At 51.6% G+C, this 1,019,389-nt stretch overlaps 324 protein-coding genes and 2 non-coding genes across 326 annotated transcripts; 161 read left to right on the forward strand and 165 right to left on the reverse strand.

Annotated features, from left to right (window-relative positions):
- Positions 1–21: 21 nt before the first annotated feature.
- P168DRAFT_320931 (uncharacterized protein) lies at positions 22–732 on the forward strand (the record flags this gene model as incomplete). Its single annotated transcript, XM_024840419.1, has 1 exon — positions 22–732. The coding sequence occupies one exon, from the start codon at positions 22–24 to the stop codon at positions 730–732; it is 711 nt and encodes a 236-aa protein (XP_024689924.1).
- A 1,657-nt stretch (positions 733–2,389) lies between these two features.
- Positions 2,390–3,979, reverse strand: P168DRAFT_306515 (uncharacterized protein; the record flags this gene model as incomplete). Its single annotated transcript, XM_024839035.1, has 4 exons — positions 2,390–2,830; positions 2,998–3,127; positions 3,278–3,422; positions 3,484–3,979. The coding sequence occupies 4 exons, from the start codon at positions 3,977–3,979 to the stop codon at positions 2,390–2,392; spliced, it is 1,212 nt and encodes a 403-aa protein (XP_024689925.1).
- Positions 3,980–5,005: 1,026 nt separating this feature from the next.
- Positions 5,006–6,347, reverse strand: P168DRAFT_273527 (uncharacterized protein). Its single transcript, XM_024835375.1, has 2 exons — positions 6,090–6,347; positions 5,006–6,036 (listed from the first exon to the last, which is right to left on the reverse strand). The coding sequence occupies exons 1-2, from the start codon at positions 6,139–6,141 to the stop codon at positions 5,201–5,203; spliced, it is 888 nt and encodes a 295-aa protein (XP_024689926.1). The 5' UTR covers positions 6,142–6,347; the 3' UTR covers positions 5,006–5,200.
- Positions 6,348–6,489: 142 nt separating this feature from the next.
- P168DRAFT_257701 (prohibitin family protein) lies at positions 6,490–7,904 on the forward strand. Its single transcript, XM_024834569.1, has 4 exons — positions 6,490–6,719; positions 6,793–6,861; positions 6,925–7,280; positions 7,343–7,904. The coding sequence occupies exons 1-4, from the start codon at positions 6,542–6,544 to the stop codon at positions 7,664–7,666; spliced, it is 927 nt and encodes a 308-aa protein (XP_024689927.1). The 5' UTR covers positions 6,490–6,541; the 3' UTR covers positions 7,667–7,904.
- A 133-nt stretch (positions 7,905–8,037) lies between these two features.
- rmt2 (protein-arginine N5-methyltransferase) lies at positions 8,038–9,561 on the forward strand. Its single transcript, XM_024837586.1, has 3 exons — positions 8,038–8,093; positions 8,215–8,925; positions 8,964–9,561. The coding sequence occupies exons 2-3, from the start codon at positions 8,293–8,295 to the stop codon at positions 9,504–9,506; spliced, it is 1,176 nt and encodes a 391-aa protein (XP_024689928.1). The 5' UTR covers positions 8,038–8,093; positions 8,215–8,292; the 3' UTR covers positions 9,507–9,561.
- A 78-nt stretch (positions 9,562–9,639) lies between these two features.
- P168DRAFT_292449 (putative DUF221 domain protein) lies at positions 9,640–14,064 on the reverse strand. Its single transcript, XM_024837587.1, has 4 exons — positions 13,412–14,064; positions 12,398–13,340; positions 10,459–12,356; positions 9,640–10,375 (listed from the first exon to the last, which is right to left on the reverse strand). The coding sequence occupies exons 1-4, from the start codon at positions 13,594–13,596 to the stop codon at positions 9,904–9,906; spliced, it is 3,498 nt and encodes a 1,165-aa protein (XP_024689929.1). The 5' UTR covers positions 13,597–14,064; the 3' UTR covers positions 9,640–9,903.
- Positions 14,065–15,646: 1,582 nt separating this feature from the next.
- On the forward strand, positions 15,647–22,969 carry P168DRAFT_320936 (MCM DNA helicase complex subunit MCM4; the record flags this gene model as incomplete). The annotated part of the gene is made up of 9 exons (XM_024840420.1): positions 15,647–15,995; positions 16,048–16,920; positions 16,977–17,048; positions 17,107–18,299; positions 18,362–18,939; positions 20,348–20,825; positions 20,891–21,136; positions 21,188–22,502; positions 22,560–22,969. 9 exons carry the CDS (start codon positions 15,647–15,649, stop codon positions 22,967–22,969), a joined length of 5,514 nt encoding a protein of 1,837 aa, XP_024689930.1.
- Positions 22,970–23,780: 811 nt separating this feature from the next.
- P168DRAFT_241773 (DNA ligase (ATP) CDC9) lies at positions 23,781–26,574 on the reverse strand (the record flags this gene model as incomplete). Its single annotated transcript, XM_024833772.1, has 3 exons — positions 23,781–24,557; positions 24,629–26,423; positions 26,507–26,574. 3 exons carry the CDS (start codon positions 26,572–26,574, stop codon positions 23,781–23,783), a joined length of 2,640 nt encoding a protein of 879 aa, XP_024689931.1.
- Positions 26,575–27,480: 906 nt separating this feature from the next.
- Positions 27,481–31,224, forward strand: P168DRAFT_312506 (uncharacterized protein). Its single transcript, XM_024839573.1, has 2 exons — positions 27,481–27,626; positions 27,676–31,224. The coding sequence occupies exons 1-2, from the start codon at positions 27,597–27,599 to the stop codon at positions 31,207–31,209; spliced, it is 3,564 nt and encodes a 1,187-aa protein (XP_024689932.1). The 5' UTR covers positions 27,481–27,596; the 3' UTR covers positions 31,210–31,224.
- A 286-nt stretch (positions 31,225–31,510) lies between these two features.
- Positions 31,511–32,773, reverse strand: P168DRAFT_284110 (translation initiation factor eIF5; the record flags this gene model as incomplete). Its single annotated transcript, XM_024836110.1, has 1 exon — positions 31,511–32,773. The coding sequence occupies one exon, from the start codon at positions 32,771–32,773 to the stop codon at positions 31,511–31,513; it is 1,263 nt and encodes a 420-aa protein (XP_024689933.1).
- A 947-nt stretch (positions 32,774–33,720) lies between these two features.
- P168DRAFT_257719 (putative isochorismatase family hydrolase) lies at positions 33,721–34,802 on the forward strand. Its single transcript, XM_024834570.1, has 4 exons — positions 33,721–33,794; positions 33,849–33,864; positions 33,970–34,023; positions 34,082–34,802. Exons 1-4 carry the CDS (start codon positions 33,764–33,766, stop codon positions 34,596–34,598), a joined length of 618 nt encoding a protein of 205 aa, XP_024689934.1. The 5' UTR covers positions 33,721–33,763; the 3' UTR covers positions 34,599–34,802.
- Positions 34,803–34,971: 169 nt separating this feature from the next.
- On the reverse strand, positions 34,972–36,744 carry P168DRAFT_284112 (uncharacterized protein; the record flags this gene model as incomplete). Its single annotated transcript, XM_024836111.1, has 2 exons — positions 34,972–36,473; positions 36,543–36,744. The coding sequence occupies 2 exons, from the start codon at positions 36,742–36,744 to the stop codon at positions 34,972–34,974; spliced, it is 1,704 nt and encodes a 567-aa protein (XP_024689935.1).
- Positions 36,745–37,715: 971 nt separating this feature from the next.
- P168DRAFT_292457 (SGNH/GDSL hydrolase family protein) lies at positions 37,716–38,993 on the reverse strand. The gene is made up of 5 exons (XM_024837588.1): positions 38,685–38,993; positions 38,592–38,631; positions 38,453–38,531; positions 38,000–38,390; positions 37,716–37,905 (listed from the first exon to the last, which is right to left on the reverse strand). The coding sequence occupies exons 1-5, from the start codon at positions 38,821–38,823 to the stop codon at positions 37,772–37,774; spliced, it is 783 nt and encodes a 260-aa protein (XP_024689936.1). The 5' UTR covers positions 38,824–38,993; the 3' UTR covers positions 37,716–37,771.
- A 327-nt stretch (positions 38,994–39,320) lies between these two features.
- On the forward strand, positions 39,321–41,109 carry P168DRAFT_312511 (uncharacterized protein; the record flags this gene model as incomplete). Its single annotated transcript, XM_024839574.1, has 3 exons — positions 39,321–39,335; positions 39,504–39,977; positions 40,033–41,109. 3 exons carry the CDS (start codon positions 39,321–39,323, stop codon positions 41,107–41,109), a joined length of 1,566 nt encoding a protein of 521 aa, XP_024689937.1.
- A 1,775-nt stretch (positions 41,110–42,884) lies between these two features.
- P168DRAFT_320943 (GPI anchored serine-threonine rich family protein) lies at positions 42,885–43,601 on the reverse strand (the record flags this gene model as incomplete). The annotated part of the gene is made up of 5 exons (XM_024840421.1): positions 42,885–42,988; positions 43,043–43,152; positions 43,221–43,346; positions 43,408–43,486; positions 43,547–43,601. The coding sequence occupies 5 exons, from the start codon at positions 43,599–43,601 to the stop codon at positions 42,885–42,887; spliced, it is 474 nt and encodes a 157-aa protein (XP_024689938.1).
- Positions 43,602–44,869: 1,268 nt separating this feature from the next.
- On the reverse strand, positions 44,870–46,108 carry P168DRAFT_312512 (inosine monophosphate dehydrogenase). Its single transcript, XM_024839575.1, has 2 exons — positions 45,574–46,108; positions 44,870–45,475 (listed from the first exon to the last, which is right to left on the reverse strand). The coding sequence occupies exons 1-2, from the start codon at positions 46,057–46,059 to the stop codon at positions 45,011–45,013; spliced, it is 951 nt and encodes a 316-aa protein (XP_024689939.1). The 5' UTR covers positions 46,060–46,108; the 3' UTR covers positions 44,870–45,010.
- A 165-nt stretch (positions 46,109–46,273) lies between these two features.
- On the forward strand, positions 46,274–47,486 carry P168DRAFT_312513 (non-canonical purine NTP pyrophosphatase; the record flags this gene model as incomplete). Its single annotated transcript, XM_024839576.1, has 6 exons — positions 46,274–46,698; positions 46,783–46,856; positions 46,951–47,095; positions 47,152–47,188; positions 47,295–47,356; positions 47,415–47,486. The coding sequence occupies exons 1-6, from the start codon at positions 46,531–46,533 to the stop codon at positions 47,484–47,486; spliced, it is 558 nt and encodes a 185-aa protein (XP_024689940.1). The 5' UTR covers positions 46,274–46,530.
- Positions 47,487–48,117: 631 nt separating this feature from the next.
- On the forward strand, positions 48,118–48,619 carry P168DRAFT_46813 (uncharacterized protein). Its single transcript, XM_024841958.1, has one exon. It carries the CDS (start codon positions 48,211–48,213, stop codon positions 48,475–48,477), a length of 267 nt encoding a protein of 88 aa, XP_024689941.1. The 5' UTR covers positions 48,118–48,210; the 3' UTR covers positions 48,478–48,619.
- Positions 48,620–48,760: 141 nt separating this feature from the next.
- Positions 48,761–51,600, forward strand: P168DRAFT_298968 (chloride channel protein; the record flags this gene model as incomplete). The annotated part of the gene is made up of 3 exons (XM_024838303.1): positions 48,761–50,956; positions 51,005–51,388; positions 51,445–51,600. 3 exons carry the CDS (start codon positions 48,761–48,763, stop codon positions 51,598–51,600), a joined length of 2,736 nt encoding a protein of 911 aa, XP_024689942.1.
- A 364-nt stretch (positions 51,601–51,964) lies between these two features.
- Positions 51,965–52,878, reverse strand: P168DRAFT_306531 (dihydrofolate reductase; the record flags this gene model as incomplete). The annotated part of the gene is made up of 1 exon (XM_024839036.1): positions 51,965–52,878. The coding sequence occupies exon 1, from the start codon at positions 52,763–52,765 to the stop codon at positions 51,965–51,967; it is 801 nt and encodes a 266-aa protein (XP_024689943.1). The 5' UTR covers positions 52,766–52,878.
- Positions 52,879–53,066: 188 nt separating this feature from the next.
- On the reverse strand, positions 53,067–53,925 carry P168DRAFT_292459 (RNA polymerase II mediator complex head subunit MED22). The gene is made up of 4 exons (XM_024837589.1): positions 53,870–53,925; positions 53,742–53,806; positions 53,589–53,657; positions 53,067–53,456 (listed from the first exon to the last, which is right to left on the reverse strand). The coding sequence occupies exons 1-4, from the start codon at positions 53,901–53,903 to the stop codon at positions 53,256–53,258; spliced, it is 369 nt and encodes a 122-aa protein (XP_024689944.1). The 5' UTR covers positions 53,904–53,925; the 3' UTR covers positions 53,067–53,255.
- Positions 53,926–54,102: 177 nt separating this feature from the next.
- P168DRAFT_329329 (spliceosome-associated CWC15 family protein) lies at positions 54,103–55,270 on the reverse strand. The gene is made up of 7 exons (XM_024841460.1): positions 55,234–55,270; positions 55,154–55,176; positions 55,027–55,103; positions 54,694–54,978; positions 54,388–54,643; positions 54,299–54,334; positions 54,103–54,246 (listed from the first exon to the last, which is right to left on the reverse strand). Exons 1-7 carry the CDS (start codon positions 55,241–55,243, stop codon positions 54,229–54,231), a joined length of 705 nt encoding a protein of 234 aa, XP_024689945.1. The 5' UTR covers positions 55,244–55,270; the 3' UTR covers positions 54,103–54,228.
- A 191-nt stretch (positions 55,271–55,461) lies between these two features.
- On the forward strand, positions 55,462–56,769 carry P168DRAFT_329330 (exosome non-catalytic core subunit RRP45). Its single transcript, XM_024841461.1, has 3 exons — positions 55,462–55,670; positions 55,740–55,859; positions 55,919–56,769. Exons 1-3 carry the CDS (start codon positions 55,507–55,509, stop codon positions 56,511–56,513), a joined length of 879 nt encoding a protein of 292 aa, XP_024689946.1. The 5' UTR covers positions 55,462–55,506; the 3' UTR covers positions 56,514–56,769.
- A 381-nt stretch (positions 56,770–57,150) lies between these two features.
- Positions 57,151–61,961, forward strand: P168DRAFT_329331 (aminophospholipid-translocating P4-type ATPase DRS2). Its single transcript, XM_024841462.1, has 3 exons — positions 57,151–60,270; positions 60,344–60,647; positions 60,701–61,961. The coding sequence occupies exons 1-3, from the start codon at positions 57,350–57,352 to the stop codon at positions 61,547–61,549; spliced, it is 4,074 nt and encodes a 1,357-aa protein (XP_024689947.1). The 5' UTR covers positions 57,151–57,349; the 3' UTR covers positions 61,550–61,961.
- A 2,536-nt stretch (positions 61,962–64,497) lies between these two features.
- P168DRAFT_241681 (putative calcium/calmodulin dependent protein kinase) lies at positions 64,498–65,642 on the forward strand (the record flags this gene model as incomplete). The annotated part of the gene is made up of 4 exons (XM_024833766.1): positions 64,498–64,625; positions 64,680–64,951; positions 65,006–65,223; positions 65,280–65,642. 4 exons carry the CDS (start codon positions 64,498–64,500, stop codon positions 65,640–65,642), a joined length of 981 nt encoding a protein of 326 aa, XP_024689948.1.
- A 979-nt stretch (positions 65,643–66,621) lies between these two features.
- Positions 66,622–68,973, reverse strand: P168DRAFT_333995 (DNA polymerase IV; the record flags this gene model as incomplete). The annotated part of the gene is made up of 1 exon (XM_024841688.1): positions 66,622–68,973. The coding sequence occupies exon 1, from the start codon at positions 68,635–68,637 to the stop codon at positions 66,622–66,624; it is 2,016 nt and encodes a 671-aa protein (XP_024689949.1). The 5' UTR covers positions 68,638–68,973.
- Positions 68,957–70,708, reverse strand: P168DRAFT_46963 (glycoside hydrolase family 76 protein). Its single transcript, XM_024841959.1, has 3 exons — positions 70,420–70,708; positions 69,908–70,357; positions 68,957–69,845 (listed from the first exon to the last, which is right to left on the reverse strand). Exons 1-3 carry the CDS (start codon positions 70,627–70,629, stop codon positions 69,276–69,278), a joined length of 1,230 nt encoding a protein of 409 aa, XP_024689950.1. The 5' UTR covers positions 70,630–70,708; the 3' UTR covers positions 68,957–69,275.
- Positions 70,709–72,004: 1,296 nt separating this feature from the next.
- On the reverse strand, positions 72,005–72,727 carry P168DRAFT_284125 (uncharacterized protein; the record flags this gene model as incomplete). Its single annotated transcript, XM_024836112.1, has 3 exons — positions 72,005–72,039; positions 72,264–72,644; positions 72,721–72,727. 3 exons carry the CDS (start codon positions 72,725–72,727, stop codon positions 72,005–72,007), a joined length of 423 nt encoding a protein of 140 aa, XP_024689951.1.
- A 4,270-nt stretch (positions 72,728–76,997) lies between these two features.
- Positions 76,998–79,292, forward strand: P168DRAFT_329335 (dicarboxylic amino acid permease agtA). Its single transcript, XM_024841463.1, has 5 exons — positions 76,998–77,337; positions 77,396–77,453; positions 77,520–77,526; positions 77,601–77,761; positions 77,839–79,292. The coding sequence occupies exons 1-5, from the start codon at positions 77,181–77,183 to the stop codon at positions 79,157–79,159; spliced, it is 1,704 nt and encodes a 567-aa protein (XP_024689952.1). The 5' UTR covers positions 76,998–77,180; the 3' UTR covers positions 79,160–79,292.
- A 479-nt stretch (positions 79,293–79,771) lies between these two features.
- Positions 79,772–81,807, reverse strand: P168DRAFT_257761 (M14 family metallopeptidase). The gene is made up of 2 exons (XM_024834571.1): positions 81,311–81,807; positions 79,772–81,248 (listed from the first exon to the last, which is right to left on the reverse strand). Exons 1-2 carry the CDS (start codon positions 81,710–81,712, stop codon positions 79,860–79,862), a joined length of 1,791 nt encoding a protein of 596 aa, XP_024689953.1. The 5' UTR covers positions 81,713–81,807; the 3' UTR covers positions 79,772–79,859.
- Positions 81,808–83,974: 2,167 nt separating this feature from the next.
- P168DRAFT_329337 (Arf family guanine nucleotide exchange factor SYT1) lies at positions 83,975–88,659 on the forward strand. Its single transcript, XM_024841464.1, has 2 exons — positions 83,975–84,494; positions 84,582–88,659. The coding sequence occupies exons 1-2, from the start codon at positions 84,086–84,088 to the stop codon at positions 88,220–88,222; spliced, it is 4,050 nt and encodes a 1,349-aa protein (XP_024689954.1). The 5' UTR covers positions 83,975–84,085; the 3' UTR covers positions 88,223–88,659.
- An 813-nt stretch (positions 88,660–89,472) lies between these two features.
- Positions 89,473–90,534, forward strand: P168DRAFT_212246 (uncharacterized protein; the record flags this gene model as incomplete). The annotated part of the gene is made up of 1 exon (XM_024833059.1): positions 89,473–90,534. A coding segment is annotated over one exon (1,062 nt), but the record flags the coding sequence as incomplete, so codon positions are not given.
- A 908-nt stretch (positions 90,535–91,442) lies between these two features.
- On the reverse strand, positions 91,443–92,652 carry P168DRAFT_284129 (glycoside hydrolase family 18 protein; the record flags this gene model as incomplete). Its single annotated transcript, XM_024836113.1, has 5 exons — positions 91,443–92,118; positions 92,170–92,297; positions 92,361–92,374; positions 92,429–92,494; positions 92,544–92,652. The coding sequence occupies 5 exons, from the start codon at positions 92,650–92,652 to the stop codon at positions 91,443–91,445; spliced, it is 993 nt and encodes a 330-aa protein (XP_024689956.1).
- Positions 92,653–96,185: 3,533 nt separating this feature from the next.
- Positions 96,186–99,490, forward strand: P168DRAFT_241264 (WD40 repeat domain-containing protein; the record flags this gene model as incomplete). The annotated part of the gene is made up of 4 exons (XM_024833754.1): positions 96,186–96,719; positions 96,776–97,047; positions 97,112–97,939; positions 97,996–99,490. The coding sequence occupies 4 exons, from the start codon at positions 96,186–96,188 to the stop codon at positions 99,488–99,490; spliced, it is 3,129 nt and encodes a 1,042-aa protein (XP_024689957.1).
- Positions 99,491–99,878: 388 nt separating this feature from the next.
- On the reverse strand, positions 99,879–101,646 carry P168DRAFT_298980 (MFS transporter; the record flags this gene model as incomplete). The annotated part of the gene is made up of 4 exons (XM_024838304.1): positions 99,879–100,703; positions 100,775–100,870; positions 100,977–101,349; positions 101,417–101,646. 4 exons carry the CDS (start codon positions 101,644–101,646, stop codon positions 99,879–99,881), a joined length of 1,524 nt encoding a protein of 507 aa, XP_024689958.1.
- A 1,640-nt stretch (positions 101,647–103,286) lies between these two features.
- Positions 103,287–105,155, reverse strand: P168DRAFT_47170 (uncharacterized protein). Its single transcript, XM_024841960.1, has 9 exons — positions 104,674–105,155; positions 104,568–104,621; positions 104,463–104,513; positions 104,248–104,390; positions 103,946–104,198; positions 103,815–103,888; positions 103,684–103,768; positions 103,502–103,634; positions 103,287–103,458 (listed from the first exon to the last, which is right to left on the reverse strand). Exons 1-8 carry the CDS (start codon positions 104,717–104,719, stop codon positions 103,579–103,581), a joined length of 762 nt encoding a protein of 253 aa, XP_024689959.1. The 5' UTR covers positions 104,720–105,155; the 3' UTR covers positions 103,287–103,458; positions 103,502–103,578.
- A 242-nt stretch (positions 105,156–105,397) lies between these two features.
- On the reverse strand, positions 105,398–107,014 carry P168DRAFT_273595 (uncharacterized protein). Its single transcript, XM_024835376.1, has 5 exons — positions 106,636–107,014; positions 106,468–106,552; positions 106,244–106,408; positions 106,085–106,192; positions 105,398–106,036 (listed from the first exon to the last, which is right to left on the reverse strand). The coding sequence occupies exons 1-5, from the start codon at positions 106,899–106,901 to the stop codon at positions 105,884–105,886; spliced, it is 777 nt and encodes a 258-aa protein (XP_024689960.1). The 5' UTR covers positions 106,902–107,014; the 3' UTR covers positions 105,398–105,883.
- A 383-nt stretch (positions 107,015–107,397) lies between these two features.
- P168DRAFT_273599 (basic helix-loop-helix domain-containing protein) lies at positions 107,398–109,480 on the reverse strand. Its single transcript, XM_024835377.1, has 2 exons — positions 109,011–109,480; positions 107,398–108,946 (listed from the first exon to the last, which is right to left on the reverse strand). Exons 1-2 carry the CDS (start codon positions 109,066–109,068, stop codon positions 107,667–107,669), a joined length of 1,338 nt encoding a protein of 445 aa, XP_024689961.1. The 5' UTR covers positions 109,069–109,480; the 3' UTR covers positions 107,398–107,666.
- Positions 109,481–110,576: 1,096 nt separating this feature from the next.
- On the forward strand, positions 110,577–112,428 carry P168DRAFT_47199 (uncharacterized protein). Its single transcript, XM_024841961.1, has 2 exons — positions 110,577–112,051; positions 112,180–112,428. Exons 1-2 carry the CDS (start codon positions 110,744–110,746, stop codon positions 112,303–112,305), a joined length of 1,434 nt encoding a protein of 477 aa, XP_024689962.1. The 5' UTR covers positions 110,577–110,743; the 3' UTR covers positions 112,306–112,428.
- A 1,218-nt stretch (positions 112,429–113,646) lies between these two features.
- Positions 113,647–115,560, reverse strand: P168DRAFT_320964 (uncharacterized protein; the record flags this gene model as incomplete). The annotated part of the gene is made up of 2 exons (XM_024840422.1): positions 113,647–114,968; positions 115,521–115,560. The coding sequence occupies 2 exons, from the start codon at positions 115,558–115,560 to the stop codon at positions 113,647–113,649; spliced, it is 1,362 nt and encodes a 453-aa protein (XP_024689963.1).
- Positions 115,561–116,416: 856 nt separating this feature from the next.
- P168DRAFT_292474 (cytochrome c oxidase assembly protein) lies at positions 116,417–118,107 on the forward strand. Its single transcript, XM_024837590.1, has 4 exons — positions 116,417–117,004; positions 117,054–117,123; positions 117,187–117,628; positions 117,689–118,107. Exons 1-4 carry the CDS (start codon positions 116,808–116,810, stop codon positions 117,736–117,738), a joined length of 759 nt encoding a protein of 252 aa, XP_024689964.1. The 5' UTR covers positions 116,417–116,807; the 3' UTR covers positions 117,739–118,107.
- Positions 118,108–118,340: 233 nt separating this feature from the next.
- P168DRAFT_306543 (replication factor C subunit 5) lies at positions 118,341–120,041 on the forward strand. Its single transcript, XM_024839037.1, has 6 exons — positions 118,341–118,520; positions 118,584–119,206; positions 119,264–119,432; positions 119,490–119,588; positions 119,645–119,700; positions 119,772–120,041. Exons 1-6 carry the CDS (start codon positions 118,434–118,436, stop codon positions 119,794–119,796), a joined length of 1,059 nt encoding a protein of 352 aa, XP_024689965.1. The 5' UTR covers positions 118,341–118,433; the 3' UTR covers positions 119,797–120,041.
- A 133-nt stretch (positions 120,042–120,174) lies between these two features.
- P168DRAFT_292477 (uncharacterized protein) lies at positions 120,175–121,067 on the forward strand. Its single transcript, XM_024837591.1, has 4 exons — positions 120,175–120,304; positions 120,372–120,430; positions 120,493–120,627; positions 120,761–121,067. Exons 1-4 carry the CDS (start codon positions 120,255–120,257, stop codon positions 120,850–120,852), a joined length of 336 nt encoding a protein of 111 aa, XP_024689966.1. The 5' UTR covers positions 120,175–120,254; the 3' UTR covers positions 120,853–121,067.
- P168DRAFT_306544 (mitochondrial 54S ribosomal protein uL16m) lies at positions 120,673–121,830 on the reverse strand. The gene is made up of 3 exons (XM_024839038.1): positions 121,703–121,830; positions 121,170–121,634; positions 120,673–121,102 (listed from the first exon to the last, which is right to left on the reverse strand). Exons 1-3 carry the CDS (start codon positions 121,758–121,760, stop codon positions 120,924–120,926), a joined length of 702 nt encoding a protein of 233 aa, XP_024689967.1. The 5' UTR covers positions 121,761–121,830; the 3' UTR covers positions 120,673–120,923.
- Positions 121,831–122,147: 317 nt separating this feature from the next.
- On the forward strand, positions 122,148–125,696 carry P168DRAFT_257786 (replication factor C subunit 1; the record flags this gene model as incomplete). Its single annotated transcript, XM_024834572.1, has 5 exons — positions 122,148–122,234; positions 122,309–122,336; positions 122,395–122,485; positions 122,545–124,865; positions 124,941–125,696. The coding sequence occupies 5 exons, from the start codon at positions 122,148–122,150 to the stop codon at positions 125,552–125,554; spliced, it is 3,141 nt and encodes a 1,046-aa protein (XP_024689968.1). The 3' UTR covers positions 125,555–125,696.
- Positions 125,697–125,910: 214 nt separating this feature from the next.
- Positions 125,911–129,134, forward strand: P168DRAFT_292479 (Sin1 family protein). The gene is made up of 3 exons (XM_024837592.1): positions 125,911–126,217; positions 126,331–126,813; positions 126,875–129,134. The coding sequence occupies exons 1-3, from the start codon at positions 126,195–126,197 to the stop codon at positions 128,958–128,960; spliced, it is 2,592 nt and encodes an 863-aa protein (XP_024689969.1). The 5' UTR covers positions 125,911–126,194; the 3' UTR covers positions 128,961–129,134.
- A 768-nt stretch (positions 129,135–129,902) lies between these two features.
- On the forward strand, positions 129,903–131,947 carry pkaC (cAMP-dependent protein kinase catalytic subunit pkaC). The gene is made up of 4 exons (XM_024841962.1): positions 129,903–131,023; positions 131,094–131,347; positions 131,415–131,789; positions 131,848–131,947. Exons 1-4 carry the CDS (start codon positions 130,268–130,270, stop codon positions 131,873–131,875), a joined length of 1,413 nt encoding a protein of 470 aa, XP_024689970.1. The 5' UTR covers positions 129,903–130,267; the 3' UTR covers positions 131,876–131,947.
- Positions 131,948–132,403: 456 nt separating this feature from the next.
- tim13 (protein translocase subunit TIM13) lies at positions 132,404–133,244 on the reverse strand. The gene is made up of 2 exons (XM_024835378.1): positions 133,030–133,244; positions 132,404–132,930 (listed from the first exon to the last, which is right to left on the reverse strand). The coding sequence occupies exons 1-2, from the start codon at positions 133,147–133,149 to the stop codon at positions 132,706–132,708; spliced, it is 345 nt and encodes a 114-aa protein (XP_024689971.1). The 5' UTR covers positions 133,150–133,244; the 3' UTR covers positions 132,404–132,705.
- A 143-nt stretch (positions 133,245–133,387) lies between these two features.
- On the forward strand, positions 133,388–135,289 carry P168DRAFT_292482 (legume-like lectin family protein). The gene is made up of 6 exons (XM_024837593.1): positions 133,388–133,764; positions 133,837–133,860; positions 133,935–134,005; positions 134,070–134,151; positions 134,205–134,465; positions 134,524–135,289. Exons 1-6 carry the CDS (start codon positions 133,663–133,665, stop codon positions 134,980–134,982), a joined length of 999 nt encoding a protein of 332 aa, XP_024689972.1. The 5' UTR covers positions 133,388–133,662; the 3' UTR covers positions 134,983–135,289.
- A 12-nt stretch (positions 135,290–135,301) lies between these two features.
- Positions 135,302–136,429, reverse strand: P168DRAFT_257800 (uncharacterized protein). The gene is made up of 2 exons (XM_024834573.1): positions 135,767–136,429; positions 135,302–135,715 (listed from the first exon to the last, which is right to left on the reverse strand). The coding sequence occupies exons 1-2, from the start codon at positions 136,422–136,424 to the stop codon at positions 135,387–135,389; spliced, it is 987 nt and encodes a 328-aa protein (XP_024689973.1). The 5' UTR covers positions 136,425–136,429; the 3' UTR covers positions 135,302–135,386.
- Positions 136,430–136,634: 205 nt separating this feature from the next.
- P168DRAFT_292484 (PRCC domain-containing protein) lies at positions 136,635–138,036 on the forward strand. The gene has a single exon (XM_024837594.1). It carries the CDS (start codon positions 136,653–136,655, stop codon positions 137,901–137,903), a length of 1,251 nt encoding a protein of 416 aa, XP_024689974.1. The 5' UTR covers positions 136,635–136,652; the 3' UTR covers positions 137,904–138,036.
- A 37-nt stretch (positions 138,037–138,073) lies between these two features.
- P168DRAFT_312536 (AAA family ATPase midasin) lies at positions 138,074–152,926 on the reverse strand (the record flags this gene model as incomplete). The annotated part of the gene is made up of 24 exons (XM_024839577.1): positions 138,074–139,381; positions 139,424–139,750; positions 139,784–140,164; positions 140,207–140,355; positions 140,395–140,407; positions 140,444–141,647; positions 141,678–141,787; positions 141,845–141,881; positions 141,915–142,305; positions 142,351–142,536; positions 142,588–142,687; positions 142,742–142,811; positions 142,860–142,876; positions 142,913–142,963; positions 142,994–143,020; positions 143,060–143,201; positions 143,241–143,652; positions 143,695–143,735; positions 143,769–147,478; positions 147,512–147,652; positions 147,683–147,736; positions 147,773–149,938; positions 150,059–151,963; positions 151,994–152,926. 24 exons carry the CDS (start codon positions 152,924–152,926, stop codon positions 138,185–138,187), a joined length of 13,764 nt encoding a protein of 4,587 aa, XP_024689975.1. The 3' UTR covers positions 138,074–138,184.
- A 280-nt stretch (positions 152,927–153,206) lies between these two features.
- P168DRAFT_312537 (chloride channel protein) lies at positions 153,207–156,228 on the forward strand. The gene is made up of 7 exons (XM_024839578.1): positions 153,207–153,382; positions 153,439–153,974; positions 154,029–154,132; positions 154,185–154,337; positions 154,387–154,501; positions 154,550–154,641; positions 154,691–156,228. Exons 1-7 carry the CDS (start codon positions 153,237–153,239, stop codon positions 156,170–156,172), a joined length of 2,628 nt encoding a protein of 875 aa, XP_024689976.1. The 5' UTR covers positions 153,207–153,236; the 3' UTR covers positions 156,173–156,228.
- Positions 156,229–156,640: 412 nt separating this feature from the next.
- Positions 156,641–157,623, forward strand: P168DRAFT_273636 (CTD kinase subunit gamma). Its single transcript, XM_024835379.1, has 2 exons — positions 156,641–156,862; positions 156,922–157,623. Exons 1-2 carry the CDS (start codon positions 156,704–156,706, stop codon positions 157,471–157,473), a joined length of 711 nt encoding a protein of 236 aa, XP_024689977.1. The 5' UTR covers positions 156,641–156,703; the 3' UTR covers positions 157,474–157,623.
- A 647-nt stretch (positions 157,624–158,270) lies between these two features.
- P168DRAFT_284148 (uncharacterized protein) lies at positions 158,271–159,276 on the forward strand (the record flags this gene model as incomplete). Its single annotated transcript, XM_024836114.1, has 2 exons — positions 158,271–158,710; positions 158,772–159,276. 2 exons carry the CDS (start codon positions 158,271–158,273, stop codon positions 159,274–159,276), a joined length of 945 nt encoding a protein of 314 aa, XP_024689978.1.
- Positions 159,277–159,546: 270 nt separating this feature from the next.
- P168DRAFT_273643 (YagE family protein) lies at positions 159,547–161,714 on the forward strand. Its single transcript, XM_024835380.1, has 2 exons — positions 159,547–161,252; positions 161,308–161,714. The coding sequence occupies exons 1-2, from the start codon at positions 159,758–159,760 to the stop codon at positions 161,382–161,384; spliced, it is 1,572 nt and encodes a 523-aa protein (XP_024689979.1). The 5' UTR covers positions 159,547–159,757; the 3' UTR covers positions 161,385–161,714.
- P168DRAFT_47431 (uncharacterized protein) lies at positions 161,303–161,917 on the forward strand. The gene has a single exon (XM_024841963.1). The coding sequence runs from the start codon at positions 161,396–161,398 to the stop codon at positions 161,723–161,725; it is 330 nt and encodes a 109-aa protein (XP_024689980.1). The 5' UTR covers positions 161,303–161,395; the 3' UTR covers positions 161,726–161,917.
- Positions 161,918–162,109: 192 nt separating this feature from the next.
- P168DRAFT_241674 (uncharacterized protein) lies at positions 162,110–163,010 on the reverse strand (the record flags this gene model as incomplete). Its single annotated transcript, XM_024833765.1, has 2 exons — positions 162,110–162,454; positions 162,609–163,010. The coding sequence occupies 2 exons, from the start codon at positions 163,008–163,010 to the stop codon at positions 162,110–162,112; spliced, it is 747 nt and encodes a 248-aa protein (XP_024689981.1).
- Positions 163,011–163,630: 620 nt separating this feature from the next.
- On the reverse strand, positions 163,631–165,036 carry P168DRAFT_292490 (putative mitochondrial phosphate transporter Pic2). Its single transcript, XM_024837595.1, has 5 exons — positions 164,792–165,036; positions 164,716–164,721; positions 164,008–164,658; positions 163,816–163,939; positions 163,631–163,753 (listed from the first exon to the last, which is right to left on the reverse strand). The coding sequence occupies exons 1-5, from the start codon at positions 164,886–164,888 to the stop codon at positions 163,702–163,704; spliced, it is 930 nt and encodes a 309-aa protein (XP_024689982.1). The 5' UTR covers positions 164,889–165,036; the 3' UTR covers positions 163,631–163,701.
- A 328-nt stretch (positions 165,037–165,364) lies between these two features.
- P168DRAFT_47693 (putative C6 transcription factor) lies at positions 165,365–167,393 on the reverse strand. Its single transcript, XM_024841965.1, has 3 exons — positions 166,602–167,393; positions 165,491–166,545; positions 165,365–165,423 (listed from the first exon to the last, which is right to left on the reverse strand). Exons 1-2 carry the CDS (start codon positions 167,193–167,195, stop codon positions 165,748–165,750), a joined length of 1,392 nt encoding a protein of 463 aa, XP_024689983.1. The 5' UTR covers positions 167,196–167,393; the 3' UTR covers positions 165,365–165,423; positions 165,491–165,747.
- Positions 167,394–169,405: 2,012 nt separating this feature from the next.
- Positions 169,406–171,582, reverse strand: P168DRAFT_242157 (F-box/WD repeat-containing protein; the record flags this gene model as incomplete). Its single annotated transcript, XM_024833788.1, has 4 exons — positions 169,406–169,591; positions 169,648–170,359; positions 170,436–171,076; positions 171,157–171,582. 4 exons carry the CDS (start codon positions 171,580–171,582, stop codon positions 169,406–169,408), a joined length of 1,965 nt encoding a protein of 654 aa, XP_024689984.1.
- Positions 171,583–173,424: 1,842 nt separating this feature from the next.
- Positions 173,425–175,506, reverse strand: P168DRAFT_273655 (Mn(2+) transporter ATX2). The gene is made up of 3 exons (XM_024835381.1): positions 174,971–175,506; positions 173,938–174,891; positions 173,425–173,854 (listed from the first exon to the last, which is right to left on the reverse strand). Exons 1-3 carry the CDS (start codon positions 175,018–175,020, stop codon positions 173,671–173,673), a joined length of 1,188 nt encoding a protein of 395 aa, XP_024689985.1. The 5' UTR covers positions 175,021–175,506; the 3' UTR covers positions 173,425–173,670.
- Positions 175,507–176,096: 590 nt separating this feature from the next.
- P168DRAFT_273659 (NAD(P)-binding protein) lies at positions 176,097–177,247 on the forward strand (the record flags this gene model as incomplete). The annotated part of the gene is made up of 1 exon (XM_024835382.1): positions 176,097–177,247. Exon 1 carries the CDS (start codon positions 176,231–176,233, stop codon positions 177,245–177,247), a length of 1,017 nt encoding a protein of 338 aa, XP_024689986.1. The 5' UTR covers positions 176,097–176,230.
- A 598-nt stretch (positions 177,248–177,845) lies between these two features.
- hat1 (histone acetyltransferase catalytic subunit HAT1) lies at positions 177,846–179,722 on the forward strand. Its single transcript, XM_024839579.1, has 4 exons — positions 177,846–177,938; positions 178,007–178,282; positions 178,353–178,617; positions 178,677–179,722. The coding sequence occupies exons 1-4, from the start codon at positions 177,920–177,922 to the stop codon at positions 179,638–179,640; spliced, it is 1,524 nt and encodes a 507-aa protein (XP_024689987.1). The 5' UTR covers positions 177,846–177,919; the 3' UTR covers positions 179,641–179,722.
- Positions 179,723–180,263: 541 nt separating this feature from the next.
- Positions 180,264–180,745, forward strand: P168DRAFT_242125 (U6 snRNA-associated Sm-like protein LSm4; the record flags this gene model as incomplete). The annotated part of the gene is made up of 2 exons (XM_024833786.1): positions 180,264–180,458; positions 180,539–180,745. Coding segments are annotated over 2 exons (402 nt in total), but the record flags the coding sequence as incomplete, so codon positions are not given.
- Positions 180,746–181,892: 1,147 nt separating this feature from the next.
- On the forward strand, positions 181,893–183,362 carry P168DRAFT_292499 (pentatricopeptide repeat protein). The gene has a single exon (XM_024837596.1). The coding sequence runs from the start codon at positions 182,003–182,005 to the stop codon at positions 183,197–183,199; it is 1,197 nt and encodes a 398-aa protein (XP_024689989.1). The 5' UTR covers positions 181,893–182,002; the 3' UTR covers positions 183,200–183,362.
- A 1,259-nt stretch (positions 183,363–184,621) lies between these two features.
- On the forward strand, positions 184,622–185,459 carry P168DRAFT_47731 (uncharacterized protein). Its single transcript, XM_024841966.1, has 2 exons — positions 184,622–184,792; positions 184,847–185,459. The coding sequence occupies exon 2, from the start codon at positions 184,858–184,860 to the stop codon at positions 185,260–185,262; it is 405 nt and encodes a 134-aa protein (XP_024689990.1). The 5' UTR covers positions 184,622–184,792; positions 184,847–184,857; the 3' UTR covers positions 185,263–185,459.
- Positions 185,460–186,165: 706 nt separating this feature from the next.
- P168DRAFT_284158 (putative phosphatidylinositol-3,4,5-trisphosphate 3-phosphatase) lies at positions 186,166–187,978 on the forward strand (the record flags this gene model as incomplete). The annotated part of the gene is made up of 3 exons (XM_024836115.1): positions 186,166–186,168; positions 186,267–186,351; positions 186,444–187,978. 3 exons carry the CDS (start codon positions 186,166–186,168, stop codon positions 187,976–187,978), a joined length of 1,623 nt encoding a protein of 540 aa, XP_024689991.1.
- Positions 187,979–188,556: 578 nt separating this feature from the next.
- P168DRAFT_299005 (putative phospholipase A2 (PlaA)) lies at positions 188,557–191,010 on the reverse strand (the record flags this gene model as incomplete). Its single annotated transcript, XM_024838305.1, has 1 exon — positions 188,557–191,010. One exon carries the CDS (start codon positions 191,008–191,010, stop codon positions 188,557–188,559), a length of 2,454 nt encoding a protein of 817 aa, XP_024689992.1.
- Positions 191,011–192,168: 1,158 nt separating this feature from the next.
- On the forward strand, positions 192,169–194,557 carry P168DRAFT_292502 (EXO70 family protein). Its single transcript, XM_024837597.1, has 3 exons — positions 192,169–192,700; positions 192,757–192,974; positions 193,044–194,557. Exons 1-3 carry the CDS (start codon positions 192,417–192,419, stop codon positions 194,423–194,425), a joined length of 1,884 nt encoding a protein of 627 aa, XP_024689993.1. The 5' UTR covers positions 192,169–192,416; the 3' UTR covers positions 194,426–194,557.
- Position 194,558: 1 nt separating this feature from the next.
- ade13 (adenylosuccinase ADE13) lies at positions 194,559–197,081 on the forward strand. Its single transcript, XM_024839039.1, has 10 exons — positions 194,559–194,578; positions 194,667–194,837; positions 194,906–194,992; positions 195,051–195,778; positions 195,827–195,943; positions 195,998–196,070; positions 196,118–196,196; positions 196,248–196,254; positions 196,305–196,362; positions 196,425–197,081. The coding sequence occupies exons 2-10, from the start codon at positions 194,786–194,788 to the stop codon at positions 196,673–196,675; spliced, it is 1,452 nt and encodes a 483-aa protein (XP_024689994.1). The 5' UTR covers positions 194,559–194,578; positions 194,667–194,785; the 3' UTR covers positions 196,676–197,081.
- A 1,241-nt stretch (positions 197,082–198,322) lies between these two features.
- P168DRAFT_312551 (uncharacterized protein) lies at positions 198,323–200,549 on the reverse strand. The gene is made up of 6 exons (XM_024839580.1): positions 200,000–200,549; positions 199,783–199,946; positions 199,347–199,652; positions 198,842–199,266; positions 198,629–198,782; positions 198,323–198,477 (listed from the first exon to the last, which is right to left on the reverse strand). The coding sequence occupies exons 1-5, from the start codon at positions 200,302–200,304 to the stop codon at positions 198,756–198,758; spliced, it is 1,227 nt and encodes a 408-aa protein (XP_024689995.1). The 5' UTR covers positions 200,305–200,549; the 3' UTR covers positions 198,323–198,477; positions 198,629–198,755.
- Positions 200,550–205,090: 4,541 nt separating this feature from the next.
- P168DRAFT_241800 (PDK/BCKDK family protein kinase) lies at positions 205,091–206,634 on the forward strand (the record flags this gene model as incomplete). Its single annotated transcript, XM_024833773.1, has 4 exons — positions 205,091–205,202; positions 205,310–205,458; positions 205,530–206,518; positions 206,571–206,634. 4 exons carry the CDS (start codon positions 205,091–205,093, stop codon positions 206,632–206,634), a joined length of 1,314 nt encoding a protein of 437 aa, XP_024689996.1.
- A 1,017-nt stretch (positions 206,635–207,651) lies between these two features.
- Positions 207,652–208,851, reverse strand: P168DRAFT_284164 (uncharacterized protein; the record flags this gene model as incomplete). Its single annotated transcript, XM_024836116.1, has 3 exons — positions 207,652–208,191; positions 208,334–208,563; positions 208,659–208,851. The coding sequence occupies 3 exons, from the start codon at positions 208,849–208,851 to the stop codon at positions 207,652–207,654; spliced, it is 963 nt and encodes a 320-aa protein (XP_024689997.1).
- An 899-nt stretch (positions 208,852–209,750) lies between these two features.
- P168DRAFT_329372 (SKN1/KRE6 family beta-glucan synthesis-associated protein) lies at positions 209,751–212,328 on the reverse strand (the record flags this gene model as incomplete). Its single annotated transcript, XM_024841465.1, has 6 exons — positions 209,751–210,157; positions 210,216–210,693; positions 210,744–211,266; positions 211,315–211,416; positions 211,470–211,647; positions 211,706–212,328. 6 exons carry the CDS (start codon positions 212,326–212,328, stop codon positions 210,106–210,108), a joined length of 1,956 nt encoding a protein of 651 aa, XP_024689998.1. The 3' UTR covers positions 209,751–210,105.
- Positions 212,329–213,915: 1,587 nt separating this feature from the next.
- P168DRAFT_292509 (uncharacterized protein) lies at positions 213,916–215,062 on the reverse strand. The gene is made up of 2 exons (XM_024837598.1): positions 214,508–215,062; positions 213,916–214,430 (listed from the first exon to the last, which is right to left on the reverse strand). Exons 1-2 carry the CDS (start codon positions 214,746–214,748, stop codon positions 214,138–214,140), a joined length of 534 nt encoding a protein of 177 aa, XP_024689999.1. The 5' UTR covers positions 214,749–215,062; the 3' UTR covers positions 213,916–214,137.
- Positions 215,063–215,356: 294 nt separating this feature from the next.
- Positions 215,357–217,014, reverse strand: rpL3 (60S ribosomal protein uL3). The gene is made up of 6 exons (XM_024835383.1): positions 216,976–217,014; positions 216,864–216,895; positions 216,692–216,749; positions 216,470–216,626; positions 215,734–216,407; positions 215,357–215,679 (listed from the first exon to the last, which is right to left on the reverse strand). Coding segments are annotated over exons 1-6 (1,179 nt in total). The 5' UTR covers positions 216,978–217,014; the 3' UTR covers positions 215,357–215,423.
- Positions 217,015–217,765: 751 nt separating this feature from the next.
- Positions 217,766–220,809, reverse strand: cyc8 (putative transcriptional corepressor Cyc8; the record flags this gene model as incomplete). Its single annotated transcript, XM_024838306.1, has 8 exons — positions 217,766–218,597; positions 218,678–219,309; positions 219,368–219,612; positions 219,684–219,840; positions 219,896–220,168; positions 220,231–220,313; positions 220,366–220,569; positions 220,635–220,809. 8 exons carry the CDS (start codon positions 220,807–220,809, stop codon positions 217,766–217,768), a joined length of 2,601 nt encoding a protein of 866 aa, XP_024690001.1.
- A 10,134-nt stretch (positions 220,810–230,943) lies between these two features.
- On the forward strand, positions 230,944–232,091 carry P168DRAFT_320999 (uncharacterized protein; the record flags this gene model as incomplete). The annotated part of the gene is made up of 2 exons (XM_024840423.1): positions 230,944–231,528; positions 231,591–232,091. 2 exons carry the CDS (start codon positions 230,944–230,946, stop codon positions 232,089–232,091), a joined length of 1,086 nt encoding a protein of 361 aa, XP_024690002.1.
- Positions 232,092–233,591: 1,500 nt separating this feature from the next.
- On the reverse strand, positions 233,592–238,004 carry P168DRAFT_257865 (mRNA-binding protein RRP12). The gene is made up of 3 exons (XM_024834574.1): positions 237,841–238,004; positions 235,851–237,761; positions 233,592–235,795 (listed from the first exon to the last, which is right to left on the reverse strand). The coding sequence occupies exons 1-3, from the start codon at positions 237,901–237,903 to the stop codon at positions 233,927–233,929; spliced, it is 3,843 nt and encodes a 1,280-aa protein (XP_024690003.1). The 5' UTR covers positions 237,904–238,004; the 3' UTR covers positions 233,592–233,926.
- Positions 238,005–238,126: 122 nt separating this feature from the next.
- On the reverse strand, positions 238,127–238,561 carry P168DRAFT_48702 (uncharacterized protein). Its single transcript, XM_024841969.1, has one exon. It carries the CDS (start codon positions 238,391–238,393, stop codon positions 238,160–238,162), a length of 234 nt encoding a protein of 77 aa, XP_024690004.1. The 5' UTR covers positions 238,394–238,561; the 3' UTR covers positions 238,127–238,159.
- A 168-nt stretch (positions 238,562–238,729) lies between these two features.
- On the reverse strand, positions 238,730–239,401 carry P168DRAFT_241429 (U6 snRNA-associated Sm-like protein LSm1; the record flags this gene model as incomplete). The annotated part of the gene is made up of 4 exons (XM_024833759.1): positions 238,730–238,903; positions 239,003–239,118; positions 239,211–239,279; positions 239,362–239,401. 4 exons carry the CDS (start codon positions 239,399–239,401, stop codon positions 238,730–238,732), a joined length of 399 nt encoding a protein of 132 aa, XP_024690005.1.
- Positions 239,402–240,748: 1,347 nt separating this feature from the next.
- P168DRAFT_321002 (uncharacterized protein) lies at positions 240,749–241,438 on the reverse strand (the record flags this gene model as incomplete). Its single annotated transcript, XM_024840424.1, has 1 exon — positions 240,749–241,438. One exon carries the CDS (start codon positions 241,436–241,438, stop codon positions 240,749–240,751), a length of 690 nt encoding a protein of 229 aa, XP_024690006.1.
- A 2,560-nt stretch (positions 241,439–243,998) lies between these two features.
- Positions 243,999–250,430, reverse strand: P168DRAFT_321003 (C2H2-type zinc finger protein; the record flags this gene model as incomplete). Its single annotated transcript, XM_024840425.1, has 4 exons — positions 243,999–244,297; positions 244,339–245,230; positions 247,944–248,005; positions 250,388–250,430. 4 exons carry the CDS (start codon positions 250,428–250,430, stop codon positions 243,999–244,001), a joined length of 1,296 nt encoding a protein of 431 aa, XP_024690007.1.
- Positions 250,431–258,110: 7,680 nt separating this feature from the next.
- P168DRAFT_329380 (histone deacetylase complex subunit SAP30 Sin3-binding domain-containing protein) lies at positions 258,111–258,993 on the forward strand (the record flags this gene model as incomplete). The annotated part of the gene is made up of 2 exons (XM_024841466.1): positions 258,111–258,440; positions 258,526–258,993. Exons 1-2 carry the CDS (start codon positions 258,243–258,245, stop codon positions 258,991–258,993), a joined length of 666 nt encoding a protein of 221 aa, XP_024690008.1. The 5' UTR covers positions 258,111–258,242.
- Positions 258,994–261,006: 2,013 nt separating this feature from the next.
- P168DRAFT_312562 (BRO1-domain-containing protein) lies at positions 261,007–267,796 on the reverse strand. The gene is made up of 6 exons (XM_024839581.1): positions 267,369–267,796; positions 266,019–267,286; positions 265,798–265,962; positions 264,127–264,405; positions 262,466–264,062; positions 261,007–262,414 (listed from the first exon to the last, which is right to left on the reverse strand). Exons 1-6 carry the CDS (start codon positions 267,576–267,578, stop codon positions 261,284–261,286), a joined length of 4,650 nt encoding a protein of 1,549 aa, XP_024690009.1. The 5' UTR covers positions 267,579–267,796; the 3' UTR covers positions 261,007–261,283.
- Positions 267,797–267,956: 160 nt separating this feature from the next.
- Positions 267,957–271,755, forward strand: P168DRAFT_292522 (endopeptidase La). Its single transcript, XM_024837599.1, has 3 exons — positions 267,957–271,047; positions 271,106–271,323; positions 271,396–271,755. Exons 1-3 carry the CDS (start codon positions 268,071–268,073, stop codon positions 271,555–271,557), a joined length of 3,357 nt encoding a protein of 1,118 aa, XP_024690010.1. The 5' UTR covers positions 267,957–268,070; the 3' UTR covers positions 271,558–271,755.
- Positions 271,756–273,903: 2,148 nt separating this feature from the next.
- On the forward strand, positions 273,904–274,608 carry P168DRAFT_48851 (uncharacterized protein). Its single transcript, XM_024841970.1, has one exon. The coding sequence runs from the start codon at positions 273,944–273,946 to the stop codon at positions 274,331–274,333; it is 390 nt and encodes a 129-aa protein (XP_024690011.1). The 5' UTR covers positions 273,904–273,943; the 3' UTR covers positions 274,334–274,608.
- Positions 274,609–274,883: 275 nt separating this feature from the next.
- On the forward strand, positions 274,884–277,640 carry P168DRAFT_284179 (uncharacterized protein; the record flags this gene model as incomplete). Its single annotated transcript, XM_024836117.1, has 1 exon — positions 274,884–277,640. One exon carries the CDS (start codon positions 274,884–274,886, stop codon positions 277,638–277,640), a length of 2,757 nt encoding a protein of 918 aa, XP_024690012.1.
- Positions 277,641–278,245: 605 nt separating this feature from the next.
- P168DRAFT_273715 (GTP-binding protein) lies at positions 278,246–279,983 on the reverse strand. Its single transcript, XM_024835384.1, has 6 exons — positions 279,801–279,983; positions 279,630–279,713; positions 279,558–279,569; positions 279,411–279,507; positions 278,815–279,343; positions 278,246–278,731 (listed from the first exon to the last, which is right to left on the reverse strand). The coding sequence occupies exons 1-6, from the start codon at positions 279,934–279,936 to the stop codon at positions 278,354–278,356; spliced, it is 1,236 nt and encodes a 411-aa protein (XP_024690013.1). The 5' UTR covers positions 279,937–279,983; the 3' UTR covers positions 278,246–278,353.
- Positions 279,984–280,254: 271 nt separating this feature from the next.
- P168DRAFT_329386 (Mob1 family protein) lies at positions 280,255–282,451 on the forward strand. The gene is made up of 2 exons (XM_024841467.1): positions 280,255–280,622; positions 280,687–282,451. Exons 1-2 carry the CDS (start codon positions 280,401–280,403, stop codon positions 282,250–282,252), a joined length of 1,788 nt encoding a protein of 595 aa, XP_024690014.1. The 5' UTR covers positions 280,255–280,400; the 3' UTR covers positions 282,253–282,451.
- Positions 282,452–282,615: 164 nt separating this feature from the next.
- Positions 282,616–283,348, forward strand: P168DRAFT_257894 (HIT family protein; the record flags this gene model as incomplete). The annotated part of the gene is made up of 2 exons (XM_024834575.1): positions 282,616–282,762; positions 282,875–283,348. Coding segments are annotated over exons 1-2 (549 nt in total), but the record flags the coding sequence as incomplete, so codon positions are not given.
- Positions 283,349–283,446: 98 nt separating this feature from the next.
- P168DRAFT_329388 (HD domain-containing protein) lies at positions 283,447–284,510 on the reverse strand. Its single transcript, XM_024841468.1, has 2 exons — positions 284,281–284,510; positions 283,447–284,222 (listed from the first exon to the last, which is right to left on the reverse strand). Exons 1-2 carry the CDS (start codon positions 284,327–284,329, stop codon positions 283,576–283,578), a joined length of 696 nt encoding a protein of 231 aa, XP_024690016.1. The 5' UTR covers positions 284,330–284,510; the 3' UTR covers positions 283,447–283,575.
- Positions 284,511–284,721: 211 nt separating this feature from the next.
- Positions 284,722–286,681, forward strand: P168DRAFT_312569 (uncharacterized protein; the record flags this gene model as incomplete). The annotated part of the gene is made up of 3 exons (XM_024839582.1): positions 284,722–284,971; positions 285,032–286,538; positions 286,665–286,681. The coding sequence occupies exons 1-3, from the start codon at positions 284,738–284,740 to the stop codon at positions 286,679–286,681; spliced, it is 1,758 nt and encodes a 585-aa protein (XP_024690017.1). The 5' UTR covers positions 284,722–284,737.
- P168DRAFT_306590 (Rad4 family protein) lies at positions 286,678–289,636 on the reverse strand (the record flags this gene model as incomplete). Its single annotated transcript, XM_024839040.1, has 1 exon — positions 286,678–289,636. The coding sequence occupies one exon, from the start codon at positions 289,634–289,636 to the stop codon at positions 286,814–286,816; it is 2,823 nt and encodes a 940-aa protein (XP_024690018.1). The 3' UTR covers positions 286,678–286,813.
- A 219-nt stretch (positions 289,637–289,855) lies between these two features.
- On the forward strand, positions 289,856–290,571 carry P168DRAFT_292528 (CoA-binding protein). The gene is made up of 2 exons (XM_024837600.1): positions 289,856–290,020; positions 290,078–290,571. The coding sequence occupies exons 1-2, from the start codon at positions 289,936–289,938 to the stop codon at positions 290,452–290,454; spliced, it is 462 nt and encodes a 153-aa protein (XP_024690019.1). The 5' UTR covers positions 289,856–289,935; the 3' UTR covers positions 290,455–290,571.
- Positions 290,572–290,645: 74 nt separating this feature from the next.
- On the forward strand, positions 290,646–292,114 carry P168DRAFT_48893 (uncharacterized protein). Its single transcript, XM_024841971.1, has one exon. The coding sequence runs from the start codon at positions 290,755–290,757 to the stop codon at positions 291,871–291,873; it is 1,119 nt and encodes a 372-aa protein (XP_024690020.1). The 5' UTR covers positions 290,646–290,754; the 3' UTR covers positions 291,874–292,114.
- A 9-nt stretch (positions 292,115–292,123) lies between these two features.
- On the reverse strand, positions 292,124–292,558 carry P168DRAFT_321017 (uncharacterized protein; the record flags this gene model as incomplete). The annotated part of the gene is made up of 2 exons (XM_024840426.1): positions 292,124–292,408; positions 292,499–292,558. 2 exons carry the CDS (start codon positions 292,556–292,558, stop codon positions 292,124–292,126), a joined length of 345 nt encoding a protein of 114 aa, XP_024690021.1.
- A 1,472-nt stretch (positions 292,559–294,030) lies between these two features.
- Positions 294,031–296,232, reverse strand: P168DRAFT_273734 (MFS transporter). Its single transcript, XM_024835385.1, has 4 exons — positions 295,706–296,232; positions 295,277–295,649; positions 295,134–295,217; positions 294,031–295,081 (listed from the first exon to the last, which is right to left on the reverse strand). The coding sequence occupies exons 1-4, from the start codon at positions 295,963–295,965 to the stop codon at positions 294,251–294,253; spliced, it is 1,548 nt and encodes a 515-aa protein (XP_024690022.1). The 5' UTR covers positions 295,966–296,232; the 3' UTR covers positions 294,031–294,250.
- On the forward strand, positions 296,058–296,405 carry P168DRAFT_48902 (uncharacterized protein). Its single transcript, XM_024841972.1, has one exon. The coding sequence runs from the start codon at positions 296,150–296,152 to the stop codon at positions 296,330–296,332; it is 183 nt and encodes a 60-aa protein (XP_024690023.1). The 5' UTR covers positions 296,058–296,149; the 3' UTR covers positions 296,333–296,405.
- Positions 296,406–297,353: 948 nt separating this feature from the next.
- On the reverse strand, positions 297,354–298,344 carry P168DRAFT_321019 (NAD(P)-dependent oxidoreductase; the record flags this gene model as incomplete). The annotated part of the gene is made up of 2 exons (XM_024840427.1): positions 297,354–298,241; positions 298,297–298,344. The coding sequence occupies 2 exons, from the start codon at positions 298,342–298,344 to the stop codon at positions 297,354–297,356; spliced, it is 936 nt and encodes a 311-aa protein (XP_024690024.1).
- Positions 298,345–298,572: 228 nt separating this feature from the next.
- On the reverse strand, positions 298,573–300,248 carry P168DRAFT_273739 (glycosyltransferase family 1 protein; the record flags this gene model as incomplete). Its single annotated transcript, XM_024835386.1, has 3 exons — positions 298,573–298,898; positions 299,003–299,647; positions 299,701–300,248. The coding sequence occupies 3 exons, from the start codon at positions 300,246–300,248 to the stop codon at positions 298,610–298,612; spliced, it is 1,482 nt and encodes a 493-aa protein (XP_024690025.1). The 3' UTR covers positions 298,573–298,609.
- Positions 300,249–301,251: 1,003 nt separating this feature from the next.
- On the reverse strand, positions 301,252–302,399 carry P168DRAFT_241312 (F-box protein; the record flags this gene model as incomplete). Its single annotated transcript, XM_024833756.1, has 3 exons — positions 301,252–301,844; positions 301,912–302,278; positions 302,355–302,399. The coding sequence occupies 3 exons, from the start codon at positions 302,397–302,399 to the stop codon at positions 301,252–301,254; spliced, it is 1,005 nt and encodes a 334-aa protein (XP_024690026.1).
- Positions 302,400–302,726: 327 nt separating this feature from the next.
- Positions 302,727–304,513, forward strand: P168DRAFT_257919 (ketoreductase). Its single transcript, XM_024834576.1, has 2 exons — positions 302,727–303,213; positions 303,276–304,513. The coding sequence occupies exons 1-2, from the start codon at positions 303,037–303,039 to the stop codon at positions 304,137–304,139; spliced, it is 1,041 nt and encodes a 346-aa protein (XP_024690027.1). The 5' UTR covers positions 302,727–303,036; the 3' UTR covers positions 304,140–304,513.
- A 1,699-nt stretch (positions 304,514–306,212) lies between these two features.
- On the forward strand, positions 306,213–308,822 carry P168DRAFT_257920 (sugar porter family MFS transporter). The gene is made up of 3 exons (XM_024834577.1): positions 306,213–306,943; positions 307,023–307,963; positions 308,074–308,822. Exons 1-3 carry the CDS (start codon positions 306,623–306,625, stop codon positions 308,516–308,518), a joined length of 1,707 nt encoding a protein of 568 aa, XP_024690028.1. The 5' UTR covers positions 306,213–306,622; the 3' UTR covers positions 308,519–308,822.
- A 212-nt stretch (positions 308,823–309,034) lies between these two features.
- Positions 309,035–311,811, reverse strand: P168DRAFT_273750 (putative GTPase NOG1). The gene is made up of 5 exons (XM_024835387.1): positions 311,685–311,811; positions 311,503–311,611; positions 311,300–311,401; positions 309,521–311,211; positions 309,035–309,432 (listed from the first exon to the last, which is right to left on the reverse strand). The coding sequence occupies exons 1-5, from the start codon at positions 311,703–311,705 to the stop codon at positions 309,391–309,393; spliced, it is 1,965 nt and encodes a 654-aa protein (XP_024690029.1). The 5' UTR covers positions 311,706–311,811; the 3' UTR covers positions 309,035–309,390.
- Positions 311,812–312,064: 253 nt separating this feature from the next.
- On the reverse strand, positions 312,065–313,642 carry P168DRAFT_292538 (polyamine acetyltransferase). The gene is made up of 4 exons (XM_024837601.1): positions 313,447–313,642; positions 313,092–313,348; positions 312,574–313,026; positions 312,065–312,516 (listed from the first exon to the last, which is right to left on the reverse strand). The coding sequence occupies exons 1-4, from the start codon at positions 313,487–313,489 to the stop codon at positions 312,493–312,495; spliced, it is 777 nt and encodes a 258-aa protein (XP_024690030.1). The 5' UTR covers positions 313,490–313,642; the 3' UTR covers positions 312,065–312,492.
- An 816-nt stretch (positions 313,643–314,458) lies between these two features.
- P168DRAFT_292539 (sterol homeostasis protein ARV1) lies at positions 314,459–315,958 on the forward strand. The gene is made up of 4 exons (XM_024837602.1): positions 314,459–314,690; positions 314,743–314,796; positions 314,855–315,451; positions 315,484–315,958. Exons 1-4 carry the CDS (start codon positions 314,502–314,504, stop codon positions 315,889–315,891), a joined length of 1,248 nt encoding a protein of 415 aa, XP_024690031.1. The 5' UTR covers positions 314,459–314,501; the 3' UTR covers positions 315,892–315,958.
- Positions 315,959–315,971: 13 nt separating this feature from the next.
- P168DRAFT_292540 (uncharacterized protein) lies at positions 315,972–317,212 on the reverse strand. Its single transcript, XM_024837603.1, has 4 exons — positions 316,722–317,212; positions 316,489–316,572; positions 316,318–316,370; positions 315,972–316,231 (listed from the first exon to the last, which is right to left on the reverse strand). The coding sequence occupies exons 1-4, from the start codon at positions 316,730–316,732 to the stop codon at positions 316,152–316,154; spliced, it is 228 nt and encodes a 75-aa protein (XP_024690032.1). The 5' UTR covers positions 316,733–317,212; the 3' UTR covers positions 315,972–316,151.
- Positions 317,213–317,651: 439 nt separating this feature from the next.
- Positions 317,652–320,947, reverse strand: P168DRAFT_241492 (BAR domain-containing protein; the record flags this gene model as incomplete). The annotated part of the gene is made up of 8 exons (XM_024833762.1): positions 317,652–317,684; positions 317,741–317,872; positions 317,931–318,492; positions 318,588–318,743; positions 318,910–319,021; positions 319,565–320,044; positions 320,104–320,194; positions 320,273–320,947. The coding sequence occupies 8 exons, from the start codon at positions 320,945–320,947 to the stop codon at positions 317,652–317,654; spliced, it is 2,241 nt and encodes a 746-aa protein (XP_024690033.1).
- A 1,300-nt stretch (positions 320,948–322,247) lies between these two features.
- On the reverse strand, positions 322,248–325,503 carry P168DRAFT_321030 (putative C6 finger domain protein; the record flags this gene model as incomplete). Its single annotated transcript, XM_024840428.1, has 4 exons — positions 322,248–323,451; positions 323,514–324,607; positions 324,663–325,300; positions 325,359–325,503. 4 exons carry the CDS (start codon positions 325,501–325,503, stop codon positions 322,248–322,250), a joined length of 3,081 nt encoding a protein of 1,026 aa, XP_024690034.1.
- An 827-nt stretch (positions 325,504–326,330) lies between these two features.
- Positions 326,331–328,060, forward strand: P168DRAFT_292544 (25S rRNA (adenine645-N1)-methyltransferase). The gene has a single exon (XM_024837604.1). It carries the CDS (start codon positions 326,426–326,428, stop codon positions 327,938–327,940), a length of 1,515 nt encoding a protein of 504 aa, XP_024690035.1. The 5' UTR covers positions 326,331–326,425; the 3' UTR covers positions 327,941–328,060.
- On the reverse strand, positions 328,041–329,397 carry pup2 (proteasome core particle subunit alpha 5). The gene is made up of 5 exons (XM_024837605.1): positions 329,239–329,397; positions 329,167–329,179; positions 329,014–329,092; positions 328,540–328,883; positions 328,041–328,457 (listed from the first exon to the last, which is right to left on the reverse strand). Exons 1-5 carry the CDS (start codon positions 329,261–329,263, stop codon positions 328,178–328,180), a joined length of 741 nt encoding a protein of 246 aa, XP_024690036.1. The 5' UTR covers positions 329,264–329,397; the 3' UTR covers positions 328,041–328,177.
- Positions 329,398–329,801: 404 nt separating this feature from the next.
- On the forward strand, positions 329,802–332,537 carry P168DRAFT_284202 (gamma-tubulin-complex subunit SPC97; the record flags this gene model as incomplete). The annotated part of the gene is made up of 4 exons (XM_024836118.1): positions 329,802–330,057; positions 330,130–332,114; positions 332,169–332,386; positions 332,456–332,537. 4 exons carry the CDS (start codon positions 329,802–329,804, stop codon positions 332,535–332,537), a joined length of 2,541 nt encoding a protein of 846 aa, XP_024690037.1.
- Positions 332,538–332,987: 450 nt separating this feature from the next.
- P168DRAFT_284203 (uncharacterized protein) lies at positions 332,988–334,475 on the forward strand (the record flags this gene model as incomplete). Its single annotated transcript, XM_024836119.1, has 4 exons — positions 332,988–333,088; positions 333,285–333,810; positions 333,983–334,193; positions 334,270–334,475. The coding sequence occupies 4 exons, from the start codon at positions 332,988–332,990 to the stop codon at positions 334,473–334,475; spliced, it is 1,044 nt and encodes a 347-aa protein (XP_024690038.1).
- Positions 334,476–336,994: 2,519 nt separating this feature from the next.
- On the forward strand, positions 336,995–338,493 carry P168DRAFT_329410 (class I SAM-dependent methyltransferase; the record flags this gene model as incomplete). Its single annotated transcript, XM_024841469.1, has 8 exons — positions 336,995–336,999; positions 337,065–337,185; positions 337,241–337,402; positions 337,465–337,530; positions 337,689–337,810; positions 337,884–338,122; positions 338,173–338,350; positions 338,400–338,493. The coding sequence occupies 8 exons, from the start codon at positions 336,995–336,997 to the stop codon at positions 338,428–338,430; spliced, it is 924 nt and encodes a 307-aa protein (XP_024690039.1). The 3' UTR covers positions 338,431–338,493.
- A 2,124-nt stretch (positions 338,494–340,617) lies between these two features.
- P168DRAFT_257949 (KRR1 small subunit processome component) lies at positions 340,618–342,099 on the forward strand. Its single transcript, XM_024834578.1, has 3 exons — positions 340,618–340,709; positions 340,798–341,070; positions 341,165–342,099. Exons 1-3 carry the CDS (start codon positions 340,650–340,652, stop codon positions 341,924–341,926), a joined length of 1,095 nt encoding a protein of 364 aa, XP_024690040.1. The 5' UTR covers positions 340,618–340,649; the 3' UTR covers positions 341,927–342,099.
- Positions 342,100–342,267: 168 nt separating this feature from the next.
- On the reverse strand, positions 342,268–344,034 carry P168DRAFT_321036 (MFS transporter; the record flags this gene model as incomplete). Its single annotated transcript, XM_024840429.1, has 5 exons — positions 342,268–342,765; positions 342,820–342,944; positions 342,998–343,753; positions 343,805–343,839; positions 343,889–344,034. 5 exons carry the CDS (start codon positions 344,032–344,034, stop codon positions 342,268–342,270), a joined length of 1,560 nt encoding a protein of 519 aa, XP_024690041.1.
- Positions 344,035–344,674: 640 nt separating this feature from the next.
- Positions 344,675–346,833, reverse strand: P168DRAFT_299063 (putative bifunctional fatty acid transporter/acyl-CoA synthetase (FAT1); the record flags this gene model as incomplete). The annotated part of the gene is made up of 5 exons (XM_024838307.1): positions 344,675–344,846; positions 344,907–345,050; positions 345,116–346,262; positions 346,324–346,479; positions 346,548–346,833. 5 exons carry the CDS (start codon positions 346,831–346,833, stop codon positions 344,675–344,677), a joined length of 1,905 nt encoding a protein of 634 aa, XP_024690042.1.
- A 1,544-nt stretch (positions 346,834–348,377) lies between these two features.
- On the forward strand, positions 348,378–349,659 carry P168DRAFT_292554 (ML domain-containing protein). Its single transcript, XM_024837606.1, has 3 exons — positions 348,378–348,770; positions 348,851–349,067; positions 349,131–349,659. Exons 1-3 carry the CDS (start codon positions 348,553–348,555, stop codon positions 349,224–349,226), a joined length of 531 nt encoding a protein of 176 aa, XP_024690043.1. The 5' UTR covers positions 348,378–348,552; the 3' UTR covers positions 349,227–349,659.
- Positions 349,634–350,708, reverse strand: P168DRAFT_292555 (H(+)-transporting V1 sector ATPase subunit F). The gene is made up of 5 exons (XM_024837607.1): positions 350,593–350,708; positions 350,478–350,512; positions 350,384–350,417; positions 350,178–350,315; positions 349,634–350,077 (listed from the first exon to the last, which is right to left on the reverse strand). Exons 1-5 carry the CDS (start codon positions 350,617–350,619, stop codon positions 349,937–349,939), a joined length of 375 nt encoding a protein of 124 aa, XP_024690044.1. The 5' UTR covers positions 350,620–350,708; the 3' UTR covers positions 349,634–349,936.
- A 131-nt stretch (positions 350,709–350,839) lies between these two features.
- On the forward strand, positions 350,840–352,689 carry P168DRAFT_306614 (Nur1/Mug154 family protein). The gene is made up of 3 exons (XM_024839041.1): positions 350,840–350,879; positions 350,959–351,252; positions 351,320–352,689. The coding sequence occupies exons 2-3, from the start codon at positions 350,995–350,997 to the stop codon at positions 352,373–352,375; spliced, it is 1,314 nt and encodes a 437-aa protein (XP_024690045.1). The 5' UTR covers positions 350,840–350,879; positions 350,959–350,994; the 3' UTR covers positions 352,376–352,689.
- A 68-nt stretch (positions 352,690–352,757) lies between these two features.
- P168DRAFT_306615 (putative NTP binding protein) lies at positions 352,758–356,382 on the forward strand (the record flags this gene model as incomplete). The annotated part of the gene is made up of 3 exons (XM_024839042.1): positions 352,758–355,903; positions 356,038–356,055; positions 356,304–356,382. The coding sequence occupies exons 1-3, from the start codon at positions 353,085–353,087 to the stop codon at positions 356,380–356,382; spliced, it is 2,916 nt and encodes a 971-aa protein (XP_024690046.1). The 5' UTR covers positions 352,758–353,084.
- Positions 356,383–357,139: 757 nt separating this feature from the next.
- P168DRAFT_241162 (methylenetetrahydrofolate reductase (NAD(P)H) MET13) lies at positions 357,140–359,042 on the reverse strand (the record flags this gene model as incomplete). Its single annotated transcript, XM_024833752.1, has 2 exons — positions 357,140–357,291; positions 357,347–359,042. The coding sequence occupies 2 exons, from the start codon at positions 359,040–359,042 to the stop codon at positions 357,140–357,142; spliced, it is 1,848 nt and encodes a 615-aa protein (XP_024690047.1).
- An 897-nt stretch (positions 359,043–359,939) lies between these two features.
- P168DRAFT_292558 (orotate phosphoribosyltransferase) lies at positions 359,940–361,044 on the forward strand. Its single transcript, XM_024837608.1, has one exon. It carries the CDS (start codon positions 360,092–360,094, stop codon positions 360,833–360,835), a length of 744 nt encoding a protein of 247 aa, XP_024690048.1. The 5' UTR covers positions 359,940–360,091; the 3' UTR covers positions 360,836–361,044.
- A 5,521-nt stretch (positions 361,045–366,565) lies between these two features.
- ags2 (alpha-1,3-glucan synthase Ags2) lies at positions 366,566–374,040 on the forward strand (the record flags this gene model as incomplete). Its single annotated transcript, XM_024835388.1, has 6 exons — positions 366,566–366,919; positions 366,976–367,151; positions 367,215–373,121; positions 373,171–373,376; positions 373,430–373,940; positions 373,992–374,040. The coding sequence occupies 6 exons, from the start codon at positions 366,566–366,568 to the stop codon at positions 374,038–374,040; spliced, it is 7,203 nt and encodes a 2,400-aa protein (XP_024690049.1).
- A 970-nt stretch (positions 374,041–375,010) lies between these two features.
- luA (3-isopropylmalate dehydratase LEU1) lies at positions 375,011–377,778 on the reverse strand. The gene is made up of 2 exons (XM_024834579.1): positions 377,462–377,778; positions 375,011–377,389 (listed from the first exon to the last, which is right to left on the reverse strand). The coding sequence occupies exons 1-2, from the start codon at positions 377,666–377,668 to the stop codon at positions 375,275–375,277; spliced, it is 2,322 nt and encodes a 773-aa protein (XP_024690050.1). The 5' UTR covers positions 377,669–377,778; the 3' UTR covers positions 375,011–375,274.
- A 422-nt stretch (positions 377,779–378,200) lies between these two features.
- On the reverse strand, positions 378,201–379,468 carry P168DRAFT_329421 (aldo/keto reductase; the record flags this gene model as incomplete). Its single annotated transcript, XM_024841470.1, has 1 exon — positions 378,201–379,468. The coding sequence occupies one exon, from the start codon at positions 379,466–379,468 to the stop codon at positions 378,329–378,331; it is 1,140 nt and encodes a 379-aa protein (XP_024690051.1). The 3' UTR covers positions 378,201–378,328.
- Positions 379,469–380,474: 1,006 nt separating this feature from the next.
- Positions 380,475–382,184, reverse strand: P168DRAFT_312602 (UDP-N-acetylglucosamine--dolichyl-phosphate N-acetylglucosaminephosphotransferase). Its single transcript, XM_024839583.1, has 3 exons — positions 381,868–382,184; positions 381,597–381,777; positions 380,475–381,535 (listed from the first exon to the last, which is right to left on the reverse strand). Exons 1-3 carry the CDS (start codon positions 382,110–382,112, stop codon positions 380,555–380,557), a joined length of 1,407 nt encoding a protein of 468 aa, XP_024690052.1. The 5' UTR covers positions 382,113–382,184; the 3' UTR covers positions 380,475–380,554.
- Positions 382,185–382,521: 337 nt separating this feature from the next.
- Positions 382,522–384,099, forward strand: P168DRAFT_257983 (putative nuclear pore protein (SEH1)). The gene is made up of 3 exons (XM_024834580.1): positions 382,522–382,758; positions 382,818–383,658; positions 383,727–384,099. Exons 1-3 carry the CDS (start codon positions 382,573–382,575, stop codon positions 383,825–383,827), a joined length of 1,128 nt encoding a protein of 375 aa, XP_024690053.1. The 5' UTR covers positions 382,522–382,572; the 3' UTR covers positions 383,828–384,099.
- A 148-nt stretch (positions 384,100–384,247) lies between these two features.
- Positions 384,248–385,871, forward strand: P168DRAFT_329424 (putative proline permease; the record flags this gene model as incomplete). Its single annotated transcript, XM_024841471.1, has 2 exons — positions 384,248–385,212; positions 385,279–385,871. The coding sequence occupies exons 1-2, from the start codon at positions 384,426–384,428 to the stop codon at positions 385,869–385,871; spliced, it is 1,380 nt and encodes a 459-aa protein (XP_024690054.1). The 5' UTR covers positions 384,248–384,425.
- A 1,850-nt stretch (positions 385,872–387,721) lies between these two features.
- On the forward strand, positions 387,722–388,468 carry P168DRAFT_49436 (uncharacterized protein). Its single transcript, XM_024841973.1, has 2 exons — positions 387,722–388,148; positions 388,353–388,468. Exon 1 carries the CDS (start codon positions 387,819–387,821, stop codon positions 388,107–388,109), a length of 291 nt encoding a protein of 96 aa, XP_024690055.1. The 5' UTR covers positions 387,722–387,818; the 3' UTR covers positions 388,110–388,148; positions 388,353–388,468.
- Positions 388,469–389,235: 767 nt separating this feature from the next.
- P168DRAFT_299065 (putative PHD finger and SET domain protein) lies at positions 389,236–392,843 on the forward strand (the record flags this gene model as incomplete). Its single annotated transcript, XM_024838308.1, has 4 exons — positions 389,236–389,409; positions 389,440–390,351; positions 390,382–391,851; positions 392,805–392,843. 4 exons carry the CDS (start codon positions 389,236–389,238, stop codon positions 392,841–392,843), a joined length of 2,595 nt encoding a protein of 864 aa, XP_024690056.1.
- A 1,052-nt stretch (positions 392,844–393,895) lies between these two features.
- P168DRAFT_292565 (CDC73 C-terminal domain-containing protein) lies at positions 393,896–395,492 on the forward strand. The gene is made up of 3 exons (XM_024837609.1): positions 393,896–394,518; positions 394,563–394,667; positions 394,727–395,492. The coding sequence occupies exons 1-3, from the start codon at positions 393,985–393,987 to the stop codon at positions 395,447–395,449; spliced, it is 1,362 nt and encodes a 453-aa protein (XP_024690057.1). The 5' UTR covers positions 393,896–393,984; the 3' UTR covers positions 395,450–395,492.
- A 2,407-nt stretch (positions 395,493–397,899) lies between these two features.
- Positions 397,900–400,266, reverse strand: flbA (developmental regulator FlbA; the record flags this gene model as incomplete). Its single annotated transcript, XM_024838309.1, has 5 exons — positions 397,900–398,046; positions 398,100–398,287; positions 398,339–399,467; positions 399,561–400,006; positions 400,140–400,266. 5 exons carry the CDS (start codon positions 400,264–400,266, stop codon positions 397,900–397,902), a joined length of 2,037 nt encoding a protein of 678 aa, XP_024690058.1.
- A 4,929-nt stretch (positions 400,267–405,195) lies between these two features.
- Positions 405,196–405,662, reverse strand: P168DRAFT_292567 (uncharacterized protein). Its single transcript, XM_024837610.1, has one exon. The coding sequence runs from the start codon at positions 405,595–405,597 to the stop codon at positions 405,319–405,321; it is 279 nt and encodes a 92-aa protein (XP_024690059.1). The 5' UTR covers positions 405,598–405,662; the 3' UTR covers positions 405,196–405,318.
- A 6,561-nt stretch (positions 405,663–412,223) lies between these two features.
- On the forward strand, positions 412,224–412,837 carry P168DRAFT_49552 (uncharacterized protein). Its single transcript, XM_024841974.1, has 2 exons — positions 412,224–412,528; positions 412,604–412,837. Exons 1-2 carry the CDS (start codon positions 412,401–412,403, stop codon positions 412,743–412,745), a joined length of 270 nt encoding a protein of 89 aa, XP_024690060.1. The 5' UTR covers positions 412,224–412,400; the 3' UTR covers positions 412,746–412,837.
- Positions 412,603–415,436, reverse strand: P168DRAFT_273820 (origin recognition complex subunit 4). Its single transcript, XM_024835389.1, has 3 exons — positions 415,413–415,436; positions 413,622–415,350; positions 412,603–413,562 (listed from the first exon to the last, which is right to left on the reverse strand). Exons 2-3 carry the CDS (start codon positions 415,095–415,097, stop codon positions 412,930–412,932), a joined length of 2,109 nt encoding a protein of 702 aa, XP_024690061.1. The 5' UTR covers positions 415,098–415,350; positions 415,413–415,436; the 3' UTR covers positions 412,603–412,929.
- A 598-nt stretch (positions 415,437–416,034) lies between these two features.
- P168DRAFT_312610 (PaaI family thioesterase) lies at positions 416,035–416,648 on the forward strand (the record flags this gene model as incomplete). The annotated part of the gene is made up of 2 exons (XM_024839584.1): positions 416,035–416,139; positions 416,262–416,648. 2 exons carry the CDS (start codon positions 416,035–416,037, stop codon positions 416,646–416,648), a joined length of 492 nt encoding a protein of 163 aa, XP_024690062.1.
- A 241-nt stretch (positions 416,649–416,889) lies between these two features.
- Positions 416,890–419,133, reverse strand: P168DRAFT_292570 (secretory pathway gdp dissociation inhibitor). Its single transcript, XM_024837611.1, has 8 exons — positions 418,930–419,133; positions 418,842–418,866; positions 418,726–418,785; positions 418,619–418,646; positions 418,210–418,555; positions 417,596–418,150; positions 417,284–417,541; positions 416,890–417,225 (listed from the first exon to the last, which is right to left on the reverse strand). Exons 1-8 carry the CDS (start codon positions 418,973–418,975, stop codon positions 417,137–417,139), a joined length of 1,407 nt encoding a protein of 468 aa, XP_024690063.1. The 5' UTR covers positions 418,976–419,133; the 3' UTR covers positions 416,890–417,136.
- A 537-nt stretch (positions 419,134–419,670) lies between these two features.
- mrpl4 (mitochondrial 54S ribosomal protein uL29m) lies at positions 419,671–420,911 on the reverse strand. Its single transcript, XM_024839585.1, has 3 exons — positions 420,340–420,911; positions 420,105–420,271; positions 419,671–419,932 (listed from the first exon to the last, which is right to left on the reverse strand). Exons 1-3 carry the CDS (start codon positions 420,704–420,706, stop codon positions 419,783–419,785), a joined length of 684 nt encoding a protein of 227 aa, XP_024690064.1. The 5' UTR covers positions 420,707–420,911; the 3' UTR covers positions 419,671–419,782.
- A 367-nt stretch (positions 420,912–421,278) lies between these two features.
- P168DRAFT_273830 (NOT2/NOT3/NOT5 family protein) lies at positions 421,279–423,926 on the forward strand. The gene is made up of 8 exons (XM_024835390.1): positions 421,279–421,398; positions 421,724–421,831; positions 421,919–422,063; positions 422,158–422,681; positions 422,741–422,805; positions 422,871–423,142; positions 423,195–423,549; positions 423,639–423,926. Exons 1-8 carry the CDS (start codon positions 421,386–421,388, stop codon positions 423,729–423,731), a joined length of 1,575 nt encoding a protein of 524 aa, XP_024690065.1. The 5' UTR covers positions 421,279–421,385; the 3' UTR covers positions 423,732–423,926.
- Positions 423,927–424,128: 202 nt separating this feature from the next.
- On the reverse strand, positions 424,129–425,330 carry gtmA (gliotoxin thiomethyltransferase; the record flags this gene model as incomplete). Its single annotated transcript, XM_024837612.1, has 4 exons — positions 424,797–425,330; positions 424,685–424,723; positions 424,575–424,631; positions 424,129–424,515 (listed from the first exon to the last, which is right to left on the reverse strand). The coding sequence occupies exons 1-4, from the start codon at positions 425,155–425,157 to the stop codon at positions 424,130–424,132; spliced, it is 843 nt and encodes a 280-aa protein (XP_024690066.1). The 5' UTR covers positions 425,158–425,330.
- Positions 425,331–426,017: 687 nt separating this feature from the next.
- Positions 426,018–426,089, reverse strand: P168DRAFT_t144. The gene has a single exon. It is a non-coding gene; the product is annotated as a tRNA-Ala (tRNA).
- Positions 426,090–429,607: 3,518 nt separating this feature from the next.
- Positions 429,608–430,202, forward strand: P168DRAFT_49713 (condensin subunit SMC2). The gene is made up of 2 exons (XM_024841975.1): positions 429,608–429,625; positions 429,659–430,202. The coding sequence occupies exon 2, from the start codon at positions 429,677–429,679 to the stop codon at positions 429,977–429,979; it is 303 nt and encodes a 100-aa protein (XP_024690067.1). The 5' UTR covers positions 429,608–429,625; positions 429,659–429,676; the 3' UTR covers positions 429,980–430,202.
- Positions 430,203–430,844: 642 nt separating this feature from the next.
- P168DRAFT_292575 (CUE domain-containing protein) lies at positions 430,845–432,265 on the forward strand. The gene is made up of 2 exons (XM_024837613.1): positions 430,845–431,376; positions 431,532–432,265. The coding sequence occupies exons 1-2, from the start codon at positions 431,104–431,106 to the stop codon at positions 431,817–431,819; spliced, it is 561 nt and encodes a 186-aa protein (XP_024690068.1). The 5' UTR covers positions 430,845–431,103; the 3' UTR covers positions 431,820–432,265.
- Positions 432,059–433,467, reverse strand: psf2 (DNA replication protein PSF2; the record flags this gene model as incomplete). The annotated part of the gene is made up of 3 exons (XM_024841689.1): positions 432,059–432,500; positions 432,564–433,153; positions 433,354–433,467. 3 exons carry the CDS (start codon positions 433,465–433,467, stop codon positions 432,386–432,388), a joined length of 819 nt encoding a protein of 272 aa, XP_024690069.1. The 3' UTR covers positions 432,059–432,385.
- Positions 433,468–433,748: 281 nt separating this feature from the next.
- alg10 (dolichyl-P-Glc:Glc(2)Man(9)GlcNAc(2)-PP-dolichol alpha-1,2- glucosyltransferase) lies at positions 433,749–435,920 on the forward strand. Its single transcript, XM_024834581.1, has 3 exons — positions 433,749–434,565; positions 434,618–434,755; positions 434,807–435,920. Exons 1-3 carry the CDS (start codon positions 433,806–433,808, stop codon positions 435,763–435,765), a joined length of 1,857 nt encoding a protein of 618 aa, XP_024690070.1. The 5' UTR covers positions 433,749–433,805; the 3' UTR covers positions 435,766–435,920.
- A 1,506-nt stretch (positions 435,921–437,426) lies between these two features.
- Positions 437,427–438,275, forward strand: P168DRAFT_321064 (glycoside hydrolase family 3 protein; the record flags this gene model as incomplete). Its single annotated transcript, XM_024840430.1, has 1 exon — positions 437,427–438,275. One exon carries the CDS (start codon positions 437,427–437,429, stop codon positions 438,273–438,275), a length of 849 nt encoding a protein of 282 aa, XP_024690071.1.
- Positions 438,276–438,725: 450 nt separating this feature from the next.
- P168DRAFT_49759 (uncharacterized protein) lies at positions 438,726–439,349 on the reverse strand. Its single transcript, XM_024841976.1, has 2 exons — positions 439,318–439,349; positions 438,726–439,259 (listed from the first exon to the last, which is right to left on the reverse strand). The coding sequence occupies exon 2, from the start codon at positions 439,113–439,115 to the stop codon at positions 438,822–438,824; it is 294 nt and encodes a 97-aa protein (XP_024690072.1). The 5' UTR covers positions 439,116–439,259; positions 439,318–439,349; the 3' UTR covers positions 438,726–438,821.
- Positions 439,350–440,380: 1,031 nt separating this feature from the next.
- P168DRAFT_292578 (dihydroorotate dehydrogenase 2) lies at positions 440,381–442,489 on the forward strand. The gene is made up of 3 exons (XM_024837614.1): positions 440,381–440,477; positions 440,671–441,215; positions 441,300–442,489. The coding sequence occupies exons 2-3, from the start codon at positions 440,739–440,741 to the stop codon at positions 442,344–442,346; spliced, it is 1,524 nt and encodes a 507-aa protein (XP_024690073.1). The 5' UTR covers positions 440,381–440,477; positions 440,671–440,738; the 3' UTR covers positions 442,347–442,489.
- A 4,027-nt stretch (positions 442,490–446,516) lies between these two features.
- Positions 446,517–447,002, forward strand: P168DRAFT_321066 (RpiB/LacA/LacB family sugar-phosphate isomerase; the record flags this gene model as incomplete). Its single annotated transcript, XM_024840431.1, has 1 exon — positions 446,517–447,002. The coding sequence occupies one exon, from the start codon at positions 446,517–446,519 to the stop codon at positions 447,000–447,002; it is 486 nt and encodes a 161-aa protein (XP_024690074.1).
- A 1,029-nt stretch (positions 447,003–448,031) lies between these two features.
- P168DRAFT_306638 (putative U-box domain protein) lies at positions 448,032–449,412 on the forward strand (the record flags this gene model as incomplete). Its single annotated transcript, XM_024839043.1, has 3 exons — positions 448,032–448,114; positions 448,288–448,828; positions 448,926–449,412. 3 exons carry the CDS (start codon positions 448,032–448,034, stop codon positions 449,157–449,159), a joined length of 858 nt encoding a protein of 285 aa, XP_024690075.1. The 3' UTR covers positions 449,160–449,412.
- Positions 449,413–449,617: 205 nt separating this feature from the next.
- On the forward strand, positions 449,618–450,492 carry P168DRAFT_292582 (acyl-CoA-binding domain-containing protein). The gene is made up of 3 exons (XM_024837615.1): positions 449,618–449,911; positions 450,038–450,103; positions 450,190–450,492. Exons 1-3 carry the CDS (start codon positions 449,660–449,662, stop codon positions 450,307–450,309), a joined length of 438 nt encoding a protein of 145 aa, XP_024690076.1. The 5' UTR covers positions 449,618–449,659; the 3' UTR covers positions 450,310–450,492.
- Positions 450,493–450,518: 26 nt separating this feature from the next.
- Positions 450,519–452,113, reverse strand: P168DRAFT_329441 (tyrosyl-DNA phosphodiesterase 1; the record flags this gene model as incomplete). The annotated part of the gene is made up of 4 exons (XM_024841472.1): positions 450,519–451,244; positions 451,314–451,722; positions 451,771–451,883; positions 451,967–452,113. 4 exons carry the CDS (start codon positions 452,111–452,113, stop codon positions 450,519–450,521), a joined length of 1,395 nt encoding a protein of 464 aa, XP_024690077.1.
- A 1,085-nt stretch (positions 452,114–453,198) lies between these two features.
- P168DRAFT_273849 (uncharacterized protein) lies at positions 453,199–455,429 on the reverse strand. The gene is made up of 3 exons (XM_024835391.1): positions 455,323–455,429; positions 454,907–455,260; positions 453,199–454,833 (listed from the first exon to the last, which is right to left on the reverse strand). Exons 2-3 carry the CDS (start codon positions 455,169–455,171, stop codon positions 453,599–453,601), a joined length of 1,500 nt encoding a protein of 499 aa, XP_024690078.1. The 5' UTR covers positions 455,172–455,260; positions 455,323–455,429; the 3' UTR covers positions 453,199–453,598.
- Positions 455,430–455,742: 313 nt separating this feature from the next.
- On the reverse strand, positions 455,743–458,534 carry P168DRAFT_258027 (putative chromatin remodeling complex subunit (Arp8)). The gene is made up of 4 exons (XM_024834582.1): positions 458,159–458,534; positions 458,021–458,099; positions 457,528–457,936; positions 455,743–457,465 (listed from the first exon to the last, which is right to left on the reverse strand). Exons 1-4 carry the CDS (start codon positions 458,199–458,201, stop codon positions 455,831–455,833), a joined length of 2,166 nt encoding a protein of 721 aa, XP_024690079.1. The 5' UTR covers positions 458,202–458,534; the 3' UTR covers positions 455,743–455,830.
- Positions 458,535–458,825: 291 nt separating this feature from the next.
- P168DRAFT_49905 (ADP-ribosylation factor family protein) lies at positions 458,826–459,975 on the forward strand. The gene is made up of 5 exons (XM_024841977.1): positions 458,826–459,029; positions 459,102–459,140; positions 459,221–459,304; positions 459,384–459,707; positions 459,772–459,975. Exons 1-5 carry the CDS (start codon positions 458,955–458,957, stop codon positions 459,796–459,798), a joined length of 549 nt encoding a protein of 182 aa, XP_024690080.1. The 5' UTR covers positions 458,826–458,954; the 3' UTR covers positions 459,799–459,975.
- Positions 459,976–460,569: 594 nt separating this feature from the next.
- Positions 460,570–462,474, forward strand: P168DRAFT_306643 (zinc-dependent alcohol dehydrogenase). The gene is made up of 9 exons (XM_024839044.1): positions 460,570–460,996; positions 461,092–461,143; positions 461,204–461,285; positions 461,356–461,377; positions 461,429–461,509; positions 461,571–461,664; positions 461,717–461,767; positions 461,821–462,077; positions 462,128–462,474. The coding sequence occupies exons 1-9, from the start codon at positions 460,765–460,767 to the stop codon at positions 462,310–462,312; spliced, it is 1,056 nt and encodes a 351-aa protein (XP_024690081.1). The 5' UTR covers positions 460,570–460,764; the 3' UTR covers positions 462,313–462,474.
- An 858-nt stretch (positions 462,475–463,332) lies between these two features.
- On the forward strand, positions 463,333–466,325 carry P168DRAFT_312624 (class I SAM-dependent methyltransferase; the record flags this gene model as incomplete). Its single annotated transcript, XM_024839586.1, has 9 exons — positions 463,333–463,590; positions 463,642–463,773; positions 463,827–463,843; positions 463,902–464,158; positions 464,208–464,282; positions 464,332–465,613; positions 465,670–465,808; positions 465,868–466,070; positions 466,145–466,325. 9 exons carry the CDS (start codon positions 463,333–463,335, stop codon positions 466,239–466,241), a joined length of 2,460 nt encoding a protein of 819 aa, XP_024690082.1. The 3' UTR covers positions 466,242–466,325.
- Positions 466,326–466,647: 322 nt separating this feature from the next.
- P168DRAFT_273864 (Rer1 family protein) lies at positions 466,648–468,067 on the reverse strand. Its single transcript, XM_024835392.1, has 4 exons — positions 467,846–468,067; positions 467,622–467,739; positions 467,246–467,545; positions 466,648–467,169 (listed from the first exon to the last, which is right to left on the reverse strand). The coding sequence occupies exons 1-4, from the start codon at positions 467,912–467,914 to the stop codon at positions 467,090–467,092; spliced, it is 567 nt and encodes a 188-aa protein (XP_024690083.1). The 5' UTR covers positions 467,915–468,067; the 3' UTR covers positions 466,648–467,089.
- Positions 468,068–468,536: 469 nt separating this feature from the next.
- echA (enoyl-CoA hydratase echA) lies at positions 468,537–469,768 on the forward strand. Its single transcript, XM_024839587.1, has 4 exons — positions 468,537–468,755; positions 468,839–468,976; positions 469,062–469,607; positions 469,683–469,768. Exons 1-4 carry the CDS (start codon positions 468,608–468,610, stop codon positions 469,730–469,732), a joined length of 882 nt encoding a protein of 293 aa, XP_024690084.1. The 5' UTR covers positions 468,537–468,607; the 3' UTR covers positions 469,733–469,768.
- A 177-nt stretch (positions 469,769–469,945) lies between these two features.
- On the reverse strand, positions 469,946–471,744 carry P168DRAFT_241971 (putative MFS alpha-glucoside transporter; the record flags this gene model as incomplete). The annotated part of the gene is made up of 2 exons (XM_024833781.1): positions 469,946–471,328; positions 471,421–471,744. 2 exons carry the CDS (start codon positions 471,742–471,744, stop codon positions 469,946–469,948), a joined length of 1,707 nt encoding a protein of 568 aa, XP_024690085.1.
- A 2,687-nt stretch (positions 471,745–474,431) lies between these two features.
- On the forward strand, positions 474,432–475,897 carry P168DRAFT_299088 (kinase-like protein; the record flags this gene model as incomplete). Its single annotated transcript, XM_024838310.1, has 5 exons — positions 474,432–474,682; positions 474,730–475,061; positions 475,119–475,417; positions 475,490–475,655; positions 475,710–475,897. 5 exons carry the CDS (start codon positions 474,432–474,434, stop codon positions 475,895–475,897), a joined length of 1,236 nt encoding a protein of 411 aa, XP_024690086.1.
- Positions 475,898–476,219: 322 nt separating this feature from the next.
- On the forward strand, positions 476,220–479,016 carry P168DRAFT_306649 (VPS9 domain protein). The gene is made up of 2 exons (XM_024839045.1): positions 476,220–476,824; positions 476,922–479,016. Exons 1-2 carry the CDS (start codon positions 476,475–476,477, stop codon positions 478,774–478,776), a joined length of 2,205 nt encoding a protein of 734 aa, XP_024690087.1. The 5' UTR covers positions 476,220–476,474; the 3' UTR covers positions 478,777–479,016.
- A 337-nt stretch (positions 479,017–479,353) lies between these two features.
- On the reverse strand, positions 479,354–482,765 carry P168DRAFT_299090 (uncharacterized protein; the record flags this gene model as incomplete). Its single annotated transcript, XM_024838311.1, has 2 exons — positions 479,354–481,000; positions 481,461–482,765. 2 exons carry the CDS (start codon positions 482,763–482,765, stop codon positions 479,354–479,356), a joined length of 2,952 nt encoding a protein of 983 aa, XP_024690088.1.
- Positions 482,766–484,670: 1,905 nt separating this feature from the next.
- Positions 484,671–488,556, forward strand: P168DRAFT_299091 (uncharacterized protein; the record flags this gene model as incomplete). Its single annotated transcript, XM_024838312.1, has 4 exons — positions 484,671–486,632; positions 486,684–486,959; positions 487,828–488,232; positions 488,317–488,556. 4 exons carry the CDS (start codon positions 484,671–484,673, stop codon positions 488,554–488,556), a joined length of 2,883 nt encoding a protein of 960 aa, XP_024690089.1.
- Positions 488,557–493,476: 4,920 nt separating this feature from the next.
- Positions 493,477–496,339, forward strand: P168DRAFT_258062 (putative C6 finger domain protein). The gene is made up of 3 exons (XM_024834583.1): positions 493,477–494,760; positions 494,814–495,607; positions 495,662–496,339. The coding sequence occupies exons 1-3, from the start codon at positions 493,660–493,662 to the stop codon at positions 495,918–495,920; spliced, it is 2,154 nt and encodes a 717-aa protein (XP_024690090.1). The 5' UTR covers positions 493,477–493,659; the 3' UTR covers positions 495,921–496,339.
- Positions 496,340–496,703: 364 nt separating this feature from the next.
- On the reverse strand, positions 496,704–498,000 carry P168DRAFT_329458 (uncharacterized protein; the record flags this gene model as incomplete). The annotated part of the gene is made up of 1 exon (XM_024841473.1): positions 496,704–498,000. Exon 1 carries the CDS (start codon positions 497,745–497,747, stop codon positions 496,704–496,706), a length of 1,044 nt encoding a protein of 347 aa, XP_024690091.1. The 5' UTR covers positions 497,748–498,000.
- A 1,099-nt stretch (positions 498,001–499,099) lies between these two features.
- Positions 499,100–503,284, reverse strand: P168DRAFT_329459 (ATP-dependent 3'-5' DNA helicase; the record flags this gene model as incomplete). Its single annotated transcript, XM_024841474.1, has 3 exons — positions 499,712–503,284; positions 499,198–499,310; positions 499,100–499,147 (listed from the first exon to the last, which is right to left on the reverse strand). The coding sequence occupies exons 1-3, from the start codon at positions 503,139–503,141 to the stop codon at positions 499,100–499,102; spliced, it is 3,591 nt and encodes a 1,196-aa protein (XP_024690092.1). The 5' UTR covers positions 503,142–503,284.
- Positions 503,285–504,016: 732 nt separating this feature from the next.
- Positions 504,017–505,609, reverse strand: P168DRAFT_273890 (Ran-binding domain-containing protein; the record flags this gene model as incomplete). The annotated part of the gene is made up of 4 exons (XM_024835393.1): positions 504,017–504,082; positions 504,144–504,451; positions 504,513–505,035; positions 505,085–505,609. 4 exons carry the CDS (start codon positions 505,607–505,609, stop codon positions 504,017–504,019), a joined length of 1,422 nt encoding a protein of 473 aa, XP_024690093.1.
- Positions 505,610–506,733: 1,124 nt separating this feature from the next.
- P168DRAFT_292592 (Yip1 domain protein) lies at positions 506,734–508,328 on the reverse strand. Its single transcript, XM_024837616.1, has 4 exons — positions 508,073–508,328; positions 507,555–507,963; positions 507,323–507,475; positions 506,734–507,253 (listed from the first exon to the last, which is right to left on the reverse strand). Exons 1-4 carry the CDS (start codon positions 508,158–508,160, stop codon positions 507,004–507,006), a joined length of 900 nt encoding a protein of 299 aa, XP_024690094.1. The 5' UTR covers positions 508,161–508,328; the 3' UTR covers positions 506,734–507,003.
- A 431-nt stretch (positions 508,329–508,759) lies between these two features.
- Positions 508,760–515,189, reverse strand: P168DRAFT_321089 (pentatricopeptide repeat-containing protein; the record flags this gene model as incomplete). Its single annotated transcript, XM_024840432.1, has 5 exons — positions 508,760–510,478; positions 510,552–511,066; positions 513,488–513,835; positions 514,105–514,285; positions 514,497–515,189. 5 exons carry the CDS (start codon positions 515,187–515,189, stop codon positions 508,760–508,762), a joined length of 3,456 nt encoding a protein of 1,151 aa, XP_024690095.1.
- A 1,760-nt stretch (positions 515,190–516,949) lies between these two features.
- Positions 516,950–517,498, forward strand: P168DRAFT_50202 (uncharacterized protein). Its single transcript, XM_024841978.1, has one exon. The coding sequence runs from the start codon at positions 517,161–517,163 to the stop codon at positions 517,437–517,439; it is 279 nt and encodes a 92-aa protein (XP_024690096.1). The 5' UTR covers positions 516,950–517,160; the 3' UTR covers positions 517,440–517,498.
- Positions 517,499–525,337: 7,839 nt separating this feature from the next.
- Positions 525,338–525,409, forward strand: P168DRAFT_t139. Its single transcript has one exon. It is a non-coding gene; the product is annotated as a tRNA-Ala (tRNA).
- A 950-nt stretch (positions 525,410–526,359) lies between these two features.
- P168DRAFT_329463 (MscL family protein) lies at positions 526,360–527,369 on the forward strand. The gene is made up of 4 exons (XM_024841475.1): positions 526,360–526,584; positions 526,687–526,887; positions 527,009–527,153; positions 527,226–527,369. The coding sequence occupies exons 1-4, from the start codon at positions 526,448–526,450 to the stop codon at positions 527,289–527,291; spliced, it is 549 nt and encodes a 182-aa protein (XP_024690097.1). The 5' UTR covers positions 526,360–526,447; the 3' UTR covers positions 527,292–527,369.
- Positions 527,370–528,219: 850 nt separating this feature from the next.
- On the reverse strand, positions 528,220–531,347 carry P168DRAFT_292596 (DEAD-box ATP-dependent RNA helicase DBP2). Its single transcript, XM_024837617.1, has 6 exons — positions 531,037–531,347; positions 530,593–530,813; positions 529,563–530,531; positions 529,396–529,503; positions 528,761–528,889; positions 528,220–528,701 (listed from the first exon to the last, which is right to left on the reverse strand). The coding sequence occupies exons 1-6, from the start codon at positions 531,081–531,083 to the stop codon at positions 528,490–528,492; spliced, it is 1,686 nt and encodes a 561-aa protein (XP_024690098.1). The 5' UTR covers positions 531,084–531,347; the 3' UTR covers positions 528,220–528,489.
- Positions 531,348–531,554: 207 nt separating this feature from the next.
- Positions 531,555–538,877, reverse strand: P168DRAFT_312640 (DNA-directed DNA polymerase alpha catalytic subunit POL1). Its single transcript, XM_024839588.1, has 15 exons — positions 538,416–538,877; positions 536,619–538,346; positions 536,007–536,567; positions 535,206–535,946; positions 534,267–535,153; positions 534,077–534,080; positions 533,671–533,798; positions 533,415–533,596; positions 533,274–533,356; positions 532,666–533,210; positions 532,449–532,599; positions 532,326–532,391; positions 532,151–532,259; positions 531,865–532,080; positions 531,555–531,777 (listed from the first exon to the last, which is right to left on the reverse strand). Exons 1-15 carry the CDS (start codon positions 538,803–538,805, stop codon positions 531,650–531,652), a joined length of 5,919 nt encoding a protein of 1,972 aa, XP_024690099.1. The 5' UTR covers positions 538,806–538,877; the 3' UTR covers positions 531,555–531,649.
- A 238-nt stretch (positions 538,878–539,115) lies between these two features.
- Positions 539,116–541,326, reverse strand: P168DRAFT_258083 (uncharacterized protein). The gene is made up of 7 exons (XM_024834584.1): positions 541,138–541,326; positions 540,817–541,074; positions 540,636–540,760; positions 540,538–540,582; positions 540,338–540,485; positions 539,354–540,285; positions 539,116–539,300 (listed from the first exon to the last, which is right to left on the reverse strand). Exons 1-7 carry the CDS (start codon positions 541,272–541,274, stop codon positions 539,257–539,259), a joined length of 1,689 nt encoding a protein of 562 aa, XP_024690100.1. The 5' UTR covers positions 541,275–541,326; the 3' UTR covers positions 539,116–539,256.
- Positions 541,327–541,614: 288 nt separating this feature from the next.
- P168DRAFT_299102 (putative DNA repair protein rad9) lies at positions 541,615–543,711 on the forward strand (the record flags this gene model as incomplete). The annotated part of the gene is made up of 7 exons (XM_024838313.1): positions 541,615–541,728; positions 541,783–541,938; positions 541,992–542,127; positions 542,191–542,406; positions 542,462–543,033; positions 543,083–543,225; positions 543,390–543,711. The coding sequence occupies 7 exons, from the start codon at positions 541,615–541,617 to the stop codon at positions 543,709–543,711; spliced, it is 1,659 nt and encodes a 552-aa protein (XP_024690101.1).
- A 1,865-nt stretch (positions 543,712–545,576) lies between these two features.
- On the reverse strand, positions 545,577–548,100 carry P168DRAFT_306668 (putative MFS phosphate transporter). Its single transcript, XM_024839046.1, has 3 exons — positions 547,466–548,100; positions 547,239–547,406; positions 545,577–547,183 (listed from the first exon to the last, which is right to left on the reverse strand). Exons 1-3 carry the CDS (start codon positions 547,777–547,779, stop codon positions 545,671–545,673), a joined length of 1,995 nt encoding a protein of 664 aa, XP_024690102.1. The 5' UTR covers positions 547,780–548,100; the 3' UTR covers positions 545,577–545,670.
- Positions 548,101–555,537: 7,437 nt separating this feature from the next.
- P168DRAFT_292606 (mannitol-1-phosphate 5-dehydrogenase) lies at positions 555,538–557,102 on the forward strand. Its single transcript, XM_024837618.1, has one exon. It carries the CDS (start codon positions 555,721–555,723, stop codon positions 556,885–556,887), a length of 1,167 nt encoding a protein of 388 aa, XP_024690103.1. The 5' UTR covers positions 555,538–555,720; the 3' UTR covers positions 556,888–557,102.
- P168DRAFT_306670 (enoyl-CoA hydratase/isomerase family protein) lies at positions 557,096–558,388 on the reverse strand (the record flags this gene model as incomplete). Its single annotated transcript, XM_024839047.1, has 3 exons — positions 557,906–558,388; positions 557,224–557,825; positions 557,096–557,185 (listed from the first exon to the last, which is right to left on the reverse strand). The coding sequence occupies exons 1-3, from the start codon at positions 558,132–558,134 to the stop codon at positions 557,096–557,098; spliced, it is 921 nt and encodes a 306-aa protein (XP_024690104.1). The 5' UTR covers positions 558,135–558,388.
- Positions 558,389–558,659: 271 nt separating this feature from the next.
- On the reverse strand, positions 558,660–560,719 carry adaB (chromatin-binding transcription regulator ADA2). The gene is made up of 3 exons (XM_024837619.1): positions 560,325–560,719; positions 558,825–560,219; positions 558,660–558,774 (listed from the first exon to the last, which is right to left on the reverse strand). Exons 1-3 carry the CDS (start codon positions 560,415–560,417, stop codon positions 558,706–558,708), a joined length of 1,557 nt encoding a protein of 518 aa, XP_024690105.1. The 5' UTR covers positions 560,418–560,719; the 3' UTR covers positions 558,660–558,705.
- Positions 560,720–561,475: 756 nt separating this feature from the next.
- Positions 561,476–564,066, forward strand: P168DRAFT_50494 (serine/threonine-protein kinase). Its single transcript, XM_024841979.1, has 5 exons — positions 561,476–561,609; positions 561,737–561,883; positions 561,989–563,179; positions 563,244–563,608; positions 563,667–564,066. The coding sequence occupies exons 1-5, from the start codon at positions 561,582–561,584 to the stop codon at positions 563,862–563,864; spliced, it is 1,929 nt and encodes a 642-aa protein (XP_024690106.1). The 5' UTR covers positions 561,476–561,581; the 3' UTR covers positions 563,865–564,066.
- Positions 564,067–565,155: 1,089 nt separating this feature from the next.
- P168DRAFT_292610 (coatomer subunit beta') lies at positions 565,156–568,456 on the reverse strand. The gene is made up of 6 exons (XM_024837620.1): positions 568,248–568,456; positions 568,070–568,132; positions 567,996–568,017; positions 567,905–567,936; positions 566,582–567,850; positions 565,156–566,526 (listed from the first exon to the last, which is right to left on the reverse strand). Exons 1-6 carry the CDS (start codon positions 568,263–568,265, stop codon positions 565,360–565,362), a joined length of 2,571 nt encoding a protein of 856 aa, XP_024690107.1. The 5' UTR covers positions 568,266–568,456; the 3' UTR covers positions 565,156–565,359.
- Positions 568,457–568,699: 243 nt separating this feature from the next.
- P168DRAFT_329476 (complex I NDUFA5 subunit family protein) lies at positions 568,700–569,995 on the reverse strand. The gene is made up of 3 exons (XM_024841476.1): positions 569,242–569,995; positions 569,068–569,172; positions 568,700–569,006 (listed from the first exon to the last, which is right to left on the reverse strand). Exons 1-3 carry the CDS (start codon positions 569,784–569,786, stop codon positions 568,946–568,948), a joined length of 711 nt encoding a protein of 236 aa, XP_024690108.1. The 5' UTR covers positions 569,787–569,995; the 3' UTR covers positions 568,700–568,945.
- Positions 569,996–570,031: 36 nt separating this feature from the next.
- P168DRAFT_258110 (putative disulfide isomerase) lies at positions 570,032–573,103 on the forward strand. The gene is made up of 4 exons (XM_024834585.1): positions 570,032–570,632; positions 570,700–570,781; positions 570,831–572,363; positions 572,420–573,103. The coding sequence occupies exons 1-4, from the start codon at positions 570,400–570,402 to the stop codon at positions 572,777–572,779; spliced, it is 2,208 nt and encodes a 735-aa protein (XP_024690109.1). The 5' UTR covers positions 570,032–570,399; the 3' UTR covers positions 572,780–573,103.
- Positions 573,104–573,444: 341 nt separating this feature from the next.
- On the forward strand, positions 573,445–574,575 carry P168DRAFT_292613 (cytochrome b-c1 complex subunit 10). The gene is made up of 5 exons (XM_024837621.1): positions 573,445–573,517; positions 573,721–573,788; positions 574,059–574,112; positions 574,206–574,353; positions 574,424–574,575. The coding sequence occupies exons 1-5, from the start codon at positions 573,515–573,517 to the stop codon at positions 574,430–574,432; spliced, it is 282 nt and encodes a 93-aa protein (XP_024690110.1). The 5' UTR covers positions 573,445–573,514; the 3' UTR covers positions 574,433–574,575.
- A 1,204-nt stretch (positions 574,576–575,779) lies between these two features.
- P168DRAFT_242150 (amino acid permease) lies at positions 575,780–577,591 on the forward strand (the record flags this gene model as incomplete). The annotated part of the gene is made up of 3 exons (XM_024833787.1): positions 575,780–576,023; positions 576,094–576,205; positions 576,259–577,591. 3 exons carry the CDS (start codon positions 575,780–575,782, stop codon positions 577,589–577,591), a joined length of 1,689 nt encoding a protein of 562 aa, XP_024690111.1.
- A 9,235-nt stretch (positions 577,592–586,826) lies between these two features.
- P168DRAFT_241735 (C2H2 transcription factor) lies at positions 586,827–588,429 on the forward strand (the record flags this gene model as incomplete). Its single annotated transcript, XM_024833770.1, has 2 exons — positions 586,827–587,610; positions 587,669–588,429. 2 exons carry the CDS (start codon positions 586,827–586,829, stop codon positions 588,427–588,429), a joined length of 1,545 nt encoding a protein of 514 aa, XP_024690112.1.
- Positions 588,430–590,407: 1,978 nt separating this feature from the next.
- On the forward strand, positions 590,408–591,073 carry P168DRAFT_284278 (uncharacterized protein; the record flags this gene model as incomplete). Its single annotated transcript, XM_024836120.1, has 1 exon — positions 590,408–591,073. One exon carries the CDS (start codon positions 590,408–590,410, stop codon positions 591,071–591,073), a length of 666 nt encoding a protein of 221 aa, XP_024690113.1.
- A 772-nt stretch (positions 591,074–591,845) lies between these two features.
- Positions 591,846–593,828, reverse strand: P168DRAFT_329481 (MFS transporter). The gene is made up of 6 exons (XM_024841477.1): positions 593,464–593,828; positions 593,386–593,406; positions 593,276–593,333; positions 592,553–593,211; positions 592,387–592,489; positions 591,846–592,278 (listed from the first exon to the last, which is right to left on the reverse strand). The coding sequence occupies exons 1-6, from the start codon at positions 593,566–593,568 to the stop codon at positions 591,920–591,922; spliced, it is 1,305 nt and encodes a 434-aa protein (XP_024690114.1). The 5' UTR covers positions 593,569–593,828; the 3' UTR covers positions 591,846–591,919.
- A 349-nt stretch (positions 593,829–594,177) lies between these two features.
- On the forward strand, positions 594,178–595,187 carry P168DRAFT_312656 (urate oxidase; the record flags this gene model as incomplete). Its single annotated transcript, XM_024839589.1, has 3 exons — positions 594,178–594,314; positions 594,368–595,014; positions 595,066–595,187. 3 exons carry the CDS (start codon positions 594,178–594,180, stop codon positions 595,185–595,187), a joined length of 906 nt encoding a protein of 301 aa, XP_024690115.1.
- A 124-nt stretch (positions 595,188–595,311) lies between these two features.
- Positions 595,312–596,236, reverse strand: P168DRAFT_258122 (mitochondrial 54S ribosomal protein uL13m). The gene is made up of 3 exons (XM_024834586.1): positions 596,062–596,236; positions 595,628–595,988; positions 595,312–595,559 (listed from the first exon to the last, which is right to left on the reverse strand). The coding sequence occupies exons 1-3, from the start codon at positions 596,080–596,082 to the stop codon at positions 595,438–595,440; spliced, it is 504 nt and encodes a 167-aa protein (XP_024690116.1). The 5' UTR covers positions 596,083–596,236; the 3' UTR covers positions 595,312–595,437.
- A 219-nt stretch (positions 596,237–596,455) lies between these two features.
- On the forward strand, positions 596,456–597,764 carry P168DRAFT_292624 (40S ribosomal protein uS9). Its single transcript, XM_024837622.1, has 4 exons — positions 596,456–596,525; positions 596,608–596,630; positions 596,839–596,910; positions 597,015–597,764. Exons 1-4 carry the CDS (start codon positions 596,480–596,482, stop codon positions 597,303–597,305), a joined length of 432 nt encoding a protein of 143 aa, XP_024690117.1. The 5' UTR covers positions 596,456–596,479; the 3' UTR covers positions 597,306–597,764.
- Positions 597,765–597,774: 10 nt separating this feature from the next.
- Positions 597,775–599,689, reverse strand: P168DRAFT_292625 (RNA-binding protein). Its single transcript, XM_024837623.1, has 6 exons — positions 599,656–599,689; positions 599,477–599,486; positions 599,357–599,422; positions 599,137–599,293; positions 598,611–599,087; positions 597,775–598,557 (listed from the first exon to the last, which is right to left on the reverse strand). Exons 3-6 carry the CDS (start codon positions 599,374–599,376, stop codon positions 598,054–598,056), a joined length of 1,158 nt encoding a protein of 385 aa, XP_024690118.1. The 5' UTR covers positions 599,377–599,422; positions 599,477–599,486; positions 599,656–599,689; the 3' UTR covers positions 597,775–598,053.
- A 1,323-nt stretch (positions 599,690–601,012) lies between these two features.
- P168DRAFT_306685 (putative ATP-dependent protease (CrgA)) lies at positions 601,013–603,325 on the reverse strand. Its single transcript, XM_024839048.1, has 2 exons — positions 601,555–603,325; positions 601,013–601,498 (listed from the first exon to the last, which is right to left on the reverse strand). The coding sequence occupies exons 1-2, from the start codon at positions 603,219–603,221 to the stop codon at positions 601,057–601,059; spliced, it is 2,109 nt and encodes a 702-aa protein (XP_024690119.1). The 5' UTR covers positions 603,222–603,325; the 3' UTR covers positions 601,013–601,056.
- A 752-nt stretch (positions 603,326–604,077) lies between these two features.
- P168DRAFT_284285 (putative cytosolic regulator Pianissimo) lies at positions 604,078–608,151 on the reverse strand (the record flags this gene model as incomplete). The annotated part of the gene is made up of 3 exons (XM_024836121.1): positions 604,078–604,294; positions 604,354–604,520; positions 604,573–608,151. 3 exons carry the CDS (start codon positions 608,149–608,151, stop codon positions 604,078–604,080), a joined length of 3,963 nt encoding a protein of 1,320 aa, XP_024690120.1.
- A 463-nt stretch (positions 608,152–608,614) lies between these two features.
- Positions 608,615–610,717, reverse strand: P168DRAFT_312661 (cytochrome and DOMON domain-containing protein; the record flags this gene model as incomplete). The annotated part of the gene is made up of 4 exons (XM_024839590.1): positions 610,644–610,717; positions 610,172–610,414; positions 609,033–610,114; positions 608,615–608,650 (listed from the first exon to the last, which is right to left on the reverse strand). Exons 2-4 carry the CDS (start codon positions 610,221–610,223, stop codon positions 608,615–608,617), a joined length of 1,170 nt encoding a protein of 389 aa, XP_024690121.1. The 5' UTR covers positions 610,224–610,414; positions 610,644–610,717.
- Positions 610,718–613,669: 2,952 nt separating this feature from the next.
- P168DRAFT_273966 (40S ribosomal protein uS11) lies at positions 613,670–614,469 on the forward strand (the record flags this gene model as incomplete). Its single annotated transcript, XM_024835394.1, has 4 exons — positions 613,670–613,736; positions 613,803–613,875; positions 613,992–614,152; positions 614,217–614,469. The coding sequence occupies 4 exons, from the start codon at positions 613,670–613,672 to the stop codon at positions 614,366–614,368; spliced, it is 453 nt and encodes a 150-aa protein (XP_024690122.1). The 3' UTR covers positions 614,369–614,469.
- Positions 614,470–614,915: 446 nt separating this feature from the next.
- Positions 614,916–616,638, forward strand: P168DRAFT_292629 (AAR2 splicing factor family protein). Its single transcript, XM_024837624.1, has one exon. The coding sequence runs from the start codon at positions 615,211–615,213 to the stop codon at positions 616,579–616,581; it is 1,371 nt and encodes a 456-aa protein (XP_024690123.1). The 5' UTR covers positions 614,916–615,210; the 3' UTR covers positions 616,582–616,638.
- A 50-nt stretch (positions 616,639–616,688) lies between these two features.
- On the reverse strand, positions 616,689–618,438 carry P168DRAFT_329490 (branched-chain amino acid aminotransferase, cytosolic). The gene is made up of 3 exons (XM_024841478.1): positions 617,717–618,438; positions 617,025–617,626; positions 616,689–616,960 (listed from the first exon to the last, which is right to left on the reverse strand). The coding sequence occupies exons 1-3, from the start codon at positions 618,129–618,131 to the stop codon at positions 616,781–616,783; spliced, it is 1,197 nt and encodes a 398-aa protein (XP_024690124.1). The 5' UTR covers positions 618,132–618,438; the 3' UTR covers positions 616,689–616,780.
- Positions 618,439–619,109: 671 nt separating this feature from the next.
- Positions 619,110–620,099, reverse strand: P168DRAFT_292631 (DIM1 family thioredoxin-like protein). The gene is made up of 4 exons (XM_024837625.1): positions 619,778–620,099; positions 619,646–619,673; positions 619,488–619,530; positions 619,110–619,406 (listed from the first exon to the last, which is right to left on the reverse strand). Exons 1-4 carry the CDS (start codon positions 620,024–620,026, stop codon positions 619,295–619,297), a joined length of 432 nt encoding a protein of 143 aa, XP_024690125.1. The 5' UTR covers positions 620,027–620,099; the 3' UTR covers positions 619,110–619,294.
- A 139-nt stretch (positions 620,100–620,238) lies between these two features.
- Positions 620,239–621,971, reverse strand: P168DRAFT_306692 (sugar porter family MFS transporter; the record flags this gene model as incomplete). The annotated part of the gene is made up of 2 exons (XM_024839049.1): positions 620,239–620,662; positions 620,716–621,971. 2 exons carry the CDS (start codon positions 621,969–621,971, stop codon positions 620,359–620,361), a joined length of 1,560 nt encoding a protein of 519 aa, XP_024690126.1. The 3' UTR covers positions 620,239–620,358.
- A 3,984-nt stretch (positions 621,972–625,955) lies between these two features.
- P168DRAFT_241390 (putative C6 transcription factor) lies at positions 625,956–627,919 on the forward strand (the record flags this gene model as incomplete). Its single annotated transcript, XM_024833757.1, has 5 exons — positions 625,956–626,558; positions 626,614–626,765; positions 626,846–627,025; positions 627,079–627,432; positions 627,493–627,919. Coding segments are annotated over 5 exons (1,716 nt in total), but the record flags the coding sequence as incomplete, so codon positions are not given.
- A 2,546-nt stretch (positions 627,920–630,465) lies between these two features.
- P168DRAFT_241882 (putative eukaryotic translation initiation factor 3 subunit EifCl) lies at positions 630,466–632,037 on the forward strand (the record flags this gene model as incomplete). The annotated part of the gene is made up of 2 exons (XM_024833775.1): positions 630,466–630,774; positions 630,916–632,037. The coding sequence occupies 2 exons, from the start codon at positions 630,466–630,468 to the stop codon at positions 632,035–632,037; spliced, it is 1,431 nt and encodes a 476-aa protein (XP_024690128.1).
- A 666-nt stretch (positions 632,038–632,703) lies between these two features.
- On the reverse strand, positions 632,704–634,012 carry P168DRAFT_292635 (HesB/IscA family protein; the record flags this gene model as incomplete). Its single annotated transcript, XM_024837626.1, has 2 exons — positions 633,599–634,012; positions 632,704–633,177 (listed from the first exon to the last, which is right to left on the reverse strand). Coding segments are annotated over exons 1-2 (422 nt in total), but the record flags the coding sequence as incomplete, so codon positions are not given.
- Positions 634,013–634,637: 625 nt separating this feature from the next.
- On the reverse strand, positions 634,638–635,542 carry P168DRAFT_292637 (ER membrane protein complex subunit 4). The gene is made up of 3 exons (XM_024837627.1): positions 635,298–635,542; positions 634,881–635,230; positions 634,638–634,789 (listed from the first exon to the last, which is right to left on the reverse strand). Exons 1-3 carry the CDS (start codon positions 635,436–635,438, stop codon positions 634,714–634,716), a joined length of 567 nt encoding a protein of 188 aa, XP_024690130.1. The 5' UTR covers positions 635,439–635,542; the 3' UTR covers positions 634,638–634,713.
- A 447-nt stretch (positions 635,543–635,989) lies between these two features.
- Positions 635,990–639,163, forward strand: P168DRAFT_292639 (putative AP-2 adaptor complex subunit beta). Its single transcript, XM_024837628.1, has 5 exons — positions 635,990–636,592; positions 636,661–636,736; positions 636,800–637,164; positions 637,214–637,642; positions 637,707–639,163. The coding sequence occupies exons 1-5, from the start codon at positions 636,345–636,347 to the stop codon at positions 638,794–638,796; spliced, it is 2,208 nt and encodes a 735-aa protein (XP_024690131.1). The 5' UTR covers positions 635,990–636,344; the 3' UTR covers positions 638,797–639,163.
- A 108-nt stretch (positions 639,164–639,271) lies between these two features.
- cwc25 (U2-type spliceosomal complex subunit CWC25) lies at positions 639,272–640,929 on the reverse strand. The gene is made up of 2 exons (XM_024839591.1): positions 640,847–640,929; positions 639,272–640,752 (listed from the first exon to the last, which is right to left on the reverse strand). The coding sequence occupies exons 1-2, from the start codon at positions 640,870–640,872 to the stop codon at positions 639,450–639,452; spliced, it is 1,329 nt and encodes a 442-aa protein (XP_024690132.1). The 5' UTR covers positions 640,873–640,929; the 3' UTR covers positions 639,272–639,449.
- A 202-nt stretch (positions 640,930–641,131) lies between these two features.
- On the reverse strand, positions 641,132–645,690 carry P168DRAFT_258166 (SH3 domain protein). Its single transcript, XM_024834587.1, has 4 exons — positions 645,613–645,690; positions 643,591–645,493; positions 643,435–643,530; positions 641,132–643,366 (listed from the first exon to the last, which is right to left on the reverse strand). Exons 2-4 carry the CDS (start codon positions 645,296–645,298, stop codon positions 641,589–641,591), a joined length of 3,582 nt encoding a protein of 1,193 aa, XP_024690133.1. The 5' UTR covers positions 645,299–645,493; positions 645,613–645,690; the 3' UTR covers positions 641,132–641,588.
- A 508-nt stretch (positions 645,691–646,198) lies between these two features.
- On the reverse strand, positions 646,199–647,104 carry P168DRAFT_292643 (uncharacterized protein). Its single transcript, XM_024837629.1, has one exon. It carries the CDS (start codon positions 646,728–646,730, stop codon positions 646,350–646,352), a length of 381 nt encoding a protein of 126 aa, XP_024690134.1. The 5' UTR covers positions 646,731–647,104; the 3' UTR covers positions 646,199–646,349.
- Positions 647,105–647,534: 430 nt separating this feature from the next.
- Positions 647,535–648,074, reverse strand: P168DRAFT_51307 (uncharacterized protein). The gene has a single exon (XM_024841980.1). It carries the CDS (start codon positions 647,916–647,918, stop codon positions 647,577–647,579), a length of 342 nt encoding a protein of 113 aa, XP_024690135.1. The 5' UTR covers positions 647,919–648,074; the 3' UTR covers positions 647,535–647,576.
- A 774-nt stretch (positions 648,075–648,848) lies between these two features.
- P168DRAFT_292644 (EXPERA domain-containing protein) lies at positions 648,849–649,958 on the forward strand. Its single transcript, XM_024837630.1, has one exon. The coding sequence runs from the start codon at positions 648,922–648,924 to the stop codon at positions 649,774–649,776; it is 855 nt and encodes a 284-aa protein (XP_024690136.1). The 5' UTR covers positions 648,849–648,921; the 3' UTR covers positions 649,777–649,958.
- A 739-nt stretch (positions 649,959–650,697) lies between these two features.
- P168DRAFT_292645 (annexin) lies at positions 650,698–652,604 on the forward strand. Its single transcript, XM_024837631.1, has 2 exons — positions 650,698–650,900; positions 650,964–652,604. Exons 1-2 carry the CDS (start codon positions 650,870–650,872, stop codon positions 652,292–652,294), a joined length of 1,362 nt encoding a protein of 453 aa, XP_024690137.1. The 5' UTR covers positions 650,698–650,869; the 3' UTR covers positions 652,295–652,604.
- On the reverse strand, positions 652,592–656,301 carry P168DRAFT_292646 (SH3 domain protein). Its single transcript, XM_024837632.1, has 2 exons — positions 656,097–656,301; positions 652,592–655,841 (listed from the first exon to the last, which is right to left on the reverse strand). Exons 1-2 carry the CDS (start codon positions 656,157–656,159, stop codon positions 653,031–653,033), a joined length of 2,874 nt encoding a protein of 957 aa, XP_024690138.1. The 5' UTR covers positions 656,160–656,301; the 3' UTR covers positions 652,592–653,030.
- A 2,105-nt stretch (positions 656,302–658,406) lies between these two features.
- On the forward strand, positions 658,407–659,904 carry rrp3 (RNA-dependent ATPase RRP3; the record flags this gene model as incomplete). Its single annotated transcript, XM_024839592.1, has 1 exon — positions 658,407–659,904. The coding sequence occupies exon 1, from the start codon at positions 658,516–658,518 to the stop codon at positions 659,902–659,904; it is 1,389 nt and encodes a 462-aa protein (XP_024690139.1). The 5' UTR covers positions 658,407–658,515.
- Positions 659,905–661,489: 1,585 nt separating this feature from the next.
- P168DRAFT_51558 (uncharacterized protein) lies at positions 661,490–662,207 on the reverse strand. Its single transcript, XM_024841981.1, has 2 exons — positions 661,605–662,207; positions 661,490–661,500 (listed from the first exon to the last, which is right to left on the reverse strand). The coding sequence occupies exon 1, from the start codon at positions 662,093–662,095 to the stop codon at positions 661,784–661,786; it is 312 nt and encodes a 103-aa protein (XP_024690140.1). The 5' UTR covers positions 662,096–662,207; the 3' UTR covers positions 661,490–661,500; positions 661,605–661,783.
- A 112-nt stretch (positions 662,208–662,319) lies between these two features.
- Positions 662,320–662,679, reverse strand: P168DRAFT_321132 (uncharacterized protein; the record flags this gene model as incomplete). Its single annotated transcript, XM_024840433.1, has 1 exon — positions 662,320–662,679. The coding sequence occupies one exon, from the start codon at positions 662,677–662,679 to the stop codon at positions 662,320–662,322; it is 360 nt and encodes a 119-aa protein (XP_024690141.1).
- A 671-nt stretch (positions 662,680–663,350) lies between these two features.
- Positions 663,351–663,720, forward strand: P168DRAFT_292649 (uncharacterized protein). Its single transcript, XM_024837633.1, has one exon. It carries the CDS (start codon positions 663,398–663,400, stop codon positions 663,611–663,613), a length of 216 nt encoding a protein of 71 aa, XP_024690142.1. The 5' UTR covers positions 663,351–663,397; the 3' UTR covers positions 663,614–663,720.
- Positions 663,721–666,464: 2,744 nt separating this feature from the next.
- Positions 666,465–666,696, forward strand: P168DRAFT_292652 (uncharacterized protein; the record flags this gene model as incomplete). Its single annotated transcript, XM_024837634.1, has 1 exon — positions 666,465–666,696. A coding segment is annotated over one exon (173 nt), but the record flags the coding sequence as incomplete, so codon positions are not given.
- Positions 666,697–669,499: 2,803 nt separating this feature from the next.
- P168DRAFT_284304 (protein phosphatase regulator GAC1) lies at positions 669,500–671,581 on the forward strand (the record flags this gene model as incomplete). Its single annotated transcript, XM_024836122.1, has 1 exon — positions 669,500–671,581. One exon carries the CDS (start codon positions 669,500–669,502, stop codon positions 671,579–671,581), a length of 2,082 nt encoding a protein of 693 aa, XP_024690144.1.
- A 1,165-nt stretch (positions 671,582–672,746) lies between these two features.
- On the forward strand, positions 672,747–673,699 carry P168DRAFT_292654 (histone H4). The gene has a single exon (XM_024837635.1). It carries the CDS (start codon positions 673,125–673,127, stop codon positions 673,446–673,448), a length of 324 nt encoding a protein of 107 aa, XP_024690145.1. The 5' UTR covers positions 672,747–673,124; the 3' UTR covers positions 673,449–673,699.
- Positions 673,700–674,123: 424 nt separating this feature from the next.
- On the forward strand, positions 674,124–675,603 carry P168DRAFT_284306 (putative mitochondrial carrier protein; the record flags this gene model as incomplete). Its single annotated transcript, XM_024836123.1, has 2 exons — positions 674,124–674,159; positions 674,236–675,603. 2 exons carry the CDS (start codon positions 674,124–674,126, stop codon positions 675,601–675,603), a joined length of 1,404 nt encoding a protein of 467 aa, XP_024690146.1.
- A 499-nt stretch (positions 675,604–676,102) lies between these two features.
- P168DRAFT_312683 (uncharacterized protein) lies at positions 676,103–676,949 on the reverse strand (the record flags this gene model as incomplete). The annotated part of the gene is made up of 3 exons (XM_024839593.1): positions 676,103–676,417; positions 676,530–676,688; positions 676,800–676,949. 3 exons carry the CDS (start codon positions 676,947–676,949, stop codon positions 676,103–676,105), a joined length of 624 nt encoding a protein of 207 aa, XP_024690147.1.
- Positions 676,950–677,240: 291 nt separating this feature from the next.
- Positions 677,241–678,641, reverse strand: P168DRAFT_258191 (uncharacterized protein). The gene is made up of 2 exons (XM_024834588.1): positions 678,353–678,641; positions 677,241–678,286 (listed from the first exon to the last, which is right to left on the reverse strand). Exons 1-2 carry the CDS (start codon positions 678,494–678,496, stop codon positions 677,684–677,686), a joined length of 747 nt encoding a protein of 248 aa, XP_024690148.1. The 5' UTR covers positions 678,497–678,641; the 3' UTR covers positions 677,241–677,683.
- A 29-nt stretch (positions 678,642–678,670) lies between these two features.
- On the reverse strand, positions 678,671–680,259 carry P168DRAFT_292658 (F-box protein). The gene has a single exon (XM_024837636.1). It carries the CDS (start codon positions 680,113–680,115, stop codon positions 678,910–678,912), a length of 1,206 nt encoding a protein of 401 aa, XP_024690149.1. The 5' UTR covers positions 680,116–680,259; the 3' UTR covers positions 678,671–678,909.
- A 605-nt stretch (positions 680,260–680,864) lies between these two features.
- Positions 680,865–683,320, reverse strand: P168DRAFT_284310 (uncharacterized protein; the record flags this gene model as incomplete). The annotated part of the gene is made up of 2 exons (XM_024836124.1): positions 680,865–682,201; positions 682,258–683,320. The coding sequence occupies 2 exons, from the start codon at positions 683,318–683,320 to the stop codon at positions 680,865–680,867; spliced, it is 2,400 nt and encodes a 799-aa protein (XP_024690150.1).
- A 1,092-nt stretch (positions 683,321–684,412) lies between these two features.
- P168DRAFT_52176 (uncharacterized protein) lies at positions 684,413–687,657 on the forward strand. The gene is made up of 9 exons (XM_024841982.1): positions 684,413–684,711; positions 684,761–684,887; positions 684,936–684,990; positions 685,043–685,080; positions 685,134–685,314; positions 685,380–685,928; positions 686,019–686,432; positions 686,517–686,977; positions 687,068–687,657. The coding sequence occupies exons 2-9, from the start codon at positions 684,767–684,769 to the stop codon at positions 687,475–687,477; spliced, it is 2,229 nt and encodes a 742-aa protein (XP_024690151.1). The 5' UTR covers positions 684,413–684,711; positions 684,761–684,766; the 3' UTR covers positions 687,478–687,657.
- A 30-nt stretch (positions 687,658–687,687) lies between these two features.
- On the reverse strand, positions 687,688–689,364 carry P168DRAFT_274018 (putative amidase; the record flags this gene model as incomplete). Its single annotated transcript, XM_024835395.1, has 1 exon — positions 687,688–689,364. One exon carries the CDS (start codon positions 689,362–689,364, stop codon positions 687,688–687,690), a length of 1,677 nt encoding a protein of 558 aa, XP_024690152.1.
- Positions 689,365–689,947: 583 nt separating this feature from the next.
- Positions 689,948–695,038, reverse strand: P168DRAFT_52337 (uncharacterized protein). The gene is made up of 2 exons (XM_024841983.1): positions 694,983–695,038; positions 689,948–694,927 (listed from the first exon to the last, which is right to left on the reverse strand). The coding sequence occupies exon 2, from the start codon at positions 694,816–694,818 to the stop codon at positions 690,238–690,240; it is 4,581 nt and encodes a 1,526-aa protein (XP_024690153.1). The 5' UTR covers positions 694,819–694,927; positions 694,983–695,038; the 3' UTR covers positions 689,948–690,237.
- A 3,407-nt stretch (positions 695,039–698,445) lies between these two features.
- P168DRAFT_292662 (SAP domain-containing protein) lies at positions 698,446–699,715 on the reverse strand. The gene has a single exon (XM_024837637.1). The coding sequence runs from the start codon at positions 699,461–699,463 to the stop codon at positions 698,588–698,590; it is 876 nt and encodes a 291-aa protein (XP_024690154.1). The 5' UTR covers positions 699,464–699,715; the 3' UTR covers positions 698,446–698,587.
- Positions 699,716–701,207: 1,492 nt separating this feature from the next.
- Positions 701,208–702,154, forward strand: P168DRAFT_299149 (short-chain dehydrogenase; the record flags this gene model as incomplete). Its single annotated transcript, XM_024838314.1, has 2 exons — positions 701,208–701,274; positions 701,331–702,154. 2 exons carry the CDS (start codon positions 701,208–701,210, stop codon positions 702,152–702,154), a joined length of 891 nt encoding a protein of 296 aa, XP_024690155.1.
- Positions 702,155–703,081: 927 nt separating this feature from the next.
- On the forward strand, positions 703,082–705,002 carry P168DRAFT_274028 (MFS general substrate transporter; the record flags this gene model as incomplete). The annotated part of the gene is made up of 5 exons (XM_024835396.1): positions 703,082–703,282; positions 703,337–703,453; positions 703,521–703,867; positions 703,941–704,536; positions 704,564–705,002. 5 exons carry the CDS (start codon positions 703,082–703,084, stop codon positions 704,908–704,910), a joined length of 1,608 nt encoding a protein of 535 aa, XP_024690156.1. The 3' UTR covers positions 704,911–705,002.
- Positions 705,003–706,183: 1,181 nt separating this feature from the next.
- Positions 706,184–710,174, forward strand: P168DRAFT_329517 (non-ribosomal peptide synthetase; the record flags this gene model as incomplete). Its single annotated transcript, XM_024841479.1, has 2 exons — positions 706,184–708,684; positions 708,735–710,174. The coding sequence occupies exons 1-2, from the start codon at positions 706,351–706,353 to the stop codon at positions 710,172–710,174; spliced, it is 3,774 nt and encodes a 1,257-aa protein (XP_024690157.1). The 5' UTR covers positions 706,184–706,350.
- A 957-nt stretch (positions 710,175–711,131) lies between these two features.
- Positions 711,132–712,836, forward strand: P168DRAFT_321147 (MFS transporter; the record flags this gene model as incomplete). The annotated part of the gene is made up of 2 exons (XM_024840434.1): positions 711,132–711,533; positions 711,586–712,836. 2 exons carry the CDS (start codon positions 711,132–711,134, stop codon positions 712,834–712,836), a joined length of 1,653 nt encoding a protein of 550 aa, XP_024690158.1.
- Positions 712,837–712,942: 106 nt separating this feature from the next.
- P168DRAFT_258203 (Ldh family oxidoreductase) lies at positions 712,943–714,192 on the reverse strand. The gene has a single exon (XM_024834589.1). It carries the CDS (start codon positions 714,151–714,153, stop codon positions 713,074–713,076), a length of 1,080 nt encoding a protein of 359 aa, XP_024690159.1. The 5' UTR covers positions 714,154–714,192; the 3' UTR covers positions 712,943–713,073.
- Positions 714,193–714,375: 183 nt separating this feature from the next.
- Positions 714,376–715,152, reverse strand: P168DRAFT_284320 (DUF3455 domain-containing protein; the record flags this gene model as incomplete). Its single annotated transcript, XM_024836125.1, has 1 exon — positions 714,376–715,152. The coding sequence occupies one exon, from the start codon at positions 715,150–715,152 to the stop codon at positions 714,376–714,378; it is 777 nt and encodes a 258-aa protein (XP_024690160.1).
- A 1,171-nt stretch (positions 715,153–716,323) lies between these two features.
- P168DRAFT_258208 (U2 snRNP complex subunit HSH155) lies at positions 716,324–720,364 on the forward strand. Its single transcript, XM_024834590.1, has 2 exons — positions 716,324–716,457; positions 716,531–720,364. The coding sequence occupies exons 1-2, from the start codon at positions 716,448–716,450 to the stop codon at positions 720,202–720,204; spliced, it is 3,684 nt and encodes a 1,227-aa protein (XP_024690161.1). The 5' UTR covers positions 716,324–716,447; the 3' UTR covers positions 720,205–720,364.
- Positions 720,365–733,099: 12,735 nt separating this feature from the next.
- P168DRAFT_52439 (uncharacterized protein) lies at positions 733,100–734,711 on the forward strand. Its single transcript, XM_024841984.1, has 3 exons — positions 733,100–733,762; positions 733,847–734,334; positions 734,394–734,711. The coding sequence occupies exons 1-3, from the start codon at positions 733,290–733,292 to the stop codon at positions 734,510–734,512; spliced, it is 1,080 nt and encodes a 359-aa protein (XP_024690162.1). The 5' UTR covers positions 733,100–733,289; the 3' UTR covers positions 734,513–734,711.
- Positions 734,712–736,545: 1,834 nt separating this feature from the next.
- On the reverse strand, positions 736,546–737,704 carry P168DRAFT_284323 (uncharacterized protein; the record flags this gene model as incomplete). The annotated part of the gene is made up of 2 exons (XM_024836126.1): positions 736,546–737,036; positions 737,311–737,704. 2 exons carry the CDS (start codon positions 737,702–737,704, stop codon positions 736,546–736,548), a joined length of 885 nt encoding a protein of 294 aa, XP_024690163.1.
- A 2,017-nt stretch (positions 737,705–739,721) lies between these two features.
- P168DRAFT_306723 (putative plasma membrane SNARE protein (Sec9)) lies at positions 739,722–741,482 on the reverse strand. The gene is made up of 2 exons (XM_024839050.1): positions 740,063–741,482; positions 739,722–740,004 (listed from the first exon to the last, which is right to left on the reverse strand). The coding sequence occupies exons 1-2, from the start codon at positions 741,290–741,292 to the stop codon at positions 739,945–739,947; spliced, it is 1,290 nt and encodes a 429-aa protein (XP_024690164.1). The 5' UTR covers positions 741,293–741,482; the 3' UTR covers positions 739,722–739,944.
- A 494-nt stretch (positions 741,483–741,976) lies between these two features.
- Positions 741,977–744,444, forward strand: P168DRAFT_292670 (Sec1 family protein). The gene is made up of 4 exons (XM_024837638.1): positions 741,977–742,095; positions 742,169–742,364; positions 742,604–742,815; positions 742,872–744,444. The coding sequence occupies exons 1-4, from the start codon at positions 742,012–742,014 to the stop codon at positions 744,363–744,365; spliced, it is 1,986 nt and encodes a 661-aa protein (XP_024690165.1). The 5' UTR covers positions 741,977–742,011; the 3' UTR covers positions 744,366–744,444.
- A 127-nt stretch (positions 744,445–744,571) lies between these two features.
- P168DRAFT_312697 (telomere length regulation TEL2 family protein) lies at positions 744,572–747,900 on the reverse strand (the record flags this gene model as incomplete). The annotated part of the gene is made up of 7 exons (XM_024839594.1): positions 747,026–747,900; positions 746,627–746,974; positions 746,489–746,575; positions 745,899–746,442; positions 745,128–745,841; positions 744,671–745,036; positions 744,572–744,638 (listed from the first exon to the last, which is right to left on the reverse strand). Exons 1-7 carry the CDS (start codon positions 747,888–747,890, stop codon positions 744,572–744,574), a joined length of 2,991 nt encoding a protein of 996 aa, XP_024690166.1. The 5' UTR covers positions 747,891–747,900.
- Positions 747,901–748,237: 337 nt separating this feature from the next.
- On the forward strand, positions 748,238–750,045 carry P168DRAFT_258218 (NEDD8-activating protein UBA3). Its single transcript, XM_024834591.1, has 7 exons — positions 748,238–748,325; positions 748,383–748,474; positions 748,527–748,628; positions 748,679–748,684; positions 748,744–748,823; positions 748,870–749,166; positions 749,228–750,045. Exons 2-7 carry the CDS (start codon positions 748,446–748,448, stop codon positions 749,977–749,979), a joined length of 1,266 nt encoding a protein of 421 aa, XP_024690167.1. The 5' UTR covers positions 748,238–748,325; positions 748,383–748,445; the 3' UTR covers positions 749,980–750,045.
- A 24-nt stretch (positions 750,046–750,069) lies between these two features.
- Positions 750,070–751,525, reverse strand: P168DRAFT_312699 (DNA-directed RNA polymerase core subunit RPC40). The gene is made up of 3 exons (XM_024839595.1): positions 751,442–751,525; positions 751,277–751,381; positions 750,070–751,214 (listed from the first exon to the last, which is right to left on the reverse strand). Exons 1-3 carry the CDS (start codon positions 751,484–751,486, stop codon positions 750,240–750,242), a joined length of 1,125 nt encoding a protein of 374 aa, XP_024690168.1. The 5' UTR covers positions 751,487–751,525; the 3' UTR covers positions 750,070–750,239.
- A 387-nt stretch (positions 751,526–751,912) lies between these two features.
- Positions 751,913–753,466, forward strand: P168DRAFT_299161 (NADH-quinone oxidoreductase subunit D; the record flags this gene model as incomplete). Its single annotated transcript, XM_024838315.1, has 3 exons — positions 751,913–752,584; positions 752,652–753,372; positions 753,429–753,466. 3 exons carry the CDS (start codon positions 751,913–751,915, stop codon positions 753,464–753,466), a joined length of 1,431 nt encoding a protein of 476 aa, XP_024690169.1.
- Positions 753,467–754,253: 787 nt separating this feature from the next.
- P168DRAFT_274052 (ubiquitin-conjugating enzyme E2) lies at positions 754,254–755,804 on the reverse strand. The gene is made up of 4 exons (XM_024835397.1): positions 755,452–755,804; positions 755,361–755,372; positions 755,053–755,203; positions 754,254–754,937 (listed from the first exon to the last, which is right to left on the reverse strand). The coding sequence occupies exons 1-4, from the start codon at positions 755,476–755,478 to the stop codon at positions 754,654–754,656; spliced, it is 474 nt and encodes a 157-aa protein (XP_024690170.1). The 5' UTR covers positions 755,479–755,804; the 3' UTR covers positions 754,254–754,653.
- A 243-nt stretch (positions 755,805–756,047) lies between these two features.
- P168DRAFT_292676 (serine/threonine-protein kinase) lies at positions 756,048–758,639 on the reverse strand. Its single transcript, XM_024837639.1, has 5 exons — positions 758,177–758,639; positions 757,681–757,732; positions 757,387–757,597; positions 757,180–757,336; positions 756,048–757,123 (listed from the first exon to the last, which is right to left on the reverse strand). The coding sequence occupies exons 1-5, from the start codon at positions 758,181–758,183 to the stop codon at positions 756,306–756,308; spliced, it is 1,245 nt and encodes a 414-aa protein (XP_024690171.1). The 5' UTR covers positions 758,184–758,639; the 3' UTR covers positions 756,048–756,305.
- Positions 758,640–760,286: 1,647 nt separating this feature from the next.
- On the reverse strand, positions 760,287–761,577 carry P168DRAFT_241480 (uncharacterized protein; the record flags this gene model as incomplete). Its single annotated transcript, XM_024833761.1, has 3 exons — positions 760,287–760,840; positions 760,895–761,357; positions 761,410–761,577. 3 exons carry the CDS (start codon positions 761,575–761,577, stop codon positions 760,287–760,289), a joined length of 1,185 nt encoding a protein of 394 aa, XP_024690172.1.
- A 1,601-nt stretch (positions 761,578–763,178) lies between these two features.
- Positions 763,179–764,703, forward strand: P168DRAFT_274059 (putative MFS monocarboxylate transporter; the record flags this gene model as incomplete). Its single annotated transcript, XM_024835398.1, has 2 exons — positions 763,179–763,383; positions 763,452–764,703. 2 exons carry the CDS (start codon positions 763,179–763,181, stop codon positions 764,570–764,572), a joined length of 1,326 nt encoding a protein of 441 aa, XP_024690173.1. The 3' UTR covers positions 764,573–764,703.
- Positions 764,704–765,000: 297 nt separating this feature from the next.
- On the forward strand, positions 765,001–765,516 carry P168DRAFT_306731 (uncharacterized protein; the record flags this gene model as incomplete). Its single annotated transcript, XM_024839051.1, has 3 exons — positions 765,001–765,050; positions 765,106–765,186; positions 765,253–765,516. The coding sequence occupies exons 1-3, from the start codon at positions 765,018–765,020 to the stop codon at positions 765,514–765,516; spliced, it is 378 nt and encodes a 125-aa protein (XP_024690174.1). The 5' UTR covers positions 765,001–765,017.
- Positions 765,517–766,301: 785 nt separating this feature from the next.
- P168DRAFT_52620 (putative serine/threonine protein kinase) lies at positions 766,302–769,738 on the reverse strand. The gene is made up of 7 exons (XM_024841985.1): positions 769,672–769,738; positions 769,575–769,601; positions 769,426–769,480; positions 768,882–769,366; positions 768,694–768,808; positions 768,468–768,637; positions 766,302–768,418 (listed from the first exon to the last, which is right to left on the reverse strand). Exons 4-7 carry the CDS (start codon positions 769,323–769,325, stop codon positions 766,391–766,393), a joined length of 2,757 nt encoding a protein of 918 aa, XP_024690175.1. The 5' UTR covers positions 769,326–769,366; positions 769,426–769,480; positions 769,575–769,601; positions 769,672–769,738; the 3' UTR covers positions 766,302–766,390.
- Positions 769,739–771,088: 1,350 nt separating this feature from the next.
- On the reverse strand, positions 771,089–773,611 carry P168DRAFT_329532 (aminotransferase-like domain-containing protein). Its single transcript, XM_024841480.1, has 8 exons — positions 773,221–773,611; positions 773,111–773,147; positions 773,008–773,039; positions 772,899–772,941; positions 772,664–772,831; positions 772,534–772,610; positions 771,659–772,483; positions 771,089–771,595 (listed from the first exon to the last, which is right to left on the reverse strand). Exons 1-8 carry the CDS (start codon positions 773,371–773,373, stop codon positions 771,341–771,343), a joined length of 1,590 nt encoding a protein of 529 aa, XP_024690176.1. The 5' UTR covers positions 773,374–773,611; the 3' UTR covers positions 771,089–771,340.
- A 1,242-nt stretch (positions 773,612–774,853) lies between these two features.
- Positions 774,854–775,677, reverse strand: P168DRAFT_292680 (ankyrin repeat domain-containing protein; the record flags this gene model as incomplete). The annotated part of the gene is made up of 1 exon (XM_024837640.1): positions 774,854–775,677. The coding sequence occupies one exon, from the start codon at positions 775,672–775,674 to the stop codon at positions 774,904–774,906; it is 771 nt and encodes a 256-aa protein (XP_024690177.1). The 3' UTR covers positions 774,854–774,903.
- A 1,205-nt stretch (positions 775,678–776,882) lies between these two features.
- On the reverse strand, positions 776,883–778,752 carry P168DRAFT_274068 (Zn-dependent exopeptidase). The gene is made up of 3 exons (XM_024835400.1): positions 778,467–778,752; positions 777,262–778,403; positions 776,883–777,197 (listed from the first exon to the last, which is right to left on the reverse strand). Exons 1-3 carry the CDS (start codon positions 778,726–778,728, stop codon positions 777,069–777,071), a joined length of 1,533 nt encoding a protein of 510 aa, XP_024690178.1. The 5' UTR covers positions 778,729–778,752; the 3' UTR covers positions 776,883–777,068.
- A 431-nt stretch (positions 778,753–779,183) lies between these two features.
- P168DRAFT_306736 (cytochrome P450) lies at positions 779,184–781,229 on the reverse strand. The gene is made up of 6 exons (XM_024839052.1): positions 781,088–781,229; positions 780,776–781,031; positions 780,293–780,707; positions 780,094–780,252; positions 779,900–780,033; positions 779,184–779,848 (listed from the first exon to the last, which is right to left on the reverse strand). The coding sequence occupies exons 1-6, from the start codon at positions 781,178–781,180 to the stop codon at positions 779,463–779,465; spliced, it is 1,443 nt and encodes a 480-aa protein (XP_024690179.1). The 5' UTR covers positions 781,181–781,229; the 3' UTR covers positions 779,184–779,462.
- A 1,720-nt stretch (positions 781,230–782,949) lies between these two features.
- On the forward strand, positions 782,950–785,148 carry P168DRAFT_258246 (putative thiamine pyrophosphate enzyme). The gene is made up of 4 exons (XM_024834592.1): positions 782,950–782,996; positions 783,073–783,115; positions 783,184–783,306; positions 783,426–785,148. Coding segments are annotated over exons 1-4 (1,803 nt in total). The 5' UTR covers positions 782,950–782,994; the 3' UTR covers positions 785,061–785,148.
- Positions 785,149–785,623: 475 nt separating this feature from the next.
- On the forward strand, positions 785,624–787,239 carry P168DRAFT_274074 (putative 2-methylcitrate dehydratase (PrpD); the record flags this gene model as incomplete). The annotated part of the gene is made up of 2 exons (XM_024835401.1): positions 785,624–786,000; positions 786,113–787,239. The coding sequence occupies exons 1-2, from the start codon at positions 785,682–785,684 to the stop codon at positions 787,237–787,239; spliced, it is 1,446 nt and encodes a 481-aa protein (XP_024690181.1). The 5' UTR covers positions 785,624–785,681.
- A 118-nt stretch (positions 787,240–787,357) lies between these two features.
- Positions 787,358–788,831, reverse strand: P168DRAFT_321170 (alpha-ketoacid dehydrogenase kinase family protein; the record flags this gene model as incomplete). Its single annotated transcript, XM_024840435.1, has 2 exons — positions 787,358–788,552; positions 788,614–788,831. The coding sequence occupies 2 exons, from the start codon at positions 788,829–788,831 to the stop codon at positions 787,358–787,360; spliced, it is 1,413 nt and encodes a 470-aa protein (XP_024690182.1).
- A 731-nt stretch (positions 788,832–789,562) lies between these two features.
- P168DRAFT_321171 (uncharacterized protein) lies at positions 789,563–789,991 on the reverse strand (the record flags this gene model as incomplete). The annotated part of the gene is made up of 4 exons (XM_024840436.1): positions 789,563–789,653; positions 789,735–789,803; positions 789,864–789,904; positions 789,977–789,991. The coding sequence occupies 4 exons, from the start codon at positions 789,989–789,991 to the stop codon at positions 789,563–789,565; spliced, it is 216 nt and encodes a 71-aa protein (XP_024690183.1).
- A 1,826-nt stretch (positions 789,992–791,817) lies between these two features.
- P168DRAFT_258253 (GTPase BMS1) lies at positions 791,818–795,811 on the forward strand. The gene is made up of 4 exons (XM_024834593.1): positions 791,818–791,963; positions 792,072–792,142; positions 792,207–792,296; positions 792,364–795,811. The coding sequence occupies exons 1-4, from the start codon at positions 791,909–791,911 to the stop codon at positions 795,676–795,678; spliced, it is 3,531 nt and encodes a 1,176-aa protein (XP_024690184.1). The 5' UTR covers positions 791,818–791,908; the 3' UTR covers positions 795,679–795,811.
- Positions 795,812–796,503: 692 nt separating this feature from the next.
- Positions 796,504–798,188, forward strand: P168DRAFT_292688 (uncharacterized protein). Its single transcript, XM_024837641.1, has 2 exons — positions 796,504–797,039; positions 797,092–798,188. Exons 1-2 carry the CDS (start codon positions 796,539–796,541, stop codon positions 798,040–798,042), a joined length of 1,452 nt encoding a protein of 483 aa, XP_024690185.1. The 5' UTR covers positions 796,504–796,538; the 3' UTR covers positions 798,043–798,188.
- Positions 798,189–798,506: 318 nt separating this feature from the next.
- Positions 798,507–799,666, forward strand: P168DRAFT_312712 (putative lactoylglutathione lyase (Glo1)). The gene is made up of 2 exons (XM_024839596.1): positions 798,507–799,326; positions 799,441–799,666. The coding sequence occupies exons 1-2, from the start codon at positions 798,709–798,711 to the stop codon at positions 799,480–799,482; spliced, it is 660 nt and encodes a 219-aa protein (XP_024690186.1). The 5' UTR covers positions 798,507–798,708; the 3' UTR covers positions 799,483–799,666.
- Positions 799,537–802,612, reverse strand: P168DRAFT_292689 (CCCH zinc finger and RRM domain protein). Its single transcript, XM_024837642.1, has 5 exons — positions 802,293–802,612; positions 802,039–802,157; positions 801,286–801,975; positions 800,205–801,229; positions 799,537–800,144 (listed from the first exon to the last, which is right to left on the reverse strand). The coding sequence occupies exons 1-5, from the start codon at positions 802,355–802,357 to the stop codon at positions 799,809–799,811; spliced, it is 2,235 nt and encodes a 744-aa protein (XP_024690187.1). The 5' UTR covers positions 802,358–802,612; the 3' UTR covers positions 799,537–799,808.
- A 396-nt stretch (positions 802,613–803,008) lies between these two features.
- P168DRAFT_329542 (putative fermentation associated protein (Csf1)) lies at positions 803,009–817,849 on the reverse strand (the record flags this gene model as incomplete). Its single annotated transcript, XM_024841481.1, has 8 exons — positions 803,009–803,159; positions 803,219–804,994; positions 805,055–805,710; positions 805,779–805,836; positions 805,907–805,922; positions 808,141–817,641; positions 817,701–817,736; positions 817,794–817,849. The coding sequence occupies 8 exons, from the start codon at positions 817,847–817,849 to the stop codon at positions 803,142–803,144; spliced, it is 12,117 nt and encodes a 4,038-aa protein (XP_024690188.1). The 3' UTR covers positions 803,009–803,141.
- A 432-nt stretch (positions 817,850–818,281) lies between these two features.
- P168DRAFT_274094 (OSTA/TMEM184 family protein) lies at positions 818,282–821,069 on the forward strand. Its single transcript, XM_024835402.1, has 7 exons — positions 818,282–818,595; positions 818,671–818,688; positions 818,745–818,798; positions 818,852–818,939; positions 818,997–820,004; positions 820,061–820,491; positions 820,551–821,069. The coding sequence occupies exons 1-7, from the start codon at positions 818,492–818,494 to the stop codon at positions 820,714–820,716; spliced, it is 1,869 nt and encodes a 622-aa protein (XP_024690189.1). The 5' UTR covers positions 818,282–818,491; the 3' UTR covers positions 820,717–821,069.
- Positions 821,070–821,615: 546 nt separating this feature from the next.
- On the forward strand, positions 821,616–823,561 carry P168DRAFT_52841 (uncharacterized protein). Its single transcript, XM_024841987.1, has one exon. It carries the CDS (start codon positions 821,726–821,728, stop codon positions 823,217–823,219), a length of 1,494 nt encoding a protein of 497 aa, XP_024690190.1. The 5' UTR covers positions 821,616–821,725; the 3' UTR covers positions 823,220–823,561.
- Positions 823,562–824,681: 1,120 nt separating this feature from the next.
- Positions 824,682–828,461, reverse strand: P168DRAFT_292694 (KH domain protein). Its single transcript, XM_024837643.1, has 5 exons — positions 827,476–828,461; positions 827,121–827,402; positions 826,610–827,071; positions 826,217–826,541; positions 824,682–826,159 (listed from the first exon to the last, which is right to left on the reverse strand). Exons 1-5 carry the CDS (start codon positions 828,001–828,003, stop codon positions 824,742–824,744), a joined length of 3,015 nt encoding a protein of 1,004 aa, XP_024690191.1. The 5' UTR covers positions 828,004–828,461; the 3' UTR covers positions 824,682–824,741.
- Positions 828,462–836,263: 7,802 nt separating this feature from the next.
- P168DRAFT_321179 (cytochrome P450) lies at positions 836,264–837,931 on the forward strand (the record flags this gene model as incomplete). Its single annotated transcript, XM_024840437.1, has 4 exons — positions 836,264–836,470; positions 836,525–836,813; positions 836,862–837,449; positions 837,504–837,931. The coding sequence occupies 4 exons, from the start codon at positions 836,264–836,266 to the stop codon at positions 837,929–837,931; spliced, it is 1,512 nt and encodes a 503-aa protein (XP_024690192.1).
- A 271-nt stretch (positions 837,932–838,202) lies between these two features.
- Positions 838,203–839,444, forward strand: P168DRAFT_274102 (aldo/keto reductase family protein). Its single transcript, XM_024835403.1, has 3 exons — positions 838,203–838,635; positions 838,693–838,868; positions 838,925–839,444. The coding sequence occupies exons 1-3, from the start codon at positions 838,228–838,230 to the stop codon at positions 839,295–839,297; spliced, it is 957 nt and encodes a 318-aa protein (XP_024690193.1). The 5' UTR covers positions 838,203–838,227; the 3' UTR covers positions 839,298–839,444.
- A 246-nt stretch (positions 839,445–839,690) lies between these two features.
- Positions 839,691–841,079, reverse strand: P168DRAFT_274103 (FAD-binding oxidoreductase; the record flags this gene model as incomplete). Its single annotated transcript, XM_024835404.1, has 2 exons — positions 839,691–840,649; positions 840,701–841,079. The coding sequence occupies 2 exons, from the start codon at positions 841,077–841,079 to the stop codon at positions 839,691–839,693; spliced, it is 1,338 nt and encodes a 445-aa protein (XP_024690194.1).
- A 1,387-nt stretch (positions 841,080–842,466) lies between these two features.
- Positions 842,467–844,162, reverse strand: P168DRAFT_321182 (FAD-binding oxidoreductase; the record flags this gene model as incomplete). The annotated part of the gene is made up of 6 exons (XM_024840438.1): positions 842,467–842,741; positions 842,788–842,993; positions 843,047–843,386; positions 843,441–843,610; positions 843,676–843,870; positions 843,933–844,162. 6 exons carry the CDS (start codon positions 844,160–844,162, stop codon positions 842,467–842,469), a joined length of 1,416 nt encoding a protein of 471 aa, XP_024690195.1.
- A 336-nt stretch (positions 844,163–844,498) lies between these two features.
- P168DRAFT_329548 (terpene synthase family protein) lies at positions 844,499–846,047 on the forward strand (the record flags this gene model as incomplete). Its single annotated transcript, XM_024841482.1, has 1 exon — positions 844,499–846,047. The coding sequence occupies one exon, from the start codon at positions 844,499–844,501 to the stop codon at positions 846,017–846,019; it is 1,521 nt and encodes a 506-aa protein (XP_024690196.1). The 3' UTR covers positions 846,020–846,047.
- A 483-nt stretch (positions 846,048–846,530) lies between these two features.
- P168DRAFT_306751 (uncharacterized protein) lies at positions 846,531–849,206 on the reverse strand (the record flags this gene model as incomplete). Its single annotated transcript, XM_024839053.1, has 2 exons — positions 846,531–849,084; positions 849,139–849,206. 2 exons carry the CDS (start codon positions 849,204–849,206, stop codon positions 846,681–846,683), a joined length of 2,472 nt encoding a protein of 823 aa, XP_024690197.1. The 3' UTR covers positions 846,531–846,680.
- A 410-nt stretch (positions 849,207–849,616) lies between these two features.
- Positions 849,617–850,795, forward strand: P168DRAFT_292698 (putative pyrimidine 5'-nucleotidase). Its single transcript, XM_024837644.1, has 5 exons — positions 849,617–849,839; positions 849,899–849,911; positions 849,976–850,011; positions 850,076–850,501; positions 850,558–850,795. The coding sequence occupies exons 1-5, from the start codon at positions 849,777–849,779 to the stop codon at positions 850,716–850,718; spliced, it is 699 nt and encodes a 232-aa protein (XP_024690198.1). The 5' UTR covers positions 849,617–849,776; the 3' UTR covers positions 850,719–850,795.
- A 334-nt stretch (positions 850,796–851,129) lies between these two features.
- Positions 851,130–855,557, forward strand: P168DRAFT_312721 (putative dynactin). Its single transcript, XM_024839597.1, has 11 exons — positions 851,130–851,602; positions 851,664–852,149; positions 852,183–852,188; positions 852,225–852,368; positions 852,408–852,633; positions 852,670–852,682; positions 852,713–852,935; positions 852,972–853,056; positions 853,090–853,239; positions 853,273–853,349; positions 853,392–855,557. The coding sequence occupies exons 1-11, from the start codon at positions 851,168–851,170 to the stop codon at positions 855,321–855,323; spliced, it is 3,777 nt and encodes a 1,258-aa protein (XP_024690199.1). The 5' UTR covers positions 851,130–851,167; the 3' UTR covers positions 855,324–855,557.
- A 2,093-nt stretch (positions 855,558–857,650) lies between these two features.
- Positions 857,651–858,282, forward strand: P168DRAFT_329552 (GFA family protein). Its single transcript, XM_024841483.1, has 2 exons — positions 857,651–857,784; positions 857,900–858,282. The coding sequence occupies exons 1-2, from the start codon at positions 857,704–857,706 to the stop codon at positions 858,245–858,247; spliced, it is 429 nt and encodes a 142-aa protein (XP_024690200.1). The 5' UTR covers positions 857,651–857,703; the 3' UTR covers positions 858,248–858,282.
- A 1,196-nt stretch (positions 858,283–859,478) lies between these two features.
- On the reverse strand, positions 859,479–865,228 carry chsE (chitin synthase class Va; the record flags this gene model as incomplete). The annotated part of the gene is made up of 4 exons (XM_024840439.1): positions 859,479–859,510; positions 859,569–864,811; positions 864,862–865,050; positions 865,113–865,228. The coding sequence occupies 4 exons, from the start codon at positions 865,226–865,228 to the stop codon at positions 859,479–859,481; spliced, it is 5,580 nt and encodes a 1,859-aa protein (XP_024690201.1).
- A 1,238-nt stretch (positions 865,229–866,466) lies between these two features.
- On the reverse strand, positions 866,467–867,501 carry P168DRAFT_53037 (uncharacterized protein). The gene is made up of 2 exons (XM_024841989.1): positions 866,678–867,501; positions 866,467–866,576 (listed from the first exon to the last, which is right to left on the reverse strand). The coding sequence occupies exon 1, from the start codon at positions 867,361–867,363 to the stop codon at positions 866,896–866,898; it is 468 nt and encodes a 155-aa protein (XP_024690202.1). The 5' UTR covers positions 867,364–867,501; the 3' UTR covers positions 866,467–866,576; positions 866,678–866,895.
- Positions 867,502–867,970: 469 nt separating this feature from the next.
- P168DRAFT_52971 (uncharacterized protein) lies at positions 867,971–868,582 on the reverse strand. Its single transcript, XM_024841988.1, has one exon. It carries the CDS (start codon positions 868,462–868,464, stop codon positions 868,105–868,107), a length of 360 nt encoding a protein of 119 aa, XP_024690203.1. The 5' UTR covers positions 868,465–868,582; the 3' UTR covers positions 867,971–868,104.
- A 214-nt stretch (positions 868,583–868,796) lies between these two features.
- Positions 868,797–874,314, forward strand: csmB (putative chitin synthase; the record flags this gene model as incomplete). The annotated part of the gene is made up of 4 exons (XM_024833758.1): positions 868,797–869,098; positions 869,161–872,772; positions 872,873–874,146; positions 874,217–874,314. The coding sequence occupies 4 exons, from the start codon at positions 868,797–868,799 to the stop codon at positions 874,312–874,314; spliced, it is 5,286 nt and encodes a 1,761-aa protein (XP_024690204.1).
- Positions 874,315–876,042: 1,728 nt separating this feature from the next.
- On the forward strand, positions 876,043–876,373 carry P168DRAFT_321190 (uncharacterized protein; the record flags this gene model as incomplete). Its single annotated transcript, XM_024840440.1, has 3 exons — positions 876,043–876,126; positions 876,187–876,255; positions 876,329–876,373. 3 exons carry the CDS (start codon positions 876,043–876,045, stop codon positions 876,371–876,373), a joined length of 198 nt encoding a protein of 65 aa, XP_024690205.1.
- A 193-nt stretch (positions 876,374–876,566) lies between these two features.
- Positions 876,567–878,318, reverse strand: P168DRAFT_53065 (uncharacterized protein). The gene is made up of 3 exons (XM_024841990.1): positions 878,195–878,318; positions 876,685–878,122; positions 876,567–876,600 (listed from the first exon to the last, which is right to left on the reverse strand). The coding sequence occupies exon 2, from the start codon at positions 878,062–878,064 to the stop codon at positions 876,955–876,957; it is 1,110 nt and encodes a 369-aa protein (XP_024690206.1). The 5' UTR covers positions 878,065–878,122; positions 878,195–878,318; the 3' UTR covers positions 876,567–876,600; positions 876,685–876,954.
- A 325-nt stretch (positions 878,319–878,643) lies between these two features.
- On the forward strand, positions 878,644–880,393 carry P168DRAFT_299187 (kinase-like protein; the record flags this gene model as incomplete). The annotated part of the gene is made up of 5 exons (XM_024838316.1): positions 878,644–878,703; position 878,737; positions 879,083–879,571; positions 879,634–879,883; positions 879,928–880,393. The coding sequence occupies 5 exons, from the start codon at positions 878,644–878,646 to the stop codon at positions 880,391–880,393; spliced, it is 1,266 nt and encodes a 421-aa protein (XP_024690207.1).
- A 1,483-nt stretch (positions 880,394–881,876) lies between these two features.
- Positions 881,877–882,505, forward strand: P168DRAFT_329558 (uncharacterized protein; the record flags this gene model as incomplete). Its single annotated transcript, XM_024841484.1, has 2 exons — positions 881,877–882,323; positions 882,434–882,505. 2 exons carry the CDS (start codon positions 881,877–881,879, stop codon positions 882,503–882,505), a joined length of 519 nt encoding a protein of 172 aa, XP_024690208.1.
- Positions 882,506–882,601: 96 nt separating this feature from the next.
- On the reverse strand, positions 882,602–884,440 carry P168DRAFT_258294 (L-glutamate gamma-semialdehyde dehydrogenase; the record flags this gene model as incomplete). The annotated part of the gene is made up of 3 exons (XM_024834594.1): positions 884,296–884,440; positions 884,143–884,250; positions 882,602–884,092 (listed from the first exon to the last, which is right to left on the reverse strand). Exons 1-3 carry the CDS (start codon positions 884,416–884,418, stop codon positions 882,602–882,604), a joined length of 1,722 nt encoding a protein of 573 aa, XP_024690209.1. The 5' UTR covers positions 884,419–884,440.
- A 397-nt stretch (positions 884,441–884,837) lies between these two features.
- Positions 884,838–888,344, reverse strand: P168DRAFT_329560 (ATP-binding mismatch repair protein PMS1). The gene is made up of 4 exons (XM_024841485.1): positions 888,292–888,344; positions 888,135–888,231; positions 887,973–888,059; positions 884,838–887,896 (listed from the first exon to the last, which is right to left on the reverse strand). Exons 1-4 carry the CDS (start codon positions 888,322–888,324, stop codon positions 884,901–884,903), a joined length of 3,213 nt encoding a protein of 1,070 aa, XP_024690210.1. The 5' UTR covers positions 888,325–888,344; the 3' UTR covers positions 884,838–884,900.
- A 306-nt stretch (positions 888,345–888,650) lies between these two features.
- Positions 888,651–889,171, reverse strand: P168DRAFT_53124 (uncharacterized protein). Its single transcript, XM_024841991.1, has one exon. The coding sequence runs from the start codon at positions 889,066–889,068 to the stop codon at positions 888,760–888,762; it is 309 nt and encodes a 102-aa protein (XP_024690211.1). The 5' UTR covers positions 889,069–889,171; the 3' UTR covers positions 888,651–888,759.
- A 115-nt stretch (positions 889,172–889,286) lies between these two features.
- Positions 889,287–890,778, reverse strand: P168DRAFT_292709 (putative GATA transcription factor (AreB)). The gene is made up of 3 exons (XM_024837645.1): positions 890,490–890,778; positions 889,737–890,402; positions 889,287–889,672 (listed from the first exon to the last, which is right to left on the reverse strand). Exons 1-3 carry the CDS (start codon positions 890,718–890,720, stop codon positions 889,652–889,654), a joined length of 918 nt encoding a protein of 305 aa, XP_024690212.1. The 5' UTR covers positions 890,721–890,778; the 3' UTR covers positions 889,287–889,651.
- Positions 890,779–893,913: 3,135 nt separating this feature from the next.
- Positions 893,914–901,535, forward strand: P168DRAFT_312729 (uncharacterized protein). Its single transcript, XM_024839598.1, has 8 exons — positions 893,914–895,706; positions 895,775–896,604; positions 897,657–898,381; positions 898,443–898,679; positions 898,716–898,753; positions 898,787–899,053; positions 899,087–899,443; positions 899,477–901,535. Exons 1-8 carry the CDS (start codon positions 894,231–894,233, stop codon positions 901,223–901,225), a joined length of 5,679 nt encoding a protein of 1,892 aa, XP_024690213.1. The 5' UTR covers positions 893,914–894,230; the 3' UTR covers positions 901,226–901,535.
- Positions 901,536–902,074: 539 nt separating this feature from the next.
- On the reverse strand, positions 902,075–902,465 carry P168DRAFT_321199 (uncharacterized protein; the record flags this gene model as incomplete). The annotated part of the gene is made up of 2 exons (XM_024840441.1): positions 902,075–902,320; positions 902,424–902,465. 2 exons carry the CDS (start codon positions 902,463–902,465, stop codon positions 902,075–902,077), a joined length of 288 nt encoding a protein of 95 aa, XP_024690214.1.
- A 210-nt stretch (positions 902,466–902,675) lies between these two features.
- P168DRAFT_329565 (uncharacterized protein) lies at positions 902,676–903,694 on the forward strand (the record flags this gene model as incomplete). Its single annotated transcript, XM_024841486.1, has 2 exons — positions 902,676–903,305; positions 903,374–903,694. The coding sequence occupies exons 1-2, from the start codon at positions 902,700–902,702 to the stop codon at positions 903,692–903,694; spliced, it is 927 nt and encodes a 308-aa protein (XP_024690215.1). The 5' UTR covers positions 902,676–902,699.
- A 47-nt stretch (positions 903,695–903,741) lies between these two features.
- P168DRAFT_292711 (kinetochore Spc24 family protein) lies at positions 903,742–904,600 on the reverse strand. Its single transcript, XM_024837646.1, has 3 exons — positions 904,539–904,600; positions 904,092–904,489; positions 903,742–904,025 (listed from the first exon to the last, which is right to left on the reverse strand). Exons 1-3 carry the CDS (start codon positions 904,563–904,565, stop codon positions 903,848–903,850), a joined length of 603 nt encoding a protein of 200 aa, XP_024690216.1. The 5' UTR covers positions 904,566–904,600; the 3' UTR covers positions 903,742–903,847.
- A 145-nt stretch (positions 904,601–904,745) lies between these two features.
- On the forward strand, positions 904,746–905,721 carry P168DRAFT_274136 (mitochondrial fission 1 protein). The gene is made up of 4 exons (XM_024835405.1): positions 904,746–904,851; positions 904,904–904,922; positions 904,976–905,069; positions 905,152–905,721. Exons 1-4 carry the CDS (start codon positions 904,836–904,838, stop codon positions 905,479–905,481), a joined length of 459 nt encoding a protein of 152 aa, XP_024690217.1. The 5' UTR covers positions 904,746–904,835; the 3' UTR covers positions 905,482–905,721.
- A 103-nt stretch (positions 905,722–905,824) lies between these two features.
- On the forward strand, positions 905,825–907,557 carry P168DRAFT_292713 (putative RING finger domain protein). Its single transcript, XM_024837647.1, has 4 exons — positions 905,825–906,255; positions 906,311–906,876; positions 906,929–907,372; positions 907,430–907,557. The coding sequence occupies exons 1-4, from the start codon at positions 906,148–906,150 to the stop codon at positions 907,458–907,460; spliced, it is 1,149 nt and encodes a 382-aa protein (XP_024690218.1). The 5' UTR covers positions 905,825–906,147; the 3' UTR covers positions 907,461–907,557.
- Positions 907,558–907,905: 348 nt separating this feature from the next.
- Positions 907,906–909,802, forward strand: P168DRAFT_321204 (amidohydrolase; the record flags this gene model as incomplete). The annotated part of the gene is made up of 3 exons (XM_024840442.1): positions 907,906–908,090; positions 908,196–909,649; positions 909,789–909,802. 3 exons carry the CDS (start codon positions 907,906–907,908, stop codon positions 909,800–909,802), a joined length of 1,653 nt encoding a protein of 550 aa, XP_024690219.1.
- A 40-nt stretch (positions 909,803–909,842) lies between these two features.
- On the reverse strand, positions 909,843–911,441 carry P168DRAFT_274142 (putative aminotransferase family protein (LolT); the record flags this gene model as incomplete). The annotated part of the gene is made up of 3 exons (XM_024835406.1): positions 909,843–910,557; positions 910,655–911,249; positions 911,348–911,441. The coding sequence occupies 3 exons, from the start codon at positions 911,439–911,441 to the stop codon at positions 909,843–909,845; spliced, it is 1,404 nt and encodes a 467-aa protein (XP_024690220.1).
- A 175-nt stretch (positions 911,442–911,616) lies between these two features.
- Positions 911,617–917,120, reverse strand: P168DRAFT_274145 (uncharacterized protein). Its single transcript, XM_024835407.1, has 5 exons — positions 916,963–917,120; positions 916,611–916,761; positions 916,052–916,475; positions 912,107–915,995; positions 911,617–912,041 (listed from the first exon to the last, which is right to left on the reverse strand). The coding sequence occupies exons 2-5, from the start codon at positions 916,706–916,708 to the stop codon at positions 911,743–911,745; spliced, it is 4,710 nt and encodes a 1,569-aa protein (XP_024690221.1). The 5' UTR covers positions 916,709–916,761; positions 916,963–917,120; the 3' UTR covers positions 911,617–911,742.
- A 745-nt stretch (positions 917,121–917,865) lies between these two features.
- On the forward strand, positions 917,866–919,102 carry P168DRAFT_292715 (uncharacterized protein). The gene has a single exon (XM_024837648.1). It carries the CDS (start codon positions 918,121–918,123, stop codon positions 918,787–918,789), a length of 669 nt encoding a protein of 222 aa, XP_024690222.1. The 5' UTR covers positions 917,866–918,120; the 3' UTR covers positions 918,790–919,102.
- Positions 919,103–919,236: 134 nt separating this feature from the next.
- P168DRAFT_258321 (putative alcohol dehydrogenase) lies at positions 919,237–920,646 on the forward strand. The gene is made up of 2 exons (XM_024834595.1): positions 919,237–920,120; positions 920,196–920,646. Exons 1-2 carry the CDS (start codon positions 919,320–919,322, stop codon positions 920,490–920,492), a joined length of 1,098 nt encoding a protein of 365 aa, XP_024690223.1. The 5' UTR covers positions 919,237–919,319; the 3' UTR covers positions 920,493–920,646.
- Positions 920,647–921,030: 384 nt separating this feature from the next.
- On the forward strand, positions 921,031–921,829 carry P168DRAFT_321209 (uncharacterized protein; the record flags this gene model as incomplete). The annotated part of the gene is made up of 3 exons (XM_024840443.1): positions 921,031–921,138; positions 921,237–921,605; positions 921,668–921,829. The coding sequence occupies 3 exons, from the start codon at positions 921,031–921,033 to the stop codon at positions 921,827–921,829; spliced, it is 639 nt and encodes a 212-aa protein (XP_024690224.1).
- Positions 921,830–928,323: 6,494 nt separating this feature from the next.
- Positions 928,324–928,875, reverse strand: P168DRAFT_292718 (uncharacterized protein). The gene has a single exon (XM_024837649.1). It carries the CDS (start codon positions 928,711–928,713, stop codon positions 928,453–928,455), a length of 261 nt encoding a protein of 86 aa, XP_024690225.1. The 5' UTR covers positions 928,714–928,875; the 3' UTR covers positions 928,324–928,452.
- Positions 928,876–935,640: 6,765 nt separating this feature from the next.
- Positions 935,641–937,741, forward strand: medA (transcriptional regulator medA; the record flags this gene model as incomplete). Its single annotated transcript, XM_024836127.1, has 2 exons — positions 935,641–937,230; positions 937,292–937,741. 2 exons carry the CDS (start codon positions 935,641–935,643, stop codon positions 937,739–937,741), a joined length of 2,040 nt encoding a protein of 679 aa, XP_024690226.1.
- Positions 937,742–939,759: 2,018 nt separating this feature from the next.
- On the forward strand, positions 939,760–941,635 carry P168DRAFT_284376 (uncharacterized protein; the record flags this gene model as incomplete). Its single annotated transcript, XM_024836128.1, has 3 exons — positions 939,760–940,039; positions 940,106–940,328; positions 940,411–941,635. 3 exons carry the CDS (start codon positions 939,760–939,762, stop codon positions 941,633–941,635), a joined length of 1,728 nt encoding a protein of 575 aa, XP_024690227.1.
- A 238-nt stretch (positions 941,636–941,873) lies between these two features.
- On the forward strand, positions 941,874–944,457 carry trpB (tryptophan synthase TRP5). The gene is made up of 4 exons (XM_024837650.1): positions 941,874–942,190; positions 942,256–942,300; positions 942,369–942,558; positions 942,630–944,457. The coding sequence occupies exons 1-4, from the start codon at positions 942,055–942,057 to the stop codon at positions 944,362–944,364; spliced, it is 2,106 nt and encodes a 701-aa protein (XP_024690228.1). The 5' UTR covers positions 941,874–942,054; the 3' UTR covers positions 944,365–944,457.
- Positions 944,458–944,857: 400 nt separating this feature from the next.
- On the reverse strand, positions 944,858–947,224 carry P168DRAFT_292725 (H(+)-transporting V1 sector ATPase subunit B). The gene is made up of 9 exons (XM_024837651.1): positions 947,017–947,224; positions 946,834–946,918; positions 946,745–946,764; positions 946,609–946,644; positions 946,376–946,537; positions 946,000–946,316; positions 945,675–945,949; positions 945,364–945,582; positions 944,858–945,316 (listed from the first exon to the last, which is right to left on the reverse strand). The coding sequence occupies exons 1-9, from the start codon at positions 947,116–947,118 to the stop codon at positions 945,006–945,008; spliced, it is 1,527 nt and encodes a 508-aa protein (XP_024690229.1). The 5' UTR covers positions 947,119–947,224; the 3' UTR covers positions 944,858–945,005.
- Positions 947,225–947,786: 562 nt separating this feature from the next.
- On the reverse strand, positions 947,787–950,031 carry P168DRAFT_241697 (universal stress protein family domain protein; the record flags this gene model as incomplete). Its single annotated transcript, XM_024833767.1, has 3 exons — positions 947,787–947,952; positions 948,005–948,066; positions 948,124–950,031. 3 exons carry the CDS (start codon positions 950,029–950,031, stop codon positions 947,787–947,789), a joined length of 2,136 nt encoding a protein of 711 aa, XP_024690230.1.
- A 1,879-nt stretch (positions 950,032–951,910) lies between these two features.
- P168DRAFT_274160 (DnaJ domain protein) lies at positions 951,911–952,937 on the reverse strand (the record flags this gene model as incomplete). Its single annotated transcript, XM_024835408.1, has 2 exons — positions 952,731–952,937; positions 951,911–952,647 (listed from the first exon to the last, which is right to left on the reverse strand). The coding sequence occupies exons 1-2, from the start codon at positions 952,864–952,866 to the stop codon at positions 951,911–951,913; spliced, it is 873 nt and encodes a 290-aa protein (XP_024690231.1). The 5' UTR covers positions 952,867–952,937.
- Positions 952,938–953,406: 469 nt separating this feature from the next.
- On the reverse strand, positions 953,407–955,805 carry P168DRAFT_312741 (glycoside hydrolase family 43 protein; the record flags this gene model as incomplete). Its single annotated transcript, XM_024839599.1, has 4 exons — positions 953,407–953,962; positions 954,016–954,986; positions 955,019–955,544; positions 955,778–955,805. 4 exons carry the CDS (start codon positions 955,803–955,805, stop codon positions 953,835–953,837), a joined length of 1,653 nt encoding a protein of 550 aa, XP_024690232.1. The 3' UTR covers positions 953,407–953,834.
- A 405-nt stretch (positions 955,806–956,210) lies between these two features.
- On the reverse strand, positions 956,211–958,040 carry P168DRAFT_258337 (questin oxidase family protein). The gene is made up of 5 exons (XM_024834596.1): positions 957,878–958,040; positions 957,527–957,829; positions 957,094–957,450; positions 956,631–957,038; positions 956,211–956,540 (listed from the first exon to the last, which is right to left on the reverse strand). Exons 1-5 carry the CDS (start codon positions 958,032–958,034, stop codon positions 956,341–956,343), a joined length of 1,425 nt encoding a protein of 474 aa, XP_024690233.1. The 5' UTR covers positions 958,035–958,040; the 3' UTR covers positions 956,211–956,340.
- A 564-nt stretch (positions 958,041–958,604) lies between these two features.
- On the forward strand, positions 958,605–959,484 carry P168DRAFT_306778 (OB-fold domain-containing protein; the record flags this gene model as incomplete). The annotated part of the gene is made up of 2 exons (XM_024839054.1): positions 958,605–958,763; positions 958,838–959,484. Exons 1-2 carry the CDS (start codon positions 958,631–958,633, stop codon positions 959,482–959,484), a joined length of 780 nt encoding a protein of 259 aa, XP_024690234.1. The 5' UTR covers positions 958,605–958,630.
- A 124-nt stretch (positions 959,485–959,608) lies between these two features.
- Positions 959,609–962,349, reverse strand: P168DRAFT_292729 (uncharacterized protein). Its single transcript, XM_024837652.1, has 3 exons — positions 961,174–962,349; positions 961,023–961,125; positions 959,609–960,973 (listed from the first exon to the last, which is right to left on the reverse strand). The coding sequence occupies exons 1-3, from the start codon at positions 961,951–961,953 to the stop codon at positions 959,859–959,861; spliced, it is 1,998 nt and encodes a 665-aa protein (XP_024690235.1). The 5' UTR covers positions 961,954–962,349; the 3' UTR covers positions 959,609–959,858.
- Positions 962,350–963,085: 736 nt separating this feature from the next.
- On the reverse strand, positions 963,086–964,300 carry P168DRAFT_306780 (uncharacterized protein; the record flags this gene model as incomplete). Its single annotated transcript, XM_024839055.1, has 6 exons — positions 964,165–964,300; positions 964,065–964,091; positions 963,763–964,003; positions 963,600–963,707; positions 963,248–963,541; positions 963,086–963,190 (listed from the first exon to the last, which is right to left on the reverse strand). The coding sequence occupies exons 1-6, from the start codon at positions 964,230–964,232 to the stop codon at positions 963,086–963,088; spliced, it is 843 nt and encodes a 280-aa protein (XP_024690236.1). The 5' UTR covers positions 964,233–964,300.
- Positions 964,301–984,554: 20,254 nt separating this feature from the next.
- P168DRAFT_53600 (uncharacterized protein) lies at positions 984,555–985,363 on the reverse strand. The gene is made up of 3 exons (XM_024841993.1): positions 985,229–985,363; positions 984,947–985,095; positions 984,555–984,885 (listed from the first exon to the last, which is right to left on the reverse strand). The coding sequence occupies exons 1-3, from the start codon at positions 985,258–985,260 to the stop codon at positions 984,719–984,721; spliced, it is 348 nt and encodes a 115-aa protein (XP_024690237.1). The 5' UTR covers positions 985,261–985,363; the 3' UTR covers positions 984,555–984,718.
- Positions 985,364–989,436: 4,073 nt separating this feature from the next.
- P168DRAFT_299207 (serine/threonine-protein kinase) lies at positions 989,437–991,853 on the forward strand (the record flags this gene model as incomplete). The annotated part of the gene is made up of 3 exons (XM_024838317.1): positions 989,437–989,607; positions 989,683–990,005; positions 990,038–991,853. The coding sequence occupies 3 exons, from the start codon at positions 989,437–989,439 to the stop codon at positions 991,851–991,853; spliced, it is 2,310 nt and encodes a 769-aa protein (XP_024690238.1).
- Positions 991,854–992,688: 835 nt separating this feature from the next.
- On the forward strand, positions 992,689–993,925 carry P168DRAFT_312747 (exosome non-catalytic core subunit RRP42; the record flags this gene model as incomplete). Its single annotated transcript, XM_024839600.1, has 2 exons — positions 992,689–993,267; positions 993,341–993,925. The coding sequence occupies exons 1-2, from the start codon at positions 992,722–992,724 to the stop codon at positions 993,923–993,925; spliced, it is 1,131 nt and encodes a 376-aa protein (XP_024690239.1). The 5' UTR covers positions 992,689–992,721.
- A 312-nt stretch (positions 993,926–994,237) lies between these two features.
- Positions 994,238–995,326, reverse strand: P168DRAFT_274172 (uncharacterized protein). Its single transcript, XM_024835409.1, has 2 exons — positions 994,931–995,326; positions 994,238–994,826 (listed from the first exon to the last, which is right to left on the reverse strand). Exons 1-2 carry the CDS (start codon positions 995,309–995,311, stop codon positions 994,395–994,397), a joined length of 813 nt encoding a protein of 270 aa, XP_024690240.1. The 5' UTR covers positions 995,312–995,326; the 3' UTR covers positions 994,238–994,394.
- Positions 995,327–996,376: 1,050 nt separating this feature from the next.
- P168DRAFT_292736 (c-type cytochrome) lies at positions 996,377–997,899 on the forward strand. The gene is made up of 4 exons (XM_024837653.1): positions 996,377–997,013; positions 997,066–997,224; positions 997,278–997,372; positions 997,447–997,899. Exons 1-4 carry the CDS (start codon positions 996,867–996,869, stop codon positions 997,469–997,471), a joined length of 426 nt encoding a protein of 141 aa, XP_024690241.1. The 5' UTR covers positions 996,377–996,866; the 3' UTR covers positions 997,472–997,899.
- A 1,006-nt stretch (positions 997,900–998,905) lies between these two features.
- P168DRAFT_53653 (uncharacterized protein) lies at positions 998,906–1,001,344 on the forward strand. Its single transcript, XM_024841994.1, has 2 exons — positions 998,906–999,837; positions 999,939–1,001,344. Exons 1-2 carry the CDS (start codon positions 999,297–999,299, stop codon positions 1,001,255–1,001,257), a joined length of 1,860 nt encoding a protein of 619 aa, XP_024690242.1. The 5' UTR covers positions 998,906–999,296; the 3' UTR covers positions 1,001,258–1,001,344.
- Positions 1,001,345–1,001,874, reverse strand: P168DRAFT_53654 (uncharacterized protein). Its single transcript, XM_024841995.1, has one exon. The coding sequence runs from the start codon at positions 1,001,807–1,001,809 to the stop codon at positions 1,001,432–1,001,434; it is 378 nt and encodes a 125-aa protein (XP_024690243.1). The 5' UTR covers positions 1,001,810–1,001,874; the 3' UTR covers positions 1,001,345–1,001,431.
- Positions 1,001,875–1,004,744: 2,870 nt separating this feature from the next.
- On the forward strand, positions 1,004,745–1,005,251 carry P168DRAFT_321228 (uncharacterized protein; the record flags this gene model as incomplete). The annotated part of the gene is made up of 1 exon (XM_024840444.1): positions 1,004,745–1,005,251. One exon carries the CDS (start codon positions 1,004,745–1,004,747, stop codon positions 1,005,249–1,005,251), a length of 507 nt encoding a protein of 168 aa, XP_024690244.1.
- A 486-nt stretch (positions 1,005,252–1,005,737) lies between these two features.
- On the forward strand, positions 1,005,738–1,006,768 carry P168DRAFT_292738 (uncharacterized protein). The gene has a single exon (XM_024837654.1). The coding sequence runs from the start codon at positions 1,006,168–1,006,170 to the stop codon at positions 1,006,366–1,006,368; it is 201 nt and encodes a 66-aa protein (XP_024690245.1). The 5' UTR covers positions 1,005,738–1,006,167; the 3' UTR covers positions 1,006,369–1,006,768.
- A 6,345-nt stretch (positions 1,006,769–1,013,113) lies between these two features.
- On the reverse strand, positions 1,013,114–1,014,353 carry P168DRAFT_321230 (DNA-directed RNA polymerase II core subunit RPB3; the record flags this gene model as incomplete). Its single annotated transcript, XM_024840445.1, has 3 exons — positions 1,013,114–1,013,540; positions 1,013,653–1,014,221; positions 1,014,300–1,014,353. The coding sequence occupies 3 exons, from the start codon at positions 1,014,351–1,014,353 to the stop codon at positions 1,013,114–1,013,116; spliced, it is 1,050 nt and encodes a 349-aa protein (XP_024690246.1).
- Positions 1,014,354–1,015,671: 1,318 nt separating this feature from the next.
- On the reverse strand, positions 1,015,672–1,016,281 carry P168DRAFT_299215 (NUDIX hydrolase; the record flags this gene model as incomplete). Its single annotated transcript, XM_024838318.1, has 2 exons — positions 1,015,672–1,016,099; positions 1,016,230–1,016,281. The coding sequence occupies 2 exons, from the start codon at positions 1,016,279–1,016,281 to the stop codon at positions 1,015,672–1,015,674; spliced, it is 480 nt and encodes a 159-aa protein (XP_024690247.1).
- Between the last annotated feature and the right edge of the window lie 3,108 nt (positions 1,016,282–1,019,389).

Here is a 1,019,389-nt window from a genome sequence, read left to right on the forward strand (position 1 = left end):
CATGTGCGGCGGACTTCCATTATGCTGGGCGTCGATCAATCCAAGTATGATCGCAGTTTTCCCGTAGCCGACTTCGTCCGCCAGCACGCCTCCGCGGACCACTTTGGGGTAGTGACTCTGCCCTCTGCACGCCACATCAGAGATGGTATGAACGACTCCTCAATCTCCTGTTCGATGAAAGGCTCCACGTTCTCACCCTCTTGCTTTATCATCCACCCCAAGGAAGGAGCTGTTCAGGCGAAGACTAACCGGAATTCGGAGGGGTGCTCGCCGTTCCGCTCGCTCGGTTGTTCGCCAAACAAAACTTTGGGAATGCGAATTCTCGTGCATCGAGATAGTTGGGGACAAGCGCCAATGGAAAGAGACGTCCTCCACGACATTGTGCCCAAGAAGCCTGACATACGCCTGGTGCAAAAGTGTCTGCACGTTGAGTGTGATATGGAAATGCCCAACGTTTCATCATCGACGCAGTGGAAAATCAAAAAAGCTGGGGCCTCAATTTCATACGTCGTTCGTACACGGCCGCGCCGTGGAAATCCTCGTAAGCTTCACCTTCCCGGCTCATCGCGGCCCATATCATTTGAGGCTTTGGCGGTACGCAGGAAGGACATGGTTCAGGACCCCTTTATGCTGGTTTTCGTGCACGACGCATTCCAGGTCTGGAATATCGAAATCCGGATACCTTCTGGAGTAACCAAGAAAATTCTCGCATCAGCGATGGCGAGGACATAGGGTCGGCACTTCCCAAGGGCCTTTGCTCCATAGTGATTCGAGTGCCGCGGCCGGTGCCGTGACAGATACCAACGTGATATTCGCATCAATGCAGCCAGCGTTTTCAACAGAGATGACGGTCCACGCTTCAGGTGATAACAGTCAATGGGGGCATCGGGGCATAAATGTGCAGAGCAACTGCTGGCGCCTTATACCATCTGCGATAGAAGACATTGGCTGTCTGTGGGTCGTCCTGCAGATCTCTCGATCGCCATTTGTGCGATACCTCCGCCAGAGTGTGCCGTTTGGAATAACCTGCGTTACGGCGATGTTCCAAAGAGAAGACAAAGGTATCGTGACGCGCGATTCCAAGCTTAGTTGGGTCCAGAAAAAGATACACGGCGGGCATGCTTCCTGACGCTTCCCTTTTGTGCAAACATCCATTGGCGGTCCCGCAATCCGGCAACAGTTTGTAGAGGCCTCGGATATCAACATCGAGATTTTTGACATCTTCGTCGAGAGTTACAACGTCAATTTCACTCCAAACGACGGAATTGGCAAATTCGTCTTTTTTCAGTCCACATCTGGCCTCCGTCGAAGGCACCCTGTCGCCAAATCCATAGAAATCACATTCGATTGACGAACTGATAGGGCTGCATATCTCCCAATCTCCCTCTAAGAGCGTTCCGGGCTTGGGGGTCATCCGAGCAATGGGATGAAGGAGGACTTCGCGCAGGAAAGACAAGCTAGGCTCGGAACTGGGGGCCATGGCAAACAGAAGCCACTCCAAACCAGTGCTGCCGATCAAAAGTTCGAGTGTCGAGTGTTGGCCTTCGTATGAGACTGTCCAGAGCTCGCTTCGTTTGGAATTAGAAAAGCGAAGCTCATCTCCGACAGTTTTGAGGACTGCCTCCATAAACTCTCCCCAGTCTCTACTGGCTATCGAGGGATTTTCTTGCTCGAAGCAGGAGTATGCTTCAACGGAAATACCGTACACCACCAATCTCATGGGCAGGGTCCTCATGAGTCTACCGGCAAAATCCAGCGGGGAGCTTCGCTCTAAGCCAGGGCAGCGCTCATAGGCATGCGATGGATTTCCTGCACAGTCTGCACATGATGTGTGTCCGCACAAGGTGCATCTCAAGATTGCCTGACGTGTAGCGAACTGTCTTTCGCACATGCAATAACGAGCACTTGTCGCACTCTGTGCCAATAAGCTGGGGGATACCATCTTTCCATCAGGGTTGACCGGTACAAAGCATGGTACCTGGCTGTATTCAGCTCTAGGAGAAAGGTCTTTGTCCCTGTGGATGGTGTGCTCTGGAGTGGGCACCGCCTCGCCTTTCTTGAGAACACCATGGCCGACGATCAAGGCCGCTAAGATCGCGCATCCAACGACAGTCGAGCTCATCGCGTTCCCAGCCAAACCATGCAGGTCTCTCTTGGACTCTCGCGACAGCGAAAGCCTGTCCAGGGGCAATCCTTGCAATGCAAGTGCCTCAAGACCGCAGATGGTCCCCGCGAGTTGTGACGTACGGAATGCCACTGGGGGTGATGCAGCCAACGATTCCAAAAGCACGGCAGTCTCCGTCTCTGTCTACACCCTGTGAGAGCTCAAGATACCGTCTGCGATATAACAATCAGGCTTTGAAAATCTTCAACGACAAAGAAGGCGGACTTACTCCTTGTAGTTCATGTCATATCCTTCCAACTCAGCAAGCTTGCGAAGATAATTGATATCCAGAGTTTCCCAAACACGCTCCGGCAACGACCTCGCCCAACCATGCCAGTAGAAATCAGGCATCTGACAAATACCTTGGTCTTTCGACTTGCTGACCGGACGTTCATCGCCAAGCTTCTGATCGTTGCGGTAGCTTTGGTGTCTGATCTGGTACCTCGACCATTCGCGAGGATTGCACGAAGTTTTCCCAATGACGTCTTGTTCGATCTGGCCCAGGCGTCTATCATCCGCATCAATGAGGAACATCCCAGCAGGGGAGCTTGCAGGACGCTGGAACCCTTCAAAGACAGCCGACCATCTCAGCATATGTCCCTCTGAAAAGTTGCCCTTCTTCATGAGCTCTCTATCAACGCAGAAAAGATATCCCCGCTCGCGGGTCTGCGGAAGATAGTACGATTTGGTGTCTACACCCAAATAGACACTATAGTAGTTGATCTCATTCCAGTGCTCCTTGATGGCATCCCAGGGCGCGCTGCGGACGTTCTCTAGGATGACCATCCGCGGCCGATAGGCGCGAGCATAGCGGATGATGCCCCAAAACGTACCCCAGACTCACCGTTCTGGTCCAGGGTCTTGCGGTTGTTGTTCAGGTTTGAGAAGTCCACGCACGCGAATCCAGCAATGAGGAGATCTGCGTTCTTGGGGATTTTTTCTAAAGACCCGTACACCGTTTGTCTGCTTCTTTGTTAACACAAACATACACCCTGGGCTAGTGACGGTGCTGTGTAGGGGTGGGAGGGTGGGTGGGTTTTGGGGCCGGGACCGGGGCGAGAGGGAGAGGGAGAGCGAGGAGGGGGAGGGGGAGGGCAGCAGGGAAGGACTTACGCCACTCGATCCCTCAACTCGGTCACATCGCGAAACATGACCTTGGGGTGAAAGTTGCGTTCGATGTACGCCTGCTTGAATGGCACGATCTCGGCACTGAACAAGTGGCGGAAGTTGAAGGTCGTGTCGAAGTGCTTTCTGAGATCTAGGCTATGTTAGGGTCCACTCTACCGGCAATCAAAAGAAGGAGAAGGGATAAGGCATACTCTGCTGAACGAGCTCCATAGCCAACAACGGACTCTCCGTGCCAGAACACATAGTGGCCACCCGCAACGCCCTACCGCCCAGATGCTTCAAGACAGCACCGAGGCCCAGAACCAGCGCCTTGGAGGTGATATCTTGGTAGATATCGTCGAGCTTGTACAGCGGAGACAGGTTGGTAGCTAGCTGCGTGCGAGGCTGCCTGATCGCAGTGGCCAGCCTGCTCGATCTAATCAGCTCGGGATGTCGACCTCGGTGCGGATGAGGGCCGCTCGGAGCTCCTCGTCGGGGGAGGAAGCGGGCTCTTCTTCCTCTGTTTCGACGCCCTCGAGTGCTGTTTCTGGGTCCGCGTCTGGGCCCTGCAGCCTTCTCCTTTTTCTTCTGGGCTGCTTGATGGGGGATGGGGAGGATGAGGAGGAGGATGAGACGGATGAGGAGGAGGAGGGGAGGGGGAGGGGAGGGTTGGGGGGCAGGTGAAGTGAGACTTCCTTCGAATGGCATTCTTTCTCTGTTCACCTTGTTTTTTGAGACTTATTATTTTCTGTGAAGAAGGCCAAAGGAACTCAAGTGGAAGGAATGTACCAAGATGGAATTCAAGAAGTCAAACGATATCAAGCCTGTATGATAGTATGAAAGCAAGATGGGGATGATGATGTAGGGCACGTTGTGATCACGTGGAGGATATGAGGGTAGATGTATGATAACAAAAGAGCCAAAACACGTGCACGTGAGGAGGAGAAAACCAAAAGAAAAAATTTTCAAGAAAAAGGACAGGCCAGAAAGAAAGAAAAGACAAAACTAAAAGAAAGTTGGAAGAAAGCAAGTGAATGGACGTGTTGTGGACGTGTAGTGAAGTGAGTGGGCGAGCGAGTCATCTTCTCGCTGGTGAGTGATTTTTACTTCTCTTTTGGGGCGTTGGATGTAGGGCTCGTTTTGTTTTACTTGGTTACTTGGTTATAACCTGGTTACTAGGCTGGTTACTTGAGAAGAGAGTGTATGTTGACTTTGGAGTTCGCTGGGGGTTTGAATGGGAATGAATGGGTGTGGATGGGCTTGTTTGTTACTTTCTTTTCTTGATGGCTATTTTTTTTGGACTGGTTATTGGTCACTTTGACTGATTGCTAGAATGCGGTGTACTCTATTGACTTTGGATCTAATAAATCATGTAGCTGGTAGTTGAGGATAGGATCATGGTCTGATATGTACGTCTAGAGGGTGAAAGATCCTTGGGACGCAAGTGTTGTTATCACTTATACTAGCTACATCTCCTGAAATTGTCGAATCACTTCAAATGGGATACAACAGCAGTGATGCGAGTTACTTGGAGCTCACTACTCGACTATGAGACCATGGAAGAGTTGGGAATGTCTGATTGCTGATGGATGGCCTTTGGGACGTGTTCAGTGATAGCTCAATATTAAGTATACCTCATGCTTGGTCATGGATTGTACCTTTCAACTTTACATCAAGCTAGCCTGTGAAAGCATATTTGATTGAATTTGGTGCAAGACATATTTAATTGAAAGTGTCAAATCAATTTGAGAACATGTGCCAGATATCCATGCTAGGTATACATTCAAGCCGCGAAATAAATCAGGCCTCCAAAACGCCATCCCATGAAATAACAAAAAAGATAGAATCAAGCAAGATGAGTATGAACAAAGTGATTAGTATGACAACACCCCGTACCGACATCGCAATCATATCATCAAATCGACATTACTATCGCATGGCACCCTGCATCAGCTGCTGCCGCAGCACCATGATCTGACTCCGCTCCATTGGCGGGAGCGCATCGATCGCCGCCTGCGGCATGCTAAGTACCTGCTGCAGGAGCTCTTCTTGCCCGGGCATCGATGGAGCTGCAGGGGCTGCCGCCGGTGCGGCAAAAGGCGTGCCGACCATTGGGGGGGTGGAGACCTGGCCCGGAACGGCCGAGAAGGGCTGGAAGGGCTGCGCAGCCGGAGGAGGGGCTGCCGCTGCTGGTTGCGCCGCTTGTTCCACCACTGAGCCGAGCGTGCTGTAGTCGACGAGGTTCATTAGGAGCATAGCCTGGAACATCGCGTATGATAGTTGAGGCGCCTGGCGCAGAAGCTCTGCGGCTCGAACCGGGTCCGCCATCGACAGGGACTTCATCTGGGAGAGGACATCGAGAAGCTGGTTGGGGGCGAGCGAGGAGAGTGTTTGGGAGATGGCGTTCGGGCAGTCCAGATGCGGGGGCAATTCCACGCCGGGTGGCAGGGGAGGCAGCGGCGCAGATTGCTGCTGCGCGCCTGATTGACCGTCTTGGCCCTGGAGCTGCACGTTCGGCGCGGGCTGAGAGTAGTCCGGCGGGACAGAGTCCTTCTCGTTGTTGTGCGGCCAATCCACGCGTATTTTGCGGCCCATGATCTCGTAATCGTTCAAATTGCGCACTGCGGAGGCCGCCGCGTCGGCATCGGCAAAGTCGGCAAATCCATATCCTTTGGGCTTTCCAGTATCGGGGTTCATCATCAAGCGAAATTTGGTGACCGTGCCGGCAGAGCTCAGGATATCTTTGACCTGTTCCTCGGTGAGATCTGTTGCGTGGTTAGTTGAGGTTGCTGGGGAAGTGACTCATAGATAGACATACTGTACGGAATATTCCCGAGGAACACGCTCTTCCCAGCTCTTTCAGGAGCCATCTTGCCAGATAATCCGACAGATATTCACAGCTAGTTGTTGAGCAGGAGAAAAGAGCGCGGCGGAGTGTTTGACCAGAATTGGACAGAACGCGGGGGAAAAGGTGGGAGTAAGGCTCGTATGGTTGCAGTCAGTTACGGCCCTTTCAACAGGCAGTCAAGCAACAAAGAATATGAAATGTACGCCAACAGCAGAAAGCAGAAGCAAGAGATGGACGAAGCATGAAGCCGAAGAATAGAATCCCGACGCAAGAGAGGCTAGATCGGCCGCCCGATCCGGCAGGCGGTGAGGGAATGAGCTGAATTGCCGGAGAGAACCTCAACTCCACTCTTCCTCACTCCTCCGTCCGTCTCTCCTCCACGCTCCAGTCATCTTCATCCTTTCCCTCCCCACACTATCATCATGTCTCGCATTCCGAAGGACCAGATGCAGAAGCTTCAGATGATGCTGAAGAAGACCGGGTCTGGTGGAGGCTTCGGTGGTTTCCCCACGGGCGGTGGTCAAGGCGGCGGAAAGTTCTGGGGAACTGTCGCCTTGGTCGGCATTGGATCTTATGTCGTGTCGGACTCGCTCTTCAACGGTATTGGGCCCCTGTTCATGATTGACTCTTGGTCAATCCGATAAAGAAATGTTACTGACTGGTCCGAATCTAGTGGACGGTGGTCACCGTGCGATCAAATACTCCAGGGTAGGCGGTGTTAAGAAGGAGATCTACAGTGAAGGTATGCGATAATCCGAGAAAATCACAATACAAGGAGGGGTATCTGACTTGTCTACTCTGATAGGAACCCATTTCCGAATTCCCTGGTTCGAAACGCCCGTCATCTACGATGTGCGCGCAAAGCCGCGCAACATCGCTTCCCTGACCGGTACCAAGGACCTGCAGATGGTCAACATCACCTGCCGTGTTCTGTCCAGACCCCGTGTCGACGCTCTCCCACAGATCTACCGCACCCTTGGCAACGACTTCGACGAGCGTGTTCTCCCGTCTATCGTGAACGAAGTCCTCAAGAGCGTTGTCGCGCAGTTCAACGCCAGCCAGCTGATTACCCAGCGTGAGAACGTCGCCCGACTCGTCCGGGACAACCTGGCCCGCCGTGCGGCTCGCTTCAACATTGCCCTTGACGATGTGTCTCTTACGGTACGTGATATATACGAGGTTGAACGGGATGTGTTAATATACTGACTTGTCGGCAATGGTAGCATCTGACCTTCTCCCCCGAATTCACCGCCGCTGTCGAAGCCAAGCAGGTCGCCCAGCAGGAGGCCCAACGGGCTGCGTTCCTGGTCGACAAGGCTCGCCAGGAGAAGCAGGCATTCATCGTCCGCGCCCAGGGTGAGGCCCGATCGGCGGAACTGATCGGCGACGCGATCAAGAAGAGCAAGAGCTACATCGAACTGCGGAAGATCGAGAACGCCCGACACATCGCCGCGATCTTGCAAGAGAACGGCGGCAAGAACAAGATGTACCTGGACTCGCAAGGTTTGGGGTTGAACGTGAACGCCGGAGCGGAGGACACGCGATAAACGCAGATTACCAACGAGTCTAGTTTATAGTTGGAAGCGGCGAAGCTGGTCCCTGGGGCTGGGGGAATGAATTTTAATTGAGCAGCAATCTGCGTGATACAGGCGCAATTGAAGCCGCCTCGTGGGCGGTCCAGGAAGGACCCGGGTCTTTTGTACAAATAGTTGTCTTCAGGATTATCGAGCAATCGGCGAAATGTTTCTCTTCTCTAAGTCGACATCAAAATACATGCGTTTTGACAGTTTTATCTATTATTGTAGGAGTTGGCTGACGGAGTGCGGTGATTGCGGGCGGAGCTGCGGGGACGAAAGCGGCGGCGGAAATTTTATATCGCTCTCACTCCACTTCAAACTTTAAGACTTGAACTGTTCTACTTCTGAGCGGTGGTATACTACAGCTATAGTTAGTAGCCATTACTGGACGAAACAGGTCAGTTCCTTTAAATCCTTCTTGGTCTAGAGAAAGAAAACCCACCACTTCCTACCCCACCTTCCTACAGACTTATCTACTACCCAAGATTCAAATTTTCTAATCACCAACCGAACCACAGCAGCAAGCACCAAACCACAAACAACAAACAACAAAGAAAAGACAACGATATCACATACAAAAAAAAAAAAACGGAAAAATGACCGACCCAACAACCACCATCGACGTCGACCTCGACATCCAAGAAATCCTCCTCGCAGCCTCCCAACACGACATCCCCAAACTCCGCCGTCTAATCCGCCTCACAGCCGGCGTCGCCAACCCCGCCAACGTCAAGGACCCAGAGACAGGATTCTCCCCGCTCCACGCTGCCATTTCCGCCTGTGAGCCCGACGACGATGAAGACGAGGCAGTGAACGGCGCTAGCGAACAAGCGGAGAAAGAGAAGAAAAGCGCGGCCGAGTCCGCGGCAGAGACGGTCAAGTTCCTTTTGCAGGAGGGTGCTATCTGGAATGATCTGGATTTGAATGGCGAGACGCCTGGGTGTGTGGCGAGGAGGTTGGGGTTGACTGAGGCGTATGAGATGGTTGTTGATGCGGGGGTTCGGGCGGAGTTGTTGCTGAATCGGTTGGATGGGTATGAGGAGATTGAGGAGGAGGTTGAGGAGGATGAGCAAGAGGAGGGTGTTGCAGACACGGAGTCGGCTGCGCCAGCACAGGACGAAGAAGCGCCGCAGTTGGTGGAGGCAGACGCAGACGTGACGCAAGCGCGCTACCTCGACTCGAACCTCACCTTCCAGAACGACCGACTGATCGACGCCGACCGCAACGGGGTAATGATGGCGTGGGAGAGCGACATCATGAAGAAGAGCGCCGCGAAGCTGCTCCTACGCCCGGACTGCGGGTCCTCAACGTGGGCCACGGCATGGGCATCGTGGACCAGTTCCTGCAGGACCGCCAGCCGGCCGAGCACCACATCATCGAGGCGCACGCGGACGTGGTCGCCGAGATGAAGCGGCGCGGGTGGCACCAGAAGCCTGGGGTGCGCATCCACGAGGGCCGGTGGCAGGATGTGTTGCCGGCGTTGGTGGCGGAGGGGGAGATGTTCGACGCGGTGTACTACGATACGTTTGCGGAGTCGTATGGGGATTTCCGGGAGTTTTTCACGGAGCAGGTGATTGGGTTGCTGGAGCAGGAGGGACGGTGGAGTTTCTTTAATGGGATGGGGGCGGATCGGCAGATTAGTTATGATGTTTATCAGAAGGTGGTGGAGATGGATCTGTTTGAGGCGGGCTTTGATGTCGAGTGGGAGGAGATTGAGGTGCCCAAGTTGGAGGGTGAGTGGAGTGGCGTGCGCAGGGCGTATTGGATGGTGGATAATTATCGCTTGCCGTTGTGTAAGTATATGGATTAGTACATATATGGTTATGATACTTCATGTCTTGACAATGGACTGAATTGGACTTGACACTAGACATACAGTGTCACCTTGTGTTGACCCATGCAACATTGACATGGGTACAGTCTATTCAAACATACTACACGCTGGGAAAACGATAGAATACTGCCATGGGGCTTGTTCTATGTGTAGTCCGGCCTCCGTCCATCACCGTAGATAAATACTAAAACGCCGTATATGCAATCAACCAAGGGATCCTGCCGCTCGGGTTTCTGCAATGCAAGTCGATGGGATAGAGAAAATCAACCCGCTCGCTCAACTGTCCATGCCAACTCCCTCTATACATACACCAAAGGAAAAGAAAAGAGAACCCCAGTCTAGTCTTATCATATACAATTATCAAGCCCCACCGCTAAAGCTGGATCAGATCGACCTCGGAGAAATCTGGCGGACTGCGGCTGAATATAGTGCGGCACTTGCCGTCGAGCGCCTGGTATTCGTTGCTGATCCAGATATGCTTGCTGAATCGTTGCGTGCGGTAGATCTCGTCGTCGCTGACTCCCAGATCATCGCGGGGAATCCAGATCACCGGTCGTTTGGCACGGAGGGCGTCGTGCTGGAAGGCTCGTTGGACCAGTTGATCGCGCTCGTCGGGCGTCAGATCTTCGAGCTCGTCCTGAATTCCGGCAAACAGCGCGCGGCCTGCTCGATGCGGAGAGGGGTCTTGAGACTCCGCATCCTCCGCCATATCTTCTTGGATACGCTGTATAGTCGGGACCGACGTACTTGAGCTATTCCCAAAGTACTTCGATCGTTGGTTTGGAGACCGATCGACCCATGATTGGCGCCTAGGCATCAAGCGCGCCGGGCTGACCTCTCTCTGGCTGGTCCCCCGCCCGCGTCGGACTCGATCTGCTTCATTTCAATCTCGGGCGTTAATCCGCTCGGTTGTCGTTCTGAGGGCCACCGAGGCTCGACGACATCCGATTCGTCATCATCGCGGGCCAGCCCAAGTCGTGTCCGTTGAGCGCGCTCAAACTCCTCATCCCGACGAACAGCATCATCCTCCAGCGTGATGGGCAGATATCGGATCAGCGGCCCAAAGGCCTCATTCAGCAAGATCTGATATCCGATGGTGAGGACGAGAACGACGATCATACAGATCGCTTGACCCTCGCAGGCAACGGTGCCATCCACGTCGCGGACGAGGAAGAAGAGGCCGATCAGGGCGACTTCCATCACGTAGATCCCAGTAAATAACTGGTTGATCGCCCGAGGGAACAACAGCCCGCCCGTGTCGAATCGGAATTTGGTCACGTAGAGGGTGTTGTACCGGTAGACAAACCAAAACAGGCCAAAGGTGAGCACGTTGAACACCATGATCAAGGGCGAGATGACGCAGTAGATCAGGCCAATCGACGCGAGTGTCGTGTAGACCGGGAAGAAGGTCCCCCACTGCATCTGGTTCAAGTTGGTGGTTCGGGCCCACTTCGTCCTGGCGGTGGAGTCAAACATCGGCCCGAAGATGAACCAGCTCACCAGGTTGACAATCTGCACCAGCGCACCCGCGCTCACCGACATGGCCTGCAGGATCATGTACGAGAAGAAATAGTTGCTGGACAGGGGAATGTTCTGAGCCAAGAGCTCCGGCCACGAAGTGACGTTGGTCACGTTGTTGATGATTGTGGAAAAACTGGATGAGACCGCAACCACCAAGAACAGCTGGACAAACATAAACGCGAAGTAGTAGTTCTGGACCGTGAGTTCCACACCCATGCCGGTGTGAAGGCCTTGCGCGCGACACAGAAAACGCAGCATGAGAGGTAGCAACGCCATCAGGATTGCGAGAAAGAGGGCAGGCAGGATACCTTGAATGGCAGAGACCAGCCAGTTGGGTAAGGTGGCAAGCCAAGCGAGCCAGGTGAAAGCATCCTCCAGGTAGGCCAATTGCGAAAGCAATCCCGTAAACGCCACGGGGAACGCCCACCCGACGACCATCCCGCAAACGAGTGTGAGGATGCCGAAGGTTCGCAGATAACGCTCCCACCACCTGAGTGACATGTTGTCCCAGATGACGTCGTCCGGCGAGATCTCCACGATCCGGGGCGCCATCTGTTTAGGCGTGTGGTGGCTGACGGCCTGGCACGCCATATGTGCCGCTACCTGGTGGTTGAACTGGATAAAGGCTGAGTTCATCAGGGGAAACTTTTCGGGGTTCTGTTGGTCGATCTCGATTTCCAAATTCAGACGAGCGAGCTCCTTTCGGCAGTGGTCGATGGTGTCCACTTTCTTTCCCATGAGCCAGAGGGAGGGCATCCAGCTGATTCCGAATACGGGCAGGCGCATGGTCTCGCGGTCCTTGTCTTTCAGATACTTCTTCCACGCCGGCTCCCCAAAGTCTTCCTTGTCAAAGTCCGCGTTGTACGCAGCTGGGTACTCATCTTCAGACACTTTCCGTTCTTTCCGATCGCTCTGGGCGTCCGCACGACTCTTTTCGCGGGCCACTGATTCCATCGAGGTCTCGTCCTGTTCATACCCGGATACTTCCTCCACGTTCGTCGGTGTCGTCGGTGTCTCGGGGGCGGTCAGGGGAAGTTCATCGGGCTCCGTCTTGTTGCTCACTCTCGAATGATTTGAGGGCCGGGTCTTCCACAAGGGCGGCCTGGATTTTGTGTTTGGCGGCGTCGCCGAAGTGCTGGGTCGGTCATCCCGTTCGTTGTTTTGAAACGGATCCATGTCATCCGCCATTGTATCCGGCCATGAGCGCGACTTGCGCCGATCCTTATTATTCGACCCTTCTTGAGGGTGGGGGGAGCTATGAGCCCGCCCCTGGGCGCCTTCTGAGCCGCCCAAGGTCCCATCAGTCTTTTTGAACCCCCAAGAACGGATTTCCCGAGGTATCCCACCCCGTGACCAACTGCACCCGCGGCCGCCATGGCGGGATCGAGGGGGTTCAGCCGCTTCCAGCCCCCGGCGTCGGAGGCGTGCGACGACGATTGGTCACGGTGCAAGACCTCGTTGAGGGTGTGGGCTTGGTGTGGATCACCGGAGCTGATACCAGCCTCCATGGCGAGACGGGATGCTTTTCGATCCGCGGCCTCTTTTTCCTTTTTCTGGACCTCAGCCGCACTTTTCCCCTCCTTTTTCGCCGCCGCCTTGGCCTGTTTCAACTGGGCTCTTTTGCATTTGATTACCAGTTCGGTCTCAGCGGCTTCGAGTCTCAAAGCCAGGGCATCCCGTTCCTTCACCTTTTCATTCAAATCATCGAAATTCCGGTTGATCCAAATGTTGCGGATCCCACCGGGGAAGACATCGTAGAGTGAATCGAGGGCGTCCACCGACAGCCAGCGTTCCGGGATGGCGGTTACTAGAACCGTGGTCGCCGATGCACGGAGTCGGTGTTGAGGAGATGTCAGGTAAGCCTGGCGTAGACGGATATAGCCCCGCAGCTCGTCGAAGAACACGGCACAGACATAGACGACGACAATGACGGCGATGACCAGATGGCCCCAATAGCGATGGGAGTGCTCCGGGGCGACATTGCCCCAGGAGAGTCGATCCATACCCGTGACATTCCAGCGTGGACCGCTATCCGTGCCATTTTTGAACGTCTGGTCCTTGCCGTCGACCTTGTTGAGGGGAAGAAGGATGGGTAGGATCAGCAAAGCCAGAGGTAGGAAGATTTTGAGAAGCATGCGTAGGTATCGCAGAAAGAAGTAGGCGTCGAGACCGCATTTCTGGATAAACTCGGAGCTGGAGGTACGGAAGACGGGAACGACCCATCGAAAGAGCCCCGATGGGGACGGCTCGGTACGTTCTCTGTCGGGGACCAAATATGTCCTGGGTTGACTATGAAGAAGCAATGCACGGTTAGCGATGTTGCGCCGCTTCCAGATCCACCAGGGTACCAAGGAACTCACTAGATGCGGGTCAGTTTTCCTTTCAGCAGCATAAATAGGATGAATTCGACGGCAAAGACAACGATCGCCGTCGCTAACGACGCGAGGAAGGTGTTGATCGAGACTCCCGCGCTTTTCTGACCGGTATGGCCTGCCTCCTCCAGGGCGGAACCCAGGTCCTTCGAGATGTTCGACATGTTCGACATGGTGATTGCAGAGGCAGTCCCCACGGGGGCGGACTCAAGCGGGTGACGGAGACAGTCGGATTAGAGAAGACCAAGTCCTACACCCAGATACAAGTAAGGGAGGTGAGACCATGCATCACGCGGTGAGAGGGTTGGGCCGATTTCAATAGTGGAAGGGCAGAAGGACAAAAAAAGTTGGGGCGATCGATTCGGCAACACAGGCAGCGTCACCCTGAAGTAATCGAGTAACCAGGAGCGCGGAAGTGGGTAAATTTCCAGAAAGGAAAAGGAACTGAGATAGAAAGGCAAAGAAGAAGAAAAAAGACGGAGAAAAGGAAGGAAAAGAATAGAGAAGCCTAAGAAGAGACAAATCACCACGCCACTACAAAGGGTAAAAGGAAGGGTTATCAACAAAGGACATGACAGCAGTGGCACCAACTATTAAGTCCTTTCAACCATTCAGAACCCGGGATGATGCCAAGTCTAATGTGAAGAAGCGCCGTTATTTGTGGAAAAGGGTTGGGTAACCTGGTGGTTCAGGGAAAAGGGGATGATCGTTCCAATTGGGCTCGGAATGACATCAAGCGCCTGCTGAAACTAGACGGTTGGCGCTTGCTTAAACCCTTTTGGCTCAAGGGTGGTCGTCCCTGATATTTTTTTGATTTTCCTGTGATCCTTTGTGTAGGATTTCGGGGCGCTAATCGAGAGGTCGCACCTTTGTTGGTTAATTATAGCGAGCTTGTCTTTGTGACCTCCAAGATCATATTTGATTGTCCCGAGTATTTCCTGTTTGTGGGGAGTCAACATATTACCACAACCGGTCCCTGATTGTTCTGTTCCCCTTCGGGTTTAGCCTCCTGGTCCCTCGTGTTTTTCTCTTGGGTTACTTCGTTCCTGGATCGATCGAGAAACAATTGGACCGTTGGGACCCCGCTTTGTTTGGGCTTCTAGCTAAGCAAGGTCATGGATCAATGGAAACGAGCAGCTGCATATGTGAGACGAGACGTTGGCGCTCTCTCACGAATCCTGAACCACAAAGTAGGGATGTCCGACCATGAGATATAGTAGTAAGGGGAAGGATCCCCTATTATAGACTGAGATGGACTGACAGGTCTTATATTTTTGATCTGGATGCAGTACAAGACAGATAGAGATCAGATTATCTCAAATACCAATCGCTACAATATAGAAAGAAGAATTCCCACATTGACCATCCAGACTACGGAATACACATGAGAGAGACCTCCCGAGGCCAATCTATACCACACAGCATGGATCTGAAACAATAAACCCAATTTGTCTTCTACAATCAAGTGAATCCGGGGACGCCTCTCGGATAACCGATCGTGTCTCAGATGGTTTCAATATATATTGAACCTCGTCAGATCGTTAAGAGGCTTTCTAGTACGGAGAGGAAACTACAAATGCACAGCCAGATCGGCGGTAAACTTAAAAGAAGGATCAGCATTGGACGTCCCCTCGCTACGTGATCACCCCAGGGTAACAAGTAGATTCGTACTTTGAGAATCTATCCTGAACCACATCCAGTAGAGCCATGGGGTTTCATGTCTGCCAGGATGAAGTCCTCCATACCCCGGGGGTTTCTCTTTGATGGTTCGTCGATGCCTGCCTAATCAGGCCAAATAAACAGGGGAAAACTCGGCCTGAACCATGGATGCCTGATCCACGAATCGAGTGCTGATTGGACGCCACATGGAGGCGGTGCAGGAAAGGCGGAAGACGCTTACATAAGCTAATAATCGGCATCACGTGCTTCGTGGACCATCGCGTCGTCCCAAAGAGGAAACCACTTAACGCGTCCTCGGCGGTCTGGGTCGCGTGTCACGCGTCGAGCTCCAGCATGAAAAATTACTGAGGCGGAGAATGAGCCACAATCGATCAATCTCAATCTCCATTCCAACGTCAACTCGTCCCTTGGCTGCACTCCCTTCCATCCCACCACCCCTTTGCTTCCTTGATTTCCTATACCCCCACCAAGTTTCTCACGAATTTATTTGTCAGTCTTAAAAAACAGTCCGAGCAGCAATTCGTCCTTTAGGACCGACTCGCCATGTCTTCGCCGGCCTCCTCCCGTCGAAGGGGTCGCCCAACGAGGGACTCGGCCACCGATTCTCCTGCCCGCTCAACTCGTTCTCGCCAGCAACCCCAGACCAGCAGTCCGACTCCCGGGGGAGATGACCAGTTGCAGACAACCCCTCGCGCTTCGAGACGCATCAGGGGTGAAGCCGCCGTGCCGTCGTCGTCTCCCATGTTCTTCCAGTCCTCGCCGTCGAAAGCAAACAGCAGTGCTGCTCAGACCCCGGACGCCAGGATGGATGAACCGAGCTCACCAGTGCGAGCGCCCTCGTCGATGAATGACGGGGAGACCACACCACGGGGGAATGGACAGGCGATGAGAGGTATATAAGATAAAGATCCTGACATGGCCCCTGATCACTAACCGCCGGACAGATTCGTCGCCCATTCGATACATGTCGAGCTCCAGCCCCACGCGTGCACACAGCCGTCCAGTGGGACGATCTGATATCCCCAGCAGCAGCAGCGGCCTGTTTGTGTCGTCCCGCTCCGCAACCGGTGGCCAGCGCACCGCGCCCCGCCGCAATGATCTTGACTCGGGTGGCTTCGGGTCTACCCCCAGTCGTCGACGCAGAGTGTTCGTCGATGCTAACGGCATGCCGGCCGGCACTGACGAGCCCCAGTCCGACGCGACGTTCTCCAACATTCACCCGGACACCTCGGAGGCTGAAGCCCTCGGTGGCAGCTCCACCCGTGTAATCTGGGGTACGAATATCTCGATCCAGGACTCTATGTCGGCATTCAAAAGCTTCCTATACAACTTCGCCACTAAATATCGACTGTGGGGGGATGGGGCCAGTGATGACGAGACTCGCCGTATGGGCGATGCGGCCGAGGTGAAGGAGTACATCAACATGCTGAACGTGATGCGCCAACTGGGTGTCACCAGCATGAACTTGGACGCGCGGAACCTCAAGGCCTACCCGTCAACCCTCAAGCTGTGGCACCAGCTGCATGCCTACCCCCAGGAAATCATTCCCCTGATGGATCAGACCGTGAAAGACGTCATGGTGGAGCTAGCGATCAAGGAGGTGGAACGTCTGAGGACTCATTCCCAGCGCAATCAGAACCATTCTCGAGACCTGAGCTCGGCTCCTCCCGCACCCAGCTCCGATGCGCTGAGCGAGACGGGCCGGATGCCTCAGACCGAGATTCCCGATTTGGTGGGAGAAGTCGAGACCAAGGCCTTCAAGGTCTTGCCATTCGGTCTCGACTCCACCGTGAATATGCGAGAGCTTGATCCCGCTGGTATGTCATACGCCTTTCCGGAGACGCCCCGATGGTTATGCTAATATCGAGGACAGACATGGACAAATTGGTCAGCATCAAGGGCTTGGTCATTCGAGCCACTCCTATTATTCCCGACATGAAAGAAGGTATGTTGTACAGCACTCCAGCACTCCTTGTAGACAGGGCGCGACTAATGCCGTACAGCCTTTTTCCGTTGCCAGATGTGCAATCACTCGGTCCAGGTGGACATTGACCGTGGAAAGATCGCGGAGCCCACCGTCTGCCCTCGGCAAGTCTGCCAGGAGAAGAACTCCATGCAGATCGTCCACAACCGCTGCACATTCGCCGACAAACAGGTCATCAAGCTACAGGAGACACCCGATAGCGTTCCGGACGGCCAGACCCCTCACTCGGTTTCGCTCTGTGTGTACGACGAGCTGGTGGATATCTGCAAAGCGGGTGACCGAGTCGAGGTCACCGGCATCTTCCGGTGCAACCCGGTGCGCGTGAATCCTCGCCAGCGGACCCAGCGAGCCCTCTTCAAGACCTACGTCGACGTGCTGCATGTTCTCAAGACCGACCGCAAGAAGCTGGGCGTCGACGTCTCGACCATTGAGCAGGAACTGTCGGAGCAGACCGCCGGAGATTCCGAACAGACTCGCAAGATCTCCGCCGAGGAGGAAGAAAGGATCAAGCGGACCTCCACCCGTCCCGACGTCTACGAACTCCTGGCGCGCTCCGTGGCTCCGAGCATCTACGAGATGGACGACGTGAAGAAGGGTATCCTCTTGCAGATGTTCGGTGGCACCAACAAGTCCTTTGAGAAGGGCGGGAGCCCGCGATACCGCGGAGATATCAACATCCTCCTGTGCGGTGATCCCTCCACCTCCAAGTCCCAGCTTCTCCGCTACGTCCACAAGATCGCGCCTCGAGGTGTTTATACCAGCGGTAAGGGTTCCTCCGCCGTTGGTCTTACGGCCTACGTGACGCGTGATCCGGAAACGCGCCAGATGGTGCTGGAATCCGGTGCCCTGGTGCTCTCGGATGGTGGCATCTGCTGTATCGACGAGTTCGACAAGATGAACGAATCGACCCGGTCGGTTCTCCACGAAGTGATGGAGCAGCAGACCGTTTCCGTCGCCAAGGCCGGTATCATCACGACGCTGAACGCCCGGACCAGCATCCTGGCCTCCGCGAACCCGATTGGCAGCAAATACAACCAGAGTCTTCCGGTGCCGCAGAACATCGACCTGCCGCCCACGCTCCTGTCGCGTTTCGACCTGGTGTACCTGGTCCTGGACCGCGTGAACGAGCAAGAAGACCGCCGGTTGGCCAAGCACTTGGTCAACATGTATCTGGAGGACCGACCCGAGAATGCCAGCGAGGAAGAGATCCTGGTAAGTATCTTCCCTGTTCCCCGCAACGCATCCCAAGCCCATTTGCTGACTGAAATAAACAGCCCATTGAGTTCCTCACCGCCTACATCACGTACGCCAAAGCCAACATTCACCCCAAACTTACCCCCGCCGCGGGAAGCGCCCTCTCCGACGCCTACGTGAGCATGCGTCGACTCGGCGACGACATCCGGTCAGCCGACCGTCGCATCACCGCCACAACCCGCCAGCTGGAATCGATGATCCGACTGTCCGAGGCGCACGCCCGCATGAGACTGTCCCCCGAGGTGACCGCCGACGACGTGGAGGAAGCCGTCCGTCTGATCCGGTCGGCCATCAAGGCGTCAGCCACGGACTCCCGGACAGGCCTGATCGACATGGGTCTGCTGACGGAGGGCACGAGTGCCAGCGAGCGGCGCAACAAGGAAGCCCTCAAGCGCGGCATCATGGGGATGATCGACGAAGTGGGCAGCGGCGGCACGGCTCGCTGGGCGGACCTGTACCGCGTTCTCAACGAGAAGAGCGACGGGCTAGACGGCGGCCTGTTCACCGACGCGGTGCGGGCGCTGGAGTCCGAAGGCGCCGTCCACGTGCTGGGCGAAGGGGCACGGCGGAGCATCCGACGGGTTGGGATTACCCTTCAGTAAGAATGGCCTGCGATCGCCTGGTGACGAGACCACGATGAAACGGACTACATTAATATCAAACATAACTTGGATCTTGGTTCGGGGTGTATCGAAGTGTTGATTTTTTTTAGAAGTAAATGGGATTGATTGATCTCTCACTTGGATGTCAGGGTCTGGGCTTGAAAGGCTGAGACACCACCAGTAGCTCTGTAGGAGACCTTGCCTTGCGATGATGCATCCGTAGACGGGAGGTGTTCCGGCGCCACACGTGACTCTCTGGCGTGTGTCTCAGGGCAGGCAGCGCCCAATCCTGGTCTCTCCCGGCGGGCGCCTCCTTGACGCATCGTCGATCCCAGCGCAAGGGTATGCTGCACAACCCCTGGATCATTGTCAATTTAAACGTAAGCTGACGGATTGGCAGGAGGCAGAACCAGCTGGACATTTGTATTATTTGATATGGACGAAGTGATATAAAATTGAATCACTTTGAAGAATCCCAAGTCTAACATGTATATACTGAATAGTAGATCGATTAAGTTCAATCTTGGTGTATAAGATAACTCTAAATCCAGCGTATCCATCGGGACAGTCAAATACATTAGATACCGTATATTACCGACAATACAATACCACCGCCCGAACCCGACCGGGAATGGCGTCATCCAAGAGGTTTCCCTAGCGGGCGCATGCACGACTGACTGGCTGAGAGACGCCGGCCGAGTCGGTGGAATTGGGGCCAAGAGCTCCATGACTGGGATCCGCCATGGATATTGTGTCTACTAAATCTGTCTGTGCTTCAAGTTTTACTCAGATGGTTGAGAAAGTGCTCTGTATCTATCAACCGAATGGGAGTAACGAACACTCTGGTAAGACGAGGTATCAGAAATACCAGCAATGGTACTTGATTTGCGGTGAAGGACGCACCCAAATGCAAGTACTCGCTGTAACTATCGAGGTATCATGATCTCCACCATGGTCCATATACCTGCAGGAGCCACTCTTTTTCGCTCTTTACCCACTTGTTCCGCAGTCATCTGGAGCCGTTCTTCAGTCGGGGAGTGCTTTGCTCATCAACCTTTTCGTCTACCTGCACTAGGGACTTGGGATTTACTACTATTCTCCACTGGTTTCCACCAAAAGTCGAGCTTGCGCGCACTTCCTTCATCGCTTTCTTTCTCTTCCCCTCCTCCAATTCTTCATTCGCGTCTCCTCACCATGCCCCGTCTAGCTCGATAAGACTGCTTTCTCTGTCAATTTCATTCTTAACACACCTCGACCTTAACGATACTCTCACATCCAGAAATCATATCTCTCTAACACGCAGGGACCAGCGTCCCTAGTCCGCCATCATGAAGTAAGCTCTCCCTCCCCATCTCACATGCCCGCCCGCACCACCATCCGTTACTAAACAAGTTTGTCCCCCAGGTTCGGCGAACACCTCCGCTCCTCCATCATCAAGGAATTCTACTGGTACTACATCGCCTACGACGACCTCAAGAAAGCCCTCAAAACCGAATACGTCACCGAGCCGACCCCCGAATGCCCCAAACCCGACCGCAAGCCCTGGACGGAAGACGACGAGAAGAACTTCGTGGGTCTGCTCGAGAGCGAGCTCGACAAGGTCTTCAACTTCCAGAAGGTCAAGAGCGAGGAGATCGTCCGCCGCATTCAGGCCAGCGAGCAGGAGGTTTCCTCCGTTGTGGCCCGGCTTGATCGGGCCTCGGACTCGTCGCGGAGAGGGAGCTCCGTCCGTGCGGGCGGCGGCGGCGGCGGCGCGCCTTCCGATGAGGATTTTTGGCTCCTGGAGCAGATGCTGAGTGACATCATTGCTGATGTGCATGATTTGGCCAAGTTCACACAATTGAACTATACGGGGTTTCAGAAGATTATCAAGAAGCATGATGTATGTGTCTTCTTTATTTGTGCTATTGAAAGGGAAGACAAAAGAAAAAAGCTAATGTCTTTTAGAAAGGAACTGGCTGGCATCTTAAGCCCGTCTTCGCGGCGCGCCTCAATGCGAAGCCGTTCTTCAAAGATAACTATGATGCCTTTGTTATCAAGCTCTCCAAACTATACGACCTCGTCCGGACGAAAGGCAAGCCCGTCAAAGGTGACTCGTCTGCGGGTGGCACGCAACAGAACTTCGTCCGTCAGACGACCAAGTACTGGGTGCACCCTGATAATATCACGGAGCTCAAACTTATTATCTTGAAGGTATGTATGTTTTCTACTGTATGAACCAGGCAAATCTGACAAAAAAAACAGCACCTTCCTGTTCTCGTCTTCAATTCCCGCAAAGAATTCGAGGAGAAAGACACCGCCATCTCATCCGTCTACTTCGATAACCCAGACACGTGGGAATTGTACATGGGGCGCTTGAAGAAAACAGAAGGCGCGGAAGCGATCCGGTTACGTTGGTACGGTGGCATGGAAAGCGATCAGATATTCGTCGAGCGCAAGACGCATCGCGAGGATTGGACCGGAGAGAAGTCGGTCAAGGCGCGTTTCAGCCTGAAGGAGAAGTACGTGAATGCGTATCTGGCGGGTCGCATAACCGTCGAGAGCATCTTCGATAAAATGCGAAGGGAGGGCAAGAAGAGCGAAAGCGAGATCGACGACCTGGAGCAATTGGCCCGAGAGATCCAATATCGCGTGATCACCCGGCGGTTGAAGCCTGTCAACAGGACCTTCTACCATCGCACGGCCTTCCAGCTTCCTGGAGATGCTAGAGTCCGCATCTCGCTCGACACCGAGCTTTCCATGATCCGAGAAGATAACTTGGGCCGTCGGAGAGCGGGAGACAACTGGCGTCGCATGGATATTGGCGTCGATTTTCCCTTCTCCCAGCTGCCCCCGGAAGATATCGAGCGATTCCCTTACGCTGTGCTCGAGGTCAAGCTTCAAACTCAGGCTGGGCAGGAACCGCCCACGTGGATTAGAGATTTGACCGCCAGCCATCTCGTCGAAGCCGTGCCCAAATACAGCAAATTCATCCACGGAACGGCGACCTTGTTCCCCGACCTTATCAATCTACTTCCATTCTGGATGCCGCAGATGGATGTGGATATCCGGAAACCCACCAACCGTCGCTTTGGTATTCAACGGCCCTTGGCAAGTACTTCGTTATCGGCAAATGAAACCCAGGAGGATGATGAGTCGGACGATGACGACTTGGATGCGCGACAGGACACGACGAATGGACAGGCCCGCGAAGCGCCAGCGGTAGACCAAAGTCCCCCAAATGTTCTCTTTGCGGGCGCGGGCGGGAACGCTTTGGATATTGAGGAGCGCATCGCTGCTCAGCCTCTGCCGGGGGATGAAGACTATCCGTTGTACGATTCCGATGAAGAGTCTGTAGACTCCGATGAGCTGGAAGAAGCTCGTCGGGTGGGCGGGACGTACTACTACAAACAGCTGTTCAAACACTATACTCACCGCGTGGGACATGCTTTGGTGAACACGCTCCATGCTCTCACGCCACGGCCGAGACCGACGACCTTACCTCCCCCGGAAACCTCAGGTATCTCCGTGATAGGAAACCAGCGCAGTGTCAAACGATTCGTGGCGCCAAAGGGCAAACGTAAGTATCCACTCCAATCAGCATGCACTCTTATTCCACGTTTCTAACAAGGCTTAGGTATCCACGTCCCCGTCCGCGTCGAACCCAAAGTCTACTTCGCCGCCGAACGAACCTTCCTCTCCTGGCTCGAATTCTCCATCCTCCTAGCCACAATCGCAGCAACCCTCCTCAACTTCGGCGACGACTACATCACATTCGGCTGCTCCTGGGCCTTCACAATCCTAGCCGCCATGTCCCTCGTCTACAGCCTCGTGCTGTACATCTGGCGCGTCGACAAGATCCGCAAGCGCCGCGACGTGAAGAGAGTGTACTACGAGAAATGGGGACCCACCGTCGTGGGGGTCGGACTGGTCGTGGTCATTCTGGTTAACTTTGGTCTACGGCTTCGACAGTCCGGGTTTGTTTCTGACGTTGGTCGACAGGGTGGGGTGGATAGTGAGCGTTTGTTGGGGGGTGGAGAGTTATGATATTAGTGTCTGCAGTGTTGTCTTGTTTTGGCGATGATCATTATTTTCCTGACTGAACAGCAAGGAGTCAAAAGTATCACAAGAGCTGTGCTCTATCATTCCAATGATACCATGGTAGCAGTACCTCGAACAAACTCGCCCTCTACACCAGAAGGCCCTCATCCATAACCAACCCTCCATTGGAGAAGGGAATGCCGTTTTCGCAATTTGCAATAGGAGACTATGCGCCAAAGCAGGGATTCCTCGCTAGTGTACCGTACAGCAGCAGCATGCATGATATACGACGAGCATGAATAGCAGGCGAGCATGGACAGCAGCCGTCAATGTCGATTCGAGAACGTCGTCCATGTGCATGCATATGCGTATCTGTTGGCCGCGCTAACGCTAAGATGTGAATCCTGAGATATCATGTACCGGGGCTCTTCATACTCAACGAGAGGATTGTCGTAATCGACCTGGCTGTAGTGTATTTGTTGAATGGTAGCTATGTGTGTATACTAGATCAATCCCCAGTGGTAACAGGGTGGTTTGTTGGTTTTGTTTTGGGGACTATGACTACAACTTATATGTGGAATGAACGTTCGTCAAGAATATTATATGCTTGTTCATTTGGGAATATCAGTAGGTAGGTAGGTAGGTAGGTAGGTAAAACATCGCCATGCGAGAAAAGAAATAGTACACGATCAAAACGCCCGTATCCAGTGCATACAAGGTTCCATACCAACATGGCATGAAACGAAATCTATGGACAAACAGCCAAACCTGGCTTGCCAAAGATGTATAGAAAAAGACACAGGGGGGATAGATGAAATTAATATTCAAAATCATCATCCACACCCTTCTTCCCCGCGTTCTCCTTCAGCACGGCCTCCTGCTTCCGATACATCTCCGCCACCGCTCGCGTGGAAGTCGCCTCGTCGGGCTTCTTGTCATCGCGGGCTTTGATGAACCGCGGGAAGCGAAGCGAGACGCCCTTTCCTCCGCCGGTTGTGCCGACGAATTCGTCCGCTGCGGCTTGGTACCGCGGGCTGAGGGTCAGGTCTGCTGTTTTGACTTCCCATACGAAGCGCGGCTCGAGCCACACGTCGGGCTGGTCCTTGGGGACGGTGGAGTGCGAGTAGAATGGCTTTGGGCGGTCGATGACGAGCGGGGAGAGGGCCTTGTAGATTTCTTCGAGGGCGGCTTCGGAGAAGCCCGTGCCGATGTTGCAGATTGTTTCGTAGGTCTGGGTGTTGGTGTTGTAGGCGGCGAGGAGGAATGCGCCGTAGACGGAGGTGCGTTTTCCTCGTCCGTGGTAGGCGCCCAGGACGACTAGGTCGAGGGAGTCGCCTACGCCGGCGAGGTAGTCTTTTTTGACCTTGAGCCAGTTTCGGCTTCGTTTGCTGGGCTCGTAGCCGCTTTCTTCTGTGTCTAGCATTTTTACCATGAGGCCTTCGCAGGAGGCTTTGACGCTTTCGTCGAGGAGGGTTTGGATCTCGTCGACGGAGCTTGTGTTGCCGTATTGCGCGAATTGGAATTCTCCTTCCATGATGTTGAATGACTCGTGTAGGAGCTCTCGACGCTCCCGTAGGGACTTCTTCACTGTCGGCTGTTGGGGATTCAAGTCAGCAACTATCAATGGGGTAGAGAGAACTAAAGGGTGGGGGCGTATTATCTTACCTCTCCATTAAGGAACAGGAGGTCAAATGCAAAGACGCACACTTTGACCTTGACGTCCTCCGCCTTGACATCCTTTCGCTTTCGAGTCATCAGCTGCTGGAATGGGAGGACCTTTTTATTGACCGTGTCCCAGGCAACCGTTTCGCAGTCCAGCACAAAACTCTTGACCCCGCCCTTGATCCAAGCATTAAGTTTCTCCAGCACGTCAGGGTACTTTTTCGACAAGTCTTCCGAGTTTCGGGAGAAGATGGCACTGAGCCCTTTGCTATCCTTCTGAAGAGTGGCCGTCGCACCTGGGTAGTGTTGCACGGCCTCAGGGGCAACGTAGTGAATCTGGGCTCGTTCGCCATCGTACTTGTATTCGCACGTGAAGTCTTTCCCTTCGAAGCGATCGAGCACTTCGGTAATAGACTTGGTCGGCTTCGCGAGCATGGGTTTGATGGGGATACCAGGCTGCAACTTGCAAACCTTACCCAAATTGGCCAAACCATGTTCAAGAATAGCGGGGATGATAACCTCGTATGCAGGCAATTCGCTGTATACCGTTTTCAGGATCGCTTCCCCCTCAGTAATCTTTTCAGCCGAAGGGCTCTTTTCGCCGTTGACGGCCGCCTCATGTGCTACCACCGCCTGAGCAAGCGCGACTAGAACGGTCCTCTCCGCCAGTCCAAGTCTCAATTTCCCTTCAAGAAACCGGACAATAAACTTTGCCTCACTGGGCCCACCCTTATCCTTTGTGATATCAATGCCCTTGCTGCCCTTTCCAGCGCTTTCCGCGTCCGCGGCAGAAAGAAGCTTTTTGATTCCGGACACCTTCTTCTCTTGGGAACCATGTCCTCCGGTTTTGGCGATGGTCAGGAGACCTTCGTGCACACCCCTGACCGTCAGAGCCTTCGGTTTGAACATGGTCGGCTGGTTCGATCGACTCTTGGCAGCCACCAACCCCAAATCACCAATCTCATGCTGGTCGGTCTTGATCACAGCCAAGCTTCGCCCGGTGCTCTCACCGATAGCTTTCATGATCAATGACTCGCCAATTCCCAGCTCAATTCCGGCATAATCCGCAGCTAGTTTATTGATCATGAGTTGAACCGTCGGGAGCAGATCTTGGGGTGTCAGGCGAAGAACTTGTCGGAGGAACAGCGAGCAATGAGCCAGGATGATTAGACGTTTCGTAGTCATCTCAATGAGGGAGAAGGTTGTGCAAAGCGCCGCATACGGGACAGGCGCGCCAGGTTTCCAATCCGGATAAGGCTCTTGTCCAGTCGCTTTCAAAGTCTCTTGTACTTTTTCGATTGTCTTCTTCATCAGTTCGGGTTTGTCATCCTCTTCCTCCTCAGCCGCAGATAGAGCCTCTTCTTGTTCGGATTTATCGCTCTCGATCTCTGGTACGGCTTCCTTCTTGACCGGGGACGGCGGGCTCGCCTTAACCGGGGCTGCGGCAGTCTTGGATTTCTTCGGCGACGGGGCTTTGTTCTTTCGGGAAGTCTGAGCTCCAGCGTCCGGGCTCTTGCGTCGTCTCTTTGGCGCAGGTTGAACATCCTCCTCGTCGCTTTCCTCCTTCACCTCCTGTTCATCTTTTGGCGCATTGTCGTCTTCGGGTGCTGACGATGCACTCGGTTTCGAACTGTCCGAGTCCTTCATCTCCACGTCATCGTCGTGCTGCTTATCCTCGGGCGATTGGTTTTCAGCGTCGGCTATGTCCTTCTGCGATTTGCCTTTCCCTCCGAAAGACAGAGTAGATTGCTTCTTGGGGGCATCTTTGGGCCCATCGGCATTGGAACCAAAGAACCTCCTATATCGCAGAAAGTATTAGCACACATTTGTCCTATATAACAACCCAGGTGACAGTCTTATATAGATCATATATCGACGCACCCGAGAGTCAGCTGGGGGTCCCGAGCATACCCCAATGTAGCTTGTTTGCGGCCCTTATTTTCGGCCATGGTTGTGATGGGTAATGAACGAAGATCGTCCAATGCAGAACGTCCTCTTCGTGACAGTAATGCGAGCTGTGTACGAGGAATCAGAGCGGCGGAATTGAAAACGCGTTGCTGGTTAGTATAACGGGTGGTAGGAAGTTTCCGCGCGCCGTGTAGTAGAGACGTGGGAACTATGGAACCACGGCGAAAGGGCATAGATGGGGTCCTATAAATAATCTCAATCTATAGCTCCATATCAGGCATCCAAGAGGAAAGACAAGGCTGGCAATGGTCGACGATTGTCTAGTCTAGTCAAGGCAGCAACTCCTTCTCGGACGCGACGGAGCTGTGGGAACGTGACGCGCGATCAATTAAAGCCGGTCACGGGATTAGGCAGCCATCGCCACCGCCTGCCTATTCTGCCATCTCGATCATCATTGATAAGATACGGTCTTATCTTATCACCCGTGCAATCTCATCTACTCTCCCAGTGAGCCGTATTTCTTGAGCTTTATGGAGTACAATTCCTGCACTCGTAGGTCCCATCGCAGGGATTGGCTTTTGACCGGACCTAGATTGCTGCTGTTTTCTCAAGCAATCCAGTGGTGCTGCATATTGCTGGCGAGATTGATGCAGCCAGCCTACCCTCGAGTTCTCATATATTTCATTGCTTTGACGAGAAGATTGCTGCGTTGAACATAGACGCTCTAGTCTGTAGAGCATACAGCCATAGCATAAGCAACCACTCGTTCACGTTCTTTAGGAAACACGAAGATACTGGAGACTTAGTGGACTATAGATGGTTGTGTATACCGCCCGTACACATATCCGGCAGAAAATACAGCTACTCCGGGCGGTGACGTCGTGGTCTACAGAGCCGATTCTTATCGTGGAACATCTAGGTCTTTGGCAACTGACACGGATTTCCTATTTCTGACGGCCGCTAATCCTTAATTCAAATTTCTACCAACTGTTCTCGAGGATATCCTTTAATGGCAATTTTCCTCCATTAATGTGACCATCTGTACTGCATATAAGTGCATCCGATGGAGAATTCCCAGGAGTCTTTCAAAAAGGTGCTTCTCGCCAACCCGTGCCCTACAATATCAAACTAATGAAGAACAGCTTCGTGGGCCATGTGTCGAACTGAGCTCCGTTGGCCTCAAATTTCGAGGTCAACAAGCAACTGCCAATGATGTGTACCGAGTACTCAATCCAGTATATAATGTCCTGAACGACCTCGCCAATAAGAATGCGCTAGACGCCAAACTAGCCGAATATGCATTCTTTCCTCTATCTCACATTTTCAATGAGACCAAAAGAGCTCCAGCGAACTTGCTTGAGCTGGCTGTCAATTGCTTGAAGATTCTTGTCACCAAAGGATGGCGGAGAAATCTGTCACCCGCGTTGGGCAAACAGCTCATCATTCTGTTGACCTTAATCGTAGGCGGCATTCCAAGCAATATTAGCGGAGAATCACCCAAAGCCCAGCCAGTGGAGCTATCTATTGCTGGCTTTGAATGTCTAGAAGCCATCTTTGATGTGCTAGATGGCCCTGTCGCCAGACAAACGGTCTATCACGAGATCGGTACCTCCACTGTTGTGGATCAAACTGTGTATCTGTTGCTTGAAGGCATCACCGATAATAGATCTGATGAGCTGTGTATTGCTTCTGCAAAGGCTCTCGAAATTCTCACTCAACGCATCACGGACCGGGTTGTGTTGGCGAGTATCATGCCACGCACGGTGTCAGCTTTGACTAAGGTTATCAAGCCTACCACTCAGACAAGGCGTTCATATCGGATGATCTGTGTTTGCCTTCAGACACTTGATCATGTCCTGAAATCCGTTCTGAATGATCAGGCAGCAATGATACTTGAGGAGACTGCCACTCGGTCCCAGTCGGCGGGAGACCAGCTGGTGCTTGACAAATCGTGGCTAACTGCTACAGCGACACAAGTAAAACTCGCACTGACGAACATTGTGCAAGTAAGACGCCATGAGCGACTGGAGGTACGGGAGGCCCTTTTGGAACTCTGTATCATGGTTGTGGAGTACTGTCGGAACACGCTACATGAATCGATACCCACCGTGATTGAAACGATCGTGGTTTTATCGGATGCGGAGGCTACGGTCGCAGACAAGCCATATTCATCTCTGAAACACATGGCTACAACCTATCCTATAGTCGTGGATTCGCTCAGGGACTCGCTCCATACATGGATCACTGCTTTTCCGAGAACCATGCAAGGCAATGACGAAACAGCGAAGCAGTGGGCATTCAAACAAATCTCAACCGCATTCCAGATACTGTCCGAGACCCAATCAAGCTCTGATATCCTCACAACCAATCTGGCCTCGGGATTGTGTGACAGTGTTGCTGCCAGCATCATCCATGCAAATAAATCGCTCGGGACGTTGAGTCCCACAAGAGACATACAATCAATGGACATCATCCACCAGGGAACTCACTCGGTGTCATTCGCACCGGTGCTTTTCGAACATCGAAGCCAGCAGCAAACTCTCAAGGATCTTCAGGCGATGGTTTTTCGGCTCAGTGGATTCGAATCCGGCGACGAAATCACGCGGTTTATCATCAACCGGGTACACAATGAGCCAGGCAACTCCAAGATCGCGCCGTTTTGGTTAGCATTGATTTTCCTCAAGTCCGACGTCCATGGCTCGGCTTTCTTTGACGATTTCATATCCTCCGACCTACTGGAGTCTTCTCCAAACTCTACCAGGACTAGCATGATTGAAGAGTTATATTATGCTTCCCTGCCGATCTTGAACGAGCAATCATCTGATGAGCCAGACTGGCGTATTTCGGCGCTAGCATTGGAGGCTGTTGCTCTCCAAGCACAGCAGCTCGGAGAGGCATTCCGTCCAGAGCTCATGGACGCCTTATATCCTGTTCTCCAATTGCTTTCCTCTGGCAATCCCTACCTTCAACAGCATGCGATGACATGCCTCAACCTCCTCACTACGTCATGCAAATACGACAGCACAAGCAGCATGATCATAGAGAATGTTGACTATCTTATCAACGCGGTTGGATTGAAGTTGAACATGTTCGATGTCTCACCGCTCCCACCTCAGGTTTTGTTTATGATGGTGAAACTGTGTGGTGCCCGATTGATTCCGTACCTGGATGACCTGGTAGACTCGATATTCGGTGTGTTGGATATGTACCATGGGTACCCAAAACTCGTCGAGACGATGTTCAAGACGCTGGCTGCTATAGTCGAAGAGGGCACCAAGCAGCCATCACTCCTAGCCATCGAAAGCGGCAAGGAGGGGCCTATCAACCACCGCAAGAGACTGTATCAAAGCTTCCGGGTTTCAACGCTTGCTAAAGACCTGACGAAGCAAAGGATGAAACGTGCTAAACACGCGCAGGAAGCTCTAGCACAAGACGAAAAGCTTTCCCACCCCAAGCGTCCTTGGACTGCGAAGTCTGAAGAAGAGAAAAAATCCAACTTCGACACCGTCTTCCAAGAAACCCAACAGGCCCCTGAAACCGAAGAATCAGACGAGCAGCTCCCCCCACCTCGTGAGCCCGACGACAGCGAGAAGCCACTAAGCAAGTCGCACTCGCTACTGCTACACATCGTCAAATCCATACCCGTGCACCTATCCTCGCCATCCCCCTACCTCCGTCGCTCTCTGCTCTCCATCCTCATCCAAGCCATCCCCGTTCTCGCCCAACACGAGAACAGCCTTCTACCTCTCATCAACGACCTATGGCCACCCGTAGCAGCAAGAATCACATTCCCCGCCTCACTAAACACCACCCCGTCATCATCATCATCAACAGCCCTCCTAACCAGCGACTCCCCCAACAAACCGAACGACAAAAAAACCAGCCCCGAACCAGACCTCCAAGAAGAAACCTTCGTCACAACAGCAGCATGCACAGCCATCCAAAGCATGTGCCAAAACGCAGGCGACTTCATGGCGACGCGCGTCGAAGCCGAGTTCCCCCGCTGGGCCCGCCTCTACCGTCGAGCCTGGGACAGAGTCCGCTCGGATGCAGACAAAGCCCTCGAGCGGCGCGCGAGACAGTCCTCCTCTTCCTCCTCCTCTTTCTCCCCTTCATCACCATCACCCATCACACCCCTCGACGCCAACAATGACAACGCATCGACGCCTTCGCAATCCCTCATCCCCTCCCTCTCCCTAACAACGGCCGGTACCCGCGCATTCACCCCCCACCACACCCTCTGGCGCGCTCTCATCACCCTCTTCACGACGCTCCTCACACACGTCCGTCTGCCGCTCGCTATAGGCGACGAGATCTGCGAGTTCATCGGCGCGTGGGTCGTCCGCTTCGCGGGGCCAGATGCTTCCTTGCAAACCAACACAACCCCACGAGAAAGCAAAGACCGTGCTGAACTTGACACCATCCGCGACGCTATCGTTGCGATGGAGACGTGGAATGCGGATTTGGCGTGGTTTGTTTTGGAGAGGCAGAGGGGTGAGGTGAGGCGGTTGATGGCTGGGAAGAATAGTAACATCAATGCTGAGACTGCAATGTCTGGTGCTGGGGGTGGTATTTCGCGTTTGGGCGTTCCTAAGATTATGGAGATTGAGGAAGAGCCGCAGAGGGAGTGGGTTTTTCCGAAGGGGGTGGTGAGGTTTGCGAGGCCTGTTTTTTAGAAGATAGGATTGTGGGGGGATGGTTTATTTAGATGAATGGATATGTTTGTATGTGTCAATGATTGGGTTATTACTTCTACGCTATGGTCTAGTTCAAGGAACCTACGCGACAAGATATGAAAAGATAAAATATCGGTGACAAGATCAACAACTGTATTTCATGTTGTATAATATAAGTTTAAAAGCATTCTCAGTTACACTTCAAACGAGTGGAGATTAGTTGGAACAGCGAATCAACAGTAGCGAGAAACAAAGAGGCTCGATCGGACGAGACAGGACCAAAAGACCGATGAGCAGCAACCTACTCATCGTCGCTGTCCTCCTCCTCGGCTTCTTCAAGCCACTGGAGGAAAGGCTCCGCAGTCTTGCGGACCTTCCGGCTGGTCGAGATATCGACGTACTTCTTGCTGGCCTTGGCGCCCCAAGACTTGAGGGTCTCCTCCGCGACAATGTCGTTCTCGTAATACTGGAGCAAGATCTTCGGGAGCTGAGGAAGCATATCCGGGTGGTCCTTGCCCACAAAGCGTTCGGTGCCACCCAGGAAGGCCTTGGCGTGGCGGTCGGAGGTGTTCATCTTCTTCAGAAGGGACGCGCGGTCAGGGATCTGCTTCAGGATGTCCTTGTCGAAGATGGTCTGGGCGAGGACAGCCAAGGTCTTGTGCTTGGTTTCGATGCCCAGTTCCTTGGCCTTGATGTAGATGTCGACATCCTGGACCTTGGAAACACCGCCCTTCTGGGCCGCAGTATCAAGGACCCAGCTGCCGAGCTCATCGTAGGCCGAGGGACCATCGGCTCCAGCGTCATCATCGCCATCGTCGATGACGAGAGAGCGCTTCAGATCCGAGGGCAGGTCCCGAGCACGGGCCTTGATGGCTTCCTCCGACATATCGACAGCCCAGCTGTCGTTGTCGTCGTTCTCGGCTTCGATGGCCTTGGCTTCCGCCTTGATGCGGCGGGTGAGCTCGTCATCGCTGCCAGCCTCCAGCTCAACTTCACCATTCTCGCCGTCACCGTTGTCCGAGTTGCTATCGCCGGGGCTGCCATCTTTGTCGCCATTCTCACCATTCTGCTTGGCTTTCTCACGACGAGCCTTCTTGGCCGCCTTGTCTTTCTTGCCCCCCTTGCCAATAGTGCTGTTACGGAGGATGAAAGTGCTCAGCTTCAGACGAGGGTCAACGTCGGTGCGCTGCCCACAGGCCTTGCAGTCGAGGATGATCTTATCCTCCTTGATGATGACATCCGTTTCAGGATTCTTGCACTTCTTGCAGAGCACAAACCGAGAGATAAATCCATCCAGGTAGTCCTGGAGCTTGGGGGCATCGTGGGCGCCGTTGATGATCCAGCGATCATCGGTCGGCTTCGCGTTGGCCTGAGCACCCAGCTCGAAGCCAAAGTATTTGATGACGTAGGAAGGCGGGCGGCTCAGAGACTGCGCAACCGAGTTCAGGTTGACGACGACAGTCTTGATACCGTTGCCCTTGCCCTCAATCTTGGACTGGAGGCGCTCCATCTTGTAACGGTAGAAGGGATCGGTGACATCCCGACGAATGTTGACAGTAGCCATGATGACGGTTGGGATCGGTAGCTTTTCAGCAGGGAATGGATTTATTCAGAAGTGTAGCGGGAGGGATTTTCGGCCAAAGATGTCTTGAAAGAACAAGACATGCGTGACGAGTTTCTATGTTCGGCGAAATGGTGGCGGTTTGGAATCGTCTCGATGGAGCGACTATCACAGCGGATATGGCAACAGTAGGGTTTCAGCCACAAGACTTGGGGTGTATACTGCAAGGTTTCGGCGCGATGCGAAACGTTTGCAGCTTGAGCGGCAGGTGATGTTCGAAATATCTGAAGCAGGACGAATACATAGACAAGTTCTCGATCGACTCTGCTCTAATGGCTTTCTCTGGCGAGGTAAAAGTGAGAAACCAAACTTGTGGTTCTTCTATAAAGTGAGACATGTGGTCAGTATTCGAGTTCGTCGACGATACGATGGTGTGGCCAGTAGCTGGACAGTGCCAAAGGGACCCATTCAATACTAACCAGAGCGGGTTTAAATCGTTCAAACCGAGAATCTAACGCCCAAAAGCCGTACAACAGCTTAACGGCAGATATCCGAGAGTGAAAGCGAGTCAAATACCGATGGGATCCGTGAGGAAACGATGGGTGTGGAAAGAAGAGTAGATGAGAGAGGAGAGAGAAAAGAGAAAATCGAGAGGGAAGAAGAAAGCACAACAAAAAGGGATCAAGCCAAGGGTCTCACCGCCAAGACCCGCTGTGAAAAAAAAAAAATCGGAATTCCAGGCTGACTCAGCACCATGCCGGATTTCCGGGCATTTCGGACATGACCGTTTCCGAGACACGTGCCATATCGGGCCTCAGGCAGTGGTTAGTTGTTGTTGCCTTGTTCTGTTGCCTGATTCTGTTGCCTTCATTTCCAGGCAGAACTTCCCCGCACCCTCAGGCTTCCCCGCCCGGCATCCTCCGCAATTCAATATAACTTCTTCCATCTCAGCATCATCCTGGTCTCTCAATAATTACACAAGTTCTGTTCGCCATGGCGTCAATTGCAAAAGCCTCCCGTATCCGTACGTCTTCTCTGATCTTGGCTATCCACTGATAACTGCTAACACCACCTCCAGGCAACCCAGCAGTATTGTACGTCTTGAATCATTCTAAACCGCCAATCCCTGCACAGCATCTTCACTCCCCAGTAAATCAAACATAGAAAGCAAGGAAGCTAACAGATCTACTCTACACCAGCATCTGCGACATCCAAGAGAAATTCCGCCCAGCAATCTACGAATACCCCAAACTGTACACCTCCCTCACAGCCCCGCCACACAAACTACCAAGCTGACAATTAGAACCCCAGAATCGCAACAACAACCAAACTCCTCCGCGCCACCAACGCCCTCTCCCTCCCCACCTACATCACGACCCAAAACCGCGCCCGCCTAGGCGACACCGTCTCCGAACTCCAACCGCACCTCTCAGCCCCCAACATCAAAGCCAACGTCGACAAAACCCTCTTCTCAATGATCACGCCCGAAATCGACGCCCTCCTCCCCCAAGCCCCGCAAACCGTCCTCGACGCTATCATCGTCGGCATCGAGTCGCACATCTGCGTCACGCAGACGACGCTGGATCTGCTCGCGCGCGGACACAGAGTGTATGTCCTCGCTGACGGCGTGAGCAGCTGCAATGCCGAGGAGAGGGTGGTTGCGTTTGCGCGTCTGCGGGATGCGGGCGCTATCGTGACGACTAGTGAGAGTATTTTGTTTGAGATTCTGGGCGATGCGGGTCATCCGCAGTTTAAGACTGTCAGTGGGTTGGTGAAGGAGACGAAGGAGGAGACTAGTGGAGCTTTGGAGGTTTTTGCGAAGATTTGAGTTCTGCTGCTTGTATTACGGTCATTCTGCTGCTTATGCGGGGTATAGCATCGAATGTTCGGCTGGATATCTAGATGATATTGTATATTTTCCGTGGTCACTCATTCATGTTATCATGGTGTCGTATACCTGGGTACTAGTGTGGTGGTTCACGTCACTGTGTGAAGATGAAGAAACTGCCAAACCGCCTTGTATATATCGCACTATCAGGCACAAATACAGACCCACTACGATAGAGTATCTCTTGCGAAAACGGCTCTCTTCATCTAAGCTGCATACAAGACAAGGACAGCAATCCTACTACAAAACAGAAAGCCCTCCATTACAGATGGGAGGAATCGAAGCCCACCGTAACTACAGTCCCTAATATATTTCACTTAGGGTTCGTCACAGCCCGGCCGGAAGGCTGCGTCGAATTGAGCCACCCGAACGCGGAGGCCCCGCCAATAGGATTCGACGACCACTGCTTCCCCGCGTGACCTTCTTCCGGGGACGCCCGTGAGGATGGCTGCGAGGCTGTGGAGAGTCCTACCGGTTCTGGGCCGGAGCCGGTGGGAGTGCTAGCTGCCGACTGGGAGGTACGAGACGAGGTCTTGGATGGCCGCAGCACTTTCATGGCGCGGCCCCGCGACGGGCGACCGGAAGCGGAGGACGCGGGGTCCGCTCTGGAATCACGTTTCCATGAGCCCCAGACTCCTGCTGGCTCCGCCTTGGCTGGACTGCTGAGCGGCATCTCGGTCGGCTTAGCTGTTTGTGGTTGCTGCTGTGGTTGCTGTGTCTGCTGCTGCTGCTGCTCTTGAGAAGGCTCACTCCTTGGCGGGTGTGGCGTTTCCAGCGAATGCGCCTGCTCACCGTCTTCGCGCTCCTCAAAGGAGACGCGACCTGAGGCGGAGGTAGACCGCGACTGTCGGCTAGGGGGCTGTCCAATGACACCGGCGGCTGAATGACCGTTGACAGAGGGATGATCCGTAGCCGGGAGCGCCTGCGCTGTTCGTCCAGCGCGCGACGAGCAGGACGAGGTCCCAAGAGATCGGAACACTGCATCGTCCTCTGGCCGAACCAGAGGGATAGATACCTTGTTCCTCTCGTCGTCCACCATGATGATCTTGTCTTGGGAGAACAAGATGTCCGCGTTGTGGGAGCGGAGGACGTCGCTGCCGATGATGATCTGGATAGACGGATCGTTGGGGATGACATCCTGGACCAGGAATCGGATGGTTAAGGTCGGAAGCTGTGGAGCAGGACTGCTGGGGCGGGAGGACGCCTGGTGAAGACTGGCTTCCGGCAAATAGACCGGGAGTTTGATGAAATGCGTCTCTTCCTCCTGGATGATGAGCTCCTCCAGGCCAAGCTTTCGAATCAGTGGGTATCCAAGAGTCGACGTATAGGCCCCCGAACATGCAGCCGCATACAGAAGTGATTCGTTGGAAAAGTTCGCCGTCAGCCAACACCGGATGATGCATGGAACCGGCCCCAAGAGGAAAAGCCCAGGCGGTGGGATGAGAGGTGACCCGCCGACCGAGGAACTAAGCAATCTGCTAGTCGCCTCCATGCCAAGGCTGTTGGTGCGAGCAGAGTGATGAGAGTGTCCCGATGAGCTTTGACGCCCATCTGAGCGATGGGACAGTGAGGGTTCCGTCAGGGGGTGACCTCCCAGGCCGCTGCCGGTCCTCATCGGAAGCTCACTGCTCGACCGACTGGCCTGCCCGTAATATCCGTGGATCGCACTCTCATCGAAACGAACACTGTTGGCCCTGGATGCCCCCCGCCTCGGCTCGTATTCCGTTTCCAAGCCCACGGTGCTCACCGCGCCACCGTGATGTTGTCCCTGGTCGAATCCTTTGAAGGCGTCGGCGGTTGAATGGAAAGCGGGCTCTGCAGAAACACCGGCAGATCAGTAACGATGTCATGAAGCAACGATCCCCCCAAATACAGCAGACGCACCTGTGGGTATTGTTCCCGCAACCGAAGTCGGAAAGGGTGATAGAGGGCCCCAGACACTCTTCATCCTCGCATCTTCGTCCCTCCGCCGCTCCAACCGTGCAATGCGCTCCGCCTGTTCAAACTGTGTGGCGTGAAGCTCTTTAAGCTCGTCAAAGACGCGCCAAATATCGTCGCGTGAGGCAAAAGGATAGTGAGCATCCATATCCGACCAAACGGAAGATAGGGACAAACAAGCTTGACCGGATGGCGAAACAAATGAATGTTCGAACAAATGAGGGAAATCCTGCCTTGTTGCCGGAATACCAAGTCACGAATACACACAGAGAGACAGTTCTAATCTCAGATCACAAACACCTGCTTTCCTCCCGCCGTCTTGTTCACTACCGATAGCTAACCCGTCGCCCACTGTCCTAAAGCTCCTCCTCCCGTGCTCTGTGAGACGGCCGTACGGCCGGCCGTCCACCCGATTCTCTAAAGGCAAATATCCGGTGTATTTTTTGTAAACATATACGCCCAGTAAGGATGATACGGCAAGAGGATGACCTGGATATTGGGACGACAAGGAAGGAAGTAGCTGGGGCGGAAGGGATGGATTGAAGCAAGTAGCGTAGTAGTCGATTTGGCGGAACAAAGGCCGGAGGTCGAAGGTTTCAGCAGATGTAGCAGTCCAGCAAGACAACCACTTCTCTATTGAGGTTTAGAAGAGACTCTGTTTGATGGAAGTCGACGTTCACTGATGAGTGTAAATTTCTCGAATTACAGATCGAAAAAGCCTGGCGTAAGACAGTTGGAGAGGTGTCGGATCGGAGATTTTCAACAGCGGAGAATAGGAAACTTTGCCTTCACGGGACCAAAGCGGGGGTATAGCGTGGATATGAGTCAATAGAGTGATTGGCGTATGATAGACGACAGTAAATAAAGGGGAGGTTCGATTCAGAAGAGGGATGGGAGGAAAGGACAAGATTTTCTTGCAGTTGGACAGGACGAAATGAGGGGATCCCAACTGGGCCATCACTTTGGGTTGGCGCCGGGCTGGCCGGCCGAGCGATCTAGACCGCTTTCACTCATCCATGCAGATGCAATTCCGTTTCTACTCTGCACCAACGCACCACTGGGGGTCATCCTTCATTGTGCGTTTCCTACTATTGGCTTTGTTATGTTTGTCATTTCAATTAATATAGACCAAATTGATTTCCCGGTTTTCCCGGCGACTAGGCCAGATCAAGCCTCTATTTGGGCGCCTCCATCCAGCCAGGGAAGACAAAGGGGAGACGCTCAGGGTCCTCGTCAGGCCAATTGCGTCGGATCGTCTCCATGATAACATCATATGCAATGCGATATCCATCCGGGGTCAGATGTAACCCTGTTGTGTTGTCAGTGTCTACTTAGTCCCAAGGAGATATCTGACTTGAGGGAACGTGGGTAAGGTCGAGCAAGGGAACAAAGGGAGAACAAACCATCTGTGAACAGGCTGCCGAGCTTGTCATTACTCGGAAGGTCTCTTGATCCTATCAGAGGCTCGCCCTCTTTCCATCCAGCAGCGGTCATAAATGCCGTCCAAAGATCCGCAACGGGGATCTTAAACGACGTGGCCACTTCGTGAGCTGCCTCTGCATACTGTCGCGTAAAGCCGTTTGTTCGGCTGGGGAACTCATTCCCTTTCTCCGAGTCGAAAACTTCCAGTTGATGCTCATTGATTGGGGTCGGGGTGCAGATGATCAATTTAGGTTGCTGAGCCAGGGTTGCGGGGTGTTGAATAATTTGTCTCAGATTCTCTTTGAAGACGTCCAGCGGGACGTGCTGGCTGTTTCCAGGATGGCAAGAATCGTTGGCTCCGAACCAGATAGTCTAGAGAATAATCGGTCAAGGTCTCGCCCGGGCTATTGATGATCATTCAAGGAAGGATATACCATCAACCGAACATTTTCTCTCTCCGGCGTGGGGAAGAACTTGGGGAACACCTTGATAGCATGGGCAGTGGTGTAGCCTCTACAGAGGTACAGTCAATAACAAATTGACGTGCTCCAATCATACGTTAACTAAACATACCCAAACCCGCGATTGATTATATCCAGTTTTCGACTGTAGGCTACCACGCAGTCAGCATTATGCGTCACGGCAGGCTGAGGGGATTGAGCTGACCATCTTGTAGCGCAGGCTGAAGACCAAATCCAAGCTCTTGATTACTAGACATCTGGGTAATCGAATCTCCAAAGAGGATGAATTGGTCGTACGGTTGGTACAAGGCCTCGGCGGCCGATTGCGGGGCGCCCTGCGACATATTCGGGTCGATGATGTATGATTTTTTACTTGCAGGTGGTAGTTTGGACAATGATTAGGACAAAGAAAACAAGAACTAATAATGGCGAGTGTTTTCAGGACCGAGGAGGATAGACATGATGGAGGGGTTGCGGGGACAAAAGAAATCGGATCATCGGGATCGGTTGTCTACGGCGGCCGATCCGCGTCCAGAATGGAAGAATCTCAACTATTTATATTGGGTTATATTGGGTTCCCTAATAGTTTACAACACTGGATTAAAAACGGATCGTGATCCTGACATTGGTAAATTGCCCTAGCCGTAAGTTATACAACGTCTTGCTTGTGCTGCTTAACACTTTCACCAGTGTTCTACTATATATATAGAACATTCGGCCCGATTAAGCTGGCCGATCCGGCATTAAGTCTTGTCCCTTACTTCGCAGTTTCTTACCGACACAAACGCAAAACTCTTTCTAACGCGAGGCATCTCTTTGATGTACATCTAGGCAGTTGGAAATGGCGTCCCCGTCTGTCATTGTGTTGAATGCACGTGACCTAGATTAGCGCCTGTTCCCCTTGGCCTGCCAGATCAATCATAAACTGATGTTCGACCACATTGTCATTGCTCGTTTAATAAACCAAAAAAGCCACCAAGAATCCAATTCAAGGTTCAACATCATATAAGTGATGTCCCAAGAGCAGGATCCTAATTCACATGTCGCGCTGAAACCTCGCCGTTTGATTCGCGGCGAGATTACATACTCCGCTGCGAAAGAAAAAGATGCTAATATCCTCCATGAGTTGGGCTATCGAGAGCAAAAGCTCCAATTTTTCACCCGCTTGTTCAGAAGCCGAGAGCTGATCAAGAATATCGTTGCTCATCATCTTGGCCTTACCTCTCCAGATGCATGCCATGTTGTCGACGTGGAGGACTGGATCCACGGAAGTTTCAACGTTTGCATCCGGGTTGATATTGACGGTCCAAGGACAAAATCTGAAAAACAGGTGATGATTCGTTTCCCCCTGCCGTACAGGATCGGCGAGGGTCCTTGCCCGGGGAATGCGGACGAGAAGGTCCGTTGCGAAGTTGGGACCTATGCGTGGGTCTCGGAGAAGTGTCCAGATGTCCCAATTCCACATCTTCACGGATTCGGACTATCTAATGGTAAAACTGTATGATTCTAGCTTCTGTCTGTTGCAGAGTAGGAATGTTTCTCACCGTCTTTAGTTTACCTATCTTGGCGGCCTTTCCTTTTTCTCACGAAGCATTCAACGCCTCCGTCGGTGGTTTTTGCAGTTACTACGCTATCCACTCCCATCCTTATATGTCGAAAACCGCGTCAAAGACCAGACCGCGCTAGAGAGTCCTTACATTATAATAGATTATATCAATCCATCAAGGGGCGAAATGCTGTCTGAAACTTGGGAGCGGGGACGTCTCGACCCACGCTTACGGGCAAACCTGTTCCATGGTCTCTCACGCATTATGCTCAATCTGGCTCGTATCCCATTGCCTCAGATCGGCTCTTTCATTCTAGATGAACATGGGTATTTGCACTTGGGTAACCGACCTCTTACACTTGAGATTCAACAACTAGAAAATGAAAGCATCCCAGTGGACCTCCAAAGGGATGCAACCCACGTCAGCGTCGACTCCTATGTGAACGATATCCTAGCACGACATCAAAGTCGTCTTCGCCATCAGCCAAACGCAATCAACAGTGTCGAGGATGGGTTCTATCAGACATCTGCACTAATGGTCATGAGAAGCGTCTGGTCTTGCTTTTTCCGACGAGATCTTTTCAAAGGGCCATTTTTTCTCAACCTTACTGATCTCAACCAGTCTAATATTTTTGTTGACCATAACTGGAATATCAAGTGTTTGATAGACCTTGAGTGGGCCTGCTCTCAGCCGGTAGAGATGATCCATCCTCCGCACTGGTTAACAAACGAAGCTATTGATCTGATCAGCGTTGACGACTACGAGGCTCTTCACGGAGAATTCATGGACGCTTTCGCAGAGGAAGAAAAATCACTCGATATGCCTTTCCCTCTCTACCCGGTCTTGAAACAGGGGTTCGAGAGAGGCACGTTCTGGTGTTCACTGGCTCTCGCGAGTCCCACAGCGTTGTTTAAAATATTCTATGACTACATTCAGCCAAGATTCTCCAAGACCCATGACGACCCGGCATTTTGGCGGATTACCATGCCTTATTGGACCTTCAATACTTTTGCGTTCATTGAGCATAAAGTGGAAGACAAAGAGAAATACGATATCTCCTTGCGAGAAGCATTTCAATCCTAAATTGCCGGTATTGTCCGCATTCACAATGTTTCTTAATGACTCTGTCCCTGTCTTTCGCCCTTGTTTCTGTTTTCCCCGTCATCCGATTTTTTGAAGTCTTCAATCGCGTTCTGAAGATTTAGAATAGCCTTCTTCCCTCTGTTCTGTTGCGCGGCCTTGCCCGACGAAGAAAGTTGGTTCATGGTTTTGGCATCCATTTTCATGGCAACATTGGCGTTTTCAATTTCACCATCATAGCTTGAGTGTGGGCTTTGCTCCCCCATTTTGGGACTGCACGTTCATTAGAATTCTTCGTTATTACGTAGTTACAGAGATGAGAACGGAGATAAATGACTTGCTCAGTGAAGGAGGAATTGATAGATACTGCTATCTGTAATCAGCACAGCCCCAGTAGTGAGCTGACAAGAACCCCTCAGTGTATCAAAATGTTTCGCTCACCTATAAAGTGTCTGATACCCAACCGTGTCGAGTTACATGTTTGAATAGAAATATGTGTTGACTGAACCTGGGTAGTCACCTTTTATATTGATAGTAGTTGCATTAGTCCAGGCCTCACAGCACATAGTTGCAGCGGTAGTCTTAGTACCTAGCTGACTGACATGGCTCTGTAGCTTGGAAGTCATGCATGTGCTCGGGCTTCGGACCGGGTTAGTGGGGTGTATATGTACGAGTGCGAAGCGCGACTCAGAAACAACAGCACCACCGTTGAAAAGGACACTCGGTTAAGAATTGCTGATAGTACACAGAATCCCTCGACAGAACAAACGGGAGTACACGTCATCAAGTGTATGCGTTATGCTTCACTGTCTAATGCAGTCTCCCCGATGGAGGGTATCGGTTGAGCAGGGATCAGACTTTTAGCTCTTAAACCTCGAAATATCAGCTAGTAGGATCAGACATCTACCTAATATAGAATTCTAGCTAGAATTTGACAAAGTCCTCTTTGTTAGATGTTCATATGGTTTAGTTACCTTTCTCTACTGTTTGTGTAGACTTCATAAGGGTCCCAGTTCATTCTGAACAATGGATGACCTCGCCTGGACCTCACTCAAGGCAAGTCAAGTTCTTCATCATTGGCACGATTTCTGTTAACATGTTGGCTTTGGCATACCAGCCTGCAAATGATATTCATCTTCATCCAAATGCGATTCTCATCCGGTATGAGCCATCTTAGCCTTTGCCCATGAGAATATGTTGATATATAATGGAATAAATCACAAAACAACCCATATGTAGGGCAAATCCTGGAAAGAACCCAAGTGTCTCCACGTTACAATCTGCTTCGAATATGCTGAACCACCTGCCCACTAAACGCATATTGCTAGCCATGAATACATTATAGATCCTTTGAGAAACCCCATCCATGATGCGACACACACACCCTCACATCGGGGAAGCCATCTAGAAGTAACGAAAAAGGATGGGGATGATGTTTGGCTAGGTGATTTGAATTGCGTTCCAGAAGTGCCCTACAGCCAGGTGCCCAAGAAAGAAGAGATTCAATTTTAGTGATTTGTTAACCTTTGATATCAGGCCATTAAACTAGCCTTTTGAAGATGTGGATCATTCTTGCGCATCACGAGCCCCGTTGGCAAACCAGCAACAATCAATATATTAAACTATATTACCCAGTCTATTGTCATTCTATATACTAGTACGCAACTGCTCCAACCCAGCAGACATAAGAACAAGACACATAACACGTATCCAGCGTTTGCATCAACATATACATCACATCCAATGCAACGCAAGTTTCATCACAAAAATCTAGTGTTTTACAGCGCCCAAGCCAAAATCTGGGCCACGGCGAGACCTCCGGCCAACAAAACGGCGGGAGCCTCCAGCCCGACTCTCGTACCGGAAGAAGAGGACTCATCCTCTGCGAGGGTCGTCAGTCATACACCACCGTGAGAATACATGGGGGTATACTCACTATCCGTCAAATGCGAGCCGTCGTTATTGGGGACGACGCTGAACGACTTCGAGTCGGCTAGTGTCCGTCCGTGCTCGTCGAAGGAGATGAATCGGAACATATATCCGTCGCTGTAGGAGTGGTTAAGTGATTAGAATGCGCCGAGATATTGCCATGGGGTGGCATGGGAAGTACGTACGTCGCAGTGGTGTTGACGTCGTGGAATGTGAATTCGCCCTTTTTCGGGTCAACGCCGTGGGCGATTGTTGCGAAGACGCGGGCGTCCTCGTTGATGAGGCTGATGTCGAAGGAGGTAGGGTCGGAGCTGTTGGGTTCAGTTTCAGCATTGGATTTCTGTTGAGCCAGGGGATAGGTTTGTGTCGTACGGTTCTGTGGTCCATTTGATGGTGGTGTTTTGGCTGAGGTCTAGCTTGGAGCCGCCGTGGGGTTCGTCAATGGTGATTGCTGTTGCACGTTAGATTGACGATCATCATATTGTACCAGGATGTGATGTAAAGTACAGACCGGACGTGACCGCAGCGCATAACGCCGTTAAAGCAAGGGGAGTCTTGAAATACATTATGAATATAGATATGAATTAGGTAGATATTAAGTGGGCGTCCGGGGCCCCGTGGGAAACACGATACAGATATAAAGATTAATCAAAATTGAACGATAAACTAAACTGATCAACCGGGGGTCTGGCCTTCATAAGGACGTGAAATTTATACTGAGGGTGATCCTTTCTCCGTCGAGAACAGAGAGGACAAGCCCTAGAGGAAGATCGGCAGGCATTATGGTCCGTCAAGATATTCCAGTCGACGCAATATCACAAGGGAATTGACAGGATCGGGTTAATGCGGACTGGCTCATCTCGCAAGCCTTGCCAGAAAAAGTCTTGCACCGTCCATAAATGCTCTGCATGGGTCCCAGAGTCCCACTCTCTCGGTTTCCCGACTCCGCTTTGATGGGAGCTCCACCTGCTAGCCGAGTCTTCGTATTCTCCTTTTATCCTCTTGTCCTGAGGTGGATTCCAACGTTTATACCGAGTATATTGTATACACGATCTGTCAATTGGATAGATAGTACGGAGTATCGTAGAGGGACTGCGGCTTTGCGACTGCGGCTTTGCTGGATTTCCGGTATATAAACTCCCACATCATGTCGGTCTGGTTCCGTAGATACCTATCATCCTCTGAACATCAATTGCACCGAAATAGACTATGAGGGTACCCCGGAAAACCCCAGAAACCCCCATGATGAGTTGCGGGCTCCAGAATCGACTCCAGAATCGACTCCAGAGTACTGGGGTAATATGGATCCGTCCGTGATAGCTCTTTGACATGAACATTTGCGAGTTCAGTTTCATGAAATCTCTGCCGACCCACTTCGGGCCCATCGGACACCATGTCTTCCAAAGTCACTAGAGGCAGACACTAGATAGTCTGCAGGAAATTTCCAGTGACCGATAAGCTAGAGGGAGCATGTGAAGTTCTGTGGCCATCATCATCTACAGATGTGTGGGCTGGACCTCGGCTGGGAGAGCTTGAATCGGACTATCTGGATGGTCTGTATGGAATAGATTATGCATCGTTCCTTGTGTTTCTTCATTATATGAGGTAACCTCGAATCGGTCCGAGTAATAAGTAGTCGATTCGGAGCTGTAACCCCAATGCTGCTCCGTGAATTATGACTGGTTGTACTTATCCTCTGGGAGACAATCCTAACTCTCTACGACTTAGACCTGGACTTAAACATGGTGCATATCATGTAGATCCCTCTCGTCAGTCTCCACCCTATTTGTGCGATTTATGCAGTGACCGGGAGAAAGAGGCCCTTGGAAGACTGACATGTTGCGAATATAGAAAGGGAGAGACAAGAAAACAACTGTCTATATGATTCCCAGATATCCTCATCGAAATGGTTAACAAGCCAGGATCGGATACTACCATTCTGTGTCCATCCGCTGAACGACCCATAAACAGCCGACTACCGAACAAGCCCCCGACAAGCCCTCTGAGCATCATGCACAATGGTTGCAGCATCTTGAACGTCATGGATCAATCCGACTGACGCCCCAGCGTAGGTCGCCAGCCTCCCCTGCGGCCCCCAGCCGGCATCACCCGCTTTGGAAGCTTGATCGTGAAGCACCTGCAGGTCCTCAAACGGCTTTCCCTCCTGTTGCTCCACGTACGACCGATTGATAATCGTCCGAGGACTATACTCCTGCGGCCACCCGAACGTCCCCCGAAGATGATTGTACAGCAGGGTCCGCGTCGTTGCGACCGCCCCATCCGCCGCCCGGACAACCTCATTTTGATACCCACGACTGATACGCGCCTCACGAGCAGCAAGGAACCGCGTCCCCATCGCCGCCCCCGACGCCCCTAAGCAGATCGCAGCCGCCACGCCCCGTCCATCCGCAATGCCCCCGCGGCCAACAGCGAGATCCCGCTTCCCGCCATCACATCCGCCACCTCCGGCAGCAGCGACATCAGCCCCATCCCGTCCGTCGCCCTCCCATGGCCCCCCGACTCAGCCCCCTGAATAACAACCACATCCGGCCTCTCCTCGCCCCGCCGCAGAAGAAGCTCCTTGACCTCAGCCAGCGTCCCCACCTGCACCCACACCTGAGTCTCCGGACACGCACGGCGGACCAAGCGCGACCACTCGTCCAAGCCCCGCTGGCCGTCCCGGGGCGCATACAGCCACGCCGCGCAGGGCCGGAACTTCTCCACGGCGGCCGCCGCGATCTTCGAATCGTCGCTCCACAGCTGGAAGCCGACTCCGACGGGGAGGACGTTTGCGGGCCATGCGCCGTGCTGCGGGGCAGCTTTTGCGACTAGCGATGTCGCCTCTTCTAGGTCGGCTAATGTTTCTTCGGTTTTGACGCGCGGTCCGAGAAATCCTAGTCCGCCGGCTTGAGATACGGAGACGGCTAGTGCCGGGCCGGACATGACGCGCATTGGTGCGCTGACGATGAATGGGCTGGATACCCACGGGTATCGTGAGAGGAGTGCTGTGGCTGGGGAGGCCATTTTGAATTTTCTGTAGTGTAATGTCTGCTTGTGGATGGGTAGTGGTAGTTGGTTGGTTGTAGACTTCATGAGTTCATAGGTAAGTTTAGAGTTGTACTAACCGGGTACTACAGGAGGATCCACGGTGAGTCAATTATAAATCAATGCATATCGCCTGCACATGTCAACATCACAGGAAAATCACTATGAATGATGTTCGTATTCATGCGAACAATATCGATCGCAAGTCCAATAGACCACTCTCTTGCTTTGACTGAGTCATTCCATATTAGCAGTTTCCAACTATTCCGCTTTAGACTTAGACAGCATGGGTCTGTCAAATCTTGATGATTCACATCAAATGTTCGAAATGCAGATCTTAGACTGCCTACACTGCTCAATAGACACAACAAAGAATCAGCGACGTAGCGACGATATTCACATTGAAATTACGTACCATTTCTCCACCTGCAATCCTCTATACTAGCTACCATGCAGTCCGTCCTCTTTGTCACCGGCAACGCCAACAAACTCGCCGAAGTCACCAGCATCCTCGACTCCGCTCTCATCCAGGTCCGAAATGCCGCTCTCGACATTCCTGAGATCCAGGGCACGTTGGAAGAAATTGCGAGAGATAAGTGTCGACGAGCGGCTGAAATAGTACGATCTCTCTGTTCCATCCGTCTCGATCATACAGCTGTTACTAGTACTATGGTATACTATCTACTAAATTTGATGTAACAGGTCCAAGGCCCCGTCCTAGTCGAAGACTCTGCTCTCGAGTTCACTGCGATGAATGGTCTGCCTGGGCCGTATATGTGAGGCCCTTCAGAATAATACCAACATCAGGGATTGAACCCATGATGGGATAAAATTAGAGTCTACCGATACTAATGAGTGTATATGATGCAGAAAACACTTCTTCGAGGCCCTCGGAAACGACGGTTTGATCAAACTGATCGATCCCTTCGAGGATAAGTCCGCCGCCGCCGTATGCACTTTTGCTTTTTCGGACGGGCCGGGAGAAGATCCTGTTGTGTTTCAGGGGCGACTTGAGGTAAGATCTGAATTTTCTGAGTAGCGGACTATTGGTGACACTGGTGTGTTGAACAGGGTCGGATTGTATCTCCGCGTGGACCACCAGGGTTTGGTATGTTTCTCTTTCTTCTTCTTCTTCTTCTTCTTCTTCTTCTTGTTGTTGTTGTTGTTGTTGTTATCATTGAATAGGAACTGGGCTGATGTTATATTGTGTGCAGGGTGGCAGCCTATCTTTGAAATTGGGGGGGAGACGCTCGCTGAGATGAGTCGGGAGAAAAAGGTATGTTGGCCCATCCCTGCATTGAATTTCAGTATGCCATGAAGCTTATAGACGATAGAATGGAATGTCCCATCGTTACCAGGCATTGGGCAAACTACAGCAGTGGCTGCAGGAAAAGGCAAAAAACTAAAGTTCTTGAATAACTCTAATGCTTGCATATATATTATTGATTGCATACGAATAATAGAATTAGACATGATATCAACTATAAGAACGTAGAGTGCCGTGGTACTGGCTCATCTACGGATGTTGGTACCATGGTTGCTAGTTCAAGGTATCATCACAATACTCATTATGTACGAGTCAGGTTCTATACCGGGTTCCCAGAAAGTCTAATGCAACAATGTATATCATGGACTTCCCCACGCTCTTCTTTAGTGGTAAGTCGCCACATTATATAGTGCCAGGGATGGTGGCACGCCATGTGATGTCCATCTTACCAAGACGGGTAGAACAATCGCATGGATAGACGTATCACGTTGAATGGCTCAGACATCTCGAAGGAGACGGTACATGCATCCGCCACGGATCGCCGTCTGGGCGCGTTCACCCGAGCGTGTATGATCGGCAATGTCCACGTAAATCCTGGGGTTTTGGCAGGCATGGATGCGATCGTTGGCATTTGAACCACAGTAGATCATTGGATGCACATTGAATGCACGGTGCATGTGCGGGGAGGCGAATTCCTGGTTACACCAGACGATGCGATATCTCCTGTGGGGTGGGGAGTGGTCTCAGATGGAGAGGGATCATTCATCCATCCCTATGAGGTGTGGACTGAAACTGGAGAGTATGGAAAACAATAGGCGATCAAGAATGAGATCAGACCGCAGTTGACCAGAGACCGAAATCAAATGACGAATCGGGTGTGTGGCCTCAGGCGAGGCGGGCAGTCATCTGCTCCTCCCGCCCTTTGTTCGTCTCTCTCCATATTACAGACAGCGTTTCATCCAACTATCATTTGTTTATTATTAGACGTGTCTCTCCTTCACTTCTTTCATTATGTTTATTCTTATTCTCTTCTCTTCTTCTCTTCTTCTTCATCGGTGGTCCTTTGCTTATCTCTTCTCCACTCGATAACCACGGTTTTGATTTCACCCCCTCACGGAGTGTCGGGCTAAGGGGACGGACCTCCCCCCATTGACCCGCTTTTTTAATCGGCAATCAATCCGGTGGTGGAAACCATCTGACCTCACTCAGGCTTTCAATCAGACTTGGCGGTAGCCAGCTTCTTGGTTTCGTTGGCTCTCCCCTTTGAAGTGTCCGTGGTTGAGGATATGTCCGTTGGTACGTCGTCCTTGGATTGACAACTGAAGGTACGGTGCGTGGCTGGGCCTGACGCCGCGACAGGTCGTTGAATTCGAGTTCGGAAACAACTCCCCACACGTTGTGATTCTCTTCAAAATGCCTCGATCGATTTCCTCCTACTTTTCCGCGATCCCGGGGCAAGACCCGACTCCCAGCGACAATGATCGCCGCAGGTCGTCGTCGCGAACAGCGCCTCCCTCGCCCTCCGCTGTCCGACGCAGCCACAGTCTGCTCTCCGAGTCCCATACCGCCTATCAGTCATTGGGTACCCCGCTAGAGGTTGGGGAGACAACCAGCTTGCTGGGAAAAACGCAAGAGAACTCCCGACGGGTGCCACGACGGTCCTATACCAGTACATCCGGGATATCAGGGCCTGACCCCCTTGTCCGACACGCTTTGATGGCTGGGAGCGTGCGCCGATCACGTCATCACAGTAGAGCCAACTCGACGAATCGACGGTTCAGTCGCTCGGGCAGTGTGGAGGGGGACCGCGTTGACAGCCTAGCAGCATCGATGAAAGACGCCATGACGGCGTCGTTTCTCGACGATCGCACCTGGTATGACCAGTTTACCTCCACCGACTGGGTACATGACAGTATCGCGGACGGGGCGCGCTTGCGGGAGCTGCGCAGCAGAAAGGATATCCGCGGCCGGCTCCTGTCATGGTTTGATGGGGCTCAGGGCTGGATTCTGGTCGCCCTCATCGGCTGTATCACGGCGGCCATCGCCTATACCGTGGACGTGACGGAGGATTTCATGTACGATCTGAAAGAAGGGTTTTGCTCGACGCGGTTGTTCCATAGCCGCCAAAGCTGCTGTATGGGCGGGTTGGATTGCCCCGCGTGGCGGTCGTGGTCCCGCGTCCTGAGTCCCTCTGGAACGGAAAACGAGTGGGTCGATTTTGGCATGTTCGTGTTTTGGGTCGGTGGTTTGTCGGCCATATCCTGTTTTCTGACCCTACTCACCAAGACTGTTGTTCCGTCGTCCATTTCATTGGCGACCTTGGACGAAAACCTCGGCGCCGTGGGATCGCGAGGAGCGCAGCGGAGCTATGGGACGGCCGATTCGCCCGACTCCAACGACTCGAGCCCGCAGACGGCACACCCCGTGATCCCGACACGCCCGGACATGGTTTACTATTCGGCCGCAGGCAGTGGGGTGGCCGAGGTGAAGGTCATAAACAGTGGCTTTGTGTTGCACGGGTACTTGGGCTTCAAGACCTTGGTCATCAAGACCGTCGCCTTGATATTCAGTGTCTCATCCGGCTTGAGCCTGGGCAAGGAAGGCCCGTACGTGCATATTGCCACGTGTGTGGGGAACATTTGCTGTCGCCTGTTCGCCAAATACAATCGCAACGACGGCAAGCGGCGCGAGGTGCTGAGCGCCAGCGCCGCCAGCGGTGTTGCAGTGGCTTTCGGCGCTCCCATCGGCGGCGTTCTGTTCAGTCTCGAGGAAGTGAGCTACTACTTCCCACCGAAGACGCTGTTCCGGACGTTTTTCTGTTGTATCGCTGCCGCCCTGTCCCTTAAGTTTCTGAATCCCTACGGGACCGGCAAGATTGTCCTCTTCCAGGTCCGGTATCTCGGGGATTGGGAAATCTTCGAGATCGCCATCTTCATTTTCCTAGGCGTTCTTGGAGGGGCGCTGGGCGCCCTCTTCATCAAAGCATCCAGCCTGTGGGCGCGTTCCTTCCGTCGAATTTCAGTCATCCGTCGCTGGCCCATGCTCGAGGTCCTTCTCGTTGCTGTAGTCACAGGACTGGCGAGCTTCTGGAATCGTTACACGAAGCTGCCAGTCTCCGAGCTGCTATTTGAACTAGCCAGTCCTTGCGAGCGCGAATCGACATCCCCGACTGGCCTTTGCCCATCCCCGGATGGGATTGGTGAGATCATTCGCTATCTTCTCGTTGCCTTCGTCATCAAGAGCTTTTTGACGGTGATCACCTTCGGCATCAAAGTCCCCGCGGGGATCTATGTCCCGTCCATGGTGGTTGGTGGTCTGATGGGGCGGATCGTGGGCCATGTGGCACAGTATCTGGTGGTGAAGTATCCCAATTTTTTCCTTCTCGGATCCTCGTGCGCGGCTGTCCCTGGCATGGAGTCCTGCGTGACTCCGGGCATCTATGCAATGATTGCAGCCGGCGCCACCATGTGCGGTGTGACACGACTGTCCGTCACTCTGGCGGTCATCCTGTTTGAACTGACCGGGAGTCTTGACCATGTGCTTCCGTTTTCTTTGGCCATTCTCTGCGCCAAGTGGACGGCCGACGCCATAGAACCACGCAGCATTTACGTGAGTGACCCGGGTGGAGCCTCTTCTTCGTATACTGACAATAGCTAGGACTTTCTCACCGATATGAACTCCTACCCGTTTTTGGACAACAAACTCCAGATCGTTTCGGAATCCGAGCTGGGGGATATCGTTCGACCGGTGCGAAAGAGCCGTATCATCGACATCTCGAATTCGCCGTTCGTGCGTGCCTCGGAGCTGCGGTCGAAGCTGCAGCATTTGCTCATGGCAGGAGAGCTTGACAGCGGTCTTCCCATCCTGTGTGACAACGCGCTGGCTGGCCTGATTCCCGCCCCAGATCTGGAGTACGCGCTGGATAATCTCCAAGATGAGGACAATACATTGTGCTTGATGGCACTAGACACGACATCGGTGGTGTCCGACAGCGACGACGAAGGCGCCGAACGGGTGGACTTTAGCCGCTACATTGACCCAGTACGTTCCACACTTGACTGGTACCTACTAAAAATCGAGCCACTGACATCTTATAGGCACCCATTGCGCTGGACATCCACTCGCCCATTGACCTTGTTTACCAGTGCTTCGCTAAGCTGGGCCTGCGATATCTGTGTGTACTCCAGGGTGGACAGTACGCAGGCCTCGTACACAAAAAGGCTTTTGTGAAATTCGTCAAGCAGCTTGAGTGAGCTGTATGGCCTGAAATCCGCCTGAACCACGACATTGACATCTTACTTGAAACGATACTTCTGGGATTGGATCGAGGTGACCAACCCTGGTATATACACCTGCAGTTGGATGACTGCAGAATGCCATATATTAGCGAGGCGTTCCTTATCTTTTCTTTGATTTCTGGATAGCGTGAACGTGTATTTATTTTGCATTCTGCATATAGCGTTGAGAGTCTGGGCTATCTTGTATAGACCCGCTGTTATTTAACCTTTCTACAGAACCAACCTGGATACCTAGGTACTAAGTTTATTCCTATTCACAATGGACATTCCGATCAGTAAAGCAATACATCGCAACACAACCCAAGGCGAAAACGAAAACCTAATGTAACCGCTCATACCCAACCATCCGAATCCTCACCTCATCTTCATCCCTCCACTCCCCCGTAACCTCCTCCCCAACCCACCCAGACACTTCCTCAGCACTCACCCTCCTCCACCCATCACCACTCTCCAGCTCCTCATCCACCGGGAAAAAAGTATCACACTCAAACACAGCCCCCTCCTCTTTCTTCTCCACATAAGTCATCACAATCCGCAGCGGTCTCCCCCCAGACAACCTCAACGCCGACCCATAGATCTCCGCCCCACCAATAACAAACACCTGCCCCAGTCTCCCCTCCGCCTCCGGACCACCCTCCAACATCTCCAGCGCATTCTCTAACCCAGAACAAACAACGGCATCCGTAGTCTGTCCTTCCCCAATCACAGTAGCAGCTTTCCCAGCATCAGCAGCCTTAGCAGCATCAGCAGCAGCCTTCTTCGCCTCCCTCTCCCTCTTTTCAGCCAATTCCCTCCTAACCCTCTCTCCCACCTCCCCCGACACATCCCTTGAAACAACAACACTCATCCTCTTCCCGAGCGGTCTCAAACTCGCCGGCACAGAATCGTACGTCTTCCGACCCATGATCATCGCGTTCGTCGCGCGCGGCTGGACCGTGCGTGTTGTCACGCGCGCGAAGAAACTCATGTCGGCTTTGATGCGCGGCCAGGGGAGGGTTCCGTTTAGGCCGATGCCGAGCCGGATGGGGGATTTTGATTGTGTCTCATTTGCGGCGCGCAGCGGGATGGGCGTTGTTGCGACTATTAAGGTGAGGGGTTTTTGGGCGGTTGAGGGGGGCATCTTGGTTGGTTTTTGGTGGTGTTGGATATGGCCTGAGTGATTGGGCTTTTGAAAATTTTTTATGAAGGTGGTGGTTGAGGTTTGGTGGAGGGGTTGTGGTTGGTTGTGAGAATTGGTGGAGGAGTGGAGGACGCGACGCGATGAGGTTCGGTTGATTGATTGATTGATAGCAGTATCGATAATGTTATCGGTATTGATGTAGTTTTGCGGATGCGTAGCCCGCCACGCACTGCTTTACCTTGATTTTAATTAGGTCTGAACCATCTATTCAATAATTCTACATAGATAGACCAATAGTTGCCTATATTGTATCAGATTTATCCATATCGGGTATCTATACTATATCCCATGAACAATGCCATTTTAAACGCCACATACCAACACCAACCCAATAACTCCTAACAAAAGCTCACCAACCATCTATGAGACTTCCAACGCAAGAACCAGGGGCCTTTCTCACAAGAACAAAAAAAGACAAAAGAAAAAAATTTCACTGCCCCGCACTATCTCCCCCCTCCGGCTTCAACACCCCACTATCCGCAATAGCCTTCTGAATCGCAACGGCATTCCGCTCAAGCTCCTCCCTGCGCTTCACGTCGGCTTCGTCCTCGCCAAGTGTGTCGAGCTTCCCAAAGAGCCAGGCTTCTTTCATGGTGCGTGTTAAAGCGAGGATGTCTTCTGCGGCGCGGACCTGTGCGTTTTATTTGAGTCGTCGGTTAGAGAAGGTTGGGTAGTTCATTGTATCAATTGAGACATGGGTAGGTATTATATTGAGAAGGTTTGTCTGCGACGGCGTGTATTGTATGTAGGCCATGGTACGTACCAGCGCTGTAGACTCAACATCGAGTTGGAAGGTCTCGATGGCGGTGGATGTGTGGCTTGTGTTTTCGGCCTGTCGGAGTCAACTCGTTAGACTGGGATCCTTGTGTTTCCCCCGTTTGTTTTATGATCGGGATCGGTGAGGGGAGGTGTGTACTGTAGCTGTGGCCATGATGTTCTCGTATCGCTGGAGGAGTTGGGAGATGCTGGTGTTGATGCGGTCTGCGATTGTTAGTATTTCGTTGCGATATATGACTTCTTGATTGAAAGAAGGGATGTACTCACTGTGCAACGCTTTGGACGAAGGTTGAGACTCCATCTTGACTTTATGTCTTCTGCCTGTCTGGATGTTACTGGTGAAATGATGCGCATGATACTATTGAGCTGATCGATCGTGAAGGCGGGGTGTCGGGCGGCGAGGGTTATTGCCCGCAGTATTGCTGTCGATCATTTTATGGTTTCCCTACACTATAATACAAGACAAATATGACAAGAAGTAGAAAGGATAATCTAATTAAGTCGGTTGACATTCCCTATCTGAGTAATGGTATCATAAATTGGATTTCCATCCAAGCCCCATAGCTGTCCATCCTTGGCGCTGCTGATATGGTGCCTGCCACACTTCTGTACAGTAACAGCAACGACTAACGGACGTATTTTGACTATTCTCCGTGGTTAGTAGTGTACCTTGACAGGCCGCATCGAATCACTTACCATGAATCTCTTGTGGAAATCCGATCGTAGCAGATCCTACATATAACAGTCAGTGTCATCCTCAATAGACAGTGTTGCACACCACGTACGTTAACAAACTCCTTGCCTCGCTTGTCCTCTGTACCCCGGGCTTGGTTCTTGAACACCACGTCGTCATCCCACCTGCGCTTCATGTTGAATTCTTGAGCATTGAGCAAGGGGTTGCCCCGGGCGATGTCTACTTCGCGTTTCTCCTCTTCCTCGACCGCACGTTCGCGCTCTTCCTTCTCCTTCTGCTCGAGCCTCTCCTTCTTGATCTTTTCCAGTTCCCGCATCAGCTCGGCCGATTCATCTTCGTCGTCGTCACTACCAAGAGTCAGCATTTCCCGATACCCGGTGGAAACCAGGAGACGGACCTCTCTTCGTCACTGCTTTCCTCCTCAGACCCATCCGAATCGGCGTCTATATCGCGCGACTCTTCTAATATTCGCCGTCGCTTCGCTTCCGGATCTTCCTCGAGTCCCGTAGCATCGCCGCCCGGTGGTGCATCTTCCAGCTGGCGCTTGGGGGTCGCGTTGTCGATAGCAGGCGCATCCACGGGGACGCCGTTCTTCTTCGCGAAGTGAGTCGCCTCGGCTTGGAGGAGCTCTGCGCGCAGATCTCGTGTCTGGCTCTCGCTTTCGTTTCCCTGGCCTTGTTGACTTGGTACGGTCAGAGTGGAGTCGCGTCGTCGGACTGTCGGAACTTACCGGGTCTTCAGGTGCGTGTAGGCGGGGAGAAGGCGCTGGTGGTAGGCTGGGCCGCGGAGAGCCTCTTTCCCTTGGGCCTGTTTCTCGTTAATGGGTGGTTAGAATGGCGAGCGGACGGAGTGCGTACCGGGTCGAATGTGGGCCTATGGGCTGTGAGATTGTTAGCGCACCAACTCGAAAAATATAGGCTTCTTCATGTGATTATACCTGTAGTCATGGTGGGCGATCTCTCTCAATCTTTGGTTCTGATGGGAAGTGTTTCTGAACAAGAGCGATGAAGTGAAGCACGAAAGTCGGCCCTGGTGAGATGAGTCAGCAGACCTTCAGACCGCCTGGCTTTCCTGGGTATATGATTGGACTGTTAATGGAACAAAGATCCTCCGGGCGTCCAGTGACGCAGCGGAACAATCCGCAGGATCAAATTTCCAGAAGAAAGTCCGCTTTTGAGACCCCGCTGGGGTCGAGTTCCCCTCCGCAATCATGAATAAAGAAGCACCGCTCTCGATTGCCGAGCGCGATTTCATCCTCAATGCGCTGCGCGAAGGCGTGAGACTGGATGGCCGGGAGGCTGACCAGCTCCGTCCCTTGAAAGTCTCGTTTGGGGAGGAATACGGGCATGTGAAAGTGCAGCTGGGTAAGACCAGGTGAGTTTCTCAATTGGTTGTTGGTCATTTGTCTAGGTGTTGTTCTCTTTGCTGATGGTGGATCTACAGTCTTATTGTTCGCATCTCGTCGGAAGTGACGAAGCCGCATGATGACCGCCCCTTTGATGGCCTGTTCACCATCGCCCTGGAGTTGACTGCCATGGGTTCGCCGGCGTGGGATAATGGCCGGTAGGTTCTAGTATCCCGACATCCCTTCTACGTATTGTCCTAACACGGCTCTTCTACAGACAGGGAGATCTGGAGACCTACGTGACCAACACGCTCGATCGCGTGGTCCGTCATTCGAACGCTTTGGACACCGAGTCCCTCTGCATCATGAAAGGAGTCAGCTGTTGGAGTGTCCGGGCTGACGTACACATTACCGACTACGATGGGAATCTCGTCGACGCTTCCTGTATCGGAATCATGGCCGGACTGCTACATTTCCGACGTCCCGACGCCGTCGTCAAGGATGGACAGGTGATTGTGTACGGACTCGACGAGCGGGTACCGGTCGCACTCAACATCACCCACAAGCCACTGGCCGTCACCTTCCACACCTTCGACGAAGGCAGGCTAGTCATCCTGGATGCGACCCGAAAGGAGGAACAGGCGTCCGAAGCCGACGTGGTGATTGGCCTTAACAACGCGGGCGATGTCTGCTTCGTGTCCAAGTTCTCGGGATCGCCCGTGGACGCTATGGTGTTTGTCAACAAGACCAATGTTGCCCTGGAGAAGGTCAAGGAGATTAACGGGGTCATCGACAAGGCGTTGCAGGCCGATCTGGCCAAGCGGGGCAAGGGTGGGCTCGCAGAACAATCGCGGGCGGAGAATGACCGGTAACGCTTCGAAGCTCGATCAACTATTGAAACGACGAATCCGATTTTACTTTGGGCAGCATGTACTATAAACTGGCGATCAAAGGGCCGTTTTGTCTGACACTACTGTTTCGGAACAAAACACTTGTATCTTGAAGGAGAAATAGGGGAGCCTGTCAGCCCGACATGTCCGCATAGACCTACTTCCAGCGACTGTAATCATTTCCCGTATTCCATAAATTATAGTGAATACGAAGCGTATGCAAGACCGTTGCGCCTGTCTTATGCTGATTCGATGGCGGTTCGGGACGGGGCCGATGACGCACATCCGTTACAGGTAGAGAGGCGTCGACGAGTAGAGATTACGCACCAGAAAGAAACAAAGCGTAGAACACTCCAGTACTCCAAGGGAGATAGTCAGTGTGGTAAATAGACGACCCAAACAAAGCCCGGAGAAGTAAGGATGAAGCAGATCGTAGGATATCACAGCTAATAATACCAACGCGACTAGTGGCCGCCGCTAAGCCTCTCGGGCCACTAGGGGAACTCTCTCACGCTCTCTCCATTCGCTCGTCTTTGTCCGCCGTCAACCTGCACCTTCGCCGACACTTCCAGGCTGATTCTTTTTTTTTTTTTTACTATTTCCTCTTCTTGGAATAAGCACAAGGACCTTACACCTCGATTCCCTCTCCACTTTCGTGTCCTTTCGTAATTCTCCGTCTCCTCCCCTCCTTGCGCCTCGTGCCTTTCCATTCCACGCCCTCCTGAACCCCCCTCCTCTCCCCTCTCCGATCCCGGTCGTTCGATCAATGCTCCAGGGGCACACCATCACAGTGACGGTGTCTGTCCACCTTCAACATCATGGCCAGCGGTAGGCCTCCCGGACATCATTCAGCCGCTGGCCGTGATGATGATCTGCTGGGGCTGGAGGAGTCCGCTCCCATTTACAACACAGGCCGCGGCCCCCCCGTTAACGATGAACACCTCTTGCGACGGTACGATATCGACGACTCCGACCACCTCCAACCGCGCCCCTCGGTGTCCTACGACAACTTCGTCGGCGGTCAGGTCCCATCGCATACCGGTGTCCATCTGACGGCCGGGGCGCATGCCCCGTCTCAGGCGGGTTCGTTCGTCAGCGACCCGTATTCAGGCAACGACATGTCTCGATCCTATTCGCAGACCTCCGGACTGGACAACTACAGGCGCTATTCAGTCGACGACTATGGAGACGACCGGTCGATGCACGACTACTACATGGATGATGGGGACGACCGCTTGGCCGATCACCGCGTGCGGCAGGCCAAGGAGCGGAACAGTATCCTTGGTCTAGGAGGCGGGCTGATGGGGAGGGCCAAAAGCATGCTGGGCATGGGCCCCGAATACTCGGAGATGGACCTTCCCCTGACGGAACATGGGGCCGGTGCCACACGGATCGACAGCGCTGAACCTGATGAGTCCGCTGCGGCCGGGGCGCCTAGGAAGGCCAAAAAGCCCGGCTTCAAGTTCGGTTTTGGCCGGCGGAAGGTCGACCCCTCGACCCTGGGTCCTCGAAACATCGTCTTGAACAATCCGCCCGCCAACGCGGTCCACAAGTTCGTCAACAACCATGTGTCCACGGCCAAGTACAACGTCTTCACCTTCATCCCGAAGTTCTTGTTCGAACAGTTCTCCAAATACGCCAACTTGTTTTTCTTGTTCACCGCGGTCTTGCAGCAGATCCCGAATGTGTCGCCCACCAATCGATACACCACTATCGGCCCGCTCATCGTCGTGTTGCTGGTCTCTGCCATCAAGGAGTTGGTGGAGGATTACAAGCGGAGGTCGTCGGACAAGTCCCTGAACTACTCCAAGACGCAGGTCTTGAAGGGCTCGGCCTTCCACGAGACGAAGTGGGTCGATGTTTCAGTCGGGGACATCATTCGCGTCGAGTCCGAACAACCGTTCCCGGCCGACATGGTGCTCTTGGCCTCCTCGGAGCCGGAAGGCTTATGCTACATCGAAACCGCTAACCTGGATGGAGAAACCAACCTGAAGATCAAGCAGGCGATCCCCGAGACGGCTCACCTCGTCAGCCAAGCGGACCTCAGCAGGTTGAGTGGTCGGATCCGGTCCGAACAGCCCAACAGCAGTCTCTACACCTACGAAGCGACCCTGACCATGCACGCCGGAGGCGGCGAGAAGGAACTGCCGTTAGCGCCGGATCAGCTTCTCCTTCGAGGAGCGACCCTGCGGAACACGCCGTGGGTGCACGGAATCGTGGTCTTCACCGGTCATGAAACCAAACTGATGCGCAATGCCACGGCGACGCCGATCAAGCGGACGGCAGTGGAGCGCATGGTCAACATACAGATTTTGATGCTGGTCAGCATTCTGCTTGCCCTTAGCGTGATCAGCTCCGTCGGCGACCTGATCATCCGTCAGACGCAGCATGATAAGCTGGTTTACTTGGACTACGGCAACACGCACCCGGTCAAGCAATTCGTTCTAGATATCTTCACTTACTGGGTCCTCTACTCCAACCTGGTACCCATTTCGCTCTTTGTCACGATCGAGATCGTGAAGTATGCCCAGGCGTTCCTGATCAACTCCGATCTCGACATCTACTACGACAAGACGGATACTCCCGCCACCTGCCGGACGTCGTCCTTGGTCGAAGAGCTCGGACAGATCGAGTATATTTTCTCCGACAAGACTGGCACCCTGACTTGCAACATGATGGAGTTCAAGCAATGCACGATCGCTGGCATTCAATACGGTGAAGATGTCCCGGAGGACCGACGAGCCACGGTGGAAGACGGGGTCGAGGTCGGCGTCCACCCCTTCAAACAGCTCCAGGAGAACCTCAAATCCCATCCGTCATCCGGAGCGATCCATCATTTCCTCACGTTACTTGCCACTTGCCATACGGTCATTCCCGAAAAGTCGGACAAGGACCCCGACGTGATCAAATATCAGGCGGCGTCTCCCGACGAGGGTGCCCTGGTCGACGGTGCTGCCACGCTGGGTTATCGCTTCACGAACCGTAGACCTCGGTCTGTGATTTTCAAAGCCGATGGACAGGAATATGAATACGAACTGCTCGCGGTGTGCGAGTTCAACTCGACGAGAAAGCGGATGTCGACCATTTTCAGGTGTCCCGATGGGAAGATCCGCATCTACACCAAGGGCGCGGACACGGTCATCCTCGAACGTCTGAACCCACACAACCCTATCGTCGAGGCGACGCTACAACATCTGGAAGAGTATGCATCGGACGGTCTTCGGACGCTGTGTCTGGCGATGCGTGAAATCTCAGAGGACGAGTTCCAGCAATGGTACCAAATATTCGACAAGGCGGCCACCACCGTCAGTGGAAACCGTCAGGATGAGCTGGACAAGGCTGCCGAGCTCATTGAGAAGGACTTCTTCCTTCTGGGAGCAACAGCAATTGAGGATAAACTGCAGGATGGTGTTCCTGACACTATCCACACCCTCCAGACTGCGGGAATCAAGGTCTGGGTGTTGACCGGTGATCGACAGGAAACGGCCATCAACATTGGCATGTCCTGCAAGCTCATCTCGGAAGACATGACATTGTTGATCGTGAACGAGGATTCCGCTCAAGATACACGGGATAACATCCAGAAGAAAATGCAGGCCGTCCAGAGCCAAAGTGCTGCTGGTGAAGCCGAACCGTTGGCCCTCGTCATCGACGGTCGATCCCTGACTTTCGCCCTGGAAAAGGACATGGAGAAACTGTTCCTGGATTTGGCTGTCATGTGCAAGGCTGTGATTTGTTGGTAAGCTTATCATTTGCTTCCTCTTCCCTCTTTTGTGTTACGTGCAAGGTCATGCCAACTGACGTTTTACCAGTCGTGTCTCCCCGCTTCAAAAAGCTCTGGTCGTGAAGCTTGTCAAGCGCCATCTGAAGTCCCTTCTCTTAGCTATTGGCGACGGGGCCAACGACGTTTCTATGATCCAAGCCGCTCATGTTGGTGTTGGTATCAGCGGTGTCGAAGGTCTCCAAGCCGCCAGGTCTGCAGATGTTGCCATCGCGCAGTTCCGCTTCCTTCGCAAGCTGCTCCTTGTCCATGGTGCTTGGAGCTATCACCGGATCAGTCGAGTTATCTTGTATTCCTTCTACAAGAATATTGCGCTTTACATGACGCAGTTTTGGGTGGGTGGAACCGTATCTCCTCGAATGTCCCTCCATGCTAACAAGCGTGACAGTATTCGTTCCAAAATGCGTTCTCCGGTGAAGTTATCTACGAATCGTGGACACTGTCCTTCTACAACGTCTTCTTCACGGTGCTTCCGCCATTTGCGATGGGCATCTGTGACCAGTTCATCTCCGCTCGACTCTTGGATCGGTATCCCCAGCTGTACCAGCTTGGGCAGAAGGGCGTGTTCTTCAAACGGCACAGTTTCTGGTCGTGGATCCTCAACGGCTTCTACCACTCCCTGATCCTCTACATCTTCTCGCAGCTGATCTTCCTTTACGACCTCCCGCAAGCCGATGGCAGAACAGCGGGCCACTGGGTCTGGGGCTCCGCCCTGTACACCGCGGTCCTGGCCACGGTGCTCGGCAAGGCCGCGCTGATCACGAACATCTGGACCAAGTACACGTTCATTGCCATCCCCGGCTCGATGGTCATCTGGTTGGTTTTCCTGCCGGCCTACGGTTACGCAGCGCCGGCGATCGGATTCTCTGAAGAATACTACGGCACTGTCCCTCGGATCTTCACCTCCCCAATCTTCTACCTCATGGCGGTTGTGCTCCCCTGCCTGTGCCTCATGCGCGACTACGCCTGGAAGTACGCCAAGCGCATGTACTACCCGCAGCACTACCACCACGTGCAGGAGATCCAGAAGTACAACGTCCAGGACTACCGGCCGCGGATGGAGCAGTTCCAAAAGGCCATCCGCAAGGTGCGGCAGGTGCAGCGCATGCGCAAACAGCGCGGCTACGCATTCAGCCAGGCCGACGAGGGCGGGCAGATGCGCGTGGTCAACGCGTACGATACGACGCGGGGACGTGGTAGATATGGTGAAATGACGAGTTCGAGGGCTCTCGTATAATGATTGGTTTATTGTTATTGATCTTGCTTTCTATTTTCCTCTCTCACACCGCTTACTACTTACTTTCTTGTTCTCTTATTTTTGTCCATCTGCTGATTGAAGCTGTATTGTGTGTGCATTTCAGGCGGATCTTGTATTGATTTTTGGTTTCATATCATCTATCTTCTTATTTTCTTATATTACTATCTTATCTTTTTCTCTTTTCCCACTCGTGGTCATCTTAGCTACGGTCGATGCTGTCTTCTTAACCACGGTCAATGTTGAAATTGGTGATATCAAACAAAAGACCCCCGTTTTATGCTGTCGGGTATGGCGTGAGTTATTTGAGTGAGTGGAGTGCGGTTGACGGGTATATACTACAACAAGACTATGAGGACCTGTGAACGTGACGCCAAATATGACAACTTTGAGGCTGTTTACGGCCGCATTTCCATCCACACTGTTCTACTCACTTGAGCTATATCCATACTACCTTCAACTAAACCCCAAGCTCAAACACAGCAAATGTTTTCTTTGTGTCAACCAATGACCCCGAAGTAATGTTAAAATGCTTCCTCTCTAGCCAGATCCAGCCTCTCCTCTCCCTTAAGCTAACCTGGTCGGCCGGTACAAAAGTGCTACTTGCCTTTACTCCGTCCATATCTGGCTCAACACTTCGCTCTCGAACGCTGTTATATCACTGCCTATACTTCCTCCTGTAAGCCTTCATAAAAAACAAATGCCAGACCAACCTAATATTTCTGTGATGAGGCCCAAGCTGGACTGGAATGTATCTAAGGCCTCGGGCAACTCCCGCTTTCCTTATATTTTATAGGAGTAGTACACTAGCCTAACCTGCGGTATCATAATCAGAGAGGAAACATTGACGCGGTGGGATATTCTGTGGAACACCGATCTGAATTAGAATCTTGGCCATCAACTGCTATGAGTGCATATTAGATCACAGGCTAATGCAACGGCGGTTACAGTCTATAAAGGGACTGTCATGTGGATCTAAAATAGTAGATTTAGAGCAAGGATGGTTAATATGAACCAAACAAACATTTGACAGAGGGCTTTAAGCCACATCCGCTCTTTACCAATCGATATACAGCCTCGCCCTTGCTTCACCTGGGGCCACGAGTAAGTGTTTCCTACTCCCAGTCACTATACAGCCTCCTGCACCCAATCCAGTGCCGTTCAATTGTCCCAGGTTTTTGGCGGCTATCTGTCAATCCAAATTCATCTTCGCGTCCAGTACGTACTTCTTGGCCTCTGCATTGTCCGCCACTCGTTTGTGCGAGAAGGCGGCAGCCGGCGTCTAGGCACTGGCCCTCATCGCCAGACACAAACAAGGTCCCCTCCCCACACACCCAACATGGAAATGAAACGCCATCGTCCATGTACATGAAGTACGAGCTCTCTCCACCATTGGCGCACCTCATTGTTGTCAAATATAAGATTTTGGTCACTATTAAACAGGCCATGTGTTCAAGACTACTGGCGGCTTATCTCCGCAGCTGTGTTTGATGCCTGAAGCCCCCAGATGCAATATAAAAGGTCGACAGTCCAGCCCCGAATCTCTCTTTTTTGAGAGTCGCAACGATTTACCTGGTCCAAAGTATCTATCTTAATTGTTTGTTCGGATTATCAACGATTCCTTTCTGCTAAATCTTGTCAAGATGTACAGAGCCAGTAGAAGGTTCAAAAACATGATAACCGCAAAGGGAAAAGAGATCGCCATCGCTTATGTGAAGGAAACGGACGCATGGAATCGACCTTTTCTCGCTCAGAATGTACAGGACGAGTTTGCCGAGGTTGCTGAAAAGTACAAAGAGACTTTGAAACCTGAGACCGTAACGGTTGCCATGAGGTAAGATGATGCTGATAAGTGTAAGTTGGACCTCTAACACTTTGACAGGGAGGCTGAGCACCCGAGTCACAATGATGCCGCAAGACACTACTCCGCCTTTGAACTCGACAAGGACGATAAAGTCATTGCATCAAAGCACTATTATAAGTGAGTATGGACAGCATGGCTGGGGTCTCTAGTTTTCGCGCAATATGCAGGAGCGAGGGATAGCGGCGAGCAATTGTCTCGAGCTTCAATGTGCCTGCACTTCGTTATATCCGTCTTACATTCTCTTGGCTCTCAGAAAGTGGCAGCCATGGACTCCTGCAACGGAGTGATTCTTTGCATGTATCGAATAGCATCTTCTAAACATTTCGATATTTCAACAAGATGTAACCCTGTAGACCTGTCAACCACTCGAAAACGCTAGTCTGGACTATGGTCAGATTTGCTTGCCTCTAGCTCATAGATGTTCGTAGATGAAATTGCTCTTTCTGACTTGGCACAGAGCCAGCCGTTACTTCAAAGAGGCCTTGGTAATGGACACCTCGCAATTGCGGCTTCAATTGAGACCAACGTATGTATGGATTGTCAGCTCGAAGGATAAATTGATTTATTGGTGGAGACGAGATCCCTACCTTCCTTCCTTCATCGCAAGCGCGAACCTGAAAGGTCGAACCAACAAATGCCCGGATGCGGGCGCCCGGCCGGGGGGCCGCTGGGCCCAGACGGGGCCCGGACCCCTGTCTTCCCAAACTTGGTTAGACCGGCGATGGCATAAGGCCTACTTCAACAGGCGATGGTATCATGGTGAACTGCGTTGTCTAGCACTATCTACCCCCGTACTGCAGTGTCCTATCTGAGCAGCTGCACTGGGATTAGACCCCTACCATATCGCAGGCCCAAACAACACGGTTTTTTTTTTTTTAAATCTACCCCACACATCGTCTTCGAAACGGCAGACGACGACTCGGCCCGATAACCCTGTTTATCTTGGTTTAGGCGACCGATTTCGCCATCTCACCAGTCACTCTAAACGACCGGGCCTCGTCTGATATATCTCCCTTGTGGTGAAACCTCTCTTGTTTCCTTTCGAAAACGTGGTTTTTCCATAAGAATGTTCCGGGGGACCGTCGCAAGGATGGCATCTGCACGTAAAGAATTGATTGGGACGACTGGACGTCGCTACGAGTTCAAGTCTTTGATTCAAGAAAGACCTCATCTGGGTCGTGTCTGGCTGGCAAAGTATGAAAGCTCTTTTGTCGCACATAAGATTCTCCATATATTGACACACTCCAGGTCAGGTCCAGCTCAATTCATTTTGAAAGATGTACCGGAAGATATTTTCTCCAACTTCAATGAAAGAATACAACCCCAGCTTAACAAAAGCCCCTATATACGGCTACCACATGACGCTATACCAGGCGAACGGGTTCTCGTTTACAAGTACTTGAAGGACGACTTTTTGGATCTCGTCAGGAGGGAAATACCGATGCGAGCCCGAAAGAAGATCCTCAAGGCTAGTTTGCTAGGGATTGCGGAGTTGCATGACAAGAATGTTGTTCATCTAGGTCATTGGTTTTCTCCACACTTTTGTGTTTAACGCGAGCACTAACTATTGTTAGACATTAAACCGGATAATATTATGGTTGACAGTTACTGCGACCGCAAAGATGGTTCTGTCGAACGGGTTCAACTCATCGATCTCGAAAATGCCGCTTACCTTCCGAAAGGCCGATGCATCAAAGGCATGCTGGCTGGAAATGATAACTGGCGCAGCCCCGAAGCACATTTCAAGGGCGAGCTAAACAAACCGACGGATATATTCTCCTTCGGTATTGTTGTAAGTGGATATTTTGCCGTCACGAGAAGAAGACATTTACCGACTGACTCGAATAGTGCATTTACGCTGTTCTCGGTCGCGTCATCTTCGGGCCCGATGAAGATTTTGAGAAGCACCATGCGCAGGGAGCACTTCCTATCTTCATTCGTCTCCAGCGTCAGGTCTCATATTTCGGAGATCCGGAGGGAATTAATGGCTTGTCGAAGCATCTCGCGGACGATGAGTTCGGTCGTGAGGCTTTGCAGATGTTATGGGATGAAAGGCTAGAAGAGCACATCCCATACAGGCCTTTTGCCGAGTGGCCCGAAATTACAGATCCAGACTTCAAAGATCTTATCAGTGGCCTGACGAATCTTGACCCGGCGAAACGCATTACAGCACGCCAGGCGTTGGCTCATCCATGGTTAGCAGGCATCTGAGGGTGCCCATATCCATTCATATACAGGAAGTGACTTGCAATCAAATACGCCCGTCGCCATGATCTTGCAAGACAGCTCAAAGAACCTTACTGCGATCAGCCATCCTTTTGCCCTCAATAATCTGCAATGTCATGCCAACGGATTTAGCTAGTCATGGATGTGCTCAATCTTGATCGATACCAGAGGCAGCGTCAATCTATAAGAGACCCCTCACCTGCGAATGATCCATTCTTGGGGTGATGGTCTTCCTACGAGAGTTGTATCGCCAGGCGCAGCAGACCAGAAATTCGATGGACCTTCAATTTTGTCATCGTGTGGAAAATGGAGGATGGTTTCAAACCTCACTGAACCACATTCCTGTGCAATGTTAGTCGGCGACGATGACAAGGATGAGGAACGGAATCACCACGGAGGCATTGATGCTAATGGGTTTGTCTTCCGGGCGCAATTTCGTCGCCATCCGGACGATCCCACTGCATACATGGCACACATGATCGGCATTATTGGGAGCGAAGATGCGATCTACGACAGGCAATCTTGAAATGGGACAAGTAGAGGGAATCATGTAAGCTGTATATCAGCATTGTGGGTCAGTCAAGCCTGGGGACGGCTTGTATCCGATAAAAGAGGGGGGGAGGCCAGATCCGGAAAAGCTGGTGGTAACTGTGTATATCTTCTTGTAGATGAACTGTGTGATTATACACTCGTTCCCCCTCTTTCCGTGCTGCGGTGGAATTAAGAAGATGGGTTAGGTATTGCATACGGTGGAACTGGGCCTGACGCGAGTACAAAACACTGTAGATCCGTATCCAGGTCTATGTACAGCAGCTTAAGGAACAGCTTAAGGAATCGAACCGTTTTGGAAATCAGAATAGTTTCACAGTATGTATAGATACAGATAGAAATATAGTGGTTAGATATAGACAAGTGTATACAACACCAAAACAGTACCCCACAGCATAAACAAAAAAGTATATCCTCACCTCGAACACCTCTCCCCCGCCAACCTCCACCCCACCCCCAACCCCTCCATAACCAACCTCTCCCTCTCCTCCCAAGTCTCCCCGCTCCCCTCCAAATCAACAACCGCCCCCTGCCCCGTAGTAGTCGGGTACTGGCGCACGCCACTAGAATCAAACCGCCAGCCGTGCGCCTTCTTCGCGTACCGCCGCAGGTCCCGCTCGAATGTCGTGTCGCCGGTCCAGCCTAGCACGGCGCACCCGACTGTTCGCCACGGTGAGATGATGATGTCGACGCGGCGGTGGATGTTGGGGTTGCGTTTGCGGCGTTGGCGGTCGTGTTCTTCTTTGTTATTATCATTGTTATTATCATTGTCGCCGTTGTGATCGTTGTCGTCGAAGTGCGGGTCCTGCCACACGACGAGGGCCTTGTCGAGGTGGTCGAAGTGAGAAGACGAGGTTAAGCCATCGCCGTGGGGAGCAGGACGGGGATGCTGATCGCGGGCTGAAGCCATCGTGTGAAGCGCAAGGGTATGCGTGATCCAGCCTTCTGCTTCAAGACTAGCAACGACATCGACGACGAGATCCTGCGTCGTAGACTCGTCGGGATGGCTAAGGATGATGTCCACGTCGCCGCTGGATTCCTTGCCTCGGCGGTAACCGCCCACGACGATGCATTCGACGCCGCGGGCGTCATTGTCGGGGCTGCCATCGGCGGAAGGGCGCACGCGGTTAGCGTGTTGGCGGACAGTGCGCGCGATTTCTTCGCTTTCAGCGCGTGGGATGCCTATCAGGAGCTCGTCGTAGAACTTCACGCCGATCTGCTGCACGCGGGACAGCGAGTCCCAGCCGTGTTCGACGATATCGTCGAGGTCGCGCCATCCGCGCTTGTAGTAGAAGTCGCGGGCGGTTTTGGGCCCGACGCCCCAGATCTGGTTGAATGTGTGGAGGTCGCGCAGGGCTGGGTCCGTGGTGAGGGCGTCGGCTGCGGAGAGCGTGCCGTGTTCGCTCTGCTGGAACTCAGCGAAGAGGTGCGCGATCTTGGCTTCGCAGCCGGGGAGAGCTAGGATTTCTGAACCCCGGCGGAAGCTGTACGGGTAGGCGGCTATGGCGGCGATGGATGTGCTGTAGGCGCGGACGCCGATCTCGTCGAGGGTTAGCTCGCGGATTGTGCGGATTTTGAGCAGCTGCGAGATGAACCGCTCGTTGGGCGGGTGGAGCGGCGCGGAGCGTAGGCATGCGTACATCACGCGCTCTTTGACCCAGTCCGGTGCGGGAGGCAGAGGTACGGCTTCCTCGTTCTCGGATGTGGTCTGGCGGTATAGTTTGGGAGGGGGGCGCTGCGACGAGGGACTCGTGTCCATTGGCCGTCTGCCTGGAAGGGTTGAGACAATGGTGCCCGCTTTGGAAGCATCTTCTTTGGCTCTTTGCAGGATGCCCTTCACTGCGTTGGCTGGATCGGCGGGCTTTGCGTCCGGACGCTCGATCTTGACAGCTTGGTACACGACGAATGAATCAACGGGGAGAAGCTGACGCTCCTCCACACACCGGTCCAGCCATTCGAGCTTCACGACTCGGAGGCCGTCAGCCTCCAATTCCGGACTGGACTTTGACGGCGCTGGTCGCTTCAAATGACGGCCCGGATCATGGCGACTTTCCACCCCGTCCGCTTCATCCTCCGTCTCCGTACTGAGATCAATGACCTCATCGGGTCCACGATCCTCGACTCGCGCACGCCCACCCTCCTCAACACGTCTTCGCTTCACAGCCGGACGCTCTCGTGCCAGCCCAGCGCGCTCCTCCGTCCAGAGCCCCCGCGACCTCAGCTCCAACGCAGCGCGCTTCTTCTGGCTGATATTGCCGAGGAAGAGCTGCGCCTCGGCGACATTGTAGGTTAGGTGCGCACCTCGCTGGGTGAGGCGTTCTTCGACTTCATGTAGCTCATCCAGACTGAGATGTGTTGGGAGGACGAATATCGGGGGACAGGACGAGAAATCTGCGCTGGCTAGACTGTCGAGGTGGGATTCGGTGGGCATGGTAAGAGGTTTGCCGCCATTGCAAGGATTTGGGGAGGGCCTTTTCTAAATATTTAGGTCAATTGGTAGAAATGAGAGTTCATTTTGGAGCAATATATAGGTAAGAAGTAAGAAAGCATGGTATTTTCCTGGGTAAAAGCAGTGGGATGGTAAATGTATAGAACGAAGGGAGGGAAGAAGGAAGAAAGTGAAGTCATCATTGTCGATCATTTGGCTGGTTGAGATATTTCTTGGCATGTCCACTTCGGGTTCAAAGAACCGATTGCCAGATTGGGGATATTGAATCCGAGAAATACATTGGGTGAAGTTGATCAATTGGGAAATGTGGTTTGGAAATGAAGCTTGAGAGAAGAGGATCGATGCACTATGCCCCCTTGAGATCAATCTAGTTGTACAGTATATAAGAAAACACACGGGTATAACGGACAATCGCCAGATAGATGATTGGGAAGAATGAGGCCTTCCTTTATCATTGCCTGTGTCCATGAGGTGAAATTATATGAAGGCGAAAAACAGAGAAATGCAAATTGTCTGTCCTGACAGACCCCTACATCCCCACAAAGGCCATAAGAGTTACAAATAGATGGTATGGCTCCAGGGAGGACAGCCAGACGCTAATGAAGTCCGAGACAAGACCGCTATGACTTGATCAACCAGCCCACCGCACCGCCAATGGCAATCACCATGATAATAGTCAGGATCCATGCGCCCGCGCGGTCACCCGTGTTGATCGGATCCAACTTGTTGGGATCGTCGTCTTCGCCCGAGTCGATCTGGTGTTCGCCCGCATCGGGATTCGTGTCGATGGTGTTGGGGCTCTGGGACTCCATGACCATCAGGTTGGACGTGATCGCCCCCAGAGCGGCCATTTGGACTTCGAGGCCTTCGATGCCATCCCAGCTGGGCTGGTACCACCGGCTCCCGCAGAGGTTCTCCGACTTTCCGGAGCATTGTTTGCCCACGGCGACGGCGGTGCCCTGGAGCTTAGGGATGATCTGTTCGGCGGTCTTGGGGGCGAGAATTGCCGTGAACGCCAGCCACATGGCTAGGTAGCCCTTGAAGCCGAGTTGATTCCGGTCACAGGTCATGATGGGTTCGCAGGCTACTTCGGACAGGACAGTGCCGCCAAACTTTTGCGGGAAAAAGGTCTTCAGGGTGGACCCGAGCAGCCCGTCGACCCGCTTCTCCCACTTCGCATCGCCGTTGGTCTAGGGAAGAGGTTAGCCGAGGGAACATTCCCCGTGACTGCAGGGACGGGGCAGGTTCTAACATAGTTGTACATAAACACCGCGCCGGTGAGGTAGGCACCGTAATTGTAGGTCCACTGCGTCCGGCCGGCATCTTTACAATTGGCTTCGTTCGAGGTCGAGTCCGCCACGAACCAGGTCTTCTCATTGATCAGAGGCGTTGTCACGGACCAGTCCCAGATCTTGTCAGCCCAGTCGGCGTACGTGTCGTTCTTGGTGAACCGGGCTAGTCGAGCGGACAGCTCAAAGAGCCCGCCGTTGGAGACGGAGTTCTTCATCGTGTATCCGGCCTGGTAAGGCCAGATCTGCCATCGGATTCCCCCATCGCAGGTGGTCGTGTCCCATCGGCCCACTTGCATGTTGAACACAGCCCGAGCTAGCGATGTCCACGACGGCTTGCCGTCGATCCCCGGAAACCCGGTCTCCGAAGCCGTGATGGCGGCCAATCCGAAAAACATTTGATCGTCGTTACCCTGATCGTCTTCGATGAGCGTCCGGACCTTCCCACTACGGCGACGACGGGGGCAAAGCTTACCAGCCATTGACTGTAGTTGGAGGAGAAATAATCGTAGTTCTCTCCGGACTGGAACATCAAATCGTGGGAGACGACCTTGTTGTATGAATCATCCTTGGAGGCGTGCCAGTACTGAATCAAGGTCATGAACATGCTCCCAGCGATATACCAAGTGTCGGTGAGTTTCCCCGGAATCCCTTCCGTCTGGTTGTCTTTGTAGAATTGCATCATGGGGTCGGCGATGGCCGTGCCGGCCTTCGTTAACGAATCTAACCAACATGGAATCTTAGTATCCCTGCCGGAAACCCTCGCCAGGGCGAGAGGTGTGTAGCCAAATGATACCTTTACTGTTCACCTCGATGGTGATATCTGCCAGGGCCGCCTGCGCTTGCAACAGCAGCAGCGCGGCCCTGCAGAGGCGTCGCAGCCCCAAACCGCGCATTCCCCCTGCTTTTCTTGTATTACCGCGGTTCGTCAAGAGATATCGGTCGGTCGGTCCGGAAGGGCGTGGATGGATGGTAAACAATGTTCCAGTCGATGGAAGCGAAATCGGCGCCCGGACTGCGGGGGGGGGCAAACCAAAGATCACCAAAGAAGAGGAAACAACGGCTAGAACGTAGTCTATGAAGGGGGGAAGAGATGAAAGGGGGATAGGGATCACAGTCTGGGAAGTAAATTGAAGTGACAATTACCGGCGAAAAGCCAAGCAGCCAAGGAGAACGCCAAGGCCTAGATCCAACCTGCTATTCGTTCTTGGGAGGGTCAAAGGGGGGCAAATTTGATTCGAATTGGTTTAGCCGGTCGTGGAAGAAACAACAAGTCGCCAAGGATGGTCCCAATGGTCGCTGCCTGTTTCCAAATTTATCTCCAGTCCCTTGATTATGTATTAGGAATGACAGGTCCAAAGGTAGAAGAAGAAAAGAGATGATCAAGAACCGTCGTCAACTGGAGACTTGGGTAAACACCACAACGACATTCTTCTTCACATCGCCCCGCATTCCTACCAGGATTTCGTTCCCTAAGGATTTATACTGGTCATCCTGCTGCATCCGGGTATCCCAGTCGTGAGCCCGTCCGCAGCCTAATCATCCTTCGTGGTGTATTTTCATCCTGCTGACGCCGATCCATCCGTATCGCCGGTTCTGTCTCTGGAGTGTTATTGGTGGACGGACATTGCCTTCCATCCTTTGTCTGGTCTTTTTGTTTTCTTTTCTTCCCTGGTTAGTGTGGTTAATTAACTCTGTTTCTCTTTTTGATCTGAGCCTCTTGAAACAAGTCCGAACGTGTTTCTTGACGAAGCGGGGAGCAATCCAGAGATCGAGAGATCGAGCGTGGGTCTTGGCTGACTCAGTCACATGATCTGCCTCATAGATCAGATCATCTACAGTCGATCAACGCCCTGGACAGTGGACAGTGTAAGAATAGACCAGATTCAAATGGATCAGAATCTATCATCTGATACATACATTCATCGGCTGTACTGAATTACAGCCAACTCATCGGCTGATCAACCAGCGCATCTCCAGAGTACAACGTGTATTGTCTCACAGTGTGATGTCACACTCTCGGACTATCCGGATACACGCAGTATGCCAAAACAGGTCATTTAAGTGGATTCCATCCTGTAGTACAGATTATATGCTGCTAACATTGTATATAATTCCCGTTCACGGGCGAATACTACTAATATACGATGAGAAACCAAGCCCAATCCAAGTATGTACTATATACCGTTAATGTTTCCACCAACCGCGGAGCGCCAGCACCTAGAGCTCCTAGTTTATCCAAGATAGATCGATCGTAGGATGGAACGTCTGATCATCTTCTTCCACCCACTGCACCAACCACCACCGTTAGCTACACACCTCCCACAGGAAAAGAAGGAAAAGAAAGGGGAAAACTAACATGCTCGATATTCTTCTTGATCGGGAACGGAGTCTTCTCTTCCTTGGTCAGACGAGGCCAGTAGCGAAGTTTCCGCTGCTTCTTGCGCAGGATGAACGTGACCCGTTTGCTCGAGTCGTTGCTTCGTTTCGAGTTGTCCACGTCGACCTCCTCCCAGAACTCGATCTTGTACAGGTGGTCCTTCTCGGCGGAGGAGGAGTCGCGGGTGTGGAATCTGATGGTGAGCTTCATGGGCTCCAGGTGGAATCTGGGAATGCCGGCGGTGTTTTCTGGGAGGTCGAAGACGATCGCGACGATGTTCGCGTCGCTCCTTGTGACGGAGGAGCGCTGTGTCCAGACGGCTGGGTGGGTTGGGTTAGCTGGGGATATGTTTGTGGGGGAAAGATGGACTCAATCCACGAGTTAAAGATGACATACCTTGCATTTTGAAGGGTATATAAACTGTTGATTATAGAAGAAAGGATTGATGTGAGAAGAACAATGCCTGTGGGTAATGGTGAGGAGGCCTTATAAGAAGCTCTAGGCTAGCTAGTCAACTTGACGTCACCACTAGATTAGAGACCCAGATACACACGACAAGGCATCATATCGCCACAGCATCAGCCCATCATCTACATAGGGTCAATTTCTGCTTAGTCTAGTTCGCCGGATGGGGTAGACTATGCTTACCACGCATAGCTCATTGGTGTAGGGTCATGGCAATTCTTTAATGTATCCAACTTCAACATATGATGCTCAAATGCCAAGTTCAGAGTTATTGGACATTATTGTACAGAATTAAGTATTAAATCAAAGTGTACTGAGTAGACCCGATTAAGCAGCTGGTAATGACTGGAGAGCCTGTGGAAACTGATTGAGCAGAGGCCGGAAGAGATGCAGAATATAATTCCAGATGTCAAAGTTCAGAAGACAAGAGCAGTATTGGACGCAAGTAAAAGTAGACAAGTCTTACCAAGTGATGGTATGAGTGTTATACAGTGCATGGATAATAAGGAAAATCATAACAAATACTACTCTTCTCTGACGAACTACGTGTAGAAGGAAGGGAATCATTTGACATGCATCCCAGTATTACCTCACTGCTTGGAAAATCTATCAGTCCCACTTTGAATTACTTGACACCAAGCAATGGCAATTATCTGGACACTGTTATACAACAGATGCTATCTGATATCACCTATGTTGTGTTATAGTCAAATATATCAGCGGATATTATGTTAAGCACTATACCAAACGTTAGTCAACGTTTTGGCGTAGCGATCTTGAGAAGATACCCTTCCATAAGTTAGATAAGATGACTATACTCCATCTATTAATGTCTTAAACAGATTGCAGTGATCTCAGAGGGTAAACAGACACACACAAAACAGGACTTGACCGCATCAAGTCAAGTTCTAGGACTAATTTTAAAAAGCAATAATAGCAACCCCCAGTCCACCACCAATTTTCTACACTATAATCCTATGCAGCATGCTAGCCGTACCCTAAACCCAGGTAAGCCAATACAAGCAGACGAACAGTAGTATGACACGCCTAAAAGCCTCGGTACCTTGTAGATCAACCTGTCGAAAACTCTTCTAGAACCAAGCTAATGGGCTGGGTAGATATCTTAATCTTACATGCTGTCCACAACCCTGCTAGGCTGTTACCCAGAAATCTGGATAGAGATAATAGAAATGGACCCACCCTTGACCTACACAACTATCACTAATACGGTAGCGGTGAATCGGTGGGGACTGGATGGATGAGATAGCGGGTTATGCATTAATTGTTTATTGGCTGGTCATGACTCCTGATAGGGTTGTTGTGGCTTGTGAGTGAGGTAGAGAAAGAATGAGAACCCGAAGGATCATCATAATCTGTTTAGTTCATGGGGAAGCCTAGGGATGGCTATTGTATTTTGATGTCTTTGTTGGTAGAGCTGTGTGCGTACTGTTATCAGCAAAAAATCTAGAGCGATATATGGATTGAGCATGACAATGACTATTGAAGATACTAGGTATAAATCACAAGCTCTCTTATCGTTTCCAAGACTTCTGGCCACACGAGGTGGTCTGACCCAGGGCACAATTCGAGGGTGCCTGGTCAGACTGATACGGAAGATAGGTATGTGGTGATAGAATGGATAATCCATAGATAAAATCTCTAGAGCTCTAAACATAATAATTCATTAATTATGATTTCCCTGCTGATGTCTGTATCGACCTTGGCAGTGGTGATCAGTAAGTTCTGATAACCTAGGGGCTAGTTTTACCTAAAAGCATGGTCAAACTCTTCAAGGCCTATGGCATATAAGCATGTCCTTCCAAACTATCCCACAAACTTCAGAATAGCCAAGAAGATATACCGAAATCCACAGTCCAAAATCACAAATCAGGACCAAGCACAAACCAAAGAATAGGGTAAGTCAATAGGGTTTGGTCTTGGCACCCGGTTATGTTGAGAATCTCCGCCGCATCCCGCCTGGGTCAGGGTTCTCTGATTGGGCGGGCCGCTTCATGGAATTAACTCGGCATTTACGGACAGAGGACACTTATGCTCTAGTCTATAGCCTGGGTCTGCTTGGTAGGGAGATAGGAGCAGATGTTAGGGTTCCGAACTAATCACTCTGGATAGCCGTATCCGGTGGTCCGAGATTCAAGAAAATGTGGGATTTGATCCTGACCTTAGTACCGGCACATTCCACGGTTATTTCTCAGACACACACAGTAGAGACTCTCTCTGCCCGAGAATGTGTGCCCGAGTGTGCTGGTTTATCTCTCGGAGTTTATGGAGCCGACCCACCTCTCCAAGATCCCGTCGGTCCAGATAAGCATGGAAGTGGTAAGTGGGAAGCGAGAGAAGGCGGGGTGCAGGCCCGGCGGATTTCTCTTACCTAAGGGGGCTCGGTTAGAGAAGGCGTTATCAATTTCCCAGACTGTCATAGGTCAAGGGAGTGGGGATACATCAACAAAGACAAAAGACAAAACGAAATCTCCAGAGCCTTGCAGCAATGCTATCAGTGGGCGAGGAGTTTTAAAAATCGCCCCCACCGGGTCAGCCCGAGGGGGGATACAGACGGTTGTTAGTAAAAAGGTGGGACTGGGAACCTTCATGCTCGTCTGGGGAAAGAGACTAGTCCTGACCAGCCCGTCCCTTTGCCGCACTAAGACACCGGAGGGAATCCATGGCTCCCTTTCCTCCTCGGATTTCGCCCCGACCAGGATGAAAGTAGCCGAGAAAAAAAAATTCAGATCGGGTTGGTAGTAGGTCCGGATATGCAGGACGCATCCCAGACCACATGGGATGCGAGACTCTAAACTTAGTTACCGTAGTATCAGCTTGGACTTGGATATTCTAGAAGGACTTCCAGGCTGCTGATACGGGGGAAGATAAGGGAAGGTTGGGATGTGATTGGGCGATGGTCATCGGGTAGATCTAACCCTAATCGAGTCACGGGTGCTGGCAGAAATAATTAATCGGGTACCATTAAGTATTGTTTTGTAGTATACAGCCCCATACTTATCTATGGATTATCCATTCTATCACCACATACCTATCTTCCGTATCAGTCTGACCAGGCACCCTCGAATTGTGCCCTGGGTCAGACCACCTCGTGTGGCCAGAAGTCTTGGAAAATAAGATGCGGTAGGGGTCGGTTCGGGTGACAGGGGGTGACAACCAGGGTTCAGCCGTCAACTCCAGGCTACGAAGGTACTCCTCATGACCACAGCACATTAGCGCTTGGACCTGATCCAAGTTCTCTCCACAACCTGCTCGGTTTGCTTCGGATATGTTTCGGCTGCATCGAGTAGGATCGTCTCTCTTCATCTAGGATACTGAGAATAGTAAGGAATGAAGGATACTAATATCATCATATGGTACCCAAACCGGCATTTGATCAGCCACGTTTCCCCATAATCCCCCCATTGTGATCTTCGCAAAGAGATACGCTGTGGTCCGCTGGGAGGATCAGACCAATTTCCACCTCGTTTTCGACCGATTCTGTGACTAATAAAAAACCCAGGTCGAATTGCACAGGTGTTGAACTCGACTGTATTTGGTTTCCCGTCCGTGTTTTCTTCCCCGGAGTGGAGACCGAGACTGATGTGGAGTCGGATGCTGATTGGGTGGATAACATGCCAAGACCATCCGCCTCCCAACTGTTTTCTTGGCATCATCCATTCCTGCCTCTCTGGCTCCTCATTCTCCTCTCCCCACGCGAGAAATAAGAAAATGATTTAGAGATCCCTGTCACAGTTTTAGTGCAGCGTGGGATTGCTACCTACCGACCTTAGTTTACGGTTACCACCCTACGTGCTTGGGTCCCTCGCACGCCATCCAATCAGACGGTTGACTGTCTCGTTTCTTTGACTTGTTTGAGCTGTTGCTTCGACTTCAGTCTGGGGAGAGTATATCTTAGGGAAAATCAAATGAACTAATAATAATAATAATAAGAATAAATTAAGAAATAGATTGAAATGGAAATGAAGATGGAAATCAAAACGAAAAGGATGAATCATGGACAAATCGAGCAATCAGACAAATAACAGAGCATAATGAGAATAATCCTCCAGACTAGCGTTGGCGACCCTGCTTATCAGCCTGCACAGAATCTGGACGGACGAGGCCTCGGCTTCCCCCGTCAGCTCCTCTTTTACTCTTTTAAATTCTCTCTCGCATCCTTCTTCTTTTTAACCTTTTTCCTTCCCCTCCCCCGCTTCACTTCTCTTCTACTTTACTTCTCCTTCTCGACCTCCCTTCTCGACCTCCCTTCTCGACCTCCCTCTCTCTTCATCTCCCGATCTTGGCTTAGGGCTTTGTGTACACAATTCCCTTTCACTAGCCACAAGTGTCGATCCGTCTTCAATCAGAGAGTAACCAACGGGAATTTCAACATGGGAGTCCTGGGCGAGAAGGATGACTTCTCGACGGGCATGCCCGTCGGGAAAGTCTCATCGCGCGAAATTGGTCAGGCCGAAGAAGGCGTGCTGGCTTCGGAGCAAGACTCGGAGCTCCATCGCGCCCTCAAAGCTCGTCACATTACTATGATTGGTATGCTCCCCACTGGACTGGGGAATCGACAAGGCTGTTGGACTAACAAGCGCAATAGCTATTGGTGGTGCGATTGGTACAGGTCTGCTTATTGGAACGGGAGAGGCTCTTGCGAAGTAAGTTTGGAATACTGGGTCTCAATGGAAGTCATAGAGGGCAAAGTACTAACAGATTCACCTTAGGGCTGGCGTAAGTCATTTCCACCATCGGAGAGACAGTGAAAGATAGAAGACAAAGAAAAAAAGAAACTAACTCATTCACAGCCCGCAGCTATTCTCATCTCCTACTCATTCGTCGGTTTCATCGTCTATCTGGTTATGTGCGGTCTCGGAGAGATGGCTTCCTGGTTACCTCTTCCCTCTGGTTTCACGGGTTATGCCATTCGCTTCTGTGACCCGGCCTTGGGTTTTGCCATGGGTTGGACGTACGTACCCAATACTCCCTTATATCCCAAGATCGTGAAAGCGAATTGTACACCCGCTAACAAAGTCGGTGATGCAGATACTGGTTCAAATATATCATCATCACACCAAATCAGTTAACAGCCGGCGCAATGGTCATCCAGTACTGGATCGACGCAGACCGGGTCAATCCCGGAGTCTGGATCACCGTCTTCCTCGTGCTGATCATCGCCATCAACTACTTCGGTGTCAGTTTCTTTGGCGAATTTGAGTTCTGGCTGTCCTCCTTCAAAATCGTCGTCATCTGCGGCCTGATCCTGCTGTCGTTTATCCTCATGTTGGGCGGCGGTCCCGACCACGACCGCAAAGGATTCCGCTACTGGAAGGAACCCGGCGCCTTCAACACATACATCGAGCATGACAACAAGGCCGCCGGGCGATTCTATGCTTTCTGGGCCACCATGGTGTCCGCGACCTTCGCATACCTGGGCACCGAACTGGTCGGTGTGACCGTCGGCGAGGCCCAGAACCCGCGCCGCACCATCCCCCGTGCGATCAAGTTGACCTTCTACCGCATCGTCTTCTTCTACGTGATCAGCGTCCTGCTCGTGGGCACCCTGGTCCCCTACGACTCGAAGGACCTGGCCTTTGCCAAGGAGCAGAACACCGGCGCCTCCGCTTCGCCCTTCGTGGTCGCCATCAAGCTTGCCGGCATCCCCGCCCTCCCCCACATCCTCAACGCTTGCATCCTCGTCTTCGTCTTCTCTGCCGCCAACTCCGATCTCTACATCGCCACGCGCACCATCTACGGCCTCGCCAAGGAAGGCAAGGCGCCCCGGATCCTCGCGCGCACCGACCGCCGCGGCGTGCCCGTCTACGCGCTCATTCTCTGCGCCCTCTTCGCCTGCCTCGCCTACATGAACGTCTCCAGCGACTCCAAAGAAGTCTTCGGCTACTTCGTCGACCTCGTCACCATCTTCGGTCTCCTAACCTGGATCTCCCTCCTCGTCACCCACATCTACTTCGTGCGCGCGCGCAAAGCCCAACAGGTCCCCGAGTCCGACCTCGCCTACAAGGCCCCCTTCGGCACCGCCGGCTCCTACTTCGCCCTCGGCTTCTGCATCCTCATCTCCTTCACCAAGAGCTACGACTGCTTCACCCACAACGAGGACTGGGGCACCTTCGACTACAAGACCTTCATCACCGCCTACCTCGGCATCCCGCTCTACATCATCCTCATCTTCGGCTACAAGCTGGCCACCCGCTGCAAGGGCGTCAACCCCCACGAGGCGGACCTCTGGACCGGCAAGGATATCATCGACCGCGAGGAGGCCGAGTATCTGGCCCGCAAGGCGGAGCACGACGAGCACCACGGCGATGCGAGCTGGTTCTATCGCGTCTTTGTTTCGTGGCTATTCTAGGATATGTATTTTTGTAGTATTTATTTATTTTATTTATTTTTTTTGATGACATGTTGAATGGTTATGATCTTTTATAATCCTTATTTGCTTTTCTCTCTCTTTTTTCTTTTCTGATCTTTCCGTATAACTGTATATTAGGATGGCAGGTGTAGTCATATGTATAACAAGCCATGACTCAATACCTTGAGGGCCATAGAAAATAGACAGGCACGTAAGTAACCCCTAACTCATCCTGACCGGCGCAGGTCTACGGTATAAACATCAAGAGTGTCATAAACCAAACAGATCAAACGGAACAAGCCCTAGGTATACAAGGTAGGTTGTGATAAAACAAGTGAAAGTACACAACTACGCAGGTAGTACAGAGTCGATAAAAATAAATAATATTCCCTATCTAATCTGCAACATCCCTTTGCCAGCGAAAAAACGCAACCCAAACCCTAGGTAGTACCTAGTCACCAAGCCCCTGTTAGGACAGAGAGCAATACACAATTTAACAATCACAGCGGAAGAAAAGCCAAGAAAACAATATCGTTAGTCGTTCAGTCATTAAAGAATATCAACCGATCAGATAAGCACTCTTAGAATATGATATAGACATCCGGAACGCCCAAAGAAAAAAAAAAAAAAAAAAAAAAAAAAAAAAACATGGTATGAATAGAAAGGATGAACTGAGAAAACCAGAGTGATGGATGATAGTTTAGCGACGTCGGCGGAGTTCGTAGGATTGTTCTTCGTCTTCGTCGTATTCATCTTCGATCAATTCCCATTCCTCTTCGAAGTCCTCTTCTTCCGCTTTGCCGCCCGCAAAGTTAGGCTCGTGGGATGGCGATGGTGTGGTATCAATATCGTAGAAGAGGTCTGCATCCCAGTCGATGGGATCGCTACCCCCCGCGACGCCCGTAGTCCTAGTACTGCTGCTATTGCCAGTAACGAAGAACTGCCCAAACCTAACCGCCACATTGAAGATCTCTTTCCCTGTGGGTATGATGTGCTCCGATGGAAGGAGAAAGCCGTAGCTGCCGCGGTCGCGGAGCTTAATCTGGTACGAGTAGACCGCGTGCAGCTGGTTGTAGAACCAGTCCAGCGCGCTGCCGCCGGAGCTGCCCCCGACGGGGAAGAAGCGCTCCGCGCGGGGAGCGAACTCCTTTGCGGGCGTGACGGTGCCCTCGCAGGCGGAGGTGACGTCGTAGCTTTCGCGCGTGGTCTGTCGGATGATTTTGGCGAGGCCGATACCGAGCTCTTCGAGGCTTTCGAGGGTTGGGGGCACTGACGAGCAGGAGTAGGAGTAGGGGTAGAGGATCTGCTGCGAGTAGGAGTGGAGGTCGAGGAAGCCGACGATGTCGGCGTTGTTGTTGTGTGTTTCGTTTAGGGCCCATCGTGCTAACTGGTCGGCTTCGACTCCGTCGAAGGGCTGGTCGCCTGCGTAGTCTTCTGCGCAGGGGTTGGAGCGCGTGCGTTCGCCGTCCCATTCGAAGCTCCAGGAGCGGTCGAGGTCGACGCCTGGGCAGAATCGTAGGCTTGTGCGCTGTCGATTCTTGCGCCACAGTCGGTCGACTTCCCAGCTGTAGACGTACCCGTCTGGGTTGAGGGTCGGTATGAAGACCCAGTCGAGGTCTCCTAGTAGGCGCGTGACGGCCTTGGACTTGCCGTACTTGGTGATTAGGTTGTAAGCGACGAATTTCACGGTCGACGTGCTGATCCACTCGCGCGCGTGGGTGCCCCCCACGACGACAACCGTCTTGCGGGGTGCCGTGGGGTTGCGGGCGTCGTTAACGCCGAGTCGGAGTGCGGGGATCTCGCGGCCTTCGGCCGACACCCCCACGCTGATCATACGGACGTGCGATGTGAACATAGAGGCCATCAAGCGCATCCATGGAACGATGACCGCTAGAGGTTGGTAGTCGCGGAACAGAATATCCCCCGCCTGCGCGGATTGCGGAGGGGAGGGACCGAATTTCGGGTGACCTTCTAACCCGATGGGACGACGGGTCGGGTAGGACGAGTAGATCATGTCGGCGACATTGTCGATAAGGGGTGTATAGGCGGTTCGAAGGCTATCGGGGAGAAGGCCTAGCAATGAAGGAATCTATGAACGCGCACGGTCAGTCTGAGTCACTTGACGCACCGGGGCCCTGCTAGTTGACATACGACTTCCTCGGCCAGCCTGATGTCTACAAATTCCGACGTTGATGCCCATACATCCAAGAACAGAATATCCGTTGCCTGGGCCAGCGCCGTGGCCTCCTTTTTATCGCGCAGGTTAAAGCGGAGGACGACATCACTGCCGTATCGGGCCAGCGTTCGGGAGGGCGGAGAGCCATCATAGGACCGGTCGTTGGACGAGCCCTGGGATGAGGACTTGGGGATGCCCCATATGCTCTCAATGACCCAATCTCGGACACGAATCCACGGACGTTTGCGATCGGAGGGGTGAGGAGCTAGGACCTGAACGGGCTCGACGGGCGGCGGGGGCGTTATACTGGAGCCTGCGGGGACCGCCCCTACCAGAGCAACCAGTGCAACCAGTACGAGAAACAGGAGATGACGCATTTTCGGCGAAGATAGGGATGAAAGATACCCCCTAAATCATCGTCCTTAGAGGGGTGAAAATAAAATGAGATACTGCAGAATCCAAGCCTGTCAGGGATTCGGAGGGATGTCGGAGGAATGATGGAATGATGGAATGATATCTTGGAAGAGGGCTGGGAGGGAGCCTCAGGCCGCAGTCGCGCTGACTGGTCGGTGGGTCAGCAGATAGCTGCCTCAGGCACAAGTGTCTCCAGCATTAGGCATCCACGTTTCGACTCCCATGAAAGGAGACCTTCACTCCGGTCGATGGGGGAGTGTGACGGTCATATCTAGGATGCATCAAATGGTTGGAGGTTTATCTACCAGACTCAAGGGGTGGAGCCGTCATTTTGCTTTTCAACGGTCAGGTACCTTAGTCAATGTCTCGAGTCTACCGCTTTACTCCCAAATGTACCTAGGCCGCGTGGTCTATTAATATAGGCATCTAGCGATTCTCCGACTCAGGTCCGACGTAGCTGAGGTGGCGCGAGGGATTCTGATCAAAATGAGAGGTCTCAACGGCTCTGCAAACTGCCTATAGTGACCCACACGGTGTTTGAAAATTTATCCTGTCGGTGATTTTATATTCTGACCACCCAATACCCTCGTATCAAAAAGTCGCGGCTGTGGCTATCTCTATGGACAAATCAGAAGATGAGGAAAAGAACCTCTCTGTAAGTCATTGCATGTACCGGCCAGATATCGTCCCCACCGTCCCCACCCAACGCCCCGATAAAGTTTCGGGCCATTCTTAGTCGGTTTTACATGTTCAGATAGTAAGTCTCACGAGTCATGACCGTTGGGCCCAGAGACAACCGTTTACCGATACGCAGCGACCATCAAAGTAGGGTTCAGACCGCCGTCAACCTGAGAGGGATACATGGTTGTCCAGCTGTGGGAGACCAGCTAAAAGTCTGGCCTACGGCTGAGTGGGGATCCGTCCACGTAATCCTGGACACCATCCAATGTTCTCGTAGTGTGGATGTTTTCTTACTAACATCGGACGGCAGAACAGCCCCACGGAATATCTCGTTTGGCACCTTTTTTCTCAGACGATGGCCAATATGGAAGAAGGTATATCATCAACGATCAACTGGGGTGGTGCTGCCTGACATGGGGTGGTCAATGTTGAAGATTCCACCGCGGGGAGACGAATGACATCAGCGTGTTATCTTGCAGGGAATCCCACAAGAACACTCCATATGTATGTAAACTCTAAGTATTATATTATTGTAGAATTCGAGTCAAGAACTAGCAGGGTTAGTAACGTAACAGTAGGGATTGATAGCTCAGGGTAAGGTTAAAGGTAGAAACACGCGATGAGATGCACACTTGTAGGTAACTCCGATGTGAGAGCTCCAATCGAATCCTAGACAGGGCGATCCTTGAGCGATACATCCTCGTGGGAGAATTGAAGATCATACTTGAAAGTATAACATCAGAGAAGACACTAATAAAGCAGTAGAAGAAGAAGAGGAGAAGTAGTAAAGGAAGAGAAGTAGAAGAGCAACACGTGCCCAGGATCCAACCCAACCAAACCAGGCAAACCAACCAAACCTCCAGGCCTCAGGCCTCTCGACTCTCCACTTTCTCTCGTTCTCTCCCTCGCTTTCTGCTTCATCATCTTCATCTTCATCTCTACTTCATCCCTCCCTTCCCTTCCCCCTCGAATGCTTCCTTCTGACTGATTCTCTGGAAACCATTGTTACTCCACCTTTCCCTTAGTGCTTTCTCAGCCTCGTCTCGGCTTTCTAGCTCCCGTCCCACCTGGGTGGTCTTCCCCAGCAAAAAAATATACACCCCCCTGCCCCTCCCCTCCTTGCGCTTCTCCCCCCTCTTGGGCATTATTAGGACGGTACGCTGTGTCTAACTCACAGTTTTATCATTGTGATTGTGTCGCTCGGACCACTCGTCTATCGCTGAAGAATCGAATCTGGATTGGGCAATGTCACAGTTCGGTCCTATGTAACTACGACGTTCCGCCTAGACTCCCGAGGACTCGTTGATGATCGACTCCCTCCCTGCCCCTTTTTTACCTCTCTGTTCCTCATCCATCGATCAACGCGCCTGCGCCACGTGCTTTCTGCTCGTCTGCCCTCCCCTGTCAACCTGGTCGCAATGTTCATCGGCTGCGCTTGAAGCTGACGCACGCAATCCTACCCCTGGAACCTGTCACTCTCCGCTCCCTTGGTCGCATTGACCCCCCCCCCCCCCCCCCCTCAGTCTCGCGCGGCTGCCGTTCAACGACCCCCCACCAGAACCAACGGTCAATTGTACATCTTCGATCGGATGGGTGTCTCGATCCGTTTGTTCTGCAAGCTCCCTTAAGGCTCTGGCCCCGGCTTTTTCGCCGCCATGCATTGGAAAGGATTACGGATCAGTTCGTCCGACGGCAACGATTCGAAGAGACGGAGCATTGTTGAACCGCAATCCAATTTTCGCTATAGCGAACATTTGCCTCGTCCGACCCTCTCAACCACCCACCTGCCCCCTCGTCGTTCTGAATCCGCTTCCCGCTCCCCTCCTCAGGCCGAACCCGAGCACACCGACCGCCCGCAGTCCAACAGTGACCCGCATGATGGCTCCGAAAACATAATCACCAAGACCCAGAGCCCCGGTGCTGGGTTGTCAGCGACGGATGGTTCCAACGTACGCAGGAACCGTTTCAGCTTTTTCAGACTACGTCACGCATCCGATCCGCAGCTATCCAAATCATACGCCAAGGCGGAAGAAGACATTCCTCCAGTGCCATCCCTACCGCCGCGTTGGTCTACCTACCCCCTTGATGCCCCTGGTGTCTCTTCTGCTATTCACGTGACCGCTAGCTAATCTATGCATCTACTTGAGATAGCGACGATCATCACTACCGCCCCGACGAGTCAAGACCTGGACCAACCCACCAAGCGCCGGCCGAGATTCAGTCCCATCCCGGAACATAAAAAATCCCCCGCTGAGGCAACGTCGTGTCCAGCTCCAATGTCCGCCCATACCCCCCACGATTCGATTGCATCCCAGCCCGCAGACCCCGCCCTGTCAGCGTCCGCCGGCAACGGCGAAGAGGCAGGGCGCCTATCCACGACGTCCATCAGAAGCAGTCCCCGGGAACAGCACAATGACTCGTATCGCTCTTCGGTCGCCGATCCCAGGTTTTCCGAGTCCTCCCGCTCGGATCAAAGTTTAGGGGATCGGGGCATGTCTCGGAGCTACTCGCCGCGGGAGAATCCCCTGGACAGCTTGGTCGGGGGGAAACGGTTTCGCCTCCCCCGCTGGAAACGCAATCGGGGCCCCCTCTTCCCTCTGCCCCCGCGACCAACCGGGCCGCCCTCGGATGGCGCTGCTTCGAATTCGGCCGTGATGGACTACGCGTCGAAACGGGGTCTCCCAGAGAGTCCGGATGGGGATCACATATCGCCCCTCCACTCCCCCGCCCGCTCGTCGGCGGGTCTGACCTCCTCACGGCCACCCCTGCTGCGACAGGACTCGGCCAACTCCAACAATTCGGCTCGCTCAACTCCGTCGAATCGCAGTCGCAAGACCAAGACGCGGGCGCGGTCGTCGACATTGGATTCGCTAGCCAACGTGCGGGAACACGAGCACCAGTCCTCCCCTCATCTCACTTCCTCTGGACGGACGTCTACGTCGACCAGCGGCCGGAAAAGCTTCGGGGAATTCTTGGGCATCTCGCAGCGCTTTGCGCCGTCCCCCACCGCGAGGAGCCCTGGAACACCCAAGTCGTCGATGCCATCGTATCCGGAACGAGAAGAGGGTGACACGCCGGGTACGTATCTGGCTCGGCTAGAAGAGCAGCTCCCGCGGAACACAATCGCAAATATCCTGTCCCAATTTAATGACGATTTCTTCAAAACGGCGCTGCGGAAATTCATGCGTGGATTCTCTTTCTTCCAAGACCCCATCGACATGGCCATCCGCAAGCTGCTGATGGAAGTGGAGCTGCCCAAGGAAACCCAGCAGATCGACCGGTTCCTTCAGAGCTTTGCAGATCGATATCACGAGTGCAACCCGGGGATATTCGCCTCGCCCGATCAAGCATACTTCATCGCCTTTTCCATCCTGATCCTGCATACCGACGTCTTCAACAAGAACAACAAGCGGAAGATGCAGAAGCCGGACTATGTGAAGAATACCCGCGGCGAAGGGATCGCGGATGAAATTCTCGAGTGTTTCTATGAAAATATCTCCTACACGCCGTTTATTCGCATCGAGGATGCCAACACCAATGGGCGCCAATTGGCCAGACCGCGGCGTGGTTTGCTGAAGACCGCGAGTTCCGACCATCTCTCTCGCGCGTCCAGGGAGCCGGTCGATCCATATACATTGATCATGGACGGGAAACTGGATCACCTGCGCCCCAGTCTCAAGGACGTGATGAACCTGGACGATACCTATTGTTGTGAGGGAACTTCAGGACCCGCCAATGTGGATGATCTCCATCGTGTGTTCGCCAAATCTGGAATCCTGCAGATCTTGTCTCCGCGGTCGAGGCCGGATGCCTTCATGCCCGCCAGCATTGACAACCCGGCTGACTCCAACCCGGGCTTGGTGGACATCAAGGTGGCCAAGGTCGGGCTGTTGTGGAGGAAGGACCCGAAGAAAAAGCGAGCCCGGTCCCCATGGCAAGAATGGGGCGCTCTTCTCACTCTCTCGCAGTTGTATTTCTTCCGCGACGTGAATTGGGTGAAATCCTTGATGGCGCAGCACGAGCAACACCAGCATGAGGGCCGCCGCCGAGCAGTAGTCTTTCGGCCGCCTCTGACGGAGTTCAAACCCGACAGCATCATGTCGACTGACGACGCGGTGGCGTTGCTGGATACGGGCTACAAAAAGCACAAGCATGCCTTTGTCTTGGTGCGCCACAACGCACTGGAAGAAGTTTTCCTGGCCAACAGTGAAGGGGATATGAATGACTGGCTGGCGAAGGTCAACTATGCGGCGACCTTTCGCACCACGGGGGTGCGGACGAAGGCAATGATTGCCACCAATTATGACGCCCAGCGGAACCGAATGAGCCGCCCGAGCTCCGCCGTGTCTGGCAGCACACATCGGTCGATGGATAAGGAACCCCCCTCGCCAAACCCTGGGGCCGATATGCCCCAAGATATGGCGCTGGCGCGTCGGGAACTGATGGAGCAGAAGATCCGCGAGGCCAATGAACAGCTCTTCGTGGGGCAAAGGCAGCTGGACGATCTTCTCCGAAATGCCCGGCACTTGCAGGTCTTGACGCCGGTGAACTCCCGAGCGAGGGAAAACGTGATCATGGCCGCCGGCCGAATGGCGGCGAAACTAAAATGGGTGCGACAGGACATCTGGCGCACCAAGTGCTACCGGGAAGTGCTCGTTCGGGACTTGGGGGAAGATCCGGTCGAAGCTCAGTCCGTTGGGGAGCTGCCACATCTTCAGATCCCAATCGCCCACCCTTCCTCTGCTGGATCCGACGGGTCTCAGGTCGAGAAGCCGGCTACCCCGGTTGTGGAAACTCGCCCCGCCGCTGACGCACCGCCCGCCCAGGACCTTGTCTCGCAACCGACCGCCTTGGAACCACGAAGGCCCAGTATCCCTACGTCCATCACTTCAGAGCTTGGTCTCCACATCGGTCGACGGCTGTCCGTGGAAACCCCTAAGGAGCGTGCCAACTCTACCTCTCCGCCACGGCCCTATGGCCTGGAACGCGATGCCTCTGTGGCAAGCAGAATGGACGCTGCCAGCCTGGGTTCTCGGACTTCCAAGATTACAGGAAGCGTGGACGACGGCGAGGAGCGCCTGCTGCGCGATGCAGGGCTACTGGACGTGAACAGCCCACCCCCGGTGCGTCGGCAGTCGCTGGTCCGGTCTGATGGCGACTCGAAACCGGAGGATGGGCCGGATGGTGCCCAAGGTGAACAGGCGGGCCGGATCCGCCGCAGTTTGCACCGTACCCTTCGGGACACCCCCGGTGGACACCATGGTCATTATATCCGGAGCAAGAAGTCCCGCGAGTCGGCGACGTCAAGCATGGCCACCGCCGAAGACGGGCCCGGAACAAGCGAAGGCGAGGGCCTTTCGCGCAAGTCAGCCAGTTTCACGGTCCACGGAAAGAAGGCGTCGGTTGTGACGTTCGGCTCCGAGTGGCAGAATATTCCACCAGAGGAACGTCTGAAACTGCGCAAGCCCACCCCATCAGATGAGCCACGAATCTCCGAACCGCTCGTTACCAGCAGTGCCGGGTCGATTGTGTCGGAGGCGAATCAATCCGACTATCCGCAATCGCAGCGGACCGCGAGTACGGCCACGCGAAGGAGTGTCTATAGGCCGGAAGTGGCGGCGGAATCAATCGACGCCGTTGGCCGACTATACCCCGAAGACACGAAGGCCGAGAATGACGATGCCATCGGACATGATTGTAGGGTTTCTGAGATGCATGGCGATCATGTTACTGGGGACGCCAAGTCCCAGCAGATGCCCCCTCGCTCACCGAAGCAGGCAATCAATGTATGATGAAAGATCCCGGCCGCGGGTACTTGAATTTGTTGATCATGAACTTTATACCCCTTCTTTTTGTGTTGATTTTGTTCTGTCTTTGGTGGGTTTCTTCAAATTCACCGTTGTTTTTCTTTGGTACCGTGCAATACATATAGGCTAGCGACTCGGAGATTCGTACTTGGTGTCCCACTGCATCAGCCTTTGGGTAAGCTTTGACCTAGATTTAGAGATGTCTGTTTTGCCATGAGTCCGGAATGAATGGTTAGATTTGGCCACTCTTTGTTGTTTCCTATTTGTTTCAGTGCCAGGGCCCTATGTCTTTGGTCCGCCAGACATTGGGACGACGCTCGTTCAAAGCTAGAGGATTGTTTGAGTCATGGGAGGCTTTGTCTTTTGATTGATTTGAGATACCAGTGCTCTGATCTGGACTTAGGCGCGGTAGAATGGTTATCAGGGTTCAACTGAGACTGATCGTCCAACATCTCTCCTATGATCTGATCGATTTCTTGATTTTCTTTGTAGACTGTATTCTGCTTAGTTCTTTCAGGTGTATTGTATGCCATGTTGTAGGCTTTCTTTTGGGCCAACACCGAGAAGATCAGTTCACGTTGTCATGTCTTCTACTTTTACCTGGCTTAGTCGTCGTGGTTGTTCCAGTGCCCATGTTCGTATTACTTGAAGTTCTCTTGGTCTGCATGAAACTATCTTACCTTCTTGCTTGTTGACATGTTCCTGACTTCGCTTACAGTCTATCCTCTACTCTGTTATCCTTGATCTTCTACTTTGTGCAGTCACTCAACACCTGATCCTGCATTCCTCTACTAGTAGTAAAGTGTATGTGTTCTGTTCCTTACCCTTGTGTTAATAATGTTCATTAATTAGTCCCATCTGCTGTGACGGTCCAGTGCTGACAAGAGACAGTATGGCGCCCCAGAAACTGTTAGGTCTTGTCCCATCACGTGAGTGCATCTATATAACATCCATCCACGTGAAAACATGCACAAACACGAAGAATGAAAGCTAACATCTTTGTGATCGCAGAAAAGCTGCAGCAATGGTCGATTCCAGCGACGACACCATCTCTGCCTACCTCCAAAGGGCCTCGGTGCAAAGTGACCACATTCACCTTCACTCAGCCAGATGAACCCTTCCGGGGCTCCAGCACAGCGATAGTCGACGGAATCAACAACGACGAGGACGATGACGAGGACGATGACGAGGACGATGACGATAAATTCGACGATTACTCAACCAGTCTCCTCTACTACGAAGGCTCCCTCTACACCAAATACATCAGCCCCACCCTAGGCACCGGTCTCTACATCGACGAAGCCATTCCAGCAGGCAGCGCCATCGTCGCCGAACGCGTCCTCTGGATCAGCGAGACCGAACAAGACACCTGCACTACCACAGCAGACGCCACCCTCCTCCTAACCCGCAAGCTCGAAGCCATGGGCAAAAAATGGACCGCGCGCTTCATCGCCCTGTCCGAAGACTCCGACCGCACCAGCGGCAACGCCCTCGGCGAAATATGGGACACCCACAACATCCCCACTGTCTGGAACTCCAAACGCGGCGCCATTTTAGGCCCCAACCTCGCGTGGATCAACCACTCCTGCACCCCCAACTGCACCCTCACCATAACCCACCGCTACCCATGCGGAAAAGACGGCCGACGCAAGCCCCACACCAAAGCACTCATGGGCCGCGCCATCCTTCGCGCAGCAAAAGACATCCCCCCCGGCGCGGAGCTCACAATCGGCTACTTCCACCCGGCCGGCTGCGTCGCCTTCCGCGGCATAAACTGCTACCTGCGGTTCGGGTTCCACTGCGCCTGCCACTGCTGCACGCAGCTGCACTCCGAGCTCGAAGAAACCCTCGAGGGCACCCACCGGCTCGGACTGCTCCTGCAGACGCCCGACCTCGTCACCACCTGGCCGGCCGGCTTCTTCCAAGTCGCCCACGACCTGGAGTACTGCATCGCGAGCGTCACGCCTTATGATATCCGGCTTGCTCTGACGTGGGCAAAGTGCGCCCTTGTCGCGGGTTACCACTCTGACTTGGCGCGCGCGATCTGCTTCCTCCGGAAGGCGAGACGCCTGGCTATGCTGATTGAGGGCCCCGTGGGTAAGTTCTATGATCAGCTGATGAGGTGGAGTCAGTCTCCGGAGCTGATGCCTGGGTTTGGCGCTTCCACTCGCGGGCTGTCTTCCTTTGCGGAGTCTGATGTGGTTGTTGATGATGGCGTCGAAGATGAGAATGTTCTTTACATGACTGATGCGAAGAGTCTATCGGAGTATATCCGCGTGTCACAGTACGAGCGAATCCGGAAGAAGGAGAGCGGCGACGACGACAAAGAAGAAGAGAGGGAGCAGGACGAGGGAAAGAAGAAGCACGCCCGTCCCAAATGGAGAATCCTACCTGGAGTGGATGAGGGAAAGACGGGAAAGAAACATCGGTCGAGACAGCGCCTGGATATGGCCCTACGTCTGAAGAGGAAGCTCTTCCGCGAGCGATGCGATAACGAAAATATGCAGATAAAGTTTCTGGATTCGTACTTGCTGACTATGGTGGGTGTTCTCAAGAATTCGCCGGATTTGAAGCGCTCGTTGGGGCGGAAGAAGGGAATGGGTGAGGCGTAGGTTATTCAGGGATCAGATGACAGGTGGATATGATGATTGATGGAATTGATGGCTGGTTCATATGATGACCGGTGGGTGTGATGGATGATGGATGTGGATATGTTTGATTATAAGGATTCCTAATGATTGCGTTGGCGAGGGACTCTTGATAGGATCTGAACTCTGAGGGTGATATTTTCTGTCCATGGTGGTATTCTCCTATCTAGTCAAGTGGTTGCACTGCAGTCATACAATATTTTAATGCAGACTGATTTTAAATGAGACACTTCGAGCAATAGACCGTTATACCTAGACCGTTATACCACCACTACACATGGCCACATGGTCACATCCACGTGGGCTCGTCTATAGTGTATACGCACGGTGGTAAAGTCTACTACAAGACAGGAGCATGAAAATCATCATCATAACTATGATTTATGGAGTAACGACACCTTGCGCAGTCCAAGAGGGAAGACAGGCCGAAAAACTAATTACAAAAGAAACTCTCACCCACAGAAACAAATTGCCTCACGAGAAAAGGAACCATCAAGGGAAATGAAACCCAGCCAGAGAACCCCCAGCCACAGATGTCGACCTCAGAGCTATCAAACTCATCCAAGCGCCGATCTCACCGTCGAGAGGAAACCGTTATTGGCGTAGGACTGACTTGCGTCCCACAACATAACCCCCCCAAAACTCGAAAACTGCTTCCCATAGCGAACAGCCTGCCCAAGCACGTCGGCAGAGACATATCCCGAGCCAGCAGCCCCCGTATTAGCTGGCGCTCCAATGAAAACCCTGACGTTCTTGTTGCGCGAAGTCGAGCGCGCCCACTCGTCCCAGGTCGCCAAGTTGAAGGTAGGCTGGGAGGCCGAGCCAACCACATACGACTGAAGCCCACAATAATTGTTGTAGAACTGGACCCAGATGGCGTCGAAGTAGGTCGCGCCGTTCAGCATGGCCCCGTTTGCGGCGTCGGGGTAGGGGCACTGAGGCGCGGCCGTCAGGAAGAACTGCTTGCCGCCATTTTGGTACAGGGCGCGGAGGCGGTTGGCGAAGGTTGGCATGTTGTTGACGTGGGCCTCAAAGTCCAAGTCGAATCCGTCGACGACAGCGTCACCGAAGGGGCGCAGGGCGTTGTTGTTGGCTGGTCCGAAGGTGTTCCAGATGAGCTGGGCGCCGGATTCGGCTGCTGCTACGCTGGAGAAACCGCCTTCGGTGTAGGTGGCGCCACCGATGGAGAGGAGGATGGCTTTACCCTTGGACTGACAGTATTTAATGTCTTCCCTGGGGGTTGTTAGTGTATGTGGTAGATGGGAGGGGAGGAAAGGGACTCACGCAATTTGGGGACAATTCAGGAGAGAAGTCCCGCTGAATGGGGTGCAGCTGTCTCCGGCGTTCGCGAAGTTTACGGCGGGGACGCCTCCGGGTCCGTTGATCTGGGTGACGAAGGAAATGATGAAGACCTGTGCAGTGTGAGTGGAGTTTCCTATGTGAGTACGGTTATGAGCACGGCTAGAGTTATGTACGTTGATATCGCCATCTGTATCGAGGAGATTAGTATAGATGTGGATATGATAAGGAGAGGGGATCTCACTATCGCAGTAGTACGAGAGCCGGTGCTGGCTCAAGTCTCCACTAGACTGGCCGTACGAGTTCTGACCTACAGACAGTTAGATCTTGCATGGTAGTGGAGTTCATTGTGAACTTACCCCAGTAGACCACGAGGTTGTTCTTTGCATCTAGGTTGAGTCCGGCGTGGACTCCCTGCAGCACAAACAGGATTGCACAGAGCACGACTACGATCCAAGTTGACACCATCTCGAGAGCTGGTGGAGTAAGTCCTAAGTGGTATGTTGAAGATAGGATGCTTGAATTGAAGAGGACTGAGAAGATGGGCGAGAGAGTGGGGGAATTAGAGGAGCCATAGAGTCCTCGAGGCTCTTTATATACCCCATCGTGAGAGAGTCTAGGTCCTTGCAAAGTGTTTCTTTTCACAGAGTGACTGTGGAGACCAAGAGAATGACTGATACCACCTCATATCATCTGGGACAGTCATCTGTGTACGGAGTAATAGCTCTTGGCCTAAGGTCGATCTAAGCTGAAGCTATATCCCGGAGTGAAGCCGATCACGATAGAGTGATATGCGAGCAATGTCAGCCAGTTAGGGCTTTCTACAAGGAGATAAGAGAGCACTTTAGAGTTCTTCAGCATAGTTCACACATGATCATCCAAGGCATGGTTTGAAACTGGTCACAAACACAGAGTAAAAGTATCCCATAGTTCTCACGCCTGTAAGACCAATCCTGCGGTGTGATGAACAGGGGTAAGACATGGCGGATATGGCGCAGTGTCACAACCGCTGCATGGTGTCAGCCATATGATCTCATCATGTAGAGGCTTTTTGTCTCCACGTGGGATATGATGACCGGGAAATGTCTGGTTTGTGTTATGGTTTCCTGGTCAAAAGGTGGTCTGAACCTAGGACAAACTTCTGTTATAGCTCTACTGAATCTTGGCCGGACTGGACAGCATGATGCAAGATAACATTCACAAGCGGCTAAACTGGAAACCAGAACATAAAAAGACCCCTGGATATTAGTGAAGTCGAGTAATCACAGTGATAGGTTAGAATGATTGTTCCACCGGTGACCGGAGGATATCAGTAACTTTAATTCACCTAACTCTAATTTCATGAACACCTGCAGTCACATCTCGATCTCCTTACTCTTGCTTTGACTCAAAACTAATATTCACTATTAAGCTGGCCAGAACGTTGGAAGTCTCTGCAACATCTTATTGTATAATCAAATTACTATACTACCTCATGGTGTTTTGGTTTCTCCATGGCCGGATAATATCCTACCCAAGATGACCATCCGCTTCAAACAATGCTACCCGGCCTTCCATATAATCCCTCAAACTCAGTCAGTAAACCTAGATAGCAAACCTAGATAGTCAAATTCAAAGAAGAGCAAACGCTAAATACCATACAGCTTGCCACCCTCCTGAAGATGCCGATATCGCTACTACCTCGTCAACCGTCCTCCAACGTGGCATCGCTTTAGCAATGCCGGCAGAGTCCAGCACCAGCGCAAGCGAGATTCCCAGCTGACGTGGGAGCCAAGTTCGGAGGGATAGGTTAGCTCGAAAGGGTGACAGGGCGTTTTATCCTATCTTCACTGCGTTAGCTGCGGTCTCTCTGTCATGGTGTTGAGCCCAAGTATGAGAGAAAGATAGCATCGGCATATCAGAATCCGTTCGTACCTCAATACCACGGTCAACCTCCCCAGTTCCTACCGTCGCGCTATACAGGGCACCATTTCCGGCGACCCAAAAAGACCTGGCTCGTTGCTAACGGTGTCGCATACGAACTCCCCTCGCCCGTTCCATCCATCAGACCGTATTTGATCCGATGACCCAGTCGACCTGCAGCTGGTTGGCGATGGGAGTCGCGGTGCCCACGGTTTCGAGACCCCAGATCGTGTCGCTGGGACGTCTCGCGCAGCCGGCGCTGGAGGTAAAGCTAGAGGGATATTGGGAGAGATCTCAGATTGTTGGATGGCTGACGAGTGCCTACCTGTATCCTTTTTCTACGGAAATTCAATTGGAAGATTAATAGGGAGAAGCTACTTATTGGATGTCAGGAACCTACCGTTCACTGATTGGTGTTTCTGGTGACTGGTCTAGGTAAAAGACATGCTAAAAATACTGAGGTTGATATTTACCAGCCTAGGGTTGTATAGACAGGTAGACAAGATGAAGTAGATCTGCTGATTTCGTTCACCGTTCTATATATTTACCAGCCTGTTAGTAGTTTACAGATCCCATGGATGTTCATATACATATATATATGTATATAGAACGAGAGAGGGATGTCTACCATCGTCGATTCAAAGAGAAATCTTCTCTATACCTCGTCTCATTCTCTTTGAGGACGACTCTTCTTAATTAAATAGATATACATAATTAATTATATTGTACGTCTACTCCGTAATTAAAAACAAATATATACTTGTCTGTCCACTTCAACAGCAACCTATGTAAAGCTATGCTGCCATTTGCAACTTGTGTAGTAGATTACATAATTGAGAACAGCATTACTGACTCAGCACATCCTAACCCGATTGGGAGCTGCCGGACGATCTCCATCCGGATTGGGAAAAGCTTCACTTTCCTCACTTTCTCCTCTCGATCTCTCCAGGTCAATAGTTTTTCCCCTGAGACCATCCATGGTTCTCTCCCCATCTGAACCAACTTCTCCTGATATCTTCGGGTGTGGTCCTCGGAAGCTCGGACCCTGATGGAACCAGGATCACGGGCGGCATCAGCAGATTGGAGGAGGGATTGACATGATTCCCATCCCCACATCCACTGCCCTGCCGTCGATCCACCCACCAGTTCATTCGTTCGTTTCTTCGTTGATAGCTTCGTGGTCGGAATGTATTCGTTACTGCGGCAAAGACTGGTATGTCCCAATGGTTGTGTGGCGGCCATCGATCCAGCTGACCTGACCCTCTCCTCCCTCAGAAACCCTCCATCCACGCCCGTCATCACATCGATCAATCTCACCCGGCATTGTGGAGAGACGGGATAGCTCGAGTTTCCGCTCGAGCTATTTTGCTTTAGCTTCCTGGACTAATTTAGTCCCTGAGATCCATCACAGCGCCAAGGGAGCGCCAATAATCTCATCCCGGTCATACCGCATCTCTCCGTCCTTTGATTTCTTTTTTTTATTTTGCTTTCTTAGATTCTCTTTCTTTCTTCGTCTCGTCTATTTCTATCCCCCCTTTGGTTCCTTTGTTTTGTCCCCTAGCGGAATTGAATGAATCGACGGTGGATGCTGGTCGGTGTTTTGACGACCATTTAATAGCGGTCTGGAGTGCTCCTCTCCTTTCGTCATTCTTCGTTCTTCTTCCTCCACTTGGATTCCTTTTGTCCCCTCAACATCCACTCTTGTCCATTCTTCGGCTGCCCGCTATTTTTTACATTTTTTGTAGTGGGACCCTCCACTCCTTCACCTACCCCCTCGTCGCTTCTCATTCCGTCCCACTACCGTCATTGTTTTGATCGTTGTCGGCCGCCGACCGTCTCTTCCGCCCTCTCCATCGGACACGCTACACAAAGATTCTGCTACAGGAGGGGTGAAACACAAAGAACGGTTCCGTCCCTTTAGCCTCGCCTGCGTCTTCCCCATTCTGCAGCCCTTCTCTTCCCACAAGCCCTCTCCTACCACCGATGTCGAACGTCGACCGTGCGTCTTGAACCCTCACCCCGTCAGTTGTGGTCTCAACCACTGCGACTGCACACCGTGTCGATCCCAGGACATACCGAACCGGTTTGACGCGTCCGACATGTCATCTCACTCCGCCAGCATGAAGAGCAAGGCGGCCAACACCCATTCGTCCGCGCGTCTGGCTTCCTCGGGCGGGAAAACCCCGCGAACCCCCAACAGACCACCACAGCATCAGGCGACCTTGTCCCTCGGTACCGTGGTTGGGACCACCACCACCTCGCCGAACGGCTTCTCCAGCCACGACCAAAGTCGGTCCTTCGCGATCTGTGCGGGCTCTGCCGCTGTCCTGGCGGAGCTGGGTGCGGACAACACCGTGAGCCAGCGCTTCTTCCGCGCACGCCCTTCAGCGACCAGTGTCAACCCGGTCACCTCCTTCTACCACCAATCCACCCCACCAGGCACCCCCGATCCGCGCTCGCGGTCGGTATCGGGCATCAAATCCACCCCCCACGGCAATGGACACACCGGTTCCCCTGCGTCGCATGAGTTGCCTGACGGCGGCAGTCCCCGCCCGTGGTCTTCCCGAGAGCGGGTCAAAGCGGTGACCAGCGTCTGCATCAGCCCCAACGGAAGGCTCCTGGCCGTCGGCGAGGTGAGTATCAAGCGGGCCAGGGAAACGGGCAGCCAATGCTGACAGCCATCTCTCAGACCGGCTATAACCCGAGGGTTATGATCTTCTCCACCGACAAAGACGCGGCCGGCGACGTCCCGCTCTCGATTCTCCACGAACACACGTTCGGCGTCCGCAGTCTGGCATTCAGTTCCAACTCCCTGTATCTGGCCTCCCTCGGCGACGCCAACGACGGCTTCCTCTTCGTCTGGTCCGTCAATTTGAAAAATGGTTCCACCAAATTACACTCGACCAATAAATGCACGGCACAGGTGCGCGACATGCATTGGATGGGACAGACCCTGATCACGTAAGTTGCTGTCCCGATATATGTATATATGGTTGCCGACAGCGCATTGCTCACCCGCGGATAGTGTAGGCGTTCGTCATGTGAAGGTCTGGCGGCTGCCAGAGATCAGACCTGGCTCACCCACCAAGTCACGACTGACGGTGGACGGCACCCCCAGCTCTCCGAGCGTTGCCCCCAAGGCTCTTGCGGGGCGAAACTGCGTCCTCGGTCCGCTTGTGGAAAGCACGTTTACGAGCGTGGTCAGTATCTCCGATCATGAGGCGGTGGTGGGCACGGAATCAGGGACCCTGTGCCTTCTCGATGACACCGAGGGGTCCCAGAAACTCTCCGTGGTGCAAAACCTGGATTTTGGCGTGACCTCTCTGGCGGTGGACGTGGATGAATCCTGTCTCTGGGTCGGTGGCCGTGGAAATCGGATCCGGAGATTCTCCTTGGAGACTTTACGGACGCCAGTCACCCCGTCTCGCCCCACAAGCTCCAGGTCATCCTCAGGGGGGAAGGCCATGGAACCGGCGATTGCGTGTCTGGGCTCTCTTTCTTCTCACATCATTGCCATTGATAGCACCAAGGCGATCCATCTCTGTCCCACCGATGCACTGGACCAGAGTGACGAGTTAACTCACATGGAAAAGACTCTCCTCGGCCACACGGACAGCGTCCTCGGTGTCGGTCCCTTGAAGACACCTAACCCCACCGGTGCCGACTTCTTCACCTGGTCGCGCGGGGGGATGGTGAACTTCTTGGACACGCGAGGATACTGCCATAGTTCTCGAACAATCGCCTTGGATCATCTTCCGGACATGGACGACGAATCGTGCAACGAATTGCGTGTCCTCCGGTCCACGGAGGACATGGATTTTTTTCTATCCGGGGACAAGCTGGGTGTTTTGAGGTGAGTAATAGATGGGTGTCGGCGGGCAGTTCGCTATGGTGGCTGACAGACTGCAGAATCTTTGCCGGGGAGTCCTGGAACTGTGTTCACGAAGTTCGGGCCCATGGCGGAGAAATTACTGACATTGCCCTTCACGAGGACGACGACATTTGTTTGGTGGCCAGCTCGGGCCGGGATCGCATGGTTCAGCTCTTTCAGAAAACCGGGGAGAGTCTGGAGTTGGTTCAAACCATGGACGATCATGTCGGGAGCGTGGGGCAGCTTCTCTTTATCGACGACGGGAACAAGCTCCTCTCATGCTCGGCAGACCGCACCATCCTAATTCGCGAACAGGCTACGAGGGACGTCGACGGTACCACCGCCATTGCGTACCTGACCACGCGGGCCATCACCATGAAATCATCCCCGGTATCCATGACCCTGTCCGCCGAGGACTCAGACCGTCTCATTGTCTCCACTGCGGACCGCTGTATCCAGCAGTACGATCTCAATTCGGGTCGTCATGTGCAGTCGTTTCGCGCGGCAGATTCCGAGTCAGGCGACACGGTTGTTATGGGCTCCTTGGCGTCGGCTGCGGAGGTGGACGGCGAGAGTCCTCCGCTCCTCTTTGGTGTCTCGGGCACGGACAAGTCCATTCGAATCTACGACTTGGAGCGGTGTGCACTTCTCGCTGGTGAATTTGGGCACACGGAGGGAATCAGCGGCGTCCACTTGTTAGAAAAGCGATCCAGCGACTCCGACGGGCCCGTGACCCGAACCCTTATCAGCACGGGTATGGATGGTGTTGTCATGATATGGGATATCTCCGTCCAACCAAACCATTCCCACGAGTACACACAATCGACCTCGAACGAGGAGGACACACCCTCCAAGGATCTGGCATCCTCCAAGCCTCTGCGCAAAATCCTCTCGAGGAACGAGATCGCTGGGTTTCATCGACCGGAACACCTGGGCACCCCAACCCCGGTGCGGGCGCATTCCCCGCCTCTCATCCGCAAAGTATCCAAGCTTTCACTGAGCTCGGCTAAGCACGGCCATTCAACACCATCGGTGTCGGTTCATCCCCCGCCTGCCTCGGGGACCCGCGCGGACCATGCGCGTCGCACTCCATCCCCCCCTAGTCCTCAATCCACCGTCGCGAGCAGACACCGCTCCGGTCATTCGCGTCGCTCTTCTCTGGACTCGCGGCATCACGCACCGAAATCGAGCAAGTCCCAGTTTGGGAGCATCAACATGTCTACTGAGCAGGTTTGCCACACGCTCCAAGCGTACCGAAGGAAGCTGGACCGGTGCAAGGATCGGATCCGCGCCCAGAAAGTCTTGGAGCGAGAACTCCGACAGACCCTGCAGGTATTGGATGCCCGTGCGCAGCACCAGGAGGCCGGAGAACTGGAAAGCGACAGCAGCGACAAGGAGAATGAACCGATGCATGGAGGTATCAAGCGTAAACATGTACGGAGACCGCGTCGAGCTTCTTCGAGCTCGGGTCTGAGTGACACGGAGTCGGATAAAGCTCAACATCTTACGGTTGATTCTGATGGAGAGGGCTAGTCTAGTTAATCTTTCCCATCTCAGTGAGCTTTTCATATTACATTGATTTATTTCGTTGGTCTATTTCGTTGGTCTGTTTCATTGGTTTTCTTTATACTAGTCACGTTGGTTCCAACTGTCATGCTGTGGTCTCGAAAGACAGTCGTATCACAAACATTATGGGCGTTACATGGAAATCTAGAGACTTCGATTTTTAGCTTGATAAAAAAGGGTTAATCTAGAGGCCAGAGGCTATGCCATCATGTTTCTGTTGGTCAACATCTCCTTGCTTGATTGTAACACCTGCACTCAAGTAATAACTGCAGGCTGAGCTCGACAAGCACTCCATTTCCCCAAGATAATGCACAGCGCACAGTATCAACAGCAAAACAACACACCCATCCATCCCCTACAACCGCACCTGAAACTTCGGATTCGACCTAATCGCCGCCCCATACTTCAGCAAAAAGACCGGAGCCGGAATAAAAGCCACAGCAATAAACCCCAGCAGACTATTCCCCCAGCCATACCCAAGATCATCATACAACCTCTGCGACACCAACGGCAGCACCGCCCCGAGCAAAGACCGCACAACCGTATTACTCGCAATAGCACTCGCCGCAAAGATAGTATACGTCTCCACAAGATAAACCTGCACAGGCATGAAACCCAACAACACCCCGAATCCAAAGATGCCCGTGCCCACGATCGGCACAATCCAGTGGACGGCATACTGCGCCGTCCAGCCGTAGATGAAAAGCCCCACAGGGACGAGCACCGCCCCCACAACCGTCGGCGGAAGATGGTCCTCTGGCACCGCGGGGCGGGTACTCCGCACCTGTTTGAGATACTTGTCCGAGTAGAAGCCCGTGCAGAGCAGGCCCAGAATGAATCCCACCCCGACGCCGAGGTAGGCGAGGCCGGCTTCGCCTTCGTTGAAGCCGTAGGTGGACATGAAGATGTAGGTGAAGCTTGTGAAGAGGAGGTACAGGTAGGTGTAGTTCATCGCGATGTAGAGTGCCAGGAGGGTTACGATGGGGGCGAAGAGGAGCATCTTGGTGGGGCGCACTATGGCGCGGAGGAATGTGTCGAGCGTGCTGGTTTGGCTGTCGTATTTGGAGCGGAGGGCTGGGTTGTCGGTTTGTTTGCGGAGGGTGGCGGCTTTGCGGGTGAGGAGGACGGGGGCGTAGGTTTCGCGGACGAAGATGAAGCATGCTGTTGTTAGGATGGCGGACTGGGGTTGTTATTCACTTGCTCTTCTTGGATTGTACAAAGGGGAAAAGAGGGGACAGGAAGAAAACATACTAGTATAGTGACGAGCCAAAACACCCATTGCCATCCAGCTCCCTCGGCCAGATATCCCCCGACGACAGGACCTATACCGTTGTCAGTGAGATCACGCTTGTGGCTGGTATCAAAATCGAACATACCCAAAACAGGCCCCTATTTTGTACCAATTCTGTCAGCCTCTGCCTCGCATGGGATACTTATGGCAAGATCAACATACCATCAAAGGCCCCATCGTCCAGATCATCAACGCCCTTGCGCGGTGCTCCGCCGGCATGAGATCGTAAATGAAGCCTCCCCCAAGAGTCACAGGCGTACAGGCCATCAGACCCACAATCAATCGAAACACAGTGAACATGGCCAGATTGGTGCTCACCGCGCAGGCAATATTGAAGATAAGAAAGACGATATTGGTAACGTGCAAGATCGGAGAACGCCCGTATAGCTCGCTTAGGGGAGCCACGACCAAAGGCCCGAACGCAAACCCCAGAATGTAAATGGAGACCACGAAGGACTGCAGCTCTGCGTTGGTTTGGTTGAATCCGGCCATGATCAAGGGCACGGCGGGTGCGGTTACCGTTGAGGCCATGGAGCTGTATCGTGTTAGGGTTCTTCGTTGGTACATTTGGATTTGAGCGTCGAGGACGTCATGTCACGCACATGTTGAAGGTCACTGCTGATACGAGACCGACGAGACACCATTTCCGCGTGAGAGACCAGTTCTGCGGGTTATGCGGGTCATCGTCGCCGTCCCAGTCCACCATGTCTGGCTCGTCGGTGGCCTTTTCGCTGGCCATGGTGGTGGATTCGTTGGCTTCTGTTGTCGAGGTCATCTCGCTGGACGGCGCCTTCTCGACCTCTGACTCCCTTTCTCCTGCTGACGATCTCATGGTAGAACTCGTACAGGTGCGACGGGAGAGAAGACTTACTACAAATTTTGCGTCTACCGTGCTTGATATCAAGTCTTTTCCACATCGGAGCTATCCAGAATCCCGGATATAAGAACCCTAAAGTCCGTCCTTATCGTGGGGGAAAGAAGAGCCTTGTTTATTTGCTTCTTTAATTCTGTACTATCGGCTACAGGGGTTGCTAGATCCAGATATTTCAAATAAGGCGGACGGTACCCTGCAGACGCTGCCGCGGCATCTCGCTGACAGGAGTCAGGAAGGGTGAGGCTTTTGTGGAGTGGAATTAGTGTCTATTGGGATATCAGCATATCAAGCCAGACCAAAATGCCAATTTAGTATTTCGGAGCTGTGGCTGAGAGTATCTATTTGACAGTGTACATGGTTTGATAGATAATCTGTACAACTATGCATGAAACTGAAGATAAACAGTATACAAGTTTCTATCCCAAAATCAGGCTGCAAAGAGCCTTACTCGCTTGTGCAGCGGTCACCCTCGTCTACATTTAGGGCTCGACTTGCTAGTAAGCATCTAATGTACGAGCGCAAGCTTGTCTGAAACACAAAATTCCGCGTCCAATGATGATCTATACTCAATCCTGGAGATTTTTTTTCCTCTTTGAAAGTAAATGATTATGTATATAAAGAACAGACAGAAAAAGGGGGGGAGGAAACAAAAAGCACGGAATTTAGGTAGCCCTTAAGTCCGGGCCGCAACCCATCCTCTGGCACATACAACCCTGGCACATCCATGCATACATCCATCCATCCCGTTCGTTCAGAGTTTTTCTTCCCCGACGATTATCTCCTCTCTTGACATAGCAGCAAGCGTCATACCGCAAACGCCACGAATGGCTTGTTTCTCGCTAAGCGTAAACACCCTGGCTTTCAGAACCATCTCTTCACGCCCATCCAGAACAAGCGTAGTTCACACCCCTCTCAGCAGACCAGCAGAGACAGAGTGTGTATTGTAGACCCTAGCATTCCACCTATCTTGGGTTTTGGTCTCTCCGACAACATTGGTAGCATTTTGAAGGCACTTTAGTACAAGTTTTGTCTCTCCTTTGTCGAGGGCTGCAGCTGCGCATGCCAGTACGTAGTCACTTTTTTCATCGCCTGACTTGCATAGAGTCTCGAGATAGTCACGCGCTTTATGTGTCAGTTGTTTGTCTCTTTGTGGTGAAGCTGTCTTACCAAGGGAAGTATCATTGTTTCTTAGAGCCACTTTAAATAACAGATATAGTGTCGCCGGGGAAGAAACGCATTCTTCTGGCATTGAGTCCAATATATTGCGCACTTCTACCAGATCGGAATTGCCATGCTCCAGAGCACAAAGAAGAAATCTCCTGGCGTGCTGTTAGGAATTGAGACATGTCATCGAGTAGGATATCAGTACCTCAATATTATAGACTTGTTACCTGGGGAAATCTGAAGAATCTGCTGCTCGAGCACACAGCGACACCACTGTCCTGCTGTATAGGTATCGCCGCTTGACAGTGCTTTGTCGGCGAGTCTCCATATAAGCTGTATTCGGTTAGTTGCAAGAAAGTATCGTCTGGTGTTGACCGTACTAACAAAGAGGCATGCGATGCTTCCTCGCTAAGCTTTTCTTCGAATTCGTTTAGTTTGTCCATTGTCTGCTTGAATATTTCCAGCTTTTTCATCAGGCTCTCGGACTCCGTACTGGTCAATATCCAGAGGAGACGAAGGAGGACACTCTCAGTCCATTCTTTGCTCTTCAATAGGGCGACCTTTTTCACGAGCAGCTGCCTCAATGCCTCTATGGCGAGGTCCGAGCTATCAGGTCAGTACGGCACGTACCTCTCCAGATGACACTTACTGTGAATCTTTCAACACGTGTATATAGTGGACAATACTGGTCTGGTAAGCAGATACCATTCTGTAGTTATATGTAACTTACATTTTCAATGTTTCGCCATTGATTTTCACTGATTGAATGGCAGTCTGGACTACTGTTGATAATCAGTTTGGCTTCCATCACGGTAGCTGTGCTCTCTTGACCTTGGAAGAGGTCCTGCGCCGCGAATCCCTCTCTTTTCATGAGCTCTAACCGGAAAACCGCCATAGGGAATGCTGCTCCGTGTTCCTAGAGAGTGTAAGCCACTTAAAGTTGGTTATATAAAAACCCATACCCCTTCCATACACTCCAGCGCTTTGCTCAGATATTCTCTTGCATCCACGAGGTCGAAATTGAGATACCCTCGAACTGTGTATTATTAGTGCATGGATACCATATTTCCACAAGAGAAAAAGATGTCTTTACCAAGTGCATGTAGTAACAGAAATCTTTTCTCTTTCATATTCCCATCCACTCCCTCATTGTAAATGGGAAATTCGATTGCTGCGAGCGCTCTCTGCAGCCACTTCACTGCCAAACCATATTGGCCTTTCGCCAGCCCTAGCTTCCCAACTTTGTAGCATAACTCCACAAACACATCCTGGTCTTCTTTGATCCTCGTAGCTGGAACTTTCAGGAACAAGTGATCAGCGATATCTGGCCTGTCTAGGAGACATGACTAAAGAACGTCAGAAGATACGTTTCAGATCCTAGAGTAACAAACTCACTAGACATATACGACACATATAGTATCCAGTGGTAACAGCTTGCAGTCTCGCCCCGTCCGAGTCAGAGGTCGATTTTCCGAGCACGTCTAATCGCACTGCTGCCCTTTCAATAACTCGTTGACTCAGATCAATATACCCACAGTCTGTACGTATGTATCCACGTTAACAGGTGCCAGGCGAGTGAACGGCACGGGAAAAGAATAGTATATACATACCCATTGAGCACTTCACAGCGCACAACGCCACTTCTAGGATCCTGTAATCTCCTAGACATTCGAATAAGCCCATGCCTGGTTTCTTCCTTTCCATCATGATCATACCTGTTTGCTGCTCTGGTACAGCGGCGTCCAGCATAGCGAAAGCAAACGTCTTGACTACAGCAATTTAGCAGGAACATCTAGTACAACAGCCTTCTACCCTACCAACCTTTACACAGCAGGTTTGCGTCTGGCTCTCCATTAGCAGCCGCCATTAGCTGTGCGCACACATTCCACAGTCGGGTGCCGGCGGAGTCTAGTTCGCGTCTGTCGGAGAGTGGAGGGGGGCGTGCGAAGAGGGGGGTGTCCGCGATACGCTTGTCGAGGTCAAGGAGGGTGGTTTGGCTCAGACATGAGGCGTTCGAGGCTGTTGTGTTCTGTAGGTGGTTATATAAATCGCTGGCTAGTTCTGATTAGGTTTGTCAGAAATATCAATGCTCAATGTAGCGGTGTGATGGATGATGAATGCAATGTGCAATGCTTGCCTAGGATGGAGGCTGCCTTTTGGTGAGATTTGCTGGGTGGGCTTGTTGCCATGGTGTTGGCGTGGTTTGGGGGACGCTTTGAGGGATATATAGAGAGCTCGAGTGTGATTCAGCTCGAAGGTAATCGGTAGTGGCGTACTTTACTTTTGGGCTGAGTTGCAACTAAATTGGGGGAGAGAGGGAGGGATGGATGAGAGTAAGAAGCTCACCTGACCCGGCTACTGCCATGATATCAAAACATGGCATGGGGCCGAATTTGTGTGCATGTAATATAGTCAATTTTCTTCTTGATTTTCTATTTAAAAGCATCATGCAAGAGCACTATCTCCTTAAATAGAATTCATATCCAGAAGCTGGAAATGACATGTCTATGCAAGCAACCAGCAGCCAGCATTTGAAGTATTTGGAGAATTATATTGTTCACTATCTATACACACTCGAGCTTTCGAGCTTTAACATGCCTTGACAGGCAATGCATACAAGCGGAGCTCATGGAAAATCCAGTCAAGGTCTTGGTAAGGTCCTATCTGACGCCTGCAAGCATGACTGCGTGGTCATTCTATGTTCCCAGACCAAATGCTATCACGGAGCTTCAGGCATCATTTCGCCCAGAAGATGCTAGTGAGATTGATACTCCCACTCAAGTGGCATGAGTGTCTTCCAAACAAGTTGAGCGAGCAACATGCCATATATTCAATGACAGTCTGGGGGAGGGAGTGCCCTGCATCTCTAAGTATATCATCGAGGTTCCGCAGCTTCGTGTGCCGGCTTCCCATTATTGGGATATACTTCATCAAGTTCGTAGGTCCCGAGGGCTGAAGCTAGACACGAACAGATTCAACGTTGCCGTGTTTTCCTCGGGTCGGTTTGTAATCTGCCACTCGACACGATGTTTCAATCCTCTGGAAGGGAAGCCAGGCTCAAGACTGCATGCGAGCGTGTGATCGCATCCTTCAACCCAACAAGAGGAGCGGTGTTGCTTTGCATCGATTTCAGATGGCCATTCAACTGTCCCAGCAATCTCGACAATTCAGGATCCGCCTCAAGCTAGACGACGTCAGCATATTTCCACACAATAGTTTGGGGAGGACATACCTGATCGAACATGGTACGGGGCTCCTTCTCCGTCGCGATCGTGAATCCAGCCTGTCCTTGACTCTTCTCTTGGGGGCCATCGTTGAGTGTGCGCAGCACAGGGTGTTCCTTCAGAAAGATCAGTATATGAAGATAGTCAAAGATATCGCGCAAACTCACATTTTTCATCAGCCTCTTCCGCTCAGATTCAGCCCGCTTAGCATTCTTCTCCATCTCCTGCAACTGGCTCGTTTCCTGCGCCAGCAGAGCCTCTTCCTTCTCAATCTCAGCCCTCAAAAGATCAATCCCGTCATTCGTCGTCGCCAAGCTAGCCTCCAGCGACGTCTGTACGAAATCATCAGTCAGCACCAACCAACACTCAACAAACCCGTCATATCACATACATGCTCCTTAAGCGCAGTCTCAAACTCAAAGCACGAGTCCTTCGTCACCGGCGGGAATGGCATCCTAGGAAGGCGTTTACCGAGGCTTTGAAACAGCCAATCAGCACTTCAATCCAACTTGAAACAAGAGATGAACAGCGAAAGGGGGGGGGGGAGGGCAGGGCATACTTTTTCACGACCGCCTGGACAGCCGCTTGTGCCTCGATGCGCTTGCGCTCATTCTGGTGGCGGACTATCACCGGTCGCTCCAGGGACCGAAACATGTCGCGCACTTTGTCCTGGACGGGCTCCGGGAGGGTCGTCCATTTTGACTTGATGGTTCGTTCGGGGATGTGGCGGACGTGAGGCTTCAGGTAGGCGAAGCGCTTGTTGTTGTTGTTGTTGTTGTCGTTGCGCGTGTCGCCGTCGTCGGCGTGTTTTCTTTTCGGAGGCATGATGGAGGTGCGTGCCTATGGATCGGACGTGTAATTGATGTGGCGAATAAAGGAAAGAGGCGATTAATTTAGGTTGAGAGGTGAAACTGATGTTGGCTGCGGGGATGGTCAGGGAGTTGCGTCTGGATTCTCTACTTTCATCATCGCTGCCCGTGTTTCTCGCTGTGATCGACTGCCGTCACATGCCTAACAGCCGCCAGGCGGGCTAAACCGGTTTGGGTTACGGGGCCCCGAAACCCTTTTGCGACCATAATAAACATTGGTTACTGCGGGTTTCCCACCTTCATGGGACTGACTTGATTAGATTGCAAGATAAAGATAAATGAAACAATGAATAAAAATCAAATAAGAAACCGAATAAATAGGTACAATAAATTCAATCAAACAAAAATATAAATAAAACAATATATCTACTTCTCTACTAGCGCTTCCCCAAGGCAGGGTCTCCAGGGGTCGCGCATAAACACTCCAATGACTTTCTCTATCCAACAAGGGTATTTATTATGGGAAATAATCACATGCACAGTTCCAGACCGAGTCACAAATGTCCTCCACATGGGGTCTTTATATTCACATTCCAGATCATAGTCCCTGATAGCTGAACGCCTTCCCTTCCTGCCAACAAGATATACACGCCGTCAGATCGCTAAACCGCTTCATCACAGAAAAAAGCCCTAAACACAAGCAAGCCTTCCTCTTTTGGGGGAGAGGAAAGGGGGGCGGGAAAAATGTTGATGTCATGGTCTCATTAAGGATGCAAAAAAGTTACCGCGGCATCATCAAACCATTCACGGTTTTGAGCTCGGCCAGCTGCGACTTCAGGATCTCATTGCCCCGGATGACCTCTTCCAACCAGTCGGCGGCCTGGGTGAGCATGGCGCTTTTGCTGAACCCGCCACCCCGCAGCCCCGGGACCAGGGAACACAGGTCGTCGAACCCCTGCCGAATCAGGTTTCGGCGTTTCTGTTCGGAGAGGATGTGATTGCTCCGCTTTTGCTCTTCCGTCAGATTCTCCCGAGCGGACTTGGCATTTGATTGTATACTCGACCGCCGGACGGCGTTCGAAGACATTCGCCGGGGTTTGTTGTACGTCGAGGCCTTGGACTTGCGCCTCTGCTGGGACAAGTCCCCGTCGGAATCCTCCTCATCCTCTTCCTTGATCAGGGTCTTCTGTCGTTTGCTCGGTTGCAAGAGGCCATCCATGCTCTCCCCGTACTCCCGTCGGCCATCGCCCAGCCTATTAGCCGTTCCGGACTCGGGCCAGGGCATGTGCGAGCCGGTAGCCCGCTCCGGGCTGGGCGCTCGCGTGTTGGCCGCACTGTTCTGGCGCTCGAAGCATTGGAGGTTGCTCAGGAGGTCGTCCACTCGTTCCTCTTCATCCGGTTGATCGGCCGGTCTGACGTAGCCCTGATCCAGGAAACTGACATCAGACCCCCAGTGGAGGGGTCGGACCTTGGCCGTGGCCTGCTGCTCGGGAGAGATGGGTTCCCTCACATCGAAGAGCATCTCAGACGTGTGGTACGCGACTGGCGGACGTGCCGGAGCAGCCGCACTGGTGGGTCTGGGAGACACATGCGTGGTATGTGATCGGTCCTTGGCGTGACCGTTCGGTCGAATACCGCCGAAGTCCATGTTGGGGTATCCCGCAAAGGGATTCTGGCCGATGGGGGGTTGGATCTCCGGCTGGTTCGATCCGGTGTGGTAGAGCATGGATGCCGCCGCAAAAAGGTCCTGGCTTACCCCGTGTCCGTTGGGAAACATCCCCGCCCCGGGCTTCTCGAGGCTGGTCTGGGGGCCCGGCGGCTGCAGAGACGTGGTCGAGCCTTCGAAGGTGGGCGGCAGCTCATCCGACCATCCAAAGTTGGTCGTGCCAAACGGCTTGTTTTGCTGGTTTTGCATCCAAAGGTCATTATTGCTGAATTGGTTCGAGTTCAACGTCGTGAAGAAATTCTCCAGCATGTTCGACTCGTTATCGTCGAGAAGAGCTGGGCCCGGCGGCGGCGCCGGAGCCGGTTCGTACGGGGTATCCATCGTGGGCATCACAACTAGAAGCACACCCGATGGTCAGCGGACACCATAATCATCACCACTTGACGCAGCAGAACCTACAGCCAAAAGGGCCCGGGGGAGGGCTATTCCGATCATCGCGAGGTTCAGGACCGTTCATGTTTGGGTTGGGGAGGAAGGGGGAGGGGGGGAGAGGGTACGTCAACACAAGTGGGAGGCGGGGAGGAGTTACGGAGAGGGGATCGAGGTTGCGAAAGTTCGTCCCAAGACGACTGCACCAGCATGTGCTACTCTAATATCGAGAGCAGCGTCGACCAAGACACGTTGAACATGCCTTGCTCTATAGAGATTTGAGAATCGAGGAAGAAACCCAGCAATAACAAGTAAACCACGGTTCAATATAGTAACCTAAACACAGCCGGGGTGGGAAAGTATACACCAAAGAAAAGGTCAAGAAAGGTAGAGAAATTTCAGATGACAGAAAGTGACGGGATGGAGAAGATTCCCCGCATTAAAATCATTCATGTGTTTGATGACGAGAAATCTGGAGATGAGCGTAGTGGAGAGAGAAGAGAAAGCTTTGGACAATTCGAGTTTCCATGATGGGAATTTCGGTCTTTTCGCCGGGCGGATCACATGTGAACTGGGCCCTCGTGCCAGGGGTCGCGTGACGTATGTGTATTACCGTCAATACCCGCCTGTTTTCTCCTTTTTACCCCTGGGTCTATCGATCTGGTACGGTAACATACAGCATCTCCAGCTCTTTCTCCTCCTCCCCCCAGAATTCAATCCCACGTTCTTCTTGAATCTTCATATCCAAACACTTCCTTCCCTCGGGATGCGGCAGCAGTGCGCGTCCTTTCTTGGGTTCAGCTATTCCCCCGGTTTAATTAATTGAGGTTTTCGATAGCCCCACTACTCCGTACTCGGTACCTGACTGGATTAAGGCAAGATCCTTTCCGCAGTCGACCTCTGTTAGTTCCACCCCCCTCTTTGGAAGAAACCTTGCGAATCTGCGACAGACGTTTGGATGATCATCAAGTCGGTCACGGCTTGGTTCTCGAGTGGATCAGGTTTAGAAACTTTCCTGATTACTTCGGATCGTATTTGTCTCCAAACCGAGGTCGAACCATACCGCTACACGGCTCCACGGGCTGATCATACCCGCGAAAGGCTATTCGCCCGCAAACTAGATCCTCCGAGGCTGTTGGTTTCCAGCTGCACCCCGGGTTTGATGTTAGGGGTACCTGACCCTTTAATTTGTTAGAAACTGAGCCACCCGACGGTTGTCTTGCTCTTTATGTTGGCTGGTTGCCAGATTGATTTACTCGAGGCCAATCAATCCCACCTCGCGCCTTTTAAAGGAGGATAAGCCGCTTACCCACCTTCCGCCTGAATTAGTCATAGGTCCGTCTCCGTCACGAAGGCATGCTTGCAAGACGATTCCACTGATACAAGGACATTCAATCGTTGTGATGTGATTCAGAGTTGGTGCTGACATCCTACCTGATCCGCCAAGGAGCGGATATGCGTTAGACGGTCTGGTCTAGCTATCATGGATCTTGCAGTCATTCGCAGGCACCAGCATGAGCTTCGAGTCTTAAATCCGTAAGTAGATGTCACCATAACGTGCGATTTCCTTGGCCGCACCGGTTGTGTTACGTTCAAGAATAAGAATGAGAAGATACAAGATATTGGGAGATAGAGTGAGAGATCCAGACCTTTGACGTTTCTTTCCAACAGCGTTTTGCGGGCTTATGCCATTGGGTATTTGTCTTCAGCCACGCCAAGAATCGTATCGTCCTTGGGTCGGATTGGGAAACGTGAGCTGAGTTATGAGCAAAAGTGTGCCGAGGTGTGTTGACAGTCTGTCTCCAATCTTTCTCAAATTCTTTGCATCCCGCAAGGGGGCATCGTGCGTCGTACACCCATTAACACCGAGGTGGCAGCTGTATTCGGCGTTGACGTCTGCAATACGTCTGGAAAGTTTCCCAACGTTTTGTGCGTGTCTTGTGGGCGGTTCGACCGTTGTTCCTACTTTGATTCTCCGGTTATGGGGCCTTGTAAGGCTCAAGCTGGGGTCAAGGGATCCTGCCTCGATCCCTAATCATTATGCCCGGGTGATCCGATTACTAGCCGCCTTTCTTTCTGCGTGGTCAAGCTTTGAGCTTCTGAATCGCAGGCCCCTCAAACTTCGCCAGAACAGGAATTCCCAAAGTAGTGCAGAAGGCAGGGCGGCTTCGAACCAGGCGGCTGCGGATAAATCCCCGGCCAGCCTGGAGCACCACGGACGTCCCGCCTTTGCGGGCAGAACGATGGACCTTACCTTGTTTACTTTAACCAGAGCCGTGGATACTGTCGCCTCGATCGCTTGGGCCCAATGGCGATCAAGGCGGAAGGCACAAGGTCGGTGGACTTCCGCAGAGTCTGTGGCACCTGGGTTGGCGGATGCCGGGCTTTTTGCAGCCAGCTCGGCGATTGTGATGTGGGCTTGGTTTTATGTCCCAGAACGATTACCCAAATCTTACGAAAAGTGGATTGGAGAGGTTGCCAAGGTGGATACCCGCTTGATCGAAGCGCTTCGCCGGGCCCGGAGAGGTATCTTTGTGTATGGAAAGGACACGGGTCAAGGACCGCTGCTTCGGCCCATGTGCAAGGAATATGGGTGGCCGTTGACGTGGGGGGAACCCTCGGAGACCATTCCCATACCCTGCCAAATGGTCCACATGAGCTGTGGTCCCAGCTGCGAGTGGCATGCGGTATCTCGATTCGCGCGGACCTTCAAGTTCGCCTGTGCGACCTACATCCCTCTGCAGATGGCCGTTCGTGCCCGCTCCATGAAATCCTTGTCGGCCGTTCGTCGGGCGCTCACTGAGGCACTCCGTTCATCCAGCTTCCTCGCCGCGTTCGTGAGTATCTTTTACTACTCCGTCTGCCTGGCCCGGACGCGACTCGGACCCAAGATCTTCAGCAGCAAATCAGTAACCCCCCAGATGTGGGATTCTGGACTCTGCGTCGGCGCCGGGTGCATGATGTGCGGGTGGAGCATACTGGTCGAGAAGGCACGGAAGCGGCAGGAAATGGCACTGTTTGTGGCACCCCGAGCAGCCGCCACTGTGCTTCCTAGAGTTTATGATAAAAAGGTACGAGTGATGAATTCTCCTTTTCTACCATTGGCTGTTCTCTTTTTCTTCGGCTCATGGCTGGTCACACTTATCCTGTCCCACCTTCATTTCTGCCTTGCAAGTGCCGTTGAATCTAACGAACATAGTATCAAAACCGCGAACGCATGGCCTTTGCTCTAAGCGTCGCCATGCTTTTCGCCTGCCTTCAGGAGCGACCCGATTTAGTCCGCGGTGTCTTTGGCAGAGTCGCCGCCAGCGTCTTGAAGGCTTGACCTACCAACCACACACCTCATTCTTCTCTTACCTCTATCATCTCTCACTTCTTACCTTTGACCTCTCCCCCTAATGGCTATACGGCTATATCCCCTAACTTGACTGTCCAAACTTTTTCTTCTATGGGTTGTGGTCCTACGTGACCTACTTGTGTAATAATATTAATGTTGTTCTACCCCTCAAAGTTTTTCTTTTCTTGCCTGGCATGGTAGTACTACTCGACAGTATCATGGCCTTTGCTGTTCTAGGCCACCATGCCAAGTTTTAAATGTGATGCACATGAATGCTTACTAGATTCAACTCTGTTATTATTATCATGTTTATACTTGCATTTGCTAGTTCGATGCGAAGGGGTGGATTCGTCTGTTAATACTCGGGCTGTTCTGCTGGTGTGGTCATTCAATACAAATAGTTGATTTTTGAATTATGATTATGAAATTCAATGATAACGAATAATCTAAGTATCGAAAAAAGCTACGAACAGCTGCAAAAGCATAAAGTATCAAACCAACGATTCAGGTGGGGGAAAAACAGACTCCACAAGCCCGCCGACGTTGGCTGATAGCATGTTTTGTCAATACGCGGTGCAAAACAGTCGGAAAAGGACGAACCTTGATGATATCCAGTCCTATGAAAGGGTTGCAGATTGTTAGAATACAAACGGTCTTACTGGTGGCTAGGTAATATGATAGGTCTTGGGGTCTAGGTAGTAGCGTGGTTTCGGGGAAGCAGTGAGGCTGCTGGGATGGTTGTATTGTATGAGATACCATGTTGGATATTAAGGCCCTGCCATTCGCCAATTGATGTTTTTGGTGCAATGGTTAAGATAAAACACATGTTAGTAACAAAGTAGATCAGAAGGCTATTTCAAGTAGCGTGTAGTATTGAGTTCAGCAATAGACAAGATATGGAATATGTAGTACGTCTACATATCGAAAGTAGATGAATCTATTTTTTTGATAGACAGGCTCAATGAGTGATAAAGATATGTCAATTTGGTTCACTAATAGCATAACCAATTCAGAGTAGGTCACTATCCGTGACTACCTAGATGATACCAAAAACAAATCAGAGCGCGATTCTGGGACTAACAGATTTAAAATGTTGCAATATAAGGTTATAAAATTACGCGCGGAGTGCAAAGGTGTCATGATCACTGACGCAAAGAATACAACGCAGCTACAAAAGATATCCAGACACTTCTGAGCTCTGTGGGTGCCCTCTTATAGTTATCTTTACATTGCGACGATATCTCTTGTAGCGGACTGGTCATTCTTTTTCGCAAAAAAAAAAAAAAAGAAAAGAACAGAAAAGAAGAAAGGATGTTAAGCAAGGCACAACTAGGCAATGGTATACCCGTCATCAATAAGATTATCAGCAGCAATAACCTGAGCGTAATCCTTAAAGATTCCCGACTGAGGAGCATATCGGAAGAACCCAGTGACTTGGTGATCTGTATTCCAGACAACGGATCCAGCTCCTTCACTCGACAAGGCCATGCTCGAGCCTTGGCCCATATAGAGCCAGTCCGCGGGTATCCACGTATCTTTTGTCTCGTAAGCACACACCCGAGGGAGTTTCCTAATGGCATGCACTCTCTTTGTCCCTTCCACGTATCCAGAAGACGGGGTGTCCATCCGACAAGACTCGCCCAGCCTGGTCGAGGCGGCACGTGCAAATTCCTTGAATTTGACAGGAGGGCCGGGGTTGACGGTGTTTTCAAAAGGTTCGTTTACATAGTGAACATCGCGGGCCAGCCTTATTAGGGCAATGTCTGTGTTTGTCTCTATGGTCTCTATCCTCCCCAGCGGTGTGTCCGAGAAGCGAGGGTGGTAAACCAAGGTGTCGAAATCACCGTCAGGAAATGCGTGCGCGGCGGCTGTCATGTATCCACGACCGTGTTTGTCTTTCACCAGGATGCCGGATGAACTCAGTATCTCGTCGTCTTGGCCGCGGGGCTTTCCGGCACTTATCATCACACCAGGTCTCAACGTTTGGTATTTGGTGTCATCGACGTGGTGGGAGGGCAGAGTTGGCTTGGCTCTGAGCACATGCGACCCACAATCCTTCCACACTTCGGCCTCAAAGAGGTAGAAACAGGGGCATCTAGCCACTGAGCCTGGAACGGCATCCAGAACATCGTCACTGTCATGGTCTAAGACGATGATGACGAAGCTTCCCCAAAATTGGATCTCGTTTATCGCGATCTGGTTCCCGGAACAGAAATCCCGAACTAGGTCAAATATCAGACCCACTGCGGCGTCGTTTCTTCTTAGATCTAGATCCCCCTGTAATGAGATCCGTGAGCGGCTCCAGTGGCCAAGCGGCCCCGTGGGACCCTGGTCATTTGGATCAGCAGTGAGATAACTAGGGACTCCGGCAACTGTTTTTGGCCACGGCTGGGCGGGAAGTTCCAGAAAGCGGAAAGTGAGAGTATAGTCATCAAATCCAATTGCTTGGACACCAGGAAAGAGATTGAAGAGAAGGTCATAGTTGGATTTATCGTGGAATTGGGCGGGATCTTGGTGAATATCGAAGGGGAGGATGACATGCCGGGATGCCAGAGAATACGCCTCGGGGTTTGACACTGATGATGATAGAATGTCAGTCACAGGCTTCAGGTGACGGCGCTCTGAGATTGGACGGTGGAGACGTCGGGAATCTAGAATACAATTAGCCTAAACAGGTTCTGAGTGAATGATTCCGTCAGAGGCTATATACTCGCCAATGAATGCCTTGATGCCTAGAAGATGCTCCGCGGCGAAACTCGAGAAATCGAGATTGCAAGTCTTTGGAGCGATGATGAGAATCTGCTTCAAGCTGAGGGTTTCAAAAAGCGGCACAATACGCCTTCTTTCGGGTGACGGAGCGTCGTCCTCTGGATCGCTCCGTGGTGAGATAAGTATCTCATTTAAGATGATCTCATCTGCGTCAGTCAATACACGCATGATAGAACGGAAGAGCTGGTCAATAAGATTGATGGAAGGGATGATGATCCTGAGAGGGTAGTGAGACTGGTCAAGGAAGAAGGAGGTTGATCAGAAAAGGAACGGGGTGATCACAAGATAAAAGAGGCAATGGGGAAAGCTTCATGGCATATCTAAAAGTCATGGTGGTGTCATAATGGAATCACTGACCTGATGACGATCACTTCAACGTGCTTAAACGTTCAGTGGAGCTTATATACTGAGTATCAGATTAAGAGCCGACAAACTATGTAGATTCCCGAAGCACGTCTTCACGTCCTGGGGCATGATTTCCGCTTGAAACACTAGCATCCTACTTTAAGTACAAGATAGGTAGAAGAGTAACAGCTGGTAGTCACCTATATCAATATCGACATCAATATTGATATTGATGTTGATATCAACCAGCCGACATCTGCGAATAGGTGGAGACAACCATGAGTACGTCTTGCATCATTCCGTATAGCCATGTTTATGCTTTTCCCGGTGTTTGGATAGCCTAACCCGAGACTAAGTAGAGTCAAGTCTTGGGGGATATTCTATGAAAGCCTTATAGGATACTCGCCATCCAATGACTACTAAGTGGAATGAGTCATTGATACACTTCACAGTAGTGGACAAAGTCACAGAGTACAACCTGACATGGATATATTGCTGTTGACAGCCAATGAACCATTCTACCGACTCACACTTGATATAACTCAAATCCCAGCACACCCCTCGAGCCTCAATTTACCCTTTTACAAGGCTCCGGCTCTGTTCCTGGGTGTCGGGTCTCCCAGGTAGGTTGCACATTCTAGAGCGAAAAGGATGCCGGGGAGGCCGATGAACTGGTTAAAAAAATTGACGATATTTATGATATCGATGATGCTAGTGGGTACGAAAAGGTTTCTTACAGATAGTTACAAAGCATGAAGAGTAAAAAGACAATTTGTGTAGCAAAACTCTGTAAGTCAGCCGATGTTGGCCCATTGGAGGTCTATACATAGTAGGGCTATTGCGCCATCTGACGTGGTAATGGCTACAACGGACAAGGTCCATAAACTGGATAGTCATTCTACATGGAGGGTTTAGTAACACTTAAATGATAAATTTATCACAGGCTGGTTATGTATTTCTTTCTAATCACACCAAGATAGCCTGTTAATCGAAAAGAAAGAGGCATGGAGATATCAATAACCTCAGAGTATATATATATATCCTCTTATTCACTGCAAGTGTTATACCGAGCATTTTAGCCAGGCGAAGTATAGTAGTTGAGCAACAAGGTACTTGCTAGTTCATACCCTTCTACCTAATCATTCTCTACCATTGCTATTCCACACTTCACCGTCCAAGATAACCTCAGTCGTCATTCTGAGTCTTTGAAATAAACCGACGTCAACCTTAAGTCTCCTGATCCGCCGTACCCTTATCGATAAGGATGGGCCGATGCCAAGTCGACGTCACGTGCCATGCGGCGTGAGTCGGGGCGCATGTTGCAGGGACCGGTCCTCTGCCTGTTATTCGACATCATAACTTGAGAACCGTTCGCCATGCTACATCGATTAACCTCGTTGTGGAGTCGGCTTCCGCAACAGGGACTTGGTTCCCGGATCCCGCCATCATGCCCCAACACGACATTCTTTGGACTAGGGAGGAGGTGTTTCAGTCGCAATTCGGTCCTCGGACGGAGCGCGTCCTCTACACCGTTCAATACACCTCAATCTAAGCAGCGCAATGCGTCCACGATGTACCGTCCATATCGCCCTTATTCGTTAGATAGCGCCTAACTTGTCTAGGTACTACACAGCGAGCATGATCCTGGGCACGGTGGCCCTCGCATATGGCTCTGTTCCTCTGTACAAAATGGTCCGCCTACCTCCCAAGTATTCGACTACCTCATGCGCAATGCTGACTTCTTCCACTCTATAGATCTGCCAACAAACCGGTTGGGGCGGCCAGCCTATCCTGACTCACCGCGGAGGCGACGGAGATGCCTCCGAGCGCGTTGTCCCCGTCACCGACTCTCGCCGGCTCCGGATCACATTCAATGGATCGGTCTCGGACGTATTACCCTGGAAGTTCACGCCACAGCAACGCGAAGTTCGAGTGTTGCCCGGAGAGACGGCGCTCGCGTTTTACACGGCGACCAACAAGGGACCCGCGGATATCATCGGTATCGCTACATACAGTGTGACTCCGGGACAGGTCGCTCCGTACTTTAGCAAAATCCAGTGCTTCTGTTTCGAAGAGCAGAAGCTGAATGCGGGAGAGTCGGTGGATATGCCGGTGTTCTTCTTCATTGACCCTGATTTTGCCAAGGACCCGGCAATGAAGGGCATCGATACCATCACGCTTTCGTACACGTTTTTCAGTAAGATCATACAGATGTTCCGGTCCGGGCTGGTGTACCAGATACTGACGATCTATGCAGAGGCGAAATATGACGATAACGGCGTTTTGAAACCTTTGCCATCGGGTTGAGATTATATGCGGTGAACGGTCCGATTTCTCTTGGACATTGAAGGCAAATCACAAAGAGCCCCCGTGGGCTCTCCTGGTAGTATCTTGGCCAGAAGAATCGGACGCTGCCAGAAGAGAGTTATGAGATACGCACCGTCGGCTATCGAACCGACGACACCGATGCCCCTTTTGCACATTTTTGTTGGCATGGGAAATACCCCCTCCTCTCCGAAGATATTACTTGTATTATATTTTATAGAATCACGCCTCCTTGGCCTTTGTACTATACTATAGCATCATGGGAGACGAGCTCGCATTTGTAACGTGATTGTTGAAGAAGCATGATGCCTAGGGAATTCTCGAAATAGAAGTGTGGAGTGTTCTCCTGGGTTATAGAGACATGATCGTTATTATACAAGCCCCAATTAGTATACTAATGAATTATGAAGTAGGTACTCCATAGTAGTAGGCCCCTAAACAAGTATCTAGGCAGATGGCAGGCGCCTAGAATCCATATGCCAGGACGGATTAACTAGCGGGTGCCTGCACGGACCACCAATTAAGTTCGCGTGCCACGAACCGACGCGTCCGTCGCTGGATCTGTGACCTTAACCGCATGAGCTACTAAGATCTTCCGACCACCACAGAAAGCGCAATTTAAAAAGACCAATTATATAGGGACAGGCAAATTCGTGCGAGTTCCGAACACAGTCGAAATGGCGCTCCTGGTTGATAAGCTGCGGCCGCGCTCGCTTGACGCGCTTTCATACCACCCCGATCTCTCTGATCGGTTGAAGTCGCTGGTGAGGACGAAAAGCATCAAATAAAATACGAATAACATAGCTGACGAACTCTCTAATTGTTAGGCTCAAAGCGGCGACTTCCCCCATCTCCTCGTGTACGGACCATCAGGAGCAGGAAAAAAGACACGAGTGATCGCGACACTGAAAGAATTGTACGGGCCCGGCGTGGAAAAGATCAAGATCGACGCGCGAGTGTTCCAAACGACCAGCAACCGCAAGCTCGAGTTCAACATTGTCTCCTCCGTCTACCACCTCGAGATCACGCCGTCGGATGTCGGGCACTACGACCGCGTCGTCGTGCAGGAGCTGCTGAAGGAGATCGCCCAGACGCAGCAGGTCGACCTGTCAGCGAAGCAGCGGTTCAAAGTCGTGGTCATCAACGAGGCCGACCATTTGACCCGTGATGCGCAGGCGGCGCTGCGTCGGACGATGGAGAAGTACAGCCCCAATCTGCGGTTGATCCTGCTGGCCAATAGCACTTCGAATATCATTGCGCCTATCCGCTCCCGTACCCTGCTGGTCAGGGTGGCCGCGCCTACGGAGGAGGATATATGCTCTGTTTTGAGCGCGGCTGGGAGGCGAGAGGGCTGGAATGAGGCGAGTGAGCTCAATAAGCGGATTGCTAAGGATTGTGGGCGGAATCTTCGGCGCGCGCTGCTCATGTTTGAGGCCATTCATGCTCAGAGGTAGGTTGATGTTTTTGTCTGGATTATTGTTCGATGAGAGGCTTACTTGGTGAATAGTGAGAAGGTAACAGATAGTACACCGATTCCGCCTCCAGACTGGGAGGTGTTGATCTCTGTGATCGCGGACGAGATTCTCGCTGAGCGGTCTCCGGCACAGATTTTGCTGGTCCGCTCACGGCTGTATGATCTGTTGACTCATTGTATACCTCCAACGACGATTCTCAAGGTATAGTCAACCCTACAAGCCAGCAGAAGAATGAAAGAAAAGCTAAGAACCTCGCAGACCCTCACCTTCAAGCTGATCGCCAAGGTCGACGATGCTTTAAAACCCGAAGTTATCCAATGGTCTGCTTTTTACGAGCATAGAGTCAAGCAAGGCAGTGTAAGTCTCCATAACTATGTGACTGATATTGAACTGTTTTGCTAACTACGATACAGAAAGTCATTTTCCACCTAGAGGCATTTGTCGCGAAATTCATGCGCATCTACGAAAGGTTCGTCATCGCGCATTAGAAGGGAGCTTGGTGGCTGCTTATGATCAAACGAATGCTAACTTCTCATACAGCTACCTGATGGGCATGGATTTTTAAACCGTAAAATCAGACAAGAAACGAATCATGATTGTATTACTATTCCTTTATTCTTACTACATAACGGAGAGAGTTTCCTGGCTTTGTGTTGATGTGCCTCTCGGCGATGGACGGAGTTGGTTTTGACCTAGTATAGTACATCTGCGAAGATCTTCGAAAGATAGAGACTATCGGGGCTTATGTATTAGCCGAGAATCCCTTTACACTGATAATAAGGATATTAGCACTTCCATGCTAGCTACGGCGTTCCCTTCCCTACTATAGAGACGAGGACTTGGTCTAGTAGGTATCTGGGGCGTGGAAGATGTACTACGTCATATGCACCTCTTATATAACCACACGATCATCGGATCCGTTGGATCCATCTTTTGCGTCTGTGAAATATTTCGTTTGAACGAAACAAACAGTGTATAGTCTTATAGAAATAACCTTTCGCCTCGTTCAGCCTTCTACACAGCATGTCAGACTCTAAACTTGTGGACATCGAACCCGGTGGTGAGAGCACGCAGTGAGTTCCGCCTTCGCCAGACAGACGGACAGATAGATACACCGTGCAGTCACTGAATAATGACTAGGTATGAATCTATCAAAGAGTTTACAATACCGCCTGCGAAGCAGACCGGGCAATTGGGAGGTGTGTTTTCCACTCAGCAGGAGGCAGCTGCTTCAGGACGTTGCTGATACCGTACGGTCTAGCGCACGAGCCACATACAAGGAGCGAACAATGGCCATCGAAGGAAACGGCTCCTAAGCCCGAAGACGAAGATGCCGAGTGGGCTAAGAAAATGGGCAAAGAGTTCACCAGCAGCGGCCTGAATACTACAGAGAACGGTACAGTCGATCTTGGTTTTCTTTACCTTCTATTTAACTCCGTGTGTTATATTGTAGAAAGACATGTCCGAATGGATGCGAAAGATATGGATGAACAAAGGAGGAACCAAAGCTGATGAATAGTATACACAAGGCCGGACGTTTAACGCTCGGGCTAGCGACGCGACGGCCGCTAGGAGCCGGAGACAGCAGGGGTATGGACCGGGATCCGGTGTGGGAGCCTGAGCGGTGGTCGAGACGTGAGCGCAGCGAGGGAAAATGAAGTCATTAGGTGGGAGGATTGCGGTGCGGAGTGTTTATTGGGGAGCCGTGGGGCTGGTGGAGGAAGAGGTCGACTTCGGGGGGTTGGGGAGGTTCTCGGTGCCCAGGGCGGGGCTTCTGCGGGCTCGTTTCAGGCTTTCCAGTGTCACGCCGTTGCCGAGCTTTGTGATGCCGACGACAGGCGGAGTACTCTTGTCGACAAATTCCCAGAGACCTAATTTGATACGGGTCGTTAGTCTCGAATACTCTCTCTCTATTTGATGCGTAGACATAAGACTTACCGGGCAGTTTGTGGCCCGCCAGTCGGAAGGCCTCTCTGGCGATCTTCTCGTGCAGGTCGCCCTTGAGCTCGAACACGATCCGGCTCACCGGAACCCTGGCCGTCCAGTAGTCGAACTTACCCTTACCCTTACCCATACGCTGCTCGTTACCCTTGGTGTACACACCAATGTTGGCGCTCACGCGCTTGTACAGCGTGTACTTCATCCCCCTCAGACGTCGCTTGATCGTTTCCTCTGCAATCTTCAAATGCTGAGCGGGCAACCGACGGTCGTGATCCTTCATACGCAGGCCATAGTCGCCCCAAACGACCGTTGTGCCTCGGGAAGAGCCGCCAGTTGCGACATGCGGGCGACCCTTGGGGGACTTGGACCGTTCCGCATATTTCGGCGTCAGCCAGTCAAGGGCGGGAGAAGTCGTCGAGAAGCATCGAGTAACAGGGAGGCCCGTGAAGGACGTCGATAGAACTATTGTCCCGCTCTTGTTAGATTTCTGACGCGGAACGAAAACTTTGAACAAGGACGCTGGTGCTCACTGGTAGGGCGGAGGAAGCCAAGCCGAGGCCCCGAAAACATCTTCAACTGTGAGCCCATTGCGACACCAATTTGACAATAGGCTCTCAGAACTCAATCGATGCTGGACGTTGGAGAAAAGGTATCGCAGACTGCCAAAGCCACTTATCGACGTATCAGGAAGTCCGAATTTCGCCCATCCCCGAACCCAGACACACCGCCCGGAGCACGTGCCACCCGCTCTGTGGCTTACGTAACCCTCCCATTAAGTCACGTCGTTGATGCGCCTGCGGGTTGCGGGCGCGTTCGTGTTCCGGGTCGAGCTACTCTGCCTGGATCACGGTTTCCTCTAGGCATTTATCTAGGCAGCACTGCCAACATTCGTGTCCAATTTTGTTTATAACTTGCGGTGGACACTGGTTAGAATTGTATCAACCTCAGGTCATGTTCATTTATCATTGAGCCACCATGCCTGCCGATATCAGGAACTTTTTTGGCGGCAAGTCGAGCCAAGGCTCCGCTGCGTCTCCTGCGAAGCCAGCCCCGAAGAAAGAGGTGAGCTCATACAATCTTGGACATCGCGAAATCATACAATTGTACGACTTTTTCGCTAACGTTGAAATTGACAGCAGCAATCTTCCACCGACAGAAAAAAACGTATGGTTTGGGGAATCCTCTGGCTGTACTACGGCCTGCTGACCGTGATTTTATATAGGCAGCAGGAAGGTTGTCGATGATAGCGATGACGAAGAGGATACTACGGTAGAAAAGGCGCCAGCTCCGAAGCCCAAAGCTACCAGTAAACCGTATGATCCGTCGCAACAACTCTGGACGTTATACAGTACTAACTGGTGTTCGTTTACAGAACATCCGCGCCTCCAAAGGGTGAACCAACATCCACGTCGGATTACTTCGCTTCTAGTAAGAAGAAAGGCAGGCCTGCGAAGAACACCACAACATCGGCAAAAGAGCCTGAGCCGCCCACCGATGGCGATAAGGCCGGAAAGGGCGCAAAGACGAGCAAAGAGGCTAATGGGAAGGAGCCACCAAAGCGACAGACCCGACGGGGGAAGACTATTGCCGATGATGAGGGGCTTGGCAAAGACGATATCTTTGCATCGGAATACCAGAAGCCCGGAAAAGGTGACGACTATTATGTTGAAGAAGACCCCAGTGACGGGGAAAGCGACTTTGAGGAGCTTGCCGTCAGGCCAGCAAGGTCAGCGTCGACTCGGAAGAAGAAAGAAACCGCCGCATCGGATGATGATGTTGTGATGGAGGACCTACCCTCGAAATCCACGAAATCGGCAGCCGCAAAACCGACTCGGAAGAGGAAGTCGGAGGCTATCGACAAGGAGGATGCTGAGTTTGAAACCAGCCCCAAGACGAGCGCCCCGCCATCGAAGGCTAAGAAACCAAGGGCGCCTCCCCAAAGTGCGCGCCCAGAAAGCAAAGAGGTCCAAGATATTCTCGACAGTATTCCTACAGTCCGGCCACCCTCACCGCCACCGAAGAATCCGGATGGGAAGAAGTTCAATTTCGCTGCTCAGAAAGGACGAGATCCTCCCGCATCGGGCGGTGGTGAATTGCCTGTAGGGGCGGAGAATTGCCTTGCAGGAATGTCGTTCGTTTTTACCGGTGTCTTGGACACACTGGGCCGTGACGAGGGACAAAATTTGGTCAAAAAGTACGGCGGAAAAGTCACCGGGGCTCCGAGCTCGAAAACAAGTTATGTTGTTTTAGGGGACGATGCCGGGCCGTCCAAACTCAGAACCATCAGGGAGAAAAACCTGAAGACGATCAACGAACAAGGTTTATTCGACCTCATCCGGCGACTCCCAGCGAACGGTGGAGATGGGAAGGCAGCTGCCCAGTACGAGGCGAAAAAGAAAGCGGACGAGGAGAAGATTCGAGCCATGGCTGCCGAGATTGAAAAGGAGGAGAAACGCAAAGAAGCGGCCAAACGCAGCTCGGATGCAGCAAAATCCTCCCAGACGCCGTCTTCATCGCAGGTTTCCAAGGTTGACGACCGTTTATGGACCGAGAAATATGCGCCTTCGTCGATGAGTATGATATGCGGGAACAAAGGGCAGGTTGAGAAGCTACAGGTATGGCTTCGCGACTGGCGGAAGAATGCTAAATTCGGCTTCAAGAGGCCAGGGAAGGATGGAACTGGCATATATCGCGCTGTCATGATCCACGGACCCCCTGGAATTGGCAAAACCACCGCTGCCCATTTAGTCGCCAGGCTGGAGGGATTCGACGTTGTCGAGGCCAATGCCAGTGACACACGGAGCAAAAAACTTGTGGAAACCGGTCTTCTTGGCGTCCTAGACACCACGTCCCTGCAAGGATATTTCTCAGGTGCTGGTGAGAAGGTACAGAGCGAACGGAAGAATTTGGTTCTGGTCATGGACGAAGTCGATGGAATGTCCGCGGGAGACCGTGGTGGCGTGGGTGCGTTAGCAGCCGTCGCAAAGAAAACCAGCATACCGATCATACTCATCTGCAACGAACGACGGCTTCCAAAGATGAAGCCGTTCGATCGGATCACCTACGATCTCCCGTTTAGACGACCGACGGCAGATCAGATCCGAGCTCGGCTTTCGACGATCTGCTTCCGAGAAGGACTGAAGATCCCGCCCCCGATCCTTGACAGTTTGATTGAAGGGACGCATGCCGATATCCGACAAGTTATCAACATGCTATCAACTGTCAAGATAGACCAAACAAACCTAAGCTTTGAGCAAGGACAGGCGATGTCCAAGGCTTGGGAAAAGAATATCATCTTGAAGCCCTGGGATATTGCCGGCAAGATTCTGAGCGCGCACATGTTCTCGCCGAGCTCCAAGACCACCCTGAATGAGAAGATCGAACTGTATTTCAATGACCACGAGTTCAGCTATCTGATGCTTCAGGAGAACTACTTAAAGACAAGGCCAACCTTGGCGGGCAACTACCATGGTCGAGAGCAGAAACTGAAGTTGCTCGAATTGGCCGACAATGCTGCTTCTAGCATTAGTGACGGCGACCTTGTCGACCGTATGATCCATGGATCACAGCAGCAGTGGAGTCTGATGCCTACCCACGCTGTCTTTAGTTTCGTGCGGCCTGCCAGTTACACCTACGGTAATCTGACCGATCGAACGTCCTTCACCAGCTGGCTGGGCCAGAACAGCAAACAAGGTATGCAATACTACATCATCGCTGATTTCTTGCAAGGTTCGGTGGATTGAGCACGGTTGACTGACACATTCACAGGAAAACTCTGGCGCTATGTGAAGGAAATCCAATCCCACATGCGCCTCCGCGCTTCTGGCGATCGTTACGAGATTCGACAGCAGTATATTCCTACTCTGTGGGACCAGATGGTCCGGCGCTTGATGGACGAAGGAAAGGACGGCGTTGACGATGTGATCGACTTCATGGACAGTTATTTCCTGACCCGCGAAGATTGGGACGCGCTGGTAGAGCTCGGACTTGGTCCGATGGACGAATCCAAGGTCAAGCTGGACACGCAAACCAAGGCTACATTCACACGACTCTACAACCAACGATCGCATCCGGTTCCTTTCATGAAGGCCAGCAGTGTCATTGCGCCGAAGAACGTACCCAAGGAGAAACCGGATATCGAGGATGCCCTCGAGGAATCCGACGATGCAGAGGTCTTGGAGGACGACACCAAGGAAGATGAGGGTGAGGAACTCGACTTAAAGAAGGACAAATATGTCCGCGTGCCCAAGAAGTCAGCGAAGGGCGGGAGTAGCAAAGCCAAGGGATCGAAGAAGGGGAAGAAGGCAGACGACGATGACTTTATTGATGACGATGAGAAACCGAAGAAGAAGGGCCGAAAGCCTAAGGCGAAGGGTGCATAGGGGTGACTGTTTCTTATATTTGTCTGCTCTTCTCCCTTTTCTGATGAGATATTTTGTGGATTGGCACAGCCTAACTGTATTTTTTTGTCTTGAGTACAATGGGATTACGCCCTCGTGTATTGGTATTGGGTGTCGAGATATTACAATGTAATTGAGGATTAATAGACTCTGATACATCAGGTTGACCTCATATTTATAACCTTTATGTCTTTGTAGCTGCTTTGTTACGGATATATGGCGGAGTTAAAGTTATACTGATCGGCGGAAGAGAGATGGTGGAAGGCTTGGCTTGGCCACGGGATCATCTCCTCTCTTCCCTTTCTCTCCGTTCACAGACCTGTCACTTCCTGACAGACCTCCGGCTGATATCCCCATACTACCTCCCGTACGGCTGATTCCGGCGGCTTCCTTTCTCTTATCTGTTTGGCTTTATTGTTTAACAGGGATTCCCCATTTCGTGAAAACAGGCTGGTCCTGGATGAGGGGTCGTCACTCTTTGTTCAACTGATCGTCTTATCCGCGGCCTCTAGAGCCATGTCGAGTCGTCTGCCGATAGCGACCTAACAAACCTCCAACCGGGTGTCTTGACCTGATCTGTACTTGTATGTCTGGGGGAGGATTTCTCAACAGGAGATAGAAGATGTCTCTCCTTCACAACGAAGAGTATGTTTGCGATGCGCCGCCCTTCCCTCAATATACCCTATCTTCCCTTCCCCGCAACAACCACGCACCACGCATCACGCGCGCAACAAGAGACTAAAATTAAGGGCATCCAGTTTTACGATCTGGCAGTTACGCACATCCTACCTCTCTACGATCAAAGATGGGATCGGTGATCGGCTCATCAACGTCAACAACGCCGTCCTGAACACGCCCGGGTTCCGAGCGGCGGGCTGGTCTTCGGCCTCGGCGCACCCGGGCGCCGCGGCCGCCCATATCAAGCGCACCTATTCCCCACCGATCCCCACGACGGCGGCCGTCTCGTCCGAATATTACAATCTAGGGGTCTTTCGAGACGCTTCCGAGGCGCGGAACTATGACCTCCGGGAAGACGGTGAGGATGAGGAAGGGGGCATGGTGACTGGGAAAAGCACTGCCGATATCATCGGGCGCCGGAATAATCTACGCGGGGCGAAGAAGCCCCATCGACGGGAGCGCCAGCAGCCGGAGCATTTAAAACCGCGAGACGCCGAAGAAGATGATAGTAGTGACTTGAGCGATGAGAGTGATGATGATGGGGAGAGTGCCAGTGCGCCAAGGTCGGTGGTAGACTGCAAATATTACCCCTTGTTCTACGAGGATTGTGTTAATATTTTCTAGACCCGCGGACCAGATCAAGTTCACGAAAATGCCGATCCGTACACGCGCCGGATCGTCTCCCATTCGTTCCACTGATCGTCAAGAGGGCCCTCAGGTTATGGTCACGTCGCCGTCGCACCCCACCATGGGTAGCCATTACCGCACCGGGTCGCTGGGAACCGCGGTGACCGTGGACAGCCGGCCCCGACGAGACACTACGACGACTACCAGCAGTGACATGTCTTCCGATAATGACCTGGAATATAAGAGACGGCATATCCAATTTTCCAACCGAGACCAGGTGATCGAGCCATCCAGATTGGGGCGCGGTGAACCAGACGATCGGATTGACGAGGAGTCGGACGAGGAGGGAGAGGATTCGGGGGCAGAGTCCGTCGGGTCTGCTCTCTCCTCTGAATTTGGCGCCACGGCTGGCTCGGCGTCCCTGCTGGAAGATGTGGAGATCACCGGGGGCTTGGACTCATCGTCACCCATGGCCCTGATGCACAAATTACAGGGCGAGACCGGGTCGCAGCAGTCTGCGTCTCGAAAGGCCAGAGCCCCAGCACCCGAGTTGCACGACCTTCCACCCCCACGACCGATCAGCACCGTGCAGCCGGTGAGTCTGCTCTCCCAGGCGCTCAATGCGCGCAAGCGCGCCCCGACGAACCCGGTGGAGAAGTTCGCGGTCCTCTCGGGCAAGGGATTGACGGATGCCCTCAACATCAAACTCTACCTGCCGTTCTCGGCTGATCCAGAGGAGCCACTCGAGCTCCCGCTGGCGCGAGAGTCCAAACTGGCGGAGCAGCCGGCGCCGGTAACAGTGGTTGAGGCGATCGGGCTCGCCTTGTGGCGGTATGCGGAGGAGGGCCGAGATCCAGCCATCGAACGGCACAAGCTCACGGTCAACCGCTGGGCCCTGCGCATGATGGAGGATGGGGAGGTGGAGTACGATTTCCCGGCCCTGGGCCGAAGCTCTCCCATGACAGATTTTACGTCCAATAACAACAACCGCGCCGCCGGAGCGCGCGGGCGTTCCCGAGGGAACCAGTACGACGAATTCGCCCTCGTGCAGGCCTCCGAGGCGGAGTTCGTCGAGAACGAGCGTCTATATCCGATGGATAGCCCGACCGTCCCCGCCGAGGACACGGGTGATGCTGTGACGACGGCGACGGCGGCCGCCGCCACCACCCCCAGCGCATCGACGGCAAGCGTCCCGCCGTCGGCGAACTCGCCCGGCCTGCCGAGCAAGGGCCCGCGGCCGAATCCGATCCTGGGACAGCCGTTCTCGTCGGCGCTAAACGACAACACATTGACGCCGGCAGACCGACCGGTCGTACCAGTGTCGCACGCGACGCCGCGACTGGGCGTGTCGAAGACGCTACGGATCCGGTTCATCAACCTGGAAGGGTCTACGCAGATGACGACGCTGAACACGTCTACGGACAGCTACATCGCGGAGATCCTGGACTCGGTGTGCAAGCGGTGGGGGCTGGACAAGGGCAACTACCTGCTGAAGGTGATGGGGTCGAACACGATCGCGCCGCTGGACCGGACGGTGGAAGCGCTGGGCCACATCGTGGAGCTGGACCTGGTGCGGCGGCGGTTCGGCCCGCTGACGGGGTCACCGGGCAGCTCGTCGCCGAACGCGCCGCTGCTGATCGAGCAGAGCGGCGGGGGCGGCAAGACGAAGACGGGGACGAAGAAGGGCAAGAAGAGCGAGAAGGAGAAGCGGATGCTGCACCCGCTCACGCAGAAGCAGGATCTCATCGGGGGGTATTACCGGCGGTACCACGTGTTCCGGAAGCAGTCGATGTCGTTCACGGCGTCGAACCACCGGATCCTGACGTTCGACAACGACTACATGCATATCATCCCGGGGGACACGGGCAAGACGGGGTCGGACACGAAGACGCGGTCGATCAGCTTCAACGACGTGGTGGGGTGTAAGGTCAGTCGGCGGCATCCGAAGAACTTCCGGGTGGTGGTGCTGCGGGGGAACGACGCGAACGAGCAGAAGCGGTATGACTTTGAGGCGCAGAATACGGTGGAGGCGGAGGAGATCGTGGATGAGATCAAGAAGAACATGGCGCATTACCGGATATAACTCTTTTCCCGTTATCTGTCTTTCTGTCTGTCTGTCTGTCTTTGTGTTTTTGTTGGTTGATGGGATTGGATTGGAGTTGGTCGGGATATGGTTAGTCATCATTCATAACTCTATAACTACAGAGTATAGTTATCCAGTATCGAGTATGGAGTCAATGGGAGAAATACAATCATGATACATAGCTAGTCAATCCATAGATACTCTAAAATCCGCCGATCCCATACTCCATGGAGAGAGAAAAAGGATATGTAATAAGGAGGTTCCCTTTCGGCCCCGGGACGAGAAAGCGGGGCGTTCCACCGATCCAGCATCCATCCAGCCAGTTCAACCCAGGATGATATGACAGGTATGATGCCAGTTGATGATGATGATGATGACGCTGAGTGATGAAGTCACCATTCAGTTCTGGGTCTCCCTGCTTGAGAGACCCAAGAATCCAGCCGGGTTGAACTCTATAACCAGTAGATGATGAAAGGTGAACTCTCTTCCTCCGTGGGTGTCTTTAATCTGGGGTGATGGAGATATACTTTTAGACATATTTTCTCCGAGGAAGAGTCGGTCGAGTGATGACTTCATTGTGGATGGGAGTCATGATCTGGGGATTGAAGGGATTATTGAGTTAATGGATTGATTGAATTGAGGTGGACAGATCTGGGGTGGAGATTATGTCGAGTCCAGCTGGTCATAAGTGTCTCGTCTACTCTTCTTGACCACATCCACCATAACGTGTAGGACATACATGCATCAATGAAAGATGGAAAGAATGGAGATGAATGAACTCATTAATTAAGCCTGATTGCCCCGCTTGTCTTGGCTCGACTTTTGTCTCTCCTCCTTCTTTCTCTTGTTCGTTCCTTTTCTTTCTTTCTTGATCTCATCCTTGATCCTTTGGTTAAAATGTCGTGGTGATTGCATCCTATACAACACAACTTGGGTTTACAGGATACAAGAGACTAAAAAGACTAAAGAGATCCAGACTCACCGCATCGACTCCATTCTATCCAACTCTTACTTCTTTCTTCAATTGATCATCCTAGAAGGGGCAGCAGAGAGACCGCCCGTATCCGCTCCGGACCCAATTCTCTTCTCTTCTCTTTCTCTTTCTCTTTCTTCCTCCTATTCTTCTTCTTCTTCTTCTTCTTCCTCCTTTCATTTCTCGCTCCCAACCACCAAGAGGGGTCGACTGCTTTCTCATAATAATCCCAACGCCACTTCCTCCATAACCAGCTTTTCTTTTTCTTTTTCTTTTTCTTTTCTTGATTGTCTGTCTTGTTGGATTCTATTCCCTTATTTTATTATCCTTCCTTATGCCTACGTTAGGAGGTCTGTTGAAAAAACGGCGGACCAAGGATTCGCAGTCCCTCTCCAAAGAGTTGGAAGCCGGTTCCTCCTCTCCCCCCGCGGCGACGTCACCAAACCATCCCCAATCTCCGCCGCAACATTCCAACCAGCAACCCACCTCCTCTCAACAACCACAGCCTTCCCATCCCACCTCGAATCACCCCGCTCAACCAGCTGCCCCCATGCAATCCGCCGCGCCCTTGTCCCCGTCGCCCGCCCACCAGAGCCCGGCGCTGCAGCCCCAGTCTCAGCACCCCAATGCCAATGCCAATGCCAATGCCGCCAGCATCCAGAATATCATCCATCCCTCGCACCAGACCTCCTCCCATCCCACCAACGCCCACGGCGCCCACCAGCAGACCCCCGCCGGTGCTCAGGGGCAAAATGCCCCGCAGCAGCAGACCGCCCGCTCCACCAAGGGGAAATACTCTCTCGAGGACTTTACCCTGCAGCGCACCCTGGGCACCGGGAGCTTCGGTCGGGTCCACCTCGTGCAGTCCAAGCACAATCATCGCTTCTATGCGATCAAGGTCCTGAAGAAGGCCCAGGTGGTCAAGATGAAGCAGATCGAACATACCAATGACGAACGTCGCATGCTCAGTCGCGTCCGACACCCCTTCCTCGTCACCCTGTGGGGCACCTGGCAGGATGCTCGCAATCTCTACATGGTCATGGATTTCGTCGAGGGTGGTGAGCTCTTCAGTCTGTTGCGCAAATCGCAAGTGAGTCCCCCTGCCCCACCCCTCCTCTCATCTTCCGAAACATCTCTTAACTCGAATGGCGAAAAACTAGCGCTTCCCCAACCCCGTGGCCAAGTTCTACGCCGCCGAGGTCACCCTCGCGCTGGATTACCTCCACTCGCAGCAGATCATCTACCGCGATCTCAAACCGGAGAATCTGCTCCTCGATCGACATGGTCACCTGAAGATCACCGACTTTGGCTTCGCCAAAGAGGTGCCCGATATCACCTGGACGCTCTGCGGTACCCCCGATTATCTGGCCCCCGAGGTCGTCTCGTCCAAGGGATACAACAAATCAGTGGACTGGTGAGTGTTGGACCTCGTGAACACAAAAAAGTCAATCAGAAGGAACCCCTCACTGATGCCTCACCAGGTGGTCCTTGGGCATCCTGATCTTCGAGATGCTGTGCGGGTTCACCCCGTTCTGGGACAGCGGGTCCCCCGTCAAGATCTACGAGAACATCCTGCGCGGCCGGGTAAAATACCCGCCCTACCTCAACCCCGACGCCGTCGACCTGCTCTCGCAGCTCATCACCGCCGACCTGACCAAACGGTTGGGGAACCTGCACGGCGGGTCCGAGGACATCAAGACGCACCCGTGGTTTGCCGAGGTGACCTGGGATCGGCTGGCCCGGAAGGACATCGACGCTCCCTACGTGCCGCCCATCCGGGGCGGTCAGGGTGATGCCAGCCAGTATGACCGATATCCAGAGGAGACTGAATCATATGGTCACTCGGGTGAAGATGCGTATGTTTTCTCTTTCTTTTTTCTTTTTTCTCTTCTTTCTCATGCTAATAATATCTAGACACGGCCATTTGTTCCCCGACTTTTAAACCACGTACTATGAGTGACGACGTATAGAACGAGGTTGTAGTCTACACGGCAGTTCAAATGACTTTCATTATCTTCTCCTGTTTCTCTTCTTCCTTTTCTCGCACCGGATGGCGCATGGTTCACCGTTCTCTCGCTTAGCTGGACTATGTTCCCGCGCCCTCCCGGGCGTTGGTCCCTACGAGACCTGTCTTGTCGTATCCTCCTGACTGGTGGATACGTGGTCTTGCTTGGTTGTCTTTTGATCGCTGGCCGATTCGACGCGGAGGGTGCCTTTTGGAGCTCCCGCGCGGATGGATGACTTTGGAAGTCCGGCGTGATGGCATCGTATTATTTAAGTATGCCATATTTATTTATTTCTTGTTCTTTTCCTCATTACCTAAACTCTATATTTCTTGCCAAGGATAGGGGAATTGACTTGGTGGGCTTTGGATGGGGCTTTTTGGGTTAGGGTCTTGTAATGGACTGATTCCTTAGGACAGTCCAGTCTACCGGTTGTTAGGAAACCGTTCGTGTCCGTGTAGTCGTCTCGTTACCTGTATAATGTACATAGGCTTTGTTTTGATCTCAATTGAATAAAAGCGATCTTAGATGCATCACTCAGTTTTGAGAAACGTAGAACGAAGATCCACCATATCGTACATCACCACTCTGCCACATCCACCAACCGGGCAGAATTATACCTCAACATATAAAAAAAAAAAAACATAACAAAATTCATGACAGAATCTATTCCCAAACAAAAACACCATCCATCTTCAACACAGACACAGCCACAGACACAAATACAACAGCAAAAAGAACCCAATCAAAGAAAGAAAGAAGAAAGGGTCTACTGGTCATTCGGCGCCACAGCCAGGGAGTTCATGGCGATGGTGTTCTCCTGCCCACCCAGACGCTTGCTCTCGTGCGCGACGCGGCCGATGTAGGCCTTGCTGACGGCGTTCCACGTGGCGATGTACTTTTCCATGCATTGCGACAGGCAGGTTTCTTCTTTCGGGGAGACGGAGGAGCCCGGGGTGGGGATGCAGGCGTCGTAGCAGTGTTCGTTGATTTTCTATATCATTATCTTGTTAGGATGGATTATATAGGTTTTGGATTGATTGATTGATTGAATTGATTGAATTGGGCGAGATGGTTGGGAGAGGTAACTCACTCCGATCAGACTCCGGGCGTTGGCCATGGCGGCCTCTTGCTGCAGTTGCAGCTTGATGGTGTTTTTAACCTCTTGGGGGTTGTTGCTGGGGGCGCTGGAGCTGGAGCCGAAGAGAGCCATTTTGATGGATGTGTTGGTTGAATTGAAGTGGAGGGTGTAGAGTAGTGTAGAGTAGTGTAGAGTGGTGTAGAGTGGTGTAGAGTGGTGTAGAGTGGTGTCGGTAGTAGTAAGTGATGTAAAAGAAAGATCTGAAGTTCGGCGGTGAGTGTGGCTGCTCCAGCTCCGACTGCGCCACACCCGCGATGTGGACACTTGGATGGATCGAGGGAACCATTCGATTCGATTATCTCTCTTGTTTACTGCTTCATTGCCTTTCTCTCTTTTCTTCTCTTGACTTTACTCTTCTTTGATTCACTTCTCTTCTCTTCTCTTACTTCTTATCATTCAATCCAACTGTATATCTCTCTTTCACTTTCTTTTTGTTTGCCTTTATTCTCCTCCCCCGCTATACTTCCGAGGCAGACAAGCTGTCCATTCGAGTCCTATAATCCGATTACGTCGCAGTTGATCTGTCCTGGTTTTGAACTCTCCTGTTTTATCCACTGAAACACATCTCACCTGCTTGTTGCGACAATGCTGCTTCCGCGGCTTTCGACCCTCCTGGGCCTGGCCGGTCTGGCCTCCATCCCAGCGGCCTCCGCCTACGACGGCGACGACAACATCAAGAGCATTCCGGTGGGTGCAACCTGATTACTTATTGCTTGTTTGTTTCCTATCTCTAGCCAACATCAACTAACTGTAAATTAGCTCCGCACTCACAGTCTCTCTCCGGTGGGTCCCCCCCCGGCTTCTTACCAAACTCCCTCGAACCCAGCCTATGACGCAGTCAATTGACCCAACCCCAGCCCTACCTGGATTCAGACTTCCAAAGCCGCTGGTTCGATTTTGGTGGTGACACGGTAATCCGCGCCGACAAGTATGTTCCACCGCAGGCGCAGGCCTCGGCCCCTACCGCAGGTCGTACTGACCAGCTACCTTAGATATGTTCGTCTCACGGCCGATCGCCCGTCGCAACAGGGGTGGATTTTCTCGCGCGTCCCGCTCACCGCGACCAATTGGGAGGTTCGTAGCGCGAGAACGACCGGCTGGACAGGATAATGTGCTGACGGTTGCAGATCGAGGTCGAGTTCAAGATCCATGGCGACGGAAATCTGCACGGTGACGGGTTTGCCATGTGGCTCACCAAGCAGCGCGCGACGCAGGGCCCCGTCTTTGGGTCCACGGATAACTTTGAGGGTCTGGGTATCTTCTTCGATACGTACAAGAATAACCGCCCCGGCACGTCCTTCCCCTATGTTATGGCCATGATGGGCGATGGCAAGTCGAGCTACGACCAGGCGCACGATGGCAAGTCCAACGAGTTGGCTGGGTGTTCCGTAAGTTTCCATCATTTCCCTCTCGAAATAAATCAAACCACATACTGACAAACTGAAGGCCCGTGGTCTCCGTGGCGCCTCCGTCCCCACCAAAGCGCGCCTGACCTACTTCCAGGACAAGTCCCTCACGCTCGACCTGCAGTACAAGGCCGAGAACAGCTGGACCAACTGCTTCACGCTGACCGCGCCCGAAACCAACATCGCCATCCCCTCCGTCGCCTACCTGGGCTTCTCCGGCGAGACCGGCGAGCTCAGCGACAACCACGACATCATCTCCGTCAAGTCGCAGAACCTGTACAGCCTCGGCGGCAGCAGCGCCGGCTCCAACCGCGGATCGTCGTCCTCCTCGGGGAAGAGTGACCGCAGCAAGAGCAGCAGCAAGTCGACCAAGTCGGCTGGCAGTGGTGGCACCTGGGCTGGATTCTTCTTCAAGACTATCTTGGTGTTGTTCGCTATTGCGGGTGCTTATGTGGGCTTTACCATCTGGCGGTCTAAGCAGAGATACTCCCGGTTTTGAGTGGTGAAGTGATGGGACTGGGTGCGGGATGATGAATATACCCACCAAAAAAGAAAACAGAAAAACAGAAAACAGACGAGCGTCTATGTCCACCTTATCTATCTATCATTCTTTTTTTACCTTGTTCGTTGATATTCCATTTGCGTTGTTGCATAGCTATGTTTGATTGCGTATGTTGGAGTCTGTCGGCTCTGTGATGCCGTGGACTTCATCACTTCTTTAGGGGACGATGAGAGACAGTATATAATTTGGTTGGAGATAGCCTGTGTTCATTCCGAATGCTCTAGATAATACCAGTAATAGTATGGCTATAATCGACGCAAAAATAAACAGAGTATAAGCAAGGGTATCTGTACGCCATAATGCAACCCGAAAAACATACAAGCAGGAAAGGAGAGATAATGCTAAGACTGTCCGCGCATCTCCCCCCACAGCTCATCCACGATCTGGAATACCTCCGTCACGCTGCGCATCACCGCCTCGTCGATCCCCAGCACTCCATACCGCTGCTGGATCTTATCCGGATGCCACCGTACTCGCTCCGCCTTGAGCGTAGCTACCAGTAGATCGCGAGAATCTACCCCCTCGGCATCTACCCCAGCCGGCACCGGCGCATGGCGCATGAACTCTTCAACCGCCTCGCGACAAACATCCCTCCTCTTGCCGGACTCGACCGGCCAGAACAGTAAATTGCGCAGCTTAGTCGCCTCCCCTCCTCCCCCTCCCCCTCCCCCTCCATCCTTATCGCCCTTCGCAGAATCAGCCCCAACATCCGCAACAGCACGATCCACCTCCCCCCAAGACTCCAAATACCTCCTCCAAACCACCCCCCAAGCCCTCCCCCTCTTCCTCTCCCTCCCCCTCGCCAAACTCTGCTCCACAGCCCTCTCAAACCCATCCCTCTCCTCGTCCCTCTCCCTCCGCCGTTCCTTATCCCTCCGGTTCCTCCTCGCCCTCTCCCCCCTCAACCTCTCCTCCTCCTCAACCATCCCCTCCCTCGTCCTCTCCCACATCCTAGCCCTCACATAAGCAGCATACTCCTCCTCATCCATCTGCTCCAGCTCCCCATCTGGGCCCCGCATCTGCGGCACAGAGTACGTGTGTATCGGCTGCCCGTACACCGTCTCCCAGTATGCAGCGCCCTCGTCGTCGCCCAGCGCGTCGAAGAGCGATTCCCGGAATGCGGCGCCTGGTGAGAGACGGCTGCTGGTGGTGTAGACTGGGTCTGGCGATGGGGAGCGTGGGTGGGTGTGTTTGGTGCGTTTTGCGCGGTGCGCGCGGTGGCGCGCGTGCTTTTCTTCTTGTGATGAGGTGCGTGGGTGGGTGCGGCGGCTGCTGGTGTTGCTTTTGAAGCGAAATTTTTTGGGCCGGGCGGAGGGGTGGGTGGGATCTTTTTCGGAGGCGGCGGGATCGGGGTCTTGGGGCGGTGTTGTTGTGTCCATTTTTGTGGTGGTGATGTTATGAGTGGAAGGGAGATGAAGAGGAGAGGGAAGTGAAGATGTGGGTGAATTCGAGTGATGATATCCTTATCTTATCTGATCATCGCGATTCCCTCTTTGGGCAAGTGTGGCCCGTGCACGTCGCCCCAAAGTTTCTCGTCTCTTCGCCGCATCATCTGCGTCCTCTCTATCTCTCTGTCTCTCCTCACAAGCACCACATCAACCACAACCATGGCCCTCGTATCCTACTCCGACTCAGACGCCTCCGACTCCGAACCCGAGACGACCCCTAAACCCACCCCCCCAACAGCAGTCGCCCCCAAAAGCACAGGCACCAAAAACCCCCCTCCCTCCATCGTCGACCGCAGCAACCCGCGCAAAATCCGCGTCGCCCTCCCAGAGATCAAACCCGAGCCCACCGGCGAAGCGGACGATGGACCCGCGCGCAAGAAGCCTCGAACCGGCGGTGGCGGGGGTGCCTTCTCGGGATTCAATTCCCTGCTGCCCGCTCCGAAGAAGGCCGTGAATGAGAAGAAGGCGCCTGCTGCAAGGAAACCATTTAGTCTGAAGACGGGTGCGACGGTGGGGTTTGATCGGAGTGCTGATGCGGAGATGAGGAATGATCAGGCTTTCGATAGTTTAGGTGGTGGTGGAGGTGATGAGGATATTACGAGGGCGGGCAGTTTGCGGGAAGACGAGGATCAGGGCGGTTCTGGGGCGACGCCGGGGCCAGATGCGGATGGATTGAATATGAAGAAGCCGGAGGAGGTCAAGTTGAAGGGGAACCCGATGATGTTTAAGCCGCTGTCTGTTGGGAGGGCGCAGCCGAAGAAGAAGAAGAAGCCTGCTTCGCCGGCACCGCCGCTTCCTGCTGGTGATGCCGTTAAAGGACCTGCTTCAGCGACACCGGCACAGTCTGCGAGCGAGCAGACTCCCCCTGTCGAGGCGAAACCAGCTGCCCCGCAGAAACCCAAAGTCAGCCTCTTCTCCCTGGGCTCGTCAGACACCTCTTCCTCCGCGACCACCGCCCCCAGTTACCAGACGTATGGCACATCTTACGAACCGCTCGTCTACAGCGCAACCCCAGACGCACCCGCAGCCGGCCCTGCACCCGCCACAGAAGCCCAATCCGCCGCGGAAGTCTCAGCATCATCCGCTCCACAACAGACCCTGGACAACATCGCAGACGACCTGAACCTCTCGCGCGCCGAGCGTCGCCACCTCTTCGGCCGCAACGCCGACTCCGCCAAGGCGCAGGTGCTGCATTTCAACACAGACCGCGAATACGTCGCCAACCAGGAGATGTCGCATGCCGAGCTCGCTGCGCAGCAGCATAACCCTGTCCGCGCTATCGCGCCCGGAAAGCACTCCCTGCAGCAGCTGGTCAATGCGGCGAGCTCTCAGAAGGAGGCCTTGGAGGAGAGCTTTGCGGCTGGGAAGAGGAACAAGCAGGAGGCGGGGTCGAAGTATGGGTGGTCATAACCTCCCTTCTCTTTCTTCCCTCGTGTTTTCGTTCTCTATATCTTGGATACCATACTTGTGTGCTTGTGTAATTTATTTGCATCGCGTGGTTCACTTTTTACACTACTTTTGTTAATCAGAGCGTCAATCATTGAGTCATTTTATGAATTTCTAATAATGCAAAGTAAACGCTTTTTAGTAGTTACAACCACAGTCAGAAAGGAACATGTAGACAAAGTGAAAACAAAAAAAAGAACCCCAATCTATACATCCAAACACCAAAACAAAAGAATTATAATAAATCAAGAAGAAACATCCACAACCTCCGCAAACCACTGCTTCAGCGCAGTCGCCAAAACAGCCGGCAGCTCACGAACATCCCTCACAACAAGATAATAAGGGAACGGGAATCCCTCCAGATACCGCTTCATCTTGAGCTTCATCTCGCCAGTGCCGCTCTCCTCATCCGGCTCAAAGCTCGCCTGGCTCAGATCCAAGATCGAGCTGCCCTTCACAGCATCAACAATGATAAACACGATCATAATCCGCTCCTCCTGCGCCTGCCGCACCAGCCGCCTAATCGTATCGTGGTCCTCGCAGATACCATCCGAGATCACCAGCTCCAGCTGCCACAGGTCGGCGTTGCCCGCGCCAGGAGACTGCTTCCAGCGGGCCTCGCGGAACAGCGCGATCGAGTCCGCGATGAGCTTGCGCACGTTCGTGCCCGTCTGCTGGTAGCTGAAGTGCTGGAAGACCTGGGAGCCTGCGTCTGCGGAGAAAGGCTGGCCGAACTCGTGCGCGACGCGCACGTGGTCTTCGCTGCCGAAGCCGAGCACGCAAAGGTCGCCTGCTTCGAGCATGCTGAGGGATTTGGCGACGAGCGCGAGCGTCTCGAAGGCGAGCTGGCCGCTGCCGCTTTCGAGCATGGACTTGCTGTCGTCGACGGCGAGCATGATCTGGTAGTTGCGCTTGGAGGGGATCGAACGGCGCATCCAGATCTTGTCGCGTTTGTATTGCGAGGCGATGTAGGGGATGATGCGCTTGATGTTGAGGCGCTTGCCGGTGCGGAAGTCGCCGCGGAGCTTGGTGGCCATTGTTGGGGCGAGGATGAGGCGGAGTTGTTCGGTGAGCGAGAGGGAGAGCGCGTTGGTTGCGGACTCGTAGTGCGACCAGAGGCGTTGGGCTTCGTCGCGCGGGGTGAGCGGGGGGAGGGTCGAGGAGAGGTGGATGGCTGCTAGGTGGGCGTCGACTGCGTCAATTTCGTCGTTCGCGTCGGTCTGGTTGGGCCCTTCGGTTGTGCGCTCTTGCGTGTCGATGTTGCCTGGGATGAAGGCGCCTTGGCCTTCGGTTGGGGGGCCGTCTTGGCCGAGTTGCATGTCGTCGTCTTCGAGCATGTTGGCTGGGAGGTCTTGGCCTTCCTCTGTGACGTCGGGCATGGGCTCGTTGTCGCCGGGCTTGATGTCCGACTCGACGCCCTTGTTTTGGTCGAGGGCTTGAGCCTGTTCTTCGTTGGCTTGGCCGAGGGCTTGGGTATCGGGCACGTCGTCTTGGTCCGCGAGGTGCTCGAAGTCGGCGTCGGCCATGTCGGCGTCTTCTCCGAGGGGCTGCTCCGTCTCGCCGTCTTCCTGCTGGGAGGCCTCCTTGATCTCCTTCTGCCGGCGGTGCCATTCTTCGAGGACGTCGCCGAGTTTCTTGAACGCCTGCAGCTGGGGATCCTCTGGTTTGGAGTCCTCGCCGCCACCGGCGTCTCGGTGCCGTTCGTTCTCTTCTCCGTCTTTAGAGGCACCGGTCTGTTCTTCCTTCTCGGCGGTCTGATCGGTCGATCCCTGCTCCTGCTGCGCGTTGCCCGAGGAGCCCTTTTCTTGGTTCTGGTCTTGGTCTGCGCCCAGGCCGGCGTTCACGGCTTCGCTTGGCGCCACTTCTTCTCCAGCCATTTCGTTGTCCTCTTGCTGTGTGAGGAAGTCGTCTTGCTGGGCTTCTTCGGGCTCCTCTTCGCCGGGCTCCTTCGTGTCTTCTTCGCCTCCTTCCGCCTCACCCTCGTCGGGGAAGTCCTCCTCATTCTCGTTCTCGCCCATTTCCTCGTCTTCGCCGGGTGCTTCCGCGACTTCGCCTTCGGGGTCTTCCAGGTTGTCAACTTCCTGCTCGTTCTCCGGGGCGCCAGTATCGGGAAGGTCATCGTCGAGGCCATCGTCGAAGTCATCGTCGCTGTCGCCAGCTCCGTCATCCCCCTTTTCGTCCCCGTCGAGCTGCATCTCCTCTGGGAGGTCCAGTGCTTCTTCCTCCTTCGCGTGGGGGTCAGTGACATCCATGTCTTCGCGTCCGACCGCCTCGCCCTCTTCCTCCGGAGCTTCTTCATCCTCCTCGACTTCGCTTTCCTGCTCCTCGTTCTCGTCTTCCTCGCCGTTCTCGTCCTTCTTGGCTTCTTTCTCGTTTTGCGCGGCCGTTTGCTCGTCTGTCTCCGACGCGCCCTTGCCTTGCTCGTTCTCCGTCTCCTTCTGCTCCTCGTCGTGACCACCGTCCCACATCTTTTCGTCCACAGCTGAAGCATCAAGCTCACCAACACTACCAGTCTCCTCGTCGATATCGTTGTCCTCCTCTTCGCCGTCTTCGTCCTTGTCATCCCCTTCTTCTTCTTCCTTGCGTTCGCCGTCTTCCCCACGCAGGTCTTCCTGATCCATGTTGACTGCGTCCTTCGAGTCGTCCATTTCACCATCCTGCTCGGTATTCTCCTCCTGGGCAAGTTCCGTCAAGTCTTCGTCATCTCCGACGTCCTTGCTGATATCTTCTGCTCCCTCTCCTGCCCCAAGACCAGTGCCGCCTTCCAGCTTCCCTGCGTTGCCCTCTTCCGTGGACTCCTCCTGCGGAGTGCAGAAGCCCTCGGACGCTACCTGGATGAACGACTTGGAAAGGATGTACGACATCTTGCAGGTCTCGCGGTGGACCGTCACGAACCGATCCACGATATCCTTGCAGATGCTGTGGTACTTGCTCATGATGGGTAGCAGACTGGCAACAAGGGTAATAGCCAAGGGGATACCAGCCTCGGAATTCGAAGTAAGTTGCAACTTATCCAGAACGGCTTCGAGCGAAGCAATGATCTCGGACAGATGCGCTGCCTTGATGGCCCTGGTGAAGAACTCGTCGCTGCGGGCCAGGGAGCCGGTGGGTGCTAGAGAGTTCGGCACTTCCTTTAGCTTCTGCAGACTGATGAGGATCTTGTCGACTGTCGTGAGCAGAGTGGACTCGAATTCTTCGATTGCCAGAGGGCTATGGTCCTTTGCGCCCTCGGCTGCTGCAACCTGGACATTCGTCCAGGGAACGATCTGGTCGAGAACGAAAGACAGGTCGGGGCGCGATTCGGCTGTTTGCGTGACGTATGCCTTTAGCTCAGTAAAGGAGGATAGAGAAGTCTCCAGGACCTCCTTGTGCAGACGCGGAGCAATTCCATGGGGAAGTTCTGGGAGACCATCAAGAGATGATCTTAGACCGCTGAACTTCGATTTCCACTCCTGTAGGCCTCTTGACACCTCAGACGCATCGATTCCGGAGAAATTGCTATGCAGTTTCACGGTAGTAGCCGCCAAGCCAAGTATAGGCGTCAACCACAGAACTGCTGCCCTCACATCTTCTGTGTTCTCAGAAAAGCCTTCACTTGTCCTGGAAACTGAAGCCGGTCCAGCGGACCACAGATTAGTGATCTTGGACAGAAGCGCGCGGAGAGACCCTAAGTTGGCGAATGCCGGGGAGATGGTAGCCCTCTGCTTCCTAAGTAGGAACAAAAGCTGCTCGAAAGACCCGGCACTTCTCGAGATTTCCACATTGCTGAGTTCCTCGCAGTAATCATGCGCCGCCTGACGGACACGAGGCAGAATGTCTAGAATTCTGTGGAAGTAGAGGTCGGAGTTCTTCGCCAGAGGGAAGCCTGCGCTTTCGGCACCAAAGGTTGCGCTTGAGGCAAGCACTTGCGCCACGGTTGCTTGTGTTTCCATCAAGGAGGTGCTGGCATTCCGCTTAATACCCATCTCAGCCAACTGCCGCAGAATGTCCCCGTAGAAACGACGTTTCTGGACCTTCATGTGCTGGACATCGTCTTTGTTGTCTTCGGTTAGGGTCTTCGGGGTCTGCGTCTTGAATTCCTGGATTGACTCGATGAAATACTTGGCGAAGCCGTCCATATCTTCCGACATATCGAACTCGGTCGGAATCGAGACGTACATCTGCTTCATGTTGCTGGCGGTTCCATCGGGGTCTCGGAATCGAGGTGCTCGGTTGGCCCAGATCCCGTCTTGTCTTTGGCACATCGCAAGTGCTTCTGGGAAACTGGTGGATGGCAGGGCGAGCACGCTAGGAGCGAGAGTTGGCTCTTCACTGCCCTCGGGCATATCTTGCTCCAGGGTTTGCTGAGCGGGCTGCGCCAGGATCTCTCGGTACTTCCGGACCAACTTGAACAGTTTATGATGGGATCGACGAGCACTCTCCCGGAGGATAACAATGTTCGTATCTTTCCAACTAGCCAGCTGGATTTGCTCCTTGATATCCTTCTCCAGGGCTGTTCTCCTCTCGTTCAAGATCTTGTGGATCGGAGGCTCGAATTGTCGGTAATGCTCAACGAAGTTGTCCAATGCAGAGCAAACCTGTCCCAGCGACGGGAAGTCTTGCACATACAGATGAAGCAGGGCCCGGAAGTTCTTGACCAGTAGCAAACGCGAGCTGTACTGGCCCAAGCTTGTCGATTTGAAGAATTGCTCCAGGGTAGAGACGACCTCTCGAATATGGTCACCCAGTTCTTCGCCGGATTCTGCAAGCTGGACAGGAGCTGCGATGATTGCTTCGTATGCAATGAACCACCACGAGCTGACATCTTGGTCGCACTTCTCTTTCTCCAGATCCAGGAGTCTCGCCCATGTTGACAGCTCGACTCTTCGCCAGCTAATGATCAGAGCCGTGATTTCATCGTATTGGGTTATAGCCGAAAACTCTCGGCTTGCAACAAGCTGCCATTCGTGAACAAGGGAATGGAGTTTCTCGACCTTGGTGAGGAATTTCGCGATCGGCTCAGCGTGCTTGAATTGGAGAATTTCCTGGCAGCAGAGTATGACATCCGCAAGCACCGCATGCTCCGGCCAAGTCTGTTGGATCTGGGTAAATCGCGCATGTGTCGCCAACGTCAAAGAAACCAGCCTCTTGGCCTCAACAAGGTTTGCGTCGGTATAGAAGTTGTAGTTCGCCTTCTTCTCCGATCCTCTGTCCAAAGCACCCTCTAACAGAAGCAAGATACCCGGAACATGCTCCTTGGGATGTACCCGCGAAGTGAGAGAACTGTTCTCAGACCAGATAGATCCAAGGAGCAAAGCAGACTGCTTGACGTATGCCGAAAGCACGGCTTCCTGGTCCTGTGATTGGAAGAGCTTTGCATGTAACGAGGCAATTCGGACAGTGATATCCCTGGTGTTGATATGACTCGGCTTTTCTTCTTCGTCGGCCGTGTTTTCGTCATATGTAGGGAAGAGCTCCTTCAGCTCGTTCTCATCAACTTCCTCGTTGTCTTCCCAAGAACCCTTATAATGGTACAGGTTCGACTTCTGCTCCTCTGTCTCCTGGTCCTCGCGCAACTTGGCTTTCCACAGCACATGGAATTGCCCGAATAACCGGCGAAGTGCCTCCCGCCCAGCCGCAGTGTGAAGAATACCTGGATCAGCATTTTGGGCGACGTGCAACGACGAAAGTTCATGGAACCACAAAGTTGTCGCCCACTTAGGACTAGTCTCCGCTTTCTGCGTATAGAAAGCCGAAATTGGGTGAGAGAGCCCACCAAGGAATGGCGTGCTCCTACTAATAGCTTGCACAAGGTGGCTCTCGTTTGGCGCCTGATGTTGGTTTGCAGACAGGGAAAGACCCAGGTCCAGTAGTTGAAGGAAACGGACGACGGGCACGGTTATATCATCGTAAGAACGGTAATGCGTAGTCAAACGTTGCGTCAATTGGCGGACATTGTCACGGATCAGGTTAATCATTCGGTAGGCTTCGGAAAGATCCCCGTCAGCTGGGCTGATGAGACTGTCAGAGCATCGATCAAGGACAGATTTGAGCAGGTTAGAGAATTCGCCTTGCAACAAATTGATCTCAGACGCCTGCGGTCGAGTAATCGAAGACGGCGGGGGAGCTGCTCCCAAGTCGCGCAGCTCTTCTTGAACAATTCGGTGGCGCGCGTTGGAAGATTGGCCCGAGAACCCGACCTCAAATGAAGAAATAGCATCGGCCTTCTCAGTCAGTTCCACCGTACGCTGGGAGTGGCGTTGTCTTTGGACGACCAGGCTCAAAGACGGATCAAAAGGCTTGTCGGGGACGAACAACCGCAGGAGAATGACAGCCAGTTGGACTACAGCAGCACCAATATTTCCATCAACTCCATCTTCTTGCGAATCTGTCGTCAGGGAATGAATAAGATTGGGAAGTGCTCTTTGCGCATAATCCTTGAAGTAATGATCAGCCGGCAGACTCTTCTCCAAGCAAATCTCAAACGAAGGACCGTTGTATGAGCCGTTTTCTTCGACTGCTTGGAAAACATTCGAAATCTGAACCAAGGACTGAGGCTCCAAAAACTCGCCGTGCGCCGACAGTAGCCCCTTAGCGAGTCTCGTCAGCACTTGTCGGAGAACATTCATTTGGTTCATGGAGATCTCGCGGGAAGTCAAAGCAACAGCCTTGGAGAGAACCCGTTTCTCGATTTCCAATGAAGCCATCTGACCCAGGCTCGTATTATCTACGAGCTTGAGCTTTCCAAGCAACGACAAAGACATAGTACCAGTGACTGCGGCACCGATCATCGATGAGTTGGCTGATCCTGCGAACAACGCAAGTCTGTGAAGCATGCCAGGGACTTGACTCTTCAACTTTGACAAATCTAATGGCCGCGCAGGACGCATAGCCAATAGCGGAAGAATGGACCGAATGGTCTCGTCCCCATTTTGTGCTTCGACGAGAGAAGAGATGTCATGGTATTGACACAGAGCTTCAAAATCAGTTGTAAAATACGGATCTTCGGCTGAGACTGATCGTTGCACGACACTCTTCAGCTCCGAGACCGTTTGGCTGAGGGCCTGGACAAGCTGGCCTTCATCGGCACCATCCATAAGGATAGACCGCTGAGCTTCAATCAGAGAATTACGGACCTTGCTCAGTTGAGACAAATCAAGGTGCGTCTTGGTGGCTACTCCTGTGAACTCAGATGCAACCTTCTCCAGGTCCAGTACAGAAGCTAACTGGTCATGGGTCGCAGGGGTTGCTGGTCTCCAGGTCTCCCAAAGGCGTTGCATACTGAGACCCGTCTTTAGAGCCCAGTTTTCTTGGAATCGACTAAGCCCTTGAGACAAGGAAAGAGCCAATGGCTTCAGGGAGTCCCAGGAATCGAAAGAAGTACACAACTCCCGCCCCGTTTGAAGATAAATCTGAAACTCGCCCTCATCCACTGCGTGAGACGTAGAAACCCGGAAGACATCCGCACAGTAATTCACGACAGCCCGAAGAGCATGGACGATATGGGGCGCCTGCAGATCTTCATACCCGAGGCCCTGGACGAAATCATATAATGCTTGTCCGCAGTCGGAAAGGAAAAAGCCGACTGGTTGTGTTGGGTCTTTCATCAAAGATGGTATCCGTCCTGACGCCAAAGATCTCTCCAAACGGCTCATTTGGCTCGGCTTCAAAAGCTTCCCTGACTCGTCTGCTTGGAGCAAGCCCTGTCTTAGGCGATGCAAGTCAAGTTTAACTTCCTGCAACTGCGCCAAAGAGATTATCGAGGTCACGGGTACATGATTGCACATGACGGCAACCAGGGGTTCATTCACTAGAGGATGGATTGGCTGTGATGGTCCCTGGAGGGCGAAAGAAGCGCCACTTAATTGAATTTCAGCCTTGGTGCTCTCAAGAGGCTTCCATGACGTATTGTCCTGCACAACGGATATGAATCGATGCAGAAGTGACAATAACGACTCTTCAGTCATTTCAGGGAAGTATTGCACGAAAAACTGGGTCGATCGCTGAAGATATGCCAGGTCTGTAACGGAGAGATGGTCAAAGCACACTTCATGAAGAAGTCTTGAGCGGTCTTCGGCGGCCATGGACGAATTGAGACTCCACACTGTCCGGAGACGGTATAGGAATGATTGGCAAGTGTAGGAAGGCATGACTGCGCTAGTCGCGGGATCATTTTCTTGAGGCAAGAAGCAAATCTCAACGCATCGGTTCCGCATCGCACGGGACAGCTCCCCATGGCGAGGATCCACAGTGAGAAACAGCCTGAAATTCGGGTGGGGAGTAATGATTCGAGCTGATCCATCCTCAGTGCGCTGTTCATTGAGTATAAGATCACCGTTTGGTTCAGCCAAGGAGTTCAATCTATCGAGAACAGACGGATTGCACAAATTGGCATTATCAAGGACAACCCAATGGCCATGCTGGACAGCTTGAGTCAAAACACCTTCGGTCCACTCAAAGCCAACCCGCATCGCATGGGATTGTTTCGACACTTCTGATAATGCCTGTGCGCGTCTAAGGAGATCTTCAAGCTCTTTCCCGGCAAAAGACTGGCACAGAGATGTAAGCATTGAACACACTGTGTCCAGTGATACATCCGGGTCCTGTAGACCTTCGTGGAGCTCAAGGAAGCCGGTGATTTCGTCCAAGGGTTTGTCTGGTGAGTAGAACGAGAGGATATATCGACTAAGGAACAAAGAGATCTCTCGAACAAGGCTCGACACCTCTCTTCGGTAGTCAATCTGTTCAAAGCCACCGATAAGATCCATGGTATCAGTGTCGGCGCTTAGAGCAAGTTCGACTAGGTGAGCACCATTGACAGCAGCAAGCTTTCTGATGAGGGTTGTCTTTCCACAACCAGACGGCCCAACAAGAATGCTCGGCCATGCTTGCTCTATGCACAGCATCAACGACTCAAGAGTGGGGAGATCCGCCGGAAGTATCCTCATCTGGGGTTCTGGGATTTGCTGGATGAGGGTATCTCTCTGCATTACCCCTAAGCCAACCTGCATGTACTCTGGAGTGAGATTGTGATAGTAGCTCTTGGCGAGGTTCGGGGTATCGTTGAAAATTTGGTTGTACAGCTGCGAGACCAGTTCTCGATCTTCCGCAGTCCTGAAACGCTGAGAGATGATGACATCGAGGAAGTTATTCGTGGATATCTGCAAGTCTCCACGGTCGGCAAGCTGAAGCCATCTTTGAATGTCTCGCAAGTTGACCTCCCAAGGGCCACCAACAACACCTAATCGGCGTTCCTTTGTGATGGCTGTGTTCAGCAGAGAAACAAACTTGACTAGTCGGTCAGTCTGCAGCGTCGGGCTACCAGGGAAAAGTTTTGCGCATATTCTCTTCAAGTCAGTGTCAGTAAACGCGTCAGCATACACAACAGTGAACCGGTTGACAAATGACGCAGGAAGTCCTTTTCTGCCACCACCTTGATGATGCGGGTTCTGCGCGGCAAAGAGAACGAAGTTAGGGTGTCTATGGAAGGTCTGGTCAAGTTCGGCAACGTAAACCGTTTGACGGTGATCCAAACAAGCGTTCAAGCCCTCAAGGACCGACTGGGATGCCAAGTTCATTTCGTCCAAGAGAACCCAGTCACCCCGCTGCATAGCTTGCAGGAATGGAGCATCCCGCCAGGTAAACTGGCCCACGTCGCCACCTTCTACAGGGACATCTGAACCAAATAAATCTGTAAGATCAGTCTGTTCTGAAAGGTTAATACGGGTTAGTGGCTTTCCAAGAGCTCTAGCGAGAGCAGTAACCAAGGTAGTTTTCCCAACACCGGGGCTACCTTCCATGAGGATCGGCTTAGGTAGCTGCAGGCCACGGGCAATCCTGACTGTATTTGCAACAGTGGTAGGCGCATCCATGATAAATTCAGGGTCTGGCTTTGCGCCACCATTGATAGCAAGGCTGAAGGGGCCCACACGTAGAGAGCCATCTTGGGTGTCGATATTTGTCTTCTGGAGATAAATGCTTGCAGCGTCGACATCGAAGAGCTCGCGCAGCTTGTCTAAACAGCGTCTTCGATTACCTTCAAGGTTGTCAAGGGCGGTGGCAAGCATCGCAGCCGGATTGGCACCCAGAGTGTCTATGAACACCATAGCGGCACCTTGTACGACCGAGAAAAGAGGATCCGCACTTTGACACTTGTTCACGAAGTCAACCCAAGCAAGAAGATCACGAATGGACAGCGACGTAGTGGTCGAGTTCTGGAACGTCCACTTGAACCACTTAGCAAACTGTAGCATCGACTTGGGGATCTGTTCCGATGACAACTGGATTTTGATTTGAAGAATCGGCAAAATGTCATCATCTTCAGAGAGTTGGGGGGCCCAAATTTCAGTCATTCGATTCCGAAGAGCAGCTGAAAGTTCGCGTTTGCCATAATCTCCTCCAGGGTTCATGGTGGATAGAAATTGGAACCCTCTATCGGCAACCACCATAGAATCGATGGGACCCTTTTCTGCGAGAAGGATCGATCTGTGAGGCTCGAGAACACTGTTGAGTCTTTCAAGAACAGAGTCGTCTGCAAGAGAGATCTCGTCCAGAAGGAAAAACTGCCCGGTCTTCATGGCAGTTATCAGACTACCATCGGACCATTCAAAGAGAGCATTAAGGCGGGCAAAGTTGGCCTCGATTCTCTGGATGAGGCCAGGCTCAATACCTTGCAACTTTTCCGCGCCTATGGCAGCCAATGCTTGTTTGAGCTCTTCGGGAGACTTCGACGCAACATCCTCCTCGAGCACTGCTTGGACATCGGTGAGCAACTGACTTTCAATGGCTGCCCTGTTTCTAATGGGCCGTTGAGCTCCGATGAGATCGCCCGTCTCCAAGTTAACGTGGGCATTGACGATCAACAGGTGCTTCTTATAGGCCTCTGCGACAGCTTGACAAAGTTGAGTCTTGCCGCAACCAGTTTCTCCAACAAGGAGGACAGGCTCGTTGTTCTCGATAGCGGCTGATACCAAGATGAAAAGCCTCCTCATTGCCTTTGTCCAAACAACTCCAGGGGCCAGACTCGTGAGAAGGGGTGCGCGCTTTTCTAGTTCAGAGGTGCTGTAAATGACATCTTCATCGATGCGAACCCTCATAACTTCTTCAATTACCCCTTTCACCGCCGCCCTCTCCTGTGGGTTTCGAACTCGCTCTGCTAGTAGCATGAAGCCGTTAACTGCCAATTGTTCGCGATCATCTGCTTCGCGAAGCGCCCATCGAAAGAGGTCACGCAGGGTAGCAAAGCTGTTCTTCTGTTCAAAGAGTCTGTTCGCTTGGCGCAGGAGCGAGAGCTTTCGATAAACAGACACAATTCTGGCACAGAAAGAGGGCGCAATTTGAGATCGTTCCTTCAAGATGAACTCTAATTCACTCTCCGGGATATCATCAAAGTGTAGCTCAAGGAAACGGTTTCGGAAAGCACGGGACAAGACTTTTCGACCACCATACAGACCAGCTGGATTTTGGGTCGCAAAAAGCATGAAGTTGGAATGGGGGTGAACCACTTCTTGGGTCTCTGGTATGAATAATTCACGATTGTCATCAAGAAGGCGGTTCAGTGCTTCTAGGACGTCGGAAGGTGCCAGGTTAAGTTCGTCAAGGACAATCCAGTAGCCATTTCGAAGGGCTTCTACCAGAATACCTTCCTGGTAGCGCAAAGTCCCATCGTCGCCAGACACATAAGAACCCAAGTACTCTTGAAGATCAGTGTGCTCATGGTTGTTGATACGGACAAACTTGTTCCCCGACACCTTAGCAAGATACTCAATCATGCTTGTCTTACCGGCGGAGGTTGGACCCTGCAGAAGAACCGGAAATCGTCGCGTTGAACTTGCTCGCACCAAATTCTTGAGGTTTTTCTCAATGAATGGGGTTATGATGTAATGTGGTTCCTCCTTGGGAGGGAACGGTCCTTGTCGCATCCAATAGTGCTTGAACTGCACATATTCATGCCCATCATCGGGAGGTCTCGGTGTCTGCCCGAGAATTGCCCGCGCATTCTTTGAGTTGTTGAAAATATGCTTTTCAAGCAGCGGTGAAAGGAATTTTTCCGATTCTTGACTTAACACAGTCAAGAAACTCATGGAAAATCCTTCATATACCGCTCGGCGCAGCCCATAGACGTGGGCATGGTCACACACATAGACTAGAGCACGGACGAGAGTTCTGATGCTGAAATGTGGACGTTGTCCAGCCCCGTCGGTGAGTTTGTTATGGTTGCTAAGCGCCTTTGTTTCCATATACAGCTGCGCAAGGTCCGAGACGATTCTCGAATCCCCAAGGCTCAAGTCGCCCAGATATTTCTGGATCAGGGATAGGAGGTCGTCGAGATCACTGTCCGGGGGTTGTACATAGCATTCGGTGAATCGAGACCTGAGGCCTGGAGGAAGGTCTTTCTTTCCTGCATCGGTAGCAGGGTTCATGGCACCGAATATGCGGAAGTCCGGGTGTCCAAATACGCGTTCCACGTCTCCGGCTTCGGAAAGCAATACAGAAGGCGAACCCTCGGTGCCATGGTGCAAAAGACTGGCAATGTTCTCAAGCGTGTCTGGCGAGGCCAAATTGATTTCATCAAGGAGCACCCATTCGCCATTCCTCAACGCGCGGACGATCTTTCCCTGTACAAAGGCGAATGCGAACTTGGCGTCGCCCTGGGACACTTGCATCTCGAAGTCCTCTAACTGCGCCGAAAACCGATCCCATCTCTGCCGCAGATATTGGTACTTGGGCGAGTCGAGCTTTCTCTTCTTAGAAGGCTGTCCGTCTTCACCCGCCTTTTCTTGTGCGCCAGATTTGAAAACACCTTCAGCCAACCGTACTGCCTCATGCCAAAGGGTTAGCAGACGAGTCCAATTGCCTGCTGCAACGCTCTTCGCAACGGACGACAAGAACTTCTGGTTTTTCTTGGCCGAAAACGTCAGCTCGAACAGCGCGTTGAACTCGTCGAGCATGGGTACAGCCATAGTGCGAATATTGACGGGTTTAAAGCCACCTAGCAAGTCGGTGCTTTCACTCTGTTGCGACAAGTTCACTACCGTTAGTTTCTGGCGCATAAGCGTAGCAAGTCGCTGGATCACTGTGGTTTTGCCAATGCCCGTTTCTCCAACAAGAAGGGTAGGCTCTGCCATTTGAACGGCGGCAGCGACTTGCTCCATGAGCTTCAAGGCGGATCTTGTGGAAGCGAAGCGAGACGAGGAAGTTTTCGAGATGGAGCCACTGGGGACTTTGATCTTCTGGCAGGTTTCTCTCCCAAGGATGATGCTGTTTCCTTGGTCGGAGTATGGGGGCGTTCGCTCATGCAAGCAAAAGCGCGCGCGCTGCGGCGATATTTGGAGAGCTTCCGCGACGACCAAGGCAAGAGAATCTGCCAGAGACTTTTCGGGAATATATGTAAGGAATATATCCACAATATCTAGAAACATCTCATCTTCAGCTCCCTCCGGCGTTGCTTCGTAACCAGTTTTGGCGCCGAGATTTTTTAATCGCCTGTGCATTCGACTGCAAAGCTTTATCAGGTCGCGCAGGCCGGGTGTCCGGCCTTGAGAGCTCTTAATCGCAAGGCTTCCATGAAACGAGGAGCAGAGCTTTTGGTATACATTCATGATCGTCGGGACCCGCGATTCCAGTAGAGGGAACTTTTCTGTGATCACCTTCTGGACCTCCTCAATTGAGAAAGAATCCACCTGTACGCGCTCCCATAGCCTGCTCCCCAAGATGTTGGTGCTGGGTGCAACCTCTTCTCCGGCGATGTTGTAGGAAGATTTCATTGTCGCAATAATTTTGAAACCTTCTGCACATTTGATCCGCTCTTTTCTGCTGGCAATAGTCAACTCTCCCTTTTCAATGATGGGGAGAATAAGGCCTATCACTTCGGAAGGAGCGCGGTTCAAGTCTTCAATCAAAATCCAGCGACCTTCTCTTGCGGCCTTCGTCAAGACACCAGGCTGCCAAGCAAACGAGCCCGTGGCAGGAGACGTGGAATACATTCCAAGAAGACTCTTAGCGTCTGTCTGTTCGTTCAAGTGTAATGTGACCATTGATTCGGACTGGCCCATCGTCGCGGCAATGTCATTCACCAATGTAGTCTTTCCCGAATTCGGTAACCCGATAAGCAACATGGGCTTCGACTCGGTCAGTGCCGTCGCGATCTTGCGGAGGTTTCCGATAGCGGTAGGTGTTTTGACAATCGAGGAGGGCGACGATGGCGTTTCAGTTAATCGCGGAATCAAAACACCGCAGACTTCGGCCGTTCGCGGGGTGAGATAGTCTCGCAATTGTTCTACTTGCGATAAAGATTCCGGAATCGACCGTGTTGACCTCGCAAGCTGGATCTGCTTCTCTAGTGTGTTCCAGCGTTGTTCCTCCCAAAGACCGAGGCATCGGTAATCAATCACGATGCCCTCCCATTCCCCCTCCACAGTATCTTCGGGGATATTTGTCCATACTATCCGCTCCGTTGCAGCATCGGCAGCGCGCATATATAAAGCAAAGCATCGTACTGCCAAGTATCTAACGGATCGATCGCGGTGTCGGAAGAGAGACTGCAGCCGTGACGGTGAGACGGCCTTCGAGAATAGTTCCAGGTCAAAGGACATAAGTCTGAAGATAGCGAGGAGCAGCGTGCGAAGGGTGCTGTCTTCCAATTGCGAGGGCGCTGGGGCGTCCGACGTAGCCAAAGCCGAAAGAGGACCAGCCCGAGAAACGGCATACTGGCTGGCAAATGATCGCAAATATGGCGCAAACGGTAGGATTCGTCCAAAGGCTGAGATGACTTCGACCTGGTCGGCATGAAGGTCGGAATCAAGCCATCTTGCTGCTAAGTCAACAAAAATAGGTTCGTATATGCAAAAAAATCGTTCTATGCATGTTGACCTCAATGCGCCAACCGCCAGCGCATTCAGGTATTGAGTCCCAGAAGCTGTACGAATGAGTTCCGCAATCTCATTCGGAAGCTGTTCCAATATTTGGGACTCATTAAGAGTCCTCGTGTATGCAGGTCCGGCATTCATATTAGCCTAACCGCGGAGGAGCTCCTATGATGAGTTTGATAAAGATGAGGTCGAAGAGTTTCTATGTCAATTGCAACTTTTTTTTTTGCGTTTTTCTTTTTTTTTCTGCCGTCATTTTCTGCCCATACATGTGGCGCCGCCCCACATTGTATGGTTCACCGCCTTAGCTAATCACGGAGCTTCTGCCACACCTCCGACATCAATTGATCGCATTGGTCTCGAACGTGGTTCCAGCATTGTTGAACGACAAAGAAACATGGTTGTCTGTGATGTGGATGCTGGAACATTCGTGTGATACACTATATTTACCATGCGCGATATTCCAGAGACGGGCGCCTCGTCAGCGTCCCGAGACGGCTCTCAACACTCGTTCAACCAGCACGGGGATGACCAGATACAATCGGAGTATGCCCGTGAGGGGACTGATGACCCGCTGGTCGGGACATTGAATGAACCGTAAGGGATACGTGAAGTACTTTATTGCGCATGGTCTAACAGATACTTTTACACAGTATATCCTTCAAGCGCAAACAAAAACGACCATCCCGGTTTAGTCTATCGAGCTTGTTCTCGAATAACAATGAGTCTGGTGCCGGTGACGCTTTCTTCGATTCATCGACTATTCGGAATGGTCAGCCCCCGGAGGATGGGTCATTTTCGAGAGACAGCGGACATGGTCGCGAGGATAATTTGAATGTCCAGAAAGAGGGGGGTCTTCTGGACTGGTACGTGGAGGGACCCGGGCGACGAGTGGGTTATGATGATCAAACGGCCATCGACTGGATCTTTGAATACACGAAAGAGCGTCAGAGGAAGAGACTCTTATATTCGGGCAACCAGGGCATTGTCGGATATGCTCGCAGGCTTCTCGATGCTAGTAACGTCTGGCTTATACTGATTGCTACGGGAATAGCGGTGGGAATCATAGCAGCCTGTATTGACGTTGCTAGCGACTGGCTGGGAGACTTAAAGACCGGCTATTGCAAGAACGGTCCTGGCGGTGGGAAGTTTTATCTCAACCGAAACTTCTGCTGTTGGGGACATGATGGTAGGTCTTTGCTTTGGACTTCGACCCTCGGACCAGCTGCTGATGTCACACCAGATTTCTCCAAATGTTTGGACTGGGTTCCATGGAGGGAAGCTCTGGGAGTGTCGTCTCCTGGCGGAGGTTTTGCCGTCGAGTACATCTTTTTTATTCTTTACTCGGTATTGACTCTCATTGGTTTGTCTGGCCGAACACGATTAACACAGTCACCAGATATTATTTGCCGCGTGTGCTTCTTTCTTGGTCAGAAGCTATGCCATTTATGCCAGGCATAGTGGTATCCCCGAGATCAAGACGGTCCTCGGGGGCTTTGTCATCAAACATTTCATGGGATCGTGGACCCTTGCAATCAAATCTCTTGGTCTAGTCAGTGCCCCATGTCATTTGGAATACCCCAGTGTGCTAATTGTGGCAGTGTTTGTCTGTTGCTTCTGGGCTATGGCTGGGCAAAGAAGGCCCGCTCGTTCACGTGGCATGCTGTTGTGCCAGTCTTATGATGAAGCCTTTTGAAAGTCTCTACCGCAATGAAGGTATGTGGACCGGACAGTATGCTCCAATATAGCAACTAATTTTTTTAGCGAGGAAACGTGAAGTTTTATCAGCAGCTGCCGCCGCCGGTATCTCTGTTGCTTTTGGGGCACCCATCGGAGGTGTGCTCTTCAGCTTGGAGGTATGTCTACCAGACTGTATCTAGCATCCAGGCACTAATGTATTATCAGCAACTGTCTTACTATTTCCCTGACAAGACAATGTGGCAGAGCTTCGTCTGTGCCATGGTTGCAGCTGTGACATTGCAGGCGCTCAATCCCTTCCGCACTGGAAACATTGTCCATTACCAAGTCAAGTACACCCGCGGGTGGCACCGCTTTGAAATCATCCCTTTCATCATCCTCGGGATTGTTGGCGGTCTTTACGGAGCTTTTATGATTCGATTGAACATGCGAATCGCCAAGTGGCGACGGTCACGTAGCTGGTCTCGACCGATCTTGGAAGTCACAGTGGTTGCACTCCTGACGGCTCTGGTCAATTTTCCGAACTTATACATGAGAGCGCAAAACTCGGCGCTTGTCCACTCGCTGTTCGCCGAATGTGGCACCACAGGGACTATATCTGATGACCTTTTGGGTCTTTGCAAGCAGGGTGCTATATCAACCACCACAATCGCTCTTTTGCTTATGGCCGCGCTTCTTGGATTCCTCCTTACGTCGATCACTTTCGGTCTGGACATACCTGCCGGTATCATTCTTCCGTCTGTTGCCATCGGCGGTCTATACGGACGTGCTTTGGGAACCACTTTCAGGATGTGGCACGAGACCCATCCTGACTTTTTCTTATTCGGCAACTGCCAGCCCGACACACCGTGCGTGACCCCGGGTATTTACGCCATCATCGGTGCCGCTTCGGCTCTCGGCGGCTCCACAAGAATGACCATCTCCATCGTCGTCATCATGTTCGAACTTACCGGCGCTTTGACATATGTGATCCCAATTATGATTGCAGTCATGTTATCCAAGTGGTGTGGTGACATCTTCGGCAAACGAGGTATCTACGAATCATGGATTCAGTTGAATGAGTATCCGTTCCTCGACCATCGCGATGATACGGCCCCGCCAGATGTACCGGCCTCTAAAGTCATGACCGGGTTCGATGATCTGACGGTCCTTCCTGCCGTTGGCCATACTATTGATTCCCTCCGCAATCTTCTTGTGAACACTTCCTACAGGGGGTTTCCGGTTGTGACTGACACGTCGAACCCGATACTTCTGGGGTTTATCTCTCGCAACGAGCTTTCCTATGCCTTGAAATCCTCGACGTCTTCGGCAGACCGAGAATTGCCCGGAACAACCCAGGTCTTCCTTGCCCATCAGCCGTTTGCCGATCCCGCGGACACGCTCGATCTGCGACCTTGGATGGACCAGACACCTATTACGCTAAACAGCGGAACCACTTTCCTTATTGTTCTTCGAATGTTCCAACGACTTGGACTCCGCTATGTCTTGTTCGCTGACAAAGGAGTGCTCCAGGGACTGCTCACCAAGAAGGACATATGGTCTATCATCAATGGAACTGATATCCATAAGTTCGACACTCTGAGGCACGATGAATATGGTCGAAGTAATGACGCCGAAGGAGTTGGCTTACTAGATGAGGATGACAGGGATAGTTTTGCGAGTTCTATGGGGCGCCGACAGTCCCTTTAGAGCTATTTTTGTCTGTTTTGCTATCTGTATAGAAATCACATGGCTTGGAACAACATTTTTGTAATCTTATAGGACGTTGTATCGATTCTAAAATCAGTAACTTTGATTCCATTTTACTCAGAGATGTATCAAAGTGTCTCCCCGCCAAAATATACTTCTGAACACTAACATTCGAAATACTATCGGTAACTTGAGGCTTGTCCCATGACCACGGAGTGGACACCAAAAATGATACAAACTAAAGCTCGGCATCTAATACTCTAGGTAAGTCTGAACGAAGACCGAAAACCCAGGAAGTAAAAGATGACACTTGAAGATAGTGAGTGTTCTCGAGCGATGACATACAAGCGCCCCACGGAGTATTTCTGCCGGAACAATTGTCTATCCACCGCCTTCTCGATAACCAACCGGTGCCCCAATTAGCGTCGGCCTTCCATGACAGGCTTCAAGATCTCGGCCAATTTCAACATTGCAAAGACCATCTTATATATCATTCATTCCTTGCTATCTCCCAAGCCCTCAACCGCAAAAATGATGGCGGATCCGTTCGAGGTTCGCATGCGATTCACCGCGCAGCTGCAACACTTGAATGCCTCCATTACTTCCTCACAGAAAGCGGCGCATTATGCGCTCAAGTACCGCGACATGGACGAGGACCTTCATTCATGTATCTTAGAGCAGCTGGAAAGAGTACGCACCATCCTCTACAGACAGTAACGATAGATCGGGACTGACTTCCCCCTCCCCAGAATAATATGAACAACAGAGCGAACATCATGTACTTCATCGAACAATTCTGCGAAATGGCCACCAAAGAAAACCACACTCCCTACGTGCGCATGATACAGAGAGACATCTTGCGCGTCGTGGACTCCGTCGTACCGGCAGACGGATCAGGCGCCGCAAACGTCAAGCACGTTCGTCGGGTTCTCAACGGCCTCCAGACAAAAGAGATTCTATCCGCTGAAACGATTGCGGAAATCGATGCAGCTCTGAAGGAGCGCGAGTCTCACCAGGCGCATCTGGATCTAGAAGCAGAGGAAGCACCCGAAGGCAGTGTGGTACCGAAGAGTGGCACGCCGCGGGGGTCTCGGCGGGTGGATAAGAGGCAGATCGAGCAGCGGATTGAAGAGGACCGTGAGCGGAACAAGAGACTACGGGAGAGTATGTGGACTGTTAGTGGGGATGATGGCGATGAACATGGGAAGTTTTGGGATGAAGCTAGTGATATTGGGGAGGATGACTTTATCAATGCGAGCGAGGAGTTTGTGGAGCGCCAGAAGATGGTCACTGCGGTTTGAGTGCACAGGCGCGGCTTAAGGATGTTGGTTTGTGTGCTCTCTGTGGTATGAGAGTGTTTGATTTTCTCTAGCATCGCGACTTGGAGTTGTTGGGTTTGGTTTTGGAAAGCATCGAGGTTGGATTGGCGTTTATGTGGGATTTTTGTCATGAATCAATCATAACATAGTATCGAATTTGACCACATTACGATGAGTATCCATATGTACAGTACTGATGGCCGCAAAATAGATTCCAACCAGAAGTCATACACCCATCCAGGAAAGGATTCACGACCTAATGGTTCAGTGATTGTGCTGTCTAATAGAAATGCTGTATCCCTCAAGTCCCACTGTATAAGGCTTAACACTCCCCGAGCGCTTGAGAGTCATTTTATGATGTAGTCCTCCATTTGATTTGGAGTAACATGGGCCTCTCCCATACAGCCAACCAAAAAGGAAAGCCAGCAATCTGTAAACAAACATCCGACCATTTATTATCCAGAACTATATCAGGAGATGAAGCTTATAGTAAGTATGTTGAGACCCACTAGAGGGGCTGTCCGCCTTCGGACTAACGTACCACCGACCAATTTTGATTTCTGCCGAATTTCTTCGATAAAAACTATCCGAAGATTCATCGCAATCAGATTGACTCTCACAACGGCCATTTGGTGCTTGCAAAGGGATTCATCTGGTCCTCTATGTTCTCTCATATCGTCACCGCAGCGAAAGGTCTATTTGCTGGACAAAGTTCCGACCCAGACCTGCCCACCAGCGATTCCAGTGAACTCCCCGCGAGCAAACCCAACAAATCTAAGATGGTGACCGCTACGCGACGACGGTCATTCCTACCTGCGGATGAGCAGGAACCGGCAGTCAATGGGGTTCAGGATACGAATTCGAAACGCAAGTCTGGTGCGACGAAATCCGACAAGCCTGAAACGCAGCGCAGTAAACGACGGAAGAGGACCAGTCTCGAGGCGGCCCAAGATAGCGAGAACGGCACGCCCAACGAGAAGCCCGAAGTCGCGGAGGAGTCCTCAGCACAGCCAGAGCAGAAAGAGCCCACGAAACATTTCCGATTCGGTAGCGAAGAGCCCGAGTTACCGTTGGATACGACAGCGGACGAACCCGCAGGGAATGAACAAGAAAATGATAGCAGTGACGATGACGACGATGCCCCAGAGCAAGTCAACAATTCCGCACAAGTGCTCCAAGCTAAGACGGAAGCCAAAAAATTGGAACGAGCCCGGCAAATGTAAGTGCAGTCACACATCCAATCCTCTTGGTGGCTCTGGTGGATTCTAATTTTGTCACAGAGAGGAGCAGTTGAAAAGAGAAAAGAGAAAGCAGCTGGACGCTTTGCGCAAGCAACAAGCGAAGAGCTCGACCAAGAAAAGAGAAAGACCGGATGACATGTTGTCCGAGAGCACGGAGACCCTTCAAGGCTCGAACACACAGGATGCTAGGCGCTCTGCCCTGCCGGCCCTTCTTCCAGACGATATCCTGAATGCAGAACCCGTTGCGAGACCGCCTACGCCGCCTGCCGAAGGCATGGACATCGTTCACAGGAAGCCTAACAAACTTCGATTCCTCGAGAAATCGGAGAAAGCGCCCAAGGACGTGGATCTGGGCGATGTCACCATCCGAGTTCTCGATGGAGACTCATCACGAAAGAAAGCCAAGACGACAGTATTACCGCCGAAGACCGCGAAACCGGCTCGGAATGCCAAGCAGAATTGGCTGAATCGGGGACGCAGTACGGGGCAGGTCAATGGATTGAGAAGGACCACTGGTGGTACCGGGGGGTTTGTGCGCAAATAGAAGTACAATTGAGGCATGCGCGTAATGAGAAACAGTCTGTATATGAAACTGACAGGATGTCATACATATACATTTTTACATATTCATCACTAACTTGAAAGCGATAATTACACTGTAAGGGGTGATCAATCCTTGTATATGGCGCTGGATGTGCCGGGAATAGCATTGTAAATGTAAAAAAATCAACACGCGGTAGATGATATCATCATAATTGCTTTTTCCTTCCCTTCGAGTAAGATCTATAAGAATGAGGTTAGTTTTGAACTATGAAAAGCGCTGCGTGGAGAGCAGAATGTGATTTCCCACACCGCATTGGGCCAGCCCGTGCACGTGTGGAGCTTCAAGCTATCCTTGGCCGCATTTTCTCTCACCTCCCATTCCATCCTTTCGCTTCTTCCACACAACCGCTCCCAACTGTTGTCATTGGTCCCATCCGTCAATGGCGGATTTTTCATAAACCTTACTGAGTCTCAGAACCAGGATGGCCTCGACAGCGGAGACCACGCCGCTCCTTTCACAACAGCAGCAGCAGCAGCAACCACCGCCGCCCAATACGTCACCGAGATCCCGCCCACCGAGGACAGTGACCTTCAACCCAACAGCGACTGTCAGTACATACCATGATGCAGCCTCTGCGGACCCTTCGTTCATGCCGCTACACGCTGGCTCCTCTTCGGTGTCCAATACGCGAGGACCGAGCGGACTGTCTGCCTTGAACAGCAAACTCCGTCGTCGCAACAGCCACGGAGGAACCTCTTACAGCACGTCGTATCCAGCCCCAACGTCGGCTCCCAAAGTCGGACCCCAACGGACGACGAAGAAGGCACAGAAGCTGAAACTTCTCCCCGATCCGATCACCGAGGAGGAAATTTTGGAAGGCGATACCCCGTCCGATGTCTATTCGCAGATCACTCGTATCAAGGAACCCACGGCCCGGAGTCATGCGGCACGCTTAGGAAAGGCAGACAGGGATCGGGTGCCCCGTGTAACGGCGTACTGTACCGCCAATTCGTACCGATTGGAAGGGGTGATCCGGTTCCTGAAGTCACGGGCCAAGACCCGCGGGGCCAACCCGAAACTGTTCGACGAGTGCGTGTATTCATCTTACGATTACGACTATGAAAATAAGCAGAAGGGGATACGGAGGATGGCCGAGGAGAACGCGGGCGCTCCCGAAAGGCCGCCCAGTGAACGACGATACTCGGACAGCGCCGTCGAAGTAAACGACACGAATAATGTTCGACGAGAGAACCTAATTGATTTTCAAGATTCGGTAGCCCACCCGGATGGGCCAGCGACCTCTGAAACCGCAGTCTCATCAGCGCACGATGCAGGGACGCCTGATTTCGACACCACGATCCACACCCCAGAAGTCTTCCTTTTCGACTACGGCACGGTCGTCATATGGGGCATGTCGCCCGCGCACGAGTCCCGCTTTCTCTCCGACATCTCCAAATTCGCAACCTCCATCCTCAGCCCGGAAGACACGCAGATCGAACATTTCAACTTCTACTACGCCCGCGAGTACCAAGCCCGGATATACAATGACTTCATCTCGCTCCGTGACCCGCGAAATTACATGATCAAGCTCGCCATCTCGCACGCGCTCGCACAGTCCGTGAAAACATCCCTCTTCGAAGATCTGGTGTCCGAGACCATCTCGAACACGGCACCTCTCCCGGCGCAGATCGCCCAAACAGGCAGCGTCAACCTCACCCGACGCCAGATCAACATGCAGATCGGAGAGCTATTCATCCTGCGGATCAACATCCATCTGCAGGGGTCCGTCCTCGACAGTCCGGAACTGATGTGGGCCGAGCCGCAGCTGGAGCCGGTGTATCAGGCAGTGCGCAGCTACCTGGAGATGGACCAACGAGTCAGTCTGTTGACGGAGCGGCTGGACGTGATTGCGGATCTCCTGGCGGTGTTGAAAGATCAGTTAACTCACCGCCACGGAGAGTATCTCGAATGGATTGGTACGTATACCTGGTACTTTCCTATCATTACATGGTTGCTAACAATCAACGACAGTAATCGTTCTCATTGCGGCAGAAATCCTCGTCGCAGGAATTAACATCGTCGTTGATCTCTATGCGGGTGTTGAATAGAAACGTCACTAATGGGTTTACGCTGTCGAACATGCTACGGCACTTTCTTTTTTTTCCTCATCGTTCTTCTTCATTTACTATCGGGCAGACTGTTTCATTCTTTTCCCCCCATTCATTTCTTTTCTATTTCCCCCCCATCTGTCTATTCTTCCTACGGAGTTGGGTACAGCGCGGGCAGGCTTGCATCATCATCCAACACCACACATCACACATCGAAAAATTGCCATCACTCCATACACAACACTTGCAGCAACAGCAACAGCAACAACAGCAAAACAACATTCCATGTATCATATAATTTCTACCATGTTAATATGGAGAATCGAAAGGCTCAAATATGATTCTACCCCTTGAATGAACATCCATCGCTCATGTATCCTTGAGTACATATAATCAAAGGTCCACTGCTCCTACCCTCGAAGATTTATGACAATAGATTCAAGTGTATCCATGTTGAAAGGATGTGTGTTGTATAATGCAAGTAAATGGTAAAAAGAGACAGACCCATATCGCGTAAACAGATAGTGAACAACCACAATCTCAACAACTCCCAATCTGGACAGACAAGAAAAGCTCCTCACATAAGACACAAAAATATTAGAAAGAAAAAAAAAAATTGAAACATGTCACTCCCAAACCAAATTACACATACAAGAAATAAGACAAAGATAAGTTAAGACAGGACATGAAAATGAAAAGGAACTCAGAAAAGAGGAGGAATTCAATCAACTCTCCTCCTTCGGCTCCTTCATATCCATATCCATTGGCGTCGTGGCACCCTCATCGTCCTCAGGTTCCGGAACCCTTGATCCCTCCGGTGGTTGTTGGCTGCCGCGGTCACTACCCTCGTTGTGATTGCTCTCCTTGTCGCCGTTGCTGCCGGACTGGACGCGGAAGGACGAGGTCATGTCGTCCTGTGAGGGGGCCGGGGCCAGGCGCGGGAGGGTCGAGGACCCGACTACGGCGGAGGGTTCAACGGCGTTGGTGGCGGAGGCGGCGTCGTCGTCGCCGAGTTCGTTGGGCACGTTGGACTTACGGGAGCGTTTGACGCGGAGGGGACGTTCTTGGGGCTATACATTTATATTAGCTAAAGATGAATAAGAGACAGACAGACGTCTAGCCAGGAGAGGGGGGGGGGGGTAATAATGGAGGATGAAAGAAAGAAAGAAAGAAAGAAAGAAAGAAAGAAAGAAAGAAAGAAAGAAGGAAAAGTTAATAACATACAGTAGGAGGCTGCTCATCCGAGCTCCCCTCCGTCTCATCCTCATAATACCCCGCCGCAGACTCCCCATTCTTCATCTTCTCCTCAGCGATGCCATTCGCCCCAGCAGCAGACGACATCAATCCCGCGGCGCGGGCACGCAACTCGGAGCTAACGCCGCCGGCCTGAGCTTCCTCAGCCATGCCGGTGACCTTGGCGAGGTGCTCAAGCAGGATGCACGACTCGAGGCGCATCTTCTGGATGTACTGCCAGCCGCGGCGGTTGCGGACGCTCATCATCTCATTTTCGGCCTCGATCTCGCTGAGGCGTTTTTTGAGGGCGATGCATTTGCGCTTGTAGGCGACTTCCACGCTGGGTGGGTTCGAGGATGGTACGGAGGTGTGGTGGGCTTTTGTGGTTTCCATTTTGTTTCTTTTTCTTTCTTTCTTTCTTTCGTCTCTTCTTGTTGGTACTCCTCTGTCCCTTCTTTCGTGCTCCTTGGAAATGATGGAAGGGTTAGGCGGCGCGGTTCTGATCTGTGTCGGAATTGGTGTCGTCGAGCGCAAGATTGGTGTGGGGATGGAGACGCAGATGGAGGTGGTTGTTGGAAGATCGGTAAGGAGGTTTCAATTGCTGCGGCGACTCGTTGATAAGGTGCGAACAAGCCTGTCTTGTCTGCTTCTTAGCGGAGGATTTGCCGATTAAGGATGCGACAGGCGAATGCTCCCTTTCCAGTCGGCACAGCGTCCGCAGTTGCCTCGGGTGAGAATCGATGGATGCGGAGGAGAGAGAAGGCGTACACCGGGAGATATGGACTCAGCCGACCGTCAAGAGTCACAATGCGAATGGAGGCTGGAGAAAGGACAATGGAAGAGGAAGTTGCGAAGTCGAAGAACAATCGAAGGATGAACGCTGTCTCTGCCTGAGGCTGGGATGGCGGATGCGTTCTGCCGGTGGTGCTAAGGCGGTCAGCCATGAGGCTGTACAGACTGCAATCGTCCTCATCCGATGCTCTAACATTACTACAGAGTCGTACTTCTTATTGTTATAATCTCATTCGCTAATTATAAAGCAACACTACTCCGAATATATTCAAAACAAAGGCCACGCCAACACCTAATGCCCACCGGTGGTGGGAAGACCCAGGAACACCTTGAACGAATCATAGCTGGAGATATCGTCAATAACGCTTCAGTTCCATCAGGTTCGGAGTAGTAGGCAAGGACTTACATCAACCACTGGAACCCAGTCAATGTACCCAGCATCACAATACGAACAGGAAGGCCGTTCCACAGCCCTGCGAAACCGATGTTACGGTAGATCCGCGACACCGCCGTCGAGGCCGACTCCCCAGCTGCATCAATCAGTACGACCATTCCACCAAAGCCAGAAGAACGCAAAAAGAAAAGAAGAAAAACATACCCTTTCGATCAGCATTCAACTTACTAACCATAACATCAGCCGGATGGCTAACAACCGCACAAAAGATGCCCGCAATATAGCCCCCCAAGAAGCTCACCCCCGTCTGCGGCAGCATCCCAAAGCTCTCCTTCGGCCTCCCCAGCGTCCAATAAAGCCCACTAACGGTCTCCTCAAACGTCGCGAACTTCGTCATCGTGTACGGGATCTGACGCGCCCACAACGGCGCAATCCCCTTATAGAGACCCGCCAGTCCCTCCTTAGCCGCAACCTTCCGCCAGCCCTCGCGCAGGGTGCCCGCGTAGGGCGGCAGGGTCGTCTGCATGCGGACCTTGACAGCCTCGAAGGGGCAGAGGGCCATGTCGGCGAAGAACTCGGCGGAGGCGCTCGCGCCGAGGAAGACGAGCGTGCGGTTCGTGTGAGGGAAGAGCTGCTCGCCGTAGAGGTACTTGAAGTACTCGTAGAAGCCGTACTTGCCGGCGCCTTGGAAGGAGTAGCCCACGAAGGTGGGGGTCCAGCCGAAGAAGACGCCGCGGAGGCCTTCTTTGGCGAAGATGGAGCGCCATGCGGAGAGGTTGGAGGTGTAGATTTTGGGGTCGACTTGGCGGCGGCATTTGACGAGGTCGAGGGGGGTGACTGATGTGTGTGTCGGTCCTGTTCATGCTATATAAGAGGGTGTTTACTCGTAGTAAAGATAGTTGCGACACGTACCACAAGCTAGACATCACGAAGACAATACTGTCAGCATCAACCTATTCATCACAATTGACAGAACACTAAAGCCTACCGATAATCCCACCAAGCGTACAGCTAGCAAAGTACTTCGCGGAATTGGGCTCGATCTTCCCAAAGGGGAGCTTCCGCTCCTGCGCGGGGGGTGCCATTATCTGAGAGAATATCTAACAAAATCTCGACAAGATGCTTCAAACAATTGATTAAGCCGATGTGTTGACTATGAGAGCGCAAGTCTAGCCGGCAATAAGAATAGTCTATACAAAAGCAGCAAGTGTTGTATGTATGAAGCGAAAAGAGCAAAAAAACGCAGTAAAGGAGGGCCGACCAGAAACAGGATATATTCTCCGTTGCAGGGCACAGACTACTACTAATCTCTATCCTGTTATCCCAGGCCTGGACTCGTGGTTACATCATGTCTCATCCAGGTCCTGTCACCCCATCAGAGGGATTCTATCCCCGGTGTTGTATGACGTCACTAGCTCGCCACGTAACCGGCCGGTTTACTGTCCGGTTAGTATGGCCGTGGCTATTGTTCCTTTGTTTTGGGATATATTTCCTAGACAGGGGGTACATTTACAAACTTGCTAATCCCGTGCTGGCATAGTACTACCCCACGATCTATATCCAAGAAATTTATGATTCTCAGATCAATGTTCTAGAGAACTTAGCACGAGCTAGTTAGCAGTATGTATAGTCCGATTTTCAAGGCACGCACGTTACGCAATGAATGAATGCATTATTGATTGAATATACAAAGGTTCCCAGTCAGATGTCCAGCCCAAGCAAGCAAACCAAATAGACATACATAGCCAGGCCAGGGAAGCCCAGATAAATCGATATACAGGAAGCGAACACACCTTTCCCGTCCGCTGCCCATCAGCCAGACCAGTCGGTTGTGCAGGGTAGAAGGTAGGCAGTAGTATGTTATAGAAGGGGGATATACAAAAAAAAGAAGAAAAAACAAGGGTATCGTATAGTATGGACAGTTGATAGTGGGAGCAGACAGTTTTACATCTGCGAGAATTGCCCCATCACCGGCACAAACTGATGAAGGTCAGGGATGGATGGCGCCGTAGTCGGCGTGTCGCCCTCCTGCGCCAGCATCAACGCCAGGCGGATCCCCAACGCGGAGCCGACCTGGCCGAGCGCGCTGCGGATCTGCTCCGTCTGCGCAGGAGTCGCCATCCCGCACGACAGGATGTACCACAGCGGCCACAGCATAATGTATCCGAGGAACCCCCGGATGCGGGGCTTGCCCTCGGGAGGCGGTGGGATCGGGTTGCCTTGCATGTCGATGTGTCCGAAGGCGAAGGGGATGCTGCGGCAGGTGGCGGAGATCATCTCATGGCAGATGCCCAGCGCTTCCTGCTCGCCCTGGAGAAGTGCGCTGTCTCCCGTCGCGGACGCGAGAGTGCGACTGAGCTCGATCATGAGCTTTTGGACGATGAGCCGGATGGCCCAGTAGTAGATCCAGATGCCGGCGATCGAGATGCGCCGGTAGGTGAGGAGAGGCTCGTCCGTCTGCGTCTGGGCGTCCACTACGAGTGGGAGCCACTGTTCGGGTAGCGCTTCGCTCCACTGGGTCAGCTCCGTGTCCATGGCCCGACCGGCATCGTGCCACTCGAAGACACGGCAGAGAAGGTCCGGGTCAAGCGGCTTGGAGATAGACGACGTCTCCAATGCCAGTTGACTGAGTTTGGACGCGATCAACATCAACCCATGGATGGGATCGGATTTGTTCAACTGCTCGAGGATCCAATCCGTGTTATATCGTGGTCTTTCCCCGAGCACCAGAATCTCAATGTGCTGCACGTCTGTCAACATCTACCGTCTCGCCTTCGCCTGCGAATGTAGTCACTGACCGTATGTGCGTATGCGAAACTGAACAGATCGCGCCCCTGCGCATGACCCAGCTGGCTTTCACCTCGCAGCTTCATCAATAACCCAAATCCCGCAGTATGAGAGCTCGCCAGACCCTTCCTATCTCCCGAAATATCCTCGAACAGCGACAGGAGGACCATAGTTGAGAAGGTCTCATCCTTGACAGCCTGTTCGCGCGACCCCAGCGCTTGGCGGAGTCCGCGAAGCGCCATCCCGTAGCGGTTGCGAGCCTGCAGCATGAGGGACGGGGCTTTCACCTGGTTACTCAGCGTCACCAAAGCCGTGGCCCCGACAGCCCATTGTAAACACGAGGATACAGGCCCTCCAGGCCCGCCATCGCGACAGACCGCATACAGCGACGGCAGGAAGCCCAAATGGCTCAAGCACTCATCGCTCTGGTCCCTGGTCGTGTACTGATCGAAGAAGTAGCAGACGGCGCGCTCTTCCCACGTCGAGTCATCAAGCCGCCGCAGCGAGAGCGACGGCGACAGCAACAGCGACTGGCGGGCGCTGCCAATGGAATCGGACCGTCGACTGCGCGGGCTCTCCACAGATGACTGTCTCGCCCTCTGCATAAGCTGCTTCACTTTCTGCGTCTCATGTCGGAATATCGTGTCCTGCCGATATCCGGGACATGGGCGGCCGTAGACCAGACAGTTCCGGCATTCCGGAAGTGCCTCGTCGCACTGAATATCAAACGTTTAGCGTTGTGTCAAATAGGGAACAAGGGTCTGGGTGTTTTTGCTTCGTCTCGGGTCCTACCTTGATCTTTCGCCTCCGACACAAATGGCAGCCTGTGCTTGGTTTACCCCCATAGACCATCTTTGCCGTCCTGGAACTCTCGGGTGGGACAAGTGACGGCAGGAACCCTATTTGGATGGTCTCTTAGACTTGGAATGCTGACACGCTGACGCAATGAGTCCGGCCGGCCTGGCCATTTGACATGATGAGATCGGATCGGCAGAGCGCGGAATGCGGTGGTGCTCTCGCTCTCTCCTGGGATTCGCTGTAGGGTTCGATCGAGGGAGGTATTTCACGGATCTGGCGATGTATCGTGGGGTATTTGCGCTATCAGTATTCACGGCCCAGATCAGCGACCAGAAGATGGAGATGAAGACCGGACGGGCGCTAGTCCGGTGTTCCTGGAATAGGCGGAGAAAACATCCACGCGGCGTTTAGTCATCGCCAGGCCAGTTGAAGTATAGGTAGAGTACTGATAGATGTGATCGTTTTCGCATGATGTCCATGAATAAAGCAATATCTTTTTTGACATACTTATTCAAGGTATCTAGATACTTGAAATGAAAACAAACAACAGTCGTGCCTTCTTGCCGTCTCCCTCGACCGCCTTCCTTTCAGGATAGGGCGGTCTAGCCTGGCCGTTTTACTGCCGCCCTCTGATAAGCGATAACAACTTTTTCTTCCCTGACAATTCTCTCTATCAGTCGTATCTACAACAAGCCTGATACTTCATCAAGTTTTCTTTCTATCTTACCACAGACATCACACCCTCAAATCCAGGCTATCCGGCGAATATACAAACAACAAGATAACCAGTAACCCAGACAAGACCCCCCCAAAAAGTTGAAGTCCACAACCGTACAAATCCAGTCAAAACAGACGTCACAAGCGTATCGTCCCATGACTCTCCCAGCATCCCACCAACAAACAGACTTCACACATACTTATTCAAAGCACCCACCTATCTACTACTTCTACAGGTGGAACTACCCCAACGGAACGCCTCTCAACACTCACCAAAGACCCCAGCTGTATCTCAATGAAATCCCCAACATCCGTGATAGGCTAGCTATCACACCCAAACTCAACTCCAGGACCGGACCGGGACGGGACGGGGAGGTGGGGTGCTCCTCTAAACGGACGGTCGGTTCTTTCGTTCCGTTCGTGGCGTTCCGATCTCCAGTAAGGTTAGTAGTTACCTAGTTTGCTAGGTACTTCATCATGCGTCATGGCTGTCTGTCCCAATCATGTGTTCACGGCTCCCCGCGGGTCGTGAGGACTACGGTACGCATGTGGTAGGTATCGCTTAGATACGGGGAGGGATGGTACCGGTGGAAGGCGGTACATTACGTAGGTGGGAAAGTCAAGCTACCTTAGTTATATCTTTTTATACTTCCCGGTTGCATACATACATCCGTCAACAAACTTGAAAATGAAAAAAATCATATTTCGTTCTTTGGTAGATGACAAAGTATATCAAACCCCTGATGGTGGGTATCTCTGTATAACAGGAAAAGCGTGACAGGCGGGGGAGAAAAAAAGAGACAAAAACGAGGTCCTGTTTAGAAATTCGCCAAGAACCAGAAGGGAATGGCTACCGTTTGTACTCCAGCACTCGCAAAAAAACCCAGGATAGAAGTAGAGGACTTCCCACAACTCCAAGATGTTGGTTCGTTCGATTGAAAATAGTGGGTAGAGTGAGAGGGTGAGAGTGAGAGGGTGAGAGTGAGAGGGTGAGAGTGAGAGGGTGAGAGTGAGAGGGTGAGAGTGAGAGGGTGAGAGAGGGAGAGAGAGGAGGCAATAGGGTAGGGAAGATAAGGCAGGAAGAAAGTGATAACCGACACCCAGCAATGCAAATGCGGCCCTTCCACGTTAGATTATAGTAGGCCAGGGGCTCCGCGACTGTCCGATCCGCCGGAGCCCCAGAAAGCCGTAGAATAAAGGAGGCTGATGCTCCTTCGTGTTGTCGAGAGGAAACGAGAATGGTGAAAAGGAAAATACATGACCGTCATATTCGAGCGTTCAATCATGGGTTCAGGGATGATCAAGACATCGGGGCATCCTCCATCGAATGGTCGTTGTCGCTATGGGAGAGCGCCGGGGTAGGGTCGGAACCCAGTAGCTGGCGCTGATTACTACTTGTTGAAACAAATCCCGGCGTACTGCAGGCACTCTCGATGATCGCCGCTTCGTCACGTATTTCCTCGGGAGGCGGCGAAAAGGTCCACACCTGCAGGAAGAGTTAGATCCATAGCGTAAGACAACAAGAAAAGGAGCGAAACTGACCTCCATCACAGTACGACCAGAACGGCTGGCCATGATGACCGCCTTTTCCTCCTCGAACGCAACCCGCCAGACCGCCTCTGCGGGGGTGGATAGTTCCCGGAGCAGCTGCCCGGTTCGCAGACTCCACACCTTGACCCGGCCATCGCTCCCGCCGCTGACGATGCGAGAACTGTCGAACTGGAGACTCGTCACGCTATTGTCGTGGGCGGCCAGTCGGTGGATTGGCGCCATTCGAGTCAGAGACCAGACACGAACAGAGCCATCGGATCCTCCGGTGACCAGCGTGTCGCCACGCATCTGCAGTTGCCCGACGAGCGATGTATGTCCTTGGAGGATGGCCTGACACTGGCCGGACTGCGGGTCCCAGATCCGCACGCTGGTATCCAGACTGCCCGTTGCTATCCTCCGGCCGTCAAATGCAATCGCGTAGATCTGACTGAAATGACCGGACAGCGTCCGTAGGCACCGTCCTTCGCTGACCGTCCAGATACGCGCCGTCGTGTCGTAGCTGCCAGACACGACCAGGTCCCCATGGATCGCGAGGCATCGCACGCTCGCTTGGTGCCCGACCAAGACGTTTCTGCAGGTGCCGGTCGCCAAATCCCATATCCGCAGGGTGGTGTCTCGGGATCCGGATATAGCCGTGTTCTTGTCGGACATCTTGAGACAACGGACCGTGGACGTGTGTCCCCGTAGAAGATACATCGAAGCCCTGTACAAAGTTCATGCCCGTCAGCCACACGTCAATCTGCGCACATAAAGAAGGTTTTTCCCCGGCCGCCGCTTACCCCGTAGCCATGTTCCACACCCGGACCTCCCGATCGCAACCCCCGCTCACAAGGATGTCATCCCACGGAACCATGGCCCATACGCCCATCACGTGCCCCTGGAGGGTCCTTTGGTTATCACCGTTGGTATCATACACATGGATCCTGGCGTTATCCAATGCGACGACGATGTATTTGGGGGTTAGGTGCAAGCTGGTCACTACCCCTTGGTCAGGAGTGATGTGCCGCTGGGTGCACCGCCCACCCCGATTCCAGGCTGACTCCACCATGTACTTTTGTTTGAAGTGCGATCGGTAGGACAGCGGGCGACTCCGGCGTTTCCGTGACGGGAGAGAGGCCGATGAGAGCCAGTCTCCGGACAACGACCGTGGGAGGGTCGGGATACCGCCCCGGGACTGAAGATTCGATGAGTGGGAGGCTCTCCGCAGTGCTCCCATAGAAGTTGAACTGGACAGCGGGTGAAACGACTGGTTGTGGAAGGGGTCGACAAAGTCTCGATCGTCCGACAGCCTCCGCGATGCGTAGGCGTGTTTTTCGCAAAGGTTCTTCCACGTAATATCGTCACACAACAGATCTCGCCACCGGTATGACACTTGAGATGCTCGTGCGAGGGTCTTGGGGTCGTCGATGAACGAGAGGACCTAAGACACGGGGGAGAAGATTAGCGCCACCTTCAAATCAGGGAAAAAGAATGACCACGGCCATGAGGAACCAAACTGACCCTCAGACACAGTTCGTCGGGAAAAACCAGAAAGGGGTCTTTCCTCAAACGAGGACCCACGTAGCTCGACACAAAACTGAGATTTTGACTATCACACAGACCCAAGATCCCCTCCAGAAACCGTTGTTTCTTGGGGTTGGACAACGAACTGAACTGGATGCGAGCGTTGAGGAGAAAGGCGTCGTCATCCTCGTCGGACGCCCACAGGGGGGGTCGGTGGTGAGGGGTCGGACTCGGAGCCGGGGTGGGAGGAGAAGCCGGAGCCGAGGGTAACAGGTTGGGAGGGAGCGAAGGGACGGTCTTATTGGAGGACGACAGCGATCTCGAGTGGTTGCCGGCGAGCGACGCGACTGAGTCCTTGGTCGTACATGATTGAGAATGCGAATGGGCAGCAGCTAGCTGCTCGGAGAGAGTCCGCGTATCCATCCCGCTGGTCACCGATTCGACGAAGATTGATCAGGCGCTGGGCTGCGACGTTGCTGTATCGGATCATCCGCTAAACCTAGCCACCAAACCCAAGCACCAGGGAAATATTATCGATGGATCCTTGCACCAAATCCTCGAGAGGCTGCTTCATTCATAGGGTCCAACGGGGGAATGTAGATTATCGATTTCGTCCGGATACGAGAGATACCGAGGGTTGACGATCGTGAAAGGGGGAGAGGATGAAAAAGAAAAGGGAAAAGAAAGACAAAGGGGAAAACCGAAGGGAAAAGAGAGAAGGCGAGAGAGAGGTAGGTACGAAGTGGGCTTGCCCCCCGATAGGCGGTTGGGAGAAGCTGGCGGTAACCGGAGAATAGGGGGGGCGTGTGGTAGGATAGGCGATGATGATTGAATGATGGCACCAGCGAATTAATCTAGTGACGGGAGTATAGGCGTGCAGGACCAAAAGGGTACCCAAGTCAAGAACACTTCGGTCCAATAGAGCCCAAAGTATGGCAGAAGTAACAAAGAAAAATACAAGAATAGAGAGGTAGAGAAAGAAATTAAAAGGGAAGAAAGAAGGAAGAAAAAAAAGAAAGCCTGAGTTGAGATGGACAGGCCGAGAGAGAACGAATCCGACGATTGAACTCTCCGACCAAATACTACAACAAGGCGACGAAGAGAAAGCAAGAAAAGAACAAGAAAAGGGACAAGAAAAAACAAGAAGAAGAAGAAGAAACCTGCTAAAGACCAGTCTGGATCCTGAGACGGCGTGACCTTGAAGGCAAGAAAGAGAGCAAGAGAAGAGAGAGGTCAGGTGTTGTCACAGCCAGAGGGAAACTGCGCCAAGCATGCAGTCAGCGTTTTAGCTGGTTGGACCTTTGGAGTGATTACTGATTACTTGCTGAATGAGGATGGATGAGGGATCCACTCTGGCAAACTTGCTGGGTGGAGAACCGGAGTTAGTGGGATTCCAGATGGAGATGATCAAGTCCGGTCTAGAAAAAGACAGTGAGAATGGAGGAAGAGATTGAAGATATAGTATGGAGTGGGGATAGTGACCATCCGGGACCTACTTCTCCCCTCTCCTTGGGGCAATATCGTCGCGAATAGGATCACAAATCTCGTGGTCTCTTGTCCACTCTCTTGATTAATTTCCTTACGTTTGATTCCTCCGCCTGGAACAAAACCTCCCCGACCCATCCGAACCCGAGCGCTTCCAAGCGCCCCAGTGCACAGATGGAGATGGGAAACCGACGATCTGATATGCGCCTCTCCACTTTTTCCTCGTGTGGAGCGTGTCTAGAGTTAGACAGCCCCGGTTGCACGAGGCGACTCTCCCTGCAAGGCTAAAAGTCTAGCTAATTTCGAGAGCGGCGCAGGGGTCAGGATGGACCGGGAGGCGTTGTCCACGGAGGCAAATCAATACCTCGAGATCTTCCGCTGCAGACAGACAGAGTGACGGTTCTCGGGTGGAAGTCGATGAGACTCCCAAGAATCATAGTAGGTAGTACGGCTAGTTGCTCTTGGCTGGGATGGCATCGGACTCGTGAGACAAACAAATCGACGTTATCAATAGGTTTCTCGTTAACCTTTTTTCTGGTCCGATTTCCCCGCGACTGTCAACCAAGGAACGGGGGAAACGGTCGGTGATGCTGGATGTGGACGGATGCTTGTTATCAGATACCGACGGTGGCTTTTCTTATAAACTGACTTTGGTTCCCAGCATCTGGTTCTTCCCCAGTCCCTTTTTCTTTGACACTTTGCACATGGGCCTACCGGACTTTTATATACGGCTACGGGAACTCTGAGGCTTACGGCGATACGTCAACGTGACGAGTCTATAATAATCGATGACCAGGCTCAGACGTTAAATGACTACATTTAAACAGATACACGCAACAATACAAAAGTATAGATTGCACCATATGAGTCTCGGGTATAAGTCGAGAGCTCCGGAAGGTTGATCCAAGCGAAACCTTGGCGCTAACCTCCCGGTTCTGCTTCCGCGTGATGACCTCCGCCCATGTCGGACGAGGTTGACGTATAAGGACAGGGAATGGGATGATGTGTGAGGGAGCGGTCTAAGGCTCAATGGGCATGACCGATCTGTAGAAACAGTGGCAGCGTCATGCCAATCACCGAGGCGATCAGGTCTCGCATGGACTTGTCGGACTTGTCGGGTATATCCCGAGGATCGCCGTATCCATTGACCTGGATCTCCCGGGACCCCGAGTTGGGACTGTTTTCTTGCATCGTGTGCATGGCAACGTACCTATAAAACAAACATCCGTCAGCATACTATTACGAGGTGGTCAAAAAAAAAAAAATGAGGGGAGAAAGCGGGCCCAAGCTCACAGGAAGGTGCCGGCCGAGAATAGTAAAAGGATGCCGGTCCGCCAGTACGTGCCGGTCTCGTCACCGTCCGACCCTCCGCCCATGATGTGTACAAAAAGGAAGGTCACCAAGGCACCCACGGGGGCGGCCAGACTGAACACCAACAGGTGTGCCCTTGCAGCACGGCTGGAAATGCCCTGTTTCAGTAGAACGGACGTGAGACCGAAGGATGCCGGGGCCTTGTGGACCATGATGGCGAGGAAGATGATGAAACTGAGGCCCGTATCGGAACTGGAGGCCCCCAGGGCAATACCGTCTGCTGCGGCATGGATAACCAGACCCGTGGTCGTGGCAAAGCTGTGGCTGCTTCTAGGCACGTTCCCAGCGTTAAGGAGCCCGCCTTCCCGGGAGGGCGAGGAATTCCGCCGTAGTCCAGACCCCAAATTGTCCAAAGATATGTGATACGGTGTTCGTTCTGATTTGGACGAGGCGGCGAACTCGGGGAGCTTGTCGATAAGATACATCAAGATGAAACCGCTAATGAGCGCAATTCCAATCCAGGCATGGGGCGAGCGCTCTTCGTCCTCATGGGCCTCCTCTGTCTGATCGCTCGACGATGATTCTTCTTTTCTGTCGTAGGTGTCGCGTGTCACGCGCACCGTAGGAGGCAGACCATACTCTCCCTCGGAAGCGTGTAGAGGCGTGTCGGATAAGTCGCGGACTTGCGGTACATCGTGAATTCGAGGGTCCGCGACGGCGGGGATATCGTTGCGCGGCCAGTTGACGGCCGAGCGGGCGCTAATTTCTTTGTGTGATTTGGGCGCAGCGGTCGCGCTGTATAGAGTTTCGACGCCCTCTGGAATAATTACAATCAAGGATGTGCCGACCAACACACCCATGCCAATGGAGGAAATCAATCGGAGCTGCGAAGGGGACAGTGTGAAGGCAAGGGGCAAGGATCCCACAACAAAGGACCTGCAGCACCACCGAAAAAAGGATTGTCAGCCACCTGTACCGAGCGGGAAGGGCGGAAGACAAAGAAGAAAAGACTCACGTCACTGCCATCACAATGCCCAATGCGAGCAGTGTAAAGAGTCCCTCCATGATCGGCTTCTCGTCCCTAAGCGTTTGGTCTTCGATTTAGAGGATCTCGATCATGGTGCCAATTCCACAGTTATTTCAGGGCGCGCAAAGTCGACGATACCTGGCGATGATGCCAGCTCCCTAGTCGAAGCTTTAATTGAGTGTTTCTTTTGTTGAGAGATGGTCGGTCGAGGGTGGGGGAGGAAATAGAAGGAAGGGGATAGATTTGTCCTTTTCCGGTGGGACACGGGATAAGGACGGAGTTACGGAGACGGAACACAGGGCCAAGGCAGTCAAGGTAGTATCTTTGGGCTGAGCTTGTAAGGGACAAGAGTACTGTACTAGTGGTACTTCTTTCGCACCGCAGGAACCGAAGACGTGTGGCGCGTGGACAGGACAGGCCGATTAATATTGCGATCCGCCGCAGTTGGAAAGAGAATCAATCAACTGTCGCTCCCGGCCCAGCCCAGACGCTGGTCAGACCCACTTTCACCGCCAGGGACAGGCAGTACTTCAATTTCATCAATCTGGAATGATGAGCATCCACTTCCGGATTGATCATTTAGATCATTTCTGATCCATCTTGGTGTCATCGTAGTTGACCCTGATATTTATATTTGACGTGGTGTGGATTCATATGACAGAAAACCCGCAAACTGCTCCGTGCAATCTATGCCCATATCATATCAAGAAATGATCGCTCTACCTCAATAGATCAGAATCATGCATGAGGCGTTTGCCATCAGACGGAAGAGGCAGACCGGAAACAATTCTACGCCGGTCCTTGCAAGCAAAGTCTCTTGAGCTCAGCCTTCAAGGTTGCCCCCAAGCCTTCCATTCCTGGACGGTTCCTCGGGGCGACTAACCGGACACGGTTAAACGTATACGTCGGTCATGCAGGCTGGCTATGCATCTGGCATTTGGTTCCTGGTCATGTCTGATCTGATATGAAGAGAAGTTGTATAGAGAGATCAGATACACCTGTCCAGTCATGGATATCAAATGAGGTTGATGTCCATCCACCCTATTGAATGTATGTCCAGTATCACACTACCTCGGTTTACCTCGGTATACTCTCAACGGTCCCATCTTTATCGGGTCCGACTATAAAAGCCGGGTTAGCACCCGCAAACTGGGCAGAATATCGTCAGCTCGAACAACGAACCGTCAGTAACTACTACCTATTCAAATCGACAACCCTTGCTCCCACTGCACCACCAAGAAATACATCATGTCCGACGCTACCGCCCCGCAGCGGATCGCCTTGATCGGGTTAGGGACCATCGGGATGTCCTTCGCCGGACTCCATCTCGCCCGCGACAACACAACGGTAGACGTCTACGATACGAGACCCGATTTCGAGCAATACCTCAAGGACACGCTCCCGCACTTCCTAGTTCAGCCGGGGCAATCAGGAGAGTCGACCGCAGAAGATGTCAGTACCCGCCAGGGGGCAGTCCGGTCGCTAATCGACGCCGGCCGTCTGCACATCCACACCACCCTGGAGACCGCCTGCGCCTCGGCAACCATCATCCAAGAGCAAGGACCCGAGAGTCTCCCATTCAAGCAGTCCCTCTGGGCACAAGTAGAGGCGATCGCGCCCGCCACCGCACACTTTTGGACCAGCACGTCGGGGATCCCAGCATCGACGCAGCAGGCCCAGCTGCAGGACAAGACGCGACTCCTCGTCGTGCACCCGTTCAACCCGCCGCACATCATGCCGCTGCTAGAGATTGTGCCGTCGCCCGAGACCGCGACGGACCGGGTGGACTTTGTGCACGGCTACTTCTCCGTCCCGGGGTCGAAGCACCGACCCGTAGTGATCCGCAAGGAGATTCCCGGATTCGTGGGGAACCGCCTGGCGTTCGCGCTGCTGCGGGAGGCATGCTATCTTGTCAAGGAGGATGTAGTGTCTGTGAAGGACCTCGACACTATCCTCATGGCGAGCCTGGGACCCCGCTGGGCGGGCAATGGCGTGTTTGAGAGCTATCAGCAGGGTGGTGGCCCCGGGGGTATTGGGGGATTATTGGAAAAGTTGAGTGGGACGGTGCAGCATGTTTGGGATGGGTTAGGTCAGGTGAACTTGCTGGATGAGGAGGGGGCGGAGTGGAAGGAGAAGGTGGTCAAGCAGACTGATGAGGCTTATGGGACTCTCACTGCCCCACAGCTTCGGGAGAAGGAGGAGAGGTTGAAGGATATTGTGAAGACACAAAGTAAGACGTATGGATATGATAAGACTGACGCATAGTCTGTGTAACCAAACAGGATTACTCTGTGTGTTTACATAGAGTCAATCTGTCCCCTTCATGCTGTGTGTGTGGTGTCCTGCTTCTATAAGGTTACTTCGACGATGTTTCCCTGTACAATAAGAGATGTGCTTCTACAAACCCTGTTGGTCCGCCAGACAAACGGTGTCCGAGTATTGGTCTAGACCAATATCTAACCCTAAACCTGCCTGCCTTGATTCCGGGGTGTACAAAAGCAATTACAGGTGCTTCTTATAATGATGTACTCCGTGTGTTAGGAAGGCGAGGCATGACAGAAGCTACAAAGATTACTACCGGATGGGCGTTTGTATTGAGGGTGATGTCAAAGATGACAATATTGTAAAAACTAATTTGATAAGTACAATAAGCAAATTATAAAAAAATAGAGAGCAACAAAATCAAAAGCTAGCCAATATGTAAAGTAAAATAAGAGCCTTCTTTCCTTTGGGTTATCTGCTACCCCAAGTTCAGCCTGATTTGTGAGGACGCTACGCTAAACCCAGAAAGGTTATAACCTCCCCAGCTCCCGCGCAACGCGATTCCACGCGCCTTGAGGATCCTCATCAAAGACGGACATCATCGCCTTCATTTTCTGACAACCTCTTTCTTCTCCGCCATACCCTCTCTGGTTTTCTTCTACAATTTCTGTAGTCATGGCGAGCGAAGGCGATTGTAACTACCTACCTATTCTCCCATCTATCTTTCGAGGAGATTACTGACGGAATTGATTAAATCCACAGGGTCTTGCGACGCCAACGACTCCGTTCATATCACAGTCGTCCAGCCCGGCAAAGAGAAACCCACCACGCTTTCCACCTTTCACCCTCAGTTTACCTACCCTATCTTCGGAGATGAGGAACAGATCTTCGGCTACAGAGGCTTGATCATCCGCCTGCGGTTTGCCGCCCATGATCTCCGCCCGCAGGTCCATATCTCTTACGACGAGAAATTCAAGCCCGTGGGGGACGCCGTCCCGGTCGACCTTCTGAAAGCGCTGAGGCCATTCGTCCCGGAAGGTGAGTTGCACGATCAATAACATTTGCGATACTGCGCCTGGTCTAACATTGTTATCCCGCGCACGTCCAGAGGCTTTCACGGCCCTTCCCGAATACGAGAAAGCACTCCAAGAGGATAAAGATGCGAAGGACTTTGTGCCTCCGGGAAAACTTGTGCACAGCTATGTCACTCGGGGACGATCATACGAAATCTGGGCTGGGTCGCTCGCGAATCCGGAAGTGCGACGGCTTTTGGACCGTGCGCAGGTCTTGGTGTCACTGTTCATCGAAGCCGGGACACCTTTAGAAACAGACGATCCTGAGTGGACGCTCAAAAGATGGATGGTCTATTTTGTGTATGGCCCAATTCCCGAGCCTCTTCAATATATTACCAGGTCAAGCTGACAGCAAATAGTTACGAGAAGGTCACCCCGCCCACCCCGTCCGCCTCGCAGTACTCGATCGTCGGGTATGCGACGACATATCGTTGGTGGCTATACCGGAGGGACGCGACGACAGACACATTGGATGGATCTAAACCCTACCCGCCAGCGGAGCTGGATCTCGCGAATCTCCCATCACGATTGCGAATCTCGCAGTTTCTGATCCTCCCGCCTCACCAAGGCTCAGGACACGGCACCCATTTGTACACAACCATCCACGATGCTTGCGTCGCTGATACGACCATCGTCGAGTTGACCGTCGAAGACCCGAACGAAGCCTTTGATGCCCTCCGCGACACCGCAGATTACCATATTCTGCACCCAGTGTTCGTCAAACACAATGTGAACATCAACCCCGATCCATACGACGAGCAAACCAAGAAAAGACGACCCCGCCGCGTGCCTACTTCTGCTCTCATCCCCACCGCAGCTCTACAAGACATTCGCGCCGCATTCAAGATCCAGTCGACGCAGTTTTCCCACATTTTGGAAATGTTCCTTTTGGCCCAGATTCCCCCTAAGAACCGCCACACCGGCGGAGCCAACATGGCACGTCTATTGATCCGGAAATATAATGCAGAGGACCCTAACGAACGGCGCTACTACTGGTGGCGAATGCTCACCAAGCAGCGTCTGTACAAGCGGTCGCGCGACATGCTCATCCAAATGGACGTGAGCGAACGCGTCCAAGCGCTGGAGGACACTGTTACAAACGTGGAAGAGGGATATGCTGCGCTCCTGAAGGTCTTTGAAGCCCGCGAGGAAGCCCTCAAGGCTAAAGAAGCCGAAGCGGGTGGACTTCAAACCACTACGGCCGCAGAAGGGTCCAGCTCGGGACGAGACAAACGGAACAAGCGTAAACTCACTGTCGAAGATGACGAAGATGACGAGGAGGAAGAGGAAGATCCGGCCATGGCCAAGCGACCAAAGGTGTAACCCACGAACCTTGAACCCGCTTTTGTCTTGTCTAATAAACCTTTGATGTAATCCTAAACTTTACGAAACGTGAGATTGACACAGTAGTTGTGTGCCTTTTTTGATCACATATTGAGGAATCATGCCTCTATGGCCAATTACAGCTAGTCAGTAAATCGTAAAGGTACTTTATCCAGAAAGTCTGAAGTTTGAATATGTTCAGTTAGTTCGATGTAGGAAATGTAATACAGGCGTAGCTAGGATTAACTAGTTATGTGCGCATCAGCTTACTAATAGACTTATGCAGCCCAGCGCCCGGTGCCGGGGACTTTTTCTTCCGAAATCTCCATGCCGCGATCACCATCGCTGAAGCTGGTGCGGAGCTCGTTGGTGATCATATCCAACATAGTGTATACTGGAGGGGCCTCAATCTCCTGCCTTTGACTTTCTGACTTACCGGTGTCGCCGTCTTATCTACTTCTCAGTCTTGCCACTCGCAATCCTTTTCCCACCATATCATTGCCTCGAATCCGGGCCAACCTTCTCACACAACCCACCTTGATTGATCACGATCACAATGGTATATAGCCTATTGCTTCAGTTTGCATAACTGATGATATCCTTGACGTATCGCTAACGCTTGACAGTTGCCTCTAGGTCTACTCACGGCCGCCCAGGGCCACCCGATGCTGGTGGAACTCAAGAACGGCGAAACGCTGAACGGACATCTGGCCAATTGCGACAACTGGATGAACCTGATCCTGAAGGAGGTGGTTCAGACCAGCCCAGAAGGCGATCGATTCTTCAGACTCCCCGAGGTCTACATCAGAGGAAATAACGTACGTTGGCTCTGCTGCGCCCCCCTCCCCCCTTCCTCGACCGCTCTTATCATCGCGCACACCCAGCTAACACCCCACAGATCAAATACCTTCGAATCCCCGAAGAGATTGTCGAGTTAGTCAAGGAGCAACAACAGAACCAGCCGCAGAATCGCGGTCGCGGTGGATACCGGGAAGGTGGACGAGGCGATCGTGGCGGTCGTGGCGGCCGCGGCCGCGGTAGGGGCCGGGCGGCCGGGGTGGACATCAGGTATGAGCTTGCACTTGAATGGAATGAGAATCAATGAGGATAGATACCCCCGGGGAGACAGAGGATAGGGACTTTGTTAGCGAGGTCTATTTGGCATGTTAGTTGAGCATGGCCTTGGCGTATGTGGCTCTGTATTGTTTTCCGTGGAATCCCTGCTATTAGGAACTATTTTTTTTTTTTTTTTTTTACTTGTTTCGAAATCTCCCATTGGGACTCCTACCTCGCAGTAGTCTAGTATATTAGATCGCTATACCCTGGTGCGATACCCTCCATGCATTCGCCGATTGAGGCGGATATCGTCAGATCACGTGATTACGTTGTTCTTTTTCCCGCCGCCTTAGATCTGCGCGCTCCGCTCAACTTGACTTGCTAGGAACTTGGGATGTCTCGCAAGGCACTTGTTCTGGATGGGCTCTGGTATTGCCTATGCCCATCGTTTACTTCGAGGCCATTGAATTGCGCCAGAACACCCCTCTTGAGGGGTAAACGCAACAATTACTTCCCCAGAAATATCGCCGGCTCGATCTCCGCATCCCCGCGAAGATGCCTCAGCAGCAATTCCGCCAACGCTTTCCACGGTAGCCGTTCCGTACACGAAGGAAACCTACGAGGAAGACGCGGGTATGCGTCACCAGAGGAATATCGGGATCCCCATGCTTCCAATGCGGACGAAACTCCCGAACACAATGGCGGCACATTGCCAGGGACAGAAAGCTCGTCTACCAGTCCACAACGCAAACGTCCACCGGGTGTGCCCAAGACGCTGGCGGACAGGCCGACGTCGTATTTAGAAAACAGACTCCAGGATATAACGGCGACGAACCCCAACATCGTCAGTGCGACCCAGATACTACGAATTCTGATTCGAGACCGCCACGTACGACCCGACGCGCGACACTACCGGGCCTTGATCCTGGCCAATTCGGACGCGGAACGAGGGTCGCCGGAAGTGGTTCGCCAGTTGCTGGAGGAGATGGAAGAGAATGGGATCCCGGCGGACTCGGGCACGCTTCATGCGGCGGTACAGGTATGTCCAGACTTCAGAAGCTTTATCACGAAGACCCCACCGGCGCTGACATGGCTTTCGGCATAATAGACTCTTGCTGTCCATCCCGACTACATCTTTCGCCATGAGATCCTTCGCACCCTCCGAGACCGATGGTTGCCTTTGAGTCCTGCGGGGTGGCATTACGTGGCTGCTGGGCTCGTGCGGGAACACCAATTTGAGTTGGCGTTGGACCATATCGAAAACATGGAGAGAAGAGACATAGTAGTAGAGGGCTGGCTTTACAATATGCTTATCTACTACCTCTGTGAGTTCGGGGAGTTTGACGAGATTGTTCGGCTTATGCGACTGCGGGTAAACCAGGGGCATACTATCTCGAAAGATCTGTGGCGGCACGTGTTGGATGCTGCGAGTGCCGCTTCTCACCACGAATCCACTCATTACATATGGCGACAGATGGTGGAGCTGGGATACCTGCGTCCGTCATATAGCGTCTGCCAGAATGTCCTCACGGTGGCATCCCGTACAGGCGACACGGAGCTCGTCTCGTCGGTGATACGGCTCCTAGCCGAGATCGAAATGCCTTTGAGCTCAGAGGACTACGAAAAAGTTGCCGAAGCCCATGTGGTGCAAGGCGACCTTTACTCCGGGTTCGAAGTCCTGTGCAGGATGGCCGCGGCAGGCATTGCCTTGCAACCAAGCTCCACGCGCGCCATCCTCACCTACATGATCCAGGAGAGGATGCAACCACGGGATGCTTGGGCGATTTTGAAACGACTGAAATCATCAGACTATGCGATTCCATTAAAGTGCGCCCACGTCGTCCTGGAACTTTGTGAACACGAAGCTCTCCACGACTCTTCCTACCTCGATGAAGGAGTGACGCTTTACAAAGAGCTCTACGCGCTCTGTCCAGACAAGGCCGATGTTAGTGTCTTCAACACATTGGTCGGCATGTGCCGACGGGCGAAGAACACCGACGCAGGCATGTTCATCATCAAGGAGATGGCATCGCTCCGAGTCGTGCCCAACACCACCACATTTGAACACCTGATCCTCATGTGTCTGGACGCCGGCAATTCCGAGTCCGCATACATGTATTTCCAAGATCTGCTCGCGCGGGGTTCGGGGCTCAGCGAGGACGCGCGCGTCGAGATCCGCGAGCAGTGTTCCCAGCTCGATGGGGATTTCGCCCAGCAACTACGACATCACCCCGAGATCCGGGGCAACCAGAGGGAATACCCGGAAGAATATCCACCCCTCACGCAGAGGGGGCCGTCTAATTGGACGCCAGAGTCTCCGGGGGAGTTTCAAAAACGTACTCCAAGACCGGTGGATAAAGAGGCGCGGCGCGCGGAAAGTAAAGAGCGCCGCAAGCGAAAGCGGAGACGCTTGGCTATTGCGCGGGCTCAGGATGAGGACGACTGGATGGACTATAAACCCGGGGGGCTCGTCCCTGATCCCATACCGGGGGATGAGAAATAGCCATCCAAGTGATCTTTTCCATTGCAGATAACAGCGACAAACCGGTGGCAGTATCACAGTATACTACCATCACATCATGTACATTAGCTAGCATTCTTGGAGCATATTGATAAAATGGTATTGAGCGGGTAACATGGAAGCAGAATACGGTGTAGTTACGAGATCATAACTGATAGTATCTCCAATTCCTCGATCATTGTATCATTCAGGGTTCCTGTATCATCACGTGATCGTATCCAGATATGTATGGCCGAATGGCGTCCATAACAACGAACCGCCTCACAACATTGTCAAAATGAGACAATCCGGGTATCATTGGAATTGCACTGCTGAGGCGATTTGAATGGTACCATTATTGCTTTCTTTAGATCGTTGGTGAAACAACCACCACAACGAGGTTTTCGCGGTCTCACGGGCGCGGTAAGTCATGTGACCATCACCTGATGTACCACCACGGAGATGTAACTAGAGTGGCATTATTTGAGCAAACACGGGTTTCTCCATGTCTCGTAAGATCAAAATATCGGTAGCTTCCAATTACCCAAATTTACGGAGAGACGCGACCGTCCCAACCCCCTAATGAAACGTCATGGGCAGCATGCAAACCGACCAAGCGCCAAGAAGACGACCTTTCCGCTCCTCCTGATCAACTTAGACCGTTCCACCGCAGTGTCAACTATGGTTTGCTCGCTCGGTCGTTTCCACTCCTCACCCACACCCCAGCCAAGAAATAAGCTACTGTAAATGGCCACTGCCGATGCGGAGGTTGTCTACGGTGCTATTAATACGCTATGTCTTAGATTGTGATCGTCACCGACCAGGATCAGCTCAAGCAACAAATCGTTGGACAATGCAAACAAACTACATACCGAGTGGTTTGGGGTTTGCATCATGTAATTCCACGGTCGAACGTCCCAGGGTGACACCAATGACGATGGAATGAAATGATCTCTCGGTTCTTTTCGCGGACACACTAGTCGGATTCCGAATTTTGAAGGTAACAAAGAACCATCACGGTGACGACGAGACGGATACGATGGGAGGCGAAAGAAAGGTCTCGGGAGAAAAGGAGACAGAAAGACAAGTCCTCCCTCGCACGGATTCCAGCTGATCGACGGGACACACGTCCCGATGGGGTAGGTATGTATGGGGAGATAGACACAGAGTCCATACGTCTGGCTCCACCCGGCAGTAGTTACGGGCCCGGTTGCAATCTGACTGTTCATCAGAAGTATATCATTTGAACTTAACCCACTCCGTCGCCACAGGAGGAACCGTTCGTTCGGTCGAAAGGTACAGGTTGATTGATGCCATCGATTTGTTGTCGTTTGCATTCGTCTATCCCGTGGTACTGTGGTACTGTTGATTGTCGTTAAATACTATCGATATCGGTCAGATATTTGTTATCGTGACAGGAGACCTACAACCCCTCGACCGGATCCTTCCAACTCCTTTTCCTTCCGACTATTCATTCAACCACGACTGTCTCGCCCATTCGAGAGAATAAATCTTCGCTGACCCCTCCCGTTATCAACTCTCTTCCCTCGCCCCCTTGGGATATATCGGGCGCGTATTCCAGTGTCATTCACCATACCAACCGAACCCTCCGTCTAAAACTCTCGCCCATCATGCATCTGACTTCGGCCCTCGGATTCGTGATGTCTGTCGCCAGTCTGACGTCGGCGCTGCCCGCGAAGCGCGACACGCAAACCGACCCGAGCGACAGCCGGTCCCTGACCTACCACGTGTCCGACTTCAGTACGGGGTGCTCTCCAGGCGGCTGCGTCTACAATTTCAAGGTTCACGGCCTCGAGTCCGAGAATACGCCTCCTTTCGACACGACCTGCTCGGGCAAGACCACGGAGAAGGAATACCAGCCCTGCGAAGACCCGAACATCAAGTCTCTACTGACGCCTGGGCTCTACCCCAACTGGAACATCAAGGTCCAGCACCACTGGCAGACGGCCCCGTTTGACGATCACTGGACTCGTGGCGAGAAGAACATCACGTCCATGGACAAGGACTTTGACATTCCCGTGACGAAGCCGTTTGGAGTTTCTTAAGGAGGAAGAAACTGGATGAAGAGGAAGAAGAAGAGGCGATACCACCCGCTTGATGCGACCACTCGTTTATTATTATTATTATCATCATCATCATTCTTATTCTCGGCCTCTTGACTGAGGTGACCATAATTAATGCGAGCGGATTGGCGTTCTTCAACGAATGCCCCCGCACAGAATTTCGATTCTGTCTGTTTGTCCTGTATCATAAGGTATCCCAGATTGGTCTTCATGATGGCGGACTCATAATTCTACCCTCGCAGGAGATTTTTATTTTTGTTTTCTGTTGTCTATCTTAATGACGGATTTACTATTTTACCATGCAATACTTTATACCTCTGCGATGATTTGATTGGGACTGTGTATTGCCGATTTACGATTATAATATTTGACCTTATGTTATCTATTCATTTATCTTTCTTCATCTTCATTTCTTTCCTGCCTTTTCGCTGTTGTCTTGTCTCTCGGTGGAGGATGAATGTAAAGGGGCGGTTTGTATGGGGAGTCGGACTGATTCCGCTGGTGACATCATCATCCAATGATTCCTCAAGCTGGGATTCATCGCGCCTCAACTCCGCCCCAGTGAAGTTCCTCTCTCGCTCTCTCTCTTCTCTCTCTCCCTCTCTCTCTATCTATTTTCAAATCTTTCCCCTCAATCACGGGCCAGACAGCCACAGGAACGAGGATCCATTAGCCCATTCCATCCTCTCACCACCTGTGACCGTGTCCGAACTGAGTAGTGATCGCTGGCGCCTTTTGTTGCCCGGTTTTGGGTCAACATTCCAACACCAGGACGGTCTCAACCACTCAGCAAATGACCGTGAGGGGAGATTTCTTTCCTTGGTGACCGTTAAGCCAAGGGAGAAACCGTCCTGTATCACAATTAGCGACACCTTTCGACTCTCAATGGTAGGTACCTCTCTGGTTTCCCCTCTTTATTACCCCTTGCCGTTATGCGGTTCTTCAGCCCCTGCCGAGACTGACCTGCTCCGCTTGAACCAATCCAGGCGTCGATCCTCCGGCAGATTGTCGCGGGTCCCCGACTGAGACATCCAGAGGCAGGCCTCGATCTCTGCTATGTTACGGATAATAGTGAGTTTATATTTTCTTTCCTTTGTTTTTCGTTCGAAGTTATTATCTGTTTATCTATTTGATTTTATTCACTTACTAACCACCTTCCTCAGTCATCGCAACGTCGGGTCCGTCGACCAACTATCCGCAACGCGCATATCGAACCCCCCTGGACGATCTAGTCAGCTTCCTCGACGCCAAACATGGCAAGGACTGGGCTATCTGGGAGTTCCGCGCGGAGGGTACTGGCTACCCGGACGAGGAGGTCTACGGGCGCATCCACCACTACCCATGGCCCGACCATCACCCGCCGCCGTTTGCGCTCATCCCGCCCATGATGGGCAGCATGCGCAACTGGCTCCAGGGGATCGAACCGCAGGATAAGCCACAATCCCCTCCTGGGGAGAGGGTGATGGTGGTGCACTGCAAAGCCGGCAAAGGCCGCAGCGGCACAGCCGTGTGCAGCTACCTAATCAGCCAAGAAGGGTGGAAAATCGAAGACGCCCTGCAGCGGTTCACCGAGCGACGGATGCGCGCCCGATTCGGAGCCGGCGTGAGCATCCCCAGCCAGCTGCGCTGGGTCCGCTACGTCGATCGGTGGACGAACCAGATGGGTAAGAAATACGTCGAGCGGCCCGTGGAGATTCTAGAGCTGCATGTCTGGGGCCTGCGGGACGGCGTCAAAGCCGCGGTGGAAGGGTTCGAAGACAAGGGCAAGAAGATCAAATGCTTCCATCTATTCCACCACAGCGAGCGCACAGACGTGGATTCCGGGCAGTCCACACCACAGGAGAGCAGCAGCAGTGGCGAGGACAGCAATAGCCCCAAGGAGCCCCTATCAGCCATCACCAACACCCAAACCCCATCCAACTCACTCCCCCCGCGTTCCACCACCGAAGGGGAAATCCCAACCAGCGAATCATCCGACGATACGAACCCAAAACACCTCTCAGCCTACATCTTCCGCCCCAGCGAACGCGTCATCCTCCCCACCTCAGACGTCAACATCGTCTTCGAGCGCCGCAGCAAAGCCTCCTACAAAGGCTGGGCAATGGTGACGTCTGTCGCGCACGTATGGTTCAACGCCTTCTTCGAAGGCGGCGACAAGCACGACTCGGGCGTCTTCGAAGCCGAATGGGACGCGCTCGACGGGATCAAGGGCACAACCAAGAAGGGCGTTCGCTCTCTCGAACGTCTTCAGGTCGTTTGGCGGTATCCGTCTGCATCGGAGCTCGAGGCGGGCAAATCAAGCGCTGTGCAAGAAGCTCCAGCCCAGGGCCAGGCGATCCCGGTTCCGCAGCCGGGTGAGCCTATCCAGGAGGATCAGCCTGCCGATTGGCATCTTCGTGAGACGCACAAAGAGAACGAACCGCGCGTTATCCCGCACAATCAGGAGAATCAGCCGCCTGCGGCTCAGGACGTCAGTCAGTCTGGCGATTCTCCGGCGCTTGGCCAGTTCAAGCGTGACGAGAGGGTGGATGTGAATAATAAAGAACCTGCTCGCGAGAACGCTCCTCAGGAGGAAGTCACTCAGTCGTCTGATCAGGGCAAGGAGAGCCAGAAAGTGGGCTCTTCTGTTGATCAGGCTCAAGCTGGGGCTCAGCCTCAGCCAGCTGACAAGCCGGCTGGCGACAAGAACCAGCAATAAGTAGATATATATATATATGTATGTATTATAGTAATACTACGCGTAATAGACCGCCATTCTTTTTGATATATTTGTTCCTCAGCGTGGTGTCTTTTACTTGGTCGTAGCCTGGTGTTCCGTTAATCTGTCCTGCGAGGGAGAGACCGCCGGTTCACTGGAAGGTAGGGTTCCAGATAGACTCTTTGAATTACCCATATAATATGAAAGGTTTCCATCAAATCACGTATATCGCAAAATTGAAAGCTTTTACTGTCTGCTTGTGGTGACACTGTATGAGAATGTGGGTATTTGATGGACAGTACGGTACTTTAGGTATGGTAGGTAGGTTGGTAGGTAGGCGCTGAATGAACAGGAAATAATATGCAATACCAGAGGAAACAAAGGAAGAAACCGAAAAAGGAAAACGAGAAAAGAGAGAGCGAGATACAGAGCGAGAGAGAAATGAAAGGTAGAGCGAGCGAGCGAGCAAGCAAGCAAAAAACAGACCCCATGCATCCAATAAGCCTGGATTGAAGACCAATATACAATCTAAGCAAACATCGCACTCTAATACAGCAGCAGACAAAGAAAGAGTCCCATCAAAGAGGCACGAACCCCTCCAACTTCTGCCGACACTCGGCGTCCTCGCGCCGCAAGCGGTCTGCTTTCTTGCGCTCATAAACGGCTCTCACAACGCGTTTAACCTGGTCCTCGCCGCGAGCGAAGTTCGCCTTGGCGAGCCCGATCACCGAATCAATCTGTCCCGGAGAGTAGACGAAGTTCCACGTGGAGAGGAAGTCATCGACGTCGGGGTTGATGGCGCGGGGGTGGGGGTTGAGAAGCTTGGCTTCGTCGGGGGAGAGAGGGCCAGCGGCCTTTTTGGCGGGGAGGGGTGGTTTGGTGGGTGCTTGGGGGTGCGGGAGGTCCGGGGCGTCGTCGTTGGGGAGGAGCGGGAAGTAGACGACGGCGACGCCGGCGTCGGGGCGCATGAGGTGGAAGTCAGATTCGGCGTGGTCGGTTGCGTCGGCGGGGTGGAAGAGGCGCTTTGAGGGGGGCGGTTCTTCGTCGGTGACTTTTTCTTGCGTCGTGCCAACCCAAACGTTGCAGTAGTCGAGGTCTGTTTCGTGGGGGCTTTTTGTCGCTGGGTCTGGTTTGCTGTTGTTGGATGGGTGGTCGTTGGCCTTGGCTTCTTGGATCTTCTCGTCGAGGGCTCGCTGCGTGATGTTTTGCGGTTCGCGGAGGGCTTCGGCGTTTTCCTTGGCGGTTGCGCCTGCTTGGGGCCAGCCGGCGCCCTTGGGCCAGCCTTTGATGCCGCGCTGGCGGGCGTAGCCGTCGACCGCTGAGAGCCAGTTCTCCTGCTTGATGTCTGCTGAGGCGTCGAATGCGACGATGACGTCGACGTCTCGGCCGGGGCGCAGGAGGGGGTAGATGGGCAGGTTATTGCTCATGCCTGCGTCCATAAGCCGGAGGTGTTGGCTCTGGAGGATGGATTCGGGGCACGTCGAGGGCAGTTGGTCCCGCATGCCGAGGACGTAGTTGGGAATCGTGGCGGGGTCGATCGGGTGGACGCGGACTAGATCTTTCGACTTGCCTTGGATGAGGGAGTCGATGCCGCCGAATCCTGCTATGCCTCTCACGAGGGGCCGGATCTCCTTGTAGTAGTGGGACAGGGTGGCGCAGAAGGCGCTTCCCCAGATGCCCATCAGACCGGGCACTCGGAACTCGGGGGTGGGAAGATCCTGATCGAGAGTGGTGTCTTTCCCTTGGTTGAAGTGTCGCCCAAGTGCCCATGTCGGAATCCCGGCGTTTAGTTCCTCGCAGAAGAACTCATACGGCGTGAACTCGAACCATTGAAACCATGCCTCTTGTTTGGACTTCTTGATCAGGGCTTCTGGGGTCGGTTGACGCTTTGGTGGTCCGTCGTCATCGCTAAGCATGGGGATTTCATGACGAACGGCCGTATATATCGGGAGGGGGTGCGCTCCGGTAGCGAGACCGTACCGTTGATTGGACAGTTTGAGATCGTCATCGGAGACGGCGAGCTCTCCCTTGGGAACGAACAACCGCGCACCTAGAAGTAGGCCGTAGATATCCACCAGGCCGAAATCTGCCCCAGGATCGCCTTTCAGTTTTTCGACCAGACCTCGCAGGAGATACTTATTGGTCGGAGCGGTGGTGAGAAGGTCAAGCGCTTTCGCCGGGAATGCGATATGTATATTCAGCCTGTTCTTCAAGTGGTCGACCAATTTATTGAAGTTGTGTCCTGTGATAGACGAGTGATACAGCGTCTGCAGCCAGCAACTGCCACTGACGCCGGCGGTGTATGTCACGCAGTCCCAAAGACCGGCCTCGTTGGCCGCCAGATACGACCCCGTTCCGGCGACAAGGGCGCGCAAACCACCTCCGGAGCCGCACACGGCAATGGTCGGGACATCGTCCGGGTGTATATCCTCTGCCGGGATGCCCAAGTACGACGCAAGGGCGTGCGCCGCATGCGCCCGTCTCTTCCGCCGAAACACCATCTCGTCATCGCAAAGCTTGTCACTCACGCGAACCTTGGCCTCACGCAATATCTCCGGATTGAGGTCGGGATCATGAGCCTCTTTCCAGATGTCATCCGCAAGGGACCCGGGGGCCATATCCAGCTCGCGCTGGAGTTTCTGCATCGTCGCGGGGAGGAAGTGGGTCCAGTCCGGGATGATATAGTTCTTCAAATGATCGATTTCCATCCAGTCCGCCGAGCCGACGGAGTGCTTCACTCCGTCTAATTTCTGCAGGATGCTGGTCCATATTGACGCCGAGTCTTGGGAGTTCTCGGAAGATGACGACGACGCATTGGACCCGCTCGAGCTGCCATACTTGGACCCCTGGCCACCACTATCGGCCGCGAGCAAGGATGAGGTGGAAAACCATGCCTGTTGATCTGCCTGGAGATACGCCTGTCTCTGGGACTGCGTCCGCTCCCGAGACGAGTAGAGGGCTCCACTTCCCAAGGCGATCAGAGCCACTGGGGGACCAGACCAGCGGAAGCCTAATGCCTTTGCAGCACCCATTGCCCGATGGGTACCGCCCAGGGAACGAAGATATGGAATATTGAACGAACGAGGGAAGCGTGTGGTGCAGGTTGGGAACATGCGACATGTAGGCACGGGGAGAATCTCAATCGCGAGTAATTAAGCACCTGCTAGTGGGCCAGACCACCGGCGATCGGATGCCTTTTTGGACCCTTGCGCCTTGGCAGGTTGATTGCCGATGATGTCATGTCATGTGATGTACCGTTCATTCCCGGTCTTTCTTCCTATGGATACAGCATATGATCTCAGTTTAGGGAAATGATCAGATGCGACGGAATGAATTAATATGGAGTTATGAGATACCATGATGAAACTCATGATACTGTGGGAAGAGGAGGATTCTCGTCCATATCTGGTTCTCCACAGGAGATGCACGGTGACACCATCCTTATGTATGCGAATAGATCGTCCATGCTCCATAATAATATTGTGTTTAATCGTTTCATATCTAATTAATTGTTGGACAATCCACCATTGCTAAGACCTACCTAGTTTTTTCTTCATCCAAGTATTTTTCAACAGCCCAGGCGAAGCTGTGTAGAGTAGCGTTTTAAGCCTTGCTGTCCAAAGTGTTGGGACGACAGTTTCCACCAATAAAGTGGCAGGCATGGCAGTGTCCGAGATGAGTAACATCAAACAGCAGATAGTAGCTTACCTACAAGTTCATGGTTCACAAATGTCATGATATCTTTTGTGCCCGGGTGGTAATATCCATCTTTCTGTACTCAAATACTCAGATATTTTTTATTGCCACATTCCAAGTTTCAGACTTGGGAGGAAGTAGTATGACAGTAGATTTTGCACACTATCGAGTATTTTAGAGCTCAATGGAAATGATAGGTGCTCCTCCACAAGCAAGATCTCCCTGGCAGTATTAGTTTCGTTGTATGATAATCCAGGACCAATTGGTGGTTAACATTTCGGAGGATGCATATCCTGGTGTCCCAAGACAGGATTCAATCCATCACACACTCTCTAGTAACTAATCAATGTGTAGAAATCCGGTCGTGATCTCAGTCAATATATACTGGAATGTGAGGTAGAGAAGAAACAGACCAAGATACATAGATGATATCAGGGTCTCGGGATCAAGACGGGCCGAGACAGCCTCAATCGGACTAGCGTCACCGACGTCCTCCGTAATTGCGGAGAAAGATTAATGCCTGAGGGAACCGCGTTCTCCTTCCCCCCAAACCCACCCAAGCTTCCCACTCCGTTATGTTTGCTCCATGAGGCCAGGCGCCTCATCGGCCAGTTGTTCACCTTGCATCTTTCTCTTTACAATTCGATTCAACTCAGAGACATGATTCACCTATTTGAGGGTGTGCTTTTGACTTACTCCTAATTATTTGACGTGTGGGTCCCTGCGACCAAACACCCTGATCATGGTTGGCACAAGGAATACGGCCTACGCGGAGGAGAGCGCAGAGGTCAAGGTGTTGTACGCCAACCTCGAGAAGCTCAAACTTCTTACGAAGAAGATCCAAGGCTCCATGGTTCGTTTAGAGACCGGTGGAAATGTCGTGAAACATGCCATCGGTCCCATCTACAGCAACACGCAATCTCTCCAGATCACCAACACCAACATTGATAGAGTCAATGAAGCGATCGAACGGCTCCGTCAGCCTCTCGATGCGAAGAGGGGGGAGGAAGGCATCATTCGTGCTGGGTATGTGGTGCCGTGGAATCCCCAAGGAGCGCATCTAATCAGACTCTCTCCAACAGACCTCAAAGCGCCGGCCTGCCCCAATACCTGTCAGCCCTTAGACGGGTGGAAAAGGCACTCGTGGACCTCAACTCAACTAATATGCGGTCTAACGAAAAAGCGATCTCCGATTTGACCTCGTTATTATCCATCGGTTCCACCCAACTTCAGGACTTGCTCCGTGGCAAGTTAAGCCAATACGTCGGGCCTGTCGAGCCGCTACACTATTTGACAAAAGGTACACCCTGGCTGCTTCCAGCTACAATTCATCAATGATCGCGACGCTTACGCATACCGTGCAAATTAGAACTCCCATTCCCGTCGATCCCGCAGGAAGAACTCGCCGAATTGGGGCCTATCTGCTCCACCCTCAACTCAGTGGCGGCATCAGGACCCCAGCGTGGTGAAGGTGGCAATCCGGCTGTCAGAATATACGCCGAGATCCGTGGTGGATACGTTACATCAAACTTGCAAAACCTCGCTACTGCATCCCTGAATACCGTCAAACGGAGGGCTACCGACGGTCCTTATAAACAAGGCACGAACGGAATCGGGATTTATTCGAATGCGCTGGAAAACTTCATTTACGCCGAACATGAGATCCTTTCGCGCATATTTACGGGCGAACAACGAGGCCTGGCTCTGCAGGCTACGTGTCGTTCGGCGCTGACCGAATACTCCAAAACCCTGCGGGAACTCAATCAGTACATCCGCGCCAATCTCATGACCGATTGTTTTCTGGCGTTTGAGATCATTGACATTGTAACCGCCATGTCTTATCGTGTTGACTCAAAAACGGGCGAGCTCAAAAGCTTGTTCATCGAAGCCCTCAGGCCCGTCCGTGAGACCGCCAAATCCTCGCTTTCGGAACTGATCGAAGAAACAAAGCGGAAAGCGGGGGCTATCACTATGCTGCCGCCGGATGGGGGACCAGTACCTCTGGTCCATGAAGTGATGAACTCTCTCATCACATTGACTGCATATTCAGGCCCATTGGCTTCGATTTTGACTTCGCTGGGAGACGGAAATTGGCGGTCGACGTCCAATGTAACCAACCCTACTCCCTTGGACGTCAGTCCGGACAGCGCGACACTTCTATCACACTTTATCCTGGATATGATTGAAACCATGATGGTTGCTCTTGAAGCGCGGGGGCGAACATTTCACCGCTCCAAAGCCGTCCAGGGTGTGTTCCTGTCGAACATCTTTTGCATCGTCGACCGTTCTATTCGGCAGAATCCGGAATTGGCCAAGTATTTAGGGTCCCCGGACAGCATTGCGCGAATCGACAGCTTCCGCAAGCGTGCCACCTCCACCTACCTGGATGCCTGGAAGGAGCCCTCGCATTACCTGCTGGATGTACAGTATACGTCGCGGGGGGCACGTCCCGCATCGAGCGGCGCAGTCGACTCCAGCGCCATTGTCAAGGCCCTCCACTCCAAGGATAGGGACGCAATCAAGGACAAATTCAAGGCGTTCAACGCTAGCTTCGATGACCTAGTGTCGCGCCACAAGTCACTTTACATGGAAAGAGAGGTGCGCGGAGTACTCGCCCGAGAAGTGCAGGGCGTCCTGGAGCCTCTCTATGCCCGCTTCTGGGACCGCTATCACGAGATCGATAAAGGCCGGGGCAAATATGCCAAGTACGACAAGACCAGTCTCGCTGCACAATTAGCTGCTTTGTCATAGGACTGGGCTCCGGGGTTGATGTGGGGTCAAATGACTCGATGGGATGGGATGACTACTTAGCTATATCTACCTGTCGCGATCTTGTCAAGCTCTGATAAAGTAATAATATAATAATGTCCACCACTGAAATTCAATGTTATATTAACCTCTACGGTTCGCTTCCATATCCGGGCTGATCGAAAACTCACGATGAACCCCTCCAGATAACGTGACTGATAAGCGGAGCCCCGCTAGCGTAAAGATTGTCCCGCCGCAAAATTTCCCATCGATCCTCCACACATTCAAGAGCCCCTCTCCCTTTTGTTCTCCTTTCCCGTCGCTCAATTCGTCGTGGAAGCCTCTCAATTCCAATCCGACAGGATGTCCTCCAGCAACGATGTCTACCAGACTCCCCTCAACTCGCGGTACTCGAGTAAGTCACCCCACGGGTCGATCGATTCGCCGATCCCGGTTTCGGACTAATAGGGTTCATGCGTATAGGCGATGAGATGAAGTACCTCTTTTCCGCCAGGAACCGCTTCTCTACCTGGCGACAGCTGTGGCTCTGGCTGGCCGAGTCTCAAAAGGGTATAATTGTCCAGTGACCACCGATTCCAATGCGTCGTGTGTTAACCGGTTGCGTCAGAGCTCGGTCTCCCTATCACCGATGACGCCATTTCCCAGATGAAGGCGCATACTACGATCCAGGACGAGGAGTTCAAGGTTGCCGCGGAGGAGGAGAAGCGCCGGAGACACGATGTCATGGCCCACGTCCACGCGTACGGACAGGTCGCCCCGGCTGCCGCGGGCATCATCCACTGGGGTGCCACCTCGTGCTACTGCACGGACAACGCCGATCTCATCTTCCTCCGCGACGGTCTCGACATCCTGATCCCCAAGCTGGCCGTCGTTATCGATAAGCTGTCCGCATTCGCGCAGGAGCACAAGGACCTGCCTTGTCTCGGTTTCACGCACGGACAGCCTGCCCAGCTCGTCACCGTTGGCAAGCGGGCGTGCCTGTGGATCCAGGATCTGCTCATGGATCTGAGGAACTTGGAAAGGGCCCGCGATGACCTGCGTTTCCGTGGTGTCAAGGGTACCACCGGTACTCAGGCTTCCTTCCTCCAGATCTTCGAGGGTGATCACAGTAAGGTCGAGCAGCTGGACGAGCTGGTGACCGAGAAGGCTGGTTTCAGCTCTGCTTTCATCATCTCCAGCCAGACGTACTCCCGAAAGATCGACGTTGACGTTGGCAACGCCCTGGGTTCCTTCGGCTCCACTTGCGAGCGCATTGGCATCGATATCCGCCATCTCGCGATGCTCAAGGAGCTTGAAGAGCCTTTTGAGAAGGACCAGATTGGCAGCAGCGCGATGGTACGTAACACACTGCAGGCTGTAGGGATACAATCTAACATATTATAGGCCTACAAGCGCAACCCCATGCGCTCTGAGCGTCTTTGCTCCCTGGGAAGACACCTCCAGAACCTGCCCAAGGATGCCTTGGACACCTACTCAGCGCAGTGGTTTGAGCGCTCTCTGGTGAGAACTGGTTTTCTTGAGTCTCATAGTATCAGGTGTGCTAACTGCCTCTAGGATGACAGTGCTATCCGCCGTATCAGCGTCCCGGAGCTGTATCTCACTGCCGATGCTTGTCTCATCCTGCTGAGTGAGTGTTTTCGACTGATATTGGAGGATGCGCTAACCACATCCCAGACAACGTCACCTCTGGCTTCGTCGTCTACCCCGAGGTCATCAGACGCCATGTGAACGATGAGCTTCCTTTCATGGCCACGTAAGTCATATCCAATTCTTATATACAAGATCACTACTAACATCTAATCAGTGAGAACGTAAGCTTGCGAATCCTCCCAGTCCCGTAATTAAATACTTACAACAACAGGTTATCATGGCCTGCGTCAAGAAGGGCCTTTCCCGGCAAGACGCGCATGAGGAAATTCGTACGTGTCTCCTGTCCACTATCTCACCTCCATCTCCCATCCTAACCCAATATTCACCACAGGCGTCCTCTCCCACCAAGCCGCCGACAACGTCAAGAAGCACGGCAAGAACAACGACCTGCTCGAGCGCATCCGCCGCACCGAGTTCTTCAGCCCCATCCTCGGCGAGCTCGAAACCCTCCTCGACCCGAGCACCTTCGTCGGCCGCGCCCCGCAGCAGGTTGAGAAGTTCGTCTCGACGGAGGTCAAGCAGGTCCTCAAGCCTTATGCGGCCCAGCTCGCCAAGGCGGAGACGTCCGCTCTTCATGTTTAGGTACATCACCACACTACAACATTTACATACAATATGTACACGTCTACATAACACATTTATACACGAATATAGTTCAATCTAACGGCTTGGTCACACGCGCATCCACATTATCCTACCATGTCTTATAAAACGAAGATATCTGAAAATTGAGAAGAAAAGCAAATACATCAGCCAAAACACTGACGCTAGCCCACCATCGATCCTGGTGTATCATCTATCCTATCCCTTTCCTTCAATGCAAGCCCACCGTCCAGGCTGGTTCAGCATCATCTATTGCCATAATAGCCTTTTGACATCTACACAAATCTAAGCCGGGCTGGGGCAGTCTGTATCATAATTCACTAACCTAAACAAAAGCAGACCCAATGATAGTTATTCAGTACGCACTTGTATAATTCTTCCTCCGACTATACTATACTACTTCCACAGTATCAATCTATTAGGCAACCTTCTCTGAACCAGTTTCAAGCTAGCTCAATTGATAAGCAGCAAAACAACTAAAAATTAACCAAACAAGCCACACATCCAATCCAGTACCACCTACCTTACCTTCACACGTACCACTACGTAGTACCTACCTACCAACCTACCCTGTCCTCTCCCCGCTTCACCCCCTGCCAGGGTAACGGTCTGATAAGGCCCAGCCCAGCTGACCCTGGTAGGCTCTACCCAATGCGATCTACTGCATTACATTGCCTGCACTGGGTTGGGTCCTTTACTATCTGGTAGGTAGGTAGGTAGGTAGGTAGTTGGATATGGTAAGCCATCACTTGGGGATATGTGGATTTGTAGTTATAAAGGCATTATATTAGATTCATCTTGACCCTCTCTCTCTCTCTGGATTACTACCTACCTACCTACCTACCTACCTACCTACCTACCTACCTACCTACCCCCCAAACCAGTAGCTAAACAAATAAATACTATCCAAACAACCGACCAACCGACCGACTACCTACCTAGGTAATAAACAAACCCAACACCCAACCCAAGACCATACAAAAAGCAATATCCTTCTCTGCCTTATATCTTCTTCTTTTTTTTAAAAAAAATTTTTCTCCCCACCTCGGAGAATTCCTTTTTCCCTTAAAGTTTCGCTATGTCGTACAGAATATGTACATACATAGTCTATGCTGTACAAAGATGCATATTGCGTGGGTGGTGTAACTTGGCTCTGCGTCTGGTAGGTAGGTAGGTAGGCAGGTAATTTACGGGGACTTGAGGTTATTGCTCTATCTGTGAGTGTAGCAGTTGTTTGGTTTGATTATGTATTGTATAGGTATGGATGGTGTTGTTGGAGGGAGCAAACACATGAAGTAAGAATAGAGATAACAAGTGAAAGTGCAAAAAGAGAAGAGAAGAGAAGAGAAGAAAATAAAAAAGTGAAAAGATTGTCTCTGGCAAAAGGAAGACAAAGGCAGTCTTGATCCATGATGCATCTAAAAATCTTGAGATACATTCAATTGGAATATGGTTCAATCAAACCTGATTCAGATAATAGAGCCAGGCTATATCGCGAACATTTCCTCTCCTTTACAATCGTATATATCCAAGCGCTATTCACATGATGTTTGGTATTTCCAAGAATATATCAACTGTAGAGAGGAGGAGAGAGGTAATTCAAAATATATACATATCCTATTTTCTCCAACTTTTCACATCGCACCGGGTGCAAGATTCAATTAACGAACTTCTCTATTTAAAAATATCAGACAGACCACCGCCATCCAAATGCAAATACCCAGCCAGCTGTAGCTCCGCGGAGTCCAGTCCAACCAGGCGTCAAAGACTCTATCAAAATTCTGCAAGCACTTTAGTAAATGAGTGTAACACAGATCAACACGACCGGGACAGGCGACACGGTCTGTCGACCACCAGATCATCAACCTATTTAGAACAGATACAGGCGGGAAGAACAAAACCAAATCAGAACAGGGCAGGAATTGAGCATACCTATCTGTGTAACGGACGAAACTCAGAAATATTAGCAATTCCAACCATTTCGGTGAAAGACGTCATTCATATGCGATATCAACCCCCGCGGGGGTGGGGAGACCATACCCCGGACGGAGAGGACAGACTAGAGGGCGGCCAGCCAATTGAGGATCTAGAGCGGATACTGGTTAGACTTCCCGATATGTAGTTATCATTTAGGACGGGGCATACCATCATCGCTTGCATCACAGCGACCTTCTCGCCGTAATGCACGCCATCCCAACTGTCGGCCTGCAGGGTGGCGTTGTACATGCCCAGAGACTCGACCCCCTTGCCTCGAGCGGCGTCCGAGGCATCCAGGGTGTATTGCCAACTGCGGGCGCGCACGTTGTCGCCCGGGGAGTTTTGGTGACCGGGGGAGTTGGGCCCAACCCAGAGGAACGGCATGTCGCGTCCACTCGACTGGGCTGATTCCAACCATTCGTCCATGCTGCTGCGGGCGGTCGACAACGAATGCGAGGTCGAGAGCGACAGGCTGTGGATCACCGGGACCGGTCGGCTCTTCCCGGTGGCCTGGGAGACCCGGAGACGGAACGTCTCATGGGCGTTTTTGGAAGCGGGCGAGCCGGTGATGGGCACAAAGCCGTGAGAGACCCCTGGGGACCAAGGCCGGTTAGCAGCGCAGAACGTGGCCCGCGAGAGGGCGTCCAACTAGGAAGGGAGACAAAACACTCACGAGTTGAACACCGGTACGGGCTCCGTTCCGCTGCGGGACCGTCCTGTTGATACGCCTGGTCGCTCGAGGTAATCCGCAGTGGGGCGCACACAGGGCTAGTGAATTGCGAATCGCATTTGCACTTCTCCGCCTGGTCCTTGCTGAATTCCCAATCTTTGAGGGAGCCGGATTCCAGGTTCTGGCGGAGGAGGATGTTAAATCCCGCATAGATGTCGGCCAGGGACTCGTCGCCAATGAAAACCACGCCGTCGAATTTCTGCAGGACGTCACAGACCTGGGAGACGGAAAACCAGCGATAAGAGCAGCCTGATAGGCGCATGTCGTCAGTTGCGGGCGGCAGAATCCCCGGGTCACCGGGAGGAGGCCGGAGGCCCATTCCCTCGGCTTCCGACGAGGGGGGAGAACGGGGGAGGTGACACTTCTGTGATCGACTTACCTTGAGAGGTATAGGCCGCATCAAACCCATGTCGGCCACCGTTGCTCATGGCATTGAGCAAGGAGTCGCGGGTCTGGCAGTACAGTTTGGTGTCCTGCGGCGGCTCAAAGAGTGACAGCGAGGAGAGGCCACACTGACGATGACCTGCATACTCGGCCAGAAAGCTGCGATCGGGATTGGTTAGAGCCGCTCCTTCGGTTATCCGAGGCTCACTCACTCATGGTTGGGACCCGCCAGAGTGATGGGGAAGGTCTGGGAGGGGCTGAAGGGGAGATAGAAGATATCACGGATGAGCCAGACGATGTAGAAGACGCCCAGCACCCACAAGGAGGCCATCAACTTGTAAGTGGAGGAACGCCAGGTGACTCTACGGATTAGCCTCCGGCCGTTGGGGCCCTCGATCGGACCGCGCCGCGGGGGCTGATGATTCTGCTGCATGCTGGAAAAGGGATATGCAAAGGCTTCGTTCATCGAGGAGGACGAGGCTAGCGACTCGCTATTGGATGCGCGACGACGAGACATGGTTCTTTTCAAGCTGTCTTACATCGACCCGCAGCGACTGAAGAGGTGGAAGTATAAGGAGAGATCTAAATTGGCTGACAACGGGAAATGCATCTGCCAGAGGCCTGGAGCGACTTTTTTTTCTTTCTTCTCTGATGCTTTTTTTGATTCTTTTCGTCCTCACTTCCTTTCTTTCTTGTTTTTTTTTGTCTTTTTGGTTTTCCTGTGTGATCACTTGGTTTCCTAATCGGGTCGGAGGGAACCAGGAAGCGAGGGAAAAAGAAGCCCAAAAGGGAAAATCAATAATAAGAGAGGAGGGATGAAAGAAAGGAGGAAAATATTCAAAAGAGGAAGGGGAAGTGAGATAGGCCCCCGAGAAGGAAAAAAGGAAGAAGCCGAACGAACGAAGAGCTGGGAGAGAGAGAGGAATGAGGAATTCAAATCCCCAGAGAAGACAAGAAAGAAGAAGAAGAATGACACTTCCACACTAGGCCAAGTTGTGACTGTAGTCCATAACCACGATCATTAATGGAGAATCAACAGACACTGTTGTTATTTATTATACTTATTCTATTATTCTATTGATATTTTATTGACTTAATTCTGTATTTATCTCCAGATTTGAACTGTCATGCGACCTGATCTTGTTCTTTCTTTCTCTCCAATCGATAGTCGTCCTGAGGTCGTATTTGACCGTTGAGATTGCTTCTTTCTTTCCTTCTTCCAGTTCAACTCTCTCGACCTCTTGGTTGACAACTATTAATCTAGCTTTGATTGATTTATTGTTGATCTCCAGAAAACACAAAATACACTGTCAATCCCGCCAATCTTATCCAAATCCAACCTCTACAGCCACTGCACTCAACCCCAATCGGATATCTCATCGGGGAATTCCAAAGAAAAGGGGAGAACCCGTCGGGGAACGAATCCAAGAGAGAAAAAAAAAATCAAAAAGGCAAAAAGAGGGGGAGGGGAAGACAACGGAAAAAGAACGAGAGAAGATCAAGAGGGGCAACGACTTCCCAACTGGAGCCAGCTACGGGTTCGGAATTTGGCATCAACGGCATGAGGGCCAAAAAGGCAATGGACCTGGAGCGTTTTTTTTTTTTTTGCGGATCCTCTCTAGACTGTGGTCGATTTAGCCTCCTCCCAGTATGTCTTTCCCTCTCCGTCGTTCGCTTGTCGGTTTCTCTCTCCTCTCTCACGATGTACAGGCATGGTGATTGGCGTGTCAATGTCGCGTCCCTTCGCCAGTGCGACCAATTCCATTCGACGCAGAATCTAAATCCGCAGAGAGCAAATGAAATCCATGAACCCAATCAAAATCATAATAACTGTAAATAATGCCAAGAAGGAAGAACCGTGTGGCTAGAACAAAAATACCCGACTTGGGCGATGATCGTGCAAGTCCACAATAATGCCGGTTTGCGCCATCCATTCCTGCCCGTCAAACTGACGATGACGATGCACAGCTAGTTGGATTTTCCCCGGTTAATCCCTTGGTTTCCACGGCAGGAAGACAAGCGAAGAAAAAGATGAGAAAGGAAAAGAAAAAAAGATGAAAGAAAGAACGAGAAAGAAAGAAAAGAATTACGAGTCAGGCCCACTCCAATTTTCGACAATACGTCGGTGGAACTTCAAGATCCCAACCAATGCAACGTCTGGACAATTTGAAACAGACTTCGAACAACAAGATACCGCGCTGCATGAAAAGTCCTTGATAATTTCATCATTCCGAGACTATACCATTTACCAGAAGCGAAGTGTATCAACCGCGGATTTTACACAAAACATACACCGATAAAGCTTACACATATCACTCCCTTCAGTGGGACGGTCGAGGATTCAGTTCCTCTCATGATCCCGTGGGAATATACTGAGGTTTGGACGTGTTATTGTATACTCGACTGGCTAGCGATCTTCTGGACCTTTTTGCCCCCTCCGACCCCATTTGTTGCTACCCAAAACGATCTTCGGCCCTAGACGTCCATCGACAAGGGTTATCACCGCCCAAAACCCAGATGGAACGGGAAAAGAAAAACCAAAGAAGGAAAAAAGAAAAAAGAAAAGAAAAGAAAGTCAAAAAAAAATAAAAATAAAAATAAAATAAAAAAAATTGTCGACCACGCACTGCCCGCTGCACGATGATGGTCCGGACAGGACAGCTTGGAATAAGGGCAGCCAGTCGGGTCCGCTGACGGAGAGATTCACAAATGACGATGGTTCTGGTTGGTGGGTCATCCAGGCGTCAAATGTAATGAGTCTGGCAATGAAGCTGCTCAGTTCTCCACCGCTAGAAAGATTTTCACCCGCAGGGACCAAAGTACCCTACCATGAAAGAGAAAGTTGGGGAAGATGATGATGTGATAAGGATATCATGAGGAGATGATCATTCCGTTGACAACGCTGATCCCACACTAGGTATACCAGTAGGTACTAGGTACCAACATGAGGTTTCACCGTCTAGTAGCGAACGGCATACGATTCTAAATCCGAGCCAAGAGCGCCGGCGTGGCCCCGAGACTTAGATCCTGGTAATGACTGCGCACTCTATAGCTTTGCCACAACAAGCATCATCTCGAGACGGTAACTACGGATACTACTACCTTCTATCTGCCTGGAGGGACCGGCTCCGCGTCCCTTTGAACATGCCGGCCAAGCCATGAACCATGAACTGTGGAGATCATCACTCTTGTCTTGTGCCTAGGCAGAAGCCACCTTTGTTTTGTCCCTTGTTGCTTTCTTTAGCCTGCTCGGATTCTTTGATCTTCCCCCTTTTTCTCTTAGACGAGCCCTCGTCGGTGTTGACTGGCAGCCTCGTCACAGTGGCGCTGATCGAACGGTCAATCACACGCTTCATAAGTGGATATTGACAATCCCAATCGAGTATTCCGAAGCATCACTGGAGTGAGTGTTGGATGAATGATACCTACCTACGGTAGGTACGGAGACTGCCAGTATCAATCGTCTGATTGGCTGCGGTCTCCCATGCTGGACTAGGCAGCTCGACACGAAGCTCAGCCTGGCGACACATCCAATCTCCCACGACCCTGGTTGAAACATCCCGGTACTCTGTCCTCGGCTGTTGTTTTCTTCCCTATGGTAGTTGGGACGGTAGAGGCTCGACCGCTACATGGGTAGTGTAGTGGAATGATTCGTTAGTTAACCTAGTTGACAGTGGAGATTGGTCACCACCGTCATCATCCTCGATCTGTCTCTAGTATTAGGTCATACTGGTCGTTTAAGCTCTCGTTCCCCAGATTTATAAGAGTAGATGTACGCTGTGGGGTTCAAATGGTGCTTATATATAGGATGGAGGGAAGAGACAAGCGGAGCCTTGGCATACTCCAAGACTAAGCCTTACATTCGCTATGGACATAGCAGGCATGTTCGACATGTATACCTCACCCACTCCCTGACAGCAGACGACACTTGAGCCTGGTGAATCTAATTCCACCAAGCATGACATTCACAAGTTATCGAGCACCAGAAACGATAAGCAGCCGAGTGAGAATTGTTGCGAACAAAGCCAAAAACCATGCTCAACTCAGTCTTACACCCAGATATAAATAACCCCATAGCATGATGTCCTCCATCGTATGGAGCAATTTGCAGACTACAGTACGTACGGTGTCCACGGCTCAACTTAGCGTCTCCACCAGAGAATGTCTACTATCTCCGACCGAGTCCACACAACGGCCGAGAGTTTCCCAATCGATCGCTGTCTCTCCTTCAACACGTTTTGAGTCAGACTGGTGTTACTCCGATATAACTATAGCTATGTGACAGACTCGGACACACGGCTAACCCACTTATTAAGCCTGATCTACGGGATAGGCAATGACGTTGTTGATCGGTTTGAGAACTAACCAGATTGATGTCAGTACTCAGTAGACTGCATGATAGTTTCTGAGACGAATATATAGCGATTGAGACTCCCTCGTTGGAGTCCCTCGTCAATTGTCAAAGAATCATGGAATACAGACAGTATAACTGTTCGGACGAAAGGGAAGCTTCGGCTCGCGGCCTGTCACGTTCGCATGGGCGATCCAACCAGGTCACCGATGAACAGAATCAGACCATGGTTCTCACTAGTGTGGTGCACTGATCAGGGTCCTCTTTTAGTTTTATTGATTATTCTCGAGTCTCGAGTCTCTATCGATGAGTTAGTAATGACCATAACAGACATATTCAAAGAAATTGGAATCAGATCATCTGACCGACTCCAGTGGAGAGAATAGAGACACTGTGGAGAAGACCAGATGATGAGATCGGCGAAATGACTTCACGTTGCTGGACTTCGCTGGACTTCCCTCGGCCCTGCACGGGACCACCCCCCACACGTGACTGGGCCACCCCGGGAATTCGGGTCTCCGCAGCAGCACGAGAATGAGAAGAGTCATCATACCCCATTTCTTCTCTTCGTTCATTTCCTTCTCTCTTCTTTTTTCTTCCTCTCCTCAATCTATCCTAAACCATTGACCCTTCTCTCTTCTCCTCCCTTTTTCTCATCTATCTCTCTTCATTCCTCCCTCCCTCCCTCCCTCCCTCTCTCTCACCTCATCTGCCTAGTGCTCCCCTCCGTTCCGAGCTCGTGGAAGCGGAGAGTCAACCTCGGCAGTCAATTTCACTTCCTTCTCTCCCCATCCGCCCTGTCTATTCTCCCCTCCTCCTCACCCCCCCCATTGCACCACCTATCTTCTATCTATTCTTTTTTATTCCGCTCATATCAACGATCACTTCTGCTGGATTATTCCAGTGATCAATCCGTGTGACTCCAGGCCGAGAGGCCGGAATAGCACCCATCATGTGGAAACCGTCGGAGAGACTGATGGACACCATCAGACATTATGCCAGCTTTCCTGCCACCGGCGTCTCTCTCCGGCAGATGGTCCAATTTGGCGACCGTCCATCAACAGGTACGTTTCTGGTTTGGTTCTTCCGCGACGCGAATGCAGCTCGATGGGATAGCCCTCCCCCCCCCCTTTCCAAAATGGCGGACGATCGCTAATCGCCCTCCTATCAGGCACTCTCTTCCGTGCCTCGCAGTTCCTCTCTGAAGAACTTCCCATCCGATTGGCTCATCGCGTTCAGGATCTGGGCGAGCTTCCGGATGGATTGAGTGAAATGCCCTCCATCAAGAAGGTCCAGGACTGGTATGCGCAGTCGTTTGAGGTTTGACCCACCCGCCCCCCTTCCCTTCTGCCGCCCCTCCCGACCTGTGGCGTTCTAACCGTTGCGCACAGGAAATCATCACCCTCCCGCGACCCTCCCTCACCCAGGAAGTCAAAGCCCGCCTGATGCGACCGAACCGAATCAATGGGGGCCAGTCCAAAATTCTCTCCGAAACCACCCAGAACCCCAGCGTCAAGGAGGGCCAATACCGCTCCTCCCCCAGCTCGGCGGTGCAGCACAACACCAATGGCAAGGGTGTGGCGGTGCGGAGATATTTCGTTCCGTCCGACGATCAAGGAAACTGGCCCCCCGAATTGAACGACTACAACGAACGCTTCTCCAAGACCTTGCAGCAGATCAAACGGCGACACGACGGCGTGGTGACTACCGTGGCCCAGGGCATCCTGGAATGGAAACGGAAACGCCAGCGTCTGCAAATCGACTCCACCGTTCAGTCCTTCCTAGATCGCTTCTACATGTCTCGCATTGGTATCCGCATGCTCATCGGCCAGCACATCGCTCTCACGGAACAGACCCACGTTCGCCATCCTAACTATGTCGGAATAATTTGCACCAAGACCAACGTGCGGGAGATCGCGCTCGAGGCCATTGAAAACGCTCGCTTTGTCTGTGAGGACTACTATGGTCTTTTCGAAGCGCCCAAGGTTCAGCTCGTCTGCAAGGAGGACCTGAACTTTATGTACGTTCCGGGACACCTCTCGCATATGCTATTTGAAACCTTGAAGAACTCGCTGCGCGCCGTGGTGGAGACCTACGGAGCCGACAAGGAGGCATTTCCCGTCACCAAGGTAATAATTGCCGAAGGCAAGGAGGACATCACGATCAAGGTCACCGACGAGGGCGGCGGCATTCCGCGTTCCGCCATCCCCCTGGTGTGGACGTACATGTACACCACCGTCGAGCAGACGCCCAATCTGGACCCGGACTTTGACAAGAGCGACTTCAAGGCTCCCATGGCCGGGTTTGGCTACGGACTGCCCATAAGCCGTCTGTACGCGCGCTACTTTGGTGGCGACCTGAAGCTGATCAGCATGGAAGGGTGAGTTCCCTTCTTTTTCTTGTTTCTGCTGTCATCGACTAATCATGTGAAGGTACGGAACGGATGTGTATCTGCACCTCAATCGGCTCTCCTCGAGCTCGGAACCCCTCCAGTGACAATTACCAGTCATGAGGGATGGTCGTGTTCGGTTCACCACTTCCCATAGACTCCATCCATCTTACCTGGAGCCTGACCCACCGACATCCCAAGGATTGACGCCGATGAATATCGAAGCAGCTCGCGCTCGACTGCGGACGCGGGAAGTCTCCGAGCGCAAACAGGTCGGCGATGCGGAGAGTCGTCTCAATGCTTAGGAGTTGGATTCAGCCAACACGGATGCTGGCTATTTTATCCTGTCCTATTGTTGTTATTGGCAAAGAAAGCCACACCAACCTAGTGAGCGACCGCCGCACCGCACCATTCAGTGTTATCCATTCTAGCGCTAGTCACATTGCGCCCTACACTTACACCACACTCACATCAACACACAAACACTCACGCCCGGCGGGCCCATCTTGTGAACATGAACATCATGGGCAGATATCACGGGATATTATCTCCAGCGGGCAACGCCCATGAAAGGAGACCATCTACTATAGGCAGGCACGACCCTGCAAGGTCGAAAATACGATCAAACAGTTGGAATTAGGCATATTAATTTCCGATTGAAAAATGCAACCAACAAATTAAAAAATCACTTTATAAAAAACATTGAATTGAAATACGAAAAGAAACGGATAGTAAGGAATAGCCGTTCGATATGTATGATTATTGTGCGTGATACGCTTCTTTTATTTATTTTTCCTTTGTCTTGGCTGGTTTCGATGATTTTGAAGTTATTCATTGTCTAGTAAGATAGGATAGTAGGATGGTAGGTAGGGATGGATTTAGGATGTGTTAGGGTATAGCTTTAGCTTGTAGCTTTTGACGGGAGGATAGGATGTACAGGCAGATTTCCATGAATATGATTGTTTTAATCATGACTCGACACTACTCATATAGATAGAACATGTAGATGGATGGGTATAAAGTAGAGAATGACCATCACGCAACGGCAGCAAGAATTTCTCAGGGAACAAGACGAACAGAAGAAGCAAGATACCAACGTCCAGATCAAACCTCAAGACGACGTTTCAAAAAACCCCCTCATCACCATCATAATCATCAAACCCCTCCCTCCGCCGTCTCTCCAACTCCCGCTCCCGCTGTAATCTCCGACTCGCCGAGCCAGACCCCGCCCCAGACCCAGACCCAGACCCAGACCCCGAAACAGCCCTCCCCTTCGACGGCGTCGTATTCTCCCTCCTCAACGAGCCAGAAAAAGAAGGCGCAGGCGACGCCGACCCAGACGACGTCCTTCCACCAGAGCGAGAGGCCGAACCAGGCGGAACAACCGGCTCCGGCCTCTTCCACCCATCATCATCTACGCCGTACGCGTCTACGATCTTCCGGTGGACGGTGATGGGTGTGGACCCCGATGATGCTGACGAGGTGACGAATGACTGCGGTGCGGAGGGCGACGATGGACGGTGGCGTTTTTGGGTACTGCTGCTGCTGGTGGTGGTGGTGTTGGGCTGGATGGTGAATCTGTCTGCGCGGATGGAGGCTGCGATGTCGGCGTCTTCGGGGGCCATTAGTTTGGAGAGGAAGCGGCGGCGGGCTTGGGGGAGGGTCTTTTCATTTTGTTTATTAGCATCGTGATTCGTATTTAGTTGGCGGGGAAGAGATGATTGTGTGTACATCATCGTACATTGGGATTTGACCGGATGAGTGGGTGAGGAAGGGAAGGGATCAAAGAGGGAATGGAATAAATACCTCCTGCGCAGCCAACGCCTGAATAGTAAGCAGCTCCCTATCCATCAACACACAAAGCGCAGCATGGCGCTCTTCACGCAGTCGACTGCGGACTTTCTTCTCCTGCTCGATGGAGGTATGGTACGTTCCGTGTTGATGGTGGGGGTGGGGGTGGTGGTGATGTTGGCGATGGCCACGCACGCGGGGATCAGCGGGTGAGAACTGCATTGTTGGGTCGAGACCCGCTAGATCTGATTTTTATGTATGTGTTAGTTTGTCGACACTTGGGTAAGATATATAGAACGAGATAAATAGAATAGAATGGCTAGATATGCAGGGGACATACTGTAACCGCCCGTTTCACGCGTCTGGTGCTGGGGATACTCGTCGACCTGCATAGAGTCGTTCTCGCTCCCGCTCTCATTCTCGCTCTCGTTGTCTGCGTCGGAGATTTCTTCGTCTGAGTCAATGAGGATTGGGACGGGGGTGTTGAGGCTGTGGCTTGGGCGGCGGGGGTTGGGGGCGTTGGGGTTGAACATTTTGGAGGACAGTAGTGTGGTTTGTTGGTAGTGTGTTGTAGCTGATGTGTCTGCCTGTTTGATTGAGATTTGATTGAGTTGTTGACTCGGGTGGACTTTATTGAGGGTATTTCATTGATTGGTAGGTACTCCGTAATGAGCAGCAAAATATACTCGTGTATGGGCAAGAAGTATATGCCCAGCTCAGACAGACAGTCTGACCTATCGCAGGATCCGAGAGCACGAGTCAAGCTGCGATAAATGCTCAAGACCAGTGATCTAGGTGCAAGCTATACAGCTTCCAATCTTGTCAGAAGCCCCACCTGATAGTGCCGATAACAACAACCGCAATTGAAAAGAAGTAGATGTCTTTCCAATCGACAACAACTATGTCTAGCTAATGAAGCTCCTAAAGCGGAGTTCCAATCAGGCAGACAGGCAGACAGGCAGACAAGCAGCTGACAAGTGTGGTACGGTGGAAACTACACTTATATTAGTGAGAGTATGCATATGAAAGAGAGACGAACAAACCTAATTAGAGCTATATCTCTACTCACTCAATATATTTGAAGCAGTGGGAGTGTATGTGGGGTATGAGTCTTGGAAAGATGAATGAGATGGACTGACGCTGTAGTTGTTGTATCAGTGGATGCGACTGATTGCTTAGTCACTATCCTTATGCACATGGTTATGTAGATATGCACGTCATATCTGGATACATGTATAGACATCAGTTCACACCACTACAACTCAACCTGGACACTCCATTTCATGGATGAGAAAGTAAATACTGCAAGTAATAAGCAAGCATATCTAAGACAGAGAATCCCACGAGAATCTACTCATCACTATGGTGGACACATATCCAACTCAATCAGACAAGCATAGATTATATGAATGCGCACAACGCAAGTATAGAACACGATTAGGATATCAAAGATACAAACAGAAACAGAAATGGAACAAGAATTGAAAAAACGAGAAAGGGAGAAAAAAGGTCAAGTATCACCAAACCACTCCAGCCTCAGCACGAACCACCGTATCTGAATAACAACGCCCTCCGACACCGATCACTAGAGAATGGTAAAGTTGGCTCACAGAGCCTTTTTGAAGGGAGAATAAAAAGATGAAAGAAATCGGTCTTCAAGCGCAGATTGAGCCGTCCACCTGCGCTGACAAGTGACGCAGGCTCAAGACATGCCAAAGCAGCGCTCAATGCTATGTATCCGTGACCAAGTCACAGCGTTTAAGAAAGATACTATGTAATGTGCAAAATCAACAGCCATGCATGAAAGAATTCTTCGGCCAGTCGTAGCCAGTTTCCGCCCTAGACAAGTCAGTCAGCATCGTCTCCATTAACAGAGACAAACAGGGAAAGGACGTACCAGGTCGTCTTGTTAGGGTTTTTGTAAGCCTCGGGATGCTTCTCTATGTACTCAGTCGTTTCATAGCCCGGCGGATCACAGGTGAGGCTGATATTATCCGGGTCCTGATAAATCCGGACGTAATCGAACCGCATCACGCCGGGCATATAGTTCGTGATGGAGTCGTTGATGCCGGCGAAACTCTCGGCCATACCCAAGTTCATGACCATGGCCAGAGGCTCTAAGGGTATCATCCGCTGGCCGATATTCCCGTTGGGTCCGATGGAGCGCCCGTCCAGAGTCCAGGTTTTGTTCTCGCCCACGAACCATGTCACTTCGCCGGTTGCCCCTGGGGTGTACTCGAAGGCGTACGTCTGGTACTGCTTGCCGTTGTACCAGTCGTTGTTTAAGTAGGTCAGGCCGGACATGGCTTGCTGGAGAGGGCCTCCGCGGTATGAGTTGATCGATGTGACTTTGGGATCGTATACAGCGGTGAAGTCTAGTTCGGTCAGACAGGGCCATACCAAGAATAGTCAATGAAACACTCACCATAGTCAGGCATATACCAGATATCAAACGGAGCCATCTGCAGACTCTGCGACACGTCACCGACAACAGCCCCGCCGTCATCATTGAGCGGACGGACGCTCGCTTCGATTACATCGATTTCGGGGGCACTTCGCGACTTTCCCGGAGTGGGGTGGTCGGCACCTCCACATGTACAACCCGGTAGACGCATGCCTGGCAGGTAGTTGATTCCGTCCGGGGAGCTCTGGTTGGGCGTGATCCCGGCATCGCACTTGTCGTGGTAGCTGTAGGGCCACATCCCTTCCGTAGTGGCGGCCCACCCGGGTCGTCCCAGATTGCCCATTGCCCAGAAGCCCGGCCAGAAGCCTGACACGTCACCGGATCCTGGCAGCGATACACTGGCCTCCAGACGACCGCCGCTGAAACAGAGCTTGTTCCAGCTCTGGACCATGCCGGAGCGGTATTTCAGTTCGTGGTTGGGAAAGGCGTCAAATCGAAGTTCCAAGACACCGTCCCTGGTGGTGACAGCGTCTGGATCATACCACTAAGGAATATAAGCAGCGTTCAGGGGGATAACCGCGACAGTACTGACCTCAAGATCCTGCGTCACGCCATACCATATATCCACCGCCTGATAGAACGGATCATCCCCATCGTAGAATGTTCGGCCGGGGGTGTTGAACTCGTCGGAGAACTAAAAGATGGTCAAACGCAACTCGCAACCAATGTTGTTCTGAATGTACTGACTACTAGTTTCAGCTCGGTGCCATCGGCAGCCTTCTTGGACATAGCAGACTCCGGGGTATCGGGGTCAATAAGCCCTTTCCTCATATTAGACAGCAGCGGACGCTCCCCTACGTCGAGACATAGCGTATCCCCGGGGTGACAAAGCGTTCCACCTTTTTTCATCCCCTTGACAGCTGTTCTAGAGGAAGAAGTCAGTGGCTAGAAGGGTCTAATTCTTTCTATGGCGGGCTCCATACATAACGGGGTAACCGATAAACAGCACGAGGAAGCCCACAGTCAGCAAGACCAACCCGCCGACGTTGATGAGACCCCGTCGGTTCCAGATATCACATTCTCGCTCGTAGTCATCCGGGTCCGGGTTGTGCATGGCGTCGTCCTTCTCTACATCTTCCGGGAAGAGCAGCAGCCCTTCTGTGGGCGTGATGTTGTACTTCCCGGCCACCGTCTGCGTGTTCACGTCGTTCTCGTCGCTTCCCGCGCGGGACGGCGCGCGCGAGTCCTCGAACGGGATGGAGGCATATCCGCGGGCGTCGTAGCTCGCTCCGTCGGAGGTCCAGCTTGTCCGCCGCGATAGTGGGACAGAGCGCTCTGGAGAATGCAGACTGGCGCTGTACTCGTCGCGAGGCCGGTGTGGTGGTGGGGGGATCAAGAACTCGGTGGACTCCTGTGGGATGGTCGATGCGTATACTGTCCGCACGGTGCCGGACGACGGCGAGTGTGTCATCTCGGAGGTCAGAGCCCGCCCGATTTGCGGGGATGGCGCCGACACGTACGGATCATCGACGTCCGTGAAGGGATCATGGCTTCCGGAGTTGAGGCGGATCTGCGGCGTCTGTCGGGGGCCATTGGGGTCGGCCATTGTGCAATAATCGTTGTTGTCCAGTTTCTATCCAGTGCCGCTGGGTATCTTCGACGGGTATGGGCCTGCCTTCTTGCAGATTGAAGACCTGGCGGGCCTAATGTCTGTTGTACAAGGCTCAATTCACTCTAGACATCAAGCATCCCCCAGCACATTTCCTTTCTTTCCGATGCGCAGCTATCACGGTTTCAACAACAATAACAACCAATGTTATCTCTCACGGTAACGACAGAATTCGAACCCTCTAGTCCAATGACCGAGACCGGACGCGCAATCAAAATCTCAAGCAGATGCAGCACGCGAAAACGAGCGGACAGGACAGGCGCAATCGTCCTTTACCGTGTATTGCAAGCGTCGGGGTCGCAGTCGAATAGTTGAACGAAAGACAGCGACGAAACAAACACAAATAGAATATGAAGAGGAAAATGGCCAACAGGGCGTCGAGGGGCAACAGAAAGGGAAGAAAAACAGAATGCCAAAGAGGGACGGAGAAGAATGGAAGAGAGAAACAGGGCGTCGGAATAAGGAACGAGCAGGCAGCGAAGGAAGGGATAATCCCACCTCTGTCTGTACTGACTATGCGTACTTCAAACCTCAAACCAATATGCCCATGCACCGAAGCTTTTCTTCACACGTTGCAGCTGTTACTATCTTCGTCGACTGTTTACTTTTGTTTTTCTCCTGACGCATTGCATGGAGAGGTGAAGATCTATCAATCCTCAATACTCACTCCTCAATCATTTGTCCAGGCTAATGTTTACCCATTCCAGACCACATACCATACCAGATGAGGAATCCGGTTGCCATTCACAACCTCACGCTCTAATACAATTACTCCTGGCCAGACCATGGATCAGAAAATAATAATCAATATATGGTATCCCTTGTCACGGTGCCCAAACCCACATGTACAACGCCGGAATGATGAGATATCAAGGAGCGGCCATGACGATCCCTTGAATACCCACAGAGAGAGAGAGAGAGAGACAGTGAAGACATGCTCCCCCACTACTCCGTACTCCCTCCGTCTTTGATTCCATTCCCGAACACGCGTTCTGACAGATCAGATCATATCATATCCCCTCCTCTCCTGCAGGGCGTCCATCCCATCGCACCCTCATCCCCAGAACCACAGGAGTGTCTCCTCCTTCATATACCCTAGAAACCGACCTCCCTGACAAGGTTCTAGACTCCTAGCCTACTAGAGTCCCTCGTCCATTCCAGCCCCCTCAGCAAATTACTAAGTAAGTAAGTATCTAACAATATCTCTAACCCCTTACATAGCCTCATACTTTCGCCCGCCGCTATGTGCCTCATCAGGACGATCCGCCAAGGATGCTGGGAATAAAGCATAGTATAAAATTGAGCGTTTCGGCTTTGTCCATGCTTGCTTGTGAATCGGACCCATGCAGGAAAGGCTTGACTCGGTCCCTACCTTGGGTGGTACCTTGGGTAGGTACCTACGACTGTATATTGCTGCGATTGGGTAGGTAGTTTACATATATTAAGGATTGATTTGATTTAAGAGTGGTACTTGGGTTTGCATCTCATGCAGCCATGATTCAACCAAGGGAAAGATACATATATCATCACCCGAACCAAGGACTTAATTATACACATCCATATCCATACACAAGCGACAAAGCAAACTACACCATAGTATTCATAATCAATCCCTCAATCAACTTCATCCTACCTACTCCCACCCTATAACCATTCCCCCCCACAACTAAACAATAACACCAAAAAAAACACCCCAAAACACCCCATCCCAACAACAACAATATATATCCGTGTTCACACAATGAATCAACTCTCAACAGCCTTAACCCTCAACCCGACCAACAAACTCTCCTCAATATCCAACGCCAACAACCAATACTCCACGCGCGACGGCCCCACCTCCACGCGATAAACCTTCACATCAACCGTCGACTGATGCGGTTCGCCGCCGACCTCCGAAGACGGCGCCTGCACGGCCGCCGCACGCACAGCGCGCAGGACAGTCGCGTACTGGTTGTGCGGGTCGAAGGCGGAGGGCGAGAGGGTCGAGATGGACGAGGAGAGGTCTGTTGTTGGCGAGATGAGGTTTGAGAGGTTTGCTAATATAACGATCTTATCAGCATCCATTTATATAAAACAAAAAGCCGGGTAAAGTAGTAGTCAAAGGGGAACATACTCGGATCCGGCCAAATCCCCTTCACAGCCTTCTCCCACTTCAGCGTAACAGGCTCAAACGGCTCATCTGTCTCGGAGACGTAGTACGCATCGACGGAGGTGAGCGGGGCTGGGACGCGCACGTCGATGTCGACTGCTTCGGTGCGGGCGATGGATTGTCGCTGGGCGCGCTCTGCGCGGGCGTTGTTGAGGTCTGCGTTGGCTTTGTCCAGGAAGGACATGTAGGCGTCGTCGGAGGACATTCTGGATTGGTATTGGGTTGGTGTATTGGTGTTTAGGCTGTTGATGCTGGGTTTGGTGAGAGGTGAGAAGATCCCTGCTTTTGAGCGGGTATGAGGGAGAGAAGAACGTAGAGAGAAAGAAGATGTTTGTCTCTGAGGACGGTAGGTTGGTATTATTGGGACGAGACAAGAAAATAATGAAGATGAAGATGAGAGTGGGCGTGAGATGCGATCAATGACGCAATGGGCACTTCGGGAGCGCTGCATCTGGATTGGTGGGGTTGTAGAAGGGTGCGATTCGGTCACTACTAGACTCAGCTGGAAGAGAATGGAATGGTAGTCCAGTCGGGTGGGAAAGCCGCTGGATGGTTCTACGGGAGGATTATATATTGCCCGGTTTAATATATGTTCCTACTTATTGAAAGGATTTATTTGTAATGAGTAATTGAGGTCAGATGGTGACTCTATTGCTAGATTTATCTTGTGGGATAAATCTTACTGAGTTCTTCGCTGCGTATGATCGTAGGATCAATTTCGTCAATACACTACTATCCAAGCAAGCACATACTCCGTACGTCGTTGGCAAACTACGTAGTCTACAGATATCTAGAATTACCCACACCATCGTTGAAAAATATTGTCCGCTTTTTTCATTGAAAATAAATAAGATACGTTGCACTACACCACCATAACACCCTAAGCCGAAGTGACGAGGTCCTTCTTGAGAGTACCCATGAAGGCCCGCTTCTCCTCGGCAGTCTGGAAAGCACCGTGTCCGAACTTGGACGAGGTGTCGATCCACTTGAGATCGACCTTCTCGGTGGCACGGCGGTTGGTCTGGGGGTACAGGGTCTTGCGGAGAGTCATGACACGCTTCTTCACACCGGGGATGGAGCCCTTGAGCATGACGAAGTCGTTCTTGACCTCACCGTAGTGGACGAAACCACCCATGCTAGTAGATTGTTAGTAGGCGGTTCCTAAAAAGAAATCGAGAAGGGGAACATACGGAGTGATCTGCTTCTTGGAGATATCGAACTCGGTCGAGGCGTTACCCTCGTCGGTGCCCTTGCCCACACGGAAGACCTTGTGGTTGCAAGAGGTACGGTGGTGGTAACCCATCTGACCGGCACGGGCAACAGTCCACTGGACGTGGTTAGGATGCCAGGCACCAATACAGGCGACCTTACGCAGACCCTTGTGGGTCTTACGGGGCAGCTTGGTGGTACCCCAACGGCTGGTGACACCCTGGTAACCGTGACCCTTGGTGATGGCGATGACATCGATCATCTCGTCCTTCTCGAAGATGCTGTCGATCTCGATGGGCTTCTCGAACAGGTTGCGGGCGAAGTCAACCTTGTCGGCGACGTTGCCACCGTTGACCTGGATCTCCATGAGGTGGGCCTTCTTCTGCTTGATGGGAGTCTGGCGGATCTGGGTGTGGGCGAGGACACGGACGACCGTGCAGTACTTCTTCATGCGCTCCAGCTCGCGGGTGATGGCAGAGCCGGACTCGTCGGCGTGCTTCTTGGCGTACTTGGTGAAGGCCTTCTTCTTGGACTTGTACCAGTTCTTGTAGAAGCGACGCTTGACCTCGTCGCTCAAGTGCTCAGCCCAGACGGTGGTGAGCGAGCGGAGACCACGGGGAGTCTCGATGTAGCCGACAACGCCGACGGCAACAAGCTATAATCAGTCAGCCTCTGATCCTAACCACCAGGGTTCTTTCCGTTTTCTCGGGTACATACGGGAGGAGTCTCGACAACGGTCACAGCCTCAACGATCTCCTTCTTGTGCATCTTGGCACCGGGTCTGTCAAGGTCACGGACGATGGTGGTCATACCGGCCTTGTAGCCCATGGAGGCCGTCAGGTGGACGGGCTTCTTGGCGTCATCCTTGGGGAAGCTGCAATCACACTTAGTATACTGTCGTGCGACCGAATCCAAATTTTCACTCCCAGATATACTGACCTCTTGACCTTTCCGCGGTGACGGGTGGCGCGCTTGCGCGGCAAGAACGCAAGGGAGCCTGTAAAAAGTCTGTGTTAGCTAGTCGGATACAGAGAGAGAGAGAGAGAGAGAAGAAAAATCATCTCGAGATTTTCGACTTCAATCTGGATGCGAGAGAACGAGGTGGACGAACCGTGCCGAGGCGCTTCGTACTTCCGGTGACTCCTATTCAAGAAATGCAATTAGTACGTCTGATTCTATCACTTCCAAGCGGCAATGGATAGCCATCAAACAGGAGTACTCACATCTTGACCCTGTTGTCGTTAGTCGTCGAGGTGGTAAGGAGGAGAGTCTATCTTTGAGTGCGCCGGATGTCGGTCGTATTTTGCACGCTTAACGAGTGTGGGCTGACCTAAGCGAGAGCTTGGCAATCTATTTCCCTTTTAGGATAAGCGATCGAGGGCTGCCGCCTGAGGCACCCCACGCCACCCAAAAATATCCCTCACCGCCTTGCCCCATCGGCAGTTCCTGACCTGGGTTGATTTTGCGTTTCGTTGCCTGAGGATCCCCTCCGTGGCATTCATTCGTCCTGTCGTGGTAGACTAGTCTGACAAGTGACACCTACTAACACTACCCAAGGAAGACATCCGTGGATGGCCCACAGTCTACGATAGAATTTCGTCCAGTTCTCATAACGAATTTGCCAATTTACAAGGCAGCACAGCTAATAGATAACGCAAAAACATTCAAACGGGGGTCATCGAAGGGCTAGAAAATTGAGCTTAAAACTAGATACAGACATAACTTTAGAGTGCCCCAGCTACTGTGCCAATCGAAATTGTACAATACAGCCCCAGGCGCTAAACCAACAAGTGAGGACAGAACCCTGCGAGAAGTGGTTGGGGAGGATAAAAGGATTTAAACACAATAAATAAAGTATAAAAAAAAAAAGTAAAAGTAAAGAAAACACAGTGCGGGGTGCAAACGAAGGTAGCGTGAAGGGTGGAAATGTCGCGGGCAATCGGTCGCTAGTTTAAAAACAAACCAATTCCAACGATCTGTTGTGCGAAAATGACGTAGGCAAGGTCCTCGTCCTCAAGCGGTCGACTCCGGCTTCGACTGCGAAGACTGGCTCCCACCGCTCAACACATTGTTGCTGTTGTTAGCGCCGCCCGATCCACTGCCGTGGGGGCTGCCCTTGACGGCGGCGCTGGGTCGCTTTTCATCATCACCATCGTCATCATAGTTCTCGTCAACGTCCATTTTCCGTGCGGCAGGCTCGTGCGCCGGGGGCTGTTCGCCGCGAGCCGGTTCCTCCTTGACCTGCACCTGGGTGGTAGAGGGCGGTCCCGAGGGAGGTCCATTGGACGGAGGAGGGCCGGAGCTCTCATTCATCGCGGGCAAGCTGGGCCCGGAGCCATGCGGAGGCATGTGTTGGATGGGCGGGAGGGTAGGAGGGTGGTGAGCCGCCTCAGAGGGGTGATAGTTTTCGTTGATCCGTCGCTGGTCCTCGCGGCGAGCCTCCGAAGAGCTACGGCGCTGGATTACACCCGGAGAAGGCATGCGGTTCGGCGGGGAGGCGCGACGAGTCATCTGGTCATCTAAACGGGCACGGCTCTCTTCATTGGCAATCTTCTTGACGGGGCCGGCGTCCGCCTCCCACTCCCGACCGCGCTTCATGGCCGAAGCCGGGCGATCCTCGCGTTCACGAGCAGCCGCTTCGGCCGCAGCCATCGCCGACGCGGGTGGGGGGGCGCCGCCCGCGATGCCAGTGCTGCCAGCAGTCTGGACAGGCACGCTGGGACCGTGGTGATACTGCTGGTGGGGGTAGGTAGAGCCCGGAGAGGACGGTCTTTCATCGCGGATCGGGCGGATTTCCGAGGGCGGGGTGAAGGGGCGTTGATAAGGTGGAAGAGCACCACCGGGGCTAGGGCCAGGAGGGGGCCCACGCCCGCGGGAGGACCGACCGGAGCAGGAGGAAGGGGACCGCGAGCGGTGGAGCTGAACGCACTGGCGGCGCTCGGGGCCCGCTCGTGCGACGGAGGAGGGGGAGGGTTGGCAAGTTGGGGGAGTCCGTGGGCCGGGGCGTACACACTGGGGCCGACCATCGCAGTCTTCGGGGAACGGGCCGCCGCTTGCGGGCGAACCGCTTCGGGGAACACCCGGCCGGAGTCCTGTCGCGGGCTGGGCTGCTGAAGAAGGGCCGTGGGCCGGAGCGGGTCGCGATGGTCAAATCCGTTGGCAGCCTGAGCTTGCGCCTGGGCCTGAGCCTGCGCGTGAGCCTGGGCCTGGGCTTGAGCGGCCTGGGCCTGGGCCTGAGCCTGCGAATGCAGCTCATTGATGCCACGATTCCAGTCCGCGATCTGCCTCGGGGGAGCTGGAGGCTGAGGGGGTGGGCCGCCGGTCGGGGCCGGTGCGCCCCATTGGGGAGCCGGGGGGGCTCCGACTCCGGGGGCCTGGTAGGCCTGGGGGTGAACGTCTTGAGGCTGGGGGGCAGGAGCGTTGTTCTGGTTGGTACCGGACAGCTGGCTTTGCAGCAGTTGCAAACGGGCTTTGATGTGAACGTTGGCGGGATCCAAGTCTGCCGCACGGCCATACGCATCAAGGGCGTCTGCGATTTGGTTGTTGCAAGACTCGTACTGGACTGTCGTTAGCATGCATTGACTCGTCGTATTGATGGTCTTCCTCATCACTTACCAGAGTACCCAGATCGTACCACACCTCTGAGATGTAAGGGTTCAGACGAATGGCCCGCGAGTACGCATCCAGAGCATCGCGATACTGGTTGATCTGGTAGTAGAGGACACCGATCGAGCACCAGAAAGTAGGATTGCGACCGTCGCGGTAGACGGCTTGTTGATAGGCTTCATAGGCCTTGGGATACTTGGCTTGCGACATGTAGCAACGACCCAGGAGATACCAGCTTTGCGCATCGTTGTTGTCTGTGGCAGAAACCAATTAGAATTTGCGTCGTCCGTCAGGGAATGCTCCCCTCGCAGGATCGTAAACTCACCAGCGGCCACGGATTTTTCAAGGTATTCGATAGCCTTCTCTTGGCTGGCATAGCTGTTGCTCTGCTGGTGATACAGCCATCCGAGTTGCTGCAACACCTTCGCATGGTTGGGATCACGGTCCAAAACCCGTCTGTAGGCTTGTTGCGCCGAATCGAACTAGACCGGTGTCAGCGCGGGTTGCAGGTTACACAGAAATCCCGGGGCCACTCACGTCTTTCTGCTGCTCGTGGACATGGCCAATTTGGAACCAGATGTCCTCCTCGGTCAAGGGACGAGGAGGGTCCGAGACGATGTACTTAAAGCACTCCAGACTCTGGTTAAACTTCTGCTGCTGCTTGTAGATAATGCCGAGTCGGAAATAGATTTCGTTGGCCTTCTCGAAATCAGGGGCCATGCGCATGACCTGGGAGAAGGCCTCTTCGGCGTGGTCAAGGGATCCATAACGGTCGTAGAGGATACCAATGCCGTACCACAGTTTGGGTTCCTGCAAAACGCGGTCGCGGATTAGTTACTGGCCAATGGCAATGGGGAATTATGTTCACGAACCTTGGGGTCACGCAGATGATAGAGAGCCTGCTGGTACGAGGTGTAGGCCTCCTGCAGATTGTCCATCATCAGATGGCAATGACCTGAGACCGATCAGTTTTGTGACAAGAGATGGAAGACGGCGGAAGAACAAACCTAGGCTACCCCATGTCTCCCCACTGCCCGAGTCCAACTTCAGGATATTTTGGAGGTACTCCACCGCCTTGGGGAATTGCTCCTTGGTGCGCAAGATACACGAGATGGCGTTCATCGCGGGGATGGACCATTGGTTGTGGCGCAGAGCCTGTTCGTACGCATTCATGGCGCCCTCCAGGTCACCCATCAACTCCGTCAGACTTCCTATAGAGCGGACTGGTCAGTATCCGTAGAGACTCCAAGGCATCCCGCGAGGGTTAGTGACATACCAATTTGAAGCCAAACCTGCTCGTTAAGGGCAGCGATCTTCTGGGCGGTATTCAGGGGAGGGGCCTTTTGGCCTGAGGCCTGCAGCGCAATATGACCGTTGACCTGGGGGTGGGCGGCGAGGTGACCATGGTGAGGGGTAACACCTCCCGTGGGCGAGGGCTGAGTATGGGCCATGGTGGCTGTGGCTTGCGGAATTCTATCGCAATGCTACCAATCTCCGACGAAGTTGCAAGTCTGGCACCCGCGAACTTTGCGACACGATGATGCAATCCGCGTCCGTGCCACCGAAAAGTCGCACAAACGCGATATAGGAAGTATTCGCGCGATCTAGCGGACTAACGAGGTTCGGGACGCAACGCGCGACAACTTTCGGGAGGGTGCGGTTTTTTTAAGAGTACGTGTCGCCGAACGGAGGGCGCGAGGCAAATCCGTCACAGGGGAAGAGTGACGGTAACAACGCTGCAACGCTGGGGAAATTCGCCCTGGGGTCTTCTTGGCGATGACGCACCAGCCGATGACGGTAGGGCAATTGAGATATAGTCCAACCAAATCGCTGGAGAGCGCGAGGAAAATACGAGAGCGAGAAGCTGCGCGGTGGGAGATCGGAAATGAATGGGAGGCGATATAGCGTCGGAAAGGGAGAGGGTAACAAAAAGGGTTGTGAAACGAGGAGAGCGGAACCCCCGAAGAAGATTCAAAATAAAATAAAAATAAAATAAAATCAAATAAGACAGACACACACAAAACCAAAGAAGAGAAGAATTGGAATACAAATTGGAGATGAAGCGGGAGTGGACACGGGGGGAATAGGTGGAAGGGGAGGAGGGAAGTAAGGAAGAAGGTGAAGTGAGAGAAGCGAAGCCAGGAAAGGAGAAGGGCAGAGTAAGAGAAGAGAAGAGAAGAAGAGAAGAAGAAGGGAAAAAGGTCGAGGGGCTGGTGGTAAGAGGGTGATTCTTGCCAAGAGACACTAGTGGTTGTGCAGCTCTTCGAGCCGTAAAGTGAGCGTCCAGGAAGGCACGGAAAGGCTGAGATGGCGGTCGTCCGGCGCCAAGGCCCAAAGTCCCCCCCAAGACAGCCAGCGTTGTCACCAGGAACGGACTAGTCTCGGTGGGGCCAAATCTGGAGTCGTGTCCAGCGGGTATTTACAGTCAATATTTTCCGGCCGGACACCGGAAGTGAGGGAGTCAACCAAACACCGCGGACAGCCTGATTTTTTTTCTATAAAGTAGTTTACCTATAACTGTGGTTTATTCCTTATTAATCTTCTTTCACTCATGGTGATTTTGCCCCCAGTTCCTTGATCTTGTTGATATTTATACTGATCGCTCTCATCATTCGGCTCATGTCCGAGTGACAGTGGACACTGAACAAGAGTAGAAGTTGAGAATTAAGGATTTCAATCATACATTCAATCCATCGTGACATATATCAGATTATAGCTTCAGTACTAAGGGACCACACATCGCGTGTTTTGCCCTTTATTTTATTTTTATTTTCATTCTTGTTGGAAGAATGAAAATAAAATAATGATAGATAATAAAATTGGGGAAGAGAAAAAAAATAAATCAGATAGAATAAATAAAAGAATATTTCCATCCAATCAATTCCACCAAGTGAGGACAGTGGAATGTGATTCTAGGCTAGAGGAGGCTGATGGCAGACGGGGACCAATGTGATAGCAGTGTGTCCACTGCCGGCAATAGCACCAATGCTGGTTGACTGTTGATGGTGATGGAAAAAAGAGGATCCAAGCGGAGTAGGGGTTAGGCAAGTAGCATCATGGGAAGTGGGTAAAATAACGAGAATTTTTAGTTCGTATGGAGTTGGACCGCCCCGAAACAGGGCCGTGTCTGACGAGGATGCAAGCGCCGGAGTCAGAAATGCAGCTTCAGGGATGACGGGATGGGGAAGTCCAGCACGAACCCCCGGCTGTGACTCGCCGAAAGGCTGCAGGTGGACCATGGAACCCCGACCCACCAGTCCTTTCTTCCCCGTGGCATCCTATTTTTATTATATTAATATTAATATTATTAATATTATTATTATTATTATTATCATTATTATCATAAGAAATACAACAGTAATGTAATAATTCAGAAAGAAAGAGAAACTCAACTCGGTAGGCTTGATATTATTAATAATAAATATATAAATAAAAATGACAAAATATAAATATATATATATATATATTTATATTTATTCGATAATCCTGTCTGCCAGTGGGGACGCCACTCGGCAGACACCGTACATGACTGGCGTTACTGGCGTATGGCCATAAGCTCAACCACCTAAGCTCCCGGCAGCCTAGTTAGGCATGAGGCGCCCCTCTCCACTTGGACCATCTGCAAAATGCAAAATGTTGCAGTCGCCGTCTTTCCTGTGCGTCTCCACTCGGCCTGGGCCCCCACTCCCCCTCCCACTACCCTCCTCTTCCCCCCCTTACCCCTACCATGAGGAATTACATCCCAAATCCTGAATCCACCCGGGTCTATCCTGATTCCGAACTAACCCTTCTCCATCTTAGTCGGTTGTCGGACAAGACATGCACTTGCGTACATATGGAGTAGGACCCTCTGCGGCCCCTTCCCCCCCATCTCTCTCCTCTCTCGCCCCCAATTCTCAATCTCATGCTCCGAAGCTAAGGGCCGAGTAAAACTCCCATCGCTTGTCGGGTCTCATCGCCTTTATTTACGCCAACTGCCCCCTCTCCCTCTCCCCTGTCCCACCAAGGGGTTTTAGTAGCCTTGTTTTCCACACACTAGAATGCGAGAATAGCCGTTTATTATACTGTAGCACCTAACAATATATCAACCAGGGCTGCGTGTGCCCGACTGCTGAGACATTCCGTGTGCTGTCAATGACAAGCTTTATCACACTGGAACTGATTGATTTTCTCTTGTCTATGGACTATTTCCATATTGTTTCTCTTATCGTCTTTCGTTCTTTCTTTCTCCTTTACTTTATTTTATTTTATTATATTATGATTTTATTTTTACGGACCGCTTTGCCCCTTCCGTCATCCATTCTCAGCGGCTCCTTATTATTCAGTACCTACAGCCGCAATGCTAAAAAGACGGCTTACATAAAATGTTAGTCACCCCATACAGCACCAGCCACCACTACCACTCCCTTCCGCCACAGAATTCCTAACGGATTCCTTTGACAATGTGGAGCCTTTCCCGATGCTGATCCGTCGGGTTTTGCTGTTATGTCGATGATCTTGATACATCATCTGTGGGCCGATCAAATTTCTTTTCCGTCCTTTCCTTTTTTTCCCTTTTTTTTTTTTTTTTTCTCTCCTTGTCCAAGTCAACCCACAAAGCCCGAGGGACAGGTAGGAATCCCTGGCCTCGCGATGGATAATCCACGCAATAAACAATGCACTCACCAAGCCTCCTATCCCGCTCGCGATGAGTAGATTAAATCACATCTCATCATTGGCTGCTCTCCCCGGCCTCATTTACCGTATTCTCATTTCTTCTTCTCCCCGAGAGTCCAAAAATAATACCTAAAATAATAAATCAAAAACTGGAATCACCAATCCACCCTCTGAACCTAGTCTAAGACCGACCACACATTTTAACTTTCCCACAACAATAAACACTCCTAGCCTCCTGGCTCCTAGCTCCTGGCTCCTTCCTCCTGCACTCCATATTATAGTACAGTAAAGCTAGGGGGGAATGGCGGACGGGCGGCCCCTAGATGAATCTCCTCCAAATGGCCTAGCATAAAACTAGTAGCTGTTAGTCAACCCTTGTATGGAGTCATCCATTCTCCGCGTCGGACCCGAGTCTCAGCCTTAAAAGTTGGGAGGATCCTTGCTGGTTGTCATTCGAACTGTTATGATTTGGACCATGCTTCGAAAAGAAAATTAGAGTATATATATTATATATTACCGTTGTCAATAAATCAACACAACTAATCAAAGTAATAAAAGTATAAAAGAATAGAAAGAATTATATCTGCATTCCTCACCCACGGGCACAGACACAGACACAGACAGACCCAAGAACTCGGTGCCTGTCATGGACTTATGTACTCACGCCTACAAAAGAACAAACATTCCACCGCATCATCCGTAAACCCCACACCCCCATTCTTCATAGCTTCATGGGATGTGCATGCCCATACCGATGCTAGATATGTGCTGCGGAGTCTGTCTGCGTCAGACGCTCTTCGGCATCCTGTCTTGCGCAGGGTGATCCCAATTCCCGCAATTTGTGAGACCGCATCAACATGTTGACCTGTAGACCTTTCCTCCTGGCACTCTCATATGGAGTTATGTAATTGCTTACTGGGGTAGAAGTATTCAAAGAGGAATTGGAAGAGCTGTCAGCTAACAATTGGAACCATAGTTACACCATCTGCCCAGCTATTAATGAACGCCTCGACGGCCAATTGCCTTGACCGGCTTTTTGCAGTTTTCCGAGATCAGAGGCGGACTAACCCTGCAATAGTATGCAGTATCTTTATACACTTCAAACTAAGAATATTTCTCATCTCTACCTTTATTCTATATAACAGTGTTGATAATATTGGCGAGTACGTGGATGACAGAATTTGCTCAACGCAGCTGAAAATAGGGAGCTCACCTCCCGTACAGCTGAGCACTACTGTCTGTGCCATGCAAGTGTGTCATAGTGGGGATGGCCAAAGCTTTATTTTTTTTCTTTAATGGAAAATAATTTCAGAAGTAAGGATTTATTTATATCTATATTTATTTATTCTTGATCCTTTCTTATTTATTTTCTTTTTCTTTCTCCACATACAACACAATGAATATCTACCATGTATATAGCCCAGGCCAGCAGGTACAAAAAGATACATGTGGCCCTCCCACGCTCTCTATCTGTTTCTCTTCTTCGAGTGGCTTCATACCATGCACTACATAACTAGAGGAAGGGCCTTCCTCTGCAATGCCGACGCTCTCTTAGTGGGACTGGGACTAAGATGGATGGGATCCAGTCTGATTGCCGTCTTGCATGCATGCAAGCACACGGGACTAGGCTTAGGAACTGGAAATGATGGACTTGATTGAATTCAGAAAGTAAATAGAAAAATTAAATGAAAAAAATATATATACAAAAGGCAACCCCTCTTGTCATTTACGTTCAAGTAGGCAACTTCTCCCGTCCAATCAATCTCAACTTTAAAAAAAAGGGAAAATAAACACAGAGTGGATAAGTAAGGTAGATATATAAATAAAACAAACCAATTGAGAAGAAAAAAAGAATAAATTGAACTGTCATTTTCCTGCCCCTAATCAAGTCACACAACAGCATGCGACCCACCCCGTCGTACAGTCTCTTCCCTGCCTGCAGCTGCATCCAACAATCTAGGGGGGAGGCAGAAGAAGCAGAAGAAAGGAGGATGTGTGTGTGTGCGCGCATGTCTCACAATGGCTTGGACACTGGACAGGTCGCGCCGTGCCGGCGTTGTCCCGTGGGGCGAACCGGAATTGACTGGTCAGGGGGGTCACCTACTCCTCCGTACATATTTCCATATTTCGATAGGCACGAGATGCCGGTAGCAAACTTTATGGGCTTGAATGTGGATGCTGTCCACTGGTTGCAAAAACTGTCAACGATGCCCTTTCCCCCCCCTAACTTGAGCTGAGACGTAACCTCCACTGTGGTGGTGGTTGTCCTGCGCTAACTAAGGTCAGGACCAGGCCAGACCCTTGCAGGTGGGCGCCCCACCGAACGCCGTCACAATGTTGGGACATTCTGGGTTTGGAGGTATGGAGTACACATGTACCTTACTATCTTGGCTGTTTACTTTTATCTGGGGAATGTACGGAGGACTCTGGAGTATGTGGACTGCCATCTCCAGGTAGCTCCCTCCCGGTGGGGTCCAAAGTCTGGGGGTAAATTAATATACTGTATCTTCTCCATAGCCGTGAGCTACGTACATACAATATGTTCGAGGAGAGAATCCTGCTGATTTCGGGCAAATCCTTTCATAACAAATATAACATTCCTATCTCATGACACAAGTGACATTCCAACATCCTTACATATATAACCACCCATACCGTGAATAAATATAACCACGTCTCCTCCCCATCCCCGTCTAGATAACCCGTCCACGTAATCACAATCACCCCCAAGGACACCATGTACAACCACCCGAAACAAACAACAAGAAACAACAACCACCCTCGAACCCATCCAAAATGCAAGCTGCGCGCCCGCCATGACTAGGATGACGGACTGTGCGACACACCACCACCACCACCACGCTCGCATAATCAACACCTAGCTCCGCTCCGGCCTCCCTCGGCGACCCTCTGTCCGGGGCAGTCACAAGCACCACCACTACAACACGGATTGCCTTCCTGTCTGCTTTGCGCGCGCCTAGGTAGGTCGTACGGGGGGGGTAGTAGATACATTCTCAATATGACCGATATTCGAAACTCATGTGTGTGGGTTTTGTAAGGGGTGGGGGTGCTTGCTTGCTTTTGTGCGGGATGGATTGATGGATGGATGGGGTGTTTCCCCCCCTCCCCTTGCTATGGGTATCACGACAGTTACTATGGGCTGATTGACCCAGGGTAGGTGCTCGGCTGATTGTTCTCAAAAAAAAAAAGAGAGAAACGATCCTTGAGTATAGGGTTTCCGCTAAACCCGATTCGCGCTCATATGGCGTTCCAGTTGACCGTCTGTGCGTTTGTTTGTGTTGACTGTCTGCTTCACAAACATTGTAGATATTTATATGAATTCCCATGGGGAATGTAGTTGATACTATGCTAATATACGGTTCATATAGCAGATGTAAATCCAGAATCTTTCAACAACTCCATTGATTATTACTCCGTCTATGAATGTAAATAAATTTGGAATTTCTGCAGAGGATGCAACGCAGGAGGTTCTCGCGTTGACTCACGGGATGGTGCCCCAGATGAGCACAAGGCACAGAAGGAGCAGGAAGGGAAAGAAGAAGAGGAATAAACAATTTGGGGTTATCCAGCGCACAGCCTATATTCTGAAGAATGCTATATTGATAACATTATGTAGGTAGGCAACTCTTCCCACTGCGAGTAAGCTCTTCTTGACAATCCCATTGTGTGGGAGAACATGTGGACTTTGGATGATCGCTGTGATGCGGGGAATAGAAGAGCAGCATGATAAAAAACAACACAAAACAAAATCAATTATACATACACCACCTCACTATGTGCAAACAGCCTTACACATCTCCATCGTATATATATGGCCTTGGAATCATTCAACGAAGGGATACCAGCTAACCGAGAGAACACCGACAAGACCATTGTCAAGCACCACTTTCCCATCAAAACGCCCATGCAAGCCCACCCGATATCCCTAAGCTATGACTAGACACCCCACAGTGACGTGTTGTCCCTCAGGTTCTTGTTCCTGACTCCTGCGGCTGTTCTTTGCGTCGGCTGACGCTCCTCCGACGTTGACAGCTGGCCAAAATGTGCGAGACCGGAAGTACTACATACTATCACTCGTAGTTAGATCTTTGAGGTGGGGAAGGAAAGGATTGGCTGTATGCTGATATCAGCCTACTTCAGTGGTAGAGAGTTTGATTCATAGTGGTAAATGATTGCACAATGTTGAATTAATGATCGCCTTTTATATGGAGTCCTAAGGGTGTGTTCCACCCACAGCGCAGAGATGGCATATAGGGTAGAGTAAAAAATAAATAAGGTAGAATAAAAAGAAAAAGAAAGATTTTTTTTTTTTGATAGAGAATACCAAGCCTAGCAGATCAGGATACCTGGCCAATGCATGACGGTTGATCAGGAAGATCAAAAGACCAGTCAGTGGCGGTCCTGCAGATATATCATCCATCGTGGCTTTTTCATTCACGCACACACGGGCCACACCGCCATCTACTCCATATTCACCTATTATGTATCTTAATATCTACCTTAGATAGGTAGGTACATAAGTAGCCTGCTACAGGCTGATCATTGACTAGTTGGGTTGTGATCCGACAGTGCACTAGATATCCACCTTATGCACCCGACAGAAAGAGGTACGGCAGTAGACGAATTTAGACCCGTGTTGACAGTTCATCTGCCATTGTCACGGACCTTCATATTATACCTCCTTCATTTTATCTGGGCTAAACAGATATATGCTTGTATATACTCACGTATATATAGACAAAACCATAGATAATATTTAATTAGGATAGAGATAAATAGGTTCAATAGACCACCCGAGCCCACCGTCCGTACGGAGTGGCGCTATCCCATGACTACCGCCTAGCGACCGTGGCATCTCCAACCGGATATCCACAATGTCACAAAGGAGTCGATCGACGCAAGCACGTCACCCTAGTCCTGCCGCGCCATCCCTTGGACGAAGGAGCGTCGTGAACTTGTCCTAAACAGCACAGCAACCCGTCCTAGCCAAGAATGACGGATCTAAATCGAGGCCTATCCAAGACCTCGGCAGGACGCAGGCCGACACGGCCAAGCCAGACTGGATTGGCAGCGAATAGCGGGATATAAAATGAGCCAACGGCAAAGGACTGCCGAGACATGAGCTTTACGAAACGGCCAGAGTCCGTCCTGCTCGGTCGAGGTCAAGAATGCTGGGCCTGGTCTCGAATCTCCACGTCATGGAAACCACATGCCAGTCTGAGCGGGAAGGCAGTAGATGGGTCCCCCGAGTGAGGGGGGGGCATGTTTCATCCTCTTTGGAAGACGGGGGTGGGCCCCCCTGACCCTGACCAGTCGATCAATCTCGTCAGGGAGAGTTTTGGTGACGGTTCATCACCGATTCAGCCTTGCGGGTGGTTTTCTGGAACTGATGATATCGATAGAGGATCGGTCGTATCTCAGACTTGGGGGAGTGTTGAGGGTGGATGCATCAATCGTGATGATACAGACAGGAAAGATGCTGCATACCGTAAAGCCAAAAGCCACCCGGTGAATCCCTATTACCTAATTGATAGAGAATCCCTTTCTTGTCTCAGTGATTCGGAGACACGCAGCAGCCCCAAGCCCAGACGCGAGGACAACAGGCCGGATGGAGTGGTTGCCAATCTCTCGGCGGGCTGGGCGATTTCTCTGGGCGGGGTGTCGGAGAGGAGGGTAAATGACGGAGAGAACGTCTCTCCGGGGTCTCCATCAGTCTTTTTCAAGTCTCTTCCATACCGGCAAATCTCAACAATGTAGAGGATCTTCGCCCTTGGAATCCCTGGGGTCAGCACTAGACCCTCCGTCGGTCGTACCGTGACTAACAGGATAGCGATTGTAATACTGCCAAGGCGTCCATCCAGTGTCCGAATGCGGATCCCGGACGGATTTCCCTGGTCGGAATGGCCAATCGCATCGCCCACATTGCGAAGGGAAACCCCCGCAGACTCTTGGCATCTTGGCAGACGGTATGGTCAGGTCGGGTTGTGGTATTGGTATTACCAGGGAGACTGAGTGGATGTCGATACGGACAATGTAATGGGTGACAATACTGTACTGTATGGGACGATGGCTGCTTGCGGCTGGGGGGGAATCAGTGATTCATCATCGCGAATTGGATCCCGTTTCCTCTCTTCATCTTCATCAGGCTCTCCAGTCTCTACCTATTTCTTTCCAATATCTGCCATGATGAATCCATGTTGGTCAATCCAGACCATGGGTCTTCCTTACCGGTCTCTCCTCATTCTCTGGTTGAATCCTCCCACCCTGTCTTTTTGATTTGGTTTACGACGGGATCTCCCAAGATCACGGACGAGTGAGACGCCTTTGATGTCAACCATGCCAAGATCTCGGCATCTGGGCTTCTCTTGGCAGGCAAAAAAAGCGGCCTTCCGCTGCAGCTTTCGTTCTCCCCCAAGACAACCAACCCTTTTTTTTCTCTCTTGGGCTTTGGTGCCCTTTCTTGGGTCTCCGCTGCAACCTTTCTGGGCTTTTTTGTGTCTCATGGCTCTCTTATAAGTCTTCCTGGTCTCCTTCCCTCCGCTCCTCTCCCGCCTCCTCTCCTCCCCATTCCATTCCCTCCCATTCCGCTTTGACGACGACGACTACTACCCCCCTTTTTCTGCTTCGTCCCTCCGCCTTGCTGTGGCATTGTCGACTTGTCTATCTCCTCCCTTCCCCTCCTCCCCCCTCCCTCCCCTTGTTCCTCCCGGGCGTGTGTGCCCCTTGCATCAGAAGCCATGCAGTGAACTTCTCTCCGTGGGCTTCTGTGTTCGTCTCTGTACCACCGTGGGTGTCGTTCGCCGCTCTGGTTGAAGGGGGATATACACCCGGCCTGTCGCCGTGTGCCCTTGTTTTGGCCCGCCTTATCTCTCTGATTGCTCCTTTCTATTCCTGCTCCGCTGCCAACCATGGGCCCGCCCGAGATGTCATATTCTCCTGCCTATTACCAGGATCATGGCCGCCTGGTGACAGTCGATAACCGCCCCTCGAATCCTCCTACTCCCCCTGCGGCTCACTTGCCCTGCGAATCGTCGTCATCCCCGCCCAACCAGCGGCAACAGCAGCAGCAGCAGCACGGGGCAATCACCCCCCGTCCGTCGGATTCCGACCGGTTTCGAACCCCCCAGCCCCACGATTATACTTCCGACATGTGGGACCCTTCCTTCGCTAAGCATTCCGGTCGCGCTTCCCTCGACGGCCCTTACCCGGCTCGGGGTCCGGTAGAGACGGTGTACCCGGATTTCGCGCAGCCCGCGGCGGTTCCCGTGACGTTTGTAACCTCGCCCTGTTTGGAGAATGGTTCCATGTTGACTGGGGCTTCGTCTAGCAGCGGTGCCATGCGCAAGGAAGAGCGTCTTCGTGGAAGCATGACCGACCACTCCTCACACCTGTCGAGCGACAATCATCCCTCGACTGCGTCTCGCGCGCACAAGCGGGTAGTCCGTGATGAGGACTCTCTGGCGGATGACAACCAGGATGCCCTCCTGATGCTGGTAAGGCCCCCGCTGTCTGTCCTCGATGTTCGCTCGCTAACGGTAGTGTGTCAATCGTCCAGCTTCGACTGTCCGCCCCAATCCCGATCTTCTCGTTCGCGGCATGCATCTATACGCTCTTCGGCCTGTTCTTCGTCATCCTCGTCTCGCCGCTCCGTGTCTGTTCCTGCATCCCATACTTTCGCGCGACGACCTTTCGCGCCCAGCTCTGTGACCTGCTGGTGCCCCAGTTACATATCCACGAACGCTTGGTGCGTCTGCGAAAGTCGTCGCAACGGTCCTCCCCATCACAGTCCGTATACAACAACCTCGATCGGCAATCGAAAGCAGACTCGTGTGCGTCCTACTCCGTCGGCGGTCTGATTGCAGTCCTCCTGCTGTCGTCCCTCCTCTCCGTCGCCTTCCTCCTCCTCGCATGGACCGCCGCCTTTTTCTGGATCTTCGCGATGGTTCTCGGCAACCCGGACGGGACAGAACGGAAAGATGACGGACGCGCGGCGGTGCTAGGTGTCAGTCGATGGTGGCAAACATGGCTTCGCAGGGCCCGCAAACGGCGGCGTTGACCGGATGAACCTCGCGCTCCGTCCGCGTTTTGTACAGCTTCCCGTTCTCTCTCGTTCCTCATTTTTGACAGCGCGAGCCCTTGCATCCATACATATCTCCTTTCAATCTTAATGCCGACATGATACCACTATTTTTCGATACGCGGGACGATTTCCAGAGCGTGTTTCATCTGCTTCGATCGATCCGAATTTGCTCATCGCATCGGTCGGGTTTCTCAGTTCGTACAGGAGTTTTTATTAGGTGGCTGTAACGGCGTTGGTTTATTTCGTTTTCAGTTTCGTTTTCCTGCATTTCTTCTATTTCTTTCAGATCGTGTCCTCGAGCATGGTAGGAGGGAACAAAGCCACCCTCCTCATCCATCCATCAGTCACGGCTGTCGTCTCTGCCACGAATAGATGAAAGACAGTGTACTGTATTTCTAGCGCAAGAATTGATACCCGACGGATTCAGTCTTTCATATGAAAGAATAAATAGATAAAGCTGTAAATTCAGAGATAAATTGGAGTCACTTTCCTCCCTGAAAAGTGGAAAATTGAAACCGAAACCGAAACCAAATATTGCATGTCGCACGTAAGCAAGAAAGAAAAACAGTAACAAGTCAGAAGTAAAAAAAAGAAAAAAGATAAGAAGTAATAAAGTAAGAAACGAAGCAAGGACAAAAGTTAGACTCAAAGAAGAAGTAAAAAAAACGAAAGCAATCAAGCAAGCAGCAAACAAATGAAGCTAACTATTTTATTTATGGCTACGCTTCTGTTTGGTTTAATATCGGTAACCTTATTCTTAAATGTTTTTCCCTAGCAAAGAAAAAAAAAATGATAATAACAATAAGAAGAAGGAAAAAAACATCCATTTTTGTTTTATCTTAATTTGCAGTTCAGTGTACCGATTTGGCTTTCTGATGTGATCTATCTATCTATCTATCTATCTATCTATCTATCTACCTATCTCATTTTCATGTCGATGTAATAAGCACCCATCCTGGGAAATTATTTACTCTGCGTTCTCGCCTCACTGCCTACAGTACCTATCTACCTACCTACCTACCTATCTGTCTATTTACCTGGGTAATCGTATAGTACTTACAGTACGGTGTTGAATTGTTTGGAGGGACTCCGTATGTACTTACGTGATATGCTTGAATGAGCTACTTACCTACCTACCTACTCGGGTACCTGGTGCCTAGGTGTAGGTGTAGGTGTAGGTGTAGGTACAATAGGTACGGTTACGGAGTACGGAGTCGATGGGGAGCTAATGTGTGTATACATGTATGTATGCATGCCTGTATGCCCTTTAACTAAGCAGTAGGAACAGATAAAGTTGATTGAATTGAAAATAGAAAGCAAAGGATAGAAAAGAATAGACATGCATTTTATGATAACTGAGAAAAAGAGGGTATATAATACCGAATCAAAGCAGAAAAGAAACAAAAGTAAACTATGAACAAGACAGACAGACAGAAGATAGATATAGATATCATACTTCGTAGACTAACAGCTACTACCCGGAGAATTGAGGCAGAAAAGAAGAAAGGGAAAAGACATGGCCGTGTTGGTTTGTGCATATAGTCACCCTCATACTCATAGATATTTATAAGTCACTCTCCTCCACAATCGATAAGAAAGACGAAAGAAAGAAAGCAAGAACTTCACCCCCATAATGCGCAAGTCATGAAAATATGTGCTAGAGGTAAATCCCCAGTATTGATCATTCATTTCATTCCATTCCATTCAATACACTCATTCCAGTAAACTCTGATGGCAGTTTGATCCATTCTGATCATCACATGGAAATATAAACTCGAAACGAAGAAGACACGAATTTTTAGTCTTCAGATTTACCTCCTCCCCCTCTGCCCACGGAAACCCCCACCACGACCTCTGGGATTCCGTCGCTTCTGGATCCGGCTGTTGCTACTGCTCGCTCCGTGGACCTTGGGCACACCCAGGCCGCGGCGGCCACCATCGGAGGGCCGCTTCCTGGCATCGGCGTCATTGCCGCCATCGTCAATGTCCATGTCGTCGCCGCCGGCGTTCCTCTTCTGCTGGGACTGGCCCATCTTGTACTTTCCGCGCTGGCCGCGGCGCACGGCGTCGGGACCGCTAATAGCCGCGACGTAGGCGTTGATGCCGCTTTCGCCGCCGGCGCCCTCGCCGTCCAGGCCGGCTGCGCCAGCGTCTGTGTTGTCGTCGCCCAGGAGAAGACGGCCGTCGGGACCGTACTTGGCGGCGTGCTTGCGGCGCGAGCCGGGCCCCGTGTTGAGGAAGCGCACGCTGGGCTTCGTCGTGGAGATGTGCGCCAGGGCGTCGGGAGCCAGCAGATCGAGCGGGTTGTCCTCGGGCGACATCTCGCGGATGTACTGCTCGTTTCCGCTCTGCTGTCTGGATTTCTTGCCGGCCTTGCCGCGGCCTGCGGTGTTGGCGCCTTTGTTGGCGCGCATGGTGCCCTCGGCGTCGATCTCGATCTCGCTGGCGTCGTCGTCGGAGCCCAGGTCGGATCCCGAGAGGTCGGAGTCGTCGTAGACGGCTTTGTCGAAGGCGTTGGAGAAGGCCTTGCCGTCGCTGGGGGCGGCAGCGGTCTTGTTCTTGGCGTTGTCTTCGTCTTCGTCTTCGTCGTTCTCGCCGGCCTTCTTCTTCTTGCGGCGCTCGCGCAGCTTGCGGATGTTGGTGACCAGTTTGCGGTCCTCGTCGCCGACGACCTCTTCGATGGCGGCGGCGCCGAAGCGGCGCATCAGTCGGTCTAGGATACCCTTGACCTTGCTGCGCAAACGGCCCTTGTGCTCCTTGCTCCAGACCATGAGGTTGGGAACCATAGTGGCTAGGCGGGGGCGGAGGAGATCGTCCGGCAGGACGACGACGGCCACCTTGGCAAAGCCGAGAACAGAGCGGACAATTTCGCGGTTGTTGCTGGTAAGGAACAGCTCCACGGTCTGCACGAGGTCGGATTGCACATTGGGCTGGAGCTGCTTGTGGAAGTCGAAGAACAGTCGCGACAACGCCGTCACCGACGCGGCGACCATGTGCGGTGAGCTACCCGCCAGACCGGCTGAGACCATGGTGAAGAACTCGTCGATGGTGGCCGGGGCATCCGGGGCGTCATCAGGCATGTGGGGCACCAGTGAGTTGCGGATCTTGGTGCCGGCGGGGTTGCGCTCCTCATCGGCCGTTCTCTTCGCGAGGTGGACGAGAAGGTCGAAAGAGGCGGTCCGGGCCTTCTCGTTACTCTCCTTGCATCCGAGGACCACCTCGGAGAGGATGGACGGAATGAAATGCAAGTCAGAGGTGGGAAGGTATGTGACCAATTCGTCGATGGCGAGCATGCGGTCCCGGCGCGCAGATGCCGGGGTCTTGTCTGCAGTCGACAGAATAAGAGTCTGGAGCTCCGAGCTCCGTTCCACCAGGGCCTCGGCCCCAGTCTCCGTCGTAGCCAGGCGGGGGATTAGCTTGTAGGCTTTCTTGATTAGCTGCTGGTCGCCGGTGATGCCGTTCAGGATGTTCGCGGCCATAGCGAAGAGGCTCGCAAAGCTTGTCCGAGGAAGATAGATCGACATGGCAATAACCAAGTCAATGAGAGTGTGAGAAGTCGGCGGCATCTTGTTGCCGGAACCACCCTGCTGGTGGCCACCTTGCTTGTTTGCGGTCTCCTGCTCGGAGGCCACGGACGACTCGAGCATGGAAGTAACGCGGGTGAATGTTTCGTTCAGTTCCTAGACGCATGGTTAACAAGACATGTCATAGCGAGGGCAACTCGATTTTACGAACCTGCTCCGGGGTGATGCTCAGGTAAGAGTTAATGCACTGGAGGATGTGGCCTCGGTAGTGGGGCAACGTCTGGCTGTATACGTTGAACAGCACCGCAAGCAAGTTACTCGCGAACGAGGAAAGGTGGGCGATGTTCTTCTTGGCCGCCTTCTTGGTGATTCTCCGCTGGAGAATCAGGTCATCACCTTCTGACTCCACCGACAAGATGGCCTGGTTCGAATCCACCAAGTTCTGCAGGGCCTTGCAGATCTCCACACGGAGATCCGTCTGTTTATAGAGAACGTTGGAGAGGAGCTCAGCAAAGGACTGATCAAAGCTCTCCACCAGATCCAAGGGCAGCTCACAGTACCCCGGGAGAATGGACCACGTCTGCTGGACGAGGGTCTCGAAGATCTTCGCCTCGACCGTCTTCTCCGCAGAGGCGTATTCCGTCCTCTTCTGGTACAAAGATTCGCTCAGAGGAACAAGCTCAGAGCGGAAATGGCCCAAGTTTGTGTTGGTGACATGGTCCCGAAGAATGGGGAGGAACCACACGCGGCCAGGCTGGCCGGCCTTCTGATTGATGATGTTCAGAGGCAGGATTTCCAGAACCGCCGCCGGGCCCATAGCCTCAACCGCACTGCCGAGGACCTGGTCGGCCTCCTTCTTCCCGTGGAACGACTCGTTCGTGCGGAGTTCTCCCACAATCCGGACAATGTCCTCCAGGAAGGGGCTCGCCCGCCACTTGAAGCAGTCGAACGCGGCCGAGCAGACATTGAACACTTCCATCCATGCGGCCTGGTACTTCACCGACAGGAGACCCGTCGCGGCCTTGGCCAGCTTCTCCAGGGTCTTCTCATCGTAGATCGACGGCTCAATGATCACGCTGTTCGGGATGCAGTTGGCCAGAAACGAGACCAGGCATTCCGAGGCAGACACACGGATGTTGCTCGACGGCGAAGTCAGATATCCAGAAATCAGGTCGAACAGAGCCGGGAGCTTCTCGAAAGTATCCTCGGGGGCAACCTGGGCGGAGACATCGTATCCGCGGGACAAGACAGCGATCCACGGCGGCAAGAGCTGCGAATCATTCTGCGCGGGCTTCAATTCCGAAATCGCGTCCAACAGACGGGGGAGTTTCGACGAGGAGAACTCGTTGGCCATGCTGGAAAAGATCACCTCGAAGACCTCAAAAGCACCCATTGTGATATACTCGTTGGTGGACCGGGACGCATTCATCAGGAGCTCGCACAACGGCTCAATCTTCTTGCTGGGCCAGCCTCCCGATGCGGTCGCGACCGTCTTCACGAGCTGCAGAGAGTGGATGACCAGAGGGTCGTGATTCTCTCGGCCTTGCTGGTCGTGACGGCCTCGCTTTTGCTTCGTCGCCGCAGCGATGCTATCGCCCAGCGTGCGCAGGCCGGTCTCTGCGCACATGTCGGCAGCGGGGTGATCGAGCGACGGGCTCGGAGGCGGGGCCCGAAGGACCGCGATCAGGGCATCCTGCGCCCTCTTGCGCACCTTGGGGCGGTGGTCGACGGCCAGACTGAGCAGGCCCGCGATGGCCCGCCGGGGACCGATCTGGGTGTGCGGCAGATTCCACGCAGCGGCATCTTGGGCGATGAGCAGCGATTCGAGACAGCCGATGGAAGGTCGCAGGAGCGGAGCGTCGACCTCGGGCAGGGATAGCGCGGGCGCGAGACTGGTGAGGATCTGCGAGAATTTGGAGCGGAGGATAGGAGCGGGGACAGAAGCGGTGACGATGTCGAGCAGGTAGACCACGGAGGTGGCCAGGTCCTTGCTGACGATGCCCTGCTCAGCGGAAAGCGACTGGGAGAGCAGGGCGAGTAAGGCTGCGAAGTATGCGGTCGCAGAAAAATCGGCTTTTTGATCGCGAAGCGTGTCCTCCACTGCAGAGAGCACCACCGCCGTCTTCACATCGGAAAAGCACTGTTAACCACGGACTCCCCACTAAAGCAAACGATTTGACGTTGAATTGATGTGAACTTACATGGTGCTGATTCTGCAGCTTGGGGGACTTGATCTTCTCAAGCTTCTCCGCCAGCGTCGACATGATGAAACAGATCGACCGACAGGCCTAGGAGAACAATCAACGAGGATTGGGAGAGAAGAGGAAAGGAGTTGAAGAAGAAGAAGTCAAGCGGTGGTTTGGATGCGGAGGAATTTTTTAGTGGTTGAAGAAAAAAAAAACGGAAAAGGTACGGCGGGCGGTCTTGGCGCGCCTATCGATAGCGATAACCTTTACTTAGCAGGTAGATAGATCCCATTCGACTTCAGTATACTCCTTGTCAAGGATGTTCGATTGTTTGCTATTGTATGAATACGTGATTCTGTTTGAGAGTGTAATTTATCGTCTGTTGTGGCAGATTCCCACCACACGCGCTCTCTCCTCCCACCTTGGATATGCCCCGACTAACCAAGCAAGCTAGATGGGATATGCCCGAATAAAAGAAAAATAAGAATACAGAAGAACTCGATATCGAGGCATAAACATCGTCAAGCATGATTTGGTCTTTCTTATACTCCAACAGATTCACCCTCATTGTCTCCGTGACTCGTGAACATCACTCATCCCCCATTACTCCTCCTTCTTGATCGGATTTTCGTACTGCCCGATTCGATGGTCAAAAGCACCACACTCTAGGCGCGCTGCCTTGGTACCTCACGTCCTCCCCCTGGATCTATCGAATGTTTCCCCTTGGCAACTTATCGCATAAAGGAGAGCCAGAACGAGCTGGCGACCGTCGAGGGGGCATGCCCGGAGCTTGAATCTGTCGAGACGTATAAAATTCTGGGTCAAGAGTAGATATTGCCCCGCTGCTTATGATGCCCCCCTAGACACGATGGAGACTGAAGAAAGAGGATTCTGGCTTTTCCATCTAGAACAAAATCTCCCCGCTATGCTCGGCCTCGAAACCGAGGCCTCGAAGTTTGCCGTGTCGTTTCTTGTCGTTGCCTTTGCGGCGTTCCTCTTCCTTTTGCTTGAGCTCAAACACTTCTTGGAAGGAAGCTCGTTGGACGGTAGTGGGGAGCTCATCTTCCCTGTCGAGATCCTGAGGGAGTCAGCACACACAAGCCAATGGGTAGGTCCAAACGCGACAAAACAAGAAAATGACAGAATAAATGATCAAAAGAGGAGAGGAAATTCTTACAATTTCACCAAGTAACAACACATTCTCTCCTCTCACAAGGAAAATCCCCCTCGGGATATCGGCGTAGAGATTCCCAGCATACAATCGCTCAACGGTATCTTGAAGAACAAGATTGGCTGTGCGGGGCAAAGAAACTCGCGTTAGAAATCCGACCATCTTCCATATTCGTGTATCATTTCAAATGCGCGCGGGTGTGGCATCCTCCTACCGAATTGATCCCAACTCCGCAACACGCCGATCAGTTTCCTCCCATCGCGGAGAACAAGAACGAGTTTCTCTAGTCAATATTGTCAGCCAGGATCCTCCACAGAAAGACAGCAGAGGCGTCAAAAAGGCAATGGCAAGGCAAGACAACATACTGTCTGTCAAATCCAATAGCTGGGCAGCGGTCGTGAACATCTGCGGTGGTAACTGCGGGGGACCCTGCGTTTGCGTCATGGGGCCGAGGGATTGGTTCTGCTGCTGCTGCTGCTGCTGCTGCGATAATCCCGGCGGGGGAATTCCTTGCTGGCCACCGGCTGGAGGGTCGTTGATCGAGAGGCGCTCCATTGTTGGGTTGAGGTCGAGGGTGGGTTGGAGAGGTCGGGGAAATTGAGGGTTGTTCCAAGGTCGTGCGACGAGTTTGCGGCGTCGGTTCGGGTGATTATTTTCGGATCGACTATTTGTGTAATTCAAGTGGTATAGCCACTGTCATTCTGCGAGGGAGGGTTTGGCAATCAGAGAGCTGTTGTGTTGAGGATAGGAAGGCAGCTGATATCATTCGAGCGAACTTGAGCTGCGACCAGGTGTGGTGGGAGGACGGTGTTTGTCTTGTTTGTCGCTCCGTCCCGAAGGGATGATGGACTATAAAGGTTTGATGGAGTATACAACTGGGTAAAGAGGAAGATTAGATGAACACAAGATGGATATATATCGAATGACTCGTTACTAAATATTCTCATCAAATATTGTTTACTCCAATTGCGTCAGTCTTGCCAAAATGGCCAAATGGCCACGAAGGACATCTCAGATATTCTGACGATTTTGGCTACCCCCACACATATATATATCAGCACTACACATTGACTCGGATACAAGTCAAGTCCCATAATAACCAATCTCTGGTAAACAAAATTGAACAAAATGTCTGTTAGATAGAACGACCAAGTCTATCGATACCACCATTACGCTATGCAAGGCTGCGAAAGCGTTGATATCGCCGTCATCCAATTGCCAGAATAGCATCTTGAAATTGTGCGAGGCAGTCAAATACGAGGCAGGTGGGAGATGAGATGTATCCAAACCGGCCCTCACCGGTCTTCGTCATGCATGCGGACCGAGGCTCGTGCTATAGGCCGAATAGCCTACAGTGGTACACTCCTTGCTGGGTAAGAAAAGTCTTCGTTGTGTGACTACACCAGGGTAGCCTTCTTTCCCTGTCCCTCGACTGAACCCTGTCTTTCAACTGTCAAGTGTTGATTTTTTTGCTACAGAACAACCACTGAACAACAAGTCAAACGTCACGAATGGCTGGTACAAAGAGAAGCCGCTCTCGTGGCTTGTTCTGTGTTATCAAAACACCAACAAGCAAAACATCAACAAGAGACAGCGCCAAAAAAGTACTTTACATAAAAGAACAAAACCCGAAATGACAGCCATGATGGCAGTCACAATGAAACAAACAATCGAACATGCCACGCTTCACCGCAAATCCACAACAGTCATCACCACTCGCCTCAAACCCCCCAAACCACCAACATACAAAAATCAAGCAACCCCCACCCCCCGCCTCTGCCCCCTCATCCTCTGCTCCCGTCTCCGACTATAAGGCGCACAAAACGGCTCATTCGCCGACCCAATACTCGCCCTCACAGTCTCCAGCGAGCGATGATAAGCCGGACTCTCCGGCGGCGGCGGCAACTGCATAACCTTGAACTGATCAACGCTGATAATCCTCAGCCCATAAAGGTACTGCATCAGCTCGAAATCCGGCCTGCTACCAGCGAGCGTCTGACCAGCCTGGTAGTGCACGGTATCCACATGGTCCAGCATGGCGTCCCACGCTTTGCGGTCGGGGGAGTCGACGAAGCGCTCGCGGGGACAGAGGGGACAGCGCGCTGTGTGGGGGGGCTCGTGCGTGCGGAAGTGGCTTTGCACGTGGGTTCGCCAGTGGTCGGGTTCGGTGAAGGTCTGGTGGCAGTTGAGGATGTGGAAGAGGCAGATGTATGTGTGTTGATTGGGAGGATGGTGGTTGTGATTGTGGTTATGAGGGAGGGTCTGGATAGGGCGGGTGGGAGGGGGAACTACGAGCGCGCCCGTTCCGTCGTCTTCGAGGATGGAGTGGTGGATGAGGCCCGATGCCCATCCTGTGTCTAGGGATAGACGGGATGAGGAGGATGACGATGCCGAAGTGGTGTTATCGCTTGCTAGCGATGGAACGGCCGTTAGAGGCGGCATGACGAGAAGACAGAGAGGGAGAAACAGGGGCGATGTCAACGACGTGCGAGCGCTGTCGATATCTACCCCCTAACCCACAGCGCGAATCAGAGACCGATGCGACGGAGGGTTATGTCAAGCAACTCTGTTTGAATATAAACTTAGTCCGTGAAGCTGTGTCTGAAGGATGGGAAATGTCCAGACACTGTGCGACCGCATCATCGAATCGAGTCTTCAAACATGGGGTAAGCGATGGGGTTAGGGCGATCGGCGCGGGGCAATCGATCATTATCTATCATTACCTTTCCTTGACTTGACGATTCAGTTTTCCCAATCGTCTAAGACGGTGAAGACAGTGAAGAGAAGAAAAGCCATCAGCCATATTCAATCAATCTGGTCAAAGATCAAGACAAACAAGAGGAAAAAGCTGTGTGCCTCTTCGTCTTATCCCCGACTGGTCTCTACTTATTATTATTCTTAGTATTCAAAAGGTACTTTTGTATTTGCTTCTTCCAACAAACTGAGTGGTGCCACGTTCAGCGAGACGTGTTCTTCGTTAACTCTTCTATCTACTCTATTCTATTTTATGTCTTGTTTCAATCGATACAGTGCAGTTTTCCATATTCATTGTCTACTTAAGGCGATAATAAAAAGCAGTGTAGTATGTAAGATCCATACAGAAACAGCACGCTGACAGGCATATCAAGCAGTGTATCAACAATCAACCTGATTGGGCTGTGAAAGTATCTGTCGATGCAGGACAGAAGAAGGAGGGACATCGTGAATGTACCTAGCTCTGGCTGCTGATTTAGCTGCTCGTGTAGTCCAATAGGGCTGTTTACAGAGACTGAGTAGATTGATGTTAATGCCATGGATGTAGACTCTATTAGTGTGATAGAATGGTTAGACGGGTTGAACGTGAAGCCAGCAAAAACTTATATCGAGTCTATAAGCGACACCAGAGTAGAACCTCATCTATCCACTGACTATCTCTAAGAAAATCAAATCCAGACACTACCTAGTAACTCCCTGCCTAGAGATATACTGCCGATCAGTCTATTCTCCTACCTAGGTATCTCACCTCTTACCTAGTGAGTGAACAACTCCAATCCAGGTCTATACAGTATACCAACAAAAGTACATCCACATGCCCTAAAAACATCACTACACACAAGCACGAGTAAACGCACATGCAAAGAGGCTATCAAAAGGAGAAAACAAGAGTCAACCATGCATGTCTCAAATATACAACTACCTACCTACCCATCCATCTATCTATCTACCTATCTACCTCCCTGTTGAGACTCAAGAATCATACCATCACACCTACCTAGGTAGTACTAATGATATCAACCAAGACAAGCCGATCATGCGATCCACGCATAACCAAATCACACCTAAATTTCCCGACCCGTTGCATAAAACATACAACAAACATAATCAACCACTAAGGTAAAGTAAAGTAAAGTCGTACCTGACTACCTACCTCCTACTTCACCCAAGTACAAACCAGTAAAAGGTGACTGTATTTCCCCGGTATAATATGTATTATATTATATTATATTATATTACTTACACCGAATGAATATCAAGCGACGCACGTACTTTTTCCATTTATTCACTTATCCTTTTTCAAAAGAAATATATTTTTTTTTACCTCGGTTAGATAACCCCCCCAGTACGTATGTACAACCGGAGATAAAAGCCCAGCTCAGGGCTAAACAATCACAATCAGTCGATCTAGCCGGGTAGACGGGACCGGCCCATCACAGACTAGGGAGTAGATAGCGCTACAAAACCCAATTGGTATCGGCGTACCCCGACTTTCACACACAACGACCCCCCCTTTCCTGTTCCTCGGATCTGTGCCGATAGCTCTCGCAAGCTCCTTGTTTTTTTTTAATTATTTTATTGTTGTTCATTCCCGGGGGAGGGGAGATCGGCGGCATGTGAAGGCTTACCCCGTAGTTAACTACCTATCTAACTACTGGGTTATGATTATGATTATTTATCAAAGGATTTAGGGACTAGGTCGTGGTTTCACATGTGATTGTGAAGATTGTGATTCCATCAACAACTACTACTACCCATCTATCATGTACTGTATGCCTTCAGTGTGGTAATCAACTTTTCTTGTATTCCGTAATCCGTATCCGTATCCGTATCCTGCTAAAGGGTCTATTTGTATAATAATAATTCAAGGCCAAAGAAAATAATAGGTGACAAATGGGGGTGATATGAAATTAATGGCCGTAGCCAGTGCTTTTTGGTAAACAAATTGAAGGGGCTGAAGAGCTGAACTGGTCAGAGGGGAAAAGTGGAAGGGAAAAGTGGAAGAAGGGAGAGTGTAGCCAAAGAGAAAAGAAAAGTCCATCCGTCTATATTCGGAGACGCCTCGCAAATGTATTCCAGCAATCAAAATAAGAAGAATAAGTAAAACCGAATGAAATCCTGACACCAAGGATGCCCACAGAAGTAAACAAAGGGGGGGGAAGTGAAGATAAATTAACGACACTGTAAATGCACATGGTCTATTCGTTTCGTGGCGCGCGTGAAATCGAAGTTGATTGTAGATAGATGATCAGAACCGCTCCGCCAGATCACCACCCGCAACCGAGTTGTTGGCCGACGAAGAAACCGTCGTGAAGCCATTGACCGGGTTCAGCATGTCCTGAACGGCCACTTTGGGAACCTGAGGCACCGGTAGCTTGCGTTGCGTGCCGTCGGACCGAGACATGATGTCGCTGATCGTGGGACCAACGTGGCCTTGATTCGGGCTGTAGTAGTTGGGGCCTTCCGGCTGAGGTTCCATCGGCGCCAGAGCAGGAGTATGGTGCAGCGACAGGTGACGGATCGACGGCAGGTGCAAGTCAGTGGCCCCTTGCGGCCTTAACCGCGGCGAGTGAGCGGGAGTGGCCAACGGAGTGTGGTCCGGAGTCGGCGAGAGGGAGTCGTGAGAGAAGGTGGGGGAGGAGGGGCGGTCGAGTTGGGAGAGTTGGGCCTCGAGCGTTTGATGCGGTGCGACGCGTACGGGTCCTCGTCCTCGTGCGAGTGCGAGCGGCTCATGCTGTGCGAGATAGCATAGGCGGACAGCGACGGCAGACGGCCGTTGCTCTGGTGGCGAGAGCCGAACAGCGGGGGGCCGCGAGGGCCGGCTTGGAACCCGAAGTGCTCGTCACGCTCGACCTGCGACGCAGCAGTAGCCAGGAGGTTGATGTCCATGCCCGACGAAGCCCGGTCGTTACTGCGGGGGTACGGGCCCAGGTTCGACCGCATGTGGCCGGCAAAGTTGGAGTACGAATGAGGGGGCGAGACATCCGGCGAGCCGACCTGCGACACGGGGGCGGACCGGGTGATGGGCTTGGTCGGAGGCGGCATCATCGAGCCGGCATTCGCCATCGCAGTGTCCTGACCAGCCGCCGCCGCCGCTGCCGCCGCCAAATGCTGGGCCTTGTTACTCCTCCGCGAGTTGGGGTTGTTGTGGATCCTCGAGTGGCGAGTCAGCTCGTCGGAGCGACTGAAGCGCTTCGTGCAACCGGGGAACTGGCACGCGTGCGGCTTTTCCCCCGTATGCGTGCGGATGTGTCTGGTCTGATGCTCCAGACGGTGGAAAGCACGGTCACAGAGGGGGCACTTGTAAGGGCGAGGCAGATCCTGGCGGACCTCCTCGGTGGCCGGACGAGCACCCTTCATGAGGGGAGGTAGGAGGCCGACAGACGAAGCCATTGATGCGTTAGACTGGGCACTGGAGGGAGTGGAAGGGCCTTTGGGGCTAGCCACAGGGGTGGTAGGGGTGGAGTGGGCGATGGTATTCTGAGGGTTCAGTAGATTAGAAAAATCCACTGGCGAGGGCGGTGGCGGCATGTGAAGCTCTTCCTAATCGAAGTTGCGGAGGAAAAAGAGCTGTGAGACAGGGCGGGCTTTTAAAGCAGGGACACGCTCGGCAAAATAGAACCGAGGCGAAAGCAGATCTGTCGCAACAGCAGGGGGGGATGAGCTAAATCGGATATGTGATCGACACCCGATATCACCCCAGAAGGAGGTAGCCTTGGCGGTCGAGGTATCGCGAGGGTATATCACAGGCAAGCTCTGGAATCGTCCAGTGGGGTTGCAGTGTAGACGAGAGAAGTTCTATCCGTTAAAGGAAGGGTTGCAGCAAGTGGCTTTAAGAAAGAATCCTTAAGGGATATGGAATGTGGCAGATGGTGTAGTAGCGATGGGAGCCCGGAATCGGAAATGAACCCAGTTAGGTAGCTGTAGCGAGTCGAGGTAGACGGAGTCGAGCAAAAGAGGCACGAAGTAAAAGGGGGGGGAGAAGGGAAGAGGAGAAGTCTGGAGAAGACGATCTGGGGAGAGGAATATATATGAAGGAGAAAAAGAATGGAGGAGGGGGGAAGGAGGGAAGAAATGGAGCTCGGGGGAGGGGAGGAAAAGAGAGAGAGAGAGAGAGCGCGTGCAAGACTGAGCAGAGTCACAGAGGGGGGTGTTATCGGAATCAAAGGCAAAAAAAAAAGAAGAAAAAAAGAAAAAGAAAAAGAAAAAAAAAATCAGGTACTTTGTGTGGGGAGGAATCTCGGGGGGCAAAAAAATAAAAAATAAGTTATGAAATTTGAAAATTGGGATTGAAAAATAAAAAACCAAAAAAACACAGCCAAAATGAAGCATTAAATAGTCAGAATAATAGCAGAAAAAAAAAAAAAAAAGAAAAAAGAACGTGCTCAGACTAGATCGGCTGCTCAACTTGGAGATTCCCCCGGTCGGTTTTTAAGTGGGGATTCTTTTTCTCTTTTTTTTTTCTCTCATTCTAGGTGTTAAATCGATCTGCTTGTATTTTATGTTGTTTTTAAAAATACAGACTCAAAGAGTAAACCCCTTTGTTATGTCCTATTCTCCCTTCCACAGATGGAATCCTAAACCAGCCCAAGGAGTCTGGAGTCGAAACCCAATATCAGCAGTACGGGGTAGATGTGACCGCTGTAACTGTTGGCAATTTCGGGGCGTCTTCCGGGTGGCTCTCCGGCCACGGTGTATTAAAAAAATAAAATCAATTGAAAAAGAAATAATAATAATGCCTCCTCCATCTACCGGGAAAGGGACAGACCCGAGTTGCAAAAAAAAGAAACAGAAAAAAAAAAAGAAAAAAAGAGTAAAAATAAGAAAAAGTGTGGGGCACGCTAGAGTTGATAGGGATTACGGAGTAGAAACTGGAACTGCAGAAGTGGCTATGGTGGTTTGGAGAAGTGCGTGTCCCGTACAGCTTGCCAAGAGGTTGGCAAAAAAAATAGAAAAAAAAAAAAAAAATTGTGTAATGACCACATAACCGGCTATCGCGGATGATCTGGAGATTATTATCCACCCTTGGCAGGGAAACGCAGTCGATATTACTACCTAATGCCAATATAGTATGGGGTCGACTTGATTACGCGATTGTCTGGGCGGGTGGTTCAAAGAGACGAGGTTACTCGTCTCCGGTCTCATGTGATGGTGACTATTATTGATTAGTATTGCTATTATGTTTATTATTATCATATGAATTGATTCCTGGTTGTTGATGCCAGCATGACATGGAACTACGAGGCGGAGAGGCGGGGAAGAAGAAGGGATGACGACAGCTGAAGGGGGGGGGGGGGTAAGAACACAAACCAGCTGGCCACACAATGATGTTACCATCCGGGATGATGATGTCGGCACCTCAATACCAGTTCAGTCTCCCTTTACTCCAGAATTCTGTGACAGGCAATGGGAAAGGGTATGGGTTTTGTTCGACATCAGTCCAGACCAGCTGATCGACCAACCTCCCCAACCGGTGGTTGGACAGTGCAAAAGGTCGATAACCAGGCGCCGTGTGTCGAATGAACGTCCCAAATTCCCCGGGGTGACGGATCTTGTAGATCATAGGGTAGCGTTGGCGTGGTTGGGGGGGAGGGAGGGTGGAAAAAGAAGGAGGGACGGTCATACGATGAGCAAAAGAGACAATACTTCAACCTTTCATCATCATCGGTCGAGAACTGCATGTGCGTTTTGGCGGTAACCACTGGGCTGAGCTGGAAGGTTGACGAAAATAACCCGGAAGGATGCCCAATTGAGGGTTCCCATGGATGAGTCATGGTCACAGCCACCTGTCAACAGTCAAAAAATGAGGCCAAGAGGGAATCTTCTTGAGGCCAGACTTTCCAATCAGGTAATATGGGGCATTTTGCCTGGGGAAGGCGATGCTCTGGATCTTTGCCGCCAAGACGTGGACAAGTCAGTCATCACTTGGTTATTTTCCCAACGGTGTAATATCGGCGTACAAAATGACATAATCATTTGTACCTGTATCAACTGTGTAGATATGGATAAATCATGGTAGGAGATAAGAAGTCACTCGAGAATTAGTATTGGTAAATAGCCGCCACCACCGCGTGAAGTGAATATCGGATATCATTGGTATCCTCGCCTCGGTCTAGACTACTTCTTGTGATGCCGTTTTGCAAAACAATCAAGAATCCCAATCCCACCAGATAAGACAGACAAACAGACCAACCTGGAGAAGGGTTTGGAACTCCGCAAATCCCCAGATCCACATTTCGTCTACGGAGTACTCCTCTGGGCAATGTCAGTGTGCTACAGTAATTGCCTCTGCTCCTTACTACCAATACATGGATCAAGAAGGAAGAGGATGTTAGTAGGACATCCGGAGTACGCCCGAGACCATAACATACTATAATGTAATAGTTAAGATAATACTATTATATTTAGAGTCTAGTATATCTGATAAGGTTCCTCGCGGAGATTCTCCCGGAGGAAATCCCTTACCTCCTTCAGTCATCCGTACAACGAACCAACTAATCCGGCCGAAATCTTCTGCGACCTTCTCCGTGCTTCGTTATTGACACAGCCATCCAGCCAGCCTTGTTCTGGTTTCACCGCTCCACTGCAGTCATGGACGATCTCCTAGAATGTTTACCCGGGGTGGTACTAAACGCGGGACACCGGGGAGGGTTCCCCAGCCAAACTGCAGGAGGGAAAGATACGCCACATAATATGAGGTCGGTTGGGGTCCTTGGATTTACTTCTATTTTTATTGTATATCCTTCTACAATTGTTCTCGTAGTTCAACTGGTTAATGTAGATCTGATTTATATTATTCTTATTTTTAATGAAAAAGATTAGTGCTGATAGACAAGTAAGGGTTGCACTGGATTTCACCTACAATAATAAAACCATTCCTAGGACCGTGGGGGTTGGGAATATCATGAGTTGGGATATTATGAGGTTGGTGGGATCTTAAAAATTTGATAATAATAATAACAATAAAGAATGTGTAAATTAAATAAAAAAATAATTAAAAAAAGAAAAAGAGGAGAATGAAGATCCAAGAAACTGGACAAGATGCACGAAGCCGTCTCAGTAAGTTGTTTAGTGGAAGATCACGAACAACAAGGAGGGTCCGCGACCGGGGTGATGATGTCCTGGTGACATATTCATTTACCAAACACTATTGCACTATTTTGGAACTACAGAAGTGAAAATTGCAAGTATTACCTGGTGACTTTGTCTTCAAATGACCCTAACATGGTGGACTCAGTTGTACACCTTATCAATTGCTGGGTTGAGGAGAGAGGCGGGATGGAAGTGTTATACAATCAATGTACATAATTATAGTTACATGTTGCGTAATCTACTCCGCCCTTTTCCACCATTACGTACCGCCCCCGAAATCTTAACAAGAGAACGAGGCAAGCCTCTTAGGGGTAAACCTCTTAGCAGCTATCTGGAATTACCAAAAGAAGAGCAACACCAAACGGGAAGGAAGAAAGATATGGATTAGAGGAAGAGGATAAAGTGGAAGAGAAAGCGATCTCCCCCCGCCCCGGATCAAGCGATACATCGTGGTGGCCTGTTCATCTTGATAGGATAAAGTCGGACCGTGCGATCAGCAGACGCCGCATCGTGACTTAGTTATTGTAGGCTGGATCGTTCGTGCCCTACATTAGCCGGCGGTAAGCTTGATATACAGCCGTATAAGATCATGATAATAATCATGATATCAAACCCCCGGTGTGCAAAGAGCGGGGCTCACCAGCTAATTAGATCATCTAGATAAGAGTAAACAACAAAGTACCACGTAGCAGGGTGCAGAGGACCTCTACATAACATTGGCAGGCATACAGATGCAGATACAGATACAGACGCAGCACACATGTCACACACATCAGCACACTACCAACGAGCGGTCCATCTCGCTCACACCGGGACCGGACCGCAGAAACCTGGTTTACCACATGCGCTTATCATCTGGATGATAACACCCCCTCCCCCGTTTCCATCAAAGGTGGGGTTGTTAGTTGCTTTTCTTGTTCAACCGTCGGTCCGGAGTACCATAGTTCAGTTTCGTCCAGCTGTGCCCCGGAAAATGGAACTTGAAACTTGAAACTTGTACCTTGTTGTTATCTATGATACATATTACGGGGGAAAAGTGCGGGATGCATGGGGAACACCAGGCGGAGTAAGTTGGCACGCAGGTACCGGTTGTGCCTCCTACTCGCCCCCTTTCTCCGTTACCCCCCGGCTGGGGTAGGTAGGGGTTTCAAATTTGGTATATTGGTTATTCTTGTTATGGTTGAGATCACCATAGAGGGGGTTGATATAGGATATGGTAATTAATTCGATTGATGGAGTGATCGGCTGACCACGGTGTTGTTCATGTCTGGAGAGGTGTGGTTTTCGCATATCCCGCATAGCTAGAATAGAAGATAGGGCCTATTATCCCCCACAATATGGCGAGCTTCAGTGACTGGCTGGCTCATCGCAGCCTTATCTCTCATACTTACCCGGGTATGAGGATAAAGATTATGGCCCCAGCAATAACCTCCTTACACCTATTGATCCACCTAGGGCTAATCTGACTCGTGGCCCCAGCATAGTACTCTGAATTAGCCTACCCAAGGACCTATAGCCCCCAATAAGGATCAACTACATTGTTACCCAAGGCGTCGGCATCGTGGAAATGAAGGGCCAGCGACCCCATTGTCTCAGCGTGGGATAACGAGGCAGAATCGCCAGGCAACCTGCCTGACAATCCAGCTCACGGATAAGCGGCTTTCAGGGCCCCCCTTGGCGCCTGGCCGATCGTCATCAGCTGTGCTCCTCCGTATTTACACTATACTAGTTGGGCATTGCTTCAGCTCTAACCAAATGAATCATGCGTTTCGCTGTCTTTGTAGAAAATGGGAAAGTTGCGTCATGCTGGAAGAACGCACATGAACAGCATTGACTACTGAGGTAATTGATTAGTTGGTTGAAGATTTTGTTGTTCTCGTTTTCCGGATGATCACATCCCACTATCAGACAGGGCAAACCTGAGTGTCGATCACACGCCCGCGATCATCATCGTCGCGGGGAAGATCATCGGTCCCAAGTTCCTCTAGGGAATTTGCAGAAAAGATTGCTGTAAAGGAATAGGTAATAATATTGATAAATGGAATTGGTGATACCGCACTAAAAAAATAGATAAATGAGATAGCCTACAACTAGTTACCAGCTGGGCTATTGTTCTCTTCCTTCTTTGGGTAAAGCACGGGTTTTGTGTGATCTCTTGGGGGAAAAGATTTGTGGAGAGATCCGTCCCCCCGTCTAGCTATCTGATGGCGCAATAGATCGAGTCACCCAGGGTCCTTACCTTTCCTTTCCTTGTTGGATGCGGGATTACGTGCTAGCGAGTGGGATGGTCATAGTATCGGGCGGTAGAGGACCGGGATACGCATCCAGATGATAACTTGGTGATGACAATGATTTGTCCATTGTCCGAAATCCTATCTACCTGGATGAAGGAAGAAAATGGAGTAAGATCCGACATCGCTCACTTTCAACACAAGTCAGCGCCGCTTGCGTGCGGATACTGCGGTGATCAAGTCCAGGCCTGAAAATGGCGCCATCAGACAACAAGCATCTGGGGACATGGGCGCCTGCAACAATGAGGGGTCGACGGGAGATCATTGACTGACTGCTCTAACCGCCGCTATGATGTTGCCTGATCGCAGTCTGTACAGTTCTGTGTGGGGATCTTTTTCTTTTCTGTTAGGGATGAGGGGGGAGGGGTGAGCCCTTGATGGTTAGTACATACTACCTACTAAATGATTGTCGGAGTTAGTTTGGCTATTGCATGGTGTAGGATCGTCTGACGTTGGACGCGTGTGTCATTTTTATTACCTTTTTTCTCAACTTTTTTTCTTCATATGAATACTGTTAATAATGGATTTACAGCGCTTTTCCCAGTGTACACTTTGCAGTGTGTTGTCCAAGTAATCAAACTGAAAGCGAGCAGGGCGCAAGGCAGCCTATCATCTACCCATCTCAGCAGATACTCAATCAATTTACCCTGTCCATAGATCTAGATAGTCCATAACATCCCCAAGTAATTCCAGGAATGTAATGAACAGCTCTGTCCACCCGCTCAATCCCCGTGTCAACAAGTCCAGGATCAAGGCCGTCCAGATTCTAGAGCAAGCCACTAAACCGTCGGGTTCCTTTTCCTGCCAGGGTCCTGGATTCCCCCATCTCCGGATGATGTTCCTGTGTGACACATACATACGACATACATCAGGGTATTATCATTGGATGTGAATTCTTCTCCCCACTAAGGAAACGCTCTGACGCCCTGACGCCCTGACGCCCCATCCCCCGTCCTCATAATTACGTGGAGGACGTGGCAGACAAGAGGAATGTCAATGCGACATGACACACGGAGCCGGAGGACAATGAGTACCTAAGGTTGTTTTCGTCGACCACGCTGGCAGGTTGAACAAGGGAGGGAGACAGAGGCTCAGGCTCAGGCGCCCGAATCAGCGCCTCCCCCCCTTCCCCTCCTATGTACCCTTGGAGAGAGTCGTATCACCCACGGGGCCACCAGGACATGATTCCAACCAACCAACCCCTTTTGTCTAGTTTCCTCCTTTGTGGGGAGTTTGCGCCCGCCGGAGATAGACGGGTTTCTCTATCTTTGTATTATGATTAGTATTATTATTTAAAAATTGATTAATTGATTTTTATTTTCTTCCACCCAATGACACCGTAGCTTCACACTTAAGAGATCATATTCTGGAGTTATTGGACAATCTTATCCGCCAGGATTCGTCACTAGCTATTTAAATAGCATAAAAGTTGAGTAACAAGATGTGCGGAGACGGAATCTGGGGAAGGTTGTCTTGTCTGTTGTAATTGTAACTGTAACTGTGACTGGTAAAATTACGAGGGGTATCCTTGACTAAGCCGAGTCGAGTCGTTTTACTCCAGTTTTCAATCCTCCTCATTTAGGAAGGAATAATAGATGCCTGGTTTTTTATTTATTGTTTATATGACGTGAAAAATTCGTTATCAGCTGAAACTGGATTGCTATGCTATTGACAAGAAATCCAGCTCAGCTCGCGACACACTTCCCAGAAAGACTAGCCTACTAGACGGGGAGCGTTGCCCACCTACCATGTAAGTACTAGAGTACGGAGTATAGGATAGCTAGCCAGCAGATAAGGAAGGAAGGAAGGAGAAAAGGAACTAACGGGTAAGAAAGCGGATCATCTTCTCCCCTCTCCCCCCTCCCGCAACCGCAATCACCACGGCCCTCGGCTGTCTAACCACACGCACCAGCACCGCATACAAGGCAAGAGATTGCCAAGGCTAGGCACTAAGATCCACAAGCTTCTGGAACAGATGGACGCTTTTTTTTTTTTTTGAAAAAAGTTTCTCACCGCCTGCTGGTTTCGTCGGCGGTGTACAACTCGGGAGGGTTATACTAATTATACCTCCCCGGGTTAACTATGCGGGGCCGGATCCCGGCCAGGAGGGTTTATGTTCCAGGTTTCTGACAACCTAGAGGTGAGATAGGTGTGTATGATGGATGGGGGGTGGATGGTATTGGTGGGAATTGAAGGGTTGGGAAGGAAGAATTTTCAATCCATCTATGAGGACGCAACCTCGCCTTACCACTCACTCAATCACTTACAACTATCCTACAGATCGAAGACGAGTCATCGAGTGGTGGACTGACTGAGTGAGCGCTGTCTCCGAGGGTCCTCCATACTAACTACCAGGTATGTTACCTACACTAAGAAGAACCCCACCCGATTATGACCCTCTAGCAGAATTTTCTTCTCCAACCTGTCTTATCCATCCATCCATCCTGGAACCCACCTGCCATCAACCTACCACTCTTGGTCCAACCAGGGTTTGGAATGGAGAAATGCCCTAAATTTAATGCATGTTTTTTATTATCCTTATTATTGATGATTTCTGTCGATTTTTGTGTCCCGTAATTACTACTGTTTTATACTACGTATCCTTCAGTTCAGTTCAGACCAAGGCATACTAACATACTGAACATATGGAGACTACCGGCATGGAGACGTCTGGGGAATGAAATGAATGAATGAATGGATGGAATGCATGCGATGACACGTCGCCTGAAAGCAGCCGGAAGGTTACCCGAAGCGACCGAAACCTGGGCAAGCGGGCATAACATGAGTAATCAATAAAGTATCCGTAATCTGGAGATGGATCAGGATGGGTTTAGTCAGGTTGGAACTCCGAAGTGCGGATGATTGAGCATTTTGTGTAGACTTGACTCTTGTGGGGAAGGAAAAAAAGTAAAAAAAAAAAAAGTAGGATAAAGAAGTGAAAGAGAATAGGAAACAGGAGGAAAATTCAGCCAGGTAAAACTATCCGTAACCAACAGGGCTTTTTTCGTTTTCTTACTTTTTTTAGAAGCCTTTTATTATTTTCTTTCTTTACGCGCCCTTGACAGCACCGAGTTTCATCCTTGGCCAACACACATACTGTATACTGTACCCAATATAAAGATTAATTTGTAGTCTGCGAGTATAACCCACTGTCCAGTGTCCACTAAGATACAATCATTGCAAGATCTTAATTTATTACCCAAACACAACATTAGAAAGTACTAAGTAGAAACATAGTAAACTCTTTTTGTTACGGATACAGGACTAGTGGCAGTACTGGGGAAGTCGACTCCATCCGTTCGTCGACTCCTGCTGTTATCGGGATGCCCCTGACTAACTCCGTAGATTCAGTAGACTATTTGATTTGGTGGAGGCTGGCGTGAGGTGTCATCCACCGAGGTATTCATTCATCTGTCTATTGAAATTGAAAGACAAACAATTGATGAGTCAATCAATCGGTCAATTTGAGATGGATCAAGGCTGGTTGTGGTGCAATGTGGGATGGATCTAGAGTGTTGTGTGTTGGCTAGTGAAGTTGAAGGGGAAGGAAGGAAGGAAATGGCCTGATCTGGAGTGGATTGATTCCGTCATTTTATCTACCTAAGCTAGGAATAGCTTATTTATGACGATGACGATGAATTATGCAGCCAGATCCAGTTCACATGTCATGATCTCCGTCAGTTTGATTATCATTGGTATTTATTTTATTTTATTATTTTTAATGGAGATAAATAAGGCTATTGAATATACCCCGCCGACTATGAAGTTATACACCACTGTGTACGGAGTACGGACTACGGACCAAGTGGATAGACAGGAGGCGCCGTGGATTGGGGTTGGGTTAGAAAACTTAGGGGTCCGCAGCGGGAGGCCAGCCGCTTTCATTGAAAATTATGTCTAGCAAAACTCAATGAACCTATACCGTGTCTGATCCGACGCATGTGCCCATTCTTTACAGCGTACAGGTGTTGCAATTTTCAAATTGACTTCTCCAACATTTGTGGTTAAGATTACGAGGCGCCAGCCATGGACCCTCAAGGCGTCCACTTAAAGTTTGATGTAGGCGCCTTCTCCGTCTGTCGTCTCCTTTCTTTCTCCTGTCTGTTATTTTCGTCCTTGACCGCTAGATGTCGCATTATGTATGTTCACGATCATATTCGCGACAGGTAACAAATTGCATAAAAACATAGGTGGTGAGGATGGACAACGAATAACTCCTCCCTGCGGGGCAACATGCCAAGAATGGAAGGGTAGAAAATTAAAAAAAATAAAATAAAATCAAAAATAAAAAGGGTTAGGGGGAAAAAAAAAAAGACGATCCAAGAAAGGAAAAGAAGCAGTTGCGTCATGGAAATGATTTGCAGCTAATTCAGGAGTCGAGACAAGGGCCTGCCTTAGTGGCGCGCACAGCCGTGTTTCAATGACAATCTCCCGCGTCCGGAGAGGGAAATTCTGGATCGGATGGGAGGGTCCTTTTTCCCGTCGCATCTATCCGGTTAGCTTCTTGCCCCAATTCTCTAACCCTGCCAGGGAGGGAGATAGGCTTGAGTTAGCTACTGGTTTAATATGATACTATGGGATGATTGTAATCTCTGATGAGGATTTGTATAACATGTTATCATTCAAACTGGATGAAAAATAAATTACCTGATACAGCCCCAGGGACAACTGTCTGAGATCAGCTCGCCACAGTGGATTATGTCAGACTGGGCTTCTCTGGGGATTCTGGGATTCTGGGGCTGTGAACCAGACAGAAAAGTCTGAGTCTAGAATAAGATGCAGCTTCCACGACACGGGTCGGATCATTTCGGAGGAATACCGGCTCTCTCCTCTAAAAGATGACTGGGAAAGAAAGTAGCGATTTCCGGAAGTTCATTTTGATTTCTGATCAGGAAATTGCGGAGAAATTTCTTACCTAAAGGAACGGAATTATCCCTCGGTTCTAACCCCACTGAGGACCAAAAGACCCCTCTTTCTACTGTCTCTAGCTAGATTCCCCTCCTGGAGATGGACTAAAGGGTTCCTCGGTGAAAAAACCGAATGAAGATTTTTTTTTATTGACTTTTATTTGATTTTAATTTACTTCCACTCCTTGTCTTCTCCCGGTTCAGTACACGGAGCACAACCTGTCTAGTCGTAGTAGTCATGAGTCTGACAGATTAGGGGGCTCCGCAGTCCAAGCCCCCCCAGTCCAAGCCCCCAGTCCAAGGCCGGGTTTGAGGCAATTTTTGCTCGGCATCTCCGTGCCGAATCCCTCACTATTTCCCCCCCCCTTTGCCCCTCGAGGTTTGCCGAGTCTATCCCGAGTCCCGTCCTGGAGAGACCGTACTCCGTATCTTCCTCAAGACAGTTAAGTTGTCTTCGGGTGAACTTAGTTACCTCGAGGCGAGGGTTCCCAATTCGGTAATGGCGTTCCTATCCCGCCTATCCCAGGTCTTCACGTTCCATCGTGTCTCGATCGGTGGACGGGAACCTGAATGCGTTGGCCCTCGGCATTCCAACCGTGTACAAACGTGTATAAATCATGAGTAAACCAGATTGAAGAATTTTTTTCACGCTCGCTTATCCTTCTTGAGATTCTAGAATGTGACAGCGGCTTTTTCTTTTTTTTCCCTCGTCGCATGCATCTGGTAATCTCGTTGACTTTCTCTTTGGGGTTGGTGTAGTATTTTTCAAACCCGGGATGACATGGCCATAGCGTGTGTGTGTGTGCCTGAAACTGTGGGTTGAACCTCCGGGTGAGGGAAATATCGATGAGCCCTGCCTGGACCCTGTGGCCCCATTTCATCCCCTTAGAAAAAAAACCTCGCAATTTCGGTAGCAGATTCTTCACGTCTCGGTCTTTACTCCCCTGGCTGATGATATGAGACTACTAGTATCTAGAGTACCATCCAGTAACTACTAACTAGTTTAAATGACAGTCTCAATAAAACAACGGCCCCGTCCCACTGTTAGACCGTCACTAAGCTTTCGTCTCGTTCCTCCCTTCTCCATACGTGTAACACGCTACGGATACTTTGAGGATACTACCGATGGAAAAATCTGGGTGAACGATGGACCAACCAGAGGTGAGATTGTTAGTGCGACGGGCTAAAATAATCTATACACTTTAGGTGTAAGAGGGCTTTGTATAGCTTGTGCATTGGTATCGCGGGCTATCTTCTATCTGGTATATTGCCTTGTCATTGTAACTGTCACATATCTGGTCAGCTGCCTCTGGAGTTACGGGCATCGGGTATACCCTATCGATCCTTCAAAGTGGGGGTCTGGTTTTGAATGAGGTTGTCAGAAGTGTCACTGCCAGTCAATAGATATATCAGATCACTGATCCTTTCGAGCGGTCACTCTTGACGTCAGCGCCGTCGAAATTAATATGGCTGGGTGATGGCCGTTCAGGACATGCAGGACTGGCCTGAGTAGGAACTGATAACGTCGTACATGATGGAGAGTACTTCAGCGCATCCTTTGGTTAGTATGAACGGCGGATGCATACAGTCTGGTATGCGAAAGAAACGCGATTGGATGTACAAGTCTTGTCCCTGGTGTTATGCTAAGATCGCCAAATCAGGCTTCTAGATACTGTCTTGAAGATGATCATCGTACATAGCTGGTTTGGATCAATCATTGGCATCTGGCAGTGTCGGATGCTTGCCGATATTAGTAGATATGATGACGGAAAACGTCTGGTTTGTGGGCCATAATTGTTATATACCCAGTTTATACCGTCTCGACAAGGACTCCGTATAGTCTCATGATATGTCTATTGACCGCCGTAGAGCTCCGTACACGACGACCGAATGAAAGGTGACACGTCCAATAACCACCCAGAAAGGAATTGAAGATCGGCAATATTACCCAAAAAGGTCAAATGATATCGCGCTCGACGCCATTCTGCCGCGTCTGGCCGCCTCCAAAGTTCTTTCGGCCATTCTCAACAACGCTCTCTCGCCCTCTCGCTCCTCGCTCGTTCCATCATGATCGCTCGTTCCTCCCGCGTATATCTAGTCTCGAGAAGTCCAGCTTCATAGGTTACAGCCTGTCGCGGCCATTGACCGGCCTGCCCCACTTCCCTCCTCTCCCCTTTCGCATTCCCCCTCTCAACTCGCATCATGGCGCCCCCGCGGCAGCGCACGACCGCCGTCCACGATGACTCTCGCTCGGAAGCTTCCAGCACCGCGCGTGAACACAAGACAGCCTCCAAGGGTCGCAAGACGGCCAATGCCCCTGCCGCCGGTGTCTCGCGAGCTGAAGCCAAAGCCGCTGCTAATGTGACCAGCGCCCCCGCTGTCGAAGACAACCTGCCCAAGGTAGCTCAAGCCAACCCTGCCCATTCTCGGAGCCATCCCTCCTAGATAGCTTTCAAATCGCTTACGAGTCTGTCTCCCTGATCAGATCGACTGGAACGAAATGCCCCTCAGCATGCTCCACTCCTACCGCCACTCCTACAAACTCTCCTGCCCCAGCGCCTACCCCAGCGAATACTCCCAGCTTCTCCTATCCAAGGGAATCGGCCTCCGATCACCAACCGCCATCGCCGCCCAACGCGCCCACCAAGCGAAACAAGACCCGCAAACCAACGGCGTGAACGGAGCCGACAATGCCGGCGTAGCGCCGAAGAACGCCCCCAATGGCATCGCCAGCAGCAGAGATCCCACCCACGGACAGAGAACAGTAGATGGGAAGAGCGCCCTGCACCGCATCATCGCGCAGGACCGCGTCAGCAAGAAGCAGCTTGCGACGGCGGCGCGGAAACACTTCAATAATGCCGCGTTGGCGGAGCAGGAGGCTATCGCGCGGTTTCTGTATAAGGTGCGCGAGGAAGGGAGGGGGAGGCAGTTTCGGTTGAGGTTTCAGCCTTAATTGTCCTCTTCCTCCTCTCCCTCCTCCTCCGCTTTCTTATTATCATTCTTTGGTCCTTTACCGATAGGTTTCGTTGGCTTTGGTCAATGGTTGCCTATGGGTAGTTTTTTTCTAGGTTTTGGGCTGGGTTCCCTGCAGCAGGCGTTTTGATATCGTTCTGTGCCTGGCAGGACCTACGTTGGTTTTTTGTCTGTTTCTCTTACCGTCTACCTCATCTTCCTGTTTCTTCTTCGTCCAAGTCATGATACCCATTGTGTTTCCTCATCCATCTTCTCCAATCTTGATGTACTATCATTGCTATATATGCCATCTATTCTCCTAGTTATCCGTTTTTACTACCCTACACCGTCTGTGAACACACAATATCGGGTAGCCATCTCACTCCCTCGGAATGATCGATTCTCAACTCAAGCATAGGAGCCCGGCGAGATTCTCCCCTTTACTTTCATTCCTTCTTCAAAACTACATACATCCTTGAAGGATATACCGACTGGCCAAGCTGACTATAATTATCTCTCATTGCTATCTTCGAGACCGGATCAGCCCCGCTTGTACACTATCCTATCCATCAGCAGGACATATCCTGTGCACTCGCATCTAGGGTGACTCCAGTATATCAGCCCTGTATAGGAATCCCTCCAAATCATATAAAAACAGTCCTGTCTAATATCAATCTTATGTATGTCTATAAACAGTATACAACCACTTTAAAAACAAATTCTCAAGAGCCGAGATAACTCCCTCAACAGGGAAAACCTGAAGCTACCCAAAAGGATATAAAACATATGAACCAAAAGAGAGAGAGAAAAAAAAGGATGATTCTCTCCGCATCTTGCGGGATTGATCGTGTATTACAGAGAAGACTGATACAGGTTCTTTCCTCCTATTAACTATGGGCCATTAGTTACCCAGCCCTATAAACGGATACTTTTATGGATGAAAGTCGACTGTACCTAAAAGACACAAGACACGGCAGACCCCTGCGCCGGTTTGGAGGTTTGAAAAATTAAAATAAATCAGGCTCAAGCCAACGGGCTCTCATGTTGCTGGCTGGCTGGCTGGCTGGTTGATCAATCAATCTTTTTGGAAAAGAGACTGTTCCATTAAAATGGTTGACAGTCGTAATATTTTCGCCGAATGAACATGAATTTGCAGCACTGACCCTCGTGTCGATGGTAGTGCTTTGGACATCCCCGCCCACGCTGGGCTTCGTTAATTGCGGAGAGATCTTGTTCCGTGGCGCTTTCTGTCGGCAGGGCTGTGACCAGGCTTAGAGAGAAGAGGGCGGTGATGAGTAGTTGGTTGAGATGCAATGTGTTGGGAGAATCTCGACTGGACTGGTGTGGTGGGTAAGCTGAGATGGTTATGTTTGATTGATTATGGAGTAGGTAGGTGTTTTTGAGTGAGTGTTTGTTTGTTCTTGATGGAGACGGTGTGTAGCTTTTGATGATAAGGTATGAGTTGAGGGATGCTAGGGTGGGCGGCGTGGTGGGATTTATATCCTTGGTTTTATACTCCGTGCTACGTAGATGCATATGGATGGACATGACATTTAGGGTTACGTTTCCCCTGGATGGGGCCTCTACGCGAGGGGCTCCATGGGGTAGTTATATCATGCGCCGTTCTGGAACATGTAATCTGCTAGACTCCAATAGTTATACTATAGATGAATGAACACGGCAACATAGATATGACTTGTTGCACTAGTTGAAATAAGAAATAAAAACAGGGTAGAAACTTCCAGATTTCAGTATACTGATCAATAGACTATCTATCCTATTCAGTAGAAAAAGATCACAATGGATACGTAATAAAACTCTGACCTGGCACTCTAGGCCATGCTAACTATACCAAGGGTGTTAAACCTCCTTGCTTGACATATGTGAGATCGGTATCATATACTGATAGGAATGATGTTGCAGATATCAGCCATATCCAGTCTGACCGAGATGCTGTGAGGCTTTTTAGTGCAGTTGGCTGATGCTTTGATACCAAGGGATAGGATAGGGCAGGATAGGGTAGGGTAGGATAGGATAGGGCAGGATAGGATAGAGCAGGATAGGATAAGATAGAAATGATAAGATGGAATCAGAATAGAATATAATGGAATTTTTCAATAATATCCACACTAGCCAACAACACAAAAACACAGCAAGAAACGCCTGGATGCAACCAACCAACCAACCAACCAACCAACCGACAACCCATCGTCTTTCATTGTTCTATCATGTTTCGTGAGTTTGCACTTCTCAGCTTCAATCCCGGGGTAGGGAGGAAAGGGAGGGATTGTTCATTTCCACGCGTTAAGACCAGCCCATGGATCACCTTGGCCCTGACCCTGGCCCTGGGGCTGGGACGACTGGGAAGGCGCCTTGTGGTGCTGGCTTGAGCCGTACGGGCGACTTTGGGCGTAGCCGCCCGGACCCGTGGGGTAGGGTCCCGTGGAGGGTGGGTAGCTGGTTTGATGAGGTCGTGGGGGCGGGGGCGGCGGGACGTAGCCCTGGGGCATGAATTGAGAGGGGGCGGTGGGCGGCGTCGGGTTTGAGTAGCCGCTGTAAGGGGTCGGAGTCGACGAGTAGAATTGCTGGTTGGGCGGCGGGGAGGCGGACGGCGGGTATGGGTATGCCATTGGGTTGTAGCCTTCCGAGAGGGGCGCCGCGGCGCCTTGCTGGAAGTGTTGCCCTGGCATGTAAGAGACGCCGGTCCCTGGGGGCATGTATTGTCCGTAGGGCGCGGGGGAGTGGGACATGGGCATGCCGTGGGGTTGCCCGGTTACGTTGGGCGGGAAGGCGGGAGACATCTTCGGGGATGTGATCCCCGGCGTGGGGTAGCTGGGGACGTGGACCGGGGGAGGGGGCGATTTCGCCTTGTACGACGACACTGGGGGCGGAGGACCCGCGGAAGGGGGCTTGGGCTCTGTGGACAGGCGCTCCATGAGCTGGCGGAGCTTCTCCCGTTCTTGGTCTTCCTGGTTGGCTGCCCCCCCTGCCTTGTCGCGTTCGATCTGGGCTAGCAGCTGCGCCCCCTCGGACCGCCGGTTGTTTATGAAGGAGTCGACGTTCTTCCGGAGATTTTCCACCGTCTCGCCCATCTCGGTATAGAAGGTCTGCGCCTGGACGACGCCCGACAGGAGGCCGTTGAATGCGTCGTACACTTTCTTATACCGAGCCATCACCGAATTCCGCTGGCGGGTGATGGCCTCGTACTTGGATTGCTCGGATCGGACTCGTTTGTCTTGTAGTAGATCTCCGTAGATCTTGGTGAGCTCTTTCATCAACGAGGACTGCTTGTGGTTGGCCTGGAGCAGTCGATTCTGATGCGGCCGGAACTTTTCCAACTCCGCTTCAAAAAGCTGGCTCTCCTGTCCGGTGATTGACTTCTTGTTCAAGATGAGAACATTCGAGATGTCATCATTGTGGACCTATAGTTTTTGATTAGACGAGTAACCGAGAGGGGAGGGGGAAAGACATACCTTTTCTTTCAAATCCTTCAAAACTTGAGAACGCTCCCGCTTGACCAGATTCAGTTTCTTCAAAATGGATTCCACTTTGGCAATTTGATCCGCCACACTAAGGCTCCCTTCGTCGTATACATCGTCCAAAAGATTGCCTTCCGCGGTGGACGAGTGAGGGCTGCCAACGCCATTCTTACCCTTGCCGTGCTTTGAGCTGACCTTGATCATGGCCCGTTGGAAGAGCACCTCGGCCTCGTCCGTCTCACCGGCAGACCGCATCTCGTCAAAGTCCGACTCGTACTGCCGGAGCGTGGCCAGCAATTGCGAGTCGCTGGCGCTGGCCTCGTTGATCGTATCGCGGAACGTCCGGATATCACCACGCAGCGTCGTGTTGAGTCGGGCGCTGGGCTGCTGGCTCCAATCTGGCCCATGTTTGGAGCGCATCTTTTCGCAGACGCTCTCTTCCTTGTCCAGTTGCAGGGCGCACTGGTCGAGAAGCCCCTGGATCTCCACTTTGCGGTCCTGCAGCCCATCCAGCGCCTTGGCGAAAGATTTGTGGCCCGCGAGGTCCTGACACCACCGCCGGAACTCATCATCGACCGTCATCTCTTGGTCCATGCCGCCTTTCACAATATTCAAGCTACCCGGGAGCTTCAGGTAATCCAGGCTCGCGGCCATCTCCCCGTTGGCCGTCTCCACCTTCTCGGTCTCCGCTCGGATCAACTTGGCCTTCTCCTCATCGTACAAACTGGCCGTCTCCGTGACGGACATGGGGACCAGCTTCTGGAAGATATCCGGGCCGATGATTCGTTGGATGTCTTGTCCCTGGTAGAGCTCGCTGACCGGGATCGCCTTGGCCGCGGGGAGTTTGGCGACCGCGGACAGGCCTGCCTCATTGGGGATGGGCTGGTGGTAGATGAAGTCGTTATCCTTCACGAAGGTAGCGAGCGTGGCCTGCACATTTGCGAGGTGGTACTTGATGAGATCGTTCAGGTTCGCCCCGGACTCCGAGCTCAGATTCGAGTTGGGCGGGACCGACGAGGGGAATGACTTGGCCCATCCCAGCGCGGCGTTCGAGTTCTTCTCTGCGAACTGGAGTCGAGCGATGGCCACACCATGCGACTGGCTCTCACTGTCCGCCAGTGCCTGATAGTAGGACGCAACCGACGCCATGTGACTGGCCTTGGCCTGGACCACGATGAGCCACACCTTCTCGAAGACGCCCTTGGCATATTCCTGCATCCCTTCCACGGCCTGGGTATAGAGGTACGCGGACTGGCTGGCGAGCTTGGCGAGGAGACCCGCTTTCTTCTGGTCCGCCGTCTGCTTTTCCAGGAAGACTTCCTGCGCCTGCGCAAGGGTGACATGGATCAGTGTTTTGACCGTGTCGCGATTGAGATCCGTCGACGGCGCATGGAGGAAGTTCTCGTTGATGTAGGTGAACATTCCGGCGGAAGCTTGGAACGAATGATAGGCCGTTTTCAAGCCGGTGTCGTCGGCGCGGTTCTGGTTCGCTGCATGGCAGGAGAGGACGGCGGAGATGTTGAAGATAATGGAAGCTTTCTCAAAGGCCAGAGAGTATTGGGAGGTCTGCTTGTGGGTGAAGGCGTCGTACCTGGATGACGGAAACGTTAACACACATTCTCCACCCACCGCGGGGTAACCAACCCAAACCATACCAAGTAAAGGAGATTTTGATGTGGTTTTCATCCACCGGAAACCTGAGGTCCAAAAGCTCTAGCTGCCCGTAGTACCTATACAGAAGGTCGCGGCCCGTCGCACTGTCTTTCCCCGCACCTCGCATATCTTGGCGCAACCGGTTGAGGGTTGCGCATTCTTGACTGTATCGTTCGGGGTCTTCGCCATAGCTCTGGCGGATGTAGTCCTTGAGGGGGTGGATCCAATCGATTTCATTGGTCTGCTTGAGGGGACACGAGATCATGGCTGATTGAACCATACTGGCGATCGGTCAGAGCAAGCAGCTCCCATTCACAGACGGGGAGTTCGCGAAGCAGTCGGAGGGTCGACTGGATGTTGATGAGGGGGAGGGGAACGGAATTGCGCGCGGCGGGACGATCGGGGAGGAGGGGAGGGGCGGTGGGGGGATCCAAAGTTGGGGTGAAGGAGGGACAAGACGAGGTATCGAGGGATACCAGACCGACAACACCCGATCACGAGATTTAGGCAGAAGCTCTAGGGAGGGAATTCAAGGTTGCGCAGTGGGAGAGACAACGGTTCAAGGTACGTAGGCAGTCGTCGAACCGGAAGGTGGTTGAGATGACGACCGAGTGGGGACGCCGTGCGGGATGAAGACGGCTGACTGGTATGATAGTATTATATAAGGTGGAGTGTCATGGGAAGAGGGATCTAGGTTGTAAAGATATCAAGGGCGGGGGAGAGGAGATCAGATATTCAAGCCTCGACAGGAAGGGAGTGAAGGTAGAAAGGTGGAGGAAGAGAGAGAGAAGTGAAGTGAGTGAGGTGAGGTGAGGGAGGAAGAGGAAGAGGAAGAAGAGGAAGAAGAGTGATGGTGGGAAATGAGGAGAGGCGGAAACCCCCAAGGAGTGATTGGGCGGCGGTCTGGTTGGAACAAGTGAAGTTGGCGCCAATCTTGGATTTAGTCTTGATCCAGACACACTCAGCTATTTGGTATGGATATTATGTTTAATACGGTATAGATTAAAATTATCTTTACATAACTGTTAAATCATATATTCTATATCAGAAGAAGGTGGAGAGAAGATGCAGGAAAGTGGACGGGTCTGATGTGCCAATTCTACATCCCACTATCCCATAGTAGTGATAAGGCTGAATGGAAGCAGGCATGACTTTAGGAGAGAACCTGTTCTAGTCAGTCTCATGGGAATAATTATCTGTGCTCCTTTCTATGACTCTTCTCATCCCTGTTCGACTTGACAGCTACTTTGACATCATCCATGTTCCTTCACTCGAATCGAGCCTTGATTGATATACAGTATCTACCTATCTGGTGGGTCGATAACCTGGTCCGTGTACTTTCACATAACGGGCAATTAAGAGGGGAGCATTTCATTCAAATGGCAGTGTTCAGAGTGGATATCGTCGACAAAAAAAGGCAAAAAGAAAGAAAGAAAAACAGATACGTATAACAGCAGCATAGTACATACAAGTTCCTGCCTCTATCAACACATCCAATATTCCAACATGCAGAAATGGCACAAAACCCCCAAAAGCTCGCCGGCGCTATGAAATCCCTAGAATAATACAAGTAGTGGAAGGGAGATGAATGATTATACAATCCAGAAAGAGAATCATCGAGGGTTCCCGATGTCCCGTCGTCACAGGTCACAGGTCCAGTCGATTATGAGGACTTCTTGTCATCCTCCGTCGGCTTCTTGCTGTTGTCCGACTGCGATTTGTCCGAGGCCTTCTTGTCCGCCTCTGAGGCCTTCGCATGGTTCATGAGCCTGTGCCAGGCGGACTTGAGGAATCCCTCGCCCTTGCCGTCGGCCGCGCCACTCGACTCGGCATCGGAGCTGTTGGGTGGTCAGCATACTCTAAAGGAAGGGAGCAGCGGAATGACGGAACTTACCTTTCTTTGCCGACATCCATGATCCGCCGGGCCGTCTTGTCGCCCATCTCATCCGCAAGCACTTCGAGGATCATCCGCTGGTTGCCGGTCAAGGACTTGGGCATCGCGACCTTGAACTCGACCTTCAGATCACCGGTCGGGCTGAAGCGCGAGCGGCCGCCGAGCTTCTTCATCCCCATGCCCGACAAGGTGATGCGATCTCCCGTGCCGGTGCCCGTGGCCACCCGGACCTTGACTTCACCGTCCAGCGTAGGCACTTGGACCTCACCACCCAACAGCGCAGTGGTCAGAGGAACCGAGGCGGTGTAAAGAATATCGGAACCGGAGCGACTGAATCGGTGGTCGGGAGCGACGCGGATCGAGACGTACAGATCGCCCCGCTTGGTGCGGGCTCCCGGGGTAGCGTTGGTCCCGGTGGGCGGAGCGTCTCCTTCAGAGTTGACCCTCAGTCGCATGCCATCCTCGACACCACCAGGGATGTCGACCTGGATCGTCTTGCGATCCCGGACCACGCCGTTGCCGTTGCACGAGCCACATTCAGACCCGCGAGGGACACTGAGGCCGGATCCGCCACAAGCGTCGCAGGTGGCGGCCAGCTGGAATCCACCCTGCACGAAATGCACACGGGTACCGGATCCGTTACACTGGCGACATTGAGTGCGCTTGGCACCCTGCTTCAAACCATCGCCCTTGCACGTGCCGCATTCCGTCAGGGGTGTAATCGGGATATCCTTCGATGTTCCCTTGGCCGCCTCCATGAAGGAGATATTGGTCTGGACCTCAATATCCTCACCCACCATGACTTCCTGGACCGGGCCACGCCGGCCACGACCGCCACGACGAGCGCCGCCTGTGAAAGCACCGAAAAGGTCCTCGAAATTGATATCCCCAGAGAATCCACCACCGCCAAAGCCACCACCCCCGAAACCACCACCTCCAAAACCACCTCCAAAACCGTGGAAGCCGCCCGCACCGGAGAACGGACCACCCGCCCCGGCACTGGGGTCGAAACCGCCATTCTGGTCGAACGCGGCGGACCCATACCGATCATAGGTCTCTCGCTTTTTGGCGTCGGAAAGCAATTCATACGCGGACTGGGCCTCTGCGAACTTTTCCTTGGCATTCGGGTCCTTGTTGGTATCCGGGTGATACTTCTTCGCCATTCCGTAATAAGCCTTCTTGATATCACCGGCGGCGGCGCCCTTGTCTACCCCGAGGACTTTGTACGGATCCGTCATCGCGGAGAGAGGAGCCGAGGTGTGGAATGTCTATTCAATTTGAATCGCAATCGTCAGTCAAGCCCCGGATATGCACATCGGAGACCCGGAGAGTAGATCTCGGGGAACTTACCTGGGAGGAGAAGACAACCGGGTTCTTCTTGTGACCGGCCCCATTCCGCAGACGCCGCTCCGTAGGCGACATAGTCGAGACATGATATCCGCGAGTCTGCTGAGAAGACCAAATCGTGGTGGAGGGCTGCTTGGTGCATTGTCGCGACGTCCGGAGCAATTGACCGGGGAGAGCCGCGGCTTTGGGCATAGCGGCGGATGTAACGCTCATAGTTGACCGGGAGAAGATTCAAACGGAGGAGCGGAGAGGAAAGAAAAAAGAGAAGACGAGGAGTAGAAGAGGAGCAATCCGACCGAGCCCAGACAATCCACAAACCAGGGGCAAATATAATAACGGAGATTCGCCTTCTGGGAGGAAGTTGGAGATACGAATGAACGCTTAGAAGCTTCGAGTACTTCCGGCTCGAAAAAGTTTCCCGGTCGGACAAAGGATGATCCGGGAGGCGGTGACGAAAGACGGAGAGAAAGAGAGAGAATCAGAGAACCTCAGGCTTGCTTCGGTAAGCAGTCATTCTATCCGTATCTCTTCTTCCTCTTCCGCTTCCCCATATCCTCTCTCCGGTCTCCTGTTTCCTTTCGTCTCTATTTCTTTGCATTGTAATTGTGAACATCGTTCGACCGACCGATCGATTGGTCTTCTTTTGTATATTATTTCCGCTCACCTTTTCCCTTATAATATCGTCCTCCCGCCACTCACTGTAGCATGCTCCGCGGCCAGACTCTTCCCTGGAGAGCCGCGCTCCACCAATCCTCGCGTCCACTCGTTCTCCGGTCTCTACTTGCGCCTTCGAGATACAATGTCGCTGTCCGATCGGCCGTAACCTCACCGCGTCTCCCGCGCTCTCTGCCGAGTTGCCCGCGGACCTTCTCGTCCAGTTCGTTCCGATCGAAGGAAAAGCCCCCACCCGGCGACGACAAGGAAGATCCGAATCAGAAGGAACAGAAGGATTCAACAGAAGAGAAAGACGTCCAGCGGGGGCCAGAGTCTCGGCGGAAGACGGGTGATCTGTCGAACAAACAGGGATCGGCTACGTCAGAACCCGGAGCTCCGACCTCGGCGTTTACCCGGCGCAAGGAAAAATCCCCCACGGACAAGGAGCAACGAGGAGTCGAGGAGGATGGAAAGGAGGAAAATAACGCCGCCGAAAGCAAAGGAAGTTCAAACGAAGGCCCGTCGCCCATTCCTGTGAATGGCGGTTCGGACTCCAAGCCCAGTGGTGGGAACCAGGGTGGGAACGATGATGGCGGGAAGAAGGGGAAGAAGGGTGCCGGCGAGAAGGCCTTACAGAAGCCTTCCGTCCCCGACGTCTACCCCCAAGTGATGGCTATTCCTATTGCTAAGCGGCCGCTCTTCCCGGGTTTCTACAAGGCGATTACCATCCGAGACCCCAACGTGGCCATGGCCATCCAGGACATGATGAAACGCGGGCAACCTTACGTCGGAGCGTTCCTGTTTAAAGATGAGAACGCCGACGGTGACGTGATCGAGAGCATGGATGATATCTACGACGTGGGTGTGTTTGCACAGATTACTGCGGCTTATCCCCTTCGCGGAGAGGCGAGCGGGGTGACGGCCGTGCTCTACCCGCATCGTCGCATCAAGGTTACTTCGTTAATAGCACCAACCGAACAAGACAAAGACAAGCCCGCTGCGACGGATGACAAATCCGCGGAGAAGCGGGGCGATGTTGTGGCCAGCTTCGAAGAGGGCGCGGCGGAGCCTACGCCTAAGGATCACTACGAACCTACCTCATTCTTGCGAAAATACCCCGTCAGCTTGGTCAATGTCGAAAATCAGGTGGAAGAACCCTTCGACAAGAAAAGCGCCATCATCCGTGCCGTGACAAGTGAGATTGTCAACGTCTGCAAGGAAATTGCCAGCCTCAACCCGCTATTCCGTGACCAGATCTCGGCCTTCTACACGGACCAATTCCCCGGCAATCTGAGCGATGAGCCCGCCAAGCTGGCCGACTTCGCTGCGGCTGTCTCTGCGGGTGAACTGCAGGAGATGCAGGAAGTCCTTGAATTGACTAATGTCGAGGAGCGATTGCCCAAGGCGTTGGTGGTGCTGAAGAAGGAGTTGATGAACGCACAGCTCCAGTCCAAGATCTCGAAAGACGTCGAAGCCAAGATCCAGAAGCGCCAGCGCGAGTATTGGTTAATGGAGCAGATGAAGGGGATCAAGAGGGAGTTGGGCATCGAATCCGACGGCAAGGATAAACTGGTTGAGAAGTTCAAGGAGAAGGCGGAGAAACTCGCCATGCCTGAGGCCGTCAAGAAGGTGTTCGACGAAGAGATCAACAAGCTGGCCCACCTGGAGCCGGCTGCGTCCGAGTTCAACGTCACGCGCAACTACCTCGACTGGTTGACCCAGATCCCCTGGGGCCAGAAGAGCGTGGAGAACTTTGGGATCCAGCATGCGACGAGCGTTTTGGACGAGGATCACTACGGGCTGAAGGATGTCAAGGACCGCATTCTGGAATTCATCGCTGTCGGCAAACTCCGGGGCACCGTTGAAGGGAAGATCCTCTGTCTGGTCGGACCCCCGGGTGTCGGAAAGACAAGCATTGGCAAGTCCATCGCGCGGGCATTGAACAGGCAGTACTACCGGTTCTCCGTCGGAGGCTTGACGGACGTGGCAGAAATCAAGGGCCATCGTCGGACCTACGTGGGCGCCCTTCCTGGTCGCATCATCCAAGCCCTCAAGAAGTGCCAGACGGAGAACCCGTTGATCTTGATCGACGAGGTCGACAAGATTGGACGGGGCCATCAAGGCGACCCTTCGTCTGCGCTGCTCGAGCTACTGGATCCGGAGCAGAACAACTCGTTCCTGGATCACTACATGGATGTCCCCGTGGATCTGTCTAAGGTTCTTTTCGTCTGTACCGCCAACATTACCGACACCATCCCCCGGCCTCTGCTTGACCGTATGGAGCTCATTGAGCTTTCGGGCTACGTGGCGGATGAGAAGATGGCTATTGCCGAACGGTACCTTGCCCCCGCTGCTCGGGAGCTGACCGGTCTCAAGGATGTTGACGTCACCTTGAACGAGGAGGCCATCGAAGAACTCATCAAATCGTACTGCCGTGAGAGCGGTGTCCGAAACCTGAAGAAACAGATCGAAAAGGTTTACCGGAAGGCTGCCTTCAAGATTGTCCGAGAGTTGGGCGAGGATGTCCTCGCCGAGGAGAAGGCCCTGACCGACGAGGGCAAGGCCGCCCAGAGCGAGGAGAAGAAGGAGGCCGAGTCCTCCGAGACGGAGCACGCCTCAGCTGACCCAGAGAAGTCGACCACCGAAAAGCCGCGGGTGGCGTTGCAAGTCCCTGACAGTGTACACATCAGCATCGGCAAAGACAGCTTGACTGACTACGTTGGACCTCCCATCTACACGGCCGACCGACTGTACGATACGTTCCCGCCCGGCGTGACCATGGGACTTGCGTGGACGAGCATGGGAGGCGCCGCGCTGTACGTGGAGTCGATCCTGGAGAATGCTCTGACGCACGAGTCCCGACCGGGCATCGAGATCACGGGCAACCTGCAGACGGTGATGAAAGAATCGACACATATTGCGTACTCCTTTGCGAAGTCTGTGATGGCGAAGCAGTTCCCCGAGAACCGCTTCTTTGAAAAGGCCAAGCTCCACATGCATTGCCCCGAGGGTGCGGTGCCCAAGGACGGTAAGATTTCTCCTCCCGCGCGTTTCATCTGAATTGTCCCACTGACAGATCACGCTAGGACCCTCGGCCGGTATCACCATGGCGACTTCGCTCCTGTCGCTGGCTTTGAATCACCCGCTCGACCCGACGATTGCGATGACGGGTGAGCTGACAGTGACCGGTAAGGTGCTTCGGATCGGCGGATTGCGCGAGAAGACCGTGGCAGCCCGTCGAGCTGGTGCCACCAAGATCATCTTCCCTGCCGACAACATGTCTGATTGGCTAGAGCTGCCTGAGGTGAGTTTCTATTTTCCTTTTCTTTTTTGTGTTTTGATTATTTCTTTCCATGTACAAATCTAACTGGCGCAGAACATCAAACGTGGTATCGACGGCCATCCGGCCACCTGGTACTCCGACGTCTTCGATCTCCTCTTCGCCGATCTCGACAAGGGAACAGCCAACCAGATCTGGCGCAAGGAGTTGGCAGAGCCCACCAAGAAGAAGGCCAATGAGGACGAGCACGACGATTAAGTGATACCCTGTCCTATCTGGCGTGCTCCGGTATATACTTTATCGCCAGTTGTTCTCTTCCTTCTTGGGCTCTGTTCTTCCTACCTATTACGGTCACATACGGGCGTTTCGTGCGGAATGCATGGTCGGAGTTTTGTTTCATCTAGTAGCTGTGTACTTTTTTTTTTTTTTTTTTTTTCATGGTTTTTGTCTCCTGGGATTATGCCATGGTTTCCGTCCCTTAGATATCGAAGCGACCAAAGCTACGATCTAGGGGTGGCACCACCTCAGGAGCCTTACCTTCCTCTCTATCTATTCCGAGGTGATAAGTGCGACGATAGAATTCCTCTTCTCTCTACTTTTCTTTTCCCTGTTTCCATTTTATAACCCCCTCCACTCCCTCCTCACAAAATGGAGATAAATCAATACTTTGATCAGTGTATACCTGTTTTTATTCATTTCATGTCTTGTGGCTAGCTGTTTGGTGTATGAGAGAGCAATGCTGGATAGGTAGGTACCTAGGTAGTGACACGTCTTTCTTGCATTTGGTGCTGTTGAAATGGATGGATGGATACCCTGTTATCTATTTATTACTTCTTTACCCGACTACCTATTTACCGATCTATTTACATATTCTACCTTATCCTGTATGCAATGTCTATATATACATTTATGACGATATGCGACGCAGTATTCAGCAACGTAGATACCAAAGGACTACTCATATAGAAACAGCCAACGTGCCCGCCCCGCATTGCTTACTCTAGCGTCTAGTGTGTCATTTCCCCAAGCGACCACTGGAGAGAAGAAGTGAATAGTAGGTGTGGGGGGTGGAGACCAAGAGTGATAGGTACGATATGGGGAAGAAAGACGTCGGTATTCGCTCGTTAGATCCACTGGGAGGGAGCGGGGGGTTGATTGGGAGGTGGGATTGTGGGCTGCGGGGGTCCGAAGAGAGAAAGAGGGCATATCGGATTGGATTTGGTTCTGTATGGAGTCGACTGACTGACTGATTGATTTACTTGCTTTTGGTGTGATGTGTTGGGGGTGTTGATTGGTATGGGGTGGATGGGGTTGGTGATGCAGTGGTTGATATCTATGATCTACCTAGGTGATGCTGGTGGTGTTATACTGGGTATCCATGTAGGTATCTACCTATGGAGGTAGATCTCTTGAGAAAACCAATGATGTGGTGGGAAATGATCAGTGGAGTGTAGAGATAGGACATATCATAGACTGTATACAGTTCATGATGGTAGTGGTGCGCGTCTCCAGCCATAGGACGAGGGTAAAGTGTTTACACCCATAAGTAGGTGTAGGTGTACCTGGTATGTAGTACGTATTAGTAGATAGTATAGTATACAGTATCTACCAACAAGGTAGCAGCTACTAGTTACTACCCTGCATAGTACCTAGATACCTAAGCAGTACTAACCCCCAGTACCTAGTACTTAAGACAAGTATGATTGGACGCACTTCCCGACCTGTCGAGTTGTCCAGTCCAAGCATCACTTTGAAAGTCAAATTTGGTAGGTCAGACAGGCTCCATATAGCCTCAACGACATTCTTCAGCCAGTAGGTCTGCAGTAGTCGTGGGGTTTCTACCAGTTAGGGGAGTGCCAACGTGGCCGTCGGGGGGAGAGGCGGGGGTGAAGCGATACTCGGGTATCTGTAGATGGGTAGGTAGGGACTAAGCGATGGATTTTGTAGTGGATGGATGAATGACATGATTGATGAGTGGTATAGGTTGAGAGTGAGGTAAATGAGTGGCATTATCTATTTTATGTATCTTAATAGTATCTTGAAAGTATTCTATAAAGTTCCCTACAGAGTACTACGGAGTACTCTACTCTGAAACTTACTAATCAATATCGGTTTATGTACTGTAGCGTGCTGGATACGGTCAAGGAACCGTTCGAGAAGGAGTGGAAGGAGTTGGGCTGTGCATCTGCAGGAGTGGAGTGGATAAGAGGTAGTGGTGATCACTGTTATTTGTTGTCAATTAGTCCTGAGTTTCTATATTGCCAATATCAAGATACTCATCCTATTATCTTGGTCAATTATTGATAAATGTATTTAGACTATTCAATATACTCCGTACTCTATCTTGATATCATCAATGGCCATAGTAATTTATACTGATAGTGGATCGATCGCCGAATCTCCAACAGACCCATCCGTTTCAGGCACTATCAGGCCGCCGTGCATCTGGCCATTCCTATTTGATTATTTTATATTTGTTTATGATCATATTATAGATGTTGTTATATTATTATTATTATATTTGCTTATTGTTGTAATTATCTTATTCCTGACATGTTGATCTATTGATTGATCCTCACTTGATCCATCTCTGCCTCAGTCCAATTTCTCGACAGTAAGGAGGTCTCCTGCAGTTCTTCTACATATGAGTATTCATAATACTTCATCTCTCTCTCTCTCTCTCTCTCTCTCCACTACATCTACAACTACAACACACTTGAATGATCAAGTCAACCAATCACCCCAGTTGATTGACAGCCTGGGGTCTCCAGGTATTAACCAGGTAATCCAAACAACTAAAACCACATCGTCATCTTGTCATTCTCTCTCATCAACAACTCAATCACTCTCACCGACTTCTTCCTCCTCCCCTCCTCCTTCCTTCCATTGGTTCATCCTTTATATAATTTTAGTCCTGTCTCATCCATTCTATTTACTCTTTTTTCTCTCTCTTTTCCGTTTCCCCTTCTCTCTCTCTCTCTCTCTCGCTTCTTGTTGGGGGTTGTTTGACTCTCTCACTCTCTATAGCACATAAGGTTGAGTCGGTTCTACACCAAAACCCGCCGGATTAATTTCCCTGCCACCGACTAATGATTCTTGTGCTCCTCTCTTCTCCGACAAACCCCCTGCTTGTCGGGTCCTTTTGATTGTTCTGTCTTGGCTCTGGGAGTTTCATTTGATTTATTTTTTTCTGGCTTTGATCTAATTTAAATTTTTTTCCTCACCTTCTCTGTGCGTTGGTCCATCATCCACACCTGGTTGCTCTCTCTCCCCTTCTTTTCCATCCTCTTTGGTTTGTTTGTTTATTTATTTATTTATTTATTTTTTTGCATCTTCTTTGTCTTCACTCGTTTCCCTCTCGACCGCCCAATTGACCCCAAATTCAACAGTTGGGGAGATCGACCGAAACAGAGGGCCCCAGATACACCACATCCGAAAAGAATCGCCAAAAGAGGAGAAAAAGAAAAAAGAAAAAAAAAAAATCAGGAGCTCGGTCAATCTTATGGACACCGACGTTCCTGCTCCCGGAGTGTCTGGTTCCTCATTCCTCCTCGTTCCATTCCCTCCCTCCCTCAACATCCCGGATGGACGTCTCCATAGCAGACGATTCCTGTAGCCCGACGAGGTTCGTGGGTCTGCTAGACCCGGAAAAAATCGACCTCCCGCGCCCCAAGCAGAGCATGTGGCATCGCCTAGGCCTACGCAAATGGCTGGGCCGCGATGATCGAGATCCTCCCCAGCCCCCGCCCCTCGGGGCCGCCGTCCCCACCCACCCTCCGAAACCCCACGGCAACCTCGGCCGCCGACTGTCTCGGAAAGTGGGAGTCGGTCTGCCACGAGCCACCACCTTCAAGCGACAGGACTCTGAGCGGCGAGAGAATCTGGCCCCCTTAGAACCCCCGCCCCGGCGCGCCGTCTCCGCGGACCGTCGCACCCATCGGACACTCAGCGCCCAGCGGACGCGGTCCCCACAAGCCTCGGTGGATCCCAGATTGTCCGCTCCCGAAGTGCAGTGGTGCAGCGAGCTGCACGAAACCACGGTTGAGGAAACGACGGAGACGAATGAGGACAGCGATCTCCGTTCCGAATGGAACCCCTGCCCCGACGTGACGGATCTACCCGAGGACCCCCCGGACGACATCATCGAGATGGAGCTGGAGAAACGCTGGATCCTGAACCTGAGTATGCACTTTCGGGATCGCTCCGAACGCGAGAAATTCTTTGTCACTTACGCCGAAACCCCGACCCGCTGGCGCCGCGTCACCATCTCCTGCGACTATCGCAACGCCACGCCCGACTCCCTCGAGCAGGACCTGAAGGAGCTGCGCTACCAGCGCGACAAGTGCGGCCGGATCTACGAGTCGATCCGCGAGTCCCTCGCCGAGATCCAGTTTTACGACACCGTGACCAACCTGAAGTTGGAGACGCGCGATGGCCGCCTCCATGTCCACGTCACCGAGGACGTCAACGAGATTATCCCGTACCCCCCCGTGTCTTGCATCGGACACCTCCCGACCGCTCGAATGGTCCGCGAGCGCGAACTGCATTTTGACGCCCATCTTTCGGGTTTTGTGTACAATGTGCAGATGGACGGCAAATCCTACATCAAGAAGGAGATCCCCGGGCCCGACACGGTGGACGAATTCCTTTACGAGATCAACGCGCTCCACGCCCTGCAGGGGGTTCCGAGTGTGGTGCAGGTGGAGGCGATCGTGGTCGACGATCGGCAAGAAGTGGTGAAGGGTCTGCTAATCGGGTACGCCGAGAAGGGGGCATTGGTCGACATTCTGTACGAGGACCGGGGAACGATCGCGTGGGAACGCCGCGAGCGATGGGCCCGGCAGATTGTCCAGGGACTCTGCGAGATCCACGAGGCGGGGTATGTGCAGGGAGACTTCACCCTTTCGAACATCGTGGTGGACGCCAACGACGACGCCAAAATCATCGATATCAACCGACGGGGCTGTCCCGTGGGCTGGGAACCCCCCGAAATCGCCGTGAAAATCGAGAGCAACCAGCGCATTTCGATGTACATCGGGGTCAAGACCGATCTGTTCCAGCTCGGGATGACACTGTGGGCACTTGCGATGGAAGAGGATGAGCCCGAACGACAACCGCGGCCCCTGATGTTGGATGGGGACCTACCCATCCCCGATTATTACCGCCGCATTGTGGCCATTTGCCTCAGCCCGACGCCCCGCCATCGGCTATCGGCCAAGGACCTTCTAGCCTTCTTCCCCCGCGAACTGATGGCGGGGGATCTGCCCTTGTTTCCGATCCCCGCCCCACACCCACGTCCCGGTGTTGGTCTGCATAGCGGCGTTCTACCATTGTACAACCCTCGTACCCTCGGGAGTCCGGTAGGATTCTTGGGCCCACGGCCCGGACCAGTAGACGGTTCCGCATCAGTGCCTCTGGATCGCGATGATTCGCTCCGTCCAGCATCTTTTGCCCGTGGGCGGGGCCGAGTGGTCTCACTCCCGGATGAGGAGTCACCGTCGCGCCCACCAGGGGGCATTGAGAGGGTCCGGTATGACCGCAACGATAGCAGTTCCTACGAGCTGGACCCCTTTGCCTCAGGGTGGCAACAATACTGGGGAGACAGTAGTCAACCGGTGCCCGTGGCCGGCACAGATATAATCAACGTCGACCGGGACAGCCAAGGACCTTCGGACGTGGTCCGGCGAGACAATTTGGAGGTTGATAGCATCGACCTCGACACTGATATGGTTTCCCATCGCAAGCCCTCCGCGGCTAGATCTGATTCTTTGGGCTATCCGGCCAATTCCTCCGGAGACCTGGTGGGAGTGGGTAGCCATCCTTGTCTGCGACGAGATTCTGCCTTTGAATTCCTGCCGGATTCTGCCCAGTCCGACGGATCTGCGGCCTCCACGGCGGCGACGCAGTCCAGCGCTCCCTATCCCGCCCCGGTGACAGACTTGGGGCATACATTAGACGACTGGTCGGGCCCTTCGCGTTCCGTGACGTCGTTATTACATTCCATCCTCCCCATCAACCCTGCTCTCCCTCTGTCAGAGCACAAGTTCGTCGAAACCGGCGCAGACAAGTTCTCACCCTTAACCATCCGCTCCGCCCTGGGCTACTCTCGACAAATCCTCCAAGACACGCCCTTCCTAAACGACTCGCACCTCCCCATCAACCCAGCCTTATCCCTCAAGGAATCGAGGATCCTCGAGCCCGGCCCAGAAAGATTCCCACCATCAACCATCCGCTCAGCACTAGGCTACCCGCGACAAATGTTACAAGACACGCCATTCCTAAACGACTCCCACCTCCCCATCAACCCATCCTTCGCCGACAAGGTGCTGACACCCTTATGACACCGGTGGGGTCGTCCTCACACGACAGACGAAAGAAAGCGCCCAGCATGCGATGCCCGTTGCGTTTGCCCATGATTTTGTTTTGGCGAGTCCTGCCAATGCGCGATACCCTTTGAGAGCTTTTCGATTCGGTTCTTTGAACGCTGTACTGATATCTATCTATCTACTGGAGTGTTTGCATTCGCAACTCAGCGAGAGGATGGCGAATTGGAGTTGAGTGTGGATTTTCTACTTATTTATTGACTCGTTTTCCTTTGTTATGCCTTGATTTTGAGAAGAAACTTATCGAAAAAGAAGAGGAAAGGAGAAAAAAGAAAGTGTGCATCACATTCATTCCCAATCATCATGACCACCTGATGAAAGATGAAAGATCAGATCACACACACTGCCCCATATAATCGGGCAAGCTTACGACAATTACGATATACGAACTGGATGGATGGATTTTTGGATTTTTTAGCTCATGATTTCGTTGGATAGCCTCATGCTCGTGTACATTGATATTATCTTCTTCTTCCTTTTGGGCTGTATTAATTGATTTGAATGATATTCATTATATATATTTATGTATAGTACGTAGGTGGGTTCTTTGACCTAGCACACAGGAAGTAGACATACACCTATCTATCTATGTATGTACCATCTAATTCTCTCACAGAGCACCTTCCACATAGACATCTAAACATCCAGCCCTAATCTACTAGCCCACCAGACTACTGTCCCCCCAAAAACTCCCTAAAATTCCGCTCCCAAACCTCGCCACCCCCCAACCCCCTCCCAATAAGCACAATCTTACACTCCGTCGGCCCTTCTCCCTCCGCGTCCCTCGCAGCAGCAGCCCTACCGTCCCGGATCTCGAATACCTCCCGCACAGCCTGGATGATCTTCGTCGTTCCGTCCGTCAAGACCAGGATGCCTTTTAAGCGGTGAATCTCGAAGTCTAGTTCTTCATTGGTGGCACTACTGCCAGTAGGCGATAGTGGTGATGGGGGGAGCTTCGAGTCCCACAGGACAGAGCGGAGCCAGGCGTCGACGAGGGGAATTTGGGCGGGGGTGATTGGGGAGTGGGTTAGGGAGAGGGTTGAGATTGCCTGTTTATTATTATCAGCATACATATATCATTTTTGAGGGGATATTGTGTATAGTGTATATGGGAGATGAGGAGGGGGGGTACCGGATCAATATGACTATGTCCCTTGTTTGCAAAATCGAGATCGGTAACGTTGTCGTAAGCGTGCAGATCCAACACGACGCCCTCAATCTGTGGCGTCTTGCCGTGGTCGGTGACGTGGATTTTGGCGGCGCTGTTGATGGCGCTTACGCGGGCGCGCACGCGCTCTAGCTCTGCGTCAGAGACGAGGTCCGCTTTGTTGAGGACGACGACGTCCGCGTGGGAGATTTGCATGTGCGCCATTGACAGGATGGGCCCGGAGTGGTTGTGGCTGGGGTTATGGTTGGTGTTGTCTGGCTCGTGCTGCGAAACGGTTTCTTCAGGGGATGGCGCGTCAAGCAGGCGGAGGATGTTCTTTGCGTCGACGAGCGTGACGATCCCGTCGAGGTAGATCGAGCTGCCTAGGTTGTCGTCGACCCAGAAGATGGGGGCTAGGTTGCCTGGGTCGGCGAGGCCGGTTGTTTCCAGCAGGATGTAGTCGAAGGTGCCGCGGCGGTCCATGAGGGATTCGATGGCCATGACGCCGGAATCTCTGGTTTGGTTAGTTTTTTGTTTTTGTTATATGGGGGGTTTGGGAGGGGAAATGGAGTATGTATCACTTGACGGAGCAGCAGATGCAGCCGTTGCCGACTTCCATCCATTCGGTGACTTCTTGGCCGTCTTGGTTGACGGTTAGGGGCTTTTCGATGTCGGTTGCTGGGTTGGTTAGTTGGGTTTTGTGCCTGCCACAATGGAGAGGAACTTGCAGTCTCCGAACTCTACGATGTCCATGTTAGTGAGTGTCAACGTTATTCACCTGTATAGCTCGGCAGACCAACCGTTCATAATCACAGCAATCTTCTTGCCATGCTTCTCTGTGAGAATATAGTTCAACAGCGTGGTCTTGCCCGCACCCAGGTATCCTACCATGCGCGCATGCGTAAGCAATACGAACTCTCTCTCTCTATGTATATATACTTGTAGGTTTAAGCTCTACAGGACGGCCATACCCGTTACCAGCGTGATAGGAACGCGGTCCTGCACCGGCGTGTCCTGGATCGTCGTGGACACGAATGGTTTCTCCGAGTCCGGGAGCTGCGACACATCGATCAGGTCGGGGGGTGCCTCTTCGTCGTCCATGTTCATCTATATCTTTTGGCAGGTGGGTGCTTGGTCAAGACGATCGAGATCGGCGGATGAATGTATGATTGGATGCATGGAGATGACGTTACAAAGCGGAGATATATGCCTCAGGCTGTAGGGCTTAGGGCATCGATAGTCATGGCATCCTTCCCTGCCTTGGTGCCTGAATATGAATCCTTAAGGATGTTCGTGCCTAAATGCCTGAATGCCTTATGCTGTTTGGTGCCTGGCCGAATCTAACCCGAACGGGCTAGCGCGGCAGGACTCGAGCTCCGCCGTGATGGAGGAAGGAATGAGGATGCATCATCGTCCATTCCTTAGTTTGTTGATTCGGCTTCTCCTTTTGCCTTATCTCTCTCTCTCTCTTTTCCTGTTACCTCTCTCGCAATATACCCTCGTCTCCCCCAATTGGCCCCTCGTTTTCCTACCCCCGTCCCTCGTTCTCTTATTTCCCTTGTTTGCTCAGCATGACCGCTGCGGGAGTCTCTCATCCCAGTTCGCCGCGCCTCCCCAGCCCTCCGCCCTTCACCGAGGTTCAGATTGGCCCCAAGTCGCCGTTGATCGGCGACTCGCTTGGGAAAGATGCAGAGGAGTTGCTAGGTGTTTCGCCAGCTGATGAACGGCGGATTCGACCGGGGACAAAGGCCCTGGACATGGCGGCCGGTCCTCCGCTGATTCCCCTTTCGCAGGTTTGTCCATACTTCCAAATCATCCGTTCCGTCACACCCACTGACCAACAATGTTGCTATCCAGCTGGACTCCCCTTTTCAACTGCAAGAACACCTCAAAGCGCTTTACAACCATTACACCCGGCCCGAAGGTTCCGACACGGTAGTCCCGATCACACGGCAGGTGGCTGCGAAGCTGGCGGAGCCGCCCGAGGGCGTCGACCGGTCGCTCTGGCTCTACGAACTGTGTCGATTCCTAACGATGAAGGTGAACAACCTGGTCACCGCGTTCTTCGCCGAAGACCCGCCCTGTTCGTCGCAGACGTGCCCGGAGATGCGCGCGTCGGAATGGCAGTACCTGTGCGCCGTGCACGACCCTCCCAAATCCTGCTGCGCCATCGACTACTGCTGCCACACACTCGACTGGGCGACCAACATCCTCACCTCGACTCGGCTGTTTCCTAGCCGGCTGGCGCTGGGCGGGCCCGAAGCTGGTAGTGGGCCCCAGGCCATGCGCCACCTGACCAACATCTTCCGGCGCCTGTATCGCATCTTTGCGCACGCGTGGTTCCAACACCGCGAAGTGTTCTGGCAGGTCGAGGGTCACGACGGGCTGTACATCTTCTTCAAGACCGTCTGCGACATGTATGCGCTCATCCCCGAGGACAACTACACCGTGCCCCCGGAGGCCGAGGGCATCGACCCGGCCAAGCCCCACCCGGCGCAGGAGCAGCCGGATGCGCGTCGCATGACGATCTTGCGCAAGGAGCCCGAGGGTTCGTTCTCGGGGTCGCTTGAGAATATGGAGAACTCGTCGATCAGCACGGGGGCCACCACGCGTCGACACAAGAACAGCCCGTCCATCAACTCCCGCGTCACCACCATCAGCGAGAGCGCCGAAGACGAAGACGTGCCGCAGCGACCATCTGCTCCGCAGGAGTCGGCTCCTCAGAGCAGCGAATCCCCCGCCCCCGCCGCGGCTGTTGAGGAGACCTCAGAACCGGCGGAATCCACGGCGCCGGAGGCTAACGGTGCCCAGATCACTGTGGCGGAGGTCCTCGTGGAGGAAGTGGCTCCAGAGGGTGAGAAGCCGTCCGACGCCGAGTCGCCGCAGGAAACACAGGCGGAACCAACGCAGGCGAAACCAACGCAGCCGGCTGCAGAACACACTGAGGACGCTCCAGAGACGAAGCCAGAACAGCCGGAGGGTACCGCAGAGACGAATCTGCCGTCTGAAGCCCCAGTGACGAAGTCAGAGCCGCCGTCCGAACCGGAGCAGACCGATTCGAAGCCGACCGATTTAAAGCCGAGGGACTCGGACGCCGCACCGGAAACCGAGTCTGCGCCTGAAACTGCGCCTGAATCTGCGCCTGAACCTGCGCCTGAATCTACGTCTGAAACCGCAGCTAAGCCTGAAATTACGCTTGAAGGTACCCCCGAGGGGACTCCTGAAGCTACACCAGAAGTCACTCCTGAAGTGACGCCTGAAGTTTCGCCAGAGGTTTCGCCAGAAGTTAAGAATGAAGTCACGCCTGAAAACTCGCCTAAAGGTTCGCCTAAAGGTTCGCCTGAAATCACGCCTGTATCCAAACCCGAGACCGAATCCGCCCCCGAGCCCCAGCCTGAGCCCGAACCGGCAAAGGAGGCATAAGTTTGCTTGAATAACCGACAAGATGATACTTGTCATCCTGTGGACGACGATCCATACAGCTACGAAATTTAATACCTGCATTGCACTGATGAGTTGAATGTTTGTTACGTGATGCTTAATTTGAGGTTGCATGTAATATATGATTGCTTGATTGAGGAGGATGGAGATTGAGGATTGAGGTGATCAATGAGATACCCTGAGACTGAAGTGTATACAACCTGACCTACTGAATATGTAACTCCACCGTAGAGTCCGTACAATTTATAGGTATTTCCTGACCGCCTGCGCTTCCGCCTTTATCTGCATGGCATTTCTGTCGTTCGCAATGATCCATTGAGTTTAGACATAAACCCCGACTATTATAAAGAATAGAGCGATATACAGATAAATAAAAAGAAAAGAAAAGAACAAAACAAAAAAGAGAAAAACATATACATGTCCACCGACAACATGATCCCTGCCCCCAAAGGCGCCCCCATCCACTTTGGGCCGTTTGTGGTGACATCACAGGTTAGTCCTCCTCTCCTCTCCCTATACTCAACCTAGAGAATGCAGAACACAAGAGAAAGACAGAAACAAATAAGCAAATAATCAAAACTGACAATTGACTGAAAACAAACAGGTCTTCTACCAAACAGCCCTAACCATCGCCCTCGTAAACCTCAAACCCATCCTCCCAGGCCACGTCCTGATCTCCCCCCGCCGCGTCGTCCCCCGCATCCACGACCTCACCCCCGCCGAAACCTCCGACCTGTTTCAGACGGTACGGCGCGTCGGCCGCATGATTGAGCGGGTGTACGATGCGTCGAGCCTGAACGTTGCCGTGCAGGATGGGGCGGATGCCGGGCAGAGTGTGCCGCATGTGCATGCGCATGTTATTCCCCGGAGGCGGCTGGATCTGCCGACTACGGATGCGGTGTATGAGCTTTTGGATGGGGATGAGGGGGATTTGAGGAGGGCGTTTGGGGTGTTGAGGGAGAATGGGACGGAGGAGAGGAGGAGGTCGAGGTTTCCGGCTGTTGATGATGGGGAGAGGACGTCGAGGGGGATGGAGGAGATGGAGGATGAGGCGGGGAGGTTGGCGAGGGAGATGGAGGGGGAGCCTGTTGATTAGATTTTTTGATTATGGGGGCTGTTTCTAGAGAGGCTTTACGGTAGATGATGCTTGCTTGTTTATCATATTGATGAATCTATACCTGTTGCGTGTACTCCATGATCTGTCGTGTCCAGACGCCCGTAAAGATCGGACCCATACACAAGAAGAACGAAACCCGAAATGCAGCCGTAACACATCAACGCCGTATCGCTAGACCAAGTCACCATTTATGAGTGACCAACTCCGTTCGTCTCCGTGACCGCCCGCTGCTTCTTCCAGAACGCCTCCCGCTCCTGCATCACGGCCGCCGCCCACTCCTTGGTCTCGGGGAGGGTGATGCGGGCCGCGACGTGGCAGAACTCGGTGAGATCGATGGCGTGGGCATGCTCGTACTCGACCATCTGCAGCAGCAGCTCCATCTTGTCGACGTCGTGGACGAACTGGGCCTCGAGCGTCTCGTTGTCCTCGTACTCCTGGAAGACCTTCAGGATCTCGGGGCCCGTGAGCATCCCACCGGGCACGCCGCCCAGCAACGTGTTGGAGATGTAGTTCATGGTATCCGCTTCGCGGCGGGCTTTCTCGGGCTTGTCGACTCCGTCGGCGGGCGTGATGTCGCCGACTAGGGACTCCGCCATGTCGTGGACCAGGGCCATCTTCATGCAGTGGGGCAGGTTGAGGCGTGCGGCTAGGCTGGGCGGTGCGAGCATCGTCATCATCGACATGCGGTACATGTGGTCGGAGACGGATTCGCCTGAGTTAATGCCGAAGCGGCGCCATCCTTCGCGCTTGGTGGTCTTGAGGAGTCCGAGGAGGTGGAAGAAGGGGATGGGGGAGGTGGAGTTCTCTTCGAGCGGTTGGGGGAGGGTGGAGAGGGCTGCATTATTAGTATGGTTTTTTCGTTTGCGCATTTATTGAAAGTATGGGATACTCACCGGACTCAACGGTCCAAGAAGGATTATCGCTTGTAGAGTTGGAGCTCATGGTGGAGTAGTATACAGGGAGAGGGGAAGTATACACGTGGGGGGAGATCGACCGCTGTGAAGGCTGGGGGGAGTGTCAACCAGAGAATATGGAGAGTAGAATAACCAAAGTATTGAATGTAGGCTTTAAATGCAGATGTGAGAATGCTGCGAACGAGAGACGAAGAGATTGAAAGACTGGCAAGACAACCCAGAGAAAGAGAAGTCAGAGACCAAAAGTGAAGATTGAAAGAAATCCGTGTTTATCTCCGCGTTTGCACTGTTTGCATCTCCCGATTGTCGCTGCCGTGATCGCCTTAGGCCAACCATCGTCACTTCTTTGTTTACCGCCACTTTCTCTGCAGTTACGGAGGCATCTCTGCTTGATCGTGGAATTCTAGGTCTATCCTGTCGCGTTGAAATCGCATCCATGCAATCCGCCAGAACCCCCCGCCCCAAACCCCCCAACTGGCCCCCTCAGTCATCCCTGGCCGTCTTCGTTCGCAACCTGCAGCTCCTCCAACTGGATTGCCATGATGACTGGCCTGGTATAACCGTGCGCTCCCTGGCGCCCTCGTCGCAGAACCAACGCCAGCGCATTAAGGCCATCGAGTGGGCCCTGTATCATCTGGTCGCCATCTGGGACCCCGAGACCGCGCGTGATGTACGGTGGACGCCATGCCCCTCCATGTCATGCCGGACCACTGACTGACGGCGTCGCCAGAAACTCCGACCGTTCTTCCCGCCGCTTGAACCGTTGCAGTCCGTGAACTTGCGCGCCGCCCTATTTCGTGTGCTATCCGACCTGAAGAAGAATGGCGACCTGGGCCGGGAATCCATCCTCCGAAAATCCATGCTCGATGATTGTAAGGGGGACAAGGTAGACGAGCTCCTGGCGCTATTCTCGACCGCGGTCCTGCGGAAGAGCCTCGCGGGTGCAGTGGAGGACAATGTCTCCTTGCGTCTATCCATGGCAGAGGGCGTGACCCGTGACGAGTACGAAAGGCTGTTACCCCTCATTCTGGCGCATCGCGTCTCCTTGCGGTCTGCGGGGGAACGCCGAGCTCGGATCCGGAGCACCCATGACCAGTTCGCTCACCTACTGGATCGCAAGAAGGACCAGTTGAATGCACGGGCCAGGACAAATGTGGCGCCGGCCCCCAACCAAGACGGAGAGACAGATTCCCTGGCGCGCGAGGTGAGGGCCAACTGGCTGGGTAGCGCCGAATGGGCGGACACCCTGGTCGACGGCGGCGCTCAGGGCAGCAGCGATGCATTCCTGGAGCTCCCGTTCGATGCGGCCTGGTCGAAGGCCACGGCCTCCACGGTCGAGGATCTCACCACCAGCTCGACTCCAGACCTCCTCGTCGACCTCGAATCGCGGGTCTTGCACCAGCGCGCCCGCCTGCACCGCTGGCGCCAGTATGGTCACTCCATCCACCGACAAGGGCGTGTGCAGTCGAACGGCACCTCCAACCAGCCCTTGGTCTTCCGCGATCACCAGACGCTCACCGTCGCGAGTATCTCCAAGGCCGTTCGCCAACCCTTGCAGCGGGTGTCGCCCACGGCAGAGGACCGGTCCCTGCTGTTTTCCATGACCGAAGCTCTCGCCCGCATCAACGGCACGACCCATGCCAGGAGGCGACGCACTCCGCCTGGCGGGACGAGGGATCTGAGTTCTCGCAGGTCACCACCATCGCCCGAGCCGGATCCCCCGGGCGAACCAGAACCCCAGCCCGCGCCGGAGGCGACGCCCTCTCCACCTCCGGGTCTGGCTGTTCACGACCACCCCGGTAACGCCGGTGCGACGATGCCCGAGACAGACCACCAGAGTTCCGCACAAAGCAGCCCAGTCGATGACGAACCGCCCGCCATTCACATCTCCCAGGACGGAGAGCCACCCGAGCCCCAGCCTCGGCCGCGAGCCGGTCACACCTCTCTCGCAGAGCGCACGCGCAGATCCATGTCCCTCTTTACGCCCTCGCCGCCCGCACCCGAGCGCCGTGAATCCCACCGATCGCACCGCCCGCGCGCCTCATTCCCAGTGAACCAATTCGATACGCCACGGAAACAATCGCCAGACTACAGCCGGGCGTCGACACCGCACGACGAGCTTTTCGAGGGCCATCCTGAATACGCGAGTGTGTTCAAGTCGCGGCCGCGCATCGCACTTAGCCCCGTGGCGTCGCCGGCGGTGCATTTCAACCCCGTTGATGATTATTTGGATCTCGGTCCGGCCACTGAGAGTCCTGTAGAGGCGGAGGCGGAGTGGGCTGCTGTGGGGTCGCCTTCAAAGGGTCGGGGGAGATGACTACGAATTTCACAAGCTTTTCAGTAAACAGAACTATGTTAATTAGTTTCAATCGAGTTATAAGATATACCGGGTATCATCCAATGCTTCCTAAGTTTACCCTGGTCCCGCTGAAATACCACCCTACTCCAACCATATAACGCCTGTAAATAACCCCACCAAGAAAAGAAAAGAAAAAAAGAAAGAGAAAATCAACTACCGTCTCGAACTCCGCGTGCGCCTGCGCGTAGAAGGAGGCTCATACTCCGACTCAATCTCCACCTCACCATCATCATCATCATTGCCATCATCGTCGTCGTCATTATCAGTATCATCCACCTCGGAAGAGATATCCTCCGGTGGAGGGGAAATTTCCTGCAACGAGCTATCGTCGGAGATGTCCATCCCTGTCACTCCTGCCTCATTGGCTGCTTTTGGGGCGGATTGAGATGGCGGGTGGTGGTGTCGCTGCTCTACAACTAGAGTATCGGTGTTGGATTCCTCATTTTCTTCCTCGCCGGGGAGGAGGAAGCCACCGCCGCCGTGGTTGTTGTTGTCTTCTTCGTCTACACCAGGAAGGAGGAAGCCGCCGCCGTGGTCGTTGTTGTTGTCGATTCTGGCGTTGTCTTCTTCTTCACCCGGGAGGAGGAAGCCGCCACCGTGGTCGTTGTCGTCTCCGGCGTGGTCAGCGTGATCTTCAGGGTTATCACGAGCGGGACGGGAGCGGCTACTACTAGCGAAAGGATTGACAGTATCTCGCTCGCGATCGAGGGCATCATCAGAAGGACCATACTCCTCGCGAACGCGCTCAGTGATACGCAGACCGTAAAGAAACTTGCGCCAAGTCTGTAGGATGCGAGCCTCAGCTTTGAGCTGTTCCTTGCGGCGCTTTTCAGCGGCGTCAGCGCGCCAGGCGTCCTTAAGGAGATCCTCGTTTTCAGCAGCCACGACGACACCCTGGATGACGGGGACAGCCATCTTCGAGCCGAACTCGAAGCCCGTGACGGCCTCCGCGTAGTCGATGTTGAGCTTTTTACAGAGCCGGACGGTGCCGGGCCAGGGGACATGTGCTGCGCCGCGGGGGACCATGCGCGGGACGAAGCAGTCGATGTTGCCGTAGTCGTTTTTGGGGATGATGCCGTTTTGGATGGGCGGTGGAATGATCCATTCTGTTTGGTATCGTGCGTAGAGACCCTGCTGGGGTTTTTGGCCGGTCTCGCGCGTGAGTTCGTCGACTTCGCGCTTGCGGAGGAGGGTCACGGCACGGATGGGGACGTGCTTGAGGGCTGTTTCGCCGCGTTTGATTTGGCGCCCTTCTTTGTGCCAGCTTTCGGCGGAGAGGCATTTGAGGACGTCGGCGCGTCGGTATACGGGCTCTTCTTTGGCTTTGGCTCCTTTGCCGCTTGTGAAGGTGCGTACGGGTTGCGCGTCGGGTCGGAGGGCTTCTTCGCGGCGGAGGAAGCGCGGGAGGACGAACTCTTCTGATGACCGTAAGCTTTGTAGGGTGTCGCCGACTGGGGCGGCTTTCTTCTCCGGTTGATTGGGGACGAGGTCTTTGGCTTCTTCGATGTCGTCGACGACTGTCCGGTCCTGTGGGGGTCGTCGGTAGATGTGCAGCTTGATGCGGAACCAGTCGAGCTCGTAGAACTTGCCTTTCCGACCTGGGATGGGAATCTTCTCGACGGGCATACGGAAGCCTTTGGTCTTGCCGGGCCATGTTCGGCGGCGGAGGTACCGCGTCGTCACATCCTTGGCTGTCTTGTCGGCTGCGTAGGCTACCACGTATGCGATCACTTGCTTGGCCCGTTCGGCTTTGGCTCCGCGCGGCTCGAACACGGCCTGGAGCTCGGGGGTACTCGCTACGGGGTTCTGGAGCACGAGTGGGTCGACGGGGATGATCTCGTGGGTGATGGGTGAGGCGACCTCGGCCCAGTAGATCGGGAAAGGAAGGTCTCGATCGTACCGGGGTGGTGCGGGGCGTTTACCCCGTGGGGCATCTAGATCGCTGCTATCGGTGTCTAGATCTAGTACGTCATCGGTGCCTGTTTCCGTTGTCGTCGCATCCGGTAGCGTGTCGGCCGTCTTGGAAGAAGGAGGTGTATATGTTTCCGCTTTGGTCCACCCGAACCCCAGTGGCTGGAGGCTGGCGACCAGTCGTGCCTCTATCGAGATTGCGCGGAGAAGCGCGGTGAAGAGTTGAGCACCGAGATCGCGAGACCCCTCCATACGCTCTGCGGCCTGGCGAAACCCGTCCAGATTCTGGATTTTCTCGCCATGTCTTTCAGGATTGGGATCCTCCTTGTTGAAAGCGGCAATCTCGGCCTCTAGCTGCGCCATGGGTCGGTAGCCGTGCTTTCGCAAGCCCGGAGCGGTGATCTTGAACTGTTTCTTCCAGTAGGCCGCCAGCACGCGCAGCAACGGGATGATGGGGTCGCCACGGCTCATATCCGGCTGACCGGGCTCCATGCGCGCGGCGTCCTCGCTCCAATCTCGCTCTGACTTGCGCCGTTGCTTGCCTTTGACTGTCTTCTTAGTCGCTGACAATTTCGGGGGAGGCTGTTCCAACCCGGATGCGATCCGCCACTTGGTAATCTCCTTCTGGATGGGCGGGGGCAGCTTGCGGCGTAGGATATCGTGGGTTTGGGGGTCGTTGGCCCAGTGATTGCGAAGGGCATTGTGGTAGAGTAAGAATTCAACATGTAGACAATGGGTCTGAATGCGAATCTGGCGCTCGATCTTGGAAGGGGCTTTCTTGCCGGTCAGGAGGTCAGAGACATGGGCTTCGTTCTTGTCCAAAGTCAATTCGAGATCCTCGATGGGTGCGGAGGGAGCTATGGCGGGAGGGATGGCGTCAATGGCATCTTCCCAATCGACTTCGTCCGAGCTACTGGACTCGGATTCACTGCTGTTGGAGTCATTCTCTTCGTTCTTGACCTGGTTTGCGTTGCTCTCGTCGCTCGGAGCAGGGGCCGCATGACGGCGTTTGGCGGAAGGCGGATCCTCAGAGGAGACACGCTTTCGGGGGACGAAGGGGGGCATACGAGGGCGATTGGTCAGATTAATTGATATGGTGTCTAAACAAAAGCAATCTAGATGAAGAGAACGAAGATAGAAGAGGAGAATAGATCGTGGACAGGAATTAATTCATTGATCGATCGATCAAGATGGATGGATTACATAACGTCTTAGCTAAGCTGGAGATCTCCCCGCATTATTATCGCCGCTTTATCAGTGCCAGATGATGCAGACCGAGGTTCAATTTCATCATCGTTGGAGTACAAATACTCCTCTGCAACACCTCTACCCTCGCGGTATTACTCTCTTCTCAAATCATCAACATGGATGCTGTGAAACGTTTCTTTTCTTCTCCGCGGTTTGCCGTGGCTGGGGCGAGCAACGATCCCAATAAGTTTGGCTACAAGCGTGAGTCCCATACATCCTTACCCCACGGTAACACTCCCTGATCGGTGTTCTGTCTAGTTCTGGCCTGGTACCACGAGCATTCTCTTCCAGTGACTCCCCTGAATCCTCGCGCCGCGCAGATTGATCTCCCCTCGCGGAGCTACGAGACAGTGGCCTCCCCCAGCAAGCTGCCCTCGCCGACACAGACCTCGCTGTCCGTGGTGACCCCACCGGCGGTGACACTGGCACTGCTCCAGGAGGCACACGCGGTTGGCATCCCTGCCGTATGGCTACAGCCGGGTACATTCAACGATGCAGTGATTCAATACGCCCGAGAGAACTTTGCGGCGGTGGTGGCCGGTGATGGCGGACGGGGATTTGAGGGGTGGTGTGTGTTGGTGGATGGTGAAGAGGGACTGGCAGCGGCAGGGGTGCCATGGAAGTCACAGCTGTAAGCTGAGTACCACAGATTATCAGGATAGATTGAATGTGACATGAGAGATCAAGATCATGTAAGATGGTTGTAGATGCATCTGGACACTAATCCAGAACCGGCACGGGGGAGATCACGGGGTCAGCCCCAACCATTTCTTTCTTTTCTTTCTTGCTTTCTCTTCTATACTTCTTTCTTCTCGTCAGGCTTACGGTGTGATCCTCACGGCTGCGTCCTGTCATCCCCGCTCTTTCGTATCCCCCACTATTCATCTATCCAGTTAACCCGCTCGCTCTTTCGAATGACTTGACAAAGGACCAATATGCCCGGCACCCTCCTTCTCGACGACACTCCCATCCCTCCGCAGCTTGACCGGGCCGCAGCCCCCTCGCAGCTATTCCAGGTGCCCCCAACGCCCTCGGCATCCTCCGCCCTTTACCGCACCATTTCTCGCCGTAAAAGGTCTCATTACTCCAGTCCTCCCGGCTACCCCGGTGGCTTCCGTGATCCATCCACCGACTATGATTACCGTCATGACAACGACGATGAGAACGAGCGTCGCATCCTCGGCGAGGGCGACTATCGGCCCAGCCGCTACCGAAACCCGCCGCGACGGTCTGCCTCGCTAGATGACAGCGTCGACTCGCTGCCGGATGTCGGTCGCAAACGCAGTCGGCTCGACCCTTCCTCGTCTTCCGCCGCCATCGTCGCCGCATCGCCGTCTGAAAAAGTCATCTACCCGTCGCCGGTCGAGTCTCCCGTCTCGGGCTCCTGGGGTCGGACGGTGATGGACGTTGTAGGCAAAGTGTGGGACTTCTGCTGGACGGGCGCCTTCCGAGGGTTCTACGCGGGCGGAGGACCGGGCTACCCGATGGCAACCGGAGATAGAGCCGGGCATGAAGCCGGGGACGCAAGCTACAACTATCAGACGATGGCTACGGAAAAGCACCATTTCGAATCGACTCCCATCCCAGGAGAGTACCCGAGTGAACACCGGCGGTATAGCAGTGGATGGGGCCATGACGATGATGCCTCCCTGCACGGCAACTGGGTCCTAGTGTCACCCGAGGCTGACGACACCAGTCCGTCCCTTCGTCGACGAACAGCAGCGGGATCCGATCGTCCCGTCGCTCATCTAGCCCACCAGTACCACGCTTCAGGCCATCATTCCCGTCGACGACATCCGCAGTCGGGTAAGCGCATGCTGCTGTCTCAGCCGGCAGGCAAGCTGCCTTTTTCATCACCAGCCAAGCCTCGCGAGAGTCCCGTGTCGGTCGAAACCCAGCGGTACATGGCGAGACGACGACGGATGGAGCGCGAGGAGGATGCCAGTCTCCGGCGGCTGAACGAACAGCTGCAAGCCATGATCCGTGAGGGGAAGCAAGCATTGGGGACCCGGGTCGAGGTGGAGATGGAAGACGCATATGATATGGAGGATTAGCGTTGTCTTTCTACTCGTGGTTTGCAAGACAAACTACGACCGTGCGGACTTTTTGGAAACGGAACATTGCTACGAGTACCCCTCAGCGGAACGAATCAACGATTAATGAATGTACTTACTACGATTTGGTTATTACTTACATGATGGACGATAACAAAAGAATGACACCAATGGCAAAGCCATATGACTAACATCAAGCATGGAGCGGAAGAAGAAGACATGTATGCCATCATCACCAAGAGATACACGATCAAGCCTGATCGGCTTTTTTTCCTTGAGACTCTCCAGACTCAGCGCCCTGTCCCTCCTGACTCTTCTTCTGGCCCTCTGCAGCCGGAGGAGCCTCCGCAGCAGGAGCCTCTTCAGCCCCCTCCTTCCCCTTTCCCTTCCCCTCCCCTTTAGCATTATCCTGTGCAAGCATTTCCTTCAGGGAATGTCCACCAAACGACACCGAGTCCATAAGCAGGCTATGCACGCCTCCCATGCTGGCCAGAAGGCCGAGGAGGTTCTGGCCCTCTGCGCGGGGAATGTTTTCCTGTAGTCATACTCTCCATCAGCTGGCTGTTGGCTTGCTATCTCGTAAAGGTGATAGATGTCACAAGCAAGTGTACGGATTGAGACGAACCGGGATGGGAGCTGCGGTGGCTATAGCCGCGAGGAGGAGGACGGGGAGGGCGGGCTTCATCTTGTTGTTTTTTTCTCTTTTTCGCTGGGTTTCTTGTAAGGTAAGGTTTGGGCTGGGTTGTCTTTGGGTATTATCTGTTAGTTTTAGGAGATTGTTTTCTGTTGAGGACCATACATACTTTTCTCAACTTGACTCCTCCGAAATCCAACAGTTATCACCGATCAAGACAAGAAATAACCAAGCTCCAGCTCTCAGAAATCAAGAAAGAAAAGAAGAAATACACCAGCAAAAGATGTCTCCATCCCTGCGGTGGACGTCGCGACCCTACGCCCCTACATTCCATGTCTCTGTTGTTTACCTCTGTTTACGCCCTGTCCCTTTATAGAATAGGCTTTCACATTGGTATTCCGATGGACTGGTTGGATTAGCCACACAATACGATCTAAGAAGCTATTGGAAGAATAATCTCTCTTATAAAGGTCTACATCGTGGTGGTGGTGATCGATGTACGGATTACATACATGGGTAGACACATCGTGCCCGTTAATGTCCTAGCAAGGGATGAGTAAATCATTAGATTCTGTCTTCAAGGGTGTATATTTTTATCAAGTTAGAAATATCTTATAAAAGGCATAGACTCTGTAATCGCAGCCATTTTCCAAAGGTGGGAGATGAATGGATGAGTTACTTTGTTTCTTCTCTGCTAATTAAGTCTGTCTTCTTTGGCTATGTAGACTCTTTGACTGTTGATGATTTGACTAGATGGCAAACTTATACACGTTTAGCATCACTATTAGGATGTCTGAAGTTGTGATATTTCGCATACAGTTATTGAAACCTGATTGCTCACAAAAAAAAGGTAGTAAGTATAGCACTTTCCGGGTGCTTAAGTAGAATCGGATAGGGCTAGGACACTGCTAGGTTGAGCGATATATTTCCTTGATTTGTTTGATTTGACCACTCTTGGAATGCCAAAGGAAAAATTCCGACACGATGACGCAGCGCATTATTAACTGCTGGATTGCGTAAGATCTCTATCCAGGTACTGTCTTCTTTTCTTACATGTGTGATCTTCCATATCTCTCATGTGGCTGAAGATACATGTGATATTCGAATTCTCATGTCTACACAAATTAAATATGTAAATGAATAATTGAAAACAGAGATAAGAACAAAAAGAAAAAGGGATGAATCCAATAAGTAAATAAAAATAAATAAATAAACCCCTGAAACATCAGCGTCGTCAGCTCCATTCCATTAACCTTCCTCCTCCCCCCTCCCATGCATGCATGGATCTGCACGAGCCAACCCCGAACAACTCTTAACGGCGGAAGGATCATTTACCGCGATCCTGGACCGTCTTTATATTCTCCGAGAATGAGACATGTCTTGCCTGCAGATGATGATCGACGGCCTCGCCCTTTGGTATGTATGTATCTACGTATACTTTGATTTGAGATAGTAGCCTAGGCACTTAGTGGTGATTGATGCCTTATGATCTGTCTGTTTCACGTGGATAGAGTCTTAATTCTGTGTTTTTCCCCTGTTGAGAGGGTAATGTTTCCTTGTAGGGTGGTTGGTCACTATACAGACGCCATTCTAATGCCCAGTGCAATATAAACGAAAAACAAGAATGTGGTCAGAAAACAAACAACCCCGAAAACCACCAACTCCGTCCCGGTCATACTCGTAGAAATAAATATGCACATGCTCATGATATCAAACCACCCAATACAAAAAGAAGACGCGACATTATTGAATAAACCGCGGCTGGAAGCGCGGATTCACCCGGAGCCGCTCCCCATACCGCAGCAGAAAGTACGACGACGGCGCAAACGCCACCGCAATAAACCCTAGCAGACTATTCCCCCACCCCAGCCCCAGCTTAGCGTACAGCGGCGGTCCCGCCAGCGGGACAACAGCGCCGAAGACAGACCGTAGCGCCAGCTCCGCTGACACGGCGCTGGCGGCGTACAGCGGGTACGCGTCTACCAGGTAGACCTGCGTAGATAGGTGCACGTAGTAGAGGCCGGCGCCGAGGAAGAAGGTCCCTGTGATGGGCACCATCCAGTGGAGGTGGTACTCGGCTGTCCAGCCGTACCAGAAGAGTCCGATGGGAACGAGGGCGCAGCCTAGGACTAGTGGGGGGAGTCGGTGCTCCGGCGTCATCTTGCCGTAGCGCTGCTCTTGTCGTTTGAGGTGGCTGTCGGAGTATAGGCCGACGGTTACTTGCCCGACGATGAACCCTAGGCCGAGACCCAGGTAGCCGAGGCCGGCTTGGCCCGGGGTGAAGTTGTATACTTTCTCGAAGATGCTTGTGAATGTCGTGAATAGCACGTACATGTAGCTGTATGTCACGGCGCTGTACAGCGATACGATCAGCACATTCGGTGACAGCACCAGGAACAACAACGGTCGTTTTAGAGACTGGATCAGCATGTGTCCGAAGGTCTTGTCCGTGTCGTATTTGGTCTTGTACCGATGGCCGGTGGCTTTCTCCAGTTCCATGGCGCGACGCTGCAGGATGACGGGGGCGTAGGTCTCTCGCAGAAATATGATAGATACGATCGCAATGGCCCCGCCCTTTTATTGATTAGCTGCTGTAAAGACGGATCTAAGATAAGACACCACCTACCAGGATGGCTTCCAGCCAGACTGTCCACCTCCAGCCGATGCTCTCGACCATGAATCCACCGAAGATGGGACCTGACACAAAGCCCTATAAACAATGTTAGCACGATTGGGAGATACCAACCACATGAGAAAAGAGAAACATACCATCAATGGTCCAACCGTCCAAACCGTCATAGCCGTTCCTCGTTCCTGCATAGGCATCATGTCCGCGACGAATCCTCCGCCAACAGTGACAGGCACCGAGCTAGCCAAGCCCATAACCAGCCGGGAGAGGATTAGCATGGGCAGGTTGATGCTAGCTGCGCAGGCAGAAGCGGCGGCCACGAAGAGCATGTTGGCGGCGTGCGTCACAGGCAGCCGTCCGCTCACCTCAGTTATCGGAGTGAGTACCAGCGGGCCGATGGCAGCGCCCATCACATAGATGCAAACAACCAGGGACTTCATAGACGGGTTGTTATTGTGGAATTCTTCCAGCACCTGCGGCACGCCGGGTGCGAAGATCGTCGACACCATTGACCTGGGCGCAAGTCAGCAAACAGGTCTGCAGGCAAACAGGAGTGTTGGGAAGCATACACGTTGAAGCTACTCAGCGAGATCAAGGCGATGGTCACCCATTTGCGAGCGCTGCCCCAGTTCAGAGGGTTCAGCGGGTCGCTGGGCCCCTCCCAGTGCACGAAGCGGTCATCCCCATCTTGGGAGGACCCGACTGTCTCGAGATCACTGGACAGCGAGTCGACGCCTTCAGCTTCCACATGGGCGATCTCCTTCTCTAGGTCGGACCTGGAAGTCGTTGCATAGGTAGCATCAGGTTCAGGCGGGGTCTGCGCCGGCATGATAGGTAATAAAGGGAGAAGAAGGTCTGGGCTGATGGGAGAGAATGCGATTGGGAAACAACATCATCAGCATGTTCGGGGAGACGACTAAATAACCATGATGCGGTCCTCCATGTCGCCTCATTGTCGATGATGATTATAATGATGGTTTGGAAAGTGCTGGGTCGGTAACGCGCGTCTTCAGATGGACAGTGAATTCCTGGTATGCGGGTCGATGTGGTCCAGCTGGCCAAGATTGCCATTTTCTTGTTTTTTTTTTTTTTTTTTCTTTTTCTTGATTTGGGTTTTTAATTCTTCTTCTCCTTACAAGGCATGTATCATACCTATTGCTGTTACGACCACCCGCATGAGCCCAGACCATGGATAAACAATAACGTTGGTAATTGAGATCCGAGTACGTGATAAGAAGGTGAGCCATTGAGACTACTGTTTAGTGGCAGGGCGACCTAGGAAAGGCGAAAACCCTTGCATAACAGGCAAGGTTATCGTGCTACAAGGCCAATAACGGGCTCGTCAAAACTTGATCGACAAGCCAGGCCAGTGGGCCCATAAGGCAACACCTTGGTCCATCTTCACATCACACGGAGCGGCGTTTGGGAGCGTCCCTGGCAATCCCTTGTGGCACCAGTTTGCTGTGCATCGACCTGACGCGGCCTGAATTAGGTCTGACTCTTGTATGACCGTGGTGGGTCCCATCATTCCACGGGGAATGGGTCCTCGCCGAAGGGTGCTGGTCCCTGTTTCGCCATCAAGGTGGCAGGCAATCTCTGCATGCCTCTGTTGCATCCAGGGGCTGGATATTGAAGCTCGGTCATGATCACGGCATTATATTGCTTCCCATTTGGAAATGACTGACGTGGTTTCATTCATAGCTGTGGATTTTCTTGCATGGAATCAACCGACTTATTGGGTGCTCGAACAATCTATGACGAGGGAGGATGATTGCGCGAGACATGTCGATCCAACAATGCATACCATTAAGGTAAGGATCGGGGATTACCCGGTAGATCACCCGGAAGCTTGACTAGGAGACAGGCTCTGGCCTATGACCACGCTCGGAGGAGAGAATATCTCGTTGATGCTGTCACAAAAGCTTATCCTGACTGTCGGATTGAAGCCATCTGTGAGGAGGAATGAGACGTAGATAAGTATATCGTCTTTGTCTCAGGTTCACATACCGATGTTGACTCGTTAAAATCATGGTAAATTCGCAGTAAGGAAGATATGACAGGTCATCAATCCTAGCCCTTGATTCCATGCTACCTCGATGACGGCGTATTGGGCATTTTCGATTGCCCATACATTGGCTAAATCGTATTTGCAACGCACCTTCAAATATGTACTCTATGGGCCGTAGCCCTATAGATTCAGCCCCATAGGAAGACCGATCACTTCCTCTCATACGGTAGCCCTGATTCTTTCCGGATAGCGCCATAAACTCCTGCAATATCGCCCTTCTCCCCACGCTCCGCCTTGACCTCCTTCAAATACCCGTCTGTGACCTCTACGCTGCGCATGCGCATGCCAGCATCTTGGCCTAAGCTAGCCGCATGGCGCAGGTCCTTCCGGGCAAGATCAACAGCAAACAGCGGCTCCTCGCGCTGGTAGTAATCACCGCCGGCCATCCGGTCAGCGTACTTGGCGAACGGTCCGGGAAACGCGATATTGATGAACTTCTGGTACACCTCGATACCCAGTCCCGATTTCTCCGCCGCCACCATCCCCTCCGCTAGCGTTTCAACAGTGTTGAGAATGAATGTATTGCCCAGTACCTTAAGTAGCGTCGCACGGCCCACGTCGCTGTCGTCACCCACTGGCATAGTTGCGATCGCGACCACACCGTCCAGAAATGGCCGGATGCGCTCCACGGCCGCTGCCGCCCCGGCTGGGACGACCAGCAGCTTGCCTGCGTCTGCCATGTTGGGCGCCCCGAACACCGGGCATGCTATATATGCGGCGCTCTGCGCGGCTAGGGTCTTGTGGATGCGTCGCGACGTGTCTGGGTGAACGGTGGAGCAATCCACAAAGATTTTGTCAGCCAAGTTGACAGAGGCGTCGTTGATGAGAGCGTCGATGATCTGGTCCAGCGCATGGTCGTCCCCCACGCAGATGAAGACAATGGTAGCATCTTTAACGGCGGTGGGCAGGGACGAAACGGCTGTGGCTTTCTCAACGCCCAGAGACTCGGCTAATGCGGTGGCTTTTGATGTAGTACGGTTGTAGAGAGCCAGGGGAGTTGTTTGGGGTCCTTTCAAGGCGATGTTACGGCTCATGCCCTGTGGATCGATCGGTTAGTAGGAGGGAAGAGGTGGAGAATGGAATGATACTTACGCGCCCAATGTTACCCAAGCCAATCCAGGTGACACGTTCCGAGGCCATGATGATATTACTTTGACTTTATGAAGTGGTGATGGGAATAGGATGAGTAGTTGCAGAGGATAAACCAGAGAGTGGGGATGAGAGGGGGAGAAAGGCAGCAACATAAACTACGTAATGCGGGAAGATCAATTTAAACTGCTGCACGGTTCAATTCTTAGCCGATAAGTACATGACTATCCATTCCAATTTCTTCCGATAGATAGAATAAGATAAAACACTATGTCCAAACACCATTCAAAATACCATCACAAATCCTGATAATCATTCAACCACAAAACGGATTCCCAGCCCTTTCTTCCGCCAGTATGTCCTGAATTTTCTCCCAGGCCAACACACGACCCTCGACCGGTCCCAGTCGCACCGCCAGTGTCATCGCGTTGATCTGCATAGAGGTCGACTGCACCACCTGGAGCATAGCGTTTCCCAGCATTTTCCCATTGGTCTTGGAAGAATGATTCCAACGAACCCAGACCCCAATGTCCAGGTGCTTAACACGAGCTGCGTATTCGTGCGTGTCGAACCACACGGGTACCACGACCTGCGGGATGCCGGCTCTGCAAAGTCCAAGTCAGCGAGATTGTGGGGAACCACTGTGAAGAAACCATGTAGAGAACAATCGCAGCAGAAGAGACGAAACAAAAAGGAAAGGGGTACTTACTTGACTGCTTCCTGGTATGAGTTGGCACCTCCGTGGTGGACCATTAACGGGACATGGCCACTTTCAAGAATCACGATTGGGTCAGCGTACAGCCAGGGCTCAATGCGCACACGGTCTGTGATTATAGCCGGGTGAAGACATGCGAGCGCAGGGTCTGTCTTGTCGTCATCGTCGACACCGGGCTCAGGCTCCCGAACCATCTTCCATAGGATCTGGGCCCGGGGCATCTGATCTAGTAGCATGCGCAGCCCCTCTGCGAATTGTCGCCGGTTGTTGCTGTCATAGCGGAGATGCGAACCCATAGTGACGAGGACGGTGGGCCGCCGCGACAGCCAATTCGCTAGCTCGGGCATCTCCTGAGTGACCGGGGCACTGGCACGGAGGATAGGACCGCAGAGCGTAAACTGCTCGGGCACATGGCAGGGAAAGTCAGTATAAGACATACTGGATAGAATGAATGGGGTTTTGTCGGTGTCCGCGACGAGGATGCTGGGTATGGGGCCTGGGATTCCACACCTGTTGCGGTAATCTTCGACTTCATCGCACTGCTTGCATGATGATAGGGACCTGCGCAGATGGATGCCGAGAATGGTGTTAGGGAACAACAGATACCATGGTAGGGGGTAGGAATATCCTGAACACAGACTGCGCGCTACGTTAGAGATGGAGAGACAAGGGCAGACAGAGAAGAAGCTTACCTGGGATATTTCCATAGATTCGCTAGGTACGGCTGGCGCACATGAGTCAGGACAGTACTGGGTCCCAACTTCACCATGCGCTGTCCCATCGTGCGGCACACATCTACAGCTGGTAGTAGGAGAGGGTCTACCACAGCAACAACCGGCTGGACCTGCTGGATGATCTGCTCGCAGTCCCGGTAGATCTCCATGTACTGTATGCCGTCCCATGGCATGATCGTACTGTGCAGCAGCGAATTGTATGTTTTCATGGCTCCGCAGAGACCAGTTGGATGCGCGTCGAATGAGCCTCTAACTCCCGTCTTCTTGCGTACAAACTCCACCATGGATGGGCCGTTGATTCGATGGAAGTACGGCCTCCCTGTATTCCAAGGCATTTGGTTCAATCGTCTATGGAGGTCTTCAAGGGCATCGTCGATGGGAGCAAAGGAGGCAATGTGGACTTTGTAACTCACTCGTATGAGAAACTCAAAGGCCACTGCCAGATGCACTGCAGCCTGGCCCAACTCGCTGTTGGTGATGAAAAGAACGGATGGTTTATCAGGCATGAATGCGCTGTGTGTTCTTTGTAGATGGCTTGTGAACGATATGACCACTTGTATGAAGGATAGATAATGAAGAGATACAGAGAGAGGATGGAAGATAGAAAGAGAATACAGAGAGAACAGCAAAGCTAATAAGATCATATTTATATGTTTCTATTCAACAGTGAATACAGATATCATGCTCAGGTGATAGTAGACCATCACTGTTCAGTAGTGAGATGATTGCATCAAATTCAACAGTCACTGGCAGGTTCAGTGATAGTATTCTATCCACTGGAGTTCAGCACAATGAATCCTCTCCATGTAATTGGTTATAACAGATCATAAATATACTGCCTAGAATGTGCAATTAGTGATATGATCAAGATTATTCAATCAGTACTTCTATGAGATCTAAGAAGCCAGTTGCTCAGCGTACAGAACTATCATGACAATGATCTATCTCATCTATCAGCCATATTATATTAAGATACATAAATAGATCAAGGCTTCTTCTTTTCTTCCCTACTGGGATGGCTTCTTCCACGGGAAAACGCAAGGAAGGCGATAGGGCTATTTGCTAGCTTTGGTTCCCCGATCCATAAACATACTCTCGCCCCTTCCTATATCAACATAAGACATAGCTCTAGGCATTGATGGGTAAATCTAAAACATTCAATCGAGCTCCAGTATTCGTACTAGAGATTGTCAAATGCAATTGTCTTATTGAAGTAAAGCGTCCTCCTCAAGTGCACACGTTGACAGAGATGATCGGGGGACTAAAAGTACCAGGCCTCAGTGCTAAAAAGTGCCTGTCACTTCAACAAGATGGTGCTCTTCGTTGTCTGAACCAGCATAGTACCGAGTAAGTGGATAGCCCGGAAGAGAGGCCATCTGCTACAGGTGTAAGTCTATCTAGCGCAGATTATACAGAGTCATCATTTAAGTCTCTTCCATGCATCGGCTAGGTATGTATATACGTCGACACCCGTGCTATAACCATGAACAAATATGCCTAGAGCAGTGATTATCCTAAACTCGGAGTGAAAATCATTGCCTTAGAATGATTCTGCTGCTCTTCAAGGGACTTTTCCATAGTCGTTAGGAGCCGAGTAGTCCTAACATGGAGCTCTAAAGCCATCAAGTTAACGCCGCTGCCCTGATGACAACACGAGCAGAATATAACAGACGTACCTTCGATAGCCAGTTCAAAACTAGTTGCAGGTTCTTCGTCGCGATGAACAAGAATTGGAGCAGTCTCGCTGACTTCTCTCTTTTCCCGCACCCGAACCTTCAGACCAACATTGCGCGCTTGATCAGCCCAGAGCATCTGACTACCATCCATGCGGTTGTCTGCATGAGATTCTTCTGTCGTTCCTCTTGAATACGGATCGTTGTGATTTTCCAGGTGTTCCCTACGTCTCACAGCATCTTGTAGCCAGTCTTGGAACAACCGCACGACCTCATCCTCCACGGTGACGGCACTGAGCAGAAGACTACTGTCCGGAATCACTTTAACAATGTTCACCACAATACACAGCTGTGAGAAGTTCTCAAAAACCTCCAGATTGACAGGACGCGTCACTAGCAAGTTATCCTCCCGAGATTCACCGCCAATCCCTAACATATCGTCAGTTCGGAGCCCGGAGAAAAACATCGTCTTCCCAAAGAGATCAAGAGAACCCACCCCATGATGAGAGTAGTCTCGTTCCGCTATTTCGCTCATCCACTGTAGCTTCCGGGCGGAAACGCGAGTAGAGAGAACTCAGTCGGCCCAGCCGTTGGGCTTCGTCGACATCCTCGTAGAGCGACCCTTTCCCTTCGTACTGGTCACTGAGTCCGTCAGTACCGAGGTATTTGCAGAAGACGTGCGGCTCGACGAGTTTTGACGTCGGATGAAAGCATTCGAGAATGAGCTTGTACTCCTTGAGGGAAGCTGAAACTAAGAGGCGGTAGTGGAGGATTCGCAGGATTAGGGCATGAAACCGACGTGAGACTGTTGTGAGGGGGAGCAGATCGCGGGTGGAGAATGGGGTGAATATTTGGACGAATACCTGGCTGAAAGTCAGTTTACATTGTGCAACTTTATAGTAAACTAATGGGCTGATGGGAGGTATATATCAAGCATACTTCGTTAGGGAGAGTGTAAAGACGGGGTAGGGATGCGGGGTCCATTATGTTCGATTCCGCGCCCGCACTGTGGGGAGACACGGCCAAAGATTGGATGGATGTAGTAGACCGTTAGAGGTACTAGATGGCACGATCCATCCTGATCAGACAAAGGAAGGACAACAGTATGAGAAGCAATATGATGCACTTGAGGGAATATCAACCAGCGCATGCGATAAGAGATAAGTGGTTGATCTAAAGTTCTGACGTCACCCCGCGGGGAGAGCCATCATGAGATGCTGGTTCCACTGTTGGTATAAGATAGTATGTTCCAGAAAGATAAAAAACAATTGTTATATAACGGGTAGTCTCTATAATCATATTGTAAGATCGAAAATGTCCATTTTGCTGAGTGATAGGTGGTAACCCCAATCGATGCCTGAAGAATAAGGGGTATAACTGTCATCCGGCCATTCCCGTGGGCCGGGAGTTACCGGAAACCACAAAGACATTCAGCTCCATATTGGTGCCTGGGTAAACAGGCCCCGATGTCTTGGCACGGACGCGCGAAAAGAACTCTCCTCCCTCGGTCCCAATGATGCTCTCCAAGCTCTCCGCGTCCGCTCCTCCACAACTGTCAACACCCCCACCACACAGATCCATCGCAGTTGATTGAGGGTCTACACCTCAATTGTTGTTTATCATGGATTTCCTCGCGAAATATATCCCCTGTCCCTCTACACTGGAGCTCAATGTCGCCCCTGGGTGGCAGACGGTGGCCGCTTGGTTTCTGCTGGCCTCGGGAAGCTTGTATGTTGCTTCCCGAGCTTTTGTCTTCGTCAGAGTTCTTCTGAGCTTGTTCGTGCTTCCCGGAAAACCGGTATGTAATGTCTGATGGATCCACGGAAATCAGAGATGAGGGACTAACATCGATCGATCCAGCTCCGTTCCTTTGGCCCCCCCGGTAGCTGGGCGGTGGTGACCGGTGCCTCCGATGGATTGGGCAAGGAATTCGCCCTCCAGCTTGCTCGTGCTGGTTTCAACATCGTCCTGGTGTCCCGCACCGCCTCGAAGCTGACCGCCCTGGCCGACGAGATCACCTCGCAATACTCCTCCGTCCAGACCAAGACCCTGGCCATGGACTTCGCCCGCAACGATGATAGCGACTACGAGAAGCTGAAGGCTCTGGTTGGTGAGCTGGACGTGTCGATCTTGATCAACAATGTCGGCAAGAGCCACAGCATCCCGACTCCCTTTGCCCTGACTCCGGAAGACGAGCTGGCCGATATCGTGACCATCAACTGCACGGGCACCCTGCGGGCTACCCAGCTGGTCGTTCCCGGTATGATGCAGCGGAAGCGCGGGCTGGTCCTCACCATGGGTTCGTTCGGCGGCCTGCTCCCCACGCCGCTCCTCGCCACCTACTCCGGCAGCAAGGCTTTCCTCCAGCACTGGTCCACCGCTCTCGGCGGGGAGTTGGAGCCTTACGGAATCACGGTTGAGCTCGTCCAGGCCTACCTCATCACCTCGGCCATGTCCAAGATTCGCCGCTCCAGCGCGACGATCCCCAACCCCCGGACCTTCGTCAAGTCCGTGCTGTCCAAGATCGGCCGCAACGGCGGTTCCCCGACGTATGCATACAGCTCCTCTCCCTACTGGAGCCATGGTCTGATGGCATGGTTCCTGACTTGCGTGACCGGCACCATGGGCCGCATGGTCCTGGGCCAAAACCGCGGCATGCACGAGTCGATCCGGAAGCGTGCCTTGCGCAAGGCGGAGCGCGAGAAGGGCAAGAAAAGCACCTAAGAATAGTACCTACTACCTAGAGCTAGCCGGTGCGCCAGGTCTAGATGTCATGAGAGGAGAGTGAAGGCGAAAAGGATCGACGCGAGCCGCAAACATTGGCCATGGATGGATCTGGCCTGGACAGGGACTTATTTGCCCGGTGTAATAGACCTGTGTTTGGTTTTCGGGCGGCTCAGTTGCAAAAGCATGGATCAGAGATCCGCTAGCTACCGTACCCCGAAACCTCACAGCAGCTGTAAGTGTAAGGGCATAAACATGGGGAACAGAGACTCGCCCACTTGGGTCGTCTAGCCGCAGAAGTCCAACAGACAATGCACTGCAATACATGAACACCTCAGTGGGAGATTATCAGCATAGAATCAATAATATACTAGTGTTAAATCTGTAAATTCCGCCCTTGTATCCACCGTGCTCTCAGGCCATCGAGGCCACGGGGTTGATGGACCGCAGATAATTCTACAAACTACGGAGTACATATCCAGTACATTGTGGATGATTTGAGCCTTGTGGAGTATGGAATGCGTCTTGCATAATAAAATAATGCCAGGCGGAGGATTCTGCCATGTATACCACTGCCATCCCATTAATACACCAGTGCTAAAGATGGGTCATCTAAATACATCCCTGCTTGTTCTCGTGCCCTTAAATCATCTCACTTGAGACCTCAACTTCTCTATCTAAACCTATGCAGCTACTTGACGGCCAGGGTATTAATAGCATCACAGAATGAGCCATGGTTGCTAAATCGACTGCTAAAGACATGCTAGAAGCTCGCTAGGCAAGTTGAGAGGCAAAAGAAAGATTGCCACCGTTTTAGCAAGCATTGAACGCTGGTTTATCTAGTGTTTAGTGTATACTCCTAGACTTCACTATAGTCAAAAACAGCCACTGTTACGACCAGCAATGATGAACTACCGACGGACCCGTGGAACCCCAATGCACTAACGTATACGGATACAATGGCATACAACCAGCTCAAAACCCTCACCGCAAGCTAAAAAGGTCAAGAGGTGCAAGCAAGCAGGGCACAATGATCCTCAGCCTGGTATTTCCAATTTCAGCTAAGGTTATCTCGGTTGGTCGGGATCCGCAGTGGAGTCTGATCAATTGACAAGGAAGCTAGCCCATTGGCCATTTCCAGAACCTCTCTTCACTCTCTGCACCATGGTTGGATGAAGATCTGACAGTGGGTATGGGATTTGGGAAGGGAATAGAAAGACAAGATCCGTCACCGGTGAGTTTCAAACGGGATAGGTACCTGATCAGAGATTTTTAGTTGGTTTCTCTAGCCCGGTGGGCCGCCCGATTCGGCACACCGAGAGGTCCATGGGCTGATCCCGAGTCCGAAGATATCGGGTGCCGATGGCTCGGCATCGCTCTGGATTCTTCTGGATGGAAGAAACACACCGGGAGAGAATGAACCAGAGGAAACAAGGAAAGAACTATAAGATTCAGGTATCCTGCTGTTTCACGGCTGGAATGACTCCATTGACTTTTCCTGCTGCAGTCACTTCTCCCAGACCTAGTTCTACTAATCTTTCCAGATTTTTCCCGACTCGGGATCAACCCGTAGCCGCTCAAAAAAAAAATTACAAAATGTTCTATTTTTCTGACCGGGTCCACCAAGTCTGCCACGGCTTTTGACCCATTGTTCATTTCGGAACCGGCAAGTTGACTACGGTCAGGCCAGGGGCAATAATTGTCGGGTTGGTTTCACAGTCGTCCAACCTCAGAATCACCCGGTGGACCACATGAACGAGATTGACTTTGTCATCCAACCACATACACAAGACACAGTGTGAAGGATGTCAGACAATTCAATAACCCTTGCTTCGGACCCGACTCGCTTCATTTCCTGATGTCTGAGGCGAAGGCCATCAACAAAGACTCGCAGTAGAGTCATGATCCAGACACCATGACATTGTAACATCCGAACATGATCAAGGTTCTTGCCTTCCTCTTCATTGCCGTGGTCATCGTATGATCTTGTAATGCTGGACCTTCTCCTGCACAATGTCGTTGTGAACAGGATACTGTCAACCACCTGGTTGACAGTGACTAACACCTCAGACAGTGATGGTTCCCATCAGTATGAGAGACCAATCTGCGCTGCGACAGGCACTCCACCAGCGTAACTCTAGTCTCTCCACTATCTCTCCACTCGTAGTAAACCCTGTCAAGGTCTCCAAGGACGAGGTTGCCCCTAGCATTCGACCACGAGAGCGAGCTTGAGATCTGGGCCCGTTGTTTTCCATGGTCCTACCTTAGCAAACTTTCATCACGGTAGAAATTACTCTCGCCTGCGTCACCCATCGGGTCAACAGTCCGTCGTTGAGCCTAATTTCCTGTTTTAAACCCTTCTGTCGCCGCCGACTCCCCTCTTCCATTTCAACCCCACCCCCAACCTCCCTTACTGTGCTTTGTCTGAATCCCCATTCCCCATCTACTGCATTTCAGTTCGTTGCTTGGCTGGACTGCTCACCATGGGCGTTTCTAGTCTGATCTCGCGGATCAAACCGCAGGTGGAACAGAAGGAGCTGTCAAAGGCGTCGACTCCCGCTCGCTCTGAGTCGAATGCGGAGAGAGATCATGTCCTGCTCGATGACAGTCCCGTTCAGTACCTGACCTGGAGGTCGTTCATCCTGGGGATCGTGGTCTCCATGGGTGGCTTCATCTTCGGCTATTCGACCGGTCAGATCTCCGGCTTCACCACCATGGCCGACTTCAAGCAGCGCTTCGCCGAGAGGCTGCCCAACGGGGAGTATCACTTCAGCAACGTCCGAAATGGCCTGATTGTTGGTCTCGTAAGTGCTTAACCGCGGGTATAGGACGAGGTGTACTCGGGACCTCATCATCATTACGTGGTGCTGACGACTGTTATAGCTCTCCATCGGAACTATGATCGGTGCCTTGGTGGCTGCCCCCATTGCTGACCGCGTTGGCCGTAAACTGTCCATGACCTTCTGGTCCATGATTCATATCGTCGGTATCATCGTGCAGATCGCCACGGACGACAAGTGGTACCAGGTGGCCCTGGGTCGTTGGGTCGCCGGTCTCGGCGTGGGCGCCCTGTCCGCCGTGGTGCCCATGTACCAAAGCGAGTCCGCCCCCCGCCAAGTGCGCGGCGCCATGGTCAGCGCCTTCCAGCTGTTCGTGGCCTTTGGCATCTTCATCTCCTACCTGATCAACTTCGGCACCGAGAGCATCGCGTCGACCGCCTCGTGGCGCATCACCATGGGCATCGGCTTCGCCTGGCCCCTGATCCTCGGCATCGGCAGTCTGTTCCTGCCGGAGAGCCCCCGCTTCGCCTACCGCAACGGCCGTGTCGAGGAGGCGCGCAACGTCATGTGCAAGCTGTACGGCGTCAACCCCAACCACCGCACCGTCGTCCAGGAGATGAAGGACATGAAGGACAAGCTGGACGAGGAGCGCGCCGCCGGCACCGCCGCGTGGTACGAGATCTTCACCGGCCCGCGCATGTTCTACCGCACGCTCCTGGGTATCGCCCTGCAGTCGCTGCAGCAGCTCACCGGCGCCAACTTCATCTTCTACTACGGCAACAGCATCTTCACCTCCACCGGTCTCGACAACTCCTACGTCACCCAGATCATCCTGGGCGCGGTCAACTTCGGCATGACCCTCCCCGGTCTGTACGTCGTCGAGCACTACGGCCGTCGCAATTCCCTGATGGTCGGCGCCGGCTGGATGTTCATCTGCTTCATGATCTGGGCCAGCGTGGGCCACTTCTCCCTGGACCTGGCCGACCCGGCCAATACGCCCAAAGCCGGCGCCGCCATGATCGTCTTCACCTGCTTCTTCATTGTGTACGTCTCCCTTTCCCTCTTCTTACATCCCACCCTTCCCACTCCCCCCCCCCCCCCCCCCCCCCCCTCCCCACCCCCAACATCACAATACACTAACACATCTGAAACAGCGGCTTCGCCACAACCTGGGGTCCCATCGTCTGGGCCATCTGCGGCGAGCTGTACCCCGCGCGCTACCGCGCCGTCAGCATCGGCATCGCCACCGCCGCAAACTGGACCTGGAACTTCCTCATCTCCTTCTTCACGCCGTTCATCTCCAGCTCGATCGACTTCGCCTATGGCTACGTCTTCGCCGCGTGCTGCTTCGCGGGCCTGCTCGTCGTCTTCTTCTTCGTCAACGAGACCCAGGGCCGCACCCTCGAGGAAGTCGATACTATGTACGTGCAGGGCGTGAAGCCGTGGAAGAGCGCTGGCTGGACGCCTCCTGGGGGTGTCATTGGTGATATTGATAACAACACTGCTGCGACGGAGGAGGAGGAGGAGAAGAGGGAGGGGGAGGGGGAGCATGTGCATGAGGAGCCTCCTAAGGATAAGGCTGGGGAGGGGAGTGCCTAGTTTTCTTTGACTCTGTTCTCTTCTGATTCCGGTTCTTGTTTTATTCCCTTGTTCTATTCTCTTGTTCTGCCCCTTTCTTCCACTTTTTCTTCTTACTTTTCTACTTCCTTACTTCCTGTCTTACTTTTATTTTATTACGACTCTCCTCTTTTCCATCTATGAGATGGCAGACACACTGGGTTCTATTTCATGTCGACTCCTGCTTCCTAATGTCTAGGTCTGGCTGGACCAAACACAACAAAATGTATTCAAACAACAACTGAGAAATGGTTTTTAAAACAATATAAGGGGAATGAATAGCAAGAACTAGTTTATTTTATGGTTCCATGCCAATACTTTATTTTTTAGAATTGTAGATGGAGATGCTAGATGATATGGGATTGGAGTGTTGAAGACATCTCAATATGTTGTTTGTCATTATCACCGTCACCGTCATCATCACTGTCACGACCCTACATGGTATTTTTTTTGTATACGTATTTGATTGAGAGGAAAGGAAAGAAGGAAGAAGATAATAAGTCATGACTATATTCATAATGCTAGCCAGAGGCATTCCAATCACCCACTCACTCAATCAATCAATCTACTACTACCAGATATAACCTCCCCGATCTCATCATAACTCAATGAGAATCAATCAAGTCAATGAATCCATCCATCCCTCGGATATCACCGTCCCACCAACAAGCGGGAAAAGCACGGCCAAGCAAAACAAAACAAAACAGATGTAATATAAAAGATATGAATAAAAAAAAAACTGTGTAATGACACCGCAACGCCCTTCTTTTTTCTCGAATAGTTCATAATCACGAAATGAGTAGCTGCGTTTGGTATTATGGAGGAACTCGGTCGGTTGGTGTGTCGTGGTGGTTTTAACGCCGAGAGGTCTTGCCCATGCCACGTTTGCCGGCGACCTATTGTGATTGTATCAGTAGAGTTCTTGATGTATTGGGTGATATGGGGAAAGGAAGGATGTAAGAAAGGAGGGAAAGGAAAACATACCAAATGTCTCGCCAGAGACGCAGTCTGGTGACGATCGGCTTCGCCTGCACGCGCCATCCGGTTCATCTTCTTCTGAGACAGCTTGGCCAGACGCTCGGCCTTGGTGCGCGCCAAGTCGTCGGTGACACCGTCGTCGCGACGGTTGGTGGCCGCCTGGCTGCGGGCGCGGCCCTTGGCCTTGGCGATCGCCTGGCGCGGGTCGGACGGGTCGACGTCCATGGAGTCGTCCATGTCGACGTCGCGGTTGGTGCTGCGGCCGCGGGACGGCTGCGAGCGGGCACGCGCCGAGGCGGCGTCGACGTCGTAGCCGGCGTCGGCCAGGCTCTTCTCCATGTCCTCGACCCGCTTCGACTTGGCGCTGCGCGGGATCATCGCGCGGTTCTTGAGCGACTTGCGCATGCGGGCCTCGTTGCGCATGAGCACGTGCTTCTCGCGGATCAGGTCCGCCTTCATGCGCAGGTCGGCCTCGTCGGCCTCTTCGATCTCCTCGTCGGACTCGTAGAAGCCGTCCGCTTGCAGCTTCTCCTCCTCCTCCTCCAGCGCGGCGAGCTTCTCCTCGATGTCCGGGTCCACGAAGTCGTAGATGTTCTTGCCGTTGTACACCTCGGGGATGTTGTCGTGCTTCCAGTCGTCGTCCTCCAGCAGGTAGTTCTTCTTCATGTCCACGTTGTAGACACCCGCGCCTCCGTTCTCCTCCTCGATGTCGCGCTCCAGCTTCTTCCGGTTCGGGTCGTCCTTGTCGTACTTCTGCAGGGACTTGACGGCCTCCGGGATGAAAGTCTCGCGCTGGGCACCGTTCATCGGCTGGGCCACGTGGATACGGGCAAGCACGTCGCCCAGACGTCCGCCGGGCGTGCCGGCGCTGTTGGTGCCGGACTTGAGCTTCTGCGCCACACGCTCGGCGAGCAGCTTGTCGCAGGCGGCGTTCTTCACGTTCGTGACACCTTCGGTGGTGGTGCAGGAGAGCTGCAGCAGCTCCACGTCACCGGACTTCAGGATGTCCTGGAGCTCCTGCTGGTACTCGGGCTCCAGGTCTTCGGGACGGCGGACATCGATCTTGTTGATCACGATGAACACGATCTTGTTGGCGAACAACGGCCGGATGCTGCTGAACAGCTTGATCTGGTCGGACACGGAGTAGCCGCACTGCTCGGAGAGATCCATAAAGTACATGACGGCCGACCGCAAATGGGCGATGGCGGTGATGGACTGCATTTCGATGGTGTTCATCTCCTCGAGCGGGTGATCGAGAATTCCGGGCGTATCGATGGCCTGGAATCGCAGGTATTTGTAGTCGAAGTGACCGACGAACAAACTCTTGGTCGTGAAGGCATAGGGCTGCACGTCAACATCGGCGCGGGTGATGTTGCGCAGGAAACTCGACTTTCCGACGTTGGGATAACCACAGATCAACAGGGTTCGGGTGTTGGGGTCGATCGAAGGCAGACGGCCCAAATGCTGTCGGACCTGCTCCAGGTAGACCAGGGGATCTTTCAGACGACGGCAAATGGTGGCCATGCGACCGAGGCCAGCACGTTTCAATTGCTTGCACTGAAACAGAGACTGTGCGTATTTGATAAGACGGACATAGTCGCGCGAGACGGTTTCGATGAGATGTTTCGCCGTGGAAACCTGGCCCAGGGCAATTCTGAAATGGTCGGCATCGTAGAGGGTGTTCATCAGATCCTTGTCTGCGGGGTGTTAGACTTGTTTGATTTTGTTTGTCTTTCTTTCGTCGTTCTCTCTCCGGGGTGGGAGTGGGGAAAATTCAGCACATACGGAACGGATGAATGTCCTGCAGACGCGGGAAGCCATCGAGGATAGCCTGAAACTTCTCGCCAAACGTCTCCTGGGTATATTTGACCTTTCGGGTATAGAAAGCTGTCATAAAAAAAAATCAGATCAGTAAGATGTTCCACCATACGGACTGCCCGATCGCCTCCAAAACGACCACCACAACCCATGCAAAGAGTCTGAAATACCTCGAATACGGCTAATCTTGAAGCCCGCGCGAATCTGCGTAGGCAGCTGACGCTGGGTGCGACTCAGCACGATATCCAGGAATTCCTGGCTCGTGGGCACCGGCGCAATCTAATCACAGAGTCAGTAAAAAAAAAAGTCGACTTGGTTTGCCCCAGAGGCGGGGCGATGCAAAAAAACTTACGTCCTTCCAGGTAGTCTTCATGATGGAAACTCGAGAGGGATGGACGACTCTCAAGAAAATCACAAAGGGTTGATGGGAGAAGAGGAGGAAGAAAAATAAGATCGTCTGTTAGAGTGATGGACGGTCGTCGCCGAGCCCAAAAATCCCGACCCAAAAAAAAAAAAAAAAAAAAAAAAAAAGAGCGATAAAGGCGGCAGAGTTTTGGGCGGTGAGGAAATGTGGAGAGGATAAATCACGTGATACCCACTAGCCGAGAAACAAGCATAACTGCATAACCTCGACATAGAATGGTTGATAACCAATTTTATAGAATTATAGAAATGGTCTACTTTCTGCTATTCAGGTGAAGAAGGGTTTAATAAGTTACAATTGAATATAAGTCTCTATCGATCATATACATTCAACTACCCGTGGGACTATGTATGATACATCGTAATACCGACCAAACCACCCGCTGTCTCATCATCACATGGGTATAGGAAGCAAGTCAGGGCTTCGTGGAAGCCGCTTGGACTCGTTAAGACGAATAGTCCCCCGAACAGAATCATCATCGTAGCCCACAAACTCCGTTGCTTTTGTCTTTCTGAAGCCACCCGGTAAAGACCCAGTAATCCCAAGAGAAACCGTCAACATGTAGGGGGTGTCAAAGCGAAAAAATCATGGCAGGAAAAATTCAAGGACAAAAAGAGAAGAAAAAAAAAGGTTAAAAAAAAAAAGGGAAAAGGAAAGAAGAACAGTAAAAAGACAAGAAGACAACCTAGCGGAAGGAAGATAGCATTGGGTCATAGAAATGCCAGTCGTCCATCGCTCATTCATTCGTAAATTCCAATACCTAAAACACCGGTCAGTAAGATCAAGTATGAGGCCCACACAGTTAGAGTACGCTTACCAGATCAACCCAGCCGCCGCCACCAAACTGGCACTTGCTGGGACCCCGGTTCTCAAACCCAAACGATTCGTAGAAGTTCACCAGGTGGTCGTGGGAAATGATGGAGATCCGTTGGGCGATCTGCGCCTCCTTGATGCGCTGGATATAGGCTTTCATCAGGGTGCGGGCGACCTGCTTGCCCTGGTGCTCCGGTCGCACGGCCAGCGAGTGGATGGCGATGGTGCTGCCGTACTCATCGTGTCCGACCGTCTCTCCGTCCTTGATGGAGAAGCGCTCCGTGCGCCAGTTCTCCGGCAATTGCATGGCCTTATCAGTGACGAGAACGGTCGGCGTCCGCGACGCCACCACATGTCCGACCAGGGTCGGCCGGGGCTTCGCCTCGCCATCGCCCAGAATGGGCAGCGTAAAGAGACCCAGGCACAGTTCCGGGCATCGGTTCAAACGGTAGGTGAACTTCACGAAAGAAAACTCGGTTAGCGCGAACTTGCTGTGTTTGGGGAGACAAAAAATCCACATACCTTGTCGCGAGTACAACGCTCCGCCTCGGGGAAAGCCTGCTCAACCTCGACGCAGTCATCCACATGGGAGACGGTAAGGACCTGGGTGAAGGGGTGCAGCTCGTCCAGCTGGGTGCGGTGGTGGACCGGGGGGCGGCGGAACCAATACGGGAATTCGTTGATATCGTCATGGTCAACAGCGACGTAGTCCTCATCGACCTCCTCCTCATCATCGTCATCGTCGAGTTCATCGGCCAATTCGGGGGGAAGCCCTGGGCCTGGAGATGGGCGGAGGCGAGCGGATCCAGCTCCCGGTTGATATGGCGGGTCAGATCGTCGGCGGTGGACGCGGGGGACAAGGGTCCAACCTTGATACCGTTGACGGTTCCTGAAGATTGCTGATTCGTTTGATCGGACATGATTGAGCGTCGTGAGAATAAAAAGTCGGAGATGTGGTGAGATAGAAAGGCGAGGTGGAGGTGGCGGAGAAGTACGGAGGAGAGGAAAGCGGCAGAGATCGGGCGCGACTCACAGTGCGAGCGAAGGGGGAGTGGGGGGGGGGGGATTGTTTTGGTCAGAATTCCCAGCACGGAAGGGATTTACCAACGTTTCTCTTTTAGACTGGAAGGGGAGATTGGATTTAATGTCGGATGGACGTGAGGAGGGGAAGTTGGGGGAGGAAGGAGGAGATGGAGAGAAATGACTAAATCTTAAACCCGAAACGAAAAGAAAAAAAAAATTAAAAAGAAAATCGAGAAAAAAAAAGGAAGCGAAAAGGAACGGAAAAGATGAGGGGTTCCCGAACCCACGGAAAGCCGGTGGGGCAAATTCTGAGTGTTGAGTTTGGTGTCCGAGTTGATACTGAATACTCCAGACAGATAAGAAGCAGAAGAAGCTTATCGTGAGAGTGGAAAGTTAGGGCTAAGACTAGAACGAGTTAAGAGCACTCGGACTTGTCACGGACGATGCAGGGATCACATCTTGATTGTCTCGTGATCGATATAGTCCATCATGCGTGGCAACGAGTCGGGGGATTGTCTGTCGCCACCGGAATTCTGGGGTGGAACTTGGAGATGTACTGACCAATCTGGAGGATTGTACAGAAGCTTACAACGCAATTAGTAGTAAGAGTACAATCTATTTCTTGGACTATATATCATTAATGAAGCACATTGTATATATTGAAGTTGAAGTAAGATCCTCCATACCCCAGGTTGCATTATCGGAAACAGATGACTCATCCTGCATTACAAGGAACAAGAAGGAGCGGAAAAAGTTCCCCGCCGAGTCACGGGATATATGTGCCTGGTCTTACCTAAGCAGGCACCGAAGATCGCTCACCGCCTTGCTCTCCGCCATCAATTGCGATACAATACAGCTCCAGCGACTTCACTTCCAATTCAATAAGCATCATGACCAGACAATGACACGATGCCCATCTGCATCGAGTGCTCCTATCCCGTCTCCCACCTGTATAGTACCTACAGTCGTGCCGATGATCGCTCTCTGGGGAAGGGCGTGCGCTTGACCCAGTGCCCGCGGTGTCAACGCTTCGCCGACAAATACGTTGAATATGACTTTGTCGTGCTCTTTATTGATCTCGTCTTGATTAAGCCACAGGTGTGCCAGTCTACAGATCGGATGGGATGTAGCTCAACTAACGCTCTACCAGGTATATCGACATCTGCTGTTTAATCGGCTCGGAGGGAATGATAACCAATTGGATGTATGTCCAACCTCCCCCTAAGTCCAATGGACGAGATCTGACCAGTGTCTGTATACAGCGCTCCATCCTTCGCCTGGGAATTCTCCTCCTGCTGTTCGATGTCTACCTGACTTGGGCGCGTCTCGAAAAATCCCCCACCCTGGGTTCCACCTTTCTCCTGCGCGCCCCCATCGTCATCCAGTACCTGTTTTTCTTGAGCTTGAACACCCTTGCGACCCTGGCCCACCATCTCACCGTCCGCTTCCTGGCATCCATTCTTGCTCCCACGCCGCGAGGACATGCAGGACTCAACAAGGGTACTGGGGCTGGAGCGGAGCAGTCCTCGGTCCCGTCGACCCCGGTACTGCCCTCCTTCCCGGCTCAGCCCACGCAGACTCCCCCGTCCAACTCGGCGCTGAGCCCGCCGAAGCCTACCCCAAACCAGTCATCCCACGACATATCGTCCCCTCCAGCGGGGTCAAACAACAACAACAATACCACCCTGCCAGCATCAACTGCACCGGGGCCACCACCACGGCCATCCCCCCTCCGCCGCACCTCGACCGCCCCAACCCAGAACATCCAACCCCTCCCGCCCCCTTCCCCAGCCAGTCCAGCAGCCATCAGCACAGCTCTCCTAGTCAGCAGCTGCGTCAAACTATTCCCCATCCTCCTAGTCATCTGGGGCCCCAACGGCACCGGCGACAGCGGCACCCCGACACCAGCAGCATCAACAGCATCAACATCAGCAGCACCACCGCCCACAGCGCATTCACCCCCATCGACACCGGCATAACCCACGCAATACCCACCAGTCTAGCCCAAGGCCCACCCCCAACAGCAACAGCCTCGCCCTCAGGACTAGCAGAATGGTTCGCCTCGCCACCACTGCTAGACAGTTTCGTGGGCCTAATGCCCGCCAGCGTGGTTGAGCTGATCGGGTCGATTCTCTCGCTCGGCGCAGCAGACACGCACCTCGTGCTGCTGAGCAATATCGAAGCGCTGTATATCCTGCTTGGCTGTGGGTATGTGCGGGCTATGGCGCTGGCTGTTGCGGGGTTGGCGGCGCGGTGGACGGTGCAGAGGGTGATATTGGGGTTTGCGGGTGTGGGATAGTCTCATTGTTGATAGCCTATTCGCACTACATTAAACCTACCCTTATATAATACAGTCTTAATATAATACGCAGTCTCAGACAAAAAGATAATATCAATAGAAAATAAAAGCGTAGCTATACAGATTCTCCACATCTAAGCCTAGGCAAGTCACTACTTCACCCACTCATTGCAAGGTAGGCCACAGATATCACAAGGTATCACACATACCACCAACCCATCTCACCACCCCACACCCAATACCTAATTGAGAAAAAGAGATCACTGCGGCACCCGACCAGGCCTAATATCGGACCTCTTAGGCACGATAAGCGGATGCCACTGCGCCAGGAAAACGATCGCTAAAAAGAGCATTAGCCATGAATCCAACACAACACAACACACCCAAAATAAAGAAAGGAAAGGGAAAATAAAGAAAGATACATACCCCACATCAGATAACACGACGCAAACGAGAGAATGAGGGTGCTTCGCCAGAGTCTGTTATGTTTATTCCATTTGTCAGCCTGTGTCTGCGTATCTCTGTCTATCCCGCTGGACGGATTGTTGAATTTGAATGCATGGATGGATGAATGGGTAGGGATAAAGATAAACATACGTCTGGTTATCCCCCTTGGGACTAAAGAACCATGCTACCACCGACGCGATGACGACGAGGATTAGGCCGACGATGAGACTCCACCTGTATTCATTATTCAGTCAGATTTGGTTTTCTCCTTGAGTTGGGTATGGGTAATTGTTAAGTGCGTATAATACTCGCGCAAGTAGCAGTAGACAGTAGGTAGGTAGGTAGGTAGGTGGTATGAACGTAGAAAACAAGGAGAAACGAACCCGTTGGCCATTGTGTATGCGTATATTTGATTCTTCCTTCTGACGTGACTGTCCAACGTATCTGTCGTCTGTCTTCGTCTTCGTCCTCAAGCCGAACAACAATCGAATCGTATCGGATGAATCGAACGACGCGAGATCGAATAGGTCGTTAGATAGCCAGGAGTAACTAGCAGACCAACACCAAACGTATGCGAAAGAATGAGACGTAGGACCAGCCTCAGCCTCGTGTCTGCCCGTTTTGTTTCTCTTTCTTCCCTTCCAACCTCAAATGTATATCTCCAACCCCGTATCCTAGCTAATCCGAGCTAAACGTCCGTTCCGTCAATCGATTAATCCCACTTGGCGAGTGAGTGGACAGCGTCGCACGATAGAAGGAGCACGACTCGGCGATTATGCGGGGCGTTGATCTCGAACTGTCGACGGCTGAAAATCCAGTGTATATGCGGAGGGTGGTGATACCGAGAGGGTGGATATAGGTCTTGTTATCTGAATATCCGGTGAAGTCGCTGAACTGACATGACATAGCAACGGAGCCTGAGAGATTTGGCTAGTCTGTTTCGGGTATGTTGCGCCAACTGGTTGATGCCTGAGGCAGTATCCGCATAGTGGTGGGCTGTGGCGGTGCAGTACCTACATATAACTATACTCTGTACTATCTGGGTGTTAGGTATTATAGAGCTACGGAGCTGAGTTACAAGCGCAAGTACGGTTTAATACATTGATGTATGCGTACGAGGAATCATTTGATAATTGACACGCATAAGATAAGCTACGCAATCCAACCAAGTCCCCATATCCCCATGGGGACGGGAATCATCTCATTCAAGTGCAACGGGGGTGAATCTCGACAAAGGATACTGAGACATGAAAGAAGAATACGACGAAGAAATATCAGAAGAAAAGGATATAAGAGGATCCATTATGGATCTTCTACGCGCCCTCGCGGCTCTTACGGTAGCTGGCCTGTGACGAGTTAGCTGAGGTGTACTGTGGATGAATCAAAGACAGATGGGGTATACCTCTTGTTCGACCTGCAACCCGTCGACAACAGGCGCCAGCTCGCTCAGGATCTCGTACGAGCGCTTGTGGAACTCCAGCTGCGCCGCGATCAGGTCCGCCAGGTTTCTCAGGGGTTCGGGGGTGTCGAGGACCTGATCGATTAGCACGTGGCCACTCACAGCAAATAAAAGAAAAAGAGGGGAGACGTACATTCTTCATAACGCTCACAGCCTCCTCAGTCTGACCAACGAACTCATCCTCCGCCTGCTCAATCTCCGCGCGGGCCTCCTCGCTCAGGTTATCCATATCACCCCGAGCAGCAGCCTTCTTGCTCGCCTTGACAGAGTCAAGCATAAGCCGGGCATTCTCAACATTACGGCGCGCCTTAGCAGCAAACATCAAGTTCGTGTTGAGAGTGGTGTTCCAGCCGGCCAGGAAGCGCGACTGGATCTGCGCGTCCTGCGCCAGACGGGCCTCGCCGACCTTCTCCGAAGCCAGGGCATACTTCTCGAGGGCGCTCGCCAGCGGGTCCTCGCCGGTCGAGCTCTGCGCCAGCGTCTGCGACCCGGCGAGCGACGCACGCGCGATGGCGTGGTTGAACGTCTTGGGCTGCGGCTTGGCGGACGGGGGCGCGGTCAGGGCCGCCTGGGCCTCTGCGGGCGACGCCGCCTGCGACAGCAGCTGGACCTTCTCGTTGATGGTGCGACCCAGGTCGTTGAAGGACTCGCGAATGTTGGGAGGGTAGTCGTAGGGCTCGTTGGAGTACTGCGAACTAAACACGTGAAACGCACGCATGCGTTAGCATGTGACAGTGGACGACGCACGAGGGAAGGGGACGGAGCGATAAAGCTCAAGAGACCGACTCACGTCACCTGCAGCAGCTTCTGATGGACCAGCTTCAGAGCATCTACGCGCTTCTCCAGCTCGATGTACTCATCGGGGAGCTGGGTCTTGTCCTCTACCTGGCCCAGCTGCTCCTTGATCATCTGCTGGGTGCGCGCAGCAAAGGGCGAGAAGTTCGCGCTATTTCCCCACGCAATGGAAAATTAGAAACATGTCAGTATAATGCTTCTACCGGTGTTGACTGGACCCCGGGGTGGGGGTTAGGTAGAGGGATTACTGTCGCAGGAGCGACAGTAGATTTAATTCCCCCGGGCCCAACAAGGCGGAGAGATGACCTGCATCGTACCTGAGGTTCTTTCCGAACGCCTGCACCTTGTCCATGGTGAAATCAAAGGGGGGTAACAAATCAAATATGATGTAGTAGAAAAGATCAGGGATGCGATCAAGTGGAGAGGACGCTAGGCAAGTCAGATGGAATGTTTGGGGGATGCAGAAGGCTGCGAACGAACGTGGTGGAGAGTCGAGGCCACTCTCCCGTTCCGACACCGCCTCATCTGTTGGCACCGCCACAGCCCCTTAACTATACGGAGTGGTGGGTCATAACAGAAGTACGTTTCATACTACGTTTGTTATCATGAATGGTTTTTTTTTTTTTTTGAGTCAAAGACACAAATCAAGGAAATGACTACATGCATACATCCATGTAACAAATTGTGCTAACCAAACCCGCAATCTCCAAGCAATATCAGGAAACAAAAGGACTATGCTACAAGCCTGTCAATCTATCATAACCATAACAATAATCATATCCAGTAAGTCACGTTGAAGTCGTATCATAGCGGTGTCAAAAAAGTCAAATATCGCATGAGAAAAAGCCACAGAAACCAAGAAGATCAAGTCAGAGTAGCCATCATGGCACGGATAATGCGCGGGTTGGGTCCTGTCAATAAATCTTAGCATCCAGTCATGACATCCACCAGTGGGATCAAGTGTCAACCTACCCTTGCGGTCCTGTCTCGTCTCGACGATTTCCTCCTGCTCGCCATTGCCCAGCATCAACCGCGTATCGCGGATCACGTCCCCACGGCCATGCAGTCGGTCCAATTCCAGGTACTCGCGAAGGTCGTCGTCGCTGCTGCGCGGTCGCACCACGACGGCCAGCGGGCCGGTGCGGGGTTTCTCGGCCTCAACGCGGTCGTCGGAAGAGCGCCCCACCAGGCCAACCATGCGAACCGGGGAGGAGCGTCCCCGATGTCGACCGTGGACTGAGATCGACCGGGACCGCGAGACGGTCCTTTTGATCCGTCTCTCAGACAGGTCATAATGGCGGGAGTGTGAGCGGTGTCGCGAGGGCGATCCCTCAATGATCAAGGTATCCCCGCTGCTTCTAGGAGACGATCGCTCCATCGCCAGTCGTTCCATCGTACGGGAGGATGGGTGTTTGTGGCGGACGGGTGAAGGACTCCGACGTCGAGATTCGACTAGACGGGGGATATCAGTCTACTTGTCTCTCGGGGGCTAGAGGCACGTGGTCACCTACTCTCACTTTGGCGCTTGATCTCGCGACTCCGCCCGATGACTTCATCAATCTGCTCCTTTGACAGCGCCAGATCAATGATGACCATGTCACCCTAGAAGAAAACAGTCAGAATCACAATCGTGGCTGGATCGATGACATTCTCGGTCATTAATATAAGCGCATAGCATACCTCTTCGTGGTACGGGTACTGCCACTCGCGGATAGCGCGGACATGGACCAGATTCTTAGGCATACGTGTCTTGCCTTTGCGCGGGTAAGGTTTCTCGACCTCCTGCGTCACACGCTCTCGAAACCGACTACCGGAGCGACGCGGCGGGGTAACGAGATCCCGCTCACGAAAGCCCCGGAACTCCTCATCGCCATAGTAGTCCGGCTCCGCGATGCGGATAGCGTCGTAAGAATCCGACTCGCGGGACCGGCGAAACGACCGGCGGCGCCGAGGCGGCGGGCTGGGGGCTCCCCTGGGGGCATGGTAGTAGTCGTCGAGCTTTCGCGCGGGGATGCGGTCGAAGGTGTCGAGCGAGGATTGACGGCGTAGAAGGCGGGGGCGGGGCGGAGGGCTCTCTCCCCGGCGGTCGTAGGCCACGAGGGGCCCCGATGGTTGCACCAGGTGGTCGTCGTCGTAAGACCTGCCCGGCCGGCGGGCAGGGGGTCCGTACCGGTCGTCTTCCTGGAGGCGCCATTCAAATCGCTCATCTTCCATTCGACGGGGTCGTTCCAGAACCGGGGGGGCTCGCGGGTGCATGCGATCCTGGCGTTCTCGCGAGAATCGCTCGGCGTCCCACCGGTCTGCATCCTGGTCGAACGCTCCGGTGGACCGGCGGTAATCGCTATAACGCGACATAATTCTTTATTGAATTACTTTTCTTGTAATCAACTGGTCGTATGACTGAGGAAGAAATGGGTGGAGGGAAGATGACTAGATCGATGAGGGAACCGGGGGTGTGACGATTGCGGCTGACTTGACGGGCCGCTGGTTGAAGGTGGGGAAGATAAGCTGCTGAATCGATGGACGGACCACGGGTCGCTCAGTTCAGGATCAGGGACAGGATGAGGTGTGGAAGAAAACCCCGCGAGCGCGATCGTAGTTCAAATAGGGACCGAGCAAACGACAACACAAAGGATGGAGAAAATACAGATCCAGGTTGGTTTTCAGATCATGAAAGGAATAGAATCCACAGTAAACAGAATCAATTAAACCAAGCAAACTAGAAAAAAAGCTGCCTGACGTTGACCATTCACGATGACGTTCAGCTTTGTTGAATTGATAGGTTTAGATTACCGTATTATACGCTCTTTTGCGGGGCAGATGGGGTAATGACGCCGTCAGGTCCTGTCATCAGCATTCCTGGTCAGCTTGACTCGAGTTATTCTTAGTAGAATTCGCCACTGACGCTGATCTCACCACCATGAAACGCCAACCCGGTCATGGATCGAAGGCTAGCCAAGCAGACAGTGTTGGGTGACAGGCTGACAGCGCGATAGACCTTCTAGACTCCGTTCGCTCTGCATGGATTCATACATCGATCTACACAATTTAGGGCAACAAGCCTGCCCAGCATACATGCATACACAGCCGGTAGTGCTGATTTGCCCAAGCCGCCATCACGACTGGATAACGAGGCGTACTAAAAAGATAGTCCGGATGCATATCAGGAATTAAATTCGGCCAAGTGGCTCCAGACAGCCACGATCAGAACCTTGTGTCGGGTCTACACAAATCAGGGCGCCCCCAGACGCCAGCGCGGACGATGGCGCCGTCCAGCCCTCCTGCAAGGGGAGGCTGCTTCGGTCGTGCCATGTGTTCTCGCCGATACACTTCCCCGTGTCGCTGCAGCTTATTTTGGTTCGGGTCTGGTAGTGCTCTATGCACGCGGCGGTCCATTCGCCAAAACACTGAGTCTCGGCCCCCGGAAGCCTTTGCGAGGCGGTCGATCTCTCTGTGTATTTAAAGACACGTCTGCTGGTCGGCCGGGTCGAGCCCCTGCCATTCTGCGTTCAGTGCAAGGTATGAATAATGGGTGTGCCGACCGATGCGCCCGCTACCATGGACTCCGGCCCACGGGCGATTGGGGACGGACAACACATCACCTGCATGGGTCCACCACCCTTTCCGTCGGAGACATCTATCAGATTTAGTTTACCTATTTCTGATCCACGATCTCCAGATTCACCAGGTCGTCTTCCAAGCTCAAAATCCCCTTGGCCCAATTCTGGTTATTGGCTGGCTCAAAGGCAACAAATCGCCTTTCCGGGTTTTTATTGGTCTGGGAAGCATATCCTCTCGGTTGTCCGGCCGTTCTAGAATGCGGTGCGTCGTAGGGAGGGCCGCGTCCGCTCTTTGCTGACATGCGCCAGAATCTCTCGCAACCCTGGGCCATCGCGTCGGACGACTGCCACCCGGTCAGGCGCGACACGTCCCGCAGCTTGGTAGCCACCCAGATGCGCTGGGTGATATCGGTGAATTGCACGGCGGCGAAGAAGATCGGCACCGTCACCTCGATCAGGCACGATCCAAGGGTGGGACTCAGGTTTCCAGTTTCCAGGTGAAAGGACTGCGGGTAGTAAATACCCCCGGCAATCTTCCCGATGGCCTGGGACAAATCGGCGGTGGTAGGTGCCGCGACGCCGGCAGCCATCATCATGGCAGGTGGCATGCACGGGTGTAGTCGATAAAGAAGAATGCGTCCCGTGTAGTAATAACCCCAGAGCACGGCGATCGTGTTGGTACGGTATTGCAGCGCGGGTCCGAATGGCGTCGATATAGGCGGCGCACTATCCGGCGGGAGGGGCGAGAAATCCGGACCAAGGGCTTGTCCAAACGTGTCAAGGGCAGCCCGAATTTCCTCCCATTCATGTTCAGCCTCACTATATGAAAGTTCACTGTCTTCGTGGTCCTGGTTGCCCGAACTGTCCCCAGGAGCCGACTCTGCAAATGAGGGGGGCAGTCGTTTTGGCAGACTGGAGGGAGCCATGCCATACATGGGAGGGACTTCCTTGGATCGACCGGAAGATGGGTCTTTTGATTGCAGTGAACCTGGCGCGTGCCTTGGAACAGACCCCGAATGTGGGTGTCCGGAATTCAGGCCAGATTGACCTCTTCCATGAGACGCGCCTGGAGCTGTGCCGGGGCCCGCAAACCGTGTCACGAAGTTGAAGAATCCGGCATCTGGTCTCCATTCAGACCCCGTAGATTTTACTGCGTTCAGTTTTCTTTTCCGGTCCCGGTAACCAAAATCAGCCAACCGCGCTAAAAGCAACCAGATATGGTCGGCGGAACCATATATGGCGTCGAGCCGACCGAGGCCCGCACGCGGGGGACACTGGCCCCATAACGAATATGACATACTATAAGACGGTAAGCTTATGATACGTGTCTAGTCCCGAAAGGGAGAGGGATGGCAACTGACAATAGCCTACCGCCACTGATGATGCTCTGAAATGCATCCTGCTTGCAATACCACCAGTACAGATCGCACTGGATCCTGAGGGTCTCAATGTCTTTCCGCGTGAAAGATTGCTGACGAGGCTTGTTCGAGTCATTGTCAACTTGCCCGAAGTCATCGTAATTGATTGCTCGACCTAAGAGTAACCCGACAATGTCATCATCAACGCTCATCTCTGTTTCGGCGAACGGGTCATCTTCCCAGGCTCCCCGCTTGAAAGGGTACGTGTGGCTGTAGAGTGGGGCGGATTTCCTTTGCATCAGTACTCGGCGTCGATGCGCACGGAGGTCGCGCGTGATTCTGGCAAGGTCGATTTCGCGTATCAAATGGGCCGAGCCAGCGACGTGACTATTCCACTTGTAGTGGTCCGCGGACATGACCTCGTAATATGCTAGTAGCAGGGTAGCTGCTAGAGTGCCAATCTGTTTGCGTCGCGTGGGGAGTCCCACGGCGACGCCAACCCGCTTGAGTGCGTAGTGGTAATGCTTAAGCGAAACCGCTGGCGACTCTTGTTGAAGGAACGATATATGAAGACTGCTAAGAGCCAGGATCGCTTGCAGCAATGCCTGATCCTCCAATGCCTTGAGAGGTAGGGTGTATGTCCATAAACCCTGTTGTGCTGCCGGAACTCGGGCTCCCAGCATGGTCGATGGATCTACCGGGCGTCGCTCGTAGATAGAAAGAGATGGACCGGTTGAGTGGATGAAATGGAGGAAGATTCGGGCGGTTTGGGGGTTGTTCAATGGAGAAGAGCCGAGGGAGGGCTGATAGGAGGCGAGGATGTTAGGCTCGTTCAAGTAGGTGGTAAAAGAGCGCAGCCGCCATTCATCTTGATTCGCCGAGGCGACGATAAGGCTCATGTGGTTAAAACTCTGGGCTGACGCCTGGTCTTCTGGCTCCTCGTCTGTCCCAGCGTCGTAGCAATCGTCATCTTCGTCGTCCGCATGTATCAACTGAGTTGGCGACCCGGATAAGACTAAGTGCCTTGAGAAGTGCGATCCTTGCTGTTCTTGTGACATTGGAGGCCCCACTCTCGGTGGCCAATTCTCATTTGTATACTAGGTTTTCATGATCAGTGTTAAGTAAGAACTATTACTTGTGGAAGGGAAGTACCTGAGACACATTTGCGGAAGCAGGATGCGACACGAAGTTTTTCTCAGCTGTTTGTAGTGAAGGTAGCTCGTTGTGTGGGGCATCCCAGTAGGATAGGCCTTGGTTGGTTGACGCGGAGACTTGGTGGGCACTACCAGCACTACTGACAAACTCTGGCCCCGGATTATTATGCGTGTAACGGCCGCTTGGATCATCCAAGCAATCTTGTGGATGCGTATAAGGCGGAAAGGTTGGTGTCACTGGGGTATCAGACGCGGAAAGTTGACCTGTATGCCGAGGTACAGGGTAAGGGATCGGCATAGAGCCCGCTTCGTGGATTGCCTCATTCGGCAAGTAAACATCGGTCGACGGAGGCTGATATGAAGCAGACACCATGGGCATTGGAGCCAAAATAGGCTGAGAACCAGAAGACCTCTGCTGAGCGAATGCAGGTCCGCCATATCCCACAGAAGACGGTCCCAGCGGAACGGATTGAGTCTGCACGTCAAAAAGGTGCTGAGAACCCGACGATTCCGGAGGTCCCAGAGGGTGTTTAAACACCAGGCGCTGGGCATAGCCTTTACACTCGCGCTTCGATTTGATGCAATTACTGCATACGGGCTTCTCTTCGCCGCATTTGATGCGACGTTGTCGACAGGCTACCAGCAAAGGCCCGGTCAGTATTAACATCGTCTCTCGCTGGGCTTCCGGGCTTACTCAAGCACCCAGTTTTGGTCCGTTTTTTGGTAGCTCTTTGCGTCTGGGTATTTGGTACTGTCTCTGGTGCAAGCTGTTGATCACCGTCCGCCAGGCTGTACTCCAGGTCCATGTGAACCTCCTCCGTTGGGCTGATATTCCCCATGACGAGCGACAGAAGACAGGGAACGACTGGGTTCCATAATCAGGGAATCGGGCAGCTAGAAGATCAAATACCGCAAGCACAAGCCGCGGTGGTATCAAAAGCCGCCTGGATAAGATTGAGTGAGATGAGGTGAGATGGGGACGGTGAAAGAGGGAGTGTGGGGAGGTCGAATCAGACAGAGCTGTCTCTGCGAACTCCGGGGACTCGGGAGCGCTAGGGCTTCACCCAGCGGTGGATTGCCCGGGGGAACAGGTTTTAGTTCCCGCGACAGAGCTAATCATGGCGTCCGCGGTGGTGAAACCGTGTAGTTGGATAGGTTTAACATAGTTTAGAGTTTGACACATCTCATCCTGTACATAATTGACTCCACTGATAATTGTATCGCGACCAGCATAGAGGTCGGCCACCTCGCTGGATCCTGCACCATTGACCAGGATTATCGCACGGCGGATGATATCCTTCGAGGTCGAGGTTCGTCGACATGGGTTAGAGATCCTAGTCCCCTCTTGTGGCGTAATTCTCGGGTCAATCAAAAACGATAAAAATAACAATCAAGAAGAGAACTAAGGGAAGAAAGGAAAAAGAAACGACGAAATAGTTCCGAACCAGCCGTGCATAATCAGGGACATGACCGATCATTATCTCCAAACCACCGCATACATAATACATACACAAGTCCACGCTAACCGCATTAGGAAGATGAACTAGATGGTCCGTGCACCTGAGTAACGCTTGACCGCCTGGATAGACCGGCAGAACAGAAAGGGGAGGTCTATAAGATACCGCCTTTTACTGCCAGAAATTTTTCCGATGCGCCGCTGCTGCTAAGAAAATCCTCTCGCGTCCGGTGCGGTTGTCCAATATTAAGGGTGGAATATTCTTTGTTTTTGGAGAATAATTTGCTTTCAGAGACTAAGTAATCATGTTTGCCGTCCCAGGATGGTCGGTTTCCAAGACTGCTCTCAAGCAGCAGAGCGAGCAGCAGACACAACAGAACAAGGCCGAGCAGGACGATGCTCCTCCGAAGCCCAACAAGCGAAAGCGAGATGATGACAAGGTCACCAGGAAAAATGTGGATGAGATGTTCAAACGACACATTGAAGGACAGGTAGTGCCGCCGTGGAAAAGGAAGCAGGCTGAAAGGGCTGAAAACAAGTCGAAACCCCAGCAGAAGCAGCAGGGCGAGCAACCCCAGAAAGCATCGAAGGAGCAGGAGAAAATTGGAGCAGACAAGGGACCGGCCCAGGAAGCTTCTCAGCAGAGTGTAGGGGGCATTGCGGAGGGCGGCGAGGAAAAGGTTTCGAATAAGAAGCAGAAGAGGAACAGAAAGAACAAAGAGGGCAAGCAGGATGCCACCTCCACCGCGTCTCCAGCGACTGCTGCGGCCCCTGCGGCACCACCGAAGACAGAGGCTATCCTCACGCCTCTGCAGCAGGCCATGCGACAGAAGTTGATCTCCTCCCGGTTCCGCCATCTGAACGAGACCCTCTACACGACTCCGTCCGCCAAGGCGCTCGAGCTGTTCAATGCGAACCCCGAGCTCTTCGACGAGTACCACGCCGGATTCTCACGGCAGGTAAAGGAGTCCTGGCCCTCGAACCCGGTGGACGGTTACATTGCCGCTATCCGCAGCAGAGCCAAGATCTCGCCCGCCCCGAGGAAGGGAAATAAGCCGGATAAGGGCCAGGCGCTGCCCAGACGCCCCGGTGGGGCTTGCACGATTGCCGATCTGGGGTGTGGCGATGCGCAACTCGCGCGAGCTCTGATCCCAGCCGCGAAGAAGCTGAACCTGAAGCTTCTCAGCTACGATCTGCACGCCCCTGAAGGCTCGCCCATCACGAAAGCGGATGCCTCCAACCTGCCGCTGGAAGACGGCTCCGTCGACGTGGCGATCTTCTGTCTCAGTCTGATGGGCACCAACTGGGTGTCCTTCGTCGAGGAGGCATGGCGCGTTCTGCGGGGCGACGGCAAGGGAGAGTGCTGGGTGAGTGAAGTCAAAAGCCGATTCGGCAAGGTGACGCGCAAGAAGGCGCAGATTGGCGCGCGGAAGCCGCTCAGCAAGGCCGAGAAGAAGAAGCTCAAAAAGAAGGATGCGGACGATGCCGACTCCGATGTGGAGGACGACGCCATTTACGCTGAGAATGGTCGCCCCGCCAACGACGATGACGAGACGGATGTGTCGGCTTTCGTGGAGGTGTTCCGCACCCGGGGCTTCGTTCTCAAGCCGGAGTCGCTGGACAAGTCGAACAAGATGTTCGTGAAGATGGTCTTTGTTAAACACCATAGTGCGACGCCTTCTAAAGGCAAGCACGTCTCAGCGGCAGCCCCGCGTCCGGGGAAGAAGAGATTCATTGAGAAGTCTGCGGATGGAGACAAGGGGATGACTGCGGAGGAAGAGGCCCAGGTTCTCAAGCCCTGTGTTTATAAGAATCGGTAGTCGTGGCCGTCCTGTGCGGGAATTATGTATATAGTATCCTCACTGTAACTTAGTTACCGGGTCTTTGGGTTTAGAGGATTGCTAGGGCAACTAAACAGGCAGAAGGGGCAAAAAGCATATCATTATAGACAGTCGTCCTTTTTCGTTCGATTCAAAGCATGCCGTCCCATATAGGACCACTACGTACTCGTAATATAGCGTATTGGCCCATCCACAAACTCGTGATTCATTCCTCGCTCATTGATTCCCGCCCAATTGCGCGACAGCCTGGCCCATCTCCTCGTCGTTGTAGATCCGGAATCCCTTCTCCTTGGTCACGCTAGCCAGCTGGACGTTCTTCGAGTCCAGTTTCTCCTCCATGACCTGCTTTAGCGTCTTCAGAACCAGCGTCTCCGCCTCAGGCAGCGTCAAAGAGCGGTGGTATTCGTTTTGCAGCTCCGCTTGCGCACCCTCGCTTCCGGACCCAATGGCCTTGGCGTCATATCGGTAGAACGTACCCGAAGGCTCGGCGTGGAATCTACAAGTAACAGCCAACATTAGCACGAATATCCTTCCCTGGACCACTTGAGTCACACGGGTCATTGCCAGAGACAACATACAGTTGGGGGCCATCCTCATCGTAACCGGCGACTAGCAAAGCAACACCGAAGGGCCGACTCATCACGCTCTCTTCGTCATCGCCGGTCTCTCCGAATCGCAGGGCAAGATCACAGATAGCCTGAGTGCAGCTCTCCACCCTCAGCGGCTCAGCATAGTGGAAGGCGTGGTTCTGGCATTCGACACGGGCATGTTCAACGAGGTTCCGGGCATCTGCCTGCAGACCGGACATGGCACAGCCGATATGCTGATCGATTTCGACAATCTTCTCAACGGAGGACGCCTCGAGGAGGGTCGACGTGACACGCTTCTCCACACCCAAGATGACACCTTCGGAGGTCGCTACCTGTCATGGAGTTAGAAGGCGGTCCAAGATCCAACGCCATGTCCTAAAGTGTATATAATTCTGTGCACAAAAACGGGACCCTTGCAGAGGCCGTTATTTCAGGAAGGGTTTGGCGAGATGGGTCACATACACCAATCGCTGTGGAGCCCAGTTTGATCGCTTCGAGAGAGTATTCCACCTGGAATAACCGGCCTTCCGGGGAGAAGGTGCTGTGTGAGGTCCGTTGTTAGACGCTGTCGATATTGAAAATGTCTATTCGAGAAGAACGGGGCATATAGCATACTTGATTCCACGGTCTGTTTAAGAAGCTGTTAGATCGGCCGCATAGCGGAGGGGAGAACAGAAGATAGCATACCATATTCCGATCGCGCGATAAACATCTTGAATTATGTAGCGAGTATAAGTGTAGTCTAAAATCGAAAGAGAGATCGAAACAAATTGAAGCGAGAGACCGCGGAGATGGAGGGGACAAGGTGAGAGGGGGAGGGATGCGGTGATGGAAGCAGCTCTTTGGGGTGTTGGAGGTGAAGCTCGGGCGAAGCTCAGCGGGCTACGCAAGTCCACTGCCTGACTGCTGCCTCAGGCTGCACTAAATCAGGCACCCGCATCAGGCATCACTCGCGCTGCCTTACTTTACCGTAAACCTTGTCAGGCGTAACACCAAAGGTCCCTTCTTCGCGATTGCTACCAAACACTCGGGGTCATTGATTTGCCATTGTTGCTACTCTCCATTTGTTTCATCCCACAATCAGTTCTGCATGATTGACGCCCGATTTTCCATCTCGTGGGACAATGTCCGTCAATGACCGTCGTGCCAGTTACATGAATGCTCCGCGGCCCCGCGTTGCGTCAAATCGCGTCCCCGACTCTGACAGGTCTGGTTTGCGCACCGGCGCGTCCCCATTACAATCGGAAAATATGGATCACCGCAGAAGCATGTCGGGACAGAAGAGCAAGGTTCCACGAGACCAACCAGTTATTTCGAACGAAAAGCGTACAGAGCGAATGATGGTGCAAACGAAAGAGAAGGCCCAGGTGAGGTCAAGGAACCCCGTCAAAGAATCCTCCAGTGCAGGAAACAGAGGAGAGTGGGAGAGGTCGCGCTCAAAGAGAGCAAGTCATCATGACGGATCTAGTCCGAATGTCAAGAAGAAGGAGAAAGAACCCGCGGAGAGTAAGTGATATGGAACGAAGAGACCCCCATCTACGCTACGGTACATGCTGACGACCACACTTTGTTTTACAGCTCCATGGAACCCCCAAGCCTCTTTACTACCTCGCTCGACTGCGCCGCTAGCTAGTCGCGTCTCCGTCCCGCCCTTGGCTTCGGCGCTGCCCCAGACACTGCATCCGCCATCGATTCGAGAGCTCTCTGCCGACGCGCAAGAGAGGCTTTTGCTCGAGGACCTACTATTCGTTTTCATGGGGTTTGAGGGCCAGTACATTCATTACCACAGCTCATATGATCCATCCGCGGAGAAGGATCGTCTCACGGGACCGGTATATCAGCTTCCCTCGGGACTTGACCCGACTTTAAGGGACCTTACGCTCTCGATGCTCAAAATGGCCACCCACTACAGTGCCATGGAGTCATTCGTGGAAGTCCAGAGCCGCGCAGAGTTTGGCGCCGTCAGTCATGCTTTGTGCGCCGCCATCAGAAAGCTACTCAAAGACTACCTGATCCTCATCGCTCAGCTAGAAAGTCAGCTTGTCAACAACCCAAGTTTCACGCTACATATCCTCCATTTACATACCATGCCAACCAGTCAGTGTCTGTCGCAGCTATATGCGCTGGGGCAAGAATTACTCCGGCGAAATGGCCTATTGGACCAGGACATCGATGACACGATCGACGATTTCGACGATGTGGACAATATCATTGAACAACTCAAGGAGGGCGGGGAACTGGTTCCTGGTGGTATGTCTAGCAAGAGAATCTGCAAGGGAGGAAACGTGCTCCGGCTTCTGACGGAGCGACTGGCAACCTTTTCGGGCGACCCGACCACCAAAGCTCTCCTGGAAACCCTGCTACGGGAAGCCAGCCGGCCGTACATGACGATGCTTAACGAGTGGCTGCACCACGGAGGAATCAAGGATCCCCACGCCGAGTTTCTCGTCAAAGAGCAGAAATGGATCAAGCGAGAGAAGCTCGAGGAAGACTACACGGACGAGTACTGGGAGAAGCGATACACCATCCGCGAGAACGAAGTTCCGCCACAGCTCGACAGCGTGCGAGACCGTGTTCTTCTAGCCGGAAAGTATCTCAACGTGGTGCGAGAATGCGGCGGTGTCGACGTGAGCAAAGCGGTCAAAGACGTGCCCAAGAGTTTTGATGATCCTCGATTCTTGGACAACGTCAACGCTGCCTACACCTACGCCAACGCGTCACTTTTGAACCTGCTTTTGACCAAGAACTCCCTCACGACGCGCTTCCGTTCTTTGAAACATTACTTCTTCCTGGACCGTTCCGATTTCTTCTCATACTTCATTGAGCTGGGAACATCGGAGCTCCGCAAGCCGGCAAAGAGCGTAAACGAAAGCAAGCTCCAGTCGCTCCTTGATCTCGTTCTCCGCCAGCCCGGCAGCATCGCCGCACAAGATCCATTCAAGGAGGATGTCAAGGTGCGGATGAATAAGGTCGGACTCACCAAGTGGCTGATGCAGGTGGTCAGCGTGTCGGGGATCGACCAGGACAACCCCGATGCGGCGATCGAACGGTACCAGGCTCCCCCGACGAGCGGAGAAGATGACAAGGACATCACTGGGTTTGACGCACTTGAGCTCGATTACTCGGTTCCCTTCCCTCTGTCTTTGGTCATTAGCCGAAAGACGGTTCTCCGATATCAGCTGATTTTCCGACACCTTCTGTCGCTTCGACATTTAGAGGGCCTCCTGCTTACTTCCTGGCTGGACCAGAACAAAGTCATGGCTTGGCGGCATAGGTCTTCCGACCGGCGGCTAGAGATGTGGAAAAAGCGGGCGTGGAGCCTCCGCTCGAAGATGCTTGTGTTTGTGCAGCAGCTCCTCTACTTCTACACGGCGGAGGTTGTCGAGCCCAACTGGCAGAACCTGATGGATCGCGTCAACGGGACGGATGCGGATGGTTCTGAAGTAACTGTCAATGGGACCAAGCAAGTTAACCGAACTGTGGATGAGCTGATGCAGGACCACGTGGATTTCCTGGATACCTGTCTCAAGGAGTGCATGTTGACTCAAGCCAAGTTACTCAAGGTTGGTTAAAGCTCCTTTGCGCCATTCGGTCGTCTTGTGCTAACGGGTTCGTAGATTCATTCCAAATTGATGACGTGCTGTACGATGTTCGCCTCCTGGACTGCATCATCACTTGCCAGGGCCCTAGCTTCAGCAGACCCCGACTTGACAGGCAATAAACAAACCAACCCTGACGGGAGAAGCTATGACCCGACACGGATCGGCAAGCTAGAAGACACGCTGAAAAGATACGAAGACCATTTCAACCGACATTTGCGTATCTTGATGGACAGGTAGGCATTGCCCTGATCTCAGCCCCGCTAGCATTGTTTGATAATCGCTTACTTACATTCAAACCACAGTCTGAACTACTTTGCGGCCACGGAAAGCGTTGTTCTTCTCAAGCTGGCGCACGCCTTGAGTTCCATCAGCAAAGAGGACTGATGCAGTTCTGCTCATTTCGGGCTAAGATAATTTGTTGTAACACCAAGAGGTATCAAGACCTATCTAGCTCACCGCCTCTGACACGAGTCAAATAGTCGCCTCGCAAGTGAGGTTCTACGCTTGTCAACAGCCGCACCGATAACGCTCGGTCTCTAAAGAAGGCAGCGGTTCGTCGGCAATGGTGCAAATCAATGAACGAGTGGCGTGTTCAGTATTGATCGCTAATAGTTGGCAACTAACCTAAACCCTGCTTCGAGCCAGGGTGGGAAAGGCTTCAGGAGGGACCCGACACAGCATCCGACCCAACATGTTCGCCCAAACAAAAGCTTATCTGAGAAAGTGGTGGCTTAGCAGTTCGATCCAAACATTGCTCTGACGCAGCCGATGGACCGATTCAGTATCGTCCTTATCAGCAATCACCATGATCAGCGTCAGGAACGATGAACCATAATGGCTATGGAAATGTGTGGCGCATCAATATCTACAACAACCCGATGTACCGTATCTCCTCTGGTAATATCTCATGAGGCTGCGCTTGGAGGTTCTCTACAGTATAACGCAACGTTATACTGGATCTTACACTGAAGACGGCCTGGCTGCAAGGATCTCCCGTGATGACAATGGAACATGTACTTTGAGCCGTCCAGCTTACTCTGGGCCAACCGGGATTATTTAGCCCTTACTTAGCTACCAGTAGTATCTATTACATCTATCTCACCTACCTAAACCATGTCATCCAATTCATAGCCTCTCCCTTTCTCTCCCCTCACCACGCCCTCACCCCCAAAAACCACCACCCAACAACAACAACAACAACAACAACAATAGCACAAAAACCGACCCCATCATCACCAACCATGCCCTCCCCCTCAATAACAGACCACCTCCCCCCCTCCTCAAAACCATCCTCCCAACAACCAACACCACCTCCCACACCCATCTCGCCCTCACCGCAACAGCAGCAACAGCCATAACAGCCATCACCGCCCTCCTCCTCCCCCGAATCCACAACGACTACCTTACCTACCTCTCCTACGGCCCCGGCGGAACCCCCCACAATGTCCTCGGTTGGCTCATAGCGACCCTCGCCCGGCCCTTCGGGAGCGAAATGCTCTCCACGGAGCCTTACGATCGACGGATCCTCGCCGACGGGGAAACGAAAAGCTACCTCGCAGGCAAAGATTTGATCAGACGGCAGGAGAGGCCTGCGATGGGGTGGCATGTTGTGCCGCAGCGGCAGTTGAGTGATTTTGCTTCGGGGAATATCCGTGAGGTGCATACATCATTACTCATTACTATACCCCTTGATGGCCGGCAAGCAATTGGCAGATTAAGAAAGTGGTGGTGCGAACACATACTTGCACGGACCAAACACCCTTCCTCCCAACCATAAAAAAAAAGTAAAACAAAACAAAAGAAGATAAACTAAGGACAGCTACTAAAAGAAACTAATCAACGGATTCACCGCGCTGGCCGCTCAAAACCCCCACCTAACCAAACTAGCCCCCTCCAACCTCGAAGCCCACGCCGACGGCCTCTTCGTCGCGGACGGAGTAGTACTACCAAGCGCAAGAAAACAGCTCCTAAAGGGCGAGATCGCGCATATACACCGCATGAAGGACGCTTCCGTGCATGTTTTGCTGGCGCCTGCTGATTGTATGTCCTGCGTGGCCCCCCGCTTTCTGTTTGTTTGTACTGCGCATTCTGGGGCGCTGACTGTTTGTCTACCTAGGTAAGAAGGTTTTTGAGGCTGGTTGGGGCCAGCGTCATCCGCTTTCCGGTGTTGGTTTACCTCAGGCTTTGGGGGGAGGAGTGTTTGTTCTCCCCGCTGAGTACGTCTTTGTGTATGCACCACGGACGGGGGAGGGATTGGTGCTTGTCATGGATATCGTCAGGGCTGGTGTGGCGTATATGACGAACTCGAATGAAGTCCACTAAACCTGTAGAGGGTAATGAATGAACAGGGGCAAGGAGGGAAAGGGGGGTGGGGAATCCCTCCTACGGAGCACTACGGGTTCGATAGCCCGCATGTCTATCCGCAGAGGCCCGTAATGCGATGGTTTTGACATGCTTTAAACCCCACTGTGTACACTATTATGACGTCTTAGGACCCATCTTCTCTCTACCGATGAATCTTTTCGGTATATCGAGTTCCAATGAACCTGGTAATACACGGCGTAATGGAAAGCTAAGCAGCAAAGTGCATATCCACATCATGGAGCTTTCCTAGGAGATTCATCATGTCCTCCAACCATGCCACAATAGCCAAAGTGTTGGTCAAATGGCCTGCAGATATCCCCCCAGGAGAACATGCGTCTATAACATTTAGTTCGGGAACCATGCACACTAGCGGACCTAGCCGGCATAATCTCCGGTTTGCACTGCACCCAGGCTTCCCGAAGTGAACCATGGCCCTGGGTTCGCGGTCAACCGCTTTGCGTCCTTCTACCAGTCCTTAATGCAAAACCCGACAACCATGACACGAACAACGGGGGCCTGTTAGGTCATTCTGGCCTGCATGAGCTCCTAGATCTGCACGTCAAGACAGTGGAGAAAATAGTAGGAAGGGTTTGCTCCTTTCCGTCTTTTTCGTTGGGAATGACTCTTGCAGATCGAACAAGGTCGAGGCCTCCTCGTATTAATAAAGCGTCTCCAGTCCGCGGAGATGATCACTCCAGCTTCTACCCTTCTGAGGTTAATATATGATTGCCTGTTATTCTTCCATGCACTCAATCCTTTGCACGTTCACTGACCAGTGACAAGAACGATCCGTCGAGTCTAAAATGCCACGAGGGATATTTAGTCCTCAACTGTTGTAGTGGGTCTCGTAACAGTGAGTCCAAATTTGTTCAGGCCCCCGGGACTGTCACTTGCGATCGTGATGGAGCCAAATGTCCAAGAAAGCAGAAAATATTATTGGCTTACCCCCACGGCAAGTTCCATGCCAAACCCCTACTATTCTTCATCCGGCTGCGACCCCTCTATGGGCCTTTCTTAGTGTCATTTGTTTCAGGTCCCTTAAGCAATAGGCATGGGTCAAAGAAGCGGTGAGGGCGAATGATATGCGAGATGCCATGAATGGAAGAGAATATGATTGATTTTCCATTTCATCTGAGAGAGAGGGGAAGTTTCTGCATGTCCAAACCAGTCAATCAGATTGGCTAGAGAAGATCGATATACCATTTGACCAGTTGATCTCCTGTCGCCTACCTTCGCTGTCAGTCGTTAAGCAAACTCAGATCAAACTATTCAATTGTTTGTAGTCTCCCGTATCCTGGAATCTCCTTCCAATCGGAATAGATGTGCAGTAATGACCAGGGGCTCCATTCAATTAGAGGTCATGAGGGGTCGGATCTGATAGACATTCGCTGCAATGTCAAACGGTCATGGCGACAAGACTGACACTAAGTTTTGTCAATTCCTTCTTTAGTCTTTGACTTCTGCCGTGATGTGAATCTTGATTTTGGTGCTGTCGTATATTATACCTCTTATTATCACCAGCTTCGTTTTATAATTTTAAAGTGTATTTCGCTGTATGTTATTACATCGCCGTGTCTTATGTACCAATGAGCACGGTCATGTCTTAGACCGCTTTGCATGGCCTTGCCTTCCTCAAAGGCTCGGCTACTTCGGTTTGCTAGTCTGGCTGTAAACAATCGGGATTGCAAAACCTGGGTTCTAGCAACCTGTGAGCGCGGTAAAACGACGGAAAGTGATAGTAGGATCTTAGATCGTCATCTTAATGTTTTAATAAGTCCGTTTGCTGCGCTTACGACACAAGCAGAGAAGCCTGGGACTTTGTTTGACGAGGCGCTGCCATTGGAACCCACCACCGGCCGAAAGCCAGAGCCCGAGCACAAGGTACCCTCTAGGCTACCCATATGCTTAGATTCGTCGGCATCGGTGGCAGCCCCTCCGGGAGTACCATTGACCCCTCATCGGTGCACATTTGGTAGGCTGTGGGGGTGGAGTCAAGGGACAAATGCGTATTCTGATTAGAAGATGAGGACGACATTGGCCCATCGGAAACGGGCATGACTGATGCGCTGCGATTGTTGCTACCCTATTTTGTGTTTCTTGGGGGGGTGTTTCAGAGCCTCTGCCAATGGTTTGTTCGGTTCTTCCAAAATCAAGACAGAGACGCCTGGTACTGGACTGGGCGGAATTTCCTACCATCCGCGAAATTTAGTACGCATATTGAATCCCGCGCAGTACTCCTGAGGCCATGAGTACCAATATACTCACGTCTTTCGCCCATATTTGCCGGTACTTGATCGCCAGCAATTTCTGCCTGCTGTATTGATTGATTTTCTTGTTAGAGATTTACCGGGCCACTTATTCCCCACCATTAGTCCACACAATAGACACAGAGGCAAACTTCGAATCTCGCCGACCCTCAACCCATGAATCAGAGAATCCAAAGGCAGAGAGAGCAAGACAAGTCTGAATGAGACACGATGACGTACTTGACCAGCACACACCCTAACAGATGATAAGGACGAGAGCTGACTGTGTCGTATCATTAAGGAGCCCCGATTCACAAACAGAAGCACTGGACGAGAGATTCCTCGAGATCATCAGCATCAATGGTCGCGATTACCAAAAATATGCGGTTGATCGTCAAATATCCTTCGAACCGGTCGACGACGTAAGAGTGAATAGTCGCCGAATGCTGCACCACGTTGACAAGGGTTTATTACCAGGACGAAGCGGAGCGCCTCGAACTCCAGCACCGAGTGTTCCACAAGGTTTTCGATAACCGGTTGATATTCCCACCTATCCCCCAACTTCGACGGGTGCTCGACTGCGGATACGGTTCTGGGTCCTGGGCCATCGAGATTGCAGACCAACATCCAGGGTGCAAGGTAACAACGCTGGCGGGGGTCGTATACAGAAAGATAGGGCTGATCATCGGGGATCTTCGAAGGTTTTCGGTATTGATATATGTCCCCACATGAGCCCTGACGATGTCCCTCAAAATGTGAAGCTAGAGGTGAGTTTGGTGTGTTCCTGTCCAACTGCCCCTTTCAGACAACACCTACATCTTGAGGTCTTTAGGCTTGTTTTCCCCCAGCGCCGTGCCATGCAGGCAGATGTTAGTTTGTGGATGCAAATTAAATTTCAAGCAGTGACTGATACATCATTGGACAGGTGGACGATCTCAACCGACCATTTACCTTCCCGACAAAGTATTTTGACCTTGTCCATTCGAGGCTCGTTGCGACAGGTGTTCACCGAGAGCGATGGCCGTCATATATCCGTGATATCAAAAGGTCCGGCAATCGTGGCTATGCCATTCCATACTACCTAACCCCCTTTGTATTTCCCACTAATCTCCAGTGACAGAGTCCTGAACCCCGGGGGTTGGGTACAACTCGTCGAAATATATTTCAACGTCCAATCTGATAACGGTTCGATCACGGAGAAGCATGCACTGAGAGAATGGAGCACGCGATATATGGGTTCCTTTGAGACATCGAAAGACCTGCGTGTGGGCACGCGGTTAAGGAACCTCCTGCTGGCGGAAGGCCTGACGGAAGTCGATGCCAGAATGATTCCTCTTCCACTTTCCGCATGGTCCACTGGTGAGTTGCCTATCTTTGCGGGACATAGGATTTCCCCTGATGTATCACAGATCCCAGAATGCGGGAAATAGGCGCTGCCAATAGCGAAAATACCCGAAGACTACTCCACTCATTGGCTCTCTATCCTTTGACTCAACGTCGGCGGGTGCCGTTGGATCAGTATCAGGCGTTGATAGCAAGAGCACAAGAAGAGGCAAGAACTCCCAGTCTGAAAGCATATTTCCCACTGTAGGTTGAGCCCCTTGCATGTATCCATTGCCTTAATCTAACAATGAAGGTATGTGTGTATTGGACGAAAGCCACTATAGCCGCTTCAGGAAGCCACATCTCGCCTCTCCCGTGTTTCTCGAGGAGGGAAAAACTGAAAGGGTAAAGCCGGGGGGTACTCGACCTACTTTACTAGCGGTTTCACTAGAAAATGGCGGTTGTTCTTGTTGTTCTTGTTGTTCTGGGTTCTGACGCGCTGTCGCATCGAATGTGAGCTTGGGAATCAGCTAAGTGAGAGACGATTGATCAGAATACGTCCTGCGTTGCTCATATTCTGGGGTCTTGTGTTTATCAAACCTTATTTGATTCGGTGTCATAACCGTTAATCCAAGCCGGTAGCATCTGATCATTTTCAACTTGAAGTTCACTTCTCATTTTCATCTTCTTTTTCTCCTTCAAGTATCCGCATTCCGCCACCCAGTAGGAGAAATGGTTTGTTCAGGATTCCGCGTTTTCGTCCCGTCTTTGCAGTTCAGAGCGTCAAGCATCGCTTCCCACTTGGGGTTGTTAGACCTGGGCAATTTCGTTTCATCATTCGACTGAGGGTGTGAAATATGACGACCACTTTGATGGGGTGTGTGCAGAGTCTGAGAAAGAAACGGTATGGGGTCTGATCCCCTCACGGCCATTGCTTGCCGGAAACAAGGGAGAGAGTATAGGACGACGACGCGGGGATCTATGCTCAGCGACCACAACCTGAGAGGGATTCATACTCAGGTGGGAGTACAGGTTCTGCACATGAGGTTCTGGTTCGCTGGTTATTGGAAGAAGACTCGAGACGCAAACTTCTCTTAACTGATCCGCGGGAGTGACCTTAATTTGTCGCTTTTTTGTCACTTCAATCGGGACAAAGAGCGAGAAAGACGACCACAACAGAAGGAATGGAGAGAGGGGAAAGGGAGAAATGAAGGAGAGAGAAAGACAGGGAAGAAAGGATGACGGTCTCGGGAACGGACCCAGACTGTCGGGTCGCTCTCTGTCTCTCTTACGTTAGCTCTGGGGGAATCGCCGTTTCCCTCTCTATCTCTACCGACAGAACAACGTCAAAACCTCTTGGATTCGAAAAGGCAGGAGCCTCTGTCTACTATTTTTCCATTTGTGGATGTTACTCGTAAAGAACTTGGGGTTACCTGCCTCCCCATGGGCTTGGCTACGAGATATCAAAGCTCATTATCAAATTCTATTTCTAGGTACATCTACTGACCGAACTACAGGAGGAGCTGTCCCAAACGGATCAAGTTCAACTTCATCTGGTCTTGTTCAGTAATAGGCCAGGCTATATATGGGGTCGATTGTCCCAAACTCCTTGACCATCCACACCTCAATCGGTTACGGCCCAATAATTTACAGTGGGTCTCGACTGGAGGCTATAGATTAAACCCCGGCGTCATCGCCCGGGTTTACTCCAGGCCAGGCGAAATCAGACTACAATGATTGAGACTTCCTGGGTGTTCTGCTGGGTTTTCTCGCCTTCAATTGTTCAGTATACCATGTGTGCTACAACTCAAGTGACTTCTTTCCGAAGAGACACGGAACAAGGGATGGACAGGCTCAACTCCTCCCTCATATCCGACAATGTGATCGATCAATTTGAAAGAATGGAAGGCTTGGCGGTCATGCGAATACCGTGGGGGATCATGCACCAGGTTTCTTCTCCTACGTTTTATTCCGTATGTTCTTGCCTGTACAACAAGATCAGAAAGACGAGATCACACTGGCCCATTGTCTCGAGCTGATCATAGATCTTTCTTGTCTGTGCGTTGAGCCACCGGATTAACGTCCTATAAGCGCTCTGGCCATCGATATTCGACTGCAGGCTTACCTGGACCCTGCTATGTTTCTATCATGGATATGTTCAAATGTACTCCGTACATACGCATCATTAGAAGCTCAATGCCAGACCGATACCCACAGTACTTCTCTGTCGTTGTCGTATTATACGTTTTTCGCTTTGAGTCGAATCAAGACGACTTCTACACTGAAGTCTCACCGATATAGAACTTTAAAGGAGTAAACAAACAAAAGGATTTCATTTCCACCCTATCAAACATCCAAATTGTTGGTTCGTAAATATTGCCATATAGGTCGCCCTTGTACCATGGTCGGTTGGATGCCCGTTATCTCAGGCAAACAGCATTACCCAAAAGCGTAAGGCCGCGGGGACGGGACCAGGCTCGGACAAAAAAAAAAGACGGCCGTGCAAATACCTCAATCCACCACCAACTACAGGAGAGATTTCAACCACCACTCTTCGCACATAATGCCTTCTACATATAAGAGAGAAAAGCCGTGGGACACGGACGATATCGACAAATGGAAGGTATGTACACATAGTTGCGACCTGGTTTACTTGACTTTGTCGTCTTTTGCCTTTGCCAGCTTTTGCTAACTTGAGGCGACCCGATCAGATCGATCCTTTCAAGGCGGAGGACAATGTCGCCGGTAGTTTCGCAGAGGAGTCGTCGTTCGCTACGCTATTCCCCAAGTACAGAGAAGTCTATCTGAAGGAGGCGTGGCCGGTCGTGACGAGAGCGCTGGAGAAGCACGGCATCGCCTGCACTCTCGATTTGGTGGAAGGCAGCATGACGGTGAAGACGACGCGGAAAACTTATGATCCGGCGACTATTCTCAAGGCTCGGGACTTGATCAAGTTGCTGTCGAGAAGTGTGCCTGTGCAGCAGGTCAGTTCCCCTCTTTCTATCTCTCTTTTGCTTTTTTTTTCTCCGTCTTATTCGAGCATGCCTGTGACAAAATCTAACCAAATCATAATGACAGGCTTTGAAAATCCTCGAGGACGACATCGCATGCGACGTCATTAAGATCCGCAACCAGGTGCGCAACAAAGAACGCTTCGTCAAGCGGCGACAACGTATTCTCGGTCCCAACGGCTCGACGCTGAAGGCGCTCGAGCTCCTGACGAGCACGTACATCCTCGTGCAAGGCAACACCGTCGCGGCGATGGGACCGTTCAAGGGACTGAAGGAAGTGCGCAAGATCATCAACGACTGCATGGCGAACATCCATCCCATCTACCACATCAAGGAGCTCATGATCAAGCGCGAGCTGGCCAAGGACCCGACGCTGGCCCACGAGTCATGGGATCGCTTCCTGCCCAACTTCAAGAAGCGCACGCTGTCCAAGCGTCGCACTCCCTTCCAGGTCACCGACAAGGCCAAGAAGGTCCACACGCCGTTCCCGCCGGCCCCCGAGAAGAGCAAGGTCGACCTGCAGATCGAGTCTGGCGAGTACTTCCTGTCCAAGGACGCCAAGGAGCGCGCGCAGAAGGAAGAGGTTGTCGAGCGCCAGCGCGTGAAGCGCGAGGAGAAGATGAAGGAGCGCGAGAAGTCGTTCGTCGCCCCGGAGGACCTGGAGGATGCGGAGCGCAGGAAGAAGGAGAAGAAGGAGAGAAAGGAGAAGAAGGAGAAGAAGAAGCGCAAGCGCGAGGCCGAAGCCGAGGCCGACGCCGAGGGATCCGAGAAGAAGGAAAAGAAGAAGAAGAGAAAGAGCAAGTCGAACGAGTCCGACGAGGAGGCGTAAACCGTACGCCTCGTGCTGGTTGTTATTGCTATACTATTCCTTCGTTTGTATTTGCTTTTCTTACGTCCAGAGATCAGGCGCTTGGGCATAGCATGGGCTGGAGTTTCTTGTTCCCCATCCCCTTACGCTACGGATGGGGGAAACCAAAATTAGTATTGAGTTTGATATCTTTGTGTAAATCTATCATTTTTCAGTGTCCCAATTCGTGGAATGGCCATGACTTGAGTAATAAAATCTGCGCAGTAGTCATTAAGACGAGCGATATTGGAAGCTATTCCTACCCCTCCAGAGCAGTCAGATACCACACCAACTTCGCCAACATCGCACAGCATACTCAACCCTCAACTCCCAACAGAAGCAGTCTCCCGCGATTTCCCCTCCAAAAAGGCCCTCTGCTCCCCCCGACTCTTCTCCAAATCCAACCCCACCGCCAGCACCCCAAAACTAACCACACTCAACGCAAACAGAAAATAAAACGGCGTCGAACTATTCCCCTCAGGCGACGCATCTATAATCGCACTCGAAATCAGCGGCCCAATAAACGACGACGTCTTCCCAATAATGCTAAACAAGCTGAAGAACAAGAAGTCGTGCCCGCGGGGGGTCACCTCCGAGATCATGATCTGCGAGTAGCTGTACCAGGGGCAGACGAAGAGGCCGTAGAAGGCCTGGTAGAGCCAGAATTCCCACTCGTTGTGGAAGCCGAATTTGGGCGTCCAGATGCCGATCATGCCCCAGCCGTCGAGGAGGATGATTGCTACTGCGATGGTGTTGAACATTGTCTTTGTGGTTAGTTTGAAGCGCTGTTGGATGTACCAGAAGGTGTATATTCCTATGGCCTTTTGTTGTTGGTTAGTTATGGATACCAGGTTGGGGAGAGGGAGAGCTCATACCTGCGCGGCAATTCCCACTATCAGTAGATAGGTGAGATGCAGCGTGCTGTAGGAGACGACGCTGTTTTGGAGGGTAGAAACCACTGTCACGGTCGTGTTCAACGAGTCACCCAGAAGGAAGTATCCTGCAGCGTGTCAATCAAATGACAATATAGTTCATCTTCAGTTCAGCACCTACCAACAAGGTAAAGCAAGCTCTGTTTCAATTGCCAAATCTGCCTCGCAGCATGATAAATCTGCCACAAGCCAGCAACAACAATCCCTCGAGGGCCAGGATCCTGCCCCGCCCTCCGCTTCTCCAAGAAGAACCAAGGCAGCGAGACCAGCACCCAAACACCAGTAGCGAACGCAATCAAGACACTCAGTCCCCAATTATTGTTCGCCTCGCTAGCATCCACCCGCAAGCCAAACATAATCCCAACAATGATCGCCAGAATAACGATCTCAGCAACCGACTGCACGTAGAACGCCGTATTGGCCAGCCGGCTGCGCTCCATAGTATCAGCATACTCGTACTCCTCACGCGATATCTCCCCGGCGCGGTACTGGTCCGATCTCTCCTTCATCGTCTGCGTATTTCGCGCCAGCCCCGGAAAAGCCGCAGTCCAGAATGTCAGCGTCGTCTGGTAGGCGATCAGTCCTACGATGTACAAGCCAACACCGACGCGCCATTTGTCTTCCGTGTGCACGCCGAGCCAGCCGAAGCCGATCCCATACGCTACTGCAGAAAGCGTGATGAGGATCGTTGGTCGCCAGGTGCCGAAGTCGGCGAAGCTACCGACGACAAGGAAGATGACTACCTGGATGGCGAATGATATGCCGTTGCTGAGGAGGACGATGCTGTTAATTGAACGCTCTCTCCCCGCGAATTCGAGAACGCCTTTGTCTCCTGCGGCTTGGGAAAGCAGGTTTTGGAAGGCCGTGGGGCCAAAATCTGCTGGTGTTAGCTGGGGCTTGAGTCTGGGGAGTGTGAGGGCCGGCTTACTGAATAAGGAGAGTCCATTATTGCCGATGTAGTAACTGATACTGGGTTTAGCAGATAGTTCATTAGTACTGGTAAACGACGCACGAATAGTAAGCCCATATCTCCCATTTCGAAGTTCGATGGCTGTCGTCCGATGGGTCGAGCTCGATGCGAGGCTCCGAGTCGACCTTTAGGGTAGCGTTATTGGGAGATTCCCTGTTTTCCACTGACGCACCCTTCGAAGAATCCATTCTAGATATTGCTTCGAACAGTATCCTGCGATGAAAATACCAACCGCGTTCAAACCCCAATTTATCAATGGTGGGGACGAGAATAAAGCCAATCAAGGGGCTATTAACCCCGCGGAATGGACGAGCTAACTATATCCAACTAAGACTAATTCCATAGTCCCTTGCGGCACACGAGAGAATAGACAGGAAAATGACAAGCCTATGCTGGTTGGCTCCCCACGCTATGATCCTTAGCAGGTCATTGGAAGTGGCCCACGAGCGAGACTAAGGCGCCTCTAAGCCTTTTGCGCGCCTTGGCGGGCTAACTGACTGCAGAAGAGCTTAGGGTGGCTGGATCGTAGGGTTTCAGGAATGCTGCTCTCAATATTCGACACAACCCACTACTAACTACTGTGGCGAAGACTGGGACGAAACGCCCCCAACTGAGGAAACTGAAATCACACGGCGGTGCGGAGCATCTATTCGTATGATCTTCCTGTAGTTATATGTAGAACCTGAGTTCAATGTTGCTAGGTTTCAACGTTTCTATGTCTGGTGTGTATATCGTACCTATATATACAGAACATTCTATCCAGCATTGTTTCTTTCTATCCAAGCCGAACCAGCATCGACAACAGGACGATATCTATCGGTAAACTGCTCATAATTTGGCCTTCCCGTTTTCAATCGACGCCCAGCTCTGTGAGTCGAGCGGCTCATAGGATTTCCCATTTAGCCAGTATAGTTTGTCCCCATTCCAATCTCCTTGAGGATTCCAGCCTTTCTTGGCTAAGTCGCCCTTTGCTTGTTTGAAGGTTACACCGGTGGCCACTCTGCGATACCAATTAGTAGATAGCCCAATCATGGCTCTAAACATATCGGGGAGGACTTACTTCTCAGTGAGCCGGACAAGACGAGGAAAGGCATAGGATGGGACACCCTTCTTCTTTAATCTGAGGTAGAGGCTGGACATGAATCCATCTTCAGCAGAAGGGTTGTCAAGCGTGATTCCCGCAGCACCCGCTTGGCCGTCATACCTGGTAGTTCAGACATTAGCATAGGCGCTTCAAGCGTTAGAGTAGTGGAGTTGATTTAAACATACCCTCCCAATTTCACACCGTACACAACAGCATCGTGGACGGATTCAATCCGGCAAATATGATCCCGGACTTCTCCAGCGCTGACATTCTCTCCCTTCCAGCGAAACGTATCTCCAACCCGATCCTGGAACTTCAGCCAACCGGACTCGTCTCGGACCATCAGGTCGCCCGTACGCTGGAAGATATCGCCTTTCTGGAAGACATCGCGAAGCAACTTCTTCTCAGTCGAATTCTCATCGTGCAGATACTCAGTGAGGAGCGCACGGCTCCGGACCCGCCCAATGGCCTCCCCCTCCTCTCCCGGCTGGGCCTGAACGCAGAAGCCGGTGGCTGGGCTCCGATAAGGCATTTCTGTCTCGGTGTCGTACTTGACGATAAACATGTCGTCCTCAAAGTACCGCTTGATGGGGCCCGAGAACCCAATCTTCCCGGCGCCCCAGGCGCCAACTCCAAAGTTATCAAACTTCGTGATGCCTTCTGTGGATCGGTAAAACTCGCGGATCTCGGGAACCGCGAACCGCTGGCGGAAACGCTCCCAGATCTCCTCACGCAGCCCATTGCCGGCCGCTACGATGCAGGAGTGATCCTTGTCGTACGGCGAGGGTGGTGTGGCCAGGAGATATCTGCACAGCTCGCCGATATACAATATGCGCGTCGCTTGGGAGTCGTGCACGTCTTTCCAGAATTGGGAGGCTGAGAATTTGCGTCGCAGACATAGCGTGCCTCCGGTGCCGACGGAGTAGCACAGGCCCGTGAAGTAGGCGGTCCCGTGGAAAAGAGGAAGAGCCGAGTAGATGCGCACTGGGTAGTACTTTGCGGGGTCGCTCACGTCAGGGGTAAGTGGAGTAGATGTAACCAGGGACATAAAGTTGCGTATCGCACAGGCTTTGGGCTTTCCCGTCGTTCCAGAGGTGTAGATGAGAACGGTCAGATCAGCGGGAGATCCTGTCGCGGCAGTCACGTCGGTGGGCGCGTATCGCTGTAGGTCGGCAGCCGTGACGGTTTCTATCGTTCCGGCGGAGACGCCGTCGAAGGAGGACAGGTTGAGCGCAATGTGCGGCAGGTCGGATCGCACATCTTGAGACAGATCGGGGGTTGAGATCATGAACTTTGAGCGGGAGACATTCAGGCAGTGGATAAAGGTGTCGTCTATGTCACTCGCAGTCAGAATACATTCCTCTTCACAAATAGGGGCCATGTACAATATTACCCCGCAGATTTGTGTTGAGTAGCGACGCCACGGCACCAAGTTTAGCAAGCGCATAGATAGTCACCACCATCTCAGGCGAGTTGATGGTGAAGACCCCAACAAAGTCCCCCTTCTTGATGCCTTTTGAGTGAAGCAAAGCGGCAAACCGATCCACAACTGTACATGGTGGAAGCTGTCAGCAAAGATATACTACCACCCCAAAACATGGCATGATATGTACGTACGGTCCTTCAACTGGGAATAAGTCCATGTTTTGTTTTCGAACCAGATCGCTTGGGCCGCGCCATTGCCGTCCACCGCGATCGTCCGTTCAAGCATCCGGTAGATCGTAGGTGTGTCCCCAAGCTGCCCGATGCGCTGCTCCAGGCGACTCTTCCATGACCGATCATGATGTATGGAAGTGAGGTCTGTAGATATAGAATATTTGGCATTCAGATAAGCACCCGCAGCTGCAGTCAGGGCCGATGCCATCGCCACCGTGGGCGCGCTGAACTCGGAAAGGAAGTCCATTGTGATAGGTGCCAGTGAGTAGATCGGTATCGTCTATCAAGAGGGTAGTCCAGTGGCCTTTGTTGCAAAAATTCCAGTAACTCAAGGGTTGTGGTTTGATATCGAATCAGCAGCGATTGTATATAAACATGTCAAACGCGAAAACGCCCCACATTGACCGGACAATCAAGAGAAACGAATGTGTCTTCAGTCTTCATGAAGGAAAGGCAAATCCGGCGAAAGGCCCATATATGGACAACAGCAGCATATAAAGCAGGTCAGGCTCCGGCTAACGAGACGGGAGCTGAACAGGACAAATCTACCGTCCGTCACAGGTCTTCAAATACAGGGCCACTGGAGTCTCGTCCATGCTGACGGCAATTGACTTGACAAGTGGGAACCGACCAGGGCGCTAAGCAATGGGCCTTGCCTATCGGGGAATGTAATCTCTTTGAAGTCTGGAACTGATATCTATCCCACCGGGGGATCCTCGGTATCAGTCCCCACAATGTCAACGACCTGGGGTTTGCGGTGTTATCCTTCTGCCGTGTGAACTTCGATCCCTTCAGATAGTTATTACATAGTTGTTGCACGTTTATCCAGAGTCGTACCTCCGAATAGTAAGATTGAAGACCAAGTATATACCTCCGGGCTAGGGTGCCCGGACCTGTAACATTGAAATTATCCGATACGTGTAACGGTATTGTTTAAGTCACGGAACATCAATAATGCACCGATCCGGCCGGAAATGCAACCAATCTTCGGTGATTTTGCCATCGGTCGAGAGCCGAGGCAGCCTCCGATGCTCGTATTTTACCAACCGTTACCGATTGGGACAAGCCCCGAGTGGACATTCTACAACGTCCTACCCTGAATTCGGCGTTTCGTCGAACTGGTAGCGCTGAAGTCTCCCATGAAGAACGTGATACAAGTTCTTGTGGCGCTGCTCAAATTAGCATGCTCTGGTTTGTTTAAATGTGTGGTGGTAAGTACGACATGTCTCCGTATATCAAAATGGATGAACGTGAGAAAAAGGTTGTACTGCGGCAAACCGATCCGCAATATATATAGACATGAAATGTGCGGAGTGTTACTCCGTACTACCTGAGGACATAAAATCAATTCTATGAAATTGCATATGTGCTCAAACCTATACTTATCAAATTGACTTTCTCCATCTCGAGCTCTCCTTGTCACCCAAGCCGAGAATGCGGTTGTTTCTTCCGAGTGGTACGAAGCAACTATCCATTGTGGTGGGGAGGCATTGTTCCGTCCTACAGTGGGTCATACCCCACGATAGCATTCAACGGAAGAGTATACTCTTCTTGTCCATAGGAACGAGATAGTTCAAGACTGGAGTCGTGGTCAGAACACTCTTTCATAGCGACCCTAGCGAGCTATGTTTCTCAAAGACTATAAATGGATTGCCCTGTTACCAGAGACGGAACGAGCCTTATCGGGTGACCGCATGTTGAATGGATGGCTGGTCCGTATCACGTGCACCCAGGCGTTCGTCATCGGTGCTGCCGCTAAAGCAGGCACGAGTCCCATGACACCGCCTCGCCCTTCTCCGCCTCATTTACGTCGTGTAATCTCTCCAACTACATATTATCCCCCATCGAACGTCTTCTTATATCATTATCTAGAAGCTTGGTTGCTCGTTATCTGATTCTTCTTGCATCCTCGCCGTACCGCGCGGCCAATAGACAATATCAAAGAGATTGAGAGGGTGTCGAGACAATGAAGTTCTTATCAGCCGCCGCTCTCCTCGTTTGCGCCGCTCCTCTCTCTGTTGCCGCGCAGTCTCTACCCTTCTTTGGCGGCTCCCAAAGCCCTATACAAACAAAGGAAATCAAGTATGTAGAGGGCAACAACCCTCTCCAGTACTGTCAGGAGGACACGGCCGGCGATATCCTGCAAATTGGATCGGTGGACCTGACGCCTAACCCGCCTCTTCCGTATGTCTCGCCAGCTCACTCACTCACGCGAACTAATTCTCCCCTCGCTCCCTCTTCTGATACTGACTGGTTGATAATAGTGGCAAGACGCTCACGATCGAGGCAAAGGGCATTCTGCGTGAACGGATTGAGAAGGGGGCGAAGGTGCTCCTAGAGGTCAAATATGGGTTAATCACTCTGATCAGACAAACCGCCGATCTCTGTGACCAGCTGGTCAACGTCGATATGAAATGTCCCTTGGAAAAGGGCGACATGATTCTGACGAAGAAGGTCGATCTGCCCAAGCAGATCCCTCCGGTATGTTGCAACCGCCTTCGTATCCGACTATTGAGATCAAGACTAATATGCCCGCGCCTACAGGGTAGATACTCCGTGCATGCCGATGTTTTGACCGAGGATGGCAAGAAGATCACCTGTCTGGAGGGCAAGAACATCGAGTTCAAAACCGGTTTCTAGACAACCTCGTAGCCATGTTTCCTACCCGCATAATTGGGCCATCCTTCGGTGCTGTATCCGTTGTTACGGGTTGGAAACGCTTTTGATCAACTCCTGCATCACGAATCCCGACGTTATGTTTGCATAGTTCATTTATTTCTTTCCAGCGGACTGTTGATTATGCTTGCCCGTAATCTGCCATTTCCACGAGAATCCGGTTGCACCTCCTACGACGCTCTTCTGTGCGACCTGTCTTCATGTTCTATCCTGGCCCGGCGTTTTGGATGATTGTTCGACAGTATCGCAGCTACTATCTATGGATCTAGACGACTTTGCCCGCGCTCTTATTTGTATCAGCAACGAGGACTTTGTGCTGCAACGTTTGCTTCTCGTAGTGTTTTGGAACCTTGAGTATATTATGAATAGTTGAGATATGAAATTCGGTTTATCATTTCCCATTATGGGGCAAGCAACATGTGCCATAAACCACGTCTTAAGAAACTCCGTATCAATCGGTAGGTATAGCTGAATTGTATGCACATGGCTCGGGTGTAACCTGGGTATCTTCCCTCTGTACTTAACCACCCACTGGACCAATGTACCCGGGAAAGAGGCACTGCGGCGCTCCGTATACAAGGCGCAGCCTAGATAACGCCACCTTAGAAGACGGCAAGCATCTCGATATATTCCGGACGAACAAGGAATAGATAGGAACACAACGCCTTCCCAACTTATTCGCCAAACAGCCGGCGCACCCGCTTCAATACACTGTCCTTCTCTGGGTCGTAGGGGTGGTCTTTGCTGGGGATCTCGAGAACGGCGGGGAAAGGGTCGGCGAAAGAATCGACGCTGTGCCGGATGCGCTCCGCGACCTGCGATACATGTTCGGTCAGCAAGACATACAGACAAAGTGGAAGACATAGTCGCGCCCATTCTCCCTACGTGAACTCCCGGGGGAAAAGGACAACGGACATGCTGGTTTATCAGGAGCACGGCGATATCGTTCCTCTCCTGTGTGAAATTCACGAACGCTTTCTCGATCGCGGACGTTTCGGTCTTGGCATCAACGACGAGGAAATTCCGCTGGGCGTCTGGTCCATCTGTGACATGCTTTTTTGTTATACTGTTGTCAGTACGGCGGTTGCATGCTGTGTGGGGTGCTTGTTTTGTCCACTTACCCCGATGCCCGCCAGTAGGAGTCCCGTCACGGAGCTGAAAACACGGTGTTAGTCTGACGCTTCGCATATCTCTTGACCCAGTATAGCATATTACTCTTCATCTCCGATAACGGCAAGGAACTGTCGGTCCTACACGGTGATCATGGTTAATTCGATACCGCATGCCTCCTGCCACGTCCCCGCGATGGAAGAGAGTCTGGCAAACGTACCTTGTATGTGGTGGCTGAAGCTGCCATGTTGCAAGCGACAGACGTAGAATGGGCTCTTCGTGTCCCTGGAAAAGAGAAAACAGAACACTGTTCGCTGTTCAATAGTTCCGCAAGTTGACTGTTGACTTCGCGAGGCCGATGATAATCGGTGGTCGTCATACGTCGGAGACCCTGCTTACCTAAGCCGCCTAGTGTATACTGATTTTCGGCCCGCCTTATTATGATTGTCGATTGTTTACAGACTGACCGACAAGAAAACCCGCTTTCACTTGACTTTGCTCATCAAGGTTAGTTTTGATTCCCGCTAAACTTTACTTGCAACTATTCAGCCCTTTGATTTGAGTCTAATACCTTTTGCGATCACAGTCTTCCGGCACTCTCTGCCCTTACCTCCCTGACATCATGCCGCGGCTGGTACGCCGCCGCCCTTTGGGCGAGCGCATCAAGTCTTATCTGAACCCGTTGGACTTCCTGCTATGGCTGTCGGAGGAGATCGACGCGAATGATTGGGATCAGTTTGAGAAGGACTGGGCTCTTCCGTTGGGGATTTCGTTGAACATCATCTTTATAACCGCGCGGGCAAACAGTCGGACAAATAGCAGCAACGCAGTCGATGATGTTTTTGGCGATGAAGGAAGTGCGCCTTGGTCAAGCTGGCTGGTATGTTCTCGCCAGTACCCTGCTTAATACTCACTCGATACAAAAGTGCTGACGGTTCCCGTGTTAGGCTTCTTTCATTGTCCACCTACTTATCTGCTTTACGGCGTTCAATGCTTTCTACACGTTCCACCGGAAACGGCATTATCGCATGTTCGAGTCTTCGATTGATCAGACCCCGGCAACCCCGTCCGCGCATCGTGTACGAGTCGATTCGACCCCGATGAGCGCTTCGCCAATCCGATACTTTGCGAATAAGTTTTCGGGATCTGCGCAGTCGCGAGCCCACCCTAATGCCCAGCGTGACGTGTGGGAGCTCGCAGTCTGGGACCCGCTACCAATCTGTATCCGTCTGTTTTGTCTATTCAGCCCCGGACATGCTCTTGTGTACTGGCTTTTCCTCCCAACGCAACTGTCCGACCCCCGGCCAAGTGTTACCATCGTGACAACGATCTTCGTCTCGACATTGCTGTCGGCGCAGATGTCATTCCTTTCCACATACTTTGCTCAACAGGCTAAGGACTCAACCCTTGTCCACAAAGAAGTTCTGAAGGAGTACGACACGAAATACGTCCACCCTCGAACCCAGCCTCTGATGCGGGACGTTGGCACCCAGTTCAGCGATACCGACGCTACAAGATCTGGCTCTGAGACTAAACATGACCAAGTCGACACGTTCACTCCCACGTTTGTGATCAACCGGGGCTTCAAGACTAGTCCAAACCCGAACTATGTCAGCCATGTTGACCCCGAAGGTCGGTCTTCTGGACGTCCATCGTTAGCGGGCACGCCGAGTGGCCCTCCCCGCCAGACTCCGTTCCACACGCCCAGTCACCTGCGGGATGCGTCCCCGTTGGTAAGGGGCCCTTTCTCTTCTATACGCCAGCCGCAGTTTAAACCCTCGCCAGCGAGTACTGGGGACGGTGGAAGCCTCGGGGTTTACTCGCACGCCAATTCTCCGTTGAAAAAGTCTGCTTCAACGAACTTTGAGCGACGTTTACAAGGTAGTTCCAGACGGCCTTCGAGTCCATTGAAGAAGAGCAATGTGCCCGGTCTTCCAAGTCCCATACCGTCCAGTTCCAGGAGGAGCCACGTGGATACGCACCGTGAGGTCGGACGGTTTTGATATCAGCAGGGAAGCAGAAGCTCCAAGTGAAGATTACGTTGAAAGAAAGGAGGCGGGAACATTTGGTATGGAGCATGCCGAGCTTTATTCCACGTCATTGTTTTGTTCATGTTCATGGTTCTTATGACCGATTATTATTCGAGCATTGGGTTGGCGTCTTTTTGTTCATTATTTCTTTCGTTCTTACTTTGTCTTCCCAGCCCCGCAATTATTCTAATTAGATGGAGTGGCAAGTATTCGGTTCTGTGTATTCGAAGATCTGGGGTGTCCAGCTACTGTGTAATATGTGCTAGCCAATATAGTATCTCTACAGCACTGAGGAGAATCGACTCCTTCAATACAAAACTGAAAACGAAAAGAAGAAAAAGAGAGAAACTCGATTCACATGATGCAGCACATAAGGTGCTTATTGCTTTTTACACGCCTTTCTCGACGATGACCTGGTCAAAGACCCCGGTTGGACTTGACATTCCGTCCCTGTGGCTATCACCGGTGCCTTCCCCCTTGGTGCACAGCCGCGAGCTCACACGATAAACAAATCGCGGGCTGAGCATGCCTACATAAACAATGTCAAAGACCGGGTGGCTGGCATTCTTATTGAATACTTCTGGTTTTTATACATTCCTCGCTCGAGCAGGCTGGCGCATTCCGCTAGATTCCAAACGGACCATCCCTTCCCAGCCAAAGAAAAACAAGCCCGTTGGACAAAATGCCTTTCTTTACTTTCCTCGCACGATCTTCATCTGGCTGTGAGGACTCACCACCATCTCTACGCCACAGCCAGCGCCTTCGACGACGAACCACCTCCGCCCCAACGAGCAAAACGAGAGCATCAAAACCGCTTCCCACCTGGCTGGAATGGTTGAACATCGCACGTGAATTAGGCTTTGATGTCGAATCCTTGAATCGCCGCTTCGATCGCCTTCACGGTAACATGGAGGATTCCGTGCACTTGCCAGACAGCCATTTACTCAACCCCAAGCCCCCACGGCGCCAACGCCGAGTCGAGGCTGTGAGGACTTACTCCAGAGAACACACGAGCCCGCCTTCGCAACAGCCCACAAACGAAGCCAACAGAAGAACTGTGACACCAGGTACTTCAAGCCTGATGCATTCGCCGGAGGGTTCACCACAAGGGGCCAAACCCACGAAACTCCCCATGCCGAGGACATTTGCCGACAGAGGCAAAATCTCACCGAAGGAAAAGCAAACCGTTGTCGAACATAGCAAACAAGCCATAGCCCGACATATCAAACCAAGCAAGTCCTCTCAAGTGCTAGGCCGGGATTCACCTAAATCAGCAGAAAAAGACGGGGAGCAGGTTGAGAGAAAGGACAAGGGAAGATTTGCAAAAGATACGCCTGGTCCAACACCGAGCAAGGAAAAACAGAAAGTTCCCTACGAGGCATACCGCAAAATTGTCTCCCTGGCAAGCTCCTCACGCCAGGAGATCGCCAAACACAAATTGAAGTACACTGGAGGAAGTCCGAAAAGTGCCATACCGTCCCTGCGAGGAGCTAATTCCAGCCCTAAGGCTGAGACGAGGCCTAGTGTCGACAGCCTCCGGAACTCTGGCCGGACTTCTAATCGAAGGGCAACTAAAGACCGCCAGTTGAGTATCAATACTAGCGACAGCTCGCCCCAGAAATATCAAGAGAGGAATGATACCGCAACCGACTCCTCTGCTCAATCATACCCTTCAGTGTCGCCTGTGTCGCAGCCTGAGAGCTCAATAACCGACTGGGAGGATAGATTTGTTGTCAATATGCCCTCGGCGAAAGATCCGAACCCACCAGGTCTCACCGACCATCAGATCAGGAAGTTCCAGCAGAGTATTGAAAGCGTCCATGAAGCTGGTGGTGGAATGCTTGATCCAGACACCTTGCCGAGTCCGCGTACGACATCGCCCGAAAATAACACGAGCCACCGGCAACGGGAACAGAAGATTGGCACACTTGATGGCCAGGAATCGCTGCGAGCTCCCAGTGAGTCGGAAGAGCAGCCGCCGGGATCCTCAAATCGAGGCGGGTACTACTGCCCGGAGGAAGTCGGGAAGCAACGGTGTAGCACAATATGGGAGGATGCATCGGGCAAACTAGAACGAACTGCCCCCAGACTCAACCCCGACGGTTCTTTTTTAGGGTGCAAGGAGATCAACGGGCCGCACGACAAGAATCCAGACGAGATCCTCCTATTTTCGACAACCGAGGAGCGGCCCCGTGTAGTAGATGTGCCCGCGCCGCGGTTCAGGAAACGCGCGGCAGCACATCACGGCACGACAGGGCTCGAAGAGACAAACGTCCAGGAAGAATGGAGATCGATTTCTCAGAACTTGAAACATGCCCAATGCTGGAAGTCGTCTCCGAAGACCATGTGCCGCGATGCCAAATGCCAGCCCCCGACCCTTCCCAGGCTTCAAGGAAAAGGGAACTCGCCCCCGAGCACGAACCCTGCCAAGGACAACAATCAGGGTCCCAGGAGGCACACCACCAACCCAGACGATGTACTCATTATCACACCCACTATCACACGGAGTATGGTGACCATGGCCGACGTGAGAGCCCACGCCCCGAGGCAACCAGGCGCACAGGGGCCCGCGTCGCGCACGGCCGGCGAGATCATTCCAGGCGCCAGGGCAAATCATCAGATGAGCTCTTCTCCATCAGGATTACGGCGCGCAACCCAGAACTCGTGGGACATCTCGAACGCATCTTCAGCGGCATTCTCGAAGTCGGCCTACCCAAGAAACGGACGCTTCGCGAAAAACCGACCCGACCAAGGAGCTCCCGGCGCAGAAGGACCACACACGCTTAGTGGATACATTCGCATTCCGGCCTTGGTCAAGTCATTCCGGTCATCTACAGAGAACCTAGCCCAGTCCATGTCTATGGCAAAAACCCTGCAGTCCCCAACGTCCAGCACCGCAAGCTCCGACAAGGAGAATGCCCCGCTCAGGAGTGTATCTGATACAAGCCAACTCTCCAAATCGCCGACAAAGGGGGTCCTTTCCTCCATGGATACAGGCGTCTCCCAACGAAACTTCCGGGACGTCCTGCCAAGCTCTCGAATAATGGAAGTCGCCGAGCTAGACGGCCACCAAGTAGAAAGGACCAAAGACGCAATCCCTTTCCAACCCAAACCCACCACAGACTCTCCCTCCAAGATCTCAAAAACCACCACCACCAACAACCACAAAGCCACAGCAAACTCATCCACAATGTCCCTCCTCGTCGACATCCTCGCCCTTTCAACCGCACAGGTCCAAACACTCTACAACCAAGTCATGGCAAACCGCCACTCAAAGACAACGCTAGCGAAGATCGGCGCAAACAGCATGCTCTACATGGTCGCGCACTGTCTGCGCGTCATCAGAGATCTCCTCACAGCCGTCTCCATCTGGAACACAACCGGCCGCTGGCCTCGTCCCAACAAGAAAGACCTCGCTGGCTCCGTGACGGAAATCGTGCAGGCCGTAGCTTACGCGCTTGTCCTGGCTTTCATCATGGTGATCGTCGGCCGCACGGCCGGGTACGTGGTTCTGATTGGGAGCTGGGTGGTGTGGTTTGCACGGCCCTTTGCGTGGATGATTGGAGCGATGGGGAGGGCTTTGTTGGGGTGATTATGATGATGGGCCGGATGGGATTGCTTATTGGTTTACTTAGTGTCGCCTTTTTCTTCCTGTATGTGGCGGTTTCCATCCTGCTGCTTGATGGTCATATCCATTCTTAGGTGCAAGCCTGCTTGTATTGTCGTTGTGGCGACATTGAGTTATCCTTACCATAGCAATAGCAATAGCAATAGCCTACCTTAGCTAGATAGATAGTTATTCTTACTGTCGTAGAAGAGAACCCGATATCTCTATATGCTGCTCTTCTTACTTAGTAGATATAGTATACTGTATTTTATGCTGCTTCTATGGGTAAAGTAGTACTCTATTACTACTGCTGCGTTGGTCTCTACAAAAGTGTGCTTCGGGGATCATGTATCTGCTCACATTCTACTCTTAGATGGATGAGAGGCCTAGATAGAAACTACGAATAGAGAAGATGAAGATCATCGCTGGGAGAAATGCAAACTTGAGATCTATCTATATCTCGATGTTAAAAGATGAAGTAGAATGAAATAGAAAAAACAAGGGGGGAAGAGGTGGGAGGGCAATAAAAAAGAGAGAGAGAAAAGAGAAAAAAAAAAAAAAAAGAAAAAAACTGTATCCCGTTGTTGAAGAGGATAAGGATAGCCATAACGCCAACGCTGTCTGTCGCCATCACCATCATCGTTGTGTTGAATGATTTGTACGCCGTTGGTCTTCACCTGTTTATCAACTCTTTCTTCATCTTCCTGTAATGGACATGGAAAGAACAAGAATAAAAATAAGAATAAGAGAGAGAAAGCTATAGGAAGAGGAAAACATCAAATATGATATAGAAAACAAAACAAAACAGGTCAAGACCTGTCGCAGTTGGATGCATACAGCAGATTATGTTGAATTTGGATATTCCTCACACTAGATCAGAAACTAAATACCTGGGGTATATGTGAAAATGGTTAAAAAGAGTCATGTTGAAATAAGAGAACGCCCAAGAAGAAATCGTTGAGAGGTCTTCAGTCATGTCGCCATAAAAGATGTTTTTTTTTCGTGACCTGGGGATGCGGGATCCCAAGGCAGGGTAGTGTCGTTGAGAGTTGATGTTGAATTAGTTAGTAGATGCTGGGGATGGAGGGTTTTTTGATACTCTTGCTTTCTTAGAAAGAAGATGTCAGGGGCTAGTTCTTGGTTGGCACCTCCGGAGTAACTTCGTTGACAGCCACGGTTGGCTGGGCCTTCTGTTCAGTGGCGACTTCGACGTCGAGGTCCTTGACGTCCAGATCCTTGAACAGCTCAAAGAGGTTGTATGTGTTGTGGAAGTCGTTGTTCACTGCGAACGTAGTCAGTTACCAATCTGTCCAAAGTTTTCAATATGAGGAACCTACCGATGTTCACCAGGTACCAGGTGTCCACGACACTCTGGATCAGCTTTCTGCTCGGACTGGCGGCATCATGGCACTTGGCCCAGTCCTCTCCCAGACGATAGGCCTCGTCCTTCCACGCCAAGAAGCTGACGGTCTCCACCACGGTCGGTTGAACGATCTCGCGCCCGGCAAAGATACCCCACGTCAAGGCATTGGGGGTGTCACGGGTGTTGGTGCGGAGCTCGCCGCTCTTGGACACGGCGTGGTAGGTGAGGTCCTCGTTCTTCTCGATCCGCGCGATCAGCTCGTCGAGCAGGTATGGGGGCACCAACAGTTCGAGGTATGCCTTCTGGTAGACGAATCCGTTCTTGGGACCCCATCCGTACACGGAGTGGGATGATCGCGCGCCATTGACCGCCGGCTGGGAGTTGATGGTGAGAAGCCCGCGCTTGTTCAACTCGAGCAGCTCGCCTCCAATTTCGTTCGCTTCGGAGGTGATGGGGGTGTCACACCAGGGCAGACGGTCGAGCTTTCCTTCCAGGTAGCGAGTAAAGAGGTGAGAGAGATCGCGGACAGACTTGGGTTCGCCCCACAGCTTGATGTTTTGTTCGTTGGTGCCTTTGAGGCCGATCCCGTAGGAATCGAGCTCACCGAACGCGGGGGACCGGGAATCGGTCCACCGTCCGTTCGGGAATTCGTCCCAGGTCTGGGTACGAGCCACGTAGGAGGAATTCCGGTTCCGCCAGAAGATGGGACGGACGTCTTCGCCTCTGCGGTTGAGACCCAGCGATGGCCGCCACGGCAGGGGCCGTTGCAGAGGCGTCTCCTCGGACGGGAGGAGATTCAGTTCTCCGAGGACCTGTTGCGTCGACTGGGCCAGGTTCATCGTGTAGAAATGCAAATGGTTGATGCCCGACGCCATGAGTTTCCGGCACATGTCCGCAATGAGGACTTTTCCAATCTCCCTCACGGCCGCATCGTCATTCTTGACGGGCTCCAACGCTTCCAGCCAGGACGGGGGGATGTGGATCTTGGTCCAGTTCGCTCGTCGCAGGAAGGCCGCATAAGTCTGAATCGGCATGATACCGGGGATGATAGGCACGTGGATCCCCTTCTCCCGACACTTCTTAACCCAGCTGATGAAGTTATCCGTGTCGTAGAACATCTGAGTGACCACGAACGAGCTCCCCGCATCCACCTTCTCCTTCAAGTGATCGATCAATTGATCCACGTCCGAGTTGTCGTCTGCGCCCTCCGGGTAACCGCCGACACCGATATCGAAGTGGTTTCCATACTTGTCGCGGATATATTTGACCAGATCCTTCGCGTAGCGGAATCCCCCATCGACGGCCTCCCAATGCTCCTGTTCACGAGGCGGGTCTCCGCGAAGGGCAAGAATGTTGGTGCAGCCGGTCTTGTAGGCGGCCTGCAGGGCCGCATCCACCTTCTCGATTCCCATGTCGGTGCAGGTCAGATGCATGCAGGTCTCCAGGCCGTAGACCGACTGGGCGACGTTGACCATCTCGCAGGTCAGATCCGACAAGCGACCGCCGGCGCCCCAGGTGATGTCAATGAAGCTGGGGCCCAACGCGTGCATACGATCCATGCGATCGTACAGATTCTGCACACCCTGGGCAGTCTTGGGAGGGAAGAACTCGAAGGAGATTCCCGTCCTCCCCGCCGCCTCATTCTGTGCGAGCTTGTCCTTGATATGCATTGTTGTGGGATTCGGAGAACTAGGAATCACGATGAAGTCTTAGCATTGGTGTGACGCGCAGGCGACCGGCCGATATCCGGGGAGAGCATGGACTTACACGAATCACTCTGTTGACAGAAAATAGACACAAGACCGAGAGCAAATCACTCAGACCACTGATCAACCTGGAATCTAGCTCTAGGGTAATCTAGGGACGGTATCTTTTGTGGCTCACCAAGCCCGCCAGTGGCTGTTGTAATACGGATGGCGCCCCTCCGAGATCAGACCGAGGTGTCTAGCGAAACTTTGAGAGCGAAACGGTCCCTGGAGAAGTAAAAGAAACTGTAACCGTTGAAAATGACACAATGTTACTAAAAGAACGAGCCGAATGGAATTTAAGAAGGAGAGAGAGTCCAGAAGGGAGAGGAGAAAACAAAGTCGCCGAAAGAAGCAGATCGAAGGGAGGGACAGCGGACGCCGGCCTTCGGAGACGGGGAGCGGGCACGTGCTCTGGCCAGTTGATAGGCCAGTAATGCAGCACTAGGGTCGCGCAGGGGGGGGGTTCAATTTCACCGGGGACTTACCCGCACAAGACAGCAATGGATCTGATCTCCGGATCACTGTATGGTCGATGATCAAACAGCAACTGAGTTCCAGGCTGACAGTATAAGACGGAGATGAGAGGAGAGACAGGGTTGCCATTAGTCGTGACTGTTAGTATTGAGCGAACTGGGTGGAGATCAGACTCCGGTCCCGCTTCTCATTTGCCCCTCTTGTCTTAGTCAGCTCTCCCCTCTCTGCCCCTCACTAAGTAACCACTAAGCTCACCAAGACTAACTGACTTACTGGGTAAGATCATTGCGGGACAACCATAGGAAAAAGTTTAATGTAAAAAAAAAGTAGTAAAAGTAGACAGCCTGAGGTTCTATCCTGTTTGATGATCCCAGCTATACGCGCCTCCCTACACGCTTTTATACTCACTAATACAATTCCTTTATCAACCACTCCAATCCATTAACAAATCTCAGCCATTCAATAACTTTCTCTCAAAACCAATCAATCAATCCACCATGTCGTCCGCCACTATCCCTCCCCCCGCCGCCGATCAGGACTACAAGCGCACCCTGCTGCCGCTACTCATGTCCAACAACGTCCTCTCCTTCGGCTCCTACGTGTTGAAATCCGGCCGCGAATCCCCCTACTTCTTCACCTCGTCTCTGCTGCACACGGCGCCTCTCCTGCGCGCGACCTCCGCCGCCTACGCCAGCGTCCTGTCCACCCCGCCGTTCGTCACCACCGCCGCCGACGGCAAGACCACCCCCGCCTTCGACATCATCTTCGGCCCCGCCTACAAGGGCATCCCCATCTCGGCCGCCGTCACCAACGAGCTCGCCGTCCGCGACTCCCTGGCCGGCACCGGCACCTGGGACAACGTCAGCTACTCGTTCAACCGCAAGGAGGCCAAGGCGCACGGCGAGGGCGGCAACATCGTGGGCGCCCCGCTGAAGGGCAAGCGCATTGTCATCGTCGACGACGTCATCACGGCGGGCACGGCCCTGCGCGAGGCGGTCGATATCATCGAGAAGGAGGGCGGTATCGTTGCTGGTGTGGTGGTGCTGTTGGATCGTGAGGAGCGGGTTAGTGACGCTGAGCCGAAGAGTGCTGTGGGTGTTGCGCAGAGGGCGCTGGGTGGGAATATCCCCATCCGGTCGGTTATTGGGTTGCATGATTTGATTGAGACGCTGGGTGATAAGATTGGGGAGGGTGAGGTCCAGCGGTTGAAGGATTATCGGGCTCGTTACGGCGCGGAGTAGATTGCCGTTGCTTTGACTCTTAGATTGATATACATGACTGATGGAATGGTACCGATAGATGTCTTTTCCTTTTCTTCTTTTACTCAATTTTTTCTAGATAATATGTCGGATGCCTTTCAATTGAAGAGCACAAGGTGGCTGATAAGGTATATACACCATGGATCAATCACTCATAGCCAAAGGTCACGGAATGTTCTTGATGAACCGAAGCATGGAGCGGAGCGTATATATACATATATCAAACAATCAAATCCCTATTTATATCTATAGCATGGTTCAACATGAAAGTAAATATCCTGCGAAGTCGCGCATGGAGGAACCCTTCCCTCGGATCACATACCGGCGGGTTGGTAATCTCGAGAAGGATACCTTCATTGTTGGTCTCTAATGCACCTATGATTCAACGCATTACAATTGGGATGTCTGATCAGACTAGCCCAAGGACTAGTAGTTAGTACTACATGGCTCTCACTGAATTTATGCCAGATAACCACCACGCTTCTAACCATGTTATTATCATATCTAATCTAAACCCACAGTAACCATGAAGACTGCCTCAACGTCCCGACTGCTAGAAAAACAGGTTTCTCTACACACGATTAACTCAATGCCGGACGACACTCAACCGAATGGCCAGATCCCTACTTCCCCCACTCAAGTCTTCTCGGACGCCGAAGAGTCCGTACATGAAGCGTTCGCGTCGCGTTGCTCAAATGCAGATAACAAGGCGACACACAGGAGTGGCAATCCCGGGCAGGTTTTTGCGCGTCCACCTTGGCTGCACTTACAAATGGACGACCTATCCTTGCGTTTCGTGTTTATATTGGCGCGAATGGTGCTACGATGGAGTTTGAGAAGCTGGGTCGTGACGTGATTCATGAGTAGAGGCCATTACGACAGTATGCTGCATGGTAAGGGATAATTGTAGAGACAGTGAGGTGCGGTAGTAAGAAGAAGATCAAGGGTATCAAAATCGCGGTCATGTTTCCGAAGCAACGGCGTGATTTTTAGAGACTATTTTGGGTGATAGGGAGGGAATTGTCTGTTACCAGGGCGGAGACATGTCGGTGTAGAGCAATACCGCTCACATCATTGAGGTTCGAAGCGAACACGAGCTGAGAAATTTCTTTTTTCTTTCCCATAATTTGATTATTCATTATCGGCCAGCGTGTTCATGTCTCCATCGCTCGCTCCGAACAACGTTCGCAGTCTGTCCGAATGGAGTAGAAAAACGAGTGGTACGTGCAGAGAAAGCACCGACTGGGACCAACACCGACACTGTCCCAGAAAAAGAAAAGAAAGGATGGAAAATAGGGAAAGAAAGTGACATGTGTGGGCCTGCAACGATGAGTAGGCCGAGTCAGATTGCCAAGGTCTGGGAAGCGTGACGCATATGATATGTCTAACTCATTGGGCCCCATCGACTGCCATGTGCCTCTGAGACTGCACCTTGGGTAATCTAGCTGTTTACATGCAGTTCGAATGCAATAGCTTGAGGATTGATTGTGTGTCGGTTATGCAGCGGTCAAACCCTGTTGGGTCTGTCTGTGGGAATTACGCGCCTCCTGTACAATATATGCACCGTGTCGGCATGAGCGTCATCTATATCCTGCTTGGGAGATTTGGCTTTGGGCATAGAATGCTACACCGCATTGTACTGGTGTGGTTTGTTGCTGGATTGGTGAGTCTATCGAGATATGGTACGTATGGCATGGATATGGGTGGCTGGGCGAGGAAGTCAGCAGCATAACGAGACTTGGTGACACCATTCCTCGCAGTGAGAGATGGTTAAAGGGATATGGACGGAGTAAGCCGCGGAGGATGTCACTGAGCATAGTGGAAATAGTACACATTCTGACTCTACCTACTAACTGAAGGTAGGAAATTCCTATCAAAGCCAGATAAGTCTTATCAGCTACCAACCTACCACACGCTTAACATACCACCAGTAGGCCACTCAGCCGCGTGAAATTGGAACCCACGGCGAGCCTCAGCTGGTCAATCCGAGCCAAATGAGCGGTAGAGAAAAACAGCCGGCTGTCACCAAACTACCGTCCAAACCGATTGGCAGGGATTGAGCTTCACTGCTGACAAGTTCGGGTTCCAATATATGCATGCGCCTAGAATCCGCCTGCATGCGTAGGACATGGCAGGTGCAGCAAGCGATAGTGCCGTTCTCTGCGGAGACCGAGTCTTGATGACATCAAGTGGGCCATGATGGTCTGTTCAGAGTGCCTCCGATCCTGGCGGCGATCGACCCAACCCCCGAGCAAAGCCTAGCTGTGACAAGCGGTCAATATTCGCCAAACGGCTTGGAATTAGTGACCAATCATGGTATATCGGATAAGCTCAACACTAAGGTATGGTACGCGGCGTTTTTAAGTTACCCGGTACCGACTAGTCGGGTGGTCTAGTAAGTTTCATACGCTGCCTTACATGTATATCGATTGGTTGAACTCAATTGAACTACTTTATCTATGTCTTTGACCTCAGTGGTTAGGTAGGTACTTAGCAGCCATAATACTATATCATAGTATGTAGCAGTTTGATGGTGCTTTCAAGACTACATGTATCTAAACTCAATGTGCTTCAAACTTAATGTGCCACATTCGCATCATGTATTGCCCAAGCAGCGCCGGGTAAGAGGGTCGCCACATCTAGTCGCCATGAAGCATACAAGGTGCCTACATAGGTAAACCGGCAAGGGACAGATCCACCAGAAAATGAGAACTCGTGATGTCGGAGTTCTATATCCTCAAAAGTCCCCACAGAGTGATGGGGGAGCTCGACTAAGGCTAAAGAATTAAATTGACGAGAGGCGTATAAAGGCATTCGAGGCTCCATCCAGTGAAGCTTCTTCATTTCTATGAAAAGAACCAGAAAAGGGAAGTTACGATATAGCGCCAGACCTAGTGCCATAGGTCTGCAATGGCATCTATGAAATCATGAAAAGCCTCAGACTGGTATGAGAGTTCTGATATTCGCTCTAAGGTGACACCTTGAATATCAGGCTCCTTGTTGCTTCCCTGCTTTTCTTCACAACCTTTCTTAACCCTTTTTATGAACCAAGGTTCGGACTACTATGATTGTCAGATAAAACCCGGTCCTACGATATGTATTTCGCTTACTCCCCTTGCATGGATTGAATTTTACCTGTTTTCTCGAGAATTTCGACTTACTACCGACTGGCCCAAGCGAGCTTCGCTGGTGGCCAATTCCTCGGAAATCAACTCGCAATAAACACACTGGACAACCGCATTACTTTCCCACTACTGAATATCCCGCATTTCTCTCTTGCAATCCATCGACGCAAGGGGACTGCACATTAGCCGCAATATGTGTCTGTATCTGTAATACAACTGGACGTATCTCAACCGTAATCGTGCCAAGGCCTGAGCGGTTAGCCTCTCCCCACATCTTGATCGCCGGGAGCCGACTGGCGATCGATGCTTGACAGAATAGTTCTCTTGTCGATGAAAGACCCAGTTAAATTCCATTTCGGAGAGTAATTGATAATGTAAATAGCGCGACTCATGTCGATTTTTCTATATCATTGACGTGTACACAAATGGTCCGTACTCCCAGAACTTGTTGAATTATAAAACAATTGTCGTTGATGTCCGAGAGGTATCACAACGTAGGTAGATGGCGGAAAAGAGACTAGCATCGGTAGTGTCAACTTAATTCGATTTAAGTCAATGATAGACACAGTCTATCTTGTTCTTCCTACCAATCCAAAGATTGATCGCAAGATAATAAGAATTACGGAGATGACAAGCAAGAACTCAAACCATTGATGACTCCTTGGACACTAAATGTAACAGATCAAGTAAACACGGTCGTATATGCAAACATAAAACTACATAATTATTACTACATGACTGACCGATGTATTTCGGATTCCTGTTCTGATTGCGTCAGCGAATAATAATCTCGCAGAGCGGTAGCCAAAACCCCCGACAGGCTGGGAGAATGTTTGCCTATTGTTTTTTTTTTTTTGTTGACACCTCGTGGAAGCCTCTTGTCATATTGACCTCTTCCTTATCGGCGGACGAGAAGTGGGTTCTTCCACTATTGTAGAGTTGTTTTCGATTTTCCAATCGAGTGGTGGAGAAACCGATATGCTTTATCGCCGCGCGCTATAGCCCTCTCACTTGACAAGTAAGAAAAATTCCATTTCCTGACTAGCAGGTCGAATCAAAATCTGCCGTTGAGACGTTATGTTCATGTCGACTTGTTGTCCAGTCATGGCGTGACATATACTATCGATGATAGTGCCTAATCGTGCTGTGTATCTTGCATCGGCATTCATCAGCCGGTGACGAAAAATAGACCTGGGCATGCACCCAGAGTGTGGCGACGACTCTCGAACGACTATACCGGGGGAAAATGAAATGGGTTGGCCGGAGGATTTGATTTATCACACCACACGGGATAGCCGAGCTTTCATTGATGGGATCTGCGGTCGTGCTTTGAGCCGCTAGTGATGTTTGATCTGCTGGAGTAGAAAATGATGATAATATACAAATGAGGATTGAGTGAACAAGTAAAGCGGACTAGAACCAACCATTAGAATGAATAAGTACTCCGTATATACTCTGGAAAGAATTATCATCAAATCAGAATAAATAATATATATATTTTTTTAATACTTTCAATAGAAAAGACAAATAAATCAATCAAAATTCGAATAAAACGGGTAGTTTTATGAAATAGAGCGCGGACCCAGGCATGGATGGATCCACACCACCCGAAATAGAACCAAACTTTCCTCGAACATACTCCGGAGTACTGACCACCAACTCTTCCCTCCACAACCATCCGCCTCTACTCCGTACACAGTTCGATTCTACTTGCCTACTGACAATACTGCATAGGGTATATTCTATTTAGGTATCACCATGCGTACATACAATGTGCAGGAGATAGTACAGGGCAGAGCCACTGACCTACATCCGGCTTGTCCTCGTTTGCAGGCTTCCATGGCTCCCCTTGCCCCATCCATCCCATCCTGCTTGACGGGAAGCTATTAGTTCTTCTATGGTTTTTTATTTCGGACCGCGAATGATGTGACCCAAGTCATCATGGTAGATCGGTGGCTTGCTGTGAGCGAAGCCCCCGGTGCCCCACTGGGCCATTCAAGGAACAGATGCGTCTCGACGCCCATCCATCCATCTAGCTCTCCCGCAAGCCGACAGACTATCTGTCTGCTTATAGCATCATAATAGCACAGTATAGGAATGATCGGCGTTCGTTCTCTTTTGTTCCAGGCGATATCAGACCTTTCTGTCCCCTTGTCCCACCAGATATCACATCTCATAACACGGTCTCCCACTCGTTTCCAGTTCAGCTTCCTTCCTGCATCTCTTCGGGCAAATATTCGGGCATATTGGCCTTGTACTTCCTCTTTCAACTACTCTTTAGAGTTCCTTTCCCCCTCGCTACTTTTTTCGGTGGCTCTTTTCTCTCCCAGCCCACTGGTAATCATAATTGGATATCAGATTGGTCTGAACGGCTCCGCTTTCGAGCAAAAAGAGGCCAAGAGGTGGAGAGGTGCAAATCATTCTCGAGGCTGTTTCTTTTTTGAATCCCTTTCATTTTCCTTTTCCTCGCCGAAGCGTGCTCTCAGGGTTTCCCTTCCCATAAATACTCCTCTGGTCTCTTCCAACCACATGCGGGCTGTGTAAACAAGCCAGGTAGGGAAACGGTTCACTATACGAACCGTCTATGATGAAGTGGGGGATAGCGAGTTCATTGCTGGCGCTACTCGCAACAACAGCGACAGGCTGGCCCTACGAGGAATCTCTGGTTGACTATAACCTAAACGCCAACAAAGACGCTACCGACCCGGTCGACTATTTCCACCCAGAATGGAAGGGTCACAAATACCACCCGTCGCCAAAGAGCTGGCGGTTCCCGTTCTACACCTTGTTCCTTGACCGATTTGTCAATGGCGATCCTACCAACGACAACATCAACGGAACCAGCTTCGAACATGATTTGTCCTCGACTCAGATGCGCCATGGAGGTGATGCGGTTGGCCTGGTTGATACATTGGACTATCTTCAGGGAATGGGAATCAAGGTATGTTCGTATTTTTGAGGTTGGTGTCTGTCCTCTGATATCTAATTGTCGTTCAGGGAATCTACCTGGCAGGGACCATCTTGATGAATCAACCCTGGGGCGCCGATGGTTACTCCATTCTCGATACCACCCTCCTTGACCAGCATTATGGAAACATCAAGGTCTGGAGGGACGCGATTTCGGAGATCCACAAGCGAGGGATGTATGTGGTATTCGATAATACCATTGCGACGTAAGTGCCATTGGCGTTTCAATTATGTTTCTCTCTCGCCTTCAGGATCTGACAATATCATAGCATGGGCGATTTGATTGGTTTCAAAGGGTACTTAAACGAGACTACTCCGTTCTCGAGCAAGGAATACGAATCTGTATGGAAATCTGAGCGACAATACGTTGACTTCCGTCCTGGCAATTCCTACAACAAGACGTGCAAATACCCCGAGTTCTGGGACGAAACGGGGTTTCCGGTTGAGAAAAAGGTCGATGACAAGCTCGTGGGGTGCTACGACAGTGACTTCGACCAGTATGGCGACAGAGAGGCGTTCGGTGTTTACCCCGACTGGCAGCGTCAACTAGCCAAATTCGCTTCAGTCCAAGACCGTCTGCGCGAATGGCATGATCCTGTCCGTGAGAAACTGATTAAACACTCTTGCATGATTATCAAGGCTCTGGATATCGATGGTTTCCGTTACGATAAGGCGACCCAAGCCACCGTGGATGCCCTTGCTGAGATGTCTGAAGCCTACAGAGAATGTGCTCGTAGCGTTGGCAAGGACAACTTCTTCCTCCCCGGCGAAATCACTGGCGGAAATACCTTCGGATCTATCTACCTCGGCCGTGGTAGACGGCCCGACCAATGGCCCGATTCCTCGATGGACGCCATGGGTATGACGAACAGGTCGAACCAGCAGTACTTCATCCGTGACGGTAGCCTGTCGGCCCTGGACGGCTCCGCTTTCCATTATTCGATCTATCGTACCCTCACACGATTTCTTGGACTTGATGGCAACCTGGCCGCAGGCTACGATACGCCGCTGGACTGGACCGATGCGTGGAACGTGATGGTGATGACCAACGACTTGATCAACGCCAACACAGGCAAATTTGACCCCAGACACATGTATGGAGCGACCAACCAAGATGTGTTCCGCTGGCCCGCCCTTGATTTCGGTGTCGAGAGGCAATTGATGGGGCACTTCATCACGACTTTGCATCTCCCTGGGATTCCTATCTTGCTGTGGGGTGAAGAGCAAGGCTTCTATATTTTGGATGCAACCGCGTCAAACTATGTTTACGGCCGCCAAGCGATGTCTCCTGCTACCGCGTGGAAGAACCATGGCTGTTTCTCTCTCGATGCCTCGCAATATCACGACTGGCCAATCACCAAAGGTCGGGAAGGGTGCAATGACGACGCCGTTGCTTATGACCACCGTGACCCGTCTCATCCAATCAGAAACATCATCAAGCACATGTTCCAGATGCGACATGACTACCCGGTACTTAACGACGGGTATTCCGTGGTGAAGTTGTCAAATCAGACCCGCGAAGTCCAATACCCGGGCTCGAATGGCACTGCCACGGAGGTTGGCATGTGGTCGGTCTTGCGGGATCGAGTTGCGAAGGTCCAGGATTTGGGCACTGAAAGCGACAATCAACCCGTGTGGTTGGTGTACCACAACGTCAACAAGACCGTGGATTATAAATTCGACTGCAAGAGCAACGACTCGGCCTTGATTTCCGCTTTCACCCACGGAACGACGGTGAAGAACTTGTTTTACCCCCATGATGAATACGAACTTCTGGGAGGGCCAAAGGCTCTTCACCTTAACGGCTCCAATGCCACCAATGGCTGCCTCGAACATCTGACGTTCAAGCCTTTCGAATTCAAGGCTTTCGTCAACAAGGACAGTTTCCATGGTCCTCGACCCATGATCACCCAAATCAAGCCAGGTCATGATGTTCCCCAAGTATCGAAGGTCGGTCCTAATGAGTCAGAGGATATCGACGTGAGCATATACTTCTCTGAGCAGATGGACTGCGATGGCGTTACCAAATCTATATCCTTCGAATCAACCACGCATCAGGCTGGCAAAAAACCATCAGTTTCCAAAGGAAGTGTCGACTGCAAAGCCGTTAATCGCGGTAAAACAAACTGGACGGGTCAAATTCCAAACGCATGGGTCTGGTCGGCAAAGTTGACGGGTGTATACAACGGTGTACACCGAATGACGGTGAAGAACGCGGCCAGCTCGTCTGGGGGCGGTTCTACGAAGGCTGTCGACCACTTCCTGATCCGCGTGGGCCAGCGTGACAACCCTGTGGTATTTACATCGGCAAACTATTCCACCTCGCTATTGCAAGAAGAGGACGGTGGTAAACTGCGCATCAAGCATAACGCAGCAGGCGCTGATAAATACCGCTATTCGACAAACTGGGGCACATCTTTCTCTGAGTGGAAAGACTACCACGGTGGTACGGACACCATCGAAGAACTTCCCTGGTCTGGGACAGACAAGCAAAAGTGGCAAGGAAAGCACGTGAAGGTCGAGTACTGGAGCAAGTTGAGTGGAAGCAGTGACTACGTTCAAGAGGGCGATGTCGGTTATGATCGACCTCGACGCTTCCCCCACCTCTACTTCAACGGCCCGTACAATCAATTCGGATACGATGCTGGCTTGGATAACAACGTCCACCAGGACAAGGATGGGATGTGGTCTCGCAAGTTCATGGCGGAGTACCCCGCTCAAGCTCAGTACAATGTCTGGGGGATGAACCCGGATGGGCAACCGGACCAGAGTTGGGTTTACGGTGATGTGGACGGGGACCTTGTCTTGGATCGCATGCCTCCTTCGTCGCAAAGTGACGCGGTGGTCAACATCACGAAAATCCCCCCATCGCCTTATCTCGGCTGGAATCTACGCCTTGACGATAGCACTCTTCGCATTCACCTTGAGCCGGTAGGATCGCGGCCCACCCAGATTGCCATTTATGTTCTTCTTTGGCTTGTCCCGATCGCACTGGCCGCAGCTTGTGTTTACGCCTTCATGAAATCGTTCTACCAGGTCAAGTTCAATCAAGTGGGCGTCGTGGAGAAGAAATCGTTCTTCCGCGGAAAATTGGCCTCCGGTGCTGCTGGCGACTCGAGCAACCCCCTGACTCGTTTTGCCAACAGGTCGGGGTTCCTCCAGAGTACCCCTGCCTTCGGCGCGGAGGCCGCTCGACGACGCACCACTCTCATTGCCACCATGGAATACGACATTGAGGACTGGGCAATCAAAATCAAGATTGGTGGCCTGGGTGTCATGGCTCAGCTGATGGGCAAGCATCTCGGAGACCAGAATCTGGTGTGGGTTGTTCCTTGCGTTGGCGGCATCAATTACCCCAGGGACCAGCCTGCCGATTCCATGTTCGTGACCGTTCTCGGCAACCCCTATGAGGTCAAGGTTCAGTACCATGTGCTGAACAACATCACATACGTTCTTTTGGATGCTCCCGTTTTCCGCCAGCAGACAAAGTCCGAACCGTATCCCGCGCGTATGGATGACTTGGACAGCGCCATCTACTACTCAGCCTGGAATCAGTGTATTGCAGAAGCATTGAAGCGTTTCTCGCCTGACCTGTACCATATCAATGACTACCACGGATCTATTGCGCCGCTTTACCTTCTTCCTCAAACAACCCCCGTGTGTCTCTCGCTTCACAACGCCGAGTTCCAGGGACTGTGGCCCATGCGAACCCAAAAGGAACGCGATGAGGTCTGTTCAGTATTCAATCTCGATCTCGATACGGCAAGACGTTACGTTCAGTTCGGAGAAGTGTTCAATATGCTTCATGCTGGTGCAAGCTATCTCCGTGTTCATCAGCAAGGCTTCGGCGCTGTGGGTGTCTCTAGGAAGTACGGAAAGCGGTCTTATGCTCGTTATCCCATTTTCTGGGGACTGAAAAAGGTCGGCAATTTGCCCAACCCGGATCCATCGGATACTGGAGCATGGAGCCGTGACATGCAAAACGCGACTGATGTCCAGGTGGACCAGGCTTACGAGGACAGCCGTGGAGCTCTCAAACGCCAGGCGCAGGAATGGGCAGGCCTTGACCAAAACCCTAATGCCGACCTTCTGGTTTTCGTCGGAAGATGGTCCCATCAAAAGGGCGTTGATCTGATCGCTGACGTGATGCCTGCTGTTTTGGAGGCTCGTCCCAATGTGCAGCTGGTCTGCGTCGGTCCAGTAATCGATCTGTATGGCAAATTTGCCGCGCTCAAGCTCGACCGCATGATGAAGGTTTACCCCGGACGTGTGTTCTCCAAACCCGAGTTCACTGCTCTCCCGCCGTGCATCTTCTCCGGTGCCGAATTTGCTTTGATTCCATCCCGTGACGAGCCTTTCGGACTGGTTGCCGTCGAATTCGGTCGCAAGGGAGCCTTGGGTATCGGCGCTCGCGTTGGTGGTCTTGGCCAGATGCCAGGCTGGTGGTTCAATATCGAATCCCCGACAACTGCTCACTTGCTGCAACAATTCAAGCTTGCCATCGGCAGTGCCTTGGACTCCAAGGCATCGGTTCGAGCCAAGATGCGTGCTCGGTCTGCCAAACAGCGTTTCCCTGTGGCCCAGTGGGTCGAAGATCTGGAAATCCTACAGTCCACTGCTGTGCGTATTCATAGCAAGGGTCAGGCGAAGCTTAATGGTCAAGGTGCCACGCCCTCCGGATACAACACACCGAGCGGGATGATGACTCCCCCGATTGCATCAACAAATGGCACGATGACTCCCACTGGAGTTCATACTCCTCCGCTGGGACATTCGCGCGAGGGAAGCTACTCCAGCGCCAATCGCCTCAGCGCTTACGGACCGCAACAACGGAATACCATCGTCTATAGCCGGGATCCTAGTCCAGGTAGCAACGCCAAACCCAGGTCCGGACTGAGTCGGCAATTGTCTCTGGGGGTTCGCGCTGGACCTGGTCATCTTATGCATCGTGGACGTCGCTTGAGGAGGGGTCGCAACGGGAACAATGAGGACAGCGCTGCAAATTCCATGACCGAGGAGAGCAGCGATGATGACATTATCCCAAGCTACTATGCTGACGATGAGTACACTCTAACACCTGAGCAACTTGAAGAAAGTCGTCGTTACCGAGGACACTCAAGTCAAGGATCATTGCCAAGGCTTCCGTTCCAGGCCCAGTCCACGCCCGATACTGACCACGACTCGATCACCGCCTCAAGACAGCAACAGTTGACAGAGCCCGGAAACCGTCTCAGCAGTGCGTCGGTCCTTTCCGTCAACTCAATCATTGGCGAGAAGAAAGATTACAAGCTGCAAAAGGTGGATCCTTTCTTCACAGACAGCAACGGAGAGTACTACAAGGTGTTCGAACAGCGGCTCGAGACTCTCAATGGAGCAAACTCGGAATCCCAGCTCTGCATCGAAGAGTACCTGGTCAAGAGCGAGAAGAAATGGTTCGACAAGTTCCGCGACGCTCGACTTGGCCGCAACCAATCGCCAGCTTCCTCAGTCTTCAAAGCCAAACTCGAAAACTCGTCACCCGTGGGCTCGCTTTCCGGCGATGACGGGACCTCTCGCGAGAGTGACCCCAGTCCACGTCGGCAGAAGGACGAATTCCTTCTTGGCGATGATTACGTTCCCCCGTCAGGTTTGAAGAAATGGATGCAAATTCGCATCTTCGACTGGCCGCTGTACTCGCTGTTCCTTGCCCTGGGACAGATCATCGCCGCCAACTCCTACCAGATCACCCTGCTCACGGGAGAAAACGGTCAAACACCCGAGAAGCTTTATGGAATTGCAACAGTGTACCTGGTTACGTCTATCATCTGGTGGTTCCTCTTCCGCCACTTCAAGTCGGTCATTGTCCTCACCATTCCTTGGATCTTGTACGGTTTCTCCTTCATCATTATCGGTGTGGCGCACTACAGTGCCGACAGCTTCACTCGCAGCTGGGTCCAGAACATCGGGAGCGGAGTTTATGCCGCGGCCTCGTCCAGCGGTGCACTGTTCTTTGCTCTCAATTTCGGTGATGAGAATGGTGTTCCGGTTCGACAGTGGGTTTTCCGCGCTTGCATGATCCAGGGCAGTCAACAAGCCTACATCATCGGGCTGTGGTACTGGGGAACGACCCTCTCTCAAGCGGTCACCGATGGTGTCGTTAACCCCCAGGGTAATATCACGAACACTTGGAAGATGACGTATGTATTCTTACAGCCAATATATCCAAATTTTCTAACCATCTCTTAGTGCCATCTGCATACCGATTGCCGCTTTCCTCTGGGTCATAGGCCTGCTTGTGTTCTTCGGACTGCCCAACTTCTACCGCCAGACGCCCGGAAAGGTCCCATCATTCTACCAATCCGTCATGCGCCGCAAGATCATCCTATGGAACTTCGTGGTTGTCATCCTGCAAAACTTCTTCCTCAGTGCCCCCTACGGACGAAACTGGGCCTGTAAGTCCACCCCTCCTTTTCTCTAAATAACAACCAACTAACCACCCCCCAAGTCCTCTGGAGCTCCACCCACGCCCAACCCTGGCAAATCGGCCTCCTCGTCATAGTCTTCTTCGGCGTCGCCTGGGTCCTACTGCTATACATATTCGCGCACCTCTCCCGATCCCACAGCTGGATCCTCCCCGTCTTCGCCTGCGGCCTGATTGGCCCCCGCTGGGCCCAAATCTGGTGGGGCGTCTCCGGCATGGGCGTGTTCCTCCCGTGGGCCGGCGGTTCCGTAGGAGGCGCTCTCGCTTCACGGAGTCTCTGGCTCTGGCTCGGCATCCTAGACGCCATCCAGGGTCTCGGATTCGGCATGATCCTGCTACAGACCATGACGAGACTGCACATCTGCTTCACGCTGCTTGCATCTCAGGTCCTGGGTTCCATCGCTACGATCTGTGCCCGTGCGTTCGCGCCGAATAATATCGGCCCTGGGCCTATCTCGCCGGATGTCACGGCTGGCCCGAGCGCAGTAGCGAACGCGTGGTTCTGGATTGCTATCTTCTTCCAGTTTGTTATTTGGTAGGTTCTTCATTCTTTTGATTCTTCGATTCTAGTACTAATTCTGTCTAGCGGTGGTTTCCTTCTGTTCTTCCGCAAGGAACAACTTACCAAGCCTTAGTGCGCATGCACTCTCAGATTGCCAGCAGTATATACCACATCCTGGCAATGGCCCATCAGGAGAAGATTTGCATGTCATTTCTTGTCTTGAGGGGTCCTTGCCCTTTCATATTCGTCATTTACACCGGATACATAATTACGCAACTTGAATAATGTCTTTTATCGTGATTGATTGATTGATTGACTGAAGCGAACAGAGATGCAGAAGTTACGCAAAGAAAGAGACATATAGGTAATGAGCACGCAAAAGGAAAAGAGGAAGAAGAAGCGAACAGGCCGAGAAGGGCAAAAGAAAAGAGAAAAAGACCCAAAAAAAAAGAAGAAGAGTAAAGAAAGAGAGAGAGAGAAATGACTACTCAGCCAACCTGAATCCCCCTGTACATTAGCCCACGATCCATATCCATGACACCCACTTCATGCGCACCCACACGATGGATCTATTCTACATGTTGATTGATTTATTGATTGTTTACTGCACGAATCGGATGTCATTACGCTCTTTTATCTGATTGATTGATTGATTGATTGATTGATTGATTGATTGATTGTCTACGGAACCTGGTACGCTCTTTTCATTATTATCGCTGGTTGGATGAGTTGGAATGGAACTGAACGAAGCAATGGAGTGATCAGAAAAGAGCTATTTCGTTATTATAGTTGTTTTTTATTCTTTAATGGGTGGTCAGCTTTTGAATGTCTAATTTGCCTTGTTTATTTTTATTTTATTTTTTGGTTCTCTGAGAGATGTTATCATGATTTTATATCTTGTCTATTTGGTTGAGGACTTGGTTAGTTAGTTTCTCTTTTCTTTTCTTTAATGGAGATCTGTCTAGGGTGTGCCGTTTTCAAAATTAAATAACATGATATGAATGATAACCTTTGGTAGAGATCAGATCATTCAATCTATGTAGGACGATAGATGTCGCGAATTTGATATCGATACAAATTTTAGCATTAAATAATTGTCATTTCGAGCCCTCAGGTATATGGCAACTAAGGAAGGTTTATGCGAAAATAAAAAAAGTAATAACCAAGGTTTAAACCCGGAACCATCCCAATGCGTCCTCGTTTATGAGATGCAGTAAAAACAAGACTGACTATCATCCGTGTCTAATCCTGAAGCTAACCCAAAACGAGTAGGAAAGAAAAAAGAGTTAAAGGGGAAAAAAAACATAAAGAAATAAATCAAGAACTACAGCATGGCGGTCGTATCAGTGGAGTGAGTATCCAGTTGTTTACCACTCCAGAGGCTCGTCCTTGACGTCTCCGCGGTTGGTCTTGGGGACAGGAGCAGCCTGGACCATGTTTGCGCCGCCGCGGGTGCCACGCTTGAGGTAGGCCGAGCCGTCGAGCCAGGGGGTCTCGAGGGTGCGCTGGATCTCGAAGGAGCGGATCTTGCTCTCCATCTGGAGGGTGAGGCCGATGTCGTCGAGGCCGTTGACGAGGCAGTGCTTGCGGAAGACCTCGACGTCGAAGGAGGCGAGCTTGGTGCCCTGGGCGTCCTTGATCTCCTGGTTGACGAGGTCGACTTCGATTTCGCGGCCGGCGCGGGCTTCGTCGGCGATGGAGCGCAGGACGGCCTCGTCGGGGATGACGATGGGCAGCATGCCGTTCTTGAAGGTGTTGTTGAAGAAGATGTCTGCGAAGGAGGGCGCGATGATGCACTTGATGCCGAAGTCGAGGAGGGCCCAGGGGGCGTGCTCGCGCGAGCTGCCGCAGCCGAAGTTGGGGCCTGTGACGACGAGGATCTTCGAGTCGCGGTAGACGCCTTGGTTGAGGATGAAGTCGGGGTCTTCGGCGCCGTCCTTGTAGCGGAGTTCGTAGAAGAGGGCGCTGCCGAGACCGGTGCGCTTGATGGTCTTGAGGAATTGCTTGGGGATGATGGCGTCGGTGTCGACGTTGGAGCGGTCCATGGGGGCGGCGATGCCCTTGAGGACGGTGAACTTGGGCAGTCCGGCGCTGGTGCCGGCGGGGGCGCCGGTGGTGTTGGTGTGGGGCTCGTTGTCGGCGGGCTGGTCCAGGACGCGGTCCAGCTCGTCTTCGGTTTCGACGTCCTCGGTTTCGGGCTGGACGTCGAACTTGGGTTCGACCTTGGCCAGGACGGGGCTGGTGGAGATGTGCTCGCGGACGTCGGCAAGCTTGCCGACGATGGCGGCCGTCGCGGCCATGGCGGGGGACATCAGGTGGGTACGACCTCCGGCACCTTGGCGGCCTTCGAAGTTGCGGTTGGAGGTACTGGCGCAGCGCTCCTGCGGCGAGAGGATGTCGGGGTTCATACCCAGACACATGGAGCAGCCAGCCTCTCTCCACTCGAATCCGGAGTCGACGAAGATCTTGTCGAGGCCCTCGGACTCGGCCTGCTGCTTGACCAGGCCGGAACCAGGGACGATCATAGCGCGCTTGATGTTGGCGGCGATCTTCTTGCCCTTGACGACCTTGGAGGCGGCGCGCAGATCTTCAATACGGGCGTTGGTGCAGGACCCGATGAAAACCTTGTCAACCTGGATATCCTTCATGGGCGTGCCGGCCGTCAGACCCATGTACTCGAGGGCGCGCTTGCAGGCGAGCTTGCGGTTCTCGTCCTCGAAGTCGTCGGGACCGGGAACCACGCCAGCGATGGGGATGACATCCTGAGGGGAGGTACCCCAGGAGATGGTAGGGATGATGTCTTCACCCTTGAGCAGAACGTTGGTGTCGTAGTGAGCACCTTCGTCAGATGCCAGGCTGTTCCAGTGGTTGACAGCCTTCTTCCACTCCGCGCTGTCGACCTTGGGGGCCAGGGGGCGGCCCTTAAGGTACTCGAAGGTGATCTCATCCGGTGCGATCATGCCAGCACGCGCACCCGCCTCGATAGACATATTGCACATGGACATCCGGGCTTCCATGCTGAGGCCGCGGATGACAGAGCCGCAGAACTCAATCACGGCTCCCGTGCCACCCGCAGTTCCAATCACACCGATGATGTGCAGGACGACATCCTTGCTAGTGACACCGGCGGGCAGTTCACCGTCGACCTGGATGCGCATGTTCTTGCTTCGGCGGGTGATCAGGGTCTGGGTCGCGAGGACGTGCTCGACCTCACTGGTACCGATGCCGAAGGCCAGGGAACCGAAAGCACCATGGGTCGAGGTGTGGCTGTCACCGCACACGACCGTCGTTCCGGGCAGGGTGAAACCCTGCTCGGGGCCGATGATGTGGACGATACCCTGGCGCTTATCGCCCATTCCAAAGTATGTGAGACCGAAATCCTTCACGTTCTCCTCGAGGGTGGCGCATTGGAGGCGGGAGTCGTTCTCTTCGATGAACTCGTTGACATTCTTGAAGTTTTTCCTGGAGGAGGTGGGGATGTTCTGTAGCATGTCAGAATTGCTCTTATAGAAGATTTCTCTTAGAAGAAAGAAAAGATTGTGTTTGATACGTACGTGATCAACGGTGACCAAAGTGCAGTCCGGCCGGCGGACCTTGCGACTGGCGTTCTTGAGACCCTCGAAGGCTTGCGGGGAGGTCACTTCGTGAACCAGATGTCTATCAATGTACAGCAAGATGGTGCCATCTTCCTGCTCGTTGACAATGTGGTGCTCCAGGACCTTGTCATACAAGGTCTTGGGCTTCTTATCGGCGCCAGGCATGAGGGGCAGAGAAAATGAGTCAGGTAAGGTTATAGAGATATTGCGTGGATGTTAACGAGAGCGGTATGAATGACAGGATACTCCAGATACGTGAGAGGAGTCGACTGCGTTCTCCAGGCGTGCAACTAGAAAGTGATCTTGAGATGGATACGAAAGAGCACAAGAGCAACATTTTAACCGTCGCCCATAGGGCCGCGATGTCGCTGCGCGGCGCCCGAGGGGCTGGCCCGATCTCGGCTGGTCAGCCACCAATCGCTGGGTGGCGATTGGCCTGTCCCGCCCCCCCTTGGCAAGATTCCCGCCCGACATCGGCCGGCAGCGCGCTTAGTCCCGGAGCATGACTAACATTCGGGCCGTGATTGGGCCTGAGGCTCCACTTGGCAGGGAAAAGGCTTGATTTATACCTGAGAGCCTAAGGCTGTTAGGCTGCACACTTACGAGGCAGTTTCCCCATAGCACTATTTAAGGGCCGTCTGTGCGGGTGCTTGATTTATAGTGGTCACGTGGCTGGTTTACTCTACCTGTTCTATATCGAGTTTAGATGATTGGCAGGGCTACCGGCTACCTGTGGCCTTGCTATGTGACTACGTTGGACACTTTCGTTGGAATTATTAATATTTGAAAACACAGAAAAATAGCTAGGTACAGTCATGATCAGTCTTATGGTGTCCGCGGGAATGAAAGCTGGGCACTGGCAGCCATAAGCCAACACGTGGTATGTCCGGCCACTTTGGGGTTCTCGCCGATGAAGTTACTCGGGAATCCCACATCGAACGGCTTAACGCTCTCCAGGAAGGTGATTTGCTCGGGGGTCAATTTGAGGGACAGTCCGAGGATGTTGTCCTGGAGGTGTTCGACCTTCCGGCCACCCACCAGGGGGTAGACATTGGGGGCCTTGTGCATCACGTAGGCCAGGGCCACAGCGGTCACGGATTCGATGCCATGTTCCTCAGCCACCTTCAACAGAGCTTCACTCATGCGGACTTCATCCTCAGTCTGATCCGTCCCGAAAGCCATGCGTAACCCCTCGCCCTGCTTCTTTCGTTCCTCCAGGGCTTTCTTCGACTGGAACTTGCCACCGCCCAGGACGCTCCAGGGGGCCAGAGCCATCCCGAAATGACGCGCCATGGGGATAATATCGCGTTCGAAATCCCGCTGCATAACGTTCCATCGGCCCTGGTAAATGCTGAAGGGTGTCTTCCCGTGGTCCCGCGCGTAGGTGTTGGCGGCGCTGACGACCCACGCGGGGGTATCCGAGATCCCAAGGTACATCACCTTGCCCTGTTGCACCAGAATGTGCAGGCTATCCATGATCTCCTCGATGGAGGTCGTGTAATCCCACCAGTGGAGGTACAGGATGTCGATGTAGTCGGTCTGCAGCTTTCGGAGCGAGTCGCGCACGCTCACGTGCATGCTGCGGCGGTGGTTCCCACCGTGGTTGGGGGTCTTGCCCTTGCCCAGGGCGTGATACCGGTAGTCGGTGGTGAACTTGGTCGCCAGCACGATCTGGTCGCGGTTCTTCCGGGCGGTCATCCATTCGCCAAGCCATTCCTCGGATTGCTCGTCTTGATAGTTGTTGGATGTGTCGATGAAGTTCCCGCCCGCTTCGAAGTAGGCATCCAGTAATTTGAAGGAGGACTCCTTGTTCATCGATCCCATTCCTTCCGACCATGCGTCTCCGATGGACATCGCGCCCAGCTGCAATGGAGATACCCGGATCCCCGCCGTCGAGGAGAGGATGCGGTAGCGACCGAGCTCGGTGGGCGGCTCGGGGGCGGGTGCAAACATACTAGTGGACATCTTGAAAACTGCTTGCGGTTGAAGGAGTTGTTTTTGGATTGAACTGTCAGCTGAAAAGGTAAGAATGAGTTGGGGCTTGAATTAATCGATCAAACTGGAGTATCCTTTTGCTGCTGTTCAGTTCGAATACCCCAGACATGGTCCCAGCTCTCTCCTTATATATGCTTCCCTCTTCGGAGCTCCCCAAACGCCGCGTAACTCCGACGGCATACCGCTTTATCTCCATCAATGACTATGAATTGAACAGCACTTGAACCATAGTAGAATCCTTGGGTGTCCCAAATCCAGGACGCGGGGAGAAACACCACCCGGGGTTAAAGACGGAGTTAGAGTCGAGTGGATCGTAAGCGGGTCCGCTCCCTCTGGCAAGTCCCCACGCAGTAAGTAGGCAGTAGGCACTAGGCAGTGACTAGTGGCTTTTGTCCCCTCTTTCTCAAGTTTCTAGGAAGAACAAAGTGAAACAGGTGCGGTAGCTAAGCAACAACAGCAGATATTATGGAATCTCCGCTCTTGGCGTTGGTGCAACCGTATTGCCGCTTGGACGGGCCAAGCAGATCAACCAGGGTCAGCGGACGGAGATAAGGCGGGAATGACCGTTCTATCGAGGTGCTGACTAGCTGAGTGCTTCCAACCAGGCTTCTTTGCTGTTGCTGTTGATAAGCACGGATCAGCTGGTCTGTTGACCAGGAAAAGGGCGCAGTTGAACATCCATCCCTGCTCAAATAGTGGGAATTGATTATTAAAACGACCTAGTATCTCTTAAATCCCCCATGAAGCTAGTCTGTACCAATACATGTTGGCGTCAACGGTTGGCTCCCAAAGGATGTAGGCATAACACTGAGCCACGTTCTCAATTAGAGGGTTTATTCGTCGCTGCCTATCTTTGACAGAAACCCATCGGTGTGCTTGTCAACCAAATGTATTGTGGTATATTCTATGGCTTGCTATTGGTGTGACCGTGTCCTTGTATCTGCTTCCATGCAAGTCCCTACACTGCTGACTGCGAAATAGTCCACCTTTTCGGTCTGTTGCCTTGAAAATCTAAGCAGATAAGTATAGGAGAAGTTGAATAAATTCTAACTCAAGCTAAACTCCAAAATCAAATGCCCGATTATCGTCTCGGAACACCACGAGCGCCAGACGATGGCGTATGAAAAGACCAATGAACCCGCAAACAATCTGAACAACAACCATATGGAACGCAAGCCGGTTTTCCCTCATGGGACCCATCCACACGAGCCACAGGTTCAGGATCGTGAGGTTGGTCGATTCCACAATCTGGCCCTCGTCGTTTCTCGTGATGCGCATCAGCCGTAACCGGTGTAGAAGCTCCAAGGCCGCTGCGATCAACGGAGAAGGCGGGACGGTCCATTCCGTCACGGACGCATCCAACAACCCAGTCATTGAATTGAACTTGGGCAACCGGTGCCGAGGACAAGGTATCAGCTTGAACAGTTGAGGGGTCGAGTAGACGAAATTGAAAATTTGTGGGATGAAGAGGAGAAGTAGTGTCTTGCTGAAATGGCCGAGGATGCCGACGACGGCAAACACCATCCCGGCGAAGTAGCAGTACGTGTCCCCGACAAACACTTTGGAGGGATACCAATTGTGGTAGAGAAGGGCGTATGATACTCCGACAAACGGGAGGAGAAAATAAAGCGAGAACAGATGCGAGTCTGTGGCCGGATGCGGGAACGGAGTGATTGGTGCAAGATACAGCAGGTCGTTGGCGATCAACAATACTGCAATGACCAAGGACTGGGCTACTTCAACCCCATTGATTCCCGCCAGCATATTGATGGAATTGGGGCAGAAGATAGCCACTGCCGCCATGTACATATAGTACAGCCATCCGAGGTCGACAACGGCGCCCAAGTAGGGCTGCAATGGGACCGGTACGACAACGTGGGTGACACCGAAATCCACGAAATAAACGATCAGCATTGGAATCGCTCCGAATGCAGGAATAAGAACTTTGTGTCTCCATCGGATGTCCAGAAGGTCATCACCAATGCCGAGGATGGTAATGCACTGTAGGGAAAGGACACCGGACATATAGGACGCCAGCTGCGATCATCAGCACTTGCCCACTCTAACGACCGGTCAGAAGGAGAGGTCCATAACAAACCTTTCCATGAGGAAATCGATGGAGCATCCGGCCAGTCTCGACATGTTGGACCTCGACGACGACATCTCGATTGCCTCCGCCGGAGGTAGCCGCGACAATGTCTTTGTAGAAAGCAAATGGGATAAAAGATATGATCGCTAGAAGATATACAATGGCACAAACCGCCCCCATTGTCTCTGGTCTGAGGAATCATAATCATTAGTCATCGATACGTCGATTCTTATGTGATATGGCTCCAACACGAGAATATAGAAAGGATCGCTGTCCATACATTTCAGGTCTTCTTGGCTTGGCCATATCCCTTCCCTTCAGCCCGGCTTTCATGAAAACCGGACCCAACCATCTGATCATGCTGAAAGTCACAGCATATGCAATTCCACTAAAGGCAGCGGATGCCACCAGAGGCGCGCCGTCATCTTGAAAAGCGTTGGCGAGTATGGCAATGCAGATCCCCGTGAGGATTAAGAGACGCCAAATCTCCCCATTGGAGAGAGAACCTGACTGTGTTGAATTCATCACGAGCTTAGACGCTCCACCTTACCACATAGACTTCTGTTGGATTGGTCTTCCATCAATACATCATTTATCATCGCACCTCTGTAAAAGGCCAGATCTATCAGGGAAAAGGGCAATATAATGCCGTTCTGCCGAACAGACCTGACCGCCGGATCAGGCGGTAAGTAAACTGCAAACGGCGCCCAAGGCACCGACGTCAACAGTCTCCCTAGAGCGGAATAGCGTGGGTACAGTATTATGTAATCTTCACTAGCCAGGCGCATTAATGCGCGGCGCGCTTCACATGTAAAGGAATACATATTGATCTTCACGCATGATCAGGAGCCATAACAATCGATTCTGGATCATTCGTGGCTAGTAAGCTCGGAACTACGTGTCTCGTTGCCCAGCAGATGCCATAGATGCACAGCTAAGACTGGTCGCGGGAAATCGTTGGTTGGAAACACCCAGGCGGCTCGGAATGGCGTCTGGGTTCGCCGATTTCGATGCCGGTCATCGCGACTTGGTACTGGTTACAAAGTTCAATTTCTATGGAAATCGCATTGTCACGGCTTCTTCGGACCACCGGATGAAGGTGTGGGATCAGAAGGATGGCCAATGGCAGCTGACTGATACATGGCGTGCTCATGATGCTGAGATTCGCGATGTGAGCAGAGAGGCCTTTTCCACTAGTGTTGTTCTTCGTTCTGATCTAACTTCCACTAGGCAGCATGGAATGGGCCATTTACGGGACAGCATATTGGCACTGTAGGTGAAGACATGAAATGCAAGATATGGCAAGAAGATGTCACGCAACCCCCACACTCGGGCAGGCGTTTCAGGTCCATCTTCCGGATGACAGCCCCACAGCGGCATCCATTTGTTTCAATTGACTTTCGAAACATCGACCTGGAGACCTGGCTTGCTGTCATTACGCGAGATGGCTATTTGATTGTCATGGAGCCCGTCAGTCCGGATACTCTTGCAGACTGGCAGCCTCTTGACGAGTTTCGCGTGTGCAGTACGCCTCAGAGAGGAGAGGAAACAAGCTTCAAGGTACAATTCCACCATGATCCGACTGATATGACACACTCGGTGCTGCCTTCTTGGGATCGCAAGAGTCTGTCTCTTGTGGTGGCAGCCATGGATAGTGTGAAGGTGTACCGCACCGATGCCAATCGTCGCTTCTATCACGCCATAGAGCTGAGTGGTCATGGTGGTCTTGTACGAGAAATCTCTTGGGCCAACGGGTCGGTCCGGGGGTATGATCTCATTGCCAGTGGATGCAAGGATGGTTTCGTTCGAATCTTTGAAGTGTATACTTCGATATCGAGCAGTGGGTCTCAAAATGCGAATAATGACAAGCCCGCGCAGCCTGCTGCGCAATCACCATCGATTCGTGCAACAACGCAATCAGGGATTGGTTCGGCACTGGCTAGTCGCGCACCGATGTCTATGTCTAGTCGCCCCACGGGCGGGGATTCGCAGTTCAAGCATCTATCAAAACTTGTGGCTTGTATCGATAGTAAGCATTTGGATGTGTGGCAAGTCGGATTCTCGTATGCCGGTAAGTCTTGATATGACCCTATATAACGGAAAGCAAGGAATGATCAACCGTCCTAATACTTTCAATAGGTGACTGTCTCATCTCATCCGGTGACGATGGTGTTGTGCGATTTTGGAAGAAATCGCTGTCTGGTGAATGGCTCGAGTATGCCGAGACTGACATGGCTTAAAATGTGGCGCCCAACCTTGAAAATACTTTCAATGGGACGATAATCGGCAGTCGGCAAATTATGCCTTTCCCGACTTACATGGTTTATGGTGTTAGTGTCTTACAACAGGGATCCGTTGTTTTTTTATTTACTCTCTAGGTATTCTTACCTATGGGCGTTGTCACAGTTGCCTATGACGGGTATGGGTCTATCTCGTTGTTTTGTTTGGTAGACATTGATTGATACCCATTCCTGCTTGTTATATCTACTTAACTTAACCCTCAAGATTTGCCTGTTTTGTTTTGGCCTTTAGACGCCGGAAATGATTGCCTTTTTACTGCCTCGGTTTTCCTTCTGATCCTTCTTTCCTCCTTCTTCTCTCGCCTTTCGGTCTCATTGCTACAGTAAAGGAAGGACTACCTCACATCATCGCCTGTGCACCACATCCTTACTGAGGAAGTAGCGACAATCTCGTGCTGTTTTTGAACACCAAATAGCTGTTTTCTACACAAGCTATGATTCCCACCCGCTTAACCTCCTGTTATATGGTGTTATACCCTCCCTAGTCTCCCCGCATTCTTATGGACTCCTTGGACACTATTATCCTTAAGTTTCTATCATGATTGTCGGCCCTACCCTCGGAACCGGCCTGTTTATTGGGTCTGGTCCAGGTCTGGCGGCCGGGGGTCCGCTCTCCCTCCTTATATCCTACATATTCATATCTGTCCTGGTGTACTGTTTGACAACGGCCATTGCCGAAGTCGCGGCGCATATGCCCGCTGACGATGGCACTGCGGTAACGCACACATACCAATATGGATGGAGCCATCTGGGATTTGCACTAGGATACCTTCGCTGGTACTCCTTTGCCTTGATGGTCCCCTTTGAAATCACTAACGCAATGGTCAACATCGGTCTATGGGATCCCGGCGCCCAGGTCGCCTTGCGTGTGGCCATCGTCTGTCTTGTCATATCGGGTTTCAATCTACTTCCCGAGAGGCTGTTTAAAAGATCCGAGGTCATGTTCACTGGGTTGAAGCTGTTCACGACAGTGGGGCTTGTGATTTTGTCGCTTGTGTTGGCCAGCATCCCTGGATCATCCGCCGGAGGATTCCACTATTGGCGCGACCCCGGCGCGATGCACGCATATACTACTGGTGGCTCTCTGGGTCGGTTTCTGGGCCTCGTCCAGTGTCTCGTCTACAGCACCGTGTCTTTCATATTCACCCCGGAACTGATCGTCCAGAGAGCTGAGCAAGAAGTATCCGAATCAAGATCCAACATCCTCCGTTCATCCACGACAACCAGCGTGATCCACTCCTTGCTCTACACCCTCAGCGTGCTGGCCATCGGCGTGATGAGCCCCTACGACGAACCACGCTTAACGAATAATGGTCTCGGCGCGGGTACGTCACCGTACATTATCGGTGTAGGAAGGATCGGTACCCCAGCATTGTCTATGATAGCAACAGGGTTGATATTCCTATCATCGGTGGCTTCTGGACGCTCGTTTCTGTACCTTTCTTCACGAACGCTGTGTTCGCTGGCCGAGGCAGGACATGCACCTACGGTTTTCAAAGCTCGAGCTAGCTGGGGGGTGCCGTATGTGTCGATTGCCGCGTCTGCGGCGTTTTCAACTCTCGCCTTCCTGTCTGCAGGAGAGCCCAGCTCTCTTGTCTATAATTGGCTCATGTTTTTCATAACGACTTCCGGTTATATCTCGTGGATGTCCTGGTGTATCGTCTACCTCTTGTTCCGGCGGTCCACCAAAGCGCAAGGATTTACATCGGTTCACCAGTCCTGGATCCAACCCTACGGGACTTACTTTGGGATGGTCGTCTGCTCGGTGTTGTCTCTCGCCAATACACTCACCATCGCCGCGCCGTGTCCCCTGCCCACGACAGATTCCATCCCTGCCTACATGGGGCTCGCTGTTTTCGTCCTTCTTTATTCGGGACATTTCCTGAATGCTACCGTCACAGGGCGAGTTTTTCGGCGGAGAGGGAATGTTGTTGATATTGAGAAGCGGGCTGATGCGACTGATCGGAGTGAGACAAGGCCGTGAGGCAGTCGACGATTGGGTGAGTGTCGAGGCAGACATCAGGTCTGGGGATCAGTTACCGGCGTGTCGGGTGGTCCCAAAGCAGCCGCTGCATATACACATTGTGTCTCTTCTTATCCTAATGAACGTGCTCCTAATCAACACGCGGTTCTCTACAGTAATTCTTTACTATATAGGTTTATAGACCTAATGTAGCGCGGGTCTATCTATATAGATCACAGTATTCTCGCTCTAAAGGCCAGAGACAGCGCCAATCAAGATAGACACCGTTCCTCTGAGAAAAGGATTGAAAGAACAGCAGAAACAGAAAATCAAGTGATATCCGACGTTCAATGTTACGTCGACAATGTTCTGCTGGTCCGACCATGGGATATGCCTCAGGCAAAGGGCCCAAACTATTCGACTAGTACGTATTTTTCCCCATTTGCCACGTACGGAAATCTATCAGCCCCTAACTTGGGACCTTTTTGGGCACTAGTTAGCTAGTAAAAAAAGGACCTTTAAACCCGTGGGAAACCCCCGTCGAAAAATAACAGAATAAATAAATAACGTTGGGGGAAAATGGAAAGTATTAGCCTGTTGTAATTAAATTAATATATAGGACGAGCGAAGAACCCTGACGGATGGATGTTTCCACTTTCTATCCGGTCGATTGCCTGTCTTCCCTCCCCCTCCGACGACTACAGGCAGGGTTTGCGTTTTTGCCATCGCTTGCTGTTGGGTCGGTCAGTCTTTTGGTCGGTCAGTGTCTTTTGCTTTGACCGGAATGGCAATCTGTAGTATGGACTGAAGGCCAGTCTGTGCTAATACTGATACCATCATTATTAGGCCTCCGCCTCGTCACTTTACTTTACCACTCACTTTCCCTACCCACTCACTCCCTCCCTCTTCTCCCCTCTGATTTTTCCCCTTCCCTTTTTTTCCGCCCCTAAGTTGACATTCTCTTCTTTCTTTTCTTCTCTGTCTTTTTCCCTTTCCCCTTCATGATCCGATTATACCCTATCCCAAATGAGATACAACCTTTGTCCGGTGACTGGGTTCTATTCGTTACTCCCCTGCCTCACCCCTCTTACCCACCTCCCTCACTTTCGCCCTACACTGGCAAACAAACATCTCACCATGTCTCCCCACTACCCTTCTCTCCTCGTCTTTCAGAGGAAGTTCCCAAGTTGTCATTCCTATCCTCTGTTTTGAGAATGATATGGCATTATTCAGATACCTGTTGAGATTGCTGTCTTCCCTCCATTGTCTTCAACTCCCATGGGCGGCGTACGGACGGGGTCTTTCTAATCCTCGGGTCTGATTTTTGCCTACTGCCATAGCAACACCGCTCCCTCTATTTCCCTACCTATTTTCCTACCCTTTACCATTGCCTTCATCTCTTCCTCTTTTTCAATTTCCCACCATACTGGTCAACCACGTTCTTAATGTCTGCTATCTGACCGCTACCCGCCCATCTGGGCCCACCCGACGTTGACCTGAAATACGGCCAGCGATCTCTTCCATTTTTGCTCAACTTGATCTGGCTCCTCTACTAATCACCATCACTTGATGTCTACTAATACTCCCCCTCTTCTTCATTCTTTTTTTTGCCACCCGTTGGGTCTTGGTCTTTCGACCTACTGTTCAGATGATTTGGAGCCCTGCTTCCTCCCCGTCAGGGTACATGCATGGTCCCTGTCGGTGTTACTGGCCTCGTGCAGGCGATTTGTTTCCCCTCTGCATAGTCCTGGGGATGACTACCAGAGGATCTAATCAACCCGAGACAAAACAGGCAGGGAGTTGGTTCTTGGTTGTGGTTTGGTATTCTCCTTTTTCAGGTGATCAGAACTCTCTGATCATCTACATCGGTTGATATGTCAGAGTCCATCCATCCCCACTCCCATCCTTCTTCATACTCACTCTCTCCCTCTATCTCTGTCAACCCATGGTTTCCTCGCTTGTGCTCACATGATGCCGCTATGCCTGAAATGGGGTCTTGGCACGGTCGCTGCCTGCTGGGGTCCTGGGGCATCAACCATGGCCGAAAACAGTCAAGCGTCCTTTTCTGGCACTAACCCAACCAGGCAATTTCTTTGTGTGTGCGGCCTGAGACTTGAGGCTTCCCCCGTTCGTTTCCGTCGAGGGAAGAAAAGGGAAAAAAATGAGGGAAAAATGAGAGAAAAAAAGTTCCCCGATCAGTATGATGGCTGCTGTTCCGGCCTGAGGTTGCTCATTCTCCCCCCCCCCCTTCGAGACTAACAATCGACTCCTTGACGACAGATTGCCTGTCTATCTCTAGTATGTCCCCTCTCCTTTGCCCCTCTCGTGTTTCTTCTGGAGATTCACTCTGGATTCCATCACCGAATCCAGATCGTGGTGGAAAAAATTAAACAATCATAATTAAAAGGGGGCGCGAGTTTCCATTCTTTCCCTTCCCTTCCCTTCCCCCCCTCCCTCCTCTCTGTCTTCCCCCATTTACTTACTGCTCCGGGAGCAAGCAAGAGCGGGTGGGAAAAAAAATTCCACGCTTTTCCTATTTCTCTCTGGGTCTGGGACGCGCCGCTTGAATGGACCATCCGTGGCTTTAGCCTCTCCTCTCTCTCTCTCTCTCTCTTCCTCTTCCTCTCTCTTGCTCTTGCTCTCGCTCACCCTCTCTTCTCTTCTTCTCTTCTCTTCTTCTCTTCTCTTCCTCTCCTTGCCATTTTATCTCCTCTTCTTACCCTTCACCCTTTTGGCTCCACCTCATCTTCCTTCATCTTTTAATACTCTCGCCTATCTTTGAATTGCCATCCTTTCTTCTTTAATTATCCTTCTCCCCTGATTGTCTTCTTCATTCCTCATTGCTTCGTCTTCGACCTCTCGACCGGTCCTCGAATCTCTACCATCGCCTGACCCTTCTCGACCTGTCCAGTCCGTCGTCCTCCATCGATCTCGCCAACTTCCATCCTCGGCCCTTCCTCCATGCGATTCGAGTCTCACCCGTCCCTTGACGTCCATCGACCTTCGACCCTTGATACACTTCTTTCCCCCGGTCGCACGCGCCACCGAGGTACAAGACTCTATTGAGGCATCAAGCGTCGCCTTTCTCGTTCGCAAACTCTGGTTTCGATACTCGTCGTGTCCTTGATTAGCAGGGGAAGACATTCTGGGATCGTTCTTCTTTCTTTTTTCTCGTCTTAGTTGCACGGTTATCCCCTACTGGCCATCTCTGTGCCCACCCCTTGTCGCTTATCCTCCGTGAGAGGCCCTATCCAGGATACGGTCGCCAGAAGCCGACGGTTGACATGCGTGTCGTGTTTGGAAGGTCATACTGAAAAGTCCCTCTTCTCCATACCTAGTCTGCGCTTTTATTTACCTTGCCTGAGAGGGGGTATCTCGTCAGATTATGACAGATACCTCCCCAGTCGCCATCACGCATCCAACCACGGAGCCTCGCCCGGTCACCGCCCCCTTGAACTCGCCTGCCCTCAACGGCGCCGTTTCGGACTCTGCCGCCCCTGAAGAGGAGCCGTATACCATCAAATGCATCTGCGCCTTCGAAGATGACGATGGAAATACGGTCTTTTGCGAAGGGTGTGAGACCTGGCAGCACATAGACTGCTACTACCCCGATCAGCGCGTGCCCGAGGTTCACAATTGCGTGGACTGCGAGCCCCGATTGGTGGACAGCCGGCGCGCCACTGAACGGCAACGGCGGCGTAGGGAGCAGAGCGACGGCGGTGACCGGAAAGCCAAACGCTCCGGGACCAAGAGTCACAAGAAGAAACCAAAAGATCTCGGGGATCAGGCCAATGGGTTCCACCACCGGTCGGAGTCGGGGACCCGCGATCCACCACCCGCGAAGAAGTCCAAGACGAACCATCGCCCCTCCGGGTCCGTCAGTTCCATGTCCGGCCTCCCCTCCCTCGCGCCCGACGGGCGCAAGCGGGGCGGGTCATCGATGAGTCCGATCAAACCCTCGGGTCCTTTGATCCCCCTGTATTCCAGTGAGTTCCTGCATCTCTATGATCGCGACCAGGGGTATTCGCACATGGATAGCAATCTCTTCGTCAACCTCCCTCTCGCTGCGGATCTGGCATCGTGGGTGACCAAGCCGGAGGCGCTGGCGAATGTGACCAACGGTCGGTCGGCGCAGGACATCTTCACTTGGTCGGACGCCGCCCTGGACCGGGGTCGCTGGCCCGAGTTGTCCATCGACTCGATCTCGGACCCTGGTCTCGAGGTCGATGGCCGACAACCCGCCTGGAAGATCCTCAAGACCCGGGATCCCGTGGGCAAAGATCAGATCGTAGGGGAGATCACCGGCAAGATCGGACTCCTGCGCGACTACTGTCTCGATCCCGGCAATCGTTGGCAGGAGCTGCGGCACCCCGAACCCTTTGTGTTCTTTCACCCACAGTTGCCGATCTACATCGATAGTCGGCACGAAGGGAGCACTCTCCGTTTTGTACGGCGCTCTTGTCGCCCCAATGTCACGATGAAGACCTATATTACGAACGAGGTAGAATACCATTTCTGTTTTGTCGCGAAGGAAGACATCCCACCCGGCTCCGAGATTACCGCCATGTGGTACCTAGATCCTCAGCTGTTTGAATCGACCAATGGCCTCGTCAAGCAGGAAACCAGTGAGTCGGCCCAGGACGCGGCCGCCATCTGCATCAGCAATGTGCTGGCCCATTTCGGCGGGTGCGCCTGCGTTCCGCCCCCCAACTGCCTGCTGTCGAGCGTGGATCGGCGGCGACATCCCAAGGCGCTGGACTCCAAGCCTGCCGGTACCAAACGGAAGAAGCCCAAGAGCAAATCCAACATCTCGCCCGCGGCCAGTAATAGTCGTGCCGGCAGTGAGATGACCAAGAATGCCGACGACGATGACCAGGCGGACAGTCGTTCGACGTCCGACTCGGTCCGCGGTCAAACGCACAGTCGCGATCTCACCCCCACGTTGCCCACGCAGGACGGCTCGGGCTTTGGCGAGTCGGAGCTGTCGGCACGAGAGAAGCGCAAGATCGCGGCCGCAGAGAAGAAGTTTCAACAGCTGGAGCAGAATCAACAAGCATCCCACAAGCGAAGGAAACGGGTCAGCGGGCCGTCCCTCCAAACGTCAACGACTCAGGAGGGCATGCGTGACCGTCAGTCCTATTCGCCGTCGTCCGGTCCGTCTCCCGGGTTGTTCTCATCCACACGTCATGGCTCCCCACGGAGAGCATCTGGCCCCAGCACTCCTTCCGGTCGCTATGGGGGGAGTCCTCAGCAGTATGTGGATTCGGCTATCCAGACCGAGGTGGATAGCCACGCAGGATTGCCCCCTACAACCCCCGCCTCGGCGCTGTCGACCCCTCGTCGGTCTAGTTTCGTTCCACTGACCCAACGACTGTTGAAACGATGCTATTCCGATCGCGTGCGCTTGGAGCAGGTTTGCCAACAGTCCCCTGTTTCCCCTAGTGCGCCGCTGGCCTCTCCATCTCCTCTCAGTCCCCATCACGTGCCGCCCACGGTTACCACCCCTAGCGCACGGGGGGACACCGATGTGGATATGAAGGATCTCGGCTCGTCCGCAGGGACGTCGTCCATTCGATCCGTTGGGCAGGGAGTGGACTCGTCGCCATTATCCGCGCGGAGTTCTACCAAGCCGTCAGCCCCTCCGCCCTGGCCATCGACCGCGGCTCATAACAGTCGAATACCTGGGAAGAATATGAGCAGCCTTGGTGCCAACCTACGGGTTTCTCTTCCCCCCCAAGCTGCTCCGTCCGTCCATTCCGCCAGCAGTCCAGGCTCCGCTACCGCTTCCACCGGCATGTCCCCGCCATCTACCCTTGACTCGTCACATCCTCATCCCACCACCCCTGGACCTGGCATCACGGCGCCCAGTCCGGTGAAGAAGAAGCTCAGCCTGGGTGATTACCTCATTCGGAGAGGGACACTATCAACCCCTACCTCGGAGAAAACCCAAGCCCAGGCCACGTCGACGCTTGCACAGCAGTCCCCGCCTGGTCAACCCTCGGTTGATCGCGATACACCCGCGGCCGGCCATGCTCCGCGTCCGGACGACAAGGCTCCTGTGTTAGGGGTGCCCAAGCCGGAGAATCCTCACTCACCGAACGTGGTGATGAAAGATGCCTCCAACCACGTATCGATCACGTGAGCGGGCTTTGGGGCGATCTGGCAGATCTATCTTCTGATATCTTCTATGTGAAACCAATCTTTCGTCCTTTTTGTTTTTTTATTTTTATTTTTATTTTTGTTTTTTATTCTCCATCTTGACTCTGTATTCGGTGGAATATGGCGTTCAACCGTGAGTTCGGGAACCGAATAGGTTCGAGAAAAGGCGTATATGGCGTGTGTGAAGGATGATGGGTTTACGAAAACACTCTAGGGTAAGAGTGTGCTAGGGTCTGTTTATTTTTTTGCCTCAAGGGTAGGCCTTGAGGTCTACCTCGTGCAGCATTCACTTCATGATTTGTCCTTATTAGCCTTTATTTTCTATTTCTTTTTTTTTTATTCACTTATTGTGAGGCTGATACATGCCGAGGCTTTAGCTTGTTTATTTTGGCAGGGTCGTAACCTGAGTATGAATGAGATAGTTAACTCGAATATGACGAGTAATGATCGCCAATTGTCTTTCCTTTCCTTGTTTGCTCATACCGTGTGTGGTCCACTGGAGAGCCTCATGAGGTCATTATGATCCGAGTATCTAGTCTAGCTACTAGCTACGGTTAGTTTGGGGAAGTGAAGTAGCGGTCAGTGTTACTAGTTACTGTCCGTCTGTCTGTCTGTCATCTGTCACGTGGACTCCGTATTGATAGACGCTTGATATTGTTCAGTTCAGGACCTGGGTGGATAAGATGATATGATGGTATAGTCTCGTCGCGATTTGTGTAGTAGTAGATGTAGTGGAAGAAAGGAAACATCTACTGCACTGATCGCATCCTACTGCATTCTGTATACGTATAGTAGACATGTCGCAGCGCCAGCCGCAATCTCAATCTCGATTGATGACCTATGACCTCCCTGCCTACATTAACTTATGCTCCGATCTGGGAACTATTAAGTGACGTGACGTGACGATCCATCCGTACAATTAAGACCAACAATCTCATCTTTGAACTCTGCTGGAAACCGTACAAAAAAGATATGACTGACTGGCTAGCTGGTCAGCTGTATCATGGGGTTTAGAATCTATCCTATGTATCTCTGGTGTTTTACTGTGATGACAGTTTACTGTGATTTACTCGTGGTTTGTAGTGTGTTGGATGATTCGTGTGGGGTCTTGCGGGTTTCTGTTTTCTGGTGGGATTCATTGTCTTCGCCAGTGAGTAAGTAGTATGGATATATGGGCTTAGTTGGTTTAGTTGGGTGGGAAGGTAATCATGGCTGTTTCTGGTGTACTAATGGTTTGTATGAACTTTGATGGGAGAAGGCTGGGAGAGGCTTGGTAGTAGAGAGAGAGAGAGACCTTGATGGTGTTGATAGCTTGGGTTCAGACTTTTGAGTGAAGGGATTTGTAAGATGTACGGATACTTGATGGGAAAGAAGTGGTGAGATAGGGAGTATTCGTTAGTAGATGGCTGGACTATGGATGGTATTTGGATTTATTATAGGTTGTCGCGGAGGGAGATTTGATCGTGGGGGATAGAATGAGGTGTGTTTTGTTGGACTGGGATGTTGTAAGTCGTTTGACTGTCCTTTCCCTTTGTGATAGTATTCGAGGAGGATATCTTAGACCAATGGGTTAGATTCAATCTGTTCATTTGGATTCAGAGGTTGACTCTGCTGCCGTGGTTCAGTCTTGTCCATGCATAATTCGCTGGGGTATTTCTTCTAGCTCTGTTTGCTGTGGGTTCTGACCAGTCAAAGAATCAAGGAGGACCGTATTGAACATGATGGATTCATAGAGAAACGTATTGAAGTCTGATACTGGTTATTGTGGATGGAAGTGCCCTGACGATTGTACTCGGGCGACGATCAACGCCCGGTCACGTGCACCATCGGATCCTCGACTGCGCGACTCAGCGCAATCTGCGCCAGCTTCAGCTTCCATCAGACGATCGTCACCCTATATCTTCCACCCACCCTATTCTGGAGATTGATTCGGAGTAGTGGTGACCCTTTCCCCAATTCATCCACCATCATCACCATGGCCAACGATCCATCCCTACAAGATCCCCTGCTGGCCCTTCGCCGGGCCATCGCAGCGGGAAGTCTTCCCACCCCGACAACCTCCCCCGAACTCTCAGAGCAAGATGCCACCGACGACCTCGCAAAAGCCACCCATCTCTACTTCCAAAACCCCCTTCCGCACTCCATCCCACTATCCGCCCCCACCCGCTTCGTCTCCGCCTCCTCCGACTCCGCCGTCGACCTACGCAGTATCTTCTTCGCGTGGCAGAAAAAGGACGTCGCGATCCCGGAATACATCGCCTCCGCGCAGGAATTGAACGAGTCGCTCAAGCAGAAGGAGCGCAAAGACGGACAGGACGCGGAGGAGAAGGTCCAGAATCTGGTCTTCGTCGAGCGCCTCGACTTGATCACCTGGCTCGAGGGCGCCTCCGACGACAGCGAGTACATCAAGCCCTTGGAGGGCGTCTCTGCTGCTGCGGCTGCTTCGGCGGCGGCTCAGGCTCAGGATTCTGCTAATATTGCCTCCGGCGCTGCGGGGGGTGTCTCTGCCGTGCCGAGTGCGCCGGGTGCGACTGCGCAGGCTGGGGGGCTCAGCATGGACGCGCGGCTAAGGTGATTGATCCGAGGCTGCAGGAGATTTATAATGGCGAGCGCAAGATGGGGGATCGCAATAGTGTACTACGGGGTATTAAACCGACGGTAGGTTGAACCTATCCCTGTGGGCCATTCCGTCCAGCTGCTCAGACTGACATTCTCAGGATTTCTCGCATGTCCGCAAGACAGCAGAGACGTTCCTCGGACGAAATCGCTCACGCACCGGCCAATACCCCCCCGGCACCAAGCCCGGCACGAAACCACAGGCAATGGTGCCCGCCCCATCAGCAGGCCTCTCCCAACCCCGAAAAGGCAGCTCCAAGACCCAAGACCCCATCATCCTCCTCTCACCCTCCGCCTCATCCCTCATCCGCATGTCCAACGTGCGGTCCTTCCTCCAAGACGGCGTCTTCGTGCCCCCCGACCACCCCACCCTCTCCATGCCCAGCTCCAACATCCTCTACATCTCGCGGCCCCTGCGCACCCTCTCCGACCAATCCAGCTCCACATCGCGCGCTGTCGGCCCATCCAGGAAACCCACCCGCTTCATCCTCGTCGACAGCACCGCCAACTTCCGCCCGGACTACTGGAGCCGGCTCGTCGCCGTCTTCACCACCGGCCAAACCTGGCAGTTCAAGTCCTACAAGTGGACCTCGCCCCCGGAGCTGTTCAAGCACGCCACCGGCATCTACGTCGGCTGGCGCGGCGAGGAGACCCCGCGGGAAGTCCGCGGGTGGGGACGCGGCGTGCAGAGCTTTGGCGTCGAGCGGTGGGACGAGAAGGGTGCGACGCAGGGTGCGGGCCGGTGGCGGGATCGGGAAATTGTCGAGGGCATCTGGACTGCTATTGAGGAGGGGATGAAGGTGCGGGGGTGGGGGTCGAAGTAATCTATCTTTCACTGCATAACATAACATAACATGACATCTTGAGCCTATTCCACAGTTACCCTTTGCTCTGCTATCAATTTGTATATTATTCTACCTCATTGTGAATCTCACGTACAGTATGGATGGATATCGGTAGGCAGAGTGGGATGACTCCCTAGTATCATCCCTATTTAAATATGGAGCTGGTTCATATTCACCAGAGTCCCAAGAGGAACCCTCAACACTGGAGTTCCGATTACCGCCATCAGTTTGACCGAATTCTTTATGTGGGGAGAATGAAAGGACTGAGATGGCGTTTCCTCTTTCTTGTTTTTTGTCCATTATCGTCTGGTTTTCGTGTTTCGGCATTGAAATAGATGAATCTGATATGCATAGTGATTGATAGAACTATTCAAGATATGAATAGATAGCATGTCCCTACCACCCTATCTACCAAGGGTAGACAGAAATACATGGTCTCTGTTCAAGTATTATAATGCCTACAACTCACAGTCAATATACAAGGCCCCAAGCCACAAAGAAGGCCTACAAAACTACTACCTAACCAGCGACGACACTCACAAAATCAAGCTCATCAAGGTTTGGTAGCTAACTAACTACGTAGTTAACTAGTCAGTCAAGAAAACGTGCCTTGACAAAGCAATAAGAAAAAGTGGGTTTGCAGATAGTGACATAGTTAGTTACCTATAGTAAGGTGGACTAGGTATGTAAGTACATGGCCAGTTTCATCTACTCTATTGAGTATGCGTTGTTTTGGTTTATCGTTCTCTATTTGTTTCGACTTGGTTTCATATTTCCTTTTTCTTTTTTTCTTCTTGACTGTCTCGAAGGTTGAAACTCAATCTCTCTACCTAGTATAAAACCAACGAAGTGTTTCTGTCAGGTAAAACCTACTAAGTACTTAACTTTAAAGTATCCAACTATCTACCTAGTCAAAACCTAACCCCATCCCAACCCAAACAACACCCACCAAACCTAGTCTTCCCAACTTACCTTAACTTACCTTACCTTACTTACTACCCTAGCTAGAGGCAGTCAACCACAGACAACCAAACTAGTAAACTATAATCCAGCTGATAAATCATGACCAATACCAATACCAACTAGCAAAAGCCCCCAACACGTGGTCGCCATGTGTTTCAAGCTCCAGCTAGCTACCTAGCTAGCTTTAGCTCCCCCTCACACCAGTCATACTCACTAACTGACTAACTAACCTACCCCATCCTGCATGCATGCATCCTTCGCTCGGGAGTGTTGTTGGCGCGCCGAGAAATATCCCCCTCCCCCTCCCCCTCCCCTCGTCTTTGACTAATTCCGACACGCCGAGTTCGACAGCCCCCCCTCCAAGGTCCGTGCGAGGGGGTAGGGATGGTGATTCGTTTGGGGAATTGGATTGGTTTCTGCTTGGGGTTGGGTTGGGGTGGGGTGCTTGGTTAGATACTGGTTACGTAGTTTATTGCTGGGGTTGTGGGACTTTACCTACTAGCTACTTAATTGCGTAGCTAGTAGTTAACTGGGTGGATTGCTGGGTACCTTGTTAGGTAGAATGTAGGAGGTGGGTAGGTACTGTACCTGTCGCAAGCATACTACTTACTACTAGGGGAAAAAAAGACTAGCATAATTGTTTATTGTTTATTGCTGTATCTATTTTCCATTCGATACTGCCCCGAGAGAAAGAACCAGAAAAAAAAAAAAAAACAGTGCCAGAACTTCAAAGGGCAGATGAATATACATATGTATTCGCTGAATCCTTGAAAATGCTGAACGAAAACACAAATACACAAATGAGAGTAAACAGACGCGCGAGAGCTATGCTTGGTATGCAGACAGATAGAAGACACATGGTAGAAGCGCACGTAAATGCAGACAAACATGTGGAGAATCAGTGAGATGAGATCTGGAAAGGAGATAAGGAGAAAGGAAAAAACGAAAGAAAAGTCTTGAATCATGCATGCAAAGAAGAAAAGAAAAAGAGAAAATAAAGAAAGTGAAATGACAGATGAACGCCTCTCTAATGCTGGTAAACTGTCGTACCTCAGCCTCCATTTCCACGTTTTGTCATCCGTGTAGCGACGAAAAGCGTGAAGTTTTTGAAAATGTATAGAAAAGGAGAAAGGAAATGGAAAAGAGAAAAGAAAGAAAGAAAGTGTAGTCTGGATGATTCTTCCATCAACCATCTCTATCACATGATCCATAGATCGTAACGTCCTTCATCGGTCATGATACCTTGGTTAAACGAGATTGCCTGAGAAATCCCGCCGCCAAGGGAATTAAATAAGGCGAGTGTCCGTAGGCGTGCAAACACGTCATGTTTACCGCAGGAAGTGTGGCGCTTGAGACTGAACACTCCCAGGATTGCGGACGGCTCATATCGTCGGTAACGGGGTCACCGGGTCAACGTATGGTTGACGGTGTTCAAGAGCGGCCATGATGTTGCATGATCGCAGGCTTTAAGGCCGCGCCGACCGGCTCATGGAGCGTTCCGGAATCGGCGCCTGAGTCGGCGAGTACGACCTCGTAGCGCCTATTAAATCCACGTCGTGTTCTTGGAGAACGACGGCATACTTGGGATCCCGCAGGAACTTCGGCACGGAGTCCTATTGGGAATTAGACATGTACGTCCGGTGTATTCAGGAATCGGAGTACTTACGCTAGACATCAACTTGAAGACCGAGGTCTGAGCCATCTCAAACAGATGAACCACTTCCTGCAGACTCTTGAGCATCGATTCATCATCGCCGACGGCCTTGGTCATGCGGCCGGCCAGACTGTTGCGCAATGCGTGATCGATGTTGAGTTCGCAGGGCGAGCCAGGAGCCAAGAAGGCATTGTAAAGACCTTTTGAGGAGTTAGCCAAATCCTAAGATTTATTTTCGTCGACGAGCTTACCATATGCTGCAGCCAGTGTCTCCCGGACCGAATCGGCTTTCTTGAATGTGCCGACCTTTTCGGACTTGTGGTAAGTCGAGGTAAATTCAGACACGTCCAGATAAAAGGACAGATTCTCTTCGCAAAGCGAGAAGCGCAGGAATTCACGGAACAAAAGTCGTAGGGCAGGATCATGAAGAATGTGGTTCAATCTCGCATTGTTGGAGTCTCTCGGGATACCACGGCTGTCGTAGGTCGTGGTGTCACGTGGCTTTTCCCTGGCGATCCACCCACATACGCGCTGGCCGCGTTCGCTAATTCCGTAAATGGCGTTCTTGGAGTTCTGGAAGGCAACAATCGAGTTATCCGGCAAGGGAATCGACTTGTCCTCTTGCAGCGTGGTAATTAACCCATATTTGACAAAAAGTTCCGCAATCAGCACGGTTTCCCGGCGCTCGATGGTCGTCGAGCAATCCATCAACCAATCAACTGCAGCCTTCCCGTGGAAGGTATTGGCAACGATCCGATCATTGATCTTGCGTTCCTTGGCCATCTTGACACCTACCAACCCGTTGGAATAGTCGCTCAACGAGTCCGAATCGGAGCTCGAGGTGCTACTCTTGACATTGGGTCCGTCCTGGCCGGCGAAACGACGGAAAATGACCTCGATCGTTGCCCGATCATGCGAGAGCTTGTCGGTCTCGGAGTCACGTTCCAGGTTGACCAGTTGCATGGTGTTCCGCGGCGATTCCAACACGTCGATCACATGGCGCGCCGTGATTCCATTTCGCTGGCAGAATCGTTGCAGGATGTTGATGCCTTTCGGGGTAAGCTGGAACAGCGCCCCTTTCAGCGGGAAGATGACCGACGCCTTGCCGTCAACCGACTCGATAAAACGAGCGTCGACAAAGCGCTGACACACGGAACGGGCCATCTCCTTCGCCATTGAGAACGTGGTCGTAGTCGTAGTGGTCACGATGCGGGAGGGGTCCTTCGGATCCGGCATCCGATTCGATTGGGAGAATTTGAGGGATCCGAGGTTATTGATCGCCTCCTCGGAGGTGAACGAGTGGTCATATTTCGTAAACCGTACGCGATGCGAGTCCAATTTCAAGCTAACCATCAATGTCGAGAAGAGGTCCATAAAATCCTACGGTACAAAGTCATGTTAGCGACTGATTTCGCCACCCATGAAAACCATTCTCGGGGACTCGCGGCGCGGGCAGGGGACGGGATTTCTTACCTTAGTGAAAGGGCGATCATCTTCTGTCATGCGCAACAGGCGTGACGAGGTCTGATGCATCTTGGGCGTAGAATCGACTTGCGATTTCGGGTCGAGAGAGGAGGGGATATGCTGAAGGGTTTGGCGGCGCCTATCGAATTGATCACCCACGGCCGGGGTCGTGAAGCTGGTCGCGGATTCGAAAGGAACGACAGTCGAATGTTCAATGCTGGCGCGGCTGTCGGAGATTGGCGAGGTAAAGGACGTTCCACCTGAGATCTCACCAGAGCCGATCTGGGACGGTTTACGCGAATGCTTGGTCAAGCTCCCCGACGACGCGGACGGACGGAGTGGGGAGTTGGTAGTGGCACCTCCGATAGCGGAGAGATTGGCGAGAGCGCTGGAGGTCTTTTCGCGGGCGAGGGCAGCGAAGGAACGACGATTGCGTCTCGAGATCGAACCAATGACTGAACCGGTGAAGCCGGTGGCGTTCGGTTTGGTGGCAGGAGTGGTGGTTACGGTCGAGGGAGCGACAGAGGGGGGACAGCGGCGGGGGAGCGAAGGGAGGGAGGGATGAGGCGGAAGAAGACGTATGGGGACGTTGGTCAACCGGGGAGGTGTAGGCCGGGTCGGGATGATGAGCAGAGTGGGAAGGGTGAGAGCGGTGATAGTGAAGATGTGAGGACGAAGGAGATCCTTGGTCGAGAGTGGAAGATATGGTTGGCATTGAATAGTGCGAACCAGAACCAGATAAGTAAGTGGGAGGAAGGGTAGTAAAGTGTAAAAAAGATGAGGGGGGGATTATGGGTGTATGTATGTAAAAATAAAATAAAATAAAATAAAATAAAAAATGGAGAAAGAAAGAGAGAAAGAGAATTAATTTCTCTTTTTTTTCTTTTAGTTTTTAGGGGGGATTTAAAATAAAATAAAATGAAATAAAATGAAAATAAGAAACAGAATAAAATAAGAGTGTGGGAAGTGTTGTGAGTAAATGATGACGAGAATAAAAGATATTATTATTTCTTTTTCCCTTTTTTTTTTTAAATAAAAAAAGAAAAAAGAAAACCGAAAAAAGGAAGAGAAGGTGGAGAGAAATGTGGATGTATGAAGATGGGAAATTAAATCAAAATCAAATCAGCCGATTTCCAGACAGGCAAAGCGTGGAAGGGAGAGAAAAAAAAAAAAAAAAAAAAAAAAAAAAAAGGATAATTAAGGTGCTGGTTCTGGGGGAGTTTTCTTTCTCTGTGACTTTTCGGCTTAGCGAGAAATTAGTCAAATAATTGTCTCTTTCACAATTACCAATGATATCAGCTACTGGATTCCACTTGTGGGTTTGGTATGCGAAAGGGATATTACAGGCAGACAAGAGAAGGAAGTTGAAGTTGGGGAGAAAGAGAAAAAGTGGGAGAAAAGAGAAGGAAAAGACAGGCCAGGGGTGTGAAGAATTTGGCCTGTCATTCCCGACCCACTGTGCACGCGGATGGTTTCATGCACCAGACAACGTGGGCCAAGTGCAAAGGTGGATGGATCTTCCTTTGGGGCGATCACAGAAGTTGCTCTTCCTTGCAGAGTTCAGGGTATTACCTTACATAGATACTGTACCAGTCTGTAATGACCATACGGTTAATACGGTTTAAATATCTGTATCTATCATGATTCTTGCTGATGTTCTCTATCTGGGATATCATGTCTGTATAATAGCCAAATTTCTATCCCACTTGCATTATCACTATTGTGGTCATTTGATTTCTACCGTCAAGAACAACCTAAGATGTATGATAACACAATTAAAAGTCTCAACCTACAGCAATGCAGATAAGCAAGAAGTGGTCAAATATTAGCTATATCCTGTCACTGTTCATTGTTTACACCATGATGGATACACATCATACCAGTCTACTAACATACAAATAAGTGGGGATGTTTCCAAACACTGCAAGCGTCGGATGATCAACCCAATCTACGGCTGGGGAGAATTACCAGATCGTCCTCCCTCTCCAGATACTGCCAAAATATGAAGGTAAGCAAGGAGATTAGCTATTGATGGGCAAGAACAGAAACAAGAGCGAGAATAAGAAAAGGGAAAGGGGAAGAAAGGTAAACAAAGGGAGACAAAGAGATCAAAGAAAGAACAGCTATACAAGGACTGAAGCAGGGAAAGGACTGATCCAACCCCACCACCAACATACCGAATTCTTCATTTCCTCTGTATGGCTCTCTATCTTGAAAGCTTCTGCCATGCCGAAAGTTCTTGCATGATAAGGCGGTACGGTTTACCTTCATCGTCCCCACCGTCCTATCAGTCCTACGGTCTACCTATTTGACCCGAGTCAGGCCGATGGGAACTCAGGATCGACCAGATTAATTAACATGTTGCCTGAACATATCATCTGGCACAATCTCTGGAACGAGAGCCCTTGAATCACCCAACAAAAGAAGCCTCTCTTTAGCAATACATTGCCTACCTTAAGAATCTACCTAATTGACATAAAATACTCCTCGCTTCCCATCACCAACTCGAGCACACTGGTAGAATCCCTTCCCCTTCCAGCCGTGCTAACCCAGTGGATGTCCACTCGATCCAGTGCAAGCAAACAGCGATCACTAGGTCGGATTGAGTCATTCCCGGCAAATCCCCAATTAATTCTCCAGCCAAACAAGGCGCCGTGGGAACGAAGTTCGAACACTTGCAGTGGTCGGCCAGGCTCTTACTCAACAAGGCTTAGTCCAGCTACTAGCGTCCTCGCCCAGCAGGCGGTATGTGTTTTTACGGGCTGTACCAAACCCCAGCAGTATCTCATCTCCATTCCTCAACCAGAGGAGATAGCCCCTCTTTGGTTTGGAGAAAAAGCAAGGTTTGGGGATCTTACATGGGTCGGGAAATATCATTTAACTTGGATCAGTATTGACTACTGCCTCAGTACTTAGTATGTGCATGAGTTGAGCGACATCATCACCAACGATACCAACCAATTAATAATCAAAATGATTCCCCTCTTCCCCTCACCAGCGATGTCCGTCCTCGTGCCGTCCTCAGCCTTCCTTCGGCCCACGTGGAAATTACCTTACGAACGAATCTACAAAGTAGTCTTCCTAGCACCTACCCCAACAACAAGTAATTAATACTCGAACCCACTACCCTTATCGCTAGACTTCTCACCCGAGGAAAGCCATGCAGATCAACCAACACTCAATCTGCCAGGCCAGTTTCCATGTGGAATATATGCACTTTACACTTCAAGTGATACATCACCGCACCACATGGCATAGAGTTTCCACTAGCTGCTTGTTTGACCGGGTTCCTGGAACTATTGGCCGTCTTGCTTGAGAGCTGAGTCAATATTCTGCCTGATCTGACCGATCCAAACAGCCAGGGCAGCCACTGGCAGCTATCGAAGGTTGCCTCTTGATCGATCTTTTGTATATATGGTTGGGGCTATTGGCGTTTGTTACGTACATATCTGACAGGCTAATGTTCCTGTTTGCTATATACTCGTACTATCAACCATAACAACCAACAATCAACAATACCAATAATATCGATTGCCTCTCAGTGATAAATACAAAGCACCCAGAGACGGTGGACAAAAAAAAAAAAAAAGAAATTACCACCATGTGGCTGAGCCCAAAAGTAAGACCTGTAATCCCGTCCGTAATGCCTAAAAAGAAATCTCACCTTCCACCTCTCTTCCAAGCGTCTTCTCCCTTAGCCGGGATCCATCCATGCCGTCCCACGTGGACACACGTGGAGCAACGCCCGATGATGAATGAATGGGTGGTTTTCTTCTCTGGCTGGCCGCTCAGGCGCGGCTTGGCCCCAGCCATCGAGCCGTTTTGACTTTCGCCCTGGCGGTGTGTCTCGAAATGGATCCAATTGTTCCCGTCCGGAGGACCGATCGTGGGGACTCATTGGCTGGTAGTTGTTATTTCCGTGCCACCGATGCGGTTCTCGTACCTAACAGGTTGTAATGGTGTTTCAATTTGGTCGCTTTGACCTTGTAAGATTTTGATTCTGATTCCTTTCATGTTTATCTTTTTTCGCCTTCAGTGTTTCTCTAATCTCCTTGTTGGTCCCAACAGTTTTGAAACGGGATACTAACTTAGGTAGTAGGATATCCTATGTATGCAGCATGTATGTACGTGGTAACTCAACGTTGATCGAAGTCATCCTAAGTATGCATGTATGTATGCAAGCGCATCAAACCTGACATGTACTAGCCCATACCCATCGTAATCTGATATGATATCCCATCCCATCCCATAAAGGCATAGACAAAACGACCCCCGGCAAAAAGCGTTATCTCCGAGCCCAGCGTTTCAATGACGACACCGGACGTGGACAGAAGTGCTGTATAATTACTTAACCGCGTCCAGCGCGCGCGCCCACGGCATTGCCGTCCAGATCGGGAGACTCCGGCAGTGCCTCACTGACTACTCCGTAAACTAGATGCAATTGAGAAAGTCTGTCCGCGGCTCCACGTTAGTCTTGGGGATTGACCCCGCCAGAGTATACTAGGTGGAATCGGTGAGGGAGGGAGGGCCCTTGCAGGATTTACTACTGCGTATTATAATATGGTGTTGCTTTCGTGTGTGTGTGTGTGTGAGTGTGTGTGTGTATGTATTCATGTACCTCAATACGGCGTTTTGTTTGTTTTGTATTCGTTACAGGAGATAGATACACCATACGGATACTTCGTACAAGCAACCGTCTAATCAAAGCCACAGACAGGTCTAGTTCTACAAAGACAACAAAAGACAAAAGAGAACCCCTGACTTTGTTTCCCAGTGCCAAACTCCGGGGTTGTTGAGTTCCCAACCCGATAGGTAACTACCAAGTTAGGCAGGTTGCCTAGATCCTCCGCATCCTTCTGAGGCTCAGGCTCAGGCTCAGGCTCCCCAGTACGAGCCTACGAGGCTGGCGAAGGGTCTGATCGCACCAGCGAGAAGGGGGGCTGTCCCAACTCAACCCTCACCCGATGACAAAAGAGATAACGCCAAGGCTAACTAAATACCTGCGTATGTCTAGGAGATCGCCTTAGAGCCCAGCCTGATGACTACCTAGTAGTTAGTTAGTTAGACATACGAGATGGTTAGTTAGTTAGTGATAATCGTATAGCGCCACAAATCACCGGTCAGAGCTGCGAATGCCGAATAAGAGCGACACCATCGTAATCTAACTCTTTTTTTTCACCTTTACTTTTATTTTTGGTTTGTTCTAGTTGCTTATGGGCTAGTTTCATGGTCGGATCCCTTTGAGAGAGCATGGTCGGGCCTTTTTGACTCCTTCGTCTTCGTCTGGGATCCACTTTCCACATGGTGAGCATGCATAGCGGTGAGATTGTTCGGGCATTCCGTTTGGCGGTGCTGTCATCCTGTTGGGGGATGTAATGATTAGAGGATCGCTTTGGAGGTCTTACCAAGAGGATGTGGGACAATCTTGGAAGAGGCTTTTCTTAGCTCTCAAAATGATACATCATACTGGTATGACTACTGTCCACGCGTCTGGACTGCGACAGGCTTCGCTTCGCTCCTACGGAGTACTCCGTAGAGACAAACAGTGAAAAACGCCAACAAGTAATTAGACACAAACGAGCAAACAAACAAAAGAATACGATTGATTGAAAGTCAAATGCGGTATGTCTAAAGTACCTGCAGTGTCTAGTCGCGTGTACCTTACCTTGCCTAACCTACTTCTCCACAAACACACAGACAGCACATCACATATATCTCGGACACATATCCCCGCATCCAGTATGGGGTAAGTAGGTAGTTACGTAGGCTAGCTGAGCAGCGAACTAGTGAGGCATCTAGCTTGCGGCCATGCGAGCTCAAATGAAAATCCCTGGCCGCCACGCGAGGCAACTGACAGGGATGATCCTGTTTCAGCTGTGACAAGGCTGAGCTTGGGATGTGTCTGTGTGGTCTTGGGAGCTACGCCCAGCCAATCTAATGAGATGGTGGTGAACGACGTGCAGGATGAGAAAGGGGAGGGGGGCGTCTTGGGAGGCTTATCGCGTGGCGGCGGTGGAGGAGGGCATGGTTTTCCCTGATCTTGCATGTTGGCTGCAGTTAGGTGTGTAATATTGGGGATTGTGGCTTGGAAGCGAGTCGAGTAGGTTTGAGGCTTGAGTGAGCTCGTATATGAGTCTATTTCCATGTGTCGGCTATGTCGATATTGTGGTGGCTTTTGGTGATAGTTTGATAGCCGATGCTTCTGGGCAGCTCTTTGTATTGATGGTATCTTACAGGGTACGTTATCCATTACAGCAGTAAAGTCTGTAACATGTCTTGAAATACTTCTGCCTGTAATTAACGTGCTCATGATCATCCACCGTCACGGGTCTATGACATACATTCCTTGCTGGGGCAGTTCCCATCCATGTATATCACGTAGTGCAGTACAGGGTATCGAAAGCTTGTCCTAGTAGGTAGTATCGCCGGGTCCTCAGTGCAATATAATGAGTGGCACCCTGGAGGGATACTAAGGTAGTACTGCCATCGTATCATGCTTACAGGTGATGATAGATGATTCCTTACAGGGTTCCACAGATTGATTGACCTGTCCAGAATCGGGGTTCGCCACCCACATCCAATCCACAATTTTCTAGAAATCATCATATCTGCGCTATCATCTGAGGCTGATATACATACGTGTGTTCCTTCCATTTATTGGCAAATAAGGGCTTCGAGTTCTAGACCTGACGGCTCGGGATACACGACTCAGGCGTGACATTTGAACCAACAGCAGTTACCCGAACCCGTCGTACTGGTCAGCCGGAAGGAACACAGTGAGCTGTTTGGATGTCAGGGAATGGAAAGGGAAATGAAGGGGGCAGTGATACCTCTGTGCTCTGACTCTCCTCCCCGACAGAAGATCCACCCCGCTTTCTTTTTTTTCTTTTTTTTTCATCCTGATTCAGATTATTTCCTCTTGCTTTTTCTGACCGACTTGCTTTCATAGTCCCTTCCAACCAATCAGACCCTCACTCTGGAAGGTTCGTCCCGACTTACCTCTGGCTTACCGCTCCATGATGTATACCTATTACGTAGGTAGGCAAGTACATAACATATGGCAGGCAGATGATTGTCAACGGCCTCGTATCACAGTCCAAATATACGAGACTACCAACCTACCCCATGCCAATCATCCACACAACCAGATCCCATATACCAACTAAATCGGGGTCTTCGATAGTTAGTGAGCTCTTTCTCCAGCACGTCCAAATCCTTCCCGTTCGTCGGTGGAGTTTCTCTCTTAGCCCTTAGCCCTTAGCCCTTAGCCCTTAGCCCCAGCGTAAAGCAAACCAGCTGCGCCGCCGAGTCGGTCGACCCAAAGAAACGGTGGTACTGAGGACGGGAAAGGGAAAGGTGGATTTCGACACCGCCCGTCCTGGCCTGCCCATCGTCATAATCTAAATCCTGAAACCTAACCTTGGGGGCCACTGGGGGCGGCGAGATAACTCCAATTGAAATTTCCATAAGAGCGGTCAAGACGGCTGACTGCGGTGGGTCGACACTGGGACTGTGGAGATGGGTCTTAGTCTTTGGTGCTGGCAGACGCTATACTAGACAGTGAGACACTAGGTGCGTTGCGGGTGGGTTGGAGGGTGGGTATGTATGAATCAAACAGCCGAACAAACTAGTTGGCGAATTAGTGAGTTGGAGTTGGGGGTGGAAAATGATTCCCCCATCTTGTCTATCTCCACATTGGTATCTCTTTTCGGGTTTTCTCTCTGATTACGGAATACGTCGTTTGTTGGTGTCTAGTCTGTCTTTCGCTTGGTGGGGCAAAACAACAGACAACAGCCATTGATTTGAGTACAGGGTTTTAGACAACAAGGTTAACAAATTAAAAATCAGGAAGAGATGGGGAGCCACGTGGTTGTTGGGAACTTGAACTCTAGTCCAATTTTTTTTTATTTTTTTCACCGCCTTGAATATAAATCTTTGTTTACACTTACTTCCTTAGACAGGATTGATATTATCCCTGTAGCTCCAATGACATAGGTCCAACAAAGGATGCAGCACGATAATCACGCTTGAAACTACCGCCGCGGAGAAGCAATGAGGATACAATTGCAAGAATGGAAAAGCGACCACTTTCCGCCCCATCTCCAGCCGTGTCAAACCGCGTCCAAATTCTGTTTCTATGGAAGCCCAACAGCTATCCAGCCGATCATTTTCCACCAGACAGACACCGTTGACGATCCTCCTGCCAACATGATAGAATAGCACAGACCCCCATTGCGCAAATTTCGACCTCTCGCCTTCCCCTAACCAGTTTTACAACCAGAATAATAAAAGAAGAACTATGAAAAAGGCGGGAAATTGATCATCTTCTCATTGGCGGTACAACCATCCGAGATGAAGGCCTGCCCCGTCGCATTCGACACGTAAACATTGGCTTTTTCTCCCTGGTGCTGGAATTCAAGGCAACCAACGTGGCTATAACCTAAGCGACAGATCATACTCTATCGGGTAAAGGGTCTAACAGGGTATAGTCATGGGCAATGTTTGTGTTTACGTTGGATGGGGCGGGCAAAAGAAAAAACAAAACTCTATTTTGAGTTCGCGAGGCTCTGGCTATTCTAACAATAATGCCCATGCTACTGTCCCTTGAGGTGATATCACATCGCTCAGACCCACTAATTATGGCTTGGCCCCTTTTTTTTTCTACGTGTTTTCTTTTTCCATTCCATCGGTGATGGCAGGGTTGGTAGTGGAGAAGTGAGTGCCTACTGTGCTGGGGTCATCCAAACTTTCCATTGCACATCACTGCGTGACTATATCCAATTTTGAGCCCTCAATGCCGAGATGGAAGCCGAAGTAGAGCGGAGTGTTGGATGGATGGACGGGTGAAAAAACAGACAACCCACATCCTGAACGGCTCTTCTGACCGACAACTACGGAGTACTATTCCAAGGAAAAGGTCGCCGTCAGCACCACAATCTAGAATGATAGACAGGGTAGACAAACATATCAGTGGAGCTCAGACCGCTAGTTCCATCGTTATCCATGGTTGAGTTTAATGAATGTGATCTATCCTGTCAAGCAACTCCGACTTGAGTCAGGGGGACGGGAAAGAAAGACACTAGAAGCCTTCGAGAAGGATTCTGGAAGATACCAGAAGGTGGGGACTTGCCGCTAGTGAGTTGCATCCATGGTTCGGGGGATTTTGAAACCGGTTACCTCCGGTTACTAAAGACATACTAGTGGGCTTGGGCGTCAATACCGGGGCTGACTTCTGCGTCTGGGTTGGTTGCTCCGGGGGTATGTCTTTGTATTTGGTATTATCTGTTATTGATGGACATACGGTGGTAAATACGATATCTGTACAATGTACAGAATAGATACACCGCTTCGTTGCGATGGAGTAGACGACGGAGTCTAGTAGAGACCCTCATGTGGACCAGGAAAGACTTCTGTGGGGTTCAGCGTTGTTGGGGGTGATATGATGTAAAGAATTGCCTAGTGGGTACTGGGTTGTACTTGTCATTTTTTTTTTTTTTGGGTCTTGGTAGTGGTTCGTAAGATTAGCCTTAGGTACCTACTGCCTACTTTGTAGTAGTAGCCATGCCACATCCCTAGATAGGTTGGCAAACTTGGCAGTGTGGCTGGCACTGATGGAGAACTATTTTGATATCAGGAGGTCCCTGGCGCTAAGCGCCATGAATCGCCCCCAAACTACGGAGATGAGTTGCTGTATGCAAGGCATAGCAAGCGAAAATCCTCCTCAAGTCAAGTGACAATTCACATCGGACTGTGGACCACGCGTCTCCATCTGTCACATCATTCCCAGTTAACTCCCCCCCGTACTCCGTATTCCGTACTGTGCCTAACTGTCTGCCAGTCAACAATATATTGGCTGGAGAAAACGCACGTGGAGGATCTTCCGGAAAGCGGCAACGCAGTTGACTGACTCGACAGTCGAACTCAGGCCTTCTCCGGACGGAGGACCGAAGCGGACGTATCGGTCGTTACACGACATTTAACGCACCATCCTGCCAACTTCTCATCCTCATTTCCCAGGCTGTATTTGCTATTCGACACGTCGTAGATCCCTCCTGCCAGGTGCCATTCCACTGCGGCGTATGAAAGGTACTACCCAGGCGGGTAGGAGCTGCAAGCAATACAGACCCCAAAAATAAGGGAGAAAAAAAAGAAAGAAGAAACACAAAAAAAAAAAAAAAAAAAAAAAAAAAAAAGCGGGCACAACATCTCCCCCACATCATTTTCCCCCCGAAAGGTTTCGGACTAAGGAATCAATTCTACCTATTGTACCAAATCTTTTCCTTAGGCGGAACCTGCCGACCTTGAGCACGCCATGTGGCTAGTACGATCGCTCCCACGAGGTTCGGGGGTTCCATATGAAGCCAGAGTGGATCAGAGACACACCCTCAAAGGGGACGATGCCTTACCAAGTTGAGGAATCACATGAGGAGCCTTTCATCATTCATGAATCTGTCGACCATTCTTGGCAGGTCGCTACTTATGTAATGTAATGGATACCTTTTTCTGGGCTATACTAGAACCGGGTTGGGACTAAATCTCTGACTACCTACCTGCTAACTGACAAGTGACACACCGCTCCTGTCTATCTTGCATCTACTCCTCCCCGTCGTGTACATCACTTCGGCGGACTAGAGAGTAGAGATCGTCTGAGGGAAAAGAGGGTCTTCGGAGATGATTCTGTATTTGAAGAATGCTTGACATCCTGACATTGTTGGCCGTCGGGTACACCCTTGGACTACTGTTGAATGGCCAATCCTGGATGCCAGAGTAAGATTAGCTGGTCTATCGCATCCACTGAGCCATGCATGCACGGAACAATATTGCGGTTTGAGAAAGAGTTTAAAACTAACCGTTATAATAATAATAGAGTCAAATCATGTATAATATGATAATATGATATAATATATAAATAAACCTAGAATAATCCCTGTCCATTGCCCCGTTCGGGCGTGGCGTACAGTGCAGAAGTCAGAAGTAAGGGGGAATGATGGGCAGCGGATTTTGTCGCATGTGTTTTAATCCTTGCTGTCCACGCGAAGGAAGCAGTCAGTACTGGTCTATCCCCACCCCATCTGGGGAGTCTGACGCTCAGAGGTTGGGGGAGGGAGGGGCTCAGGGGTGGCCCTCATACTGGTTTGGGTTAGTCGTTAACATCTGTCTTGAGTTTTAGATGCTATCGTGGTAAATAGTAGTCAATAATTATCATGATAATGTCGTGGTTATTTATTGTTATAGGACATAAATAAATCAATAATAATCTAAATCACGCCATTTCCATTGACCAAAACGCACGGAAACATCGACTGATGGATGTGCATATGAGCATCACATATGATTTCCCCATGATTCCACCCGCCCAAGACCTGGACTCCTCCGGTCAAGCAGAACAAGTCCAATCACATCCGTCAATCGACGAGGGCAATTGACATTCTCATCGACATGCAGTTTCAACGTCATACTGTACGACGAGTAATACTGACAGCCACTACCGTAAGCGCGGGATCTTGCCTCCTTACTCCGATGACCCAACGTGGCTTGGGCATTTCGACTTCGGGGTTTGTGGCACTGGCATCGGAGAGTGGTGGGGGGGAGGGGGGGAGACAGGTCAGGGATGTTGACGATAGATTGCATCGATAGAACTGGTGCATCTGGGCCAGTGTTTCAGGTTTGGGTTGGAGCATGCCTGAGATGCGTACTAAGGAGTTTCCGTTCGGGATGATCGGTCAGGAGGTCGACGCTCGACTAAGCGGGTATGTACTTACTTACTGTACTCTCTCTCTCCTACCAGGACAGGGTACATACTCCATACGGTGAAGGCACAGGAAGTCAAGCGATGGAGTGATATTTTTGGATATGCATCTATCCCCCTGAGAGTTGGAAATAGAGATCATCTCGTCCAGAGAGTCTGCATAATCCAAACCACCCCCGTCACAAAAGTACTAAATACCCCGGCCGAAACCAATCTCGAATTTGTCACCGCCAACAGTAACACGCTGAGTCGACATGATTTCATGCATTAGACCACGGAGCGGGGAAGCACAACAGGGATGTTGATTCGCCAGGGAGCCGATATCCCGAAGAGATTGACTCTCGGATGCGGAGGTTGACCGGTGAGATGAAATTATGCTGCTCCTCAACCTATCTAACTAAATCTGTATGTGGTTAACCGCTGATCAATTAGACAGGGGGTGTTTCATTGGGGGAGGAGGGGGAAAGGGGGCTCACTCGTCTTGTTGTTTACTTACTTCTCTTGTGATAGTCAGTTGGATATGTTGTTGTTCTCGCCTTGGTTAGGCTTTGGACGTGGGGCGACTCAACATGAATCATGCGATTATGGTCGGAGCTTACCGTCTTTATTGTTATATCTTTCTAATTTTAATAATTCTTGTTTTGTATCATGTTGGGCTTCGATGGACGGTTCACGCGTCAGACGTGTGTCAGTTGAACGATGATACCCCGTTTATTCTCGCCGACGTCGGCCTCCAGAAGACATAGATAGACATGGATATGTGTTGCACAAGGTATTTGACCATAATCCTTACATATCCCTCCACGGAGTCCGTACATGTAAGACAGGCAGATCTATACAGCAATCAGCTATAGGATCCAAAGTACAGTATACAGGGATAATTTAACGTTCAACACCAAGATCAACAGGGCAATACCCTTTTCCTTCCTTCCTATCTTCATCTTCACTCTTATTCTTATATTATTACATCTTCCAAACGACTCCGAAGTCTACGTCTCTATCGAGTAATAGATGCGATCAGTCAGGATCAGGAACTAGAGGATCCTAATAATAACAACAATCGACTAAGATGCTAGGGAGGAGCGAAGACGCTTGGTTGGATGATCAATCTGCTCGTCTTGAACTTGGTGCTAATCCTGGTCGAATCTTATGTCGCTAGTTGCTTAGTGGATTTATTTGATTGTTTTTTTGTGCATGTTCTAATATGCCAAATATGCCACATGTCATGGTTAGTAGATTAAATTAATTTCGACGGTTGGATGGTCTTCGTTCATTGCTGTGGGCTGACTATGTGGGATTGGAGGGATGGTTTGGGCTGGATTGTTTGTATAGATATCGAGGATATCCGCATTGTACATGGTATGAATAATAGAGCCGGGGTAATTCCGGCTCTACATCCTGCCGTTTCATCCTCTTCTGTCATCTGTACTGTTTCATCATTGTAGGAGCTAACGTCGATACAACGGCTTCACCGATCTACCATACCAAGCAACCAATCATGAACTTAAACCAGCCCAACAAATCCATCGTCTTGTCTGGACCATCATTCCAAATCACGATGCGCGTCTTGTGGTGTCGCTTTCTGCTGCGCCAATGCTCTAAGGTATATCCCTGTCTATCTGTATCCCTCTACGCGTCTCGCCACCATTTGCCCAACGACCCCCCAGACCCAGCCATATCCACCACCTCCTCGAAGCTGATTTCCACCCGGAACATCCGCCCGTCAGCCGTCCCGCTTCCCCCGCCGACGGCGCTGACAAGTCCCCAGCTGACGAGCTTCTCCCACGCCTCGCGAGCCACGTCGCGGCCCCACACTCGTCCGGGCGTGGCGGCTGCGCCGGATACAGACGCCGATGTCTTCGCCGACGTCAGCAGTCGGACGTACTCCGCGTATGCGGCTGGGAAGGACAAGGCCAGTGGGGCGAGAGCCTGTGGCTGGGCGGTGTCGGGGCCCGGGTCGTAGAGCGCTGTTAGACGGGCTGCGGCTAGGAGGAGGGAGAGGGGTAGAGAGGATTGGCTGTTTGAGCTCGTAGAGGTGTCGAAGGGGAGAGGTGCGGGATCGGGGCATGACAGTGTCTGGCTGGTGAATGCGGTGGGGGTGGGGATCTGTAGGGAGACCTCGCCGGTGGTGTCGTCGCTGTAGGTGCTGTAGTGCAGCTCGCTTATTGTCATGAGGGCGCTCGTGAAAAACTCCCGTGTGGACTTCGTTTGGTGGTATATTCTTTGTAGGTGGGTTTGGAATGCTCCGTCGCCCCATAAGCCCTGTGTAGTGTGAGTGGTCTTGTCTTGTAAATCCCCAGGTCAAAGAGTGGTTGGGATACCTCGAGATACGCCCTCCATCCTTCCAAGGCCCTCTGCCCATTCTCGGAATGAATGGCAGATTGGGCTGCTCCATCCGCTAAATCCAACACCTCCTCGTCTTCCAAGTTCAATCCGGTAAAGCAGATCTCGGAAAACGTGTCAAATGTTTTCGGAAGCGGAACGAAGACATATCGATGGCTGAATCGACTCTTGACTCGCTTCTCCAGCATCTCCGTCACGTCCACTTTGGTGGTAACCCCGACAACAGCCACGGGGGCCTTGCGCGCTTGCGCTATATCAAACAGATTATATAACAGTGTCTGACGCGGATGCGACACAAACAGGTCGAACTCGTCCAGGATGATGACAACGGATTTCGCTGCTGTCGACGCTTCCCCGTTCCCTTGGGCGCCGTAGATCTCTTCCGGGTGGGAGAGAAGGCCAAGTAATGTCGCCATGGTATCGGCGTAACTGCTGACCTTGCTGGCTTCGTCCTCGGTGTTGGTCTCGCGGCCAAGTTGGCGCCACATTTCCCGGAGGGCTAACCGATCATCGGTCTGCAAGAAACCGTTGAGACGCACGACGTGGAAATCATTGCCATGTTCTCTCCGAAGCGACGAGATTACCGTCTCGATTATAGCCGTCTTTCCTGACCCACGCGAACCCAAGAGCAGCATCGAGTTGCCCTCCCCGACCGTTACCGTCTGCTCAACGAGCTGGTGCGCCTTGCTGTATTCGCTCTCTAGCCCCTTCAGCGGGACTGGCCGTTTGCCATTGAGTTTCTCGAGTATTGTTTGTGTGATCACCCGTAGCTCGTTCGTCAGTCCCGTTTGGCAGAGAGCGAGGAATTTCTCCGCATAGTCAGGGAGCGCTTCATTCGAGAGCACCGCCTTCTCTGTATCTTCTACCTCGGGTCGCGTATGGCCCTGTTGCAGCTGCATCGAGACAATGTCCTCTAGCCCATCCTGGTAATCGTCCGGAGAAGGCGACCCATTGTTTGCATCCCCGTTGGTATCTGGATTCGCGGAAGTTGGCTTCACAGGGGCCCGTTTAGCCCTGGACCGCGTGCGTCTCACTCTGGGTGGTGGCGTCGATTCCTCATCGCTTTCCTCCTTCTCTGAGATCTCCTCCTTTTCTGAAATCGCTTCCGTTTCTGAAACCGCCTCCTTTTTCGAGACCGGCCGTGTCGTCTGCGCACTCTTCGGGGTCGGACCGGTTCGCCTAGACGTAGCTCGTCGAACTGACGGAGCGCGCGAAACTATCTCCTCAAACCGCTGTGGTGGCTTTCGCTGCCGCCCACTGCTCCGTAGACCAGGCCTTGCGGGCGGTTCTGTCGCCGTCGCGGTTTGCTGTCCATCCGTTCCGGTATCTTCTGTGTGCGCCGGCGGTGGGGATGCAGCTTGCCCGTTTCCGTCGTCCATTGCCACGTCTCCGTCGGTGTCGACTTCCTCCGCGTCCGACACTCTTCTCCTCTTGCCTGCTCGTGGATCTTTCATGTTGTGATTGGTGGTAGATGGCTGGTAGGCGGTCTAAGCACGGTAATTCGAGGTCATAAATGGGAGACTGGTGTTGAATTGCAGCTTTCCTCGCCCGGTCGATGAATTATAAAGAATATCGAGTTTTTCAGAAGAAAATGGCGTCGTAAAGGTCAAGCGCGGCCGTGTCAAGCGGTCAATTGTACGGTTGTAGGAGGCAGCGGTTGTGAACGGGAAAGTTTGATTGCTTCGGCGACAGGCAACCTAGACAATTCTTGTTTAGGTATTAAGTTAGTAAAGATTCCTATAAAGATCTATGATATTAAGTCAACTCACCGATGATATGAATGCTATCGCCGGCGCCAATCCCGTGTTGATGGTGGAGGTTTCTGGAGCGGAGAAGTCGGGGATCGTAAAGATCTCGGCGCCTGAGGCATAACGCGTGACGCGAAGTCAGGTGAGTTGTTCGCCGCATGAGATAGCCTCAATCAACCACAAATAAACAGCTTTTCTAGAAGAATGGACACTATTCTAGATGGTCTCATGGTGGTTTGTGTAGTGTGTTAAAGTCACGGTGGATAAAATATAAACATATATTATCCACATTGTGTCTGGTATGCTATTTGCTCGCTATATATAGTATACAAAAGCCAGAGGTATATTTCGAGCGAAGATAATCAGATTGGAATTGAAAGCAATACAATTATATGCAATTAGCGTACATCAAGCCACGAGTACTATAGCCCTCATCCTACTACTAAATCGTTTATCCAGCCTGTCAACTTTCATAGGCAAACGTGTAGCCGCCAACCTCGGCTATCAAGCGTATTCCTACTCCAAGCATTCGCGATACCACCAACTAACTCATGTACATATCTTTACAATCATCTACACACCTCAAGTCCCTGGATAACGGAATCATTTATAATCCCATCTAATAATAAAGTATACCGCCACAATGACCACCTCAACCATGGCCCGCCCCGCCAGGAAACTAGACGAGTTCGAAGAACTAGTCTACATGTACGCCGCGCGCATGGGTCCCCACGATGAGAGTCAAGAGGTCAGTCATTCACATAACTAGTTCCAATCCAATGGACGCAAAAAAACATAACCCCCCCCCCCAACAACATAGAAGTCCACTACTAACCCCCCCTAGCGCTGGGACATCGACTCCCAAGCCAGCAACATGCGCTTCGAATCCGCGACAAAAGGGCCCCCGCCCAAGTCTCCTTCCTCTTCAGCATCGCCCCCAAAATGTGCAACTTCCTGGGCAACCTGCACGGTGGATGCGCGGCGACGCTCGTCGACGTGCTCTCCACCGTCATCCTGATGGGCGTGTCCTCGCCGGGCCAGTTCTCGCTGGGCGGGGTGAGTCGCAATCTCAAGATTACGTATCTGAGGCCCGTGCCGAGGGGTACGGAGGTGAGGCTGACTTGTGAGCTTGTTCATGTGGGCCGTCGGTTGGCGCTGTTGAGGGCGGAGATTAGGCGCGTTGATAATGGGAATCTTTGTGTTGTTGGGGAGCATGAGAAGGCGAATACGGATCCGGAGGTTGATCAGAGGATTTGATTTCTTTCTTTCTTTCTTTTTCTTTTTCTTTTTTTTTTTTTTTTTTGAGGAGAGGGGTTATCTAGTTGGGTCTATATCCTTGTTCTTCTTGATACTGAGGTGGTGTGCTGGTGTCTAGAGCCTTGTTTAGTCTCGGCTATAGAGTTGTTTAGAGCTGTGTACGTACATATAAATATGTTAAGAGACAGTAAATGGATATGCTGGTTATAGACGGGTGGTTATGAACGGGTTATGTGTAGTGGTAAATTGCTATAGTAATATCCTAAGCGCAGTCGAACCCTATTAAATACTCATTCAGGAACCTAGCATCAACGCAAAGGTTGCGGCGTATGTACATATACTGTCTACTGCATGCCGGATGCATCATCCAAAGGCAAGGGAGTGTGCTAGTTCCAACAGAAAAACAGGTGTGGTTTACTTCAAAGAGATTATCAGTATCTCAATGCGCCCAAGCGAGTCTCCCCCTCGCTGTCGTCGAACAACCATATTTAGTCTTCAGCAAGCTTCTGGTCCTCCCGGAGACCCTCAACAACCAGCTCCTCGCCCGTGGCGCGGCGGTAGATGTCACGAACATCGTCTGATCTCGTTAGCTATTTCATACATTTGGGGTCATGGAGGGAGAGCGAAGCTCGTACCGGTGGTAGTCTCAAAGTGGGAGGTGGGGTCGTAGCTCTTGGAGATGAAGATGTTGTCCTTCTCGCCACTCTCGAGAGGCTCGTAGAGCGGGATCGGGGGGCCAAAGAATCGCTCTTCAATCTCCCCAAGGCGCTCGAAGCCCGGCTCCAACTCCAGGTGGTGGTTGGCGTCGGATTCGGCAATCGTCGACACAATGGCAATGTAGTAGCCCTTGGGGCAGACATTGTGAGCCGACGAAACCATGGCGATGTAGATATCTGTTCACCGTCAGCATGCCAGTTGCCCACACTAGACTGTACTACCAGACTTACCGTGCTTCCGGCCGATCTGAGATTGGGGCAGGATCAGCTGCAGCGAGTCGCTGCCATCGGTCTTGTCGATGGGGTGCTTGAGAATGCAAATGGCCTTCAGCAAGTAGCCAGTCACCCGAGCCTTGCTAGGGAAGTAGGAGGGATCGGCCAAAATCTTCTTCGTCTTGGTCGTGAACTTCATGGCATCCTCGTCGGCATCACGGTCCTTCATGGTCGCCTTGATTCCGGAAACCTTGCCGCTCTCGTCATAGAGCACCTCGTCGATGTTGGTGTTGAGCATGTAAGTACCACCGTAGATGGCGGAAAGACGAGCGAAGCCCTGGGGCAGCTCACCGAGGCCGTACAGAGGGTAGATGTAGGGAGACTTGCCATACCGAGCCATGGAGTTGACATACAGGCGGATACGGTTGATGGTCTCGGGAGCTTGCCCGGGGTTGTTGATATAGTCGTCCGACTGGAACAGGGCCATCGAATGTCCAACGAAGTCACGAGTATTGGGCTCCAGGCCAAACTTGTCGTAGACCTCCCTCATGCTGACGTTGTGAATGTCGAGGCCTAGAATTTGTCAGTAACCGCAGTAACATAGGAGAGGTTCAAGTGTCGGGTCAACGAACCGTTGTGAGTAGCGGGGTCGTCCTCCTTGAATTCACCCACCCACTCCAGGAACTTCTTGGCCCTCCGCTTCTCAAATAGACCCATGAGAGAAGAGCGCAGCGCCTCGTTGGCATCCGAAGGCACCTTGGCCACGGTCGCCTTGGGGCCCTTCCCTTGCTGGACATAGCTGCCCCCGATCTGCTTGAACTCCAGGTACCTTGTGACATCGGTGGAAACCAGGATATTCGTCAACTCGCCGTTGGCCATGAGCAACTTGGGGACCAGATCGATGTTCCAGTCGTTGACCCGGCCGTACTTCTTCCAGGGTTCTTCGCCGGGGGCGACATTTCCGTATTTCTTGAAGAGCTATCAAACACGAAAGTATTAGCACACACGTAGAAAAAAATACAAGATTAATATCAAACTCACAGTCTCGATGTTCACCGACGCAGCTTCGCTATAATGGTGGTCAGTGGCGGCTTCACGGTGGACGGGACCAAGCTCCCCCCCCCCCCCGGCGGGCGGGCGTCACTCACCCTCCGTAGTGATCATTACGATCGATATGAAGCACCTTGTTGCCCTTGACACTCAAAACACTGCATGCTATCAATAAGTATTTGAACTAGTAAATCCGATAAAGCAAAGAACATACCCCGACAGGACACACTCGGTCAATCCTAGATAGAAAAGAAGGTGGTTAGCATAGCTGGCGTTGAGGGGCGGGGTAAATGACAGCATACCAGTGCCGAGCACCACAACATCATACTCGGGAGCAATCTCATCCATGGTGGTGGGAAAGGGAATGCAAGCTATTAGAAAAGGACGAATGAACAGTTGATCAGACGGAGAAAGTGAAAGGTGCAGGAAAGTGGGAGGGGATGCGGAGACAAGATGAAAAGGATAGCGGTGAGTTTAGTTAAGCCGGTCGATGGGGAGAAGCTGGGAGGTGAAAGGGGAGGTTTAATGTGGGCTGGTCTGGTAGTGCCACCCGTAGTGGTGTCTCCCTCCCCTCTCCCTCCCCGCGGATCACCCATTGCGGAAATGAGAGCTTCCCTCTTTCATTGGCATTTTTAGCAACTTGGATCCACCGCGTCGAATAACCTTGAAACCACTGGGCGATAGTATGCGAAATAATCCCGAATTATCGAGTGTGATCCTCATCCGTCAAATAATATCCCCTGCCCCTTTTTGGTGGGTTACGTAGTGCTATCGTACGAGATAGACTATATACATAGGCTAGGTAGTACACTATGAACGGAGTACTATGTAGGGCGGCCAGCTATTAATGGACACTGCTGATGTTCGGGAATATTCTGTTCCCATTACTAGAAGGGACTATTGACACTATCGGCTGCTATACCTAATAACATCCCCCCCCCCCAATATATTAGAATCAGCGCTCCAACGTTGGGAAACGGGACACCTTTCCCCTTCCCCTATTATCAGCGACCCTTACGATAGCGAAGTGAGAACTGCTTGACCAAGAGATAGTGGGAACATGAATTCAAATATTGATGATACAGGATTTCTACATACAACACCAACAGCACTTCTTGCAGCCGAGGAAAGAGATTCAATGCTTTCTAAGTTGAATCATGCAGTCCCAGAGGGCGGCTCCTGGCTTGCCTCTTGGCTGTCATCCTCCTGAGGGCGATAGCCATTCTTGTATAGTTTCTGTGCATCCTCCCAGGCATACCATCTCTCCCGAAGAACGTGCTGGATTCCGTTCTGCGTGACATTGATCTGCGGAGATCATAGCATCAGTAACTGTCAAAAGATCCAAGATCGGTGATGCGGGACGGTATGGGTTTGGGGTTTGGGATCAGTAACTCGCCAGCGTCTCCAATGCCAGCTGTGTCACTGTATCTGTACGTAGTACAAACCCCGGGGAGGAAAGGGCAATGAACAAACTCACCACTCGCTTCCGCTCACCAGCCTCCCACTCTCCATATCCAGCCTTCAGTCGCTCTCGTTCTAGGTTGGAAGTGGCTATACGGTTGTTTTCCCTGACACACACCCACCAGAGAGAGTGGAGATCCTCCCACGACTTCTCGCGCAGCTCCTGGATCGACCACGGGCGACCTGGACATGTCTCAGTCAGTACAAATAGGTTCTCGTTCGCGATGTCCAAGTATGCCTTGAAAACTAACCGAACGCAATATCGTAAGCAGGCGTGCTCAAGGCTTGGCGATCCGGGGGGAAGAATCCCCAAAGTCCATGGTTGGGATTCGGGCTCCGCTTCTCGAGTCCCTCAGGCACCACAGGCTTGGGCAGCGGGTACTTCGAAGCACCTAGCCGGAACTTAGGCCCAGTGCGGTGAATCGCAGACACTCCGCGGGATTTGCTCAGGTCGCGTCCACGCGCGGCGACAGCGGCCGTTGTCGAAAAGTTCGAGCATTGGATGGGCGAGCGGCTTAGGGGGAAATGGAGGGATGGCGCAAGGTACGGAGGGGGCAATTCGGACAGCTGGAGACCCCCGAGCTGCCGAGTGACCCGCGTGATCGATTGGCGGTGCATTGTGGATGGGATTGGCGGTCGTCCCAGTCGTAGCGCAACTGAGATCCTTTGCAAACAGGATGCCGGCGAAGAAGTTGGCGGAATGGACTTTTCGGCGGCTAAGTCACGTGCACGGAGGACTCGGCCTATGCGACCACATGCTCACAGGGAGTACAAAGCAAACATCTTCCAAGTTAATGATAAATGGTTTTGTTTTGAAGGTTCTATAACCTCTATGATTTCTCATTGTGTGCCGATCCATATGGTATCCTATTTGGTATGTTTTGATTCTATCGTAGTTTTACGGAGAACACAATCCTTCTTGGTCACGGACAACATAATTGAACATCTCCAATCCTCCTGTTATGAAAGAAAAGGCCATGTAGATATACAAAATACCAACAGTCGGAAATCAACCCAAGTATTAGGAACTTAGAAAGTGATGACCATGACTTGTGTTAATCACCAAGTCTCCCTCCACACTGCAAAAGCGGATGGCGGTTATGTGGTCTGTGCACCACCGGAAGCGCGCGTTTGCAGCCCACTCCACCTCCAAGGCCCGTCGCATATCTTCTGGGCAACAGTTCCTTGAAGCTCCAGTGGCTGGAATCCTAGTCTTGCTTTTCTATACATATTTTCTCCCTGTCGGATCCTCTTATTTGCTTTTATTCATACGCGGCCTTCGGAGGCAGATATCACAATGAATAGGCCAGGTTCGTCATTCTGTTCTTCCCCGTGTACTGTGTGCATGGCTCGACCTCTTGATTCCCCATACACCACCCCTCGTTCGATGGGCGCATCGCTTTTGGACTCTTGAGGCCGTGTTTGACTCGCTCGAATTTCTTTGATACACTGGGTTTTTGACTTGTCGTTGTTTCTTTGTGTCGTCACAATTGCAATCCCCGGCGATCCCTCCGTTTGAGACCAAGACACAACTCGATAGAAACCCCAATCGCTCTGCTGATTGGAATTACCATACCTACATTATCTGGCCAGCATTATCAATACGGTACTAACTTTATTCTTCTCTTTTTCTAGGTCCAGGACCACAACCTCTCCGGGGCATGTCTGGGTTCCCCGCACAGCAACAGGCACAGGCTCGGAATGCGACGCTGGCTTCGGCGCGATTGCCGAACGGAAAATTAGGTTCGATACTTTATACTCTGGGTGGGGCCGGCGGAAGCTGTCGGCGACGTTATGTTTCTGGAAGCTAATGGGGGCGAGACAAAGTAGGCACTGGTGCAAACTGGAACTTCAACCTACCTGTGAGCGGAGCGCCGGGTATCCCAGGGGCTCAGCAGCGCAATATCGGGAACATGGGGGGTACATTTGCACAGAGTCTTAGCGGGTCGCAACCTGCGACACCACTGGATCTAGCGTGAGTGATGCTTAAAATGTCCCTCAGCCGATTCGCCACGCATGGTCGTGGAGTTTGGTGGCCGTCGATAGTGCTAACTGGTTGCTTCTTGGAGTAGCGATTTCCCTTCGCTTTCTGGGGCATCTCCCCAGACTCAGGCCCAAAATACCGCCCACATGGTATGGGCCAACGCAAGCCAACGAGCGATGCAGCAGACCCCGGCCCAGAGACAGCACCCTTCGTCACAAGCACCGTCAAGGGGTCCCCAAACACAGTCTCACCATCCCCAGCAACAAACGCAGCCCTCACACGATGACGTATTCCCGTCCGGTGCTCAATTTGCCAATCGGCTGGACGATTTTCGAAACGGCGGACAGGGCATCAGTGGGCAGTTAGGAGCGGGCGCACAGCCGCAAACAGGCAACATCGAAGAATTCCCACCATTGGGGCGCAACATCCCCACAGAGATAGGCCAGGATCACCGAGGATCTTTGATGCAGAGTGCAGCTTTCGGCGGCTTCAACAGTGGGGTGCCTTTGCCCGGAGTAAGCCAAAGCCAATCAGTACAAGGTCGCAGTGTAATGGCTTCGATAAACGGGCAAGAGAGGATGCTTTCGCCTACAGCCGTGGGATCAGGAGGTAACGTTGAGCGGGTGCTTCGATAATCAGGTGGATAATATATTAATCGCATAATTCAGGTATCGGAACGTCGCGATCGCCCGTCAACCAGGGACCCAACGGGGTCCCAGGACAAGAAAAAGAGGTACATACAATCCCATTCTTGCCCCACACTGCTTCCGAACGCTTTCTTCTGACACAAGTAACTAGGACCTGGCCAACACATTGTTGTCGGGACAACGCAGCTTCGCGGAGCAACAGGTACTCCCTGGGGAAGCTCAGGAAACCACCGGTAATCCTCCTGGATTTCCTGCGCCGTCAAAGCAAAGCTCCGAGCAGCCGCCGCTGGCCGATATGAGCGAGCTTGACAGGTTTGGATTGGCTGGTCTTCTCCGGATGATCCATAGCGATAGCCCAGATGTCGCGGGTCTGGCAGTAGGCCAGGATCTAATGACATTGGGCCTAGACCTGAATCAGCTCGAGTATGATCTTTCAAACATCGGCCCGTGAATCATGCTGATTTCATCGTCCTAGACCGTTACATACGTCCTTCGCCTCCCCGTTCGTGGCCTCCATGGCAGGGGTCCCTCTGGAGCAAGACTTCTCCCTTCCCTCGTGCTACAATGTCGCCAACATCCAGTCTCTCCAGTCTCGTATTCCGAGCTTCAGCGACGAGACGTTATTTTACATCTTCTATAGCATGCCTCGCGACACGATGCAGGAAGTCGCGGCAGAAGAACTAATGGGTCGCAAGTGGAGGTATCACAGGGTCGAGCGGTGCTGGCTCACCCGCGATGAGACCTATCCCGGTCCCGTCGATGTGGAGCGGGGCGTCAGCGAACGGGGGGTCTATCTTCTGTGGGAGCCTGCTAGCTGGAAGCGGATTAGGGTACGTGACGACTTTCGACCTTATTAGCGGTCGATCTGTCATATCTCCCCTGAAATTCTCGCAACCCATCTGACAGCCTTCTTAAACAGCGCGACTTTATCCTCCGATACGAGGATCTCGACAACAGAATGGACGCGAACCGAGGTCTTGCGCGCGTGGGCTTCCCGCAGCAGGGATCATGAACAATCTTCTCATTCTCGGGAAACACGGGGCGACGGAAATCAGCAACGGCGTTAGGTTCACTGCCAATTTTCATAACGGGTTGTTCGGGTGTTTCCAGTTCTATCGAGGACCGGGGTGTTTCTCTGATTTAGTGGTATCTCGGGGTGGGGGAAGTAGGATATGTGTTTGAAATCGAATGACTTCCATGATTACCGGATCTTTTGTTTAGAGTTTAGACGTGGGTAGACATATTGAGAGGGCAGGCCAATCGTTTAGTCTGGTCAGGTACACGAATAGAACCAGGTATTGCATACTCTCACTACTACTATTGATCCTCTGGCGTGGGTATTCACCCTACAGACGTGGGAAGCAGACACAGTAGGAGAAGAACTAGCAGATACTAACTATACGATACCAGCTACATCTTAAGCCCAGTCGTAACAAGCGCCCAAGGCTCCAACACAACCAACCCCAACACCCCAAACCTCCCCTCCAAATACCTCCTCACCACACCCGGGATCTCACCCTGGTACCTGCTGCGCTGCTCCTGCGTCCAAAACCTAACAGCCACAACAGGGACTATGCTCATCACGACCTCCATGAACTCCGGGATGGGGAGCGATATTTGCTTGTTCACGGAGGTCGTCTGAACATGTCGGAACCCTGCTCGCTCTAACTGTGCACGTACGTAGCTCTTGGAGTGCCAGCCTCTGCTGTACAGTGCGAAGAATTCCTTGGTGGAGGGGAAGGGGAGGTTGGCGGGGATGGTTTTGATGGCGCTTTCGATTAGGGTTAGCCAGTCGGCTGGGTTGTGGTTAGTTGGTGTGCTTGCGTTGTCGGGTTGATGATAGGGTATAGCGTACTGGACTGCCATGTGGAGATAGCAAGTGTGCCTCCTGGCTTGAGGATGCGGAAACACTCTGGTTGAGCTGTTAGTATATTGTCTCTTTTGGGTAGTAGACCTTCGGCTTACCTTTCATTGCGGCCATTTCATCGAGAAATGTGTTGAATGCTGTGCTTGGTAGGATTGGTATTAGCTCGTTTCTTCTCCAGGACATTTGCAATACTGCTTCATCCATACTCACCAAATCCAGCGAAGACATGAGTAAAATATTCATTTGGAAGGCCCGTATCTTGCGCATCCACGAGCCTAGCTTTAGCGTTCATCCACGCTTCATCCCTGATCCTCTGCCTGGTATAGTCGAGGATCTCCTGAGTCAAGTCACTGCATACCAATTTCCAGCGCTTTCTCGTCTTGTAGTGTAATATTTGGTTCAAAAAACTCGACACAATCCCCGTGCCGCAGGCGTTATCCAGCACCACCAGCGGTTTTTGGAAAGACGTCGCGATGCCAGACTGGTCGATCAGTGGCTGGGCGAACAGCCCAGTGATTTTCTCGGCGACTATGTACCGGGGCACAATGCCTTTCTGTGTGTATATATCCATGCTGCTTTTGTGTGGTGGGAGTTTTCTATAAAATTGATGAGCCAAATGATATCTATCTATATATATAACCGCAGCATAATTCGTCATATATATCCATGTCTGAAAAAAAAAGAAACACCCAATTAAAAACAACAAGACTCGCTCGACGCCCCCAGACAGCTCTTATAGCCAAGATACAGGCCACGAAAGCAGACTCCTTTTTTTTTTTTTTTTTTTTTTCTTTCTTTTCTTTTTTGCCTGCATAACATGCCCAGCTTTTAAAGTGTCCGAGAGAGAGAGAGACACACACACACCGTCTGTGAAGACCCGGAGGGTACACAAGACAAGACAACGACGCCTTCGGTCACATCATATCTGCTGGGAAGCAGAAGGGCACAGTGATCAATTGAGCGCGACAGACCAACGCAGTTCCTCAATTAGTTAAAATAATAAAACATGCTGACTGTTATCTCCCAAAAGGAGGCGCATCCCGGGAGTTGCGAGTCCAACCACCCAGATTCGACCTAGATACCCTTGTGGGGCCTCTCATTGGAGCTGTGTCGACATGGGTCGGACAGGTCTCGGAGAATTTGTTGATTGCGTTTACTCCGGCGAAAGTACGCTGCAGTAAGCTGTTTATAGCCCCTGCAGGGAACAATTGAGTAGGGGAAGTGGTTATTTTGAGACTGGACGGCGGATAAATGGGGATTATGGTGAGGGTTGCACCAAGAACTACTGGATTTGAACGGCGCTAGAAATAGAGTTATAAAGAAGACACAGAGAAAAGACTAGAATTTTGAAAAAGAAAAAGGAAAAAGGCCAAAAATAGAAAGACACGCCACAAACAAAGATAGGAGATATAGAAGAAAAACAAAAAAGAATGGACTCGCGGGGAATCGAACCCCGGACCACTCACATGCTAAGCGAGTATTATACCACTAAACCACAAGCCCATCTTGTTGAAGAACAGCACCACTTTTAGGATACACTAGTCGAGGTATAAGTTAAACCCCTCATTATTATTCATTGTCTGGCACCAGACCCAAAACAGCAAACTGTAAACACCTGATCCCGCCGGCAAAACACGGCGCCCGCCAAAACAATCCACAGGTTGATCAGCCGCTATTTCGCTCCCTCATCCACCCCATCTCCCCTCCATCCCATGTCATTCATTAGTTGAGGGGCCGAGTCGGTGTCGCAACCATGAGGATCACAGAGATTGTTATCGACGTTTGTCCCCCGCCTCTTGATCCATCCAAAGAAATCCGAGAGCAAGAAATTGGGAAGCTAACGGTGAGCAACAGGGTTTCAAATCGTACGCCGTGCGCACGGTGGTGTCAGGATGGTATGTTCGCTTCTAAAGCTATTTGCGAAGAATTGCCCCTCTCAGTTGCCCTGTCGCGACTCATCGACTTCTATACTGCGGGGCGGCCTTGACGAAAGCCGACCGTACTGACCACTTGACCAGGGACGAGTCCTTCAATTCGATCACTGGCCTCAACGGCAGTGGGAAATCGAACATCCTCGACGCTATCTGTTTCGTCCTCGGTATCACCAACATGTCGACAGTCCGTGCCCAGAATTTACAAGATCTCATCTACAAGCGCGGCCAGGCTGGTGTCACCAAAGCCAGCGTGACCATCGTGTTCGATAATCGCGATACCGCCAAATCCCCGATCGGTTTCGAAGAATATGCCCAGATTTCCGTGACCAGACAGATTGTCCTCGGCGGTACCAGCAAATATCTGATCAACGGCCATCGCGCGCAACAACAGACGGTGCAGAATCTGTTCCAGAGTGTGCAGCTGAATATCAACAACCCCAACTTCTTGATTATGCAGGGAAGGATTACAAAGGTTCTGAATATGAAGGCGGTTGAAATCCTGTCCATGATTGAGGAAGCGGCGGGTACGCGCATGTTCGAGGATAGGAGAGAGAAGGCGGTGAAGACAATGGGCAAGAAGGAGATGAAGCTGCGTGAGATTGAGGGTCTTCTCAAGGAAGAGATCGAACCGAAATTGGAGAGACTCCGGTCCGAAAAGCGCGCGTTCCTCGACTTCCAGCAAACGCAGAGTGATCTGGAGCGTCTGACACGGCTGGTTGTGGCTCACGACTATCTGAGAGGCGGCGAGCGCCTGCGGATCGCGGGCGATGATTGCGAAAATAAAAGGCGAAAGGTGCAGGCCCTCGAAGATAATGCGACTAAGTTGAAAAGCGAGATTGCGCACTTGGAGGAGGATATGAAGCGAGTGAAGGCTGCGCGCGACAAGGAATTGCGCAAAGGAGGAAAGTTCCAGGCACTCGAGGATGAGGTCAAATCTCACTCGCACGAACTCGTTCGACTGACGACTGTCTTGGATCTGAAGAATAACGGCATTGCCGAGGAGAAGGAAAAGCGAAAGGACGCACACAAGAACGTCAAAGACCTAGGAAAACTACTCCAGGAGAAGAAAAAGGTGTACGACAAGCTACAGGCACAGTACGACTCCGCAAAGGCAGAACTCGATGCTCGCACAGCCGAAGTGGAGCAAAAAGAAGAGCTTCTCCAGACACTGCAGACAGGTGTTGCATCCAAGGAAGGTCAGGAAAGCGGATACCAGGGTCAGCTTCAGGACGCCCGTAACCGCGAAAGTACGGCAGCGACAGAACAAGAGCAGGCCAAGCTCAAGATTGCTCATTTAGAGAAGAGAATCAAGGAAGACGAGCCGAGAGCGAAGAGAGCCAAGGAGCAGAACTCGGGGCTTCTCAAGGAACTGGAGGGCCTCAAGTCCCAGGCCAAGAAACTCGAATCGGAACTTACGCGGCAAGGTTACGAACCCGGAAGAGAGGAACAACTGTACCAGGAACAAACCGGCCTGCAAAGGGAAATTCGCGAGCTGCGCCAGAGAGCCGATGGGCTACAAAGGAAGGTTGCGAACATTGATTTCAACTACAATGACCCGTACCCCGGTTTTGACCGCTCCAAGGTCAAAGGATTGTTGGCTCAGCTCTTTACGGTCGATAAGGAGAAACTGCAAGCCGCAACTGCGTTGGAAATCTGCGCCGGTGGCCGCCTGTACAATGTTGTCGTTGATTCGGCAGAAACAGGTACGCAGTTGCTCCAGAAAGGCAAGCTGCGAAAGCGCGTGACCATCATTCCCTTGAACAAGATTTCGTCTTTCCGAGCATCCGCCGAAAAGATCGGTGCTGCTCAGAATATCGCACCCGGAAAGGTGGACCTCGCCTTGTCCCTCATCGGATATGAAGAGGAACTCAACTCGGCGATGAACTACGTGTTCGGGAATACCTTGATTTCCCAGGATGCAGATACGGCCAAGAGAGTGACATTTGACCCGTCTGTGCGGGTCAAGAGCGTCACGCTTGACGGTGATGTCTATGACCCCTCGGGTACACTCTCTGGTGGTAGCTCGCCCAATTCCAGCGGGGTTCTCGTTACGCTGCAAAAGTTGAACGAGCTCACCAGGGAGATCAGGGGCAAGGAGCGAATCCTGGCCACATTGGAGGACACCATGAGAAAAGAGAAGAAGAAGCTTGACTCGGTTCGCGCGCTGAAACAGGAGTTGGATCTGAAGAGCCACGAGATTAAGATGACTGAGCAGCAAATCAGCGGCAACTCATCTTCATCGGTACGTTACTAGCGAGCTTTTGAATATTTCGACCATTTGGTATAGAAGCTAACATGAATGGGCTACCCACAGATCATCCAAGCTGTCGAGGACTCGAAGGCAAATATTGTGCAGCTGAAGAAAGACATCTCTGACGCCAAATCTCGACAAACCGAGGCCTCCAAGGATGTCAAGCGCATCGAGAAAGACATGGTCGAATTCAACGACAACAAGGACGACAAGCTGGCAGAATTGCAGGATTCGTTGAACTCTCTCAAAAAGAGCTTGACCTCAAACTCAAACTCGGTTAAATCTCTGCAAAAAGAACTTCAATCGTCACGCCTCGAGTCAGAGCAGGTGGGGAGCGATCTTTCTGCAGCGGAGGAGCAGAGCGCTGAGGCCGAGAATACGCTCAAAGCTCAGATGGAAGAGATTGAGTCGCTGGTGAGGGAGCAGGCTCGGATTAAGGTAAATAGATACCCTGGGCTCCAATGATGATTCCATGCTAATCTAGCACGCAGGACGCGCATGATATGGCCGTGGCCCACCTGGAGGACGAGAGAGCCAAACTGACTGGATTTGATGATGAGATTCGGGAGCTCGAAGAAACGATGCAGTCGAAGAACTCCCAGCTCACCGAAGGAAGCCTGGATATGCAGAAGCTTGGCCATCAAGTTGAGAAGCTGCAAAAGGATCAACAAGTGGCGGCCCAGGCGGTGTCTTACATGGAAGAAGAGCACGAGTGGATTGCCGACGAGAAGGACAATTTCGGACGCGCGAATACTGTCTACGACTTCAAGAACCAGAACATTGCCGAGTGCAAGTCGACGCTGAAGAATCTCACTGAGCGATTCCAGGGCATGAAGAAGAAGATCAACCCCAAGGTTATGAACATGATCGATAGCGTCGAGAAGAAGGAAGTGGCGCTGAAGAACATGATGAAGACCGTCATTCGAGACAAGCGCAAGATTGAAGAGACCATCATCAACCTGAACGAGTACAAGAAGGAAGCCCTCCACAAAACGTGGGTCAAGGTCAACGGTGACTTCGGGCAGATCTTTGCCGAACTTCTTCCAGGCAGTTTCGCCAAGCTCGACCCCCCCGAGGGCAAGGACATCACCGATGGCTTGGAGGTCAAGGTGTCCCTGGGCAAGGTGTGGAAGCAGAGTCTCACGGAACTCAGTGGTGGTCAACGGTACGTTCCAGCTCGCTGTCCAGTACGCCGTTTTACATGCTAATAATTCCGCGATAGATCTCTGATTGCGCTTTCCTTGATCATGGCGCTCCTGCAATTCAAACCCGCCCCGATGTACATCCTGGACGAAGTCGACGCCGCGCTGGATCTATCTCACACGCAGAACATCGGTCGTCTGATCAAGACCCGCTTCAAGGGGTCCCAGTTCATCATCGTCTCCCTCAAGGACGGCATGTTCCAGAACGCGAACCGCATCTTCCGGACGAGGTTCAGCGAAGGAACGAGTGTAGTCCAGGCTCTGACGCCTGCGGACATGAGATAGATACCCTGTTGGCTGATGTTATTCGTTTTTTTGATATACTTTTGTTCTCCAACGCTGCTGTATCTCACAGGAAGCGTTGTTCATGGGTCAACTCCGAGGGGCTTGGGATGGAGGTGTTTCGGTCATTGTACATGATTTTCTTCTTCTTTGGATGATATTGTTGTTTAATGATGATGCCTAATGAATATATCGTTTCCGGCGTCTGCTTGGATTGTTTCTTGCCGGGGGATTTAACCGATGCGGAATACTGGGTGGTTACTAAGGCACCGGATCGCGGGCAATTCCGAGGCAGCAAATCAGTACCCGACCCGACCGTTGAAAGCCGATACCTGATCTGTAGATGTCATTCACCTCGACTCTCTGCTGTAACATATTCCTCCTGATTAAATAGACAGTTTCTTCCTGTTCATACATTGTCGAGATTCCAGCCCGTACAATACTCCGTGCATAGCACTGATCTAACAGGCTCCACTATCCATCGCTGTCTTTTGGCACCGTCCGCCCGCCTAAATCCTAGCGCCACCTTCCCTACCGCGGGACTTCCCCCCATAAGTTGTCATTGCTTAACGATTTGTTACTGCGCCGACTTAATCCAGACCGTCTGGGCACTGATCCAACTTTCGTCATCTTCTCCAACCCTCGATCTGTGACCGATCTCCCCCCCCCCCTCATTTTTATTCTATTCCAGACAGCCTCGCATCTGACCTGTCTCCTACCGATCTGCGCCCCCCTGATCGTTGATACCGCCTGAATCCGGCATCCTTTCCCTCTCTCCCTCACCTTATACGCTCTCCACGTAACCCGTTGGCCACACCTCCCGGGTCACCACCACAAGCGCAACCATGATGCCCGACGAAGAACCCTCGCTTAACATCCCCTCGCTACTCACCCTTGCGGTCGTCTCGTTCTTCGTTATTCGATGGTTCCTTAACCGGGATGAGCCGGGCGCAGGAGGGAGTCGCTCTCGCGGGAACGGCGTCGATCCGGCTCAGGTGGCGCAAATCTCGCAGATGTTCCCCCAGCTGGGGATTCGTGACATCGCGTGGGATTTGCAGCGCAATGGTGGGAATGTTGCGGCTACCACGGAGAGGATCTTGATCGGTCGGGGCTTGGAAGTGGTAAGTTTGACATCTCCTCCGCCTCCACCTCCACCTCCGTTGGACTGGACGGGCACGCGATCACCTACAGTATAGCGTTCTGTCCCTCGTCGCCAATCGAACCAATACCCCCACTTTTCCAACGTCGATGGGCAGTACTGATAAACGAAATGTAGCCCCCTCCCTCCTTCCAACCCCAAATCAATCTCCCCACCGGAACGACAGCACCACCGCCCCCCACCAGCGCGACAGCCCCGAAACCAAACGCCCAGGACCTGATCTCCCGGTACAACCTGGCCGCAAAGGTCACCGGAGACAGCGCCGAGACCGCCTCGGCCGAGTCCAAGAATGCGTGGTCGCAGAACAAGGACGAGCGCCAACGTCTGCTGCAAAAGCGCAGGGATGACATGATCTTGGCTGCGCGGAAGAGGATGATGCAGAAGGTTGTGGAGACGGATCAATAAGCTTGTACGCTGTTATAGTAGTACGTGCTTGGTTTGTCGGCATTCTTTGCGTGGTTTTTCCTTGTTGCGCTGTGTTGTCAGAATGATACCTTTTCTTTTTTTTCCCTTTTCTTTTTATTGTATCTTCTTATTCCTCTTCTTTTCTCTTCTCTTCTTTTTTCTTTACATCTTCTCCTGGCATGCCATGTTGACCTCCCGAAGACTCCTGGTTCCCAACATGCGAGCTCATCTACCCGTTGAAATACGCGGTGCTGCCATCTGAGGGTTCCTCCTGGGCATTTCTAGAATGACTGTTCTCGCATGCATTCTTTTACTTTGTTCCACATATTTCGCCCCACCATATTCTCTCCTCTTACTTATCTTGGTCTTTCTGCAACAGAGCGTCGCATGTTTATGGTGTTAGGTTTAAATCAGATTACCTGCGATCGCAATCGATAACATAGGGTATATATATATACATAGATTTGCGCCTTTTAGCAGAATGTGGCACTAAGGAACCGCCTGTAACTCCAAACAAGAAAGCCAGAATAGGCTATAGACATCCAAGAAGTGAGTTGCGCAGCACTTCAGAATTCCATGTCGTCGTCATCGTCGTCGTCTTGGGTAGCGCCGTATCCGCCAGAACCCATTTCGCCTGCCATTTGCTCCCGACGTGCTTGCTCCTTTGACGCGCCGATTCGCCTGTAGAATAATGATATTAGCCATGATGCCTCCCCTCGTGAAGATACAAATTGGGTAACATACCTCAATCCATCCACAACTCCAGAAATGAAACCCCGGCCCTCCCCAATCTCCATAGCCCCAACACCAGTCAGAGAGACAACATTCCCACCAACAGCCGCCGAATCCAGCACATCCACACCAGACCGCATCTTCGACGAGCGAACCTCCCTCAGCTCCTTCAACAACCGCCTTGTTTGATCCGGATCCACCAGATCATCGCTCGCAGCCTCCAGAAGCATCGTCCCGACCTCCAACCAGTGAAACGGGAGACGAGGCGCCTCGCCCACAGGCCCCTGATCCACGGCCACGTTCTGCGGGAGGAACGGCGACGAGGGGAAATACCGGTTCCCGTCGGGCGTGTAGTGCGGGATGGCGACCGGCCGCTTTTGGTAGTGCTCTTGGGCGCTGGGCTGGTTGGGGAGAGGCGGGGGTGGTGAGAATGCGCCTTTTGAGTCGCCGTGCTGGGTTTCGATGTCGAGGATGAGGGAGAGGGATTCTGGGTGGAGCCAGGATGGGGGGAGGATGTTGGCGCGGCGTTGGCGTTTGAGGAGGAGGGCGAGCCAGAGGGGGAGGGTTGCGCGCCGGGGAGGGAGGAGAGGTTCGATGGGTCCCTGGTAGGTTTGGAGTCTGTTAGTTATTGTCTGTGGTTACGATTGGGGAGAGATCAGGCTGTCTAGTGGTGTGGTGGTTTCTTTATTGTTCTTTATGATATTTCACAATAGGCCGTGATACTTTTTTCTTCCTCTTCCTTATTTGGTCACGACTTATAGGATTATGGGGCATGGCAAAGTGTATAACGTAAAAAACTTACACCCAGAAGTTCAAGCCCTTCTAATCGCTGTCGTGGAAGGATGCTGACCATCTCCATCTCCGCCAGAAACGAGATCTCCGGGGGCGTAATGCCCCGCGGGAGGGGAAACGCCATTCGAGGTCACTGCGGGGGCGATTGGGGAAGGAGCCGGACAGAAGAGATCAGGGGAATATCCGAGAGATGTGATATGAGATCATTGGTATAAGGGCGGCTGCAACTTCGTCTCTTTGCGGCCGATATCAAGGAAGGAAAGGGCCGGATGGAACGCGAGAGAGTGAGGGTATTGCCCGATGCGGCAGATGCGGCCGTGGTTTGTTTTGTTTGCACATCGCTCCTCCACCAGAGCTTCAGGTCGGAGGAGCTTCGTTCTTTTCCACGTCGCTTCATTCTGCACCTTCTCCTTGTCTCTATTTACGCCGCGCAGACTCGATGATAGACTGATCTGCGACACCATGGAGAAACTGAAGCCCGATTCGGGTCTCGCCCGCGCTGCCCGCTATGTGGTTCCCTTCGTCCTCCTGTTGATTCCCTTCTGGATGATCCAGATTAATACTGTTGTGCCGGAGCCGTACCTGGACGAGGTGTTCCATGTCTCCCAGGCTCAAACGTACTGGGAACACAAATGGACGCAGTGGAATCCGAAGATCACGACTCCGCCTGGTTTATACTTTTGGTCGTACGCTATCTGCGCTGCTCTCCTGGCGGTCCGAGGATCGCCCACGCAGCTCAGCACGGAGGCTTGCCGGGGCACCAATGTCGCCGCCGCTGCCGTGTTCCTCCCTTGGAGATTGCAGAAACTGCTTGATCTGATCAGAAAGCAGCGCAATGACCGGCCGTCGGGTGCGTGGCTGAGCCACACCGTCTTGAACATCTGTCTTTTCCCGCCGCTGTTCTTCTTCTCGGGCTTGTACTACACGGATATCCTCGCTTTGCTGGTCGTCGTCGAAGCTTACAACTGGGATTTGAAACGTATGTCTGGACTTGGAGTTGCGTCAACGCCGACCCTTGTGTTCATTGGGCTGGGGGTGGCGGCTCTGGCCTTCAGGCAAACCAATATCTTCTGGGTTGCGATTTTCCTGGGTGGATTGCGGGTGATCCGGAAATTGCGAGTCACTTCCAAACCATGCAAATCGACCGGGTTTGTTGATGTTGCGAGAAGGGGGTTCAACAACGAACTGTTTGATCCTCTGGTGTCGGAGGCTTCTTTTCTTGGTTCGTACCTGTCTGTCAGGACGGTCAGGGGCATGCTAACGATGCGATCTAGATTATTTTAGAACGGCTCTCTCCCTTGGGGCTGCTGCTATGGGCAAGTTGCGTCAAGTGGCACTGTCACTCGTCCCTTACCTTCTTATTCTCGCCGCATTTGGTGGCTTCGTTGTGTGGAACAATGGCGTTGTCTTGGGTAAGTCGAACTCGGTTTGTTAGGCCCGGAAACATGACTTACACAATATAGGACACAAGGAATTCCATACCGCGGGCTTGCACTTGTCCCAGATGCTTTATATTTGGCCGTATTTCCTATTCTTTTCATGGCCTATTCTGGTCGTGCCGGTAATCAACCTGCTCCTCCCGCAAGGCTGGCTGCCCAAGTTTGTGGACTACGGGTTTCCTCAAAAGCAAAAAGGTCTCCCGAAACTCTTGACTACGCTCGTTATCGTGCCACTTATGCTGGCTGTGGTTCATTTCAATACTGTTGTCCATCCATTCACGCTGGCTGATAACCGACACTACATATTCTATGTATTCCGCATTCTCCTTGGCTACCATCCGGTTGTGAAGTACGCTGCTGTAGCAGCTTACTTCTACTGTGGCTGGATGGTTATTTCCGCTTTTGGATTCTCGACTGTCCCGCTCCCACCCAAACTGGTTCCCGCTGTCCCCGCCGGAGAGAAACCTGCCCAGCAAGGACAGAAGAAGGAAGCCAAGACAAAGCAAAAGACAGAGCGTCAGGCAAGGTTAACCAAGAGGGCACCCGGATCGCCTCAACCGGCGAAGGAGCCCGTGAGACAACAGCAGCCTATCACCAAAGAAGCCATCGCCAGAATCCAAGAGCACATTGTCCAGCGCCAGCGGCAACAGCAAGGGTCGCCGCAGGTGAGCTTCGTTCTAGTGTGGCTGGTCGCGACTGCACTCTCACTCGTCACCGCGCCCCTGGTGGAGCCTCGCTACTTCATTATCCCCTGGGTGATGTGGCGATTGCATCTGCCCCCACACCCGACACCGCTCGTATATCGTCTGCAGCGTCCGCGCAATGACAGGGAGGATCTTGACGCGAAGATCGCAACCAACTTCACCCTTTTCCTCGAGACCTATTGGTACTTGGCCATTAACGCCGCGACGGGATATATCTTTTTGTACAATGGATTTGAATGGCCGCAGGAACCCGGGAAGATTCAACGATTTATGTGGTGATTCAATTCGGGTTCTTACACTCGTTTAATTTCTGTGCACCAAGTGTATTATTATCGCGCAAAAGCCTTATGATGGTTTGCGCTCTGTATATAACTATTCACTCTATTCGTTTACTGTATTACATCAAGAATATGAGGACCAGTGGAATTAATGCCAAAATTGACAGCTTTTGGGTTTAAAAACGGTCTCCTTTTCACCTGTAGCTTTTCTGGCGAGGAGGTAAGCATTTCCCCCAGACTTTCATAATGGTTCAGGTTCTAACGAGGATGACAGCCTGGAGAGACCGGAGAAGGGCACAGCCCGGCCTGTCTGTACCCCAAGCCTCTGTGCGAGTGCTACATTGACCACTGAGATAAGACTACTCGGGACTGGATATTGTAGTGCGTTTGTATCTATGTCCGTAGTATAGACATAGTTGTTTGTGGGTTGATGCACGGGATGTGTTTATATCTGCCAAGCTCCAGCCAAGCCAGCCAATCCGACAAGAAGATAGTGACAGGGTAGTTTCTATGAGCTAAAATTTTATATAGACACTTTTATTTTTCTAACACATTGTAGTCTTGCTGGGTTGAAACCTCTCTTGACATTTGTGTAAACGAGTGCATGGGCGTCCGGCCCGGAAATTATCAGTTCGGGCCGAAGACAGAATATGACCGGTCGACCGGCTTCAGAGAGATACCACACGACGAGGCTGGGAAGAGGCATACTGGATATCATTGAAGAGGGCGTGTCTGTCTATTGTACAGTTGCAGTGGGTGGCTGAGAATGACCGTGTATACAATGGATCGTGGCCGCTGCGCCAAAACGGTGACCAACTTTGGTATAGATAGGGCTTGACCTGACTGATTCTCAACACAACAGCACAGTTTGCCCAAGCTGTGATCAATCTATGGGGACTTCGATGCTAGTGGGATGGGGGACTTGGGTATATGAGGTCTGCAGAGACCAGAAAACGGCTATGGGAAGTGTCTGAGGAAGAATCTGCAGCGTACAGGGCTCCAGGATATCTATTGGCCTCTGGAAAGTGGCTAGGTAGGTTCTTCACAGGGTAGCCGTATCAAGGCACAGGGTGCATTGCTCTTACTCCCATCAAAAATCGTGAAGTATTACGGGATTAATCTAGAAGAAAGTTTGGAAGAAAGGTGTGTGCGTCTTTTACATCCTAAACTAGTATATACTTGAGCGACGACTTCGGAATTGCTAACCAGAGGTGACTAGTCAGACGCTCTTGACTAAGAGACAACTACCGAAAGACCGCTACGCATAGATAGGGCCATCACCGACCCGGCTAGCACTGTTTGCGACAAATCACCTTGATGCACTTCTGGCTTCATCCCTAGTCGAGCAGCTAGGGATTATGGAGAAGTCGAGATGCTCGGTCCGATGAAGTAGCGCAGACAGACTTTGCATCCGGTCTAGACACTCCATCGTGTACAGGAGGCAAGGTCAAGATGACAACAGGCCCGGTCCGGTCCGATCGGGTCGGCATTGGCTACTCAGTGAGGGAGGAGACAGAAAGAGGATGTCGCTCGAATGATAGTAGGTCTAAACTTGTCGCCCAGGAACCCATATGAGCTTCCCTAGATACCTAGTCCATGCCAGTTGATCCCTCATCTCTTCCAAATTCCATCACACACCCCTCATGAACACTCTCGACAATCATGACTCAGAATACAGCCTTCCAACAAGCCGTAGCGGCTGTCAAATCCGGACAAGACCCGTCCCTGGCAGCGCGACACCTTCTTCAGCAGCTCACGGAAGATGAGAGATTGTCCTTGTTGCACGGTGATGCCGAGTTCTGGGAGGGCATGCATAATCTCTACACCGGCGTTTACCTGTCTACCCCATACGTCCACGGCGAGATCAAACGCCTGGGCATCCCTGAAATTCGATACTGCGATGGCCCGCGCGGTGTCACTATCAACACGGCGACCGCTTTTCCTGTCTCCATGGCGCGAGGCGCTACATGGGACCCCGGTCTGGAGGAGAAAGTCGCACGGGTCATCGGATTGGAGACGCGTGCGTACAAGGCCAACTCTGTGGGCAGTGCCTCCATCAATCTGCCCCGGCATCCGGCCTGGGGTCGTGTGCAGGAAACATACGGGGATGATCCGCTGCTGCTCGGTGAATTCGGAGCAGCTCATGTCCGCGGTCTGCAGACGAATGTCATGGCCTGCATCAAGCATTTTGCCCTCAATTCCATGGAAACGGCCCGTTCTCGAGTGAACGTGACGGTGGACGAGGGGGCCCTGCACGAGGTGTATCTTCCGCACTTCAAGCGCTGCGTCGAGGAGGGCGCCCTGGTGGTCATGTCTGCGTACAACTCGGTCAACGGCGAATGGGCCAGTGAGAATAAGCATCTGCTTACCGAGATCCTGCGCAAGCAGTGGGGCTTCCAGGGAGTAGTCATATCGGACTGGGTGTTCGGGGTTCGCGATGGCACCTGGGAGGAAGCCGCCGTGGCGGGCGCGCGGCTGTCCTCGTTTCCACGAGTCCCCCGTGCTAGCTGACCCGCGGTTTCGTTTGCGAGATCTGGATGCGCCGCGTGGTGGAAGGGCGAGCGACTCCAGCGAGTATGAGCCGTCCGACGGTGTCAAATGTGAATTTTGCTGATAGGCGGAGGTGGCATTGACCGGCGCATTGGTCGTGGCGATTGCAGTGGTATGAGCTGGTTCAAAGATACATTCGCGACCGAATCGCGCGCAACGCTCGCAGGGCCCTGGATCGCCCGAGCATTTCATCTGCGACCGTTTAATCATCTTCACACTCACAAGCGGACAAGAGAGTGTACGCACTTTCTGTTGGCGACATCGTGAACACGCCTGGACAGAGCGCTTGGGTGCAGCGTTGGCGGAGGAGGTCATGGTTGTGTCTGGAGTATGGGTGTCGTGGGCTTCATGACCAGAATCGACGGCCAAAGAAGCCAAGTGAGGGGTGACTCTTTCTGTTGCCCCGGTTTGAGGCTCTTCTTTGCAAAACCACGAAGAACTTTCTTAGGCCACCCAGGGATTCCGATGTAGAGTTGCGCCACTTCAGCTGTTTCGAACTCCCCAACGTTAGAGACGAGACAGCTGACTCTGGCAATAACATCCCATAGGGACGGTAGGCCACCTTCCTCTATATCGCTTCCTGGAGGCAGTAGACCGGTATTCACTCCGCGAATCCGCCGAAAAACCTTCCCAGATGCGACCTCCTCGAGCCACCCTGCCAATGGGACCTGCAACGGGTCCCCGCGCGACATTGGCTCCCTTGCGCTTGAACTCAGCGCCCAGATAGGATGCCCGTTTGAGAGCAAGGTCTCGATTCCATGAGGCTCCAACGTGAAGACTAGACGAGTAAGCGTTCACCATGTCAGTTCCTCTAACTCCATTTCCTGCGTCCTATAGGCAGATCCCGGGGAATCCGAGACGTGGGACACCCCCGGATATCCCAGAGCACCCAGTGGCTGTGGATTTATAATCGCATGTCAAGTTGTTCTTTTCCTCATTGGTCATCTGATGTACAAGGTCATTAGCCTTGGTATATGCTCCAGCCCAATTCCCAAGCCCATACAAATGGGATTCCCTTGAAATACTCCACATTGCCATCGGAGTCACCGTTAATGGTTCCATTGACGATGGTTACCGAGACTGAGCGTTTCTCGAGAGGGACTGCCGAGACGGCCAGAGCGACAGCTAACAAGTAAAACTTCATGTTGGAAGACAAGTGTATGCTCGTGTAGCAACCTGGTATGATCAAGCCCCTCTGGATATCGTGTTGAATGCGGGGTATATATATCTTTATCGTTCAGGCGGATGCTGATCCCTTGTTCACCACAGCTTATGCGAGTAAAACGCTTTTACTACTATCAATTGCGCCGATTGCTGCACGGTCCTGCCATCCGGTCGTGGGATTCTATATCCGGCCCGAGCCCGAACCAGCATGTACATTGTACTATGTTCCATGCGTTTGTTCAATGTTGTTGCCTGAAGAAACGCCGGGAGACGATATGACATGGATGTTGGAGACTATCGGCCAGGGACACTTTACAGTGTGCAACAAGTTGCATGACCTTTGACGAATATTGGAACACTGGAACGCCCCTTCGTGAGCCGGCAGCTTCCCCACACTCAGATACCCTTGCATGGTCTCTGGGCGGCTTGGCAGTACATCCGGCCCGGACAACAGAGGTCTACCTGATGATCACTTCACATGAGATCCAGTTTTTCCTCGGGAGCTTGTATATATCCGGCAAAAAGCAGATTGTCGTGGATATAATAGGTCCCTTTCAGAAGGGCTTATGCGAGAAATCGTCATGGAGCATGTGAGGAAAATGCAAGTGCCGTAGTCAAGACCCGTACTCTCAATAGTGAGCAATCAAGAGTAACCAACGGTCTAGACACTACCCCGTATTTCCATGCCATGTCAACATGTCAGACACAATATGTGAATCCGGGGGAAGAAGAGATGCTCTTGTTTACATCATAGTCAAGAAACTGTTCCGTCTTCTATGTGAACCCCCGCGGTCACACCGCCTGAAGCACATGATGGATCTGCCGGACAAATCCTTGACCGCCGGCCACATGCGTCGGAAGCCGACGAGAATCACAAGGAATCCTTCGATCGAACTTGCATCATCTCAGGTACCGGCCCTGCGAGTCTCAACTTGTTCAGCTAGTTTGGGTAGGAAAACTCGACACTGCTAGTAGCCACAGGGCTGTTTTTACTCGAGGGTGAGTTTAGCTGGACTTTGCTTGTGGACCCTTGAATGGCAAGATTGCCGGTTCGGAAGCCGGTGCATATCGGTTGATGTCATTCAATTGAACTGGACCTTTCGGGATCTTATTTTATGGCATTGTGTCCTGTGTCATTTATTGCTGGTAATTTGTGTAATAGGCATTGACTAATATATTATCATATCAATAGTCCAGACCCGCTTTTCCATGGTTGATCCTTAGGTGCATATCTTGGAGAATCCGACAACAATTGGCACCATGGCTGCAAACTCAATTAACCTGGCATGGAGGTCAGTCGGCCCCAGAGCTCGCGCTTGCCAGTCCCTTCGCTATCTGCACCGGCCGTCGATCGCCAATGGATTGTTAGTGCGTCCGCCGGGCGGTTATCGCTACTCCTCGGACAAGGCGTCCGAGGCGACGGAAAAGGCTGCGGAGAAGGTGACAGAGCCGGTAAAGGAGTCTTTTAAGGAGGTGCCCAAGAAGAAAAGCCGCACACTGCGGAGGACCGTCTGGGGGACGACGGTGGCCGCGACCTTACTCGTTGGCTACCTCTACGGGACGGACACACGGGCGAGTATCCACAGATATGGCGTGGTTCCGCTGATCAGAATGCTGTACCCGGATGCGGAGGATGCGCATCATGTCGGCGTGGATACACTGAAGACTCTGTACGAGTACGGTCTTCATCCGCGCGAGAGGGGAAACCCGGATGGAGACGGTGCTTTGACGACGGAGGTAAACCACTTACTCCCGACCCTGCTGGCGAGATAATAGCATATAATTAACCGCCAATCTCGCCCCGCGTCTCCCCCGTTTTAGGTCTTTGGATATACGCTCTGCAACCCGATCGGAATCTCCGGCGGTCTGGACAAGCACGCCGAGATCCCGGACCCGCTGTTTGCGACTGGTCCGGCTATTGTCGAAGTCGGCGGCACGACTCCACTCCCGCAGGATGGCAACGCACGACCCCGTGTCTTCCGCCTGCCGTCCCAGAAAGCCATGATCAACCGATACGGGCTGAACTCCAAGGGCGCCGATCACATGGCGGCACTCCTGGACCAGCGGGTACGCGACTACGCCTACGCCCACGGCTTCGGCGCACACGAACTCGCGGTTGAGCGTGTGCTGAATGGCGACGCCGAGGTTCCCCCAGGCAGCTTGATCCCCGGTAAGCTGCTAGCCGTGCAGGTAGCCAAGAATAAGTCGACGCCCGACTCCGACCTCGAGGCCGTCAAGAACGACTACGTGTACTGCGTCGACCGCGTAGCCAAGTACGCCGACATTCTCGTCGTGAACGTCTCCAGCCCGAACACGCCCGGCCTGCGCGATCTGCAGGCGACGGCTCCTCTGACAGCCATCCTGACGGCTGTTGTGGGAGCAGCCAAGAGCGTCGACCGGAAGACCAAGCCTTTCGTCATGGTCAAGGTTAGTCCGGACGAGGACGCCGACGAGCAGGTATCAGGCATTTGCGAAGCCGTGCAAGCCTCAGGCGTCGACGGCGTGATCGTCGGCAACACGACGAACCGCCGCCCCGCCCCGCTTCCCAAGGGCTTCGCCCTCCCGGAGAAGGAGGAAGGTACCCTGCAAGAGACGGGTGGATACTCGGGCCCGCAGCTTTTCGACCGCACGGTCGCCTTGGTGGCTCGTTACCGCGCGCTACTGGATGAGGAGCGCGCGGAGTCTGAAAACAAGGATCCGCGGAAAGTCATCTTCGCTTCGGGGGGTATCACCAACGGCGCGCAGGCATTGGCTGCTCTGAAGGCCGGTGCGTCGGTGGCTATGATGTACACTGGTGTTGTCTACGGGGGTGTGGGGACTGTGACCCGTGTCAAGCAGGAGATGCGCGAGCAGAAGAAGCTGGAGTAAACAACTCTAGATTAAAGCATGAATAGAGAAGGAAGCGAATCCTGTAGATACTCCCATAATACTGGTTTCAGAACACATTGCATGTTTAACGCTGAGGGCATATCTGTCTGATGCTGATTGATACTATCCACGAAGTACAAGACAGTCTACGTATAGAATCCCATTCAACCTACACAAAAATCAGACTCAGGCCAGATACAAGTAGATAGATGGAAGTAGATACCGCAGTGCATAAGGGTACAATTTGCCACCCCCATCTATCATCAATCAGGCATGAATGATATCATATCCCAATGACATCATTGTACCCTATTAGCCAAATAGGCACTACGTAGTATCGTGTTTTCCTGGAGTCAACTGGCAATGAGATTAAACCACCCTAGTGACAATTGAATTCAAACCCCCTTCCCTAGAATTGTTATACAAGTTCTATTTACTTTTTTAATTATTTACTATTATATCTATAGACTCACCCATGATCCCACAACCCTGGGAGATGGGAAAACCCGGCCCGTTGAGTTGCGGGTACAAGAGTGGAGTTGTGATGTGCAGAGTGTGGTGCCTCTAACAACCTAGCACGGTGTATTCGATGGCGCTAGAGTATACAAACTCTGGAGTATAAATAGACATATATACAATATACGGAATCGTCGAATATTACTTCTACAGAGACTGCGAGATGCATATTCTCGTAATATGTTTAGCAGAGGTTTATGGTCTGTAGGTAGTTATCATGATTATAGTTGAAGACGATGATGGATTATCATCTTTACTGGATACTTCCCACCTATAGACCTCATATACAGTGAGCCATCCCTACGGAATAAATCTAGAACCACAGCCACGTCCTACGCCCTCATCTGATAGGAGAGAAACGGTGGCTGAGGCCAAGCTTTCCCGATAGACGACTCTATGCCCAGCAGGGGATAGAATGATGGCCCTGGTGCAGCGACACTCAGCCCAGGGCGTCCGCGTGACCCTCCTGTAGTGTACCTAGTGTGTAATATAAGAGCCTGAGCTGTGCCTGGGCCTTACAGGGCGATGTGAGGTGTGCTTATTTGAAAAGAAGCTTGTTGTGGCGTCGAGTGGTGTCGATCAGTTTGTTCTTGATGGGCTTGTTCTTCTGAGATGTAATGCTGGATGTCTGAATAGAGAGGATTAGACACAGTAGGGATAGGATTGGAAGCTACCAGTTGTAGATGTATAGGACTGTTAGGGTCTGAATGCCACTGGACATGGCGAAAGTCACCCAGAGGCTGAGAGACATCTGCGACTGTATTCTTGTTGCATAGCCTTCGTTTTGGATTGATCATGGTTAATAATGTTGTTTTGTATATCTATGCGTTGTATATCGTATATGTTGATTAAACCTGTCAAATACGAGCAACAAGTACATAGTAATGGGTTGATGCACGCAGGTCGTGAATACGTGATTATTGCAAGCCTACCTGCCAACCCATCACAGCTCTGATACATAGCAGTACGTGATAGTCATGAGACGCAGGGAAGTGGGCCCGGATAATCACCAGCGCATAGACTATGGACGCATCGAAGGAAAACCGGAATATCGAGGCGAGCGGATGGTAGTCTGGTCTCCATTTCCCCTTAGTGTGGGGAAATGGACCCCGCGTAACCAACAACCAATCAATCAACCAGCTGAAAAATAGATTAAAACAAAGTAGAAAAGGAAAGTGAAAAAAAAAAAGATGGAAGGAAAAAGAAAAGAAAAGAAAAGAAAAGAGGTAGATCTTCCCACGGGATGCATCCCAGCCTGTTAGAGCTCGTTCGCATGTCAAGTGTCCACATCATGATTGCTGATATGTTAGTTTTGCTAGTGTCTAGGATTGACGAAAGATGGGACTTTCAAAGTGGATAATCTGGAGGAGCTGAGTAGTATCTGTCTCTCTCCTAAACGAGCTCGGCGAACAACGTATGATACTAGAGTTTCGATAGCATCAATATGTCATTTCATTCCTACCGTGCCCTTCTTCCCCTCGGATTACCTGCTAGATAGTTTAACCCCGCGGGAGGGGTTACATGAAGCTAATCCGGCGAAGACCTCTCCGACGAGGCTTGGAAAAACCAAGAAGGTTGAAGGAGGGAGGAGAGACGAGGGGGCTTATTGAGGGGTAATGGCGTCGGGGCTGGTGTGCCCGGTTTTTCCCTTTTCCCCCTCCATTTCCAAATGAAGCCAAGGAAGAAAAGCGTAATGAAATGGGCGCAGAAAGTCTAGGCGTAGAGAAAGTCCATGAAACCGAGGGGTGGCTTGGATGGAATTGGACTGGATGAAGCCATTCCCGAGCAGCCCGCTGAGACTGGCCTAGACTAGCGCAGTGCCAATACGGGGCTAACCAAGTATTAGGTGTTAGGGAGTAGCAATCCGGGCTACTTGGGAATCGGCTAGTATGCGCCCTCGAACTATTCCAATCAGAAGGTCACTCTAAAGCCGTTGCCATGATTGATCGGAAGTCAGGCCCCCGCCAATCATTTGGTCAGGAGTGGGTCAGTCGGGATGGAATCGTTTCTCAAATGGTGTTAGGAGATAACCAGGAGGTGCTAGTGAACTGGTAGGTGACATGGACTATTGGTGCTGCCTGGTTTCTATTATGTTCATCTCTTTGGGTTGTAGGATGAGACCCGACAAGAGTCATGGAGGCGTTGGATGAGGGTGTGATGGGGTGATCGACCATCATATAGTAATATACCTGATAATCGGCCACACATCCCACCAAGGAAACTGGATAGGACTATGATTATGCATGGATCGTCAATCGGAAATACCCTCATAATCAAGTTGAGCGCGCATCCTCTGACCCGCAGCCCGCACGAGCCAGTCGACCCTTGCCCAACACGCTTCTTCTCCCCCATTGCTTTCGTCTATTGGTCCCGGTTCGGTTGCCGTAGCGTGTCACGTCGGTCGATGCACCTCAAGCATACAGAGGATTGTCCCGACTTGATACGACCGCTGGGCCACTCTGGAGCTCCTACCCATGAGGGATCACCTACCTATTTCTCTCAACCACAGCCACCACATCTTATTTTAGTATATGCTCGGCAACATTCTCCAGGGAGCGATTCCTTTTGAAGCCAGAAATTAGCTCATATGTCTTTTGCAAGGGATAAGAAAGCGTCCGATTGGTGGATACCACCCATCGGAGTCAATTATCAGCATTCTCTTTTATAGCAGGGGTTGAAGGGATACACGGCGAGCTGTGCCCCGAACTGTGAAATGAGGCCACTCGCATTCAAACCGGTTTGATACGAGGCCCCCGGACTCCCGAGCTTTAGTGATAGGGCCTCCGACACTAGGCGCTAGGGAGGTATAGCGGGCTATAGAGACAAGCTCCACCAGCACCTCGGAGTTGTCAGACTAGCAATAGACGAGGACAGGAGACTGGACTGGTGTAATTAACCCGAGAAGAGTAATCTGTATGCCGCTGATGCACACCTACGGCGGTGGCGTTGTCCCATGTCGCAGCAGAAGGTGAATGTCCGGTGAGCCTAAACTGAAGGCTGTTTGGCTCCTAAACGGTCCGATTCGCATCACTTCATTCACTGCAAGGGAATCGAAAATGAACAGCCACTCTCATTGGATTCAATTTGTCAAAGTCACTGCAATTGTAACCCGTGCTGTCGCTTCCTCATTTGATACCAGAGCGTATGACGCAATGGTGGGGCAGCGATAACCAGGAATCGGCCTCGAACAAAGCCTCTGATTCCTCGAGCCGGCGCAAGTTGCGTGTTTGGATCTTCTCCCCAGCCAGTGGAGAAATAGCCGTCTCATTCGAAGTTGCATGTTGCGCAGGAGGCAGCATTCACTAAAGGACTAGAAAGATAGTCTCGTCTGGGCGTTTTAGACCTTGGACGCGACTGGCTGAAATGCACGGAACGGGACTAGCCACTGGCCACTCACTATAGCCTCCTCTCCTCCCCTGATGCCCCATGCGCCATCAGCACTGGTCCCCTCCAAAGTTCGGGTCGCGCGAGGGAACGGGACTGGGGAAGAGGGGTTGAAACTCAACTATAAAGTGTCCTTGAATTCCCCTCCTGTGCTGACGGTTTCTCCCTTGTCTCTTCATTCTTCATCCACAGACTCAAGTTTCAGTCTTCTCTCATTCTATACAACCAGAAAACTCTCCTTTCATCCTCATCTCACTACTCATCTTCACAATGTCCGACCTCAAGCCCCTCCGCATCGTCATGGCCTGCGACGAAGCCGGCCAGCCCTACAAGGAGACCATCAAAGCCATCCTGGAGAAGAACCCCCTCGTGGATTCTGTCCAGGACGTCGGTGTCAACTCGACCTCCGACAAGACCGCCTACCCTCACCCTGCTGTCGACGGTTCTAAACTCATCGCCGAGGGCAAGGCTGACCGCGGTCTCTTCATCTGCGGTACCGGTCTGGGTGTGGCCATCGCCGCCAACAAGGTTCCCGGCATCCGCGCCGTCACGGCCCACGACTCCTTCTCCGTGGAGCGCTCTATCCTCTCCAACGACGCGCAGGTCCTCTGCATGGGCCAGCGTGTCATCGGCATTGAGCTTGCGAAGAAGCTCGCCACGGAGTGGTTGACCTACCGCTTTGACCCCAAGAGCGCCTCGGCCTCCAAGGTCCAGGCCATCTCCGACTACGAGGCCCAGTTCGCTGGCAAGGCCTAAGTCGTCCCTATCGTCAAAAAGCCCACAACTGGAAAAATCAAATAAAAAGAGAAGGAGAAAAAAGAAACCATGGTGCTGGGGTCCACCTCGAACCAACATCACCTGCCTCCTTCATCCAAAGGATCCTTTTGTCTGGCGGTGAATCTTGATGATCGACATCTGTATTCCGTCGGGATCTCTATTTTGGGCATGTCCGGACGTTGGATATATTGTTCTCCACATTTTTTTCTTTTGCGTCAAAACGAATCTATGATACCACGAAGCGACGGACGGAATGATTATGCTTGGCCGGATCTCCGTTCAAATTCCTTCCTTAATGTAGTATAGGATGAGACCTATATAGAATACAAACTATTATCTCGACTGAAACTCTCTTATTTGACACCGTAGCAACTCAATAGGATCACGATATCTGTATAGTTCCTAGTGCAATAACGGGACGCTGACTCACCCGCCGATTCTGTGGGGATCGATCCGCTTCGATCTTCATCCAGGTTTCTCGTGTATAATTGGAACAGCAACCCAGCCAGCAGGTCTGGCTGCAATGCGCAACGCCTTCCTTGTCCTATCGTCGGGTCGAAAGAATCTTCATGCTCTGGTCCTTCTAATCCTTTGAGAACAGTCAGAACCCCGAGCGGGAGGCCAGTTTTCCCCAGATAACGAAATTCTAGAGCGTCATATGAGCATCAGCACCAGGAGATCTCATACCAAACTCGACTCATCCGGCCGATAGACCTGCACCCTTCTACCTGAGCTCCACTCTCAAGCTCACGCGCCATCCTTCGCTGTTCTTTGCGCTCTTCTTTTCGCCGCACGTGTCCCGACAACGAATCCTTTCCTGACGCATCGTGGTGGATCATCGGCAGAAAAGTGCCCCACTCTCGACCGGCCCCCTCCGCGAACTTCACGGAACAACCGAAAGGGAAAGACTAAGGAACAACCTCTTCAGGGGTCTCCCAACATCGTACGCGTGACCGGCACCATTTTGCAGCTCCAGACCGTTCCAGATCTCAAGTACCCGCCTTTATTATGTCATTCGAGCTGAAGGATAAGGGCAATCGGCTCTTCAAGGAGGGTGACTATAGCGGGGCGGAAGACTTGTACTCCCAGGCGTGAGTGTTGTACCCTGTTAAGCAACTCCGGTGTTACATCCCGTGAAGCTGTCGCGAAGATCCATTGATTGTCAATTCCAATTCCATTCCGAGCCGAGAAAAAAAAGAAAAAAAAGAAAAGAAACCAAAAAAGTCCAACCGGCTGACCTCTTTCGGTAATTCCACCATCACAGGATCCAGAAAAATCCCCGCGAACCCACCTTTTTCACGAATCGCGCGCTCACTCGCATCCGTCTCGAGAAATGGGCCGACGTGGAGCACGACGCGCGCGCCGCTATCGAACTCTACGGCGGTCACAAGAACCCCGCCAGTCTCAAGAGTAGCTGGTACCTGGCGCAGGCGCTAGTGGGACTCCAGCGCCCGCAGGAGGCCTACGATGTGGCGATTGACGGCTACCGCGCCAGTCTCGCGGCGCAGAATGCGCAGACGGAGAATTTGTCCAAGATCGTGTTGCGCGCGAAGCAGCAGATCTGGGCTGCGAAGGAGACGTCGCGCCTGCGCGAACTCAACGCGACGCTCGGCAGCGTGGAGCAGCTTATCGAGGCGGACTTGAACCGCGGTCTCTGCGAGCTGCAGGAGAAGCTGAATCGCGGAGAGATCGGGGAGATTGGGTGTGGGGAGGACCAAAAGGCTCTCCGGGAGGATGCCGAGAATAACATAAACAATGTGCGCGAGGCGTTCCGGATTGCGTCCAAGGGGGAGGTTCAAGAACGGGTAACTCTCTCCCCATTACTCTTCTCCCTATCAAGCACTCAATATCTACTTTTGAGGAAAGAGGAAAGAGGACATGGCTAACTGGCATTTGCTACAGATTGTTCCAGACTACCTCGTCGACGGCATCACCTTCGAAATCATGCACGACCCAGTCATCACCCCATCAGGGACCAGCTTCGACCGCGTCGGAATCACGAAATACGTGCAGCAGTCGGGAGTCGACCCCATAACCCGGGTACCGATGACAGTCAACGATCTCCGATCGAACTACGCGCTCAAGGCGGCGTGCGAAGAGTTCTTGACCAAGAACGGATGGGCTGTGGATTGGTAGTTCAATAGCTTTGGACATTTCCTGCCATTTCCCTTGTGCTTCATATTTTAGTTTTCTTTTATTTGTGGCAGCGAGATACTGTTTGTCTGCATAGGTGGCGTTGGTTAACCATTTGGGGGCATGATGTATATAGATAGTGATGACCCGGTCTTGGGACCGCAGGATCGATCGCTGGACTGGACATAATATATTGCGATAATTAGACACATATACACAATGAACGAATCAGTAACACCCCGTGTTACAAATGATCACACATGTGACCTCTTAGTGGAGTTGTAAAGCTACCATCCAGCGCCGAATCCCAACGTTGAGTGAATGACCGGATGAAAGAGTGTTGTCATTTCCCCCACCCCACCAAATCCCCCACTTCCCTTCCCTTCCCTTCAACTTCCGCTTCCCCTCCACCTTAACACCTTTCCAAACCCACCACCACACACCAACAAACAAACAAACTCCAACCAACCGATCAATAAACAAACAAACAAAACACAGCCAAAATGTCCCTCGAACCCTTCCTCACGAACCTCTCCTTCGCCCAATCCAAGGCCAAGTTCACCCCCGAGGTGCAAACCGCCTCCGACCCCGTCAACGCCGACCTCCTGAAAGCTATCGTCGAGGCTGTTCTCGCCGGCGGCGACGATGCCTCTGCTGAGGGCGAGCAGGGCAAGGCCCTGAAGGCTGGGTTTGAGTTTGCGGCTGCGTTGGTGAAGATGTTGGAGAAGGAGCCGAGCACGGATGAGAAGTTGGCGGTATTTTTCCCTTCCCTACTTTCCTTATTTTTTCGGGGGATATGTGGTGTGGTGTTGGGATGAGGATATAGGTGGTTGTTATAAAGGATAACTAGGGTTGATTTGACTGACGCTGTTTCTGTTTAGCTGTATGCGTACTTCAAGCAGGGTCATGGACAGAAGGTTGAGAAGCCCGGCATGTTTGCTCTTGAGGTATGCTTTACCCTTTCTTTCTTTTCTTTTCTTCTCTCCATCTATCTACCTATCTATCTACATGTCGTCTAACGATTTTGTTAAAGGCCAAGTACAAGTACGCCGCGTGGGAGAAGATCAGCCACATCAGCGCCGCCCGGGCCCAGGCCCTCTACATCCAGGAGGTCAGCAAGCTCATCGAGCAGATCGGAACCCGTGACGCTTAATTGCCATACCGATACTGTTTGAGGAATGGAAGGGATAAGGAACCCACATGTGGAGGCTTGAATATGGCTATGTCCGATAGAAATGATATCTCCGATAGTTTGGCTTAAGACATCTGATGAGCATATTGGCGTGTTTTGGTTTGGGTATATGTATATGTATGTGTATTGTGTATACTGTTTAAAGAGATATTGAAGCGGTTGGTGTAGGGTCAAGGGTCCTCCACCAGCCATGTCTGTCCCAGCCAGTCGGGCTCGGTGTGCTCGGCGGTAGCGCACCAGGGGACAGTTCCTGACGCGTACGGGGATAGGGGCAGGTCGTAGGGCATGCGGAGTCCAATCACGGTTGACTGTTGCTCGTGCGGATCCTTACCACTACCCGCTAGAACATCCGGCACGTCGCGTTTGAAGCAGGGAACGAGTGTGCATTGAGAACCTGGCTCCGGCCCAGCCAGCAGCTCCGGCCACACCAGGACCCCAATTTCCCAACTGCAGATCCGGACCTCGCCGTTGCGGTTCACCGCGGCGCCCCAGGCTTGCGTGGAGAGGTTCGCGGACGTGAGCATCGCCCAGTCGATGGTGTCCATGGTCTCCGTGTTGGAGAACCTGATGTAAGTTTTGATGTGGGGTGCAGCACGACGACGGCCTGCGTCTTGGAGACGGTGGTTGTTCTGCGCGTTGGCCTGGTCTCCGGCCCAGTGGCAGAGATAGGGTCGCATGTATCCAAGCTGTTTCTGCTGTGCTGCGCTTTGCAGTTTCATGTGGATTGATCCTCCTGAGCCATAGCCGTTCAGGGAACGGCGGATTTCGTCAGCTGTTGGGAAGATGATGGAGTACTTTGGGTTTTGGGCTGCTGGTGAGGTCCTTGCGGATAGAGATTCGAAGAAGACTTCTTTGAGCCATTTGTCTTGTTGACCGAGGGTTGCGACTGATGAGATCTGTATGAGTGAGTAAATGATATGGATACACCGTGTAACCGGAGAGCTGGAAGTATGAGTGAGGCACACCTGAGTAACAATATGCGGAGTCGTTCTTGATTTGCCCTGGCTTGCTATTGGTATACTGCGCAGCACATTTTTCAAAGCCGGCCATCCCCAAAGCGTCTTCTTGGAATCTGACATCTCATCGAACTTCTGTTTCGATGGCACACTTGCCACTAATGCCGCACGAACTGCGCTGAAATCATACTGTGCCAGCTGATCAACCAGGGGGCCTGTTTTCTTCTGCCCGTACTCTCGAAGATAGGCAAGAAGGTCTCTTTTAAATCGAGACCCGCCGCCAAAAGCAGCTGAATGTTCGGGTTCTGGATTGTTTGGGGTAGATGGCTTGCGTAGAGGGAGGAGAGGCGAGCGCCAAACGCCTTGAGACATGTTCGCCCAGTCTCCCGGGATCATGTTGGCAGTGTGGATAATGACTCTGCAGTAGGTTAGTAAGGGTTAAGAAGCAAACAATAGAACACCATACTGAGCCAAATCATCATGTCTCAACAAGACCATCATCTTGGAATGATGCGTCCCGAAAGGTTCAGGCATGTAGGCCACGATGGCCTCCGCATTCGGGTACCGTGCACAAGCTTCCTGGAGACTGTTAGCCTAGCCATACAGCATGATATCCACTCTATAGCATATAATAGGAAAGCTAGCAGAAGAAAGAGGCGTACATCGATGCGCACCCGGTTTGGTGCCTCTCTCTTCCACGATCCATGGACAACCTTCACTTTCACCAGAGCTCTCACATCGTCGTCGAATTGACTCATCAGGAAGTCCACGTCGAACAGATAATTGAACTGCCAGCACTCGCGGATCATGGGGTCGCCTAGTATATCACGCAGCCCGATGGTGTCAACATTGTTATTGCTGGAGCGAGGCAGGTCGCGGATATGGGTGAGTTGGAATGGTGAAGGTATAACCTGGGGTTTAGAGTTATTCTGGAATATTGATTCTGAAGTCGAACGACTTTTCTCTTGGTGTCTTGGGGTGTTGTTGGACGATGAGCGAGGGGGTGTGATAGAGCGATGTAATGATGCTAAGGCCACATGTTCTCGGGGAGGTTGCGGTGGAGATGGACTCCGACTCTCCGTGGAAGATGTAGCAGAAGAAGAGAGTCTAGGTCTTTTAGCCGGGCGAGAGAGATCATCCATAACTAGGTTTTCCAGCCACTGCTGTTGATTTCGTTGTAAAGTAGAAGTATGAGTGCCGATACAACGCTGATAACTAGATACGGATAGTCAACCAGCGCGTCGAGCCAGATATAAAGCACAATGGGTGGTATGTGTAATCATGTTATCGTACCCGGTATACTAGTGGTTTGCCTATTTATGTGAAAATTTAGGATTTGTGCTGCAAGTTGCACACAATGGCTTGGTTGTTGGAGATCGCCGCGTTCTCGGGAATGATGCGGATTGATTGACCTGTTCCTGAACGCTATTCCTCATCGGGTATAGGTACTTTATGGCAATACTGCCCAGTATCTAGGCACAATAGTCGTCTCGAACCAATTCTTCCTGCAACAAGGGTAGCAGACAAGGGATAGGACTTGGGAGACTCTAGATAGGAAGTAGAGGTGTGATCATTGATTCCTGCTGCTAATGCTGGGAAGAGAATGCACTGATCTCAAATGAGTATCAACAATAGCGCTGGATCCATTAGGCTCTCAGGATGAATGTCCAGAGAGTCGCCAATTGTGTTGAACAGATGAATGCAACCCTTCAGAAGACAGTTGGAAGGGATGGAAGACAAAGAAGAGAGAAGAAGGGGTATCATATGAATCATCAAGGCACCCACCAGGCCACCAAACCACCAGACCGGTAAGGCCTCAACCACCACGTCCATCTCTGCACTGGCCCATTTCTCCCTGGGAATAATGTGTGAATAGATCACGCCTCAAGACAACGTTCTATAATGACAAGGTATGCTATGTAGTTTTGTGCGATTGTCACAGGTACATACAAAATCATTGAGACTCAATCCAACGATCAGTTTTCCTCGCTATAAACTCCATTCCATGTATGCCACCCAACGCCAGTAACCAGTGAGTGATTTGTTCCGCTGCCTCATCGCCCACTGCCAATCAGTTTCAATATATGGTTTGTGCGTCGCTGATAGCCTGAACATCGCTGTAGATGCGGACGCAGAGTATGAACCCAAGCATTTCGGCAGAAAAAGGCAGATGCAAAGGGCTATCTATGGCACGTCGCAAACCGTGAGGACAGCCAATGTGTTCAAGTAAAAGTAATAAAAGGAGAAGAGTAAGCCTGAGAAGGCATTGACTCGAATATACAGGAGGGAATGCGCTACTCGTCACTCATCCGGTCCACTTCCTCAGCGCCAGTCTCGTGATCTCTGTCCTCATTCTCTCTAGGCGACTCCGCCTCCTGGACTGCCTCCTCCTCCGGCTCTTCAGGCGGCGGGGGCATCGTTTTGGCAAATTTCGGGTCAATGGCAGCTCTGTACAGACCGCGCTTATACACCTCGGCTTCGTCAGGGTCGCGCACCACGACTTGCAGCTGGTCGACTTGGTCTTCTTTTGTCTTGGGGAGCGTCGGTGCCAGACCTGCTTGGGCAATGGTACGTGCACGCTCGGGCTTCAAACGCGTCTTTCCGAGGATTGGATAGTAATAGGCGGCTTTCTGCTTCGTCGATACTTCGCTCGCCTGCCCTTCCTTCAATTCTGCGGGATCGAAAAGGGTAAGCGCAACGTCTTTCTGCCTGTTATCAGCCCCGAGAGTCTGTGCGCTGGTCGCATAAGTGCGGATGCGTGTGTAACGGTGGAACTTGGAATGATCGGGTCCTTCGTTGGTATATAGCTCTTCGTTGTTGCGGTCCGGATTGGGGAGGTGCATGCTCGCCAGGACATCCTTCGCCGATTCCCTCTTCTCAGGTAAGAACAGATCGTAATCCCACGGGATAGGGCCGGGATCGGGATAGAGTTTGGGATTTGTCTTATGCAAAGTGACCTTGGTCGCGTGTTCTTGGCAGACACGTTCCTCGGGTGCCGACGGGAGGAGGACCGCAGCATCCATTCGCTTGTCTCGCTTTCCAGAGAAATCCTGGACCGGTGCCTTGTCGAACTTGAACTGAACAAAACCGCCAGGGTCGGGAAACCCTTGCAGGTCGGGCAGGAGAGGGTAGAAGCCAACAGGCTTCAACTTGGGATTATCAGGGTGAACTGGAGTAGCCCATGCATCGTGCTCAATTTTCGTGGCGGTGTGGCCCTTGATCTTACTCGCCGTGTCGTCGCCCGTATGCTTGCTCTCCGGGTATGCGATATCGAATCCTTTCTGGATGTACTTCTTAACGTAGGCGGGATCGTCTTGCGATTTCGCTTTATCGTTCTGGCGCTGCTTAGGCCGAATCGGAGTGACCTTGGGGCCCTCCGGTGCACGACCACCGGCGGAGATGTACTGTGTGCGGCGCAAGAAGCTCACGTTCGCGTTCTTCGGAGCGGGGTTCTTCAGCTGCTCCAGCGTCATCAGAAGGGGAAGATCGGCGGGGTCGATAGGATCTGGGTTCTCGGCAGCCATGATCGCTGTAGTTTCACGGTAAATTAGCTGAACATCCGGCGCAAATCATACGGAGAGCTCGGGATTCCGGCAGCATACCACTCTCGTCGCCCAAATGAAGGCCCGGGATGCCAACCAAGTCAATTGGCATCCCGCCTTCCGCGTCGACGTCGATGTTCGGTTCTTCGCGCCGAGCCAAGTTCGAAGCAAAACCCGGTGTGAGGAGTCGTTCTAGCCCTTCGTGGGGAATATCCAAGAATTTCGGGGGCATATCAGGAGGAGGTAGGTCATTGCGATAGCGCAATGACGCTATGTACTCCTGATGAAAGCCCCCGGAGGAGCTGCTATCCTTGGATTTCGACATGTCTGACGCAAGACAATCCCCGACTGTGAGATATCGCGAGACAATGGGAGGCTCTGGAGACGGAGACGGAGACGGAGAGGGTATGGCCACTATTGGTAGGGCAGTTAGCGATCTATGATAGCTTTTGCGGTGAGATTTTTTTGCGACGTACGCGAAGAGGAGAGATATAGTGGTGGGATATCCGATGTTGACACAAGAGATCTAGCGCCTTCCTCACTAAGATCGAATGGACACAGCTCTGGAAGGCCAGAGAGAAAATGATTAGAGAGATCACTGAAGTTCCTGGAAGAGCACTCTGGGCGCGGATAAACTAACTTGGGGTGGATGGGGTTGTCATCTTGACCGCCTGTTGTTTACGACTAGTGCACTCACGTGACTAAGAGGTTGGAGAAGACAGGCAGATGAAGGCAGGTAAGAGAACATGGAATGGCTGGAGTACACTGCTAAATAACTCATTTCGCATGAATTCATTCACTGAGCACTCTGGAAATGAGAATTGATCATCTCACATTTAATAAGCGCTCAGGTCCCATCCTATTCATCTATTCATCTATTGTGAACATTTGCCTTTGCTAGAATGAAAGCTATAATATCAAGGACTAGCATTATTATCTTTATCATATGATTCAAACCAACCATGTAAACAATGAAGCACCGGATTAATAAGACCACATGCACTTGTATGCCATCAACCTATGCCCCAGTCTGTCATACTCTAACTGCCCAATCCAGCTATCGTTGGTTGAGTTCAGCTTCCCAAAAATGCTGGCACCCTTCCAGACGACCACCTGGGGGTCAAGATCTCTAGGAGGCGTGCCAATCATGATCTCCTTAGCGAACCCAGGCCGAAGAGCTTGTAGACGCTCCTCCAGGAATGCATGGAAGCCGTTGACCTGGCTTCCACCCCCCACGATCATGATTCCACCAAGGAAATCTCGCATCTTGCGCTCTTCATTTCGAGTGGCATGTGCAATAGACGTGAGAATCGCTTTGTCCAGGGGGTAAACAGGGACAATATCATCCCGTTCTTCCACAGTGGGTACACGACGCTGCGGTGCATTCTGAGCTTGACTGCCACCTGAAGTGCCACCACCCCCAGCCTGCGGCGTGCCGACGGTTTCGGGCCCAGGGGAGCCAGCTACAGAAGATCGTGGCGTAGTGGCCTCCAGCTCCTGCACGCGGCTGAGAGCGTTGACTGGCTGCGAACGGCTTGGTGTCGATTGAACGTCCAGTGTACTCGATTGCGAATCGCCATTCACTTGTGTACTAGCGGTGGGAGGGGCAACCAAAGAGAGAATCTCTGACTGCGCTGCAGACGTCGGGTCGTTCGGCTGACCATCGTATATGTCGACTGAAGGGGAGATCAAAGTTCTCCGGTCCTTGATTTTCAAAGAATTGTCAAATATGGAGGGCTGGAAAAAGCCCATGGGAGCTAGATGGACCTCGTCATACGCCTTGAAGGCGTATTTCCTCGTGTCCTGGCCAGCGACGCGGAGGTGGAAATCAAACACTTGTACTGAGACGCTGGCTTCATTCATAGTGCAGATCTTCTTCTTGAGCTCCTCCGCCAATAGATAATCGTATCTCCGCCACAGGTTGATATCGGCGTAAGGGAAATGATCATAAAGCATCATTTTGATGAACGTTTCTGTCACGTCTGAGCCCCCGTATTTCAGGTTTACGCGAGAGTTCTCGATGCACATTCCCTCTTCCACACAGCATATCGACGTCTTTTGCGCGCCAATGTCGACCACACACGCCGAGGTGAACCCAGCCCCAAAGGTGGCAGCGAGACTCTCCTGGATGAAACAGACGCGGGCGAACGCAAACTCCTTCATCAGCATCTCCAGCATCTGGCAGACATATGCTTTCTCATACAGGTCCGGGATGACAAAGACGCATGAGTACTGTGGCCATTCCTTCTTGCTAGTGAGGCCTAGCTGGCTCTGGATTGCATGTTCCAGGATCAGCGAGAAGTCCAGGAACATGAGTCGTTTGCTCTTATAATCTCTTTCGTTGCACCACCCATATCGTAACGGCCAATAAAGTTTATAGCGTGGTTTCGACTCGTCTGGGATTCTGAGCGCCGGTTGGCCTGCAATGTGTTCCGGCGGAGGATTCGAAAGTTCGGTCCAATCCACGCGCAATGGATCATTGTGTTCGGAGATAGGCTCTGGGACAGTTCTTCGGTTATAGTTAATGACCATTTCCTTTGAGTTTGGCAGGGTCCGGCGCTTGTTCTGTCGCATGTGCGTCTTCAATTCCGCACACATGGTCGTATATTGTGATGCAAACTGTAGAAAGAAGGATCATGGTTAGTCGTGGGATTCTAGGATGCCCGACGTTGATGACGAACCTCAGGACCGAATTGTTTCTCAGGCTCCATTTCAGAGCCATCGTCCATCTTCTGCCGCTTGGGATATGGTTCTTCGTGATCCTCGGCCTCGTTCGTAGTGGACTTGTGCGCAATCACCATCGGGACGGTTTTCGGTAAGGCATCGCTAGCCAGTCCGATCCGCAAGTTCTGGCTACCGACATGGATCACGATAACCTTGGACCCAGCCGTTTCTGCCGCAGCTTCTTCGGAATCTTCCATGTTGGTGTCGCCATCGCCATCCGCCTCTGGCTCGGGAATGCCCAAGTCATTTGCCTTGGCCATAGCCAGAGCACGGTCTCGATCCTTGGCCGTTTTGGCCATCTGATTCCGATTTTCTTCATTCTGAAATCTGAATGCCAGATACTGGTCGTCCCGTTTTAGATAATCCCTGTAGTCGAAGCAAAGAACCGATCGGTCAGCCAACGAACTCGCAAAATCGCAGATTCAAACCCGCGAGCGGACGGGGACGTACGTATAGTAGTTCTTCTGGTTGATCGCAGGGACTTGAGGCCAGTTTGACAATTCCATATTGTTATCCGTTCGTTCCAGGCCTGTTAAGCAGCGCAAAGTCAGCGCGAATACAATGGCACCCGTTTCTTGCGACTCTTACCTTCATCCCGAAGGAGAGCCTTTCCCGATTTCTTTCCGACCATGGTGCGTAGGTAATGCTGTATCAATTTGGATACCCTAACTGGGGGACTGTATAGCCTCCAGAAGAAACCCTCCAATCGAGGGAAAGTCGCGATTGATTATCGACGGAATGACAGACACAGGCCGGGTGGAGAAGGAGGAAAGTTGTCGGAGATGTCGTTCTATCTAAAGTCGGAGGGAGCGCCCGGAGACGCCGTGCCTTGCTGCGGGGAGATCAAGGAGGAGAATTAGGATGGTATTGAGCTCGTGCGATCCAGAAAAAGCACTTCAGCAGTCGCAGTCAATTCGGGCTGATCAATGAATTGCCGGTAGATATAGCAGCACCCCCAGAGACGTCGATAACCGCAAGAGTCCCTCCGGTCCATCCCCATCCCGAACGACAAAGCCCAAGCCCGCTTGGACCAGGTGGATCGGCACCACAGAAAGACCGCGGGCCAATGACTGTCACAAGACCGCCCTCGTATTTAGTCAGCTCCCTAGGTTGGACGTTGGTTAATTATTGATTGATCTGTCTTGTCGAGACCGGGATTCCTATTGATTACCCTCTGATCTTTCTTATTGACGACCCAAGCACTCTTGTGCTGATACCAGATAACTTACTCTCAGATTTATCAGCATACACCGAGACCTGCCACCCTGTTTCCTGTTTCTAAACGTCTCAGACTAGGCATCCCGCACTCCCTCCCGTCGTTCATCGCCAGGGCCGCCACTCACAGGACCAACCTACCTGCGTTTCTACCACCGCAAGACTAAACATGGGAGGCTCATTGTCGCGCCTGCTTTCCTTTTTCTGGACGAAAAAGGAGATTCGGATTCTGATCCTTGGTCTTGTATGTTTGTCACGGGAATATGCTGGGCTCCAGGAGGCTTGGGAACGTCATAGCTGATGGACTGTTATCCAGGATAATGCCGGGAAAACGACACTCCTTTATCGGTTGAAGGTATGTGGGACTCTTTGTGTTTTGTCTGATTTCTGGACATGCCAAGTGAGAGTGAAGGCTAATGACGCTGGGTGGGATAGATTGGCGAAGTTGTCACCACTATTCCGACTATTGGCTTCAACGTCGAGTCTGTCAGTTATCGGAACCTGAATTTCAATGTTTGGGTAAGTTCACCGTCATATCGGATGTACAATAGCCACGGTGGGCTATCGCGAGCAATAGTTAATGGTCCTTTTCGTTCAGGATCTCGGTGGCCAGACTTCCATCCGACCCTACTGGCGGTGCTACTACGCCAACACCGCTGCTGTCATATTCGTTATCGATTCTACAGACATTGAGCGACTGGGTACAGCTGCCGACGAGCTCGCGGCTATGCTGAACGAGGAGGAACTCCACGACGCGGCTTTGCTGGTATTCGCCAATAAACAAGACCAACCTGGTGCCAAGGGTGCTGGCGAGATCTCGGAGGCCTTGAAACTGGGCGAGCTGCGAGACAGAAACTGGAGTATTGTCGCATGCTCTGCCATCGATGGCAAGGGTCTAAACGAAGGCATGGATTGGTTGGTGGTACGTGTCATTTGTTTCCATCCGCTGTTCACTACCGTACTAACCTATCTCTTTTTAACCACAGCAAACTCTTCAATCAGAAAACGCATAAACGCTGGCGTCTTTGTGTCATGCTATAGAACCCCTTTTTTGATATACTGCGCAACTCACTTCCACCGAGGTCCTGGGCATGCATTCTTCCACCGCCTGAGATACCTCTTTTCTCTTCCTTTACAATTCGGACGCTGTCGCGCCAGACAGAGTCATGTCATTTATACTGTATACCTTTTGATTCCTGGGTTTTGAGACTAGCATAATTTTTTAATTGATTCGATGATGATGTCCAGCTTCTTGACTCGGTATGGCATGGGGGTCTAGGGAATGGTGGTTTTGGCAGAAACTTCTTGAGCCGAATATGTTGTGGTCACCTTTTGCATTGTTCGAGCGCATTCGGGGTTGAGTATCATGGTCTTCTTTTCTACCTACTTTTTCATCCGGGGAGCTGCTTCTTGTACGGGGTGCAGGGCTGTCATATCCTTTCTGACATCATTGCCATGGCTGGTTTGTAAATTGAAGAATGGCAGCCATGGCTTTCAATATACCGCCCAACCTACACAGATCAAATGAGAATAGATTTCTGATACCTAGTGATTCAACAGCTTTGAGATAAGCATTCTCCTTATCTGGTGAGATAGGACAGTATCATGGATGTGATATCTAGCGATATGCCGATAAGTACGGATTAGAGAGTACTTATCTTGTTAATTGGTTGTTATCGCCGAGTGCTAGTATAGCCTAGTACTATCTACTACTGGCAGGATCACCTAGGTAGTACTTATTTATCTACCTGGACAATCGTATCTTCCTGGGGTATCTTATCCATCTTCAAGACCATTGTTCGCATCGTACACATCTCACAGCCCTTATTTCGCGTTCTGTACTTGTCGACAAACAATCAGGTTGAAGTTTCACGCCGACCAAACCCGACGATATTCCCTTCCCTTTTACGAAAGAAACCCCAATCCCCCATCTCGGCACCCGGCATCATCTCCATCTAACCCCGCACTTCAACTACACCATGGCGATTCCCCAGACCCAGATTGCAGCGGTGCTCCCCTCCACCGGGGCGACTGCGGCAGCTCAATTGGAGATCAAAAAGGAACACCCTGTGCCATTGCCTGCAGAGGGGGAGATTCTGGTGAAACTGGAGTTCTCTGGGATATGCCATTCGGATGTGCATAGTGTTCGTGGGGAGACGCCCATGTTGACGGATGTGGCGGGGCATGAGGGGGTGGGGAAGGTGGTGAAAGGTACTGTTTTACTTGACGTCCTTGAGACATATTTATAATGATGATTATGGTCATGGTTCTACTTTTAATGCTGGACATGCTAATGTGATTTATAGTCGGGGCTGGAGTCAATGAGCAGGAGTGGATGGGGAAGAGAGTTGGAATCAGGTCACATTACCCACTCATCCATTGAAGAGGCTTAGGTGCCTTGGTGCTGACCAAAAGCAGATGGCTGTATAGCTCTTGCTTGAACTGTGAGATCTGCGCGGTTAACAACACGGCGTGTCCGTCGCAGAAGAATGCGGGTGCAGTATGTTTCCAATCCTATTCTAAATTTGCTGTTGGATGAACTTGCAATCAGAAGCTCTGACAGGACACAGAACGTACCAGGGACATTCCAACGTAAGGATTGACTTTTCTTGACTTACATGATTGGTATCTTACCTTTTCTAGAATACCTTGTCAGCCCAGCGATCCATGTAACGAAGATCCCCTCGGAGCTGGAGCCTGATGTGGCCGCGCCGCTGCTTTGTGGTATGTTACGAGTTGAATTCTTCTTTGAGATGACAGTATTCTGTACTAACTTTGTTGTCAGCTGGGATTGCGATGTATTCGTCAATTCTCAAAACCAAGACCCGCCCAGGAGACTGGATCGTGCTTCCCGGCGCTGGTGGAGGTCTAGGACATATGTATGTTGATGCCAGCTGTTTGTGTATAGGTCTCCTGCTAATATTGCAACAGGGGGGTTCAGATCGCCGTCAAAAAGGGACTGAAAGTGATCGCGATTGATAGGTTCGTCGCCTCATCTTCATATAGTTCCCATACCTAACCTGTCCATCTCGCAGTGGCGAAAAGAAAAAAGAATTGTGTCTTGCCCTCGGCGCCACAAGCTTTCTCGACTACAAGGTCGACGACGTTGAAGCTGGAGTAAAATCCTTGACTTCCGGATATGGTGCCCACGCCGTCATCTGTACAGCCAACAACGAAGCGGCTTATACGCAGAGCATGCGATTGCTTCGAAGCCTGGGAGTTCTTGTCTGCGTTGGAATTCCCAGTGCACCATTTAGACTACCAGCGACTCCATTTGATATGATTGTCAAAGGTAAGGAATCAATAAATTGAGTAGACTCAACTAGGCTGATGTTTGCATAGGTCTCACGATTGTGGGGAATTCGGCCGGTACTGCAAAGGAGATGGATGAGTTGATGGAAATGGCTGTTCGGGGAGAAGTGTCGGCACATATCGAGAGGTTCGATTTTGATTGTATCAGCGATGTGTTGCAACGCCTTGGACGGTCTGAGATTGATGGACGTGCTGTTGTGAAGATACCAGAGTAAGTGTCTCGAATTGCGACATGCTGTTGAATGTGTCGATTTGTCTTGGTCCACGGATGGTGGCCAAATAAACGGGCTGCATACGTTCATGTCGAGTCTGAAGGTAAGGCTTGCTGTTTCCAGCTACCTGCAATGGAAGAACATCCTTTAGTATATAAAGATTTCTGGCCTCTTGAATCTGGGTGACGACTGCAAGGTCTATTTTGTATCTACAAGTAGAGACTTGTAGTGAATCGCAGGGCGTAGGCGATTACGCAGACGGAAAGCAGACGCAGATGAGCCCACGTGCCGTTGGAATTACGATTTGATTTACTTACTATAATTATCATGAGCATTCAACAACACTGCCCCTGAGCTGGTCCAATATTCTAACAGACCGCAGACAGTCGCGTAGCCAAAGTGTGCAAGCAACGGGGCTGTTGATTGGCCGACCCACACATACAACGGAATGCATATCAGTCCGGCCCCAACTCCCACTTTCTCCACGCAGATCGAACTCGAGATCCACTGCTTGTCCACACATGTTGGTATTACATGCTCTTACTTGCTGGCTGGGCTAGCTTTTTAGGTTGTCCTAGCGGATTGAGTCTCCGTCGCAATAACCTCCAACATTGCTAATTGAATACTGAAGATGATCGCTTCAGGAAATGGGTCCTTCACCAAACCCTATGATCTCAGTACATCATTGACCCAGAGGGTCCGTGGAACAGATGGGGCATGCACAAGGCGATCTGCTTCTCACTCTCCCCGCATCCAATGATTCAATTCCCTGCTATTGAGCCAGTGCTTCTAATCAGACCCAAGCCATGTGTCGTCTTGATAGGGTCTGGGGGCACTGTCTTCAGGCTCGGAGCCAGCCTTTGTGATAGTGTGGTCATGGTGGGGAAGCAGTTGATGGCTGTCTTTACAATCGCTGCGTTTGATTAAAGAAGCCGCTATTCCCCTCGAGCCTGGTGTGGCTATCCGTTTGTCAATTTGCCTGCCAGGTGAAATTGGTTCTTCTCTTGGTTAACTTCAACTACCATGGATCTCCTCAGCAACAGTCCTGCCGGTGCATTATTAGCCCGTTTGGACCGGCTTCACGTGTACTGCGCTGCCACTGCCTTCTTAGTATGCGCATTGGTTGTCACTGTCTTTCTGTTGTCGGCCAGAAAGCAGAAACTCGACCACAACAGCGGGATCTTTACATACCTCAAGTTTGCCTACGCAACGTTCCTCAAACCACATGACAAAGGTGGAGAAAGCCAACAGGATGCATTGGAGAGCTTCTACAAGACACAGGTATGGACTGCCCTGGGTATGGCTTGTAGGACTCCTTGATTGACTGAACAGGCTGGCGTATACGATGCGACCCGCAAGCGTCTTTTATGTGGTCGAGAGGATATGCTTGGTCTCACTGCTGCTCAATTGAGATACAAGGTGAATAACAAGGAGCTTCGAGCTGGAGAGGCCGTCTGGGTCGATGTAAGATACCATCACCCCCTGTGGAAAAAGAGCCAATACTGACTCATGACTAGATTGGTGGAGGCACTGGGTAAGCTTTCGAAGAGGCAATTGGCTCGACACGGACAAATCGACTGACGACATACTAGATACAATATCGAGGCCATGTCGACATTCCTGCCTGTCCCACAATTTTTCTCCCATGTCTATCTCGTCGATCTTTCGCCCTCCCTTTGCGAAGTCGCCCGTGAACGATTCCAGCGATTGGGTTGGAAAAATGTTACTGTTGTCTGTCAGAATGCGGGATCCTTCCGCTTACCAGACGAAGACAATGTCGACCCTCGTGCATCACCATCCGTTGGTGCAGATTTGGTCACTATGAGCTATAGCTTGTCGATGATACCAGGTATACATTCTATAACATCTCTTCCGGTGAGTATGCTTACACGTGATAGATTATTACAACGTCGTCGATTCGTTGACGGATCTAATGAAGCCGTCCGGTCTCTTGGGAGTCTGCGATTTTTATGGTAGGTTGTACCAAGTTCAAGAAGCTGCAGGTGCTAACAAGTGGAACAGTGCAAAGCATCGTCGACGTGTCTTCTCGCAACTATATCGGAGGCGCCTTCAACCGCCACGTCAACTGGCTTGGTCGGGTCTTCTGGCGCGCATGGTTCGACGTCGATCGTGTGAGCCTCGAGGCCGCTCGAAGAGACTACCTGGAATACCGCTTTGGAACGGTCATCTCCGCCAGCGAGAGAAACTATCTTCTGGGAGGCATTCCATACTACATCTTCGTTGGATGCCAGAAAGATATTCGGTCGTGCAACTCTGGACATGACTCTATTGAAAAACTGGACGCTTCTTTCACAGAATCGCCTTATCTCTCTCCTGCCGACCATCGCAAGGGGGTGGAAAAAGCGGAAGAGAAGAGTGCGTGCGAGATTCGCTCTAAGGCTTACGAATCAGCTGTCATAAACCTGGGCTCAAATCTACCACTCCCCTCTGCTTTCTACCAGAACCACCACTACCGGATCTTCTACAATGACCTGCTTCCAAAGCATACCCAGTTTGGAAACGAGTACATCTACGCATTCACCTGGGAAGACCCCCGCGTTGACCACCGACTGCTAAATATCCAACGCGACGACGTCATCTTGGCCATCACCAGCGCAGGAGACAACATCCTGGACTACCTCCAAAAAAGCCCTCGCCGAGTGCACGCAGTCGACCTCAACCCAAACCAGAACCACCTACTTGAGCTAAAGGTTGCCAGCTTCGAGGCACTGGGTTACCGAGACACATGGAAGATCTTCGGCGAGGGCAAGCACTCCGATTTCCGCCAGCTTCTGATATCCAAGCTCAGCCCTCACCTGTCCAGCCAAGCCTTCCAATACTGGCTGGAGCACACGCACGTCTTCACATCCAAGTCCGGCAAGGGACTCTACGAGACCGGAGGCTCACGCCACGCCATCAAGATGGTCCGCCACCTCTTCACACTCTTCGGTCTGCAGAGCCAGGTGCAAAAGCTCGTCGAGGCGCAAACCATCGCTGAGCAGCGCGAAATCTGGCCCCGCATCCGCTCAGTTCTCATGAGCAAGCCTCTCCACTGGGCCGTGGTCGGAACCGAGTGGTTTGCATGGAAGGCTGCGGGCGTTCCCCGTAACCAGCGGAACATGATCCTCGACGACTACTACAAGCGTAATGGGCTGTCGGGGGATGAGAAGCAAGCGAAGGATGTCAGTGGCCAGTCTATCTGGGAGTATGTGGTCAATACTCTGGACCCAGTCGTCAACGACACCCTTATCAGCAACGACAACTATTTTTATTTCCTGTGCCTGCAGGGCCAATTCTCCCAAAAGTGAGCATTCCCTCCCACCGACAGCTCTATGAACCACACACTGACACACCCATTAGATGCCACCCCACCTACCTATCCCCAAGAACCCACTCAAGACTCTCCTCCCCAGGCGCCTTCGACAGCCTCCGCATCCACACCGACGAAATCAACGAAGTCATCAAGCGAATCACCCCCAAGAGTCTAACCATCGCCGTGGTAAGCCCTACCCCTCCCCCCTTCCCAAACCAGCCACTCACACTAACCACAATTTCCAGATCATGGACTCAATGGACTGGTTCGACCCATCCAGCACAGACGCCTCCATCCAAACCCAAAAGCTCAACCACGCGCTCAAAACAGGCGGCCGCATCTTACTGCGCTCAGCCAGCATCGAACCCTGGTATATTCAGCGGTTCGAGCAGAACGGGTTTGCTGCGCGTCGTGTGGGCGCTCGCTTCCCGGGGAGCTGTATTGATCGGTATGTTCCTTCTTTCCCACTCTTTATGTTGGCTATTTGGCTTTGTGGGTGGTTTCTAACGTGGCTGTTCACAGTGTTAATATGTATGCTTCGACGTGGATATGCACGAAGGTTAGAGATGTCGAGGAGACGCCTCAGAGGGCGATGTCTGTGGAGCATCTTGAGATTTGAGGTTCTTTAGAAGGTGTTTCTACGGTGTGATTCGCGTTATCGGTCTTATTTGTTGTGCTTACTATTGGCTCGTGTGTTCTTTCGTTGGTTTTTGGTTCTTGGTTCTTGGTTAAAGAGAGATTTGATATCCCGATGAAGTTATGTTTTCACTATTCTTGTTATCTATTTAGTACTTTCTATTCATGGCGTATCTTGAGAACGGAATCAACGGTAGATGGTATGTACAGATTTCCAAAACCATGGTATGGATCGTTCTACTATCTCAAGAGCCACGAAGAGCTAGACTTCCATAAAATACAACCCGACATTGGATTTATAGCCACGTAAACACCGACAACACTTCATATTATGATAAAGGGGTATACGTCATATCGTACAGATCAATTTTGTCTATGTCATAGGTATGCTGAAACAAATATATGTGTAATACAACAACACATGACCGCTCTCCTCAGAACAGCGAAGAACCAACCAACATTAAGATATAAGATATGATATGATATGAGAAAAACAGAAAATAAAATAAGGCAGGACTAAAAGGTTCTGTACATAGATAAATAAAGTAGTGTTCATGAGATAGATGGGATGTTGAGTACACGATTCATCAGTAATTAGAAGCGTCTAGAGTTTGGTTAAGTTCCTTCCTCGACTCCACCGGTCAGTCAGTCCCCAGCCATTTGCGATCCGTCATTTGGGTGGGGCGGGTGAGCGGGTGGGCGAGGAGAATCGAAATGGACAGCGTGGCGAGTCGTACAAGGTATGGTTTTACCAGGTATAAGAATTCAAGAATAGGTCGGTTGGTTGGAAGGAAAGGACGGCTGGAAAAGAGAAATAGATCCAGTCGACCATTATGCCTGACCGTACCGCGTCTTGCCGAACGAGAAGGGCACGTAGCGGTACTTGATCATGTGCTGGATCTGGCGGCGCACTGGAAAAGGAATTGTAGTTAGCAGCTGTCTCTGGGCATAGCCCAGATTAGGCCGGGCTGAAGGGAAAGAACATACTGGTCAAGACGAAAAGGATAATCCAGTACATGACCAGAACAGGCCAGAAAACGGGGATATCGAAGAAAGCGAACCACGAGCACAGGAAAGCGATGGCGATGGCCCTGGTAGCCGAGTGCCAGAACTTGAACTCAGGCAGGCGGCGAATGAAGGGCCGGAACTCCTCATCCTGCTTCGTGGGCAGGCTGGCCGCGGCGTCGCCGTCTTCGAGGCCCTCGTCGTGTGTGAGGGAGGGATCGAACTTGGGCTGGAGGAAGAGGAGGAACAGGTTGAGGAGGTAGATACCGAGCGTGTACGCCACTGTTTTACCGTTAGAGATCGCGTCTTGTCTGATGTTGACCGTTGGGTGTATCCGGTGGAATATGTGTCTGCATACCAATATACCATCCCTGGACCAGGACGATCCGCAAGAAGAAGACGAGAAGGAGAACGACGGTGCCTACCCAACGGTAGGTGGTGAACGGGGTGGAAGCATCGAGGCAGGCTTGGTATTTCTGTGAACGAAGATCAATCAGTACGGTTTGTTCCACCCTCGACTGAGCCGCAATATCCAGTCTCTTTGTCTGACAGCCTCGGACACCATCAAAAAGTGTAACCCACCCTGGTGATCTTCGAAGTCTGCGCCGTCACCGCAGTGAACGGGGTCTGTTCGGGCTCAGGAACATCCATTGTGAAGCGCGGGCGAATAAATGACCGATAACAAGAAAAGAACGAGTACACTCTGCTAACCAGCGCGCATGTACCGTATAATAGACAGCGGAGTTCCTTAATCACAGAAGAAGGAGTGAGAGGAGGGGCGCGACAGATAGTAGATAGATCGATACCTGGCGATGGAGTCCTTTCGCAGGAAAAGTGTCCACTGCTGCGGCCACGGTCAGCGTAGTGCCGCTAAACCCTTTTGAGCCAAGGGGCAAGGCACCAATAAACTATGCATTGTTTGTGTATCTTGTATGGTTTGCATGTATTGCATTGTTTGCATATACTATTACTAATTACTGACTCAGCTGTTGTAGATTCACGTGCATCCATTCTTCCGAACATGATTGCAGCATCACACTGTTGACAGGTAATTGAGACCATTATGGTAGTCATGTAAATATCCTAAGCATGTACAAGGTGTTCTACGTAGCAGTCCGAAAGGAGCAACTGATAATCCAGGACTCGAGTGTCGTGATCAACCACCATGAAGCAGCTCGGTTCCCGTCGGCGTGCGGGGAGCGTCATAGCTCGGTAGTTCCGCAGCCCCCATCCGCATGCTACATATAGGGTAAAACCTTCTTAACTTCTGCATCTCCTCGAGACCTTGTATTTTGACCGCATCTACTCCAATTAGCCTATCAATTGATTTTATATCCTCTCATAATGTTCGCCCGACAGTGCTCCCGTCTGGTGTCCTCCCGGACCGCCATCCCTTTGACCTCCTACCTCGCCCGCGCGAGACCCTACTCCTCCGCGGCTTCGAGCTACGAGCACATCCTCACGTCGACTCCTAAGCCTGGTGTAGGACAGAGTATGTAGTGCCCTTATTGTACTACGATTCATCTGAAGCACATACTCTGGGGAAAGAATTGAATACTTACATGTCCACGACAGTCACCCTAAACCGCCCGAAAGCCCTCAACGCCCTCTCCAGCCCCCTCTTCAAGGAAATCAACGACGCCCTCACCAAATACGACGAAGACAAGGACATCGGCGCGATCGTCATCACAGGCAGCGAGAAGGCCTTCGCCGGTGCGTCCCTCCCCCCCCCCCAAATCCCACCCCCAACATTACCTCGGCAATAGGGCACCGGAAAGCTAACGCATCGGATATACAGCGGGAGCGGATATCAAGGAAATGGCGCCCCTAACCTTCTCCTCGGCCTACAGCTCGAACTTCATCGCCCCCTGGTCCCACCTCGCCAACAGCATCCGCAAGCCCGTCATCGCCGCCGTCTCCGGCTACGCCCTCGGCGGCGGCTGCGAGCTGGCCCTCATGTGCGACATCCTGTACTGCACGGAGAAGGCCACTTTCGGACAGCCCGAGATCAAGCTGGGTGTTATCCCGGGCGCGGGCGGCTCGCAGCGGTTGACGGCCGCGGTGGGCAAGAGCAAGGCGATGGAGTTGATCCTGACGGGCAAGAACTTCAGCGGGAAGGAGGCTGGTGAGTGGGGGGTTGCTGCTAAGGTTGTTGAGGGGGGGTTGGAGGAGTTGCTGCAGGAGGCTGTTAAGACGGCTGAGACGATTGCCAGCTATAGCCGTGTGGCGGTTCTTGCTGGCAAGGAGGCTGTCAATAAGAGTCAGGAGTTGTCGCTGAGGGAGGGGGTGGAGTTTGAGAGACGGATTTTCCATGGGTTGTTTGGGAGTAAGGATCAGAAGATTGGTAGGTCTTTCTTTACCCCGATCTGCGAATTTTATAACGGACCAGGGCCAGGGCCAGTGCTGACTTTGACTTCAGGAATGACCGCCTTCGCTGAGAAGAAGAAGCCCGAGTGGTCCCATGAGTAGATTCCGCTGGCGGATTGCCAGGAACCTGTTATCTAGCTGAATGAATATACTCAGATATGATATCTACTATATGCAGTACTAACGTGGAAACGCATAAATACACTCAACAAACAACAGTAGATCATAAAGCGTCAATCGTATTCGTTATTAGATATATACAAGAGTATTAAGTAATATTTCCCTTTCCCAGACAGTATTAACCAGGTAAACCCATCAAACAGCAGACCTCTTCTCCGAAGTCGTAACATCGACGCCCTCCTTCTGCGCCAAATAATCCGGCAGCGTGGTGTTCTCAATTGTCTCATCAAAGACATCGACAGAGGTGCTCGCAAACTTCCGCGCGCTGACATTCCGCTCGAAGAGCAGATCCAGCTCCGCGAAGGAGCGGCCCATCGGCTCAGGGACACGGAAGTAGGTGTACACGATGCAGCAGAAGCAGATGCCGCCCCAGAAGAAGCCGGCGTAGTTGCCCCAGTCCCACGCGTCCGGGTTGAGCATGTAGGGGGTGAGGACGCCGCAGATAATGGCCACAACGTTGTAGAGGTTGCGGCCGAGCACGACGGTCTTGATTTGCAGCCGGCGGGTGGAGAACTCTGCGACGAGGGAGTACGCGACTGTGCCGACGGTAAGCTGGTAGAACATGGCCCAGATGAGCATCATGGAGCCGGTCGCGAGAGCGCTCTGGTCGCGGTGTTCGTCGGGGACGAGGCCGAGGAAGCCCATGACGATGAGCATGACGCAGAGGCCGCACAGGCCGTAGAGGTAGAGGGTGCGGCGGCCGAGCCCGATGGTCATGAGGAACCAGGCGCCGAAGACGCCCGCCATGTTGATGGCGTATTGGCCCATGGCGAAGGCGTAGGCCTTGGTCGGGTCGAGGCCGGCCTGCTTGAAGAAGTACGTCGAGTAGTTGGAGAAGGTGTTGCCGCTGAGGTTCTGGATCGCCCAGACCATGCAGACGATCTCGGTGCGGCGGCGGTCGGTGCCGCGGAAGCAGTCCATGTAGCTGGCGCCGTGGGTGATTTGCTTCTCGAGGGCCGTGGTGTGGACCATCATGGCGATGGTTTCGTCGGCGTCGAAGTCGGACTCGCGGTTGACGCTCGTCAGTCGGAGCAGGGCTTGCTTGGCTTTTTGCGCTTTGCCTTTGCGGACGAGCCACCAGGGGGACTCGGGGGCGAGGGCTATCCCAACGAGGAGCGGCGCCGGCCACATCCATTGCAGACCGTACGGGATCCGATAAGCCCATTCGTCGGTGCGGGGGATCATGGCCTTGATCACTCCCACCCCGATCAGCTGTCCCAGACCCCAGCAGAAGTTGACATAGGTGGTCAGATACCCGCGCAGCGCAACGGGGCAGACCTCGGACGCGTAGGTGACGGTCAGCGTCTGGAAGACGCCCCAGGGGATACCCGCGAGGATCTCGGCGGCGAGCAGCGCTTGCACGTTGGGGGCGGTGAAGAAGATTGCGGTCCACGCGGTGATCAAAATGAGACAGGCGATCAGGGTGTAGCGGTATCCGAAGCGTTCCGACGCCCAACCGTTGATGAAGAGGCCGATGATTTCTCCGACGTACGCTCCGTTGCTGAGACCGGCTTGCCACTATGGTAGAGGAGGAGTCAGCGAACGGTGTTCGTCCAAGCGCATCGCAATCCGGAATAGGGGTAGAGAGTGAAAGGGGGGAAAAGACATACCCGCGCTGGCACTTCGTACTCTCCTTTCGATGTCAGTTCACCGTACTTGCGATTGAACTGGTCAAAGGCGTAGAAATTGTTGACTAGACTAATATCGTAGCCTTCCATGACGATACAGGTGGAAATGAGGACGCTCCAGGCGACGGCCTTGGGGTAGGTCTTGATCCCCTGTAACAGGGTCATATTCCGTTCCTTTTCCGTGGCCGCCTTTGCATTTTCAATGACCTTGGCCACGGAGGAGGTCGAATCCCGCCGATCTTTCGCAGAGGGCGGCGTCGAGTCGTACGCCGGCTGGACGACATCGTCCGCCTTGGTGGAAGCCATGGCGAGGGTAGATTGCGGTCCCCAAGCAGTGCGGAGGGAGAAAAGGAGACCGGGCTGGTGAGCGGGCGGGGTGGGCTCGAATTGAGTGTTCAACGGCCGTGTGGCTAGAAGATTGACCGAAAGGCTAGAGCCCAGAAAAAGAAAAGTAGAGAAGAGGTTTGGCCCGGTCGAGTAATTCAAATCTTCGGGACCCGGCGTGGACAGAGTGGGACTGAGTTGCCAGACATTCAAGATTTTTTATGGAGGCGGCGGGGCTTCTTTAATAGGGGAAGAGGCCCTTTCGTAGCGGAGTCCCAGAACCAGTCTCCACTTGCACCCAGGCACATCGTCCGCACGTTCCAGAGTCAATAACCGATGTATTTAAGAAATCCCTGGATCCGACATGTGGACTGGATGGTGCAGGATGAGACGATGGGAGGAAAAGGAAAGGCTTGAACGCTAGTCCCCGACCCGTCTCCAATGCAACCCGAGCATCCGACACGAGGACTGGGGGTGCAGATGCGGGGAACAGTTAGCCTATTGAAGAGAGAAGCATTAGCCGTTAGTTTATTTGTTCCCTGTCGAGTGACTGTTTCTGGGTCTGCCAGAGGTACGGAGTAGATGTGTGAATATCTGGGTAACATGTGTGAATGTGTGAATGGGATGTTAAGAGTATGACAGGCTGACGGTGAAAGACAGTTGGAAGAAGTCAATGCGTGTCTCACCACTAGAAGAACCCTTTCACTCCTTGCTTTCTTTTAGTTCCGTTAATCCCTGACTATCCCGACTGAGTTTTTTTCTCTCTCTTCTCTTCCATTCCTTTCATTTCCCTTCCTTTCTTGCTTTTCCCAAATAGGATGGTTGAGTATAGTGGCAGCCTATCATTCCCAAATTCGCCTTCAACCTCGCTTAGAGCTCCTCGGTATGGAATTAGACGACCGTGATATCTTCCACTGTCTTCTGTTGCCATATTGAACATCTTCGATCTTATAGGTTGGGAGGGTATCTTCGGCGAAAGCCGAAACTCAGTCAGACCGCATCTTGTGACAGTTGAAGTCGCATATTTGCCTCTTGACTCTATTGACTATGAAGGCACGTGCTGCTTCTATTCCTTACAATATTGATAACATTCCATAAAGATGGTGAACTCTTCCCTTCTTTTATTATTAGACACTCGACCGAGAGAAAGATCCGCAAATAAAATAAAAAATAGGGACAGAATTATATTCCCCTATCTACGTATGACGCCTTGATGTCCCTCCTCATGCAGGATATACTCCCTAGGATATATCCCCTGCAGACATGCCCCAAGTTTAATACGGATCGACAAATATGCAAGATAGTGTTTAAGATAAGATCGCATAACTTATAGACTCCAAGAATTGAACCCCCTGTCAATCTAACTAATCATACATTCCGAAAACAAAACACAACCCAAACAGACCAATTATTCTTTCTTCCCTCCAGCACCCAGAGTCTCCCCCGCCGATTTGCCCACGTTGCTGGACGTGTTGCCGATTCCCTCGGTAGCGCCGGAAACCGTCTTCCCCAGGTTTTCGGCCGCTCCACCGGCTGTCTTGCCTACTCCACCCACCACCGTGCCCAGTGTGCTTGTTGTGCCTTGTACGGTTTGGCCGAGCGTGTTTCCGAGGCCTCCCAGAAGACCGGCTGAGTTGGATGTTAGCGATGGACGATGACGTGTGGTTTGAGTGGGGGGTGTATGGGGGTAGAAAATAATAGGAAATATGTAGATATGCAAGGGGTATTCGTATGACTCGTATTCTGATAACTGAAGACATGTGCAAAGGTAACAGGGGAGTTTCTGGTGGTGGATGGTAGATGGTGGATGGTGGATGTTGGATGTTGGGTTGTATAGACTAGGTCAGTGGCTACTTACGGTTCTTGTTATCGTTGCCGTTATTCGAGGACATTGTGTTAAATAAGAGACTTGAGCTTCTGCTCTTGCTAGTATTGATAATTCAAGAATAGAATTGATGAAGAATAGAATTGATGAAGAATAGAATTGATGGAGATGGATCTTATTGAAGATACTGTCTGCATTTGCTCCATCTTTATATGGAACGATAGGTTATGATATCATCCTCCACTCTGACAGGGCAGCGTCACGGACAGCCAATGACATCCGACAAGGAACCAAATCATGGTTATTGATTAAAATTGGGTGGCAATAACAAGACTTACACTGCAGGGCATACCTATATCTACCTAATAGGCGGATCCAATGCTTTATTGATATTATCCTGCAGGTCAGCAAAGTGATCATCCCGTCTTATTCAGGTTGTCATTGGCAGAATCAAGAGACTGTATATTAAAACATTATCATAATGACGTCGATGGTGTTACTGCCTGAGAATGGCTAGTGGTGATAACAGAGATGATAGCACTCCACTATTGCTAGAAAGAGCTTTTGATAGTTTAGCTGTTTAGAGGTATATTGTTGATTGTTGGAGGCGTTGCGGGTAAAGCAGGGATGACGCATACTCAGGAGTGTAAATTTACGGCGCGTACGACTACACTTGTTTACTATAACCCATAACTGCCATGTTGGGTTCCTAACAATGAAACCCTTGAGACGACTACCTATTCTAGCAGCTGGCCTAAGACCGAGCAATATTTGCCCAAGTGTACGTACTAAAGCTGTTCAGCTTCGTAAAACAAAGGTTTCCCCATGGACAACGGTCACGTTGATGCCATTCTCGACCCATTCTTCTATTCAACCAACAGCGATAGACACTCCAGAAAAGCCACGCGCGCTTCCCACTACAGGCTTTGAAACGATCGACATTGACCAGCCAGTCGAAGAGGAAGAATTGCCTGGTTATAAAGCCGACCGATTCTATCCAGTAACGCTCGGGGAGGTTTTCCAAAGTCGTTATCAAATAATCACCAAGCTTGGCTTTGGTACCTCGTCGACTAATTGGCTGGCTAGAGATCTGATGTGAGTATTCATCAATCTGCTCCATGATCCTTAGCTGATGTGTGCAGATCTCATCAGTATGTTGCGCTGAAGTTGTATGTTCATACCTCGTTAGTCCATCGTGAACTTGTCGTTTATGATCACATCACCCGTCGTATGGCGGAAACCTCACACCGAGGACGAGGTAACATCCGGTGGCTGTTCGATTCTTTCGAAGTAAGTGGTCCGCAAGGACTGCATGTCGTCTCTGTCTTCGAAGCTGCGCAAATGAGCCTACGTGATATGCGATCGTTCTTCTTCCAACGGGATGGATTCTTCGAGGAATTTGTTCAGGGTGCCATTATTGAGCTTCTTAAAGCTGTGGATTTCCTTCACACCTATGGAGAAGTTGTACACACGGGTAACGCTTCTTATATCATCATCTTCCATAAACATCCTGTTAATATGTGCATTACAGATATCCATCCTGGAAACATGCTCCTTGGAGTTGACGATAACGAAATACTAAAGGCTTTTGAGGAAGGGGAGTTTTCGTCTCCAGTATCTCGCAAGCAAATTTCACAGACACGGTCTATATATCGCTCACGCATCATCCGACCCAAAGTAGGGCCGATGCTATTGTCGGATTTTGGTGAGGCTAGGATAGGACCAGGACCCCATGGGGGCGACATCATGCCGTTGCAATATCGGGCCCCCGAGACTCTTCGCCGTGTGGGGTGGAGCTACCCTGTCGATATTTGGAGCGTCGGCCTTACCGTATGTTATCGTCTATTGTTCACACTCATAGGCGTTGCCCTGCCCATCTCAAGCTGACAGTACTTGATACAGGCTTGGGACCTTCTCGAGTCCAGGAGACTCTTCACAGCACGGGATGAGGACGGGGATCTTTACGATGCTGCTCACTTGGCACAAATCATCGCAGCGTTAGGACCGCCGCCTCCTGAGTTTCTCGCCAAAATCCCAGAGAGACGGGCCGATTTTTGGGACGAGCATGGTGCGCTACCTTATAACCTTTTTTTTATGTCGATATTAACGATCATTGTGGTAGGAAACTGGCTGGGTCTTGCCCCGATACCCCACCATCGGACAATGGAGGCTCTTGAGACTCGGTTGGAGGATAAGACGGGCTTTTTACGGTTTGTCCGAAAGACATTGACCTGGATGCCTGAGGAGAGGGCGACTGCCAAGGAGCTTTTACAAGACCCTTGGTTAACAGGTAAATCGGCATCCGATTAGTAGCGATGTGCCTGCTGGACTCGAGGCAAGGTGCTTGCTAAGCAGGACGGGTGGAAATAGAAATTGAAGCTTTTATAAGCAGTAGTAATCACTTAACTGCAGGGTGTAATGATCTGACTATGACAATTAAAGCATGAAGCCAAATCCCTATCAAGCAGTAAAGCCCCTGTTATTCACAAGAAAACCACAGCAGAGAGAAATGGCCAGACCACAGGAAATGCGTGATTACGTCAAGACCAGATAGCGCTGAGTGCACGTGACTCCCCCAGTCGCGTTGACGGCGGGTCTCCATCCTACCGTCCTCAATACCACCCTGTCATGATTATGATATCTTATATTCGCCAACTCTCGTTGTTAGCGTTACCTCGAACGATGCTCACTCTCATTCCCTAGCCCACCCCCGGTCTCTCTTTTACTCTGCCATAGTCCAACGTGGCTCCTCCGGCGCAGTGGGGCTCTCCTGACCGTCACGCCGTGATCTGCACGCACCGATCAGCTGAACTTCCGTGGCGGGACACTAAGTCCGACTTAGGCGTTAAGTCCCATACAGACAGCAGACCCTCTCTCTCGCAGCGCCATGTCGTTGAATGGGTCTGGCAATGCGCCGCCACACCCGCGTCTACACTCCACTCGCTCCTTTCCCAGGATGGATGATGGTTCAGACGTCAGCCCGCTCTCTCGGGTGAGGGCCAAGACGGTCCAGTCGATGGCGGTCCCTGAGCCTGTCAACGGGGATGCGCTTCCGATCCCCTTAACTGATGACGATGCAGGTCAGGATGCTGGCCCTGACTTGTTTGAGAAATCAAGATCTTTTGATTCTGGTGCTACAGATGATGGGCAACAAGGCGAGGAAGGTTCCGTGCTGTCGCGAAACGTCGAGGACGATCCAGAGGAATTACCCATTGAGTTGATTAGCTTAACAGATAGGTAGTGACCTTCCCCCCCCCCTCTTTTTTTCTTTTTCTATTTTATCCTATTTTCCCATGTTACGTCTCAATCAGTGACTGATCCCTCGTGCCACCAGATTTGTCAACTCGTTGACCGCGAAAGTACACGCTTCTCCTCCCAACATCGAACAAATCTCGGACCTCTTCCAGGGCTTTTACGAGCGAGCAGAATCGCACATCGCAACGCACATATCGGCTCTCGCGTCTCGTATACACCGTGACCCTTCTCCATACCCTCCCGACCAACGCTCCCGTGCTAGTACCCAGACCAAAGCGAACAAGGATGCGGGCAACACCCCCAGCCGGCAGATGCTGACCGCGTCGGAAGTGGCGGAGAGGAGAGCGGCGCGGAAGCTTCTTGCTCATAAACAGGTGGCTCTGGAGGAAGCTATCGAACGGAGAGCCTGTGAGAGCATATATAACAGGATTTGGAGGCATAAGAGCACCTTGGATGAGGCGCGTGATGAACAGCTACGCTCAAAGACGGCAGCCCTCCTTCTACTTGGAATAAATCTCAAGGATCTCGGAATCGACATCGACATCGCAGCCGTGGATGAAGTCAAACAGAAAGAGACCGACGAATGCCTGGCGGTGGCCCGGGATTTTCTTGCGAGAATGAACGATGAGAAGTACCCCTTGGGAAAGCTACGCCACCTTGCATCGGCGCACAAGGCGATCGTTGACGCCTTGACCAAATTGCTCCCATCTTCGTCTTCGGCCGATGAGATCTTACCGACCTTGATCTACTCCCTCGTTACGTGTCCCACCGAGGGAATCAACATCATTAGCAACCTGTTCTTCATACAGCGGTTCAGGTCGGCCAGTAAAGTCGACGGTGAAACAGCATACTGCCTTACCAACCTCGAAGCGGCGATCAGCTTCTTAGAAAATGTCGATCTATCCGAGCTTCGCGCCGACGACATGCAGGACGGACAAGCCAAATCGCCAAACGACGTACCAAAGCCCCTTGATCCGAAGATGGCAAACAAGGAAACAACAACGGTTACCGTCACGCAGGTCGCGTCGTCGCCCGAGTTTTCGAAACCCGGCGGCACAGAGACAGCCGCAGAGACGCTCCCCCGGTCCCAGCTGTCTACATCGAGCCAACGACGCCTGAATAGCTTGTTCCAACCCCCGTCAAAGGTGCTCGGTGCCGCCAACGATGCCGTCCGCAATACCGCCGACCAGAGCATAAAGAACATCGGCGCAACCCTAGATTCCAGCTTCAACTTCCTCTTCGGTCGTCTAAAAGAACTCCAATCCAGCGACCTTCCTGGCAGCGACGGAAAAAACTCAGTAGTACCGAAGACGCTAGCCGACGCCCGACGCCTAATCACATCCCCAGCTACCGACCAAGAGAATCAACCCCCCAAAGGACCCGCAGCGCCTCAGCTTAGACGGATCGGATCCAAAGCAGAAGACACCTTCCTGGGCCTAGTAGGCGGGCAACGAACACAGCGCGATCGAAGCGCAGACAGCACCCGAACCCAAGGCTCCCGAAAATCCAGCACCATGCCACTTCCAACGAAGGACGAGCCATCACCGAATCCCTCATCCCAAGCATCCCCCACAGGCGCACCAATCGCACAAACCCCGCTAGACTCAGTCCGCAATTTCGGCAACACCCTCAACCCCCTCAACCACATCCCAGGTATGATCCGCAGTTTCGGCCGCGCCACGCCTGAGCTTCCTGGAGGAGGATCAGCCGCCTCTTCCCCCTCGGAGCGAGCCAAACCACCTCCCGCCTCGCGGGAAGTCTCCTCCTCCAGCCTCACCAGCCCACCCCGCAAACCAGACCCGCCCATCCAGCGATTCATCCAAATGCAGGATTTCAACGATCTCACGATCCGGGACGTGGCTGTCCTCTTGGAAGATTATAAGAGGCTTGCAGCGGCGCTCCAAGAGCAGAGTGCGGGGCAGAATCCCAAGTAGAATGGGCGCTGCTGCTTGCGCTCTCATTCGAAATCTTTATCCTCAAGCGCATTTCCTCCCTTCCTGCTTATTACTTCAATTTCGGACAGGTGTTCTTGGGGCTGCTATCTAGAGCAGTGGTTGGCGTTGGTATTGGCATCTATGCATTATTGTTCTTCATATACCTCTTTGTTCATACCATTTGTCGATGTGATTCATCGTGATATTTAAGTTTTGAGAGTTAGTTAATGAGGACTAATTTGGTATATACTACCTACTTCTATCCATTCCTTACACTATGGTCTGCGTTACCTAAAGAATGATCTCCATGATTATGTGGATTTGATACATAGAATAGAATAGAGATAAGACCATTTCTAACATGAGGGGTAAAACTAAGATAGATAAATAAAAATAAATCGTAACACTCATTAAAACATCGTGAGTTTAAGCCTTGGTATCAGGATCAGGGCACTACTACCCAGGCAGGTAGGCAGATACCCACCAGGTAGATAGATAGATGTATTGAACAATCAATCAACCACCACCTCCCCAACGAACTCGTCCATTGCCCTTGTCATTATTGTTGATAACACAATCAAGGCGTCCGACCGCGCAACACCTCCGCCCCCCCAGACCGCATCTCCTCAAACTTCCTCGACAGCTCCTCAGACTGAATCTCAACAGTCTCATGCCTCCTCTTAACCTCCGCCTCAAACACAGCAGCCGTCTTGCGGCGCGCATGCCGCAAGTCCTTCATCTTCTTGAGCATGCTGCTGAACTGCTCGACGAGGACGTCGCCGCAGTCTTCCCATTCGTTCATCGTTAGGTTGGAGAAGTACGCGTCGCGGTCGGAGTTGGAGAGTCGGGAGAGGAAGGCGAGTTTGTCTTCGGGTGAGGTGTTGTTGTTGTTGTCGGGGGCTTCGACTTCCTGAGTGGGGTGGAGTGCGCGCGCTGCGGCGGGGTCGTGGTCGAAGGGTTCGGATTGGAGTGAGTCGAAGGTTTTTTGGTGCAGTTCTTGGGGGGAATAGTCTGCTTCGAAGAGGCGCTTTTTCTGGGCGCGAGTTGATGATGATGGGTTGTTGTTGTTGTTGGGTTCGTCGTTGTGGTTAGGCTCCACAATGCGCCGCACTGAGCTGCGTCTGGAGAATGGGTCGTACTCGTCGTAGCTGTAGTCGTTGTCGAGGCCGTCGAGGTTGGTCATGTCGAAGGCTGTGAGCGAGGGGTTGTTGCTGCCTCTGTTGAGGCCAAAGTCCATGGAGAAGGACCCCATGTTGGCTGCCTCTTCTCTGTCGGCGTCTGACGGGTCAGGTGCAGGCATGCTTGGCTGTTGTCTGCTGGGTTGAGGCTGAGGCTGAGGCCGCGGGCCAGAGCTGCGGCGGGTGGGGGTGCGGTCACCGAGCTTGTCGAGGAGAGAGGGCTTGGGAGGGCTGAATCTCGTGCGTGGTGTTGTGCTCATCGTGTGCGGGAGAGCGGGCTTCCGGTTGGTGCTCACGGGTATGTGGCTGGTGATTCTGGGATCCGACGACGTGGACCGGTCGAAGGCCGGGGTTTTGGACGGCTCCGGGTGCTGCTCCTCCTGGTGGTGGTCTGGTTGCGCCTGCGATTTGCGACTGGCGTTCCAGAAACTTTGGAGTCGTCGGCTCAAAGGTTCATCTGCGTGGCGGCGTCGGTGGAAATGGTCGGGGGATCCATTGGTGGCCTCTGATTGTTCGTCGTCGCCGGCCATCGAGGTCAGTTGGCTTGCGTTGTCGTCGCCGCCGTCCTCTGACGAGAAGCCCGCTGACTTCATGGCCTTATCCCCGAGGTTGTCATACCACTGGGGATCGAATGAGTGGGCGCCTTGATGATACTGGTACATAGGTTGCGGGTCTATGCCCTGGTGTTGCGCCGTCGCAGCGGGCGACAATTGGGTGGGCCGCAGCTCGTCGATCCCGAGAATGCTGGTGGCGGCGATGGTCGAGTCATCCACACCCTCAACATCTGTGTCGAACATGTCTCTTTGCTGGATTGTTTCAGCTTCTGAGTGAGGCGGGCCGTCAATGGACGCGGCCCCGTAATTGTCCCGCTGGAGGTGTCGATTGAGGGGCATCGGTGCCGGCGCAACCCTCGTCGTTGGTGGAATATCGAATCTTGCCTGGTCCGCTAGTTGCTGTCTGGTTCGATGTGGCGGTTCCTTGACAGATGGTCGAAGCTGAATCGCTTCCTTTGAGTGTACATAGTCCCCGACACCCATCTTTCTTGTCTAGAATGGCGTGAAAGGTCGGTCAAGAGAAACGGGTAAAAAAAGAGTAATAACCGTTCGACCACTCGCTCAGCCAATCTTCCCGGTAGACGTCTCGAATAGACGACCTTATCCAGCTGAACAATGATCTCGGTAGAGTTGGGTAGTCACACGTGGGTGAATGTTCATCATGAGAGCTCGCGGTGGGAGAATTGGCCAATGACGAGCCCAACGCGTGGATCGCTCGCCGACACACGATCCCGCCACGAGGTCACGTGCCTATATCAGTAGATAGCCTACTATATCCAGTTTATAAACACTTATGGATATAACTTTTATAAGTAGCTTGACTATTAATCCTACTGTCTACGGTAGTGTGGTATGAGGAATGCTCCCGAGATAAGAGGTCCACATGCTAGTGTTCCTCCAATTGATAGATATTAAAGATGAATTATGTACTGTCATTATGGTCGTCCAAAACGCTGTCATCGTCGATATGAAAGTCCTTCAAAGTCGATGTCATACCCTTGCCGCGTTTCTTCGCCTTTTCAAAATATTCCCTGGATTTGCGCACTTCTGTCTGCCGTTTCTCTGCCGCGAGCCTCCTTTCCCGTCTGTCCTGGACGGATTCCAGCGTCTCTTCCACAGGCATACGATCCTCATCGCTGCCATCCCCCTCATCAAGATAATGACCTCCAGCTCCTTGAGGCAGAGAATACACATGGAGATCACCGATCCAGAGCGATATCATGCCGCGAAGCTCCAACAACTCGGGTGAGTCCGAATACGGAAACGACATGAGAAGCTCATCCAGTCTCGCCGCAATCTTGCCAGCTTCGTCCAGTTCTCGGGCGCGCACCCCGGCTATGAGAGCTCTGATCTTCTGTTTCGAGCCCGCCTGGCCGCCGATGTCCGATGCTGTGTCTTCTTCCTCCGAAAATTCACCAGCATCCTCGTGCTCAATGCGGATTTCCTCGCGAGCGAATTTGCTTTCCTCTTGAGTAACGTAAACCCAAAGGCCGAACATGGCCGGGTAGAACTGCATGGAGCTTACGGCATCCGGCGCAGACTTACGGAATGGATGCTGGACTACCATCCTCTCGTAGTACTCTTTCGCTTCCTCGAATCCCTTTCGGGTGAAACAGAGTCCGGCCGGACCGATGTCGCGTCCGGTATCATCATCTGGTGCTCTACCTGCCTCATCCGAGATTTGACGGCCTCGTTGAAGCAAGATTTCGGCACCGATACCCCATCGGCCTCCCGTGCGCACATCCACGGGGACACCACGGAACTCTTCGCGGATGATCAGACCCCACGCCCGGCCAGCACGAACGTAGTCTCTCTCAAGGAGACACCGGTGCAGGATGTTAGAGAGAACCGAAATATGCTGAAGCCGCAGGTTCCCCCGGTGCGCTGCCGACTGCGGTGGGTAAAGGGGACTCGAGAGCGACGATAATTCATGCAGAAGATGATTGTGTCTCGCTCCCTTGGCGCGACCCTCTTTAGCGGGGCCATGAGGGAAATGGCCTCCCGGGATCTCCTGGTCAAACGAGAGGCCCGCGATGCGATACTGACGGGCCTCATCCGGAGATAGTGTCAGAGATGGCGCAGGAGGAGCTATCTCGGAAGCCGCATCTGTTGTTTCCCCATTGTCGTCGTCGTCGCTCCACCCGTCACGGTCCTTTTTACGTTTTTTGGACTCGTATTGAGCGGCGCGCACGCTGAGAGGTTGTTGCCATGATGGCAGGGGCAATGAGAATGCGGATGCTGAGGGTGCAGATGCCATGGAGGCTTCAGCGGTCCGAGAGCGATTTTGACTGCCTAAGAGATCTTGCTATAGTTTCCATGGATGTGCGAGTGGGATGTGCTTTTCTCGGTTCTTCTTGTCTCTATATTTTGCGTCCTTTGGTTTTTGACTTGTTTGCTTGTCTTTTCGCTTTATCACGAGGTCGCTTTAAACACAACTGTTGATAAAGCCAATCAATGGAAATACAGATATTAATAATCTTCAGACACAAGAAAGACAGCCGGTAGTTCCACGGCGAAGAACCGAAGCACCCGAACGAGAGAAAGAGAGAAAATGAAAACGGGTGATACTGCCGATCCTGAGGCAGCCATCGGATCCACGGTGCCGTTTCCGAAAGGCGAAGAAAGACCGATGATCTTTCTTTACCCCGAGTTAAGAGGTATCAAAGCAATTCAGATACAGTTGCAAGCAGAATAGAATAATAAAGACGATACATGAAAGACGCATCAACTATGATTACCTTTGAAATGCGACCAGTGATGATAAAACCACCGGAGTAGATCCCTCCTTGTTAATAGCAATACTTCGTAGTAATCAGTGTGGAATGGCTGAAACAACCCCTCATGGTAATCACCCCATGGCGCCCAACGGAGATTACGAAACTCTCAACTTGGAGAGACAAGGACAGCAGCCAATATCTCAAATTGAAAAGAATAGTGAAATATCACCCATTGCACACAAGGAGGAAGGCTCTCTTGAATCCACCGCTAGTCCTGATTAAGATAGTCAGCCCAGTGTAGTGAATCCACCCGTGTAAGCAAGCCGCCCCGTTATCATTCTCCATTTCCACTAATGAACCCTCCGTCATCGTCCTCTCCATCAACCATCGGCTCCCGCTCTGTCCTCGAATCTGGTTAATCTTGAGCCTCACCCCCAGGCATTTACTTAACGCGATATCCTATTGAAACCCCATGACCGATTTTGATCCACTCTTTGACTCTGCATCGTAATCGTCACTATCGCTGACAGGGTTGGCTGTCGTGGGGTCTATCCCCAGACGTCGTACGGGGCTAAGAACCTCTCAACGTCTGCCTATCTTGTTATAACCACCCATATGTGAATTCAGCACTTGATCCTACGTCTGTCAACTTCCTTTTGGATTTTCATATTCTTGGATTGCACGTCGATCGGAGAAGAGAAAACCACGTCATTGTCGCTGTCAGTCGTGGCCCTTGGACGCCAAGCTCACGAGACAAGGTCTCCAAGGCACGCGATTTCTCCAACATCTTCGGCCATAAATGCTATTACGTCTTGTCAAAAATATACGGATTACCGCTGGGGATCGGTCAATTTATGCTGTTGATCTAAATCTGTATACTGGTACGTATGGCTTGATGTCGGGCGGTTTTCAGACGTCGCACCTGGGATGACTCGTGCTGTCTCAACCACTCAACCCCTTTCCATCATCTCCTTTTCTCATAAACTGTTCCCCTTCTACGCATCTCCCGTGGTGTTGAGCCTTTCGATTTGATTCAAAAATATTCTCTCTGACTAATTCCTCGCTCCTTTAGTCATCGTCTCGTCGATGGATCTAGTCAGCTTATAAAACCCCCCATCGCCACCTTCCAGATTAGCACCGTTGCTACTATGGGCCAGGCTCCTTCCACACACAGAGACCAACGCCAAAGGATTCATTCGCAACACTTCTCCCCCCTCCAAGCACGTCGTGGTCGAGTCGATAGGCATGAAGATATGAACGACGGGCGGAACTTCGAGTCGAACTTCGGACAGACGGGACAGTCCCAGTCCCCGTCGGGGCCGTCCGGGACGGAGGGGAGTCACCATGGGGCACAAGGGTTCCTACCGGGTCAGCCATTTCCAGCGCCGGGGAGTTGGCAACCTGGCGCGTCTCCGTATGGCGAGCGATCGGCGACGACGGGACCCATGGGGAGTATTGATGAGGAAAGCAGTTCGCAGTACGACCACAATCAGCGCGAGTACCGCTCTGCAATTCTTGCTCGCATGGCCGCTCGAAGGCAGTCGACAATGTCGCGGTTAGGGTCCAGAATCTTACCAAACTCCGTTATCCGCGGGCTTCTGAGCAGCGAGGAGGAAACACCTGCGGAGGGTCATGCCCATCGACATGGGGTGGTATCGAGGTCTATCCCGAGGTCTGAAGTCACACAAAGCAGCAGTCGCTTCAGTCCATTCAGCTCTCTTAGTTCCAGGGGCATTTCGAGACGACGCTCGCTCCGCGGGCCTTATTTCATCCCCCGCAATGAACCGTCACTGATGCCGAGCGTCACCGCCCCATTCGATACTACCACGGAAAATGCTCCTGATCCTTCTCGAGGGTCATGGCGGCGAAGTGCCCGGTTGCACCGTGTCCGAAACTCACTATCAAGCCCCATCTCACAGATGTTCGGTCAGCCGAGCCACCACAACAATCGCAACGCACAACCGCCCACGCTGCCCGTGGGGTTGGCGTCCGATGAAGAAGCCACCGGTTATATTCCTCATCTGAGACCCATAGATACCCGAATGGACTTTGATGAGTCTCCGGAACTCGACTCGGTAAATCCCGCTGCGGCGAACACACGTCCTACCTCGCCCATGTCGACCCAGTCGGGCCACGGACGGTCTAGTCTCCGGCAGCTACCCGGTCTCTTGAGAGGGAGGCCATCCCGAGCTTTGCGACGGGAGGATCAGACCCCTCTGTCCCGTGTGCTGCAGCTAGCCGCTGCGGCCATCGCCGCTCAGCTTTCTGGCACCGCCGGTCCAGTCATGCCAAACATCCAGGCCCTGGGCAATGATGGCCTGGATGGTTCGTTGGAGAATTTTATTCAAAGTTTGCAACACGCCACATCAGCACAAGCGACTCCAAGCGAGACACCAAATACTACGGGGGATCCCACGCCTCCGACACCGGTTAACTTTTTACGGGTTTTCCGGTTTGCCAACTCGGAGGGTATCAGTCCTCCGGGGCCACCAAATCGACCGGCGGAACCTGATAGTGTCAGTCTCAGAGACGGGATGGATATCGATAACGGCGGCGGCGGCAGCAGCAGCAGCAACAACACCACCCCCAACCCCAACCCCAACCCCAACACCGATAACGGCGGCGGCGGCAATCATGACAATAACGACAACAATAATGACAATAATGCCGACGGGCCAGTTGAAGGACGGACTGTTACCTTGGTCGTGGTTGGCGTGAGATCGGTCCCATCAAACAGTGGACCCGGTGGTGATCAGCAACCTGGCCCTGGTGGCCTGGATGCCCTGCTTCGTCTGCCGTTCTTGACACCAAATCTGTCTCGCAACCAAGATGGTGGGATTGGCTTACCACCCCGGCCTGAAGGTCGGCCTAGGTTTGCTCCCAGTCGTCCTCAGCCTGGAGCTTCTGGCACCCTTTCTCCTAGTGATGACCTCCCACAACCAAGCCCCGGAAGCTCATCGCGCAGGCCATCAGATACCGGGAGTCGTGGCCCACTATCATCAGCGCCTTCCATCCTCTCAGAAAGTCCTCCAGGCCCTCACCCCCCTCCGTCTACGCCAGCAGAGCCCGGGATCTCCGCCGTCTCGTCGGGCGCCTCCACCCCCAGTCGGAGGCCATCATCTGCCTCCGTCATGTCTCCGGGTGTTTTGCCACAACTCAGCGAAAATCGGCCCTCCTTTGAAACCCCCGAAGATATCATCCCTCCCAGTACGTCTCGGCAACGACGTCGCAGTGATTCTGAATACGCCCGTCATCGGGACCTAGGGTCGGGGTCTGTCAGGCGGAATGGGGTCGTAGAGCCCGACAACGCCACACCTCCAGCCGGTCGAAGCTGGCTAATCTACGTTGTGGGGACGAATCTCTCAGAGAACCACCCTGCGTTTGCAACTCCAAGCCTCTTCACAGATGTAAGTTTCGTACCATGCTTTGTCGATGGACTCGAGCTAATCCACGACCAGAACCCGACATATGAAGACATGATTCTTCTGTCCTCTCTTCTAGGACCAGCCAAGCCTCCTGTCGCATCCCAGGATGATCTCACTTCGGCAGGTGGGCTATTTCACCTTGTGAGACAGGCTGACTCGCTGGTTGCAGCAGCATTAGACGGCACCATTACCGTCCCGATTCCTGATGGTGACCGCTGTTTGATTTGCCTCAGCGACTACGAGGTGACCGAACAAGTTCGGCAATTGACCAAATGCAAACACGTCTTTCACCGTGATTGCATAGACCAGGTTCGTTCTATCCAATCAGCAGCTTCCCGACCATCTGTACTAACTTTCCCAGTGGTTGACAACCGGTCGCAACTCTTGCCCCCTCTGTCGAGGTCAAGGCGTAGCCGAAACATCAAATCCACCCTCGGCACCTGAAATGCCAGACCCGGCTGCAGCATAATATGCCGCCCCACTATCGTTGCGACGATATCGCTATTTTGTTTCATTGACTTCCATATTACCCAGTATTAGCATCAGCGTCGATTTACGATTGGTTACTCTCTTCTCATGCCTTTATGGATATCCACTGCAGCATTTGTCCCGTTTAATGTGGTGCATATTCTGATGCTCTTCGAATAGAATGCTCGTTACGGCTGTGCCGTGACTGTGTCAAGGGCTTGCATTCTCTCGAGTTGATTTAATGATATATCTATCTGATTCTATACTAGCCTGTATTCTTTCGTAGTGCATGTATCTCATGAGTAGGACATGATACTGAGAACAACAGTAATGTATGATAGAGCGAAATCGGAGTGCCCCACACTCCGCTCTGAGGAGCGCTGACTCAGCACACGGTTTGTGCCCCGCTCTTCAGACTCGGTGATTGAAGCTTCAGATTCGTCCCAGGAACGTTTACCATTATTAGAGACTGTTGTATATTCTCGGCTGAAGTCTCATTCTCCGGTGGTGTCAAACGTGAATCACAAATTTGATTGAGTTGAACGACACCCGCGACATCACATCTCAACCCGCACCCGACACAACACACCCCACGTCTCACTTTTTCCTCCGCTCCGCAACAACCTCCGCAACAACCCTCCACAGCAACCCTCTCCAACACCCCTCTACAACGACTCAAAAGACCCCAACAAGGGCAAAATAAACAAAGATGGCCCCAACCCGCCTCACAATCCTCATCTCCGGCAGCGGCACCAACCTCCAAGCCGTAATCGACAAAACCGCCGACGGAACCCTCCCGACAACCATCGTGCGCGTGATCTCCAACCGCAAAAACGCCTTCGGCCTCGAGCGCGCCCGCCGCGCCGGCATCCCCACCCAGTACCACAATCTCGTGGCCTACAAGAAGCGACACCCGGACACGCCGGAGGGCGTGCAGGCTGCGCGCGAGGAGTACGACGCGGAGCTGGCGCGGCTGGTGGTGGCCGATGCGCCGGACCTGGTGGTGTGTTTGGGGTTTATGCATGTGCTTTCGGGGAGGTTTTTGGAGAATTTGAACGGGGTGGAGATTATTAATTTGCATCCTGCGTTGCCGGGGCGTTTAATGGGGCTGTATGTTTCTTTTTCCACTCTTCTTTCTCTATCGTTGATTGGGATCTATATGTTTGTGTGGTGAAAGGCAGCTGGCTAACTGTTACAGAACGCGATTGAACGCGCGCACGCCGCCTGGCTCGAAGGCAAGATCGACAAGACGGGCGTGATGATCCACAAGGTGATTTCGGAGGTGGACATGGGGACGCCGATTCTTGTGCGGGAGATTCCGTTCGTGAAGGGCGTTGACGAGGACTTGCATAAGTTTGAGCAGAAGGTGCATGAGATTGAGTGGGGGGTTGTCATTGAGGGGATTCAGATTAGTATTCGGGATTTGGGGAGTCAATGATTTGATTGATTGGGGGTTGATAATTGGTGATAGGGAGCGGTGTGAGAGGGGTGGGGAGGGTGGGGAGGGTGGGGGGTGTATGCTATAGAAATGACGACTACTACTGCGGCAGGGCTAGAGAGCTATACCAGGTCATGGTTGGCTATGATTTACGAATTGCATAGAAAAGAAATACATTAAGATGAAGGAAGTCTGGGCGTGTTGTGTACTACTGTACGGAGTACCTATTACCTTACTTTAGGTGGCAGGTATATAGTACCACTCAGCGTGGAGTAGATAGGTAGATCCCTAACTAGGCAACCCAGCTTCGCGGGATTTGAACCTGCATCAATATCAGCAGTCCTGCAAGGGGTAGGGCTCCGGCAGTGGACTAGATTGACACATCACATGTCTGTCTGTGTCTTATCTGCAACGGTCTCGCCATCGTGATACTCCGTCGTTTGTCTGGCCGTTATATGTGGGTCTGGTTTAACTTGCTTGTGCAACGAGAAAATCCAGACTTGATATAGATGTATGGACAGACGTAGCTATCATTACGTTGGTCCAACAGGTCACAAGGTTATGCTGTGTGACCGGCTACTGCGGGTTGGAAGGTTGTGCTGTCGTACAACTAGGGATTTTGAACAACCTTTATCTATCTGTATTTCTGTATATCTATCCTTGGTGCACCTTTGATAATGGTATTGATGATGATACTATTATTTTTTATCAGAAGAAAGGAGCAAGAAGTAGGCAATTTAGGATAAAGTGGATGATGATCACCATTGGCGTCGATCTATAGGTAAGATCGGTGGCGAAAGCCCTGAGTGTACCTAGGCACTTATCTACGGCGTTACTTCTGGCAAGACCAGTATCAGAAGACAATGAAACTTAACCTGAGATAAGGTACGTCCCGGGTAGACGGCGGCAGTGGCGCAGTATACCAGACCGAGAAACTCCAAGATCACTACCCAGGTATCTCTTCTCAGGGACTGTCTACTCGTACATAGATGGTAGACAGTAGATAGTAAAAGTAGATAGTAAATACTCTAGACTAAAGAAACCATATCATGTGACGGGCTACTATAAATTGCGGGAACGATTTACCCACTAGTAAATAGTAGTAGGCCGACCACATTACCCAAATAGGTGAATGCACAGTCACGCCTGATCGACATCTGGCTGTCTCCCTTTTCTACGGGGTAGCCTTGGGCGGGATTAGTCCTCTTGGCCGTTGAAGGCGTCTGCAGATGCGCCACGGGGCATAGAGTTACTATTGGACTAGTAGTGGTAGTAGTATCCTGTAGTAGTAATTGGTGGTTGCCTTCAGGAGTAGGAATAAATAGCGTCGAGACAATTATAGATATACGTGTACGGACTATCCACCACTAGGTAGTATTAAATAGTAGATACTAACTAATAGTTAGAAGAGCCTCCTCTCCTCTCCCCCGTCTAGGTCCTGATAGAACTTGCATCCTGGCCTTTTTGTGAATTTGGTGGAGGAATCCTGGTCAGCGGTACATTCTCAAACCGGGGGCTAAGCCACATTCATCTTTGATTGATCCTTGAATTTGAATTTGTTGGGGGGTAGTATAAAGGGTAAGGGGACGGAAGTAACCTAGCTATTATTTAGTCTACTCCCATTTTTGCCTGACATGTACCTACTGCATAACTAGTACTACCTACAGTAGACTAACCCCTTGATTTCATCCGAGGTAGCCTGTGACAGACTACTAGACAACAAACAAAAGATGAACGTTTGGGGGTTGAGGATCTGGATCCTAGTAACTTGTAAGGAACGAACTACAGCACGGGATGTAGTAACACTTACACAGCTCCCAGTGTGGACAGTGGACAGTGGACACTTACATAGTACGCAGTACGTACAGTGAACCACAGGCTCTACCCCCTCCACAAAAGAATGGAGATGTGATGGGTCACGGAACGAAAACCTTCCGGCCGAAGTGGAGATCTCTTTCCCATCCAGGGAACTGCCAAGGATCGACCCCCCACAAGGACTAGCCCAGAGACCCTTTGACTGGTTGATGGTTATGGTGTCTTCACCCACGGCCTAGGACTACTAGAGTGTTTTGTTGTACCCAAGGTACGGACTAGGAGTAGTGTCGATTGATTGATGATTGCCCCGTTCACACAATCAGCCTGAGCCAATCCTGGGGGCTTGGTGGCCAACACTAACGGTCAATCAAGATACAGATAGAGCGATGGTTGATTGACTAGGGAGAGTTAACTCTTGTTGTTGTCTTTTGATTGGCGATCCCCTCTTTTTGTCTCCACTTTCTCCAGTCGCAGATTTAGGGAAGCTCCGGAGATATTTACATCTCCTTTTCCTGGTGTTCTGATACTGATATTTGAAGTGTCGACAGGAGCATGAATCAGCGCTGAGTCTGTAATAAGACTACGAAGATAGTGTCAAACACTCAATGAAGTTGATTCAGCCCCTGTAAAAGACGAGAGCTGATCGACAGAATACGAAATCGATACGATACGGACCCGTCATCTTCCACATTCAGCCCTAGTTTCCCAAATTAAGTTCGACCTAGGGTGCCCTAGTCTAAGTGGCCATTCACCAACTTAATCAAGAACTGTCAAAAATAAAAATAACAATAAAAATAAGATAATGGAAATGGAAATGAAAAAATCATCTGTCGATCAGGAACATCCGACACTGCCGATTTACCTTTCCACTATCCGTCGTGGAAAGGAACATTCTCGGCTTTAGCTTTCTTCTTATACTGCTGATATTAACTGGCTAAGACAATAAGTAGGAGGAGCTATGAGGTATGTACTAGATTAGGCACTGACCTAACCAGGCTTGCCCGGATCCACACCAAACGAACGTCTCGGCAATTTTTGCCTAGAAGAGTCATGGCTTGGTTTCAGATGTGCCGGTGTTGAGATGCAGTCAACAATCAATGCCTGACTATCGTGGAGGATCTTACTATACACAATATGGCTTTACACGAAGGAAGTTAAGGAAGAGGGCTATATGATATATATTATATATACGGAGTGGTAGTTCACGCCTAGGTGTAGGAATCAATAATGCACTTTCATGGCCTGATACTGTCCACCTGTCTGTGGGATTTGCACAGGGATGGGACTTTTTTTCTACTCTCCCCTCTTTTGTTCTCCCGCCGGGCGATCCCTCGGGACTGAGTCATTGATATTGGTTCAGTGCGGAGCAGTAACCAGCTAGCAACTGGAAGTGAGTAGTGGAGTTTCGTGAATTCGTAGTTCTTGTTCTTTGGTATTATGCTGTTGCGTAGTAGTAAGAAATATAAGAATATCAAAATACAAAAACAAACAAAAGAAGAAAAGTAAGAATAAAGTAAAAGAAGAAAGAAAAGATGATCTCTAAAGTGCACCCTCAGGAGATCAGGGAGCAGGGTCAGGTTGATGCGTGTCGGGATCCACCCAGTCTTGGCTCTGGAGACTAGCATCGCCGGGGGGATTTGACTGGTCGAGCACGATGGATGGTCCAACCACGGGCGTTGGTTGCCTGTCCCCTTTGATTTGGTGGCTTGGGGGATCTTGTGCAGGAGATTCATGAGTGTTCTCTGTCTGGGTCTCAGTTGTGTAGTGGGAGAACAGACTAGCAAGGAGGAAGAAAGAAGGAAAGTAATCAAATAATGGAGAGAATCAAAGGTCAAGAATAAGATAAAGACAGAAGTTTAAAAGTAATATCATGTTCTGCAGACACGGGAAGCCGTGGCGGTTGGAGGAGGAGATTAACACAGCCGCTTCTTGGCTTTTCTTAATATTCTTTATATATTTATATATATATATATATATTTATTTTATTCTACTCCCACCCACCGAGTTGATTGAGTAAAATTATAATATGATTATTGATTCTTGCATCGGATCAGTATCCACACCCGCACATACCAACCCGCGGGGCCACTAGTGAGATTAGTGTTGGGGCTTGCGATGGATTGCTGTCTAATTGTCGATGCTGTTCTATGGTGAAGGGTCTTTCTTTACTAATAGATGGAGTTGTTCCTCCAGCTACTCTTGTATTATCCTCTAGTCTAGTCCAAGTAAGATGGGAATAGTGAATATATCTTGATCAGGAGAAAGAGAAAGGCTCCAGAGATCTACCTTCAGATCAGTCATCATCTCCGTGATGATCTCCGGGATTTTAAATATAGTTAGTTCACCAGGGAGATCAGTGGAACATCGTCCTAAAAGACCAAGGACTCAGGACTAGTAAAAGGGGAGAACTACCAGAGCGAGTAATGCGGAGTAAGCCGTCCAATGTGATTCATTCGACCATGGTTGAGGATGAAGTCATTTAGTGGGGAGACAGAGGGAGGAAAGTGATGTCGTAGATGGATGATAGCTCCAAATCTCCCCAAACAACTCTAATTTTCTCCTTCTTCTTTCTCCCCTCACTCTTCTCTCGTCTCTCCTCATTACTCTGATCGATCGTCTCCACGTCAATCCGATTTCCCTTCTGGATGCTGACTCTACCTATGCTCTCTTAGGCTAGACTCTCTCTCTCTCTCTCTCCCTCTCTCTCTCTCTCATCCTATTCTCTTGACTCTCTTCTCTTTTAACTTTTCTTTCTGTTTCTTTTTTTTTTTTCCCTTGACTATCTTATTTCTTCCCCTGCTCTTTTCTTTTTTTCCTTTTTTTTTTTTTCTTTTTATTGTTCTATCTTTCTATTATTTCTTTTTTCCGTTTCTGAGTTGATCTTATTTCTTACTCGTCCCATGCTGATGGATTCATCGCCCTTCCATTTCCATCCTCTTCTCTCCTCAACACTATTGGACTGATCTTCCTGATCTCCCCCTTCCCTTCTCTCCTCCCTTCCTCCCTCTTTCTACTCTCCTACCCCCTCCTCCCCACCCTGTACTCTTTTCTCTTCTCTCTCCCTCCCCTCCGCCCCCCCCCCCCCCTACCTATCACTGTACCCTCCATCGACATCGTGGGTGCTCACGTTCGTCACTCCTCACCATCGACACCCCCCATAACTGAATGATGCCCCTAGCGAGGGTCCTCCTCGTGTGGTTCCCCCAACCGTTCAATTGATCGCGTCTACTGCATGCCGATCCTCTCCCTCTCTTGCGCTCGTTACATGCAATTCGCCTGGTGCCCACCATGGCAAACCCCTACCACCCGCCCCAAGCCTCCATGACCAGCTTCCTACAAAACTCCTTGCAGCATCCCCAGGATCCCGTCCCGCTATCCGCCTTCTCCATCCTGGACCCCGGCCAGTTCCCCGAGAGCGTCGCCTTCTGGCATGACCCCACCCAACCACCCCACGGTCTCCCCGCCACCTCCCCCTCCTATCCGCCCACCTCCAAGCCGCTCCTGCAGCCCATCCCCGACCAGAAGAAGCACCGTCGCACCCGCAGCGGCTGCTTCACCTGTCGCTCCCGCCGCATCAAATGCGACGAGACCCGCCCCGTCTGCGATCGATGTCGCAAGGGCAACCGCGATTGTGTCTACCCCTCCCCCTCCGCCCCGGGCTCCGGGCCCAAGCCGGGGTCGCGTCCGACCGCCAAAGCCCGCGGCTCGCGTCCGCAGTCGCGCAGCAGTGACTCGCCCAGTCAGGCCGGTTCGGAGGATTTTCACGTCTTGGAACCCATTGCGGATGATGAGGAGGAGAAAGAGAGTGTCGGGTCTCATCTCTCCCCGTCCGGGGCGTCCAGTTCGATGAAGTCCCTGCCGGGAGACGTCCCCCGAAAGCACAGTGTCCAGTCGCTCCGCCAGCATGGCGCCAACAAGCCCTCCGTCGCCACCACCGTCACCACGTCCGAGACCCCCATGTCGCACCTCGACACCAGCAGTTCTCCCTCCACCGAGGCCTCCTCGCGATATGAGTCCATGAGCGCGCGGTCCGCCAGCGTCGGTTTACCCACCGAGCCCCTCAGTTTCGACCATCTCCCGGAGGATCTCCAATTCTATCTCAATTACCACCGCGAGTTCTTAACCTTCCACCACTACTTCATGAAGTCGCGCGGGGATCCGTTCATCCATCGGACCCTCCTCGAGTTTGCGCTCCAGTACGAGCCGCTCCTCTACGCCGTCGTCGGGTTTGCCGCCTATCACCACTGCGTCCAGCTCGGCACCGGGAAGCTCTACTCGTTCCTCAAATACTACAATATGGCCCTGAAACTGTTACGGAGATCGTTGGCCTCGACCAAGGCCCACGGTGAAGCCACGCTCATGACGGTGTTGGTGCTCACCAATTTTGAGGTGAGTCTGGACTGTCCATCTTCTTCCCTTCCGTGCTCCGCTGACATCTCTAGGAATGCGTCGGGGACTGGGTCAATCTGATCGATCACCACCAAGCGGCCCATGCGTTGGTCCAGGAGGTATTAACGCTAGAGTCCATCACGACGAATCCCCTCCACGGTCATATCTTCCTGTGGTATAGCCGGTTCGATCTGATCGCGGGCATCTTGGCCGGGAACGAGGTGGTCTTGGGTCGGGAGTGGTATATCGTCAAAGAAGAGCACGACGCTCTCGTCGCCGCCCGCTCGCCGGACGACCCCGACAAGCAGCTGGCCCTGGTCGAATCGATCACGCGCCGATTTGGACTCGAAATGGCCTCGTTATTCGCCAAGCTACGGCGGAACCTGATCCAGCTCGACGAGTTCAACCGACAGAGCAAGTATCTCGAACAGACGCTGGACCGGATACACGAGATTTTGGAACTACTCCGCGCGCCGGAATGGACCGTCCAGGAGTACCCGCACCGGGTCCCCTTGACCGACGATGACGTGGTGGACCCTTACGTTCCGGGGGGCTTGCTTTACGGGCCGTACTGGGATGTCAATTACGCCTGGATCGAGTACTATTCCGTGAAAGCCATGTTCAAATATCAGCTCTCGTCCCTGACCCATTCGCCCGTGGAAGAACTGAAAGTGATGGAGGTGGAGGTGTGTCGACTGATCGAGTCGATCCACCGATGGCCGGATAAAGAGAATGGGTACATGTACGCCTTTAAGAACTGCTTCGGTCTGAGCGCCATGCTTCTCCACGACAACCCCAAATACGTCGCCTGGAGCTGCCACAAGCTCGCCCTGTTGGAACAGAACGGGTACGTTACAGACCCGTTTGACTATCGTTTTTTCAAGCACTAATGGACGTTTAGATATATGATCCCGCCCAAGTTACGATCAGGGCTCGCGGTGCTTTTTCAGATGCCGGAGATCAACCATTGGTGGCTTCCGAATAACGAAGGCTATCCACCGATCATCCGGGAAATACGTGCGATGACCGAAGAGCGAACGAATAACCCTCGAGATAACTTCCGGGAAAACGTCCGCGATCTGAAGACGTTATTCTACAAGATCAACATCGACGATACCGAAAGCGAAGGCAGTCCCGCTTCCATGGGAGATAATCTATAACATCAGCCCCAGACCTGTTCGCTGTTTACATCTTTGCGGATCTATGTCCGACCGATACCCACCGACCATATACCACTACCCATACATCACCATCACCTCTCCCACCATCTCCGCGGCGACTCTGAGTGACCGCCTTGAACCCCTGAACTCCCCCCTCATTATACATCCCCATATTTAATACCGCATATACCCCTGGCTTACTCATTAACGATCTACGAAATATATACTGTGCTGTGCTGTGACTTGTGACTGTGTCTGTGAACCTTAGAGTTGGACTAGAGGAGTGAACGATTGACGCTTGGCGGGAGGCTTTCTGGAAGCGATAGCCATCAATATATGGTTTACACATATATACCACGTTGAATGTGCTGCTATACGTGTCTATGGTGGATATGCTGGATGTATTGTAGTCTGTTTGCTATCTACCTGTAGTAGTGTTAGTAGTGTCTACCTTGCTATCTACACAGGGAAGAAAGTACTCTATCCATGCCTCAATTCTGGTATCACAACGATATCTGGGTTTAGAGCAAGTTATGTATAGAATTGTGTAGCAACCCTAGCATTAGGTTTGCAGATCTATTACCAGAAATGCCTGACTACCGGGTTCAATCAATACAGATAAATATCATACTCCATAATTATGACTATTAGAGTTTACGTGTCAAGATTAATAATACAATCAGTCGCTCTTCATGAAGCTAGATACATAGGCGGTTCTATCTCTAGATGGATGTCACAAGACGACCACATCATATCACAGACAGCTTCATGTATACTTGACGGCTAGTTCAGCTGAAGCTCTCTCAGCTTGGACGTCACCAGCTCTAAAGTCTTTGGGATTTCAGATCGGTTGCTCTCCGCAATCACACCCAATGTCTTCTCCAGAAACGCCGCTGATGCCTCATTATTGACCGCTAGTCCAGTGAGAACGGAGATATCCAATCCCATCTGCCCAGTGATCTCCTTCGCTCCCCATGCAGCGACATAGTCTGACACAGCGACAACCAATGCGATCATGCTTTGTTTAATTGCTTCATGTCCAAGAGTCTCTCTGACGCCATACTCCCCGAGAATGCCATCACCGAACTCAACAACAATCACATCAGGCCCATGCGCCATAAGCTCCTGTAGCAATCCAAGTACCATGGTTGTCACCACGTCGACCTGGCCTCCACAGGTAGACGGTAATCCGCCGTCCCCAATAGTCAGGACCGGCTCGGCGCCTGCCTCTGTCATTTTCATCGTATCGAACACAGAATCCACCCCGGTTGCCTTACACGCTGCAACACGTAGTCCCTGGCTAGTAAGCTTCTCAATCAGCTTGAGGGCCATCCCCGTCTTGCCTACATCCATAGCAGTGCCCGCGACGCAGACAAGCGGAATAACCCCGCCATCTAGAGTGGTTCGGGGCGCAATAGCGCCATGCCTCAAGGTCAGCGCTTCGTTGCCATCAGTCAGGACACATCCCAGCACCTCAAGCTCAGGTGGCTGTCCCCATTCTTCATTGTTTCCAGTTATACACCCCGCCGTTCCGCTCATGCTTAGCAGCTGGATACGATCACCGACAGATAGAGCGGTTGGGGTGTATCCCGAAAAGTGACGCATCGCGCAGCGTGCCCCCAGAGCGACTGGGATGGAATCATCCGGGCCGATTGGTATGAGTTCTCCCAACCGGCTGACGATAAGGTTTCGGGGCTCTGGGGCTTTGACGACACGGCAAAGCACAATAAGGCCTTGAGTCGGGTGTAATTCTGAGCTCAGTTGAACCACTGTCGGGAGATTAAAGCGGCGGAGCATTGAGGGCGTTTTAGTGATGGCGTGTTGCATAATGGCCAGGAATTAACAGTATTTGGTGGTCAACCTGGATCTTGCTTTGTACAAAGTGGCAGCGAGGGCTTTTCGGATGGAACGAATGGTGATATATCCATAGCCACCAAGGAGCGGTCAGAGATTGAGGGTGACCTGTTTGGTACATGTCTCAGTGGATACTGGTTCTACATGTCCAGGCATATTAACTTTCGCGTATCAGACCGCCTGCAGATCCCGTCAATCTTGTCCATAACCTAGTAACGGTGATAGACTGATACATGTTTTTTTGAGTAGGGCTTAAAGAGTATACGCCTTGATATTGCTGTTAGAAGAGCAACTTAGTGCACGAATTCAGTAAACTCACCAACCAATTGATATAATGACGACCAAGAGGCGACATGTGTCATTTAAGCGTCCAGGGCACAGCTTCAATCTCAGAGCCCCAAATATACTAGGCGTATTGCTCCCGCGTCACAATCTTTAGGATCTGTGATCATAAGCTAAGGAAATAAATTGAAGATTCAACACGCCTACTCTGATTATACATAACCAGCGCAGCAAGAACAGGGCTTGTCCAACAAAAAAGGCCCTAATCTGGTATTAAAAGACTAAAAGTGTATTATTTTGTTACTCTGTTCGAGTTCCCCCATCTGCACTGAGCGATCTTTGTCACCCGTTGATTTCATGTTCTCGTTAAAGCTGCATTTGGCGCGGATGGACGATCAAAGCCCAATCAATAGTATTTCGTATTCGGGGGAAGGCCCTACATTTGGTCTCTTCTTCTGTATTATCGTTAGACTCGATCAAAAACCAAAAACAGGATCCAAACCAAACCAAAAGGTCTCCAAAGCTTTTCACAAGTTCGATTTCGAAGTTACAGTATTCCTCAGCCTGAGGGCCCATTGGCCTTCCCGGATCAAAAGTCACCGCAACATCGAAGTCCACCCAAACGACTCTGTCTGGATTCCCACGGACAATGAGAATGTTCTTTGGGTAGATATCGCGGTGGTAGATGACCGCGCTGTGGATTATTCGAAGTTCAATAACCGCGGCTTGAAGATGATCGTCGGAGTAGTTTATCTCAAGACCACTAGACCAAAACGTTGACCAACGCTTGGTATAGGGCTGAACCTGACTGATATGTCCAACAGTTTACGCAGTTTAGCTCTTCGGGATCGTGTAGATACTCGAGTAAAATGGCCTGTGGGTTATGGGCGTCGTCCGTGAAATGATCAAGATGAGGCCGGAAGCAGGCTGGATCAAGTCCGTCGATATACCCGTGATAATATGGAACCACGCCCCTCCCCCCTGCTTACATGCCCCCGACGAAAGGAGGTTTCTGTATGCGTTTAACTCGCAGCGGAAGCGGTTCAGGTCGGGCCCTTTTTTGTGAATCCTGGGTCGCCGTTGTTGTGGAACTGTGGCATTAGCTGTAATCCTGGTAGATTGTAAGGGGGCAGGGACTTACTACTTTCAGTGCATGGCGGTGGCCGAGATCCGTTACTTTGAAGATTGAGGATGCGTCTGAGCTTTTGAGTTCTTTGACGATTTGTAAGGAGCTGGGGTCGGCGGTGAGAAGGTCTGTCGGATGGTTGGACATTTTGGCTGCGTGGAATAGAATGAATGAGTAGTATGTTGAGGGTTGGAAGGATTGGCGTGAATTTGAAGACGATGCGGTTGACGAATTCTACTAAGTAGACCAATGGGGTTTGTTCTTATATTAATTGTTTTGTATATATCGTTATGCTATTGTAGGCTTTGTTACCACATACAGATACATATATAAATATATCCATTATTTGAATACAGAAGAAGCAACAGGAACCTCCCTCGCCAAAACAACAGTCTCCAACCCCCCAGCCAACTCCCCCCAAACCCATCCCCAGCATCCACCCCCACAACCTCCTCCCCCCAAGGCAAAGAATCAACATCAACCTCCCACCCAAGCAAACACCGCAACACGACCCTCGCCCCCGCCTTACTCATAACAGCATTCATCTCCTTGCACCGCTCGTCGCAAACACACTCCACGCATCCTTGCGGATTAAGACACGGACAGCCTTCGATGCGAGCCACCGCGCGCTCGAGTAGCATGTCGATGAACTCGAACGCTTTGGCTGCTATCCCCGACCCGCATGGTCCGCCCTTTGCGTCGTAGAAGGTTAGACGCGCGGGGCGTTGGCGGGCGGGTGGTTTTAACAGTTTCTCCACATTATCTTTAAGATTACGGCTGGCAAAGCCAGGACGAGAAGAAGATTGTGAGGCGAGGCGCAAATTCCGACCCAGCTCCTTCTTCGCAACCTTACATTCTGTGCGGACGTCGCCTGGGGATGATATCACGAAGGTAGGAAGTAGGGATAGCACGGCGTGTTCGGCGGCGTGGATGGCTGCTGCTGCGTTGAGATTGTGAGAGGAGAGGATGGAGAGGGCGCGCGCGGGAATGTCGAGCCACATGCCTTTTGTGTGGATTTCGATTGGGGGGTTGGAGACCGGCACTGCGTCGAGGATTTGGCCGGTTTTGTCGAGTTTGAAGAAGCCGTAGACGATGGCGTGGATGCGGACGGGACCGTAGAAGGCTTTGCTGGGGTCTGGGTTTTTAGGGTTGTTGGTGTCTTCTGGGGTTTGGTTAGTGGGTGGTTGTGGTGATGATGGCGATGGCTGGGGTGGAGAGGCTAGGATGGGACGCATCATCTCCGTCTCGATCGGGTCGATGTCCGTATAGTCGCGCTGCATTGTGGTCCAGCTGACGTGGACGCGGACGACGCGGGCAAAGTGCATGTCTGGGTTGAGCTCTTTCACTAGATAGGTCTGGCCCTGGTGTAGGAAGATCCCGCCTTCATAGATGGTGAAGAAGGCCCGCGAGGCTTCCACCTCTTCTAGAACCACGTTGCGCGCGTTGGTCGTGTCAATCACCGCAAAGTGCTGGTCCTCTGTGTCGCGGATCGAGACGTTGCGCGACGGCTGCGGCCGGAAGCGCTCGTGGCAGTGGTAGAAGCCTAGTCCGTCGCGGGTGAGCCGCGTGGCCGCGAGAGTAGGCAGCTGGGGCCCAAAGTAGACGGTGTCTTCGTCAGGGCGGATAGGCATCTCGAAGGCAGCGCATTGCACGTGGCCTTCTAGGATGAGCTCGTTGGCTAGGTCGACCTGCAGCGCGCAGTTAGGCTGTGTGAACAGCTCCTCCGGATTGCGCATGTAGTACTGGTCGGTTGGGAAGCGGTCTCCGACCAAGACGGACAGCGAGTCCTTGTTGCGGCGGCCGGCGCGGCCGCTCTGCTGTCGCAGGTTGGAAATTGAGTACGGGAAGCCCATTGTGATGACTGCGTCAAGGGAGCCGATGTCGACGCCGAGCTCGAGCGCGTTGGTCGCTACCACCCCCATCAGCTGGCCTTCGAACATCTCCTTCTCGATCTGTCGACGGTCCTGTGCGCTGTACCCACCGCGGTAGCCCATGACTAGCTTTCCGACTTCTTCGCGCTGTAGAGCCCGGAACTCGTTCCGTACGGCTTGCAAGAGGCTCTCGCAGAGGCGCCGCACTCTGCAGAATGCGATTACTCGCACACCTCGTAGGATCAGTTGGGAGAATAAGCGTGCGGTTTCAGCTACGCTGTCTGCCCGCCCGGACGTCGGGTCGTGGGGATCTTTGAATGGCGTGTTCCAGCAAATAAATTCCTTCCGGCCTGAAGGGGAACCGTCAAAGTCAATCAGCTTGACATCGTCGACGCCGAATATCGCCTTCATGTGGTCTTCCGGGTTGGCAACAGTCGCCGAGCAGGAGATGAACCGGACGTGTCGGTTGCCTACCGCAGCGCAGATCCTGCGCAGCCGGCGCATGATAAACGCAACGTGGGACCCGAAGAGGCCGTCGTAGACGTGCAGCTCGTCGACCACGACGAACTTCAGGTTCTGCAGAAAGGAGCGCCACGCGCTTTCCTGCGGCAGGATTGTGATGTGGAGCATGTCGGGGTTGGTGAAGACGATGCGCGCTTCGTCGCGGATGAGGTTGCGGCTTTCCATCGGGGTGTCTCCGTCGAAAGTCTCGACCATTGTGTCCTGGAAGCCGTCTATGTACTGTAGCAGCTCTTTCATGCTGCGTCTCTGGTCTTGTGCCAGCGCCTTTGTGGGAAATATGTACAGTCCGCGGCTAAGGTGGTCCTTTTCCAATTCATGCAACATGGGGACCTGGTAGATCAACGACTTGCCAGAACTCGTCGAGGTCGAGACAATGACGTTGTGGCCTTCGTACAGATTGTTGATCGCGTCCGCCTGGTGCGAGTAGAACTGTGTAATCCCCTTAGTGTTATACAAGGCATTCACCAAGCCCTGTGACAGCTGGAAACCCAAGTCCCCATAGACTGCCTGCTGGGCATCAAACACCCGATGTCCTTCGGGAACAATCTGTGTCGTGTACCAGTCCATTGTTCTTATCTCCTCGATAATCTCAGCAATCGCCTTGCGCTCCGTTGGTATGCGAGGCGGCGGCGTCGACTTGACCACCGCATTGTTGCCATCAGCCTCCGGGGGAACAGGAACATAGGCATCCTTCCCCGACTCCAGTTCCTCGACAGGGTCCTTGCCTTCACCCTCGCACCGCACCAAAAAAGCATCGATAGCGTCTGCAAACTTCCTGTTCCGCTTCTCAATCAACGCCAGCATCTGCTTCTGGCTGTAAACAGGCATCTTCAAATCTTCATCTCTCATCTTCCGCACGGGTTTCGCCGGCTCCCCAGTCTTAGGCTGCTGCACCTCCCGCTTGAGAACCCCATCCACAAATTCAAAAAGCAAAATCTTCCTCTCCAGTTCCTGGTTCTCCACATCCTGGAGCGAGTCATCATCCACAGACAACCCATCCCGCCCATACGTCTCCAGCACCTCCTTCTCGCCCGAATTCATAACCTCCAACTGAGACTCATCTACATACTCGAAGCGCACCGCGCGCGGGACAAGGGTTTTCACCCTCGCGATGTCCTCGACCGTTAAGCCCTCCCCACCCAACTGCGCCTGAACAGCATTTTTGATATTCTCAAAAGTAGTGGCAAAGTGCTTCCGCGTGCAGCAGAACGTATACACGAGGTTCAGCGCGCGGTGGGTCCGCGACAGCTTCTTGAAGGGCTCAGGACAGGGACCCGAGGGGGTCTGTTTTTTGGGTGCTGCGGTGGGAGCTTTGGGTTTACGACCGCGTTGCTTGGGTTTCTGAGCAGACTTTGAAGATGTTTCTAGAGTGCTGGATGCATCGTCGCTGGTGACGTCGCTTGTTGCTGTATTTCGAGCTGATTTGCTTTGCTCCGGCTCGGGAGTGGCTGGGCTTTCTGTTGCTTTGTGGACCGAGCTTTCAATTTGATCGTCTTCTTTGGTGGAAGATCTCTTCCGCTTTTGCCCTGAACATGGCAGTGTCGTGGGTGAGGCTGGGGTGGTCATCTTGACAGCGCCTCATGGTGTCTTTATAAGAGACCGGGGAGGCTCAGTAGGTACAAACTGCCTGGAGACGAGTCCATTGATTCCGAAAGAAGAATTTTAGTGTACCACAAGGTCGATTGAGTGTGTTCAAGAGGTGGTCAATATCTCTTCATCTCTCACCGTTCGATGGTTGAAGAGGCGACAAGTATGATCGATCTACTCTATGGGTCGGATTACAGGTCTAACCCGTTTTGGAATATAGATCACGTGGACCAGTTGAGATATACTTTGTAGGCAGTATGTAACCTGTATTCTAGTTTACATCGAGATACGCTTTCATTTATTTGAGTTCGAGGATGGCATACCACTGCCACGTCTGCAGATACTTATCAATTAGGTACAGTTGGCAGTTAGCGTGCATACTGTGCGGGTGGCTATGGATCAAGCTAGAAACACCATCATAGTATGTAATACTACACAGTTCGCCGTAGTAGATGAAAGCGAAGATATAGACGTGCTATAAATGAAAACTGTACAGTGGGATGCCGCAAACTCATGTATATTCATAAAGAATGGCGCAGCAACAAGAACATAAGGAACAGAATTAAAAAGCCAATATCAAGGACAAATAACCTTGATATCGACTACCAAACGCAGAGAGCCACACTCCCAAAGCCCTAGTCGGCACACACTCCTTGTATACTCCTCTTCCTAAATGCAAAAATTCTACGTCCCGGATCCCCAAGACCCCCACCCCCGTACTCCAGAATTCAGGTGAGGGATAAGCCTTGATGCTTTTAGACCGACGAGCTTCTCGGCAGGCTATCGTTGGCGTAGGCGACGGCGCCCCTACGGCGAATTACAGACTTGTCGCGCTGTCTGTGCTGTGGGCCGCCTTATTGATGCTCGAGGAGGCTACACACCACCTGGTAAAGCTCCTTCGTTTGTTCTTCGTTACCGGTCTGTGCCGAGTTAGCTTTCCTGGTTTTGATTATGTATGATAAGGGAGTGAGTGTGGCATACCCGTAGCAGGGTCGGGACGGAGCGACCACTCTCAAGGCTGGCGAGATGAATCTGCTTCGACTTGGGCTCTTTGCCTGCGGCATCGCCAACGGTCATGCCCTTGAAGATGGGCGTGTTCAACATGACGCGCCCAACACCGTCGGCGCGCATGATCAAGCGGGCTGCCTTCTTATTCTCCTTTCCATCGGTCACCTTGACATTGACCTTGAAGGTGCCGACTCCCCGCTCCCGCCATTCTTTATCGGAGAACTGGAACAGCTTTGCCTTGCAAGCAAAGTATGTCTTCTCTTCTTCCTCGCCCGTTTCAACTATTGAGAAAAAGGTCCAGTCAGTAGGAGTACGTGCGATAGTAAAGCCGTGGGTACATACTCGGCCGCTCAAAGAATCTCTCATCGGTCTTGTCCTGCTCGAATTCACCAGGGCCGGTGTCTTCCTCTTGTTGAGCTTCGTTCTCATCGTCCTCCTCCTCGGCAGCCCCAAACGGCTTGTCCTTACTGGTACTGGTACTACCAAGGACGCTAGGCCCACTCGGCGAGGCAAAACTTGTGAGGCCGCCTGTCGTCCCAGCGGACCCGAAACCGCCACTGAAGCCAGAAAAGCCGGACCCCAGACTCGCAAATCCTGAAGATCCAGCTCCAGATGCAAAACCGGTCGCGGGGGACTTCGCAGGCTCTGTCGAAGCCGGCGATTTGAACACAGAAGAGCCAGAGCTTCCTAACGAGCCGAAAGGTGACTTCTCCGAGCCTGCAAAAGCGGACAGGCTAGATGCTGCGAAGGCGGACGAGGAAGTGGCAGCGGCTGGTTTTGCGGATTCTCCTTTCGATTCCGAGGCACCAAGCGCGCCAAATGGCGAGACGGCCGAAGTATTTGCGAAGCCACTAGCTGCAGGTACCTGTCCAGATAATATCAGCACGTGCTTCCTCCCCGAAGCTCGAGAATACACTTACCGAGCCCTTCTCTTCGTCTCGGTGCCGCTTCTTTTCAGGCTCTCCCTCCACTTCAGGCTTGTCTTGGGCTGCGCCATTCTCTACCGAGCCCTTGTCGTTGGACTTCTCGACCGCCTCTTCCGCCACGGGCTCATCTTTATCCAGCTGATCCCTGCTTCGCTTCTTCTTAAGACCCAGCTTGTTGTCGGCACCCTCGTCGGCCATCAGGGGCTTCTCCGTCTGGGCGTTGTCCTCGTCTTCGGGGTTCGAATCGCGCGACCGCTTCCGTCGATGCTCAGGGTCTTCCTCCATCTCAGGCTGATCTTCGTTGAACGACCGCTTCCTGCCCCTGCTACTCGCACGACTATCCTCACTCCCGGGCGCTTGATCACCGGAGCCGTTGGGCGGATCTTCCGATACCGAATTCGTGGGGGCGGAAGTAATGGTCGTCTCCTTCAACTTGTTCCGAACGGGCCGCTCGCCACTGCCGTCATTATCGGATGTCTGGGAATCTTCCGCAGCGACCGCTAGAAAATGCATCGTCAGCACGAATAAAAAACCAAGCCAGTCAAGCAGCAGCTGTTAGGGAGTTGACAGATAAGTCGCATCGTGCGGGCACAACGCTACCCCTCGTTACGTCACTTTCATACCTTTGGTATCCATGGGCTCGTCCTTCAGTACAACTAAAAGTTCCGCAAATGTAAGCATCACCCTGTAAGCAAGACACATCCGTCGGTAAAGCCGACCAATGTGGTGTGATCCTTCTCCGACTCACCTCCATATCGCGGTTCCGAAGTCATACTGGAGTAGACCGTTTCAGAAATTCCGCCAAAAATTGCGATCGAACCAAAAGTACCAGGCGGGGGGAAACCAGTCGATCTCAAGCGAAGCCGATCGCAGGGGAGCAGGGCGTTTTGAACCGTGTCGGGGGGGGGGGGGGGATCGAGAGTAGGCGGTATGGCCTATAAATAGTCAAGAGACGTCAGCGTATGAACAAAGCCTTCCAGGATCCAGACAAGCTGCGTCGGAATCTGAGTACGAGCCCAGCTCAACCCAATGCAGAGCAGGCCGTGCAGAGCAGGTGAAAAACGCAAAGCGAAAACCGGTCCCACCAGCCAACGGAATGAGGGTGAAAACCCATACCAGTTTCTGCGCCCGTTGTAGAGATCGCGAACAGGACTTGTCGACTTCAGAGATTTCGTCGCTCAAGTCTCCGTAATCAGTGTAGCAAGCCTTCAAGATAGCGAAGTGCTCACGGTGGGCGGCAGCCAAAGCTAGATAGGTGAGCGGGCGCCTCGGCAGAGCTCGTACGAGCGACCCAAAGCTTGGTATTAACCGACAAGAAGGGAATCAAACGGCTGGGGTCCCTCAGTCAAGGTTGTGAAAGTGACAGGACGGTAGACTGATCTGACGAGGGAGTGGTGCGAGTCGAGTCGAGAAGATTCAAGTGTCGAGTAGACGAACGGGTTGCCAGCAATCAAGCGGCGCTGCTTTGTTGTCGTCCGACGGACCTGTCGCCCGGTCACCGCCCCGCCGCATTTAGTATGCGTTGTGTATGGAGGGGGAACTTCTCGGCACTGATATCACCACCGTTTTCATTTGTTTATTACATGCTAGTAAGCCTAACGAAATTCAGATGCGCAACGTTCCATTGGATATCTTCTGGTCGCTAGGATGGGTTCTAATATCAAGACATACAAACATGGAGGCATGAAAAAATGAAAAATAAAGGGAAAAAATAAAAGAAAAAAAGGGAAACAGGAGAAATAGTAAGATAAGAAAGTAAACAGAGCAACGTTGAGATGAACGACACACCACATGGGATACACTTTGGTCTATTCATCTTTTCTTCTCTGGCATACTCATCCATTCAATGGCGCTGGTCGTATTCTCAGGAATCCTGCCACAGCTACCATACCAACTCACCCCTCCGTTTAGCTGATGAAACAGAGGCAACCGATCGCAATGTAAAATACGAACAACGGATATACTGCAATACCCACACGGTTGCGAACGACTCCCGAGCCGCCCAGAATGCTGACACCTGCAGCCAAAGACCATGCGACCAAGACGAGATATACCGGTATCCGTGCAATGGTTGGAAGACCGAAGGCACTAAGCAGGGCGGCGATGACCAGAGGGAAGAGGGTGTAACCGATGATGCAGACCGACTGGAAAAAGGAACTAGACAAGCCAAGGGAATCAGTAATTGCGCCTTGCGCAGTCGCGAGGCGACGGAGTATTGGGACATACATGTTTCCGCCCAGTAACTTGATCTGCAGGGTCACAACCATCTCGCCGAGCCAGACAATACAGAAGACGCCAGAAAAGACGACATCGGTCTGCTCGCTCGAGGCCCGCATTGACAAGAACATGCTCAACAGCAAGCAGAAGACCAGAGGACCCCTAGACGCAAAAGACAGATGGTTAGCAAAACTGTAGCAAGGGTGTCCCACGTTGTAACTCCTTCCCCGCGCTCACTCACCAGAGATCCCAATCGCGCAAGCCCTCACTCATCCCACCCTGCAAGACAACGTCGGCATCAGGCCAACGACCCATAATATTCCTCAACCCGCCGCCAAACCCAGTCGCCTCTCCTCGCTCGGCAGCGCCAATGCCTCCGCCCCCACGCTGCAGCATGCCTCCGATGAGATACTTAGGCCAGAGGACCTGATGCATCTTCTCCCACACGGCGCGAAAGTCGCGCGACAGGGTATCCCACACACTCTCATCGATGGTGTTGTGAGGGGCGCGACGGTCTTCGCCGGGGATGGAGGACGTCAGGTAGTTTCCTGAGAGGTTGCCGCCGCGGGAGCCCGACGAGTCAGACTGGATGTTTCCTCTCAGGGGAGCGGTGTCGGAGGTATCGTGCAATGGGTCGTCGGCGTCGATGGCTGTGAGATAAGAATTGAGCCGGTCAGTCAGTCACATGGCAAGCTTCTCGAGACAAGAAAAGCGGATCGCTGATTGAAAGGAGGTAATCATGCGACAAGAAGATCTCACCATTGTCAGCTTCGATAATATCGTCGTCGAGAATTGATTCATCGTCGTGCGAGTCCCTGTGGGGATAGTCCGCTGCTGCGCTGGCCATGATGGGCTATATTGTGGTGATGGTGGTTGTTGTGTCCAGGTCTGTTCGAGTCGCGGGAGTATTTAACACCTCGGGGACATCGCCTATTGCGGCGGAAAGCGTTCGGGCGAGTAGAGCTGTCGGATAGAACCAGCAAGGCTGTCGAGAGGATTCGAGCAAAGAGTGCTTGACGGAGTAGCTTGTTGTCTACTCGGAGAGGCTAGAGTGGCATTACTACTTACGTACGCGGCACGGGCTGAAAGGGGAAGGCGGAACGTGCCCGGCGATTAATTATCAGCTTGAAACATCACTTGTAACAGCAATTCTTGAATATCTAATGTTATATGCTACAAAGACTCGATCTAACTATAAATACAGTTTATATTTTTGAGTCGCCAATTAACCAACTCCTCGAACAGCCGTAACTATAGACAGACAAACATAACATATCTCGAAATCTAGAATATGCGACCCAGCTGTAATAAGGTCACCAGTAGTATACACTTGAGTAGTAAGACATCAACGCCTGTATATGCATGCATTAAAGAAAGGAGGGGGGTAGAGTCAGCCATGAAGAAAAGTTGAAGATATAAAAACCGTTGACGCATTCTGCTGAGTTCTTAGACCTCAACATTCGAGTTGCCGACCTCCTCGGGAGCAGCGTCCGCAGGAGCAGCGTCCGCATTTTCCCTATCCTTGAACTCCAATATTTGCTCCGGAGTCGGCGCCACCAGCATCTTCGCGTACTTCTTCTCCAGCTCGGCCTTGGAGTATTTTCTCAACTCCCTCGCCTCATTCTCCAGAGCCTTGCGCTCGTCTTTAGAGACCGAAGTCGCGTGTTCCGGCTTCAGGATATTATCCATCAAGCCTCGATACTGGATCAACACTTTCACGGACATAGAGCCGTCCGCTGCGTGTTGGAGCATGTTCCGCGGCAGACGACGACCGATAGGCACAACCTGTCCGTGCTCGAGAGCCGTGGCCAGCTTAGTGACATGTGGTCGCAGCTGCTCGACAGCCACCTTCTGCAAGGCGATCTGCAACTCTCGACCAAGATTTCCCAGCTTCTTGGACGCTTTGTTCGCGGTATCCAGACCGTTCAACGTAACGAGGGATTGGGGGTTGCGCTCCAGGGTCCGGATGAGGTCCAGGTATCCCTCCAAGACGCGAGAATCTGGCAGAACGAGAGCCTCGCCCATGAGTCGGATGAGTTCATTGGCGTGCTTCAGGACGTTCATGTTCTTCCGATCACGACGGCAGCTGCTCAACGCAATATGGAACGACGTTCCCGATACTACCTTCGCCGGTACCATCTGATCGCGCACGACTTCCGCAGCTAAACGGCTCCCACGCGCAAGTCGCAGAAGTCGCAGGTACTCGTGGTAAGCACCCATATCCGGCTCGACCTTGTAAGGGTGGTCTTCTTGCGTAAGGTGCTGCCAGTAGCCCTTGCCAGCACCCAGCGCCTGGGTCATCTCCATGCAGGTTTGGAGAATGAGTGTAAGTTCTCGATTGCCAACCGGGATGTGCTTTGGGCCCGAAGCCTCTGCAGTCCTCCCATTTTCCGGGGAAGAAACGTCCTCCGGAACAACGGGGTTGAAGATATCGTCGAAGTTTTCCTCCTCTTCCTCCTCCTCGGGCTTGGAGATCGCCCTCGGCCTGTAGAGCTGCTCTCCCTCATCAACGAAAGGCACATCCTCCATTTCTTCACTCTCGCGAGAACGCCCAGCCTGCAGTCTCGATCCCGCAGCGCGGCGTCCGCGAATCTCCGTAGGGGGTTTCTTCGCGAGGATGGGAATCCCCGCAGTCTGGTTCAGCAACGCGAAAACATCGTAGCAATCGCGATCAGTGGAGCCTCCCTGGAGCACCTTGGCCATGGCGCTCACAAGACGGTTATCAAGCTCCATCTGGCCTTTCCTCCATCGGTACACCACGTCCGCCCAGATCCGCTTACCCTCCGCCACGCTTTGTGCCTTTCTCGCGAGCGCTCGGTCCGTGTCGGGGGCCCTCTCAGCCGCCAGGTCCTTCTGAGCAGCATCGTAGATAGCTCTCAAAATGATAGAGTACGTAGTCGGATCTGGCGAGTTCGGCCCGTCCTCGGGCAGCTCACCGGCCACTTGCCAGAGGGTCTCCAAATCCGTATGGTAGCAGCAGACCTTCAGCATCGCGTTCCCGTGGATGATATTCTGCTCGACGAAGGAGTTGGGCGCCGAGATGGACCGGTAGATAGAAAGCGCCGTCTTGACCGGGTCGAGTCCAGCGTCTTTCCCAGCCTGGCTCAGCCCATCCAACATAATCGTATAAGTCCTCGACGTCGGCTTCCGGCCTCTCTTTTTCATCTATATCCGCAAAAAAAACGTCAGTCATCCATACTCCCCAATCCGACACCTCATCAAACGAATAACCACATACCTCATGATAAAACTTAAAAGCCGCCAGCGCCCGTCCACTCTCCATACAATACTCCAACAACCGATTCCACGCCACCGAGCACTCTATGCGCTCCTTCTGCGCCTCGCGAACCAACGCCGCCGCCAAAGCGACATTGCCCGCGCCCAGCAGCCTCGCAACTCGGTCGGCCAGCGCCCGAGGGTCCTTCAACCACTTGATCTCCATATCGACGACCTTCCGATTAACCGGGCTAGTCAAGTCCACCCTTCCGCGCGCTTTAAGCGACGTCCCCGCGGCTGCGATATCGAGGAGCGGATCGGCTGCGGCATCGTTCGTGTGGCGTGTTCTTGTCTCTGGGGCATCGGGCGTTTCCCTCGCGAGTGTGTCTCTGTTCAAGGCGTCCCAATCGGAGGGTTCGTGCTCGGTAGAGAACTTCCTAATGCTCACTGGCGACCCAATGCGTCTGGAATTCGCACTCTGAGAAATACTCAGCGCCCTCTGACCGAACACGCCGCGGATCCCGCCGGACCAATTTGCTGCGCACGCGCACGCAGAAACCCTCATTGCCATATTATTATTCCTGAACCCCGTTCGCAGAGCGCTGACATTATTTCCGCGAAGCATTTAAGTGTTATACCGACTGATATCCACTGATCTCGTGGCGCAGGGAAGATTTTTCGAGTCGCCGCCGGATAGAAGAGATGTTGAAGATGATACACCAAACGAATGTGGTGAAAAAAGAAAGAAAAGAAGAAGAAAAGCAATATGCAGGTTTATATAGAAACCTCTCAAATGCAGACCCAAAAATCTCCCTAAGAAACAACCGAGAACTGCGACAGATCGAATACTGTCCAATGGCTGCAACCGCAATCGCATCTGATTTCATCGCGCCTCAGCCCGGACACTTTTTGGATGAGTAATCTATCGAGCATATCCTGCCTCAGGCACTGTGGTTATGCTTAGTCACTGTGCAATGCGCACAAAACTCGACACCTCAGGCAGCCAAGCGTTCCCGCTACTTAACTCAGTCAACCAAAACTTGCAGCCATGATAACTTTGTGAAGATCATTGGAACCACGAAAATCCGCTTGGATTTAGAGCTACAGTACTGAGATACATACTCCCCCAGCTGTTAGTTCGCTCACGACCCATAAGTTAGTCAGCCCCTCCCAGACCTTGATAAGTTACTCCATACAGCCCACTAAATCGATCTCAACCAAAATGTATAGTACATAGTACATACTACTAGTACTCGGTAGTTACCCGGGATCTAAACCCTCGCGCCAAACCCAGATAACCTTCAAAAAACAAACAAATAAATAAAGAATAAAGAAAACAGGCAAATACAAACTAGAAACAACAAAGAAAACTTGGATAACTTGGTGGACAAGACAGCTTAGCTACTAATAAGAAGGTTCGTTCCGCACGTTAGCCCGGCCTTGAGAAAGCTCAATGTGGCACACCTACCCAGTAAACTATACTATCTAAGCCTTAGACATACCCGTGGCTAAATTAGTTCCCTTTCCCTTGTCCGTGGACTTAACTAGTCCATGTCCCATACATACATATACATGTCACTTACATACCTTAGTACCTGTCTAGGTAAGGTACTAGGTTAGGTACCTAGGTGTCTGGGTAGGTACAAGGTATACTATATTTGTGCTACAGACTAGTCAAGCCTAGACGCATAGTGCATAGTATACCATACCGCTAGTTAATGCTTGTCAAGACCATGCCTAGTTATTGTCCGATTCGTTTCCGCGAAATGTATGTACTCCCCCGTACTCCCGATTTCGTACAGGATGAGTATCCTCGTGGTTGACAGGAAGTACGTACTAGCATAGCTCCATTTAAGACTGCACCAGCTTCTTATCTAACGCACGAGGTGCAGATCTAGTCTGTTCGAATCTTCGTTCCCAATGACGTACGGAGTATAAGTATTGAGCTAATGAACAAGATTCAAACACATTTCCTTCCGCCTCCACTGCTTTGTACAAAGTGGTTCTTCTGGCTGGCTACTCCTCAATTCCAACCCCATCGAAGAGAGGACGTATATCACCAACTCTGGAAATAATACGCTCTCGACCTCCCGCAGATCAGTCCCCCAAGGTCGATGGTGATTCGTATCAAGATAACTTCACCGAGACATTCGATGGCATAATAAAAGGGTAGTAACAATAGATACGATTGGCAAAAAAAAAACTAAAGCCACCAGACCGTGACTGCAACAGTCGAGTCGAAGCCATGTACGGCAACATGCACATGTCGGGGACCAACACCCAGGGTAACATAAAAATTGGCCAAAGGATGGAAGAATTGAATAGTAACAGCGATCCACACAGAAAAGAAAGAAATTAATTGAACAAAAGGCTGCATAATCAACAAGAAAGGAAGAGAGAAGAGAGGAAATTCAGCTAGCACAGTATACCCCGCCAGACATCCCAACCTCACCCTAGAACCGTGTTCGCGCAAGGGATATAGAACAAGAATACCTCCCGGCTAGGGCATCCATTTTGCTCGAGCGATCTAATTCAAAAAATAAAGGACGAAGAAAATGGAAACAAAGAAGAGTAAAAAAGCGAAATCAAAAAGATGTTTGAAAGAGAAGGGTAGGTCGTAAGGCCAGGAAATGGTATCATGTGCGCAAGACTTTAATAGAATTAGATCCGGGGCGGCGATATGGGAATAGGAGACATTGATATTAGAGTATGCAACATGAGAGGCGTGAGAGAAGTTGGATATCTATTGCGGGTAGCTGGCCGATTGGTTTTCTGCATGTCCATCATTGATTAGCCACAGTTCTGGTGCCAATAGATCCGAGGACCTCCTGCCTTGAACCAATCCATTGTCTTCACAGCTGGCTTTCTTTCTTTCTTTCTTTTTCTTTTTTTTGGTTTTGATTCTTCGTGGCTCGGTCCTAACAATATTTGCAGATGCAACGAGGGCGGACTACTTACGTTGTTGATACACTTGACCGCCCTGGCCGTAAGGAGAGTGAGGGTAGTTTCCGGGCGGGTACATCTGTCCGTTGCTCTGATAGACCATTCCCCCAGCAGGGGCTCCATACTGGCCGGGCACTTGGCCGTCGGCAGGCTGATAGCCAATCGGCGGCAGTTGAGGACGGACATTACCAGGATAGGTGGGAGGCTGGGGAGTCTGCGACGGATCGGGAGCGCCGGGAGCATCCACCTGGCTGGCCTGAGCAGCCTGAGCAGCAGCGGTGCGCTCACGCTCTTCAGCAGCCTTGCGCGCGTTCTCCTCCTCCTTCTTCCGTGCCTTCCACTCCTTGCGGATCTCCTTGAACTCTGCAGTAATGAGGTGGTCAGAATGGCTTCGGAAGAAGAAAGAAAAAAGACAGCAGTAATAATCGACCACGCCGAACGACGTCACCGGCTTGAAGACGGAGGGAAAGCAAGAATAACCTCCACACCGGCGAGTCACGCTACTGTGATCCGCCCGCGCTAAAGTTGTGTAACTTGACTAGTGCGGGAGCCGTCCGCTAGTCCATATCGGATCTACGGCGGGCCCAAAACACGAGTAAAACAAAAACAAAAAAAAAAAGACCGGAACATACCTTCAGGGGTCCGTTTGGCTCCATGAGACTGCATCGTCACATGGGCGTTCAAATGGTTGAGGGTACCATATGCCTTCTCACAACCGTTCCATCCACACTTGTACATGCGCTCAATCTCTTCATATCGGCGACGAGGTCGCTTGTGCTGTTGCGCACCGGGGATCGGCACAAAGGAATAAACCTAGAGATTCATCATCGCATCAGCTTCTGGACAGGCGAGATAAAAAGACAAAGAGAGGTAGGTGGAATTGTGCGCCGGATTTCTCGCGTCCCTGGAGGCAGCCTCTGACAAAAGGCGGCTCCCACTCCGAGGAGGGGGGCATCCCAAGACAACAATAAACGCAGATGCGCAAAGCCGTTGGAAACAGATGCCAGAATCATCAAAAACATACCTGGCCAGGGCGCGGCCCTGCGGTGGTTGCAGGGGAGGCGGGACCAACCGTTGTGGCAGGAGTGGTATAAGGGCCAGGAAGACCATGCTGGTGTTGTCCATATCCATGCGACCAATCCGGACGCGTATACATCTGGTGCGGGGGCGGCGGCGGGTGACCTTGATACTGGGCCATGTCATGACCCGACGGCTGGTAAGGCGAGTAGGGAGGAGGATAGGTAGGGCTGGAGGCCGCGATTGAAGGATCTATAGGAACGTCCGGGTCAGACTTCACGTTCGAGTGATTTCGATGGCCATTGTGCTGCCCATCATGGAGGGTTGTCATGGACGGACTTGTTGCTTGAGCCATACCTGCCGCACCACCAGGCTGTGTGTTGGGCGCGTGATGGTACTGGGGAGGTGGCCGGGCGAGGTACTCGGGATAAGCTGGAGAGCGCGCGGCGGGCGGCTGGTTCAGACCGTAGTCTGACTGCGGCGTGTTGGAGGACGAAATATTGGCGGCGGGGCGCACCTCAGGCTGCGGAGTGTACTGGTGGTTGGCGCGGACCTCGGGTTGAGGCGTGTAAGGATGAGCAGTGGCTGCAGCAGATGTCTGGTCTGCAGCTGGAATTTCAGAATGTGTCGCGGCAGGTGGCGGTGGATATGGAAAGGGCGAACCTGGCTGCGCGTACTCGGAGGCAGGTCTGTGGTCCATATAATACAAGGTGCAAGTTACCGGACGAGATCAACCCAAACAAATCCTTCCAGTTGAACGCACGTGCCTGCTCAAGGGACGCGTCGGAGGATACAATGAGCTTTGTGGACACCAATGAAAGGAGAAAGAGGTGCCGAAGAGGATAAAGTATAGGCAGGGGAGGAGATAGAGTCAAATATAACTGAATAAGACACCACGACCGATTGGTTTGAGTGATCCTTATTATTTCCTTTTTTCCTTTTTTTCCCTTTTTTTGTATTTTTGACTTTTGAGAGGGTGGTAATGCTTTAGCAGTGAATTGAGGGGTGCTCAAGTCCGATCGGAGCACGGGGGGGGGTTGGATGGCGACTTGACCAGACGAGGAGTTGGTGGTGTCGGTGGAAAGAAAGTGAAGTAAAGAGAAAACGAGTAAGGTGATCGACGCGTAATTCTGTCGCGTTATGACCAGGTTTTTCCTCTCCAATACAGGACAAAGGAAAACAAGAAAAAATAAAAATAAAAATAAAAATAAAAAATAAAAAAATAAAAAGAGCACAAGACAAGACCAGTGCTAAAAGGGGAAGAGTATTAAGAGGGTTAAAAAAAGGGAAACCCCGAATAAATGACAAGTGAGGATTTTGTAGTCACTCGGAGACAGGTGGTGCTGGCTCACGATGCTTAATTGATTTAGTCGCCTTTAGGGTGACGGAGAATGCCTTGCAGGGTGGCGGAAGGTACAGCAGCACGAGGAACCAGCAGCCAGCAGCGGGAAAAGAAATAGGATAGTCTTATCCTGCACTGGAGCAAGCTTGGGAGGGGAAAATTAAAATCAAAAAAGAAAAATAAAGAGGGTTTGGAAAGCAGCCAGGACAAGGCCCGTACTTGGCGGTATACTAGTACTGTGGCCTAGGGCGATACACTAGAGGGAAAACAAGAGGGGGACAAAAAAAATAAGAAAAGAAAAACGGGGGAGCCAAAGACGATGGAGATAGAAAATAAAAATAAAAATAAAAAGACTTATCCACCAGGTTCAAAAAGGTGATAGCGCTAGAGACGATGCCTCGATACTAGGTGGCAACTCCGTAGGACAATGACCCTAAAATCGCAACAGAGGGGAAAGTAGTTGTTCAACTTGGCCCGGAAAAAAAAAGGACTGGGCAGGACAGGCGACCTAAAAGGATTTGAATCAACGGGAGCATGGGCAAAAGAGGTTTTTCGGCAGAAGGAAAAACGCAGGTTTAGGAGAGCACCTCGTGGGATCCGAGGGTGCGGTGGAGCGCGTGGGCCCGTAATTTTTCTTTCTCTGGGCAGGTCAAAGGGAGAGAGGTAGAGAGTATGCAAAATCAAATCAAAAGAAGAGGTAAAAGAAACGAAAGATAATAATAAAATAGAGGGGAAAAAAAAAAAAAAAAAAAATTGATAGATTATAATAATAGATAGAATAGATAGAATCAATAAAATCCAAAGGTCGACTGTAATAAGGTGGTAACACGTATTAATCAGACGAAGGGGGGCGGTTTTGGTATCACTAATACTGAGAGGGGGCCACCCCCGGAGGATAAAATGTAATTTGTTCGTTGTTATTTCACCCTCCCCTTCTCTGTCAAAGACTCTTGCTGTTGCTTTCTGGTGACGGGATCCGTTGCCAATAAGAAAGCAGCTCTGACCCACTTCTTTTTCTTTTTTCCCTCGATGAAATATCAGAGTGGGCCCAATATGAACTCTTTCTATTACGGAGTACAGTATGACTTTTTGGCCTAACTCTGTTCACTTATATCTCTAGGTACAGTAGTTAAGCTTTCCTTTGTGTGTCTGACAAGGAGACCAAGTCAAAAGAAAATAAACACCAAAGAGAAAATTATTCCATAACAAAAAAGAACAAGAAGGGAAAGGGAAAGGGAAAAGAAGTGGGGAAGAATTTCTCTTCTTTATTGTTTTGGCTTCCTCTCCTGAAAGGCGGGCGGTACAATCCGCGATATGGTGGCGAAATAAATGTATTGGAGAGTGGGAAGAGAGTTAAAAAAAAAAAAATTTGCTTGGTATCAGCACTCCTTTTTTTTCCCTTTCCCCCCTTTATCTTTTTCTACCTTTTTTGATTATTTTATTTTATTTTTATTTTCTCTGTTATTCAATCTCAAAAGTTCTTCCCGAATTTTCTCGTATTTTTCAAGATTTTTCCCACCCCCCTCTTTAACACCAGTCGTGAGCGCAGGAAGAAAGAAATTCAATATCCATAGAGATCCAAACCTGACGTTGAAACAGACTCGCTAGGCCGTAGGACAAAGCTGTTGACAGATGGCTTTAGCTTGGATAGCCTACCCGCGATTCGGGACGGGCGATAGATGGTGCGCGCGTCGTTCGAGTTTGGTCACAGGGAGAGGTTAGTTAGTTAGGACAACCGGTGCGTGAACCTAGCGTGTATGCGCCCGTGGGCTGCGACCAAGATCTTTGGCCAACGCCCTGGGCTTACAGTAACTATAGGACAGTATCCGATCAGTAGTCCTCGGCACACCAGCGAAGATGGTGGCCCAGGAATGGCGTGCCCGAGGAACGGCTTGAACGGTTGGCGACAAGGCCCGGATAGTGCGGCACTAGTGAGAAACAGGGTGTAGCGCAGGTCGGGGGAAGCGAAGTCTCCGTAGTGGAGCCTGGTTAGCAGATGGAGGTAACTAACTAAAGTATAATATGTATAGTATCGGCGAAGGATGATACTGACCGTGTTGATAGTAGTAATCATAGTAGCGGACCGGTGCTGAGATCAAGTCAATGATAATACAATCGATCGAATCGACATTCTGGCGATCCTCTAACTGCAGACTGCTCCAGCATGGAATCTTGAGGTTTGGAGCAGCAGTTGTTCTTGAACGGTGGAGGGGTGATAGTACTGTAATGGAGTAAGTAACAGTATGTTTCAATCCTCTTGGACCCGTCCCCTCCCAGAAGAGCGGGGAAACAAAATCAATCACCCAACCGAGATGATATTGTTGTTTCCCCGTGGAGTCAACGCAACTCCGTGGCTAGGCAGAAGTCAATTGTTGATTGCGATCAGGATGCCTTTGGCACTGTTGTCCATCCTGTCTGTCTCTCAATGCTGGCCATTTCTATCTCCGGTTGCTGTACCTATCTACTACTACATTGAGACTGAAGGTACTCCTGCCTCGGTGATATGTAATCAATGGTATGTTACGCACTCCCAGTACTCCGTACCGAGTACAGACAAGTTTCCCGGTAAGGTACGGTAAACCACATTCGACTAGTCACTAGTGCCATCCATTGCACAAGTCAGGAACGCGTCAATGGGGAACACGAGGGTCACGATCCAATCGACACCACGGAATTCATAAATCTGTCGGATATTAGCTTGGTTTTCAACTAACAGTACACTCGGGCGCTAGTCAATATGTATTTTATATTCCAAACAATGAGCCCAGTTCCACTGGCCATCTATCTACTAAACATTTGGCGGGCGGGAAGAGAGGGGGGGTTGTAGATGGTACCGATCGATCAAGCATTGATTTTCTAAGCGGAGGGGAAAGGATTTCAGGAGGGAGGGGAAATCAAGTCAAGTCAGTGACAGGGAACCAACATCTACCATGCATCAAAACAAGTCAGGTGAAAGGCGAAAGGCCCATCAAGTCAATCATTATTACCGCATAGTGTGGCACAAGGTACTTTTGTCATGACTTGTCTCCATAACTACCTAGTTGAGAGCTCTCCCCATAATTATATCTGACGAAGTTCTGACATAGCCGGTCATTACTAAACTGGCTCCCGGGCAGATTGACGAGATATTAATACCACCTCGATCGGAGGTAGAGACCATAAAACAATTGATTTGGAGCTACGATGGCTCATAATTCGACCAACTGTTTATTGGAGTCTCCACCAGTCAACACCCGGGATTGGTCAACAACACACAGAGGTACCCTCACAATGGCAGGTGGTAGATAAGGACCGAGCGATTTTATTACTGTCGCAATGGACTCCCTAATTGAGTCTCTACCATGCCGATAATAATAAATATAAACAACGGCTCGTTAAACTCCATTGCCAGGAAATGACAATACGGCGTACTCCGGAGGAATATCATCCTGAAATAACGAGCATCCGTCAACCCGAATCCAGAAGGGGGGGGGAGAAAAGAAATCAAGAAGTACCTATGATACATTGGATGTCATATCACGGAACAGCTATTTGATGTGAAGATCTTTACTGCTTTGGCTATAGAGAGGGACATGCTTTTCCCACCTTACGAAAAGGGGTAACGGCGGATTTGTTTTTGATAGGAAGACCGTACCCCAAGACACAAAAGAAAATAAAAAAAGGGTCGGAAACAAATGCAGGGCTCCAATCTTGGAAGGACTTCTCTGGGCGGATGTGGGTTTCTTTTGGTTGGTCCATACCCCGCGCAGCGGACCCAAACATCAGTGTTTATTGCTGCATTGCACCCTGCTTCCCGGTGAAGAGCAACAAAGGCTATAGAATATTGGAAGTGAGTTCTATTCTGTATATCTCGCCTATTATAAAATCTGTATGCATCAACAGTATCTTGTCGGGTACAGTCTGAGCATTAGATAGCATTTTATAACAGGGATCATAAGCCCCAGGTAGTATAGATGCATTTATATCTAACATTGCACCCAGTAACTAACTGGCCAGTGCAGCTGATAATTATACAGGATGTGTCGGGCGAGAGCACCCACTGTCAGGTGATAACAAGTGGATCAAAGAAAACAGCAAGACCTCCGTAGTGATATGGTAATAGATTCGTTTCTCGGTATCAAGTCCGAATGGCCCCTTTTCCAGCAAAACCAGCAATTATAATCTCAAATCCATACACTCTACTCCCCCTTATAGCCGGTATCAATGTCTCTCACAATCAAAGAATGAATCGTATAGCACAAATTCCGGTACGAAAGCCTGCAAACGATTGCAGGGAACGGAATCAGGTCCTTCATCCCCGGACGAAGATATGGGGTAATTAATACTAAATACCTACTAACATCACGCTACGATATACAACATTGTGTTTCGGATGCTGGCCGATTAGTACTCAAGGCCCACGGCTGGCCGTCGATCGGGTTTAAACACCCCCTTTCTCTAACACTGGGTTCTCCACTGGAGGTGAGCAATGGTATTCTTTCTCTCAAGTAAGAGCTCTTAATCAAGCAAAAATCTAAACAGTAGGGCCTCGTTCATCCACGCGTGAGGGAGAAAGGGATTGGATGCATTTAGGATGTATCAGTAAGCATACATTTTGATAGATGTCAAGTGCCATGCATGCCGCATAAGAAACAAGAAATACCAACAGGTGTAATGATGTTTGGTATGGATGTACTCCGTACTCCATACAGACATAGGTATTGATTACAGGTGATGGGTTGGACCCACATTGACAACACAAAGGAGCCGTATGACTCGACCTCTTTTTCATTATTTTTGTTTTCTGGTTGATAGGAAGAGGGGAAGGAAAGAAAAAAGATTATTGTGATGGAGCATCATATGCACATGATAGGGGTAAGTTCTCCGCGGACAGACGAGAATGTGCAGCGCGCATGTTCCATTTCTTTGTCTTTGTCTTTCCCCCTTTTCATGGCAGCGGATAATATCATCAAATATGCATAGGGGATATACCTGTCATTATTATGTAGGTTGACCAGCACTTCAGTATCATAGGCGATCACTATGTGTCCGTGTCCAAGCTAACTGGGAACTTGGTGCATAGGTAAAAATCTAGGGGTGAACTAGGTATGATCTCACTATGCTCCACGTGGGACTAATGGCTTTCACCATGATTGCTTGGTTGCTTGATTGTTTGGACTGCAGGGCAACAGATAGGGTACATCAGGCCATGCTGCCCTTCACTATAACCACTACCAGGGAGGCAAAGCCAGTCTAACCCTCCTGTCACTGTACCTCGGTACATCAGGGCGGAAAATAGATACAAATATAACTGACAGCTGATTTGTATTATTAATGACATGGCAATTCTACACCGAGCAACCATCAGGGCGTAATCGTATTGACCCCGAAATCTCCGCCAAAGAGACAGAAGCAGTCACCATCACGTCGAGCGGCATACCCAATCTGGATCAAGGTCAGGCTTGCTCTTGTTATATACCAATGTGGAGTCCAAAACAGAAACCAAGGATAGGGTTATTGTTCTTATTATTTTAAGAAAAGGGCGGGCTCACCTCCGTCTCTAAACTCAAAAGCCAAAATGTTTCCGTCAGCGCATGGAACAGGCTGGTCCGGGAGCAAGGACCGTCTCCAAGTAATCGCGCCAATAAGAATCCCAGCCATGCGCGATACTCCATAAAAAGAGTGGACTTCCGCAGGCACTAGGAGGCTAAGAGCCCGCGTCCAGTCTTGTTAAAGTTGCTTTTGATACGCGGTAAAGGACTCCGCAGGCTGCACTAGAGGCTAAATAGGGAATGCTAAACGGGCACTGGATATCGGTACGGGTACTGAGCTCCAGGCTCCCGAGTCCCCCGTTGATGGCGGCGCGTCGGGAGATGGACATGGCCAGATTTCAGTTCTGGCAATATAGCTAGTACTTGTCTGGATTTCTACCGGCTGAGCTGATCGCCGAGCTCGCAGTGGACAAATGAGGAAAGTAAAGATAATTTTAACCGAATACAGCGAGGGGATTCCCTTCCGTTCCGTATGCATAAGGTATCCTCATAGCACCAAAGCCAAGGACGGATTCAAATTGACTTGAATCTTCGTCGAATGATTGGTGCGCAGCAGCACCTTTTCACGGTAAGCAACAGCAGTCGCTCCATCGTGATAGATAAGCGTTGACATGGAGTAAGCCAACTGTCCCCCAATAGGTCCCTCCAATCGTACGCTCCGAATTGTTCCTGAGACCCCTGAATCGGAGAGATGATTTATGTAAAATCGAGCAGGGAATTTGTCATCGCACCCAGGCTGGAAACCAGGAAGAGTCAATGCTTGACCACTGGGCCCTCGATCTTGTCCGACCAGAGAAACGACAAGCCTCCGGAGCCGATGGCCCGCCAAGAAGGAGTATGACCCTCCACGGCGACTCTCCCAACTGGGCAGGTGGTGGGGACTGCCTGGAGCCTGTGAGGGGGGGGGGAGGTCAGCTCGAAGGATCTCTCATCCAGCACCTCCTGATCATTATCGTGATGTCTTGCCATTGGTATTTGACAGAGTTGGTATTGACAGGCATTATTATTATTATTACATTAGCACTGCATAAGACAGCAGAATGTCTTTTGTTTAAATTTCCAACAGCACTGCATGCCATGATGTTTACATGTTACATGTTCCATGCATGTTCTACGGCTGCTCTAAAAAGTAAGCCAGGCTGATAGTTAGTGGGAGAGTTCACTCACCACATTTAAGGTCAGTTTGGCGGTGGTTGAGGCTTTCCCAGTGCCCGCGCGCCGGTTCGCTGTCTCCTGGTACGTGAGGAGGCCCACGATGCCCATGTATGGCCAATCTCCTGTTCCCACGGGTTTATCAGCGGATTTTCCGAAATCTACCCACATGATTCAAAAGGCTTTGACCTTACCAACCACCTTTACCGTACCCTGAAAAGGTAGGTGGTATAATACACTGCAGCACTGAGCAGGTGTGTCCCCCCCACCACCACCTCCTCCTCTCTCCCCCCCACTCCCTCCAATCGAGGTTCTGCCAATCTCGTCCAGAGCCCAAGATACTGCTAACCAAATGGGGAATAGGACAGACGTGTCCAACTTCGGTAGGGACCTAACTTATTCTCCATACAACCCTGGAGCCTGCATATGCTTCGGCCGGGGCCTGGTAAGTTTTGAACTGTTTTAAACTAGTGTATTTTACAGGTTGGGGGCGATTTGGTGGAACTGTCCTTGTACTGGACGGCGCTAAGGTACCGCTCCTGATCCACATCCCGGGACTAGGTCAGTAATGGTAAGAGTGGTACGGACACCAGCAATGGGACACTCGGACTAAGGCACTGGGCTACCCGGGTAGGCTATCCGCCATCCTAGCGGCCTAGGAATTATGCTTGCTCAAGGTCATCGACTCTACATAAGTTGGCACATGGGGATTATATATGTACGTGCTGCAGGATAGCAGACATGGTTTAAGATAATTCATATTTCGCCAACATCAATGGATTCTTCAGCGAAAAAGCCATTCCTAGCTACTCGGGATTTCTTCACGGCCAGTCGGTCGTACCCTGGGGGGTAATTGAGATACGATGGGAGGGTTTGTTTTTCTGTACGCTGCACGGAAAACTCCGTCCCAGCGACAGATATCGGACTTTGATATCCACACATAACACCGTACACCCACCCCCCACCCCGACAGAAAGCCCGACCCACCCGAAGAACCACGGGCTTTCCGCGCCTTTGTTACGCAATATCTTACACAAAGATACACTTTGCTGAACCACGGGTGGTCAGATCTGGCTTTCCCGGCGGCATGTCGGGGATGGCTTGAGGGGAGAACGAATTATTATATCCGTGTCAATTGTGTCGATTGCTGCAGTGTTGAGTGGACGACAAGTCCAGCGACTGCAGGGCGGTACCATGTTGGATCAGGGGTGTCCTTGTCAGCTTACAATTTTATCAGCGGTAGTAATAATCAAAATAACAATAAAATATTAACGTTCATAAATCATAAAAACAAACCAAACCAAATATAAAATAAGAAAGATAGACGGCATAACTTCCCCAGAAACCACTCACATGATCTCGGCTACGCTACGAGAAAGAGACCCTTCGCCCCCTCCATCCTACCCGTAGTACATACGACCCAAGATATCTACCTACCTTGGAACGGACCCGGTCGGTATTTTAGGTAAACTCCCCAATACCGTAGACTGAACCGGGTTAATGGCCTATCAGGGTAGCAGCCGGAGCCCTCATAACAATCTGATTCTGCCCCGCATTGAGCCTCTAGGTACGGATACTAGGTATGGTAGGTATCCGGGGGACGCCTACTACTACTGTTACTAGCTTAGCCCGACTAACCTCCCGGTAAGCTATAACCCTGTCAGTCTGTTGAGGTTGAATTGGGTTAGGGTGCCGTGCTCGCGTAAGATCGGTGATATCGGGCAAGATTGCCGTCGGAAGGCGTTGGTCCTTGCTTTGGGATTGTGGTACCTTAGGTAGTAGGTAGTAGGTAGTCGATGGGGGACGTATGTGACTTGATGCTTGGTGGATCATCTTTCCGATGTAGTCGTAGTCGTTGTAGCAAAGTACTTGCTCTAGGGGGAAAACCGATGATTCACATATAAAGAGTGTACTCTTATATACCTATTCAGGGAACACATTGTCAGCTTACACTCAATATAAATGAGAACTGGCAATGTAAAAAAAAAAAAAAAAAAAAAACAACTCAAAGACAGCACGTCCCAAGAACAGCGTAGTGTTACTACAGCGCTCCCCCGGACTCCGATGGAATAGACAAAGCAATATCTTTCGGAATAACATCCGCGTAGCTAGCTAGCTATCTGCCATGCCCCCGGTCTCGCCATGTGCAGTCTGTCACTATGGCGTGGCCACCGATCAGCAGCTAGATACTTGATGCTGTCAAGCAGCTCTCCCCTGTGATTGATGGGCTTGGATGTTTGCGGAAAACCCAACTGCTGCTGCTGCCGCTGATGGGTTCCCGGTTATTTCATGGTGCAGGATATGCGTATGCATGCAGGGTGAATCACAGTACCTCCAGCCATGTTAAAAAGCTCTGTTTGATAATATGGGTTGATTGGAAGAAATGTGCTGGAAATTAAACTAGATGGCGAGGGATGGGGAGGAAGGGGCGGTAAGAAGAGAGGTTTGCGTACAGAATATATGTTGCATTACAGTGAGATTTGAAGAGCTTATATAGTTCTCTCGAAGTATGATGCTTCGAGCTAGAGAACGAAGTCGGACAGTGGCTATTCTTACGGGCACGTAGTAAACAATGGAACGTAATCACCTTACCAAAAGCTGCCAGCCATAGTTGAGCAAATTACCAAATACTAGCTCAGGACCACCCTTAGCCTCGAGCTATTAAGCCTGTATATGGCTTGTGCTTCAAGGCTATTTGTACAAAGCCACTGATGTATCCAATGTCTTAGTATCTAACTAAAGTATGTTGAGCACGAACTGATAACTTTACAAATTGAGTATCCAATTGACATATTGTAGTACCTTGACTTATTATCCGTAATTGGGCTTGTGGTTTAGGGGTATGACGCTCCATTCGCATTGGAGAGGTCCCGGGTTCGATTCCCGGCGAGTCCACTTTTTTGTCTTTTTACACATCGACTTAGCTTGTTTTTTTATATCTCCTTGAAAAAAACCGCAGGGGATTGAATTGATGTCTGGTTGTGCAAAATGGTGGTTATTCTTCAGCCATCTATCTACCACTAAACAGTTACAGCAGGGTCAAATCTCGGTTTAGAATCACCGTATCTTGTTAACATATGCACAGCTAGACAGATACCGCATGGAGATTTTGAGGCTTGGCCTGTGTGTTGTATGTAAATGCTTGTCTATGGATTTTATATTCAAATTCCTGTGTATTCGAGAGCATGCAGGCAGTTCTTTCAAAGTCTGACCATACGAGTATATCAAGTCACCAACGGAAAATGTTTGACTTCAGAAGGTTCTAAGATGCAGTGAATTAACCAGTGAATGTTTCTTCCGGATATAGAGTTACACCTACTTTACCTGGGAACGTCCTTGGCTGAACAATCTGATAAACCACACCGAACGATATCAAGCGACGAATACGACAGATTCAACGGCGGAAGACCCAGCCTGATGTCCATCCCCAATATCAAACATATATCCTCCACATAAAACATGTTATTGGAAGGGTTCATCATAACAGCTCTAGTCCACCCAGAGGCCAACACGCCAGTCCAAGATAACCCGGGGGTTATACTCCGGGCATGATAAAAGCACCATCATTGGCCGGTATCAGCCTCCAGGCTCATAGGTATCAGCCACGGGAGACAGCCCTAGTACCCCCCTAGCAAACACCTATTGCCTATCTAGGTAGATACTAGACACAGGCTACATGGGCACGGTGGAGTCCAAAGCTAAGCCGACGATCTCATCTTTAATCCTAACTCACCTGCATACCCTTAACGCCGGAATTGGCGCATGACGGGGGTGCAGACTAACAAGCTCGGCGGTGGCTTTTTATCAGTTTCCCCTCATCTGCCTCCTCCTCCCCTCTTCCTAAGGATGCCTCCCAGTTTGGGCCTCCCCTCCAGTTTCACCCTACCCCATATGATAAATTAAGCATCTCGTCAAAGAGCACAGCAGAAATCAATGCCCCGCCTCAACGACCAAACCGTGACATTCCTACGCGCCGGCGCGGAAGCCCGCGATCACATCCGACAAGCATGGGACGGGTTCATCAATTTCGCAGCGCGGGACAATGTCCTTGAAGTTGCTCTGGGGTTAATGTAGGCGTCTCTCTTTATTTTTTTTGTCTCGATCTATATATGGGATTACTACTCGCCATATACATATAAGCCGTGCATTCGTTCATTAAAACCCAATAACAGCATCGCCCAAGCCTTCACAAAAGTAGTCACCTCCTTCGTCTCAGACATCATCCTCCCAATCATCTCGCTCCTCCCCTTCCTAAGCCGCAACATGGACGAGAAATTCGCCGTCCTGACGCAGGGGCCGAACTACGCCGAGATGAATGGGTATAATACCCTCGAGCAAGCTAGAGAGGATGGGGCGCTTGTGTTGGCATATGGGTATGTAATAGCCTTTCCCAGCTCTCTCAAACGACTAGGTGGATAGTATATATCTACCTACCTACCCACCTATGCGAAACACCCAAGAAGAACAGCAAACCAAGACAAATAATCTCTACAGTGTCTTCCTCCAAACCATCCTCAGCTTCTTCGGCGTCAGTCTAACGCTGTACGCCATCGCGCACATCTACACGTGGGTCTCCGACGACCGTGTTATCAAGCCGACGGTTCGGTGCAGGTATTGTAAGAAGTTCATTAGTGATCAGGTTGGTGCTTTCCCTCTTCCCTTTTCTGCCGGTAGGGTGATGTCCTAACATGTATATGTTGTATTCGTGCAGGCGACTCGCTGCGTCAACTGCTCTAGCTGGCAGGATGGGAGGGAAGATCGGACTGGTTGGCGATAGGTATATATATCTCTCTCTAATGCATTGGTTTATATTTCACTTTGTGAATCTCTAATATCCTTTCTGTTCATGAGGAAGCTATATACTATATTATAAGGATTGTCTGTTTTGCTTCTGAGCTTCGCTCCTTTGTTATCGTTATCGTTACCATCATAATCAACCTGGTCATGCACGAACACTGGATACAAGGCACTATCATATAACAGCCTCAGGCATATACATAGAACTAGAAGGATCCACAAAGATTTAAATCGAGTATAAAGCTTTACACACACACACATATATATATATAACTATATATACTCAAATCACCCTAGGAGCACCCCAGCCCTGACCTTGAATTCATTCACCCAGCCCTGCCTCGTGCCGCACAATATACATATGTGGGAGCAGCCCAAATCTTGGTGAAGCTGATGATCATGGAAAGGCTGTGAATAGTCACAAAAAAACAACATAAAAACACGACGAGTCAAAAAATAATCTACTGTAGAGAACAACTTAAGTCAGCCTATATTTAGCCGATTGCATGCCTGACAATTCAGCAATCCTCAAACACACACACACACACACACAGACTAAGTATACAAAGCAAAGCATAACAACAAAACAGCGACGATACCAAAGATGAAATCAGACGCTACGCTCTTCGTTCTTCATGGAAATGGACGGTATTGCTGGATGGTTGGGTCTACTACACCCTAACAACACTAGAGGCGAGATTCTATGGTGCTGGGTAAAAGGTGACCGATATATACAGCTTACAGGATATATCACAAATGAGACCTACTTCGCTGTTACAAGTTACAAGCAAGTTGTTTGAAAGATACAATTCATAATAGCAACCACTATATTCGTCAGAGCCTATTCACTCCGCCGATAAGTGAAACAACTTTTGGATCAAGTAGAGACAGAAAGGTAAAAACGCAATATTAGCACATGAGCGTATGATCATATAACAAGCTGAAAAAATAACCTGGAAGCCATCTCCGAGCCAGGTAAGTCAATAGTCCCTGTAAAATACCAAAACAAATACGGAAATGAATCGCAACGCATAAAAAAAGTCTATCGTGACATCGACGAACGCCGCCCGGACCGAGTTACGAAGGAGGAATCTGAAAATATCGCAGAAAAAGCACAAGGTCTACCGATGTGACAATCGTATACAAGCTCATGAACCGCACTGGGCATCAAGATCAGTCTACCAGCGACGAGCGCCGCCAATCGGAGCAGCGTTGGAGGCAGTAAAGCCGCCACCGCGGCCCCGACCGCCGCCACCGCGACCGCGACCTCCCCAGCGGCCGTAGCCGCCGCCGCCACCGCCGCTGTAGCGAACCATCTCGGCGAGACGGGGGTCAATCTGCTGCTTGGCCTCAGTGAGGATAGTGATCAAGTCACGAGCCTGCTTAGAATCTGTAGAAAGGATATGTTAGCAACCAATCACGTTACCAATTTTGAAGGTTGATACATACTGTCAGTGGTGAAGAACGTGATGGCAGTTCCGTTGGCGCCGGCACGACCAGTTCGACCAATACGGTGAACATAGTCCTCCGAGTTGTTGGGGTAGTCATAGTTCAGCACATGAGTAATGTCACGAACATCTTCAGACACATTTGAGTTAGCAAACAGAGCATTAGTCAAAGATAGCAACGTGGCCTGAGCCCTTTATCAGTCGTGTGAAACGAGATGCACTGCTCCCTGTTTTCTCGGTCTTTTCATATCAAGATCCGGATGCGGTGAGTCCATGGACTGGCAAAAATCGTGGTCCTAGAGCGACCTTGGAATGCAGCTTTGCAAGAAGTTGGAAGAGCAAAAGAGACCCCATCTCTCTACCAACCAAATCCACAAATAGAGATGGAAAACCAAAACAGAACAAAGTCATGAGTCTGCTACACTGCACTGTGAGTCCAAGGAGCTCCTGGTTTGAGGAACCATTTCAGGAGACCCGATAAAGCCTGGACGAGTCATATACACCAACAGGGGGGGTTTTTTTCTTTTGGAAAGAGTCAAGCATCGTGCCATGATCACACAACCTCAATACGGGTGAGGATGTCTTGGAAGGAAGGGGGACGGGGACGGGGAGGGGGGAATTGTAATTTTATCATACCGATACCACGGGAAGCCACGTCGGTAGCCACCATGATTGGGCTCTTGCCCGTCTTGAACTCGTTCAAGACCCAATCTCTTTCCTGCTGTTGTTTATCACCGTGGATAGCTGAGTGACACGTTAGCGAGTGTGTTGAAGGGAACAGAAGGGGGGAATGGTGAGCTTACAAAGCGCTGGCCAGCCGTCCTGGCGCAGGAAGCGGGTGATTTCGTCAGCAATTCGCTTGGTGCCCGTGAAGATGAGGACCTTGTTGGTCTTCGTCTCCATGATCTTCTCCATGTGCTTGATCATCTTGTCACGCTTCTCAAAGTCCGAGACGACTTCGACAATCTGGGTGATACGGTGGTTGGCGGACAGATCCATCGAACCGATGTTGACCTGAATGTAGTCATTGAGGAAGTCCGAGGCAAGCTGGCGAACCTCCTTGGGCCAAGTGGCGGACCACATGCAAGTCTGACGATCGGGACGAATCTGGGAGATGATCTTGCGGATCTGAGGCTCGAAACCCATGTCGAGCATGCGATCGGCCTCGTCGAGAACCAGGTAAGTGACACGGCGGAGGTTGGTGCGGCCAGCCTCCAGCATGTCAATCAGACGGCCGGGGGTGGCAATGCAGACCTCGACACCACGGGACAGATCGCGGATCTGAGGGCCCTTGGGGACACCACCGTAAACACAGGTGTTACGGATGCGAGAGGACTTTCCGAACTTGGTCATCTCAGTCTGAATCTGGACCGCAAGCTCACGGGTAGGGGCAAGGACGAGGACGATGGGACCATCACCAGGCGCCAGCAGAGGCTGGGCGTTGATGTGGACGATAGCGGGGAGACAGTAACTCAGGGTCTTTCCGGAACCAGTCTCGGCGATACCGACGACATCGCGACCGGAAAGCGCCATGGGCCAACCCTGAGACTGAATAGCGGTGGGGCGCTCAAAGCCTTGCTGCTTGACTTCGCTCAGCACATACTGAGGGAAGCCAGCCTCATCGAAGGTCTCGACGGGACGAGGAATGTCCGGTCCTTGCACCACACACTCGTGCTTCTTGCGGAATTCATCCACGTCGCGCTGGCTGCGGTTGGTGACATCGGGGTGTTCCTTGTAGAACGACTTCTCGAACTTGGGGAGCGACTCCAGGTCTGTACGTGCATGTTAGTATGACAATCGACGGTTGGATCCAAACAGATCAAATCAACTTACCCCAGTCTTGCTTCTTCAAGCTGGCACCCAGGTTCGACATGCGATCTCCGCCGGCAGCACCACCACCGCGGCCACCGAAACCACCGCCGCCATAGCCGCCGCCGCCGCCGCCGTAACCACCACCACCGCCTCCGTAGCCACCACCACCGCCTCCGTAGCCACCACCACCACCACCATAGCCGCCTCCATTGGAGTAGCCGCCGCTGCCGCCATCCCTGGAGCTGAAAAAGAAGTTAGCACATTATCCCACGTGAGATGAAACACAGACTAGAAGCAGATGCCGAGGAGTATTGCGAGTGAGACGCAGCGATGGGAGACTGGACAAGGGCGCAGTGCCCAAGGAGTTGGCTGAAGCCAGCTCAGTCGCCACCCAACCGACGCCTACATCGCGACCACCCCGACAACGAGTTTCAAAAACTGCTCGCAAAATAACAAAAGACATACCGGTAGGAGTCACCACCGCGCGAATAACCGCCACCGTAAGAAGACATGACGATGAAAGATGTGTTTTTCTGATTTCTTTCTGGTTGAGGAAGGAAAACAAAGTCGGAACTTTATCAACGAGAGAAGACAAAGTACAGGAGTAAAAACACCTGGATACTGAAGGAGGGAATATGAGACAGCCTCCGAATGATGAGGTGAAGAAAAGAGGGATGAAAGAGATGAAGAAGAGAAGAGTGAATGGGGGAGGATGAGATAAAAAAGAAGGATGGAAGAAGGAAGAGGAAAGAAAAAAATCAGACCGACAAAGGAAGGAGAAGGGAAAAAAAAAAAAAAAAAAAAAAAAAGAGCCGGCGGATTGGGAGGAGGCGACACTTAACCCGATTGGGCTCTAGTGCAGGGGGGCAAAAAATCAAGGGAAATCCGCCGTGACCGACTCTTTTGTTTGTCTAAACAGCAGGTTCTTTCACGGTTGATAATGGTAGAAAGGATGAAACTGTTACGCAGAGATGTGAAACGGCATGGATTCCCTATCTATAGAAAATGGGAGGCTGTTCTATATATGTAATACGTCTTCTCTTCTAGAGGAACGGTATAGAACCTCCTCGATGCTTGTTTACACTCGGTCGCCACCCAGCCCCATGTCCCAGAATTTAACCTCTAATTCTGTCGCCCGAATGAAAATCTGGATCAACTCTTCCATTCGACTGGGCGAAACGTCGCGCATGTGGGTCTCCAGCAGTTCTACCATCGGATACGAGATCAGTTCCATCGTACTCTGTACCGTGTGTATAGCTACCAAGGAGTGTAGGGGAAAAGGAAGATACGTACCAGATCCGAGCTGGACTGCTTTGGTGTAATCATCGGCGACGTAATTCTCGATCCATTGCCAGTATCGGTTGCCCTCTCGGAGGGTCTCTTGGTCTGCGTGCAGTCGTCGGGCGATGGCTCCATAACCGATCAAACATGGTGCCAACGCCATCTGGAGCGCAAGCCAGTCCTCTGACTGGCCGACGTCAAGAATGTACCGACTGTATGCCGTGCATGCTGCATTCGAAATGGGTCTTTGTTAGAGATCCTGACATCTTATCCGGCTAAGGGGAAGCATTATCCTCACCAAGATGTTCCGGGGTCCGCTCCATCTCCTCCTTAGTTAGCCCGAAAGATGCGCAGTAATCGAGATGCAGCGCGGTCTCGCGTTCAATGTGTAGAACGATTTGCGATGACTGCGATAGTACAAGTCGGATTAGTTGTCATGGCCGAACATGATGGGGCCCAGTACAGGGGCCTACCGCGGAGATAGATGCCATAGTTTTGGCCTTGTACGCTGCGAGCGCATTGCTTCGCGCAAAGTGAACCTGATATGGCCGTGTCAGCAAATAGCCGGCCAAGAGCCTGATGACCATGCAACAAACCAGATAGAGATAATCCTGGACGAGATACTGCTTGAAGTTCTCGACAGGAAGTGTGCCGTTGGCCATGCTGGAGACAAACCCATGCTTTGTGAATTTCTCCCATACTGGCTGCACGTCAGAGCGACCCAACGCATACTCCAAGAAGCGGCCACTGCAAGGACCAAGTCAATAACCAAAGCCACAATACACACAAATTTTAGGACCGGGAAAGACGTACGGCGCAAACGGTAACGTATACACGGAATGGAAGTGATTTATCGGCCCACTGCCTTTCCCTAGATCGAAGCTAGTCCTGATACCAGCCTCAACGAAGCGCACAGCAGCGTGAACAGCTTGCTTAATGCTCTGTCCTCGAGCCAAATTGGCAGAAATGGCAGACGCAAGGGAGCAGCCCGTGCCATGCGTGTTCTTCGAGATCAGGAAGCCAGTCTCAAACAACGTGACGTCCGTCCCATCATACAAGACATCAATTACTATCGTGGCGTCCTTTGGATCATGTGGTGTCTCGTGATCCTTTGTCAGTGGCAGGTGCCCTCCCTTGAGCAGGACTCCCTTGGGGCCCAAGGCGCATATTTGCTTCGCGAGACTGACGACGTCGGCAAGGTTTTTCGGCTCCGAGGTGCTCACGCCGGCATCTCTGAGTAACAGTAGCGCTTCCGGGATATTAGGGGTTAAGATCGTGGTGAATGGTAGTAGTTTCGTCCGCAGACCCTGAATTGCCGGCCCTGGTAACAACTCCGATCCGCTTGTAGACACCATTACCTATCGATGGTCTAATCAGAAACCCTACTACCCACTTAGAGAAAATAAGACGGGGCAAGCTACCGGATCAAGCACCACCTGAGGAACATGATGCGAGGCCAATACCTCAGCGATGACGTCGATTGTCTCTGCAGACGAGAGCATGCCTTTATCCCGGTCAGCGTAAAAGAAGCAAACAAACCATCCACAAAAGTGTCAATATACCCAACTTGACAACGTCCGCCCCAACATCATCTAACCCCGCAAGGATCTGCTTCTTCACAAAGTTGGCCGGAACGACAAACACGTCCTGCACCCCCAGAGTGTTCTGCGCCGTCAGGCCCGTAGTCGCGGTAAGAGCGTAGCAGCCATGTGCCGCCAGAACCCTCTGATCCGCCTCTAGGCCGCTGAATCCAGACGGATTACATTAGTCTCGACCACCCGATAAGCCTGGGACCGGGAGAGGAGTTGGTGGACATACGCGCCGCCCGAACTGTCGGACCCTGCGATGACCAGAACCCGCGGGACGGGCATGGTGATCAAGTCGCTGGTTGATACAGTTGGGAATCCAACAAAAGATGATAGCCGAAGGTGCGGGAATTGGAGGACCTGGTCAACCTTTCCCTCAAGTATCTAGAAAGACTGGCTTTTATTGGTGCTCGTTGTACCTGGGAGGAGAAAACGTGGAAAGCGGAAGTTCCTTCAATCGGCTGGGTGGGGGTGGGGCTTTGGCTGCTTTCGCCTTGGCCGATAAGATAACACGGTCGATCGATGAATTGACGTATTCTAGGAACATAGAGCTTAATTTAACACCTATAAAATAACATAGGAAGAAGCACATATACGATAGTAGTATCATTCCACGTTGAAGATTAATCAAAACACACTCCGCTATCCATAACAGTAAACAAAAAAAAAAGCAATGCCCTAATGATCCTGGTATTTACAAATGTCATCCTATAACTTGCCCAAAAGAGATATCATGGCAGCATGAAGCGGAACAAGTTGTCCATTTCGACCCATTGCCGTCCACATTTCCTCAGATATGCATCAACAACGCCCTTGATGGTCCCGAACCGTGTGCGGTTGAATTCGACCAGCGCTGCCACGCTGTCTTTCTTCTCCCCCGCGGGCTCCTTCTGGATGGCGGACCGGGCCTTATCCACATCCCAAAGCCCGGCAAAGTATAGCAGCTGGTTGTAGATTTGCTTCTCGGTGTACTCGTAGTTCATTCGCCCCAGACAGCCTTCCGCATGCCCGCGGGGACCAAGGCATCGGTGTCCGTAAACGCTGATCTGTCTTGTTCGGTTGCCACAGGCAGAATCGTCACATACCGCCCATCCATCGTAGTATTTGGATGTCTGGGCGCGGATCTGGTTCTCCAGCTGTGCGATGATTGTCAAAACTGATAATTGTTTTCGACAGGCCGAATTTGAGCAAATGATTCCATGGGCATTGCACAATTCTGTAGACATGGCCAATCCTTCGAAGGTTGACTTCTCCTTGCAGGAACGGCAGGTTAACACGAGCCGTGCCACGTTCTCGAAACGTACAGAGTCCGGAATCTGCGACTCTAGGGGGAAGATTTCGGAGTTTTGCTGGTTGCTTCCACTGGAAGTGTTAATCTGGTACTTGCGCACATCTAGACCCAGGCACTCGGCCAGCCGAACCGCGTCCGTCCCGGGGATGGGAGCGCATAGACGCTCGATGGGAGGGAAGATCTGCTTCAGAAGGTAAAACTCAACGTCGGGTTTCAGACCCAGGTCGGACTTCATCACATCTTGAAGCGTGTATGAACGCTTCGCAGGGGGAAGCGACGCTGTCTCCGAATCGCCATTGGTGACAACGTAAGATATGACGTCGTTGGGCCGAACCATTTTACCGCGAGCAAGCTCACGGAGCGCAACTTGTGCTGGAGGCATAGATTCCTTATTAGGGTATTCCGAAGGACGTTTGGAGAGTTTCTGAGCCGATCATTAACACATTACCAGGCAATCAATTACAAGGATCACTTACCGTGTAAATCACGTATTTCTGCACGGGGATAGTGTATTCCCGCATCTTGTCCGCCAACTCGCGCAGATAGTCGTGGACGCGGTTGAGGACGAGCTCCGGGTCCTCTCCGGAGAGAATCTCGTTCAAGAGCTTCTGAGAGACCTCCTTCGACAGAGCGCAGTACTCACGTCGCTTCATATCCAAACCCTTGACTTCCAACTTGTCCACATACTTGCCATCGATCTCAGACATATTAACAGCGGCGTACTTTTTCTTGGCATGCAAGAGAAGACGGCGGAATATATTGTCAATATCAATCTCCAGGAGGCGGTACTTTTCGTTGACGGTTTTCTTGAAGTCCTCTCCGACTTTAAGTGCTTCGCTGATAGTGTCCATATTCGTGTTGATCATGACGGAATCGGTATCACCATAGATGACTCTTAGCTGCTGCGACTCTGCCAATTCCTTAGTGCTGCGAAGAATCTCACGACCCTTGAACGTGGTGAGCATCGCCAACGGACGCGCATAGAAACGACTCTGAGTATATCCCAAACAGCCGTACATAGAGTTGGCAGTCAGCTTGAAAGCTAACTGCTTCGTGTCCCACAGGGCTAGTTCCTCGGGTGTCGCCCGCTTGTCTTTCATCAGCTTCTTCACCTCACGACGCCGGCCAACAAGGGTTGCAATGATCTTGGGCAGGATCCCCTGGTCTTGGTCTGAAGAAGGCACCTCGGGTACTTTCTCTTCAATATCATTCTGGGCCTGAAGCATGAATAGCCATTAGTATATATAGATACCAACAATACCCGCGGAAGGTCTCACCGTTGCAGTCCGCTCCACCGTGGTGAAGCATATATTGTACTCCTGAATGATACTCGGGTACAGACTGTTAAAGTCCATCACCAAGACAAACTTGTCGTAAAGGCCTCTTTCGGGTTCGAAAACAAGACCACCTTTGTACTTGTCCTTCTTCTTCTTATCCGCAGAGTCATCGTCATCACCACCATCATGTGTCTTTTCTTCTGCCTTTTGCAATTTCGAAGAATACTTGTCAGGACAGATGTACTTGTTGCGATGAAATTCGTGGAGCAGAATGTACTCATTACGCTCGGCGCGAGTACCACTCAGAGTCCGTGCCCAAGAGTTGCCGGCAATGTTGGTTAGCACTTTTGTGAGAGACAACATCTGAAGTTTCAAGACCAGTGCAGCGATGAAGTAGGTGTCTGTGTCACAGTGGTTGACGAAATTCATGAGCCCATCTTTTGTGGTGGCCCATGATTTCAATGCCGCTTCTGTGTCCAGTTCCTGGCGTGCGTTACCCTGTCCGAGATAAAGATCACACATTTCGGTCAAACTCCACGATTGACATCTCGGCATAAGAGACTGATATTATCTTAGCATGGTTCAGCCGTATTCCAGAATTGAAGGACTTACCTTGCCCATGTCGTTAGCCACGTCGCACATCAATCTCCCAGCGATGAGATGTCTCTCAGTGAAGAAGCCACCGCCCTTGTTGAAATTCTTGGGCCAATCTCCGCGCTTTAAGCGTCCAAGACGATGCCAGCCCGGCGTCTTTTTCTCTTTCAGTCGGCTTAGAAGGATGCTAAGATCCACTTCTTGCAACTGATGGCCCATCAAGACGTCAGGGTCCATTCTCTCAAACAATGCAAGGAATTTACTGAGCAAGAATTGCTCTGTCTTTTCCAGCATGTATGTGCCGCGTTGCTTTCGTGTCTCCGCCTCGAAATTAATCGGATACGACGACCCAATAGGACGCATTACCGTGAAGGTCTTGCAAGGCAGATTCTCGGGGGGTGTTGGGTCTGTTAGGGAGACATTCTCGTACACACGAGCGCTCGCCACAATGATCTCCTGTTTGTTTTCCTTCACGTTCATTTGCGTCTTGAACGAAAGACTCATCAGTGTCAAAGGCGGAGCTTCCAAATTCTCGGAGTCTGATACAGGGGCGATGAGAGCTGGTTTAGAGACCTGGCATTCAAATTTGCACCAGGACGCGTTGTTCACAGCTGAGAAATCGGCTTCATCGATCTTAAGCCAGCATGGACCCATGAGATTCTTCCAGAGAACAAATTGTTCAAATAGTGACGTATTAGTGCCGAAAACGCGTGAAAAGGTCTCTCCCTGAGTATCCATAGGTAGCGGAGGCTTATCGTAAGGGTACAGTAGCTTGAGGTACTCCGACTCCTTGGGAACGCCGGGCAGCTCGAATGCATATTTGCGAGTGCATGGCTTGATCTTATGCATACCGACCTTGAGCCTCGACATCATGTCATCAACTTCGCCGTAGACATCTTCCATATCGACTTCCTCATCTGTTTCTCGGCCGTGCTTATGCCTCTGTTCTCGAGGAAGGAAGTAAAGTTTTCGGAGGATATTATCGACCTTGACGAACGCGCTCGTATAGGTGCCGTTTCGCTTATTCTTCACCTTTCCAAACAAGCATAGACTCCCATGGACTTCTGTAAAATCCATCCAGAACATACGGAGGCTTCCATCTTCCTCGACAACGTCCTGTGCGCGAAGTTTGCCGAAGCCCTTGGCTTCTGATGCTGGGCTACTGACGACATTGAGCTTGTTCCTCACGTCGTTCCAGGACGCATCAACAACTTCCGTTGAAGGCTTAGCGGGGGAGGAACCCATAGGGGTGGGTTTGATCTCTTTTTTGATCTGGGGGACAGGGCGGCTACCAGACATGTTGACGCTTGTGGTCTTAGCCTCCTGTTGTCCAGTAACTTCGGCAATTTCCATCCAGTCATTATCATCTTCCTCCGGTTCTTCGACCTTGACAGGGACGGTTATTTTCCTCTCCACGGCTTTGCTGATCGGGGAAGATGGCATCGGATCGCTCATTGGGACATCGTCGTCGTCTGCGGTCGGGAGTGGCGCGTCATCGTTGTCCATATTAAAATCCTGTTCTTGCTCTTGGCCAACGGGCGATGCTGGCTCGATGTTTTCATTCTTTCTATCCTGATTTTGCTCGCGTGCCCTATGAGACAAGGGAGGGGAAAGGATGCGGACTTTTCGGCGCGTTTCCGATTTCACTATATTCTTCGTCGGGGGCGGCTGTTTCGAGGCGACATTGGTATCGACCTCTCCGAGGAGATCAGCCATGAAAGCATCGTCTTCTACAGTGACAGTCGGCTAGGGAGGTTGTCAGCGATTTCGACCCTTCCGGTTGATTCTCGTCTTGCAGGGGCTCAGGCAACTCACCTTAGGCTTTGGAGCCGTCGCGGCACTACCCTTGTTGAAGTATTTGGAGATCCCGTTGTTGATCTTTTCCTGCCTTTGCTGTTCCTCCTCTCGCTTTCTCTTCGCAGCTTTGCCTCGGGCGGGCAATCCGTCGTCATCGCTATCGCTGTCGTAGTATTCGGCCGTCTGTTCGTTCCACACCTCGCGACCGTCATCGGCGTAACCTGCACCGTTATCGTCGACAACGAAATCATCTTCATCAAGTCGGCTCCGGATAACTTTCTTATATCCTTCGTCATCAACCTCCTCATAGATATCCCCTTGATCTTCGACCTCGTACGTCGAAAGACGCTTCTTCCCTGCGGCACGCAGAGCGCGCAACTCTGCTAGTTTTGCTCGTGAAGAAGCCATGGTGTCTTGTCTTCTTTTCTCTCTTTTTTTATTATTTACCCCAGAGAGTCGACACCCATGGATAATTCTTTTGGTGACAGTGGACTGTGATCAAATCACGAAAACATCCCTGGGATTGAATCGGGAAAAGGGTGGGTTTGGAGCCGTTTCCAAGGCGGGTTGTGTCGCGGAGGAGAATGGACGCGTAGCGGGACGCGGTCTGAACGCGCTCCCGCTAACTAATTTTAATTGATTTCACCGCCGCCATTCTGATCAGCCCCACCCGTTGGCATACACTTTGGCCGCCCAATGAATGGTATGGCAATGGTCTCGATAAGATGGTATTTGCAGATGATATATTCATTAAGATTACAAATCCTCCCTATAATTGTGTATTGTCTTGACGGGCAGTGCGCAGACCATGATTGTGGCATCTGTAACACCCACCTTCCATTACTCTAGTTGATCAATATCAGTCGAAAATTTCATCATCAGTGTCCGCATCACTATACTCCTCTAAAAATTGTCAGCATAAGTCAGCCTGTGAAGAAAAATCGCAGTGCCCCCACCCTGAGCCAATCCGAAGTCAAATGTCCCGTCCAAGCGGGTTTTCAAAATCTCGCGGATCCGATTTTGTGCTCCCTCGGTGATATCTGTGTCGGTAGTCGAGTTCAAGATGGACAGGCTGAAACCTTTGTTGCCAGGCTTGAGTGAGGCAATGAAGTCTATGATACCCTGGGTCGTGAATTCGCTGAGAGCGTGAATAACCAAGCTCTGGAGTTCTCCTAGACCTCGGAATGCATCCCACACCTCGTCGTTGAAAAAGTCACCACTCACCCATAATCTCTCCAAGTGCGGAAGATATGGTGTTAGTGTGATGAGATGGTCAGGTGTAAAGCAGTCCGATATATCCTTGAGTTCTAGTTCGCGGAGCCCATTCAGCTGACCGATTGCCTGGACGAGCAGCTCGTTATCCTCGGGTGATTCGCTACTCTCTCCACGAAGGTATAGGTTTTGCAGAGAAGGTTGACTGGCCAGGGCTTCGTGGAAGCCCCGGGCCCCGGCCATTGTATAACCGGCCAATGAAAGGGTGGATAGACGTAAATTTTCATCGGTTAAAACATGGGATAGCAAAGCCGCATCGTCGACAAACCTTCTGAGTTCGAGACGTCTCAATGCTTTGCAGCCACGGATCCATTCAGCGACCCGCACGATGACAGCATAGAAACCTTCGTCCCGAACGGCCGGTCTTGAGTCCGTCAATACTAGAACTCTCAGTGCGGGTGGCGTTGCTAGCGACGGCAATGCTGCAATTGCTTCAAGGGGGAGGCTGGTTAACTTCAGTTCTGTCAAAGATTCTAGATGGTTGTTCAGGGCCTTGATTGAACGCGGTCCCAGCTGCGAGTAACTAAGCACCTCAAAATACTGCAGGGTATTGGGTGCTAGCTCATTCAAAAATTCCTGAGACTCTGACTCCGCATTTCCGGACGACTCATTCTTCCTGCACGAATCGTAAGAACACGGATTAGAGTACATTCAGTCTGGAGTTATACCATGCATATATTGTGAGTTGCTTGAAATCCGGACAGTGGCTACGAATCTGATTGCCGGCATGTTGTGTAAGAGCAGTCCCAGACCAGATGGTCATAGCCTGTAGCAGCGGTAGGTCTTCCAGCCATGAGGATAGCACCGATGGGGGTACTGTAAACAAGTCAGACAAACCTATACCAGCGAAGCCTGAAAGGTGGCTTACTGTTGCAAGACATCTCCCGTAAGGAATTGGTTTTCCTGACGATGGCTGATATCTAACAGTCAGTAGGTATGAAGCATCTCCGACATAGACCCACTGACCAGAGCCAAATTTAATCACCAGCCGCTCATTTTCAGCGAGAGTTCTGGAAGAGCGAAGCCGCTTACTTCCTTTCGACTCGTAGACGTTTGACGCCAAGTCAATGAGCTCTTCCGTGAAGAAGTTCCTAAGTTTCATTTAAAAAGGTGCCGATATTGAAAACTCATCAAGCTGATAGCTTACTCTTTGATTCTTCCCTTGAACATCGCATTGCCCAGGAGGTACGATAGATCATCTAGGTCAAGATAACGGATATAGCTGTGATAAGGCAGATAGGTCTGATCGATGGTAGACAATAAGATGGAGCGCCACATGAGCGCCCACTTTTGAATGACAACCTCCTGTTCTCTCCAAATAGACATCCATGTGGGAGCTGACCGGCGAGTTTTGAACTGCTCATCCTCGGTACCGCCGCCCTTCACTGGGGAAGTATTATGCAGTCTGCATGCTTTGTTATCAGCAGCTGATTACCAGCCGTATGCCCTGAGCATGGTGGGGTCATACTTATACAGGACGGCTAGGGCATGTTCAGTGAAGCATCGCGAGGACACAGCACATTGGTATAAGCTATTGTAGTCTTTCTCGTCCCCAAGGATATCCAGGATGATGTAAATGACGTCACCCGGTAACGGAAAGGTCATATTGGCTGGTAAAAGTCACACATTCCAAAATGGAGTTACAGCAATGGATTCACACGTCTCATCGATATATGAGGGAAGCAAGGATGAAGTCTGTTTTGATACTTGAGGCGTCGGCCAGTGACGTTGCAGCATGGAGCAACTATTGGAGGACGGGTGACACGGGCCTGGTTATGTAAGCCGAGAGCGTGTTTGCCTTGGCGACGCATGGAAAGATGTAGGATGAACTGATCGAAACACCACAAATCCGGTATGAATGGCAATAGATTGTTGTATGCTGACATTGAGTGTTCTTGATTATTGTATAATTTGAGATTGATTTTTGATCCGCTATTAGAAGATCATGACTTCACTGTCGTTTTCACTGGCCCCGGAGGCCTTGGTCCGCCTGCACAACGCTTTGATATGCCTTTCGAAATTCAGCCATTATGTGTCCATTGAAGCGGAATACGATCTGGTAGAGCTAAGAATCAAGTGACTTAATATGTTGATTACACTAACAATGTTGTAGCTCCGGTTGAGTGCACTCAATCTGACCAAGACCGCGTATGCCGGATTTGCTTTGGACGCGGACGAGTTCTTCCAAACCTACATATTTGGAGTCAACCACAGCAATGCTTCCACAAGGCTCCGTGCGGATAAATTTAGCTGCCAAATTGACGTAAAGGTAGAGTCTGCTGGCCGCAGATTGTACGCATCTCTCAAGCTAATATGAAACAGACTCTTTTATCAGTTTTCAAAGGAAGGACTAGTGGACGCGACAAGGACACCGCGGTCGAACGCTGCGAGGTCGAGCTCCACGAAGATATCGACGAGACAGAATGCAGACTTGTCATCCGAATGATCTGTGGACTTGGTAAGCAGGTTCTCCCAGGCCACAGGCTCGATGTAGTACAAGATCTTAACGGCATTGATTTAGGCGTGATCAGGTCATACAAGCTCACCTATGAGCCAACTACTGTTCAGCACGCTACTTTTGATCGATCAAGTACTTCAAATCAGTGGAGTATTGAACCAAAGTTTTTGAAAGAGATAACCGATCATTTTAGCCTCTCAGCAGAGCAGCTGGACATCTTTTCTGCCCATGACAAGGCCATCTTTACGAGCTATACCACAAAGATTACGGATGGTAAAGGTAAGGTACTTGGAATCCGTGGCTTATACTGCCGTGCTAATCATTACACGTGTAGAAATATTGAAACAGCCAGTGCACACGTCTGTGGCTATTGAGAAGAAAGATTTCGAGCAATTCCTGGTCGAAGATAGTCTCCACGTTGTCATCCATTTAAAGGATTTCAAAGCGGTCATCGCGCATGCCGAGACGGCAGGTGTGATGATCACCGCTCGATATACCAACCCATGTCGGCCCTTGCAATTCGCATACGACTTCGCAGGGGTGAAGACCGAGTTCACTTTGATGACAACAGGCGAGTCAGATGCCAGCGACCCCAGTTCCTCCCGAGCGGCCGTACCACAGCTGTCCGCTAGACAGACACCCGCTCCTGCCAACGTGAGCCAAACCAAAACCGCCTCAAGCACAAGGCAGATGCCTCCTCCACGCAGCCGATCTGTACGCACTCTCACGGGGAACTCTGCTCGTGGTACGGCGGAAGTAAGCACTCAAAGCCAGCGGCCCCCAGCCTCGATCGACTTCGATAGTCTGTTTGTGCCGGCGGATGACGACAGGCAATGGGATGTGTCGAACGAAGATGAAAGGGATGAAACTGAGGATATGCTTGGTTGGGATGCAACCACTGACCAGGTTTGGACTCCGCAACTGCCTATCGTGAGCCAGTCTAACTCGCGTTTAGGAAACTTTCAGCGCAAGTATGGGACCGCGGTTACGGGACATCGAGCCCAGTATGCCACTCCAGGAGGAACAAGCGGTCGATCAAGAGGAAGCAACGGGGATTCCTCCAACGCAGCGCATGTCACAGGTGAGCCGTCTTCATCTGTATGTCGAAGAAAGCTAACACTCGCAGCTTCACGGCCTGGGTCTTTTCGACTGAGCCATCTGGTAGACTCCAGTGGGCCATGGAACCCAGCCATTGTTCGAGTTGACATGACTTTGTGGATATCGCCCAGGCTGCGCACTGAATATGGAACCGCACGATCAAGACACGATGATCCAGCTGGTCGCACAACCAGCACCAATCCCAACCACACGAGCACCGCCTTCAATCGGCAAAGGAATCCGACTAACCCTGCCCTGCACATTTCCCCGAGCATCAACATCCGGTCCACAATTACCATGCTCTCCCCACCCAAAAGCAACCACAGTCTGGTCGTCAACAAGAGCCAGGACATGTTCACTCCCAGCAGCTATTTGACCCAACTTCGGAAGATCCCCAGGCGGAAGCTGGCCGCGGTCATTGCGACCCCACGCCACAACGGAGGAGTCCCCCCGATGTACATAAACACCATGCCAACTAGCAGATAAACCTCGATATCCGCCCACCAACGACGAAGGCGCAGGCGCACCAGACCGAATCCCCCACTTATCATCGCAAGAGCCCAGCACCGCAAACTCCCTCGCGGCCTTATCACCGAGTATGACCGTGAACTCGCGCCCGCAAGCAGCGCCAGTCGCACCAAACCCCACGCCATCAACCTTCACCGGCACCCAGACAGTCTTCCTCGCCATAACCGACTCCCCCAACTGGCCCTTCCTCGCCGCACCCCATCCATACACCTCCCCATTAGACAACACCATAACCGTATGTCCCATCCCACTAGCAATCGACACGACACGCGTCCCACTCGGGGGAAAATCAGGGACCGTCGCAGGCGCATCAGCCCGGAGCGCATCCACCCCCAGACCTAACTCCCCCTTCGCCCCCGATCCCAGCACGAACACCCTATCCCCCTCCATCGAAACAAGGAACGTCGCCTCCCACGTCGCAGACACGTCTTTGAATGTGTCGACCACAACGCCGGTGGTAGTATCCTCCACAACGACGCGGCGAAACTCCGTCTGCGACGCTGTCTCAGAGGATGATAAAGACCCGCCACACCGCCCGTCCGCGTTACACCCCGCGGCGTACACGGCTCCGTCGGAAAATAGCACCAGCGTGTGGTTTCCCCCGGCTGCGATGCGAGCTATCGTTCCCGCGGGGCTCGAAGAGGGGAGGTCCTGGAATACACACTCTGTCGGAACGGACACATCCTCCTCATGTCCGATACCCAACTGTCCCGACCCATTGGATCCAAACGCATACAGCTTCATAGCTAAACAAAGGACGAGAATAAAATCAAATATACACAGTGTAACCAAAAAGCCAAGACAGTAGACCACCGCGGAGTAAGTAAACACAGCCAACAAGCTCGGCTCGGCAAATCAAACCAACCAACCCACCGCCTTCCTTTCCCATCCACCATCACCACCTCGGCCCAAATCACATGACCCAGAGCCAGTGGCAAGTGGGGGCGGAGTATCCCAAAACAACTCGGCGAACTCAGCCACCACCCCGGCCGAGTCTCGCTGCCGAGTTTCATACATACCCAAGTTCTGGGCCAGCGTTACCCACCAGTTACCACAGATTGAGAGAAGGCTTGGCGAGAAGTGCATTCCAGGGATCGGAATCGGAATCGGAATTTGATTCGTTTTTTTTTAATCTAATCTAATTTATCTATTTTTTAAATCAATTTAATTTTAGATTTTGTTTTTATTACCTTCTTGGTATGGAGTATTCAGTGGGTGCACTATACTATATAATATAGTATTGTTAGATTGAGATCTATTACGTTATGTGTATACTTTTCTTTTTTATTTATTTCAAGAGCTACTAGCTAAGGTAGGTAGGACTGACGACTCAAGACTGTGTCAAGTGTACTTACTGCGCTCAGGGGATGGATGAGATGTAAATAATAGCAGAATGATCTCGTCCACCTCTATCGGGTACCCACCTAGTGTATATCACCACATAAAGCAGTTGCACAATTAGTTGGTAGTTGGGCACCGATAAGGAGTTTTAAGTTCAAAGCTGCAAATGCAACACAAATGGGATCTATTAGATCTACTTTTTCTCCCGCGAGAGAGAAATGAGATGATTGTGGGGTAGTAATAATATGTCTATTAACAGACGCCGACTATGCCGGAGATCTAACTAGGAATCTGGGGTACATCAGATGATTGACTGTTGATCTTGACATGTGTCGACTAATGATCATATGCAAACGCACGGCTATGTGCGGGGTATGTATACATAGATGACAGGCTAAGAGCAGGATTCCATCAAAAAAGGATAATCGTGGATAATCATACGGGACAGTAAAAAAAGTAAAAAGAAACCGAAAGGGATATCTATTCATCCTCATAAAAAAGGGTTCTCGTGACGGGGTATTTATTATAACATGCATCAAAACAATAAGAAAAAGAAAGGAAAAAAAAAAAAACAGCTCATCGATCCGTCTTTTCATTGTCGTAAGAATCCGAGTCGCCCTCCTGGGCAGCCGGAGGCAGGGCGAAATCATCACCCTTACCCGTGTGTTCCATAGGGCGGAACATGGGGCTCGTGCGGTGGAAGTAGGAGTGGACGTGGCCTTCCAGAAGGCTGTCATCCGTGTCCATGGCGAGCTGCTCGGCGTTGGTCTTCTCGGTGAACTTGCGCTCCATGGCGGCCTCCCACTCGGCGCGGTACTCCTCGACCTTCTGCTTGTAGTCGAGCTCGGCGTCGTAGTGCTTGCCCTTGCCCGTGCGGCGCTCGAACCACGACAGGTGCTTGGAGTGGACGGCGGGGCCGTGATAGTCCTCCTCGCGGCCCTGGCGGATGTACTCCCAGCGACGCTCCTGCTCCTTGAGGTCCAGACCGGTGGTGTCGGGGAGGAAGACGTAGGTCAGGATCAGACCGCCCAGGCCGAACCAGGGCACGACGTAGAATTTGGTCTGCGTGTCGATGTAGTTGTAGAGGACGGAGGCCAGCAGCGCACCGGCCTTACCGGCGGCGGCGGACAGACCGTGGGCGGTGGCGCGGATAGGCGTGGGGAACACTTCGGCCGCGACGAGGAAGGTGACGGAGTTGGGGCCGAACTGGTTGAAGAAGGAACTGAGGAAGTACATGGCCTGGAAGCCCTTGATGTGGGCGGGCGACGTGAAGTACTCGTAGTTGAACGCGGGGATGATGAACAGGATGAAATCCATCAGGAAGCCGACGATCTGCATCCACTTGCGACCGTAGAGCTTGTTGTCGATCATAAACGACGCGAGGTAGTAGCCGGCCATCGACACTCCGACGTTGCACAAGTTCCAGAGCCAGGTGGGCATGATGGAATCCGAGACCGGACTGATGACCTTGATGAACTCGGATTGGAACAGCTTGTTTCCGTAGAAGAAGACATCATTCGCGAACCAACCGCCGGCCGTGGCGAAGATACGGAAGCCAAAGTGCTTGAAGGTCAACTTCAGGGACTGCACATCGTAGCCAGTGACGTTGGACTTCTTCTTCGCCGAAGCCAGCTGCTTACTGGCCGCCTTCATGTGGTACATACGGTAGTAGACCAGCCACAGCGTGCCCACCGCGGGGATGGCGAACGAGACACGGTAGGTCCACTGGGTCGACACGGCGGAGTAAGGGTTGTTTCCACTGCCGTGATGGAAGCACAGCAGCAGGATAATCAGGATCACTTGGTTGAAGAACTGACCCCAACCCTGCATCAGGAAGGCGCTGGTGACCTTGCGACCACGATGCAGACGATCGTCCTTGGTTGAGACCTTGCCGGAGCCAACGGCGTTTTCCATGCCGCTGGTGGCGGTCATGGGATATTCACCACCGACACCAATGCCGTAGATGAACAAACACCAGGCATAGCAGATCACCCAGCCGTTCTGGGTCAGACCCCAGGAGGCCGTAAGCATGATCAAACCGAGAAGCATGATAGCCGCGTCTTGAATGAGACCCCATCGTCGACCAACCCTGACAAATCATCATTAGACTAGCTGAATCTAAAACCGGGTGAAAACAAACATACCAGTCACCAATAAAACCAACCAGAATCTGGCCCACAATGATACCGACGATCTCCAGGTAATCGATGGCGTTCAGCCATTGCTTATTGCAAATCTCATGATCTTCCCAGCACGCAGGGAAAGTCTTCTCGAACAGCGGTTTTAAGTTTCCGATGGAGAAGAGCACGTAACTAGAGCGTCCATTAGCTTGACGAGCTTGGGCTAAGAGGTTGTTCGCTTGGCCACTTACCCTTCGAGACCCAGACCCGCACCGGGGAGGACCATGTTGCGGAAATAGTACGAGATGGGGGACAGAGGGTCCTGCTTCATCATTTCCCAGATGCCGCCCAGCTCGCGCTTGGCTTCCTTGGTGTCGTAGGCATTGACGAACTTGATGCGCTTGAAGATGGGGAGGTCGGCCCAGTAGGTGCCGTCTGGGGTATAGCTGTCATCGGGACGAATGAGGGCGTCGAAGGCACTCTTCTCGTTGAGGTCCATGTTCTCGAGAGGGTTATGGGTCTCCATATCGGGCCCGTGAGGCGCACGAGGGCCAGAGTCGGTCATGATTGGAGTTTGGAAGCTCGACGCGTCCACGAAACGGGCGAAAAGATGCTTTCAGCCAAGAGAGATTTGCAGATTTGGAGACTTGAAAGTCTTAGCAGAACGATTGGAAAAATGGGGGGTCCTTTATTATCCCTCTAGGATAGGAGTTTGACGAGAGGACCAAGATGAGGCGTCGTCGCACACAGTGCGAGCCAAGTCGGACAGGCCAAGGGTTTAACTTATATTCGACCGGGTTGACGGCAAAAGAAGTCTGGGCAAAGGCGGAAAACGAGCCAGCGGGCTACCTTGCCCCAGGCACATGCCCAAATGGGGAGGTCTGATAAGTCAATGGAGAAATGGTTAGATCCCACGTCGTGGCGGGTCTACTCCAGTCGAGGACTCAGTAAGTCATGTTAGTGGTAGACGATCAGGTTGGCAGACCCATTGCCTAGAACTGGGCAGAAGGAACCATGGACTTAGAAAAAAAAAAAGATTAAAAAAAAAGGGATTGAAAAAGAGAAATTGAAAGAAATTGAAAATGAAAAGATTTGATTGAATGATTTACTTAATTCTTTTTTAAATTCTTTTAAATTCTTTTTTTTTATTCTTTTTTTTTCTCCGTTCTTTTTTCGTTTTCGCTTTCCCTTTCACTCTGGTAACAAGAGATTTTTTGCCTCCTCTAGTCATTGCATTAGTTAGCATGTCTTTGACCGTATCAGAAGGTAGTACTGTATCCAGTATGGATCATAAACCATCGTCGTTATTAAGTCATCCTGACTTCGGAAAGAGAAAAGGGAGATGGAGGAGGAATCAGGAATGGTCCGGAGGGGCGGAAACTCAGACTAACGAACTGATTTAGTGCGGAAGGTCGAGAGAAGAACCTTCTGCCGTCCAATCATTGCTGCACGTGGTGGCAGAATCTCACGGATTCCCACCAGATCGACAACCTTACCGCCTACTTTATTTTCCTTTGAGTCTTTCCCTTTCCGACAATCTTTCTTACCGAGTCGATCAGCGAGTCTCCCCCTCATTCTAACCCAGATCAACCACCGCTGCATGGCTGATCATGGTCAGATGACGAGGGTCTGTTGTACAATGCCTGTCAACCCGTGGCTTCAACCTCGGGCGAATTTATCGTTGGATGTTGAAAGACAAAAATAGACTTCAGATCGGTTTAAAAATGAATACGAGGAAGAAAGTGCCGTAAAAGATATCCAGTTGGTAGTATCCCGTCTATGCCGTTTATGAAGTTGCCTGGATGTGAAAGACTTGACAGCAAAGCCCGGGGATTTGAACAGCCCTTTGAGGCTATGAAAGGCACGATCTAAATTTATATTGTCTCCTTCTAGAATTATCATCCCTTGCATGTTGAACACTTGCTGCATTCTCACTCGGAGAGAAGAGAGCCCTACTCGATCCCTTGCGCAGTAAGTAGTAAGTACTGCCAGGTATCAGTGCAACACAGGTGTACAACATCAGCCGTTGACTGAGCGGGCCGGAACTCGTGGTTGAATAAAACCTCCAAGCAATTCGGACGGCTCGAGGTCTTGGCATCTCCCCAGCCAGTCACCATCCGTCCTGCCAGCACGTTTCTCTCCCAGTTAGGCAAAGATAGACCTCTCCACCATATCTCAGAACAGAGTAGCCTCACCCATCGGTCCTGACTCCTGACACTACTGGTAACTACGAGGTACTACTGACACCGTACTACCTCGAACTCTCCCATGTCTCCGCTCCTTTCGTCAACAGAATCCACTCTCGGATTCTCACCCCATGCCTCAGTGAGGTCCCGCCCTGGGACCCTGCGTAATTCTCCTCGTGTGTACACCGTAATATCAACTGCTATCTCACATGGAGTTGTTGCCCCTTACTTGGTACCTAGTGGAGCGTCGCGTGGCCAGTGGCCACAGACACAACGAGGCTGCCATGTCCCGAGGGTAGCTTATCCAGACCGCAAATGACATTCTTTCTTCAATCGGGGCATACCGCTCGACGTTTCTTTTTATTTCTTGACATGAACAATGCGGCACCCGCTCGGAGAAAGGACTTTCTTAGGGAAACTGGGGATGCACATCCTCTGTTCGAGGATCTAATCCCTCGGTGGTGCGTGCCACAACCTATCACAAACGGCAGAAAATGAATCCGACTTGCTTGGTCTGCGTCAGACTCAGTTCTGCATGCTGATCTGAGGGTCTCCATGTCGGGTGAGTGCGGTAGGAACTGGAACCACCAGCTGAATACCCCGTTGACACATTGGATGGAGTCCCATCTGAACCCAACATGGTATTCAGTATCCACGCCCATCGCAATTACGTTGCTAGGAGGCGGAGCTACAATACAGGCAGAATCGGAGTGTCTTGGATTGTTGATGATATACTTTGCAGGTCAGGCACGATTTCGTGTTTGTGCTCGTGGTATTGGCCAGCTTCGTCTAGGTCAGAACTTTATTGCCCGACATTATAAGGTAGCCAGGTACGGAGTACTAGACATTATAAACTCAAATTCGGTTGGACAGTGGGTACACCTACAGTATAGCATGGACCTAAGCACCGGGCAACCACGCAAACGTAAACACTACTACAATCGGTCAATGCGCGTTATTATCATCGACACGTTCTCTGCTCCAAACTTAGGGCTATACTGTTTCTTTCCCTCCCTCGTGTTTGGTTTTCTGTGTCAATCGCTTTGCTCACGGAAACAAATCTGCCTAGTAGATACTTTAGATTCCCTCCGCAATCTCTGGCAGATTATCATCCCTCATAGCCCCTTTGATCGACAGCGTGCAGCATTTGAAAATCCCAACACCAGGCAGAAGCAAAAGGGGGGGTATCGTAGCATAGAAAAAGCAGAACATGACCAGCAGACGGACCAATAAGAAAAAAGAAACAAGAAAAGCCAAAATGACGAGATCGTCGCCACGGGTTTATACCGCATATTCAAATATATATATGTTGATATATATATAGATAGAAGGCTCAGCTTCCAATCCAACAACGCGATACGGCGCATCAACCACGCCAAGAACCCACCACATGATGTTGAACACAACACAGTCGATACATAAAAAACTTAAGGTCCCATCCTGTCAGATTTCCGATATACTTATCCATTTCCCTACCCCAGTGGCTGTGTATGCCGATCAAAGCAGGCAACACCCGTTGGGTACCAACATGATGGACGGAGAATATGCAACCAATGCACGACGTGCAACTTGGCAATGCAGGGACCACGATGTTATTCCGACGCAATGGCTGATATGCTATGCAATGTACGTGTCATAAACTGTAATTCTATATTTGGGCTAGGCAGAACTTTAAGGTATGTGATGTGGTAGGGGTATGTATGGTGTTTTGTTGGATTCTGGATAGTGCTTGTTTTGTTTGTTTGGTAGGTAGGCAGTGTGCATGATGAGGGAGAAGTAAAAGCTCATATGTGGCTGTGAGGCTTAGATCCAGGGTCGCAGTACATAAACGTTGCTAATCTTGATAATCCATATTCACGGATGCCAACTAAGCAGGAGGCAGTGGTAGATATTTTGGGAAGGACTCTCTGGACTGGCAAGCAATGCCTCTTCTATTTTGATAGGGAGAGCCAGCAGAGATCAACCTAGGTAGCGTTCCTACTCGAATTATGCTCTGGTGCTGGATAGAGGAGTAGATCGAGAACGTGGCTGACAATAACAGCACAATGGGCAATCGTGGACTCTATGATTAGTATGATATAGATACTATAGATTTACTGTTACAATAGATCTGGAATCATCAACTACTTTACAATCTATCAGGTCTTGTATTTCTGAAGAGATATACTACGTATAATATCTAACTTAAGCGTAGACATAGACGTTGACATATACTAGACAAAGCCATGTGCGAATAGAAGTATCCTGATTCATACATCACTTACCTAACGAGTAACTATAGATTGACTATCTGAAGATAGTGGTTAGATCTAGGCTTTGGATTTTCTAAAATACTACTGACAAACTGGTAAGATTCATCAAAATATCGTTCTTACCCTTCGCAGAGATATAGACGAAAAATTCCGTGATTACAATCAGTCTAACATAGCTAGATATGTGGAAACTCCTTCATTGTAGATCCTGCAGACTTTGCTTTCAATTCTTCATACAGATTGCATTCTTCCATAGATCAAATGTCGTCGACAGGTTATAAGATCAAGTCTCTACCGCTATCACAGTGTCCTTATCTAAATCATCATTTCCGTCCATATTCTACCCATCCCATGTCTCACCAAGATGACAGTTTCCAGCATAACCACGCCTATCCTTATATATGAGTCTTCTTAAGCAGCCCTACATGCGCCTGTCAAGTTCAATCAGTCATGAGCAGAGGATTGCAAGGTCTATGCATGTCATCTGCTCAAAGCAGAGAACCCCTAGGAAAGAGAGAACCCTCATGAAGAGAATACCTGCATAGTGTAAAGTTTTCTCCTGACTCAGTGAAGCATTATCTAATACCTAGAAAGATAGAGATCAATCTAGGGAGAGATCACCTGTATGAGAGAGCTTGCCTGGTAGTTAGAAGCTGACGATAGTCCTGAGAGGGGGCAGGTGGGAGGGAGAGAGAGAGAGAGAGAGAGATTAATATCTACGGACTGGCGGTTACTTGGCTAACACTGGAGATTCATTAAACATATGACGTTTTGATATTCTGCTCATGATAGCTTCAGGTTTGACTGATCTAGAGAGAGAAAGAATCAATCGTTGGAGTTTGCCCGACACGTTATTTGAATATGCAGCTTTGCAGTAGCATGTTCTGTATATCTCGCTTCCAACCCTTCACACCATTTACAGCATTTCCACAGATTGAGGTACCATCGATTCCATCAAGGTAGTGGCTGTTTCCATCAGTTATTTACAGAAAAATCGGAGAATCTGATATAGGTATCCTGGGGATATATTAATCTAGTTATCAGCTCCGTTGTTCACGTAGTAGTCTCTTCCAAAACAGTTTATGCCTAGAGCTTCATCACAGCGAGTGCGCAATATGCCGACTTCGAGATCAATTGCCGCCTCTGCAGATACCGGGTACCTCGGAATGCTGATAGATCAACCCAGGGTATATGTGCGTATAACGTGTTCGGCAGATATGTGTATAATAATATTCCTCGAATGGTAAGTCAGGTGGCCTGGTGTTCGAATGTATCATGCTTAGTTATGCACATAGTCGAGCAGCAGAATGGGGACGATGTCCACGGAGCCTATAGCATGCTTGACATTGAAGGGATACTGATTCTGCTTTCAAGTAGGATATCAACTACGTCGATAGTCATGTCAGCAAGAGCGCTAAACAACACGAGAATCTTCTGCAGCAAACTCGATATCGTGGAAATTGTCAGCAAATCGATCGCAGCCAACGGACCCGGACCAGCCCACATTCCATTCTCCCGTCAGCAGACGAATAGACAACCTGATCTACGTTCTTCATCCGTAAGATCGATATGGAATGCTCGGCAGCATTCCCAATATCTTCGATCAATCGGATTCTGGTTTCAGCGTGCCTTTCTCGTCGCATGTGGATTTCATGTGCCTGGGCGAAAAGTGATTGTAGCGATGCGATTTTCTGCCTTTTAATTTCACCCTCGACTTGCGAATTTATGGAATGCTGGTACTGTATAGTGCAGGGGCGTTTTGTGAGAAAGTCCTAAATGTATGTGAGTATTCAGTTGTCGTGGGCTTGTCGCTGTGGCGTGGGTTCCCCTGACGATCCGAGTTCCGATCTACACGACTTGTCGCGGAGATCAATATCTAGATTCATGACGTTTCTGCCGCTGAGTTCTCTGCGCATAGTTATATTATTAGTCGTCTTTATCCTAAATATATTATGATGCTTATTGCGGACGCGCGATAAGAATACTCAATCCCGCGCAGATCTTTTGCTCCGGAAGACATGCCAATTGACCAGATCAATCTTCTGCAATAGTCAAGCTGATCATGAAAATGTGCGTAGGTCAAAAGCACAGCCATTCCAGGCGAATACGCGGGATTTTCAGATGCTACTCGACCCATGCCATGTCGTATCGCGACGGAAGCCAGACGGTAAATCGCGGGAGAATACCGGATGGTCGGATCACTCCGTGCTCTTTTCGTTCGGAGGACAAAGACTCCCTAGCTACATTAACCTAGACTGGCCCGATTCGGCCCCGGAAAACCCCACTAGTCGCAGCATGGGTGTTTTGACAGTATCTATGATCTATGCAGCGCTCACCGGATTGGTGGCTTTGGTTAGGTCTTTTCCTGCTGGTTATTGCCGCGGACTGCGGCAGTCCGTAAGTTGTGGAGGTTGTAGCACTACCTCTTTTACCAGTAAGGTAAGGCAGAACACTGCTGCCCAATATTATATGCATGGACAGAATATCGCTCACTCGGGTTTTGACTGCAGTTTCATTTTATAGTTCTCGTAGTCGATCGGTGATTGCGCCCGCGTTTGTCTTCCAATTGGTGGGTTGGATACACCACCCGGTCGTGGCGCAGACGACTGGTAGAATATGGGACACGGTCCTTAGCGGTCGGATTGCGGTGGTCCAAGCCTCACCAGTCTGGCGATGGACCTGGCGACCGGGGACGGACCGATGCAGCCGATGATACTCAAACTGCAGACGTTTGGATCTGGACTCAACTGGGCTTGGATTACGTATAACATTCGATACAGTAGGTGAAAACGGGTCAGATCAATACCAGATTGATAGATGAGAAGGAGGACGAGGAGAGTATCGAAGGAGAAGACATGAAGCCATTATCGCCAAAAGAAGTCCTATACAAATATTAAAAACGAGTAGATATAGCCCCACTACAACGTCAGCTCGGTCAACGGGTATCGATGTATGTACGATGAGCCCATAAATAATGTTGATCCTTTCCAGATGCAGGCGACGGTTCACCGTCTAGCGTGCGCCTTATCTAATGCCATTCCTTGCTTTCGGTCCATTGGATTCCATGAAACGGAAAAAAAAGGGGGTCTGCCGTCCGGTCGGCGACGTCACAGTGGATCCCATTGCGATGGTCACACACTATCGGATGTAGGATGATGACGACCAAGAACTATGACGGCCTGGACGTGGTATCCTTGCAACAAAGGGTGAGAAGAATGGTCATTATAGGTTCTCCAACAAGTGATTTTCTCGGCTGTCTTGTAGTGGGTCGGACGTCACTGATCAGTCGCTGATCGGTTGGATGATCGAGAGGATCAACTGTACGATCATACTTCATGATGACATTGATTTGATAGTGCCTAGTACTGGGATAGCATGTCGTCAGGTAGAGAATTTCCCATTGGCATAATGACTGCATCGTTTACACCGGTAACTGTCTCAGATGCAAGGTCGGTCGGACAGTGGTGTTCTGAGCGATTTTATGTTTCACGGGGAAATTTAGCCAAATAGAGACTTAACCTATTGCAGGGCTCACGGAACAGACCGGATCGTGGAGTGATTGGACTGAACCCTCAAAGTAGACAGAGTGAAAGAAAAGAGGGGAGAAAAGAGAGTTGTGATGCTCAGGTGAATGACCGAGCGCCCAAAACAGGTGATTTCCTTGGATACCAATCAATTCTACTGTTCTATCCCGTATCTTTACAGGTTTCAATCCCCCCGCCCCACCCGTGAAGTTGCCAGCACTTTCTTCATTCTTTGCATTTCCATGGCTGCCCGGTTCTATCCCCGCCTTGATCCCCTTGGACCCTGGTAGTGACTTCATGATATAAAGTCACTCGACTCTCCCCTCCTGCCAGATTTCATCATATTCCAAATAATCTCAAGCCACTCATCCACTCTACTATATCCTCTCTACTACATCTTCTCTACTACATCTTCTCTACTACATCTTCTCTACTACACCTTACCCAACGCAACACAACACCACACCACTACAATACTACTACAACACAACACTACTACTACCCCTCTTCATTACTCTACTCATCTTCTTACTCAAATATAATCATGGGCAAGAAAGCGATCCAGTTTGGCGGCGGTAATATTGGCCGTGGTTTTGTCGGAGAGTTCCTTCATGCCGCTGGCTTTGAGGTCGTCTTCGTTGACGTCGTTGACTCCGTTATCGAGGCCCTGCAGAATGCTCCCTCCTACGAGGTGACTGAAGTCAGCGCCGAAGGAGAGAGCACCAAGGTCATCACCAACTACCGCGCCATCAACTCCAAGACTCATGAGAGCGACGTCATCCAGGAGATCGCGACGGCCGATATTGTCACCTGTGCCGTGGGCCCTCGCGTCCTCAAGTTCATCGCCCCGGTCATCGCCAAGGGTATCGATGCCCGTACCGTCTCCACTCCCCTGGCGGTGATGGCCTGCGAGAATATGATCGGCGCGACCGATTCCCTGCATGACTACATCAAGAACAATACCTCTTCGGATCGCCTCCCCTCCCTCTACGACCGTGCCCGGTTCTCCAACTCGGCCATCGACCGCATCGTTCCCAACCAGCCCGAGAACCACGGTATCAATGTCCGCATCGAGAAGTTTTACGAATGGGTCGCGGAGAAGACGCCCTTTGGCGAATTCGGCCACCCCGATGTCCCCGCCATCCACTGGGTCGACAACCTGCAGCCCTACATCGAGCGCAAACTGTTCACCGTCAACACCGGCCACGCCACGACCGCATACTACGGATATAACCGCGGCAAGAAGATGATCGCCGAAGCCCTGGCGGACCAGGACATCCGTCGCATCGTGCACGAAGTCCTCGAGGAGACCGCCTCCCTCATCGTCGCCAAGCATGGTATCTCGGTGCAGGAGCAGCAGGACTACGTCGACAAGATCATCAGCCGGATCTCCAACCCCTACCTCGAGGATGGCGTCGAACGCGTTGCCCGCGCCCCCTTGCGCAAGCTGTCCCGTAGCGAACGCTTCATCGGGCCGGCCTCCGAGTTGGCCGAGAACGGTCAGAGCTACGAGAAGCTGCTGGGTTCGATCGAGATGGCCCTTCGCTTCCAGGACGTCCCCGGCGACGAGGAGAGTGCCGAGCTGGCCCACATCCTCCAGTCGCAGTCTGCCGAGGACGCCACCGCCCATCTGACGGGACTCGAGAAGGATCACAAGCTGTTTGCCCCTGTCCTGGAGCGTGTGGCCAAGGTCCAGCAGGAACTCAAGTAGACTCCACCACCGAGGATCGATCTGTCGGAGACGCCCTTGACCAGTTGAATTATCAGTCGCAACATACGGACTGACCAAAGAGGCTTTCGACCGAGATCGAGGTTCGACCGCAGGACGAACCGAACCGCATGGGATAGGCGAACAGGGACGTGGACGGAGCATGGGAATTCGGATTGCATATGTATTAGCGGCTAGTGCAGGCACAAGCTTACGAGTAACGATAATTGAGTTCACTAAATAACATTTCCTCCGTATCTTCATAGTAGCATAGCAGTAGCTTCATCGTAACATAGAGTACCTAGTAAGGGTAAGTTACAACTTACTATCCACCCACACCGGCGCCCTCTTCTCCACAAAAGCCCTCAGTCCCTCCTTAATATTCTCCCCATCATTCAACCTCTTCGTCCACCCCTCAACCAACAACCTCGACCCATCCTCCGCCCCAACCCCCTCCCACCCCAACTTCACCCCCTCCCGACTAACAACAACCGCATCAGGACTATTCCCCGCAATCACCCCCGCAACCTCCACCGCCCTCTTCACCACCTCTCCGCCCCCCTCCCCATTAGCCCCCCTCACAACAGAGACCAACTCATTCACAAACCCCCACCGCTCCGCCTCCTCAGCCAACACCCTCCGCCCAGTCAACACCATCTCCATCGCCCGCTGCCGCCCAATCGTCCGCACCACGCGCGGCAGCGCACCCGCCCACGCTACCACCCCGCGCTGCACCTCGGGGAACCCGAAGAAGGCGTCGCGCGCGGCGATCACCATGTCCGCGTTGATGACCATCTCGCACCCCCCGCCGAGACAGAGCCCGTTGACGGCGCAGATGAGGGGCTTTTTGCCGCTGCGGCGGGAGAGGCCGCCGAAGCCGGTTGGTGGGGGGTTGGGACGGGGTTGGCTTTGTGCTTGGGAGTTGGCGGAGTCGTTCCATTCTGCTTATACTTAGTATATATATTTAGAGAGAGAGAGAGAGAGGGAGAGTAAGGTAAAGAAAGAAGGTGGGGTAAAGTACCCTTCAAATCAGCACCCGCGCAAAACGCCCTCCCCTCGCCGGTGAGCACTCCCACGCGCAGATCCGGCTCCTCGTCCATCCATTCCCACACGGTGTGCAGCTCGTGGTGGCCGGCTGTGTTGATGCTGTTGAGTTGTTTGGGGCGGGAGAGGGTCACGAGGAGGACGTGCGGGGAGGGGAAGGATAGTTTGGCGTGTTGGGGGGTTGGGGGGGTGGTTTTGAAGGGCATTTTCTTTTCTTTTTGTTTTCTGGATTTACTTGTGGGAGAATTGGGATGTGGTTCTTTAAGGATTGGATGTTAATGGTTGTTTAGTAGGTGGGTAGGAGGTAGAACGAGGAGCAGAGCAAGGGGTGTTGAGTATAGTAGGGTGTGATGTCTGTCTGTTGTCATCTATATGTGGCACGGTAGATAGAAGCTAGGACGGTTATACTATGGGTAAATCCACTTGCCGAGGCCCGATCTATGTTTACTTACTCCTCTCGATTGAAGTGCGGAGAAGGATCTGCGGTTGTTTTACCTTCTGTGTTGTATGTGTTCTGGGACTACGGAGTATTCCCGAAGGAGTTGCTATTATATACTACGCGCTTTAATTAAGTAAATGTGAGACATGTTTCGGTGTAAAATGATTGATTGTTGTTGCTGTTGTGTTCGCCATGCGTATCTACTCAAGTCATGGCCGTCCTGCTGCCATAACGCCTAACTCCTTTAGAACATGGATATAGAGTAAAACAAGAGTAACACGAGAGAGAGAGAAAAAAAAAAAAAAATCAAATCCACCATCGCTCATTATGCCCATCAACTACGCCTTGTTGATCCATCCGCTGTGCACCATAAAATCGTAGATGCGGTTCGTCTTGGTCCCGTCAATCTGATCTCGTCAGTAATTGTACAAAATGTTTTACTCGAGTAGGGACTCACCTTGCAAATAGTCCTCGCGTCTTTCTTCTTCAACGTCCCGTTCTGCTTCATCGATTCCTTCAGCAGGCTCTCCTTGACCACCAGGTACGGTTTGGGCTGGATGTGCAGCACGTTGCAGAGTTCGACCTCTTCCTTCGTCAGCAGGTGCAGGTCCGGCGCCCCCTCGGTTTCAAGCTTCCACGGGATCACCCCGTTCAGCGGCTGTACCACGAATTTGGTCTTGGCCGGCTGCGGCGTGCTTATCCCGTCTCCGTTGCTGGCGAACATTCGATCGAAATCGTTCATCGGCTGGTTGGCCGGCTCCGGGGCCTTGCCCGCTCCCGACGCCTTTTGCAGCCGCAGAGGGAGCTCCGGCGTGGTCAGCTGGCTGGCCGTGGACGGGCCCTCGGGCTGCGGCGCCTGCTTGGGCCGGGTGCTGGCGAACCGGTCGAAGGCTCCCTGCGGCGCGAGTCGCTGCTGGCGCTGCTGCTTCTCCTGCTCGTATTTTTCGCCGCCCTTCAGGTCGCCGATGCCCATCTGTCGCCATTCTTGTAGTTGCGAGATCGCCAGCCGCAGGTTGTGCTCGTACTCCAGGCCCTTGTTGAACTCCTCGAAGTCGTCGTGGTTCATCATGCGCGCGAACGGCTTCGCTTTGTTCAGGAGGTCGCGCTCTTCCTTGGTGCGTTTTTTCTCGAGCGCTGTGTTCTTGCGGTACTCGAGGAGGTTGTGCTCGAAGAGGATCTTTTTGCGCTCCGTCCGCGCGGTCAGGCGCGAGTTGTAAACGTCCACCACGGTCATCTTCAGCTCCATTTCGGGGTCCATCTCGCCGTTCTCGAGGCCACCGGCGCCGGGCTCGAACGTCATATGCTGCACCGCCTCCTCCGCGTCGTTGAGGAATTCCGTCTCGAACTCCAACCGCCCCGGCATGTACCCTTGCACTTCGTGGCAGGCCGGAACACTCGCCGTCGGCTTCTGCTTCGGCGTCGTCGGCGGAGCCGCTTTGGCTGCATCTTTGCGCTCCTCGATGCGCCGCTTCTTCCGGGACTGGAACTCCTCCTTGGAGATCTCATCGGACAGACGCGTGTCCTCTGGGTCGCCGCGCTCGGGGAGCGGGAAGTTGGGACTATCCACATAGGTGCCGATGTAGTGGTCGCGAACCTCCTCCTTGGTGCGATAGCCACCAATATGGTCCGCAATATCCGCCCACGAACCCAGGCCGTAAATATCCGCGCCCTCCAGCAGCAACAGTTCCTCGTCGGCGCCCCAGTCTGCCTGGAAGATGGGTACCGAATTCTGCTCGATCACCTGGAACGGATGTGTGGAGGGGTCATGGTTCTTGGAGCGTTCGCCTGCAGCGAAGCAGGGAACGCAGAGATCGTATTCATGGCAGGACGGATGCGCACACGAGATTCGGACCTAGATTGGTGGGGTACCGGTAAGCTCGAACCATCCGGGGTACAACAACAATAACAAGCAAATTCCACCCCCCATCCACGAATCAGTAGTAGAGGAAAGCCTTACTGTCGAGGTCACATCCACTGAACAGATATCACAGTGATATTTGGTTCCTGCTTCGGTACCGCGCGAAGCGGTTTTCTTCCGTATTACACCCATCGGTCGTGGCTCCCTCTCATCCTCCACTCTTCCCTGATCTGTAGCGCCCACACCTAAAAGCCCTCCTCCGAATCAAGAGGGCAATATCCACACAGTATATCGAACGGAGGTCTGTGTTGGTCCCGGGGGGGAGAGTGAATGGCCGAGATCAAGGGGATGACTCCGCAATAGTCGCGCGACCGAGGACGGGCGACCGATCTATTTTGTCAATAAGGATAATATGATCTGGTTGATGAATTTGACTCTGATCGAAAAGAACGCGCGTTCAAGTGGACGGTTGGTAATTCGGATGATGCGATTAGGAATGTTGAGTTGGGGTCATCCCATTAAGCTCATGTCGGTAGATGCCGTATCGACCGATGGGGTTGTGGCGGTGGCAGTTGTGGCTCAACCCCAGGGGGATCAATGATGCACCGCCCCAGGAGGTGAAACCTGAATGCCTGGGACAGGAGGGTTCCAGGCACTCAGGCAGACAGGCAACCATGTTCCTGAACCAATCAGGGGCCAGTTTAACATACAGTAATTCATAATTTCATCCACCGCAAGACTTAGGTAAGTCACTAATTTAATACCGATTATTCACCCCCTCTCTGTCCCTCTGTCTGTCTGTCGGTCCCTCTCTTGTCTCTCTCTCTTCTTGTCTCTCTCTCTCTCTCCCTCTTGTCTCTCTTCTCTTCCTCACTCTCCCTCTGTCACTCTTATCCCGTCCCTTGTCTCTTATATATTTTCTTTCTCTCCTCCTTCTCCCCTGTTATCCCTCTTCTCTCTTTCTACCCCCCTCTCACCCGGAACAACCTGGGTCGTTGCTACACTCTGTACTGCCGACCCTGGTTTGTTTTCCCATTCGTCTGGTGTTTGGTGTAGATTGCACAATCGTTTCCTCGGTTCCTCTTCCCTTCCCCCGCTGTTCTGGCTGACTAGTCGGTCTTCCCGATCAGCCTCTCTTCTTTGAGTGTGTGTGCGTGTGTGTGCGTGTCAACTGCTGACCGCTGTGGCTGTGGCGTCCCTGCATATCTCCCTTGGGCTACTTGGGACTCTCTCATTGACTCTTTCACGCCTCGAAGGATCTCTCACTCTCCTCTCTCTTACCTTTTTAAATCGGGTATCTCCCCGATTGATCCTTATCTCTTCAACCTCCCTTTCTTGGACTTCCAAGATCCCCTCATGACCATGTCGTGGAAACTCACCAAAAGTATGTTCAGTTGGTCTTCCCCTCCCCTCCATATTACCCTCTTCCGTTCGATCTATATAAGTCATCCGATACGAATCCTCAAGTCGGGGCTGCGGGACGAATGCTGACGAGTCGTTGCCCAATCTAGAATTAAAGGAAACCCACCTTGCTCCTTTAACCCAGACCTTTGCGCGGTCCTCCTCGACTTCCACTATCAAGGGCGACGCCGCTGAAGAGGCTCCGACGCCGGTGGCTACCCAGTCCCCAAGCAGCGTGTCCCCCAACAATGGAATCAGTATGTTGCTTCCCATCACCCTTTTTCCTCTTATCATGCCTACCTATCCAAAGGCTATCGCCATCCCCGTGTCTCCCATATCTTCCATTGCTAACATGTGATAAGCTGCCTCGGAATCCCTGGTCTCCCCGCCCGTCGCTCCGGTGAAACCCGGTATCCTCATCGTCACCCTCCACGAAGGCCGAAATTTCGCCCTTTCCCCGCACTTCCAGCAGATCTTCGCCTCGCATTTCCAGAACAACAATGCGTATCCCGTGCGCCCCAGTTCCTCTTCCTCCCACGCGGCGCATGGCCAGGCTGCCTCCTTCGTACAAAGCGCTCGTCCCCAGTCCACCAGCAGCGGGATCAACAACGCCCCCACCATCCATGGCCGTTACTCCACCAAGTACCTTCCGTATGCCCTCCTGGATTTCGAAAAGAATCAGGTGTTCGTCGATGCCGTGTCGGGAACCCCGGAAAACCCGCTCTGGGCCGGTGACAACACCGCCTTTAAATTTGATGTGTCGCGAAAGACGGAGTTGAACGTCCAACTGTACCTGCGGAACCCCGCCGCGCGCCCGGGTGCCGGTCGGAGCGAGGACATCTTCCTGGGTGCCGTCAAGATCCACCCGCGCTTCGAGGAGGCGGCTCCGCCGTATGTGGAGGATCCGAAGCTCAGCAAGAAGGACAACCAGAAGGCGGCCGCGGCCCACGCGAGCCAGGAGCGCAACACAGGCCAGGGCCAACATGGCAATGACTGGATAGACCTCCAGTTTGGCACCGGTACCATCAAGGTCGGCGTATCCTTTGTCGAGAACAAGCAGCACAGCTTGAAGTTGGAGGACTTCGACCTCCTCAAGGTCGTCGGGAAGGGTAGCTTTGGCAAGGTCATGCAGGTCATGAAGAAGGATACGGGCCGGATCTATGCTCTCAAGACGATCCGTAAAGCGCACATCATCTCGCGGTCCGAAGTCACGCACACCCTCGCCGAGAGGTCTGTCTTGGCCCAGATCAACAACCCGTTCATCGTCCCTTTGAAGTTTTCGTTCCAGTCCCCCGAGAAGTTGTACTTCGTGCTCGCCTTTGTAAACGGAGGCGAGTTGTTCCACCACCTGCAACGGGAACAGCGTTTCGATATCAACCGCGCCCGTTTCTACACCGCGGAACTGTTGTGCGCGCTCGAGTGTCTGCACGGGTTCAAGGTCATCTACCGAGACTTGAAGCCCGAAAACATTCTCCTCGATTACACCGGGCATATCGCGCTCTGTGATTTTGGTCTGTGCAAGTTGGATATGAAGGACGAGGACCGAACAAACAGTAATTTCCCCCCCACCCGTGTCTCTGCTTCGTACGCCTTGGAATTGCTAACCCTGTTTCACAGCATTCTGTGGCACACCCGAGTATCTTGCCCCCGAGCTGTTGCTGGGTAACGGATACACGAAAGCGGTCGATTGGTGGACGCTGGGTGTCCTTCTTTACGAGATGTTGACTGGTCTTCCTCCGTTCTATGATGAAAACACCAACGACATGTACCGGAAGATCCTCCAGGAACCGTTGACGTTCCCCAGCAGCGACGTGGTGCCTCCCGCCGCTCGGGATCTCCTGTCCCGATTGCTGGATCGGGACCCGGAAAGGCGCCTGGGTGCCAACGGTGCCGCGGAGATCAAATCTCACCATTTCTTCGCCAATATCGATTGGCGTAAGCTGCTTCAGCGGAAGTACGAGCCCAGCTTCCGCCCCAACGTGGTATGTTTTGGATCCTGTTTTTTTCCCCAATCGTTAAGGGCAATGCTAATCTGCTCAGGTCGATGCCCGCGATACCGCCAACTTCGACCGCGAGTTCACCCAGGAGGCACCGCAAGATTCGTATGTGGACGGTCCGGTTCTGTCTCAGACGATGCAGCAACAGTTTGAAGGCTGGTCCTACAATCGGCCGGTCGCCGGTCTCGGGGACGCAGGTGGCAGTGTGAAGGACCCCTCGTTTGGTAGCATTCCCGAGTAGATGGACTCAACCCGGTTAGAAACGATGGCCTGTTCAAGTTCGCTGCTTGGGGAGCGGGAATTGGCTCGAGGTCCATAGAGAGATTGTTTGACACTAGTCTTTCTTAGCCCTCTCCTTCTACTACCTTGCATCCTTCTTCTGTACCCAGCTCACAAAGCTCGGGTTCTCGCATGTTTGCTTCTGTTATTGGACAACTTCATCTTCCCCCACATCTTTTTCCCCCGAGACAGTGATCTCAGCTGAGCGCTTTCTGTTTCTTGTACCTTTTGCATTTGAGATACAATCAAGGCAGGTTCCTATCAGTCTGTTTTCTGTTTTACACTCTTCTCTCCCACGCAGGTGGGTGAGGGGGGACTCTTTTTCGACGGTGTCATATACACACGTATCTATTTCCCTACCTATCATGTCTCGGGTTTGCATCACCATCGTCGTCGTCATCATCAACAACAACTGTTATTTCCAACATATAAATATGCACACAAAAAGACCGCTCGTTCTGTCGGGTTATATACGGCTTGTGTCTTTGGAAGTAAGAAACCACAGCACAGGTCTTTGGATAAATGGAAGTTGGGATTACACCGTGTATGTGTTTCCTGAGTTACTCCACATCCACTGCCCCCCTCCAATCTCCATCACATGTGATCTTGGCTCGTAGGGCTCTCTAGTCTCGTTGCGGCTGCTTTAACAGTTTCTTGCCCTCATGCGTCGATTTGCTCATTCAATCTGCCTATGCACACGCCTTTCCGTAAAGTAGATCTAACGCGGGAATTAGGAACTACCTTTCTTTCTTTCTTTCTTTCCCCCTCCCCCACCACACCCGCTTCTGTCCCTCTTTTCATCTTGGTGCAGTGACTGCTCACTCAGTAGACAGATGATGATATATGTAGTACATAAAATCCGCTGTTATCATCGTTCGTCATAGGAGTAGAGTAGTATCCTCGGAGAAGAGAGTCGAAAATGGGACGAAGATGGTTGAGGGTTTGTTTTGTTTATTGAGTATGTCGCAGTTTGTCTAGAAAAGGTTTACAGGCGCGGGAGGAAGAAGGGACACTCACTGAACACGGTTTACAAGATGGTGGAGGGGGAGATAGTTATGAAATGATATAAAATAGGTTGATGTTGATATACGGACGCAGGTAGTTCTAAAAAAAAACAGGTATGTCGAAACAATAGAAAGAATAAAAAAAAAAAGTAGAAGGGATAATGAGAAATCCTGAGTCCCAGCCGGTTTTGCGAAAGAAATGGAAGAACAGAAGAGAAAAAAAAATAAATAAATAGATAAAGCAAAATACAGATTACCATGTCTACCACATGCTGATATCAAAGGGTGTTTGTTGATCTTTCTTTGTTTCTCTTCCTCGTGAGAAAAAACTCCAGGGTCCAGTCCAGGCACACTTTATCCATACATTTGTCATTCACGGGCTTCGCTCCACCGCAAGGAGAGAGAAAGAGAAAGATTGGGGGAAATTGGGGGAATCGAATCTATGCCGACACTTTACGCCTCGGCCTCCACCTCCGGGGCACCGTTCTCTGCCGTTTCGGGCTGGCCTTCCTCGTCTTCACCGTTGACGTCGATGAGCGACTCCGAGGAGGGGGGCTGCGGGGCGACACCCTCCTTCTCCAGACGGATGTACTCGTCCCACTCGGGGAACAGGTCGTCGTCCGTGGCGGTGGCGTTGGGGGCTCCGGGCGGCACACCGATCAGACGAGAGGTCTTGGACTTGCCGGCCTGGTCCAGGGATGCCTTCCACTGCATGACGAGCTCGGGGGCGCGGGAGGGCTTGTAGGTCTGCGCGAAGAGGACGGCCTCTGCGAGGCGGTTGGTGCGCACAAGGAGGTCAATGCTGCCGTCCACGTCACCGAGAGACCAGAGCGTGGAGAAGGCGACGTTGTGCAGGCCGGCTTCGGAAGCTTGTGTGGCCAGCTGAGCCAGCCCGTCCTTGTTGCCGCTGGCGGTGTGCAGGAGGAGGAGCGAGCCCAGGTCTTTGGCGTTGGAAAAGCATTCCTGCGCCAGAGACAGGTTCCACCCGGCCATCGCGGCGTCACCGACGATCTTCCACTTGTGTTCGACGTTGGCTTCGCGGGCGATCTCGAGGGCAATCTCCAAGTTGTTGAGCGAGAGCGACAGCTCGAAGCGGTGTTCTTGGTCCGTGGCAACCTCAAGCGCCATCTCCTTGTACCCCTGGCCCTCGAGGAACCGGGCGACCTTGTTCATCTGGTCCTGGGGAACGTCGTTCAACAGCTCCGCGGCCAGGTCCATGTCTCCGCGGAGTACCACGGTCTGGTATTCGACCATGCTGAGGGAGAGACCGAAGGAAACGACATTGACGTCCTTGTCGGCGAGATAGATCCGTCCATCGCGAGGCAGATAACCAAGGACGTACATCCCCTGGTCGAAATGCGAGATAGTGTAGGTCTGATCACCCACGAGGTAGTTCAGACGGTTCGTCGAGTTGGTATAGATAAAGCAGTCTCCAACCCACTCGCCAGTTCTGACAGAGTCGTTGATATCGGTCACCACTTCGAAGGCCGACTCGACTCCGTCCTCGTCAGCTTCGCCCTCGTTCAAGCCATTGACATAGTTCTCCCGCGAGAATCGCAAGACATAGAAGGATTCCTCGCATGCGAGCGTAACCAGCTCCCCAGACTCGGACCAGTAAACCTATTCAAAATATAAGCAACCAAATCTTGAAATTGTGGGGGAGGGGAGGACTTACAGCCTTGGGCTCAACTTCAATCCGGCGGACCAGGTTTCCAGTCTCCCAGTCGAACATCCCAATTCCACCTTGTCCCTTCACACCGAGGAGGACACCGTCGGTGAGACCTTCGGCTTGGAATCCTACGTCGAGACCACCACTAACTTCCTTGAAATTCTTGAAGATCTTGACGCTAGTGGGGGACTCGCGGATGGCATAGTCATTGCTATTATCCTTGGAGCCCCACGCGAAATCAAGGGCCTGTCCGAAAGCCTTATTCCGCCAAGCGAGAGCAGTGTAAATGATGTATTCACCGTCGCCGCAGACAGAGACGAACCGCCCGTTGGGAGAGTGGGACAAGGTCTGCGGGTAAACTTCGCAAGAGCCCAGATCCTTCGTCGGTAGGGAGATGGGAGCCCCATCCTTGATGGTAGGGTCGGACCCCTTAATGACTGTCGAGACCACTTCGCTATGTCTGGCCCAGACGATCTTGCCTGACCCGTCCATGGAGACAGCAGGTTCTTCTCTACCCATCTTCACAACCACCGCACCATCGTCGAAACCCATGGCAACTCCCTGGCGGCCACGCTGATAGGCAATACACCAAGCGCGCTCCAGGCCATAGCTTAGCGATTGTTCCAGCCTATAGGTGTTGGCGTGCCAGATCTTAATAGTTCCATCCTCGGAACCCGAGATAATAACGGGCAGTTCCGGATGGTAGCAGGCAAAGGAGACATTGCTGGTGTGCCCCTCCAGTGTCGCGATGAGCGCCTTGGTCGTATAATCCCATACCTTGACAGTCCTGTCATCTGAGGTGGTGAGGAGGTAGGGCTTGTCCGCCTGCGGGTAGTAATCGACGTGGTTCACGCCCTTGGTCTCGTGAGCCTCCAACGTGAAATTGGCATGCGGGGAGCCAAGGCTCCAGATCTTCACGGTGCGGTCCAAGCACGCCGATGCGAACGTATTCGTGTCCTTGGGGTTGATCGACAAGCCCATAACATAATGGCTGTGACCCTCGTACACCTGAACGCACTTCCAGCCCTTCTCCCAATCCCACAGCTTGATTGTCATGTCATCGGAGGCGGTGAGGACAAAGGGTTGGGTCGGGTGGACGGCAATCGAGCGAATGTAGTCGGGATGGGCCTCGAACGAGGCAATCTTCTCGGAGGTGTTGTAGTTGTAGATACGGAGTTGGAAGTCATCGGAGCCGCAGACGATCCAGTTCTTGCGGGCAATAAAGCGACCGGCGCGAACAGGGACGTCCGTGAGTTCGAAAGTTTTGATGATAGACTAGAACACCGCAGGTCAGCTATGCATCTACCGCCATTGCTTCATCGAGCTTACCTGGGTCTCATAAGACCAGATGTAGACATGGCCTGTCTTGGGGTTAGCGCGTTCCAACAGGCCATTGCGAGTGGTTATTCCTTCTACCCACCACTATAGAGACTCGTCAAGATCTAGACTGTAGTTAGCACCGTATACACCTGTCATAAATACGGACACACTCACCCATGGTTCCGTTGGGTGGAAGTCAATACCCTTCACCCGCTCCGACCGGGCGAAGAGTTGTCTCTAGAATTGCGGCAATCGTTAGCCTCCCTGTTATGTAGCCTGCACAATGTTTCCAGAACCTGTCACATCCGTCCACCTGCCCAAGCGGCACCCATTCGGAGAGCTGTCCTCGTACCTTGATATCCAATCTCATGATGTGTGGGGTGTGAGAGTCGAGACTCTGTGCGGTGTCGGGGATTGACCTGTAAAAAGGAGCGCAAACCAGGCCACGAGCGGCTCACACAGCCAAACCCGGAGCTATAAGAATGTCGTTTTAAAAAACTGAAAATCGCAAATCGCAATGTCGGAAGCAAGCAAAGGTCCCGACTAGAATGGCAAGCCAGGTTTATGGAGATGTTCAGGGACCGATTGACAGCGATGTGTCCACAACAAGTCGGGATCCCGCCTGGACGCCCGCTTCACCGCCTACGCTTTCGGGGCCCACCATACATCGTCACTCCCTTACCAGATGACTAGCAAAATGATACGTGGGGTGTGTTACGGTCTCAATTGATTGGCGTGCGCTACTTAAAATAGAATAGAGACCTTTATAAGATCGCAATTGCACATCTTTTATCATCATGGTGTAAAGGTACTAGTTAAAAGCATGGTGGCCTACCACACTATCACACCAACAGGGAGCCCCCCTTAGAAACGCATGATGTGCGGATTTGGACCAACCCATCTCCCTGCAGATGCCCTAGGAAAAGAGACAGACAAGGACATATAAAAGATGCTGTTGTATCGAAATGGATGCTTTTTCTATTCGACACACAATGGGTAATAAATACAGGTTCGAGATTAACGATTAAGAAAATCTTCCATTAGAGACCTTTACGTGCGCTCAAAGTAAGACCACTGGCCAGGGCTAGGCTTCTCAGCGAGCTCCTCCCACCTAGACAAAGTGTGAGTACGAGCTGCAACAAATTCGACATGGGTCTCAACGGAACACTTACACCTTGGAGTTGTACATCTCATCCACGAGCTTGTTCTCGCGCTCCGCAACCTGGATGACCTCCTCGATCAGGCCGGCGCCAATCTGTTTCTCAATCTCCTCGACCCTGGAATTAACGTGTCAGTAACTCTACTCTTCGGGTATGGTTCGACAATAGACATGGACGATGACGTACTGGTCAGCCAGGAGAGCAGGCTCATTCTCCCACTTCATCTGCTCGGTTTGGAAATCCCAGGAATCCTTTTCAGTCTTGGTAGCCTCATCAATGCTCTTGGCCCATTGCGCCTCCTGTGCTGCCGTGCGGTGAGGGCCTTCGGTAGTCGGCTCAATCTGCTCACCATCCCACTCCTCGCCACGGGGATCATCGGTCTGGTCATCACGCTGATGGGCAGCATACGTGCCATCGGAGCGACGAAGAGAGGCGAACCGCTCGGGCTCCGCGGCCACGGCCTTCCGGGCGCGTTCTAGCCAAGCATCGAATCCAGGCGGCTTGGTCGACTCGACGATTTGGAGACGGTGGTTGGTCAATGCCTCGGTGGACTGGCGGTAGACCGACGATTCGGGGAAAGACTTCAATTTCTGCAAGGTAGAGGTGTAGAGAAAGATCAAAGTCGGGCGGGGACTCGGATGGGTTTGGAGACCGGTCAACCCAGTAGGAGCGAAAGGCTCGAGGTAGCGGGCCTGCTTAACGTTGGCCAGCAGCCGAAGTGTCGATCGCATCTTGAATGTGTAATTCTGTTCTTGTCGGGATTCAATTCGGAATTGAATATAGTATATTGGTCGTCAACAGGTCACGGAGGGAATTGACCCAAAAGTTGGTTGGATAGACCCAATGATAGACGGGCTAATGATAATGTGAAGTTGAAGCGCACCGGAGCTCGGGGAAACCGATGTTCCCGGATCGTCACTTTCGCTTTCCCTGCCGGACACTAAAGACTTCTAAGCCTTCTAACGACCACTTAGACTATTCTCGGACTTTATCGATTCATACCCATCCCGGTCGGTTGATAGGGGGCTTTCTTGTCAACGTCACCCCTCTGTTTTTCTTCAATCGTCCTTTGCTTTAAGTCCTTTGAGGCCCTCCGGATATAGGATAGGCTTCTCTCTGGTTCAACATAAATTGGTCCTGTTCTCTCCTTTCCACTGCGGTGGTCAAGTCCAACCCGGCTTTGTTGGCCACTGGGCCCGCTTCTAGACCTTCATTAGGCCCATGTGCCACCCTTAATCACCCACCACCATTTCAACATCTCCCGTGTGAGATCGCTTTCGCTTCGATCCTCGCTTTCACTCTCTATATCGAATTAAAAGCCTTCCGGCTTTGACCTCTCCCAATATGAGGACGTCTTTGCTGGCGTGGTCCCTCCTCTCGCTTTTCGCAATTCCCACCCTCGCCGCTCCCTCCAATGACCAGCATGTTGAACCGCGAAAGAACCACCTGGTGAAAAGGTCCCCGCGATCTGGAGCGGCTGATTTCGATAAGCCAACGACGTTCAATGGTATTGTCGTGCCGCCGATGAAAACGTTAACCCCCGACAATTTTGAAGAGACAGTTAAGGATGGCTACTGGTCAGTATTGCTTGTCCCCTCCGCGACCCCGGTTGTTTCGTTTGATCGCCACCTAACTGTCACAAAGGTTCATCAAGTTCTACTCCCCCGCTTGTCCCCATTGCACGAAGATCGCTCCGGCATGGCAGACCCTGTACGAATACTACTACGTGAGTGTGGAAGATCCCTTTTGGTGGCCCTTGTTCTTACGCCTAGTAGACGTCCGATCCTTTGTCCTCGTCTTCCTCGAAACCGGTCGACACCAAGTCGTTGAACTCCTTCCAAGGGTTCTATAATTTCCGTTTCGCCTCGATGAATTGCCAGGTTTATGCGGACAAGTGTACGGAGTTGCAGGTCAACTACTACCCACTCTTTGCCCTATATCACGACGGTCAATCGGTTGAAAACTACGACGGTGCCAGGACCATCAACGGCATTGCCGAATTCGTTGAAGGGAAATTGGAGTTGATCAAACCGGGTTCCCGACCCCCAACTGGTGTTAAGATGCCAAAGCCGGGTGCCCAGTTCGCAGACACCGCTGCTGAGCCAGAAATTCCTGCCTCCAAGGACAAAGACCCTGAGGCGGGTGCCAAGGCGGGTGAAAAACACAATGAACAGGTGGCGCAGCTGTCCGCAAAGGATGCTACCGGGAAGGATGCACCAGTGCAGAAACCCAAGCCCAAGCCCAAGCCCAAGCCCGCCAACCCTCAGGGGCTCTCTGTTCCGCTGACTGCGGAAAGTTTCCAGAAGCTAGTCACCACTTCTCAGGATCCCTGGTTCATCAAGTTCTATGCACCTTGGTGTGGTCATTGCCAGGCGCTGGCTCCCAACTGGAAACAGATGGCCAAGGAAATGCAAGACACTTTGAATGTTGGTGAAGTGAACTGTGACGTCGAATCGAGACTCTGCAAAGACGCCCATGTGAGCGCCTTCCCCACAATGTATTTCTTCCGCGGTGGGGAGAGGGTCGAGTACGATGGCCTCCGGGGACTCGGTGATCTGATCAGCTATGCCAAGAGCGCTGTCGACATCGGCGGGGGTGTTCAGGATGTTGATGCAGCCGCCTTCAAGGAGCTGGAGGAGAAAGAAGAAGTGATCTTCTTATATTTCTACGATCATGCCACTACCTCTGAGGATTTCGCGGCGTTGGAGCGCCTGACGCTTAGCTTGGTCGGCCATGCCAGGCTTGTCAAGACCAACAGTGCGGCTTTGGCCGAGCGTTTCAAGATCTCGACATGGCCCCGTCTCCTTGTCGTTCGCGATGGACGTCCCAACTACTTCAATGCGTTGACTCCCAAGGATATGCGCGACTTCCGACAGATTCTGGGGTGGATGCGTACGGTTTGGCTGCCTATCGTGCCAGAACTGACTGCCTCCAATGCCCGCGAAATCATGGATGGCAAGTACGTTGTCCTTGGCGTCTTGAGCCGGCGGCACTCGGATGAGTTTGTGCAGGCAAAGAGGGAGCTGAAAAATGCCGCTCTTGAATGGATGGACAAGCAGACCCAGCTGTTCCAGTTGGAGAGGAAGGAGCTTCGGGATGCCAAGCAGTTGCGCATCGAGGAAGCCGATGACCGTGACGACCAGCGAGCCTTGCGGGCCGCCAAGAACATGCGTATCACCATCCGCGAGGATGACAAGAAACAAGTTGGCTTTGCCTGGGTCGATGGTGACTTCTGGGAGCGCTGGCTGAGGAGCACCTTCGGCATCGATGTGGACAGCGGTGAGCGAGTCATCATCAACGATCAGGATGTAAGTGCTTCGCCAGCAAGGGTGTGAGGTTGAGATATCAAAGCTAACTGTCACAGAACCGTCGCTATTGGGACTCTTCTTCTAGCGGAGCTTCCATCATGGCCTCGCGTACTTCTATCCTGGAGACCATCCCGCTCGTCATCCACAACCCACCCAAGCTGAGCTCCAAGTCTACCGTGGGTACCTTCGAGTCGATCTTCTTCTTCACGCGGACCTTTATCTCCACACACCCCATCATCTTTGTCATCATCTTGGTTGTCTCCATTATCACGGCTACCCTCTTGGCCCGAGGAAAATTCGCCCGTCGCGTTCGCGGCGGTATTCTAGGCGTCGCTGGCAGTGGGTCAAGCGGACTTTTCCATTTCGATGGAAAGGACGGCATTTTGAATGGGAACGGAACTGGAAAGGTTGATTGATTGGGAACGCATAGCATTGTACATCTAGGTCTTTTATACATCTTCTTATATTCGACCTTCCCATTTTAGTTCCCCGGAGTTGGCTTATATTTGGTACAGATTTATAAGGCTCAAGGGGTTTCGGATATTGATACTTAGGATAATCATCTGTCACTATCCTCCTGCTGCTTTTCTCTTTTCTGTCCAAGTTATTGTCTTGTTTACTTTGCCCTTCTTGTTAATTTTCCAGGATGAGTGGTGTTAGGAGGATTGAAGTTCGTGAACCATTATTGTTATGAAATAATCCAAGAGCAAAATACGATACCACTGGACAAACCAATCTAGCTGTTTGATATACGATCCTCTGATGGTTGCTAGTAGACATGTGGTAGTATGTGCAGGGTTTTACGTGTGCTTGAGAATAATCCATCATCCGCACTTCGGACAATTTCCGCGTAAATTGCAAAGTCAGTAGACAATATGTCAAAAGGGCGGTTATTCAAGAGTTCACAATCTCCACGAAGTTATCCATCCTCATCAATGGATAGAGTGGAAATGCCGCTCATCTGATTCGCAGTCCCGTGCTGTCACGTGACGTGTAATGGCCACCGCTGATTGGTCCTCGGGTTGCCGCAAAGCATTCATCGTCGCGGAGTCTCCCGGTTTTCGTCTCCCGCACCCAGCTGTCCACGTCAACTTACTCCCAATCGCCGAATTGAAACCTCGAGTCCGAGTGGCTTTTGAAGAATAGAAGTCATGGTATGTTATTTTTTTGTTTCTCTGAGGTGGTTTGACTGGTTCTATTGGGACAATGACACGCACGCTTTGGGTCGCACGGTCTCGATGACGTCCGGATCGGTCGAGTTATGGGCTGGTGGTGGTTCTATATGCGAAGAGGATTTGGGGGAGGAAGGAAGGAGTTGGATTATATGGTGCTTGTGCTAACGGGTGAATTGATATAGTTCTCTCAGACCCTTCGCCGTGCTGCGGCCCAGACTGCTGGTGCCTACCGCTCGCCCTTTGCGCCCAAGTGAGATTGAACCCCCGTGTTTCCCAGTTGTTGGAGGAATATTTAGCCGGCACACGCTGTGGACGATGCATGATGATTGTTGGATTCTGGCTGGGAGGCTTGGTCGGCTTCCGCGGGGATGCGTTTCGGCGTTCTTTGCGGCTCTCGGCCTAGTCTACGTCGTGGTTGAATTTGAACCGGTGCCGGTTGAAGCGGTCGTCAGCTAGGCTCGCGGATGGTACATTCTTATACTCGAATATCTGGGCTGACTGGTCTTCGCTCGATTCCTAGATACACCACTCCTCCCCACTTCCAGGGCTTCACCCCCAGCCTCGCCACCAAGTAGTGAGTACCGCCCGGTCTTTTCGATCTCTACCAAATGGCTGGCTTCGCGGGCCAACATAAGGGACAATGGGCGCTAATGTTTTGGGAATCCAGTGCTACGATTGCTAGCACCTTCGGTGTCAGCGCCGGTGTCTTCCTGATCTTCTTCCTGGGTGAAATTCCCCGGGTTCGCAACGACGTCCTCCGCCAGTTCCCCTTCCTGGACCAATACTATGACCGCCGTATTGCTCCCGAGGACAACGTATGTTTTGAGATCTCTGGCTTTTCAAAAGTGTTTGAATTATCTGGTCTGGTGCTGACTTTTTGCCTAGCCCTTCTAAACGCTCTCAGAGGGTGAGGTACTTTGCTGCCGTCCCGCAGTGTTAGCAGGATATCTAGAACAGATTCCGAGGCGGGCAGTTGGCATTGTACTGTGTAGAATAGCGATGGGTTTTGATAGCACATAGAACATGTCCACCTGGAAATTTCTCCTTTGTCTTCCAATAGTGACCCCTGTCTCCGTTACTTGGTCTCGAGCATCCAAATCGACAAGGTCGACCATGTGCGCACCTAGGTCAGTACCCTGGGCCTGATATAGGTTAGCAGCCCTACTCGGGATAAATCAGAGTGTACGTCCAAGTAGGTATGACAATAGCAGGTGAAACATTACGCTAAGATATATTCCTTCTGAAATATGTCTCCGGTAAAGTTCAGCCCCCGATGCAAGAGATATCCGAGATGAAACGGGCTGTCCAATCAAGTACAAACCATCGTTCCTCAACTCCCTAACACTCAAGTTATTATCCCAGGATGGAGACTAAGAGTTGGTACAGAGGGCTGAGAGTGCTCTAGTAAGGGGTTGCTTATCTCCCGCCTTATCGGGCGATGGCTGATAAGCACCACTTCCGACTCCATCCAATCTCTCATCCTTTCATTTCATCCCCATCATTCGCCATCTGCTATCTACTAGTCAAAGCTCTCTCCAAGCTTCACGTTACGTCTACCGCGTGAAGTTTCCCTGCTGAGCCTAGGTCCTCTTGGCCAAGCTTTGCGGTTTGACCGTCTGGAAGGTCAAAGATAGCCCTGCTGTACACAGCCAGTAAGCATCAAGACGTCCCGTGAGGGGGTGCATTCCAACCCGATCTCTTGCCCAGAACTGGTCCAATCTGAGTCGCGCTGGATACGATGATCCCTGCCCCCCTGCGGGTCTTGGGACGCAATCTGACCTCGTGCCGACTATTATCTGCTGTTTCGCGATCCGTTCGGGCCCTATGGGGAAGTGAGTGCTGTCGCGGAACTCCTATCAAGATTGTCGAATGCCTTAGGGCAGGATCTATGCCACTTATTTCGTGCCCCCCTGTCTGGGGGTGATGTATGTGGAGATCGCGATGGATTTATATAAAGTGGCGGCGATGTGTCCCCATCGTGCCTGCCAAATGCATGAGGCAAGTACTCGGCAGGGAAGGAGCGATTGATCGGCAAACGAGGTGTGGTTGGCTCTTGCCTTGTTTTACTTTGGGCTGCTTGCCATTCTTTCCACAAGGACCGGTTGTTTGTTACTCGCCTGTCAAAATATTCGCTGTTTCGATTCATGTGCGAGCGGCTCCTCCTTCCTGCCATCGTTCTAGAACAGATATTCTCGCCTCACGGCGCGAACAAGGATCGATATGGCAACCACGCCAGATAAAATGTCAGATAAAGCAAGCCCGAAGCGGCAGTTGTACGCTGATGTCGTCCATGATCCCGTCACCAGCGTCCTCCCTCAGGGGGACATTCCCTACACCGACCATGCAATGGACAATGACGAAGCGGTGATCACGGCACTGGGATATAAACAGGAGTTCAAACGGGAGTTCTCATTATGGTCGACATTCTGTGTGAGTTTTGCGGTTTTGGGGCTGCTCCCGTCATTCGCGAGCACCCTCTACTATGGTATGTTTTCTTCTTCCCCCGCTTTGCATTTGACTTTCTTTTGTGCAACAGTAAACTGACGCTGTCAAAGGAATGGGATACGCAGGGACGGCAGGAATGGTATGGGGCTGGATTGTCGCCATGGTGTTCATTCAGTGCATTGCAATGTCCATGGCTGAGCTTTGTTCTGCGATGCCTACGAGGTAAGACTAGTCGCTGTTCCCCGGTCTTAGGCAGGATCTGATACTTGATCCAGCGGTGGGCTCTACTACGCAGCGGCCGTTCTTGCGCCTCCTGGCTACGGGCCATTTGCGGCGTGGATCACAGGGTGGTCCAATTGGATCGGCCAGCTCACTGCAGCTCCGTCGGTGAACTATTCTCTATCAGCGATGATCCTAGCAGCGGGCTCGATCTACGACCCGAGCTATACGCCCACTCAGTGGCAGGTCTTCCTTTTGACCACGCTCATGATGATCATCCACACGGTGATTAGTAGTTTGCCCACGAAATGGGTGGCCAGCTTCAACTCCTGGGGTTCCACTTTCAACATGATAGCTCTCGTGGCCGTCATCATCGCCATTCCGGCGGGGACCAAGAACGAACCCAAGTTCACACCCTCAAAAGAGGTCTGGGGCACCATCACCAACTTGACTGACTTTCCAGATGGCGTTGCTGTGCTCATGACCTTTGTTGGTGTGATTTGGACGATGTCCGGGTACGATTCTCCGTTTCACCTCAGCGAGGAGTGCTCCAACGCGAACATTGCTTCGCCGCGGGCAATCGTCATGACCTCGGGCGTCGGAGGTCTCATGGGCTGGTTCTTGCAGCTCGTGGTTGCCTACACCGTGCTCGACATCGAAGCCGTGATAGACTCGGATCTCGGGCAACCATGGGCCTCTTACTTGCTGCAGGTTATGCCGCGGAGAACCGCCATGGGCATCCTCGCCCTGACGATCATCTGCGGGTTTTCCATGGGCCAGGGGTGTATGGTAGCCGCGTCGCGTGTGACCTATGCCTATGCACGCGACGACTGCTTCCCACTATCCAGGTGGTGGAAGGCGGTGCACCCGCGCACCCAGACCCCCGTGAACGCCGTCGTCCTCAATGCCGTGTTGGGCATACTCATGTGCCTCCTGATCCTGGCCGGCGATGTGGCAATTGGCGCTCTATTCTCTATCGGTGGAATCGCGCAGTTCGTCGCCTTTGCCATCCCCATCTTTATCCGGGTGTTCTTCGTAGGTCATCGGTTCCGCCGGGGGCCGTGGCACCTGGGTCCGTTTGGCCCGTATATTGGCGCGGTAGGCGTGTCTTTTGTGCTCCTGATGGTCCCCATCCTCTGTCTTCCCAGTTACACAGGGGGTAATTTAACGCCCGATGTCATGAATTGGACGTGTCTGGTGTGGGGAGGCCCGATGCTGGCGGTGACCATCTGGTGGGTTATTGACGCGCACAAGTGGTTCGCTGGGCCCAAGGTCAATGTCGAACATAATATCCATCCGATCAGAGAGGAATCCTCGATGATTGTGACTTTGGGGGAGGAGATTGATGGTAGTAGCCAACCAGTGGACACATCCAGTCAGTCTATGTGATTGTGATGGCAGTAGCATACCACCTACACAATACGATCAATGTTAGACACGATGTCCGCGAAGTCCGGTAGCTTCTATGCCTGTACGTGTGGGATCAATTAGGAACACCAGCGAGATCTGCTACGCATGCTTAAGGACTTAAAAACCAGGACACCATAATCAACGCATCTTACAGCTATACAACAAGCATGATCTCAAGCCACCCAAATCAATTCGAACACAAGCCTATCGGCAGAGCCATAGGTCGTCGACGCATCCGCGGTGCCACACGCCGATGTTCTTTGCTCTCGTGGAAGGACACGGGTGCTCGTGTCTGCTACTGTCTGAATCCGGGACTTACCAGGGCAGAACTAACATCGATATGACAAAATTACATACGAATGTTGAGCATGGAGTGAAATGACGGATATAATAGCATATACCAATTAGCATACACCATAAACACACAAAGACGCAGTCCCGTCAAAAAAGGATAGACACGTGGATATGTTTATAGACAGTGTACTACACCCATATAAATCAATCCAAGATATACTGGGTCTTATAGATATATGCATGTATATCAATCAGTGGAGCAAGCAGCAAGTCAACCCAGATCAACCCGTACCATTCCATCCGCCCTCCCTCCACCCTCCACCACCCCCGAGGCAAAGACCCAGCAAGGGCTCCACCAGCTGATCTGAGACGGCGGTTCCCCGTGGATCTATCTGTCGACGCTCGGTCAAGTTGCGCTTTACTCCCGGCATAGGTATTGTTTGCTTTGCTTGCATTGATAATCGAGCCTACGGAGTACTTTGAAAGTGCACTACTAATCTATCAGCGTAGCGCACACTCACAAAGTGAACCAGATAGTACTAGCTATATAAAGCCAGCCTAACAGTACCAAGAACTGGTTGCTCAAGGGGGTAGGCAGGTAAGTCAGCCCGCTCTGATCCACCGAATCTGAAGAGTCTCCACTGGGGGAGGGGAGGGTGTTTGTCATGATGGAGTAGGAGGGGGTCGGAGGGGGTAGTGCGCGATTGATCCCTGTCGGGTACCTGGGTGTGTGGGTAGTATGTAGGTACTTAGGTAGCTACCGGAGTTAAATATGGGGTGGCTGGAGCGAGATGCTGATTAGAGTTGGGTGGACCGACATTGGCTTTGTATATGCAATATATGCAGGAGTATGGTTTATGACTCTGCCTGGTTAAGGGGATCTTATCTCAGGAGGCTGGGATCGAGTTATGGTCTTGCTTTAGATGGATTTGCTATGTCGGTGCTGTGCATAGACGAGTGCTTCACCTTTGGGTTAATGGTTTAGTTCCATCAATGGTTCGTCTATTCATTTCCCTGTTTATTATGTGACTTCTTCTTTCTACGCCATACTCATAGATTATTTCCACCCGTCCTAATTATATATATAGATAGAAAGATACTCTAGTAACTCCGTACTATACAAGGGTCTACGATAAGTACCAAGTAATGATAAACCCACTATCTACAAGGTTCAATGGGAAAACCCACCCCTGAGCAACTACTGTACTCTAGTCTTGGTAGAATTAATATGGATTGACAGGGGGAAGAGACCGTAGAGAGGAGAGGATTCCACTAATCCGTCGGGTGAAGCTCCGTTCCTGTTGATAATCTAGTCGTCCCCACCTGTAGTATAGTATATACTTCCGTCTCTGTATATACCGTAGTACCTGGAGGTGTAGTTATATAGACTGGTATACATCAATCATTATTGTTCTCGTTACACGTTCATATCACGGGACCAAGACGACCCCGAGTCCATCCATGGTCGTACTGGTCCTACCCTACCCTACCTACACGACAACCCGACCGCGGTCTATAATCAGCCAGTTTCAGACTTTCATGTGGGCGGAAACAACGCGCTTAACCGAGCGGAACGGAAGAAGGCCAAAAAAAGCCGCGGTCAGCCGACTCGAAACCATAACTATCCTGAGCCGTCCGTCTTCAACTAGACGATACGAACTACGGTAGGGACTGACTAGGTGGTAAATCCTAAAAGTTACTAACCTATTTCTGCTCATTCCCACTCAGTCAACCTCACACCCCCCCATGAGGCAAGACTGAATTGAGTGATTTGCCGCTTGACGATGAGGTGGGTGGCGCTCTCTGTTGTCGGATGCGGGCAGTGTATGTATTATTGGTTGACGTCTCTCTACCACCTGGTAAGAGGCATGGAACCTAACCTTGAGGTAAGCCGGAGCCGGATTTCACTCCGGTCAGGTCTGGCAAATCTATTTATGTTTTGTTTTGTTTCATTTTTATATTTTCTGTATTTTGTCGAGGGAGGGAGTACCTGGGTAGGTTACTAGGTCCCTAGTACTCCGTGGATAATGCCAGATTCCAATAAGGGAGGCACAGTGGCAACTTGTTGAGAGTCAAGACCACTGAAAAAGACGGTCGGAAACCTCATTCCGAGTCATGGACGAGATACCCCCGATTTAGGACCGTGAGACACTGATAATACAGGAGTATTTCCCGGATTCGGCGGAATACAAAGTGATATTTAATATAAATAAATAAAAAATAAACAGAAAGACAAAATAGATTAATAAATAATAATCAAGAAGAAAGAAAAAAGAAGAGAGGCGATCTGCAAGCAGGACTTGCAGTAGCGCAAATGGAGCCTTTGGAGTGCTGTCCAATCATTCACTCACTGCCCTGCCGCATCAGGTTAGGAAAGATATCGTTGTTGGAGATGGAGAAATCTCTAGACACTTAAACAGTTGGAGACACTAGACAGTGGGCAGCAATTCTTCGGGTCCCCATTATCCATCTTCGACACCCCTGCCGCTGCTTAATTCTTGATCAGGATTCGGATTGTCTGTTTGCTCCCGCACAGTCCCAGGGCTGGTCTTTTGCACCTGCACGTCGGCATCCTACGAGGCGTCGTACTAACTAACTAACTCATTATCTAAGGTTGCTGTTATCGTAAGATCCGGGAGTTATGTCATCGTTCTGTCCGAGTACGGACTACGGAGTACGTTCGGGCGAATTGACTTTTTCGAGATTGATATGGCCACGAGTTGCCCGAGTCAATTCTCATTTGCCTCGATGGCCGTCTTCAGTCGGTAAGGTACCTAGTAACTCACTGGCGCGTACATGCTAGTCCCAATTTAGATGTTCTACCGCCAGGAAGAAGTATGGAAAGATAATGCCATGTCCGAAAAGACTCGACTTCCTCAACCAAGCCAAGCTTTCCAGCAGCATCTTGACGATCAAGCCGGGCATTTCTTTCTTTTTTCTTTCTCCAGTCCATGAACCCTCCAAAGGATAGCTAGGTGGTTATTCTTCTCAGTTCTTTCCTCAATTGGTCTACGACTGCGTCTAGGGACGATCATGTACTACTGCATGAGGTTAGTAGGTGATTATAGCAGTAGCAGTAGTGGTTAATCCATTAGTATAGTCAAGTTAAGTTAGTAGTCTAACGTCCTAAATAGTCCCGTCCTCCACTACATTCCACGACTATTACAAGAGTTAAACCTTACTAGAAGTTAGAGCCAGACAGAGAGAGCCAGTGTTATACTCCGTTCTCCGTGGAAGTTTCCATGAGCGGGCCATGGGGCCAAACCTTGGGTGGATCACACTGCCGTGATCGGACCGACACATTGGGCGAGGTGCAGCCCTGGGATTCTTGTGTCTTTGGGTGGTAGCGCCCGTACCGGGGTTCCTTTTGTCCGTTTCCCCCCCCCCCTTCCATGGTCCAAGGTGGCAACTCATCCGAGCTATCGTCTGCCGCAATCAATCAGATTGGATTATTGGGCGTATGGTGGTATCTGATTTGTTCTTGGGACTGGTACTAATTTGTTAGGCTTTACGCGTTCCCGTCCTGTGAAAATATATTATTAGGTCCCCGGTTTGAAGAGTTGAGGTGGGAGTTGAGTAGTGTCACGATGTGGCATGACTTTTGATATCCTGTTCTTGACCGCAACTATGAGCGAGAGTTGGGAAGTCCCTCACCTAGGGGGTTATCTTTTATTATTATTATTCATTTCCATTATTTCTGTCCTGTTCTACGTAGTTTGGCCATATCAAACCGGAAGGTCGATGCTGAGTCAGAGCTACACGGAGGGATGGATGCCTCGATCAGGATACTTTCCAAGGTCCAATGGCGTTTAGGTTTCGCAACTGAGTTTGGAATCTTGTCACCACATTAATCTATACCTCGTATGGGGATGTATCTTCAACAGATTGTCTCGACAAATCAAGGACAACGGAACGTTCCCCGAACATACCTACCTACAATATATGCTATCTAGTAATTACTTGAAAACTTGGAAGTACGATATGTACCACGTCCGGACCACGGGAGTCTTCCGTAGGTACAGACAGAGTACAGCTACTACTATCTGCATTCTGCACTCTCCCGCCGTAGTCACCCCCCCCTTTCCCTCTCTCCGACTAGCGATAAACAGCAAAGTTATCCAGTCTGACAATTCGAGGTCCACAATCGAAGCGGGAGAAGCTCTCAGCGAAAATCTCCTGGTGGGGAAAAGGACGCCTGAAGAATTCAAATTGATCGGGGGGGGGGGGGGGGGTGGATGGATGGCTTAGGGATGGATGGAGGGAGGGATCATGTGCCCGAACCTAACCAAGCCTTGCTTACGTATCGACGTGGTCCTCCGGGTGAGAAGGACGGCAGTTTTTGATATGGTTGGATTTTAAATAGATTAATTAATTCGGGGGGTTATTTTAAATAATCTGGGTGTATTATAGTAAAATGTGCACGCCTCATTTTGTCTTTGTTTTAATAAGATATTTTTGTGTATTATTATGACGTTGATATTATTAGTAGTAGTATTTTCCCTTTTTGTACTCCGTACTCCGTATGGTATTGACGAAGCTACCAATAACATCCCAAACAGGCGAACTTTGATGTGATCCATCAGACGCTCTCACCTTGGTAGTCCTCCTACCTATGTAGACATGTACATATGATAGTGGCAAGGACACGACGCACCGAACCACGACGAGTCGTTTCTTCCCTCTGTCTCTTTTGTCTCGGTCGATGAGTGCTTAGTACTCAAAGGGTAGTACCTATCGAACCTCCAAGTACAGTACGGCACACATTGCTCAATGCTAGTGGCTTGCGGATTGCATGGATGAAACTGGGAGGGTGTGTGGCATCAGCGGCTGCCCATTGGCTCGGTTTCTGCCACATGCGGGCAAAAGTACCTCTGGATGGAGGTCCCATGTCCCCCGACGCAGACTGGGATCGGGGTCTAGAGCTGCGATGTCATTCATGGGTGCTTGGATCCTGGATATTGACATTTTGAGTCGGATGGGACGGGTGTGTTGGCACCCTGGATGCTTATTGATGTATCCAGTATTTCATGGCAGTTGTGGATTGAGTAGATTGGAGCTAGGTATTTTATATATATCTAGAATAAGGACGAGGCAAACATCGTATGTGTGTTGTTTCATGACATAAATAGATGAATAGACATGAATAGTATATAATCAATCATATTTATATATTTATATATATCTTAGATAAATGGTGACGATGCATGTCGGCCGTTGAGAGGCCTGAGAGGCTGACACCGCAGACACTATCGAGCAGTATCAAGTTCAGGTCGCATGTGAGCAGTGCCGCATTGCTTGAGATGAATAGACCGTCTGCCTTAGATACAGATTGATGAAATAGATAGATGTATATATCAGATACACATCTCATTATATAAATAGTACATACTATGGCCCCAGGCAAGATGTCATCGAATATGGTTCACCAAGCGGAGTCAAGTGGGCAACCACCCCCCAACCCTGAACCCTTCAAGGAACAGGCACATCCCTCTCCACTTGCTGCACCCAGGTCCAGCAGAGATAACTCTGATAAGGTTTTCTGCTGCCCCTACTCATGTGGGATTGTGGATGTGCCATGAGGACTGAGCGGCCCCAAAGAAACTCCAGCATTGGATTGGATTTGGGGACCCCTGCGGGCCTGTCAACTGCGGAGTAGGGGCGCCTCCGCCCGATGGAGCAAGATCTAGAAATTGGTTTCGATCAGGAATGGGGGACGAAAATTTTCGAAACCCTTTATTTGATGGGGATTATAGTGTGTCATGCCGTCATGTATATCATGCAGGATGTGTCCCAAGTTCCTAACACATAGGTACAAAAGGTGTCCTTGCGCCTTGTTTCCGATAGGAATATGAACAGCCACCCCTGAATTGCTTCTGCTTCCGACTACCGTGTGATGTTTCAGCTGATGCGATCAGATCACTGCCTCAGGAAGTACCTAGGTCAGTACCTACTACAGGTAGGTAGCTGCGTTCGGGAGGACGGATTACAGACCTCCAACCTTTGAATCTACCTAGGTACCTCCCCGGCTCGACAAGACTAGAACAACTCAGGCTTGGCCCGAACAGAAGGAATTGGTCTCTGACGAACCTCTGCAGGGTTGGAGTCCACCCGGCCCCCCTCCATCAACTTATCACCCCATCCACCATCCATCATCTCATCCTTGGTTCCTCGATTGCATGTCATCATCTCCCTGCCTTTCTCTCCCCGCTAATTGATACTTCCCGCGGAAGGTCCTGAACTGAACATTAAGTTCACTTGCATCTGACCATTTGACCACTTGACCGGATATGGATGCTACTACAATGACAAATTTCTTCGTCTATCGAAAACATAATCATAAATATAAAAAACTAAATAGAAAAATCAAGTCCGCTTGCATTTGACCGATCACTGTTGTTGGCTAATCCTGGTGTGATTGGTAGCCTGGAAGCCGAACGGAAGGCCGGTAACGATCAAGTCATGGTCAGGTATCTTTTACGTATTCTGTAAGCGGAATGGTACCATCCTGGTACTTGTTGGTGACCATCAATCCATCACTTCCACTGATGCCGTTTTGGTCCTGCCCAAATCAACTTGACTTTCTGTTAACTTTGTTATCAAACCTAGTTGGAAAGGGTAAAATCTTACTTTTATATTAATATTGACTACCTTGCAATCTCAACCGAGAGAATGCAATGATGATGGTTATGAATAGGTTAGGTATCAAACACTGTAATAATAATAATAATAATAATAATAGGTACAATCCAAAGGCGACTCCGATCGGCCAATCGCCCCATCCGACCAAGCCTACGTACCAACCGCATAGCCCGGAACAGCATTTTCCATCATTTTTCTGTTTTCGATTTTCCATAGTTTTACCTATTTGATTAATATTAATATTATCATAATGATCATAATTATTATGATTATTTTTTCTTTTTCCCCTGCTTGCCGCGCTGATTCATTTCATTCCCTCTGCCTCTTTACCTTCCGGTTGGCCCTGCGCTGTTTTGGACCGAGTTTACCGTTTTCTGGTCGCTTGCGAGGTATCAACACTGGGATCATCCACACCTGCTCGCTCCCAGGATATCTGATAAAATTTAGTAGCGAGTGTCCAGAGAATCAACATCCAAGTTAACCATAGGAATGGAAGAAAAATAAAATAAAAGATAGAAAATAAAATAAAGATCGCTTATTAAGCGGCAACCTAAAGGAATGAGGGGGGAGGAAGATTGGTAAACTAAGAACAGCCACCAAAACGATTCTCTTCCCTCGGCTTTGCCCATTTTTATTCCCGGAAACCGGGTGAGGCACGAATCAAGTCGCCGGCACCAGCTTTGCCGTGCTAAACGTTAGTGAGTTAATAATCTTCCCATCCATGGGCAAGCATGGTCATAACCGCCATCTTAATCTTGAGGAACATCGCCGTCGTCATAACGAATAGCATAGGGGATTATAATCGAAATAATAGTCATATACTGGCCACATTGATTTAGAATGGTGATAGAAATCTGTAAGAAGAGGTAATCAGAGGTAATCATAATCAGCATAATAGTCGTCTATCATAATAAATTACCACTTAACACGAATAATAATGAACACAAATTATATCGCATTTGCCTTTTACCAGCTCAAGTCACGATCGTCGCCTCTTCGCCCTCTCCAGTCTCAACTAATCTTTTTGTTCTCAATACTCTCTCTCTCTCTCTCTCTTTCTTTCCCCCCTCTTTCCCTCGCTGTCTTCCTCATTACGTCTCACTCAAAAATCTGCCAATTTTTCCGTTCTATTTTTTCTATTTTTTTTTTTTCTTTTTCTTTTTCTAGTTTCTCCCCTCTGTGAAGTCCGCCTTCTTAACATTTACGCCGCCGCCCGCCGTTCATCGCCCCCCCTTCCCATTTCTCCCCCTCCTCCATTCCCCGTGATTAGTTAGACGGTCTCTTAGAACCTTGGTTACTCTCTTGCTGGGAAATTTCTTTCAGGAAAAAAAAAAGAAAAGGTTTTTACCTTTATTTCTATTTTCTATTTTCTTTTCTTTTTTTTTTACCATAAACCTCTGGATTTTTATTTTTTATTTTATTTTTTGTTTTATTTTATCGTTCAAGTTTTTTCTTCTTCTTTTGATTCTCTTTACCATTTTTTTAACATCTCACTCACCCCTTTCTTTTTTTTCCCTATCTTCCTCCGCTACTTGCTCCTGGTCTCCGCTCCGATACGCGTTGTTCCTGGCAGGTTTCTTTTTTACTTTTTTTTTTACTACCGAAAAATCCTAGTCCATCTCGCGCATTGTTGACGCGAAGTAAAAAAAATTGACTAGCAATTTTCCCTCTAGCACTGCTGGTTGTGTTAGACCCACTTACACGCCGCCTCCCTGGTGGATCAGGACCATTGACTGTTTTGACAACGTGCGGATAAAAAGAAGTTCCCACACAACTCGATTTTCCTGGTGGGTGACCGTGGGGAATTCACGATCAAGCATCGCGACCTCAATCCTGACCTCTTTTCTGCAGTGGAGTCGAATCTTGTTCCTACACGCCCTACACCGCCGACCGTGGTCCCTTTGTTCCCTCTCGTGACTGTCCGCTGAATTGAGCTTCTGCCCTGACACGAGTTGCTTCGTTCCTCGAGAGAAATCCTTGGCGTCAAGTACCAGAGAAGGTCAATCGAAGACGAAAGAAACAGAACGAGTTTGGAAAAACAAGGAGAAAAGAAAAAGGAATCATCATCGAAGGAACGATCAGGATCCGAACCCAGGTCGTGACATTGGCAAACTTTCTCGCGTCAATAGAAACATTTGCCTTTGATCCGAAGACAACCGGCGAAGAAAAAAAAAAGACAGGGTTTTTCGTTCGACAATCAATGATTGGGATACCGTGATCGCTTCGTGTTCAGAATCAGCCCTACTTCTCCTACCCCCCCTCCTTCGCACACTCCCGTTTCATGATGGATCCCAGATCTCATCCATCCCGTCCCCCATCCACCAGCTTACCCCAAGGCTCCACGCCCCTCTCCTCGACACCCATCTCGAGTATGCCAATGCCCCAGTACACCATGCAGCCGCAGTACCCGGTGTCGCAGTCGCATACTCTGCCCCCGTTGCAGCCTCACCACAGTCAATCCCCTGCCCCTCATTCATACATGGGCCAGCCGCCGTACAGGCCGGATCTGTCGAGGTTTCCCACTACGACCCATGATGTCTACGCTTCCTCCACGGCCCCCATCATGCCTCATAACACCGTTGGCAGCTTGCCTCCGGCGTCGTTCCTCTCCCACCCCAACTCGCAGGCTCAGTCCTCGCAGCAGCACTACCCGCCTCCCCACAGCGTGTTGCCGCCTGCGTCGAGTGCCCAAACCTACCCCCAGCCGATCGCCCCCGCACCGCCGCGCGACCGTCGCCCGGATTTCTCCGGCATGCCGTCCGGCGCGTTTAGCTACTCGGACGGTAAGGGGTCGCCGTGGATGAATCCGGATCCGGTGACCGGGGCGAACGGCGCGTCGCCATACGGGGCCAAGGAATCGCCTCGCACGCAGGTGGTTGGGTCGCAGGGCCGTCGTGGTATCCTGCCGAGTGTTCCGGGACGCGCCACTCCCGTCACGAACGGCGTGAATGGGACCGCAAAGAGCACGACCATTCCTGCCAAGGATGCGGACGGCAAATTCCCGTGCCCGCACTGCAACAAGACTTATCTTCACGCGAAGCATCTTAAGCGCCATCTACTGCGGCGTGAGTATCAGCCTGTTCCCTCTGAGTCTCCATTGCTTGGTCCACTAACTCCGACCAGATACCGGAGATCGCCCGTACATGTGTGTGCTGTGCAAGGATACTTTCTCCCGGAGTGATATCCTGAAGCGCCACTTTCAGAAGTGCTCGCTGCGCCGCGGGAACCCCACCGGGGCGACCCACTTGTCGCATCCCCAAGCACACCTGAAGAGATCTCAAGCTGCAAACGCCGCCAAGCCGATTCAGGATGAAGTCAGCAGTTCCATCCCTCCTCCCAGCGGCCTTCCTGGCGCGACCTTCGGCGAGGGGCCCGTGAACGGAGCTGGTCTGGCGCCCGGTCGCCCTGGGTACGCGGATCAGCCCCCCATGGGTTTCTCGATGTCGTCGGTCAACGGAATGAGCCGCGGTCACCCGGACGATGGGTACAACGCAGGGCGGCCGGGAGGTCCGTGGTTGGCGGCTCCGAAGCACAACCCGTACCTCGTGCAGCCTGGCCCTGACGTGTCCGGTCAGCCCTTGAGTGTTGACCGTCCCTCCCTTGAACAGGTAAAGCCCCCGGTCATGGATCCCAAACGCCCTGTCATGCCAGGGCCCACTCCCAATCATACCGGCGAAATTGACTGGACTTCGATGTTTCAGCCCGGAACCCACGACGGCTACATGAATCCCGTCTTCCCCCACTCCATGGCAGCTGGCCACGAGCCTATCCATGCTCCCGTCGACGCGGACCGGAAGTACTATCCTACCACCTCTGCCGGGCCCCAGGAGGGCGGCATGAACGGTCTTTACTTGGCCTCGACTATGGGCGGTGACGGTATGTAAAATAACCTGCTTTGCTTGGCATGGAGGGGTTCACTGGCTAACGGGATAGGTGCCATTCAACCTGCGCGGCAATAGTGGCGAGATGAAAGTGATGGATCGTTGAACTTGACTTGCCAGCGCGTGTGGTGAGGCATGTGTGATGATAAGGTAACCTCCTTTGCCTGGTTGGGAGTTATGATCGCAAGGTCGATTGTCCTTACTTGTGCAATAGAGAAGTGTCTTGATTTCGCACATGGCAACGCACCATTCGCACTCGGCGCGGTGAGGTGCCCGGATCCCGATTTCTTTCTTTCTTTCTTCTTTCTTCTTCATCGTTATGAAAAAAAGGGTCCTCTTACAGGGTATTGGGTCCCTTCGACCAAAAATCGAGTCAGCATTTTTCCCCGGCGAGTTGCACTATTGCGGTGGTCCAGGATTTTTGTTTTTGTGTGCTTGTTTTTCCAAACCATTATGAGTGCACCGATGGGTTGGGTGTGTGTGGTTAAACGGCGTCCCACCATAGACTTGGGCATGTTGATTTTATTTCCTTTTTCTTTTTCTTTTCTCGCTGTTTTCTACTGTGTTGATGATTACATTACATTTCTTTTTTTCTATTGTCTGCTGCATCTCTGCCCCGTGAGCCCCAGCGGTGGTCGTGGGAGAGCCTCTGTCGACGTTGATCCTTTCCTTGTTTCTTGACAGCGACTGCATGTCGGTCGTCTGTCTGGAGCCGCCCGACCAGTGCGGGTTTGTACATGCACGCGGATGGCGCCTGTCGATTGATCTCTTCCCTTCTCCGCCCATGTAAGTACTCTGTGTGTTCTATTCGGACATATGCGTTTTGCTTCGAGGTGTTTTGCCGCATGTTTCGTTCCAGTGTTTCATCATCTTCATCTTTCTGTCTTTTCATCTGTGTCTTTAGACACTCGTCCTGTCTGTCATTCTCTCCGATTGACCAGGACCACCTGGTATTACCCCCACCAGGCCGACATCATGATTCATACGTGGTGTGGTGTGGTGTTGGGTTATGCGCCCAGCCCGCCTGGTGGCATGCGTGGACCGGACTTGTCCGGTCCACGCATGGGGTGTTGTTTTCATACGTCGGCTATCTGATTGTGTTCCGCCTCCTGTATTGTGTGTCAATCTCGTGCATCTACGGTTTTATTATTTTCTGTCATTGATTATTGCGGTGTGTTTCAAGCGTCAACGAGGAGGAAGGGGGAAAGAAAGGGAACGCCCGCGAAGGCCCGAAACCCAGGAAGTGTCAAAAGCTAGAATATAGACCTCGAGTTTAGGAGTTTTGTGATAATGAGGGAATGATTAGATTTGTTATTATACTGTGCTTGGTTGATCATCTGAATTTTTATCAGTTGTAGGCGCTGTAGGCACTGTAGGAAGGTGAATTAGTCACATGGTTTGTGTTGACCGTGGACGGACCCGGGAATTCCCTAGAGAGAAGTTAGTTCGTGGCATGGGTTATCCTTTGCTGTGGAGGTGGATGTGATGGAGTGGAGGTGGGGGCTCAGATAATGACATCGCCCCAGTGTGGGGGAATTGCCCATCGATCGCCATTAATCTACTCGTCCTATCAAAGTGTCGATATTAGTATCGTTGCACTCTCTTTAATCGACTCAGTCTGCACAAACTACCTTATACAGAGATAACCGACAGAACATAATCCATCTGATACATCGAGAATACCGACGTCACCATACCACCAGCAGGGTAAACGCGGAGAGTTGGTGATTGGCTGTCACAAGGCCGATGCCAACGGGAACCTTCGGGGAAAACGGAGAAAACTGCGGCTGCTCACTTTCTTCCGATCTCACCTCCTCTTCTATCTCGGTCTATCATATATCTTCAATGGTCATCGTCTTTTCGTCGTAACTCTGCCTATACACCGACGACACCACTACTGTACCTGCACTCGAACCACATCCATCCAAAGTTCAGTTCGTCTGTCTTGATCAAGACAACGAACTGACCTAAATCAATCAACATGACAACCAACCGCCCATTCCTCGCCAACTTCCTAGCGGCCTTTCGCGCCCAGTCAACCTACAAGACCTCAACAGCAGCCACACAATCAAGCGCAGGCCCCTCATCCCAGATCTCTCAAAGCGCCAGAGCGATAGCCACAAAGGCCGCTTCTGGCGCTGCGACCACCACCCCGGACTCGTCGTCCTCCTCCTCAGCCACCACCACCACCACCACAAACGCAGCCACCGCAACCACCACCACCACCACAAATACAACTACACATCACTACCACCACCACCCTCACCATCATCCCCACCACCATCACCACCACCATCATCCCACAGCAGCAGCAACAGCAGGAGCAACACCCCCTCCAGACCCCACTCCCACACCCGCACCCCACTCGACTCACCCATCCCAACAACAGCCTCCCCACCCCCTACCCCAGCCATCCCATCCTCCTCATCAACCCCCATCCCCATCGCCAACACAAACGCACACGACCGCCGCCGTCGCGGCAGCGACAGCTCCAGCGGCTCCGGCGGCGGCGGCGGCGGCTTCCGCGACGCTCTCGGCCCTGAGAAGTGGTATATTGGGGGTCGCACGCCTGGCGGGGAAGAGAGGTTTTATCGGCTCGGGATGGTTACGAAGGGTGGGGGGAGGCTTGGGGGGAGTGGGCGGGTAGGGAGTATTGATCAGTTGAGTTTGTGAGGTTGTTAGGCCGTAAGAGCTGTCTTTTTCTTGGTTCTTTTTTTTTTCTTTGCCCTTCTCGGGAGTCAAAAATATGGGGGGTGTTAGAGAGCATGGGGTTGGCGTTTGGGATTGTTTTTTTTTTTTTTTGTTTGTCTTGTTAGTGGTGGTGTGTTTGGTTGGTTAGCTTTGGGGTTGGGTTGGTTTGGGGAGGTGAGTGAGCGAAAGGGGAGTCTTCTGACAACAGGAAAAGAAGAAAGAAAGAAAAGATGTGCTTGTTCGGGTTTCTTCTCTTCTTGTCATATTCTCGGTTCTCCCTGGTTATTGTTTACTTTCTCTGTCTATCTCTAATCAGCGATTGTACATGATTTGATCGATGACAAGGCTGTATCTCATGTATGCATGTATGTATTTCGTGCATTGTGTTGCATGGGTTTTGGTACGGATTAAGTTGGGTGTATTTGTATGGATCTATGCACTGTAGGTATGCGTGGTTCACATGCTCCTGTTTTCACTACGATGGACATCTATACTGTATCCTAGGGTGGTGGTACGTTGGGAGAACGGTACTTATGTAGTGAAAGGTTTACATGGACATATGGTGTTTACTACTCGTCGACATTCCCGTACTCGAACATTAGAGATTAATCATTATACATACATGTATAGATACATAAATAAACACCTAGACAAGACACTCAACCACGAAGCAACCCCTCCCTCTCCCCCTCCCCCTCCCCATCCTCCCCTCTATCCCCCTCCCCCTCCCTATCTCTATCATCCCTCGCACCACTCAACCAAAGCACAGGAACAGCCGTTCCAGCCGCCAAAACCCCCAACGTCAACGACATAACCGGCCACCCAAACCTACTATCCACGAATCCCCCCACATCGGGCCCAAGAAAAGCCCCATAAACTGCGCCATCGTCTGCACGCCAAACGCCTGCGCCACGGCTCCCTTCGCCCCAAAAAGGCCGGGCTCAGCGGCCTCCATCTCGTCGAGGACTTGCTGCGTTTCGACGTAGAGGGCGGGGAGACATGCGTTCATGCAGAGCCCGGCGGCTGTGAGGAGGGAGAGGAGGAGGGCTTTGTGCGCGGTTGTGTTGGAGTCGACGAGGCGGAGGGCGATTAGCGGGGGTGTGAGGAGCGTGAAGGAGAGGGTTGTTATGAGGCGCGTGCCGTAGCGGTCTGAGAGGGAGCCTTTTTTTTTGTATCGTTAGGTTTTGAGATTGAACAATGTGAGGGTGAGAGGGGTGGATGAGAGATGACAAGATATGGTTAGAGAGGATGGAAAAGGTATGTATGTACCGAAGTATGGCTCGAACAGTGCGGTGAATGCCGATGGGAGGAATGCCATTCCTGCCCCGAATGGTCCCCAGCCGAATCGCGTTTCGACGAAGATGGGAATAACCTGCTCTGGTTAGTCATGCTCATGATAGATTTGGAGCATGATGGATTTGGAGGCATCGCTCACCGAGTCAAAAGCCGAGTAGAAGAGACCCTGGACTAGCAAGGCCCAACAAGAAATGAGCACCCGCGGCTGTTGCATGATCAGGAACAAAGCCGGTCGTCGTGGCTTTCCATTGTCTGGACTTGGTGGGGCTGGCTCCGCGAATGTCTGATAAGAGACCTGGTTTTGATGGGATGAAGCCGGGGTCTCCCCATCTTCAGTGATCAGGTATCGCTGCGCAACTTTCTTTTCGATGACGGATACTCTCATCACGAGATCTACCCCGACAATGACAAACGCCATTGCGAACACAGCATGGTACCCTGCCACATCGTACACCAGTCCGCCTAGCAGCGGTCCGAGTAGGAAGCCCAGCGCAACAGCCGAACCCAGGTACCCGATGGCCTGGCCGAGATTGTCGAATGCCACCGAGTCAGCTAGCAGTGCTAGGCCCGCTACGGCTACCATGGCCGTTGCGCCACCCTGAAGAATCCGGGCAATGATGAAGAGCTGGATCGTGTGCGCGGCTGCTAGGATGCCCATGGAGGCGCCTAGCAGGATCAGACCTAGCAGGTAGGGCAGTTGGCGGGTGGGAGCTGCGTCGATGATGTAGCCGAATATCGGACAGCAGATGAAAGCCATGGCGGCTTCGCATACCAGGAGCACGCTCACCCAGTATTCTCCTGTTCATTGTCAGTTGTATTCTAGACATCAAAGAAGTGGAAAGAATTAGTGGGGTTGACGGACGATCTTCATATGGAATGTTGGCGCGATCGACTAGGGCTGTTGGCATGACGGGGACAATCTGGATGTTTAGTGGGGTTTCTGGATCATGCCCTAGGTCATGAAGTGCTCACCATGGCGTAGAGGAAATATTCCTAAGAAGGTGAGCGGAGTGTCTGGCTGAAAGTGAATAGCTGGTATAGTATACTTACTGCGAATGACGATATCCAGACTGTAGCGATGATGAAAGCAGTCGACGAACGGAAGCGCAACAGCCATGGTGGGCGTTTTCGCCCGGCTGAGGTAGAGGACCACATATTTCTGTGCTGGAAAAGATAATAGAAAGTCAAATGGAGGAATTGGGTGAATATATGAGTGTCGAAGTATTCAATTTTCAGATGCCATTGAGTGGGGAGCTGAAGCCGGGCTGAGGTGAGGTGGATCCATCAAGACTACTAGTCGATCCGGGCGCTGCACAATTCGGGAATGAACAAGGATCTGGCTGATACGATACGACCATTTAGGGAACAAGTCAAGGACCAGGATGATGGGAATAGAAATGATGTTGTACATATTACGAACTGAATAGCATCAGGAGGGATCTGTCGCTGAACGTGGAAGACGAAATGACTTCAGATGCATGGCATAAAGATATGCTATGAAGCTGACATAATGATACAGATCCGGATGTCAGGCTAATCGCCGATAAGATAGCGACAGTCCGATAAGGAGGCCGCGGCCGTTTTCCACACGCGGGCATCGGAGTTGGCCGATGGCCTTCATCCCCCCGGCACCCTTTATAAACACCTGCTGCGCCGCCTGGATCCATTCACGATTTTGACCCCTAGATTCTTCTTTCTCCTTCGTAATCTGTGCTCAACTCCTTTCCTCTTCTCCCCATAGGGCTCTCCCACAATCACTTTACCATGCCTGAACTCGCCGCCGCCCGCTACGGCAAGGACAATGTCCGCGTCCTCAAAGTCCACAAGGACGAGAAGACCGGCATCCAGACCGTGGTGGAGATGACCGTCCAAGTCCTTCTGGAGGGTGACATCGAAACCTCGTATGTCTTTCCCTTCTTGTGAACAATGTGATGAGAGCTAATTGAACGAAAAGATACACCAAGGCCGACAACAGCGTGGTGGTCGCTACTGACAGCGTCAAGAACACCATCCACATCCTGGCGCGCCAGAACCCAGTAACTCCCCCCGAGCTGTTTGGCTCCATCCTGGGCACACACTTCGTCACGAAGTACGCGCACATCCACGCCGCGCACGCCAAGATTATCACGCACCGCTGGACGCGCATGACGATCGACGGCAAGCCGCACCCTCACTCGTTCATGCGCGACGGCGAGGAGAAGCGCAACGTCGAGGTGGACGTGGTCGAGGGCAAGGGCATCGACATCCGCTCCTCGCTGAACAACCTGACTGTGCTGAAGAGCACCAACTCGCAGTTCTGGGGCTTCGTTCGCGACGAGTACACCACCCTCAAGGAGACCTGGGACCGCATCCTCAGCACGGATGTCGATGCCGCTTGGTGCTGGAAGCGCTTCTCCGGGCTCGACGAGGTGCGCGCTAATGTGCAGCACTTTGACGCTACCTGGGAGGCGGCCCGTGAGATCACCCTCAAGACCTTTGCTGAGGATAATAGCGCCAGTGTTCAGAACACCATGTACAAGATGTCTGAGCAGATTCTGGCTCGCCAGGCTCTCGTTGAGACGGTTGAGTATGCGCTGCCTAACAAGCACTACTTCGAGATCAGTATGTCCCTCCTTCTCCTGTATCTCTGTAGGGCTTTGCTAATATGTGTAGACCTCGACTGGCACAAGGGCCTCCAGAACACGGGCAAGAACGCGCAGGTGTTCGCGCCGCAATCGGACCCCAACGGCTTGATCAAGTGCACGGTTGGTCGCTCGTCCAAGGCCAAGCTGTAATCTCTTTGCAGTCCTTCAAAACATTCAAGCATCTCTTCTGTTGTCGGAGTTTGGGCTGTATATACTATATAACAGCGGGACCGGTATCTCGCATTTCAATCACTTATTTTAATACACGAGTACTGTAGATGATATTGTGTAATCTAGTAGACACAGGAAATTTCAGAAAAAAAAACTCCCACCCATGCGCTAGCGGTAAGGTAAATAGTACATGATAATCAGACAAATATACAGAGAACATAGAAAACATTTATGCACTGGTCTTGGCCTCCTTAAGAGCCTGCTGCACTTCAGGCATGGACCCAATGACAGACGGCTGATGTCCCAGCTTGATGATATTCTCCTTGTAAGGATGAGACACACCCTCGAAGGCTATAACAGAAAAAAGTTAGCATCATACCCAACTACATAATAGCAAGCATCTGAGAAGGAAGACAAACTCTTCAACCGCGCCAGTCTCGGCTCCCGCAACCGGTTCTTCGGCAGCATACCACGCACCGCACGGCGCAGCACCTCACCACCACCCCATTTCTCAAACATCTTGTCCATGGTCATGCTGCGGAGGCTACCGGGCCGGGTGCTGTGCGTGTAGTACTTCTTCTGGAAACGCTTCTTGCCCGAGGTGCGCAGGTCGTGGCAGCCGACAGCCACGACGTAGTCGCCGCAGTCCGTGGACGGGTCGTAGATGGGCTTGTTCTTGCCCATGAGGAAGAGCGCGATCGAGGAAGCGAGCCGGCCCAGCGTGCGCTCGTCGGTGCCGACGTCGATGTGGTGCCATGCGCGCGAGTACGCGAGGCGAGTCTATCAAATCTTTGCTTTAGCTTTGTTTTGATTGAGGGCGATTGGTAACAATGCGAGGGACTGGGATACCGACCTTGCCGACGGTTTGCGACATGTTGATGACGGGCCCAGGATGGGATGGGTCAATCAATTAGAAGAAAAAAGTATACAGTATCAAAAGAAGGTAGAGGAGAATATCAAGGTGGGGCCAAAAGAGAGTCGTCCACCAACGTAGATAGTTACAGACCGCTCAGCTACTACCAGCAAATCCTCCCAACGCAGATGATGTCCAAACGGAGGTCCCAACTTTCTCCGGATCGCATCACGTGATGCACGTGACACACGGGCAACCCTACTTCCCAAAGGGGACTAGCGCCCACCCGTGGGTTTTCGCTAAGCGAATCGCGCCCGCACGGAAAGATCACTGACTACAGACGTCGAAGGACGAACTTCTTTTTGATCGATAGCCTGCGACGACCAACGACACACTCCCCCCCCGCCATCCGATCAACATGGCTTCCGTCCCGAGTGTGCAATGCTTCGGCAAGAAGAAGACGGGTGCGTTTGACTTTTTCGCCTTTTTTCGCTGGCGATTTTGGTTCTGGAGGGATGTGAAATGCTGACTTGAATTTTGGTATAGCCACCGCCGTCGCCCACTGCAAGGTATGCTCGATACTTTACCACCTGTTTTCTTCCCATCCTGCATGAGTGAAACGCCTGTCGAACGAGAGGGAAAAAGCAAGAAGAAATGAGGACAAAGGAGAATCATATGGCTCTGGAGGGAAGATCGCGAATGGCGACGGGATAGCCACGACAACACAACACACGAACAGCGTCTATATACAAGAGCAGTAACTAACGATCAAAACAGCAAGGCAAGGGTCTCATCAAGGTGAACGGCAAGCCCATCTCCCTGGTGCAGCCTGAGATCCTCCGCTTCAAGGTATGCACAAGCACTCCACATCAAACCCGACACTTGCTCGACAAGAAGCAAAAATGGGGAAAGAAGGAAGAACACAAAATAACTGGATATCTTCAATAATAAAGGTCTACGAGCCCCTCCTCATCGTCGGTGCCGACAAGTTCGCCGGCGTCGACATCCGCATCCGCGTCTCGGGCGGTGGTCAGACCTCGCAGGTCTACGCCATCCGTCAGGCCATCGCCAAGTCCATCGTCGCCTACTACCAGAAGTTCGTCGATGAGCACTCCAAGAACCAGATCAAGCAGGCCTTCGCCCAGTACGACCGTACCCTCCTCGTCGCCGACAACCGTCGCCCGGAGCCCAAGAAGTTCGGTGGTCGCGGTGCCCGCGCCCGTTACCAGAAGTCTTACCGTTAAGGGTTTTCTTTATGCTGCTCTCTTGGTCTCTCTATCTTCGGGGCGCAGGGGTGGGGTTTTCTGGTCTTCTACTCCCTGTTTTCCGCCGTCTATCATCCCCATCGTCGGATCTCTCTGCCCGTTAACCCTTTAAATGGGGTTATCTCCCCCGGAGATGGAAATAGAAACAAGAGAATTAAAGAAGAATCTTTGACGGTTGCTTTGTTGGTGTATCGGGGGAGTGATTCGAGAACATAAAAAAAAGTGGAAAAAAGCTTTACTCGGTCCGCTGGCGATCATGGTTTGATGGTGCAATGGGGCAAGTGGATTTATGGTTATGGTCCGATCCTGGCTCGGTCTCGCCTGGTTTTAGTGTAGACCAGAATCTCAATATCACCCAATTTCTTACGTTCGGATTGATCTACTCGCTCTGTTTGTTACTGAAGTTAATTATATGATTTGATGTCTACTTGTCTTTTGCATGATATTGTATCGCCAAGGTACTATGTATTATTGTAGCTTTTATAGCTGCCTCATGTACATCACCATTGTTGATCTCTCACCTCGGATCCCCCCTATGCCCATCCCCACTGCACAAGATAATTCCCACTGTTTAAGACCATCTAAATCTCGGACTCTCCTCTGAACCTGTCATTTGCAGTCTCGTTGGAAACCGCACACAATAGAACCCAGCCCCATGCGCTAAGTAATTATTGAAGGAAACAAATCCATCCAATAACAACCAGAAGGGCATCTGGAAAAAGAGTGATTAAGCAGAAATGCGTCTGTCAGCCCAATTAGTGCCATCCAGAGAAAGCCCATGCAATCCATTCGAGACACCGTCCTGATCGCTGTCATCATTATCCGCCTCCTCCATGGATAGAAGCTGGAACCGATTGGGAACGGCGGCTGGTTTCTTCACAGCCGCCTGCACCTCGCTCTTCGGCCCAGTCGGAGCTTTGACCAGGGGCCCGGTGCATTCGTCGGGTGTAAACCCAATGCGCATGCCCTTGTATGTCAATCTGGACATCATGCAGGACCGCGCGAACAACGCATTGTGGATGGAATTGGTCGAGATGTAGGCGTTTCCCAGTTTGAACGTAACCGTAATAACGATCAAGTTGTGAATATGCTCCAAGTCCCGACGGATGTAGTCCTCGGTGACGTTGGGCTTTACATTGTAGATGACCAGGTTCCGGGACGCCCCATTCTTGACCTTGGCGCGGACGTATGGGGGCAGGTAGAATTGGCGGTCGTTCCACAGTACCTCCGTCTGGGGGCTGTCAGTGTAGCTCTTTTCATCTTCTCCGGGCTGAAAGCACTTACCCGTTTTCCACCCACGTAAAGACCGTACGTCTTGCAATGATTCAAAAACTCCTGGGCATCCGGCTCCTCCACGAAAGATACGCTTGCCGAATGTTCTCGCGCCCGCAGATAGATGTGGAGAAGAGCACCGCCCCGCATAACATCTACGATATCTTTATGGGTGACCTTATCAGGTAAACCGCGGAGCAGAACGGTACGTTGATCTGCGGGGGAGGGAGAGGATTCTGTGCTTATCGAAGATCCTCCATAATCGAGATTCCCATTGGTTTCATGTGATCTCAGCAAGACTTCATCGTCCTCTTCGTCGCTATTATCATCGTCATCATAACCGGTCTGTCTATAGTTACCGGCGGAAGCGCCACGCCTTTGTCCAGTCGGGCTTCCAGAGGGTTCACTGAACGTCATTGGTTTCTCATGACCAGCCACGGAATTACAAGAGTCGGAAACATCCACTGTGGGACCCCCATAGGTCAACATCTGAAGACAGATCAGCCAACGTTACACATCGGGCAATAGCGTTCCTTACATTCAGAGTCTCTGGTGAAAGGCCACCTTTCAACAGAGATTCTTTCAGTTTAGCTAGCAGAGGGGTGAGACGAGAGACATGGCAACGTGTACCCCGTCGACAATGAGCGACCAGAGCACCTGGAGGGCCACGTACTGTACAGGCGCGACTCTTGCAACTGATCCGGTATTGATTAGATGGAGTCATAAGCTGCCGCTGATTTTGGAAATCTAATGCTTACCAGACGTTTATATTCTGCATTGGCGATAGTCACCACGTCGGGGCTCACGTCTGAGGACGCATGGTTCTAGACGGCGAGCTTGATCAGAGACGAGCCACCTGAACGGGCTGCTTGACTTACAGAATCGGCCCTACGAGAAGTTAGTCACATGTCCCTAAAGTGTATATTGGATGAAAAGGGGCAAGAAGCTCGCTGGGAATGATGTTGTTGAAAAACAGTAGCAACGCATAGCATTCACACCCCGTGCACAATTCATCCACGACCAGTGTCACAGTATCAAACACGGGCTAGCAGCTTACCGTTGGAGTAAATATTCGAAATGGGACTTTTCCACAGTAATATATGAAGCAGACATAGTGACCAGTGATCTGGAACAAAGACAGATAGAAATGTCCAGCTAGGGAGAAGACGATGAGAACAATAATTGATAGGTCAAGGATAAATAGATAGCTCCAAGGAGCTAGCTCGAACTGTGGAGGGAGGGGGCGAGAGATCAACAATCCATTGAACTTACCCCAATTCAACGTGAGCTTCGAAAGAGCTGCCACAGCTGGTATGAGAGCAACAATATGAACACACAAGAAGAAGAGAGGAAGAGGAAACAGAAGGGAAAAAGGAAAAGGGGATAAAAGTAGGATAAAAAGCGAGCGCGAGAGTTGAGAAGTGACAAGCGAACCAACATAACCCAATCGGAGCAAGCCTCGTGCCTCAGTCACTCTATCAGAGCGAAACGTCCCTTCAGATGTCACCCCACATACGGACGCTGCAGGAGCGATCAAAAAACTCTTTGTCATTTCTTCTCCAGGTCTTTCTTGCTTATACGAAGTCATCCTCCACCTGTCTTCAGGAGACTATCCTCCCGTACTCCAACAGACTACCTATACCTGGGGATATAATGAGGACCGTTTCCCGGTGGCGCTAGACAGGTCAGAGACCTCCTGCGCCATCTGAAATTTGGACTGATCTGGGCGGCGGTCATTCGTACCGCTGGCCCCGGCCTGAGAACAAACAACGCCAATCGAGCAGTTCGTCAATTATTGGAGATCCACCAGGAATAGCCCTATGCGACGCAAGGGAGCGTTGCGACCTTTGGTTGATGGCGCCATATTAGGCACAAATATATCTGGGATTTTTATACAATCTATATACTCAGTACAGTATATCTCTTTGTCTCACAACCGCCGAAATTGATCTGCAGGCTTCCGCATTCCATGATAGAAAACGCCCAGAGTTTAGACGCCCGCCCCACTCCGCCCAACTGGAGATGGACACCCCCTGGCCTCCATTGTCACCCTCCTCGCGTGAGCTAAAGGCGACCCTTATCCCTGAGCAAGACATTTGGCTGATCGGCGGTTGATCCCTCCAGAATTGTGTGCGACGTTCCAGAACTTGTGCTCCATCACCGATGCACAGCGCGCAGAAGCGCGGTGGCAATCTGCGAACACAGCTTCATGTGCAGCCTTGCCTGATTCAAATAGACGGCCTTGCTCGGGGATCTAGTATGCCGCCTGGGGTTTGATTTTGACGTTGGAATCGCTGACCGCCATCGATAGGGTCGTCCCTTGCTATCGGGCCGGACCCACTCATCCAGACGGAAGGGGGTCTAGGCATGGGGGGGGGGGGGGGGGGGGGGGGGAAGGACACGCTTTTCCGTGAGGAAAATTGACGTAAAATATTCAAAAGTCCAATGCCAAGCATCTTCAATCCGTAGTGTCAATCCCCAATATTTCTTGTAGATTGATCCGTGTCTGTCTTTCGGCCTCAGTTTCCGGCCTCTCCGGCTGCTGGGCCGGCGCAGGATGGGCTCTTAGCCGTCGAGAACGGACAACCTGGACGGCATTGACAAAGACCTGCGTTACGAAGATAGCCAAAAACACGCCCAGGACGACCGTCTGGGAAAGGTAGGTCTCGGATTTTTTGCCCTGCGCTCGAGCTTCGCGACTATCAGAGGTCCCTGAGCCAGCTGATCCAAACGAGATCGAAACCGACAGAGGAAACGGCGTGAACGACGTGAGGACGCTAACAGACGGCAATGACTTGACTGACGCCAATGGGCCCAATACCATAGGAAGAAAGCAGAAGATAACCAGGGGGACGGCCAGCCATAGGAGGGGCGTTAGAGACGGACGAGAGCGGGGGGCCCTTAGGAAAGGTTCTTGTCAGCCAGAGACGACTTTACGCAGAGTAATCGTACATACCATTCCCGGGACTCCAGTTTCCTCACCCACTTGGCAGTAATTTTCTGTCTTTCTCGCACGCTAGTTGTCGATAAAAGCGCGTATTTCTCTTCTTCCCACACGGGCAAGACGCTGGCAAACCACCAGGGAAACCGATCAGGATCGCTCGGCACATCTCCGTAGGCTAGTAGAACGCGCGGATGGAGCCACGGTGCGGCCTTGCCGCGTTGCTGGCGGACAAAGTCTAGCGCCAACTGGAACAACTGCTGCGTCGACATGGACTCTAACGGATTCTCCGTTGGTGTATCCCCTGCGGAGGGCGGTGCAACGGCGGATGACGTCTCTACAGCTTCCTGCCGCTCCTCCTCGGTGATCGAGACATCTTCTACGCGCTGGATGTCTCCCACATGGTAACCATCCACAACGGTCGACCTGGTCACCCTGAAGCGGGACACTCCCGTGGCAATGACAAGGCTCCTTCCGTCCGGAAGCAGCTCGTACCGATCCACCACCAAGGCCGTGCCGTACTGCATAAAATGCGATCTTCCCAGCTCGGGCTGCACACGCCGCGCACGGTTGAGCATCACCATGCCGAACTTGCGCGACGGACTAAGCATCACCCTTCGCATCATGAGACGATACCGCGGCTCAAAAACATGGAGGAAAGTCGGCATGTTCGGAAGTGACAGCGAGCTCACGAAGAGAGGCAGCTTCGTTTCCCCGTCCGTGTCCGCCGCCTCCGACGCTAGAGCTGCCCTCCGCTCGGCAAGCTGGTCCGGGAACAGGATCTCCAAGAGGGCGGAGATCCGCTGATTGAGGGGCTCCGAGTCCAGCGAAGAAGCCATGTTCACCTTGCGCCGGCACACAGGACAGAGGTCGCTGTTGCTCCGCACCATGGCAACGCAGCTGCGACAGAACGTATGTCCACAGGGCGTGGTCAACGGGTCCACCATTAACGAGTAGCAAACCTGGCAGTCCAGCTCGCTCCGCACAGCCTCCCTCAACCTCTGCAGAGACTCCTCGCCCTGGTCGATGTCCCCACAACACTCATACTCAACCCCAGAAGCATCGTAGTCGAACTGGCCCCGTCGAACAAGGTCGTACATGCCTTCGAGGAGCCCCCGCCCCCCACTCAAACCCGTCACCGTCTTCTCCCGCAATTGCCCTCCCACCCCCGATTCCCACATCACCTTGAAACCATCCCCGGCTAAACAGCCTGTGTTTGTATCTGTGTCTGTATCTGTGTCTGTGTCTGCTGGCGGCGACCCACCGAGGACTCGCTCGAAGACATCCACCAATTTCGTCAACAAAACGTCGCTCCCACAGTCCCCCACACAATGCTCCCCATCGCACCCAGTCTCGTATTCCCAGTAACATGTAAACCCGCGTTTCCGCTCCTCAATCGCGGGGTATGAGATGCCCGGGCGGTCGCGGATCGGCGGGAGGCAAGATCGGCATAGCGCGTTTCCGCAGGGCAGCCGTAGTGGCGTCTGAAGCGGTTGTGAGCATCGCGGGCACTGGATTAGATGAACGATAGCGTGGGCGGAAGCGAGCGGCGTGCTGTCGGAGAGTTCAGGAGCGCATGTTGAGGCGGAGCAAGAGGAGACGGCGGTGGGAGAGTTCAGGATCGGGGCAATATTGTCGCACCCGCTTGGTGGAGTATGCGGAGAAGCATCGTCATCGTCCATAGGGGGCGGTAGGATGGACTGGGCATAGGAATCGAGATATGATTCACATGGACTAGGTAAAGGGATTGTTGACCCTTGTTGTAGGAAGTCGAGGGACTGGGAGAGGGGGTCGCCAAGGGAAAGGAGTAATTTAATTTAACGTAGTTTGATCTCTGGTCTAACGGGTTTCGATGCGAAGACGGCGCGCACGGCCGATCTGCATCCGAGGTTCGCTTTGCCGGTCGCAGACCAACTGGACTATACAAACCAGTTGATAATTATATTATCTATACCAACAACCACGTCGAGATCTACAGTCAATTATTTCATAACCTCTTGTTTTATCTATTTGAAAAAAAAAAAGTTTCTCAAAATTGACGCTTGCGCTATGAGGCTATATACAGTACACGTGTTGAATCAGGAACCCATCGCTCAAAAAGCCACTTGTCGAGCACTCAGAATCATGAAAACGAAAGCCAAAGACAGTAGTATTGTCTGCATCATTCCGTTTCACTATTCCCTACCATCTCCGGGCTTTGTTTTGGACTTCTATTCGTCCAGGCAAATTTCCACGTGAGGCAGTGGTGGGAAGAGCAACAGAAGATGCAGACAACGACAAACAAACATGCGTAAAATTCTCTCATTGCTCGTGACTAAATCACTCCGACGCCATACATACCAAGTAGCCAAATATAAGAAAGAAAAACAGGTGGGAGGACAGAATTCCCGCACGACTCGCAGAGTGCAGCACGGCAGGGTATATAGGGTAGATGATTGTTCTATATTGTTCCGCCGAAGGTAGCCAATGGGTAAAGAAAAGATCAGAGATGAGCATAGTATCGTCAGTCGCAGGAAAAGATAGGGTGTTCTGGTGCGATCAACCCGAGCCTGAATCTTCAGAAGATGTTGCTCCTTCCGAGTCAACGTCGGATCCGTTTTCGTCTTCGAGAACGATACGTCGCATAACGCTCTTATCGAAAAGATCAAGGGCAAATCGCCGAGCAGGCAAGCGGAAATGATGGCTTTCGAGGATACCGAGAGTCTTGCGGAACAGGTGGGGTTGGTGGAATCGATCTGGCCGTTTGGACTTCATGCTGTGGGTTTATAAGATTTAGCATCCGTCACTGTGATTGATCTCGTACAGAGCACTAACCTATGCAAATCGGCGGCCGCTCGCTTGGACAGGACTGTATTTCCCATGTCGACAATGTGTTTGAGGATTTGTTGGTTCACCGGATCCGGGTCAGAGGTCATGGCCTTGTATTTCTCCTGGGACAAGCGCTTCAAGTCCGGATTTCGGGAATGGGTAGGAAATTCGACCTGAGGAAGGTAGTTAGTACAATTACTTCCTAAAGACGCCATAGGCTCTTACCTTGAATAACTTGTTGAAATCATTGGGCAAACACAGCCCCAACGAACTCCCGTGCTGGTCAACAGCCGAGTCCCAGCCAAACGCTCGCAGGGCTCTGAGCCCGTGCTGACTCCGGGAGATCAAACCAATCACGAAGAATGCCGTTCCTCGCATTGTCAAGACCTCCGAACACTCGGCCATTCTCACAATATGTTCGACGAGATCAGTCTCGAGGAAGGGTGCTCCCAATTCCATTGATCCCACGTTCCCGACTGCCCATAGACAGCCTTTGACTTTAAGAAGAGACTCCGTGTCTTGCTCGCTCAATTGAAAATCGCGGATGGTCCAGGCAAATTCGTTGAAATGACCTGATTGTTCCAGAAGTCTGCATCCCTCTTTTGTCCGTGCAAGCTCTCGGTAAAAGTGAGGGGGTACGACCCCAACGTCTTGCATATCCACGAGGTCTTCAGGGACGAGGCTACCTCGCCGTGGTTGATCAACGTAAGCGCGTGACAGAGCGGCCTCTACCAATCCCACGTACGCATCATTTCGGCCAAGGAACCAATCGTCCATCTCTTGCGTAATATAGTCCAGACCATCCAGGTAATGATAGCCCACCGAAGTCGACAAGAAACGTAGCAAGAGGGGCGCGCCAATCTCTCCCAAGTGATCCAAGGATGGCCTGCACTTGACCACAAACTCAAGATAGTCACGCTGATTGCAGGCCTCCTCCAGGATCTTCACAGCAATCTGGCACACCGAAACATCCGGATCATACAGCTGGGTCACCAGGAATTTGACTACCCAGTCTGCGTTGCCGATTGCCATCTGTGGGGAAAGAGGAACGTTTCGAACAGCGTACTTGCGGAGGAGTTTTGTTGCGAATATCCGAATCCCTTTGGAGCCAGTGGTAAGGGCTTTTGACAACATGACTCGAAGATGGCTTTCATGGGTGTAGTCGATATTCCCAAGGAGAGTCTGAATCAGGTCATCCCGATCCCGAAGCTCAATAATGTGGTAGAACATGTTAAGCATGTGCCATCGTTCCATCATCGCGAGTCCGTTGGCTTCGCCACTCATAGTCCCCAACATGGCAAAGTACCCCCCACTCAGAGTGCTGGCCATCTGCTCTTTCGAGAATAGAGGGGATGACGAGGTCAGCCCACTCATGCGATCAACCTGTGCGAGACACTCTGCAACCTGTCTCAGAAACTTGTTTTCCTTCAGATATTTTGTCCCCTCGGGAATCTGTATCAGAGTACGCATCAAGGCGCACCCTGTCCGGACATAACGCTGGTTTGGCTTGGTGTTTGGGAGCATGGAAAACCTGTATTTGAAAGGTCTGTAAAAGCCGATGAGTCGTTTCATGAATTTTGAGCCCTTGATAGCCTCATCTAACCGCTTAGGATTCGTTAGGGGCCCTTCCACGATACGGTGAATCAGGTCCCACTTCCACTTGAGGTAGTTGACTGTATTCAATACGTGCGTCTCCAAGATGGCGTTGCGAAATTGGGTTTCATCCATGGTAGGGCTCAGCTTGTCCTTGTTCTGGTCATTGGAAAGAAGGGAGGCAGATATGTCGACATCCACACTGTACCGTCCAGCATTGTGGAAACCCCCTAGAGAACGCGCCAGTGTTCTGTTGATGCTCTCTATTTGGTAAATAGTTGACGTGGAAACGTCATGATTGTCAACATCAAAGTTGATGGCGGCTGGTATTAGGTGTGGAAGAACCTGCATTTTAGCACTTATGCGCGCCGGCAAAGAATGATGTGCTAGCTTCAAAACTTCTGTTAGGAGCAATGTGGCTTTTCGTCTCAAAGATAGATCTTTTTCATCCTCGATGAGATCAGAAAGAGCCTTGGTTAACCCAGCTTCTACCAGAGTCGCAAGGATAAGAGTTGAAAAATGGGCTGTCAGATCAAATTTGCTGTCTCCGCCCTCATGGTACGCCCGAAGCTGCCTTGCGTCAGCTTCAGATTGAAGATTTGCGACTCTCCCGTATGTCGTAAGCCTCCGGCCAGCGAGGAAAGAAGAGGACCATGACGGTGGTTTGATTCGTAAGGCGTCGAATAGCAGCTCCATGATCAGATCTCGAGTTTGCGAGTCTGGATAGTGTAGGGAGTCTAGGAGTGACTGGAGGGGTTTTCCATGATTCCTTCCTAGAACCACCAATCCCGGCCAGGTCTTCAGCATTGCCGAAAGGGCCCTTGCGGCCGATTTCAAGCGCCCATTGCGAACAGAGTCTGCTAGTGAGTCAGTGAAGGGTGCGAGAACAGCTTCGAGTTCGCATCCTCCCCGTAGGTGTTTCCGGGTGTGTGGCGTATCCAAAACATGCAGAAAGCTCGCTATCAAACTTTCCGAGGCCCCAAACGTCCCTTCCGAAAGGGCGTCATGCAAGGTGCCCAATCCACCCGCATGCGCGATCAGCTCGGGGTCTTTGATCAGGATTTCGGCGAGAGTCATAATGGATATGTTTCGGAGACGATCTTCAGAGTTCTCGGCGACAGAAACAATACTCCTCACTACAGCGCGCGATATCTCGCGAATGCCGTCTTTGACATCCAAGAAACCTCGTACAAACTTTAGGGCTTGTTCCCGCTCAATGCTTGCCTTGCTTTCCTTGGCAAGAGACAGTATCACCAGCTCGTCGGTGTGCAAAGATCGAATGGTTTGGAGAGACTTCCGATCCGCTATCGCATATCGGGTCAGCCGGTAGCCAGCTGCGACGACCTCTTTGTTGTCGCTCAAAAGCATGACTTGGACGCGCAAGCCAAACACAGACCACGCCAGATCATACTTCAGGGTCTGGTGTCGCTTGAAAAGCTCAACGAGACTATTGGCTCGTTCCACATAGTAGTCAGGAGACATGCCCTCAATCTCTAATGCTTGTAAGGTCTCTGCAAGGACATAGGTCGGTGACTCCATCTCTCCCTCTCCCTCTTCCAAACGAGTGTCATCGACAGTTGTATTGCTACGTGAAGGAGACCGTATTGAGCTGCCTCGGAACAACGTCGATAAGCGGCTTCGAGGGGGTGTGGATGGCGCCTGCGCACGTAATAATTCCTCCTCGAGTTCATGGCTCAGCTCCGCGAGTTTGCGATTCGACGAGCTTAGCTCCGATTCCACCTTTAGTCGTTGGTCCTTCGTTTGTTTCGGATTCTTGGCCAGTAGCGCTTCAAGCATATTCTCCGTTCCCGTCTTTATCTTCATCTCCTTGGCGATCTTGTCCCGAATCACCGCCTGTCGCTCCTCGGTCCCGGATAAATCGTGGAAATCGAAGCTGTTGCTCCCCCTTCCTATAAACGTGCCATCGGGACGTGGGGTCGTACTCCGGGAAGTCTTCATGCTCTTGAGTTCAGAGCTGAAGCTTCCCGGCCCCGCTGACCCAGACGAAGGGGCCAACGATGCTCCGCCCCGGGGATTGATCGTTGTACTACCTCCGGACTCTGAGCGAGAGTTTCTCCCTGCCCTAGGGGCCGCTCCGGGCCAGCTGCCATCTGCAGAAGCATCATCCTGACTCGAGTATGACCGTCCATCACCAACGCCACGGTGTTGGGTCGACGTTGTAGAGAACGTTGAATTATATCCGGACGCCATATGTCTCCATCTAGCCGCAAAGCGATGATCGCCTATCACCTATCGCAAATATATCGAGTGGGCCGCATTGAGTGCGCGGACGGGGTAACGATCAACGCTAGGGGCACACGAGAGTGGCTTCGAGAGTACAGATGTCGAGCGCTTGTTCAGGTCGATCGGTGCTAGTCGATGGCGGGCGGGCAGTTGAGAAGGGAGGGAGGGAGGGGAGGCGGATGGGCAGTGCACGCGGTCAACTAGCCTTGGGGTTCCAACAACAGGGAGCAGATGACTGTGGCTATCGGGGAGATCAAAGAAGGTCACATGTAGCACAGAGCGTAGACAATGATCTGGTTACAAGAAGGATAAAAGGATAAATGATCGGTTGTGAGATATTCAATCCACTGCTGGTAGTTTGAGCCTTAATCGATCGATCGTTTGATCTCTCGGCCAGTATTGGCTGACTAACAATACACAGCCTGTGGCCTCAGGCCGCCACGCCATACCAAGCCACCGCCAGCAACTGCCGGACGATACGTACACAGTACGAACATTAGATGGAAAGTCAAAGACATTAGTGAATACTAGACAGACATGTGAATATGATATGGAAAGATTTTGAGAAACAACTTGGGATACAAGAAGATGGAGAGAAAAATATCCAATATATAAAACTATATGTACAAATAAAAGAATCGAGCCAGCGTTTGTAGTATCCTGCGTTGCTGTCATGCCAAGAAAGACTTTCCTTTGGCAATGTTCACCTCTTGAACAATAACTTGTCTCTCGTATTCTCCACTCGCCACTGGCTGCTCTATGACCTCCGGCGTCTTGGACCTCAAAAATCCACCTCGGTAGCTTGTTCGAGGCCCGAAGCAAGCCCTTTGTTTGCTCCATAGCAGTACAAGGGCATATATAGCCCCTACCAAGGCGCAGATGATGGCATACACAATGGGTGAGGCCAACGGGATATCAGGATTCTTTGCCTGCGCATAATGGAAGCCTAACCCTCCGTTGACAATGCCAAAAGCGCAGAGAAAGCGCCCAAGCCAACGATGTGAGACACCATAGAGAGTTTTCTCGCGGCTCCGACGAAATTTGACGTGCTGCATGATCCCAAGTATCGGCTGGACGATAACAACGCCGCCAATTGAAAGATATCCAAGGACCGGGTGATAGCCTGCAAGCTCTTGGAGATCCTTTGAAACGGAAACCCCAAATACAAACCCAGCCAAGGCTAAAAGTACCGCAAACATCTGCAGAGGAGCATGGATCCAGGCGACAGTGTAACGGGTTGGAATAATATGGAGAAGAAGTCCGAAATTAGGGAAAAGAAGGACGAAAGCAACCGACGTCATAACACCATGAGCGATCCGCTGTTTGTGAAGAAGGGTATCGCTTATCTGTTGCTGTTCTGGATCGAGGGTAAGGCGGGCGAAGGGCGGCGAAGAGTGAAAGAACGGGTTCGAAGAGTCACCCCCAACAGCTTTTGTCAGGTCGAACGTGAAGATACCATGCCAGTCATGCTGGTATATGGTTTCCGAAACGTTGCTGGATACTAACTGGGGCCCATGAGCCACAGCCCACACCCAAGAGCTACGATTACTCAGTATACTCTTGCCATTGTCCAAGGTAATGCAGTTATCACATCGCACGTTCGCCGTCAGTAAGCCATTGTAGATGCCAGACCCTTCGAGGAGAAAAGCCCGTATAGTTGAATCATAGGTAGGCGCAACGTGAGTGTTCGCTCTCCGAGGTGAAAGTGTCACATGCGTGTCTGAAGCGGAGTATACGACGAAAAGTTGACCGTCGGTCATCTGGTTGCCGAGACCCAGTGCCGCCCATTTTATATCGGCGGGCGCTTGTAACTGGAAGAAAATGGGGCCAGATCCCAACTTAGCAGTTGAGCTTGGAATATTGACACCATATGACACGCCTCCGCCGGTCGAAGGTGTATAGCTGATGATTTGTGCCAGTGCGGAAGAAACTAAATATATCCCGTGATTAGTATAAGGATCCAGATCATATCATGTGTACTACATACCTATTCCTAAATAGCAGAATGCAACAAACAGAAGGAGATTCCAACCCATCATCGTGACAATGTTATGTTGCCCCGAGGATCCCAGTTGTTCAAGAGAAATCTCGAACCCTAGAGGGGAAAGAATGGCATGTGGCTTGACGTGTATGTGAAGTGTAAATAACGCAAAGATTTGAACAACTCAGTTATGCGCCGAATCGTCGGTGGTTTGGTATAGAAATTCTGAGTATGTCAATACATCTACCACTGGTACAGAAGTCAGTGAAAAGTCCATCTAGCATGTTAGTTTTTGAATAGCTTTGGTGTGGCTTGCAGTAGGAATAACGCCCTCAACCAAACAAAATTGGTGTCATATAGGCATCTCAGGGCTGAGAGTGACATTGTTTAACCAAAGAGATATATCACCTTTGAAGGCACGCACGACGGTTTGAGGTGAAGGGCGTGGAAAAATGCCTGGAGTCGGGTTTATACATACGCATAACATGGGTCTTTACTTGCGCATCATTGTGCTGAGCATACTGTTTCCGTATATGCCATACGGTGGATCTGCATGGCACACTCAGAGACCAGGACACTGAAGATCACTCGTCCGTGTGGAAGGTAATCGATTGACGGCTGACAGCACAAGCCACAAGGCCGGCGCAGAAGGTGTTAAAGAGAACAGAGATAAGGAACGTCAAGCACGTCAAGCACCTGGGACCCTAGTCACAGATCAAAAAAGTATGGGATAAGTCAAATCCAGAAGCCCCACGAAAAAGACAAAAATGGTCAAAGTGATGGGCGTTGGGCCGGATAGGTAGATGGATAGGTACTCCGCTGCCAGGCAAACGGGTACCCAAAGCTCGAATGATATTTCAGATCATCCATAGTGAAAATATTCGAGTGTCTTTCCACTTTTAATTAAAGCTCCTCTCCAACTGTCCACCATTTCTTGGGTCTAGTGGAACACCGAGGGACATCTAGACAGTGGATTGGCCAACATGGTCTGCAGTTTCAACTCGGCTGGAAGTCTGGAACAGCCAAGCAGTAGGAACAGGGAAGGCCTAGAACTTAGTAACATTAGGTAGTGAGGCCAAAATGAAGCACAGGAAGATAGCGAGTAAGAGACATTGGCCATTATCATCAACCTCGCGCACCGATATCAAGTCGTAGTGCAAGGGAAGGAGTGGAAGCGGAGCCCACAGCCGCTAGAAGATGTCAACAGCGCCAAGTCGGTTGGTGCCAATCAATCAGATTGCGCAGGCGACTAAAGTAAAAATAAATTCAACTAAAACCCCAAATTTTAGGTTAACCAACACGTAATGGTACCTCTCTTCTGGTGACTTGATCCTTTGCTTTGCCCCTACAGTTTTGCCTCTTGGTTTCTTGACCCACAGAAGCCTTCTTTTTCTTTTACTTAAGAGTCTACTTGACTGGAGACATTGACTGGAGATCTCGAAGGATCATCCTGGTAGGTTCCTTACATGCCCCTCGCTAAAGCAGGACTACTAAACCCATACCTATAGTCTAGGGACCTAAATGATCCTTAGCGTCCATCGTACAGCGTATTTGCCAAATTGTGCGCTGATTCAGGCCAAGCCGTCGGATCTCGGGAAGTATCATGACTCGCCAATCTTAATGGCCATTTTCTGACCACCACCCACATCTATGTTTGAATAGTGGATCCCCATTTCCCAAATACGCCAATGGCATCCTTTTCCGCACGTCTCTGGTTTTTGTGCTACTCGCCTTTATACGGTCCGAAGATGTATAGTCAAAAGATGTTCGGTTCTAAGCCTGTGCCGAACGGTGGTTCCACATTGTTGGCTTTATCAATGATCTTCATGATGTGAGTTTTTCTTTCATGATTTCCCAACTGCTCCCTCGTTCCTTGTATCTCTATGGTGATAGGTAGTCACCATGTACTGTATCATTCGTCACAATGGGTGCTCTATCCTGTACACCGTCTCTATATGGACTGACATCCAGTCTTAAGCGAGGAAATTAGCACATGAGTCAATCATACGGGCGGGACGGAGAACAATACTATGAAGTATGCATATGTCACATGGGCATAGAGAGACTGGAAGTACCACCACTACCTCTGGTTCTAATTCCTTGATATGAAACTTGGCCTGATAATGAAAAACCCCACCGATTACGACAGTAGCATCCCATTTTGAAAAGATTTCTGATGGATATAACCAATTCCTTCGATGCAGAGCTATTTCTGAAGTTTTTAAGGAAGCACCTGCGTGTCTGAAAGAGAGCAGAGTACAGAGTAAGTAGATTGCCTATTATGATTTTAGCCTGCCAACCGTATCTGCGGTAGCGTAGAAACACTCGAGTCTTCGGTCTGAAGGAACCTCAAGGATTATCCCCAGTCTACCAAGCCATGATCACTTCTCCTATTACGCTCTGACCTTCAACAGAAGCCCACAGAATGCTCCATTGGCCAGGGTCCAATTCAACACATACCAGACCGGCCTGAGCCCTTGAAGAGGGTTTTTAGCGGAATATATGGTGCTTCCCCAAACCATGTAGCGCTTTTCTATGACCAACGAACTAGATAGTATATGAGAGGTCACATTTCTATGGGCGACCCAGCTATTGATATAAATGCGAACCCATCGTTTGTATGTGACTTCGAAGGCTCTCCCCTCTTCTAGACGTGCTCCTCACATCGTATATATTTGCTTCATATGTGTCTCAGCCACCTCACGAATTATTTCGTGGCGGGCTGGTGTCTCATAGTAATAAAGACGTGATTCAGCTTGGTTAGGTGTGTGATGAGAACCGAACGAAGGCTGACATGGTCTCGAGGCCTTCCATGTCAATGAGCGATATATGCAAATCGCGGCGCAGGTATCATCATACTGAGGTGTTTACTATAGGTTGTTGGCCCCATACCCTGTCTAGACAAAGTGTCGCAGCCCAAGAGACGTCCGTCAATTTCTTGGCTTCTCTGCATCCCTACCTGTTACCTTGTATTATAGCTCGAGTTACATACTGCAGATCAGAGTGATAATTGTTGGCGAGTATGGAGTACAGGCCTCAATGTTAGTGCTGCCATTGGACTTATTGGATCTATAGAGTCTGGTAGTACTGCTGGTACTTAGTTTTTATGATTGTTATGCAGTTGTCCAAATAAGGTGTAGATGCATGCTGTACATACCTATTAATACATGATTCCAGGGCATTGTTACAGCAAATTGCATTTTACATTCATGGACCTTGCTGGCTGAACCATTGGAAGTCGTACAGTGTTCTTCATGGATGTCTCATCAAGTTCAACTATAGTATGGTTACGAGAGCGGTTGTACATGATTACTAAGACAGCTGTGCATTGATTCCTGAGGCCACAGCCAAGTTCGCTTGAATCCGGCATGGACAAATCTGAACCAATCAGCGATGAGACGGTGGATAGGGCACACACCACCAATTTTCTATCCAAGTCTCACGGGCAGAAGTCATTTTCTTCCTTTCCTTTCTCCATATTCCATTCCACGACAACCCAGCACAATGCCTCCCAAGAAAGCCCCTGCCGCCGCCAAGGAGAACGTCTCTCTCGGTCCTCTGGCCGGAGATGGTATGTACAACAAAATTCAAGTCCATTTGCGATTTTTGCGCATGTCTAACGAATAATGGTTTACAGGCAAGCTCGTTTTCGGCGTTGCCCGCATCTTCGCCTCCTTCAACGATACCTTCGTCCACGTTACCGATCTGAGGTGCGTCAGTTGAATTCTCTCGCTTCTCGGACTCGCTGCTTGTACTGCTCGGTCGGAAGTCTGGGGATACCACGAAATCAAGAAGAATAGATGGCTGACGAATTTCGGTTGAACAGTGGTCGCGAAACCATCACCCGTGTCACCGGTGGTATGAAGGTCAAGGCTGACCGTGACGAGTCCTCGCCCTACGCCGCCATGTTGGCTGCCCAGGACGTTGCCGCTCGCTGCAAGGAGCTCGGCATCAACGCTCTGCACATCAAGATCCGTGCCACTGGTGGTATGTTCAAACTGAAACAGTCAAGAGAAACGAGAACGACTGATACTGATACCACTTTTCACAGGTAACGGCACCAAGACCCCCGGTCCCGGTGCCCAGTCCGCTCTTCGTGCCCTGGCCCGTGCCGGCATGAGAATCGGCCGTATCGAGGACGTGACCCCCACCCCCTCCGACTCTACCCGTCGCAAGGGTGGTCGCCGTGGTCGCCGTCTGTAGATATGTGCGAGCGTGCTCTCTCTCCAAGTATACGCACCCTTATGGGGGCTTGCGTGGCTGGTATGGAGGCTGTCCGTATGGTCCTCAGCCTGCGGATGTGGATGGAATAAACGCGGAGAACGGCCTTTATCGCCTGGTCTTCAATTTTTTCCTTGCCCAAGAAAAAAAGATTTTATGCTCAGTGTTGGGGGTTGGTAGTGCAGTTAGTGTAGCTACGCTGGTCAATATATACCATGCTGGGGATTTTTTTTCTATCAATTGTAATCCTGTAATTGACTTGTGACTGAGTTGGTAAAGCCATGCATGGTTTTTGAAGGTTGGGGCCCTACGAATCCGTAGAAAAGCTGAACAATTATCTCCTGGTGAAGTGACTTGTTTTATTGAACATTGAACATGCATATATAATCATGTTATTGTGAAATGCTGTTGCCGCCAGACACTTCATATATAATTTTCTGGTTTTTTCGGGCGACTGATATCGAATCGGTACAGATAGTGATAGCCAGCCGCCCCGCGATGTAGCTCATCAACTACAAAACTCTGACAACACCGCGGTTGAGTCGACGTCCCATTATAATACATTCGTCTTCTTGCCTATTTCACCTCTAATATATTCTAATCCCACTCACGAGCAAACGAACTGCTACTCTCCGCGAAAGCCGAGTATCGCCCACACATCCACGCTCCCGTTAAGAATTGACGTCAGGATCAGCCGGATACCCTATCTCCATTCCCAGATGGTCTGAAGAAGTTGAGAAGTTACTCGCCAACAGTCAACACAGTTGACTGCTACGATATAAAGCCCGGTTTACGCTGTCGCGAAGATAGCCGCCATGTCGTCAATGTCCCCCTCCCCCACCATCCTCCTCCCCCACCTCCCACCAAAGACCCTCGTCGGCATCGACCTCATAACCTTCGCCTCAACTCCCAACTTCCACGGCATCCGCGACCTACCAACTGGATGGCACTTCCTATACACAGGCACAACAGAGAGCCTATCATTAAGATGCGGCTGGTGGTTCCACGTCGGTGACAGCGAGGACCTCGACGGCACAGTCATCTCGCCAAACGTGGGGCCCGAAGTGCTGATCTGGAAATGGGACACGAACACCGAATCACTGGCGCCGATGACCGCCGCAACCGACGCAGACAGACAGGAGGCGATGCGGTACAGGGCGAATCTGGGCGCCGTCTGGCAGGCGGGTGGCTTGTTTCGGTACCGCAGCCGTGTTCCGCTATCTTCGGTTTTAGCGCGGGATCATGGCCCCGGGCGGCGGGCGCCGGAGGCGCAAAGATCGCATGCGAGAGATGAAGCGAATGAGGAAGAGGGGAGGGATGATTGGTTTGGTTTGACGGATAGGTTGTCGCCGGCTGTGTTGACGCGGATTGTTGGGGATGCTCAGTTGGATGTTAATGGTCAGCCGCGCTGGATGCTGACTTCGGCTAGTACGGCGCGGCAGGACAGTGATGATCTCTCGGGGCTTGTGGATTCGGCGCAGGCGTCTGACGGCCTGGCGGAGACGATCGAGAGGGAAGAAAGTGTGCTTTCGCTTCTTCCGGTTGACTTGAAAAAGACGTGGAGGGAGGGAGCGGTGGGGCGAGAGAGGACTGAAGGCGCTCAGGACCGGTCCTGGGCTCTGGGGGATCTTATCGATCGGCTGTCTGAGAACGACGGTGGGGGTGCCAGGTCCGGAGAAGCGCAGGTGCTAGGCGAATTGCAGTTCACTTTCCTGATGGTCCTGACACTGATGAACTACTCGTGTCTCCAGCAGTGGAAGAGACTGCTTGAATTGATCCTGACATGTCAGAGTGCGATCAAAGATCGAGAGGTCTTTGTGCGGGATGTTCTCCGCCTACTTTTGCTTCAGCTTAAGCGGTCTGACGATGTCGACGGTGGACTTTTCGACCTTGACGGGGAAGAAGGGGGCAAGTTTCTTCGAAAGCTACTTATGAAGTTCCGGATATCCTTGTACGAGATTCTAGACGGTGTCAGCCCTGCTGTCAAAGCTGAATTTGAGAGGCTCGAGGCATGGGTCAAGAATGAGTACGACTGGGAGCTGAATCGAGTGGCGTTTGTCCGGAAGGGAATCGTCCAGCTGGAAGATGGGGAGGAGGTGGAATTGGAAATGAACGAAGATGATGAAGACGACGAGACGGGAGAGTATGCTCCTCTCGTGGTGGATTTAGAAGAGACCACAGACATACAGAGCTAACTTAAGTGGCTCAAGTATATACTCTCCAGCTACCTAGGTAGATAACAAATAACAAAAGCATATGACTAAATGAAACGAGATACTGTTCCCAAATAAATGTAGGATTTGACCATCTATGTTATATCTATTTGCTGATTTAAATCTCTCTAAACCCAGCTTGGTATCTATTAATATCACTCGTCTCGCCCCCTCGTTAGATTTAGCACTCCTCCTCAATCACATAACCCCACTTGTGGTTCTCTTGGCCATCCTTGCCGTACATGACAGCCTCGAGCCACGACTTGATCTGGGCAGCATATCCAGCCTGAGCAGCGCCGGCTTCCAGCATGTCCATATCCACATCACCATTCCGGATGAGTCTGACGGGGGTCACGAAGAACTAATCTTGTTAGTATGTCCAATCCTAAACCACGACTTCTATATTTCGAAGGAGAAAAACTCACAGCAGTACCGCAAACAAAGGCCTCAACAATGCGGCCCTCCTTGCACGCCTCCTCCACCTCACCGATGGTGAAATTGCGCTCGACCACCTCGATAGGGGCCAGGTTTCCGACAGGCGCCACCAGCCGAGTGCGAGCCAGCTCAAGGACACTCCGGCGGGTGATACCCGCGAGAATCAGCTGATCCTCCAGAGGCGCGGTGATCAGCTCCAGCTTGCCGGTCTCCTTGTTCTTCCAGACAATGAGGAAGTTGCTGGCGCCGGCCTCGGTGACCAGACGCTTCTCGCCGAACAGCCACAACACCTGGTCGAAACCCAGCGCCTGAGCCTTGCCGTGGGCCTCGAGCGAGGGCCCGTAGTTGGCGCCCAGCTTGGCGTACCCGAATCCGCCGGGCCACGCGCGAATCGCATCCGGCTGGGAAGCCAGCAGCTTCAGTCCGGGCTTGGCGTTGGGAGCCACGGGCTTCTGGGACGGGTCGGGCCAGGGCACGGCGACGATGAAGAGGAGGGCCTCCTTGGGCGTCTGGATGCCCATCTGGGTGCCGCTGCCGATCATGGTAGGGCGGATGTAGAGGAATCGACCGGGCTGGTTCTTGGGGAGCCATCCTGTTGCGCAAATAACTATGTTAGTCTGGTTTTCTCCCTCTCTCTGTGTTCAACTGTTCAACGTTGAATCTGCGAATTGGGGCTACCTACGGGGTCCATCAATCTGCAGCATCTTGCCGATGAGGCGCTTCAGCTCCGCATACGCAAAGCCGGGCAGGGACGTCCTCTTGGAGCTCATCACGAGTCTCTCTCCATTGCAGTCGGGGCGGAACAGGCGCAGCTTGCCGTCGTAGCCGCGGTAGGCCTTCATGCCCTCGAAGCACTCGGTGGCATAGTGCAGGCACGACGCCGTCGGCGGGATGCTCAGGTTCTGATACGGCTTGACCTCGGGGGTCTCCCAGCCCTTCTCGGCGGTCCACCGCGCAGTGACCATGTGGTCCGTACAGTACGAGTGGCTTGATTCCTCGGGCGAGCCGGGCTGAGGAATCTCGCGGAGATTGGTCGACCGGGTGACATTGATGTTGGAGCCATCCAGCTCGGCGAGAGACGGCGCGACGGAGCCCATTTTGATGTGTTTTTTTGGTGTGTTGGGATTGAAATAGAATCGACTGATGCGGCGTGCAACTGGGAGATTTCCGTATATGTAGCTCCGGTCAATTGGCTCCGATGCCGCTGAGTCTTATGAGTCACAAAAGTCTGCCGACAGAGAAATAAATTGCAGGAAAAAAAAAGGACCAAAGACTAATTACAAGGAGAACAACGCGGTTATATATGGAGATTGGAGAGTACTGGGACCCAATGGTGCCGCCCCTGCCGATTGACCCGTTCCTACGACTTGTTCCAAAGAACTACGATGTGGTTCTATGTCCCCGGTTGAGGGGCGAATAAAAAAAAGTTTTCCGTCCCCGGAGCGGGTTTCACTCGGTGGGACTTTTCGCCATTGATATCCGAGCGATGTCCCCACGGAGAATACTTCCAATCCTTTTGTTCTCCTTTCAAAAGGAACTGGATGATTGCGTTCTGATCAAGGATGTCCCTGCTGGAAAGGGCCCTCGCATGCTGGTCTTCTATCCAAACATTGCCCAGGCTCTTTGCGGAGCTCACATTCTGCCGCATCAGGGCTGTTGAAAAGTTGAAAAGGACGAGAGCCACTTAGTTATCGCCCCACCGCCTTTCCTGTCATTATCAGCGGGGCACCGATGATAACCGCGCTTTCTCTGACTTACTTCCTTCTATCGACGGGTCTGGTTCTTTCTTATCTTTAGCTGGTACCGTGTTTTGTCGCAGAATGGACAGTTGCACTGCAATATCTAGTACACCCTGTGATTCTTGGGCTATTCGAATCTAGAATGTGTTCCTTCATCCGTCATATGCACGCGTAGAAACATGTACAATGACACAAAGATGCAATATAAGTGATGCAGACTTAAACCCTGCGCCGATCACTGCTTACTGGAAACCCAGCCGCCAGGAATCAATATAAAACCCAGACTTAATTGGTCCGCATATGATTCAGATCCAAGCCCAGATTATAATCCATACCAGGGCACCGGCCTGCCTACACCATACCATCCTTCTCAAACACACATAAGCACGAGATAGAAGTAGTATCCACACACATAATCATAATTGTATCGCATTAAACCTCGTCATCATAAAAGTTCCGGACCGCATATGTATATTGACATGCGAGACCATTTCTCCAACCCTGTCAACCAAAGATATGTGCTAGTACCTGTACCGGGTGGAGTAGTCTTTGGGACTGACCACCAAACCACGGCCTTTCTTCGCGCCCCGGTAGATTGTCTCGATGATGTCGATAAGTTCTTGTTTGTCTTCTCTGTTGGGGTAATGGCAGTCAGTGTACTATTCATATAGGGACCAATCGAAGACAGGCAGGTATGACATAGGTATCACTCACAGTAACCAATTTAACTTGTTATTGTTACCCGTTCCAAAATCACCTATCGAGACACGAAATATTAGTCGGTTGACGAGTTGAGAGATAGGTAGAAACGAGCAGGATCGCAGCGCGGGGGAGGAGCGGTCCAATGAAGGGAGAAGGGCGGGAACACATACACATCATGTGTTTATTTCGAAAGAAGAACTGCAAGCAAAACAAAACCATATTAGCAAGATATTCCCAAACCACAGCCGAGCCGCAGAGACTACAGCCTATCCGACACCCAAAGACAAGAAGAGAAGACATACCATTATCGTCATGGGATCATAAAGCTCATACATCGAGTTGAAATCCGGCACCTCATCAATATCACACAGATAGATCACAGCAAAAGACTTCACCTTCTCAGCAACCTTGGCCAGCACATCGTCCTGCCGCAGACAGTCCGGGTGGCCGTCCTTGCCGAACCGGATGACGACCAGGCGCTCGCTCTCGCTGAGAATCGCCTGGTCCGTGTGCCACGCAGTGTGCAGGTGCGGGAGGACGATAGAGCCCATCTTGATGTGCTGATCTACCGGATGGAGAAGAACGAACAGACGTGGGCTGGTTGGCGCGTGGTGGAGTGAGAAGTGACGGACTGGGTTTTTGTGGCGGCGGCGGTCGCAACGCCGAGGATGGGGTAGCTTGCTTAGTGGTGCCTGAGGCAGAAAGGGCTGATGATTCACGCCTTTCAACTCTCTACATGTTTCTTTCTCCTGCTGGCTCGGAAGTATCTTTTACATATAATCTTGAATGGTCCATTCAGTTCGACTGATCTATCTTTCATCTCTCCTTCGTCCGCCCAGAATCTATTCAACATGCTTGCGCCATCTGCTATCCCATACTCACCCTAAGCATCATGCTTTTCCGCAACGGATAGCTCAATCTCCTTGGCCTTGGCCTTGACATCCTCGTCAACCATATCCAGCAGTTCTGGGGATTTCACCATATTATTGGCCAGCCTCACTGTTTCAAACACTGACAAATCGCGCTGGAAGAGCTGCTCCAGATCTTCCAGACTCTGACCCATAGTCTCAGGGTAGAACAGGAATGCGATGATAGGGAAGCAAAACGCAATCAGGGTATATACAATATAGTACTGATACCCAATATTGGCGAGCGCGACTGGCGTGATCATTTGCACGACGAAATTCCTACCCATGTTAGCCAATGATTGTTAGAATAGGAGCAGCCGCAGAGTCCATACCATAGCCAATGATTGGCAGTCGAGATGGACGTCGTGGCCACACGGAGCCGGACCGGCGCAACCTCAGTGCAGTAGAGGAAGGATGTCCCCAGGAAGCCAATGGGAAAGAAAAAGTTGTACATGAACAGGAAAATGACACTGAAAACTGACGCAGGTTTATTCGTGTTCGGGAAGCTGTTGGTGATAGCTAGACCCATCATGCACACGGTCAGGCCGACCCCCGTGAACATGAACAGTTTCCGGCGCCCGAACCGATCAATGGTGAAGAATGAGATGAAAGAAGCCATGAACTTCCACGTCAGTGCGCAGGCTGCTAGAATGCGCGAGAGGTCGTGCGAGAGCTCCAGGTCTTGTTGGAAGATCGTCGTCACGTACGTGGAGATCACGTTCGCGCCTGTCATGTGGATGAAGAACTGGAGACCCATGCACAGCATGAAGCGGTAGAAGAGCTTGCCGTCTTTCATGGTGAGTATATCCCGTATTGTCGCGGCGCTGCCTGCAGTCTCTTCCAGAGAGAGCTCGATGGATGCTACCTCCTGTCGGATCTCGGGGTCGTCGGCGGCGCGGCTTTTCGTTCGGGCTAGGGCACTGGCGGCTTTCTCGCGGCGGCCGACGCGCACAAGCCAGCGAGGCGATTCTGGGAAGAAAAAGATGGAGGTCACGAGGACGATGGAGAAGGCACAGGGGATGGCTAAGGGGATTCGCCATGAAACGGGGGATGTCTCGATCTGGGAGAACCCGAAGTTGATCCATGCGGTAAGCGCATAGCCACTGGTGATGAAGATTCCATCGACGACGACATGTTTTCCGCGGTTAATCGCCGGGGAACATTCAGATTGCCACACCGGGACAATGGTGCTCAGAATGCCCACACCCGTCCCGATAATGATACGACCCACGATCAATTGGGCCAAGCTGAACGAAGTGCAGGATATGATCTCCCCGACGAGAGTGAGAAAACCCCCGATGAAGATGGTCTTGCGACGGCCGAGCCAGTCCCCGATGGCGGAGCAAGAGAGGGCCCCCACCAGCGCACCCAATGTGAAGCAAGACACGTAGACGCCCTGAATCACAGAGCTGTGGGAAGTCGCGCTCTCTGTGGTGGTAGACGTATCGATTTCGGGGAATGTCTGAGTCCAGTTACTGAACGATAAGAGACCGCCGACGCCGACTTGATTGTACCCGAAGAGCATAAAGCTGGGAAACACGACCAGCATGGTCTGCGCCAAACGGAGAGACCTCCCCTCCAGAAACATGGTGCAAGGTCGCGGAGGAATAGGGCGCTATCAGTGCAAGACCGAACACGAAATTCCTAATCTTTGCTTGTCGAGTGTGTGCGCTTTATATAGGCCAGCCCTCCAGGCATTGCGTAGAAACCCCGCGTAGCGTTGATTTTCAATCAGAATACCAATGTCAGACTTATCCCCGCAAACCTCCTCTATACCCCGACGTTTTGTGTGGGGGTGAAAGTAGCCCTATTGCCGATGTTGTTCGGATATCCGGGGTAGGATCCACTATGCCCGGTTATCCAGCATGCAGCCGAATGGAATGATTCCGCGGGAGTATACTGCGCAGTGCTGTGTTGATGTCTACGGGCTGATGGACATAGTTCAAGTCGAGACGACCAGTAAGCCACTAGGAAGACTATACAAACTTAGAAAAACAAAAATGAAACGGAATGAGAAGAATGAAGACCTTGACTCTACCAGTATCACGTCGTTAAGTCCTACAAACCGACCAACCCATAAGCCATTGCGGCTATCTCATCCCATATTTCAGCATAGAAAAATAAGAAATAAAAAAAGAGCCAACCAAGATTACGAAAGTCAAGCGGAAAACAATCCCAAATATACTCTCTCAAGACTACAACGCCTCAAGGACCCGTCTGTTTGATAGTTACCTCAAGGTTCGACGCCATCCGGAGGATTCATGCTAATTCCAAATAACCGTTTCGCTCGGACATTGTCCGCAAGAAACCGACGCGGGCCACGCCGTAATTGACAGCCCGGGAACCGCAATCCGTACTAGGGATCCCGATTCCGCCCCCTGCGTCCACTCGGCCAAGATTTGACAGGATATGCAGGGTCGTCACGTAGAAATGATGGTAAGTGAAGCTGTTGGTTACGGTTGGATATCAAGACTCTACCACTCGCCAATTGGTGTTTGTGGTTGAATGATTAAGATAAGACATGCTAACACTTTTCAACTATATATCGACTTTGCGAGTTAGTATTCAATAATTATTTTATATATCTGGGCGTAAAGAAAGGTCGTAGAACCAACCAACCAAGCTAGTCTTTGTCAATGCTTGTAGAACCTGTTGAACTATAAGCCCCAGTTGCAAATCTTAGTCGATCTGCTATAGTTGAGAGATATATAATTGGAGCTGTTGAACTGCGATGACCGCTTTTCATATCGTCCGGCGGTCGGTTGGTGAGTGATGTAAGGATTAGGGTGATGTAAACTTCTCAATGGTTCTAAAGGATCCTGCGTTCGGAGTACAAATATGGAGTACGTATCATACCTGTTAAGGGACTACGCAAAGAACCTCTGGGTGATCCGTAGTCTATCATCTATAGCTTGCGTCTTTTTTTGTCTTGGCGTTGTCGGTTGACGCGAAATGATGTACAATTCATCCCCAGAGTGCCCGTGTACGTATGGAGACTGCATCGAAAAACAACGTAGAAGCTAGTAAGCTACTCCTTACGTCACTAAACAGCAACCTGTCAGCAGGGGCGTAGGATAGGTGCAGTAGTCTTTCACTAAAACTTAAGCTATCTCCAGATGCAAGGCGCATTTGCTGCCTCTTCCTGTTTCTTGAAAGTATCTGACCCACTTCGAGGACCCTTCAATTGGTACCAACTCCAGAACGAGTAACTGGGTACCTGATCCATAGCCATATCGCTGCGGGTTTTATCTCCCATGATATCAATATATGGGTCGGAGAAACTTCCCACAAACCATTAGAGCCGATATTGACTTAGTGGGTACGCCCGCACGGGACGGGCTACCAATCAGAGAATGGGATCCTGTTTCCACCGCAGCTTCATGGATGGTTGTCCATTGAACTTTCTCCAATCATGGTGGACGAACTTTACGGGCTGGGAGAGATGACGGATGTGGTCACACAATCGAGTTCTGTCCATCCATGGCTGCCGACCACACGGCATGGTGGCTTAGGGCGAAACGCAAGCTATGAATAGATGACGTTGCCACTTTTAGGAAGATCTGCTAGCAGCCACTGGAGAGCTCGACGGCACTACTTTCTGGAAGCTTACATCCGATACACTTTGTGTTAACCAGTTCTTGCTTCCGGATGGATAGTGGGTGCGGGGTTTCGACTATTGGTTGCTGTCAAGCAATGAATCGCTTTGTAGCTGCCACTTGAAACCAGATAAGACACCCATTGTTAATAAGCATGTCCAACCGGACTGATGTAAGATCGGGGAGATTCAAAGGGATTCCAAGTAATGTCTTCTTACAGGTGGGCCGGCCGCTGGGTGGATGCCCGCGTGCATTCCATTGTTTGGCACCCGGCGATCTCTTCCGCATATTGAGTTTGGGTTCCTTTCTTTTCCTCGCATGAGCTTCTCTTCCTTTTGCCTTTCTTGGTGTATATTTGGATTGGAATTTTCTTGGCCCTGAAATCCACCGCTCTGGTGGCTGAATCCCAAATGCCGTTCATAATACGCCGGGGAAAAAATCTGCCATTGCGAGGCGCCCTTCCACGAGACCCAGGGCGAGTATCTGTTTTGACGCGCAGTCTTACCTACCTCGACCAATAACCCCACATACCAGTTGATTAGGCACCTCGTAGTGAGTCACTGAGCCTTGATGTTTTGTCAGCAGGCAACAGTAACAGATCATCGATACTCCACCTTGCATCAGCACAGGAAGAGCTGGAGCTTGTATCCCCTCGAAACCTGTGGATGCGACAAAGTACGTTAACCCAGTGGCCAAACGATCGGGAGCGATGGGGAAAGGAGGGTACGGAAGAAAGAGCCAGCGAAATATGATGACAGAGGCAGACGCGCAGGAGCCGACATCCGACAACTTTGGATCGACCCATCAACCCGAATCGAGGTACATCGACTCGCCAGAAACATATCCGTCCACTGGAACGCCTTTGTATTCAATTCCAGTGGCCAAGAGCCTAGCCAAAGCCGGTCTTAATGCCTGTCTGCTGCTCAAAGCTCATGACCGTTCAACCTATCGTCACGAATTTTAGTAGATTTTCAGAAGATTGCTTTTCCTTTTTTTTTTTTTTCACCCCTTAAATTTCTTCATTCCTCCCTTTGTATCCGTTCATCTTGATTCTCCGATTTTATTTATTGTGATCCAAGATCCTCTTGAGAGAAAGGGACCTTGCAGTATTTGACTGAGTTTTTCCGTCCTCCCCGACGATTCTTGAACTGCGGCTGTCTTACCCGCAGTCGAAATAATAGTCCTGCTGGTGGTGGTTGTTTTGATCGTCCGCCTTCGAAACCTTTTGCCCGCCTTCAAAATTTTGCATTTGAGCCCACCCCCGTCTTCGAAGACATTGCGATCCGGTCACCGATTTTCGAGGCTCTCCTCTAGATAAATGAGAGATGGCAAGCTTCTTTAGCTCCAAAGAGAGTCATCGAAATCCAGGTAAACGCTGATCCCTGGCGAAACATCAACCCCTCGAGCGTCGTGAGGTATTCTACTAGGCAGATTCTCAGCGTATTCGGTGCCGCCACGAATCCCCATCTGCCCGAAACCCAGCTGCCACGGATCTCAACCTCTCGAGATAGTAATCCCTTGCTTCACACCTCAGTGGAATAGTGCGGAGTAATTAGGCGCAACTCCACGGGCCAGGCTGGCAGTGAAGCGCATTTCCTGCCTAGGTCTTGAGAATTTTATGCGATTCAATATGACACCCAAAGAGCAGGACAAGTATCTTCCCCCGCTCGCACCGGGGCCCCACGGCCCCATTTCGCAGGGATCTGCCGCCATATCGAAACCAAGGAAAAATTCCACGGCTTGCCTGCCATGCAAGCAAACGAAACGAAAGGTAAGAGATAGGACAGACGCTGTTGGATTTTCTCGGCCCTTTCTGGGTATGGGCTGATCCGTATATCACCCCACTAAACGAGGGAAGCGCAGAAAATTCAACTGCCTCCCCTTGTATTGGAATTCATACGAGACCGGTGGTAACCAGAGTATTGGCTTTCTTCGGCTCGCCTCATAGGATTGTCGGCTAATAATATTTGTCACAACAGTGCAGCGGACGCCCCGTCCCCTGCAAAGCTTGCCGGAACACGGACGCTGAATGCGTTTTCGATGAGACCCTTGACCTCAGACGTAAGGTGGCCGCTCGACGAACTCTTGGGGAGTTGGAATACTATCGAGGTCTGCTACATTCACTTCTGAAAATGTTGCGGTCGTCAGACAACGATAAAATGCATCGGATACTGGATATCATACGCCAGAGCGTGCCGTTAAACACCATTGCCAGCGCTGTTGATGCGCCTGCCATCGACATTGGTGATGCTGGCCCTGATAATCTAGGAAGTGGCAGTGCAGGGAATATGGACGATGCCATAGCCCAACACGAACGTCTCTGTGCTGACTCTCACTCGCGAATCACGGTGGAGAAACTCTGTGATATACCCCTCCTCCAGGTCTCCGCTCGGCCTTGGACAACAGTCACAGATGACAATCATTTGGTTTCACATTTGGTTTCCCTGTACTTCACATGGGATCATCCACTGTCGCAGATTATGGATCAGGGCATATTCCTGCATCATATGGCATCAGAGGATATTCAATCAGAGTGTTGTAACCCCCTCCTTGTAAATAGCATCTTAGCGCTGGCATGTGTATGTTACCTTTTGCCCCAACAACTCCGGAAAGGCATCTTTTGACATTGGCTAGACATATTCCGATTTCCCGGAGGTGTTCGCCGTCCCTGGCGAAATGACCTCATGGGGCCAACAGTTTTTCACAGAAGCAGAAAGGTTATGGAGCGCTGAGGAGGGACAGAATTCACTAGCGAACATCCAGGCATTGGCGGTGATAAGTTTCGTGTAAGTGTCGTGCTTTAGATACCTGATCCTGTCGTTTCCCACGGCTTTATTGTTTGCCTTGCACAACTAACATGCCGCAGTTTGAAATTGCAGGGTAAAGACAATTTGTGCTGGCTCACGTTTCGACAAGCTGTGCAATTAGCACGAGATCGCGGTTTGTTTCATGGTCCCGGATCAAAACATAGAAATTGGCGGCAAATGTCAGATGATGCCCTGCAAGCTGGCACAGCTACTGCCTGGGGGCTCTTTGCGATAAACACGTATGGCCCCTGGATGTGCATGCTCTGCAGAAACTAGCTGACTGTCTCTATAGCCAGCTGTCCATGGAATTGAGCAACGTCGCCGATCTCCCTTTACCCAGGATTCGACTTTACCCAACTAGCCACCCTGACAAGAATGTTTTATGGACACCGTACCCTCGCTCAAACCATATAGATTACGAACGAAAGCCTTCTTTGCTGCATTACACCATGATTGGGATGGCTGATTTGTCCGCAATCAATGTGCAGATTCAAGACTTGTTATTTGAAAAAGCGTTTGACTTGAGTCTCGAAGAGATGTGGGAAACGGCAGAAGCGCTTTATACCCGCCTTGGAATGTGGTCCAGGGGTCTGCCTTCCGTTCTGAGCCCCGACGAACCGCAAATACCACAGGTTTTGTTTCTGCAGTAAGCACAACGATCCCGTAAGCCTCAATCGTGTACCGCGACATTGACAGAAGGTTTCAGTATTAGGTGTCGCCACATGACGATATTGCTGTTCGAATTCATGTCAAATGAGATGGTCTTGAGGCGAGAATCGCATCGTCCTCAGTTCGAACAAGCCCAGTCGATTCAAGTCCAAGCTGCACGGGAAATTGCCGATTTTCTCCGCATTCACCGCGAATCTTATAGCTTGAGGCAGATACCGAGGCAGTTTCTCGACCCAACGAACAGCAGTGCCATCAGCCTTCTGGCGGATTTAGATGTAGACAAATCCAAGGAAGCTTTCGTCGAGCTGTGTCGATTTCTGGTAGCATTCAGCAAAAGATATCTGCCAGCCAAAGCAATGCTCAAGAACATCGAATCCATTGCCCAGCGCAAGAATGTCTCGTTTCCATCTGACGCTCTTGTTGTGATGGACCATCGAGAGCTGGAATCATCCCAATGGCTGTAAACGGCAGCCAGTGCCCCCCATGCGTCTCACTCTTGGCCATTTCGGGGGTCTTCGGGTTTTATCAAATTGCGACGATCGAAAAATAGCTCTCGACAAAACACCATTCCTTATCTCTTTGTGAACTGTCGGAATTTCGGAGGAGGGGGTGGGTGAGAGGTGCAGGGTTGATTGAGAAATGTCGCAGGTATAGATTCTGAGATCAGCATTATCCATAGAATGTATCTAATATCTAGAAGCGAGTAACCACTGTGTGAAGACATTCACAAGTGGCAGGCAACCGGGGCGCTCGGGGTACTTGGAGCGCTGGGCAAGTGAGGGATTCCCGGGACAAGGCCCCCGTGGGTAATGCCGAGGGATTTCCCGTGGTTCAAGGCATTATGGCCCTTGAAAAGATCAGAAGGAGGACCTTGCTATAGGAAAGAAGGAAATGAATTTCCTAGAACGGGCGTCAAGGAGACGACCGAGAAACTGCGCATAACCTGCCCGCAAAACATGACAGAGTAACGAAATTGACCCAAGAAATCATTCATCAAAGACTTGCCTAGGGAATGTAGGTACCTAACAGATTAACACTGGTAGTTGAAATTGGAACGACTTTGCTACTATTACCTAGGGATGGTAGCGAAGAGTGCTGGACGAAAAAGTTTTGTAAGATAAACAATAGACGACCATTCAACTGCGGCTGGATAAGTTTTCCGGGGGCAGGGCCCACCCCCGAGATCCAGTCCACACGTAGTCCGTCCAAGGCAGCGGGTTTCATTGCTTCTCTGACGCTGGCCATTCACACTAGTAAGGTCTATGGTAACCCGTTTAATTAGTATATACTTAAGTATGACAGCTGATTGTAGCTATTGTCGTCGGTATACTACCGGATTCGAGGGGTTTACTATCGTATCCCTAGCCCCTTAGATCTCGAGTCTGTTCGTACGACGCACCAAGGTCAATTGCAGGTCCTAACACGGCGTGATAAGGATCGATCCTCACTTGCTGTAGTGGGAACAATCTATTCTTTCCATTCCCTGACACCTTTTTTTTGAGTCATATCAGTTAGCATGCACTGCGCCATATTTATATGGCCTTTGATCGGACTACAACTCATGCCTCCCCTCTCGTGTCACCGCTTTTGCCGCTGGGCCAGTGATTGATCATGATATGACCACGGAGGTGCGGGTCCTGCTTGCTCAGTGGATGAATCTCGAGGGATCGGAAGGAACTTGCGGTATGTAGATGACAGATTCCAATTGGGTATCATCCACCCACAAGGCTCCAAATGAAGTACGGAGTACGCGAGGTCTATTTAAGAAGTTTCATGCTGTGCATCATGCTGTGGATATCTATAGATTGGTAAGCAAAAGGTGCTCGTTGTGGCTCATTCATGGGTGTACGGAGTACGACTCTTTGACACACAGCAAAGATAATTCGCACATCCAACACACTCAACCATATCATCTTGAGGGACATCTTGCTTGTTAGACTAGCTACAAACCACGACGCCGATTTTCAAGCACAAGCGTCTGATCGTGCTCATCTGTCACCGTCTGCGATGCTGCTAATCTGGCGAAGCCGCCCCTGCCAAGATATCTTAAACTCGATCTATTGCAGAATTTTCCTGAAGTATAAATGAAACTCTTGTCCTGTATAGAAGCTTGGAGATACCGAAATGGTGGGGATCTCAGTTCAAACGGTATCTGAAATAGCTCGGGGGTCGCAGCTGTGCTCATATATCTTGGGTTAGATCTCATCGTATGACGGACAAGTAGTAGAGTAATGGGAGCCTGACACTTTCATTAATATGAAGCGCTTGGAGTATTAGATGTCTTGGAAACTATGAATAAAATCTCAGTGCTGGAGATGATGTATTGTTCCAACTATTAGACCCTTGTATACCATCCATGCAATGGTAGAGCTATCAAATATCTCCAGTTGACATGCTTTCTGGAAACTTTGTGAGCATGTAAGGAGAGGACAAGTAAGAAGAGAACATATAGGATAGAAATAAGTAAAAGGAGAACGTATTTTATATAGGCATGGAAGGCAATCTCCAAAAGATAATTGACATTTGAGTGGATACAACTTGTATTTACAAATTTTGAGATGTGTTCTGGCATATCTCAATGTGGTACCTGCTGACTCAATCACTCGCAAAATAATAAGTGCCCATTCTGGGTATAATAGAGAACAGGGAATCCATCAGTGATCTCTAAATTTTATTATCGTTGATTTCGCCATAGCATCACCCAAAGACAGAGATAGTTACAGAATAGTCCAAAATAGTAACACCGATGACTAGCGGGGTGCCAAGAACTAATACCATTCATAGCTGACTAACTAAACCAATTGTGCGCAGATAAGATAAGCACAAACAGTAGCAAGCGAAAACCCTCAAAATTCGACGCCCGCCGAAACACTCAAAATCCCACACGCCGACGCCAAGCCATCCACGCCCCGACGACGTGCCCATTTCCCTTTCCACCTCTCCCCGCCGACCGAGTACAGCTCACCTTCCTATATCTTCCGAAAAACCTTTATCCCCCCGTCATATCAACATGTCGTACGAAGAGCGCGCCAATGCGCGCCCTAATCTGGGCGATGACTCCGATGTGGAGGAAGAAGCGCTCGTGAATGACTACCGCGAGCAGGTCAACTTCGACGATAGTATGAGCGAGCTGGACCGGACGACGTCGCTGGGAGCTGGGTCGCAAACGCAGGACCTGCAGGCACAGCTTGCTGCTGCTGCGACCCCACTGGAGTACCAGGCCACCCTGGAGACCAAATTCGCGAGCTACGACAACTACTGCAGCCTGTTCCACTACATCCTCAACTCAGAAGGCCCTGTCGATCTGGAAGTCCCTTCTGTACGTTTTTTGACGTTTCTCTTCGGGATTTATAGCGGATGGCCCGGTTTTGTGCCCACCCGCTGGCCCTCCTGCAAATATAACCCGTTGTTGTTTGTTGCGAGAGTTGAATGCTGACTACTTCTTTGTTTCTCTGAACAGTACTACTGGGCTTGGGATGTGATTGACGAGTTCATCTACCAATTCGAGTCTTTCTGCCGCTACCGCAACCGCGTCGCTCGCAGCGGCTCCAACGAGGAGGAGGCACAACTTCTCCGAGAGAACCCGAACACGTGGGGCTGCTACTCGGTGCTCAACGTCCTCTATTCCCTCATCCAAAAGTCGCAGATCAATGAGCAGCTGGCGGCTATGAAGCGGGGTGAGGACCCCCTGGCCTATGCCGGCGAGTATGGCTCGCGCCCGCTGTACAAGATGCTGGGATACTTCTCGATCATCGGACTGCTGCGCGTCCACTGCTTGCTGGGTGACTTCAGCCTGGCCCTCAAGACCCTCGACGACATCGAGATGAACAAGAAGGCCATGTTCGCCCGCGTCATGGCGGCTCACTTCACCACCTACTACTACGTGGGTTTCTCGTACATGATGATGCGTCGCTATGCCGATGCCATCCGCATGTTCAGCCACATCCTGGTCTACGTGTCCCGGACCAAGAACTTCCAGAAGGGTGGTAACAGCTACGACGCCATCGCCAAGAAGAACGACCAGATGTATGCTCTGATCGCCATTTGCGTCGCCCTCCAGCCCACCCGTCTCGACGACACCATCCACTCCGCCCTCCGTGAGAAGTACGGTGAGCAGCTCCACCGTCTGCAGCAGGGCGGCCCCGAGGCCCTGCCTCTCTTCGAGGAGCTCTTCCGCTCCGCCTGCCCCAAGTTCATCAGCCCCACCCCGCCCGACTTCGACAACCCGGCTGTCAACGTCGACCCCGTCGACCACTACACCGGCATCTTCATGGATGAGATCAAGAACACCATTCACAACCCTACCATCCGGTCCTACCTCAAGCTCTACACCACCATGGATCTGAAGAAGTTGGCCGGCTTCCTGGAGGTCGAGCCCGAGAAGCTCCGCTCTTGGCTCCTGGTCAACAAGCAGCGCAGCCGCCAGGTCCGCTGGATCGAGGGTGGTCTTCTGGAGGGCGAGCCCGCCGTTGCCAACGACCTTGACTATGCCCTGGAGAGCGACCTCATCCACGTTAGTGAGACCAAGGCCGGTCGCCGCCTGGTCGACTGGTACCTGAGGAACCTGGCCCGTGTCTACTAGACGAAGCCTTTTTTTCTTTTGCGGGAAAAAAGGAAGGGAAGTATTCACTGGAGACCTCAGCATGAGACATGTGTTACGCCTGTATAAGGATCCATGAGGTCCAGCCTCTTAAGTAGAGGAACCAGAAAGGCACTATCAACAGTGGCTGCCAGGGTCTCGTCCACTAAAAAAGCCGTTTGGGAAACCGCAGGTGCAGAAAGTGTCAGAAAGACAAAGCCGCGGGGAGAAAAAAAGTCGTTGATAATTGTCATTCGGGGATCGGTATCATATTTTTGCTTTTTTTTTCCCTTTTCCTTTTCTTACTTCCCTCTCCTAGCACCATTATGATTTTTCTTTTTCTCTTTTTCTATTACTTCCTCCTGTCATGTTTCTTTGTCTATTTTCTATTTTGTTTCTATCTGTTTTGCAGGTTACCAATTATGATCTGCACTTGCTATGGGTTTGGAGTGGTTAGAATAAATCTTAAGGATTGTTAGGAGCTTACTCCCGGGTGCGCTTCGTTTACTCTGCTATTATTCACCATGGGCTGTTGGGCTTTGCTACATGGCCTCCATAGCACCAAAGGATCCACGAGCAGGTAGTATAGTCGAATTTAAGTGAGGAGATAGACGATAGCATTGACCGATTCCATCCGCTAATTATTATAATCACCGCACCTAAACTGTGCTGAAAAAGAGGGGTATAGTATATTATTCTATCCTGCAATATTTAATCCCGAGTTACATGATATACAAGAAGCCAAGCCAGGTCTCTAATCCCAGCAACCGACGCAGTCACATATCAATCATTCACATCGAAGCTGGTTCCGCAGCCGCAGTTGCTCGTCGCGCGCGGGTTATTGACAATTGTGAACTGGCTGCCGATGAGTTCCATGGTGTAGTCGACCGTGCTTCCGGACAAGAGCTCTAGCGAGGGCTCGTCCATGACGACTTTGGCCTCGCCGGGGCCGCCGTCCGCGGACGACTCTGCTTCGAATACGGTGTCCTCCTCGGCGTCGATTTTGGACTCGGGCTCCAGAGACATCATATACTGGAAGCCGTGGCAGCCTCCGCTTGTGACGGTGATTCGGAGGTGGTGGTACGGGTTCTCTTCTTTCGTTGCGGAGGGCGAGGATGAGGGGTCGGATATTTCACGAAGACGCTGCGAGATGTTAGTTTAAATGGGTTGTCAACATTGAGGAAATGTTGTAATGTAAGAAGAGAGAAGAAAAAAGAAAAAAACAAGTAAAAAACAAAAACATACAACAGCCGGGATTCGCATGTGGTCACCCACCATACTACTAACCGGCCGGCGTGTGGCTTAAGTACGGCTGAGCGGACGGGAAGCCCTGTTCTCCACACCCTATGGTCGTATGTGATAGATACAAGTAACATCTTCACTTTTGTGACCAGAGGGATCCTTGCTTTCGGGCTTGCAACCAGCACCCGGCTTGTATGGCATCATGCCATTGCCACTGCCGGGTCTTACCGAGACCGCCCACCCCGCAACAGCATACCAAGCCACAGCCACAGATAGAAAGCGCATAGTCTTGAGAAGAAGGAGACCAAGAAGATCAACGTACCTCCGTGGCCCGTTCGGATATATCGATCATCAGTGTATTCCCGTCGTCATCTTTCCGCGGGTTCATGGCTACTTTGGTGGCGGGTCGGATGGTCGAAGCGGAAAAGCCGCGGAATTGGCGGAAAACTGTCGAGGGAGGTAGGGCATGGCGACGAGCAGTGAAGCTATTCTTCGAATTCATGCGCAAGGAATATGAGCGTCGACTGGAGGCGTTATTACCGAGGAAGGATGCTGAGAAGCAGGAAACCGGTCTACCCGGGGCGCGAGAGGTTGTCGTTGCTGTGCAGACAGGTCGGGGGTGCGATAGCCGCCGCACGGCTGAAGATAGTATGGGACGAGACATGTCTAGATGAAAAGACAGATACCTCTTCAGAAGGATGTATGATTCAAAAGATCCAGAGTGGAATCAACAGTCGAGAATTTGATGAAGTATTCGGATGATTATTGATTGGATTACATAACAAGGTACGTCTATCGGAATGCTCTGCGTGACGCCATTGGACGGTGGAAGGCGGTAAGAAGAAGCAGAAAGACGATTCTCTCCGCCCGATGATCGCCGCGGGGATTGCCGCAGTCGGGCCAGTTCTACCATTTGCAAGCATGAAATCATGGCCAAGTATGCAGCAGTGCGGGGGTCTGGCCAAAGGTCTGTTAGACATTCAAGTTTCAGAAGCTAGTAGCAACAGTGATTTGATTGATATTTCGATTATATGGGGTAGCTAATGCACTGGAATGGTGTTGATTACGGTGGCCGTTTTGGGTAATTCGATGTTAAATCCAGGAATCTATTGCTATGGTCTCACTCTCACGTGTCCTCATGTATGGGTTTATCTACAATAACACCTTTCTCCAGATATGTTAGATATGTCTTTATATACTATCGCCTCTGTCGCAGACTGAATATGGGTTAATGGACCCTATCGGCCGCGACAATTTGGTGGGCTTATCACAAGATCTCATATACTGACATAGACTCACCTGTATACTTCGCCTAATGAACAAATACAATCATACTGCCAAAGTCACTCTTGGCCTAAAGATATTAATAATTAGGAATGAATTTATCTTCGCTTTATGTCGATTTATAGAATATGTCCCACGAAGTCACATATGCGGTCACCCAAGAGCAAAATACACTCGCTCCATAGGCTGCCTTTCTGACTCCCAAGCCAACCAATCCGACCTCGTAGTCCTAAATTACCATGTTAGCAAGACTCACACAGAGAATATGATGATGGGACTGAGGAACCCCATTGTAAAAAGAGGCTATCAGGAGAACATACGGCAACAATCCCATCGCGTTGACCTTCCATACCCCCAGAGCCAACAAGAGTAACTGCATAACCACGTAGAGAGCCTTAACCCCCAGAAGCTTGGCTTTCGTTCCGTCGGTTTCGAATTTGGCGAAGACCGAGTTTGTGTTGATCAAGCCTTGGATGGGTCCCTTGAAGAGCATAAAGACCATCATGATACTGAAGATCTGGAGACTATTGCCGGACATATACATCATGATACCATTCATAGGGAGCTGTTTGGAGGGCGCGAGGGCTATCTCCCAAGCCTTTTTCAACTTGAGAGTATCCGTCTCGACGGGCGGCTGGGGAGCGGTTGTTTGGGATTGTTGTTGTGCGCGCTGCAGGCGAGGATCGGGTTAGCTAGGTCTATGAAATGCCAACAGAATAATTAAAAGTAGATCATACACTCCGGTTTGTCTCTTTTCTGCTCGAGAAGCCAGGAGGGTTGGGGATGCTGTTGGCCGCCTTGGTCGCGCGTGGCATTGGGGTGTTCATGGACACGGCCCAATGCGGCGGAGGCGGAGGAGGCAGGGGCCCTGAAGCCATATTGAGCTGATTTATGGAAAAAAACTGCGGGAAGAAAAAGCGTCAAACAATGAAAATCAAACAAGTTCAAGCTTATGGAGGGATGGTGGATGCGGAGGACGATGGTGACCGAGGAGTCGGGAAATAAGGTCAGATTAGTTCCTCAGGCATGCGAGTCGGTTTTCTCCACAAGCGCGCGGAGTTGGCGGCAACCCTGGTCCACTCTCCCTCCTAATCCGTTGCATCCAGGCCTCTGCCCTCTCCTTTTTCTCTCTTGGATCTTTACTTCGCTCTCATTCACAAACATTACAGACCAGTCGATCAATTGTTGTATCTACTGTCATTTATCGCAATTTGGTAGGTTTCACCATACTGAAAATGTTGGCCCCATACTGATGATGCAGTGTACTCCCCTAAGGTATGGAGGCGAAGACGACTAGCTAAGGAACGAATCCGTCAAGCTTCGAGAGCTACACAAACGACTCTTCCAATCGCCCACTACGACGTCGCATGTGATCTGTTCTCTCGAAGGGAACTTTCCTAGATTTGGAAAACCTCGCATATTCCACAACCTAAAGAGCTGGACACTATTCGTCACTTGTCACTCCACCATTTCCGATCATGAGTTCCAGCGGGGGCGATGCGAAGTTGTTCGCAAGGGTATGTGCGAGCCCTGCATTTCCCCGCCACCCCATAATTGGACATTGGCATATCATTCAAGATGACGTTCAAGCCCTTCATCCTTCACATTTCTCATCCCTCATTTCCATGATGCGCTTGAGCCCCCGCGACCAACCTTGTCTTACCCCTCACGTCTATCGCTTTAACCTTTGCGATGCCCTGTCTTATGCCCTGTCGTCTTTCATATCCTTCACTGCACACTGCGCCCCATAAGCATTGTTCAGTTTGCATCTGATACAGCCCCCCATGTTTATCAGCGTGTTACCCTATACGGCGCATCATGGCTCACCATTCACTCGTTCTACACAGGGGAAAGTCGCGGAACTGCGCCAAGAGCTCAACTCAGGGGGTAAGAAGGACAAGAATTACTCAGCCAAGAAAATTGCCCTGAAGAAGATTGTCGCCAATATGACCATGAGCAACAACGATATGGTTGCGTTGTTTCCGGATGTGATCGGCTGCATGAATTTGCCTAGCCTGGAGATCAAGAAGATGTATGTTGAAGACAGGTGCTTCGTACCGCGCGAGGAATGTTTGCTGATCTATATCGCGTTCGTTACAGGTGCTTTTTGTTTCTGGTAAACTATTCGAGGATCAAACCTGAAATTGCGCTGAAGGCGCTCCCTATCCTGGTCAACGTACGGCGATATCTCTCTACGAACGGCAGATGGCGTGTCGGATTCGCTGACCTTTATACATAGGACATGGAAGATTCCAACCCGCTAGTGCGCGCTCTGGCGTTACGGACCATATCCTACATTCACGTCCGGGAGTTCGTCGAGGCGACCGTCCAACCGGTCAAGCGCTTAATGGGAGACCAGGACCCATATGTCCGGAAAACAGCTGCTTTTTGCATTGCCAAACTTTACGAACACGACAAGAAAATGGTTGAGGCGTCGGATCTGATCGATCGGCTGAACAGTATGCTGAGGGATGAAAACCCGACGGTTGTCTCCAGTGTCCTTGCGTCCCTCGTGGATATCTGGGGAAGGAGTGAAACCATCTCTTTGACCATTGACTACACCAGTGCGTCGAAGCTGGTTTCGATATTGCCAGATTGCTCAGAGTATGACCTCCTTTTCGGGCTCTACCTTTCGTTTTTTAACGCATTATAGATGGGGTCAAACCTACATTCTCGAGGCTTTGATGTCATATGTCCCCCAGGATTCTGCCGAGGCGCTTCTATTAGCAGAGCGCATAGCCCCTCGTCTATCTCACTCCAATTCTGCTGTTGTCCTCACCTCCATCCGTGTCATTCTCTACCTTATGAACTACATCGCCGACGAAAGACACATCACCTCACTGGCCAAGAAGTTGTCACCGCCTCTGGTCACACTCTTATCCAAGCCGCCCGAGGTGCAGTATTTGGCACTGCGGAATGCGATTTTAATTCTGCAGAAGAGACCCGAAGTGTTGCGCAATGACATCCGAGTGTTCTTCTGCAATTACAATGACCCGATTTATGTCAAAGTGACGAAGCTGGAATTGATCTTCATGTTGACAACTAAGGAGAATATCTCGGTGGTCCTAGCAGAATTGAGGGAGTAAGCTGGATTCACCCCGGTTCCTGAATTTTATATTCCTGCTTGAAGCTAACGAAACTCATAGGTACGCCACCGAAATTGATGTTCATTTCGTGCGCAAGGCCGTTCGTGCCATCGGAAAGCTCGCCATTAAAATCGAGTCCGCAGCTCGACAGTGCATCGACTGCCTCCTCGAGCTCGTCAGTGCGAAAATCCCCTACATTGTCCAGGAAGCCACTGTCGTCATTCGCAACATCTTCCGCAAATATCCCAATCAATACGAAGGCATCATTGGGCACGTCATCCAGAACATTGACGACCTGGACGAGCCCGAAGCAAAGGCCGCTATCATCTGGATCATTGGACAGTACGCGGATCGCATTGAGAACTCGGACGGCCTACTGCAAGACTACCTGGCCACTTTCCACGACGAAACCGTAGAAGTTCAACTAGCTCTCCTCACCGCAACCGTCAAGTTCTTCATTCAGCGACCAACCAAGGGTCAACAGCTCGTCCCGCAGGTCCTCAAGTGGTGCACCGAGGAAACAGACGATCCTGACCTCCGCGACAGAGGCTACATGTACTGGCGCCTGCTGTCCACAGACCCGACCACCGCCCGCCAGGTCATAATGGGCCAGAAACCACCCATCAGCGCGGAAAGCGAAAAGCTGGATTCGCGCACCCTCGAAGAGCTCTGTCTCAACATCGGCACCCTGGCCACCGTGTACCTAAAACCAGTACAGCAAGTCTTCCGCGCCGCGCGCACACGACGCCTCCAATTCAGCCCCGCCCTTCAAAGACCCAAAGACGACAACGGCAACAGCGCCATGTGGCAGTTCCCCCCATCCCCATCGGTCGTCGCCCAGCTCCCCGCCGCCGGCGCCGTAGCAACAGGCACCCCAGTCTCCAACACGTCGTCTCCCATCTCCCCAACCAGCAGCACCGCCGGTCCCACCCCAGGAAACATGAACGCCGCCGTCAACGCAGCAGACAGCTACTTTAACGGCGTCGGCACCCAGCAAATGGCAGCGCTAGACCTAGGCGGCCGCAGCGACGGAGGAGCCGGCGGCGGCGGCGCGTCGCAGACACAGTACGTCGTCAACCAGAACCAGCAGCAGATTTACCAGCCTCAGCTGGCAGGCGGGGCAGCTACGGGCGAGCTGTTACTATTATAGGTACGGATAGTGTGTATTATATTGAAAAACTTCTCCTTTGATATTCCGTTTGGTCGGGTTATTGTTAAACTTCCCGCGACCCCCTTAGCGATACTTGTCGCCGACTTTGTGATACCTCTTTTGACATATAATTTCTTCTTCTTTCTCTTCTATCATCTAACATACAACACATTTCTCGTGTAAAAGCAGGAGCTTCTGTTCGTTTGTTTGTTTGCATGTCTGTTTGACCTATTTATTTGTATTTCTTTTTCTTCTCCTCTTCTTTTCCTGTTTTCTTTTCTTTTCTCTTGATTATGTTTATAATACTGTCTGTAATGCTTCAACATGCATTTTGGTTGAACATCATAACAAAGCATCTTACCTATGGACTACTACATATCCAAATACTATTCTTCGGCTGTGAAAGACAAATCAATTAACCTTATTTCCTACTACTTTGTACTAGAGGGTATCTACATCAATCTGAGTATTTAAGCGATGCAAATACACACCTTTGTGCACTATCAATTTATTACACAGAAGACAGCTGTACATAACAAGGTATTCAAATGATCATAAATGCAAAGGCCGTCCTCCGGTGATAACGCCATGTAAAATATCGCCCATAATGCAAACATATCAAAGTAGCAGGGAACAATGAAAGAAGAGTGAGATTAATCTTCCTCCATCCGGGCCAGTCCCCCGCGACTACGCTTCAGTCTCTCATCTAGACTGTCCTCCTGAAGCTGGCGATGAAGCCCACTCATGAACTGGCCACGTTCGGAACGGTGTTTCTCGTCTTCAGTGCGCTGTTTCTCCTCCATGCGTGTGACGTCTGCGACGCGCTGTCGGCGGGTCTCTTCCAGTTCGGACGCACTGGACATCATCTCCGCGAGCTTGCGTTTGCGTTCTTCTTCTTGCTCTTTTGCTTTTGAGTTGTCGGTATCTCCCGGTCCCTTGTTTCTGTTGTAGTTGTTGTTGTTGTTGTTGGGCGCACGGCCGTCGCGAGGGTAAGAGTGTCTCGGCCCCTCTCTGTAGTCTCTCCTGTCATTGTCGCGGTATGGCCTTTCGCGACGGTCTGGGTAGTCTCTGTCGTCCGAACGCCGTCTATCAGAGTCGCCCTTGCTCGGGCGAGGAGACGGCGATCGTGAATCCTGACGGGCAGAAGACCGATGATGGTGACGAGGCCGGCTGTCACGATCCTCATGTCTGCTGGAATAGTGACTCCTCCGATCTCCGTGGTCGCGATCACGATCACGATCGTCCCGATGGCGACGATGCGACGACCGTTCCGGCTCAGCAGGAGACCTAGAGCGATGGCGACGATGCGACGACCTCTCCCCCTCAGCAGGCGACCTAGACCGATGCCGCCGATGCCGACGCCGCGACTCATAATCACCCTCATCACTATACCTCCGACTGCGCCGATGACCCCCCTCCCTCTCCCTCCGCTTCTCCCTCCCGCCACTACCCTCCCCCTCCCTCCTCTTCTCCCTCTCCTGCTTCCTCACCTGCTCCTTAACCATACTCTCATAAGCAGCCTGCTCCCTCTTCCTAATCTCCAACAACGGATCCGCCATAACCTTCGTCATCGTATCCCTCGCATTAACAGCCGGCACCTGCTCCTTCCCCGCCTCCCCCCCATGATGCGCCGCAACCAAATCCGCCCCCTTCTCCAACTTCTTCGTCTCATCACCCTTCAGCAGAATCCCATCAATGCGGCGCTTCCCCAGTAGATAACCCTCCATTTCCTCGGAGTAGTGGCCCGTCGCGCTCGACGGCGCCTGGTACATCCAGTCGACGCGGTGTTGCTGGCGGCCCTTGCCCGAGTCGTCTTGCAGACGCTGGAGTTCTTGGATTTGACGCTCTTCGTCGCGTTCGCGTCGGAGTTGGTCGACTTTTTTGCGCTCGTCCAGCGCGCGCTTTTCTTCTTGCCATACACGCTCTTGGTTGCGGATGAGCGAGGGGTGCCATGATCTGGGGTGCGGAGGTTGGTTAGCTTGGCTTTGTGATAGGGAGGGGATAGGATGGGGGATGAATCGACGGGGGGAAAGATGAGAATAGAGCTTACTTCTTCAGGTTGAGATCGCCACCCATCTTGACGTTGGTTTGTACAGATGGCTTGTGAGATTCAAGAGGTGTGGTGGAATGAAGAGGTGAGAGAGATGTGGTGGGCGAGAACTGATTCCCGATGAGGAAGTTGCCACGGCCGACCGAGTGGCCTAGCGGACCTGTTTGCTGCCTGACTGGACAGGCATCAACGCCTCTCCTCGAATTCTACATCCAGGCCTGAACCTATGGAGTATCTACTTATTTCGTTCTATTGGCAAAATACTGAATCTTCTTGTAAGACAGTCTCGATATTGCATGCCGTAAATCAGCAGTTTGAAGGCAACTAGCTATGTACGAAACCAGCAAGCTATACGACTCAGAATGGAGAGCGTCAGTAGATACATAGACAATTAAAATACAGCAGATACCACCATTGGAAGGGAAGCTCGACATTCAACGACTCAAACTGTCTCCCGAAAAGTCACTGTTCGTTCATGCGCCATGTAAGATATAAATAAAATGTACCAGAGTTAAATCATTTACTCATCTTCAATTCTCACATCGAGATATTCATAAGACTTTCTTGCGAAAGTATATGAACACAAAGCGAGAGGGAAAAAAGATAGGAAGAAGAAAAAAGGAGAATAAAATGCACAACGGCCTACCACATGATCCTTCGTCACTGTGTTCATCGTCGTGGATAGCGAGTGTCTGCTATTGAATTTCCTCGTGGAGTTTTGTGCACCCGCGGTTTCTTTTCTCTATTTATCCCAGCCAACCCAGCTGCGGGGCATCACTCGCCAAACCTTGCACTCGCCGCTGCGAAGATCGGACAGCTTGAAGCTTTCGATCTTGACTTTCTTGCTCTCGCGACCTTGCTCCCACGCACGGATCTTTTTCTTGGTGCCATCCCAATCCACGACAACGCCCACGTGGTCAGGCTTACCGACCTCGGAGCTGTACTTCTGGTGCATCGTGCCCCGATGGCCTTGGAAGCGAGCATTGCGGAAACTCACGATATCACCGGCGCGGATTTCGTCGTTCTGCTGCACGGAGGCATTCGCAAGGTTGGAGTAGACCAAGGCACCGTACGCGCGGGTCCCCACAGGACGGAGCCCGCCCGAAAGAGGCTCGAGCAGATACCGCACCAGGCCGAACGGGGTGCCATCGCCCACGGTGGTGTTCTGAACCGTCTGGACAGCGCTCGAAATGCGGGTGCCTAATTCAAGATGCGCATTCTCGAGCTGGTCCTGACGAAGCTGAACGGGCGGAGCTTCGTGTCTCTGTTCCAGAGAGGCCTCGGCGGGGTTCCGGGGGTCGTAGCTCACTGTGATCACCGTCTGCGAGTAATCGAGGAATAGAACATAGACATCCTTGGCCACCATGGCCTTGCTACCCTGGTTTGCGGCGCTGGATTCTTCTATCTCCAGAAGGATGTCCTTGCGGTTCTGGAAGACTGGCGGAGGCGTATTTGGCTGTGACCACCACAGCGAGCTTTCTGCCAAGTCCACGTCCGTGGCAATATAGCTTTGGTCAGCAGAAGGGCGGGAGACATCCATGGATCTCCGCATGGGCTGGCCTCGCGGCACATCTAAGGATGCACGCGTGCTCCGCGGCGTAGACGGGGATAGAACGGAGGGGATCGACGGAGGTAGAGGAGAGACAGACGCGCGTTTCGCTGAGGACGCCGCAGTCAACCTCTCCTGCGGTGGCTGCGTGGGCGACGTTGTGTCATACACATCATCCGATTCTTCGTCAAGCTGCGGCTGTTTAACGACAGGAGGCAGGGGTGGCGCTCTGGTGGCAGGAAGCCCATGCAAAGGAGCCGTATATCGGTAAGGATCATACTCCTCGTCCTCGTCAAAAGACTGCTCCCTGTGGGGAGGCGGAGGAGGGGGTCCCCGTGGGGAATCCAACGAGCTTCTCCCGCCGCTGCTCTTAGGGGGTTGGATAGGTGGCGGTGGCGGCACAGCTCGCGGCGCAGACGGAGGGGGATGGGGAGGAGCGCGCGACTCGCGGGGACTCCGAGGGGACTGAAGCGAATGGTCGTCGGTAATGGTACCATCGTCGACGCTGGAATCACGGCCATGAGACTTGAGGGCATCCTTGAACTTGGCACCAGACGCAATGTCCGTGTCATAGTCACCATCATACTCAGTGATTTCTCCTTCGGCTTCTTCTCCAGCCTGCCGGGGTTGCGACGATGTGCTGGGTCGGCTGTCCGCCGTGGATCTACGGCGGGGAGGCCCGGGAGGAGGTGGGGGCGGAGCCCGGCTTTGGACTGGCATCGGAGGGTTTGTAGGAACAGGTGGAGGGGCGCGGCTCTGTCGTTTCTCCGAAGGAGACGTCGGAGTTGGGGCATCATAGGTTGACGGGCGGCGCGAATCGAGATGTTCAGGAATTGACGATGCCGAATCGGCCTGGGAGACGGCGGCAGCGTTCAGTGATAAATTCCTCGCATGTACGGAGAGTTCATCGTCTGACTCGTCACCTTCATCACCAGATGTGGGACTTCTAAGTGGTGGGGGTACGGGACGGCCTAGAGCAAAAGTGGTGAGTCAAGGTATGCCAGTATTGTGGATATGAACCCTTGTCCGCATTACTTACCACCTGGAACTGGCGGAGGCGACGACGGATGTCCCTGAGGAACAGGGGGAGGAACAGGCCGCGTGTCCACTGGCGGAGGTGGGGGTGCGGCGCGTCCTACAATAAGATGGATATCAGCCGGTGAACCTAGGTCAGATGGGACGACTGCGACTGTACCTTGAGGCAAAGAAGGTGCCCGGTCCAAAGAAACGCGGCGAGGAGGTTCCGGAACGACCTCCTCAACGTCAGGGACGTCTTCCGCATGACGTTGTGTTGTAGGAGATACTTGTGCCTCCTCCTCGTCCTTCTCGACACTTGGAGCGGCTGGCTTTGCCATTCCAGGCATCGCCATCACAGGAACAGGAGGCGCAGCGGCGGGGGGAGCACTCTCGGAATCTTCAGGCTTCCTCGAAGCCTCCGAGACAGATGTCTTCGGTTTGCGAGAAGCTGCGCCAGGCATCGGCATACCACCTGGAGCACCGAACAAGCCCATCATACCCATACCGCCGCTCATTTTGGCCATTCGTTCACGGAGTTCCATCTTGCGTTTGGTCTCTGGATCCATGTCTTCTTCCGCTTCCTCCTCCCCTGGTCCCGCTTCCTCGTCATCCTGGACCTCCTGGTCCCTCTCCTCCTTCTCAGCCTTGTGGTCAGCTCCTTGAGGGATGCCATGGCGAGAACCCACCCGAGCTTGATCTTCATAATCCTCTTTGCTCGTGGAAGACTCATCTGCATCCTCGCTATCGACAGGCGCAGAGTCATCCGCGTCGTTGGTATCGCTAGCCAGCTCTTGCACCGGGAGGGGGGTGGGTAGTTGTGGGGCAACGGGGGCCGCCGGCTTCACCGTCTCAGTGCTATGGTCCCGTGGCGCTTCGGCTGCCTCAGGCCTCTCGAGATCGTCATCTCCCGCCGGAACACCTTCGTCAGTCGATTCTGCACGGGGCTTGGGTGCTTTCTTCGGCTTCTCCTTCTTCTGGGCGGCCTCCGCATGGCGAGCTGCCTGCTCCAATTGTTGCTTCTGTAGGAGGGCAATCCGATCTTTCAAGCTCGTTGGCTTCGGCTGCTCTTCGGCCGCTTCGCCGGCCCCCTCGACCGGAGGGCTACGCTCGGATACCGGTGGCTCGCGTGCGACGCGCTCCTGAACGTCGGGATCCTCCTCTCTTCGGTAAATCTTTGGTGGAGGCTCCCTAGGCGGAGGGACGTAGGCATTTTTGCTCGGAGGCGGCGCGACAAACGGCTTCTTGATGAAGTTCTGCCCGCCCAACCCACTGGGCTTGAAGGGGGCAATAGGGGCCGCAGCAGGTTTGTTGAAGGCTGCGATGCGATCCTTGAATGAGGAGCCGGTCGGCTTCTCCGTGACAGGGGGCGGCACGGGCTTCGACGACAGCTTCGGGGCCGGGGGCGTCGGTTCCGGCTGAGGGACCGAGGCTTGCGCCGGCGCCGGCTGCGGGACGGGTGCCTCACTGAATGAAGGCTCTTCGGCAACAGGAGAAGAGATGGGAAATTGAGGAGGAGCTCCTGCAACTGCTGTTGGGGATTCCACTACCGCTGGCGCCGGTTCCGGTTCGGGCTCTGGGTGACGCTCTACCACAGGGGTCTCAACCGCAGCGGGCTCTGGGGGCGCCGGCGCCGGCTCGGCCTCCTTCTTGGGCCTATTTGGGCGAGAGGGTCGTGGAGGAGCAGGGGGGTCATATTTCTCCACGAAATTCTTGGGAAAGATGCCCTCTGCCTTCGCTCCGGTCTCATCCGTGTACTCGCCCAGGTACCAATCGTCATCTTCCTCCTGAACGACCGTTATGATCTGTCCGATGGAAAACGTGAGGTCGTCATCGTGGTCTGAAGTATATTCGAAGACCGCTTTGACGGTGAACGGCGTGGCGGACATTTGGCCAAAGAGTGCCTGGACCTGGACCCGAGGGAGCGGGGAGGGAGGCGAATGAGAAAAGGCGGGGACAGATAGCTGTCAGCGAGAGGTAGTGCCCAGCAATTCCACGTTACCAGGCGACGACCAGGGTTGAGTAATGGGACATAAGATACAAAAAGATCTGGTTGACACCGGTGGACGGGGATAATAATCGACCTGAGGGGCAAGAAGCCGAATGGGAGGGAATATGTCAGCCTGGTTGACGTACGTCAGAGCATGCCTCGGGGGTTCGGAACAACTCCTGTTCCCCTGAGCGGGGGATTGGGTTGGCTTACAGCACCGTCCACAGCTGGATGGAGGGGGTGAATAATGATCAAGATGATGAAAAAGAGGTCAGAAGAAAGGAAAGGAGGGGTGGGTGGGGGGGAACAAAATGCAGTGGGGTGGGAAAGAGAAGAGGAGCGAATATTACGGAGTAACTATTTAAGAAGGTCGAGAGAGCGAGAGAGGAAGAAGGGAGAGAAGGGGGAGATTAGTGAGGGTCAGTGACTTTTGGACGGGGTTGCCAGTTGCCGCCTTTCTTCGCGGGATGGTTGACTCCACCATTGATCAGCAACTAATTACGGCCGACCAGTACTTACCATGTCATGGTCGAACATGGGTTATAGGATAGATGCAGTTGTACTATATAGTAGGCTATATTATACTTTGGCTTTTATCAAAGTTTACAATATAGAGAGTCTCTCTAAGTGTAACAATCTAATTAATTACATGACGGACCACCAAATATATCATGACACTTTGAACTCTGTAGGTAACGTTATCTCCGCCCACATTACATAATTGAGTCGTTTGTATCCATAGTAGTATCTCAGCGATGTTGCTAATGTCAGCTTGGTTGTTGATATACCAAGGCCCATACCGCTTGGTAGTGCCTGATTTGGTATCAGGGTATTCCTTGATCCAAGCCACCAACTGGGCCACTGTTGAGCCCCTCTGCGGGGCTCATACGCTCCCTTTACGCGAATAGCGGGAAAAGGAGGAGAAGAAGCTTATCTTTCTATTCTCCCGGCTAACTCGTGCTAAATACATACCAGCTACTGGCAACTCGGGAAGGCACGAGGGACGAGAAACCAACAGCCACTTCTTGCATGTGAACACCCGGGGAATGGTATCGGTGCCTCTTGCGCTTGCATTCTATGATGGCTTGGATTTCCCCGGTCCCATCTTTCTGCAATTGCCCGTCAGTCACCGCGTAATATTGGCGCGGTTTAGCCTCCTCCCCGGCTACAGCGCCAAAGTTTGCATGCAGTTCGATCCTTGACGACCTCCACTGCTTGTTGGTTGCCGGCACCATCATAGCGAGAGCTTGGAGAAAGCTCCAAAGTGAATTATTGACTGCAGTCTCATCTGTGGTTTGCAGTTTGTTTTTGACGACTTTGTCGCCCTTCATAACCTCACACTGCTGGAAGAGGGTGGCTTGGGATCTTGGGAGCCTTTGTCCGTGTTATTTTTGATTGAATGACTATGAATCTGGAAACCGGGGTCTGCATATCAAGTTTTGGGCCACATAAGGTTAGGCTTAGGCTAGTATAGCCGATACCATGGCCTAGGATTTCAGTTTCTGGATTGGTGGTGGCGTCTTTCTCATTTGTCTTGAAACTTGCTCAAATGTATGGTTATGTGTAGCAGTGGCGGTAGCTACCGCTGTTGTTTCGGCTCTTGCACAGTATTAGAAAAGTAGATAAGAGTCTGTAGGCACCATGATGATCTGCGCCAGTTCAACATGGCTCTGCCCACATATTTGGGTGAATCCCAATGAAAACAGTCAAATTCTTGATGATACAGATGAGGTTGAATCTTGGAGAAGCTTTCAGACTATAGGAAGAAACTGAAAGAGATATCTGCTGAATATACGGCAGTCATAAGAGTATCAGGTGATATGTTTGACGAACTGCAGTCACTGATTCTACAAGTTATCGTCATGTTTGAGTGAAGACCAGATACGTATAGGAGACAACACATGAAACATGGACACTCTGGTCTATGGATAGGACCAGGGGAGGACAGTGTTGGGAATTCAGAGACTATATTACTCATGGGCTTCTATACTGGGGCTAACTTCTAGTGATATTCACACAACCGTGATAAGAACGGACTCATGTTGATTCATAAGTAAATTTGCCCAACCATTGCATATTTTGCAAGAATTACTACCCAGCTACTCAAGATACAATTACACTTTTCCGTTTCGTAGGTAATCTTATATTCAGTGCAACACAGGACTATTTTGCGAATCTCATATATCCTCTTCCATGGGCCTGCTCATCAGGAAACGTGCAAAAAAGTCCCAGAGCGCAGTATCCGTCTTCTCAAAGCTATAATTCTTAGACTGCCGGATAACAAGCCTCTCGCCATCCATGCATGCGTAGAACAAGCGCCCATGCTGGGGTCCCACGAACGACAGTATAAGGACCGGGAATCTCCTTTCCGTGGCGAACTCCAGTGGCATGCTGTTTAATTCCTCTTCTGACTTATGAAAAAGGACTTCCTGGGCCTCTTCGTCGTTTCTGTCAGCCTTGATCTGGTTGGCACGGTTGCGCATCGCCCATAATATGGGAGCAAGCTCGCCAAAAAGCATAGTGTCATCCTTGCCATCGAAAGACTGAACGACAGTACTGATAATGTGAGGGAGGCGTTGGCCGTTATCATTTACGCAGCCAACAACGTAACTGGCGAGCAGTTGAGATTTAACTTGCAATCATCAGGCTGAACCAGTGGACCCATCTCAGATATTCACTGGCAAGGCTGCCAGTCAATATCTCAAGATCATTTTGCATAAACAGTCCTGAATGTGTCAAACTAGCTAAATGTGGTACTAAGCTCAAGTTGTTTATAGTGGACTATATCTTGCCCACTTGCAGTCGACCACGCATGGGAGTGGATCTCACTTGTTATTCCCCTTGTATACAGAGTGACCTCACAGAATCAGTAGATTCTCCCATTTGACAGTGAAATCTATTAGATAACACAATACCCCATGGACATTCCTGACATGCAAGTGGGTGATAAGGTAGATTCTGGCCTTTGAAACCGAGGCCATTGTGTCCCGAGTAGGATTGTCGCAGTGGCTCAAAATAGAACCAAGAGTACGCGACCGCGATGAAAGAGCACCATGAATATGGAAACCTCATTGATATCGGAATTTAAACAGTGACAACGAAATGCTATCAAAGAAATGACCACTTGATATTCAAGTTTGGTTGAGTTGATGGACTCCCAATAAAGACCAAAGGTACTGACTGTGGCAGGGTGAATAAACCCGTTTGCTGAACTTTGAGGAGCATAAAGTCTGAAGTGAGAGAGCAAAAATAGCATTTGAAATACCTTTCAGATGCCGGAAAAGTACTAGCAATGTTCATGAATGGTGGTTTGGGATGAGTACATTGTCGAGGCTCTTTGTGTTGGGGTGACCAAACGGGCAAGTGGATACCTCAGGTGCGACACACGCCTTTTGTCTGGGGTCTCCTCACGCGCCATGAATCTGGTTTCCTTCCAGGAGTCCATCCACAAAGAACACTTCCTGACGATGGGTCTATAAATGCGAACATTGATTCCCTGCACACCGATCCAGTCTACAAACCATGTCCGATATTCCTACCGCATCTTGCTTCAACGATAACGGCGGTATCCCCACCGCGACCTGCTTCAACCATAAAGGCGTGACATTTGACGACGAAGGTCAAATGATAATACCCACCATGTCGACCTCCGTACCCTTCACCCTCGACATCGCGACAGTGCTCTGCATCCTCTTCGCCCTCTCCTTCATGCCCATCGCCTACTTCCTGGGCAATCGATACATCCCCGCCACGCATAAGCAATTCCGCATCCTCTTCTACTGGCACGCCTACGATGCCCTCACCCACCTCTTCATCGAGGGCTCCTTCCTCTACGAGTCCTTCTTCAGCTACATGAAGATCCCCGGCGGCATCGGCGGCGCACCACACTTCCTGGGGCGCCAGGACCGCGTCTACGGCGCCGCCTTCGGGACGTGGCCGAGCGCGCGGCTCTGGCAAGAATACGCCAAGGCCGACTTCCGGTGGGCGACCGCCGACGCGAACGTCATCTCGCTCGAGCTCCTGACGGTGCTGCTGGCCGGCCCCGCGGCCGTCTACATCTGCTACCTGCTGTGGATGATGTTCAACGCGCGGACGACCACGGAAGCCAAGGGCGACGCCCGGGCGAAGCTTTGGTTCGCGGCCACGACGGTGGCTACGGCGGAGCTGTACGGGGGGTGGATGACGTTTGCGCCGGAGTGGCTGACGGGCAGCACGAAGCTCGAGACGGGCAATATGGTGTACTTGTGGTTCTATCTGTTCTTTTTCAACACGCTGTGGGTGGTGATGCCCCTTTGGGTGCTGCGCGAGGCTTGGGGGGAGTTTCGGGAGGTTTTTGTCACGGCGGAGCGCGCTGGTCACGGTCGCAAGAAGGTGTAGATCGGGGGATGGTTGAGTGGATGATGGGAGTTGAGGACAAGCTTAATGAAAGTTTCAGTAAAATGGGGTTGGTAAGGGGATGGATGCTCAGAGGTTTATGGTTTTTTCAGCGACCAGTGTTAGTCATTGTTATAGATTTGCTTATAGTTGGATAGTTACAATCGAAGTTTCTCAAATTCGGTATCATTCCGCAGTCTTTCAGGTTCTAACCCTTATCAATTGATGGGCCAACTCCGCGACGGCATTACTAGTTGGAATAATTTCATGCATTCATGCTTTGATCAGTCTCAATGACCCCCTCTCTCTCTCTCTCTCTCTTTCTCTTACTTTCATAGTAACGAAACAGCCTATGACTGGTACTTTCGCGTTAACCATCATCATTTAGTCTACCATCCACCACCACGACCATTCATTTGCTGAGAAAATTAGCAAGTCCCGAAACAACGAAAATGCTTGAGCCACCATAATGACAAGTTCTCCTTCCCAGTACAAAAATGTGGTTCAGTGGTGGCACAGTACTATTAGCTTAGGGAGTGCATTGAGCCACGGATTTGGCTGTTGACTGCCGTTCTATAAATGGTAATTCGCCAGAAAGAGTACGATCGACCAGGCAATTTCCAGTACCGAACTCCCGGACTTCTCCTGAACAGAATCTCTTGGCACCTCGTGTGGTTCCTTCACTATTGGCAGCTTCACGAGAGCCCATCGTCATTATGAGCACACTTCATCCAATAGAAGCACACCCTCTCCACTAGAGTGGCTCAGCCTTACTGCCAAGCCACAGTTTCCGAGTTGATGCCTGGTGTGGCGGGGCAGGACCGTGACCGTGACAGGCAGGAACTGGTGGGTTCCTCAGGTATGCACTGCACGATCTGACGCATGCCGTTCCTTCGTCCTGGCATTTTCCCCACCTGCTTATATTCTGGCTCGCCTTCGTGTCTGCCCTGTTGGCTTTAAAGTCCTGACATCCCCCCTCTATCGTTACCACCTGTCTATCTTTACCACTCTTTACCACTCTTTTCCCTACATTTATATTCGAAACCACTGAACAAGAATTGTCTCGTCAATACACCACTCTTGCGAGTCACTAGCCATGTCGTACAATCCATACCCCCCTCCCAACCGTATGTCTCATCCCACATCCCTTGCATCAGAGTACACCAATACTAACGATATCTCCATCTCAGAGGGCCCATACCCTCCATACGGCCATCAGCAAGGCTATCAGGCTCCGCACCCAGGTTATGGGACCCCCCCTCCCCAGAACAATTACGGTCGTCCTCCACCACCGCCTCCACAGGGTGGTTATGCGCCCCAGGGCTATCCCCCCAACCCGGGATATCCTCCTGCCCACCCGCCACCATCGCACTCCCCATATGGTGCTCCGCCAGTAGGAGCCCCCTCGCCGCAACCGCCATACCCTCCGCAAGGCTACTCTGGATACCCCCCTGGTCCACCGGGTCCGCCGGGTCCGCCGGGTCCAGGGGGCTATGGTGGTCCGCCTCCCCCAGGACCGGGTTATCCGCCGCAACCGCCCGCCTTCCATGCGCCTCCGTCGCTCCCCTCCCCCGGTTACGTACCGGGCCAGATGGCTCCCGGTGATTGGCGTCCGCAGGCGGACCAGCTGCGCAAAGCGATGAAAGGATTTGGCACCGACGAAGCAACCCTCATCAAGGTGCTCGGGACCCTCGACCCGCTCCAGATGGCTGCCGTCCGCAGCACCTATGCAAGCCACCTTAGACGGGATCTGTACAGGGACGTCAAGTCCGAGACGGGTGGCTACTTGCGGCAAGGCCTGCTCGCGGTGCTCGACGGCCCGCTCAACTACGACGCGCAGTGCGTCCACGAAGCCATCGACGGCCTAGGCACCAAGGAGTGGCTACTCGACGACGTGCTTCTTGGTCGATCCAACGCCGACATCGCCGCCATCAGGAACGCATACCAGCAGATCTACCGCCGCTCGATAGAGAAGGACGTCGAAGGCGACCTGTCCTTCAAGACGTCGACCCTGTTCGCGGACGTGCTGCGCGCCACCCGCCACGAGGAGGGCGCCCACATCGACCCCCACACCATCGAATCCGAGGTCAAGACGCTCCACGACGCCATGAACGGCCGCGTGATCAACAACATCCAGGAGGTCTGCGGCATCCTGGCCCGGTCCTCCGACAACGAGATCCGCGCCATCAACCAGGCCTACACCGCGCGGTACAACACCCCGCTGGAGAAGGCCCTCACCAAGGAATTCTCGGGCCACATGCAGGACGCCCTGCTGCAGATGCTCCGGACCGCCACCGACCCCGCCATGCGCGACGCCGACCTCCTCGAGGACTGCATGAAGGGCATGGGCACCAAGGACGAAAAGCTGGTGACCCGAGTCGTGCGTGTGCACTGGAACCGCCACCATCTGGACCAGGTGAAGCGCGCCTACCAGCACAAGTACAAGAAGAGTTTGCTCGATAGAGTCCGCGGTGAAACGGGTGGAGATTACCAGAAGTTAATGCTTGCTCTGCTGGAGTAATTCTTTCTCTTCTCCCTTCACTTTATATCTTCCTGGTTGTTGGCTTTCTCTTCTTCGCTTCTTGTGGATATTTTTTTTTAATTTTTAGTCGTTCTGGCTTCTCCTTCCTTCTCCCTCAGACATTCTGAGACCTTCCTCCATGATATGGCTTCCTTGATACCCCTCAAAATGGAACTGAAGTTGGGACGGCCTGTTTCCATCCCTTTCCTAATCCCCTTTATTCTTCCTGCCCTTCCTTTTCTGTTATGTTATGTTATGGTTACTGAAGAAGCCTGTACGAATATTGTTATGCAGATGCAGTGTTCCAGTATGATAATATTAATTTGCTTTCCAAGAACATAAAGAAATAAACGTAATGTGAAGTAAGAGAAAAACATAATCCATGCAAGTCATCCAGCTCATCTCATCTCGTAAAATCATTGGCATCATCGTAAATCTCATAGAAAGAACATGATGGTAGAGTACATCAATCAACTGATTTGATTCGATCATTGGTTTGATATGAACGAAGTAAGAGATAAGAAAAGAAAAGAAGACAAACAGACGTCTCATCATATGCGAACAATCAATCGATCAATCAACCAGTCATCAAGAGAAAGAAGAAAATGGTCATAAACCGAAACAGTTCACCTAACGTAAAGAATAAAAAGAAAGACGGAGGAAAGGAATCAAAAAAAAGAAAAAAAAAAAAATAGTAAACCATCAGTAGGCACTTTCGCAACCACTCAAAAGTCAACTAAGCCACCTCCCCCATAACAGAAACATGCGATCCAGGGAACAACCCCGTGATCCCGGCGTAGCAACCCCAGAACCAATCGTCGTTGATATTCTCCGCCTCTGTGATCTCCGCTCCCCGCGGGAACATCAGTTCGTCTTTGACCCCGTCTTCTGGATACCAGGGCCAGGTGGCGAGGACGACAAGCCCGACGCCGCCGTCGGGGGGGAAGCGGCGGGAGGATGATGGTGATTTGTTGCTGTTGCTTATGCTGCTGTTTCCCTGGGCGGTGGGGGTGACAGGGGTGCCTGGTTCGGAGGCGGAGTTGTAGTTATCGTTGTTGCCGTTCGGGGGGTAGTTGGACCGGTGAAGGAGGTCAGTGGGATTTCGCGCGCGGGACGCTTTCTTGCGTCTCTCGGAGCCCTCTTTCCAGCTCCAGTCGCCTTTGCCGAGCTCCGGGGAGGGTACTGAGTTGGGGCCGGTGGGGATTGTTAGAAAGGAGTGGTGGGTTGGGGATGATGATGATTGGGAGGAGCGGTGTTGGTGGACGTGTTCGTCTTTTAGGGCTCGGCCGCCGACGAGATCGCGGACTATCACCCGTCGTTGGCCCTCCTCGAAGTCTTCGAATCCTATCACTACCATCCGGTGGCCTCTGAAGCAGCGGCGCCAGCCGTTGTGGCCGTTTTCTTTGTGGATCTTGCCCGAAGCTACAAACTTGAGGTAGCAGTTTGCGCAGATGTCGTAGTCGCCGCTGTTGCAGCGGAGACAGTGGAAGCGGAGAGTCGAGGCTGGGATGGGGTTTGAGCACATGTCGCAATTGGTTGAGAAGGAGAGGATCTTGTAGGCTTCTGTTCCTGGAGCAACAGCAACGGGGCTGCCCAAGGCGTCAGATGTCGCGCTTGGGACGGCCGATGGTGTCGATGGGTCGGAGTGGTTGCCAGCTGATGACATGCGACAGACGGGAAGAAGTGCGTGCGTACAGCATCGTCCCTGATTGACGCACTTGTTGCAGAAGCCCCAGTCCCCTTCGTTGCACTGGCCACATTTCCAGAAGCAGCCGTTCGATGGGGAGCGGCAGATGTCGCAAAAGAGTCCGGTCTGCATCCTACGAGCGGGGTCGTCGTTGGTCACCTCTTTGCCATCCCTTGTCGTGCGCTGTGCGGAAGCTGACGGTGGACGGTATTTGAAAGACAGCAGCATATGTTGAGAAGCGCACGGGGGTGTTGGTTGGCCGTTCGCTGAAGCACGAATCCCCTCGAAGTCTGCACTTGCTGACGCCCCGAAACCCATCCAGTTTAGACAGCCACGTCCCAGGCGATAGCACCGCAGACATAGATGGAAGTTACCATCGTTGCATCGTGTGCACTTCTTGTGGAGGTCATATTGGATGTTTTGTTTTCCGCATCGGTCGCATGAGATTGATGGCTCAGTATAGGATGCAGAACGCAGAGCGTTGGACCGAGATGATGACGGCCTGGGGCGTGGTTCCTGTCGCACCGGACCACCCACCTCGGGAGCCAGAGAGCTAGTTGTAGAGGCATTTGCCATGATTTGCTCGACCCGTGTAGGGAAAGAGGCGGTCTGTGGGCTCTCAGTGGGTGTTGCAACTGCGTGAGGCGAGTCTATTGAGGGTCTATTTCGGGTATGCCGCAGATCACGGTCACTAGATCCTCCCGCCCAAGGATTTGGAGCACCTTGCTCGGATGCTGTAGCACGTCGTGGTCGCGGGGCAGTTGCATCCGTCAGGCTTGGTCGGGCAGAGTGAGAGCCGTGGGGGCGATCAGCAACCATGTCGCTGGAGGATCTGGCCGCCGGTCGTAGAGCAACATCGGAAGAAGATGCCGGGTTGACTGGCACGGGCGATGTCCTGCGGCGGCCATGACCTTGGTCAGATAGTCGCCGCTGGTGACCACTTGACCCAGACCGGGATACTAATGGTTCCAACAAGTGCGGCCTAGAAACCGGGGGGTTGCGTGGTGACTCCCGGGGGCTCGTGACGGTCGGTCTCCGCTCTGATTGCGATTGTGCGCGCAAACGGGTAGTCGCCCTTGGCGGTTCACTGTCTTCCTGTCTCTGTTGAGACCGCGATCGAAGTCTATGCCGCCGACGGTACGCATCAGCGATGCGTTCGCTCAACTCTTCCTCTTGTGAAGGACCTAAGTTCTCCAAGTCGATATCTTCCAATAGGCCTTCTTCGAATATCTGTCGCAGAATCTCCTCTTCCATGGTCTCCGTATCCGATAAGCTCAGTAACGATCGAATACTCGACTGATGCTCGATTCTTCTTGCGTTGTTCGAGGAAATATCCGGACGATTGGCCGATCGCCCAGTTTGTCGCCCTGCTAACCTCTCTTCTCTCCGTCGTCGAGACCGGTCTTCTCTTTGCCCATCTCTTCCCACACTCTCCGGTACCCGACTCCTTGATGACGGTGCACTAGGGCTACTTCTCCTCGACCGGTTTTCTCGTAGACTCAGTTCTTGGACCTCCTGGAGCAACCGTCGGTCTTCGTTGTCCGAGGCACTCGGTGCCTGTTCTGAAGCATCCACCGGAAATACAGAATCGCCATGTTTATAATGCTGAGCGATTTCTTCCCTTTCTTCCAAAGGCTTGCTGCGATCCGGATTTGCCGCCAGGACCATGTCCAGCAGCGTCGTTATTTTTGCATTAGGCCGTGTTTCACGGACGATGGCGCGACATGACGGACAGGTAAATCGGGGAGAGGATCGGCGGCGCGACGCTTGGGCCTTGAACCATTCTTTCAGACAGGAGCCACAAAAGATATGGAGACAGTCAAGGAGAGTGAGAGGTTGATAAAGTAGTTCGGTGCAGATCTGTGATACAAGCGGTGAAGTCAGCAAGAATCATGTAGCCTCTGTCGCAGTATGTTGCGTTCTTGACCATCTCTCATTTCCCAACAGATTTATATACTTTATGTATATATATATCATATGGACGATTTGCCTTTGAACTTTCCAAACCGAAACAAGGACCCAAGGGAAAGTATCGCGGGGAGCCAATCCTTCACGAACGGACGTCCCCACGTTCATCCGCCCGATCGGAAAATTAGGGAAACGTCAGGCACATACCGAGCAGGTGAGTTCTTTCTCCAGGTCGCCCAGACCAGGACCACTCTGTAATTCAGACCCCATGAGGAGTTAAAAGGTTGATGGTTACCGTGGGCGAACACAGACGAAGATGCAGGCGAGGTGGCAAGCCTGGTGCAGGAGGTCAAAGGGCGAGTACCAGTAGGAAGTACGGAGTAAACAGCGGAGAGAGTCGGTGGGTTCCATGGGGGTCGATTCGATCTCACGCTACGGCCCCACCTGGGTGCATCATTCCGAGGCTCTTCTTGACGATTTCTCCCAACACGTTGGCTTTCTCATTCTTATTGTCATCAAACAAGATATTCTTTGACTTGAACCATCTGTTACACGTGGTATTGAGTCAGAGTTGATTGATATTACTTGTCGGCATGTCTAGTGGAACAAATGATATTGAGACGCTGGCTCGACTGTATGACCTCATACTCCTGGATCTCACACACTAGTTCCTTGAATTGTCGCTGGCTCGTGTCCTCGATTTCGGACCTCATAAACTGGTATGCCCCATCGGTACCTGGTTTAGATCAACAAATCCCCCTCTTAATCTTATTCCAGTATATCAACGACAACTTTGGAAAAGTTATAGGGCGACAAAATCAAAGGAAGGCATCCCTGTTTCACTAAGACGTGCGTAACAGTTCTCGGATAGAGTCATTGGGTATTACTCTCATGAGTATCTAAATTTGTCTCTTCTAGATCCTCGCAGGGCGCAGTAGTTGCACAACGGAAACGCTAGCGAAAGACTACCCTGCTCAGAGGCCATCGCGAGATCTTCACGGATCGAATGTGTAGCCCTATGGGAGACACTGGATTACTTCTATCTTTCTAGAGGCCTACCACATTTTGGCTGGATCATGAATGATGACGCCACGGGACAGCTGAACAAGTATTACTGGTTATGATTATGACAATTACACACTGGTGATACTCTTTTCACACCTATTACCGGGTCTCATGGCCTGATCTGCTGACTCCAGGTCGATGTGCCGATCGGGCGATCATGTTGGGATATCATCGAGTACTGCCGTCTAAATAACCTGTTTGTCTTGGAATATGTATAGTGGCTACCTGGGAACTGAACGAGTGTCTTGCAGATGTATCTTTGAAGATTTGATATCAAACAGTTGAACTGGGAAGAGAGCAATGGGCGACACAATTCCACCTGAGCCATAGATTTGGCTTCAGTTGCACCGGATCATTCGAAGTATCATTCCTCGCTAATCAAGCAAGCTTTCGTTCGTGCCACTATATTTCCTGGCCACTCCTACTAGTCTTTACTGAATCCTCATGCTTTGTTTGAGACAAATATCGAACATCACCATTCTGTAACAGTGAGATATCAATATAACAGCAGGACCAGCAACAATGACTCGCAGTTTTCCATAACCGGGATAAATGGCAACACACCTCCTTTTCTTTTCTTGTCTTTTCTTCTCTGGTTAGTCTGACTCACATTTTCAGCTCAAGAGCCTAGGATGAAGGTCTGTGGTCTTGATTGAAGCCAGAAGAGCCGCAGACACCATCCTCACTGTTTCAACTGGGATTGTGTCTCTTGTACTGATCAAATACGAGAGTAGTGTAACCTGGTTCTCCATCTTGATACCAATGCGTTGGGATAATAGAAATATAGGCTTGGATGATCTTGGGCGCACGCTCCCAAAGGGAATTCCCACTAGGCCTATAGTGTAAGTGACAACTGGACAATGTCTCCCAATGTATTTTTGGATGAAATCTCCGTTATCTGGCGCATCCCGTTCAATTTCCCTGACTGTCATTTATATATATTGCAATGCCCTTGGAAAAAGGAGTGATCATCATTTCAGAGGCAAAAAGATATCGATAAGCTCCGTTGATAGACGGGATCATACAGTATGATGAAAGAAGTTCTATATGGACTGATTAGTTAGCAAAACAGGGCGATCCTTGATATCAAGCGTTCCAAAGTCATAGTTCAAGGTGTTCTCAGTTGCTGTTCATCGGCCGGACGCGATGGAAGATGCTTCTGATTATGTAACAGCCCTAACCTTTTCTTCAACACACACAATCGATGGCTTTGTTATTCCTTTTCCAATCTTGTCAGATGCTAGCCGATTGCGATTGATTACTCCAAGAAGTTGACAACGAGAATCAGCGTTGCCAGAAGACCTCCGCGGAAAGAGTGGGGCATCTAGAACTAAGTGAAGACGAATCATACCCTAGTGTATACAGACCCACTTGCAGCATATCAGCCAGCACGTGACGCGGAGATAAGTTTTTTTTTTTTTTTTTTTTTTTTTATAACTCAACAACCAACAACCTCACTCCGCGCAAACCATACTACAAAATCCAGCTTCGTATTGATTGAATATACGTCGGGATCTTCACCGATCTCTTGTATTCAGCATACGGATTTGCCTTTTCCAAAATGGCCCCAAACACGAAACGGCGCAAAGTTGAAGACGATGCTTCGTCCGACTCCGGCTCGGACGCTTCTGCTTCTCCCTCTCCCGAACCTCAGCCCCAAGCGGATAATGGCAACGAAGTGAAGACATTCAGCGAACTCGGCATTATCGAACAGTTGTGCGATGCATGCACAGCCCTTGGATACACCAAACCCACGCCCATCCAAGCGCAGGCAATCCCGACCGCGTTAGAAGGGCGAGACATCATCGGACTGGCAGAAACCGGTAGCGGCAAGACAGCAGCCTTCGTTCTCCCGATCCTCCAAACCCTCATGGAAGCCCCCCAGGCCTTCCACTCGCTCATCCTGGCCCCGACCCGTGAACTTGCCCAGCAAACCGCGCAAGCCGTTGAGGCTCTCGGCTCCCTGATCTCGGTACGATGCACACTGTTAATCGGAGGCGTGGACATGGTGTCGCAGTCGATCTCGCTCGGAAAGAAACCACATGTCATCGTCGCCACGCCGGGTCGTCTGCTCGACCACATGGAAAACACAAAGGGATTCTCGCTGCGACAGCTGAAGTTCCTCGTCTTGGACGAGGCCGACCGTCTCTTGGACCTGGACTTCGGGCCCATCCTCGACAAAATCCTCAAGATCATCCCGAAGCCCAACCGTCAGACCTACCTCTTCTCCGCGACCATGTCCAGCAAGGTCGAGTCGCTGCAGCGCGCGTCGCTGACGAACCCCGTGCGGATCTCCATCTCCAGCAAGAACCAGACGGTGTCGACGCTCGTGCAGTCGTACGTGTTCATGCCGCACAAGTTCAAGGACCTCTACCTCATCCACATCCTCAACGAGCACGCGGGCCAGACAGGCGTGATCTTCACGCGCACCATTCACGAGACCCAGCGTCTGACGTTCATGCTGCGCAACCTCGGCTACGGCAGCATCCCCATCCACGGACAGCTGTCGCAGAGTGCGCGTCTGGCGTCCATCACCAAGTTCCGCGCCCGTGCGCGCAACCTGCTCGTCGCGACGGACGTCGCAGCGCGCGGTCTCGATATCCCCTCCGTCGACTTCGTTCTCAACTACGACCTGCCGCAGGACAGCCAGACGTACATTCACCGCGTGGGGCGGACAGCGCGAGCGGGACGGAGCGGGCTGGCCCTCTCCCTGGTCACGCAGTATGACGTAGAGGTGTGGCTGCGGATCGAGAAGGCGCTGGGCAAGAAGCAGGATGAGATGAAGATCGACAAGGACGAGGCGATGGTGTTTGCGGAGCGGGTCGGCGAGGCGCAAAAGGCTGCTGCGATCGAGATGCGCGATCTCCAGGAGAGGGGCGGGAGGGGGCAGATGCGGGTCCCCAGGGGGGGCAAGAGGTCTAGGGAGGATATGGACCAGGACCGGGGTTAAGGGTTTGAATGAAGAATAAGAAGAAAGCAAAAGTTTAAGCGGGACTTAATATGAATTGATACTTTATGTTAGATGTCGACTTTTGGATCTCCATACAGAATGCCATGTATGATTACGAGGTACGAGTTCCATGAGTATTAACCTCCCCATCTTACATCGAGGCAGAGCTGTTGTAGCATATACGGCATGGAAAGGCTTTCTGCTTTAGGTCTATCATCTGTAGACTCGAATGGCAGAGGAGTGATCCCCACTACCTGCGTACGTACGGACGGGGAAGAGCATACGAATGGAAGGATTCTTCTAGAAGCACTCGAACTGTCCAACGCTAGAAATAGACCCAGCCTCCCTTTCCGTTGGCATAAGGTGAAAGTCATGCGCATGTGGGATGCTTCGACGGAAGAAGAAATGGAGAGAATAATCATGATCAGTGAAGCGAAGCCTGATGGCCTGAATCCGATCTCCTATAAATCCCCCCCACCTCGGTTTCTTCTCCCGCCGTCCCTCACTCCTTCAGTCTTGCTCTTGCTATGCTCAGTATCTCTCCTCGTAAGGCAACATCGTATACATAGCTGAAAGTAGAATATTGGAAGCCTTGAAGGGACGATATTGACCAAACTCGATGCATTGTCTGTTTGGAGAACGTTCACTTGTATAAGCGAGATCGTAGGCCTTGATGCGCTGTTATCGAGATTGCATCTGATGCATGGTAGGGAGGGATCTTTGCGTCTTTCGTTGAGAGGATGGTAGGCAATGCTGCTCATATGATGATTGTTAATTAGCATTCTCTACTGCTTGTTTATCAGAGTTTAGGAAAGAGGAGAGGGTACATCTCAATTGTTCTCATGAGGTATATCTTCTATCTCGAATGCGAAACTCATATCTTCTGCTTAGGAAGAGACGCCGTAAATATAGACGGGACCATGTTGCACGTGTTGATCTTGGGGATGGACTATGGTATTCTCGATGGAGATAATGTCAAGAGACACGAGCTCTTCACAGCCAGTAGGCTGTGGTTGGCTTTGACAAGAAGGGGAAACATTTTGTAAACCGCTGTCGAGTACTGCAATAGCCTTTTAAGCTATCATCGTTAGCTATCACTGCGTTGCAGATATCTGAAGATCAACCGATTCGCATCAGATCAGCGACAACGTCGAGTTTAGGGGCACAAGGAAGAGAAAGGTTTGCGAGCCATTTGAAATGAGACAACAAAGAACACACGGATGAAACTTGAAGTACTCGAGGAAGAACAAACATTGGACATTTGACCGTTGAGAGCGCCGTCGAGTCTAAATGTAACGATCTTATGATATCCGCGATATAACCTCCATCTCTTACAGAACGAGCCGACCAACTGTCGTTATCCTGAAATCCAATCTCCGTGCAGGATGCATGCATAGGCGTCAGGTGGTATCATATCATTCCTCGACTCGCATGTCTAATTGCATGACGATTGACGTATGTTGCAGTCGAGAATTTCCTAGGTACGTTATCAACCAGTGACGAACACTAGAGCCCTGCATACCAAATCCATCAAAGAAAGGCCGCCATATTCCTGCAAAATGCTACTGCAAAATGCAGACTGAAAACCAATGTCAACTAGAACACATCAATCAAACCCGGTCAGACGCAGTCCATGGAACAACTGCATGCAAGTTTGCTATGCACATGACTGACGCGCAAGCAGCGTTTTACACACATACAACGGCGGAAAGCGCGATATCAAAATATACCTAGTAAGTAGCAGATACTGGCAGTCCGAGCTGCAAGAGCACTTTTCAATATGGTCGAGAGTACGGATTAGAAGGGTAGACATCAGCTGATGAGCACGGTACTGGATCCACTTGGCTGATGGATTGCAATCCGTCCACATTTCCTGTCACTATCCCAATACCAGGTAGTTACAGGCTGCAGTGCAACAGTCCACTGCGGAGTCATACGCGCCACTCTCACCACTGCCTGGTCCGAGCGTATCTGGCCTCGTACGAGTCCAACACCGAGGCAGCGTCAGACTCCGCTCAAGCCACCGGAAACTACACTGGTGCGGAGATAACGAAGCCGAGAAAGGGGGAAAGGCAGACTTCGTAACCTCTGAGTTGGCATGCGCCAGGACAAGGAAGTGGATATGCACCCCGCATCCCGCAAAAGTTGTTGCTTGGCAGCATTCTCTCTTACCTCTCTTTCTTCTTTTCATCTCTTCGAATGTTTATCCCCACATGGGTGGATGGGATGAATTAATGTGTTAGCCGCCATGTCACACCCCTTACTCATCAAAGCTTACACATCTGTAACACCGACAAACGAAGCAATCCATTTTAGATGACTGTCACTGTCTGAGGTTGTGTCGTACAGCCCACTACTAACAAAGTAGACACAGGCACCAGCTGAAGATATCCAACTAGTACCTGTCTAACAAGCCTAGCCATCGAGCTCCAGCTCCAGCTTCAGTTCCGCTTCCGCACCCGCAACGTCGAGCTTATCCACGCGAAAGAGAGGGGGGAAAACAAACCCCGGAACGAATGAGCATCTGCGGAACGGCCAAAGTGTCAGTTGACAGGACGGCTGTGGCTTGTGGCTGTCCGTGCAGAGACAATCTCCCGGTCCAGTAGGTGATAATCGCGGGCGGCCCTGGCCGTTTGGCGCTGGAGCTGTGGAGGTGATGGCGCTGTTTCGATTGCTGTTATACTGCGGGGAAAGGAAGGGGGTGATGGTCTGGTCTGGTCTGGGCTGTTGGGGTGGTGGTTTTGGTGGTGGTTTTGAGGTTGGGGGAACGTGCATGCTTGTGTTTTGATGGTGCGGGGTGCCTTGGGAGGGAGCCCTGGGCTTGGATTCTGGGAGTAGAATACCTTGTTAGGTGTCATGTGCTGGTACAGGGTACGGGGTGAGTGATAGTCAGCATGAGATGGATAGGAGGTCGGAGTTTGAGGTGAGTAGGGGATATGGAGAATGTGGGGTCAGTACATCCATCCATGCATCAAGTATTCATAATCGTACGAGACAATGGCGCGTACAACTGACGTGATCCGTGGAACACACAAGTATCTTGATATCAAAGCTGGTCCACAAGTGCGGTGTAGATGTGTAGTGACTTAGATAGATACTGTCCCTGACGACTCGAGTTCAGAGCGTCAAATGTATCAAAACCACGAGCGATACCACTGATTGGGCATAATCTAAAAGCAATGTACGGTGATCCGGTTGATCCGCACAATATCCAGTCCACTGCACATAGTTTCTAAAACCGATTTAGTAAACGACCCGGAAGCCGGCACTGCACTGCATACTATGCACCCCGTCAACGACAATCAAAACAGACGGCCCTAATCTATCCTCCGTCGCCGAAACACGGCGTCCCCCACGCCAAGCCCAGTACCTATCTTCCTATCTTCCAAGATGGCAAAAGAAGGGGTCCGCCCCCTTCCATTGCAACACCCAGCCAACTTGGCACCCACCTAGTCTGAGGTAGTGTCTTGGAGCTTTGACCCCATCCTACTGCATGAAAAGGGACGGTTCGCGCGCTAAGGAATTGTGTAAGCCCCCCCAACAGGGCCCCCACCAACCACCTGAGCTGCTCTCGCCTGTTCTAGGCCACAGCAAGGTTTTTTTTATCGCTGTGGAGGTTTGGACGATCTTGATTGCGTGGATTTGGAGCGATTGGGGTTGGGAGTGCTTCACCTTGACTGTAGAAGGGTTTGGATATGGTAATGCCTGATAGACTCGCAATTACTTGTCGTACTAACAGGGGCTTGTTGCATTGATGATTCGGTATCAAATGCTTTCTACGGGGCGATTGTCTCGATTATTTTTGAGTGTCAGACCAGGGGCATAGGCCATAAAAATATACTAAAGACACCCGTTATGATACCCCGAGGTTTATACAGAATCCCTGAAGGTATACTCCTTGTCATTAAAGCCAGCTTTGGCAGCCCGAACAAATCGCCATGGAGATGCAATCCGGGGCGGTTGTCTTCCGAGGACAAGGCTTGAAGATGGCGGAAAACCATGCAGCTAATGTCCAAGTAAATGGCGGAGACCGATGCAACGAAGCCCGTGGCATCGGTTGGAGAATCCCCGGCTTTCTCTGCGGTCCAAGCAGGAGTTCCCATTTGCAGTGACCTGTAAATCATTTGAACACAGACCTAGATCTCACATGTATGTGATACGAACAAATTGTTCCCCACGGGGTCAAACCATATTTTCATCGGTGCGTGGCACCCGTATCAGTACCAGTGCGATAGACAACTTTGCGGGGCATACAAGGGATCTCGACGCCCAGCGGGGGGGATCATCAACGCTTTGATTGAGCACGGATACCCTCAACTTCCGTCCACATGGATTACAAGGCGTGTCGCATTGCACGCCCAGAAGATCAGTACCATGTACTAGGCGATATCTCCACTCTCACCAACAATAATGTAGTGTTTCGAGCGCACGCACTCCAGACATGCTCCATCAAAAGTGGGTATCAAAGGTGGGTCAATCTCGTGCCCGAGGCTCCCAGGCAGCACGCATTATCGCGCATCTCCACAGGCCGTCCTTCAGCCATGATAAACAACGGTCACGACAAGGCATGCATCCAGACTCTTGGCTACCTGTATCAGTGTGGTCTGAGCTGACATGAGCGAAAGTTAAACCTAAGGAAAGTTAAGCAGAGAGAGAAGAAACGTCAAGGTTCCGAAAGAGGGAAATCCGAACGAAGGCCCGGGCGAGAACGTGCCTACTACAGTCGTCACTTCCAGGCCGCAGAGACCCTAGCCTTGACCCTCGTCGAAAAGACCTGCCCGGGCGCTTGGTCTTTGTTCGTCGTTAATATATCTCTGGTATATTCGTGTTTTGGGTAGGGGTTGGAGGTTTGGATGGGGATTCTAGCAGAAACTGTATCAGCTCGAAGCATGTTCAACAAGGTAACTATGTATGATGGCGTGATAGCCCCTACCTAGGGGCAAAGGAATAGATTCGTTACCATGAAACATAACGAGTATGTAAATCAAGGTATCCATCATAGTTGCAAGAATGATCAAACAACTCCCTCGCCGTTCCATATTATCGGCCTGGCACTGTAACGTAAGTCACAGGGAGGGGTGAGGGGGGCGAAAGAGAGAGGTGGGGAGCCCCAACACAAGTCGCGCAATACCCCCGATCCCATCCCACAGACCGTGGAGGCTTGTATCTGCAATAATGAGCTGCATTAAGCCACAGCCTCGAAAACTAACTAACACTCGACGGTCCTTGCGCAGGGGCGATCAGACGCTGGGGATTCGGTCGACGACACCCATCAATTGCCACCACAAACTCTTTATACGAACTACTGAGGATAAAGCATAACGAGCAATTCCCGAATCAAAGTGTCGTGGCGAATTGAGGACGACTTACTGGCCAAGCATGATGCAAGTGATACAGCGCGCAAGGGTGGGAGGTCTCAAGCGGTGTGTTGGGGATTGGCACGGACTGGTTGTGGGAGGATGGGAGGGGAGGTGGTATGTGCTCTGTACCTGATGGTCGAATATTGGACAGGGTCAGATATTGGAACAGGGTGGGACAGCTGGGAAGCGCCCAGACCATACTGATCGGGGATTCTGTGGAGGAGGAGAATTCTCGGTTAATTTGGTACATATGAGAGATGTAGCATCGATGGTGGAGAAGTCTATATGGATGTGTAAATGGTAACCCTAGAATAGGCTGCCACTGCATATCCCAGTGGATAGGAGGCGACAACCGTAGTGGATGCCCTGTTACAATTATCGCGAGGATATCTGCAGCGTTTGTTTGACTGAGCCATCTGTCACCCCTTAGATGTGCAATAGACCGCAAGTCAGTCTGTGTTAATTGATAGAGTCGTTATATTCAGTGTTGTGCAAGAGTATATGAAACAGCCAATGCAAGTATGCCGCACCGAGGAAAGGAACCAACAAAGAAGGGGGAGGGGAAGGAGAGAAAAGAGACCCACCAGTCAAGACATCGACCTCCAATTTTCCGGACCGCCGCTTGCTCATCAATTCCTATCCGAGCGATTCGGTTGGTCTTCAGCAAGGCAGAGATGCAGCAGGATTTTCAATTCTCCTGTGTCTGTGCCGCCCAGACTGATACTTTGACCACCAGGTAGCAATGCTAGTGGAACACATCTAGGTCAAACTAGGACATTGAAATCGACGACCTGAAGGCCGCCCGCCATTCAACCGGCCGACCATCTTTCCAATGGTGTCGAATAACCACATATCGCACTCGTAACCTGATGTCATATTTGCACGGTTCCAAGAAAGGTGGTGAGACACTAGCTCTTAGCGTCTTCCCTGTGTCCCCCAGTCAACTAGGAAACCGAGACTCCTGCTTTACTAGGGGACCCGCCGCACTGACCATGGCGACATCAAGAAAAAAAGAGGAAAGAAAAAAGAGAGAGACAAAGCAAGAAAGTCAAGCCACCATCTCCGATCAATAACCCGACTGGGCCCAGATGGGCATAATTGAATGACGATGCAACTAACGAAGCAGTCTTGAATACGATGCTAACCCTAGCTTTATCTCACCAATATCGCTTTTGGACGTTCGGTCAAGACGACTGACATGAATGAAAGAAGCCGAGAATCATGCCATGCCGGAAAGGGGCTCGTTCCCGGCTTGGATGCTACTGTTGATCAGCCATTTCCCGATCTTCGGTGACTTCTACAGTATTACTGCTTACCCCAACGGTGGTACAACGATAGTGCCAAGATGTCACGATGGGAGGGGCAGTATCTGAATTTTCGAGGAACCAGAATCATGTAAGGCTCGAAAAACAGAGCGCTAAACGTGATTAGACTGGGGGACGAAAATCAATACTCCTATTTGGGAGACCTGAATAATGGCGTGGTTCATCAAGTAGGCATCATTGAAGATCAAATGGACAAAGAACAAGGACCCTCAACCTTCCTCGATCGACAGTATCTAGACCCTTGGAGGATTGTCTTGGGGGAATTTGGTTGGGCGGTGGCAAACGGATAAAATGGACTAGTGGGAGCGACAGTGCGGCGCTGGCCGGGGGTGGATAGTGGGTAGTTGACTGGGTATCAGGTTTTTTTCTTGGAAGATCACCTCCCTGGTTTCATGGTTCAGATCCTCCCGAACAATACTATCTAAATATTCCCAACATTTACATAATATTTTACAATCCTTCCTCCGGATCTTTCCATGGATTAAAGAAATCGAAAGTATGCCGTCGGGTCCGATATCTCTTATCACGGAGATAACAATCCATTCCCTTGGAACACGGAGAGCATCGTGGCTGGGGTCGCCGACTTTATTCCTTCCCCCCCCTCAATGACATACTTTGAGAGTTCCAAGGAATTTAGCGTTCGACATCTGAGCTAAAAGACTGAAACTCCAAAAAATGCAGGTATGCCTTGTTTTGCTGACGTTCTGGCCTGGCACGGATCGATTATGCGGCCGACAACCGCCCCACCAGTCATAACCCTTGCGAGTTTGGTATTCAACAGATACAAGACCACCCAACGTGCATATCTCCAGGGTACTTGTTATGCACGATGTATGTATGTAGGTATGCACGCGCCCAGTTGATGGAGATGTTTCCATACAGATCACGGGTGACCTGCGACCGTGCTATTCGTAGCATGGACCAGAATACTCCGGACATGCAGCCCTGAAGATCACCTAGGTGCTCATCACCTGTTCTCCACCAACTACCAAGCCACGGATTAATCCGACAGAGGGGATGGTCGGGAAGAAGACACGGCACGGTCATCGGGAGGTTGATAAAAAATTGGATGACCGATGGGAACCCCCGAACAACGCACGTTGTTAAGAGAGTTCGAAAGGAATCGACGGAACCTACCCATCATCCCCCCAGGTTCCGGTCCGTCCTACATGACTGATGAATGGCCCCACCAGAGATAATCGGGAGGCGAATGGAGCAAAATAGCCGACCTGTAAGAGGAAAGGGATAAAGGTTGATAAAGTCATACAAGTGTTTCCACCCCACCGAGTGTCCATAGTATGTCCTCCTCCATATTGGAGGGGGGGAAGGACAGTGCACGCAACTCCCTCCCATACTGGTCGGGAGGGAGGCTTGGTTCCACTGTCCTAGACCGTTCGATCGCCTATTTAAAGTTGGTAAGTAAAGAAAAACTCAGGGTTGGTATTTACCACTAGCCATGGGTGTTGCTCCATTTAGACCTTCTGGTCCATCTGGTGCATCTCCAATGGAGGGACATTTAACCCTGGACCTTTTCCGGGTACGGCGGCAACTAGTATGTCAAAGCACGACTTATCATCGTGTCTAACGGTCATGACGGAAACATGGCTGAATCATACTTTTCTAGTGGTTTTTATTTTTATTTTTATTTTTATTTTTACTTTGATTTATATTTTTAATTTAGTTCAATTTAATTCAATTTAAGATAATTCAAATTTTTTTCTATTCTTCTTTATCACAACCATCGTTATCACCACTCATCATTAGGATTGTTATCATTCTTGATACTGGTTCTTGGGTAATGTGGGTAGCATTTCTATTGTCACGATCAATTATGTACTATCACCTCATCAGTATACTGGATACTGTATAGTAGTCTCTTGATCAGGTTGATTTATGCCTAGAGAGTAGTTGCTAGCGTTAAAAGAATCTACAATCCTGCAGGTGCTAAACAGAAATTTCTCATCCTTCTCTTTTCTCATGCAGCTTGGAGATCCGAGATTCCTTGCCTAGATTGCCCTGTTCGCGCCATTGATAATGCACTTCTAGTTCGCCCCTTCCTTTTTTTTTTTTTTCCCTTTCTTATCAGAGTAGAAACCCCCCCCATGCATTGCCTACATATCACCCCACCTCGCTCCACTGTCGGCCGGAAATCTTGTTTACTGGCATAGCTGCCTTCCATTGCATTGACCCTAGGTCTCCAGTCTAGTCTCCAGTTATATGCCATATCCCTCCTTCCCTCCGTGAAAGATCTATACGGACGGATCTTCCTTACTCACCTCTGTGTATAACTCTTCCTTTGTCGCTGATCTATCTTTCTTTCTTTTTCTGTTTATTATATTATATTTTTATTCTTTATTATTCATCTTCCTACACTCTTCTCCCCTCCCTACTACTCCGCCATTCATCTACTTGACTCTCTCATTCCCCTTCACACCATTGACTTTCTCTTGGTCAATGTCACAGCTTCACTAGATGTCCATCCTACAAGGTACGTTCCACACCACAGTTAGTTCCATCGGGACCACATCCTCTTCCATCAGTCACTGCCCGTACTTTCATTCATCGCGGAGTGCAAATTTTCGGCTTCAGACTCGATTCGCCCCCCTCCGTGTAACCTGTCGAGAATTCTCTATGCTGGTTGTCATACTTCTCTCATTTCTTCCAACCACTGTGGCGTCAAGTGTTCCTTCTATTTGATAATATCAGCGGCTCCCCACATCATACCACCCTTCTGGTCCTCTTGACAAATGCTCCAGGCTAGTTTGCTGACAGAAAAAAAATAAGTCTTCACACATCGGAGCAACATCTACGGATTGCTCGTCATTTAGTCGCTTTGATTGATCCGAGAAGCAGTCTTGTCTTTGCCGCATCAAAACCACTTGCCCTTCCTCTCGAGAGTATTCCGGCCGGATGCCATACACAGCTCCGCTCAAGTTGTCGCCGCCCGTGCAGCACATTGAAGCTTGCAAACCGTCCTCCCAGTCCTGGCCAGGGTCGCCCACCGTGGATTCCAAACACTCCCGGCTCCATCTCCCTCGCTCTTACTCCTCCACCGCCTATCTGCGGAAACACCGGAGAAGTCCGTCTCACAGTAAGGTACTGACTTCCCCCGATCACGCCATCAATCATGGAGTCGACTCTCTATCAAGCATCCGGCAGTCCCCGCCGCCGATAACGGATGCTTCCATGCCCCCCGGTGCCTTGATGTCGCCCCCGGAATCTCCAGCGAACTCGAGTGATGAGGAGCCCGCGTCCCCTCGTCAACAGAAGGTCCAGATGAAGGAGCTCAAGGAGGCAGTGAGGTCGATTGAACAGAGACGGGTCCCCTCCCCGGAGAGAGAGCCACAGCAAATCAACCCGTCGTCGAACACGATGGCAACCCCAAATGACACCAGGAGCCCCTCTCACCCGCCCCTCTCAAGGGAAGCCCGCAAGATCTCTCACTCGAGGTCCGTCACGGAGACGTCTATCGTCCATCACCAAGAACAAGCGGTGACCAGCTCGCCGGAGGATAGCGAGAGGGAGGATGAGCCTCGAGTGAAGCAGCCAATGCTACGCAAGAAGTCAGGAGAGCTCGTGAGACCAGCATTACGCACACCTTCTTCCCTACGGCGTCCGTCGAGCATGCCCGGGACACCGACCTTCTCGAAAGCTGTCCATTTCGATGCTCAGCTCGAACACATCCGCCATTTCTTGCAACTCGACAAGCCGCAAGCCGTCAGTGCAAACACGTCCCCCATCGAGGAATATCAAACCGACGAGTTCCCTTTCCCAACCAAAGCCCCACGGGGGCCGTCGTTCGAATGGGAATTGCGGCTGGAGAACTTCCCCACCGATCAGTCTTCCCGAGCTCTGCAGCGGGTTCGACTAGAACGTCTTTTCCTTTCGTCAGACAAGACCACCCTGGTTGGTGTGGTGGCCGTGGCCAACCTGGCCTTCGAAAAGCACGTCGCCGCGCGCTTCACTTTTGACCACTGGAGGACCATCTCCGAGGTGACTGCAGAGTTTAACGACGATGTACGTCGAAAGAGGGTTCAAGACGGATATGACCGGTTCTCCTTCGGTATCAAGCTAAACGATCAAACGCACCTGGAACACAAGACGTTGTTCATCTGTGTTCGATACAATGTCTCTGGCCAAGAGCTCTGGGACAACAATGACCACAAGAACTACCAGGTGAACTTTGCTCGCGTGGCGAAGGATTCAAATGTCTCCCAGGGCCTTCCAGTTGCGCGGCCTCGCCCATCACTTCCGCGAAGCAAAACGTTTACCGGCTCTGGCAATCGCCACTCCGCCCCTTCGACATTCGATGACTTGTCCAAGGATGGCTACTTCTCGTTTGGTGAACCGCCGCAGAATAAAACCAACGTCTTGGACGAGGTGGTGCGCGATACCGACGTAGTCACGCCCATTCGGCGCGAAAAACCGGGATCTCAGGCGTTCAGCAACCGCTATGACTTTGGAGCATCTTTGACTGCTGCGATGCGAACGAAGCCGGTTCATGATCGCACAACATTAACCACACGAGCAAAGTCCGCAGGACCCTCTGATACGGGGGCACATGATCCCGTTCGGGCGCCAGGTCGGGTCCTCGACAAAGCCTTGCCAGTCAACAAGGTGAACCAAGAGGTTGCCCGCCCAGAGCCTGTGCAGCCTTCCTCTCTTCTATCCAGCAAACCCCACCATGAATCGTCGGTGTATAAAGAGCTCGTGGATCGATATTGTTTCTACGGCTCCCCAGAATACACATCAGGTGGCACCCAGCCGGTTCCCTTCCACGCCAATGACTCCCTGCGGCAGAAAAGAAAAGACATCCCCAGTTCCCCCAGCATCTCATCCCACTCTTCGGCGTCCTCGTCTCCAAATCACTCTCCGTCCATGGATGTCACTCATCGGGTCCCCACTTTATCCTCTCCGAAGCCGTTCGAGTACCGATATCCGCAAAACAACTTCATGAAAGAAGCACATACACCGACTGTCATTCGAGGATAGATGACCCCATTTTCCGCGTGACTGCAGCTTCAACATGTTGCATTTGTGTTTACTGTTTTATTATCATCTTTTGTCCGCATTGTGATCTTTCTGGTCTTCTAGGCGCAGTGATGGCGGCCAGCACACGAAACCTCTTCCATCGTCTGCGTTGTGTTTTCCCTTTCTTTTCATGTTCATGCCCTTCCCCCAGACATGATGCTATGGATGGCAATCCTACGCGATGTATCATAAACCGCGAGGAACACCCATTCAGGGCTTATTCTGGTTTGTTGGGTTGTGACGAGGTAACGGCTGATAAAACGTTTTTGTTCCTTTCTTCTTGTTTTCTTTTTTTCTCAAGTTCAAAAATTCCTGATGATATGACGATGTTGCTCTGTGAAATTATTTGCTGGACCTTGGCCATTGCCATTCCGACAGTACTACGTGGATCCATTTCCAAACTAAGCAAAAAACACCTCTCACTCTGCTTTCTGTTTCGACTGTTTTCTGTTGTATTCTGTATGGCGCATGCATGGAAGGATTGACTGGGGGCTTTCGTCTTACCGGAGTTAAACAAATGTTTCTTGTGTTGTTCTACTTGATCATGGGGATTGGTATGATAATGGGAGGCAGAGAGAATGCCAGATTTTAATACATGGGTGCATGCCACAATTAGCACTGATAAAGGCTTCGACACTACCTAGTCTGTACATTGTTAGTGTAGCGCAATCCTAATGACGTACGGTCATGAACATTCCTGATGATCGGTGGACGGCAGGTGGATAATCTACATCAAAAAACACTCATAGTAGAATACAGTAACGAAGCACGTAGCATGAGAAACGGGAAGATATCCGCTGCCAAGACCACGTGACCAGCGACCCGTCCGACACGGAAGATCCGGGGCCAAAAGGCCCAGCAGGAGCACTCCCGCGCACCCGCCAAAACACCGCCTCGAAAGCGGTCGTTCATAACGCCCTTTTTCCCAGCCCTGGCCCGCCAATCAGCATGCAACATTGCTTTAATGACCCTTCCAGATCACTTTACGGCTTAGTCACTCAGTCAGGAAAAGGCAAGTAAATTTCATTGCTCCTGCCTGCCCGCCCGCCCTTCTAAAAACCTATTTAAAGCATTTGCCCCTCTCCCATCGTCCACTCTGCTGCTCTTCTTTTTCTCCCCTTGCAACCTCTTTTATCTGGGCACGCGTCAACCTACAACTTCTCGCCGTCCATCTTCCGATCATCGGCTTTTTCATCAAATTTTATCAACTGCTTGATCGTCGAATTTACATTTATTATTTGACAAGATGACTGGACGTAAGTATTTTTCTGTTTCTGTCTGTTCCTGATTGATGATGGGGTTGATGATGGGGATGATGCGCGGGATGAGGTGAGGATGGTGATGGTGTTGTACCGGGGTCGCACGTGACCCCGTGTGTCCGCCTCGCGTCCGCGTGTCGTGATCCTCTCATCCTGTCCCATCCTCACCCATCCTTACCTGTCTCTATTATCAATGGATATGATAACCATCCTGGCTCAATGTTGGCCATATTTTTAATAGACTAATGCTAACATCATCGTCTACAGGTGGAAAAGGCGGCAAAGGTCTCGGCAAAGGCGGCGCCAAGCGTCACCGTAAGATCTTGCGAGACAACATCCAGGGTATCACCAAGCCCGCCATCCGTCGTCTCGCTCGCCGTGGTGGTGTCAAGCGTATCTCGGCCATGATCTACGAGGAGACCCGCGGTGTCCTCAAGTCCTTCCTCGAGTCTGTCATCCGTGACGCCGTCACCTACACCGAGCACGCCAAGCGCAAGACTGTCACCTCCCTCGACGTGGTCTACGCCCTCAAGCGCCAGGGCCGTACCCTGTACGGCTTCGGTGGTTAAATCGTCGTCGATGTCTTGCTCTTTATCTTTGTTCGGTTGGGCTCGTCGCTCTGATGGATTGTCTACGGGGCGGGTCCGCTGGACCGGGCTTTAGCGCTATGATGTGATGCTGCTTATCGTTTTTTCTTGTCTACTTGCTTAATGAGGGTTTTTCTTACCAACTGGGTACGGGGTTCGGAATGGTTCTTTTTTACGGATGAACAGCACATCTGCTATGGATTCTTAGGGATTCTTTCGGAGGTCTTTGATGGAATTTCTTGGTATCAATACATTTGTTCTAGCTTCAGCTAGCTTCTAAATTCAGCAGATGCTGCCAAATACTACTTTCAATATAGTGTAGAGTTGTAGATGAGATCGTGGCGATAAGATGGCCTGATGGAGCCGTCACATGCAGCAACCGGTTGAAGCACGGACCACCGCAGGCCATGACGTTATCCTTCTCGACGCTCGATCAACCTCGGCCGACCTGGTCAGCACATCATATTGGCGAATTCCTGCTCTAGCTCTTTGATCTCTCGGTCTAAACCCAGCTTTAATTTTCTCTCCCATCCTTATTTTGCCCAGTCATCTTCCTTAGTACTGTTTCCCCTTCATCCAACTCCCTTTGTCAAACTGTGTATAATAGTCCACCCTTTCAGGATCCTTGGCTGAGCGTCTTACGAGGAGACCGTCACCATGCCTGAATACCAAATCTCGTACGATTCAGAGCTGGTATGTACCTAGCTATCCAAACAAACATTTATCATCTCCCACAATAATAACCCTCTAACCACCCCGTTTATTGTAGGACACATACCAGCTCTACCACCGCTACGAAGAAACCCCCCCAAAAGACGACTGGCGCACAGCCGCCCTCCGAGGCCCCGCCCTCCCAGCCCTGGGAAACGCAACAGCAGGAGCCGTCGGCTCAGCAATCTCCAACCTCATCACCTACCCCCTCAGTCTCATCATCACGCGCCTCCAGACACAGAACCAGCGAGCCAAATCTAATAAGGAGGGGGAAGGGGACAACGACGATGAAGAGACATACACGGACGTCATCGATGCCGCGCGCAAAATTTACGCAAAAGAAGGTCTTGGAAGCTTGTACGCGGGTTTAGCCCAAGATACTTTCAAGACGGTAGCGGACTCGTTCCTCTTTTTCCTCGCTTATGGCTTCTTTCGAGATCGTCGCATTAGGGCCCGCTCCGGTGGTGCTGGTGACCGTCGCAGCAAGCGCGTTGTGTTACCCGTGCTGGACGAGCTGGCGATAGGGGTGTTAGCGGGTGCATTCGCGAAACTGTTCACAACGCCATTGGCGAATATCGTTGCGCGAAAGCAAACGACGCGGTCGAACGCGAGCACGAGGGAGATTGCGGCGCGGATTCGAGCGGAGAAGGGTATCCGCGGTTTCTGGTCGGGATACTCCGCGTCGTTGATTCTGACGCTTAACCCGTCCATCACGTTCTTTCTTAACGAGTTCCTGAAATACTCTGTGCTGCCTAAGAGTCGGCGTGGGAAGCCTACTCCCGCTATGGTCTTCTTCCTTGCTGCTATTAGCAAGGCTACTGCTTCGTCGGTGACGTATCCGTTCTCTATGGCGAAGACGCGCGCGCAGGCTACCTCCTCTAGCCAGCCGGCGCCCTCGCCGGGGAAGGACGAGAAAGAAGACGAAGGAATGTCGCTCGTCCCGCCAATTATCTCCAACGTGGTGACCATCGCACGGACGGAGGGCCTCACCGCGCTGTACAGCGGCCTCACGGGCGAAGTCGCCAAGGGGTTCTTCTCACACGGCTTCACCATGCTCGCTAAAGACGCCGTCTATGCCGCCATCGTGCAGAGCTACTACCTCCTGCTGATCGTGCTGCGCCGCTACCCCACGCCGGAGGAGCTGATCGAGCGCGCGCGCGAACAGGCGGAGGAGTGGGCTGAGGCTGCGCGCGAGGGCGCGAAGGACCTGGCGGGCTCGGCGAGACAGGGGGCGGGGGAGGCGCTGGCGAAGAGCTCGGGGAGTGTTGCCGTTGATATGTCGAGTGGTGGTGGAGCTGCGGGGGTGGGGTCGAATGAGACGGTTGAGATGGTGAGCGATTATGTGGAGGATGAGGCTGCTGAGTGGAAGGGGGGGTTGTATCGGTGGTTTTGGGAGAAGGGGACGGGGAAGGTTGGGAAGGAGTGATATGTTATGAGTGTGTTTTGGTGTGTGTGTATGTGTACTTGTGGATTATGTTGGATTGCTCTGCCTGTTGTTAGCATCTTCGTATAGTGTCTTCTAAATTGTTATTGTAATAAGGTATCAACGTTTATCATAGTATGTAATCTATTAGGGAGCGTTGCTTAGATGTATTCCACTGGCAAGATTGAGACTGGAGTGATATTCTCTCATGATCGCTACGCCAAATCGCTGACCGGCGTTTGGTATAGGGCTTAACCTGACTGATATCCCCAACATATCATATAGTGGACTCTACAGGACTTTAGATATTGTATACCAACAAGAGTAGACAGAGTAGGCCTGTCCAACAGTCACATCTCAAGTATACTGCAAGACACCCCACATAATCCATACATAAATCAAAACCAACAGCACATAAATCCCCAAACCAGCATACCCAAAGTAAACACCCAACACACAACCCAAACCCAAAAGACACACCAAATCCATAGCCCGGTACCTACTAGGAATCAACCAACCCCAACCTCCCAGCCCACCACCCCCACTCCCTCCTCGAGAGCGCAACAACATCATCCAGCCCCTGCAACACAGCCCTCTTCTGCTCCGCTGAAAGCACAATCCCCCTCCCACTACTCCTCGCACACAGATCATCAACGAGGGTGCTCGCATCCCTCACATCGCGCATCTTCTTCACCGCCGTCGGACGCAGCCCGCAGCTATTGATCTTGAAGACCAGCAGGTCGATCTCCGAGATATAGGGGAGGGAGTCGGGGCGGGCGAGTGATATGGGGATTGCGGCTTGGGGGAGGTAGGGGGACTATTTGCTTTATTAGATTTTCTTTCGGGATGTTTTTTTTTTGTGGTGTGTGGGACACTGTTGACAATGTGATTTGGTAGATGGAGGAAATTATGCAATGTAATGTACACACCTGCCACGAAGGCGTGATATCAACCTGGACAGCCTTCCCCCCAGCCCCAATGTAAAAGAAAAGCTGCGCATGCTGTTTGAACGGCGTCTTCGGCAGCGCAAGCAACTTCTCTTTAACGGCGTTGGGCGCGCCCTGGACTGTGATTAGGAAGTCAACGTCCTGTTGGACGGGGTATACTGGTTGGGACTGGATCAGCCGGGTCATATATTCCATCTCAATACTAGTACTGATAACGGCTAGTCAGTTTCCTTTAGGAGGGGTGACACCGACCTCCGTGCTCCGGAAGTGCTCAATGTACTTCCATAGACTGAGACCGCCGATGATTGCGATTTTGGTGTTGGCGAATTCGGGCATCGTTTGCAGGATGAGGATTACGGCGCCGGCGGCTTGTTCTAGTTCGGTAAATGTAGGGACGGACATGTTTGGCGTGGTTTATGGGGTAGTTGATGTGGTGGAATAGGGTGGTGGTGAGGAGGGAGGAGGTAGTAGGTAGGTAGGGATGGATGGTGGATGGTGGATGTAACTGGTGTGAACTGGAGAAGCAAGGGAGAGGTTCTATACCTGTCTATATCGTACGTGCTGTTTTTGCTAGGAGCATTCACCGCAGTGTCAGGCACTGGGACTGGGTTGTATTGTATGTAGCTTAAGCATCTGGTTCTTTTTTTTTTTTTTTTGACCACTCTGCAGAGCAATCTTCTGCATACTCACTTGCTCTATGCATCCTCTTCATCATTGAAAGTCTATCTGATTGTTATCATACAACAAAGCATTGGTATCATGTCTCATGTACTGGCGCTTTCTCAGTGTCTCGAATCAATGGGCTTTGCGTATAGTTGCCCGTTCCTGATACAACTGCACATACAATCAATTACCACTGGGAGTCCCGACAACCTTGATATTGGACAGACACACGGTCTGTAGAGTCGCGTCTGCGACCAGTCTTTTCGTGCGCCACTCTGTAAGCGGCGACGCCGTTTGGACGTTGGGGATGCGCAGCATAGCTGCAGCTTCAGAGAACCGGTCATTGGTCATGGGCCATACCCATCAGAGGTTATAACTCTCCCAATACCGAGTGTCCTTCGGAAAATCCACCATCCTTATTCAGTTATGGATGGCGAAACTCTAACTCAAGCCAAACCATCAAACGCAATCCGTCAGTCCGGCCTGACAGAGAGAAGCCCCCCCTTCGACAAACCCCGACGAAGTGCATCCAAATTAGTATACATTTTCGGATCCGCCTGACCAAGCGCTCGATAGAACGGCCGGTACTCCTCTCCCAGTCGGTCTTCATCAAGAAGCTCAGTCCCGTCCACAAACTCCAGCATATAAGTCAATAGAACAACCCAGTAATCTTCATAGGCACTCCCGTAATCCCGACACAGTAAGAGGATCAAAGCCTCGCAGTATCTGACGGCACTAGGGATCCAGACGGCATCGAGTCCCGACGAGAAGCGGCCTCGGCCTCGGCCGGGAATTGGCGGGGGAAGTCTCCTATCGCATGCTAGCACAACGTTTGGATCCGCGTCGCGTGATATATCGATGTCTTCTAGGTCGGGAATCGCCCATAGCATATCTGATTTTCGGTGCAAGGACACGGCGAGGTTGTCGTCGATGTGCAGGTGACTGGTGGGCGGGGGACAGCGGCGGGTGTAGGGGCGAGCGCAGTTGAAGCTCGGCGCGCAGGGAATAAACCCTATGTCTGTCAGGGTGGAGTAGGCGGTTTCTATGAGTGTGTCGGGGACAACGAATGCAGCGTCCTGTGGGCAGTAGAAGTTAGCAACGTTTCTAGGAAAGCGGTAATGATATGTTGGTGGGATACAGACGTCCACGATGGTAGGTACTCCAAAGACGGTTAAAAGATAGTTTCCCCAGAGCAGATTGGGGATGCCTGCTGTGCGTAAGACGTGCGATATCGATGCAACCAGGTCATTATTGAGTGGTTGCCCACCGAAGTGGAAATCAGTCATCGTGGTGGAGGATTTATTCGGAGAGAGGAGGGCCAAGCTTGTTTGTTTGGGTTAGATAAGGCGTGTCGGTGCCGCCCACGTGATCGACTCGATATCAGGTATATCAGGAATCTTCATGGCCCTGATTCGAGATGAGGATGCACATAACGGTGGAACACAGAAAGTATCATTCTTGTCCAAACTTAATCTCAGATCCTTCCTGATCACCAACTAATACACTAGCGTCACCCCACCATTTGGGCATGTCGGCCCCACCAAACATGATAGTGTGGATCCGGATAGCCTTGATATGGTCTCGTCCTGACAGGTCGGCCACCACTAGATACAGGAGTGACGTAAATTGCATGCACAAAGAAGAATGGAATGTATACCGCCCGAATTCCAATACATTAGATAGAACAAAGAAAAAGGTATCATTTCTCCCCAGGCCCCTTGCCGATCTTGTACCATCCTTTTCGGATGGAGAGTTCCTCCAAATCTACAGTCTGTCCGAGGTCGCAGGCCCGACAGCACTCTTCCCAGATCACCTGCGAGATTGGACATTGCCGAAAATGTTTGATGAAGCCCTCCTCCGAATATACGATGTCCTCTAAGTGGTAATACTTGTCTCCCAATTCCGACACCTCGTCCGCCCGGATAATTCCTTCGAACCCCACCGCGCAACCTATGCAAGCTACCCCATACTCGACATGACCGCTAGCCCGGTCTACATACGGGAGGTGCGTAGCGGTCATAAGCCGCAGTGGATGCGGGTTCTTAGGGAAGGCAGGATCCAGCAGAAATCTAATCTGATCAATGAAACCGCAGCCGTCGGGCCCGGATATATGCCCTTCTGCTACGACGTGAATGGGCCATTTACACCAAAATCCCGGCCATGAGTAGACCTGCCCTCCCACCATCCACATTTTCGGCACGTCTTCTAGGTCCTCCTCAGCGAGGGAGTAGTACATGGTGATCTCATCCACGGTGGCCACTTCCAGCTGGGGCAGGTGGGACAGGCACAGGTAGCAGCATCGCGTAAAGGAGGTGAGGGAGACGTACCCGCCGAAGCGGCCGCAGAAGGTGCAGTCGCGCTGGTACAGCAGGCCGAGGAGATCGCGCAGCGTGTACCATCGCGCGATCTGCGAGCGGAAGATGGCGCAGAGGGCCCCGAGGGCGTGCGTGGTGAAGGTGCGGTAGCCGCGGATGTTGTGGACCACGATTTGCGCCCGTCGGTTGGTGTGGCGGAATGTGAAGAGCGATCGCAGGTCGAGGTAATTGATGCAGATGTCGTGGAGGAGCTCCAGCGGGAGCTTGTCGAGATAGCCGAGATTCGTCCGAGGCGTGTAGACCGTCTGGCAGATGGAGTGACCCACATATCGATGGTAACGGGGATTGATGTTGATGACCGACATCTCACTCCGCATGTGGCGGTATGAGGTTAAATAGATGATATCTCCGGCGTCTTCTGGGTCGAACTGGTAGAGGTCATTGGAGATCTGCAATTTCTCATCCCGCTCCGCGAGCTCCCTGCGGACCCGACGGGTATTCTCGTTTGGCTCGATCTTAAAAGGTCTCTGCTTGCCAAAGCCTCCCGGTAGAGGGCACTGGATGGTTCGCGATCGCGTCATGATGTCCATTGTGCGATGGTCTCTCTAATCCGTTGGACTTTGCGGTGATGTGCAGAATTGAAGAGATTTAGTGGGATTCCCCCACGTGACCGTCCGATGGAGAGGGGGCCCACTTCCTGCTGGTCTCGTCGCGTCCTTACTGTAACATTGCGACAACACGAAACGGTGGTGTTTTATGCAATGATTTCACACGATACACATAACGCTTCAGACGAATCGAAAATATACCGAGCGGGCTAACGGGCGATGATGTTGTCCGATCAGACACAGGGAAATATGGATCAATTTACGTTGGGTCCACGTTGCTAGATCTTTCTCCACTGTTGGCCCGATTACACTTGGCTGTATTAATCGATGACGTTTCGGGAGAAACGAATACTACTCGGTGTACTCCGGTGCAGGACAGCGTCTTGAATCAATGTTCGATGGAAGAAAGGTTTTCGGGACGTGCATTATCCCAGTCGCAGCGTTTTAGAGTAGGATATATATATGTGTCGGGTAGGCATAATTAAGGCAGAATACTAACACACGATCAAATCAATAAACCCATGAATCATCCCATCGTCAACGGCATAAAGTCCGGATTATAAGTAAAGGTGTAATCGCCGCCCGCAACAAGGAAACAGAGAGAGACAAAATCAAGTTAAAAAACAAGAATATAGATGAAAATCCAAAAAAAAAAGTCAAAGGAAGCATATGAAGGAAGAGAGACATGGGAGAGGGAAGAAAAAGTAGGCGAGAGGGGGTAAAATTCGAATCTACATCCCAAGAACAGCAAAAATAAACATGACCCCAGAGATATTCCACCACGATGGTACGGATAACGACACACCCGCTGCGGTGTGCAGTGGTGTGTCTGGCGTTGTCGACGATGAAGGCGCTCTCGTTGGGGAAGCTTGCGAGCTGGTGGGGGGGATGTTCCCTGGGCGGGATCCCGACTGGGAGGAACCTGTACCGGGACCAGAGGAACCGGAGCCTGGTGTACTGTTAGCGTTTCCATTGTCGTTTTCGCTGTGAAGTTCAGATGTCGTTCTTGTCGAAGACGCAAAACTAGTTGTGACAGATGATGTACTTGATGTGGTTGAATCAAAAGCAGAGTGTGTAGTGGCAGATGAAACACGCGATGTAATAGAATCAGAAGCAGAGTGTGTGGTGGCAGATGATGAAGTTGACGTGGTAGAATCAGAAGTAGAGTGTGTGGTAGACGAGATACCTGATGTTGTAGAAGCAGAAGCAGAACGCGTTGTAGTAGGTGGAACGCCCGACGTGGAAGTCGATGTCAAAGAGGTTGAAGGATCACTGGTAGACGCAGAAGAGGTTGCGATTGTCGACTCACTGGTACTTGATTTGGTGGTTGTGGTCGTTGACGAGCTTGATTGAGCAGCCGACGAAGACTGCGCGGCGCCATCGCCCCCGCCTGAGGACCCCTGATCATTGCAGAAGTTTACCCATGGCAGGAAATCTGGGATCCCGCCACTGGGGTCTCCTGTGCCGCCTATGCAGCTCTCGCATTGGCCCCTTTTCTCCTGGAAATTCGAGCCCTCTTTACAGAGATCGGGATCTTTGCCGAGGTTCTGGCCATCCTGCGCAGCTTCGTTGCAGGGAGGGTAGCAAAGATCGGGATAGGAGCTCCCTCCTTTGTCCCGTCTCCATACGAAGGTAGGAGATGAGCGACGGTAGTATTTGTCGCTGCCAATCTCATCGATCTCCGGGAAGCGGAATATATCATCACTCAGCCCAAAGAGGGCAGGTTCGAGGTTGAAGTACCCCTTAGAAACATTGTACGTCCTGGTCTCTGGGTTCTCAGTCTTGTTCCAGACTTGGTTGTGGATGTATGGCGGGCTCTTGATGCACTCTTCGGGCCGGCAGACGTAATCTTCTGGCGGAATGCCGGCCTGGAAGTTGCAGTTTGCGCTGTCGCCGCTCCGCTTCGGGCTACAGAGAGTGCCGGGAGGACAGCCCCAGGTGTAGTCTGTTGGGAGCGGTGCAGGAGGGGTATAGGTTGGATTTACGGAAAGAGGTGGGCAGCGGGAGACCGTTTGGGTTGTTGTTCTCGTGGAAATAGACGTGGTGCCTGCAGATGTGGTGCCGGGGGCTGTAAAAAGTCAGTTCAGATACATTTGGGTGGAACTGCAGTGGTCTCTGGCTTACCGGTGACTGTGGACCCTGAGTCAGTTGGCCCCGGCTGTGTGATGATGGACGTGACCGTCGACCCAGGAAGAGTGGTGACAGAACCTGATATCGTGATCGTTTTTGGCGGCACGACCGATGTTTTGGTGATCGTAGGCCCTGACACAGTTGTCCCTGGCTGTGTGATGACCGAAGTAATCGTTGATCCAGGAAGAGTCGTGACCGACCCTGATACCGTGATTGTCTTGGGTGGCGCAACTGATGTGGTGGTGATGGTGGTCCCCGGAGCGGTGGTTGTGAGGGTACTTCCCGGTGCGGTAGTCGTGATGGTACTCCCTGGCAATGTCAAGGTCGAGGTCACAGTCGACCCTGGCAGGGTGGTGACCGATCCTGACACGGTCACCGTCCTGGGAGGCACCACGGACGTGGTCGTGATGGTGGAACCTGGTAAGGAGACTGTGGTTCCTGGTTCTGTCATCGTGCTTCCTGGCTCTGTCACCGTGGATGTCGCATTCTGAGTAATGGTGGTTGTTTCATCGTCCCCGATCCCAATGCTGATTGTCACAGTCACAGTGAACCCAAAGCTTTTGGTTATGGTTGTTATGGTGTGGTCTGGTGGAGCTGTAATAGATTGACTGGGACATTGGAAGTCCGTGAAGCTTCGGGTGATCGTCACCGGATCATCAGTTACTGTAATCGTGGCATTGGAGCTTTCGGTAACTGTCCGTGTCTCTGCAGGAGGGGTGACGGTGACTGTTTTTGTTTTGTGTGGGGGAGGCCACAGGGTCGGATGCGAATGTTCCTCTGATGTGGTAGATGTGGTAGAGGTTGTCGAAGGGGGAGGAGGCAATTCGGACGTCTTGCTTGTAGTGGTGATGATCGGGGGAATTATTGTGGTATATGTCGTCAAGCTGGTTTTGCAGTCACATGCTTTATCATACGCCAGCCATGTTTTCCATTCAGTCAACACTCCTCTCTCTCCTATCTCTCTTCGGACTTGCATTTGCTCCGACGCGCCATCCCCTATCCCCCACACAAAGGAGGCTGCCATAAGCAATGGCATTGCCACGCGTTTTATCTTCATGATTGAGGATTTCAATGAATTCAATCTTCAGTGTTGCGATATGCGAGATAAAGACCTCAAGGGAGTCAGGCTCTATGCAGTGCGCATGCCAATTAGCGATCATCAAAGGAGTTTTTTTGACTCAATGCTATCCTCGTGTCAGTATGAGCAGGCTAAAAGAAAGATAAAGAGGGAGGGGACAAAAGGTGCAATCGGTTTTTCCTATCACCCTGTTGCCAGTTCCCCAGCAACCGATGTTACCTTACGATTGACTGCCTTTGATAGCGGCACATACCACCTTACCTCCAACTATTGCTGCTCGAACTGGGGACGCGTGAACAAAGAAAAAGAAACTGGACACAACCTTAACCTCCTGGGGTCCGGTGCAACACAATATAGGTTGTTTGTGGACTAGTTCTCTCAGCCTCGTGCTGTTGTGCCCAGACGACGTCAACGCGATAAAAAAAAGAAAATAAGCGAAGCATGGAAAAATACGAGGCCAGAACACTTGGGTGCATTTGAGAGGGCCCTGCAGAGACCTGCAGATACGTTGGATAGGAGCAAATTCATTGCTGACTGCATCAAGAACACGGCGAATCACGTCAGTCCACCACACGGCGACAGGCTGGGATGTTGCATCGCTCTCCGGCAGGGGTGCACAGTAATGGTTTGTTATCATGATTGGGGAGGGGTTGGTCAGAATGGATGCTACAGAGCGGGAATTCGCGATACCCCTCATTCTACCAAATCACCATATCCAGAACTTGACCATGATCGACCCGGATTGGACTTGCCTCTAAGACTAACACGAAGCTGAACGAATAACCCCTCCACACGTACATGCAGGATGTCTAGCATCTCCTCACCTCGTTACCACTTGCAGCATCCTGCCCGAAGCCACGGCATCTGAGGCCCAGGGTCTGTCCGTTAAACCCTCACTGCTAATGGATCCCACCAGTTCCCCGCACCTATCGAAATCAACTTTGGTCAGCAAGAAGGGAAGGGCGATTCCTAGCCTTGCAGATGGCCCAATCATAACATTGGTATCCCTGTTCCCACTGATCAGGCAAGAAATCCCAATGACCTTCCAGGCCGGTCTGATACCCAAGCAGGCTGGCAAACAATTTCCCGGACGAGAAGACGAACAAAGAGCCTCCTCGGCACGCTGCGTCAGGGATCCTCGACTTGGTGGTGTCCTCTCATCTCCTCCTGTCTCCTATCTGTCACTTCCCTTTTCTTTGTCTTTTGTCACTTTTTTTTGTTCCATTACCTTTTTCCTTAATTTTAATTTTTAGGTTTTATTTGCCCAACTTTCTCCTTGGTTTGTCTCTCTGCGTGCCTACCATCGTCTCGGAGGCCCAATGAGTTCTCCCAGGTAGTACTGTACACTTCTGTAAGCTATCGAGGGCATTGTAAGTGACGAACCATCTCTGGACAGGCTGCCTTCTAACACCCTTCTAGGACGTCATGATGCCGCGACATACTTGGCTTGCGTTCTCTCTCTGGGTGGCCCTGGCCGACTGCCTAGGGCCGGCATGGACGGGAACTCAGGTCAGCTTAACCGTCCACAACTGGGACAGGCTGCGCGGTATGTCTTTCAAGGACTACAAGGCGACTGTACACTAATCACACGCAGTGAATACCATCCGCGATACCGTCTACCTCAACGGGGGCACTCTTTATTGGCAGAAGTAGGTAGGCATTTCTTCGCGTGGCCGCAGCCATCGACTGACAGTCCCACAGAGAATACTCCGATGACGAACCTGACCTGCGCCTAGACAGTAAGGTTCCGTGCTCCTCGTCTATCCACCAGGTGGAATCTAACAAGGGACAGACACCGCAGAGGCAAATATCTACTACTTCTATCTCAATGAAACTTTTGACACTTCAACCACAAACCTAACGGCTCTGCTCCACGTCATGCCTACGACCGGAGTTCAATCGGCCAGCAATATCGCCTTAACTTATATGGACGGCTCCATGCTTGCCAACGATGAGCAATTCTATTTCTATGGGTATGCGTCGTCGGCGCTCTCTCCAAGCGCATTAGTGGGATCGATAGGCGCTAACCCATGACCAGAGGCATCCCGCGTGTATTCACCGGCGATCCACCACCTGCCGAAGACTTGACCATGGGCTACGAGCGTTACCAGTACGGCGCGCATAAGGCAAATTGGCGAAGCGGGTTCCACGGCGACAAACTCGACGACGGTCTGACAGTGTACGTTTCCAACGGCGCAAGTGTCTCTGCACCAAGCGAAAATCTAGGGTTCTACTTTAGCGGGATACAGAGGAAAGATAGGGGTCCTATCTACCTTCACAGCATTAGTGATGAATTGAAAGAGCTAACCGAGGCGGACACATTCATCACGGTTGATATGTCCAAGATGCGAGACAACAAGTGGGCGAACCACACCTTGCCGGAATATGTGGCCGGTCGGGCTAATGCGGAAGCCGTCTGGGTGCCTGTGTCGGGGAAGGGCATCGTGGTCATTCTCGGAGGAGTAATAAATCCAGCTGCGTTGGATGGGTACTCCACCCCAAGTAAAGAGGCCCAGAGCGAGAGTAAAAAAGTGAGCCCAGGGTTTATGGAGAGCGTCTCTGTGTATGACGTTGCCGAGAATAAATGGTACTGGAATCCTCATCTAAACCTGCCCCGCCCTCTCACCCTCTCACTCTCTCTTTTCCACTTGGTAAATCTGCTAACGCAGCATTGCAGGTACATCCAAAAGACCACAGGCGACATCCCTCCCCAGCTAGCCCGGTTTTGTTCCGTCTATGCCAGCGCGCCAGACGGTTCCTCGCACAACATCTATATATACGGCGGCAACAATGGCACTAGCCCCCAAGCCACCCCATCCGATGACGTGTACGTGCTATCGCTTCCATCGTTTGAATGGATCAAGCTATACAGCGGGGTAAAAGAACATGGCCGCACCGGCCACGGCTGCGTGAAGCCGTATCCGGATCAGATGCTCGTGTTGGGGGGTCAGTATATGGACGTAACCAAGCCTCTAGGCGGGGGTTTCATTCAAGTACTCAATCTCAACACCGGTCGATTTCAGAATAAATACAACTCGGTGTACGATGAGTATCGTGTGCCGAATATGGTAGCTGGAAGGATTGGCGGGGGGTGAGTAACCCCAATCACCCTCCCTTATTTTATCTTCTCTTCCCCTCCCTTTGAATGGTTTCTAATGCAATAACCGATCATTAGCCCAATGGGTGGTGCCACCAAAACATCCCCTTCATCCTGGACAAACGACTCTCTCGCCTCTGTCTTCAAAACGAAATACCCCGGGACCATAAAGACGTGGTATCCCTACCCGCAAGTCCGCAGCATCCAGGAGAAACGGGGCACCAAGTTCCCGGGTTGGGCCGGCGCCATCATCGGCGTCGTCCTCGGCGTCATTCTCATTGCGTGCGCGCTGGCGTTCTGGCTCATCCGGCGGCGCAGAAAACAACAGCAATATAGAAGCTCGCATAACCCGAGTATCAGCGAGCCCGACACCAGCACCATGACGCGAGTGGCGCGATGGATACACGGCTCGGGCGGAGACTCCGCAGTACCCAAATCGGGCGACACTGTATCGACCGAGTATGGGGCGCAGAGCGAGGGAACGGCCGTCTCGCGAGGATTTCTGCCTGAAGTTGCGGGAGAGCCTGTTCATGAACTTCGTGAGTCCCCTCTTCTTTCCCATCCACATTTCGCCTCCCTCTTGATACAAACACGTCACAGAATGGGAAAGATGCTGATAGAAACAACAGCACCAGAAACAACCAGAGTCTTCCCCGCCGAACTGCCCACGCCTTACAACATCTACTCCGGCCGTCCCAATCCGGCTCCTAGCCCCGCGCCGAGTTCCACGGGTGGAGGATTTCGCTCGCCCGTGTCGCCTGCAACGCCGGGAGAAGAAGGCAATAACCAAGAGGAAGGGCGTCCAACGCACGCACGACAGACATCCAACGTGTCGAGCGCGCCGTCAATGTCTATCGCGGACGTTATCAGCGAGGACGGGGAGAAAAACACCAGAGGACACGCAATGAGACCCAGTATTGTGTCTAATCTCTCAGAACTGAGCAGCACGCCTTCTTCGTTCTCGGAGCAGGGGACCTGGACGGGGCTGGGGATAAACGCTGACGGGAAATTGAGTCCAACCCGGGAGGATAAGGAATGAGCATGGTGACCTGAAATCATGCTGATGGATGGATTGGGGGAGTAATCTGTTTGATATAATTCTGTTTAATACCCATTGATTAGATCGATGGTCTGCGTTTGAATATAGTCAACCAGTATATACTACCTACACGTCACTACTCATAGCCATAGCTAATAGCATTGTAATTTTCCGCTGATGCTTTTAAACAAACTGTATATAGTGCATACACTACAACCGACTCCCAAGCACCATCCCCCTCTCAAAACCCGCCGCTGCCCTCAAAACAATCTCATCCTCCCACCTCCTCCCCACAATCTGCATCCCAACAGGCAGTCTTTCACCCCCGTCCCCGACCCCAAACCCACACGGCACACTCAACGCCGGATGTCCCGACGCATTAAACGGACACGTATTAGCAACAACCCCCACAGCAGCCCTCACCCTCTCCATAACCCTACCATTCCCCCCAGGTTCCAAATTGCGCATCGCAACCGTCGGCGCCGTCGGCGTAACCAACACATCGTACTCCTCCAGCGCCCTATCATAAGCAGCCCGCAACTCAAACACCTTCCGATGCGCCTTACCCACCACCCCAGGGAACGTCTCGCTCAGATACGCCCCGCAGAACACCAAATTCGCTACGCTGGGGTTCTTTGCTGTCGCGGCGGCGTACATCTCGCTGTCAAGCGGCCACTTCAGCGTCCCCAGCTGCGGCATCCCGTAGCTCAGGTATCCCGGTGTGCTTTGCGCGCACGCGTACTCGCCCATTGAGGTCCGTGTCGCGGCCGTCCAGATGGCGGGGCCTTCAGCGTGCATGGGGATATCAATCTCTGAGATGACGGCTTCGCCGTGAGCGGGGAAGAACGCGTGCGCGGCGTTGCGGACTGTGTCGCGCACTTGGGGACTGAGGCCGGGAACTTCGAAGGATTCGCGGATGAGGGCTATGCGGAGGGGGCGCTGCGGCTGCGACGGCTGCGCGAGTAAAGCTGGGTAGTCCTTGACGGCGTGGCGGAGGGGCGTTTCGGGCGTCATGCGCGCGTCGATGCCGTCGTAGCCGGCGAGGACTTGGAGCAGGACTGCAATGTCGGGGAGCGAGGAGGCCATTGGACCGAGGTGGTCGATCATGGGGGATAATGACAGCGCTCCTGTGTAGGGGATTAGGCCGTGGGTGGGCTTTAGCCCGTAGATGCCGTTGTAGGAGGCTGGGATGCGGATCGAGCCGCCTTGGTCGCCGCCGATGGCGAGGTCGGCGCGGTCGCCGTTGGAGGGGGATGATGGGGTGACAGGGACGGCGTTCAAGCCCATTAGGCTGCCGCAGCCGCTGCTGCTGCCGCCGGCGGAGAAGCCGTGGGCCCAGGGGTTGTGGACGGGTCCGGTGGCGGCGGAGAAGGAGAGCGGGGAGGCGGAGTACATCTCGCAGGTTGCTGTGCCGGCGATGGAGCCGCTGGCTTCGAGAACGCGGCGGACGACAGGAGCGTCGATGGGGGAGATGGGGTATCCATTGGGATGGGCAAAGAAGGAGGCGGGCAGGCCGGCTGTTGTGGGGAGCCCCGCGATGCTGATGTGGTCTTTCATGGCGACTTTGCGGCCACGGAGGAGGGTCGAGGTTGGGTGAGAGGCGCGGATGTCGCAGCGGTGGCTCCAGGCGTTGAGTGGGTTGGCTTTTGTTGAGGGCTTCCAGAATGTGCGGGGCGAGACCGAGGGGGTTGGGGATAGAGCTGGGTGGAGGTAGTCTGGCGAGTTGGCGATCTGTCGGTGGACGGCTTCTGCGGACTGAAGGAGGAGAAGGTAGCTGTCTTCCTCGTCGCCGGGTTGGATCGTGATACCCCAGCGAGCGGCGAGTTGGTGCAGGTATTCGGGAGTAATGTCCGACTGGTAGTTGGAGGGCAGCGCTACTGTCGACATTGTGCTTGATGTCTTGTGACGAGGCCGTGGGAAAGAATTACCACTCGGCTACAAAAGAATTCATGATACTCTTGCTTCGTGAATAACCTTATATGGCAACATTGGCTTATCGGGGGATTGGTGGAGAGAGGGAAGCATGTATGCTGTGGGATACGGAGTTGGAGAAGAATTGGAGTCATCCTTCGGCGTTTGTCGGAGCATTTGATAAGATGAAGCAGGCTGACAAGGCAGAGAGAGCTTTATTCAGCTCTGAACTGATCGTGAATATGTCGGCTGTTTTAGATCATTCATGATAGGAAGGGCAGTAGCTGTTTCTGATTCCATTTGACTCGACATCCAGGAGAGAAAACTGGCGCATACGAGTGTCTGATGCTGATACGGAGAGATACGGAGCAGGGCTGCAGGGTTCTCCAACTGGAGTCAATGGAAGATAGTACCGTTGGAGAAGGCTGCCCAAGTGAAGTTTATCACTGATCAATTAGAAGTCAGCTAAATTGCATCAATAGATCCCTTATCATATCCCTAGAATTAGATCCTCGCTATTAAGAGGAGATAACATCAAGCAATGGCGCCAAGTCCCTTGGGAATCACAGCATTCTTAAGCACAAGATAAGGATTAATAAGATCCATCCATAAGGCCTGCTCAATGAGATAGAGAAGAATAGAACTATAAGAAAAGAAACAGAAAACTTGAGTGAGTAGAACAAAACAGACCGTATCTATTTTGTCTTCATGCAGATAGCGTAGAAACAAAGATTATTAGAATCAAGAGCATCATCAAATCAGAATAAAGAGTCAAGACGCCATCCGTACATATCATCATCGTTATCATACTGGTAATCGTGAATCGTGAATCATGAGGGGAAACCCTCATCACACACTAGCAGTCCGACGCTTCTCGCTCGGCTTCTGCGCATACGCAATCAGCAGTCGGAATCCAGTCCCTCGCTGCTGACACTCGCGGAGAACCTTGCGCTCTGCCCAAATGCTGAGGCTGATGTCGCCGTTCGGCAGCACCGGGATCTCGTAACATCGCGTGTACCACCACCTGCCGACTCGCGCGACGATCTTGCGGATGGATTCATCGTTGGAGGGAGACGGGGACGGGTCGGAGAGTAAGTCACCCAGAGATAGGTCAGTGTCGTTTGAGGAGGATTTGCCGTGGAATTTGGTCTGCACGTCGATCGAGGACGTAGATGGCATGGAGAAGATGGTGGAAGGGGTGGCTGTCGTGATGCGAGTGGGGTGGTGAGAAGATGAGCCGGACGAAGACCCTGACGAGCGGACGATCAGTCCCACCACGGGAATGCGCACCATGCACCGTCGCAGGTTGTCGAAGCCGTGCTTCCCCAGTAGGCGCTGAACGCTGTCGCTGGCTGGCTTGAGGCTGATGCTAGGATCTGACAGGTATGTGCGCTCCTTTAGTTTTCGCACCGCCTTGCGCGTGCGAATCCCCATGTTGACCATGTCCAAGTCCAGCACGCTCATCTCCATGTACCCCCCGGGGCGTAGCACGCGTTTGCACTCTGCTACGATGTTGCACTGAATACTTTCGGGACTGGCGGCGGGGAAGCGCAGGATCGTGGCGGCGAAAAATCCCCGGGGAAAGGGGAATTGAGTTTCCAGGCTGGCGTGCTGGATGGTATGGTGGTTTGATGGTGGAAGCCAGGCAGCGGGATGCTTGGACGCAGTTGGCGCCGGTCCGTCACTGAGGTGGTACACGTCCGCGTTCGGGTACGTCAAGGAGCAGTAGAAAGACCAGTCATCGTTCCCCAGTCCATCGATCACAAGGATCTTTTCTCGCTCCCCGCTGCTCACATGATTGTGGGCTGGGCTGAAGAGCACTCGCCCAAAAGAGAGCCAACGGCTTGTCATGAGCGACCCAGATCGGATGTTGGTTTGCGCGGTAGGGCCCTCCCGGTCACGCTCAGCAATATCGAACATAACCGTATTCCGCTGTCGACAGGTCTCGAAGCTCGGGGACGGGTTCAATGACGGCAAGCTCAGAACGCTATGATGGCTGTCTGCAGGCGGAGTCGGGGTTGAGGAGCCAGGCCGGTCCTCGCTGCAGTTATCGTCTCGCTCATAGCTGGCAATGAGATCGCTGTATGATTGTTGGGCCGATGGGGCAAAAGATGAATGAAGCGCGGCCGCAATTCGAGATCGGCGGAGTCGTATGGAGCCATTGCTGGACCCCGGCGACGCTGGAGTGAAAGCCACCGTCGGATTCTCGGCTTTGGGGGCAGGGACCCTATTATCCGCGAAACGATTCATTCCAACTTGGAGGGTCCGACTAGCCCGGGTCGCTAGCTGAAATCTCTCGTCTGCCTCGTGTTCATTCGAAGTCATAGATCTAGTGGTTTCCGGGGAATATAGCACGTGGTCGATAAATTCATCGAACTCGCGCCAAATCTCATCCTCAGTCAGTGCCGAGTGGGGCTGAGGAATTTGGGCAGTCACTGCAGCAGAACTCTCAGAGCTATTGGAGGTTGAGTGTATGGAATCTTTCCGGGGAGCCATCGTGAAAAACTCATTCTTTGAGTAAGGACCAGAAAGGAAATCCAGGGGATTTGCTTTAGAGGAGGGCCCAGAAGAGTGAGGGGCGTCGATCCCATTGTGCGATTGTTGGTTGTTCTGGTTATCTGGTTCAACTCGGCTAGATGGAGAGATCTCAGTCTGTCGATCCGTGACAGGCGCTGGGATTGACGGTAATTCGATCACGCTAAATGGCCGAGAAAACGACTCCATTGCCGGTCTGTGCTGTCTGTCACGCTTCGAAACAACTCGAGGAATTCGCCCGATAGACGCAAGACGGCTGGGACGCGAGTCTTCTGGACTTCTCTCCTGTTCTTGAGGATTGGGACGTTGAGTGAAGTACACCTTTGAAGGCGATTGTCGTCCAGAGAATTCTCTCTCTAGCTTGGGAGGAGAAGGAAGTAGTATGGACTGGCTGGGCTTCTTAACGTTCAAGGCTGCCGGGACCTCCACAGGTGAGACAGGTGAGACAGGCTCTTCGCTAAGAGGAGATTCCTCAAGAGTCCTGATGACATCCTCCAAAGGCTCTAAATCGGAGTCCACAATGGCATAATGCGCAACCGGCCGTTGCTGTGCGGATGGCTTTACCATCGCACGGACCTGGGAAGACGGATGGATGGTGGATGTTGACGGGGGTTCGCTGTTTGCTGGCTTGTGGCTTTTTTGAAAGAAGGGTAACTTCAGACCGAGTCCCCTTTTAGTAGGCTTCTTCTTCTGGTGTTGCTTCCCGTCCGGTAATCCCATAGCCGAGAAACGTGTAGCGATGGTTTCCTGGGGTCGAAGCTGCTTTGAATTGGCCGATTGCGACTCCTGCGCTTTCAGGGTGGGTGGACTCCCATATGCTGGTCTACCAACGTCACTGGCATTTGTGTTTGACGAACCATTAGCTGAAGCCTGGGAGGTCGACAGCCATTTTGCAGTCATAGTGTCCCCCGCACTGCGTGTCATACCCAGGCTTTCGGTGGAATGCCCAGGGACAGCTACCAGGCTTGCAGTTGAGGCAGTACTAAAGCCTCCTATGCTTTGCTCGCTCTGTGTTCTAGCCAAACTCGCGCCATCCCCACCGCCACCGTTGATCACCACGGGCTCGAGGCGATTCAAAAGGAAATCATCCAACTCAGGCGCACCGGGAACACTCCCTTTTCGGCTAGTCGCAGATCTAGTTGTACTCGAGGTGGTGCTAGTGGACCTTTCTCTGGAGGTATCACTGCTGGTGATGCTTGACCTTCGGCCTCGGTGCGCGTATCGCCCATAACCTTCGTGACCGGTCCCCGCAGCTGGACCCTTCCGCGCGGATCGACTATCCGAGCTTGTGTCAAGCTCGGGTTTGGATTTCTTAGGAAAGAGACCAAACTTTCGAGTCTTCTCCGGGCTTGGAGACTTCTGTGTCTTCTGATCCTTAGTCAAGGTCCGCAGGGCTTTTCGAGACGCTTCTGGAGAGGTGGGTGTCCGGGGCATCGCCGCTCGTGATGAGCTCCTCGAATGAGCTGAATTGACAGATGTGGCAGATTTGTTAAATGCCAGATATGTTGACCCAGTGTTTGGACTGCTTTCCAAAGAATCGCGACGCTTATGGCTTGTGACCGTGCCCGGTGAGATGTTACTCTTCACCACAGGGGAGGGTTCCTGCTCCAAGCGATGGGTTCCATATCTGCTTGGCCGGGAGGGTATCAGAGAGCCACTAGTAACAACCCTCAGACCATCCTCCCTAGAAGGTCTGCGAGGCTGAGCGGAAGACTTCACTTCCTTAGGCATAGTTTGATTGGCTCCAACACTGGGTCTTCCAACCCGAGGCAGATTCGATTGGGCAGAAGGCCCACGAGGTAGCATACTGCTGGGCCCTGCGGCCGCTCTCCCATTTTCAAGCTTGGCAGTGTTTTCCTCGGTGGTTTCTTTGCCTAAAGATATCATAGACCCTGTTGTCTGTTTCATGATGGGAGATCCAAAGGCTTTTCGATCCAAGCTACCGCCCTGAGAAGCTGACGACGTTTGCGGGGAGAACCCTGGGAGCCGTGTCTCGTATGGGCTCGGCTGCCGTAAGCGAGACCCTTTGGCGGGTTGAACAATTCCTGGAGAAGCCGATGACAGCGTAGTTGGCGTGGAGGTCCTGCTCCATACCCCTGGGGAACTTGAGTATCTCGTCGACGGACTGCTAGCAGACGCGAATGCCGGAGTAGGCGGAGGTAGGTTCTGCATGTTTAACGTTGTCCGCAGGCTGGCAAGCTCTTTTGGGCCATGGAATCGCTGCTCTGGTGGCTCATTCGTCGTCTTCTGAAGAGGTGAGTACTGCGTAGAGGGTGAGGTAAGGTGACTCCGATTTCCAATTCCCGTGGAAAGCTCTGTGGCGCTATTCTGGCGAGAAATGTTCGGGATCACTAGGTTCAATTTCTCGGGTCGAGACTCCGCCGCATCTTCTCGATTCATTGCCGTATGCTGCCCAATGGTCGGCGCCTTCCGTCTCAAAACGTTTCGGGGACGATTGCGAATCGGCTCTTTCTTTTCACGGCCGACTGCGTTTTGCGGCTCCGGATCTGCGAGGGGAGTTTGCACGTCTTTATGACCCCCGATCAACCGGGCGCTCTGAGGCAAGGCCGACGGCAGGAGATGAGTGACTGTACGAGAAGGCAAATACGAGCGAACCTCATGGCTGGACGGTAAGTTCGTGGGTCTTGTCGGCGCTGGGACTTGACGAATGTCTTCCGCCTCCGACAAAGACGAAGCCCTGCTGCCCCTGGTAGAGAGACTAATCCGCTTTGAGCTCTGGATCCTGGACAGCGATGACTTAGAAGATACGAGCAATTTCTCAGGGGCAGTCATCACAGGTGATGGCCCGTTTGGCGACTGAGATGCAACATCTTTTAACCGGGGTATTCGACCGGCACTAGACTTGTGCGACGGCATGGTGCGACCTTGCTCCATCCGCCAGCTAGTCCGAGCACCGATAATCTAGCGACTGTTGTAATATCGTATAAGTATAAAACATTCCGTCAGATAATCATGTTATTGTTCTGAAAGCAGCGTGAGCCGTCTATATCTGTCAGCTTGATGCAAAAGATAGCAAACGCAGCCAGGGTCCCACTTACAATCTATAGCATACCACCAATCCTGTGCGGGATCCGGCAATGCAGTATTCCAAATAAGAACCGTATAATAAAAGGAAGAAAAAAAGTAAAGAAAGCACACGCGAGCGCAAGTGTCTATAAACCGAACCTCAAATTGGTCAAGCCGCTGAGATAAGCACGACACCCGGAGTCATGGGCATGGCAAGGGGAGAGATATCTATATAAAAGTTCCCGGGGTAGATTTAATGCGATAAAAGTATGCAAATGGTTATGGCCGCGCCGTGGGTCCGTCTTCTCTCCTTCACAGAAATTATATAGTTGAGACAGTCACCCGGCAACTGCACGGGCTCCGCCACAGTGTCGATGGTGCCACTGTCCACTGTGGCTAAAAAGAATGCACGGGGAGTGTTGAGCTGGGTCTGCACGACCACGTCAGAGAGATCCAAATGCCAAGAAATGTAAAAATCAGACAATAAGATTTTAAAGATGACAGAAACCAGCTGCATCAAAGAAAATGCGAAGACCTAAACGATCGAGGATATCAAACAAAGAAAAGAAAAATGGAGAATTTCTATGCTGTCTCATTTTCCTGGCCGGGACAGATCTGGACTTTTTGAAGGGCCAGAGCCTGTCCAGCGCTAAAATCCGACCCTCGTTAGCCTTGGGGGGGTAGGCCCGCGTAGCGGGGGACTGTGATCCCCATCCGCACACAGCGATCTAAGAGGCTGGCCAAATTAAATAATCATATCCCCTAGCACGCCTTGTGCGATCGACGTCGGGGCCGTGTTCATGGTTGATGTGACCGCGAAACCCATTGGTCTAAACATCACGAAGTGCCCCTGTTCTTATCGACTGTGTCGCACCTTGGATAGTTCTCACTTGCCAAGGGCATAGGAGCTCCAGTGTCCGGCAAAGTCATTCAGCGTCAACTCAATCAGGATCTATGGGGCCATCACCACACCACAGTCTGACTGGGTCGCTTGGGATGGGGTCGTGCACCGAAGGAGGAGCAATGGAATGTCCACCCCGTGGGCCTGTTCGATTACCGTAGCCCGCTATTCATTAGACCGTTACTGGCCGCTAGGAGATGCCGGTAGACATTGGGATATGACAGGTTGAGACGGGGGAGAGTGGCGTGGGATAGCGGGAAGCCGTCCCATGCGACATCGGCGTCCTCCACGAGAGTGGAATCTGGGAAAGAAACCAAGAAGCCACGAACAGGCATCAGCAAAAACTGCCTGTAGCTTGTGTTGGTTTTGAGCCTTGGTTGGTCTGTGTGTTGTTGGGGACAGACTGTGATTTGATGGATGTCGGACATTTCTCAAGGCGTTCTTTTCTTAGCCAGAGGTGGATCCGCAACTAATGCACTAGTCAGCAGTCACCTGGTCATCACTGACTTCTGACTTGCCCGGGGAGTCCGATGATTTGCGATCCCCTAGTGTTTTTTAGAACCCTAGTGTCTTTCATGATACTGGACGATCAGAGTGGAAGACTGCGCCATCCTTATCTCATCCATCGACAGCGTCATTGACTGCCCCAAACGGTCGTAAGCGATGATGAAGACCCCGTTTTCTTTAGGCCTCAGAACACCCCCCGCTATCGCGAACACGGACATACTAAGCACGCTAAAAATAGTATAAGAGCACTGATAACGATAGAAAATACAGGACCTACGCGATCCCATTTCACGGGCTCGCTTCCCCGTTACGTCCAGATTCTACCATTCTCTGGTTCGTTGGAAGGTTCGTCCCGAGCCACTCATCGCCCAATGATGGCTCTCACCCATCCAGGAGAATACACCCGGAGAATAACAGGGAAGCGACCCACAACTCTCAACGGACACAGAATAGGTTCGAAATATATTGAATCCCGACAACCACTCAGGGACCCTACATAGCACCTGGTCTCTTCAAGCCGAGACCTAGAGTCGCTTGTGCGTGGACCTCCCCCTCCCCCTCCCCAATCCCCATGTATCATGACGGTGCAAGCGTGATGGGATGGGAATCTTGGAACTCCCCCGTCCCGCGGAAATGGTGGAGTCGCTGAGCAGTGGGGCCTGATCCGCCGCTAGATGGGCGAGATGCAATGGTCGCTTGTGATTGACCGATGGGCCAGGTTTGGACGCGCGGGGCGAACTGGATCCCACCCGCCGGGCTTAGCACGGTCTTGGATGGTGTGAGTCCCGCCAGAGGATTCGCCAAAGGGTTGCAGGCGGCTTCGTGATACCTGGGATCCTGGTGGGGACGGCGGTAAAAATCCAGTCTGTTCTGATCTCAGGGGAAGAGGGGTTATAAAATACGGTGCTGGTAAAAGCCTAATATATCGGACGAGAGTCAATTACAGAGCCTTGCGACGTTTTTAATCAAGAGATAGGCTGGGTTTCTTCTCTACGAATGATGCTCGGACGGCACAGTGCGAGGCTCAGACCTCTCGTTCTGGACTCTAGATTTTCTTCAGTCAATGCACCATCTCCTGCAGCCAGCAAAAGCACTGCCGATCAGATCCGATCGGGGAATAACAGCACAGCTCTGGATCTTTCAGCTGACAATGTACAAAGCTTTGACTCACGGGATTTGACCGATAATCAAGAATTTTTTTATAGGAGATGAATATCTAGAAAATGTAACCAACCTGATAATAGACCTTATATTGCAGCGCTTATGGCAAGGATGCCCGGGTTTTTTTCCAAACTGGGCATCTGGCTACGATCATAGATATTTATGGTATTTCGACTATATGTATATTGACCACCCCTCAGCGAGGATCCTAAGGTATGGTGCTTTTCATATTGTAAAGATATGCTATAATTTTCCTCTTATAATTACGCACCAATACCTTCCTATCTCCATAACTTCCATCCTGCATCCTCATTCAGCCATTCATTACCCCCTACAGATACAGGTAGATAGATTGCCACGCCACCACATGGCGCAGACTCTGGTGCATTTCATTTCCAGACTCTTGGGACAGACCAGCGACAGGCTTCCTGTACGAGCAAGGAATACGTGTAGGTACATATACCGCCCCCATGGCGCCTGCGCATTAGGTCGCACAGACCAGGGTGGTTAGCGTGCAACCATACAGGCACATTCCCAATAACCCCAGACGCACGACTCAGGGGCTGGAGGTGAGAATAGGCTCACCGACGCGACAACTTTGTTCAAGATTCCGTAATTGCCGAGTGCAGGTCGGGACATTCAATACGAGATGGTGCTGATGTCGAGTAGATTCGTGGGAAAGGGAACTGGCTACAGGGAGCAACCCTGATCGTAAGATATCTGTTAGCCAGGAGAAGACTCAAACAGCTTATCGGATACTACGCTTCTCCCGACGTGGTATTGGTGGCGTCTCGGCTTGGACTGGAATGTTCTGCACGTGTTACTGCTACTCATCGGCTATCCTCGCCAATGCTCGATACATCGCTAATGGTAGGTATACGCTTCAACCAAGAACAGATGGATAGACGCTACATGATGCCTGCACAGCAGCTTTTCAAGATTTCATAAGAGAATGTATGCTACCTAGTGGACACAGTAAATTTCCCATAAACGCCAACAGACACAAAGTTAAGATGGAAAAAGATGGTAAAGAATGGCAGCAAAATTAGAGTCGACACTTCCGATCGCTCACGCGGCAGCAAACCGCTTCTTCCGGGCCTCCATAGCCGACCTGTCCTTCTCACTCATCGGGGCTTGACCACCACCGTTGGTAGGTCGTGCGCCGCCCTGCTGGTTGCGACCTTGCTGGCGACCGCCACGGCCGCGGCCGCCTCGACCTTGGCCCTGTCCTTGGCCCTGACCCTGTCCCTGGCCTCTGCCCCCAACATCGCGTCTCTTGCCTCCACGACCGCCCTGATCAGTCTGGCCGCGGCCTCTCTTGCGAGGCTGCTCAGTCGGCAGCGCTTCGTCCAGTTTGCTCACGCCCGCATTGGCAGGAACCTCAGCCTCCGCGCCAAAACGCTTAGCACGTTCTAGCCTCTGCTCGGCCTCAGCAATCGCAGCCTGCGAATCCTCCGTGATTCCAAACTTCTCCGCGCGAGCCTTGCGCTTCTTCAGTTCCTCCTCCAACTCAGTGACGGGCAGACCCTTGGCGTAATTGGTAGCCGGTTTCTCCTCCGCCTGCGCGGTCGCAGTAGATTGGCTCGAGCCTTCTTGTGTATCTCCCTCGGTGCCCTTGGGCTCCGCCTGGGGCTCCTCTGGGGCGGCGGGGGCGGCGTCGGGCTGTGGGTTAGGCGCTTCGGTATTCTCGGCCGGCGCGGCGGCTTCGGTGGACGGTTTCGCTGTCTCGGCGGGGACCTCGTCGTCCTCCCAGTCGATGACGTCGTCCGCGGTGTCGCCCTTGGGAGCGGCAGCGGGAGCCGCGGCGGAGTTGGTAGCCTTGCTAGCGTCGTCTTCCTGGATGCGAGCCACCATCTCTGCCTTCTTCCCTGTGTGCGGCAGGGAGCGCGCCTTCAGAATCTCGACGAGCTCTGCATTCGTCTTCTTGCTGTAATCGGTAGTCATATTGTAGAGGTGGGTTGCGGATGGTGATGTCGGAGGGTTGGTTGCGAGGAAGGGTGGAGGAGGCGGATGCGGCAGTTACACACGCACGGGTGATATTGGCAGTAAAAGGTAGCTTTACTCGACCATGCGATTCACCAGCAAATTGGTAGAGAGTGGTATAATGATGTGGGAGATTGATAGGTGTCGTCGAGCTGCACTCCTGTTGAAACGCGTCGCGGTATCGGCGCAAAGCAGCAGGCTCTTGGAGCTGGCGGCTAGTTTCTGAATCAGGTAATCGCGTCACGTGCATATTTTATATCACGTGATTGTGGCTCAAATCCAGGCACCCTCTGTTTCCCATGGCAATTTAACAGGCCAACAAGATGGCGAAAAACTCCAGCTATATCAAAAACCGGCATTAACACTTTTAAGACTGTATTACGAGTAGACTACACCAATAGAAGATTTACAGGCCAAGACAACCACATAGCTGTCCGCGAAACATCGGTACACCCGAGCAAAGCTCTGCGCTTCTATCAAAAAGCAGCACACCATTGACCCATCTACCAAGACAATTCCCCGAACATCTGCCTAGTTAAAGTTAGTCCAACAAACAAATATGGCCCAAGCTCATCGGAGCTTCCGACAGATGACAGCTGAAGTCAAGAAGCTAGCTTGACACATGGCATGAAAGGTATGGATGTGGCGAGTGGGGGATCTGCACGCACTGCGCCACCGTGGCTGTCATACCGTTTCGCATATCTCCCGTGTTATTTTTATTTTCATTGATCTGGTTTCTGGGCCCCACCGGCTTTATCCTGTGCTGCTATGACGTTTGTCAAATATAGAGAGGAATGTACACTATACAGATTACCCATTTCCACGTCACTGACGGAATGGCACGGATGCTTCTCTTGTGTCATAGCTCTCCGGCCAGGTATATGGCAGTGTCTCGTTTAGCAAAGTAGACATGGCAAAGGTTTCAAGTCTAGCTTGAGCGCAATGTTGCAAATGACTTGTAGTCCATCATAATGCTATGTTGAGAAAAACCTCAACATATGAGCTTCTCTAAGTAGGGCCACTGTATACAGCCTTGCCCGAGCTAATATATATACACCACATAGAGTTGAACGCTTCAAGTTTCTACACTTATTTACTATGGAATTGCTCATTCTATATACTAGGGAAACACCGACTTTTCAAAAATGACCATAAGCTCCAAACAAAATGGTTGGAATGACTTATATAACGTCCAGATTAAGCTACTCCAGGTGCTCAATACAGGAACTCAGTCTCAAAGGTATGGCATCTAGCTTGCAAAACCCTGAAATCTTAAAACCCCATTATACTATCTTCAACTAGTCAGGGAACCTTACGTGTGCACCAAACATATCAGTCTCTTTTTTTTCCTTCTCTGCCAATTCTCATACGATGTGTTCGTATAGTATCTCCTTACAGACTTTTCACATGTCACATAATCAAGACACATCCTGGCGCAAATCCGAGACCAGACTGAACATACGTGAATGACCCGGATTCATGTAGCCGAATTTATCATCATGCACTGAACCAGTGACTCAGTTGATATCTGTGAATGAATCCCAGTTCCCCTGTTTAGGTAGCTGAGGGGTACGCCTTGCTTATATTATTGCTTCCGCTGATCAAGCAACAGTCCCCAGGCAATCTCCATCATCATTTGTTCCTAACCCTCCCTTATCCAACTTCGTCTTCATCTCTCAACTCCCAAACTTCGATATCCACCACCATGACCGAGCTCCACATCACCGTCGACGACCTGATCTCCATAAAGGGGAAAACTGTTCTCATAACGGGTACACTTTCCCCATCCTCTCTACCATTTACACATTCTAACAAGCCATACACACAGGATGCAGCTCCGGCATCGGCAACGCAACCCTCCAATTGTGCCTCCAGCTCGGGGCAAACATCATCGCCGGCGACCTAACGCCCCTATCGGAAGATATTCTCAACACCCCAGACCTCCTCTTCGCCAAAACCGACGTCACCGACTGGCACAGCATCCGCGCCCTCTTCATCGCAGGCTACCAACACTTCGGCCAAATCGACCACGTCTTCGCCAACGCGGGCATCAAGCCCACCAGAAACTTCCTCGACGCTACCCTCGACGCAGACGGGCTGCTCGCGCCCCCCGACCTAGCGACCATCAACGTGAACTTCCTCGGCGTGATCAACACTGTCCGTCTCGCCATGCACTACCTGCGTCAGGACAGCGTCGATTCCAAGTCCCGCAGCATTGTGCTCAGCGCATCAGCATCAGCAATCCAGAACTTCCCCGCGCCAGACTACTGTACCACAAAGCACGGCGTGGTGGGCCTTTTGCATGGACTCACGGGCGAGCTGGAGTCAACGCTACGCATTAACGCCATCGCACCGTCATGGACAGCTTCCGGGATAGTCATCCGCGAGGTCGTCGAGACGCTGGGTGCGGAGGTGCAGGATGCCGAGGTCGTGGCGCGCAGTGTGCTCAAGCTTTTTGTGGACTTTGATCGTCACGGCGAGATACTTTACTCGTGGAATGGAAGGTTCTTTGAGATTAACAAGGCTAAGGGTGGACTGCTTGATTCTGCTGCTAAGCTGTTGCCGGATACCGTTTCGGAGGATGAGATCATGACTAGGTTGGTGGGTGTTGTTGCTGCGGTGGAGGGTGAGCAGGCGGTCAACGGTTCTTAGTTGGTGGTTTAAGGGTCTGAATATTCGCTTTGGCTAGTTTGTATTTAGGGTATTTAGGTTTCTTACTGTAGGTTAGTTTCAAAACTTGGAATAGATAAATGAAGTGAACAGCTCTTGATACCAGATCCACTTCCCAGGACTGAGGATAGATTAAACTTTCTCTTTACTATGCATTACCAGCGCACATCTGTCTCTATTTTTAGACATGAAGCAATATCATTGCCCTCATAGCGCATGGATGCCATCATTTTCACTTTTGGTGTTCACACACTGAATAGCTTCAGACGCGACAACGCTGCGATATATATTCTAAAAGAGAAACGATTCAATTACCTAATTCAATTATTTAAATCACAGTTTGTACATAATCATAGTCTGTATAATTTGCAAATAGTATTTATCAATTGACAATTTCACTGATTAACATCCCTGTCTAGAAACTGCCGTCAATAGAAACAGAAAATACATGTAGATCACCAGGGTTCATCTACCGACATACAACTCCCACGATCTAGCCCATCCCAAAAACCAAACCTCCAACCCGGCCGAGAAAACAACAACCTTAAAGCAGTAAATCAGCACGTTGGTACTTCCAACGCCAATAACAAGTCCTGACTGCGTCGCGCACGCCATCCCGTCGCGCCATCACCCCATGTACAAGGATCTAGGTACCCAACCAACAACGCTGGAAGAAGAATCTCCCCGCGTGGCAGCTCCAAATTCTCCACACTGGGGGAATGTCAGATAAGATTAACATTTGTTGTTGGAGATGGTCAATTGCGTGATGTGGAGGAGATATTGGTCTTGCGCTATGCTGTGAGGGTGGAAGTTTTAAAACGATGCGGTTCCCCTCTTGGGTGCAATATTGCGCAGTCGGGGCTGGTCTCGACTTCTCCAAACTTTTTATTATTTATTTTTCCTTGTATAATGGCGGAAAAGGTAGAAAAATCCGAATATGCAGCTGAAAGCAGCGATTCCGATATTGGGAGGCCAGCTGCAAGAGACGGGGAGGATGCGGCTAGAAAAGCTCTCTTGCAGTCTTTTACACCCGAAGAAGACAGGGTAGTGCGGAGGAAGATCGATTGGCGGTTCTTACCGCTTATTGGGATGATGTACCTCGTCAAGACTGTGGGTTATCTTCCACTCTTTGGGGGATAGGCAGGGCTGAGACTGACAGACTAGATTGACTATACGAATGCTGCGAATGTCAAGGTGCTCCAGGTTGGAAGTGAGCGGAATGTGCTTACAGAGCTTAGTATGACGACGGATGAGTACAATTGGGTGCAATCTATTTATTTTGTCAGTCACTGTTCTTTATCTATATGGCTGATACTACTAAACAAGAGTGAGAAACTAACAAACCCAGATCAGCTACATCATCTTCGAAGTCCCCAGCAACATGATGCTCAAAAGACTCACCCCCCGGCTATGGCAGTCGCGCATCATCCTCAGCTGGGGCGTCGTGCTGGCATGCCACGCAGCAGCAAACAATAAAGAGACGATGTGGGCGCTGCGCTTCCTGCTGGGCATGTGCGAGGCAGGCTTGTTTCCGGGGATCGCGGCGCAGCTGTGCGGCTGGTACCGCAGCGACGAGATGGGCAAGCCGATTATGTGGATGTTTGCGTTCCAGAACTTCTCGGGTATTTTGGGGTCGTTGTTGGCATATGGGATTTCTTATATGAATGGGATGTGCGAGATGAGTGCGTGGCGATGGTAACCCCCCCTTCTTCCGTCTGGTCAGGCGAATACCATGATCAAGCTGACGGACAATGCTGGTTGCTACTAGGGTCTACCTCCTCGAAGGCCTCTTCACGATCCTCTTCGCCGTAATAGTTTACCTCGTTCTCCCCGACTGGCCCAAAAGTCCCCGCAGCGACAAATGGCTCACCCCTCGAGAACAAGCCTACATCGAAGCCTGCCTCTCCGAAAACGCCCCGCGGACGGGTGACGCAAACTTCGCCAAATCCGAGGTGCTGGACTCGCTGGTCGACCCACGCACCTACGCCTTCATGTTCTCCCAGCTACTGGTCAATCTCGCTGGGTACGCCCTCACCTGGGAGCTACCGACCATCACAACCAGCCTGGGGTTCGCGGGGCTTCCGCGCAACCAGCTGCTGAACATCCCGCCCTGCGCGGCGGCCGTGCTGGCTGTCTTGTTCAGCGGGTGGTTCCAGAAGCAGGCGTATATGACGCGGCCGGCGTTCGTCAATTTATGCATCATGGGGCCCATGCTGTTGTTTTTTGTGCTGCTGGCGGCGTTGAGGTCGCCTGTTGGGGTGTATGTGGCTTGTGTGTTGGGGAATATGTTTTATGCGGTGTATTTTATTCCGTTCTGGGCTTGTATGTTTCCCCCATCCTTTTCCCTTCCCGCTTACTACAAGAGTGATATTCTGATATAGGGATGAACAGGGCGAAGCTCTTCTTTGAAAGGCACAACAGGCGCAGCCTTCACGCTAGCATTCCAGTCGTGCGTGGGACAGGTCGGGGGCGTGATCGGCCCGCAGCTGTTCCAGGAGCGCTTCGCAGGCAACGGGTACAAGACACCGTTTGCCATCTGCGCGGGGATGGTCGGGGCGGCGTGCATAACGAATGCGTGGACGTGGTGGCTGACTCGCAATGTGGAGTGGGATGTGCGCCGGGTGCGGCGGCTACGGATGCGCGAGGAGAAGCGGGGGCGGATCTACGCCGGGGAGGATGTGCGTGTATACGAGGAGAGGGAGTTTTATTCGGGGTTGCGGAGGGAGGAAGGTGTATAACCCTTAGGAGATATCATTCTATATGAGAGGGGAGGATCGAAATGGTGCGAGGGCGTTGGGAATGATTGGTTTAGATAGATCCCTTGATATAACTAGGTCGTTAGAGGTATCGGCTACAAAGATACCAAAGTACCGAAGGAGAGAACCCGTCTTTATATTGCTTTTTTGCTGGTGTCGTTTTGACATCATGGTCGTATTTGTGGATATCTGGTCCAGTGGGTGTGATTGTATTGAGGGGGTGTGGAGAAGAGAGTTTTTTTCTTTCTTTTGTAAAATGTGTTCATGTTTTATTCTATTTATTTCAACTTGTATTTTGTATCATACAATTTCATTTGATAGAGAATTGCTGGGCATGCCTGGGCACTAAGTGACTCGAGCGTTATAGTTTGTGCTATATATGTACTACATAGTCAGGACTCGCGTGATCTGTTTCCCAGTTGAGATTCTGACGAGTACCTCTAATTTAAGACAGCTACCAGACCTAACAATGGAAATAGTACAATATTGATATCCATCATGTAGGGCTCATGATTTTATATTTTTAGCATATATAATGATACCCACCAGGTATATAAGGTAGCCCATAAGCTTCTTGCCTGACTTTCCGCCAATGGCTGCGGGTAGAGTGACAGGGCTCTCGGCCCAACAACCCTGAGGCGAACGCCACACTGTACCTGAATGAGACATTTAGAATCCATTACCCACCAATATTATTCATATCATTCTGATTTTTACTGAGAAAAAGGCGGATTACCGGAATAGGGAAAATCTTCCTCGCGTGGGGCGCCAAAGGAAAAGAAAAAAAAGAAAGTACGGAGTAAAATAAGGGGAAAATTGGATCAAGAAATAACCATTGACAGAATCAACCAAATTCCAGCAACCAGTGTAGTGGAGTGGTGCATGTGAAAATTGTCCAGTTGGCTCCATTGAGTTGTCCATTTCGACCAATTAGCTGCCTCAGGATCCAGCTCAATGCCCGATCGGGTTAGACTGATCCCCGACAGCCCTGAGAAGCAACATCGACCAATCCGCTTCGGGATTTAGTCCAGATTCACTATCACGGCCACTGGTTGAATCTTCTGGTCAAACTTGATCCTAAACCCACTTTCATCATGGAGAAACCTTGCTGGGGTCCCCGTTTCTCAACAGTTTGCCCCGGCTTGCCTTCCCTTCTCTTCTTTCCCCCCCTCCCATCCCTCCTCCTCACTCCGGTTACCTTGCTACAAACGGTCATCCTCGTGTTCTCAAGATCTATCATTACCGTTGGACCACGGTGACTTTCCCCTCGTTGATCTCGTGAACTTCTAGAGTGTGGTGGGGTTGAACAGTTTTGTGGAGTATTTATTCTCTCCAGATCAGTCGTGTCTTTTAGTTAGACCCCCACGGTCCAGCGTTACTGGGACTTAATCACATAGATTCTCCTCCCCCCGGTCTTGAACCATGTCCCACATTGATATCACCAAAGACCTGTCGGCCCTCTTCAACAAACAGGTTCTCGCGACCCCCGACGCCCCCGCCTTGGAAGACGGAGAGACTACCTATACCTATAATGAGTTGGCACAGGAGGTGGACCGCCTGGCTCAACGCCTGCGCGATTACGGTGTGAGTCGGGACAGCCTGGTGGGCGTCCTGCTGCCGCGGAGTGCCCACTATGTCATCGCCTGTCTGGCCGCTCTCCGTGCGGGAGGCGCCTTTCTGGTCCTCGAGCTGGCCTATCCACCGGATCTGTTAGCCGATGTGTTGGCGGATGCCACCCCCGCCGTCGTTCTCACCCACAAGGCGGAAGCGGCCAAGGTCGGTGGCAGCGCTCCCGTAATCCTTCTTGACGAACCGCTGGCGGAAGTCAATGGACATGCGAAGGAAGCGTCCCCGCTGCCGGCGGACGATGACCTCGACCGACTGGCCTTTGTGTCCTACTCCTCCGGCACCACGGGCAAGCCGAAGGGCATCGCCAACCCCCACCGCGCCCCCGTGTATTCCTACGACCTGAGATTCACCGTCCAGGACCTCCACCCCGGCGATCGCGTTGCCTGCAACGTCTTCTTCATCTGGGAGATCCTCCGCCCGCTCTTGCGGGGCGCCACCGTGGTGACAGTGCCCGACGAAATCAGCTACGATCCGGCGGCGCTGGTCGATCTCCTGGAATCCAAGCACATTACCGAAACCTTGATGACCCCCACCCTGTTGGCCACGGTCCTGGTCCGACACCCCCATCTGGACACCCGTCTGCCCCAGCTCCGCACCTTGTGGCTCAACGGCGAGGTGGTCACCACCGATCTCGGACGGCGGGCCACCAAGTGTCTGCCCAACACCCGCCTGCTAAATTGCTACAGCACTTGCGAGACCCACGAGGTCGCCTGTGGCGACATCCGGGAGATGCTGACGAGCGACGCGCAGTACTGCCCCGTGGGACCGCCCCTGGACCCGGAGCGGACGTACATTCTGGACCAGGAGGGTCAGCAGCTCCCCGTGGGAGTGAGTGGGGAGCTGTTTGTCGGAGGCCCGCTCCTCGCCCGGGAGTACCTCAACCTGCCCGAGGCCACCCGCAAGGCCATCACTCCCGACCCCTTCGACCCGACCCCGGGATCCCGGATGTACCGCACCGGCGATAAAGCCCGCATTCTGGACTCGGGCTTCCTCGAGATCACCGGGCGCGTGGGCGACATGATCAAGCTCCGCGGGTATTCCGTCGTGCCCGCCAAGGTCGAAAACGAAATCATCAAGCGCCTGGCGGTCAGCAACTGCGCCGTGGTAGCCCACGGCGACGGCCTGGAAAAGGAGCTGGTGGCGTACGTGGTCCGCGACCGGGACGAGTCCGCCGATCGGCCCCAGATCGAGATCAACCCGTCGGGCCACAGCCCCGTCGCCCGCCGCGCCCTGCTGCCGTACCTGGCGCAATACATGATCCCCGCCCAGTGGGTGGAGTTGCACGAGCTGCCCACCCACGGGGTCTCGGGCAAGGTCGACCGCAAGGGCCTGCCGCCGCCGCGGAGTGCCAGCCCCACCGTCAACGGCGGAGAGGAGGCGGAGCGCGATCCGATCGGCCTCGACCATATCGCCGCCTTCTGGGCGGCCAGCTTGAAGACGTCACAGTCCCTCCTGCGGTGCGAAGACAACTTCTTCGACCTGGGCGGACACTCGCTGTCCATCGCGGATCTCGCTTCGCGGCTGACGCGAAACTTCGGCTTCACGGTCCCGATCGCCCGTCTGGCCGAGAATGCCACCCTGGACGGCCATCTGCAGACCGTCCGCGCGGTGCGCGACGGACACACCGCGGCGGTGCAGGCCGATCTCCCGGCCTTCCTGCGTGCCGACTCGACCCTCGACGAGGACATCCGGCCCACCGATGCCCGTATCTGCTCCGTCACGGACGCCGACACCGTCCTGCTCACCGGTGTCACCGGATACCTGGGCGCGTTCCTCCTCCACGATCTGCTGGAGAGCACCACCGCTCGGATCATCTGTCTGGTCCGGTTCACGGACCCGGCGGGCGACGACCGATCGGGTGGCGTGGCGCGCATCCGCCGCAATCTCCTGGACATGGGCCTGTGGCGTGATTCCATCATGGAGCGGGTGGAGGTTCTCCCGGGTAACCTGTCGCGACACCGGCTGGGCCTCTCGCGCGACTCGTTCGACGCGCTGGCGAGCCGCGTGCAAGTCATCGTCCACGCCGCCGCAACGGTCAACCTCGTGTATCCGTACGCCGCCCTGCGCACGGCCAACATCGGCGGCACCAAGGAAATCCTGCGCCTCGCTTCCCAAGGCGGCGCGACCGTGCAATACGTCTCGACGAACGGCGTGCTCCCCCGCACCCTAGCGAGAAGGGCTGGACCGAGGACGCCATGTTGGACGTGGACGAAGTCCCCACCAAGCTCCTCGACGGATACGGACAGACCAAGTGGGTGGCAGAGCGGCTGGTCCTCGAGGCCGGCCGTCGCGGTCTCCCCGTGAAGGTCCACCGCGCGGGCACAATCAGCGGGCACAGCCAGACGGGCGCGGCCAACGCGTGGGACCTGCTCTCCGCGCTTTTCGTCGAATCCATCAAACTGGGCTACGCCCCTGACGTCGACGGCTGGCGCGCGGAGATGACCCCCGTCGACTTCGTCAGCAAGTCCATCATCCACCTCTCCGCCCAGACTCACGCCGAGACCACCGTCTTCCACCTCGGCGATCCCAACCCCGTCAGCACGCGCTCCGTCTTCGACCACCTGGCCGAGCTCGGGTACCCCACGCAACGCCTAGGCTGGGAAGAGTGGGTCGCGCTGTGGACGGAGAAGCGCGGGTCCGTCAAAGGCGGCGATGGCGCCTTCACAGTCGACATCCTGCGCAGCGGCATGCCCACCGTGGACTTCCTCAAGGGCATCGTCGTACTCGACAACGCCGCCACGCGCCCCTTCCGCGCAGTCGTCGAACGCCCCAAGGTCGACAGCGTCCTGATGGAGACCTACACCCGCCACTGGTTCGCCCGCGGCTGGCTCTCCAAGCCCCCGTCCCGCACCACCTCGCCCACCATCCGCCCGCGCGGGCCCCTCAGCGGCCGCGTCGCCGTCATAACCGGCGCGTCCTCCGGCATCGGCGCAGCGGTCGCCAAAGCCCTCGCCAAAGAAGGCTGCCACGTCGCGCTGGGCGCCCGTCGCCTCGACGCCCTCAAATCCATCCAGCAGCAGGCCCAATCCCACGGCGTGAAGGCCATCATCCGCGCCACGGACGTAACCAACAAGACCCAAGTCGAAGACCTCGTCCGCAGCGCCCGCAGCGAGCTCGGGCCCGTCGATTACATCATCGCCTGCGCAGGCGTCATGTACTTCACGCTCATGGCGAACACGCAGACCGACGAATGGGAGCGCACAGTTGACGTCAACTGCAAGGGTCTCCTCCACGCGCTGTCGTCCACCGTGCCAGACATGCTCGCGCGCGGGTCCGGCCACGTCGTCGCCATCTCCTCCGACGCAGGCCGCAAGGTGTTCCCCGGGCTGGGCGTCTACTCCGCCAGCAAGTTCTTCGTGGAGGCTACGCTGCAGGCGCTGCGTGTTGAGACCGCGGGCACCGGGCTGCGCGTTACGGCTGTCCAGCCGGGTAATACGCAGACGGATTTGCTGGGTATGTCGACCGACGAGGAGGCTGTCAAGAAGTACGGAGGTGCCTCCGGGGCGCAGATTCTGAGCCCGGATGATGTGGCGGGTGCGATTGTTTATGCGCTGCGCCAGCCGGCGCATGTTTCTGTTAATGAGGTGTTGATTGAGCCGAGGGATGAGCCTATTTGAGTGTTTTATATTATAGATAGATACGAATTACGCTGTTTCGTTTTTTTGAGTAACTACATCCGGTTATATAGTAGGTACTATGTAGTGGTAGAAATGAGCTAGCCGGATGAGCAGCCTTGATTTCAAGGCCAAGAAGCTCGGGCCGGTCCTTGAGGCGGGTCGCCGAATGGCTATATTCCTGCCTGTACTACATCCGGTTCCTCTATCCCGGTTGACATTGGTTGAAGTGTTGATCTAGAAGAAGTTACTTCATCCTCGATACTAGGGCTAATACCTACTACCAAATCTCCACAGTGTTGACAATCCCTTGGTTAAGCCATGGGAATCCATCCGGGAGAACAGCCCACATATCTCGGTCTCAAACCGAGTTACCGAATATCCCGTCAGTCAAGCCTCGCCAAGCAATGGTCCCTAAATACTCCACCGCACCAGACTGACTCATAACACCTCCAGTCTAGTCCGCCGGTGTCAGATACTTTCACATGTGGATACCATCTATCTACCAAATGATGTCGGAATGTCATATCAGCCAGATCAAACCCGACCAAACCGATTGGTGGCTGTGGCTATCAGGTTGGTTAGCTATCACGGCTACTTAGTCCATATGGGTCCGGTGGAGACATCTTAGTCTTACACACTTAAGTATCTTACCGACGACCGACAACCGATGACAATAGGAAAATTAGAGATGGTGCGAAACGACACGATCTCTCCCGACGGGTTTGATTTGATGATTTTCAAACAGCCGAGTTGTGGTGTCGGTGTTATGCTTTCGTTGTTTCGGTTGATACATTCCGAGGGTAGAATTTTCTGCACCTACTAAGATTCCTGCTGGCGTTGAAGAAATTTTATTGTTGGTGAAGGGAGGTATAAAAAAAAAAATATTTCTAGACCAATCTGATCACCCCTTTAGTCTACTGAGCTGGACAATTGCCTCGACAGGTCGAGGACGTCGCCATGTTGGACGATGTGGAAAACAAACCTCACTCTCCCCTGGCAGGAGTCTACCGTGCCAGTATCCCGTACTGGCGCATGCTCACTGACCAGGCCGCCATCACCCAGGAGGTCCTGGACTATGACTACCCGGGGTCAGGCACCGAAGAAGACCCGTACTCCGTGTCGTGGATTCCCAATGACCCGCGCAACCCTATGCAGTTCAGTACCGTGCGCAAGCTGTCCATCACCCTGATTGTCGCCTTCTCCACAATGGTCGTCTCCCTGACGTCCTCCGCCTACAGCGGCAGCGTCGGAGAGGTGGTGGCGTACTTTGGCGTCAGTACCCAGGTTGCCACACTCGGGCTGTCCCTCTTCGTCTTGGGTTTCGCCGTGGGGCCCCTGCTGTGGGCTCCTTTGAGCGAGGTATGTCAACCCTCTTTCGTACAAAGCTACCAGGAAGACTCACAATTCCCAGGTTGTCGGACGCCAGGTCCCATTCTTCTGCAGCTTCTTCCTAATGTCCGCCTTCTCCGCCGGCTGCGCAGGCGTCCAAAACATCTGGTCCCTGCTGATCCTGCGCTTCTTCGCCGGCGCCTTCGGGTCCTCCCCCATAGCCAACGGCGGCGGCAGCATCTCCGACATGTACCCCGCGCGACAGCGAGGCCTAGCCCTAAGCCTCTACGCCGCGGCCCCGTACCTAGGCCCCGCCCTAGGCCCCATCACAGGCGGCTTCCTCGGCATGAACGCCGGCTGGCGCTGGGTCGAAGGCTTCCTCGCCGCCAGCGGCGCCCTCGTCTGGCTCCTCACAGCAGTCGGCGTGCCCGAGACCTACGCGCCGCTCCTCCTCCGCCGCCGCGCCGCCCGCCTCTCCCACCTAACCGGCAAAGTCTACAGCAGCAAAATCGACATCGACAAGCCCCGCCTCCCCTTCACCCGCCTCCTCGCCGTCTCCCTCTCCCGGCCCTGGGTCCTCCTCATCCGCGAGCCCATTGTCTCCCTCTTCGCAACCTACATCGCCATCGTCTACGGCACCCTCTACATGCTCTTCGCCGCCTTCCCCATCGTCTACGAGCAAACCCGCGGCTGGAACCCGGGCGTCGGCGGCCTCGCCTTCCTCGGCGTCATGGTCGGCATCATCATCGGCATCCTGTGCACAATCCCCGCAAACTTCCACTACATGCGCGTCCAGGACGCCCACGGCGGCTTCGCACCCCCCGAAACCCGCCTCGTCCAGTGCATGCCTGCTGCCATCGCCATCCCCATCAGCCAGTTCTGGTTCGCCTGGACTAACCACCCCTCTATCCACTGGTCCGTCAGCATCATCGGCACCGCGCCCTTCGGCTTCGGCCTCATCCTCATTTACCTGGGGGTCATGAACTACCTGATCGACTCGTACACGATATACGCGGCGTCGGTTTTGGCTGCGAATGCCGTGCTGCGGTGTATTTTTGGCGCGGTGTTCCCGATCATCGCGACGTATATGTATGATGGGCTGGGGATTCATTGGGCGCCGAGTATTCCGGCGTTCTTGTCGCTGCTGTGTATGCCAGCACCGTTCTTGTTCTATAGGTATGGGGCGGTTATAAGAACCAGGTGTAAGTATGCGGCTGAGTCGCATCGGTATTTATTGAGGTTGATGGAGGATGCGGGGCAGCAGAATAGTGCGCTGGGGGTGAAGTCTCCTGAACCTGTCGTTACGGAGGGAGAGAAAGGGGCGCGAGATTGATGATACATCATGTCTAATGTTTAAAGTACATATAGAGTGCATATAGAGTGCATATGGAGTCCAAATATAGAGTATAGACCACTGTCACTGCTAGAATCATCCTGATCCTAATCCTGGCAGACTACTATCAGTACATGAGCCGTATACTTCCCTGAGGCCAGACATATTTTATACGCCATGCTCAATACTATATATCCACGCTATACATACTACCTACTATAGCCTCAAACCAAAAGATCAACCCACAACCAACCGCGGCGCCCCAGCCCTATCAGCCTCCCTATTCAACGCCTCAATCTCCCCCTCCACAAACGGAATCCCCTCCCTCATCCTCTCCTCCTTGACAATCAACTCAATCTCCCCCGGATAATAAATCCTGTCAACCCCCTCCATCCTCTCCCCTCCAACAACCCTCCGATACAAATAATCCATCCTCTCCTTAAACTCCTCCAACCCCATAAACAAATCCGGCCGAATCGCCACCAAAAAATGCCCCACATCCGCCTCCCTCTCATTCTCACTATCATACGGCCCAACCACATTCCCCGCAAACGCAGACCCAGACAACACCCCCGAAAACACATCCATCATAACCGCCAACCCGCTCCCCTTCGGTCCCCCCATAGGCAACATCACACCCTCAAGCGCAGCGCGCGCATCAGTAGTCCGCTTCCCCTCCCCATCAAGCGCCCAATCCCCCGGAATCTCCTCCCCCCTCCGCGCAGCCTTATAAATCTTCCCCCGCGCAGCAACAGAAGGCGCCATATCCAATATAAACGCCGGCGCCTCCCCCGCAGGCGCCCCACACGCAATCGGACTAACCCCCAACAACTTCTCCCTCCCGCCCCAAGCAGGCAACGCCGGCGAACTATTCGTAAACACAAGACTCATCATCCCGCTGTCGAGCGCCTGCTGCACCAGCCACGCCGACATGCCGAAATGGTTACTGCGCTTGACGCTCGCCAGCCCGATGCCGTAAACCTCTGCTGAAGCAATGGCGGCTTTCATGCCGGCGTGCGCGGCGACGAACCCGAACCCGTTTTGCCCGTCGATGTGGGCTACGACGGGGGTCGTTTGGGTTATTGTCGGGGTGGCGGTGCCGTTTAGGGTGCCCCGGCGCAGGCGTTCCAGGTAGGAGGGGAGGCGGTTTATGCCGTGGGTGTCGACGCCGCGGAGGTCGGCTTGGATGAGGGCGTGGGTTATTGTTTCGGCGTGGGGGGCGGGGATGTTGTTTTTTTGGAGGAGGGTGAGGACGAAGGTTTTGGCGTTCTCGGGGGTTATGTGGTGGTATTCTTGCTTTGGGGGTTGTTGGGCCATTTTGGAGGTATGATATTGAGATGGTGTAGTTATAGAGGGAGGATGTGTAGTTGGAGAAAGATGGTGTAGTTAATGGACAGTGGACTGTTTTATACCTACTGTCGGATGTCCCCGCACTCCGGCTTTCTTCCGAGATTGGCTAACTCTACTAAGTACACTAAACTATACAGTCATATCATATTCATTGAGTCATATCATAAATAAATACTAAAAAGATAAAGATCATCCATAAAACCAATACTCCGCCGCATACTCCACCTCAAAAAACTCCTTCTGTCCCTCGCACGTCGAGGGCGCATTCCCCCCAGCTGTATACACCCTATATATCTCCTGAATCCCCCTCCCATCCGTCTTCACCAGCTTCAACCACGGCGCATCATCCCCGGCATTAGCATTAACCACGAAAGGCGTCCCGCTAGCATCCTTCTTCGCCAGCACCCAGTCGTCCTCGTCTCCGCCCCGTCCGAACTCAAACAACGGCGTCCCGTCAGCTAGGAAGTAATGCCGTCCGATGACAAGGTTCTTTTCTTCCGCTCCCCAGAAGAACACCCGGTTTAGCAGCCACGCGGCCAGCTGCAGCGGCTGGAGGGGGATCATCTTCACGACGCCTACGACGGACGATAAGGCTCGCTGGGCGTCTGTCTTTTGCTGGGCGGCGAGACAGGAGCCGTCGAAGAGGGTCGCGACGGCTCCGATTTGGGTCGGTGCGGTGGTTTTGTCGGTGCCGGTGCAGGTGTAGTTTTGGGTGCCGCGGCCGATAGCGAGGTGTTTGAGGGTGAGGCCGTTGGCTGGGGTGGGGAGACTGGGCTTGGTCTGGTTTAGGGGGAGGGAGACGGTTTGGGGGATGATGCAGCGGGCCCATTTTGTTGTCGTGAGGGTGGATGTCACTTCCTTGATGGCTTGGCTGGAGTCATCTGTGTGGGTGGGATCATGCCGGGTGGGAAAGGCGTATACTCCTAGAAGGAGGGAAAGAAATAGGAGTACCCTGAAGGAAAGCATTTCGGTTGTGATGTATACTGGAAAGAATATATGCAGAGCAGTAGGGAGAAGATCAACGGGTCATGCCGTGTTTATAAACAGGACGAGGCACACCCCCGTTATGTGAGACATGCTCATATCCACGCTCGGCATATCCTGCCGTTGTAACCCAGCGTGAGCTGTGCATCAAACGAACCCGGCTGGCAGCCACAGTCAGTGCACAGATCCAGTGCGCCTTGCGGGTAAACACATATTGACAGCTGTGGAGGCATATTATGATGTCTTCCATCGTCCGCAGTCGAAGGAATGTTGGTTCTGACACTGCCTCGTTGGATATCTCTTGTGGCATTGTCAAGGGCTCATTGTTATCGATCTCTGCCACTTTGGATCCAACCTCCATCAACGATATCACGTCCAACAGATAAAACACGTCTCACTCCTAGCTCTCTTCAGATAAACAGTGCCAGGTCCCATGACAGACAACCTCGTCTCTGCGACGCGGGGGTAAAAATAGCTTCGCTAGCCGCCCTGTGATCCTTTGTGAGATGAGTGCCATTATAGATGTGTCTCCACAATCCTTGTCATCGCACAGAAAGCTTCTTACGCAGCGCGTACGCGGGGTGTTCGGGAACAATTGCCTGGACAGAGACTTATGGAAAGAAGAGGCGAGGCAGTGAGACCGAACTAGACAGTATCCGGGCTGACGATTAAGCGCCCGGGATCAATCCTGGACATCATCTGCGATCCAGAACGAATCGCTCCCTCGTGGTCAAACCTTGTTATTCTGGGTCATCTGGCTAGGAAGGTAAATCTCCGATGGGTTGGTTGCACTGCATGATGATGTTTGATTTGTTATGGTTCCAGAAGGACGGGTAGTGTTGTCATGAGCATATTGTGCATCCTGATGGATAGTATGTTTCAGTAGGACACGATCTAGAAGGTACAGTCAGTGTGTATAGATTGCTATATCAACCTCTCTCATTATTGACTGGATCACCGTGGATAGACACGATCTGGCTCGTCACTGCCAACTTGGAACAAGTTGTGCAAGTAATCTAGTCCGCTGCATAATAATTATGCCTTAGGCCCCTACCAAGCTATAGGTCACGTGTGCTTAGTCATTACTTACTCACCCGACTGACGCCAACTTCATCCTTTCGCGCAGAGTATTTTCTCCGTATCATCATCAGCGATTCAACCCAACATCATCTCTAGTACGCCGTTCTCGCGGTACCCTATCCGGATGTAGCTGCTGCTGCCCATGCTTGGGATTATTGGCTCTCTTTCACATCTGTGAAGCTCGCACAACCGCCATCATGTCTGACTGTTGGTCCACCCCAACCTCCCCCCATCCCCCATCCCCCATCCCCACATGGCATTCCGCTGATACCATCCACAGCCGATTTTGAGGCCGTTCGAAAGCTCCAGGCGGAGCGCAACGCTGCCGCAGCTGGGAGTAAAGGTTCTAGGACCTTTGATCCGTCTAGCCAGCGCACTGACAACTCGACCAAGGCCTCCATGACGGAATCCTTCGACACGACCCTATACGACCGCGGTGGCGCCGAGAAATTTGCCGGCTATGATACCTCGATTGCGGTCGACGGCGAGGATGAGGAGATGGAAGATGCCGATGCCGGCCACCGCTTGGTCGGCCAATACACTGCCACCACTAGCCAGATGGACGAGTTCGCCCGCGGAAATGGGGTCGAGGAAGAAGACGCCCTGCTCGGGCGCGAAAAGGCTGCCCGGATCGCCGACCGCGAGTCCGATTATCAGAAGCGCCGGTTTGACCGCGGTGGCTTGACCCCTACCAGGGCCGATCCGTTCGCCGCGAACTCTCAGGCCAACGAGGGGGAAGGCCAGAGCTATCGTGAAGTCATGGCCCTCCGCGAGCTGGAAAAGGAAGAACAACGGGTTCAGAAGCTGATCTCTGATAGACAGGACTCGGGTGAAAATGGTGTTCCCGAGCATGAAGCCACCTTGACAGCGGGGGATAAGGAGAACGAAGACGCCGGTTCGACCGTTGCTGCCACAGGACGCAAGCGCAAGCAACGGTGGGATGTGTCAACGGAGCCGACCGACGAGAAAGCCGAGACCCCCGAGGCTCCAGAGTCAAAGCCCAAGCGATCACGATGGGACCAAACGCCCGTCCCCGGTGCTCCCGATGAAGGTTCCAAGCGCCGGTCGCGTTGGGATCAAGCGCCCTCCCTCACTGCTGCCACCCCCGTCGGCAATGCAGGCCTCGCCACCCCCATGCATCCCTCTCAAGCAGGCGCTACGATGATTCCAACTAGCTTTGGTACTGATATCTCCGGTCGAAATGCCCCACTGTCGGACGAGGAGCTGGATATGATGTTGCCCTCCGAGGCGGACGGCTACAAGATCCTGGAGCCTCCTCCGGGCTACGCCCCGATCAGGACACCCGCACGGAAGCTCATGGCAACCCCGGCTCCCGTTGCCAGCTCCACTGGCGTCGGGGGCTTCATGATGCAGGAGCCCGAGAGCGTTCGCTCGTTGGGCAAGCAGCTGCCCACCGATATCCCTGGAGTCGGTGATCTGCAGTTCTTCAAGCCGGAGGATATGGCCTACTTCGGGAAGCTGATGGAAGGCGGCGACGAGTCCGTCATGTCGGTGGATGAGATGAAGGAGCGCAAAATCATGAGACTGTTGCTGAAGGTCAAGAACGGCACGCCGCCCATGAGAAAGACTGCCCTGCGTCAGCTCACGGACAATGCACGGCAATTCGGAGCCGGTCCGCTGTTCAACCAGATTCTCCCTCTCCTGATGGAGAAGTCGCTTGAGGATCAGGAACGCCATTTGCTGGTCAAGGTCATTGATCGTGTGCTGTACAAATTGGACGATCTCGTTCGCCCCTACGTACATAAGATTCTCGTTGTCATTGAGCCCCTCCTCATCGACCAAGACTACTACGCCCGTGTTGAAGGTAGGGAAATCATTTCCAACCTGTCCAAGGCGGCTGGTCTGGCCACCATGATCAGTACCATGCGTCCCGATATCGACCACGTTGATGAGTACGTGCGTAACACGACTGCTCGAGCGTTCGCCGTCGTCGCCTCTGCCCTTGGTATTCCCGCCCTCCTGCCGTTCCTGCGTGCCGTCTGCCGCAGTAAGAAATCGTGGCAGGCCCGGCACACTGGTGTCAAGATTGTCCAGCAGATTCCCATCCTCATGGGCTGCGCCATCCTTCCTCACTTGAAGGGTCTGGTTGACTGCATCGCTGATAACCTTAGCGATGAGCAAGCCAAGGTGCGAACAGTCACGGCATTGGCCGTGGGAGCTCTGGCTGAGGCGGCCAACCCTTACGGTATCGAAAGCTTCGATGAGATCCTTAACCCCCTGTGGACGGGCGCCAGGAAGCAGCGTGGCAAAGGACTGGCTGCGTTCCTCAAGGCCGTCGGCTATATCATCCCGCTGATGGACGAGGAGTACGCCAACTACTACACCAGCCAGATCATGGAGATTCTTCTCCGCGAGTTCTCTTCCCCAGATGAGGAGATGAAGAAGGTGGTTCTCAAGGTGGTTTCGCAGTGCGCCAGCACGAATGGTGTGACGGCGGGGTACCTCAAGGAGCATGTTCTGACAGATTTCTTTAAGAGCTTCTGGGTGCGGCGCATGGCTTTGGACAGAAGAAACTACCGCCAGGTGGTCGACACGACCGTCGACCTTGGACAAAAGGTGGGCGTCGGCGAGATCCTGGAGCGTGTGGTGAACAACTTGAAGGACGAAAGCGAGCCATATCGAAAGATGACTGTGGAAACTGTGGAGAAGCTCATTGCCTCCCTCGGGGCTGCCGATATCTCGGAAAGACTGGAAGAGCGGCTGATCGACGGTGTTCTCCACACATTCCAGGAGCAAAGCATCGAGGACCTCGTTATTTTGAACGGGTTCGGAACCGTCGTGAATGCGCTCGGCACCAGGTGCAAGCCGTATCTGCCGCAGATCGTCAGTACCATCCTCTGGCGACTGAACAACAAATCCGCTACGGTCCGTCAACAGGCCGCAGATCTCATTTCACGGATCGCCATGGTCATGAAGCAATGTGGCGAGGATGCGCTCATGGGCAAGCTTGGTATCGTGCTGTACGAGTACCTGGGTGAAGAATACCCCGAAGTGCTTGGTTCGATCCTGGGAGCTCTGCGTTCCATTGTCACCGTCGTGGGTATCAACCAGATGCAACCGCCCATCCGCGACCTCCTCCCCCGTCTTACGCCCATCCTGCGAAACCGTCACGAGAAGGTGCAAGAGAACACCATCGATCTCGTGGGTCGTATCGCCGATCGCGGACCCGAAGCGGTCAACGCCCGCGAGTGGATGCGTATCTGCTTCGAACTGCTCGACATGTTGAAGGCCCACAAGAAGGGCATTCGCCGTGCTGCCAACAACACGTTCGGTTTCATTGCGAAGGCCATCGGTCCTCAGGATGTCCTGGCCACCCTCCTGAACAACCTTCGCGTGCAGGAGCGCCAGTCTCGTGTGTGTACAGCCGTCGCCATCGGTATCGTCGCGGAGACATGCGCCCCGTTCACCGTCCTTCCAGCGCTGATGAACGAATACCGCGTGCCGGAGTTGAACGTGCAAAACGGTGTGCTGAAGGCCATGTCCTTCCTGTTCGAGTACATCGGCGAGATGGCCAAGGACTACGTCTACGCGGTGACGCCCTTACTCGAGGACGCGCTCATTGACCGGGACCAAGTGCACCGACAAACAGCCGCCAGCGTCGTCAAGCACGTCGCGCTAGGCGTGGTCGGCCTCGGCTGCGAAGACGCCATGGTGCATCTCCTCAACCTTGTCTTCCCCAACATCTTCGAAACCAGCCCACACGTGATCGACCGGGTGATCGAGGCCATCGACGCGATCCGCATGGCCGTCGGCACAGGCGTCGTGATGAACTACGTCTGGGCAGGCCTGTTCCACCCGGCGCGCAAGGTGCGCACGCCCTACTGGCGACTGTACAACGACGCGTATGTGCAGAGTGCGGACTCGATGATTCCTTACTACCCCAACTTAGACGATGACGGATTGGCGCGCTCGGAGTTGGCGATCATTGTATGAACAAAAGCTCGTCGTTTGGATGTACTTTCTATTGCACTTGTTTCTTTCTTTGCTACTGTTTCTAGCATTCGCTTGGGCGGTTTTGATTTGCGACGGTGTTTCGTTGCTGGCGGGTTGGGATATGTATCTAATTAGGAGCGGATAGTAATGGATTCTCCATTGTAACACTTCTTCAGTTAAATCTCCTGAGATGATGGGTGGGCATAGATTCGCATATCGATGAAGTATATACCTGTATAGCCAACCACGGCAACGCCTTATATATAAACCAAACGTCGAATAATAGAGACGATGTCATACCGTATATCGATCATTGGTGGGTAATAGTGAAGATCAAAGTATCAAGTATATATCCATCCACTATCCAGACATCAGAGTGACTATCACCCGGTCGATCTGGGGATTGTCTATGCTGATCGTAGAGTTCATCACATCAAGATCTATATCTCCATACAAGACAAACATTATAACATTATATTCACCATATCACTATATTCAATCTACAGATAATACTCACAAAATAATCCATGCTGACCTCATCCACCACAGCGAAAATACGAGAGAAAGAATAGACGCTTACATAACCCCTAACACCACCATCCCATCCACCACACCCACCCACACACTCAGTCAGCCACCAGATTCTCCTCGTCATACTCATCACAGGGGACAATGATACGGGCATTAGGATGCATATTGCATACTGCATTGCATGTCACATATTACGAGAGTAATCACTAACAGCCCGCCCATCCATAATGGGCCCCCCAACACAATTCGCCCGTCCATGTCTGCTGGTGTTTCCCGTCCCTGAACACGACCCTCGAAAAAAAAAAAAAAAAAGAACGCATTGGTAGGTGACGGACGGTAGTGGTACCCACACCACCTCTACTTTTTTCTCTACCAGTGCGCAACAAAACTAAATCCAATCCAATCCAATCCATGGTGGCAACGCATTCGCCACAAGACACAGTTCCACTCAGATCCATGGCGTCGGTGCCAAGCATTCGCCCTGCAGCCTTGAGCTATGTGCCGCGTAAGCCTTCTCCATCCGCCTATGTCATGTGCGGGCTTGGCGGAGGGTCCCTCCTGTGGGGAAAGGGGATTTTCGACTTATTGGGTAGGTGGACTGTACCTTAGTAGGTAAGGTAGGTTACCTGGTAGGTAGGGACTAAGATAGGGACCTAACTAAAGGTGCAGTGCCAGAACTTCAGATTAAGTAAAGACCGAGGGATTATCGTTATTGGTTGGGGAGGAGGGGATACTGGCTTGAACCGTGTAAAGTGGTGTTTAGCTACTACTTACGGATACTCTTAGTAGGTATGGGGTTCAAGAGGCTGGGTCACCTATGGAATGATAGATAGGTAGTTGACTATTAGTATTATCTTAGTTATGGTGCCAGAGACGGCTGGTTGGGCTTAAGCATCCTCCACTCTCTCTCTCTGCCCCATTATCGGGGAGATTCTTTATTGGTTACATTCTTTCTTTATTTCCCCTTCTTTACTGTTGTTGTTATGTTATTATGTTACTTGATGTGCTTTGACTTTCTACCTCGTAGTGCTTTTAGTGTACAAGTGCCCCATCTATCATTTCCTCTATCGGTATGATAGAGACGGATGGATTGAGGCTGACACGAGACTTGGCAGTGGACACAGTAATCATGGTATGTCATGCCATGAGAACTAACTACAACAATCACACTGTCATGAAGCTAAACTGGTATGACGGATCAGTCGCAGTAGAGCTGCATCCCTACTAATATCCGTCTCCAAACATACGTAAGGCAGACGCGCATCACAGAAACATTCTTTCTCCTCCACCCTGTACGTAAATGTAGCACACTGCATACTTCTCCCCCCCTCCCCACCGGTGCTGATAGGTCTGGGAAACCTTTTCCTGAACATGTCCAATTTGGTGTTCCAGGAGCGCAGACGACGCCCGGTCCTCGCGTTGTTCAATGGCTTTCCCGCCTGGCACCGGAATGTTACGATGGAGGTGGACGCTTTGAGTAGGAGTTGGTATGATATTATTCGCCCGAGTGCCTGGGAGGGTACTATGGGGTATAGTCAGCCTGATACTTGCGCCCTCCTCCTCGGGTTCATGTGAATGAAAGTTCTCGCTAAGAAGGGCAGGTCGCTTCGCAGCGGACTTTGTCCGTTCGTTCGTATCTGAGTCCCGGTTCCTAGATCGATATCGTTTGATCTGGTCGTATTGTCTATCCTTTTCTTACTCATATTCCATTCTTTTTTATCTATATAATTCATTCAACCTTGTGATCATATCGAATAAGTAAGCCCTCTAAATATACAACCGAAATCAAACTCAACCGGTCGCAACGTCAGCCCCTCGACACGACTTACGATTTAACCCGGTAGCGTCAGAGAAAAGAACCCGGGTAGCGTCATCGAGAAAAAAAGAAAGAAAGAAAGAAAAGAAAAAAAAAAGAAAAGAAGACAAACTAATCAGGGACTCACGACTAGTCTCATCCCTCTAACCGTTAGACAAGTCTGGGCGGAACCCGGTCCCTGTCGATACTACTCCGTGCTAGAGTGGGAGAGGTCGTTGTAAGAACTAGGCTAGGGCACTTGGCATGAAGCCCGGTCGTCCTAGCGCCCGATCAAAGGAGCAATCCTGTATCCGTAAATGGTCTGGACGTCTTTCACTCGGACGAGGGAGGGAATTGGAGTTGTCTGCGCCTTATGGTATCTTCTTATATAGTAGACTGTGTTATACTTTCACGCTCAGGGTGGTTAGTTCTGTTCCATCCACTCGTTCCATGGAGAGGTGGACATTCCTGCGAAACTACCATACTAATGTAGTGTATTCCCACAGACATTGCGCACGTCCTCGGGACGTGCTGGAGATAGATAGGTCGTACTTTGGACATACATCTCCAAAGTTCTTTAGCTACTGTGATTACGATGTAGGAATCAATCGGAAGGAGTCGATTGTGCTGCAGCTGCACCCGGACGCCATTGACATCAGCCAAGCGGAGGACTCCACTTTCTGCACACTTGGGGTGTTTATTCCCGTTGGGGATCGCGGCTTGCCCGAAGCTTGTTTATTTGATTTGGGCTTTACTTTTGATTCTTTGGTTGACGGAGAGACTCCGTACACTGTGATCCTAATAAGGCAACTTCCTAGCGTGGTTTACTTTTGTGCATGGTTGGGTTCGTATTAAGGTTATATTGTCACGAGCAGATAGATTGATAAAGAAAATCAACCACCATATTGAAGACACAGACGCCCATAATAAAGACTGAAAATGATCTCACAGACAAATAAAGTAGTTCCTAGTCACCCCCATGCAATAGCTGAATCTCAGAAAAAATTAAAAGAATCGTTCAGGAATGACAGAACACGCGCCCTCCCCGACCACGCAGCCAGTGGGAAGACACGGGGCGCTGGACGGCGCGTTTCAGGATGGTGCTAGTGCGGGCGGACTAGTGCCAAGTGAGAGGGGGATGGCAGTGGGTGTGGGGCTGATAGGCCGGGATCGCATCCAGGGATTCGCTGCGGGGTTTGTTGTAGTCAGGTACTTGCTATCTTATTTACCTCTGTATTGCTGACTGTGTCCCTGAGAGGGCTGATGTTATATGTTTACGAGTTGATGATATACGAGGTTTGAATGAAGGAAAGTAGAGCGCGTGGATAGATTAGGTCTGAATTCTATGAAGTAATACCTAGTTAGTGCTGGATCTGTAGAAACGCCATGACAATGCACCTGACACCACGAAAGGCAAAGGTATGGCGTTTTTGGCCCTACACCTCCAGCCCACAAAATCAAAATAGATTAACAGTAACGTAGTTGTCAAATAAGAGAAAAAAAAAAAAAAAAAAAAAAGACAGAAAAAGAAGGGAAAAGCAAAAGGGAAAAAAAGGTGCACGCGTCAGCTCCTGTGGGGCCCCATGGATGATTGGGTGATCATATCCCGCCAAGCTCGGCTATCGACTATCTGCCGTCTCTGCAGTGGGGCTCCGGGACCGGCTGAGAAGGTGATTCAGTGGGAGTGAGCCAATAGCGGCTCTTGGGTTTTGCAGGATTCCTTCTATATTTGGGATAGCGCGGCTGTAGGGAGCACTCGACTAGGATGGAGAAGAATCCCACTGGTGGTATCATATTTGACATTGATTCGGTTGGACTTGGCCGTAGCTTGGGAATCTCGACATATCTTGATATGTCCAGCAGGAGGATTTTCTATTCTGGAAACACGTTCCCGAGTATTGACTAGCGTAGGTACGAGGTAACCTACCAGAGTACACTAAGGTTATCAGGTTAATTCATTTAACAAAGCGTTCGGGTGGACCGCCATGTGTGGATCGGCGGACTTAGTGCATCGGAATCGCGGGCCAATCAGCAGATCTACTGCTCTTTTGTTCTCTTTCATTCAATGTTTGGTTATAGTCATGAGGAGTTTATCCAATCTTGTTTAATTAATATGGTTATCTTTGGGTTCCAAACTCTCCAAAGATAGAGCCCAAATTAACTGTTAGCAAATCATGTGGACCTTCTATTTTTTGCCCTTGAATAGTGGATATACCCCCCAAAACAGCAAAAGCTGAGGACTGAAAAGCTGAGGGCAAAAGTTGAAGACTGCGGAACGTTCGGTCGACCTTCCATAATCTTGGCGCGCGGGCTTCGGGGACCAAGTGCATCCTGGTTGGGACACCGATGGCGTTGCAGGGGAGGGAAAGACCGGAGACCAATGATGGCGTGAGACCTGCTTCCTCCTGTTCGATTTGTGTTACATACCACAAATGTCGATGATTTTCATCCGTTCAATTGATCAACTGACGTGATATCCTTCCCCCTTCCAATCTATTCACTCGAAAGTAATCCAGAGGTTGGATCTGACTAACCCCCCCAAACGCCAATCACGACGATCTGCCGTGTGGGATCTGCCAAGATGGGACCCCCCCATGCAGATGACAGATGTCTTAAAACGTTCTTATTTCGGTCGATATTCGCTTGATCATCCCAGGTTCCTGACGATTAACGTCTTGGGTGGTTTGGCAACTGTCGATCCATGTATGGATCTCATGGTGTACATGTACATACTACGGAGTACATATGTATACAATATCGTATCTGTCCTCGGGAGAATTCCAACCTTGTGGGACGATGAGGGGTTGGGCTCACGGACCTGCTGTGATACTCTCCCTTTCAGCCCGTCAGCACTGTAAAGGAATCACACTAGGGGAGGACAATGGCTGGTCGGAACTCGGTAGAGGAAGATTCAATAGCCCAGCTATAACACGTCCCTGGTAGAAACAGGATCCTAGCCAGAACTACCATGTGCTTGGCAATGGAATTGTCTGCCGTCCACAGCCGTGTCCTGAGCATTATCCACTCTCGCATCGCTACGACGCGATACTAGGAATGCTCTAATCAGGAGTCCAGGACACCCACTATCAGGTAGCGGCAATGTTTTGGTGAGGCAATTCTTTGGTCGTGGTCACTGCGTCGGGGCAATGTCCAGCTGGAGTTTAAGCCAGAATCCTCTGACCAGTGATCACAGTCGGGGTTGATGGTCTGGTCATTTCCAAGGAAATGACCGTCAGACGGCACAGACGACGAACTGTGTGGCTTGCTCGAATGGCGTTCCAAACAGACGGAGGGGGGTGGACTCGAAACCAACCCTAGCTACGGAGTCCACCACACCACACCATCCATCCGTCATCCTCCCTAGTGATACTCATCCTCCACTCTTGTAAACACTGGTAAGAAAACAAATAGAAATTCTCTTTTCAAAAAGATTTCCAGCACTCTTCGGGTCTCCAACGACCTCCGCGGTCGAAGCTAAACCAATTCGGCAACCATTGCGGCATGGGTCGATTCTCAATACGAGCTGTTCCTGTTAGACACTTAGTCTTCTCCACCGGATTGCCCGATTAGGAACCCCCGCACTGGATTTAGGATTAGGGTCAGGACGGTCACCCGCACCGGGTCCTCTCTAACCAGACTGACTGCCACTGAATGGCTATCGTGACTGGATCCATTACGCGTTTTTGGAGATGATGTGCCGTGTCCAGGGCCAAGTCTGCCTAATCCGGTATTGTACGACCTGCCGCGATAGGCTTAGGCATGATCCCTGTTTCTGGTGGGGTCCGTCTCCACCAGAGTTAGGCTCTGACTGGTTGACAATTGATCCGAAAACTTCATCAGGCTCGATGGAGGGGAGGGGTCTGATAGCGAATGGGATTAAGCGAGTTGGGAAAAGCGGTGAGGATTGCACTGGGAGAGACTCAGTGGGACTAGGACTGAGGACCCGGGGGTCCCAACCACAGTTTGAATATGGTGTGCTTTCTCCAGGTGGAGTATGGCACCTCCAAGTACTCCGTACAAACATGGTAATATGTAAATACTGATTGAGTGATGGTTCTAGAGTACCAAGCTCCAGGGCCTTCCTCAAGCGGACCTGACAGCCAATACTGCTAGACCCGAGGTTCCCAATATGATGCTGATAGGGACAAGCAAAGCTGCTTCGATTGGGCTTTTCTGCCATCTCCATTCTCCTTCTGCGTTAGAGATTGCCCAGACAAAAATAACCCTGCACCGCCCTATAGCCTACCACCCACCATATGCAGACAGCCACACGCCCCTCGCTCCCACGAGTCTGGAAGGGCTGGCTTACGCAATGCTCGCCGCTTAGGCCTCTCACCCTCGCGGTGCGGCTGTTCCAGCCGTAACCATTGGCTGCAGGATCTAGTTCTGTCCCGCGACTTAGTCTGGACTCTGTCCTTTGGACAGCACTGCGCTGTACCATTGCAGGCATCTAGATGGCATCTGTCTCTCCTCCAATTTGATCACATCCTGTAGCAGCCAGCCACTCACCCAACTCGAGACCGCCCTCGAGCCTCTACCAGGTGTTCCATCCATGCATTAGATCACCTGGTGATCCTGATCCCAGGATACGCTCGTGTCCGTAGCAGGATCTCGATGACGCAACAGGAACCGGAAAGGATGGAAGGACCTTGGAAATTAACCGTGATCCTCGTGTAGTATCGATATCGCGCTAGATCCCACACTACAGATCTACCGCGCTCAGGTGATGATTCGACAGGGTCGTCTTCCGGAAGATACGAAGGATTGGGGTGGGCTTGGTTCTCCATAGCTTGGTTTGATTTGGTATGTTGTCTTGGGCAATGACCCCACTTGGATGGGATGCGGAAAACTCGTACTCGCGTTGGAGAAAGAGAATGTCTCCGTTGTGTTTGGACTCTGGAGACTGCGCTTTATCTTAGTGGACTATCGGCGGCGTTATACTGCTATATACAAAGTGTTGTAGATTTCTTGTAGGTATTCAAGAATTACCAAGCATACAATAGATGCCGTACGACGAGCATGCAGCCACTGGTTTATATCATAGTCTACCTTACGTTACCACGACCACAAATAGCTAACTGTTTACCAACTAAACCCGAACTTGGATTGATTCACAATTAGACCCTGGGCATTCCCATTGTTGATGGTTCCAACGTTGACCATCCTCTGGTACAGACCCATCGCCCCATGGACCATGGTAAAACCGCCTCGTGCCAGCCGTGTGGGCTTTTCCCCACTGCATGCCCCGCACCCGAAAGCCCACCACTACCACTATTGGCCGGAACTCTCCTTCGCTACCTTTCGATTCATTTTCGGATGACTTTCGGTATCGCAGCAGTCAGTCATTCTTCCATTCCATCATGTCAATCTTTTCTCTAAACCTACGCTAGTTGACTTTGATTCCCTTTCCCGATATTCTTGTTCTATTAGTATTTACTCTTATTTTTAATTTTAATCTAAATTAATCAATGTACTCGTCGGCTTCGACATTAATTCATCTATCTACACTCCGTATATCGTGTTCTATTGTTGTACACCACCCCTACTATAGAGTATAGATTTCAACTCTGGCTCACACCCGGCCCACGTTAATTTCCCGTACCCTTCCACAGTTGCCTTCTCGAAGGTCACGCCCACGCGACAAACGAGTCAGTGGATTAGATGATTTTCCAGTTCCAAGGAACCAGTTCGTTTGCTGAACCAGTCGACCGTTGAGCTAGTCAGTGTCTCCTACCGCCTCCGATGGTCGGATAGTAGAGTGGAGTGGGCCTCGCCAGTTGTGGTAATTTGTTTTGTTATACTCTTTAGTTACTTTGTAAGTGGACTGTCTGACATGATAGATATTAACATTATTTTTTGTAAGTAATGTTCAGAGGGCTACCATGCTTGAGATACATGAGATGGAAATTGGAGATGAGATGAGATGAGATGAGATGGATGGTGTGGTGTGGTGCGGGCTCACAGCCCATGCACATGGCTGGCTTACTCTTACTCTTCCCGCCCCTCCTTCAGTCTCCCTCCCTTATTCTCTCCCCTGTCCATCCCCCCGCGCGAGACGTCATCACCAGATCTAATGCAGATAACCCTTGTCCCAATAAACTCTCTAATCTATATCTGGGTCTTGGTTCGGGTAGACAAAGTGATGAGCTGTCCCTATCCTAGTAACATGGCAGCTGGACTCATGGTGGCACAACTCTAAACGCCCCAGCCGACAACGGTTACAATTGACAAACAAAGGGGTTCATCTGCTAGGCTTTTTTAATATGGAACTTGTAAACGAAGGCCTCGTAAGTTGTAACAGATGTGATGGTTGCATTTGTTGGATATTAATTGCTGTGGCGGGATTGTGGCGTCGCTGGTGACGAACCACATTGAGGGGGCGTTTGCGGGCTTATCTTGCCTCTCGAGTGTGTGTATGCTACATACGATCGGGGTAATAGATGTGTATATTGGAAGAAAATATATTGTAGTTTTAAGAATCTCATCTACTGTATACTACCTATCCTCTCCCCACAATAATAGTAAACTCACATATACTCCTTCAGCAAACCCACTAGATTACTCTTGCATATTCCTCCCCATAACTGGCTTAATCCATCCTCCCACCCAAGCGACCTGTCAATGCTACTCCGGGATAGATTATACAGCAGAGCGTGTGATCTGCTTATCCCATGCTAGAGGAGCCACCCCCCCCCAAGCCAGCGCTAATGAGTTACGGGTAGATAGCGGCCGGGCCGCTGACGTCAATGTGGTTCTTTTGACATGCAGTTGCTTTGAAAGCGGCACGACGCCACTGGTGCGCATTTTGATTCCGCGCTCTGCAAGATAACTGCATTGTCTATTGGATTGAGATATGCCAGGCGTTGTTTGTGGTGGTGGTGGTCAGTGTGGTATGCTGTTGTTCATTCTTGGAGCGTTCTTGTTGTCTACCAATGGGGGTTTCGGATGGAGTACGGATACTGTGGTTGAGATCTGAGCTGTTGATGTGTAGGGGTCTTGATGGGGGGTAGACTGTAGGATGACGATGTTTCTTGTTCTTGATCGGCGGACGGACATGGCCTGCATGGAACGATATACTCGGTACAATATGGATTGGTATCCGATCGGGCATCAGACTGGCGAGAAAAGGATATACTAAGGGAAAAGAAACATGAGACGATAATAAGAATAAGTTGGCCTTGACCATACAATCCCCTACATGACTATGGACAACAGTCTGTTATACAGTAGAATCCCAGTTTTCAATTTGAGCGTGACTGTCTAGAATGAAGACAAGATGTGCCAGTACCCCTACTACGGACTACTCGTGGGATAGCCGTTAGTGCTGCAGTACTATAGTACAGTGACTGGGGAGCATTCCTGACCGAGGCGTTCGTTGTCGCATGTCGTCATCGCGCAGGACCCATTGGATTAATTTCCCTAGCTCTTAGCTCCATGCGAAAACTAGTAGTATGGATAGAGGAGGGTAGACCTAGACTGCTTGGTGGGTCAGTCCCTCTCTGAGTGTCGCCCTTGTGCTGTATTCTATTAGACGACGTAAACCGCAAGAAAAAAGAAAAAAAGAGAGAAAACACAAGAAATAACTAATATGCGACCTGCGGCAAAAGGCCCCCTCTCCTCCGGCAAATTCCAGAGACATACAATATGGCTGCAAGCATTGGGCCTTGGTATGTACCGTGCGACATGCAAAGACGCGCCTTGCACCAACCACCGCAGAGGGAAAATTTTCCCTGCTGTCAAAGCTCACGATGTGCATCAACAATATCTCGACCTTGCCTGTGGACACACCCTACATACTACATGGTTATTCCGGTACATCATTTGACATACATACATATTTTCTGCATGTGCACAGACTGGTTGATTTGCTGTAGTACTAACCAGGGAGTCGAGATCCTTACTGAGTGCTGGATTTGCCTTACCTAGGGTAATTCTCCAACCTCGTCTGGTGGGTCCTTACAGCCGGAATACCAAAATTACCGGAATTCTTAATCTTACGTGCTGGATGTAGGGCTATATGTGTATTATTTCTTGTATCGGAATTCTTCTGGGATTACAGGTATTGTGCTTCGATCGAATCATACTATTTATGAGAGTTTATCGGAATGTGAAAGCAATCTTGGAAGCATACTGCTCCCTGATTATCTCGGTCCAACTGCTGCAACTCGTACCGGGACTGGACAGACGACCACTGCAAATACCCCAAGAGGGACGACAATTCCACCACTAAATCAGAAAGCATGTGGAGCCCGATCCACCACCACACCACCATCTTGCAGTCCGGGAGGCTTTTTATCTCCAGTCAGCAGTCGAGGGAGTGACTCCCCACGAAACGGGTAGACCCTTTGGCTTTTGACATATCTCTGTGATCTGCCACTGCCACTACCACCCCGCCACCTGAGACCTCCCTGGCCTGGTGTTCAACTATCCGTCTGCTAATTCTGCTACCTTTCTTCGTAATAGACAATGCATTAGTAGATAGAGTGAAGATAGTTGCTATCTCTTTGAAGTACTCTGTTGTGTGACGATTTAATGTCAATATTGGAGGTGACCTCATTTTTCCGACTATAGTTCAACCAACTAATATTCTTAATGGGAGGGGACTTTCTCCCGGGTTGTTTTTTGCTACCCACGCTTTCCTCCTTTCGTGCTGGTCGCTCCTCTCCACTGCAGTCCATGGCCCACTCAGGCACACTACCTTAGTGTCTTCGACAGACACGGTACAGAATTGGGCCCCCCTTTTTTTATTATTTTAATTCAGTTGGCCGGAGAGGGTAGGTTAGCCTTTAGCCTCTAAGAGTCTGAAGAGCAAGGTGAGGGCAAGTCATCCTATCTCGACTTACGGCTCATAGTCTGCCGACCTATCATTCCTCTACCGCAGTCAACTACGCTATGGAAGTGGTACCTGAGCCTGGTTTTTTCTTCCCGCTTCTTCCCTCTTACCATCTTTGTCTCCTTTTTTTTCTTTCTTTTCTTTATTCAATTTTTTATTCTGGAATTTAGTTGATTTTATTCTATTTGTTTTTTTATACTTCCTTCTCGAATAGGACTAATTTGATTTACAGTTCCCGATTTGACTTTTGGTCTGTGTCCCAAGACTCGAGTGGTATTGTTATGAGTAATTCCTATTAGAGATTATCATTGCCGATTACGTACCACTTCCAGGGCGGACAACCCAGCATTAAGCTACTTTTCTGGAGGGACTGAGGAACCTACAGTATATCCATCCACCGTGCAGGGCAGTACATACTTGATTCCGATCCCGGAGTTTCAGGTCGGTCTCCTTTTCCCTGCCCCTGCTTGCTTTTTCCAACTTTCTTTCTTTTTTATTATTTGCTTTTAATTATTTACTTTTTATTTCATGTTCATGAAGACTCCTCTCAATGGAAGTTGGAGAATCAGGAGGTTTCCTCCCCCTTTTGTCTGCATTTCATCTGCAGTTGGTTGTTCCTCGCGTAGGTCCTCTTCCACTACTGAGTATAGATTCCACTATAGATATTGAACCCTGATCAAATGATAGTCGGTAGGAAGGCTTGTGCCCATCGTACGGTAGATTGAAGATTGAATAAAAATAGAAGTAACGTAGCGGGTCTCTAATCAAAAAAAGGAAAACGAAAGAAAAACCCAAATTAATCATTAATCTATGACTGAAGAAAACAAACAGGAGGGTCGAGGGAAAAGATCAAGAAAAGATGAGAGTAATAATTCAGAGCGGGGGGGCAGAAAAAGAAAGAATAAAATCAAATAAAAGGGAAGGGAAAGGGAATTACCTCGCAAGACCACCCGGGGGAGGAAAAGAAAGAAAATAGAATAGAATGATTAAATATAAGATTGAAAATAAAATAAAATAAAATCAATTCAACCAGGGAAATAGGAGACCCATCCAAAACCTTGAGAAGTCACCCGAGGAACTGGTTCCCATTTGGAGACTTTTCCATTCACCCTAAGCTTGTTATTCTCGCGGATTTGGTTATTTGCTTTTAATTTGATTTTTCTCTCCCCCTCCCTAATTTAATTATTATTCGATCTTATTTTATTTATTGTTGATTATTTTATTATGATTTTATAATTTCTATTTTATTTATTTTCAAATGACTGGCGCCGTTTCCCTCCCACTAAGCAGACTACAGTAACGATCGGCCAGAGTCCCCGACGGGACGTCGTCAGTGGCACTAAACAGACCAGAACCAACACAGCAATGCCCAGGGCTCTCCTTCATCCCTCATGCTGCGATCCTGTATTTGTTCATAAGCTTCGCCGATCCCCTTCGGGTCCTTCCCCAGACTGTCTGATTGTCTTTCCTTTTCATTCTGCTTCGCTCGGGTTCAAGGGCGTCTCCCCATTGTCATTGTCCTCATTCTTCTCATTGTCCTCTTGATTCTGCATCTCTTACCCTCATTGCCTCCGTCATCGCAATCCTCTGCCACTTACGATACCTCATATAACCCGTCGCGACTCGCCCTCCTTGCTGTGACTCGCTGGGACGGTTTCTGTTCTTCATTATCCCCATCCTACCTATCCTTGCGCAAGTCAATTAATATAATTGATTCACATACCTCGCCTTGGATCATCCTCTGTCTATCCCTTTCCTCCACATCTGTCCCTCCTCCCCACCTCGATCAAATCGCCACGAGCACGCGCTGCCCTATCTGTCTGCGATCTTCCCTCCTTGATCGTCAGGCACCATAGGTTGAGACTGTCTCTCAACCGCATTACCACTTGCACGATCTAATATTGTCCGAGTCCACGGCTACCCTCCATGACGATGGTCATTGAAAACCAGAACCGCCAGTACGGCGGGATGGGTTTTGACAGTGTTTACCAACAACATAACCTCCCGCACCACACTCCGCCTCAGTTCACCGATCCCTGGTCGGCCGCTCACACTTCCTCCAACTCGACCCCTCCGGTGTACGCGACCTCCATGGGTTCCAGCCAGATCCTGAACCCTCCCAAGCAGGAGGAAGTCACCCGCCCGTCCATGTCTCTGCCGTACTCGAGCATCCCCGTGTCGGCCCCGTCCATGGTCCCCGGGAGTAACTATTCTACCAGCGCCGCTCCGAGCTACCCCGGCCCGGAGATGATGACCATGTCGCACGACCTTCCTCGCACCACCTTTGAACAGCCCCCCTCCTACACCACCGCCTCCTCCATGAGCAGCTTCGCCCCGGCCAGCTATGCCCCCTTGAGCTATGCTCCGTCGATACACCACCCGGACAGCCGCCGCATCCCGTAAGAACCATCTCCCCTCAAAGCGCGCATTCGTGCCATCCGGAAATTTGGACAGCTACTGATCAGGGTCTCTTCCGTTAACAGAGAAGCTCGCGTTGGCCAATCGCAGCCCCCGTCGGCCCCCACGTTTGGAGACGCCCTTGACGCCAGCCGCGGAATGGTTGCCCTCAGCCAGGATTTGACCCCTCGCAACATCTACGGTCCTCGTAACTCGAGAGGTTCAGGTGACTCGTATGGCTTCCCCGCGACCCATTCGTCGGGATCGTCGATCTCGTCCGGAGCGAATTACCCCTACTATAGCGCCTCCGTCGGCTCCGTCGACTCGTCGGTGACCGATTATAGCTCTACCACCTCGGAGTCTTACGACAATGGACACCTGTCGCGGACGTTGCCCCGTCCGTCCAGCCTGCTCACGGGAAGCGCGCCTCCGGGCCCGCAGTCGATGATGAGCCAGTTCAGCTCCAAGATGCCGTCCAACACCCAGAAGAAGCACAAGTGCAAGGTGTGCGACAAGCGATTCACCCGTCCGTCGTCTCTCCAGACCCATATGTACAGCCACACTGGCGAAAAGCGTGAGTTTGAAATCCTCCCCTTGGTTTGTCTCTGGCGGTGTACTGACAATTGATTTCAGCATTCGCATGTGATGTGGAAGGTTGCGGTCGACACTTCTCCGTTGTGTCCAACTTGCGCCGCCACAAGAAGGTTCACAAGGGCGAAAAGGAGGGAGCCTCCGGTGAGGACGACGAGTAGATGATACATCTATCTTTTCGTTTTCTAAATTCTCCTTATGACCCGTACCGATACGAGGCCTGTGCATGAGCAGCGACTCAAATCCCACCCGCTGTGGCTTGTGCGACGTTGCTCGTTTCTACCATTCAATTGGGTCCCATCGCTTGTACAACAACCATTCGACTGCGATGCCGACTTTTCCTCTTCTTTTCTTTTTTTTTTTCTGGTCCTTGCGAAACGCGCAAGGAATTGATACCCCTTTCTTTTCTTTTCTGATTAATATCTATGGGTCGGCTGAACCCGGGTACAAGGGCAAAAGGGGTATTACCATGATGTTTTTGATCTATTATTCCCACGTTATGACTTTATAGAGGTGCCGGTTGTTTCCAGGATCGTCATTTTCGTTTCATCCTCTCGTTTAGAATATGGGGGGAGTTGGTTTTCTCCTGCCTTTTTTTTTTTTTGTTTGTTTGTGTGTGGCATGGTTTTGTTTTGTCTTCAGATACCAACTTGAGTTGTGATTGATTTCAGCTCGTTTCAGTTCTTTGATTCTGCATTTCCGAGGCATTATTATCTTTTTTTGGGTCCGGAAAATTTGCAGCAGGCCATTATACATCTTTCGTTTGACTTATTGGTCTTTTTGTTATCTCGTGATGTCTATTCAAACATTCTATTTTCCTTTCTTCCTGATGCTGCTATTTTATCCGGATGCCATGGTATCTGGATATATTACCACTGTCTATTCCCTTATCGAAGTCTACTTGGACAACAAACAGTGATAAGTGGATGAGCACAGCGAGTCGGTGATCCAACCAACAACCCAATTTCTTGAAAAGAACGAAAATCCAGAAACAATGTGCTGCCATTCATCAACAGAGCACGCCGCATCGGAGCGGAAATCAAATGGAGTTGCTTTCGCATGGAGCTTGATTCATGTGCAGGCCTTCTTTCTTTTCTTTTTTTACCTTCTACACACTCGTTACTACTAATTACCCCTACTGCCTAATACGTTGCCCAACATGATGAGATGGGTTTGCGATACCGTGTATATAGATGATAATCAAGCGTATATAAACTGATACTCAGACTTCCTATGTTGTAAATCTCGTGGTACATATACTATACTATAAGATAAAGTGGACTAATGGGAAGGATGATCTCATCCCATAGTCAGATATCACATCAATCGGTGATATAGAGAAAGTCAGGCAGATACATACGGAGTAGAATAGGTGATAATAAACCGGATAATATCTCCGCAATTGCCCCGCGGAGAAAGGAATCAAGGGATGTGCCATGTGGGTTTAACACTATCTATATATTACATATACATATATCACCCAATGTACCTTCTGGGGTGTTGAACTATATGAATGTTCCTGATTGTTCTAGACAATGGGTTTCCGCTTCGTTGGTGAATTGATCCCCACTTTGTTTATACTGTTGGTTACACGGCAGACTACTTTATATTTGATTTGGGACTTGGCCTGAGCACGAGGACGGGGTACAGGGTACAGCAGGTGTATGTCAAACCTGAGTACTAGGTAGGTAGACAGGCTTTTGTACGACGTTGCTCTGCTGGGGTGTGCTTTCTTTTGTTTTCTTGGGTGTGGATGTCATATCTGCTACCGAACTATATACTATCCAGGTAAGCAATGTTGTATGGATGGTTCTACATGGTCTGACCGGGTTGCTGGTATCTTGATTCTTATACTCTCTGGGCGTTTGCTTTCTTTTGATTGCGGGCTAGTATCGTGGTGAGCGGTGTTTTGGTTGTTTTGTTGGGTCTGGTTTGTGTAAAGCTGCTGGACAAGCCCTGGTACTCTGCCAGTACTCGATGAAGTCACAGTGTCTTTGGATGTGGTTCATGCTATTGATAGATAAGCTGTTTGCTGCGAAGAGGTATCTCGGTATGGATTCCACTTGCACAGTAACAATGCTATATCACTATAATCTATCATCCTCGTCAACAACCCTATATACCGACGACACTCATCTCGGCTCCCACCAGGAATGTTCCAATCCTCAAGTATCCCGCCCACAATTCCAGTTCCTCACGCCTCATCATCATCCCACTCCGCTAATGCCATTACAGTTCGGCGCTGGAGCGCGCTCATTCGCTCGACAGATACCCCATCATCATCATTATCTTCTTCTTCTTCTTCTTCATCATCATCATCTTCATCGTCAGGCATAGCACCCAACGCAAGCTCCATAGCTACTTCAGCTAGATTCAATGCATCCGGACGCGGCAAGCCAGGCAATGTCTCTAGCACAGCGGGTACCACACCAGGATACTCGTTCATGTCCAACCCCCTCAGGATCTTAGCGCTGTATTTGCTGAAATCCCCCTCGCAGAAGGGGAAGACGGCGTGATACTCAGCGGGGATGAACGATGGATCGGTTAGGGCTTGTGTTATCACGTTGACGTGTTCTGGTGCGTGATGCTCCAGCCGGGTGAGTGCTACTGCGGCTGCCCAGCGGATTAGTAGATGGGGTTGGTTGAGTGTGCGTGTAGGCGGGAGATTGTAGTTGTAGTAGTAGTCTTGGAAGAATATTAGGGAGAAGCATCATCCCGAGATCCACTGAGCAGTCCCAGCGCAATCATGATGCTTGCCGCCAAGGTCATGATGTCCGTTTCTTTATCCATGAGCTGCAACAGCCGATCGATATCAGCACCACTACTACACTCGACCTCACTAGGGAAGTATGCCAGCGCGCAAGCCGCCCAAGCCCTCACCCTCCCACCATCGTCTCTAGTATCTTTCTCTTTCAAACACCTCCAAATCAACGGAACGCCCGCACGAACGGCGTCGTACGCAACGACCCCATAGTCAACCCGTCCGTCCGAGACATCCCAAACATGGACACCCCACCCGCACAAGTGCCCCCAAGCCTAACTCCCAACGGCAACACCTCAGCAGGAATGCCCAGAGCTAGATCCAGCAGGAGGCAGAGCAGGCGCGGCCGGTCAGGCGCTGCTGGGTTCGAGAGAATGTTGAGTATATAGGGCACTGCGTGCGCGGTTGCTTCGTAGCGGTCAGACTGGTGGTAGATGTTGCTGTAGAGCTGGTTGTAGGCGTCTGTGCGCGCTTGTTTGTCGGGTGATTGGAGGGCTCGTAGTTGGTTCGGAGGTCGGTGGCTGGGCCGTAGGCGTGCTGGAGGGTGGCCCAATGGGGTGGTGGTTAGGTGGTGGAGGGTTGATGGGTTCATGCTTTTCGGGTCTGGTAGGTTTGGTTGTTGAGTTGAAGTGTGTCTGTGAATGACAAACTGACGGGTTGGTATGCCTAGTCCGGTATTATATGATGTTATATTAGGTCCCAATTTCTTCTTCCTCAGGACGCCCTGGTGGATCCATCCTGGGGGTGGGAAATACGAGCTCGTCTAGATTATGTATCCCCCGCCAAGCACTTGTGGTTACGATTGACGTTGAGTCTGGTTTATTTTCATTTTGTTACTTAATACTGTTATCGTTTTATGCTTAATTGCTCGTGGTGCTCCAAAGATGACTAGTTTCGTCTGGGTCTGTCTATCAAGCCGCCTATATAGTCTCAGTCTACTCCACAATATTACCACCCCAGATTTCATGACTTAGAGGACTGAGGACAGAGGAGGATCTGCTCCGAGGACGATTGTCAGAATGCCTTCTTTGATAAGAGCATACTATTGTCATTCACCTGTTCTTTTCCTTTCTAGGATCCGCTCAGCCCCCATTCAATGTCCGAGTGGGCTTGTTCCGCTCCCGATATATATCCAGGCACCTTAGTAGTTGACGAACCACTTTATATTATATTGTATTAGCCGCTACCCAAACATGCCGACCACATATTATGATTAGAAACACACATGTGAAGATGATAATATGGAATATTATTTGCACTTCACCTCAAATTTCCCAAAGTCAACATGCTGGTCTGCTCGGTGATTGTTCAGCTTGAAGTTCATGGCGAGATACACTCAGCTGGCCAGTTGTCTTTACACTAGGATAGAGGGATTGTAGCTGTACAAGTCTCTGGCTCTAGTGAAGGGAAAAAGGGAAACTCACTGCCACCGTTTTCTCTTCTAGCCACAGGGTTTTCGCCCACAGGTATCCCGACCACGACGCTTGAGAGCGCTGCTGCGACAACGAAGGTTCAACTTCATGGTGGACGATTGTTGTACGGGCAACTCGGAACTGCCAAAGAGAAACTTGTGAAACTCGAATTGATTTGGATGGGATCTGAACAGAGGGGAGTTGGATGTGGTAGTTATAAGGCGCCGATGAGTCCTCCCGGGCTTTTACTGAGAATATTGAAAAGTCATGGATGGAGGAAATACCTTTTGTGAGCTCTTAACGATGATCTAGCTGCCTCGTAGCATTTATTTTTCTACTTTTCTAAGACGATGTTCGTGGTTGGGACGATCATATCGAGCGATATCAAGCATTAGGGCACGTACATATAGACACTGAATTATGTAGCCCCCCCCCCTCCCCCCCCCCGGTTTCCTTCAAAAAGAACAGCATTCTGGCGCAAATGCAAAACCGGATTATGCCGAAACCAATTCCATGACTCAGTAAATCGAAAACCCTGAGAAGCTAGGATGTTTGAAATAGAAAGACTGGCTGATACGTGTTTAATATTATAAGGAAGCAAATATAATTGCTGCCACAGTGAAAGTTAGGGTTAACTACAAAGCCTAAAAATGTCAGCAGGAATTCTATGGTTCAATAGTAATGACTAACCGTCATATATTGCGGTATATTCTTCCGCGAATGTTCAAATGAGAACATGAAACACGATATAGAAATTCATTCATCCCTTCGGCAGATCTGCTACAACCGTAAGGCTGCAGTACTGCAGGAATGTGGAGGACCCCCCCTGTGGGGTTGACATCATAGTCCGCTTCGTTCGGTTTGTGCTACCTGCATCCCCGACTGAGTATAGGACTCATGTACATCAAGGTATTGCAGTTACACGGCAATGACACACAGCGGTCTGATCGTGGGATATGCGGCAAACAAGAGATGGGTTAGATCATCTTTATTTTCCGACTTTATGAACTAGCGTGACATGATGATACTCGGTATACACTGTCGTTGCGAGGGCGAATGGACAGACAGATGTGAGGGCCTGAGTTCAGATATATGGCACGTGATCCGCGATGGGGAAGAGCTTGAAGCAGGGACACAGCAGAGTTTGTATGGCTGAAAGCTATGAGGAGTTGACAATAAAGCGATAAAATATAGTAGCACACGTATTCTATTACCCCAAGATTACTACCCCCGCAAGAATAATAGCAGAGTTTTATTATAAGTGGGAAAAAAATTAAGACGCCCAAATGTGACAGTAGAACAATTATGCACAGTATAATGAGAGCCACAACGCGGCAAGGGTTTGACAGCACCAGGCAGTCCGCAACCCGACTCCTTCCATGACCAATCCAATCCATATGCGGACTCGGCTGTAGAGGGCTTAACGAATCCGGTCCAGCTTGGCCCGGTTCATGGCGATCTGGTCGTCGACGTAGTCGCTCTACCAGAGAGTTAGCATACAGATCATATATCAATGGGATGAGGAAGTAAAGACTCACCTTGCCCGTGATGCGTCCCAGGTTGCGGTTCTGCTCGTCCAGCTCCTTGCCAGTAGCGCGAGCCAATCCGTTCAATCGGCCGGCTGCGCCGCCCAGCAAATCCAAGTTCTGCTCGATCTCATCCTCCATCCGTTCGTCATCGCTGTCCGCCTCGAACTGGTACTTGGCGCGCTCGGTGACGTTGGTGCGCTTGCGGGTCTGCGGCTTGCCCGCCTCCTTGTCAATGTCCCGGAATGTTCGCTCCATCCGCTGGCCGGTGTTGAATGCTTCCTTCCGGGTTCCATCTCGAAGATCTCGTTCCTCCCGGTGGGTGTTCAAGATCTTCTCGTCCCGGTCACGTCGGCGTCGGGCACTGGTGAACGGGTTCGCCACGTGCACGGCGAACATGCTCTTATTCAGCGTCTTCAGCTCTTTAGCCTTCTCTTCCGCGATCCGACCCTCAACCGTCGCAATGTCGAGGTTCTTCTCCGTATCGTGGATGCGCTCTCCCTGGGCACCGAGACGGGCGAGAGTCTCCCGTCCGGTCTCTTCAGCCTGCGCGGCCACCCGCAAGGCGTTGCGAGTCGAGGCCACATCGCCCTGCTTGATAAACCGAATGTCCTGCTTGACGGTCTGAATCTCCTCCTCTTCCTCCTCCTCCGCCGTCATGGTTCTTTCCTGGTAGGTGGATGTGCTGTACGCATTGCTGCCGCCCCCGTAGGCGGGAGAGCCCTCGGTGTATGGGGGCGGAGGACCTCCGCCATTCGGCTGTTGCTGCTGTACGCGCTCCCGGGCACCGCCAAAAAGTGCGTCTCGGTTGGAATCGCCCGCGCCGGGGTCGTTGGGGTCGACGGCGCCCAAGCCTCCGTAACCGCCGGGTCCGTATTTCGAGGCCGATGACGCACCGCCACCGTACTGGTTGCCGCCATATCCGCCCTGGTTGCCATAGCTATTCGGCGCATAGCCGCCCGCTTGAGACTTGTTGTCGCCGGGGATGTCCCCACCAGCGGGTGGTCCAGGCGAAGGGGCACTGATCGACGACTTCAGGTTGTTGGCACCAAGCTGTTTCTCATCGGCGGGAAGAGCGGCGACACCGGTATACATCTTGGCTCGGGTGTACGGATCGATGGGGATGGGTTTGGCGTAGGGGTTCGCGGGAGGGGCAGGGCTCTTGTTCTTGGAGCGAGAGCCAAAGAGGGCTCGACGGCCCGAGTCATCGTCTCCGTCGTCGGACTTCTTGAAGAGGCCCATGTTGGTGAAAGCGGTAGAAGTGAGAATAAGTCTAGGTGGGTATCTGGGTAAGCAAAAGGGGAAGAAGTCAAGAATGGTCGAATGATAATGGGTATATGGTGAGAATACAAAGAAAGGAGAAAAGGATGAAGATGAAAATTCTTAATGAAGATGAAGAGTGAAACAGTGATGAGAACGAAGTGAAACCAAGCGCTCAGGAGATAAATTAAGAATAAGAATGGAGGGTCAGTCGGGGAAGAGCTGCCTGTTCGGTCGAGACCAGACAGTGGCGGGGTGTATTGTAATTACTCCTATTTGGGTCTTAATTTACATGAATCAGAGATAATATCATAATACTTACGATTGGTATAAATATATATGATATAAGATAAAGAATAAGATACCTATCTATTCTGTCTATTGATTTCCATATATATAGATAGATAGACACACACATATATATATATACAATAAAGAATTATAGATGCTATAGTAGATATAAAAGAGGTATAAAAAGACCGTAACAGTGTAATACAATGTAATGATACCAGTGGTGGCGGTGTCGATCGGTCTAACCTAGATCGGGCCTAGCTCGGAACCGTCACCGCAAACACGGCCGCCTTCGGACTTCTTGGGGAGATTCAAAGAGTGTCAGTCCCAAAAATAACCACATCTCATCCGTCAGATTACCTTGGTCTGGTCCATCTCTTTCCCGTTGTACCGGAATGCTTTAGGCAGCGATGGCGCCGTACCCAGGATCTCTGTCAGACGCGGATTATCTCAAAGACAAGACGCGTAGGGATCTATTGACTCTCCTTGAAGGCGTGAGTCGCTCCACATGACGTCGATTCCCACCATCGCATCGTCCCCAAGCTGAATGATTTCCTTTCGGTGCAGGTGCGGGGAAAGAAGAACTTGGTCATTGGCCAGGATCTGGCTGGTCCGATCGGTCTCTTTGTCAAGTTCTCGCTGCTCCAAGAGTACGGTGTAGACCGCGTGTTTCTCCTGGAAAATGCCAACGTGGACTCCTCCCAACGGAATGTCGTATTCATAGCCCATGCGGAGAAGATCCACCAGGTGCGGATAGTGGCAGGTATGTTTTTTTCAGTATTGTCTAGTAGATTTGGCCGGTGGTGTGTGATGGGATGAGCTTGCACTATACAACTGGGACAAACAATAGATCACGCAGACGCAACCCTACTCTACGTAGTCAGTCGAGTTCCCTACATCAACCTGTCGTTTCAAACCAAATGTTGAAACCAGCTCATTCATTGGCCTTCTTTCTCTTCCCGTCGAATTGAGTGCCATCAGTATGGGCTAACATCTCTCTAGACCAGATCCAGCGTCTACAGCGCAACAGCAATGTCGAACATGAATTCTCCATCTTCTGGGTTCCGAGGCGGACCCTTGTAAGCAACTCGGTCCTGGAAGAGAAGGGCATCATCGGTGATGTCAACGTCGCTGAATTGCCCTTGTACTTTGTGCCCCTGGAGCAGGATGTCTTGTCATTGGAGCTGGAAGACTCCTTCAGTGACTTGTATCTGGTAAGAAACCCGCTGCAGCGTGTAGATATCATCCATATTAATGCACAGATCTCCAGCACAAGGATCCAGGCAGTGTGTTCCTTGCCGCCAAGGCACTCATGGACATCCAACGGCGACATGGTTATATCCCGCGCATCGTCGGAAAGGGCGACAACGCACGGCGATTGGCTGATCTTCTCCTGCGCATGCGCAAAGAGCTGGACGCTGAAGAGAGCTCCGGGCTGACCGATCACTCGATACGGGGGATTTTGCCCAGTGCAAGCGTCGAGAGTCTGGTCATCATCGACCGAGACGTCGACTTCGGCAGTGCGCTGCTCACGCAACTTACTTACGAAGGCCTCATCGATGAAACCGTGGGAATCAAGCACAACCAGGCCGACGTGGATACCTCCATAGTCGGACCAACCCCAGTACCGCAAGCACAGGAATCCTCCAAAGCCCCACAACAGACATCAAAACAAGGGCAAAAGCGCAAAATCCAGCTCGATGCCTCGGACCAGCTCTTCAGTCAACTTCGCGACGCAAACTTCGCCATCGTCGGAGACATCCTGAATAAAGTGGCTCGCCGTCTAGAGACAGAGTATGAAACCCGCCATTCGGCCAAGACCACGTCGGAGCTCCGCGATTTCGTCAACAAGTTACCCACCTACCAACTGGAGCATCAAAGTCTCCGAGTACACACCAACCTCGCCGAGGAGATAATGAGAAACACCAGATCGGACATCTTCCGCAAGATTCTCGAAGTCCAGCAGAACAACGCCGCGGGCGCAGACCCGACATACCACCACGAAGCCGTCGAGGAGCTCATTTCCCGCGACGTTCCCCTGAAATCCGTCCTCCGCCTCCTATGTCTGGAGTCATGCATGTCCGGCGGCCTGCGCCCGCGCGAACTGGAGAACTTCAAGCGCCAAATCGTCCAAGCCTACGGCTACCAACATCTACTAACCTTTCACGCCCTGGAGAAAATGGAGCTTCTACAGCCTCGCTCCTCCACAACCACCATGCTCCTCCCCGCGACAGGCGCCCAGACCGGCACCAGAACCAACTACAACTACCTCCGGAAGAACCTCCGCCTCGTCGTCGAAGAAGTCAGCGAGAAGGACCCCTCCGACGTCGCCTACGTCTACAGCGGCTTCGCCCCGCTCAGCATCCGCCTCGTCCAGTGCGTCCTGCAAAAACAATACACCCTCTCCCTCATCCGCGGCGGCTCCACCACGACGACTCCCAGCCCAGCGAGCATCGCCTCGCCCGGCTGGCTCGGCTTCGAAGACCTGGTTAAGAACGCCCGCGGCGCCACGTTTAGCATTGTCCAAAAGGGCGACGATCAGGCTGTCCGTGCGCGTCAGACGCTGAGTGGGAATAACGCTACTAAAACCGTGTATGTGTTTTTCCTGGGTGGCATTACCTTTACTGAGATCGCGGCGTTGCGCTTTATTGCTGCGCAGGAGGCGCCGCGAAGGAAGATAGTCATTTGCACGACGAGCTTGATTAATGGGGATCGGATGATGGATGCGGCTATCGAGAGGGGGAACTTTGCGAAGACTGAGTAAGGGAAACGCGGTATATTCTAAGCTGTGTATTACGAGTGCTTTCCACTTAGATCAACATACTGGTACTTAATGATATGAACTCATGACTCATGTCTACATTTCTATCTGTATTCGTCTCCAAGTACTGACTACTGTACTATCACTGAGACACACACAGAGACAGAGAGAACCATTCAGACCACACCACCAACCACCCCAATAAACAATCAATATCTAAACCCCGAATTGACCCCCATCAACCGCCCCTGATACCTCTCCATAACCTCCCCAAGCCTAACCATAACCCCGCCGCCAGCGTCCGCAACCTATCCCTTGCCTCATCACCCCCCACCCCACCAGCAGGCATCCTCTCAAAAATCTGCCCCGCCCAGTCCCGCAACTCAACCACCTGCGTCGCAAACTCCGTAACCAGTCTCTCTTCGCCGGTGGAGCCGGCCGCGATGTTCAGGTCCGTGATGGCGAGGAAGAGTGCCAGTAATGCGGAGAGGATGGATGGGTCGTCGACGATGGGACGGGTGTGGAGCGAGAGGAGAAGTGAGAGGGTGTCGTTTGTGAGGGCTTGTAGGTAGGGGGTGTGTGGGCCCATTGTTGAGAGTGTTAGGGTGAGCGTTTGGAGGTAGAGGGTTAGGATGTGGGGTGTGAAGAGAGGGTTGTAGCTGGGGGCGGTTGAGCTGGTTGTTGTTAGTATAGAACTTTCCTTTTTCTTTCTTGAATTGTTTATTTCGGGGATTAATGTGCATGGGGTGGGTGGGTGGTGCTTACGAGGAGAATTGCACGAGCATAATCTCGAACCGGCCCTTGAGTGGGTAGAAGAACCCCTCCGCGAGGACCTTATACAGATCCTTAACGGTAGCTTTCTGTCGCTGCTCCTCGCGCTGCTGGCGTCTCTTGTCGACCTCCATTTTGCTCGAGAACGTGCGCACCTTGAGCGCGTTTGGCCCGGACATGGCGTCCGCTGCGTGCGCAGCGAGTGGCTGGAGCGAGGTCTGCGAGATCTTCTGCGTGAGGCTGTCGATGGGCGATTTATCGCTCCCGTACCAGGCTTCCACACTAGCGGGCAGCTTTTTGGAGGGAAACGACGTGTCGGGGAGTGTAGGCAGGCCCAGCATGCGAGCGTCTTGCTCGCCGTTTCCAGCTAGTTCTCGCACTGCGAGACCCAGGGCTGTGAGGACTGCGGAGCGTTGGACTTGGGAGAGGTCGCCGTCGAAGAGGATGGCGGAGAACCAGCGGCCCATTTTCAGCGGTTGCGAGACGATCAGGGCGATCATGCTTTGGAGGCGGCGTTCGTGGAAATTGGTGTGCTTGCTTTGCTCTTGGAGGCCGATTAGGAGTAGGGCTAGTTCTTCGGTGTTTTCTGCGAGCTCTGTGCCGAAGTTGGTCTTGCGCCGGATTAGGGAGGGCGCTGTCGTTACTGCTAGGTTGTGGCGTTCGATGTTTTCGGTGTCGCGGAGGTAGGTGATGAGGTCTCGGATGTAACTGATGATAGAGGGTGTTAGATCATATTGGGGGGTATGAGAATTTAGTTCAACTTACACTGGCGCAGTTGGTTTGTTCCGTTGTACCAATGTCGGGTCCTCATCTGAGTCTGAAGGATCTTCATCCGGTTTTTCGTACGGGAGTAGATCGTCATCTTCATCTTCGCTCTCGCCATCCGACTCAATCTCTTCTATCGATATGATCTTGGTGCGTCCCGAGTCGGCATTCTGTCCGGGTTTAGGCATCGACGGGGAAGACAGTCTCTCGACCGGTTTATGTTGCGACTTGAATGCGTGCTTTTCAGATTTCAAAGATTCGACTGAACCGATGGTGTCCACAATCTCAGGTAAAGAGAGATACCACGTAGCTTCCTCACTTTCCATCTCTTCCAAGTCAAATCTCATCCCTTTGCCCGCGGGCTCGATGAGCTTTGAGATGGCAGTGCCGATTATCATGCCTAGGAATCGAGCACGGGTCGAAGAGGCAGCTAGACGGTTGGAAACGGCATTGAGGAAAGCGCCTGAGCGACCAGCTGCCATGACCATCAGTGGTTCAACCCGCTGGAGATGTCCAGCTGCTAGTAGAATGATTTGTGTGTTTGCTGGAAATTATTAGAGTGTATACATTTAGAGCAAGAGACAACAAACCTTCTTGGTTCATCATGGGGGCCTGCTTGATATAGAACTTGTCACCGGATTGTTCAAGGCTTTTGATGAGTAAAGTTTGTAACGATTCTGCAGTTGTGTTAACAAGAAATCATATTAGCATGAGTTGACATTAGTTACCTGGTTTGTCTACCATATTGGCCAGCAATGCTCGACGCAGTCCAAAAGTGCGTATAGACCCTCCCTGACCCTTGGAAAGCCACTCTGTAAGTTGAGACTGTAGATGAGCTCGGTTGTGTATAAGGACGGAACACAATGCTGCAATATCTCCGACTAGTTTAGACGGTGTGCTGTCCTGCTCATCCGACGACAGTCTGTCGGGTATATACTTCTTTTCGACGCAGCGAAAGGTAGCTTCCAGGACTGCAATTTGTTCTGTGGATCGAAGATGGTCGAAAAGCGAGCCATACTGCGCTGGGAGATCCTGCTCAATGAGAAGCCCCGAGTATATTTCGTCCACTACGTTATCTAGACTAAGAATTAGCATTTGTATTACGCTGATCCGGAGCAATCTCTTACCAGTGTAGCCCAGGCTCAACGCCCGTCCAGCCAAAGAGGCCATAGCCTTCCACGCGTCCTCGCTAGCAACATCAGTCTTCGAAGTCATGTAACAGACATTAACCCCTAGCCACGAAGCATAGCGAGATCCTGTCCCAATCCAGGAGATCTTCTTAAGATCGGGACTGTCCCCAACCAAGGTGAGCGCTTCCGCCGCTATCGAGAGGACTCGACCAGCAGCAAGCAAAGAGAGTAGCTCACGCCACACTACTTGCTTTCGAGTTGGGCTATCATAAAGGGTTTCAATATCCGCATACAGTCGCAATATAAAGTCCTTTGGTTCGAACAGCGCGGACAAAACGCTCAGAATGATCTGGATCTGAACTTGCGATGCCGATCCGCCTGTTTGCTGGGATGACGCACGACTGGCAGCAATGAGCGAACGGAGGCTCGTCACTAAGCCGCTGATACCTGCAACACTGCTCAGACATCTCAACACGGCTGCTCGAAGCTTGGCATCTTTGCTCTTCGATCCTTTGGATGCTCCATTGAGAGCTTCCCAGTGATCAGGAATCGTGGTGCTGACTAAGACATTGAGAATCTGGGCTGTTGTTGGACTGGGGAGCCTGATGTCGAAGTCTTTCGGTGTCGATCTTTGATTCGATGGGTCTATGGTGGTAAGAATTGCAGAAAGATCGCTTTGGTCTGGCTTGGCCCGCAGAGTCGCTAGGATGTACTCTGACGATGTAGGATCTGTGTCGGGCTCCGCCGCATGGCTGAGTTCGCCTGTCCCCACGTCAAGGCGACGCGATGTCTCCGTAGCGCTTGTCAGGGGTGACTGCTGGCCGTGGGTAGCCGTCTTGACTTCCGTGAGAAGACCGTCCATATTATCGAAGGTGCATTTTATGTTTGACGTATATGAGGGTTGAAAGCTTGAGCTTTGCTATCGGAGAGGGAAATTGAACGGAGCCGACGAATCACGTGCGGCAGCGTATGTTTGGCTCATATTCCACTATATGTCTTAATTTGTATCGATCAATGATTTGGTAGACTAGGTAACTAAGCAAGGATGCTTCAAGCATCAAAAAATTTACACCATATCAAGGAAACGCCTGTTTAGAAGTGATGTATTCCGGTCGTAGATCGCTTGTACTTGACCGCGGGGTCAGATGACCATATAGCCGAACCCCAGGCGGTCAGAGGCCGATCTGGATGAATCAAGACTGCGCTCGATCGCTCCTGGAGTACCCCAGTATCTGAGACTGAAAAAGAGTATATATCTTGTGCTGATATCATGATCTAGACAAGTGCTACTGTTAAAGTAAAAGCGGCACGGATCTAAAATCATTCTGGATCTGAACGGTTAACTCAGTCACAGAAGAGCTCCGCAGTCAATAGTACCACCTCTGTTACCCAACAACCCAACGTCTACTTCTTGAAGATGGCTTCTGCAGACTCTGCGACACGATGGTGAGCTCTCCGCGTAAGATTGATGTAGCCGTTGATTCTCACATGCTTCTAGGAAATACCTGTACAAGGCTCTGTCTAAACCTGGTCCGTTCAGTGACGAAGACTGGGTCCCTGGTTCAGAAACGATAAGCGCTCTGGAGTCTTCCAAAGTCCTGTATGTGTTCCACGCAGATGCTATAGACTAAGTTGCTAATATGAATACAGTGTAATGTTAGTATTCAAAGATCTCCGCTTTCACCATATGGGAGCACTAATGATTGTGGAAATAGAGGCGCAGGTGGACTAGGATGTGACATTCTAAAGAACCTGGCCTTATCAGGCTTCAAAGACATCCATGTCATCGATATGGGTAAGTCGCCTGAACAACTTACCACTACACTATCTAACTCGAATAGATACCATCGACATATCCAACCTGAACCGCCAATTCCTGTTTCGCCAAGCGGACATAGGGAAGCCCAAGGCAGAAGTCGCCGCCGCTTTCGTAGAGAAACGCGTCAAAGGTGTCAAGATCACGCCCTACGTGGGAAAGATCCAAGACAAAGACGAGGACTACTACATGCAGTTCAAGCTCGTCGTCTGCGGTCTTGACAGTATCGAAGCTCGGCGCTGGATCAACTCTACCCTGATTTCAATGGTCGATTTTGACAACCCGGAGAGTCTCAAGCCGCTCATTGATGGCGGGACTGAGGGTACGCCCCCTCCTTCAACGAGCGAAGCACCAGTGATGCAGCACATGCTAATTATACACAGGCTTCAAAGGACAGGCTCGTGTGATCCTCCCCACCCTGTCCTCCTGCATTGAGTGCCAACTCGACATGCATGCGCCTCGACCAGCTGTCCCACTCTGCACCATCGCCACCATCCCCCGCCAGCCTCAGCACTGCATCGAATGGGCCCACCAGATTGCCTGGCAGGAGCAGCGCAAGGACGAGCCCTTTGACAGCGACGACATGGAGCACATCGGCTGGGTCTACCAGACCGCCCTCGAGCGAGCAAAGCAATTCAACATCTCAGGCATCACCTTCCAAATGGCCCAGGGTGTAGTGAAAAACATCATCCCCGCCATCGCCTCCACCAACGCTGTCATCGCGGCCGCTACCACCTCCGAAGCACTGAAGATCGCTACCTCCTGCAACCCCTACCTCGAGAACTACATGATGTACGCAGGCGAGGACGGCGTCTACACTTATACCTTCGAGGCGGAGAAGAAGGCCGACTGTCCTGTTTGTGGGAACCTCGCCCGCAAGATGACCGTCGACCCCGATATGACGCTGGAGGTCTTTATCGAGACGCTGGGTGAACGCCCTGAAGCCCAGCTGAAGAAGCCCAGCATGCGAACCGAGGAGAAGACGCTCTACCAGCGTTTCCCGCCCCAGCTGGAGGAGCAGACTAGATCTAATCTCAAGCGTAAGCTTCGGGAGCTTGTCCAGGATGGTCAGGAGATTGCTGTTAGTGACCCTGCGTATGTCATTGACTTTCGATACCGGTTGATTTTCAGTTAATGCGCTTGTTGTGGCTCGAATGAGATATATATGCATTACGATTTTTATTGTTATTTCCCTACGACTAGACACTGATCAATTGAAAGTCATGTCTGCTTTTTTTTCTATAACATATAGATCTGCCGTGGATTAAACTCTGGCAGTGTAGGTTCTAACCAACTTTTTCGTAAATGTACAACATTAAGAAAGCAAGGCAACGCAATCCAACGCCAGCAAATGCATTAAGTAGCTTCGGAGCAGTTCGTGCGAAAAACAAAAGTTCACCGGGTCAGGTCCATCAGACCGCGCTTCCACCGGGCGCACTTGAGCTTCAGGACCTTCACGCTCTCCAGGAACAAGGTGTCGCTGTCGAACTGGCCGGTGCTCTCGACGTTGAAGATGAAGTGGTCACGAACGCGGCCGAGCTTCACCTTGCCCTGGAACTCCTCGTGCCGGAGACACTCTCTGCTGACGGTGTCGTTGAACGGGTCGCGGACAACAGCCTTCGTCTCGCCTTCGTGGCCTTCGTATCCGCTGCCCTTCTTCGCTGCCTCCTGCCGGGTTACAGGCTCGAGGCCGATGACGCCGTGGGGGAAGCACTTGGCGAATTTCTTGGCGTCGTCGCCGATGATCGGGCGCAGGATTTGGATATCAGGCATCAGACGGTAGGTGGCGGTCGCGACGGGCGAGAATTTAGCGTGGTCGGCGCCAATGCCCTTGACGCAGTGCAATTCCATATCGATTTTCTGACCGGGGCGCAGTTTGGCGACGAGGATATCGGGGTTGACCGGTTGGATGGCGTCCTCGCCGATGAAGAACTGCTCCTGACGACCGACGGGGTGGAACGTGATGTCTTTGGCGTAGATGTGGGCGTTCTTGTACAGTTTGCGGGGATCATCCTCGTTGGGCGCAGCGTTGGGGTTCTTGGTGCACTCGATATCCAGGCGCAACACAATAGTGTTGTAATCACTGGGCGTGCTGCCGCTCTCGGGATCATCGTCGGTGGGCTTCTTGAACCAGCGCATCCAGTTGATGCCTTCAACGGAACCCTTGAAGGGAATCAGACCCAGTCGCGAGGCGAGGACCTCATCTTGAATCACGGAGGTGTTGTTGTGAACGAAAACATATTCAATGGCGACGGACGGGACTTCAGCCATCAAAATGCGACGGAAGGCATTGGCGATCGAAGCGTCGAGTCCGACGAGGGAAAAAGAGGATTCGAACTGCTCATTGTTGTGGAAATCGACGTTGAAGCCCTGTCAATGGATATCTGTTAGAGCCAAGAAATGGGAATACAACAGAAGAAAGGGAAACATACTTCTCTGAACTTGTCCAAGGACCACTCGTGCGACTCACCGGGCCAGTGACCTGGGAAGTCTGTAGAGGGGATATTGGAGACCGTTTCAGGGTTGATGTCGACGATCTGGAATCTGGTTAATAGCTGTAATAGGACAAGGAAGAGAAAGACAGAAAAAAATCATACCCGTCTGCGATCGAGCTCCGCCTGCGAAGGAACCAACGGCGCCATGGTGTTGACCTGATATGTGGAGGGGACGGTGAGGGGATTGGCGATACTGGAGAAAAATGTAAAAAAAGTTCTGGAGGGAAAAGCGGCAGTATATTTCTGTCGTGCCTCAGGCACCCCGGGGGGCCCATTTATTCTGCACCGACTAGGGCGGCGGACTGGGTGAGGGAGCAGCTGCGTCCCGGCAGAAACAGCAGCAGAACAGGCTAGTCTGGGTGCGGTTTAGCCAGCGGCCCAAAAGGCCAACCAGAGGCGGCATGATGACCATAGGCGCGCATCACGTGACCGACCAAATTGCATCTCAGCGCAACCTCCAAGCGTCAGTCCGCATCAACCCCATTTCCGCCCGCGTGTCTACCCTTCAATTGCGTCCGGCCCGAGGACAGTCAGCCTTCATTTTACCGCTTAATCTACTCTCCTCTCTCCCGGATGGCTGCTCCCTTTACTCGCCTGGCGGGCAATGCGCCCAAAAGGCTCTGTCTCCGCCCCTCCACGGTCACCAGAAGCACCGCTATTCCCAGATCCCGTTCGATAGCGACCTCCCTCCCTCGTCACCATGCCGAGCCCACCAGCTACCAGGCCACCCGCCTGGTCCCGACGGATCCCAGCTTCACACATTTCGCCAACAAGGGGGTCTCGGAGGAGCCGGGTGAGGCGTCCGGCCTCGAGTCCGAAGCCGAAGGGATCGACCGGAAGATCCGTCACTACACGGTCAACTTCGGACCCCAGCATCCGGCTGCTCACGGTGTGCTTCGGTTGATTCTGGAGCTCAATGGCGAGGAGATTGTCCGCGCGGACCCCCACGTCGGTCTGCTTCACCGTGGTACCGAGAAGTTGATCGAATACAAGACCTACATGCAGGCCCTGCCTTACTTCGACCGATTGGATTACGTTTCCATGATGACGAACGAGCAGTGCTTTGCGCTGGCCGTTGAGAAGTTGCTGAACGTCGAGATCCCGGAGCGTGCCAAGTACATCCGGACGCTGTTCGGTGAGATCACACGTATCCTGAACCACCTGATGTCCGTCCTGTCCCACGCGATGGATGTTGGTGCTCTGACTCCGTTCCTGTGGGGTTTCGAGGAGCGTGAGAAGCTTATGGTGCGTGCAATTTTACATTCCAACCTTTGGTCGATGGCAAGATAATTAACCGAGGGTGTTTATGTAGGAGTTCTACGAGCGTGTGTCCGGTGCCCGTCTCCATTCCGCCTACGTCCGCCCCGGTGGTGTGTCCCAGGATATCCCTATCGGTCTCTTGGACGACATCTACCAGTGGGCCACGCAATTCGGTGACCGCATCGACGAGACCGAAGAGCTGCTCACGGATAACCGGATCTGGAAGGCCAGAACCCAGGGTGTTGGTGTCGTCAACGCCGAGGACGCCCTGAACATGAGTTTCACCGGTGTCATGCTGCGTGGCTCTGGTGTCCCGTGGGATATCCGTAAGTCCCAGCCCTACGATGCCTACGACAAGGTCGACTTCGACGTCCCCGTCGGTGTCAACGGTGACTGCTACGACCGGTACCTCTGCCGTATGGAGGAGTTCCGTCAGTCGCTCCGCATCATCCACCAGTGCCTGAACGACATGCCGGCTGGCCCTGTCCGCGTGGAGGACTACAAGATCTCCCCGCCGCCCCGCGCTGCCATGAAGGAGAACATGGAGGCTCTGATCCACCACTTCCTTCTGTTCACCAAGGGTTACTCCGTGCCCCCTGGAGAGACCTACTCCGCCATTGAAGCCCCCAAGGGTGAGATGGCTGTCTTCCTGGTCAGTGACGGCACCGAGAGACCCTACCGCTGCAAGATCCGTGCCCCTGGTTTCGCCCACTTGGGTGGATTCGATCAGGTCTCGCGTGGCCATCTTTTGGCAGATGCTGTTGCTATTATTGGTGAGACAATATCCTTTTCCATGTCTACTGAACCCACACTAATTGAATAACCTCAGGTACGATGGATCTTGTGTTCGGTGAAGTCGACCGGTAGAGCCGTAACGCCATGACCATCAACCAGCAATAACCACACCCTGTAACCTGAACTCCACACAGCCAATTCGTCAACGCAACAAACATATAAAAGGATTACGAAAAAGCAACCATAGAAAAGAAACCTAAAAGACAATCCGGGGCCAAAAAAAGATTCATTTCTCAATTGGCCCTAGTGAGTGTGGGTGAACCAGGACAAGTGTGTGGCTAACCAACTGTACCAATCAATCAATTCCTTCTAATGGCGTTGTTCATGTTGAACCTTTTCTTTGACTATTTACCTGTTTACTTTTTTCTTTTTCCTCCCCTTTGTTGCGTGTGTTTTTCATCTGTCGTCATTGACCTATTCACTGCTACTACACTTCACTACACTACTACTTCTACTACGCTACATCTCCTTTTTTACCTCTCTTGTTGTGATCGACCCGACCCGACCCCTGTGTATAGTGACACTGATGAGATTCCGCGACTACAAATCAATATCATGTCTTAGTAGGGAAAATTCTTTTGGTTATTGCCTTGTTTCTTGGGTTTATCTTATATAATGCTGGAATAAAAGGATAGTAGTGGTAACGTTTGTAGGGACCGAAGTTTCTGTATACTACAGTGTTACCATGTATTGGGAAAGTATACATCAGGGTGGTATATATAATCAGCTCATACTCTTTACCATCAAGCTATCTCTATACAGTCTTCTCTATAACGCTATCTCTATATATAGTTATCTCCATGAAGTCATCCTACTCCATAAGAAAAGCGACCAAGGTAGATCAATACTCAGTAACCATGTGCATGATATTCTAGGTAGGTATGTAGATGATAAGTCACAACGGAAGAGGGTTTAAAAACAAGGATAATAACAATGGTGATAATGATGATGATAATGATAAATAGGAAGTCCACCATCAACCCAGCCATGAGAACTCCCGGAAAGGACTTGCGCCTATACCAATGCATTGATTGAAGAGTGGGGAGGGGTAGGTACCAACAAGCGAACCAAAAGAACGAGACCATGCTCTCCTTCCTCCTTTCTATCGAGGATACCCCCTGTCTGTCCCCCGAAAGAAAACCGGCGTATAACCACACCCTGGGACGGTGCTCTCTCTCAACTCCCTCCATCTTCCACGAGTCTGTCCCATTCCAAGCAAGCTATGACGACACCACCAACATCTGCCAGAGCGCTATATATCAAACATTATCGTCATCATAGAAGAAGTTGATATCGCGCGGTCTCCGCCGGTTATACGAGACGAAGTCGCTATCACCGGGTGGTCGCTCATTGCGCGTATTGGCCGTTAGCATGCTCTGGATGCTGACGCAGACGCTTTCGACTGTTTGCACGGGGGACCAGCCGGCGGAGCTGAGAAGGTCGAGGCAGATGATTCCGTTGCTGTAGATGTGGGGGTGGATAGGGATCGGGCGGGGGGTGGAGGGGGTGTTGGGGCTTTCGATGAATTGGACTTCTGGGGGTTCTATCATGATTGGTTTGAGGGTTAGACAAGGTGTCACTTATTGAGGTGTGTATGAGATGTGTCTTGTCTTGAATGGTTGGGGAGATGAGGGCGGGGTGGGAAAGAGAGTACATACCTATCGGGTATTTCGACCCAAAGGTGAACTTGAGTCTGTAGGTTTGGTCCTGATACAGCGGATTATCATCCAGCACTTGAAGATCCATATGCCACTCTTCTAAATTTTCCGACTTGGCGATTGTAATCCCGGGTGGAAGGTGCTCTTTCATCTGTCCAACGAAGCAACATTAGCTCTCGATATTCCACCGACGAACCGTCTATACCACGGCAGACTTCGAGGGAATGGATATGAGTGACGCGTGTGGCGCCTGGTGAATAAGAATGCGAGGAAAAATATCAGGGAGTTATAAGAATATATGTATATACCTTAAGGAGCTCCTAACATCGACAACATTCCGTTAGCCACAGATCCCAACTCAATTGCGGTGTTATAGTGAGTGAGGTAGACTCGACTTACCTTGCCCAACCGCTTAGTAGCGAACATGACTGTACAGGACGCTCTCGGAGCGAGTTGCTAATGACCTGGTTGTGAGGTCTCAACTTCCCTGGCGCCAGACAAATTCTTTCGGGGGTCGTGTGCAATGGAGATAGGTGTATGACGTCTGACACCGGCGCGGGGCAGAGATGAAGGCGGGCGCGGGTAACTAGGTCCAGAACCTGGCCAGCGGTCCGGATCGGAGGGAGTGGGTAGAGTGAAAATATATGAGGTAGTGGTGTGTACCTGTGAAGATGCCTGAGGGGTAGGGTATGAACGATGAAAGAGGAAAATGAGTGAGGTCTATGGATATGCCTGATACTTCCCAAACCTGGGAGCCCTACCAACCTGCCAAGTACCTGCCGGCCTGACTGCCTCGAAACGGATTAAGGTGGAGACGGCCGATCAGCTGCCTCAGGTGCCAACGGAGTTTGCTCGACTCCGGTTCGGTCGTCTGATTGGTTCGGTAGGGCACGGTTGGCGATTGGTCATGTGATCGCCCAGCTGATCGGGTCATCCATCTACAGCAGGGTGCTAGCAAATTGTTTCTCTAGGCATTACGTGGAACCCACATGCTAAATAGATAAGACAGCTCGTACATTGGCTACAGAGCAAGAAAATACATGGATCCAAAACCAAGCATTGATCAATCGTTAAGGCAACTCCGAGAACAAGCCATCATGGCAGACAAGAGAAAAGTGTGTGCGGACATATGAACGGGGAATCATGACAATACTATTCACAAGAAAGACCAGCTGACGCTGGACACGGGGAATTGGACATGAGGGGAGGGGAAACCGGTAAATGAACACAGATCAACCGCCACGGTCGACAAGTCAGTGGGCCCCCTTCTCACGGACCTCCCGCTCCATCTTTTCTCGCTCCTCATTCTCCTTCACCTCACGCACCTTGGCGAGCACAACCTCGCGGAAGATCTGCCCGCGGGCGATCTTGCTCAGGCTGCGCTTCTTGGTCGTGCCCGATCCAGCTTCCGCGGGGGCAGAACCGCCGTTGGAGGGCGAGAATGCCGGGAAGGGAGACGAGCCAGAGGACTTCTCCGCCGCCTCCGCAGACTGGGCCATATCCGCGGGGCTGGGGATGTCGTCTTCCTCGTCTTCTTGCATCTTGAGCGCGTCGATGCGGTTGGCGAGCTTGATGATCTCGATGCCGCGCTTCAGGCGAGAGCGAGCAGTGTAAGCGCGAATCTCGGGCAGCAGATCGCGGTCGCTGGCCGATTCTCCGATGAGCCAGGGGTGCTTCAGGGCGACCTCCGATGTCACCCGCTTGGTCGGGTCCAGCTGCAGCATGGACAGGATGAAATCCTTGGCATCCTGGGACACCTCACGCCAGTACCGCTCGTGGAAGATGATCCGGCCGGATTGGCACTCTTCGATCAAGTCGGTCAGACTCTCCGACCGGAAGGGTGAGTACCCACAGAGCAACGTGTAGGTAATGACGCCCAGCGACCAAATATCGACCGCCTTGCCGTGGCCCTGTTTGAGCATCACCTCCGGGGCGGCATAGCCGAACGAACCGGCCATGCTCGTCAGGACCTCACTCGGGCTCTCCAGCGTCTTGGCAATACCAAAGTCGGCCAGAACCAGTTGCGAGTCGGGATCGGGGGTCAAGTAAAGCAGGTTTTCGGGCTTCAAGTCTGTGGAAACCGAATGTCAGTTTCAGCATGGGGAGGTCAGACGATCGGAGACGGACCTCGGTGGACAATATTCCGCTCGTGCAGGTAGTTGACCGCGTCGAGAACCTGACGGATCGTTTGCGACGCATCCTTCTCCGTGAACTTGCCATACTCGCAAATCCGGTCGAACAACTCGCCTCCGGTAGCCAGCTGGGTGACAATGTAGAATTTGTCCTGCCACGATATGAGTATTGGCAAAAGTAGACATATCTCGCGCGACCCACCTTGGACTCGAACCAGTCCACGAAATGGACGATGTGGGTATGGTTGAGCGACTGCAGCATCTTCAATTCATCGTAAACCATCTGCTCGTGCCCACGGACGTTCTTCTTCAGAATGATCTTCACGGCGACCTTGCCGGCGGACGCGCAATCGGCCTCGCGGACAATCCCATAGGTGCCAGCACCCAGAGTGCGCCCGAACTTGTACAACGCTCTGTAGGAAACGATCATCGGTTATTATCGGGGGAAGCCGACCACAGTCGCCGGGGGGGGGGGGGAAATGAAGCGGAAGCGTACTTCTTCTCGTAACTCTCAGGCTGACCCGACAGCTTGTTGAACATATTGGAGACTAAAGCACGGACGCCGTCGATCAGTACCAGTACACACAGCAAGCCACACTGCATGGAAAATTATCACAAACGCGAGCGATAGCGCATCGAGAGCGAAGACAGGAACGAGGAGCAGGCGGAGGGTAGTGTTGTCATGGAAAAAAGTCCAAACCATATAACCAAACGGAAATGAGAGATCCCCAGAGGCTTACGCCATTGCCCCAAAGAGCTATAAGTAGAGCCAAGACAGACATCTGAGTTGGTGTGCGGTGCGGCTGAAGCCACCAGGCAGCACCGCCCACGAAAAAGCAAGAAGGGAGGGGGGCGGAAAAAGAGGGAAGAGACAGGGGACATCAACGAGTAGACGGATCTTCACGGAGATCAAACCACATCGTATGATAGGGAAATGCAAATGCAATTGACAAAAGCGACGCGCGGTGTAGAAAAAGCCAAGGAGGACTCACAACTCATGGTGATGGAGTAGCGCCGGAGCGTAGGGCCTGGATGGAAATTCTAGCTAACACTTAACAGTGTGCGGTGGGCTCAGGCCGGCGGGCTCGAAGCTGATGGTAGACCCCGCACGTGAGGGGAGGGGAGGATGGCGGGGCAAGAAGAAGAAATTCGAGAATGGACGGAGAGGGAGTAGGGGAGGAGAGGAGGAGGATAGGATTGTTGAGATCTAGAGGGACAAGACAGGTGGATGGGATGTCAGTAGAAAATCCGACAACACCAGGAGGGGCAGAGGAGAGAAGAGAGAGAGAGAGAGAGAGAGTGGTGGAAAGCTGAAGCCTGTCGTATTTGCGGGTGACTGATAAGGGGCGTAAACAATGTTAAGTTTATTTAGTGGTGGTTGGCCTACCTGATCGGGTAATGATCGTGTTCAGGATTGATGGATCCAGGTAGATGTCAAACAATGCAAGGAATGAATGCAATGCAGGGTGTGTCTGCAGAAGATCAAAAACTTGGGATTATACCAACCTTTGATGTTCACGATGGATAGAACGAGGGGAGGTTTGAGAGGGGACGCGACCGGAGTTCCAGATAGTGAGAAAGTCTGGCCCTGCAATACTGGTTTCTTACAGTGGGCACAGCGGGCACAGCGGGCACAGCACAGCCACGAGGGGAGCCTGGACACTCGTAGTGGTAAGTTAGGTGGATCCGACCACCCATATTACGGGCCAGACACCAGGCGGATCCAGCCTATCCTTCTGTCCAGCCCTGCGGCCTTGTGCATTCGGGCTGCAGCCAGGCTCTCTTGTGATCAGCGGAGTGATCTGTCTCTCTGCCTTGAATGAACCCTGTGAGGCAGCATCATGACCATGTTTCATTAATTCTCAATAATTCGAGAAAGCGAGGATGATCCATCCTGACCCACCATACGCTGTTTATAGTGCCTTGTGCAGGTGGAAACAAAACAATATACTCCGTACGGATATTTACTATACTAAACTAAAGAAGACAGATATTCACCGTGGGTTTCCTAAAAACACTAGATGATACAAGATAGACGAGCTAGTCGCCCGTTTCAACAACTAGTCCTTTCATGCAATAGTGAAGAATGCTGCAGATATTTATTCTAGCATGTGAAAATTGGTCATAGACCGAGGACACCATTTCTCCACCTCAAATCCACTGCGTTGACTATTGTACAAAGCCCGCTTTTAACAAGATCAATCAGTATCATCATTCTGGCAGTCTCCTAGCAAATTCTGACTAGAGACATCCTCGCCCAGTCCCATTCGCCCTTGTCGGGAACGACTTTCTTCGCCCCAGTGGGACAATCCACCGCGATCATCTGCAGAGTCGGATGTTTATGGCAGAGGATTCTCAACACTCGGAGATTTGGACTGCGACCAGCCATGTCATTGTATAGGTCTCACCCCGTCGGAGCTCCGTGCAGTGATGGCTATATCCGGCTGAAAATCGGTCTACTTCTTGAGACCGAGATTGATGAGGATGCTCTCAATTTTTGAAGAGAACAATATGGAATCCGGTCCTGTATCGATGGATGACGCTTGCATCAGACTGTCGCTTTCTCGGTGCCTTGCAAACACCCCGGGGCAGATTCGCTTCGGTGCATTCGCAGTCGGAGGGATCGCAGGGAAGGCAGCTGCAGTGCGACGTGGGACTAGACATGATCACAATCAGCCTCCGAACCGCAGGTATCGAGGACAAGGTCCGAGATCCGAGACCACCGCAAGGCGTCTATTAGATTGTACGGCGACGAAGGAGACAGATACCGCGGCATCGAGATAGCTGCGCATCTGCTAGGCAAAGAAGTGCAACAGCGAGCGGTGAGGCAATTGCTCGCTGAAGAGCCTGAGGCCAGTAACCAGAGGTCTGCCATTGCTATCAGGTGAGAGTATCATTCGATGTACTACTGACAGTAGCTATACTCATGGCTGGCCAATTATTTAGTATCAGAATGTAAAATACAGCAACAATAAAAGTAGTGATATCAATGAACGAGATTGTATATACTCATACATAGCCATCTCAGACCAAGCCAAACCCTACACCCGACACCCAGAACAAAGCGCGCCAAATACTCAATAAAAAGCCAGTAACCACACATCACGTATCAAGGCAAACCTCATCCAGAACAGACGCACAAAACGCCTTGTAATACTCAGTGCCCTTCCATCCCCTCGAGGTCGACCTCAATCCCACCGATCTCCAACCGTCCGCACGCAATCGCGCAATACGCTGCTCTTTCGTTTCTCTCCAAAGCGTTCCTCCGGCGTCATTCGACACCATATTGCTCTGCGTGGTCTCTTCGACTGGACTGAAGCTCCAGAAGGACGCTGAACGTCGGATTGTCTTGGAAGCTCTACGGGCTTTCTGGGCCTCGGTGGTCTCGTCGATTACTTTGTGTATGTCAGAGATGCTAGTTGCTATCTGAGCGCGTAGGAATTCAATGATGTCGTTGTATTTGTGGATAGAGGAAGTAGAGGAAGTTGACGAAGCTGGGGCATATGCATTGCGTTTGTCTGGGAGGGCAAGCTCATGCATCATCTGCAACGAGCTACGCTGCCTCTGTGACTTAGCATAGCAGTCACTGTCAGCCATTGAAGGACGAATCTTCAGCGGAAGAGGAGGTGGTATCTGGGCCTTTGCTGGGACTTTCACTTGCGTCAGAGCTTTGCGTGGGACTTTTGACCCCGAATTAGTGGAGGAAGGACAGGGTGGGGACGAATCCCAATGTTCCACCGACTTGTGAACATTCAGCGGAGAAGGCGTGAGGACATATCGCGGCAGCTTAGAAGGCGTCTCAACGCCCAGTGAGCCCCACGTATCAGTGTCAGACAAGAACGGATCATCCGCCGGACAGTCAATAGACCCGTCAATGATATCCGTAATGCTACTGATGAGACTGCCCACAGGGGAAGCGCTATCCGACGACTCTGATAAGAAAGATGGATCCGTGAACGAAGACTCCAAGCTGCACCAGCTGCTGTCGTAGTCTAGAGTGGGAGTGGGAGTGGGAATTGGGGCTGGCAATGCAGAGGTGCAGGCAACGAACGAGTCCAACGCGGAGCGGAGGAGCGAAATCTTGTTGCTGGAGTATATGTGGGCGCAGCGGCCCATTTCTTCGTGGGAAATGGCGCTGTAGAAGTGGAGGTAGGTTTTGTAGACTGGGTGGGCCTGTCGGATGTGCTGTGAGTGTTTTGTTCGAGTTGGGAGAGAGGATTCCTACCAGCTGGTTTGTGTTGTTGAGGATCTCGAAGCAGTGAGTGGCACATTGTTTGTATTGACGGCGGGTGTACAGCAGCTTGATTCCTTGGAGGATGGATCTCCATTCTTTGGATGACTCTGGATGTAAGACTGTTTCGAAATGAGAAGCTCTATTGGAGACGGGGGCCATCGTAATGCATGCAGTTAAGTTTCTCTTGAGGTCGTGGAGTGGGTAGGAGAGGAATAGAGGGTAGAACCGAGGTGCGAGCCAAGTAAACAGACTGAATTTTGTGTTTATGGATAAAGAGCAGTTTACTGACACGACGCGTCATCGTGGTATAGACACGTCCACATGCACGTCCACATGCACGTCCACATCTAATAGAAGTGAAATTTACCTGCCCAAAATCCTCAGGAGTGAGGGAACTTAGGGCAAACATAGCGCTCAAATTGAGACATGCTGAAGAGTACTCCATGCTCATTGTATGCTGTAGTGAACGAAAATCCCTAGCCAGGGACACGCAGCGCGTTCATGAGTTGAAAATGTATAGGGAACTCTCAAATAGCCTCTTGGTAGCATCATGGTTCTCGTAGTATGTCGAACTCTCCAAGCTTCCCCGCAAGCATGGGGCTCACCACAACCATCCCATTTTTAGTAGGTCCAGAGTATCATACTTGTTTGTGTTTCAACTTTTTTAAAGACTGGGCCTAGAATACCAGACAGACCAGTGAGGTCAGCAATAGTACTAAGATAAGCCCCTGTGGTGAGGAGAAAAGCAGATGAATGAAAAATCCAGGCGCAATTGTTATATTACTTACAAAAATATGAAAAATAGTGGGATCATAGAAAGAGTATGAGCTTTCAGTCTCAATACAGATAAGCTAATCAAGCTAAATATCCACAATATGCCCTATATTTGATCAGGGATGATAGGCTAGCTTTTATACTCAGTATATATCTTCCTTTCTCTCTGGACTCCCGTCACTTCTAGTAATTCACCAGTGAATATATGATAGTGAACGTTAGTGCTCTTATTAGCTTATGTCTTGTGCTGGTACATGTCTTGTTTCAGAACAGGGCCCTAGGGGCCTAGCAGCAGAAAAATCCTTATCTTTATTTAGGGAAAAATGATATACCACTGACTTTCACTTGCATGTGTTAACCCTTCTATACATACAAAACCTGAAGCTCAATATCCACTTGCCCATCATCTTACTCGCTTATTGTGACATCAATCAACCAATAGACTTATCATTGCTCTTTTCTGGCTTAGTTAAATATTGTAATAGGATTCATAGGAGGATCCGCGTATAGCCCTGCAAAGCAGCCATATAGTCCCGAAAAGCGTCTGTGTCCAGTAGGGATCCTGTAGAATTATAGTAGGGCTTTTTGTGGTGTTTTTCAGATACATTTAGAGACTCTACACACGTGCTTTTAGGAGCCTTACATAGGTGTCTTTTGAGACTCTGCGCGGATGGTTTTCGTAGTAAAAGTATAACTAAATAGTTAGTTATAGTTCAGGGGATGAGTCATTCTCCAAAAAGACCTAAACCATGCTGAGTGTTTTTGTAGCTCTGTCCTGAACCACGGTCCACGCTCAACTGTAAGCCCGCTAAGATAATGTGTTTTATCCGATGACAAGTTGCTAGTTTGCTACAATGGAGACACGCCCTTTCAATGACTACCCCGCCATCCGCCCCACCGCAGGCAAATGAAGAGTTCTGAAATGGAACGCCTGCCCAGTTTCTGTGGCTCATGAGACTGTATCAATTCGCATATATTTGGACAAAATGTATCGCACTACCCGACATGATGCTTCCGAGCCCACTCACGAGCTGGAAACAAGGTCTAATGGGAGTGATAATTTCCCCGATCATCGGGTTAATGGGGTCAGTCAGGTCTCTCAGGAATCCTCCGAAGGTGGAAGAGAGGCATGGATGTGCCTGTTGGGATCCTTTCTGATGATGTTCCCATCATTTGGTTTTCAAACGGCAGGTAAGACAATACAACATCATTTCAAATCAGCGAAGATTTGGGAACACCGATAACTGATACTCAATCAGTTGGCTCCGTCCAGGACTATATCAGCACAAACCAGCTTGCTGATTACACTGTGCGCGACGTTGGCTGGATCACCGCTATCCTTGTGTTCCTGACTTTATTTCTCGGGGTCCAGGTTGGACCGCTGTTCGATCGATATGGACCCCGAATCTTGTTAATTTGTGGATCTGCAGCCAGTTTTACTTCCTATATGCTACTCGCTGAATGCACAAAGTATTGGCATTTCCTTCTATGCCTGTCGATTCTTGGGGGAGTCGCTTCGGCCATCATCACAACTGTGTCAATTGCCGTTCTCAGCCACTGGTTTCACCGCCGACGCGCTCTGGCGTCTGGCATCTGTATGGGGGGATCCTCGGCCGGGGGTGCTACTATACCACTACTACTACGGTCACTTTTCTCACAGTATGGGTGGAAATGGTCTATTCGGGCGATCGCCTTTATGGCTTTGGGATGCTATGCGGTGGGGATAGTACTGGTGAAAGGCCGACTACCCCCTGGCAATAGGAGCAAAGCGACAATTGACTTGCGGGCGTTCCGATCCCCTCGGCTCTGTTTTTTGACCATGGCCATCTTCGCCTTTGAATTCATTATCTTTGGCTGTGCCGCACTGTTGCCGACTTACGTGCGCTTTGCTGGGCTTTCATCGGATGTGCAGTTCTTTTCCCTTACGGTCTTGAACAGTATGAGCTTGCTTGGGAGAGTCCTTCCCGGGTTTGCGGCCGACCAAGTCGGACGTTTCAACACCTTGTTATTTTTAGTGATACTCACCCTGCTAATCATGGCAGCGGTATGGCTCCCCGTTGGCTCCCGGGACGAATTAACGCTCTACATCGTGGTGGCCATCTTCGGGTTTGGCTCTGGCGGATGGCTCTCCCTCGCGCCCGTCTGTGCTGGCCAGCTTTGCAGGACCGAAGAGTATGGTCGATTCTACGGAACTGTTTACTTTGTGGCTTCATTTGGGGTTTTATCGACAGTCCCGGTTGGGGGTGATTTACTTCAATCAACGACGCCTCAGGTTCTCATTGGCTTTTATTCGGCAGTCCTTCTGGTCGGACTTATCGGTCTATCGTTGTCTCGATGGGCAATGCTAGACTGGAAGTGGAAGTGGAAGGTCAAAGTGTAGATCAGGCCTCTACCTTGACTTTTTCAAAGTACAGTTTTGCATTCTATGAGGATTGTATTGCTGTTTTCACTTTTGACACAGCTTGAGATTAGTCTTGGTAAAGAAGGCCTTTTCTTTTACATCTTGGTGATAGATGGTTCTTGTCTGGGGGGCAGTTCTTCGTCACCTCTTCTCCCTGGCAGCATCTAGTTATAAAGGAAAGTAAAACTGGGGTCTCCGGATTTTAGCGGATCCTACCGGATTCCGACCCCCGGGATTTCCGTTAATTCAGTTGACCAACTAGGTGACCTCATTGGTTAGTTAGTAATGCAAGATCGCGCGACAAGATAGATAACGTCATAACAATCTACCAACTCATAAGAATATAGCATATCCTTGTACAGATGCAGTTCTCTATCGGATGATTAAAAATCTCCTAGGCAAAACCCACGACTGATCCCCCAGAATGCAATCAAGCGATAAAGAGCCATACCATGAGGTAAGGCGTTGCCATTTACCACCTCGGAAGAGTAGTGCTGACACCACAACCTCAGCCACTGCCGGAGAGTGAGAAACGTCAGTCTAGTAAGTACGGGATGCGGCCATATGGCGGCTTACTCGACAAAAGATCCAAGGTATGTATGTAGAGTATCCGTTTGATCTACAACGCGTGCTAATCAAAAAAAAAACCAAACTGGAAGGAACGAACATACTTTGACTCTGGCGATTTTGCGCTTTCGGCCGCCGAACGCGTGACCGACAACGGTGCCATTGAGACCGGAAGAGAGCACCCCCACCGTGACAGCATCTCGCATCCTTATGCGCCTATCCCGGCCGCTAGTAACGTTGATAAGGATGCAAACGAAGATTCGTATAAGAGCCCTCTCATTCAGCAAGCGGATTCCATACATGGAGAACCGACGAAGGAAGAGGGACTGGATAAGCCTGTCTCTCATGATGGTTGACATCGGGGTATAGCCTTGTTAGTCGAAGGGGTTCAGCAAAATAGTAGGCGCAGCACAACAGTGGAAATGTGCCATGCGGCAGTGTCTCTATCGTGAGAGGTGAACGCTGGTCATGGAATGGATATTACTGGATCCATGATCCAAGTACTCGAAACTGGGGAACTTAGATACCGTTTGTGTGATATAGTCAGTTCTGTTCAGATAGCTTGATCTATCTTGGCGTTATGGGTTTGATCTAGTGCTGTATTAAAAGTCAACATCGCGGGCCACTCAATCATGAGGCGTTTTTCCCCTGACCTTTCTGTCGTAAGGGAGGCGGATGTTTTCTGGCCCTTATGCATAAGTCCGAAGCCTTTGTTGTTCCTTCTCCCCTTCTTCCGTTCTGGGCCCGCCAGACCCTCGAAGTACGTAGGCCGGGCGACTTCAGAGAGATGAGCTGTCTGTCAACAGAGAAGATCTCAAGACCACTTCGCCAAACCGTTGACCCAACGATTGGTATAGGACTTAACCTGACTGATATATTCAACAGAAGACACCAAAGTCTTGTCCAGTTCATCTAAACGGCGGTTTTATGCCCAGACATCTTTTGGATAGATTACTAAAATCGAGGTTGAGTCAATGTTCGGTTGGTCTGACCAGCGATTGTGCTCAAACTTCCCTCCTCACCAGTCCTGGATTACGTCTGAATGGTCTTTGCATCCATACCCTCAAGTGCGGCCCAACTAGCCTAGAGTAACAAAAACACTTTTCAATCAATAATAGATAACGAAATATAGGGATCAAGAGGTTCAGCATCCCATTCAATTAGGACAGATCTATCTGGAAGAGCTCTATTCTGATTCTGCTAGTTTTGATGACAACAATCAAGAAATTCTCATTCCACCCTCTCCGGCGTCGACCTCCCATTAGGCGTCGTTTCGGGACTCACCCTCGTCCTAGCAAGCCCCTCCCCCGTAGCCGACAACGCATCTAGAAAATCCTCTAGCAAGCGATCCAACTCAGCCTTCATATTTCCCTCCGGACCATTAGCCGCAAGCGCATATGCATCAGGCGGAACAAGGTCTGGGAAATAAACCGGCTCTACAACGTGCGGGACGCGGCGCGCTGTGGGCAGCGGAGTCGGGTCGGCAGCCTCGTCGGTGGGCATTAAAGCTGCCGGGAATGGCTCCGAGTCGGACCCCGGATCGGCTGCGTCGCTGGTGGCAGTGGTGGCAGTAGTATTCGACTGCCAGTCGAGCTGGCGTTCGTCTTCTTCCTCGATCACGTCGTCTTCTTCGTCTGGGCCGGGCCCGTCTTCGACTATGACTGATGAGCGTGATTGCGCGTCGTGGTCGGCGGAGTCGAGGAGTTGTGGGAAGTCGTCTGGGGCGGATTTGTCGCCTGAGAGGCTGGGTGGTCGGTCCAGTCGGAATGGGTCGTAGTCCGTGTCTGAGCTGGCTGAAAAGCTGGATTTTGCTGAGTTTGACGTGGACGGGCGGGCGTCTCCGGGTTCGCCGATACTGAGGGGCCGAATCGCCGTTTCGGATGGCTCCAGTGGGGGGAGGGGTGCTTTGAGAGTGCTGAACCGGTTTGCTTCTACCACCATGTCGTTCCCGTGTGAGCCTTGATCGGCGTCTGCTGAATCGCCCATTGATGGGAAGGTCCACTCCATTGTCGCACGTCTCGCTGCTTGGTCAGACTCGTCCGCCGTGGGCGATTCTGCCGAAGCTGGAGCCGGAGCCGGAGCCGGAGCTGGGGCTGGGGCTGGGGCTGGAGCTGGAGCTTCTGGAAATTTCCACTCCATTGTTGCTCGTTTTTCTGTCGGAATGAACTCTGCCGGCTCGGTATTCTTTGGGGAGCCTTCCGTGTGCGTGAGGTTGTTTTGACCCTCATCTGCGGGTTCGGCCTCCGTGTCTTGGGGCGTGAAACTTGGGAACTTCCAGTCCATGGTGGGAGGTCTTGGCCCGTTCTGGGGCTGGTAGGTAAAATCCTGTGATTCACGATCGCTGCTTAAGCCACCGCTTGAGGAGCGGGAGTGGGCTTCGCCGGAGTCACGTTGTTGGCGACCGCTCGTCCGGGTTGCTTTAATGGTATCGGCATCGGCCAGTTGGAACGGCTGGGTCGTCGACGCACCCGCAGCATAGTGAGAGGAGTCAAAAGATCCAATGTCGATGTCGATAAAGGTTGACGTTACTGAGGATCTGTCCGTCTCAGTACGGAGGGGTAGATCTGATATGGGCTGCTTCTGCTCAATCGGAATAAAGTCGTTCTTCGTCTCGTATTTGTAGTCTGGAAGTTCCTCGTTGAAGAGGCCTTCCATGGCTTCAGCACCTCGGCGGACACGCTCATCGAAATTGGCCTTTTCATCCTCGGACATGTCTTCATTCGCCACTCGTTCGAGAGCATCGGCTTCCGCTTCGTCGTTAGAGGTGGTTGGGCTGATTTTATCTTCCATTTCAGCTAACGAGGCAGCCAGCTGGTCGAGATCGATGACGGAAAACCTCCTTTCGAACCCGTCTGTAGCGCTAAAATTCCAGTCCAATTCCACGTCCGGGCCATCATCTGGCATCTCGGCAGCTGCGGCACCCCCAGGGTGGAACAGGGAAATACGCTGTCCTCCACGCTGGGACCACTGGTAGTATATGCGGACGAGCTCGCTAAGGGAAGATGTAGGATATTCCTCTTCGGTGTTGGCGATGTATGGGTGTTCCAAAATATCGTCCATTGCAGGGCGCGCGATCGGATCCGACTCTAAAGCAAATGCAACCAAGTCCTTGAGCTCATCACTGTATTTATCATTCTTGAGTTTTGGGGCGTTTCGGTTCAATTGCCTTCCAATTTGCATTCGCTCGCGGAGGTTGGCATTCGGGGGGTTTCCCGAAGCGAATTCGAACAGGGTGCATCCATAAGCCCATACATCGATCTAGAACAGTCAGCGATTTGCGAACGTCTTCGATAATCGAGAACCGTACCTCACTGCCGTATTGATGAGCCTCGCCGCGGGTGGAGAACATCTCGGGTGGCATCCAGTGAGGCGTGCCAATCCAAGTAGAGCGCTTGTCCATTTGCGACTGAAGAATACCTGCCACACCAAAGTCACAGATCTCGAGCCGGCCTTCTTCGTGGATCAAGATATTGGCGGCTGCGTTTGCATATTTAGCGTATGTCCTGGTAAGCCCCATATGACATGGTACGAACCTTTAATATCTCGATGGATGATTCCAGCATTGTGGATAGCACGCAAGCCAGCAGCTAATTCACGAGCGATGGGGATGATAAACTTTTCATCAAGCCGATCATCTGTAGCCCGCATCTATATAGACGTCAGTAAGAAGGCAATCGAATTGAACACCGATAGCCCTAGAAAATTAGATGATTCAACTTACCAAGGTTCTAACACTTCCGCCAGGGCAATATTCGCAAACTAGCCACAGCTGCGAGTGAATAGAGATAGCCTCGATCAATTCGTTGATGTTCTTTGCTCCCGAGTCCTTGACCTGCTTCATGACCTTCGTCTCGTGGATAAATTCTTTGATAGAATCATCTTTAAAATCCCGCAAGGCCTTGTAGTCCAACGTGTCAACATCCATCACTTTGATTGCAACAACCTGGCGCGAGGGGAGTTGGTGTCCCTTGTAGACACGACCGTAAGACCCTTTCCCAATCAACTCCTCAAATTCGTAAGGTGGCATCTCCGTTTTAGCTCTGCGGCACATCTCCTGCACTGCGGCTGCTTGCTCCCGAGCTAGTTTGATTGCTTCCGCTTTATGCTTCGTAATGGCCGCCACGGCAGACGTGGGGTCCAGAAGCTGCGAAACACGGGCATCCATGGTGGATGGTGGATGATGAATGGTTCAGTGAAAGGTAGAGGCTGCTCTAAAAGCGTGAGAAGTTATCCAAAGCAAGTAAGGGCGTTTTGTGAAAACAAACGTTGGACAAGCGTATATTAACACCCCGTATTCAAAGTACCAGGAAATAGGATGCCCTATGGAACTTGAAAGTCAGAAATAGAAACTGATAGAGGTGGTTGCTGTGAGATAACGCAGTGTATGGAGGGTCCCTTTGGTGATTTTACAAACCTAGATGGTCGTGTTTACAAACACTTCCTTCCACGATTCCAATAAATGTGGGAAGAGATTTCAAAAGACGTTGTGACTGAGAGAAGTTGTAACTCACTTCTTGATCCTGAGCAGTAAACTTTGCAGTCCTTGCTTTGTAACCTATATTTCTATTACGAACCTGGCGTAGAACCTGCGAATGTAGGCTTAATCAGTACGAGGGCAGCAGAAGGACGAAAGATCATACCTACAGGGATCGCAAGGGGCGATTGGCTCTTATACACAGAGAGCAACACGTTAATGTGAGATATCACAGTTGCACAAATTCCCCATGCATATATTCAATGATGCACAGAGTTAGTCTGCTAGACAGGATCTTCGATTGATGCTTTTAAGCTAGTTGGTACGGCGCATATGTTGATATGGTAATGCCTAAGTTGGCGCAGGGAGATCGTGAAGGTGCCTCAGGCATATGCGAGGTCTGATTTAGAGATGTTTCAAGTCGTTAATTCTATTTAGAAAGTTTCCGACGGGGAAAGCATGTCAGCCAGATTTCTATAGTTTAGTGGAATGTAGCGGATTGTAAACAAAGTCCACAGCGCGTATATGTAATCAATCGTCAACGTACAGTCAGTATATGCTTAATTGAAATTACTCAGATGTAAGAATATAAATCCCACGGGTGAGTATCTTCCACTGATGGCGTAAGTCACTCCAAACGGAGACAAGACTTTTGCTCAGATCGTTATCAGGATGGTGAGGCTTGAAGAACTACATATTTAATTAGCATTGCTACTGAATCACCTCTAAGTTTGACCTCATCATTGGAAAGAGACTTGAAGTGTTGTTGTGTGGTCAAGATTGAACATATCAAGTATCAACAGATATACTCCACTGAGTATCCCCAGGTCACGTGAAGATAGATATTCCAGCTCCAGCATGGAGAAACATCGGGGGTCGAGGACGTGAAAACAATGCGAACAACAAGCCTCTCGTGGGGCTCAAAATCTTGGAATGGAGACTAAAATTATAACTTACTGTCGATCAATCCCCGCGGACTCCTTGAATACTTCTCGTCGAAAAGGCGATGCAAAAACGAAGATGTAAAAAAAATGAATAAGAATTCTAGACGCGCAAAAACAAATCTGGTATCACAATCGTGGAGCAAAATAAACCTGAATCAACAGATGCATCGTAAGTCGCGGTCGCTAAAATTAGACAAATCCGGTTCGTCGGTATCCCCCGAGGGCATCAATAAGGATCGATATGTATTGGCAGCAAGAATGTTAGGTTGGGGATGAGGGGACGTTCGATTAAAGTTCCAGACGGATCACGTTACTGCCGATCTCGGCGGAAGATCATTTTGACGGTTGAGGGACGGAGATGATTATTAGTTATTTTGTTATTTTGTCTTTTATGTTTTGAAGTAAATTAATTCATGTATCTATATTATTCTAGTTTCTTTTTATTCCTTTGTGTTACAAAGATCAACACCCCAAGGACAAAAGTCAATTAGACTGCCATATCAAATGGTTGTTCGAATGACGGGAATGGAATTTTATGTAGATGCTAGCAGCCTATTGCCGATGCGACTATGTACACACGCCAACCACCAAGCTAAAACAATTTCCCTTGCCCGAGATATGTCGTCTCTGTCGGGCCGTTTCTCATGATAATCTAGACCACAAACTATGTGCTACCTAAAATGCCAAAGATTTGTCGGACTGGGTATGATAGCCGAACCCCTGTCTATAAAAAAAAAATGATAGTACCCCTATCGTCAATATTTACAGACCAAATTGGATCCGCAGGGCATCGCCAAAGCGTTTAATAGCCTCTTCGATATTCTCCGCGCTCGCAGCGGCGAAAGTAGCGCGGAAGAACATGCTTTCCTCACGCAGTCCAGAAGCCGTAAACCAGCTACCGCGCGAGACGAGGACACCATTGTCAACCGCAGCTTGGAAAATCTCTTGCTCGATAGCCTCACGAGTCTTTCCAGATGCAAGACCCGGATGCTTTTGCCAGTCGATTTGAATCCAGTGCTGATTTGTGTTAGCTTAGCATTCCCCTAGACCAACGCACCGAGAAACAAAGGGGGTACTCACGAACATCCCCGCGGCAGGGGGGTTCCAGCTGGCAATTTCACGTGGAAGGTGTGTTTCACACGCGTGGACCATGGCGTCTCGGCGATTGGTGTAAGACAGACGGATATCAATCAACCAATCGAGATAGCCGGCATGGCCCCAGTGTTCATCCAGAAGCTTGAAGAATGCGATCTGCGAGAAACCGCAGGGGTTTTGGGAGGAGGTCTCGCAGTTCCGGACGAATCTTTCGATAAATTGTTCCGCGGCGACGATCCAGCCGGTACGAGATCCCGGGGAGAGGACCTTAGAGAACGATTCAAGTCGAATGACGCGACCGTCGACGTCCAGGCTCAAGTAAGATGGAATAAGGGATTTGATGAAGTCATCGTGGGTCTTCGGAGGTGGGACGGGCTCCGCGTCAGGTCCGGTGTACGGTTGCATCTGCAGGAAGTAATACGGTTCGTCCTCCACGATGATAACATCGTGCTTCTGCGCAACCTCGTAAATAGCCTTCCGGCGCTCGCCTTGCTGGGTGGCACCGGTAGGGTTCTGTCCAGTAGGGATGGTGTAAAGCACGAAAGGCTTGCGAGCGCCCCGAGCTGCTTCGTCCCAGCTGCTCAGCACATCGTCGAGAGACCCCGGCAGCAGACCTTGCTCATCCATCTTGATAGGCACGACATTGACACCCTGCGGGAGAACGGTCTCCTGGGCGCTAGAAAACGTATATTCTTCCATCATGATATAGTCTCCTCGGTTGCAAAGCATTCTGAGTACCGTATCCCAGGCATAGGTGCTACCGGCGTTCAAACAGCATTGCCAGTCCGCATACGGGGGGTTGTGAATAATCTAGACACAGTTAATCACCGATTGAGAGTTGCGTCTTCTGGGAACAATACCTCCGTGTGCTCCGTCACAAATCTAAGCAGCTGAGGTGCTCCTATCGCCTGCCCATAGTTGAGAGCGACCTCGAGATCTGTAATAGTCAAGACCCACACTTCTGCGGTGAATTCTAGAGGCGAAACTGACCGTACAAGCTCTTTCCATTTCGAACATCGCCCTTGGCCGAGGTGAGGACGGTGCCATTTTCACGGGTCGCTTGAGGGCCGAACCCCGGCGGTGTCGGAACCTTGATACTGAGTTCTTGGAAGGGGAAATATTCCGGAGACGGGAGTCCACCGCCCAAAGAGATGAGACCTATTCGGGACGGGCGTTAGCAAATGACTGACGGCCGAAGCTGACGGAGTGATCACAAGCAACGAACCCGGGTTTTTGAGGTATTTCGCAGCACCCTTCAACGTCGATACCTATGCGCGCCATTCATTTTAGCCACAATGTGTATACCAAGAAGTTGTGCTTGTAATCGGACGGACCTTTCGAGACTGCGATTCGATGGAGAGGACGTCTAGCGGGGAGAATTAACCAATGTTCCGTCGGGACAGAGCACAGCGAATCGACTGCGGGGTCACGGCTTACGATCCCAACTTTTAGCCTTAGGCTTCGTGTAGCACGCCTGTAAGAAGCAGAATGGTGGTCAGTTCGGCAGTCGTCTTTGTGTCGTTTGCGCATGGAACTCGCGTGCATACCGGGCTTTTAAACATATCACTGCTGGTAGAAGGAGCAACGCCAGTGGGCACCTGGGGGCCGTTGGCCCTCAACGCGGCGACGCCATCGACAGTCAATGGCGTGGTGGCGGACTGCTGGCCCTTTGCCTCGTCCACGGCGGCTGAAGGACTCATTCTCTGTTTGCTATTATCGGATGGTCCGTAGCTACCACAGCTTGTCGGAGCTATTGAAATCGTGAAGAGATAGAGTGGTGAAAGAATTGTCTGATTATGCGTAATGTAGAAGCGACAGATAGTACCAAAAAACCAACAATGGGTTGGAAAGAAGGGCGCGGGGAAGTAAAATAGGTGAAAGAGTCAAGACCGCAAAGAGCCGAATGAACTCGGAGTCATCCTTTTCCCGCCTCGCCCACTTTCGGAGGTAAGATTTGGTACCTCCGCCCTTGTAACGTGGGTGGTTATCGGGCGGGCCATCCGTTCGACCAACATTGGCCACCCCACCAGACTCCGGTCTGTTCAAGGTCGATACGCGAGGTAAGGGACCACTTTTGCGGTATTGATCTTCGATTTGCTGTTTATGTTATCTAATAGAGCCATTGAGCTGCATCCTCTATGGTTGGGTAGCTATCACCAATGCAACTGTAGTCACCTGCAGGGCGTGTGCGCGGGGAATGATCAAAGTCCCACCCGTACGGTAATCCCGATACATCTGGAAGTCATGTGCCGGGCGGAACCATTCCTCCGCCATCGGCTGCTGGGGTTCTGATGAATATATTGCTATATACGGGCCAACCATAACAGGCACATATATTAATGATGGACGCAGGACGAATGGAGGACGCTGATACTGCAGTGTGCTCTCGGCTTCGAAAATAAGCTCTGTTTAGTCCTGGTTGTTAAAAGGGCTGTTATCGGCATACCCCGATCAACCCCGCGCGCCTAGATAAGGCTATCGCCGGCATCGGCGCAAGGTTATCCGCGTCATGTTTATAATGGTTGCTACTCCAGCATCGCTTGAGGTCTCATGACGAGTTCTAATAAGATATAACTAACGAACTATATCTATTCTGCTTTGCCAGTAGGGAGCGTCTAGGCCATGTTTAGTGAAATTCGGACAGGAACGACAAGGTGGACTAGAATTCATTTCGTCTGTTTCGTAGATCATTCCACAGATCATTTCCCCCTTCGTTAATCCACGCAGCAAGCTAGTAAATATGAGTTGAAAGCTGCCCTGAGATATCTGGAGATATAAATAGAGTATAAGTCTATAGCGGTAGAGGACTTACACTCTACAAGCGAGTCAGAATCCCTGTTTTCTCAAGAATACGCAGCTTAGCAGTAGACTTTATATGGCAATAACTACCACTCGGTTGCAAAAGATAGTATCATGACACTGTTGAGCTTCGCAAGCAATCTTATACTGAGTGCGACGCTTGATCATCCCTTCTTAATAATGCAATACTATTACTAGATATCGTACTGAGATAGGATTGCTTACGAAGGCCCAAAGTGTCATGGCACATTTTGTAACCAAGTGGCAATGCTTCCTTTTCTATTCCAATACTGCTAGGCAGGTATCACTCAGGACTCGACTAAATACAAACCAACAAAAGACTACCAATAGATCTCCCCTTGAGCGCCGCATCCTATCCAAACCCCATGACGCATAACATCCAACCGCGCGTGGAAAAAAAGCCCTTAACATCACGGCTTCATCGATACATGATTCTCCAACAACTGAACCAGAGCCGTATACCCACGCTTAGACGCATAATCCACAGGCATCAGACCATCAGGATCACAAGCCCTCGCATCAGCCCCTTTCTCCAAAAGCAGCCTAACAATATTCAAACACCCCAAATCCGCCGCCCACGAGACCAACGGCCGATGTAAATGCTCATCTTTAGACGCAGGGTCCACACCCCGCGCGATAAGCCTGTCCACCAGCCACGCATTATTCCTAATAACAGCCGCATGCATGGCTTTAACCCCCTCCGTATCCAAATCAACACATCTATCCAGCAGCATGCTAACAATCTCATTACCGCAATATCCAGCCGCAAACGCCAGCGGCGACTTGTTGCCATCGCTGGGGATATACAGCGGATTGGCGCCCCGTTCCAGAAGCAAGCGTATTAACGCCTCGTCGCTCCGCCGCACGGCGTAGAAAAGCGGTGTGTGCGAGTTGACGCGTCCCGAGGTGTCAACGGGAACGCCCCGGTCGAGCAGGAACCGAACGAGCGTCGTGTGGCCGCTGAGCGCGGCGTAGACGATTGCCTGGTTCTGCGTATCTGGCATAACGGTCGTGTGGTGTTGCTCCAAGTGCTCTATCAGTGCCTCCACGACGGCGGTATGGCCTCGCAGGGCGGCGATGGTAATTGGGGTTGCATTAAGGATGTCGGGTCTTGTGAGGCCTGCTCCGTGCTGTAACAATACTCGCACTACTGCCACGTGCCCCTTGTTGGCAGCTATCATCAGCAGTGTCTGACCGCGGCGGTCTGTCCAGTCTGGATGTGCGCCTCTGAGCAGCAAGGCTTCGACGATTGTCGCATGGCCGTGGAGCGCTGCGTGGACGATGGGGTGATCTGGGACTTGGGGTTCGTGTTCTTGACGTATGGCGGGCTGCTTTGATGGTGGGTCGTTTTTCTCTGTTTGGCATTCTGGCAATGTCGTGATGATCTGCGCTCCTTCGTCGAAGAGCTTCTCGAGAGTTGGGAGTTGCCCGTTGGCGGCTGACCAGGTTAGGGCTGAGCTTTGTCGGTGTTGGACATTGTGGCGATAGAGGAAAGGATCCAGCAGGTCGTGAAGGTGTCTGTTGCCTTGTACCAGAGCATCAATGTCTTGTTCGGCGTGAAGGAATTGAGCGATGTGTAGTATCAATTCGCTGGGCAGTTGCAGTAAGGACATCATCACTCATATCGAGTGTTTAGAAACTTAAACATCTGGTAGATAGGTAGTACAGAAGCCGATGCAAAATGCTCGTCGTGTTATTTTCAATTTGGGTATGTCAGACCGTAATATAGGGAAAATAGTATACTATCAGGTAGGTATGGTAGCATTCACTGTGAAAGCTTCACCCTGGATAACCACAGCCTTGTAAGTAAAGCCCCGCTCTATTTTGTCGAACCATGGTATTACTTCTTGATTTCGTCTCTTTTCGTCCTCTTTAGATCGGATAAATCCTTTTTAGATCTACATGTGCTCTCAATGATCGAGACTCAGTGCTGGTAGGTACTAGTTAGCAGTAACTGCCCAGACTATCCCATCCAGAAAGCCATGGCTTGGTGAACTGTGGAACCTCATTCATAATACTACCTGTTTTCGTAGGTGACTCGAAGCCTGATTAGCCAGTAAGCTTTAAGGATCTAGATTGGAGGCGCACAGTCCAGCACAACTGGGCAGATTTGCATATTCCACAAGGGCAACCCTACCAACTCAACGGATCTTTGTTGCTGTCACTCACTAGTGCCGATGGATCGATCTCCTAAGGATCCACTCAATAACATGCTTGATATTCTCTGTTTTCCCCCAGTGTGATGGGATATTTCTCCTTGGAAAGTCCAGTTTCATGGACAAAGGATTTACAGCTACACAGCGCGAAAAGCTCGTGCTAGTTGAGACTCGGTGCAGGGTTCTGCGCCGCAAAATGAACCCGTCACACAGAACAGCATGGTTTCTTTGTTCCTCTCTCGCAATTGGCTTCTGTGGAAGAGGCTGATCTATTCGGATGTAACTATTGACACTCTGTGGGGAGCTAGGGTACAGGGGTGGTGCCACCAAACTTATGGATTTGCCTCACCTTATCCACAGATCCTGGCAAATCTCAGACCCACTGATCATGGAGTAGAGGGAGATCCCACCACTGGTGATTACCTTACAAGGGATGGTCCGTGGTATTTCATCGGCGTCGCATCGAAGAGTGCGTTGGCTGTCGTCTCGGTGCGTTCCGGGAATCCGTCAAAGGACTGAGCGTAGGTCGCGACCGAGTGCGCCACAAGCTATAAGATAATCTGGTCAGCCTGGGTCATCACCAACCGCAAGAAACGTTTCGTGTCTCTGTACCTTTGTGTTCAACTCCCACGCGGTCAAATTTACGTTTCCGATGTCGTCGCATAGCTGGTGATAGCATGGGTCGTACCACTCTCCAGCGTGGCCACCGAACATCTTTTCCTCCTCCGGCGTCTTGATCCCCTCAGCGCCGGTTGCGATGCCGCCGCCTGGGATACCATGTCTAATAAACGCATCGTAATCGCTACGCCCGTCAAATGGGATGTACGTGTAATTGAACCCATGAGCCTCGTAGAAATTGGTGTAGAGATCGCGCAGCTCCTCCGAGCCGACCGGGTTGGCCGCATTGGTGGCATTATAGACCTGGTATGCGAAATTTGGCGAGCCGAGCATGTCGTAGTCCATGAATAGCCGGATCTTTTTGTTCTCCGCAGCTGAGAGAACTGACACGTAATAGTCCGAGCCCAGTAGGCCTTCTTCCTCCCCGGCCCACCATGCAAAGCGCACGCAGTTGTTAACCCGGAAGTTGGTGAGAAGCGTGGCGAGCTCCAAAAGCGAAAGGCTACCAGAGCCGTCGTCGTTGATACCCGGACCTTCCGCCACGCTGTCGCTATGGCCACCGAGCATCACGCAGTTATCGGGGTCGCCTTCCGTGGTTTGGGCGATGATGTTCGTGGTGAGGATCCTCTCAACTACCGCGTCCATGTAGGCAATAGCGTCGATCTTTTCACCCTTCCCGAGTTGTTTCAGAATCGGGGCTGCATCAGAATCGGATATACCAAATGTAGCCACATGGTCGGGAGTCGGTGTTCCCAGCGTGCCACTGACGGAACCCTTCTCGTTGTTATATACGACCGCCGCGATCGCGCCGGCTTTGCCGGCCAGTTCTGATTTGGTGCCAAACGGACAGTCGCCCCGGCTAATGAAAGCGACAGCGCCTTCCAGAGTAGACGGGTAGTCCGATGCGTCGCAACCAAAGTTAGACACAGCTATCAGTGACCCGTAAACGGGCTGCTTGTGTTTAGTCGGGGGTGTCAGCCCCATTGGCTGTGCCGATTTGGGCACTTCATGGCCAAGCACAAGGCGCGACTCGAAAACATCACCCGCGACAGCAGGGAACGACTGGTTCGTGATGGTATAGTAATCACCCAGATTGATCAGCGTAGAATAGATATAGTCAATGGTACCAAGATGTCCTAAACACTGGGTTAGTAAAGGCAAGTATCACGATTGGGACCTCACATTGCTAGTGACGATACCTTTACTTCCGATGACTCGAGTGGGATGGCCGTACTCGCTCTCTCCTAGCTCCGCAATCTTGTACAGATCTTTGGCTCTCTCGAACAAGTTCCCGGCATGAACCTTTGCTTGGAATGCGGAGGAACTGACCAGCTCCTTGTCAGCCAAGGGAGCTTGGGACCCAGAGAATCCCTCCCATTGGATGAGAGGGATCTGCAAGGCACCCACGTCTGCCCCCAGCAGCACAAGGGGGCACGCAAACTTGGATAGTGTAGTCCGCATAATGATAACGGACAATGAGATGAATGAATGAAGGGTCAAGACTCCGAGACCTCCAGCATGCGCGGCTTTATTTGGAATCAACCGAGGGAGGCTGGGGCCGGCGGTAAACACTGCCGACTGATAGCGACTGATAAGCGATAAGATAGGTCTGTTGTGATGAGTCATCCTTTATCTGCCTTCTTCCGCATCTCTCCGAATTTTGTCCGATTTCAAGTGTCCCAAATGTCAAGAAACTCCCAATCCTCTGTTGACAGAACGCGGACAGTAGGTTACTTGGCTCTTGTGACATGTCTGGGTATCGGCAGCCCTACACCCTTTTCCCACTGGCGGGAGACTAGCACAGTCAGTTGGCGGTCATTAAGTCCACTACTCATTGGTTTCGTCTTGGACAGGTAAGAAACCAGGATATGCTACTCAAAAAGATATCCAGGGCAAGTAGTTGTAATCAGAATCTTCTCTCACTACCCCTAGAAATATATGGCGGTTTAATATATAATCAACGCCTGCAGCTGCGGCAGGCCCCGTAGGTTGCAAAAGGTTGCAAGGAACATTGAAATACAAATGGTCCAATGTGTAGGGAAAAAACTGCTGGCCAGCTAATAGCTCAAGGATTGCAGTCGCTGATTCTTTCACGATTGCAATGCATTTCTCAGATTACTTAGAAGCATCTGTCATGACGATGACCCTACCTCAACCCGACAGCCATCTGCGCTCGAAAGAACAAGAGTGAGTCGCTATCTCTCACTGCCAACGGCCTCCACCAGATCCCCCTTCGGCAACGAGATGGTGGGAAAGGTCTGCAGAAGTCTCACCACCATGTATGACACTTCCATCAGGGCGAAGTCCTCGCCCAAGCACTGTCGCGGCCCGCCATTAAAAGGAAAATACGCCCATCCAATGTGAGCTAGTTCCCCAGTCTCCCACCTTTCCGGACGGAATTCGTCTGCGTCAAGCCCGTATATATTCTTTTTACGTGAGTTGACGTACTGGGAAAATACGACCAGTTCTCCCTTCCTTATCAGCATGGGCTTGTCTGCGTTGGGACCGCCTCCAGTGGGTAGTATAGTCGTCCGTATTGCCTCGCGGTTATTCAATGGGACAGGGGGGTAGAGTCGTAAGCCTGGTGATTGTCAGAATGTTATATTACTTCATCAAAGGCTTAATTACTTACTTTCTTTGATGACATAGGCAAGATATGGCATCTTTTTTATTTGCTCTCGGGTGGCATGTGGTGAATCTCCCATGATCGAGGATACTTCCCTCCTAAGGCGACACATCGCCTGCTCATGGCGAACAAGCAAGCGACTGATCGATAAATCAGCTATCCAAGTCACAGAGCAGATGAATCAGTATGGAGCTACACACAATGTCCATGCCAGGCAACAGGCCGTGGTGTCTCTTCCAGAAAGAAGCACGTTAAGTAGCTGATCGCGCAGGCTCACTTTAGTTGCAGACTCCAGTGCAACCTGCTCAATGAAGCCATCCGGCTTTTTGTCGAGATAGGTATTCTCATCTAAATCCAATCTGTCGATGTACTGTTCAACAAATTGGTGAACTTTCGCACAAGCCTTTCGAAACTCTGGTGGGTTGTAGAGGAAATGCCAAGGCGCGATACGAAATCTTTTGGCCAAACCCTCGAGGCTGCGCCATATCAAAGTTTTCAGCGAATGCCTTGTTCCTAGTATTCTGACCAGCTTTTGTTCTCAAGCTGTAGACCGATTTTCCGAACAACAGGGCCGTCGCCATGTCGAGGGTCAAATCGAAGAACAGAGGTTGGAGATCGACGACTCCATCTGACGGCACGCGGGCTATCAGATTATCAACATGCTCGTGGAAATGAATCAGATTGCGACTTTGAACACGGGCAAATTGTTTACGCAGAAGTTCCCGAGAATGTTTCCAGGAAGGACCTTCTTGGGTAAAAATGCCATTGCCCAGTAACGGGGCAAAAACAGCTGACCTTGAGCCAAAGCCATAATCTTTGCAGCACAAGCGTAAGCAAAACGCGAACTGAGAGAGTGATTCATAGGTCAGAGCCACTACTTACCTTTGAAGTTTGTAGACAATATTGCTTCTACATTCTCGGGGCGTAAAACATGAAAAGTTCTTGGTCCAAAAAGCAGATATTGGTAAAGGCTATTCCCAGGCTCGTAATCCTTTGCTACCGAGCACAAGAATGCAAGAAGCCGACCATCCGCATTATATGTCCATAATTCTCTTATTCGATCGATACCGAGAGGCCAGCGTTTGGAAAGCTCTGGAGGGAGCTCGCAGCCATGCTGGCGCCCAATTTCACTATCTCTCTATATGTACTGTTAGCCAAGATTTTGTTCTACCGTGTTACATTTGGATCATTTACCCGGTATTCGATATATCGAACAACCACTAGCTGATAGAAAATATAGCCGATGACGGCTAGAAGAACACCATGAATCAATAATTGGGTCACCATGTTCACTTGGTATGTTTTCCGTCGCTATGGTTGAATATCTGAGTTAATAGAAGGTCAGCCTCCTAAAGCAAGAACACCCAGGGTCTTAGCTGTTTTTAAAGCCTGGGTGGGCAGTTGAGTTGGAGACAGTCAATGTTATCATTGTTCCACAGCTGCGCGCTAGCAGGAAGATCCTGGTTGGATGAGACCTAGGAACAAAGGAATATGGATCTATGGAAGACCGTATAGGAGTAATCACTGGCAGCCACTGCACCAAATACCGATTCGGTATTTGGTCAGAATTGGTATGACTGATATTGAGATAATTACTTAAGAATGTCAACAAATCAAAATGTCTCTCCTTTGTACAAGGCCCACAGGTTACACTTTGCGTCGTGCCGCTGCCATGTATGGCTGCCCCATGCCGCTTCCCTGTTCGATTGTTCTGACCACGAGGGGAAGCTGTCTCCCTACACAATTAAAAAAAAAAGCAAGAGTTTCGTTTATTGTTCAACGGCATGTTCAATCTCATAGGACACAGAAAACGTAGGGAGATTTGCGACTGGTGCACCTATTCCATTGCTTATAAACTCATGCAAACTTCAGGGTCTACCTAGATTTTCTACGATCTCATTAGGGCTTCGACATCTGAGAGGGTTTATTTCCCATGACTTTGGATACCAAGGGGAGGACGAGGACGCATTGATGGTTAGGGTATATCTCAAAAATCCATGTGGAGATGAGACATTCCATTGAGGCAAAAAACATCCTAGTTACAGGAATCCCCATCTGGGAAACGGAGTATCCTCATGGGATGCGGCGAGCTTGCACGGGTATATATATGCACGTCAAGAGCATCTAGAAGAGGCCGAAGAACTCGCAAAGAGAACTGTCCAAACAGTCAAAGAGTCTCGTGGCTGTGAGCATTATGATCATATTTTCAGGATATAGAAACTCGGCCAGCTTTACAAAATCATGAGCTGAACTCATAGAGTACTAGAGTACTATCAATTTGTGTTCATGAACACTGAGGTGCGTTTGACTAAGAAGTATCCTTTTACTAAGTAGATCAAGGTACAGATACTTGCACTGGAAGCGCTGGACAGTGACACTTGTGTTAGAACTTTTATTAACAGTGTTTCTAGAGAAGATAATTTTTGATCTTCCATATCGACTAGATATGATGTTTATGTTTTACTTGTGTTTTTCCTTCTGCTTTTTCTTTTCAAATTTTTCGCCTTCATTTTCAGTTTCATTTTTTTCATTTTTTTTATATCTGTTTGGATATTTTCAGGACAGAGATTACTAGAAGCGGAGATAGGCGTACTCATAGGAAGGCACCTCGGATTTTTTGAAGTTACAACTGACTGGATGTATTGGGCGATACCACCTTACTCTAGTTCCATAGACCCTTATAAATATATGCCCCGAAAACGGCCTACTACATTTAAACTAAACAATAGAACAGTGGATCGCATCACCCACGAGGCGAATAAATTTTCACAGCGTGGTAAATCTAGTTCAAGATGTAACAAAATACTCGTCCCCAATAGTTAGTAGTTTAAAACTTAAGTACTAACACAACAAAGAGCGATTCTTTGTGTTGGAGTTGGAGTCCAAGTAGTGACCCCGCATAGCAGCGGAATTCGTCCGATTATTCGGTTAGGGTTAGTGCAGTGGGTGCTTCGGGGTTAAGGCCGATCTTCGAGTATCACTACTTGATGAAGCTTAAAGAAGGTTCAACTTCCCCGTTGAACTGTTTTTATCCTGCTTCTTCTTCTTTGTACTACTCGCCATTCTCCAGTTTCCCACGACAGTCTGTGGATTGACTTAAAATGTATGTGGTGAACCATATTGCTGGAGTTCTTCAATTTCCCGATATTTCCAATGCAGCAACGCTAAGACGTAGGTAGGGTATATACTGCATCGTTCGCCTTTTTTGAGGCGCTATGGGAGGTATGTCTGTCGATGAAATCTCCTGGTTCTGGCTTGTTTGTGCTCGGACTTGAGCTGACTGGTTCTAGGCTGGGGTCACTCATGTGTTTGTCAACCTGGGCTCTGACCATCCCTCGATCCTCGAAGCCATGGTCAAAGGTCAAAAGGAAAAGCCAAATGAGTTTCCAAAAATCATCACTTGTCCCAATGAGGTGAGTTGGTCAATGTTTGATCATGTTTAGTGCAGCCCAGCGCTTGTAGCATCTCGGACTGTGTCGGCTGTTCCTGCTTGAACCTTCGGCTAACCCCACATTTATCTCCATCTCCACAGATGGTGGCACTATCCATGGCAGACGGCTATGCTCGCTTGACGGGCAAGCCCCAGTGTGTCATAGTCCATGTCGACGTCGGCACCCAGGGCCTGGCCGCCGCTGTGCACAATGCTTCCTGCGGTCGCGCGCCAGTCTTGATCTTTGCCGGGTTGTCCCCTTTCACTATCGAAGGGGAAATGCGTGGTTCCCGCACGGAATACATACATTGGATCCAAGATGTACCCGACCAGAAGCAGATCGTTTCTCAGTACTGCCGGTACTCCGGGGAGATCAAGACTGGCAAGAACGTCAAGCAAATGGTCAACCGCGCCCTGCAGTTCGCTACCAGCGACCCCAAGGGACCGGTTTATTTGTGCGGCGCTCGGGAAATTATGGAGGAGGAGCTTGTCCCCTACAAGGTTGACGCGAATGTGTGGAGCCCTGTTGCGCCGTCTGCCCTGCCGTCGGAGGGCGTGGAATTAATCGCCTCCGAGCTCGCTGCCGCAAAGGAGCCTCTAGCCATCGTTGGCTACTCCGGCCGAAATGCACCAGGTGTTCAGGAGCTAGTCAACCTGGCTGATACATTCAAGGGCCTCCGTGTGCTGGACACCGGTGGTTGCGACATGTGCTTCCCTGGCGACCACCCAGCCTCTCTGGGCATGCGATACGGGAACCACGAGGCCATCAAAACGGCCGACTTCATCCTCGTGGCGGACTGCGATGTCCCTTGGATCCCAACCCAGTGCAAGCCGTCTGACTCGGCAAAGATCATCCACGTTGATGTCGATCCGCTCAAGCAGCAGATGCCCGTCTTTTACATCAATTCCTCGGCGACTTTCCGCGCCGAGTCCGCCACGGCCTTCAAGCAGCTCAACGAATACGTTGCCTCCAACCCCTCTCTCCGCGATCTTGCCACCTCCCCAGAGAACCTTGCCCGCGGCCGCCGCCGCGAAGAAGAATACAGACAACGGCGCCAAGCCACCGCAAACCTCGCCGTCGTCCCCGCAGGCGGCGCCACCGCCCCGCTAAACGCATCCTATCTCATGCAACAGGTCCGACAAGGCTGCCCAATGGACACAATCTGGGCCATCGAAGCCGTGACCCTCAGCACACTCATCGCAGACCAAATCGCCGCAACCCACCCCAACTCCTGGATCAACTGCGGCGGCGGCGGCCTGGGCTGGTCCGGCGGCGGCGCGCTGGGAATCAAGCTCGCGACGGACATCCAGCACGGCGGCACCAACAAGGGCAAATTCGTCTGCCAGGTCGTCGGCGACGGCACCTTCCTCTTCTCCGTCCCGGGGTCCGTCTACTGGATTGCCAAGCGGTACAATATCCCCGTGTTGACCATCGTGCTGAACAATAAGGGCTGGAACGCGCCCCGGCGCAGCATGCTTCTCGTGCACCCCGAGGGAGACGGCTCTCGTGCCACCAACGAGGATCTGAATATCTCGTTTGCGCCCTCGCCTGATTATGCGGGTATCGCGAAGGCGGCGTCTGGTGGGACTGTGTGGGCTGGTCGGGCTGCTACTGTCGCTGAGCTGGGCAGGTTATTGCCCGAGGCTGTTAGGAGCGTACAGAGTGGGACGGCTGCTGTTCTGGAGGCGCAGTTGGATGGTACGGTGGGGAAGTATGTGCAGAAGAGCAGCCTTTAGGTGGGAGTATCCCTATCTAGTCTTTGAGCGGACTCGAGCATCCTGGGAGTTTGGGGATATGATGCGGATATGTGACATATTGTACAGGTGAATGCGCGTGGAATGAAGCTGTAGACAGATGAATGAAGCGTATAACTCGGGGTTTCCCTCGACATATGTTCTCGCGTAGGTGTGACACGACAGCAGAATCAAGTGGGGTTGTGTCTCGTGCATTAGTTCGATGCACTGCATCTTCCCGACTTGCTGCTTGGCGCTTGAAGCGCATCGATGCCTTTCTATCCGTATATACTACTGATATGTGCCAATGGATGCATAGTATCTGGATCTTCGGGAATTGTAGATAGAGTAGAACTATAGACAGTCATAATCATCCCTCAGTGACTATACCTTCCTTGGGTACCATGGGCTTGTACCAATCTCTCAAATTCAAGCTGATCATCGGCACATTTCTCATACACTCGGGATATTCATACCCACTGGTAACACCATGCTCCAAAAGCCCAACTCCTCATAACCTCCCAGTCCCCAGCCCAATCCACATCCTCCCACCATCCCACCCATTCCTCCCCCAGCACCAAACATCCAAACATCCAACCACTCCACAGCACAACACAACACAAAATGACCTACGACGCCCCCATCCTAGCCCTAGCCGACTACATCCACAACCACCAAATAACAGGCCCCTCAGCATTCACCTCCGCCCGCACCGCCCTCCTCGACGCTCTAGGATGCGCCATCGAAACAGCTTCCAAGAGCCCTGACTGCCGCGCAATGCTCGGCCCTCCGGTCCCGGGCACGGTTGTGCCCTATGGGTTCCGCGTGCCGGGAACAGCGCACACTGTTGATCCCGTGAAAGGGGCTTTCGATATGGGCGTCTTGATCCGGTATCTTGATCATAATGATGCGCTGGGGGGGAAGGAATGGGGGCATCCATCTGGTATGTACCTATCTCTTCTACCCTTTTACCCACTCCCACCCTCGCCTTTTTGAAATCTAGAGGCCTAACCGCAAGACCGAGAGCGCGAGCCCAATTGATGCAACCAAAAAAGACAACCTAGGCGCCATCCTCCCCGTAATGGCCTGGCTCGCACAGTCCAACTCACACAAACACACAGGTCCCCCTCTCACAATGCGCACCCTCCTCACAGCCCTCATAAAAGCCTACGAGATCCAAGGCGTCTACCAAATGAGTAACGCTTTCAACGCCTTCGGCATCGACCACGTCATTCTCGTGAAACTTGCCTCTGCGGCCGTCACATCCTGGCTGCTGGGCCTGACGCACGCGCAGACCTGCGCTGTGATCTCGCATGTCTGGGCGGACGGACACCCGAGTCGTGTTTATCGCTCTGCGGCGAGTACCGTGTCGAGGAAGGGCTGGGCGGCGGGTGATGCGTGTATGCGGGCGGTGCATCTTGCGCTGCTGGTGAGGGCGGGGCAGGGTGGAATTCCGCGGGTGTTGACGGCGAGGCCGTTTGGGTTTTGGGCGAGGACGTTTGGGGAGGAGGGATTTGACTTTCCCAGGGCGTTGGGGTGTTGGACTGTGGGGAATGTGTTGTTTAAGGTTGTGCCTGTTGAGGGGCATGCTGTTGCTGCTGTTGAGGGGGCTTTGGTGCAGGGGGGGAGGTTGAGGGGGAGGGAGGGAGGAGTGGATGGGATTGAGGTGGTTGAGGTTAGGACGACGAGAGCGGCGGATATGATCATCAGTAAGACAGGGCCGTTGCGAAATGCGGCTGATAGGGACCATTGTTTGCAGTTTGTTGTTGCGTTGGCTCTGTTGAAGGGTGCGCCTCCTGAGGTGGAGGATTATTGGGATGATGGGCCCTGGGTGACAAGCGCGGAGCTGGAGGCTTTGCGGCGTAGGGTTGTTGTGGTGGTGGATGAAGGGCTGACGGCGGATTATTTGGATCTGGATAAGAAGAGTATTGGCTCTGGGGTGACGGTTCGGCTGCGTGATGGCACTGTCCTGCCGGAGGTGTTGGTGGAGTATCCTGTTGGTCATGTTAAGAACCCTGCGACGGCGGCGGCCGTGCGTGAGAAGTTCTGGAAGAATATGCGTCTTATGTTCACTGACGGGGAGATTGAAGAGGTCTTGAAGGCTGTTGACCAGGACGATTTGGGTGTTGCGGAATTTGTTGACCTCTTCTCTCGCGGGACGTCTGCGAACTCACGGCTGTAGTCCCGGTCTCTTGATGTGGAAGAAAGGGAATGACGGTACCATTCGATGATAGTGTTATTACAGCGATGTACTATTGATTGGGTAGTGTACAAGATTGTAAAAGCGAATATGTAGGCCATTATCGGACCCTGCCAACTCCTTCTAGAGTTAAATAAACATCGGTTCCCCAACCCCAAAGGCTCTGAACAGAAATACTGCCTCCAAAGTACTCTGCGTAGGCTCTGCTCAGAGGGAGCCCGTATCCAAGTCCCGCAATACTACTCAACTGGCCACTGTTGGCCGAGATCGTGTTGAGGGCATCCATGTTGCCATTATCCGGGTCCGTCTCATATTCCGCGAAAGTCGTAAAGCTGTAGGACCAAATATTGGGTACCACCTCGGGAGGAATGCCGCCGCCTCTATCCCGGATTCTGATCGTGATGCTCTGCGACGACGGGGCTGAATGCTTGATCGACTCGTTTGCGTCAGCAGTCCCGACAACGGTGTCCATTTGAATTCCCACATCGGTATCGGACTGGACGACATCTTGTGCTGTCGATCGCGCAGGTAGCGGTCGGCGCTCTGCTGGTACGTCCGGGGCGGCAGCGATGGTTACCTCGATGGGTTCCCGCTCATTCCCGCATTCAATCACAGCTCTGAATGAGTTCTTCAACAGCTCCGTGAGGATGTACTCTATGTGCACAGGCACATGCGCGAAAGATGCGCTCTCCTGCCCGTCAATCTTCACCCGTGGGCGCACACCGTATCTGAGTTCACAGATCTCGCCCACAAAATCCTCGCATGTCCGCACGATGCGCGCTGGTTGCAGAGCCGTATCAATCACCCCGATATAATTCGGCGGAGCAGGGCCTTTGAACGCTTCCCGAGCGCCTTCTTGACCACTTTGTTCTGGCTGCGAGGCAAAGTGCAACGCTAGGTGCTGCTCGGCAATCAGGCGGGTGCCAATCCTCGCACGCAGGTGGGTATCGAGGAACCGGGTCACTTCAGCGGGATCAATGTACCTTCGACACTCCAGAAAACCGCGTGCAAGGACCGGGATCGTATTGGAGTGCGTATCTACAAGGTCTGCGAGTACCTCTGCAAATTGGTTCTCTTCTTCCAATGTTGTGACCTGACGCTTCTGATACGGCAGCAAGGTCGACAGCGAGTGGAGGTAATTATTGTAGATTTCCGACACATGGGGGTTCGAGACGATGATAAACGGCAAGTTTCGCAGTGCTTCAATTCGAGATGCCAGTCGGGCTGGGAGGAGGGAAAGCGTAAAATTCGCCGAAGCCAGAAGCGCATCCTTGGATAACGGTGGGCGCCCGTGTCTGAACCATCCACAACATTAGTCTATCTAATCGTTTTCATTTCTTCCGGTTTCACACTCACTTGAGCAAATCAGCCAATGTCAGTGGACGTCGACGGCTAGATGCCAGGCGTGCGACCTCATCGTTCGCTCCATGGGCAAAGGGGTAGGAAGGTGTTGCACGGCGGAACCCAGGAAAGGCTGAAAACCGTCGTGTTTGGGGGACAATCCCTGGCGAAATAGCACTACGCCGGATGGCGCATCTCGCAGACAGCGTCTGGAGAGCCTTGTGTATGGCCATAGTCGATATCAGACATCCTGCGACACGCTGAGGTGATCGGGTCAAAGAATGTGGGAGGCTTAACAGCATATCTCCGAGCCCCATTCAGATGACGGTTGAACGATCGGTTGATTGGGGAAGATCGCCGCAGTCACCGCCATCACGTGGACGCTATCCCGCTTTGGGATTGACGCGCAAAGGGCACGCACGGCAACAAACGGAGTAACTGCAGACCGCAGATCTGTATGCTCTAACTATCTTGACTCTCAAGGTTGGGCATACATGAAGCCCAATCGATATTACACACGCCTGCCGCGGCTAGCCGATCTTTGATTGCAGTAGTAGGACTAACTAGTTTCGGTGGGACAGGCGTCGTACTACTTTATACACACTACAGTATCCATATTATTGCGGAGTACATCAACAAATATTGAGATAGAACTACGGAATTAATTATCCGGATGGTTTCTCAAGGATGTTCATCATCGACAAACAATCTTAGCGAATAGCCTTTGGAATTGCTACTGTTTCTTGATTGAACAATGTACCCGAGCCGAGTATCCGAAGCTTTGCAGGACAGACTCGGCGGTGCGGGCTTTGGCTTGTAAGAAATAATATTCATAAGTCGTACATATCAGTCGGCCGCCATAGTCCATACAGGGTCATATTTCCAGGGCTGGAGTGGCTGATGGCTCTGCCAAATCGAGAAGAACGAATCTGAAGCAGAACCCTCCAATACGCCCCTTCGCGGTTTAGACCTGGGTCTTCATTTCACCATCCTGCTCAACATGGACATGCTCGTTTGTTTCAAGAGCACGAACGGCATCCGCCGGGTATTCAACACTTTTGGAGGGTCAGTAAATTGTACGGCTGCAGGGTTTGGTGTGGATTCGATCCAGCAGCCAAAGCGGAGGGCAGTCTTACGTGAAACCTTTGATAAGGCTGAACTCGTGCTTGATATCGCCGCCTTCCTTCCTGGCCTGCTCCTTTGCTCTATTGTTGAGAGACCCAAGGTCAGTGGTGGTCGATCGGATAGGTTCAAAGGTGTCTCACTTCTCTAGTTCCTCAGGGGGAGCATCCTTCCGGAGGGTAACCTGCCAGACCGCCGAGTTAGTACCATATTTTAGGCGGGGTTGACGAGGAGTTGTTATAGGGGCGCCACAAACGTTGTAGAGAGTCATTTTTAAAGGTGGGTTAGACGATATCGAGCGATTATTAAAAAATTTGGGGGTGTGTAGAGGACGAATTGACTTGGAAATCGTTGAGAGGAGAGACACGGTGCGGTCCTTTAGTGGGTGTAAGAAGAAAAAGGAGGTAGAGGGAGTCGAAAGTTGGAAAGGCTGTGTTTCGGCAGGTGGGAAAGGAGCGGATCTTATAAGAGTCCAGGTGGGTAGGTACAACAAGTAGTCGTGGTTTAGTAGTATCTAGGCTGCTACCAGTGCGGGGATGACTCCAATCTAAAGCTGATAAGAGGAGGGACCAGGTTGGAAAAGGGCTTTGGTGGTGTCTTTGCCGGTTTCATACTACAGATGTCTATTTTCCTCGAATCGCGCCATTCCCAGCAGCCTGATGGTGATCTTGACTTTGATTTAACCACGGTTTCTGCGGTTTTCTACCACCAGATACCTGGCCACTCACTGATAAGCAGGTTGTTAATATTACTGCCTAATAATTACCTCATTATCTTGTCAAACAATCCAGTACACTACTCACAGGTAATACCCCGCGGCAGAATCTTGTAACCTTGATTGACTGTGGCTGTGGACAGGTGGCAGTGTTTACAACGTCACCTACCCACGTTGATGCATTATGATGCCAGCGGGGATCCGCGATGACGATATCCCACCAAGGCGGGGCAGTCACGTGTTACCCACCCACCTTCGTCTGTGACCGCAGATCAGGTGATCGCCTAATTTGTACTAGTCACTTTGTATGCATTGGAAAGAACGACCGGACACCTCTATCTGACCAGCGCGCTACTATATCAGGCTGGAATTCTCTATCGCAGGTCCAGCACCTACGGTGCTCTATTCCAATGCTTAGTCTCGGGGTGTCTGGCTACTTGAGCAACAGATACAGTGGCCTTTTGACCCAGTGGCACTCTAGAACCCGAGAGCTGGTATACCAAATGCGCGACCCCCACTTGGGAGGGTTAGATCTTGGGAGGTGACTATCAAGTTTGTTGGCCATGGCTACCATATTTTCCATCATTTCGTGCAAACTATCCCGGTTTCTTTGGACCGTGCCAAACCGACTGGTCAACAACGCAGTTCTAGCTGCTTCGCCAAGCGAAAATAACCCAAGGCTTTTCCGAACAAAATCATAGAAATGAAGGTATCAGCTGTACTACAATGGCCTCTTATCTAAGAAAACAACACTGGACACAATGACAAGTTGAAGTTATCGAAGAAATTGAAGTATACAATCGGATGATGGGTAGCGCCACTTGGAGCATAACTATATACTGTAGTTGAACTTTGCGCTCGACCTTAGAAATGTAGCTAAAGATTCTACAACAATACCTACAGTTTGCGGTAGAATATATCTACAGGATCATGTAGCCACGGCGTGAGGACCATCCGCCTAGGTCCGGTTTATGCCGCTATTGTAACATCTCGTCAACCTCTGCCCATATATGTGATATGCCGCCTATGGATTCGCAGGAGTTGTCAAAAAGTCGAGTACCAATGTGCTCTCAAGCATGCGACTCTGTGTGCTGACTTGTTACGAGAACTAGAGAGGCAAATATGGCGATTTGGCAGAGCTTTTCCCTTTTTGACACCTGATGGCTTTTTCTTGCTGATGATGCTCCCTCCATACGGTGGAAGAGCCCTTATCGATAAGCACCTTCCAGATGTGGAGTAGTGTGGTCCCTGCCTCAGGAATTACTTTTTCCCAGCAGAAACTTTTTTTGCCCGGGGAGATGGCGGCGCGGATAAACTCGACGCCGAGAAAGAAAATGGCAATGATAATTTTAGGATTGAGCTACATAGCTACAAGCCGAGTGAAACACCCTGTCGACGCTTTGATTTCTCGTTAAATCTTGATTTTCGCGCAGGAGGGGTCTATCGAAAGGTCACCGACCTTTCGTCTTAATCATGGACCAGTCAAACAGGAGCCATCGCCCTGCGAAGGAGAAGAAAAAGTATGAAGGTATGTGAATGCACCTCTAGTTTGATGCTTTTCAGTCGCAAAAACATCCAACGTTGCCCCATGTCTTTTTGTAAGGTCTTCAGGCTAACTCCGTTTTTTCTGATCCAGGCTCCAATCCGAAAGCCTTTGCATACGCGAATCCCGGAAAGTTGAACCGACAGGGCGCGCGATCGGATGATGTATGTACAGCTGAGATCGGAACTGGTTAATGGGGCTTGGCCGCTAACATCACGCTTCGTTCAGATCAAAGAAAAACGACTCCATGTACCCTTGGTCGACCGTATTCCCGAAGAGGCGCCGCCTCTCATTGTTGCGGTGGTCGGGCCCGCGGGGGTAAGTTTCAGCAGTCCATAGAAAAGTCCCCTCAACCAGATATGTCTAACAGGTGCACTTTTCACAGGTCGGGAAAACCACGCTCATCAAGTCTTTGATTCGGCGGTACACGAAGCAGTCCTTGAGCACAATCCAGGGGCCGCTGACTGTCGTCACATCTAAGCGACGACGATTGACCTTCCTCGAATCTCCCTCGGATTCGCTCGCGAGCATGATCGACATCGCCAAAATTGCGGATATCGTGCTTCTCATGATCGATGGCAACTATGGCTTTGAGATGGAAACTATGGAATTCTTGAATGTTCTGGCCTCCAGTGGTATGCCAGGTAACGTTTTCGGTATTCTTACGCATCTCGACCTGTTCAAGAAACAGAGTACTCTACAAGCCGCCAAAAAGCGGCTGAAGCACCGTTTCTGGAGCGAGCTGTACAACGGCGCAAAGCTTTTCTACCTTTCCGGTGTCGTTAACGGCCGCTACCCCGATCGCGAGGTGCACAACCTTTCCCGTTTCCTCTCCGTCATGAAAAACCCTCGGCCTTTGGTCTGGCGCAACTCCCATCCGTATGCGCTTGCGGACCGATTTTTGGATATCACACCGCCCACTGAAATCGAAGAGGACCCGAAGTGTGATCGGACCGTCGCCCTCTACGGATACCTCCGAGGCACGAACTTTCCCGCCTACGGAGCCCGAGTCCATGTCCCTGGTGTTGGCGACATGACGGTGGCCGGCATTGAATCTCTTCCTGACCCGTGCCCGACACCGTTCATGGACCAACAGCTTGCTAAAGAGGGAGGGAAAGCGAGCAAGCGTAGACTGGGAGAGAAGTCAAAACTACTCTTCGCGCCTATGTCAGATGTTGGTGGTGTTCTTGTTGACAAGGACGCTGTCTACATTGACGTCAAGACGAATAATTTTGAACGCAATGAGTATGACTCCGATGACGAGGACCGCGGCCTTGGAGAGCAGATGGTTCTCGGTTTGCAGGGCGAACGAAAACTGCTCGGTGAAGCCGATGGCGGAGTTCGCCTGTTCAGCGGCGGTGGAGCAATCGATCATCCCGATGACGAGGATGAGAACGTTGGAAGGAAGCATAAGAGATCAGTACGGTTCTTGGATGGAGAGGACGATCAAAAGGTATCATCCGAAGACGAAGGATTCGAAAGCGCCGATAACGAGGAAGACGAAGATTTGGATCAAGATGAAGCGGAGGACAGCGATGAAGATGACGCTGATGCGTCAGCACCTGCCGACTTCGAGGCCTCTTTCAAGGAGAAGCAGGATGGCAAAGTCCGCCCCGACCAGGCAGACATCGAGTTCGCGGACAGTGATTCTGATCTTGGCTCCGTATCCTCTGTTGAAGACCAAGACTTAGAGGACGACGAAGACGAGGACGACGAAGATGATGTTGACGAGGATGAAGGAGCGCTCCGATGGAAAGACAATATGTCCGACCACGCTCGCGCCCTCCATTCGAAGCGCCCGAAGTATCGCGTCGCCGACCTATCCCGTATGATGTACGACGAATCCATCACACCCACCGACGTGATCCGAAGATGGTCTGGCAAGGACGATGATGGCGAAGCAGAAGAGGAGACAGATGAAGAAGAAGGGGGGTTCCTCAAGAAGACAAATGCCGAAAAACACGAGCTATCGGAATTCCGCGCTGTTCCTGAGTATGACTACGAAGCGTTGGAGCAGAAATGGCAGGACGATGATCTGATCGAGTCGTTACGGGCCCGATTCACCACTGCCAGACTCTCCGGGGGGGATGACGAGGATGATTCGGATGTCGATGACGCTTTTGATGAAGATGATGAAGGAGACGGTGATTATGAAGATTTGGAATCCGGCGAAGTGTTCAACGGAATTGAAGACGGAAGCGACGGTGAAGATGAGGAAAAAGAGGAGGAGGGCCCTACCGATCTGGACGCCGAGCGTGAGCGCAATGCAAAGAAGAAAGAGGAGTTGAGATTACGTTTCGAGGAGGAAGATCGGGAAGGATTCGGAAACTCCAAAGACAAGTCCCGACAAGAGGGCGGAGGGGCCGAAGATGAATTCGGTGAGGATGACTGGTATGACGCGCAGAAGGCCAAGCTCCAGAAGCAGCTCGACATCAACCGCGCCGAATTCGATTCTCTTGATCCTGCGTCCAGGGCTCGTGCCGAAGGGTTCAAAGCGGGCACTTACGCTCGTATTGTCCTGGAGAACGTCCCTTGTGAATTTGCCACCAAATTCAACCCTCGCTTACCGGTGATTGTCGGTGGACTGGCACCCACGGAAGATCGATTTGGATACGTTCAAATCCGTATCAAGAGACACCGTTGGCATAAGAAGATCTTGAAGACCAATGATCCTTTGATCTTCTCCCTCGGCTGGCGTCGATTCCAGACCCTTCCCATCTACAGCACATCGGACAGTCGGACGCGCAACCGCTTGCTTAAGTACAGTCCGGAGCACATGCACTGCTCCGCGACCTTTTATGGTCCGCTGGTTGCGCCAAACACCGGATTCTGCTGCGTGCAGACGCTGTCGAACAAGACGCCCGGTTTCCGGATTGCGGCTACGGGCACCGTTTTGAACGTGGACGAGCATACCGAGATCGTCAAGAAACTCAAGTTGACCGGTGTTGCCTACAAGATCTTCAAGAACACGGCTTTCATCAAAGACATGTTCAACTCGTCGCTTGAGATTGCCAAGTTCGAAGGCGCATCGATCCGCACGGTATCTGGTGTTCGTGGTCAAATCAAACGCGCCTTAGCCAAGCCGGAAGGGTGCTTCCGAGCGACCTTCGAAGACAAGATTCTCATGAGCGACATTATCTTCCTGCGCGCCTGGTATCCGATCAAGCCCCACCGGTTCTACAACCCCGTGACAAACCTCCTCGACCAGGGCGAGGGAGAGTCCGATGGCGACGCATGGAAAGGCATGCGCCTCACGGGCCAAGTCCGGCACGAGAAGGGCATCGCCACGCCCCAGAACAAGGATTCGCGCTATGCCCCTGTTGAGCGTCCTACGCGGAACTTTAACCCGCTCCGTGTGCCTCGACAGCTCGCTACCGAACTTCCGTTCAAGTCCCAGATCACCAAGATGCGGAAGCACAAGGACCAGACGTACATGCAGAAGCGTGCTGTGGTTGTCGGCGGCGAAGAGAAGAAGGCGCGCGACCTCATGCAGAAGCTTACGACCCTGCGCGGCGACAAGCAAGCTAAGCGTGCCGCGAAGCAGGAGGAGCGCAGACAGGTCTACCGTGCCAAGGCGGCGGAAAGTCTGGAGAAGAAAACCGAGCGTGAAAAGAGAGAACGCGATGAGTACTGGCGTCGCGAGGGTAAGAAGCGCAAGAATCCTGAAGATGGTGGCGGTGGAGGTAAGAAGCGCAGGTGAAGATGTGATGTCGGAAGGATGGAGTGATACCGCTTGCTTATACATATTACGTTACTTACCGGTTGTTCGAAAAGTTGGGAGACAGTGTCCATATGTATCTAGATACTCTGCATGGTAGATGGCGTTTAAAAATAATATCCCATGTTTTGCTCCAATTCACCCCAGGCCCTGATAGCATCTGACGTTTTCGCCTGACAGCCCAGGCGGAGGCAGCGCACACGTGACCGTGCCGCGAACGCGTCGTTGACAGCACGGGATCGACGAGAGGAAAACGACCAGCGATCCCACCCACGAGCTCAAAGAGCCCAGAATCTTCCCACCGATCTTGTATATTCCCTCAATGTAGTGGCAATTGATCTTCACGTGCCTGTGGCATTCATTCTATCCCACTACCCCCCGCATTTCCATCCGTCGACTCGATCTGACGCCGAGCAAACTCGAGCGCGTTGTGTGGAGACCACCAGTAACGGTAGTCGGTACCTTTATTCCCACCCGCCGTTGGTCACGCCTTGCGCGTATAGACACCGCAGAAAGGCGCTCGCTTCCTTGCAGCATCTTGCAGAACGGGAGGGCGTCCGCAGATCGAGGGGGCTGTTTCATCACCGTCGGTGGGCCAGTGAGTGGCACGTTCCCAGCGAGCGGCTCCGCAACGGTCATTCCCGCGCCAACCTCCTCTTGACCCGGCCGGCGATCCGATCATTCGTGCCGCCGGCGACACAACAACCCCTCTCGACCCCGGAGAGGGATCCATGCGTTGATGTCTTTTGTCGCGCATTTAACAGTGGATTTTTTACTTAGATCGGATGCCGCTGGAGATTGATATTTGTTAGAAGTCGGTATCTTGCTTGCCCTGTCGAATGATGGGTACTTCGCTGCATCTGGATCGCAGACACGTGCAGTCGGCGCAAACTTCCGGTCTGCAGATGGACCCTCGAACTACTGCGGATGCAGCTGCTCGGAGTCGTGGCCAATTGAGCCAGGATAAATTATTTGACGGTTCAATACATAGTTCGGATCATAATTTTGGTTCCCGGAGTCCACGATCCATATCGCCTAAGGCTATACAAAATACACCAAAAGTCGCGGAGGAAATACAATTTGAGACAACGCGAATGGGCGCGGGTGGTCGAATAAATGGGCAGCAGATGAGACAGGATCCATTGCTGTCTGGCGTGCAAAGCAAGGGGGCCCACTCGATCGTTGAACCACTATCACGCTCGCCAAAAACTGCTGTGGGGCAAAGAGGGACAGCGGCTGGTGTAATCAAACCTCCTGGGGATACGGATGTCAGCCCAAGGAGTATTGAAAGGCGACGTTCAAGAAGCATTGGCTCTGGCGCACGTGGGAGCAGAATTGCAGCGGTATGTTTTCCAAATCAGCATACACTTAGGGTATATGCTGACAGTCGTCTAGTTGTCGGTGCACCTCCGCACTCGCCTGTCGTATGCTGCTGCCAAGGTAGAAAAGAGTCGCAAGAGTCAAAGCGCACAGATTCAATTACCATCGGGGTTTCTTTTAGATGATTCCCAAGGCCTTGATGGCCCGGACGGTGGACGCCTTAGGGACGCTGCCTCGCCAGATGGTACGACCGTCTCCGCGCCAGACCCTCCTGGAGCCTCTCATATCTATCCTCTCAATGGCACCCCACGGTTACTTCCAGCAGGGAGCTCAGAAAACCACACTCAAACAAGGCAACTTGAACCGTCAAAGTCACCAACATCGTCGGAGTTGTCGATTCCGAAACTCGCTCCTCCCGTGGACATCGTCTCTGGTAGTAGCAACCGCAGACGACCGAATCCAAACGAACCATCCATTCACGATCATCGCACTCCCATTTCCCTTCACCGACGACATCACTCACAGCAAGAATTCAGCCTACAAAGGCCTTTTATAGGCCCAGACACCGTACTAGTACCAGGAACACCACCCCTCCGACCAACGGGATACCCGAACCATATCCCATTTAACGGGATGTCCAGCCAGGACCGACACTCGCAGAATACCTCCATGGAGCAGGACGCCATTGAGACTTTATTATTCATGTCTAGCCCAGGAAATTCAGGCTACCGCTCCAACTCCCAGCCCTCTCAGCAACAGAACCATTTTCCCAGCAGCATTGGAGCGTCAACTGGCGCATGGACTCGGAACTCACAATCCGATCATAACAATCGTCAAACCATATGTAAAAAAGAAGCTCTAGAATCAGGTCTAGAGGCTAATGCTGGGGACGAAATCGACCGTATGCTCGATCAGATGGAAAGTGACAGCGAAGACGAAAAGCCTTTTGTTCGAGATATGGCAAAGAAGGCAATCATTAAAAAAGAAAGCACCAGTGATCAGGATCGCAGGGCTTTGTCTGGGTAAGGAAAGAACCTAGACTGTCCTTTCACTTGAGACATGATCCGAGACCATATTTGGCCGGGGGGTTGGGCCTGCATTCTATCTACCCTGGTAGCTTCCTCACATTGCACATAACATCTTCATTACAAAACATTGGTGTTACGACTTGGACAGGCTTGATTTGCCCACCATAGATAGCAAAATGGAGTTTCACATCTAACCATTGAATTCTCAACTGCCAATATCGTAGAATCCACATACAGACTGTTCAAACCCATCCACCACCTTTAGTACGTCGCAGAAAGGATCAGACTGAAGCTGTTCTGGCGGACATGACGGGATATCCACTGTGACACTGACACCCGCTATCAATGTGGGGAAGTCGTACAGGATGCCAATCTTATCCAAAGCGGGTCTCGGCAAGGTTGACAGTAGTGAGGCTTGGTAGACAGGCGCATGTTGCATCTTTGATATTACTCTCACTGTATCTGAGCAACACTGCCTCGGTCAATTGCAACCAGGATATACCACTTCTGGCATTCAACTGCCGTCCTCTATTGACTCACGGTCTATTCAAACCCCGCTATCCTTCTATCATAAACGAACACTCCTCCCACCAACACAACCCCCACAATCATCCCCCACAACCAAACTACCACCACCACCACCACCCATAAAACCACCCCCAAAATGACCCCCCCAAATCCCAGCCCCTACGAACTCGGCACCTTCCTCCCAGGCGGGCACAACACCGACCCCCCGCTCCCCGAAACCAGCCCCACAACCAACTACCGCCTCAACCACAGCATGCTGCGCATCCGGGATCCCACCCGCAGCCTCAACTTCTACATCAACCACATGGGCATGCGCACAGTCTGGACAATGAACACCGGCCCCTTCACCCTCTACTACCTCGGCTACCCGTCCACGGCAACCGACCGCGCTGACCTCCCCGCCTGGGCCGCCCGCTTGTCGAACCCGCAGACGCTCACCTCGACGCTGGGCCTGCTCGAGCTGTACCATGTTCATGGCACTGAGAGGGATGTGGAGGATGGGGGCGTTGAGATGAGTACCGGGAATGTGCCGCCTCATCTTGGGTTTGGGCATTTGGGGTTTACGGTTCCGGATGTGGGGGAGGCGTTGGAGAGGTTGAGGGGGGAGGGCGTGAGGGTTGTTAAGGAGTTGGGGGATAGTGGGAGGGAGACGGTGCCGCTTAGTGGGTGGGAGGAGGGGAGGGGGGTGGGGGTTGGTGAGCTTCATGGGAATTATAAGAGGTTTTTTGATCAGATTGGGTTTGTGGCTGATCCGGTGAGTTTTTCTTCCCTCCCTTGGGGTGTTTGAGTAGGTGTGTGTGTGTGTGTGTGTGTGTGTGTGTGTGTGTGTGTGTGTGTGTGTGTGTGTGTGTGTGCTAATGGTGTGCAGGATGGGTATCTTGTTGAGCTTGTTCCGCAGAATATGCAGTAGATGGCTTTGTGGTTGTGAGGGGAGGACTGATATACATGCGTGTATCGCCTGGCTCTATGCGTCAGAAAGGTATTGTTGCATTATTATGCATGTCAGTATAGGCGAGACAATTTGCCCAAGGACCCAGTCTAGCAATCTGAGACAGACAGTCCATAGCAGTGGAGAGAATAACCATCATATTTTTAACATTACCCTAGACACCGAAACCATCATAACCACCCAGATGTCACAACAAACAAGATCTCATCATATCTAGACAGGTAGAATCAAAGAAACAAGGCGAAGAAAAGGGGCGCGGGAGAAGAAAAAGAAGAGAATCTATGTATCTACTCCACATCCCAGTTATCCTCCATCTCGGCAACATCGTAATCAACCTGGGCCCCTCCCGAATGGTCCTGCTGGAGAGACGGCGCAGACGTAGTATCCATAGCGGTATCGTCGTCGGTGCCCGTGCCCGCCTTCCCGTCGGAACCAGTGCCCGTCGATGCGGTGGACAGCGCTAGGGGAGGGTTGGCAACCCAGGTGAGCTGGACTTCGCCGACGCCGGGGATCTTCCACGAGCCGAACATGAACTTCTCGGCGATGAAGCGCTGTTTGAAGGTTACGACTAGGGTGTCGGGTTGGTCGGTGCTGGGTTCGATGGATTCGTAGTCGCCGACGTTCTGGGAGTGTTTGTCAGTTGGTGGGCTGCTTGGAAAAAATGTGGGTTGGGGAAGACTCACTAGGAGGAATTGTTTGAAGGCTTCGTCTTTCTCCGAGTCGAATGTGACGCCTGATACGGCGACTCTCCTGGGCCGATTGTCCAGACGAAGGACACCGCCCCGGCCACGAGCGACGCCGCCTCCACGCCCGCGGAAGCCTCCGCGGTAGGAAGGATCATACCCGCCGCGGCCACGGGGCGCGAATCCACCTCGGCCAAATCCCCTGCCGCGACCACGGAAGGGGTAAGACGCACCGGCCTCCGCGCTGTTGGGGTCGATTCCGAGGGTCTTTGCCTCGGCCTCGAGGGCCGCGAGCTGTGCTCGTAACTGCTTTGTCTGATCGTTGGCGTTTTCCTGAGGCGGGGTTTGACTCATCCCGTCTGGAGACTGCGCGCCATTGCTCGTGCTCTCCTGGCCGATTTTTTCCAGTAACCTTTGTTTCTCTTCCTGCTGTTTCTTCATGAGCTCTTCACGCTGCTTGTCCAGCGCTTGCATCGCTTCTTCCATCTCCTTGCGTTTTTGTAGTTTCTCCTCGTGGGCCTTCTGTGCGGCTTCTTGCTGCTTTTCGAACTCCTCTTGGTTGAACGCTGGTCCCTTGGCCATGTCGTCACCCGACGTCGGCCGCTCACCGTTCTTGTCTCCCTTGGGCTTGTGCCAGTACACCTTGACGAATCGGTTGTCGAATATCACCTTGGGGCTGGACCATGCTCGCTTGGCAGCTGCATGGCCGTCGTACGTGACTAACGCCAACCGCCGATGCGGCTGGATGGAGACGTCCACTATCTCTCCGTACTGCGAGAAGAACTCTCTAACCGACGTCTCGTCCAGTTTTTCGTCAGGGATCTGCTCAACAACGATCGTGGCGATAGATGTGTCTTCGTTGGGACCAGCAGAAGAGAACTCGGACCGACGCCCGCGGCCTCCGAATCCACCACGGTCACCACGGCCGCGGCCACGGCCACGGCCTCTCTCGCCTCCGCGCATGGGGCTGTCTGAGTGTGGTCTTTGGAAGTCGGTCAAAATATTCGCCGATTTCGGATCGTACTCTATTAGTCGATAGTCAGCAAATCTTCATCAACAAACGTGCAGCGTCGTCACTTACCGTCCGCGTTAGAACTACTAGGCACGACATCATGCTGATAGGGACACGTAGCTCCCAGATAGCAAATACCCTGTGTCTCGTAGAAAGGGCACCGTTCCGAGCTCTTGGGCACCATCTGTTCCTGCGGTTGACCCGCACCACCGGGGCCTGGGGGCATGGGCATGGGCATTCCCGGCATCTGAGGGAAACCCATGCTCTGAAAAGCCATCATCGCCGCCATCGGATCGTTTTGATCGAAAGGCGGAAACGCAGGTGGCATACCAGGAAACCCGCCCGGTCCCGGAGCAGGGAACTGGCCCGGTCCAGTAGGAGGAGGCCCACGTCCATCCCGTCCCATCCAGTCGCCCCGACCACCCCCGCGCCCGCGGCGAGGCGTCTTGAATGCGCGATTTTGGGGGACCTCGTCCTCACGGTCTTGGTCCATTTGGAACCCCTCATGGAAGCTGCGCTTGCGATTGAAATTGGGAGACGAGTCCTGGGATTGAGGCATACCAGCCATGGGCGACCCATATGCGCCTGCCGCGGGGCCGGAAGCGGGCCCTTGGGGGAAATAAGGCTGCTGAGGTGATGCGCCATGGGGAGGAGCGTCATGGGAGGACTGCGACTGGCTCTGAGGTTGCACAGCCGGCGCCGGGGGGTTGGGCTTCTGAGCGAATGTGGCGAACAGCTCGTCAACAAATTGGGCGGTATCTATAATTCGATAAAGACTGATTAGAAAAGCACTTCCAAGAGACGTCGATTGACAGCACTAACGCTCTCTCAAAAAGTCCTCCAGGTTCTCCACGGAAGCTTTCCGGATTTCGTCATCCGGAACATCGGACCTGATCAGCGCAAGGACATAGTCTGCAAGGACATCGGAGTCTGCATCCGATCTATTTGTTATCAGACCCTTGAGTTAGCGATCTGGAATTTTTGCGCGACAAAAAGGGACAAAGGCGTGTGAAAAAAAAGGGAAAAGGAGCCCGCCCCATCGGTCGGCTCTCAGAGAGCTCAAAGGAAAGCCTTACATATCCTCCAGCTTCTTCACCACCCACTGCTTGACATCATTCGCCTCGCTCTCCGTCAGCTGCATGGCGCTTCACAGAGACAGAATCAACGTTGGTGACAATATCGATTGGTCGGGATCTCAACGGTGTCAAAGACGACCGCAAATGGCAGCGACTAGACTGCACGGCGTGGTTCGGTCAGGATCCGGGGTATCCGTCGACGATGGATGTGCGAAATAGCACAGAGTCGCAGGATAGTAGACGGCGATAGTACTGGGGCTGCGAGTGTTCCGATCAGGGCATTCGGTGGTTGCGAAAGAGAAGACTAGTTCAAGAAAAGAGCTTTGCGGCGTGCAGAGGCAGCTTTGCGAGAAGCGACGCGAGCTACGCGGATGCCGGGCGGGTCATGTGACCACACGTCAAGCACCGAGGCAACCCTCACTCCCACTACAGAATACACATCCATCTCCCACCAGAAAAGCCATATTCGTTACGTTAATCTGAGTCAGGCCTCACTGGTGCTACAACCATCTGGTGTGATTTGATGTGGTTTACGAACGCTACATATTCATGTCTACAAACCATCGAACAGCAAGTGAACTAATTGATTAAAGTCCTCGCGATCATAAACGTAAAACAAAATTGATAGTAGGAAAAACTGGATAAGCCATAGCAGATGCGCTTTCACTCCTGGATTCTACTTCTCTAGGTATTCAAGTCGAAAATCCACATACGACGCTGCTGTCTCCTTTTTGAAAAATTTTTGTTCTCCCTTAGCATGGACATTGTATCGCATTCGTCAAACTCATAAACTTAGGATTCCAAGCACGGCATGCTGGAACCCTACTAGGCTCGGGTGAAACAAATTTTTTACAGCTTGTCGTAGTACTGTGGCAGAGGGTTAGTATGTGGTCAAGGACAGTAAATAGAATGGATAAGAAACTTACGTTCTCGTAGCCGGGAACCTGCTCCTTGAGACCCTTGCGCTTACGCATCTCAGTAACGACGATACCAGGCTTGGTGGTGGGGTCCAGGCAGGATCCACCGGGCAGGACAGCCCAATGGTCGAAGACGGACTGGGGGAAGGCCTGGCCACCGGTGGCCTGGCGGAGATCCGAGGGGAAGCCGAAGGACTCGTTGACGGGCAGGTAGGCCTTGACGTTGAACAGAGGAGTACCGGGGCGCTGCTCCTCAGTGTAGACGTGACCACGGCGGCGGGTGAGCACACCGTAGATACCACCCATGGCCTGCTCGGGCACCTGGATCTCGACGTTGAAGATGGGCTCCAGGATGCCGGGATCGGCCAGCATGGTGGCGGCGTACAGCACACGACGAGCGGTGGGAATGATCTGACCACCACCACGGTGGATGGCATCGGCGTGCAGGGTCACATCCAGGACGTTGAAGCGCACGGCACGCATAGGCTCCTCGGCAACGGGACCCTCGCGGGTGGCCCACTGGAAACCAGAGACAACGGAATCCTTGATTTCGTTGAGGTACTGGACGGCCTTGGACTGGTCGACCAGCAAGTTGGCACCGGTGGTGTCGGGACCGAAGCACCAGATCTTACGGGCGTCGGTGACGTCCCATCCGTACTCGTCGGCCATGACACGGGCACGAGCCTTGAAATCATCACGGGGGCTGATCTTGCCGGCCTCGATGGCCAGACACAGCTCCTCCTCCATGGGCTGAGCGGTCAGGTACAGACGGTTGTGCTTGTTGGGCGACTTGGACAGGGCGGTCATGCTCGACGCGGCGGAGACGGTCTCACGGTAAGACACGACGGGGTCCGAGATGCGCAGAGGGATACCGGCGTGGTCCTCCTCGAGATCCTTCAGGCAAATCTCGAGATGCAGCTCACCGGCACCGGCGACAATGTGCTCACCGGCCTCGTTGATCATGGTCAGGACACAAGGATCGGACTTGGACAGACGCTTGAGACCCTCGACCAGCTTGGGCAGATCCTGGGCGTTCTTGACCTCGACGGAGCGCTGCACGACGGGGGAGACGGAGAACTTCATGACCTTCAGGTTGTGGGCAGTCTCGGAGGTGGTAAGAGTACCAGACTTCAGCAGGAACTGATCGACACCGACCAGACCGACGATGTTACCGCAGGGCACATCCTCGATGGGCTCGACGAAACGACCCATCATCAGGATGGTACGCTGGATGTTCTTGATGAAGAGATCCTCCTTCTTGCCAGGGGTGTAGTTGGGACCCTGGATACGGACCTTCAGACCGGAGCGGACGGTACCGGAGTAGACACGACCGAAGGCGTAGAAACGACCCTTATCGGAGGTGGGCACCATCTTGGAGACGTACAGCATCAGAGGAGCCTTGGCATCACAGTCACGGATACCCAGGGCGCACTCGTCGTCAGCAGGACCCTCGTACAGAGTCTCGGCACGGTACTTCTGGGCAGTGACGGGAGAGGGCAGGTGGATACAGATCATCTCCAGCATGGCATCAGCGGCAGGCAGGAACTTGCGCATGACAGTCTTGAGGAGCTGCTTGCCGGTGTACTCCTTCTCCTCGTTGGTGAGCTTGACCTCCAGCTTGTCAACCAGAGTAAGCACCTCATCGCGCTTGTCGTTGGTGACAGCGGCGAAGATACGGAAGATGGGGTCCAAGATGAACATGTTGAAGGCACGCTCCAGGGGCTTGCCATCAGACTCGGACTTGTTGGTCCACTTCTTGGTCTTGGGGTTGAAGTAGTTGTCGCCCTACATGCCACGTTAGTCATCGGCCTTGATGCAACTACTGGTGGAAGGAATATGACTTACCCACAGACGCTCAAGCATCTTCTTGCGGTCAACACCGAACTTCTTGGCGTACTTGACGGCGAACTGGCGGACGGTGAAAGCCCAGCCGTGCAGACCGGAACCGAAAGCAACGGTACCTCTGTCGGGGTAGACCTGGACGTCACCAAGGACCTTGTCGAAGTAGGTGGCGATGATGACGTTGACCGACTCAATGGTACGGGAGAAGGACTGGTACAGATCCTCCTTGGAGACCTGCAACTCGAGCAGAGCACGGTCGACCTTGTTGATGATCAGGACGGGCTTGATACGCTCGGTCAGGGCCTGACGCAGGACGGTCTCGGTCTGGACACAGACACCGGAGACACAGTCGACGACGACCAGGGCACCATCAGTGACACGCAGGGCAGCGGTGACCTCCGACGAGAAATCAACGTGACCGGGGGAATCGATCAGGTTGATCAGGAACTCCGAGCCGTCGACCTTCTGGGGGATCTCCTTGAGATCCTCCTCATCGGGGAACTGGGCGTACAGGGAGATGGCGGTGGACTTGATGGTAATGCAACGGTCCTGCTCATCGGGACGGGTGTCCATGAAACGAGTCTCACCGGCCTTGGCAGCCGAAATGATACCGGCCTTCTGGACCATGGAGTCGGAGAGGGTGGACTTTCCGTGATCGACTGGAGAGCGGCAACCACGATCAGCATTTGATTCTCCATCGTAACGGGAGGCAGGAAGATGAACATACCGTGAGCAATGACGGACATGTTACGGATGTTAGCCGGCCGGTCCATGAGGGACCGGATCTAGACGTTGTTAGCTACGGCGTTGCGAGCCCCCCATTTCGAGGGTGTGGGAACAGCCAGACAAACGGACCTCTTCGATAGTGAAGCTATCAAATACATCGTTAGCACATCGATTCAAAAACTCCAGAACGAACCCGCGAGGATCCGAGGAAGCACAGAAGGGTGGTGGTATACATACTTAACCATCTTGGCGGGTTTTTCTCGACAACGGCCTTAGAGGCGGGGTTGAATAGAAACAGAAAACAAACAGAATCGAGTATTAGCTCGACCTGAAGATAAATAGGTAAATAAACCTATATGTTTTCTGCTCCAAGATAGAGAGGAGGAGAGGGCTTCACGGGGGAAGGTGAAGGAGGGAAGGAGAGAGAGGAAAAAGAGGGAGGATGGTGTGGTTGGAGTGAAGAGGGGAAGACGAGAAAGCGAGAAGGTGGGGAACCACTTTTTTTTTTTCTTTCCATTTTTTTTTTACTCTTTTTTTTTTCTTCTCTCTTAGCTTGACTGTGCAGGTGGGATTTTTTCCGATTTCAAATCTACTTAGTGGGATGTGCGTTTTTTTCCCTTAGCTTTTTCTTGCAGTTCCCGCTTCCACCCTTGGTATGGTTACGGTTATACACGTAATATACACGTAAGATTGATGACATTTAGGCAGGTCTCTAGGGTGACCATGGTTGGGTTAGATTTAATTGATATCATACACTGAGCTCTGGAGCTGCATTATGCCGGTAGAACATTATGAGTACAAGCAGACGCAACGGCTGTCCACAGAATTCTGGGCGTCATTGGATGTGAGTCAGAGGAAGAGTCATATTTTAAGCTCTACGATTCACAAGATGTTTAAGATTTTTCATTCGCAAAAAAATCCATTGATACTATCCAAGTATCATCCCATGTGTTGCAGGTTCGGTGGCGTTGCTTTGGAGGGGTCTTGTAATCATTGTAATCACCAGGTCAGCGGTACCGTATGACTCAAGCATTACAGTTTAAATTACCTTCCACTTTTCCCGGGTTCCAACTTTTCAGTCCCGCGTTCCCCCCTCATCATCGCCTATCTGCTCTACGCCTTCAGCTAGACCCGTTGTCATCCCCTTCCTTTGTTACATTTAGCGAATCGACAGGATTATCGCCTTCAATCTCTGATCCTCTCGAAACCGGAAATTAATTAAAAGGTCAAACAAAAGTCGTAGATACCACCTGTTAGTGCCGCACTGCAACCCAATGAGGGGAGAGGGCCGACTTACCCCTCCACTCACCGCCCACCTGATTGGAGGCGGAGTTAGGTGGATTTAACGCACTAAAGTTCCGATTGAGAAGGGCTGGCTTATTAATCCATTTGGTTCTTCAACCGAAGACATCATCTTATCCGGGTTATCTGATTCCTGTACGGAGGAGTCGACAGATGTAGAGTACTTTTGCAGCAAGCTTATGCATATTTGAATGAATTGTAGTCAAATGCATTGCTATTCTATTCTATACATAGCTTGGTTCTCTGGATGTTTCCATACTCCGTAGCAAGAGAGTCGGTACTACATCTCAATGACTGTAGAACACCCGCGTATATAATCATCGCTTTTCTGGATGCCATTAATATTCTCTATTGTATGGTTTCATACCAGGTTTGAGTTCTCGAAGGAAGATATTAGAAATCAGATATACATAGAGATATAATAATAAATCTTGCTTGTATAGCCAGTATAGCCTATCTCTAATTCTTGGGGTTGTAGTATGTAGTCCTATATATTTCCAACCATTTCTACGATATATCTCGTGGATGAAGACATTATATACATATTCTAGTTATAGATACACTTTCCAGATCTAGTTGAGTCTGAGTGCTATAAAATGGAATTCTTCACTGTCAAAGGATTATGGGACAACTGTTCCAAGACGCGTATGATGACATATCGTGTACAGAGCTAGGTGTTCATCTCATCCCTCTCCATCCCTAGCAATGCTATTCTTCATTTCAGTCTTCCCTGTTATGAAGCTTGTCTATCTAGACGGGAAAATCTCATCAATGTAGTATATTCTTCGTGGGGAAATTCTGACACAACGATACGGAGATAGGATGGCAACGAGGGCACCCGATGCGGAATATATAAATATATAGATTCCTTTAAAACTCACCCAAAAGCTTACTTATCACAGAAGCACACATGTCTCCGGACGAGACCACAGAACTACGACGCTTTTATTGTAAACAACATTGGAATTTGTAAAATCTATAAGCATTAAAAATTGTACACTAACTTGTATATATACATAGAATAAAGCTCCCAAGAACCGTCCTCAAAGGCCCAAGCTCACGAAGACCCCAAGATCTTCTCATACGCATCTTCCACCTCCCTAGCAATCTCCAACAACGTCACAATGATAATCTGATGCGTGACATTGGGCAGCTTATCGCGCTGCAGCCCAATCCACTCCAGGGGCGGCGTAGCCTCACCCATATCACGCAGCTGAGGCGTCTCAATCACCGGCGGTTCCAGCGCAACATACGTGTACTTCGACTGAGGCACGTTGACGACGGCCGTGATCTTCTCCTGCTGCTCCTGGGTGTCGTCGCCCTCTTTGAGTCCTCCCGTGATGCGAACTGCAGATGGCGGCAGGGGCTTTCCGAGTCGGGAGGCCAAGGCGCGAGAGTGTGAGTCCCACATGTCGCGGATGAAACTGATGCGCGAGTAGTTCCATCCGACGTCGACTTTGCCTTCGAAGGAGCTGTGGAAGATGTAGTCGATCTTGGAGTCTCCGGGTTTTTGCCACGTCTCCATGCTGGCTACGAGTCGGGGGACCTTGAGGATTGTGCCTCCGGTGGACTCCACGACTCGGGTGGCGATTTCGCTGACGAGGAGGTCTTGCATTTCCATTGGATGCGGCCGCGTGATACCTGAAAGTGCAACGCGCAGCTCGCCGAGAGTGAGTCCTAGGATACTGTGTATCCGCTCCTCTTCCAGGGACACGTGGAAATGGGCCTGGGCATCGTGTGCCTCCAGCTTGAATACGTGGTTGTCGTAGAAGGAGCTGGGGAATACCCCGAGATTGACGGAGTTCAGCGAGACGACAACCCCCGTTTGGAGAGATATTGGTGCTTTTTCGTCCTTTTCGTCCGTCGTTTTAGCCTTCGCTTCGCTTGAAAGCTCGGGTTTGCTGGCGAAGCTGGAAGTTCGTCGGCGCATGTATCTCTGTGCGTCATCCAATGCCCTTTCGTATGCTGACTGCTTGTCTTGCACGAGGCGCTGCCATGCTTGGAGCAAAGCAATCGTCTGTGACGCGGTTAGGCTGGTACAGAACACCTGTACTTTGTCTCCATCAATAATGCTAAATAGCCGCTCATTGCCAGAGACGTTCCGGACATTGTACATGAGGAAATTGAACATCGTGATGTGGCCAATGATGAAAGGCTGATAGTCAAAGGAAACCTTCATCTGGAATTGGTTGAAAGCAATCGAGGCTTGCACAAGAGGGGTCTGGCTGTGGAGCATGTCGTCGGGCCAGTGGATTGAAGTATGGACTTTCAGGGTCTGTAGCTCGATCAACCCACTCATTCGACCTTTGCCTTCTACCCCGAGGGATTTCAGCTTAATGCACAGCGTTTGCTCCTGATCGGACGTCTTTTTCGACGACATCCACAAGTCGTTGATGCCAAATTGGGCCTTTCCAAGAGTGGACCCTAGGTCTAGATGGATCTCTAATCGCTCGACTGCAATAGCCGTGTTCCATGGGAACGCAGAGGCCGATGCAACTTGCTGATATCGCTGGACAATATAGGGTGGCGTCTCCGGAGACGAGGGAGGGAATTTTCGCTCCACATCTATGTCCTCATTCGATGGGAACCAAATCTCTCGGAAAAGAAGCAAATCCTGTACTTGCTTGGCGTTGAGAGCCACCTGCATTGGGCTCACTCTAAGCACAGCCGAGATACCCTTGGAACTGCCAATGTGCTTGCTGTTCATAACAGACATGACCATGGATTGGACTTCGAAGCTTGCAGTGGATTCGCTGGAATAAACGTGTTTCACCGAAGCTTGCAATGAGTTGAATGTCATCAAAAGTGACAGAAACCGGCCATATTCATCTGATTGAACAGTATTGATGGTTACGTAGACGCTTTCAAACCCGGCAGTGGCGGCGACTCTGGCGATGGGTTGGCAGCTCAAGCTGAATTCTTGTTTGCAGATGAGAAGACCCACGTTCAGTTTGCATCTCCCCAGGATCGTGTCTCTCCCTTCATCGTCGAGTGGTGCCTCTTGCATCAGCTTCTGAGGCTGCAGCATCATCGCGCTAGAAGGCCTTCTAGGCTTTTGTTGGCCTCCCATAACGTGCTGCACCGCCGAGGTCATCTGTTTCACCAATGGAACCAGACTCGGATGCAGAACATTTGTGGACGGATCAACCTTTAGCTCCGCATTCAATGCAGAGCCAGCAGAGCTGCTGTCCTCGAATTGAACCTTCAACGCCACGCCAGGGGCTCTTAGGGTAGCCGTGGCTACTCCATCCCCATGGATATAGCTACCATAACTTGCGTCTGATGTCCGACTCCCCCTGTGCGCTGCCGTCAAATGTTGGTCATCGCTGCGCCTCCCTTGTAGCGATACAATGGCACCAGCGAAGTCGACGTCAACTAGCACGGAGCGCAGGCGTTTGTTCCCGAAAAGGGAACGTTGCTTCGTGCCCTCTTCGGTGCCCTCTTCAGAGGGCTTGGGCATCAGGGAGGAATTGGCTTCGCGGATAATCCGGCTTGCAGAAGCGATAGAATCTCGAATGGTACTAGCAGGCATGACGAAATCAGAAGTCGCCCGTATGTCCAAGGACTTCCCGGCTGCTTGGAAGGCCAGTCGAGCTTCTTTTCCTGTCGAGGCATATGCAACATTGAAGACCAGTTCTGGCAATAAGGCCGAATTGAGGGAGCGTTTCTCTCGGTTATTTGAGAACGGAACCATCTGCAATTGCATATCCTCAATACGAAGCTTAGCGGCGTTGGTCTTCTTATTCGATAATTCCACACGCTTGATGGAGAAAACCAGGTCGTCGGGTTTCCGTGCGGACGTGGGCAAAACCACAGTGGTCATGTTCCAGGCGATTTGGATGTTATTGAAATCCAACGAATACATGGCGTCGAACAGATCTTGAGCGCCGCCCTCATCTGATATGCGTATCTCTGGGATACCTGTTGACTTGGCTTTTGTCTCTGTATGGCCTCGCTTGCGCAATTTCTTGAAACGCTCCACCTCGTGAGACAGATCCAGAGTTTTGATGCGCTCCTGGAGATGAGCCGCCATATCAACCACCAGGGCAGCTGTTTCGGAAAAGAGCTCGATATCACACTTCTTGCTGCTCAAATGATACACTCGCCTGAGGTCACCATTTTCAAGCCTGGTCGAAGTCCCTTGGAGTTTTGCATCGATGGCAAAGCTGCAGTAAGAGCGGCTCCTAGAAGCCTCTTTCTTCCGAAGATCGAGACTTATATTCGACGTGTCGACGTGGAACTCGGGATATTGCATTGGGTATCCGTCTTCCAAGCCATTGTCGAGGCGCATACGCATCATCCCCAGAGTCAATTCCAAGTCGGCTGAATAGTCTTTACCATTCAGACCGGGCGCTAGAGCATGGACCTTGATCCCTGCCATTGACATGCTCGCCTTGTAGAGAATGCCATGGTCCTTGGGTGGTTCTTTCTGTTGCTTGGGTGTTTTGTCAAGAGCGAGAACTTCATCTAGCCGTTGTTGAAGGGACTCGAAGTTTTCTTTGAGATCAGCCATGAAGTGGGACACCTCTGGCTTTGTGAGAGAGCCCAGCAGGGTTCTCACAGAGCTTGCCTCCAGTCTGATGAGTTCAATTGTTATATCAACCTCCACATCCGTCCGAACAGGCGCCATGTTGGCAACCACCCGACCGTTGATTGGCGGAATCTCCAGCACCGATAGACGATGCCACCCACTACCCTCGCTTGACAGAAAGGTATGCAGGTTCCTTTTCACGTCAAAGTCTATCTCCACCTTTGAATCGCGAGTCGGTATGATGGACGTGCGAGCAACTTCTCCAGATATGACATACTTAAGTGATGGTAAAACACAGAAGCTTAGGCGATAGTCATCCAAAAACATTGCTATGTGGATCTTGTTGTTAGACGGTTGTTTCGCTGGTTCGACCTTAGGGGACTGCTGTGTGGGCGAATCCAAGTTCTTAACAAGCTGATGGATGTATCGGACTTCATCTTCTATCAGCCTGTCTGCAGTGTGAGCAAGGTTCAATGGATCCTCCCGCATCTCATAGCGGAGTTTCGTGCATGATCCCACGATTCTCCAGTCGTGAATTAGATTAGATCCCATGTGTTCAGAGACACGTGCGATGTACACGTGTGGATCGGCGATCTTCCACAACATAAGAGTTTCGGAAATATTGGAAATCTCCGAAGAACATCCCTCAGCACTCATCAGCACGCTTAGACCGTCAGGGCTTTCTCTACTATTTGATATCTGGCTGATAGAACTTCGGAGGCCAGTTCCAGCCATCACAAGTTTGACGTTGATACCATCGAGGGTGATAGATCCGAGGTCTGTGCCAAACGTAAACTGGAGCTCACTCTGTTCACTTTGAGGTTCTCCAAGGCTTTGGGTCCGGACGGTGGATTCAAGTGTCACAGAAGACATTGCCTTCATAACTCCTTCCACAATGTCTAATAGTTCCCAGCGGAGCCTCAGGCTAGTAGATGAGCAGTAAGTCTGGATTGTTACCAGATTATTCTGCTTGATCTCGACACCCGATGGTTGCTTCTTTTGAGGATGCGCTGAAATGGCAGTAGCCAGATCCTCAATCACAAATCCGCTTTCCTTCGGCCCAGGATCAATTGCAAAGCGGAAGGATTTCACCACAATGGAAAACTGTGCTGTCGGGGTGGCATTCTCCTCTTTAGGTGCGAAGGTATCCCAAACCCTCCGCATCACGTCGCTTTTCTCGACATGTGCCAAATCCCAAGCACGCCACTGGTCGAAGCTTGACAAGACAGTAGTTCGTGCATTGCGGGGCAACAAGATGTTGTCAGTCTCGCATTTTGAAATAAGATCCTTCTGTTGATCGCGAGACAAGCAATTGTAAACGTTTCGAATCCGAGATAATATCTTCCATGAATCGTGATGCCGTAGATGAGCAGGTGCAACCCTCAATACATACGAGATGCGTGTCAGGAAGACCGGATCGGAAGTAGTGGCGGCCGTTTGTGTCAGGAAATAGATCAGGAAGCGTAGTCTCTTTCGCTCGAGAGCCGAGTTATGCTGGAAGGAGTATGCAAGAGAATCGAACATGGTTGTTGTACGACGGACTAGGAAGGCCAAAGGCTCCACTGATCTTGTCGAAGTAACAGTGTCAAATGCCCGAGTTTGGAACTTGGATTTGACAAAAGGTATTGTTACAAGCCAAAAATTCATGTCTTCAAAAAGACAGCTGAACTCGGCTTTGTCCTGATATGTATCGGCCTGGCCACCTTCCACAGACACCAAAAGGCTTTTGGCTGCCGCGTGGACAGTGGTATTTTTATCGACAGGATTGTCCGTCTGTTGATCGTACCTTGATCGTATCTCTGTCTTCAAATGGATGACCTTGATGCTGTACTCATCTCGAAATCCAGCTTCATGGCTGACGAGAGGATCGGTAGAGTGGACCAAGTTCATGAGCACATACGGGGCCCGTACTGCGAATGCTGTTGCCGTTTTAGGGTTCTTCATTGCCTTCTCATAGCCCACAATATCTGAAACGACATCTTTTTGGAGTGTATCAATGATCGAAATCGGATGTCTCGGCTGTAGCTTGCCTACCAAATCCGCCACCAGGAAAAGGAATTCAGGTCGACAGAAGCCCTTAACTCCTGTAGGTAGCTCGAGAGCAAAATCGGTGTGTGTTGTCTCGTCATCTTCGAACGGCGAGGCGTATGTGTCAAATTTTGCTTCAGCAAAGGCAGTCTCGGCAGGGCTATCATGTGTGCCCCGGCACGTGGGCAACTGCGATGTATCGAGGTCAATCCTGTAGAGCGAGAAGTTCGGCATGATCCAAGGATTAGAAGAATCCGGCACGCTTGTCGATGAGTCCTTCCCGTATACTTTACTGCTTTCCAACGCATCAAACATGCGGCTGTCATCGGCTACTCGAGGTCTAATCCGATAAACATCTGCTTGCGATAGACCCCGCGAAGGATCAAATTGGCGCCCAGCGAGTCGTCCCCGACCATTTCTCACGCTCGACGTATCAGAGTGCATAAGAAAACTTTTAGAACTGTGATAACTTCTGTTGTCCGAATTATGCCTTGCCAATGATGGTTTGAGCCCTTGCGAGAATTTCCCTACAGACTCAGGCATTGTCGGGATTGGAATGGTTGGCGGGGCCAAGTTATCCTTTGCGCCTTGGGGGAAGTCAGGTTCAATGTCCTCCCAGTCAAAAAGAAGCCACGGAGTCCTTTGGGTTCTCTCATCGTGCAGTTTCAAATGCTCCTGTTGCAGTCTCCTGCCTTCGGTGATATCGCTCTTCCTTTGCGCCATTCTAAGCTTGATAGTGGACTGAACTAGTGCGAAAGGAGCCAGTTTCGTGTCAAGCAAATTCCCGAATGGCCCGAGGAACTTATAGTCAACTGCAGCGATAGAGATGTCAGGAACCACGAGGCTCATGCGCTTTGAGAATCTGGCATCAGTCCAGTCGTTGAACTGGGTTTTCAGCGGGCCGGTGCTCAGAACAAGTGCCACTTTGTCTAATAGGATGGAGACATGAATCAAATCGATATTTGCCCGAAGGAAGGTCACGTCATGAAGAGCGATCGGAAACAAAGGCGGGAGGCCATTTTCTTCGTTATCGAAAGAAAAGTCGAAGCTTTTCAGGGACGCACCCAGGCAGCTCAAGAAGTCTGTGGAGAATTCTCCAATAACTCGTCCGACCTTGAAATCCCAATTGCAAACATAAGTGGGCTCCGCGGGAGCCAACCCGAACAGACGATGGCCGTATACAGAAATGCCGTCAATAAATAGTTGAGTGTCAGAAATGATACGTGGGCCGTCTGGTGGGTTGGACTCGAGGCCCACTTTCAACGGAGATACTGAAAACTCCAAGTCCATGTAGTAATTAGTGAACCGTAGGTCGATCTCGAGAGACGGCGATGTGAGCCTTAAACATTTCACATGATTATAGATGTTCTCAGGGAGAAGAGCACAGGCGTCATTAGCATTAACATGCACAATCACATCGAGATCATTTGATACTCTATTTGGATTGACTTGATTGTGCAACTCGGGTTGTTCCTTGGAATAAGCAAGCTCCTGAAACTCCTCGAGTGTCTTGAAATGCATTTCTTCCCCAAAGTAATTTTCCTTGACTGTCAAGAAGCATTTGATGAGGAACCCATACAGATACAGTCTAGGGGACGAACCATCAAGGTTCAGGTATAGCGTGTCCACCAGCTCCGACGATGTGGACTGGTAGTAATTGTATGTCCCGCCTATAGACAAGTGCTCCAGAGTGGCAGCGGATTTATCGCTCAAAAAGGTATGGAAGGTGTCCCATAGAGGACTCAAAAAGTCGATGGCGGCATCGTCGAGATCTATATTGAATTCGACGGCATTTTGATCCGGCCTATATTTGTTCAAAGGAAGAGTGACTGCCGAATTCAGTGTTTTCCCTTTAATTAGCAGCAAGCGATTGTCATCCAGGTCGGAAGGGTTGCTGATGATGTTTTGGTCGTTCACGTTCACGAACAAGCGCAAGTCTGCGAATGAGAGATTGAGTTTGTAAATGAACGGTACGAATGTGTAGTAGTCTTGCGGAGGGCCAGAAGCCCAGTCAGTAACAAGATCTGTCAGAAGAAAGATGTGATCACGCAGAAGAAATAACTCCATAGATTGATTGTCAATGTCGAACTTCCATGTGCGAAGATCATTCCAGGAGAGGGGCACCGAGAGATCGCAGCTGAGTAGTTGTCTAGGACACTGCCATAACAACGCATGGTTGACGCTTGAAGTCATTTTGGAGTCCCGAAAATCCAAGTCAAGCTGGTTACGAAACCTCGGGCCTGAAGCCACCATATCCATGTTGTAGGTCACAGTAGAATCACCGGACACGCGCAAAGACAGCCACCCAAAAGGACGAATATCGGGTCCAATAGGGCCCTTGTCGCCCTCGCGTGATTTTCTCCTCGATTGCTGCTTCTTGAGCTTGGAAGAACCTCTGATTGCATCAGCCCGTCCTTTCCACTGCCAATCCTTGGATGGTTCTCTCGTCGGGATCCGCAGGGTCATATCCTGGCTAGTTTCTATGCGCAGTCTGAATAACGTGCTTTTCCTTGGCTCGCCCGGGGCCAAGGGCTCCGCGGACTCGGAGCTTCGGTAACTATTGGGGAAGAACACATTCTGTAGCCCGACTCGTTCCCGATCAGCCCAGGGCCCGTAATTGATAGAACCACCTTCAAGTTTGACATCGATCCCCCACTCGGGGGGCGGGGCACCGTTGATACCCAGCGGAGGTCTCTGCTGGGGGGATGATGGAGCCGTCGCGTGTGGTACAACATAGCCAGGAATGTCCCAAAAATAGGATATGGTCATCCCGGGACTATCCAAAATTGTGGAGAATCTCCCATATTCCACAGAACTCCATTCTTCATGGTCATCGTGGCTGGTTTCATCTATATACCGAGAAAGGCCGGTCCAGCGAGCGTCACTGTGGGTATTCCCCCAAAGCTTAGATGGATCTGCAGGCTTGTCGGAAACATGGAAGGACTCGACAGAAGTCTGAAAGTATGGAATAAGGTCACGGATGCTGTGCCACACCCTGCGCTTTTGGAAATGATAATTGAAAATCGTGTCCCTCTTGCGTTTCGTTCCAGACGGCTCTGGTCGGGCGGAGCCGAGTCCTTTGGCGGCAACAAGCTGGTTCTGCTTGAAATCTGGATTTGGCCTCATTTGGATAACAGGGTGATCGAGGTGAAAAGAGAATGCTTGCCGGTAGAGGTCCAGCGGACCAGCGCTGCAGGCTTCGACCAACCCCGTGGCCCCATTAAAGGTCGTGGTGAGGACCGACCTTGTATTCTCATTTCCCACCACAATAGCGCCTTTGTCACACACCAGTCGCAAAGGCAAAAGCTGGAGGAGTTTTGATAAACTCTCTCCCATTCCCTGCCCGGAGCTTCCCGCGTCCTGCGAACCGATCGTCTCGCTGCCCGTCCCACTCCTCGCCGGGAAGTTGCCACGAGGAGAAGGAACTCGATCCGAAGCTGGCCTATTATCTGACGGCGCGTGCTCCGAGCCCTCCTTGAGCCCGGGATCTAGCGTACTGCTCCCAGGGTACTCCGGTTTGGTGAACGTCGTGGTGGGATCAGACGGCATGAAGCCTGCCAAGATACTGTCGTAGGCGGGGGTCCGGTTGTAGATAAACCACTCAAAGCCATAAAACTTTGCCGTAATGCGACAAGGGAGTGTATCCGCCCGTTTTTGTCCCCCTTGTTCCTCCCGATCACCATCCTTGCAACCGTCACCGTCCCCTTCCCGGGACTGCGCTCCATCGTCTGCCTTTTCAGAGGTCGGTTTGAAATTCGATACGTGTGTCCGTCTGACACTATGTCTCCAGTAACGCCAGGTAATAAACCCTCCATGTATGAAGATTGTCTCGTTCACCCCATGGTACCGGATGCCCTTGAAGAAGATCCTCCCTCCCAGTAAGGATATTTGCAGAGCGTGTATATCGACATAAGCGCGGTAGTAGTGCCAGGTATAGGCCCGGATTCCGTACGATAGGACGGTTGCGAAAAGACGGTTGAAGTATAGGAGGAAAAACAGCACGCTTCACCTCATATCAGTCACTGACGATCGGAGGAGGATGCGACAAGCCGCCGAACTTACAGGATGCACGATACGATAAGTTCAAGGAGGAAGAACCTAGCGCAAAAAACCGTGAGTGGCTCAACCAGCAGTGGGACCATCATATGCCCTTACCAATTAAAGCTTGGATCCGGAGTCAAGGACAGCGTTGTCAAGCTTGTATTAGCCATCGTGCGATATCTTCAAGCCCGGGAACAGTTGCGAACATGGCGGCTCCCGCAAGATAGTCAACCCCCCTTTTGACGAGAACGGGGGAGATTAATAACGACTTGACTTTTCAGGATAGAGAGCATCCTACTGTATTGGTAGTGATAAAGTCACCAAAAAAGAAGAGCATATCCAGCATCCGAATTGCGAGGGAAAGGTTGCGTTGGACAAAATGCACGACGAACAGGAACAATCCCGAGCTGCGATAACACAGGAGGAGCATGTGGAGCTCGAGGCAGTAAGGCAGCTGGTCACCTATCGGGACGCTAGACCTAATCGGGATGACCCGCGTTGGAGCCTGGCGGTTCAGGATCGAGTTCCCCAGTTTATCGGCCTGGTTGTTAAGGCTCGCGTCTGGGCAGAGATACCAAGTGCGGCTGTTGCTCCTCCTGCCTACGCAATCTCGCTCCACAACGCCCTCATCCTTTGACTATGCGATAGTCCCTTTCTGGTTTAGGGGACTTTCTAGCCAATTTTGACGAGCTTGATATTTTTGCGCGTATTCTTTTCCGAGCCCTCTCGCTTCGTACCTCTTATTGAAGGGTCACCTGGATTTACGGCATGCTTTACCCGCAGACATAACACAGGGGCGCGTGCGGTTGACAATGGTCATTTCTAATCCGTCCGGGGGCACTGGCTCGAGTTTGGCGCGGGCCGTCGTCATTGTTACTGGTGTCTCGTCGCTGGTTGCCTCTCTCATATCGATTTTGTGAGATCGCACTTCCCCGGGGTTCGCTTTCGTCAGGCATCTTCAAGTGTGCTAACAGTTGTCCGCAATCAACAGATCCATTTGGCTTCAGGCGTACGCAGACCCTTCGCGCGGCACATTTATGTCATGTGTTAACCTCCAGCGTATAGAAAGAACTACCGGAAGCCCTTACACCAACGCTATGTGGTTCGCATTCTCTTGATGTTAGTGTTTGTTTTCGGGGAAAGACGACTGGATGTCGGGCTGATCGTGTCAGGGTTCCGATATACGCGGCGGCGTCTTGGGCCAGTATTGTTTCATCAGTCGCCGCTCAAGTGCTGGACCCCATTCGTGACATCTATGAGGTACGAGTTTCGCCCGTGGGACTCGGGGGTTGTGTTGACAAGCGTTGTCCCCGCTAGGCTTTTACGATCTACACGTTTTTCCAACTCCTCATCAACTTTCTTGGCGGCGAAAGATCCATCATCATCTTGACCCATGGTCGCCCTCCGGTAGATCACACCTGGCCGCTAAACTATTGCCTTCCCAAACTCGACATCTCCGATCCCCAGACCTTCTTGTCGGTGAAGCGCGGGATCCTTCAGTATGCCTGGCTGAAACCGATCTTGGCCTTGGTATCGATCATAATGAAGGCCACCGGTACCTACCAAGAAGGCTACCTGGGAATATCTTCTGGGTATCTCTGGACGGGGATCGTGTATAATATAAGCGTCACCGTCAGTCTCTATTCGTTGGCCAACTTTTGGGTTTGCCTTCACAGCGACTTGGTGCCATTCCGCCCCGTGCCCAAGTTTCTGGGCGTCAAACTTATCATTTTCGCCTCATACTGGCAGGGGTTCTTCCTGTCGATCCTCCAGTGGCTTGGGGCACTGTCCAACGGCGTTCCGGGATACACCCCCGACAATTTAGCGGCTGCCATTCAAGATGCTCTGATCTGTTTCGAGATGCCCATCTTCGCAATCGCACATTGGCATGCGTTTTCGTGGCATGACTATGCGGACCCCTCCGTCTCGGCGGCTCGGTTGCCCGTAGCATACGCTCTGCGCGATGCCTTTGGTGCCAGAGACTTGGTCGAAGACACGAAGATGACCTTGCGCGGAGAGAACTATGAGTATCGGCTGTTCGACTCGGGTGATCACATTATAGCACACGCTGAGTCTCGGTCGCGGGTAAGGCGTATCCAGCATGGCATGCGATATGAACGTGGCGGGAAGGGAAAGTATTGGATTCCTATGCCCGGAGAGGCCAACAGTCGAACACCATTATTGTCCGGTTCCTCCGACGGCGACCGACGAGGCAGCGCTGCAGATCGATACAATTCGCCCAGTGATGTGGAGGACTTCGGTCTGGACGAAGAGCATGAGAGACTGTTCGCTCAGGCACGGGAACTCGAGTTCGGCGACTGGAATGTAAGTTGACCCACTCCCCATTAAAGTGCCATCCAAACTAATGCGACTTTGATTAGTACCCTGTAATCACCGCCCACGAGATACCGAGGGATCAACGTCTGCCGAGTTCTTCGAGCTACCAGGGGGACCAGCAGCCTGAATTGGTCAAGAAGGCCCGCAAGCATCGCAGAAGTCGTTCATCGAAAGGACCCGATTCCCGCCGCAGCAGTGGGAGTTCCCACGTCTCTCACGTCTCTCCGAAAAAGCACGATGACGACCATGATGGCGATGGCGATGGCGATGGCGATGGCGATGGCGATGGCGATGACGATGACGATGCAGGGGAACGGCCGGGCTCAGCCGGTTCTTCTGCCTCTCGGAGCTCGCGTAGCAGTCAACTCGTCGATATCGTAGTGGAGGACCGAGAAGCCGAAGCCGAGGAACGTATCCATGCCGAGCGAGCGTTTGGCTCCACACCAGCTGAACCCGACCAGCAGAAGCTCTTCCGGTAAGTAATCGCTATCTCTGCCGGACGCGTTCGAGCCCAAACTAATCGTTCCCTCCCAGGAGAGCCACTGGCATGTCAGAGTCCGGGGACGAGCAGGAAGCCGACGCCCCGCGTAGTTCGACACATCTAGCTGTTCCAAGAGATGGAAACACCCACGACGGAAACACTCAAGCACGGATATGGACTTCAGGTGTCTTGGACGAGGAGAATGTCTGGGGCCGGTAGAAGCCATGCGTGCCTCATCACACATAGCCAAGCCTTTTGGCACCCCTGGCGGCACCCATGTGCGACCGGGCCAAACTCCAATCTTCACTCAATATGCGTGGTTATTTCGGGATGCAGCATAACTTATTAGCTTCAAAATCCCCGGCGAGGGAGATTTATAAATAGTATGAAACGCCAGGTACTCGGTAGTCCGGTACGTCCGGATAAAACGAGGAGCTCTGGGCAGCTATCACACTTGGTCAATGCAACACACAAAGGCCTGAAATCATCCATCTCGGGGATGGCCTACATAGTTATTGACATCTCTCCACACGTACTTTGGGAGTCGACGGCAAGCACCCAAGCCAATGCAGGTGTGAGAGTTACTATCACCATCCCGATGGGGGCCTTGCGTCGGCTGGACAAATGACCGCCGTCTCTTAGGCGCTTAGTCCCTCGTTAGTGTGGTGTTCTGCTCCCCCGACAGCCAACCGGAGGAGAATTCGCAGATCACCTCATTAAGGACGGATCAACAGCTCGACACGTTGTCAGGGAGGGGCGCTATCAGAGCACCTTTACTGGTCAGTAATTCCGGCGCAGGAGCTGATCCTCGTTCCCTGGACTTATCAAAGACCGGAGGGTGGGGGGCTGACATGCAGAAGGCCCAATACTATGATTCGAATCGACCTGGAGCCTTGCCATGGTCAATGTGATGATGATTGACAGTCGAGAGGCCCCTTTAAGGAGTTTAGTGTCAAAGAAAGAGGAGGTCCTTTCTATCGCGGGGGTTCTCACAAGGGCTTCATCCATCCTTCATTCATTCATTCATTGATTGTTTCTTCCATCTATCTTGTTCTTCTGCTGCCAGCCTGGTGCTTGGACCTGACGGCTGGCCTTTGTTTGTCTATATGACCTTTCTTTCTTTGTGACTTCCTTGTTCATCGTCTCTCGCATTCTTTTTCCTGGGAATATATCTGTGCTCGGCCCACCCCTGAGGGTGATGGGCCAACAGTTATAACCGTTGGCAGCGATGAACCGGGCAATCGAACAAGCAGGGTCCTTATTCACTGGCTGGATTCACTCCTGCTTGTTCTGCCCAACAGGGGCGGACGACGATAGCTTCCACCATGACAGGAGCGCGAGACAAAACGGTATGTATTGCGGTCTATTGAACAAAGACGAGTCGAGGACTCGAACAATTGCACTAACGTGCGTCTCAGGTGCCGAACGGGAGATGCGCGTGTGCCATACACAGCCTCACCTCGTCCCGCCCATGAAGCTCGTCGTCTACGACGACCTGCCCAGCCCAGGTCCACCACCCCGGGTGACTTCCTTGCCTTCCTGGATGATGGACGGGAAAGACATCCGAGCATCGCGGGCATCCAACCGGATCAGTACCATCTCGTTCAAGAAAAGGACCAGTACCATCTCCTTCAAGAAGAGGTCGACCGCTCCCATAAGGATCAGCGCTCCATCCGACTTCCGCCGCGTGCCTCTCTTCGCGACTACTACCCCTGGAAATATCCCAGCATTGGAGCTGAGCTTCAACACCCCAGGCTATCATCTCCCAGAGCTCCCCCAGTTCGAGGACTTCCAGCTAGAAGAAAACCGCCGACAAACGCTGACCAGACCCGCCAAAGTCCTCAAACCAGCAGACACAGGCCGCCTGTCGCAGGCTAGATCACACCACCGGGCGTCGTCTTCCGTCCACCTGTCTCGCAAACCCGTCGGGTCCGGTTCCCGACGGTCTTCCCTCGCAACACTGGAACACCACCTGGAGAGATCCCTCCCGGCGCCCAGCCCTCTCATCCCTCACTTTTCGACCCGCCCATCCACAGTTACTGGTATGACTGCAAGCCTCTACTCTCCCCTCCCAACCACCACAATCACCACCACCAGGCCGGACTCAACTGGTATCCCCGGACCCGCATCCCCAAGCGATCCTCCTCCATCCGCCATCCCAGAACCCCAAACTCCACTACAAGCCCACCTGCAGGCCAGGCCCCCCCTGCCCCCGACTGACGAGGATCGTCCATCATCCAGCAGCGTCCAAAGACCCCCAACAACAAGCTCCTCCTCCGACGGCCCCGCTAACCGGACCCCCCCTCGCACCGGCCGCGTCACACAATGGCTCTTCAACACACCAATATCAACATCAGCACCATCAACAACCACCCGAACCTCCCTCCCCGCCTTCCCCACAACCTGGAAACCATCCTTCACAACAGACAAGAACCCCTTCCGTCTCCGCTCCCGTACCCTCAGCGGCTCAACCCTCGCCTCCTCCGCCTCCTCCCCCTCCATCTCCACCACCAACAACAACATGACAGGCGCCGCAGCGCCTAACAAAACCACGCCCTCCCCAACCAGTAGCACCACCGTGTTTCCCCGCCAAACAGCCCGCCCATCCGAAGACCAATCCCAGTACCAACCCTACCCGACAATCTACGAAAGCGATGACCTTCGTCGTAGTTATTACGAGAATCAGTCGCACTCGCATTCGCCGATTGGGGTGGCGTTTTAACGTGGGGCTGACCTTGTTCTTGGATAATGGGATACTTTATGCTTAATGTCTACTTTATTTACTTCTACGAGCTTACTTGTTTGATTGTCTACTTGCTTTGGTATTCATCCTTGTCGGATGATCTTTTTTTTCTCTTTGTTTGGCATCTGTCTACGACGAGCACCAGCACAAGCACGAGCACGATCCATCCTGTTGATACCCTCTCCCCCTTTCCCCCTCTTCCCTTTTTTTTTTCCCTTTACTTTTCTTAACTTTCGTCTATCTCAATCTACGGTCTACCCCTAATATCATCATCAATCAATACCAATCTGCTTATAGTATAGTATAGTATAGTACTTCCACCCTTCATTCAGACTGATCCTGTCTGCCATTTACATACCTACCTACCTACCTACTTACTCTGCATGTTCTATATCACCACCTTTGAGGTTGGTAGGTAGGTAGGTATGTAGCTTAGTTTTTTTAGGTATGGTATAGTGTAGGTGTGGGTGTAGGTACAGATAGGCATGGACCACACGCTTCAATTTTGGTTAGTCACTTGTGATTTGTATACTCGGTTTATACGTAGTTTATACCCAGTTTATACCCAGTTTATACTCAATTATACTCGGTTTATTATACTTTCCATACTCAATCTACATACTCTGCCACAATAAGCTATGTCCTTGTTAATCAGTCCCTGCCAAATAATCTGATTCATGCTACTTGATAATGCCAATAGAACTAAACCGAGTCCATAAAAAGTATAACATTTGTTAGAGCAAAAGGCAATAACAGTCTACATCACATCCAGGAATCAAATCAAATCAATCACTCGGTCTTCATTCAGAATTCTCTACTGAAGTCAGGGGGATATCGTGTACGTCAAGGTATATAGTAAAAAAAGAAAAAGCAGGAAAAAGGAAAAAGGAAATCCAAAACAAGAAACAGCAAACAGCAAACAGAAAGGAAGAAAAACCACAAAATCCATCTGTACCCATCCATCACCATGCACATGCACATGCAAAAAGTAAGATAGTGAACGGAGGGAGGATCAGGATGTAATGACGAAAACAGCAAATGAGTCAAAAAGAGAAAAAAAAAAAGACGAGAAAACACCTTCGTACACCTTCCATCTCACTTGGTATCATACTTGAATGTTGTTGTTGTCTTTCCCTGTCCTTTCCTTTTCCAGCTTCTCCCATGCCATGGTTTGAGAGACAAAAAAAAAAGTGAAAATCGAAAATCAAATCAAATCAAACACGCGAGCGAGAATAAAACGTGACAAGAAGAATGTGAATTCAAATCCAGACAACTGAAGGGTATAAATCAAACTGAGACGCGACTCAAATTGGGGACTCCATCTCTGTCTGTTCGTTCCTCCGGCTGAGAACAAATTTTTCTGGTATCTTAGATGCTTACTGTGGTATCAAAACAATGGATAAAACAGGATAAAAGCCGAAACAAATCAATCGCTGACTGGAAAAAAAAAAAAAAAAAGACAAAATTTCTTGGGGTATACTGCTGCAAACTGACATTGTCTTTAACGCGGTGGCCCGATAGGGGCCGGGTATCCAGAAGTAGAATTGGAAGTGCTAGGACGACCACTGTCAAAAGACGCGCGAGGGTCATGCTTAGGGGTCATGTCCCCCGGCGCGGTACCGAATGGAAATTTCGTGTCAAAGCGCGCGGGCCAGCCATTGCTGCTGCTGTGGCTATGGGAGCTGCCAATAACTGGGATATCGTCCTCGGGAAGATTCACGCCGGAATCATTCCACGGGTTGCGATATCCGCTGTCACGCGACTCCATGGACACAAGGGATGCCTTGGAGGCATTGCTCGAGGCATGTTTGAAGAACGAACCGGGAGAGGCCGAGTGGTTCTTGCGGCCGATGAACGACGAGAACGACGAAATGCTACCAGGCTTCCGCAATCTCTCGAAGATCGAGCCACGCTCACTGGTCTCATCGGAAAAGTTGGGTCGGGTGGGGGAATCCGTCACGAGGGGAATGGGCGCGTGCTGCAGCAACTTGGAATCAAAGAAGGGGAGGGACTCCTCGAACGAGTCCGACTTGGGGCGCGGGATGGCGCCCTTGACGGTGGTGGCATCCAATCCGTGGGCGACCAGCCGGGAAATCAAGAAGTCGATGGCGTCCTTGAGTCCACCGGCGTTGTTGCGCGTGTATCCAAGGAGCACGCGGTCCTCCGGGGGGAAGGGCGGCGATCCGCCGTCCGACACGGGCGAAGCGGTGTCCGAACTGACGTTGACGGAGGTCTCGACCTCGTACTGGTCCTTCAGCTTGCCACAGACGTCGTCGCGGAAGTCGGCGGACTGGAAGAACTCGCGCAGTTCGGGGGAGCTCTGGAAGAGGAGTTCGTGACTCTCGGGGACCATGCCCAGCAGGGCATCAACCGCCTGAGGCACCTGGTATTCGGGACCTGAAATGGTCACGACGTCGCTGGCCAGCTCCGTGCTCGGGAACTCGATCTTGCAGTTCCACTTCTTCTCGAGCTCATCAATCTCGGTCATGCGCGCCAGCAACTCCCGGTGGTACAGTCGATTGATCAGAACCCGTTCGGAGACGTACTCGGCATCGACCTTCTCCACCATGTCCATGATCTCCTGCTTGACGAGGTCCAGACTCTGCGCATTGCGCGCCGGGGTCCGGCAGATGACATTGTCGACCTTGATGTCGTCATCCTCTTTGCCCATACCGCCACGATCCATGGCGTTGGAGAATTTCACAAAGACCGAATATTTCTTCATGATGCGCTGGATATGCTGACCGCCGATCCCGATGATCCGTTTGTGGTACTGATCCGGCACGTGGAATGAGATCGAAGCTGGCATCTCCTGTTCGACGAGATCCAGACCATTCTTCGTCGACTCGTATTGGTTCCCGCAGACGTCGATGTAGAAGTTGTACTCGTTGAAGCCGTCGAAGATGATTTGGACGTTGCCTGGGCGGTCAATCTACATGTTTTTTTTGAAATGGAAAGGCAAGGAAAGAAACTTACTTTGACCCATGATCTTGTTGATCTTGCCGTTTTTCTTCCCACTGACGAATTCCTTGTGCTCATTGGCCAACTCGATCTTCACCCGCATCTGATACTGACTCCGGTGGACGAAGGGGATTTGGTTGATGACCATCATCGCGGCCTTGACGGCATCGTCCGATCCGTTGATGGTGAAGGTCAGATTGTCGAAGCTGACTTCGGCGCCGGAGTTGCTGCAGATGTCGGACAGCATGGTGCGGACATCGGGAGCGGAGGGGGCGCGGAAACCGCCTTGCGAGGGGTCGGGCATGACGATCCACCACGACGCGCTATAAAACTGGCCAGCCTGCGGACCGAAAAGAGAAAGTATTAGTCGACGATCAACAATTTCCTGGTGTTGGAACAGGTACGTACCAAAGCCATGATCTCCCGAACCGTACGCTCCACATGCAAGACCTCCGAGCCCTGGACGCGAACCAGGCCGCGTTGGCTGCCCAACTGGGGGAACAGAACGTAAGAACCGTTCATCTCCATGACCTTCCGCACCTTATCCAAGCGATCCAGCAGCACATTGTCGATCTTGTTCGAGTTCACAATGACATCCTTGACGTAGATCTTGACTCCCAGCACCAACTCCCGCAGCTTCTGCTTGGCGCGAGCGATCTGATCCTTGGTCTCCCCGGTGATGTAGACTTCGTCCTCGCTGCGACGGTGGGCGCCCGGAGGAGTGTAACCGAAGATGCGCGGAAAGGGCGGGGGGAAGTAGATGGCGGTCCCGGTGGCGGCCTCGATGAGCTTGATGTTCTTGCGGGTGCGGCCACACACCAGAGTGTGCATGGTCAACTCCAACTTCATCGCGTCCACCTCACGTTTGAGCTACACCCTGTTAGTATCCATCGTCGTCACCCACAAAGGAAGTACTTACGATCTGATCGATCAAGATCAAGACCCGGGCCTTGGCATGTTCCGCACTCTCCATATCGCCGTAGATGGACACGCGAAAGCGATGATCCAGGCCGTTGTCCGAAGCGTAGCCATAGGATGACACCACCGCACTGTCCGTGTCTCGGAGTTTCGGGCTCAGCAGGAAGATGTCCGTACCGGTGTACTCGGCCAACTTGTTCAGATGTCCCAACACACTATCCCGAACTCCCTGGGCCGATCCGTCCATGAAGAGGTGCATGTCCACGTCGACGGTGGCACATCGCTAAAAAAAAAAACCAACCCGAGCCATTAGCCCACACAATGAACCTTCAAATATAGCGATCTCAGACACGTACCAGAAGGATGGGGGTCTCATTCAGGATCTTGGCCCGCATCTTGCGCACCGTCTCGCCATCGCCCGTGATACAAACATTCGTCACCAAGCCCTGGGGGCGACGTTGTAAGGAGGGGACCGTCTTGGGCTCCGACGAACTGACGGAGGCCTCGATCCTTCCATTGCTACTCTCGGTGATCTGACGGCAGAGTCTCCGCAGGGTCTCGACGTTGCTAGTGTGGACGGGCAGGTTGTGAACGGGGGTGCCTTCGGGGGTGCCCTCGGGGAAGGACCAGCGGTGGAGGGCACCCGGAGTCGCATGGAGCACGTCGTCGGCGTCGGGCCCACTGAGGGTGGAGGAGAATGGAACGTTGAAGGAGAGGTTGACGGTCGGATCGATGCCGGTCGGGGGAGTCATCGGCGGTGCACCATGCGGTCGACGGAGGGAGTGCGAAGTCATGTCCGCATGAGGGCGAGACATGCCAAAAGTCGGAGTCATCCGTTCCCAACCATGACGGGCTTGGCCCGTGAAGTTGGAGATCTTGTGCATGACGCAGGTGGGTCGACGGGGGGGGGAAATCGAATCTCTAGCCCCTGGAGCAAGTCGAGGGGGAGAGAAACGAAAGGAATCAGAGAGGGGAGGAGGAGGGGAGGAGAGGGAGAGAGAACGAGGGAGGAGTAAGATCAATGTTGGGCGGAGAGAATCGGGATTGGGTTGTGAAGGTTTGGAACGAGAGGGAGAGAAAAGGTCGGGAAAGGGAGGATTGGAAGGGAGGGGGTGGGAGAGGGAAGAGCAAGCAAGCAAACTCAGCGGGCTGCTGCGATCGCCGTTCTCGACAGGGATGGGATGGCGGAGAAAGAGAGTTGAGGAATGGGAATGGGGGGCGTGCAGGGGAGGTGGACAAGGGACCGGAATGGGTGAGAAGATGAATCGACCAGGGAAAAAGAAAAGGAAAGAAAAAGAGAAAAAAAAAAAATACAAAATGGGTATCGGAGGGGGAGTAAGGCTGAGAGTGGATGATATGGGGGGAGAGAAGAGGAAATAATCAAAAAGAAAGGAAAGAAAAGAAGAAGAGAAAAAGTCCAGATGGGAAACTGGAGGAGAGGAGAAAAGATGAACAAGAAGAAGAAGGAAAGAAAACGGTCAGGAAGAGATGATGATGAGAGCAAGAGTGGAAGGGGAAAATTGGCGGATGGAGAGAGTTGGTCAACTGTGGGTTTCGAGTCGCCGTCTTTGATGTACTTTGCTTTTGTTCTTCCAACCTACTCCATACTGCTATTGATTTGAATGGAAGCAAAGGAGAAGACAGAATCGCATTGAATTACTCCAGTATAATAGTTATTTGATCTATTTGATTCCTTCGGTATGAAGGGTTTGATCTGAATCCAGGTCCATTCAGGCATCCCCAGTCAGCGTTGTGGGAACGGCCTCAGGCTCATGCATGGATGGATCCGTATAGGGGCAACATACATGCAAGACTCGACTCCCTTTACGCACTTGATTCCAGAACCAGGTCCAAGTCCAAGTCCAAGCCCCCTCAAAGAAACTTCGGACCTTTTCCTTCTCATGAACTCTTCCACGATGATTCGATCCATCCCATCCCACCGGCCTGTGCGGGTACGGTCGAGTCAGCCCAGCGTCTAGGCCCGCCAGTTGGTCCAGTCGGAAGCCCATCCCAAGATGCTAGCTAAGGTAGGCTAGGGGAGGCATGGCTTATCATCCCATATCGTATGTTCAGCTGTCCCATCCCGGATCGACTCAACCTGTTTCAATTCTATGTTCTTCTCGATGTCCTTTGAGATCCTAGCCAAACGGTCTCGCCACCATGACGCTATAAGAACCATCCTGATATACATACGAAGCATCCTATCGGCCTCAAACCGGCCAACCCGGCCAAACCGGCACCTTGATTGCGTTCATCAGCGGTGACTGCACGGTCCATGCACCTTTCCTCTTAGGGTGTCCCAAGCGAGAATCATCTGCTGTCACGTGCAACGGTCCATCTCATCAGTCCGCATCCTCTTATCCCCTTCCGTCTCAAATACCAACTAAGAGGTTCTTCTCGTCTGCCTGACAGGTTGTGATTGGCCTGTCTTTCTGGACGCCTTCCTCGACGCAACGAGAATGGATGACTTTCCACCCGTTCCTGACTGAAATCTGTCCAGTGCGGAATACGAGGTCAGGCTACCATCGACAATCGGCGCCAGATCGACAAGACTACTGTATCATCATGGAAACACACAAAGAAGGGAGAAAAGAGAGGACACGAGGCTCGCCGAGATACCCGGTCGGCGAGCGCTCGGAAGGTGGGAACTGGAAACCCTCTTGTCAGCTGGACCTGGATTTCTCGGCCTTTGCCTCTCCCCAGGAACTGCTCCTGTACGGGGCCGTACGGAGCGACAGCACCGGTAATTAACGACCATCATGATTATGATTATTATTTTGTCATGCCTCGTAGGTTTCCTGAGGACTTCTTGAGTGGACATGTCGAGCAAGGAAGTGGGTACAAATTCATGCCCGAACATGATAGGTCCTGTAGGCTCAGGTTCCCCGTTTCGCCACTCCACCTGCATACCAAGAACCCTCTCCGAGATCCCTGGAAACGGTGTGGAATTCTGACCGAGCAATTTTTCTACTTTGGACCCATAATGCCATATTCGAATTGAGCGTGCCTACTCCGTCGTAGCACAGCAATAAGTCCCTCTTCCTAAGTACACTAGACCATAGACACTGTACCCTCCAACAACACTACCCCGTACATCATCCCTCACCCATCACTAAAACAAAACCATACTAGCCAATCTGTCTCACCCTGGAACATTCCCGCCTTGCGTCATGTGTGTATCACCACTTCTCCGCTCCCCCTCCATTGGCCGAGCATTCAGGATTCAACGAGACCACCTGCCAATCAACACCCTCACCACCGTCTCCAACCATCTATCTCAATCGACTTCTGGGTGCCTAACTAACCCACCTAGACATCGACCTTACTACGTAGTAGGTACTATCCAACCGTACTATAGTACCAGTACCTATGTACCTCCTCAGGCATCCACTCGTTTGCGGCGAACGTCAGGCTCACCCCGTCCGGGCTGTATAAATTGCAGGCCTACCCGCCAATGGCGTCCGTTTCAAGCTTCCCCGCATCGAGTCAATGATTAACCACTCGGTCTGTTAGTGAGTTTCTGCCAAACTTCTGCCATAACTTAATATACGAGAGTCAAAGTACGCTGAACCCCGGATCCATGCGCGGCTGGCGATAAATGCAAGGGCTGGTCCAGTCCCGTCGTCTGGTGACCGGGCTTGGAGGTGCATATAGCAGTAAAGGCACTGTAGGAACTAAGTAGATTCAGTATGACAAAATCATTATGTCTATCAAATATCCCGTGATCAACATGGTAATCACCATTAAATCAGTAAAAGTACTTTCAACAAGTGCAGTTGACGGACAGGTGGTGGGCTAAGCTACCCTTGGAGACCTAAGGTTGATTAAAATATATAGTACTTAATATCACAATTCCCACCACCTCCACTTTCATATATGAACTTAACAAAGAACCACGGGTAATATATAATATATCATAATAAGTGTTTCAACAACAAAAAATAAGACGCTCAGCGCATGTCCGTGCACTGCGTCCCAGCTCCGGTCCTTCAAGGTCAAATTAGAGAGTTATTAACTTCCTTATCAGTGCCCTTGCTCTCTTTATCTTTACTTTCTATGGTTTGGCTAGCATCCTGGATTAGCCCCCAGGCTTGTGAGCAGTTATAGTTTGGGGTGTTGCTTATATAGTAGTAGATGAACTGGGTAGCTCTTCCACACAATGTGGCCCAACATGGATTAAACCATGACTAGTTACCCCAGATATTGATTATGAGTATACAGGCTATCAGATAGCAAAGATCTGATATACAAAACCACATACCAGATTCAGCTGTGCTATTTCAGTACTAGTAGAAACGCAGTTCTAAAGAGTCAGACACAAGTGATAGAAGCTAATGAGCACAACATATGGAGCTCACAATGCACAAAAGTAAATGTAAATCCACTTTTCATCTCTGTCTAGATAGTAGATACTCACACTACAACAAACCAAAGAGCACGCTGGCCTAGTATAGGTCAATTCCAGATCACCTTTCTGGAGGGGACGACAAAGATCTACAAGGACAAAGCGCCGGCATTGGTAGCCCGGGATTGCGCTCAAGGTTAATCTGGTTGTGGGATTATCCTAGTTGTAGGAAGGAGGAATATGGGCATCCCCGCAGACGAGAGAAGATGAGTTTGGATATATCCAGTCTATTGTCTGAACTTGTAATGATCGTCAGCCCACTTGATTAAGTTATGGGCAAATTGATTCTCTGCTTTGTATTAAGATTCCGAGGGCTTTGTGCTTTATGGTCCCTGTCTAACTCTGGTTTAATCTATACACTTACACTCCACCTACAAGAACTGGATAACAAAACCTCTGTATCAAGTAGATAAGGTTATGCAATGTCCCAAAAATCTTTAAGTAAAAAACGTATCAGACTAGAGGTCATTAGCTTATCTGTCAATGTCTCTGGTACTAAAGATGTTCTAGTGAGAAAGGATATATATATACCTACGGTGAAGAACAGCATTAAGAAGATCATTGAATGACTACGAACATTTATGTATTACTGAGAGATATACGTACCTTGTTATCAAAAGAAGTAGATTTTGCTGACATCTCATATCTTGGAATATCCATAAATCATTACCCAGCGTTTTGCTAGGACTAGAAAAGAGACCCCCCCGAGACGACCAAGTATTTAGAAACTTCTAGTGGATTATGCGCCTACAATCGATATGATGAAGCAAGTGCAGCCTCATTGACAGATAATGATAAGGATGTTCTTCCGGCCAACTCCATAATCGATAACCATGTGGTTAGGAACTATGGGCTAGATTCTTCTCATATAAATGGATAAGTCATGAGCTGCAAGGAACCCAGCCCATTGGCAGAATGATTATACGCATCCCTGGGGCGAGTACGAGAGATATTATACATGGAGCATCAGCCTAACAAATATCCGGCACAGATTGAGGCTTTTAGAGTCGAAGCCATTCGTCGTTGTTCTCTCGAGGGCTAGAATTTCTAGGGCGAAACGGGGAGAGGTACAGGTTTTCGTAATAAATACTTTTGTAAGCAGCAGTTCAAAAACTTTATCTACACGAGTCTGCTAGAATGTCATACTTTGTTGCTAAGAAATGCAATACACCCGGGACATATAGTCCTGAGGATGACCGGGAGAACTATGAAGTAGGCACTAGTACCGCCAAAGATAATCAGCTGCAAGTGGCTGCACTTAGAGTATCTTAATAAGGTAGCATTGATTCGTAGAAGGTCTTCAGTGATGTCAATAGCAAGAGCCCGGAACCCTAACCCCGTCTCACAATGAAGAGAAAGCATCAAATATCGTCTGATATTGAATAGGTAAATTCATGGAGGTTCGGCAAGCTAGTATCCAATTCAATAATTCCAAAATAATCATCAAATTTGTACAGAATATGTACTTGGTTTAGGGGTTCTTGCTATCACTGATTTTGTTGATACTTCTTATATTAGGGCATCATGGACTAAATAATGAACATCTATGGGTGCCTATTAGTTGATTGTCTTTTTATTTTAGACAGTCTTTTTTGTAGAAGAAAACTACGCAAAAAGCAGCATAATAATGTCCAAGGGTCAATACATAGATTTACTACAGTCTTCTGCTTTACTATAGGAAAAACCGAACGCCGCCTGTAGGTAAAATAGTAGTGATCATGACATTGAAAGTCAAGGCATACATACCGCCACCTTATCAATGTCTGAAAGAGAACGCTAGGTTATCATTGCTAGACTGCAAGTCCTCCTAATAATCGACCAATTCAGGGGGATCTCTAAGCTAGTACATAGGAGCACATGCTCTTAACATGTACTTATCTGATATCGCAGTTGCACTACAAGTAATTGGAAGCCTGTTAAACAAGCGAAGTAATCATTTGATCCATGTTATTCTAAGTGGTGCAGAAATCGAGTACCTGAGATCGCATGGCATGGCTATGTGTTTTTACAGTCCTTGGTTATTGTGCTGGTTCTGGCATTGATATGGCATATTATCTAGTGCGAGAAGCTGTAAACTCCCCTTGAAGGCCTGCCGATAGGGCTATAGAGCATGTATATGACGCCGCACAAGAAGAACATGTATAGTATTTTCTGAATACTGAATACTATCTACCCTACCTATATAGCAGGCAAACGGAAAAGGCAGTCTCATGGAAGACGAATGGTTAAGAGCTCCTCAAGGGAGTAGGAATGCCACAGAAGCTATACATACAAAAGAGATGTATTCTTCTTATTATTCTGTATCACAGGACGGGGTTTTGTAAAGCTATTAGAATAGAGAGATGAATAGAATATGGTCATAATATGCGAGCACTAGCACAGTATCGCCGTGCTCGATATAGTATAGACGCGATATGTAACAGAACCTTCACTTAGGACCATCGCTGTCCTCAGCTTCTCACTTACCTTGGATGTAGATTAATTCAATATCTTGTACGTGGCTACTTAGGGCACCATATCATATTCGAGAGCAAACTCATAGTGTTCAGACCATCGTTTATGATACAACAGTCTCACGTGTACATAGAGCTAATAATATCGCAGTTAGTGATGTTAGAGTGGAGATTTCTGGCACTTCTATACGGCTCATGATGCTCCTTTACTGTTGCACATAATAACAAGGCTCATATATATATTGTTCGGAATGATTGTAGTACAAGCCCCCCTGAAGACGGTGTCGGTTTTGTTTGTAAAGTAACTGAGAGCACACCACTTGAGCAGAACGCCGAGAGCTAGAGACAATATATGCGAAGTGAGGTGTATACTTAGATAAAGTATTAGGGTTTATTGGATCCTCAAAGGGCTATCTTTTGAGCTTAGATTTAAAGTTATAGATTGGGTTGAGCAAGTATACTTCCCGTAGTAGTTTATTGACTCAAGATAGCTGCTGATTGTGGAGTTCAGATAGTTCACAATGAAAAACTATATATCCTCTGTGAGAATATATCCCAAATAATAATGATGACTCAGTGTCATGGCGGACACCGACATATCTACACAACCAAAACAAGCTTATTAGCTTTGTAATGATTGGTAGTATAGTTAAATACAGCGATCGAGTCTTAGCTTTAACTTAGCGCAGGACCCGTAGATGCTGAACTCAGAAACAACGACACTTCTTCCTGTGTATAATTGTTATAAATGCGTCATTTGGCTTTTGGGGTGTCAATGTCTCTGTAGAGATTGCGACGTTTAACACATTATCCCCAGGTGCAAACCCCCTCTCAGACGGGGTCTCGATCAAAGTGGGGATGAACGCACCCCCACCAGCATGCTGACGCAGTATCGTCTGTATACTGATATATGAGTTCGGACAATAGAAGAGAGCCCGACATTTAGTCATCTAGACAATTTGCTTGTGACGAGCTGAGCTAATGCGGCAGGCATAGCTTTATATGCAGCATAGGGGGCGTGTACTGAGGCTTCAAATGCCCACGGGTTGCACTGTATGTATGGCGACTGGTGGAAGACTGAAGCATATTAGATCACCCTTCTGGGATGAGAAATCTTTTGTTACTCAAAGTTTGGCATAAAAATCCTCTGCCAAGTGCAGTTGATATAGAGTGGATGTTTTCCATTGACGGCGGACAGTTTGACGTTCATTAGGGATGGCGATGGCTGCGATCAGCAACTGCCTACTAGGGCTAAGCTATTGTAAGGGCAGGGTAGCCACAACGTGATCAGTTCCCTGCCTAGCAGATATATGCAGCGATCGAACGTGGCTCTGACTATTGACCAGCTTCTCCAACCTAGTCAGCCATGTGCATTGATGCAGCTCCTGGTAAGTTGACCCAAACCAACGGCTCTAGGAATTATAGCCAGGGACGTGTCCCAACTGCGGATGAAGTAAGTGTTTCTCTTGCGAGAATGAAAGATGGAAGGGGAGAATGTGCAGAACAGATTCCCGCTTAAGGCGTCATCCCAAAATTACTCCGCCACCTTGAGCATTACTGATAGCAAAGACACCTTTCCAGGCGCCCGGCTTCATACGACAGCATCTATGACTGCCGACTCCATCACCCAACTAGACTAAGCTCAGTAACACACCTTTGTCAGCTGAAGTCCTTCCTCCGATGTCGCAATGATTGCCGTTGTCTCATCCTTTGAGTGATCCTTCCGGCGCCATCATCTATACAGGCAAACGGCACGGTCCGGACTCCTCACGGTAAGCATGATGATAACTATGCATGTAACAAATTCCGACGGAAGAACGGACCATGAACCCTCTATCTAATTTAAAAGATACGAGCGCTTGCAGCATTAGCTTGCATCGTGAACTGGATTCGGCAAGTAGAATCTTGCAACCCTTGGCTTCTTATATTGCGATATCTCTTATCTGACCCTAAAATCTCACGCGGAATACTGCATAAGGCTAACGTGACGAGAGAGCTTGTTATATAGTTTATTCTGACATAGATCTGGTATGGGTACTAGTGCGTATCATGATTGATTACCATTGGTATTTTTCATTTTGGTTTAATACCATACATACAATACTTCATACAGTCAGCTGTAACCTGTCTGTTCAAGACTAGAGAGGTGCAAGGATATGGCGCTATTCGAATCCCCCAGACAGTCACGGAAATATAGTGATTGGCATTTGGCCCCGTCATTGTCCCAATACCGGGGCCCAGATAAATTGCTTTGGCACCATCAAGAGTGATCTGTTAGACACCATCATGTCTGCCTTTGTTGAGTCAATTGCTACAGTTCCCTGGCTATGGCTGGGGATACTCGGTGCTGCCACCGTGCTGGCATACCAAAAATGGTTCGGCTCGAAACTGGATATTCCTCATATTGGCCCAAAGCCAACGCTGCTGGGAAATACGTCCCAAGGTGAATTCTACCAGAGGAGTGTTGAAATGGTCAATGAGGGATATGCCAAGGTAAACACCTGTATATGGGTATATTGTGAGAAAAAGAAGACTGACAGCCGGCAGTACAAAGATTCATTATATTATATATGGACGACCAACATGGATCGGTTGATGATACCTGCAAAGTACATGAGCGACTTCAATCAGGTGCCGCGCAGCCACCTCAAGTTGACGGCCACCGTGCGATATTCGGGCAAATATACAGGAATGGACATTGCAGATGAAGGCATGCTCGGATACGATGTGTGTGCTGGTCCATTGTCGCAGAATATTGGTCGACTGGCACAGCCAGTTTACGATGAGATCGTACATGCACACCAAGGCAAAGTCAGTGAGGCAAAAGATGTCAATGGTAAGGGGATTGTCACAAACGGCAAGTCCAGTGGCTAATGATCATTAGGAGTATATACGGTCCCCATGTACTATACCATCCTAGAAGTCGTCACCGCCTCGACCGCTCGCATGTTTGTCGGACCTGATCTGTGCAGAGACCCGGAATGGCTGTCGACAGTCAGTGGCTACACAGGCGACATAGGTGCTGTGGTGAGCGACCTCCGAAAACACTACAAGTTCCTGCATCCCATCATTGCGCCTCGGCTCGAGTCGTACAAGCAGCTTCAACGGCGATTCGGCAAGATCTGTGAAATTCTTCTCCCGATATTCGAGCAGCGTCGAAAGACGGACAGTATGGAGCACGCGGACATGATTCAGTGGTTGATCGATACGGCCAAGGGCCCTGATACGGATAGTACTCGACTGGCCAAGAGAATGCCGTTTCTGAACATGGCTGCTATCCATTCGACGGCCCACACCACGGTAAATGTTATTCTGGATCTGTGCCAACACCCGGAGTATATCCAGCCCATACGAGAGGAAATAGTTGAGGCTATCAAAGCACACGGTATCATCAAAGCTTCTACTCTCGCGAGCCTGAAGAAACTGGATAGTTTCATGAAAGAAAGCCAGCGTCTGAGCCCGATGGATTTGAGTAAGTGATCCTTATCTTCTTCGCCTCCACAGGTTAAGGTGTCTAACTGGTCAGTGCTATTCAATCGCCAAGTCACCAAGCCGGTGACTCTATCCAACAATATCACCATTCCCAAGAATACCTTCATCTCGATGCCTATCTACCCCATGTGCAGAGACCCCGAACGGTACCCCGACCCCGAGACCTTCGACGGATACCGATTCTACAAACTACGCCAGATCAAAGAAGAAGCCCGGTACCAGTTTGCTGCATCCGACAGGGATGGACCGGCGTGGGGATTTGGCAAATTTGCCTGTCCTGGTCGATTCTGGGCGGCAGCGCAGGTAAAACTGGTGGTGATGGCATTGCTCGTGCAGTATGATATTGCATATCCTGAAGGTCAGACAGATCGACCGGGAGATGTTATACTAGGCGAGAAGCGGACTCCGGATCGGACGCAACAGATGGTGTTGAAGAGGTTAGACCCGGCTCTGTCGCTGTGAACAATATCCAATCCAATATTACAATGGAGATGGTACCGTAGAATGGATTATCAATCACAACCCTACCACCTAGGTAATCTCGCGTAAGCATGGCAAAACAAGCAATCATCGTATGCGATGTTTATAGATTAAGCCAATAGAAACTCAATTTTACGACCAGGTTTAAATCCAACTATCAAATGCACCGGAAGTTTCTCATCCGGTTTTAGTTCACAGTCGTCCATAGTATTTATTGCCCCTCCTCCTCCCGTTCGATCCATCATCAACCACCACGAACATCAACAACCATCACCAACATGGGTTCTCCTAAGCTCATCTTCGGCGCTGCCTCTTTCGGCATGAGCTTCGTCAAACTTGAAGACGTGCAGGAAGTTCTGGACTGTCTCAAAGCGAACAATATCACCCATCTCGACACCGCCGGCAGGTACCCGCCCACTTCACCTGGGCGCTCGGAGGAGCTGCTCGGAGAGACCAAAGCTGCGGCCCAGGGCTTCACGATCGACACGAAGATCCTCACGCTGTCCCCAGACCATCAGGGCGAGTTGGAGAGAGCTGCTATCGAAAAGTCTATCAATACCAGTTTGCAGCGCATGGGTGTCGACCAGGTCAACACTCTCCACATTCACTTTCCAGACCTAGCCACTCCATTGAAAGAGCAGGCAGAGACGTTCAACGATCTACACAAGGCTGGAAAGTTCAAAAATGTACTTCCCGTCCACGGAAAAGGCTACGTCAACACGGAGCTAATGTCTGTTTTCTAGCTCGGCGTCTCGAATTTCCAACCTGAGTTGCTGCAGGAGTTCATCGACATCTGCGAGGTCAACGGCTTTATCAAGCCCACTGTCTACCAGGGCGACTATAGTGCCGTCAACCGGGGCATGGAAAAGAAGCTCCTCCCCATCCTGAAGAAACACGGCATCGCCTACAACGCATTCCGGTATGCTATGCTCCAGCCACAGTACTGAGCAAATACTGATCTGATCCACACTGCAGAGTTCTAGCCTCCGGCTTCTTGTCCGGTAAACTCACGAATGGCAGCTCCGAAGGGACGCGCTTTGACGCCGATAGCCCCATCGGCAAATTGATGCAGAGTCTTTACAACCAAGAACCATTGCACAATGCGCTCAAGCAGCTGGAGGAAACGACGCGCGCTCTTGGCATTACAACGATTGATGCTGCGATGCGATGGGCGTACTATCATTCCTCGCTGGGTTCAAATGACGGAATCATTCTTGGAGCCAGTTCGATCAAGCAGATTAAATCGAATGTTGAGAGTATCCGCCAGGGTCCTTTGCCGCAGGAGTGTCTGGATACGTTTGAGCGCATCTGGGAGACGCTGGAGCCGGTGAGGGGAGATATTATTTGAAAGAGGTATTCTACGGGGAGACGAGAATACATCGCACTCGTATAGGTAGATAGTGTTTACGACAAGAGACCCCACTGGCTAATTACGTGGCCTGAATGACTTTGAAGCACGCATAGCAATAGTTTGAATATCACACTTTGATTCATGTTACGAAAATTTCGGCATAACCAGACTTATTACTATCGAGATATCTTCAACTATTCATAGATGGGAGTTGATGGCCTCTCCCTTTTGACATTCCGACATGAGTGTGCTATAATTAGCCCCCAAGCTACTTTTAACGCAAGAATAAACACCGAAAAATAAATCTACCTTGTGATTATGAGAAATGCTGTAATGGCATCTATCGACTATCTATTGTATACCGAGACAAGTATATAGCAACGCAGCATTCTAAGCAGTCGATATCTTGAACCCCGAATTCTGCAACTTCTGGAACACCTGCTGCGGATCATAGCTAGCAGCGACAGCAGCGAACTTCTTGAAATTCTCCTCTCCGTAACTCTTGAGCGGACTCTGCGAGACATCCGCATCGTTCTGGAACTGAAAATCGAGGTACTTGCCCGCATCCGTAGCCAAGTCGGTCATGTTTTTCACCATACCGGTCGATGCCGCATGAGCCGCTTTGTCGTCCTTTTCGTCGAACCAGGCGGCTACGACGTGCCACCAGTTAGTGCTGACGGGTTTCATGCCTAGCCAATTGCCGCCGCGCTTCTCGCCCGCTTGGACGGCGGCCTTGGTGATCGTTTGGATGCCGTACTGCAGGGCGCCCTTGGTGGGGGAGGTGAAGTGCTGACGGCTGATAAACGAGCCGTAGGCGCTCTTGTACAAGTCGAGGTCTGTCTCGTAGCTGATGGCAAAAGAGAGGTACCGGGCTGTGGGGGAGTTCGCGGTAAAGACGTCAACTAGCTTGGGAATGGTGCCGATGGTAGGAGGCGCAAGTGTCCGGACGGGCTTGAGGGAGTCGAAAGCTGAGTATACTGGGGGGTTGGCAGTGGGCTCGGCGTAGAGCAGACCGACCATCATGGTGCCGTTGCTTCCGGAGAAGAGGATGCCGGCGTTGCTGTCGTCTTCCATCCTGGCCTGCGTGGCGACGATGGCGGAGAGGACCTGCTTGTAGTCGGACTCGTTGTATTGGGCGACGTGGTACCAGATATTGGTGGGGATGGTGTAGAGGGTGAAGTGAGTGACAATGCCATAGTTGGGTCCACCACCTTTGAGGGCTCTGAAGAGGTCAGGGTGGGAGTTGGAAGTGGCTTTGACGACGGTTGAGTTGGCCAGCACGACTTCAAATTGCTGGACATTGTCACAGGCAAAGCCGTATTTGGAAGAGAAGAATGGAATTCCTTCAACTGGGACCTGTTAGAACGAATAGTTGATAGTCATCAATAGAAAAGACTCACCCCCCAGAATTAGACCACCAACGCCAACATCGCCAGAGCGTCCCCCTACGGCAGCAAGCCCGTACTTTTCCAACCCCTTGTAGACCTCACCCCATCGGTTTCCAGTCCCAAGCCGGACTGTTTTGTGGTCCTTGCTGAGATTGCTCGAGTTGAGACGGTTCAGATCAAGTACCACACCGTCTTCGATACTGGAAAAACCGACGTTCTGCTGGTGACCGCCACTGCGCGTCGCAAACTTGACTCCTAGCGTAGTCACAATTTTGAGGCCAAACGCAACATCAGAGGTCGTGTGAGCCTCAAGAAAACAGGTCGACTCGAGCAACAGGTTCCAGAACTTAGAACGATCAGTATATGTCCTTATTATCTCTGTTAAACACATACATTGGTCGCTCCACCTCAGCCGCATAGTCAGCGCTGTTCTTGTCCGAGTATCTGCCGGGAAACAAAGTGGCAAACACATCGCAAGCCGTGACAGCATCGGTTTCATCGTGAGTGGAGATCTGCTCCAGCTTGTCCTTGTTCTTCTTCGCCAGTTCAACCACGGGTGAGATATCAGACTGAGGCTGCGTCTCGCCGAGACTGTCGGCCACATCCAGCAATGCCGAATACAGGGTACTGTCGCTCGCAGCAGCTACATTGTTAAAATGTAGGACTGCAATAAAAGCCGCCTTGAGGCTGACCGAGGCGACACGCATTGTTTCAATGAATAAAGCTGCTCAGAGAAAAGAGAAGCAGATAAATGATCCTGATGATATCCAGACTGTCGCGAAGCCCTCCATCGGGAGCTTTGTTGACCGTTCCTATTTAGAGTCAAGGCCATAACCCCTTATTCCAAAAAACCGCCATTGTAAAGCTGAAGCCATCTCAGCTTTGGCGTGCTTATGTCGTATCGGAGGAATTTATTCGTGTTGGGGCTATGCTCGTGTTAGAATCGCTGGTTTACCAGATACCTCACGAGTATAGCTTAGCTTCGGCGACTCCACCGCTTGGAAGTAAACCCTGTGATCACCTAGATTACACCCGCTAATGGCCAAAGAAAAGAAAAGAAAAGAAAAAGAAGAAAAAAAGTGGGCATGCACTGTGTGGTCGAATACGGTGCATGGTCGGCCTCATTCACCACCTAGGTAAGCAATGTAGCAATCTACCCAACGAAACGCTAGCATGAGAAGGATCAGAGAGGAGAAGCCCCTCTCCAAATAGGCTAAAACCGATGAATATGTTTAATATATTTCGCGACTGCTCCCATATCCGTGTCGAGAGGAGTGGCGCGGAGAATTCTCGTATTCCTGCTGCCTTGAAGGAATCGCACCCCGGGCTATGAAGTGGTTATAGGAAGATGTGGGATTATAGGGTGCGTTGAGGTAGGATCGTCAAGATTGCCCATACAAGCTCCGCGGGGGGGACTGCCCCGAGGTCTAAGCTTGAGAAGGAGCAATATCCCTATGGTTAAGCAATGGGAAGTGGGGCGGCCGCGGTTGATGCCAATCCTTCAGGAACGAGTTCGTGATACGCCGATACAGCGTATCTTACCAGAATACACAGAGCCCTAACATACCGTAAAATACGAAATATACAACTAGAATAAAGTTACCATGATACTTCTGCCCTACTGGGCTGCATGACCCCCTATCTTCATGCGACACCGGCTACTCCGAAGTGAGCCATATGTGGCCAATGATAATGAATGGTTTTGTTCCTCATATTGTAACTTTAAGACTATGAGTCTTATGGGAAATCAATAGTGACTGGCTTTCCCCGCCCCGTGGCTAGACCTTTCGGAGCAAAAACCCGTCGCCCTGCAGAGTCTGGAACACCTGCTCGGCATCGTACTTCCTGCTCACCTCCTTCATCCGTGCAATATGTTGAGCTCCGTAACCGGTCAGAGGATCCTGCGCAAAAGTCGCATTATTCATGAAGACAAACGGCAGTAAGATGCCCATCTGTGCAGCATTCTCTCTCAGATAATCACGCAATTCAAACACCGCTTTCCGAACGCGTTCGTCGTCGTCCTCGTTCACCCACTGTGCCAGATAGGACATCCCTTGTGGAGTTAGCATAGATCATGACAGCATGTATTATGGACTTACATTGTTGAGGTTCCACCGCTGTGTTCAGGGCGTTTCCTCCGTTTTCCCGGCCGATCTTCATCGCGGATGTGGTCAGTGGCTGCACCACCATGCCCATATCACACCCAGTCTGTCCATAGAGCTCGTCCGTAACCTGACGCCAGCGGTCGTATGCCAGAGTATAAAAGTCGGCACTGGGCCGGGTGGTCATTCCAAACGCCTCGCGTCTGCATTCATCAGTCAAAAGATAGAGATATTGGAACGGTATGCTTAGACGGACCTCAGCTTCTGCGGTGTTCCTAGAACCCTGTTTGATGTGCTTTTGGTGAAATCAAGGATAGTGCCAATGGTCGACTCCACGAACCACGACTCATAGGGAATGTCATAGAACATTTCAAAGAGCGGAGGGAACTCCACAGGCGAGGAGTAGATCCATCCTAGCAGCGTTCGTCTGTGTCCGATATGGTGGATGATCGATCCCCGGGACTCATTCTCGGCAGCCTTTTGCCATTCCTCAATTGCCTTGAGGATTTGACCGTTGGCCGAGGGTTCGTAAATACGGGCGGCAAACCAGATCTTATCAATTGGAACGGTCCAGTAGGTGAACTTGGTCACAATACCTAGCCAGTGCGTTAGAAAAGAGAACCGTAACATCAAAGGTTTCCCAGTCATACCAAAATTAAAACCGCCGCCCTTGAATGCCCAAAACAGGTCCGGATTCTCCGTCCGACTGGCATTGACAATCGACGAGTCCGAAAGCACCACCTCAAAAGCTCGCACATTATCACACGCCAGACCATACTCGCTAGAGAAACTCGGAACCCTCCCCCAAGGATCAACCCGCCTATGCCAACATCGCCTGTGCGGCCACCGATAACAGAGACCCCAGACCCGTCCAGCGTCTCGTACACTTTCTGCCAGCGGTTTCCGGGGCCAATCTCTACAGTCTTCTTGTCCTGGCTAAGAACCACATCGCAGATGCGGTTCATGTCGATCAGGATCGCGTTCTCACCGGCGCTGGCCCATCCCCGGTTGGGGTTGTGGCCACCGCTGCGGATTGCAAAGGGAACCTTGAGTGTGGTGATGATGCGCGGAGCGCTTTGGCTACATCGTGCTTGTCTGCGGGCTAGATGATGCATGAGGGGTGCAAGTGGCAGGTTGCAGACCAGTTTGTTTCGCATGTGGCTATGTAGTTTTCGGATTCGGACCCTATCCAGCCGATGTTCTCGCGGAAGACGATCTTTGCGGTGGAGGTTGCTAGCGCCACGTTCTGGCCAGTGCTGCTGGTGGCTACCTGCTCGAGGCTGTCGGTGACTTGGGACTCGAGTAGGGTCCGGACTTTGAGGGCCTCGTTGTTGCTGAGGTCCAAGCTTTGGATGAATTGATTGAATGCCATTTTGTTGATAGATGGACGAGTATCGGGTACGGAGGAGAAGGTACCAAGATGGGAGAACGCCCATACAATATGGATTGCCGCGATTGACTCAGAGTATAGAGATTTCTATCCAAGTGTTTGTCGCGCTACTGCCTTGACTGTTTTCTTACTCGTCTAAGCAGGATCACTGTCCCTGTATGTTGTGCAGAACCGACCATGGCGTAACGGCAGGATCCCGCAGCGGGCATGTAGTGTAACCTACGTTACAGCAAGTATTTTTCAATACTCACAATACTGCCTAGTATCGTGCCGTTCGATCGGAGTCAACGAAGCCAAGATTGCTTGGAATTCTGCAGGATGATCCCCCCCGGCCACGTTCCTTCGCTGTCTCATCGCAGCAATCACGACACCTCGTGTCTACCCTCTCCTAATTGGACATCTAATGTCCTATATCGCAACATTCGTATCGGGCTTCCCAGCTCCGCAAAAGTACCATTTTGTATTCATACGGTCACAGTCCAGCTTCTTCCAACAACCTTAATCATTGGCGGACGGGCCTTCCTGGAAGCCAACATCGGCCAATGGGACAAAGGCGAGACCATCTGGGTGGAAAAGGTTTCGTATAGCTCCGCCGTCCTATCCAACGCCTACTGCATCTCTGCTGTCCAAGCCCCAACCTTGGCCTGGACAGCCACAGGCGACAGCCTCATCAACATCCCCTCCAAGGCCATCTCCAAGTTCGCTCAATTCTACTCATGTCTGCCGCTGTTCGCGCACGAGCCCAGCTGGCGCCTGCGTTTCTCCCTGATCGAAGGCTCGCTATGGTTCCCACGGCTCGCCGCCAGAAGACTCGATATCTTCCCGCGCACAAACATGGAAGAAGACAAATACCTACAGTATATCCCCCAGACATGGACCATGTCCAACAGCCTCCACGACGGCGCCCTCGAGCCAGACCTCATGTGGGAGATGATGGTCATCTCCATGCTCAACTACCAAGCCGACGAGTTCCTCGAAGCCGTCGTCGAAGAGCACCTCATGGACCAGATCGACGCTGTCTCCGCCCTCGTCGAGCGCCTCTGCGATGACTCCCCTGCCGAGCCCGTCTTCTCCGACGTCGACGGACCAGCAGCAAATCAGCCCATCTCACTCAACGGCGACAAGCCAGACATGCACCACGTAGAGCAAGTCCTCCGCCGCTTCGTCACCTACCTCCTGACCCACCCCGCCGTCGTGCGCTCCCCACCCTCCGTCCAGCGCACCCTCCGCCGCGAGCTCAAAGTCTTCATCCTCGCGCACCTCGCCCACGCGCAAGACAAGGCGCGGTTCCGCGCCCAGACTCTCGCCGCAGACCGCACCACTGAGTTCGCGTCCCCCCGCTCCTCATACTACACCTGGGTCCGCTCCACCTCCGCCGACCACACCAGCTGTCCCTACTCCTTCCACTTCCTCAGCTGCCTGATCGCCAAACCCGGCGAGCCGGCGTTCAAGGGCCCCCGCCAGAGGTACCTCGCAGAAGACATGTGCAGGCACTTGGCGACCATGTGTCGGCAGTACAACGACTACGGCAGTATCGCGAGGGATCGCGCGGAGAAGAATCTCAACAGCGTGAATTTCCCTGAGTTTTGCGCGGTGGGGGTAGAGGGGGCAAGTGCGGGTCTGAAGAAGACTGTTGTACAAGTTGAGCAGAAAATGAAGGGCGAGTTGATGTGGGTTGCGGAGTATGAGCGCGAGTGCTGCATGGCGGCGCTGGACCGGCTTGAGAATGAGACGGGCTTGGATGCGCGCACGAAGAGGATTCTGAGGATGTTTGTTGATGTTACGGATTCTTATGGGCAGATTTATGTTGCGCGGGATATTGCTAGTCGGATGAGGTAGATTCCTTCTGCTGTTTGAAATGTATGGCGTATTTTGGGTTGTTGTCCTATGTCGATGAAAAAATGATCAAATCGACGCCATTTGGTATGTAGTGACATCGGTAGGATGAACATGGGTAGATGTTATGAATGACAATCTTCGAGAAGGGACCTTCTGTATGGATATAGAACGAGCATAGATAGCTAAAACCTGTGCTCCCCTGAGGTAAGATACTGAGTCATTCGAGTTAGATAGGTAACTCAAGGTAGATTCATCAGACTATGAATATGCGTGCAGAAGTGATAAGGCATCAGATCCACATATTTCTGTTTGAGTATCCCTTTCCATCCAGTACAGGGAAGGGATCTAGGTATCCTGGTGGTGACATATGTCCCGCCAATCTTATCACTGCAATTGGTTGACTGCAGTCACATTGATATCATAGCCCGGAGGAAAAACCCACTACAGAGCCCATAATATAGGGCTGTTTTTCATACAGTGCTAGAGTTACAGTGTAAAACAGGGGTTCTTTGGACAAATGGATATCATATGTTGTCAGGTCAGGAACACCTGCCGAGCTAAGTACAGTAGGATTGGCTAGTTACAAGTATTAATCATTGTACGGCAACACATGCTAATATTCACAGTGACCATATCAAGGCCATGACAAATGCACAAAACATCACTGGTATCGCTGAGGGACCCGATGGACGACATCCCGGCCCCGGTCCAGGACCATCCGTTCGGGGTCAGCAGGATCGTAGTATCGTTCCTCTCGAGCCACCGGCCGCGCGGAGACGTACATCGGTCGTTCGATGTATTCCCTCGGACGACGGCTCCCGTCGTCCAGGTACACACCCAACTCCTGCCCGGCGGGTCGCACACTCTCCACCCGCTGGATCACTTCTCGAGGCTCCTCGTGCCGGGAGGTCGGCGGTCGCACGCTGGGCATCCGGACGATCCGTTCCCCACGCGGGATCTCGGTCTCTTCCACGTAAGGCACTTGTCGACGCACCGAGTAGTCGGCGACCTGGACGCTGTTGCTTCTGGGGTACGGCTCCCGATCGTCCATCGGCGTGGCGTACGGTCGTCGTTCCCCCAGGCTGGCCCCCAGGCTGGGGCGTGTGTAGTCGGCGACCCGTCGATAAGCACTTGGTGGGGGAGGCATCTCCTGTACATACCTCCGGCCGCCGTAGGGATCTTCCACAACAGAGGGCGCACGAGAGCTGGGCTGATGCATCGCTGGTGGGCGGTCCTCGTAGATCTCATTCCTCGGCACCCGAGCCGCTGGTGGCGGGGCCATGGCTTGGATCCTTGGAGGGCTCGCTTCGTAGTATTGGTTCCCGTGCTCATCCACAATGATTCTCCGCGCTGGTGCTGCCACGAGTCGGTTTACAGGCTCTTCCTCGTAGTATGCTTCCCGGTATCGCGGTGATGTCGCCTGCTCGCCCGCGGCTATGTAGCGTCTCGCGGGCTGCGGCGGTGGTGGTTCTTCATAATACCTGGTCCGTTCCTGTGGCGAGGGGTCGACAATTGCATAAGACGCCGCTCGCATTGCGCGAGGGCTGATTTGGTCAACATATTCCCGCTGATAATCGGGCTGTCGCGCGTGTTGCAGGCTTGCAACCCTCCGCAGGTCTTGATCGTCACGCATTGACCGCCTGGCACCGAGTTGCGACACCGTCCGTGGAGCCCCAAGCTCGCCCTGGATCTCATAGGGATCCACCTCATAAGCAGGGTCTCTGCTTGGTGGCTCCATCCTCTGGTAAACTGGAGTGTACCGAGGAGACGGTGCATCAATGTAAATCGGCCGTTCGTGAGTCGGGCGGCTGCGGAACATTGGCGGCGCATCAACGAAGGGGGGCGGCGACACCGGCTCCTCTTTGATGTGCGGCTCGGTCGCACCGCCGGCTTGCGGCCGGTACGGCGCTTGCCCGGGTGGAGCCCTATCCCCCTGCAACCTTCTACGCTTCCGCGGCATCAACGACTGGGGCGAGTGGTTTGGACTGGCCTGGTTGTCCGGACCGTAGCCGGGGCGAAGATCTCTGAGCTGGTGGACAGAAGGAACTTTAGCAATGGCCAAAGGAGAAACCCTGGACGGCTGTGGAGCCGCGGGGGAGGTAATATGATTCTGTACAACCCTAATGTCGTTTCGAGGCGACATCGACCTGCGATTATAACGCGCTCGGTCGTACTGCCGGCCATCATGGCCTCGTTGTTTGCTAAGATAATCTCTTTGGGGATCAGGGCCCTCCTGTCTTTCCATCGGGGCCACCCCCGGCGCCGGTGGGGAATACTCGGGTTCTTCCACCGCTTCGACCGCTTGCTGGGGTTCCTGGTGTTTATGAGGCCTGTGAGCCCCCCCCGCATGATGAGGTGGTCTCTGGACGCGATGCGGCAGTCGGGGGTCTGCAACGGGGTAAGTATCATGCATTTCCAGATCCGAGTCATTGCGGTTGAGGGCTTCAAGCCGTTGCAACTCATCTGAGTAGTTCTCTGCCGGAGAGTCAACCACTATCGGCTCCTCCGCAGTCATGGCGGGAGCTAGGGACGGCTGTGGAGGGCCATGCTGTGGAGAGTCCGGGGCTCTGCTAGAGTAGAATGAGTTATCATCGAACGAGTCGCTAGTCGCACCCGTGGCTGGCACATCAACCGAAGGCGATGGCTTGACCATCTCAAACGCCCTCACCAACACATCCGAGACATCGAAGTCCGGCTTTGTGTCCTGCAGCGAGGCTTTGTGTCTCGATTCTTGCTTCCTCTGATCCAGCTGCTCTCGCAGTGTCCTCTCCAAGCGTTGCCGCTGAAGCTGCAGCTCCGCACGGACTAGATCATCCGACTTGGTCAGGAAGATCGGATCGATCTCCGAGACGGGTTTGGGGATTATACGCGCGCCCGCCGTCGCAGTCGATGGGCTGTCCACGGGCGCAGTCGCCTGGGAGTTGACCGGTTGCGCCGGATTTGAGGGAGCCTGAGAGAGGTTCGCTATGGAAGACCCCGGTTGCTCACTTGGCTTTACCTGAGTAGAGACTGCGGCAGGGGCATGCGATGCGGGCTTGCGGACGAGGTGTTGAGGAACCTTCAACCTAGGGTGAGTCCCAGAGAATATGTCGTCACTTATTTTCAAGATCTTCACATACTCCTGCACTTCCTCATTGGTAGGTGGTGCAGGAGCCAGACTACCTGGTGGAAGATGAGCTGCTGCCATGATCAAACAGCTCCCAGGCACGTTGGCTGAGAGGATTGACCAGAAAATCGTGTTCCAGAACGGGAGTTGCAGCTGAGTTGTTCCCGAGCTCTGACTTGGTTGTGGTCTGCATATTCTGCCACCGCCTTGCACGTCCGAGGTTTATCCGACCCATCCTCTGCACGTGACTCTTCTTTTTTCTTTGCAAAATAAAGGCGGTGAGCGAAGCGGAGATAAAGCGGTGAACTATGGTGATCAGGTGATAGACCACATGACCTTGAACCACCAAAGTCACGGGATCTGATGCTTGGCTCTTATGTCCGCTAAACCCGATACAGAACCCGCCTCAGGCAGCCCGGTCTCCGCGGCTTGATCCGCGGAGTCAGCGAGTCTATTGGAGGTTCCTGGGTCTCCTAAGCGCAAGATGACTGTTTCGCTATGAATCATCTTGCCCGTTCCTTTTCTTCGACGGCATCTTTGCTATTTTCTGGATTTCGTGTTTCTTCTCGACCTCATTCTCTGTTAAAACCGCCTTCTGTCGTTCGTCCCCTATCTTTCCCCCCGAGTCGCATACCTACTACCCCGCGAACCATGTCAACCTCAACTTCGGGTCCTGATTCCAGGCCCATCTTCTTCTTTGATATTGACAACTGTGTATGTATCTCGGAATTCCCTTGCTATTTTTTGTATATGCTGACTTATACGGTCTCTAGCTTTACTCCAGAGGTCAGGATTGCCGTCGAGGATCGTTCTTGAGCAAGATGCGGGGTGCTAACAACTACGGGTACAGAATGCAATATCCACGATGAGATGCAAAAGTTGATCAGTGAGTCAGCCGTTATTCTATCTTCTTTCATGCGAGCTACAGTTCTAATCAAAAGTTTCTCTAGATCAATTCTTCCGAAAACACCTCTCCCTCTCCGCTGAAGACGCCCATATGCTACACATGAAATACTACAAAGAATACGGTCTTGCTATCGAAGGTCTCACCCGCCACCATAAGATCGACCCCCTCGAATTCAACCGCGAAGTCGACGATGCACTGCCTTTGGATACAATCTTGAAACCGAACCCGGGACTGCGGAAGTTGCTCAAGGATATCGACCGCAGCAAAGTCAGGCTGTGGCTGTTGACGAACGCATACGTCAATCACGCCAAGCGGGTAGTTAAGCTCTTGCAGGTGGAAGACCTGTTTGATGGTGTTACCTTCTGTGACTATGCGCAGCTTCCTTTGATTTGCAAGCCGAACCAGGCGATGTACGAAAGAGCGGAGAAAGAGGCCGGGGCGTCGCCAGGGCAAAAGTCCTACTTCGTCGGTATGTAGCCCATATGGCCTTGTTATCTCTCCGTATACTGACTGTTTGTGGTACAGACGACTCCCACTTGAACTGCGTACATGCTGCGAAGCGCGGCTGGGTCACCGCCCACCTTGTCGAACCTAGTCTCCCCTTGCCTCCCACCCCAGCATCACAATATGTGATCCGGGACCTGGAGGAACTGAGAACATGCTTTCCGGATTTGTTCAAGAGTTGATAAGGAGGTCAACTGATAGATTTCCGACTATAGAGACCTCAAATTAGATATTTTGGATGATTTGTACTTGGTGCGATGGAAAATGAATAACGGCCATGAGGTATACCAGTTGAATAGACAATATATATCCCTATCCACATCTCCGAATGATACAGTAAATGCCAATCTTAACGGGCTCTTGAGAACATGTAATAAATAGTCGTCTCATGGTATAGGAAATCCATCATATATCATTATCATGGATTGGAAGTACTGTATGTTATCGGGGGGGTGTTTGCCTGAGGCAGCCGTCGCGCGGGCTCGCGTTGTTCCTGAGGCTCCGAGTGGAGCTAGATTAAGGAGACAAACAACATCAACACCGCTCCACCTCCGTCTCCCCCAGATCTGACTTGACCCGGGTTTCTCTGCGCCAGCTCTTCCGCAGAGGCGGTTACTATACATGATCGACCATGGCGGACCTATCTCCTGGATATGTGGTTTCACTGACGGACGGTCGGCGGGCCACCGTCCGGTTTGCTGGGGCCACGCATTTCGCCGCGGGCGACTGGGTAGGTATTGAATTGGATGAGCCGACAGGGAAGAACGATGGCTCCGTTCAGGGAGAACGATACTTTGACTGTGAGCCGGGATTTGGCATGTTTATCCGGCCGTCTGCGGTCGCTTCGATTGTCGAACAGCCCGCGCGTGTCAGCAAACCGGCGGGTAAAGCCCCCGGTGCTGTTCCACCTGGAACCAGAGGTCGCGCGCAAAGCGGCATCGTCTCAGGTAGTACGGGGCTGAAAAAGACCAGTGCTCTGTCTGCTGCAAATACGAAACGGCATAGTGCGAGCTCTGCTAGCCCAAGCCCGGTTCCCAAGACCGCGGCGTCTCGACTGTCAATGAAGGTACGCTTGTGGGAGGTGAACCCGTGCGCCGTGTTATCTTGCTGACAGGTCTATGGGATAGTCCCCTACTAAATCGCCAACAAAGCAGCTGTCGGGCGCCTCCACGCCTATGTCCAGCCGTTCGTCTCTTAGTGGCACCCCGCGACCATCTGCCGCCCCCGCCAAACCCCGAACCTCCATCAGTACCAAGTCGTCCATGGGCCCGCCGCCCGCTCCCTCGGCCGCAGGCCGCACCGCTCGACCTTCGCTATCTGGACCCACGGGGAGGACAAACAGATCAAGTCTGGGTGCTGCCCCGTCGTCGACTGGTACTTCGAGGCGCCCGGCTTTACGGCCCACGGCCCCCAATAAGCCCGAGGAGGCAGATGGTGGAGGGACCCCACAGTCCGATGACCTTGATGGTGCTTCTCCAGGAGGAGATGATATGGCCGATGATGCGGACTCGATGTCCAAGCCGGCCAAGCCAGCTCCAAGCTCTTCGCGACCCGGCGCCTCTCGCCCGAGCGGCCAGCCGTCTACATTCCAACGACAGAGTCAAAGTGCTGCCGTAAGCAGGGAGCTTGACGAGCTCAAAACCAAGTTGAGAGTGATGGAGAAGAAGCGAGCCGACGATCGGGATAAGCTCAAGACGCTGGAAACGCTGCAGTCTGAACGAGACAAATTCGAAAGCATCATCCATAAGCTACAGAACAAGTACCAGCCTCAGCAGGCGGAGATTGGCGACTTACGCAAGAAGCTGAAAGAATCGGAAGCTAGGCTCGAAGAGGTCGAGCGTCTTGAAGCTGAGCATGAGTCTCTTATGGAGATGGCCACGCTCGATCGCGAAATGGCCGAAGAGACCGCGGATGCCATGAGACATGAATGTGAGACCTTGCGGTTGAAGGTCGAAGAGATGCAACTGGAGGTGGAAGTCCTGCGCGAGGAGAACGAAGAACTTGGCCAGGTCATGAGCCCGGAGGAAAAGTCTAGCCAAGGCTGGCTGCAAATGGAGAAGACAAACGAGCGTCTGCGCGAGGCGCTGATACGTCTTCGTGATATGACCCAGCAACAGGAAACGGATCTGAAAGACCAGATCAAAGAGTACGAACAGGACTTGGAGGAATATGCAAGTGTCAAGTCTCAGTACGAAGCCACGAAAGAGAAACTACTCGTGTCGGATGAAAACGTCGAAAATCTCAAACAGCAGTTAGAGACCGCTCTGGGTGCCGAAGAAATGATCGAGGAGCTTGCGGATAAGAATCTGCGATATCAGGAACAGATCAACGAACTCAATGCTGCTATCGAGGACCTGGAAGATCTGAAAGAGATCAACGACGAGCTCGAGAACAGCCATGTTGAGACCGAAAAGCAATTACTCGAGGAAATCGAGCACAGGGAAAGCGTCTACAACGAGCAGACCCGGAAAATCACTCAGCAGGATGAGGTCATTGACGATCTGGAATACACGCTGGTTCGTTTCCGGGAGCTGGTCTCGACTTTGCAGGCAGACCTGGAAGACATGCGAGCATCCCAGCAGATTTCCGAAGCGGAGGCCACCGATCTCACGACGCGCTCTCGAGCCATGATGGACCTCAATCTGAAACTCCAGGGTTCTGTCTCGAAAGCACAGACAAGGACCATCGATGTCGAACTCGGTCGTATGGATTTTGAAGAGGCAACGAAGCATTTAGAAATCCTGAAACTATATCTCCCGGATTACTACGAGAGCGAGAAGTACTCTGTTCTGGCGCTGCTGCGCTTCAAACGCGTCAGTTTCAAGGCTTCGCTGATGAATAACACCATTCGTGAGAAACTCACCGACCAGGCGTCCGTTTCCACCGCACTCGAGGATATCTATGTTGCCTACGATCTCGTCGAGAAACTGTCATGGATATCCGCTCTTTGCGAGCGGTTCGAGTCCTACATCAATACCTGCTCGGCAGAAAACTTTTCTGAAATCAAAGCAACATTTTTCGAGCTGGAGCCAGTGGAGCGCACGCTGAATTTCTGGATGGAGGGGCTGAAGAAGAACGAAGTGAACATGAGGAAATGGACCACCGAGTTGTCAAGATCCATCGCTCTCTTATCCCATCTCGCTGAGACTGTCCTCCCAACCTCGCTGGAGACATTCGCCGATGAACTTTGCATGCGCTCAATGCTAACGCAACTATACATCGACAATTGCGCGTCGTCAATGGCACGGCTGAAGTCGTTGCTGCAGTCCAAGATGAGCGTGCCAGAAGGAGGGGAAGAAGAAACCAATTACCTCCTGGGCAAAATAGACGGCTTTGTTTCTCAGACTCGTGGCCTGAAAGTTGCGATGGGGAAGATCTACCGATCGTTGGATGAACTGCGATCGAGATCTTTGGCGCTCTCGCACGATGTATCGGGCCCATTCAAGGCTACTTCGGAAGCTGCCCAAGAATTGTCCGCTGTAAGCCGACACATCGGCGAGAGTATCGTGGCGCTGATCAGCGACGAGAGCCGCACGGAGCCACTTACTCTGGAGGAAGCCCTGACGAACATGATGGCTCAGTTGTCCTCACTGTACTCCCAGTCTTCCGACTCAGGGACCGAAAACAACGACGCGATTGCCTTCATGACCAACAAGCTACGTGCCCTAGGCGGCCACCTCGAGGAGCTGGACTCAATCTCGTCCGACTTATCTATCACTTCGGAATTCGAGAGACGGCCATCCCCGTGGATCGCGCGTGCCGCAGAACTGCGATCGAACAAGATTGTCCCTCCCGACACGGACGAAGAAATCCGACACATGAAGAACGAGATCCACGAAGCGTTCACCGCCCTAGGCGTCAAAGACAAGATCATCGAGGAGCAACACATCAAAGTCGAACTGGTCGAGTCGCGGATGCGCGAAGCCAAAGAAAAAGCAGCGATGGTCAAAGATCTGGAGAGCAAGATCGAGTCGATGCAGGAGAAACAGGCACGCCTCGAAGGGCTCGTCGAGAAGCAACGCAAGGACCTCCAGAGCATGGAAACCGAGCGCGAAGAGATGAAGTCCCGACTCAATCAGATCAAACGCGCTTCCGGAGCGACAGGCGTCACCACCACAGACGGCATGGTCATCGACACAGGCGTGTCGCTAGCAACCATGCGCGAGAACGAGACCCTCCGCTCAGAAGTCGAAAGCCTACAAGCCGCCGTGCGCTTCCTGCGCGAAGAGAACCGCCGCTCCAACATGCTCGACCCCTTCTCCATCCAGCGCTCCGCAGACATGCACTCCTGGCTCGACGTGCCCCTCACCCAGTCCGCCGCCGCCACCAACACCAAGACCCACCAGACCGCCTCCGAAAGCCGAGACGTCTTCGCGCACCTCCTCAAGTTAACCCGCGACTCGGACCCCTGCGACCTCAAGACCACCCTGTCCCCCGACAGCACAACCCCGCGCACCGCCTGGCGGCCATCCAAGACCAAGCTCCGGTACCAGGTGCTCCAGCAACGCGAAGACCTCGCGCGCTGGACCGAATGGCGCGACGACATGGTCAGCTACGAACGCGAACAAGACCGCCTAGCAGCCGCAAAGCGAGACCGTGTCTCCCACGACCGCGTCCGCAGACACGCCCCCAAGCTCTCCCTCTTCGGTGGCTTTCCTCAGGGCCTCGGGCATGGCATGATGGGCCGCGCTTGGGAGATTCTAGGCATGCAGCAGCATCCGCGGAAGGTGGCTGATAAACCGGTGGATCCGGCTATTGTGCAGTCGGATGCGTCTCAGACGTGGTAATCTATCACTTTTGATATCACTTTTTGACCGGAACTTGACTCTTCCTCTTCCTTTTCTCGCTTGATTCCCTTCCTTCCTCATCATACTTACTTCAACTTCCACTCTACATGGCCGTTCACTTCGATGAAGTGCGCGCACCGTCTCCATATACAAGCTAGTCAATCATGTACATTCACCATTCACCAGCACAGATGGAGTTAAGTTGAATAGCAGAGATACCATGCCAGTACCAATACTATACCAGTGCTTTGTTTATTTACTTATTTTATCCTCATTACTATATGTATCCCAGGCAAGATGGGTCCCCTCATCGTCCCTACCGGAGGCAATCCAATCCGCCCAGCAGACCCTACCCTTGTGTCCTGGTGAGCTGAAGCCGAGGCTGAAATAGCAAACACAAACAAACATGATTCCCACTGAGGAATGATTGGCACAGAATACTAGAGTGGAGCCCTTTTCTCCCCAGATCATGGATCAAGCAACATCAGTCCCGACCCCGTGTCCCTGGGTCAGCTTCTGAACAAGAATGTGTCGCATCCCTAGAGTGTGGTCAGTACATACCGATCACAACGTGGAGAATGCAAGGTCCGTAATAGTAAACTTTATATCTACTACGGTCGATGCGGCAGAAAATGGTAGGGCTGGTCAGCAAACCCCATGGCATCCAAGTACTAATCTGGTGATTATCCACTAGCCAGTGCCCCGGATACCAGGTAGATACTTATCATTGATTCACCGCCATCCGCTCAGAATTCCCCATGCCGGGACTATCCTGTGATCAAGTTATATAGGTCATTCAGCTCTGTCTTGCGCAGGACTAGGAGAGCAAAGAGGAGGATAAGATAAAGATTAAACTGTTGGTTAGGTAAGGGCTAAGATGAGAAGTCCAACTCACTCTTTGGGTGGTGTGGCGAGCTGGGGTCACTTATATACTCATTCAAGAGCAGGCTGGTTGACTTTGGGGTAGGGGGAGTAAACTGCGCTGCGTGCTGACCTCACTCTTTGAGCTTGAGTTCACATACCTAATCTTTAAGGTTGGGGCTAGCTGGCCAGGGACACAGCTGAGCCGGTATGTTCAAAAGCTGAGCCAGTATGAGAAGCCCAAAAAGTGGGTCTCATGCCAGCTCAGCCATTGTCTTGGGACTGAATTATGAAGAGCTCGGCTATTTTGAAGAGTCTATACCGGGTCAGTGATTGACTGGAGCGCCACCACATACCAGCCAGCTATAAGGCTGGCTGACCTCCAGTCAGGGGTAGGTTACACTGCATACTACCAGGGATGTACTGCATTCTACTATGGATGCGCCACATTAATGCCGGCTCAATCTATAGTATGAAGACCGAAGGGAAGGCATGAATATGGATAGGAACAGAGGCCTGACTCAACTATAAATACGGATGTTATGCCGGCCTGGAACAGTCGACCAATTTCCATCAAATCAATCTGTTTACACATCTTCGCAAGCTATCACAGCTATCGAAAATGAAGCTTCTCCTTAGTGTCTATGCTGCCATGGCCATGGCTGCCACTACCGTGATGGCCCAAGCGGACTGGAGTTGGTGCAGTCCGGACGTCATTGTGAGGAGGACTGGCCCTCATTGCACTAGCTGTCCGATTGAAACTGACTTACTCTTGATAGTGTAACAATGACGGAGATTGTCGAAGCAGCAGTGATTGTTCTGACAAAGCAGGCGTAAGTGAATCTCTATTACTCCGTCTGGAATGACCAAGCTAAGAAAGATAACAGGGTGACGTGAGTCGGGTACACTGTGGTCAGCAGTTGCGGCCGCACAGCTGCTGGACATATTCTAACTAGCCACAAATCCAATGCAGTATACAGAGGGAAATCGTGGAGAGTGACTGTGATCTGATGGATCTTTCCTATCACAGTGCTGCGCATATTGTAGAGACACCACCTTCCCTCTGTGGCGCAGTTATCATCACTTTTTGTCCTATAGCAACCATGTTCATTCATTTCAATTAGTCTTCTCGCAATGCTATCAAGCTCGGGGGATTTTGTCCAGCCTGAATCATATGTAGGCTATGATTGGAAGAATCCCACTGAGCTCTTGATCCCGGTTTACATTCCTATAAGATTGCTGCATGGGTAGCATTCTACACTTCATCACGCCTTTCCAACAGGTTGTAGCTGTGTAGAAACAGTATCTCTATATCTATACCCATATCTATAGATGTAGATATATATAGATATATTATAGATCGACATCTATCTATCTACCAAACAGGACTAGTCCGCTAGCTACCTCAAGTGTCGGTTCATCCTTCTCCCACAACCTCATCTCACAACCTCATCTCACCACCTATCATCATCATCATCATCAACATCAACAGCAACCCCCTGTCTACAACCTATACAACATGACCCCCCTCACAGGCTCCTGCCTCTGCTCCAACATCCAATACCGCATCGATCTACCGGACTCAGAGCCAACCCCCAAAGTAAGTACCTCACTCCCCATCACCCTTCCCCTACAACATCAAATCCCATCATATCCACCTCTACCACCCCCTCCCTCACCATCCACCCATCACAAACCATCTAACCAACCCCCAGATCGCCCTCTGCCACTGCACCAGCTGCAAACGCGCCACCGGCTCGAGCTTCTCCTCCAACATCCTCATTCCAGCCCCCACCCTGTCCTACACCCGCGGCAGCCCCAAAACCTACAACTGTCCCTCCGACCGCGGCCCACCCGTGCGCCGCGCCTTCTGCGCCGACTGCGGCTCGCCGCTGACGACGCAGATGAGCGATAACCCCGGGACGCTGATCGTCAAGACGGGCACGCTCAATGAGGGGGAGAGGGAGAGGGTAAGCGAGCTGGGCGTGGAGATCTATGCCGGGAGACGCGATGCGTGGCTGGGTGCTGTTGGGAAGGTGGATAGTGTGGAGGGGATGATTTGATGGGTTTTGATTTGGTTATGTGTATGTGTATAATTGTGGGTTTGTATGTTGTGCTAGCAGTGCGAAGGGTTGGACTGCGCGATACTTAGATACTTAGATACTTGGATACTTATATACTTATATACTTGTACTTATATACTTGTACTTGACACGCTTGCAGTGACATATGCATATACACTATCTATCATATACCGAGAGCAAAGTACTCCATACTGGGGATAGAAGAAGACAAGTGTCAGGTTTCCTCCCCATTGATTCAGTCAGGTCCCTGTTATTGTCAGCTTTATTTCCATATGACTCTTTTTCTAGCGCTTACTCTCTAATTCTAGCGCTTACTCCGTTACCAACCCACACCATATGATGCTACTCGGTCATTCAGCAACAGTAATCAATGGTTAGTTAACTAATCAACATTTGTGCGATAGTATTGCCGGACCTCTATTCTATTTCCTTACCTTGTTGATTTTATCACGAAGACTGCACCAGGGAGGAAGGCCTGCCTGCCTGCCTGTACATGCAGGTCAGTCTCATACAAGGATATATGTACTTTATATATACCAGAATAGTATCTTAGCCACTACGCCGAACAAAAGTTGACCAATGTTTGGTATAGGGCTGGCTTAACCTGACTGATACTCTAACATATCTTGACCTCTCTCTCTCAGCTCAGCCAATATCTGCTTGGTTTGTGATTCGTTAGCTAGGGGGGGGCTTTTCCAAGGTGTGTCCGTGTTCAGTTCTATATATCTATATATCTATGTATCTACTCCGTGGGCGCTGAAATGGAAAGAAAGCATTCAACCAGTCAATGAAATCAGGTATGAATGTGTGTATGTATGAATGTATGTATGTATGTATTATTATTACACAACTGACTAATTGACTAACTCGCTCCTAGTACGCACCCATCAATAAACTTCACCTCGTAGATAACTACAAATTCAGAAAAAGAAAGAAAGAAAACAAGACCCGAATGCAATCCAAACAAACACACAAGTAAACAGATCAATGGCTTTATGAAACAGGAATAGAAATAGTAAAGAAGACTCTCAACAAAGCAAGCAAATTTTGTACATTCCTTCGTTGGGGATGATTATGCTGGCTCTTTCTTTTGAGATGATATGATGATGCATATTATGGTGATTGGTGATCGTTAGGTTAGGTAGGTAGGCACTGATATACATAGACATCATGGGCGAGATGGAATGGGAAATGGGATGGGGAAATGCAATCATAGCGCGCCGGAAAGGACAGCTTCGGTGGCTATTTCATAGTTAGCATCAATTTTCCATCATCATGTCATATAAAGTAGAAAGCATACCTGAGTTGATGTACTGCCGCCTAGCATCCAAGTTCATACCGAACCGCCTCTCCAACTCCTGCTTGATGCTCTTCTTCGTCACGCTCATCAAGTCAACCGTGCGGAGGATTTCGCGAATCTCAGCAAGAATAGCATCTTCGCTAGGAAGATGGGAGAGGTCTTCCATCTCCATATCCATATGGCGACTCATCATCTCAGACGGGGCGATAGACATGCGGGACCCGCCGTAGCGAGGCAGCTCAAGTTGAGACATCGGCCTCGAGCCCGGGAAGCCGTACTCCGACTGCATGGGGTGGTAGGATTTGGTGCCGTAGGATACGCCGGATACTTCTGAGCGGTCGTCGCGCGAGGTCTGCGCTTCCCACAGCTCGGTCTGGTATTCTTCCCACTTCTTCTTGGGGATTGAGGCCGGGTCGAATTTGCCTTCGTCGGAGATGACCACCTTGCGGCCCTTTTCGCCTGTGATGACGCGTGTGTTGCCCCAGGAGAAGTCGTCCATGTTCCAGAAGGAGTAGAGGGGTAGGGCGAGAGCGAAGACTGGCATGGCGCAGATGTAGATGATCATCCAGCCGATCATTTCCCACTTGCGGCGGAGGATGAAAATGAGACCCTGTAAGCCGTAAATTGCGGCGAGGAGAATGAACGCGGTATACGGGATGGTGGATGTGTCGCGAACAAGCCACACGATGAGGTAGACGACATATGCGATGGTGACAGGCTGAATGACGGTACTGAGAAGGTCAATGAAGACGATGAATCGCATACTGAAACAGCAGAAACCACACAGCTGCTGAAGCGGAATCAGCTCGATCAGGTTATGGACTGTAGAGTTGATCCATCGACGACGTTGGGAGAGGAACACAGCGAAGTTCTCTGGCGCAATTGTCCAAGCATGGGCCGCGAAGATGAACTTTGTCTTGTACTTGGGGTGGTGCTTCAAAAGCAGCGTCGTCAGGTAACGGTCTTCACCCAGATGCAGCAGGTTCTTCATGTGAAGTGTGTCCACACGAATTTCAGAATAAGAATCGACAACCTCCTTGCTGACGAACAGCGGTTTGGCGGTTTCAGCCGAGCGGATGCGGTACATGGTAAAACAACCAGGCAAGCAAGTGACGGACCCGAAGAGACTCTCAAACGCCTTGGTGAGGTTGTGCGAGATGTAGTATTCGTACACCTGGATCATGGTCACTGCGGACGTCTTGGCGTTGGTCAACGCAGTCTCGCCACAGACGCCGATGATGCGAGTGTCCGCGAGGAAGGACGACACCATGCGTGTTGCTGCATCAGGCGCAACCACTGTATCTGCATCGACTTGCAAAATGAATTCGTAGAACGTCGGATTGACGCCGATGATATTGCGGATTTGATGATGCATCTCCAGCTCCATAGGGCTCATGGGAAGGTTGTAATGGATGCGATTCAAGAACCGCATCAGGACCATCTGCGAATCACGCTTGCCTCGGTTGCCGGGCCGCGACACCTCGGAGGGCTTGCCAACCTTGACCACGACCAGGAACGGAACGATGTGACCCTGCACTTCGTACAGGCCCGAATAGACCTTAGCCATGTTATGCTGTTTCATACCTTCGCCCAGACTGTCAAAGCTCAGAGGCTCCGGGTCCACGGTCTCGGGCACACCCAGGATATCGAGAACGATCCTCGGCGTGGGTCGATCGTTTCCTTGACCAATAATCATACCGTCACAGATCACAACGAGCAGCTTCCGCTTATCGTCATACTGCATACGAGCCATGGAGTCGATAGCACGACGGAGAGACTCCTCGTCTTCCGTGTAGGCCGGGACCTGGCAGATAACAAACTTGTCCAAATGCTCAGGGACATTCTTCTTCTGGAACTGAAGAGCCGCCAGGAACTTGAAGATGACCACCGCGCAAATGAGAATCGATATCGCCAGAATAAAGTACTGCGCGAACTGGCACTGGGCCGAGTTACGTGTGTCGACGTGACCGACAAAGAAAAGGTTATCCAAGCACAACTTCATTCGATCGCGCAAATCCTTGTCGATGTCTAGATTTTGCCAATACTTGGTCAAATCCTGACCAGGACGTTGCTGGAAGAGCTCCACCACGACGGAGTGCATGAAGTCGCGATCGACATTCCCGGGCACCTTCTCTCCAGGCGGGGCCTGCGTGCGACGGCCGCCCGTGATGTAATTCGTCATGTCATACACTTTGCCATCGATGCTTGAGATCGACTTCGACTTGCCCGCTAAGGATTTCATATACTCAGGAGTGTATCCGATGTAACCCTTTTTATAATTCGCTTTCAGCATTTGCATCTGTTCAGCAAACCAGTCCGGTCGTGTGTCGTTCGTGAAGTGGCGGAAGTCGTGATATCTCGAATTAACATCCCCCGAACTGATAGTAGTAGCCGAGCCGGTGATGTTGGTAGGAGTATAATCCAAGAGCACCGTTGGATCAACGGATCCCGATTTGCCCTGACACAATGCCGACACCTGGACCGGGAAGAGGCCAGTGGCGTCGATACCGGCATATTTCTTCAAGGCCTTTTCGGGTACGATGTCCGGGTAATGGGCGGGGATGAAAGCATCAAGATCAAAGACCACACCGCGAACGGCGACAAACGATTTATGGCCGTGTTTGCCGTCGTTTGAAGATAACTCCGACGCTGAATAAACGTGCTGGGTCGGACAGACCAGGCCCGGGAAACCGACGATGATGAAAATGGCAACTCCACAGCTGAACCAGATGATCAAGTTGATCGCGAACTTCTCGCGCCAGGCGTCGCGGACGTCCTTCCGCTTCATCCGACCGACCAGCTTGATGATAAAATCCGGAAGCCAGAAGGTGAGCAGGTAGACGATGGCCAGCCAGCGTTTGCGACTGCCCGAGACCGGCGCATCATCCACCTCTTCCATCTGTTTTTCATTGCCCTTTTCCAACATCTGCTCCCGCGTCTCGAGGTTATGGAACATGTCGCCCGAGTTGAAGGCGGATCCTCCGGCCTCGGAGCGCCCGTCAAACTCACGGGCCCCAAAGTAGCCCTGTTTGCCTTCCTCGCCGTAGATAAAAGCGCCGGGCGACTGATCGGCGGGGTTGAGAAGTCGGACCTTGGAATCCATATAGCCCGGGCTCCGTGCGTGCGGGACGCTGTCAGCACCCTCCTCAGACCCAGTGCCAACGCCGATGGGCATCACACGCTCGCCGACCTTGGCCAGATCGGCCCAGCAGCGCTCACTGAGGAAGACACCGGTACTGCCCACCCGGGCCTCGTTTCCAGGCCATCGTTTCTCGTCCAGGACGACCTCCGATTTCTCCCGGTCACTGCCGACCACGATATTACCAATGTCCGCCAGGCCCAGGAATTCCGCGAAGGGCAGAAACACGCTGAAATCGGCATTCCGGAGTCGCTGACTGATCTCGGCGATGCCGAATGTCTGGACCTGGGCTCGCACGCATTTGCTGTCGAACTGGTTTGCGATGCGGCGGTCGTTGGGCTTCAAGCAGAAGATGAAGTACGGGTTGGAATTGCTGGAGCTTAGGCACTTGTTGACGATGGTGAGCGACGATAAAAATTGCCCGGCGGCGCCCTGCATGCCATTCATGAGCGCCCCGCTCTTGCGTCGCCCGGAATTCTTCGCGGAGCTGCCCGCGTGGCTTTCGTATTCTTCCGGGTCGTCGCCGATGGCGGCATCGAAGGCCAACCGGGTAGGGGGGGTGGTCTTCCGTCGCGCCATGCTCGGCATCCGCATGGGCTTGGAGCTCACTTGGGCTTGCATGATCGCCGTCCGCTCCTTGGGGTGAGTCACCTTCTGCAGGGCCTCTTGGCCGAACAGGTCCCGGACAAAGTCACTCTTGGTGGTGTTCACCAGGTTCATCAGGTCGCCGGAGATAATCTCCCCGTTGTCCTCGATGAGGCCACCGACGGAATAGTCGACCTCACCGGCAAAGTGCTTCACGGTGAACGCGGCGCGGGCCTGCTGCGCGGCGTAGCTAGTGCCCTGTTTGGAGCCGGAGCCGCCCACGGAGATGGCCGGGTTTTTGTTTTCGAAGCGCTTCTTCAACGATTCCGCGAACTGGATATCCGTGCGGCCCCGCCGCGTCTGGTCATCGAGGATACTAAGCAGCCCGTTGCCGTGCTTCAGCAGTCCGCGGACAGCGTCCGTGTTGTCGAAGTAGCTCGTTGCCGGGACGGCCACGTCTTCCCGCTCCAGGTTGTCGGCTTTGCGGTCAAAGAATGACTGCAGGCAAAAGTTGTACAATGACTCTGTGGCCGCATTGCTCAGCAGCTGGTCCAAGGTCGAGCCGGTAGCACAGGACTGGGAAAATCCGGGGAAGTCGACGATGGAGACGGTGTTGGCCACGCTATCCTCCGCGGCGCAGATCTTCTGGTTGATGCTTTCCAGCACGTAGGCGACCAGAAGCGAGTAGATGGTGCGGGCCAGTTCATCGGCACTCTGGCGCGCGCCGCTCGGGTCCAGCATGACCGTGACGCGCTCGCGGTGGATCGTCTTGGTGCGATAGCGGAAACTGGTCTCGAGCTCTTCCACCCCTAGACCTAGGAAGGCGGCAATGATGGAAAGGACATCCTTATTACGGACGATGGTGACGGTTTCGCCGCCTTCGTGGGAGTAGCCTCCAGACTCCTCGGCGGACGTGGTCGTCGCTTGCCCGCTGATGAAATCGAGCTGGCCCAGATGCAGGATGGCCGCGAGGATCTGGCAGATCTCGGCGATTTCGCTGCGGGGAAACTCCAGCTTTCTCAGAGCGGTCTTGAAATGCTGGAAGCCTTCGGTGTCGTTGATGCCGACTTTCATCTGCGTGGGATGGCCCAGATACCTCCACCGTTTGTGTTTGACCGAGGTGCCCGACAGTTTCCCGCCGCCGGTCGTAATGTGGATGGTGTTCTCGAAGCCCAGATGCGCCTTTTCGGCGGCGCTGGTCCCGGCCAAGAGATAGTAGAGGACATGGAAGCTTCGCTCGCCGGTGGGGACAGATGTGATCCGGCTGCGTTCCAGTCTGTGATCGATAATCTTGCCGCCAATCAGCGTCGGGTTTACCGAGGACGACCCGTCATACTGTAGCTCTAGAAACAAGCCGGCTTTGGACGCGGTGGGGGTGGTCAAGGATTTGGTGGTGGTCAACGTGTCGAAGACGAACGCCGCATAGGAGAGTTTGGAGGACAGGGGGGTCGATGAGAAGGAGAGAAAGGCGGACAGGAGGTGTGATCGAATGGTGGTTTTGCCTGAACCACTCTCACCACTGGACGTTGTTAGACCAGATCGGTCTGCATCGGGGACTTGATTACTTACAGGAATACAATGGACTGGTTCTCCCCGCGCGCCCCTAAGCGGGTAAAAGCGCGGCGGGCCAGGTCCTCCGCCTCCCCCATGGCACTGCCTTCCTTGGCGCCATCGGGACCCTTTGACGACGAGGTGTATGTGTTGAGACTGATGAGAGCCTGCGAAGACAGGCGAGCCGTGGGGAGACCGACATGGAATCTGGCCAAGCGTGGTCAGTTGGTCTGTTGTCAGGCGGATGAGGGGAAGAGAATATCACGTACCGACTGGCCAAGTGGGCGGTTAGATGGGTGTCAGATTGAAGATGTGCGGGCAGCGAGGGCAAGGACGACTGTGCGTGAGAGGGAACATGTCCTCCCACAGGCGAGATTCCCGCCATGATGAGGATGAGGTTGAACCCCCGACGGTGAGACTTCGAGGGTCACTGAGCGGTGACAAGGACGGATCGTGTTCCAGAAGTTGGTATCAACTGTTGGTATTAACCGAAGACGAGAGAGAAAAGCTCGTTGTATGGTTCTAAGTCTTCCGCGATAATTCTAGCTGGGTGAGGGATGCGAATGGCCGTGGTCTATTTTGGGAACAGTATCTGTGGCCGTTTGAGGGGAGATGCAATGTCTAGCGGAGGCAAGAGATCAGCAGGTTGTTGGATTGATTGTACAAGCCAGTCAGTTCACTGTGGCTAGATTTTTTCCGCTGGGAAATACTATACAGAAATCAGTAAGGGTGAGAGCAAGCAGGTCGGAGGAGCGCAGGGCGATAGTGGTGTAGAATTAATTAAGCTCCGACTGAGGATGGTATCTGCACTGTGTACGGAGTAGCGAAAGTGAAGCTAAACTCAAGATATCAAACGAGAGTGAGGACAAAGAACAGAAAAATCAAATCAAATTAGAATAAAACCAGACCAGATCAACGAAAGAGGAACGAGAAGACGAAAAAAAAAGGCAAGTAAAAAGGCAAACAAAGACCGAGAGAAGAGAAGAGAAGAAAAGCAAGAAAGCAAGAGGGACAGCGATAAGAAGGACGATCATGAATTGCTCTGGGGAATGACCGTACAGTACGGTATCCACTGTATAGTGTATCCACTGATCTGTGTCTGTATTCCAGTACAGTTCAACAAAGTACGGTACAGTTGAAAATAACTGGTCTGTTGATTGGCTCGGCTGTCAGATGGGCCCGTTCGGGTTACCAAACTTACTAGTCTGGTGGTTCGATCATTACCAAACCACATCACTCGTCTATTTTGGGCGGATCTGTATGAGAAGCTGTCATTGTCATTGTGAGGATTGACATTGGATTGTTTCAGTATCCATGATAGTCATGCTGACAACAATTCTATCCATCCCGTTGTAGATGCATCACCAGAAGGACTGGATTCAAAACAAAATAAACAGATAAATAAACGGGTGGATACCCGCCGGTCGAACCAGTGTTAGTCTGTCCCATGGTTACTCAACTCCAGTCTGGCGTATTCCCCGTACAGCTAGATTAAATACATTCTATCGAGTCTCACATTGATGGAGGTCGGAGTCAGGCATTAGACTAGTTGAGTCGAGCATTGACTACTGACTATTTCTTCAATATTGTCCATCATTCGGCGCCACCCTGACCGGCCCTAGTCAGGGGGCAGAGATTCTATCCGAAATATCCCTCCCCCTATACTACCCTCGCTGATGAAGTTTGTCTAGGAGTACTCTATTTTTTCGTGGATCAATCACGAAACCTGAAACCTCGTCAATAAATGAGGACCTAGGTCAAAGCCGTCATGGGTGGAGAGATGGCACAGTACAGACTCCAGGTCCAAAGCCCTGCAGCTGTGGAGGAAACATACGACGGTCAATCGATTCCACGTCCACTGGACCACCGTGATCATCGAGTATTAACAATCGCTGGGGCTATAACCGACCCGAGAGGATCGCTACTATTTAATACAGGACCCAGTCCATGATAGAAATGGAGGAGGAAATGGAATGACCCAAAAGTACTCCGGTGTTTCGGAAGGTGGATCGGATCATTCGATCGACTGGATCAAATCGGACAAGTGTGAGACTAGGCGGGTTTAGTCCGCCTGTCCAACAATGGTCTGTCCGTGTCCTCCGTACGGTGGACTCCTTTGTCCATCCGTGGACGCTGGATGGGAATCGAAGGCGTTCCATTCTTTCCTTCCACCGGTATTGGGATGATTCCCAACCGGCCTAGAGGATACCTGATACATGGGCCATACCTTGCGCACTTAGATATTTGCCACCGACCGTGGTTCGTGATCCTTGATTTAGGTTCTCTAGGTATGCGAGCGAGGAATGGCATGGCAGTGCGGCAAGGCGGGTATTCTGCAGTGGACGGTCCAGACTCTCGAGAAAGATGCCACCGAATAAAAATAACAACAGATATCAAGGGTGTATTGATATCCAATCCATTCTTATGATACTTGGTACAGAGGATATGCTTGGTATAATATTGAATGATTACCACCCTAACTATTGATCCTTGGGCAGATGACAACTCGTCTAATTCCATTGCAGAAACAAAAAAAAAAAACTTGCTGAAAATAGCCAGTAAAAGAAGCTAAAGTGATAAACTGGTGGCGATTGGGCCAGGGGTGAGACAGTCAGGCATTGATTGATGATAGGTTGCGGGTGAGGTGAGACAGGATGTGCCAATTATAGGGGTCGCCCAGGGTCTAAGGCCTGATCCACTGGATTTCTCTTCGCTCCATTGGACAGTCCCTCAGTTTGATACCCGCCACCTGACAGATGAGACTTTGCTGGCTAGAGCGAAGATGGCCTGAGTCGTTCATGCACCGAGTGCATCATCTGCCTCGGTTTGTCCCGTATAAAAATAGACAGAAAACTCAGAACATATGGAACAATAATACCTAAAAAATAAAGGAAGAAAAGAATAAACGGTACGGTCACAGGCAAAAATACCAACCTGTATTAAAAGGGTGGTTGTGAGATGGCCTGAATTTCCAGTCCCCCGTACGCTGTACATCGTAAATCGACCGGGACTCGGGATGATCGCCCGGATACAACTGAAGTGTTGTGAGTGTTGTGAGGGAGGCTGGATTTGCAATTGTCCTTGTCTAACCTCAACTGATTTGGGATGTGCCAATGACAGCTCAGATGGGAAGGAAAATCCTCAACTTAATGGGAAAAATAACAACAAAGCGGACCCTGGTACTGTACTGTTGGTAATTCTGGTATGATCATCATACACCGTGATAAGTTCAATACGACAACTTCAGTTGATCGCAGGACGCTAACCATAAGGACAGTCCTGATTGGCTGGATACAGTACCCCAGTACTGTACTTGTTACCCATACAGTCACAAAAAGAGTCGCCGTCACTCCTACTAGTCAATGCACTTCTTGGGCCTCGTCTTTTCTCTTCCTCCTCTTCTCTCCATTCTGTTTGCTGCGTGGATTCTGTCCTCTGTTTTGCTCGTTGCTCTGTGTTTGTTACCCTTGCTCGACTGCTTGTTTCTCTTCCCTTCGTGTCTTTCTCTCCACTACCATAATCAACCTGCCACAATCGACCTGGATACGGTTGATTTGGTAGCTTGGATAGTCGCTCGCTTGCAACACTTCTGTCGCCTATTAAACAACTCGACTTAATCATAATATCCCCCCCCTTCTACGGTTGGGTTCAACACTCGCTACACAAAAACAAACCCTCGCTTCCAAACGTCACGCTGGTGAAGCTTTGTTGACAACGCAGACCCTTGATCTCATCCCACTTACCCGTTTCAGAATCATCTCATTGCTACAGGCCATCGTCTTTGAATATTGCAGACGATCAAGGAGCTCAGCCGTTTTCTGCATCGTCGATTCGAGTGGCGGAAGAAATCCAGCGTCTCATGTGTTGACGCCCGGAACGCGCCTCACCGTCGCTGGACTTGGCTGTCCCGCATCCCAAAACACCCAAGCCGACTTGCGTCGTTTCCGATCATCATGTCCAATCGTTATTCCACCTATTCGAGCCACTCCGCTGGATTTTCCACCGGAACTCATCATGCCCCGCAGCCTACTGGCCCGGTGTCCACGACGACCTTGCTAAACGCCCTCCATGTATCCTACAACGCCGGACAGCCCTATCCGCTGGATGCGAGCACGAGTTTGGTGCTGAATTCGTGGTTCACCGCGACCCAGACTACCCCGGACGGTCACACCGGGGGAATCATCGATCGCGAGTTGGCCGTTAGGGCGTGGGAGCATGCGCGACGGAGAGCGGAGGATGGTTGTATCGTGCTTTGGTGAGTGATAATCCTACAGCCCGGGGAGGGACTGGACAATGTCAGGGCTAACGAATGATCAGCTCGACGCATCAATCCACCCCCTCCGTATTCGAACCATTTCTGGCCGCACTCCCGCTCTCCACACCGAGTATCACTTTCACCGCGCTCGCCGCCCTGCGACCCTTTCTCTCAGCGGTGACATCTTTCAACCCGTCCTACTCCCTCTACTCCGCTCTGTCAGCTTGCTTCTCCTTCACCTTGAAGGGCGACATCGCGGGGTTGACCCTCGCGCTCTCCACCTCGGGCATCAACGTCGAAAAGGGTCTCCTCAACGTCCCCAGCGAGCCCGGGTACCGTGCCTTCGACGTCTTTTACTACCTCCTGACGTCTGCGTCCACGCAAGCCGAACGGGAGTTCCTCGATCTCAAAGAACCCTCTGCCTATGCACTCCTCAACAGATCCGGGACCTTCACGCCGCCGTCGTATGTCCCCACCGCCGACGACGCCGCCGCCGCGGAGGATTTCAGAGCTGCCCTCAAGGCACTCGGCATCAAAGGCGCTGCGCAGCGTGGACTGCTGTCGGTCCTTGCTGGGCTGCTGAAGCTGGGAAATGCGGCCGGCTACGTGGCCGACCAGGAAGAGCTCGAGGAGGCATGCGAGGATGTCGCCGGCCTGCTCGGATTAGATCCCGAAATCCTTCTGAACAAGTGCTCCACCGATGAACGTCAGGTGCTGATTGCCGGCATCTACGAGGCGTTGGTGGACTGGGTCATCGGAAAGGCGAACGAGGCTATTGCCAGCGAACTCCAGGACCATGACTCCAGCCACAGTGGCTCGGGCCCGACCACCCGCGTGTCCGACGAGGACACCGTGAGTGTCACGGTGGTCGAGATCCCCCGACCCGTTCTCGGAAAGGCTGTGTCCCTGAGGAACGTCTTCAACGATGACGTTGGTATCAACGCGGAGATGAAGGAGGACGGTGTTCCGGTTCCCCCGGTGGGCCAAGCAATCACTACCGACATGTCCGCTGCCGTGGGACAGGTGGAGGCGGATCTGGGCATCACCACCGGGCCGGTCTGGCACGAGCGAGAGTACGAGCTCGACAAGAGACAACAGGTTCTCGAAAAAGTCGGACTGGAGGTCGAGACCGACGCATTCCTCCGCCAGCTCCTGTTCCCCGTCGAGTCTGAAGGCATCACACTCGGTCGGAAAGGCCGGTTCGATCTCGCCGCCACCCTCGGGAGCAGCCGCGTATGGCATCACGTCTCGATCCACCCGACCGATGACCTGCCGGACCGCCTCAACACCACCGCGCCGACGGCGTCGTGGACGGCCGGTGCCGTGTCTCGCCAGATCCGCGAGTGGAGACTGGCGGAGTGGGGTAACCGTCGCCTCAAGCAACTCGACTTCACGGCCGACTTCGACACGGACGAGTTCGTCGGTCGCTACGCTCCGCTTGGCTGCCCCGAGGGTCGGGATGGGGTGGAGAGCTGGCTAGTGGAAAAGGGATGGACCAACGGGGATGCGCTCGTGGGCCACCAGCGGATCTGGATGAGGGAGAACGCCTGGTGGGAAGCCGAGACTATGCTCGATCTCAAAGGAGAAGAGCAACCGATCACCAACCCCTTCATGTATGGCAGCGGCATGTTGGACAGCGGTGTGCATAACAGCTATGCCGCCAACATGGTCCCCGAATCGACTAGTCTCCTGGGGAGCCGCGATAATCTCCTCCAACGGCACAGCACCATGGCCCCCAGCATCGGGATGGGCGCCAAGTCGATCGCCCCCAGTCTGCCTCCGACCGTGAACATGGGCGGTGACTACGGTCTGGGCGCGAAGGGCGACGACAAGAAGTGGGACAGTCACGCGTACTACGACGAGAATGGCCGGTACTTCGGGGAGTTCGACCCGGAATTCGGAGATCCCAAGCACATCGAGAAGAAGGAGATCACGGTAGGCCGACGCGTGTGGACCAACTTCGTGTGGGCGTTGACCTTCTGGATTCCCTCCTTCGCGCTCAAGTGGGTCGGACGGATGAAACGGCCGGATGTGCGCATGGCATGGCGAGAAAAGTTCGTCCTGGTTGCTCTGATCCTCCTCTTCAATGGAATGGTCTGCTTCTACATCATGGCCTTTGGCGACCTCCTCTGTCCGAACAAGGACAAAGCCTGGAACGAGAAAGAAGTCGGCTGGCATCAGGGCGATAATGATTTCTACGTCAGCGCCCACGGCAAGGTTTACGACATCAGCAAGTTCTGGAAGATCCAACACAGCGACAACTCGATCGACACGGATTCAACGAACATGCAGCCCTTCGCGGGGACGAACGTGGATGCTTACTTTCCGCCCCCGCTCACTCGATTCTGCGGCGCATTTGTGGACGATGAGGCGATTGCCCTGCAGCCGAATGACACGGAGGCCATGGTCTATGGTCATGCGAAACACGACTGCGGACCCCGCAACCAGCCCAACCCGAAGACCAAGCTAAACGACATCCGGTGGTACGAGAAGAGGTTCCTGCCCAAGATGAACGACTACTACAAGGGCGATCTTGTGTGGACGCGCGACGCGGTGAAGAAGCAAGCCGACACGCGGGCCCGGGCCTGGGTGATTGTGAATCAAAAGATCTACGACCTGACGGACTATTTCCACACGCTGAAGATCATGAACAACATCGACAGCTACAAGTTCCTGCCCACCCCCGTGACAGAACTGTTCAGGAACCACCCCGGCGAGGACGTCACGAGCAAATGGCAGGATACGCCGGATTTCCAAAAGGCGCAGACCTGCCTGGACTACGTCTTCTACAAGGGCAAACTGGATTTCCGCGAAGGCCCCCGCTGCCAGGTCAACAACTGGATCTTGCTTGCATTCACTATTCTCATTTGCGCCGTCATCGTCGTCAAGTTCCTGGCCGCTCTCCAGCTGGGATCCAAGCGACGCCCGTCGCCGCAGGACAAGTTCGTCATCTGCCTCGTGCCCGCGTACACGGAAGGCGAGGACGCTCTGCGGAAGGGACTGGACTCGTTGACCGCTCTCCAGTACGACAACAAGCGCAAGCTCATCTACGTCGTGTGCGACGGGATGATCGTCGGTGGTGGCAACGATCGCCCCACGCCCAAGATCGTCCTGGACATCCTCGGCGTCGACCCGAAGATCGATCCCCCAGCGCTCCCATTCAAGTCCATCGGCCAGGGCAGCGACCAGCTCAACTACGGCAAGGTCTACTCCGGCCTCTACGAGTACGAAGGCAACGTCGTGCCCTACGTCGTAATCGTCAAAGTCGGCAAAGAATCCGAGCAAAGCAAACCCAAGCCTGGAAACCGCGGCAAGCGTGACTCCCAGATTCTGCTGCTCAACTTCCTCAATCGTGTTCACCACCGCGCGCCTATGTCCCCACTCGAACTCGAGATCTTCCACCAGATCAATAATGTGATTGGTGTCGACCCCGAACTCTACGAGTACTGTCTCATGGTGGATGCCGATACGAGTGTCCGGGAAGATTCGTTGAATCGGTTGGTTGCTGCTTGCGCCAATGATGCCCGTATTGCGGGTATTTGCGGTGAGACTAGTCTCCAGAATGAGGAGCGGAGTTGGTGGACTATGATTCAGGTCTATGAGTATTATATCTCGCATCATTTGACCAAGGCTTTTGAGTCGCTGTTTGGCAGTGTTACCTGTTTGCCGGGATGGTAAGTCCTCCCTCTTGCATTTCCCTTCTGTCGCTTTCCTTCTCCACTCTCCTTCCACTTGCATTTTCCATCCCGGGTTTACAACGTACTGACTCCCCAGTTTCTGCATGTACCGCCTGCGAACCGCCGACAAGGGCCGACCGTTGATCGTATCGGACAAACTGGTCAAGGAATATGCGGACAACGACGTGGACACGCTGCACAAGAAGAACCTGCTCTCTCTGGGTGAGGATCGCTACCTGACCACCCTAATGACCAAGCACTTCCCCACCATGTCGTACAAGTTCATCCCCGATGCATACGCCAGCACCGCCGCCCCAGAGACCTGGTCTGTCCTCCTCTCCCAGCGACGACGGTGGATCAACTCGACCGTGCACAACCTGGTCGAGCTGGCCGCGCTCAAGGATCTCTGCGGCTTCTGTTGTTTCAGCATGCGATTCGTCGTCCTGGTGGATCTGCTCGGAACGGTCATTCTCCCAGCCACCTGCGTCTACCTGGGCTACCTCATCTACCGCGTAGCCAGCCACACGGGCCCACTCCCCCTGATCTCCATCTGTATCCTAGCCGGCGTGTACGGTCTGCAGGCAATCATCTTCATCGTCAAGCGCCAGTGGCAGCACATCGGGTGGATGATCATCTACATCTGCGCGTACCCGATCTACAGCTTCATCCTGCCGCTGTATTCCTTCTGGAAGCAAGACGATTTCAGCTGGGGCAACACGCGCGTCGTCATCGGCGAGAAAGGTTCCAAGCGCGTTGTCGCAGTCGAAGACGAAGTCTTCGACCCCCGCAGCATCCCTCTGCAGCGCTGGGACGACTACGCCATGGCCAACAACCTCCCCGGCCGCCGCGGCGACTTCGGCGGCAGCCAGGAGAAGGTGTACAGCGGGCGCTACATGGACGACATGGCGATGGAAATGGACGACATGCACTCGACGTACTCGTCCGTGAAACCCGCCTCGACAATCCTCACCGGCTTCCCAGGCCAATCCCGCAACGTGAACCCCTACATGCCGCCCCAGTCGCCAATCCCCTTCGGCGCCAACGTCCCCGGCAACAGGCACTCGCATATGTCAAGCTTCTCACGCTACACAGACCAGCCCTTCCTCGGCCACCAGCCGCGCCAGATGTCAATGGGCCACCTGAGCCAGTTCCAAGACGGAGGCATGAACCCCAGCCGCCACAGCGTGGGCCTCATGCAGAGCACAGACAACCTGCTGGGCCGGCCCAACTCGCGCAGCCCCGTCCCGGGCGGCCGACCCGTCAGCGCGTTCGACTTCCGCACCGGTGGCGGGCCGGACGAGGGCGCCATCACGGATGCGATCCGGGGGTGTTTGGCGGAGGTAGATCTCGACACGGTGACTAAAAAGCAGGGTAAGCCATTCATTTCTTAAATGTCGTTTGTTTGGGTGTGTGGATGAATGCTAACGATGAAATGGTACAGTGCGGGCCTTGGTGGAACAGCGCCTTCAGACTACGCTGACGGGCGATCGACGGGCGTTCCTCGACAGACAGATTGACCAAGAGCTGGCCAATATGTAATATATGCCATATTTCTCTCTCTTCTTTTCGATGTTTATTTTGCGACATTTTTTGCGAGTTGTTTGTTTATTTGACGGCGCTGCCACTACACCGCCCACATCGTATCGATCTATTGACACTTGATACATGATCGGATAATGGCAGGAGAGATAAGATAATTTGTTTCGGCATGGCGTTTGGGACAGCAAGCACAGCACAGCATAAGCATGAATACTACATACATCATACATATTATTTATTATTGACATTGACATTGACATTGGCATACTATGATCCGGGCGAGTTTGGGTCTGATGTAATGGGGGAATGATTCCATGGAATGGGATTCATCTATTCAACCAAATCTATCAGATCAATACCGTAGTTAGAATGTGTAGGAATATCACAATCATAAGTCACATCACAATCACAATCATATCTAGAATTATGCATGCATAGTATAGCATAGCTAATATTCAAGGAGAACCACAATCATCCAACTATCCTTCTTCTATCTAACTATCCCCTCACCCCCTTAACTCTACATACACATTTACAGCTATTAGTCAACCCATCGTTATGTAGTATGAACTCAGGGGAAAGCAACGACATACCAAAAGCACGTGTGAACAAACCGATCCGGCTCCGCGGAGCAGCCGGAACAGAGTGCAGCAAGCAAGCAAAGTGGAGAAAACAAAAGGACGGAGATCCACACCACCCAATTCTCTGCCTGGCCGGAAAACGAATGACAATATCTGCCAAGGAATATCGTTTCTCTGTTTGAGGAAGCAATTACATCAGAGCTTGGTTTTCTCCCTCCTTCCATTATCTCTTTCTTGATTGATTCATCGCTTGCTTGGCGCCTGGTAGAATGATGGCATGGAATGATGGAGTTGGAATCAGGGGAAATTAATTAACCCCACTTTCTTCTTTCAGCCTTGACTATGGAGTATTCGTCTGCTTGATTGAATGCTGTTGGCTAGGCGTGCAGATCTGTTTCTCCTGCTGGCCAGTTATAGGAGGTGGATTTTCATTGCGATGGCTTAAGTTGACCTCCCTAAGTCTTCCTTCTGATCCTGCTGCAGTCATGGACTACACGCAGTAGCTAATGAACCACGTAAGTAGCTGACTACCCAAGTAACTAACTACCTCAGTAGTAAATAATAAGTGGATTAATCCCATCCTCGGCACAAGAAGAAGTAAGTAATCGACACAACTAAGCCATGAAGTCCACAAGATCCAGGAACAGGAACATTACTACACTCGGCTATCCAGCAGCCGATCATAACAGTCGATCATAACCGGTCCAACCCGGCACGAGGGCCCTCACTAGCCGAGCCACGCGTCATGCGTTCCATAGCCTTGTGGATCGCGCAATAGTTGGTTCTCTGGTCTGGCTCGGTCTGGAAAGGAGAGGGGGGAGGAAGAGGGGAGATGGAGACGAAAACTGGGCGGATGACTCCGCTGCTGGATCGGGTTTCTATACTTAGTTGGTTGACTATGTATGGTTGGATGGATTAGTGGGACAGGACTCCGGAGAAGAAGGATATCGAACGATCATCATTCTAGATCGAATTAAATAATCAGGGGAATAAGGGGAACGGGGGGAGAGGAGGTGGAGGAGAATGGTATAAATACCTGGACGTCGTCCCTCTCTGGATCAAACTATTCTACTATCCTCTCATCAATCAATCAATCAATCAATCAATCTTCAACCTCTTCCACCTCTACCACCACCAAACAATCACAATGAAGCTCTCCTTCCTCGCCGCCATCACCCTCGTCGGTGCCGCCATCGCCTCCCCCGTCGCCGGCGGTAAGGAGCAGAAGCCCGTACGTTTACATCTCCGTCTACTAAACAAGAAGGAAGAAAGATAACTAACAACGACACAGGCCATCAAGGAGGGCCAGCCCTGCAAGCAGGACGGCAGCATGGGTAACTGCGAGACCAACTACTGCGAGGTACTTACTTCCCTTCCCCCTTCCACATATCCCATCACGGAGATGAATGGCAAGCTAATGATGGAATGAACAGGCCAAGGGCGACGCCGAGGGCACCTGCAAGCCCATGCCCAAATAGATTACTGGGCTGACGTCCTCCACCTGCGGACCGAGATCGAAATCGATCGATCGTTCAATCGGATGGATTGATTGAGGCTGGCTCGGTCTGGGGCTTTGTTTCATTGGCGTGTATTTTAGGTTCGGTTGGCTGGGTTATTGGATAACTATATCGATATATATATATATATATAATACATATTATCAAGAGAGATCTTGTCTTTGGCGTCGTGTAGTATGTTTGTAGGTCTAGTGGGGAATTGATTGACCAATTACTCAAAGTATTAGTTTATGCTAGACGATACTGCAAAGTATAATATGGTTGAATCGTACATATCGAGGGATCATAGGCTTATATAGCCCTGTTATCTTGTCTCCACCATGATGTACGTTTCTTCATGTTCACGGAGCAATCCATGCACCAGTATGAGTAAATACAACGATTGAAAACGAGATTTCCGCTGATGCTTGATCTTGGGGTATTGATGCAGGGTGTCCAGACCATGGTCTATGTGGTGCCCTTGCAACGGGCAGATGTGAGAAATCTTTAGGCAATGGAAAAGTGGTGAAAGATTGCTAAACCACCGCCGTCCAGACTCAAGCTTAACTTGATGGCATTTGGTTTTCGGTGCCTGGGAACATTGTGGGCATGCGTCGCTGCTTCTCATAGGGGTGTGGCTGTCGGTTTGCACCAGAAGATAGTATTGAAAGCTTGCTCACTGAGAGAAGGTCTTCGACCCTCGTACTTCCATCCCTAGAGAGTCCCCCACCCATGCCACCTAAATGTCGCTTGAGCTCTTCAATCTTGTCTCCACGGCCACTTAGGTTCAGAATGTTCCCGATGGCCGCATGGACAGCAAGGAGAATCGGGCTGGGGAGGGGATATCTCCCGTCATGGCTTGTCAATGTAACGAACCCATCAGGTGGCAGAAACCGCAAATACAGGCTGGCGAACTTTGAAAATGTTTTGACGCGATACCGATGGGGGGTCTGGGTGGCTTCCAAAACGAAGTGGAAACTGCCAAATTGGCCGTGGAGTCCTTCAACCAGCATCATGACGTTCTCTTCTTGGTTGATATCTTCCGAAGAAAATCCCATACGCGAGCGAAGGTCAGGAAAGTATCGGTTGATGTTGACCCAAATCATTGCGTGGCGGTATCGCTCGTCTGCACTATTTTCTTGAAAGACCCCCAAGGCGAACGGGATTATATGAGCAGCTTCTAAAGGAGCATGTATTGAGTCAGAGGGGCGTTCGTCGTACCCCGAACTCCAAGCTTTTGTCACAACACACTGATAACCGTCCCTATCCAGGCAGTGGTTGCGTAGTAGTTGTTGTTCGGATCTGCTAGCAGTCTGGGTATCGTCGGAGAGCAAAGCTTCAATGGAATCCTCGACGCCAAGCCGAGGAGATAGAGTTACGGCGGGCGTGGTGCCACCATGGGCTAGCATAGGCCGCAGCAAGCCGGTGTCGAGGCTTTCAGCCAGCTGCCGTAGTTCTTCATTATCAGCACACCGCTCGACATCTTCTGCTAAGTTGACTTGTCCTTGTAGCGGTAGGTATTTGTGAAATATTCTCAAAAAGCTTGCGGTATCATCTTCCGGATGAAGTGGTTGGTGTTGCTCTAACTTCCTGTCCAGGGTTTGTTTGGCCTCGGCGAAAGTCGCAAAGACGTTAGAGGACACCGCAGGGCTTAGGCTTTCCTGTGATGACATCTCCGTCAACTGTAATACAGTAAGTATAATGGGAGCGGAGATTTGATGAACAAGGGGTCTAGACAAAGATGATTCGTTATGTTAGCTAGTGGACTATATTATAAGTGGAGACGACGGTGTATACGCTTACCTCTTGTAGTCCGTTGGTCCGTACTCCGTACTGGTAGTGGCAAAAGGCCCTGAGAATCCCTGTGGGTCCCTGGGTGGCCCCCTTGCCGAATATTAAAAGAAGGCCTCAGCAAGAGTCCAGTGGGCCCGGAAGCCTGGAAAAAGATTCACTTCTTGCGCTCCAGAGAATACAGCTACGGTTGAGGATCAATGAAAATGAAGTTGTTCTTTGGCGCATGGTACAGACGAAGGCAAGAGAGAGAGAGAGGTCCACGGTGGGGAAGGAAGAAGATCAAGAGCTGAATGGCTGAATTCCACTTTCTCGTGGGTCACATGGCCAGATCACATGACACCACTTTTGCCCCGATTCCACTGGACATCACTCCGAGTTGACGTTGACGAACAGGGAATCTATGAGGAGTGAGTGATTCGGCATGAGTGAAAGCCACTGGGCGACATTTCTTTGGAAGGATGGAGAATAGATCGCCTTTTAAGCTTCTCGCTTCCAGGGGGTCGGATTCCATCAACGTAGTAAGTATGGTTGAATGTATAATATCATACTAGAGTAGAAGGAAACGCTCGATGATGTCATATATCGTCGACTATCTCTAATATCAAAATCATTTTAGTGTGAATGATAGACGATGAGAGATACATCAGACAATATGTAGCTTATCATATACGAGCCAACCGTTGTCCTGGTAACTGAGGACTGGGGATAGGGTTACTCGCAATTTGATCCAGCGCAGCAACTGTAGACAACAAGAGAACTGCTATACCATGGGCCACACCATGGGGCAATATACTAGATTAACTCTCTTCAATCCATGGTTCTGGTCAAAACGCCCTCGACCCTCTCCTCCCCGGTTAAGCTTCACCACAGCAAGATCACATCGCCAATTTGATACAGAACACCATATTGTCAAATACAACTGGATTGACGGCGCCGACACCTTAGAAAACTACAAGCCCGGAGGCTACCACCCAGTCCTCATCGGCGATGTACTCCACAACCGCTACCGCATCGTAGACAAGCTAGGTTTCGGAGGGTACTCAACAGTGTGGCTAGCACACGACACACACCAGGAAGAATACGTCGCCGTCAAGATCGGCATCGCAGACTCGCCCTCCATATCCCAAGAGCTAAAATGTCTCCGAGCACTCTCTGCTTCTTCGAAACCAGCCCACCCCGGCCACGAAGCTATCCCCACTCCCCTAGATGAATTCGAGCTCTGTGGCCCGAACGGGGTTCATCCGTGCTACACGATGGTACCGACACGTTGCGATCTGAGAGAGGTGTCATTCGGCCACTTGTTTCCCCTCGAGGTGGCGCGGGCGTTGGTCGGGGGTCTGACGAGGGCGATTTCGTATATGCATTCGTGTGGATACGTTCATGGGGGTTGGTTACCTACCTACCTATCACACCTATATGCTTTATATCGCAACTTACCAACAATATAGACATCCACCTCCGCAACATTCTCCTCCAGCTCCCACCCAGCCTCAACCACCTCTCCATCAAACAGTTCTACGAGAAATACGGCGACCCAGATGCCGTCCCCATCACTCTCCGGGACGGAACAGCAGGGCCCCTATCACCCAACGTCCCCCCAACGGCAGTCACTCCTCTCTATCTAGGCATAGATGCAGAGGACTTCCAGCTGCACGACGCGCGCCTCCTCCTCAGCGACTTCGGCGAGTCATACGCCCCGTCTACTGAGCTCCGGCGCGGCGAGGACTGCCACACGCCACTAGCGATGCGCCCCCTGAGACGCGATTTGGGCCGCACGCACCGCTGTCGTATTCGGCTGATATCTGGTGTTTGGGGGTCGCAATTTGGGAGATCCTAGGCATGAAGGCCCTCTTTAGCAACGAGTACGTCACTGAGGATGAGATGGTCTCTCAGCATATTGATGTGCTGGGACCGATGCCTGCTTGTTGGTGGGAGCGCTGGGAGGGGAGGGGGAAATTCTTTGAGCCAGATGGTCGTCCGATTGAGGGTAGGGAGGTATGGCCTGAGCTTGGGCAATCGTTTGAGTACAGTATCCAGCATTATCGACGGAAGTGGCAGATTGGGGTGTTTGGGGAGGAGGAAACGCGGGCGATTCTCGATCTGGTTCGGAGGATGTTGGTGTTTGAGCCTGACGAACGGTTGACGATTGAGGAGGTTTTGAAATCGGGGTGGATGGTACGATGGGTGATTTCTGAGGGAGGACAATAATTACTGTACATAGAATTGTGTAGGACAGCTGTTTGGTAATCTATACTTTTATCATCGACCTTTTCTTATATCACAAGATTCTTTTGACTCTGATCTTTCCTCACGTCGCCTTTTTAGTCTTAAAGGACACGCCTTCCCTATTTTCACCACTTTCAGTACTGGAGCCGATCTTTATCTTCAGCACATCTTTTTCCAGCTCCACCAGAGTCTCCTTTTAACCTAAATTCTCCATGAAAGACCTCGCTGTCGGAGTCTTCCCCCAACTGCGCAAACCCTCTTTGAAGAGATCATTCATTAGCTGTTCTATATCTCTACCTCTGCCGAGTTAATATTCATGAACATGAGACCTGATGACAGAAATCTTATTTGTCAATCCTTAGATGGCCACGCTGAGACTGAACAACGCTGCGCAAGGTATGACATCCACTTTGCTAACTATTTGGCTAATATTTATATTAATAGGATGGTAGGATTTAATTATAACTCGGTGATCCAAACGCTTATAACTCATGCCTAGTAGTGTGTATGACATTCACCAGCGGTGGATAGACACCTGCATTGTTGAATGGCGATATAATGGCCTCATAACTCGACAGGAATCACAACTGTTATGGAGCGGTGTTGGGACCAGTGTTTATATATCCCTTCAGGATCTAATAGGGTCATAAGGGATAAACCCGGCCACCATCCATACACAGCGCGTCACTATACAATCGCGGGATCCCACATATCTGCTTCATTATGACTGGTTCTGAAATTCCAGGCTGTCGCGCGGGTTGGTGTGTGGTTAACAGATACACCGGGATTTGTTGGCTTAGGATCTTGGGTGTCTTAATCAATATGTTAATAGATAGGCCAATACAATATATAGGCTAATACAGATCTCTTTGAAAAAAGTTACTCTGTAGGAAATTAATATAATAGAAGTATAATAACACATGTCGTGATAGAGTGCTAACCTTGACTCTAGTACTTTTATTACTGACTTCAAGTATTAGGAATGACTTTATATATTATAGTGGAGTTGATCAACTTCCTGAACTTCTCGGCCATCATTACTGTCCGAATCCATTACAAGGAGATGAGTGGCTAGATAACAGGAATATGAAGAGGTCTAGCAGAATCCTTGCTCAGCCAGCTATTATTATGTACTTTTGTTAAGCATGGTCTTCATGATCATCTCAAGATAATGAATATCTCCACCTCCTAATCTACTTAATATAAAGCATGATCAAATAAATCATCCGCCTCGAGTCGCTAACTACTCTGGCTGTCATAGTATATTATTCAAAACTAAAATAGATAGCTTGCTAACACCAAATTGGTAGGTATACTTTTCTGCATGACAAGTCTCATGCAGCCTATCATCAACCCCTCACTCACCTAACTTCAACCTCACCTTTCCCCACCATTTTACACAAACAACAAAACCATCTTCCATCCACTCATCCATCATTAAACCAAACAAGAAGATACCCCCAAAATGACAACCCAAACCAACCCCCCACCCACCACCTCCCCACCCCCTCCCTCTCCCCCCACCACAACAGATACCAACAACCAACAACGCACAGCAGAAGCCAAAGCCGCATTCACCGCCTCCCTCCGCTCAGCCGGCGCCCACCACGACGCCGCCCTGCGCGACCGCGCGCAGACCCTCCGCGCCAACGACGCCGCCCTCCAGCGCCAGGAGGCCGAGCTGGCGCGCACGACTGCCCAGCTGGGCCGGCAGAATGAGCAGTGGGGGAAGGTGGCGGACCAGGCGCGCGATGGGTTGAAGGAGATTGGGGATGTGCAGAATTGGGCGGAGCTGATTGAGAGGGATTTGTTGGTTGTGGAGGAGGTTTTGAGGGAGGTTGAGGGGGATTCTCATGGGCAGTATCGTGATAGTGATGGTGATAGTGATAGTGATAGTGATGGGGGAATGGTGGTGGGGATGGGAGGGGGCATAGGGGGGAGAATGGGGTTGTTAATGGGATGGCTAATGGGAATGGAAATGGGAGTGGGAATGGGTGGGTGGATGCTAATGGACATGTTAAGGTGGATGATGATGATGATGCGAAGAAGAAAGATGGGAAAGGAAAGGCGAAGGGCTGGTTTTCCTGGTGGTAGTCTATCAATCTGTGTATACCGATCTATTCCAGATACGACTGATGAATTAATGATGACTCTGAACCAATACTATTGATTATCGCAATACTGTATATACTAAACCTCATTCGACGCATACGCCACCCTATCCAGCCCAACATCAGAAAACCCCTCCTTCACAGTCCTAACGCTCACAAACCGCTGCAAATGCCCCATAGTCCCCGTCTTATCATTCGTGCCCGAGTCCCGACTCCCCCCAAACGGCTGCTGCGCCACCGTCGACCCCGTACACTTCGTATTAAGATACAGCATGCCCGCCGCATGCTTGAGCGCCGTCTGCGCCTGCCGCGACGCATACGGATCCCTGCAGAACACACTCCCCGTCAGCGCATACCGCGACGTCCCGTCGACGAGCGCCAGCGTCTGCGCCCACTCCGCGTCCGGATACACGTACACGCCCAGCACGGGACCGAACAACTCCTGCGTCATGATTTCGTGTCGCGGGTTGCTTGTTCGGTAGACCGTTGGGTGTACGTAGTAGCCTTCGTCTTTGGACGCCTGGCCGCCGGCGATGAGCTCTAGCTCAGGGTCGTGCTCCGCGGCGGTCAGCACGGACTGCAGTCTGTCGAACGCGCGCTCGTGGATCACTGCGTTCACGAAGTGCTGGTATTCCTCGACCGGGCCGACGGTCAGCTGCGCGATCTGCTCCTCCAGGTTCCGCCGGAACTCCGGCCATGCCGACTCCGCGACATACACGCGCGAGTTAGCAGAGCACTTCTGGCCCTGGTACTCGAAGGCCGCGCGGATGGTATGCAGCGCGGCGCTGCGGACGTCGGCTGAAGGATGCACGACGCCGAAGTTCTTCCCGCCTGTTTCGCCGACGACGCGCGGATACGAGTCGTAGATGCCGGCGCCGATGCCGTCGCCGATCTTCTTCTGGATGCCCTTGAAGGTCTGCGTCGAGCCGATGAATGTCAGTGCGCTGAACTCGCGCCGGCGTAGTAGTGTGTTCGTCACTTGTTCTGCGTCGCCGGGGACGAACTGGATCACGCCTTCTGGGAGACCTGCTTCCAGCAGGATCTGATGCAGCAGCCAGCTGGCGTGGAGGGCTGAGTCTGACGGTTTCCAAATCACCACGTTGCCCATTAGGGCCGCCGGCCCGATGAGCGTCGCGCCCAGCGCAGTGAAGTTGAACGGTGCGATCGCATACACGAAGCCCTCCAGCGGACGGTACTCCATTTTGTTCCACTGGCCTGCAGGCTGCACGCGCGGCTGCTGCGCAAAGAGAGACCACGCTTCGTGGATGTAGTGGCGGAAGAAATCGACCGTCTCGGCTGCGGCGTCGATCTCAGCCTGCCAGATGTTTTTACCCTGGCCGAGCATTGTGGCTGCTACGATGTCTGAGCGGTATTTGCCGGCGATGAGCTCCGATGCGCGGAGGAAGATGGCTGCGCGGTCTTCGAAGGGCGTGGCTTCCCAGGAGGGTTTGGCTTGAAGGGCTGCGTCTACTGCGGCGTTGACTTGCTCGGGACTTGCTAGGGCGTATTCGGCGATGGTTTCGCGGTGTTGGGAGGGGTTTTGCTGTTTTAGGGTTTGGTGTGGTTTGACCTGATTCTGTCAGTTGTTGTTTCTCTGCTTTCCATGGCAGGGCTTCTTACTGCGGACCCATTAATGGTAATCGGGATCTGAACGGGGAATTGACTCTTCATCTTTCGTAGGGTGCGAGTCAACTCAGCCCGCTCTGGCGACCCTTTGGCATAATCCAGCTAGACCGGTTAGCTGAGAAAACTCCAAGTCATGAGATTGCGTACCATCTTCTCATTCTCAAACTTGGGCGGGTGCAAGAGACTCAGATATCTGTATATTGGTCGGACAACTCGGCCTTGGGACCGGCGGCTGGCAGCACGCATTGGAGGTAAGAAGAAGGCCCGCATGGTGGAATATGCCTGTTCGGTGAGATGATGTGCTTCGGTTTTGATTGTAGTTGGAGGGCAGTCTATATTTGTATTCAATCAACAGCTGTCGCTCGGAGCATGATCCGAAGCCCAGCTTCGTTATCATGTACTCTCTCCGCATCTTGACCAGTCTTTATGGAATGGTAGCGGGGTGGTGTCGGGATCGTAGAGCGAGAGCTGCATGATCGTGCATCTCAGATAGTTGTGCATGGAATTCCTGCGGTTGGCGACGATTCGGGTGTCGATCCCGAGCATCGTGCTATCTTGCTCTGCCAATTCTTCGGAACCCCTGCCGAAATATGACCACTCGCGATATATACAGGAGTTCATGGAGATAATTTGACCAAATCATATAGCAGAAACCGCCGGTGCAGCGCGCTGAGTATATCCAATGTATCAGGTTGTAAATGGTATATGTAAATATCGAAATATGGCAAGTCGTATCCCAAAGCTGCGCCAGCTCAGCTTTCCATCGCATCACCATCTTCCTCGTCAACTTCTTCCTCGCTGTACTGTCCCATCTCTCCCAAATAATCCCGCCAAATCCCTAATCGGTCGACAGGAGTCTGATCGCCGTCTTCAAGACCGCCCCCAAACTCATCCCACTCATCCCACTGCCCCAAACTCATCAGATGTCTCATAGTCGGTCGACCGTGCGGACAGTTCCACGGCTTATCGATCGTCCCCATATTCCGCACCACCTTGACCATCTGTTTCTCCGTCAGGTTTTTCCCGATCATGATGCTCGACCGACAAGCGCGCATGGCGAACATTTTGCGTACTTTTGTCGGCCGAGGGACGTATGAGGTGGATCCCGAGTGACTGCTGCCCGCTGCAGGCGTTTCGGATAGAAGCACAATGAGCTCTTCGAGGTCTCGCACCCCGAAGACGACCTCCTTGCTCAGTGGCAGTGATAGAAGCTTGCAGCGGCGGCCGATGGGCTCGTCTCCGCTGTCGTCGACTTCCACGATGAAGCCGTTCTTCTCTAGGGCAGACTGATTCTCAATGACGATTTCTTCCTCCACGGCGGTGAGATCGAGCCGTTTTGGTTGCACCAGACGCTGATTCTGGACGATGGTTTCGGACTGTAGACGCTCGAAGTTGAACTTTTCGTCTGAGGCGTGCTGGTCGATGATGAAGAGTTCGTCTTTGGAGTTGGATGGTCCTGGCTGCGATGGATCTGAGGGTCGAGTCGCTAGGATGAAGCCAAGGTTGAATTGGCCGATGATTTGCATGTTTGCGAAATCGTCTTTGGTGACTGTTAGCGAAAGGCGCTCTTCCGCTGTCCCGTGGGATGTTGCAGCTGCGTCCTCGTCAGAGCCAGCGGCGGGCGCAGCGGAAAAGAGACGCATGTGCTCCTGGTGCTTCTGTGCCCGAGACTGGATATTGGAGATCGACCCGTCGATGGTGGTTACCAGCTGGACTGTCGCATCTCGGTGAGCAGCTCCTTTGTTCATTTTGTTCGCTCGGTTGATATTGCTTTCCTCTGGAACGGCAGCTTTAGCTTCTGCCTCTTGGATCAGTCGTTGGACTTCAGCTTCCTCGTGCTTCTTTTTCTCCTCGTCAGTCATGCTCTTTCCGGTTGGTGTATGGGGGTCTGGAGATGTCCCAGCATCATCCACTTCAGATATATCATCAGCAGCGTCGTAGGAACGGTCGCTTTCGTGATCAGAAGTCGCTTGAGATGCTTTACCAAGGGCATGCTTGGCCGGTTGGCTGGCTTCTGGTTCCTCTTGTTCTTGCTCACTCTCTTCCTGTTCTTGTCCCTCTTCCCCAACTTCCTCTTCTTCCTCCTCTTCCCCGTATTCCTCTTCTTCTTCGGCCTCCTCGGCTTCTTCTTCCTCGACCTCCTCCTCCCCCTCATCATCAGAATCCTCTAACCTCGCCCCCGGGGCCACAAACCCCCTCATATGCTTCCCAAAGATACTAGGACGAGAAGGTGTATGAATCCGTCGTTTCCGACTCGAAGAACCAGAACCACCAGAGACGCCAAAATCATCAGCATCCCGTTTGCGAACTGGACCGCTTCCCACCATGGACGTAACTGTCCTATTCCCGATCGTGATGGTGGCCATCTCAGCCGGTGCCCGTCTGGGCCGCATTCGGTCGAATGCGTTTTGTATAGTATTGGGGGTCTCTTCGGGAGAGTGCACTTCCTGCGTGGCACTGCTTTGGGGGGTGGGACCGTCGATGCTCATTTGGGTGTCGGGTTCATGTTCTGTGCCTTGGGAGGACTCCAATGCGGATTTTCTGATGTGTGGAGAGGTGTTTTCTGGCACGAAGAGTTCGTTGTCCTCGTCGGGTGATTGTTCCCGAGCTTGAGAAGAATGGGCTATCGGGGATGAAGGCCCGTCCCGTGAGAATGACGATATTTTGACAGACGAGGATGGCGCGTCTGCTGGGCCACTGCCGGTGACATTATCCGCTTTGTCTTGGGTAGCGGGTTGGCTACTTTCCGCTTCTGTATCTCTAGCCGTGTCGCTCTCCCTGGCTACATCATTATCGCTAGACAAAGCCATGCTGGATATGCTTCGCTGCAATGGCAGTGACCGCGACTTAGCAGTCTGAACTTGCGACTGAGGCACAGTCTGATCCGCCGACTCAAACAGCTGCGTAAGCGAGGTCTTGAGCGACTCGATCAACGCGCCCGCATCATGCAGCAGAACCGTTCGCTTATCCGGAGACACGTTAACGTCGTAGGCACTCGTATCCATATGGAAATCGGCAAAGACGAACGGCGACTGCGAGACATTGAAAGACTTGTACACCTCGTTGAACGCCTTGGCGATCTGCGGCAGTCCACAAGGACGAGAGTTCACGAAGAACATCTGTCGATCGGGCGTCTGCCGACCCTCTCCGAAGACCGGTCGAGAGACGTGCCCCCGGACCGCAAGCGTGTTCGACTCTCCCGCACTCGCACCCGCGCCAGTCGTGCGATGCAGCGGTGCAGCAGAAGGCTCAAACTCCAGTTCCAGGTCCAGCGGAATCAGCGCCAGCAGCGTCTTGGCACCGTAGACATTGGCGATATTCTCCTTAGTCGTCTGATTCCCTTTCGTCGAAAACACCACGACATTCTTAGTCTTGCCCGTCGAGTTCTTAACGGTGAACCGCACGCCCGTCATGATACATGCGTACGCATGCAGAAGATTCAACACCTTGCCATATTCGCGCTTGATGTTCTTCTCCAGCTCGCGACGCCGCACGGGCAGCTTCTTGAATAGTCCCGCCACGGAGACTGTCGTGCCCTTCTGGCCTGCGACTATCTGTGTCTTCTTCAACTTCCCTGAAGTTTCGAACTCGAGACGGTTGGCTTTGGGAGCTTGGTGTGCTTGCGCGGTGATGACGTGGAAATCGCCGAGTGCGCACAATGACGAGAGGGCTTCGCCTCGGAAGCCGAATGTTTGGAGTCGGGAGAGATCATCGTAGGAGGAGAGTTTGGAGGTGTAGTGCTTTAATGCTGTAGATAGGAGATATACAATCAGCACCACATCTTCAATCGACACTGTAGATAGAAACGTTCCCAGAAAACATACCAAGATTCTCGTAATTCTCCGGCGCGATCCCACCCCCATTATCCTGCACCTCGATCGAATCGAGCCCATTATTCTTAAACCGGACCTCTTCAAATATATCAAAAAAACGACATTAGCAATTCCGCACTCAACACATCCTCCCCCACATATAAACCCACATACCTATAGACGTAGCACCAGCATCAACGCTATTCTCAACAAGCTCCTTCGCGACAGAGCACAGATCGACAATGACCTGGCCGGATTGGATTTGGTGGACCTAAACGGATAGGATGTTAGAATGTGGGGAGGTTTCGCAGGTTCAAGAGGTTAGACGCACCGAACGGGCCTCGATGGCCTTGATGGTTGCCATTGTTCATGCCATGGCGAGGGATTTATGGGCGGTCGATTGGGGAGACGCGGGTGGTTGTTTGTCGCGTTGGGCGGACCACTTTACGCGATGGCGCGATCAGTAAGCATTGATATGACATGACATACTAGGTAGTGGATATCTCTATAGTTGTTTGAAAGGATCATGGCAGTATATTTAAGTTATTTTATAATATTTTCATTTCCAAGTTCATACTGGTGTATTGTTAGGTTGTTAATTAATTTGTAGGTGTTGTATCTCGAAACAATACAAAAGTTCCTCTCACTGACAATTTGATACTGACTAAACCCCCATCATCAGTATAATCCCTGAGAATAGGCATAATAGTCATCGGCATACTTCCCAAGTACAGGAAACCGAGGCAACAAGCTTCATGCACCTAGACATTGAACCTGCTGCGTTGACCAACAGTCAAAGCTACACTATTGGTAGTAGATAACACCGGGTCGGGCGTTGCTGGACTGCGACTGAGATAAGATAAAGAACTGAACTAGATACAAGTACAGGTGGTAATACATCATCGGAGGGATCCAAGAAGAGGCAGATCGTCATAATAATAGCGATAATCAGGATAAATAAAAAGTAATAAAGTTCACAAAAAACAACACGGGAGAAGAGGAAGAGTAGTAGCGTCAATAAGTGTGGAAAGTCAGGTCGTGTCTTTTTTTTCTCTTTTCTTCCTTTTTCGGTTTCTTTTATATCTCCTCTTTTTTTCCCATCAACCATGTCGTAGGAGTCCACAGTATCATAGAACTTATGGAGGAGATCAGACACCCCGCCAACGTCATGCTGGCCAGACTCCGGCGGTCATTCGCCCACGGCCTCACCCTAAGTCTGATATCCTGCAGATGAGGGAAGTCGCAGAGGATCGCAGTGAAAAAACGCAATCAATTCAAAGTGGGAATAGTAAGCACAATTACTCAACATAACAATCACCCTCCCCCCGCCGCCGTAACCCCATTTTCGTAGATTTCGTTGCTCCGTGTATTGCTGCCTCCACGTGATCCCCTCGGTCCCATGTCGTAATTAGAGGTAGGGCTCGATGATTCGAGCACCCTGAATATAAGAATGGATAGAGATGGAGAATAAAGAAACAAAGACCGGGGAGACATTAATTTAATCCGAATTTGCATCCAGCCGAATGACAAGAAATGCGATGGGTATCAAAAGAACCAAGGAAGATCGAGGAGTTCAGCAAGTCGGGGGCAATGTTGAAGATATTTTTTTTTCCTTTTTCTTTTCAATTCCGTCTTTTCTCGAGGGGTCCCTTTTGGTTGCGATAATCAGAAAAGACACGAGTGGCGCGGCATTACCGTTGATCGCTGGAGGCCTGGGAAAATGTGTTAGATGAATAGACAATAAGAAGGAGAGACATATGCGGGAGGTCGCCATACCGCATCGCTCATTCTCATCCGCTTCGCCATAGGTTCCCCTGGGCTATCAGTGCCCACCGAACTACCCAGCCCGCTTTGGTCGGAAACCTGCCGCTCAAGTTCGCCCACACGCCGCTTCAGATCCTCCTCCCGATGTTGTGCCTCCTCGAGTGACCGACGGAGACGGACTTCCGAATCGCGAACGATCATCTCGGAGCGACGCGCGGTGGCATCGCTCTGCTCCAGCTCCGCGACCCGCCCCCTGAAGAGACCATTGATCAACTCCAGTTCGCTCACACGGGTCTTGAGCGACGCGTTGGCCGCGAGGAGCCCCTCGTATGTCTGCGGCGAGTCGCCTTGGCGATCCGCGACAGCGGATGTGGCCGTCGGCGAGGGCTGGCGCAATTGACCGGGATGAAGGCCATTCGACGGATTGATGGCATGGTCCCCCAGGGTCACGCTGTCAAACATGTGTTGCGGGGCAATGTTGGAGTTGTGTTGCGGTTGTGGTTGGTGCATGGGTGGGATTCCAGGTGTGTCCGTTCGCGACACCGGCGAGTTCGAGCGATCGGAATGGCCCGGGGACATCTTTCGCGACGCGCGACGGTAGCCATGGCCGCCCAGCGGGGGCGTGCCGGCTTCCGATCGCGTTGTCGCGAGTCCATTTGCGTCAGCGGTACCACCAGACTATGATGCGAAAATACTGGTTAGCGACCGTATCCTCGGAGCCCTGTTCGTCCCAGGGTTGAAAAGTTTTCCGGCGGGCCGGCTCACCTTGCGTTTGGGGCCTTGCCCAGCGGTCTTGACCCTGTTGCGGCTCTTGATCACGTCGGTTTTCAAGCTTATCGGGCGAGGTCTCCCGTGGAGTTTCAGGAAGAGCCCACAGGCGTTACAGAGGACGGAGCCGAGTTCATCTCTGCGCCAGAGAGGTGTGGTGGACGTCCCGCAATTTTGACACACGGGCTGTAAATGAGGACGTTTTTGGTCAGCCAATGTTGTTGCCATGATAGTCGGAAAATGGAGGATTAAAACACCCGAGGGAGTTGGGAGCGAAGGGAATAGATAATGGATGAGAGGAAGAGCGACAAGGTGATAAGATCGGGAGAGATTTGATGGGCTGCTGCGATAAGACCGGGCGCTGGGCGGGTGGTGCGGCGCCAAGACCCAGTCGGCAGCTGATAACAGATTTGGGAGAAAATTCGGGGCAGAGGCTCAAGGGTGCAAAATCCGCATATCGTCCACGTAGATAAGACCGCGCTCGCTCGATAAGGGATAAAACAGGGCAAATCGATTTACTTACCGGACTGCTTCCTTGTCCACCAGTCGTCGCTGCCGGAGACGATGTCGCGTATGTCATATTCCCCATACTGGGAAGTCCATTGCTTCCGGAGCCGCTAGACACATAAACACCACCCATTAGCAAGTAGAACACGATCAACCACGCCTGTTTTTCTTTTGGTCCTTTAGAAGTTCTACCGGCGATGATGCGCGGCAGGATCTATGATATACAAATGCAGGGTCCCATACGCGCCTCGCCCCAGGTATCTCGCAAAGGACAGTTCGGAGCGCGAGGGTAATCAGCGAGCCACATACCGCAGATTGGAAGTCGGCGCGGATGCGACCGATGCTAGAGCCGATAGTCCTGGAAGCGACGGGCCTAGCGAGCTGGAGAAGCTGCCACCGTTGTTGCTGCCACCGGGACTAAGATTGGACTTGTCTAGAGAACCTAAATCAGGCATTGGCGCGGAGGTTTGTGACGATGCGGATGACGCACCCACTGTAGCATCCGTCGCGGACGGACGGTCGGTCGAAGAGCTATCAATGGGAGTGGAGGTTTGGTTGTAGGACAATTCGTGGGACTGGGTCGTGGAGGGCGACGGAGGCCGGAGGGCAGGGTCAATGGGCGAGGCCCGGAACAGAAGTGAAGCCACCGTGAAAACTTCTTGGGCGGAAGTCAATATAAATCCGGTCTGCTAGGACCGAACTGAGGTCAATTCGAGGGAGATCACGGAGACAAGTGTGGTTCGACGCGGCGACGGTCCAAGAGGACGATGGATACCGGAGATACCAGCCACGTCGAAACAGGAAGGGAGGGATTATGGGACGCCTTCGCGATATGTTCCACCAGTCGCAATGAGAAGAAAAGGCTAGGGATTCTGCTTATGTTTTGATTTCGCTTCACTTGTTCTGCTTACTGATTGATACAGGTCAGAATCAGCCAAATAAGGAGCGATAAAACCTCAACGGACCTTGGAAAACAAGAAGATCGACCCCGACAATAAACAACCGCGAGGAACAAAATTTGGTAGACACGAAATCGAAAGAAATCGCGAATGATCCAAGCGAACGAAGAGGATGCGATTGAAAACGCAGGAAGAGTCGCAGTTGGTGGTGGTTTGGTCGTTCGTCGGTAGCAAGGCTAACAAAACGGGGGAAGATTGATTATCGCTATCGCGCGTCCTCGGAGACTATCGATTATTTATCGAAATCGCAGGCGGACCGACAGGCTTGGCTTCAATCTCACTCGGTATGTATTGCAATTATGGGCGTTTGCTGTTCGATTTTACTCTCTTATCAATTTGTCTGTTTGTTTCGGAAATTATCTTTTTATTACACATCTCTACTTTATATTTTGTCTAGTACGTCGCAATTGAATGCCTACAACCTCAGCATTGCGTGACGATCAATAATCCTGACAAGAGATAACCAAGGCATGGTATCCGATCGAGTCTAATCCGGTTTCCCAGCTCCTGCATAATATGACAAGGGTTATAACCAAACACGGTATGGGAATGAAAGGAGCCTCGAAATATAGAGACGCTAACAGGGACGGAAACTGGATCTCCTCGCTATCAAGGAGACCGTTATTGATAGTTAAGGAATGTCTACTGTTCCAATCCACAATTCCAAATTCCTCAGTCGTCCTCAGTTACGTGGTAGACGTTCGAGACCTGCAGTGGTGCTCAATGCCATCATAACAAACAGGATATGGACAAGTATGTGTAAAGTCGATACTGGCAGTCCATCCAATACACGGCGGGATATCAGTACCGTCTGTAGATATATGTGCCCCTCATGGGAAACAATCACTTGCAACTTCGCTTTGGAGGGGAAGATGAAAACAATGGAGAAAAAAAAAAAAAAACCCCCCGACGATCAATCGGGTCAACCAACCTAGTACACCTCACTGCAAGTCTGAGTAAAACCGATGCTACGATTCCCAAGGCTCAATAATAGGGTCTGGGGACAAATGAACACTCTAGGGATACCTGGACTGCCGGGCCTGAAGTGTGCCTGGGGATGCGTGCCTGGGGATGCCAAGGCTGCTCATAGGGCTTCACGGATGGAGTATTTACCACCATTCCATATGATTAAACCATCCTAGAGGCGAAACCATCATACATGATGCACGATTCACCTGCATCTCGACGTTGGGAGGCCAAAAGACCATGTGTTCTGCTACAGAACCAGATGGAGATTTGAGACATTCCACCGTGGCCACTGCATTCGACTGCATTATGGCTACTCCGTACAGCGGACTCCACAGTACTTTGACTCCGCAGACCTTATCAGGACTGCGATAGATTGATATTGAAGAGTCAATTCGAGACCGTTATTAATACAAACGAGATAGAAAAAGATAGATGCAACTATAGTGAATTTGGATTGTTGACACAATAGATGAGGACTAATCATTTTATTACACATCCGGTGGATGTTGCAACATAAAACAAATCATAAAACATAAAACGTCTATCAAGTGGGAACGTTTTCACGTGAATAACGTGATGGGGCCAGTATTGTCAGGATACAATGTCAGTATTGGATGTTTTCTATTTTATACTCATTGATTTATAATTGATTTATGTAAATTTATGCCCCTTTCTCGTTCCAAAATACAATGAATTCTTCTTCTTCCTCCAAATCCCAGGGTCATAAATCCTGGATAACCATCCCTTTGCCAATCATTCAGGGGCTTTTTTAAGCTACAGTGGAGCCACACGGTAAATTATGTGGCGGTGCGACAATGCGGTATCATACGGTAATCCCCATGTGGCTGATGGGGACATCGACCGGACTTTGGCAGAAAACAGCCAGGTATGGTATGGTACGTGATCAAAATAAACCCGGCACCCCCAGTTAATTAATGTGTTGGCCTAAGGACTTTGTCCGCGGTCGTCATCCACCAAATCGTGGACGCAACTCGCATTCGCCTTAGTTCAACCCATTTTTGACCCTTTCTTTCGCCTTCTCTTCTCACCATCGTTCAGTAACGGAGTAATGCCTTGAGTTGTATTGCTTTCCTTCCTCTGTCTTATTATTTCCCTTTTTCTTTCCTTTCTTTACTTCCTTCAATTCCTCCCAATCCTAACCCGCTACCAAATCCCCCTTTCTTCCATTCTCTTCACTCGTTCGTTTGACAGTGGTTCGCTCGTTTGGTACTGTCTAACCTTCAGATGGTGTCTTGCCTCCCACGCCTCCTCAGCGCATAAGTAATACCTCGCCCCGACCATCATGCCGAAGAACCGGCCCGCAACGTCGGGATACGCCCGCCTCGCTCAGGAGGAGGAAGATCGAGGCCAGGATGTGTACGACTATTCAGAAGACGACGACGATGTGAATCAAACACCGAGCACGATATCCCAACCCGCCCAATATGCCCCGATCTCCTCCCGAGCCCAGATGCAGGCGTCCGCCCCGGATTATCGCCGGAGGCACAGTGCGCAATACCGGCGGGGACGGCGGAATTCGGGCGTGGATATCAAGGCCATCAATGCGCGCCTCGAGCGCTGGGCCGAGGAGATCGCCTCCAAGTTCAAGATCAACCGCGTGAAGGGGAAGACAACGGAGGAGGAGAAACTGGAGATTCACCACTCCGTCTTCCAGGCCCCCGACGGTGTGCGGCCCATCTCCGCCGAGACCCTCGAGTCTGACGAGGTCGAGGGGGCGGCGCGCCGTGCGCGCGACGAGTTCGAGGAGGTCGTGGAAAGCGTGCGCCTGGCCATTGAGCTGGGCGTGCAACCTCGCATGATCTCCCAGGGCAGTTCTGGTAGTTACTTTGCGCGCAACACTGAAGGCAGAGTGGTCGGGGTCTTCAAACCCAAGGATGAGGAACCCTATGCCTCCCGCAACCCGAAATGGACCAAATGGATCCATCGCAACCTGTTCCCTTGCTGTTTCGGCCGCGCGTGCCTGATCCCGAATCTGTCGTACGTCTCCGAGGCCGCCGCCTACGTCTTGGACTCTCGCCTCAATACCAACCTCGTTCCCTACACCGATGTCGTCTGGCTGTCGTCCAAATCGTTCTACTACGACTTTTGGGATCGGAGAAAGGCCTGGATGGGCAAGAAGCCGCTGCCCTCCAAGGCGGGCAGCTTCCAAGTCTTCCTGAAGGGCTACAAGGATGCGAATCTGTTTCTGCGCGACCACCCGTGGCCCGATCAGAACAATACCGGTTTCCGTACAGAGGACGCCCCTAAACGCAAGAAGCGGCCTTGGAACGAGGCGTGCCGGCCTTCCGGGGCCGTGTCCGATGACGAAGATGAGGAAGACTTTGAGACTACACAGATTCCGTCTCCCGGGGAGGAAAGCCGGGAGCAGCGGTTCTACTGGACGGAGGGCTTGAAGCAATCGTTCCGGGAAGCGCTGGAGAAACTTGTGATTCTGGATTATATCATGCGAAACACCGACCGCGGTCTGGATAACTGGATGGTCAAGATCGACTGGAAGACGGAGGAGGTATCCATCGTCGCCGAGCCTCCCAAACCCAACGGGGTCCCCGCCGAGGACGATGATGAGCATCTGGTTCCGCCTCGACCGGTCTCGGTCAACAAGGAGCGCACTGCCTCGGGTTCCCATCCGTACCGACGACACGAGATGGTGGCCATTAGCCGCACGGGAACGCCGTTGAACTCGTCGGAGCCCCAAGCCTCCATTCAAATCGGTGCCATCGACAACAGTCTGTCATGGCCGTGGAAACACCCTGATGCTGTAAGTAAACCCTCCCCGCTAAGATGGCTCTGCGCGAGGTCGGACTGGACGCTAATTCGACTGCGTAGTGGCGGAGTTTCCCCTTCGGATGGCTCTTCCTGCCCGTCTCCCTGATCGGACAGCCCTTCTCCCAAAACACGCGCGACCACTTTTTGCCGCTTCTGACTTCGACGGCGTGGTGGAGCGGGACTCAAATGGCGCTCCGGCGTGTCTTCTCGCAGGACGATGACTTCAAGGAGAGCATGTTCGCGCGGCAGATCGCAGTTATGAAGGGTCAGGCGTGGAACGTTGTCGAGACGTTGAAGCACCAGGACCACGGCCCGCTCGAGCTCACGCGGCGCCCCCGCGTGTGTGTCTGGGACGATCTGGTGGACGTCCCCGTTGCCATTCCCCTCCGCGGGCCATCGACGGATGCGCAGAGGCGCAAGGTGAGGAGTTACGAACGTTACGACACACATGATGCAGATGAACCCGACGACGAGGAGATGGACATTGGCGCCGCCAAGTCTATGGGGCAAGGGCCCGAGAGCGATCTCCTTGGCCTTGGTACCTCCTTGCCCAACCCGAATCGATTCGAGCTCAACCGTCCCCGAGACTCGAGCGTGACTGCTCCCCAGAACGGCAGCCCGGTCACGTTGAATGACTACCGGTTCAGTCGGGAGAGTATCGATGGCGCGGGTCACCGGGACTGGCCTTCCCTGCCCCCGCGATCCAACAACAAGCACCAGAAACACAATTCGGTGTCCAGTTTACGGGGGCGATCCAACCCGATCTGGACCAGCGACGACCTCGAAGGAGACCTGGGCTATGCCGCCGCGGAGGGGATGGAAGGGAATCAGCGCAAGGTTATCGTTGAGCGATTAGAAGCGGTGAAGAGTAAAAACCCCGTTTTCACCTGGTGCTGAGCCATGCGCTCTTTGATTCTGAAGAGCCTTTTCTACTTTTCTTCTTTTTCCCCTACTTTCTTCCCCCTTGTTCTTTCCCACTTTTCTTCTTCTTTTTCTTCTCCATCACCCTGTTCTTATCTGTCACCGTTATTTAATTTTAGCGTGCGTTACGACAACTGGCATCGGGAGTCCTTTGATGGGTGCGATCTTGTTGGGAAAAGCCACCATGTTGTATATATAGACTTTATGTGCCTGTTTCTACTAATTACCAAATTTGACCCTGAGGGACTGGTAATCGTTCTTGAAGTACAGAGTAAGATCTTCCTCTGGGCCCTTGAGGTATCCCAATGGACAGTACTAGAGCAGTTCAAACCTACCCACCTTGATAAGGTACTGCTAGGCTGACCAGAGTCTGTCATAAACACCAACAACATATGAGTAACCGATGTAGATGCTGTACATAGAACTTCAACCCCCATAAACCAAGCAGTGAGGTCGAAGTGACGAGTGGTTTGATAAGCGATCGCAAGGGCTGGCTTATCTTATCGGCTTCTTGGCAGTTCGGAATCCGCTGCATACTCTCACCCATCCAACTCCCTCTCTCTCTTTCATCAGCGCCCCTCTCTCTCACTTCTGAGGCGGATTCCTTCTTAGGTATCATTCGCAACGTCTCACTAGTCTATCACTGATTTCTGTCTTTCTTTCGCGAGGTCGTCGCCGTCTGTCGCGATTTGCGCGATGAGAGTGGCGTGAAGTGACGGATCCCTCGCTCGACTCACCTTTCCCACCCTCGAGCCCTCAGTTCCAGCTCGGCTGTGCCTTCTATCGGCGGAGACTACGATAATCACATCTGCCAGGTCTCGGAGACCCCTTTCTTCTTTCGCTCTACATTTTAAAGCCGCCTCCTATGCCCCCGGATTATCCGTGCGCTTTCTACCATCGGTTGTGACCCTTCACGTGCAAACGCCGTTCGAGTTGCAGGTCTCGTCTCGGCTACGTGCATATACATCGAATGAATCATGGCATCCAACGCGGCCATGCTCTTGGACCCACGGGCCTACAGGAAAGGAGCCCAAAAGAACGGTAACGAGCAAGACCTCTCTCCCGCACCACCAGATCCAGACCGCAGTGCAGCCACCAGTTGGGGGAGTTACAACGAGTCTAGTTTCTTTACCTCCCCATCGTGGATGCGCTGCCCCTCCCCTCCCGAAGATCCCATTTGCTCAGACTCAGAACGCTCATTTCTTCAAGCCCCAGAGCAGCAGGACCTTGAACCACCCCACACCGTCGCATCTACCACCCCTACCGTTGCCCCGCCGGGTACGGCTTCCGCGGCGCATCGTCTTCTCAGCCCTCCAAAACGACGATCCTCTCGCAGGCCTAGCCCGAAATCGCAGATTCGGTCGCCGTCGAGTCGCTCGAGTAGTCGGAATAGTCGGATAGTGTCGCCTCCGCGAACGGCTCCAGCGATGCCTGTCGTGGATGTGGAGTTTGCTAGCAGTAATGATTTGGAGGATGGTAGCGATGCGAAGCGTGGCTCTAGTCAGGTCGACGGGGATATTGAAACGCGTCATGGGAGCCTCATCGAGAATATGTACGGTGTTGAGCGGCGTGTGCACCCGGTTTACAAAAAGTTGAAGACGGAGAAGGACTTGGGAGAGACACCAGCGCAAACGAACAGAGAATTTTCCGCGAGTGGCAACACGGACCTGGGGAAGTGGATGAAGGAAGATGAATCGAAGTCGGGCTCACCGATACCTTCGCCTAATGTTGTGGACTTGACTCTAGGTATGGAACATGTTCAATGCGCGGCCAATTGAGGAGGTATACTGATCACGACAATCTGCAGAGTCGGCCGCAGCCAATACCGACGACGATATACAGGTCACGGGGTCCAACAATCTCAGTCTCCAAAGGGTGTGCTACGGCAAGTTGGAGAACGCGATGGTCCAAGCGCAATTGGTACCTAAACCCGGGGCCCACGGTATACTTGGGGAGTCGGCGCATGACTGGCCGTCCATGAAACTCGGGGTGCATCGAACGCCGAACCAGGGGAACAATCGAATTGACGTCTCTGACCCGCACGGTAAGATATTCGGTGCCGTTGACGCGAAGACGGCAGCGGCCATTGTTCCGATTATCGATTCCCCTGCGGTGAAGGTAGATATCACGGCCCGGCTCGATATGCGGAAGAAACTCCCGAATGAACGGCCGTGGGCGCCGTGTTCCGCGCTATACCGAGCGTCGATCAATCTTTACGGCCTACGCAAGGACGCAGAGCTTATCGGCAAGCATCTCGGTCACCAGAACGTGTGGCTGGGGACACCGTTTTCCTGGGAGAAGGGAGTCATGTTGTTCAATCCTCATGCGGAAAGACGACGTGCCAATGCGGCATTCATGCCAGCGGCTGCGGCAAGGGGCCGAACGGGAGTCAATTGTGAGGTTCGCACAGCGGAGGAAGTAAACGATGCCGTGATGAAAATGTTCGACCAGCTGCAAAGTGCAGAGAACCTCCCCGAGATGGAGCCGTCCGACCTCTTGTTGACGCCTTTGCTTCGCCACCAGAAACAGGCTCTCTGGTTCATGACGGAAAAGGAGAAGCCTCGGAAGTTTGGACGTGATGAGAAGGACAACAATTCCCTGTGGCGGATGGAACTCCGATCCAACGGCGCCAAGCGCTACCGTGAGATCATCAGCGGCACCGTGACTGATGAGGAACCGCCCCAGGTTCTCGGAGGCTTGCTAGCGGATATGATGGGTCTCGGGAAAACTCTCAGTATACTATCTCTTGTGGTTTCGTCGTTATCCGAAGGAACGGAGTGGGCAAAGATGATCCCGCCGCAAGACTTGGTGCGCAACCTACCCGGAATACGAAATACGAAGACCACCCTCCTGGTAGTGCCGCTGAGCGCGGTCAACAACTGGGTGTTCCAGATCAAGGAGCACTTGCAGGAGAATGCGGTGTCGTATTATGTTTTCCACGGGTCGTCGAGAACAACCGATGTCGAAGAGCTATCCCAGTACGACTTGGTCATCACAACGTACAGTATCGTGCTCAGCGAACTTTCCGGGCGAGGGTCGAAGCGCGGCATGAGCCCGTTGACCAAGATGAACATGTTCCGAATCGTGTTGGACGAAGCACATACCATCCGGGAGCAAAGCGCGGCGCAGACGCAAGCCATCTTCAAGCTGAAGTCGCAGCGCAAGTGGTCGGTGACCGGAACGCCCATCCAGAACCGCCTCGACGATCTGTTCTCCGTCACCAAGTTCCTGGGGCTCTTCCCCTACGATGATCGCGCGCGGTTTGGCATGCACATCCTCAGTCGGTTTAAAACGGGGGATGCGACTGTCCTGGCGAGTCTGAGGGTGCTGGTAGACTCCTTTACTTTACGCCGGGTCAAAGACAAGATCGACATTCCCGCACGGAATGACAAGATCATCACTCTGCCCTTCTCCGAGTCCGAGAAGCAGCTGCACGAATTTTTCCGGAAGGAGTCTAACGTGATGATGCGGGTCATCGCAGGCGAGGACAAAACCAAGATGAAGGGTCGGATGTACCACCATATCCTAAAGGCGATGATGATCCTACGACAGATAAGCGCCCACGGCAAGGAGCTGCTAGACCATGAGGACCGGGAACGGATCAAAGGACTGAGCGTCCACGACGCGATCGACCTCGAAGAGGGCGGCGGGAACGACGCCCGCGGAGTGAGCGACAAGAAAGCGTACGAGATCTTCACGCTGATGCAGGAATCCTCAGCGGATCTCTGCGCAATGTGCCAGACGCGCCTGGAAGAGCCCAGCGGCGACAACGGCTCGACGGACAGGAAAGCTCCAATGGCCATCGTCCTGCCCTGTTTCGACGTCCTCTGCCCGGACTGCTTCTCGGGCTGGAAACAAGCGTTCGACGCCCAGACCAACTCATCGCAATACGACATCAAATGCCAAGTCTGCGACGGCTGGATCCCAGCTTCCTTCTCGACCATCACCCTCGCCGGCCTAGAAGACTACGAGGTAAACGAAGCGCAAGCCAAACAAAGCCGGCGACAAGGCAAAACCCTCGGCGAATACGAAGGCCCACACACGAAAACAAAAGCGCTCCTCTCGCACCTTCAAGCAACCGCCGAGGAAAGCAAGCAATTGGACGCAAACGAGCATCCCATCAAAAGTGTCGTCTTCTCCTCATGGACCTCACACCTCGACCTTATCGAGTTAGCCCTAAAAGACAACGGCATGACCGGATTTACCCGCCTCGACGGCACGATGACGCTCGCCGCACGCAACAAGGCCCTCCGCGAATTCCACAGCAACGACAGCATTACGATCCTCCTGGCCACTATCGGCGCCGGCGGCGTCGGCCTCAACCTCACCGCCGCATCGCACGTCTACATCATGGAGCCGCAGTACAACCCAGCCGCCGTGGCGCAGGCCGTCGACCGCATTCATCGACTTGGGCAGACGCGCGAGGTCACCAGCGTCCAGTTCATCATGAAAGACAGCATCGAGGAGAAGATCTACGATCTGGCGCGCAAGAAGCAGCAGTTGGCGGATTTGAGTATGGGTCGGGGGAAGCTCGATAAGAAGGAAGTGCAGGAGCAGCGGATGCGGGAGTATCGGGGGTTATTTAAATGATCCTTTTTCTTCTTCTTTCTTAATTCTTTTATTTTTTTTTTCCCTTCTCTTGTTGCCCCTTGTTTTATGCGTTGCAAAATCGTCTATTTGTTTCTCTTTCCAGAGCATGGCACGGCTTGTGTGGCATGACGGACGACACGGATTCTGATACCCAGTCATTAATGGCGTTTTCCTTCCTTTATCCTTCTATCTTTGTTATTTCTAGTATTACCTCTGATCTGGTCTGGTTCTGTTCTTCACGCGATCTATACACTGGTTTACTTTGACGGCGGATATTCATTGGCTATGAGCTATGGGTATATGATGATACACGAGGACGCAAGTCCATATACAAGACGGTTTCGGTCTAAACTTGATACTTGATATTAACACTGTGTTTATCGTATTAACGTCGTATTATGCACGTAGCTAAACGCTTTTTTGAAATGCAAAAAATAATGTTCAAACCCAAACCCCGACTCCACGCAACGCAAACCAACCAACCTCTTCACCATGAACAAAAGATATCAATCAGAACCACCAAATAAAAAGAACTCAAGAAGAAGAAGAAGAAGACTACCCCCTCTCCCCATAGATCCCCACCTGTACCGCCCCCAACACCCCCTCCAACTTCCCCCTCAACATCTTCAACTCCGCAACCCTCTCCTCCCTCTCCCTCTCCACCCCCTCAACTCCCCCTCCAGCTCCCGAATTCTCCCCTCCTGCTCCGCCTCACTCGAATCGATCCCGGGTAACACAGAAATCAAATACTCAATCTGCTGCTCCTTGATGACGAGGTCGCGGGCGAGTTCGCGCTGGCGGGCCGCGAACGTCCGCGGGGAGTCGGGCTCCGGGGCAGCGTGGGATCTGTTACTGTGCCGTCCGGGTTGGTGGTGGTGGAGGGTTGTTGGGGCTGGGGCGGGGGGAGCCTTGCGTGGCGGCGTTTGCTGTTACGGCTGCTGCTGGGGCGGAGGCGGGGGCTGGGGGCGCCGTTGAGTTTCGGGGCATTTTGGCGAGGGCGGGCGCGGAGGTGGGTTCGTTGGGGGGTGGAGTGGCGGGCGTGTTGTCGTGGTAGGTTGTTAGGTAGCCTAGGGTTGCGTAGAATTGGGTTGCGAGCTGGGGGTGTTAGTTGTGGTGGTGGAGGGGGATGTTATTGGGTTGGTGTTGGGGGAGGTATTGGTGTGGGTATTCGGAGGGGGGCGGATTGTTTGGGACGTACTTGGTCTAGGCATGTTTGCAGTTGGGTGAGGATGTCGGCCATGGTGGCTGTTGTTGAATTAGAGGTGTGTGGGTGAGAGAGCGCAAGTTGTGTTGAGGTGGATGGAAGATGGAGAAGGATGAGGATGCGATGCGGAGAAAATGAGAGAAAGCTCGGCCGGCGATAAGACAGTGAGCGGTCGGCCTAATCTCCGAGCATACACATCCGCTCACTTCAACTTCAACTTTTTCTTTATACAACTCATCTACCTACCAACACTCTTAACCAACCTAAAACATGCGAATACACCGACATTTCCGCCCCCTCCTCTCTCCATTCCCCCTATCCTCCCCTATCCACCACATCTCCCCCACATCACGATCAAAAACAATCCACACCTTCACCCAACGCCTCTTCAAACTCCCCACACCACCCACCCCCACCCCAAACACCCACACCAACCTCCCAACCTTCCTCACTTACACCACCCGAACCGCCCTTTCTCCGCACAGCACAACCTACATCGGCACCCACTACGAATACACCGTGCAGCAAACCCTCCGCGCCTCGAACTTCACCCTCCACCGCACCGGCGGCCGCGCCGACGCCGGCATCGATCTCCTCGGCACATGGCACGTGCCTGGCCGCGAACACCCCGTGCGCACCATCGTGCAGTGCAAGGCGCTGAAGACGAAACTGGGGCCGAACCTCGTGCGCGAGCTGGAGGGGACGTTTGCGAGTGCCCCGGCTGGATGGCGCACTGGCGATGAGGTCGGTGTTTTGGTTAGTCCGCGCGAGGCGACGCGGGGGGTGCGCGAGGCGCTTGCGAGGAGTGCGTTTCCGCTTGTGTGGATGCTCGTTGGGCGGGATGGGGTGCTGAGGCAGGCGTTGTGGAATGGGAGGGTGGAGGAGTTGGGGTTGGGGGGTTGGGGGTTGAGGTTAGGTATGGTTCTTCTTCTCTTGGTGGGGAGAAGAAGGAGGGTGGTGCGGCTGTTGGGTTGACGTGGGATGGGGAGGAGCTGTCCGGGATGGATGCTGTGGAGGGGGAGATGGCGAGCGCAGAGAAGCGGTGGATGGGGATGTGGATGGATGGGGGAGGGGAGATGGGTGATGCGGAGAGGTGGGAGTTGTTGGAGGTGGTGGAACGAATTTTTCCCGAGGAGAAGCCACTGCTGTTGGGGACGGGGAAACGGTGCAGTGCGCTGTCGAAGGAGGAGCGCGCGCGGGTGGTGCAGGCCTTGCGGGAGAGAAGGGCGTTGGAGGGGGAGGAGAGAGTGGCTGCTTCGGGCTGATGGGCTTGTCTACATCTACGTGATGTATGTTTATGATACCATGCATGATTATCTGTATAACAATTGTAACAAAATTTGGGTATATCAAGGACCGCAATCGTCGCATCGTAACCTAACGCCTATACCATCAACACCATGTCTCCGTAGACAAAACTATCCCTGCATCGTCGACCAGAAATAATTGGCGTAGAAGAAGCGCGAGAACTTCGAATCGATATTGACCACATGCACGTCTCCTTTGCGACTGTTCCGGATGACCGCGCGATTGAAGTTGCCCACCTCGTCGGGCTCGATATCGATTCCGAGCGAGCGGAAGATTTTCAAACGGAGACTGTTGCGATTAGCATTCCAACCCATTAAAAGGAAGGCGAAGAATAAGAAGAAAAGAAGAGCCCACATGGTCGAATCATCCATCTCCCTCTCCCGCCGGGTCATCTCATCGCCCTCCAGACCCTGCGCTTCCAGATCCGCCAACCGTTCTTTCAACACCTCAAGCTCACTCTCCAACCGCTCGCTCTCAATCTCCAGCTCGGTAGCTGCCTTCGCGACACGGAACTTCTTCGTGTCCAGCTCGACCATCTCCGCGGCATGCTTGCCCGCGTCGTGGGCCGACACGGCCTCCTCGTGCTGGGTCAGGCGCGAGTGGAGGTTGCGGGAGAGTTTGCGCAGGGCGGACTCGGCCTCGCGCATGCGCAGGTCGCGCGACTGCTGCAGGGCGGAGAGGGAGTCATTGATGCGGGTGACGGCTTGTTTGTCGGGGTGGATGTTGAAGTTTCCGATGGTGTGGTGGATGAGCTGGAGATATTAGACCGAGATTCATTCTCAGGGGTAGGGGTGGGTATACAGTAGCTGGGTTCTCGTCGAGCAACATCTTGACTGTTGATATTGTGTCAATGACTGTGTTATCTGGTGATATTCAGAAAATGAAGCTAATGTTATGATGGTTGGGGGAGCAACTGCCACCCGTCACCGCCACCGCCACCGCCCGGTTTTGCACCGCCACAGCAGGTGACGAAAGAAATGATTGTTTATCTTGTTATGCTCATCCTCTGTTGAAACGAATATATATCCGTTATTGATTGTACATTCATCTAATCCAGTGGGTTTATACTTTTCTCTCGAGCTCGATATTATTATAGCCATGTCGAATCTCCCATGTATGTTATCTCCTCCGTTGACCCTTGTATCCTACTGAGCTGACTCTGCTAGACGCCGCTGATGCCGAAAGGTCCGTTGAACCTTCTCTCAACCCTCCCTGTTCTAATCCCTAACATGTCACAGTCCGTTGAAGCCCGCGGAGCTTCACGTCCTGCGGTCGCAGTATGAAAAGGAAGGCGACTACGTTGGTGTGCAGACCAAGTTCAACCTCGCCTGGGTATGTCCTCGTCATGATCATTTTGACCCCCGCTATCCTCTCCACCGTTACGCCGGATGTCATCGCTCATACTGTCTTTTAGGGCCTCATCAAATCCAACGCCCGACCGGATCAGCAAGAAGGCGTCCGCCTGCTCTCCGAGATCTTCCGTGCCTCCCCCGAGCGACGACGCGAGTGTCTCTACTACCTGGCGCTAGGCAACTACAAGCTAGGCAACTACGGCGAAGCACGACGATACAATGACCTCTTGCTGGACAAGGAGCCCCAGAACCTGCAGGCGGCCAGTCTGGGGTCGCTGATCGATGACAAGGTGTCCAAGGAAGGTCTGCTGGGGATTGCCATCGTGGGCGGACTGGCTCTGGCCGCCGGGGTGGTCGGTGGACTGGTGGTCCGGGGGGCGAAGAGACGGTGAACCATCTGTCTTGGATCGCTGTGTACATATTGATGTCTTTTTATTCTGTCTTTCTTTTCTGTTCCTTTGTTTGTGTTTTATCTGGCTGTGGTCTATGCTCTCCATTCATTCGGGTCTTTTAGCATGTGTGGGCGTTTCATTTGTGACCTGAGTCATTGTTTGAGGGGTGGTCACTAGGATATCTGAGTGGAAGAAGATACATAATCTATTCATTGTCATCCATTTGAATGAAGACTGAATGAATGAATGAATGAATGAATGAAGAAGAAAGAACTGCGCCACACGGGAAATGACATCGACCGGATTCGGACCGAAACGTGTCAGCGGTTCCTTGCCCGCTTCTCTTTTGCATCACTCTTCGTTAATTCGCCGACAACTCACTCAGCTTGACTTCTTCTTTCCTCCTCCTATCTATTTGCTTGCCACGATGCATGTTTAACCCCGCCTGCGCAAGTACGTACATGGTACAGCGTGTATGGTCCTTCGACGCCATGAATGACAGCCCACCACCTCGGGATCTGATCGACTAGTTTAGTTATACTTCACCACTCAACGCCTGTTATATATTTCCCCCTCCCTCCTGGGATTCGGTTGCTGCTGGAGAGATACCACCTCCTCTTCCATTCGAATTCTTGCACATCTTAAATCCTTCGATCGAACAGAGACATGGCGGACGCGCGAGATCGAGTGTTTTGCCACGCATGTGGCGGGGTGTGGCTGCGGGATGAGCATGGCCTGGAGTGCCCGCACTGCCAGTCCGACTTTACGGAGATTGTACTTTATTATCTTTCTTTTACTTTTCTCTCGAGTCCTCTACTAATCGACAAAGGTCGAAATCCCCCCAGATCCAGAAGCAGAAGCAGAAGTGCCAGACCCCCCCGAAGCCTTCCCCGAGGAGCCACGACAGCCACCCCGCCGTGCCAACACCAATCCATGGGCCGACCACAATCCCTGGGCACACCAAGACGACGATCCGGATGAATGGGGACCCGGGGATGGGTTACGCACGCACAACTATCGGTCCCCAGATGGCCGCTTCACCTTCACCAGCACCACCTTCAACAGTGGCTTTGGTCCGCAACGGTCGGGCCAGCGCTCCCGACAGCCGCAGCCCGACCCGTTGATGCCGGTCATGTGGGGGTTAGATCGCATCTTTAACGGCCTGGCCGACACCTACCAGCAGCAGAACCACCCGCGGTCGGGACCAGGTTCCGCACCGGAACCTAATACCGCGCGGCCGCCGTGGGTGGCGGGGGGCATGTTCCGGCACGGGCACGACTTCGACACGCATCACGATGATGATACGCATGGACCGTATTCGGGCGGACCGGGTTTGCGACCCCGGGATCCAGACGGGCCGCAGCCTCAGGTCACGCCTCTGCGCACGTTGGGCGAGTAAGTCTACGGTCTTCTGTTCTCGCCTGGATTAGCTTATTGACCATCTCAGTATCTTGGAACAGTTACAGGACAACCTGGGGAATCGGCAAACAGGCATGGCGGGCACCGTAGCGGGCGAGGCGCATTTTACGACGGGCACGCACCCGCTCGCGCTGCTGTCGACGCTGCTGAATTTCGACCGTCACGGCGACGCGGTGTACTCGCAGGAAGAGCTCGATCGGGTCATCTCGCAGCTGGTCGAGCAGAATATGGGCGGGACGGCGCCGCCGCCTGCGTCACAGAACGCTATTTCGTCGCTGCCGAAGAAGCCGGTCGATAAGGAGATGCTGGGGCACGAGGGCAAGGCCGAGTGTTCTATTTGCATGGACGCGGTGGACATCGGCACTGAGGTCACGGTGCTGCCTTGCACTCACTGGTTTCACTACAATTGCATTGAGATGTGGTTGAACCAGCACAATACGTGTCCGCACTGCCGACGACCCGTTGACCTTCCGTATGTTTCTCTCTCTCTTTTCACATATATGGTGATACTGACAATCCAGGCGCCAAGGAACGAGACAGAACCCAGTCGTAGTCGGTGACAGTCCCGAGCCGGCCTCGCGCCGGACCAGCATGGCGGGATCCGCCCACAGCGGACCACAATCCGGACAGACGGACACACGACAGGGCCAACGACGGGCGAGTCGGGGCGAAGGACAGGGAGGCATATCGGGATGGGTGCGGAGTCACTTTGGCGGAAATTGACCTGGATGGTTATCCGGATAGGAGGATAGATTGGACATACGACGCGACGATAGGATTGTATTGAATAACGACATAGCGATGTTTCTGAATCTTTGATATGACCATGATCATGATCATGATATGATGCTCGGATGGGTCCATTCCGGTGGAGATCTTATCGATCAGCCTGGAGGCCCACTTGTCCCCTCTTCTGTTTCCCCTCTTCTCTTCTCTCACTTCTCTCTCTCTCTCTCTCTCTCTCACTATCTGTATATCTGTACTGTACTTCCACTCAAGCTCAACATGAAAATCCTCTTTAGAAACGGCACGATCGTCCCCGGCTCCGCAGTGACAGACTCGCTCTGCACCTGCATGATCATCGAAGACGACCGTATCGTCTACGTCGGGAATGATGAGCCGATATCGCTCGAAGGCTACAAGGTCGTCGACCTGGAGGGGAAGAAGATTCTCCCAGGCTTCATAGACGGGTACCCCATACTTCCCCCCCCCCCCATACTCTCCCCTCATACTCCCTACCATGAATCCCACAATCCACCCAATAAACCAACCCATAAACTAAAACAAGAATGCAGACACATGCACCTCCTCCTCTTCGGCGCCTCACTCTCCAAAATCGACCTCAGCGCCTGCACCTCCCTCGCCTCCATCCGCTCCACCATCCAATCCGCAGCAGCAGCCCGCCCCAACGCCCCCCGCCTCTTCTGCCGCGGCTGGATGCACTCCATGACAGACGGCGCCGCCCTGGCAAACATGCTCGACGACCTCGACCCCCGCCCCATCTTCATCGACTCCAAGGACCTCCACTCAGCATGGTGCAACACGCCCGCGCTGCGCGAACTAGGCGTTCTCGACTCCACAACAAGCCCCCCTGACCCCGCCGGAGGCGTTATCCACCGCGATCCGCTCACCGGTATCGCAACGGGTCTCCTCAGCGAAACAGCAGCTGTGAATATCGTCTGGCCGCACGTCGCCAAAGTAGCCTCCCCAGATGAGAAATTGGCCTTTATCCGCGATGCGGTCAGTGCGTATAATGCTGCAGGCTACACAGGCATGATCGAGATGGCGACGGACGAGAACCTCTGGGAGACGATGCGACTCCTTCGCGCGCGCGAACCCGTACCCATCCGTCTCGCCGCGCACTGGATCATCGCGCCTAAGGATAGTGAGGAGGAGGTGTTGGCGCAGGTTGATCGTGCTATCGCGCTACATAAAGAGTTCAATCGCGAGACCTCGCCTGATTTCCGCATAGCAGGGATAAAGCTCATCTGCGATGGTGTGGTGGACGCTTGCACAGCTGCGCTGGTAGAACCCTACGCTACGACCGATACAACAGGCGATATGCTCTGGGACCCCGCCATCCTGCGCAAGGTGGTGCACCGCGCTGATGGCGCAGGTCTGCAGTGCGCGTTGCACGCTATCGGCGACGCGGCCGTGCAGATGGCGCTCGATGCGCTGGAGTCGTGCTCTGCCGTCAACGGCGCCGGGTCTCGCGATCGCCGGCATCGTATCGAGCATCTGGAGCTCACGCGGCCGGGGGATGCGGCGCGGTTGGCTAAGCTGGGCATCACGGCGTCTGTACAGCCTGTGCATGCGGACCCTGCTATTCTCCGCGCGTGGCCGAAACTGCTCGGTGAGGAGAGGTGTCGTCGCGCGTTTGCGTACCGTGAGTTTGTGGATGAGGGGGCTAACCTGGCTATTGGGACGGATTCGCCGACTGCGCCGCATTGGCCGCTGAGGAATGTGTATACGGCTGTTACGAGGCGGTCGGCGAGGGAGCCGGATTCTCACGAGGTGGTGAATAAGGGGTTTGCGCTGGGGTTGATGCAGGCGGTTGGGGCTGCGACTGCTGGGTCGGCGTATTCGTGTTTTGCGGAGGCTGTGGTGGGGCGGTTGGGGGTGGGGATGAGGGCGGATTTTGTGGTGCTTGATATGGAGTGGGGAGAGGGGGGTTACTTGATGCTGTTGTGGAGGAGACGTGGTTTGGTGGGGGATGTGTTTATCGGAGGTCGTAGTGTTGAGGTTGGAGGTATGTTGTATAGTGTGTTGGATGTAGATTATTTTGGAGGGTATGGTGTCCTGGTAATTGTAGCTATGGTGTTCTTGCAATATGCTACTGGTAGATCATGATGTCCTTGTTTAGTCTGTTCTAACTGTCTATACTATAGTATACTACCAGTAGTATCCCCACTAAACCACCTATACAGAAGTATGTATATAAATCACAAATTAGCCCTATACTTCGCCCTCAAACTCCCACACACCTCCCTAAGCACACCCCCCAACCACTCGAAATCCTTCCTCTCAAGATAAACCTGCGCGCTCAACCGCACCCACAACCATCCCCCGTGCTCAAACACCGGCACAAACGTGCCGTACTTGTCTATCAGCGTATCTTGCATCCACTTCGTTACGGTGGGTGCCTCGTCTGCTTCAATCTTTACCCCCCTTACTCTGTCGTCACCATTGATACCAGCAGCAGCAGTACCACCATCACCTCCTCCGGAGACAGCAACAGCAACAGGCAACCTCACAGTCCCCATCCCACACGCCCTCACCAAACTCTCCTCTCCCCCCCTCAACCCTCTCTCCTGAAGCACATCTGTCCCCAACGCAGCAGCAACAACATCAGCGCCCTCACGCGCTAACCTCTCCAGATAAGCATAGATAGCATCCTCCCCCCCGCAGACATCCCTGCGGAAGCGCAGCGCAGCAGGCACACACAGGTACGGCGTGTCGTCTGCCGTAGCGACGAATTCGAAGAGCCGCTCGAAGGGCGTTTTCTCGTCGCCGTCGCTTTCGACCGGGGACGGCGCTGTAGTGGGTGAGGTTGGTCCGGGGATGAAGCCCCAGGAGGTGGGGAGGGTCGTGCGGATGAGGTGTTGGTTGTGGTGTGGGACGTGTAGGACGGCGCAGCTGCGGGGGACGTAGAGCCATCTTTATCATTATTCATTAGTAGCATTCATTAGTATGAAAGTACTTTTAGGGAGGGGGGGTTTGCATCCAAATATTGTAAGGAGAAAGAGGGACATACTTATGACAATTACTCGTAAAGAAATCCGGCTTCAGCGCCCCCAAATCCAACGGAATCATCCCCACCCCATGCGCCCCATCCACAATACTCAGTATCCCCTCCCGCCGACAAACACCCACCAACTTCTCAAACGGGAATCTGACACCGGGATTCGACACAACCGTATCAAACACGGCCGCCTTGACCTTTCCCCCCTCTTCTCTAACTTTCCCAACAACATCCTCAAACCCCTCCACCAGTTCCGCATGCCCAACCGGAAAGTTATACTCCACCCTCCGCAGCCCCAGCCCCGGCCGTCTCTCCGCCAACGAAACAAGCCCCTTCTCAACAGCGCCGTAGACAGTAGCGAAGTAAACGATGACGTCGCCCTCCCCGAGCGGCAGATTATGCAGGACCGTGTCAACACCCGTCGTGGCGTTCTTGACGAACACGCAGGTACTGGTCGGCACGTTGAGGTATTGGGCGATTTGGCGACGGGATTCGTCGAGCAGGGCGGGCTGCGTGCGCCGGATGAAGGGGTCGGTGCGGGATTCGGCGGCTGTTTGGTATTCGCGGAGGGTGTGTTGGAGGGTGCGGGGGTGGGTTCCGAAGGAGCCTGGTTGGGTTTTAGTATTTGGTCTTGTTAGGATTGGTGGGATTGGGATTGGGATTGGGATTGGGGGGGTTATATGGGAAGGGAGGAGGTGTGTATACCATGGTTGAGGTTCTTGTAGGCGGGGTCCATGAGGAAGTGTTTGCGCATGGGAGCGCCGAAGGGGGTGGGTGGGGGAGTGAGTGTGGGGGACATTTCTGTAGTTTTGGAACTAGTGCAGTGTTTAGAAAGTAGAATGGGGGTGTAGATGAGTAGATGAGTGTAGGGAATGGAATTTAAGTTGAATATGAAGTAAAGATGAAGGAAATGGAGTATGCGGAGAAAGTCACCCACAGGGCGTACGATAAGATAAGATACGATAAGTAACCACGTGATATGTCGATCATTGCTATACATCTGGATGCATCGTTCATGTTCAACTAATCGTACACATGCGCTCCTATGCCATCCCCTCTTCTGCCAGAATACATGAACTACCCCTCCTTATTCTAGAAGCCTACCGCTTCCCCTTCTTCCGAGGAGCAACCACCTTAAAGCTCGCACTGGCACTGTCCTCCTCGCGGTGCGCAGTCGACGACCCCTTCTTAGCCACCTCGCTCCATCCACCCGCGCTCTTCTCCGCAAGCACACTGGCCGCCACCGGGTCCACGATACCCTTGTCCGCCAGCTTGTGGCGCCGGATGAACTCCTCCGCAAATCGCCGGCCATCGAGCGTCTGCGAGTTGGCGTACACCGAGTCCGAGATGATCTCCGCTTCCGCCGGGAGCATCATCAGCTGCTGGACGAAGTCATCCACTGGAAGATGTTAGCTTGTCTCAGAGAATAATCAAATAGATAGATAGATAAATAAATAAACATACCGTTAATGTTACTGTTCAAACCCTTGGCCAAAGACAGCTTGGCCCACTTGGTGAATTCCTCAACTGCGCGGTTGGGATTGGCCGGAGGCGTGCTGACGGGGGCAACCCTGGGAGGGGCCACCACGGTCACCGGCTTGGGTTTCGCGGGCGAAGCCGCCGCCACGACCGGGGCAGGACCGCTGGGAGCTGCGCGAGGTCCGGACGGGGCGGCAAGAGGAGCCTTGGGCTTCCCGCCGGCACCGACGGTGGTCCACGCGCTTGTGCTGGGAGGCGTCGCGGCAGCGCCGGTGTTGACCGGGGACGGGGCGGCCACCCGGCTGGCCAGGTCGGCGTATCGCTTGCCGGTCGAGGAGGGCACGTTGGGAGGGCTGGCCGCGGCAGTCTGCGCCGCTGCGGCTGCGGCTGCGGCTGCCAGACGTTGCTTGCGAGCCTCCTCCTCCTTCTGGATCTGCGCCAGCGTCTTCTTGGCTGCGCCGCTGGAGGTGGTGGGCGCCTTGGTGCTACCCCACACCGAGCCACTAGCCGACGTCGGCGTCGCAGGCGATCCGCCGCTGGCCCAGTTCGCCGTCGAGGGGAGGCCGGGAGCTTGGGCGGCGGCCTGGCTGAGACGTTCCTGCTCCGCGAGCAGTTGCGCCCGACGCGCCGCAGCGGCCAGCTCTTCCTTCTGCGCGGCGCTGCGAGCCTCGGCCTCCTGGATCTCCTTCAGCGAGGGCCCCTTGGGCAGCTCATTGGCTTCCTTGGCCCAGGGCGCGATCGAGGTCGTGGGCGCCTCAACCGGAGTCTGAGTTTGGGATCGCGAGTTGGCGGCCAGAGACTCCGCCACATTCTGGCGGTTGCGCTGCGCCGCCGGCGCGGGAAGCGGCGACGCGGACGGTGGGGGAGGGAACGGCTGGGGCATGGCACTGTCCTTGGTGGCCCAAGCCGACTCGCCAGACGGCTGGGCCTGGGTCGGCTGGTGCTGCTGGGGCGGCTGCTGCTGCTGCTGCTCCTGTTGTTCCTGCTCGTGTGCCTCCTGCTGCTGCCGCTGGGCCGACGCGGCCTTCTGGACCTGCTGCGACAGGGTGAGAGCCGGCTCGGCACCCACGGGCCCCTGGTTCGCCTGCAGATGGGCCGACGCGTCGATATCGTCCGCGGTGAGCGCGTCCACTTCGTCTTCCGGCGAGAGCCCCGTGGCCGGATGAGTGGGCAGACCCTCCATCGTCCGGAGCCCAAAGTCGCCTTCCTGTGCGCGCAAGGCGTGGAACTGCCGCAGTCGCTCTTCGCGAGCCTGCTGGTCGAACAGGCTGTCCTCGTGCGTGCGGTCATACTGCTCCTGCTCCTGCTGCAGGCGAGCCCGGTCCTGGAGCATGCTGGCGACCTGTTGGGATTGGAACAGATTGTCGGGCTGCCGCGACGTAAAGGAGGCCGGGCTGCCGAAGGCAAACGGATCAGGACGGTTCACGTTCAGCCGGTCCAAGAGGGCCGGGAGTTGATCCTGGCTGCCACCCAACTCATTCCCAAGCATCCCCGGGCCAACCGGGGGCAAAGGGTTGTGCCGCGCCGCACCCGGGGCATCAAAAAAACCAGCGACCCCGTGCGGGGGCTGTTGCGGGGGCTGCTGCGGCGGCTGCGACTGGAGGGGACCCTGGATGGGGGAGGGCTGGAAGCCGACAGGAGAGGCGATGCTGCCGAAGCTGGGCTGGCTGTGGAGGCTATGCGCACTGGAGTGGTGCTGGAGCTGATGGGGGTGGATGGCGTGGGGGACACCGGGGAACTGCATCTGCTTCATCATGGCCTGTTGCTGTGCCAGGTGTTCCTTCTGCCGCGCCATCAGATACTGTTCCTCTTGCTTGCGGCGCTCCAACGCGTTCTGTTGCTCCGCCGTCAACGTCGTCCCGAAGCTAGGGAAACTGCCCGGGAACGGGGGCTGGGCGGTGCCGGTGGTGGCCGGGGTGTTGCCCCACGAGGGGCCTGCCTGGTTGGGATCGGGTCCGTGGGGGATTCCGATCTGAGGGACCAGGAACGGCTCGCGCGAGTTCCCGATGCGCCGCACCAGCTGCGCCAACGGCTCAAACTCGGGGTCTTCCAGCTTCTTGATCTGCAGATCCGGGCTGAAGAACCCGGCCTTGAACCAGTCGTGCATCTCGAGGCCCGTCCAGGGACCCTGGATGTTGCCCTGCGGATCCCGGTAGATCCAGCGCATGCGGTCCGGCATCACCATGGTCCGCTGCTGCGCGGGAGGGACCGAGCCAGCCTGGCCGGGGGTTTGACTGGTCGGGGGCACGTCCGGAAGCATGGAGCCCGGGCCCGAACCGACCGCGGACACTGGGGTCTGAGAGGTGGAGGTGGTGGTCGGCAGGTTGGCGGATCGGTCGGGCTGCGAGAAGTCGGTCGGCCGGCCGAGATCGTCCAGACCGCCCAGGTCGGCCCTGGCGTGGTCGCCTTGCATCTGCTCCTGCATCGCAGACGGGAAGAGCGAGCCGAGCTTGCTAGAACGGCCGATGCTCCCGGTGCCGGAGATGCCCGCGTGGGGACTGAACAGACCGCCACCGCCCAAGGTCGCCAGGCCGGGGGACTGGAGGTCACCCATCGACCCGAAGATAGGGTCGCCAAACCCACCGGCAAAGGCGGACCGGTCCTTGGTCGGGGTGCCCACGGCGCCGCTGCTGGACGGCCACCCCGACGGGTTCCCGAGGGAGAGCCCGCCGAGGCCACCCAGGCCCGAGAAGCCGGGGTTCCCCGCCGCACTCGAGGTCTGGCTGCGGTCAATCGACGGCAGGTCCACGCCCGAGCCCACACGGCGCATGGGGCCGAAGGCGTGGGACGGGTCCCGGATGCCCGACAGACCGGGATGGCTGGCCTGGATGTCGGACCCGTCCGTCTCCACCTCCTCCGCGTCGCCCCGGTCGCCCGAGGGGCTCTGGTAGGGGTTGGTGTTGGTCGGACTCGTCGGTTCGTGGCCGGGCAGGCTGGGCGTGGGGTTGCGCGAATTCTCCTGGCTCTGCATCAGCTCCCGGAATCCCGGAATGCTCGAGGTCATGCCAAAGGCCGAAAACCCCATGGGGTCCCCTGCACTCTGGGGCGGGGCCCCGACGTCCTGGGAGCCCCCGAGCGCCGCGCTGCCGCTGCGAGGCTCTTCCTCGGGGAAGGGATTGGTCTCGCTTCGTCCGGCGCGCGTCTTGATGGCCTCAGCCCACGGCGACTGGGCGCGCTTGTCGCTGGCGTCCCCTTCGACCAGCCGGTCGAGACTGCTGAGCGAGGGTTTCTCGCGGACCGCGGATGAGATGTCCTCGGCGCTCTCCTTCTGGAAGAGACCCTTCAGACGCGATTCCCCGCGAAGACTGCCAAATCCGGCCTTCTTCTCCGTCGTGGGCGATGGCGCGGCGCCGGATCCGAGCGAGAACGCACCGAACGCGCCCATGGGGGAGAAGTTGGCACTCTGGGAGGCCGACGGGCCCCACGGCGAGGTGGGACCGGCGGCCGCCGCCACGTGCAACGGGTTCGTCGAGCTGCGCTTGAGCGATCCGAACGGACTGGCCACGTCGGTGGACCCGTCGCGGCCGCCCGAGTGTTCCTTTTCCTTCTCCTCCCACCGCGCCGTGGACGAAGTATCGCGGAAGTCGGTCTTCCGACGGAGAAGCGACGGGGGCGGCGGGGCGGTGTTGGATTCGTCGCGGGTAAAGCGAGAGCCACCGGTGGTGGGGGACATGGGATTTGCACCCGATTCCCCCGTCTCCCGACGGCGAGGCCCTGGTCGAGCGGCATTCGGGGACGCGGTCGCCTGGTTGCTCTGGGACTGGGCGTAGGAGATGGAAGATTTCCGTCCTCCGGGGGCCACCGGCCCAGGGGTTTCCTTGGTCGCGTTGGTGGGGGGCGGCTTGAGGGGCGAGTTGACCGAAAGGGAAAACAACTGCATCACTTAGCACGAGTCGCGGTGGGTGGGGGAGGAGCAAGGAGAAAGCCCACCTCTCTCTCTTCACCGGTCATGCCCATCAGTCCCAACGGCTCCATCTGACCTCCATGCTCCCAACACACCTCGGGTCCGTTGAGAGTTTCTTTGGGATCTTCTCGCCGGCCCCAGGCGCCGTTGACGGTGGGGGACTCGACGTGCGGGTTCCAGTCGGCGACGAAGTACTCTGAGACGTTCTTACTCAACCCACCCAGCTCTCGCTGGGCTTTGTACAGACTAAGCAGCTGGTCCTTGGAATAGCGGGTGTCGGGGGCGGCGCCGTTACGGTGAGCGCTGGGGGTCATGTGTGGGGGAGTGTAGACGCCCGCCGACGGCGTGGTGGCCGACGGCGGTTGGCTGGTATCCCGGGTGTGAGAAAGGTTCGTAGCAACGGACGGGCGACGGAAGGTTTGTGTGGCGCCATTCATACGAGCTCGAGACCTGACCGACCAGAAGGAGGCAATCAGTATCCACGATGAAGGGTTTCACGATGATCCAAGGGGAAAGGAAGGACAGATATGACAAGAGATCTCTCGATCCATGCCAGATCGACGGAGGGGTGGTTTCCCAGCGTACCATTCTCCACCGGCGGTTCCATCACCTCTCCTAGCGGAGGGGTCCTGAACATTGCCAGCGGCGGCCGAAGCAAAACTTGAGGGAAGTGGTGTGGGCATTATGGTGGTCGAGAGATGAAGGTATGATGAAATCGGAGCGACCAGCAAAGGAGCTAAATTCGACGTAACGTCAGATCACGGGTCAGTTTGATTCGATTTGGATTCGGAGATGAAGTGATTCCTGATTGAAACCAACGATCTGGATTCAGGACAGAAAGCAGCAGTTTGACAGGGTTCTAGGTAGAGTAGACGAGGGGGGAAGAAGTGAAGAGAAGAGTGGGTGAAGGTTGTGTGTGAAGGACGGAAGCACCCACCTATTCTCCGGTTGGGAATTGATCGGGAGGATGATAAAAGCTTGTAGGAAGAGGAAAGGAATGGGACGAAGAGTATCGAAGTGGATGAAGGTCAAGAGAGGATAATTCAGAGGAGAAGATAGAGCCGAGAACGCTAGAGGATCCAGAGTCGAGAGATCAAGCAGAAGATCAGATCGAGAAGAAGAGAGAGAGAGAGAGAGAGAGAAGGAGAGCAAAGTCTGGAAAAATGAAATCGGCTTGCGGCGAATTTGGGGGCGGTGGCAGTACGCTCGATGACTGGGGGGTTTTATTTCCACGTTCATTGATTCCTTACCTGCGACCTTGCCTCGGTAAGTTACAATACAGATGTATGACCGCTGTTTGCATGAGGTTGGCATTGCCAGCCACCCACCGTGTGTCAGATTACCAGCTCATTACAATGGACGTACCCCGGCCACACAAAACCCACAACATCTGCAGCTCTTCAAGGGAGGATCTCGCAGTAGTGCAGCAGTTCGATTTCCTCAAACAGGGTCTTTTTTCACGGCGGATGTATCCAGCTGTTCCTATCCTACTATAGACACTGCAGATAGAGTTCGTTCGAAAGAAATCGTGCAGTGTCTTCCCCAGATGGTGCGTGGCTATAAACCACTTTCCTCCAGTGTTGTTTTCCACAGATCGATTTGGCCGCAAACGCTTCGTTTGTTTTCAACGTACACCAGTGGGATTCATAAATCAAGCAAGAAGGAAGAGATATAAGTGTGTCTTTTCTTTATCTATAGTCTTTATTTCTTTATATCTGAGCTATCTTTTTCCCCTTGTTTTTTTGTACCTAATGTGATCCTGGATATCCGTACTGCTGGGCTGCCATACATATACATGCATGCCAACCCCAGCCCCCACAACACCCCATACCTCAGGCATCCATCATCCAAGCCGCGTTTGATGCTCAGTGGTTTGATACTGGTTTGACCATGGGGCTCAATCCCCATCAATGAATCCATCAGAAGCTTCACATAATGGATGATTGATCACCGTCATCTATATATTCCCCGTAGAACTCATCATCATGGCTCAATCAATATACTCCTCCTACTTACATACTACAGCTTCAACTCACTCAACCATCCTCCATCTAACCAATAACAAAAAAGAAGAAAGAAGAAAAGATAGTTCAACATGGGCCTCTTCTGCAAACCCACTCGCAGAAGGACCACCCCCCTTCTCTACACTTGGTCCCGCCAACGCATATCCCCCCGACCAGACATCAGGGACCCCAACGTGGATGCCACCGCCGCCGCCGCTGCTCGCGTCTCCTACCGGGGTTCCTCGAGCTTTTCTCCCTCTCCCGGCGTGAGAGTCAGCGCGACGGCACGCGCAGAGCGACGTGGTGTGAGGGGAGAGCCTTCTCGTTACCGCGCTGAAGGTCTAGCGGAGACGTTCGACGGTGCAGGCCCTAGCTCGGGCTTGGGTTTGCGCTCGCACACGCGCCCTCCTCGACGACGTCGCGAACAGAAACTCTACGCTACGTCGGGGGTGGATGATGGCTGTAATGGGTGCGATGGGTGTTATTTGCCGGAACGGGGATTTGACCAAGAGGCCAAGGTCGCTTGCTGCGATGGCTGTTGTTCCCCCTCTTTCTCCACATCTGCCCCCTGCTACTGCTGCTATTCAGGGCGCCGCGGGGACTGGTGCCCTGATTGTGAGCAGGCTCCTAGCTATGATCGTGGTCGTATTGGGAGTCGACTAGATCGCTGCTGTGCTGCTGGGGTGGGCTGTTCCGGGGACGCTTGTGCCTACGAGGCCGGACTGGACTGTGCGGGTGGTTGTGATTGTTCGGCATGCTGATGTTGAGGTATTACATTTGTGCTGATAACGTATTAGAAGGGTCGGCGTTTGGTTATTTTAGATCTGTGCTTTTGGGTGGTGTTTTCCTTGTTGTAGTGTTTGACATGGTATGGGGAATAAATTGTAGCTCAAGACAGGGACCACCAGTTGCGTCATAGTGATCTGCCCCTGATAGTTCGCCCGTTTGGACCGAGGTTGGCTGCGTCTAGTGCTGTTTGCACCTCGCATTTAATGAATCCACGGTTGGGTTGCCAATATTTTGACAAAGCTGTATATATTATATTGCAGAAGAAAGAATACAACAATAAATGAGTGAGGGAGAGATATCGTAGAGGAAAGATGCTCAAGTCTTGTGATGATTACATTATGAAGCCGTCCATCCTCGGTTATCGATAAAGCTCCAGTTCTCCCCGCAAGAGAACAAAACACTTTCACCACTTCATCATACTTGTATATTTAAATCCACTGTACACGACACTCTAACAGCAGAGAACATATTACAAGAATCCCATAACAAAAGAAGAACCAAAATGTCCAAAGCCATCTTCCTCCAAAAAACAGACGGCAAACCCGGCCAAGTCTACTACCCGCTCTCCCTACAAACCCTCCCCCAGCCAACCCCCAAAGGCAACGAACTGCTCATCCGCATGACCGCGGCCGCCCTCAACCACCGCGATGTCTTCCTGCGCCAACACCTCTACCCCGGCATCACCTTCGACGTACCCATGGGCGCCGACGGCGTCGGCACCGTTGTCGGCGCCGGGCCCGCCGTCTCCAACCCGCAGCGCTGGCACGGCAAGCGCGTGATCATCAACCCAGGCGTCGGATGGCGCGACTCGCCCGACGGGCCTGAGGACCCCCGCGGATACCGCATCCTGGGCGGCACCAAGCTGTACAACAACGGCACTCTCCAGGACTACCTCGTCGTCGAGGAGACGGAGGTCGAGGAGGCCCCTGAGCATCTGTCGGATGCGGAGGCCGCTGCTTTCCCCTTGACCGGATTGACTGGGTGGAGGGCGCTGGTCGTTAAGGCTGGGGAGCGGAACTCGGGTAAGGGCGCTGCTGTCCTTCTTACGGGTATTGGCGGCGGTGTGGCGCTTATGGTGCTGCGTTTTGCGGTCGCGCGGGGGGCGGATGTCTATGTGACGAGCTCGAGTGAGGAGAAGATCCGGAAGGCGGTTGAGCTGGGGGCGCGCGGTGGCGTCAGTTATAAGGAGAAGGGCTGGGAGAAGAAGTTGTTGGGCATGTTGCCGCAGGGGAAGAAAAACTTTGATGCGGTGATTGATGGTGCAGGTGGGGATGCCGTGGAGAAGTCGGTCAAGTTGCTGAAGGTGAGTCTATTCTCTTATTGATACTTTTTCAAGAAGAGGAAGGTGAAAAAAGAAACTAATGCTGATAATAACCAGGCCGGCGGCGTCCTCTCCGTCTACGGCATGACCGTCTCTCCCAAAATGCCGTTCCTGATGCAGGCCGTCCTGAAGAACATCGACGTGCGCGGCTCGACCATGGGCTCGCGCAAGGAGTTTAAGGAGATGGTCGAGTTCGTGCGCGCCCACAAAATCCATCCTGTCGTCGATCGCGTGGTGCGGTCCGATCTCAGCGACATTGCGGGCCTCGACGGCCTCTTCCAGGATATGAAGGACGGTAAGCAGTTTGGGAAGTTGGTGATGGAGTTTGGCAAGTCGTCGGCTAGTAAGCTTTGATTTGCGTGTATATAATTGTTTGGTTTGGTTTACGTGTGCCAGGATAGATTACTTGGTTTGGATGTGGTTGTGAGAAATGTTAATGCTGGTCATATAGAGCGTTTAGTGTCTAGCTGGCCTATGTATTTACTCATTTGAATGATGAACGAGGCGGTTGATGGAAAACTTATCAGTACATCCCTTTCCTGATGACATGCAAAGTAACTTCACTAGCCAACAAGGTACCAACACCGCGACTCTCAGAAATATGAACCGAACAACTCCATTCCCAATTGCATCAACATACCCATTCGAATCAACGTACCCTAACAACCTAAACCAAAAGAAAGAAAGAGCAAAAAACGCTCTCTCCTCCCCCTCCCCCGAGTAGCCCCTTCCAATGAACACAGTACCCCAACTCCAGCCATCATCCATCCTCTGACCTTCCCAACCTCAGTATTCCAGTCAGTGTCTCTTAGCGTACAGCATTACTTTGCAGTCGCATAGTCAATCCATTCATCAACAGTAGAACTTATCATATTCTCTTCTCAAGCCAGCCATGGCCGATATCGTGCAGATGTACGGGCCGGGAATGTCTTTCTACCGCGTTGGGGAAACACCATTGCAAGATAAACCAGCAGCAAAGCCATCGGAGTCCGCCCTAAGGGTACGTCAATCCATCCAATAAATCAACAAGCATAACCACCCAGTCAAACCGAACCATATAGGACCCAAACCCGATGATACTAATACTAACCATCGCAGACCTACAACGCCAGCCTCGATGCCCTCCACACCAGCAACCAAAACCTAGAGCACAAGATGCTCAAGATCCGCACCGGGACCCTCCGCCTCAGCCTCGACCTGATCCAGCTCGAGCAGCGCATGCATTCACTCCCCAGCGACATGCTCATCACCTGGCAAGCGAACGTCCTCACGCGCCTCATCGAGGTCATCTACGAGCGGAAGCGGTGGAAGCTGCCTGGGGCCATCACCGTCGGGGATCGCGAGCATTTGGCGCGCGAGGACCTCAACCGGGTGTATAGCGTTGCGGCGAGGAAGGTGCGCAAGGAGGTGCTGAAGCTGTTTGGGCTGTCGGTGGAGTATCTTCAGGCGCTGCAGAAGTATGATGAGGTTTGTTTTCACAGTTATGTCTGGTGTGGGTTGGAGGGGAGTTCAAGCTGACTGGGGTATAGGTGGTGCAGTTTCGCAGCGAGAGCCCGTTTCAGACGGAGTGTGCGTTTGCGGTGTGGATGGTGTCGGAAAAGGAGAATCATAGCAATTTGTGTCGGTTTTGGGGCAGGTTGTATCCACTTTGTTATGGGCGGACGGTGGAGGAGAGTTCGGTTGTTTTTTGATGGCTCTGTTGGTTTTATTAATTATATCTGGTGTCTATGGTTTAGGACTAGGGATCAGCTTGCTCAGTGCGGGTTCTTTTAGGGCTATGAGACAGGCTCATCCACGCTGCATATCATGCCTATTGTTAGTCTTTGTATTATGAGACTCTGATCATCATAGTAAAACGGTACAACTGATTACCAAATACATTTAACCACAGGGTCAGTATAGCAGTAAGTAAAACAATATTAACTTACCCGACACAAATAAATCAAGTGATATCAAGCAGCGACACTCCACCAGTTCACTCTATCACTTCATTGAAGCAGTCTCCATGACAGCTTCATTACGTAGTACATCAATCACTGCAGCCCAAGCCACATCACCAAGCCACTACACAATGCCCGACTATGTAGAAGTTGGAGCCGTTGTGTAGGTAGCCTGTTCTACCGATTCTCTTCCTCCTTTCTCCTTATTACACAGTACACAGATCTACTTACGAAGCTCAAAACTGCAGATTCTCGAGATAAATTTAAGTCGGACAGACGAGCCGGGGCACCTATCTTCGATCTTTGCCAGCATGCCATCTACCAATGTCCTCTGGCTGTTATAGACCATGCACCGAAATAGAGATTGGTCACGAAGTGGGCCACATGCGTGTATGACATTCTAACCGATATGGCCTTCGCCGTGTCGGTATCAGACTTATGGACGGCAGTCGTTACTCTAGTCAGTCCCGAAAAGCATCCTATAGTGCCGGCCGTAAGGTGAGGCGAGAGTTTGGGCAACACTTCACACAGGCGGGCAAACTCAGAGCCCAACATACAACTTTGCGTTTAGGAAAGCCGAGTCGGGCGATTTTCTGATTGGTAAATATCTGCTGGGAAAGATAGTGCCCAAACTAGGTGCTACTATCGACCACTTTGAAAACCCGGACTGGTACATTGGACACTACCAACAATTCTGGACCATGTGAGTGGTATAAGCTACCAGCCTCGCGTGCAGGTCTGGAGGGCTGTCTCACATCGTGTCTATGATTGACAGAAGAAGATGACGGTGGAATCTGCATGAGGTCCTGGATCGAGAAGATGCGATGATACCCTGACGCTATCCAGTATTGAGGAGCGCTTTGGACTTCTCGAGATGATATGACACGTCCAAGAGAATTCTCCCACATATTGACATCAATAATGGACATCACTGCAAAGCTAGGTCTACGGTCTCAATCAAGGATTGTCCGGGAATTACGTGGCTGTCGCCGTGACAGTGTCCTACTCAGCATATGGGGGCTCTTATATTCCTAGGCGGCTGTCCAAGCCATTCTGGCTTCATTCGAGGAGCACTGCGCCGGGGTTATCCCTCTTGAAGATCAACTTCGTGAGTGGACTGAAGCAGCTGGAAGAACGGATCCTGTCACGTCAACATCAATCTCGGTAGGAGACCTAGTCTTGCTGCGTCAGTACAATTTGGAAAAGGACCAGAGCCAAAAGCTGGGAGCACGATAATCAGATCCGCATCACGTCACGAAAGTTCACCCACACAAGTGATCAGTACATCTGGAAGAACCGGCGTCAGGCGTATCTGTCAGGAAGCATCACATTAATCACATTCGCCTGTTCCAATCACGCACTGGGGATTCAGAGACTGAGACCCAAGAATTATCAAACCAGCTGCGGGAGCAAAGGTACAAGGCGAATCCTCTGTTAAAAGAGCTGCGAAGAGCGAAGCGACAACCACCAGTATCCCCATTACCAATCATCGGCGGCGATGCCATCTAGAACCAACAGCGGGAAGGATATAAGATCGACCTGAAGCGCATGGTTCAAATATAGGATTTAGCATTCGGAGCGTTTGACATGTATCCATCGTTATTGTTCTTGCATATCAAGAACTGCGAAGCTTCGAAATCCCTGTAGCGGCAGAATGGAAAGCAGTGAGAAGGAACGGCCAAATGGCCCTTCGGGTGGCAGGTCCTCCATTCTCTAGTCAACTATCTCTACCACTAGCTGCAGCCAAGTGGAAAATCATTATTACATCAGTTTTAGAGCCTTTATCATCAAAAATCATCAGTTTTATCATCTCTATTCGCTTTACAATCCCTGCTCCGCTTTGACCCTTTTTATCAGTCTTCACATTCACGCTGGTTGGAGAAGTGGTCACCATGCTAGTCGCTGGGAAGTCACATGTTAACGTGGTTTTCTTCCAGCACATACAGAGCATTATTGGAAATGTCTGGATATGACTGGTGATGGTAGAGCTCTGCTGGTGCTGGAATGATTTCATCACGATGTAAAATCTACTTCATGGTGTTTGATCAGCGTGGAGGTTGGATTTGGTTTGCGAAGACCCTGAGAGTCTCCAAGGTCAAGGCTGCTTAGGCCTGACAATTTGCATGGCCGATAGACAAGCAGTTCTCACAACTGTAACACATGACTTTGCTAGAAATCCCCAACGGTCTGGCATGACGATGGTGTTTTCCGAGTGGATCCTGAGAATACACTTCCACTGTCCACGACCTCGACCTGACAGTTGCGCAATTAGTGCCATACGAAGTTCAAACAAGGATTCTTCGGTTGGAAAAGGGGTTTGGCTGGTGATGAAGAAGCAGAGGGTAAGTCTCTTTCCTTTTTCCCGTGCTTACTGCTAAGGACTCCGACTTATTTGTCCAGATCGGTCTTACCTCCCATACGTTTGACGATCGCCAGTTGGGGGTTTGATTCTAGCAGTAATGGCTTCTTCTGACATGCAATGTCTAACTATTACAATTGCTTGTGCAGCGAATACTAGATAGAATCACTGGTGTCTGGACAAGATTTCAAGGGCATAATATACATCAAGGTGTGTACATAATTGATCACTCTACGATTGACACCTGCTGGAGACAAACTTCGTGGTCGCACCCATAATTTAGACATTATTCTATATATATATCTCAAGGCTAATGCCTATACCTTGAGAAACACATCCCGGTTCTCCTTCCCAACACCTAATAGTAATAACGCATTGCTGAAGCATCATTACCCCAAGACTGAAAAGGACAGAAAGGAGCTAAGCTAGAATAATCTATTATCAATATCCATTGCTCCAACGCCTTATGTTTATGATAATCATACGATATAGATATGAAAACAGAAAAAAAATAATTAACCAGGATCCGGGTGGGCCATCTATATATAATGGTGTGGGTGACCCATGAATCTTTTATATATATCACCAATGAACCAGTCTCCAAAACATCCATTAGGTCATGAAGCAAACACAATATATATCTCCTACAGTGTACGATGCAATTCCTACAACAGCTATATCCAAACCACTCCATGCCATAAATCATGTACTTCCATATATCCGAGCAAACAGACCGATAGACAGACAGCCTGCGTCTGACGTCACGTTGATTTAATTCACATCCTGCCCATCCACGCTGTACTGGCCTATTTTACTTTCTTGTCTTTTTTTCTTGAGGCTAGTCAGGCTAGACCGGTTGCGTTATGTATATCGCCATTCTTACTGTTGCTGATCACTTTCAAGAAGAAGCAGTCCGCTTGCTTGCCGACTGATGGCGCCATAACATCGCAGTGTTGCGATCTCTAGAGAATGGGCTAGGACAGGGTTCTCATCTTATTTGTTTTATTTTCATAATTCCACGATAGTATATACCCCTCAGGATAATAGAAGCAAAGAAGCCATCCGACACCGACCAACCAAGAAACCCAAGAGATGATCGACAAGCGACACGCAGCAAAAGGCCCAGATCGACCCGATGCACAGCATCGTTGCATACCACATAGCAACATCTGCCAACTTGATTAGTCCCCTGTTGATGATAGATGATACAACGTCGTTGATACGTTCGTATCTGCAGCGCAGCAGCAGCAGCAGCAACAGCACAAGCAAAGCTGAGCGATCGGCGCGGTGACGCGGAGCCGGTTCAGCTATACTATACCTAGATAGTGACTAGCGACGACGATCGAGCAGTGCCCTTCCCAGGACCCCCGTCAAACTGAATAGATTTCGGGAACAAAACAGAATATCATTGGAGAAGGAAGCGGAAGGGGGAAGGGGGCGGAGGAGATTGCCGTGTGCTGCGGCCTTGGTCGATTAGGTAGGTAGCTTGAGATGGTGAGACAGTTGTCGTTTTCGATACATTGCTTGATTGATTGCTGCGGCGTGGCCCCAGGGTTGGGTTTAGTTTAGCGTGGGCTGTCTTGGATTGATTTTCTGGGGGCGATCAATAGCGGAGTCGGTCGTTGGATTTTATGGTACAATTGTACGTAGAGACGGGTTACTCTAACGGTCTTTATCTCGTAATCTGAGTATGACGATTGGAGACATGGATCTATAGTACCTCGATGGGATCAAATGTACAACACCTAGTGGCATCCCAGCATGTGAATCGACCAGAGAAAGTACCAAATCAATAAAACAAAAAAGAAACAACCAGGATGCGTCCAGGAAGCCCAGGATGAACGAAACAGCGACAAGTCTCCATCGGCGATAGTAAACTGATCGACAACCGCCCAATCTCCCAATCCCATCCCCCTCCCCCAGCCCCCAAAACGTGCCGATCAGAACGGGGCAAGGAGTGGGGGGTTGTAGGACCTTGTTAATAAGTATTCTGGAAGTATATCGCATTCGAACCAATAGAGTCATAGTCTGGATAGCACATGTCAGTACCTCTGTCTGTACGGAGTACTTTTGAGAAGTACTGTAGACGGAGACAACGCCCTGTTATTATCGTGGGGGAGGGATCACATCCTTCCTGCGGGCCGTATGTTTTTCGTGCATAGCCTGCCTATCTATCTTCCTGTCCTGCTTTCTCTGTGCATACGGTGTGGTGCAATGCGATGCGATGCGCTGCGCTGTAACAGAAGGCAGGTAGGCAGGCAGGTAGACAATGGACAAGTCACACAATCTGCTTCGGAGTAATCTCACATGGTCACGTTCGAGATTAAAGATTGCGCACTGTGGGCGGAGGGCGTTGAGACCCTGCGAGGGTTGTTTAATTAAAATTTATTCTTCATTCATTCATTAAACAACGGATTAAATTTTAGATTGATTTGATTTCTTGCATGTTCTTATTTGAAAGCTATATTCTACCAAAATTTCTATCGAATCCCTTGTGTGGACGCGATATGCAAGGGGTAGTTTCTTAATCTTAACCGATAAATTGCCTCGAGCGTTAAGCTAGATAGGCAGCAAGGTTTATCTCATTCAATGAATGCTCGACACACACAGTCCGGACTTAATCCAACGAGAGAATACCTCCAATTGCAAGATCAGTAACCAAAACAATGAGCCAAGCGAGAGACCTCGGTCCATCCATCCAGAGGCGAAACGCAGACAGATGCACAAAGTAGGTACCCGAATCTATGTACAGTATGTACTCCGTCTGCCCTCCGCACGTCCCGGAGAATTGACCTCGTCGTTCGGAATCCCCTGCCGGATAATCACCTCCTGGCTGCCTGTCTACCTAGCCCAGGCTAACCTTCGGAACGAGCGACTCCGGTGGATAGCCCATGCCTGGTTTCATTTCTTCTCGCCGCTGAAAAACGTGGGTGCCAGCTAGCCGTTCCTACCTGGTACATAGTTAGTTACCTACGGAGTACTCCGTACATCGTTAACCACTACCTCGCCAACCCCACCCACTACCCACACGTGGATAACCATCATACCATCTACCATAAATCAATCCACGATCATGAATTGAGTAATGGATCAATGCATAAATAATATATATCCACCGCGGAATTCCTCCGAACGGCTCGTCACGGAGCAAACTCCAAAATCATGGTAACTAACCGACCGATTCAGCTGGACATCTCCGTGACCTAAACCGGATCGAGTAGCCGATACCTTCGGGAATGATCATGCTCATGGGATCCATAATTCCACAGTTCCATCGACAATCCACTTCGCTAACTAGAGCTCTTAGTGCTGGACCGGGGGTTAGAGGTTAATGGTCTGAACTAGACCGGAATGGGATTAATGGGGATTTTTTTTTACCCTGGCGTCGGGCGAGGGAAGGAAAATCAAGGCCTGTCTGGTCTTGACGACGGTGGCGAGGGCGAATTGGTTTGTTAGGGCCCACGGGGTCACGGGTGTCGGGTAGATTTCCTTCCCGAGCATTCGCCGATCTGAGCTTTTCTATAGTACAATATCTTCTAGGACACTAGTTGGATGGGTAACTAATAGTTACTTTATAAAAAAGAGGAGAAAATGGAGAAAATGGGAGAAAAGAAAGGAGGTGACTACCCAGAATTGATTATCGAATATTGTTGAAGAACTCCAAACCAAACCCCTGCCCAGTTGGGATAAAAACGTGGTACAACTAGGTACAGTCCAGGAGGTCAATCCGGTCCAGGACAAACGGCCGAACGGCCAACTCGAAATCATCGGGCGATGCCAGCTGAATCGGACAGACTAGGCCAAGCAGTCTGTCAACTCCGCCACCCTTAGTATATACTACGTATCTACTACGTTACTCTTACTATGAAGAGACTAGAAAAACTTGCTGATCATGTAGGGTCGGTCCTGCAACCGATCGTTTACCTCGTCTACGAAGAAGAGTCTAGTATCTACGGAGTACTCCGGACTATGGAAACTACCTAATATAGTGGACCTCGGCCTTCCGATCTTGAACCTACTTCTTGACTCGGTGTAAAGAAGTAGAAAGAAGACGAGAGAAAATAATAATAATAATAATCCTACCAAACCATACACCTGGAAATACTACCATAATCCATTGTTGAAGCATGGAAGCAGGAAGCTGAAGAGTGGGGTATCGCTCTTCCTTCACCCTCCCTTGATTCGGGCATAGGTTGATCATTGGTCCCTGCCCATGAGTATCCTCCAGATGGAGACGGTGGACTCTGGACTGGACTGGAGTCCACCATCCATCCATCCCGCAAAGTAGACCAGATTACCTAACTGCTGCGAGGGAGGTTGATCGGATCCTATCCTGTCCTGTCGCTCCCGCAAGGATCAGCGCCCTGCTTTACCTTTTTCTTCGGTGTTGGATCCTTGCTATGTTTTGTTTTGATTATATGTTTTTTTTTTTTTTTTTCAAGTCGGTCATCATGATCACATAGTTAGCAAGCATCAATAATGTTGAACAATAGTAAGAGAAAGAAGTGGCAATTGTTTGCTTCCGAATAGAATGACTTCATCAGTAGCAATGTCTAGCCCTACTATTATCACTCTTGTATATACCCTGTGCCACCGCATCATAGTCCCAGACCTACCAGACCCATCCCTGTCCTCCCAACTTGTGGGTTGCATGATTTAAAAATAAATAATTCGAGCAACACACACACAAACACACACACACACACACACACACACACACACAGCGAACGAGGCCACCACTCCATAGCTAACTACTAGCTCGTGTTGGAAAAAAAAAAAGGTGTGGTGACAGTGCAGAGTGACCCTAAGTCTACTACCACCTGACGGGAACCCCCAGGTTACTGTAGGCCCGGCAATGCATCTCATTGTATCGCGACGAATCACAAGACGCTTCCACCCCCCCTCTATCCTCTGGATGGATTCAACGAATCCAAAATGGTTTTCGACGATGGGATTCGGAAGGTAGGTAGGTAGGTAGGTAGGTCAGTGTCAGTGAGGGGTTTCTCTCCACCCCTGTACCTGGTTCTGGCCAATGAGGGCCGGATGGCCTTGCATATGGATAGCCAATGCTGGACCCGGCTATGTTTAGCAATGTTAGATCGCCCGCTATGGAGGTCTAGGAAGTAGGTACTAGGTGGGTAGGAGCCTGGGAGGGACGATTGGTGCGGCACGAGTGATGTGCCCATGTCCGGACTTCAGAGTATAGTCTGATTTCTCCAAATTATCCCCGGTACCACGGACAAGGCCACGAGCAGCTAGCAGTTGTTCAACTGCCGAATATCAACCTACCACTACACCCTTACCTCAGCTGGCCTAGGTAGGTCCCAATGCGAGGGGGCCATCTCAGCCGAGGTATCTGATTGGGCCCATAGTGGAGGGAACATGGCTGGTAGGTCAGAAGTCCACCGGTAAGAAGGCCGAGCATCCGTCTTCCCTGCGATACGGAGGCCACCGGTTGGTTGGATTCGACCGTGGGTTCTTCCCGAGGCCCAGCACAGCACAGCGCACTGCAGCGCGGAGTGCATCTGGTCTATTCTGTGGCCGGTTGGGACGGACGGGACGCCGATACTCGTGTTGGGATCGTATTTGGGCGGCGTCCAGCATGAGAAAGGGAATAAACTTTCTTGCTAACCCGGCTGTTATTGCCTGGATTAGATGGCAGAGATGTTGATATTTCTCTTCTTCTTCAACTTCTTCTTCTTCTTCTTCTTCTTCTGATTTTGGTTTTATGTTGTTTTGTTTGATTTTGTGTGTTTTATGTAGTGTAAATTTTATATATATTATATATTAAATTTTCTGTCCACATCCCAATGGGAAAGAAATACGCCAGAAAGTGGATAAAATGGAGTGGAATACTCAGTACCCACCGTCGCTCACCCAAGCCAAGATGCGGTTGTGGTTTCCTTAGATCGCCGTGGGTCGAAGGTAGTCTTCTGTCAATCATCAATGTCAAGCTAGTTAGAGCCATCCATCATCCACCCATCATCCATCCCTGTCGTAAGGTCTCTGGAAGAGCGACAAAGGAAACCGTTGCTTGTCGGGCAAGGGTTTCTGACAGCCCGTATGATGTATCAACGTCCGATCGCAAGAATGACCTCACGGAACATCCACATTCCAGAGCGCCTTCTGGAAATCAGTCCCAACCAGTAGAGGAGAGCTCAGGCCCCTCTCTCTCTATTCACGACACGAGATGGGTGGAACTGCTGAAGGCTGGGTTGGAAGTGGAGGCTGGAGACAGAGTTTACCTGACCTTACCTTCCCCCCGTAGTTGACACGGAGCAGACACTAAAGAGGGTTAAGGCCCTTGGGGAAACAAAGGAGAGCGCAGAAGTTTCTTCCTCAGGATGCCAAAAATAAGAATCAGGCAGACATGATTATGACCTGATGGGGATTAGTGTCGGCCGGGTTTGGGAAAGGGAGTGGAGACCATAACAAAAGAAAATACAGAGGGAAAAAAGTAATAGTAGAATATTGACAGAATCATGGGCTTATCATATCATAACACGGGTATTATTCATTTGGTATATCCAGGATTGGAGCTTGATATCCTAATATGTCACGGCTTAACTGTGCTGGTTCATGTTATCTGTTCATGATTGATGTTTTCCATCTTCCGGCCTCAGGCTCCAAGCTCGACTGGCCGGCAGCTCGGGCCAGCGCTAGAACGGCACCTTTGATCCGGACTGACAGTCGGACCTTGAGGTACGGAGTACTTCGCTTCCCCACTAGTCAAGTAAGTAGTGCCAGACTCCAAGCAGGGCTACTGTGACTTGAACATAGTACTCCGTACTTCCTAGGTAGTAGGTACAGTACCTCCGGCGGGACCCCTCTGTCATCCATTCCTAGAGTCTGGAGTTAGTACCCTTTTACAATCCGATTGGTGCTTAACCCCGTGGGTCGAAGCGAATCATGCACCGTGGCTGCGGCATGGATGGAAAAAGAAAAGAAAAAAAAAAAAAAATAGGAAAACAAGAAAAAGACCTGCACCTTTTGGGTAGAATCCCTGGGGGAGGGGGAGGGAAGAGAGGCTGTGCAATGGATTTTTTATTTTATTTTATTATATGTTTTTTTTTGCCCATGCTACCGCAAGTACATTCTTGTCCTGGACCGGGATGTTGACATATTCCGGAGTGACATGGAACGGACCTTCGTCAAGCACGAGTCCCCTAATCGGGTAATACTCTGTCAACTGGGCTCAGCTACTGTGGTCAGTGGTAAGGAGGTTGGTCAGGTCATGGTCTGAGGACAGATTTGTCTGGACCTTATTCATGAGGATTATTTTTATCATGTTTATTATTGTTGTTGTTGTTGTTATTATTATATTGTTATCGGTGGATGCTGGCGTACCGATAGGGAATAGGACCCTACCTATTTGGCTATAGTGCCAGTCTATTGCACAAGTCACCTGCTTGGTTTGAGGACCCGAGCATGGAAAGATGGAAAATGGAAAATGGAAAATGGAAGATGGAAGATGGAAAAGGGCAAGGAGAGATTCCAGGAAGGAAAAGAACCAAATGGAAGGGAGAAAAGCCCTGAATAGGACTGGACTGAGGGTGCAGTGGTTGATGAAGACCAAAATAGCCCATCCATGGCCAGCTTCCATTGGGCCAGGGTTATTTTTACCGCAACCACGAAGAATCAAGGCGACCAGCAGGTCATCCCAGTGGTTGAGTGGGAGAATGTTCATGTCATGTCAAACCACAGTCCAACCATCTTTCCTTCTCTCCCTCTGTCTGGCTCTCTGCAGCCTTGATTTTCTATTCTATTCTATTTTATTTCTGAATTATTTCCATGCGAGGATCCACCTAGTTCAAGCGGCGTCGACCGCCCGAATGATGTCTGCTTCATCTTTTGCTTCCAGACTGTCACCTGTTCCTATTCCCACTTGGGTTTAGCCGGTGGATGGAAATAACCCATTCCATTATTGGTGGCCATTATCATCCAGCTTTCTTATTTTTATTTTTATTTTTATTTTTCTTATAGGAGTGACGCTATTATTTCAATGTTTGGTTCTCTCCATAGTCAAAACAACCGATCGCTCCTAAGTAATCCCTCCACTTTTTTTTTTTTTTTTTGCCTCCCATGGTTTTTATCAGAGGGAGATATTTTCCCACCCTCCAAGTTTATCCATGGGAAAGGTAAACTACGGTGAAGTGTTGAAAGAAAATAAACGAGGCCAACAATGAGACTAAGACTAAGAATATCTAGTGACTTGACCGGGCTTGAAAGAAATAATAAAAATACATAAATCAATAATGAAGAAAAAAAGGTTCCAAGGACAGGTCAGTAACGGTTGAGATGTGGAGGATGACCATGACCATCTACAAGCGGATCAATCGAAGCACTAACCAACCATTGTTCCTCCATCAGGGCTCCATCTGTCAAGGTGTGGAAATCGGGGGAACTTGGATCGATTGGTCGAAGCGCATGGATGATAAACTCGACAATCGTTCATTTCAATACTAACAAATACTAAAAGAAAGATAGTAACAGAAGGTAGTATCATAGTATGCCCAGGTATAATCACCTGCCATGTACCTGTGTAGGTCAGAGACTTCCTCAGGTATCTACCTTGATGACAATAGCAGACCCTGTGTAATGTGCATGAGCATGTCCCTGTTTTCCATTTCCATTTGTATTCTGGATGGACCACTAGACGTGAACTAACCTCTTCCTACCTACTGCCTTCTAGCAAGAAGACTCGATTCATGCCTCTTGTATCCCCGCCACACTAGGCCAGACATCTCCTCGGCCTTAGTGCTGAGAGTAAGGAATAATAATAATCGGAATTATAATAATGGGAATAATATATCTCTCGTCATCCAGATAACTCTTGGGTACTTTTTCTTTCATATTTTTTTTCCTTCCTATTTCTTCCATATTATTTTTGATTTTCCTTTCCTCTATTCCATTTCTTTTTTTAAATCCTTCTCTTTCCCGACCAACGTGATCACCACGCCTTACCTACTTACTCCTCCGTCTACTACTTCTACTTACTCACTTCTACTTCTGCTCTCCCCTCCCCTCCTCTCCCCTCCTCTCCCCCCTCCTCTGATCTGACACCTCGTTTGGTATGGCATCTGAAATCATACAATAATTTTTATTTCCCCCTCTTTTCCCTTTTTTTCTTCTACCATACACTCGCTCATCTGACGTTTGGCCTCACACTCGCTTTGTCTTGGCTTTGACGGTTTACGTTCGCTACGGTTGATCAAGTTTGAGACCCTGGAATTACTAAAGAGTAAACTTGATTATTTAATTTCTTGAAAAAAAAGGAAGAAAGAAAAGAGGAAAGTAACGAAAATTGGATACGATAAAATTGATCGTCCAACCCTTTGATACTCACGGAGATCTTTACGTTCGTTGATCCTTCGACATACCTTCGTTATTGTTTTGTCGTGATATCGATCCTGCACCAATCCGACAAGAAGAAATTCGACCATCGCAGATCAACCTCGAAGAAGGGAAGCGTACGAGTTTCCCGAGAAGATCGTTCCGATCGAATTCCCCCCTGTGGAGTTGTCGTTTGTCGGGTCTGATACGGCGACTTGTAGAAAGGTCCCCGCAAATCTCGTTTGCCCAACGGGAAGTCCACTTTCACATCTCAACCACGACCGTCCGGAAAGTAAAGAAAGGACGCCAGTCTGATAATTCCCTCGCATCTCGTCTCCCTCTCCGCCCCATCCCCTATCAGCAAGTGGACCCTCCAGCCAATATCTCTGCCAATTTGGGGATATCATCCAATTTGGTCGGACCTGGACCCTGAACATCGTGGATCATTGTCTCGGCTGCGCACACCACTTCATTTCACGTCTTGAACCAGGACCCTGGGAGGAACGGGAATCGTCTAGATCAGCTGGACTTATTGGCTAGCCAAGGTGAGCATGATTCTCCCTTTCGCCACATCTCCTGCGATGCCTTGCATCGGCGCCCTTCTTGTCCCCTGTGCGCTGCCCTCCTTGCATTGCCTGGGTCGTGCCTCTGGTGCGCAAACCACCCAGGGAAATTAGGGAAATTAGGGCCCACGATGGACCCCATGCGCTTGTCATTTCCCCCTGTGGTCATCGCCATCGGAGATTGAGTGTTTGTTGTTGACATTGTCATGGCGTAGGTGCTGTCGTCAGTCGTTTATTTGCCCGCGCATTTTGCATATTAGCCCCCCCCCGGAGGCCTCAGCAACGGAATTAGGATCTTTAATTTCCTTCATCTGCCGTCCTTTTTCTTCTCCGTCTCCTGCTCCTTCTCCTTCGTGGGTAAGCCTTGCGCTCTTCTGCAACCAACCGTCCGCTTTCTTCACTTTGGGAGGGTCGTGCTGACGAGTTGTATAGCCCATCGCTTGACTGCTTCAGCTTTCCGGGGCTAGTTGTCAGCGAATCCTTATTGATCTTGGACCAGAGACAACGGAGTTCGCCTGTCTCTCTTCCCGTCGGATCAACTCACTGCGGAGGCTTGAGACCTTCATCCGGGTATTGGGCATTGTACCGTCCGGCCTGTCCTCCGATTGGAAGCAGACGAGATCGTCTGGACGTGGACGCGGTTCCCCGATAGGTGGTTCTTTTCTTTTTTTTCTACTCTCGTAGCAGCTCCCGGCAGCGTGGCGTGCCTGTTGGTCCTATTCTGCACCTAGCCATCCACGGTCTCAGTATTCCTTGTGGAAAGCTGCTCGTTCATTCGAAGCCCGTTCTGGCGGTCCTTTGTTACGCCTGAAATCCGCTTCGTGTCGTCGCTCGTTTTTGTCTCGGAGTGCAGTTTGCTCGCCCTCCGACGTCCAGTCGTTTTCCCAGAATAAATTCGCTGTCACTCGCTTCTTTCGGCTGTTGTTTTTCGTTGCAGTTGCTGCAACACCTTCAAACTGGCTTACTCGAAGGAACACGGTGTTTTGGTACGTCCACGCTCGTTGTCTTGTCTCTCCCCTGATACCCGACGGTTCCTCTTCTCGTTCTCTTGCCTACCACACTGCCCGTTGCGTTTGGAATCGGTGATTCAATTCCTGTCTCGCGGAGGCGATCCCAGACCCTATCCTCTGAACCAGTGAACCAGAATCCGACGACCCCTTGCTGACACGTCGACTTGATAGTTCGATCCCGAATTTCAAACGCCGGTAATCTTAGGGGATTCTTTCGACTTCTCCGACCCTGAAGAGTCGCAATACATCGGTGCGCTGTCAGACGGCCTGCTGGCCAAGTCTGAACCCATCCTGTCCATGTCTACTTTCCAAAAACCCCCACAGACGGCCTTTCTTGGTAAGTGTTTTGCCCCAGGAAGTCTCGGGTCCAACGAGGCTGATTTCCTCCGAGACAGCCGGATGGGTGCTAATGAGTCTCGCGTAGACTACGACTCCGCTCGATCATTGCAGGATGGTGCTTCTTATTCCAGCTACGGCCAGGGATCCTATGTAACGCCTGCGCCGATGGTCCCGTCACCGATGGCCGACCAGGCCAGCCAGATCTCCGACTGTGTCCCGTACATGGGAAACCCGGACTACGCCAGCTCCTACGAGGGAGGTCGCTCTCCTGTCGTGGGCGGAGAGCCGCGCCAATTGCCTGAAGTCATCTCCTACTCCCCCCAGCGGGGCTACGAAGGAACCAGGGTGTCCGTGCGGATCCAGTCCCCCTACGATCTTCATACCTCGTCCTACACGACCCTCTACCTGGCGTTCGGCTCCAAGAAGTGCGAGTGTGTCCCCCATTTCCTGGGGTTCCAGGGCTCGACTTTCCAATACGCGCTTTCCGTGGACAGTCCCGCTTTCATGGCCACGGCATCTCCGTCGCCGACCGTCTCTCTCCAGGTGATCATGGATGGCCAAAACGAGTGCCCTTCCACTACACTGCAGGTGGGCTATTATTCGTATGAGCACTCGCCTCATCCGTCGCCGTCCAGCGACTCCCGGAAGAGAAGGGTGTCCAGCATGGAAGACACGGGTCCTCGGCCTACCAAGAGACTCACTGCCCAGCCCGTTCACTCACGAGAGCAGTCGGTGGGGTATCCTACCGCCTCCTACTCCCCTTACCTGCAGTCTCTTCCCACTGCGAATGGATTTGTGAACCCTTATCAGGCGGGCTCGCCGCGGATTGTGTCGTCTGCGTCGCAGTCGTCCATTCGCGCGCCGTCCCCGCTTACTCCGTCCTGGAGCCCCTCGTTCGTCTCGGTCGCTCCGGATTCGAGGGCTCACGGATATATGGCCAACCACGGCTTCCGTCAAACGAAGCCGTCGTCTCCCGGGCAGGGCAAGAACCCTACGCTCATCCGTACTTCGACCCTTCAGCAGTCCAGCGGCATCGCTCCGCCGCAGTCGTTCAATCCCTATGCGATGTATCCGTCGAAGGCGGTGTTAAAGTTGAACGGAGATCTGAATTCTATGACGGAGAAATGGTCCAAGGAAGAGCTGGAGACCAAACGCCGCCTGGTCCAGTTCACACGCATGCAGAGCGGGAGTACCATTCACGCAGACTTCAAGCCGGTGTCTCCCGAAGACCGAACCCCGAACAGTATCTGCATCAGCTGCATCTACTGGGATGGGAAAGACGAGTGCTTCGTCACCAGTGTCGATACCATCTATCTGCTCGAGTCCCTCGTTGGGGTCCGCTTTACCGTGGAAGAGAAGAACCGCATCCGTCGCAATCTCGAAGGATTCCGCCCGCTTACCGTGTCCAAGGCCAAGGCCGATAGCGAGGACTTTTTCAAGACCATCATGGGGTTCCCCGCCCCCAAGCCTCGCAATATCGAGAAGGATGTCAAAGTGTTCCCCTGGAAGATTCTCAGCCATGCTTTGAAGAAGATCATTGGCAAATACGTGAGTGGCCCTTATACATAGGATTGCAATTTTAAAAACCTTACTAACCTCTGAGATCTAGTCGGCCAGTTACTCCTCGACTGCTGGTGCCCTCCCCACGCCAATCGGCTCGACCTATGCGAGCAACGGGGCTGCCTCGGATTCCGGCACCGAACCGCATACTGCGCCCTCTCCTCAGTCAGTCTCGGACACGTCTGCGTCTTGTGCCTACGGCCCCAGCATGACTGCGTACTCCTCCGCCGATCACAGCGGACCGCCCATGTCGGTTCCCGAACTGCGCTCGGTGCTCCCCGCCATCAGCCAACCCTACCACCACATGACCCCGTCATACTCCTACCCGACGGTCTGTCAACAGCAAAGCCATCTGGGACTCACTGCTCCCATCAGCCGGGGATGGGAGCTCAGCCATCTGATGAACAACGCGGCCAGCGCGCCCCCTAGCAGCGGCTCTTGCTATAGCTACATGGGCCCGATGCCGTATTCCCTGTCCGACCCCTCCCACGGGGCCTGAGCTCCGATTCCAACAAGAGCTCACATTTGCATCTACCGGCGTTCTCTCTACTTTATATTCCAATATCGTCGCTCCCGCCACTCCTTCTCATCGTTCGGGCTAGGTCAGCCCATCCTTATTCGGCCCCTGGAGACTTAGCATTTTCCAACGATTCCAACGTCTCTCCTTTGATATCATCACGTCTTGATGCCCCTGCATTATTGTTTTTGATTTATTGCTGAATTTTGTTTTTCTTCATGACGCATTATAGATACGTTGTCCGTTCCTTTTCGGCTTGCATTTTATCAGCGGGGCATTGGGATTCCACTCCTTTTACGAGAACTGTATTATTACCTTGGCATGGCATAGCACGGCGCTGCAGTCAATCCTTTTCTACTTCGCAGGACGGGGGAAATACCAACTGGGCACTTCACTTCACATCTGGTGTGGCGACGGTGATTAAAACGGGATATTGATTGTTTTGTTTTGATTTGTTTTGATTTGATTTACTTTTGTTTTTGACTTTGACTTTGACTTTTGATTTGATTGAGTTTGAGTTCAACAGGGCACACCTTAAGGGGTGTACGCTGATTGACTTGATATACGCGCATAGCTTGGGCGTCTGTGAATATGTTGAATGTTCTGAATTTTTTTGGTTTTGTTTTCTCTATTTCTTTTATTTTTAATATTTTTGTTTTTCTTTTCCTTCTCTTCTGTGTTAGTGTTGTCTCGCTATGTTGGATTGGATATGGTATAGTATACTTATTAGGGCTACCGGGCATTTATATAGATGCCTGTATCTATGATAATGGTAATAGTGATTTATTCATCTCATCCTTTTCGTTTTCATACCTTTTCATTCCCTTTCATTCCTAAGCTTGGGCTATAATCAATCGACTAAGATATCCAACAGTACAACCGACACAGTAATGATAAACACCCCCGAATAGCCCACCCATTCCAACACATCCAAGATGTCAAGCTGCCTCGGTACAGGACATATACACCTTCTCAATCACATATTAAAAACCAAAGAGAAAAACCAATATGAACCGCCCAGTTTCGGCCCCTCGGACGACAAATGACTCCACTGCCGGTTCTGGCGCCCGGTGGGGGCCGAATGCTCCGGTTTGCACTAGTAGGCGTAGTATGGCGAACAAACCTGTTAGCTGGCCATATATACAGGCTGGTACCTGCATTGATGTGACGATTGTGTTGGATGGGGAAGGATTTGCCCTGTGGGGGATGAAACTTGTCTGGTAGTTGCTTTGGTTATCAGTTGGGGGTGATGGGAGATGGGAGAGGTGTGTATGTCGACGGGTCAGCTGATCTGGGGCGTTTCTTGCGCGGGTTGTGTTTGAATCCTTCAGATAACCTGCAACTTGCAACCTTTCATAACTATCTCTGGGGCAAGAATGGCTCAGCGTCATCGCTGTTTCGACACTTTCCATTGCCGTCCATCCCCACATTATCAGTACATACTGTACTACTGCAACTTGTCTTGAATTATGAAAGAAGGTCAACCCAAAGATACTATTCCAACAGGAAAACCTCCCCGTATGATCCTCCCACGGAAGAAGGATCCATCCAAAGATGCGGGGCGCTACCGATGGAATTAGTCCCAAGTCCACTTCCTCTCCTATCAGACCCGTCCCTGACGATGATCTGCCTCCGCCTAACGCTTCCCCGGCCCGGCGCAGGAATCTGAAGACGGAGCAGGAATCTGCGAACGGAGCATGGGACTACAGTATCTCCCGATGCGAATTCTCTATAGTAAAGATTTCAATTCCTGGCTCAGCCACCGGATCCTTTGGAGAGGGGGCGCGCGCGGGCAGGATGAAGAGACGCGCGGTGGGGATTCAGTGGGAAAGGTATAAAGTGGGTGTTTGAGTCGCTTGGATGAGTCTCTAATTGTCATCGGTCATACTTGTTACTGTTGTGTTGGAGCCAGTGTCTGGCTCATATTTTACTTGACTTCTCTTCTTCTGCAACTTTACTTACCCATCTGTCGTGCCGGTGCGCGCAAGACTCACCGAGCCATGTATACTCGCCAGGTCTTGTCCCTGGCGCTGGCTAGCGGCCTGGCTACGGCTTTGCCGCTGGCTTGTCCTAATGCTGCGAACTCCGAGTCTGGCTCTGGCTCTGGCTCTGGCTCTGGCGCGCCTACCGTCTACTTCATCCGCCATGGCGAGAAGCCCAGCGATGGTGGCGTTGGTCTTAGCTCCGAGGGCGAGGACCGAGCCGAGTGTCTCCGGAATGTCTTCGGCAAGAACTCCGAGTACAAGATCGGACAGATCCTGGCTATGACTCCCGAAGACGGTATGTATCTTTGTCTCTTTATCCCTTTCTGTCTTCGGCGCCCCGACGGGACTGACATAGAATCAGATGGCCATCGAGCGCGCCCCCGTGACACCGTCGAGCCGCTCGCTAAGGACCTAGGCCTTAAGGTCGACACGTCCTGCGATAGAGATGATGCCGCCTGTGTCAAGACCCTCGTTGAGGGCTACAAGGGCGACGGCAATATCTTGATCTCCTGGCAGCATAGTGCGTTGACGGAGCTTGCCAAGGCGTTGGGTGATGAGAATGCCGAGACATACCCTGATGATAGGTGAGTGGATCTATACCATTGAACTTACTTGCTTTCTTTCTTTTCTTGATGGAACGTCAAGGCTAACTGGTCTGCGTGTTAGGTTTGACTTGATCTGGACTTATCCATCGCCCTATGATAAGTTGACTGAAACTGTTGAGGAGAAGTGTCCCGGTCTGGACGAGGGTCAGTCTGGCAACAATATTCAGGCCCGTAATAACCAGCAGCCCACCAATAACGGCGGCGGCGACAGCTTCTCCACCAATACCAGCAGTGGCAATAGCAATGACAACTCCTCTACCAACAACGGCGGCGGTAACGGCGGCGGCAGCGGCGGCGACAGCTTCTCCACCAATACCAGCGGTGGCAATAGCAACGACAACTTCTCTAGCAACAACGGCGGCGGTAACGGCGGCAACAGCACCGGCGGCGGCAATGACTCCTCCTGCGCCGGCAATGATAATCAATTCAAGTGCGACGACGGTCTTGACGGTCCGAATAATAGTCTGACTGATAGCAACAGCAACAGCAACAGCAACAGCAACAGCAACAGCAACAGCAACAGCAACAGCAACAGCAACAGCAACAGCAACAGCAACAGCAATAGCAACAGCAATAGCAACAGCAATAGCAACAGCAATAGCAACAGCAATGCCAACAGCAATAGCAACGGCAACGACAATAGCAACAGCAACAGCAATAGCAACAGCAATAGCAACAGCAATGCCAACAGCAATGCCAACAGCAATAGCAACGGCAACGGCAATAGCAACAGCAACAGCAATAGCAACAGCAATAGCAACAGCAATAGCAACAGCAATAGCAACAGCAATGCCAACAGCAATAGCAACGGCAACGGCAACAGCAACGGCAACAGCAATGCCAACAGCAACAGCAATGCCAACAGCAACAGCAATGCCAACAGCAACATGGATAACAACAGCAATAGTAACAGCTGGGCCAATACCGGCGGCAACGGCGGTGACGACTCCATGCTCAGCAATGATGATGAATGGTATTGCGACGAAGATGACACCGACAGCAACATTGATAACAACGCCGACAGCAACATTGTTAACAACGCCGACAGCAACTTTGTTACCAACGCCGACGACAACAGCGACGACGACGACGACAACAGCGACGACGACGACGACAACAGCGACGACGACGACGACGACAACAGCGACGACGACGAAGATAGCGACGACGAAGATAGCGACGACGACGAAGATAGCGACGACGACGAAGATAGCGACGACGACGAAGATAGCGACGACGACGAAGATAGCGACGATGGTGACGATGATGACGATGGTGATGAATGATGGCAAGGGCAAGGACGAGGATGAGTAGGGATAGAGATAAGATGAAAGATAAGATGGAAGATAAGATAAGGGTTAATGAATTTGATATGAATGCAGACTTATGTACAGTATTAGTCACAATGAACAAAATCTTTTATCACGTGCTCTCTATCTTATCGCCACCACACGTGACCGGAGCGGTGATCGGCCGAGGGGGAAAACGAAGTTATTTCACGATGACTCAAAAAGTAGACCAGATCAGCCCTTGTGTTCCCCCAGACTTCTCCTCGTCTGTCTTACTCCCTCTTTTTGGTCTCCTTCCCCTCTCTCACTCCCTTCTCTCTACCTCACCATTCCATATCTGGCCTTTTATAATCTTTTTCTCGCATCTTCTTTCCCTCTAGACCACTTCTCCCCCACTCTCCCCCCAAAACAACGACATGGATCACATCAAGGCGACATTCGCTAGGGCCAAGGAGGAGAAACGTGCTGCCCTTGTGGCATACATCACGGCGGGTTATCCCTCAGTCGAGGAGACCGTCGATATTCTCCTGGGTCTGGAAAATGGAGGCGCTGGTATGTGTCGCATCCCCCCGCCATCCAAAGAGAAGAGGATAGACTTCGTTGACTATTCAGCACAGACGTTATTGAGATGGGTGTACCCTTCACCGATCCCATTGCGGATGGTCCCACAATCCAAGTCGCCAACACCAAAGCCCTGGCCAATGGGGTCACCGTCACGACAGTCCTGCAGATGGTCCGCGATGCCAGAGCCCGGGCCTGAAAGCCCCCGTGCTTCTGATGGGCTACTATAACCCCTTGATGCGCTACGGGGAGGAGCGGATGCTTCAGGATTGCAAGGAAGCCGGTGTCAATGGCTTCATCATGGTCGACCTGCCCCCGGAGGAGGCCGTCCGATTTCGGAACCTGTGCACCAGCCATGGGTAAGTCTCCTGTGCCCCTTACCAGATCGAGCGAGAATCGCGATTGTGCTAATGCGAGTCTCCAATCACAGTCTGTCTTACGTCCCGCTCATCGCCCCCTCCACCTCCGAGTCCCGCATGGAGCTCCTCTGCAAAATCGCCGACTCCTTCATCTACGTCGTCTCGAGAATGGGCGTCACGGGCGCCACCGGACAGCTCAGCGCCAACCTCCCCGAACTCCTCGGCCGTGTCCACCAGTGGTCTGGAAATGTGCCTGCCGCCCTGGGCTTCGGTATCAGCACGCGCGAGCACTTCCTCAACGTGCAGGACCTTGCGGAGGGTGTGGTGATTGGCAGCCAGATCATCTCCGTCCTTGGCAAGGCCCCTGCTGGACAGGCGGCCAAGGATGCGGAGGAGTACCTGTCGAGCGTCACCGGCCGTAAGCTGCAGCGTGATGCCCAAGGGACCGTCATCGGCGAAACCCATGTGCTGGAACGCGTCGATAAGAAGCCGGATACGACCCCCGTGTCGCAGCCCACGGCAGTCGTCAAGGACGCCGACACCCCCGCCGGACCCGGCCTGGCCGACCAGCTCGAGGCGCTCAACGGCGCCGGCAACCCCGCCGAGCAACCCTCGCGTTTCGGCGAGTTCGGCGGCCAGTACGTGCCCGAGTCCCTCATGGACTGCCTGGCCGAGCTGGAGCGCGGCTTCAACCACGCGCTCACCGACCCCTCCTTCTGGGAGGAGTACCGCTCCTACTACCCCTACATGGGTCGACCCAGCAGCCTCCACCTCGCCAACCGTCTCACCGACCACGTCGGCGGAGCCAACATCTGGCTCAAGCGCGAGGACCTCAACCACACCGGCAGCCACAAGATCAACAACGCCCTCGGCCAGATCCTCCTCGCCCGCCGCCTCGGCAAGACGCGCATCATCGCCGAGACCGGCGCCGGCCAGCACGGCGTCGCCACCGCCACCGTCTGCGCCAAGTTCGGCATGAAGTGCGTCGTCTACATGGGCGCCGAAGACGTCCGCCGCCAGGCCCTCAACGTCTTCCGCATGAAGCTCCTCGGCGCCGACGTCGTCGCCGTCGACGCAGGCAGCCGCACCCTCCGCGACGCCGTCAACGAAGCCCTCCGCGCCTGGGTCGTCGACCTCAACAGCACGCACTACATCATCGGCTCCGCCATCGGCCCGCACCCCTTCCCCCTCATCGTGCGCACCTTCCAGTCCGTCATCGGCGACGAAACCAAGCAGCAAATGCAAGAGCAGCTCGGCAAGCTCCCCGACGCAGTCGTCGCCTGCGTCGGCGGCGGCAGCAACGCCGTCGGCATGTTCTACCCCTTCTCCAAGGACCCCTCCGTCAAACTCCTCGGCGTCGAAGCCGGCGGCGACGGCGTCGACACCGCCCGCCACTCGGCCACCCTCTCCGGCGGCAGCAAGGGCGTCCTCCACGGCGTGCGCACCTACGTCCTGCAGGACGAGCACGGACAGATCTCCGAGACCCACTCCATCTCCGCAGGCCTGGACTACCCGGGCGTCGGCCCCGAGCTCAGCTCCTGGAAGGACAGCGCGCGCGCGCACTTCATCGCCGCAACGGACGCGCAGGCCCTGCAGGGCTTCCGCGCGCTCTCCCAGCACGAGGGTATCATCCCTGCGCTGGAGTCGTCCCACGCTATCTACGGCGCGATGGAGCTCGCCAAGACCATGAAGAAGGGCGAGAATATCGTGCTGAACCTCAGCGGTCGCGGAGACAAGGACGTGCAGAGTGTGGCGGATGAGTTGCCCCGTTTGGGCCCGAAAATTGGTTGGGATTTGCGGTTTTAAAAAAAAACCTGCTCCAACTTGGAATGGGAAGACTATCACAAGAATTACATGATTGATTTCGGGTTAAGCGCTATCTTGAATAAAATATTAGACTAAAATGAAATAAAAGTCTGTTTTATACGAAGTGTTCTTATTAATTTAGTTATAACTGTACACTAGGTACGTACCTATAGTCATGTCACTAACTGTTTGCATGGAGTTAAGAAGAGACAGCTAGGTAGATAGAGTTAGGCAGATAGAGTTAGGGAGATAGAGCGAGGTAGATAGAGCAAGGTAAACGTCACCATGTCTTGTATCTTGACCATGCGACCAAAGACACCATTTGGCGAGTGGTAGAGTCTTGATATCCAACAGTAAATAGTTATGTAGATGGGCCAGCTAACTAGCCCTTTCATTGTCTTAAAAGAACGTCGATAACTAACCTAATCAATACCTAGAACAATACCATACGGACTGTACAATCTTATCTCATAATAGTATGACATAAATAAGACATATAATAGATATACAACTACGGCAGCACAATCAATCCAGACAAGCCTAAAACGAGAAAGAAAAGAGTTTTAAACACGCAAAACGGCATAGATATCGGCGAAAAGGAAACAGACATATCATATCCACAAGACAAAATTTAAAGAAAACTAAGCATCAATCAGATCCTCGCCCTGCGTGTGAAGCTGGCCCGGGTTGGTGCTGTCCCGGGTGTCCTTGTTGGCGACCTTGCGAGCGGAGCGGGCGTAGAACTCGTCGAGGACGCGCTTGGGGATACGGTTGAGGAGCTCCTTGGGGTAGATGCGGAGGAGGTTCCAGGCGATGTCGAGGGATTCGTAGATGCTGCGCGATTCGTAGGCGGACTGGCTGATGAAGGTGCGTTCGAATTTGTCGAGGAATTCGAGGGACAGCTTGTCTTCGGGGGAGAGGGCTTCCTCGCCGACGACGGCCTTCATGGCGGCTTTGGATTGTTAGTTTGATGTTTAGGTGGGTGGTGATGGGACTTACCGGCGTCTCGTCCAATGGCGTACTTGGCGTACAGCTGGTTGGACACATCGGAGTGGTCCTTGCGCGTGTGGCCCTCGCCGATGGCAGACTTCATCAGACGGGACAGCGAAGGGAGCACGTTGATGGGAGGGCTGACACCCTTGTTGTCCAGCTGTCGGTCAATGAAGATCTGGCCCTCGGTAATGTAACCGGTCAAATCGGGAATGGGATGGGTAATATCTGTCCATATTAGTATGGGACGTATTGGTAGGAGATAGAAGGAGGTAGAAGGAGATAGAAGAGGCAGGTAGAGGCAGGAAAGAGAAACACACCATCATTAGGCATAGTCAAGATAGGAATCTGGGTAATCGACCCATTACGGCCCTCCACACGTCCCGCACGCTCATAGATGGTCGACAAATCCGTGTACATGTAACCGGGATAACCACGACGACCAGGCACTTCTTCTCGGGCGGCGGACACCTCACGAAGGGCATCACAGTACGCCGAGATATCCGTCATGATGACCAGGACGTGCTTCTCCAGCTGGTAGGCGTAGTATTCGGCGGTGGTCAGGGCAAGACGGGGGGTAATGATACGCTCGATCCTGCACACTCGTATTAGTTAAGCCCTCGCGGCAAGGATTGGGGAGCATACGTCGGGTCGTTGGCCAAGTTCAGGAACAGCGTAACGCGCTCCATACTGCCGTTCTCCTCGAAGTCGCGCGTGAAGAAACGACTGGTCTCCATGTTCACACCCATGGCGGCGAACACGATCGAGAAGTTCTCCTCGTGGCCGTCGTGGACGTCCTTGGTGGGCTTGTTAACCAGACCGGCCTGGCGACAGATCTGGGCGGCAATCTCGTTGTGCGGCAGACCGGAGGCGGAGAAGATGGGGATCTTCTGACCACGGGCAATGGAGTTCATGGTGTCGATGGCCGAGATACCGGTGGAGATCATTTCTTCCGGATACACCTTGTAGATGGTTAGCTCTCAAAGTACTCGTCTCCGGCACAGGATCGGGCCAAGCATACTCGCGAGTATGGGTTGATCGGTTGACCGTTGATATCCAGGTAATCCTCCGCCAGCACCTTGGGACCCTTATCGATGGCACGACCCGAACCGTCAAACACACGACCAAGCATGTCCTCCGAGACACCCAGCTTCATGCTGTGGCCGGTGAACTCGACTTTGGTCTAAGAGGAATCAGCATTTCATCCCCATAATTTAGGCACAGCCTGCCCATATAGAAACAGCAAGAATATACCCTTTTAACATCAATACCCGGAGTACCCTCAAAGACCTAAACAAGCACCAAAGCGGGTTAACGTCCACATCCCGCACGATAAGCTCAGACCTCCGCTACGGGGAAAGAGGGGGAGAGGGGAACATGACGCTCGCACCTGAACGACGGCTCTGCTTCCTAATCACACATCTATATCAGTCTCCAGCTCATACCGGCACCCATACAGCTAGACAGCATAGTACATACCTCTAGCCTCCAGAACCTGACCCGACCGTTCGGTTCCATCAGGCAGGGTCAGGGAGACGATCTCGTTGTACCGGGGGAATTTGACCTAGCGGGGTGAGCGTCAACATGAGAACATCCAGTTTAGAATATGATATCTTCCGCGGGGTGTAGACGACGGAGCTTATCGGGTAGGAGTTCGCATACGTTGTCCAGAACCACCAGCGGTCCGTTGATACCTCCGATGGTGTTGTAGCGGATGTGAGGCTTGATGGAGGTCATTCTGGGGTCGATGAATTCGGACGCCATGGTGGAGGAGGGGGGGGACCTCAGTGAGGTACCACGTATAGGAGATAATAAGAGAGATGAGGGGGAGAGAGGGAGGAGAGAGGGAAGGTGCTTCCGTACGTGTGTGAGGTGGAGATATCAAGCCAGCTACGGCCGGGGTGCGTGGATGATGCCGCTCCGCTGTCTGGGCGGTGAGCGGCTGCCCCACGTGATGTGTCATGCGGTTGCCTGAGGCATTTTACAGTGGAGTCGAGTTTATAGATTCGGTCCGGACCATTGACTGAGTTTACGTGGGTGGTCTACCATATTACAGCTGCTAGAGTGTTCATTGAGATCATCACATTGTTGGAACTGAAGAACATGAAAAAAGCGCTAAAAACCGTAACATCGGAGTTGTGACATTCAAATCGAAGATGGGGCCACCAAATGATTCCTCAAAATGAGGAGACAGGTTGAAGCAGGATCATAACGGTCCATCCTAAGGGGAATCGTAGATATACACATGTAGCAGTAACGAGATTGGGACATCTGAAGGTTCCCATTGGAGAAGAAAATCAGGAAAAAACGGGAAAAAGTAAAACAAAGGAAATGGGGAAAGAGAAAAAGGGAGACCTGCGCCATGGGACCAGCCAGCCAGCCAACCATAAAGGAAAACCACAGAACGCCATCCGATGGAGAGAACGCAAGAATCAATCGATCTTGGCCTGGGCTAGTTTCTTCGGCGCCGAGAGGTTGTTCGACAGACGAACGGTGGCCTTTTTGTTCTTCGACTGCTTCTTCAATTTCCGGCGGGCGACCATCACGGGGACGGAGGAATGCATGACCAGGTAGTTGGAGAAGGATCCTAGAAGAACACTACGCAGCTGTTAGTTTCTGGACTCGTACAACCAGTTCAGCGGGAGCTTACCCTTTCAGTGCGCTGCGACCCCGAGCGCCCACGATAACCAAGGTCGGATCCAATCCGTCAATCTAAAACCAAATCGTCAGTCAACCGCTATCGATCATGGAAGAAAAAGAGAGGCTCACCGCTTCCGTGATCATATTCTTGGGACTCTTGCAGTGGATCACCTCCACGGCGACTCGCACTTGAAGTAAGGTCTTGCGGAGTAACCGCACGCAGGTCTGCGAGATGATCTCGACGGCATGCACGCGCTCAGACTCGGCCTTGGACATGCCCCGCGCGTCGACGGACCCCGGTCTGCTGTCCGTGCCGGTGCCCAGGCGGCCCAGGATTGTCCGCGAGAGGTTGGAGGCGGAGTCGTTCTGGGCTTTTCGCACCGTCTCTTCGGTCTGGGATCCCACGACCGCGGCGGCGTCCTGCATGGACTCGGCGCCTTCGCCGATCTGGGCGCCCGTCTCCTCGTGGAGACAGAAGACGGCGAACATGGTGTCCCCATCCCGCAGGATCGTCCCGATGGTCCACTCCAACGCGTAGACGGACTCCTCGCTGAGGTCGGTGGTCACCATGTACTTGCGCGGGCGGCGACGACCCCCTTCGGTCTCCTCGGGCAGGTTGGCGTAGTCGCCCCGGATGATGGTGCGGATGGAGCGGCTGCGGACGGAGTTGTCGATGGCCGACATGCGGATGCTCAGCTTCTGGGCCTTCTTGATGTCGGACAGCTCCGCTTCGTCTTCCGACCCGAACGGCGTGTTGGTCACTGAGGCCGAGTCAAAGCTAGTCCGGGGGTGGACCTCAGTTTTCTTCGGGGCGGGGCCGGGGCCTTGCTTCGCGGAGGCGGAACGCGTGCTGCTCTCGACGTCGTCGTCGTTGTTGTCCGTCGTTTGGGCGCTGTCGCGGACCGTGGCACTCGGCTCCGTCGTCGCGGGCCCGTTTCGACCAGGATCCTTGGTGCGGCCTCGCGGGGCCTCCTCGTCTCCGTCACGGTCCGGACTGGACTCGTCACTCGACGACGAGGAGTCATCGTCCTCGTCCTCACTGGTCTCGATGAGATTGTTGTCACTGTCGTACACATCCTTGGCCAGACGCTCATCCCCCGCGGGCGCCGACTTCGCGGCGGTGTCCCCGTCCGACGGCTCCTCGGGGGGCGGAGCCAGAGGGGGCGAGGGAGGCTTGTTCGCCGACAGGTCGGTGGTCTCTACGACGTACGGTTTCGCTTTTGCCATCACGGGGGAGGACGGGGTCGACGCGGGGATGCGCGGCGGACCGGGACTCATGAGGCGCGTGGCCGGCGAGGTGGAGCGGGAGCGGGCCTTGCGGGAGGGCAGGCGCGAATCCAGCGAGGCCCCTCGCTTGGAGTTGTTGCGGGAGGAATCCCGGCCGCGGGAGAAGCCCGGCAGGCCGAAGCTGAGGTCGAGGCCGGACATCATGGCGGCGACGGTATTCTTGCTCTGGGGTCTGCTGGGGGGCCTCTCGTGCTGCTGGCTGCTCCGGCGGGCATAATTGTAGCTGTTGGCGGTGGGCGACATGACGACGCTATCGTCCCAGCGAATGCTCGGTCGGGGTTTCTCGGCGGGCTTGTCCTTGCCGTCGGGGTCGGTGGTGCCACCGTTGGCACTGGCGGTTGGTTTCGGCTTGACGATGGGGGGCGGGGCGCGGGAGGTGGTGGTGGCCGCCACCCGGTGGGTAGACGGGGTGGTGGGGGTCGAGGTGGTGGGCGGAGGTGGAGGGGGCGGCGTCGCTGAACGCAGCGGTGACGGGGCGAACAGGGGCTCTTGCAGGGAGCGGCGATGTGAGGGCGGGGTCACCCCAACGCCAATGCCGGCGATGGACCCATGCCGCGGGGGGAACGGCGCCGGCGAGGGGTTTCCGAGGTCTGGGACGGTATCGAAGACACTCCGACGCTGGGATGGAGGGGCCTTCCTGGTGGAGGTGCCGTTGCGATTCTCGAGTTCGGCAGCCAGCTCCAAGCGTTCTTCTTCCAAGGCGCTGGCCAAGCCCATACCGACACGTTTCCGATTGCGATTGTAAGCCATCTTGGGTGGGGTGGATGCCGCCTGCGGCGTTGTTGGTGGTCAACAGTGGAGACCTTTGAGAGTTGTCCCGAAGAAGTCTTCCGAGCGGACAGGGTGGTGAAGAATGTGGAGAGGGCAGACGTCAGTGCTCGAATGACGATTGGCTCCGCTTCGACCCGCGAAGGTAGCTCCGCTTTAGGACCACCACGGGTATCCGAGGATCTATCAGAATAATGTATCAATAATCAATAACCACTTGAATGGAGCACGAAGGCACAACCAGAGAGGCAAGGAGGGGAGGGGCAGGGGGTGTGAGGTTACCCGATAACTATCCGGTAGGAAGAACCACTTCCACGTGCCGGGCGGTGACAATCCTGACGATCTGTTGGATTTCACGGTCGCACCGTACTTGGAGGGGGAGATCCTTTCTTCTTTTTTTTTTTCGTTCTTCTGTCTTCAAGGGACGAAAGAGGGGAAGATCGACGAGGAGGAAAGTGACCGACGGGTGAGGTTGAATATGGAAGAGCGACAAGGGTGCCTGAGGCAGGCAGAGAGCTCCCGCTCAGCTCAGCTCAGCTCCGAGTAGCTGACAGTAGCTAATAGTAGCTCAGGCCTAGCTTAATTTCTAGCTCCAAGCTCCAAGGGTCCGATCGTGGCAGGAGTGAACCGAGTCGACGAAAACAATCCGGGAAGCCGTACTTTTTCCTGGTTCCTTTGGTTGAGACGGTCGTTGATCGCTGTCAGGCACGAAAGCAACAGGTCCGAAACGAGAACCTCAGGCAATGAGGCACGCAAGAGAAGCACGATCTGATGCTGGATGTGATTGGAAGTGGTTCAGGATGGAGCTCGAGATCAGACGGTCAAATCAGAAGGCAAGGAAGTAGGTCAGATCGGATGAAGGAGTGTCCAGACGAATCAACAAGGCAGAGAGAGAATGAAAAGCAAGAATGAAAAAGAAAGAAGAGAGAGAAAAGAAAAGAGGAAGAAGAGAGAATAAATCGAGGGGCTGAAGGCAGACGCTATTCATTCACCAGATACAAAAGGTTCAAAAAGGCTCGGCATAGCGGGGCACGACGAATCTGGGGACTTTTCTTTCTTTACAGTCATTCTCTCTGTACTTCTCCCTCTGGCGGTCTCCTTGCATCTGAAGAACAAGGCTGAAGTAGCTGGGATCATGTTATCGACCGTCATTCTGTCTGCGTAACCTATAAGTTCCTATACTGTTCTATCTTATTATTTATTCTGTTTCTTATTCTATTTGGTTTTATTTTATTTTATCTTATATATTTATTCCCATACTAACTCCTAGATCGACAACTCGATCCATGCCAAGGTGTGGCAGTGACAGCTCGACCTCGGTAACCTTCATTCTCCAATACATCTCTTGACATATACACAGCCAGTGCAATACACAGACATGACCATAACTACAACAGGAAGAAGACAGTCATGCCACAGATACAGTCACAGCTGCACATTCCACCCCCAACTTCATCCCATTCTTCCCATTCTCATACTGATAATACTATGATGACTAGTCTCCTGGTGTAACATCCTTCGTCCGATCCCTTCCTGCCTGGGGTGTCCTTTTTCTCTGTTGCCTACGCGGATTCAGCCACTATAAAAATTTTCTGAAAATTAAAATTAAACATTAAAATTAAACATTAAAATTAAACATAAATAAAGTAAAATAAAATAACTCAATTTAAATTAAACAAGATAACAGAAAAGACGGGGTAACGATAAGAATATACAATTCATTCACAGAAGAAAGAATAGATCAGACCGATGTTTGCTGCCTGCAATCCTGTATGCACCCGGACACCTGATCCTCGCCCAAACTCCCAAACTCCCAAACTGCAGTAAATAGATAGAATAAAAAAAAAATTAAAAAAAATGATTACGCCCTTCCCTTCTTCTTCTTCGCACTCCGAGCCGCATTAGCCTGGAACGCTTCCTCCGGAGGTTCGTCCACCCCCCGTTTAGTCCCCCCACCCCCATATCGCTCCTCCAATCGATCCAAGAAGCCCACCCCGCGAGATACCTGCCGCTGCTGGATTATCGCCGCCAAATCATCCATACTGCCAGCTCCCTTCTTCCCTGCGCCCTTCTTGCCCTTCTTGCCCTGCGACCGCTTCTTCTCATCCAGCTCCTGCGACAGTTTCTCAGCTTCCCGCGCCTCCTTCTGCGCACGCTTCACCCGCAGCTGTTTCTTCTTCTCCGTCTCCTCCACGTACTTCTTATACCCAGGCACCGTCCCATCGGCGATCGCCTTGTCGATGACAGCGCGGAACCGCTCGTCATCGTCGAGCACGTTGCACAGCAGCACCGACTCGTAGACCCGGTCTAGGTCCCCCTCGGCCTGTCGATACGCCTCTAGAATGTCCCCTTCCTCCTCGGCTGACCCCTGGTACTCCGCTTTGAGTTTGTCGAGCGCCCCCACGTCCACCGCGGCGGAGAACTGCTCCCGGTAGAAATCCACCCAGTCGAAGTCGTCGTCGTCTTCCACTGCTTCGGCTGTGTTTCCTGTGAGGTCGTACCGGCGTCGTCGCTTCTCGTCGGAGAGGATGGCGTATGCGAAGGCGATCTGTTGGAATTTCTCGTGCGCGTCTTCTTTGGCGTCGGAGGGGGCTTTGTCTGGAGGGGCGGTCTGTCAGTATCCGTTCACTAGCCTGGCTTTGAATAGACCATAATCTCTAGTGTGTAGGCGATAGACATACCAGGGTGGTGCTTTAGGGCCAGTTTCCGGTAGGCGGATTTGATCTGCTCCGGAGGGGCGTCGTTGTCAATGCCGAGGACCTGGTACAGGTCGGTGTCTTCGGGGACCGGCACGTCCTCTTCATGGTTTCTGACCATGGTGATGGATAATTGAATTTTTTTATTCAACGAAAGAAATTTGATCGAAGTAAGAGAATTCAAACTTTAAGATGGTGAGTGGTTGGAGTGATGAACCAGTCGCGACACGCGACTCCGCGGAGCCGGCTATTGATTGCCCCGATCGGGTTAGACCAATCCCATACACCGAGTATATCCACTCAACCTTATTTCACGACTTCATATCCTTATCTTGGTTTCTTGCTATGAAGCCATGATTATCAGCTACAGCTTCCATATGCTCCAGTACTAGGACTACATTCTAAATCATTCACACTCATATCATCCACATGACCGTCTAGCAAGATTCCAACAATCATGCAAGGAGTCCATCTGTGATACCCAACCTCATGTACGGTGTACATCCAGGCAATAACGGTCAACCAACTTCTCGTGCCACTCTCACCGAATGTAGCATGCTCAGGAAGAAGTGCATACGTGTGATAACTACCGGACAAGTCAGACCGCACGAGCACAACAAATACCACCCCCCCCCCTCCCCCCCCAATCGCCTATCCAGGACTCGACTCACGTTCCACAGACAGACAGAAGGAGAGGAGACGTGTCGCCGATAAACCCTCTTCACCTACGTAAGGAGCGCTGATCGACACACCGGAATGTAAGTATGCACATCGTACCACGCAAGTTCGGTCAAGCTTTGCCGAGACATGTCACACACTATCGTGTTATCTAGTACAAGATTTGGATTTGGATTCACCGACAACCTCAAAAGCTTCGTTGTTTCTTGTGCGCCTAGACCTGTGGGTCGACGTTTTGTACTACTGGCTTTGGGCCGCGGAAAAGGTCATCACACCGTGGACGACGACTACATGTTCATGGTGACTATGTCACTAGACAAGCCTTCGCCTTTCAGGGTAAGACCCCTGTCCTTTGGAGCCTTCCATACATGATACACTCCGTGTCCAACCACATGCATCATCGCCCTTGCACTAATAACTAGGAACAATCACCTCGTGATCAATCTTCTGCCCTTGACCCTCATATCTCCACCGACTAACATATGCCTCCGTCTGGCCTGACCCCCCGTTGCTCGTTGCATATACCCCAACTAGGGTGCCTGTTATGGTCAGAATGTCCCGAGTCCACATCACCGCAGGAGGGTTCACTCACCGGTGAATTTTCCCGTGTCTCCACTCACCACCCTGGCATCAACAGACCCAAGGACAGTCTCCTTGGACCTACCTGTCGACCGTGCGAAGAATTCGTACTTCTCGTCACTCACAGCCCGGATGCCGAGCCTGATTGGTTTGCCCAACCACTCGCGTGGAAGCTCGATGGTCTTCGTGGGGGTATCATCCTCGTAGTTACCACGTCCTTCGGCGCGGAGACGGAGCGAGGGCGTCAGCGCTCCGCTCGAAGACTCCAGCAACACGATGCCCATATCCACATGCTGAAACTGGGTCAGGAAGAGGGTGATTCCCGCTTCCTCGTCGACCACGGTAGGCGAGAAGTCAACATCAACCGTGTAGGTGAACAGCGTGTCGGTCTGGCGGCGAGCTATGAATGTGATTTCATCGTCCGGCTGAAAGGACGCATCCCCTGTGAGGTTAGCAAACGCAGGAGTAAGGCGAAGGGTATGCGGATGGCCCGGCGGCGAGACGGCGAAATGGTCTTCCTTTGGATACCGCCAATACACAAGGTGCGCGGGGATAGACGAGCCCGGCGCGAAATCCAACCGATCAGGCCGCTTGATGAACGGTCCCTCGCCCCGGCCCTGCAGATAACGACTGTCCTTGCGAGGAAGCGGGCCCTGCATCTGTCCCCTGACCGGCTCGATAACCGGCCACTCGCCCTCCGCCCACGTCGCCGGCGCCATGACCGTCTCGCGGCCCATCGGATAAGTCACGAACTCGGGCCCCGACCGCGTCCCCAGCGCCACAGCCCACCAGTTCCCATTCCCATCCTGAAACAGGTCCGCATGCCCAACAGTCTGAAAGTACTCCTCGGTACCCCTATTCGTCAACAGTGGATTATGCGGACACGGCTCCCACGGACCGGTCCGATGCCTCGACCTCGCCATCATCACAGAATGATCAACCTCCGTGCCCCCCTCCGCAATCAGCAAATAATACCATCCATCCCTCTTATACACATGCGGTCCCTCAGGCCAAACCCCCCAGTCCCATTCCACAAATCAACAGCCGGGCCCGTCTCCCCCGTCTCCAAATCTAGCGAATAATGCTGAATCCGCTGATCTTCCGCCGACGTCACATACACCTTCCCATCATCATCATCATCCCAAAAAACATCCGGATCAATCCCCACAACATCAAACTCAACCGGCTCACCCCACGCCTCACTGCTAAACGGATCCGCGCTCGTAAACACCAATCCCCTAGTGGAGGGCCCCAAAAACGACACAATTAGGTAGAACTTCCCCCCGCGGTAGCGCAGCGTCGGCGCGTATAGCCCGCCCTGCTGGTTCGTCGTCTCGCGTAGATCCGGGATCTGCGACGGCCGGCTGAAGGCGTTGCTGACGAGCTTCCAAGCTTGCAGGTCTCGGGAGGCGTATATGGGCAGCCCAGGGAAGGCGATGAATGTAGAGGCTACGCAGAAGGTGGTGTCGTTGTGGTCTGGGACGTGGACGCAGGAGGGGTCGGAGTGCCAGCCTGGGAGGAGGGGGTTTGTGTATGGTTTGTCTTTCGGGTTGGGGGTGGGAGATGCCCATGCTGTGCATAGGATGCTGGAGAGTATGGGGAGGATCTTCATGTTGGCGGAGTGGACTTGGACTGGTTGTCTTAGCTTCTAGGGTTGTGGCGATGGGAGACTTAGATTAATATAATACCCCCGATGCAAGGCACGGAGAGACTCCACCGGACAATCTACCATTTCATCCACCGATAGGTAAATGGATACCTAGGCAGGTACACACCTACTATATAACCTAAATAAATACCCATGTCATGTCCATGGCATAGCACCATTCAGGCTAAATCTGCTGTCCGTCTGGCTTGGTTGACTGCATTTGTTAGTTAGGTATTATGGACGAATGGGTTTCCACCACTAGCGTGGGATGGTTCTGATGGTGGTGTGCTTGAGTTTAGGCGGATTGTACAATGCATTATGGCATAGGTTATTATATTGATGAGGTTGTTGGGGCGCAAGTCACAGAAGTATATACGGTATTTGGTTAGTGTGTCTTGATTGGAGGCAATGTCCGATGATTGTACTTTTTCTCAAGCTCTATCTATATGAATATATAGTATAGTACATATCTCCCATATGATCGTCCACGCCTACACATAGGATATACTCAGAGTATACAGTAGATGATCAATTCCACTCAACTGATACCATAGAAACATCTCATTCATTACCAGTTCCATACTCGCATAGTTCGCATGAATATATCAACAGTAACATATCCACAACCAACCAACCAACCACAACAAAAACGACCAGAACACAACCCCAGCACTGAATCAACAAGATCTCTCAAATCCTAGCCTTACTCCGCAAACCCTCCCTCTCCGGAACATGATACCAAGCCTCATCGTATCCCACATGGCGGGGCCAGCGCGCCACCACCCGCATGATATCCCGGGGTAATATCTGCCCCATTATGGAGCTCTCGTTGACTTGGTCGACTTCTTGCTCGACGGATTCGGTTTGGAATTTTTCGGCGCCGTCCATTGCTGTCATTATTGTTAGTATTTCGTATATTTTTGCAAAGTGCATGATTCATGATGAAGATGGATGTGATGGAGATGATGGAGAAAACTGACCCATATGAGCAATCACCAAAAACTCCCCCTCCTCCTTCAGCGGAAACTCCCTCCGCTCAGCATACGGCCCCGCAAGCGCAGCAGCCGTGCGGATCCCCCGGATGAGCTTAATCAAGTGTCCATCGTCTTCGTACTCGCACGCGCGATAGAACAGCTCGCTCCATCCGGACGGATGAAGGGGCTTATATCTCGCTATCTCTTCAGGACGGGGCAAAGGCGCCCCCGACTCAATGTAGATTAGTAGAGCGGCGCGGCCGAGCCATTCGAGGATACGGGCTCTGGTTGGCTTTGGGATCCATGATGTGCGGGCGAGGACGGGCGCGAAGGAGCTTGATGTTATTGCGTGCATGAGGAAGAAGTCGAAGCGAATTTGTTTGTTAGGGCGTTGGGCGGATGCGGTTAGGTAGGCTGTGGGTGTTAGTTAGTGGTGATTGTGAGGGTGAAGGATTCGATGTATGCGTACTGAATGTGTTGAGCAGCTCTGCAACACGAATCTCTAGCTCGTCTGGGTGGACGCGCCACTGCCCGACCAGTCTGACGACGTCGTCTTTGGCGTTTGGGACGACGCTCTGATGCAACTTGTCCAAGTCGTCGTAGTCCATTGCGTTTCGGATGTTTTGGTTCGAGTAGATGTCCTGTTGGATGTCGATCAATGAACGGCCTGAAGAGGGAGTTGCCGACTGGACGGCCTGTTCGATCATATGTAGCGTTTCGCCGTAGGATGAGGAGTGGACGGATGTCAGTGCGAATGCCTCTGCCGCGATAAGAGGCTGGTCGAATTCGATTGCGTAGCCCAAGTGGATGGGAGCATGTAGGTAGCCTTGTCTCGTGTCAGCACAACAGACAAAAGCTAACATACGGGCAAGAAAGAAGGAAAGAAGAGGAATACAACTCACCACCAAAGAACCGACGAAACATCTCCTCTCCCAGCTCGTCGCCCTTGAAAATATACTCCTTCGCCGTCTGGGCCATCCCGTTCCGCTCGACCTCCTCCTGAAAGAACGCACAGTAGTCATTATAGTACTTGCCCTTTCCCACGCACGCCTGGAACTGCGATGGATCTTTGAAGTTGTGCACCCGTTGACTATTGGGCATAGCAGCCGGTTTCTGGGAGATCGTCCCTCGTAGAAAGGCCTTTTCGAGCTGGGCGGGTGTTGCGCCCATGGAATATAGGGCTAGCAGGTGGTGGAGGATGTGATCTGTTCTTGAATCAGCATACATCTAGATGGGCTCGGGAGTAAACTTACTATGCACGCCCGCATTGTGGATCAGAAGATGGTAACGCTCGTTGTTCGTCTTGATCAGCTCTGCTGTCTTGGCTGCGCTTTCTGCGCTGAACGGGCGGACCTCGAAGATGCCTGTTGGCCGTGGATTTGTGGGGAGGCTGATGTTTGCAAATGTCATTATATTAATTGATATATATTATAACAGTCAGGTATGTAGTGAGATTGGCAGACATAGTGTGTGGATACAGTGTGGCCATTCTATATATCCAGCCTTGGCTCCCCACAGTCAAATGCGGAGAGGCTGCATGATCGACCGATTGGCGCGGTTCTCGGTACATGGCACCGCTGGACTTGTATGCCGAGCCACTGGTCATTATCGCAGTGTAGTATTGTCAGCATGTGCTTGCTTGATAGGTAGTGTTGAGGGTCTGACCAGCTACCAGTGAATCCGATCGTCTTGAAGCGATCCATTCTGGTCACACGGGTAGACTCGTTTTCATCGATAGACACATATCAGAAGCCTCACCCTTGACACGCAGATCAATATACATTGGATCCACCTTCGTTAATAGCATGGATAAATTATATAGACATGCATCGTGGATAAACACAATAGTGACAACCAGTCCAATCACATGACATTCACCGCAACCGCCCCACCACGTGACCCCGCGTCGACTCTCACCCGCCTCGCGTCAACCTCATCATCTCCGCATTTTCTACTTCCCTCCCTTAAGAAACAATCCCCCAACGGAAGATATTGAAAATGTCCCCATGGCGACAGTCGACGACAATGGCCTCGAATTCTACCCCGCCTACTGCTTCAAAGCCGCTCCCACCCACTTCACCTGGGTAAAGATCGCCGCCGCGGATGTGCATCGCCTGAGAAGGCGGTTTCAATATGGAGGTATTATCAATGACCCATATATATAACATTGGGGAGAGGGGGGTGGAGAGGCAGAAATTAATATCCTACTATAGACCCATCCACCTACTTCTACCACAACCACCCAATCCGCTACATCTCCCTAGCAGGGATAATAGTCGCGCGCACCGAAACGCCCTACCGCACGATCCTCACCCTAGACGACAGCAGCGGCGCAACGCTCGATATAGTCGTTGTCATCCGGCAGATCGATAATTCAGCGAACCCCAGCACACCAACACCAACACCAACACACACCTCCCCCACAACATCCACCCCGCTAGACATTTCCCCGCTCGTCCCCGGCGCACTCGCCCACGTCAAAGGCACAATCTCCACATTCCGCTCCACGCCCCAACTCCAACTCGAGCGCTTCTGGCTGCTGCGCGACACAAACGCCGAGATGCACTTCGTGGCGCAGCGCGCGCGATACCTCGCTGAGGTGCTTTCGCATCCGTGGGTGCTGAGCGAGGAGGAGGTTGTGAGGCTGGAGGAGGAGGCGGAGGTGGAGGAGGTGCGTGCTGAGGAGGGGAGGGATCGGGCTGTTAGGAAGGCGCGGGCGCGCGGGGAGCGTGAGGATAGGCATTGCGGGGTTATCTTGAGGGCGTGGGAGCGGGAGGAGAGGGAGAGGGAGAGGGAGGCGGATGTTTGTAGGGTTGAGGGGGCGAGGTTTATGAGGGAGTTGAATTGTAAGGGGGAGTGAATCTCTCTCCCCACGCCCCCCAAGACTTCTATAATTTATTTATGCATATATTTTACAAGATAGGAAGATAGAAACCCCTGCGACTACTTACTCGCGGGGGTGTATATATATATATATACACGATGGAACAGAACAAGATAAATAAAATTCATGAAACGTCGCGCATGAGTCGTTATGCCACATATGGCCCAAGAGAAAAAGAAAAGCACTATCTGCACTAATTACATGACACAATATTTTGGAAACGCCAAAGACGGGGCTATCCACCAGCCAATACATACCGCCTAGAAAAGAAACACCCTGTCTAACCAACAAACTCCAAGAAAATGATGGAAAGACGGAAAGACAGAAAGAAGGTGAGAAAAAGGAATACATCATTTGTATGTGTATGTCTTATAGTCAAACCCACCAACCGGACTACCGCTTTGCGCACCACGATAGTATTCGTCGCCGTCGGTCCAGCTGCTTCGCTTGGGATTCCGGTCACGGTATTGGGCCCAGTCGCGCTCTTTTTCTCGCTCGCGGATGCTGTCGTATAGTCGCTGGTCCTCGAGTTCGCGGTCTAGGTCTCGGTACCGGCGACTGTCGTCTAGGTCTCCTGGGAGGTTGGGCGATGCCGACGTGTAGTAGTGCTCTGCGCTTGATGTTGCCGGGTATCTGGAGCCTCCGTTGCTGCTGCTGAACAGGTCACTCTCGGAGTGTCGGTAGTCGGACGTTGCGTGGGCGCCGCGGGGCGGGCTGAGTGACCGTCCGGTTGCAGATCGTGGCATCGTGCTGGACCCTGAACGGTGGTGGGAGGGGCCAGACCCGTAACTATCGGAGCCTCTGTTTGCAGGTACCGGGCTGTTTCTAGGGATGGAGCCCGTTGATGAGGTGTTGGTGTGCCGGTTCATCGGTGGAGCCGCGTTGTCGTCATATACCTTGCCCCCTCCAGGGTGCGCGATATACGGCTTCCTCTCGCGCTCGATCCGCTGTGGCGGAATTATCTCGTTCTCCTCATCGTCGTCATCCTCAACCGCGGGTTGGTAACGGCTTTGGCGCTCTCGTTCACTGAATCTCGGGACGGATTCTCTTGTAGACGTATTCGAGCTCGTCGACATCTTGTGGCGGCGCACCGTAGCCTCCCTAATTTCTTCGTCCGTAATAGAAGGTAGTTGCAAGCCGCATTGCTTCATAATACACTGATCAAGCTCCTCTCGGAGTGCGAGGTCCGGCGCGTCCGGAAATAGCCGTCGAGGGATCTCCTTTGGAAATCGCTCTTTCCTATCGTCCGGATTACTGATTGGCATATGCCTGACTGCTTTCTGCAGCCGCTCATACTCCCTGTCGGGGTGCGCTCGGATCTGGAGAGTAGCCCAGCGTTGGAAGCCTCGCGGCGTCAGTCCCGGAATGTCGGGCCGTTCCTTCAGCTTTTGTTGAACGAGATGGTGCTCCGCTTCGGTGTCTCGGTATAGCCTCGAAATTGCCGATGTACGATCATCGAAGATATCTAATCTCACAGATCAGCGCTGTCTCCAACGCGGGAATGTCTGACTTACCTTGCCAGGGATAGGGATCCGCAGGGATCTGCGTGTCCTCGTAAAACTTCTGCATCTTTTCGGGCACCACCACGAGTGAATTTTCCGGCGCATAATCTTCAATCTAACAGAGAGTAAGCAATCTTCCAAAGACAGAGGCTACGGTACTCACCAAGTGGGCTGCGATGCCTCGCAAGAACTGGCCGAGCCGTTCTGTCGGCTTCCCTTCCTCAAAGAACTTCCCCCATATCTTTTCCAGCGTTGTCATCTCCGTAATGGTTTCCTCTCTGGACGGCGGCCGCGGTCGAGGCTCCACCCTTTGACCCCGCTCACTCGCTTGACTGACAGGAGATTCTCGATGTTCTGCGGGAGACATGGGTGGCGGTCGCGGATACGGCCGAGGGCTGCCGGAATACCCACTGGACGGGGCGGGAGGGTAATCGGGCCTCTCACGGTAAATATCAGGCGGGATCGGAGAGGGATTCTGCGAAACACCAGGCGCGGGAGTCGCGTACTCGCTGGGGTACGGGTTTTGTGGTACCTGTGCCCATTGCGGCAGTGGCGCTGGTTCCGCGGGCGGTGGCTGAGTGCCTAAATTTGTGGACTTGAGCTGCTGGATAACATTCTCTGTGATTCGGTTCAACACATCCGGCGAGAGGTAAGCGGGGCTATCGTTCTGGTGGAAGGCGGAGTGGACAGCCTCGTTGATCCCGCCCGGGTGATGCTGCGGCTGCGTCTGCCATGCACTGGGGTTTGGAGGTGGCTCCGGATAGTGGTTCGTCGGGGTCGAGCTTTGTGGAACTTGCGGCTGGGGCATGGGAACCCGATCGGGGCCATAGTGAGATGGATAAGGAGGAGGATAAGAGGGAGACATGGACTCGTTGGGGTTCACAGGAGCCGTGTGACCCTGAGAATACGGGCCCGGAATGTCTTGAAAGCCATCGGAAGCCATAACGAGGGTATTTGGTTAAAGGACAGACACTCGAGGCTGGTCCAACGGTGGCTCTTTAGATATTGGCCGATTGTCAAGGGAGCGACTATGGAGGTGAAGACAAGGAGAAGAAAGAGACCGGGGGACCGAAGGTATATATATTTGAGCCCCAGCAGGCAGACTCTTTGGGGCTGACTTAGTGCAACCAAAGACAATGGCAAACAATGAGGATGATCCAGGAAGGCACTGAGGGGCACCGGGCATTCAAGAACCGGACCTTGAAACAATCAAGTACTATGCAGGGCAACAGCTGCAGATGCAGAAGGAAGGGTAGAAGTTATGTGAATTAGATAGAAACAAAGAAAAGTTTGAATCGAGAGATGCAAGGCTAGACGATCGTCATAGCGTGGGCAAGATGGATGGCGGAGAAAGAAAGAGAAAGAGGGGTGAGTGGCCGACGCTCTTTCAGCCTCCGACCATTTCTTCCTACGTCACCGTGTCCGATCTGACTGGGGTTTAGAATTGAACGAAATGGTTCCTCGACACCGAATAACTTTATTATGTTTACTTAAAGATCACGGAGTCTACTGTTACTTCCTGCAATTCTTTCTTTGTACTTGCACCCCATGAACAACTGCCATGGACAAATGCCCCAGGTGACCAGATACTATGCTGCGTCATTACGAGTGATCGATCTTACTCCACATGATCGGATATCGAAGGGCTGTGTCGCGCTTACATTCGCAAGCCGGGTTATAGTGGGCCACATTGTCCAGGGCACTTGACGCACCTCGCTGAAGAGGGTTGGCATGCAAGCAACCATGGTTGGAGTAAGTATGGATCCGGTGGGCTGGAATGGGACCGGAACCAAGATCGAAGTATCCATGGCGTTGAAAAAGGGGTAGGAGATCTACGCGCCGAAACAAGAGCGGGTCTCATTCCCAGATACATATTCGTGAACTGCATTTCGTAAAATTGCTTTCTGCTAAAATCATCAATACCATGGGGCAACTGAGGCACTGGGCCAACACCCGGCGACCGATTGCAGATAGCGACATCTAAAAAACCAAGATATGGGTCCTAATCACACCCTCGTGTAATGATAATCTCCCGTGCTTGAGAGACTGCCTCGTGCTTTGGAAACAGCATCACCTCAAAGGTACTGATCCAGCGGCTCGGGATCCTCGCCATCAGAGTCCTCGAGGTCTTGCGTAGGGTCAGGCACGCGAAGAGACTGGCCGGGTGGTTTAACCGCTTTCTACCCACCGTCAATTTTGACTTTCGGCCAGGAAATAAGGTAACTTGCATTACTCACCACCCTAGCAAATTTGGAGTCTCTCCGGGGAGTCATTGGAGAAGAGTGAGTCACGCTGGCAGCGGTGTCCGAGGGAGTGATGCCCCACGAGGCCCATCCACTCTGACGGAGACGATCTGCGTTACCCCGGGGGTCAATAGTAGCGAGCTCGCGGCCTTTGTCCCTGCCTCTGTTGTAGTCATCGATGCGGCCTCGCTCAATCCAACCAGAAGACTCATCGTCGCGTCCGGAAGCTGCGTGGGGGACGTCTCTCAGCGCGAGTCTCTTGGTGGACTCGGCCAGAGTTCCGTCCAGCTAGTGGAGTTGATCAGTAGTTGTCCTTCCATTGGCAATAGCTTGTATAAAAACTTACGATCATGCCAGGATGCTGAGCACTAGAGAGCTCGCTCCCAGTGAGCAACTTATTTTCTTCAGCGACAGGTTCAGCCTCGGAGTGCTTCTGCACGCAAGTCAAACATCTCTAGATAACCACACATCAGCGATAAGTTCCATAGACAGAGTAGAGCAAGCCATACAGCAATATCCCGATCATGTCTCTGATTCTTCGCAAACTCATCGAGCCCCTTCACCTTGTCACAAATCACACAGCGGAGCTCGACGACCGGGTTTCCCGAGCATTCACGACAAGTAGCATGTCCAGGACCGGTAACAGCGTTGCTCTGGCCCTGGACGACCATCGCGTTGCGCAGGATGTCTAGCTGTCTTTTGGAGAAAAAGCTCTGCAGGCGGACTTTCTTGCAGATCTTGCACTTCACTCTGTGGATTGGTTGTTGGGGACTGTACCAGAGTGTGGGGTCGTGGGTGTAATGCGACGTACCTCTCGGGGATGACGACGTTGTCGAGCCTTGGAGATGGATTCTTGAGCTGGGGGATAGGGGAGATGGGGAAGATGATGGTGGTGGTATGACTTTACTTACTGGTCTCGGACCTGCTGGCTCCAGCCTCCGGCGAAGGCACTTCTGACGGAATTGTGCTTCTTGCCCATGTTGAGCTTGAAGCAGAGGGAGGCTTGATGGATGTTGGTGTGTTGATCCTTGAATGATCACTGAGAGATACACTGGGAGGGATGGCACTGGAGAGAGATGAGAGAGGATAGATAGGAGGGGAAGATAGAAAGGCAGCTCAAGGTAGGACTCAGCAAAATATCCTCTCCCTTCAACCAGTCAGTTTCCGGCACCTTCTGCCAAACATGTTCACTGCGATGTGCGTTGAGAAATTCACAGTGCTGATGACAGTGACAGCACAGTGAATGATAGAAACGTTAGCACCATGGCCGAGAAACTTGTCACCATGGCGATGTTGCAAACATCAAATAGATATTGGAATGTATAGACATGGAGTGACAAAGAGTAGTATTGGCCGTGGAAGTGACAAAGAGTAGTATTGATCGTGAGAGAGACAAAGGTGATTCCATAACAATATGTGCCAATGTCGTTATATAAAGAGTTCTTCCCCATATGAAGCCAGAAATCAAATAATGGTCAATCTACAAAGCGGTTATCTGTTTGTCCTTATCCAATAGGTATAAGTATCCTGATTGTATGTACATCCTAGCTTACCGTAGACCGTGCGGCTATCCACCACCGCAAGACAAACGCACAGCATTGAGCAAACGGTTCCCACACGAGCAGCGCATCAAGCCCCATCTGAGAGTTACAGAATGCAATTAAAGACCAAATCATTTTTGGACGTCATCCAAGAACACGTAGAATCAGGTATATGCTCGTATCCAGAGACATATATTCCTAAAGAGACACTATGGTCTATGGTCTCAAGGAAGGGTGAACCCAGTGGACCCAATATCCCACTCCCATCCCAAATGACTTCACCATAGAGACCATGACCTCATGTCTCGAATCACACACCAGGTGGACGCCATGGCCACTTGCTTAAGCCTGTGAGTCGCAATCGATAAGCATAGCATCGACTCCTTTTCAGCGTTCCACTCGTCCGATCTGTAGGGTGAATATACTACATAATAATATACATAATATACACTAAAGAACAAATAAATTAAATCAAAAATCAGGGGAAAAGCGCAAACCCAACAATTACGACCATCCACCCAAGACCAAGGTAAGTTGGAACATCATGCATTCCTATTCCTATTCCTGGGTATGCCGTCAGAGCCTAGGAATCAACCGCGTCGTCGGGGCTGTTGATCCGAGAACCGTAATAGGGGAACTCCACGTCGATGACGTTCAGGTACCTACCCACTACCTGGGCTACTGTACCAGACTGACAGAGAGACAGACAGACAGGTAGGTACTTTTGATCACTTCCACACATCAGGGGCGGAGGGGGCCAAAGAAGTTAAATTATATGATCCGTGATCAACGACTTAATGTGACCTGAAATGATACGATCTCCCTAGCGCAGTTCCAGAAAGATGTCTAGCTGCCTGACACTAAGGGGGGGGACTCAGACTGGAAATTCCGGAGAGCGGAGCGGGCGAGGCGTCGAATGGTGCCCCGTTCAAGCCAATCCAATCCAAACCAATTTAGTCCGGTCCCTCTCCGTGTTTTGCAGGGGGGGGGGGGCCCTTTGTTGATCTTCCGCGGACGGTCAACTTACTAGTTTATGGATTGCGGATGTACGTGTGTCAGTTACGGATATGGAGGACGGAGAGAGACTAGGGAGGTAGTACGGTGGTTTATGGACGGTTGTTGACGTCGGTACTTGAGCTCAACGGCTGGTTCGTCAGGATTTAAGCAGGATTCAGGAAGCGGGTAGAAGGGTGAGTGCATGGTTGACGGTAGCCTATCCTGTTGCTCTGGGTGTTGGCTAACTTTACTCCGGAGTGTCTCGAATTGTATCAACACTTGGTTAGTCTGTCGTGGTAATATCGGGATAGTAGTAGTTAATTAGCAGTAGCTGGTTAGTTCGGTCTGCGATTCACGCAACCGAGATGATGTACGGAGTAATTCCTTCTAGAAGCCGACAGCTTCCAGAGCCAAGTCCCGGTCACCGAATGGGAAGACGCTTAGCACCTATCTTGCCGTATTTTGCTCACTGCTGTGGGGGAGGAGGGATCCATCAGACCGTCCGACCAACGACAACTAGGAAGGGAGAAAGCAATATACACACTCCTTCAGCATTGGACGGGACGATAGACGACGGAAGAGCAGGATGATTCAATAGGACGGGGGCATCAGGAGGTAAGCCCCATTATTTTCCGGCCGAAGCGCAGCGGACCGTCCTTGGAAGCGCCACCAAATCGTTAACCCATGGCGAAAGTGGAGATCCGCATTCCCCGACCAGTGTGAGGTCAGTATCAGACCCAATTCTGGGTGGATGGGTCCATTGACTCCACGCTTTTTCTTCTCTTTTTTGTTTCCTTTTTGCCGTGAGTAATCTACTAATCAGCGTCATTTTAGTAGACAGATTTGTCAGCTTGGTTCCATTTTGTTTGGACTTTTCCCTTTTCTGTTTTGATTAGATGTGGTTTGCTTCCAAATCGGACGATTTAGGAGAAGGCCTTGTCGAGGGCTGACAACGGTGGAGGCGAATCCAGTAGGCGAATATCGTCAACACGAGATGCACGAGTCAAGACCATAAGCAATGACAAAGAAAACAAGGCACCACCGTCCCTGAAACAAAGAAAGAAGGGCCCAAAAAAGAGGGCAGGCCAAGAGTGATGCATCACCCCGCCAAAAGTCCCAGTCCTGTCCCTGTCATGACCCAGACCCGGACCATCAGTCGCTCATTCGCATTGATCTGAACAGACAAGGCCCGTCCATAACGTAATCCACTACCGAGCCGCTCACCCCCACCGAGCCGCTCACCTCTTCCAAAATACTCATGCCTATGAAAATTGAAGGTATTCCCAACCACCCAAACACGCGTTTTTCATTGAAATAATTAAATATGACGTGTAGGACATCTGACTCTAGTATGCCCCTGAATATTACAATTAGAACATGTTAGTGGAGCGCGTCTTGGCATGCTTGAAAGTAGAGGCGCAGAATCTATTATAGTCCCCTCCATATTATTTCCTAGCTGATTTCTTTGGTGTATTAGATCCCTAGCCTCCTGCACCGATATACCTTCATTTAGAGTTATTTAACATTGTGATTAATGTCTTTTTAGCCTCTCTTTTTTATTTTCAGCACGGAGTTCGTGGTTCTCCTTGGTCAAGAAGACAGTACTATACAATGCCATCTCACAACCCTTTATAATCTGCTGGAGTGCTTGTTTTGAGGGTGTACAGGGGCTTTAAGAGCCCCTTTTAAGCAGCTTTTTGATAGATAAAGCCTGCTTCTGCAGCTGATAAATAGTATGAGGTGTTACAAGAGCAGAGGAGGTAGTAGAAGTCTCTCCCCCATGGCTTCCCGGAGGAGACGGCGTGATTATAATATAAAGCTTTTTAAGAATTCTTTGAGAATTAAATAGTTGTATCCCCGCGGTAGCAAAGTTATTCATGATATTTTAAGGCTTAAACACTCCCTAGTAAGCTGTAGAATAAGCCTGTAAGAAGTCTATCTTATTAATATGATTGAATCCTAACCAGGCTTTAGACTCTACTAGTTCTTTATATACACATTTTAAAGGACTAAAACAACCAATATCTAATAGTTACAGGAGATAAGAGGAATAAGGAGACATGTAAACTGCTATAATATTATTATCTTAGTATATTTTGTTAAATACAGGCATAAGATAACTTCCATACCTATCTAGAACAAGCATCTGATATTAACTAACTGTATAGCTTCTTATTACAGGAATAAATGTTCTTTGAAGCCATCACAGGCCTATCTTGTTAGTTATCTAGTTATTTAGACTGACTTTAATCCTCTAATCATATAATATACTGCTTTTTTTATACCATCCTTTAATATGCACTTTTTCTTTAAAGATAATACAGGAAGGAAGACTCTAGCTACTTGAATTAATATATTTAATAGCTATAATCTATTCCTGGTTACCAGGCTGAATAAGATAAGGCTTTCTAAATATCTCTGATCTAGTAACTACTTTTATAGTAGTAATTAGACCCATTATAAAGCCAGTTTCATTAAAATTAAAGATATCCTTATCTAGGATACCATGCTGCATCCAAATATCTTACAGCTATATAAACCACTTCTTTATAATCTCAGGATTTTCATATTTAGCCTGCTAGTAATTATATCTTCTTACAAAGCAGCTTTTAATCTCTAGATAGTATTTAATAAGTTTTAATATCTAATTATGACTGACAGGCGTATATATATGTTACGGAAACCCAATGAGGTTAATACCCCACAAAGGCGGCACAGCCAGGCAGAAGCCTGATGCTAATTAATTAACATAAGAATTAGAACCCTTGCATAAAGATAACTATAAGTCATATAATATAATTACCTACTCCTAACATGAAGTGAAGGAGTAGCTATATAATATAATTATCTACTTTATACCTATCCCTAGAGAGTAGCCAGAGAAGTAGGTACTAAGAGAAATATATAATTAAAGTAATTCTAGAAGTAATTATAAAGAAGTTACTACAAGAGTAGCTAGGAAAGAATATATAAGAATACTTATTTACTTATATCTATAATTTAGTTAGTTATATTTAATAATACTCTCAAGTCTGAGTATATATTTCAAGTCTAGTTTCTACTTACTTATACTTAATCTAAGTAATTAGGTTTTTATATCTGACATGTCTTACTTCTCTTATTACTTATTAAGTTACCTTTAGACTATCAGGTCACCTTATTAATTAATATAATTAGTATAGCTACTTAGTAAGGCCTCAGGTAGGTACAGAACCTATTATTAATAGCTAATAAGAAGATTATAGGGTGCTCTTTACCTTAAATAACCTAAGTCACTAATACTAGTATAATAAAAGTAAGAAGGGATCCTAGGGTCTTGATATATTAAATACTAGTTAATATAAGTAAAATCTTAGATTAACTTAAAATAAACTAAAATATTATTATATTAAATAATAACAGAATAGCTATACTAATTCTTAGGACTAGTAGTAGAAGTAGTTAAGAAGATACTAGCAAAGGACTAACTTTAATAAATATTATTAGTATAATCAAGTAATTACAGGCATATATTATAATCTTAGAGAGATAACTTATAACCTATACTATTAAGATTAAATTACTAGAGATATTTAATAGTACTTATTCCAAGCTTTATATATTCCTAATATAAATAGACATGTATATAAAGATAAACAGAGAGAGACTTGCTACTAAATCTAATAAAATTATATTTATTATTATATATCTAAAGAGTCTAGTATTTAATTAGTTTAAATCTTATATTAGGGACTTCCAGGATAATACTAAAAATAATTAAGATAATAAAATAAAAGAAGTGTTTAAGAGTTATAATAACTTTAAAGAGTAACTTCATATAATATTTAGAGATATTAATTTAGTTTAAAATATTAAATAAAAGTTATAATAACTATAATAATTTAAGTTAATTAATTAGTATACTTTAGAATTTTAGCAGGTCATATCTTAGTTAGATTAGGATAATAATACTTATATTATATAATTTAAGAAAGGGCTTAAACCAGAGGTTTAAGAGAAACTAATCTAGATAAAATAGCCAGGAACCCTTAGTAAGATAATTAAACAAGTAATTAAGATTAATAATAAGTTATTTAACTTTAATATTAGGTATAAGAATTAGTCAGGTAACAGGTACTAAGGTAACTAGAAAATAAGCTAGTATAATATTAATAATAAATAATAAGCACAGTTAAAGAGCCAAGAATATAGTAATTCTTATAGGCTATAACTAATAAAGCTAGATATAGCTTAACACTAAGAAATCTCTAAGAAAGAAAAGGAATAATATTAAAATAATAAAATATATTATAATTATAGAAAATAAGGCTATATAACAAGAGAATATTAATCAGACTAATAATAGAAAAATAATAATAAGAAATTATAAAAATAGTTAAAAGCTATTTATAAAAAAGCTAAAGATACTTAAAATAATAATAAGAGCAAGAGATCTAAGACAGACCTACTAGCTAAGAAATTATATATAACTTATAATATTAATTAGTCAAATAAATCTATAAATCTAAGTGATTATTAATAAAGTAATAATAATAATTATAATATAAAGGATCAGAGTTATTCTAATAAAAAAAAAGAAATAATAAAATCTAATAATAAAAGTAATAAATTTTATATAAGAATAGATAAGTCTAATAAAGCTATTAATATAAATAAGCTAGTTAAAAAGAATAAATTTCCTAGTATAATCTGGGATGATATTAATCTGCTTAATAAAGAATTTAATACTTAAGTAAGAGACCTAAGACTAAGTGTTACGGAAACCCAACGAGGTTAATACCCCACGAAAGGCGGCACAGCCAGGCAGAAGCCCGACGCCAATCGATTGACATAAGGATCGGAACCCTTGCACAAAGATGACTACGAGTCACGTGATACGATCACCTACTCCTAACGTGAGATAGAGGAGTAGCTACGTGATGCGATCACCTACTCCACGCCTACCCCCAGGGAGTAGCCGGAGGAGTAGGCACCAAGGGAAACACATAATTGGAGCGACTCCGGAAGTGACCACAAAGGAGTCACCACGGGAGTAGCCAAGGAAGGATATATAAGAACACTCATTCGCCTGTATCTACAGTTTAGTTAGTCGCGTTCAATAACACTCTCAAGTCTGAGTATACATTTCAAGTCTAGCTTCTACTCGCCCACACTCAACCTAAGTGATCAGGTTTTCGTACCTGACACACCTTACTTCTCTTATCGCTTATTAGTCACCTTTGGACCATCGGGTCACTCGTCGATCGATACAGTAGCACGGCCACTGTGTGAGGCCTCGGGTTAGTACAGAACCCCTCGTCGATAACTGATAGGAAGACCGCAGGGCGCTCTTCACCCCGAATAACCCAAGTCACCAACGCTAGGACGGCAGAAGCGAGAAGGGATCCTAGGGTCTTGACACATTGAACGCCAGTTAGCACGAGTAGAGTCTTGGGTTAACTTAAAAACAAATCGAAACACCATCATGTCAAACAACAACAGAACGGCCGCGCCAACCCCTAGGACTAGCAGTGGAAGCAGTCAGGGAGACGCCAGCGCAGGACCAACCCCAGCAGATGTCGTTGGCATGATCGAGCAACTGCAGGCGCATATCGCAACCTTAGAGGGGCGACTTGCGACCCGCACTGTCAAGGTTAAACCACCAGAGGCATTCGACGGCACTCGTTCTAAGCTTCGTGCATTCCTAACGCAAATGGACATGTACATGAAGATGAACGGAGAGAGACTCGCCGCCGAATCCGACAAAATTGTATTCGCCGCCACGTACCTGAAGGGTCCAGCGTTCGATTGGTTCGAACCCTACATCAGGGACTTCCAGGACAACACCGAAAACGATCGAGGCGACGAAACCAAAGAAGTGTTCAAGAGCTATAACAACTTCAAGGAACGACTCCGTACGACATTCGGGGACATCGATGCGGTTCGAAACGCAGAACGAAGATTGTGGCGACTACGACAGTTCAAATCAGTCAGCCAGTATGCTTCAGAATTTCAGCAGGTCATATCTCAGTTGGATTGGGATGACGACACCTATATTGCACGATTCGAGGAAGGGCTCAAACCAGAAGTTCAAGAGAAACTGATCTGGATGGAACGGCCAGGAACCCTCAGCAAGATGATCGAACAAGCAGTTAAGATCGACAACAAGTTATTCGACTTCAACATTAGGCGCAAAAATCAGTCAGGCAACAGGTACCAAGGCAACCAGAGAACAAGTCAGTACAACGCCAATGATAAACGACAAGCGCAGCCAAAGAGCCAAGGATACAGCGATCCTTATGGGCTACAACCAATGGAGCTAGACGCAGCTCAACACCGAGAAATCCCTAAGGAAGAAAGGGAACGACGTCGAAACGACAGAGCATGCTACAATTGCGGAAAACAAGGCCACATGGCAAGGGAATGCCGATCGGGCCAACAACAGAAAAACAACAATAGGGAACCAAGGAAGCAGTTGAAGGCTACCCGTGAAGGAGCCAAAGGTGCTCAGAACAGCGATAAGGGCAAAAGGTCCAAGGCGGACCCACCAGCCAAGAAATTATGCGCAACCTACGAAATCGATTGGTCAAACGAACCCACGGATCTAAGCGATCATTGGTGGAGCGACGACAACGACTACGACATAGAGGATCAAAGCCATCCTAACGAAGAGAAAGGGACGGTGGAGTCCAACAGCGGAAGCGACAAATTCCACGCAAGAACGGATGGGTCCGATAAAGCCATCAGCACAAATGAGCCAGTCGAAAAGGACGAATTTCCTAGTATAGTCTGGGACGATATCGATCCGCTCGACGAAGAATTCGGTACTCAAGCGAGAGGCCCAAGGCTGAGCTTAGAGACTGATACACCTCAAAATCCCCTAGAACCAGAGAAAACCGCAGAAGGATATTGCGAAGAAGCCGACGCACGGGACGTCGCACGAGCATTGGTCAAGCTAAGGAAGCAATCAATTGTGACCAACAGAATCAAAGAGCTCAACGGAGCCATCGAGGCAAACATCCGCAGCAGGGTCAGGGATTGCACCCACTGGAACCTAGAATGCTGGGAAAAAACCAACGAATCATGGGAAACACACCGATGGAAGCACGCGCAACATTCAGGAACATGGTGCGCGCAGTGTCAGAAAGACAACACCTGGTACCATGACGAACTCGCGAAACTCGAGCACAAACGACGTTCCAACCCACATGGATACTGCGACTATGAATGGTGCTTATGTGCCCATTTTAGGACGCACCCACGGCACAAGGAACTACCATGGATAGTGTGCTACGACAAACATTGCCGACTGCATGACGCAGAAAAGGCAGCGTCAGGATACTCGCCAAAAATGCCAAAGAGCGTGGATGGATGGGGAACAACGTGCCCATGTTGGGACCTACAGTGTTCTTGTAGGAGTTACCCGCATCACCCACACCACAAATACATGGCATGGATGCAGTGCTACGATGACAAGTGCAGGACGCACTACGACGACAAGTTCATCAGCACTTACCTACCACAACTACCGCCATACGAGCGAGCACCAAATTGGCGAAACAAAAAACAGATCGCAGCAACAGGATGGGGAACCCATATCAAGTTTATTGCACGAGTGCACGGACAGGCAGCCAAAGTGATGCTTGACTCCGGAGCAACGGGCAACTTCATGGACCCTCAATTCCAACAGAAACTGGGCATCGAAGGCATCAGAAAAGCCAACCCAGAACCTATCGCAGGACTGAACGGTGAAAACTTAGGAAACCACCTTACAGTCGAATCGGGACCGACTCCTATGGTTGTATTCGGTCATTTCGAACGAATAAACTTCGACGTGACACGGTTAGGACGGTACGATATAGTATTGGGGATCCCATGGCTCAGGGATCACAACCCAGAAATCAACTGGAAGACAGGCAGTCTTCAGTTTACGAATTGCAATTGCCCAAAACAAGGACAGACGACAGGGGTGTCTGAGTCCCAACGGCATACTCAGGAGCAAGGAGCCCGAGTATCGGCTAAGAGGTTTAGAGGTGAACCTAACGACGACCATGCGACACGAGTGTTGGCAGCGACAAAGCCAAGTCACCGAGATTGGTTAATAACACTACCGGGGTGGGCACCGGACACAGCGACAAACTATTGTGAAATCACGACACTGGGAGAAGTCACCGAGAGACCTACGGGTGAGGGACTCAACACCAGCAACATCGAAGTGCAAGTATTAGCGGCAACAGAACAGATTGTCGTACCGCAGGATTACGGAAGATTCAGGGAACTATTCGAGCAACCCGAAAACCCCGAACTACCAGAGCATGGGCCACACGACCACACTATTCCAATCGAAGAAGGAAAGCAAGTGGCATGCAGGAAAATCTACCCAATGTCAGAAAGGGAATCACAAACGCTACGAGCGTACATTGAGGAACAACTAGCGAAAGGAACAATTCGACCATCAAAATCACCGGCAGGACACGGCGTCCTGTTTGTACCAAAGAAAGATGGAAGCCTACGACTATGTGTGGACTACAGACCACTCAACCAAGTCACGATCAAAGACAGACACGCGTTACCATTAATCACGGAAATACAAGACAAACTCAAAGGAGCTAAGATCTTCACGAAACTCGACATCACCGACGCATACAATAGGCTACGCATCGCTAAAGGAGACGAATGGAAAACGGCATTCAGATCAAAATATGGCCACTATGAATATTTGGTCATGCCATTCGGTCTCACCAACGCACCAGCATCATTTCAGAGATTCATCAATGAAGTACTAGGAGAACTACTGGATACGTTCGTCATCGCATACCTCGACGACATCCTTATCTTCTCGAAGAATCTCGAAGAACACAAGATACACGTCAAACAAGTGCTACGGAAGCTACGAATCGCCAAACTACGATGCAAATTGAAGAAGTGCGAGTTCCACGTCACAGAAACAGACTTTCTAGGACATTGGATATCCACGGAGGGAATCCATACCGACAAAAACAAAGTTCAGGCAGTCAGGGACTGGCCACGACCAAGAAATCTCAAAGAACTACAACAATTCATGGGATTAGTAAACTACTACAGAAGATTTGTCTATCACTACGTGCACAAGCTAGGACCACTCTTCAACCTGATGAAGAAAACAGAGGACTTCAACTGGACAGACGACTGTCAGAAAGCATTTGAAGACATCAAACACCAACTCACCATTGCACCAGTCTTGATGCAACACGACCCAGAGAAAGAAACAACGATTGAGACAGACGCTTCAGACTACGCTATCGGGATGAGAATGACTCAACCAGGAGACGACGGCAAGCCAAAACCAGTCGCGTTCCATTCAAGGAAATTGATCCAAGCGGAACTAAACTACGACATCCACGACAAGGAACTATTGGCAATCGTCACCGCATTCAAAACATGGAGAGTCTACCTCGAAGGAGCAAAGCAACAAGTCATCGTCAGAACGGACCACAAGAACCTTACCTTCTTTACGACAACCAAAGAGTTGACGCGGAGACAGGCAAGATGGTCAGAAACACTATCGCAGTATGATTTCAGAATCCAACATTGCAAAGGCAGTGAGAACGGCCAAGCCGACGCGCTGAGTCGACGACCGGACTATGAGCTAAAGAACAAAATCATCGAACCTGCGATCCTCAAGCAACATAAAGATGGATCATTGACATACAACCATCAACAACTGGCAGGAACCATGGAGATCAAGGACGATCTATTGGACAAGTTGATCCACGAAACAAAACAAGACAAAACCATTCAAGAGATGCTGAACAACTCAGCAGACAGCGACAAATTGGTCACAGACGAAGACGGATTAGTCTACATGCATGGACTCATCTACATACCTTACTGTATGAGACAAGAGATCATCAGAATGCACCACGACGAACCACTTCAAGGACACTTCGGAACCGAGAAAACATGTGAACAAATCACTCGGAACTATTATTGGCCTAACATGCGAAAAACCGTACAGGGTTACATTCGAAATTGTGATACCTGTATACGGGACAAGCCTGCGAGGCACCAACCCTATGGGAAGATGCAGTCACCGGACGCACCAAAACGACCATGGGAATGGATAACGGTGGACTTTGTTGGACCACTACCAGAATCCCGAGGATGGGATATGATCACTGTCATCACGGACAGATTGACAAAATACATCCAGCTCGTACCAACGAAGAGCACAATGACGGCACAAGACATGGCTTACGTGCTACTGCACCACATCATCGCCAATCATGGGATGCCGCAGAAGATCACGTCGGACAGAGATAAGCTCTTTACGTCAAAATTTTGGAAATCGTTGACAGACATCATGGGGATTGATCACCGCTTGACAACAGCATATCACCCACAAGCAAACGGTCAAACAGAAAGAACCAACCAGACCATTGAGCAGTACCTTCGACATTACATCAACTACGAACAAAACGATTGGGAACAATACCTACCAATGGCACAATTCGCGTACAACAACGCAGCACACGCAACCACGCAGGAGACACCATTCTATGCAAATCATGGTTACCACCCAAAGATGTACGGCGAACCCAGGAACAAGGAAACCGTATCGGAACAAGCGGAAGGAGTAACAAAGGCGCTCAAAACACTGCACCAGCAATTGGCAAGAGACATCGACTTCATGAATATGAAGGCAGCGATTTACTACGACAAACACCACAAGGAAGGGCCTGACCTAAAAGAGGGGGAAAAGGTATTCCTGCTCCGCAGAAATATTAAAACCAAACGACCAAGTCAGAAACTTGACCACCAAAAATTGGGACCATTCATCATCGAAAAGAAATTGGGAACAGTCAATTATCGGCTAAAGCTACCAGAATCAATGCGCCGCATACACCCAGTCTTTCATGTCTCATTATTGGAACCAGCGCCGAAAGAAAGCCAAATCGCGACAAATGTGGAAATCGACGAAAGCATCGAACAAGAGTACGAAGTCGAGAAAATCCTAAGAGACAAACGAGTCAGCGGAAAACCACTTTACTTGGTCAAATGGAAAGGTTACGATACCTCGGAAAACACATGGGAGCCTATCGAGAATTTGACGGGCTGCCACCAGCTGGTTCGGCAATACCACCAGCAAACAAATCGACACTCGCCCAGAAAGAAGGATCGTTCATCGCCTGAGAAAAACTAGGGATGTCCGATACCGCGGCAAGTTGAGCACCGTCTTGGGCATCGGCCAGACGATCCAGCTCTTGGAGATCCTCAGCACTTAGAGGATCCTCATCATCAAGCTGCTCCATAACAAAGGAGTCATGGCCAAGCATCCGGCCACCACGATCTTTTAGAAATTGTTCTTGCTTCCTCAAACGGAGGATCTTGGACATAACTTGCGACATTTTTTGAGAATATTCGAGCCATTGCTTTTCGGCTTTAACCAAATCATCGGCCAGACGCTTCCTATCCCTCTCGAGGGATTCCCACTCTCGTTCACTATGCAACTGCTTCACACACTTCCGTCCACGACGCGTACATTCGGCACAGTTCTTGCTCTTCGAGTCCATGACACAGTCAACACCACGAGAAGAACAGGATTCGCAAGGAATATCGATAACGGAGCCAGTGGCAAGAATAGAGTTGTATTGACGAAGGCGGTTACGCTTTCGGGTATCGTTATCTACTGGCATGACGACATCAGCACAAGAAAAGGATCGATGGATTTCGGAAACTACGATCAAGGGGGAAACGCACCTTTATGAGTTTCGAGGACGAAACGCTAGAAGAGGGGGGAGTGATGTTACGGAAACCCAACGAGGTTAATACCCCACGAAAGGCGGCACAGCCAGGCAGAAGCCCGACGCCAATCGATTGACATAAGGATCGGAACCCTTGCACAAAGATGACTACGAGTCACGTGATACGATCACCTACTCCTAACGTGAGATAGAGGAGTAGCTACGTGATGCGATCACCTACTCCACGCCTACCCCCAGGGAGTAGCCGGAGGAGTAGGCACCAAGGGAAACACATAATTGGAGCGACTCCGGAAGTGACCACAAAGGAGTCACCACGGGAGTAGCCAAGGAAGGATATATAAGAACACTCATTCGCCTGTATCTACAGTTTAGTTAGTCGCGTTCAATAACACTCTCAAGTCTGAGTATACATTTCAAGTCTAGCTTCTACTCGCCCACACTCAACCTAAGTGATCAGGTTTTCGTACCTGACACACCTTACTTCTCTTATCGCTTATTAGTCACCTTTGGACCATCGGGTCACTCGTCGATCGATACAGTAGCACGGCCACTGTGTGAGGCCTCGGGTTAGTACAGAACCCCTCGTCGATAACTGATAGGAAGACCGCAGGGCGCTCTTCACCCCGAATAACCCAAGTCACCAACGCTAGGACGGCAGAAGCGAGAAGGGATCCTAGGGTCTTGACACTAAGCTTAAAGACTAATATATCTTAAAATTCTCTAGAACTAGAGAAAATTATAAAAGAATATTACAAAGAAGCTAATATATAAGATATTATATAAGTATTAGTCAAGCTAAGAAAGTAATTAATTATAACTAATAGAATTAAAGAGCTTAATAGAGCTATTAAGATAAATATTTATAATAAAGTTAGAGATTATACCTACTAGAACCTAGAATACTAGGAAAAAACTAATAAATTATAAAAGATATATTAATAGAAGTATATATAATATTCAGGAATATAATATATATAGTATTAGAAAGATAATATCTAGTATTATAATAAACTTGTGAAACTTGAGTATAAATAATATTCTAATCTATATAAATATTATAATTATAAATAATACTTATATATCTATTTTAGGACACACTCATAGTACAAGAAATTACTATAAATAGTATATTATAATAAATATTACTAACTATATAACATAAAAAAAACAGTATTAGAATACTTACTAAAAATACTAAAGAGTATAAATAAATAGAAAATAACATGCTTATATTAGAATCTATAATATTCTTATAGAAGTTACCTGTATTACTCACACTATAAATATATAATATAAATATAATACTATAATAATAAGTATAGAATATACTATAATAACAAGTTTATTAATACTTACTTATTATAACTCCTGTTATACAAGCAAGTACTAAATTAGTAAAATAAAAAATAAATTATAATAATAGGATAGGGAATCTATATCAAGTTTATTATATAAATATATAGATAAATAGTTAAAGTAATACTTGACTCTAGAGTAACAGGTAATTTTATAAATCTTTAATTCTAATAAAAACTAGGTATTAAAGATATTAGAAAAGTTAACTTAAAACTAATTACAAGACTAAATAGTAAAAACTTAGGAAATTATCTTATAGTTAAATCAGGACTAATTCCTATAGTTATATTTAATTATTTTAAATAAATAAACTTTAACATGATATAATTAGAATAATATAATATAATATTAGGGATCCCATGACTCAGGGATTATAATCTAGAAATTAATTAGAAGATAAATAATCTTTAATTTATAAATTATAATTATCTAAAATAAGAACAGATAGCAGGAGTATCTAAGTCTTAATAATATATTTAAAAATAAGAAGCCTGAGTATTAATTAAGAGATTTAAAAATAAATCTAATAATAATTATATAATATAAGTATTAGTAGTAATAAAGCTAAGTTACTAAGATTAATTAATAATATTACTAGAGTAGGCACTAGATATAGTAATAAATTATTATAAAATTATAATACTAGAAGAAGTTACTAAGAGATCTATAGATAAGAGACTTAATATTAATAATAATAAGATATAAGTATTAGTAATAATAAGATAAATTATTATATTATAAGATTATAAAAGATTCAGGGAACTATTTAAGTAACCTGAAAATCTTAAATTACTAGAATATAAGATACATGACTATATTATTCTAATTAAAGATAGAAAATAAGTAGTATATAAAAAAATCTATCTAATATTAGAAAAAGAATCACAGATACTACAAGTATATATTAAAAAATAACTAGTAAAAGAAATAATTTAACTATTAAAATTACTAGTAGGATATAATGTCTTATTTATATTAAAAAAAAATAGAAGCTTATAACTATATATAAATTATAAATTACTTAACTAAGTTATAATTAAAAATAAATATATATTATTATTAATTATAGAAATACAAGATAAGCTTAAGGGAGCTAAGATCTTTATAAAACTTAATATTACTAATATATATAATAAGCTATATATTACTAAAGGAGATAAATAAAAAATAATATTCAAGTTAAAATATAGCTATTATAAATATTTAATTATATTATTTAGTCTTACTAATATACTAGTATTATTTTAGAGATTTATTAATAAAGTACTAGAAGAACTACTAGATATATTTATTATTATATATCTTAATAATATTTTAATCTTTTTAAAAAATCTTGAAGAGCACAAGATATATATTAAATAAGTATTATAAAAGCTATAAATTACCAAGCTATAATATAAATTAAAGAAATATAAATTTTATATTATAAAAACAGACTTTCTAAGATACTAGATATTTATAAAAAGAATTTATACTAATAAAAATAAAGTTTAGGTAATCAGGGACTAGTTATAATCAAGAAATCTTAAAAAATTATAATAATTTATAGGATTAGTAAATTATTACAGGAGATTTATCTACTATTATATATATAAGCTAGGACCACTCTTTAATCTAATAAAAAAAATAAAAGACTTTAACTAGATAGATAATTATTAAAAAGTATTTAAAAATATTAAATATTAACTTACTATTATACTAGTCCTGATATAATATAATCTAGAGAAAGAAATAATAATTAAGATAAATACTTTAAATTATATTATTAGAATAAGAATAACTTAACTAGAAGATAATAGCAAGCTAAAACTAGTTATATTTTATTTAAGGAAATTAATCTAAGTAAAACTAAACTATAATATTTATAATAAGAAATTACTAGTAATTATTATTATATTTAAAATATAAAAAGTCTATCTTAAAGGAGTAAAGTAATAAGTTATTATTAGAATAAATTATAAGAATCTTATCTTTTTTATAATAATTAAAAAGTTAATATAGAGACAGACAAGATAATTAGAAATATTATTATAATATAATTTCAGAATCTAATATTACAAAGATAGTAAGAATAATTAAGCTAATATATTAAGTTAATAACTAGATTATAAGCTAAAGAATAAAATTATTAAACCTGTGATTCTTAAGTAATATAAAGATAGATTATTAATATATAATTATTAATAGCTAGCAGGAATCATAGAGATTAAGAATAATTTATTAAATAAGTTAATTTATAAAATAAAGAAAGATAAAATTATTTAAGAGATATTAAATAACTTAGTAGATAGTAATAAATTAGTTATAGATAAAGATAAATTAGTTTATATATATAAACTTATCTATATATCTTATTATATAAGATAAGAGATTATTAGGATATATTATAATAAATTACTTTAAGAATACTTTAGGACTAAGAAAATATATAAATAAATTACTTAGAATTATTATTAGTCTAATATACAAAAAACTATACAAGATTATATTTAAAATTATAATACTTGTATACAAGACAAGCCTGTAAGATACTAACTTTATAAAAAGATATAGTCACTAGATATACTAAAATAACTATAAGAATAAATTATAATAAACTTTATTAGACTATTACCAGAATCCTAAGAATAGGATATAATCACTATTATTATAAATAAGTTAATAAAATATATCTAGCTTATATTAATAAAAAGTATTATAACAGCACAAGACATAGCTTATATACTATTATATTATATTATTACTAATTATAAGATATTATAAAAGATTATATTAGATAAAGATAAGCTCTTTATATTAAAATTTTAGAAATTATTAATAGATATTATAAGAATTAATTACTACTTAATAACAGTATATCACTCACAAGCAAATAATTAAATAAAAAGAACTAACTAGACTATTAAGTAGTACCTTTAATATTATATTAATTATAATTAAAATAATTAGGAATAATACCTACTAATAGTATAATTTATATATAATAATATAGCACACGTAATCATGCAGGAGATATTATTTTATATAAATTATAATTATTATCTAAAGATATATAGTAAACCCAGGAACAAGGAAACTATATTAGAATAAATAAAAAGAGTAATAAAGATACTTAAAATATTATACTAGTAATTAGTAAGAAATATTAATTTTATAAATATAAAGACAGTGATTTATTATAATAAGTATTATAAAAAAGAGCTTAATCTAAAAGAGAGAGAAAAGATATTTCTACTTTATAAAAATATTAAAACTAAATAACTAAGCCAGAAACTTAACCACTAGAAATTAGGATTATTTATTATTAAAAAGAAATTAGAAATAGTTAATTATTAGCTAAAGCTACTAGAATTAATATATTATATATATCTAGTCTTTCATGTCTTATTATTAGAACTAGCACCAAAAGAAAGCTAAATTATAATAAATATAGAAATTAATAAAAGTATTAAATAAAAATATAAAATTAAGAAAATCCTGAGAGATAAACAAGTTAGTAAAAAATTACTTTACTTAATTAAATAAAAAGAATATAATATTTTAGAAAATATATGAGAGCTTATCAAGAATTTAATAAATTATTACTAGCTAGTTTAGTAATATTACTAGTAAATAAATTAATACTTGCCTAGAAAGAAGAATTATTTATTATCTAAGAAAAACTAGAAATATCTGATATTATAATAAGTTGAGTACTATCTTAAGTATTAGCTAGATAATCTAGCTCTTAGAGATTCTCAGGACTTAGAAGATTCTTATTATTAAGTTACTTTATAATAAAGGAGTTATAGCCAAGTATTTAGCTATTATAATCTTTTAGAAATTATTCTTATTTCCTTAAATAGAGGATCTTAGATATAACTTGTGATATTTTTTAAGAATATTCAAGCTATTACTTTTTAGCTTTAATTAAATTATTAGCTAGATACTTTCTATCCCTCTTAAGAGATTCTCACTCTTATTTACTCTATAACTACTTTATATACTTCTAATCATGGTATATATATTTAGCATAGTTCTTACTCTTTAAGTTTATAATATAATTAATATCACAAGAAGAATAAGATTTATAAGAAATATTAATAATAAAGCCAGTGACAAGAATAGAGTTATATTAATAAAGATAATTATACTTTTGAGTGTTATTATCTACTAGTATAATAATATTAGTATAAGAAAAAAGGATTAATAGGCTTTAGAAGAAACTATAATAAAAGAGAAATATATCTTTATAAGTTTCAAGAATAAAATATTAGAAGAGAGAGAAGTAATATTATAGAAACCTAATAAGATTAATATCTTATAAAGATAGCACAGCCAGGCAGAAGCCTGATATTAATTAATTAATATAAGGATTAGAACTCTTGCACAAAGATAATTATAAGTTATATAATATAATTATCTACTCCTAATATAAAGTGAAGGAGTAGCTATATAATATAATTATTTACTCTATACCTACTCCCAGGGAGTAGTCAGAGAAATAGGTACTAAGAAAAATATATAATTAAAGTAATTTTAGAAGTAATTATAAAGAAATTATTATAAAAGTAGCCAGAGAAGAATATATAAGAATATTTATTTACTTATATCTATAGTTTAATTAGTTATATTTAATAATACTCTTAAGTCTGAGTATATATTTTAAGTCTAGTTTTTACTTGTCTATATTTAATCTAAGTAATCAGGTTTTTATACCTGACACGCCTTACTTCTCTTATTACTTATTAAGTTACCTTTAGATCATCAGGTCACCTTGTTAATTAATATAGTTAGCATAGTCACTTAGTGAGGCCTCAGGTGGGTATAGAACCTATTATTAATAGCTGATAGGAAGACTACAGGGCGCTCTTCACCTTGAACAACCCAAGTCACCAACACTAGTACAGCAGAAGCAAGAAGGGATCCTAGGGTCTTGACAATATAGTTGAATTATCTATTTAAAGAATAATATTAGCCATTTCCTTAACATGAGATAGCCTAGGTGTTGCTCCACGCGTATCCCTGGATATTATCCATTCTATGAGAGCCTCCTCTTGAATATAGGATAGTTTGTGACTATTTGCATGTTATTTCTTGTGATATTAGTAACCTTTCAAACAATCCTGAAGAGTAGAATAAGGCATATTAAAAACCTCTGTCACACGACGAAGACTTGAAATTTTGTTGTTTTTAATAGTGGATATTGCAAGTTAAAGCCTTCCCTCTTGCTCTACCAAATCTTTTGATGAATTTTATTGTTTTGGTGGCATTATGGATGATTGAATAGCCTCAGTATCAAAGATGTGGGTATTTTGGAAGAGGTGAGCGGCTCGGTGGGGGTGAGCGGCTCGGTAGTGGATTACGTTATCCATATCTATATCGTATTAAGCACCGGACCGGGCGAAAGAACCCTCCCTGCAAGTGATCCAGGCGGAGGAGGATGTGATATATCGAGTTCCGCCTCCCCTTCTCCAGCTATCTTGGCTTTTTATTTTTTCTATTTTGCTTTCTTTTTTCATGCTGCACATACAACCGTGCATACCCCGTACATAATCCGTAGATAGTCTGTCCCATATATGTATGTAACAATGGAGCACGGATAGTTTGAGAGGAGATGGACTATGCAGCGGTAGTCAGCCGCACGGCAACGCCCGGGGAAGAAGCAATAGAGTCGAGACATCCAATTATTGATCGGACGACATGAGACTTGACCGATCGGTTGGACTAGATACATCTGTCTCATTGTTTTTGGTCGTTACCATGGTGCATCCTTCTACCTACTGACTCTCCGTACTTAGTACCCAGTCCTACTGAGAAAAACTCATGTGGCTGGACCCTTGGAGTAAGTGCCTCCATCGTACGGGGAATCAATTCCGACATCCTCGACACACCGCAAAACTCGCATCTCTCCAACTTCCCACTATATCGCTCGTTCGTTGAAGTCTACAGCCGTGTTTTCCGTTGCGGTCAGGACATACTGCGATGGACGGGGTCGCTGTGGAGGTCAGAACACTGTCCGGTCTCTGACTCCTTTCTGGAACGGGCTTAGCAAAAGACGTTGCGAGGTTAGTCCGTTGATTTTAGTCGGAGGATACCGTCGACGACTCGCCAGTCGCCACAGTCGCGCCGAGACGCTGGCGGGAGGAAATGGGTCGATCTTTCGGGCAGGTGGAGTGATGGAGTGATGTACAGGGAGAAAAAAAAAGAAAAGAAAAAAATGGTCAAAGATTTAGTTAGGTTGTCGCTGTAGTAACTATTAATGCCTTGCTTGGGATTACGTTGAAGGAACTAGGGCCCATCCAACGATCGACCCATCTGTCTGCAAGATGGAACAGATTTGGGTTGATTGACATGTTGATGGACAGAGGACGCCGTACAATTGATGGGTCATCGGGTATGCAGGTCGCATACATATTGTCTCGTTTTGAGATTTCAGCTTTCTTCCTTTGGTTCTTGCTTTGACCTCATTTTCTCGACGGGGAGACTGCAGTTAATATTAATCTAAGTATTATAGTTTGCTTTTTTGTCCCTTCCATTCTGGGCTGACATCCCGAGATGAATTAATTTCCTGGGACAGAAAAGAACAAGGGTCGATCAGCCGGTGGTGCATGGGTGCATGGCATGCCGCATGGATGGGCGGCGGTGCATACCGACCTGCCTGCCTACATACATCATACATATGTTGAGTGACCTGCAGTCGATCAGTGCACTGGTGTATTGTTCTGGAGGAGGACAGTGGCCATTTCCAGACAAGCATTGGAAAGGCTATGCAGGGGATTTGTTGCACCTGATCAAGAGGTGTGGTGTGGTGTGTTTTCCTTGGCTTACACATGTTTCCCTTTTGGTGTCCTCGGGCTGTAACATATACTGGGTAGTTATATCGAGGTACTGGGGTTAGTGGTACCTATTAAGCTCCAGGATAATTTTGATCCTCTTTGACATAATAAACAAAGAGGTAAATGAGTTATAAACATGTATCAAAATGAACAGTGAAACTCTGGCGGTTTCCGTGCAACGATGGTTTAATTGCGGGACATACTTCCTCGGTCCCTCGAGAGATGAAGGTGTTTCCAGCCACCCCCCCCCCCCCCCCCCCCCCCCCCCCCCTCTGCATGCCACGTAGAATTCCAGCGGGGCGATCAAACCCCTCTATTTGCATTGTTGGAGGTGGCATGCAGCGGAGGATGGAGCGAGGATGAATGGAGGATGAATGGAGTATGAAGCGAGAATGAAGCGGAGGGGAAACAATGTCAATCCAATGGAAGAATTCGCATCACCAGACGAATGGCGTGGCCTCATTGATGGAATGTAAAGAACGGTGAACTGTTTTTCTCCAGGCTATAACCAGTAGTTGCTTGTCATGTTGGCGGTCAGTCATCCTCCACTCCTACGACAGGCCCAGCCACTGTCGGGTTGGATTTTCCATTTTCTTACGATGAGAATAATAAGGATAATTACCCAAACCCGACGAACACCTCGGGATCCCATTATTGCGGATTGGAAAAAACTTGCATGAACGGTGACCGCCATCTCCCGACACTTTCTATCCACACGGCACTCTTTCCCGATCGAGTTTGGTCTGGACAACCACCGCCTTTTCTGTTTCTACTTTCTGACTGAGGTGTTTGTATCCGCTCTGGAAAACCTACACCGTAGTGTTTACAGTCTCCAAGACTAGAACCATCGCGACATGTGTCTTGTCCCCGGGGAAGAGGGAGGAAAGAGGGGGTGGGGAGACGAAGGAAGAGGATGAGATCATCACATTTGTCGAGTGTCATCCTTCGGTCGGACTTCTCTTGACACGAACTCACACGTCACATCCGTGGTACAATAGCAGGGACATCAGTCTTATCGCTGTTATTCTTACGGAGGATCTGTATTTCAACGCGTCCAGGTGACCTCAGGCAGCAAACAAGTCAGCAGTCGCGACGCGACAGAATACAGAACAGACTACAGACAGCGAGTCCGCACCGCGGCCCAACCAAATTGACCAAGTTGACCAACGTCAAACCACGCAAAACTCAAGTCCCCCCTGACTTGTCCGGGTTTAGGGCCCGTCTAACGATCACTAGAAGCCGACGCCAAGTGGGTCGGGTGTGTGTATTAAGGCTGGGCCAGGAAGGTTTGGACTCTTCATGGCCAGTGACCACTTGCTTTCTTGTTTTTTTTTTTTTTTTTTTTTTTTTCTCTTCTCTATTGTTTTTTTTTCTTTTGCCATCGTTCCAAACCCCGGCGGCACAGTTACCAATAAAGATATTATAATCAGGTAAGAATGTTAACAATACCGAGTTATAATAACGGTAATAAACAAGGTACTCTAGGATTGGCACGGGTGGCAGTGAGGATGGAATGAGGAGGAGGATTGGATTTAGGCGCCAATCCGTCTTTATCCTTTTGTTTTCGTTTCGTTCGTTTCTGATTTGCGCATGAAAGGATGAAATTGGAGGTCAACGTCCACCGATCTCTATCATCAATCGCGACCTCTAGTGGCCACCGACATGTATTCGTGTGGAATTATTTAACGCCCGGAAAAAGGTCGTTCAAGCCGGACGCGATGCAATCATTTACTCAGTAGGTAGGTATTGTTCGAGTCGGGTGGATTGAGAGGAGACGGACTTTACTGGTTCGGGATGGATGGATCCATTCGGTTGCCAAAATGGAACGGACGACGAGTACTCCTACCTAGCTTCAGACTGGAAATGATGATCCCCCACTGCCACGACTGTAATCAGTATTGTAATATAACATTGTTCTATTCTTGTTATCCGACTCCGTGGTGTATACTATATAGGAGTACTGCTATATGTGATATCAGGATATTATATAGTATTATATTATAGTATATTATAAATCATAGTATAATACATGATAATACAGGATAATATAGATAATATAGATAATATAATCTATTATGTGTTCAGTTGACCCATCGATGAAGTGTTCCTGACTGATCAATTGCGGACGGGAGGGACCGCCTCACATGGATGGATGATTTGATATGGAGATCTATAATTATCAGACCGAGTCATGAGAAAGTACCATCATCATTCTATTCTATTGATCGTATCTCCGCTACGGAGTATAGTGACCTTTATTGACCTTGATGTGTCTATATTTACTCTGGACATCATCTACTATTACCGTTGAACAGTGGCCGTTTCAACGCTATACTATTATAGACTCTCTCCTTTCGAGTCGTTCTTTGATTATTATTCTTAGGATTAATATTATTATTGATAGTTTGGGATTGACTTTGTTGACCAGACGGAGTGGATCCATGGAATTTGCATCATCTTGATTTGCTTGTGTGGAGACGGTGGAGCGACCACAGGGAGGACTGTTTGTATGATACATGTTATTTACCCATTTTCGTACTTAATTAGTGACATTATCTTGGTAAATGGTAATCTATGCATGTCCTGTACAGCGCAATACATTCCTAGTATCCTCTCCATCGGTCCATCTCTCCTCCACTGTTTTCTCCCTCTCTCATCCAACTCACTCTCACCTCCTGTTTATTCGTTCTTTCACTCTCCAATTGTCCCTCTTTTCTTTTTCTTTTCTGTCCTTTTATGTGATTTTCTTTTATCCTTTGGAATATTTTGTTTTATTTTTCCTCCATCTGATTTGATTGTCTCTCTCTCAACCTCCTCTTTTCAACCTGGTTATTGATTGTTTTATTTTTATTCATCATTTTATTTCTTTCATTTGTCCAACCTGACCATTCTTTTCTTTGCTTTTCTCTATCCATTGATTTACTTCGAGTTATTCTTCCTTATTTCTTTCCCAATTACTCCGTATCGACTTCTTAAACCGTTCCAACAACAGGATATCAACCAGGCTTAAAACCCCTCAATCGGTGGGATTTCCTTGTGACGGGATTTCACTGTGACTATTTCCTGTGGGATCGGCATCATCAACTCCTCCTAAGCTCCTCCTAAACTCCTCTTTTTTTTTTCCCTCTCCCCCTACTCCATCCGTCGACCGCTTCTTTTTTCTTCAGTCTCCACGGCCCCGAATTGGAGCTCTCTAGCACCACAAGCTGTCACCGCGTCAGGGGTTGCTAATTTACTCCTCCTCTGACCCTTCCCGATCATCCTTTCGTTTATACCCTTTCGTCAGTTCCCACCGGAGAGGGCCCGCTCCTATCTATCACTCCGCCAGTGATCCCCGTCCATTCTCTTGGGTCTTCCATCTTGCTTCCAGATCTCCCATTCCTACATGACTGCCCCCTTCCCCCTCCTTTCATTCTTTTATACATTCGACTTCGCACATCTAATCGATCACACCCCTCCTTCTCCTCCTCCTCCCTCATCCCACTTCGTCCCCTCCACATCTACCGTCCACATCTGCCGTCCATCCATGGGATAGACCTACCCTCACGCCTCATCCTGGAATCATCCCCTTCGCTAAACACGTCGAATGATGACCACTGGCCTCATCTAATCACCTCTCCCTTCCGAGTTCCACTGGAAGAGTCTCCTCTTCTTCCTCCCTGCCGACTCCGGTCTTTTCTTAGTTTATCTGCAGGCAGAGATCATCACAGACGAAAGAAGGAAACGAAAGAAAGAAAAGGAGCGTCATCATGACCGTCACCTTTGAACCCTCTCCCACCCGGAGCACCGCTCCCACCTCAGTGTCCTCGCTCGAAGATCGATTCGAGGTCATGAAGGAGGTGGGAGATGGCAGCTTCGGGAGCGTGGCCGTCGCTCGAGTACGAACCGCTGGCTCGAACATCGCACGACGCGGAACCATGGTAAGTCGCGGGAACGGGCTCCGCTGCGGATATGGGAACAGGAACAAAGAACATTGGGCTGACTCCACCTCTCAGGTTGCTATCAAAACAATGAAGAAGACCTTCGACTCGCTGACCCCGTGTCTGGAGCTGCGGGAAGTCATCTTCCTCCGTACCATCCCCTCCCATCCCCACCTCGTCCCCGCGCTGGACATCTTCCTCGACCCCCTCTCCCGCAAACTGCACATCGCCATGGAGTACATGGATGGAAACCTCTACCAGTTGATGAAGGCCCGCGACCACAAGTGCCTCGAGGGCAAGCACGTCAAGAACATCCTCTTTCAGATCTTGTCCGGTCTCGATCACATCCATGCCCACCGCTTCTTTCACCGAGATATCAAGCCCGAGAACATCCTGGTGTCGACCTCCGCCCCAACGACTCCGCCTTCAGCCGCTACTCCAACCTCGTCACCCCTCCCTCCACCCCGCCCACCTACACCGTGAAGATTGCCGACTTCGGTCTGGCGCGCGAAACCCACTCCAAACTCCCCTACACCACCTACGTCTCGACCCGATGGTACCGAGCACCGGAGGTCCTCCTCCGCGCCGGACAGTACTCGGCCCCCGTCGACATGTGGGCCGTCGGTGCCATGGCCGTCGAGATTGCCACCCTGAAGCCCCTCTTCCCCGGCGGGAACGAGGTCGACCAGGTCTGGCGCGTCTGCGAGATCATGGGCAGCCCGGGCAACTGGTACAGCAAGTCGGGCGCCAAGATCGGCGGCGGTGAATGGCGCGATGGCTCCCGTCTGGCCCAGAAGCTGGGCTTCACCTTCCCCAAGATGGCGCCGCACGCGATGGAGAGCATCCTCCCCTCGCCCCAGTGGTCCCCGGCCTTGAGCCATTTCGTCACCTGGTGTCTCATGTGGGACCCCAAGCACCGCCCGACCTCCAAGCAGGCCTTGAACCACGAGTACTTTGCGGATGCGGTGGATCCCTTGCGCCCGCGGTCGTCCACCGCTCGTCTGGTGAGCCGGAAGCACTCCGAGAAGGTGTTCAAGTCGCCGACCCGCGACCTGCCCGACGCCCCCGGTCTCTCGTCGAAGCCGTCCTGGTTCCGCCGCTCGCTGATCGGGAAGACCGAGAACACCACGACCGCCATGGACATTGATCAGCCGCCCAAGCAGCAGCCCGTCGTCTCCTACAATGTGCCGTCCGAGGCCCACACGACGACGACGACGACGACCACCACCACCACCCGGCCCGCACCACAGAAGCGGGCCACGTGGGCCAACGGCGCCCCCATGCCCATTCTGCCCTCTATCCGCCCCGTCTCGCCGCTGTCGAACGCTGTCACGGCGCAGGCGAACTCTTCGCTCACCGCGGGCGACGGGAAGAGCAAGAAGATCGGGCGACAGCTCTCGGTCAACTCGCACGGCAATCATTACGCCGACACCCACCGACAGGAAGCTGAGCGCATGCTCAACGGTGGCGCCCACAACACCCCGGGCTCCGGCCAGCGGGAAAGCTTCTTCTCCCACCTCCGCAAACGCGCTCGCCGACTGTCCGGCCGCAACCAGGCGCATTCGTCGGGGGAAGAGGCGGAGGGCAATGCCGGCTGCATGCCGTGGTCGAACCGGTCGTCGCTCGCCCTGGATTCCGCCAGTGGGTCCGACGCCAAGCAGAACGATCTCTCGGAGCTGGATAAGGCCCTGCAGGGGGTGAGGTGCTCCCTGGATTCGACGGCGCTCGGCAACGTGCCCGTCTCGATCACCACGACGATCGAAGGTGGCAAGCGCCAGTCGATGCCCCACGGATCCATTCGCTCCATGGGCGATAGCCCGGTGTCGACCAGCAGCACGAGTGCGCCCCTCTCGAGCCGCACGCGACGTGCCATGCAGATGTCCACCCACCCCGTGCACCGGTACGAGACCCCCGAGGAGGAGGACGAGCTGCTCGACGAGGTGCTGCACTCGACGAGCAAGGCGGCCAAGCGCCTGGCGCAGACGCAGAACTCCTCGGACGGCTCGTCCAACTACAGCCGGCAGCCCATGCCAAACGACAGCTCGCGGACCCTGCCGAGCCCGTACCCCACTCCCTCCCCGTCAGCGCGGTGTGACGGCGTCTCGTTCGGCCAGGATACGACGCCCTGCCGGCGGGACGAGAAGGCGACCTACCCCAATCGTCAGTGGCCCACGCCGCCCTACGAGGAAGGGGATTGGGCGCACCCGGCCCCCTCCCACCTGCTGGCTGGTCCTACCTATCGGTAGTCAGTCTCGTTTTCGTGTCGACTATCTGTTTCACATTCTTCTGCCATTTACACATCACTCGGTGGTCTGGCGATTTTCACCAAGGCGTACGGATCTGGTGTCCTATACTGTGTTATCTGTGTTTTCTTTCTTATGTGGGCTGCGTTCTTGTTTATCATCCCTTTTATAGGGCGGTATCGCGTCTTCTTGCTTTCATACCCCAAAGGCCAACAATAGATCTACCCGGCCTCGCACCTGTTTTTTCGGCATGCAGTGTTTGTCTCTCCTTTTGCACATTCCCTGATTCACTGATACCACCCTCATCCCTTTACCAGCGCGCCAGTCGCAGCTCCTTTCCTTCATCTATATATATCTGCACGTGCATACCCCGAATTTGTCCAAATCGTTACCATCCTTTTTCCTTGCGTCGCTCTCTCATTCTTCAGCATTGACTTATTCCCCCGGGCTTCATTCCTTTGCACAAAATTTCTTCTTTCCCTGTACAATCTTGTTGTTTCGTTTACTGGGAGACCACTGGCGGATGGTCTGGGATATAAAATACCTACTCTAGTACTTGTAATATAGTTATCGGCGGATACGCTTGCATATATTAATTGATACATATATTTATACTCAATAACGTTCAATCAGTTTCTTTCATTTATAATAAGTATTTTGTCTAGCATGGACCATAGGGAGTAGATAGTACGGAGTAGATAGATAGATAGTAGATAGCAGATAATAAAATCCAAAAACGGAACAACCCCGGCCCGCCCGCAGAATTTCCCAATCAAGCCATCACCATCATTATCAAAAGAATTCCTCAATTTCTCTCCCTCCAAACCACTTTAAATCCCACTGCCAACACAGTTGGAACGAGACAAGAAAGATGTCCGCCCAACGCCAAGCCTCCTCCGCCTCCCAAACCCCGCACCTCTCCCCAGCAGAGCTCTCCTACCTCTACACATCCCTCTCCCTCCCCAACGCCCCCATCCGCCCCGACGGCCGCTCCGCCACACAGTTCCGGCCCCTCGCCGCCGAAACGGACGTCCTGCCCGGCGCGAACGGCAGCGCGCGGGTCGGCTTCGCGGACGGGACGCAGGCCGTCGTGGGCGTCAAGGCTGAGGTTGAGAAAACTGTTCTGGGGTCGGATACGACGGCCGCCGCTGCTGCGGCCGGTGATCATGATGGTGAGGGGGTAGCTGGTGGGGATGGACAGGCGCCCGGGCAGGGTCATGGCTCGTGGGTGCAGATGTCGATTGAGATTCCGGGGTTTCGGGACGATGATGCGTTGCCGGTTTTTTTGGCGGAGATGATGCGCGAGCCGCTTGTGGAGAGTGTTTCTGATGCGAAGGGGAGTGGTGGGGGGATGACGGGGGGGTTGAAGGCTAGGTTGGTTATTAATAGGAGGTGGCATTGGAGGTTGTATATTGATGTATGTCGTCCTTTTTTCCTTGCGTTGCTGTTTTATGCTTTGATGGGTTTGTGGGTGTGCTAACGGGTATAAGGTTCTACTCCTCTCGCAACCTCTTTCCTATCCCCTCCCGCTTCTCTCTTTAACGACACACCTCGCGCTTCTCTCGACGAAACTACCGAAATTGAAATCGCAAGGCGAGGAGGATCCGTTTTTCGACGACGATTGGAACGCCGCGGAGTATCTGTATCCGCGCTCTGCGACCCCCTCGCTCAAACAGCAGCAAGTGCGCCCCCCTGTCACGCTGCTCGTCATTGCAGTCGGCGAAAACGTCATCTTCGATCCGAACAGGGAGGAAATCGCCGTCGCGGACACCGTCCTCGCTGTGTCGGTCACGCGCAATGATGGCTCAGACGGTCTGAAATTACTATCTATCCGCACGGTGGATCCCCCGTCGCGGTTAACGCAGCCGGGTGTTCCGAATGCGGAGAACGCTGCTACGGGAGGTGCAGCCACTGGAGGAGGTGCGACAGAGTCGGGCGAAGTCCCTGGTGTGTGGCGCCCGCGGAGAGGAGGCGTCAAGCGGAGTACGATTGCACGCATGGCGAAGCTAGTGCTGCAGAGGGGGGGTGTGGGGGAGGAGGTGCTCGAGGGGTTGGAGGGTGTGCAGGTGGGGTGAGTCTTTTGTTGAGAAGGAGGGATATCCTTATTTTATCGCTTGGTTGAGCGAGTGACTTGACTTACTTGACTTACTTGAGTTGAGTTGAGTGGGTATGCAGGGCTCGCCGTATGTCCGCGATGCGAGCGCGGTAGTCTAGTCTGGTCTAGTCTACCTGCGCGGGCGAGTCGTCTCCAGCCCATCTGCTGAGCTGCGACTCGACTGGCTATACTGCACTATGACTACGACACTATGACTACGGCAGGATGAACGGTTATGGATATGCATCATCCAGACCGAGCGAGCTGTACATATTACATAGATCATACGAAACAACAGACATGACATTTAATATACACTTCATCTCTTCATCTTATCTCATCCTACATCCTCATTTAACCATTCGCTATCTTACATCCTCATTCCCCAATCCTCTTTCCTTCCTAGACACCCGTCAAATCTATAGAATAAAGTAAAGTGAAAGAAGAGATCACCAAATCCCCAACCACTTCTTCACAGGCCTCCTCTTCCCCTCCCAATCCACATACTCCCCATCCTTCCCCTCCTTCTTTCCCTCCCCTTCAGAAACACCTCCCTCCTGCGCAACAGGCGATTGCTCATCCACAACACCCTCACCCTCACCATCCTTCCCCCCATTCGTAAGCGGAGCAGCCGGCTCCTCCAACCCATGCGCAACCCGATACTGCCTCCTCTTCTCAGCGTCCTCAACTCGCTGCATGCGCTTCTCGCGCGTCTGCACAGACGTATGCTGCACGTGCATCCGGAATACGCTCATCGCGCGCGACACGGTCGAGAACGGTGCGGTCAGCAGGTCGGACCAGGCGGGGAGCAGGTGCGCGAAGGGCGAGGATTGGCGGAAGTTGGTGGTGAAGGTGAACGTTGCGAGGGTTGTTAGGACGCCCTGGTTGTATTGTTAGCGTTTGTTCACTTACTTCCTGTTCCTCTCTGTATATATACAGTCTTTTGAAGGGATAGGGATAAAGGGGAAAAGAAGGAGGGGCCAACCATCGCAATCCAAATATGAATCCACCGACTCGTCAAAAACTTGAACATGACCGTTCCCTCCGGCGGGAACATGTGCGGATACTGTTTATTCTTCTGCGCCTCGCGCTCTTTGTCGGATAGCTTCGGACCGGGGTAGTTGACTGGTTCGCGGGTTTGCACTTTTCCGTTGCGCGTTTGGACGACGCGGCGAGCGGGGTGCGAGGGCGGGCGGAATTTGTCGGGTTGGGAGAGGGTGCGTTTGGGGTCGTTTGTGTTGTTGCTTTTGGGGGTGCTGGTTGTGAAGGGTGCGCTGGGGCGCATGCTGAGGGGGCTTCTTCGGGGGATTATTCCGCGTAAACCCCCCGGGAGGAGAAAGCGGGGGATGGGGTGTGGGGTGGGCATGTTGTTTGGGTTGTGTGTTGGTGTTGCGGTATGTTGTATCTTGATGTTTATGGTGAAGTTTTTCTTCCGATGCGGAGATCGTATCACGTGATTTTATATACTTGTATGCCTTGGTGCCTGATCTATATAGTAGGCAGGAGGTATACTGCGTTGAAATGATGGTATGCTGTTTTTATAGAATACGGTCTGTATAGATTATGTCTCTATAGCATATGTCTGTACAGAGTATTCGTGCTGTCCCCAGTACAGTAGGTGTGGCTGCCTTATAATAAATGTTCTGTAGTAGAACTACCAGGTTAAGACTGCTGGATATTGACTCCCGATGAATTCGATGACCACACGCAGAGGATGACAAGTACAATGTTGGATTTCCTGGGATCTCTGTTGATTTGATTATAATTGACTGTTCATGGGTTCAATGCCATCACACCCTGACTTCATTCCACCGGTCACAAAGACTTGAATTAATGGCCAGATTGAAGACAGACATATACGCGATCCACCTTTCTAAGAAGGATGCATTCTGCCAGATCCGACCGCCCATGTGATCAAGCGTCAGGTGCCCGACCTCCGGCCGAGCTGCCTCAGGCCACCCGGGCCAAGGGCAGATTCTGCCGTGGCAAATGACGAGCCGGCTATTTCCAGTTATTTTGATTATTTTCTGGCGTCGGTCTGGATCTTGGTCTGGGTGATGGCGATGAGGTCATCGCTTTGATAGTCTTTTCATGACATCGGGTGTACTATATGGGGTATATTGTAGATAGATCAAAGGGTTACTGTTTGATATGGTTAGTCTAAATTGAATATAGAGTGTATAGAGAATATCACTCATATCGGCCTACATACTCCGTATCAAGGCAAGATAGCCAGACCGAATTAATCTCCCTGGAGCAAAAAGAGGATTTCCGACCGCGCCCGTCAGCGGTGAATCATCCTGCCTCTGATTGGCCTAGAACCAGATCACGGGAGCCCTCGGGGGCAATGGCCGCCGGCCCCGTCCTTGTACAAATTTCTCTCTCCCCGAGCGCAAGTTTTTCTCTTCTCTCTCTGGACTTCTTCATTTCTCTTCAATTCCTCTCTCGATCACTCAATCGCTCCGTCTCTTCCTCGCTGTACAGTAACTTCCGTCTTTCTTTCACTTAGACTTCTTTTCTATCTTCATAATGGGCAAGGAAGCTTCTTTCGCTCCCGGTAAGATCACTTCCTCCCCTGCTGCTTCCTGCTCTGTCTCCTGGCACCGCTGTGGTCATCCTCACCTCACCACACCTTATTCACGCCGCACGGTAACTTTGCGGACGATGATTCCGACCCTGTCATGATTACAACATTGCCGTGAATTGCGCCCATTTGAGTTCTGGGGGGTGATGCCTTGTCATTGCTTTGTTTGGGTTGTTCTTTGAATGTCTTTGGATGTCCTTTGTCAACTCAATCCCCAAAACTCACTACCAACCTCACTATCAACCCTTCTGTCAACTCGAACCATACCCAGCGACACTGCACTCGTCATTTCCAGTTTCCAGCTATTCAAGATTCAAGATTCAAGCCATCAACCATCATGACCAGCTACGATGTTTTTTGCTTCACCACATCTCTCCACATCCGGGAGGCAGAGCTAGAAGCCATCAGGAATGCCAATGAAGCCAACGACGCTGACCGTCTTCTTTCTCCAGGTGACTCCGCCAAGGGTGCCAAGCTCTTCCAGGTGAGAACCTACGACGATTCTAAAGCATAAAGAGGATGCTAATATCATCTAGACTCGCTGTGCTCAGTGCCACACCGTCGAGGCTGGCGGTGCCCACAAGGTCGGCCCCAACCTGAACGGTCTCTTCGGCCGTAAGACTGGCTCGTCCGAGGGCTACTCCTACACCGACGCCAACAAGCAGGCCGGTGTCACCTGGGACGAGGGCTCTCTGGTAAGCATCATCTAGACCGTGTGCGCCGGTCCATGCGCTAACCCCCACTTCAGTTCAAGTACCTCGAGAACCCCAAGAAGTTCATCCCCGGTACCAAGATGGCCTTCGGTGGTCTGAAGAAGCCCAAGGAGAGGAACGACCTGATCACGTATGTCCCCAATCTCGCCCCCCCCCTCCTCAATCTACTACAGTGGAGAGCAAAACAGACTAATCCTCTCGCAGCTTCCTCAAGGAGAGCACCGCCTAAATTCACGACCGTCTGTGAACGACAAGAGAAAACAAAAAAGATTTCCTTGATTTTTTCTTTCCACTCTTCTCTTCATAACCCGGTGCCGGAGGGACGGATCATGCGTACGCACTGTGGTAACAGCAGAGATTCAGCCACCCGATGGGCAGGGCTTGTAATATTATTGACCTTGTTTACACTACAATAGACCTGGTTTTCCTTGGTTGTTGGAGTATTGCGGGGATGTCATCAATTGAGATGTTCGGGTTGCGACCGTCAACTGCATCCGCCTGCAGAGTCTCCCCCCTTTCCCTTTTCCCCCCTTTTGTTTTATTCTGAATGGTCGGATATGGTTTTGTACAGTTCTGTAGCATGGCTCACTTGGTTTTGAGATTGTTTTGATCAGGCCGAGAGGCGATAATGAAATGAAACTCCACTCATGATTCTTCTCTTCTCTTTACTTATGGTTCAGATTCCCGTGACCTCCACGTGTTAATGTCACGTGTTCCCGGCGCCAACCGCTGCCGTCCCAGTCTCAGTCTGGCAGTCATCCCATCAAGTCAACATCCTCGATCGATCGCCATTGTTCCATGACGCAAGCTGACTCGATGTGGATGGTCCCCTGCAACACCGACCAGTATGATTCCCAGTGTACATCACGTACATCATCCCCCATCCTGACTTGTACCTGAGGTCGCCCGAGTCCGACACTACTCAAGGGCCCCTCTCTCACACGTACTAACACCATCCATCCCCCTCCCCCACCAACCTGATCGAGCGTTATCACTGCAGTCCATCCGATGATCCTTGCAGCCTTGACCGCATTTGCCTTTTCTCCCAGAACCTGCAGACTGGGGACTACGACGGCGCTGTACGGTGCAGTACGGGCTGGAACACATGACCGGGGTCCTGTTTCGTATCATTGGCCCAGCCTCCAATCGCCGCCCCTCTTGGGCTCGTTGGACGTTCTTCCTTCGCGACCCTCGACTCGCCCATCAGATAGGATAGGACCGTGTCAGAGCGTTCAGATCGGGGGGTTTCCCTCTCCCAGGCCTTTCCACTGACGGCCACGCTTGATTAAAATACCCTGCCTCCCCAAATGCGAGGGGCAAATTCCTTCATCAAGTCTCCCCTTGGGTACCTGGATCTTCTCCTTCATCCCTCTTCACCAACCCTAGAACGGCCCTGTTGCCACAGATAATCCAGAATCATACCAAGATTTTTAAAAAAAGAAGAAAATATAAGACAATAAACTCAGTGAATGTGGACTGATTGTGCTTCACTAACCTCGTTCCCTTCCAACACCTTGTGGCACCTCCCATCACCTGCAAGTGCCGTTGTAACTGCTCCTCTCCTTCACTGACCTATCTGCCATTCCCTCCGCCGATTGCTTACTACTGCTCTGGATCATCCGAAGTCGAGTGACTTGTCCCCCCTCCAGGCCAATCACTCCGGTGGTCCAGCCCACCCCTCCCCGTCCTCAGGCATCAAGGCCTCACCTTGGACTTCTCCCTCGTTGCGACTCGTCCTGCCGTGTCGCATTCCCATGTCTTGCATCGTTGTATCTTGGTTTATTCCTTCTGACTTGCAGCTTCATTTGTTGCTCCCATTTCTTGATCTTGTACCCCACCAAACCCTTCTCCCGCCATCAGCGCATAGTCCACATCCCCATTCGACCCGTGGCGCCCTGCGTTGTCGCGACTAACCAGACACCTCCCAAGCCTTTACTTACTCGCCCAATCCCCGACAGTGAGCGTTGCGCCCGCACGTCCTCACTTGTCGCCTCGCGATCGCCGCGATTTCACTGGCCTTGGAACTTTCGCGGGTGTCGTGCGCAACCCCGTCCATGATGCTGGACGAATTGGACCACGTATTTGACGATCATCCGTCGCTGGATGCGTCCCTCGAAGACTTTGAGAACAACAGTAGTCCCCGGCCCTCCCCGGTCTTCGGCCTGCCATCACAGCATTCGGGCTTTCGAGCTGAAGAATCCGACGGGGAAGATGAAGCGACCCCCAACGGCGAGGTGTGGTCGCCCCCGGGCGATCGCCGGTACGACTTCGTGCAAGGCAGCGGATGGTACCGCCACTCGCCATACACGCGCAAGTTCGACGAGGATCGACCGACCTTGAAACCGACCGTGGGCCTCAGTCCATCGCAGTCGCGCGAACCGAGCCCCCAGTATGAGGATGCGATGGAGGCGCCTACCGAGGTGCAGCGAAGTGTGTCGGCGGATACGGGGGATGTCACACTGGCCGCCAATGTGCCTCTGCCCACCGGAGCAGAATCACCCCTGAAGGGTCGCAGTCCAAGCCCCGTGCGAGGCGCGGAGACCAGCCCGGGTCCGGAGGACGTAGACTTTCGGCCTGAGAATAACATCAGCAATTGTAGGCGCTCTCTCCATTCTTTTTTTTATTTTAATCCTGACTGCAGGTTGGTGTTGAACGCTAACGAGTGCCTTTCTTGCTTGGCCCATCGTGCCGTGAAGACATCCGGTTCGCTGTTAGGGCTGAAGTTCAACATCGCGAACCCTTCGTCGCATTCTTCGGTTACTTGCGATCCAAGTTCGACAACATAACCAGCTCCAAATCTAGCACGATCCTATCGGCTGTCGCCCTTTTCCTCTCGCTCGCCATCATGCACGCGCTATTCCTACCCAGCGTCCCGCAGTCCATCCCGGATCTGGTGAAGCTGTCCGGGTTCGCGCGATCATTCGAGCCACTGATCCACTACTCGGAGAATGGCGTGCAGCATATCGGGGCACTGCAGGAGACCGGCGTGGCCGTGTGGGACCTGAGCGAGTCGGTGCGCGGGACGAACATGACCAGCGCGCCGATCATCGTGGGCCAGCTGGATGAGCTATCCGACTCTTTGAAGTCGCTATCGCTGGAGCTGACGCGCTTCTTCGCCAACGTCGACTCCGACGTCGACTCGATCCTCATCGTCATGGACTGGGCCAAACGAGAGCTCGAGGCCCTGTCCTCCCAGCCGCCCAGTTCACTCCCGACGATCGTCTTCGACAACGTGCACGACCTGCTGGCGCAGCTGGGTACGCTGGAGCAGGTGGCGGAACCAAGCAGCGGCGACGAGGGCGGCACCAGCGAACTCACGACGACCCCGACCACTTTCGGCAACATCGTGACCACCATCTTCGGACAGACGGCCGCCCAGCGCACGCGGTCCGCCCTCACGCGCACCTTCACCGAGTTCCTCTCTGTGCTGGAGGAGTCAATCAACAGCGAGCTGACGCACTCGACGGCGCTCTTCGCACTCTTCGAGTCCATCGACCGCCAGTTCCTGAACCTGCAGCGCACCGTTGTCCGCGAGTCGGACGCCCAGGAGCGCGCCGAAGGCGAGATGCTCAGTTCACTGTGGACGCGCGTGCTGGGCCCGAACGCCGCCGTAGTGCGCAAGTACGAGAAGAACAAGCGCCTGCTCGCCAGCGTCCGCAGCCGCACCGTCGCCAACAAGCACCTCCTCATGGACCACCGCGGCCGCCTGCTGACCCTCAAAGTCAACCTTGAGACGCTGCGCCGGAAGCTGGTGAGCCCACTCGTCCGCCGCAACGACTCAGTCAGCTTCGTCGGCGCCCTCGACAGCGGTCGCAGCAACGGCCGCCTGCTGGGTCCCGTCGAAGCCGTCATTGAGGGCCAGATCCGCGGTCTCGAAGGCAGCTACGACTACCTGCGCACCGTGCGGGATAAACAAAAAGCCAAGCTCATGGAGATGGTGTACGGATCCGGCCGGAAACTCCCCTCCACACTCCTCCCAGAAACTTCCGACGAGGGTGAAACAATAGAGGGGTGACTGACCAATCCGATCCACCTTCACCTTCACCTCTCTTATTGCTCTTCACAATTAGCCATCACAACCCGTCACATCCACCATTCACAACCCTCAACTGTGATTTCAGAATTTCCCTCCATTCCTCAGTCCATATTCTATTCCATTCCTCACATCCTGTCTTAGAAGATTCCTTTATCACACCCCCTGGGGGCGGCGTTTAGCGTTTCGTGCAAGAAACAGACATACACGCATGGTCATTTGGTTTTGTAAAGCACTCGGGGGCGAAGAAGGTCTTCTTATCATTGACATTGACACTGGGATTGGAGTTTGGTTTATCTCTTTTTTTTTTTCTATCAGTTCCTCTCTCGGCTCTATCACCATCCTGGGTTGTTGGTATTGTTGTTGTTTGCGGGTTGGGTTTCCTTCAATGATTATGTCGGTCCTTGGTTTTGTGGTTGGTTGGTTTTGGTTGATTGACTGACTGGTTGATTGTTTGTCTGTTTGGTTGGTCTTGATTGACTGACCGGTCAACCGATTGAAATCAATGGACGACAGGTGGATGGATGATGGCATTTATGGTGTACAGGTAGCCCATCTTTTACATAACTGAATGTCTTTACTTTACATTGGAATTCCAGACTATTTATCTACGTTTGTTCTTCTATTCTATGCTTTCTTTTCTCCATGGAAATGAGGTAGTAGAACTGTTCAATCTGCATTACCTTCATCATACCTTCTTACCCAGGCAATCCGATGCCGGGGCAAATACTCGCCTCCAGCTTAGGACTACGCTATCTACAATGAGGATCCAACAGAGTCAAAATAGTGGTGTATAGTAGGTAGTACGCTCATGCCTACCCATCTTAAAATATAGAAATAAAGAAAAGACCAAGGTCCAACGTACGTGAGTAGGAGACATCCCCAAACTTATAATCAGTATACCGTGTCTGCCTATACCAGGTAATATTTCTTGCACTGGTTTCTCAACTCCACTGGGATCGGCTCAGCTGCTGGGTGTCGTTCCTTCCTTTTGGGGAGTAGGATGCACCTGCCTCTTACTTGTGAAATGTTGTCCGTTCCTTCCTTCCTCTTAGGATGAGCTGTGCTTGATACTATGAAGTGGTGTGTTTCGCTCTCTCTCTTCCCTCTCTGCTTCTTCCATCTCTTCATTATTCTCGTCTCACAATCATAATCATTGCCTCTCTCGACGATTATCTTTCATTATCATTTTCCAAAGCTGAGCACCCTCCTCCCATTAGGATGGAGCTGGATTCGCTGTTTCATATGTTGTGTCAGAGGTTCCTCTACATTTTTCCACGGATATTCCTCGCTTTACAAGCAAGTCAAGCATCCCAATAATCCTAAAACACAAGCTTCCATACCCCCAACCCCCTCCTATCACAGTCATGAAGATAGAACCGGTGGCTGACCACATCTTTGACATCGTGACTTTCATCATCTCTTTTGATATCCCTCCTCGAGGGCTGGCTTGAGAGGGTACCCTATCACCGTGTGGATTTGGCCCTGCTTCTGGGACAAGCTGCATGATAGGCTCTCTGGTCTGGAGAGGCGGCAAGAGACTTGCGAGGATGGCTCCCCTTGAACGACCACCAGCACCAGCGAGTGGATTAAGTGCTGACCAGCTTGGAGGGTGCCGTCGCCATTCTGCAAGCTAGGGAGGACGCACTGTCCACTCGCTGGGCATGGTGCCTCGTTCGTGAGGGTGCCATCCACTGGTCCGTCAGCGATGCTGGCTTGATCGATCCAGGGGCATCTGGGAAGGGATGGATAGAGTCAAACTCGATGATCCCTTTGGCTCTGGGCAGAGCCGGATGGGGGATGGTCACCAGCAGCGAAAACTCGCAATTCTATGCAGTGCTGGTGATTAGTAGCCTTGGGGTGAAGCCAAGACCGTGTTTGGGACATTGTGACTTTCTGCGTCTCTCTGTTTGATCTGTTTTTTGCAATATTGTCACAGGGTTCTTTACCGCAAGAGTGGCGTTTTCCTGCGCGTTTGAGGGAGAGGTAGATAGGGCCAAACCCGGTGATCCCTCCGGTTCTGGGTCGAGCCGGATGGGGGAGGGTCACCAGCGACGAACTCGCACTTCTACGCAGTGCTGGTGACTAGTAGCCTCCGGGTGAAGCCAAGACGAGTTCATAGTATGTTCAAGTAGTTACCCTGTTTACGACTCCTGTACGGGACAGCGTTCTTTGATGTTGCTACTTTCCTTGCTCTTGCAGTTAGCAACATCTATTAGAAAGGATCAGTTCCTTCTTTTCTCTTCTTCTCCCGCGTATAAGTATACGTACTGATAGCCCTCTAAGTTGGCTAATCCCACACTGGTGCTCAATAAGTGCTTCTTTTTCCTTGACCTCCTTTAGTCGACCGTCTTCCCTTGATGATGCTAGTCCTTTGGCTGTCTCACATGTATATATGACCACCAGACGTTTTATCGTAGTGTGGATCACTGTGGCGATATATTCAATGATGATTGAGGTTCAACCGATGATGGTGTTATAAAAGAAGACGGCCCTAACAATGATGAAAAACATGATGTAAATTAAGGAAATATATTGGCTGTTAGCAGAGACACATATCTCCTACATTCTGACTGGGATTTGTTGCCTATTATATCTTCTTACCTACCCAAGCAGGCAATTACTCACTTCCGGGGCGGCTTAGGGCTAGGATGAGGGAGGCACCAGGCAGAGGTCAGAGAATGGTACATCACGTAGTATAGTCATGCTGCCTGTCTAATGTATATCTTCTAGAATCTATATTTACAAGCTCGTATCTTCCCACGCTGTTTTCTCTTCTTGGAAGTAGAGTCAATCTCAACCTGACTAGAGCTAGGTCCTACTAGAAGCTGCGCCAGTAGTCGCATAGTCTGTCCAGGGAGCAACCGCCCACGAGAACGTATGTCGAGGAAAGAAATACCAAAGGTCCGCCGGGCGAAATGGTACCTGCGGTAGTAGCTGGCGTGATTCTGTTCCTAGGCAAGGAAATATTGTCTGCCGGTTTGTTACTTGGTTCATAGTAGTATGTTCCAGTTGGCAAGTGCCTACCTAGTCCGTCTCGCCTCCCATACGAATGATTCGTATATCGCTTTTGCCCATATTCACTACCATCTACTGTCAACAGTAGACCATTGATAAGCAAGTATAGACCAGCGGCCAGGAGCGCATGGGCACAGTCGAAAGAAGTTCTTTCCGTGCCCTAATGGGGTACACCCTCATATCTTCCCCCAAAGCTCGCGGTAATCCAGCTGCACCGGGTGCTGTTCCTTCCTTTCTAGCAGGAGGCGCCTTCTACTTGCGAATTGTCATGGCCATGGCCTTTCATTCCTTCCCATTAGGATGGAGCTGGACTTGCTGTCATAAAATGGTGCGTTTGGGGCCCCTTCATCTTCTTCTTTTCCTCCTCACAGATCTTTTTTTCGCTTCACAAGTAAGTCAAGCATCCCAGCAATCCCAAAACACAAGCTTCCATACCCCTCCTATCACAGTCATGAAGACAGAACCGGCGGCTGACCACGTCTTTGATATCGTGACTTTCATCATCTCTCTGATATCCCTTCTCCAGGTCTGGCTCGAGAGGGTACCTATCATCAAGTGGTTATGGCCCCGCGCTTGGGACATGCGGCGGATGTTCCGGCGCGCATCCACTGATGATGGCTCGGTCGCCCTGGATCATCTGAGAACCGACCTTGAGCGGTCTCCAGAATTGAAGAAAGTCTTGAGCCACTTGGAAGATCTCCAGTCAGGTCAGCAAGTGGTGCTTGAGAGACTGACTGATCTGGAGAATCGACTCAAGGATCGCGAGGATGAGCTCTCAAGGAACGGGCACCAGAAACAGCGAGTGGATAGGCTGCTGTCCAGTCTGGAGGGTGCCGTCGCCACCCTGCAGGCAAGGACTGATGCACCATCCACTGGCTGCGAACGGTGCCATGTTCTTGAGGAGGCCACCCACCATTTCCTGAGCAGAGCTCGGGCGATCCAAGACCGCAAGGTCTGAAGATCCAGGACTGCAAGGTCTGGTGCTTGATGGTGGGTGTCTGGGGCGTCTGGGGGAGAGATGTATAGAGTTACACCCCAAGATCCCTCCGGTTCTGGGCACAGCCGGATGGGGGAGGGGCCACCAGCGACGAACTCGCACTTCTACGCAGTGCTGGTGACTAGTAGCCTTCGGGTGAAGCCAAGACGAGTTCATGATTAGTTATGTACCCTGTTCGCGACTCTTTCGAGGATTAATGTTCTTTGGTGTTGTTAGAGAGAGAGAGAGAGAGAGAGAGAGAGAGCTGCATTATCCTCAAGTATATCACCATTTCCAGGATCCTTCCGAGTCACTGGTGGCCAAAAGGCCCTAGTGTTAGGCGCAGCCTTAGGATTCAGGCAGCAGATCAAGATGCGGCAACCTCAGGCAGCGCAAGAGCCTCTGGCGTAAAATATAATGTCACAACAACTCGCCGACGGGCCCACGAACACTCCGCAAGCAACCACATCGACGCGTTCTTGGCAACATGAACCCAACCCCGTGTTGCCGGCTACAGTGCTGGTGACCAAGTACTAGCCTTCGGATGAAGCCAAAACAGGTTCAAGTAATCATCTGCCTGATTTGAGACGCCCTGACAAGTGATGTTTTCGGTGTTCTTTCTTTGACATCATGTAGTCGACACTGGGTGGTGATCCCCAGAGCAACAGCCCCCCGGTCGATAATGCCGCTGAAGAACGGACTAGCATGGTCAAGGGAGGACAGTCAACTACAGGAGGTTAAAGAAGAGGGAACACCTGTGTGGGCTTAGCTACCTCTACGTTCACTCACACATGAAAGAAAAGAAACCAATCCTTTCTGCCATGCTGCTAAATACAAGAACAGAAGGAGGCACATAACAACACCAAAGAGATCTCTCATTCATCGAATCACTTTCAACATGGCTGCTACTCCAAATCCACAAAGCTCTTTGAAGATGGTCTTTCAGTCCGAGTACAGTCTGCTGGAAGAGTGGGCTCCTCAAACACTGGAAGACTATTCATGCATCAGGAAAGACACCTCCCCCGCTCAAGAGCATCAAAGAGACATGCAGACTCTATCAAAGAAGCTTCAACAGAACCTCTCTCCTAGACAGACTTGACAACAGTCATCTTTGGTTTATGAGGATTGAGGAATGGAAGGCCCAGGTGTCTTGCTCTTGAGTAAACAACACTCCCCTGATTAAGCCCCCAGCACTCAACGACATGAATCCCTCTAATGTCAACCACCCTGTCTCCCAAGCCGCTCATGACACCCATACAGAGAACGAAAAAGTCAAAGACCGTCCACGTGTAGTGGTGGGTGAGTCTACTACTACCAATGACCAGAAACCATCTCCGAAGAGCGCAGGACATGGTGGACAGCACACACCTCTGGACCACAGACTCATCTACACGTCTCCTCCTTTGCAACCTCTTCAACCTCGCCAACGCCCGCTGTTGACTTATCTACACGTCTCCTCCTTTGCAACCTCTTTGACCTTGCTAATACCTGCTGTTAACTTATTTACATGTCTCCTTCTTCATAACCTCTTTAACCTTGCTAATACTTATTATTAACTTATTTATATATCTTTGTTTTTATAATCTTTTTAATCTGATTAATACTTATTATGAACTTATTTATATATCTTTTTCTTTATAATCTCTTTAATCTTATTAATATCTATTATTAACATATTGTCATAACCAGGAATATAGACCAAGTGCTTGGCTTGGTAAAGTGGATATAGGATACCCCTGCAGGTAGATGATGGACTGATATCTATGTAATAATGCGCGTTGGGGCTACGCACTACCAACTGAGCCAAAAGATGACTAGACCCCATGGTCTGGTTCGCCCGAATCACACTACATATACCCCCTAGGGGGTTCGGCACTTATGACAATCTAACTAACAGGTACTTGCTGAGTATAATAGACTATAAAAATTATTAGAATAATACTTAAGTAATTTATCTTAAATGTTGTCGTAGTCGTTGAAATGGGGCTGAATATGCTGCCAAAAAGGATAAAATTGATGATATTCAGAGCTATGAAAAAGCTTGCTTGATTGTTGCTTGATGGTTGAAAATTATAAGTTATAATACAGTGGGAAAAGGACTCTGTAAATACTGCGGTTAGCTGATATGCCAACTAATTACAGTCACTATAACATGCCCCTTAAATAGTAGGTTAAGGTATAAAGCTATTTGAAACTATAAAATATATGAAATTCATGAATTCTCTAGTATTTTTACTCTCTAGTAGCTGCCAGTCCATAATTACTAATCTTCTTAAGAGACTATCTCTAACTTTTAGATATTAGACAGTGCTTTATTATTCTATACAGGTAATCTCTGTATTCCATGCAGGTGTTCTCTCTTTATAAAATCTCTCTCTTATACAGGGGTATCTCCACTTCATGCAGGCAATCTCTCTACTTCATACAGGTAAAATATCTCTACTCTTCACAGGTATAACTGATATAAGTATAAAAAGTGTATGTAGCTACTTTAGGAGGATTCAGCAGTCAGGATAATAATAATTTTAATAACTAGGATAGATATAGAATTATAGATATGTTGAAAGCCGCCATCTTGGCGGGAACGGAAGCATCAATAGCTTTAAAATGGATGGAAAGAATAATACAGTAGCTGTAGAGGCTCCGGGCTCATAACCTGTTGATTTGGGGATGAAAACGCGCCCGAAAGGATGAGATTGATGGTATTATCCTTAACTCAATGTCTGATGAAATCCTTCAAGCCGTGCCCCCATACAGCAATATTAAGGAGTTGTGGGATCATTTGATGTCTAAATACAGTGGCGCAGATAGAACACGCTCTATCCAAGGACTGAAAGCGGCTATCTCTACATACTATTCTGACTGCGAGAACGTGGAAGTAAGTCTACATCTCCAAAATTGAGCATGCCATACGTGAAATAACCTCCCGTCTCAGCGCCAACGAAGCTATTCCTGAGTGGTTCTACACCGACCTCCTACTTGCCAATCTAGGTACCGCCATGTGGGACACCTTTACCACGCTTGTTCTCAGCGAGCAGCGCAACATACCATTCAAGGAGCTCACCGCGCGTATGATAGAATTTGAGAAGCGCCAGGAGTATCAAGCGGCCGCTACAAATCTTGTAAAAGCTAAGAAGGGCAAGCAGCTTCAAAGAGACCGTCCAAACCACCTAAATCGCCCTATATGCGATCACCGCAACAGTAGTCACTCCCAATCCGAGCCCCGAGGCAAACGATCCGAATTAGAGTGGCATAACCGCACCGCAAAATCCTCACCGAACCGCCGCACCGACCCCGCAGCGGTGCGGGTTCGGGGGTAGAATCTGCATATTTTCAGATTATAGCAGCAAAACCACACCAAACCGCAAAAAACCGCGTGTCGGTTCGGTGGCTAGGTTTGGGAACCGAATCCGCAACAAGTTGGTTCCTACCCGCCCTGAATCCGCACCAAACCGCACCGAATGCCACTCTAATCCGAATGATCGGATTTGAACACCGTAGTATTTGCTCTGGAAAGAAGACTGAAGTCGCGCCACCAAGTCCTCTCGGACAATCTGTTCGTAATCCAGTGGCTTGGCCCAGTGGTAAAAGCTCAGAATCTCCGTGTGCAGCTTGGTGCCCATGTGCAAGGACAATTTCATCCCGCTGAGCCAGGGCGCGGCTGGCCTAGATGGACGAGCTCGTCAGTTATCTATCATCGACCCATCGCTATAGAACCTACTCACGGGGTTTCCGGTTTTCTTGGGTGAGCTCTTGATCTCATTATCGAGATATAGATCTCCCGCGCGGCCATAAAATCGCCCGGCCAAAAGGGTATCATAGACCAACTCTGATATGGTTGGTGTGAATAGTGCCTTATACATCACATTGAGTCTGAGTCCTGACTCTAGATATATGATATCTATAGTTGCTTAGTGTTCTTAGTCACGTTGAGCAAGTCTATAGCGTATGCATATACTAGGTCGAATACCCGGGATAGGATATTTCTTTGCAGTTTGAGCCCATTCGGCAAGGGATAATCCTTTATGGGACCTCTCGGTAGGTAGCTAGGGATAGCTAGGGGTTTTCAGCCATATCGCCAGTCCCCTGGAGGTATTGCATGTCCTCTTCCTAGTGGTATAGAGTATAGGTATAAGTAGCTTCTCCAGGGGTGCCGGCCGCGCTCGTTTCGACCGATTTGAAGGAGGAGACGTAGAGACGAGCAGCTGCGTGGTTGAAGGATGCAAATGAGGAGACATCCCCAGGCACGCTATATATACTACTGCTAGGTGCCGCACACCTAACAGGCATCCTCTAGTGGCTAGACTGCTTTTCCCTCCTCATCCACCAACCCGCCGAGAGAGATGAAGTCTTTGTTATCGGCCACGGCATCCGTTTTCGTTTGCTGTGACGCAGTCGCCACAATCCGCGCCTTGCGGATCAACTTGTGTTGAATATAAGTAGGAACAGACTGCCTTATCTGGCATGGATTTGCCGCAGACGGAGACCCAAAATGGAAGCCTAGGATGCAGTTTTAAGGCCCTGCCACTCGTCAGTTGGTGCGTTTGGTCTAGTGGTTAAGAATGAAAGTCCTGACAACTTGACAACGTCCACTTTCTTTGATTGGGTCTCGTGCAGGGGAGGCAGCGCCTTGTACGGGTCGTGCTTGACATGATGGGGATTGGAAGTGCTATGTTTTTGAAAAAAGGGTTGGTAGAACGTGGTGGTGAAGTTGTGAAAATGGGAAGTATCATGAAGAGAAAGAGAACGACGACAGGGAGGGAATCCAAACGGACTATTGTATCACCTTGGAATGGAGGACGATGGCTACAACAAGTCACCTACTACCTGGAAAAGGAAGGAAGAAGACCCAGCTGGGAAACCGCAGTGATTACATCTACATGGTTACCTACTTTAAAGGATGGTACGGTAACTTAGTAGGACAAGTCAGTATACGAGTGAATAAATCGCCCCATGAGATAGTTCTGTGGTCACTAAAAGCACTATTATTCTTCCTCTTGATCCTCTCCCTACCGTCGACGTCTCCTCCATGTCGGGAGGTTATGAGCAGGGTCTCAACAGCCTCTACAGGGTGGCTCTAGCCAAGAGGACCACTGGAAAGTTTGGTCATGATAAAGTCATATATGGGTCATTCGGCTACGCAATAACATTCAAACGGAGTTCTCAAACTATAAATATGCTATCACCACCCCTCCGTCTCTGAGCGAACCTTGAAATGCTCCATCAACAAATCCCGAAGCTAGCTCTCGATGAACAACAATGACGCGTTGGATTAGAAAGATCTTACGCTTTGTTAGACTATTCAAGGGGCGAAAGGGCTACGAGCGTCTATCACCCCGCGAGGAGCCGCCCTGGTCTCCGTTCCTGGAGTTGCCCCTTGATATTCTCCTACTTATCATACCATACTTACAGCTGGTGGACCAGGCCTGTCTTGCGCTCACCTGCAAGCCTCTCTACAGAAGACTGCGCTCTGTCCATGGCGATGAACAACTGGCCTGGCCAAGGTACCTGGCTAGCCCATTGCCCACATGCGAATTTGGCAGTCAATCGCACGATTCACGCAATGACCTCCTGCTCAAGCTGGAAGACACCCACTGGAGATTCTGCCGCGGCTGTCTCAAGCTTCACCCAAAAAACCACTTTACATATGCAGATATATGGCGCCCAGCCTCCGATCGATACTGCATCAATGACGTAGGTGTTGTTGATCTGTGCGCCTGCCTTGCCCTGACCTACGCAAATGGCATACGGCTGGTTGGTTGGATACAGACAGGAGTAGCAAGTCACGATCTTCACCGAAACATCTATCGGAAATTCCAACTCCGAGTGCTCAAGAATACACGGTTCCTTACCCACCGCTGTTCGGTGACAAGCGAACCTGACGCCTTCGTGGCCCTCACAACTACGGTGGCCCTCGGTCCAGACAACTGCCTGGTCGTCACGACCAGACACAACGTGTACTGGTCAACACCGCACCATCATCTAGGAGATTTCTCCAGCAACCGTGCTATCTATCGAGCGCCGCATAACATCGAGTCCATATTTGCCTGCCCGCACATACACGCCCTCGCTTGGCTCTACGGACAGTACTCACGTTTCCTAGTGCATGAAAAGAGATGCGGCATTTGCGATACAACACTCAACTTACTTCACTCTACTGGCGACGGCCGCCACTCTGTTATCCAGGCCGAGCGCAATTTGGGAATCATGTACAATAACCCGAGCAAGTATTGGGTGCAATCGGACTGTTCTCTAAGGTGGTGGAAGAGTTCCCGGCGCCCGGGAAATCCGATGGAGACGTTATGGTATGAATGGTCTCGGTGGCCCCTGAGGGCGAGATAGGAGAGATAGTACGCTCTCTAGGTACGCTGCTTTTTTTTTTTTTTTTTTTTTTTTTAATATGCTAGTATATACCACAAGTCAGTGCACCATCTCTAGCGAAACCGTACGAAGCCCAGCTTTGCACGGAAGGTTTCAAAAACAGGTGACCATCACGCCTCACACACTATACTACTAACCACTTGGGACCTTTTCAGAGTTACAAACCCTTGGACCAGATTACGAAACGATTGGTACACGCCCCATTACCGACGCATGCATACAGAAGCCGCATGTTTCGATACAGATGGTATGCAAAGTTTGACATCGAAGAAGCGTACTTTCACACACGGATCCGAGAGAGCGACATCTAGATGACAGTGTTCTGTTGTAATTTGGGCACATTCGAGTGCTACACGAATGTTCATTTGGACTACAGAATGTTATTTACAGCAAGCATTCTGAAGTCCTGGTCTTAGACACAGGAAAGCCTCGGGTGCTGCGACCAGCAGGATGACTCTGCCATCACTACATTGAAAAAACCAGGACCTTAGATGAAAAAAAAAGCTTGGATTGTATTGATTATGCAGTTCTTCTCAAGATCCAACAGAACCTCGCAGAGACTTACATCATTCTATATGGGTTTTCCACCGCCCCTGGCCGGGGACGCGCACGCCAGCATCCTCGACACCATCATCACTACCAACTACGAGTACGCGCAGCAAAGGGCCCATTTATATGAGATATCTGACTCATCCCCCGTTCACAATTGACTATCGTTATTTTACCTGCTCTAATATTTCTATATGCCGCAGTATTGGATATATTATGGGAGGGTACTCACAGAGCGCAAAAGTATCTAGATATCTTTTGTGGCCGACTGGTATTCTTTGCAACACTACCAATTGCTAGGACCCTAGGCAGCACTGGGCTATCAAACTCCCCTAGTCCTATCCTATCCTACAGCAACTACTATGAAAAGGGTAGCTCTCCTGTGGGATGAACCGTAGGAGATGACTGAACAGGGGGCCAACATCACGTAGGAGCTGTCTGGTCTTGAAGACTTATATTATGATACTCTGGTTTCTGCTTTTGTTTCGTGGCCGAGTCGTGATTCTTTGCAATATTCTTGTATTGTTAGTGGACAGCCTCAAGAATCGGGCAATGCTCTCAAGCCATACCGGCTGAGAAACCAACCGGCTTACCAGATAACTAGAGGAAGACAAGGAAAGCACACATAGATACTGATACTAGAGTAGCAGTGTAGTAGTAATAACAATGGAAAAGAAAGAAGTAGTATGAAGTAATATGAAAATAAACCCAACGCCACTCGTCCAAACGCAAATGGCAAATAAGATTCAACCCACCCGCCATAACTCCGTCGATGCTGGAAAGTCTCGCAGTCCCTGTTTTCTGATTTTGTTCTTGTTCTTCTTCTCCCCCCCCCCCCCTTTTCTTTTGTGTATCGATTCTCCTTCATGAACCCTCGGTTTCCATATACATGTACAAAAGCGTAGCCAAGATTACTAAGGTGCAGGAATATTAACACTAGAATCCAAACCCACCGCCGCCGTAAGGTGTAGCTCCGTAGGGAGTGGCGGCGCTGGCGCCCCATGCGCTTGCGGCGCCGCCGTTCGCATAGGCGGTGAACCCGCCGTCCATGCCCTCGGGGGCTCGTAGGCGTCAGGGCTGCGCATGCCCATCATGTCGTCTTCGTCGGCGCCCATAACGCCGTTGGCGTCTGCGCCGTCGACGCCGCCTGTGCCGGAGAGGGAGGAGATGACGGAGGCGAACTTGCGCTGCAGGACGACGATGCCCTGCTGGATGATCATGTCCGGGTCGAGGTTGCCGATGCTTTCGACGTCGAAGTAGAAGTTGTTGGGTTGGGCGTCGTAGTCGAAGGGCTGGTCTGGGGGCGCGGGCTGTTCCCACGCGGCGTTTTGGGAGATGGGCCTGGTGGAATTAGTTGGTGGTATGCACGGGGGAAATCTGTGTGGTACAGAAGGCGACCAAGAGAAAAAGGAGAAGGAGAATAGTGAGAAAGCGCATAGAAAAGAAAACATACCACTCCTTGGCAGGATCCTCCTCATACCAATAATCCACATGCTTTAGATTATTGTAAGGATCGTACTCGAACCCAATAGCCGCAGTCGGAGCCCACTTCGAATGCTCCTTGGCAATCCCCTTCTTCGCAATACAAGTCATCTTGAGCTCCTGGCCGCGCCGCAGCTTACAGATCAACGACCCCTTCGCCTCGGGATCCGTGAGCACCGGGCTGCCCACCCACTCGTTCGCCCGCTCGCCACTGATGACCAGATCGCGCGCGTAGACAGGCATGATCTCGTCGCCCGTGCAGCGCGCATGAAGCAGCAGCGTGACGCTGCACCGCGCGCAGTGGTCCTCGCACTCGCAGTCGCGCGTGTACTCGACGTCCTGGTCGCAGTTTTTCGAGTTAAGCGGGGTCAGACCCAAACGGTGGGCGAGGAATTCGTCCGGCAGCACCGAGGAGTTCTTTTCTACCTCCACCAGGTCGATGGCCATTGTGGGGATCTCGGCGAGCATCGTGCGCCGCAGCGAGTTGGCGAAGGCGAGGTCGACGGAGGTGAGCTTGAAGTCTACTCGGTATGGTTCGGCCTGTGTCGGTTTACAGTTAGGCTTTGTTTCCCCGGCCCTTTCAGGGGCTTGGGCTTGTCAAGACTGCAAAGCTCTCACCTCTCGCACTGTCACCTGGGGCCCGGTGGGCTCGATGTCCATTTCATAATCCATGCTGCTGGCGATCGCAGCGCGGCTGCCAACGGAGTTTGCGGGGGATCAGTGGGAGAGAAAAAGAGAATGTTGGCGCAAGGTGCGATTGGAGTTGCAGAGAGGGTGGTTGTTGAGAATGGTTTGGAGAATGGTGGAGATGGTGAGGGAATGATGATGAGGGTGAGTTTCTTCCGCCCCGAAGGCTGCTGGCCCGCGCTTTGCCCGATTGGGCGGTGAGCGTTTTCTATATCGCGCAACGGGCAATTCCTCCATCTCATCCACTGATAGACACAACCATAGCAACAGTATTTATAGCGATATTAGACATGATCTTATATTATCTATATACTATGTCACCATTCTCACGCTATATACCAAATATACGTCCCAGGAGTATACAAGTCCGTATACAACGCACCAGTCTACACCGCTCAAGCTACATTTCTACATCTACAGTATACGGCGCGAAGCTGATAACACCGGCGTAACCCAGAGGGATACAATAGAGGAAGAAGACGACACGGACTGTGTCTTTTGGATCTCACTTCTTCGTTTTTGCCCTGCCTGGTCCAGGCAGATTCAACCTCCTAGGCAAATGGTGGATGAGTAAAAGGCTCGCCACGCAGGTCAACCAAAGCAGTCTTGGACCAAGGTCCAGGAAATGACGACGTGCATCAATACGGGCGGACTGTCGCACAAAGAGATCAAGCTGAACCTCCGTCGAGCAAGACTAATTTGTCCTTCAAGGGGCGAGAGGGTGGGAGATATGAAAGGAAGCCAACGGAAAATGGGATGGGAGAAAAGGAAAAAAAAAAGGGTAAAAAAATGGATGAACCAGGATTGGTATCCCAAAGCCAAACACCCTCTCCGATAGATAAGATAAGACCAGAGACCTCAAGAACTTTTCTCATCCATCGGCCCCGGTCCTGCCTGGCCGGCCCATTCTAACCTCTATATTCACGGATCGTCATGGAATCTATACTGGTGAGTGCGCGATCGGATGTCGTGCGCAAAGCCATCAAAGCCACCATGGTGCGAGCGAGCGAATCAACAATATAACTCCGAAACAATGTAGCCGATCCGAACGAGAAAGGGGAGATAAATGCAGAGAGATCAGGTAGATAAAAGTGAAATGTCCGGATTTCCTTTTGCAGAGGAAGGATCATAGTAAATCGTGAAGGGAAACAGAAAAAAACCACGGGAGGTAAATCATCCCCGATCGGTATTTTTTTTTTTCTCCTTTCTGTTTTTCTCTTTTTTTGTTTTTGTCGTTGTTGTTCTGTCTGTCTTGTCGCTCTTCAACTCCGTATGGAGTAAGAGGACAGACAGGAGGCCATCGCTACCTCCGCAGGGAGCTGCGATTTAACGCCTCCAATAATTCCGGACGACTGGCAAGCGAGGCAGCGGCTTGGGCATATGGAACCCACTGCCGTTTTCGCTTGTGCATCTCAGGCCACTGCTCCTCTTCCCGCTCGACCGCGACCTCGAAAAAGTGATACGAGGCCTTCGGGGCAGTGGCCGTCAGAAGATTCGACGGCCGCATGTCTGGGATCATCCCCAGATCTCGCTGCACGGCGCAGATTACCCCGGCTTCTTCCCAGGCCTCCCGACAGGCGGCCTGCGAGGCATTTGCCTCGTCAGTCTCCCAACCCCCTTTAGGGAGCACCCAACCGCCTCGTCCCGCAGACTGGATCATCAGGACCCGAGTCTTGTCCGCTGACAGGGGGACTACCCCTGCGACGAGCCTTTCGCCTTTTGATCCGTACCCTAGGGATGAGGATACGGATTAGCATGTCTGCGTAATGCAAAGGCGAGGGGGGGTGAAGGGAAATGGGCGGATGAAAAAGGAGTGAGGTGGGCGCAAGCGGTCTGTCTGCCTCCAGGGATCACCACTCACGTTGGTTTTTCCGTCCTACTCGGGACTCCATTGAGCGAGATTGGTCGATCATCTTGGACCACAAGAAATGAAAAAAAAAGGGAAAAGAATAAAAATAAGAATAGGAGAAGAGAGGATGGGTCGAGGGTCGACGCGGGTGTATAGCGCTAACCGTTCCTCCCACGCGACAGTTTGAAAGGAATGGATATAGACCCTATGGAGGAGGAATCAAGAAATGAAAAGAAAAGGCCAATGCCAGGAGTCCTGAGTCCCAAGATCGACTGGAATATATAGATCAACGGAGAAAAGTGAAGTCACAAGAGGGCCAGCCTGGAATTCAAGATAGCTTGGGCTCACGGCCTGACAACCCTAATTTTTTTTTTTCTCTGGGCGATAGGGCGGGGACCACGAAGAAATTATGACGGGTTTGGTCTCTAATAAAAAAATATAAGAGTTGAAGCAGCGAAACTCGAAGAAGAGGTCAATACTAGGTATTCCCGTTCACTCCCGTAGCGGACGGGAACCTCGAAGGCGATGAGTACGAACAAGAAGCAGACATCGTAATTCAAAAGGGTAAGGGTAAGATGGTAGAAATAGGAGAGAGAAAATGGAAAGAAATGGGAAACGGATAGAGAGAGACGGAGAGAGAAGAGGGGCGGCGACGAGGACGGATGGGGCAGTTCGGGTTCTGTAAGTAACGTGTAAGTTTACACGAAGTGATGATACTGGAGATGACCAGTGGGTTTTACCGAGACGGTATCATTTCTTGGTCTTGTCCTGTCTTGTCCTGTCATATCGTGATCATTTCAATGTATTCATCCCTCTCTCTCTCTCTCTCTTTCTTTCTTTCTTTCTTTCTTACAACTCTCTTTTTTCTTTTTCTTTTTACCTTATTCTTTACCTAGACCCTATTCGTCTCTCTCTGACTGGGATCTGACCCCTTTCCCCTTTCCAGCTCTTTGGACGAGGTGCATGTAGACTACGAGCAAACATACATCCAACCGTTGCGGTGCATACATGCCTAGGCCACTTGGAGTCTGGACTCCACGTCCTGCTGGTCACAGCAATAATTCCACGGAAGAAAACAAATTGATGAAGATACTGAATGAGGATGACGGAATCATATGAAAAAGAGGAGGTTCAATAGTGCACACTGATCCAGCGCCGTCGCACAGCAGGGAAGCTCTGCCAGGAACTCTCTCTCCTCTCGACGGGGTTACACTGCCTACATCTCACATCTAGGGTTGGGGACTTTTGCTGTCCTGTCCAATGTAAAAATAGATTCGAATCACCCTGGGCTGGTCTCACGATACAGATATACTATAGCTTGATTAAGCTAGACGCCCTGGGATACTGTGCAAGCCGCAGAGGCCGGTGAGTGCCGGTCTTGTTTCTTTCGTGACCACATTCTTTCCCCCTTTTTTTTTTTTTTCATTTCCTTCGAGGTATGATGTATGATGCTTGTTTATTTTGTGTTATTATATCCGTTTTTGGAAGATGGTTCTGTTACATAGGTGTATAATTTCATGTTCCATATTTCCAACTAAGGACCAAGCGAAAGGAAACACGAAAATAAAGGACAGCCAAATTTGGGTTTGATCCACCGGGGAACCAACTCTTGGGCTGTTACTCCCATCCGCTGTATCTACAAATCGAATCAACAAGGACACATGTCCCCTCCGAGTCTCCCACGAGATCTATCTGCAAAAGGGTGAAGGATGACCTGGGATGACGATCTGGGACATGACTACGTGTTGATCTCCCCAGAGGCGGTTTCGTCAGTCTGCTGAAGTGCTTCCCCCCCGCTTGCTCACAGACAGTCTATGGATTGGATACCGTGACATGCAAAGTTGCCCTGCATCTGCTAGGCATTCCTCCTCACCGAAGGCCTCACTGAAGGCATTTGCCTCTCCTCGCCCAAGCATCTAGATGACGCTTCGTGTCGTTGGCAAAATGAGAGGGTTGGTCCCAACGGATGCGGGGCAGCACTACCGCCACGAAATCTCCGATCAGCACTGAGTTGTTTCAAAGATATGATCATATCCTATTTATAATCAAACGGCACCAATACGCATTAGCATAAATAAAATCAAAACCAGCATAATTAATGAATGAGGGAAGAGAAGGGGAAGAAAAGTAGATGGACAGATCACGGTGGCGTCGTCTCGATGCGTCATTAATGGTCATTATTGCCATGGATACTCGACTGCAGTTGGGGAGGAGATGGACGTTGTGAACCATGCAGTCGATCAGGCCATCCTTCGTGACAGAAAAGGGAGAGATACTCAGGTAATGGCTGACAGACCCTGGAACCGCCCCTGATGGCGATTGGATCGGGACGCGACAACGCAGCAGCGATCTGTAGTTGCGGATCTCGAGATCCTGGCGGTCTATACTCCCTACCTTGCCTTGACTATGGTCTGGAGTACGGAGGACTCCGTAGTAGTCGACAGATAATGTGGATAATATGGTATATCCATCGATTATAGGACCGTGATCCATCTTATGCACCTTCTAGCCTCCGAGTGTCTATAGTCTATGATACCCTCGGAGTACGGATTGATTTGTCCAGGTACGGGATCTGGTCACGGCGGTGTATCTGTCCCTGTCCCTTGTCCCTGGTCCGGTATTGATACGGTCACGGAGAGATCCATACCTGACAATACAGACCGTCTGACTGGGTGCCTCAGGTGTCCCTGCACGAGGTTCTGTTTTCAGTCACAGATACTTCTTCTTCTTGGGTCTGTGGGGTTTTTTACAGTGTTGAACTAGATTGGATATTGATAGACCCTGACTGGGTTTCTGCACTCTCCACTCATCCAGTGTGGTCGGGTATGACGGTGTCTATACCGGTCGACCATTTCTATATGGACCACCAACCAACCAGTAAAGACCAGCATGCAAGTCAGAAGAACCTGCGGGGTCTCCTTCTAGAAGCATTGGAATAGAACGATGGTCCCTTCACCTCCCACAGATTGCAAGTTGAATTGATACCCAACATCTCGTCCACGTCCATTGTTAGGATCTTGGGTGTATGTTGATACCTATTCCCTCCTCATCTGTGGCATGTCCGTCATCTTCTAACCTTCCCCACAAAAAAGCACCCAGTTATTTTTCTGCCAACTGATCCCCTCTCTTCCCCAATCAGAGTCGGGTCGTCATTGTGCTGTTGAAACCCACG

Source organism: Aspergillus campestris (assembly GCF_002847485.1).
Source record: "Aspergillus campestris IBT 28561 chromosome Unknown P168scaffold_11, whole genome shotgun sequence".
In the NCBI taxonomy this organism is placed as follows: domain Eukaryota; kingdom Fungi; phylum Ascomycota; class Eurotiomycetes; order Eurotiales; family Aspergillaceae; genus Aspergillus; species Aspergillus campestris.

Bases quoted from the DNA above. Each gene is read 5' to 3' on its own strand.
- P168DRAFT_273527 (XM_024835375.1), bottom strand. From the start codon at position 6,141: ATGGCTCCTGAAAGAGCTGGGAAGAGCGTGTTCCTCGGGAATATTCCG. The intron at 6,037-6,089 runs GTATGTCTATCT...ACCACGCAACAG, and splicing joins CCTCGGGAATATTCCGTACA to ATCTCACCGAGGAACAGGTC.
- P168DRAFT_257701 (XM_024834569.1), top strand. From the start codon at position 6,542: ATGTCTCGCATTCCGAAGGACCAGATGCAGAAGCTTCAGATGATGCTG. The intron at 6,720-6,792 runs GTATTGGGCCCC...GTCCGAATCTAG, and splicing joins GTCGGACTCGCTCTTCAACG to TGGACGGTGGTCACCGTGCG. The intron at 7,281-7,342 runs GTACGTGATATA...CGGCAATGGTAG, and splicing joins TTGACGATGTGTCTCTTACG to CATCTGACCTTCTCCCCCGA.
- rmt2 (XM_024837586.1), top strand. From the start codon at position 8,293: ATGACCGACCCAACAACCACCATCGACGTCGACCTCGACATCCAAGAA. The intron at 8,926-8,963 runs GTAATGATGGCG...CATGAAGAAGAG, and splicing joins TCGACGCCGACCGCAACGGG to CGCCGCGAAGCTGCTCCTAC.
- P168DRAFT_292449 (XM_024837587.1), bottom strand. From the start codon at position 13,596: ATGTCGAACATGTCGAACATCTCGAAGGACCTGGGTTCCGCCCTGGAG. The intron at 13,341-13,411 runs GTGAGTTCCTTG...GCTTCTTCATAG, and splicing joins GGAAAACTGACCCGCATCTA to TCAACCCAGGACATATTTGG. The intron at 10,376-10,458 runs GTGGCCCTCAGA...GCGGGGGACCAG, and splicing joins TCGGATGTCGTCGAGCCTCG to CCAGAGAGAGGTCAGCCCGG.
- P168DRAFT_312506 (XM_024839573.1), top strand. From the start codon at position 27,597: ATGGAGAATTCCCAGGAGTCTTTCAAAAAG. The intron at 27,627-27,675 runs GTGCTTCTCGCC...AATGAAGAACAG, and splicing joins CCCAGGAGTCTTTCAAAAAG to CTTCGTGGGCCATGTGTCGA.
- P168DRAFT_257719 (XM_024834570.1), top strand. From the start codon at position 33,764: ATGGCGTCAATTGCAAAAGCCTCCCGTATCC. The intron at 34,024-34,081 runs GTACACCTCCCT...TTAGAACCCCAG, and splicing joins ATCTACGAATACCCCAAACT to AATCGCAACAACAACCAAAC.
- P168DRAFT_292457 (XM_024837588.1), bottom strand. From the start codon at position 38,823: ATGTCGCAGGGCGCCCCGCAATCGGCCGCCGAGGCCTTGTACCAACCG. The intron at 38,532-38,591 runs GTATGTTTAGTT...GTACCTCTGTAG, and splicing joins ATAATCAATCGCGGGTTTGG to AGGCTACACCACTGCCCATG. The intron at 38,391-38,452 runs GTATATCCTTCC...ATTATTCTCTAG, and splicing joins GAGAAAATGTTCGGTTGATG to ACTATCTGGTTCGGAGCCAA.
- P168DRAFT_312512 (XM_024839575.1), bottom strand. From the start codon at position 46,059: ATGGCCTCCCCAGCCACAGCACTCCTCTCACGATACCCGTGGGTATCC. The intron at 45,476-45,573 runs GTTATTCAGGGG...GATGGCGGGAAG, and splicing joins AGGAGAGGCCGGATGTGGTT to CGGGATCTCGCTGTTGGCCG.
- P168DRAFT_46813 (XM_024841958.1), top strand. From the start codon at position 48,211: ATGACGAATCGGGTGTGTGGCCTCAGGCGAGGCGGGCAGTCATCTGCT.
- P168DRAFT_292459 (XM_024837589.1), bottom strand. From the start codon at position 53,903: ATGGAGTCTCAACCTTCGTCCAAAGCGTTGCACA. The intron at 53,807-53,869 runs GTGAGTACATCC...TAACAATCGCAG, and splicing joins TTCGTCCAAAGCGTTGCACA to ACCGCATCAACACCAGCATC. The intron at 53,457-53,588 runs GTACGTACCATG...TAAAACGCACAG, and splicing joins ATGTTGAGTCTACAGCGCTG to GTCCGCGCCGCAGAAGACAT.
- P168DRAFT_329329 (XM_024841460.1), bottom strand. The intron at 54,979-55,026 runs GTAAGTTCCGAC...GACCGTACCAAG, and splicing joins TACACGCACCTGAAGACCCG to TCAACAAGGCCAGGGAAACG. The intron at 54,644-54,693 runs GTCCGTCTCCTG...GACTCTTGGTAG, and splicing joins GAAAGCAGTGACGAAGAGAG to TGACGACGACGAAGATGAAT.
- P168DRAFT_329330 (XM_024841461.1), top strand. From the start codon at position 55,507: ATGAATAAAGAAGCACCGCTCTCGATTGCCGAGCGCGATTTCATCCTC. The intron at 55,671-55,739 runs GTGAGTTTCTCA...GTGGATCTACAG, and splicing joins GTGCAGCTGGGTAAGACCAG to TCTTATTGTTCGCATCTCGT. The intron at 55,860-55,918 runs GTAGGTTCTAGT...GCTCTTCTACAG, and splicing joins CCGGCGTGGGATAATGGCCG to ACAGGGAGATCTGGAGACCT.
- P168DRAFT_329331 (XM_024841462.1), top strand. From the start codon at position 57,350: ATGGCCAGCGGTAGGCCTCCCGGACATCATTCAGCCGCTGGCCGTGAT. The intron at 60,271-60,343 runs GTAAGCTTATCA...ACGTTTTACCAG, and splicing joins TGCAAGGCTGTGATTTGTTG to TCGTGTCTCCCCGCTTCAAA. The intron at 60,648-60,700 runs GTGGGTGGAACC...CAAGCGTGACAG, and splicing joins TTTACATGACGCAGTTTTGG to TATTCGTTCCAAAATGCGTT.
- P168DRAFT_46963 (XM_024841959.1), bottom strand. From the start codon at position 70,629: ATGATGCAATTCTACAAAGACAACCAGACGGAAGGGATTCCGGGGAAA. The intron at 70,358-70,419 runs GTAAGCTTTGCC...GAAGACGATCAG, and splicing joins CCAACTACAGTCAATGGCTG to GGTAACGACGATCAAATGTT. The intron at 69,846-69,907 runs GTTAGAACCTGC...CCTCTTCCCTAG, and splicing joins CGGTGTTTATGTACAACTAT to ACCAACGGCGATGCGAAGTG.
- P168DRAFT_329335 (XM_024841463.1), top strand. From the start codon at position 77,181: ATGGGAGTCCTGGGCGAGAAGGATGACTTCTCGACGGGCATGCCCGTC. The intron at 77,338-77,395 runs GTATGCTCCCCA...CAAGCGCAATAG, and splicing joins TCGTCACATTACTATGATTG to CTATTGGTGGTGCGATTGGT. The intron at 77,762-77,838 runs GTACGTACCCAA...TCGGTGATGCAG, and splicing joins GGTTTTGCCATGGGTTGGAC to ATACTGGTTCAAATATATCA.
- P168DRAFT_257761 (XM_024834571.1), bottom strand. From the start codon at position 81,712: ATGCGTCATCTCCTGTTTCTCGTACTGGTTGCACTGGTTGCTCTGGTA. The intron at 81,249-81,310 runs GTATGTCAACTA...GCGCGTTCATAG, and splicing joins TCAGGCTGGCCGAGGAAGTC to ATTCCTTCATTGCTAGGCCT.
- P168DRAFT_329337 (XM_024841464.1), top strand. From the start codon at position 84,086: ATGCATTGGAAAGGATTACGGATCAGTTCGTCCGACGGCAACGATTCG. The intron at 84,495-84,581 runs GTTGGTCTACCT...TACTTGAGATAG, and splicing joins AGTGCCATCCCTACCGCCGC to CGACGATCATCACTACCGCC.
- P168DRAFT_47170 (XM_024841960.1), bottom strand. From the start codon at position 104,719: ATGGCGGCTGCTAATGGAGAGCCAGACGCAAACCTGCTGTGTAAAG. The intron at 104,514-104,567 runs GTATGATCATGA...TCGAATGTCTAG, and splicing joins TGTACCAGAGCAGCAAACAG to GAGATTACAGGATCCTAGAA. The intron at 104,199-104,247 runs GTGAGTTTGTTA...GACGTTCTTTAG, and splicing joins ATATGTGTCGTATATGTCTA to TCATGTCTCCTAGACAGGCC.
- P168DRAFT_273595 (XM_024835376.1), bottom strand. From the start codon at position 106,901: ATGCCTCCGAAAAGAAAACACGCCGACGACGGCGACACGCGCAACGAC. The intron at 106,553-106,635 runs GTATGCCCTGCC...GCTGTTTCAAAG, and splicing joins GTCCAGGCGGTCGTGAAAAA to CCTCGGTAAACGCCTTCCTA. The intron at 106,409-106,467 runs GTATGTGATATG...GATTTCGTACAG, and splicing joins AGACTGCGCTTAAGGAGCAT to ACGTCGCTGGAGGCTAGCTT.
- P168DRAFT_273599 (XM_024835377.1), bottom strand. From the start codon at position 109,068: ATGAACGGTCCTGAACCTCGCGATGATCGGAATAGCCCTCCCCCGGGC. The intron at 108,947-109,010 runs GTAGGTTCTGCT...GTGTGCTTCTAG, and splicing joins TCCCCCGGGCCCTTTTGGCT to TTGTGATGCCCACGATGGAT.
- P168DRAFT_47199 (XM_024841961.1), top strand. From the start codon at position 110,744: ATGAGCAAAAGTGTGCCGAGGTGTGTTGACAGTCTGTCTCCAATCTTT. The intron at 112,052-112,179 runs GTACGAGTGATG...TAACGAACATAG, and splicing joins CTAGAGTTTATGATAAAAAG to TATCAAAACCGCGAACGCAT.
- P168DRAFT_292474 (XM_024837590.1), top strand. From the start codon at position 116,808: ATGCTACATCGATTAACCTCGTTGTGGAGTCGGCTTCCGCAACAGGGA. The intron at 117,005-117,053 runs GTACCGTCCATA...TAACTTGTCTAG, and splicing joins CAGCGCAATGCGTCCACGAT to GTACTACACAGCGAGCATGA. The intron at 117,124-117,186 runs GTCCGCCTACCT...TCCACTCTATAG, and splicing joins CTGTTCCTCTGTACAAAATG to ATCTGCCAACAAACCGGTTG.
- P168DRAFT_306543 (XM_024839037.1), top strand. From the start codon at position 118,434: ATGGCGCTCCTGGTTGATAAGCTGCGGCCGCGCTCGCTTGACGCGCTT. The intron at 119,433-119,489 runs GTATAGTCAACC...AGAACCTCGCAG, and splicing joins CTCCAACGACGATTCTCAAG to ACCCTCACCTTCAAGCTGAT. The intron at 119,701-119,771 runs GTTCGTCATCGC...CTTCTCATACAG, and splicing joins TTCATGCGCATCTACGAAAG to CTACCTGATGGGCATGGATT.
- P168DRAFT_292477 (XM_024837591.1), top strand. From the start codon at position 120,255: ATGTCAGACTCTAAACTTGTGGACATCGAACCCGGTGGTGAGAGCACG. The intron at 120,305-120,371 runs GTGAGTTCCGCC...AATAATGACTAG, and splicing joins CCCGGTGGTGAGAGCACGCA to GTATGAATCTATCAAAGAGT. The intron at 120,628-120,760 runs GTACAGTCGATC...AGTATACACAAG, and splicing joins CCTGAATACTACAGAGAACG to GCCGGACGTTTAACGCTCGG.
- P168DRAFT_306544 (XM_024839038.1), bottom strand. From the start codon at position 121,760: ATGGGCTCACAGTTGAAGATGTTTTCGGGGCCTCGGCTTGGCTTCCTC. The intron at 121,635-121,702 runs GTGAGCACCAGC...GCGGGACAATAG, and splicing joins TGGCTTCCTCCGCCCTACCA to TTCTATCGACGTCCTTCACG. The intron at 121,103-121,169 runs GTAAGTCTTATG...GTATCAAATTAG, and splicing joins GGCGGGCCACAAACTGCCCG to GTCTCTGGGAATTTGTCGAC.
- P168DRAFT_292479 (XM_024837592.1), top strand. From the start codon at position 126,195: ATGTCTCTCCTTCACAACGAAGA. The intron at 126,218-126,330 runs GTATGTTTGCGA...AAGGGCATCCAG, and splicing joins TCTCTCCTTCACAACGAAGA to TTTTACGATCTGGCAGTTAC. The intron at 126,814-126,874 runs GTCGGTGGTAGA...AATATTTTCTAG, and splicing joins GAGAGTGCCAGTGCGCCAAG to ACCCGCGGACCAGATCAAGT.
- pkaC (XM_024841962.1), top strand. From the start codon at position 130,268: ATGCCTACGTTAGGAGGTCTGTTGAAAAAACGGCGGACCAAGGATTCG. The intron at 131,348-131,414 runs GTGAGTGTTGGA...ATGCCTCACCAG, and splicing joins TACAACAAATCAGTGGACTG to GTGGTCCTTGGGCATCCTGA. The intron at 131,790-131,847 runs GTATGTTTTCTC...AATAATATCTAG, and splicing joins GGTCACTCGGGTGAAGATGC to ACACGGCCATTTGTTCCCCG.
- tim13 (XM_024835378.1), bottom strand. From the start codon at position 133,149: ATGGCTCTCTTCGGCTCCAGCTCCAGCGCCCCCAGCAACAACCCCCAA. The intron at 132,931-133,029 runs GTGAGTTACCTC...ATAATGATATAG, and splicing joins ACGCCCGGAGTCTGATCGGA to AAAATCAACGAACACTGCTA.
- P168DRAFT_292482 (XM_024837593.1), top strand. From the start codon at position 133,663: ATGCTGCTTCCGCGGCTTTCGACCCTCCTGGGCCTGGCCGGTCTGGCC. The intron at 133,861-133,934 runs GTGGGTCCCCCC...ACCCAACCCCAG, and splicing joins GCACTCACAGTCTCTCTCCG to CCCTACCTGGATTCAGACTT. The intron at 134,466-134,523 runs GTAAGTTTCCAT...GACAAACTGAAG, and splicing joins ACGAGTTGGCTGGGTGTTCC to GCCCGTGGTCTCCGTGGCGC.
- P168DRAFT_257800 (XM_024834573.1), bottom strand. From the start codon at position 136,424: ATGGACACAACAACACCGCCCCAAGACCCCGATCCCGCCGCCTCCGAA. The intron at 135,716-135,766 runs GTGCTGTTGCGG...ATAAGGATGGAG, and splicing joins GTCTTGGGGGGAGGTGGATC to GGGGAGGGGGAGGGGGAGGA.
- P168DRAFT_292484 (XM_024837594.1), top strand. From the start codon at position 136,653: ATGGCCCTCGTATCCTACTCCGACTCAGACGCCTCCGACTCCGAACCC.
- P168DRAFT_312537 (XM_024839578.1), top strand. From the start codon at position 153,237: ATGCGCGATATTCCAGAGACGGGCGCCTCGTCAGCGTCCCGAGACGGC. The intron at 153,383-153,438 runs GTAAGGGATACG...ACTTTTACACAG, and splicing joins GTCGGGACATTGAATGAACC to TATATCCTTCAAGCGCAAAC. The intron at 154,133-154,184 runs GTATTGACTCTC...CACAGTCACCAG, and splicing joins TCTTTTTTATTCTTTACTCG to ATATTATTTGCCGCGTGTGC.
- P168DRAFT_273636 (XM_024835379.1), top strand. From the start codon at position 156,704: ATGATGGCGGATCCGTTCGAGGTTCGCATGCGATTCACCGCGCAGCTG. The intron at 156,863-156,921 runs GTACGCACCATC...CCCCCTCCCCAG, and splicing joins TCTTAGAGCAGCTGGAAAGA to AATAATATGAACAACAGAGC.
- P168DRAFT_273643 (XM_024835380.1), top strand. From the start codon at position 159,758: ATGGCCTCGACAGCGGAGACCACGCCGCTCCTTTCACAACAGCAGCAG. The intron at 161,253-161,307 runs GTACGTATACCT...AATCAACGACAG, and splicing joins AGAGTATCTCGAATGGATTG to TAATCGTTCTCATTGCGGCA.
- P168DRAFT_47431 (XM_024841963.1), top strand. From the start codon at position 161,396: ATGGGTTTACGCTGTCGAACATGCTACGGCACTTTCTTTTTTTTCCTC.
- P168DRAFT_292490 (XM_024837595.1), bottom strand. From the start codon at position 164,888: ATGGCACCCCCCGCGCAGGAGCGGAAGCTCCCCTTTGGGAAGATCGAG. The intron at 163,940-164,007 runs GTATGTTTTTCT...TGATTGATGCAG, and splicing joins GTTGAATGCTGATCGAAAGG to CTGGGGAGTCGGCCTCGACG. The intron at 163,754-163,815 runs GTAAGTCCTTGC...CGATATCTCCAG, and splicing joins ACTGGGTTCCAGTGGTTGAT to CTATGATTCGTTCAAGGTGT.
- P168DRAFT_47693 (XM_024841965.1), bottom strand. From the start codon at position 167,195: ATGCAGAGGGCGAGACAGTCATCTGTGGAGAGCCCGCGCAGTCGACGG. The intron at 166,546-166,601 runs GTCAGTGACTAC...ACAGACGTGCAG, and splicing joins GTTTCGCATACGCACATACG to CACATTGAGATTCTGGTGCT.
- P168DRAFT_273655 (XM_024835381.1), bottom strand. From the start codon at position 175,020: ATGGAGGGACTCTTTACACTGCTCGCATTGGGCATTGTGATGGCAGTG. The intron at 174,892-174,970 runs GTGAGTCTTTTC...GTGGTGCTGCAG, and splicing joins GGCATTGTGATGGCAGTGAC to GTCCTTTGTTGTGGGATCCT. The intron at 173,855-173,937 runs GTGAGCTTGGGC...TTTGTTTTATAG, and splicing joins TTCTCGGCCGGCACCTTCCT to GTACGTTGCCATGCACACGA.
- hat1 (XM_024839579.1), top strand. The intron at 178,283-178,352 runs GTGAGTTGCACG...GCGCACGTCCAG, and splicing joins GAGGCCATTCGTCCCGGAAG to AGGCTTTCACGGCCCTTCCC. The intron at 178,618-178,676 runs GTATGGCCCAAT...GACAGCAAATAG, and splicing joins AGATGGATGGTCTATTTTGT to TTACGAGAAGGTCACCCCGC.
- P168DRAFT_292499 (XM_024837596.1), top strand. From the start codon at position 182,003: ATGCTTATCTACTACCTCTGTGAGTTCGGGGAGTTTGACGAGATTGTT.
- P168DRAFT_47731 (XM_024841966.1), top strand. From the start codon at position 184,858: ATGTCTGTCGCCAGTCTGACGTCGGCGCTGCCCGCGAAGCGCGACACG.
- P168DRAFT_292502 (XM_024837597.1), top strand. From the start codon at position 192,417: ATGGTTGGCACAAGGAATACGGCCTACGCGGAGGAGAGCGCAGAGGTC. The intron at 192,701-192,756 runs GTATGTGGTGCC...TCTCTCCAACAG, and splicing joins GAAGGCATCATTCGTGCTGG to ACCTCAAAGCGCCGGCCTGC. The intron at 192,975-193,043 runs GTACACCCTGGC...CGTGCAAATTAG, and splicing joins GCTACACTATTTGACAAAAG to AACTCCCATTCCCGTCGATC.
- ade13 (XM_024839039.1), top strand. From the start codon at position 194,786: ATGTCCTCCAGCAACGATGTCTACCAGACTCCCCTCAACTCGCGGTAC. The intron at 194,993-195,050 runs GTATAATTGTCC...CGGTTGCGTCAG, and splicing joins GCTGGCCGAGTCTCAAAAGG to AGCTCGGTCTCCCTATCACC. The intron at 195,944-195,997 runs GTGAGAACTGGT...AACTGCCTCTAG, and splicing joins AGTGGTTTGAGCGCTCTCTG to GATGACAGTGCTATCCGCCG.
- P168DRAFT_312551 (XM_024839580.1), bottom strand. From the start codon at position 200,304: ATGTCTCGTCGTCGCGCATCCAATAGCGAGTCGCTAGCCTCGTCCTCC. The intron at 199,947-199,999 runs GTGAGTGAGCCT...TCCCGATCGCAG, and splicing joins CTGGCGGGTCCCAACCATGA to CTTTCTGGCCGAGTATGCAG. The intron at 198,783-198,841 runs GTATGCCCCGTC...TATCCGCTCTAG, and splicing joins CTGTGATGCAAGCGATGATG to ATCCTCAATTGGCTGGCCGC.
- P168DRAFT_292509 (XM_024837598.1), bottom strand. From the start codon at position 214,748: ATGTCCTCCGACGACGCCTACATGTCCTTCCTGGACAAAGCCAACGCA. The intron at 214,431-214,507 runs GTATGTTCCCCT...TCGTTATATTAG, and splicing joins GGGGATTTGGCCGGATCCGA to CAAACCTCTCAAACCTCATC.
- rpL3 (XM_024835383.1), bottom strand. The intron at 216,627-216,691 runs GTCAGTATATCT...GTGTGATTGCAG, and splicing joins CACCGCGGAAAGGTCAAGAG to CTTCCCCAAGGATGACGCCA. The intron at 215,680-215,733 runs GTATGTTCCCCT...ACAATCTACTAG, and splicing joins TCCAAGAAGCAGATCACTCC to CATGGGTGGTTTCGTCCACT.
- P168DRAFT_257865 (XM_024834574.1), bottom strand. From the start codon at position 237,903: ATGTCGACGCTGGCGGAGAAGCTTGAGAAGATCAAGTCCCCCAAGCTG. The intron at 237,762-237,840 runs GTAAGTTCACAT...TCCGATGTGAAG, and splicing joins AGCTGCAGAATCAGCACCAT to ACGGCGGTGGTGCTCTCTGC. The intron at 235,796-235,850 runs GTTCGTAAAATC...CCATGCGTCTAG, and splicing joins TGAGCATCACCCCGGAGCAG to GAACTGAACGAAACATTCAC.
- P168DRAFT_48702 (XM_024841969.1), bottom strand. From the start codon at position 238,393: ATGAGGGTGAATCTGTTGGAGTATAAGAAAGACCAAATCATGCTTGAC.
- P168DRAFT_312562 (XM_024839581.1), bottom strand. From the start codon at position 267,578: ATGAGCGTTACATCCGCCGCTATGCCCAAAGCCGCGGCTCTCCCCGGT. The intron at 265,963-266,018 runs GTAAGTTCCGTC...ACCACCCAACAG, and splicing joins ATGGATGTCGGCAAAGAAAG to CTCCGATGCCGAGTCGAGTG. The intron at 264,406-265,797 runs GTCCTCATAATC...ACCGATCGCCAG, and splicing joins CCGACGGAGGATGACAAGAA to TATGGTTCAATCAGCCATGA.
- P168DRAFT_292522 (XM_024837599.1), top strand. From the start codon at position 268,071: ATGCTCCGCGGCCAGACTCTTCCCTGGAGAGCCGCGCTCCACCAATCC. The intron at 271,048-271,105 runs GTAAGATTTCTC...AGATCACGCTAG, and splicing joins GGGTGCGGTGCCCAAGGACG to GACCCTCGGCCGGTATCACC. The intron at 271,324-271,395 runs GTGAGTTTCTAT...TAACTGGCGCAG, and splicing joins ATTGGCTAGAGCTGCCTGAG to AACATCAAACGTGGTATCGA.
- P168DRAFT_48851 (XM_024841970.1), top strand. From the start codon at position 273,944: ATGAGTATTCATAATACTTCATCTCTCTCTCTCTCTCTCTCTCTCTCC.
- P168DRAFT_273715 (XM_024835384.1), bottom strand. From the start codon at position 279,936: ATGAACATGGACGACGAAGAGGCACCCCCCGACCTGATCGATGTGTCG. The intron at 279,344-279,410 runs GTGATACATACT...TAACCAAACCAG, and splicing joins TGCATCTGCTGCTCCGTCAA to AGATTCCGGCGTCATGGCCA. The intron at 278,732-278,814 runs GTACCCCCCCTC...AATAATAAACAG, and splicing joins GACATAGTCATATTGATCCG to GCAATCTCAACCCTCTCCCT.
- P168DRAFT_329386 (XM_024841467.1), top strand. From the start codon at position 280,401: ATGACCGCTGCGGGAGTCTCTCATCCCAGTTCGCCGCGCCTCCCCAGC. The intron at 280,623-280,686 runs GTTTGTCCATAC...GTTGCTATCCAG, and splicing joins CGCTGATTCCCCTTTCGCAG to CTGGACTCCCCTTTTCAACT.
- P168DRAFT_329388 (XM_024841468.1), bottom strand. From the start codon at position 284,329: ATGAGCTCCAACTCTACAAGCGATAATCCTTCTTGGACCGTTGAGTCC. The intron at 284,223-284,280 runs GTGAGTATCCCA...CTAATAATGCAG, and splicing joins TTCTTGGACCGTTGAGTCCG to CCCTCTCCACCCTCCCCCAA.
- P168DRAFT_292528 (XM_024837600.1), top strand. From the start codon at position 289,936: ATGGATGCTGTGAAACGTTTCTTTTCTTCTCCGCGGTTTGCCGTGGCT. The intron at 290,021-290,077 runs GTGAGTCCCATA...TGTTCTGTCTAG, and splicing joins CAATAAGTTTGGCTACAAGC to TTCTGGCCTGGTACCACGAG.
- P168DRAFT_48893 (XM_024841971.1), top strand. From the start codon at position 290,755: ATGCCCGGCACCCTCCTTCTCGACGACACTCCCATCCCTCCGCAGCTT.
- P168DRAFT_273734 (XM_024835385.1), bottom strand. From the start codon at position 295,965: ATGCCGGCGCAGACCCCGCCTGAACCTGATGCTACCTATGCAACGACT. The intron at 295,650-295,705 runs GTATGCTTCCCA...ACTTGCGCCCAG, and splicing joins TCGCTGAGTAGCTTCAACGT to GTCAATGGTGTCGACGATCT. The intron at 295,082-295,133 runs GTAGGTGGTGTC...AATCAATAAAAG, and splicing joins TCTGGCTGGAAGCCATCCTG to GGCGGGGCCATTGCGATCGT.
- P168DRAFT_48902 (XM_024841972.1), top strand. From the start codon at position 296,150: ATGGACAGTGAATTCCTGGTATGCGGGTCGATGTGGTCCAGCTGGCCA.
- P168DRAFT_257919 (XM_024834576.1), top strand. From the start codon at position 303,037: ATGGATTTCCTCGCGAAATATATCCCCTGTCCCTCTACACTGGAGCTC. The intron at 303,214-303,275 runs GTATGTAATGTC...CGATCGATCCAG, and splicing joins TCGTGCTTCCCGGAAAACCG to CTCCGTTCCTTTGGCCCCCC.
- P168DRAFT_257920 (XM_024834577.1), top strand. From the start codon at position 306,623: ATGGGCGTTTCTAGTCTGATCTCGCGGATCAAACCGCAGGTGGAACAG. The intron at 306,944-307,022 runs GTAAGTGCTTAA...CGACTGTTATAG, and splicing joins ATGGCCTGATTGTTGGTCTC to CTCTCCATCGGAACTATGAT. The intron at 307,964-308,073 runs GTACGTCTCCCT...CATCTGAAACAG, and splicing joins TTCACCTGCTTCTTCATTGT to CGGCTTCGCCACAACCTGGG.
- P168DRAFT_273750 (XM_024835387.1), bottom strand. From the start codon at position 311,705: ATGAAGACTACCTGGAAGGAC. The intron at 311,612-311,684 runs GTAAGTTTTTTT...CTCTGTGATTAG, and splicing joins TGAAGACTACCTGGAAGGAC to ATTGCGCCGGTGCCCACGAG. The intron at 311,212-311,299 runs GTATGTGCTGAA...AACACCCCGCAG, and splicing joins GCAGGACATTCATCCGTTCC to ACAAGGATCTGATGAACACC.
- P168DRAFT_292538 (XM_024837601.1), bottom strand. From the start codon at position 313,489: ATGTCCGATCAAACGAATCAGCAATCTTCAGGAACCGTCAACG. The intron at 313,349-313,446 runs GTATCAAGGTTG...GCCCATCTCCAG, and splicing joins ATCTTCAGGAACCGTCAACG to GCCCAGGGCTTCCCCCCGAA. The intron at 313,027-313,091 runs GTATGTGGATTT...TCTTTCGTGAAG, and splicing joins AGCGTTGTACTCGCGACAAG to TTCACCTACCGTTTGAACCG.
- P168DRAFT_292539 (XM_024837602.1), top strand. From the start codon at position 314,502: ATGCCCATCTGCATCGAGTGCTCCTATCCCGTCTCCCACCTGTATAGT. The intron at 314,797-314,854 runs GTATGTCCAACC...GTCTGTATACAG, and splicing joins GGAATGATAACCAATTGGAT to CGCTCCATCCTTCGCCTGGG. The intron at 315,452-315,483 runs GTCATCTGGGGC...CACCGGCGACAG, and splicing joins AACTATTCCCCATCCTCCTA to CGGCACCCCGACACCAGCAG.
- P168DRAFT_292540 (XM_024837603.1), bottom strand. The intron at 316,371-316,488 runs GTATGTTTATCT...TAAACATAACAG, and splicing joins CCCAAGGGGGATAACCAGAC to ACTCTGGCGAAGCACCCTCA. The intron at 316,232-316,317 runs GTATGTATCTTT...TGCTCTTTTTAG, and splicing joins GTCGTGTTATCTGATGTGGG to CGATCGTTTTCCTGGCGCAG.
- P168DRAFT_292544 (XM_024837604.1), top strand. From the start codon at position 326,426: ATGTTTGCCGTCCCAGGATGGTCGGTTTCCAAGACTGCTCTCAAGCAG.
- pup2 (XM_024837605.1), bottom strand. From the start codon at position 329,263: ATGTTTATCGCGCGATCGGAATATG. The intron at 328,884-329,013 runs GTATGTGACCCA...ACTCCATGACAG, and splicing joins TGGGCTCCACAGCGATTGGT to GTAGCGACCTCCGAAGGTGT. The intron at 328,458-328,539 runs GTATGTTGTCTC...TGTTACTTGTAG, and splicing joins GATGAGGATGGCCCCCAACT to ATTCCACGCCGAGCCTTCGG.
- P168DRAFT_257949 (XM_024834578.1), top strand. From the start codon at position 340,650: ATGCCTTCTACATATAAGAGAGAAAAGCCGTGGGACACGGACGATATC. The intron at 340,710-340,797 runs GTATGTACACAT...CGACCCGATCAG, and splicing joins ACGATATCGACAAATGGAAG to ATCGATCCTTTCAAGGCGGA. The intron at 341,071-341,164 runs GTCAGTTCCCCT...TCATAATGACAG, and splicing joins GAAGTGTGCCTGTGCAGCAG to GCTTTGAAAATCCTCGAGGA.
- P168DRAFT_292554 (XM_024837606.1), top strand. From the start codon at position 348,553: ATGAAGTTCTTATCAGCCGCCGCTCTCCTCGTTTGCGCCGCTCCTCTC. The intron at 348,771-348,850 runs GTATGTCTCGCC...GGTTGATAATAG, and splicing joins ACGCCTAACCCGCCTCTTCC to TGGCAAGACGCTCACGATCG. The intron at 349,068-349,130 runs GTATGTTGCAAC...CCGCGCCTACAG, and splicing joins TGCCCAAGCAGATCCCTCCG to GGTAGATACTCCGTGCATGC.
- P168DRAFT_292555 (XM_024837607.1), bottom strand. From the start codon at position 350,619: ATGGCAGCTTCAGCCACCACATACAAG. The intron at 350,513-350,592 runs GTACGTTTGCCA...ATCACCGTGTAG, and splicing joins CTTCAGCCACCACATACAAG to GACCGACAGTTCCTTGCCGT. The intron at 350,316-350,383 runs GTAAGTGGACAA...ATAACAAAAAAG, and splicing joins TCCTACTGGCGGGCATCGGG to CATGTCACAGATGGACCAGA.
- P168DRAFT_306614 (XM_024839041.1), top strand. From the start codon at position 350,995: ATGCCGCGGCTGGTACGCCGCCGCCCTTTGGGCGAGCGCATCAAGTCT. The intron at 351,253-351,319 runs GTATGTTCTCGC...TTCCCGTGTTAG, and splicing joins CGCCTTGGTCAAGCTGGCTG to GCTTCTTTCATTGTCCACCT.
- P168DRAFT_292558 (XM_024837608.1), top strand. From the start codon at position 360,092: ATGTCGTCCGCCACTATCCCTCCCCCCGCCGCCGATCAGGACTACAAG.
- luA (XM_024834579.1), bottom strand. From the start codon at position 377,668: ATGCCTGGCGCCGATAAGAAGCCCAAGACCTTGTATGACAAGGTCCTG. The intron at 377,390-377,461 runs GTACGTATCAAA...GACATGCTACAG, and splicing joins CTTTGGTCACCGTTGATCAC to AACATCCCCACCTCCTCCAG.
- P168DRAFT_312602 (XM_024839583.1), bottom strand. From the start codon at position 382,112: ATGAATTCAACACAGTCAGGTTCTCTCTCCAATGGGGAGATTTGGCGT. The intron at 381,778-381,867 runs GTATGGACAGCG...ATGATTCCTCAG, and splicing joins AAGCCAAGAAGACCTGAAAT to ACCAGAGACAATGGGGGCGG. The intron at 381,536-381,596 runs GTTTGTTATGGA...TGATGATCGCAG, and splicing joins ATCGATTTCCTCATGGAAAG to CTGGCGTCCTATATGTCCGG.
- P168DRAFT_257983 (XM_024834580.1), top strand. From the start codon at position 382,573: ATGGCGTCTGGGTTCGCCGATTTCGATGCCGGTCATCGCGACTTGGTA. The intron at 382,759-382,817 runs GTGAGCAGAGAG...AACTTCCACTAG, and splicing joins ATGATGCTGAGATTCGCGAT to GCAGCATGGAATGGGCCATT. The intron at 383,659-383,726 runs GTAAGTCTTGAT...TACTTTCAATAG, and splicing joins AGTCGGATTCTCGTATGCCG to GTGACTGTCTCATCTCATCC.
- P168DRAFT_49436 (XM_024841973.1), top strand. From the start codon at position 387,819: ATGATGCCGCTATGCCTGAAATGGGGTCTTGGCACGGTCGCTGCCTGC.
- P168DRAFT_292565 (XM_024837609.1), top strand. From the start codon at position 393,985: ATGGCCAACGATCCATCCCTACAAGATCCCCTGCTGGCCCTTCGCCGG. The intron at 394,519-394,562 runs GTGCCGAGTGCG...TGGGGGGCTCAG, and splicing joins CTGCGGGGGGTGTCTCTGCC to CATGGACGCGCGGCTAAGGT. The intron at 394,668-394,726 runs GTAGGTTGAACC...TGACATTCTCAG, and splicing joins TACGGGGTATTAAACCGACG to GATTTCTCGCATGTCCGCAA.
- P168DRAFT_292567 (XM_024837610.1), bottom strand. From the start codon at position 405,597: ATGCAAGATCAGGGAAAACCATGCCCTCCTCCACCGCCGCCACGCGAT.
- P168DRAFT_49552 (XM_024841974.1), top strand. From the start codon at position 412,401: ATGATCAATCTGCTCGTCTTGAACTTGGTGCTAATCCTGGTCGAATCT. The intron at 412,529-412,603 runs GTTAGTAGATTA...GTGGGATTGGAG, and splicing joins CAAATATGCCACATGTCATG to GGATGGTTTGGGCTGGATTG.
- P168DRAFT_273820 (XM_024835389.1), bottom strand. From the start codon at position 415,097: ATGAAAGATCCACGAGCAGGCAAGAGGAGAAGAGTGTCGGACGCGGAG. The intron at 413,563-413,621 runs GTATCCCAACCA...CACACTACACAG, and splicing joins GATGGAGGGCGTATCTCGAG to GGCTTATGGGGCGACGGAGC.
- P168DRAFT_292570 (XM_024837611.1), bottom strand. From the start codon at position 418,975: ATGGATGAGATTGCTCCCGAGTATGATGTTGTGGTGCTCGGCACTG. The intron at 418,151-418,209 runs GTTCGTTGACCC...GACAAATTCTAG, and splicing joins CGACCCCGCTACTCACAACG to GCCTCGACATTCACAACGTC. The intron at 417,226-417,283 runs GTACGAGCTTCG...TAACGAGATCAG, and splicing joins CCACTTTGAGACTACCACCG to ACGATGTTCGTGACATCTAC.
- mrpl4 (XM_024839585.1), bottom strand. From the start codon at position 420,706: ATGCACCGCCAATCGATCACGCGGGTCACTCGGCAGCTCGGGGGTCTC. The intron at 420,272-420,339 runs GTTAGTTTTCAA...AGACATGTCCAG, and splicing joins TGCTTACGATATTGCGTTCG to GTCGCCCGTGGTCGATCCAG. The intron at 419,933-420,104 runs GTGAGTTTGTTC...TGATCTCCGCAG, and splicing joins CTGGTGAGCGGAAGCGAGTG to ATCAATGTCACGCAGAACGG.
- P168DRAFT_273830 (XM_024835390.1), top strand. The intron at 422,682-422,740 runs GTAACGTTGAGC...CGCATAATTCAG, and splicing joins TACAGCCGTGGGATCAGGAG to GTATCGGAACGTCGCGATCG. The intron at 422,806-422,870 runs GTACATACAATC...ACAAGTAACTAG, and splicing joins TCCCAGGACAAGAAAAAGAG to GACCTGGCCAACACATTGTT.
- P168DRAFT_49713 (XM_024841975.1), top strand. From the start codon at position 429,677: ATGATGAAGACCGTCATTCGAGACAAGCGCAAGATTGAAGAGACCATC.
- P168DRAFT_292575 (XM_024837613.1), top strand. From the start codon at position 431,104: ATGCCCGACGAAGAACCCTCGCTTAACATCCCCTCGCTACTCACCCTT. The intron at 431,377-431,531 runs GTAAGTTTGACA...AACGAAATGTAG, and splicing joins TCGGTCGGGGCTTGGAAGTG to CCCCCTCCCTCCTTCCAACC.
- alg10 (XM_024834581.1), top strand. From the start codon at position 433,806: ATGGAGAAACTGAAGCCCGATTCGGGTCTCGCCCGCGCTGCCCGCTAT. The intron at 434,566-434,617 runs GTTCGTACCTGT...GATGCGATCTAG, and splicing joins GTCGGAGGCTTCTTTTCTTG to ATTATTTTAGAACGGCTCTC. The intron at 434,756-434,806 runs GTAAGTCGAACT...TACACAATATAG, and splicing joins GAACAATGGCGTTGTCTTGG to GACACAAGGAATTCCATACC.
- P168DRAFT_49759 (XM_024841976.1), bottom strand. From the start codon at position 439,115: ATGGTGAACGCTTACTCGTCTAGTCTTCACGTTGGAGCCTCATGGAAT.
- P168DRAFT_292578 (XM_024837614.1), top strand. From the start codon at position 440,739: ATGGCTGCAAACTCAATTAACCTGGCATGGAGGTCAGTCGGCCCCAGA. The intron at 441,216-441,299 runs GTAAACCACTTA...CCCCCGTTTTAG, and splicing joins ACGGTGCTTTGACGACGGAG to GTCTTTGGATATACGCTCTG.
- P168DRAFT_292582 (XM_024837615.1), top strand. From the start codon at position 449,660: ATGTCCCTCGAACCCTTCCTCACGAACCTCTCCTTCGCCCAATCCAAG. The intron at 449,912-450,037 runs GTATTTTTCCCT...GTTTCTGTTTAG, and splicing joins GCACGGATGAGAAGTTGGCG to CTGTATGCGTACTTCAAGCA. The intron at 450,104-450,189 runs GTATGCTTTACC...ATTTTGTTAAAG, and splicing joins CCGGCATGTTTGCTCTTGAG to GCCAAGTACAAGTACGCCGC.
- P168DRAFT_273849 (XM_024835391.1), bottom strand. From the start codon at position 455,171: ATGTCGAAATCCAAGGATAGCAGCTCCTCCGGGGGCTTTCATCAGGAG. The intron at 454,834-454,906 runs GTATGCTGCCGG...GTGAAACTACAG, and splicing joins TCATTTGGGCGACGAGAGTG to CGATCATGGCTGCCGAGAAC.
- P168DRAFT_258027 (XM_024834582.1), bottom strand. From the start codon at position 458,201: ATGGTCGGAAAGAAATCGGGAAAGGCTCTCCTTCGGGATGAAG. The intron at 457,937-458,020 runs GTACGTCCCCGT...CTTCGACTACAG, and splicing joins AACCAGAAGAACTACTATAC to GGATTATCTAAAACGGGACG. The intron at 457,466-457,527 runs GTTCGTCATCAA...TTCTTTCTACAG, and splicing joins AGAAACAATTCGGTCCTGAG to TTTGCATCACAATATACGAC.
- P168DRAFT_49905 (XM_024841977.1), top strand. From the start codon at position 458,955: ATGGGAGGCTCATTGTCGCGCCTGCTTTCCTTTTTCTGGACGAAAAAG. The intron at 459,030-459,101 runs GTATGTTTGTCA...ACTGTTATCCAG, and splicing joins GGATTCTGATCCTTGGTCTT to GATAATGCCGGGAAAACGAC. The intron at 459,305-459,383 runs GTAAGTTCACCG...CTTTTCGTTCAG, and splicing joins ACCTGAATTTCAATGTTTGG to GATCTCGGTGGCCAGACTTC.
- P168DRAFT_306643 (XM_024839044.1), top strand. From the start codon at position 460,765: ATGGCGATTCCCCAGACCCAGATTGCAGCGGTGCTCCCCTCCACCGGG. The intron at 460,997-461,091 runs GTACTGTTTTAC...TGTGATTTATAG, and splicing joins GGTGGGGAAGGTGGTGAAAG to TCGGGGCTGGAGTCAATGAG. The intron at 461,144-461,203 runs GTCACATTACCC...GACCAAAAGCAG, and splicing joins GGGAAGAGAGTTGGAATCAG to ATGGCTGTATAGCTCTTGCT.
- P168DRAFT_273864 (XM_024835392.1), bottom strand. From the start codon at position 467,914: ATGGATGTTCCTGAGCCCGAACAGACCCCGTTCACTGCGGTGACGGCG. The intron at 467,740-467,845 runs GTGGGTTACACT...CTTCGTTCACAG, and splicing joins AGACTTCGAAGATCACCAGG to AAATACCAAGCCTGCCTCGA. The intron at 467,546-467,621 runs GTATGCAGACAC...ACGGTAAAACAG, and splicing joins GGTCCAGGGATGGTATATTG to TGGCGTACACGCTCGGTATC.
- echA (XM_024839587.1), top strand. From the start codon at position 468,608: ATGTTCGCCCGACAGTGCTCCCGTCTGGTGTCCTCCCGGACCGCCATC. The intron at 468,977-469,061 runs GTGCGTCCCTCC...TCGGATATACAG, and splicing joins CAGCGAGAAGGCCTTCGCCG to CGGGAGCGGATATCAAGGAA. The intron at 469,608-469,682 runs GTAGGTCTTTCT...CTTTGACTTCAG, and splicing joins GAGTAAGGATCAGAAGATTG to GAATGACCGCCTTCGCTGAG.
- P168DRAFT_306649 (XM_024839045.1), top strand. From the start codon at position 476,475: ATGTCGTTGAATGGGTCTGGCAATGCGCCGCCACACCCGCGTCTACAC. The intron at 476,825-476,921 runs GTAGTGACCTTC...TCGTGCCACCAG, and splicing joins TTGATTAGCTTAACAGATAG to ATTTGTCAACTCGTTGACCG.
- P168DRAFT_258062 (XM_024834583.1), top strand. From the start codon at position 493,660: ATGGCAAACCCCTACCACCCGCCCCAAGCCTCCATGACCAGCTTCCTA. The intron at 494,761-494,813 runs GTGAGTCTGGAC...TGACATCTCTAG, and splicing joins TGGTGCTCACCAATTTTGAG to GAATGCGTCGGGGACTGGGT. The intron at 495,608-495,661 runs GTACGTTACAGA...ATGGACGTTTAG, and splicing joins GCCCTGTTGGAACAGAACGG to ATATATGATCCCGCCCAAGT.
- P168DRAFT_292592 (XM_024837616.1), bottom strand. From the start codon at position 508,160: ATGGCCAGCGCAGCAGCGGACTATCCCCACAGGGACTCGCACGACGAT. The intron at 507,476-507,554 runs GTGAGTGAGCGC...TTTTGCGTCTAG, and splicing joins TTGCGCGATTGGGATCTCTG to GGGTCCTCTGGTCTTCTGCT. The intron at 507,254-507,322 runs GTATGTCCCAAT...TGGCTTGTCTAG, and splicing joins AAGTTACTGGGCGGAAACAT to TTCCTTTTTCCAGTCGGTCT.
- P168DRAFT_50202 (XM_024841978.1), top strand. From the start codon at position 517,161: ATGTATTGGAGAGTGGGAAGAGAGTTAAAAAAAAAAAAATTTGCTTGG.
- P168DRAFT_329463 (XM_024841475.1), top strand. From the start codon at position 526,448: ATGCCCCGCCTCAACGACCAAACCGTGACATTCCTACGCGCCGGCGCG. The intron at 526,888-527,008 runs GTATGTAATAGC...TAATCTCTACAG, and splicing joins GCGCTTGTGTTGGCATATGG to TGTCTTCCTCCAAACCATCC. The intron at 527,154-527,225 runs GTTGGTGCTTTC...GTATTCGTGCAG, and splicing joins AGAAGTTCATTAGTGATCAG to GCGACTCGCTGCGTCAACTG.
- P168DRAFT_292596 (XM_024837617.1), bottom strand. From the start codon at position 531,083: ATGTCTTCTTACGGTGGCGGTTATTCGCGCGGTGGTGACTCCTACCG. The intron at 530,532-530,592 runs GTAAGTTGATTT...ATGCACGTACAG, and splicing joins CTTGAAGAAGCAAGACTGGG to ACCTGGAGTCGCTCCCCAAG. The intron at 528,890-529,395 runs GTATGATAAAAT...ATGTGTCTGAAG, and splicing joins CGTGGCTTCCCGTGGTATCG to ATGTTCGTGACATTACTCAT.
- P168DRAFT_312640 (XM_024839588.1), bottom strand. From the start codon at position 538,805: ATGGCTTCTTCACGAGCAAAACTAGCAGAGTTGCGCGCTCTGCGTGCC. The intron at 533,357-533,414 runs GTATATTGACAC...ACCGGGATAAAG, and splicing joins GGCGGACGTTGTCAAGTTGG to GCATGCTCTCGTCTGCAGAG. The intron at 532,392-532,448 runs GTTTGTTGCATG...CGGCCATATCAG, and splicing joins TCCAGGATTATCTCTATCTG to GTTCACTTTGCGCGAAGCAA.
- P168DRAFT_258083 (XM_024834584.1), bottom strand. From the start codon at position 541,274: ATGACCTTTCCGTTACCGGGTGACGTCATTTACATCATCCTGGATATC. The intron at 540,761-540,816 runs GTAAGCTATCAG...AATGAAACTTAG, and splicing joins TTCAAGGGAAGAATCAAAGA to GAACTTCTTCACGGAAGAGC. The intron at 540,286-540,337 runs GTATAACTCCAG...CGATTCGTGCAG, and splicing joins CAACTCACAATATATGCATG to GAAGAATGAGTCGTCCGGAA.
- P168DRAFT_306668 (XM_024839046.1), bottom strand. From the start codon at position 547,779: ATGACCGACTCTGGCCCTCGTGCGCCTCACGGGCCCGATATGGAGACC. The intron at 547,407-547,465 runs GTAAGTGGCCAA...TGGACGCTCTAG, and splicing joins GCGGGTCTGGGTCTCGAAGG to TTACGTGCTCTTCTCCATCG. The intron at 547,184-547,238 runs GTATGTTTGTTT...ATGATTTGTCAG, and splicing joins GTTGGTTTTATTGGTGACTG to GGTTGGTCGACGATGGGGTC.
- P168DRAFT_292606 (XM_024837618.1), top strand. From the start codon at position 555,721: ATGGGCAAGAAAGCGATCCAGTTTGGCGGCGGTAATATTGGCCGTGGT.
- adaB (XM_024837619.1), bottom strand. From the start codon at position 560,417: ATGGGTGTAATACGGAAGAAAACCGCTTCGCGCGGTACCGAAGCAGGA. The intron at 560,220-560,324 runs GTAAGGCTTTCC...CCACCAATCTAG, and splicing joins CAGTGGATGTGACCTCGACA to GTCCGAATCTCGTGTGCGCA. The intron at 558,775-558,824 runs GTGAGTCCCTAC...TGACGAGATCAG, and splicing joins ACGCGAGGACTATTTGCAAG to ATTGACGGGACCAAGACGAA.
- P168DRAFT_50494 (XM_024841979.1), top strand. From the start codon at position 561,582: ATGACCATGTCGTGGAAACTCACCAAAA. The intron at 561,610-561,736 runs GTATGTTCAGTT...TGCCCAATCTAG, and splicing joins GTCGTGGAAACTCACCAAAA to AATTAAAGGAAACCCACCTT. The intron at 563,180-563,243 runs GTAATTTCCCCC...CCTGTTTCACAG, and splicing joins GGACGAGGACCGAACAAACA to CATTCTGTGGCACACCCGAG.
- P168DRAFT_292610 (XM_024837620.1), bottom strand. The intron at 568,018-568,069 runs GTGAGTGTGTCC...ACTACAGTCTAG, and splicing joins TCCACCCAACGGAACCATGG to ATCTTGACGAGTCTCTATAG. The intron at 567,937-567,995 runs GTGGGTAGAAGG...ACCCCAAGACAG, and splicing joins CTTGACGAGTCTCTATAGTG to GCCATGTCTACATCTGGTCT.
- P168DRAFT_329476 (XM_024841476.1), bottom strand. From the start codon at position 569,786: ATGCGATCGACACTTCGGCTGCTGGCCAACGTTAAGCAGGCCCGCTAC. The intron at 569,173-569,241 runs GTACGTCATCGT...CGTTAATTCCAG, and splicing joins CCTGCTCTCCTGGCTGACCA to GGTCGAGGAGATTGAGAAAC. The intron at 569,007-569,067 runs GTAAGTGTTCCG...CACTTTGTCTAG, and splicing joins GAGATGTACAACTCCAAGGT to GTGGGAGGAGCTCGCTGAGA.
- P168DRAFT_258110 (XM_024834585.1), top strand. From the start codon at position 570,400: ATGAGGACGTCTTTGCTGGCGTGGTCCCTCCTCTCGCTTTTCGCAATT. The intron at 570,633-570,699 runs GTCAGTATTGCT...ACTGTCACAAAG, and splicing joins ACAGTTAAGGATGGCTACTG to GTTCATCAAGTTCTACTCCC. The intron at 570,782-570,830 runs GTGAGTGTGGAA...TACGCCTAGTAG, and splicing joins CCCTGTACGAATACTACTAC to ACGTCCGATCCTTTGTCCTC.
- P168DRAFT_292613 (XM_024837621.1), top strand. The intron at 573,789-574,058 runs GTGAGATTGAAC...CTCGATTCCTAG, and splicing joins CGCTCGCCCTTTGCGCCCAA to ATACACCACTCCTCCCCACT. The intron at 574,113-574,205 runs GTGAGTACCGCC...TTGGGAATCCAG, and splicing joins CCCAGCCTCGCCACCAAGTA to TGCTACGATTGCTAGCACCT.
- P168DRAFT_329481 (XM_024841477.1), bottom strand. From the start codon at position 593,568: ATGTGGTCCTCTACCTCAGCCGGGCGAAAACGCCCACCATGGCTGTTG. The intron at 593,407-593,463 runs GTAAGTATACTA...TCACCTTCTTAG, and splicing joins TCTGGATATCGTCATTCGCA to GAATATTTCCTCTACGCCAT. The intron at 593,334-593,385 runs GTGAGCACTTCA...CTAAACATCCAG, and splicing joins AATATTTCCTCTACGCCATG to ATTGTCCCCGTCATGCCAAC.
- P168DRAFT_258122 (XM_024834586.1), bottom strand. From the start codon at position 596,082: ATGTCGCAAACCGTCGGCAAG. The intron at 595,989-596,061 runs GTCGGTATCCCA...AAGATTTGATAG, and splicing joins TGTCGCAAACCGTCGGCAAG to ACTCGCCTCGCGTACTCGCG. The intron at 595,560-595,627 runs GTTTGTCTTCCT...TTTCTGTTATAG, and splicing joins GAGACTGGCGCGGTTGAAGA to CCTTCGAGGGTGTGTCTCAT.
- P168DRAFT_292624 (XM_024837622.1), top strand. From the start codon at position 596,480: ATGGCTTCCGTCCCGAGTGTGCAATGCTTCGGCAAGAAGAAGACGG. The intron at 596,526-596,607 runs GTGCGTTTGACT...ATTTTGGTATAG, and splicing joins CTTCGGCAAGAAGAAGACGG to CCACCGCCGTCGCCCACTGC. The intron at 596,911-597,014 runs GTATGCACAAGC...TCAATAATAAAG, and splicing joins CTGAGATCCTCCGCTTCAAG to GTCTACGAGCCCCTCCTCAT.
- P168DRAFT_292625 (XM_024837623.1), bottom strand. From the start codon at position 599,376: ATGCAGAATATAAACGTCTG. The intron at 599,088-599,136 runs GTAAGGAACGCT...ATCTGTCTTCAG, and splicing joins TTTCACCAGAGACTCTGAAT to ATGTTGACCTATGGGGGTCC. The intron at 598,558-598,610 runs GTAAGTGCTTTC...GACAGCCCCCAG, and splicing joins TTTACGTGGGTGGAAAACGG to ACGGAGGTACTGTGGAACGA.
- P168DRAFT_306685 (XM_024839048.1), bottom strand. From the start codon at position 603,221: ATGGACGATGACGATGCTTCTCCGCATACTCCACCAAGCGGGTGCGAC. The intron at 601,499-601,554 runs GTATGTACGATT...ACCTTTCCTAAG, and splicing joins AAACTGGAGTCCCGGGAATG to GGCCCCCCGCTCTCGTCCGT.
- P168DRAFT_292629 (XM_024837624.1), top strand. From the start codon at position 615,211: ATGTCCCCCTCCCCCACCATCCTCCTCCCCCACCTCCCACCAAAGACC.
- P168DRAFT_329490 (XM_024841478.1), bottom strand. From the start codon at position 618,131: ATGGGCTCCGTCGCGCCGTCTCTCGCCGAGCTGGATGGCTCCAACATC. The intron at 617,627-617,716 runs GTAGGTAGCCCC...TTTGCGCAACAG, and splicing joins GCTGCAGATTGATGGACCCC to GATGGCTCCCCAAGAACCAG. The intron at 616,961-617,024 runs GTGAGTTTTTCT...TAACAAGATTAG, and splicing joins CCTTTGTTTGCGGTACTGCT to TTCTTCGTGACCCCCGTCAG.
- P168DRAFT_292631 (XM_024837625.1), bottom strand. From the start codon at position 620,026: ATGGGCTCTATCGTCCTCCCGCACCTGCACACTGCGTGGCACACGGAC. The intron at 619,531-619,645 runs GTATGTGTTCCC...GTGTCTCGATAG, and splicing joins TCGAAATAAACACATGATGT to GTGATTTTGGAACGGGTAAC. The intron at 619,407-619,487 runs GTGAGTGATACC...TTACCCCAACAG, and splicing joins AACAAGTTAAATTGGTTACT to AGAAGACAAACAAGAACTTA.
- P168DRAFT_292637 (XM_024837627.1), bottom strand. From the start codon at position 635,438: ATGGCTTCAGGGCCCCTGCCTCCTCCGCCTCCGCCGCATTGGGCCGTG. The intron at 635,231-635,297 runs GTATGATCTACT...CCTCGCCTGCAG, and splicing joins GAAAAGAGACAAACCGGAGT to CGCGCACAACAACAATCCCA. The intron at 634,790-634,880 runs GTATGTTCTCCT...ATGGTAATTTAG, and splicing joins AACGCGATGGGATTGTTGCC to GACTACGAGGTCGGATTGGT.
- P168DRAFT_292639 (XM_024837628.1), top strand. From the start codon at position 636,345: ATGTTTATCAGCGTGTTACCCTATACGGCGCATCATGGCTCACCATTC. The intron at 636,593-636,660 runs GTATGTTGAAGA...CGTTCGTTACAG, and splicing joins AGCCTGGAGATCAAGAAGAT to GTGCTTTTTGTTTCTGGTAA. The intron at 636,737-636,799 runs GTACGGCGATAT...CTTTATACATAG, and splicing joins CGCTCCCTATCCTGGTCAAC to GACATGGAAGATTCCAACCC.
- cwc25 (XM_024839591.1), bottom strand. From the start codon at position 640,872: ATGGGTGGCGATCTCAACCTGAAGAA. The intron at 640,753-640,846 runs GTAAGCTCTATT...TCCGCACCCCAG, and splicing joins GGCGATCTCAACCTGAAGAA to ATCATGGCACCCCTCGCTCA.
- P168DRAFT_258166 (XM_024834587.1), bottom strand. From the start codon at position 645,298: ATGTCCGCCACGCCGTTCACCGTCAAAGCGGTCTTCGAATATACTTCA. The intron at 643,531-643,590 runs GTACAGTCGCAG...ATCTTATTGTAG, and splicing joins GGCACCTTCTTTGCCTCAAG to GACGCGCCGCACCCCCACCT. The intron at 643,367-643,434 runs GTAAGTAATGCG...CTTTTGCTCTAG, and splicing joins GCCTCCGCCAGTTCCAGGTG to GCCGTCCCGTACCCCCACCA.
- P168DRAFT_292643 (XM_024837629.1), bottom strand. From the start codon at position 646,730: ATGAAGGGCGACAAAGTCGTCAAAAACAAACTGCAAACCACAGATGAG.
- P168DRAFT_51307 (XM_024841980.1), bottom strand. From the start codon at position 647,918: ATGCTTTTTGGCGAGCTTGCTCCCATATTATGGGCGATGCGCAACCGT.
- P168DRAFT_292644 (XM_024837630.1), top strand. From the start codon at position 648,922: ATGTCCGATATTCCTACCGCATCTTGCTTCAACGATAACGGCGGTATC.
- P168DRAFT_292645 (XM_024837631.1), top strand. From the start codon at position 650,870: ATGTCGTACAATCCATACCCCCCTCCCAACC. The intron at 650,901-650,963 runs GTATGTCTCATC...TCTCCATCTCAG, and splicing joins TCCATACCCCCCTCCCAACC to AGGGCCCATACCCTCCATAC.
- P168DRAFT_292646 (XM_024837632.1), bottom strand. From the start codon at position 656,159: ATGGGGTCTGAATTACAGAGTGGTCCTGGTCTGGGCGACCTGGAGAAA. The intron at 655,842-656,096 runs GTATGTGCCTGA...CTTGTATCACAG, and splicing joins AGAAAGAACTCACCTGCTCG to ATCTGCACCGAACTACTTTA.
- P168DRAFT_51558 (XM_024841981.1), bottom strand. From the start codon at position 662,095: ATGAAAAGAAGAAAGAGAGGTAAGAGAGAATGCTGCCAAGCAACAACT.
- P168DRAFT_292649 (XM_024837633.1), top strand. From the start codon at position 663,398: ATGAAAAGGGACGGTTCGCGCGCTAAGGAATTGTGTAAGCCCCCCCAA.
- P168DRAFT_292654 (XM_024837635.1), top strand. From the start codon at position 673,125: ATGCTAACATCATCGTCTACAGGTGGAAAAGGCGGCAAAGGTCTCGGC.
- P168DRAFT_258191 (XM_024834588.1), bottom strand. From the start codon at position 678,496: ATGACTGATTTCCACTTCGGTGGGCAACCACTCAATAATGACCTGGTT. The intron at 678,287-678,352 runs GTCTGTATCCCA...TACTGCCCACAG, and splicing joins GAGTACCTACCATCGTGGAC to GACGCTGCATTCGTTGTCCC.
- P168DRAFT_292658 (XM_024837636.1), bottom strand. From the start codon at position 680,115: ATGGACATCATGACGCGATCGCGAACCATCCAGTGCCCTCTACCGGGA.
- P168DRAFT_52176 (XM_024841982.1), top strand. From the start codon at position 684,767: ATGATGCCGCGACATACTTGGCTTGCGTTCTCTCTCTGGGTGGCCCTG. The intron at 684,991-685,042 runs GTAGGTAGGCAT...ACAGTCCCACAG, and splicing joins GGCACTCTTTATTGGCAGAA to AGAATACTCCGATGACGAAC. The intron at 686,433-686,516 runs GTGAGTAACCCC...ACCGATCATTAG, and splicing joins GCTGGAAGGATTGGCGGGGG to CCCAATGGGTGGTGCCACCA.
- P168DRAFT_52337 (XM_024841983.1), bottom strand. From the start codon at position 694,818: ATGGAGCAAGGTCGCACCATGCCGTCGCACAAGTCTAGTGCCGGTCGA.
- P168DRAFT_292662 (XM_024837637.1), bottom strand. From the start codon at position 699,463: ATGACTACCGATTACAGCAAGAAGACGAATGCAGAGCTCGTCGAGATT.
- P168DRAFT_258203 (XM_024834589.1), bottom strand. From the start codon at position 714,153: ATGGCCCAACAACCCCCAAAGCAAGAATACCACCACATAACCCCCGAG.
- P168DRAFT_52439 (XM_024841984.1), top strand. From the start codon at position 733,290: ATGACGATGGTCATTGAAAACCAGAACCGCCAGTACGGCGGGATGGGT. The intron at 733,763-733,846 runs GTAAGAACCATC...TTCCGTTAACAG, and splicing joins CCGGACAGCCGCCGCATCCC to AGAAGCTCGCGTTGGCCAAT. The intron at 734,335-734,393 runs GTGAGTTTGAAA...AATTGATTTCAG, and splicing joins CAGCCACACTGGCGAAAAGC to CATTCGCATGTGATGTGGAA.
- P168DRAFT_306723 (XM_024839050.1), bottom strand. From the start codon at position 741,292: ATGGGCCTCTTCAAGAAGTCCGACGACGGAGACGATGACTCGGGCCGT. The intron at 740,005-740,062 runs GTGAGTCTTTAC...ACTCTCTGGTAG, and splicing joins TGGGACGCATCACGGGCAAG to AGCGACTACGTCGACGACCA.
- P168DRAFT_292670 (XM_024837638.1), top strand. From the start codon at position 742,012: ATGGCGCCGTACCCAGGATCTCTGTCAGACGCGGATTATCTCAAAGAC. The intron at 742,096-742,168 runs GTGAGTCGCTCC...CTTTCGGTGCAG, and splicing joins TATTGACTCTCCTTGAAGGC to GTGCGGGGAAAGAAGAACTT. The intron at 742,816-742,871 runs GTAAGAAACCCG...ACAGATCTCCAG, and splicing joins CCTTCAGTGACTTGTATCTG to CACAAGGATCCAGGCAGTGT.
- P168DRAFT_258218 (XM_024834591.1), top strand. From the start codon at position 748,446: ATGGCTTCTGCAGACTCTGCGACACGATG. The intron at 748,475-748,526 runs GTGAGCTCTCCG...ACATGCTTCTAG, and splicing joins GCAGACTCTGCGACACGATG to GAAATACCTGTACAAGGCTC. The intron at 749,167-749,227 runs GTACGCCCCCTC...AATTATACACAG, and splicing joins CATTGATGGCGGGACTGAGG to GCTTCAAAGGACAGGCTCGT.
- P168DRAFT_312699 (XM_024839595.1), bottom strand. From the start codon at position 751,486: ATGGCGCCGTTGGTTCCTTCGCAGGCGGAGCTCGATCGCAGACGG. The intron at 751,382-751,441 runs GTATGATTTTTT...ACCAGATTCCAG, and splicing joins CGGAGCTCGATCGCAGACGG to ATCGTCGACATCAACCCTGA. The intron at 751,215-751,276 runs GTATGTTTCCCT...ATCCATTGACAG, and splicing joins CCTTGGACAAGTTCAGAGAA to GGCTTCAACGTCGATTTCCA.
- P168DRAFT_274052 (XM_024835397.1), bottom strand. From the start codon at position 755,478: ATGTTCGCTACTAAGCGGTTGGGCAAG. The intron at 754,938-755,052 runs GTATGTACTCTC...CAATCATGATAG, and splicing joins TGGGTCGAAATACCCGATAG to AACCCCCAGAAGTCCAATTC.
- P168DRAFT_292676 (XM_024837639.1), bottom strand. The intron at 757,598-757,680 runs GTACGCTTCCGC...CGTTTCCTACAG, and splicing joins CCTGAGAGTTACGAGAAGAA to AGCGTTGTACAAGTTCGGGC. The intron at 757,337-757,386 runs GTGGGTCGCGCG...ATATCGTGGCAG, and splicing joins TGGACTGGTTCGAGTCCAAG to GACAAATTCTACATTGTCAC.
- P168DRAFT_52620 (XM_024841985.1), bottom strand. From the start codon at position 769,325: ATGGATGCCCGTGTTTCGCAGCTTCTGGACCCCACGTCTGCCGTGGCG. The intron at 768,809-768,881 runs GTAAGTTGAATC...ACGTCTATATAG, and splicing joins GCGGAAGTGTTAGAACCTTG to ATGCGGGCTACAGATGATCG. The intron at 768,419-768,467 runs GTACGGTTCTCG...TGACTGTTCTAG, and splicing joins CTCATCAATACGGCAGTGAG to ATCGATGTATGGGCTTATGG.
- P168DRAFT_329532 (XM_024841480.1), bottom strand. From the start codon at position 773,373: ATGAGTCCTTCAGCCGCCGTGGACGAGGCAAAGGGCCAGCAGTCCGCC. The intron at 773,040-773,110 runs GTAAGCCGTGAC...TCTCCCCGCTAG, and splicing joins TAAGGCTAAAAGTTGGGATC to ACGTCCTCTCCATCGAATCG. The intron at 772,484-772,533 runs GTATTGTTCCCA...AACTGTGTCTAG, and splicing joins TTGTGACGGAGCACACGGAG to ATTATTCACAACCCCCCGTA.
- P168DRAFT_274068 (XM_024835400.1), bottom strand. From the start codon at position 778,728: ATGCGGACTACACTATCCAAGTTTGCGTGCCCCCTTGTGCTGCTGGGG. The intron at 778,404-778,466 runs GTATCGTCACTA...CCCAGTGTTTAG, and splicing joins TCGAGTCATCGGAAGTAAAG to GACATCTTGGTACCATTGAC. The intron at 777,198-777,261 runs GTACAGAGACAC...ATTATCTTATAG, and splicing joins CGTGGGAGTTGAACACAAAG to CTTGTGGCGCACTCGGTCGC.
- P168DRAFT_306736 (XM_024839052.1), bottom strand. From the start codon at position 781,180: ATGGTGACCCAATTATTGATTCATGGTGTTCTTCTAGCCGTCATCGGC. The intron at 780,253-780,292 runs GTGCGAAAGTTC...GTACATCGACAG, and splicing joins ACCAGAGTTTCGAAAGGCTT to ATTGGATTTAGATGAGAATA. The intron at 780,034-780,093 runs GTGTGTAGCTCC...TTTATCGATCAG, and splicing joins TGTTGCCTGGCATGGACATT to TCGCTTGCTTGTTCGCCATG.
- P168DRAFT_258246 (XM_024834592.1), top strand. The intron at 783,116-783,183 runs GTATGTCTGTCG...GACTGGTTCTAG, and splicing joins TTTTTGAGGCGCTATGGGAG to GCTGGGGTCACTCATGTGTT. The intron at 783,307-783,425 runs GTGAGTTGGTCA...CCATCTCCACAG, and splicing joins TCATCACTTGTCCCAATGAG to ATGGTGGCACTATCCATGGC.
- P168DRAFT_258253 (XM_024834593.1), top strand. From the start codon at position 791,909: ATGGACCAGTCAAACAGGAGCCATCGCCCTGCGAAGGAGAAGAAAAAG. The intron at 792,143-792,206 runs GTATGTACAGCT...CGCTTCGTTCAG, and splicing joins AGGGCGCGCGATCGGATGAT to ATCAAAGAAAAACGACTCCA. The intron at 792,297-792,363 runs GTAAGTTTCAGC...CACTTTTCACAG, and splicing joins CGGTGGTCGGGCCCGCGGGG to GTCGGGAAAACCACGCTCAT.
- P168DRAFT_292688 (XM_024837641.1), top strand. From the start codon at position 796,539: ATGGGTACTTCGCTGCATCTGGATCGCAGACACGTGCAGTCGGCGCAA. The intron at 797,040-797,091 runs GTATGTTTTCCA...ACAGTCGTCTAG, and splicing joins GTGGGAGCAGAATTGCAGCG to TTGTCGGTGCACCTCCGCAC.
- P168DRAFT_312712 (XM_024839596.1), top strand. From the start codon at position 798,709: ATGACCCCCCCAAATCCCAGCCCCTACGAACTCGGCACCTTCCTCCCA. The intron at 799,327-799,440 runs GTGAGTTTTTCT...AATGGTGTGCAG, and splicing joins TTGGGTTTGTGGCTGATCCG to GATGGGTATCTTGTTGAGCT.
- P168DRAFT_292689 (XM_024837642.1), bottom strand. From the start codon at position 802,357: ATGCAGCTGACGGAGAGCGAGGCGAATGATGTCAAGCAGTGGGTGGTG. The intron at 802,158-802,292 runs GTAAGGCTTTCC...GATAACAAATAG, and splicing joins GTGAAGAAGCTGGAGGATAT to ATCGGATGCAGACTCCGATG. The intron at 800,145-800,204 runs GTGAGTCTTCCC...AAACACTCCCAG, and splicing joins CCTTCAAACAATTCCTCCTA to AACGTCGGCGACTACGAATC.
- P168DRAFT_274094 (XM_024835402.1), top strand. From the start codon at position 818,492: ATGGTCATTTCTAATCCGTCCGGGGGCACTGGCTCGAGTTTGGCGCGG. The intron at 818,940-818,996 runs GTACGAGTTTCG...TGTCCCCGCTAG, and splicing joins CCATTCGTGACATCTATGAG to GCTTTTACGATCTACACGTT. The intron at 820,492-820,550 runs GTAAGTAATCGC...GTTCCCTCCCAG, and splicing joins GACCAGCAGAAGCTCTTCCG to GAGAGCCACTGGCATGTCAG.
- P168DRAFT_52841 (XM_024841987.1), top strand. From the start codon at position 821,726: ATGAACCGGGCAATCGAACAAGCAGGGTCCTTATTCACTGGCTGGATT.
- P168DRAFT_292694 (XM_024837643.1), bottom strand. From the start codon at position 828,003: ATGCACAAGATCTCCAACTTCACGGGCCAAGCCCGTCATGGTTGGGAA. The intron at 827,403-827,475 runs GTACGTGTCTGA...TTTTTTTTTTAG, and splicing joins ATGAGACCCCCATCCTTCTG to CGATGTGCCACCGTCGACGT. The intron at 827,072-827,120 runs GTAAGTACTTCC...AACAGGGTGTAG, and splicing joins TGATCTTGATCGATCAGATC to CTCAAACGTGAGGTGGACGC.
- P168DRAFT_274102 (XM_024835403.1), top strand. From the start codon at position 838,228: ATGGGTTCTCCTAAGCTCATCTTCGGCGCTGCCTCTTTCGGCATGAGC. The intron at 838,636-838,692 runs GTACTTCCCGTC...TCTGTTTTCTAG, and splicing joins AGGCTGGAAAGTTCAAAAAT to CTCGGCGTCTCGAATTTCCA. The intron at 838,869-838,924 runs GTATGCTATGCT...TCCACACTGCAG, and splicing joins ATCGCCTACAACGCATTCCG to AGTTCTAGCCTCCGGCTTCT.
- P168DRAFT_292698 (XM_024837644.1), top strand. From the start codon at position 849,777: ATGTCAACCTCAACTTCGGGTCCTGATTCCAGGCCCATCTTCTTCTTT. The intron at 850,012-850,075 runs GTGAGTCAGCCG...AAGTTTCTCTAG, and splicing joins TGAGATGCAAAAGTTGATCA to ATCAATTCTTCCGAAAACAC. The intron at 850,502-850,557 runs GTATGTAGCCCA...TTTGTGGTACAG, and splicing joins GCAAAAGTCCTACTTCGTCG to ACGACTCCCACTTGAACTGC.
- P168DRAFT_312721 (XM_024839597.1), top strand. From the start codon at position 851,168: ATGGCGGACCTATCTCCTGGATATGTGGTTTCACTGACGGACGGTCGG. The intron at 853,057-853,089 runs GTTTCCGGGAGC...CTTTGCAGGCAG, and splicing joins TCTGGAATACACGCTGGTTC to ACCTGGAAGACATGCGAGCA. The intron at 853,350-853,391 runs GTCAGTTTCAAG...ACCATTCGTGAG, and splicing joins CGCTGCTGCGCTTCAAACGC to AAACTCACCGACCAGGCGTC.
- P168DRAFT_329552 (XM_024841483.1), top strand. From the start codon at position 857,704: ATGACCCCCCTCACAGGCTCCTGCCTCTGCTCCAACATCCAATACCGC. The intron at 857,785-857,899 runs GTAAGTACCTCA...ACCAACCCCCAG, and splicing joins ACTCAGAGCCAACCCCCAAA to ATCGCCCTCTGCCACTGCAC.
- P168DRAFT_53037 (XM_024841989.1), bottom strand. From the start codon at position 867,363: ATGGAATTAGACGAGTTGTCATCTGCCCAAGGATCAATAGTTAGGGTG.
- P168DRAFT_52971 (XM_024841988.1), bottom strand. From the start codon at position 868,464: ATGATTAAGTCGAGTTGTTTAATAGGCGACAGAAGTGTTGCAAGCGAG.
- P168DRAFT_53065 (XM_024841990.1), bottom strand. From the start codon at position 878,064: ATGTCATCACAGGAAAGCCTAAGCCCTGCGGTGTCCTCTAACGTCTTT.
- P168DRAFT_329560 (XM_024841485.1), bottom strand. From the start codon at position 888,324: ATGGCAACCATCAAGGCCATCGAGGCCCGTTCG. The intron at 888,060-888,134 runs GTATGTGGGTTT...ATATATTTGAAG, and splicing joins TGCTGGTGCTACGTCTATAG to AGGTCCGGTTTAAGAATAAT. The intron at 887,897-887,972 runs GTATGTTTTCTG...TCCTATCTACAG, and splicing joins GGAGAATTACGAGAATCTTG to CATTAAAGCACTACACCTCC.
- P168DRAFT_53124 (XM_024841991.1), bottom strand. From the start codon at position 889,068: ATGGTTGATGGGAAAAAAAGAGGAGATATAAAAGAAACCGAAAAAGGA.
- P168DRAFT_292709 (XM_024837645.1), bottom strand. From the start codon at position 890,720: ATGGCAACAACATTGGCTGACCAAAAACGTCCTCATTTACAGCCCGTG. The intron at 890,403-890,489 runs GTGAGCCGGCCC...TTCGCATCATAG, and splicing joins GGCAAGGCCCCAAACGCAAG to TCTGGTGGTACCGCTGACGC. The intron at 889,673-889,736 runs GTATGGCGACCT...ACATTTTCCCAG, and splicing joins GGATGAGAATGAGCGATGCG to GCCTCCAGCGATCAACGGTA.
- P168DRAFT_312729 (XM_024839598.1), top strand. From the start codon at position 894,231: ATGCCGAAGAACCGGCCCGCAACGTCGGGATACGCCCGCCTCGCTCAG. The intron at 896,605-897,656 runs GTGCTGAGCCAT...ACGGGCCTACAG, and splicing joins AAAAACCCCGTTTTCACCTG to GAAAGGAGCCCAAAAGAACG. The intron at 898,680-898,715 runs GTAAGATATTCG...CGAAGACGGCAG, and splicing joins TGACGTCTCTGACCCGCACG to CGGCCATTGTTCCGATTATC.
- P168DRAFT_292711 (XM_024837646.1), bottom strand. From the start codon at position 904,565: ATGTTGCTCGACGAGAACCCAGCTACT. The intron at 904,490-904,538 runs GTATACCCACCC...TAATATCTCCAG, and splicing joins TCGACGAGAACCCAGCTACT to CTCATCCACCACACCATCGG. The intron at 904,026-904,091 runs GTGGGCTCTTCT...TAATCGCAACAG, and splicing joins GAGATGGATGATTCGACCAT to TCTCCGTTTGAAAATCTTCC.
- P168DRAFT_274136 (XM_024835405.1), top strand. The intron at 905,070-905,151 runs GTATGTCCTCGT...ACTGTCTTTTAG, and splicing joins CCAAGTTCAACCTCGCCTGG to GGCCTCATCAAATCCAACGC.
- P168DRAFT_292713 (XM_024837647.1), top strand. From the start codon at position 906,148: ATGGCGGACGCGCGAGATCGAGTGTTTTGCCACGCATGTGGCGGGGTG. The intron at 906,877-906,928 runs GTAAGTCTACGG...TGACCATCTCAG, and splicing joins CCTCTGCGCACGTTGGGCGA to TATCTTGGAACAGTTACAGG. The intron at 907,373-907,429 runs GTATGTTTCTCT...CCAGGCGCCAAG, and splicing joins CGACGACCCGTTGACCTTCC to GAACGAGACAGAACCCAGTC.
- P168DRAFT_274145 (XM_024835407.1), bottom strand. From the start codon at position 916,708: ATGCCCACACCACTTCCCTCAAGTTTTGCTTCGGCCGCCGCTGGCAAT. The intron at 915,996-916,051 runs GTGGGCTTTCTC...TAAGTGATGCAG, and splicing joins TGACCGGTGAAGAGAGAGAG to TTGTTTTCCCTTTCGGTCAA. The intron at 912,042-912,106 runs GTATGTTTATTT...AACATCTTCCAG, and splicing joins TTTGAACAGTAACATTAACG to TGGATGACTTCGTCCAGCAG.
- P168DRAFT_292715 (XM_024837648.1), top strand. From the start codon at position 918,121: ATGGGCCTCTTCTGCAAACCCACTCGCAGAAGGACCACCCCCCTTCTC.
- P168DRAFT_258321 (XM_024834595.1), top strand. From the start codon at position 919,320: ATGTCCAAAGCCATCTTCCTCCAAAAAACAGACGGCAAACCCGGCCAA. The intron at 920,121-920,195 runs GTGAGTCTATTC...GATAATAACCAG, and splicing joins AGTCGGTCAAGTTGCTGAAG to GCCGGCGGCGTCCTCTCCGT.
- P168DRAFT_292718 (XM_024837649.1), bottom strand. From the start codon at position 928,713: ATGGATGGATGGTGGACTCCAGTCCAGTCCAGAGTCCACCGTCTCCAT.
- trpB (XM_024837650.1), top strand. From the start codon at position 942,055: ATGGATCACATCAAGGCGACATTCGCTAGGGCCAAGGAGGAGAAACGT. The intron at 942,301-942,368 runs GTCCCACAATCC...ACAGTCCTGCAG, and splicing joins CACCGATCCCATTGCGGATG to ATGGTCCGCGATGCCAGAGC. The intron at 942,559-942,629 runs GTAAGTCTCCTG...CTCCAATCACAG, and splicing joins AACCTGTGCACCAGCCATGG to TCTGTCTTACGTCCCGCTCA.
- P168DRAFT_292725 (XM_024837651.1), bottom strand. From the start codon at position 947,118: ATGGCGTCCGAATTCATCGACCCCAGAATGACCTCCATCAAGCCTCAC. The intron at 946,645-946,744 runs GTGCGAGCGTCA...GTGCTTGTTTAG, and splicing joins GAAGCAGAGCCGTCGTTCAG to GTCTTTGAGGGTACTCCGGG. The intron at 945,317-945,363 runs GTAAGTCCCATC...AACAATCCAAAG, and splicing joins CGCCATTGGACGAGACGCCG to CCGCCATGAAGGCCGTCGTC.
- P168DRAFT_258337 (XM_024834596.1), bottom strand. From the start codon at position 958,034: ATGACATTTGCAAACATCAGCCTCCCCACAAATCCACGGCCAACAGGC. The intron at 957,830-957,877 runs GTAAGTTTACTC...ATTCAAGAACAG, and splicing joins CCACAATGCGGGCGTGCATA to ATCACATCCTCCACCACCTG. The intron at 957,039-957,093 runs GTACGCATACAT...TAACACCCACAG, and splicing joins AGAGCTGCTCAACACATTCA to CCTACCTAACCGCATCCGCC.
- P168DRAFT_292729 (XM_024837652.1), bottom strand. From the start codon at position 961,953: ATGGCTTCCGATGGCTTTCAAGACATTCCGGGCCCGTATTCTCAGGGT. The intron at 961,126-961,173 runs GTGAGTACCGTA...ACTCTCTGTTAG, and splicing joins GAGGCATCGCAGCCCACTTG to ATTGAAGATTATGCGCCGGA. The intron at 960,974-961,022 runs GTAAGTCAGACA...CTGTGAGATTAG, and splicing joins GGATCCCTATCCCTGGCAAG to ATATCTTCGATGATCGTACA.
- P168DRAFT_53600 (XM_024841993.1), bottom strand. From the start codon at position 985,260: ATGCGACCTGCATACCCGATGACCCATCAATT. The intron at 985,096-985,228 runs GTACGGCGTCCT...TAGTTACTACAG, and splicing joins TACCCGATGACCCATCAATT to CGACAACCTAACTAAATCTT. The intron at 984,886-984,946 runs GTATCCTCCGAC...AGCCCGTTCCAG, and splicing joins CGACTGGCGAGTCGTCGACG to AAAGGAGTCAGAGACCGGAC.
- P168DRAFT_274172 (XM_024835409.1), bottom strand. From the start codon at position 995,311: ATGCCCACCCCACACCCCATCCCCCGCTTTCTCCTCCCGGGGGGTTTA. The intron at 994,827-994,930 runs GTTGGCCCCTCC...CAATACAACCAG, and splicing joins TTCATATTTGGATTGCGATG to GGCGTCCTAACAACCCTCGC.
- P168DRAFT_292736 (XM_024837653.1), top strand. From the start codon at position 996,867: ATGACCAGCTACGATGTTTTTTGCTTCACCACATCTCTCCACATCCGG. The intron at 997,225-997,277 runs GTAAGCATCATC...CCCCCACTTCAG, and splicing joins CCTGGGACGAGGGCTCTCTG to TTCAAGTACCTCGAGAACCC. The intron at 997,373-997,446 runs GTATGTCCCCAA...ATCCTCTCGCAG, and splicing joins GAGAGGAACGACCTGATCAC to CTTCCTCAAGGAGAGCACCG.
- P168DRAFT_53653 (XM_024841994.1), top strand. From the start codon at position 999,297: ATGATGCTGGACGAATTGGACCACGTATTTGACGATCATCCGTCGCTG. The intron at 999,838-999,938 runs GTAGGCGCTCTC...CGTGCCGTGAAG, and splicing joins TGAGAATAACATCAGCAATT to ACATCCGGTTCGCTGTTAGG.
- P168DRAFT_53654 (XM_024841995.1), bottom strand. From the start codon at position 1,001,809: ATGCCATCATCCATCCACCTGTCGTCCATTGATTTCAATCGGTTGACC.
- P168DRAFT_292738 (XM_024837654.1), top strand. From the start codon at position 1,006,168: ATGGCTGCTACTCCAAATCCACAAAGCTCTTTGAAGATGGTCTTTCAG.